The sequence below is a fragment of the Pituophis catenifer genome, unplaced genomic scaffold (assembly GCF_029215685.1).
Source record: "Pituophis catenifer annectens isolate HBS135680 unplaced genomic scaffold, rPitCat1.0.hap2 SCAF_1, whole genome shotgun sequence".
Taxonomy (NCBI): domain Eukaryota; kingdom Metazoa; phylum Chordata; class Lepidosauria; order Squamata; family Colubridae; genus Pituophis; species Pituophis catenifer.
The window spans coordinates 148,283,281-149,436,713 of NW_027256881.1; the positions used below are offsets into that span (position 1 = coordinate 148,283,281).

At 39.2% G+C, this 1,153,433-nt stretch overlaps 6 protein-coding genes and 1 long non-coding RNA gene across 8 annotated transcripts; 4 read left to right on the top strand and 3 right to left on the bottom strand.

Moving 5' to 3' along the window:
* Window positions 1–85,185: 85,185 nt before the first annotated feature.
* On the bottom strand, window positions 85,186–127,498 carry HAO1 (hydroxyacid oxidase 1). The gene is made up of 8 exons (XM_070956269.1): window positions 127,362–127,498; window positions 121,163–121,314; window positions 108,716–108,971; window positions 106,858–107,033; window positions 101,024–101,115; window positions 87,990–88,148; window positions 87,073–87,142; window positions 85,186–85,368 (listed from the first exon to the last, which is right to left on the bottom strand). The coding sequence occupies exons 1-8, from the start codon at window positions 127,496–127,498 to the stop codon at window positions 85,298–85,300; spliced, it is 1,113 nt and encodes a 370-aa protein (XP_070812370.1). The 3' UTR covers window positions 85,186–85,297.
* Window positions 127,499–129,599: 2,101 nt separating this feature from the next.
* On the bottom strand, window positions 129,600–144,766 carry TMX4 (thioredoxin related transmembrane protein 4). The gene is made up of 8 exons (XM_070956280.1): window positions 144,549–144,766; window positions 140,840–140,955; window positions 138,669–138,714; window positions 137,511–137,639; window positions 136,438–136,483; window positions 134,870–134,971; window positions 133,557–133,614; window positions 129,600–132,248 (listed from the first exon to the last, which is right to left on the bottom strand). The coding sequence occupies exons 1-8, from the start codon at window positions 144,764–144,766 to the stop codon at window positions 131,989–131,991; spliced, it is 975 nt and encodes a 324-aa protein (XP_070812381.1). The 3' UTR covers window positions 129,600–131,988.
* A 24,765-nt stretch (window positions 144,767–169,531) lies between these two features.
* On the top strand, window positions 169,532–678,511 carry PLCB1 (phospholipase C beta 1). The gene is made up of 32 exons (XM_070956289.1): window positions 169,532–169,630; window positions 206,005–206,082; window positions 321,686–321,754; window positions 467,840–467,980; window positions 493,295–493,374; window positions 498,002–498,055; window positions 502,891–502,966; window positions 512,067–512,167; window positions 518,107–518,273; window positions 532,697–532,843; window positions 550,140–550,297; window positions 564,718–564,800; window positions 566,943–567,027; window positions 569,097–569,274; window positions 573,268–573,338; window positions 575,494–575,590; window positions 580,738–580,822; window positions 582,611–582,735; window positions 584,894–585,048; window positions 586,684–586,848; window positions 593,380–593,479; window positions 594,452–594,556; window positions 595,094–595,203; window positions 601,740–601,872; window positions 605,496–605,549; window positions 607,565–607,784; window positions 610,223–610,403; window positions 615,578–615,654; window positions 615,817–615,906; window positions 616,375–616,432; window positions 618,509–618,595; window positions 677,879–678,511. Exons 1-32 carry the CDS (start codon window positions 169,532–169,534, stop codon window positions 678,101–678,103), a joined length of 3,654 nt encoding a protein of 1,217 aa, XP_070812390.1. The 3' UTR covers window positions 678,104–678,511.
* Window positions 678,512–774,320: 95,809 nt separating this feature from the next.
* PLCB4 (phospholipase C beta 4) lies at window positions 774,321–922,694 on the top strand. The gene is made up of 38 exons (XM_070956301.1): window positions 774,321–774,375; window positions 848,477–848,573; window positions 850,533–850,613; window positions 852,209–852,268; window positions 854,260–854,403; window positions 858,489–858,568; window positions 861,198–861,251; window positions 862,839–862,920; window positions 863,266–863,366; window positions 863,902–863,959; window positions 868,844–868,952; window positions 869,809–870,019; window positions 870,518–870,611; window positions 871,367–871,446; window positions 871,765–871,849; window positions 874,698–874,788; window positions 875,679–875,774; window positions 876,773–876,873; window positions 878,960–878,995; window positions 881,695–881,836; window positions 882,862–882,946; window positions 883,168–883,292; window positions 884,531–884,582; window positions 889,065–889,167; window positions 889,398–889,562; window positions 894,794–894,998; window positions 897,083–897,171; window positions 899,226–899,376; window positions 899,608–899,657; window positions 900,341–900,406; window positions 902,817–902,932; window positions 907,296–907,371; window positions 909,643–909,818; window positions 910,491–910,592; window positions 914,662–914,719; window positions 916,400–916,486; window positions 919,151–919,187; window positions 921,963–922,694. The coding sequence occupies exons 2-38, from the start codon at window positions 848,490–848,492 to the stop codon at window positions 922,049–922,051; spliced, it is 3,621 nt and encodes a 1,206-aa protein (XP_070812402.1). The 5' UTR covers window positions 774,321–774,375; window positions 848,477–848,489; the 3' UTR covers window positions 922,052–922,694.
* A 10,379-nt stretch (window positions 922,695–933,073) lies between these two features.
* LAMP5 (lysosomal associated membrane protein family member 5) lies at window positions 933,074–944,592 on the top strand. The gene is made up of 6 exons (XM_070956314.1): window positions 933,074–933,140; window positions 933,505–933,677; window positions 934,462–934,593; window positions 935,164–935,269; window positions 938,700–938,888; window positions 944,414–944,592. Exons 1-6 carry the CDS (start codon window positions 933,074–933,076, stop codon window positions 944,590–944,592), a joined length of 846 nt encoding a protein of 281 aa, XP_070812415.1.
* A 6,010-nt stretch (window positions 944,593–950,602) lies between these two features.
* Window positions 950,603–1,077,629, bottom strand: PAK5 (p21 (RAC1) activated kinase 5). 2 transcript variants are annotated; one of them, XM_070933059.1, is made up of 9 exons: window positions 1,077,564–1,077,629; window positions 1,020,918–1,021,132; window positions 982,796–983,581; window positions 967,384–967,710; window positions 963,853–963,986; window positions 961,094–961,220; window positions 958,072–958,197; window positions 954,293–954,427; window positions 950,603–953,314 (listed from the first exon to the last, which is right to left on the bottom strand). In XM_070933059.1, the coding sequence occupies exons 2-9, from the start codon at window positions 1,021,119–1,021,121 to the stop codon at window positions 953,159–953,161; spliced, it is 1,995 nt and encodes a 664-aa protein (XP_070789160.1). In that variant the 5' UTR covers window positions 1,021,122–1,021,132; window positions 1,077,564–1,077,629; the 3' UTR covers window positions 950,603–953,158. The 2 variants fall into 2 exon arrangements, with proteins under 2 accessions (XP_070789160.1, XP_070789159.1); XM_070933058.1 differs by having other exon boundaries at window positions 967,384–967,878.
* A 22,084-nt stretch (window positions 1,077,630–1,099,713) lies between these two features.
* On the top strand, window positions 1,099,714–1,110,028 carry LOC139309007 (uncharacterized). Its single transcript, XR_011599780.1, has 4 exons — window positions 1,099,714–1,099,770; window positions 1,107,544–1,107,656; window positions 1,107,940–1,108,033; window positions 1,109,890–1,110,028. It is a non-coding gene; the product is annotated as an uncharacterized lncRNA (long non-coding RNA).
* Window positions 1,110,029–1,153,433: the final 43,405 nt, after the last annotated feature.

The window sequence follows — 1,153,433 nt, forward strand, 5'->3', positions numbered from 1 at the left end:
TTCTCTCCAAAGATGTAAAAGAATGGCTGAAATGTTAGTTACCTCCATTTACGCTACAAAGCTAGGAGATAGCTTTAGAAAAACTGTTTTTTTCCCCTAAGTTTACCTTCTCAGCACTAGAAAAAAAGATTAGCATATGAGACCAAATCAACTGCCACCCAGAAGCTAAATGTTGGAAAGTGGAATCTCCAAGCCATTATCCCAAGGCAGAATGTGGGGCCAAAGTGTAAGGCTGCAGAGAAAGGAGGTGTGAGATCTCCAGCCTTCTATGCTATGCAACTACATTTAGTGTAGCTAAACTACTGTGAGTTTAGTTTTGCTTTTACTGTTTTATATACAATTTAACTGTTTTCCACCCAAATACACATCAAATGTCATTAACTGCATTACTACATTGTTATTCCTTACAGTATTCTGGAATGCAAGCACCCCTATCTTTTGTGTACCTAAAGCACCAAACAAAGTAAAACAGTATGCTCCCTCCCACATGGTGGGGTAGACCAGGTGCCTCAATAGAAAAACACTTAATCTCTCCCCTGGCTCAAGATGATGAAGGGAGGAGAACTTGTGGCTCAGAGGTTAATACAACTGCCTAACATGCAGGCAGCCCAAGTTCGAATCCAAGTAAGGGTATGGCTAGCTGATGAGAGCTAAATAGCTTGAAATAGCTCTATACTATTCTCCCTTTATTTCTACATCAGCAAAATATAAATTTGATATACATACATGTATGTATGTATATAATATTTACATTTAAATTCATCCTACTCGGCACCCAACTATTGAGAAGGGCTTCTGTTAATCAACTGCATTTTATAAACTATATAATCCTTCCAGTAAACCTAACAGTTTACAAACCGATGTGGCAGATAGGAAACAAAGCAGAGACAAACAACATCTTGTTTCTGTTTCTCTTCTCTTTATCTCCATCTTTTTTATATTGTCCACAATAAATAACCTGAATCATCAGGAGATTTTTGTGGTTATACAAACAGCTGGAGTCACCATTTAATTTCCTTCTAGGCATCTGGTAGAGGAAGCAGAATTCTGGAAAAAGACCTCAGGGTACAAGGACCACCTAAGTGTTGCAACAGAAGTTTTCCTCCAAAAGAACATAATCCACCTGCTTTTTTTTTCTTTGTTATATATATAAAAAAAGCAAATACAAGAGATTAGAAAAAAAAGAAAACAGATTGCTCAGAAAACCTACCGTGTTTCCACCAAAATAAGACCGGGTCTTATATTAATTTTTGCTCCAAAAGACGCATTATGGTTTATCTTCCGATTAGGTCTTATTTTGGGGGAAATACAGTACTAAACGCCTCGGTCTGCTGACAATTTTAACTGGGGCTTATTTTTGGGGTAGAACATCCTGAAAAATCACGCTAGGCCTTATTTTCTGGTTGGGTCTTATTTTCAGGGAAACAGGGTACATAAGGGTTGCCTATAGATTCTAGATCCAATGTAATCTCAGTTTAAACCAGTGGTGAAATGTAAAATTTGTTACTACCGGTTCTGTAGGCGTGGCTTGGTGGTGGTGGGGTATTATGACTGAGTGGGCGTGGCCAACTTTTTTTTTTTTACTTTTAAAACCATTTTTTCTACAACCTCTTCGGCTGAAGAGGTTGTAAAAAAAATGATTTTAAAGCCTCTGACGATCCCAGCTGACTTGCCTGATTGGCAGAGGCTTTTTTTCCCTTTAAAAACATTTTTTTTATAACCTCTTCGGCTGAAGAGGTTGTAGAAAAAATGCTTTTAAAAGCCTCTGATGATCCCAGCTGAGCCGCACAATCATCAGAGGCTTTTTTTTTTACTTTTAAAAGCATTTTTTCAGCCAAAGAGGTTGTAGAAAAAATGCTTTTAAAAATAAAAAAAAAGCCTTTGATAATTGCATGGCTCAGCTAGGCAATGGGGGGTGGGCAGGGATTTTTGCTACCGGTTCTCTGAACCACCCGCCTCCATCGCTATCGGATTAGGTGATCCGGTCTGAACCGGGAGCATTTCACCCCTGGTTTAAACAGAATACATAGTTTTAAGATTACCTTTGTATATATACATCATTGGTCAAAATCTACCTTTCTCTTTCTCTGTTGCTTCCCTTCCTCTCCCCCTCCCCACGCTCTTCCTCCTCCTCCTTTTTGAAAGGATAGTTACAACATTCTAATTTAAACCAAATCTCAGAGATTAAAAAAGTTTAAGAGCCGCACATGATGGATGTGGTACGTATTACTTGGAATTCCATTACACTCAAATGGCAAACTCCCAAGATAACTTCATCAATCTCTCCCTTTGCCTCCTCAATTTCCCAATACATCCCAAAGGCTGTAAATCAGGAACGTGATTGCAAAGGTTCCTTTGATTTGAGCATCAGCCTGTCAATACTGGAATCCAATGCTATCTGTCCAAAGCATTTTTCTCAAGCAATTACCCAACTGTTGCACAACAGCCCCACCCCATCCGGAGCTCCTGAGTTAAATCAGAAGCAGAAAATCAGAAGCGGAATTGCATAGGGAAGTTTGAATAGAAGTTATAAGTCTGGAGGAGCCAGCTGAGTTTTTAAAAAGAACCGCTCTTGACTGCCCCATTCTGTACTGGGTGTGGACCAGGGGTGGTTCTACTTACCTTTACTACCGGTTCGTAGCGGGGCTGCACTCTTGCGCTTGCTTCGCTCATGCGCACGCACACTTGTGCACGTGAGCGCTCTTCTGCGCAAGTGCAAAGTGTTTTGATGACATAGGGGTTGGTGGGCGGAGCCTCCCGCCAGTTTTACTATCGGTTCTATAGAACCGGTGCAAATTGGGGGCAACCCACCACTGGTGTGGACTTTGCAATTGATCAGAACAATCTTACATTAAAAAAAAACACCAATATATAGTAACTGCATCACACTCGTGTCAGAAGCCCTGAGACATTCCAGTTGAAAAGATTAGCTGATGACATCACCGTTGTCCCAATTGGGGGCTCCTTTCATGTCCCCAGCAGGAGCTGGAGCAAACAATGGAAGCTCGCCCCATCCCATGGCAGCACTTGGGTCTCAAACCCAGGCTTGCTGCTTGTCAACCCAGCGTCCTAACCAGAGGTGGTGTTCAGCAGGTTCTGACCAGTTCTGGAGAACTGGTAGCGGAAATTTTGAGTAGTTCAGAGAACCAGTAGATACCACCTCTGACTGGCCCCGCCCCCATCTATTCTCTGCCTCCCGAGTCCCAGCTGATTGGAAGGAAATGGGGATTTTGCAGTAACCTTCCCCTGGAGTGGGAAGGGAATGGAGATTTTATAGCATCCTTCCCCTACCATGCTCACCAAGCCACGCCCACCAAGCCACACCACCCCCACAGAACCAGTAGTAAAAAATTTTGAATCCCACCACTGGTCCTAACCATGTGAGCCACCATGCTCCATATATAGTAGCAAATACTACATACAGTGCCTTCACCTCCTGGTGAAAAGAGAAGACCAAATTGACTCACTCTCAACTATAGCATAAATACAAGAGGGCTATTTTTCCAACAGGTGCTATAATATGCACCAGCTTTCAATTATGTATACTCTCATAAATCCTCCATTTATGCAAGATCTGATGAAAAATTTCAACTAAGGGGAGATATTTACAAATCCCTCTAAAATATATAACTTGAATATTCATGAGCTGACAATATGCCTGTACAATATACAATATAAATTTAACAATATATAATATAAAAGAGTTTGGTCTAGGGATAAAGGCACCAGGCTAGAAACCAGGAGACTATGATTTCTAGTCCTGTCTTAGCCATGAAAGCCAGCGGTGACCTTGGGATAGTCATTCTCTCTTAGCCCAACCCAACTCCCAGAGTTGTTGTTGTGGGGAAAAATAGAAGGAGGAAAGTCTGTTGGATACATTGGGTACCAACTTGATTTATTTCTAAAAATAATAAAGGCAGGATACAACTAGATAACTTAGATGGATGGTTGGATACATCCTAAATACATGTAAGGTTTTATTTCTGAAAATTTTTAGCTAGTCGTATAAGACTTTTTAATTTAAAATACAACTATTTCATTACATCTATTTTGAGTAGATATTTCTGATCATTCTGTTTTAGGGCAGACAATGAAATGAAAAGTGATCTCCAAATGTTTCAAGAAAAGTGGACGATCTTTCTTAGGCAAACATGCAAATGTAAACTTTGCAAAACTGCTCAGTGTTCAGATATTTGTGGAACACGTACAGAACTGAAGAACTCAGAAGTCCACTTTTAAAGGACACATAACAGCAACAGTACAAAGTTTTATTTTAGCCAGATATAACAAGCACTATCTGATCAGTCAAATATGCAGTGGTGTTATCCATGTACCTAATCTGAAAAGCCTCTCTTAGAAAATCTCTTATAAATACTGAAAGATGGGGAAAGTCTGTAATGAAGCACAGCTAAAATATGGCAGAATGTACATGAAAAATTGATTAGTTCTCAGTGTAGCTGACTCAAAAAATAAAACCTTCTGTTCTCCCATTTCCTACCCTCCCTCACAGCCTTTCACTACATACAATGGGTAAGGCATGAATCCCTGCTTAAAGCCTCAACCTGTCCATACAGCATGAAAAAGATAACATGAGCAGCATTAAGCAAGACAAATACATGGGGGAAAAAACCCCTTGGTGTAATAAGCAATGATTCAGTAACTTTCATAAGCCTGCAGGTACAATCCATCAGAATTACATCAAAGTAAAACAATGGCTATCTGCTGGAGGTAGATTTTCATAACACTACATACATTTATGATTCATTAAAGGAATCTCTGTAGCCATGGTTTCATGTCAAACATGGATTGCCCGCTGTTCATACAAGGTGTTTATTTATTCCTCTTTCTTTTTGTACCTGACACATATTTGTAAATGGCTAGACAACCTACGACTCATTGGATCATCCTTTCAGATATATTTCCTATCGGATTCTTTGATGCCTTCCAATGTACTACTTTTGCTAGAAACTTTGGGATACATTCAGAGTTGTATCTCCCTTGAAAACAGTCCATGTTGAACCGTGTTTGGCTATAGTATAGTCAAACATCAGCACAGGAAATGTTTTATGAGATTTTTGTATTTATCGTAAACTGTCTTATGATAATTTTTATATCATAAAATGTTTGATAAAATTTGTCAAATTTCAATTTCACAGGAAACAGGGGTCCCAGATTTTGAACACTTTCTGTAAGTTAGCCCATTTGAGGTACCTTGGTTCAAAAAATATGTTGCCCTACGGTAGTACCTTTTTGCTCAGTCAAAGGTACTAGGGTGAACGTTTTAGTGCTATATAGATAACCACCTTAATTTATTTCTTCTGATTTGAAGAAATATCTTGTAGCAAGTCATTATATATGAACAATTGAAATGAATAGGTTATAAATATATGATGCTTCCACTCTTGCAGTTATACTGCCTGAAATATTTGAAATCATTATGAGGTGGTACAAGAAGACATGTTTCTTGAAGCAGTTAGGATCTCTGAACTCTAACTCCATTAGTTCTGTCATATTTTGCCAATTTTGTAATATCTATTCAGGTCTCAGAATCAGATGCCTATACCAGCTAACACTTAAAAGATGGAATAGATTGTCAGTTGCTGATATTGTAATGTTTTAGACAGAGTTCAACCCTAACTTCTGGACAGATTTAAAATGAAATCCTGTTTTTATTTATATTTCTTTGACATGTTTGTCTGAATGCTTAAGGCAGCAATAAAACAAAAAAATATTTATAACGAGCAAGTGTTAACATTCATTTTGTATCTCTGTATTGACTATGAACAGTTAGGATTTCCTTGAAGTTATCCGAGTTAATCACAAGTCTATACAGTCTGTATCCAATAAACAGACACAAAAGATCAATGACACGTGTGTAAGAATGCAAGAGGTACAGAAAACCTGATCAATCATCACTATCCATTCTACTAGCAAGATAAAAATTGGATACAATCCTACACACTGCTTTTGGAGAAACGCTGTCTTTAAAGTATTAACATGGTCTTTAAAGTATTAACATGTGCATGTATTCTCTTTCTATTTCAATCTCACCAAATAGTTTCCCTTATTCAAATTTGGATTTAATCATCTTTTTACACATGGTAGTAGCCTTCACGCTGCAGCTACATTAGCAGATCCGATTTAAAAACACAGAGAACAGATGATCCAATACTACTATAGCAAATATTTTAAAAGCAGTGGTATTTATACAATTCTCAAATAGACAGCTATGATGGTGCGTTGGGGGCCTTCAGAACTGTGGATCATTATTTCATTTCTTTCCATTGCCTTTCAGTTCTGCCTTTCTGGGAATGGGACTAGACCTATTGGAACAAAAGACAGTTATGGTTAATGTGATTATAATTGGCGCACCAGATATGAAATTCTTGGCGCAGTGAGATGAAGAGGAGTATGTATTTCCACTACGCCCAGCCTAAATAAACCACAATGACTCCACCTCATTTCCTCTGTAATGTATCACCCCTTCCACTGCCACCTGGAAGAAGTTAAACACTTTGACAGTTACTCTGGAGATGTCCAGGCCACAACATGCCTTATAACCTGCACACTTTGACTGCTAAATAAAACATAACCACAGAATGCACACAGGATGTTTGATATTCATTCTGCGCTAAACAGTGGTTGAAGAGTGGGTGAGCTATTGGTTGACTGACTATGGCCTTTTCAACAATATCATAAGAAATTTGGTATGTCTGGCCAACATGTCAGTGCTAACTAAAAAAGATGATAGACAACCACAACTTGATGATGATGTCTAACTATTCAGTGAGGATAATGAAAGCTTTTTTAAAACCTGTGGACAAACAGATAAATATATCACACAGATCAAAGCTTTAATCAGTTTCAAATATTATAATCCAATTTTCTGATACTCCATTATTATTTAAATAACATTTCTAACAGCATTGTGAATCTAGAAATGCTTGCCCTTTAAATTAAGAAATAATTTTTTACAAGTTTGTTGTTTCCAAACTTATGTTTGGTTTTAATGTATATTTTCTGATATGTGTTGGGGTTTTTTTCCTTTTTCATTCTTTGTTCAAAGTTTGGGTTTGGTTCCCCACCCCCACTTTTATCCAGTTGATGTTTTTCTTTTCTGTTTTTTACATTAAAAAATAAAAACCTGGGATTGTAAAAATTGCTATGATGCATATTTGAGAAACTGAAAGTGTATTGTATTTTTATTTTAAAGGCTCCATATGAACAAACATAGGCAGAAAGTTAAAAATCAACATCAGCAGAAAAGCAAACAAGAACATAAAATATCACTATTAAATATAGTAAGTTAAACGTTTGAGCAAATGAAAAGCCATTGCAATGGCTGAAACTTTCCAACTTTAGGTGCCAATTCTAATATTTCCCTTGTCGGCATCCCTACCTGGCTAATGTCTTCCAATGAACTTACAAAGATGATCCCAATGCATTAGTCAGTATTAGGCTTCAAGTCATAGGATTTTTTTAAAGGTCAGAGAAGACACAAATATATATGAAGCTGCTTTAAAATCTATTTGATATATTCCAATTGAAGAAATTTGTTCAATATTTTCTTCTTCCTGCATTTGACACCAATGGTATTTTAGAAGTAATCACCACGGGAAAGCTCTCATCACAGTGGTCTAACCTGGATGTCAGCCTAGCATAATTTAGGAAATATATCCAAGCAATTTTTCAGTAGAAAAAAGGTATAACTACCACATGTCACTAGCTACCCATCTGCCCTTCACTGAACTTGATCTTCATCAAGTGTTACAGACTTGGGGGATTTATTATTTGTCGGGGGTATTAAATTAACCAAGAATTTTCATTCAAATGATTTCTAACAGTAGAGTGAGATTAAAAGATTATTGCTAAGAATCTAATGTTTAAAGTTTTTTGAGAGTGCCAATACATTGCTTATACCTCCTGGTTGGTGGCATTCAGGAGAGAGATTTTTCCACATTCAATAAGTCTCTGGGATGTAGAGAGAGTAGACTAAAGATTCTACCGTGCACAGAACTAGCTGGACATGTTTTGAGGGAAAATGGACATTGGTTATCCTTGTGGTATATTGGCCAAAATGTGCCAAAAAAACCCTCAACCAACTGTTGTTAAGTCCTTATGGTTAAAAAGGAATGCTGTATGTGGCATGAATACAACTACGATTGGTCATCAAGTCTCCTTCTTTCTTGTCTTACAAAAAAAAAAAAAAACCACCCTTACATGACATTGGGGAAAAAAGCACAAGGGGGGCAAAGATCAACATGAATAGGATGCATTGGTGACAACCATGGTACAGCATATGCAAAATTGCAGAAGGGTAATAGGCATAATTTAAAAAAAAAACATGAATGGCATAGAAAGAAGAAACTTAGTCTATTTGTAATAAATAAAAAGGACAAGGTTATATTAAAGTAGTATAAAGTTGCTGTGATTTTTGTGCATACTGTGAATACAAGCATGCAAGTGAAGATGTAACTTTTGAATAAAAGGAATGCATGTCGGAATGTATGAAATAGTATCATCCAGATAGTCATGGATGCATATGAAAGTAAGCAGGAATTCATAGCAAACATTGTTATATGTCACAACCAGATAGATAGATGGATGGATGGATGGATGCATGGATGGATGCATGGATGGATGGGATGGGGAAAGGAAGGAAGGAAGGAAGGAAGGAAGGAAGGAAGGAAGGAAGGAAGGAAGGAAGGAAGGAAGGAAGGAAGGAAGGAAGGAAGGAAGATAAAAATAAAACAAATGCAAGAGAAAATGGTATACAGTATGTCTTCTCCAAAAAAATACCGAAGATTAACCTTCCAACAGAATGAATTGTAAGTGCATTTGACGTTGCTTGGAATAAAGTAAAAGAATTGTTATAAAATGCATAGAAATGTAGAGAATTACATCAGTAAAAAAAGAAGTTTGGTAAAATAATGAATTTTCTCTTTTGTATGGGAATCTGTACTGTATTGAACTGGTATAACTAAATCTTGGAAGACAATTCTTTATCTCAAGTATTTAAACAAGTCAACTTCAACCAATTGCTGGAAGACTAGTGGGCTTCCTTTTGCAGCTGGCTGGCCACAATGATAACAGACTGCTGAACTGGATGGGCCAGAGATTCAATCCAGCAGGGCACTGTTTATTGTTATGTTCTTGCGGTGGATCAATGCAAGTTCTTCTGAACTTGTTATAAAGCTATCTTGCCCTCAACATTCTTGCAGATACTGTACATCTGTAATATAAATAAAATAAAATAAAACCACTAATGCACAGCTACTACTCAGAGGTCCTGTTTTAATTGTGGGTCTATGGAAGACATATGTTTAAGTAAAAACTATTGAGAATCTACAGGAAATCCATCAGATGGTTATTCAGCTTTTCAGTTGCTCTTAAACAGTTCCAGATTAAAATGAAGCAAACAGCAGCCAAAGGCTACAGATCAAATGGCCTGCCTCCAGGATCATTTGCTCAACATTGTTATATCATCCAGTCTGAGTTTAAATTTGCTACAAGCCTGACCCCTGGAGTACAAAGGCCCTAAAATTAATAAACCCAATTGCTCTAGAGTAACAATTGAAATAACACAATAGAAAAATGACAGCTTCCTTCTCTGATCATAGCTCAACTGGGAATGATTTCACACTGTGATTAAATTAATAACATTTCCATCTAATGTAGACTCTTTGGGGTTAGATAATCAGCATGGCATGCCCCAAATTGTTTTCTGTTGTGTGTAAACATGTTGCTTGTTGTACAAACGGTATGAGAATTTATACTACTGTGGGATACTGTGTTGTAAAATTAACACATATTAAATAGGCTACACAAATGGATCTGGTTTATATATAAAGTTGGCCCAAGTATTGCATAGAGCTAGTTAAGGGGAGAAACCTTTGTAAAGGAAATATTGATTCTGAAACATCAAAAGAGGTAACAACGATAAAACATTTCAATAATTTAAACAAGAGTTGACACTTAGCTATAATGTTATAGGATTGATCGGTAAAGTTATTTTTAGTAGGTAGACAGAAGTAAAATATAAAATTTCAGAATTTGTTCTGGACTTCCAGGTTCCAATTTCTTGGAAGCAAAAGGTCTACAACTTGCAAGAACAGAGTGATAATTTTGATTTTACGTATATATAAAATCCAGCTATCAATATACCATTTCAGAGTTCTCTTTTCTCTATATATCCTTCTGGTGTAACTTACACCAATACCACTTCTAGGTCTGCAGTTCTTAGCACATTTACTCACTGAGATATACATCACATCTTTAAAAATGGTTTCCTAATCATTAAAAATGACTCTGGACTACAAATAGCAGAGGGTTTGAATTAGAGTAGACATATGTCTTGTGACATTTTAGTGATTCTGCAACTCCTCAAATTACAACACTCCTCTAATATGAAATATTATAGGAGAGGGAAGTGTCAAGATAGATGGGAAACATTATTTTAATGTATTTTTATTTCCATTTTGTCACTTTGATTTTTTTTTAATGTGATTCCATCAGGAATCACACTGGAATGCAGTGCTATATAAAAAGAAATATGTAAATATTGTGGCATTTTTTTCTCTTTCTACATAAGATTCAGAGTTCCACCTTCTGTTGACTTTTTTTTTTAAATCTTTTCTTTATCAGTAGGAGCACAAGCTCAGTAAAGGGAGGCAAATACCGCTTGAACTGAAATATAGACTGAATTTTTCCTGGAAGGATCAATCTAGATTGCAAATCTGTAGACTTTAGCTTGAATAAAGTCAAAAAAATAATGTAAGGGTTCCTTGGATGGTTCAGTTAGAAGGAATGGGCTTCATATTATCATGGGCCAAATCGATGTCATATATACCCAAAAAGCAATTTATGATTTGTAGCACAGTTTAGGCTAAACACCATGAAAAAAAATAACATGAAGACTACAGCCCCTCCCTTGAAATCGCTGGAAACCACACACCCACTTTTGTCCAGTTTAAACACACCTTGCAGGTTGATGCCCTGGTACATCTCAAGCTCTACCAATATTCTTCTGCTCCCTTTAACCTCCTTTCTCCTTTCCCAGATCCCTTGAGGTCCTTGCTCTAAATAAAAATAGCAATGTCTAGCCCACTGCTCCCTATTTCTACTTATTTGTTGTATGATGTTGTCAAGAATCAGGATTTCTTATATCCAACCCACATGCTGGTCAATTAAAAAAAAAAAAGAATAGAGCTTGGATTACACAATAACACTATGTTTCCATAAAATCCACACACTGATGATCCCGGCCTGAAGGATTGAGAAATATTAGTATTTATAAGAAAGAGGATTTTTTTTGCAAAACCAGGCAGATGAGGTTTCCTTACTCTCCCAAGTCCAAATGTAAGAGTCACCTCTCCTTAGGCAGATAGGAGACCTGTACAAGACTGCCCTTTAAGAAATGGGATGACTAAAAACTTGCTCTTACCTGGAAGAAAAACCTTCATACAGTGCTTACTTGCTTCTTCTGTTATGTACCTGAGGAATGGAATCATTGGAGAATAAGGTTCTCTCCTTCTGGAGAATGTGGAGGAAATGGTTGAGAAAAACTAACAAAGGATTTGTGCTTATTTTCATAAGACAGAAATGGGAAATGGAAGATAAATTATTTTCATAAGACAGAAATGGGAAATGGAAGATAAATTTTGCCTCACATACCAGGAAAAAGAAAATAGAAGTAAACTCAAATGCGTTCACTTCCTCCAAGCCCTTGGTTGACGTATGCAAACATCTCTACTACCCGTCTTACCTCTCTTGCTTTCTAGTGCGCTTTTGTACCACTACACAAGTGTCTTCATGGTTGATCCCAAAAATTTTAGCAGATGAAGGAAAAGGGGAAGGCAAAGACTATCTGACTGAACAAAAGTATAGTAGGAAAATTGACACTGAGGCCATTTCTCACTTCATTTTTATTTTTTTATTTTTTTATTTTTTGGCAGAGTGACTTCCCTGGTTTTCCAGAGAGTAAAAAGAAAGGAGGGGAGAAATACTTTTAGACTGGCAAGATTCTGTTAATCTTACAATCCCCCCCCAAAAAAAAATCAGAGTTAGAAATCTTATCTCAACTATTTTGTGCTTCTTGTCTGGACTACTTTGAAGAATTGATAAGGGGAAGGGAGAATTCTAGGACCTGGAAAGTAGATTACACCAAACTCTGGCCAATGGGAAGCTATCCTCCGGATCCGCTTCAAGGTGCTGGTACTCACCTATAAAGCCCTTCATGGCATGGGCCCTGGGTGTTTGCAGGATCACCTCCTATCGGCCTCCCACCGCCCAGTGCGCTCACATAGGGCTGCCCTCCTCCGGGTCCTCTCAACCAGACAGTGTTGGTTGGCGGTCCCCAGGATGAGGGCATTCTCTGTGGTCACACCGACCCTCTGGAATGGGTTGCCCACCGGGCTCCGGATGACCTTCTGCGCCAACCTAAAGACATGGCTCTTTCAGCAACTTCCCTGATCTGCCGTGAATTTTAATTTGGGGATTTGGGGATTTGAATTGGTTTTAATATTATTTAATTTTTATCTATTGTCGGGTTGTTTTATTGTTGTGAGCCACCCCAAGTCCTACAGGAGAAGGGCGGCATATAAATCTGACAAATAAATAAATAAATCCTTCCTAGTGAAACCTATTGCAAAACTACTTCTAGAATATTTCTTCTGGAGCAGGAGATGAGCTGAAAGTTAATTGATTCTAGAACCTTCTAGAACCTATGGTGTCATGAAGATGTGAAGATCACTCTCAGTTTCATTCCCCAATGCAAAAAGGATTCTGAACAGTAAGATAATCAGCTATATTTACACAACTTGATTATGTAGAGTTCAATTACGATTAGAAATTAATATAATAACCCTGGTTTGGGCAATACATTTAAACATTGACTCATCACATTGACTGGGCTCACAAATTAGCCAACTACATTTTACCTGAGTAAAATAAAACCCAGCTATTTCCTGCAGTACAATTTTAGAATGCTAATTCTTACACCTCAGGCATGCCTGTAATTTCAAGACCCGCGTAGTTGATTATTTTTATATTACTTAACATTCTTCATAAGGCAGAAATTAATTATTTTACTCTCTGCTTTGGAGAAGATGAGAATAGAAAATGTATTTTACCTTCTCTCTTCCTGTCCTTAGTATTAAAACTTGAGCTATAACACAAAAATCACCCACACAAACAATTACAATGCAAAGATGCAGATTCCATACACCCCAATTATGATATTTCGCCACAACCAAGTGTCACTTTGCTGAAGATATGCACTAGCACAGCATTTTACTGACAGCCTCTTGAATCAATGAAAATAAGAATACTAAAAATATTTGAAACCACAGTAATCCCAGGAATTTAAAGAAGGTAGCATTACACAGACTATTAACTTTTTGGCATCTGCAGACCTAGCTTGAGCTGTCATCTTTGCTTGACCCTGAAACAACTTTCTCCGTCCCTGTTGCCAAAATGTCAGCATTGGATATCCGTGCCTGTCTTTTCCTTCCAGGAATGAAGGGAGGATCTTTCAAAACTGACTAGTAGACATCAAGATGCAAAAGATTTGGAGAATCTGAGAAGCTATTCTTTCAGAAGAAATCACTCTCTGTGACAATTAGATGTAGATCTATGATAACTTTTCTGCTTACCTTTGTTTTCTCAAAAAATATGTGTGATTTTCTTCCAGGGGGATGTTTAAATTAACAAGCTGGATAGTCATTCATAAGGGATAGAATGCCTTACCACAGGAACATTGTTTTGACAAGTAACTCAAATAATACCTAATTTTACAAACATTCTTAGAAAAGTACCAAAGTGAAGAGCACTGTTTCTCATATTTTTCACTCATCTAGAATTTACTGTACTCCAGAGATAGATGGGTGTGGGTAGGGGGAGAACAAGTAAAAGAATCAGAGTAGGCACAATGTAATTGTTCTCAGAAAGGGCTGTTCCAGGTGTGAAATGCTCCCAGTTCGGACCGGATCGCCCGATCCGGTAGTGATGATGGCGGGTGGTTTGGAGAACCGGTAACAAAAATCCCTGCACCCCCCTCCCCATGCCCAGCTGAGCCACGTGATCATCAGAGGCTTTTTTTTTTACTTTTAAAAGCACTTTTTTCTACAACCACTTCAACCAAAGAGGTTGTAGGGAAAAAATGCCTTTAAAAGCCTCTGACGATCCCAGCTGAGTTGCCTGATCATCAGAGGCTTTTAAAAGCATTTTTTTCTACAACCACTTCAACCAAAGAGGTTGTAGGGAAAAAAATGCCTTTAAAAGCCTCTGACGATCCCAGATGAGTTGCCTGATCATCAGAGGCTTTTAAAAGCATTTTTTTTCTACAGCCTCTTCGGACTGAAGAGGTTGTAGGAAAAATGCTTTTAAAAGTTAAAAAAAAAAAAGTTGGCCACGCCCACCCAGTCACATTACCCCACCACCAAGCCACACCCTCAGAACCAGTAGTAACAAATTTTACCACTGGGCTGTTCCATTTGGGGGGGGGGGAATAGGGAAATTAAGCATAGGCTACACACTGTGGTAGTGAGCAAATGAAGCCTGTACAGTATAACAAATGTGTAGCCACAATACATTTATTATGCAATCTTCTGTTTAAACTGATAAAGGTATTTAAATACTATATATGAATTTCTTACGACCAGCTGTTGTAGTTATGACTAGCGCAGTGTCCTCATGGTCACAGGATCAAAATTCGGATGCATAATAAAACCTCACGAACCTACATCAGTTGCAGCGTAATCAGATCACGTGATCACCATTTGGGACATTCCCAGAGAGCTTTCAACAAGCAAAGTCCATGGAGAAAGCTGGATTCACCTAACAAGTTCAGTGATTTGCTGCACAACTTTCTTAACAGACACATTGCTCACAGTGATGGAAGTTCGGGTCCCATAGTGATTATAAGTTGAGGACTGCCTGTATTCCAAAACAGAGCCAATGTTTGAAAAGATATTATGTCTAATTTGGGATAGGAACGGTCAAAATTAATCAAAAGTCAGGTTGGAAACTTATTTAGTGAGCATTAAGAGTTTTTCCTTTGGCTGTGTTTGTCAAGTTGCTTTCAGAACCTATCCAGTCCATTATGTGATACTCTTCTATAAAGAGCAGTTTCTACTTGAGGGCCAGAACTAACAGGACCTACTAGAATCTTGAGAAGACTTATCAAATATTGAGAATCTTCTCGAAGAGGAGGAATACCAAAATACAGTGTGGAAAACTTCCTCTTCAAATAAATAACCAGAAAGCTTCTAAGCATATGATCAAACCAAAATGGGTACTAGGCAGTGGTGGGTTTCAAAAACTTTTACTACTGGTTCTGTGGGAGTGGCTTGGTGGGCATGGCAGGGGAAGGATACTGTAAAATCTCCATTCCCTCCCCACTCCAGGGGAAGGTTACTGCAAAATCCCCATTTCCTCCTGATCAGCTGGGACTTGGGAGGCAGAGAATAGATGGGGGCGGGCCAGTCAGAATTTTTACTACCGGTTCTCTGAACTACTCAAAATTTCCGCTACTGGTTCTCCAGAACTGGTCAGAACCTGCTGAAACCCACCTCTGGTACTAGAGCAGGGTAAGGCTGGAGCCCAAAGTTTGTATGAATTGATTGACTGCCTGATTAAAGAAGGAGAATCAGGCACCTGATTTTGTTTTTTCTTGTTGTTGCTTTTTATTATCACTGTAAACTGCCCAGAGTTGTGTTTTACAAGATGAGTCACCATAATTATGCTTTCAGGACCATCACTTATTTCACAATCATTGTATCTCAGCCCACTTCTGGTTTTCCCCAAGTTGACTTCTATTTCAGCAACCCAATTTTATTTGGAGTTGTACTCCAAGTAATGCAAGCATTACTACTCTTATTAAACATTCAGAAGTCAGACATTCTTGTCACTTCTTTCAAATTATTCAAAAGATCCAAATGTACATTTCTGTGGGTCTAGGACAACTCACCATGGCTAACACACTGTGGGACAACTAGCCACAGGAAAACCTGTTATGGGATAATTCAACGCTGCATTAATCCTTTCATTTAGTTGCTTTTATTATTGATGACTACATTTTCATTGAAATTATTGTAATTCTCGTATTTCTGGACTGACTTTGTTATTATTGTCCAGGGTTTCACTGAAATTAATTTTTTGTATTTGTTGAATTGTCCCATGGCGAGTTGGCCACGTTGAATTGACACATTTCTGCCTCTCCCTATTCTATATTTATGATTAACATAGGGGAGCAGAATTCTTTGATTTCAGTATTTCTTTTTAAACATTCACTCTGGAGCTCTGCTATCCTGATGCTCAATCTACTCTAAGGAAACATCACTGAGCTATAGCAGAGCAATTGGTGTCCATCTGTTCTGAGAAGGTTTTGCTGACTAGACTGGTCGATGGGGATGTGGTACACCAGTACAATCCATAACATTTCCCATAAATTGCTATCAACTAATTGTTATCCATGAAAATATGCAACTAATTTTTTTAAAAAAAAAAGATGAGGGGAGTTATGAAAAAAAGCCATTCAACTTAAAACACCAAATATTTTTCCTGTGTTATGTTACTGTAAAAGAAGAAATTCTTCGGTGTGGTTCATTTACTTTGTGCAACCTTGCGAACCACAAAGAATTTTCATTGTGTTTTCAGATCTGAATAACACATTTGGCTTACTCCTGGCATCCCTCAGTCAGAAGGTTTTCAAATGTTTGATGAATGTTAAGGTCTTTAGAACTACTCTGGGTATAAAATATAAGTTCTTCTTCTCCCACGCACCTCAATTTTCTCCTACAAGAAAAGCTTTGGGAAAAAAAACCTTTACAGCAGTACTCATTAGAAAGTGGTACAAACTTTCAAGCAAGCCTCGGCAGCCTTAACTCTGAGAAAAGTACCAGGCCTGGTTGGTATTTGTTAACTGTTTTGACCAAATCCTTCAAAAACCTTGTTTGTTCACATCAAATAAAATAACACATTTTAGTGGTTAGCCCTATTGCCTCATCCTCCACAGTTCTTTGAGAGGAATGTCTGATGCATAAGGACTTTAGGAATGTTACAATTGTTGAAACTGTCTGTTATAACTTTCTATAAACATTTGCTGGTCATCACAAGAATTATTGGGAATTTTCTTTTACAGCAGAGGTGTCCAACCTTGGCAACTTTAAGACTTGTGGACATCAACTCTCAGAGTCAGCTGGGAAAATTCTGGGATAAGTTCACAAGTCTTAAAGTTGCCAACATTGGACACCCCTTTTTACAGGTATTTAACAGGACATCTGAAGTACTATTTTCTAATAAGCTATAAGTACCATTCCTTTTCATTCAGTAGAGATTGCCATGATTACCTTCCATTGGCCTTGGAGAATCAACACCAGACTTGTGGATACAAAAATGTTTGATCAACACAGTCTTCTGCATGTTGATACACATCTCCTGGAGTAATGACTTGCCATGTAATTATTCTTAGGATTTCACAGATTTCTGAATTTTGTGATTGCAGCAGTTACATTAACGGTAAATGTTGAATAAGGAAATTCATTTTTGGATATTAAATTCAAGCCAACTATTGACTGTCCATATGGTTGCACAACCTAATGTGGAATTGTGAAAGCAGTAAAAGGATTGGGAAGAGAAAATACAACATTCTGCATAAATGCTATCCATGGCAGCAGACAGAAGTTATTCTGTTACATGGCATGAGTGGATAAATGGGGGGGAGGGCGGGGAGGGGATGAAAAATGGCAAAAAAAAAAAAGACACTTAGGCTATTTGGAAATCCAAGAATGAATGAAATTGGCAATTATTTTGGGATTTCAAAATTCCAGTTGCAGTGAGAAACTTACTAGTGGAGAAAATATTTTATTGTTATTATCAATTATTGCTTTTTTAGTGGAAAGAAAATTTGTCTTATGTGCAGTCTGTGAAACACTTGGACATGTTAGAAGTGGTAGCTGTTTCTATGTGTTGAACTTATGTTTAAGTACGACCAACTTGTGACAAAATACATCAGGCATATCAAAAATAAATTCAAGACTGCTATCTAAGAAAAAGAATCAGAATAAACCTATCTAACTGATCCCAAATCATATATTGAAGAAAAAGTTGAGCATCATAAAAACATACTACTGTATTTTGTCACTCTTGATTGTTTCCAGACTTATATCACAAACAACATAAAAAATATCATTCTTAGAATAGTCAGTATATAAAACAGTGAATCTGTGATTGAAAAGCATTTCGTATAATACAGGTAGTCCTCGACTTACGACCACAATTGAGCCCAAAATTTCTGTTGTTCAGTGAAATTTGTTAAGTGAGTTTTGCCCCATTTTACGACCTTTCTTGCCACAATTGTTAAGTGAATCACTACAATTGATAAGTTAGTAACCCAGTTGTTAAGTGAAATCTGGCTTCCCCCCAACTTTGCTTGTCCAAAGGTTGCAAAAACATGACCTAGGGATAAGCAACGGTATAAGTATGAACCAGTTGCCAAGCATCTGAATTTTGATCTCATGATCATGGGGATACTACAAAGGTTGTAACTGTGAAAAACTGTGAAAAAAGTCACTTTTTACAGTGTCATTGTAAGATTGAACAGACACGAAATGAACTGTTGTAAGTCAAGGACTATCTGTATATAAATGTGAAAGACTCTAGTGGAGCTGGATTGGCCGTTTCCTCTTGAAAAAATGTGAAGATCGGAATTTGTCATTAATTAACTATAACAGTCAAGAATATGACAATGATTCAGTATAAAAAGAAAGCATGCTGTTGTGCAAGAGAGACTTGTAGATATCTACTGTATATACTACTAAAACTCGCCTGTCTGTGTGTCTACGGTATTTGTAGCCTTAAGTTTGGCAAAACAATGCATCTCAGGGCAATAATTTTTGAACCAACACATCCCAAATGAGCCAACTTAAGGAATGCATTCAAAATCCAGGATCTATTCCTCTTCTGACATTGAAATATGGCAAAGTTGTGGTCACTTCAGAGCTATCACACTTCTGCAATCAGCTGCAGTCACATGATTGTCACTTCCAATGCTCCCTGCCAGCTTCCCACAAGAAAAGTCAATGGGGAAGCTGACAAAAAGTCAGAAATAGCTCCCGCTCCCACTGTGTTTTGTTTTTTTTTTTTCCCCCATCTGTGATCATTCTGTTCCTCTGTAAGGAAAATATGACCCAAATATGGATCACAGGTTGTCTAGTAAACATTAAAACTATTGACTTTGTAGTGGATATCATGGTTTTACAAAATGCAGTTAAATCTTGCAAAACAACATCAGCTTCTTTAAGGCTTTTTCACATTTGTCCTCTTTTTTTGTATTCTCAACTAAGAGATGGAAAATATTGAATTCCTTTGTGAAACACTGTGTGCAAGTGCTATTGGAAATGGAATGGAAAAGTTACAATACATTGACAGTGTAAAAGTTCCGTGTTTGGATGCATCTCAAATTTATAATACAATTAGCAAATTGCTGAATATTCTCAATCCTGACAGCGTAACTTGAACTATAAGCTCTTGGCCTTATAAGTGAGTCATGGTTTTTACATTCTTTACAATTACAGCTGTCCAGCAATTAGTTGTTGTATGAGAACTACTGACATGTACTTTAGAATACATAACTGGATGCAGAGATCAAGGTTTGTAAAAGCCACAAAACTACTGAAATCACTGCTGAGATATTTCAATATACTATTCAGGTGAAATTTTCAGAGGAATGTGCAAGAAAAAGGCACACAGTTTCTTTGGACAAGATATCAGATGATCCCATACTTGATTCAAAAGCCACATTTTGATCTGAGTTCTTAGTGGAAGATACAATAACTTCATTAAGGAAACAATTTAAACAAATGGTGCCGTTTATGCTCAACTATGAATTCATAATTCATGAAAGCACATAAAGGCGATGTAAAACTACTTTTTTCCCAATAATTTTATTAAGAGTTATATTAGCCAGTTAAAAATACAAGAACTTAATATAAAAATGCATTTTAAAAAAAGAAAAGAAAAAGATGAAAAAGTAGATGAAAAAAATCCCCCAAACACACATAGTGAGATGCTGTACACTAAAATCCAGAGTTTCAACAAAAAAATAAATAAATTACAAATGTTTGGTTTATCTTTCATTCAGAATATATAATATATCTAGACATGTTGGGCTTTGCTCACTTCATTGTACTGTGACACGTCTGGTGATAGATAGATAGATAGATAGATAGATAGATAGATAGATAGATAGATAGATAGATAGATAGATAGCAGGGATGGGTTTCTATTTACCTTTACTACCGGTTCGCAACGGGGCCGCACGCATGCACAGAAGCGTTCTGATGACATCGGGGTTGGTGGGCGGAGCCTCCCACCGGTTTTACTACCGGTTCTATAGAACCGGTGCGAACTGGGGGCAACCACCACTGATAGATAGATAAGATAGATAGATAGATAGATAGATAGATAGATAGATAGATAGATAGATAGATAGATAGAGTGGATGGATGGATGGATGGATGGATGGATGGATGGATGGATGGATGGATGGATGGATATTATTTTATTTTGACCAGCTTCTATCTTACACTTTTACCTCTAGTCTGTGTCTTAATTTTATATAAATAACATTCTGTTTGTTAGTTCTAGAGACAGGTAACACTGGTAATAATAGTCACTAATATTCTGTATCATTCCTTGAGTTTGTGTTTTATATCTGATCCTTCTCTTTTACTTTTAAACAGTTTGTTAATTATTTTGTTCTCTATTGGACTTCCATTGAAGGAAACCTTTACTTGACTATATCATTTTGGAAGCTGATAGTCTGATATAGATTTTTTTGCCATGGAGAATATGATGCAGATTATATAAAAATCTAAAAGCAAATGAGACAGCTAGAAACACACACCACACAGACACACACATATATATATTTCCTCCAATTACATTATTGTATGTGTTCCATAAAAGTCAGGGTTATTTTAATACCTATGCCCACATTTTTTTCGTTGAACATATGTGGATAGCTCATGGAAACTCATAACATTGTGAAAACAGAAATGAGTACCCAATTTAGGAAGAACACTGTTGGTTTGGAAAAGCTAAGACTATTATATTTGTTTTCCACACAGGTTTGGAAATGGAAATCTTAGCAAGTTTTGCAGAAGTAAACTTTTGTGAATTACCGCAAACCACACAATCAGAGTTCAGGGAATTGCTTGTCTTTTGAGGCTACATTGAAGAATTCAGCCAGACAATAAATCAACTGGAACAATCCCAACAAAAAGCCAGTTGCTAGTACTCTCATCTGAATCTAGTTGTGCATGTACTGTATAACATTTGGAAGTTATCAACAAAAGCTTCAAAATAGGTTCCAAACATGTATTTTCAGAAAACATTTTTTTCTAGAAACCTGCTTTCAACACTTCGGACTTTCATAACACATAAAGAATGACCACATTCAGCAAGTTAATCTGTATGGGAGCTGACCCCTGTTTAGGTTAATATTCTAAAGATTATTGTAATGTGTGCTGTGTTGGGATACATTGGGAAGTGTTTGAAATATGTCCATAAACATCAGCTACTTGAAGATGTGATGGCATTATTATTCAGATGTATTTTTGCAACTGGTGCACAATGCAAAGCTTTGCAAAAATCCTCTTAACTGTTTGAGCAAGAATTTGGGTCCAGGCAAACCTCCAGATTAAGGACCAGGTCTGTCTCGGGCTGTAGAACCCTATCCAGCATCAAAGGTAGCATAGTCCAAGAACTGGAAGATGCCAAAACCCAAAGCCTATCAGTCTTGTCAGGTTTCATCTGAAGCCTGTTGTTCCCCATTCAGATCCTCATAATCTCCAGATATCAGGATAAGACATGCTTGTTGGATATCATCAGCATAATGATACCTTACCCCAAGGCATCAGATGATCACATCCATGTAGATTTTGAAAAGGAACAGAGAGAGAACTGAATCTTATAAAAGGGGCCAGATGTGGAATCTTTCCTCCCCAGTCACCACTATCGGAACTGACCCTAAGAAAGGAGGTGGAACAAGCAAAATGTAGTACCACCTACCTCAATACTCTCAGCCAATTCAGAAGAATAGCATGGCTGATGGTATCAAAAGCTGCAGAGAGATCAAATAGGACAAGGCTGGATGCACCATCCCCTTCCCATTCTTGCCAGAAATTATCTAAAAGCCATGACCAATGCCGTTTCAATCCCATATCAAGATTTGAATCCCAACCGAAAGAGAATCAGATAATTGCCTTCATCCTATGCACCAAAGGCAAATTCCTTGTGTGTCCAATCACACTTGGCCAATAAAGAATTCTATTCTAATTCTATTCTATCTTCTGAAACTGCCATTCAATCATCTTCTTAACCATCTTCTTCAGAAAGGGGAGGTTAGATATTGGACAAAAATTGTCCAGTATAGTAGGATCTAATGATGGTTTCTTAGGGAGGGAGCAAACCAAGGCCTCTTTAAAGAAATAGCCCTCATTGAAAAAAGAGTTTACCAGCTCTAGAAGCTAATCATAAACCCCCAGCCAGGAGGAGCACGGATCTAAATTCTTTTTTAATTCACTGTTGTATACTGCTCAGTGTCATTTTTTTCATTCAAGTTTATACTTCAACCATCGGTGCAGAAGGGTTAAAATAGAATAACAGAGTTGGAAGGGACCTTGGAGATCTTCTAGTCCAACCCCCTGCCCAGGCAGGAAACTCCTCACCACTTCAGACAAATGGTTATCCAACATCTTCTTTAAAATTTCCAGTGTTGGGACATTCACAACTTCTGCAGGCAAGTTGTTCCACTTATTAATTGTTCTAACTGTCAGGAAATTTCTCCTTAGTTCTAAATTGCTTCTCTCCTTGATTAGTTTCCACCATTGCTTCTTGTTCTACCCTCAGGTGCTTTGAAGAATAGTTTGACTCCCTCTTCTTTGTGGCAACCCCTGAGATATTGGAACACTGCTATCATGTCTCCTCTAGTCCTTCTCTTCATCAAACTAGATATACCCAGTTCCTGCAACCATTCTTCATATGTTTTAGCCTCCAGTCCCCTAATCATCTTTGTTGCTCTTCTCTGCACTCTTTCTAGAGTCTCAACATCTTTTTTACATCATGGCGACCAAAACTGAATGCAGTATTCCAAGTGTGGCCTTACCAAGGCATTATAAAGTGGTATTAACACTTCACGTGATCTTGATTCTATCCCTCTGTTTATGCAGCCCAGAACTGTGTTGGCTTTTTTGGCAGCTGCTGTACACTGCTCGCTCATATCTAAATGGTTGTCCACTAGGACTCCAAGATCCCTCTCACAGTTACTACTATTGAGCAAGGTACCACATATACGGTATCTGTGCATTTTGTTTTTATTCCCTAAATGTAGAACCTTGCTTTTTTCACTGTTGAATTTCATTTTGTTAGATAGCACCCAATGTTCAAGTCTGTCAAGATCCTTCTGTATCTTGAGCCTATCTTCTGGAGTGTTGGCTATTCCTGCCAGCTTGGTGTCATCTGCAAATTTGATGAGTTCCCCATGTATCCCCTCGTCCAAGTCATTGATGAAGATGTTGAAGAGCACTGGGCCTAAAACAGAGCCCTGGGGTACTCCACTGCATACTTCTCTCCATGTAGATGCAGTTACTTCTACAGGACTACACATTGAGTGTGTTTGGTCAGCCAGTTACGAATCCAATCTGGTAGTGATGCTGTCTAACCCACATTTTTTTACTTTATCTAGTATTAGGTTATGGTCTACTTTATCAAATGCTTTACTAAAGTCCAAATAAATTATATCGACAGCATTCCTCTGGTCCACTAATTTTGTCACTTTGTCAAAGAATGCAATAAAATTAGTCTGGCATAATCTGTTTTTGACAAACCCATGTTGGCTTTTGGTTATTACTTGGTTTGCTTCTAGGTGTTTGGTGATTCGTTGTTTGATTATCTTTTCCAGAATCTTCCCTGGTATTGAGGTCAGGCTGATAGGTCTGTAGTTTCCTAGATCTATTTTTTTCCCTTTTTTGAAGATGGGAACTACATCAGCTCTTTTCCAATCCTCAGGCAGTTCCCCTGTGCTCCAGGATCTTTGAAAGATATAGTTCAGTGATTCTGAGATTTCATCTGCCAGTTGATGATTTTCTATGATCAAGTTCAACTTAAAATCTACACAACATGCAAACACAATGTCCTGCTTGGAATTGGAGACAGGAATGTCACAGTTGGAAACATGAAAGAGGAAAATATCGCTGGGTGTTATGGCTTGGGGAATTGTAATGGAGCAGGAGACCAACTTATCCATTTCCACCATTCTTATCCATTTCTTCATAGCTAACACTCTCCTCAAAGAACCAAATGATACCTCTGTACACAGACATCATCAGAGTATACAGAGTATACAGAAATCGAACTGATTATATTATTGCTAGAAAGAGATGGGGTAGCTCAATTATAGCATCGAATACATATTCGGTGGCTGACTATGGAACAGATCACAGACTGCTCATGTGCAAGATTCAAATTAATCTAAAGAAGAAAGCCAGTCAATTTTTGCAATATGACCTTGAGCATAGACCCATCATTTTCAATGAGAACATCAGTAATCATTTTGAGGTCCTAAACCTTACTAACAGAGAACCAGAGGAATGATGGAATTAACTTAAAGAAGTCCATAAAAGACTGCAAACAAATGAAGGAAAGAAGAAAGAATGTCAAGGTTGCAACCAAATTTTGCCAGCAAATCTGAAGAACAACAGGATGACCAGCCAATTGGAAGAGGTCAGTCTACATTCCAATACCAAAAACGACTTTATAGAATGGGCAAACTATCGTACAATATCCTTAATTTCACATGGTAGTAAAATAACGGTTAGGATCATTCAACACAGATTAGAGTCCTACATGGGAAAAAAAGGTGCTAGATATTCAAAACTGGCTTTTAAAAAGTGAACTGGATTCAGAAGCAAATTTAATGTTTTCCAAACTGGAGCCAGGGGAACATTCTGGTTTTCATAACTACCATTCTAGGCCAGTGGTTAATATGAAACATTAGATTTTTTTTTTTTCCTTTCAGTTTGAGAGCTCAAACTGCCCACCTATTTGCTCGGCTCCTTAAGCTGCTTAATGATGTGAAGGACAACATGAGATGATCCAGATGGTGGTTGTTTAACATGTTTATATGAACTTCATTTCAGGGAATATTTTATGTGTGTCTCTTTGTGCGTGCTGCTGCAGCTGGATCCTGGCAGCTCCACGAAGTCAGGTCAATAGAACAAGTTCTAAAGTTTTTCAGACACTTCTAACACTTGCATATAACTGCCATATGGCTATGGAATTTGCTCAAGTTGCTTTCAAAGCCATGTAGAAATACTTAGCACACAGATATTGTTTTCAAGTATTCTTGGGTATTGACATATATTAACGTTGTAATTTTTACAGCTTTTACACTCATTAGTAGGTAAATGTGGTCCAATATTACAGACAGCTGAAATTGGGGGGGGGGGGGAGTTTCCGTTATGATCCTTGTGATTTCTTTCAGGAATCAAGGTTGATTAAAGCCTTCCATCCTTCTGAGGTTGGTAAAACGAGGACCCAAACTGTTGGGGGCAATATGCAAATAATGCTGACATTGTAAACCCCCCCAGAGATTTCTATAAAGTGCTAATTGGGGCGGTAAGGTTCCCTTTGCACATATGTGCTAGTCATTCCCGACTCTAGGGGGCAGTGCTCATCTCCGTTTCAAAGCCAAAGAGCCAGCGCTGTCTGAAGATGTTTCCGTGGTCATGTGGCCGGCATGACTAAACACCAAAGGTGCACGGAATGCTGTTACCTTCCCACCAAAGGTGGTCCCTATTTTTCTACTTGCATTTTTACGTGCTTTCAAACTGCTAAGTTGGCAGAAGCTGGGACAAGTAACAGGAGCTCACCCCGTTACACGGCACTAGGGATTTGAACCGTTGAACTGCCAACCTTTCGATCGACAAGCTCAGCATCTTAGCCACCGCATCCCTTAATTGGGGCGGTATATAAGTCCAAATGCTATTTCTATTATGCTATTTCACAACAGAGATTTGCAATTGAAGTGTCCTCTTTTGCAAATCATTTTTTTTGCTATTATATATATATATATATATATATATATATTATTTTTTTTATTTTTAAACAAAACATAAAACATAAACCCATCTTCCACTACAATTTCAAACAGTGCGTTGGTCTGTTACAAATATTTTGTGCTTCATCTCCATATTTTGCTATTATATTTTAACAATCCCCTATGCAAAAAAAAAAGACAGAAAAAGTAAATATACTGTATCTCAGAATTTTAAAGAATAATCTAATGCAAAAAAGGCCGCTCAAATGGTCGAATTCCTACAGTTACAGCAAATGATAATATTATTTATTTGGTTTTGGCTTAATGAATCAACCACAGCAATTTATAAACCAAGGCTGGCTTAAACTGTTGGGTGAATCCAACCACAAGCACAGAAGAAAACAGATGTACGGATGTGGCCAAAAAACAGCACTACCTGGTAAATACCTGTGAGGTTACTAAATTCTTAACGTCCATTGTGGTAGATGTCCTTCCTAAACCAGTAGCCATGTTACCTTGAAAGTGTAGTATCTCTAATGTAAGGGTAGTTCCTGAGAAGTGGTAATCAGACACTTTGGATCAGAGGTCTTCAACCTTGGCAACTTTAAGAGTTGCTTTGCTTTGCTGGCTGAGGAATTCTGGGAGTTGAAGTCCACAACTCTTAAAGTTGCCAAGGTTGAAGACCCCTGCTTTGGATCAAAGGTGAGGAATGATAGGAGTTGAAGTCTACAAGTCATAAAGGAGGCATCATTCCCCACCCATTCCCCAAGAAGATGCCCATTCTTTCCAGCCTAGTGGGAAGACCTGGACCTGATTTTTAAGCAGCAAACTTTTGTCCAGCAAGAACCTGCATCGCTATCAGGTTGCACTTTCCACAAGTGAAAGAAGATTTAACTGGGGAAGATGTAACAGCTGCTGGTGCATAATCTTTTACTGCTGTCAAAAAAAAAAAGGGCTAATATATTATTTCACCAAAATTCTTCCATAGTATTTTGAAACTTTCCTTAATCAAGACCACCCCTATGTTTTTAAGAGTAAGAAATGTAATTTTAGCAGGAAACAAGTTTTTTTCGTTTCTTTGTAAATCTTGACCTCTTGCTTATCCCGATCCTGACATTTATTAGGTTTCTTTCAGCTGTTTCCTGGGGAAGCGCCATCGCTCTAGAAAGTTTGACTAGAAAACAGAGACTTGGAATCAGAAACTCCCTTTATCTGATTCCTTAATAAAGTTTTTATCTTTGATTTTGTTGAAACACTTGCAAGTGATATTTAATAGCAACCTCCCTACAAGCCATTCGTGACAAATCAAGCTCTTCTTTTGTCCGAAGAATCTATGTGCCTTCTCCTATGACTCGATCTGAAGGACTTCTTATCAAGTTAAAAGCTATTCTGGTTATCCAGCTTACATTTGAAGAAACCCTTTGGCTTTGGAAAGTTCCTGTTTTCTAGCATCTGGCAGAAAAACCAAGACTGGAGATTTGCCCAGCAGTGAAGTCTGAATAGGGCACCCTTTCAAACTGCCTTAACACAATAAAGTATTCCTAAGGCTGAAAATTCCTAATATGATTAGAAGATTTGTTGTATATGAGTCCTTCAATTTGTGATATTTGTACCACTTTGTGGTGACACAGAGTGTTCAAGCTTCTCAATGTTTTCAGACAAGGCTTCCCTGATCAAAACTGACTTGATTAGATCTCCTTGGGAAGAGTGAGGGAAGCTCCTTGGACAGCCAACATCTCAAGATGACTGGAGATGACTGGAGGCCTTTGAGCAAATATGGTACTCCTCGGCTTACAACTATTCGTTTAATGACTGTTTGAATTTACAAAGGCACGGAAAAAAAAGTGACTTATAATTAGTCCTCCCTTACAGTCATTGGAGCATCCACAAGGTCACATGATCAAAATCCGGGCGCTTGGCAACTGGCATTTATTTACGACAATAACATCCCAGGGTCATATTTATTTATTTATTTATTTTATTTATTATATTTCTATACCGCCTTTCTCCCGTAGGACTCAAGGCGGTGTACAGTCAAGAAAAATATAGACACACAAACATCATAAAATTGCTAATTAAAATTGTTACTTAGTTTGGTCAATTAAATAAAACCCAGAATTAGATAACATTTAAAAAATCATTTGCATGTTTGTATGTTTAGCCCTGCCTGTTGGAACATCAGGGTCTTGAGGGCACGGCGGAAAGCACGGAGATCAGGGATATTCCGTATCTCCGGGGGCAGTTCATTCCAAAGGGTTGGAGCCCCCACAGAGAAGGCCCTCCCCCTGGGAGTCGCCAGTCGACATAATTTGACTGACGGTACCCTGAGTAGTCCCTCCCTGTGAGAACGAACTGGTCGGTGGGAGGCTATTGGTGGCAAAAGACGGTCTCGTAGGTACCCAGGTCCTAAGCCATGGAGCGCTTTAAAGGTGATAACTAACAATATGACCCACCGTTGGTAACCTTCCCAGCCAGCTTCCTTCCAACCAGCAAAACCAATGGGAGTAGCTGGATTTGTTTAAGGACCACATCATTCATTGAACAACTGTAACCTTTTTGCTTAACCATGGCAAAAAAAAGGTCATAAAATTGGGCATGACTCATTGAACAACCACCTTGCTCAGTTAACAGAAACTCTGGTCTCCATAATGGTCTTAAGTCGAGGACTACCTGTAACCAGCAGGATGGGATAATGGATTAAGCTCCTTATTTCCCCATGATATAATTTCAGTTAGCTCCATCCAAGGGACTCTTTACGATTGAAAGAATTCTAAAGCAAGGGACCAAGCTCAAACACACTGAGCAAAGGGTTGGATTACATAAACCTCTGAGATCTTTCTCTACTCTTTAATTTAATAAGCCACTGTGACTGAGGATTGATAAAATTAAATCTGTGCACTGGAAGAAGGGGAACCTCGTTTTATCATTTTTGATAGTGAGGTTAACTTGTTTCCTTTGCTAAAGAAATACACAGCCCTATTATTTACTCTTTTTTTTTTTAAAAAAAAAGAAGAAGTTATTTAACAAGGACAGCTGTTCTGAGTACAATCTACTGGACTAACTAATGGAACTCCTGAAAGCCCTGCCAAAGTTCAAATCTTAATTGCTGGAACAGCTTTTCCACTCCCACCACTTCTGCACTTAAACGAACCAGTAATTAAAGCCAATGCATCTGGAACAGTGCAAGATATAGAATCCATAACTACTCACCATTAATTTACTACAGCTACAGACAGGGAATTGTTTGTACAGTTGCTAATCCTCGCTATTTTAATACTCACAGACCATTTTTAAATATTTCTTTGGGCTTTGCAGGATCGTGCTTTGAAATACGTTCCAGATGACACCCAGATTTGACATTTATTTAAAAGTATTTGTTCATTACCACCGGTTATTAAAAGATATCTCAAATCAAGGAATGATACAAAATGCAAAGGCAACCAAACTATTAAAAGAGAAACAAATTACCAGTTGTCCTCGATTTACAAGTTTGTTTAGTGACCGTTCAAAGTTCCAACAGCACTGAAAAAAGGGACTTAGACTGTTAAATCCTTTGCAGCATCCCCATGATCATGTGATCAAAATTCAGATGTTTGGAAACTGGTTCATACTTATGATGGTTTCTGTGTCCCAAGGCCATGTGATCACTTTTTGCGACCTTCTGACAAGCAGAGGAGACTAAAACATATAAAGAACAGTTGCTGGAACTGGGTATGTCTAGTTTAATGAAAAGAAGGACTAGGGGAAACATGATAGCAGTGTTCCAATATCACAGGGGTTGCCACAAAGAAGAGGGAGTCAAGCTATTCTCCAAAGCACCTGAGGGCAGGACAAGAAGCAATGCGTGGAAACTAATCAAGGAGAGAAGCAACCTAGAACTAAGGAGAAATTTCCTGATGGTTAGAACAATTAATAAGTGGAACAACTTGCCTCCAGAAGTTATGCATGCTCCAATACTGGAAGTTTTTAAGAAGAATTTGGATAACCATTTGTCTGAAACAATGTAAGGTTTCCTGCCTAAGCAGGGGGTTGGACTAAAAGACCTCCAAGGTCCCTTCCAATTCTGTTATTCTATTCTATTCTATAATTCACTGAAGAAATGACTTACTTCACTGAGCCACGGTGGTGCAGTGGTTAAAATGCAATACTGCAGGCTTCTTCTGCTGACTGCCGGCTGCCAGCAATTTGGCAGTTCAAATTTCACCAGGCTCAAGGTTGACTCAGCCTTCCATCCTTCCAAGAGGGGTAAAATGAAGATTTTTGGGGGCAATACATGACTCTGTAAACTGCTTAGAGAGGGCTGTAAAGCACTGTGAATCGGTATATAAGCCTAAGTGCTATTGCTATTGCTACTCAACAAAAGAAATTTTGGGCTCAACTGTGGTCATAAGTCAAGGAATGCCAGTCCACTGTAATCAGTGGACTGGCATTCCTTCAGAATTTGTGGGTGCTTAAAAACTGGAGGTTTTTAAGAAGAGAATGGATAGCCACTTGTCCAGAATGGTATAGGGTCTCCTGCTTGAGCAGGGGGTTGGACTAGAAGACCTCTAGGGTCCCTTCCAACTCTCTTAAGAGAAAAAGCGAGTCTAGAATTTGTCTAGACAAGTCAATGGGGAAGCCAGATTTGCTTAACCGGCTTACTAGCTTATCAACTGCAGTGATTCACTTAACATCTGTGGCAAGAAAAGTCATAAAATGGGGCAAAACTCACTTAACCAATGTCTCACTTAACAACAGAAGGTTTGGGCTTAATTGTGATCATAAGTCAAGGACTACCCGTATTGGATTGCACAAGGAAATACTGAAACTAGGACCAAGTGGTTGACAAGTTTGACCAGAGTGTTGTCTTCAAAAACAATCACTAACATGGCACAGAAAATGCTACCTATACCATTATATCCCACAACAGATACAACTTCAAGGAAAGTTGGACATATTTTAACTATCCAAGGGATAGCAGCTTGCAAATGTTCATAAATCAAATGGCTGCTCCTGAAAGTTGCTTTTAGAATCACAAAAGCCAGGGAACCATGAATCGCAAGAGCTTACATGTAAATCCTCCCCCATTAAGTTTTTACACTACCTCTTTTAATTTCTGATTTGTTGTGATGGGTAGAACAAACTAGAATGCACAAGTCATCTGTAACTAACTGGAGAAAAATATTTGTGGTAAACCAAATACAAGTCAAATAGAAAGATTCAGAATAATCTTAAATACACCTGAAATGGGATCATGCTATGGAATGGAATGGAATGGAATGGAACAGAGTAACTGATTATATCTACCTATTGGTTCATCAAGGTTATTGCTATCTAAGGCCCATGTTGGCAATCCACATCCACAGTGTTTCCTCCATGGGTCACTGAATGGCAGAAACTAAATTTCGCACTGCTTTCCTGTTACTAATTGCAATGGAGGGAAATATAATCGGAGTCACTGATTCAGCAAGGAGTGTGCATTAGAGGGAAACTTCATTTAAAAACCCTAACAGGAATTTTTGAATGTCAATCAATCATTAAGTGAAACATCACATGACCACAACACCTAACAACAGCAATCCCGTTAGTCCCAGTTACATTCATTAGGTGGGGACTGTCACTGTACCATCATTAGACAAGGACCTTATGCTTCTCCTGCCCTGAGTGATCTATCGGCTCTGTACCACTGCCTCCTCGCTGATTGAGCCCAGCAAGCTCCCTTTAGCAAATGAAGCTTTACCACTCTGCCATGCTCACCTCCACTTCAACTCTTCTTACCTGTAAACTTTGAGGACTAGACATCAGTACCATTTGTTCAGTACCATCAAACTTCAAAATAGTTGCTGAATGAATGGTCATTAAGCAAGAATTATCTGTATGCTCTGCATTTGTGTGTTTGTGTTCATGTGTGTGAGAGAGAGAGGAGGGAGAAGGAGAAGGAGAGGGAGAGGGAAAGGGAGAGGAAAAAGGAGGGAGGGAGGGAGGGAGAGAGAGAGAGAGATCATAAAGAATTGAAAATCGATCTCCACCAACCACTGTCCCCTCATCAATAACCTCTGTCAGGCTCTCCAAATAACTCCCCAAGAACTAACCTATATAGTCAATTCAGAAAAAGTTACACATCCTGGGACTATGTGTTCTAATAGACCTTCTCAGTAGTTTCATACCGGAAACTATGCTAGGGATTTTCTGGATTGAATCAAATACTTTCATATGTAGAATTGCACTGCAAAACCTTTTCTACATTGTGTTTCAATGCGATGAAATACCATTTCCTGCCCAGTGGGGTAAACCTTATCCAATGTAAACCAGAAAGCTTACCGAGTGTAAAAACCAGTCTACAAATATGTTAGGGCACAATATAGAGGAAGTGAAGTGAATTTCATTTTTATTTGTTGACACAGGCCTGGAACACACAGATATATTTTAAAAAGAAATCCATGCCTTGATATAGCGAGGCATTGATTATAAGGGACAGTAGTTGAGGGTTGAGACAAAATTAACTGAAATAAAGCTGAAATTCCTTAGCTCAAATGTCAGCATTAAATTTTTATGACCATCAGCAAAACATGAGCAAAGCTGCAGGTTATACAAATTCCAGCAATAGTTGACTTGGGAGCATCAGTATAGGAATAACTGCATTCCTTCAGGACTATGAATAAGAGAGTCTCCAACACAACAAAGACTGGTCATATAACAGGGTTCTCCTGTTCTCCTTCATTGATTTACATATTTCAGATACAACCTGGCTTTTGTTTAGAACTAGCAAAATGTCAGCAATTTCAATAATTTAGGACAAAAGTGGTGATAACAACACAAGCCTAGTTTGATTGAACACAGGAAGTTTTCCATAACAGCATAAATATGTCACCAGGTAATATGAGATATATTTGGCTTCATTTCTCAAGTAGACCTCACTAGGGTTTACTCTAAATTGTATGACCAGAATTAGTTCTGTAAGACACACACATACATACGTAAAGTCTTCTCTAAACTACATCAAAATGGCAGCTCTGAGAAAATTGGCTTCTGATTAGCCACACTCTTCTTAATCATTTTTTTAAAAAGGCCCTCTTCCACTTCAGGGTCAGATTTGAAATGCTTGGCAAAGACAACACAAAGTCAGGATGGGAAGGAAAAGGAAGCTATGGAAATGGTTTGGATTGGGGAACCAATGGCCAGTGAAGTTCAGCCAATTTTGCAAAGTTTGAAGAAGAAACATAACATTTCTTTATGTCTCCAACAGAAGCCATCCCCAGATTTGCTACTTGGATCTTTTTATTGGAGATATCAGGAAATTAATCTGGGAGTTTTCTTATAAAAAGCAATCTACTACCAAGCCACAACCTTTCTATAAAGTGAGACTAAGAGACCAAAAGATCAGAACTCCTAAGATTATCCCTGACCTATTAATTTTGCACTTTGAACTTGTTTGGAACAGAGTAAGAAAGGAGGCAATTCAAACTGGACTCTCCAATCAGACATCATAACTTTTCTTTGTACTAGTTTTCCCAATATATTAGATTGTGTATTTCAATTTTATTGTGTTTTCCCAACAACTTCCAAGCAACATCTATGGTTCTCACCCCACTTCTATTATCAAAGGATTCTGTTAGATAGATTAGACCAGGTGCCTCCATACTTGGGAACTTTAAGACTTGTGGACTACAATTCCCAGAATTCCTCAACCAGCCATGGTAGTTGGGGAATTCTGGGAGTTGAAGTCCGAGTTTTAAAGTTGCCAAGTAAGGAGTCTCCTGAGTTAGATTGAAAGATCCCAGAGATCCATGGTCAAACCTGAGTGGAAATTAGCATCTAGAATGACTATGCATGGAAGATTCGTAGACCACATTTCTGTAGGCTTCCTCACCCTGAGCAAGACACTCCAGCACCAATTCCCACAGCACATATTAGTCAGCTCCACAACTAAACAGGAATTTGAACTTGTGTTTCTTTCTACTTTAAGTACAAAGGCCTTGATACTGTGAGCACTTGGGGGGCGTTTAATTATTGAATATACTCCATATAAGATTTGATTAAATATGTAGTAGGCAAGTACATGTAGTCTGGCATATTCCACAGTGTTAGAACTACATATAGATCTAAAGGAGGTATGCTGCATTCTGGGTGAACTTGGCATATCTTAGCAATGAGACCTGTTCAAATTGAGTGGAGCTAATTATTGAGTGGAGAAATGTTCTTAAATGAAGTAGGGATGTTTTTTCACATGCAAGCTTGACAACCATCTGTTAAAGATTCTCCAGTCTGAGCTACCTTCATCAAACAGGGATTGTTCTACAATTCCTTCCATTATACTCTGGCAACTCAATAACAGAGAATAAACATAAACAAAGATTACTATCACAGGAATATTGCTTTCATTTTCCCACTTGACCTGAACCAATTATATTGTTTGTTCTGCTACTAGCAAAAAATTAAAATGATTTTTTCTGAACCTGCAGACTAAACCACAGGAGTAGCCTAATGCTTCAGGGATTCACATTCCCCACTTCCACAAAGTTTTACATTTGTGAATGTGTACACCCTCCAAAAGTTGCAGCCAAATCCTCATTTTAAATGTGAATCAACCAAAAATAACAATAGCAGTACCACTTACTTTTATACCACTTCATAGTGCTTTACAGCCCTCTCTAAGCGATTTACAGAGACAGCATATTTCCTCAAACAATTTGGGACCTCATTTTACCCACCTTGGAAGAATGGAAGGCTGAGTCAACCTTGAGCCTGGTGAGATTCGATTTGCCAAACTGCTGGCAGTCGGTGATCAGCAGAAGTAGCCTGCAATACTGCACTCTAACCATTGCGCCACCGTGGCTCTTAAGTAAAAAAATATATGTATAGAGGACAATCATAATATATCTCTATGTTTAATGTGATTTAAATCCAGCTTAGTTTCTCTCCTGAATTCACTCACTTTTTTGGAGGGCAATGCCATCCAAAGGCCAAGACAGGTCTTATGAGGGCAGGGAAATTAGGCATTCATAGGCTAAATAATTTTGCTTATCAACATAGGGTCTCCTGAAACTGACCATTTAGCAGCCTATTTTCAATACAAGTATATTAGTTTTCCAGAGAGTAAAGGAAGGGAGAAACATTTTCAGTCTTGCAAAATTCTGTTAATGTAAGTTTACAATAAAGACAGAGCTAGTACTACTGGTTGCCTTTCTTGTCTGGATTACCTGAAAGGGCTAATAAGGAATTCTATGAATGCCTTATCACAATAAAGGATAAAGATAATTAAGATAATATCTCTGATACGGCCTATTGCCAAACACTGTAGAAATCCCGTATGATCACCAGATTCCTTCTCTTGTAGAATAAAATAACAATTCCTTAGATTCCTGTCCTTTAAACTTATCAGAACATGCTCCTTCAGCATTTCATTCCGAATCCTATATTTCATAGCACATGCCACACTGTAATCCTGGAGACATAAAATAAACCTGCATTACAGCTTCCATTTAAAACAAATCTCTCACGCTGGAAATGAAATTAAGCAAATAAGCATCTAATTCTGCCAATTTTGCTACCTTCCTGTACTGATCACCTTTCTTCCTATAGTGTTTCCTAGCAAAATTCCAAGGCCCTCTGGAAACAAGAAAGCAAACAATAAGGACACTAGAATGGAATTTTGGTCAGTTCGTTTTCAAGTTGAAGTAATGCATAGTTGAATTTGTTTGCACTGTAAACATTTGACTAGTAAAAAGAGCTTTGTTTTGCATACCCATTCCCCTTCCTCAGCCAAAAATCACAGTTGGCTCGACAAAGAGAACTTTTTGAGTGGGATGTGGATTTCACAGTAGGCTTCAACTATTATGGGGCGCTGTAAATTGAACTACGAATATTAACCCCACTCTCAAACATACCTTTTTACTCTGCTGATGCACTGCATACCTCATATGCAGCTGACCAATATATACTGCCTGTCATGCGTTTAAGTCAAACGAAACTGTAGCTGTAGTAGGGTTTGTATTTCCTACCAACATTTAAAAACTGGAATAATTGATTTCTTAAGAACCCAGGAGATTGTCTTCTGTTCAGTCTACAAAACCAAATTATCTAACCCAATATTCCAACTGGCCAAGACTTTTCATCATCCATCTTAGTGCTATATCTCCATTTGCTGCTCTGATATTTCTCCTTGAATAATGCATCTTTATCTCTAGCCAAATTATGTCCAAGGCAACATTTCACATATTTTCACACAAGCTTTCATTCTCCTCTCTGACATATTGTCATGTTTCGATCACTCAGGATAGACATAGTAGGTTAAGTTTGGGCTTAACAGGTTGGGTGAACGGTAGTTACAGACTCAGTTTATAGGCTATGGCATATGGCTTAATAGGATATGTGAACTTAGTAAATTGGGGATTCAACAAACCATGATTAAGGTAAAATATAGTTTAGCACAATATGTAAAACCAATCCCAGTTTATTCTTCCTCCTTTGTCTCCTTATATTCATGTCTCCCTCTAAAATTTTACAAAAATTGTATTCTTTTTTTAAAAAAAACACTCTTTGCTCCATCTATGGAGATTCTCAATCATCCAAGTCATAGTTATTATCCCAAAGATGCTTCGTCCAAAAGGCGGCTGGATTTTCTTTTTCTTTGAAAACATTTCACCTCCCCTCCTCAAGTAGTTTCTTCAGTTCACTTGTCAGTTACTCTGACATGAATTCTTATTTCCTTTCACTGTCTTCCTGTCCATTTGTAACCCTCCACAAACTCAGAACTGTTAACTTCACTTCCCTCATTATTTTTCTATATCACTTCTTATATATTTTTATACATCACAGATATGACTTCTCTATCACTTTTGTTCACTTGGATAGACTACACTTTACCATCTAAAGAATTCCAGCGCCACTCTGAACTGATTGCCCATTTCCCCTTAGTTTTCCATTTCTTGATCTCTTTTTTTAAATGTTTCCCCTAACCTGGCACTCTATAGGTGTTAGGGAGCATTTAAATCCACTGGGAAGGCAGAGGTTTGGGGAAAACAGCTTTTAACTTCTTCCTTTAGTAAATCTTTTCATTAACTAAGCCAGTGGACTTCAAACTGAAATAGTAAAATTATGTCCATTTATCTTTTTTTAAAAAAAATTTCCTCCATTTCTCTGTGTCTGTCATGTTTTAAATTGTTAGCAAAGGGACCTACCCTTTGGTTCCTAATAAAGAACTACACAAATCGATGGAGCTTAATACATCCTGATTCCAAATAGAACAATAATATAACATACGGCTGTCAGCTGAATAATATAATGCAAGTGCAGCAGGGGTGAAATACTCCCGGTTCGGACCGCATCGCCTGATCCGGTAGCGATGGAGGCGGGTGGTTCGGAGAACCGGTAGCAAAAATCCCTGCCCCCCCCACATTGCCCGCAATTATCAGAGGCTTTTTTTAAATTATTTTTAAAAGCATTTTTTCTACAACCTCTTTGGCCGGAAAAATGCTTTTAAAAATTAAAAAAAAAAGTCTCTGATGATCGTGCGGCTCAGCTGGGATCATCAGAGGCTTTTAAAAGCATTTTTTCTACAACCTCTTCAGCTGAAGAGGTTATAGAAAAAATGTTTTTAAAAGGAAAAAAAGCCTCTGCCAATCAGGCAAGTCAGCTGGGATCGTCAGAGGCTTTAAAAGCATTTTTTTACAACCTCTTCAGCGAAGAGGTTGTAGAAAAAATGGTTTTAAAAGTTAAAAAAAAAGGCCACACCCACTCAATCATATTAACTCCCCCCACCACCAAGCCACGCCCACAGAACCGGTAGTAACAAATTTTACATTTCATCACTGAAGCACAGCAATGATTAAGCATCAGATGCAATAACATCTACTGGGAGACAGTAAGAAAATATTAAGCTGGCAGTCATGGCAGTGCAATCCAAGCCCCACCCCTTTTGCACATAAATCAACTTTGAACGCATGAGCAAAGATGTGGGCCTTGGACTTCACTGCCGTGACCACCATCTTGTGTTTGTTATCCTGTTGTGGTCAGCACTGATTGGGTACTTGAAAAAAAATCCTTGAATTTGTTTATTTAAATTACAATATCATGAATGTCTTATGTGATATAAAATGCCTCCCTTGGATTTCATCTTCAAAGGTTTTTCTTAGAGCTATAAAAATGCTGCTGCAATACAAATTTGAAGAATAAGTAATTTTCTAGCTAACCCCAACAATGTGGTATAGCCTGACAATTAAAAAAATATGTTCTACGCTCCTTCTGTGTTCAGAATATATCCAGTGAACTATCTTATATCTGAATAAAAATATTCCGATTTGCAAAAAAAAAAAAATATTCAATTTTTATTTTCAATCTATTACAGGGGTCACACAACTTGATAAGTGGTGGGCTGGTAAAACAATGCTTCCATGGTATGGGAGAAATGGTATGAATGGTTAGAGGAGAGGTATAAAGGGCAAGGAAAGATTAAATGAGGAAGATACAGGAGTTGAAATGTAGTAACGAACAAGTGGAAATGGAACTGAAACAGAATGTATGATCGAAATTTAGTACGTTGTTATTTTTATGTATATAAATCAATATATGTTATGTTTTATTTCGGCTGTGCACCACCCTGAGTCCCGCAGGAGAAGGGCGGTATAGAAATATAATAAAATAAATAAAAATAAAATAAATAAATAAATAGTAGAATCATATGTATAAATAGTAAATTGAAGTCATGGAGAAAAATGGATATATAAGAAATGATTACTGATGTGGAAATGTTATAAAGAAGAAAATTGTAAAAAAAATAGCTTTTTTGTTTAAAAAAACTGTTTAATAAAAATATTTTTTAAAAAAATAATGCTTTCATAATTGAAAAGTGTTACGTCTCTTGACAAGATGCCATCTCTGGGATGTTTTAACACATTACATTATGAAATTTAGCAATCCAGCATCATATCTATTATATAAGCTTTTATTTATAAGCAGTTTCAACAAATGCCAATGAAACTTGTTTTCCATATATTTAATTAAAACGTGGAATATTTGGCTGTTTCAGCTTTATACTGAATTGATAATAGATCAATTCATATTCCTTCATAAGTGTTTCTTTTAAAGATTCCAACAATGACCAGTCTAATTGGGCATGGTTATGAATTTTATGTTTAAGGGGGGTGGGGGGAAACAGACTAGGTCTTTTTTTTGTTTGTTTGTTTGTTTGTTTGTTTGTTTGTTTAATTACTTTTATTATTATTTTTAAAAAAGACAATTCTAATTGCATCTGATGAGTCATTTTTCCCCTGGTTGAAAAGTTGTATATCTTCAGAAATAACTAAAATAATTAAATCCCCATTACAGGAATTAAAGTAATGCTTTTCAATCAGAAGCACAGTCTGACTTTCACAGTGTGGCTATAAACCAAGCTTTTTAAAGCATTTGAAACTGTGTTGCATTGAAGTCATGAAGCAACAAAATTAACTAATTACATGGCTCATCTCCTTTGCTTTTATACTTCATAAAAGCCAGTTATCTATATATCTATATATATCTATATACATATATGTGTGTGTGTGTGTGTGTGTGTATCTCTCTCTTTCTCTCTCTGTGTGTGTGTATGTATGTATGTATGTATACATGTATGTATGTATGTATGTATGTATGTATGTATGTATGTATGTATAAAGTAAAGCCCAAAGTGGCCCCAATAGTGGCAGGAACACTTGGGACAGAAACTCCTAAGCTGGGAAAATGGCTCTAACAGATCCCAAGAACAACATCAGAAATCTCTGTCCAGAAGAGTGCAGTGCTAGGAACAGCTAAGATACTATGCTAAAATATTCCATCTTCCAGGCCTCTTGGACCCAACTTTGAAGAAGACAAGACAACCCCGAAGGGTGAGAAAGGAATTGCACTGTATAATATCATGGGGTTGTTTAATTAAATACTTTCACAGCTCTAGGCTGTTGAGATCAATGTTTAATTTTCATCCACCATCTCTTCCAAATAGGGAGAGGAGAGGAGAAGGTGCAGTCAGGAACAATTTCATTTTATCTGCATATGAGAGGCACTGAGAGCTGTCTTTCAGCTACCAGCTACCATTCTGAGTTCAATAGCAGGGAGAGGCATTGAGCATATCCAAAAGGCTTGAAAAAAGCAAGATCATGATTGACTAAATCCAAAGGGATCCTTTATTAGCTTATCTAACATCTGTCTACCACTTAACCCTGACCAATCAGCTTCTTTGACTATTTATCCAATGGAATTCTATAGATCCAATCTATCAAAAAGGACATTTATTCAATAATCCCAGACCAATGTAGCTAACAAGATTATGAACAGCATCAAAGTGGATCATTTTCTTAAGGAGTAAAGATGTTAGACAGTTCTGTTAAAAGTTTTTATTAAATAGGGCTGCTCTCTAGTTTTAGAAATCTTTTAATGCAGTATCAGATCAAAGTCAGTTAATGCCCCCATTAACACCAAGGGTTTATTGGTAAATTTTAAACATTTTTTAAGCAACATAGCATCTCATATGCTTTCACAGTCACATAAACTGTAGATGCTAAAAATAACAAAAGGGGAAGAGAGGTTCAAGTGAGCTTTCTGGCTGAACTTCAATGAGATAAGACTTCACTCTTCCATTCTTAATTGTCTTTTTATAATCAATGTTGAATCACCCTAGTGTTGTAGCATTGGTGGCAATTGATTATTTTCTATTAATCTGCAGAGGTCATTCAGCTTTGCAGATATCACTAACCTGTAGCTTACAATATGCCCATATTATAATTTCACCTATTACAAGAAATGTTTTGAAATGACACCAATTTGCAAATTGGTTCATCTTGGAGTGTCTTATGCTCAGATATATATACAGTAAGGTAAAGATAAAGGTTTCACTCGCACATATGTGCTAGTCGTTCCCGACTCTAGGAGGCGGTGCTCATCTCTGTTTCAAAGCCAAAGAACCAGCGCTGTCCGAAGACATCTCCCTGGTCATGTGGCCGGCATGACTAAACACCAAAGGTGCACGGAACGCTGTTACCTTCCCACCAAAGGTGGTCCCTATTTTTCTACTTGCATTTTTTATGTGCTTTCGAACTGCTAGGTGGGCAGAAGCTGGGACAAGTAATGGGAGCTCACCCCATTATGCGGCACTAGGAATTTGAACCGCTGAACTGCCGACCTTTCGATCGACAAGCTCAGCAGCCACCGTGTCCCTGTATATGTACAGTAGATAGCTTTTAATGAGTGCAACACTTCAATCCTCTAATGCCGGGTCATTAACTCATTGTATAGCATTCTATGCACGCTACTCTGGAAATAAATTCATAGATGAACTTTGCCCTGAAAAAATATGCAGAGGTTTACAATATAGTTAAACTTATTAACACAAGAGAACCCAGGTTGTCAGTAGATGGGATACGCAGAACAGTGTGCTACTCTATGGCCTGGAGATTCAAGGCAGCTGCTACAGACTGCAATTTCAATACTATGATCTAACAGCAAAGCCACCAAAATAATCAAACAAGATAAGATGTGGAGCACTAAGCATTTGAAAAACAGCTCTGTGTTTGAAAATAGAGTGTGAATTGCCTTATTTATTAAAAGACTTAACAGCTGAATCTGGAATCAAGAATTTATGAAATATTTTCTATAATTCTCTTATAAATCTGGTTCTCTTCTAAATGTAAAATGACCTATGTAGACAGGGTTTGCCGGCAGTCCTAGATTTCCTACAATATTTGAGCCATTTGCTTAAGCAAGCGAATGCCTACAAAGGGCTATAATTGCTAAGAGAGACTAAAAATTGCACTGGAGGCATTAGTACAATACATTTTGTATAAAATGTACAAAACATGGCTCTCCTCTCCTTCCTTCATTAATGCTCATTATTGAACATTTCTTCAGGGTAGTGATTACTGATTTTATCCTGCTCTGCCCAAGAACTACTGGAATATTGGTAATAATGCTAGTAGTCCATTATATTATAAGAGGAAAATAACATTCCTATAAGAGGAATATGCAAACCTATCCTTCACTTTTCAAAGGGAATTAAGTATTTGGTGTCTGTCAAGGGAATAGTAGAATGGATTATGTTTTCAGTTATTTCATTCCAAAAGAAAAGCTTTCAATAGTCCTCTGGAACTACTGAAATAGAGGAGTGCAGATTTCAGATTAGAAAATATTTATTTTTCCTTAATGATATCCTTCTAGTGGTGAAGCATTATGGATAGGAGTAATTTGGAACTATTGTGTTATTATTTTCTAAGCTAACTCAAAAAGCAGTTTTAAAAGCACCCAATTCATATGATTAGCCAATAAAAAAGTTAGTTAATACTACAAGTAGTTACAGCCCAATGATTTTGCTTCTATTATCTATACCTAGATAGTGATCCATTACTTCAGATGTGAAGAATACAACCTAGGCAACCATTTGGAGTTTGTGACAGGGCACAATATAAATCAGAATTCAACAATATCTGGAAGGTTACTGAGTCCCTTTGCTTTGTTTACTGTCTAAGATTCTAAGGAAACAGACTCTTGGTATCAGGACCCCAGCTACAAATATTTTAAAAGACCAGCCCTGAAATTTATCTAACTAGGTTTTACGGCTGGTATAATCATGTAATGCCTAGGTAAAAAAAACACCTTTGAAAATTCATTTTTAGATCAGTGATCTGTTATAGAGTAATAATTATGATTAGAAGAAGGGATTGGAAAACCTAAGATCCACTAGCTGTTACTGAATCACACCTCCCTATTACTGACTGAGACATTCAGGAATTGTGCGTAGCAAAGTCTGGAGGATTATGGGTTTCCCAGCCTTACTTTGAGGTGAATTATGCGTATATGCTACCAGTATAATTTCTATAGGTGAACTGTAGCAACCAACTAGCCAAAAAAGCAAACCGGATGAAAGGGAGAAGTAAAATATTCTGTTCAGACACAGGCAACTGGCTACCTGACTCAAGAGACAAACAGGATCCAGATTGTCTGGCCAAACAGTTGTTTCAACTCAGGCAAACTTTGACCTGCTTGTTGATGATCTATCCATCCCCATCTTTGCTACTGTACTTAATAGCCATGTCTTGAACAAAGGGGATTCTGTACAAAGGCCAGCTATTTAGGTAAGTCACATTTTTCTGGCAGAAAAATTACCTGAGGTCTGGAAGTATCTGTCTACTTTTTTGAAGAAGTGGAAGCTCCTCCTAAATGTTTTCTTCCTCCTCTTGTGTCACTGAGAAATATAACTGCTGCCAGAGAGGGGGAAAAATTACTTCATCCATCATTTTAAAGAATTGCTGTTGGTTCCATTCATTCTGAAGAAGAATGTTCCATTTTCTCTTAGTGAAGCCTGGAAACTAAAGGGAAGCAGGAGATACTGTAGGAAATCTCACACAGTCTCAGTATGAATAGGAGATTATTTGTTTCCCCCAAGTTTATTTTTTAAGACAAATAAGCAAGTGCATGGTATATCTAAGAACAGATCCAAACTCTAGATCCAATTATCAGAAAAGTAGATTTCTATAAGGGAAATGCTTTAAAAAATCCTCTTTAAATATCACTCAATGAAATTCAGATAAATTATACATCTGGAAAGAAAAATTTATTGGATAACCTTTAAGATAAAATCTCCTTAAAATCACTCCAGGTGTACTCATGAATACATCCATGTAGTTTTTTGTGGAAGCAATACACTGATTTCTTTTAAAATGATTTTCCAACCCCCAGGTCTAGCAGACAACCCTTATCATCATTTCTCATCCCAGTATTAACCTGTCCTGACATCTTCTGAGCTCAGGGTAGATGGGGAAAGAAGGGGAGGGGGGATGCAAGGTAGATTGCAAGCACTACCTTCTTCCAAATAAGTCAAAAGGTTTCTTTGATCTTATAAGGAAGATATATATGTAGCAATATTTCCTTATCCTATGGTCCGCCACTGAAGATGTTCTTCCTTTAAGTCTGTTTATACTTCATAGAAACAGATTTTTCTGTGTCTCATATATAGCCAACAACTATTACCACATTTTCAGGAGCTCCCCTACAACAACATATGAAGGTGGAAAGCAAATTCCAAGACTTTGAGCTTTTCTACATATGTGTATGGAGAAAAGAGCACAATTAAGGACATTAGTGAACATTTGTTCTGAAAAAATTGGTAGTTCTCATACATCAGACCATTATTTCTTTAAGATAGGCATATGGTATAAAAGCAACCTACTCACTCAAAACACTGATATTGATCACATCCTGTAATATCCCTTGAAAAGAGGTGCTTGGTAAAGCCTAATGCTTAGAAAAATCAAAAGCAATCCAAGTGAGATTGACAGAAGATGAACTAACCAAGCATATATCACTTATGACAGAGTTTTATCAACGTTCAGCAAGATACAGACCTGGTAAAATGATGTCCATGAAGTCCTGAATAGTCAGAAGAAGCAATAAAACAAAATGCTGTCACTTAAGGAATGCTTTGATTTTGTATTGAAGTTATGGTTTGGTTGGTAGCATTTCTGTGAGTGATAGCCCAGCGTTTCTGTGAGTGATAAGTATAAAGTTTTGTTCTTAAAATAAATAAACAAGTCACATCAGGGGCTTATCTGTGGTCTCTGAAAGCCCTTAGGTGTGTCCACTCAAGTGTAATATCAATTTATGATGTCACAATAGCCATTTTTTCCCTCTTCAGTTGGATAGCCTCAGCAGGAGGCCACAATGGTCAATGAAGTACAGACCAGCAATATATTGGCATATATGTTCCTCTCAATGAGGAAGAAAGTAGTAGATACCCCTGGACACTGGTTCTCATTTCTGTAAGTAGAATAAAAGGATTGTCCTAAAATCTGACCAGGAAAGAAGTCAAGGAACAATTGTTTGTAGTCTATTTCCAATCATCATAAATGATACATTTAAAAAGGAAACTGCTATTAATTATCATATTAACATAGACTAATTGAAAAATTGCTGCGTTACAAATAATAATGTGTTTAATATATGTGCTGGTTTCTTTAAAATATTGTTAGGGCTAGGATACATGTCTATATATAGAAATATTGGTTTCAGAAATTAAAACAAGAGTAGGAGATTTGCAGAATTACAATTCCCCAAATCCCTCACCAGAAGCAAGTTGAACTTTTGCAGAATTAACAAAACAAGGTTGATTTAACTCAGAAACGCTTCTTGGCAGTTTCTTCAATTTAAGCATTTACTACTCAGTTTATTTAGACCAAATGTCATTGCTACTTTAGAAATTCCACAGTGATTAGGGGTTTTGAAGGAAGTATCTGTGGCTTCTAATACTATACTTTTCTTTTTAAGAAGTTGAAGGAAAGGGATGAAATTTATAGATTTATGGTCATCTGACACTTCGGAGGAGATGATGTTCCATAAAACAGGTACCACAACAGAGAAGGCATTATCTCCAGCAAGTCTGGTGGAGGATTGCATGAAACAATGTAAAATGGAAGACCCATGATCTTAAATTGAAGCATTTTTTTTACGTGCTCATGTGTACTGGATGCCTCAGAGAATGTTCAGTAAGGGTTGGGTATAATAGGAATGTAACTTGGATGTTGAAATTAATCCAAATTGTCTTACATAGTTTCAACGTCCAATTCATATCCCCAAACTAGGATGATGATACTTAATTCTTATTGAACATTCTCTGAGACATCCAGAACATATGAGCATTTTTTGATGCCTGTATTCTAAGCAGATACCAATCGTGATTTTGATCATAATAACTTTTTTTTTGTAATGCTGTTGTATGCATTTGTATTTTTTGTGTTAATTATGTGGAATAAAACTCTGATAAACTGGCTGAGGTTGCCAGGATTTACGGTTCAGCAGGGCCACATTTCCTGCCATTGCTTGGATTAAAGACTTGTCTACCTCAGATCATTTTATAGAACATTATTATTTACCTTCTTAAGGACATTTGGAGAGGTGATAGGAAGCACTAAGTGGTCTGGTACCATTTTTATTGTTTTAATGGAGGTCAGCATAATATCTTGACATTATTGCTGTTTTAATGTAACTGATGGAAATCAATTTTGTATGTACTAGCTTTATTATCAGACGCAATTGAGGTAAAGATAATTAGCAAAGGGACTACTCTTTTATCTCTTCTTATACTCTAAAAGATTTGCATGTCTTCACATAACCTGCCTCCAATTAGTAAACCCACAGTTCTCAAATTATGTACTGAGGCACTGCAGATATTTTTAATTTGAATCTAATTATTTAATAAATAGAACTGTATTTCCTTTGGCGCAGGGGTATTACAAAAAAAATTAGTCAGATACTGAGGGCACCAAGAATGTACCAAGAAACCTCCGGGTTAGACTAATATTCTCAGGATTTTATTTGTTTGTTTTCATCCTTCCTTTTTGCTCGATTCTGATTTAACTTTGAATAATGATTATGACATTCTTTTAATAATAATTTTAAAAGATATAAATGGGATACCCCTGTTTTCTCAATGAGCAACCTCTGGTCGGTCACTGTGTAGAAATCTAATATAGTAAATCAAAAGGTCTGCCTATGAAAATGCACATCTTACCAAGCAGACCACATTATTTAATACATAAATATTAGATAACAGATGTGTATCATATAGTATGACACAAATACAAAATTGTCTTTGGAATTTTTATGAGGTGAAATACTGTAAAAGATAAGCTGGGTAAAGCTCTATTATTCAACATTTCAGTTTCAGCACTTTGGATCAATCTGTGGGAAACACACACTTTCAAAGAATTAAAGATGTCCTAAAAGGATCATATACGACAAGAGAAAAACAAATTTCAGTTTTAAAAAATGTATCTGTACTTACTCTAGCTTGTATTTGTGGACTTGTATTTTTCTTGCTATATTTGGAATGCTTAGATCTTCTGCTAAAGAAAGAGCAGCATAATTTGAACCACAGTAAGAAGATAACATTCCAAACAGACTCTGAATCCTCAAAAAGCTATTTTCAGTATGTTCAGAAAATTAGGCCCACAATATGTGTTTTCTTTCAAGACGAAGCGTTCAAGCCCTCTCATAAGCTGTCTCACTAAGTCCCCTCCACAGTCCAAAATGTGCAGTACTCTGGATCAAGTGCTGTATCTAGATCAAGGAGACCAAATCCATAACCAATTCCTTGAGTGATTTTAGGACAGCATCACTCAGAAAAATATTTTTTTATTTCCTTTCATATATATAGAAACAAAGAGGGGAAATATTAAAAAAGTAACAAGAAACAAAAAGAAATGGAAGAACAAGGACAATATATAAAGTTCTAAATTTTTATATTGTTATTTTATGACAATAAGCTACCCAGAATCTCATGGATGGATGGATGGATGGATGGATGGATGGATGGATGGATGGATGGATAGGGAGATAGGGAGAGAGAGAGGGGGGGAGGGAGGGAGGGAGGGAGGGAGGGAGGGAGGGAGGGAGAGAGATTCTAATATAGGTAGAAAACAGCCAGACTTCTTAACGTACATTAAATTTTGACCTTTTTTTTTCTTGCTTAATCGTAACATGCTATTAACAATCTGAAACTAAATATAAGGTGACACTCTCTATTTTATAAAATGACTTGGCTAGGGTTTATGTTTGTTCAATCCATTGTTCTTCATATGATTTTCAAATATATCATTGCATATATCATTCAAATATCACACGTACATTCATAGACAAATTGCTTTTCCCCAAAGCATTTTAGTAGTCTATGGTCATTAAGCCGAAATGAAAAAAAAGTAGAGTACCTTGGTAAGGTATGTATCCCCTTCTGAATGCTAATCTTTTCTAAACATTCTCTATGGTGTCCAATAAATATGAACAAACATTTTGTTCAACTGTTCTCATTTTAAGACAGGAATCATATTTAATATTAAGACCCTTCACTATTGGTTGGTTGTTTTGGGATAGTCCAATTCTTTATCCAACATTCGTGGCAATATTTAACATTCTTTTATGAAGTACTGAAGTAGATTTGGAATAATCCAAAATACATTTCAATACTAACAGTAATTCAAGATTTTTAAATGTTGTCTGTGCCAAAATCAAATAATATTTTTGTGAATAAAACACCATTTGGCAATTTTATATAAGCCATTTTTTTCTTGTAAGTATTCAGTTGACTGGAAATTAATTATTCAAAATGTTAGTATCCTTATTTCTCCATAAATTTCAAAAACCCCTATTGTTTGGGATTTTCAAACTGGAATGTCCGGTTTGTTATGTGAATAAGAGTCAAAACTATATAGCTAGCACAAGGTCTAGCAAATATGCCTTACAGCCTTTAAACAAAATTACAGTAGAACTGTGATTAACATAGACCAAAATTCCCATCATGGTATTGTGGGAATCAGATAACAACTTAATTGTGCTCATGGTGGTCTTTTTAATTTGGTTGCTGTTGCTGCAGTCAAAATATATGCCTAGTGATAAAGCTACAAATCAGGAAAATTAAATCCTCTAAAATCACATGGTAATCATAGTTTAGATTTTAAAAACCTAGCAGTTTGTCCTGCCCATATAAACCTTCTTAATAACTTATCTGTTTGAACTAACTTTAAGATAGGGGATTCCTCCGAGTATATAATCTTGAAGTGACATTAATTTTTACAGTGTTTATCTTTCCACATAAATTGTTAGGGATTTTTAACCGTCTTAATATCAATATTTATCTGAAATAAACAGTCTGAAATAAATACATTTTTCGGGATAATTATTCCAAGATAATTTAAAAATCCAAACATCAAGTGAAAGGTTTTATAGATATCCACAGATGCATTGGGGCCCATACAGTATATGAGAATTACTCCAATTAATGGAATAATTCAGTGGTTCTCTATCTATGGGTCACAACCCTCCACAACAGTTGCAAGCACAATTTGTAGGAGATCACATAGTCTCCAATCTGCCTGGACAGGACTGGACCAGGGAGAAAGGGAGAGCACTCTGGCAGAGATCTAACTGTCTATGTGAAATCCAGGCTTATACACCCAAACCTGAATCCAAGACACAACTTAGCCTGCCAGTGGAAACTATGAGATTTACTGCCCTGGCACCAGCCTCAGAAGCTCCCTGTCTACTAACTGTACTTGCTGGTACTCCCTGTCATCTAACTCAGTCTTTCTTGCTTTCCCTACATCCCACCATCTTTATACTTCATCCTATGTCTTCTGTCAGCCTGCACCAGCCAAGATGAGGAGAACAGGTGGGCATGGTGAAGGCAGCATCACTCAGAGCCTCCGTGCAATCTCCATTACCTGGGCTGTGAGAAAATAGCTATTTTAGAGAAGGCAGGCAGAAGCAAGAGTGTCTCCCAGCAAACCTAGACAAGCAGGGGACTACTTCTTAGTGCAAAGGGGAGGCACAATACTGTCTCCTTGAAGGTAACAATAGCAGTATGCAATGCACCTGAGAAGGCTTTTTCTGGCCATGCTCCCTTAGGAGAATCAAGGTTGAGGCACAGGAACTTCTCAGTTCCAGAGTTCTCCCAACATTGGCCTTTCTTCCTTGCTCTGAAGAATCTACACCCATATGGCAGTATGGATTCCTATTTGGTCTAGATAAGTCAGCTTTTAGATTGGCTTGTGCATGTAAAGCCAGACCCAAGATGGCTGATGCATGAATTAGACTGTTATTCACTTGTTTTTTGTTTATTTACTGATTGCTCTTTAATTAACAACAAAAAAGAGAAACAAAAAGAAGAAAACTGAAAGATAATGATGGGGATATATACATATATCGTCAAAGAGAACATTTAAAAAACACATAAAAATTGGCTTAACAAAGAAGTGAAAAAATACAACAAAGAGAAAATATGGTATGTTATGTTATAATAACTGTATATGGTTATATTCTATATATAATCTAGTGCTGTGATGGCTAACCTATGGCATGCATGCCACAGGTGGCACGCAGAGCCCTCTCTGTGGGCACGCCAGCCATGACTCAGCCCAGCTCCACCACACATGTGTGCGCTTCCCGGCAGCCAGCTGGTCTTTGGGTCTCTGCCACGCATGCGTGCGGGTGGGGCCTTCCCCGATCTCTGCAGGTTCCACCCTCCACAGGTACCTCTCCATGGCAGGAATGGAGGAGAAAGCCCGAGTATGCAGGGAGAAACTCTGGAGATTGGGGAAGGCAGAAATGGAGGAGAAAGCCTGGGCATGCGCTGGGGTGGGGAGAAACTGCAGAGATCGTGAGCCCCCTATTGCCCCGTTTTGGATCGGAAAAGCCTCCTGCACCAACCTGAAAGCCAAAACAGGGGCCGGGGCGCATGCACGGGGACGCACATGTGCAGGGAACATGCACACATGCGCAGGGGTGGGTCACATGCGCAGGGGGCACTCGTATTGCATTTTGGGGATTGGGGCACGCACGTGGGTGCACGCTTTGGGCACTCACTTTTGTTAACTTTGATGGTTAACAAAAAGGTTAACCATCACTTATCTAGTGCAAATATTATTCAAGTATGCATATATTTCTAACACATTTATACAACTATCATTTTAACCTCTTATATTCTGTATAAATGAAATCCCATATTTCATTATACTAGTCTATGCAAAGTCTATGTCTATATGCAATCCTCTTGTAAATGGCACCCTAACCCTAACCCTATTGCTGAGCACTTTGTAAGCCTCCCTGAGTCTTCGGAGAAGGGCGGCATATAAATCAAATTAAAAAAAAAACGTGTAATTAGGACTCCAGCCCTGACAAATCAGCCAACAATAGACACATAGAAATAAACCATATTTACACAGCATTCAAAAGAGACAATAAAAAAAGCAAAGAAAACAAAACAACCAGAAAAGATCCTCTCCAGCCAACACCCATATAAGCAGGAATTAATACCAGACAAACTATCAAGCAGAAAACAATACCCTAATCAAGGAACTACTGATGACACAAACAATCAAGCAGACAAACAGAAAATTATGCTCTAATCAAGGAACTACCAAGGAGAAAACCACATGCCCACCAACACTGGTACATCAAGCTACTGTATATAAACAAAGAGAAAATCCCATACTCAGGCTCATGTAGTCAAATAATGAAATATCTGCAAACAAACAACCAAGCTGAGAGAGCACTAAGGACTTCATATCCATTCTCGCATCCAAGCATCATCAATATATACCGATACATAGAAATGCCACAATACAGTCCTATATTTATATACTCACCTATCAGAATTCATTAATATATAGTCATCTACACATGTAGTAGAGACAATTCCTTACAATATTGATCTTGAGCTGAGCCTGATTAGTAGCCCAATTAGTGATGAGACCAACAATTAAGCATATATGCCTTAAGAAGTATTATGTGTAATAATTGATCCCATTTCTTCTTATATCTGTGAGTATGGAACAGTCACATTTCAATCCATCAACATTGCCCAATTCTTATGTCACAAAGTATGGCCCCTAAGTGGAATGTATGTTAACATACAGGTAGTTCTCAACTATTTGTTTAGTGACCGATCAAAGCAGTGGTGGGTTGGTACCGGTTCGTCCCGGATTGGGCGAACCGGTAGCAGCGGCAGCACGAGGCTCCGCCCACCTGCCCGGACATCTCTGTGTATTGGCAGAAGCATTGCGCATGAGCACGCCCACAAGCAAACTGGTAGTGAACGAAATTGAAACCCACTACTGGATCAAAGTTACAACAGCACTGAAAAAAGTGACTTATAACTATTTTTCACACTATTGCAGCATCCCCATGGTCACATGATCAAAATTCAGACAACAAAATTGGCAACAAGCTGCAGTGTCCCAGGGTCATGTGATCATTTTTAGCGACTTTCTGACAAGCAAAATCAATGGGGAAGCCAGATTCACTTAACAACCATGGTACTTACTTAATAACTGCAGGGGTACACTTAACTGTGGCAATGTCAGAATATGGGGTAAAACTCACTTAAGTGTCTTGCTTGACAATGTCAATTTTTGGCTCAATTGTGGTCGTAAGTCGATGACTACCTGTACTTTGGAATCTAAATGTAGGATGTTTCAGCATTTGCCTGCAGAGCAGCTACAGTATATACTGCTCTGGTGCTTTTCATAATGTGTATAACTTTCCATTCTTATTAAAACATGTTTGCACATTATGTAATTGCTATTGGAGCTGGAAAAAATGCAAGGTGTGTTGCAAAATTTCTGTGTTGTTATCCTTCCTTCTTCAGTTTTCTGTGTTGTATCTGATGAATCAGGTTCATTCATAGTAGACTAAGTACTTGCCTGGTCTGCTACAGATTCTTTCATTGTTTTGATAAAATGGGTTCTATGTATGGATACTTACAATAGCTGCTCCTATCCTTGACCCCAACTGCCTCAATGCACATCAATGATTACTGTTGCTACCCTTACTTGATGTAGAAGGAGTCCCCATTTACCAAAAATGTCTAGATAATTTTTGACCTTACTTGTACTTTTCTGGATTAAAATTATAGGGCACAGCATATATTTTTAAAAGATCAATGATATTTTCCTATAAAAACCATGCCTTTAGCATTGTCCGTTGTAGCTAATACCAAGAAAGTAATGTATGACCAAACTGCCTTCATTACCAGACTCTGGAGGAGGCATGTCTCTCTCGCTCTCTCTCCCTCTCCCCCTCTCTACCCCATATGTGTGTGTGTGTCAGTGGTGGATTGCCCCCTGTTCGCACCGGTTCTATAAAACCAGTAGTAAAACTGGCGGGAGGCTCTGCCCACCGACCCCAACATCATCAGAACGCTTCTGAACATGCGCAGAAAAGCATACAGGCATGCGCGCAAGCGAAGCAAGCGTGCACACGCAGCCCCGTTGCAAATCAGTAGTAAAGGTAAGTAGAACCTGGTGTGTGTGTTTGTGTTGTTGTTGTTATTGTTGTTGTTGTTAAGATTGGAAGATCAAATATTTGAATGGTTACAAAATAGAGTTGGAAGGGACCTTGGAGGTCTTCCAGTCCAGCCCCTGCTCAAGCAGGAAACCCTATACTATGGGTCCTCAAATTACAGCCCACGGAGCGCATGCGGCCCACTGAACCAATTAATCCTGCCTGCAGAGCACCACGAGGTTGCCCCGTCCACATCACCCCACCCACCCTTCAGCAGAGCGCAGGACTTTCCTTCGGGAGACCTGTGGGCTGGAACCAAAAGATAAGCTCAACAATTTTAGCCTGCAGAATACTTGTGGAGGTGGGGGGGGGGGTTTAGAAGAGGCAAAAAAATCAGGCAAAAATGCCCCGTTTTTGGCCAAAAAACGAGCCATTTCTGCCTGGTTTTAGCCTGCAGAATGCTTGTGGGGAGGGGGGTTAGAAGAGACAAAAAAACAGGCAAAAATAGCCCATTTTTGCTGTTGGATCAGGCGCAGGAACAGAAGACGTGACCAGCTCGATACATGTAACAGCTTTATTTACAATGTAACAAGTGAAAGAAGACTGCTGGCACGCTGCCGGAGCTCTCCTTATATTCGCTCCCGGCAGACGCACCGCCCCTAGACAGGGATTCAAATCTCCCGCCCGATGGCTGGCAGCCAATCAGGGCGGATGTCCTTATAAGGACATAACACTCCTCCCCCCTTAGTCTGGACTGTCAAATCTCGTCCACAAAAGTCACGTAATCACGCAGGTACGTAGGACGCCTCGGCACCCTAGCTGACCTGCGCAGTCTCACTTGTTCTCCATCTCCGGCCTGGGTGGACGGGGCTCTGTCGTCTCCCGGCTCCCTCTCCGGAACCGGGCGTGGTTCGGCTGTCGAGTGAGCGGGGTCACCCCCAGCGCCTCCGGCCGGACCGCAGACCTTGGATGGCTGGTTCTGATGGTCTTCCTCCTGGCCTGTGGATCTATCGCCTTGTCTCGGTGGCTCGGTTCCGACCCGGGAAGAGCGTCTGAGTCTCGGTAAGTCCATCGTTTGCTCCTCCCTGGTCTCCCGGGCGCTGCGGTTCGGTTTCGGTTCGGCCTGGTGTCGGGTGGGTGGTGGTTCTGTTCGGTGCCCTCTGGACCGGCCCGCCGGCTGCGGGTGGTGCTGGCTTGTGTTGCGTTGTCCGACCTCGCAGGGGTGGTGTTGGTCTGCTAGGTCGGGCTGTCGTTGGTCTACCCCGTCTGGTTGGTGGTGGTCGACCTGGCCGGGCTGTTGTTGCAGCACTACCTCTGCGGGGCGGCGGAGGTCGCCCCTGCCGGGGTGGTGCAGGTCTACCTGGCCGGGTTGTTGTCGGCTTTCCCTTCCCCCTAGTCCCTGGTCTACCATCGGGTGGTGCCTGGGGTCATCCGGGTCGGGGTGTTGTTCACTGGCTGCCTCTTGAGGTGGGTGGGGGTCCCTCTCGCCGGGGAGTCGTGTGCCACCCTTGCCCATGGGTCGGGGGGTGCCCGTCTTGGATGGGTCCCGGTCTACTCGCCTGGAACCGCGGTCTCCTTGGCTGGGCTGGCGTAGGCTGCTGTCACTGGTGGGGTGCGCCGCTCCTCCGCTGGGCAGGTACCGGTCTACTTGCGTGTTGGGTTGGTGGTCCCTGGCCCTGTTGTGCCCGGTGTCCACCTGGCTGGGTTGGTGTTGCCATCCCCCGTGCGGTTGGCCCCGGTCTACCTTGCTGGACTGCCGACGTGACAGTACCAGGTAGTGTGCTGGGCCGACCTCGTCGGGATGGCGTTGCTCTGCCTCGCAGGGGTGGGGTAGGCCTACCTCGTCGGGGTGTTGTAGGCCTACCTCGTCTGGGTGTGGTAGGTCTACCCCGCCGGGGTGTTGGAGGCCCACCTCGTCTGGGTGTGGTAGGTCTACCTCGCCGGGGTGTTGGAGGCCTACCTCGTCTGGGTGTTGTAGGCCTCCCTCGTCAGGCTGGTTTTCGTGTGCTCCCCCCCACCTTTTCCGGAGTTGGTCGATGTGACGTCTACAGACCTGTCCATCTTCCAACTCGACGGTGTAGGATTTGGGGCCGGTTGTGCTGGCAATCTTCCCCTTCAGCCACTTAGGAGAGCCGTTGAAATTCAGCGCGAAAACTGAATCTCCGTTGCTGAAGGCGCGAAGCGGGCGGCTGGCGGTTGCGGTCACTTCCGGGCTATATTGGGGGTGCAGCCGGTCCAAGGGTGACCTCAACCTTCTGCCCATCAGCATTTCGGCCGGGCTCTTGTGGGTGGTGGCATGTGGCGTGATGTGCTGGGTGAGGAGGAAGTTGTCTATGCGTCCCTGCCAGTCTCCCGGGCCCATCTTGGTGAGGGCTTCTTTGGTCAGTCTGACCATACGTTCAGCTTGTCCGTTTCCGGCTGGCCTGTAGGGGGCGGACAGGGCGTGGCGGATGCCCAGTCCTGCCAGGAAGGACTCCATGGCCAGGGATGTGAGCTGGGGGCCGTTGTCCGAGACCAGCACGTCCGGTAGCCCGTGTGTGGCGAAAAGGCGGCGCAGCGCTCGGATCGTCGCTTCTGTTGTGGTAGATGCCATGGGTACCACTTCGAGCCACTTGGAGAAGGCATCTACCACGATGAGGAGGTGTCGCCCCTGCATCGGACCCGCGAAGTCGATGTGGATCCTCGACCAGGGGTTGCTGGGGGTCTCCCACCTCGCGACTTCGGATTGCGGCGGTGCTGGGCGGACTTCTTGGCACGGGTCACATCTGGAGACCCATTGCTCAATGTCTTTGTCCATGGAGGGCCACCAGACGTAACTCCGTGCCAGGGCCTTCATGCGGACGATGCCCGGGTGCCCTTTGTGCAATGTCTCTAGAGTCCGCCGTTGCAGAGTGCTTGGGATCAGCACCCTGTCTCCCCATAGAAGACAGCCCTTTATGGTGGACAGCTCCTTCTGTTTCCTGGTGAACGGGCTGAACTTCTCTTCCGTCTTGTCCGATGGCCACCCCCTGAGGATCCAGGACTTCACTTGGCGGAGTGTGGGGTCCTTCTGGGTGTGGACGGCCACATCTGCGGATGAGACTGGGCAGCTGGCGTCGTCGTCGATGTGGAATAGGCGGAGCGTTGGGGCTGGGTCTTCGACTGGGTTCTTAGATGGGCATCTGCTGAGTGCGTCGGCGTTTCCTATGGCTGTGCCTGGCTGGTGCACGAGCCTATAGGAGTAGCCGGCCAGGAAGATGGCCCATCTCGTCATCCGCGGAGACATGAAGGTCGGGGTGGGTTGGTCGCCTGCGAGGAGTCCCAGGAGTGGCTTGTGGTCGGTGACTATTGTGAAACATCTTCCGTAGAGGTATTCATGGAAGCGTTTCACTCCAGCCACGATGGCCAGGGCTTCTTTGTCCAGCTGACTGTAGTTCCGTTCTGCGCCGGACATCGTCTTGGAGAAGTAGGCGATCGGGGCTTCCGTGCCATTGGGCAGTTTGTGGCTGAGGACTGCCCCCACTCCGTATGGCGATGCGTCACAGGTCAGCTGGATGGGGAGCGTCTCGCTGTATTGAATGAGTACGCTCTTGGACGTCAATAGTCCTTTGATGGCCCGGAATGCTGTCTCCTCTTCCTGGCCCCACCTCCAGGAAACCGACTTCCCCAGCAGGCGGTGAAGTGGCTCAGCAACTGTGGCTTTCTGTTTTAAGAAAATTGCGTAGAAGTTGAGCAACCCAAGGAAAGCCTGGAGCTCCGTTTTGTTTTTTGGGCTTGGAGCTTCATGGATTGCTTCTACTTCTGATTTGGTGGGGTGGATGCCAGTGCTATCAATGAGGTAGCCCAGGAACTCGACTTCCTGTACTCCTATGATGCACTTGTCCCGCCTGACCCTCAAGCCCTTGGCCTTGAACCGCTGCAGGACAAGCCTGAGCCGCTCAAGGAGTTGAGCTCTTGAGCCACCGGAGATGAGCACATCATCGAAGTATGGCACCACCCCTGGAACGCCTTGGAGAAGGCGTTCCATCATTGATTGGAAAATGCCGGGGGCAGCGCTGACTCCAAATTGGAGGCGGTTGCATTTGAATGCCCCCCTGTGCGTGACAATTGTTTGTGCCTCCGCCGTTTTTTCGTCCACTGGCAGTTGCTGGTAAGCCTGGGCCAGGTCCAGTTTCGCAAAAATTGAGCCAGTTCCCAGGGAATGCAGCAGATGTTGCACCACTGGGACTGGGTATGCGCTCTGTGCCAACGCTTTGTTGATGGTACAACGGTAGTCGGCGCAGATGCGCACAGATCCATCATGCTTCAGTGGGGTCACAATGGGAGTCTCCCATGAGGCATGATCGATCGGTTCCAGGACGCCCTGGGCGATCAGCTTATCCAGCTGTTCGTCTACTTTAGGCCGCAGGGCAAATGGAACTCGGCGGGGCTTGAGCCTAATTGGGGTGATTCCCTTATCCAGATTAAAAGAGATTGGCCTCCCCACAAATTTCCCCAGCTTACCATTGAAGACTTCTTTGAACTCTTCGATGATGGTGTCGAGTTCGTCCCTGTGGATTTCGTGGATGCCCTCGATGGAAAGCCCCAGCGGCTTAAACCACTCCACACCAAGCAGGTTCGGTCGGCTGTGCTCCACGATGGTGATGGGCAGCTCTCCGTTGAAGTCGTTGTACTTCACGTGGATGGTGGCTCTGCCCAGGATTCCAATGGGGTTCCCGTTGAAGTCCACAAACCTCGACTTTGGGGTTTTCAGCTGTGCCTTTTTATAGGATGGCTTCAGCTGCTGTAGGTGCTGCCAGTCCATGATTGAATAGGCGGATCCGGAGTCTACCTCCATCTTGCACGGTGACCCCTCTGCCAGCAGCGTCACGTGGAACTTAGTGGTTCCCTCGTCGCTTGTGTGAGCGATGGTGGTCTGGTGCACTGTTCTGCTTCGGGGGTATTCCTCCTCTCCGCGCCGGGACTGGTTTGAGGACCGTTTGGATGTCCTCTGGTTGTCTTTGCGATTCTCCCGGAATCGTGGTCTGGGCGGTTCCGGGGCTGGATCGGTGGCTCTGCAGGCCTCTGCGATGTGCCCCCTCTTCAGGCATCGGCGGCAGGTCGCGTCCCTCCATCTGCAGGTCGCCCTGGGGTGGTCACCTCTGCAGCTGCCGCATCGTTCTCCCCGGTCACCATGCTGTGGGTTTTCCCGCCTGGGGGGGCGGGAGACCTTGTGGACGGCCATTTCCTCATCCGACTCGGATTGAGTGGTTGCCTCGTCTGATGAGGTCAGGCCCGACTTGTGGATCTTATGGATCCCTCTTGCCTTTACCATCGCGGCGGCTGCTTGCTCAGACGTTTCAGCCGCTGTTGCTTCGTCGAGGACGTCTTTGAGCGGGATCCTCTTCCGGCTGAGGAACTTCTTCTGCAGCCCCACATCTCGCATCCCAAACACAACGCAGTCTCGGATTGCGTTATCAACGTTGTCGAACTCGCAGTTGGCAGCGATCTGGCGAAGCGCTGCCACGAATTCCTTGATGGATTCACCTTCCCGCTGATTTCTTTGCTGGAAGGTGAACCTGTTTGCGATGGGGGTGCCTGTCGGTGCATAGTGCTCCTGTAGGACTTCCTGCAGGTCGTTCCAGGACATCTCCTCAATGTCCCTGGGTGCCACGAGGTCGATCGCCATCTCTAGGACGTCCGATCCGCAATGAGCCAGGAAGAGGGCTCTTTTCCTCTCATCGTTGAGGTTCTGGTAGCCATTACCTCGCAGGAATTGCCGGAATCGGACCATGTATGACCTCCACTTCTCCCGGGATGGGTCGAATGGGTTCAGCGCGGTCATCGGGGCTTGCGGGGTAGCCATTCTGGAAGTCGCTGTGGTGTAGTGACTTCAGCTCTGTGGGCGATCGTGCCTTGAGTCTTTCTCAGGTTCTCTTCTCTAGTCCTTCGTCGCCAGTGTTGGATCAGGCGCAGGAACAGAAGACGTGACCAGCTCGATACATGTAACAGCTTTATTTACAATATAACAAGTGAAAGAAGACTGCTGGCACGCTGCCGGAGCTCTCCTTATATTCGCTCCCGGCAGACGCACCGCCCCTAGACAGGGATTCAAATCTCCCGCCCGATGGCTGGCAGCCAATCAGGGCGGATGTCCTTATAAGGACATAACATTTGCCCCAAAACAAGCCATTTTTGCCTGGTTTTAGCCTGCAGAATGCTTGTGGAGGCGGGGGGGGGTGTGAAAAGGCAAAAAAACATGCAAAACCGGCCCATTTTTCACCTTCACCGCCTCCACAAGATAGAGAGAGAGAGAGAGAGAAAGAGAGAGAGAGAGAGAGAGGGAGAGAGAGATAGAAAGAGAGAGGGAGGGGGGAGGGAGAGAAGGAAAGAGACGGAAAGAGAAAGAGAGGGAGAGAGAAAGAGAGAGAGAGAGAGAGAAAGAGAAAGAATGAAAGAGAGAAAGAGGGGGAGAGGGGGAGAGAAAGAGAAAGAGAGAGGGAAAGAGAAGGAGAGAGAGGGAGGGAGAGAGGGAGGGAGAGAGGGAGGGAGAGAGACAAAGAAAGAGAGACAGACAGAGATGGAAAGAGAGAGGGAGAGAGAGAGGGAGAGAGAAGGAGAGAGACAGAGAGAAAGAGAGAGGGAGAGAAAAGGAGAGAGAGACAAAGAGAGAAAGAGAGAGAGAGAAAGAGAGAAAGAGAATAAAAGAGAGAGAAAGAGGGGGAGAGAGAGAAAGAGAGAGGGAGAAAGACAAAGAAAGAGACAGACAGACAGAGAGACAGAAAGAGAGACAGACAGAAAGAGAGAGAGAAAGAGAGAAAGAAAGAATGAAAGAGGGGAGAGAGAGGGGGGAGAGTGAAGGAGGGAGAGAGAAAGAGAGAGAAAGAAGGAGAGACAGAGAGAGAAAGGGAAAGAGAGAGAGACAGAGAGAGAAAGGGAGAGAGAAAGGGAGAAAGGGAGAGAGACAAAGAGAGAGAGAGACAGAGAGAGAGAGAAAGAGAGAGAGAGAAGGAGAGAGAGAAAGAGAGAGAGAGAAAGAAAAAGAGAGGGAGAGAGAGAAGGAAAGAGAGAGAAAGAGAGAGAGAGAGAGAGACAGAGAGAGATTTCTCAAGCTCCTTGGGGCGGACAAGAATTGCAGCAAAACTGAGTTTTCTGAAGTGGACCACTAGACTCCTAAACGACTGAAAAAACGATCTAGTAAAAAGAAAAGGCAACCAAAAGAGCAACATGCAAACAAAAGCAAATAAAACACCCCCAGAAGCAAACAAATTAAAGTTTAATTTGTATGCATTGTTCAATGGACTGTTAAATTGGCCCTCCCAGCCACATGACCTAGCCACGCCCACCTAGTCACATGACCACCTAGCCACGCCCTCCCAGCCGATCCAGCCACCCAACAGTTTGAGGGACCGTGAATTGGCCCCCTGTTTAAAAAGTTTGAGGACGCATGTCCTATACCATTTCAGTCAAGCAACTGTCCAGTCTCTTCTTAAAAACCTCCAGTGATGAAGCACCCACAACTTCTGAAGGTAAGCTGTCCCACTGGTTAATTGTTCTCACTGTTAGGAAGTTTCTCCTTAATTCCAGGTTGCTTCCCTCCTTGATTAGTTTCCATCCATTGTTTCTTGTCTTTCCTTTTGGTGCTATGGAAAATAAGTTGACCATCTCTTCTTTGTGGCAGCCCCTCAAATACTGGAATACTGCTATCATGTCACCCCTAGTCCTTCTTTTCTCTAAACTAGCCCTATCCTATTTCAATAAAATTGTATGATTAAATATCTCCTCATTTAAATCATTTCCCCTGGTCAATGTTCAAAGTGGCCTTTTAACAATAAAGCAAGATGCAACAATTAGAAAATTGCTGCTTCAGCTGGATTGTATTTTTGTGTGCTGTGCCAGCATAGGTTACAGCTGAGTCAGACTGAGAAGCAAACAACTGATTTCCTCTGCTTTCCTAGATAATTTATAAATACTTGGAAGCTTCAACCAAGTGGGAAACACAAGTAAATAAGGATCAAGCAACCAAATTATATGTTGCACAAGATACTTCATTCTTATCTAGACTGTGGACAGAAGTTGATGTATGACAGACATCAGACCATCTTCCTTTTCCTGTTCTTTCCCTGGATCATGAATAACCACTAGAGGTTGAAGTTGAAGTACCCTGTTTCCCCCAAAATAAGACATCCCCTGATAATAAGCCCAATCAGGCTTTTGAGCACATGCCAATAAGGCCAAGCGCTTATTTCAGGGTTCAAAAAAATATAGGACAGGGTCTTATTTTCGTGGAAACACGGTATTTATAGTCTCCTCCCCAAAAAAAGATACAGTGGAACAAAATGAAACCTGTAGCTATCAGATATGGTTATCAGTATGTTAAATTTACATTAAATTATAATGTAAAAGAAAATTTCTATAAGATGATATATCGCTGGTATTTAACACCAGATAAGTTATCTTAAGATATATAAAGGTATGTCAGATGAATGTTGGAAGTGTAAAAGTAAAGAAGGGGCTTTTTATAATCTATGGTGGACATGTGATAAATAAAAAAAAATTGGAGTATGCCTCATATTTTAATACAGAAAATTTTGAAAATGAAGATAAAGATCAAACCAGAATTTTTCCTTTTGGGCCTAATGGTAAAAGACCTGGAGAAAAAAAATGGAACTTTGTTACTATTTATGTTGACAGCAGCAAGGCTATTGTATGGACAAAAATGGAAGGACACTTCGATTCCTACCATGGAGAAATGGTTGCAGAAGTTGATGGAGTTGGCTGAAATGGCATAATTGACTATTTTGATTAAAGAAAAGAATATAAGTACTTTTGTTTCCACATGGAGAACACTTCTGAATTTACATAAGATTAGGTTAACAACTCTTAATGCCTTTTTGGCAATATTATTACAGTGGGCTCTGGCACTTAGATCTTTAGAGATGAGTACTCCAAGGTCCTTGACAGAGTGAGGGTCGTTTACAAGGTCATGTCCATGTAGCTTATATTTTATGTTCTGATTTTTTTTTTGCCAATATGTAAGATAGAGCATTATTAATATGTGGTGACACACAGCTATACACCCATACTTTAACTATAACTAAAAGAGTATCAAGGCTCTATCTCAGTGTCTGATGACTGTAGAAGTCTAGATAAGTAAAAAGAAGCTTAGTCTCCATCACAGCAAAGACTGTGAGAGTAGCAGCCAATAGATTACAGTAGAATCTTTGGCCTTGTCCAAGGTTACCTTTCCTCTATGCAGAAGATGTCTGCAAATTGGGATCCTCCTGGATTCACAGCATCCACTGTAAGAGCAGGGAGACACTGTATAAGCAGCACCTTTACAGAAACCCACTCTGTTGGCAGTCACTTAAGCAATTGTCACATTGTGATTCAGCTAGAACAGCTACTACAGGGAACTAGTGCTCAGGACCATTCAGAAGCTAGAGCTGACCCAGAATATACAGGTTTGAGAAGTAAGAGACACATTGCATTTCATCCATTTTACATCTCTACTTGGACAGCTGCATTGATTGCCAATTGGCTTCTAGGTGCCATTCAAGGAAACACTTATTACCATTGAAACTGCATAGAATAGTATCTGTGAGGCTATTTACTCCAGGGAGAATCTATCCATCTGATGCAGGGGTGTCAAACTCACGGCATCACAGCAGTGTCATGTGACATATCATGACTTCCCCCCCCCCTTTGCTAAACTGGGAGTGGGCATGGCCAGCATGTGATGTATCCAGCCCTCGGGCCGTGAGTTTGACACCCCTGATGATGTATCCCAGTAGGGAAGATTTGCTACAGGTCCCAATCTCTAGGAACGTTGCTATCAGGAACCCCAAGGCTGAGCCTTTTGTAAGGCAGCCACTTTCTTTTCGAACTGAGTGCTAAACCCATCCTTGATTTTTGTAGACTGGGGAATACAACCATGGGATAAATAGTGTCCTTGTGTTATGCTGTATGGCTCTTATAATATTATATCCTGAAGACATTTTGATTTATACCATCACATATAACATTGCTGGGTTTATTTATTTTTCTTTTTGCATTCATATTTTTTTAAAAAAATCTTAGAAATTAATCGTATAGATGCCTATATACCACAAGGCACTTATGGGTGCCTCTGTGTGTGTGTGTGTCTGTGTGTGTGTCTGTGTGTGTGTTTGTGCATGTGTAGGCTGTGGAGATATTTATATACACACATATACACACTTTGAAAAGCTACTTCTGACATTCCCCCTCAGTTTTTATTTTATTGGGTTAGTTTTGCTAGAACTATTTTTAAAGCCACATTCATGTACTTCACTAAAAGTTTCTTTTTGTGGCTGATTTATGGCCTCCAGGGCTATAAGGGGAGAACTACAGTTCCAACCCTCTGTGGTTCTGCCCTAGAGAGGTGAGGGGCCTAAAAGAGGGACTGACTGAAGTAAACTGAGAAAATGAGTCAGATACTAAGAAAGGAATATGACACAGCCATCACACTGCACACACAACTTACATTTCTAGTACTCCCAGGGGTAGTAAATGAATTTTAAGTAACAGCATGATCATTATCTTCATGGTCACCATAAGCCAACAAACCACACACACACACAACCAAGGCCTTTTCATTAACTGGTTTTGTTATTCATGCTATACTATCTATTACGCTCTCCCAGTTAACCTCTAATGAGCAACTTTTGCTCAAATCATCTGAATCAGTAGGAAACTGAGTTGCAATTTCTCATCTTCAATACAGGTCAAAAACAGATATATTGCCTGAACTCACACCAAGTTAAAGGGAAAAGAAAATAAAGATATGCTCAGAGTAGAAAGCAGGGGTGAAATGCTCCCGGTTCAGACCGGCTCGGGCGAGTAGGTAGCGATGGCGGTGGGCAGTTCGGAGAACTGGTAGCAAAAATCCCTGCCCCCGCCCCCCCCCCATGTCCAGCTGAGCCGGGTGATCATCAGAGGCTTTTTTTCTTTTAAATGCCTCTGATGAGCCAAGCTCTGACGATCCAAGCTCTGACGATCCCAGCTGAGTTGCCTGATCGGCAGAGGGTTTTTTAAACCCTCTGATGATCAGGCAACTCAGCTAGGATCGTCAGAGCCTTTGGAAAGCATTTTTTTACATGGTTTTACATGTAATCTGAGCCTGAGTGGTGTAGGAGGCTAATGCACTAAGGCAGCATTTAACATCCAGCTGCCTGGTTCAATTCTCACCAGGCTCAAGGTCGACTCAGCCTTCCATCCTTTCTAAGGTGGGTAAAATGAGGACCCGGTTTGTGGGGGCAATAAGCTGACTTTGTATAAAATATACAAAAGTATGAAGACTATTGCTTAACGCATTGTAAGCCGCCCTGAGTCTCCGGAGAAGGGCGGCATATAAAAATAAATAAAAATAAAATAAAATAAATAAGTAAATAAAAAATGGTTTTAAAAGTAAAAAAAAAAATGGCCATGCCCACCCAGTCACATTACCCACACACACACACACTAAGCCACACCCACAGAATCATTAGTAACAAATTTTAGATTTCACCACTGGTAGAAAGTATCTTTTATTCCCTTATATCAGTGCTTCCCATGGCTATTTTAATAATGGACTAATTATACGTATTCTGCTAAAATGCAATACAAATTAAAGTATAACTTTGTTATATGGACTTTCAAAATCCTGTCCTTGTTAACCTCTCCAAGTAAGATGTATTTTAAAAAGAATTAGAATTCAAGCTGAATATATATGCACATGTGTTTCCCTGAAAATAAGACCGGGTCTTATATTAATTTTTGCTCCAAAAGATGCATTAGGGTTTATTTTCTGGTTAGGTCTTATTTTCGGGGAAATGTCGTACTAAATGAGTCCATCTGGTTGATGCTCTTAGCTGGGGCTAATTTTTGGGGTAGGGCTTATATTACAATCCTGAAAAATCATGCTTGGGCTTATTTTCTGGTTGAGTCTTATTTTGGGGGAAACGGATATATATTTGTGTGTGTGTCTCTGTTTCCCCGAAAAAAAGACCCCACTGGAAAATAATGCCTAGCATGATATAATCAAGCCATAGTTAATGTTATTCTGAAAGAGAAACCATAATTCAGGGCCACCGCACTCTATTCTCAACTACAGAAAAACACAGCCTGGCTAGTGATCTTAGATTTGTAAATAGTATTGTTTATAGTTCTAAAATAATTAGTACAGCTATCTAATTAAGAGATTTTTTTTTACTTTGCATTCTACATGGCCACAGACAGTCATTTCAGCTAGCTAAAGAAAGTCTGCAGGACTTCATTGATAAAAAAATAAATAAGGTATTTGAATGCTAACTCTCACTTGTGTGATATATTTCAGAGTTCAATCAGAGCTCAATTATAAGAGCCTTGGTAGTACAAGGGTTTAAGGCACCCTGTTATTAAGCTGCTTAAGACCAGCTGCCTGCAATTACTGCAGGGTTCGAATCTCGCCAAGGCTCAAGGTTGACTCAGCCTTCCATCCTTTCTAAGGTAGGTGAAATGAGGACCCAGTTTGTGGGGGCAATAAGCTGACTTTGTATAAATATACAAAAGGATGAAGGCTATTGCTGAGCACATTGTAAGCCGCCCTGAGTCTTCGGAGAAGGGCGGCATATAAATCAAATTAAAAAAAAAAATAAATCAGGAGCCTTAAGTCTATTGTACCTTGAGCTGAATTATGTTGAAGGTTACACTAAAAGACCTCCAAGGTTCCTCCCATCCATACGATTCTATGGTTCTACTCTACATACTTACGTCCATGCTTCAGCCAGAAAGATTCTGCTTGAGGTACAGAAGTTGTTGATTTGAATGTCTCCAATCAATATAACATGCAATTGACAGTCTGGAATACCATAAAGGAAAGCTGGCTTTACAACAATTAACCAGTGGAACAGCTTGCCTTTAGAAGTTGTGGGTGCTTCATCACTGGAAGTCTTTAAAAGACTGGACAGCCACTTGTCTGAAATGGTATAGGGCCGTCATGGCGAACCGATGGCACACATGCCACAGGTGGTACACGGAGCCATATCTGTGGGCACACAAGTGTTGCCCTAGCTCAGCTCCAGTGTGCATGCAAGTGCCAGCCAGCTGATTTTTGGGCCTTCCAGGAGCACTGGAAGTCGGGAAATGGGCTGTTTCCTGCCTCTGGAGGGCCTCCGAGGGGGTGGGGAAAGCCGTTTTCTGGAATCTGGGAAGAGCAAAAAACAGGCCTGCCAAAAGTCGGGAAATGGGCCGTTTCCTGCCTCTGGAGGGCCTCCAGGGGGGGTTAAGGCCGTTTTTGCCCTCCCCAGGCTCCTGGAAAGCCTCTGGAGCCTGGGGAGGGTGAAAAATGGGCCTACCAGGCCCACCATGCCATCGCATGCCAAAAGGGGGAGCGCAGGGGGTCACGCGCACATTCATGGGGGTGCGGGGTGCAGGGTGGGCATTGAATTATGGATGTGGGCACGCACGCGTGTGACCCCCCCACCCCTGCTCCCCTCACTTTTGGCACGCAATGGCAAAAAGGTTAACCATCACAGGTATAGGGTCTCCTGCTTGAGTATGGGGTTAGACTAGAAGACCTCCAAGGTCTCTTTTAGGTCTATTCTGATTGATTGATTGATTGATTGATTGATTGATTGATTGATTGATTGACTGACATATACAGAGAACACAATGCCTCACTAAATGTGAGAATGATCTTCTGATATGTTACTTCACTATACATTATCCATTTGATTGGACAGTTTTTTTCTAAAATCTTTGACTGTGAATTGAAGCTGAAGCTGCAGTCAGAAAATCTGCTACTTCTCTCCTTCTCCATTTCATCATGTTCATTGTATCTATATTGTCCTGCTGCATTTCTATTCTGTCTGTTACAGGAATCCTGCTCGACTGTCCCAATCAGCTTGGTTTTATTCAAAATTCAGTCAAATTTAATGTTCGGAAGCATGCTGGTAATAAAGAGAAAAAATATAGTTACCTGCCTTACACATAGTTTCCAGAGAGGCAGCCACATCAGTATTTGGCAGTAAGTACAAAGTATCTTCTGCAAAACTAATCAAGTCATCTTTGTGTTGCGCTTGACCAGTGGTGACTGTATGGACAGGTCCATAATGGATTTCTTGGCAACCATGTGAAAGTTCTCTTGCGCCTTTTTCCAGGATGACTTTTTGACTTCCTAGTCTAAATTACAATGCTGGACTTTCCTGACGGTCTCCCATCCAACAAATAACCAGGTCTGACTTCTTAATCATTTCAGATCACGTCTGATTTGCTCCCTTTCAAAAGACGGAGTCATTGATTGCCTCTGGAATTTCTTACTGCTCTGGAAACAAGGAATCCGTAATGCTCTTCATCTCTTCATATAACGGTGACCTCAGATACAGTTTGACTGATTAAGGAGAGAGTTTCTCTTTCGCAGTAATACAAGAGTTTGATCTATAAATGAAGACCTAGGTGTTAATTATCAGCGTTTTGAAAGGAAGGAAAGTTTGCCTTCCTACACAGGGTCTCAGCACAATGACTTCATTCAGCAACTCCCGTTCATGCATGCAAAGTTTTGGTAAAGAGGAAATCCCACAGAGTTCAAACCTCCGTGCCTAATTTACGTGGCCCTCCTCCTCCCCTTGTTTGCTTTCCAGGCCTTGGCCAGAGATAACAAAATAGTCACCAGTGAAATGTCTGGAGTAGCTGCTTAGTAATGAATGGAGGCCAACCAGACTTCCCTCATACCCCCTGGGCAATATGGGTAGATTCTCAACAGTTGAACAGCACTTTGAAGCCCACCCCCTCCCCTCTTCCCTCCCGTGCACTTTGCAAGCTTTTCAAATTCAGTCAGGTTTTTAATGGACAAAGCAGAGATGCCGTCTGCTTAAAATTTACCTGGGGATTAAAGCAAGATTTGGAGGGAGGTGGAAATAGAGATTAAACTCTGTGATGCATTGACGTAATAAGAAGAAATGTTGGCAGTTTACAATCTTCCTTTCCTTCTGCGAATATGGAAACTTCAAGGTTTCCCCCCGACTGAATCAAAATCCAGACACAACAAAGTTGAACAGGGAAGAAAAAGCATCTCTTCAAGCTGAACCACCTGGTGTTATCAGACGAAGCCATGGTGTATTGAGAAAACACATGAAATGTAATTTCTTGAAGTCTTTATAATCAAGCTGTAAACTTTGTGGAGGCCATATTTTCATCTGACATATGAATACAGTCAAAACAACATCCCTGATTGCAGCTAAGAAAACAAACCAATTATGATTTTAGGATGTTGTACAGATAGTCCTACGACCACAATTGAGCCCAAAGTTTATGCTGCTAGATCAGACATTTTTAAGTGAGTTTTGCTCCATTTGCCACAGTTGTTAAGTGAGTCACTGCAGTTGTTACGTTAGTAACACAATTGTTAAGTGGCTCCCCCATTGACTTTGCTGGTCAGAAGGTCACAAAAGGTGATCACATGACCCCAGGACACTGCAACCATCATAGATATGAGTCAGTTGCCCAAGCATCTGAATTTTAATCACCTACACCAGGGGTCAGCAACCTGCGGCTCTGGAGCCACATGTGGCTCTTTCACCCCTCTGCTGTGGCTCCCTGTAACTCAAAATATGCGTCACAACTGCCAATGTGTGACACCCACACGATTTATTGAGCTTTTCAACCCCTGGTAGGCCAACCATGGATAAATCCAAGAAAAGAAAAGTTTGAGAAGAAAGCAGAACATTTAATTCAACTACACATGCTAGTTTTGTGGCTGCTCAAGAAATAGTCAGGGACGGGAAGGGTTTTGTGGCTCCCAATGTTTTCTTTTCTGTGGGAAACGGGTCCAAATGGCTCTTTGAGTGTTTAAGGTTGCAGGCCTCTGACCTACACTATGGGGATACTACAACGGTAAGTTTTTCCATGCTGTTGTTCTTTTGAACAGTCACTAAACAAACTATTGTAAATCAAGGATTATCTATACTCTTTGCTCAAATGTTAACTGAACAGGGAAGTAGGTGCTTGTTAACTGAGTGGGTCCAACTACATATTACAAAGATCAGTACTAACAAATTTTCCCCGATCCCCCCATTTTAATTTGATAGCTTTCTGCTATAAATGGAGTTTAACACACGAAGTTAAAACAAAAATCAGTTCAGTATCAGTATCAAAATCATTGTCTGTTAAAAACAAATCCTCCCCAAATAAACTGCACTTTTCAGTGCATGATAGCAGAAAGACAAAGAAGAAGAAATTTAGCTGAGAGTTGAAGAACTTAGGAAAGACTGAAGCTTTTGATTCTTACGTTATCACACCCCAATTATCTTCTTCTTCCTTATAGCATCTTCAAGATAGAAAATAAAATATTTCCCAATCTATGACGGTCCCAGTTACAGTAGTGGTTAAATACCTCTAAGGTGACATACCTCCATTACAAAAATTCAACAGGTAGCCAAACAAATGTAATGCTTCATTGTTTTTATGACAGCCTAAGCAGACGCATTTCTGAAACATCTCACTTCCAAAACATGATGAATAATTTAAGAACTCTTCTGGCTGGTGTTTGATATCTAGTTAAGTACCATTTTTAGAGAGGACTCACAGACACCAGCATTTCAAAAATGTATAATGATTTATTTAATCCTGTTCAGGGGTGGGATTCAGCCGGTTAAAACCGGTTCAGGAGAACTGGATGTTAATTTTAATCTGGTTCACCGGACCAGTAGTTGCAAGGACTGGCTGACTCCGCCTACCCCACCCCACCCCACCCCACCCCTCCCAGGAGTCTCCACGTAGCCCATTTTGGATGCCAGGTAAGTGCAGCGCCCACACAGAGGTTCTGGGAGGATGAAAAATGGGCCTCCCAGAAGTCCAGAAACAAGCCCCTTTCCAGTCTCCGGAGGGCCTCCGGAGCCCAGGGGAAGCCGTTTTCACCCTCCTGGAGGCTCAAGAAAAGCCTCCAGATCTGGGGAGGGTGAAATCATCGCCACCCCCGCTGTGATGCAGGAGGCCGAGTAGGCCACATCCACCATGGCCATGCCCACCCAGCAACCGGGCAGAGAACCGGTTGCTAAAATTTTTGAATCCCACCCCTGATCCTGTTCACTTTTCTGGTGGATCTTTGAGCCAAGAGAGGGAGAGACTGTACTATACGTGTAAGCTGGCAATTGCCCTTTTAAAGGAACTCGGCATTTTCATATCTGTTTCCTGCACAAGCCAGAGGATTACTTAGGCAGCAAACTTACTTGGTTTTAATGTAAGTATGAATTAACAACTGGGGAAAGAAAAGGTATACATTCAGAACTGAACACAAATGAGCTGTATTTCATGTCGCCCTCCCAAAATGGAGAAATGTCTTAGAAATGAGGTTTGAACCCTACTGACATGCTACTGTAATAGCAGCCACGGCTGCTTCTGTCCAAACACTGATATTGACAAGAAAGACCATTGATTTCTATCCTTTTTTTTTTTTTAACCCGGTCTGTTTTTATACAAATATCATGGCACAGCACGCGGTGCCAACTTCCCCATGGTGCCTTCTGTTTTTCCAACCTCACCGCTGCAGCTAAATGAGGAAATTTGTGAGAACTCTTTTACCTCTCTGACTATAATCCAAGTCAGAAAAGAAAAAAGAAAACCTGCCCAACCTGGAATTCTGGGGTAACAGGTAGCCCTCGACCTATGACCACAATTGAACTCAACATTTCTGCTGCTAAGCAAAACAGCAGATTTTGCCCCATTCTACAGCCATTCTTGCCAGAGTCGTTAAGTGAATCACTGCAGTTGTTAAATTATAACACGGTTGTTAAGTGAATCTGGCCTCCCCATCGACTTTGCTTGTCGAAAGGTCACAAAAGGAGATCATGTCATGTAACACAGAGACACTGCAACCATCATAAATAGGAGTCAGTTGCCCAGCATCTGAATTTTGATCAAATGACTCTGGGGATGCTGCAGCGATATGTAAGGATGAAAAACAGTCATATGTCACTTTTTTCTGTGCCATGGTAACTTTGAACGGTCACAAAACGTTGTAAATCGAGGATTATCTTTACTTTATCAGAATACCAAATTCTGTTCATTGCTAGTCAATTTCGTCGGTTGGAAATATCAGTAGCAGGAATCCTTGTACCCATCCATGAAAATTGTTTTATCCTGTTCTGGAAGAAATAAAGGTGACTCTTTTGGAATGCTTCAACACTACAGAGTTTTTTATTTCATTTCTATTTTCCAATTCCTTACAATGCAATCTGAAACTGATCTTGGATTGCTTTCACATCTGCCAACCTTGAACACTAATAATGTGGAGGAAATACCAAGAACAGGTAGAAAGATTAAAACATCCAGGATGGTGGTTATGGCATTTTGATCTAAATACTGTTGCTTTTATCTCTCCCTTGACATTACACCCAGGCACAAAAGAGTAAAATTTCAATTATGATGCTGTTACTGCTATATTGGTTCTTGAGGTCATCCCCCTATATTCACTGCTGCCAGGTAATCCTTTCAGTTCTGTAATAGGATAACTCTCTTTCTGAGGGAGGGGAGTGATTCAAAATGTGAAAAATTAAATAAGTATTAAACAGTGACCTGCCAAGGCACCATCCATTATTCCTGTTTCAAAACCTCCATTAGCTGTGATATTAGGCAGTCGGAAAGTACTTTGTACAGTAAAGTCCTTTTTTATAATAGATCTAGTGGACAACCATTTAGATATCAGCCAGCAGTGTGCAGCAGCTGCCAAAAAAGCCAACACAGTTCTAGGCTGCATAAACAGAGGGATAGAATCAAGATCACGTGAAGTGTTAATACCACTTTATTATGCCTTGGTAAGGCCACACTTGGAATACTGCATCCAATTTTGGTCACCACAATGTAAAAAAGATGTGAGACTCTAGAACAGTGATGGCTAACCTCTTTGCCGTTGCGTGCCAAAAGCAGGGGGAGCATGGGGAGGTTGCCCACGTGTGTGCCCATAATTCAATGCACCCTGCCCCTGCGCATGTGCGCACGCCCCCCCCCCCCCACTTTTAGCACATGATGGCACGGTGGGCCTGGTAGGTCCGTTTTTCACCCTCCCCAGACTTGAGGCTTTCTAGGAGCCTGGGGAGGGTGAAAACGGCCTTCCCCATTCCCCCGGAGGCCCTCCGGAGGCCAGAAACAGTCCATTTCCCAACTTCCGGTGGGACCGAAAGGCCCAAAAATCAGCTGGCCGGTGCACACATGCATGCTGGAGCTAAGCTACGGCAACGCTCGCATGCCCACTGATATGGCTCCATGTGCCACCTGTGGCACCCGTGCCATAGGTTCACCATCATGGCTCTAGAAAAAGTGCAGAGAAGAGTAACAAAGATGATTAGGGGGCTGGAGGCTAAAACATATGAAGAACGGTTGCAGGAACTGGGTATGTCTAGTTTGATGAAGAGAAGGACTAGAGGAGACATGATAGCAGTGTTCCAATATCTCAGGGGCTGCCACAAAGAAGAGGGAGTCAAACTATTCTTCAAAGCACCTGAGGGTAGAACAAGAAGCAATGGGTGGAAACTAATCAAGGAGAGAAGCAACCTAGAACTAAGGAGAAATTTCCTGACAGTTAGAACAATTAATCAGTGGAATGACTTGCCTGCAGAAGTTGTGAATGCCCCAACACTGGAAGTTTTAAAGAAGATATTGGATAACCATTTGTCTGAAGTGGTGTAGGGTTTCCTGCCTGGGCAGGGAGTTGGACTAGAAGACCTCCAAGGTTCCTTCCAACTCTGTCATTCTATTCTATTCTATTCTATTCTATTCTATTCTATTCTATTCTATTCTATTCTATTCTATTCTAATCTTGATGCTAATCTGTTGGGTCTTTACTTGCTTTCATGGGCATCTGGGTGGGGGAAACATTAAGGGGTCCAAGAGGCTGGAAGGCAAGGTGAAGCAAGAATTCAGTGTCTCAAAGGTGCTTTTTCAGGAAGCAACTGGACTTTCTGGTTTGTTTGTTTTTTCCTTTTAAAGACATTTCGCTTCTCATCCAAGAAGCTTCTTTATCTCTGACAGGATAGTGGGGAATGGAAGGATAAATGACCTGGATGATTGAGAATCTCTACAGACATTTAGCCATACAATTTGGGATGAACACCTTTTGAATAATATGGGAATAAGAATGGATTTCCAGAAGAAAAAATTGCAGACTACAGGAACCAGGAGGACTAATCAGGTGACCTTCAGGACACAGATAAACCTCCAAGTGCTTCAACAACCCGCTAAAAGGATGCCGATTACCAGCTGTCTGCAAGGAATATAAATCCTTCCATTCCCCACTATCCTGTCAGAGCTGAAGAAGCTTTCTGGATGAGAAGCAAAACATTTTCAAAAGAAAAAAGAAGAAAGTCCAGTTGCCTCCTGAAAAAGCACCTTTGGGACAACCGACCCGTATGACTAAGAATCTCTACAGATAAGAATTCAGTGACTTCACTGTAAAGTAAAGCAAATGGAGCAATGGTGTTTGTTTTTTTTTACAAAGGTTCTGAAACCATCTAGAAACATTAAAGACTGGGTCAAAGGTACTGTAAGAGTTGCAGAGAAAATCAGGTGGGCAGCTTGCTTCTTTGAACACAGGTTGCAACATTGACGAGAAGAATTAAGATGAAGGGCACTAATAAGATGGCCTATCTTGCTTCCATGAAATATTTGCAGGGATGCTCAGCCTTGTCTTGTCTGTGCCTAAGCCAAGACACAGCCAACTAAAAACAAAACACAGTTTAGAAGTCCCAGCCTTGGGAAAAAATAAGGTCCAGCTTTGCTCCATTTTCAGAAGAAAAATAGGAATGCAGTCATTGAAAGAAGCCAGTGTCATAGAGATGACCCATCTGGAACTGGTCTAGGGGCTGTCCAAAAAGTGCACAAGGGGAGGCTTTTAGAGGGATGGAGCAGAAAAATAGGCAATAATAATAATAATACATGCCCGCTGGCCAGAGGTGCTATTCAGCAGGTTCTGACAGGTTCTAGAGAACCGATAATGGAAATTTTGAGCAGTTCAGAGAACCGGCAAATACCACCTCTGGCTGGTCCCAGAGTGTGGTGGGAATGGGGATTTTGCAGTATCCTTCCCCTGCCACACCCACCAAGCCACGCCCACCAAGCCACGCCACACCCAAAACGGTTTTTACTACCGCCAAACCAGTAGTAAAAAATTTGAATTCCACCACTGCCGCTGGCCATCATCCACAAGTGCTAATATAGTATGTAATGCAATTTGCACGTACAAATTAGGTTGAGTGCGATGGACAAACTTAATAGATATTTAGAAGAGTCTGCTTTACTTCACTTTTCATTTTGACTCCCTCTGTTATGAAGCCCTGTCATACATCACAAGGACAATCTGAAAAAAGTTAATTGGATGTCAAAAATCTCATTTTCAGTTTGTTGGATAGGAAGTTTGTTTATTAGCCACCTGCCGCTGTGGCCCTAATGACTGAATGAAAATACCAGACTGCAATTCTGCATCTTAAATAAATTACATGCTGGAAGGAAAGCAAACATCTGCAACTTGCCTCTGGCAAAAAAAAAGAGAGAGAGAGAGAGAGGATTATCAGGGCAAAAGAATTCTTTGTTTGCCAGGAAATGGGGGGAATGGGGAAGGAGAGATGACAAAGCAGTACACAAGTTTCAAACATAATTTTGATCAATTACATTTGGTCATGTCAATGTTCCTTTTTTGAAAACTTGTTTGTAGCAAGGGGGAGGAGGGAAGTTGAATTGAGAACTAAATTGGGGGCCTTTCAATATTTTTTTGCAATGTTTTTAACCAAATATATTGAGATTGCTAAGGAGCTGCTCTTAAGAAGAAGATCCAATTCTGCTAGAAAAACACACATGAGCAGAACAGAAAGTATATGATGTTGTCAAAAGAATAAACAATGATCCCTAATTGTTAAATTCACCCTCATATTATCATAACCAGGAGGGAAATAATCACTGTAACTAACAATACAGTAGTCTAGAGGTGATCCTCGACTTACAACAGTTCATTTAGTGACTGTTCAAAGTTACTACGGGATTGAAAAAAGAGATTTATGGTCGTTTTTTACACTTATGACCATTGCAACATCCCGGTGGTCATGTGATCAAAATTCAGATGACAACTGGTTCATATTTATGACGGTTGCAGTGTCCCTGGAGTTATGCGATCCCCTTCTGTGACCTTCTGACAAGCAAAGTTAAAGGGGAAAGACAGATTCACTTAACAACCGTGTTACGAACTTAACAATTTTCAATGATTCGCTTAACAACTGTGTCAAGAAAAGTCATAAAGTGAGGTAAAATTCACTTAACCAATGTTTCACAAGATCAGAAATGTTGGGCTCCATTGTGGTCGTAAATTGAGGACTACCTGTAGTGGCGGTCGAAGGATTTGTAGCTACGAATGGACGAAAGCAGGGGTGGGCTTCAAAAATTTTAGCAAGGGGTTCTTTGCCTGATTGCTGGGTGGGCGTGGCCATGGTGGGCATGGCCTAGTCGGCCTCCTGCACCACGGGTGGAGGTGTTTTTGCCCTCCCCAAGCTCCGGAGTCTTTCCTCAAGCCTCTGGGAGGGCGAAAACGGTCTCCCTAGGCTCCGGAGGCCGTCTGGAGGCCAGAAATGGGCCCATTTCCAGCTTTCCCAAACTTCCATTAGGCCAGTTTTTTGCCCTCCCCAAGCCTCCACACGCGCCCTGCACTTACCTGCATCCAAAATGGGCCATGTGGGGACTCCTGGGAGGGGTGGGGTGGGCAGGGCCAGCCAGGAGTGAGATTTGGGGGTTCTCCAAACTGCACAGAATCTCAGCTAGAGGTTCTCCCAAACCCCTGCGAACCCCCAGCAGTCTACCCCTAGACGAAAGGTTTGCCCCTTTGAAGCAACAGAAAGTCAATCTAGAAAGAGAAGCTGGACAACTCTGCATGGGACCTTCTCAGCTGACAAACAGCCTGCACAGAGCTGTAAGTGAGCTGCACAGGCAGAGGAAGTTCCCTCCGACTGCTCCAAGAGCTTTCGGAAGGCAGCTTCTAGGTGCCCTATCATAAAGAGAAAGCTGACAAATGGACTTCCATGTTGCCTGAAGCCAGGTTTTCACATGAAAAGAAGCTTTATTAAGCAGAGGGGGGGAGCCTTAGCATGAGGTTCAGAGTACAATCATGACTTCAGAAGCCAGCATTTCTCATGCTCCCTGTATTTGATTTGAGGCTGAAAGCCATTTGAGGGAGCCAAAACAAGCAGAGCCATTCCTGCCGACTTCCACAGGTTTGTTTCATGGAGTCTCTTGCATCTCCAGTCGGATTCAGAAAAACCACACTGCTTCATTTATCAAAAGGGTATGTGACTCAAGGCCCAGTTTATTAATGTTTAGAAGTCCTCTGCTCGACAGACAAGTTGCACACATAAGTGGCATTTTCCTTTTTATTTATTTATTTATGCCTTTCTGGTATTGTGGAAAAGGTAACATTAAGCAATACTTTGCAACAGCGCTTATATTTAGATTGGCTTGAGTAGACCAAAAAAAAAAAAAATGAGTTCACCGCTAAGGGGTAACATGAAGGTCAGCACAAAACAGATGAATTGTGTGTTCGTCGTATTGAAGAAGGAACACTCTTCAACTCGGGTCTTCTAATGGAGAGTGCTCTTGTCTCTTACCCAAAAACTGGCATGTAAGCCCAAGACTGAAGATATTCATGCCAAATTGTCCTTAGGATTAAAAGAACAGGGCCAAATCTTTCTCTAAGAGTTACTACCATTTCCATTTAGCACTAGTAATGTAAGGGGCATCTAGACTAGGCTTCCTGAAGTCAGAATCTTCCAAGAACATTCCATGACCAAAGATTCAGTTGTGAATTATCATTCAGCACAAATGAAGGATATCAGGTTTGGAAAGGGAGGTCTACACTCAGTAAAAAAGAGTGAACTAATACGTTCTTCATATATTCCTTGCAGTGCATAAGGGTTAGAGTGAGGAACAAGATTGAACCTACCAGAGGTGTTATTCAACAGGTTCTAACCAGTTCTGGAGAACCGGTAGCAGAAATTTTGAGTAGTTCAGAGAACCAGTAAATACCCCCTCTGACTGGCCCCGCCCCCATCTATTCTCTGCCTCCCGAGTCCCTGCTGATCGGGAGGAAATGGGGATTTTGCAGTAACCTTCTCCTGGGGTAAAGAGAGAATGGAGATTTTACAGTATCCTTCCCTGCCACGCCCACCAAGCCACGCCCACCAAGCCATGCTACGCCCACCAAGCCACAGCCACAGAACCAGTAGTAAAAACATTTCAATCCCACCACTGGAACCTACCAAAGTATATGTGTTTGCCCTTTCAAATATAGTACAATAGGAAAGGCAATACAGAACAGAAATAGGTGTCTCCTTATGGGTATCACTCTTTCATTTAACAGGGCCGAAGAAGGCATTGAAAGGGTGCTTTAGTTCACAACACTTCCAGGATGCTACTCTTTTCAATCAGATTTACAAATCCAAGTGGGAACGCATTCTGAAGCAGGAGTTTGAATCATAAGAGGTAAGTGGCAATGACCTTGGGAGACAGGAGGAAGAACCACAGACTAGGCAACAGTCAAATAAGAAGCAGATGAATCTGCAGAAGGAATGGGGGAATGGCAAACTTCTCGGAAGAGATGGTAAAGGTGGTGCAACAGAGGTACTTTCAGACCAGCAAGATTTTGTTAATGTAACCTTACAATAAAGATAGAGCTAGTACCCACTGGGCATGGTTCTTGTCTGGACTACCTTGCAAGGCTAATGCAAATTCAATGAATTTGTTGTGGCTTTGGACGCTGTTACAGATAGTATGAAATATCATTGGCCAATTAATTTAATAAAATGATAAAGTTCTCACTCTTTCAGAGTTCTTTGGCAAGGCTAACAATCCTTTGGATTTCCTTTTCTGCCTCAGCTTAAATGTGGTCAGTTGTGTACAGTGGTGGGATTCAAAAATTTTTACTACCGGTTCTGTGGGTGTGGCTTGGTGGGCTTGGCAGGGGAAGGTTACTGCAAAATCCCCATTTCCTCCCAATCAGCTGGGACTCGGGAGGCAGAGAATAGATGGGGACGGGGCCAGTCAGAGGTGGTATTTACCGGTTCTCTGAACTACTCAAATTTTCTGCTACCGGTTCTCCAGAACTGGTCAGAACCTGCTGAAACCCACCTCTGGTTGTGTAGCCTTAACTTTGCTTTCTTCTGCTAATTCAATCATATAGTTGTAATACGGTGTTCCTGTAAATACAGTTGCAAATTATCTAGCCCCATGATCTAGAGCGGTGTTTTCAAAATATATTTTTAAAAATGAAGTTCAAAGGATTATTAGCCATGCCACCACCAAAGAACTCTGAAAGATAGAGAACTTTTAGGCTGGCTGAGTATGGGAGTTAAAGTCCACACATAATATTAAAGTTGCTGAGGTTGAGAAACATTAATCTAGCATTCAATATTCAATGTGCCAAGCCCAGCTGATAGCTCCTTATCAATTTGAAAAGTTAGTCAAATTAAGCCTTTTTATATTTAGGTAGGAGACTACCCAAAATGTCTAGGACTCTTATGTGAGACTGGGAAATTGAGAAAACCAGTCCAGATTAATGAGAAATTTCAATTTTGTACCATTATCAAGAGAATTATGTGGATACAAAAAAGATTAGATTTTCAGTGTGGCAAGATCTAAAACTGATGGGACTAAGAAAACATAGACTTTTTCCTGATCAATCTGAGGAAGGAAGAAATGTTGCTAGGACTGAATGAAAAGGGGAGTCAAACATAACAGTAGTTTCCCTGACTCAAGTGTGAGAGAATTAGACAATTGCCTCAATTTATGTCACAGATTTTGCAGAGCTCAAAAAGTAATGGAGAATAAGCTATTGAGAGACAGAAAGCAAATTTCTTATAGCTCATAGATTCATAGGGTTGGAAGGGACCTTGCAGGTCATCTAGTCCATCCCCCTGCTCAAGTTGGGGACCTTATTTTAGAAGACTCAACTTATCTCAGATGGCAATGAATTTGGGAAGAAGCATTTCAAATCACTCAGACTTCACTGAGTATAAATGAGAATGGAAAGCTTCTCTTACAGTTTGCAAGATTTCTAAGGCAAGTAGTAAAGATATTTTACTGACCTCTACCCAGTTCTTCTGCTTCTGCTGTCTAGCCCATCTCTGTTGGACTTGAGAATTCATTTCTAGGAATAGATGTTGGTTTATTAACTTCATCAGAATAGGAAAAACACCAATGTGGTCTTTCAAACAGTTGCTGATGCAGTCTTAACTAGTCTGGAGACCATTGTCAATCTCCTCTTTTTATATAGGGATATTGATTTTAGCCAACATGCCTGTAATTAAACTTTCTTGCTCTTTACTGTATTTTCCTTTTTCCTCATGGAAAATTTATCTTGTTTGGTTTATAACATATGCCATTATCTGTTGTATGTTTTAACATAAATACTGAGTGTGGTTTTTGCTGGAAAAAGACATAAAAATGGCAGCCCTTCAGTATTCATAATTCCTTTTTGAAGGAATTCTGTTCCCAAGTTCAGTTTCTTAGGGCAGAAGTATAAAAATCCCTCTCTGGAGCTTTTTCCCTCCAAATTATTTTTCCAAAGTATCTCTGGGATATTCCTGACCATAAAGATAACCTCTAAGTTGTTTCAAAATTCTGTAATTTTCTATTTAAATCCTAGAGTCTTTAATGGACTGAAATAAGTAAACATATTTCATCTTCACTGACCTTTGTCTTAATATCAATCACAGAAGTCATTCTTTCTGTGGAGAGATTCAACATTGTAGTAGAAAGGCATCAGATGTGGCCTTAAAGAAATGTCCCTGCCATTAGCTCTCAAATGTTTAATTAGGCACTAATTGGACACTTCATTATTGTTCATAGGAAACCTTTCCGAAGCTGGATTTGGCTAACTGCTAAATTTCTTCGTGATTAAATCTTGGAAAAAGATCCTAAGCTTATAAACACATGACACAGCTACCCAATCTCTAAATTTATATTATCTAAAATAAACACTGTCTGATGTTTTCTGTAACTGACATGCAATGAAACCCACATTGCAACCAATATGATAAGCCTGGTAAACAACAGAAATTACACTTCATTACACACCAAGAAACATTTGCTTAACTTTCATATACACTGTTTGGTTGCTATGAACATTGCAAATCACAATAAATAAAGGGTAGAATTTTGAAAACCAGGACCAAAAAAAAAATTGTCCATCTTCAGATTACAACCTAGATCCAACTTCATTTTGTGTTTCATCACTTAGCATTAAGGGGCTTTCAAAATTGTTACCAAAAGATATTTCATTATTCCAAAAGTCCTGGTGGGAAAATACTCAACTCATGAATTCTTCTGAAAAGGAAATTTACAAAGTGAGAACTAAATGTCCAAGGATATAAGATGGTAATTAATACCATTCCTTATATGCTTGCTGAAGCATTCAAAAGTTTTGTTTGTGATACCCCGTATCTACTTTGTGCCACCACATGATTCTAAAACTTTTTCAATCATCCCTGAAAATTATTTATATTATTTTCAGGAAGAAATAGTAAGCAGAATAACTCTAACTTCCTTTGACCATGGTGTTCCATAGGAAAGAAAGGTGAGCTTTTTCACACTGAGAAATATTCTAAAATGTAAAGATTAAGCTGAATAGGCTCAACACGTATACATTATACCAATAAGTAAAGGGAGTTCTATTAGGAGCAATATGTGTTCTTAAAGCTATAACACTAATGACTTTTGTACAATAAGATATAAACTTTTATACAATACTATACAGTACAAGTAGATCTGATGAAGAAAATTGTACTTTTCAAATGTCTATGTCACAGTAAATATATTCAGCCTTTAAGGCAGGAGTGTCAAACTTAGTCAAGGTGCATAGATCTGGCCTACAGGCCACCCTGGAAACAGCGAAAGATCGGCCCTCCCTAGCTCCATTTTCACTGGCAGAGGGTTGCAGGAGGCTGTTGCAGCTGGAAACGGAGCTTGAGAGACCATTTTCGCTAACAGAATGCTCGGGCCACCACAGGCACCACCAATATGAGTGATGTCGAGCTGGCCATGCCCCTCCTGGGGCCCCCAAAGTCAAACACACCCCTGCTTTAAGGAGTCATAAGGCTAGGCTTCAGCTACAACAGAGGATCTTGGTCACTCTTTTGGAAATTATCATTTTGGCTTCTTCATATATTCCAATTTCAACTCCTCCTGAGCAACAAGAAACTCAGGGATACATTATTTATCAACTAGATTTAATTTTCTTTAGAAGGATGATGCCCAAGGCAATATTTGCATTTCTTTTTTTTTTTTACAATTTACATGATGAGCAGAGCAAATGTTCCAACCGTCAGATTAGCTCCACCCGTAAGATACACCCTCCCCAAAGCAGGAAGCAGTTCCTTCAACCCCTGTCCTGGTAACCGGCAGAGCCCTCTGAAAACATAATCCCTAACTGCTTTCCTGTTTAACTTTCTGCCGTTCAAATACCAGTTTTACATTAAGAGGGGGGATTCAAAATAAAATTCTGGTTTCTTCAAAAAAAACAAAAAAAACCACAGCCAATACACGAAGGGAAGTACAATTGCAGCCAGCATGCCCCTTATGCAGCTGGCTCTCAAGTGCCCTGCCACTGAGCAAAGAAGTTTCATTTATCTAACCGCTCATTTGATAAAGTTTACTTTCCTGTCAGATGAATTGTGTTTTAAAGCCATCTAAGCTATGCAAGCAAATTCCATATGCAATATGTGGTAGGAAAAAAATGCATTGTTTAGAAAAGTACCCTATTCCTCCAGTTCCATTTTATAAGGCTATATCAGGCTTCAACCATATGGACTCAATGCTGCGGTTACGATTGTACCCTTTCTTCATTCCAAAGCTTGGAAAAGGTATTATATTAATATTGATGGTTTAAGCGTTCACTATTTTCTCTGGGAATCTCTATAGACCCGTGATGTGGCAGGGATGCCACAGGTGGCACGTGGAGCCATATGTGTGGGCACGTGAGCGTTGCCCTAGCTCAGCTCCAGCGCGCATGCACACGCCAGCCAGCTAATTTCCAGTCCCACCAGAAGTCGGGATACAGGCCATTTCCGCCCTCCGGAGGGCCTTCGCAGGGAGAGGCCATTTTCACCCTCCCCAGGCTCTAAGAAAGCCTCTGGAGCCTGGGGAGGGCAAAAAATGGGCCTACTGTGTCCACCGTGCCATCGTGTGCCAAAAGCTGGGGGAACATCGGGGGGCGTGCGCACATGCGCGAGGGGTGAGGGGTGGGGCGCATTGAATTATAGGTGTGGGCACGCACACGTATGACCTCCCACACGCTCCACATGCTTTTGGCATGCAATGGCAAAAAGGTTAGCCATCACTGCTATAGATCTTTGTGTTAATTTTTCTGGTATATTCTCATCTCCCATCCACCCCTCACCCCAACATTTGCATACTCACATTTTCGGTTCTGGGTGAATTGGTTGTTACATTATGTGATGCCCACCTCTGGCTATAATACACCAGATTTAAGGGGAGAGAGTGTTTAGGAATCTGGCTACATATCTACGATTACGAGTATATTGCTTAAGAATTGTGATTGATGCTCTGAAACTCAGTTTGGATATACTGAAATGGCTTCAGGAATTTTAATGAATCTTAACTAATCATCTGAAATCATCTTCTGCTCTTTAAGTTATGTTATGTGATGCCCTTGCCCTAAATTTATTAATTATTTATCCTTAAGTACTTAAGCAAAATGGTTTGGTTGAGCTCTGCATATGTGGGACTGATTGGGGTAGATTGTAAGGGTGACACCGAAATATAATTTTATCATATTTTATCTATATCTTAAATTATCCCAATTTCATTTTAGACTGTATTTTATTCCAATTTCATTTTAAATCATATTTTATTCCAATTCCATTTTAAATTGCTTCTATCAAATTTTAGTAATCATTTGTTTCTGGAACTCTGCACTTTGATATGGCCCAAGGGCTAATCAATCAATCAATAAAATCTAATTATTCATCCAATAGCTTCTTGCATTTCTTTGCAACCAAGTCAGACTTCCTAACATTACATTTATATAATTGTTTTGGGAGGAGAGATGAATATGATGTACAGGTGGTTTTTTCCTCATTTTTATTTCCACCCACCATCCTGTGAGATAGGCTGGGTAGACAGACCACAACTGGCACAGAGCAGGGGTGGGTTCTACTTACCTTTACAACTGGTTCGCAGCAGGGCTGCGTGCATGCGCAAAAGCGTTTTGATGACATCAGGGTCGGTGGGGGGAGCCTCCAGCCGGCTTTACTACCAGTTCTATAGAACCGGTGCGAACTGGGGGCAACTCACCACTGGCACAGAGTTCCTGCACTCTGTGCACAGGATTGGAAAAGATCAGTGTTTTTTAAACTTGGCCCCTATGAGATGTGTAGACTTCAACTCCCAGAATTCCCCATTTTTTGACTAGATGACCTCTAGAATTACTTCCAAGCTTTACTTGCTCTAGGCTCCATTATCAAGTTGAAGTTCAGTTTTGCTACAACACTTTTCCTAATGAGTATCGTGATGAAGCATGCAGATGAACTGTTGATGGAAAGCAATTTTCTCTCAATCTACTTACTTCTGAACCGATTTAGCCTTTAGATAAGACACATTTTGAGAACTTAATTAATGCCATTTCTGAAAACCAGATCCACGATGTGTTTACAATAAGTATATTATGAATGCATCTTCAAGAAAAGGATAGTAGAAAATCATAGTGGTTACGTCCCCAAATATTTTCTTTCCTAAAACTGTATGCGCTAAAATTGATCAAGCACTGTTTTTCTCCCATCATTCCTTGCTTCATTCCCACTTCCATACAAACCAAAGAAGGTTGATCAGTCTTAGTTATTTTGCATTTAAACTTAATGTTATGCTTTGTAGGTCACACCACTATTATAATTAGTGGAATAAAATTTGAGTGTGCTTTTGCTAGTTTGATGACTCAACACACCTACTTGGAAAAAAAAACCACATTTTTTTCTTGGAGAAAAGTAAATATCCTTCAAGGAAAAATAATAAAGGTTAGCCTCAGTAACCATGTACGTGCATGTCTGACTGCTCTAAGTTAAGGATGCTGTGGGAAGCAGCATCGGTCCCAACAGGCTCTGGCTGCCATGTAAATGCCAGCAAAGGAGGTCACACTGGGTCTGTTTGTCTCACTACCTGCTCACTTTGGGTGGTTATTTGAAAACCTGGAAAGCTGAATCACTAATCTAATGTTTGCCATTGATGCTAGAGGAGATTTGAGGTGAAAGATAATTCCAATCGTCTCCCCAAACATTTCCCCTTGCAATTGTGTGTGCACATGTAAAAAGGCATTTAGTATGGCTCTCCTTCTCCATAACTTCAGCAGTCCGTGGCTAAAAAATTGCTTTGCTTTCCTGCATTGTAGTTGACAAGGGGAAAAATAATGCTAGGCAGAGGTGGTATTCAGCAGGTTCTGACCAGTTCTGGAGAACCAGTAGCAGAAATTTTGAGTAGTTCCGAGAACCTGTAAATACCACCTCTGACTGGCCCCGCCCCCCTCTATTCTCTGCCTCTTGAGTCCCAGCTAATCGGGAGGAAATGGGGATTATGCAATATCCTTCCTCTGGAGTGGGGAGGGAATGGAGATTTTACAGTATCCTTCCCAGTGGTGGGATTCAAGTAATTTAACAACAGGTTCTCTGACCTAATGATTTCTTTCAACAAACAGTTTGCCAAACTGCTCAGAAAGTTAACAACCAGTTCTCCCAAAGTGGTGCGAACTGGCTGAATCCCACCACTGATCCTTCCCCTGCCACGCCCACCAAGCCATGCCACCAAGCCATGCCACCAAGCCATGTCATGCCCACCAAGCCATGCCCACAGAACCAGTAGTAAAAGAAAATGGAATCCCACCACTGATGCTAGGGCACTAAGTTTAGCAACTACGGTTTGGGCTTGATTCAGTATTTGAATCGCTAAGAAGCATTCTGTGAATTTCAGACTATAAATATTATTTTAAAATTATGTGCTATATAAACAGCTGCTTACTGTTAATTTAGAGATCAACTGCTCCTAATCATGTGAGCCAAACCACTTCAAAGAATCATTACTAATAGTTGTAATATTTATAAGTGCAGTTTTGTCATTCTCAGTCCATCAGAAAACGTAAAACTTTCATCATTAATGAAAGTTATAACATTATATCTAAGACCACTGGAGGCTGCGCAACATTCTTCAAAAGTAATGAAATCCATTCAACACTGATTTTAAGAGGATATACTGTAGATGTCTAAAGTCATTCTTATGATACATACCAGTATAGACTATACCAGTAATTAAAAAGAGATTGACATAGTATCTGGTATATTTTCAGAAGAAACAGCTTTGGTAGTTCCAACTAAAACTTTCCTGGAAGCTTTTGTTTATTTTTAATTCCAAATTCTTGATAAGTAACAAGAAATATGCAACAAGTTGCGGTTCCAACAACAGATGCAGCTACATCTTGGAAGCTTCCCACTGTACTCTCCGGACCAATGTTCTGTCTATTGCTTCTACACTTGGACAACCTAGACAAGAAAAAGATGAATAGTTATAGTCAAAATAATTGCCTCCAACAAGTATTTCCAATAATAGTCTTGAAATTGTTTTTTGTATGTTTTTACACAAATCATTGGATCTCCTGCTCTATTTTGTAAGGATGAGTTGCTAATAACTATGCCTTTTTCTCAAATGGTATCTCTTTGGAATAATCTTCCTTAAAGAGGTCCATTTGGTATCATAATGTTTATCTTTTAGATGCCACATAAGATTAATTTCATTTCTGAGTGCTATTACTCCAAAGATGTTGGGGTGATGTGGAATTTTCCATAAAACAAATACTACACCCAAAAGAACTTTCCTTGGAAACACATTACTCTTCTCTTATCCCTGTACTTATAAGCACTGTTACCATTATCTCAGTTAATTCATGTTTAACCCTACATTAATAGTCAGGCTTAGTTTGGCCTTAAAGAATTTCATTAAAAATAGCTGTTAACTTATATTATGGATTTTTTAGAAAGGGGAAGGCTACAACTAAGTAGTAGCTTTTATAATTTATGTATAAAAGATTCAAATAAGTGCACTTAAAAAGATCAAGTAAAAGATGCTGAGAAAGCTTTCTGATACGCAAGCCACCAAACATGAGATGCCCGTGTGAGCTACAGTAGTGGCCAAAATTGTGGAAACCTTTTGGGAAAAGTGTATTTTTGAGGTTTGTGGCTAATAACATCCCCCTTTTTTTTGGAGTTTCAAGATAATCATATTCCACTGCCAGAATGGCTTGGGAATAGCCCAGACCTTAACCCAATTGAAAATCTATGGAGCCAACTAAAGAAACTTGTTAGTCAGAAGTCACCGAGCAATAAAACCCAGTTAATAGAAGCAATCGTTCAATCTTGGTTTCACATTATAACAGCTACAGAACTAAAAGATGTGGTTCACTCCATGGGAAGACATTGTAAGGCTGTAATTCATTCTAAAAGTTACCCAGCTAAGTATTAACTGATGTGATAATTTTTTTATATCTCACTTTTCACTTTTTTTCTTTATACTGTAACTGCTACTCGAATAGCAAATCCTTCATAAAACGTATTGCATTACATTATTAATTAAATTATATTCCCATTGATATATAATTTTATGGTACTACTCCAAAAAAATGGTGTTATTAGCTAGTTTTAAAAAATACACTTTTCCCAAAAGGTTTCCACAATTTTGGCCACTACTGTATGTGTAACATTCCAGTGTACAAATCCTATTTTCCTATCAAATGTAATCAACATACAAAGGGTAAATAAAATAATCCCAATATAGATGGTCCTGGATTTATGACCATAATTGGGACCAGGATTTCTGTTGCTAAACAAGGCATTAAGTGAGTCGCGCTCAATTTTACAACCTTTTTTGCCATGGTTGTTAAGTAAATCACCAAAGCTAAGTGAATTAATCTTCATTAAGCGAATCTGACTTCCCCCATTGACTTTCCTTTTGGAAGCTTGCTGGGAAGGTCACAAATGGCAGTCACATGACTCTGGGATGCTACAACCATCATAAATACACATGCCGGTTGCCAAATATCCAAAGTTTGATCACATGACCATGGAAATGCTGCGATAACTGTAAGCGTAAGGACTGATCATAAGTCACTTTTTTCAGCGCCTTTGTAACTTCAAATGGTCCCTAAACAAGTTGTTGTAAGTTGAGGACTACCTGTATGCTTTGCATCTTACCAGAGAGCGCCATTGCTAATTTGAATTCTTCTTTCAGTATCTGAAGAACTTCCTTCACACCATCTTCACCCTAATTAAATTAAAGCACATTGTATGAATATAAATGCAGTGGTCCTAGCTTTGTCCTAACTGACAAACGCCATATTTGTCCAGTAGATTAATCTTTCTTTACTCTCCACAACTCCAGTTTAGCTCACTGACAATTTCAGGTCCATTTGTTTATTGCTTTGAAAAAGAAACCGAAACCTTCCTTTGTTTCCTATTGAATCATTTAGGAAAATGGCAGAGCATACCAAGTCATTTAAATTGACCTCATGAGCTTATTTTTCTGAAGACATCAGTTAATATGCATGGTGCACTATATATAGGCTGACTTAAAAGTTATCCATAATATGGTTTGGTTGGTTTGGGCTTAGCATGTGATAAATTTTGGCACTTTGATTTGTGTACCATCATGTTCTGGCTTGGAATTTATGAGGCCAGTTGGTTGTGTCTTAAAAATCATTGTTAAACAAACAATAATGTAAGATTAAATCTGAAATACAAATTGGAAATCCATTATTTTTAGCCCATTTCTCAAATTCATTGAGTTAATTCTTAGCTATGTAGAACATTCACAAATCCAATATATCATGTTGCCGACTTCAAATTTATTTCTTCATATCTTCATTCATGCATGTCTTCTTCATGTCTTTCTTCTATTTTTCATCATGTCTTCATTCAAGTTATTAATACCAATATTGTAGTGGCCTCAGGATCCAGCTATGCAGTTTAACCAGTCAGATCCTTTGGGTTGTTCTTGTAACATTATAATTGTCACTTTGTTGTTTTTGTCCAGAAGCACTCCAATGACTGCTAAAATAGGGACGGAGATGTCTTTCTGACAAACACTGAAGAACAAGAATGATTTATATTACCTGGTAGGCAAGACCCCAGATTGCAGGCCTTCCTACAAAGACTGCTTTGGCCCCAAGAGCCAGGGCCTTGAGTACATCTGTGCCTTTTCTTATTCCACCATCTAGAAATACTTCAGTTTTCCCTTCCACCGCATCTATTATTTCAGGCAGGACCTCAATCTGTAAATGAAAATGAGAAGGGAGGAGAATTCCATATTTGACATACATGCAGAAGAATCTTTGAGGTCCAACATTTAAATATTTAGAAGCTGTAAATGCCATGGCATTTTATTATCCTGTTTGATAAATATTCCAGCTAGCCTACTTCAAATGCTAAAGTAAGAACTATATATCCAAGTGTCTATTACTGAAAACCCCAAAGCTTCTGCATATTCTCTGGGAAACCACGGCCGTGTTCTGCAACGTATAATTACTAACTGCAACCTAGACTCTCAGTGACACCTCATCATATTAAAATCCTTCATTATTATAGCCTTGCTGACTCTCATTCTCCAGAAATCAGTTGCTAGATTCTACTCAATCTGCCTTCCAGGGATTAGGGAGTGTCAACTGGTAGAAACTCTGAGATGTATAATTAATGCTTGAAAGTTTTTGTCAACTACAAACAGAATAGAGATCCTAGAACAGCCTCTTCAAATTTGTTGGACGACATTTGCATTAATCTGAGTCTTCGGAGAGGGGCGGCATATAAATTGAATTAATTAAATTAAATCATAGGAAGTTGTAATTCAGTCAGTCTGGACTGATGGAACAGATTTTTCAATATATAGGTAATCCTTGAGTTATGGACATAATTGAGCCCAGAATTATGTTGGTCATTAAGGAAATCATTACATGACAAACTCAATTTTATGACAAATTTTGTGGTGGTCATTAAGTGAATCCATTGTCTGCAATGAGCTTTTTTTTTTTTTTTTTTGCCAGGAACTGGAAGTAAATGCCAGTTTCTGGCACAAAAATGTCATAAATAAGAGCTGTGGTGGCGCAGTGATTAGAATGCAATACTGCAGGCTAACTCACTCCACGAGTTTGATTCTGAGCAGCTTAAGGTTGACTTAGCTTTCCGAGGTGGGTAAAATGAAGACTCAGATTTTTGGGGGCAATAGGTGGACTCTGTAAACAGCTTAGAGAGGGCTGTAAAGCACTGTGAAACGGTATATAAGTCTAAGTGCTATTGTTATTGTTATAAACCACAGTCACATGACCACAAGATGCTGCAAATAGCTGTAAATGTGAGCCAGTTACCAGGTACCCAAAATGTTGTGACAGTTGTCAGAATCACATATCTAAGTCATAAATACTCTTTTTTTTTTTTAGATCTCTTGGAATTTTGAATGATTGCCAGTCATAATGGAGGACTACCTGTAGTAGATGAGTATTAGGCCCTTTAAATACGGGAGCTAGATAACTGAAAATTCAGAATATTGTTTATATTGACATGGCCTGTAATTGGTTCCAGAATCCCATATGGCGTTCCAACATTTAGATTCTAAATCAGGGAGTGTCCAAGCTTCAACTCCCAAAAGTCCCCAGCCAGCATGATTGGCTGATGAATTCTAGAAGTTGAAGTCCACAAGTCTTCAAGCTGCCAAGGTTGGACACTGCTCAGGGGTGGGCTGCTGGGGGTTCGCAGGGGTTCGGGAGAACCTCTAGCTAAGATTCTGTGCAGTTCGGAGAACCCCCAAATCCCACTCCTGGCTGGCCCCGCCCACCCCACCCCTCCCAGGAGTCCTCACACGGCCCATTTTGGATGCAGGTAAGTGCAGGGTGCACACGGAGGGTCAGGAAGGGCAAAAACCGGGCCTACTGGAAGTTCTGAAAGGCTGGAAACGGGGCTGTTTTCGGCCTTCCAGAGGCTCGAGGAAAGCCCGGGAAGGGCAAAAATGCCTTTCCCCTCACTGCCGTGGTGCAGGAGGCTGACTAGGCCATGCCCATCATGGCCACACCCACCCAGAAACTGGGCAGAGAACCCCTTGCTAAAATTTTTGAAGCCCACCCCTGCTTCTGCTCTATATAGATCCTCAAGCACAACCTACAATTTTATTGTCCGTTTGTTTTTTCTACAGACCTGCTTAGACTTTTCCAGAGCTGACAAGATATTTACATTTTTGTTTTCCATTACTGTCCTTTCTTCTCTCCAGCTCTCTCTATCTATACAAAGAACCGCAGATATGTAAGTGTACATATACACAATGCTTTAGTATAACAAATGTATAGTTTTAAGATTTTTTTTTTATCCATTTCAGAACAATTCTACATATATCAAATACGTTTTACATTCTCCTGGTCCTCAAGCATTAATTTCTTGAAGCATTATTACAGATCCAAATTCTTGGTGAGGTGTGAATGTTTGAGTGTACAATATATGGTTTGCAGCACCTTAGATATAGAGGCAGTCCTTGACTTACAATCACAGTTGAACCCAACATTTCTGTTGCCAAGTGAGACATTTGTTAAGTGAATTTTGGCCAGTTTTATGAGCTTTCTTACATCCTTCATCCACCAGCCCAAAGCTAGTAAGTAACAGTAACAGAGTTGGAAGGGACCTTGGAGGTCATCTAGTCCAACCCCCTACTCATGCTGGAGACCTGTACTAGGGATTCGAACCGCTGAGCTGCCAACCTTTCTGAGCGACAAACTCAGAGTCTTAGCCTCTGAGCCACCTATTCAGGCTACTTCACTTCTTTCTATAATAACACTAGAGTATAAGTGAAATGCAAGTGAGAAAATTCATGGGCTGGCAGGCTCCAGCTAAAAAGTCTCTTGCTTCAAAGAGGATCAAGAGCTGTTCCTATTTGACTCAAGATGATTAATTAGTAATTTAATCAGCATTATCAAGTGCCTCAGTTCTTTTCCTCCCCCCCCCCTCTTTTTTTGTTTCTTTTTTTTTTTTTAGGTTAAGTAACTCTTGCCTAAGGAAAGAAAAGACATGTTTAAAGGCAGAGAAAATCCAAACCCAAGAGATTAAGATAGAGAGAACCAAAGAGATAGGAGAAGTCTGTTCCAGCTATGTTATATACAGTAGCAGCCAAAATTGTGGAAACCTTTTGGGAAAAGTGTATTTTTGAGGTTTGATGGCTAATAACACCACTTTTTTTTTTTTTTTTTTTTTTTTTTTGAGTTTCAAGATAATCATATTCCACTGCTGGAATGGCCTGGAAATAGCCCAGACCTTAACCTAATTGAAAATCTATGGAGCCGACTAAATAAACTTGTTAGTCAGAGGCAATCCAGCAATAAAACCCAGTTAATAAAAGCAATCATTCAATCTTGGTTTCACATTATAACAGCTGCAGAACTAAAAGACTTGGTTCACTCCATGGAATGGCATTGTAAGGTCATAATTCATGCTAAAGGTTACCCAGCTAAGTATTAACTGACATGGTGATATTTTTTGTATATCTCGTTTTTTCTATGGTGATAATTTTTGTACATCTCATTTTTTTTCTATGTGTTTCACTTTTCTTCTTTATACTGTAACTGCTATTCTAATAGCAAATCCTTCATAAAAGTTATTGCATTACATTCTTGATTAAATTATCCTTCCATTGATATTTAATGTTACGGTACTACTCCCCAAAAAAGTGGCATTATTAGCTAGTTTTGGAAAATATACTTTTCCCAAAAGGTTTCTACAATTTTGGTCACTACTGTAGACTAATTGGTATTTAGAAAAATGTATGTCTTTGTATAAAACTAAAATTATGAAAATAGTGATTAATGAAGAGAAGCATAAGCTGGATGGTCACATCCTTGAGAATACAGTATGCAGCAGCAGCAGCAGCATTAATGACTTTCCTGCTGACGGAGTAGAGATTGCCACGTGTTGATATTTGCCTATTTCCTTGAATCTCAAAGGGAATTCCCAGATATCTCCAATGCAAATATGCTCCTGCTAAATCTGTCATTGTTTTAACAGGAGCCACTAATCAGCAGTGCAAATGGAGAGGCACGGAGGGGTTGTTTGCACACGTTGGTATGAAGGTAGCCCGCTTGTCTAGCAGACTTGGAAAATCTATCAGCCAGCCAGATAGGCTTGCTAACCATTATTTGTTTGTGTATTTGTTGTATTTTTGCAGCCACCCATCTTATGAAACACAATTCTGGGCGGCTCCCCAATAATAAAAGGCCAAAACATCCAGAGCAACAAGTCTTCCTTCTATCAAATAATATAGTCCTTGGGCTATTCTATCCCAATGGTGGAGGTGTGGAGGAAGGGAGCCAATCTTTTACAACTTTCTGGAAGGCTCAAAAAGAGTGGATTCCTGCCAGATCTCAAGGGGAAGGTGTTGCACAAGGTAGAGGCTGCTGTAGAAAAGACACACTTCCTGGTCCAACTAAATGGAAGCTTCTAAGAGGAGGAATCAGGGGACGCAGTGGCTCAGTGGCTAAGACGCTGAGCTTGTCGATCAAAAGGTCGGCAGTTCAGCGGTTCAAATCCCTAGTGCCGCGTAACGGACTGAGCTCCTGTTACTTGTCCCAGCTTCTGGCAACCTAGCAGTTCGAAAGCACGTAAAAAATGCAAGTAGAAAAAATAGGGACCACCTTTGGTGGGAGAGTAACAGTGTTCCGTGCGCCTTTGGCATTTAGTCATGCCGGCCAAATGACCACGGAGACATCTTTGGGCAGCGCTGGCTCTTCAGCTTTGAAATGGAGATGAGCACCACCCCCTAGAGTTGGGAACAACTAGTATATATGTGTGAGGGGAATCTGTACCTTTACCTAAGAGGAGGGAGCTGAAATGTGCCACTCAACCTAATCTGGTGAGGGAAGCAGATATCTCCAGGAAGAGGCAGTTTTACAAATAACCTGACCCTTTGCCTTATAGGGCTTAAAGTTAATAACCAGCTTCTTGAACTGAACCCAGAAAGAAACAGTGAGCTACTAAAGCTCACACAATAGCAACGTGATATGAGCAGACAAAAGAGCGACTAACACTGCATGTACCACTGCATTCTGGTTCCGTTCTGATTTCTGAGTAGTATTCAAGCCCCCCCCCCCCCCCATGAATACTACGCATTGAAATAGTCCAACCAGGAAACCTCCTGGACCAAAACCTCCAAAGCACTCTATCTTGTTGGGAGTGAGCCTGAGTCAGTTCTTCCCTATCAAGGGCTTCACAGTCTCCAGATACTAAGAAAGCACCAGAATCATCTTTCCAGCCAGAATTGGAGATGTGTAACTGGGTATTACCAGAATACTGATTTAGAATTTAGAATAGAATAGAGCTGGAAGGGACCTTGAAGGTCTTCTAGTCCAGCCCCCTGCTCAAGGAGGGGAACCTATACCATCTCAGACAAGCAACTGTCCAGGCTCTTCTTAAAAACTTCCAGTGTTGGAGCACCCACAACTTCTGGAGGCAAGCCATTCCATTGGTTAATTGTCCTCACTGTTAGGAAGTTTCTTCTTACTTCCAGGTTGCTTCTTTCCTTGATTAGTTTCCATCCATTGTTTCTTGTCCTGCCCTCTGGTGCTTTGGAGAATAATTTGACCCCCTCTTCTTTGTGGCAGCCCCTCAAATACTGGAATACTGCTATCATATCATGATGATGATACCACATCCCATGCTTGAATGACCTCACCCAGCAAGTGCATGTAGATCTTAAAGAGGAATGGTGAGAGACCCAAGCACTAAGCATCACACAATGCAAGGGCCTAGGGTTAAACCATTTCCCACAACAACACACCAATAGGAACTGGCAGCTTCACAGTTAAAAGTGTTTTCCGTGCTTTTAGCTTAAGCAGAAAATGGAAATTGCACATATTTTGAACCCAATTTAGAGAGAATCAGTTAATGTAATAAGTAAAATAAGTACATGCAATGATTATTCCTACTAAGTAATAGTTGGGGAAGTTATTAAGGGGAGAGGGGATATTAATAAAAGAATTTGAGTACGACACAACTTTTCCAGTAGTTTTTTTTTTAAAAAAAAAACCTTTGCTAAGTAAACAAATTCTGGCTCCTTACACTGTGACATTTTCTGGGGAAAATCCTCCTTAACCCCACTCCAAAGGTGATGTAATTGGTTACGATGAATTCTTCAATAGTTTACTTTGACTCATATAAAAGTAGTGCGTAAAAAGCTGTGCCATTTATCAATTGTACAAGCTGAAGCATACTCTGTGCTAGACATTTCCAAATCAATGTAATCAACCAACAAAAAGGTTATTGTTGAACTGCTTCATAAGGATAAAAAATGGTTTTTCTGCACACGAAAAGCCACAATGTCTAACAATTCAGCTCCTTGCTCATAGTTATGATTGGACATGACACAAAATCATGACAGACAAGTTCCAGGTCTTAAATTGCATGTCAACAATTCCTCCCAAGTCTAATATGTTGATATGTAAGAGAGCAAAGGAATATTTGTATGTATAAACTTAATTTTTTCATATTCTGAAAACGATGCTATAAGAAACAAGCAGCGGCAAGAGTGATTTCTTTGAAGACAAAATCAGTAGCCTGAGGGGAATCAAAACTTGCAAGTTCAATTTGCTATATTCCAGTTGAGGTTTTCTAGTCATCTGGCACATAATAAAAGAGATTGTTTACCCTCTTTAGGTTTTGCTTTGGAGCCAGAAATATTTTGGTCCCACTTCCGCATATGTACACTCACTGTCATATCCAAGCATATTGCCCCAAGTGCTGTTCCTTTAGTACTATGACACAAGTCATAATTAAAGCAATCATTTCATCCATTTATAACCAGACTTAGGAAACAGCCACCACTTTGGAACAGATTTGCTCTGAAGAGTAAGCCAAACTTTATAGACAGGTTTCAAGAAACTAAAGGCAACCATCAGAATTTTAAAGTAATTATTTTATTATGAATTTGGGAATTCATTATCATTTCAGTGACATCCTTTGCATGACTCGGATCACAAAGCTGGTCCTAGCATCTACCATTTAAAGAGGTACCTCAGCAGGGCAAATCCAGCAATCCAGTAAAGTAGTAGGATAAATCCAGAGCTTTGGGGAATTGCTACTACTTAGAGTAGACCAGTGACTTTTCCTTAAAAGTAAGGTAATCGCCATTTGAGGCAGATTGGCATTTCAGGGAGTTTATCCTGGGGCAAAAATAGAAAATGTTATGGTGGTGATAATAATTTACCTACCCATCCTAAGCTTCCTTGCTGTTTTCAAGGGTGGATGGATAGCACATTCCATTGTCTATGCTACAATACGATTCAACAACCACTTAGTTGGTTAAATAGAATATGGAGAAACTATATTTACAAGCCACAATATTTTTTTTTATCCCGCTGTGAATTTTAACAATTTTACCTAGCAAAAAAGACAGGCCTTGAGAGCTCTTAAATGCTGCTTCCACAGTAGAACTGGAAACATGGGGAAACATCCAGGTGCCCATAAATATTTAGGATGCTACATGCTGAAATGGCTGCAGCTTCTGAATGGTCTTCAAAGGTAGCTCCATGCAGAGCACATTAATCCAATAACCCAGCTGGGGACTGAAACAGCAAGAGTGACTTTCAGTGTGGACATGGATGTAACTGGCATGAAACATTAAGTGCCAAAACATTCTTGGGTATGTACACTTGCTGTACAAGCAGGAGATACCCATCCAAAGGGACTTCACCATACCAGTCTAAGGAATGCAATCCTGTACAGAGCTAAAAATGGTCTTTCTCTGAAACCAGTGAGCTTCTGACTCCATAGTCAATCTGTCTTTTGGGAGTTAAGCTTAAACCTTTCCCCTTGATCTGAACCTTCACATCCAAGAGGAACCTCAATAGCATATTCTGCTCATCCAGCGTGGAAAACAATATAATTAAAACCTGGGTATCATCATCAGATTACTTGATGCATAGGATGTTGGGGAATTGCTAGAAAGGCTGGAGGGAGGGATTACACACTAGTGGTTGGTTGCTATTGGTTTGGTCCGGATCTTGCGAACTGGTAGTAACGGCAGCGGGAGGCTCCGCCTACCCGCCCGGACGGCATCCCCATTTGCGCTCCCATTGCAAACCGGTAGCAAAGATAAGTGGAACCCACCCCTGTTACACACCCAAAAACAGCATTAGCTTGAGACTTGAACCAGCCATTCAGAAATGGGGAGAAACGCTGCAACCAAACTCTGCCCCAATCCTTGCAACCAACCTAGAAGAATTCCGTCATCAGTGATATTGAAGATGGCTAAGGAATCCAGTAAATCCATGACATTTGCTTTCCCCATTCCAGTCCAATTATAGGAGTCAGATAATTTGAGTCTGATGATCCTGTCCCATCTGAAAAGGAATCAGTTCATCTACTGCATCTGCAACACTACTATTTTATCTATAATCTTCCCTATAGCCAAGCTGATCAATAGCTTTTTGAGTAGAGGCGCACACCATGTCTTTCATGATGGAATAGCTACACCATGACTTTCATGGTGGAATAGCTACACTTTTCCTACACTGTAGTTCACACTTCCCTTTGTAACATAACACTTCTGAGTTAATTCTTGATAACTTCATGAGCATCCATTCATTTTCTTCACAATAGTGTGGAAGTAGTTTTCCATTGCCTTCTTCTGGGATTTTTCTTTTTATTGCAACCATGGAATTTCGTGTAATCTCTTCCTAGCTTTTTGAAATCTATCAATGTCTGGTCATTGTTGCCAAAAAGATGTTTGGAATAATAGAATTTGCAGTGCCTGAAGAAGGACAGGAAAGCAGCAGTACTTAGACTCAGTCCACCCAATGTATGAGACACATTGGTTATCGCTAAAATATAATATGGTGAACATTGGGACAGACAGGCCTATAGACAAGAAGCAGCACAGATTGATGGAGTTATACCTTGCATCAGTGTATCATATAAAATGGAGAAGTAATTCATTCTTGTTATCATAATTACTGATAAGCCTGCTTTTTACTTGGGGAAGTCCTTCTATAGAATAAGTTATTGCTTGAGTTTATATGCACCGTAACCATTATAAATGACTAAGCTATGAGGTCAGAAGCAAGCTTTGTTTCCCTTGTATTTGTTTTGCTTTTTCACAAAATAGAAGATATTCCTTCCAGTTAATTGCTGAATAGGGCAGTGGGGCACTGAAAACCTAGATCAGGGGTGTCACTTGTGACGACACGTTGTCACCACATGACATATCACAACTTTTTTCCCCTTTACTAAAATGGGGATGGCATGGCCAGCGTGTGACGCATCCAGCCCTCGGGCCGCAAGTTTGACACCCCTGATCTAGATGACCTGGCGAATGGTGAGTGTGGGACTTGTTCTCAGTCCACCTGTATAATAATAACTTTTAATCTATTCCACCAGACCTCCCATGTGGACATTTTAGATCTTATCAAGAAAAAAAAATCTTTGGAAGTCAGAGACTTGCTGCTATGATAGAATTTTGTTAGCCGGGGGTGGAGGGATAGAGGTTTTCAAAATATTGCAGAACAAGAACAGATGGACATTTTTGTGGTCTCAAATCAGTAATTAGCATCCTCCCCATTAAATCAAGACTTGATTATAAAGAAGATCAAAGGCATTAGCCAGGCCCTGCCTTAATGTACTTGCTGATAATTGATGGCCAAAATATACATATTCAATTTACAGAGATTCTGGAACCTTGCCCCTTTTTTTTCCCACCACAATAAACCTGCCCATTCTGTATCTGTAAGAATCTTGCTTTCTTGTTGTGAGTCTTTATAAGAGGGTTTACAGCTGGACTCCAGTTGGCCCACAGTAGAATTGCCCCTCCCATCTGGCCATTGTGCTTGGCACATTCAAGTCCAGGTTTGCTGTGGCCATCAGAGGGATTGGACACCCTACTGGCATAGCCTATTCTCATTTTTTTTAAAAAAAATCAGACATGGGAATACAGGTAGTACTCAACTTACAACAGTTCATTTAGTGACTGTTCAAAGTTACAACGGCACTGAAAAAAGTGACTTATGACCATTTTTCACACTTATGACCCTTGCAGCATCCTCATGTCCATGCAATCAAAATTTGGATGCTTGACAACTGACTTACATTTATGACAGTTGCAGTGTCCTGGAGTCATGTGGTCCCCTTATTTTGAGACCTTCTGACAAGCCAAATCAATGGGGAAACCAGATTCACAACAACCGTGTTATTAATTTAAGAACTGCAGTAATTCACTTAACAAACGTGGCGAGAAAAGTCATAAAATGGGGCAAAACTCACTTAACAAATTTCTCACTTAACATAAATTTGGGGCTCCATTGTGGTCATAAGCTGAGGACTATCTGTATTAATCTTATGGAAGGAGGAGGAACATGTTCCAATGACAGCTGAATATTTATGATATTTTTAGTAATGTGGGACATTTTATTACCAACAGGATGACTCAAGTGAGAGTATAGCATTTCTGCTCATCACAACTGGTACACCTAACACAGTTCTTCTGGTACAAAGATGTAAGATTTTCCTTACACATTATTACAGTTTACTGCTTTAATGTTGCTGTAATTTGCTACCTATAAAAACTAATTGTACAATAATATTCTGCCTCCACTTAGTAACAATAGCAACTAGTCTTGATTAATGTTGAGATAAGTAGTAATAGCCTATAGCCTGGAAGTCAAATGAAGATATTTTTTCTACACTAGCCCAATTTTTTATGCTTTCCTCACATATTCCCTCATGCTGAATAACCCATAGTTTCTTTTTAAATATACAATAAGGAGTTACTAATAAGCAAGCGTCAGTATTGGACATTTACATTTGTAGCACCTTTGGAAACAGCATTCAAATTATCCTACTTTTGTTCATTCAGAGATTGTATGCCTTACTTGGCACAGTTTCACAGTGTGTTTTTAGTTTAAATAATATACCCACTTACCGTAATTCCCATTTTGAAATACATTGTATCACTTCAAAAAAAAAATGCTTAGATATTTTTTCTCTTTCCCTCTTCCAGGATGATTAATCTGTTCTGAGCCTGTTAAACTAGCATGCCAGCTGCAGTAAAGTTATTTCTTTTTTGGTATAGATGTGAAAAAAATAGTCAATTTTTCTGAAAATAAAAGCCATGAATACATGCTTATCTTAAGCACGCCAAAGATAAACTTGATTATCCCTCCCCTTCCATCAAACTGCCTTATATAATTACATGACTAGGTTCATACAACATGCTGAACCCAGATTAAATAAACATCTTCTGGGTCTCCATTATAAGCTACTTCCAAACAAACAGAATATAGTAGGGCTTTAATGTACTGTGATATGCATTACATACAAAATATCAGAAATATGCAAGTGATGATATTACCTGTGACACTCTACGGAAGCGAGAGTTGGATTGTAAAGAAGTAGTAGTGATGCTTTTGAACTTAGTGTTGGATAAGACTTCTGAGGGTACCATGGACAGCCAAACAGAACCCAAATAAATGGATCGTTGATCAACCCAGGCACAAATGATCAGGCTTAAATGACCTCAGATCATTCCGTGAAAATCTAACTGTCTGGAAAAGAGTCTAATGGTGGGAAAGGCAGAAGGAAAGAGAGGAAGAGAATCAGAGGTGGGATTCAGCCGGTTCTGTCAGGTTTGGGCGAACCGGTAGTAGAGACCACGGGAGGCTCCACCCACCCACCTGGACGTAATGTGCAGAAGGCACATGCTCACATTTGTGAACCGGTAGGGAAGGTAAGTGAATCCCACCTCTGAAGAGAATGACCAGCAACAAAGTGGGTGGACATGGTTACAGTGGTGATGAGTGTCCCATTGGGAAACCTGAAAGAACAGCTTAGGGATAGATCATCATGGAGAAAATCTTTGAGGTTGCTAGGAATCAAAAACAATTTGATGGCAGATAATCAAGCAATCATCAGACAACATGCTATGTCAATTGCTGGCTTTATGTAATTTTCTGGATCACACAACGCCAACCTTCATCCATTGACAACCAGCTTATGCCATTGACATGACAAGAATACACTTTGAGTGTTCCTCCTGAATCTGTGGAACTGAATCTGTGGAATCCTGAATCTGTGGAACTGAAAAAGATTAGAATATACTTTTCTCCATTGATTGTTGAGGGTAATAGGCTGACTCTGTAAAACACTATAAAGGGCTATAAAGCATTGTGGAGCGATATATAAGTCTAAGTGCTATTGCTATTCTAGCCTAGGAAATTGAGAATAAAGCCAAGCTTCCTTTTTTTTCGTGTCAGCTAGCAGGATTGGACAAATTACTAGGACCTTGCATATCTTATTAGCATAGAAAATTTAGATTTTTTTTCCCCCTTTAGAATCACTCTCTTGCTTTTCACGTAATTACCTTGAGTGTCTAAGATAAATCAACTGCTACATTAACTAGAGTAATTTTGTTGTTTGTTTTAATCAAGCATTTATTGGGCCTGAATTTCATTTAATACTTTAAAGTTTAAGTTTGCCATGTTAATTACCTTTATTTAAAATGTTTCTTGGGAATACTTTACAGCAAGTAATTGGTTTACAGTTTTTCTGAAATACAGCACTATAAACATTAAAGCATCAACAGGAAAGGGAGTCACAGATTATTGATAGACTGAAAAAATAACTGCTAAACACGCTAAAACCTTATTTGAAGTAGTTCTATGTTTAGCCAAGCTGAGTCAGTTCCAGCCACACAGAGACTTCCAAGCTTCTTTTATATCCTTTGATAATCACGCTATCAAGACAGGGTAGATTATTTTATGATGAAAAAATAATTAGCAGATTAATACTAGTAAAAATATGCATAGGCTTGTAACATTTTGCTTTATGATGCTCTGGCAAACAAAAATAAGGAAGCAACCCTTTCAAGCTTGGGGAAAAAAAATAAGCTTGCATTTGGCACTAAAGAACAAAGCTAATATTAGACAAGCAAATGAATTTCTATTTCATATTGTGTGCTTTTCCAAAAACCAAGCGAGTCAATAGTAGTTCACTAGTATCAAATATTAGCACTGCAGCATCTCTAAAAGGCCAAACTGTTTTCTGATTTTAGAGAAATACCAGCTGCTTGATGGCTCTCACTTTAGTCAAATGATCCCTAAGACCAAGTCTTAATATTTTTTTCTCCTTTAATACTCACAGTAGCTGGAACACCATCCAGTTGACGTGCACCATGATTTGATACCAGAATCCCATTGACACCAAGCTTTACTGCTTCTCTAGCATCGTCAGCTGGGGAAAGAAAATGCTGAATTTTTAAAAGTTGCAGCTGTCATTCTGGAAACTGCAACATCCATTAATGCCAGCTTTTCAGAAACAGAAGGCAGCCTGAAAAATGCAATGCAGCCATTTAAATGATCCCCAGAACCAATGCTGAAGCTAAAAAGTAGCCTTGTTCCTAAGTACAAGGCCCTGTTCTTTCCTTTGAAAGGACTATCAACAGCACCTCTTTTGCCAGACTGATAAGCAGGGATGTGCAAAGCCTGTTGTACACAGACCATGGGTTGATCTGTGCCTGCCTAGTTTGGGTGGTTGGATAGGACTTCTTCTTGTTTTAGTTTTAGTTATAAACTGAAACATACAAGCAATAGAAGGGGCAGTAGTGGGAAGGGAGGGAAATTAAGATGCCAGGAAAAATGTGTGGTTGGCAGTTCAGAGTGACATGCCACACTGAGACATCAACAGTGGTGGAGGAGAGGGGAGGGGAGGGGAGGGAAAGAGCTGAGTAGATGGGGTGGATTGGTGGTCCAGTATAAGGCCATTCAGAAGAAAGAGAAGAGGGACTGATGTGCACCAGTTTTGTTTTACCCACCCTGCAAAATCACTCTGCGATCCCTCCAGTTTTTGTTTCGGCTTTGTTTCTATTGAATTCAACCAATCTAAACAGTTCAGCAGAATTTCTGGAATGTTTCCACTTCAAAACAAAACTTAGCTTCCATGTTGTGCCCATTTCTTTTGATAAATACTCATTCTCCTAATCACCTCAAAACCATCCCTTTAGTTGAGAGACTTATTGCGGATCATGATTAATTATTTCAGTAATTATCTATACAAATGATTACATCAATTACTTCATGTTGCTTAAATGACTTCATTATCCCAAAGAGAACAAAGTAGACTTAATCATTCTATATATTATAAGCAAGCCAGCACAAAAGGACATGTACCTATAAAGAATTAAATATATTATTTTTATATTTATTTTATTATATCTATATAGACCAGATCCTCGAGAGTTGTAAGAAACTTATATAAGTAAAACTTGATTTTGAGAAATGTTCATATACACACATGCAGAAAATGGTAGAAAACACCATAAAACAACTCCAAACCAAGATCACAAGCAAATTTATGTTAAATACAGTTAAAAGCTATTAGAAAAGTACAAGGATACAATTTTATTATCTAATCCTACTAGCCAGTATACAAAATATAAGTTTATTTGTGGATTTGAATTGGCAAACAAAAAAAGGGGGGGGGATTGTGACATGACATATTCCTAGTAATGTGAGAAACTGCAGGAAGGCCAAGAAAAGAAAGGAAAACTTCTCCTTCTTTGTGTCTTGATGGCTGATGATAACTTTCTAATTCATTTCCTGGTCTTCCTGCAATTTCTCACAACTATCTCAAATTTAGCCCAGGTGGAAAAAAGACAGTGAAGAAACATTTCAAATCATTTAAAGAGATCATGCCTTAATTAAATCAGAGTGGGAAATTCTTACACTTTCCAAGATTCTGAATTTATTCCAAACATGTTGCTTCCTGGATCTTATCCATCTAAGCAGGCCTTAGAAAAGAGAATTTTTTCCCAAGGAGTTTATTGTACCAGAGATCAGCACACAATTACACTGATGTACAAATTGACATATAGGCATGCTCAGTATCAAAAGAGCCCTTACAGTTACATTAACTTGTTGAGACATAGCAGTCTGTGTGACTGATGGGTTTGCCTTACTGAAATCATACACGAAAACATGCTTCCTTACATAGAACCTCTAGTTTAAACAAAAGGCTAAGATTTAGAAGACATTCTATTGCTTTAAACTCCCTAGAGAGATACAAAGGCAAGATGTCTTCCATCATGGATTTTCCTAGGTGCCGTAAATAGTAAGGCCTAGCACCTTGATAGTGTGAAGGCTCTTTTATAATTAAAACTATAGCTTCTGCCAACCTAGCAGTTCGAAAGCATGTAAAAAATGCAAGTAGAAAAATAGGGACCACCTTTGATGGGAAGGTAACAGCGTTGCGTGCACCTTTGGCGTTCAGTCATGTCGTCCACATGACCACAGAGACGTCTTCGGACAGCGCTGGCTCTTTGGCTTTGAAACAGAGATGAGCACCGCCCCCTAGAGTCAGGAATGACTAGCACATATGTGCGAGGGGAACCTTTACCTTTATCTAATAAACAATCTGTAATCCTCTATCTTCTGAGGAAAAAATGATTATATCCCAATTTTTAAAAAAACTTTTCTGAAATTAATATCAGTTGAGAAACTCCCCAGTTCTACTGCAAGGAGGGTCCCTGTAGGAAAACCATACTACTGGAGTCCTGCCTTCAAACAACAACTCCAAGAAGTTTGATAGATCTATCAGTACAAAGGCAGCCAAACCCAAGGAGGTTAAATTCAGTTTTAACAAACGCCTAAAAATTATGATTCTTCAAAAGTAGAGCCTCAAGTCACAAAATGACATTGGGAATAGAGTAGTAACTTGAAAGATTGCCCTTAAAAAAATTGATTGAATTAATTCCAGAAAGTGTAAATAGGGATATGACCTAAACTGAGCTCCATTTAACATTGTGTTATAGCTTTTCTCTTCATATTCATATATTTTTACGTTTTATTTCATGTATAATCTAGCCCACCCAACCCTAAAGCAAACAAGCACCTTTTAGAAAACAAATTATAAACTATCAAATATTATTTGCTGTGTATGAAATTATAGTGCCAAAACAGTACAATTTATACCTCAGGAAAAGAGCATCAGAAAACACTTTTGCATTTTGCCTGCAAGTATATCATTATTATTATTTGAACTGGAGATACTTTTACACCCATGCTCATATCAGGGGTGAAATGTAAAATTTGTTACTACCGATTCTGTGGGCGTGGCTTGGTGGTGGTGGTGGGTAATGTGACTGGGTGGGCATGGCCAATTGTTTTTTTTAACTTTTCAAAGCATTTTTTTCTAATGCTTTGAAAAGCCTCTGCAGATCAGGCAACTCAGCTGGGATCGTCAGAGAGGCTTTTTAAAAAATGCCTCTCTGACGATCAAGCAACTCAGCTGGGATCGTCAGAGACTTTTCAAAGCATTTTTTTTTACCACCTCTTTGGCCAAGAGGTTGCAGAAAAAAATGCTTTAAAAGCCTCTGACGATCCCAGCTGAGCCACACGATCATCAGAGGCTTTTTTTTTACTTTTAAAAGCATTTTTTCGCCGGAAGAGGTTGTAGAAAAAATGCTTTAAAAGTTTTTTTTAAAAAAGTCTCTGATGATCGTGCGGCTCAACTGGGCATGAAGGGGGACGCGCAGGGATTTTTGCTACTGGTTCTCTGAACCACGCACCACCATCGCTACCGGATCAGGTGACCCAATCCGAATCAGGAGCATTTCACCCCTGGCTCATATATACCAAAAAAGAGAAATGGGACCTATTATGATTACTGAATCAGATTACCTACTGATTAAAATTAATTACCTGCAAGAGAAAGTCCATTTAAAAAACAAATAGATCCCCATTTGTATGTCCCATTCTCTCTTACAGTCAAAGGAGGAACAGAAAGAGAGAAGAGAAGGAGAGGGGGGAGGGGAGGGGGAAAGGGAAGCATTGTCCAGGTATTATAAAAGATTAATATTCAGCTGGAAACCAGGCCCTCCCAAGTTAATCTTCAAAGGATGATTTTCAACAAGGATGTCTGCACTCATGTTTGTGTAAGAAACTCATCTCCAATCCACTCTTTTTAAGATATTTACCGTATGTCAAACATTCATCTTTGTGACAATGAAATTTATTGAATATACTATGGAAGCTTTTGTTTACTTTTCTATCTTCAAACCAAGGAAGAACCTACTGTTATTTGGACCAATATTTGGTTCCCCACTCCAGCTATTATTATTATTTTTATTATTTATTAGATTTTTATACCGCCCCCTCTCCTGAAGGACTCGGGGCGGTGACCAGCCAAAATTCAAAAACATACAATATAAACATTAAAAATACGTTTAAAACAGAATTAAATCCAAAATGGCTCCCCAATTTAAAACGCCTTACCCATGCCCCTATAAATAAGACGAATTTAAAATTTAAAAATTTAAAATTTCCACATTTAAAAAGGGGAAGATTTAGGCCAGGCCAGCTTGATAAAATAGAAAAGTCTTAAGCGTGCGGCGGAAGGTGCGCAGATCCGGGATCCTACGTATCTCTGGGGGGAGCTCGTTCCAAATCGTAGGTGCCCCCACAGAGAAGGCTCTCCCCCTAGGGGCCGACAGCCGACATTGTTTGGCCGACGGCACCCGGAGGAGCCCCTCTCTATGGGAGCGTACTGGCCGGTGGGAGGCTATTGGTGGTAGCAGGCGGTCCCATAAATAACCAGGTCCTAAGCCATGGAGCGCTTTAAAGGTGATAACCAAAACCTTGAAGCACACTCGGAAGACCACCGGGAGCCAGTGCAGCTCGCGCAGGAGAGGTGTTACATGGGAACTCCATGTCGCTCCCATCACCACCTGCGCGGCCGCACTCTGCGCCAGTTGGAGCCTCTGAGTGCACCTCAAGGGGAGCCCCATGTAGAGAGCGTTGCAGTAGTCCAGATGAGAAGTAACGAGGGCATGAGTGACTGTGTGTAGGGAGTCCCGATCTAGATAGGGACGCAACTGGCGGATCAGGCGAACCTGATAAAAAATCCTCCCGGACACGGCCGTCACATGCTCTTCTAACGACAGCCGTGAATCCAGGAGGACACCCAAGTTGCGAGCCCTATCCGTGGGGACCAATGATTCGCCCCCAATAGTCAGCGATGGCACTAGCTGACTATATCGGGACGTCGGAAACCACAGCCACTCGGTCTTGGATGGGTTGAGCCTGAGCCTGTTCCTCCCCATCCAGATCCGTACGGCCTCCAGGCACTGGGACATCACTTCAAGGGCATCATTGGGGTGGTCCGGGGTGGAAATGTACAGCTGGGTGTCATCCGCGTACTGATGGTACTTCACCCCAAAACCACGGATGATCTCGCCCAGCGGCTTTACATAAATGTTGAACAAAAGGGGCGAGAGGACCGATCCCTGCGGCACCCCACATATGAGGGGCCTCGGGGTCGACCTCTGCCCCCCTGTCAACACAGACTGCGACCGGTCAGAGAGAAAGGAGGAGAACCACCTTAGTACGGTGTCTCCCACCCCCAACTCTTCCAACCGGTGCAGCATGATACCATGGTCGATGGTATCAAAAGCCGCTGAGAGATCTAACAGGACCAGGACAGAGGAGCAGCCCCTGTCCCGAGCCCTCCAGAGATCATCAACCAACGCTAGACCCTTGCACCCTTTTTTTCAACTATGCAAGCAGCTGCCCTGTATGTTTGATGGCTTTAGGGATCAGTTATTTATGAAGTAAAATGGATAGCACAAATTGCTCCTTATAAAAAAAAGATAGATTGTATTTACATATGCTGTCTGTTTCTCTGAGATGTACATTTACTGTATATATACATATACAAAGTGAAGATAAGCTTTTCAACAAAGGTTTTGTGTAGTTCATATGCCCTTCTGCTGAGATATTGGCCAACAATTCAGACAAAATGTTCATCATTGATAGTACCACATGTAAAATACCACTGGACCAATAACTAGCAGGATAAAGGCCCAGAATATGAAGTTGGAAAACTAAGCATTATCACTGCTTTTCACTAGAAGGTAGCTGATTAGGGAAGGAAGTTCTACAGCCCCACAAATATTATAGAATTTTAGACAAGCAAACCAACCTCTGAGGATTCCTTTAGCAACAATGGGCAATGAAGTCAGTCCTCTGAGCCATTTCAAATCATCCCAGTTGATTGATGGATCTATTGCCTCTGCGACATAAACAGACAGGCCACTGTTTTCACCATAACCCTTCTCAGATGAAAATGCCAATTCATTGGTTTCAAAATTTTTCATTCTGAAATTGGAAAAAGAAAGTGGGGGGAAACTAAGAAAAGTTAACTGAAAAATATCAACACTTGCCATTGCCTTAAAAGCTTGCATGTTTGTGTGTGTGTGTGTGTGTGTGTGTATAAATAATGGCTGGGGAACCTTTTGGGGTTAACATTTACTGAATGTCATTGTGTGCAACAATATACCTTATGTCACCAATGCATTTTTTTTTCTTCCAAAAAGAAAAGAAAATATTTTTTGTTTTCTTGGTATAATATACATATAGTATATTTTGTTCACATATAGAATTAGTTACTCAAGATGTCTTAACTGTGACAACTAAATAGCTTTAAAGATAATTTGAAAACTCCATGGGAGCCAATAGAACTGTTAGTAACAATTATCCATACATAGAAACAAAATAGACAAGCTTCTGTACTGAAGGGTACTGTATAACTACATACCAGACATTTGGAATGGAAAATTGATTCACACTAGAAGGGCTTATGACTCAGACCCTCCCAGTGGCTTCCTGAAACTGTTTGGTTAAACTACTCTTGACTACAAGATGCTGGACAAAATAAACTCTTAGTATGTCTGATTCATCACAGTTTGTATTATATTGTAGCTCAGGTGAAGTCTATCGCTGAGTGTGTCCTTTGAATTGTGGTGTGTATCACACATCCATTCAGCTTGTGTTAAGCAAAAATATCACCAAAAAATGTTGAGAAGAATGGCCATTGTATTGTTTTAATGTACAGCATCTGTAAGAAAGAAAGAAAAAGAGGAAACAATCCGCTTCCCATCTTCCCACAGTGTCCCAAAATCCAACAGGAAGGGAACTGAAGGAGAAGAATTAAAGCTAACATCTTGCTTGGAGCTTCAAAGCAGCTGCTGGCCATTTTAGCAACCTATTTTGAACATGTGTGTTCAGAATATTAGAACAAATATTCAAAGCAGTTTGCTAGACCCTTCAAAACACAGCTGCCTCCTAATGGTTCATAAATCTCTAGTCTAATCTTGATGGCAGGATGGGAACAGTGATCTTTTAGACAATATGGAACAACTGTGCCCAGCATCCCCAGCCAAGATGGACAATGTTGAGGAAACGTGAAGCTGCAATTCAGCTGTATCTGAAAGGACACCATTTCCTGTTTCCTCCATTAACAGCTAGAAACCGTGAGTATGAAACAACATATCAAATCAATATTCAACTTTCCCAATACCGGCAGCAGATTGAATATATAAAACTATATGAAGAGGGATAAACTCAATAATTAATTTTATTAATTTTTAATTTAAAATTAATTTAAAATTTAATTAATGTCATAATAATCCTTCAAAGTGACATTACTAAAATGCATATATCTGGAAGAACAAGACATTTTCCATTTCAACTGCAACACCAAAATTTGTTTTACAGCACATTTTTTTGTTAATTAAGGATGGCTTTTAGGGTTTCAGTAAAACACCAGTAAAACTGTTTTTATAAATGTATGGACATGGTTTGATGTAAAATTATCAACCTGCATGAAATATTTTTTCTTTTCCATATTTGGCATACTAGATATGGAAGGCATGTTTACTAGCTTATTGTTACAATAATAGCATGGAATAGGTTTGAATTATACATGAACTATACATATAGCATGTAGGGTTTGAACCTAGAGAAAAAGATGGGAAGTTGATACTTCTGTCCCTAAGTACCTGAGATGCGGAGACAGACGAAACTTATTGCGTACATCATCTAACCGCTTTCCAAGATAAGGGGTGTCCACAGTCACAAAAATGCCTTTGTAGCCAGCTTTTTCGGCCCGATGCACTAAGGACCTGGTGACCTCACGGTCCTTATAAATATAGAGCTGCAACCAGAGAATTGTCTTTGGAGCTGCCTGAGCAACTTCTTCTATGGATGTTGTGGACCAGGAACTCAGCATCATTCCTGTTCCTGCTGACCTACAGGCTGAAAAGCAAGAATATTAGTCACAGGAGGACTATAGCACAGAAATTAAAATAACTGAATTTCAAAATTTTGAAAAAAAATATGCCACATTTTAATTGCCTCATCGCTTTCATGCAAAGACAAAAATATCTGTATTGGCAGCATGGAATTCAGTTTGTTTTATGGCACGATGAATGCCAGATGATTTCACAGTTGGGTGGTTGCCTGTTTGTTATCTCTGACTTGATTACAGCATTTATCATTTCCTTGTAAATAGATCGGATTAGCTGCTACTACTAACAGACAGCTTCTATGGAGGAATAAAGGAAGCCTGTTTTTTTTTTATTGTAATAATAGACATTCTGTGGAAAAGCCTTTTTAAAAATATTTATGCTCCTTTATTTCAAACCAACTATTTTGTCCAGCATCAACTACCAAGGGACTTATAAACTTCATTCCTCACTTTCTTGATAGAATGAGTATATTGTATAACATCTAGGCCAGTTTGTCTGGATGTTAAGCTGTACTACAATTATGCTAGCCTGGCATTTCCCTGCTCTCCAAAAACTTCTGTGAGATGAATACGCACGTATAGGATCTCTTGCCTGCAGCTGAGAACATTTCTCTCCCACCAATCCTGAGCAAGGATGCTAAGAGGAAAGTGAAGCAGTTGATGTGCCTTCCTCCCTAATGATTGCTTGCAGATCATTGCTTCCCAACCCAAGCCAGCGAGTCATTTCCCACTGGTTTTCAAAGGAGCCTTGTCAGCTTCATTGTCAGTCACAATCCAGTTAATCCAAGTGACTAAGTAGCCAGTGGAAAAAGAGTACTGATTCCCAACTCTTCCTAACAGCAGAAAAGCATGTTTTTAATGGTGGGATGATTAGCCATTTAGCAAGAAAAGAGGAAGCCACAGCAATTCCAAGGGCCCTACTTTTTGTGACCATAATTTCTTCTGAATGCCCACTAATTTTAGAAATACTTCTTAAAGATTTAGTTGTCTGTTGAATATTAAAGCACATGAATCATAAACTCATGTCCTACTAACCATATAATCAAAAGATGAAAACAGAAGATTAGGGTTTGTACATTCCTAATAGCAAGTTAATGGCCAAATCTGCTTTGGGGTAGTGTGTTTGGTATATTTGAACCGTTCATGTGATTGGCACTATATTGCAAGTAATTCCAAAACAATACCGATACTTCAATATGCTTTTAAAAAGATAGAAGATAGAAGCCTCTCCATATTACATATCTACATTCAAATTCAACCTTAATGTCCACTTGGTTTCATGCATCTGCCTGTGTGTGTGTAAGCATGTGTATGTAAGCATGTGTGTGTATGAGAGAGAGAGAGAGAGAGAGAGAGAGAGAGAGAGAGAGAGAGAGAGAGAGAGAGAGAGAGAGAGAGAGAGAGGTGTATAAACAATCTATGTCAAAAAGATTTGAATTAGAAAAGGGACAATTTTAAAAAAACATTTAGTTCCAGCTTTTTTTTATCGCAAATTCAATTATCCTTCTGAAATACTCTTTTTGAATATATTACTTCCTATTAAGAGCTACATTGATTAATATTTATCAATCTATCACAAGAAATTGTCACAATATTAACAACCTTGGAGTTAAGGAGTACAGTATTTGCTATTAGAAGTATTAGTGCACCATCCAGTGGACATAGACTTAAATGTCATCAGCTGTTTTTTGGCTAACAGATTTAGATTTTTGTTTTAATCTTGTCTTTATTGTTTTTATAAATAACTCAGGACTAATACTCATTTCTCCTCCTATTTTCCCCACAACAATTGTATGAGGTGGATTGGGTTAAGAGGGAGGGACTGGCCCAAAGTCACCCAGCCAGCATTCATGTCTGAAGTGGGACTAGAACTCAGTTTCCTGGTTTCTAGCCTTCAGCCTTCATGTGTTAATATTTCCACAAGGCAGAAACTTTGTGGTGTACTCTAAAAAAGTGTGGAAGAAAAGCCTTCATGTATGTTCCTGATGCAGTGAAAGTTGTTTCTACATGCATGTTGTATGAATGTATGGGGTGTATTATTCATTACCAATCAGCATTCTTGCATTTACTATAAGAATCAAGTATTGATCTGCAGTGTTGATGGGCTCTCAGTTAGAACTATTTCTCTCCTCCTTCACCAAAGATTGAAATACAGCAATCTCTAGCTTTGTGGCCAGGGGCAGAGGGCATATTTTATTTAACATGAAATGGATGCAATCCACAAACCTCTAACCCTCTTTAATTTTCTTTAAAGCTTTGTTGCCTCTCATAATGGCACTATGGTTTTAGATGGTTTTCTATCCTCTGCTGGGACAAAGATTTACCCATATTGACTAAGGATTAAGGGGGGTTCTAGCTGAAAAAATCCAGAGGGCATCAAGTTAGAGAAAGACAATGTGGAGGAATCATAGTTTTAAAAAGGGCTGGCGGACATGGAGAGGGTAATCTATGGTAATAATCAGAAGAATGTAGTTTCCAAATCTTTTAAGTGAGCTGCTTTCTTTCTGAACAATAACTAAATATCTTGATGTGCATACTGTACTGTTTAATTATTTCTTCGATTTACATTTAATAGCCTACTATTTTTTGTAGGAGCATCTACTAACATTGACTCTAGAATTAATTATCATCCCTAAAGTAGCTACTTAGATTTCTGTAATTCCTGTTCATGAATTGTATTACTGGAAACCTAGAAACAGATACAAAGTATAGATTCTGCCTCTGATAAATAGTAGGCATGAATAAGTCAATCTTCTGTTGTCTGAAAGCTACATTATTGGATATTATAAGCTGCTAGTTTAGGAAGTGAAGTTGCTTATGAGACCATAGAGAGAAGGATGAAACCTGATTAGGACAACCTGCAACTCAGCAAGTTATAAATGATGAATATTTGGCAATATGACTTTATTTAGGGCCACTCTTCTTTTGTGTCTCAGAAGGATAACAACTGTGGTGGTTTATTAGTGGGAAACAGGTACCACGAAAGAATGTGAACAGAGACGCTACTAAGGTAGGGTTTCCCAACCTTGGCAACTTTAAGGCATGTGGACTTCAACTCCCATAATTCCTCAGCCAGTCATGCTGGCTGGAGAATTTTGGAAGTTGATATCCACATTCAGATTAACAGAGTTGGAAGGGACCTTGTAGGTCATCTAGTCCAACCCCCTGCCCAAGCAGGAGACCCTACACCATTTCTGACAGATGGCAGTCCAGTCTCTTCTTGAAGGCTTCCAGGGATGAAGTTCCCACAACTTTCGAAGACAACTTCTGTTCCATGGGTTGATTGTTCTCACTGTCAGAAAATTCCTCCTTATTTCCAGGTTGAATCTCTCCTTATTCAGTTTCCATCCATTATACATGTCTTAAAAGTTGCCAAGGTTGGGAAACCCTCCACTTAGGGATAGTACTTGTGGGGAGGAGAGGGGAGGACATGTTTCAGTATTCTCTGGGTATGCAGATGAACTGTTCTTTGTAAAGATGCATGGGAAGTTTTAATTTCACTTGTGCAAATTAGCATACTTTTTTCTAATTAAAAATCTTTACCTAAGAGTGGTTACCATCTTGCTTCGAAGTGGCCCAGTTTGCTCTTACTTGTTTGGCACCAGACAGCTCATCTAAAGTTGATTGCTCTTTTCTGAGATATCTCAGAAAAAAATGGCTGCAGAAACACGCTTGATAAGTGAACTAGAATGTACTTCAGGGTGAACAATAGACATGTAGCTTGAAGTGTGTGGAAAATAGCTTGCACCTTACTTCTGCCCCTCATTAATTCTTTTATTGTGTGAAAGAGGCTGACATCTCTATCCTTCTATTCAGAAGGGAATGTTTTCCATTCTCCAATAGCTAATCAAAATATACTAGATTACATCAAATCCCAGTACTTGTATTCTTAACTTAACATTACCACTGCCTGAATTGTTTGTGTTTACCCCTACAAATTTAAGGAGGGTTTTTTTTAAAAGAAAAAAAATCCAAATAACCTTGTAACTTGTCACAGGAGCAAAGTGTTAAATTCTGATTCTGCACCTTCAATGATTCACTAGAGGGAGCTAGTTTATTAGACATTTGACACTTTTCTCATGTTATCAGAAAGGTATAAAAGGAGGTGGAAATTTTGAGATTCTTGTGATGAATGCTGTAGAAGCAATGAACAGTGCAAATATTACAGTATTATCTGTCTGTCTATCATCCATCCATCTATCCATCCATTATCTAGATACCCTGTTTCCCCCAAAATAAGACATTGCCTGATAATAAGCCCAATCGGGCTTTTGAGCGCATGGCCAAGCGCTTATTTCAGGGTTCAAAAAATATAAGACAGGGTCTTCTTTTTGGGGAAACACGGTAGATAGATAGATAGATAGATAGATAGATAGATAGATAGATAGATAGATAGATAGATAGATATTTTATCTAAATTTATATGCTTCCCATCTCTTCAGCTTACAAAGATTAAAAAGATAAATATAAAAACAATTAAAATTTTAAAACGTTACTAAAAAAAAACTAGAAACAAAGAGAGGGATGGCAAGGGGATCAGATCTTCCTCATCCACCATCTCCAGTGGTGAACCCCCCCTACCCAGGGCCCCTTTTTTTCCTCTCCCCATTTACAAGAATCAGTCAATATTGTGTGAAGTTTTGTCAGACCCCAGAGTCTAACTGCAGTACCTAAGGCCCTTTTCTTTCTTTGCCAACTTTGTGTGTTTTTTAAAGACACACAGAGTTTTAAGACCCACACCCATTCTTCACAACTAGCCAATTTTTGTAGTTCAACCATGAAGTTCATAGGCCATTTTATGGATCAAATAAAATGTACTGTACATTGAATAGAAATAGTTTTAGCTTAAAATATTTTAATTGCTATAGTCCTTCACTGGAAAACTGAATTCAATTATTTTATTAGCCCTGTTAAAGAACTCCTTTATTCTTATTCTCTCAGGAAGAATAGACAAATCAAATAAACCTTTATTATGGCCTTTGGGCCTGAAAAGCAAGAATATGCAAAGCTAAGCTATTCAGATGGAGCATATGTGAAAAAAGTTTTATATTTTAAAATGTCATATTACATGTGATATATATATATATATATATATATATATATATATATATATATATATATATATATTTCGTAGGATTTATGTGTATTTCTCTTTAGCCAGGTTCTACCTATGTAAACCAAGATATTATGCAGCCCTAGTTCAGTGAAATCACAATTCACTAGTTTCTGGGCTTTTTTTCTTCTGGCAGCCAGCAGACCCTTTGCTGCCCATTGGGAGACTAAGATAACAGGGCTAATAAAATAATTGAATTCAGTTTTCCAGTGAAGATACCCTGTGAGTTGTTCTCATAATCTGTAAAATATCCTATCTATGTCAGACTCATTATGCAAAGACCTAGCTCTCTGGAGAAAGTTCTAATGCTGGGGAAAGTGGAAGGAAAGAGAAGAAGGGAGGGGCCAACACCAAAGGGGAAGATTCAGCTACAATGACAACGTGGTTGCCACTGGAAGAGCTGAAGGACCAATTAGGAACTGGTTATCATGGAGATAACCAGTCTCCACGTTATACGTTATATGGGATGCAGTGGCTCAGTGGCTAAGACGCTGAGCTTGTCGATCGAAAGGTCATCAATTCAGTGGTTCGAATCCCTAGTGCCGCGTAACAGGGTGAGCTCCTGTTACTTGTCCCAGCTTCTGCCAACCTAGCAGTTCAAAAACACATAAAAAATGCAAGTAGAAAAATAGGGACCACCTTTGGTGGGAAGGTAACAGTGTTCCATGAGCCTTTGGCGTTTAGTCATGCTGGCCACATGATCAATGACACAATGGCACATAATCCATTAATCAAATGCTCTAAGAATTTATACCAAGGATATGCTGGTCAGCATGAATGAATGACTCTGGGGTTTCTTCCCCGAACCCCCAAAACTTTAAACTTAGACTGTCTAATGTGAACCTCACTCCATTCCTAAGAGGTCTTTAAGGGACGTGCATAAGCACACCGGCGTGCCTACCATCCCTGTCCTAATGTTCCCTTTTATTCGTATCCATTTCATGTATTCATATTCATGTTTATACTTGTATCTGTTATCTAATAAATGCTTGACGAAAATAACTAAATAAATAAATTAAATAAAAAAATACATAAAACAGAACACTCTCGACAGACACAGAGGGACAGGGAGGGTGGAGTAGAGATAGTTGGGGTGTTGTAGCCAAAACAAAATTCTTTCTTGTGGGAGCCAAGGACATTCCTGCAGGTGCTCGGAAGAAGGAGACTGGAGTCACCTAGCAACTGGACAGTATCCTGATTGGACCATGTGACTGATTTTTTTGAGAAAGTGACAAGCTTTTACTTTTTTTTTTTTACTTTTTTTTTAAATTTGATTTATATGCCGCCCTTCTCCGGAGACTCAGGGCGGCTTACAATGCGTTAAGCAATAGCCTTCATACTTCTGTATATTTTATAAAAAGTCAGCTTATTGCCCCCACAATCTGGGTCCTCATTTTACCTACCTTAGAAAAGATGGAAGGCTGAGTCAACCTTGAGCCTGGTGAGATTTGAACTTGCAGTAATTGCAGGCAGCTGATGTTAATAACAGTGCTTTAGTCTGCTGCGCTACCAGGGCTCCTTTTAATCAGATGAAAACCATGGGAATAGGCAGAGTCGGTTTTCACCAGCCTGTGCCAATATGACATATCCAATAAACCTATTCTTTGAGGAAATTGCCTGCCTCAGAGTTTTGTTTGCTATGGGTATGTGACTTGGAACTGACAATTACTTCATTTCAAAATATGGGAAGCTAGTTCTGTTGTGTTTGCAGTCTCTCTTGCTTGAAGCCCTTAATTTGTGGGCTTGGTCATCACTGGTGAGATTCTAAGCATCAAGATTTGAATATTGTTATTTCCCCCACCGTCCATGTTTGGTCCTCATTATACTGTAGCATATACCTCTGTCTTCCTCTCATAGTCTTGACATGGATTGCCTAATTATGTCATTATTCCTTTCAGTGCAGCAAATGGGGTGTTTTCAATAGTATATACCAGTGATGGCTAACCTTTTTGCCATCACGTGCCAAAAGCAGGGGGAGTGCAAGGGGGGGTCGCACATGCGTGTGCCCACACCCATAATTCAATGCCCCCTGCACTCCGCACCCCCACGCATACGCGCACAACCCCCCCACCCCCACTTTTGGCATGTGACGGCAAAAATGTAGGCCCGTTTTTTGCCCTCCCCAGGCTCCAGAGGCTTTCTTGGAGCCTGGGGAGGGTGAAAACGGCCTCCCCCATTCCCCGGAAGCCCTCCGGAAGCTGAAAACGCCCTCCCAGAGCCTCCGCATGAGCCCTGTACTTACCTGGCATCCAAAACGGGCCGCATGGAGACTCCTGGGAGGGGAGTGGTGGCATGGCAGGGCCAGCTGAAAATCAGCTGGCGGGTGCACGCATGCGCACTGGAGATGAGCTAGGGCAACTATCGCGTGCCTACAGATATGGCTCCACATGCCACCTGTGGCACACATGCCATAGGTTCACCATCACGGGTATATACAATCAATAATTGAGCCAAAAATTTTACTTGGAAGAAACAGCCATTAACTGGAGTAATAAACAGTTACAGCCCCTTATATCAACTGTGCTCTACATATTAATATATTAAGATTTCATTTAATAGCACCGAGATGTCCTCTTTTAGAGCTTTAACATGAATTTGATCAGTTGGCTCAAATAATACCTTTTTTTTTTCAGTAAGAGAAGACTGGAATGCTTTATGAAAATGAACATCTCACAATAACATAGGTAAAATAATAATGTGACAAAACCCAACTGACAGAACAAACTCTCGTCTTTCTGAATTCCAGCAGACCAACAAATAAAGCTTTTCACAATTAAGCTTTTTAAAATTAAATCTCAGAGTAATTTTACAAACAAAGAAAAAATGTTGAATAACTCTGAAGGGCTGGAACTGGACTTATTAGCTGAATCACATAACAGCAGATATGAACTCTAATAAACAGAATAAACCAAATTATCATTGACCATTGATTTAGTTGAAAACAGTGTCACATTAATATACAGCTTTGTCAAAATGCACAAGGATATACATGACACCATTTATCTACTCCTAAATTCTAAGGAAAGGGACACTATTATGCAAGACATCTCAGAAAGTGCTTTGATTAATGTTTTCTACTGAGTTTGATTTTTAAATGGCAATCCATCAATTTAAGATCAAATTAATTGCAAATCATAGGTAACAAAACCAAAGTAACGTGCACGCTCACTTCACTTGCACGCCTTCTGCACATGCGCTTTGCCTGCACACGCAGCTTGCACACATGCACGCAGCTTAGAAAACGGCATAGCGCCCGCAGGTTGAACCAGTCCGAACTGAGTATATGCCTTGTAATACAAACAAACAAAAGAACTCATCACCTTTCTTTTTACATCTGATGGCCCAAGCAAGGGAATGCTCTGTCTAATTAATGCTAACAATTGCATAATAACCAAATTGTGCTTTTTTTTTTTTTTTTGTCTTGTGCATTTTCCATTCACACTTGCAAGCTCATTTGGAAACACATGTCCAGCTGATGCAGCAACAACAATCGGATCACTTCCAGGGATACAGGTAGTCCTTGCTCAACAATCACAATTGTGACTGGCAATTCCATCGCTAAGCAACGTAGTCATTAAGCAAGACATCACATGACTTGCAATTTTACTGCCGGCTTCTCCATTGGCTCGCTTTGTCAGAACCAGCTATGAAGTGTGCAAATGATGATCACTTGACTGTGATATAAACACCCACTAGTTGTGAAGTGTCCAAGTTTTGATGATGATGCTACAGGGACACTGCAACAATCATAAGTGCAAGGATTCCTCAGAAAGCTATTTTTTTCAGTGCCATCATAATTTAGAATGTTAAACAGATTTGTTATTTTAAAGTGAACCATTAGCTCCAACAACCTGCATGGCCAAAGTAAATTGCTTTTTAAAATATGTACACCCTTCGTGTATGCAACAGGTCAATTAATGTTTGGCAGATGAACTGAAGAAATAGTAGGGCAAAGATGTGCCCAAAACATGCAAATATGTCTGAAAACAGTGGTCGGGTTTTGTGATACATGACATCTTACAAACCACCTAGCAGGTTTTGACCTAGGAAAAATTAGTAAATGCTTCACCAGGATATAAAACTCTCACTAGGAGAACAAAGCAAATACATTGCCATGGCTTATTAAAGCAATGAAGCTTTTAGAGAGTATAAACAGGGTATTCCTGTTACAGAAATCTCAATGAAAGAGAGATTCTACCATACACAAGATTCTGCCCAGAGCTTTTTAATCTGTTGGTGGTTAGGAATCCACAAGCCATGGAGGTGCTTAGTGAAAATAATTAAAACTGCATTAGAAATTGGTGTCTCTTTCTTGCCTGAAGAATTCAGTTCAAAAGATTTTATTACATGGAGGCAGTGGGAAGATGAGGGATTCAGCCTTTAATGTCATCTCAGGAAGAATCCTGGCTATTAAATTAGGACATAACAGTAAATATTCAGAGATCAGTTGATGGCAGGATGAGTGGCGTGGTGATCTAGAGGTGGAGCTTTCACCTCACAATCAGGAGGCTGTGAGTTTGATCCTAGGTAGCAGCAGATATTTCTCTCTCTGGGTGCAAAGAAAAAATATCTGCTGTAAGCTCTGTGTAGGTGTCAGGAAAGGCATCCGGCCAGTAAACACTCAGCTCCATTCAGTCACCCCAACTCAAGGGATTACAGCAGGGGTCCTCAAACTACAGCCCACGGGCCAGATATGGCCTGCCAAAGCCATTAATCCGGCCCATGTGGGACTAAGAGGCTTCCCTGCCCACATCATCCCGCCCACCTGCCGGTGAAGAATTGCTGCAAAACTGAGTTTCCTGAAGTGGATCACTAGATTCCTAAACAACTTTAAAAATGATCTAGTAAAAAGAAAACATCAACCAAACAGTCTGAGAGACTGTGAATTGGCCCCCTATTTAAAAAGTTTGAGGACCCCTGGATTACAGGGTCATTAAAAGAAAAAAATTATGGCAGGGACAATATACACCCCCCACAAAAAACACTTTTTTTTTCAGCCCAAGTGAAAGCTGGAGCAGACCTCTCCAATGTAGCAGGTGAGGGAATGTATGTATCTGGTTTTCAGGGATGGTTGCATAGGCTTTCCTTTTATATGTCAGAAATTTTAAAGTTTCCTGCTTGAATGTGCCTTGCCTTCTCCTGCCTCCCAGCAAGAAGTCAGAACCAATCAGTACAGAGGGTGCACACCTATACGCACTATTGGGTTTCAGGAGATGTTTGCAGTGACCCATTTCCAGCCCTCTGCAACCTCTGCTTACTCATCAACCCCTTCGCGGTGTAGGGATGCAGCGATGGCTACAGACACTTGCAGGCAACTCTAAATCAGCCTTAAGGCAATCTTAATTAAATAAATTGTAGAATTTTTTTAAAAAAATCCTGAAGACAAGTAGGCACTGGCATGGTAAATTTGAGAAATCAGTTAGTTTTTGATCAACTGACTTCTCTCAGAAAATATTTCAGGATTGGCTTATTGTTTTATCCAATATAGTTTTCAAATTAGTAAATTTACATGTACTCTAATGCATTAGCAGCATAAGCTAATAATGTAATGGTCAGGCAGACAATGGTGTACATTCACAGATTCCCAAGAACAATTTAATTTTCTCAGTGAAATATAATCAGAGCCACTAAACTAGAGAAATTTGTTGTTCAGTCTGCTTTGGCACTGATCTGCACTATTTAAATATATCATGAATCTGTGACTATTCCTATAAACTTTTGATGAAAGACTTGTAGCAAATGAGATGCTAAAATAGTGTTCATGTACATAAATAGTACTATTTTTCTAGGCCTAGTAAACATTTAAAACATTTTAAAAATAGTTAAGATATCAGTATTGGCTAATTCAAACCCAGTGTCATAACATTACATTGCCAAGCCTCATTTACCAAATGAAAGTTACAAGTTACAATTCATATCTTTTTCTTCAGAATGATTACTTTGTACTGCTTTGCAATTGTGCCGAATAGTTCTTACTGCTATTTTGCAATGTAAATCTACAGTATATGTTTAATAAGATGAATACTCTGTATATAACTGAGAAAGAAATCAAAGAATAAGCTTTTCCCTTAACATGCTACTTTATCTTAAATACACATAGAAGTACTAGGAAGAATATGTGTGGTGGAAAACCATAAAATAAAGTAGCTAAATTCCCACTCTAGTGTAATGATGGTGTACATTAAATAAAATGTCCCAGGAGAATCAAATATGGAACACTTTTTATTTTCATGACACAACACATGTTTATCCCAAAGTGAATGTTATTGTGGATAACAATTTTCAGCTGGTGTTTTCAGGACCTGCTTACTCAGTCTACTTAGACTACATGTAGTGTCTTATTTCAGAAAAGTAGCCCTATTGCAGTGTGCCAACAGAGCTTTATTTTTTCCTCAGCTGTAGTTTAGCAGATTACCGTATTTTTTGAAGTATAAGAGGCAGCTTAGTTTTTGGGGAGGAAAATAGGGGGGAAAAAATCTGCCTACCAGGTATTCATCTGGCTAGTGTCCTTAGTCTGGTCAGCTTCAGGACATTAGTTTGCTGGTTTTTTAATCCCCTGCTTGGGGATAAAAAACAGCTTCAAAGGCACAGATGAGAGGAAGCAGCAATGAGAAAAGCAGGCAAAGTACGGGGAGATCGCTTCACTTGGCTAGCACCTAGTTAGGGCTGAAAAAAAGCTTTGAAAAAGCTATATTCGGAGTATAAGACACACCCAAATTTTCAGCCTCTTTTGAGAGGGGGGAAGGTGCATCTTATACACCGAAAAATAAAATAATACTAACTCTAAATTTAAAAAAGGATGCCAGTGCTAGATTGTAAAAGCATTTCCGGATTAGTCAACTCTAAATACTGCATCCCTATAACTTTACTTGCCTTGTTGCACAATATTTTGCTTGGAAGTTAAAACACACGATATAGTATTAATGTGTTGTTCCCTAAGCAAAATATGATAATTAAACAGGCAAAACAGACTGGAGACAATAAGATTTCTTTAATCTGAAAGAAGACATTTCTGCATTCTTCCCTTAACTGAACCATCTTCGCTGCTGAATTTCTTTACAAGGAATTTCCATACCCGGAACATACCTCTAGCAGTTGCAATTTCCCCATCTGCATGAGCCATGCACTGCATGGCAGTGGCTGCAATGCATATTGGCATACTGATTTTCTCTCCCAAGACACAAGTTGACAGGTCCAGGGTTGACACATTTTTCAACATCCGGGGGTAAAGTCTTAATCTGCATGGATGGAAAAGGTCTGATAGTAAATAATTCACAGCAAGGGTTTATTTAGAAATTAAGATGTGTGATGCCGACGCAATAAATTACTGCCTCCAATATTAACTGACAGCAAGTTAGGTTTTTAAAATGACTTATCAGATGCTGAAATCTGGAAATGGCCAAGACACTGACGTCAGCTTTGGTTAGTTACAAATGGCCGGGAATGGAGAGCAAGTAAATAAAAAGCAGCATGATTAGTTGCCAAATGTCAATGAGTTTGAGCTAAAATTTCAGTACCCAAGGTCTAGTGCCAAGATGAACAGCCTGTGAAATACTAGTTAGTTCCAATTGTAGTTTTCTTGACACAAGTTACATAATACATAACTGGAAAGTAATTGTACAATATTGGATTGCAATTAAATCAAGTCTAGTTTTCCTTCTTTTTGAAGCATGGTTTTCCAGGGATTTTCAGGGGAAGCATGGTGAACTGAAGAAGTCTCTGTGAAAGTGGAAACCACAACAAAAACCAAATAACTGATGATTAAACTGGTTCTTTGGAAACTCCCTGGACAAGGAGAGGAGGGGAGATTGCCCGCATGTCCTCTGAATGGCTGCTCCTTGTGAGGAGACCACAGGATAGGGGTCCTCCATGATTTGAGCACTAGGAGACTAAAGGATTAACCATCTTGCTCACAACCACAGCAGATCCCTTTAAATCAGACCATGGGATGACGAGATATCTGTTTGTAACTTTACGGGGGTGAAGAGTTACTACATTTGTTTACATTTGTTGTAATGAAGGTTGAAATAACTTTTTTACATATTTCTTTTCTTCACTATAATTGTTTGTCTCCTTTTCTTTCTTTAAGTTTAGTTTTTAAGTTTTAAGTTAAGTTTAGTTTTTTACTATTGTAACCAAAATCCTTAATACAATTTATGATATAAATGTTATAAATAATATGAAAATGACAAAGAAGAAGAAAAGGAGGAGGAGGAACCATGCCTCTCCAGGATACAGCCCATGTACCAATTACAGTCCAAATAGCTGTGTATCCCTTTTTTCATCACCATGAAAACATATGAAAATGGAATGTGACCAAGAGATGCTATCTGGACAGCCATATGAGTTCCAGGAACTGACTTAGGTTATGCAGAAAACCCTTTTCAGTTCGAAGATATCATTGGCAATTCCCAGGATAAAGACAATCTTATTGAAAAATATAAGTATTTAGTCAGCTGGTCTAATCCTGATACTACCATAGCATCTATAAAATTATTTGTGTTTCTTTTAGCTTGCTTTAAAAGCATTATATTCTGCCCCCCTAATGCTGGCTTCTCTCTGCATCCAAACCTTAAAGAGGTAGTGGTTAAGACACCAAGCTATAAACTGGAAGACCTAAGCCTGCCTTAAGCATGAAGCCTGCAGAGAGATCTTAGTAACAGTAACATAGTTGGAAGCGACCTTGGAGGTCATCTAGTCCAACCCCCTGCTTACGCAGGAGACCTGTACTATGGATTCAAACCATCAAACTCCTGACCTTTCTGATCGACAAGCTCAGTGTCTTAGCTACTGAACCAACTAGTCAGGCCAGTCTCAGTCCTAGAAGAAAGATCAGGGCAAGCCACTTCTAAAATTTGCCATGAAAACTGCAGAGATTAATTCAAGAGGTCACCCGAAGTGAACTTGAATCCACATATACAAAGAAATATTGGAACCACAATACAGTACATCAAAGCACCAGGATTTAACTAATTTATCTCTAGCACTATGAGTCATCATTAATATTTGTTTCCCAATTATTCTAATTAACAGGGGGGGAAATGTATCTTTTTAACCTAATAATTCTTTATAATATGTTTTCAGCATCCATCATCACCCTCTCCCACATTTTAATAAATCTCAGTAGCACTGAGCTCCAGGAAGCAATAACATGTTTAACATGATTAACTTTGTTAAACAAGCTGCTTTTGGGTTTCCTTTTTGTCAGCAAAGAGCATCTTATTTTCTAAAGACCTTTAGAAAGTCAAAGATACAATCTATCAGAATTCATTCTCTGCAATCTGATCATTTTCTCTGAATCCCAATTTAACATGCTGAAATAAGATATTTTAAATTGATTTCCTTGTATGTCAAAATGCCATCAGCACCATGACCTTGTTTAAAAAAAAAATCAATGTTTTAATGTGAGCTGGCTGAAAGAAACTTGGAACATATCAAAAATAGAAGATGACATCTTCTTTTAGTTCCCCCAAACTATTTTGGACTTTTAAAGATCCTGATAATCTCAAATCACTTGTTTAGAAGACTTCAAAACACTATATAATTAAGCTTTTAAAAATACTCACATTGAGCAAACTCCCATATATTTTGTTTTTGTTGTTAGAGATAATATGCAATTGTAAGAAGAGGTTTATTGCAGTTTGGCTATGACACTTGATTTTCAAAATCTACAGTACACAAGCTTTTTCCTGCATTATTAAAGGGTTCATTTATTTTATTCTAATACCTCTTCCCTCCCTATTAACACCTTTTAGAATTGTAGACATTGCTTGGTTGTAGAAAGCACAGAAATAATAATCCTTTTAATCTTTATGTCTGAACTGAAAGATAAATATAACTGTAAGTCAATTTTATCTCCGTAATATGCACCCAGCTGCAACTTCTATAATTTTTTTTTCTTGAACTTGAATGGAAAAATATAAAATATACTGTCAACAATGGAATGAGCCATCATTCCAAAATTCAAGATCATTTGGGGTTAACGTCTCCAAATCTGCCCATCACAGTAAAGTCTTGGTATATGGAAATCATTAAGAAATTTTGTGTCTCAGTGACTAAATTTAAATTGTATGATATTTGTATACTAAAGAACCTTCTTGGTTTGTACTCTTTCTCTCAACCAGGATGGAAAAGTGTTTATTATCCTTTTCTTCTTTTTGATCAGTATCTTTAAAAAAGTAAAGATGAAATCTCCCTTAAAGATCAAACTCAATTTCTGGTAACTTCCTGGAAGCAGAATTACAGAATGGAAAGTTTAAGAGGGACTTGGAGATCATTTAATCTAACTCATTGCCCAGTTCAGAAATCTAATCTCTATCAGAAGGAAATTCAGTTTCTGTTTAAATAACAGAATAAAAGAGTTGGAAGGGACCTTGGAGGTCTTCTAGTCTAAACCGCTGTTCCAGCAGGAGATCCTGTACCATTCCAGACAAATGGCTGTCCAATCTCTTCTTAAAATGGCTGTCCAATCTCTTCTTAAAATGGCTGTCCAATCTCTTCTTAAAATGGCTGTCCAATATTGTCACCAAAGTGAGACCAACACTTCCCAAGGTAATTTTGCTCCTTTGTGGAATAGCTTTTACTGTTAAGATTTTTTTCCTCGTGTCTAATTGAAATTTGCTTACTTTCTGCCTATTCTTTCTTGTCTTCTCTTGTGGAACAAATGTCCTTAGTTATTATATTCACCTTCCATTTCCTTTATATATTTATTTTAATTCTTAGTCAAAAGCTCCTGGGGTATAAAGAGTTGTTTCTTTCTCACTGGTACGGATTGTGATTGTACTTCTAAGGTCTTATTTTTCAGAAATCCCCAATCCTACTGAGCTCCCTTTGATCTGAGGATTTCTTCTGAGACCCTGCCTAACATTTCTGTAGTTCAAGTTGGCTGTTTGGAAATCTAACGTACATGTAGAACTATCCTAATTTATTTTTCAATAGAATCCTGAACTTCAAGATAATGGGGTTACTTCGTCCTAAAGTTCCCACTACTCAATGCTTTATTAGTTAGAATCCAATCTAGGAGGGTCAATCCATTGTGTATTTCACTTCTTCAGGAACAATACAAAAGTGGTTTGTCCTTGCTTTTTTCTGAGATTTGATTTGCCAGTCTAGAGTATGGTTCTTGAATTTAAAGCATGAGAGCATCTCTTCCTAAAATTTTGCATTGACTAGTATTGGTTCACTGGTCTACCTCACATTCATCAATGTTATTCCACTTTGAAAAAAATGATAAAAGTAATTCAAATGTATGCTGAACAAGAGAGGATTTTTTTATTATGCTTAGTGACATAAAAAATAAACATTAAAAATTGCAATCAAATATGTACATTAACTCAGAAAATTTTAAACATTAATATACAGCTGAAACCAGAGATGTTTCTTTTGAGATTAACAAAAAGTTGTAAAAAACTTGTGGAATTTATTGTTATATATGAAAACAGAAGCAAGACTTTTACATACACAACAGTGAAAAGATCTGACATTGTCCACAATGGAAAAGTAATGATAAAAATGATGAACTTGCTCAGATGGCTAAGTTGAAAGCCTTGATTAGATAAAATGATACTGATTAATTCTGATTGGAAACCCTTTTGGACTTTTGGCGTGAAACAGGGGGAAAAATGAAATTATGCTACATGGGTTTGATGATCCGAAAAAATAATAGATAGAAAAATAAAAGTTATGTTGCAACCATAAAGGTCATTTTAAATTTATAATTGCTGTAAAAGAAAATCAGAACTCATTTCTTTATATTTATTTCCCTTTTTTCTACACTTTTGGCTTCATTATTTTTTCTCTTTTTCTCATCTTATTGGTATCAGTTTTTATCTTTCATGCTTAAAATGCAATAAAGTTATCATAAAAAAGATTCAACTGAAAAAATTGTTGAAACAATTGTTTTTGCCTAGTAACAGACAAACTGCAAGTTTTTGTCTTTGACCTTTTTAAGACTTTTCAAGAAGCAAAACTAATGATTGATATGCACAACTTCAACACAGAATAAAGCTCTCATATTCTGTATTCAGCTTATTTCATTCAAGACAAAGTTGTTATGAAACAGTTTAATTACATACATAATCTATGCTCAGCATCATTATTTCTATTAATTAAGCATAAATATTGATCTTTATGTGTGAAAGGGATATAAAGCAACGTGCATTAATTATGCCAATAACCTATTTTATTTGTGGTAGCTCACATAATATCTCATTCATACTAGTTTATGAAACACAAGGTGGATATAGGGTAGGTGCTATTATTTTGGCCCACTTATTCCTTTTTAGAGCTTTCAATTAAATAGTCAAGAAATGCATTCTAGTGCAGCTCTGATAGATATTTTGGGCAATGTTTGAAGAGGGTATTATCAGTTAAGATCATATGAGCACTGTAACTCTCCCAGTTTCAACCTAATCACTGAAATAAGAATAAAAATAAATAATAAGCTGGAATGCTGCGTCTTTATCTAAGGATTTGCACAGAACTACTTAACTACCAGTAATTTTCTGAATATTGAACTGAATTTTCTGATGGAGCACTAACAATTGTTGACAGGAATTGTTACCATCAGTCAGAATAGACCTCTTTGGAGACCCCATTTGGATAAATTAGGCATTGCAATAAGTAAAACATTTCCCACTAACTCAGGATCATTCACATATTGCACAACTTTATTCACCTTCAAATTCTCATCCTTGTTTTACCAATAATTTCCATTACCGTCACCTATTTTATCAACAGCACAAGTCAAAAAAATATTCTATAATTTCTCAGTTCCCCCACCCATTGAAAAAAATGCCACTTTCCAATCCTCTACAAGCACAAATCTTAGATATTTTTCCTAAAATAATAATTGAACATTTGATTTAAGCATCACAAATCAGATATTTATGATTAGCTGACTTTTATATTGCCAAATGTGATATACTAGGCAAGCATGTCAACAGGCATTAAGTTATTTTGGTAGATAGAACGACAATATATTAGTCACAGGGCTGCTTTGTGAGCACAACACAATTTTTTGCTCCAAGTTCAAAGGCTCATCCAATTTCAGGGTAATGCCTTGCAAAACTATAATATTTCATATAAAAATTGAATTCTGTTTCATGGTATACCGATATCTAGAGTTGAAAGAAGCAAATGAATGCTCATTCAAATTGTACATGACCAATTTACTTTTAGTACAACCTATTCCAATCATGAATGCACTTCAGATAATGTATGGTTTTTCAATTCTACTTTAATTATATTAAAAGCTATTAAATACAATATTTGAATTGTTAATTACCTTGAAAATGCAGCTACATTTTCAGCTAATGTTTGTTGATCATCAGCCCCAGACTTATAATAATCATACACAGATTTTTGAAGAAATTTCTTAGCATATTCTTCAAAATCAGCAATGCAAATTGGTCTTTCAGACATGGTGTAGATTACTTTGTTTTGCCTTTAAATCATTTAGTCCTGGACGTTTTCAACTTGTTAATCATTAAACTAAAGCAAAGTTCAGAAAACCTTTTTTTAAGTAACCCAAATAATAAATTAACATTTCCGGACTATTCTTTTGGACTTTGACATTCACTAAATTAAGATGTCTCCACTGTGTATCAGAGAAGGAAATACAGAACAAAGTAATATATCTACAGTATATAGTGAATATTCAATAGTGGTATAGTCCACTCTCTACAATTAGAAAGATAAATTACAATAGCCTACTCCAATCTCATGCCATCTCTTTACTCATGTAATTTATCTATGATTCTATCTAGAACTTCGTTTTTAAAAAGGAAAAAAAACCAATAACAAAGGAAATTATATTCCAGATTCTGTAATATGTAAATTAATATAGACACAATGGTTCTATAGCTGAACTACCACTAAAATTTCTTCTACAGTGTAAGGTAAAGGTAAAGGTTCCCCTCGCACATATGTGCTAGTCGTTCCCAATTCTAGGGGCCGGTGCTCATCTCCATTTCAAAGCTGAAGAGCCAGCTCTGTCCAAAGATGTCTCCATGGTCATGTGGCCGGCATGACTAAACGCCAAAGGCACACGGAACGCTGTTACCTTCCCACCAAAGGTGGTCCCTATTTTTCTACTTGCATTTTTTATGTGTTTTCAAACTGTTAGGTTGGCAGAAGCTGGGACAAGTTATGGGAGCTCACCCCATTATGCAGCACTAGGGATTCGAACCGCTGAACTGACAACCTTTCAATCGACAAACTCAGCGTCTTGGCCACTGAGCCACCCTATACAGTGTACTCCAATGTAAAAACATAACACACATCATTACATAAGCTTTTACCTTTCTGAATCCATTCACTTCCCCTTACAGCTAATGTATTCAATCAGATGATCTAGAGGTGCTGCAGATTAGAGTTGGAGATACTGTCAATCAGCTGGTGGAAAGCAATGGTGGCAACCCAGAGAAGCCTGAATTCAGAGATTTGGAACTTCTGGTTGCTATGGGTGAGTACCAAGGAGCAAAACTGGTCCAGTAACAGAGCTGGATTTGGCTTTTGTCCTCTATCTGCCATACAGCCTGTCATTCTGGACAGAGGCCATTTTGTCTTTTACAAATGGCAGAGGTTGCAGATGAGAGAAATGTATCCACTTGTGCTACCTTTCAGCAATGTGTGCCCAAGGAATCTTCTGCACAGCACTGAAGGACTTGGAATGAGAAGTGAAAGGACTTTCAATCAGTATTTGGAGCCAGCTGATGCGATCACCTAGATTTCCTCTGAATGTTATGTGGGGGGAGGGGCTATAATTTTCTGGGTTGGTCCAGCCAGTGATGAGTGCCTATTTTGCCCCTCATAAACCCCCCTATGAGAGTGGGGGAGGGGATTTAGGAGTGTGGTGTGGATGTGTGATGGGAATGCAGCTGACTGGCAGATCACTGCATGCTAGATCAGAAGCAATTCACAGGAACTAGTTAACCAGAGAGGGAGAAAGATTGCTAGTTTAGGACTGGATGGAGGCCTTTATCAATGGGATGGATGGCACAAGTCAGGGAGATTTGGCCTTTTGGGAAGAGAAGGAGCAGACAACAGAATCTTGGACAGGAGATAGGGCAGGGCTGGCTGGTCCTGGAGAAGATATTTCAATGTCTCCAATTGATCCCAAGGCTATTTCCTTATGCCTGGTTGCCAGACCTTGGCTTCCAAATGCCACTATTAAATGCCACGTTGACCAATAATTAAGCCTCTCTTGTTCATGTCTTCATGTGTATAAGAGGGCTGACTTGGCATGTATAACCGAAACCAGGTTGGGTGTCCCTATTAAACCAGTCAGCCATGAGGGCTGAATGGACCCTATTTGGTTCCAAAGGAAATTTGGGGTTAATCCTGAGGTTCTGGTACATGATTAAGGTCTCAGTTCAATGCCCAGAAAGCCCCCTTGCTTTCAAAGGATTTCTGGAAACTGAAGCAACAGTTGAGACAGAGTACCAGGAGAGGAAGATGAGGAGTGAATGTGATTAAAAACTCTAAACACCTTAAATAAACAAACATTAAGTGAACACAGAGATATATAATAAAGTTTATAGTTAATAAAGAAGCAGCATTTTAATATAAATGTTTTACATAGAAATCATGTCAAACTAAACTAAAAACTGAGCAAGTGTTCATTTAAAGTAACAATTAGAAACACAAATGGTAATATTGCTTTTTAAAATTAGATGCAAAATAGCGATGTCTGGGCAAAGAAGTTTACTTGCCAAATATTAACTCTTAAGAATCTTCAAATGAATTAGTTTACTCCATTTGCTGCTTTTAAAAGCACCTATACATTCAAACTTATAAATAGAGGTCATAGTGATTGCTGTTTCAAAATAATTTCAATTTTTTTTCTGTGTTAAAAAAAACCCCCAAATTTAATAATTCCTTTGGAATGTTTTGCAGTCATCTTTATTATAAGCCAGCTTAAAGCAGTGGTTTATATATCCATGTAGACATCAAGTCATCAACTCTCTAAGCAAGAATGAACTGAACTGAAATCTTATGAACTAAGTTCTAATACTTTACCTTGTAAAAAATTGGAAGACAAATAAGGAAGACTGTGAAAAATATACCAAGTACTGTCATACTGAGCCCAGAGCATTTAACTCTGAATTCTTTGTACATAAAAGTAAACTGTGGATTTAGTTCCATGGACACGTGGACACGATACAACCATCATGGACCAGCTTCTCAAACCAATACTCAACCTGAATCTTTTACATTATCAAAAAAAACATGCTTGGTCATATTACTAAGGTTCAGAGGTTTAAGAATCTAATCAAATAAGTTATCTTTTTCGTGCTTTTAACAGCAATGAAAAAAAATGCTAGTAAATGCAGATGCTGAACTATTAGTTTCTTTAACTGTGTTATGTTAAGATTCTCAAACATGTATTTTTTTTAAAATAAGTATTGTCACAGCAGGTTAAGTGTGTACATTTAAACATTTATTTGTCATTAAATGCTTCCCTCACCCCCAGCACTTGAATCTATTTGCTCAATATTCTGTAATATTAACAAAGTGCAATGGATAGTTTTACTAAAACTTCTTTAGAAAGGTCTTTTACTAAGCAAATTGTATAGATGTTAAGACTCATTTTAGTGCAACAAAAGGTTAACAAAAATTTGAAAATAGTTCTAATCAACAGAGAATGCAACTGACAAATTTTATGACAGCATGCACATAAAACAAATATAGTGCTTTATTTTTACTACTTTAGTCTGAGCCTATCATTTCTTAGGCTTAAAAAATCTCTGAACCTGAAAGTTGAATAACATGTTTAACAATGATCCTGACATTTATTTTAATTCGCTGGATACCACTGAAAATAATTGTCTCTAAATACAAAGGGAAATAATACTGTTCTGAGTTGCTTCTTTGATAAACTTAATTCATCATAACACATTCAACACTTGCATAACCTTACAAGGGAATACTGATACTTACATGATTTCTTCATAGATCTACACTATACAGAACTTTGACAACTATGGGACAGAATAAATACTCTGATTATTGAGGACAAACTAAAAATCAATTTATGCATCCAGACATTCTGTTTGCATTAAGAAATTTGCAATGATATTTTTTCAGGCTTCTCCTGCATTGTGGGTTGAATTGGAATACATAAAAGAATCAATGTTATATCAAAGCAGTCTTGAATGAATCCAAAGGAATCTAAATATGGCCAACAAATCAGATACTGAGATATTGACTTGACAGATTATAATATTGGGACAATGGATATGAAACTGATTGTTGTAAGAAAGCCACGTCCATATTTAAAAATCTCTTCCTGGCTTTCAAGAAAGCTGAAAGTAAAGCCTTTGCAGCTTGTAAACTATATTGTAAACATAGTTCTTGTTATACTATGATCTCCCCTGAAATACACATCACAGCTCTGAAGCCTGTAGGAAGTGCCTTAGGTAACTGGAGCCAAAGACCTTGGAGAGTTATAAACAGTTATCTGTTCAAGCATATCAAACAGTAAAACCTTATTACCGTCTTAAGCTGCCTTCGGTCCTCTAGATTTTTGTCTTTAACTGTACATTTTGGAATTAACTTGTACCAGCAAGCCCCCAAAAAAACTTTTCTTGTTTTATACTTAATTCTGCAACACAGACAATTTGCAGTTGTACAGAATGACCACTTCGTACAGTTTATGGTATGGCTGATGCAATAAAACCTCTTACCTATCCCTGAACTCAATGTGGTTGCTTGATTGTCATGTCTCTGATTTCAACATTAGCCATATTTTACATTCAAAATATTAACCTTAAAAATAAAAACAGATGCTTTCTGGCAGTCAGCCTATATTTAGCTGCAACAGCTTATAAGTCAAATATTTGGCTTCAGCTGCAAAACGAAGGTCCCATTCTTCTTTGGTCCACTTAAAAGTATACGCTCAATTACTTTCACTATAGTTCAGACTCCATCTGATTTTTACGTTGTCTTAAGGAGGTCTCCTCTAACTTGTCAGATTCGAAAAGCTCTAAATCATTTTCTTCCTCACATCCTTCAACTGCTGAGTCATCTGAGGAATTGGGCTGAGACTCATCTTCTCCCTCTTCTTCGCTTTCTCCAACAGACAAACCCTTTTCTGGAATTTCGTCCCCTGCTGAAAGTTCCAAAGTTTGTTGTTCATCTTCTATCTTATTCTCATCAGGATCTATGGAATCTGAGGTAAAAGAATTGAGGAAACAAGAGCTAGTATTTTTGTACAAATGGAATATTTTGCTAAGCTACAAAGTGCCAGCTTTCAGATCTAACTCTTGTCATTCATTTCCCCAAGCTTCTTTACCTCTGTGTTGAACTACTTACAGATTGTATAGAATAGAATGGAATGGAATGGAATAGGAATAGGAATAGGAATAGAATAATTTTATTGTCACTTTAAATGTACACTAATCGGAATACATTAAAATGAAATTACATTGTTTACAGCTCTCAAAGGGTCTCCACCTCTAATATAAACATAAACATGACAAGATAAAGACATTCATTCATTCATACATACATACATACATACATACATACATACATACTTATGCATGTTCCCACATATATTATATGACATGGAGAAATAACACAGTCTAATTTGGATGCATACATGTACATGGCAAGAGAAAACAATCTTGCAAGTTTACCAGACATCTGGATATATATAATGTCTGAATATATACAAGTCAGGCCAAAACAATCTCATTATGATTCAGCATGATGTTTGAATCCAGTGATAAGGTTATTTATCAGAGTGGAAATTAAGGGAATGCTGAAAATAGATTATTATTCACAGTGGCATATTTCCATACTATTTGAAAATGTGTTCTACTTCCATGTAGAACTCATTGGACTAGTGCAAAGTGCTTTGTATAGGGCTGCCCTTGTTGGTAAACTGCAGGTGGTCCAGAACGTAGTAGCATGGGCATTAGTTGGTGCATCTTGGTATGCCCATGCAATACTACTGCTGTATGAACTGCCTTTGGCCCTCAGCTCCTAGTAGGCTTCAAGGTGCAATTCAAGGTACTGGTTGTCACCTTAAAGTCCTATGTTGCATGGAGCCAGATTAATTGTGGTACCGCCTATTCCTAATGGTTTCCACCCTCCTACTAAACTGACAAGGTGGGCATGCTCCAGGTCCTCTCAGTAGAACAGTGTTGCCTGGTGGGAACTTGGAAGCATGTCTTCTCTGTCATGGTGCCTATCCTATGGAACAGCCTCCCATTGATAAGCCTGGCCTTGCTGACTTGCAGGAAAACAGTGAAGATTTGGTTTTACCCCCAGAGCACTGTGGCCAAGGTGTTGACGAACCTGGCACTGTGTGGTCAGTAGATGCATGCAAATTTTATCAGGACCTCAGTATAGTCTATTGTTTGTTTTAAAGGGATTCTTCCAGTGTACTATATTGTTATCTGTTGAGTTCTTTCCGGGAAACTATATACAAACACTAGAAGCACTAGCATTACTCTTCATTATGTGTACATACCAAAACTTTCTTCTTTGGACTTAGCTGGACACATGCAGTCTATAAGCAAAACAAATATCTGAAAGAAAGAAAAAAGTACTATAAAACAAACCTAGGGAATTTCAAAACTGGTTAAATAGCCCAACACTATTATATCTGAGTGGTTTGTAATTATGTTGCACTTCAATGTCAAATACCCATATTTTTATGCCAATGAAAGTCATGAGCTGTGCTAAAGAAAGCCATAGATCAAAGCCCTCTCTAAATGCTTTTTTTTTACACAAATCTTCATGCAGCTATTTCTAAACCAGATAAACCAGGACTTTTCAGAATCCTTAATGAGATCCTGATCTATTACTCTAACAATATAGAAGTTCTAGACCAGTGGTTCTCAACCTGTGGGTCGGGACCCCTTTGGGGGTCGAATGACCCTTTCACAGGGGTCGCCTAAGCCCATCGGAAAACACATATTTTCAATGGTTTTAGGAATAATTTTATTGTTGGGGGTCACCACAACATGAGGAACTGTATTAAAGGGTCACAGCATTAGGAAGGTTGAGAACCACTGTTCTAGACTATAATTTCTCTAGTGATATTTCTTTGTGTGTTTTAATTGGTGGTGTATAACTACAGCAACAAAATACACCAGTGATTATATAATACAAAAGAAGCTACATATACTGTACCAATTAAAATAAAACAAAAAATAAATCTAATCCAAAAACATATTTGATATCAATATAGGTTAATCTAAGCTTCAATGTCTGCTTATACTTAAGACCACAGAAACATGCTGTGCCATCTTTTCACTTTTGGAACATAAGGACATTTCAAAAATAGATTAAATAATTTATAATAAATCTATTCCTTGATATCAGGAAGATAAAGATAAGATTATCCTTTTTGCTCTATTCCAAGTTTAATGAGCCAAAATTCATCATAAAATTAAAATTAAACATTAAACATTACATCTTTGACAGTAATGTTTCTTTTCAAAATTTATTAACATATGAAATACTAATTTCTCTTGAGTTTTATAATTCATAGACCAGGATCATTTAGTTGATAAAAAGTAAAGCTCAAGAGAAGACCAAGAGTTTGAGAGATAATTGTCTACCATTCTCTTGAGAGAATGATTACTATTTTCTCTGATAGCATAGAAAGATTTGATCTACCATTAATTTTTTCACAATTCCCCAATACAGTAGGAATACCAATGTCTTCTTGATATATAGTGAACTCTTCAGATGATACCATTTGCTGTGTTTGTTACCAATATATTATTATTCCCATTTTTATACACCTGTTTTAAGAGTATAAAACTGTTTTCTTACCAAAGCCAAGATAAGACCAATCAGAAGGGTGGCTAATATGAAGATGGCATAAGAAACCCAAATATGAATCCCAAGAGTGCCAGTAAAATAGTTGTGGATTTGCTGCAACAGAAACATAATCTGATTTGAAACTGCTGTTCCATTATCTACCAGTTATTGTTTGGAATATTTGTACAATATATCCATTCTGAAAATGTAATTACAGAAGAATACAGTTTTGTTTTGTTTTGACTTTAAGAGGTTTGAATCAATTTCACATAAATCATTTACAAAATCAAATCCTTTATAAAACTATCATTGGCTGTATCTTCTGTGGGTATTAGGTAGTGCCAGCTGCGATATGTACCTACGCTCAGCATCTGAGGTATGTTTTTTTTACTAAGATTACTATATTTTTCAATTTTTTTAACATTAATTTTCAGATGAGGTACACCTCGCAGGTTTTAAGTTACCAACAACTGTTGACAGAAGCAATTCAATTTATTGAACAATGCATTTTCATGTCTACTCTAATTTCTCACAAGACACACTCATCAATACAGAATGAGATTATCTTGATTTTAAAGCTTAAGTACCTACAGGAAAAACACAGAAGCTGTGCATAGATAAAGCCAGTGGATATTGTGAGCCTATTCAGAGAAACTGAGAGTCTTGCTGTGCTTGTTTGTTGTTCTAATTAACATTCTAACTGTTGGTTTCCCAGGCTTATAAGTAGCATTAATATTAGAACTTTTATTTCTGAATACAACTGATACCATTGTCTAAATAAGTACAGGTAAACAGCAACTGTGTATTTTCTTCTGTATGTTTTAGACCAGGGGTTCCCAATCACTAGTCTGTGGATTGGCACTGATCTGCAGCATGCCAGCAACAGAGCCATGCAAACAAGCAAAGCCCAATCCATAGGCTGCAGGCAGCATGCAAAACCATGCCCTCTCCAATTCACAGAAAAACTTTTCTCCATGGAACTGATCCCTCGTGCCCAAAAGGTTGGGGGCCACTGTTTCAGGCTCCTAATAATCCTAATAATGCTGCTAGCGTTCGCCAGTTCGATTCTCACGGGCTCAAGGTTGACTCAGCCTTCCATCCTTCCAAGGTCAGTAAAATGAGGGACCCAGATTGTTGGGGGCAATATGCTGACTCTGTAACCCTCTTAAGAGAAGCTGTAAAGCACTGTGAAGCAATACATAAGTGCTATTGTTATTTAACACCTTCTAAACAGAAATGTATGAATTATATACTTAATTTAAAACACTGTTTTGAAGAGTTTATAAATCTGTTGGAGCTTTTACCATATGGCAGAATACGGCGTTGATATGCAACCAGGTTGAAATCTTGCATCCCATCATAAAATTTCAATTATTTGTCACAATTTGAACCAAAGTTTTAGAAGTAGAAACTTTTTCCATGAATAGGTTTGATCAGCATTAATATTGATCTATATTCTTTCCATACCATATAAAGACGCACAAGCTATATGATCATTGGGGAACACGACAGATCTTTTAAAACCATAGATCAGATATAAAGGTTTTCTGCAGTATTTAAGACACATATTGCTTACTTACTCTGATCCATGCAGATAAATGGAAGAGTCCTGCCATTCCATACATCCTAATAAGAATCAATATAAACATGATCACTAAAAATAATTAAAGATTGAAAAAGTGTGTTCCCATTTGTTCTGGGACTACTATTCTATTATTTCTCATGTTACTTGATCAAGAGAGACACAATAATTTACTGTATTTTTCGGAGTATAAGACACACCTTAATTTTTGGGGAGAAAAATAAGAAAAAAGCTGACTGGCAGGTGGATTGGCCTCCCGGAATACCCTCAATCAGCTGTTCCCAGAGGTGAATTTTAGCAACAGGTTCCTTGGTTGTGAGCTCTGTGCCTTGTTTTTTTTCCTGCCTCTGAAAAAAAAGCCTCTGAAGCTCTGTTTGAAGTCTTCTTTTCTGAAGCTCTGTTTGGGGTCTTCTTTTCTGAAGCTTCTTTTCTGATGCTTTTTTCAGCCTCTGAAACCTCTGTTTGAGAAGCTGGGCGTGGCTACATTTGGAGTATAAGACGCACCCCAATTTTCACCCTCTTTTTTGGGGGAAAAAGATGTGTCTTATACTCTGAAAAATACGGTAACTATGGAAATAAAAAGAAAGTGGTGTTTCTCTAACCAACCTTTACAATACTTACAGAATGTATTAGTAAAACCAAATTATCAGATTTTATCATACTGTTTCATCTACATTTATACAGAAAATCTCTATCATAATGAATACACTTCACACAAGATATAATAGCAATCTTCACTAAGCTGTACTCTACAGGTACCCTCTAATTACATATATTCCATATGTCATCACCACAACCAATTACCACCTGTTGTGATTTTTATTCCTTAAAAACATGGACCTCCAGCTCAAAATTAAATGCAAAGTAAATACCTTTCTATAATCCTGAAAGCACTGGACAATCTCTACCAGTAGATGGTAGAGCAGAATGAAACATAGACTACCAGAATAAGTCACCCTGAAAGTTAAAAAGTGCAAACAATATTCAACTGGGAATTGCTATTTTCAGCCAAGGCTGCATTTAACCTAGGATGAAATTCCAATCTGGGACACGATATTGCATTATAATTACATTAGAGATGAGGGAGACTTCCATCCTGCCACAGGTTCTATACTTTCCCATTTCCTCTCCAGGATATAACTCTCTAGATCCTCCAATGTCTTCGAGCCACGATATCTGCGAAAAACTCCATCCTTTGCACTGAAAACAGATTAAAGTATAGTTACGCTATTGAATCTAAAACCTTATTACCCTCCAGGGTAGAAGAGCAGCAATCATGCAAATTAACAAGTTTTACAGAGAACCGGATCCTTTTTGTACTATTTTTCTCCACATCCTTAAGAGTATTATTCCACTTGGGGAATTGGAAAGCAGGGGGAAAAGGAGATGAAAATAAGACAGAGAAGAAAGGAATAAGGAGATGTATTCAGGGAAAAACGAAAAGAAGTTCCTTTTATTCTTATTACAATTCAATCACCTAATTACTTGTTTTGGGTAGCTATCATATAGCATGTTTCCTCTGGGCCAAAAATCTAGGTTGTGTTTTCCAAAGGATATTGGAGTATATAAACCCAGGAACAACCTTAATTTACTATCTTAGAATATAATAGAATTCTTTATTGGCCAACTGTGATTGGACACACAAGGAATTTGTCTTGGTGCATATGGTCTCAGTATACATAAAAGAAAAGATACATTCGTCAAGGATCATAAAGTTCATCAACACTTAATGATAGTCATAGGGTACAAATAAGCAATCAAATCATATTAGGAAACAGTCAATCGTAAGGATACAAGCAACAAGGTTACAGTCATACAGTCATAAGTGGGAGGAGATGGGCGATAGGAACGATGAGAAGATTAATAGTAGTGCAGACTTAGTAAATAGTTTGATAGTGCTGAGGGAATTATTTGTTTAGCAGAGTGATGGCATTTTTTATAATTAATCAAAGTAATCTAATTAATAAAACCCACTGGACCTGATTACAGGGAGAGATATTGTGAATTCCATTGTGGTTTGTTTATGACAAATAAAATAATGGGGCTCTCTGCAATAAGATTTTTTTAAAAAAAGTTTGCATTGCTTTCTGAAGTAATTGACATATATGGATGATTTTTCCTTAGCTTCATCACATATTTTATTCTGCTACACACACACACAAAAGGAAACATTTTCAATTAAAATTGTAAATAGCAACTATTTTCAGAGTACTTAAAATACATACTTACTGGTAAATAGTGGGAAGAGTAGTGACTAAGAAACGGCCACTTACACCTGAGGAGAATAGATATTAGTTTTAAATAGCACTTATCTTGCTTCTTACATATAATCATCATCTGACAAACACTTTACAATTAAGAGCTCATTTTTATATTCTACACATTTTGTGGGAGTTGGCAACTTACACTCCCATGGCTTCACATATATAACAAGAACCCCTTTGGTCTCCTTTGGATCCCCTTAACCACCACTGGTAAAAATGTTAATTATAATTAAAGTGGTCAGACACTGAAAGAAAACAAGGGAAAGAGAGAGGAATTCCAAGTACTAACAGAAAAGAATTTGTCTTAGCACATTTTAGAAATATTCAGGGGCAATTTTAAAATATCCATGAGAATTTTTTTGTCACGTACACAAGCTGTTAGTTTACAGACAATCCAGAAGCATCTTGGAAGAAGAATATATTTTCTGACTTAAGTCACGTCAAATAAAAAGCTTTTTTTTTAACAGCAATTCCTTCCTCTCAAAAATTGTTGTGAGACAGGTAACGTATAAATTAGCATAAACCCTACAATAGGGTTAATACCATTGTTAAAAAGGTTCCAAGGCCATAGCAAACTGAAGATGTTCCTGAAGAAACAGGACATTACAGCCGAAATCTTGGCCGGATGTGGGATCCAAGCTGGGAAAAAAATCACTCTAGAGAAAAGAGAGTTCTCGAGATAGTCCACATGGACTCTACACAATGTTCCTCTGAGTAGATGGCAGGAACCAATATTTTTGAGGTCTGCTTATGAGCTGAGTGACTAGAAGTTGACGGATTACAACTACACTCATAGTTGTAATATAGCCTTCAAAGCAGGGGTGAAATGCCTCCTGGTTCGGACCGGATCACCCAATGCGGTAGCGATGGCAGCGGGTGGTTCGGAGAACGGTAGCAAAAATCCCTGTCCCCCCATGCCCAGCTGAGCCGCGCGATCATTAGAGGCTTTTTTTTTAACCTTTAAAAGCATTTTTTCTACAACCTCTGCAGCCAAAAAATGCTTTTAAAAGTAAAAAAAAAAAAAGCCTCTGATGATCGCGCGGCTCAGCTGGGATCGTCAGAGGCTTTTAAAAGCAATTTTTCCTGCAACCTCTTAAGGTTGTAGAAAAAATGCTTTTAAAAGAAAAAAAAAAGTTGGCCATGCCCAACCAGTCACCTTACCCCCACCACCAAGCCACGCCCACAGAACCAGTAGTAACAAATTTTACATTTCAACACTGCTTCAAGTTCAAGTTAAAAATTCAACCATTCCTTGTTTCTTAATCACCTTGGAATTGATTTTTAAATTCTTTTTTTACATTACAAACTTCTGGAACAGCAGGTTTTTATGGACTTCACAAGTGAGCTTCTTCTATTTATTACAAAAGAAGTTATAAGTACATGTTGATATTTTTTAAACAATCATTAAGGCCGTTCCGATAATGGCATTTGCTTCTGAGATGGAGCCACACAGTCTAGGAATGCTGAGGGGCAGAGCAGCCTGGCCATCCCTTTCCCAACGCGAGCTCAAGCTCTGCATATTGACAAAAGGTGGGATGAGAAGCTGACCAAAGGCTACGGGAACCCAAGATTAACCCTCATTTAATGACCCAAACCTCTGCTCTCTGTTAAGGTGCCTCAGGGAGAGGAGGAGACCTTGGGATGCCTGAACCAGGAAGGCCCGGGCCTGTACTAGATCTCACTCACCTGAAGCATCCCATGCTCCATTTAATGGGAGAGGAGCGGTAAGGGTTTAAGGGTTGTTAAGTGAGGCAATGTTGTGGACGCATCACTTAATGACATCATGACTTGCAACCATAATGATTGGGTTCATTATGGTGAGTTGAGGACTATCTTACACAATAGTGCTAATTTCCAAAGCAGCTTTAGCCCACTATGTCACCATCTAGAATCACTGGACTATATGTCTACAATGCTGATTATCCCCATTGAGCATGGGTGCTGATCACACTGATCTGGGATCATATCAGACATCTTACCAGAGTTTGGGGAAAATTAATCTGAATTTGGGCTAATAACATTAAGACTTAATATCCTGTTTCCATTTTTTTAAAAAAAGCAATTAAATTACTTACGTAAAAAAGCAATTGAATTACTTACATTGATTTTTGTTCTTAATGATTATTCATTACTTACCTGGTTCTTGAGTGACATCAACCTTGCCCACACTGAGTTCGAGTTCCTTACTATTTCTTGCAAAAGCTTCCCATGCCAATTCCATTTGCTGACAGACAGGACACCAAGGAGCATAGCTAAGGAAAGTGACAGTACAATACAAGCATGAGCTTACTTCATTATCTGCTTAGGTGGTTTTCAATTTATCAAAATCTATAGGCTTTTGACAACAGTTAACAGAAAAAAGACAAGGGCAAAACATTTTGAATTCAAAATCATCCAGTATCTTGCTTTGAATTCCAAACAGGCTGTTCTGACTGTACCATAACTTTTCTACGTATTTCTAAGGAATCTGAGCACAAAACATACCCTTTATTACCTTGGAACACTTTCAAGTTCAGAGAAAATTGAAACAATAGTTTTTAATTTACAAGATATTTTCAGCTCTTAATGTTCTTCATTCCAAGAATTCTGCAATGCAACCTGGTATTTTTCTACCATAATACTGCACCAAAAAGCAGTGAGAATGCCAATGTTACACTTCCACAATCATTCTATTCTCCAAATTCACTCAATAGACATGCCAAAAATATTATTCTCAACATTCAGTCAATGTCAAAAATCCAATTGACTCAATTTCACAGATTACTGACAGAGCAGTGGCATACACTGCTATAGGCCAAATTATATACACGCAGTTCTTGTTTTACAACCACTATTGGAACCGAAACTTTCATTGCTAACCTCATCATGGCCATTAAATGAATCTGGCTTCCCCTATTGAGTTTGCTTCTTGGAACCTCTAACAAGACCAGTACTGCTGCTTTGAATTCTAAGGATGTAGCTCTACATTTTGATGTAGAGCTACATCCTGGATCGTATATTTCATTTATCCAGTATATATGAACACAGTATTCAACAGTGATTTTATATAGCCATTTGAAGGAGATACACTTTCTGCAGGAGATGTTTGCAGGCATGCTGACTGAAAAACTTAGTGTACATGATAGTCTTGAGAGCACAGCTATGCTCTGAATACTATTAAAAAAACTGAACAACTCAACAGCATCACAACGTAACATCCAAATAATTAGTATAGCAAATACTCTTAAAATTCTTATCAAAGAAATCAGTATCTAACACCAGCCAATCTGCTGCAGTCACCTTCCATAATGTAATTTTTCAGCAATAAAGACAAACTTTCTAGGCAGCAAACATTTTTAATATATTACTTCATAAAAATTTTATTCTGGCCACGAAGGGCCAAACCAAAGGGAAAAGTATGCTGCAGAAATTGCACACTTAACAGTTATTCTGCAAGAAATATATCTGAAGGAAAGAGAACCGCCTTCACAATCGATGCAGTGTTTCTTATGTAAGGATTTTATACTATTGCCTATCAAGCAAGGACATCATGCAATGTTCCAGTCCCAAAACAAGCCATTTAATGTATTCTACGTTTCACAGAACATCCTGTGACAGAACATTTTGCAAACCTCTTCTGGAGATGTTTAACTGCTAGTTTTGTGCTAAAACACGTAGGGTTTCCTAAATTATAAAGTATATAATGTAATTCTGACAGCTAGTTTTATAATATTTTAGCAGAATCTTCAAGTCCCCAACTTACTTGATTTTAGCATTCTGCAGTTACACAAAAATGTTAAGGCCAGAAGCCATCAAAAGATCACCTATTCATGATATATTGTACTAGATTCATTAGTTCTAAATTTAACTTCACAGATTTATTTCTCATCCATATGATACCCTGGACCAGATCAATGAAACCCTGAAGAAGTCTATGCATTTGTGTTAAAAGAAAAAAACCCAGACATAACCAAACTTCATTGTGTGACAATTTAGGATTTCATCCATGTCCAAAAAAGAGGGCTAAGATGAGGTGAACATACTTTCTCTTTCAATTGTATTTCTCTTTTGCTTTATATCCATGGTATTCAAATTGTGAACCAAAGCATCTCTTGGTTTCTTCATTTGTTTGGCAATGAATCACCAGTGAATTACCCTGAGCAGAATCTGATTGTTGTTTGATCAGGGTGTGTCTTTTACATTATAAATCTAAAATAAGAGCTATTATTTTATATGCACATCTGACAAAGCATATAATTTGTGTACACAAATAAAAATAGCTGTACCAAATATAAAAAAGGCTGACAATTGCTATTTAATAGTCTGTACATTTTTCAAAATGAGTGTTCAATATGAGCGAGTGGGTAGGAATCAATCTGTTTTCCAACTTGTAAAAGAAGCTATGTCTTGTCCAAGTTCATGGAACTAATATGGAAAATGCCCTTGGCTGTCATCTCATGTTCATGCATGGGCAGCCATTCTGTATTTTCCAAGGAAATAGAATGGCTGTGGATCATGTACATGCCTGTAGATAGCTACATATGCACTTGCCCTTTGAAGCAGCCTTGTAAGCCTGGAAATAATACATGTCTGCTTGAATGATTAAAAAGGAAATGCTTCATGCATACTGCCACTTTTCGAGAAACCCACAGAAAAACAGTTATAAAAAAAGCAACAAAAATACTAGAATACTATATTTTGCTGTTTCAGAATTACACCCATATCACATACGTAATCCAATTTGTGGGCTGCTACAACAGCATGTCTAACCTACTTCACGTGCAAAATTTGGTCATCCTTATCAGAAGTGACTAACAGCTATTCATGGACTGTAGAGCTAACCCCTTATCCTAAACTGCATGTTGTTGTTATTTTTCACTATGTCCTTCCTAAGCATATCTATGATAGTAGATACATTCATGCAATACACTAGACCAGGGGTGGGCAAATGTGGCCCTTTTACAACCTGTGGACTTCAACTCCCAGAATTCCTGAGACAGCTTGGCTGTCTCAGGAATTCTGGGAGTTGAAGTCCACAGGTTGTAAAAGATCCACAATTGCCCACCCCTCCACTAGACAATCACTAAACTGGTTTGTGAGTTCAGTTCGTTGTGCAAATTCAGCCATTGCCTTCAAGCATTTTGAGAACTAGGCCATTACATTATGCCATAATATTGCTTGTTTGGGCACAGCACTTTACATATATGTATCAATTCATTAGCAAAGCTTAGCATGTTGCAGCAGGTGTTGTTTAGCATCAAATACCAAACAATATCTTGCAATGTAGCCTAACTATTGCAAGGACACTCAATAAACTACAACTTTACAACCGAACAGTATGGCCCGAAGAGGGGAATTCTTTAACCTGACTTATTGAGTATATATTAATACTAATATATTGAGCAGGCACTGGTTTGGGGGAAATTGGATTTAATTAAAGCCCATCGGAAAAGACTTAAACAATAAAAGCTCTGTAAAACAAACAAAAAACCCATATCGCCTTAGTTATTTACTTGCATTAATAAAAAGCCAACTCCCCAAAATTAAACACGGACGAACTAGGTTTATAAACTGCATCTGCCTTAAGCGCAGGGAAACGCCTATCACGCTAGAAAGGATTCCCCCACGTTTGCGGACCGAAGTAAATGCCCCCCAAATAAGTGTCAAGCCAGGCTATCCGGATTTGCAGCCGGAGACCTCTACACTGCCTTGCCTTGCAACGTGTTAGGCAAACTGGCTGAGGATGATGGTGGCTGTAGTCCATCCTGCCACTGGCGCTCTAAGAGAGAGAGAGAAGGCTGGCAGGGCTCTTCTGCCTGCATTGCATTCCCTTTCCAAGTTTGCGCGCGCCCTTTGGCTTACTCACAATTCCACCATCCACTGGCCCTGCAGCAGGAGGCTCCAGTTGGACCCGCTCAGCTCCACCACGTGGCTCCCCACCGCCCCAGGCTCTGGCTCCAGGGAAGCCGCAACCGTAAGGAGGGACGCCAGGCCGGCAGCTCCCCACAGCATCACCAGAAGCGGAGTTATCCTCTCTTTTCTCCAGCGGCTGCAACAGCGCCTTGGAAAGGCGGCCGCCGCCATCTTGAGCAACTAGGAAATTAAACCGCCGCCGCCAAAATCGAGTTAAGGAACCGAGAGTGACGGGAACTGCCCGACGGGCACCTTTGCTTCCGGTTCGATGCGACGGCTTTCCACCATGTGCGGGGTAGAAGAAGCGCGGTGGGAATGAGCACAAGACGAATCCCGTCTCAGGGCAATACGCGGGTTTTGGGAGGGCGGTGTGATCGCCTTTGGTTCTGGCTGCAAATGTCAGTAGTATGCATACTTTAAAATACAAAACACCTTTCTCAGGACCAGTAATTTTAAAAAACTATTGAAATTTTGTTTGGTTGGCTATTTTCTAAAAAGTAATATAATAAATAATTAAAAAGTAATATATGGGACGCGGTGGTTCAGTGGCTAAGACGTTGAGCCTGTCAATCAAAAGGTCATCAGTTTAGCGGTTCGAATCCCTAAGGGGGTGAGCTCCCGTTACTTGTCCCAGCTTCTGCCAACCTAGCAGTTCGAAAGCACGTAAAAAATGCAAGTAGAAAAATAGGGAGCACCTTTGGTGGGAGGGTAACAGCGTTCCGTGCGCCTTTGGCATTTAGTCATACCGGCCACATGACCACAGAGATGTCTTTGGACAGCACTGGCTTTTCAGCTTTGAAACAGAGAGCAATGCCTCCTAGAGTCGGGAACGACTAGCACATATGTGCGAGGGGAATCTTTACCTAATATAAAGCAAGAAATAATTATGATTAATAACATGATGTAAACGGGAAGACCCTCAATTAAACCCTCGATTAAAATCGAATTGATTCGCTTCTGGGTCCAACGCCATGGATTAATTTATGCAACTGAATTGGTTAAGTAGTAGCTGGATGAATGTTGGGAACGAAATGGGAAAAGATGAGTGGGAAGATCAGCATGGATTCCTGGAAGTAAATCCTTCTGCAGTTTCATAGGATCCAGACTGTCAAGGGACGAAACAGGAACATAATATTTTTCCAGAGGAAAAATTGAGACTACAGGAACCAGGAGCACTACTCAGGTAACCCTGAGGATACAGATAAACCTCCAAGTGCTTCAACAACCCTCTAAAAGGATGCAAATGACCAGCTGTCTGCAAGGAATATAAATTCTTCCATTCCTCACTGTCCTGTCAGCGCTGAAGAAGCTTCTTGGATGAGAAGCAAAATGTCTTCAAAACAAGAAACTCCAGTTGCCTCCCGAAAAAGCACCCTTGGGATAGGTGCACAACCATTTTGATGAGTTATAATGAAAGACCTTGGTTGGATATCTTGCTAAATCATGGGTTGCTTAATCAAAGCTTGGCATTTGGGTTCACACTCTGAACTGAGTCATATATTAAACCACAGCAGCTGGACTCATGCACTTAGCCAGCCAAATTCAAAGAAAGTTGGGGTTTTTTTTTAGGAAACCTCCCATAATTACGGTTACTCGCATAATTACGGTTTATGGAAATGTTATGGAAACCAAACATTAGAGATGACTAATGAGAAGAAGCCAGAATGCGCTGAGAATGAAAGAAGAGCAATTGTTGTGATTATGTTATGTTGCATGACATAATATTACATGACCACCAAAAGAGTGGTGTATCCTCATTTTTGTCCTCTGTTTAGCAGGCATAATCTTAAAATCAAATATTGTCCAGCTTTTTAAATGGTTTTCTTTAAAAAAATTGGATTGTTTTCACAACAGTAGTCATTCAAACTTTCATGTACCTTGTATGTGAACCAACCTTGCAAATTGTCTGCTGCTTTCTTTTCCTTGTCTGTCGACCGACTTGACTGCCTAAATTTATATTCCAGGTAGTTCTTGCTTACAGACCATTCATTCAGTGACCATTTAAAGTTATGATGGCACTGGGAAAGGAGACTGGTGCTTGCACGTACCACCCTTGGAGTATCCCTGTGGTCACATAATCATGATGCAGATGCTTGGCAACCAGCGTGCATTTAACATGGTTGCAGTGTTCCACAGTCACATGATTGCCATTTGCAAAATTCATGCTGGCTTTCAACTAGCAAATTCAAGCACACGGCCATGTGACGTTTCACTTTACAACTTCATTGTGTAGCAACAGAGTTGCTAGTCCCAATTGCGGTCAGTCAGTGAGGATTATCTATATTTATTTCTTGATCCCAGCAATTGATCTCAATCTACTTCAAATCTATGGTTCCTGTAATCTGTAGATCAATGACTCATCATTTCTATAGTGAAATTGAGCGAGTGTGTTGTCAATTCTGTATTATTGCTAGCATATGTTCTTGAAAATAAAGATATGTTGGAAAAAATATTGTGATTAAAAATCAGTCTTTCTGATGCTGGAAAAGGTAATTTTATAATAGTACTTTTTTTTTTTTTTTGCAGCTTTTCATTGTAATTTTTGTTGTAGAAGCCAAGAAAGAGCTAGTGTCTCTTCCTGCCCCTCTGCTTTCATTTGGCCTTCTTTTCCATTTCTCCTTAGCTATCTGGTAACCCTAGCAATAATCAACATAATCGGAGCATGTCTGCTCACACATGAAGTTTACTGAGTTTGAAAAAGTTCAACCCCTACAAGTAACAGAAATCAAGATGCAGTTACGTGCTTCTTACCTGGATTTGTGCTAGTAAAGTAAAAGGTTGCTCAGTAAAACTGCAGCCTTCCCTTACTTAATGGAAATGAGCCCCACATATCTAGAGAAACTCAGAAATGCAAGGTTAATTCCAACTTTGCATTCACATAGTATGTTAACCCATGGCTTGCTCTGTCTTGGTTTGCTGAAAGAATCAATTTGCTGTGATTGCATATTCTGAATTATAAACCATAGTTTACAAGCCACAATGGCTGGAGAGGAGCGTGGTGGCTTGCGTACTTAGGACACAGGGTTGGAGGTTAAGCGAGCCCGTATTTGACATCTTGAGTGCTGCCATAAGGCGGGTGAGCTCCCGTCCCTTGCTCCGGCTTTCATGCTGGGGACATGAAAGGAGCCCCCAACTGGGCATTCCCTGGGTAACGGTGATGTCACTGGCTAATCCTTTCAACCTGGGAGCACCTCTGTGCTTCTGGCACAAGTGTGATGCAACAATGGCTGGATTTAAGCACCACATTAAACTAAAAAAAAACAACCCATGTTTCTGCATAATCCATGAATCTGTCCCAGGTTCCTTTGGTAGTGAGACTAGGTTTCAATTAGAGAATCCTCTTAGGCCCCTTACAACAGTCCATCAGATAGAAATTCAGTTGATAGGAAGCATGTTGGATTTCTGTTTGTCACATATCTTTGAAAGCACAGCCACATTTGGGGGGGGCGGTTGTGGGGGTGAGGGTGGGGTGAGAGGTTGGCCTGTATTCTTTCAACCAGATTGGCTTAAACTGAAGTCTGTGATGTTTTCATAGATACGTCCACACCTTTTCCTTGATTTTCCACCCCTTTGTTTCAAGATTTATGTTTGATTTTTCTGATCTATCAGTTTTCCTTTGGATTTGTGCATGCAAGTACTAACAAGAGCTGGTCTTTCTTAGCTTAGGTTCAACTAACCCACTCTATTTGGGTCTAGCATGTTGGGGGGGGGAATCTCCAAAGAGCAGCCAGGGTAAAAGGCCCAGGGGATTTGCAAAGCCCTTGAAAGAAAAGGGAGCCTTTGAGTACATATGCATTGAATTTTGTATTGACAATCACTGCTGGACTGGGCGTTACATCAATTGCAAATGCGTTCCAGACTTCATCTAGGGTCCTGTTGAAACTAGTAACATTAAGAAGAAAGTTAATGGGTGAACTTTTGCTGCTTTGAAGCCAGACCTAAAATATACAGTCAGAGCGTCCAAGAAGCAATTATGGAATATTTTCTAACCAAAGAAAAATGTTTTTATACCCTGCAGACATTCCCCATAGAGTCACAGTTCTGTTGAATGATTTCAGCATTTACTTAGTGTTCGGCTTGCTTGTTAGCCCAATACTACATCTGGAAAGGACAGAAAAATAAAGATTGCAACCCAGTTGGCTGCAAAGAATAGCAGTGGTGGCTAAAGTGACTCTGGAGACTAGGAAGCCATTCATAACAGTAAGATTTAAATTCAAATTTGGGTCAATACTTGAATAGGAGACCATAAGGGGGGGTGGGGAAACAGAGCTGTGGGCTAGACTAGGAATCTAGACTGTTGTTCAAGCAGTGACAAGTGTTGGATTAAGGTTGCACTGAGACTAAAAGAGGTTAATTCTCCAGCTGATCAACCCACTCCAATGGTTTGAATCCATATCTCATCCAGGAGAAGGTAGTAATGAAACACTGCTGCATTTTTGTCAAGAAAAGCATGCACAGGTAGACTCATAACTAACAGGAGTCAAGTGTATGCCTTGTGGAAGTCGAAAGTTCAGGTCAAACTTCAAATTCCTTTGGACCCTCATCACAGATTCCTTCTTCCAGAGAAAAAGATAATGTTTTAAAAAAGAACAATGGCAGACAGAGGCCAGCCATGCTTCGTTTTCTTTCAGAGGAAAAGGAAGGGCACAGTGATGTCATATCTCCCCCTTCCGGTTTGAAGAAGGTAGGGTAGGGTAGGGTAGGGTAGGGTAGAGATAGAATAGAATAGAATAGAATAGAATAGAATAGAATAGAATAGAATAGAATAGAATAGAATAGAATAGAATAGAATAGAATAGAATAGAATTTTTTATTGGCCAAGTGTAATTGGACACACAAGGAATTTGTCTTTGGTGCATATGCTGTCCGTGTACATAAAAGGACAAGATACATTCATCAAGAATCATAAGGTACAACACTTAATGAAACAATATCAATATAAATCGTAAGGATACAAGCAACAAAGTTACAGTCATGTAGTCCTAGTGGGAGGAGATGGGTGATAGGAATGGTGAGAAAACTACCGTAATAGTAATAGTAATGCAGCCTTAGTACCTTTAGGTACCTTTAGATTGGTTGGTAGGTACCCTTCACTTGGAATCAGATGATCGGCTAGCTTCTTTCAGCAGATCAGCGGAGGAGCAGGTTGGTTGAAGAGGCCCAGGGCAGGCATCCTGGAACAAGGTGCCCTATTTTCCACCAGCCAGAGAGCTGTTTTCAGTGCCTCTCCTCGAAACCAGCAAGCCTCTGCTGCCAGAGACAGATAATAGTCCCACCCTGCTTTTTAAAAGATGTTCCCTTGTATCTCTAAAAGGGTTAATCACATTGGATGGCTAAGCTGAAAAGGAATAGCTCTGTCTTTTATTTCTGTGCTGAATGAAAGAGGTAGGAGCCAGAACTGGTTGAACTGGCTGGATTCACATTTCAGTAGAATGTGTATTACTTTGGTCCCTCCATATCCTCCCATTAACTGTTGGGTGGAGTAAAAGCAAACCTTAGCACAAAAGAACCCACCCCCCATTTTTCAGCACTTTGTAAGTATTCCCACTGTAAGAGGCACTGCTGTGAACACAAAAGTCTAGAGATTTCCATTAGATAAGAAAGTACTTCCAATTCACCTGCAGATGAATGCTTCTAGGCAAGCAAGCCTCCGGGGACTAGTCGGCTAAATTCATGATTACATTCATTTCCTCTCCTCTTGTAGTTAAGCAGCAGGGGAGGAAATTGCTAGAGACCTATGCTCTTTTGAATTTCTCCAAAAGCAGCAGCTGGTTGTGGAGAAGGAAAGAAAGGAATCATAACCTCATTCCCAAGTTGTCGGACATGAACTTTTAAGAATGCAGGAAAGGACCTAACTCACCAGGAACTCTAGGTATAGTCAAACCAAATCAAATCTTTATTGTCAGTGCACAACACATGTGCAATGAGATTGGTTGAGCTCCCTCAGTGCACTCCACCCAACACAATACAACTCATAGTGAAGATAGAAAACCCCTAACCCAATAAATCATATTAACAAAACACCCAGTCCTATTTCACCAGTGTGAACATGTTACACATTGCGCCAGCCCTGCAGGCCATCATACTACATAGTTATTTCTCATTCAGGAGTCTGACAGCCCATGGATAAAAACTGTGAATAACAGACAACGGGAGATTAAGATTTGGCTTTAGAGGTAGTCCTCAGTTAGCGACCGTAATTGGGACCGGCAATTCTGTCGCTCAGTGATGCAGTCATAAAAGGTGACATCACATGACCATGCTGACTTACCATGGCCATTCCAGATGTTAAGCATGTCATCATGTGACCATGACTTGCAACTTCCAGATGGCTTCCTCTTTGACTTTGTCAGACGCAGGATGTGAAGGTTGCAAATGACAATCACATGACCGCAGTATGCTGTGATGTCCATAACTGTAAAGGCCAGTCATAAGTCTTCTTGTTCATCATCTTCGTGAACAAAGTGTCACTAAGCAAGGATTAGTGTATTTTATGCAGTATGTGCTCAAGACAAACACCTGGCTTCTTTCCAAGTTTCATTTTTCTTTGAGGTCTAATTGCCACCTTAGATGGATCTATCCATTATTTCTGTGTTCCTGATATCCATTATGGGTTTTTTTTTCCTATAGTGTTTTGTGTGTTCCAAATAAACTCTACTGTTGTAAATAGTGTCACTGCCACATTGTGTTGGGGGTGGATTTATAATCTGATCACATGCTTCAGTAGGCCTAGACATCTCCAGGCTGACCTACTGTAGTGGGCTAACACTGCTTTTGCATTTCTCAGCTAACTAAAACAGGAGAAGCTGTTGCCTTTCTTTTGCCCTTGAGCCCATAAAGGGCAGAAAAGAAGACCATAGCAGGAAATACTGGCTGAAAAAAATAACTGCTGCATCATCCTGAGCTGACCCAGTTGAATGGGGCAGGCCTGATGGTAAACACAGCCTTATCTTCACAAAAATACTGCTTTGGGGAGGTTTGCTTATTTTATTACTTAAATGCATACCGTATTTTTGTGTGACTAGTCATAAACCTTTGTTAACTTCCACAGTTCACGAGGTACCTTTGTGCCATCCCCTCTGTTTCCCATATTCTAGCATCCTAAGGTTTTGGGAGAAAAGGCGTGATGACTCAGCGGTTAAAGATCCTGAGCTTGTCAGCTGGAAAGCTGACAGCCCGTGTTTAAGACCCAAGTGGTGCGCGATGGGATGAGCTCCTGTTACTTGCTCCAGCTCCTCCCCTCCTAGCAGTTTGAAAGCATGCAAATGTGAGTAGATAAATAGGTACAACTTTGTTGGGAAGATAATATGCATCTCGACATACAGTCATGCTGATGATGACCAAAATGCCTTCGGACAACGCTGGCTCCCTCAGCTAAGAAACGGAGATGAGCACCGCCTCTAAAGTTGGACACAGCTGGACGGGAAACCTTTACCATTACTTTTAAGGTCTTGGGGGGAGAGGAAGGCAAGTGGATGTTGATTGAAGCTACCAATCTTAAAAATAAACATGATGCAAGAGGTGGGTGTTTATAATATGACAGCTTCCTAGCAATGTTCTACATTTAAATTTATTTATTTTTTAATTAAATTAAAGTTGTGCAAGAAAAGTGGTAGGCAACCATGGCACAACTTACATCCCTCCTGTATGTTCGCCAGGATTGGTCTATGAGCTACGATTTGCTTATAACTGTTTCCAAGCACTCCCCCATTTGAACAGAGACAAGTCACAATGCAGAATGACATTTTATAATGTCAGCCTAGGAGCCAGCAAGTATCTTTACTGTTTTTTAAAAAGTGGCATTTTAAATAAGATTCAAATATTTTAAATTCAAGTAATGTAAATAGATTGTATTTCAGCACTGCTTGTTTTGATCTTCTAAAGACGCTCTAAAACGAAGCAATTTGTCAAATATAATTTGGAATGATAACATTTAGCCATATACCATATTATATTTATCAAATTCTTGTTGGTTTTGGTGGGAAAGACGTTCCCAGTAAAAGGATTCCCAAGAAAAGCACTGACAACCAGCGGACTCTCTCACTCACCTCTAAATGCAAACATGCACACACCTATCACAACATGCTAAATATAAGGATGTTTTTGTTGGGCTGTTTTTACTGTTCAAAGCTCTGGCTCCCCCAGATTTCACTAAGTGGTTGTTTTTCGACTGATTTAAAACTCTCCCAGCAACAGCATCATCCAGCTCCAATCCTATTTTCACGTTGTCATTTTTTTGGCAATGTCATTAATCCTCGCCATATTATTAGAGCAAGATGCTCGGTATTTTTTATTTTATTTTTTTGCTCTTTTAAAAATAGGAGAAATAGACCCAAGTCACACACAGAATCTAAATCACCCTAATTCACCCTATTTCCTGAAAATGAGACAGCAAGCAATTTGAGCATGGTCACACAGCAGAAGCCATATCCTTGTCATCGCTCCGCAGAGATGGAATTCTACTGTAGATCTTCATATATCATGCATCAGCCCTTACAATGGCTTATGCACTAACGAGCCTCATTTAAGTTGAACTCATAAATAACTCTGGAAAGGCTATGTATATGAATCAGATTCCAGCATGTCTTTATATATGTATATGTATATGTGTATGTGTGTGCATCTATTTATCTTTATTATCTTTATTGAGTAAGCAATAATTCAAATGTGATAAATGTTCTGAATTTTTCACTCTCACTCCTATAACTATCAGCCATGCTTGCTAAGACTGGTGAGCCTAAGAGTATGAACAGCATTTGGCTCGACATAATTTGCTCGTTTGTGGTCCAAAGTTTAGCCAAAGAGTTCAATCTTTAGATTAGTGGCCTCAGATTTTTGTAGGGCTCTCAAAATTATTTCAGCTTTGAAGAACTTAAATTGCATCTATGCCGTGACCAGACTTCCTAGTATAAGTCTGAAAGTCTCTTACGTTCTACTTGTAGATGAGTTGCAATGTTCATTTTTATGCCACTGAGTTGTTTACTGGATGCGTACACTATCCTTGGCTATAATATGGCTTGTTTAACTTCAGTTTAGTGCATTGTATGAAACCAGACTTTGAGATTTATGATCACAGTTTATGGCAACGCTGAGCAAAACTAGCCAATTATCGTTTACTCAATATGCTTTCAGAAATAATGGCTGAAAGTAATGTATGAATCCATCATGTTCCTACAGTGACTCCCTCTGAAATAACTGCCTTGCTTTATTTCCTGTAATGCTATTGGTTTGATATTTTAATTCTTTTGTAAGGTAAAACCCAAAATATTTCAACAAAGTTTTTGCTGCTTGACTGCTTCAGTGAATTCAGCATCCCTCAGATACTGGAGGCTAATGCTTTCTCATATCCCAGAGTAAACCTTTGCCACACAACATCTGTAGTTAATCCTTTTCCTATGTAGCATCACTTAAAAGCTTTTAGTATGAACGGTCATAACTCATTGGCTGAACATATTTTGCTTATACAGAGTCTTCAGTTTATATTGCCAGTTATGTAAGGTAACAATTATATTTACTGTATTGGTTACTGTCACCCCTCCAAGGTAGTTCAGGCAGGAAACGGAGCCATGCGTTCTAGCACTACTTTTATTGTAAAATTTTAGTTACAGAATCTGGCAAGCCTGAAAGTACTTTTCCCCTCTTCTGGCTTTACTTCCCAGAGCACTAGGGAGGGTCCCTTCTGAGATGCTTTCTCCACCCCCATTCTTTCTTGTTTAACTATGGTCTAGGCTGTGGCTCCTCTTCTTGTCTCCCAGGGTTATTCCGACAGCCCGTTATAATTATTAGAACTGATCTTTTCATACAAAAACCTAAATACCGAATGCTAATATTACATGACCGCTTAATCCTAATGTGATGAAACATCACTCCACTAGCCAAAAGGACTAAGCTTTTCCTTCATGCCTGCCAAGATTTGGGTTGTTTTCCCACCATGAGTCAGAGTGCACGATATGTTATAAAAATTGAAATTAGTATATTATGTTTTATTCAGGAAAGTTAGTATCTATCTAAAGGGAAACATTTGCTCTTTGCTGTGTAATTGTATGGAGGATGTACGAAGTAATTTCAGCAATCATTGAAATATTGATTTCAGTGATTGCTGAATAGAATCTATTCACAGCCTTCCATACAATACATTGTCCAATTTTTTTCAACAAGGAATATACACCAGGGGTTCAATCCTAACTGGCTCAAGGTTGACTCAGTCTTCCATCCTTTTGAGGTGCGTAAAATGAGGACCCAGATTGTTTAATTTAATTTAATTTAATTTATCGCATTTCTATGCTGCCCAACTCCTGAGGGACTTTAGGCGGCTTACAGCAAAAATAATGGGAACAATGAACATAGAAAAATTATTAAAAACATTGTAAAAACATTTTAAAAACATTAAAAGCCCATGCACACCATTCATGGCCAGATCTCACAAGATTGCAACAGCGATATCAACGGCCCCAGGCCTGCCGGAAAAGCCAAGTCTTCACCGCTTTCCGGAAGACCAATAGGGGGAAATATGCTGACTCTGAAAACTGCTTAGAGAGGGCTGTGAAGCACTGTGAAGCGGTATATACGTCTAAGTGCTATTGCTATTTCCTTGAATTTACTACCATAATTGAATATATTTTGTGTCATGAGAAACCACACTATGGGGTTTATTATGCAATCAAGGCTCACTCTTGCAATAAAAGTTCCTTTTTGAGTAAGATTATAAAAAAGAAAACAGGCAAGGTTTAACAGGTTCTGGCAACTCTGGAAATACATCTTAAGCCTGCTAATTATCTGAAAACGACAAATCTCTGAATCAAAATCGTATTGCAAAGTTTTTTTCCCAACAGTAAAATAAGCCAGCCTTTAGAAGTACTTTAGAAAGCATGGGAATTTCCACTGTATAGAAAATGTGTCTTCCTTTCTCCGTCCTTCTGTCAGTTCTTTGTAATGACATTTATCACTTCTGCTAGTTTTTAATAACATTAAGCCATCTGCTGTAGTAAGACGGCTACAGAGTGAGGCCTTTCCCAGAGGCATCCAAATCCTTATTGATTTCCCCAACATCCCCGCATCTACAACATATGCAGGCTAGCTTATTATATCAGGATTTACTAAACAAAACAAGGAATCAGAGTATGGAGGCATTAATATATAATGATCAGTAGATGCTATGTCTTGCCTTCCTGCTCTGTGCCAATTCACCAGCTTATTGATTTTGTCTTCTCTGTTCTATTCAAGCTGCCAGTATTATTTTTTAAAAAGCAAAATAGATGAAATGAATTTAACAGCTACTACTTGGGAGAACCACCTTCCTTGTACACACGCAGGTGTAAAATCTCTGAGGTTTCTTCTATTTTCTTCTGATTTACTGAAAGAAGAATATTTACGAATATACTTTTATTTAATTAGTTACTAGGGTTTATGTCTGAAAAGCTACTGCTGTGTTCGTACAAGGGTAACCAGGGTTAATCCAACTAAGGTTTATGCAATTAATATCAATGTTCTGAGTTCAATAAACACATAGGATAGGTCCACACAGCACACACCAGGCTAAGACATTGTTGGTTTTGTAGTTTAGTGACAGAAGCAGTCTTCTCTGGGCAGCTCAGGGAAAGACATTTAGAACAGGGGTCTCCAACCTTGGCAACTTTAAGCCTGGAGGACTTCAACTCCCAGAATTCCCCAGCCAGGCTTAAAGTTGCCAAGGTTGGAGACCCCTGATTTAGAAAGAGACCTTCTCTTTCTGATGTGTTGTCAACATCCATTGCGGAGCAAACCTCTTCTTTCTTCTCTAGACAACAAGGAAGCACCAGATCTAGAATGTTGTCCCTTGTGAAACAGGATTAGTTTGAGAGGAAGCTGGCATTTTCTTCACAGACGTGCTGCACAACTCATAAAAGAGAAGTCTTCAAAGGTACAAAAAGTTGCCCTAAATATCTGTTGCTTTAATCAGGCCTTCCTCACTGTCCACAAACATTCCAGTTTTCGGAAAGCTTATTCTCTTTGTACAGCCGCCTGTCTTCAGTGATTTTTATTTTTAGCCTCAAGCAATCGTCTCAACTCTGTTTATGTTCATTCCTGAAGATTTTCGTTTTAATAAAAAGAAAACAATGCAATTAGAATTTAAGAATGTTTGTTTCCAATTTCAGCCCAAGTAATGTGGGTTCACCCTGGAATACATTCTGGGGTGTTCAATTTAGGTTTTTGCCAAATTACTGCCTACCACAGCCTCTCCACTAATGTAACGGCTCTCAAGAGCTCTGTATAGCCGCTTTCATTGTGCCCCACATGACTCATCCATTGTGCACTTGGCAATGTGCAATTCTAATTTTCCTAAAATATCCACAGTTTATCACCCATTCTCTATAACCTTGGTTCCTCCTCCCCCGTGCAATGAACCATCCCTATCTTTACTCTTTTAACAATTCTGTTTGCTTGTTTATTTATGGAAAGTCGTGTAGCCTTAGAAGCTCTTCCTGTTCCTGCTGAGGAGACAGTGTGCTTGCAGATAGAACTTGCTAAACTTTTCTGTTAACCAAATAACAACCAGCCAGGGAATGAATCAGAGGCAGAGTCTAGCAATGATCCAGAAGTCAGCTGAGGTAGCAAAGGAATTCCCTTCCCACACCAGAGGATTGAAGAGTATAATAAGCTCAGGGTACAAATTGGGCCATAGTCAAAGTAGACATTTCTAGAGGATAAGACAAAGATTTGGGCAGATAATCATAGGTACACAAAAAGTAAAGGTGTTGTTTCCAACACTGAGTCCTCTCCAATTTTCCAAAGCTTAATTTGGACAATAACAACTCCTGAGTAGACAGTTACTCCCAAGAAATTTTGCCCTGCATTCTCATACTTCTCATGCTTTCATCCCTTTCATTGTCAGTCTACTAGCACCCTCATAAACCTTGAGAAGCTGGGAAATCCTGATTGGAATTTTGGATTGCAGATCTGCTGGTTCTTCCTTTGTTCTTCTTCCTGGATCCTGACCCTAATAGTCAGTAATAACTCCTCATCCTCTGAAGAAAACTCTATGAAGACCATCACAAAAGCATTTTAAACTTGGCTGTGAAATTATCTTTATTGTACTCCTGCCAACCTAGAAGAAAAACAAACGTCCTCAATGTATGACCATTATTTCATGGCCAAAGTTACAAGGGCATTGAAAACAAGTGACTTATTATTGGTCCTTGGACTCATGACAGTTGCGCCATCCCTGTGATCATGTGATCCCCATTTGCAACCTTCTCGATTGGCTTCTCCCAAGCAAAGTCAATGGGGAAGCTGGCAGGAAAGATTGAAATCGTAGTCCCAGGATGTCTCATTTAACAACTGTGGTGATTCGCTTAATAACTATGGCCAAAAAGGATTGTAAAATCGGGTGCTGCCACCTAATGCCTTACTTAACAGCTATACCACTTAGCAATGAATTTTTCAATCCCAGTTGCGGTCATAAATTGAGGACACCAATTGTTATTGCACCCTGAGTAATGTTAGTTCTTGGAGTAATATAAAACATTCCAGAATGAAAGCGAAAACAATAAATTGTTAGGGACACTCTTGAGTTTTCCGTGTGCATTTTGTCCATTTGTCTGGTCAGTTTACAAAAATTCTGAGCTGGCTTTTACATAGTGAAGGCTGCAGCCATCAAGAAGACAGTTATTCAAATCTATTTCCAGCACAAGGCATAAGATAAGTATATCACGGACAGAGAAAGAAGAGGAAAAACGCTTGTGACCCTTATATAAGTGATACTTGATATTAATTTGAGATGATGGAGCCTTACATGCAATTAATTAAAGCCCAACAACATTACTCAGTCAGTTGATCTAACCAGCAGCACATGTAACTTCAACTTATGAAAAAAGAAACCATCCTCATCAGATGATCTTTTTTCCCCTCTCCACTGGGAGTATCCACTAGCTTACTTTGTAATTCTTTAGAATTATAATGCCGATATATTTAAAAGTACTGTTACTTACTGCTTAGTCTGCAGCCCCAAATGTAGTAGCATTTTGCGTCATCTACCCTAGTGTAAACTCAGGAGTTATAAACTTGGGAACATTGGTTCTACCTTTAATCTAAATTTGGTCCTTCTGAAATATTTTTTTATATTTTTAGCCTATTAAAACCAGAGATCAGAGTAAACCAATACATTTTGTACTCAAAATGGGTCAAATAGACTAGGGATGGAAAATATTGGGAGAGGGGAGATTAAACTAGTGCTTTCTAAGATATGTTCATCCATCCACAACCACTTGCTTTTTCAGAAATAAATAAATAAATAACAGGCTGCTATATACTCGGTGCAAGCAAGTCAAAACAGGCATTCATTTGTTATGGTTTAACCAGAATAGACAGGCACTACTCAGTCTCTAAATTGTTACTCTGATTTTATCTAGAATGTAAAAACCAAAAGTATTTTATGATATCAGCAATTGCTACTTCAGAAGGACAAAGTGATCTTAAGTAGGGAGGGTTGAAATGCTAAAAGCCTTGATCCATTTCTGGATGCTCAAAACAACTGATTTTTCACCAGCTGGACCTAACCTCTCTCTGAACGAATTCAGCTTATTAATATACTGATAAAAGAAGTAAACAGCTCTTGAGTGTGCATGACTCATACCAAAAAGAACACTAAAAGCACAGTTGCCTTAGTATTGCCCATTAGATTACGTTCAATGGAAGAGTAGACTGTTGTAAGGCAAAGGACTGCTATGAGATAAATTATATTTTGGGGTTTAGTCTGCTATGAGATAAATTATATTTTGGGGTTTAGTGATAGCTAGTATTTCTTTTTTGGACTTGCTGAACATTCAAGATTAAATGTCTTATGGGAATAAGATGATTGATTACCCCAAGTGTAAAACTTGCTAGGTTCAGGGACCAAAACATTTATTATCACAAAAATCAGGGGACATATCCAGAGCTTTGACCAGAAATATAACTGTATGTGACAGGGAGATAATAATGAAAGTTATAGTTAGCTTCTAAAAATATAACTTAGCTAATCTTAAATTGACACGGTAACATATTTTACCCATCAATGTTACATCATAAAAGGTCTATTGCTGACCTCTGGGATTTGTTTCTTGAACTGAGATGGATTCCTAAGCTCGCACTTTCTTTTCGTCTTATCTTTTCGCTTGTACTTTCAAGATTATGCAAACTTAATATTCACATTTTGTTTATTCCAGAACAAAGCACACTATTCTCATCATGTTTCTTTGACATCTGTGCTATTGATTTAAAGAACTGATGAAAAAGAGAGAGACATACACAGTCTGATGTCTGCTCTGTTTCTTAGTTCTGAACATGCTTTGGTTATATCTGTCAGGTGTAGTAGAGGTGGCACTGGAGTTTATAAGAAGTTTAGTGATTGATAGACTTGTGTTAGACTTCCTTCATATTAATTAGACATTGAGACTAATTTGGTGGTAACACATCTGTTACAGTGCCTAGGGTATTTTTAGTGTAGCTTACTAATTTATCAAGTGTAAAAAGCTGAAAAAATGCTTAGAACAGCCTTGATTGGATTTGTAACCTCCTGGCTCATAGAAATGGGAATTTTTTTAAAAAAATATTCTAAAATCCTGATTGAACTACAAATACTGTGTTTGTAGTTCAATGCAAAAATAAGACCTCCCTGGATAATAAGCCCAGTCGGGCTATTGAGAGCATGCACTAAAAATAAGCCCTCTCAAAAAATAAGCCCTCCCCGTAAATAAGCCCTCCCTAAAAATATTTAATCGCATGCTCAGCCAGTCCCCGCCATTTCCTCTGGTTAGGGTTAGGGAGAACTGGGAATCAGGTAAGACGGCAAGAGGAGCCCCGTCTTGCTCCACGTGCCCCAAAATAATAAGACCTCCCCGAAAATAAGGCCAAGCGCTTATTTCGGGGTTCAAAAAAAAATAAGACAGAGTCTTATTTTCGGGGAAATGCAGTATCAAACTTGAAATTCTGACAGCCTAACAGAAGAAAAGCATACCCAAGGGGCTAGAACTAACCCTTACCCGCACAGTATGAGTTTGAGACCTTACGTTTCATTTAGACTTCATAGAAAAAGTTATTAAAAGTAATTTTTTACAAGACTGTTCAGGAAGACAAGCATTTTTCTGAAAGATTGATGAGGAACCTTTTAAAAGAGGGTGTGTGCATAACTTTTCAGAGCAGAAATTCTCAATCTGCATGCAGCTGAATTGTGAATGGTGCATTGTTTCTGTATATTATCTGAATAACAATAAATGAAAAATTTGAGCATTCATTGCTGAAGAAGGAAGGTAATTTTAATGACGAGGTCCATATTCACTTGAATATATTGAAGAGGAAATCTTTTTTTGTTTTTTGGCATCTTGCTTCCTTTTAAATTACCCTTTGCTATCCCAAGAGAAAGTGGAACCTGCTGGTAATTTTACTATATAGAATGGGGCTGGAGCCAATTCTGAATTAAGAGAAATACATGGGTAATCCATAGTTGCTGAAAAATTCAATGAGGCATGCAGGAGGAATATCTCCACTACCTAAAGAAACAGCTGATCCATGCCTTGTTTTTCTAACTGTATACCTGGGTAAAGTCCCTTCATCTAATAACACATGAGTATGGAGCAATTTTTGGTGTTGAAGTCCACACATCTGGAGGTTGAACAAGGTTGGGAAACACTGCTCTAGTCTAGAGGATTACATGCCTGCCTGATGTTTCAATGCACTTTACTGATTGTTATTCATAACTCAAAATGTTTTTTTGCCTTTCCATGTATATCTTCCAGAATATGCCTTTCCATGTATATCTTCCATGTATATGCATCCAGAATAGTAGTATATTCCATTCTTGCACTATTGTAATCAAGGACTACAATCTGATAAGAATGTAATGAACTTTTTCACACCCTTTATCCCAACTGGGATCCCTAAACTTGCTCAGTCATTCCAGGAAAAAAAAAAAAACTACGTGCCCTTGTTGATATTTTTGTACACCAAATGTTCTAATAACCATGGCACACTAAATTATTCAGGAACAACATAAACTGATTCACTGCCTGAATTTTAGTTTGCAGCTTCTAATGGGTTCTAATTAAAAGCATTCAGTCGATTAAGAAAGCCAGTCTGGCTGTTTGTTATGAATGCCCACATATTGTTACAATTAAAAATGAACTAGTGTTGGCTAGATTGGTGATTATAAATGGTCAGGACTTTGACCAAGTTAAGTTTAATTATTGTAGGGTTCCTCCCTCTTTTCTCTTTGGCAAGAAACAGGTGATGAGTGGCTGGGAGCATGTGGTGGTTCCACTACTTTAAAAAACATGGTGATGGCTAAAGAAACTATTACTGAATTCTACCATAGTGGACAATTTTAATCTTCATTCTTTCCTTTTTCAGGTTGTTCTTTGAGAACAGCCCCCCAGAAATCTGTTCAGTTCCCATCTCACCTGTTTTAAAGCATTTTAAAAAACCTGTTTTTTCCCTCAGACCTTGATTTGAGATGGGGGATAGGCTCTGTGAGTTACTGGGGATATGAAGGCATAGTTTTATTTTCTTAATGGTTGCTATTTTCTGATTTTTTTAATATAGTATATTGCTGCTGTTTTTAAATACTGGGGAACTGCTCATAGTCATCTGGAGTTGGGTAGCCTAGAAATGTAATAAACAAACAATTGTAAACTGCCCTTTTTTGGTGCTGGGTTATCTGTTTATTCTAGTCTTGAATTCCCATTACCTAACCTCATAGAATGTCTCTGAACTTTATCTCAGGCTATATTTGGATTCATTTTGTTTCACTGAATTAATTGGTTTGATTTGTGGATCGGTTACATTGTTGTGAATCTATTTGCATAAAAAGCTGAGGTGAGACATTTAAGGGCCCAGCAGTTGTGCAAATTAGAATACAGTAGAACCCTCTGGTCATGACCATAATTCGTTCCATAACTTTGGTCGCAAACCGATTTGGTCATGACCCGAACCTAATTTTGGAAATTTGGCATTTACAAAAAAAAATAGCTTGGAAGGGGAAATCGGCCGTGAAAAAAAAAATGTGAATTTTTTGGTCATGGTCAGAAGCGTTCACGACCCGAGGTTCTACTGTATTACATTGAAAAACAATGTGGGCTGAATATTATAGTATTCAGGATACATTGTCCTAAAACTGAACAGATGTTAATTATCTTACCAATATCAAGACACTGAAAGTGAGTTTAGGACACTTTTACAATAATAGGCCTGCTGCAATCATTTCATCTCTTAAAAACAAAAACAAAAACTTTTCACCCCTTCTATTAAAGGGCCTAGCATGGCTAAACTGTAATCCCAGAGTCACTACTCTTGAAACAAATTTCTAAATATTCTTTCAATGTCTAAATATTCTTTCAAAAGATTATGAAACAGAAGAAAACTATCTGGAACAGAGGAAGCTAAGACACAAACTAACATCACTACCCTTGATATAAACAACAGTGTTTCATATTTCTTTATCTGTTAATAGTAATGAAAAACTAAGCCAATCATGTTCTATGAACAAATTTAGATGGGTTACACTAAACCAAGCAAATATTTCTAATTTATACAGCTACCCATCTCAAGGAAGTGATTTTGGTGGAGTACAACAATCCAGTAAAATATAAAAGTTATCTAAAACCATTATATAATTATTAATCATTAAAAAGTATGAAAGCAAAACTAAAAAGGAAATAGGCATAATATTAATAAGGGAGCCACCTTACTAGTTTACCTGTGTCTCCTTCAGGTTTTGTATTGTCTTATGGCATAATTCAAACCTTTCATTTATTCTAGCCTTTCTCTCATTCTTTTTTGGCAGCTAAATTTCAACTTTAAATTATTTAGTTCATTTCTAATAGAAATGAATTTGAAGTGCTATTTGTATTGAAGTGCATTGATACATTCATCTGAATTCATCTGTTTGAGTATTTATTTATTTGGGGTCCAGGATCAAGTCATGTTGGCTTGGCTATCTGCGTAGACATTCATAAACTGTGAAGGCTACCCAGCTGATCCTAATTTATGAATGCAAATGAAATCCCCCAAATTAATCTGTGCTCAATAATACACATCTGTGATTAGGACTGACTGATTAATGGCTCCTGTTCTTAATAGCTGAAGCAGTGGTGCTCAGAAAAGAACATTGCTTTTGGCTAAAGCATTTAAATAGTCACTAATAGAAACTGATTGGGTATCTGGATGTAAAATCAACATGTGTTACTCTATAAAACTAAAGATCAACTTTCAGATGAGGAGGAAAGTGTCATTCTAGCCTTCCTTCTTCAAATTTACTTCCCGGCTGAAGCCAGTTTTATTGTAATGAGAATATATAAATGTTGATAAGACTTTGATGTCTGCTGAATAAATATTATTTTGATTATTGGTCAGACAGATGATAGCTCTTGGTGTTTATGGTATGGGCAAATGATGACATATATGTCACAATGGAAATGACATATGACTTCGTTACAAAGTATGCCAGAAGCCAATGGTGACATCTCAACTTTAAAATGCTGCTTTTCAGCTGATCACAAATGCAGAAAAAAGAGATGCTATTATTGTAGTAGCAGATAGATTACACAAGGAGCCAGACCATTTAATTTTTTTCTATCTTGAATTCTCTGATTTTTTGTGTTTGTTTTTAGGTATGTTTCTGTTGATTTTTGGAAGTAACTTCAGATTTTGGTAAAGAACTGGGCTAACTCAAATATAAATGAATGCTTCCCAAGATGGAACTCTACAATAAAAGGTAAAGGTTCCCCTCAAACATATGTGCTACTTTAGGGGGCGGTGCTCATCTCTGTTTCAAAGCCGAAGAGCCAGCGCTGTCTGAAGACATCTTTGTGGTCATGTGGCCGGCATGACTAAATGCCAAAGGCGCACGGACACTGTTACCTTCCCACCAAAGGTGGTCCCTATTTTTCCACTTGCATTTTTTACATGCTTTCGAACTGCTAGGTTGGCAGAAGCTGGGACAAGTAATGGGAGCTCACCCCATTACACGGCACTAGGGATTCGAGCTGCTGAACTGCCAACCTTTCGATCAACAAGCTCAGCGTCTTAGCCACTGAGCCACTGCATCCCTTTTAACTCTACAATAGATATGGGAAATAAAATTACCTTAGTATGGATGTCTGAACATAACAGCCAAACCTTAAACTGAGCAATAGTTTATTCTAAGCAAAGCTTGTCCTTCAAAGTACACTTTCCTATAAATGTAGGCAGAAACTCAATCTACTTCCTCTTTGTTTCTTGGGAATGACTGATCTCACAAGTAGTACTTGAGAGCAAGAGAAACCTACTTAAAAATATGGTCTAACTCTCTCCAGTGACCCTTCAGATATCTGGTTTTATTTCCATGGCTAAACGGACTGCCTTCAAGATCACCATTTCTCAACACTGGGTTAAGAAACTGATGCAATTGTTATTTTATTCATGTTAACTCTTGAGTGGTACATGCATATTTTTTGACACAAACCTTTAATTTCTTAAACTAGAATCCTTTATTGTCTTATAAACCACCTGATTATCCTGCTACTTGGAGAGACTTATTGCACAGTATATTTTCTACCAAGAAAGCTTCCAAAATTGACACTTCCCACAAATTATTTGGAAACCAAGTTCTTCTGTACCTCTGGACCAGTTAATTCTTTCTCTTTTGCTTCTACCTCATGTCTTTAACTCTGATAGACAGTTAGGAACATCTGTTTGGGTTTGTTCTAGATCTCACATACTGAAACAATAAAAAGGACAGCCAGAAAATCTTGGGTCAAAAATCAGTACACAAACCATCAGTAACAGCATGATCAAGGTTTAGTTCAGAGTTTAGGCAAAGGTTTCCGGTGTATGTAGTAAAGTTCAGAATAGTTCTGGCATTGGTTATATTACCAAGTGGTCAATTGAAGAATTAATTGTGAAGAACAAACAGTTTAGCCAGGCTGTAGGGATGTTATTTCAGCATTTGAATGAGACCAGACAAAAGCTTTTATTCCAGACCGCCTGGTCTCCAGCCAGTCACATTTGGGCTGGATTGATTAAATTATATTTGCTGGACTACGTCTGAATAGATCAACAGTCCAAAGAACTATTCCTAGAAGTCTGGCATCTCCTTGCTCTCTGACTTGGGGAAGAAAATGGTATTATAGATTTAGTGAGTATTTGCTTTACAATCTAAATGCAGGCCTGGGAGGGGGGAAGTTTTGCTAAGACCTTAGAATTAGGCCTTAGCTTCTTAGGATTGGCATCGTCAAACTGTTTCTTCTCCAACAGCTCCTGCTACTCCTTTAAGATTAATCTGAGAGAAACATGTGAAATCTAGTGCCCATAGATTCCTATATAGAGCTATGGGTGGAATATAGCCTTAATATGGTTTCCGCTCCCCTTCAGCATTAGAGACTTTCATTTAGCAGAAAGGGTAAGGATAAACCAGTAAATGCTGTGTTAATCCTTTAAGGGAGTATTTCTCAATCTTGGCAACTTTCAGAGATGTGGACTTCAACTCCCAGAATTCCCCAGCCAGCAGCCAGCTAGCTGCTGGTTGGGGAATTCTGGGAGTCGAAGTCCACATCTCTTAAAGTTGTCAAGGTTGAGAAACACTGTGTTAAGGAGTTATGATAGCCTATCTATATTTCTACTCCAAAGATTTGTATCCTTGCTAATTAAGAACTATTTTCAGCATGTAAATCATATCTTAGTAAATATGCATCCAATTGTGGTTTCAAATTGATTCATTGTCATGAAGCAATGGCATGGTTTTTCCTTCATCATTTCATTGCATTTGTTGAGTTTTTTTTTTTTTTTAAATTTGATTTATATGCCGCCCTTCTCCGGAGACTCAGGGCGGCTTACAATGCGTTAAGCAATTTGCCATTAATTGTGCATTAACAATTGAGTCTTATACAAAAAAACGGAGTAATTAGCAATACTGATAATAGATAATAGTTTTCTCATCTTAACATATGACCACAATAAGGCTATGCCATTATTTCCAAAGGTAATAACTGCTGTTTCTAGTCCATAGTCAAATGTGTATCCAATTGTGGCCAAAAACTATTTAGCCAAAACACTGAACTGTTGCAGTTGAGCTAAAAGGCTATCCTGTTTTCCACTAGAATTATTTTGTATAATATATTGGAGGCATAATGTCCTTGAATGTAAATCACAAAGATGTACAATTACCTGTCATTCTTGCCTGTGCTTACCCTTATAATTCGATAGGGATTTTGCCAGTTACGAATAAATCAGGATGTGAATGGTGGTGCAACGGAATAAACTGGGTGGATTTCATCAGTCCATGAAGTAATATGCAAAGAAACCTATGGCTGGTAATAAAACAGTAATAGCCCTTCTGTGTTAAGTGCACTGGTGGCTCAAATCTGGTCTAGGACACATCTGTAGCTAATTTGCAAGCAAATGGAATAATTAGCCTACTGAGATGATAAAATTATATGACATATGTCTTTATCATTATTGCCCATAATCATCTTGCAGTCAATTACCTGAATGTTGTTGATACAATATTATTGCCTTCCATGTATTGGACCATAATTTCCAGATTCTATAGTGGTCATATTAGCTGGCAATTCTGAAAGGCTGTTTTGATCTTTTCTCTCCTATTGTGTTTTGTCACTGATTTCACAAACAATATAAAAGGAGGATTGCAAATTAAGTGTGTATCATTTTCCAAGAGCATCTTCAGTATAGCAAACTAAAATAATTTTAGCTTGGGGGAGGGTAGGACAATTTGAGATAAACTTGAAATGTAAAAGCATAAAAAATACTACTGCTTTGTGTTGCATTTGAAATATATATATATTTTTAAAAAATACAGTACTCCAAATCTCCAGTAATAACATTCAACCAAATGTTTATACATTTTGTTGCATTAGTATTTTTTCCCCAAGACAAGAGTTTGCAGAGCATTTGTGAGCATTAATAATATATTGCAGGTATAGTGACCATTTGAAGTTACAATGGCACTGAAAAAGTGACTTATGAAATATTATGTTTAGTTATGAATAAAAATGGTCAGAATTAATTGCCCTGATAGAGTATGAACTATTAAAATACTAGGTAGAACTATGGATGTAATGAAGGGGAGAGACTGAACACTTTGACAATGATAACTCAATGGCTGTATAAACAAATCCCTTTGAGAAATTGGCAAACCAGAAGGAAAAGGAGCCATTTGTTTTAATAAGAATATCTCACTTTCCTCAGTCAAAATTGCAGGTGAGGGGTATCGGATGTGGAAAACAGACAAGGACAAATCTGTACAGCATTTTTGTTCGAGCAATAACTATAGCATATTATTGTAGAGTAGTAATTATATTGTAGAGGAATTAAAAAATTCCTCGTGGCCTCCGTCAGATGACATAAAATAGTTGTTTGGAATGTATCACGCTGGGGCAAAATTGAATGTCACATAAGGAAAACTACCGGTACAGATGTTGTTGAAGGCATGCTGAAATAATCATTTATAAATAAATCATCATTTCATCAAAGAGGTAATTCCTCCCCTCTAAAAATGCTCTTAAGTTGTGCCTTGGTTGGTTAAGTGGTGCCTAAATTGGGTTAGATCTCTTCTCCCCCCCCCACCTTTAGATCTACGGTTTATAGTTGAATCCTGGGATGGCAGACAAGACTCATAGATACTTTGACAAGTTAGGGAAAAGGGTGTGGGTGTGAGGGGTGGTGGTTACAGGATCTATGTAGAATTGAGTTTTTCAAAGATGAGCACACCAAGGAGCGCAGCTAATGTAGCTTGTTTAGCCTCAGATCAAAATGTGGATGCAACCCAATTGACTGTGGTTGATCCCATGAACCTTGACTCAGAGCAGAAACTTTGCATGGAAAGATGGACAAGTTCCTCTGAGGTTTGTTTTTTTTAACCCCTTCCACATGGGTGGCACACTGGCTCCCACAGATAGGCGTGCCTTATTAAAAGGACTATTTATATATGCTTTATATATGCATACCCTACTGCTAGTTTCTTCAGCTATTGAGTATCTCCTGTTCCTCTTTATAGGATAGTGCAAGGAATCTGGGGAAAAAGAAAGAAACTCGTGATTTGAAATTATCACATAATGCGCCTAATTTAAAACAACAACAACAACAACAACAAATTTTTGGCATCGCGCAGCTCTTGCAAACGAGATCGGTAGGGCCAACAGGAACTCTGCGGAGAAGTCAGGACACGGTTTCCTGAACGCCTCCGTCTCGGTCAACCCGGACCGATCTCCTTGAACGAAAAGAAATCGTTCGCTGTGCGAGTTTTCGTCTAATCGGGGCTCTCTCTCCATCCTTTAAAAGCCAGGCTTTCCATAAGGCGGTGAGGTGGCCCCGCGGATCTCTAGAGCTGAGGCACCTCCAAGAGCGCACGGGGCGATCCGGCACTGCGATCTTTCTTCCTGTCAGGGAAGGCTTGTCCATTGAAGGCGGCGGGTTTCAAGGGAGGGCGCATGCTCTGCAGAGGCGGCGCCCTCGGCCAGCAGGTGGTGCTGCCCGCTCGAGTCGCTCGCCCGCGCCCTGAGCGCGGAGAAAAGTTGGGGGAGAGAGAGAGAGAGAGAGAGAACCGGGGAAGGAAGAAGAGGGCGGCAGCGCGGTTTGCATTTGCCAGAGCAGCGAGGAGCGCCTCGGCGACGCGTGTTCATGTGCATGTAGGGGGTGCATGCATGCATGGATGTATGCATGCAGGTGTGCGTTCGCCTTCTCTCTCTATAGGATGTACCGCCGAACGGTTGGCTCTTTGCTGTAGGCACGCGTCTGGCTAGCCCTGCCTTGCGAGAAGCGCTTGGCACGAGTAGCAGCTGCCGCTGCTTCTCTTCTCTTTCCCTCCGGTCGGCGTAGAAGCGATCCAGGCGGCTCCTGCGACAAGGCTCGCGTTTTTCCCGGCCGTCGCCGCTGCTACCGCCTGCCTTTTCCTTCCCTTCTCCGGTGGGAAGCCTCGATGTGCTGCCGCCAATGGCTGGGGCACAGCCAGGAGTCCACGCTCTCCAGCTCCAGCCGGTCCGGGTCTCGGCCAGCCTCAAGAAGGGCTCCACCTTCGTCAAGTGGGACGACGTAAGTTTGCGGAGCTCTGCCACCTACTTGCCCCCTTCTCTGCCTCCCTCTTTCCTCCTCCCTCCCCCCACCCCGCCAGCTTTACTTTCCCTTTCCACGGTGTAAGGGCGCGAGGGGCGCAAGACCCCCGCGATGCGACGGGCAGAGCTGATGGATGGGCTGGCACTGCACCATGTGCCGGGAGATGCGTTTCCTCAGCGCGGCGCGCGCTGCCCGGGGAAGGGGGCGAGGGCATCCGCGTGTGGGATGTGTGCTAACCATCAAAGAAGAGACGGCGTGGAGCTGGCCAAGTTTCAGCTGTTTGGGGGCAGCCAGATTGTCCACTGCCTGCAGCCCAGCCAGAGAGCATATGCTTGGCACGCGGAATATTGAACAATTCTGAGTGTGCTGGGGTTGTCCAGTTAGGAGATTTCCTGCGAGCAGGACGGACGACACCATTTAAGGTGGCTCCAGCATTATAAGGCCGCATCTTGTGTCCCCTCAATTCCAAATAGTTTAATCTGGCCATTCAGGCGGTAAGAGCCAGCCTGTGGGTCAGACTATACCCACATGTCATGTGGGTGAGAGAGCCATGTGGCTTTGAGTGACATGGATCCTTCATTCTGATAAGTGGGCAGAGAGGAGGTAAAATGGGAAGTGTAGGTGCTACCAGGTTTAAAGTTGGGAAAGGAGCAGGAAGATGGAGCTTGCCAATTTTTTTTTCCCCTGCACTGTAACATTGGAAAAGCTAGAGCATTGGTTCCTGGCAAGTTACCCATAGCAACAAGCGACTCGGTGCATTTATGTGGATTTAGACAAGCAGCTGAAGAAAAACATGCACAGTATGTGTGCTTGTGTGCATGTGTACTGGAGAGGGGGAAAAAAGCATAAAGGGATAAATGAAATTTGGAATTGGAAAATAAACAACTCCACCAAAGTGGCAGATATACCAATCGTGTTTATTCTTTGGCTTGAAATATTTTTAGTTTTCAACCATCCCTTAGATGCTGTTTCACAGACCTTTCTTCATATGTTGAATCTGCTGGATTCACATTTTTTTCCTACAGCACAATGATCAATTAATAGATATATGCTCTGCTGTTAATGCATTTGAAATATTATTTCTTTGCATAAGCAAAAAAGACTTCAGTGGTCCCAACAGACACGCTTATAGTCTGAAAAGGGCAATGGAAAAAAAAACGGATAATGGGGTAAGGAGAAGAGAGATCTCTTAGACAAAAAAGACTCAAAAATTAAATGAGATTTCCTTTTTGTCTCTTTGCCATTATCTTGTTGAGGACAATTAAAACAGATGAGAATGAAAAGTTAGTTTTCTAAGAGGAGTGCTTTTTGCATCTTACTTTCTGGTAGGTTTAAGAATAACACGGCACATTTGATTTCAGAGACCTAAAGATTTATTTAGAGAGCGAATTTCTTTCTCACCTTATATAGTACTTGTGATCCTTCTGTAACAGGTGTAGGACCTGCACTTTCATTCTCATGAAAGCTGTTAAACTCGGCTTATGTTTTATTACTTTGGTCGGAGTCCAGCTGAATGTTCCAATATACAGTAAAGTGGTATACTGTCTTACTCATAGAAAACAAGCTTGTTAAAAAGCTTAATTTGTTTGGCCCTTAAAAGTTCAGTATTAGTAGTTCTGCAAAAAGCAAACTATCAGACTTTTTTCATTGGCTAAGAATGAAATGGCAAGAAAAGATTTCCACAGACAGAAAAGCGTAGATAAATAATTTTATTGTAGAAAAATGCACAAGCCATTGCAAAAGAATCCCAGTGTTTATTAAATATGAAATGGTTTTATAGGTGAAATTAATGGTTCAATTTTTGTACTCTTTCTCCAGGCCAAGTGATGCAATTAGCCCTCTGTTATTGTCCTTCCCCAATTTCTGTCTCTTGTGTAGATCGTGTATCGGGTGTAAATCAGATCTAGTTATTGGGCTGTTTACTTAGTAAAACTGGCTTTTTCATGGACTCTGCATGTTACATTTAGTTATTATTCATTGTGTAAAGCTTTGCCACAAAGCTAGTTTTTTCTGAATACTATGTCTTCTGAATATGGATTTGTAAAATAGTGATTGCCAGGGAGAACAGATAGCAATAAATTATTAATTTCTAATTGAAATGCTTAGGCAACAGGTTTCTTTGGGGTCTTTTAGCACTGATGTGTTCTATTAAGGGTTAGGATTAGAGACTTTTTAAAACTGATATATAAGTACAGCAAATCATACTGTAAAAAGTTGCAGTTTAATAAGATTTTTTTTGCTTAAACAAAATTGTTTGAGAAGTTTATCTCATTAGAAATATCACAAGTTGTGGGTACAGAATAAAGTCAGTGGTGATCTGTAAAAGAGCATATCTCTTACTTACCATAATCAGTTTGCGGGAGAGATGTTTTCTTGAAGAAAATGTAACAAAACAATTAGCCTTTGTCATAGACAGGAAGAGATGCCTGTTAGTTTTCCTGTAGGCAGGAGATAGATTTCTGATGTTGGGTATACGTTTCTCATCTGGAGCTGATTTCATAATAACAGCGACAGCAAATCTTCCTCCCAATCCCCAAATTAGTCAGCTGAAATTAAGAGAATTTGTGGAAACTAGGATTTTTAATATTTTTTGGTAAGGAAAAAAAATTGAATAGAATTCTGCTACTAAACTGATGCAGTTCAGTTCAGAGTTTGCTCAGAGACACCCTAGAAAATTATTTTGCGCATTATTTCACATTATGATGATCTCTGGTTCTAAATAAAACATATTGTTTAAAGAAGTCCACTGCTAATTCACCAATTAACTGGAGCATATTTATTAATGTAAGAATTGGAAGGATTGGAAAGATAATGATTAAAAGTTCTCATAGATATCCAGGCTTCTTTTGAGAATTAGAGCTGTGAAATATTTTCTTGCCAAGTAAATAGAAGCCACATGCTAGATTGTTAAGGCAGGAGCCTTCTAGATTAACAGACTCTATGAAGGTATTATTTATTAAAGCAATTTGCCTTTAATTATAACAATGCATAAACTTCAGAGTATGTAGATTTGCCAAGTTATTTTATATGCATAGCATCATCTAAGCAATTAAGTTCTTTAAAGCTACAAGACTTACAGACTTAAATATATTTAGATCGAGCCTTCTATGGAAATTCCTTTCAAAAATTCTTCATACAGCTGCTTAGTCACAATTTACAACAACATGTCATAGGCTACTTGGTTCTTTGAAAACACCATGCCTAAATTACTTCACCTCATTCAATCTATTTTCTTGGCATAACATCAGGCAACACAGAAGCTATGTTGATGTTGAATTTTGGGAGTGTTGCTTGTCTTTGTATAGTTAAAGAACAAATCCTGACCTCTAAATTTAGCTTGGGTTAAAAATGACCCTGGGAACTAGAAGGTGAATGGTTGCAAGATCTCATGTAATTAGATGTAATCTAATCCTAAAGCCAAGCTAGACATGCAGATAAGATAATTTCCCAGCCTCTGTGGGTTATGTAATTGTAAGGACCAAGTGAGAACTGTAGACTTGGGTTATGCTGTTACTTTTCTGAGGCTGAGGGTCACATTTAAACTTTGAATAGTACGTCTTAGGGGGGTTAAGACAAACAAATAAGCAGGCTGAAGACAAAAGTGAAATTTAACATATTTAAAGTTAATTAAAACTAAATACAGGCAATGCACTTTTTGCTCTTTGCATGCTCTGTTCATGTTTTTCTCTTCCATCACACAAATGTTGTCAATTGATAATAGGTTTTGAAGAATCTTTAAGTACCACTTCTTTAGGGATCACAAATTGTATGCTCCTAATTTGCTTTTTTGTCTTTTTAATTTTCCACCAATTCAATTAGAAGGAGAAAAAAACAGCTAGAAATATTATACCTTTCTCTTAGTGAAGATAAATTTGTGAAAGGACTCCATGTATATGTATGTATGTGTGTGTGTGTGGTGTGTGCATGTGTATGCATGTGGGAGAAAGAGATTGAGATTCCTAGGCTGTGATTCGAATAAAATACATACATACATTGTTCATTCATTCATTGATTACAAGTAATTTTGTGCCACTTCATTTGAGTGAATCTAAAAGCTTACAGATACAATGAATCATACAGCACATAAAAGATAGTACAAATTATAAGTTATAAACATTCTAATTAATTTCATAAAATCATAAATACTAGTTCATATACTTTCTAGGTAACTAATTGTCAGACTCGCAATTTCCAAACACTTCCTTTACTAATTAGGCTTTTAATAATTTTTTATTACGAGATTTATCCTTGGTTCTGTTCAGCAGTTTAGTAGCAAGAGAAGATATACTTAAATAAAATAGAATGTATTTTTGTCATAGTTATATTGCTGAAATATTGACAAGACAAAATAGGAACTTAGAATAGCTGTCTCTTTGTTTGTCTTTCTGTAATTGCAGATTCTAATGAAGTAGAAAATAAGTAATAAAAAACAACAATCCACTTACTGCTTGGGGAAAACACGATCAGTAAATGTTAGTTGTGTTTATAAAGAAGCTTTTTGAAACTAGTATAGTCATATATAAGGGACTGTACCGAAAGGAGGCAGAAACCAGTCTCAGTTCAGATTTCACAGCTAAATTTAAATTGCTGAAATAAGAAACAAGGGATGTGTTGGATATGGTAAGAATCAGATGGGATCAGAAACTATAAACATTTAAATAGACTGAAAGTGTCAGTGGGACTAGAATCCGTTTATTACATTTTCTCCCAAGGATCTGTGTTGACATTCAATGAACACATGAACGAATATTTGAAAATAAAATAGTCCTCTGAGATTGAAGCATCTTACAAATTTTAATACATTTCTCTATATATTTTGGAATATGAGCCACTATGGGGTAATAATTATGTTGAAATAGAATGGAGGAGAGATACAGGTTCAAGTCCTCACTTGCTGGTAATTACCCCCATGGTGTTTGGGGCTAATCAAGATTACTTGGATCCAATCATCATAGGTTATGAGAAGAATAAAGTATGTTTACATTGCTAGGTAAGAGTGGAGATTAGAACCTGCACGTCTTACGCACGAGGCTTTTCCTCTAATTTCAAAGCATCTGTTCCAGAGATCAGTTCAGAAATGGGGTAAAGAGATACCTTTTTATCGCAACTGGCTGGAGTGAATGATATGAAAGGAAACGAGAGAATAGAAAAGCTGTGGCTACATCTGCTCTTTACTTCTATCCTGCATTACTTGTGACCACTAACAAATCGGGTTCTTGATGTTAAAATTGTCATCCATCATAGAGCAGAGGTCTAAAACTCGACTAATCAAGTGTGTCACATGCGAGGACAAGCTCATTAATCCAAGGGCTTCTTCAAGGTATCAAACTATTTCCCTATGAGGCAAATGATTTTTATCCCCAAAGATTATTTATTTATTTATTCCTTCACTCATTTGATTCACAGGTAGTCCTCAACGTACGACCACAATTGAGTCCAAAATTTATGTTGCTAAGTGAGAAATAACTTAACCACTACATTGACTCCCCAAAGAAAGTACAGGGAAATCAATCTGTAATTTGAAGGCGAACAATTCATTGGCATCGAAATAATCCAGTACTTAATTACATCTATAGAAAAGCAAGAATGCAGAGAAAAGCAGGATCAGCCAGCCAAGGAACCACTTTGTTCTTCGTTTTCATGAAGAAATCAATCTCTTCTCTAAGAGAAACAATATAATTTCAGGACTCAGGCATCTAACTTAAATATGATATGAAAGTTTAGGTACTTGCTAGAAAAAGTAATACACTGCCTATGATTCAGCCTTTTTACCCATAAACATTTAAATTGCCAAATAGCTATCTCCATACACCTTTCATTTGTGCTTCCTACAGTTTCTTGATGCAAAGTGCAGTTTATGTTAAGGAAATCAATTCCTAACATATTAAAAGATATAATTTTTTTTTACACCCATCCACCCTTAGTGATGTTTTCAAAACGCATTGAAGGTGCCCCATTGTACCCAAAGATACAAATTGTTGGCATGCCTTTTCAGTGCCCTTTCCCAGTTCTTGTGATTCATTATAATACCTTCCAGTGGCATTAATTCTAGTACTTCTGGCACTTTCCAATTTAGTGAACTCTGCCAATACGTGACCCAGAAAACACTGGTACTTTTGACAACCAAATTGAAAATCGCTCAAAGTCTATACTTAACTTTAATCCATTGTGGGGGGTTTTGTGGTGGTAGTTTTAAAAAGATGTGTTAATTTTAATTATTATTAATATATTCACTTCAATTAATTATTAACATTAATTCAAGTGTTTGAATTAATAGGCAAGCTTATGCCTTCCAAACTTTTGCAGGGACATAAAATCTGCTTGTTGTTTTCATGTTCTTTTACAGCTAAATCTTTTTCTAAAAGGTTTTGCTATCATTTCACTTACCATAACAGTTGCTGCTGTTGAATTTTTACTAGACTTGGAAAAAGAAAAAGATGCTTGGCAAATACGTCGATGAAGATTCTCAGTCATCTAAGTAGTTGTCTGGAAAATTGAATCATGGCAACTGGACTTATTCTCTGTTTGTTTGAGTCATTGTTGCCATGATTCAATTTTCTAGACAACTTTGCCTGAATGATTGAGAATCTTCATCGACATATTGCTATGCACTTTGGGGAAGAAACCCTGAGGTTGGTGGGGAAGTGTTAGTACATTCTAATGACTGAATCAACATGCTCAGACTGAAAAAGCTAGTTGGATGAGCAACGCAATGTCTCATACCAACAAAAAATAAGTCTAGTTACCTTGATTCAAATTTTTAGAGGCTTGGAAAATGTTGCCAAGTTGTAGAACTTTTTCCTCTCACCCCCCCTCCCCCTACCAAGGATTTCATTGTAATTTTTCAAGACCCATAAACATACTCTTGGGAACAATAATAATTTGCTAAATAAGGACTGGGTTTTTCTTTTATAAATACAGATTCTCCCATTTGTCTTGGAAAATGTTTTATTTCTTCCACAAATCATTTTTGGATCCCATTATCATTGGATAATGAAACCATTTTTTTTTTAAATTTGATTTATATGCTGCCCTTCTCCGGAGACTCAGGGTGGCTTACAATGTGTTAAGCAATAGCCTTCATTCTTTTGTATATTTTATACAAAGTCAGCTTATTGCCCCCACAAACTGGGCCCTCATTTCACCTACCTTAGAAAGGATGGAAGGCTGAGTCAACCTTGAGCCTTGGAGAGATTCGAACCAGCAGAAATTGCAGGCAGCTGTGTTAATAACGGGGTGGACTAAACCCCTGTACTATCAAGGCTCTTAAAGTTGCTAACCCTAACATGGATGTCATTAATACATAGCCAATTGTCTAAGTGATGTCCAAAGATTACTTTTGACTTGACTTCTTATGATATACATCAAAAGAACACTGCATGGGATTTGACAACCATGCACCTCTGTTTTTAATTTCTCAGTGCTGTTAATATCACTAACCCAGGGGTCAGCAACCCGCAGCTCTGGAGCCGCATGTGGCTCTTTCATCCTTCTGCTGTGGCTCCCTGTCGCCGGTCGGCTCTACAGTCGACAGGGCTTTTGGTTAAGACAGGTAGAGGAAAAAGGACGCCGTGCTAGGAGGAGACACTATGGTGGGGGAACCGAACTTCCGTTGGCGGAGGAAAAAGGATGCCACGCTAGGAGGAGACGCTATGGTGGGGGAACTGGAGTTCTGGTTGGCTCCAGAATCGAATGAGGGGTTTCCGGTTAGGACCTTTGTGGCTCTTTGAGTGTTTAAAGTTGCCGACTCCTGCACTAACCCATAGCAAATTGTGTATCAAAATGGTTTCTGCAATTTTCTGGAGAATAATGCTGTTGTCAGCTGAGGCCTGTAGAGGATGCAATGCCAACAGAATGTCTTTGTTCTCTTGGTAGACATGGTGTCCAACCAGATGGGAAGGGTGTGGTACAATGCAGTGGGGAGTAGTAATGCACACAAATGGCTGTGCAGTGCAGCGTGCATTGAGAATGTGCAGTGACCATTGGGGGTCTATGGAGATTCTCAGTCATCCAGGTCATGGTTGTGCCAAAGGTTTTTTTTTTTTTTTCCCCAAGAGGCAACTGGACTTTCTGGTTTTTCTTTGAAGACGTTTTGCTTCTCATCCAGAACTGAGGAAGCTTCTTGGATGAGAAGCGAAACATCTTCAAAGAAAAACCAGAAAGTCCAGTTGCCTCTTGGGGAAAAAAAAACACCTTTGGGACAGTGACCATTGGGGTTTCCAGTAAGCGTTAGAAGTAATCAGGTGGTATATGGAGCAATCGAGATGCCTTCTATGCCATTCCTACCAGATGTGGGTTTAGACCAATTTAGCCCAGGGCTTGTGGATTCTTCTACTGCTTCTCTTCTACTGTGTGGCCTTCCCTCCATTTGGGTTGTTTTAAGAGTATGAAGGATCAAAATAAACATAGCTAGGGGCCAGGGCTGGGGACCAGGGGTGGGGTCTACTTACCTTTACTACCGGTTCACAACGGGAGCACACGTGCTTCTGCGCATGCACAGATCGTCCATTATGACAGCCGGGTGAGTGGGCGGAGCCTCCCGCCGCTTTTACTACCGGTTCGCAAGAACCGGACAGAACCGGGAGCAACCCACCACTGCTGGGGACTGTTCCTTCTATCACCATCATTACCGCAACTTCTCCGTTTTATAGTTGTATAATGAGAAGCACAATCCATGTTTTGATAGTGAGTTGTCAGGATCCAGCACTTGGATGCAGGGTTAGCAGTGCAAGAACACCTTGACTAACCCTGTCTGGAGATACAGCTGCAGGGACTACAATTCGGCCCAAATTTTCTGTTGCTGAGTGAGACAATTGTTAAGTGAATTTTGCCCTATTTTACGACCTTTCTTGCCATCGTTGTTAAGTGAATCACTGCAGTTGTTAAGTTAACAATGCAGTTGTGAAGTGAATTTGGCTTCCCCATTGGCTTTGCCTGTCAGAAGATCATAAAATGATGATCACATGACCCCACATGTCATGAATATGAATCAATTGCCAAGCATCTGAATTTTGACCACATGACCATAGAGATGCTAAAGTAGCTGTAAGCAGGGGTGGAATTCACTTATCTTCGGTACTGGTTCACAAATGGGAGTGCGTGCAGAGTGTCAAAGGACATGATGACATGCGGGTGGGTGGGCGGAGTCTCCCACTGCTACCGATTCACCTGAACCGGATAGAACCGGCTGAATACCAGCACTGGTTGTAAGTGTGAAAATGGTCATAAGTCTCTTTTTTCAGTGCCGTTGTAACTTGAAACTGTCACTGAAAGATCTCTTGTAAATTGAGGACTACCTGTATTCTCTAAAACGGTAACAAGGAGGAGATGCAGCTGGAGGAGATGCAACCTTCTCATGGCTGGACCTGCTTGGAGCTAGGAGTTGAAGATCCCTGTCCTCCTTCCTTGTCAACTATGGAAGTACAGGCAAGTTGCTGCCCTACTTTTGACCACTGCTCTCATGCTAAGTGAATGACGTGTTGTCTGCCCTAAATGATCTGGAGGGCTGCTTACAGTCCGTGGTGCATCTTTCTCCTAGAAGAAAAGTGAGACTAAAAGGTATTAAATATATTTTAAAATATAATCATATTATACATTTGCATCTGGCAGAACTCACTGTCTAAACGTAATGTACAAATTGCATTGCTACTTATTCCTTTATGGAAACAGACAACATTCCCTAACACTTTAGTTCAAGTTGTACTTGAAATGCAATCCAAATACCTCCAAAGTCCTACATATTCAGTGGATGTAATGCCTGCATTTTGGCTGGGTTCATATATTGAGCTACATCATAAATCATGACTTACCCCAATAGCTGGGTTCACTGAATATGCTAATCCATGACAAAGCAGGCCTCAGTGAAACACCTGGTATGCAAAACCATCTCTTATGAAATATGCTAGAATCAATCTGTTTTGACATTCAGTAAGAAGGCCCTCCTATGAGGAATTCTACTCAAGGGTAGGAATGGGTGAGCTGGTGGTTTTCTCAGCAGCCTCAGCAATGTGGACGGTATAGTTCAGCAACATCTGGAGATTTGCAGCTACTCCATTTCTGCTTTAAGGCTGGTAATAGTTCGCCACTTCATGTGACAAGCAGAGTTATTTCTCCTCTGATTTCCCTTCCTGTCATAGCAGGATGTGATGAAGGACAAAATGAAGAATAGGATCAGAAAAGACAGCAGTACAGACTTCCATGCTTCTATGATTATCCCAAACTCTTTAAACATGCAGCATGGTGTTCCTTGCATCATTCATCACTTGCTCCTACTTGCTCCCCTGTGGTTGACAGTGGACACTAGAGGGATTGTTATGGCCAGAGGAAGCCAGTGGGACCATTATTGCAAGAAAATAATAGTTTAGAAATAGCCTTCCTATTCTTATGCTTTCCAGGTGAGCTTGTTGTCAGGGTTCCTACAGATGCTCTAATTAAATCATGAGCCTCGAGCCAAGCTTCAAAAGAAATCCAGTTATTTATTAGGAGCTTCATGTCGGCACGTTCCCAAGTCAAACCAGCTCTGACCTGACCCTACGTAATTTACACTCCAATTATGACCATGTTTCCCCCCTCTCCCCAGGGTGTGTCATCAGTCACATTAGCCAACGGAGCAATTTCGCAGATCGTAGAGGTCATTCCCCTCCGGCTGCTGTGAGTGACCCTGGGATACAGCCTTGAGAGAAATAAGCATGGAATGTGCATCTGTCTTTGGCTGCCGTGCTGTTTCGCCCCCCCCCCCCTCCGGCCTATGGCAACTTGAGAGCAGGCCAGGGATGCTTTGCAAGTTGACACTAGCTTTGACTACATTGAGAATTCTGGAAGTTATGTAATTATAAATTACATTATTTGTAGGGTACCAAGTTGGAAGATTTTCTTAGAAAACATAGATGGGCAAACCATCCACAATGCATGGAGGAATTGACACCAGACTTAAACAAGCAAGTTCTAAAACTTGGGTCCTTGAGAAGTAATTACTGTACATATCTGATTAGAAGCTGAGTAAACAGAAATGTCAGGGGTTTGAATAAAATCATGGAAGTATGAAAATTTAAGTAGCATTACTGAGTTCTTTATTTTCCTCTGGATTATAGTGGGCAGGGGGAGAGTTGGCATATGTCTGTAAATCCTTCTGTGTATATTGGCTAAGGTTGATACAATCACAAATAATAATAATAATTATGGGAGCACTATGATCGCACATTGGATTCATACATTTGTGTGTGAATTCCAATATTTGGCTAACTATTGAGCTGGAAGTATTTTGGAAACTTGAGGTCAGTTTGCATTTTGTTTCACTTTTGTGCCCTGTTAATTTTATCCTTAATAGCTTATACGCCAGTTGAATAAATGTAATTTAACTAACGGCTGTGCTAGAATAAACCATTGCTAATTCACTGAATATCCAATTTGGCATTGCTTCTAGTTGGCAGTTGAGTGATGAGCAGTATCTCTTTCAGTGCTTTATAGCTCTGTTCTAATGTATGTCAGGTTAACGAGATGTAGAGTCCATTGAACTAAGAGATTACTGTTAGGTAAGTATTATTGTAATTTTAATTATGATCTGGCTTCAGAAGAGGTCAAAATAGTATGGTGTGCTGCCAGATAGATTCTAAGGATTTGTCAGCTGAGATACTTGGGAATTATAAGATAATGTAAAATAAACTGAACATGGATTCCTTTCACCACATACACCCACATTTGTGCCCTTGGCTATATGTCACAGCATGATAAAAATAGAAGTTCAAAAAACTTGGAGGACACCAAATTATGAAATGTGATTGTTCAACCCTCTGCTTGGATCATTTTTAATTGACTCTGTTGGATTTGAACTTGGTGCCTTCTTTCATGCAATGAATAATGCTGTTTGACCTATATTAGTCTACCTATATTATGATACATGGCTGTATTATTGGAGAAAACTATCTACTTAGTACACTTCCAATTAGGTTTTATCAACAAAAATTCTTTCTCTTAATTTCTTACAATGGCACTTTAAAAGACAAAATTTCTACTTCACAGGGAGGATCATTTTTTAACAAGGAAAACCCTGAACTTTTTTTTAGTATTAAATCTTTCCATTTTTACATCATAGTTCAAGTATTTATTAGGGGCTCCATCCAATTATTATTTCAGAGGAAGAAACATATGGAATGTAATGATATATCTAAAGTCACCTAGAGCTTGGATTCAGAAGTCAATTACATATTCAGTCTACCAAACAAAAATTAGTTTCTCCTGGAAGAGGAACAATAAAAACTAAAATAAAATATAGCACCTAGACCCGTGATGGCAAACCTACAGCACGCGTGCCACAGCTGGCATGCAGAACCCTCTCTGCAGGCACCCGAGCCATCACCCAGCTGAATTCTACCGCACATGCGCGCACGCGCCTCCTGCCAGCCAGCTGATTTTTGGGATGTGCAGGGGGCAGGGCGCATGCGGGAGATGCACGTGCATATGCAGGAGGGTCATGCACATGTGCTGGCTGGGTGGGTCACATACGCATGCACAGGGGCAGGGTGGAGCATGGGGAATGCGGCATGCCCCCCCACAGCCCGTTTTTGGGCCCAGGAGGCTGCAGAGAGGCCTGCTAGGCCCAAAATGGGGGGCAGGGGTCACGCGCACATGCGCGGTGGGGTGTGGGGAGCGTGGGGAGGTTTGCATGTGTATGCATTGGGGGCAGGGGGAGCATGGGGGGGTCATGCACGCATGGGCGGGGGCATGCACATTGCATTATGGGTGCCAGCATGTGACGAGAAAATCACTGACCTAGACTTTTATACCGCTTCACAGTGCTTTACAGCCCTCTCTAAACAATTTACAGAGCCAGCATATTGCCCCCAACAATCTGGGTCCTCATTTTACCGACCTTGGAAGGATGTAAGGCTGAGTCAAGCTTGAGCGGGTCAGGATCGAAGTGTTGAACTGCTGGCAATCGGCACACAACAGAACTGGCCTGCAGTACTGCATTCTAATCTCTGTGCCACCACTGCTCTTATAAGTATAGAGCTGCTAGACACTTTATCTTTTATATATATATTTAAATTGATTGCAGCATTCTAAATAAGGCAAGGACAAAAGGAGATTTTTGAAACGAATAGTGGGGAATCTCCTGTATGCATTCCTTGATTTGATTGCTTCCCTATATATTACCTAGCGATTATGCTAAAACATATAAAAACTTTCCTACCTCAAATAACCTTACATTTTATATTTCGCATCTTTGGTTATGTCAATTTATGGTATTAACTGGCTTGTTTTAAGTTAGTAGAGCTGCTAAATTAGTGTACTGGTTAATTTGTGCTAAAATGATGAGCACTCGGGTAAAGAGGCTTTTAGCGCACCCCTGCAAGAAGAGGAGATGTGTATAAAGTAGGTCCTTATAGAACAGTGCTAACCGGAATAATACCGTTCATAATAATTGGATCAAGGCTCAAATTCTGAAGCTTCTTCAGAAATAGTATTCAAAGAGATTTCTTGGTATATTTATACTTATTTAGCCTCTTCTTTTGTCCTTGTTTCTCTTATTTATCTGGATAGTGTCCAGGTAGGGTTTTAGCCCTATTAAGAAAATAATAAAAAAATATGAATAATTTTTCTCCTGAGCAGACATAGAATAAGGTTGGCTGAGAAGCTACAGTAAAATTGGGGCCTGGTTAGCGCTTAAGGTAGGAGGCTTTCAAGGAATTTTAGGGGCATCGGCTAAAGTTGAAAGTTGAAAAAACAATTTGGAAGAGAAGTGACAGCTCCATGTTGCTGTTAAGAACATTTATCGAGTCATCAAACCTTGTTTGAAGTTTCTGTCTCTCTTTTGGTGAAGCCTCTTTTTTTTTCTTGGTTAAATCTAGCTTCCAGATGTGTCGATTGTGACTTTCACAAGTCCAGCCAGTATTCATGGATTACCAGAGTAGTCTCCAACGCACACCAAAAGTAAATCCATCTGATTTGTTTAAATGGGCAAAATTCCATTAGATCAATTAACGATACAAGATTTTAGTGTTCCGTCAGAAACCTTGACGTTTGACAATCTTGTGGGATTCTCACTTTTTTATATTTTATTTCAGTGCCCACACCAACATAAACTGCAATATTGTTGCTGTTTACAGGTGCTCCTAAGATCATAGGTTGGGGATTATTGATCTAAGGGGAACCAACCTGCTATAGGAATTCAACTATGTGATAGATATATATTAAACCAAAGGTAGACTTCGTCCATGTTATAAACTCGCAAAAGGTCAGAAAAGATTTATGCCAGAGTTCTGCCTGGAATCCATTTTCAATGCCAGAACTTAATGCTAGAACAAATGAACTAAGTATATTTCTAAATGCCCCATAGCTCTAGTGGAATTCATGTCATTCATCCTTGAAAACTGCAGAGCTACTGTGTTTCATCAAGGTTAAAGCAAAGTGATTCTGGGATATTGGAGTTTTCACATTTAGCTCTCCCAGCTAAGCACAATAGAAAAAGATTCCTCAACTCCTGAAGGACGTGATTTCAGTCTTGACTCTTTTCAAAATATCTATAACTTTGGCAATGTTCATATGCGAAGCCAGAATAGTGGCCTGGTCCATGTACCATTCTTAAGAAAAACAAAGTGGCTTAGTATAATATTTAACCCCTGCTGAGTACAGGTAGTCCTCAACTTACAACAGTTCATTTAGTGACCGTTGAAAGTTACAACTGCGCTGAAAAAGGTGACTTATGACCATTTTTCACACTTATGACCATTGTAGCATCCCCATGGTAATGTGATCAAAATTCAGATCGCAATAGCACTTAGACTTATATACCGCTTCACAGTGCTTTTACAGCCCTCTCTAAGCGGTTTACAGAGTCAGCCTATTGCCCCCAACAATCTGGGTCCTCAGTTTACCCACCTTGGAAGGATGGAAGGCTGAGTCAACCTTGAGCCTGGTGAGATTCAATCTACCAAATTGCAGGCAGCCGGCAGTCAGCAGAAGTCGCCTGCAGTACTGCATTCTAACCACTGCGCCACTGCAGCTTTTGACAACTGACTCATATTTATGATGGTTGCAGTGTCCTGGGATCATATGATCACATTTTGCAACCTTCTGCCAAGCAAAGTCAACGGAGAAGCCAGATTCACTTAACAATCATGTCACTAATTTAGCAATTGCAGTGATTCACTTAACAACTGTGGCAAGGAAGGTTGTAAAATGGGGAAACATTCAGTTAACAAATGTCTCCCTTAGCCACAGAAATTTTGGATCAATTGTGGTTGTACGTCGAGGACTACCTGTATCTGGTGCATTATTTTAAGTGTCTAAAATTATAATCTAAGGTACCCAATGCCAGTACAACTTTGGTTTCCAAGAGTAGATCCTTTACATAGCCAGCATATCAGGGTCTACTCTCCAGGTAAGGAGATGCCTAAAGACTTGAATTGTAAAAGTCTAAAAACAGTGATGGCTGTCCTTTTTGTTGTCGTGTGCTGAAAGCACCCATAATGCAATGCATGTGCGACCACCCCCGAGTGACCCCCCTCCTGCACATGTGTGTGCAATCCCCCCACACTCCCTCCATGCCCCATTTTGTGCCTAGTAGGCCTCCCTACAGCCTCCTGGGAGCAAAAATGGGCCTAGCCCCCCACCCCCCGCCCCCACCCCCCATTTTGGGCCTAGTAGGCCTCTGTGCACTTATAACCCATAATGTAATGTGCACAACCCCGTGCATGCAGGTGTGTCTGATTGGCTGGCTGGTGGGAGGCACACATGCTATAGGTTTGCCGTAACAGCTATAGATGGAACAAAGGAACATAAAAATAACATGCTCATTTGTTAGGCACTGCTAAGCCTATGGTTTAGTGAGGGAGAGAGAGAGATTGGAACAGAGATCCAATCTAGGAAGAAGGCTTGATTGGCTGAAGTGGCAAAAAAGATTTTATTGGGCAGTGTTTTTTTTTTTCTCTCCTGTCTTCTTATTTCTTATTCAACATATTTAGGGAGTGCATTATCTGGTTTTCAAAATATAGTGGTTGTTTTCAGAAGTTCAGCTCAACTGTAAAATATTGGTAGAAATAATGGGTCGTAAGAAATTGTTTCAATTTTTCTTTCCTTTATAAATAAAAGAGAAATACATTAGGAATAGTGGGAAAGGTCTTACTGGTACACACTAGCTGTCTTGCAAATGGATGCAGAGCTATCCAGCCATTACTGAATATATAAACCCAGTCAAAGTAGTGTGACAGATGCTTGGGACAAACAGCTCTAAATGACTATGATACCCTGTAGATATGGCAACAAAAGGCAATAAAATAAGCATAGGCCATTAGTCAGTGTTCATTGGGGGAAATATGGATATAATCATCTTGGAAAAGCTATGATTCTGCATCAGAATTTTAAAGCCTTTTAGTTGCCCAATGTTCTACTGAAATGCTCCCTATGCTCCATGATTGGAATTGGAAAAGTATAGATGAGTTAATGATTTAATCATCTCTGCTGCATTGTGCTTTGCTAATTGCATATTCTGTGATGGATAAACCAGTGTGAAAGATGAAAGCTCTACCAATGCTGTTTCAGAGAACAGAGATCAAACCTTTATTTTCCCTTCCTTGCTTCCCCTTCCCCCTCCCCTTTTTTTATTTAGAGTCCATTAGGTTTTCTCAATTAAATCGGTATATAGGATACACACTTTTAGTCATTTAAATTTTATATTTGAAATAAATGGTAAGTACAATGCAGGGAGCCAAGAAAAAGTAAAGTTAAAATGAGTAAAGTTTGCCGAACAGATATTGCTTAGAAGTAAACAAGAAGCAGATGAACTTTTTTTCTTAAGTATATGCATCAATCCATGCAGAAGCCAGCTGTCCCCCTGCTGAATCTTGTGCAAATTTAAGTTTCACTTCAAGAATTACCATTAGGCAGATGGATTCCTTATGGAAGCAGTATATTATTGCTGCAGTTGTTTTTGTTTTTTTGTTTTACTTTGTCAGGAGTCATATACCAGGGAAAATGTCCCAATAAGCATAAGAGGGAATATTTTATTAACAGACTTTATGAGAAATATCCCAATACTGCAATGATTTAATACCAGATTCTGACTTTTAATATTTATTTATTTATTTATTAAGTTTACAACAACACAACACAACATACAAAACACAAACACACAATATGTATTTCTTTTTACGTATCAGTTTTGTTCCTCTTACTTTCTACTTTCTACATTTCCCATTTTTTTCATCCTTTATTATCTTTATCTTTATCGTCCCTTTATTTCCAGTTTTATTCATTTACAGTATTTAACGCATTTGTCACATCATTTATTCACTTTTACTTTCCCTAATCTCGAGCCAATCGTACCACTTAGTCCAGACTTGATAATATTCTGTATCTTCCTTTTCTTCTTTTGTTAATTTATCCATCTCCGCACAGTCCAGGATTTTCTTAATTATTTCTTCCTCTGTTGGTACCTTTTCATTAATATTTTGTTAATATTTATTTTTGTCCTGCCTTTATTGTGTTTTTTTTATATAAATAACCCAAGCTGATGGTTGTACAGGTAGTCCTCGACTTAACGATCACAATGGAGCCCAACATTTATGCTGTTAAGTGAGAAATTTGCTAAGTGAGTTTTGCCTCATTTTCTCATCATCTTTGTTAAGTGAATCTTTGCAGTTCTTAAATTAGTAATGTGGTTGTGAAGTGAATCTGTTTCCCCATTGACTTGGCTTGTCAGAAGGTCGCAAAAGGGGATCACATGACTCTGGGACACTGCAACCGTCATAAATGTGAGTCAGCTGTCAAGCATCCCAATGTAAATCACATGACCATGGGAATGCTGCAACGGCCATAAGTGTGAAAAAATGGTCATAAGTCACTTTTTTCAGTGCCATTGTTAACTTGGAAGTGTCACTAAGTGAACTGTTGTAAATCGAGGACTACCTGTGCATAATATTGTTTCCTCCTCCCATTTTCCCTACAACAACAACCCCATTAGCTGTGTTGGGTTGAGAGAGAAAGATTGGCCCAAAGTCACCCATCTGGCTTTCATAAATAAGGCAGCACTAGAACTCACCGTCTCCTGGTTTTTAGTCTGGTGCCTTAACCACTAGATCAAACAAGTAGTCCCCAGTTTAAGAATGAGTTCTATTCTCAAGGTCTGTTCTTAAGTCGAATTTGCATGTAAGTTGGAAGAGAATTATTGTATAATTCTGTATAGATAGTATTGTGTAGTGAGGTTGAACTATTGTGTATTTTACTTGCATTGTGTTTTTAATTCAGTTTTTACTACAGTAAGCTCCATTCTTAACTGTGTCCAGGGATTTGCTGTGTATAGATATGCTTGTGTGTGTGTGTGTGTGTGTGTGTGTGTGTGTGTGTGTGTGTGTATTAACACTATAGGCCCCTACGTACTCAGTGTTGGCTGAGGGATATCCTTTCCACTGCACTAAGTATTGCAATCTCCCCTTAAAATACCTTGAGTCCAATATCTTCTTGATTTCATAGTGTTCCTTACCTTCCACTACAATGGGAGGTGGAGTCTTCTCTTCAATTTGCCCTAACTTAGAGTCTTGGAAGGGTTCCAACAAGCTACAGTGGAACACTGGGTGGACTCACCTGAGTACCTTCGGTGTAACCCTAATTCCATTGTATACACAACACACACACACACACACACACACACACACACACACACACACACACAGAGGCTCATTTCATACACAGGATAGAATATATTACACAAATGAGAATTGTTTCCTATTAATGGCCAGTTGTATGACTATTATTAGTAGGTTTGTTTTCAGCGGATGTTCTGTTAAAAATAAATTCATTGCTTCTTGGGTTTGGGTTGTTAAAGTCGAAGAGATTCTTGGTTCTCAAGTAGACAAACACCCATGAGAAGTATTACAGTATTAGTTCATGCCAATCTGAAGTCCGTAGAGCATAACTGAAAAGTCAGAGCTTTCATAGATGAGCAGATGTTTACTGCAAATATGTCAAAATCTGAAGGGCTTCTAAGAATATCTGTGCTTCAGGCTCTGGCTCTTGTTGACTCTTGGCTACTCTTCTTGAGCCGCTTATCACTGTACTTCAGGTAGATAGATTTCAAATGGCAACTTGCTCAATTTTTCCAAGGTTTGTAAACCTCAACATATTTGCAAAGCAACAAGCTTTAGTAACTTGCTAAAGTTAGAGATTAACTGCAGAATAAGATTGAACAGGGTTACACTATAGGTTTTCAGGTTCATGGCTTTAAAAGGGCGGGATAACATCAGGAATTTGAAGTATCAAAGTTGGTTTCATAACAGACTTTTATGAAACTGGTTAAATGAGAGATGAACTCAGATATTAATTTATACATAAGAGACAAAATTACGGCTTTGCTTTTTGATGTTTCTTGTGGCTGATATATGAATCTCAGTGTGAGTTTCCTGGTGTGTGTGTGTGTGTGTGTGTGTGTGTTCATAGAAAAGCTTGACTATTTTTCAGTACATGTTTGAACGAATGTATTTAATATGTAGCTTCTGCAAAATGTTCCCAAGACAGCTCACAGAATATCAGGGAGTAATCATTATTGTCCACCCATTAACACCATAAGCAAAAGTGCAAAAACAATTTATACACTGAATCTTAAAAGCACATTTTGTTGATTGGAGTGACATGATAACTTTGTTCAAAGTTGAACTTGCATTTAGCTTCAATACTCCCCCCAAGCAGAGTTGATGCATAATGTGGGGGTTCTCCTGAATTCACAGTTCCTGCTTCAAGAGCAAGTGACAGCTGTGGCCGGGAGAGCCTTTGCACAATTATGTCTTGTGCACCAGATGAGGAAACAATTATATATTGGGCACTAGACCGGGAAACATTGCTTAAAGTCACTCGTGCCTTAGCCAGCTTTCCCCTGGCTATTGCAAGATGCTTTACATGGGGCTGCCACTTGAAGAGCATTTGGAAGCTTCAACCAGTCCAGAATGCAGCTATATGGACAGTACTAGTTGCCCCATGTTATGCCTATGTAACACTGAAACTTTGTCAATTGCACTAACTCCCAATAGGCTTTTGAGTGCAATTTGTGACGGTTGTCACTTTTGAAGCTGTACAGAGCATGGGACCAGGTTCCTTCTGAGACCACAACTCCTGATAGTTTCTGACCAACAGATTGGGCGGAATGATCAAACTTCAGATTCAATTGGTGAAGCAGTCTTTTGATGAGATTTCATAGCATGCCTTCTTTGTCATGGTGCCTGTCTTACGAAACCACTTTCCGCTGAGATATGAGTCTTGACCCTGCTGGACATCCACAGTGCTGTAAAGACCAGTCTCTTCCTGCATGCACTGGGATCAGGGTATTGATGGAGTTCTGATATACTGTGTTTCACCAAAAATAAGACCGGGTTTTATATTAATTTTAGCTCCAAAAGACGCATTAGGGCTTATTTTTGGGGAAATATGGTACTAAATATGTCCATCTGGCTGATGATCTTAACTGGGGCTTACTTTTTTAGATAGGGCTTATATTACAAGCATCCTGAAAAATCATGCTAGGGCTTGTTTTCTGGTTGGGTCTTATTTTCAGGGAAACACGGTAGTGTAGGTCTCTTTCTTTAATTGTGAGGGTTTTTTTTTTAGGGTCTGCAACTGCTAATGCTATTGATTTTTATGCCTTTTTTTAATAGTTATGGATTGTGATTGTTTTTGTTTGCCACCCAGAGTGTTTTGGTAAATGGGGTGACCATGTAAATATGTGAAATCAATAAAAAAACATAAGAGATACATTAATTAAATTTATAAATGATTTGTTTTATATGCAGTGAAGCTGCTTTTGTCATAACATCTAACTGGGCAAAATGATGCATCATAAGGCAACAGTTTTTGAACCAAGGTTCAAAAGTTGAAAAGTTGTGGTTGCTTCAGTGCTACTGGCTGCCACTGCTGCTGCAGTTATGTGATATTCATTTTCAACAGTCCATGACAGTTTCCCAGACAGTCTCACAATCTCTTTACTCCCTCCTCCACCGAGCAGCAGCCACTTACCTGCATGCTGGGAAGGAAGGAAGATTTCCAAGGCTTCCTGCCAGATCCCTACAAGGAAACTCAGTGGGGAAGCTGGCAGGAAGTCAGAAGTTGTTCCTGTTCCCATTGCTTTTTTGCCTACCCTTGGTTTCTCAGTTTCTCTGTTTAGGTGAGGAAACATGGAAATGATGAACCAATGGTGCATGGGATGTCTATTGTCATAAGTAGTGAACAATAGAACTCAGAAATTCATGGGATCAATAAAACAGCCATAATTATGTTATTTTTATTGCCAAAGTACCAGCCATATGGTCTATTTCAGATTTGTATTATTCAGTCAACCTGTTCAATCTAATATCTGCATCTTACCAATTTTTAAATGCAAGAACATAAGTGTTTGTTAGCATTTATTGTCTTATAGACCATTTTTAAATGACGTTGTTTCCTCCATTAGACTATGTAGAATTGGCAGGTAGCAGCAAAATTGGGCCTGGTTAATAGTTGGATGGCATACCATCAGGGAATGCCAGGGCTGTAGGGTAGATTGATAACTTGAAAACATTCCAGAAGATGACAGTAGCAAACTTTATTTCTGTATTGCTCCCACAAGAGTTGCATGGCTGTGTCCATTTAGTTTCCAGGAGCTCAGATCAACTTGGTCTGAATCCAGAAATTAAGCTAGGAAAAAACAACCAGTGGTGGGTTGCCCCCGGTTTGGACTGGTTCGCAAGAACCGGTAGTAAAACCGGCGGGAGGCCCCGCCCATCACCCCGGATGTCATCATTGGCGATCTGCGCATGCGCAGAAGCAAGGCGCGCAAGTGAAGCGAGTGCATGTCCTCACGTTGCGAACCGGTAGTAAAGATAAGTAGAACCCACCCCTGAAAACAACCAATGGAAAACAACTGAAGTCAGATGGGCTTTGCAGAATGATTGATATATTTTTGCATTATTAATCATTTATAAAATCGGATTTGAAGTAAAGTAGATTTTTGCTAAAATTATGTTTACTTCACCCCACAACGTAAGGCAAAGTAAGTTGCTTGCAGTTTCTTGCTGTTTCAAATATATTCTGAATCACGTAAGAAATCACATAAATATAAATTATAAACAGCGTACCCTGGCAATATGAATCAAAGAAAGATAGCTCCTGGATGACCAGATGAGCAAATAAACTATCCAGCATATGACTAATAGAGGCTGATTGTAAAACAGCTGTCACTTTTGGTTAGCAGCTGTAGAAAGAGGAGAATTGATGTCCCTAATTAATGTAAAATTGGTATGTGCTTGGGTCCGGATTTGCATCTGGAGGGGTCTAGGTGACCTTAAGCTGTCTGCATATAGATTGGAGAAGTTTCCATATTGGAACATGTTCTGCTTGGAGAAATGTTAGAAGACAGGACAAGAAGAAATCAATCAAGGGGAAAACCAACCTAGAAGTAAGGAAAAATTTCCTGACAGTTAGAACAATTAATCAGTAGAACGACTTGCCTTCAGAAGTTGTGGGTGCTCCAACACTGGAAGTTTTTAAAAAGGAGATTGGACAACCATTTGTCTGAAATGGTATAGGGTGTGCTGATTGAGCAGGGGGTTGGACCAGAAGACCTCCAGGATCATTTCCAACACTTGTCATTCTGTTCCTTGGAGAAGTCAGAACTACAGAGTCAGAGGCGCTTGAAAAATGTATGGATGATGCACGCTGATCCCTATTGCTTAGCTTGTCAGGCTGTACTTGGAGTGCTTACATGAGGCAGACGATGTACAAACAGCATTTTGCAAGACCTGGCGAACCTAATTACCATCTGCCTTCCTCCCTGTGCCTTTTGCAACAGAAATAAAAATGTTCAGGCTTTAGCTTGTTTGGAAGGGGAAAAAAAATTTAAATGGTACCGGGAAACTAAATCAAACATGCCCTTGTAAACTATGATAGGTGGAAAGGCCCTTTCTTTAGTCACTGACCTTTGACATGCCATTCAGGGATTATTTTACAAGAAAACATAGCCTTGGGAAACTGCCCTCCGTCCCAAAATTTCTCACAAATAATTCAGCAATGACAGTCAGCTTTCCTGCTTTTACTCTTTCCATTGCAAAATCCCTAATATATTTCCCAACTAAAATAGAGGATTTATATTTCTCCTGTGTTCTGTTCCTTTCCTAAACATGAAGGTTTCGGAAGGAAAACTACTCTAATAATCTGGCCCTATGTTAATAGGAATTTTCCCTGTCTTTGTTCAGCCAGAAGGATGAAGCAGAGAAGCATTACCTTAAAATAGGAATTCCCTTGTGTATTTCCCACAGAGTCTATCTTTCTGATTGAAGAGGTGGGAAATAGTTCTTATAACTGTTTTGGCAGTGCTTTCCTATTAAGGGGATCAGATGCCAACTTCCCAAAACATTCTTTTTGAACAAACTCTTCTTGACTATTTTTTTTATTCTGACAACATATAATGTGTTTGTGAGGAATGGATGCTACCTATGTCTCAGAAGACTTTTGAAACCTCTGTGTTAGAAGGCCTTCAGAAAATGGAGTTCGCTACAGCAAGAGTTAGCATAGGATCCTGTCACAAATCAGACAATTCTAGAATGGGTTTTTTTTTAAATATTATTGTTAGGCATTCAAGAAATCCAGTGTCATATAGAACAGTGCTATTTGTATTATAAGGTTATGTTAACAGAATCTTGCAAGTGTGAATGTACTCCTTTCCTTTACCTTGTGAGAACTAGGGGGAATTTTTCTGAGGTGTTTACTCAGGTTACGTTCCTGTCTTGGACTCGGTTTTCTTTTATCTGACTTTATCTTGGTAGCAGGTCTTCTTCCTGTTCCCCAAGGTCACTCCTTCTGCCCTCTATGGCTATAGACTGAGACTAATCCATATTATTAGTATAGATAGATAGAATTCTTTATTGGCCAAGTGTGATTGGACACACAAGGAATTTGTCTTTGGTGCATATGCTCTCAGTGTACATAAAAAGAAACGATATATTCATTAAGAATCATAAGGTACAACATTTAATGATAGTCATAGGGTACAAATAAGCAATCAAATCATACTAGGAAACAATCAATATAAATCATAAGGATACCAGCAACAAAGTTACAGTCTTACAGTCATAAGTGGGAGGAGATGGGTAATAGGAACGATGAGAAGATTAATAGTAATAGTAGTGCAGACTTAGTGAATAGTTTGACAGTGTTGAGGGAATTATTTGTTTAGCAGAGTGATGGCATTCGGGAAAAAACTGTTTTTGTGTCTAGTTGTTCTGGTGTGTAGTGCTCTATAGCCATGATGGCGAACCTGTGGCACGTGTCCCAGAGGTGGCACACAGCACCCTCTCTGATGGCACACGAGCTGTTGCCCCAGTTCAGCTCCGCTGCACATGTGTGTGTGCCTCCCGCCGGCCAGCTGCTCTTCAGGTCTCTGCCGTGCATGTGTGAGGGGTGGGGGGCTGTGCAAGGGGGCCATGCGTGCATGGAGGAGGAGCATGCGTGGGGGCCACGCACACATTGCATTTTGGAGGTTCGGGTGCGTTTTGGGCACTCGGTCCGGAAAAGGTTAGCCATCACTGCTCTATAGCATCCTTTTGAGGTTGTAGTTGAAACAATTTATGTCCAGGATGCCAGGGGTCTATAAATATTTTCACAGCCCTCTTTTTGACTCGTGCAGTATACAGATCCTGAATGGAAGACAGGTTGGTAGCAATTGTTTTTTCTGCAGTTCTAATTATCTTCTGAAGTCTGTGTCTGTCTTGTTGGGTTGCAGAACCAAACCAGACAGTTGTAGAGGTGCAGTTGACAGACTCAATAATTCTTCTGTAGAATTGAATCAGCAGCTCCTTGGACAGTTTGAGCTTCCTGAGTTGGCACAGAAAGAACATTATTTGTTGTGCTTTTTTGATTACGTTTTTGATGTTAGGTGTCCATTTTAGGTCTTGAGATATAATAGAACCTAAAAATTTGAAGGTCTCTATTGTTGATACTGTGTTGTTTAGTATTGTAAGAGGTGGTAGTATGGAAGGGTTAGAGTTAGGGTTAGGGTTAGGGTAATCAATTACACTAACTGGCTTCTCAATGCATAGAGTTGGAAGGGACTAATTGACTCATTAAATACAAATCTTTACTCAGGGTAGGGATTCAAGTTAAAGGAAACACTATAGGTGACTGTCCGGCCTTTTTTTTAAGTCCTCTATCTTCTCAATGAACAATTTGTTCTATAGTTGACCTGTTCCTATTGTTAGGAATTTTTTTTTTTAAAGTAAAATATTACGTTAGTCGGCCCTATTTGATTATACAGGTATTCCTTGACTTACAGTAGTTCATTTAGTCACTGTTTGACTTCATTGTTTGAAGTTATAACGGCACTGAAAAAAGTGACTTAGGACCATTTTTCACACTTACGACCATTGCAGCATCCTCACAGTCACATAATCAAAATTTAGATCCTTGGCAACTGGTTCATATTTATGATGGTTGCAGTGTCCCGGGAACATATGATCCCCTTTTGCGACCTTCTGATAAGCAAAGTCAATGGGGAAGCCAGATTCACTTAACAACCTTGTTACTAACTTAACAACTGCAAAGATTCACTTAACAACTGTGGCAAGAAAGGTCATAAAATGGGACAAAACTCATTTAACAAATGTCTCATTTGAAAACAAAAATTTTGGGCTCAATTGTGGTCATAAGTCGAGGACTACCTGTAGAGGTGACACTGTCACTAATACATAGGGAGAAGATCCTCTTGTTAAAGTCGTAGTCCAATTGGGTATGAGAAGTATTTTGGAATGTTTGAGTTTTTACCTTGGAAGCGTTCCACAAGAACCGTTATGTATGTTACCCAGATTTTTTCCTTTTTGGATTCATTTTTGATAGATTTGGTAGCCTTCCAGCATTTAGCAACATGAAAGGAAATAGACACAAATACTGAATGCTGCCAGTTAACTAGTCACTCCATTTGCAGAGCTTAATTATGTTCATATAATGCCCTTATCCTATTTAAGAAATACATTGATGTGTGCAAAAAAAAATACATTCCAATGGCAAAACTCTTATCCTTGAAGATTCTTCAGAAAGGTGATAAGAATATGAATACTTTTCTGTTCAGAACTGGGATACAAATATATAATAAACGTGTCATAACTTTAGCACATGAAACTAAGATTGCGGTAGGTAAGTCACACAATTCTGGGTTTAAAACATTTCTTCCTTTGGTTCATGTAGTTGATAGAAAAGAAGGAAGGTTAGGAATCAGTGTAATCATTGCAGCCTATATATAAAATGGTGAAAAACTTAGAAGCATCATCAGAATGTAATTTAGCACCTAAAACAGCTTCAGAGAAGGCCTTTTAAAACCACCATAGAACAAATCAATATCTGGAAGATAAACCTGGATTATGCTGCAAGTCATTCAAAATGTTGGAACCTTCCTTTTTTGCAGGTTTAAAAAAAAAAAGCTTCAGAGGAAGATATATTGGTAGTCATTATCATAAGAGAATGGTATCACACATTTCATCTGGAAGTACCTTGAACATTTATGGTTGGAACATTTTTTTATATTGTATGAGAGTCATATATATCTGACAGTTCTTATAGTGAACAGAATGTATTTTTCAGATGGACAAAATGCTTTCACAAAGAGACAGCTGAGGGGGAAAATAGTTCATCATTAATGAACAATTTAGGGTTCTCCCCCTTCCCCCCCAAATAATTCAATAGTAAAACATGTTGCTAATAACTCCTGAGCAGTAGAAGTTTGATATAAGAGAAGATTGTCCTTTAAGCTCCTAGTTTCTCAGGAAGAGCTATTTGCCAAGCGGATAAATGAAGGCCAAGAACTTCCCTCAGTGTTCAGAATTACTCTTGAGAAATGTATAGCCTGTCAGGGGGAGCTACATATACCAGATGGCACTGACAATAAAAGATCTAATAGTATATGAGGTCACAGTCTGGTTCATTGGGTTTTTTTTTTTAAAAAAAAAATCAGAATAACATCCAATCAGAAACAGCAATGCATTATCCTTCCTTATGTAAAAAGTTGACATGTTTATGACCTTCCGTCTGTGACAAACTGCAAATGCACATGACTCAGTGGTGTTTGTTTTCGTAGGAGCTTGATACCTTTGGCTGTGCCTCAGCATTTGAAAATGAACTTTGACAAGCCTAGGAATTTATTTATTTATTTGAACAGTTTTGAATGGACATCCAGCTTACAAAACGCAACTCTGGGTGAGTCAAATAGGATTCAAAACCCAAGAAGTTAAACAATAAGAATGAGAACATCACAATTAAAATAGCAGAAACATGAGACCCAAAACATGACATATTCTGATCCTGTGCCAGTTCTTCAGATGGTTTCCTCCAAAATCCTAACTCAATTCTTGAGGAGGAAAAAAAAACTTGCTAAAGTTTTAGGGAAGGGCAAGGGGCTTTTTAGGGGTCACAGCAGTGGTGGGTTGCCCCCAGTTCGGACCAGTTCGCAAGAACTGGTAGTAAAACCGGCCCCACCCACCGTCCCAGATGTCATCATCAGCAATCTGCACATGATCCCGTTGCGTGCGATCCTGTTGCGAACCGGTAGTAAAGGTAAGTAGAACCCACTCCTGGTTCACAGGTAGAGTATCTGCATGAGAACAGCCCAAGTCAAGGCCGTTGTTGTCTCTCCATTCAAGCCAACGACTGAGGTCTCGGTCAAATCGTATGTCAGACCCTCAGAAACAACATCAGGTTCCCTTAGTTTGGAAGCTAGCTGGATCTATCCGGTGCCAGGGTAGATTAGATGAATGTTCTTCTCCTTCATTGTGGAAAATAGCTGCAGAGAACTCCAGAGCCAACATTGAAGGATCTGACCACCACAAGGAATTCAGTGGTTACATTCCCCATGTTATGGTCTTGCTGGTCTTGTGTTCTGATGATGATGACAAGGAGGAAAGAGAACCAGGGGCATCTAGGGATAGTGGTCCCAGAAGAGGGGATTCCAGCAATATTGAAGCCAGTGATCCTGTTCTGGCTGGGGAAGATCCAGCAAGCTTCAGGATTCCCTGCCTGTACCCACTGACAGTATCTCAGACTCTGAACTTCAGCCGTCTAGTCCTAAACAGGGGCATGCTCTAAAGATACAGCAGCAGAAGGCCGAAGTCCACAGATCAGAGGGACTTGCCAAAGAGCAAGCCAGAGGAGAGTAAACAATAAGAAATAGGCCTCAGCTGTGCATTTGGGTAAAGGCTCAGCTTGTGTTATTTAGTGGCCTCTCTCCCTGAGAGAAAACACAGAGAGCTTTTAAAAAAATCTAGCTGTGACATGTTTACAATTTATTTATTTTATTTTATTTTATTTTATTTTATTATTTTATTTTATTTTATTTTATTTTATTTTATTTTATTATTTTATTTTATTTTATTTTATTTTATTTTATTTTATTTTATTTTATTTTATTTTATTTTATTTTATTTTATTTTATTTTATTATTTTATTTTATTTTATTTTATTTGTATACCACCCTTCTCCAACAGGACTGAGGGCGGTGAACAGCCACGGTAAAACACAACATATAAAATTTAAAAGCAGTTTAAAAGACATTAAATAATTTTGGCCATCAATTTAAAACCAATTACAAATTAAAACCGCAAGGATGGGATCAAGCCAGCCTGGCTAGATGAAATAGATGTGTTTTCAGGGCCCGACGAAAAGTCCGGAGGTCTGGTATCGTGCGTATCTCTGGGGGTAGGTTGTTCCAGAGGGCAGGTGCCGCCACAGAGAAGGCTCTCCCCCTGGGGGTCACCAGCCGACATTGTCTGGCCGACAGCACGCTGAGGAGGCCCTCTCTGTGCGAGCGAACTGGCCGGTGGGAGGCTATTGATGGCAGAAGGCGGTCTCATAGATACCCCGGCCCTAACCCATGGAGCGCTTTAAAGGTGGTCACCAACACCTTGAAGCGCACCCGGAAGACCACAGGAAGCCAGTGCAGCTCGCGCAGGAGAGATGTCACATGGGAGCGCCCCGTCGCTCAAATAATCCCCCGCGCGGCCGCATTCTGGACCAACTGGAGCCTCCGGGTGCACCCCAAGGGGAGCCCCATGTAGAGAGCATCGCAGTAGTCCAGGCGGGAAGTGACGAGTGCCTGAGTGACCGTGCGTAAGGAGTCCCGATCTAGAAAGGGATGCAACTGGCGTATCAGGCGGATCTGATAAAAAGCCCTCCTGGCCACGGCCGTCATATGCTCTTCTAAAGACAGCCATGTATCCAGGAGGACGCCCAAGTTGCGAGCCCTTTCCATGGGGGCCAATGATTTGCCCCCAATAACCAGCGACGGCATCAGCTGGCTATATCGGGACTCTGGAAGCCACAGCCACTTGGTCTTGGAAGGGTTGAGTCGGAGCCTGTTTCTCCCCATCCAGGCCCGCACAACCTCCAGGCACCGGGACATCACTTCAAGGACATCATTGGGGTGGCCTGGGGTGGAGATGTACAGCTGAGTGTCATCAGTGTACTGATGGAACTCCACCCCAAAGCCACGGATGATCTCACTCAGCGGCTTTACATAAATGTTGAACAGAAGGGGCGAGAGGACCGACCCTTGCGGCACCCCACAAACAAGGCGCCTCGGGGTCGACCGCTGCCCCCCTGCCAACACAGATTGCGACTGGTCAGAGAGGTAGGAGGAGAACCACTGCAAAACAGTGCCCCCCACTCCCAACCCCTCCAACCGGTGCAACATGATACCATGGTCGATGGTATCAAAAGCCGCTGAGAGATCTAACAGGACCAGGATAGAGGAGCAACCCCTATCCCGAGCCCTCCAGAGATCATCCACCAATGTGACCAATGCCGTTTCCGTGCTGTACCCAGGCCTGAAGCCGGACTGGAGCGGATCTAGATAGACAGCTTCATCCAGGTACTGTGGAAGCTGCCGTGCCACCACACTCTCAACAACCTTCGCAATAAAACGAAGGTTGGAGACTGGACGATAGTTAGCCAAAACAGCTGGATCCAGAGAGGGCTTCTTGAGGAGGGGCCTCACCAACGCTTCTTTCAAGGCAGCCGGTAGGACACCCTCACTCAAGGAAGCATTAATAATGCTGTGCAATGCTTTGAACTCAGGATCTTACCTCACTGTGGGAAATCCTTGGTTCTCTCTCAGCTTGGTTATTTTCCTACAGACATTTCATTACCCAACCTAGGTAACTTCATCAGTACACTGATGATGTTACTTTGGGTAATGAAATGTCTACAAGAAAACAACCAAGCTCAGAGAGCACCAAGCACCTCTCATTTCAACTGAGCTACAAATACTCTCATTTATTGCTGCCTAAGTATGTCTCTTGTTTTGTCCCTTGGATTCATTGCTTGTGAAAAATGAGTTGATTTTTCACTAGTCTCCCGGGACAAGTATGGCAGACCGGGAAATTTAATAGCAGTGTTGAGCAAGACATTGCTGAACTCCCATCAAAAGGTTTCAAACAATCTATAGAGAATAAGGAAGATGATCTTGACAGAGATATGGAAGAGTTGTTTTCTAGGCAAAAAGAGCTGAAGCATTTTTTAAAGTCTGAAACAGCCAGATAACATTTGGAAGCAGGTCAGGCAGATATGTCCGTAATTCAAAGAACTATAAGAAGGAAGAGGAAGAACAGCACAGTTAGACTTACAAGATGCTGTTATAATATCCACTCAGTAGCCAATTCTAGCCTTCCTGTGGAGTTGATTTCCTTGTCTGAGCTATCTAACAAGTTCAGAAGGTCTCAGCAGGCCCTCTGAGTTTTTAACACATTGCAGTTATTAATTGATAAGATACTTGTAATCTGCCTCACATGTACATTGTAGCTATATCACAACTGTGTCTTCCCTTCCCTTTTCCCGTCTCATCCCAATTTAAATCCTACATCCGTCAATCCACTCCATGCATCTCAGGAAATGAGGTGCAACTCAAACTGTTTATGCCTTTTAAAATAATTTGTTAGCTGAAAAATTGCTATAGTTCCTTCTGACTTTCTGCCGTCAGAATTTAACACAGATCTCTTCCTACAAGCCCTTAGGTACATATGGTAGAAAAATTAATATGGTAGAATGATGTACAAAAATGGTAATACCTAGCTGATTTTGGTTAGATTCCCCCAAATGGGATAGGTTCCCCTAGGACAGTGATGGTGAACCTTTTCTGCACTGAGTGCCGAAAAGGTTGCATGGAAACGTCGTGTGCATGCATGCACTCGTCGGGGCTGTGCTCTGGAAAAGCCGAATTTCTAGGTTCTAGTATGAACGCGTGCCTGATGATCAGCTGGCTGGCGTGCATGTGCATGCCGGTTTTCAGCACTGCCGCAGGCGCAAAAGCATCGTGCTCTGGAAAAGCCGAACTTCCGGGTTCTAGCGCGCATGTGTGCCCGACAATCAGCTGGCCGGCACACATGTGCAGGCCAATTTTTGGCACTGCTGCATGCTTGAAGGGATCGCACTCTGGGAAAGCTGAACTTCCGGGTTCTAGCGCGCATGTGTGCCCGACAATCAGCTGGCCGGCACACATGCGCAGGCCAATTTTTGGCACTGCTGCATGCTTGAAGGGATCGCACTCTGGGAAAGCCAAACTTCCGGGTTCTGGTGTGCATGCGCACACAACAATCAGCTGGCCAGCGTGCATGCACACACTGTTTTTTGGCACTGATTGTCACGCGCACATGCGTGCCAGAAACCCAGAAGACAAACAGGTAAGGCTGCGCGTGCTGGGAGACATGGCTTTGTGTGGCACATCACGGCCCTAGGATCTTCCTAGGATAGCTGGACCTTTATAAACACATGGATGGAAGTCACCAAGAAATTCTAGAGGTATAAAATAGATATGTATGTAATGGCCAGAAAAGAAAGAGGAGAAAGAGCTGCTACCAAGATGACAATAATCAGATAAATGAGGTCTAGGGCCTAACTGTAACTCAAGAAAATATATCAGATCAAATCCTCCCTAATTGTCATGAAGATAAAAGGAGGTGGGGAGAAGGACATTCAGATTTGTAAGATTCTGATACCTTAATATTATAATAAATGTAGTTCAGCTAGTCCTCAACTTATGGCCACAATTGAGCCCAAAATTTCTGTTGTTAAGTGAGATAATGGTTAAGTGAGATTCACGCTGCTTTACAATCTTTCTTGCCACAGTTGTTAGTGAATCACTGTACATGTTAAGTTAGTAACACAGTTGTTAAATGAATTTGGCTTCCCCATTGACTTTGCTTGTCAGAAGGTCGCAAAAGGTGATCACATGACCAAGAGACCCTGCAACTGTCGTAAATATGAGTCAGTTGCCAAGTGCCGGAATTTTGATCACACGACCATGGGGATGCTGCAGTCATCATAAGTGTGAAAAATGATCATAAGTCACTTTTTCAGTGGTGTTCTATCTTCGGATGGTCACTAAATGAACTGTTGTAAGTCAAGGACTACTTGTATTGGCTTGCATGTTTTTGATTTCCTAACCTAGTCCACCTACATACGTTGTTAGGTTTGTAAAGAGGAAGAATCTTGAAGAATTGCTTGTAGTGCATCATTTTTATTTAGTATTTGGCTACCAAATTTTAGTTTTTCTTAACTTTCTTTTGTGTTACACAGTTGTATCAATCGTTGTAGAGAATAGGGAAGATGATCTTGACAGAGATAGGCTAGATCTGTTCCCAGAGGGATGAGAAAAACATGGTTGAAGTCCAAAAGAAGCAGAAAGCATTTGCAAGTGACTCAGAATCCTCCCTTATTCATATGGGGACAGAATAAGAAAGGAAGGAGACATAGCACAATTAGACTTGCAAGATTCTCTTTTTATAAATACTCTCAATCAAAGTTTTCTTGGTGTATCTGTGAGTTATTCTTGATCTGATCTATCTAATGAAGCTGGGAATAATAATAATAATAATAATAATAATAATAATAATAATAATAATAATAATAATATTAAAACCCAATTTAAAATCATTCAGTTAGGCAGCCCCGCCTGTCGGAACAGTAGGGTCTTGAGGGCACAGCGAAAGACCCGGAGGTCAGAGATGTTACGAATATCTGGGGGCAGTTCATTCCAAAGGGCAGGAGCTCCGGCAGAGAAGGCCCTCCTCCTGGGTATTGGCAGCTGACATAACTTGGTCGACGGTACCCTGAGGAATCCCTCTCTGTGGGAGCGGACTGGTCGGTGGGAGTCTATTGGTGGCAGAAGGCGGTCCCGTAAATATCCTGGTCCTATGTCATGTACAGAATCATGTACAGAATCATAATCGGGTGGTTATGAGAGCAACATGGTGCTCCCGTGTGACACCTCTCCTGCGCGAGCTGCACTGGCTCCCGGTGGTCTTCCGGGTGCGCTTCAAGGTTTTGGTTACCACCTTTAGAGTGCTCCATGGCTTAGGACCTGGCTACTTATGGGACCGCCTACTACCACAAACAGCCTCCCACCGGCCGGTACGCTCTCATAGAGAGGGGCTCCTCCAGGTGCTGTCAGCCAAACAATGTCGACTGGCGGCCCCTAGGGGGAGGGCCTTCTCTGTGGGGGCATCTACTATCTGGAACGAGCTCCCCCCGGAGATACGGAGGATCCCGGATCTGCGCACTTTCCGCCGTGCTTTGAAGACACTCCTATTCCAGCAGGCCGGCCTGGCTTAATTTTTTCCCCTTCTTTTAAATTTTTAAACTCAAATTTTAATTTGTTTTAAATTATTGGGAGTTTTAAATTGTCTTGGGCAAAAATTATTTAATTAGGTTTTAATCGTGTTTTAACTTTCGTATTTATGTGTTTTATTTTGTGCTTGTTCACCGCCCTGAGTCCTTTGGGAGTAGGGCGGTATACAAATTTAATAAAATGAAATGAAAAATGAATGAATGTACTGTAGCTACAATATGCTTCTGAAAAAAAAAAAAAAACAATTACTACCAAGCTGCCTTCCATTGCAGACCTCTATACTGCACGAGTCAAAAAGAGGGCTGTGAAAATATTTACAGACCCCTCACATCCTGGACATAAACTGTTTCAACTCCTACCCTCAAAACGACACTATAGAGCACTGCACACCAGAACAACTAGACACAAGGACAGTTTTTTCCCAAACGGCATCACTCTGCTAAACAAATAATTCTCTCAACACTGTCAAACTATTCACTAAGTCTGCATTACTATTACTATTAATCTTCTCATTGTTCCTATCACCCATCTCCTTCTACTTATGACTCTATGACTGTAACTTTGTTGCTGGTATCTTTAAGATTTATATTGACTGTTTCCCTATGATTATCATTAAGTGTTGTATCTTATGATTCTTGATGAATGTATCTTTTTTTTTTATGTACACCGAGAGCATATGCACCAAGACAAATTCCTTGTGTGTCCAATCACATTTGGCCAATAAAGAATTCTATTCTATTCTATTCTATTCTATTCTATTCTATTCTATTCTATTCTATTCTATTCTATTCTATTTTTTAACCATCCTATTAGACACACAGGTAGTCCTCCATTTGCAACCACAATTGAGCCCAAAATTTATGTTGCTAAGTGAGACAGTGAAGTGAACTTTACTCCATTTTACAACCTTTCTTGCTACAGTTATTAAGTGAATCACTGCAGTTGTTAAGTTAGCAACACGGTTGTTAAATGAATGAGGACTATTTGTAGTAAAATATGAAAATCTATACAACATTTTCAGATGGGGATTCTTAATTTATTTAGTCTTACCATGTTTCCCCGAAAATAAGACCCTGTCTTATATTTTTTTTAAACCTGAAATAAGCGCTTGGCCTTATTGTCATACGCTCAAAAGCCCGATTGGGCTTATTATCAGGGGATGTCTTATTTTGGGGAAAACAGGGTATTAAAAGTGAATAAATTAGTGCAGCAAAAATATGTTTTAATGGGGAAATGATAACAATAATTGTATCATGTAGAAACTGAATTTGAGGCAAAACGAATGATTTTGTATGTTCGTGTGAATTAATGTCTCTTATTTATGGGGAGATATTATGAGCTCTGTTTTATTTTTTAAAAACTTTCTACAGAAGCAAATAAAATAATCTCAAGTGACAAATGAATGGACGTAAGTGCTGGTTTAGCTCAAGTAGGTGAGGACACAGAAGAAAGCAGTTTGTGGCTTCCTGTTATAGTGTATTATCCTTTGCTTGAAATCAGCTACTAAAGGAACAGATCAACTATGGCTTCCTAGTTACTATATTTATTAGGCTTATGTCAGTTAACACATCAAGGACGAGTCCAAGGGGACCATTTAAATATACTATTTGACCCTTGCTTAAAGCAAACAAAAGCACAAGGTTACATGTGGTTTTTTTTGTGTGTATACTGAAGCTCCTTCCTATATACATTCTGTCTCTAATGAGAGGGATGGTGGTTCTGTAAAGTACTTCTCAAAAAAATATGGATGTTAAAAAGCAAGAGTTGTGAAATAGAGGAATTTATAGGCTCTACAGAGCAGGTGTCAGATAGACAGTAAGCATAATTGGATAACACATAGAAAAAAGCTGCATATCAACAAAATAAGAATCATGCTGTATACTTCAAGGGGAGATAATGTAAAAATGATGTTGAATGGAAATTGACTTGCAATGTCAACTCAATGAAATTGAAGGGGACACATTTTCAAATGCTTCCCCGTTCAAAGCAGTTCTCCAAAGAGAGAAGCCAAGTTCTTGATTGCTTAGCTATGAGATGCGATTGGCTTCCCAAATGTTGTGATACGGCAGCATTGTCAATTGGTCTCATTCAACAATTATGCAAATTGAGAAGGTTTTAAAGTACTTGATGAATATATTTGCAGTGTATATTTGTGTGGGGTTAATTAACTGTAATGCTTTCATTTTGAAATAGCGGCATTTAAAGTAGGATTTCAAATGGGTACTGACAGATTTATCTTCAAAAATGCGTTTGGGAGTATGGAGAGGGTAGATCATGGGTGTTCATACTTTAAGCTTGCCTAGGTGGCATTGAGTGAAGAGGAATTGTCTTGGGCTGCATATAAAATATATAATATAGTTAATGTATATAAATCAAATAGTGTAAACAGTTTATGACCTTGTGGGGCCACATTACTAGTTGTCCAGGGCCACATCCCTTGGACTGTGGATTGGATACACCTGAGGTAGATAGAGTTATAAAAGTATAGTAGTATAGTTAATTGGCACCCTCATATTTACCTAGTCTGTTCAAATGGTTTATGTGAACACCTATTGAGTAAAAAGGACTTGAGTACACAACAAATTACAGTAGTTTAAATTTATTTCCTTCTAGGTATTGTTCTCTATATGTATATGTTATGAGTTAGTTATATTTCTGTATGCATATGTTATGAGCTAAACATTTTCTGTTCAAGATTATGTCACATGTTAATTCTTCATCCTTTGTTTTTGTGCAGGATTCTACTAGCGTGACAACAGTTTTTCTCAGAACAGACCCACATGGATTTTTCTTATACTGGACAGATCAAAATAAGGTAAAAATATTCTGAACTGCTTGAATTAGCTTTTCATTTTTCTTTTTAACAAGATCCCTTTGTTGATATGATTGAGAGACTTGAGTAATTGTTGGTTAGTGTGAGATTCACTTGAGTGAGTTCATCATTTTCACTGTGTTGGCATATATTTTCAGAGGATCACTGAATTCTGACTGACAGTAGTTCGGATTGCAAATTCTTTTGACTGCTGATACTTAAAGCTGTGGATACTTGGCCATCCTGTTTAAATATATTGAATTGCAACTCCTTATCACTGCCAGCAAGCATTGCCATTTATTCCAACATCTCTAGAAAGGGCTGAATCAGAGAAATTTAGCCACAAGTGAAAGAAAAATCAGGCAAGGAAGGGGGGAATTTTGCAATTTATGAACTTCAGGAACAAGTTTGAAAGATAATATATGATATACTGAGGAAGGATGCACTCATTCCCTCAATATATCTTCATATATAATATTGTGCTTGCTAGGGTTTTGTGCTTTCTGTTGGCTTAGAAGAAACCAAGAATCTTGAAAGAGTGGCATAAAATTCTTGAAATGATTATTTGCGGGATCATAGATATGTAAAATGCCCTATTTTGTAAAGGTCAGATGAGCATTTTTCTCTTTAGTTAATGGATTTAGAAATATTTGCCAGGGTGTATCTTTTAAGGCTCTGTTTGGCACAACAAAAACAGATCAGCTGTTTGAAAGACTTTAGAAATTGGACACTTATTTACAGTGTTAGCAACTATTGAAAGATTAGTTAAAAAAAAGTCTTAAAGGAAGAATCTGCAGTAAATACCAGCATTTACCTTTCAGTTACTAGAAAACGATTAGAAAAAAAGGAACAGGAAATCTTATGTAAATCTTCTAGGATGATAGATTTATCTATTTATCTAAATTCTATGATTTATTCTTAGTAGCATACTAAGGGGGAATAAGCAAATTTCTGGTTAGCAAAGGGCTCTTGTTTTTGTCCTGTCAAAGAACACAAAACAAATTTATATTTTTTTTGTTTACAAAAACATTTTTCATTTTTCAAAAAGGCGTTCATTGAAATATGGACTTAAATTTTGCTAGGGCAGCTATCATTTCTGAATTTATACTTTAGATATTGAGGTGAAGTTCTACATAACCTTATGATTCTTGTGAATCCAATAGCAGCCATTTACTTTATTTGTTATACTTTTAATGGCCTTTTTGATCATTTGAAGGACTACAGCATAAACATAGCAACCTAATGTCTTACTCATGGTTCCTGTTTTATTTTAACATAAACACAGAAAAGTCCAGGGGGATGGTTTACGTTGGAGCAGTGACACTGATAAAAAGGGTTTAAAATTCATCTAAATTGTGTACCTGACTTAAATTGCTTAAGATCCTAAAAGGCACCTATTTTGTTTAGATTTAGTATGTAGAATAGAAGCATTTTCTGGAGTGACCACAATCATGGCAGCGAATAAAACTTCCACAAATGTCAGTGGTAAAATACAGATCCCTTGAAGCTATATTTAAGTAAAAATAGAACATCAGAAGATCAAATATTCATTTCACATATTGTAGTTTGGGCATAAATCCTTATACACAGAGATGCATTTTTTTTTAGACAGACTTGCACAAGGCTGGTGGTATGAAAATGATGATTAACATACTGAGAAAGGGGATTATTCTGAGTGCAGGTTTTTAAAAAAATATGTTTATTTGTATCCCACCTTTATTATTTTTACAAATAACTAAAGGTGGTGAACATAGTCAACAAGCCTTTCTCCTCCTATTTTTCCTACAACAGCAACCCTATGAGGTGAGTTGGGCTGAGAGGGAGTGACTGGCCCAAGGTTGCCAGCTGGCTTTCATGGATAAGGCAGGACTAGAATTTATAGTCTCCTGGTTTCTAGCCTGATGCTTTAACCACTAGATTAAACTGGCTCTATTTTATTACTATTCTTTTATTAGTATTGTCATAATAGCACTTTTTGGGTATTTATGATTTCTTGGCCAAACAGTGATTGAATTAACAGTTTTGCCCCAGGCTTCACATGAGTCTATATTTTTTTTGGACACATCACCATGTGTCAAGAAAAAAAAACAAGAAACTTAGGAGTCAGAGAATTCAGCTACCTTTTCTTTTTTTCATAGCTATTTGCTTATGGGTGGGCAAGACTCAGAAATGATTAAGTGACAAGATGATTTGATTAACCGTGAGTCTGTTGGGAAGTCATATTGATTGATCAATGAAAGTGCATATTAATAGAGAAAGCTCTGAGTGTTGTATTTTACTACTAGAGAAAAAAAAGTTAAAAGTGGTATTTTCTTCTAATGTCTTCCAACAGTCTACCGCCAGGTAAGCTGAAAAAAAATATACATTGAAAAATGTCTCTGTTCTACAATATGATGTTTTGTTTATGTGTAGGTGTTTGTACAGATAATCCTTGATTTACAACATTTTCTTTAGTGACCATTCAACAGCATTGAAAAAAAGTGACTGATGACAATTTCCCCTATAGTCACATGATCAAAATTGAGACACTTGGCAACTGGCTCATATTTCTGATGGTTGCATTATCCTGGGGTCATGTGGTCCCCTTTTGCAACCTCCTGACAAGCAAAGTCCATGGGGAAGCCAGATTCACTTGGCATCCGTGTAACAGCTGTGTAACAACTTAACAACTGTGGCAAGAAAAATAGGGCGAAACTCACTCGACAAATGTCTCGCTCAGCAACAAAAATGTTGGGCTCAATTGTGATCGTAAGTCGAGGACTACTTGTAGTCAGTAGACTGATTCACCTAGGGATAAAAGAAATTGCAATTCTTCTTTCAGTTGAAGAGTCTTTCCCTTGTCCCCTCACTAGAGTGTAATTTAGATATTCTCATGGTATAAGTTCTTGGGACTGTTAATTTGCTCTTTTGATGTGGCCCAAGAATATTCAAAATGACTGGAAGCAGGGTGGATTTGATTTAAATCGAGTTGATTTAAATCACGATTTAAATCATGATTTAAATCACTAGTAAAAAGGCTTGATTTAAATCAACTCGATTTAAATCATAATTTTTAAAGAGCAACTGTCATCTCTGCTACTCCTTTGACCCACTGTTGACTCACCGATAGTCCCAGTGTTGCAGAATATACAGCCTCATGCTACATAACTAAGCTCCATTTCATGCTGAATATACTAAATTATTTATGTATCTTAAATAGAAAACTATCTTACGATAGATTTTTACCCCAAAAGTTTCTTATTAAAATAAATTCAATAAAAATCAAAAAAATCCAATTTAAATAAAAAAAAATCTGATTTTTTTGATTTTTTTAAAAAAAATCATTGATTTTTATCCACCCTGACTGGAAGGGAATGCATAGTATAATACGTTGAAATGATGACATGGCAGAAGCGTTAAATAAAATGCACACAAATAAACTGCATGAGGCAAACTTCCTCATAGCATTCGTCAGCAATATCATTTTGTTTCTAAATAAATGAAGCATTTACTTTCATAATTTGGCCATTATCCATTTTTACCTTTAGTAATTGGGGCATTTGTAATTTACTAAGATCGGGTAGGGGGCACAACTAGGAATGCTGATTATTCCAGGAGGGGAAGAGAAAGTGGAATTTCCATAACGGCTGTGATGATAGTGTTCCTTAGAGCACATGCCATTCCTTAGCATCCAGAATCCTTTGGAAGAACCCTGCCTATTGTTACTTTATTACTTAAAGGGAATGTTGGACCATAAAAATATAGCTATCAGGAGAAGTGATGCTGTGATACTCCCCAGTTAATTCTGGTGGGTGATTTTTGTCATCTCTGAGAACCAAAGATTTCAAAAGTTATCTTTCAGGTCAGTTTGATTTCCCTTCTAGTAAAGAAAAATAGCATGGTTATAATGCTTTCTCTAGTTATTATTTGAATAGGAGGTCTTAGTACATGTAATCTAATTTTATCCAAAGTAAATAATTACACATTTAAAAAAAAAACATTTTAAGGTTACATTGTACTTGCTTTTTGTAAAAAACAACAACAACAAACTAACATATTTTCATTATCAACACTGTTATATGTAAGAGGAATTTGATTTTTAAGAATAGCAGTATATACAGGTGAGAAATTAAGTTGTGCATTGGGTTTGCACCTTCTGAATCTTCTGATATAGCTTTCTGGCTCAAAACAAGGAAATATTAAAATGCAACGACAAGGTTTGTTTTGACACCCGGGAACATACTGAAGTGCCAATAACTTTTTATAGGACTATATTTTATACACAGACAAGACACATTGAGTGAGTAAATATACATGAAGAAAACACAAAGAAGATTGAAGACATTTTTTAATAGTAATATTTGGAAGCAGTGGCATTATGCAGTGCTAGTGTACTTAAAAAACCGTATACCCTGTATTTCAGAGGTTGTATTCAGCAGCTTCTGGCCAGTTCTGGAGAACCGGTAGTGGAAATTTTGAGTAGTTTGGAGAACCGGCAAATACCACCTCTGACTGGCCCTGCCCCATCTATTCTCTGCCTCTCGAGTCCCAGCTGATTGGGAAGGAATGGGGATTTTGCAGTAACTTTCCCCTGGAGTGGGGAGGGAATGGAGACTTTATAGTATCTTTCCCCTGCCATGCCCACCAAGCCACGCCCACCAAGCCATGCCCACAGAATCGGTAGTAAAAAATTTTGAATCCCACCACTGCTGTATTTGTTTGATATAAAGGCCGGTAGGTCGAATGGAGCCACTTCCTATCTACTTACAGTCTCCTGTGAGACTCCCAGACATCCAGCACTTGCAGTCTTAATGAGGATATTGGAACTACTGAGACCCATCAAAACAGTGGTGGAACTAGGACAATGCCATTGTTAAGAGTGCTTTCATTTTGAAACACTTGAGTGTTCCATTCCAGATTCAAAGAACTATGGTGGAATTGGTACCACTGTTTCCATTTGGCTGAAACTCTAGGTAAATATGAAAAAAGGATGCTATAGCTATCAAATTCTGGAGGACAACCTGACCGAAGCAAAGCATGCCGCATGGCCATCATTGGAAATAAAAGGGAAAGCTTCTTGCAACAGTTCAAAGATAATGAGCAAATATGGGAATCTGCCTCAAGTAACAGCTTTCAGATACTAAAGGACAGAATGCATGAAATGCATGTGATGTTTGCTAGTGTAATGTAATGTATTTTGTAATACTAGAGTGTGGGGGTGCTACCTTCATTTAGAAACACACATATTTAAACCCTTATTTAAAATGAGTGGCAAATTCACACACATACAGCATGTATTCCATCCTTTTTGCATATCACCCAGTCCAAATGCAAAGAAAGAAAATACAGGATTATATACAATGGAAATAAGAAGAGTATCTTATCAGCAGAAATGAGTCTTGTTCCCTTCCATAGATACACATCTCCAAACTGGAGTATAGGTATTCCTTGAGCACAACTGAGCACAACATTTCTGTTGTTAATGAGAAAGTCAAGTGATTTTTGCCCCATTTTACGACCTTTCTTGCCATAGTTGTTAAGTGAATCACTGCAGTTTTAACTGAATAACATGGTTGTTAAGTGAATCTGGCTTCCCCATTGACTTTGCTTGTCAGACAGTTGCAAAAGATGACTCCAGGACACTGCAACTGTCATAAATATGACTCAGTTGCCAAGCATCTGAATTTTGATCACATGACCAAAACCTCTTAGTGGATAACAACATATTATGTAAATGTGGAGAGACACAGAGCCTCACCCATCTACTGGTATGTTGGCTATTACCAGAAACATATACCGATAATGACTTATTTTTGGCCAATGACAAAGTGAAGAAGGCGGCTTCATTTTTGCAGTTTAAAGTTTGATCTAGACACGGAAGGAGGAGGAGGAAGAAGAAAGAGAAGAAGAAGAAGAAGAAGAAGAAGAAGAAGAAGAAGAAGAAGAAGAAGAAGAAGAAGAAGAAGAAGAAGAAGAAGAAGAAGAAGAGGAAGAAGAAGAAGAAGAAGAAGAAAGAAGATGGAGGAGGAGGAGGAGGAGACATGACATAGAGATGCTGCAATGGTCATAAGTGTGAAAAATGGTCACTAAACAAAGTGTTGTAAATTGAGGACTATTGGTACAGAGGATAGGCACTTCCTCTGGATTATCAGGGTGAGAATCTACAGGCAACAGTTGGCAAAAATATCTCTGTATGAAGAGTATTTTCCTAAAATTATGTGGCATTTTAGCTCTAATATATTGTTAGAACTTTTAGATTAAAAAGATCTTATTATCATCGGTCATATGAGGATGTGTCTTAGGAGGGCAAAAAGCTGCGTGAATAATTTAAATGTCCGTAGAGCCGTAGGTAGAATTGTTTTTTTATCCACATTGCACACATTTTGTACTTTTTCTGTTTTCTCTCCTTTTTAAAAAGACGTTCCCTTCCGCAGTGTTGTTGGTTAGTTCTTAATGCTAAATGGGACAAGTATCCCCAAGGCCTCAACACTGTTTTTTAAAATGTCTCCTGACTAAAGGGGAAGAGAGGGGAGCCAGGAAAACCTTGTGTACAATGTTGAATTCTGTAGACAATCAGGCTATTCATAGAGAGAAAGGAGTTTGGGAATGCAGCAACACAAGAGGTTTTCCCAATTGGGTTAAAATAAATAATGGCCACTTTCACTCTATTTTCTTGCACAAGTATCATTCAACATTTTGTAAGTAAGTTTGGAAAAGGCAAATTAATTAGTTTAACCCTCTCCATTTAATTCATCAGTCTGCTGCTGAAATCTACCACCTGATCACAGTATTTGTACTGTTTATATCCCCAAAAATCAGTAAGCAAGTTTTTGGGGCAAGGCATTTTTCTCCCAAGGTTTTTCTGCTACAAGGTATCCCTCTTAGAAACCACTTACCGTATTTTTCGGAGTATAAGACGCACTGGACTATAAGACGCACCTACCTTTTTTGGTGAGGAGAACAAGAACAAGAAATCTGCCTCTGCTTCTGCCTCCCAGCAATTTTGCCTCGTTGCAGCAAACAGCAAACAGCCTGCTTTACTTTCATTTTTGTTTTCAGCATAGCTTGATTAGCACAAGGGGAAAAAAAAATCTGCTCCAGCAATTTACCTCCTTGCAGCAAGCAACAGAGGTCCCCGCAAAACACCTGAGAGTCGGGAGGCCGATCCAATCAACTTGTGCTAATTAGGCTGTGCTGAAGCTGAAAGGAGCTGTTTTTTCTTGCTGCTTGCTGCAAAGAGGTAACTGCTGGGAGGCAGAGGCCAACGGGTGAGGGCCTTGGGTAGGTGGGGCTACATTCGGTGTATAAGATACACCTAAATTTTCACCCCCTTTTAGGGGGGAAAAAGGTGCGTTTTATACTCCGAAAAATACGATACATCACTTTAGCAATAGCACTTAGACTTATATACCACTTCACAGCACTTTACAGCCCTCTCTAAGCAGTTTATAGAGTCAGCATATTGCCCCCAACAATCTGGGTCCTCATTTTACCGACCTCGGAAGGATGAAAAGCTGAGTCAACCTTGAGCCAGCCAAGATTGAAGGAATCGAACTCCTGGCAGTGTGAGCAGAGTTAGCCTGCAATTCTGCATTCTAACCATTGTGCCACCACGGCTCTATTTATTTGGGAGAAGGCTGTGAAGATGATCTGAAGATCTTGGTAATTTTATCAGAGAAGAGACAACGTTTTGGATTGCTTTATAGAGGTTTTGTATTGGCCTCCGAATAACATCGGAAATCCTTTCAAATCGTAAAGTATAGAATAGGATTGCATTACAGCATACTTATTTCAAAAGAACTTAATATTTGAATGCTGTGGCACGGTTCTTTTATAGATGAAATGAAACCTAGAGGCCACGGAGAAGGTGCATTTGGGCTATGAGAATATGATGTGGGTCTTTTAGTTCAGGACCACAAGTCAAGGAGCTTGACAATGCACAAATGGTTTGTCCAAGAGAAACTGCATTATCGACGGAAATCCTCATATGTATGTGAAGCCATACATTGCAATTATAATCTGCCAGAAGATAATTTTGCTTGCAGCTCTTTGCTGATGCCATGACCTAGTACTCACTACAGGAACACAGCAGTATAGATTACATTTTATTTATAACTATTCTGGTCACCCAGAAACATTTATGACTCAGTTTCTAAAAATGTATCATAATGAGGCTGTATTCACAATAAGCAGCTGCAGGCAGTAACAGTAACTTACTCACAGAAGTTTTGGTTTCCACAGTGGGCACATTACTCCTGGAAACATAGCCATTCTATTCATTTTAATAAATAAATGCAAACCATTTTTTAATAAAGGTTTGCTCAGTGATACTTGCAGATAGGCCTGGGTGTTCCTTTGATGTAGTTCACAATATAAATTAAATCTGTATTCATGTTGCAATAAAGGGTGAACAGTGCCTTTTGTTGATAAGCAAACAATGCAATTTTTCCAGTGTTAGTACCTGCAAATTGGTGTGGCTTCGTATTAGCAAAGGTATTTACAGGTAATTGCAGATTGAGATGGTAATAAATACAAGCAGTTCTTGCTTAATAACTACTTATTCAGTAACTGCTTGATTTCCAAAGTTACGGCTGCTGCAGCACACCCATGGTTACAAAATCAAAGTGTAGATGCTTGGCAGGCCACCAGCACTTATGACTGCTGGAATATTTCAGTTCCTCTTACCAGCTGTCTCCTGCCCCATCTCTGCCCTTTTGGCCACCCTCCACAGTGGGACTCCATGGTGATCCTTGCAGTGCTGGAACTGAAGTAGAGGCCTGTGATCTACAGCAGTCTCAGCTGGCCACTGCCACCCCTGTGCTACCCTACGACCAGCCAGCTCACTGCCACAGTGCAAAGCCCAAGGTGCCTCTGCCATCCTCTGGTGGCTCAGTGGCTAAGACATGAGCTTGTCGATCAGAAAGGTTGGCAGTTCAGCGGTTCGAATCCCTAGTACAGGCCTCCTGCATGAGCAGGGGGCTGGACTAGATGACCTCGAAGGTCCCTTCCAACTTTGTTACTGTTACTGCTCTGCAAGCCCTGTTGCCCCCAGCTGACCTTTGTCGTCTTCTTCATCCCACTGCTGATGAAATGTGCCCAGCAAGGTCCTATGAGAGGCAGTTGCTAGTCATGTCAAGTCTTCCTGAATCTATCCATCCATGCACTTCTTCAAATTGTCCACTGCCTTCTTGTAATGCTTTGGAAGGCTTCAGGAGAAAGCTGCCCTTGTCCCTCTTCAAATCATGCACATGCTTCTTCAAATGCATTGTAAGAGGAAACCTTTCCTTTCAACTTAATCCATTTAGGACTAAAGGTTGATAGGCAGTTAATGATCTTATTTTATATTTGTTACATATAAATGCTCTGACCTGCCTTTCAACTTTTTCTATATTTTCTACCAGATAGCCTATAGCATTAACTACTTCTGTGATGAGTAATTACTGCAATACTTACTACTAATAGTATTAATATTAAAGTAATGTTTTAGAATTATAGACCAATTGATTATGTGCCAGCAAATTGTTCGCTCTTACTGGCCACATAGATTTTTCTCCAGGAGGATCTGCTCCCAACCTGGTCCTTCAGGTCTTCCAACAGCTCATTCATCAACACTGTAATTGAGTCTATCCACCTTGCCTCTGGTTGTCATCTTTTTTTTCCTTTTTCCTTTCACCTTTCCCAGCAGTATTGACTTCTCCGGAGAGCTAACTCTTTATTTGATTTGTTTGATGATGCATTGGTTTTTTTTTTTCTTGCATATCCATGCATTCTTTTAGCATTAATAGATCTATTAATTTTGTAATAGAAGTAATCTATTAATTTTTTTAGATTAATGCAACCAATTCTATCTGGGACAAATATGACTCCAATTAATAATCCATGAACACCGGCTGGCAGTCAAACACCACAACCCCAGATCCTTAATCTCTACCTACGAACTCCTCAGAATCCAAATCAACCAACAGCCAACCAGAGACAGTACCGACCTTCAACCAACCCACACAATTCCCCCCCCCACACAGTTCACCTTCCAAGGACCCTGTCTTGAGGTAATCTCCTTATCACAAGACTCACTGATGACTCCCAGTTGACCCATCACAAGACACTCACTTGACACTCACACCTAAAGCCTTTATAAACAGAACACTGACACTCCCTAAACTCTGAAGATGTTACCTAGCCTGGTAACAAAACGTTCAGAAACCAATCCACAAGCTTGGACGAACAAACCTTTACCCTCATTAATAGAAGTGTATATAAACATTGTTTATTGTAGAAAAACTAGTAAAATGGTATACCATTTCTAGTGATACAAAATGTACAAAGAAAATTATATTTTTGATCACCGGTGCTAATGATTAAACCATAAATAAAACGGAAGAAAGAATCTGAGAAGTGAATGAGGTTTAGTAATAAGATGAAATAAAGCAAATGACATCAAATTAGAACTTGGTTACTTAGAAACTGAACTGACACTCATTGCCAAATGGGATGATTGCCATGATTTGCAGTTACTTCCAAATATGCACTACAGCAATTTGAAAATTTCGGGTAAATGGTGTATTAGCTTAAGCTTTGCACTGCATTTTCACTAGGGAAAATGGATGCTGCCTCAAGTGATTCAGGATTGGGTGCATTTCAGCAAGTTACTTTGTAGATCAATAGATAATCGCTCTTGTTAGCAAAATTAATGTGGTGAAATCATGGCAGAAAGTGGGGATGGGAACTCCCTCAACAGAATTAAGGTAGTTATAAAAGAAAAGGCCCTGAATACTTGTGATCATGCAATTGAATATTAGAGCAAAATAATAGAATACACGATTGCTTGGCTCCATGGTGTGTTAAATAAGTTGGATGACTGCAGTGGGCAAGCTTTTAGAGAAGGAAAGGAACACTTACAAGAAAATTGCACTTGGACAAGTTGTTAGGTTTTCCATTGTAGTGTTGAAGTGAAGAACAAGATTACGATAAGTGTGGAGGCTGACTCTACTTCAAGCTTTCATTTATATGAACAATGAGTTCAGTTGAAACATGAGTTGTTGAGCTATTTTTTTTGTTCAACTCAATGCATTTAAGGAACAGCTTTAATATGAAAAGCAATGAACCTTGTAATTTATTGTATCCAAAGTAAAATACAATAAATGCCCTCAATTTCCATGTGAAGAAAGGCTGAATTCTGCATAATAGAATGTGTGCCATTAGTAAGAATATAAAAGAGAAAAATTATCATAAAATGAGGCATTCAGCAGGTGGGTCTTTCTGTGTAACAAAACAAAGTACAAGGTGTAGCATTGGAAAGCAACTGAACAACTGAACAATATCTAACACTTTAAGGTAAGCATATTATTAAATAAGGTGCTTATTGGGGGAGCCCTTTGTTCCTAAAGCAATTGTAAATATCATTAGTCTCTGTGTAAACTAATAAAGTGTTCTAGCTTAAAAATTCTTGGTACTGTAATGTGGGAGCTAGTTGAAAAACAGCCGAAAGCATCACTGGATAAATAATCAACCTGTTTGCAAAAAAAGGCATTTCATTAAATGTCAAAGGAAAATTCAGGTTAATATTTTAACATTCTTTAAGGTGGACACTGCATTACCTCTGAAATCTTTAAACTTAACTTCTAACTAGTAAGTATTTTAATAGACAAAAAACAAAGGCCACTCAGTATCTTAGACTCTACTACATTGTATACATATATTTTATCTTCTTTTTTTGCAACCACCCAGCTATTGGTCTTCTTCTAAACTTGATCCAATCATTCTCCTTCTGTTTACTTCCATTTCCTATAAATATTTCCAAAAGTAACAGTGGTGGGGAACATTTTATTTCTGTTTTCTAGAATTAAACAGCTAGATCTCCAAGCTTTACAGATGTATTTACTTAATTTTAATGCAAATATGGGATTAAATGACAAAGTCCTTTTTCAGCAATATAATATCCCATACTCCTCTCTAACTACCGTGTTTCCCTGAAAATAAGACCCTGTCTTATATTTTTTTGAACCCTGAAATAAGCGCTTGGCCTTATTGCCATGCGCTCAAAAGCCCGATTGGTCTTATTATCAGGGGATGTCTTATTTTGGGGGAAACAGGGTAGTTAGTCTTTACAAAAATCTACACATACTGGGTTTAATATATAGGGATGGTGATTGTGGCGAGTGTCATGAGCCAGGACTCAAATGATGACTTTGAAGACAATACTCCAATAGAACCTGTGGAATGTCAGTTTCAGGAAACTGGTTTGAATAAAGAGAAGCTGGTTGATCGAACTTTAGATGTTCTTAAGCAGAAGTCCCAATTTGATGAAATAAAGAAATTACTGCATTTTTGAAAACCTCCAGTGATGGAGCATCCACAACTCGAGGAGGCAATATTGTTGGATTCATCCATTTATGATTGTAGCTAATATATATATATATATATATATATATATATATATATATATATATATATATATATATATATATATATATATTCTTACTTCTTCGTAGGGTTTATGTGTGTTTTTCTTCTAGCCAGGTTTTCCCTATGTAACCAAGGTTTTTTTGTACTACTGAGCTGGAGCTACAAAAAAACCTTGGTTACGTAGGGAAAACCTGGCTAGAAGATCACACCCTGTCTTTAAAAAAAATGTGTATTTCTATAAATAAATCTCAGTTTGAAAAATATGGGAAGCATGAGATTAGAATGTACAAAGGTAAAGGTAAAGATTCCCTTCGCACATATGTGCTAGTTGTTCCCGACTCTAGGGGCCGGTGCTCATCTCCGTTTCAAAGCCGAAGAGCCAGCACTGTCCAGAAGACGTCTCCGTGGTCATGAGGCCGGCATGATTAAACTCCAAAGGCGCATGAAACACTGTTACCTTCCCACCAAGGTGGTCCCTATTTTTCTACTTGCATTTTTTACATGCTTTCGAACTGCTAGGTTGGCAGAAGCTGGGACAAGTAACGGGAGTTCACTCCCTTATGCAGTGCTAGGGATTCGAACTGCCGAACTGCCGACCTTTCTGATCGACAAGCTAAGCATCTTAGCCACTGAACTACCGCATCCCCTCTTAGAATGTATATAATTGCCCAAGTCAGCACCGAACAGCAATATTGCAAGATCAGTAGTGCTTGGTGGCTACAGGTTATTTCTTTGGATTCTACATCTTTGGTTTCCAACATGAATAATTTGTATTTAGTCATGAAATGGCTCTGATATTAATGCTGTTAAGATGAAAATACTTGCCAGAGAGGATACCAGTGGTGGGATTCAAATTTTTTTTACTACCAGTTCTGTGGGCGTGGCTTGGTGGGCGTGGCATGGCTTGGTGGGCATGGCAGGGGAAGGATACTGTAAAATCTTTATTCCCTCCCCACTCCAGGGGAAGATTACTGCAAAATCCCCATTTCCTCCCGATCAGCTGGGACTCAGGAGGCAGAGAATAGATGAGGGCGGGGCCAGTCAGAGATGGTATTTGCCGGTTCTCCAAACAACTCAAAATTTCCGCTACCGGTTCTCCAGAACTGGTTGGAATCTGCTGAATACCATCTCTGGAGGATATCTACACAGCTGCAGATTTCTAATATAAAATGTAAGCGGAGCAATATAATTATAATATGCATGGCCATGGTTCAGAGCAAACACTGCTCTTTCCTGCTGTTTTTTCAGTTGCTGCTTCTGTCCTATTGAAGTTACTTCTCCAAGCCTGTCGGGTGAGATTGAGTTTAAAAGACAAGATCCCCAGGCTCCTGTTCTTAAGTAGTAATTAGCTTCCTAGGATGGGTGGCGATTCCATCTATGGATGAATTAATCGTGGGACAAAGTGGTCTGCAACAGATGTTGCTTTTGCCTTGCGATGATAGCAGTGAGTTGGCATTGTTCCATGTAAGCAGGTGTGGGCTGTGATAGTGGACGAATATGGGCCTTGCGCTGTATCATTTAATTTTATTGCTTCAATAAATCAGCCAGGCATGAGTAATCATTAGCTGTATCACCAGTGCCTCCTGCCCATCAGGCATCTACTACTTCTGGTTTCTGTAGCTGACTAGCACAGCATAATTGTAGTTATGGGTAATGCTTGACATCTACAGTGTGTACCATAAAGACTATGGCTTGTTTAAAAATTAACTTGGCCTTCCAAACGCTGATAGAGTAACTAGAAAGTAATGCCAGCACAAGAAGGAACAATTGGCACTAAATGTACATATTTAAGTAAATACAAGATTGCTAGCTGGATATGCCTATAGAATTGTTTTAGATCACTTAGTTGTATTGATTTAGAAAGCTTTACAGTTAATTTTGAAGAATAAAGAATCATGTATTTAGAGCAAAATTTATTTAGCAGCTATTTCCTTGGCAAGCATATTAAATTTTTCTATTCTACCATATATCATTAATATTTAACAAATAAAGAGAATGAAATATACTAGCTTGAAGCAATTGATTAAGCAGCCATGTTGACCCCAAACACTGGAGAAATTTATGTTGATAGACATTGACAGATCTATTTCGATTATATTACTGTGTCTTGGAACCTACAATATATACAGGTGGCAGACTGTGAATGCAATACACCATATGGTTATTTTAAAGTAGAGGGACTTCAGTTAAAAAATGTTGGACTATGTCCTTAGAAATTGTAAACTTTCATGTAAATAAATGTACATCTGGGACTAATAAATGTCAAATATGCCTGTTCAGATTATTGGCTAAAGACTGTAGCTTCACTTTGCAGCATACTTTATAAATTAAGTTCATAAGCAAACTTAATTCACCTGCTTTTGCTTTGCTAGTGTATTAGTCCAAGGGAGTGATGGATAGATGGGTGCTTTGTCTTGGGGGCTAATTTGTTCACTTTTCAGCTCTACCCTATCTCTGATCTAAGAAGAAATTTAATTAACATGAAAGCCTAATCTGATTTTTTTAACAGATGTCAGAATCTACTAGATATAGTATCTCTTAAAATACTGGTTAAATATACCACATATTATGGTGGTCTAGTACATCACACATGATAGTAAACTATGACGGATACTTTCATACATGTTAAGTGAAAAATCAAACACATTGCACTTTAGCTTGATGTGTCTATTTTCCCTGAGTGGGGAAAGGAGGTAATTATCAAGCTTGTATCAACTAACAAAGCAAAACATTACAGGAATATTTCCCAGAATAGAAGGGATCTGATAAGTAGATTTATTGTAGCAAAACAAGGAAGCTATTATGAAGGAATTCCAGCTACTGCTGTCTGTGAGATTTGAGCTCTGCTTAATCAACGCTTAATTTTTTTGTGCCTCTTTTTCTCACTAATCCTACATAAAGGGCTAGAAGCCAATCACTTTTGGGTGGGAGATATAGCTTTCATCTGGTTTAGTAACCTAATCCAATTGTTTATTTTTGATCATGTGAGACCGCACATTTTCACTAATGTGTGATCTGGATTAAAAAAAAAAATTCTAGTTATTTTATTTTTTAAATTTAGCTGTATTTTTTATAATTCTGTTTATTTTCACTTTCAGATTGATTGTTTGTTCTTTCCAATTCCAAGTAATTCATATAGTGAATCTCTGTTTTGGTTCTGACTGACCACTCATATTCTTATTTTTTTCACTGAGGATCATCTTCAAATTATGACTTCTAAATGTTTGAATTTTTAGCTAGATGTTTGTTCATAGTAACATTTACATTTTTTTCCCTGAATTCTATGTCAGATGCAGGCAGCAATCATCTATAATTTTACTTGATGTTGGAATAAAGTTGATGACTGGATGTATTAATTACCTACAGAATTTATCTTCAGTGCTGTGCATTTGGTATATGATTAACTCTGCCTTGTGTAAACTTAGCTTTAGTTTCAGTTTGGAACGTCCCGAGAATCCTGGCTGTTTTTAGGAGAAACATGTTTGCTAGCTTTGGTAGTTGAAGAGTGAATTTGCCAGCTGTGTTGCTCAAAGAGAAATTAAAAAGTGGTCTCAGAGCTTTAGGCAATCAGTGGCCATTTCAGAATAGATAGCACTGAACCTTGATACTGGTCTTGATGGTGGATGCTTATTCGCATTGTGCAGAAAATTGCTTGCTGGAAAATTGCTAAAATCTACTTGGAGATGAGTACAATGTAAAAGCAGTTGAAAGTTACCAATCCCTTGGCTTGTTACCAAATACTGTTGTCCTGCAGATTGTACCTACAGAGGATGACCTTGCCTGATAAATTGGATTTAGTCCCTTTTGCAATCAGGATTAAAGGTGGTGCTTGCCAAAACACAGATGCTTCATATAGCAAGATAAAAATTAATGGCCCCTTTGGGCAATCAAGTAAATATGACAGGATGATGAGAGTCTGCTTGTGGTCTGGCGTCAAATTTATCCTTTCAGGGATAATAGGCTGGAGAGATCTGTAAGGGAACAGAAAATGTAAGCATTAGTTGTTCATTTTTGGCCACATACAACAATGCTTGATACTTTGTGAGCTCTTTTGCGTTTTCAGAATCGCTGCATAAATATGACCCAAAATGTGATCTGGCTTCTATGTAAGTCCTAAAACTAAAGAAAACCTCACTAACAAATGAGCCAAAACATTATATGTGTTTATTTATTTATTGAGGAAAATAATCCAAAACTACATATAAGTAATACAAACATTACAGAAAAATGCTTTGTAATGGCCCCTGTCTCCATCCCCAATTTCTTTTTCCCCTGTTGCTAATTGCTATACTGAACCTATGCAATGGCTGCATATTTCTAGTTGTATCATTTTGATTATATTTTTAAGCAATTCATCTTTTTCTTTTAAAAAAAAACATATTCTAAGTGTCTTAGCTTGCCTTGCTGTGTTATGTGTTGTATCTAAGGGAACTTTACCTGCTTGAATTTGGTTAGACTGTTCGTGTGAATATATACAGTCAATTTTCCCATTGCCAAATATTCTCTCCAATTTTATTCTCCCTATTGAATGCAAGGTTTCTCTTTTCCAGCGATGTGCTGGGTTGATTCTTGCCTCTGCTAGCATATATCTTAATAAAAATGGTGATTCTTTTCATTTCATTATTCTCTGGGATCATAAGAAAATATTTGTGGCTTTAATTCAAATTTTCTGGATGTTTTGGTGTATTTCTTTCCAGTACTTTTGAGTTTTTTTCCATAACTTTGGTAAAATGTTCTTCTTTGTTGTGGCATTTCCAATGTTTATTGTTCTATGATTGTTGAAAGAGTTATAAACCATCTGCAGAGCATTTTATACTATTTTTCCCTCAAATTGTAACTTGATGAAAAAATTGTTGATTTTTTTCCATGGTTTTTCCCATTGTTTCACTGTTACTACTTGGAAATTTTGCTTCCATTTTATCATAGAATTTTTATTTTCCTCTGTGTCCATGACATATTTGAATAATTTGTAAACATGTTCTAATAAATCATCTTGATTCTGTATAAGTATTTCAAATTCTGTCATCCTTCTCAGAGACTATTCTTAAGACTCCTTTTCATTTTTCCAATTATTTGCTAATACATTAACAATGGGAAATGCCTTCTTGGATTAAGCACATTCTTGTGGTATCTTTACTCTATTTCATGAGTCCAGATGTCTCAAGTTAGCATATATGATTAGATTTTTCTGATCGGATCTTAAAAGAGCCAAAAGACACGCGAGGATCTCTATCCAAAGCTTTAGTGTGACCTGTAGGTTGTACAATAGCCACTTTTGGGAAAAGTGTATTTTTGAGGTCTGATGGCTAATAACACCACTTTTTGGGGGGAGTTTCAAGATAATCATATTCCACTGCTGGAATGGCCTGGGAATAGCCCAGACCTTAACCAATTGAAAATCTATGGAGCCGACTAAAGAAACCTGTTAGTCAGAAGCAACCCAGCAATAAAACCCAGTTAATAGAAGCAATCATTCAATCTTGGTTTCACATTATAACGGCTGCAGAACTAAAAGACTTGGCTCACTCCATGGGAAGACGTTGTAAGGCCGTAATTCATGTTAAAGGTTATCCAAGTAAGTATTAACTGACATGATAATTATTGTATATCTCGTTTTTTCTATGGTGATAATTTTTGTCTATCTTGTTTTTTCTACTTTTCTTCTTTATACTGTAAGTGCTATTCTAATAGCAAATCCTTCATAAAAGTTGTTGCATTACATTCTTGATTAAATTATCTTTCCATTGATATATAATTTTATGGTACTACTCCAAAAAAAAGTGGTGTTATTAACTAGCTTTAGAAAATACACTTTTCCCAAAAGGTTTCCACAATTTTGGCCACTACTGTGTTTACTAGGATTTTATGGTACATGCTATTTCAAGAAACAAAGTTGTTTCTTGAACAACTGAATATTTGACTGTTCAAAGGATGTCAAGAATTCTCAGCAATTTGTCCCTACAAGTAGAATACAGCTACAAATACATCAAGATAAGAAAGATAAACAAGAATTCTTAAGTAGAGCACCCTTTTAGTAAAAGGCATTCTAAGTCTAGCAGTAAATGGTAGAACAGTATTTTTGGAGGGAGCATACTTTGACTTCCAGAGACTGGCTGAACTATCTCTGCATTTTTCTTCCTTTTTAATAATTTTATTAAACTTATCAAAGTACAAAATACAAATGAAAATGAAAATAAAGGGAATATAAAGAAGGGAAAAGGGGGGGGGAGAGAAAGAAAAATATTGATGTCTGACTCTTTTTAACGCTATAGAATAATATAGTAACATTATAGCCTCAACCTTTTACTTTTATATATTTAATATCTATTAGCCATTTCTGTAACAACAAACTTATCTAATCATCAAAACACAAAGTCAAAGTTTCATTTTTTTCCCCATCCCAAGCATGAAATTCAGAAGCAGTTTCCAAGTAGAAAGAAAGTTAGATATCCCTGCAGTTTTCTAGGCAAGATTTTTGGAAGTGGTTTGCCATGAGTAGCCATTCTTTATATGAAGGTTACAAACCCTTAGACTGACAAACAAAGGGATGTGTTTTAACAAATGGGAACTGCTATGATAAAAATTAAATTTGCTTTAATTTAATTTAAATTTAGATTCAGACTATATGGTTTATTACAATAAATATGTTTATTTCCTCATCCTGAATTAATAAAAATTATTATATACAAGTAGTCCTCAATTTATGATTGTAATTGAGCCCGGAATTACCATCATAAGTCATTGTGGTCATAGGTTGAGGCACCACGTGACCAGATTCAAAGTTATGACCATTTTTATGACAGTCATTAAGCAGACAGTGTAGTTGTTAAGCAAACATGGCAGTCACTGAGCAAACACATTTTTCCCAATAGGCTTTTTTTCCTCAGAAATCAGAAGCAAATACCAGAAAACCAGCGAATATGAATCAATCTCTCTCTCTATATATAGATAGATAGATAGATAGATAGATAGATAGATAGATAGATATAGATATAGATGATATAGATATAGATATAGATACAGATATAAATATAGATATAGATATTGCAGTTACATGACTGCAGAATACTGCAGTTTTTTTTACAAAAAAACCAGTTGCCCAATTCCCAAAATGCACTATATGTGTGTGTGTGGCTGTCATAACTCCAGAAACGGGTCTTAGTAGCTCAAGGGAGGCTTGTTGTAACTTTGAATGTTTGTTAAGTGAACAGTCATAAATTGAGAACTACCCGTAATGGTTGCTTTGGCAATCCTTAGTGCCTTACCCACTGATACTTGCTGGTGAGCCGAATGATTCCTTGTCACTCATGTGTGGACCCTTTATGATGTAGTCAGTATTCTGGGATGCATAAAGAGGAGAGCAGCATTAGTCAGTAGATATTCCATTGGCTATTTCTCTTAAAAGGCATTGTACCACTAAGTTTCTTTAGTTATAACACAGGGAGATAGAGGGTGTCAGTTCTGTTTAGCACCAGGTTTTGCATAAGTTGCTGAACTATAATGTTTGAATTTTAGAATGTCGATAATTGATTTGATCAGAATTCAGTTTCCCTAGAGAATTATGTCATTGTTTTGTTTGCTCCTTTGAATTACCAGTACAGAATGAAATAATTGCTCACTTAAAGAAAAACAAAATTTTGGAAAAAGACGCCTTTGTGTGAGGTCCCTAATATTTTAAAAAAGACTCATTCACTTGTGCTCCAAAAGAGAATAAAAAGAAATACTTATGCTTAGAAGTGAATGCCCCAAACAGCCTGTTTCCACAGTAGATTTCTTTTTCATTCTGTTTGAATTATTAATGTTACTGTATATAGCCTCAGGTGTCAGAAGCTAGTTATTTCTTTTTCTTTTTCAGTCCATTCATAATTCTTTATTATGAAAGATCCAGAAGTACAATTCAGGAAACACTGTTGGTTGCGCATTTGGTGATAATATTCAGATAAGTTTGTCTTAAAATATGTGTTTAAATTCATTGGAAAGGAATTTTGTAGTGTTTCATCTCTCATAAAAGTGCCAAAGTAGGACAGTTTAGAACACGGGTGTCAAACTTGCAGCATCATGTTGCCGTCATGTGATGTATCACGACGTTTTTTCCCTTTGCGGAGCTGGGGTGAGTGTGGCCTGCGCATGACACATCTGGCCCGCCGGCCACCAGTTTGGCACCCCTGGTTTAGATGGATAGATTCTTTGTTGTATTTGGTTCTAAATCTAAAGTTTAGGTTTTGAAAGGTGAATGGTGAAGACCTTAATATCCATAAATTAATAGTGCCCTATTGAGAAATATTTTCCCTCTTAAGTTATTTGTTTGCCACAGAATAAATCATATTCTTAATATTGGTGAGGTTGACTGGTTGAAAAATAGCAGCTCAAAATAGCATTGACCATCGTTTTTTCAAACTAGTTGCAATGAAATTAACATAATAGCAAAGCCAGTAGCATTTTATGTAATAAGTGGGTTTTGTGCCAAAACATAAACCCATTACTCAATTACCTTTTGAGATTGCTTTTCTTCTTCCAAATAGCAGGGGGGAAAAAAGAATAAGTGCTTTTAGAGTTGAGAAAGTGCCAAAGATAAAAATGTCCAGCTTGCACTTTTTTGGGGGTGGGGGATGAAGCATATGCTGACTTTCAGAGTGGAGTTGATATATGATTAGGGCGCAGATGCAACTTGCTTTTCAAAATGCTTTTGTATGGAAAAAAAGGTTGAATAAACCACAGACATCATACTATAAGTTAGTAAGACAGGGAAAAGGAAACAATTTCTGGACAAAAAACAAAAGTCAGATTCAATGCTCTCAAAGGGATGTGATGGCCAGGAAAAGAAATAAATAATTAAATTAATTTGTAATTATGCAAATTACAATTATGCAAATAATTGTAATTTGTTGATTGGTTTGCATAATTTGTTAGTTTTGAAAATATTTCTGTCCATGCCTAGTTACTTGCTGGAAAGTATGACTTACAAACATAATTGACTCTGGAATTCTGGCCATAAGCCATTGTGGTTCAGTGATCGCTTCACTGAACCACAATGCCGTCTCTCCCCATTGTGGTAATTAAGAGGGGCCTCAGGGTGGGAGATGCCCTAAGACACTTGACACAGACCCGCACAGCAAGACTACCCAACTCAAACCTGGCCTTTTGTAAATCATGCTCTTCTGAGAGATTGCACAAATGGTCCCCACCTCCAGAATGGTACGAGGCAACCCCTGCGCATTTTATCAACTAGGCACTGTTTCAGAAAAGTGATTCTCTTTCCAAAAGAGAATCAATTGACATGCCACGCAACCTTCCTATACAGACACCATCTCATGACAGTCCGGAAGTGGGTGTCATTTTAGAAGTGCCTACAATTCTCAGATTGTGAGAACTTCAGCAACTTCCAAAATGGTGCACGCTTTCAGTAGGGCACAAGGCAGTTCTTGTACAGGAAGGCCATGTAAGCGCATCAGCTGATTCTTTTTTGGAAAGGTGATTTTTGGAAGAGGTAAGTGGACCAAGGCAGGACAGGGCAGGGAGGAGGCCCAAGGCCTGTAGATACTCACCTAAGCGGGAAGTAGAATCAAGGAACCTAGGGGAGCAGGATGGGAGAAAGACGGACAAGTGGAGGCACTTGAAGCATTTCTGTGGTTGGTCATAAGTGCCTAAATTGTGATCATGTAACCGCAGGGCTGCTACATTGGCCATAACTTGGATAAAGATTGCAATTCCTTTGTTCGGCACCACTGTCTTTTCAAATGGTCAAGAACAACCTGTAGGATAATTCCCCCTTTCCTTCCTGATACATTCATCTGCATTGCTTCACGTGTCTGAATATAATTGTTCTCTTCTAGCTTAAAATTATTTTTGTTTTACTTGAAGGTGAATTTAAAGCTTATGGGTTTTATATTTTCCACATTGCCCCTACTACCTGGAAGCAATCTTCTCTTAAAAGAATTTAATAGAAAAGGTGTTGATAAACTGCAGGTCGATTTTCTGAGCCTAATGCTCAGTGCTGTGCTTTATTTACGAGAAGGAAAAGCTATCATGGAGGAAGCCAAGTTTGTCTTCTGTCTTGATAGTAGTCTTGTTAGTGAAGCAGGGCCTTAATGACAAACCTCCTAACCATGAAAAAATGTTAAAGCTCTTCCTCAGTGGCGGGCTGCTTTTTAGAGTGTTCTGTAACTGAGTAAATGTCAGCAGAGAGTTAGCTTTCACAGTGACATTTATTAGTTTTGAAACAAAGGGCATTTCAGATGCCAACTTATTTATTTTTAAAAAGATAAAACTTAAGTATTTATTTTGTTAAAACAAGATGCGGAGCAAAGAGATGTATATTTGAAAATGGCACTATTTTATTTTTTAAATAAATTTTATTAAAAGTTTTAAAGAGAATATTAAAGGCTAACAATAGAAAATGGGAAGAACAAAGAAAGAAAGAAAAGAAAGAAAGAAAGAAAGAAAGAAAGAAAGAAAGAAAGAAAGAAAGAAAGACAAAATAAAACTACACTGAGAAAATAAAAAGAAATAGAAAGAAGAAGCTTCTGATTTCCTCTGCAGCAAATATAAGCATGATTGCAAAATTATACCTTATTTCATGATTACAAAAAGGGCTCACCTTTTTTATTCGTTTTTTTTTCTAATCATTAAAACCATAAGTCATAAGTACATTTTTCTCCATTTCATTCAACCAGTATATAAGGGATTTCTAGTTAACCATAAATGTAGACGTTGCCTATTCTCTGATCAAGGAAGTCATTTTTTCCATCTCTGGATAATTTCCATCATCTTCACCATTCCTCTGCTGTGGGTAATTTCAAACCCTTTTGTTTTTGAGCGTACAATAGTCTTTCTATACAATTGTCATGTATAGAAACAATGTTCTATGACTTTTTTCTAATTGCCTGTCCATTTAGTCCCAAAAGTTTCACTTGTATTTTAATCTATAAAATCTTCTGAATCTAATGTATACATTTGTATCCATTTCTTTTCCTTTTTTTGCTTTTTATGTATCCACTAAGCATGATAAAATGTTCCTCCAGCAAAGATTCAAAACATGTTTATACATGCTAGATAATTCTCTCTGGTGATAAATACCAACAATACATTTTATAAAAGTTCTCTTTAAGGCTAGAATATAGAGTAAAATTTAGTCCTTTCGACCACATTGGTCCATTTATACACTGTAACCAAAATTTTAATCCATTTAATCATATATTCTTTCACCTGTTCTTCTGTCCAATATTTCAGCAACAGTTTGTACATTTGAGCAATTACATGTTCATTATTAGTACATAATTCTATTTCAGACTCAATTTTGTTCAAAACCATAAGATCTTTCATCTTTTATCATACATTAACCCTTCTTGTTAATTGTGCATATGAAAACCATAGACAAGAACATTTATTAATTAGATTTTTATCCCAACTTTGTGTGCACTGTTCTGCATTCAGTAGCAGAGCTCTTGGCAAATTAATTATGGTAGTATAAGCAGGCATTGATGTTTCTGTAGTGTTAGAAACATTCCTCTCTCTTTTTTGCAAACATGTCTGCATGTGTTCTTGGAAACGGCATCATACTGTCTGAAGAGCTTGATGGGGTAAGAGATATTTGTTCCTCTCCTTTACTGAAAAAAAAAAAAAAAGGAGAAGGAAAAGGAGGGAGAAGAGGAGGAGGAGGAAAAAGAGGAAGGAGGTGGAGTGGAGGAGGAGGGAGAGCGGGAAGGAGAGAAGGGGAAGAGGAGGAGGAGGAAGAAGAGGAAGAAGGAGGTGAAGGGAGAGCGGGAAGGAGAGAAGGGGAAGAGGAGGAGGAAGAAGAGGAAGGAGAAGGAGAAGCCCTAAGCATGGCCTAAAGCATTCTTTCCTGCAAAGGGAGCCTGTGGTTTTCTGTGTCCTGATTCAGTTCAACTTCTGGTGAAGAAATAAAAACTCGGACTCCTAGTAAGAAAGGATCTTTCTAATCATGTGCTGGAAATCTGCTATATTAAGAAGAAAACAGAAGTGTCTCTCCTACCTTTAGTGCATCATCTCAGTTTCTTTCTATTATTTTTGAGAGGATAGATTTCCTTTTTGGGCAAAAAGCTTCCACAAAAAACATAAATTCTCAAATGTTTTTATGAATTTTTCATGAAAAGCTTAAGAAAAACCTGCATAACTCATAAAGTAAGTGAAGAAGGGTCAGCTCTTTTCCGGCCTTGTAAACTGTGACAGAGATTTATTTTCAGTCAGTTGAGGATAAACATACAGATAGTCCTTGACTTATAACCGCTCATTTAATGACTGTTCAGCGTTATGATATCCTTGAAAGGGTGCTTTACTGCCAGTAAGACACTTCTGGCTATTGTAAAATGTCACATACCCCTATGTCACATGACCACATTTTGGACACTAGGTAACCAGCTGCATTTATGACCAGTTGTAGTGTCTTGTGGCCACATCATCATGATTTGCAATGTTTTTTTTCCTGTTCGTTGCCAAAAAAAAAAAAAGTCCTTTTGGGAGAATGGATTTGCTTATCAACCACATAATTTGCTTAAGAACTGTCATAAAAATAATTCAGCAAGCACATCCAGTCATGTGGGTATTTCGACTTACAACCATAACAGCTTACAACCAAAATTTCTGTTCCAATTGTGGTCATAGGTCAAGGACTACATGCAGACATACATTCTGCACTTAAAAATGGTCTGTGAAACCTTAGATTTCATATTATTGTTGAGGAAAAGAGGAAAATCATAGTAATTATTAGGGTCAGAAGCTCCAAGAAGTTTTACATTTTCTTCTTTAAGGAAGCAGTACATAACTAACAATAGAAATCAGAAAGTCACCATATTATGGAAAGTTTACAATGATTATAGGAGATGCCAGTAGAGGATTGCAAGGACAAGGGCTCTTTCCTGTAATAATAACTGCAATCTAATAATTTTTTTAAAAGGTGGTGGAAACTCTAATTAGGTAACTGGCAGGGTCTCTATATGCGTATATGTGTCTTTGTGTGGTATATTGGTTTGACTGAAAACTTCATTGGAACTACTTGAAGAGCTTGACAGAAAGTAGAGTAATAAGAGTAGAGAAGCAAGCACCTCTGAATAAGATTCAGGATCTGGGGCAGCACACTGGAAGCTGAAAGTGAGATGAATATTGTAGGTTGCCTCATTTAGCAACTGCTCACACTTAGAACAGTGATGAAAAAGCAATTCCAAGGTGCTTTTTCCAAAGACAACTGCGCCTTTTTTTTCTTACTACATGAAGGCGTTTCGCTTCTCATCCATTCTTCAGAACTGAAAAAGCTTTCTAGATAAGAAACGAAACATCTTCAAGCAAAGACAAAGAAAGTCTAGTTGCCTTTTGAAAAAGCACATTGGGACTTCCATTACCTGGATGACTGAGAATCTCCATAGACAATTTATTTATTTATTTATTTTATTACATTTTTATACCACCCTTCTCCTACTGGACTCAGGGCGGTGAACAGCCAAGAATAAAAAACATCACATAAAAAAAAAAAAATTTTTTTTTTAAAGAATTAGACAAATTTTGGCCCAATTAAATTTAAAACACCCCAACTAAAATCATTTTACAATTAAAAATATCTAAAAATATTTAAGGGGGAGGGGGTTACGCCAGCCCAGCTTGATGAAATAAAAAAGTTTTAAGGGCACGGCGAAAAGAACGGTATCTTACATATCTCTGGGGGCAGGGCGTTCCAGAGGGCAGGTGCTGCCAAAGAGAAGGCCCTTCCCCTGGGGGTCACCAGCTGACATTGTCTGGCCAACGGCACCCTGAGGATTCCCTCTCTGTGGGAATGTACAGGCCGGTGGGAGGCTATCGGTGGCAGAAAGCGGTCCCGTAAGTACCCAGGCCCTAAGCCATGGAGCGCTTTAAAGGTGGTGACCAACACCTTGAAGTGCACCCGGAAGACCACTGGAAGTCAATACAGCTCACGCAGGAGGGATGTCACATGGGAGCGCCCCATTGCTCCCATAATCCCCCGCGCGGCCACATTCTGCACCAATTGGAGCCTCCGGGTGCTCCTCAAGGGGAGCCCCATGTAGAGAACATTACAGTAATCCAGGCGGGAGGTGATGAGTGCCTGAGTGACCATGTGTAAGGAGTCCCGATCCAGAAAGGGACGCAACTGGCAAATCAGGCGAACCTGATAAAAAGCCCCCCTGGCCACAGCCATCATATGCTCTTCTAAAGACAGCCGTGCGTCCAGGAAGATGCCCAAGTTGCGAGCCCTGTCCGTAAGGGCCAGTAACTCGCCCCCAATAGCCAGCGATGGCACCAGCTGGCTATATCGGGACGTCGGAAGCCACAGCCACTCGGTCTTGGAAGGGTTGAGTCGGAGCCTGTTTCTCCCCATCCAGACCCGCACGGCCTCTAGGCACCGGGACATCCCTTCAAGGGCATCATTGGGATGGCCTGGGGTGGAGATTTACAGCTGAGTATCATCAGCGTACTGATGAAACTCCACTCCAAAACTACGGATGATCTTGCTCAGCGGCTTCACATAAATGTTGAACAGGAGGGGTGAGAGGACTGACCCCTGCGACACCCCACAAGCAAGGCACCTCGGGGTCAACCTCTGCCCCCCTGCTGACACCGACTGCGACCGGCCAGAGAGGTAGGAGGAGAACCACCGTAAAACGGTGCCCCCCACCCCCACCCCCTCCAACCGGCGCAGCCTGATACCATGGTATCAAAATCCGCTGAGAGATCTAACAGGACTAGGATAGAGGAACAACCCCTATCCCGAGCCCTCCAGAGATCATCCACCAATGCGACCAATGCCGTGTCCATGCTGTGCCCAGGCCTGAAGCCGGACTGGAGTAGATCTAGATAGACAGCTTCATCCAGGTACTGTGGGAGCTGTCGCGCCACCACACTCTCAACAACCTTCGTCACAAAGCGAAGGTTGGAGACTGGATGGTAATTAGCCAAAACAGCCGGATCCAGAGAGGGCTTCTTGAGGAGGGGCCTCACCACCGCCTCTTTCAAGGTGGAAGGCAAGACACCCTCGCTCAAAGAAGCATTAATAATCCCCTGGAGCCAGCCTCGCTTAATCTCCCGGGAGGCCAGCACCAACCAGGAGGGACATGGGTCCAATAAACATGTGGTTGCGTTCAGCCGTCCCAGAATCCTGTCCACGTCCTCGGGAGCGACAGGGTCGAACTCCTCTCAAATGACATTCTCAAGACCTGCCCCCATCATCCCGCCTGTATCCACCCAGTCAGAGACCAAGCCTTCCCGAATCTGAGTGATTTTATCATGCAGATATTGCACAAAATCCTCAGCCCGACCCTGAAAAAAATAAGTTTTTATTTTTTAAAGTTTATTTATTAAATTTATGTGCCATCCGACTCATTAGAGATGACTCTGTTTATGACCAATCCTCACATTTATAACCTTCTCAGGTCTGTAAAGCAAAGGAAACCTGAGGTAAGATCATAAGCACAGTCATGGTTTCACTTAACAAATCTAGTTGCCGATCCCAATTGTGATCATTAAACAAGGACTGCCTATAATTTCAACGCAAAAACCAGATAGATCAGTAATTTATAGATGGTCTTTTGGAATTTTCAGGAGGCCTACTTTGAAAAAGCTGCTGTGCAGACTTCTGTTTCACAAAATGGTGGCCATAAAGGCTGTGTAGATGCCTAGAGGGTTCTGTAACTGTAGGATCTTTGCGCTGCCACAAAGCATGTTTACAATAAACAGATGCTTAGATGCACCTGTTAACAAACCAAATTCATAAAACAATCTTTTAACAAAGGTAAAATGTAAATAGAAGAGGGAGCCTTATGGGTTAAATTCAGTGGTGAAATCCAGCCGGATCTATCCAGCTCATGCGAACCGGTAGCGCTGGCGGTGGGAGGCTCCGCCTACCCACCGGGATATGATTACGTCCCATTTTTGACTCTCTGCACAAGTGCAGAAGGCTCTGCGCATGCGTAGAAGAGGTGCACACGCTCCCATTCCTGAACCAGTAGCGAAGGTAAGTGGATTTCACCGCTGGTTAAATTGATAGGAGATCAGTCTTATACGCAGCACTCATTCAGTGTTTCTCAAGCCTGGTCACTTTAAGAGATCTGGAAGTAACAAAGGGGCTTTTTATCATTTATGGTGGACATGTGATAAAGCAAAGAAATTTTGGAGTAAGATTCTTATTATAATTCAGAAAATTCTGAAAAATGAAGATGAAACCAGAAACTTTTCTTTTGGATCTAATGGAAAAAGACTTGGAGAAAAAAATTGGAACTTTGACCTAATATATGTTGACAGCAGCAAGACTATTGTATGCACAAAAATGGAAGGACATTTCAATTCCCACTATGGACGAATGGTTGCAGAAGTGATGGCAGTAAATAATAAAATAATAAAATTAAAATTAAAGAAAAATTGTTTCCACACGGAGACTGCTTCTGAACTTTGTGCTTGAAGTGGAAAAAAATGAAACTCTGATTTTGGGTTTTACCAATTAGATTGATAGATGCTTGTAGAAATGGCTAGTTTATATAATACAACCAAAAGTTGTGGTTTGATGTTGAGGCCGTATTTTACTGCAACACAGGAAGCTGGAAGTCAACACTTTTTTTTTTCTTTTTCCCAAACTTCCTCACTTCTCTACTCCCCCTCCCCCCACTGCTGTCCTGTTTACTTTTGTATTTTGTATCTTATCTTATAACCTAATAAAATGTTTAAAGTTAAAGAGGTCCGGACTTCAACTCCCAGAATTCCCTAGCCAGCAATAATCTAATGTTACTTCAGACATTCTTACTGAATTTTATATACAAGCTTGTAAACTCTCTTTTATGTGCTTGAGTTTCTAAATATCTATTAAACTAAAAAAAATGGAAAAAGGCACTGCATTAAAAAGAACCATGCTGTAATCATTTATTTCCCATACTGCTCATAACCAATCATCAGTTATATAGCTATCCAACAAACAATAGCTTCCCTATTCCCATCGAATAAGGTGGCTAAAAAAGAAGCGTTTGTAAATATGGGCTGTAAATGCTCTGATAAAATGGAAGGGTAGGGAGTAGAGAATTAACTCTGCCCTGTAAACAAGAGCATTTTTTGGAAGAAAACGACTGCCCGACAGCTGGTTCTAACAAAGTCTTGGTCTCCAGTTGTCAAGATCTGCATGAAGCTAATAGAGCTGTTGCATAAATTGTAAATAAATATTGTGTAATTAAACAATCAACAGTTCAGTAATGACTAACAATAAATCCTTAGGATTTAAACACATTAAATGTCTTCTTGGTATGTTTGTCTCTTCTTTTGTTGTCCAGTGTTGGTTTCCTAATTGACGCTGCTTCCAAATTTTAACAGCTTTGAAGTGCTTGTATTTCTAGTTTTCTATACAGGAATGGTCAGGAACTAGTCAAGGTAACTTACAATACTTGATTCATATCATAAGCAAGGAACTAAGCTAGGCTGAAAATAAGCAGTCATTTATCTCTTCTAGAAATGCGGGAACTGGAAAGCAGAGAAAGCATTTCGTTGAGAACATTTCTGTTGAAATGCATGATCCAAAATGTACAAATGCTGTGCTCATTTTCGGCTTCCATATGTTTTTGACAAAATGTTCAGTAAAAAATTGTTGAAATGCTGCATCTTATAGTCGAAGGGTACTTCTCCAACATGTTATTTTCCATCGTATTCTTGTGATGTGGTCAACGATGAAAAGAAATTCTGGTAGTACTGTAGTAAGCATGCCATGAGAGGAGGACCTCACGATAGGAAAGACTACTTTTGTGGAGTGTTTTTTTAAAGAAACCTGGACTATATTTTTGATTTAGTTAACAAAGCAGAACTGAAACTCAGTTTTTATATCATGCCACACCTAGAAATTTTCTTAAATGGAATGGAAATTATTCTGCTGGTAACTGAGCAAAAGGTTTTTCAGGAGCTTTGCAGTTGATGGAAGGTTGTTTCTCATAAAGCTTGTCAACCTGTTTGTTTTTTTTTTAAATTTAGAATATTAAATATAAAGGGAAAAAAGCCTACATTTGCAGAGTAACTATGGAATAACAAAACAATTAAGCATGAATATAAACAAAAAATGAGAAAACTTTCTAGTAACAGATTTTCCTTTTCTCTTCTGTATATTTCTTTAGCTGTTGAATGTAAGTATTTATACTTAATGTTGAATATTATTCCTGGTATCTATTTAAATTCTCACTGTATTATATTTGGTTTCATAACTTCCTTCCTAAAATTGGTCTGTGACTGTAATAAAAATTGATTGATTGATTCTTCCTAAAAATGGTATGCCAAATTGTGATGCTTTTTGTTTGCATTTTCTAGAGTTAAACTTAGTAAGAATATTTTGATTTCAGTTCAAAATTTATTTTTATGATTTTGATGTATTTCCTTCATATACTTCTGCATTTTTTACATAATCGCCACCCATAGTAAAATGTTTCTTCTTTATTTTGTCATTTCCAACATTCTTAGTAATTATTGACACAGTTATATAGCATTGATAAAACATTCCATACCAATCTTGCCTTAAACTATAACTTAGAATAAAATTCATTGATTTCTTTTTCAATAGCGCTTCCTAATGTTGTACTGTGATAAGTTCTTTGAAGTTTTGTATCCATTTTATCACACAATTTTTGAATTATTTCATTTTCCTGTGCGCTGCTCCCACTATCCATCAATGGGTTAACTTCTTCAGCCTTTGGCAATAACTGAGTGAGAGCTCAATTTCCCTTTCCTGTGGCCCTGCCACGCCCCCAATCCCATGATCCCCCAGTCTTCACTGAGTTATTGGCAAAGACTGAAGTGTCCATCAGAGCTCCAGGCTTCAAAAGCCTATTTTTCTTTCCCTTCATTAGCGTTTCCTAGGTTTTTATTTTATTTTTGACTAGTTGGTTTTTTTCTCACGGTTCCCTGCCTCAAAAGCCGAAACAGGAAGATCGGCTCAACAGCTGAGAGGCGGCGACGTTTTTCGGCCGCCCACGCATCCCGCTCGGCAGAGGCTCTCACCAGCCCCCTTTACAGCAGCAGGGGGGGGGAGAGCGAGCGGAGACATCTACCCCCACTAGCGGGGTCGGAAGCAAGCAGCCGGCGGAGCAGCGAAAGGACAGCGGAGAGCGGTAAGGCAAGCTGCCGCCCCCTCCCAGCGCCAGGAAATTCCCGGAGCTGTCCCTCCTTGAGCGCGGCAGGTGGTAGGACCCTCGGGCCGCCGCCGTGAGTCCGCCCCAGGCATAGCCCAGCGCAACGCACGTGGCTAACAGGGGAGCAGCGCGGGAGGCATCCGCCCCCCCCCCCTTCGTTGCCGGAGCCCTTGGGGCCGATTTAGGCTGAGCGCGGCAGGCGGTAGGACCTTCGGGCCGCCGCTGTGAGACCGCAGCTTCCCCAGCCTCGGAGTCCAAAGCCACGTGCTCCCGCCATCTTGGTGGACCCCCCCCCCCGGGCCGCCATCTTGGTTTCATCTCCACGAGGCTAGCCCCTCCCAGAGTGGCAGTTGGAGGCCCTCACCCATCGGCAGGGCCATCTCAAAGAGCGTTTCGCTGCAGAGGGATTGGGGACCCTCAGGCTCCATCTCCCTGGAGGCACCAGCGATTCATTTAGGGCACAGCCAAAGCAACCTCCCTGAGGGGCTAGGATGGCAACCATGGCCATGTCTGATGACCCTTTCTCATCAGACCCAGAGTTAGAGGCAAGCCCACCTCGCAAGGAGGCTAGAACCTCAAAAAAAGCATTCAAAGAAGCGATCCTCCAATCACAAGGACCGCGGGGGAAGGGAGCCCCAGTTCCAGGACAAGGACGCTGCAAGGCGCCGCAAAACCCTAGAGCGCCTCTGTGCTAAGGCACAGATGGATAGAGCGGCAACACCGGCCCAGGAGCCTGATTCTCCCAGGCCCACCCCCCAAGCACGTGCAGAGGCGAGCACCGGCATCACAAGCCTGACAGAGCTGACCCTAACACCGGCAACCCCGAGCGCAGCTGGGGTCTGCCAGGAGTTACCACGGGCCAGAGGAGTCTCTCGCTCATTGCCGGATATTCCGTTGTCAGACTCACCTCACTGGCGCCACCGTGGGGCAGAAGCTACATTCACACCAACGGCAGCTGGCCTCCGTGCCCCAGAAGGACCCCTCCCAGCCAATCAGCTAGACTTCCAGACCATGTTCTCAGCCGCAATGTCTTCCTTCCTGGCTGCAGGCTGGCAGCAGGCTGCAGGAGGCCCCCCTCGCCAACTACCAGCTCAGGGGGCGCCCCAACAGCAACAGGCCCGGCACCAACAACCGCATGCCCAGTCATCCTCGTCAGAGGATTCTGACCAGGCCGAGGATGGCCCAGAGACCCTCGAGTTTTCAGAAGACGAGGGTCTGAGGCCAGATTCTCCGGCATTCACGGGCCTGTTTCGTCCAGCCCTATTCAAGTCGCTCCTGCACAAGGCACGCCTCACAACCAATTTGGGCGTGCCTGGGGACATCTCTGCGCCTAAACCCGCGGCCGCGGGTCCCCACGATGCACTCTTCAAGTCCTCCAAACAGGAGAAGGACTGCATCCCCTGCCCCCAGCTGTTCTCGGACGTGATCCAGAACCCCTGGGGACAGCCAGCCTCACTAACTACCCCGAGCAGCCTGGAAAAGAAACTCTACTGCTCGGCCCAGGAATTGGAGGACCTTTTGGCTCTACCATCGGTGGACCAGCCAGTAGCCTCCCTGTCTTCCTCATCGATGGTGTCCACGGATGCGGTAGACGGGCTCAAAGCTGAGGACAAGAGGACGGAGTGGGCCCTCCGTAAGTCTCATCAGGCAGCGGCCTGGGCAGTCAGGACGGCAACGGCGACCTCCTTTTTCAACAGAGCCACCCTCATCTGGCTACGCCAATTACAGGAGAGACTGCCCCCGGAAGACACGAGGCTACACCAGGACTTGAATAAGATCGTAGCCGCCACCGAATATGCCGCGGATGCATCCCTGAATTCCGCCAAATTCGCCTCTAGATCGCTGGCCTCGAACATCACAGCAAGGAGGCTGTTCTGGCTTCGCCCCTGGAAGGCAGACCTTAAGGCCAAATGGAAGCTGGCCGCAGCCCCGTACAAGGCTCCAGACTTGTTTGGGGCAGCCCTGGATCCACTCTTGGTCGAAGATAAGGATAAGAGGAAGGTGCTCCCATCGGCGTACCGGCGGCAGGACCGCAGATACACACCTTACTCTTACCAGCAGCCCTTTCGGACCAGCTCTGGGCCGAGAGGACCCCCACCACAACGCTCCCAATTCCAAACTGCGAGCAGGTACCAGGACAGATCTCAGTTCCGAGACCGCGGCCGACCCCAGCAAGCTAAATGGCCCTTTCGCGGGGCGGGATTCAAAACCGCCAGAAGGGGAAAGTGACGGCCGGACCGTGGGCCCCATCGGCGGGAGACTCCAACTCTTCCACCACCAATGGGCCCAGTCAACGGAGGACTCGTGGATTCAACGCACAATCTCTTCGGGGCTCTCCATCGAATTCTCTGGTCCTATGCCCAGTCGCTTCGTACGCTGCCCGGTCCCACAGTCCAAGGACCTCAGAGTCCTTCTGGCACAGGAGATCTCACACCTGTTGGAGATAAGAGCTATAGAACCGGTGCCTCACGACCAGCAAGGCTCAGGCTTCTACTCAACCCTCTTCCTGGTGCCCAAAAGCTCGGGAGGCTGGAGAGCCATTCTGAATCTCAAACGACTAAACCGGTCGGTAAAGTATCGCAGATTCAAAATGCACTCCCTCAAGACAATCTTAGCGGGCGTAAGGAGAGGGGACCTCCTGCAATCAGTCGACCTGCGGGAGGCCTATCTCCATGTGCCAATCCATCCCAGTCACCGACGCTTCCTGAGATTCGAGTTCGCAGGCAACCACTTCCAGTACCGCGCGATGCCCTTTGGACTCTCGTCGGCACCCCGCACTTTCACCAAGCTAGTAGCGGTGGTGGCAGCCACACTCCACACCATTCCAGTGCGCCTCCTTTGTTACCTAGACGACATTCTGATCCTCTCATCGTCACACGGCCAGGCGTCCAAGGATATGGAAAGAGTCCTTCGAGCATTCCAGGACCACGGCTTTTCCATCAACTTCGAGAAAAGCCAATTACAGCCGTCGTCCCGTCTTCTGCACCTGGGGGCGGAGATCGACTCGGTCAAAGGCCAAGTGTTCCTCTCTCAGGAGAGGATCCTGAGCATTCGAGACCTAATCCAGCAGGTCTCGGAAGGGGGGAGAGTGCCCCTGGTTCAGCTAGCATCACTCCTCGGGAAGATGGTATCCTGCTTCGGTATCGTTCCGTGGGCACGCAGACACTCGCGGGCCCTCCAATGGTTCCTGCTGCCCTTCCAGAGAGCAGGCAAGACCAACCTGAAGCGCAAGGTAACCATACCACCTCAGGTCCGTCTCTGCGAATTCCTGGACCCGGACAGACTCACACTAACCACAGATGCAAGTCTGCGGGGATGGGGTGCCCACCTACACCATCTGGTAGCCCAGGGCCAGTGGTCCAGGAGCGAACGACGCAGCAGCATCAACCTCCTGGAACTCCGAGCAATCAGGCTGGCACTACGTCAATTCCAGACTGCACTCCAAGGCCAGCACGTTCTAATCCGCACGGACAACATTTCAGCAAAAGCACACGTCAACAAGGAAGGGGGCACGAGGTCCCGCGCGCTGATGTTCGAGTCCGAGGCCTTATTCGCCTGGGCAGAGTCTCACCTGCTGTCGATCAGGGCGGAGCATATCTCGGGAGCAACCAACGTCAGGGCGGACTGGCTCAGCCGCGAACTGATAGACCCAGCGGAGTGGCAACTACACCCACGCCTATTTCGGGAGCTCAGCGCCCGCTTCGGGATGCCGGAGGTGGACCTCTTTGCGACCCCGAGCAACGCCCAGCTGACCCGCTTCATATCCCGCTACCCATCAGCACAGGCGGAGGACCACGACGCCCTACGATGCAGGTGGCCCAAGGGCCTACTCTACGCCTTTCCACCGATTCCTCTCCTTCCTCGCCTCATCCGGAAGCTGCTGGCCGAGGAAGCCGACCTACTGCTAGTGGCGCCCAACTGGCCTCGACGACCATGGTATGCCGACCTCGTGGCATTGTCCGTGGGTTGACCCTGGCAGATCCCCCCCACCAGGTGGAACTATGCCAAGGAGCGGTCACTCATCCAGAGCCTCAGTGGCTACAATTGACCGTCTGGCATTTGAGAGGGTCATCCTAAAAAGAGATAAACTTTCGAATGGGGTAGTAAATACTATCCAAGCTGCCAGACGGCCCTCAACGACTCGCATTTACGAGGCTTCGTGGCGGGCGTTCTGCTGCTGGTGCTCCCAGCACCATGAGGACCCAACTTCGGCAACGGTTCAGAACATCCTCAAATTCCTGCAGTCAGGACTGGAGAAAGGACTGGCGCCTGCGACCCTAAGACGCCAGACAGCGGCTCTGTCCACGGTCATCTCATGCCCGCCCTACCAAGCGCTGTCCCATCACCCGCGCATCAGGGGGTTCCTCCACGGCGCCAAGAACTTGCGCCCCCCCACAGTGCACCGGTACCCGTCTTGGGACCTCCCACTAGTCCTCCGAGCCTTAATGGGGGCCCCGTTTGAACCCTTAGGCTCAGCTGCCCTCAAACACTTATCGTTTAAGGTGACCTTCTTGCTGGCCATCACCTCAGCCAGGAGAGTCTCGGAGTTAGCAGCACTCTCGATCAGGAAGGATCTCTGCATCTTCAGGGACTCCTCGGTGGTCCTGCGGCTGGATCCGGCCTTCATCCCAAAGGTGAACTCCTGGTTCCACCGCGCTCAGGAGCTCATCCTACCGGACTTCTGCCCCTGTCCACGCAACAGCAGGGAGAAACAATGGCATTCCCTCGATGTCCGGCGCGCCCTTCGCATCTACATTAGCAGGACGGCGGCCTTCCGTCACACGGAGGCGCTTCTAGTATCATTCAACCCGGCCTCCATGGGACTGAAGATCTCAGCTTCTACGGTGAGCAGATGGATCAAGGCATGCATCACCTTAGCGTACGAGCTGGACTCTAAACCGCTCCCGGGGCGGATCCTCCCACACTCCACCCGGAGCGCGGCCACATCGGCGGCCTGGGCAACGCAGGCGTCGGTGGCAGATATTTGCAGAGCAGCAACCTGGTCATCGGTGACGCCCTTCATCCGTCACTATAGAATAGACGCCTACAGCTCGGCGGAAGCGTCCTTCGGCCGTAGGGTGCTGCAGTCGGTGGTGACAGAGGAGGACTCTGGAGGCACTCAGCTTCCCGCCCATGGGGTTTAAACTTGGGTATATCCCATTGATGGATAGTGGGAGCAGCGCACAGGAAAATGGACGTTGTCTTACCTGAACGTCCCTTTTCTGGGCGCTGTGTACACTATCCATACCCTCCCCTCGTTATTTGGCTTCTGCCCAGTTAGTTTCATCTGTGTTGGTTTTCTTACTGTGGACTTATTAAAGTTATGTTACTTACCTGACACGGTGTGGTCTCCTATAACTTTGCTCAGACTGGGGGATCATGGGATTGGGGGCGTGGCAGGGCCACAGGAAAGGGAAATTGAGCTCTCACTCAGTTATTGCCAAAGGCTGAAGAAGTTAACCCATTGATGGATAGTGTACGCAGCGCCCAGAAAAGGGACGTTCAGGTAAGACAACGTCCATTTCTTTATCATTATATCATTCTTTCTTCTTTCTTTCCCTTTTTCTATCTTTCCCCTTTTCTTTAATTCTTTAATTCTTTAATTCTTTTGTATCTTTTTCTTTTTTCTATTTTTCTCTTTAAGTTTCTGTAGCTTTTTAATCTGGTGTAATATTTTTCTTTCAATAAAAATTTTACACACACACACACACAAAGTATATATACATACTTCTTGATTTCTATAAGTGTTTCAAATTCTGTCATCTTTCTCAAAATCCCTCTTTCTGAAATAACTTTTTATTCTTCCTGTAATTTGTAACATATGATGGCAAATTCCTAATTTCATTAAGCAGCTCTTGCTGTGTCTTCAATCTGTTTTTTGAATCAGAAACACGTAGACCTAACTTATGGTTTAATGCTTTATGGAAACATGCCCATAAGCAAGATGGTAGATGTGATAAGTGGGAGCAATATGGGATGCATCTATTCACAGTTCCAGTTGGTTTGTAGTCACTTTTAAAATACTTCATTCTTTTTGCTATTTGGCCTTCCTTCCTTCCCTCCTTCCCTCCCTCCCTCCTTCCTTCCTTCCTTCCTTCCTTCCTTCCTTCCTTCCTTCCTTCCTTCCTTCCTTCCTTCCTTCCTCCCTCCTATTTATGACAGTTGCAGTGTCCCAGGGTCATGTGATCCCCTTTTACGACCTTCTGACAAGCAAAGTCGATGGGGAAGCCAGATTCACTTAACAACCGTGTTACTAACTTAACGATTGCAATGATTTGCTTAACAACAGTGGGGAAGAAAAGTTGTAAAATGGGGCATAACTCACTTAACAAATGTTTCACTTAGCAACATAAATGTTGGGCTCAATTGTGCTCATAAATCGAGGATTACTTGTAGGTATTCATTGCAATAATCCCTGCTTTTTGGCTCGCCCTCTGTATTTTTTCTGCTTCTTTTCACATGATTTGCCTAGTAAAGCTGAGTACAATAGAAATATTAGTGGGTGGCTGAATAAGTTGTTTCTGCCTAAGACTGTTTACTGTATCCAAAAAGCAATGTGGGAGGCAATTGGCAAATATAGGTGGCTACTACCTCTTTAGTAGCAGCTGACTAGTTTATTGTAAACTACCAGTAAAACTTGCAGTAAGCAAAATTGTAAGTTAAATCTTCCAGATTTTATTTGGCCTTAGGTAATAAATAGGCCAGAAATTTGTAGTGATTTTGTTTTGTCCTTTCCTTGTCAACATTTTATTTGTTTGTTTGTTTGTTTGTTTGTTTGTTTGTTTGTTTGTTTGTCAAACATGTACAAGATAGCAGGTATGAATATGAACATGGGCATGTTATTTAGTTGTTCTTCCTTTGGGTAGTAGTTTTTAGAGGCATCTAATATCCTGAGTTTTTTAAAGTTTGATGGCTTAGAGAGCTATGATAAGAGAAGCTGCGGTTTTTGGGTTAACTACTACAAAAAGGCCAGATGCCACAGGAAGGCACTTTACTGGCTAAGTATAGCTAAGTATAGCTATAGCTAAACTAAGTATAGCCTCATCTCTTCTAGTTCAACTACAGTAATCAGAAATTCATACAAAAAGCATTTTAGCACTACTGAGGAGTGATAGTTCATACATAAATCAGCCTTGTCTATATCGGCTCATTTCCCTCACTGGCAATTTGTAATCTGGGAAAACAGAAATAGCAACTTTCCTTAAATTGCATAACCCTGCAGGCTGGATGCGATGCCCTTTTCTATCCAGATGGTCCATCTGCACATTTGTGTGGCAAGACTCCTGCCTAGACAGCATATTTCACTTTCCTCTAGAGAATGCAGATGTTAATTAGCATTACTCAGTGAGGCTGCCCTGATGTTAAAATGGAATATTAAAGTCTCTGTCCTTGATATTGGGATTTCACTATTTAATTCTACTACATTAAAAGATACATTAAAGGCGGTTAACAATAAATAGGTAGACAGTTTTTCTTGTTGTCTGCGGTTGGAATTTGCTCATACTAATAGCATATCTCTCAGCTTGTTGATGCTACAGGTCTGTGACAATTTCCTACAGATAGATTGTTCAAGTTGGAAAAAGAAATCAAAGTATTTTGTGATTGTGGGTGTCACCATTGTTTTACTGATTATGTGATGTTAGGAGGGAAAAATACTTTATTGGAATATGACTTTTTGTTTGTTTTTTTCTGTGCTGGCCCCCGCTCACACTAACATACACATATATAACTGTGGTTATTAATGCACCCCAGCAATTCCCTTCAACAAGACTCAAAACTGTCCCAAATAAGTCCAACCACAAGCAGGCCAAGTTTAGTTCACAAAGCAATGGCCCAATGGTCTACAAAGCATTTGAAAATTGCTCAGACAATAACTCCACCAAACAAACTTAAATCCGCACACAGGAGAGCTCACGAGGCAAGAAAATTTCAGAATCTACAAGGCATAATTCAATTCCAAACGTGGTGTCCATGTTTGAAGCAGGAAACACGACGACCAAAAACACACAGAAAACAAACAGGTTGTTCCCAGCAACGCCTCCCTTTGTCTGCTGTGATAAGTAGGCAGTTTTCCAGTCCCGCCCATCAAGATGGGCGGGACTTTCCCCTCTCGAGTAGTCTGGCTGATCTTTGTTGCTCCTGCCTTTTCTCTCTGCCCTATGTGTTTTCAGATCAGGTGCAGATCAGGTGCAGAAGGCAGTTCCTCCTCCTCTTCACTGGCGGTCTGCCACTGCAAGCTTTCCCCAAGTGAAGCCTCCTCCAAATCTCTTCCAGCTAGCTGTTGAGAGCCATCAATCAACTCAGTTCCTGAGTGCCAGGAGTGGGCTCATCCTCCCCTGAGCTGACATCTGAGGAATCTGGGGAGTCATCCAAGGGAGATATCACAGTTTCATGGAGCTTTTTAACTTATACTATAGATTGGCCTGAGAAAAGTAATTTTGAGTTCCATGGTGATAGAATGGAATTGTTGGTAAACAAGTACAGGTAGTTACTGACTTAAAACAGTTCATTTAGGGACCGTTCAAAGTTACAATGCCACTGATAAATTGTGACTTATCACCATTTTTCACAGTTTTGACTTTTGCAGCATCCCCATGATCATATGATCAAAATTCAGATGCTTGACAACTGGTTTGTATTTGTGATCATTGGTTTGTCCCAAAGTCATGTGATTACCTTTTGTGATCTTCTGACAAGCAAAATCAATGGGGAAGCCAGATTCACTTAACAACCAGATTACTAACATATCAAGTGCAGTGATTCACTTAACAACTGTGGCAAGAAGGATTGTAAAATGAGGCAAAACTTACTTAACCCTAACCCTAATCCTTGCATCCTGGACATAAATTGCTTTAACTCCTACCCTCAAAACGACACTATAGCACACCAGAACAATTAGACACAAGAACAGTTTTTTTCCCCGAATGCCATCACCCTGCTAAACAAATAATTCCCTCAACACTGTCAAACTAGTCACTAAGTCTGCATTACTATTAATCTTCTCATTGTTCCTGTCACCCATCTCCTCCCATTTATGACTGTATGACTAACTTTGTTGCTTGTATTCTTAAGATTTATATTGTTTCCTAGTATGATTTGATTGCTTATTTGTACCCTATGACTATCATTAAGTGTTGTACCTTATGATTCTTGATGAATGTATCTTTTCTTTTTATGTACACTGAGAGCATATGCACCAAAGACAAATTCCTTGTGTGTCCAATCACACTTGGCCAATAAAGAATTCTAATTTAACAACATAAATTTTGGGCTCAATTGTGGTCGTAAATTCAGGACTACCTGTAATAATATAGTACGTACAGTATGCTTAAATGTAATACAATATGGATTATGGGTCATATTTCTGGGCTGATTGAAGTCACCCATGAATATTAACAATATCTAGTGTGGAATTTTATCTTTTACATCATCAAGTTGCCTATGTCTTGGATGAGAACCTTTTGCTATGTGTGACTAGAGCTGGATAAGAGAACAAAGGTTAAAGAAACAGCTCATTGTTAAACCATGTTACAGCTTACTTAATAGTTACAGGAAGATGCTGCTGAAAAGTATGCCCATGGAAATTTTAATTTTGACCCAATGTCATGGCTGACTCTTTTCAAACAGTAGGATATGGGTCCAATTACATAGCTGTAAGGTGGTAGAAAATTCATTTAATGATTCAATTTTCTATACTGCAAGCAGGCTGTGTCAATGTGGTATATTTATAATTAACTTATTTCTTCAAATTGGTCTTTTCAACCTTTTAGTCAGTTGTCACTTGGCTTTATTTGGCAACTCTATCAAAAGGTGTATAGATTTACAAATAGCCTAATTTAGATCTTTATATCGTGTTTCCAAAAGTGCAAAGAACAAGCAACTAAAAACGGGGTTGGATTTTGTGATCCGAAGCTTCATACAGTTCATGTTCTATTACTGAAGTATTCAAAGCATCTGCATATTTTCCTGTGAAATTCAGTGGCAAAGTGTTCACAATTTTATTTTAAGTCACCATAATCCTTAATATACCTATAGGCATGTTGCACATCCAAAATAAATGGAGGGAGGATAAATTCAACCCCATTCCTAAGGTCTTTGTTATATCACTGTGCACAAACTTCAGAGGCTGAAAAGAGCACTGCTGGATGGGAAAAAATTGCTTCACCATATTCTAGAATTTCTGTTTTCTTCTAAAGCAGAAAAAGGTGTTGCGATAACAATTGCCTTTAATCTATTGCAGCGGAATTCAGACATCATGGGCCATTGTAAATGAATAATGATGTCTGTTTTTTAAATTATCATTACACTGGCACTGAGGCCAAGAGCCCATTTTGTTCTGTAAAAGGCAACAGAGACAGAAATTTGGGGAAAAATAGGATGAAGATGATGGCTGCAGAAAAGTCAGGATCTAAGCATTTCCTTGTTTGCTTCATTGTTTAAATTAAAGAAGGTTTCATTCATGGAACTGCGAATATAAGCAAATGCCCCATCTCTCCCCAATCATATGGTTGTAAATTGGCCTCTGGATTACTTTCTCTTCTAAACTAGATTCTATTACTTACCATAATTATGGTCCCTAAGATTTTTCATAATAATCTAGTTCTTAAAATCTCTTAGCTTTGGTTTTCCTCATAGCTGCTTTGGTCTGTGTTTTATAGATCCTATGTACTGTACAAACAAGGGATGAGAGATTTTTCTACTTGAATGAAATAAAAAAGATACTTAAAGGAAGGAAAGAAATATCAGCCCCTGAAAACTTGAACTAGGTGCCAGAATATGAGGGCATTGCTTGAATAAAATTTGTCCTCAGATACTCCTAGATACTGCTCAAAACTGGTTGGAAGAGTTACTTTGTTTAGATAATCCCAACAGCACCATAATCATAGTATGTCAGAAAAATAAGAAATAATGTATGATTGAACATCTAAGTAAATGACAATATTCAATAATGAATAAATATTGTGTAGGTTTAGAAATTATTATTTTAAAGAAGTCTCTTGTTTGCTTAACCGGGCTGGATAATCATGTCCAGTAAATGATGTAACTGGTTCATTTTCCTTAAAAATTTATAATGCACACTCTGTAATGTAAGCTAGCAACATTTAATTGTGAATAAACAAGTTCAATGAACTTTTTAAGTATAAATGGGAATTATTTCATGAGTATAAATAATGGAAACACATAAACATGCACTTGAGAATGTCAGCTATTTTTAATTCACAATGCATAACTTGCTGTTATAAAATATGTTTAATATATATAAAATGCTGGCTAACATTTTATGTATAGCACCATTTTAGCAATTATTCCATTTTTCAGTAAAAAAATTAATACTGCATATGAAAATATTGCTTCTATAAAGTACGTACATGAGTTTTTAAAAAGCCTGTAGTACAAATGTACGATTGGTGAACAATCCAATCTAAATGGATTAGTCATCTGTGCCTCCTTGATTATTCGTTTACTGAGTCTAAAACAATAATGTGTTTAATTAGCCTTAGTTATTAAAAAAAGCATGTCTTCCTGACTGCTCCCTTGTATTTTTTGCTTTCCCATCAGTTCCTCTTCAGTTCTTACTTTTGTGTGACCTAATGAAGTTGCTCTATCAAGATCCTATTTCTGAAATGCATAGAAACCATAGAGCATCTTGTACTTGGACTCACCTATCAGACAACTTAGTAGTTTTGTCAAGGCCTAACAACCATAGAGTCATTTAAGGAAGACCCAGAGACAATTGCTTTTAAACTTACTCTGAGATCAGTAAAATTTGCAGCAAGTCAGAATTGGCTGCAATTCTGCAATATCTAGAAACTTATTATTATGCCTTTTCTAGCAGTGATAAATATATTGAAATGATTGAGGTAGAATAGCATAGCATAGCATACCATAGCATAGCATAGCATAGCATAGCATAGCATAGCATAGCATAGCATAGCATAGCATAGCATAGCATAGCATAGCATAGCATAGCATAGCATAACGGAGTTGGAATCTCTCTCTGTCTCTCTCTCCCTCCCACCCCATTGGAGTAAAATCATTGTTACATACATGAACTTGGAAATAGAAGATCTTACTTTTCTTAAACATATATTGCATTCTTGGACTTAATTTTCAAAGAGTTTTCCTGAGCACCCATAATTTCAAGAAATGCAAAAAGCTGAAATTATTTATTATTACTGTGAAATTTTCTGCCACCATTTGGGTTAGTCCTAGATCAGGAGTGTCAAACTCAAGACCCGGGGGCCGGATCCGGCCCATGGGTTGTTTAGATCTGACCCACGGGGTTGCCCTGGAAATAGTGAAGGACCGGCCCACAGTGCCTCTGCCAGCAAAAACGGAGCTTGGGAGGGCTGCGTGTGGCCCATCTCAAGCTCCGTTTTTGCTGGCAGAGGGTTGCAGAAGGCCATTGCAGCCAAAAATGGAGCTCATGAGGGCTGCAGGTGGCATTCCCAAACTCCGTTTTCGCTGGCAGAAGGTTGCAGGAGGCTGTTGCAGCTGAAATAGAGCCCGTTTTCACTGCAGCTGAAATGGAGCTCAGGAGCCTGTTTTCACTGGCAGAGCACTTGGCCCAACACAGGCACTCCTGACATGAGTGATGTTGAGCTGGCCATGCCCACCCTGGCCACAACGACTCTAGCCCCCTCCAAGGTCAAACACAACCCTGATGTGGCCCTCAGTGAAATAGAGTTTGACACCCCTGTCCTAGATGCTTCCATGCTATATTTATAGGAGGGGAACACCATGTTTTTTTCGAATTTCCATATAAATTTCTAAAGGGTTTTGACCATGATAACTAAGGACTAATGTGACTTTCAAGACGTTATATAATATTCACTACTGGAATTACCTACCACCAGATATAATGGTAATTGGTTCATATAGGCTACCAATAATCATGTTGGCTCAGTTAAACTTTAGGAAATGTGAAACTGTTTTATCTTGGGGTGTGGGGGGTGTTATATGAAATTTTCTAATCCTAGCTTGGATTTTGTAGATCAGCAACTTTTGGAATTTCAAAGCAATGTTCAAAACAAGCAAAAAGCAACTTAATACTGATTACAAACATTTGCTCAGCTGCTGTTAGGTTGTGAAAACATGTTAAGAAGATGAATGTTGTGTTGTGGTGCTGGTGGTTTTCTTATTGCAATTTCTATCCAAGCACTAGAAACAACTAAGAGTTGCTCCAGATGTTAGCACTGAACGTTCTGTGTTTGAAGGGACTGGCCTGTTCTTCCATGTCATTATATAGTAAAAATGGTTAACTACATAACAGAATATATTTCAGAAGTTAGACCAATACAATAAAGTGACTGAATCAGAGTGTTTTATGGAGAATGAGCAAAAACAGGTCTCATAATAATTGGAAGCATTATATCTGGTGGGTTTAAGTTCTTAAATGCATGAAAAAAAGATTGGTTGGATGTTGTCTGACATTTGTAACCTATGTCTATATATCTAAAGTCTAAAATTGTCTATTATTTTTCAAAAGTCTGCCTTGATTTTGTAAATGCATTTAATTTATTTTGTGGATCCCTCTCTGCCACTCTATTTTAGAACTATTCAACCTGCCAATTCAATCCTGATTATATGGTGTTAGAGAAATTCCAGATATTAATGCTCAGAAGAATTTTTTTATATCTTGGCAAATAATATTAAAATGTGTCTCATAAACTTGAGGTATCAGACCTTACGTGGAACCTAAAACTAAATCTATCTTATTTCCTGAATAAAATATTAGCTTGGAATAAAAGAGTATATTTCTTTGGTTGGTGCAATGTAGAAATGACAAATTTTGGTATAGTCATCCTAAGAAAGTTTTGTCCATCAAAGACAAATTTTTGGAATTTTATAGAAATTCAGTGGGTATATTTCAGTGCTATTTTAATGTAGCAATCATTGAGCAATATGATTGCTATTGATTCTGCTTCCTGCATCCTGATAATTCATACTCAATTCTCTTTCCTGGATAAACCCGGAAGGTAGGTTTACGTATATGAATTCTGAATCTGGGATTAAAGTTTAATGCAGCCAGAAGTTGGATTACCATATGTGCATAATCTTTTCTGTCATGGTGCTTGCCTTGTGGAATTTTCTCCCTCCTGGAAGTGAGGTTATATCCATCCCTGACAACATTCTTCAGGTCCCTCAAAATCTGGCCGTGCTATCAAGCCTAGGGGTCTCAGAGGACAGGAGAGATTTTGTAATGGCACTCTTACTGCGGTTAACATTTTCCTCTCTTATATTCCTCTCTTTTAATAGTGTTTATAATGATTGTTTTATATGTATTTATTAGGTTTTTTAAAAAATTAAGTGTTGCATGCTGCCTAGAGTCACTTTCTTAGGCTTAGAATGTACACTAATCGGCATCCATTAAAATGAACTTACGTTGCATACAACTCTCAAAGGGTCTCCTCTCCACCTCTAATATAAACATAAACATGACAAGATAAATAAATACAAAATTATGCATAAGGTAAAGGTTCCCCTCGCACATATGTGCTAGTCGTTCCTGACTCTAGGGGGCGGTGCTCATCTCCATTTCAAAACCAAAGAGCCAGCGCTGTCCAAAGACGTCTCCGTGGTCATGTGGCTGGCATGACTAATCACCAAAGGCGCACAGAACGCTGTTACCTTCTCACCAAAGGTGGTCTCTATTTTTCTACTTGCATTTTTTATGTGCTTTTGAATTGCTAGGTTGGCAGAAGCTGGAACAAGTAACGGGAGCTCACCCCGTTATGCGGTACTAGGGATTCGAACCGCTCAACTGCCGACCTTTCGATCGACAAGCTCAGTGTCTTAGCACTGAGCCACCGCATCCCTCTTAAATTATGCATGTGCCCACATATATTATATGACACAGAGAAACAACGCAGTCTAGTTCGGATCTATACATGTACATGGTGAGAGAAACAAATCTTGCAAGTTTACCAGGTGGATGGCATAGGGAACAAAGCTGTTACAGAATCTGAAAGTCCTGCTAGAAATACATCAAAACCTCCTCCCCGAGGAGAGCAACAGAGACAGACCATGAAGTAGGTGTGTGGGGTCTCTAACAATGCTTTCTTGTGAGATGGGTGGCTATATAAATATGATTAATAAATAAAAATTAAAAATAGTTATTTGAAAGTGAATTACTTTTTGTGTGCAATGTCATATTTATCAATACATGGGAATTAGGGAAAACTAATCTGCCTTCTGAACTGTTTTCTCAGTGAGGCTAAGATAACCCCTTCCATTTTAATGGTAAATTCTTTGTGGGAGAAACAGTAGGTAAATACTGTAAACATAATTATAGGTTTGTATGTAACATAAATGTAGTCCTTCCATTTCATGAGATATGGCTGATACTCTACAGTGTGGGTTGGCAGGAAATTAGCCAAAGTTTCTATTGCTGGTTAGCAATTCCTCCACTATACAAACCAATGACTAAAAGAGGTGAAATTATTTTATTACATTATTACTCATAGTCCTTGGCAGGAAGTAGATTCCAACCAGACCATGGTTGATTTTGGGCAAGATTTTTTTTTAGGCTGGAGAAAGTAGAAGCAGCCAACTGAGATTGACTCCTCCAACTCAGAACAAATCTCCATTGAGAACAGTAACGCTTGCCTTCTTGGAAAAAAAACTTTAAAGGGGATGCTGTATTGATCATCTTATTTAGAGCCAAGTAATTGGCAAAAACTAAATTATGTCGCATTCTGCTGATTAGAATGGACCTCAAACTAAAAATTGCTGTAAGTTGTCTGCAAGGCAATAGTGGTCCCAGATGAGATTGTTGACAATGTAGTCCTGGTGCCTTACTTTCTGTACCAGGGGTCAGCAACCCGAGGGTCTGGAGCCGCATGTGGCTCTTTCACCCCTCGGCTGCGGCTCCCTGTCACTCAAAATATGCATCACAACCGCCAATGTGCGACACCAGCCAGCACACGATTTATTGAGCTTTTCAACCCCGGCAGGCCAACAATGGATAAATCCAAGAAAAGAAAAGTTTCGGAAGAAAACAGAACGTTTAATTCAACTACATATGCTAGTTTTGTGGCCGCCCAAGAAATAGTCAGGCACGGGAAGGGTTTTGTGGCTCCTGGTGTTTTCTTTTCTGTGGGAAACGGGTCCAAATGGCTCTTTGAGTGTTTAAGGTTGCAGACCCCTGCCCTGTACCATCAAGAGAAAAAAGTATGTCTTGATTTCTGTTCCAGTAAGGGACCATGGTTGAAAGTAGGCAGTAGCTTCAAAACTTTAGTATTATAAGATGACAGCAGAAGACAATTTCGCCTAGGCCATTTAGAGCTGATGTAGTTGACCTAGCTTCACTATCTAAGCTATAGGCTATCTTTAAAACTACCTAGAGTTACTCCTCTATCAGCTTGGCTACTTGACAGCGAGTAGCTGGTAATCATCAGGAACAGAAAACCATCTAAAGATCATTGCACTGCTGTATGAAAGGATATTTAACCATTTCTCAAAACTTACGAGTTTTGAAAGCATTCTCTCTTTGCCAATATGATCCTGGTCACTTTAAATTGATTAGAATTAAACAGAAGAAAGTGATCTGCAGTTATTTCTGGGATCACTAGTCCATTAAAACCAATTTGGGAGTGGATAACTTGTACTCCATGCTGTTTGGCTTCTGACTTGAACTTCTACTCCCTTAAATTGCATTGAAGAACATTTTGAGAAGATGCACTGTATACTGAAATGTCTGAAGGCTCAGAAAGCACATCATTAAATCGGTCCTTTATCTACTATTTGAGTAAGCTTCTTGGAAAGATAGATAGAAAAAAAATGTGGGATATAAATGTATTTATTTCATTAATTACAGCGACGTCCCTTCTAGTTTATAAGTAAGGGTAGCATTCCTAATATAGCCTTACTCAATTTACTGCCTTTCAAATGTTATAGCTTTTGAAGCATCTCTCTATATTAATGACTTTCTGTAGTTTTATCCATTACCTTAAATTTGTAGCCTATATGAAAATAGAAAAACAACTTCAGGTGCTTCCAAGATGCATATATAAAATGGTCTGCAATGTTGACAAAGCACAAATAAAGTCATTGGTACCATAAAATTTAAATTTATTGTAAGTCTTCTAAGGGCACAACAAGAAGCTTAATACTGTAGGTCACTGTGACTTCCAATATCATTCCAAAGACATTCTTAGGTAAGCTAAGCCTGCGATCTCTAAATGCTAATAAAATGAAATGCATTTTTTGTAAGATGTTTTCTGAGCTGTGTGGACATAAGTTTATGTAGCTAGTATCTTTTTGAAAGTTCATGGGTTAGGTCAAAAGGTTTGTCCATTTAGTCACTGCAAATGTCTCCACTGACTGATAGTGGTTTCAGGAATAGGACACATACCCAAGCTGAGATACTTGGTATGAAGTGATAATAGGGAGTTCTGTGAGAGATTTACGGGTTGTCAGTCAAGTCTAGGATTCCCATACATGCCAAAAACAGAACTTATTTATTAAACTATGTAAACCCTCCAATTACAGAAACTATAATGCAATACATACTAAAAAGAATTATTAAAAGCACCGCTTAAACTCAGCAGGTACAAGGTAGTCATTCAAAAATGAAAACAATACAGTATGAATTAAAGTGCAATTAAAATACAATCAAATGCCGATTAAAAAGCCAGATAAACATGGCACTGAAATGATGTCATTGGCCCCAGTCAAGTCTCTCTGGAGAGGGCATTCCATAAATTAGGTCCCATCAGAAAAAAAAAAGCTCTCTCTTTTGTAGAAAACCACCTCATCAATTTTGGTGAAGGGAACTGGAGGAGGCCCTCATTGGATGACATCAAGATCTGGTTAGATGCATAATAGAGACGGCACTTCTTCACATAGCCCAGTGTTTAGGCCTTTAAGGGTAAAAAAGGATAAAAAAATCCCGGCACTTTGAATCAGGTCCAGAAATGGAGCAGCAACAGAGGTGGGTTTCAGCAGGTTCTGACCAGTTCTGGAGAACCGGTAGCAGAAATTTTGAATAGTTCGGAGAACCAGTAGTAAAAATTCTGACTGGCCCCGCCCCCATCTATTCTCGTCCTCCCAAGTCCCAGCTGATTGGGAGGTAATGGAGATTTTGCAGAATCCTTCCCCTGCCACGCCCACCAAGCCATGCCACGCCCACCAAGCCATGCCACGCCCACCAAGCCACACCCACAGAACCGGTAGTAGAAATTTTTAAAACCCACCACTGACCAGCAACCAGTGTTGATAGCAAAGAACTGGCATTGTACATTCATATTGGTCAACCTCAATGAGTAATGTAGCTGCTCTATTCTGAAGTAAGCTGCTTTTATTCTGAAACATTTTGAAAGGCAGGCCTATGTGCAGCACATTGCAGTAATCCAACTGGAAAGTCACCAGAGCTTAACTAACTATTGAAAAGCTGCCCCTAACTGGTTAAAGTTGCAATCAATCAAAGGAAATCAATCAAAGTTTATAGAAAACACTTCTAAGGCTAGCTGGGCCTCTAGTTACAGTGATAAATCTGGGAGCATTTCCCACACTGGGCACCTGCCTTTAGGGCAAGTTCAGATCCCTTCAGGACAATCAGCTAAGCAATGCATCACTCACAAGCCATATTTCCATCTAGACTGAGGCTTTGTTTATTGGTCTTCATCCTGGTCATTATCCTGCCCAAGCACTAGTTCAGAATGCCAATTGCCTAGCCAATATTAGGTTAAAATGTAAAAGGTAGAGCTGGGTGCCATCTACCTACTGATGGATCCTTAGCTCTTGTTCCCAGATTCTTAGATTAGCTAAGCAAATAACACTCCTGTGAAACTTCAGACTCTCACACAACATAGCCAGTCCTCGGAGCAACCTCAAGATTTGAGCCAGTCTTGAAAGACTTTCGTAGCATCTTGTTAATTCAGCAACAGCTTCTCCCCCACACGGCCTGTCCTTTGATCCGTGGGCAACTGCTGCTCTTGAATTGACTTGGTCAGACATTGGTAGTGGAATCCCTAAAACCACCCCCACTTTCTCTTCTGTTCAAATAAAGTGGCAGCTGCCTATTCTTCTCAGTTAAAACCTATAATCCAGAAACCGCGGCTATGTCATTGTAATCAGTGGCAAGGTTTTGAATGGTACTGTGTTCCTCTTTTTTTTGTTAATTAACCAGGTGAACTGAACAATTTTTTTCTTCTTTTCTTTTCATGATCCTACTCCTTTAGGAGTAATTTGTTGGCAATTAAATAATATATAGGTCTGAAGGAACCAGTGCATAAGGCAAGAGCATAAAGCAGATGATGGGCGTGTCTGTTTTTCCTCCAACAGCCTTATTTCTGACAGAGCTTCCTTTCTTGCCCCTGTTCTTTTGCTGGCACCACTCTTAATTTTTCTCCTGAGCAAGTAGGGAAGAGACAGTGGTGCCATTGAGACTTTACCTGATTTTTCACATAAGGTGTTTAACCTTAGGTCACATGTGGTTTAAAATGGTGGACTGCTCATACTGAGCATGCTCACACAGCTCTGTATTTACATTCAGAATGGAACAGCTGTGCTGGACCAGGCCAAATGTTGATCAAATCCAGCATTCTTTTCCCATAGTGGCCAAGCAGATGGCCATTGGCACATGGGCACAACCGTGCGCCCTCACTGATCCTCCCTAGGTATCTGATACTGGAAATAAGCCAAATAATAACAGAGGCAAATGTTTGTTAGAAAATTTCTTTCTGAGAAAATAGAACAAATTCTTTTTGGTTTTCTTCATATTAATCTCATCTAAAATCAAAATTGTTTCATCTCAAAGACCATCGTTCATTTGGGGGTTTTTTTTAGCCTTGAAATGTAAGTACACAACTCGTGAGTTCAAGTATGCTGTGTGGGGTTCTTCTTAGGAAAGCACCAAGCAGATTCAGTTTATGTATTTGGTGAAATATACATTTCTATTTTATTTCCAGTTCTTCTCACTTTCCTTAGAGAGCCTCTCTGAACCTTACTCACTGGTTGGTTTTTGGCTCTGATTTGCAGGAAGCCTAACCCTCAATCAATCAATCAATCAATCAGAATAGAGCTGGAAGGGACCTTGGAGGTCTTCTAACCCAACCCTCTGCTCAAGCAGGAGACCCTATACAATATCCTATACCCTAGCTAAATTTTCACTGGAAACAGGACTTTATCTTAATATTAACTTTATTCTAGCTTTATCTGCTCAGTCTGTTGTTCTGTGCATGAAAACAACATATATACACACACACACACACACACACACACACACACACACACACACACACATGCCTGGCAGACTCTTCACCCACCAGTAATTTCAATATAGCTGGCATGGCTAGTGGAAAAATAAGAATAGAAAGAAATATAAACACTCTTTCCTGGCCCTAATCTCTTCTAAAAGGTCTGGTCAAAGAACTCTGACCTGAGGAGCATGTAGAAGTTCAAACCAAATGACAGTGAGGGAAACTTATGCTTCCACTACTGCCTTCTCAGTTTTTAATATTAATTAAAATTTATTATTATTAAATCAAATTATTATTAAATTAAAATTAAAGTATTAATCTTCATGAGCTACACTGAGCTGTTTAATATTTATTTATTTATTACTTTGATTTATATGCTGCCCTTCTCCGGAGACGCAGGGTGGCTTACAATGCTTTTAAGCAATAGCCTTCATACTTCTGTATATACCTGCTTAGTAGGGCTTTTGCCCCCCCCCCAAGCGGTGTTCTATTTTATACAAAGTCAGCTTATTGTCTCCATAAACTGGGTTCTCATTTTACCCACCTCGGAAGGATGGAAGGCTGAGTCAACCTTGAGCCTGGTGAGACTTGAACTCGCAGTAATTGCAGGCAGCTGGCAGCTAAATACTACTTTAACAGTAGTTTAGTCCACTGTACCACCAGGCTCTTCATTTAATATTAATATTAAATGTTAATATTAAGTAGCTCAGTATAGCTCATGAGGGTTAATATGTAATGAAAATAATGCCAGATTTTATCTGTGATATCTGTGTAGCTATTGGGTGTCTGACTCTCTTAAGATCCCATGCTTACCTGATTACTTAGAGATCCTGTGTATGCTGTGTATAAATGATTTGTCGTTAGATTCATTATTTTACTGCCAGGAGGAAGACAGATAATTGGTTAGAACACCCACCTCTTACCTGGGAGACAAGATAAATTAATGCCTGAACAAATTATTTGGTTTCCATTCATGATGGACAAAAGATCTTGTCAGTGCTTAATCTGTAGATTATGGAAAATGCATGGTTTGCACAAGAGAGATAAACGTATTTGGCCCCATTTGGTATGTGAAGGATATATAATAGCTATTAAATATCATATCCTTTGAAGGTCGTTTGTGGTTATACAAAGTCATCATACTGAATCATTGTTCCTGGAAAGATCACAGAAAAAAATCTTAACAACCATTCGTTTAGTGACTGTTCAAGTTATAGCGGTGCTGAAAAAAGTGATTTACGACTTCTCGCTTACAATAGTTGCAACGTCCCCATGATCATGTCATCAAAATTTGGGTCAAAACCTGGCAGCTGGCATGTAATTACAATGGTTAAAGTCTCCTGGGGTCAGTCGTGTGATCAGTGATCGCCATTTATGACCTTCCTAGCTCGCTTCCAACAAGCAAAGTCAGAAACAGCCGGATTCACTTAACGACTGTGTGATTCATTTAACAACTGCAGTGATTTGCTTAACAGCGCGGTAAAAAGATTGTAAAATTGGTCAAGACTCACTTAACAACCTTCTTGCTCAGCAATGGAAATTCTGGTCCCAAATGTGTTTGCAAGTTGAGGATTATTTGTACTTCTAGTACTGGTAGAATCCATAGTTGAAAAGCTAGCAATTTGAAATTATTTAAGTATGAATACCTATATTAATGCACATAATTTAAGAAATAATTTTTGTGCTTTCTTGAAAATGGATTTTCTGCCTTGATTTCTTTTCTCACAACAAAAATGGATTCTAATTTAATCAAGAAATTAGAATGATAAGAACAGGAATATAAAACACTAAGTATGCTATTGAAGCAAGTTTCAAAACCAGAGTCTTGTACACTATGTTGAATTGCTAGAGACCCTCCAGAAGTTGCTTCAAAATTATAATTATTTATGAGCAGAAGAAAATACTTGAGAAATGATCATACTGATTGTACTTCATTAATGCAATTTCATTTTGACTTCATTAAATCAATGAAGTGTTTTCCTGAAAATAAGACCCAACCGGAAAATAAGCCCTAGCATGATTTTTCAGGATGCTCGTAATATATGCCCTACCCCCAAAATAAGCCCCAGTTAAAATTGTCAGCCAGATGGACACATTTAGTACCATATTTCCCTCCAAATAAGACCTAACCAGAAAATAAGCCCTAATATATCTTTTGGAGCAGAAACTAATATAAGGCCTGGTCTTATTTTCAGGGAAATACAGGTATTTGCCCTGCTTCTTTACATTTTTGCTTTAGGGATTCTATTTTCAGCATACCATCAACAGGCCAAATAAAATCTTTAATAGTTAAGTGACCTTAGGGCTTAGGATTCCTGCCAATTTAGCATGCAAATGAAAGTAGATTAATAGGTACCGCTTCAGTGAAAAGGTAACAGTGTTCTGTGCACCTCGACGAATAGTCATGCTGGCCACAAAAGAGTCTTCGGACAATGGAGCCCGAGTGGCATAGGAGACTAATGCCTCCTAAGGCAGCATTTAACTTCCATCTGCCTGCAATTACTGCGAGTTCAATTCTCACCAGGCTCAAGGTCGACTCAGCCTTCCATCCTTTCTAAGGTGGGTAAATTGAGGACCCAGTTTGTGGGGGCAATAAGCTGACTTTGTATAAATATACAAAAGTATGAAGGCTATTGCTTAACGCCTTGTAAGCTGCCCTGAGTCTCCGGAGAAGGGCGGCATATAAATCAAATTAAAAAAAAAAATGCTGGCTCTCTCAGCTTGGAAACGGAGATGAGCACCACCCTTAGAGTCAGACACAACTGGGGAGGAGAAACCTTTACCTTTTTAGGTCAAGAAGTTTAAAAGGCCATACACAAAAATCTTGCTATATGGAGCTTGATTGCTATCGTTGGGATGAGTTGTGTGTTGACTTAATGCTTTTAGATTGATTGATTGATTGGTTCACATTTCCAATATTGGGCCTGATTCATAGACTTGGGTGTTATGGAGAAAGGTAGAATATTTAATTGATCAAAAGTCAACTGCTAGGTTCCTCTAATTAGTAGAAAACACATTGTTCTGTGTCTGCATTCTTCAGGCATCTAGTGCCCTCTTGAATCATAGAAGATGTGCTCTTTCTGCATCACTTCTGATGATTTAAACACGTAAGTGGAAGTTTTGGTTAGTAGACAGATTAATGTCTTACATGTCTTTCAGAATGAAACTATGGAGGTTTTTCCTCTAGAGAGCCATAGGTAAATGGAATTGGTAATGGTTAAAATGAAACTTAGCTTCCACAACACTAGATTGCACCTTCTGAGAAAGAATGAATTTTTATTCCTTTAGAAAAGGAATGATGGCTGGAAAGTTGTTAAAAGTCAACGACCAACAGTGTAAAATGGCTGCCCATAACAATGCCAATACACTATTTAGGAATAGGAAATAGGAAAGCTCATATTGTTATCACCCATCCCAAGACTAAGGAATTTTTTATTACACACACAGACACACGCACACCTATTGTGTGTGTGTGTGTGCATGAGTGAGTAAGTGAAGAACCCATCCTGTACTAAGATGTTTTGTTCTTTGTACCTTTGAGTTAGTATTGATTCCTAGTAACTTGCTGGACAGGTCTCTGCAGTTTTCTTGGCAACATTTTGGAAGTGGTTTGGCCCTGCCTTCTTTTTCCAAGGGCTGAGGGAGAATGACTGGCCCGAGGTCACCTAGCTGGCTTTGTGCCTCAGGGAGAACTAGAATTCAGTCTCCTGGTTTCTAGTCCCGTGCCTTAATCCCTACACCAAATTGGCTCTCTAGTTGGTTGATTATCCTTGTTAATATAAAAATGTCTTAAAGTTTTCTTTCCTGCAAAGCAACCTGATAGTTTCAATTATGATCCACATCTACCAAAAAAAATTAAAATAAAATACAAGTTATCATAAATGTGATGGCTGCAGTATCACTCCCAGGATTCATAGGATAAAATCTATAGCAACCTTCTCTATTTCCAAGAATGTCCACTCAGTATTCATAGAGTTCTGATTTATATAGAGGTTGACAACTTGGAAAAGGCTGGCCTATAAAATTGACTGCATTCAGTACTATGGTAACAAAGGAAAATGCATGTATGTATACCATTCTAAAATATCTAGTGTATCGAGTATGTTTTATTACTTAAAACTAATGTTATAGAAGATGAACTTTATTAGATATCATTAGATATCATTTAAATGACTATCAATTTGTTAAATGTTCTCAATGGAAAATAAATTATAGTTGCAAGAGTTTGTCATATTTTTATTAAATCAGTCAACATTTTCTTTTATTACTAATATAAATTCAAGATATATTCCCCCTTATGGTCTATTCACCTTGTGTGTAGACTACTGCAATGCATTCTTCATGGGGCTGTCCTTGAAGATCACTGATAAACTGCAGAAGGTCTATAATCCATGGCAGACACAGTGATGGGAATTCCACAGTATGCCAAGATAATGCTGCGGCTTTGCAAGCTGTGCTGGTTGCTAGATATAATTCAAGGTGTAATCCAAAGTAATGATTACCACTCCTATATCCTTTATGGCATAGGGTTTGATGATCTGATGAACACCTTGCCTCTGATAGTTTCTTCCCAGCCTGTACAATCCAACACAAAGAACATATTCCAGGTCATGTCAATCAAACAATGTCACCTCAAATGACCCAGGAAGCAGACCTTTGTTTGCATGCTACTTGCCGCCTGGAGTAGTATCACTCTATAGGTACATATAATCCTCATTCTGACTATGTTAAAAAGGTGCCAGGATCTGCACAACATTCAAACTTCTTTTGGTTTGAAAGAGGGGCCAAAGAGACCATCTGTGTCAAAATTGAACAGCCCTCTCTCAACAGAGGGGGAGGGATACAACATCATCTATCTCCAGTGTACAACACAGTCCTTTCAACAGTTTCAAGAAGGCTCCATACCATTTGCACCTCAGGTGACCCTGATGACACAGATAAATATCCAGGTGGCCTTACCGACTCTCTAAAAGAATGCAAATGACCAGTTGTCTGAAAGGAATATAAATCCTTCCATTTTTCCACCATCCAGTCAGAGCTGAAGAAGCTTCTTGGATGAAAAGTGAAATGTCTTTGAAGAAAAACCAGAAAGTCCAGTTGCCTCTTGAAAAAAACAAGAGTTTGGGTCTAGAAAGGAATCTTGGTCATAGTAGCTAATTTAATGAACTTGCCAACACAGTGCGTGGCTAGTTTGAAAATGGCAAATTCCATGATTGCAATCAAGTGGAAGGTAATTAAAAATAAAACAAAAATAGCAATATGCTTTTAAACATCTGTGCTGAGACTTCGGAGTATTGTGAATGGTTCTGATCAGCACACCTCCAAAAGACATTGTAAAGCTGGAAAAGATACAGAAAAACTTCAAATATATGTTGGATTACAACACCTTTCTAGTTTAAGTTAGAGGGAAAATAAGTAAGGGGAAACATATTTAAAAAGCATATATAGTTTAGTGCACTAAACATATATAGTTTAGTTAAGGCACAGGGTAGAAGAAATTAACCTAATGAATAATACCTTCTATAAAGTTCATTTTAAACTTTCAGAGTTTTTACGGTGGTCTTATTCACTAAAAAGCTGTTTCGATGAAATGAATTATTGTTAATGACTTCAATACAATTTCAGTGGCTATTTCGGAAATCAGGGTTAATAGATAGCTGAAATAATGTTACTTAGTGATTAAAATGCTAAATGATTTATTCATTGGAACCCTGTGGATACTTTTGATGAGTTAAATTTCCTATCTAGAGGGTTGAGTTAATCATGCTTTGAAAAAGAATAAGACATTTGAATAAGAGCTTCATCTTACTTCACTCTAATTATGGCAGATTTTATATTTAAAGAGTACAGCATTGAAAAGGATTGACTTTTCAGTTGTCATAACAGACCACAAATTCTTATGAGCAAGTTGCTTTGAACAAAATATCTTCAAACGTTGAACTGTACAGGGAATTGACGTGATTTATGATAATGACTTGATGCATATTGAAGGTTTAATCAATCTGCTCAGACTATGGCTGTTTGCCTAAGATGACAGGATTTGAAGTTGTAGTTTCCTCAATTGGCATTATTTGACACAAGAACTCATGTTGTTTGTACATAGCTGGCACACATGTGTTTTCCCCACAACGTGAAACAAACAAATTGGCTATTATTTCCTATTGCAAACCTTTGGTGTGACTGCCAATTCTTATAAGAAATAGTCCTCTATTTTTTGAGCTATCAAGAAGAATAGGGTGAACCAGCCAAACTGCCAGATTTGGAGAGAATGGAAGGATTGTCATCAAGATAGTTAAAATAGTCCACAGTGCTGGGTTGCCAACACAGTATGCCAAGCGGCTTATTTCCTGACTTGTATTCTGTTCTTCACGGTCCAAAAAAACTAGTTCCCTGCATCTTGGAATGATTTTAGCAGCCTGTTCTGAATGGAGTAATTCTTTCATAATGAACATAATGAGGCTATTGTCAAATTTAATTCTTAAGTACAATTTGGTGTATTCTGAGGGATGTTTACTTGGCATAAAGAATATTGGTGAGCCCATTTATATGGAGTAAAGAATATTCTTTACTGAGTAAAGAAGATTCTTGCACACAAAGTCCACAAGAAGGTATTAGGGAGAGGAGGGTACCTGACTATTTTTGTGGTCAGCCTGTTAAGATTCAAAAGGTGAATTTGTGTGTGTGTGTGTGTGTGTGTGTGTGTGTGTGTGTGTGAGAGAGAGAGAGAGAGAGAGAGAGAGAGAGAGAGAGAGAGAGAGAGAGAGAGAGAGAGAGTGTGCATGTATGTGTGTGTGTCTGTGTATTGCTACTTGGGTTATTCAGATGGACAAAAGATGGACAGTGAAAATATTTTTTTTTCTTTTTTGAAACCTGGCCAACTGATGTCCTTTGGCCAAGGAACAGCTCTTTTTCCTGACCTAGACTCTAGTTTGAAGCTTATTCATCTCAGGAACAAAGTAGCAGTTTTTCAAAGGAATGCTATATAATGTGTTTGTAAAAAGCCTATTATTAGGGAACTTATGGTGAAGTACAGAAATGTATTTAGCTGCAAAAACACAAAGAGTGTGAAATGTCTTATAAAGAATGTATTGGAATTTGATTTCCTCTGACTTACTGTAATTATGGGATACATTGAATGATGATATTAAGATATTAAGACATCTATTAACATGTGTTTCATAATGGAAGGAAGATTTCTGATACACACACACACACATATAACGCCAGAGATCCTTATTGTTCCAGCAGTGCTGCAGTTTCTATTACCAGAAAGGATTGGCAATAGGCAAAACTGTGGATCATTAAAAAGAGAAGAAAGCAAAACCACAGATTTTATTTTAATAAGGAAGTATTGGCACATAATGCAGAAATTTAGTTTTGAAATGAAACCACAACTATTCTTATTAGGTATATTGTCTCAAAAAATTATCCAGAAACATAATTTAATGAGATATACGCTTACAGCAGCAAAAATAAACTTTGCTCAACGCTGGGAGGCAAATGCAAATCCAACAATACTGTTTTAGAAAAACTTAGGGAATATGCAGCAGTGGCAAAATTGACAGTATATGATACTTACACAATACAAATTTAACTAAATTTAAACAAGCATGGTTCCCATAGATACAACACATTATACAGCATAGTAAATATAACCACGTATAGTATATTTTTAAGGGACCTTGACTGCTTACAAATATCTCAAATGTATAAAAAGGGGGAGTCAGAAATTAGTACAGTATTTTTCTTTTTTTTTTTTTGTTATTATTACTGTTCTACTTTTTAGATGTTTTAATTTTTTTAATTTTTTTATATTTACTTTATCTCTTGTTTTTATCAGTGTAAAACACACACTAAGGAGCAATACACTGGAGATCTTAATATTAAGCAATTAGTTCAAGACTGAAACTATTACTGTAACTAATACTTTTCTATTTTTTATTTTTTTTATTTTTATTAAATTTCTATACCGCCCTTCTCCCGAAGGACTCAGGGCAGTGTACAGCCAGAAATAAAACCATGACAATAGAAAAATTAAGAACAAGTTAAAACAATTAAATCAATTGGCCAAAAATTCTAATAAAACAACCCATTAAAATAGTAAAAATATTATTATTTAAATATTATGTATTATTTACATCAATTTACTTTGATGTAAATTGCAGGGGAATTCCTTTTATGCTATAGTTTAGATGAAGAATCAAACAGCCTTATGACTGTAATATTGACACTTTAAACAACAATTAAAATCTATAACATTTTTACTTTTTTCTTTTTATCCTCAACACTTCAAGCTTTCTAAATAATTAGAATGTTCACACTTTTAACCCATATTGCATAAATATTACTGCACAGAAATCTGCATTGAAATACTACAGTGTATCAAGATTTATAACACAACAGTAAAATTCCAAGTCTATATTTTTAGTTTTTCAGTTGACTTTTCCCATCTCAATTGTCCATAGGTAAGATATTTCATTGAGTATTTTGTGTGTGTATCGTATTTGCTGGTATGTATTTCTGAATGAAATAAAATTATTATTCTGTATTCAAAAATTAGTCTCTGACATGGTAGGTAAGTAGACAGGTATCTTAGATTTTTAAAGGGATATTATCGCACCTTTATTACTTTATAACTCCTTCCTTCTCCTATTATCTCCACAACAACTGCTTGAGGTGGGTTGGAATGAAAGAGTGCCTGGCCCAAAGTCACACAGCTGGCTTTTCCTGCCTACGATAGGGCTAGAACTCACCGTCTCTTGGTTTCTAGGCTAGTGCCTTATGCACAAGACCAGAGCTGTCAAACTCTCAGCCTGCGGGCCAGATGCATAACGTGCTGGCCACGCCCATGCCTGGTTTAGCAAAGGGGGAAAAAAGTCCCAATACGTCACGTGACACTGCCATGATGACATGAGTTTGACACCCCTGCACTAGATCAAACTGATTCTCCTCACTAGAAAAAAACATATAACAGGTTATTTAATAATAACCTGTAATAACCTGTAATAATAAACCAGGCTCAGGGCCAGGTTATCTTCGAGACCGCCTTCTACCACATAGCTCCCAGCGACCAGTAAGATCCCACAGAGTTGATCTCCTCCGGGTCCCATCAGCTAAACAATGCCGTCTGGCGGGCCCGCGGGGGAGGGCCTTCTCTGTGGCTGCCCCAGCTCTCTGGAACCAGTTACCTCCTAAGGTCCGGACCACCCACACCCTATTGGCCTTCCGAAAAGCGGTGAAGCCCTGGCTTTTCCGGCAGGTCTGGGGCCATTGATCTCGCTGTTGCGAACTTGTGAGATCCGGCCATGAATGGTGTGAATGGGTTTTAATGTTTTAATTTTTAAATGTTTTTATAATGGTTTTTTAAATGCATTGTAAGCCGCCCTGAGTCTCCGGAGAATGGCAGCATATAAATTGAAATAATAATAATAATAATAATAATAATAATAATAATAATAATAATAATAATAATAATAATAATAATTGGGAATAATAAATAGCTATATAATGAGCATGTTGTCTTATTGCATTCATAACATATTTCACTGAAGTTTTAAATCTATTTCTATCTTTTTTCAACTTTTCCTCATGTTAGCGAAAATAAGATTTTTTTTCTCTGATTTTTCCCCCCTGTTTTTCTCCTACAAGCCAATTGTACCATGATTTTTCCCCCATCTTTTTTTTACTTGCTTATGAAAGAGTTGTCCTGATTTTTTTATTCAAATAAGCGAGATGACAATAAAAATAAGAGGCTGTATTTTTATACATTTCTATTATACATTCTTTTTACATTATTTATAGTAAACCACTACATTATTAAAACCTCTGATAAAAGGTCAATGAAAGAGAAATGATAGCACTCATCAAATGTTGTATGAAAAGGGGGAAAAAAATTTCAATCTTGTGTGCCAGTCGTAGGATAATAACACAGATGAAGTTTCTCTTTTCCAGTTTTGCAGGCAGGAAATACTGGAGCCTGCATAAAACTGCCCAAAAAGGCACTTATGTTCCTGCCATACTTGTTTCTAATGGAAGCAGAAGTGAATCTTTTAAATTGGGCAAGTCATTAAGGGTGGTTAGACTCCAACCCCTTGGCCTCAAGTTATGTAGGACAGCTTATACATTGTGAGCACAAGAAGCATGTGATGTTTTATGAGTGCTGTTGAGTGACTTGGTACATAGAGTGCTACAGCATAGCATTTCTTCATTGCTACGACCACTGCAGTTCAGTTGACTTTGAATTGTACGTCTTTATTTAAGCATGAATCTTTCACAATTGTTACCTGTTCTCATTCACTCAAGTAATTTTGAATCTGCTTTTCTCTAGTGGGCATGATGAGCATAGGCACAGTAAAATGTTCTCCAATTCTTTCATTAATGATAGATAATTACATATCACCTTTAATTTTAATGGGACACTCAGTCTCTGCAGGGATAGCTTACCTAGGAAGGTGATTATTCAAACACAAGTAAGCCAATGGGTTAAACTTGATTGACTTCCACAAAGAAAATGAGTGATTAAGTTTTTATTGTATTAGATATGTTCGCCACCTTGAGTTATTTATAAAAATAATAAAGGCAAGATTAAAAAACATTTTTAAAGTCAATAAAGTAAAATACAGCATCTACTTAGTTTTATATGACTGAATATGTTCAGTACATTTATGCAAGCTCAGAGGGATCAAATATATAAATACATAAACATAATCAAAAGGGCATAATGAATGTTTAATGCACATTCCTAAGCTTGTGAGTGGTGCTTTGGGTAGACTGAACTGGGACAGAACAGGCTGGTGTGTGTGTGTGTGTGTGTGTGTGTGTGTGTGTGTGTGTGTGTGTGTGTTTGATGGCTTCTTTTGATGCGGTCATGATGGATAAAGCTGGTGGAGAGCTCAGTTTTGCTGGGCAGCAGAGGTGGATTTCAGCAGGTTCTGACAGTTCTGGAGAACCGGTAGCGGAAATTTGGAGTAGTTCGGAGAACCGGTAGTAAAAATTCTGACTGGCCTCGCCGCCATCTATTCTCTGCCTCCCAAGTCCCAGCTGATCAGGAGGAAATGGGGATTTTGCAATAACCTCCCCCTGGACTGGGGTGGGAATGGAGATTTTACAGTATCCTTCCCCCGGAGTGGGGTGGGAATGGAGATTTTACAGTATCCTTCCCCTGCTATGCCCACCAAGCCATGCCATGCCACGCCCACCAAGTCACACCCACAGAACCGGTAGTTAAAAAATTTGAAACCCACCACTGCTGGGCAGGTATATATATGATCCAGACAATACTCTCAACACATCAAAATAGTAATTGGCTACTCCTAATAGCAGGCTAAAATGGATGGGGTTCCACGAGCTCCAGAGAAAACAGCTATGGCTGTGAGTTTAGTACAGGGGAAATCAAGGATTTTCAGTTAAAAGTTGGCATTTATGTCAGTATAATCAGTACTAAAGCTCTAATACAGAACATTTGGCTGCTTTAGGTTTTTTAAAAAATAGAACTGAAGGAGGTGTCTTATGACTGGGAGAAATTACATAATCTACAGTAGTGGCCAAAATTGTGGAAACCTTTTGGGAAAAGTGTATTTTTGAGGTTTGATGGCTAATAACCACTTTTTTTGGGGAGGGGGAGTTTCAAGATAATTGCAATGTTATCTGGGATTAATTTTATCCTGTAGGTTCCAAAACATAAGAATGCCTTTATTTAAGGGCTGCAATCAGTAAGATTTCTATTTTTTGTTATAGTGATTATGATAACATTTGATAGTTTTAAAGATTATTTTTGAATCCTTTTTACAGGACAGTTATCTTTATTTGGGTTTACCGTATACCACAGGTCAATCTGACAGTATATGAAAATTCTAAACCAAATAAAATAAAATATTACAGCTCCTATTACTTCAAGGAGAGTTACTGAACTAATATCTCCTCCCTTCTATAATGCAGAGTCAACTCAACCTGCTGTGTTGTTTCTATCTCAATACTCTCCAACCTAATATTTAGGGTAGGAAAAGCTTCTATAGTGGCAGTCAAATATAGGGAATCAATCAGGGTGATAACTAGAAACTGGTCCATCTAATTGCCAAATTGCTACTATGCTCAATTAGAAACTAGCTATTTGGTTACTATGAGCTGCCAAACCCCAAAGTCTATTCCTTGTTATTTGAAGCCACACAAAAACCAGAGGTATCGTTCAAACTACAGTAGTGGCCAAAATTGTGGCAATCTTTTGGGAAAAGTATATTTTCTAAAACTAGCTAATAACACCACTTTTTTTTTGTTGTACCATAAAATTATATATCAATGGAAAGATAATTTAATCAAGAATGTAATGCAAACTTTTATGAAGGATTTGCTATGAGAATAGCAGTATAAAGAAGAAAAGCGAAACACGAAGAAAAAACGAGATACACAAAAATTATCACATCAGTTAATACTTAGTTGCTTAACCTTTAGCATGAATTACGGCTTTACAATATCATCCCATGGAGTGAACCAAGTCTTTTATTTTTGCAGCTGTTATAATGTGAAACCAAGATTGACTGATTGCTTCTATTAACTGGATTTTATTGCTGGGTTGCTTCTGACTAACAAGTTTCTTTAGTTGGCTCCATTGATTTTCAATTGGGTTAAGGTCTGGGCTATTCCCAGGCCATTCCAACAGTGGAATATGAATCTCTAGCTTTTATATCTCTAAATATTCTGCCCATGTGGAGTCAAGATTTGAACAAGTTTGAGTAATGTTATTGAGGAAATGTTGTTGAAGAGTAAAACAGTGGCTTGTAGGTAGATTTTGTCAGTTGTTACTACCTACTGCCATGGTATGACTATGAGCTCCTATCCAGGTTCAATCAGTTCACTTCTAGTTTTTCTCCACCAATGTCCTAAGTGTTACTTCTGGTGCCTTAGTTTGCAGACTTGCTTGGTAAATTGATCAACAGATAGTGACTATTTATTGTAGGGGAGCCATGGAGATGACCTTGGAGAAACTATTCCAGAAAACTTTTAAGACAACAATAGGTGCATAAACATGTTTTGAGCCTGGGTGAGAAAGAGATTCAGGTGGGCTCCCCACATCTCTTGATGTAAGAGAGAAGGAAGGAAGGAAGGCAAAACACAGTCGGACTTGCAAAATAAAGTTAGGATCGCCTTTCTCAATTACATATAGTTCTAGTTTGTTTATAGAATCTGTTTTCTGAACTGGATAACCTCATAAGGATGACAGTTTAGGAACAATCTCATCTAGCACTCTGGTTAGGTATGTGATTTGAGGTTACAGCAAATCTCAGGTAAATGTGTGAACAGTCTAACAATAGCAGAGGAGTGACAATCACACTCTCTTTTCAGAATTTATTCTATTCTATTCTATTCTATTCTATTCTATTCTATTCTATTCTATTCTATTCTATTCTATTCTATTCTATTCTATTCCATTCCATTCCATTCCATTCCATTCCATTCCATTCCATTCCATTCCACAAAACAAAACTTCAAGAGAGTAACATCTCTGTGTTAAATAAAAGTTTACTTGGGAGATGCTCATGGTTATTATGGAGGCCATGAGCTCTGTTTAGACTTTACTGCAGAGCACAGATATTGAAGTGCATCAGTAATATAAACTGGGAAGAATACAACGCCAACCCTGAGATGAGGTCTAGGAGCCTAATAGGGTTTCTAAAATGCTGCAAGATCATTTTAGAGCATTCCCAAATGCTCTAAACTCAGTCAAAACTCTCTTTTTTGATTGGCTGTCCTAAACTTTCTTAGCTGTAGGGGGAAAAGATCTGATGTTTTCTGCCATGTTTTGGTATAAAAATGAAATTTTAGCTTTAAGGCACAGAGCCTTATAATGTAGCTTCAGAAACTCGGTGTAAAACAAGTAAATTTATTATTCCAATTTATATTTATGTAGGCATTCTTGTTATGCACATCCCACAGCCCAATTTGCATAATAAAGGAATGTGTCAACTGTAGCATAACCTTAGAGATCCATGATGGATGAAAAGGATTCTTGCAAAATGAGGCTTATGCTCTTGAGAGTAACAAAGGATCAAAAGCTTTTGCAGTGATCTGCATGGAGTTTGGACCCAACTGTATTTGATTTGATTAAGTGTATTCAGATTGGGATTGTCTGATAAAGAATAAATCCAAACATATAGTCTGAGCTATATTGGGAATGATTGAATTGATACGTACATACATATGTATGTATGTATGAATAAAATGAGAACCAAAATATTTATTTACTTGATTTGATTAGAAAAATTAATGTTGCAATGCACTTTTAGAAAGAATTGGTTTGATTGGGAATCAGTGAAGGCCACCAAGGAGATAATACTGAATGAGGAAGTAAACAATAGATACAGAATACAGCATTGAGACATTTTGGCATTTAAATTCTGTATGCAGATACTGTAGGCTGGTTCTAGTTGTCAGAGTTGTCTGGACTGAATTTTCTGATTAATTTTATTCTCAAGTCTCCAGGGGAAGAATAAAAACGGGAGCAAAGGGCAAGGGGAGACTGGAATTAAAGCTATCACTGTGGCCAAAGGGGTGGAAATTTGGAAAGGCATTTCTGAAACAGTTTCATTTTCAGCTGGATTACCCATGTTTTACTATCATATGTCACACTGTACTAGTAGCAAATATAGAAGGAAGGAAAAAATCCATGTGTTCTAAATAAATTGTATCCTAATGTCATCTAATTTATAAAGCTATTATATAATCAAAAATAGCTCATGAAGGCAAGTAATTATAATTTAATCGTCTTCAAAGGAATGAAAGAAATTTCCAAATTAAAATAAGGTGACCTTCAGAAAATTCTCTCATCTCTCCTCGGTTGTATTCAAATACCAGTTTATTTTTACAAAGGTTTCCTGCCATTGTTGTCATTTCACACACTCAGTAAAATGCATGATGAACTCAAATTGATTAGCGTGATGAATGATTTGTGATTGTCAAATGGCACATCAATTTCACAGCAAGTCCTGGTATAAAGGCCAAATGATAGCTAGAATGTATTTAATTTAATATAGACTAAGTTATGCTTGGTTATGCCAAGTGATTGCTATTGGTGGCCTTGATTTATTCTGTATTTTAATGAAAGAATATATGAACAGTAGGCATGGACTAGATAGACCAATCATACAGTGGAATAGATAATAGAATACTCCTGAACACCAGTCTGCTTCTCATATGGAGAATGCTTAAAAAAAAGATTTCTCCTCTTTTCCCCAACACCCCACATTTTAAATTACCTTCAAGGGCCAATCCAATCCATACTGTTTGAAGCAAGAAATACCTTGTTTTTCGTTGTATAAGATGCACCGGAGTATAAGATACACCTTAGTTTTTGGGGAGGAAAATAGGGGGGAAAAAATCTGCCTACCAGGTATTCATCTGGCTAGCGTCCTTAGTCTGGTCAGCTTCAGCACATTAGTTCGTTGGTTATGAGCGCTGGTTTTTTATCCCCTGGTTGGGAATAAAAAAACAGCTTCAAGCACAGCTGATCGTTAGAGAGAGAAGCAATGAGAAAAGCAGGCAAAACGTGGAAGATCGTTTCACTTGCTAGCGTCTTGTTAGGGCTGAAAAAAAAGCTTCAAAAAAGCTACATTCGGAGTATAAGACGCACCAAATTTTCAGCCTCTTTTGGGGGGGGGAGTGCGTCTTATACTCCGAAAAATACGGTAATTCAGGAGGTTGTAATGCCAAGCTTTTTATGCTAGATTCATATTGGAAAGAATCGTGAAATTTGGCAAAACCTCTGCTTACCATTCAGATTTATTGTAGGTCAGCCAATAGAAAGTGGATGCTTGCCAGTGGTAGGATTCAACTAATTTAACAACCGGTTCTCTGCCCTAATGATTTCTTCAAAAAACCAGTTTGCCAAACTGCTCAGAAAGTTAACAACCGGTTCTCACAAAGTGGTGCGAACTGGCTGAATCCCACCACTGATGCTTGCAGTATCCTAATTGAATAGACTTTAATTTTCAGTATTGGCTTCTTAATTTGACTTGACAGTTTATTTTGGAGAAAAGATTGCAGGTAGGTAAATGTGTGTTTAAGCCTTAATATTAATAATGCTATTTTTCATATGCATATAACTTAGGACAAAACTATAGAATGCAACATTATTTGGTACATAACATTACTTTGTAATTTGAAATCGCACTGTAAAGTGTTGACCTTCAGTGATGTGAATTTAAAAGCCATTGGCATCTGTGGCTGAATGATAACAATTCTACCTGAATAATTTATATTTAACCAATTTTGCCAAGGCACTTAAAGGAGAGATGTTTTTAACATCTTTTACATGTTTAATAAACCAGATTCCATGTATAATTTTGGTGGAAGTTGATTTTGAAGGAAAAATACCCCCAATTTTGATATTAAGAATGAAGAAGCAGTCCTCAGCCCTGGGTGATGATCTATAGATCTAAGATCTATGATAGTGATCCTTTCCTTCAGGGAGCTCTTCCCTAAGTCTATTCATATGGTCATTAACCTTCAGCCAGAGGGAAACAATAAGCTAAAATTAGTTGCTTTGTGGAGAAGTGCCAGAAGGATTTTATACTTGAAGGAGTAAACAATGTTTTACAATTACGTAAGGGAGCAGCCTAATGCTGGCAGAGATGCCCCATAATAGCTGTTCAAGCGCAAAACAAGCCAGTTACCTCAGGCTTTAAGACTTTATATCACGTAGTTGCCCTTCAGCAACTTGCACCAGCTGTTCAGTGATTTCTTCCTGTGGGAGACAAATTGATTCTGGTAATGTCAACACTAGATTCCTTCTTCTGTATCAAATCCCTTAGGTCAAGTCTACCTAAGCACCTCAGAGTTCTAGTGGAATCCTTTGATGGGACAGCAATGTTTATGCCATACCTGGATATGTCTCCCAGGGATTAAAAAAGGCCCTCTCTTCTACAAATTAATTTACTACATGAAGGAAAGAAGTTGTAACCCAACTTGTTACTTGCTGTGCTAGGTCTGGCTCACTTTTTAACCCAGGGAATGTTCTTAAAAACGGATGTTTTATTGTTGCAATCTTAAAGGGTAAGGAACTTTCCTCATTCAACTCTTGTGGGGTGAGAAAACCAGTTTTATTCTTCTGTACTTTCTGATTCTAACCTTTCGTTCCCAAATGGGCCTATCTTACATTGTACCATGTTATTGTGCTGCTACATCTGTTCGCTGGATCAAATTGGAACTATTATGTATGTCAGGGGTGGGCAAATGTGGCCCTTTTACAACCTGTGGACTTCAACTCCCAGAATTCCTAAGACAGCTTGGCTGTCTCAGGAATTCTGGGAGTTGAAGTCCACAGGTTGTAAAAGGGCCACATTTGCCCACCCCTGATGTATGTTATGTTTGCACCTTAGTCTTTAATTCTATGACAGGATTCTTAGGGTCACTTTTCTGAAATGGTTTCAGAAGATTCTGTATTAGTTAAAATCCTGATATTATTGTTTTTGGGGGAATTTTTATAAACCAAGTTTTTGTCTTAAAAAAACAACAACAAATAACTCTTTTCACTTCAGGCCTTTTGTAATTAATGTATGTTATTCATTTAATGACTCCAATAAGTCATGGTAGACATTCATGCTTTAAGCTATCAGCCCACACATTTTATACTGGAGTCAGTTGTCATTTATTACTTGGAGCATTCATGGTTTAATTTCTCCCTTTTACTAAAAACATGAAATTTAATGTGTTGAAATTAATATGGATAGTTTGTTGCCGGATTTGATGTACTGTGCTTAATAGCCTATCCTGAAGTAAGATGGGTTTTAATTCAGATAATTAAGGCAGGGATCAAAGGTTAAGCTTAGATTTATGCATGTGCTTGTAATTTATGATCACACAGATAACTAATGTCTGGGATGACTCCAGAAGCATCCAAAAGATGAAGATTAACAAGGAATGCCTGTGTTATCATACATGCAACAGGTTTACAAGGGTATCTGCAATCAATGTAGGGTTAATTTTGACTTGTGTTGTACAATATCTTTGGCACTTTTACAAAATTAAAATTAAGCATATATGTCCCAAAATAATGCTTAGTTATTGATGAAGCTATTTATGCCTTTTTAAAGGTATGATATATGATCCTTACCTCCTTACATCACAGAGGGAGTATTGATTATGATTTTATTACAAAATTTGTCATGAATTTGTTTTGGGGAAGAGTTGAGATATGCTTAAAATTGGTTTCTTTTAAATGATTATCAGTCCAAAGGAAGGTCAGAGTTTAGAAGAAGTAATGTATCTCTGCTTTTCTACTAGTTAACTCACTGTCTAACACACAGGTATCAAACTCGTGGTGTCACATTGCCTTCGCATGATGTATCATGACATTTTTTCCCTTCACGGAGCTGGGGTGTGCATGGCCTGCGCATGACACATCCGGCCCACAGCCCGCCAGTTTGACACTCCTGGTCTAACACAACCTTGCCTGCTTTAAGAAGTGGCTGGGGAATTTTGGGAGTTAAAGTCCATGTGTCTTAAACTGGCCAAGGTTGCATTAGACTTTGCTGCTATTCATCAGTCATCTTGACAAAAGGGGAAATGACAAAGGGAAAAATAAACTTACATAGAAAACAGAATTTGCTCAGAGCTTTAGATCACATAGAAGCCAACATACATCCTACATACATATATGTGCACAAGTAGGCTTCTTTTGTCCATGGCCTGAAAAGCTCTTTAACATTGATAGAGAATATGGCCCCATTCATCATGTGGATAATACTGTATATCAAAATAACTTAAATGATCAAGTAAAGCAAGATTTCTTAAGCTATAATTTGGGACAGTCACTTATTTTCAGCACAATCCATGTCAAAGTGTTGATATGGAGAACAAAAACATATTTATTTTTAATAGGATGGAAGTATTAGATATTCTCACCATTTTGAGTTTTATATAAAAAGATATGATAAAATAATAATCAATCAACACCACTGGATTGTTAGAATCTGCCATCAGCAAAAAAAAAACCCTTTAAATTCTATGGTAAATCTTCTCCTGAAAATTTATAGTAATATTTAAGACATCTGCAGTGGATTTTATTATGTCTTAAAATTATAAAACAACTTTCATAGCTTCATGATGTTATCCATACAAACATCCCCCATTAGTATACAAATAATATTTTCTGACTTGAAATAATTAACTACTTTTAAAACAAATTGAGTATCTGTTGCTGCTCACAAGTATTTCTCATTTGTATTAAGAAATGCCTGATTGAATGATAGTAATTTAGTACGTTGATATTTTCATATGTATAAATAAATATTAGAATCACATGTATATATAGTAAATAGAAAAAAGGGAGAAAAATAGATAGGTAAGAAATGAAAACTGATGTGGAAATGTTGGAAAGAAGAAAATTGTAAAAAATTCATTTTTTGTTTTTTAAAAAAACTGTTCAATAAAAATTATTTTTTTAAAAAAAATAAATGCCTGCTGGGGCAACAATTTCTGCTCTGAAACATCTTCAGATGTCATGGATTAACATGGGATGATGTGTTACTCCTTACATACCATAGGCTTGCAAGGGAAGTTGCAATCAATGTAGGGTTAGTAGATCTAACAATTTAAGAAACAAAGTTCATACTGTCCATCTTTGTTTTTCCATCTATATAGGCTAAATTAGGGAGGAATGCAGAATCGTAAACTCAAAGTGAGTGAAAGTGTTTAATAATTCATTTGGAAATAACAACACAGGGAATGTAAGTACCCTTTCTCCTAAATAACTTGTTGCAGATATCTGAAGCCAGTTGAAGAGGAAGCAAGGGAGTAACTAAATAAAATTGTGTCCAGTTGATGAAACCTTATAATTAAATATAATTCTAATAAGAATCTGCTCACTCTCAGTCCCGTCAGCTAAGGAATGACAACTGGTGAGGGCAAGGAGGTGTGCCTTTTCTGCCATAGTGCTGCCTTCTGGATCACCCTCCCTGTGAGATTAGGATGGCCCTGACCCTGCTGGACTCTTGGAAAGCCTTGAAGACCTGGCCTGGGCCTGGAGTTCCAAGGATACGGAGGATCCCGTTTCTTGGTGATGCTGACACTGATGAATTATAAACCCTCATAGCTGCTATTTGTATTTAATATCTTTTTATATCATGTTTTAATTGTATTTATGATTGTTTGTTGCTCATAGTCATTGGTTAGAGATGGGTGACTATATTAATTAATTAACTAATTAATTAATCAATACCTTCTCACATGCATGGCAATATGCAGTCCTCCAAATATTGCTGAGGGTCTGAAAATTGTAAAGTAACTCCAGACACCACCGCCAATAAAGAAGGATATGGAAGACATAGGTTCAGCAATACGCAGTAGGCCATATGTTGTTTACATGTACCGTCCCGTTCCCCCCCCCCCAAAATAAGACCCTGTCTTATATTTTTTGGAACCCTGAAATAAGCGCTTGGCCTTATTTTCGAGGAGGTCTTATTATTTTGGGGCATGTGGAGCAAGACGGGGCTCCTCTTGCCATTTTACCTGATTTCCAGCTCTGTCTCCCTAACCCTAATCAGAGGAAATGGCGGGGACCGGCTGTGCATGCGTTTAAATATTTTCGGGGAGGGCTTATTTTCGGGGAGGGCTTATTTTTTTGGGGTGGGGCTTATTTTAGTGTATGCGCTCAAAAGCCCGATTGGGCTTATTATCTGGGGAGGTCTTATTTTTGGGGAAACAGGGTAGTAAATAATGCTTCAGGAATTACGAGAATTGAGGTCCAAGTTGATGAAAGCTTGTGCAGATGGAAAAGATGTAGGTGAGGCAGAGCTGTATAATAATTATATGTATTATCCCAAATTATGTTGTAGGATTTTTTTTTTTAATTTTATGCTCCTTTGTATTTTGGGCAAAGGAGAGTATGGTGTTGGTTGTTTTATTCTTTATATCATTTTTTTTAATTTCCATTTTGATGCATGATTTACTTAAAAGCAAGAAAAAATGGAAGATGAAAATACTGTGCAGATATAAATAAGCACAATTGATAAACAAAGGAAATGGACCAAAAATAAGACCGCATAGGAAAGTAATTTCCCTTCATTGGGAAACCACAGTCATCAGAAAAGTTATATAGGATACACCTGTGGATGCTTCTTCAAATTTAAACACTGCTCAGTAGAAATATGTAGCAGGTGCACAAATATTGTGTACCAGGTGACACAATAACCATTCATATATGCAATCTGTTATCAGTTGTCCTCACTGATCATTTGGCTGAATATACTTAACTCAGCAGTTGCATGTCTGTTTCCATGGTGCCGATTAGCCTCTAAGGTTGCATCTAAGACAATTTAGAAAAGCTGGAATGGTAGGAATGCTCTCAGTATGCAGACATTCAACCGAAAGCTCCAGCTCAGGACTGGATTGAGAGGCATACTTTTATATGCATGTTGGGGGCAACCCAAATGCAAAGTGTGGAAATTGAGGCTCTAAGTTACATGAGGCCGCTGTTGAAGACCACCTAAACAGGGGTGTCAAATGGCGGCCTGTGGGCTGGATGTGTCACGCAGGCCACGCCCACCTCAGCTCCGCGAAGGGAAAAATGTTGTAATACGTCTTGTGATGGCAATGTGACATGGCAAATTTGACACCCATGACCTAGCAGCTTCAAATGGTCCATGGTATAGTGGTATGAACATGCCATAGGCATGCCTAAGGAGGTCCACGGATGTGATAGAATGTGTGGATGACCTTGGGGAACAAGGGGAAGAGATGCTGCCATGAAACAATCAGACAAGAGGCAGGAGCCTCCAGTGTCTTAATGATAAGAGAAAGATCTCAGGAAGGACCCATCCTATTGGATCAGCCAGTTAAAGGTGGTGGCGGGAAGTTTGTACTTTCAAGTTTGTATTTTCAATGAAATACAATTAGTTTATCTTGTGTTTCCCATCTGTTAGGTTTAACTGGAAGGGCTTTTGTTTGGTGAGCGGCACTGCTTGCCAGTTTGCTTCCAGGTGCAATTCAAGGTGCTAATTGTTGTCTTTTGAGTCTTACATGTCATAGGGCCTAATTAATTGAGGTACTGTCTGTTCCATAGTATCTACCTGGCTGAATCAGTCTTGCAGGGGTCAAATGCTCTGGGTTTCTTCCATTATACAATGCTATCTTTCTGGATTGCAGAAGCACACCTTCTCTGTAGAAGCACCTTCCCTCTAGAATATGGTTTCCACTGAAATCCATCCTATTTGAAACGTCCAAGGACCTTGAAGACCTGGCTCATCACCAAGGCCCTTGAGAGCTGGACAGCATACAAAGTAATAAATAAAATAAATAAACGGTGTACCTGAACCTTCAGTTATTCTGCAAGTTCCTATACGGCTTGGTCCTTGCATCTTTCCATTCACTGAAGCATCTGGATGTGATTGAGCTACGGCCATCAATCACTCCACTTCTAAGGCAGTTTTCATAAATTTTGGGCTAGGGCATATTTGATTTTGCTCTTTTCAGGTTGCTATTTCTCTCTCAAAGGAATTTATAGCTATAGTAATACATTCTATCCTGTATCTGGACAGAATAAAAGTATAACATTTGGTATATATTATTTCTACCCAGCCAAGAAGATGTTGAGTAGTTATTACTCTAGAAGATGGAAGTAAATTTCAGAACTTTCCTGATTGCTTAGAGAAATGAGCTGAAACTAACAGAATAAAATGAAGGGTTCTTAATTTGGAAAACAAAAATAAAACCGGCATGGGATGGGGAAGTATCTAGCTTAATAATAGTACTTGTGAAAACGATTGGAGCGGTGGTTGCTTTCAGATTGAATGTGAGTCATTGGTATAATGTGACCACAAAGTAAAATAAATTCAGTCTTAAACTATATTAGGGAGAGTATAGTTTCTTTTCATATTTTGACTTACATCACAAGAAATGATAGTTCTATTTTATTCAGCTACATATATATATTTTAAATTTCATCTACCTCCTGATTTTTCTCTAGGAGCTCAAAGAAGCATGCATAATGTTCCCTCCTGACAAAAGGCAGAGAATGGATCATCCTCCTTAACATTTTAAGGAGGAAACTGTCTTCAGTCCTTGCATTCTTTTCAGGAAGATAGCTGAAACGGGATTCGTTCTTTTTGCGGAAACTTTGAAAGAAAAATAGTGAACGATGTTTGATGAAGATTTCTCCTTTTAACCGCATGCTGGTCTGAATGTTACATATTTAGAAGATCTGAAAGACTTGAGTTTGTGGATTCTTGGGAGGTACAGAATGCAAAAAATAGGAATACAGGCAGTCCTCGACTTATAACCACAATCAAACCCAAAATTTATGTTGTTAAGTGAGACTTTTGTGAAGTAAATTTTGCCTCATTTTACAATCTTTCTTGTGTCAGTTGTTAAGTGAATCACTGCAGTTGATAAGTTAGTAACCCGGTTGTTAAATGAATCAGGCTTCCCCATTGACGTTACTTATCAGGAGGTTGCAAAAAAGGGGATCACATGACCTGGGGACACCGCAACGGTCATAAATATGAACCAGTTTCCAAGGATCTAAATTTTGATTATGTGACTGTGAGGATGCTGCAATGTGTGAAAAATTGCCCTAGGTCACTTTTTTCAGTGCCATTATAACTTCAAACAGTCACTAAATGAACTACTGTAAGTCAAGGACTACCTATATAATCAAATAGGGCCGACTAGCATAATATTTTAATTTTTTTAAAAAATTGAATTTTGATCACGGGACCATGGGGCTGCTAGAATGGTCGCAACTATGAAACATGGTCATAAGTCATTGGTACCTTTTTCAGTACCATTTGAATGCTCACTAAATGAACTATTCTAAGCCGATGTCTACCTATACTGACACCTATGGGAAAGGTCATATTCATAGTGCAGGAATATGAATGAACAGCATAACATGTTTTTAAGCTGTAGTACATTACATTGACTTAGGGTGTGTCAAAATTCCAACTTTCAGTTTCCAAACATTAGGGGTACTCAAAAGTTGTGATACGCCTTGGGGACTGTAAAGATATTTTGGTTACTTTAATATAATTTAGATGTGCTTGGTAAGTAACTAGATGACTTTTTAACATTTTGTTTGTTCATTTACTACATTACCTTCTCTATAGGCTGTAGTATATAGTACCTTGGAGGAAATGACTAATTGCCTGAAAAAAATATTGAAATAAAAGTATTTGATGTTTGGAAAATAATATCATTACCTCTTTGTGGTGTACATGCCTTATCAGAAAGAGAAGCATTTTGGGATGCAATACCACTAACGCCAGTTAAAATTGTTACACTGTGTAACAGGAATTTATCGATTTTGATAGCTTAGCTGATTTAAGATGTTCATTTCAAATTCCATATATTTCCTCCGTTGTACATACCAATATACTGTTTCCAATTAAGCCTGTTTTTATTGCCATGTTGCCAGTAATGGGAACCATCCCATCTGACCGTCATGGTTTACATTGCCCATATCATTAAAAACAGCCATGTATATAAGTCTGACGTTGACAGCGAAGAATTTAAAAAAGGGAATTAAAGGCAAACAAAACTTTATCACTTTATTTGCTTGTTTAGCTTGCCTTTTATTATCTATCTTCTCATTTGTGGTACAGTGATGGTGGCAGAAGCTGTGAAGAAGAAAGCAATAACCAATTAAAGACAAGTATGTCAACAGGAAGTATGTCAAGTATGTCAAGAGGGATACGGTGGCTCAGTGGCTAAGATGCTAAGCTTGTTGATTGAAAGATCGGCAGTTCAGCAGTTCGAATCCCTAGTGCTGAGTAATGGGGTGAGCTCCCATTACTTGTCCCAGCTTCTGCCAACCTAGCAGTTCGAAAGCAAGTAGACAAATAGGGACCACCTTTGGTGGGAAGGTAACAGTGTTCTGTGCACCTTTGGCGTTTAGTCACGCCGGCCACATGACCAGGGAGACGTCTTCAGACAGCACAGGCTCTTTGGCTTTGAAACAGAGATGTGCACCGCCCCCTAGAGTCGGGAACGACTACCATATATGTGTGAGGGGAACCTTTACCTTTACCTTATGTCAACAGGAGAAGATGAAAGATGTACAGTTCTTTCAGGCTCTATTTTCTGCCATCAAAATGACTTGTTACTTTAGGCTATTCTGGTGAAATACATAACCAAATTCTCCCTTTTCTAGAATTTCTCAATACAAGCAATCTATTAAGGCTAAAATACAACTGAGCTGGTTTTCCCGTCAAAACCTTTGTTTAGCAACTTGTAATCCTTCCCTGTTGTCTTGGAAACAAAGGGCATATGTTTGACTTCACTGGAGGTGGACAAATGTAGGAAATAAATGGCTGAGTTAAGATTGCTGTCTGATCAGAAGCAAGGGAGGACTCATCAAACCTCATAAGGGCAGTCTATGTTGTTGGTTTTGATCATACTTTTTACACATATGCTGGAATAGAGTGGGATACTAGGAGTAGTTTTCTGCTCAAGTCATGCTTGCAAATAATCTGGAAGCCATTTCTTGAATTCCTGTGAATTTTAATAAGACAATCCTTTCTAGTGGGTTCACTATTCAGTTCGGGTCAGGATGTATTCTGAGAAAGGAATTTTTCTAACTACGTCGACTTCGGTCTGACCTAAGCGTAGTACATAAAATTATCTGCTACAATGTCCTACTTGTCAATGACTACTTCAGCTTCAACCACAGCATTACACAAGCACACAATAGATACACACTTAAGATAAACTCTAAAGTCGATTGCAGAAAATATGACTTCAGCAACAGAGTGGTCAATGCCTGGAATGCACTACCTGACTCTGTGGTTGCATCCCCAAACCCCCAGAACTTTAACCTAAGACTGTCTACTGTTGACCTCACCCCATTCCTAAAAGGTCTGTAAGGGGCGTGCATAAGCACACCAACGTGCCTACCGTCTCTGTCCCACTGTCCCCATTTATTTGTATCCATTTCATGTATTCATTATCATGTTTATACTTATATCTGTTATCTTATAAATGCTTGACAAAATAAATAAATAAAATAAATAAAAATTATGAAGTCCTATATCATTTTCTCTTAGAAGTTGTTCTTCATCTTCAAATGGTCAAGATACTGAGGCAATGACCAGCAAATGCATCAACAGTTGGTTGGTTGGTTGAGGGATGGGGAATGGTATATTTTGACAAATCTTACTTTTGGAGTGGATTTCCTTATGGCTCTGAGAAGGTAAAGATGGTGACAGGTATATTACTTTATTTTTGTTATTACAGGTTTCCTGTTTGGAATTGGTCTTTTAGCCAGTGTTGCATCTAGGACTGAAGAATGTGATTTGCATTTCATTCATGTGAACAGTTCTCAGTCAGAACAGAACAAGTTGCAAAATGTTGTCATAGAACCGTGATGGCGAACCCATGGCACGTGTGCCAGAGATGGCATGCAGCACCCTCTTTGATGACATGCAAGCCGTCGCTCCAGTTTAGTTCCGCCGTGCATGTGTGTGCACCTCCCGTCAGCCAACTGGTCGTCGGGTCTCTGCCATGCATGCCCGGGGGGGCACATGCGGGGGGGTCACACGTGCATGCATGGGGGCGGGGCATGTGCGGGGGGGTTGCATGTACAGGAGGTGGGGCGCATGCATGGGGTGGGGTGCACGTGCGGGTGTGGAGCACATGCATGGAGGCCATGCATGCATTGCATTTTGGAGGTTTGGGCACATATGCGCACATTTGTGCGTGTGCATGCGTGCTTTGGGCACTCAGTCCAGAAAAGTTTAGCCATCACTGTCATAGGATCTTCCAGATTCAGAAAATGTTTAGTATTATTTTGTGATTATTTCATTTGAGGTTAATTTAAGTATTTCTGTTGGAGCCTCTACATCTATAGCTGTAAGTGCAAAAGCTCTTTCTTTATTGAAGTCATGCAATAGTGCAGTTATGGAAAAGATAACTGTGTTCTACAAGCAGCAGCAAATGATGGGCCTTACTTGGGATAGCAGTGTGGTGTATGAACATAGTAAACAAAATATCATAGACCTTTGACTTATTAAAATGGAGCCCCATTGAGACACATTATCTAACACTTCTGTGGGCCAGCAGTAAGTGGATATGTCACAGGCAGTGGTGGGATTCAGCCAGTTCGCACCACTTCGGGAGAACTGGTTGTTAACTTTCTGAGCAGTTTGGTGAACTTGTTGTTGGAAGAAATCATTAGGGCAGAGAACCGGTTGTTAAATTATTTGAATCCGACCACTGGTCACAGGGAAGGCATATTAAATTTGAGTATTGTATCCAACTATGTTAAATATTTATTATAATAATTACATCCCTGGTTGAAAGAGAGAGTACGTACATTAAAGCATTCCTGAACAATTAACTGCTGTTTCAAATCACCTGTGGTTTACATATAAGCCAAATTCTTGATGGAAAACTGAAGTAGCAATTTTGGACATACAAAATCTGTCATCTTTCATTGAAAGCAAAACTAACAAGGAATTGGAAACAATGGATTAGGAATTGTTTCGAAGGTGATGACTCTTTCTTGATGGTTTTTGGATTCGGTGGAGATTTCTTCCACTAATGGTGCAGAGGTGGATGTAATTTTAAATATCTTTATTCTCTGTAGATCCATGTGCTTTTCAAAACTTTGCTTTGGAAGTGATATTGTGTCAATTGAGGATATATTTTTTTCTCAAAATTAAATCCCTGCTGAATTTGACTACAGTAATTTGGGAGAGACAGATTAACTGGATACAAACCAGTGTTACTATAGCAAGATTTACTAATCTGCTTCAAATGCTGGGTGAATATCTCAGGTATTATTATTATTATTATTATTATTATTATTATTATTATTATTATTATTATTATTATTTTCAGTGTAATGTCAAGGGCTGTGTTTCAGAATTTCTACTCTCGGGATCCTTTATATTTATCCATATTTACTATTTAAAAAAAATAAAATTGACACATTGGTGGAACATTTATTGAACATAAAAATAACAATATTAAACCCATTAGATATTAACATAAATAAAATATTTTATGCAAATCCCCACATTTTAAAAAACTAAGAAATAATAATGAAAACATTTACATTTTGCAATTTTCTTCAATATCTAACACATAACTTTGATTTCACAGACACCACTGAAAAAATCAAAACTCTGGTCTAGGGGATGATGGATAAAATTCTTATATATTAAACAGGAATGGGGAACCCATAACCATCCAGACACAGCAGAAGACAACAGTTGCCATGTATTGGTTGATATTAATTGATTGATTTTATGTAGGTTGACCTTTTGGAGAATAAATAAGACCTGATGAAATAATATTGTCTGATAAATTGATTCCAATAATGAAGAGTCCATATTTTAACCAGAGGTGGGTTTCAGCAGGTTCTGACCAGTTCTGGAGAACCAGTAGCGGAAATTTTGAGTAGTTCGGAGAACTAGTAGTAAAAATTCTGAGTGGCCCCACCCTCTGCCTCCCAAGTCCCAGCTGATCGGGAGGAAATGGGGATTTTGCAGTATCCTTCCCCTGCCACGCCCACCAAGCCACACCCACAGAACTAGTAGTAAAAAAATTTGAAACCCACCACTGATTTTAACCCATATTCTTGGTATATAAACCTGGTAGGTATGATTAAATATATGATGGCTGCTTAATTATTAGCCGTATATACCATGGAATTGGTATTGACTCCTGGCATTTTACAACTGAATATGTAATTAATTTTAATACATTTGTAGCAGTTTTAAATCTTTGTGATTGAAGAGGGATTAAAACACAGAATCTTATTTTAGAAGCAGATAGAAAATCCACAGTTGAAAGTGTCTTTTCACAAAATATTTTTATGTATTATTATGTAGCTCCAGATTAGTTCATTGTTTTTCTTTATTTTATTGATGTGTTCTCGATATCTCATTAATTTTAATGCAGTAGAATAAGATAGTAACATTACAACCTCAGCTTTTTATTTTTACATATTTAACATGCGCTAGCAATTTCTTGAACAACAAACTTATTTAATCAGCAAAACCCAAAGGAGCCTTGATAGTACAGTGGTCTAAAGCACCCTGTTATTAAGACCAGCTGCCTGCAATTACTACAGGTTCGAATCTCGCCAGGCTCAAGGTTGACTCTTCGTTCCATCCTTCCATCCTTTCTAAGGTAGGTAAATTGAGGACCCAGTTGTGGGGGCAATAAGCTGACTTTGTATAAATATACAAAAGGATGAAGGCTATTGCTTAGCACATTGTAAGGCGCCCTGAGTCTCCGGAGAAGGGCGGCATATAAATCAAATTTAAAAAAAAAAAGTCAAAGTTTAATTTTTTTACGTTTCAAGCACAAAATCCAGAAGCAGATTCTGGAAGTAGAACCTCCATTTTCTTTCACATCTTACACTACCTTATAATTAACTCATGGAGATGTTTTTCCCCCTGTCATACAAATTTAGATATATCATTCTGCCTTGTTTAATTGGTACATCAGTTGTCAAAACAGGGTATTATCTGAAATGAAAATAATATTCATCTTAATTACAGAAATTCTATCCAACAATGACAATTGTAATTTGTCCCATCTTCATTCCAGGTCTTAACACAATAGTTATTGTAAAATAACATACAATTCATATTTGTCATAGTTATACCCAAATATTTTACCTTCTTCTTAAGCTGAAAACCTGTTTTATTCATCAGTTTTATTTGATTTTGCAGCTTCCTGTTTTTTATCAGGTTGAGGAGAAATCTCTATGTGGCTTTGAGCCTATATAGTGAATGACATCGTATATTCTTTGCATCATGTCCTTGATATCTGGGCATATGTTGGTTGTTATTTATGTCTTCGGCCTCAGTAGTGTAGCTGCTAGCCTGAATATTAAGAAGACACCTGTTTCGTGCTTCTATTCCTGCATTACAGCAGGAAATCTTTAGGATTGTCCCCCCCCTCCCCTTATACAAAATTAAATTCTTCACTGGATTTAACTATTTAAAAACTTTTCCTTCCCACTCCACCAGTTTCCACTTAAATTTATAAATACATCGGTTGCTTTGCTCTTTCCCAGCATACACATTGGATGGATCATTACATGTTTAAAATAGAAACAGCTCTCTATACTGTTATGGGACAATTACAGGGTTGGAAGATATTTTGCAATTCACTGATGCTGGCAGGGCATCCATGCATATGTTTCCTTGATGCCCCCCTGTTTTTTGTGGCGAGGGTAATTGTTTAAAATACAGCTGGCATTTTCAAGGGGACAGATTGTGATTAATATTTAAGGGTGTTATTTAAATATTGCAAGGCGCAACTTGAAGTAGGTCAGTGCAGGGCCACTCTGCTGTGTAAAGAGTCCTTGTTACTTGCCAACTGACATAATTCGGCACGGGTTTGTGTTCTAAAATGTATTATTTCATAGAAATGGCCACCGCAAGCTCAGACAGGAGCAGAAATCCTCTGTATATCTAAAGACAACATCCCAGCTGCTTTGTAAATAATTAGTCATCAGTGCAGATGTAACAGACAGACCAATTTCTGTTAAAGTGATTTAACCCTGCTTTTCAGAACACAGCAGAGAGAAATTGTGCTGTGATGGAGTCTTGTCCTATAGGAGATGGAAGAGCAGGATTGTAGTTGTCAAAAGTAACAAACTCTGCTGACTTTATTTCTTCACTGCTGATTTAACTGTACTTGTGGTTTTTAACCCCCTCTGGGACTCTAGAGCAGGGGTGTCAAACTCCCGTCATCACGGTGGCGTCACATGACATATCGGACTTTTTCCCCTTCGTTAAACTGGGCGTGGGCATGGCCAGCACATGACACATCCGGCCCGTAGGCCGCGAGTTTGACAGCCCTCCTCTTGAGTAAATTAGGCATAAGAAAATGATACAATGATCTCAATTTCATTAATGTTTATTTTACATTGTTAGTTACTTTATATATTAATGGTGGCTGCTCTGAACACCATTTGGGTGGGTGGAGGAGCTTGGCTGGGGGTGGGAGGAGAGACTTGATGGGGATGGGGTGGGAGGGCAAAAGGATGAATTTCCAAAGAGGGAGCTTGAATAAATTCCATTTCAAATGAGTCAACAGGGGGAGAATTATTACTTCTGTTGCTAAATTAATATTGTTTGCCTGTTCGTGAGCCAGGTGTGTTTGGAAATTAAATGGTAGTGTTGTCCCATCTGAGGGGAAAAATGGGAATAAATGTCTTTTGCCTTCTATCAAAAGTAACCTCCCTATTGTTGGAAGAAATATCCATCTGGTTCAGTTCCAAGACGGGAGAAAGACACTGGAAACATGGAGACTGTTTGGAAAGATGGTTTATTGATGAAGCAGAACCACCAAGCACATGGTTCTGGTGCAGCTGACCACATGGAGTTGAGAGTGAGGGGTTTTTATGCCTTTTCTTGGGCTTTGAACTTGAGCTTCCTGTTCCTGTGCAAGAACATGTATTCTGTTGGCTGTTGTCAGATTCCCATGGGGCTATGAAGGGGTCATAGCTGGCTCTGTAGGTTGTCTGAGAAGTTTGGTTGAAGTTTCTGAAGGTGATGCAGCGTCCTAAGGAGATTGTGCAATGTAGTGAGCTCTGTGTCTTAGTGGGTTAATCCTATTATGTCCTGAAGGGTCATGTCTTAATCCCTTCACTCTGGAGCTGAAAATCTTTTGTTTTGTAGATAGGTTGGCCCAATCTTTCTCAACGAGCACAAAATATCTGCTGGGGGGAGGGTAATTGGGGCTCTGAGTTTCTGTCTCCCTTGAGATTTTTTATTTCTGTTTTAGGGAAAATATTTTATCCTGCCTTTTTAAAATATTCCTCAAAATATTTCATTATTCTAGGAGGGGGATGGATGCTCACTTTCTTTACTATCATGGGGAATTTCTACGCTTGGCATCTTGAGTGGCTGTGTACACTCAACTGTTATTTTCAAAATATTGATGAATTTTGTTTGGCTGCCTTGGACATGCTTGTTGGTTTCCTTGCTTGCTTGATTCTGCTGTTCAAGAAGGGGATTTTACAAAAGAGAGTTTGGTTTTTCTCTAGAGCAGCTAGACTCCCTTTTCAAATAATGCAGTATCCCCAAGGGTCATTTTGAAAATTTCCTATATGTTTTTACTTAAAATTTTAAATTCCTGATTTCATTCTTATCAACAGTTTTGCTTATGGCTCAATAAGCCCACCTCCTACTTTTTTTGGGGAATCACCTAGGAATTTGTTTCAAAAACCGATGTTCCACGATAGTTCTGTATAGAACTTTTATAGCAGGTTTGTCTGAATTAAAAAAAAACAAAAAAGACTTTATCATACCAAAATGCAACCCGATTTCGGCTTCTGAAAAAAAAAAATCTCTCCCTTCCAATACCTTGGCACTAATAAAGGATCAAATTACAAGTAGTCCTCAAATTAAGACAATTTGTTTCACGTCGGTTCAAAGTTGCAACCAAGCTGAAGAAAGTGATTTACAATTGTTGCATCAGTCATGTGATCAAAATTCGAGTGCTTGGAAACTGGCATGTATTTACAACAGGTCTATTTGTGACCTTTCTGGGGTGCTTCAAACAAGCAAAGTCAGTGTGGGATGCCAGATTTGCTTCACATCCATGATGGTTCCCTGAACTACTACAGCACAAAAAGATACAAAATCAGGTGCAAATAATTTAAAAACTGCATTGCTTAGCAACAAAAGTTCCAGCCCCAATTGTGATTATAAAATGTGGATTACAATTAGACTTAGAACTGGAACTCTTCCTTTTGGGGATCTTCCCCCCCCCCAAAAAAATGTGAAGGGCACAAAATATCTAGTACTACACATATTAACCGCTGCAAGGATTGCCTACGCTCAATATTGGAAACAGCCATGTACACCCGCAGAGAAACTGGTCATACAAAAGATCATGAATTGCGCAGAAATGGACAAATTAATGTTGAGTTTAAAAGATAAAGAGACATCGATATTTTACAATGTGTGGGAACAGTAGTATAACTGGACAGAACGGAGATAGATTGAAGATAGATAGTTATTAAGTACAAGTAATAGATAAAATAAGAATGTAAATATGCACAATTTAATTTTTGTAAGTAATGCATGAATTATTGTCACAAGAAAAACACCACAGTTAGCTGTTGTTGAGTGAAATAATTTTTTATGTTTTTAATGTAATAAAAGTTTAATAAAGTGTTTATTAAAAAAAATGTGGACTACCTATATAAGCTTAGTAGGAGTTTTCTTTCTGGTAGCAGGGAAACATTACAACTGTCGACTCTCAACAGTCCGTTTCATGACTGTTCAGAGTTACAGAAATAAAAGAAAGACAGAAATAAGAGAAAGGAGGAATATTACTATACACATTTTTATAAAATAAGACAAGTGTAATGATAAGAGAGAGGTTTAGAAATGGAACAGCGGTAGTATTATGTATGTTTAAACAATATGACATAATGAAAGCTTATAATTTGATATAAATGTGTATTACTATTAGAAATATATAAGATGGATGAATGTGATAACTATGATTAATAATATTATTTTATTTGTACTGAAATGTATGGCACCCAGGTGTCACATGTTCATGCATTGATATGTATATGTAATATAAAATATTATTATAAAATATGTATTGCATTAAGATATTCTTGTTTTTCTTTTTCTTTTTTCTTTTCTTTTTGCATTCATACATCATCTTGGTTTTAACCCAGAGTGCCCATCTGTTTTGGAATGAGCTGTTAGCCAAATGAAATTCTTATTCAAAGTTTGGATGGGAACTGGAAGTTATATTTTTGATTTTCTTTTTCCCCCTCGTGAGTGCATTTTGCATTAATCTTTACGGATCTTTCATTCAGACAAAGTTCATTATTAATGGAATACTGCTCACGGCAGCTCTGGATCCAACTTGACAATTCAATTAATTACATAGGCTTGGTTGTGTGAATTTTACTTGTGTGTGAATTCTGTTGTGTGAATTCTATTTAATTCGGATACCATCTTCTACTTCTCTTTTATGGCAGAAAAAAACCCTTCTCAAAGGTTAGGAGCAATGCCATCTTTCCACTGATCTTAGGGAAGCCTTGAGGCCATAAAAATGCATGTGGTTTCATTGCTAGTTTGAGAAAATTTTGTTTTTAAAAATGAACATTGTTGGCATGTCACTCAAAGGGTTTAGATCTCCTGCTGCAATACCAATTTTTCAATACACAAATGAAAAGATTTCTTCTCTTTGAAAATAGAAGAATAAACCTATATTAAAAGCCGTTTTCTTGAAACTCTCCATTTTAAAGAGGATAACTTTCCTTTCCTTGCATCACATTTCTCTATTCTCTGAAGAAATAGGAGAGCCTACATTTGTATACTAGTCTAACATGCTAGATTGCCTTCTAGACTTTCTCTTATGGCGATCATTTTAAAACATTCTAATAGTCTGTACAGTGCAATGGCCAACATAATACATTTCAGGGGTGAAATCCAGCAGGTTCTGACAGGTTCTGGAGAACTGGTAGCAGAAATTTTGAGCAGTTTGGGGAACCAGCAAATACCACCTCTGGCTGGTCCCAGAGTGGGGTGGGAATGGAGATTTTGCAATATCCTTCTGCCAGGAGTGGGGAGGGAATGGGGATTTTGCAGTATCCTTCCCCTGGAGTGGAGTGGGAATGGAGATTTTGCAGTATCCTTCCCCTGCCACGCCCACCAAGCCACGCCCACCAAGCCACGCCCACAGAACTGGTAGTAAAAAAATTTGGATTTCACCACTGATACATTTCCCTTTGTGGCCACACAAATATATTTATATGAACTCTATATAATAACATACAGTAAGTATCATTGGGTTTATTACGGCAGTTTCTTGTAGTTTTTAATGAAAAAAAATGACATGGCACATACATGGACATGTATGCGTATAAGACCCATAGACTTACAAGAAGATTAACTGCAACAATGAAAAGGAAGGTTATGTGGTGTAGGAATACCAAAAAAGTTCTTTGATCTGTCAACCAAAGCCTGGGAAATGTTGTTCGATTTACAGCAGCTTCAGTCATACGGAGCTTTAACTGCAGCCAGAAACTCATGTCATCAGGGGTGAAATTCACTTAAATTCCCTACCGGTTCGCAAATGTGTGCATGCCGCATCATCTGCGCATGCACAGAGGCTTTAAATCATCGCAAAAAAGCAACGTCATGATGTCCGCGCAAGTGGGTGGAGCCTCCCGCAGCTGCCGCTACCCTTTCTCCCGAGCCGGATAGAACCGGCTGAATTTCACCCCTGCATGTCATGGAAACTCCTTTACCTGGTCAAATACCTCTCTCCCCCGCCATATCGCCCAAAACTCAGAACGCTGAAACCAAAAGCCCCTCCATTACAGAGGTACTACTGTTGTGGTCACAGGTACCACAAAATTTGACTGGAAAATAACTAGTAAGGCGGAAGGACTTGGTACTTGGTACTTGGCAAAGTAGTTTGAAACTCTATTCCACAAATAATGGGTTTTGGCTCAGTTGCTATGTTTGTCTTCTGATAGTACCCCTGATAAGGAGATGTACCTGGGAATGGTTGACGGCGCTACAACAACTTGTAGGTAGAAGGTCAGAGAGTTGGCTATAATCCTGATGACACTGCCTCATCAATCAAGTTGTTGGCCACTACAGAATAGGTTCTTGCTATAGCCTCTCTATTGTTCGGAGCTAAGGTACCACAAATGGTACCCAGAATATACCATGAAGTAGTGCATCTTTTAAAAAAGAAATAATTTATTTGCTGGAGAACAAAAAAAAAAAATCTTTAGAAGAAGGAATAAGATCATTCCCTTTTTTCCTGCTCAGCAGCATTTGTCTGAAATACCCATTCTTGAGCATGATTGATCATTTAAGTAAACCTGACACATCAGGAAAACAATCAACCTGAATCAATATTTCTTAGTTCAGCAGAGAAAATAAATTGGCATTCACAAGCTCAATTTTGCCACATCACAATTTCACAATTAGAAGAATCCTGTTCAAAATTATGTGAATGGTCCATGCACATGATTACATATTAGTTATCTCCTGAGGTTGCAAAAATACCTACATTGTCCTTAAATGGGGTAGCTATCGCAACTCTATTTACTTGAATACTTCACTATTCCTGTTTTTCACATTGTTATACCTGGTTTACAACCCATTAAAGTATGTGGCTGTTGCACATCACCCATAATACTTTCTTAATAAATCCTCAATGTTTCTTTTTTAATTTAGAAGAGAAGAAGAGAATTGTTATTTCCAGTAGGTAGAAAGTTTTAAAAAGTCTTCTTTTAAATCAGTTTTATCTAAGTGATAACATAGGGTTGCTTTAGAGGACATAAGGAATGGCCTTGAATAACAGGAGGAAGAGCTGCTGTAAGGCAGTAGTCAAATAAGAGAAGCTTGAACTCAGGCCAAGAAAATAGCAATGCATTTAGACATAGATAGAGTGCTTTACAGCTCTCTCTAAGCGGTTTACAGAGTCAGCATACTGACCCCAAAAATTTGGATCCTCATTTTACCCACCTCGGAAAGTTGGAAGGCTGAGTCAACCTTGAGCCTGGTGAGATTTGAACTGCCAAATTGCAGTCAACTGGCAGTCAGCAGAAGTAGCCTGCAGTACTGCACCAGTGGTGGATTGCTCCTGGTTCGGTCCGGTTCTATAGAACCGGTAGTAAAACCGGTGGGAGGCTCCACCCACCTGCCATGACATTATCATGAGTGATCTGTGCATGCCCAGAAGCATGTGCACACACACTCCCGCTGCGAACCACTAGTAAGGGTAAGTAGAACCCACCCCTGTACTGCACTCTAGCCACTGCGCCACAGTGGCTCAAATAAGTTGAAAAAAGGTCTCAGATAAACCTCTTGCTAGTTCACACAAAGATAAAGGAAAGAAAGGGGAAGCACATTTAGACTTGAAAAATTCTCTTACTATAACTTGTTACCATGAAAGTAATCGTTTTAACAAAAACAATATTTTAACGAAAATTATGCACTATTAGCAGCATCAATCTACTTGGTGTTTAATGTGTCCCGTGTATATATCAGACAATGTTCTCTGAGACAAGTGCATATAGAAAGTATTGAACCAGTCTTACAGATCAATTGCCTGTCAATGTATCTGATCACCTTTGAAAACCATTTCAGTCAGCAATGTCTTATATATTTTAGAAGCAAATTCTTTAATTAAACATAATGTGACAATACTTGGTTTCACTGATCTTTAATTTATTGTTTGGGCAAATGCTCCTAAGTTGTTCTCCGTTGCACAATGCAAGGGTGGTGAATGATCTACACCATAACACTGAGCATAACTAGTTCTGTGAGATTTAGAAGGAGGTTAAACAAATGTGTACAGAAGATGAAGCTTGGACGTTAGCAAAATTTGAGTCATGGTAGTATATTTGAAATTGATAACATTTAGAAGGGTATACTCAACTGTCTTACTTCCTAAAGAAATTTTAATATAGATGTGAGTGTGCTTGATGCAGGCTGAAATGTGCCAATTTTTTTATATTTGAAAGAAAATCAATTGCAATATTTATCTCATCAGCATATCTATGGTATCCAAAAGGCAAATATCTTGTTCATAGATTTATTAGCCTAGATACTTATAATGGATTTGCTATTTCTATAGCACTTTGATTATGTAATTCACTTCTTGAAAGAAACTCTTAGTCAACCAAGTTTTGACAGTTCCTTGGCCCGTCAAGATTAGCAGTTGTAAATAGTTTGTTTTGATCTTGGTGACACAGTTCGCCGAGTAGTCTTGCATTTGAAACTTGTGTGCAATTTAATTCTAGAAAGCTTTTGTAAGTCTTCACATTGTGGCATTAATAGTTGATGTGTTGATAGTCGATAGTTGATAGTTGATGCTCATGGATTGGGCAAGCTGTTGTGGAGTCTAGAACAAAATATTTTTATAGTGTTAGCAGAGTTTGTGCACTCTTAAATGTAACACTTTCACAGAGAAAGACTTCAATATTTGTGTTAGGTAAAGAATTAAGCATTGAAATGGTTGCAGTCTAGCTTTGGAACTCAGTTAATGGAGGAAAAGTAATTGTATTTGGAGAATTACTCTGCTAGAAAAAGAAAATAGGAAAAACTCAGTGATGGATGCACAGTGGCTACCAGAATCTAATTGTTAGGAGCCAGATATGCAGATGAAGTGCTCCTGCTAGTATACAGAGATACACACTTGGCTTGTTTGATTTTTGATGCATATAATGCTAGGCAATTTACTGTGTTATACCTGAGTGCATTAAAAATAAAACAGTCTGCATTATGTAGTTATACGAAAACTGTTAAAAACTATCTTGAAAGAGATATTAAGACATTAAATGAAGGATATTGAGGCCTTATTTCTCATAAAAGCTGAGGTTAGGAACGTGCAATTTACACCTTGAAGAAGTTCTGTGCTGAAGAGACACCTTTTCTAATTTTGTCTGGATGGCTGTTGATCGGCATAGTACTTTTGCTGTTAGTGACTGCATTTTGGATGGGAATTGTTGGATAGCCAAATTGCAGTTTGTTTGGCACTTATAAGTTACATCTCGATACCCAAATAAAATTTACAGAGCAAAGGTGTTCTTCCCCATTTTTTGTACCCCGTGTTAAATCAGACAATCGTATAGTTTTGTGCATGGTCCAATCTCAACTGATTTAATCTATTTCCAGGGCTAATGTTTGCTTTTACAGAGTAGTCTATAAAATTTATTGAACTCTGTGGAGTGCTATCTGTACGTGAAATACTGAATAAGTCAATATATTGAATATATATATATATATATATATATATATATATATATATATAAGTTTTGGTGTATTGGGGTTTTTTCCCATGTAAGATTGAGAGTATCTTGACGTTTCGACGAGGTCCCACTCGTCATCTTCAGGCTGGTGCCTTTGGCTTTGTGCCTGTGCGAGCAAAAGATGTGCCTGCTCGCACAGGCACGAAGCCGAAGCCACCAGCCTGAAGATGACGAGTGGGACCTCGTCGAAACATCGCCAAGATATTCTCAATCTTACACGGGAAAAGACCTGAATACACCAAAACTTGCATACCTCTATCTGTGAAAATCTATGAAAACACACACACACACGTATGTATGTATGTATGTATGTATGTATGGTATACAAGAGGGACTACACAACTGTGCAGTCTCCTTTCATGTTGATTGAGGACCAGGAAGCATTTGAAGATTTGGTGTCACCTAGGTCATCAAATGTTGGTGCCTCCCATCTAGAATAATAGTAACAAAAATTACCCCACATCAGCATATGTAGTTCTCTTCTTTGCAATCTTGTTTCTTCCAAGAAAAAGTAGATTATATGAACAATCACTAATTAACGCTTGATGAAACTTTCTGAAAGTATTTTTCATCTTCTTATCAGTCAGCAGGGTAGAATTGCCCATCGACACTGGAATTGTGGGCTAAGATGTAGGGTGCAAAAACACAATTGAAAGAAGAAGATATTGAAAATAGCCTCTCCTTATTGATGGAACACTTGCGATTTTAGTACCGAAATTGCAGTGAGTTCCTGTACTTTGTGTTCTCTCATCAAAGTGTTGAGTTTTAACAACTCTATCTGAATAAACCCACCTATTCACTATGGAGAATTAGGTATTATACTCCAATGTAATTTGCAGCATTCTGTCTTTCAGGGCCATAACCTGGCTTTCTCAGTCTCTAGTTCTTAAATGCAAAATGCTGTCAAATGTTGACCTCAGAAATATTTGTTTGATGATTGAAAGCATACAATCCTGTGTAAAACACTTAATGCTTTTCTGTTTATCTTTTGGCTGGTATGCAAACTTTGATAGCAAAAGGAGAAAAAGGAAATTTGTTGGGTTTTGCATTTTAAGTGTTCTGGCGGAGGTAAATAATTTATGGGCAAAGTCCAAAGATGTAATATCTGAGCCACGTTAGGATAATATTTGAAACTGAGGCAGATCTTAATAGACAAATAAATCTCATTTCTCTTTGTCAGTCATATTAGCCATTTAAGAGTGAAACTATGGGTTGGGAGGCATCAATTTCCCCCCCCCTTTGCTGTGTTTTACGTTTTTGTTTTTCCTTTAAAACTAATAAGATGATATCTGATTGGAAGAAATCATGTGTTACTGACTTTTCTTTGTCTCCTCAGTTTTCCTGAACGAGGGCACCAGAATGATGTAGAGATCAATACTAAATTTTAACTGGGGAAAGCATAAACCCCAATGGACTGTTGTGAGGATCCAATCATTGGTTGGGTTTGACACTTGTAAGCAATCCTAAATTGGAAGGAAGAGTGGGAAAAAGAAGTGATTAATTAAAATGTATATATTTGTACCATACAATTATATTCTATCTTCCATTCAAGAGTTTAATATGGCTTTTATTGCATGCCCTCCCCATATCTGTCCCCACAGTAACTTTTCAGTATCCAGTGAAAGGAGTTGAGTGCAAACTGGTCTAATGCGATCCTTTGAGCAGACAGACTGGAAGTCTCATTATACATTAATATTATGTCATACTGAGAAAGTAGGAAGGTAAGGAGGAAATTAAAGAATTTAGATACTTGCAGAGGGAAAACATGGGATTCTTTATTCCCTTCCTAACCATGAGGTGGGGAAAGGAGCTGAAAAAGATGCTAAATTTTTAGACACATTTGTTTCAGTTTGTCCTATCTTGGAGCTGATGTTTTGAAATAGTTTGATAAATTTGGCCATGGGATAACATACACAGTATGCCAGAGAATATTTCTTTCAAATTTCCAGAGGTAGACACATTTATAAATAGGAGAACTTAAAGAGGCCATGTGTCAAATTCAAATGAAAGAATATGCTACTGCTTGGATATATCGTTTATTTATTTCAATTTATAAGGCTGTCCAACTCAAGTTCATTACTCTGTGTGGCTAACAATTAAAACAGCATAGTAAAAACAACAACAACAACAACACACATGTGATCTGCAATCGGGGTAAAACAAGCAGACTCAACCAGACTTTCACATCCTCTGGTCTAGTGCAGGGGTCTGCAACCTTAAGCACTCAAAGAGCCATTTGGACCCGTTTCCCACAGAAAAGAAAACACCGGGAGCCACAAAACCTGGCTGGGCGTGGCCAACTTGATGTCGCTCACTTCCACCAGTCACATGACCTCCTAGCCATGCCTACCCAGCCGGTCATTAGGGCAGAGAACCAGTTGTTAAAAAACACTGGGAACCACACAACCCTTTTGACATATCTTTCTCTCCCCTCCCTCCCTCCCTTCCCCCTTCCTCTCCCCCTCTCTCCGTATCTCTCTATGTCTCTCTCTCTCTCCCCCTCTCTCTGTATCTCCCTGTCTCTGCCCTAGCCACTTCTCCATCCCCCGCCGTCACCCTTACCTTCTCAGGTCAGACGAGGAGTGACTGGGAGGGGTAGGCGAGGGGTGGGGCTGGCCAGAGGTGGGATCACCCGACAGGGAACCACAGCAGAAGGCCCAAAGAGCTGCATGTGGCTCTGGAGCCGCAGGTTGCTGATCCCTGGTCTAGTGGCATATTTGGGATACAGGACAGCAGATTAGAATATGGGGCGGCAACAAAACACGAATTTGTGTAAAAGTAAATCAAAGCATTTTGGAACAACTCTGTTCTCAGGTATGTTTATTCCCTCTTCAACATCTCTGAAAAAGCTTTCCAGTGTTGAAGATGAAGAGAGGCTTCTTAGAATAATTAGAAGCTAACAGTACCTGATACTTCTTAACCGCTTTCACTTCGTGTTTTGCTTTACAAGAAACAAGAGAATCATTCTACTCTCCTCATCTACTTTTTGCAGTTTGAAAGAAAAAAAATAATATTTTACCACTCAAATTGTATAAAGATAAAACTGCAAGACATTGCCCAGTCTTCAATAAGCTAGTCACTTTACAGATGTGTGGATTTGAATTCCCCAGTCAGCTTATCGATTGTCAAGAATTCTCAAGGTTCTTATTCACATTTTTGGAATGGTACCCAGAAATTGAACTAACCTTCTTTTAAGTTGATGCATTATGCAAATGCAATCTTTCCCAGCAGATATGCTTTCCCTAGCTCAGAACGAACTAGTTAGCATGCTAATTAATGTGGAGGAAGTCTGTTTTTATGAATGCAGAATCTTAAAGGGGTCTTTTCAGTTACTTTCAGGAAGGAAACCCAAGAATGGACTTGCCTTTGATTTGAACTTAGTAAATCCTACTTGTAAATAATAAACGCTTGCCAGTACTTTTAACTGCTGCTATGGGAACTGCAGCCCTGGAATGGATTTCAGTGTGCTCTGTGTATGCTGAGCTTTTAACCTTGACAAGTGACAAATGGATTTCACAGCTCTTTTGAAAGTAGTTTAGTCCTGCTTGAAGGTGCCAGATAGATGGCTCTCAAGAGATGATGCCTCTGAGATACAGTTCACCAGAGAGTTAATACACAACATTTTCTCTAGGATATTTTGACCATTTCTAAAAACTGAATATTTCCCCTTTCTTCTAAAGCTGGAAGCAAGGCCTGGTATACAGCAAGCCACTGACTGATGAGGCTTCTTTTCACTAGTCTGCTTGAGGCAGTAGATATCAAGCGCCAGATAGTTGACAAACCAAAGAAACAAGAAAGCAACAGCTTTCCAGAAAGGCATTTTTTTTTGTGCTAGTTTGATGTAAAACACAGTAATTAACTTCTTCTTCTTCTTCTTGTGCCATATCTGTCATTGGATGTCGGCGATCATGTCGGCGATCATATTTTTATCAGCACCTGCACGAAAAAGTGCTGCTGAGTTTTGTCCAAACTAGTCCCTTAGATTTTGAAGCCATGATGTTCTTCTTCCTGGTTCTCATTTGCCTTCCATCTTTCCTTGGAGGATTAAGTGAAGTAGGCTGTATTTTTCCGGGTGTCGCATCACATGTCCAAAATATTCTAACTTTCGCTTTTTAATGGTTTTGATGATTTCCCTTGGCTTTCCCAGACGGCTTATCACCTCCTCATTTCTGATTTTGTCAACCGAGCTTATACATTAACAGCCGCCTGTAAATCCACATTTTAAATATTATCTAATATGTATTCGACAAAATAAATAAATAAATAAATAATGAACACTGCAAGAGTAAATTCCTAGCCAATCTTACAGTGAATTAAATAAGGCAGAATCTCTTTGAAACATTTCTTTCCCATGCCTGTCACAGCTGCATTGGGTTGCCTCTTTTCACCTAAATTGATTCCTTCTCTGATTTCTTCCCAGTGAAAGAGAGAAGTAAGACCTCTTTATTGTGTTGTGTCAAAAGGCAAGCTTTGAAGTGGGTTATGCTTTGTTTTCAATCTCTAGATCCAAGGCACTTTTCACTTTCTCTCAAGCTACTTTGCCCTACCTCTTCACCACTTTGACTTCCATGCTAAAGCAGAGAGGTGATTTAGCTTTGATTAGAGCTCAGATATCCTGGTGGGAAGGATAGAAAGAGTTGTGGATAAGAATGGGACAGTATTTAGAGTTCCCAGTTCTTCACAGTTCAAAGCCTTTATGAATTTGGATCACATATTTATGGACAATCCTTTGCTGTGTATTTTAGGAGAAGTTGGAATGCATCCATTCGTTGATTCTCAGTAGACAACATGCACTCATTCTCTGAACGATTATACTGATTAATTTTTTTTCTCTGTTAGTCCAGCAGCAGTTATGATATTAACTGAGTACCCATAACTGGTGTTAAATTTATACTAGTGGGAATTCTTGAGGTTACTGGAAATCTTGTAATGTGAACTGTCTTATAGTTTTCTGCAATGACTCATTGATATTTTAAAGCTGTTTTACACTAAAGTCAAATATGTTTAGGATAGAAGGAGCTTTCATAATCTAACAGTTTGATATTGTCAGCATTTTTTCACCATGCATTTTATTTTATAACCGATATGTAATGCTAATTATTCAAAGTATTTTGAACACTTTTCTTGTTACCACAAAGGCCATTTTATTCTCCCAAATTATAATTTTGATGAGATTTTGAATTCTATTCTTGCAAATATTTTGTTCCATTGGAAACATATTGCTGCTCTTTAAGAATATGGCTCCTGTACTTAAAATGATGGACTTTTTTTTGAAGTATCACTGGTACTGATACATATTGGTTATGCTAGAAGAAACTATCATAAAAATCCCAAACCAAAACTGATCTTTTTCATCTGATGTGCTTTCATCTGAATGTTCATGAGAGCATCCTGCCTTTTTCCTTCATTTTGCACAAAGAACCTTACATTCAAAGACATACAGTATCTCAATGAAATAGAATAAAAATTCAGTGTATACATGCCCCCACCCAACCCAGCCAAGTCATTTTAAGTGATGGGATGCTAAATCTTTTTAAGCATTATATCATAGTAAAACAAAGAAACATTCCCTTAAATTAAATAACAAGCAATTTTCTGCCATTCCACAACTTCCAAAATCTACGCATTGCCTTCCTTTACTGGTGGAACTTCAAAATGGAAAAGAATATAGCAATAGCAGTAGCACTTAAACTTATATACTGTTTCACAGTGCTTTACAGCCCTCTCTAAGCAGTTTAGAGAGTCAGCCTATTTCCTCCAACAATCTGGGTCCACATTTTACCAACCTCGGAAGGATGGAAGGCTGAGTCAACGTTGAGCCGGTGAGAATCAAATCCTGGCAATCGGCAGAATTAGCCTGCAATACTGCATGTTAACCACTGTGCCATCACGGCTCCTTGGCATGACTATCATTAAGTGTTGTACCTTATGATTCTTGATGAACGTATCTTTTCTTTTATGTACACTGAGACAAATTCCTTGTGTGTCCAATCACGCTTGGCCAATAAAAAATTCTAATTCTAATTCTAATTCTATTTATTCAGTTTTCATTACTTAAAAACAGTGGACAAATAAGACATACCTATTGCATATCTTACCTGACAATTATTAATAGCTCCAATAATCAGATTTTTCTGTTGCTAAATAATTAATTGCTTGAACAAAAGATTCTGAGTTTTGGCTTTTACCATATTACTTGATGTTATGCATTTGTTTTCAAAACTTCAGGATTGCCACTCAGAGTAAAGCCATTTGAAACTTGGCTTTTATTCAATACACAAACAACAAATAGTAACTTGTTACTTCCTGGCATTTTGAGTTTTAATTGAAACAGGATAGGGAAGCATTAAAAGGATTGCTTCTTGGATTCTTTCCAACACCTTTGACAGCATTGGCTACACTGTGTGTGTGCACATTGGGAAATTCTGGGTGGGTTGCATAAATTTTGACTGGATCACATGATCAGAAGAGAAACAGCCTTAGGATGGATCAGATGGCAATGCTTTAAGCCATTTTCCAGCTGTCTCGTAGGGATGTATTCACTATCCCAGTCCTGCCTATTTTCAAACTCTTGTCTTTCTTTTGTCAACTTCTTCCTCACACTAGATTTAGTCTAGTTTCACTCTGTTTTCTGAGAGTTCCCCATCACTACAGAAAATGTTTTTCATCATTTTGCATAATTTCTTTTCAATATTTCATTAGGTGGAAGGAATAAAAAAAAAGTAGTAGTATTCTTTATGTGTAACAGACTCCTGTCACTTTTTGTTAGAGGGGTCTCTCTTGGCCCAAGCAGTATGGTCTGTGTTTAACGGTAGCAGTGAAGCATGTTACTCAAACAGCAAATAAAAAGATAATGCAATGTTTTCATATATGCCTCTTGAGTTCTAGAAAGGAGAAGTTGGAAGGTTTAGTCAAAACAACTCCATATTCACCCTCCCATATGCCTCTTAGATTTGGGTTATTGAACTGACCTTTTCTTTTCTTTTCTTTTCTTTTCTTTTCTTTTCTTTTCTTTTCTTTTCTTTTCTTTTCTTTTCTTTTCTTTTCTTTTCTTTCTATACATTGTTTAGTTCTGGGTTATTGAACTGATTCTTTCTTTCTTTCTTTCTTTCTTTCTTTCTTTCTTTCTTTCTTTCTTTCTTTCCACCTTCATTATTTATACAATACATTATTTATACCTCCTTCTATTTAGTCTCACAACAACCACCCTGTGAGGTAGGTTGGGCTGAGAAAGAGTGACTAGCCCAAAGTCACCTAGTTGGCTTTCATGGCTAAGGGGGGACTCGAGCTGTTGGTTTCCTGTTTTCTAGCCTGGTGCCTTAAGCACTAGACCAACCTGAATCTTAATCCTTAACAAATTTTGTTGCAAGCTGTATTCTCACATAAGTAGAAAGAAGGGGGGGGGGACCAGGGTTTTTTTCCCCATGATTTTTGGCATCTTAATTATTTAATGCTCAAGAATTGTATGAGGATGTCCATATGAGATGAATGTACATTGATTGTCATTGCTATGCATATTAGATAAAAAAGAATATGAATCCTGGCTAACTTTGGCGACATTTCCTTACAGCTAACTGTATAGCTACTCAGTATTGTACTGACTGGCTAAGATAAAAAAACCACTTATGTCCTTACAGTCATATACTTGGATAGTTGTGAGAGCCTGCATGGAGATATGCTACCTAATTACGTTATGTTAGATTATGAGATATACAGGGTCCTTCAAATAACGGGAAAATAAGGTTCCTAGAAAAACTGCTTTGTGGTTTGATAAAAACCAACATTTGCCACAAATTGGGTTTATTCAGTGGTGGGATTCAAATAATTTAACAACCGGTTCTCTGCCCTAATGATTTCTTCCAAAAACCAGTTCACCAAACTGCTCAGAAAGTTAACAACTGGTTCTCCCAAAGTGGTGCGAACTGGCTGAATCCCACCACTGGGTTTATTGTACTCATAAACACTTCCCAATATGAACTAATCATCCTTTAAATTAACAGTATATTGTATTTGGAAAGTCTACTGTATAATAACATGATGGAATGCACATTTATTTTCCCTTGTATGTTTATAATAACATTTGGTAATGATTGAACTGATCTTATATGCAGTAAGTGCAAAATGTTCTGCACTGCACATATACATACATATGTGTGCCGTTGTTATGACCATAGTTTATGGCCCTGTTGAAAAATAGGCTCAGCAACAGAGGTGTATAGCAAATAACCATTCCTTGCAAATAGATGGCATATGCAGAGCATTGGCTGAGGACATCCTGCCTATTTCGTAGTGTCCAATGTAATTACACCTGGAGCCAGAGAACTGTATAGCATTTTAGGTGTTCATCCATCATCTTATTTGCATTGAGAGCGCTCTTTCTTTTCCAGGACTTTAAAAAATGGTATGGGACTGAAGCTGCTTCCAGAAGAGTGTCTGATTATTTGTTTTTGAAAATTTCCATCTCATATTTGGCTAACAACAAAGCCCTTTTATCCTCTAGCAATTACCTCCTAGAAGTAGAACTGCCAAAACAATTTCTCTTTCTTGAGATGAAGTGTCAATACATTGGGACTTGTTTTGAAAGTACTGCAGAGTCTGGCAATGATGCCATGCTTATAACAAAGCAAGGGCAGCAACAGGCCCAAAACCTGAATTAGATAAAAGCAAGGTTCAGAATTTCCTAAGAAATCTTAAACAGTACTTGGCAGAGCTATTTCCATTGTATACAGTACTTCCTGTCTAGCTACGATAAGTTCCTCAGATCTTTGAAGCAGACATTTTATGATTTTGAGAAAAACAATGAGAAGTTCTTCATTGTTAAATTGAGACAGGAAACGTTTTTCTGGACACAAATCAAATGCAGTAAAAGAGCTTTGTTCAGAAGTGTAAAAAACACCCATTGTGCATGTTATTCACGAAGTGCAAGTCCCAGCATACCGTGTTTCCCCGAAAATAAGACCCTGTCTTATATTTTTTTGAACCTCGATATAAGCACTTGGCCTTATTTTCAGGGAGGTCTTATTATTTTGGAGCGTGTGGATCAAGATGGGGCTCCTCTTGCCGTCTTACCTGGTTTCCAGCTCTGCGTTTAAATATTTTTGGGGAGGGCTTATTTTCAGGGAGAGGCTTATCATTCTGGGGTGCATGGAGCAAGATGAGGCTCCTCTTGCCGTCTTACCTGATTTCCAGCTCTGCATTTAAATATTTTTGGAGAGGCTTATTTTCAGGGAGAGGCTTATTTTAGCGCATGCGCTCAAAAGCCAGATTGGATTTATTATCAGGGGATGTCTTATTTTCAGGGAAACAGGGTACTACTTCCCAAGAAGCATATTCTAAAATCAGTGACTTAGTACCATCCTATGCATAAAAGAGTCAGGTACACTCACAATCTCTGGCATATTTATAGAATAACAAGCCTAGAAGGTGTTACTTTTAGAATGTATCAGATTGCACAATTCTGCAACATCCTAATGAGGTTAAATAGTAACGTAGCAATTATCATCGAACACTCCTTGCTTGTTATGTACATTAGAAATATAAAGATCTAAAAAAGCTGCATGACATATTCTAGCCTTAGATGGCATCATAATTAGGGACCAATGGCATCTTGTGGTCCTCTGATTTAAGATTATGATATACAAATAACTCTAAATCAGAGTTTCAATGATGCAGTCATATAATCAAGGGTGGTCTTAAGTCAAACAAGATGCCATTATCAGTATGAAGGAATAATAATGAAAGAGGTTGAACATAGGGAAAGATGCTGATACTGAACAAATAGCATTAGTCACCTTGCCCTGTCTTATTATTAAAGACAGTAAACATTTAGGGCAACTTTTATAACTATTGACATAAGCTCATTGATTTTTTTTATAAAATTTAACCTTGATCCAAATGTCAGTGGAATGTAATCTAAATGTAAGCTTTGATCCAGGAGTGCTTACTGGATTGGTCAGATAAGACTTGAATTAAACTTCTGGTTGTGTTAGTAGAACGAGCACAGAATTATATTGTTCTATTAGCCCAAGAGAATAAAGTTAAGGTTTATGGCTAAGCAAATTAAAACATTTTCAGAGCTGGGAAAGTGAATGAAGTCAAAAGCCTTTGGCTTGCCACTCCTAAAAAGCTTTGTTAGACAAAAAAATTAATGCGATAGTGTTTTTCATTGGCCATCTACTTATATCAAAGGGCCATCAACTTCTCCTACATGGAGATAAACTCATAATTATCCCAGAAACATCACCAAAGTCATCAAGTCTGTAAAGTGCTATGATTTGGTGCTTTGTGGATCTACTTGGTTGGGATAACTTGATTCACATTTTGTCAAATTGAAGGAACCATTTGATATCTCAATCAAACCTATTTTCTATCACTATTATGTGATTGAGAATGCCCTAAGATTAGGAAGTTTTGGTGGAAGATAAAAAAAATGGCTGGAAGAGATAACTGGGCAGAAGTTAGAAAGAAAACCGGAACTATTCCTCCTGGGTATTTTGGAAGGGAAAATGGAAAAAAAATTACAATATATCATATTACATATACTAACTGCGAGTAGAATTGTCATAGCACAAAATTGGAAACAACCGGATATCCCTCCAGACCAAATTATAATTAAAAAATTATACGAATGGGCAGAAATGGACAGATTATCTATGGAAATTAAGGAAAGGGAAGATACCAAGTATTATTTAATTTGGAATAGATGGCATTCCTGACTTGAGAGTAAATCTAAAATGTAAGCGATATTTTGTCATGAAGTCGAATTGTGAATAAAAGTTATTACAACTTAGATAAGGATGTAAGTTAAGATAGTGATAGATAGAAGTAGAATTTGTGTATGGAAATTAATTAGGATAGAGATACTGATGTAGAAAAGCTGTTACTAGTGTTTAAGTTTTGATATGTTTGTTTTTGTTGTGTGTTATGGTTTTCTATTTTTTGCTCTTTTCTATTTTTTGTACTATGTATTTTAATGTTTAAAAATCCAATAAATATTATTTTTTTAAAAAAAGAGAGAATGCAGTGCTTGAACAGACAAACCGGGGCTGGCAGGCACCGACGATAAGCAAACAGGTGCAGAGATTCCTAGGGTTTGCCAATTTTTACCGGCAGTTTATCCTCTTGTTTGCTACGGTTGCCCTGCCATTAACGGACCTTTTGAAGACAAAGCACACAGAGACAAAGCCCCGACTGGGTCAACCACTCCACTGGACGGCGGACTGCCAGCAGGCATTCGAAGCTCTCAAAGCCATATTTGCCAAGGAGCTGGTGCTGAAACATCTGGACTTCGAACAGGCCTTTGTGGTTCGGTCTTCTCTCTCGGAGACTGCATAGTTATTTCTAGCATCCTTGTGCCTAAACCTTATTAATATTACATGTTTTACTTTCTTGCAGCATATTCTATTAATTTCCCTAAGTAATAAGGTAGGCCTAGAAAATTATTCTGAGTGGAAAGCAGTTAGGAAAAAAATGCATTCATTCAAATTCTTTAACATGTTAGAACAGTTAATGTTCTTTAGTTAGAACAAAAATTTTTTGGAGCGTGTTACATTTATGTTAGCTTGCCCAGGAACCTGGTCTTGACTGTACAGCTTGCTTACCACACAGTCATGTAGGAAATCAATTATGTTTATTAACAGAGGAGGTATAATTCCTTATAATAAAGAATGTATGGTAGGGGATTTTGAAGCAATTCCACTTTCTTAATACTACGACAGGATGATCATCTTCATCTCCAAATGCCATTTTCTCAAGTGACATGACACAATTTCCCTGAGTGCCTGGGGAGCTCAAGAAAGGGAAACTCAAAAAACACAAGCTTGTAAAGAATGAGAAATTACCTTTCACTATGAAGAGGTTGAGCAAATAATTTTAAAAACTTGGCTTATGATTTATAAGCATGCATTATTATGCTCTGGATTAAAGTTCCTTTGAATGGCATCTTATATACTTTTGGAATGGAATTTTAACTTTTACAGTATAATTCTCTATAAACAGCCAACTTGCAGCATTGTGCTACACGCGTGGGAGGGAGTGCTAAATAGGCATAGAATGAAAAATAGGAATTAAAAAATGTCTGTAGGCTGAAGATTGGAAAGCTGCAGCAAAAGCTGAGATCTGAAATATGACATTTATTAAATGAATGCCGTTAATAGCGGTCACCACCTTGTGTTTAATGATTTATTATTTTAAAAATCTGAATTGCTTTTTTATTCTTTGCTGTGTACCTGTCCACCTTTCTTATTTGACATAATGTGGGAAGACAAGGTACTTAAGTCTCCAAGTATTTAGGATTGTTCAGGTAGGTGTATAAAATACATTTATCGCAATAGATTTAATTGTTTCATGGCCAATGCCAGTCCAGAAAATAAGCTCTAAAACACTGGCAAATCAAAGGAGCTTCAGTTCTACAATTGTAGAAGAACAAGATTGCATTTGATGTTTTATACTGACGTACTTCTAAAAGAGGGAACTCACTACAAATGTGCCAGTGCTTCAGAATACACAAGAGTACAAATGTAACATTGGTCTACAACACCTAAAAGGAAGCACATCTTTTCCCAGGATTGTGTGGCACTGAAAAAGAAAGTACTTACACAATCCAAAGCGCAGCACAGCCCTAGAAACCATATTTTCCTGCAGTGGAAACATCTAAACCAGTGGTGAAATCCAAATTATTTTACTACCGGTTCTGTGGGCGTGGCTTGGTGGGCGTGGTGTGGCTTGGTGGGCATGGCAGGGGAAGGATACTGCAAAATCTCCATTCCCACCCCACTCCAGGGGAAGGATACTGCAAAATCCCCATTCCCTTCTCACTCCTGGGGGAAGGATATTGCAAAATCTCATTCTCACCCCACTCTGGGGCTAACCAGAGGTGGTATTTGCAGGTTCTCCGAACTGCTCAAAAATTCTGCTACTGGTTCTCCAGAACCTGTCAGAACCTGCTGGATTTCACCCCTGATCTAAACTATACTGAGGCCATATAGATCCTTGGACTTCCTTCAAGGTTCTTCATTTTTAAAACTGAAATTGACAGGATCCAGTACAATCACCTTAACTAAATGTGATTCAAATTATGTTAACCGAGTTGTAGTAGGTTAAAAAAAAAGAATAGTTATAAGCAAGTAATATACGGTAACTGCTCAATTATACCCCACTTTTATTTGGGCATTCTGAGGAAGCAACCTCTTTATTCCCATGATGTGGTACTTAAAGTTCTCACAAAAAAACCCCAGGCTCCATACATGGGAATCCCATCACTTTTCACTTAACTTCACTTCTGCATGTCTTGGGGTTACAAAAGCAACCAGATCTGCCCGGATTGCTGTCTCTAAGCAATGTGATCATATGGCACGTCACTTTATTACCACACTGCTTAGCAATGGCAATTCTGACTCCAATTGCCATCATAATGACAACGGCCTATATTTACTTAGAAATCTGTTACTTTTGCTTAGATGGTGAAGCATATGCCTGCTTTTTAAAACACAACTGCTTCTTGATTTCTCAGGTGCTATTTTGACTATGCATCAGAGTGAACAGTATTATAACTTCTGCAGAAACACAACATTTATTTTATAAACAGTATCCACATATATGCAGAATCAGTGGTCAAATAAATCTTCATTTCTGAGGCACATGTCCCTCATTTGGATTTCCTTCAATAATTCCTATCATCTGTTACTGAAAGATTCCTGAAAATAGTCGTTCGATTAAAAATGTTTGTGTACAGGAATCTACACAACCTTTCTGGCAGAGCAGTACATATTCCATGAACTTTAGGATCCATCCTCCACCCCCCTCAGATCTGCTTTGCCAGAAACAATGAGAGGAAGTGAGAGAATTCCTGATCCACATTCAAGTCACATTCCCCCCAATTGGGATGTTTTCCCCCCCCATTGCCTAATCATATGAGTTGTGGTTTGAGCTTCCTGGGCATTATGATTGAGTTGAGATTTTCTCCTTCAAAGAGTAGCTCCTGTTTTGATTACTCCACAGGAAGGAAAAAGCACTCCGTATAAGCCTTCAGCTAAAGCGCTGTTTCTGAAATGACAATGGTTAAGATTTACTTACTGCCAAGGACCAAAATAGTAGAGTCCAAAATAGGTAAAAGAGCCTTGTTGGCGCAGCAGATTAAAGTGCTGTTAAATAGCACCGACTGCCTGCAATTACTACAAGTTCAAATCTCACCAGGCTCAAGGTTGACTCAGCCTTCCATCCTTTTGAGGTAGGTAAAATGAGGACCCGGATTGTGGGGGCAATAAGCTGACTTTGTATAAAAAAAGAACACCGCTTGGGGGGGGGGGGCAAAGCCCTAATAAGCAGGTATATACAAAAGTATGAAGGCAATTGCTTAACGCATTGTAAGCCACCCTGAGTCTCCGGAGAAGGGCGGCATATAAATCGAACCAATAAATAAATAATAAATAAATAAATAAATAAATAAATAAATAAATAAATAAATAAATAAATAAATAAATAAATAAATAAATAAATAACCAACCAACCAACCAACCAACCAACCAACCAACCAACCAACCAACCAAGAGGAAGTACTGGAAATTGAAAGAAATTGGAGTTAAAAAGATCTTTAATTGAATTTACTGAGTTAATTTTTTGAATTTAGTCAAACCCAAGAATGGAAGTAATATCAATGAATCATTCTTTGCAGATGATCAGGCATTGATTAGCAAGCGCAGCTAAGAAACTACAACAATATCTTATAACCGTGAACCAAGAATGCAAGACAAATAATATGAGAATCATCAAAGAGAAAAAAGAAGTTATTGCAAAAGCATACCTTAAACATAGCAACAGAGGGAACAAGCATAAAACAAGTATCAAACTTCAAATATTGAGGAACAACATTCATTGAAGATGGTAAAATGGACAGAGATTAATATACTGTATAATGCAGTAAAGTGAACCAAGTATTAGTGCCACTCCTACAAGATAAGGCAGTACCAATCAGCACAAAGAAGGATCTCATTCATCCCCCCCACCCTATGTTACCAGTGCCAAACATGAACACTTATAGTAAAACATAAATGAAAGTTAATCCCCACAGAAATGAGATGTTTGAGAAAAGCTACTGGAGTGACCAGAAGAAATAAAATCAGAAATGAGACCATTAGAGAAAGAATTGGCATAGAACCAATCCCAAACGGCATACAAAAACAGCAAATGAAGTAGTTTGCTCATCTGGAGAGGATGTCTTGGGTACAAGGCATATTCAAATACAGTACAAGGCATATTCAAAAAGAGGAGAAGGTCAAATAACATGAGGTAGATCCAGAAGAAGATGGAGAGACAACATCAAAGACACACTACTACAACATCAATTAACAATGGTTAAAGCTGCCAAAAGAGCAACAGCCAGAACTTTGTATCTCCCTCAACACCTGAACCGGTAAAAGTGGAGTAGGGGAAGGGGCAGGGGGAGAAAGAGGAGGAAGAGGAGAAGGAGGGGGAGGAGGAGAAGAAGAAGAATAGAACAGAACAGAACAGAACAGAATAGAATTCTTTATTGGCCAAGTGCGATTGAACACACAAGGAATTTGTCTTGGTGTATACACTCTTGGTGTACATAAAAGAAAAGATACATTCATCAAGAATCATAAGGTACAACACTTAATGATAGTCATAGGGAAACAGTCAATATAAATCTTAAGGATACCAGCAACAAGGTTACGGTCATACAGAAGTAGAAGTAGAAGTAGAAGTAGAAGTAGAAGTAGAAGTAGAAGTAGAAGTAGAAGTAGTAGTAGAAGAAAAAAGAGAAGGAGAAGGAGAAGAAGAAGATCACCTAAGTATGCAAAATGAAATAAAGATACCATGTATATTAAAACAATCAGAAGAAAAAGAAAAATATGAATTGTTCTAAAAAAATTTATACAGAATATACTCCTTATTCTTATGATCTATGAAAAGAAAGGAGAGTGTTTAGGACAAAAGTTGGAAATAATGGTTTCTGCCAAAAGAAATGTTTGCGGAGGAGAAAGACAGGGAAAACGTAAATAAAAATAGAGGTAATATATTTATGTTAGCATATTAATGTAAGACTCAGCCTACCTATGTAAGAGCAATTTTAAGATTCCTGTAGTTCTTTTATTTTGGAAGCTGTTCTCTTTCTTCCTAAAAATTGTAGGAATAGTAAGCTCTGTGTTTGGCATTAAGTGTGAAGAGATCTAAGGATGATGTTGTTGACATGAAACATACCATTGCTTCCTTTAAGGCAGAGGGCATCTCACCAGTGGTGGGATTCAGCCAGTTCGCACCTATTCGGGAGAACCAGTTGTTAACTTTCTAAGCGGTTCAGAGAACCGGTTGTTGGAAGAAATCTTATTTTGTTTTTTTCCCCCCACTTTACAGGGCTAATCCTGTAAGGAAGGTAGGAAGGAAACATTCTGGTGTTGTTTCTAGTCTAATCTTTATTGCCCTGCTTACAGAAACTGCCTCTCTGGTTAATCCTTATTACATTGTAACAGTTAAGGCGAAGCACCCATCGACGTGAATGAGGTTGAGTTGGCCACGGCCACACAGTCACATGACCACTGAGCCACGCCTACCCAACTGGTCGTTAGGGCAGAGAACCGGTTGTTAAATTATTTGAATCCCACCACTGCATCTCACCCACCTGAAGGAACTATTAATAATCAGACAAAATAGCTCTCTCCACAAGTTCATCTTAGTTGGGATACTTTTTGCTCTGAAGAAGTGCTGTTTGATTCTACATTGCCTCTGAATGATCAGATTGATGTGGTGGTTTTGAGTCCTTTCTATCACCTGTGAATAATCTATGAACCACATCCTTTTTTAAAGATAGATCTGATGGGTATCATTATCCATAGATTGATCATTTCCCCTTAGACTTCTGTCTAAAACCCCACTCTTAATTAATCCCTCCCCCTCCAAAACCCACCATGAGGGAGCTACATCTAAAAACAGCGAGGCCCTTTTTCTTTTTGATATGTCTGAGCTAACTTGCATGGAGGGAAAACCATTCCATTTGATATCAGTAGCCTCTGGCTTCTGCCAAGAACAGAATGAATGGAGGATGACAGCAACACAACACAATTGTAAGAGTTTTGAGACTAGGAGCTGAGATCACACGCCAGTTGCACGGCAAGTTTGTTTTTAGAAAAAGTTCATTACGTCCTCCAGGCTCTGTATCTCCTTGAAGTTTTACAAACCTCCAGTGGCTTAACCATTTCCTAAAAATAATTATACTAACAGAGATTTATGCTACCCAGAGTAATTTCTTGTAAAATGGGTGGGCCATATAAAGAAAATAAAAAGGAAGGGAAGGAAAAGGAAAAGGAAGGGAAGGAAAAGGAAAAGGAAAGAGAAAAATGTAATGGCAGAAAATTCATCAAAGCACACTGCCATATCCTCAAGGCCTTCATGAGAACCACTTTGGTCTAGTGCAGTGATGGCGAACCTTTTCGACACGTGCCCAAGCCGGACCGCATGTACACGTGCATGCGCAAGCAGTGTGCATGCTGGAATGCCGGAAACATAAAGACCAGTTGGCTGGTGCACTGGCATACGCATGCGCACTGGCCAGCTGGTGTTCGCGCATGCTAGAAACCCGAAAACCAGCTAGCTGGTGCATGCATACCTGTTTTTTGGGTGTTTTGGGGGGTGTTTTCAAGCCATTTTTGGGGCCGTTTTCTGGGCCATTTTCTGGGTGGTTTTTGGCTGTTTTTGGGCCGTTTTCAGGCTGTTTTCTGGCACGCCAGATCCTGCGAAGACCAGCTGGCCGGTGTGCATGTGCGCACTGGGAACCAGAACAGCAGCTGGCGATGGCATGTGTGCCCACAGAGAGGGCTCTACATGCCACCTCTGGCACCCGTGCCATAGGTTCCCCATCACTGGTCTAGTGGTTAAGGCACTAGTCTAGAAACCAGGAGACCAGGGGTCAGGGCCGGATTTAGATGAAAAGAGGCCCTAGGCTATTCCACTTATGAGGCCCTTTCACCTATAGTGAAAGTGTAATTTTAATTTTGTTAACAATTTGAATGTAGGCCCCTCTTGATCTTGAGGCCCCTCTTGATCTTGAGGCCCTAGGCTGAAGCCTAGTTAGCCTATAGGAAAATCCGGCCCTGCCAGGGGTGTAATGCTCCCAGTTCGGACCGGATCGCCCGATCCAGTAGCGATGGTGGTGGGTGGCTTGGAGAACCGGTAGCAAAAATCCCTGCCCCCCCCCATGCCCAGCTGAGCCGCGCAATCATCAGAGGCTTTTTTTTTTAACTTTTAAAAGCATTTTTTTCTACAACCTCTTTGGCCGAAAAAATGCATTTAAAATTAAAAAGAAAAGCCTCTGATGATCGCGTGGCTCAGCTGGGAACGTCAGAGGCTTTTAAAAGCCACGCCCACAGAACCGGTAGTAACAAATTTTACATTTCACCACTGCAAGAAACTATCAATTCTACTCCAGTCTTAGGCATGGAAGCCAGCTGGGTGACTTAGGGTTTAGGACTTAGTTAGTCACCTTCAGCCCAACCCACTTCGCAGGGTTGTTGTGGAGAAAATAGGAGGAAGGAATATTAAGCATGTTCGCCACCTTGAGTTACTTACAAAGCAATAAAAACAGGATAAAAATCTAATAAATTAATAGCGTGTGTAGAGAAGATTTTGTAAACGTTACTGTCCCTCAGAATTTGGTTTATCATCCAAGAGTCATTCAAAATGCACTTTGACTTTTTCATCTTTTTTTAAAAAAAGATTTTTGCTCCCCACCCCGCCCCAAAAGCAGACCCATTGAGGAGCATGTTGAATTAAACGGCACTAGGCTTTAAAAGCTTCTGCTGATTTTTAGAATGTAGCAGCATATGCTGTATCAATAGCTTTGTTGTTTTAAAACCAAAACAATCTGCCAAACAGGAAGTAAAGGGAGAAACGCAGGTCGTGAGTGCTGCTTTTTTTATGTTCAAGAAAGACAGATGCTGTTTGTCAGAAATTGACCTTTTTTACCTGTTCCAAGATAATGGCAGCAAGAAACCAAATTAGTGAAGAATTTTGGCTTATCCAAGAAAGAGCAGCGGGGCAGATACATGCTGCTGAATTCTGTCTGTTTGACTCCTGCTGCCAGCAAGAGCGATAGAAGAACCCCAGGGAGATTTGTATAATATGATTTATGTGATACATCAACTAGCAACTCTCACTTGCAACTCTCACTTGCTCTGCCTGGAAGATGCGCGTCGGAATCCAAGAAGTCATGGCATCTGAGAAGAACAATGACAGGAAAATGAAAACACCGAAAGATGATTCACCACCACCATCAAAAGATACATAATTCAACCAAGTCTAGATGTATGAAGTTTTGGTTTCAATTCCACGTGATGATTGCCAGAATATTTTGTCCAACTTCACATGAATACTCTTAAAATAAAGGTAAAGGTAAAGATTCCCCTCGTACATATGTGCTAGTTGTTCCTGACTCTAGGGGGCGGTGCTTTTCTCTGTTTCAAAGCCGAAGAGCCAGCACTATCTGAAGATGTCTCCATGGTCATGTGGCTGGCATTACTAAACATCAAAGGCGCATGGAGCGCTGTTACCTTCCCACCAAAAGTGGTCCCTATTTTTCTACTTGCATTTTTTATGTACTTTCAAAGTACTGAGTTGGCAGAAGCTGGAACAAGTAACGGGAGCTCACCCTGTTACGCGGTACTAGGGATTTGAACTGCTGAACTGCCGACCTTTCGATTGACTAGCTCAGCGTCTTAGCCACTGAGCTACCGTGTCCTTCTTAAAATATATACTCTTAAATAAGTACTCTGATAGTAATTCTCCAATTATTCATTTTCACCTCTGTTTCATTAGACTTAAGTCACTTAAGACCCTTACATAGCAGACATTTCATTATTCAGCCAGGTAGTGAATGTGAGTTTTATTCAACCCTGAGCTACATAAATTCTCTTCTTTTGGAAGTCCCAGAGGTCCTTTTTCAAAAGGCAATTGGACAATCACTTCTCATCCAAGAAGCTTCTTCAGTTCTGACTGAGTGGTGGAGGGTGGAAGGATTTATATTCCTTGCAGTCATCTGATCATTACCATTTTTTCTGAGAGTCATTGAGGCCTTACAACACAGTTCTTTCAGCAGTTCCAAGAAGGTTCCACAGCCATTTGCACTATTTAGGTGATTCTGAGGTCACAGTCAAACCTTCAGGTGGTCTCAATAACTGTTTCTGAGTTCTAACAACCAGAGGACTGCAGGAAATATAATCCTTCTATCATCCACCATTCAGTCAGAACTGAAGAAGCTTCTTGGATGGGAAATAAATCGTCTTCAAGGTAAAACAAAGTCCATCTTTGGGGCAACTGTGACCTAGATAACTAAGAATCTCCATGGACATTCTTCTTTTGGAACTACATATGAATGTCAGATGCTTGAGAAAGCATGCAAATGGGAGAAATGTGCATGTAGGCAAATCTCCACCAAGGAACAATGATTGTTTCTGCATGAATGCCTATAATAAACAGGGAGCAAACCCCACATTCACTAGCACTAATGATGTTACCTAATTGGATAATGAAATGTCTGCAAGCAAACAACCAAAATCAAAGACTCCACAAAATGAAACAAGAACAAAGCAAACAAAACACTCTACCTTTTCAACTGGCCAATACAAAAAAAAAATGATTCTTCCACTGCAGCAATAGTTACAAGAAAGACTGTGCTTTTTAAGAGGGTTAGGAAGTCAGAAGCAGAACATATTAGAACAGTAAATAAGTAATATGCTAAAATACCAGAAACAGTGTAGATCAGAGGTGTCAAACTGGCCAGATGTGTCACACAGAGGCCACGCCCATCCCAGCTTCTTGAAAGGGGGAAAATATCGCAAAACGTCACGTGATGGCAACGTGCTGCAGAAAATTTGACACCTGTGGTATAGATAGTCCTCACTGAGTGATTGTCTTGTTTAACAACCATTCACTGTTATAATCGTGGTAGAGAAGTAAGTTTATGATCAATCCTGAGATTTATGACCTTCACAGGTTTGGAAAGCAAAAGAAAGTTGAAGTAAGATAAGCACTGTTACAATTTCACTTAGCAACCACTTTGCTTGACAACTGAGTTGCTGATCCAATTATGGTCACTAAACAAGGACTTCTGTAATTGTTTTGGGAAAGGCATTTGTTTCCATAATCTAATCTTTCCTCAATCAGTCCCTGCCCCCAGATGAATTGGATTACTCTTCCCATCATCTCCATTGACTGAGTGATGGGAATGGTACGTGCCTTGACATAAAAGGAGCTTTGCAATAGTGGCGAATATCTGTAGCTCGGGTGTAAGATGGGGGTGAAGTTTCCTTCTCTGAGTTTGTGGGTTGGTTTCCAAACATTACAGTCTACGAATCCCTCAGAATCCAAATCAACCGCACAGCCAACCAGAGACAGCACTGACCCTCAACCAACCCATGCAACCCCTCCACCACCATCAGCAGTTCACCTCCTAATGACCCTTGACCTGATGTAACCTCCTTATCAAAAAACCCATCACAAGACTCACTGAGGACTCACAGCTGACCCTCCCTTGACACACCCACATCTGAAGCCTTTATAAACAGAAGAACACTGACACTGACATTCCCTTAAACTCCGCTGAAGATGTTACCTAGCTTGATAACGAAATGTTTGGAAACGAACCCACAAACTTAGAGAACGAACCTTTCACCATCACAAACAGAGCTGTTGGCTGGAGAAGGTTGATACTGACTATGGAACTGTACAAATTGGACACTATCAGATATATATTGATGGTCGTGCTCATTTGGTTCTATGAGGAAGTTATTTGGTCAATACAGCTTCAGGTTCAAAAGGTTGTTTTTATTATTTACAAATATATACATGCATACGATAATGAACAGGGTGTCCTGTTACATTTTTTACCCTAACTGTATGACTCAGATGTTGAGAGGAGAGAGAAGTTCATGTGTTGTCTCGCTGAGAGATAGATGAGAGAGAGAGAAAAGAAGGGGAAGATATCCAAGTGGTTTCTAGGTAAGAGTCCAATAAGAGAGTTCATAGGCTGATATAGTCACATGTGATGTCTGTAAAGACTTAACCCCTTCTAGTCTCTGGTGCATCATATGCAGGCAATATCTGACAGACTCAACTCACTTAACAACTACCTTGCTTAGCAATGGATGTACAGGTCAGTTCTCCCTGATTGTTAACCCAGAGGAGAACAAAGAATTGAAAAAGAAAGCAATTAGTCTAAACAGAAAAAAAATGCTGAAGATGGTAAAGGGGATTTTCTCTTGAAGGGCAGCAGAATTTCATTTTCGACATGTTTGCTATTCATCGGCTGATGTTTCATTTTTGTTTTGCTATGGATTAAATATTTATATTGTGTGAATTCAGTATGGATGTAACTTACAGGATGGTACATGGAAATTACAGATGACTGAATTGATTTTTAAATTTTAGATCTTAGATCATCATCAGCTTTTGCAGATGTCTTGAGGGCAAACTAGAAACTAAGACATTTTTCAGATCCATGTGAGTTAAAAATGATCTTTTTATGGCTTACTCGGGGTAAAGGTTAGCCTAGTGTTGACATGCTAGTTTTTAGTGTGCAGCACTCTTATTGTTGAAGATCGTACCATGTCGAAGGAAATGGCACCTTTGGGAAGCCTTTTTAGAGAGGCCTGGAGCGATTTTTGACCACAGTTTGCCTGCATGTTGTGGATTACTTCATCCACTAACAGAACTCAGCAATGCACACATGCTATCTGAAGACAGAAGCTGTTCATTCATTCCAGTTGACTAAGAAGGAATTGGCTTGCAGCTTTTCATGCATTGGTTTTATGTAGCACGTGTAGGGTCTTGTTGTAGAGTATTAAATTGTTAGAATTTCACTCCTATCTGATGCATGAAAATGGGCTCATGCTGTCCAGTTATTAAGAAGATCCCTTGGTTGTCAACTCCCAAAGGTGGCTGTTCAAATGACAACTGGGCTTTCTTGTTTTTTCCCCCTTGAAAACATTTTCGTTTCTCATCCAAGAAGCTTCTTCAATTCTGAAGAACCGAAGAAGCTTCTTGGATGAGAAGCGAAACATTTTCAAGGAAAAAAAAAACAGTTGCCTTCTGAACAGTACCTTTGGGGCAACCATGGCCTGGATAACTGAGTCTCTCCATAATCATTTGGTCATAATCAACTGTTTTCCAGTCTTAAATTCAAAGCATTTATCTTTAAATCTGTTAAATACTGTAGTTTAGGCCAGTTATCTAATAAGGCATCTGTTTCATTACAAATATGCATGAGTAAAGATCTATAGTCAAAGCCCTTTTGAATGTATCCTTGATTCACAGAAAGTCTGTTAAGTGGACAATTTTTTTTTTAAAAAAAACTCACTTTGTAAGCAGTTCTAAACTTAAGCCTGCTTTGAACAATGCTTGATATAGTTATAATACAATATTGATAATTGAACATACTTTTACTATCCAGATTAAATAAATAAATAAATAAATAAATAATTGTTGGGTTGAGTCTGCCTGACTTTGGTTGTATTGACTGGATGATAACCTATTAAATGAATATGTCAATAGTATAAATAAATATACGGTATGTACTAATCTGTAGAATGCTTCATGAGAAGCAAAAACAAGAAGTTGGATGGGATTTGCCACCAACTAGTTTATTTCTCCCAGATATCTGCTTTGGATATAGAGCAAATAAGTCTTACTAAGAACTTATTATTAGCATTAAAAAGATCCTCAGGGTGATTGGCATTGCCAATATTCAATAGTTGAAGAATACTAGAACTCATTAAACTTCTCTGATCTTTGGCGAGTTTCTGAGCTAATAAGAAATCCAGGCGGCTGCATAAGAGATACCCAGCTAGTTTACTCTGCCACAGTAGACTAGTGTTGCATTTCTAAATCAAATTAGAATGCCATGTTTGAAAGCCCTTTTTAAATTAATTTGTTATCCAGGCAATTGATATTTTCAGTAGGACTTCAGCATCTTTTGGAGAACATGGCCCTAGAGAACAGCACTTCTGTAAGGAGGAGGGCTTGATAGGGAAGAAAAACAAAATGCACAGGTACCTTATACATGGTACCTTGCTCAATAATAGTAACTGTGAGAGGGACCTTGGAATCCTAGTGGACAACCATTTAGATATGAGCCAGCAGTGTGCAGCAGCTGCCAAAAAAGCCAACTGGGCTGCATAAACAGAGGGATAGAATCAAGATCACGTGAAGTGTTAATACCACTTTATAATACCTTGGTAAGGCCACACTTGAAATATTGCATTCAGTTTTGGTCGCCACGATGTAAAAAAGATGTGGAGACTCTAGAAAGAGTGCAGAGAAGAACAACAAAGAGGATTAGGGGACTGGAGGCTAAAGCATATGAAGAACAGTTGCAGGAACTGGGTATGTCTAGTTTAATGAAAAGAAGGACTAGGGGAGATAGCAGTGATAGCAGTGATAGCAGTGTTCCAATATCTCAGGGGTTGCCACAAAGAAGAGGGAGTCAAATTATTTTTCAAAGCACCTGAGGGTAGGACAAGAAGCAATGGGTGGAAACTAATCAAGGAGAGAAGCAATTTAGAACTAAGGAGAAATTTCCTGACAGTTAGAACAATTAATCAGTGGAACAACTTGCCTGCAGAAGTTGTGGATGCCCCAACACTGGAAATTTTTAAGAAGGTATTGGATAACCATTTGTCTGAAGAGGTGTAGGGTTTCCTGCCTGGGCAGGGGGTTGGACTAGCGGACCTCCAAGGTTCCTTCTAACTCTGTTATTCTATTCTATTCTATTCTATTCTATTCTATTCTATTCTATTCTATTCTATTCTATTCTATTCTATTCTATTCTATTCTATTCTATTCTATTCTATTCTATCCTATCCTATCCTATCCTAAGGGTCTTTTAGAGCAGCCTTTCCTCCACTTTGTGACTTCCACATGAACCGGATTACAGACTCTCTCATCTCTGATGGATAGTCATAATTATTTGTAATTACAGGTAGGTTTGCTTTGAGCTTAGACATTACTTTAGGCATATTAAGAACCTGAATGCAAGCGGACTTTCGGTCATTTAATATAAAGAAATGCAGTGGAATTGATGTAATTGTATCATTTGTATAGCCCAGTATAAATCATGAGGCTTTTTCCTCCCTTTTTTCTATCAGGTGCAGGAATTCGAACTGTTAGATGTCAGCCTTGTGAAAGATGCTCGATGTGGGAAACCTGCCAGAGCCCCTAAGGTAAGAAACATTTCTTTGTGCCATACAAATGTTGCAGTGATCATTTAGCGTACGACATGAAGGGCGTACTAAAAGAAAAGACGCCTTACGTATGCCAAGGCTTCTTGTCTTTCCATTAAAGAACATGTGCCATGACATGCTTTATAGTAGAAAAATTGTACGTGTTTTGCACAATTGATGAAGAATGCCTTTCAGGAAAACTGTTATTAGGGTAGCTATGTGATAAGCCTGACTCGGTAACTGCAGATATTCTTGATTTAATTAGTCCAGATATTTTACAAGTTAAAAATGACATTTGTGTTAATCTGAAAGTGTTAATCTGATGAATGGGTGACTACTTCTCCACATAAACGGTCCCCCTGGAAGATATTAGTTAGCTCTCTCCTTGTGAATAAATTACTCAAAAATCCCTCTCATGTAGGATACCTTACACTGCTAGGTAAAGGTTGCCCTCGCACCTATGTGTTAGTCATTCCCGACTCTAGGGGGCAATGCTATCTGTTTCAAAGCCGAAGAGCCAGCGCTGTCCGAAGACGTCTCTGTGGTCATGTGGTCGGCATGACTAAACGCCAAAAGTGCGTGGAACGCTGTTACCTTCCCACCAAAAGTGGTCCCTATTTTTGTACTTGCATTTTTTTACATGCTTTCAAACTGCTAGGTTGGCAGAAGTTGGGGCAAGTAACAGGAGCTCATCCCGTTACGCGGCACTAGGGATTCGAACCGCTGAACTGCTGACCTTTCGATCGACAAGCTCAGCGTCTTAGCCACTGAGCCACCACATCCCACGTGATTTACACTGCTAGTCCTGTGTAAATTTTCCTTGTCTGGAGGATTTTTTTTTTTTTAACGAAAGAGAAATCCATAATCTAATTTGCCCAATAGTAGTCTACTGCTTCCAGATGCAGCGTGCCTGGCGGGCGATACGTAGACTTACTCTTGATTACATGATTTCTTCAGTTTCTTTTTGCTTTCGTGAATATTGCTGTGAAAGGCACATAAGTCAGTTTAAAAAAATTAAACACATTGATTAATCAAATCTTGGAGACTTCAGTTGAATATATCTTAATGGAAGTATTCCTTGGGTTTCCCTTGTTTTCGTTCGCAGGAACATAGAGCATATTATTGCTAGCCCTGCATGTGACCATACAAGACCTCAGCATACGTTTTCACTACTACTTAGAATAAGGTTAACTGTGAGGTTTTTAATGCATTAATGAGACCTCTTGCTCTTTATTGGAAAGCATATTATGTCAAATGATTTGAAAATCTTGGTGGAAGTGACTATAATGTGATCCAGTTAAATCGAGCCAAATTAGTTTGAATAACTGCATTCACGAGAAGTATGGAAGTATGCTATTGTCCTTTTTCAAGGGGATTACTATAGATAACATCAATCGGTGATCAATTTTAGGTACACTCACCAAACTGATTTTTAATAGCGTCAAGATGCATTGAGCACAGTCCCTCACTTAGAATACTGTAAGGGCTATCCTTGAAGACATGAACAAGCATGCTTGCATTATTTATTGATGAATAAACTTATGATTATGATGAAGAGCTATGTCGGATATCAGCATGTTTCTGAGTACAAGCCAAGGGGTTGGTCACTACCTTTAATGGCTTGAGATCTGGCCGTGTTTTCATAAATCAAACCTGCCCATTTGATCCAGACCCTTAGGGAGCTTTTTCTTAGAGTACCCACCTGCCATGAGATGCAGGAGGAGGAGGACTCCCATCTGATCCCCGATGTGATGGAAGGCTTGGTCCCCAGCAGCTTATTATATGAGGCAAGAATGGCCCCGACTCTTAAGTCTTCCAGAAAGATGTAAAATGTTGGATCTTCAAGGGTTTTTTTGAGAATGAGTCTCAAGTCATCAGTGTATGTTTTTATTTCTATTATACTATTTTGCTATTATTGACTACTGTATTTTCTTATTGGTACTGCATACTGCTATAGTCCGGCAAAATTGATCTGGTATAACATTTCATTTAAAGCAGTGGTGGAATTAATTTTTTTTTACTACTGGGTCTGTGGGCGTGGCTTGGTGGGCATGATGTGACTTGGTGGGTGTGGCTTGGTAGGCGTGGCAAGGGAAGGATACTGCAAAATCTCCATGCTCACTCCACTCCAGGGGAAGGTTACTGCAAAATCCCCATTCTCTCCCCATTCCTGGGGGAAAGGTATTGCAAAAATCTCCATTCCCACCTCACTCTGGGGCCAGCCAGAAGTGGTATTTGCCAGTTCTCCGAACTACTCAAAATTTCTGCTACCGGTTCTCCGGAACCTGTCAGAACCTGCTGAATTTCACCCCTGATTTAAAGTCAAACAGTATTGCATTTACTGCATATTAAATTGAGTATCTTGGTGAGAGCCGTGTGGTATTTTACCTGGTTATTAACATCTGCAAGTCTTCTTCCCAAACAAAAGATCCCCTTAATAGCATTTGTGGAAAACCCAGCTCTCAAATATATAAACAGGCAGCATCCTTGGCCTTTTCTTAATTAAAAAAGACAATTTTGTGTGAAGCTGGTCATGCACCTGAATATATTTGGTTAACAGCTATTTCCGTGATATTTTGCTCTTCTTCCGAGGACCCACTTCAGTGGCAAAAAGCTTTTTAAAAGGCTAGAAGTATAATTGAAAATTCACAGTGGCTGTTTATGGTGCTTGCACGTAAATATCAAAGTACTTCTCCCTGTTATTGATTTTAAGATGAATAGCACGAGAAGATTTATAGTATCTAAAAGTGAAAAGTAAAAGGTGTTTTTTTACCATATCATTATTTTTAAAATAGTGAAGGGTATATACAGTATTTTTGCATCCCGAATATATAACTTTGCATCCTAAATACAGGTAGCCCTTGACTTATGACCATTTAGTCAGCCACCATTCCAAGTGCTGAATGAATGGTAGCTACAACTGGTCTTCAGAATTCCAGGCATCCCAGCACCCAAGTAGTCATATGATCGTGACCAGGGTCCTTGGCAACCCATTTGCATTCAGGACTGGTTGTCAAATTTCCTGCAATCATAGGATTGCCATTTGCAATCTTCCCTGCCAGCTTCCTCAGAAAGTTAATAGGATGAGTCTTCCCTACCAGCACACCTTCCTCCAACCCAGGGGTGAAATGCTCCCGATTCGGACCGGATCACCCGATCCGGTAGCGATGGAGGCGGGTGGTTCGGAGAACCGGTAGCAAAAATCCCTTCCTCCCCCACACTGCCCAGTTGAGCTGTGCAATCATCAGAGGCTTTTTTTTTTTTATTTTTAAAAGCATTTTTTCTACAACCTCTTTGGCCGAAAAAATGCTTTTAAAAGTAAAAAAAAAGCCTCTGATGATCGCGCGGCTTAGCTGGGATCATTAGAGACTTAAAAAAAAAAAAGCTTCTGCCAATCAGGCAAGTCAGCTGGGATCGTCAGAGGCTTTAAAAGCATTTTTTTTACAACCTCTTCAGCCAAAGAAGAGGTTTTACTTTTAAAAGTAAAAAAAAAATGTTGGCCATGCCCACTCAGTCATATTACCCCCACACACACCAAGCCACGCCCATAGAACCGGTAGTAACAAATTTTACATTTCACCACTGCTCCAACCCCTTTGCACTTACACCATACCAGCCATTCGTGCACCTCTGAGCACTGGACCTGCTCCACATCTCACACATCTTTCTCAAAAAGTCTGGTACTTCTTGCACAGTCCTGTGCACCCTGACCTGTGCAGCACCTCTTGCACGCTCTTCTTGACTTGTGAGAAAACCCTCTGGATCGTCTGCAATATTCTCCCCAATCCTTGTGGCATTTCTTGCATACCCCAAGTTGCACCCCTTCTCAACCAATGTGGTGCCTCTTGTGCATCTTTTGGGTACCTTGCGCACTTTCCCTGACCAACGTAGTGTCTCTCAGAGACACTCCCTATCCTGCATGATGCCTCTTGCACATCCCCTCTTAACCCTTGTGCACCTTTTCTGACCCTCCTCAAGATGTATAGCTCCTGTCAGCCCTTCCAGGTAAACCAAACACGAAACGTGAGCTAATTCTGCTTTATTGTTAGGCTACATTAACAAAATTTTGCAAGTCTGAAAGTACAAATCTCCCACCTTCTCTTTTTACAGCCTGGTCAATCAGGATAGGTCCTTCTTAAATGTCTTTTACTGACAGTTAAATTAGTGAAGTTCCTCCTCCTCTTGTCTGATCATTCCTTAGGGAGCATCTCTTCCACTCGTCCCTCAAGATCATTCCCACATAGCATTACAGAACTTCTTGCAAACCCTGATGCACTGTCCTGACCCTCCTCTACAGCCTTCCGCTCCAACCCCCCCATGCTCCACCCAGCAGCAGCCATTTGCTTGCCTGCAGGCATAGGATGTGCAACTTCCTGTGGGAAATTGCCTCACCTAACAACCATTGGATTCCGTTATCAACCACAATGGGGATTGCAGGGATTGCTGGTGCTAAATAATGTGCTTGTACTTTATGACCACATCACTTAGCAATATTTCTGTCATAAATTGAGGGCTTATGAGGAAATACAGCTGTTTGTACTAAGCTCCATAAACATATTCAAGTTGTTTTCTGCCATTCAGTGGCAAAAAAGTGAGCCTTGGTAGTACAGCAGACTAAAGCATTGTTAAGTAGCACTAGCTGCCTGCAATTACTGCAAGTTCAAATCTCACCAGGCTCAAGGTTGACTCAGCCTTCCATCCTTTCGAGGTAGGTAAAATGAGGACCCGGATTGTGGGGGCAATAAGCTGACTTTGTATAAAAAAGAACGCCGCTGGGGGGGGGCGAAAGCTCTACTAAGCAGGTATATACAAAAGTATGAAGGCTATTGCTTAACGCATTGTAAGCCACCCTGAGTCTCCGGAAAAGGGCGGCATATAAATCGAACCAATAAATAAATAAACAGTTTTAACTACAATGTGTTGCTTGAAGAACAGCTTTTATATGTGAGATGAGATAGAGCTTCACCTGTATTATATTAGACGATTGTTGATAGCCAGTAGTTTTGCAGAGAAATCAAAGCAGATACTTTAACAGCAAGGTATCTGCTTTCTTACACAAGTGTAGCTGTTCTTACTTGCTTACTTGCTTACTTGTGCCTGAAATTGTCTCTGTGAGTATCTCCATTATTATTTTCTTCTTCTTGCTTGCAATTCCAACATATGAGTCTTCAGTCCCTGATACAATTTAGACAAGTAATGTCTTCCTGAAGATAAGCAATGAAATACCGTGAGAATTAATGTGTCCTGTAAAATTTGTTAGGCTCATTCCATCTCTCTCTCTCTCTCTCTCATTCCCTCTCTCTCACACACACATGCACACACACACCTTTTGATTAACAACAACAAGAACAACAACAAAAACAAAAGGCAAAGTTGAGAAGCTGGCATGCTGTGAAGGAAAACAACAGTTGTCAAGATTTATATATATATAAGAATTTATCTGGGCTTCTCACATATTGAAGAGATATTCTTAGATTTTTTTAAAAAAAGTAGTTGCTTTTATTTAATTTTGTTCTTCTGGGGAAGGGAAGGATAGGAGAGTTGGGATGAAAGGAATCTGAAAGGGGGATGGAGAACAACCTTAAATACTCTCCATGGGGCTCCAACATCACTATTTCAGGAGCTGAACTGGTGGCAAGTAGACTTTTGGGTTCTGTTCAAGGTCTTCATTTAGTACCTTTATAGCTTTGCATGATTCAAAAGATGGATATCTACAGGACTCCATTCTTCCTATAACAACTGCCTGTGCACAATAAGGCCTAGTAGTGTAGGTTATCTTTGTATCCTTTTCACTCAGAGATTGATATCTGTCAGATGTAAATGCCTTATTCTCTAATGTGTAAATAATGTATATATGGAACATCAGGGGTTAACTTATTCTTTGGACTTTAATGTATTCATAATTTACCACTCCCATTCCTGGCTCCACCCCTTGTATATATAAGGAGCCATCCTCCCCATTTTCCTTGCTTCTATCTTGAATATTCAGCGAATATAGAATGCCTATTATGATTAAAGAGAAATATATTTAAATCTCTAACTTCTATTATCTTTATTGAGTCTGATCCTGAAAATATTGCAACAAGCTGGTAGCAGAGGATGGTTAATTGACTCAATAAGTAATTAAAAATGTCCAAGAAAGATAGGCCCAACACCAGGGCCTACAGCAAAGAAATAGAAACTGATCAAGAGATGATCAACGAATCCACTAATGCGATTTCGAGAGAATCCGAAGAATACACCACTGAAGAAGAAGAACTGATGAGTGAAAATAACGACCAGGAAGAAATTGAGATAGAAAATAACGAACTCAGGTCAGAGATATTAAAGATACTAAAAAGTCAAAAGAATAATGAAAGCCTCATCGCGGACCTCCAGGAGATGCTGAGGAACAGCGGAGCAGCGAGAGAGAAAAACGTCATTAAAGAAAAACCCAAAGATCAAAAAACTGTGAGTGAAATGACTACTGAGAAAATAGTTGTAAAAAAGAAAAGATGTGACCTCGCGCGAAATTTTGAATGGCAGCCATCTTGGTTTCAACGAACTTCAAAAGAGAGTGAAGCAGAGCCAATCAAAACGCTCAGTTCAAAATTTCTGGCGCGAAAAACGCTATCAGACGAAGAAAGTGAAAAAGAAGTCTCAAACTCTTCAGATGAACCAAAATCAGAAAGTGAAGACGATTTAACAAAGTCTCAAGTAAAGTCAGCAATGAAAACGCTTTTTGCTGCTTTTGGGCCAAGATTGAAAATTTCCAAGACATCAACGAAGAAGCAAGAAATCAAACCGACAACTCAAGACCTGCACGCTCCCATCCTGACTTCGAAAACGACGACACCCGAGCCCAGAGAGCCATGCCGATTCCGTCCTACACCGCAGACAGAATCGAGTGCCAGCGCACACAAGAGAAAGAGAAGAACCGTCGCCATCACCAAAGCCCCAAAAACCGAGCCAGAGACCGACTCATCTGAAGAGGAGCGGATCGAGAGAGCTGAAATGGAGAGAACCTTCCACAACGGCGCCAAAGAAGAAATGAGCAACGCGCATGTGCAAAACTACGTAGACGGCCCCGAAAGACTTGAACTGGCCAGAGAACCGCGCAGACTCGTTACAAGCATCCCAATGCCGTTCTGTAATTTCCTGCACTTGAGAGACCACGGACTGCCTCAGGTTGTAAGTAATGGACAAAATAATGTGGGGAACTTACCCAGTGACTTCCCAAAACTTAGGGTTGATGGCATTAATTTACAAGAGTGGTACCAACAGCTTCAGGTTATTTTCATGAAAGAAAATTTACTATTCTTTATAACTAGTCCTCCAAGAAGACCTTGGACTTTAAAAATAGATTGTTTACATCATAGAGCATTTTTCATAATAATTTCTAGCGTGTCTCCTGCAATGTATCATAGCATCAAACCAAACCTAACTGTATCAGAAATAATTCAATGCATGTTTAATCTATTTCACAGCGATAGCGTAGCCACAACCACAAGAATGTCTAAGGATTTCTTTTCTTCTAGAGTGAAACCAGGGGTTTCTATAAGTGAGCATTTGATAAATCTAAACAAAATAAGAGCTGAGCTGCAATTGAGGGGGGAAGTGATTTCAGATCAAACAATGAAAAGTGTTATTATCAATTCACTTGATCCATCATGGGATAGCTTTATGTCACACTTAGATACCATTAATTTGGGATATTTATCAATAGAAAGTCTATCTAACAAATTGATAGCAGAAGACAATTCAAGAAAAAATCGTTCCAGTAACCAAACAGAACACAAATCTTTTAGGAAAGTAGTCTTTCAAGATAAATATAATGAGGCCTTTAGATGCCACAATTGTGGATCCAGGGAACACAGTAGAAGAGACTGTCCCAAAGTCCCAAGGGAGAGACATAGGCCAGAATATAGGAGCAAATACAATTACAGACAATCTTCCACAGATAGACACAAATATAGAAGTCCACCAAATTACAGAGAAAGTAGAGGGGGTAGAGAAAATTCAAAAGAGAGAAAATCTGGGTCACTAAATGGGCTAAATAAACAAGACAGCACCAGAACACAACAAGATGAGAACAATAATTGGCTTATTGATTCTGGTGCAACAAATCACACCACTAACAACAAAAGTATATTATCTTCATTTACAGAAGATAAGTTTGTGATAAAGGTAGCAAATCAAGAAAAGGTTCAAGTATTAGGCAGAGGAAATGTGACCTTGCCTGGTTTAGGGAAAATAGAGGGGGTATTATTAATCCCAGAAATACCTCACAACATACTGAGTGCTATAAAACTAAGCAGAGAATCTGACATCAATATAGTTTTCTCAAAGGGGAAAGCAACTATAGAAAAGAACAAAACAAATGTAGGTACTGTGATGATAAAAGGGGGTCTACCCTATCTGATAACCAAAGAAAGATGGTTACATAACATTGATTCAAATATGGAAGATTGTATTGAAGCAGATGATGAAAATGTCAGTAACAGTGACAATGATGAATGTAAAATAACTCATGATAACAAAAATACACACAATGAGAAGAAACCAAAAATAGGTAAACCAATTCATGATGAGTGTGCTCACATCTTACATAGGAAGTTAGGACATGCAAGCTTTCCCGTAGTACAAAAAATGACTGAACACGCAGAAGGTGTCAAAATAAAAAATTGTGAAAATTATTTGGAATGCTCAGTATGTAAATCCACCAAACTAAAAACCAGTCCCAGACCAAAAAAATCTAACAGATCAACTAACAATATTTTTGATTTGGTACATATGGACTTAGTTGGTCCATTAACTCCATCAATTACCTATAGAAAACGTTACTTCCTAACAATAGTGGATGATTACAGTCGCTATGGTTTTGTTTACACATTAAAGCACAAGGATGAAACCTTTCAGAAATTTAAGGAATTCTACAAACGCATAGAAACACAGCATAATATCAGAATAAAACAAATTATGACAGATAGGGGATGTGAATTCATGTCTAAAGAATTCTCCCAATGGTTAAAGGATAGAGGGATGCTACATTTCACGTCCAATCCATTTTCTGCATTTCAAAATGGGATTGCAGAGAGAAAGAATTCCACACTACAAACCATGATTAGATGCACATTAGAGGATGCTGGTTTAGGCAAACAATTTTGGTCAGAAGCCTTACATTATTCAAATTACACTCAAAATAGAACATGGTCCAGTATTGTGAATAAGACACCATATGAGGTGATGTACAATAGAAAACCCAAATTAGCACACATGCACATATTTGGAGTTACTGCAGACGTACACATACCTAAACAATTGAGGAGAAAGGGAGAAAACGTATCCAGGAGATTAAGATTCATGGGATACGAAACTGGAACCAAAGGGTACAGATTCATTGATAATAATAACAAATTTATAGTATCCAGAACAGCTGTGTTCCATGAGCAGGCCAATTGGTCTAAATTGCACCTTAATGAAATATTTCCTAATAAAAGCAAAGATAATATATCTTGCGAGGAAGGAACAACAGAAAATCAAAATATTAACAAAAGTAAGAACAAATCCAAAACTTGGACAAATAGTCAACATAAAATAAAGACAGACACATTAACAAAAAAGGAAGCCAGATATTTGCATGACAACCATAGCAAACCTGAAAGAAATATTAGAAACAATAGAAACCAAATACCAAATAAATACAAAGATTACATAATGCATATGGATGGAGAACAAATAACACCTAATACATATGAGGAAGTATTGAAACTTCCCCGTGAAGAAAGAGAAAAATGGGAACTAGCTATGGAAAAAGAGATGGAAAGTTTACAAGGATTAAATGTATTCACACCTGCGATCGCACCTAAGGATAAAACAATTATAGGTACCAGGTGGATTTATAAAATTAAGAATTTGGAAGGAGGTAATACCTTATACAAGGCCAGACTAGTTGCACAAGGTTATGCACAAAAATATCCAGAAGACTATACTGACACTTATTCACCAACAGTGAGAACAGAGAGTGTCAAAACAGCTCTTGTAGTAGCATCTGCACTCAATCTGGACGTGTTTCAATATGACATACAGACTGCATACTTACACGCAAAATTAGATAAGGAAATATATGTAAGAGCACCACACAGTCAATACACTAATAAGAACGAAATTTGGTTATTAAATAAGAGTCTGTACGGATTGAAGCAATCTGGCAAAAGATGGTACGATTGTTTGGTAAAAGTACTTAAGACCATGGATTTCAACGCCACCACTGCTGATAACTGTTTCTTTGTAAAAAAGAGTAATGATCATATTGAATTTGTATTAATTTATGTGGATGATATTTTATATATTGGAAAGCATAAAGAGAGCAGGGAAATCTTTGTAAATAAGTTAAACGAACATTTCTCATTGAAATCATTAGGTAGAGTGAATAAATACCTTGGTGTACAAATTAACAAAACTAAAAGGGGATTCAAACTTACTCAGAAAGATAAAATCATTGAACTCCTAAACAAATGTAACTTAAATAATGCCAAAACATGTGACACACCTATGCAAACTGATTTTCTTAGAAACACTGATGAATCTTCCCCTGAGTTTAAAGACAACACATTTTACAGATCAGTTATAGGTTCACTCCTTTATATATCTAATTGGACTAGGCCAGATATTGCATTACCTCTCAATTTATTGTCAAGATATGTTAGCAAACCAACCTTGTATCATTGGGAAGCTGTCAAAAGAATTTTAAGATATCTGAAAAGTACATTAGATTTTTGTTTAATATTGGAACCCAATAATGACAAAGAACCAAAAATTACTTGTTATGCTGATGCAGATTGGGCTGGTGATACATCATGCAGAAAGAGTACCTCTGGTTATGTTTTTCTATTGAACGATTGTCCAGTTTACTGGTATACTGGTAAACAAGAACTAGTAGCCACTTCTACCACAGAAGCGGAATATGTTTGCTTGTCTAAAGCTGCAAATAACCTTGTATGGTTCAATGATTTGATCACAGATGTTTGGAAGAAACCTACTTTACCATTTATTATGCATGAAGACAATAAAGCGGCCATTGAAATATCTAGATCCGATGCAATTGGACAAAGGTCCAGGCATATTGATATAAAATTTAAGCACGTGAGACAACTATCTCAAGACGGATTCATCAAAGCAATACATTGTGATACTTCTGAACAATTAGCTGATATATTAACAAAACCCTTACCTTCTAAACAACACAAATATTTAACTTCTAAATTATATGTATTATATTGTCCTGAATCTGAATGTAACTGGTGTTGTATAACGAACCGGCATTTAGAGGGGGATTTGTCAGATGTAAATGCCTTATTCTCTAATGTGTAAATAATGTATATATGGAACATCAGGGGTTAACTTATTCTTTGGACTTTAATGTATTCATAATTTACCACTCCCATTCCTGGCTCCACCCCTTGTATATATAAGGAGCCATCCTCCCCATTTTCCTTGCTTCTATCTTGAATATTCAGCGAATATAGAATGCCTATTATGATTAAAGAGAAATATATTTAAATCTCTAACTTCTATTATCTTTATTGAGTCTGATCCTGAAAATATTGCAACAATATCTTTAGGGACTTCAGAGTTGAGCCTCCTCAATTACTGTTTCTCATCCATGGAACAGGATTCTCCTAAACACCCAAAAGGCCCCCTCTCTCTTGGTTTTTAGGAAATTATTAAAACATGGTTATTTTTTATCAGGGAACTAGAACAGCATGATATATTCCATATATAGATATTGGTTTTAGTGACTGTGAAATGGATTAGATCTCTCATACTCTATATTGCTAGTTTTATTGTTTAAGATTGCTATGTTATTGTGATGTTATGTTTTAGGAAGACTGGGATATAGATGGATGGATGGATGGATGGATGGATGGATGGATGGATGGATGGGTAGGTTGGTAGGTAGGTAGGTAGGTAGGTAGGTAGGTAGGTAGGTAGGTAGAAAGAATATAAAATCTAATACAAACTAATAGAAAGAATAGAAAAAAGAGTTAAAGATGTAAAGGAGAAGAAAACAAAATATAGAAAATAGGAACAAAAAAGGAAGTGAGTTAAGTGAGTTTTGCCCCATTTTATGATTTTTCTTGTACCAGTTGTTAAGTGAATCACTTCACTTGATAAATTAGTAACCTGGTTGTTAAATGAATCTGGCTTCCCCATTGACTTTGCTTATCAGAAGGTTGCAAAAGGACACTGCAACCATCATAAATATGAACCAGAATTTTGATCACATGATCATGGGGATGATGCAAAGGTCATAACTGTGAAAAATGGCCATAAATCACTTTTTTTCAGTGCCGTTGTAACTTTGCATGGTCACTAAACTGCTGTAAATCGAGGACTACCTGTATTCCAGCAACTAGGATGTGTAGTACCAGGGATGCAGTCGTTATTCCACTTCTTTATCCTGTTTTCCTCTCTGCCCTCTTCCTGTAACCCCTGCTGTATCAGACTTCTATTTTTAAGCTTTAAAGCAGCATGCGCATCTCAACACACAAGTATATCTTTACATTTTAGGCACTGGATCCTTCCAGCTATGTACTTTTCATGCAAGAATATTCTAAAAGGAATACTTTTATAATTCAAAGGCAGTACGATTTACTACTATTCCATTGTACCTTATTATTCATTATTTTGGTTAATAAAACACATGTAAGGTGGGATGCTGTTGAAAGGTCAATTGGAAAACAGCTTGATTGATCCATAAAATATATATATATACCGGTATTTAATTTGTTGCACAACAGGCATAATAACCTATTGATTTTGCTTCTCTTCCAAACACCAAATCTTTCAATAGAGAAAACGAGATTTGGTTTTGTATTATTGAGCATAGTTAGTTTTATGAATCTGCATGCATGTATAAAAAAAAGACAGAAAGATCATATTATGGACATCTGTTGTTCACCCTCTTAACCCTTTCATTAAAATGTTCATGGGTGCAGTTACAAATTAATTTCAAGTAGTCCTGTAAGAGTATTTGTTAGCCAAGTGTCAGATTACTGTAAATATCACAACATTTCCTCCTCTAAAAGATTTCAGCTCATGCCTTTATGGGACGACAAGTGGAAATCTCAGTTTCTTTCGAAATAGAATCAGATTCCTGCCTCTCGTGTTGCTAGAGGAAAGCGGAGAAGGATGAGGCATAAATTAAATCTAGAAAATAATAGCTTGTGATGTTATTTTAAACGCTCATTGCTCTGGTTCAGGGTTGACTGCAAAAATAATAATAATAATAATAATAATAACCAATGCAAAACTTGGTCTAATGTGATCAGCTGTATTTATGATAAGCCATCTTGCAAGTTTTGTAAGTTTTTAATCTCTAGAAGCATCACTGTGAGACAGTACCTTGCAGCTATGATCACCTTTGGGACATCTCTTGGTTACACATTCTTTTTTTTAAAAAGCAGAATAATTTTTTTTAAAAAAGTGATGCATATTGCAGGGCTGTTAATACTATTATACAGGAGTTCTGTCATTAGGCTCTTCTATTCTCTACATATAGCAACCCGACCATTGCAGGGCTGTTGTAAATCTCATGATTTTAATTCTCAGCCTGTGAAATACCCTGACACCTACATTTGTCGGAGGATTAGCCAGATCATGACTATTAGTGGTGCGGGATGGGGAGGGAGGCTGGGAAGTACAGGCATATTGATGCAGTGAAAAGCTGTAGATCATAATCAGTTTTTTTTATATTGCTAAATTAGAAACGATACTTTAAATGTGATAGGAAAATGAAAAATACAGATTAACATATATGCTTAACATCCTGAAATTCACCCAACAGTTTCTATGGAAACTAGAATCTTTATATAGTTCTGAGGTTTTACTAACAAGCTGAAATAGTGTCAACTGTGGTGAACATTCATTTTTAAATGTGTGGTACATTTTTATTATTTCTGCTCAGGGGTCATACATTTTTCAACAGAATGGGCTAATAACGTCACTAGTCATGGATTTCTGAAGCATATTCAAAAAGCAGCTTTTGCTATTAAAAAAAACCACACTTATTTTTAATAAATGTTTTGAAAAAGGCAAAGTAACAAAAAAAGTGGGGGAGGAGTATGGGGTAGATTCAGAATTTAGTTTGGGGAGCCAGGTGCCAGATCCATCAATCCAAAGGACATCAAAGAGAAGTCAATTGACAACTTCATATCTGCATACATGGACCAAGTGATTGCTCAGTTTAAAAAGAACCCCCAAATATTCATTTAAAAATTATTCAAGAGCTTGTATTTATTTTTTTAAAAAAGGCTTGCGCAACACTCCTCCTTCCTTGATGTGTCTTACATAAACAGAGATAGCAAAAAATAGGCACAGAATAACAAAATAAATTTAAGTAGTTTAAAAGCAACAATAAAACCTCATAATTAACAGTAGTTGTGTTAATGGTTTTGCTTAATCAGTGAGACATCCCTTATTTCAGGTGTATTATCCAAACTAGGTAACTGGTATCCCTTCAGATATGTACTAAATCTCCCAGCAGTATAGTGACTAGCGGTGAAGGTATTAAAAGTTGTAATTCATCAATATCTCTCTTAAACTGCCTATTCCTAAGGTGACCCAACGTTTTTACAATGAGAAGGAGGACACAAATAAATTGAAGGAAAAAAATATTCTAAATAAAAACTTGTAAATAAAATTATACATATTTGGAAATTATTAAATAAATAATGAATTAATAAAACGTGAATTATTGTGCTCACCTGTGTATGATTGAATATTCACTGAGAAAGAAGTGAGTCTAATGCGTGCGTGTGTGCCATATCGTGTTTCGGTAAGAAGTAAACAAAACCACTTGTGCGTGGCGCACTCTTGAGAATGGCACACTCTCTCAAAACAATTCTCCTGTGCGGAGCGCATGTGTCTCATAATCGCGTCTCGCCACAGTGTACCGAGCCTTGACGAATCGTCATGTCAAATACAAATATGTCACATCACATGCAACGGATCAGATCGGCATCAATCGAATACGGAGATTTACAGATTAGTCTTCAAATATCGAAAAGGAGGACATGTAGGAGGACACTTTTCGAGAGAGGACAGAACTTACAAAAGGACTGTCCTCCCTAAAGGAGGACGATTGGTCACCTTACTATTCCAGATCTGGGTCAATCCCTCTCATATTGTTTTTCATATTCCATGCCCCCCAACAAATAGTTCCTTTTCATTCCACAGTCACTAATCTTACCCAATTTTTAATGGAAAGTAATTAAGAAGGAGACTTTGAAGGCCTGAATAGGGGAGATCAAGTTATAACTCAACCCTAGTAAGATTGGCCTGTGCCTCACTCCTGGATCTAGCGATTCTTCATTTTTCAGGTCCTCAGACAGAGTTGGTGGACAATCTTGCAAGAGCAGGTGATGACACCTGTGGCTGGGTGTCCTTAGCTCATTGTGATGGAATGTGTGATGGAGGAGCAGTGGGGGAGACTTGGTAACACATACTTTTCCCAGAGAGAAGCCCAGATTAAGAGATGGCAAAATCCTGAGCTGGATGTGGGGTGGTGGTGGAAGAGATTCAGGGCAACCACACTCTAGAAGAGGGGTGTCAAACTGGATTTCTTCAAGGACCGGATCAGCATTGTAGTTGCCCTCCGTGGGCCGGCTGGTGGGAGGAGACAGGACAGATGGCAGATGGGACGGATGCGTCCTGCAGCACTCTGCTGGCCAAAATGGGGCACAGAGGAGGGGTGCAGCCCGTTTTCACTGGCAGAGTGCTGCAGGAGGCCATCCAGGCCAAAAATTGGGTGCTGGGGGGGCGCATGCAGGCCTCCACACCCCGTTTTGGCCAGCACAGGCATCGTGGGTCAGTCCTTTGCTATTTCCAGGCTGGCCCTGTGGGCCAGATCTAAGAACCCCGTGGCCAGATCTGGCTCGCGGGCCTTGAATTTGATACCCGTGCTCTAGAATCTCTCAGGTAATAGCTAATAGCTTAGAAAGTTATAGCTTTAGTTTCAAGATTCTGTCCATTAGGTATAAACAAGTAAAGGAGTCAACTTGATGGGATCTCGCTATCTCAACTTTGTGCTTGGGACTGTTTTAGATAAATGCGACCAGTAAGTTTTTCTTAAGGTTTTCCAGCTTAGGTATTCTATTTTCTTGTTCATTTCTGGGAAGGAAACCAAAGGTACTGATAAGGTAAGCTTCATCTATATCTGACACATCTTTATTTAGTGAGCGTGACTGATTCCCACTACCTTGCTTTTCTAAGGCTGGATGTGGGGGGAGAGGAAGACTTGCTGACATCTGATAAAAATTTTAGAATAACTACAGAGTCTAAGTAAGACAGAGATGAATTAGCTTTTACTTCGCAAAAGACTTTGAAGCAATGCTAAGTATGGTCCCATCTTCAATAGCATCACAGAGATACTAGCCTGATTAAAAGACAATAAATCCATTTTTGGTTTGGAGCACTTTGAAACTATTCAACAGCATATAAATCTCTGTCTGTATTGACAGTGAAGAAGTTCTAGGGAGATTACAATTACTCTCCTAAAATCTCAATATTGAGACTGTTCAGGAGCTACAGAGAGCAATCTGTTGTTTGTTTTAAGTGAATGGTGGTTTGGCTAGAACTGAAGACCACATGGAAAAATGGGGGTTTCTCCCAGAAGACAACAATGTTTATTGAGAATGTGGCACTATTTAAACTATCCATCTTTTACAGTGTCCCCTGAGCGGACATGCACACAAAATGACTTGAAGGTTGGAAATATCCCTGCCATCAACGTGGTCTAGGATTGGGCTAGCTAGAACTACATACATTTTATTAATAAATAAATATTTAATTTATATTTAATAAATTTATTAAAGTTTTTAAACTTTTCAAATTTAAATTAATAATTTCCCCCCTTTCTGGTTCTTGCGTTTGTGACACGAGATGAGACTTGCAGATAATGTCCTCTTTTGTATCCAAACCAGAGTCCTTCGTGCACTTTGAACTTGGTTGTTTGTCTGCAGACATTTTGTTACCTGACTAGGTAATTGTTATATACCATATAAGGCAATAAGGAAGTGAGCTGCAGGCTTCACTCAGGTCCTCCAAATAGGTGGGAAAATACTTGAATCTCATTGGCTAAGCCGTCTGGCAGCCCTCTATAAAAGAGGACGCTGCCAGACTAGCAGGTTGTTGGGTTGTACTGGTCTACTATTAAAGAGCTGTGGTTACTGAAGAATTGTGTCCGTCTCTTCTATCACTGAATCAAACAGTAACATCTTCAGTGCTATAAGGGAACAGAGTTGGCTGTCTGTCTGGATGTTACCTAGTTGGGTAATGAAACATCTGCAAGCAGACAACCAAATTCAGAGACCATCAATAACTCCGCAGTTCAACCCTGAGCAAGACAGATTCTCTTCTATTAGGCTTTAGTGTGTATGAAGCCACCACTATTTGCCTTGTCACAATGTAAGGATTTATTAATATAACGATTGGATTGTTGCACAGTTTTGTCAGTTTGTTTTACTTTAATCACTTGTCCTTTATCAGAGCTCATATCTGGAATGTGTGGCTTAGCTGGAGCTTCTGCATAAGCCTTAATGGATTAGCGGATCTGGTTTCGTATTTTTGAACAAAAGCCTCAAAATCTTTTTTTTTTTTTTCAGTGGTTCCAAGATCGCTGCTCAAATAATGAGATAACAGTTTCGTCTCACTGGAAAAAGTTACGATTACATTTCAAAAGAGTCTAATAAGTCTAGTAAAAAAAAATCTAATAAATCTACCAAAGCCTGGTCTATTTATTTTAACTGAAAAATAATTAAAGGGAAAGAAACGCATGTTAAAATGTACTATTTTAAAATAGGGTAAAATTGAAAGGGCAGGAAAAACATGTGCTGATGCCTGGGCTCTGTATTTGCTCTGTATATGGGAAGCGCAGTTGCTGTTTGAATTAGGAAGATAACTCTTGCTGTGCTTCTTTTTCTTTGTAAACTACTGTCATTAAAAACACCTAAATGCAGATATGAGCGATGAAGCAGCTCTGCTGCATCTGTTCAGTCCCGGCTTCATTTATTTTTGTCTTCTATTTAGAAGCAAGGTTCAAATATAGATAGATGGATTGATATAATTTCATTCAGCTAGCTGAAGTAAGCGTTAGCTTTGTCTGCAGTCCAGGAAAGCAAATCAAAGCAGAGCTACAGAAGAGGAAGAGACGGCATCTTCTCCATTTAGCGTCAAGTCCTTCCCAAATACCAATGGTGAGTTGGCCTTTTTGTAGTCAGGAACCAATTAGACGGTACAATTTTCTATTAACACACACACACACACACACACACACACACACTGTGCAGCTTTGCCTATTGATGGCTAAACTCCTAAAATGTTCGTTTATTTATTTTTATTCATTATACGGGAACAGAAATTTAGCAGTGAGGATATTAGCTTTTTTCATGACTTAGTTTCGTAGAATTTCGAATATGCATAATGCAACGTTTTAAGCTTAGAATGGAGATGTTCACCTGCCATCATTATCTATTGAAAACATCAGCATTAAAAAAAAAAAAAAACCATCCTTGCTGCACGTTCCTAAAGAATATCCAGCTCTGCCTTAGATCGAAAGTTAGCTTTAGCTACTTCCATTTGTCATCATTTCTATTTTTACCTTTTGATAAATTCAAGGTACTTTTTAATTCACTCCCCCCCCCTTTTTTTTTTTTTTTTTTTGGCTACCCTCACAGAACTGGAAGCAATGAAATCAATTATATTAAAGCGACTTTCTGCAGCCAGGAATAAGTGTTGAACACTGGCAAAAAAATAGTCAATTTCCCCAACCTGATCTGAATTTCTGCTTGAATAATTACATCTTGTCAAATAAAGTATTCTGTTGAGCATATCGTACTAATAAAACAGTGAGCACAAAGTATAAAATGTATAGAAATATTACTTATTGGCCAACATATACTGTTCACCTATACAGAGCATAAGAAAAAAGTTCATTACAGCTAGTCTTCAATTTACGATCATAATTGAGCGCAAAATTTCTGTTGCTGGATGGGACATTTGTTAAGTGAGCTTTGTCCCATTTTATAACCTTTCTTGCCTCAGTTGTCAAGTGAATCACTGCAGTTGATTAGTTAGTAACACGGATGTTAAGTGAATCTGGCTTCCCTGTTGACTTTGCTTGTCAGGATCACATGACCCTGGAAATATAGCAATCGTCATAAAGATGAGTCAGTTGCCAAGTATCTGAATTTTGATCACATGACCCTGGGGATGCTGCAGTGGTCATTAGTGTGAAAAATAGCCTTGTCACTTTTTTCAGTGCTGTTGTAACTTCGAACGGTTGCTAAATGAACTGTTTTAAGTCGAAGACTACCTGAATTTTTCTGCTTTTCATGGATATCTCATAGGCTAAATGTTTCTTGCATGAGTTTGAAAAAAGTGTGGTCTTGGCTACTTTACCAGAAGTAAAGAAGCTAGTTTATTTGTTAGCTGGCTATACTAACGGACTATTTTGAAGGACTGGTTCATCTAAAAATCTACCTGTATAATGGGAGTTTTACCTTTTGTCCTCTGCATTCCCAAATCTGTTGTGGTCCTTGTTTATGTTTGAGGGCATATAGGACTGGGGAAGGGTAGTACGAAGATATCAATTCTCTCAGCCAATTCTATTAGTGTTAAAAACACCCTTGGATCTACTCAAGATATTTAACTGCACACACCCACAAAGGCTGAGTTCAGCCATCATGCTAAGCCACCCATCATGCTAAGAACAACATTAGGTTTGCAGTCCTCCAGCAACTGTTTATGGCCTATTGAGAGGGCAGGACAAACATTTTCAGCATTTCTCCCCACAATTTTTAGAGTGTTGGGAGAAGGTAAGAGCCAAAATGGACCCTACATGTTGCATGAATGAAACATCCATTTCACTCCTAAATAGCACTGAGCCCTGACTATACAGATTTTGGGAGCGCCATAAAGTGTGGCTCTTGAGCTAATGGAAGTATCATGTTTATAGTAGCCCAGAATATGTTTTCTTGGGTTATGGCTTGGCGTGTGGGATGAACACAGTTGTTGTTCATAAATACTTTATCAATGGCTTAGTGTTTCATATAAATAAAAGGAATTCTTTGTTCAACACATTCTGATTAAATAAACTAATAGTATAATGCAGTGATGGCAAACATTTTGGAAATGTTGTGCATGCACACGCTGGTCTGTGCCGAAGTCTGGAAAAGCTGAACTTCCGGGTTCTAGCATGCATGCGCGCCCAACAATCAGCAGGCTGGCGTGCATGTGCAGGCCGGTTTTTGGAACTGCCGCACATATGAAGGGATCGCACTCTGGAAAAGCCAAACTTCCAGGTTCTGGTGCACATGGGCACCTGACAATCAGCTAGCCAGCACACATGAGCACACCGGTTTTCGGCACTGCCTCATGCGCGAAGGACAGGTGATCGTCATGCACACATGTGCGCCAGAAACCCAGAAGACAAACAGTCAAGGGGGCGCGTGCCTGGCAATATGGCTTCGTGTGCCACTATGGGCATGTGTGCCATAGGTTCGCCATCATGGGTATAATGTATGTGAGCCAATTAAAGATTAAAGGTTATTGCAGAAGAAAATGGCTTAATTTCATGCGTTACGAGTTTGGTATAGTGCTTAAGGCACCAGGCTAGAAACCAGGAGCTTAGAAGTTCTAATCCTACCTTATGCAAAGCCAACTGAGAGACCTTGGGTGACCCTCTCTCAGCCCTAGGAAGGAGGCAAGGGCAAATTACTTGTGAAATCTTGCCAAGAAAACTGCAAAGACTTGTCTAGGCATTGCCAGAACTCAACAGTGATTGAAAAGCACACCATCAACTACATGAGGCATTATTTTAGTTTTTCAGTTCATTTGCTTCAGTGAAATGCCTTTTAATGTAAAGACATCTTTTGTAACAATATTGAATGCTAAAACAACAGGGAAATATTTAGGAAAACACAAACAGACGATGCATCCTTTAATAAATGCTCAATCTGTTCCGAACTTCATTTATTCATGCCCAGAAAAGTAAATGAAAGACTTCTTAAATGTATTTTAGAGGCTGGCATTGGTCTTGATGAATGGGATCTCTGTGAATATATGCATTTTAATATTGGCTATACTCCAGCTCAGAGAATGTCTATCTTGGGAAAAATAGGTTTCTAATTACTTTCTGGTGAACGATGAATTAAATATACTGCAGCACTAGATAACTGATTAGGTGTTAACTAAATAATTTAATATAATTAAACCCATAATTTGCTAGAAAGCCAAAAGCCCAATTATAGAATATATAAGATAGTGTCAAAAATACAGCTGCATGTATATTTACAAATTAAACCAGAGATTTTCCTTCTTGCATGAATGGACAAAGGACTTGGGGGGAAAAAATTGGAACTTGAACTTGTTACATATGCTATACATGTTGACAGCAGAAAAAATAATTTATGAGTAAAAATGGGAAAATATATTAATTCCCACAATGGAAGAATGGTTGGAGAAACGGATGGAACTAGCAAATTAAGTGCTTTAATGACAGAAAAGAATACATCTAGTTTTGTTTCTCTCTGGAAACTGTTTCTGGAGTTTGTGCTTGAGACAAAAAAACCTGCAACTTTGATTTTGATATTTGATGTCATGGTTCCAAGTAACACCCCCAACCAAGTAAGACTCTGAGGCAGGCATTTCCTCAAAGTTCCATTTTATTAGAGATGTCATATTGGCACATCTGGGAAAACCCGAATCTGAAGTCTCCCGAGTTTTCCCCACCTAAAGGAAAGTCAAAGTCCCTTCCCTTGCACCCACATGTCCATCACATGGTCCAATCAGGTCACCATCCTAACTGGAGTTGTTTACCAGTCATGCCTCCCCAGGTGTGCAGGCTGAATGTCCTTGACTCCCGGTGAAAGACTGTTGTTGTTGTTATGGCTATAGATCTCACCCCGCTACCATCCAGCCCCTGTCCTAGTTCCCACAGCATGCCCATCCACCAAGTGTGGCAGCCCTGAAGATCCAAAGAAAAGATGGCCTCCAGGGCTGACAATTTACTGATTAGACAAGGTTTTTGTTATAGACATGACTAGTATATATTGAGTGGGTAAAATAAAAAGTTGAGGCTGTAACTATATTCAGTCTACTGCACTGAAAAGAATCAGAAGTTAATGCTTTTTTTTTTCCTCTTTATCCTACAATTCTTTCTTTCCCCCTTTTTCCCTTTTCCCACCATTTTCAATTTCATTGGTGTTTTATACCCTAATATCAATAAAATTATATTATTAAAAGTATAGCTGCAGAAAAGCTGGTTAAACGAGAAATGACAGCAGTACAGCTATATTGAAAGTTATAAGCACTTATGACTAGGATATTAAGGGAATGTATCTTTGTATTACACCTGGTTAGTTGTCTACCCTCCTACTCCATACCATCAGCCCATCTTAAAAGCTCTTGGGGCCTCCATAAAGCACTTTAAACGTTGAAAGGCCATTGCTATTTTACCAGTATTTTATCACTCAACTGACATGCACTTTTTGAAGGGAGGATGGGCAATATTCCATGACTATGGCATTAATTAATGAAATTCTGATGGACAGATAGCTCAAATCATATTGAATCACACTGTTGCCTAGCTTGCTTGTTTAAAAAATATATCCGCTCTTGAATTTAAAAGATGGATATCTATTAAGGGAAGCATAGCAATTGCTGTCACAGCTGGGTTGCCTTATAGCCACCAACTTTCAATGTGAATTTTCATTCAATATATCACAGCAAATACATATGATGTCCTTAAAAACTGAATGACTGCTAGGGAAGAGGTAACAAAAAGTTTTTGGGAGCAAAAGAAGATGTAATTTCTTTACATCTGTAATTTGTCGGCCAAACAGTGTCGACTGGTGGCCCCTGGGGGAGAGCCTTCTCTGTGGGGGCACCTACGATCTGGAACGAGCTTCCCCCGGAGATACAGAGGATCCCGGATCTGCGCACCTTCCGTCGCGCGCTTAAGACTTTTTTATTTCATCAAGCTGGCCTGGCCTAAATCTTCTCCCCTTTTTAAATGTAAATTTTAATTTGTTTTTAAATTATGGGGTATTTTAAATTTGTTCAGCCAAATTATTTAATTCGTTTTTATTCTATTTTAAATTTTTGTATTTATGTGTTTTATTCTGTGGCTGTTCACCGCCCTGAGTCCTTCGGGAGTAGGGCGGTATAGAAATTTAATAAAATAAATAAATAAAATAAAATAAATAATTCATTTTGCAGTCTTGTTAGAATATGTTAATCATGTATAGCCACATGAATGAATGAACCTATGTATTGAAATATAGTGCCAGTTTGTTGTCTCTAACATACAGTATAATGCCGATCCTTTTACAATGGTTGTATGTAGTTTTATGACAAGTATTGTATAGATGGATGTGTATGAAAAATAGAGTCTGGAATACACACTCAAAGTAGACCCAAATATGGAAAGGTTTGCTCAGATAAATTGCTATTTATGTAGAAGGTGACCTCAAAGAACACATGACATGATAATTGGGATTTTGGTCACACAACAAAAGATGAGTCAAAAAACAACAGATTTTCCACAGAAACTGAATGAGACAATGGCTCTCTGATGAAAAAATATCAAGTCACTTGAGAGAAATGTCAAAAGACCAATTGAAATTTGATGGAACTGTCAAGTCTTCTTTAGAAATTTTTTAGCCATTGAGTGTCTCTTTTGATTATGGCAGGAATCAAATTATTAAGTAAATGACCACGTATGGGAATTATAGTTCTTTGAACCCATCAAACACAGTAAAGCCCATGTGCGATGGGCAGTTTTCCTGGGTTTTTCTGGAACTGAAACTTAAGACTGACCATTTAGATTCTGAGTTGGGTCAGCGCATGTGTGAACTGGTGGTGATTTTTAAGTTTAGAAGTAAATAATATAAGTTGCAAATTTGCATTTCTGCATTTGAATGCAGGTTTTTTTTTTTTTAAAAAAAAATACAAACAAATGAGCATTGGATATGGTTCTGGCATTCTGGGTCCAAATTTTCTAATGGAATAAGAACTCTGATTGGTGTTCCTTGGAAGGACACTTGTTTTAACTAATGTCTATCCCAAAAGAAAAATGATCATTAGCTAATAAAGAAAAAGGATTAGGTAATAATGATGATTAGCTGTTTTAATATTAAGAATAATGCTGTTTATCTCAATTGAATGCTTTTATCATACTGTGTTTCCCTGAAAATAAGCCCTAGCATGATTTTTCAGGATGCTTGTAATATAAACCCTGCCCCAAAAATAAGCCCCAGTTAAGATTGTCAGCCAGATTGGATGCATTTAGTACCATATTTCCCAAAAAATAAGACCTAACCAGAAAATAAGCCCTAAAGGGTCTCTTGGAGCAAAAATTAATATAAGACCCTATCTTATTTTTGGGGAAATGTGGTAGTATAAAAATTGAAAAAGTACAAATTAAATCACTTCTTCCTATTCTCCATTGAGAGTGGAGACAGCAGCCAGTGTGGGTAATGCTCGCCCAATCAGCTTGAAGGACTCTGATTTCTCTGATATGAGGAGAGGAGAGGAGAGGAGAGGAGAGGAGAGTTAATAGAACAGAACAGAATTTTATTGTCACTTTCTTAGCTTTACAAGTTAAGGAATCTCATGTTCATCAGGAGCCCTTGTTTTTACTGTATTGATTTGGGAATTTCAGCTGTAAGGACAACAGAGACTTTTGAGGTTTATACAATGCTATGATACTTTTTTGGGGTCTGCTGTTATATCAATATAATTTTGTACAGTGCTGCTTCTCCTTCCATTGTTGTTATTTCATTAGCCTACCTTACAGGATAAATGTTTTGCAGACCACAGTGGCTGGGTTTACATGGCATGCAAAGTCAAAATCAAATCAGCCATACAATTTTTTTTAAAAGCATAAATTTCGACTAAAGCAATACATTTAATGATTACCACCACCAATGTACAGTGTACACTCAGCATAGAAGAATAGAGGATCAGTAGTCCTCTAACTCAGTGGTTCTCAACTTGTGGTCCTCCAACCGCTGGGGGCCACGATGTCATCACAGATAGTCCACGGCTTGAAGAAATGTTATAATTTAAATCTTGAGTTAAGTCTTGGTGGTCCGTGGCCCTGTTCTGTGGCCACCAAAGTTATTTAAAGGGGATCCATGGTGAAGGAAAGGTTCCGTACCATGTTCTAGATGGTTTGGACTATTATATTATTTAACTATATTTGATAAGGCTGAGAGTTGAGATTTAAAAGTTCCAAAACAAGGAGAAAGCTGCAAAGGATTCTGACTTCTACAGTACTACACGGAAACATTTGGAACATATTTCTATATCATTGTTGGCTCCAATAGAAGAGAATCTATGTAGCTCAAAGTTGAACTATGAAGCTCTTGGCACTCTCTGGGCTTGGTTGTTTGCTTGCAGACATTTCATTATTCAACTAGGAAACATCATCATTGACTTGCACTGATGATGTTACCTAGTTTGGTAATGAAATGTGTTCAAGCAAATACCAAATAACCAAGCTCAGAGAGCACCAAGGACTCTGCCGTGATGACTGCTAAGTCCTTCGTAAAGTGATTTTCAGACAAGATAACTAAGCAATTTATCTTGCACGTTTTAAGCAGCAATGCATTCTGTAAAATCAGAGACCATCCACCGTACAACTGCAGGAGAGTTTAAAGCTAAAAATGAACCATCAGGTGCAAACTACTACCACTACCACTACTACTACTACTACTACTACTACTACGACTACTACTACTACTTCTTCTTCTTCTTCTTCTTCTTCTTCTTCTTCTTCTTCTTCTTCTTCTTCTTCTTCTTCTTCTTCTTCTTCTTCTTCTTCTTCTTCTTCTTCTATAGTTCTAGGAGCTATTGAACAAACAAGAAACATGTTTTCACTCAGAATCATTAAATCTTGAATACCTAGTTAGAAATCAACAAGGAGAGCTTTGAGTCAACTTTGGGTTGGGTGGACATGAAAGCATTCAAATAAGCAAGTAAGCAAGCAATATGTTACAAGTAATTCTAACTGTGATGCCAATATTTTATTATCAAATTTCTTCCATTCCAACTAGTTCTGAGCAATGTATAACATGCACAAAGATTAAAATCAGCATTTTAAAAGTTTTTACACACAATCTTGTATTGTTTAACCAATCCTTTAACAACAAGGATGCATCTAAAGTTGTTGTCATGTTGTTTAATGTGATAAAAGGCAACAATAATAAATATTGTGGGGTGGGGATGGATGTGGCATAATTATTTTAATTTGTTTATTCACATCAATTTTATTACAGCCTTTAGCCACCAACATTGATTAATTCAATTTGTTTTAAAATTTTGTTTTTCGGTCTGTCTCAGCTATTGACTAGTTGTGATTTTAATCTTCTATTCATTTTCTTGTAGGTAGAAGCCTACGTTTTGTCCAATAATTGGGGCTTTCTGCTGATTTTGAAAAGCTTTAGTGGAGTTAAATGGGCATCCACTGATACATTGTATTTTAGCACAGCGTACTTAGGAATTTGCCTACTGTTTGGTCTCAAGCTTTTCTTTACATTCAAGCCATTAGTGAACAAAAAGTGAAAAAAGAAAATTCTCAGGAGCAGGTTTTCTTACAGAAATTGAAAAGTGGCAAGGGTTTTCTTTTTTCCCTGACAAGAAAAAGGGAATGCTGACAAGAGAGCAATAGCAGTGGTTGATATAATAGAAAACGTAGGTGGTGTTTGGGATGATGATGATGGTTTCCATTTTAAGACCTTCCTCATAAGGCATTGAAGGCCTATCTTCCCTGTTACGTTATGTTTCCAGACATATTCTTAATATCCACAGAGGATAGCTTTTTTCTAGCCGCTCCCTTGCTCCTCCCACAATATTGGCTGTACTGATAGATTAGAAGAGAAGAGTGGGAGGACGGGAGTCAGAAATCCTAATTTCCACAAGTGAGACAGTGTCTCTTCCTGAAGGTTAATAAAGAAGGATTTCTTGTCTATCTGAGATGGTGGTAAACGATACTTTTATAGAAATTTTTTTTTTATTGAATCCAATATCTATTAAAGTCAGATGTGTATGAAGTGTGAGCTAAATATCAATGCATAAGACTAAGACAATGCTCTTGACTTAAAGATGACGACGAAAATGATTAAATAATAATACAGTTGCTTAAATGTATTTTTCTTTTTAGAATTTTGTCTCAGATCATCTGATAAATAACAAAGGATGTGTTGGGCTTTTTTTCCTCCCTGTGAGTGCTGTGGGATATTAATATTGTATACCAGGTGCAGGATGTGAGAATCTGCATATTCTAAACATCTGCCTGTTTTGGTTTCCAGAAGCATCCCTATCCTGGAAGCAATACAGAAACTCAATTTCGTACGGTAACTGTTTGGTTCTAGGAAATTACTTTTCAAATATCTGCTTACAAAACTAGAAGCTTGGAAAACCTTAAGGTGTTCCGTTGACTTTGCTGTGCTGTGGAGAGAGGCATGAGGTGTTTCTTCCCCCCCCCACCACAGAGGTAATAGCTTTGGGATGTGAGACCGCTAGATTCAAGAATCCTTCTATGATATTTGATGTTCAGGAACCCAAAAATATTACTTGTGTTATCGGAACTGTCTCTTCTGTATGCATTTCAGCATGTGAAGCCTTTATTATTTTAAAGATAGTTTTGAATTTCAGGGAGAAAATTCACAGTGTACACCATAAGCCTCAGTGCTGAAAGGCCATAAAAATCGCTCCTGGAGCTACTTACAACTATTTTTGACCAAGTCTAAAATCTGGTCTGCTTCAGTCATCATAGTGGCCTTCCTACACTATTATCTTTGGGCTATTAGCTTTACAGTGAAGCTGCATTCATGCTGAGTGTCACTGGGGGAGGGGTGTGTGTGTCTGGTGAAGATTGTGAATAGCCTTTGAAAACTAAGAAAACCTTAGATGTAGTAAACTGTAAAACGGGAACATTGAAGTCCTGTGGGTTTTGAGCTGCTTTTCTTTCTCAGTGGGAGAAATCCAGGTGGGATTTTTTTTTTAAAAAAAAATCAAAATGATGTAATGAACAAAGGAAATACTTCAAATAAATCTGTAGAGATTTCCTACCAGTCTCCATGGACAATATCTTCCAAGGCAGATAATATTGCTATACTGTAAGTAAGGGACTATGGCTGAGCAATAGAGCTTTACATACAGAGTACACACAAAATTAAGTCTTGGCATTTCCCAATAGCTGCCTAAAATCCCGGAGATCTACTGCTAGTTAATGTTGATAATAGTAGATTAAATAGACTAACACTTACTGGCTGGAGTCATATGATACAGTAAACCTTATGTCTGGCTTGAAATAAACCTTTGTGTTCATATATTATACCATGTTCAAATAAATAAACTATTGTGATGTTTGTGATGATCTCATTCCCCAAACCTGCTAAGACAACACTTGGGTTCTCAAGCATGGCCAACCTCAAATTACCTCACTCAATTCAGCTCTTCATTATGGCTGCTGGCCAGAATTTAACAAATTAACAGTACATAAAACAGGATAATTTAAGCTAGATCACCAATACAATAAATGTATGTCTGGTTTTACAAAAAAATAGCAAAATTTGGCATGTTTATAGAAAATGAATCATGGACAACAGTTGCATATAGAATAATCTAGAATGGCCTGGGCATTTTATAAAATAAGAAATTATAAAGCAGATCGTTATAGGCTTTTAAAAGTTCAGTAGAACAGTCTTTGAATTGACTATACTTTCTTCATAAAGATACAATCATAGCTCATAAAAGATTACTTTGTAAATCCCCTCAAGAAACACCATATGGAGCACATTAAAGGGTACTAAGCTTAGTTTTCTCCAAAGTTTAGAGAGAGTTGTGTAGTGTTAATATCTCACTGGCTTCTCAGGGAAAAAAAAAAAACATTAGGGAGGGCAGATTGCATCTAGTTGGGTTTCCTGATCTCAGGAACATTCCTTAAGAGAAATGAATGGTCAGTCATAATCCTTCATTAAAAAAGCTATTAGAAAAATCATTGTATTAGCTATTGTCCTATTTTATATTGATTCATAATTGTCAGCAATGAGAAAGCACAAATTCGCTGGAAATCTTATATTTTCTTATTTGTATTTCTCTTTACAAGTAATGCATTCTATGAAATTTCATACTGAATTCAAGATTTATTTTTCCTATTAATTATTTTTTGGGAAGCAATGTACATATCCTGAACTTTTTTCTTCCATGGTAATAATGGTGGATCATCAACTTATGGTCTGTTGAGAGCATTGCATGTGCTTTTTCCACCTCGCTGCTCAGACACTCCTCAGTATGGGATCTGCTCACTCCTATTTGCGAGGCTGAGTGTCAATCTTATCCCTCTGGAGCTGGATCCGCCCTCCTTCTTGCTCCTTCGTCAGTCTTTCCACTCAGCCATTTGCGGTTAGTCTCATCTACTATTTTCTCTGTGTATTGTTTCTCATTAAAAAGTCCAAAAGGGGTTTCCAATCAGCATTAAACTTAATTAAATCAGCGTTATTTGCTGATTTCTTTCAAATAAACAAGAATCCAGTTTGTTCTTTAGCCTCTTAAGACTGCAATGGTTTTATGTTTAATAGAAAATAATATGCAAATTTTCCTATAAAACTATGTAGCATCTGTTTTAGGGTGCTTAAAATAACTCTTCACCATTCATTTCCTTCCTTTATATTGAACAATGGACTTCTGTATTACTGACTGTGAGTTAATTAAAAAAGCAAAAGAAGTCAGTGATTTTGGCAAGTAATGCCATATTAAAAAGCGCTACTGTCAGAGCTGAGGGCAATATCATGGTGGTAGTGTAGGAGAAGCTGTCTGTTTTCATCTGCTAAATGCTTCAGTGAAGTTTAACATTGACTATACATCTGAACCGAAAACCCTGTCTGGAAGGAGTTTCTCATTGTACTAGCATAAACAGTACTCTCTTATTTGTTTGATCTGACAGCCCATCAATATTGAAAAATGACCTTTTGAATCAAAACACTTTCAACTTTTGGGATTTTTAAAATTGAATTAGCATAGTTTGTAATAATGGGGTGGGGGGGATGGCGCTGAAGTGTCTGCCTTGAATATAATACCCAAGCCATGTGGTAATTTTAAGCCTATAGCAGGAGTAATTTTCTGAAATGATGAAATCATATCTGTAAGCAATAACTTGTGATAAAGACTATAAAGAAGGGTTTCACACCAAGTCCTACGTGAGAAGGATTTAGTTGAAAAAGCTTTAATAATTTTTTAAACTGAGCTCTTTTTCTCTGACACAATTGAGAAGTCAGGCGGGCAAATTCTAAGGAGAGAAATATAGGGATTCTTCCTTTAAGTGAACACAACTGGGACCAGCAACTCAGTTACTAAGCAAAATGGTCATTATAATGAAACTGTGTGTACACTTAATGAACGTATGTCAGCTTTCCTTTGCTTTACTGACCTGCAGAAGTTGTAAATGCAAAGATTGGGTGTAAAGTTACTTTTCCATCAACATCGTAATTGTGAACAGTTGCTAAAGGATGCCTCTTCTAAGATGATACATTCCTATTACAGCTTTCATAAGTACATGGAATAGAAATATTTTCTAAACACCTTTAAAACAACTTGTAATAAATAGGTTTATTTCAATAATTGATATATCTGTCATTAATGAACTGGACAAGCAGCCAATTGAGTTGTTCTTGGCTTTAATTCTTGCCTTATACACGAGCATTGTTATATCATTGGTGGATGTTCTTGCAACAATGTGTATCTCCAACTTATTTAATATTTTGAAAGTTTGCTTAGAAACAAGAGAATGCTTAATAGAATTATTTCTTCGTGGCTCTCAGCCCAATGAACCATTACAGCTGTACTTTCAGGAAAAGAAAAAGACTATTTCCTGTGTATATTGGACTTGATTCCATTATAATTATCACATGAATATTTTCTGTGAAAACTTAGGAAGACCAGCATCCAATTTGCACTGTGAAATAATACAGGGAAGAACATAGAAGTAAATATTTGTGAGTGGTACGGAAGCTAGTTTTGCAGATAAATTTTGAAGATCAGCATTTTAGCTGACCTGATATTCAGCCACCTTAACGCTTTATATATGTTAAGCCAGATTTTGGCTTTATAAAGAACATTGGAGCAAATGCTTTTCTATGATATATTTAAGTAAACTTTTGGTTAAATCAGAGATTTAAAGGCTTTGGCAGCTGTTGAAGGAAGTTCTGACAGACTTCTCAATCAAGTTTGTTGAAAGCTACTATTCCGTAATAATACACAAGTACGGTAAACGCTGGATACATACACAGTTCTAAACAATTGTCTATTGTGGCCAGATTTCCTGTCTATGGTGAGAATCAAGGAGGCTGGCAAATGACTTCATTTTCCTAAGTACTCCAAAGCGCAGCAGTGACGCTTGTTGTGAGGTGGTCATTTCAAGGTCAGGGGTCATAGTTCAGGAACTAGGAAACCTCCTTTTGAAACCCTTTTTAGAAAAAGAAAAGCTGAAACTGGAGTTGCATGCCAGGGACCAAACAAGATCATTTTCAGGAGAAGTGGGAACATTCTTAGTTGATAGATCATACCTGAAGTCAATGACTTCTTCAGCTTCAACCTCAATAATACACGGGCAAACAATCGGTACAAATTCAAGGTAAACCACTCCAAACTCGATTGCAGAAACTACAACTTCAGCAACAGAATGGTCAACGCCTGGAATGCTCTACCTGACTCTGTTGTTACATCCTCAAACCCTCACAGCTTCAACCTTAAACTGTCTACCGTGGATCTCACCCCATTCTTAAGAGGTCCGTAAAGGGGATGTGCATAAGCGCACCAGCGTGCCTACAGTCCCTGTCCTACTGTCCACATTTGTATTAATTTCTTTCGTTCATATCCATGTTTATATTTATACCTGCTATCTTGTACATGTTTGACAAACTAATAAATGCAAATAAATACAAATACAAATACAGATAGTGCCTGAGCTGGAGAAATGCACGGCTGCAGTTAGTTGTTAACCTGTAGCAAAGATTAATCTAGAATTCTTTGTTGCTTGATTTGTGCACACACAAATCCCCACATCTATTACAACAATTGACAGAATGAATTAATAATTAAATTATGCCAACATGAATGAGCTTTGGCTTCGTCTGTACCTTCCCAGTTGAATGATGGAGTTTTGTTACAGAAAGAACCCTTAAACTTATGCCTGTTAAAGTAACACTGCTCTTTGGTACAGCTGCTTAGAAAGGAGAGCGTAACTGATTGAAAGGTAAGCACTTCTGTGCATTTTCTGACCAAAGATCAAAACAGGTTGCAACTGTGCGACCCTGCACTCTGATTTCTTGTCATTCCTGCCCTGCTATCCCAGCTGCCCATTTCTTGAGGCATTGAAGCAGAGTTCTCTGTAGGGAGATACATAATCCAGCCAGCCTTGGCAGAAAGGAGGCAGTCTCTCTTCTTGTGTTTTGGCTACTCACAAAGTCCCTTAGGGGGAAAAAAAAAGTCAAGGAAGCAACAGGGTCACATTCTCTTAGAGCAGAGGTCTTCAAACTTGGCAGCTTTAAGACTTGTGGATTTCAACTCCCAGAATTCTCCAGCCAGCTATCAATTCTGGGAGTTGAAGTACACAAGTCTTAAAGCTGCCAAGTTTGGGGACCCCTGTTTTAGAGCATCTGCTCATTGTGCCTTCATCCTTCTGGTATGTTTGCATCAACTGTGAAAGTAGACTAGATCATAGAATCCTGGGGCCTTAAAGACCCCCAGGTGCAATCCGTGCCTAATACAGGAAAGCATTCTTGACAGATGGCTTTCAAGCCTGCATTGAAATGCAATCTTAAATTTGAAAAAATTAAGACCTTCCTGTGCTCTGACCTTAGGATCTTTGAAATCCCATGATCCTACCATATTCTTTAAGCTTCTTGATATTGTCTTTCCTGAAGTCAAATGAAGTCAATTTATACCTTTGCCCACTTCTCTTTCTATAATATCTTGAAAGTCAAAATGGTATGGTAACTTCTTTCCATGTTTCCCACTGCTTTTATCTCTTCAATCAAATTTTCCCTGTTAGTTAGGAGACTGATTTTCTTGAATCTATCTCAGACTTCTGGAAACTAAAGAGCCAACAAGACCTCTGAGAAATTCAAGGAACTATTGGTTTCCAAAATTATTTGGGCAGTTGTAATCCCCTATTGTTAGTCTTCGCATTCCACTTGTGGGCTTCATCACACTGGATTTCAGTACTGCTTATAAATTGTATCTACTTTTATTAAAATTTCTGTTCTTCCAATTTGTCCCCTCCATTCTGTGAATGCGAATAGAGGCACAGGAAATCTTGGATCATGTAACTACTCCATCATTTACTTGCTTATTATTGGATAGCTTTATGTATGTGTATTACTCCCTTTACCACACCCATAACATTATTTTCTGAGTTTTCTTCTTCTTTCCTTGCAAGATTTAACTTAAAACTCTTTATATCACTTTCCAAACACATTTTTCCCAGTATTCATGAGATATAGCCCATCATTTAATAAGAATCCCTCACTATTGAAATTCCTCCTATTTAGAATCCAAAGTGACCCCATTGGCACCATCTGCATATAACTAATTGTTTATTTCCAGAATTTTCCTTCTCTTCCTGGGCCATGGAATTTGGGAGGAGGAAGAAAATAATGTAGGGTCTTGGCTATCTCTGGTTATGTCATTTGTTGTCATGTGGATCAGTAGTACATCATAATTGTCAGTGAGTTTAAAGAGTTTTGAAGCCTTTCTATCCTGTCCCACATGTTAGCCCTGGGAAGGGAATACTGTTACTCCAAGAGACTATCAAAACAAGAGACTGCTGCTACTGTTCCTTTTAGCACCAAGTTTTAACCATCACTAACCATTGGTTTCTCCTCTTCAGGACAAAGGCAGAAATCCTTTCCTTGGCAAATAAGGTAGCCAGAGACAGCTGAGATCCTGAAACAGATTAGGTGCTGGGCAGGAAAGAGAAGAAGCTGTAGACATTGATTTTCTGTAGAAGCTATTCTTCATGCAGAGTTTCAGAATCATAATCACCGGGGAGACTCTGTAATGTATTCTGAAATAAAAGAACAACAAAATCTCTTCTTGGCAGGCTCCGTCCTTTGTGTTATATTCTCTCACCTATCTCCTCCACCTGGCTACATTCTGTCCCCTGGTAGGGTTCTTGGTAGTACTATTAAGTGCTTTCTATGCTGATCCAGGAGATGCTCACCTGTTTTGATAAACTAGAGGATAGACAGGGCTGCTTCTGGTCCCTTCACTTTCTCTTCCCAAAGGGCAAGACACTCTCTTTACTTATAACATATGTTGCTCTTGTCATCCTCTTGCAGGAAAACAAACGTGTCATAACCCCCGTGGGTATGTCTATGAGAGAGTCCCTCCATCCCCATCTTCCTCAAATGGAAGAAGAAAACAAAGATTCACAAACCAATAGTTGAGGAAGATGTGTGTTAATGATTTCCTCATTTGTGAAGTGAAAGACTGACTTTGCAAGGGTTAATCTGTTGCTTCCTTCTCTCCCCTGAAGCTGCTTCTGCCGGGTAATTATTCACCTTTTAAAATGGAACTTGTTAAAATGCCTCCTAAATATGGCAGTACAATGGTGACAGTGACTCTACTCTCTGGGGAGAGGAAGAAGCACAGTTGTGTGGCTGAATCAGCATAATTTCAATTATATTTAAAATATTTGGTGTCACTGTCTAAAAAATTATGGATAGATGACACATGAGGGATAGCAAGGCAGATAATTATTCAACATTGTAAGAAAGTTATTTCGGATCTGGATTATGGATATGTGCTCACTTTCTATTTATGAACTGACTTTCTGTTGAAGCAATGAATATATATGCATATATTATATAAATGATGGTGAATATTATTTCATCTGGTTGTTCCATAGTATGATTTTGTTTTATTATATTACGTTCTTTTTCGTTCTTTGTAAAAAAGAAAAAAGAGACTTGTAAGCAATGTAATATAAATATATTTTAGTGATTCTTTTGTAATAAAATATTTCAAGTAAATTAAAAGGGAATTAACACGTCTCATTAAGATAGTAGACATGCATTGATTATAATCTTGCCAGGCTCAAGGTTGACTCAGCCTTCCATCCTTTCTAAGGTAGGTAAATTGAGGACCCAGTTTGTGGGGGCAATAAGCTGACTTTGTATAAAATATACAAAAGTATGAAGGCTATTGCTTAACGCACTGTAAGCCGCCCTGAGTCTCCGGAGAAGGGCGGCATGTAAATCAAATTATTTATACATACATACATACATACATACATACATACATACATACGTACGTACGTATGTACATACATATATTCTCTTTTCCATCTTTCTCAAAGAGAATCTTACTGTAAAGAAAGTTAGAGGGTTGGCCTATAAAAACAGTGTAAATGTGTTCATTCCATTCTTTTTTGTGCCTCCAGTTACAGGTAGTCCTCGGCTTATTTATTTTATTTATTTTTATTTATTTTATTAAATTTGTATACCGCCCTTCTCCTGCTGGACTCAGGGCAGTGCACAGCCAAAATAAAAAACATCCTAATACAAAATTTAAAATTTGTTAAAAGAATTACACACTTTGGCCCAAAATTTAAAACATCCCAACTAAAACCCATAGACAATTAAAATCTAACATCTCAAAAAGGGGGCGGGGGGTTTACGCCAGCCCTGCTTGGTGGAAAAGAAAAGTTTTTAGGGCACAGCGAAAAGCCCGGAGATCTGGTATCATGCGTATCTCCGGGGGCAAGTCGTTCCAGAGGGCAGGTGCTGCCACAGAGAAGGCCCTCCCCCTGGGGGTCGCCAGCCGACACTGCCTGGCTACGGCACCCTGAGGAGTCCCTCTCTGTGGGAGTGTACTGGCCGGTGGGAGGCTATCGGCAGCAGAAGGCAGTCCCACAAATACCCAGGCCCTATGCCATGGAGCGCTTTAAAGGTGGTAACCAACACCTTGAAACGCACCCGGAAGACCACCGGAAGCCAATGCAGCTCACGCAGGAGAGGCGTCACATGGGAGCGCCCCTTGCTCCCATAATCCCCCGCACGGCCGCATTCTGCACCAGTTGGAGCCTCCGGGTGCTCCTCAAGGGGAGCCCCATGTAGACAGCATTGCAGTAATCCAGGCGGGAAGTGATGAGTGCCTGAGTGACTGCGTAAGGAGTCCCGATCCAGAAAGGGACTCCTTATAACTGTTCATTTAATGTAAGTTACAACGGCACTGAAAAAAGAGTCTTATGACCGTTTTTCACAGTTACAACCTTTGCGGCATCCCCGTGACAATGTGATCAAAATTCAGATGCTTAACGACAAGTTCGTATTTATGACTATTGCTGTGTCTCAAGGTCACGTAATCCCCTTTTGCAGCCTTCTGATCAGCAAGTCAGTGGGGAAGCCAGATTCACTTAACAACCAGGTTACTAATTTATCAACTGCAGTGATTCACTTGACAACTGTGGCAAGAAATATGGTAAATTGGGGGGGAAACTCACTTACCAAATGCCTCACTTAACAACAGAAATTTTGGGCTCAAATTGTGGTCGTAAATCAAGGACTACCTGTAGTTGTTATTGCAGTATAATCTGGAATCCCCACTTCACCGGAGGATGGCTCCAATGAATTTAAAGTAAGCAATCTACTTTGGTAAGCTATCTGTGTGTCATTAGTGAAGGGTTAGTCATTTTCCCCCCTCACCCTCTTCCATATAATAGACAATTTAAGTAGTAGGGGGAGAAACAAATGAGGCAGTATAATCTTTGATAAAATAAACATGATATACACATGCTGCATATATACATCCAGATGTTGCTCGCTGTTAACTGCTGTTTGCATTTACTAAGTTTCCAAATGCACACACCTGGAAGATCTAAATGCTCTCATAAGTAGGATGAAAGTCATTTCTCTAATTTAGCAGAATAAACTTGAACCAAAACAACCAGTGGCCATTAAATATTATTAAGAGCAGATTATCACAGCTGCAGAAAAACATGTTCTTCCTAAAAGAGCTACCTGTAAATAAGCCAAAATTAGCACTGCTGATTTGCCTGCAGAGATGCATGTGCCTTTGTCATAAGTGACAAACAGAAACTTGGGGGGGAGGGGGGAAGGAGCAAAAGATTAACACCTGTGGAATAACTAAGTTGCTTTCACCAAATGTATATGTAGAGAATGACAATATTTTCAGATCATCTTGATTTTCAACCAAGTCCCTAAAAACAGCATCACATATTTTTCAAGAAAACTATTTAATAAAGATTTCTCTGCAATAAATGCATGTTTAAAAATTAAGTTACCCAGCCCATATGGCCCACATTGTCTCAATATACTAAAACATAACATAAAGAGGAAAGAAGTCAGATTTAAGGATTGATGTGCCTATTGTTAGAAGCACCGTTCTGCACAAGTGTCCTCAAAAATATATTCCACTATATAGACTCAGAAACGGAATTGGTTAAGGACTGTATGATAAAATGGGCACAAAACTTTCAGGAACCAGTGATGATGGAAACGTGGGAAAAGATTTGGGTCAGAAATGTTAAATTTACGCAAGCACAAAATTTGAGAGAGAATTTTTATAAAATGTTTTACAGATGGCACTTAAATCCTAAAAAACTATCATGTATGTACTCGAATTTGCAAGCTAAATGTTGGAGATGTAAATGTAATGATGCAACTTATTATCATATATGGTGGACCTGTAAGAAGATCAAGGCATTTTGGATAAAAATTTGGTGGGTGATGCAGAACATTTTGAAAAGAAGGTTGAAATTTACTCCTCAATTGTTTCTATTGGGTATAACTATGGACTGTACAGTTTCAGAGACTAAATTGATTTTGAACTTAATATCAGCAGCTAGGCTGCTGGTAGGTCAATATTGGAAGAAGGACTCTTTGCCTACTATTGAAGAGTGGATATTGAAAGTAACAAACCTAGCAGAAATGGCGAAAATCTCAGCGTACTTGAAGGACCACACACAAGAAAGATACGTATCGGAATGGAGAAGATGGATTGATTATATTCAAAATAAGTATCAGACAAGAAAATATCAAATAGCTTATGAATGAATGAATGTTAGTATTAGAAGTATTAGGTTATCTATAGTGAAGTTAAGGTTTCAGGGGGGGAGTTAGTACTTTAAGGATAAGTAGATTAATCTAGTTTATGATTGATTAAATGAAATACCTTGTATTTTGCTCTGGGAAGTCTGGGGGGAGGGTGGGATGATGGGAGGGAAAGGGTGGGAGGAACATGGGGGGGGGATTTTTGTATTTCTTCTTTGTAAAACTTTTCAATAAAACAAAAAAACAAAAACAAATAATAAAAAATATATTCCACTAGACTCAGTGGTAAACATGATAGAATTGCAGCTAATTATTCAAATATTTTTTTTTATCTTCCCTAACATCAGACTGGTAGCCCTATTAATCAGGAAGGCAGAGATAATGCAATTATGATAGGTTGAATTGTGTGCAATATATTTGCAGTACAGGTGATAACTTCTGCTATTAGCAGAAGAGAAATCCCATAGAGCTCTGTAATTAACAGATGATTCAAGATGCCATCCTTTTTAAAGTCCCTTCTTAAAAAGTTGCTATACTATGGCTGCATCTGAGTTGTAGTTAAAGAGCCTCCATGTTAATTGTATTTGTTGCATGTTATATCTAACCCATTGCATTTTATAAGGTGCAGTCTTTTGTTTTTTGGTATAAACAGTGAACTGTGGAATCTGACCTCAACCAAGGACATCTATATTGGCTTACTTCTCCTAAATAGCACATTGCTTTACTACATTTGAAACTGGTTCTGTCTTTGCAAGCTTATAGAAATCCATGGCTTTCTGATGTGATTTCTGCATGCGTGAAAGACATTTTATCACTGACATGACAAATATCATGCTGTGGTCTGTAGCAAAATATCGACACAATCAGTACAATATTCTTGCTTTAACCATAGAACCCACATTGTTCCTGGGTTTTAATAAGGACTTTAGACACCGTAAAATTTGGCCTGATATCTTCAAGTGTGAGTAATGGAAGCAATGCAAATCTCTTGTACTGATGGGAATTAATTTCTAAGAGAATATTTGGAAAGTATATTAGAATCTGAATATCTACTTTAAAAAAAAAACATTCCACTTTCAGTCTTGATTTAAAAATGTGACTATGCCCCAAGTTTGCATTCACACTTCAATTTTAATCATGAAAATAATGTGGCTCTGATTTATTTTTCAGATTCTGTATTGATAATACTGTGCTATGTGAACAATTACTGCTATTGCGAACAAAGGGGCAGAAATCAAGACAGCTGGTTAATCTTGCTTGAACTGAAACATTTTCACATTTAAAGAACTCTTCAAAAATGAAATAGCTTGCCCCCATCTTTCCATATCCTCAAGCTGTTATTCTGAACAAGCAGGTGCCATCCTCTGCTCTCATCGCAAAACTCTGAATAGGCTTCTTATCATGATTTGTTAACCACTTACGTGTTTAATTTCTTGATTTTGCCTTGTATCTCTAAGGGAAAAGATTGATGATTTAACTGACCTATAAAACTAATGAATCAAAATGGTTGCATCTAGAATTAGTTATTTAATACAATAAACATGAACCGGAACCCAACTTACTACAAATATATACATTGCCTAAACAGATTTAGGATTACAGCTCTCCCTTTTCTATATGGAAGAGTTTCCTTGAATTCATGTGAGTTTGTATCTTTCTATCACCACTGCATTTGGAGAATTTCACCACACACTTAGAATTGTGTGGTTCTAGTGTAGGATTTGCTGAGTTTCTCAATTCTTCTTTGTCTAATATACAAACTGAAGCAAAAAAAAAAGCACCCAACTAAACATATTACCGGTAACTATATATTGAGTTATTTTATTAATGTTGTACATCACCTAGAGTTCAAGTTAATTGAGGCAGTGATTCTTCATTCTTGAAACGGAAAGCTGCTTTTTAGGCTGAAAATTTACTACATAAGAGAGGGTTAGGATTATAGTGGGATAATAACGATTGGTGTTATGACCAAGGTGGTGAAGGCAAGGCAGGCCTCTAGAGAGTTCTTTATTTCTCTTAACAAATGTTCCAGCCAACGGTCCTCCAACAACTGGTAAGGCTCCACCCCCACCCTACCCTGAAGGCAACCACCCTCAGTCTCCCAAGCACAGCCCACAGTCCAGAGGAAGACCACAGAGTAGGAGCATGCACACAGGGCAAGGTCCCAAGTCCCACCCACAAGGCAGACACTAGGCACAAGACAAGGGCAGTCCTCAGGACAAGAAACAGGTCGTGGACAAGAAGCAGTTCCAAAGGTACAGTGAAGCAGAGGCCAAATGCACACCACAAGAGAAGGGCTAGTCCAAAACAAAATGTGAAGAGCAATCTTCCAAGTGAGGCAAGGCAAACAGCAGCAGGCACGAGTCAAAAGCCAGGACAGTGTAAACCAAAGCAAACAATTGTTTCTGGCAAAGACTAATTTATCACGGCTTCTCCTTTACGTTTCTTCCCTCCAGGTGTTCCTTGTGAGGAGGGGTGATTATTTCAATGGGTCAAACTGGAAGCTATGAGTTCTTACTTTTAAATAGCAGAGCTTTTATTCAATTCTGTCCAGAAGGCAAGGGAATTTCTAGAAAAGTTCAAAGAAAAATTGGAGGCGATTTAAATGGAGGTATCAGAGGAAACTACATAAAAACTCCAAGAGGTGTAACAGGAAACTTAAAGGGGTGAACTTACAGTGGAACCCCCCAGTGATGGGTTTCAAAAATTTTTACCACTGGTTCTGTGGATGTGGCATGGTGGGCGTGGCATAGCTTGGTGGGTGTGGCATGGTGGGCATGGCAGGGGAAGGATACTATAAAATCTCCATTCCCTCCTTACTCCAGGGGAAGATTACTGCAAAATCCACATTTCCTCTTGATCAGCTGGGACTCGAGAGGCAGAGAATAGATGGGGGCGGGGCCAGTCAGAGGTGGTATTTACCGGTTCTCCAAACTACTCAAAATTCCAGCTACCGGTTCTCCAGAACTGGTCAGAACCTGCTGAAACCCACCCCTGGAACCATCCACCGAAAGGGTGTTTTTCTAGGGGGAGTTAAAGAGACATTCCAGGTTAGTGTGTATTTAGAGGAGGAAACATCTGAGTCTAATCCGCCATTTTGCAAGAGAAGACTGTCTAGCAAGATTACTGTAATATAAGGGATCAGCAATAAAATAGTCTATTTTATTGAGTCTATCCACAACTCTTCCTGGTTGCTTGGGCTGATAGATATTGAACTATGTGCTACAGGAATAATGTTTTCCCCTAATTTTTTGTTACCTTTTGGATTACAAAAGCTTGATATGGAATATAAATGTAACACGCTCTTCTAAAGAAAGAACATATTTTTCATTATTTAAAAAAAATCAAAACAAGATAAAAAATTTTTCACAATAAATACATATTGGAAAAATGACATAAAGTATTTGACATAAAAATTTGGTTGAAGAATTTATTTCAGCAGGAGCAAGAAAAAAAAAGAAAAAAAGGTGTTGTTTTGTAGTTAAATCTGCAACTAAAAGAGAAAAATATTAAAATTATTCAAGGCAAATTACCCAAAGTTTTCTTTCATTTGATGGACGATTTAAGACTGGCTGATATATAGAGACAGAAAAATGGTAATTCTGGAGAGTATACCTAGTTTTCTAAAAGACAGATTCTTGAAGATGTTAACATGATCTGAATTTCAAAGAATTTTGGCTACTAAGGTTTCTAAAGCAGAGATATTATACAAGACTTTTTGAATCATAATATTGTGAATTTGTTTTATAAAAGAAAATCTAAGTCTTTTAGTTAGATATTGAATGAAAGGTTGCTATAGAAAGAAGCAAAAGTGGAGAATTGTAGAAATAGGGATCTTTTTTTAGGTAAAATGTAGATTTAAAAATGGTTTGGGGTTCAAGTAAAGGTTTTATTGGAGGTTATTTTATACAAAATAATTGTGAATTTGAAACAATGAGTTAAGAGAAAACACAAGCTGTTTTGGATGAAGTAAAGAGAAAAGGAGAATTAAAGAAATATCCAGAGAAAATAAGTATTACTTAACAAATTAAGCAATTAAGTTATTGGTAAGAGAAATTGAAATAAAAGTGAATTCTTAAAGAAAACAGTGCTGTGGAGTCGGAGTCGGAGTCGGAGTCGAGGAGTCGGAGTCGGAGGAAATTTTGGGTACCTGGAGTCGGAGTCGGAGTCGGCAAACAATGCACCGACTCCGACTCCGACTCCGGAGGCATCCTAAACAATGGCAAAAAGACTGCTAACATAAAGTTATGAAAGGACGTTTTGTCTTCCTTAAAATGGATGCATGCACACGTCACAGAGTCAATTATTTTGCTATTAATGTTAGATTTGTGGATGAAAATAACAAAACAATAACACGGACCCTCGGAGTAAAGGACACTCAGGCACATCACACCAGTGATTACCTTCAGAAGTTAGTGGAGGGTGTTCTAGAAGATTTTGAAATTAAAAAGGAACAGATTTTATGTGTTGTGACAGATAACGCTTCTAACATGTTGAGCACAATTGAGAAGATGAAGGCAGATGAAGAAGGTATCAAACAGATATTAGACTTAGAGGAAGACAGCTCTGCAAGTATTAGAGAAAGTTTAGAAACTGAAGAGAATGCTGACATTTTTTTAGACAACTTTGTTGAAGAAGCATTGAAGCTTGCTACTATTCATCATATGCGATGTGCTGTTCATACACTGCAACTTGCCATAAGAGATGGATTAAAAGATCGCCATGCAGCTACATTAATTGGCAAATTACGGCAAGTAACTGTTGCAGCCAGGGCCCCAAAAACAGATGCAATTTTGAAAAGACGTGCAGGAAAAGGAGCCATTTTGGATCAAACAACTCGCTGGGGAAGCACTTATTTAATGGTGAAGCGTTTGCTTGAACTTAAAGACTTCATAGAAGAAATGGACAATGAAAATCTTGCATTAACTGCAAGCCAGTGGACACAAACAAAAGAGCTGGAGAACCTTCTTTCTCACCCCTTCACTGTCACCAAGAGGTTGCAATGTGATGATCTAACCCCGGGTAAATTCCTCTTGGAATGGAAGAGCCTGTTATATCGCCTGAACAAAAATGGAGGGTTAATAGCTGAGGGCATTGCATCTTCAATGATGAAAAGAGAGAGTCTTTTGCTGGAAAATGAAATCTTGTTAGCGGCTATTTATGTCGACCCAATGAGCCGACTTTTATTGAACAGTAAACAGATTGCTACTGGGAAAAAGGCCCTCTATGATGTAGCAGTTCGCATGAAGGGATTACGACCTGAAATACCTCCACAGGAGGATGGAGTTCTTTTAAGCAATAGTGGTAACTCAGAATCATCTTCTTCAAACGAAGAATTAGACTTTGATTCCTTCTTAGACAAAATGGAAGTTGCTAAAGGAAAGCGACGTCGCATAAGCGTTACAGAACCAGTAAATGTCCAAATAAAAAAATTCCAACAGGAGTTTTATAAAGCACTAAAAGAAGTTGAAAAGTATGATCGCTCATCAAAACTTACTGTTGAAGAAGCCATCCTTGTTTATCCAGAGATCGTTAGTGATGTGGCCAGAATAGTTACTGCAATGCCACCCACCCAAGTCAGTGTCGAAAGATTATTTTCAGCCCTAAAAATAATAAAGTCTGATTTAAGAGCCTCTATGAAAGAGGATCTGGCAGAGGCAATTCTCTTCCTTAGAACTCTACATTGAATTGATTTGCATTTGCTAAGCCTATAACTACATTTCAAGATTAATATAAACCATTTCTAGGTTTTACAGATTTTGTTTTTGGTTCATATAGATAAGCTTTGTTTTTGTTCTAAAACAACCAAATAATGTGGTTTGTATTTTTGAACTGGTAAAGTTCCTGTTCCTGATGTTTATGCCTGCTGCTACTATCCAGCAACTTGATTAATTAAATTAATAAAAAAAATTAATAAAACTTTGTTGTTTTCATTGTGTTTGTCTTTTGCTTAAACTGTTCAATACAGTAGACTGTTGGCTTCCCAGCCAGTAGTCCTGTGGTAATGACGTGTATGTTGCCTTTCTTTCCTTCAAGGAATGTATAAAATACATTCGCATATTAATACAGAGGAGTCGGAGTCGGGGAGTCGGAGTCGGAGTCGGAGTCGGAAGTACAAAAAACTGAGGAGTCGGAGTCGGAGTCGGAGTCGGAACATTTATCTCCCGACTCCACAGCTCTGAAAGAAAATAAGGAGTTTGCAAATAAACCAGGATAGTGTCTACCATATATAATGAAAAGAAAATGATATTGAAGTTCTACAGGGGGATATTGTATTATGGACAATGTGGCCTTACAAAAACCATTCCATCAATATTATTCCAATTTCTATAAGGAAGTGAGATCTCAGTAGAGAAAATAGGTGAATATCTAAATAAACCTTTACCAGGAACTACAGAGCAACAGAGGCAGATTATGAATGGACCCAATAAGGGAAAATTTTGAAGTTATGAAAAAGATTAAGTACCTGGACCAGATGGCTTATCAAGCTCATATTATAAATGTTTAGAGGATGAACTTTTACAACCTTTACAAAACACAATGAATTCTAACCTACAGGGATGAAAGATGCCAGAGAGCTGGGAAGATTCCAATATAGCACTAATGTCTAAAGAGGCCAATATCATAGCTGAATAATGACTCCAAGTTCTTCAAAACCATTTTAGCTGCCAGACTTAAAATAATTTTTCAGGAATTTATGGGAATCAATATGGGTTTTTATCTAAAAGACAGTGTAAAGGGTGATGTTAAAAGTGTGTTGGAGATTTTGGAATATTTGAAGCAACATAATTAAAAAAAAAGCAGCATTGATTTTCCTAGAGAAGGTCTTTGGCAATTTAAATTGGGCTATGTTGTTCAAGGTTTTGGAAGATACAAACTTCAGAGAGAACTTTATAAAATGAATAAGATTGTGCTTGCATATATATATATATATATATATATATATATATATATATATATATATATATATATACACATATACATACATCATACATACATACATACATACATACATACATACATACATACATATATATATATATATATATATATATATATATATATATATGTTTTCTCAGGTTTTCGCGGGTGTTTGTATGTAGGTCTTTGGTTATTCGGGTCTTCTCCCACGTAAAATTGGAAGTGTCTTGGCGACGTTTCGACGAAGTCTCATTCGTCATCTGCCGAGAACACCAGCCTGAAGATGACGAATGAGACTTCGTCGAAACGTCGCCAAGACACTTCCAATTTTACGTGGGAGAAGACCCGAATAACCAAAGACCTACACACACACATATATATACATACATATACACACACACACGCACACACACACACACACACACATATATGTTGCAAATCTTGATTTTATACCAAATTGCATAAAATGTGTTCCTCACAATACTGTAATGGATGAACCTACATCATTGCCCCAGAACCTAGCAAGTACTTATAGTAGGCTAGGAACTTTAACATGACTTCTAAGAAAGAAGTTGTCAAGTAAGCAGCTTGAAGGTGTGTCTAGTGGCTCCATCTTTTCTTGTACAAATTAGAGAACAGTAAAAGCATTGAAATCAAGTTTTGTCCTTTGGAACAAAACACGATGAAAGAAAATGTGCAGCCAGGCTCATGTGTCACATTCTGATTGTGTCTTTGTTCTGTATTCTCTGGTGGTATTCAGGGATTCAAGGGCTGATGAAGAGGAATAAGGAAGTATCTCAAAGGATAAATATTGAGCCCCTGGATTAAGAGTGGGGGGGAGGGTCAAGAATGTACCCTTTATTTTAAATGTATAGCTTTTTCCAACCTAAGATGTTGCTATAGAGATTGGACTGCTGGTGGCTTTCTTCTTGCAAAATGATCCCATCCTACTTAGTCTGGGGTAAAAATTCCAGCAGAAGAATTTTTAATATTTTAGTAAGTCAGGGCCTGCACTATATATAATGGACTGAATAACTTAACCTTGCAGTTGAATAGAGTAAACTAGGAACAAAAAAACCCAAAAACATATACCATATAATGCTATGGTAATCTCTCTGTCCCTCTTTAATTTTTAATAAAATGCTGCTATGATTTCTTCCAGAATACATATAGGTCAGAGGTCTTAAAAGCAGCTGATTTTTAATATTAGAATATTCCCCTTTCTTACTTTTCCAATCTGCAGGGATGAAATTTGTTTCTGAATTTTATCTATTCTGCGGACGATCAGCTGGCAGGAATGAACACACACGGTATAGAAAAGCTGCTCTCCTTTTCTCTACCATCAATCCTCCACTTAACCTGTAGCCATTTTGGGATGAATAAAAGCTGGCATGCGCACGTATCTGAGCAATATGTCTCCCAGAGCTCCATGATTATTTTTAATGGTCCTCCATCCTTTCTAAAGCATTTATGGTTTCTGACAGGAAAAAAAAATGAAAATGTAATGATGGGAGAAAGAGTTGAGAAGTTAAATAAAAAAAATGATTTTTTTTAGTTTCATACTGCTACAAAATAGATTATTTGTTACCTAGTGGTTGGCTGCCTGTTTTCATATCCAGGAGAAGAAACGTTTTAGGTTTGAAAAAACTCTTGCGTGTTTACCCAGTATAGAAGGCCTTGTTAAAAAAATAAAAGCCAGAGACACATCCACGATGAAAGCAAATGCGGCCTATCTTTAGATAGATTTGCAAGGAAACCCATGGTGCTAAAAACTTGCCTTGTGGCAGAATAATAGCTGATGAGATGGAAAGAATGGTTGCAAGCAAAGGAATGCTGCTTGAATCATCACAAAAGAGATCTTCATGGTGTCTTAATGATATCCAAGTGATGATATCTCCACTATACCTAGATGGTTCTGGTCACTGGAAAGGTATGATCTTTTTCTTCCATGCTGGCATGCTATGTTCTCTTTTCCTATATTCTTCTCTGGGGTGACTGAAGAGGAAAATAAAATAATGGTTTAGGTTTCCTTTTTATTTGTAAAGAGGATTACCAGCATAGTATTCATTGCAATATAATGGCATACTGTTTGGGAAAGATTAAATCATTGTTCAGAGGAAGAAAGCAAAGTTATAACAAATAGACTCATAGAAAAGCATGATTCCCCCCCCCCTTGACTAGAGGAAAGAACTAGAATTAGAAATGTTTTACCAACTTGTGCTTTGCTCTAAATCTCCTTCCCTCCCTCCCTCCCTCCCTCTCCCTCCATTTCTTTACTGATATCAGACACTTTTACCAAGGGTAAAAAGTTATCCCCCTCCATAAAAGACTGGAGGGGAAGACTTGATGAGTCTTAAACCTTTTTCCTCCCTAATGGCTGATAATTACACATTTCAAACAATTCACCTTCTTTCCCTTTAGGGAAAGGGGGGGGGACCTTATTGTGCAGCTAAGTGGCTGATATACTTGGGAATAATTCATTTAATGGTTTTGTTTGGAAAATTGGGGGGGAAATGAAAGGTGACAGGTTAATTGCTATATTAGGCAATTGAGCTCCTGGAAGTAAGACAGATGCTTTTTCAAGTAACTCTGAATTTTTTTGAGGCGTGTTGACCAGAAATGATGGAGAATTTAAATTGTTTGGCAAGAAGAGGAAAATCAGTTTGATTTTGAGAATTTTGAACAGAACCTTCAAAATGTTTTCTACTTTTAATTATTTAAAACACACATATACATATAAGTATTCTGCAAGGATAGAAAGAGATATTTTTGGCTCCATTTGGAAATTTGTCTAGCTATAGTAGATGAAAAATAATAGTAATTGATACTTTATTAACAGAATACATGCTTTGAAGCTTTAAGTTAAGTGCTGTATGGTAATAAAAGTTCTTTTCCCCCCATGAAAAATAAATCAACATCTAAGCAGATCATTAATATAGAAAGACGGTCAGATGCTCTGTGATGATGTGTCCAAAGTTGTCACACTTTGTTTGGCACTTAGTCTCTAAACTGATCACATTATCAGTATAGGCCCCGTGGCATCCATAGCTTCTTTGTTTCAGTCATTCAGTTGAAGAACTACATCTGGTTTTCAACATAATCATTATAAGCAATAGCATGTTGCTAACCAGATCAACATGATGTTGTTATCCAAGGATTAGGTTTGAGTCAGGAAATGAGCAACTCAAAGACTAAAGAACGTGGTGCCAAATTTGAGAAATGAGCACTTCAGAGATTTTCAGGGCTGCCAGAAGGTTGCTTTAAAAATGTCCCTCATGACTTTTATTGTTTTTCTCATATCTTTGGTCAGCTAGCAGCTCTTTGGTACAAACTCGGCCCTTCTCACCAATATTTTATACTTTCTGTTAAGCATGTTTCCATATAATCAAGAATCTGATCTCATAATGCATGTTGTTCTGGTTAGAGAAGAGCTGAGGAGAGATTGGTCTAAATAACCATTCAGCCATGATACAGGTTGGGTGATCTATTATGGCTGCTCAAACTAACCAGAGTATCTGAGAGGAAAAAATAGCTTTGTCATCAGATGTTGGCATTCTGTCCTAAGAAAAAGGCAATCTTTTAACATAATATAGGACTGACCATAAATGAATGATGGCTACTGGGACTGCAGGGAGCGCCATTGTTAAGTGATGTAATTGTGCATCGCTTAAAGACAGAGGTTTCAGTCCAGTTGCTGTTGTAAGTTGAAGACTATCTGATAGCAGTTTGTATGGAGAGTGTCAACATTATGAATCTATTGCTTCAAAGCTATCTGTATTGGAATACTGATGCACTATTTGTTTTGCAAGTCAGTGGTGGGTTACTACAATTTGTCCCGGTTTGGGTGAACCGGTAATGGTGGTGGAAGGCTTCGCCCACCCTCCTGGACGTCATCACAGATGGTCTGCGCATGCTTAGAAGCGATGTGCGCACACGATGTGCGTGCACGTTCATGAGAGCAAACCGGTAGCGAAGGTAAGTGGAACCCATCCCTGCTGCAAGTGATTAGTTCAATGTCTGCTAAGGTTCGTGATACCACTAGGTTGTCTATTTATAAATATAACATGTTTAACCACACAGTACCCAGTGTATGTGTGTTTAGGACATAAAATGAACATGCCCATGGTAAACAACAGCTGAGTTTCCATGGAATTGGACTTTACTAAAGCCAATTTCTGCAAATGTGTGAAATATCAAGCAGCCTATAAACAGAAAAAAAATCGTGGTGTTCCTTGAATCAAAAATGGAGTATCTGTAGTCAGGATTTGCTACAATGGAAAATCATTGATAATGAAACCGTGAGTTCTTCAAATATCATTTTTTAATAATGATACAGGAAAATACAAATAATCTAGCTCTGCAGGTCCAGAAAAGAAATAAAAAAAAGGAAACAGAGAAATAGAAAAGAAAGGAAAGGAAAGAATATAGTAAAAAGAAAAAAGATATATAAAGAAGTCAGTTCCCACCCTCTTCAGAACACCTGTATATAATTTTAGTAACTTATCACTTCCTCATAAAACAGAAAAAATGATATTTTCTTTTCATTTCCCATCAGTTATATATAACCAAATTCATAAATCATTGACGTTTCTGTCCTGGTATCAACAAAAGTCCATTAAGGGTTGCCAGAAATAACAGCAAATCTATTTTAACCTTGATCAAATAAATCAACTTTGTATACCTTCGTAATACTTCTAACAATCTTAATCATTCATCCATTCAAATAAAGTCATAGAACCTGTTTTCATTTTCTCTTTGTCCCTTTTCAAGAGATTCTTCAAGACTTTAATCATCCTCTTCTGTAAATCATATGTAGGAAAATTATTCAGGTTACTCTCTTGGTTTATTGATTGTATATTCCCCCTTTAATTAAGACATCAACTGGGTTCTTTTTAATATCCAGTGTGACATCTTCTTCCATGATATTCTTGTAGTCAGTCATTTGTAAATCCACTTTCAAATCACTCTTGATCTTGTCAGATAGAACTTGTTCTTGTTCCGCAACATCTTTTAGACATAGTCTTTCCATAGTGGCAGATGTCTCTGTTGACACACTTAAAATTAACTTCTTAGCCCACTGTTCAAAAAATATCCTTCAATTTGTTCACTGTTAAAATATTTTGTTTCTGTAATTGTAAATTAAGTCCTGTAATTCCGTAGTTCAAGGTTGAGTGTATATGTTCTCCTTTAATTGCAATCTTTTTATTAACTTTTTTATTCCTTTTAATATTCTTAGAAAGAGGGGAAAAAACAAAACATAAAGAAAATTACAATGCAAATTCATATATTTTCAAAGGAACAAAACATAAAAAAATGTTTTTAAATGTTTTAATTTGCTGTTTATTCCATTTTTTAAAGTACTTAAGAAATTCACTTGGTGCTGTCAAACTTGTTGATCCAAACCAGGGATGGGCAATTAATTTTTCCAAGGGGGTCACTTGAGAAACTGGGACTGTTGTGGAAGGCCGCCCTTCATTACTGCCCTACTTCCTGCCTATGCTGGCATTCACCACACTGCCCCTCCACTGCCAACCTTCCTGTTGCTGATACCCCACCCTCCGCTGCTGACACCCAACCATTGCAAACATCTTGGGCCAGATAGGGACAGCCAAAGGTTCTGATTTAAACATTCTTTACATCTGAAAAACAAGTTAGCAAGCATTTTCCAAAGTAGCTGAAAAGGAAATATGCAGATTTAGTGTCCTTTCAAAGGTGCCAACTGCAGTTTGAGCAAGATGGCCATTCCAGGGGTGAGTTCTACTTACCTTTATTACCGGTTCGCATTGTGCCCACTCGCGTGCACGCTCTTCTGTGCATGTGCAGAAGCTTCTGCACATGCACGGATCACTTCTGATGACGTCCGGGTCAGTGGACGGAGCCTCCCGCTGGTTCTACTACTGGTTCTATAGAACCGGTCCGAACCAGGGGCAACCCACCATTGGGCCATTCCCTCATGTCCCAAGCACTAAACCCTTGGGAGACAACTGTCTTGTGATCAACTCACAGGGAACAGCTATCTGGAGTACTTGGGGCAATCTCAGATCATCTCCTTTGGTGAATTACCAAAGAACCAGTCTACTCTCCAGCTCTTCATTCTGTCACAGTCACCAGTTCTGCATTTCAGAAATTCCTTCTAATAGCTCTTTCATGGAAAAGAAAGTCCACAAATCCATTGGGCACTCTACCATGATAGGAGTTGAATCTTCATGTTCTTATCTTTTCCCTAGACAAGATTTTCTCCAGAATAGTAAACATCATACATATATTGTGTGAGAGACGTACAGGTTCCATAGACTTTACTGATTTTTTGGTAGGTTGGGTTGGGTTGGGGTTGATGTAAAAATCAAACTAAAATGCTCTCAAAATATAATGTTAAGAGAACAGTTCTGTGCATGTTAATTTATGATTAGGCTGCATTTTTTACTCTCAAAATCCAGATGGGTCGCTTCCCTGAAAGAGTGTTTTATCCCTGCAATTTATGTTGCACTACTCTGCATTTTTGTGTATACAAAACCACACTAAGACTCCAATTAGACATTTTTATGAAAGACAAAATTGAAGATATATAATTCCTGGGAACCTTCAACCATCTGGTATCCAGAAACTTCCTAAAATATCAGTGTGTTCTTTTTTCCCTACTGATTTTTCTTCTTTAGTCGGAAGTAATTACATCCAGTGGTTTCAAAACAGAACAGTTCCTGGGATAAAAATGAATGGTAGTAGGAATGATAGTGCCCTCCCTGTAGGTTCTTCCTGAATTCAGATTCATTTGAGCAACTTCTGATTTTCACTCTTCAATGTGTTATTTATTTTATTAATTAGATGTATGTCCTTCTTTTCCTTTAAGAACTCAATGCAGCATTTGTAGACCTTCTCAGACATAGAAAAAAAAAGTTTGTCAGTTACATCTTGCACCATTTGTTATGTGTTAAAGGCCTTTTAAAAATGCAGAATATTTTTTGACATCTGCTCTGTGAAGATTTTTCCGGATTTTTGTTTTGTTTTGTTTTGTTTTGTAAAAGCTGTTGAAAATCTGAGACACTGCACTGGGGTAATAATCCAATCTGAAATATAATAATTTTTCTTGGTCATATTTTTATATTTTATGTTAAATGATGTTTATTTTGTCTATTTTTAGGCCAGAATTTAATGTTATAAATTATTCACTACATGTGATAGAAGATGTTTTACAGCTTCCTTCCATTATCTTCCTTTCTGATTTGCCTCCCATTCTTGGATATCAAAAGCCTCTGAATTCATTATTTCAGCTTCTTTTTTTTCTCACTCTCTCTTTAGCTCAAAATGTCATGTTCCTCCTGATAGGGTGAAATACTGCAGCTGCAGACTAATCAACCATTCAATATTACATTGATTATTCTTATTCTGCATTTTGATAGGAACCCATGGATTAGATATTCAAGATTTGCCTCAAAGGAAAAGTATCCAATAGCTCCAAATCATATAAATGTAAATGATTCATAATTTATGAAATAAAGATATAACATGTATCCATTTGATTTAGCTTCCCTGAAACTACTCAGAAAAGAAATAATTCTCCACTGATAACATTTTAGTGATGCATTTTAAATCTCATTTTCAGTCTCACATACTCAGCACATACATTTCCTATTAAATGATTTCACTATGGTGAACTGTTCAGGCTAGTTCCATATACTGACTTCTCAAACCTTAACATATTGCTGCAATTTACACATGTAACACTTTCTCATTAAATCTAAAGTAGTAGCTGTATCTTACAATCTAGCTAGCCTTTTTCCCCCCTGCCTCCTGTCCACAAACACACTAAACTGCAGGTAGGTATGGAACAGCCTGAATGGGGTCCAAGGAGTTGCTTGGGATGTGCAGCTTTGTTAAAATAAAAAAAAAAATAGAATTTAGTGCATTCTAACCACTGTGCCACCATGGCTCATGGTAAATTGTTGTGATCTGCACTGTAAATTGAGTTGCGATTTGCACTGATCCAGAGAAGTGTGGAAATTGAAGGAGAATTGTGTTCCAGGCTTGACACAACCATCCCTGCTGCTGGCAGGGCCGGATTTTCCTATAGGCTAACTAGGCTTCAGCCTAGGGCCTCAAGATCAAGAGGGTCCTATATTCAAATTGTTAGCAAAATTAAAATTACACTTTCACTATAGGTGAAAGGGCCTCATAAGTGGAATAGCCTAGGGCCTCTTTTCATCTAAATCTGGCCCTGGCTGCTGGGCATTCTGAATCAGCTAGACTGGCAAAACATCTGACTAATTTACTACAGTGGTGATCAGCCTGGCAGAAGGAACCATTAGAAGGGAATACATGTTGTTCAGAGTTAAGTGGTGGAGTCCTTGGTGCTTTTTGAGGGTAGCTATTTGCTTGAAAACATTTCATTATTTGATTAGGTAAGACCATCGGTGCTAATGAGTGTGGGGTTTGTTCCCTGTTTATATAATGCCCTGCCAATGTTGGTGGGCAGGAGGTAGTTTTCTTCTTGGTAGTTCCTTGATTAGGTGAAAATATCTTCTCTCTGCCAACTGAATCAGAAACAGCCACCAAAGTACAGAGTCCTGAAAACAGCATTCCTGCAGGAGGTTGGTTGAAGCCATGCATGTCTGCTTTCTGAAGACAATTCCTCCAGGTGACATAGAGGAATTTATTTATTTATTTATTTATTTATTTATTTATTTATTTATTTATTTATTTTTAAAATTTATATACCGCCCTTCTCCCAAAGGTCTCAGGGCGGTCTACAGCCAAAAATAAAAACATAAAAATATAAAATTTAAAACAATTTAAAAGTATATTAAACAAATTTGGCCCATATTAATTAAAAACCCCTTTTTAAAAAAACAAATTAAAAACAATTAAAAGAGTTAAAACAATTAAAATTATATAAACCTCTTATGTAAACTACTACTTTACATAAGAGGTTTTCTTCCATTTTCTAGTGAAGATCATCTCTTTCCTGCTGGATCATCTTCATTCATCTTAAATCTGCCTCAGCAGTGGTCTGGCACCAAGTAACAGCCTCCTCACAACCATTAAATCTTAGATCTATTGGTGAAAGAGCTCATTGGCTGAATTCCGGCATTATGCTTCACATGGATAAATCATTCTCGCTATCGTGATTGATAAACCATGACTTACATTTAATATGAATGATATACCAATCCGCCGACCTATTGAACATGCCATAATTAAAAGAAGACATAACTTAGCACAGTGTATAAAATGAGGTATCTTTCCAGAACTTGTGGAACAGATTTTTTTTCAATGGTTATAAAGGGTACAAGATTTGCTAAAGCATTCTGCTACTCTTAAACAATAGCTATACGGCCTGGAGTTACTTAGGACAGCAGACTTGCATTATTGCAAATATCTGGATAATGTAGGGGCTGGGGAATTAAGGGGATTTATAATTTAGAAAGAAAGCAAAGATAAATGTATTAGAAAATAGTGAGGAGATGATTCAGTAGAAAAAAATTATACTGAACAAATTGCTCATTAGCAGATTAAATTAGAAGGAAAAAAGGAAAATAATGTTTTCAACTGATCATCTATCCATGCAATTCATTACAGGAGTGGGGAGAATTGTACTAAACCTTTTGAACTCAAAATATTTCAAGCTTGAAATGCCTGCTTTGAATATTCTAGCCTTGCAATAAAACTTGTGTATTCCAAGAATTGGTTTTGAGCTCAATTTTTTTTTAAAAAAAACCTTTTGTTCAATCTCAAGGGAAAAAATGGTTGGTTATTATGAGTGGCAGCATTTTCAATGTTCTGGTCATAGAAAAGAACATAAAAATGAGCTATTCAGTCTCAGAATGGGGTGTTTCATGTGTTCCAAATTTAGAACAAATTACATATGTTCTGGGACTGTTGCTTTGAAGTCAGAACAAACTCTTGAGATGCTTTGAGTTTGTTCTGAGAGAATACAGCCAACTTGTCACCCACTTCAAGTGAGGATATTTTGTTCTTAATATGAAACAAGATTCTTATTTCAAGCACATTTCTACTTAACAAGTGATTTTAAAGTAATACCGGGATAATACCTGGATAGCAAGTGATTTTTAAAGCAAGTATCCAGAGGCTTCAGCTGGTGCAGAATATAGCCACACAGGCAATCTTGAGTGCCTAAAGAACACATGTAATACCTTTGCTGCGTGAACTGCATTGGGTGCCAGTTTGTTTCCAGGTCCAATTCAAGGTGTTGGTTACGACTTTAAAACTAGCCCTCCATGACATTGGGCTAGGTTATTTACGGAACTGTCTCCATCCCATTATATCAGCCCATCCCACCCAGTGAGGCAAGGAAAGTATGCTGCGGAACCTATACCCCACAGGTGAGACAGGCTCCACTCTCTCAGAAGGTCACAAAAGGGGATCACATGACTCTGAGACTCTGCAACGATCATAAATGTGAAAAACCATGTGACCATGGGGATGCTGCAATGGTCATAAGTGTGAAAAATGGTCATAAGTCGCTTTTTTTTCAGTGCCATTGTAACTTCGAACAGTCACTAAGTGACTTGTTGTAAGTGGAGGACTACCTGTATCACCTTAAAGACATCCTCAAAATCCTCTAAAGAGGGTTGAAAAATTTAAACTCACCTACCACAGCATTCTCAGGACATCACTGCCTATGTCCCAAAAGAATGAAAAAGCAGCCTACCATAATTCCCAAAAGATCACTTCCCTCCTATGTACTGCTTACCATTACGTGGTGCAAGACACTCTGGCTTATTTATCATACCACAGGGAAAATAAACTTGCCAGCAAAGTTTGAACCATACAATGATGACCTTGAAAAAACGGAGAAAAATAACTGTGTTCTTTTCGCTCCCATTCTTCTTTTGAATTGGAAAAAAGAAAGGTCTGGCCCAGTTCAGTGTTTTTAGAGAATCCCAGCTTTGCATTATATTTGAACTTGGACTCCTGCTTTAAAATAAATTCCACTAGCTTTCCGCTAAATAGGTCAACTTCCAAGTATGGGTTTTGAAAAGTGGCCTATTGTAAAGAAATGTGGAGTTGACGTTGGGGAAAAGGGAAGGGGTGAGTAAGTGGTTAAGGGGGGTGGATGGTGGACTTGCAGAAAAGATTATACAGTCCTGAGGAAGAAGGAAGTGTGTGACAGAAACGGCAAACAACCCCATCCTGATTTGTTTCAGTATAATACGGGGCAGAGAAAAACTTCCACAATAGGCTCTGAGGATTTTATTTTAGCTACTTTGCTTCAGTTAAGAGTATTCTTGAAATCGCTGCCATGCCTAGTTTCTTGACCTAACCTATCTCAAAGAGCTGACGCTTGTTGAACTAACAGTGTAATTTAGTATTAACCAAGAATCAGCAATATACTTGAACTATGCCACCTTCAGTTGCAAATGGAAATTTATGTAACTAAGTACTCGTCATTTTAAACAAACCCACACTGGCTGTACTGATGTTTTATTCAGGATTTTCTTGAAATAAAAAATAATAATTAAATTAATAAAGGCACAATCATTCATGGGGGGGGAGTTGTTTTTAAGGGGACCAATTCTTGGCTTTATTGACAATTATTATGATAATAATTTGCCTGTTGTATGTGTTTGTTTTGTACTGTTTTTATTTGTTTTAGAATGGTTCGTTGCCCAGAGTCTCTTGGTTGAAATGGTGATTATAGAAATTAGGTAAATAAATAAGTGTGTAATATCAACTGGCCAAACACATTAGGTTCATTGTGAGTTATTTCTTTGTGATTTCTTTGTGTTTGGTATGAACCAAACAATGGTTTGGTGGTTCATACATCATGTTAAGCCAAATGTAAACAAATCACATTATAATTTAGTGCAATGTGTGAACTATGGTTGCTCATCTTTCCGATGAGTTTTGTGAGGTTTATCTCATTTGGGTAATCCACATGAAATGCACAAGCACACAAAAATGTAACAAGACTCCTGTCTTCCCTGCCAACCCCAGGTGATACTATCACTTATTTTTTCTGTGAGGATGAAGGAATGAGGGAAAGAATATGGTTGCTATTGCTTAGCTGTGCAAATTCCCTATGGACTCCAGGATCGCTATTCCTCTTCCTTTTAGGTGATATCAATGCAATTTACAGACACTTTATGTGCACACAGTTGTCTCCTGGAAAAGGCAGATTTGTACCTCACAAGAAGATAGAATATTTAGTGAGGCAGATTGTGCGTAACACATTTAAAAAAGTATTATGTGAAGAGTGCTATTCTTTTTCAATTCCCAAAGAAAAGCTTCAAATTATCCTTTTTCTCTTCATTGTAGGAAGATAGACATATCAGCCCATCTGATAGAGTGGGCTGTAGGAAACGTTATACCTTTTAATAAAATATATTAGTCTGAAAAGATTCTCCCCTTCACATTTTATTTGTTCCAGTGAACTCTATAGTTTGCTTGACAATTATAAGGTGAGCAGGAAAAATGCTTAAGAATGTTACTTTGACTTGTTGTCAACTCTGAAGTGAACCTGGCTGAAGCCATCTTTTGCTGCCTCATAGTTGCCATGCACCCTGAGAAGGGGAAGTAGATAGACCTGCTAGCAGTCAAAACAAAACGTTTTCTTGTGGGAACCAAGATCATCTCAACAAGTAGCAGTTGAAGGAGGAGACGAGTGACCAAGCAGCCTGCCAGCTACTTTCATTGGACAATATGACTGGTGACATCTGGGGAGGGAAACATTTGCTCTTTTAATTAGGCTAAAACCCACAGGAACCTTTAGAATAGAATAGAATAGAATAGAATAGAATAGAATAGAATAGAATAGAATAGAATAGAATAGAATAGAATAGAATAGAATAGAATAGAATAGAATAGAACAGAACAGAACAGAACAGAACAGAACAGAACAGAACAGAATTCTTTATTGGCCAAGTGCAGGAGTGAAATCCAGCAGGTCCTGACAGGTTCTGGAGAACTGGTAGCAGAAATTTTGAGTAGTTTGGAGAACTGGCAAAACCACCTCTGGCTGGCCCCAGAGTGGGGTGGAAATGGAGATTTTGCAGTATCCTTCCCCTGCCACACCCACCAAGCCATGCCCACAGAACCGGTAGTAAAATAATTTGGATTTCACCATTGGCCAAGTGTGATTGGACACACAAGGAATTTGTCTATGGTGCATATGCTCTCAGTGTACATAAAAGGATAAGATACATTCGTCAAGAATCATAAGATACAACATGTAATGATAGTCATAGGGTACAAATAAGCAATCAGGAAACAATATCCATATAAATCATAAGGATACAAGCAACAAAGTTACAGTCATGCAGTCATAGTGGGAGGAGATGGGTGATAGGAACGGTGAGAAGACTAATGGTAATAGTAGTGCAGCCTTAGTGAATAGTTTGACAGTGTTGAGGGAATTATTTGTTTAGCAGAGTGATGGCGTTTGGGAAAAAAATGTTCTCGTGTCTAGTTGTCTTGGTGTGCAGTGCTTTTAGAGTTAGTTTTCACCAGCTTTGCCAATATGATGTATCCAATAAACATGTTCTTTGAGGAATCTACCTGCCTCGGAGTTCTGCTTTTGGCCGATGCGTTACTCAGAACGTTGACATTTGTTTGCCCTTCTCTCTCCACCCAGTATAATACACTGAATTAGAAGAGGAATTTACATCACAAGGTGACATCAGTTCTTGTAGATGGAATCAAAAAAGAAAATACTGATTTCATCTTCGGTAATCATTTGAGGCAACACTTAGCATTTCAATATGCAAATTGTGGTTGTTGTTTTTAATGGGAAATTAACTGGGTTGCTTCTGAAGTAGATCAGAATCTAAAGCAGCTGCACTTGTTTCAAAATAATGAATGCCAATATGTGCAATAATTGTGCATGATTAGTGAATTGATCAATTGGAAATTTCTGGCTAATTACAATACAATGGTATTTAAAGTGCAAGTGGATTGGGCAGCTGATTTGTTAAATTACATTGCATTCATTTCCTCACAGAAAACCTACTTATGTAATAACTCCATTGGTTATAAATGACTTGCGATCCAGATTTTTTTTTTTTTTAAAGAAAAATACCCTAGTTGCAGAAAGGGTAAATTATAGTGCAGTTATGCAGGACTGAAGTTGTCTGGATTTGTAGAGCTCATGCCTGGGCTGGTATTAGAATTGCCTAGCCTTTGAGTGCTGGATGACTTAAATCTCCATGCTTCAGAGTTTATGGCTTCCATGGTGACCATGGCCTTGTCCAAGCTCATCTCTGGCCTGATATACATGAGAAGTCACATCTAGATGTAATACATAATCTCACAGTTGTGGAACTGTGATCTCAAGTTAGTAGACATTAGTGCTTTGCTATGGTGCACACATATTTTTGTGGCCTTGTTTGATGTTTTTAGGAATAGTGGGCCAATTAACATCCTATCCAAGTGCCTAATGGATCTGGACAAATTTCTAAGACCAGTGGTGGTCTTCCTAATTATCAGATAGTTACATAGCACATCTAGGTCTCTGAAATTCTGCAGAGATCTCTAGATGAGATTGTCCCCAAGTAACTTCTCCTGGATTTCAGATCCTGGAGGATTGAAGCTGCTCATGAAACATCTAAGAACAGTGATAGTGAAAAATAGTGAATGATTGGAAGTAAATATGGTAGCATACTCATGTTCAGGAGTATCCTGTGAGTAAAAGAATGGCAAAGCATTTATATTTCTTTTATTGAAGATATTTCTATTATCTGCAGATGAGTATCAAGTGATTTTAGCTAGGATTATCCTAGCTTTTGGGTGTACAGATGAAAGAATTTCCTCTTGGACAATTTTATGAAATTGTTTAAAGATAAAATTACCAACACTACCATTGAATAAGATACGTCTTAGCCAGAGTTTTACAGTATAATTCAGGCAACATCTTGCAAGATCAGTTGAAATTGAGTAGAAAGTTATAATGTAGCTTTAATTTAAGAGTGGGTAGGCTGCACTGTGACATGAGCACTTCCTTGTAGGTTGCATCTCTGTCCCATCTCTTTGAGTAGCTGAAGGAGGTTAGATTTGGAGGTTGATCATTTTTTCCTCAACAGAGAGGGAGGGATCTTCTATTTTAAAGGAGGTCATAGTCCATCTTCTTCTGAAAGGACATCTGCTCAATCCAACGAAATTAGACAACTTTTCCTCTACCTACCGAGTAGAAATTTATCAGTTGATGTGCATGGGAAAAAACAGTCCAGCTCTTAAATCCTCCAGTATGGCATGCCATAGATGAGGGGTGAAATCCAGCAGGTTTTAACAGGTTCTGGAGAACCGGTAGCGGAAATTTTGAGTAGTTCAGAGAACCAGCAAATACCACCTCTGGCTGGTCCCAGAGTGGGGTGGGAATGGAGATTTTGCAATATCCTTCCCCAGGAGGGGAGGGAATGGAGATTTTGCAGTATCCTTCCCCTAGAGTGGAGTGGGAATGGAAATTTTGCAGTATCCTTCCCCTGTCACGCCCACCAAGCCACGGCCACAGAACAGGTAGGGAAAAAAATTGGATTTCACCCCTGCCATAGATCCTGGCTCTTTTTCCCAGTGCTTTTAATAGGTTCATGAAACTATTTGAAGAGATCGTCCACCGGTTTAGGATAAGGTATCACCAGATGCTAATCAATCATACGTTGCAATTTCTTGCACAGATGTTGTGGAAATCCTAACCCAGTGTCTAAAGATTGGAATGAGCTCAAAATGGCCTCAGATTAAATCCCTGAAAGATGGACTTTTTGTTTGTGAATGACAGGTGTCGCTCAATCCTGATCCCTAAATTGGGTCTTGGTGAGGTAGTATCCTCACAAAAAAAGAACAGATCTTTAACTTGGGAATCCTCTGTGACTTGCAGATATGCTTGATTCTTTTGTCAGGCTTCAGCTGGTATTCCAATTCAGACTTTTTGGAACCAGAGTGCTGGTTATAATGATCTATGCTATAATGATCCGTGTCCTGAACACGTCACAGTTAAACTACTGCAACATTCTTTATTTAGGGCTACCAAACCATTGAAAAATACTTGGAGCTCTAGTTGGTACAAAGTACTGTATAGCAGCCTGAGCACTGACAGGAGAAAGTGAGTTCAGCAGTTTTACAATTAAGTTGGCATTGCTAGATAGATTATCAGTAACTTTCTGGGCACAACTCAAGCTGCTGATTTTAAACTTGAAAGGCTTGGGACTTTTCTGCTGGTAGGATTGCCTCTTCTGACCAGAACCATGTGCGGAAGGACTGTTCTAGATTCCCATTGATCTGAGTTTAAGGGAGTGAAAGGCCAGCAATATCTTTTTAGAGGCAGCCTCAACCTTACAGAACTCTCCCTTCTTGCTTGCATTTTACAAATAATTCAAAATCACCCTGTTCTGAGGGGTTTTTGATAAGAACAGTGGACCTAAACTGCATTTATATTTTTATTACTTATAAAGTTTTATTTTTCTATCATATAAATTAACTTGTATTATGAAAAGTTGGGTAATAGAAAAATGTTTTATAGTTATTATAGAAAATGAATAAAAATGAATTTCCCAAAGGGTTTTTATAAGAGTTAAAAGTGCATCACGAAGTGTGAATAACAAGAAATATGACCCTGAAAGCAATTCATGTAATAGATTAAGCAATTACTAATTTGAAGAAAGGCCAACAAGCTTATTCAGAGTAACTGTTCATCTGATTCAGCAATCTCCTTTCCACAGAGACAAGCTACTTGCTTTTATGATATCTTTATTCTGGGATCTAAGGCAAAAAAATCTCTCTTTTGTTCTTATCCAATAATCAATATCCACAACATCTCATCTCCAAACATATTGAAGCTCTGTATAACTCTAGGCCTAAATTATTGTTATATTTATTATCTATAAAATCCTTTGTAGATGAATTCCAGAAATTAGGTATGCATTCACAGTGAGGAGATACTTTACTTCATTTTCTTAAAAATCCATTAGGGGAGAGAGAGGGAGGGAGGGAGGGAGAGAGAGAGAGATGACCAAATGTCCTACCCAGAGCCAGGCTGCATGGGCCAAATAGGCCAGCTTTATGATGTCACAGTTAATGTAAGCAGGATCACTAGCAGTCTCATCACCCTCACCAGCCAGCATTCAGTTTTGGTGTCCTTAAGCCCTCTCAATTGCAGTTGATGTTGTTGACAACCTCCAGAGGCTGGTTCAGCTGCATTCATCCCCAAAGATCCCAGCCGGAAGGATTTAGATTCAATTGCTAGCCCTACTCTTCAGTTCTTCAGTTCTCATAGCTTTCCCAGTGTTGCAGGTCTCCTGTTCTCTCCACTGTCATTGGCCCAGTTCACGTCTTCAAGCCAGCCTCTCTCTGCAGTGTCTTTTTATATCACCTCCTGGCATCTGTGCTTGGTGTCTGAGGCTGTGAGACTCCGCTGGGACCAGTAAGTACTATACCTTCAGCCTCCTGCATACCATATGATGATTTCAAATGGCTCCAACCACTCCATTCACCCCATTTTTTTTTTTAAAAAAAAAGGTCTAATAAGCCCTTCAGATTCCAGTATATATTATGGCCACCATGGATGAGTTTATATCATTTTTCCAGGATACCTTTACAAAATATTTACAAATGCACATCTGATAGTGTATGTAAAAAGAGCCAGGTTTTCTATAAGTAGTTGTCATTTCTGGCCATATGGCTTGTAGAAATATCCTTCAGCTATCTTTACTGTACCATGCACTAACTTTGACTTAGCTAAATGACACACACACACACCCAATTTTGTTAGATCCTTTTATTTATTTTTGACTTTTATTTCTAGCTCAGAAGCTATCATTAAATGAAGTGACATGAAAATAGCATTATTTGATCCTACTAACGCCTCTGTGTACTAATGAAATATTTGGAAAGGTTGAAAGAGGCTGTTGGAAATAAAGAGCTTAGAAGTATTTCAGGGGTGGGCAACTTTTTCGTACCTAAGGCCTGCACTTATTGTTTTGAGGAATCAAGACATGTAGAAGTCACTTCACATTAAGTGGAAAGATTTGGTTTTGTTTGTTGTATTTGTAATTGTGCTGTGTCTGTTTTAGAATTTATAGCATATAGAATTTATGGTCTTTTTGCCATTACAGAATGGTGGAAAACTCTGTCTTCAGGTTTCAGGATCATATTTAAAGTTAGAGTAGGGTCATAGTAAGAACTTAAGACATGCCGTAGGCAGTCTTACATCTCAGTGCTCCATGCTGTCTGGGAGAGGCAGCGATAGGGTACCTTAAGTTATCACAGATGAGATTCTTCATAGTGAAGCACTATATTTTAAATTTGAACTAGATTGGGGTAAATTTTGTGCTGTTTTAAGTGCTTATGTTTTATTATTTTCTCATTACTGCCAAGTGCCCCAAGAGCAGAAAAGTGGGATATAAACCGTAAAACAAAAGGAATAAAACTACTCTAATTAAAACGAAAAAAAGCAGTTTGCAAAAAAAGGATTTGAGCAATGCACTAGAACAGTGGAAGCATAATCACTTTACTATTTGTGGACGTTATTTTACCATCAGATAAATATGAATGTTTTAATTATCAGACCCTTATTTGTGGACGTTATTTTACCATCAGATAAATATGAATGTTTTAATTATCAGACCCTAGGCAGATGATCCAAAAGGAAACGAAACTGGTTTTTACTATGATATTATCTGCTGGTTAAGTAAACTTCTTTAAAAGCTGATTTCTCTTTTAATTCATCATTACAGTTCTGCAGTGTAAGGTCTATTGCCCTTTGCTGTTATTTCAGATAAGTAGAAGTCTCATTGTGCATCCTTGAATAGCTATGGCAGTTAATTACTGGGCTAAAATTGATTCTCTGCTCCATTTTAGTCTCCATTTATTTGGTACTGCCATCCAAGTGCAAGCATTGCAAATTCATCCAGACTAAAACTCCTCTTCCTTGCTTTGGAATATTGAATAAAACAGGAAAGAACAGTAGTTCAGGATGGTCCCCACTGAGCATTTTTAATCTGTTTTGAAGTGCAGGAGTATAAAGGGGTTGCAATATTAATTCTATCTCTTGTTTAATTACTTGTTGCACTGACTCCTTAATGTCCATTTAAAATTCAATATTGTAACAGGATTCAATCCTTATTACTGAGTCATGATTATATATATCAAAAATAGGAATAGTGTAAATCACTAAGACAGACTTTTGAGTTATTTTTCAGTAGTGGATACAGGAAAAAAGAAGATAAGGCCTCAGACTACAGTTTCTTCCTCCCTTCACCTTGAGATCTACATTGTTTGTTTCTTTGTTTTTATCCTTTATTATTTTTTATAAACAATCCTTGGCGGCAACACACCTAATACTCATTCCTCCTCTTTGTTTTACCCACCACAACAATCCTGGGGGTTGGGCTGAGAAAGAGAGAGAGTGACTGGTTTCTCTTCCACCCAACATTTATGTCTGAGGACTAGAAGTCACAGTCTCTTAAGGCACCAGACTGTAGCCTGGTGCCTTAACCACCAGACCAAACTGGTTTTCACCTTCTTCTTAGAATGCTAGTTCCTCTTGGACACAATTAGAATAAGAGATCTGTGCAAGACATCCCTGTAAGTCTCAGATCAGTTCCTTTCTCCTGGTCCCCCAAAACAAAGATATGGCACATACTTCATTAGGGAAGCTACTCATTCTATTGAGAAAGACAGTAGAAAATTAAATGAAAAAGCTTATGTGCATGACCAGAACTGAGACTGGTATGGCTGAGATATTTGTAGTTTTAACTTCCTCTGTTTCCCTTAGAATGTTTAATTGTGGTCGGAATCATCAGTTTTCCCAAAGGAATGTGGCTGTTTTAAAGTTTAACAGTCATTTTTCAGACAAACACGGCCTACATTCCCAGTGTCAGCACCATTATTTGTTTTCAACATTGATTGAGTTGGACACCTTTTAGACTGGACTATGGAAGCTGATTTAGTGGAACTGATCATAAAATATCGAGGGGACAGTAAGTAAAGGATCAGGTCAGATGTTTTAGGCAGGCCGATAGAGATTATGAAGGCAATCTCTATCGGCCTTCACCGTTAGAGATTTTAGAAGGCAAAATAAAAAAGAACCCTGAAAGAAACTCACTTTTCATAAGTGACAGGAATGATGTTTTTAGTTGTGAAAAGGAATATTGTAACAGCATAAGCTGTTACATAGTAAGAGCACAGTGACTTAGACAGGGCACGTGTCTGTGAACATGAGAAGAAACGAATGAAATCTTTAAAAGGTGCTGAGGTAATGTTTTAATTTTAGTCTATAGTCCACTGAGATATGGGCATAAATCGCCAGGGAACGGGAGCAAACTAATTCAACTTCAGTGAATTGGCAATACAAATTTTTACATTTCATCAGCACTCAATAATCACATCAAAATAGGGTTAAAGTGCTTGGTTTAAAAATGGATTACAGAGAAGAGACATGCAGAATTTAGAGTGAAGTTTCTACGTGAAGGGAAAATCTATGAGCAGAAAGAGAATTGATAATTGAGAAGAGGGGATTGGAAATATACTTCTTAAGCTATGTAAGAATGTAATGATATAAGGCTCAGCAGGATTTTTCACCACACAGTCCAGGCATGATCCTTAAAAGCAGAGTCTGTTTTTAAGGGCTAGATAGAAACGAAACATCAACATAGAATAAGATATTCCTGGGCAATGGATTTTATTAATCTTGTATCAGAACCAGCTCACCCCACTCCAGACCCTTTAAGCCAGGGATCTCCAAACTTGGCAACTTTAAGACTTGTGGACTTCAACTCCCAGAATTCCCCAGCCACAAGTTTTAAAGTTGCCAAGTTTGGAGACCCCTGCTTTAGGCCCATTTGAGATTTTCTTATTTATATGCTTGGAATTTTCTTTTACTGGAACATTTACTAAAGATCCTTTTATACCATATGGCTCACATTTCCATTCACTCAATAAACAGAAAGAGGGAGCATAATGTATGCCATCCTGAGCTGCATATTATAAAGCTGGAATATAAATGTAATAAAGAAATAAATAACCAAGCTCTAGTAAGGTAGAAGCCCCATGTGTCTTGCTATAGCCAGAAGTTAGGTTCTTTTATAATAGATGCTAACATTCTCCTTGGTGGAACCCACCACCACCACTACACACATAGAGAGACAGAGAGAGACAGAGAGAGACAGACAGAGACAGAGACATAGAGAGAGAAAGACAGAGAGAGACAGAAGGAAAGAAAGGGAGGAAGGAAAGGAAAGGAAAGGAAAGGAAAGGAAAGGAAAGGAAAGGAAAGGAAAGGAAAGGAAAGGAAGGAGGGAATGAAAAGAAAAAAGGAAAAGAAAGAAAGAATGCAACAAATCTGCAAAATTAAACATTCTCTCATGAAATGCTAATGTTTTCTTCCTAAATTTTCAACAGCTTTGGGGCATTTTTCATTTGTGTAAATTTAAATGTTAGTTCTTCAATATTTGGTGTTCTGGGCACCCCAACATTTAAAAGGCATGCAGGCTGGACAACCTGGAACAAACTTTTCACATAAAATTCCCAGCAGCTCCTGTCACTGAATCTCATGGATGAGGATGAGGTGCGGGCGGAGGGGAGCAGGGGGGGATTTGTAACTGAGGAAGGGCCACGGTTTGTCATCAATCTTTTAATAATTCTAGCGGTTATCATTCTGCAGTCAGGATGTGAAAAACAAGAATTCTGAATAAAACAATCTTTTTGCCCAAACCTTTCCTAATAACTACTGTTGCTAATTGCTCAGTTTACATGTGTTTACGTGTTCTGTGATGATGCTGATTTAGATTTGCATATAATTATGAAATTCAGGAAATTAATTATATACTTCTGGCTTGCTCTGTTGTGCTAGCAAGTAAGTTGTATGGTACTAATTTCTGGGCATAGATAGCATAGGTTAATAAATGCAGGTGTCTCCTTATTGCCTGTAACCATCACAGTACATTAATTGTAATTAGAATTGCAACAATCCCATCTATTATAACCTCGTAAATGTGAACATTAGCATCTTTAATTCTTTTGGTATTCTGTGATGGTTATTTTGAGATAACAGTAATGTTCCATTACCATGGTATATTGGGAAAGCTTCTCAGGCTTTGTTAGTCATCTTTCAGATGTCTGGATAAGTGCAGTCTTTCCTAATTCATTTACTGTAGGCTTCACGAGTAATAAATGGCTGTTAATGCAGCTTCTCCATTTATTTCAATACAATTACTTCTGGTGCAATTTTAAATAACCTTATCTAAAAATTGCAAGCATATCAAACCTCCTGGCTCGAATATGACTAACCTCTGCAGAATAAGGATAAAGTTGTTTCAAGTTGAGATTTGGGTAACAAGTTTCTGCCAATAGATCTAATACTTTGGGAATGGAATCTTCCAAGAGTCATTTAATCCATTTGGGTGCACTAAAAGAGGATTGCCCACAGCCCACAAATTAATACTGTCCCCTATATTTTATTGCAATGTAGGAGCCCTAGCTTCTGGTGTTTGTGCATTGTGCAATGAACCATTAATCCACTTAAATGCTTTCCTGCTTACATGGTTGATTACTTCTACTTGGAGACCCTCTTATATATTCAGACTCATTATGAATTTTCCTTCAATCAAAATGAAAACTGTTGATGTGCAGCATATTTTCCTCCTAATATTCTGTTTGCTATTTGTGTGATTTTACCCTTGTCCATACTTGGGAGAAACAAGAGTTTAACACACATACCAGATTGTCTCCCTGCCATGCCCTCCCCCTCTCCCAATTCTCCCCATTGAACATGACTTGCTGTTTTATGCAGTTAAAGTGAAACCTGGGTAATGAGAGGCCCTATACAACCTTAAAGGCTCAGAGACCAAACTCTGAATTAAGAAGTCTTTGAGTTGAATCTTGTTTCTGTAATGAGCTCAGTAGCTGGTTTGAGGCAAGCCAATTCCATAGCCTCTGCCCTAATCTATAAAATGGAAGATATTAACCCTGACTTATATGAAGCCACTACAGTTGAATAGTGCTTTGAAAATGTGAAAACGTTAGATAGTTGTGAAAGAATTTTTTTTTCAATGAAAGCCAACCAGATTGGTCCTTCACAATTCATTTATATGCCTCTTCCTAGTTCACCCCAGTGTGGTCTCTTTTAATGATAATTGTCACAGAGGCAGAAAAATGTATTGGCTGTCCATGCCAACTGACCCAACATTTTTCAGATGATTGTCATTTATAAAAATGCAATTGGATATAAGGGTACTGCAAAATTAAGGGTCAGCCTGCAGCATTCCTTTTTTTCCAAGCATATCACCAGTTTTTCAGATATATTCTCAATTAATTGTGATTGGTTACCCTGGTTGGCCCAGTGAAAGCAGATGCTGATGTAGTCTATGTGTGGATGGTGACTGTTGGCCTACATTTAGGATACTGAATGAGAAGTAGAAGCATCTTTAATGCCTGAACCATCAGCTAATGGGAGTGTTTGATGGAGCCCTTTGAAATGGGAGAAGGACGGCAGGGGTTAGGGAGAGAATATACACCAGGATTTTAAGGGTAGACAATATTATTTCTGATGGTGGTGGTGGTGGGCAGGGGGAGCTAAGCTGGCAGCTTGTGCTCTTCAAGGGAGCTACTTCACAGATGTGAGACCTTGTTTATAAAATTGGGCTCTAGGGATTGATGCTGCTGTACCAGCCTCCTGTTGTGACCCAGGCCCAAGTAGGTATTATCAGATGCAATGAGTTCTAAACAAACAGACTTTATTAAAACAGCTGAGAATTAACTCATTCTCAGCATAGTCCAAACTAATTCAAAACAAATTCTTCATAACACAATTCTTCAGCCTTATCACCAACCTTGTTCTAATCAGGGATCCTGCCAAAGGCTTTTCTTGGCAAAAGTTCAGAAGCAGAAGACACCAACAAGAAATAAATGCAGCAAGACAAGAAACAAATCTATCAACGTTGTTTTCCGACAAAGAGCCCAAGAGTTGTTGCTGGTCTTTTAAGCCTTATGGGAGAGGCCAATCATCTCTTGGCCTTACTCCCAAGTCGTCCTTTTTGCTTTAGCTGCTCTTGCCTTCTGGCAGCTCTTCTCATGCGTGCACTAAGAACAGACTCCTCCTGTTCCTCTGCCTCTCTGCTGATAGCTTCTGGAGGCTCCGGAGTCCACACATCACTCCCAGATGGCACTGGCCCCATCTCTGCCTCTGACGCAGAGCCCTCATCCAGGCCTTCCCCAGCCTCCAGGACTGGCACATGTTCTTCCTCAGCCTCCTCACTGTCCGACTCTGCTGCCAGCTCTGCAGGCTGCTGGCGAACCACAACACCTCCATGCTATGAAGTGCCTCCCTGTTTGAGCTCCTAGATACCATGACCAGTATAACTAAGGAATTCCCTAAGCTTATGGTCTTGAGAGACTTCAACCTGTCCTCCATGGAGTTGAAAGCATTTCCTGAATTGGTTTGGAAGCTTATCATGGTCAATGGTACCAGTGTACCATTGAGATAACCAGTTCTAAAGTTGTCCCAAAGGTGCTTTTTCAGGAGGCAACTGGACTTGTTTTGTCTTTGAAGATGTTTCGCTTCTCATCCAAGGAGCATCTTCAGCACTGACAGGATAGTGGGGAATGGAAGGATTTATATTCCTTGCCGACAGCTGGTCATTTGCACCCTTTTAGAGGGTCGTTGAAGCACTTGCAATGACCCTCTGAAAGGATGCAAATGACCCTCTGAAAGGATGCAAATGACCTTCTAAAAGGATGCAAATGGCCTTCTAAAAGGATGCAAATGACCAGCTGTCTACAAGGAATATAAATGCTTCCATTCCTCACTGTCCTGTCAGAGCTGAAGATGCTTCTTGGATGAGAAGCGAAACATCTTCAAAAAAAAAAAAAAAAAAAAAAACAAAGTCCAGTTGCCTCCTGAAAAAGCACCTTGAGGACAACCATGACCTGGATGACTGAGAATCTCTACAGACATTCAGTTTTAAAGTTCTACATGGGGTTGCCTTGGAAAACCATCCATATCTGCAACTGGTCAAGAATGCAGCAGCATGGGTCATAATAGACAACACCCTTCATAGCATACAGCTGTCATTTCCTGGATATATCTGCTTATTCTACTAGATTGCAATGTACAGAATGGGCATACTCCAGGTCCCCTCTTTGAAGCAGGGTTATCTAATGGCACCCAGGAAATGTGTCTTCTCTGTTGTTGCTTCTGCCCTTTGAAATGTGCTGCTCCCTGAGGTTCAAGTGGTCCTAACCTTATTAGCCTTTTCTAGAACTGTGAAAAAACACTTTTTCCCTCATTTATTGACCCAGATGACAATGAACCCTATCCTACTGGGAAAGCCAGTGGTTGTTTTTCCTCTGGATTGTCCATCTGTATCTGCATGTATCATTGTGGTTTAGTAACTGGAATTTTTTTTTATTTTAAAAAATGGTTTTTTTAAAAAAAATAATTGATGTATGTCTCTCGGAGTCATAAATGATGAGTTGGGCAACATTATAAATTGCATCAATCAATCTTTGTAAAATGGCTTTGCTTGGAAATGTGGCTGCTTGCCTAAAAGCCAAGAAAGATACTTTAGGATGGCAGAGAATCGAATGTTTTATATCGGTCTGTAGCAGGCATAGTATCCATTTTGTGAGAGCATTAATTACATACAACATTCACGTTTTCTTGGCCTGTAAGGTTGCTTAGCTCTGCTGTATCCAATTCAGTTCTTTCCTTTGCTCTGTGGCATCTAAAGGGACTCATTTTTCTACTAGGGCTGAAAAGAAGACCACGGTTAGAAGAACAAACTCATTACTTTCATCTCCACAACCAGCCCTTGCCTCCACAGACTATCATTATATAGTGGGCAGTGCTTAAGAAGAAATTGAATTAGATTTTTTCAGAATATAATGATAGTCTGTGGAGGCAAGGATTGGTTGTGGAGGTGGAAATAATAATTACTAGAAATGGAGGAGGATGGCATACATGGGTTTCCAAAAGGCATCTAACTGATAGGTCCACAGAGTGTGGATTCACAAGCATGAAAACCTGAAGAAACGAAGATAAGAAGAAAACTTCTTACTATTTTGAGGTATGGAATTTCAGCCAATTACCATACTAGGAGGAAAGGTGGCAAATTAAGAGAATGATGTCAGATTAAGGGAGCATTTCTGAAATGACAGAAAGGGAACAAAGGCTAGACATTGACTCTGTCGTCTGCACCCCTATAACTGTCTGGTTTGGTTCTGCAACCCAACAAGACAGACACAGACTTCAGAGGATAATTAGAACTGCAGAAAAAACAATTACTACCAACCTGCCTTCCATTGCAGACTGTCTATACTGCACGAGTCAAAAAGGGCTGTGAAAATATTTACAGACCCCTCACATCCTGGACATAAATTGTTTCAACTCCTACTCTCAGAACAATGCTATAGAGCACTGCACACCAGAAAAATTAGACATAAGAACGGTATTTTTCCCAAACACCATCACTCTGCTAAAGAAATAATTCCCTCAACACTGTCAAACTATTCACTAAGGCTGCATTACTATTACTATTAGTCTTCTCATCGTTCCTATCACCCATCTCCTCCCACTTATGACTGCATGACTGTAACTTTGTTGCTTGTATCCTTATGATTTATATTGATTGTTTCCTAGTATGATTTAATTGCTTATTTGTACCCTATGACTATCATTAAGTGTTGTACCTTATGATTCTTGACGAATGTATCTTGTCTTTTTAATGTACACTGAGAACATATGTACCAAAGACAAATTCCTTGTGTCCAATCACACTTGGCCAATAAAGAATTCTATTCTATTCTACATAAAACTAATTGCTGCTTGTCCTTTCACCCAGTAAACATAGGCAGAGTCAAGAATAACTTTCAATGGAAATGACCTTGAGTCAGAAACATGGAAGTAAATTTCATGATAACACTATTAATAATGCAGTAAATTTTTCAGATAACATAAACAATGTTAAATGTATAATATTTCTGATTTCTGAGCGTTGGAAGTAGCAATATAAGGTTTCTTTTTTCAATTTTTCAGTATTTCAGGTCTTTGGTTCATAGAGACTCTAGATGGAGAATTGTTTTGTTCCAGCAACATGCTGTTTCCAATGTTTTCAGAGGAAGATTGATATAAAAATAGATTTCTATATTAATAGAGTCTGGAGTGAAATAAATCTCATTACCTGAGATAAGAAATGAATACCAGAAAGTTACCAGGTCAAATGATTGTTTGGCTGGCTGGCTGGCTTTCTCAGCAACCACATTATTTAGGCAGTTGTGGAATTTCATCATTCATCTGAGCTGTGATACAGAAATGAAGACACGCATGACCTGTTCTGTTAGGTACCTGCATTGTTTCACACAGAAGTGTCTTAACTGCTTTTTGGTGCTCAGTAGTATAGCATCTGCTTGTAAGATGCTAAGGGCAGGGCAATGGGGTTCCCCCCACCCTCTGTACTGTATTCTATGCATTTTATAACTAGTAGAAATGCAAAAGATTAAGATTATTTTCAAATATCTTTGAAGGTTGAGGAGATGTGAAAACGAAATTTTGTAGAAATGAATTGGGGAAGCCCATACAAAGAAAAAAAAATAGGTGTTCTGCTTTTAGATGGATAACAGGATGATGTTGGGGAAAAACAATCCACAGTTGCACCACTTGGTACTTCATAGCTTTGAGTGTGGAGTGAAAAATGTAGGTGAAGAATGAAGCATCTGGGAAGGCAAACATGAAAAATATAATATTGTAGCAGTGGCTCACTGGATACGATTATTGAAAGTGTTTCATGGGGTTTCATCTTCTTCCCTGTGTTACCCAACTGCAAGAAGAGATCATCTGGAAATTTGGAATGGGGTGTTGTCATTAGACTGTTGATATCTGTTGTGGAGGTTAATAAAATCAATGAACCGTGAACCTTTGTCTCTATGAATTTCTACTTTAACAAATGAGCCTTTAAATCATTTAACAGTAAATGTTTTTATTTACATAATAAAAACATAACATCTATACAATTAATAAATCCCTTAGTTACTATGATTAATTATCCTGTCAGCTATATATCTATATTTATATCTATTCTCTCTAAGCTATGTTATCTATGACTATTCTTCCTCAGAAGAAATATTATTATAAACCACCAGAACTGCTCTTCTAACAGACTTCCAAACTGCTCACAGTTGTTTAACGGAAGATCATAGAAGAGTTAAGACCTAAGACCTAAGACCAAATAGCTAAGACGAGTGAAGATCGAAGAGCAAAGAGTTTCTGACAAGAATCTCCTTTTATATTGCTAACTATGACAGTTAGGATAGGACCCTGGAGATTCAAACATATTAGCTGCCCTCTGATTGGCTTGTGTATCTGTCCATTCCAAAAGCCATTAATAGGCACAGCTATAGAGAAATAAATTTTCTCTAACAATATCCAGCTGCGTTTCTTTTTTATCGTTCAATTCCAAAAAGCCATTTTTCAGCACTGCTGAAGCGGTAGGGCTGAATCCTCTGGCTCTGTATACCTAGCCCACCTTTCTTCTTTGATGCAGCTTCTTGCTGGTACCTATCACCCAGGAGGTCTTTGCATCTTCCTCTAGCCCAGGTGTGAGAAAGGGATAGATCTTCTACAGCCTGTGCTCCTTACTGGGAAAATTAAAGAGTATCTCTTGCTGAGCTACCCTGTCTTATATTTTTTTGAACCCTGAAATAAGCACTTGGCCTTATTGCCATGCGCTCAAAAGCCCGATTGGGCTTATTATCAGGGGATGTCTTATTTTGGGGAAAACAAGGTAGTTAGATTCTGCTATCATTACCCATGCCTTGGTTACATTTTGACTACTGCAGCAGATTCTACTTGGGGCTACCCTTGAAAATTGTTTAGAAGTTGCAGTTGGGGCAAAATGCAGCAGCCAGCTGCCAAGGGTACAGAGTATGTGGATCATACATCGCATACCAGAATCAGGGCTCTTAGTATTGACTATTAAAAGCTTGAGCATCTTAGCCACACTGCCTCTTCTGTTACAAAGCCATAAGGCTATGAAGATCAGCAGAATCTTTCTGAAGGTATCTCAGCCCATTTTGTGGGAATGGGTTTTTCTTCATGTTCAAACATGGGAACGTGTCCTCTCTCAAGACTGATGTTTGGACCTGTTTTAAATTATTACAGAGTTAAGGGCCAAATAAATTGTATTTATTTTAATGTGGTTTTCTTTGTTTGCTATTTTAAGTTGTCTTCAGGTATAGTGAATAAAAAGTGTAAATGTAAAACAACAATGGATCGTTCATATTCATGTCATTCTTTTTCATAAATGCTAGTTATGTTTTCTTAGAATTTATCCGTAAGTGTTCTTATCTATTGTTATTTCAAGGGAGGAATTATTTCAGGTGCTCAATTTAAGAAGCTCTTTTGAGATATTTTTACAGTAGGGCTGCAAGATGTTGCCTCCTTTCTTCTCTTTTACATTACATTACATTACAAGGCCACAGACATTGATTTATGGATAGACCAAGCTAGTAAATTAAATCCTAAATGTATTGTACATTTATGTCTTTAAATTTCTTGTATTGAAATGTTTCATCTGTGGTTCAAATATAATTCTTAATTCCTCACAAATAAAAAAAAACAGATTTTAGTGTTTATCCATCACCTTAAAATGAGATTTTTAGTATAAACATTATTTTGGGAAAACTACAGTTCCCACCTGCACGTGCCAAAAATTAAACAATAAAAATATGTATGGCTGAAAAAAAGATGAATAGATTGAAAGGGGAGAAGACGATGAGTCACACTAAAAAGGCAAAATATAAGTTCATATTTAATAAATTAATTGAATGAATAAGTAGAATACATTTCTGTTTTTGACTACCACTAGCCTACCATTGGGTTTGAAAGACCCAATGAATAAAATCACAATAAAATTGAAAATACTCTATAGCACACGCATTATTCCCATACAGCACATTTGATAAAGTAAGGCATACAATAAAAAAGATGAATGAATTATTTCTGAATGATCACACACACACACACACACACACACACACACACACTTTAAAATACATTTTCTTTTAACAGTTCTTACCAAATAAAGCAGAGGTCTCATTTAGGCAGCTTGGCCATTTTTGCTCTATAAACTGTCACATTTTCCTTTTCGTGCCAATGACTATTGGTCATGCTCTGTATAAGACTGAGTGCAACTGAGTTAAGCAGATAAGAAAGCCAAGGGTTTATCAGTTAACACCCGTCCTCTGCTTTCATTAAATTCATAAGCATCTTTCAGCATTTTGAAGTTTTTCTTTTATTAAAGTTCAGATGTGTTTTCCATCTTACTTGTTTTTGGTACAAATACAAAGCAGGCAAAGGCTGTTAGGCATACAGAATACATTTGAGTGATCTTTCTGCTTGAGCTAGTCATTCCCGACTCTAGGGGGTGGTGCTCATCTCTGTTTCAAAGCTGAAGAGCCAGCGCTATACGAAAACATCTCCATGATCATGGGGCCAGCGCACGGAAGGCTGTTACCTTCCTACCAAAGGTGCTCCCTATTTTTCTACTTGCATTTTTTACATGCTTTCAAACTGCTAGGTTGGCAGAAGCTGGGACAAGTAACAGGAGCTCACTCCATTACGCAGCACTAGGGATTCGAACCGCTAAACTGCCAACCTTTCAATCGACAAGCTCAGCGTCTTAGCCACTGAGACACTGTGTCCCCTGGTATAACAGTATCATGCCTAATGAGCATTGTGATTGAAACTATTAGCCTTATTTTTATTGTTCAAGGACAATAGAGTCTAGTTAGAGTTTTAGAGCCTAAAGCCTGATCTGTGACTGCACTTATAAAGAAGCAGTCCAAGTTACTCGGGCATTGTAATATTTACTAGGGGCAATATCTTGGTTGCATCTATTCAGAGAAGAGAAAGGTATCACTGTCTAAAATATATCTGTATTTCTGAGAGAGCAGCTGAAATTTAAACGGGAGAGAATGGAACCATTAATTCAATCATTTTTATGATAATCTCAACAAAGACAGATTTTGTGTGTATGTGTGTTCCTGGCGACTGCCCAGACAAGTCACTGTAGTTTTCTTGGCAAGAGTTCAGAAGTGGTTTGCCATTGCTTTCTACCTAGAGCTCAGTGAAAGGGACTGGCTCAGGGTGACATAGCTGACCATGCCTAAAGCAGGACTAGAATTCATTGTCTCCTAGTTTCTAGCCTGTTGCTTTAACCAGTACACCAAATTGACTCTACAAATTAATATTATTTAACATAAATATTATACTAAAATAATATGCAATAAAAATGAGCTCCTTAAAGTTTACATCAGATGTAATGATATTGTCAATTAAGATAATAGTGTATAACCTTCTGATACTATTATTTTGAATAATTAATGCAAATACAGTCAGCCTAACACTATATTAGCCACCACCCAGAATAAAATTGCTGCTGGCATACACATTTTCAATGCCCTTTGTGCCAAGAACTAGATCCCAAAACATAACAAAAGCTAGCTAAAATATTTAGTTATTCAAATCCAGCTAAACAATCATTAGAGGATAATTTATTGAAATTAGTCTAAGGTTGTGCTGCTTCTCTAACTATTACATTGATTGGTTACATTAGCTGATTGCTAAAGTGGGAAAGAAAGAAAGCAAATGAGGTTTTTATGACATCTGTTTGTCCCTGTGTTATCTTCCCATACTTAGGAATTCATAACTTACATTTCTCAAACAAAAGAAAGGAAAGGCATTTGCATCTCCCAACATATGCAATGCCCTATGGCCGTGATGGCGAACTTATGGCACGGTGCCACAGGTGGCACGTGGAGCCATATCAGTGGGCATGCAACCTCAGCTCTGTCGTGCATGTGTGCACCGGCCAGCTGATTTTTGGGCCTTCTGGGCCCACTGGAAGTAGGGAAACAGGCTGTTTCTGGCCTCCGGAGGGCCTGGGGGGGTGAGGAAGGCCTGTTTTTTGTTCTTCCCAGGCTCCAGAGCCTTTCTAGGAGCCTGAGGAGGGTGAAAATGGCCTTTCCCCCCCCCAGAGGCCCTCCAGAGGCCCGGAACAGCCTGTTTGCCAACTTTCGGTGGAACCGGAAGTTGGCAAATGGGCCATTTCCGGCCTCCTGAGGGCCCCTTGGATGGGGGGAGACCATTTTTCCCTCCCCAGGATCCTAGAAAGCCTCTGGAGCCTGGGGCAGGTGAAAAACGACCTACCGGGCCCATTGTGCCATTGCATGCCAAAAGCGGGGGGAGTGCAGGTGGGTTGTGCACGCATGTGCGGGGGGTGGTGCATAGAATTATGGGTGTGGGCATGCACGCACACATCCCCCCCCATGCTCCCCCCACTTTTGGCATGCAATGGCAAAAAGGTTAGCCATCACTGCCCTATGGTATTAGGCATCTTTCTAGAAACAATGCTGCACAGGAAGAATTATCGTCAGATATTTTTGTTAAACATCCCAATAATGTAATAAACACAAGTATATGGGGCATTTCAAATGTATTAATCAGAATACATGTTAGAATGTGTAGTATTCAGAATGTGTTGTAGATCGGTAAACGTTTAGGTAGTATAGAAATATCAACTGAAATGCTGTCCCAAAGATGCTTTTCTAAAGGCAACTGGATTTTGAAAGTCCAGTTGTCTTTTGAAAAGCACCATTGGGACAACCATGACGTGGATGATTGAGAATCTCCATAGACCTTCAACCGAAATGTTATTTTGCTGTGATATCAGACAGCTAAAATTGGGCCAGTTAGCTAAAGTGAAGCATTTGATGTAAACATAAGTGCATTGATTATGTCAGCCATCATAGAGATGACAAATGATGACAATAAAAAAATTGTATGATAACGCTTTTCCAATATATGCAAAGCAACCAAGAAGCCTCTGTTAATAAGACTGACTGAATAGTTACGATATCATTTAGACTCTTTATCATAGATAGGGATTTTAGAATCATTGGGCAGAAGACAAATCTGAACTTTGTTTATTATTGCATGTGAGGGAATGTGCATCTGCAGGAGCTGGGGGGGGGGGGTTGGCAACACAGAGTTTGCCCCAAGAAAAGAATTAAGGGACCGTGCAGTCCTTGAGCCACACCGTAGAATCTCTCAGGATATGACTTGTAAGTTAGAAAGTTATAGCTTTAGTTTGGCAAGATTCTGTCCATCATCTCTGGGCTTGGGCATGACATCAATCTTGCCAAACTAAAGCTATAACTTATATAAAGCCATAAATCTATAACTCATAGTTTTTTTTTTTTAACCATAGAGAGGGAGAGGTTATATAGACCACAGATTCGTGATAAAACAATCCATCGTAACTCTGGAAAAGAGAGTTTTGAAAAGAGAAATATTTATTAACGCTGTGGCTTATAGTAGGAGGGTAAATTATTAATAATACTTGGTGAAATATTATGTAGAAAAGTGTGTTACATCCACTGCCTTTACAAGCACAGCATCATTTAAGGCAAAGGGTGTTACAATTTTAATCTACTCTTGTAAATGGGCAAATAGTATTGATCATTTGCACTTTATTTCCTATACCAGCTTTGAAACCTCTTTCTGCTGTTGTTTTTGCCTGCAGTTGACACTGCTAATTAGTTTGTGACAGACTTTGGTAATTTCCGTTTTTGTTCATCTGAGCTGTTAAAAATCGAGTTAGGGGAGTGGTGGGTATTCGCCTTCAGGAGGTATTAGGATAAATTTTGCCTTCAGGCATTGTTCAGAATCAGTGGTGGCCTTTAATACATCCTGCACAACTTCTGAGGCTTTATATTGAAGGCAGCCTTTTAGCCACGTATTGGGACTTAACGTGATGCCTCCTGGGCTACAAAAGACTCTACAGTAGTGATACCATCGTGTGCCAAAAGTGGGGGGAGTGCGGGAGGGGGTTGCGCGCATATGTTCCCACACCCATAATTCAATGCCCCCCCATGTCCCGCCACCCCATGCATGTGCGTGTGCCCCACAAACACTCCCCCTGCTTTTGGCACGTGATGGCAAAAAGGTTACTGGTGGGCCTGGTAGGCCCGTTTTTCACTCTCCCCAGGCTCCAGAGGCTTTCTAGGAGCCTGGGGAGAGTGGAACCCCCCCTCCAGGTCCTCCGGAGGCTGGAAATGGTCCATTTCCCAACTTCCAGAGGGCCTGGAAGGCTTGAAAATCAGCTGTCTGGTGCATGCATGTGCTCTGGAGCTGAGCCAGGGCAATGCTCGCATGCCCATAGATATGGCTCCGCCTGCCACCTGTGGCACGCGTGCCATAGGTTCGCCATCATGGCTCTAGAGAGTTAGAGAACCATAGAGGGACTGCTTTGCATGGTTATCAGACTGTTGGGCATGGCAGATTATATATTTTATAGGGCCATTATAGATAATGAAAAGTGGTTAAACATACTTCAGTTGGTGTCTATGGCGATTCTCAGTCGTCTAGGACATGGTTGTCCCAAAGGTGCTTTTTCAAAAGACAACTGGACTTTGTTTTTCCAGTTGAAAAACAAAGTCCAGTTGCCTTTTGAAAAAGCACCTTTGGACATACAGATACAGATTAACAGAGTTGGAAGGGACCTTGTAGGTCATCCAGTCCAACCCCCAGCCCAAGCAGGAGACCCTACACCATTTCTGATAAATGGCAGTCCAATCTCTTCTTGAAAGTCTCCAGTGATGAAGCTCCCACAACTTCTGAAGGCAAGCTGTTCCATTGGTTGATTGTTCTCACTGTCAGAAAATTTATCCTTATTTCTAGTTTAAATCTCTCCTTGATCAGTTTCCATCCATTATTTCTTGTCTGGCCTTCAGGTGCCTTGGAAAATAGCTTGACACCCTCCTCTCTGTGGAAGCCCCTCAAATATTGGAACACTGCTATTATGTTTCCCCTGGTTCTTCTCTTCACTAGACTAGTCACGCCCAGTTCCTGTAACCTCTCTTCATATGTTTTAGTCTCCAATTTCCTAATCATCCTGGTTGCTCTTCTCTGCACTTTTCCTAAAGTCTCAACATCTTTTTTTATAGTGTGGTGACCAAAACTGGATGCAGTATTCTAGGTGTGGCTAAGACTTTATAGAGTGGTATTAGACATATTTCACTTGGGAATGAAAAGGAGAACGTAGAGAAATGAACAAATACTTGGAATGCTTAGATCAGAATATATTATGGGACAAGCAGCTAGACCATCTCTGAATCTGTTTTAAAGTTTTTCCTCATTATATTGTCACTTTAGGGATATAAATTGGTTTTAAAATAACTGTTATGATAAGCTAAATTGGGAAAGGAAGTTCTGTACTGCAGGCCCTTGTTTAGTTTGGCGAATGCTTCGTAGGCTGTATCTAGATTTAGCTGTTTAAAAGGCATGCTTTTTTCAGAACAGGCCACCATCTGTTTTCTTTCCAATAATCTTAGACACACTTTGTGTTGGTGCACAAGAGACCTATGTTGGAAGTGATGTGTGTGAGTCCTGTTTTGCTTCATTGCTATCTGAGTGCAATATTCAAAAATATTATATAACACATCCACCCACCCACCAAACACTTTTCCCAAACCAATGCCCTACAAATGTTTTGGGTTACAATTCCTATCCTCTTGAGCTACCGTAAATATTTCCTGTTCTGTTTCGGTGATGATTAAAATTATGATTAAACACATCTGGTGGATATCAACTTGGGGAAAGCTGCAGTAAGAAATTACTGTAACATAGGTGAAGGACTGCATTAATCACTCGTTTTCTCTTTATTTAATACCTGATGGTAAATACTGCTGTTTTTCCCCCCTATCACAGCATTCAAAATCAATAAATAAACTAAGAACCATAGAGCCTTTATATTTCAATGTCTGTGCTTTAATCTGTGTGCACAACCTTTGAAATGTGAAGGCTTTACAGATCTGGGTTTACCTACTAATTTTGAATGCTGCATGGGGGGGTGGGGGGTGGGACCTAGTATTTTTCATTTGATGTCAGGTTGGGATGCTAAAGGTTGGTTCCCACATGTGAGTTCTGGAGCAAGCCAGATCATCCTATTTATCAGTCCTGGTTCCAACTCTTTCAAACAGCCTTTCACCAGAAGCCCAGATGGCTTCATTGATCTTTAGAAAACCTGAACTGCTCAGACCATTTAATCTAAATAAACAAGCCTATAACCCTTATCATTTTTAATTCCAGTAATTTAGGGTGGGGAGGAAGAGAGAATTTGAAGGATTTCTGGGTTTCTTTGTATTTTATATTATTATGTATATTATTAATTATCTACATTATTACTGTTTTATTTTTACTTATTTTATTTTACTTATTATTTTGGTTTTTATTACACACAGTCATGAGTCCATATAGAATGTGGCAGACTACATAGATCAATAAGTAAATACGAGTTAGCCTTTTTGTTGCTCAGTTTTTGTGATTCACATTTGCTCAGGTATGCAAACATGTTTTGTTAGTCTCAGCTAAAGTTAGAAAGGAACTGGGAAAGTTAGATGATCTTTCTGGTGCATTTGGTTTCCTTCCTTCCTTCCTTCCTTCCTTCCTTCCTTCCTTCCTTCCTTCCTTCCTTCCTTCCTTCCTTCCTTCCTTCCTTCCTTCCTTCTTCCCTCCCTCTTTCTTTCTATCTATCTATCTATCTATCTATCTATCTATCTATCTATCTATCTATCTATCTATCGGTATTGAGGGAGATACAAAGTTCTGATTCTTGGTCTTCTGGTGGCTTCAACCATTGTTAATTGATGTAGTGGGTCTTTGACGTTGTCTCTCCATCTTCTTCTGGGTCTGCCTTGTGTTCTTTGACTGTCAGCTCTTTTTATATATGCCTTGTACAGTGTGGAATCCCACAACATTTTCTCCAAGTGAGCAAACCACTTATATTTGGCATTTTGGTATGTAGTTTAAGATTGGTTCTATGACAATTCTTTCTTTTATGGTCTCCCTTCTGATTTTATCTCTTCTGGTTACTCCAGCAGCTTTCCTCAGATATCTTACTAACTTTCATGTATGTTTTATTGTAAGTGTTCATGTTTGGCACTGGTAGCATAGGGTGGGGATGAATATACTTTGTATGAGATGCTTTTTTGTGCTGATCGGTACTGTCATGTTGTATTCTGATATATATAGCATGAATTAATGAAACTTCCTTTTCTTATTATGACAAAGGTGTATTATGTTGCAAACTAAATCCATGGCCTTCATTACAGTTTAGCTTGCATTGTGCAATGGCTATGCTAAGAATCAATTTATGTATCTCACAAGTCCTGTTTTAGGTGTCTTGAGTTATTACTTTTAATTATTAGGTTACATGAATCTCTTCTTCTGAATCCACTGAAAGACAAAGTGCAATAATTCTTGGTCCAAGTAAAGAAATGTATTCTGATTTAATTCTATGGGCTAGAAATGTACAGAAGGAACAGATAACAGAGAAGTCTCAAAAAGGATAAGACATTGAAAATTGCAATTTGCTGAAAAATTCATTTTATGGTAAAGTTCCAGTCTATAAACTGATCCAGACTCAAAGCAGATATACATTATTTTTAGTGTTTGTATTCTAAGACTTCTACCGTAAGATTCCCTGGAGAAGTTAGTGAAGAAATTTGAGGGGAAAAAGATTTTGTGCACATTAGATACAGATTTTCAACAGATCTTGAATATAATCTAAGTTTTCAAATCAGTAAATAAACGAATACCCAGGGAGAGCAAATCAGCAATTTAGAGGAAGGTAAAAAACAATTTCCACCCCCAAGCATTTCTTGCATTTTTCTTCTGATTATTCCTCTTGCTATCATTTCCCCTCTACTGAAGGAAAAAATTACTTATACCATATGATGTTCTGCAGAAAGCATTGTGTTATTTCAGTGCTGAAGTTTCAGTAGCCTGACCAATCAGTTCCTATACCCTAGTTAAATCTCCCCAGTTCTTTCATATACCAATTAGACCTGCTGTGATGGTGTGGCCAAATTGGAAAGTAAAAGATATGATGAAGAAGAAGTAAAAAAACAGCAATCTGATGTTCAAACCTCTAATTAAAATGGCTTATTTCTCAAACTTTTCCCATAAAACCACTGCCTTATTATAGTAACTATAGCTGTAACTAAAATAGGAATAAAATATTTCACTGTTTTGATATAACGTGAAGAAAATTAAAATTATGGCATAAATCAGTTGTTATTTATATTGTCATTTATATTGAGTAAAATGTTCAGTTTTAGATATTGTTTATATATTGCAACTAATTCATATATTGCAAGAAAACAAGGTTGCTTCATCGTGATGAATCGCATTCATTGCAATTACTTGGGTTCACACAATAGAGTTATATATGACCCATGGCTTACAAGGCTCCAAAGCTGATTCACTCAACATGCTATATTATAGCTTTGTGTGATGCATAAATACAATATATAAATTGCCATTAGCTGCTCACACAGAGACAACAAATAGAATTACTAGTGCAAATACTGAGCTACATTGAGTGTTCATTAGTACTTATGTCAGACAATTCAAAAAATCAATGTCACAGGAAGCAACAGAGAGATATGTTGTGAGGTCGATGTTAAGAGAATATTTGACATATATTCTCCACTTGAACAAAACCTTTCACTTGAACCCAATCCTCCTCCTTTTTCCAGTTACTTGACTCTATGTCTGCACACATTTATATTGACAGTCACCTATTGCATCAAACAAAATCATAAAAGGAAAGGAAGAGGTTTCCAAAGTACTTATCAAACACAATGTTGAACAATATTTATATTGCAAATTCATGGTTAACAGATTATGAGTGTTATGATTTTGAGGAAATCCTAAATTGAACAGGAAATAATAGCTTGAGTAGCTTTCTTTTTTGCTATTTATTTACAATATTCTGTTTAGCACGAACTGGAAATTTTAACTACAATTGTTAGAAAGCTTGACTGAAAGATATTTGAAAAATCAATGCACAGGAAATCTGAACTGATTCTTGTAGTTTCAGAAGCATAAGAACAGAATTTTTCTTAAAATCCAGGTTGAGGTTTCATAAAAAGATAGATTGCAGTGTGCAGTGTGAAGCTAACAGTTTTTGGAAATAATATGTGCAGATGAACCATAGTAAAGCTGCAAAAATTGACATTTGCTTCATTTTTTCTAACACTTGTAAGAAAAATTTACTAACAATTGTCATTTAGGTATTGACCAGGCACTGCTTCTGTAGAAGAAAGAGCAAGCTATAAAACAATAAATTCCCCAACGTTTCTTGAAAGACTTAAGGATAAGTTGCATCAGTCCAAGAAGAGGATTCGGTTTTCAACTTGCACACACGTATTTTTATTTTTAAAAAAACCTCGCTAGATTATGAAAAAGTAGACTATAGGACATACTTCTATCTCCCCTCCCCCCTGCAAAAGTGGATAAATGATATTTGTAGACATGATGTAGACATGATGTATTCACATATACATTAATTTGTTGTTTTCAGAATTCCCAATGCCACCACATTCTGAATGTAGATGTTTTGTCTCTGTGGTTGATTAATTTTATCTCTGCTGCTCTGTACATTATATACTATTCTTACTTTTAGATGATTTCACTTCTCACATCATTCAGTATATTTAAAATCTGTTACTGGTTTTATGGGTAGCTGTTTTGAGCATTTTTTAAAATAAATAATGCAAAGTAATACAAAGCTTTTAAACATGATTTCAAAACACAGAAGAAACAATAATTAGATGTTTAATGAACATGACAACTCCTATCAGAAAGAAGTGACAGTGCCACTCAATTTGTTACTTTGGCTTAATCTTCCTGTACAAAAGGGTATGTATTCTATCAGGAAATTAAGAACAACTGTATGAAGGGACAGGATTACTGATTGAGATAAACATAATCTGGGAATATCCATTTATTGTAAATGAGTTAAAAGCTCCATAATCAATTCAATTCCAATCAATTGATGTTGGTATCCTAAATATGAGGACATGAATGATGATCCTGTGATTTTGGGATGCTGTGATGTCATAAATGTGAGGATTAGTTGCATGTTATTTATTTATTTATTTATTTTATTTATTCAGTTTATATACCGCCCTACTCCTAGTGGACTCAGGGCGGTGCACAGCCAAAACTAAAATACATAACAATACAAAATTTAAAATTAATTAAAAGAATTATATACTTTGGCCCGAATTAAAACAGTGCGAATTAAAACCCATTAACAAATTAAAACTAAACAATTAATAACCATTTAAAAACTAAAAAAGGGGGGCGGGGTTCACGCCAGCCCTGCTTGCTGGAAAAAAAGAGTTTTCAGGGCACGGCGAAAGACCCGGAGATCTGATATCCTTCTTATCTCCGGGGGCAAATCGTTCCAGAGGGCGGGGGCTGCCACAGAGAAGGCCCTCCCCCTGGGGATCGCCAGCCGACATTGCCTGGCCGACGGCACCCTGAGGAGTCCCTCTCTATGGGAGCGTACTGGTCGGTGGGAGGCTATCGGCGGCAGAAGGCGGTCCCGCAAATACCCAGGTCCTATGCCATGGAGCGCTTTAAAGGTGGTAACCAACACCTTGAAGCGCACCCGGAAGACCACTGGAAGCCAATGCAGCTCACGCAGGAGAGGTGTCACATGGGAGCGACTCCTCGCTCCCATAATCCCCCGCGCGGGCCGCATTCTGCACCAGTTGGAGCCTCCGGGTACTCCTCAAGGGGAGCCCCATGTAGAGAGCATTGCATAGTCCAGGCGGGAAGTGATGAGTGCCTGAGTGACTGTGCGTAAGGAATCCCGATCCAGAAAGGGACGCAACTGGCGTTATCAGGCGGACCTGATAAAAAGCCCCCCTGGCCACGGCCGTCATATGCTCTTCTAAAGACAGCCATGCATCCAGGAGGACGCCCAAGTTGCGAGCCCTATCCGTGGGGGCCAATAACTCGCCCCCAATAGCCAGCGATGGCACCAGCTGGCTATATCGGGACGCCGGAAGCCACAGCCACTTGGTCTTGGAAGGGTTGAGTCGGAGCCTGTTACTCCCCATCCAGATCCGCACGGCCTCCAGGCACTGGGACATCACTTCAAGGGCATCGTTGGGATGGCCTGGGGTGGAGATGTACAGCTGCGTATCATCAGCGTACTGATGGAACTCCACCCCAAAGCCACGGATGATCTCACCCAGCGGCTTCACATAAATGTTGAACAGAAGGGGCGAGAGGACCGACCCCTGAGGCACCCCACAAAAAAGGTGCCTCGGGGTTGACCTCTGCCCCCCTGCCAACACCGACTGCGACCGGTCAGAGAGATAGGAGGAGAACCACCGCAAAACAGTGCCCCCCACTCCCAACCCCTCCAACCGGCGCAGCAGGATACCATGGTTGATGGTATCAAAAGCCGCTGAGAGATCTAACAGGACCAGGACAGAGGAACAACCCCTATCCCGAGCCCTCCAGAGATCATCCACCAACGTGACCAATGCCGTTTCCGTGCTGTGCCCAGGCCTGAAGCCGGACTGGAGCGGATCCAGATAGACAGCTTCATCGAGGTACCCAGGAAGCTGTTGCGCCACCACACTCTCAACAACCTTCGCCAAAAAGGGAAGGTTGGAGACCGGACGATAGTTAGCCAAAACAGCCGGATCCAGAGCAGGCTTCTTGAGGAGGGGGCCTCACCACTGCCTCTTTCAAGGCGGATGGCAAGACACCCTCGCTCAAAGAAGCATTGATAATACCCTGGAGCCAGCCTTGCGTAACCTCCCGGGAGGCCAGCACCAACCAGGAGGGACACGGGTCCAATAAACATGTGGTCACATTCAGCCGCCCCAGTATCCTGTCCATGTCCTCGGGAGCAACAGGGTCGAACTCCTCCCAAATGGCAGTCTCAAGACCGACACCCATCATCCCGTCTGTACCTACCCAGTCAGAGACCAGGCCTTCCCAAATCTGAGTGATTTTATCGTGCAGATACTGGACAAAATCCTCAGCACGGCCCTGCAAGGGATCCTCCCACGCTCCCAGATGAAGGAGGGAATGGGTCACCCTAAACAGGGCGGCCGGGCGATTATCTGCCGATGCGATAAGAGCGGAAAAATAGTTACATTTTGCCGCTTTTATCACCACTAGGTAAGTCTTAATATGAGATCTTACCAGTGTTCGGTCGGATTCGGAGTGACTAGATCTCCAACTGCTCTCTAGGCGTCTTTTCTGGCGCTTCATCCCCCTCAGCTCCTCGGAGAACCAAGGAGCCAGGTAGACTCGGCGACAGGTCAGAGGCTGCACAGGCACGACTCGGTCCAAAGCATCAGTGGCCGCCCTATCCCAGGCGGCCACCAGATCCTCAGCCAAGCCATGAGTCAGAGTCTCAGGAAATGGCCCAAGCTCTGTCTGGAACCTATCAGGATCCATCAGGCGCCTGGGGCGGAACCATCTACTCTGTTCCGCCTCCCTGCGGCGGGGTGTGGCGGTTAGAAAGTCAAGCCTAAGAAGGGAATGATCCGACCATGACAAGGGCTTAATCACTATCTCCCCTATCTCGAGATCATTCTTCCACTGCCCAGAGACAAAAATCAGATCCAGAGTGTGTCCTCCTGTGTGTGTGGGTCCACAAATTAATTGGGTCAGGTCCATGGCCGTCATGGAAGCCATGAACTCCCGAGCCGCCTCAGCCGCTTCGCTGACAGACGGCAGATTAAAGTCCCCCATGACCATAAGCCTGGGGGTCTCCACTGCCACCTCGGCAATCACGTTGAGGAGCTCGGGCAGGGCCGCCGACACGTGGCAGGGAGCCAGGTACGTAATCAGCAAGCCCATCTGCCTCCCTTGTCCCCACTTCACAAGGAGGGACTCACATCCGGCTATCTGAGGTACAGTGGCCTCCCTTGGGGTGAGACCTTCCTTTACTAGAACCGCCACCCCCCCACCCCTCCCCTGGGACCTCGGCTGATGGAATGCATAGAAACCTGGAGGGCACATCTCAACGATATTGTTTTAGCACTGCCACAATTTTGAATGGTTGCCTCACAAGGCAGTTGGTATGCATGGACTACATGTACTTAGTTTAATAATAGTATTTCTGATAAAGACATTGAATTGGTGATCACAAACCAATTACATGAAAAGCCATGTGATGTGGCTGAAAATGCAATTGTATGCTACATCAACAGATGGTATAATTAATATCTCTGCTTTATTCAAACTTGGATACTGTAACCAGTTCTAAAAACCAGTCTTTTAAAAGAATTTCAGACAAATTCTGGGGAAAAAAAAAACCCAGAAAAGAGCAACAATGTAATCAGAATTCTAGAAACATAAATCCTGTGAAAAAAGATTGAAGGTGTTGGCAACAGTCAGTCTTAAGAAGAGACTGAGAAGAGATAACATAGTACTCTTTGAATATTGAACATTGTCTCAAGGGAAAAGATGCTTTATTATTCCGAAGTGAAGGATGCAAAATAACAGATTCAAAGCTCCAACTAAGTGTTAAGAAAAAAACAAACATTCCTATCAGTACAAGCAGTTCACCAGTTCACCAACTATCTTTCTCTAGTTCTTTTTATGAGGTGGCTGGACAGCCATCTATTAGGGTTGTTTTAATCTGGACTTCTACACAGAGCTGGGAATTAAACCCAAGAGTATAAATGGATTCTTCCAAGATTTTTAATTCTACAACCTGATCCATTTCTTGCTGGCTTCCCTATTAATTCAAAGGACTTCCATTGAAGCTTGAGTTGAAATCCGAATATCAGAAATAATTATTCAGATTGTGATGCTTCTGATGCGAATAAACAAATTATTCAGATGTCAGATGGATGTAGATACTCCACAGAGTTTGAAAACAGATGCTTCAGAATATGATCAGAGGTGGCAAACACTGTTTCAGTAGCCTTCAAAAATTTCTTATAAAATGGGCTGCTGTATAAGACAACCTTTTTAGACATTATCTCTTGAATGTTTCTTATATTTTTAACTACCTCTGAAAGCAGTATAATAAAATACCCTACCATACTAATTGTGTTTGCGGTGTGCCTACATTGCTAGTTACTTTGGACAATGCTGTTTTGTAAGCACACATTTGTACAAACTAAACCTTACATTGTTTGCATAGATGACTTTGCATCTGAAATATTTCATTATTTCTTACTAGAATGCATCCAAATTTAATGAGAATTTGAGTTTTGAACTAGATTTTTATTGTAACATATTTTGTGAGCTAAATATAGAGAATCTGCATCAGGCAGAATTTTGGAGCTGAAATAGCATCTGACACATTGCATAGCAACCATTCTTCAGCTGTGGGTAGAAGTGGAATCAAAAAATAGCCTGAACATAGACAAAATATTTTAGGATGTGTGATGTCATGTATCCTAATATAATCTTAGTATTCATATAATGCTTTCTAATGTTTAAAATGCTTCACACATGTTCATTGTAACAGTCCTTACATCAGTCCTATAATTTAAGCAAGTGTGTGAATGTGTGTGTATTAATTAACTCCAATTGGAAAATTACATTGAAGTGGATGGAGAATTTAATTGCCTACAGCTACCTACTCAAGTCATGGTAGAGCTGACATTTGAAACAGGACCTTTTGTTTCATAATTCAGTCATTCAGAGTGTAGTACTGGCCAAAAAGAACATTTTGATTGGCTAGGAGAAGGGTGCAGTTCTGTCAGGCTTTCTGGAGGGGAGAAAGAAATTTTGCTGAAAAGGACCATGCAAAATCCAGGTTCAGCAAGAACTCAGATAGGGAGAAGCAGGTTTTTCAGGACCTTGGATAGAGACAATGGAGCAAATCAGTCTTTCTGCTTTTTGAAGTTACACCCTGCTTGCTAAAAAAACACATTGTATTTTATCATCTTAATATTTGGAATTTTTATTTGGTATGCACTTGTATCTAAGTGCAATGCAACACCCTATCTCTCACCATGGTTGACCCCTTTGGTTAACTAGTTTGCTTAATTTAAAGCTATTTTGTACCTTTATCCCCTTCAGCGAATCATCTTGTTAGAATTCAAACAAACAAGCACCTGCCACATAACACCCCAGGCTTAATCATTGTGGACAAGAAAGCCCCCCCAAAAAAAAGAAAGAAAAAAAAAGAAAGAAAGAAAGAAAGAAAGAAAGAAAGAAAGAAAGAAAGAAAGAAAGAAAGAAAGAAAGAAAGAAAGAAAAAGAGACAGAAAGAAAGAAGGAAGGAAGGCTAGTTAGTAGATGTTGCAAAATCTGGGTATAGCAGGGTAAAAGAGAAAGAACTGGGGGGAAAAACATTGCATATAAAAGCCTGAAAATAGAAATAGAATGACTTATGGCAAAAGAAAACAAATATAGTACCAATAGTAATAGGTGCCTTGGGTCAGTGGTGAAATCCAAATTTTTTTTGCTACTGGTTCTGTGGGCGTGGCTTGGTGGGCATGGTGTGGCTTGGTGAGTGTAGCAGGGGAAGGATACTGCAAAATCTCCATTCCCACCCCACTCTTGGGCCAGCCAGAGGTGGTATTTGCCGGTTCTCCAAACAGCTCAAAATTTCTGCTTCCAGTTCTCCAGAACCTGTCAGAACCTACTGGATTTCACCCCTGCCTTGGATGCAGTCCCAAAGCAACTGGAGCACCAATTGAACACCATTAGCATTGACAAATTTGTCAGTTGTTTTAACTCCAACGTGAAGCTTTAAAACATGGCTCTGTAGCCTCGAGGGGAAAGCGAGCACAAAGCCATTTTGGCTTTGACTGTTTAGCACCCTGAGAGCCTTTCCTTTGCCTTTTTAAATGTTTAATCATCCTTGCTTCCTTCTAAATTCCATATTTTCTAAATTTTTAATTTTTATATGTTATTTGTACACTTCAACATTTTGTCATATATTGCCCAGAATCCTACTCTGAGGGATATAGGTAGTTCAAAAACAAAGAAACAAACAAATTTGGAACAGCTTAAATCTTGTGATGTCATGGTTAATACCACCAAACAACAACATCTGCCTATCCCTATACCCTTGGGAAGGACTTGACAGGTAGATAAAAATGCTATATTCAGTCTAACTGAGTTGGCTGGCTGTGTAACCAACCATAATAACACATAATGGCATTGTTAGGGATAAAAGGAATACATCTTTTTAACACATCTATGTTCTGGCATGTTTTATGTAAAAATACTTTTCAGTTCTTCAGGTTCCCCAGTAAATTTTCTGGATAATAGAAAATAGTTTCTCAATACATTTTGATAGAAAGGTTGTCAATTTTTGCTTTTGTTTGACTTAGGGCTTTTCAATGTGTGATAATGCTAATTAAGCAATGGAACTGTGGGGGAACGAGTGGCAGAACCTAGGGGTGGAGCGAAAAGGGGGATCAGCCTAGAATCCCTATGTAGCTACAAATGAGTTAAGTCCAAGCCTCCCTTGAATTCTTTTGACTTTATCTAATTCCTGGTAGGTAATAACCATTACTTGAGAAAATTCCTGTGCCTGGCTATGAATACCAATAAATCAGTTTAATTTTATCTTCGCCTGATGGTTTGTGCTTGACAGGAACTTCTTTAAAAAATGGAACCTGGAATCTTGAAGAGGCATTTTATTTGTGCAAATCTCAACAAATTTGTTCATTTGTTGAGATTAAGTATATATTTTGGCAATGATCAAAAATTTGCTTATCTTTTATTTCTGTCTATAGAGTATGTAAACCATATGCTGGAAGAATGAAGAACTTACATAATTTCTTTGTTTATTTAATGTTACTTTGTTAACCAAAGGAGGGGTAAAAAAATCCTAGTAATCACAGCCATACTGTGCTGTCTTTTATAGTGCCTTCTAGCAAAATGCATTGCTACTTCTCTAATTCAAAGGTTGGAAGGAAACTGCATCTTAAGAAGCAGTTTGGTGAAGTATTAATATTAACACGCTTGTTTGCATTGTTCTTTTGCAGCTCTAAACTTAAATTAAGCAGCTCGGAACACTTTGGAAATGAGTGAACACTCTATACAGGGAACTAATGGCATATACATTCTTTAGACTTTATGGCATTTGCATTCTGTTAGTCTACATAATCAGATTTTATGGGGAAATCACTAGTCCACAATATAGTGCAATTTAGACTGAAGTGGCTTTCAGTCAAATTATTTATCTATCCAGCTCTTCATATGTGTGCTCAGAATTTAAAAAGGTTTTAGTTTAGTGATTACACACTGTGGAGGAGCTTTTTTTTTTTTTTTTTTTTTTTTTTAACCAAAGTTCCTAAATGATACATTCTGTAGGACTTGGTAATCTTTTCTGGATTTCAGGTTTCTGATACTCCACTATCTCTTATTCCCAATTGCTTGGGTTCAGTATTTTCTCATAGGGGAAGTCAACGAATAAAGAAAAATATTTCTCAGAATTCTCTGCAATGCTCAGTGGCTGCTCTTGGAATGCTGCTCTTTCAGATAACCTCCAGACATTTCAGAAAATCGCTTTAACTTCTCAACTGGCCGATCAACTTTTGGCATTCATGTACGTGACTTAATCCTCCCTTGTGGGAAAAACATCTAAGATAGTATAGAAAAATATGTGCAAAATAGCAACCTTATGTCTTCACCAGAGAAGAATCCAAAATAGTGCTCAGAGCGCTCCATATAATCTTACATATGGTTCATTAACTCTTGAAGTCTGCAATAGTAGAAAAACAAAAAATAATAATTCTAGGAAGTTTAATTCAGGCCATTAGGCTTAAACATGAACCTCAGACAAGGCCATCCCACCCCAACTTTCAAGTTTAGAAATTGGCTTTAGTGAATATGTAAGATGAGAACATCAAATGTACTTTGATTGCTTCAGCTGCCAGGGTTCCAGTCCTGAATTTGTGTATTTAATGGCAAGCTAATATTCCTGGAATTCTCTCACAAAGCTAACTGCCTCTGCGTAATATGCATTATTTTGCTTCATCACTTCATCAAGTGATGCTCTCTTTAATCGCTGAATGCATATAAAGCCACACTCAAGTCTCCCTAGAAGCGATTGTTCTCTTTTAATTTGAGTAAACTCAGTTGTACACAAACAGAAATAGTATTAATTCTCCCAAGAGTGATAAAGTGTGGCAGCCAGATTATGAACTTTTCCTTGATAATAGTGCTCTCAGAATGGTAGTTTTGCTTATTCCTTCCTTCAAAAGTATAAGACAAAAGACAAGATTTTGGAAAGAGAAAAATATTGGAATTTTAAATGATAATACACCTTAGAATTGTGGTGCTCAGAAATGGTTGTGTCATTAGATTCATTAATTAAGAAATGAATGTTATGTGTATTTGAATCTGATAGCAGTATAGAGTATTCAGAGAATAAATGATAGAAATTAATAGTTTTCCATCAAAAATATGTGTGTTTACTTCATATATGTATCCCTTAATATGCATATCCTTAGAAAAGCTGATACTTATTTTGCAGAACTGATCTATTTAGAAGATTGGAGACAGTTTTGAAAGAAAATTCAGTAAGGGACTATCAAAAACAGTCTGTAAAACATCAGTTTTAATTGAGATAACAGGAAACAAAAGCTCACAAACATCCATTACCGTTCCATTGGTGCTTTTTTTCTTCTCCCGTAAGTGAAGTGATTAATTCATTTATATTTTACCAATTTTGCAAGCTCCTTTATTCATTTGTTCAATGGACTGCGTCCCTGGCATCCCAGCGGAGAAGCTTTAATGATGTGCCTATATGACAATACCTCAAATAGCAAAAAAACATTTTGACAACTTTTAATGATAGTAATGGTACTCATACATAGGGACATGGTGGCTCAGTGGCTAAGACACTGAGCTTGTCAATCGAACGGTCGGCAGTTCAGTGGTTCGAATCCCTAGTGCCGCGTAACGGGGTGAGCTTCAGTTACTTGTCACAGCTTCTGCCACCCTAGCACTTCGAAAGCACATAAAAAATGCAAGTAGAAAAATATAGACCACCTTTGGTGGGAAGGTAACAGCATTCCGTGAGCCTTTGGCGTTTAGTCATGCCGGCCACATGACCACGGAGACGTCTTCGGACAGTGCTGGCTCTTCCGCTTTGAAACGGAGATGAGCACTCCCCCCTAGAGTAGGGAACAACTAGCACATATGTGCGAAGGGAACCTTTACCTTTACCTTTAATGGTACTTGTTGTAATATGTTTCCTAGTTGCCTAGAAACCTGTCCCTTCCTAGTTCTTTACATTGTTTTTTGATTGAGTTTGTCATCAGGTAAAATGATACAACACCTTGAGCAGGGGTGCTATTCAGCAGGTTCTGGAGAACTGTAGTGGAAATTTTGAGTAGTTCAGAGAACCGGCAAATACCATCTCTGGCTGGCCCCAGAGTGGGTTGGGAATGGAGATTTTGCAGTATCCTTCCCCTGGAGTGGGGTGGGAATGGAGATTTTGCAGTATCCTTCCCTTGCACACCCACCAAGCTACACCATGCCTACGAAGCCACGCCCACAGAACCGGTAGTAAAAAAATTTGAATTCCACCACTGACCTTGAGTAATCTTTTATGTGTATAAATATTAACTTGGGGTGATAAAAGAGTGCTGTGACTAGGTCCTCTTAAACATTGAGGGTTTGTGTTTTTTTGCCTTCTGTAATGTGTCAATTGTGGGGTTGTCTTAAAAAGAACCTGGAGGCTTCAGGAGATGAGTAAAATAAAGCATCTATTATTGCTATCAAATGCATGTATTTGTCATGTAGTTTAGAAGGTAATCTTTCACATAGGAGCATATTATGATAGGCCAGTTAAGGTGTCTTATATCTCTCTCATCTTAATAACCCTCTAATGCACCAATTCTGAAGGAGTTGAAAAGGGAGTCAAAAGATCACCTTAAGCCAGTGTTTCCCAAACTTGACCCTTTGAAGATGTATGGACTTCAACTCCCAGAATTCCTCAACCAGGCATACTATTCCTCAACCAGGCATACTGCACTGGCTCCCGGTGGTCTTCCGGGTGCGCTTCAAGGTGTTGGTTATCACCTTTAAAGCACTCCATGGCATAGGGCCTAGCTATCTTCGAGACCGCCTGCTGCCACTGATGACCTCCCATCGACCCGTGCGCTTCCACAGAGAGGGCCTCCTCGGGGTGCCATCAGCCAAACAATGCAGGCTGGTGACCCCCCAGGGGGAGGGCCTTCTCTGTGGGGGCACCTACCCTCTGGAATCAGTTGCCCCCAGAGATAAGGAGAATCCATGACCTCCGTGCCTTCCGCCATGCCCTTAAAACCTTCTTTTTCCAGCAAGCCGGGCTGGCCTAATTTTTAAGTGTTTTTAATTGTTTTGTTTATCGTTTTTAATTAATGGGGCCAAATTTATATATATATATATTTAACTGTATTTTAATGTTTGTATTTGATGTTTTTACTTGGCTGTTCACCGCCCTGAGTCCTCAGGGAGAAGGGCGGTATACAAATTCAAAATAAAATAAAAAATAAATAAAATAAAATCTTAAAACAGTCAAGTTTGGGAAACACTGCCTTAAGCTGTTTGCATTGCCACTTGAAGTCCCAGTAGCTTGGGATGTAAATAGAGTACCTCTCCCTACTTCAGCCTCCTTGTATCTTAATAAGCCTTCCTCTTAGTGGAGGCTATTCTCTAACTATTTTTAAAGGTTTATGTAGCAACAAGCAAGATAGCAAAAAGCAATAGTGATAGTACTAGCACTTAGGCTTGTATACCACCCTGTAGAACTTTACAGTGCTCTCTGGGCAGTTTACCGAGTCAGCATATTGCCCCCAACAATCTGGGTCGTATAGAAACACTATGTGAGAGAAAAGTTATTTCTCAATTGCTGTGCCTATTAATGGCTTTGGAATGGACAAGTGGGTGAGCCAATCAGAAAGCAGCTAATGGGTTTGAATCTCCAGGACTTTTATGTTCCCTCCCCTAACTGTCACAGTTGACAGTATAAAAGGAGATTCTTGACGAAAACCATTGGCAGTCCAAATGGCAGTTCAGAAGGCAGTTGGCATTTAGGAGTGTTTGGTTCAGTTCTTCTGTTAGAAAACTGTGGGCAGTGCTGATGCAGTTCTGATGCAGTTCTGATGGTTTACAAGAATCTTTCTTCTGAGGAAGAATAGCCAGAACTAACATCGCTCAGACGATTGCATATATATATGTAATGTAAAACTTACATAAACATATATATATATACGATACCTGAGAAGAGGGTGTGGCTCACTGACGAAGCCTTATAAGGCAGAAATAGCTATCTGAGTCTCCCAAAGGGCAGCACAGTCTGCTGTCTGTCAGCAAGAAACAAAAAGCCCAGAAACTTGTGAATGAGATTTCACAGAACCAGAGCTTTATAACATCTTAGCTTACGTAGGTAAAACCTGGCTAGAAAGAATATGCACACACACACACACACACACACATATATATGTATGTATGTATGTATGTAAGTTTTCACGGGTATATGTGTGTACAGTTAATATCTCGGGTTTCTTATATTAACTGCGCATGCACACACACACACACACACACACACACACACACGTGTATGTGTATGTGTATATGTATATGTATATGTATATGTATATGTATATGTATATGTATATGTATATGTATATGTATATATATATATCTGACAGGATATTTAAGCAAAGTAATGAAATACTATTTAATATTTGAATAGATATCATTTTTATTGTTATGTAAATAAAAACATTTATTGTTAACTGCTTCAGAGACTCATTTGTTAAAGTAGATCTTAATAGAGATAAAGGTTTTACGGTACATTGATTTATTTACACCTCAACAGACTAGAACTCAGAAAAAGGTGAGGCTTGGAAGAAATAGCCCAAACAACAAGCTTTTTGTGATAGGAAACAATGGGTAATGAGATTTTATTTTATTTTATTTTATTTTATTAAATTTCTATACCGCCCTTCTCCCGAAGGACTCAGGGCGGTGAACAGCCAAAAGATAAAACACAGAAATACAAAATTTAAAATAGATTAAAACAGATTAAACAATTTGGCTAAATTTTAAAAATATCCCATAATTAAACAAATTAAAATTAGTGTTTAAAATTTAAATTTAAAAATTTTAAAAAGGAGAAGATTTAGGCCAGGCCAGCTTGATGAAAGATCCTACATGTACTTGGAGAACAGCACTGACTGAAGGGTAACAGGCTTTATCCTGGGTGCTGTCTGTGCTATTTTACCTGTTTACTAAAATCTTGGCTGAAAGTATTAAAAGGATGATTATCAGATACGTAGATGGCAACAAAAGTAAGAAGAGTGAGTAAAACTTCAGGAGATAAAATAAATTCAGCAAGATACAGATACTTCAATAGTGGACCACAACAAGCAACATGAAATTTAACAGAGTCGCTTTGAAATGAGAGACGGACAGCCAATAAATTTCATAATAATAACAACAGAGATATGAAATCTTGCATCTGGTGAGGGAGGGGGGATGAATTGCTCAAGTATAAGAGAAAGTAGATCTGGGTTTATAAAAGGAAACTGGGTGTTCTAATACATCAGTTGTTAACAATATTTTGGCACATATTAACAGGAGCCACATAATCCAGATCATGGGAAGTAATGCTAGAAATATAATGGCCGCCCCTAATGTTAATCAGTGGCAGTTTGGGTTTAAGATATTGTTTTGTGTTTTTGGAGTCCTAATAATCTGATGTACCACTTGGTTAGCCTGCGTCTGAGTTTGAGAATGAATTAAAAGCCTTACAGATGGGAGCATCTTTATTTTTGAAAGCCATACAATGAATTAGGGAGATTGTGAAGTGTGTGAACAAGATGCTTGTTTCTCAAACTTCAGAATGCATCTGATTGCACAGATAATCTTGTAGCTGTTTGATATGAAATGATTATCATGTAGTAACTGAAAACCTGAACGTTTAAGAGAACAGGCAAACTATATTTTTTTTTAAAAAAAACAGGATGTTCAAGAGAACATGAGAAAATGTTCTATTCTTCTATGACCAATCTCTTAGTATTGACGGAGAAGGGCTAAAAGGCCTTTAATTGTGTTTGTCTAAATGAGATCACTATCCTTTGTGAAGTCAGAATCCTGATGGCACACAGTTCCAGCCCTCTAAACACTCAGCTCCACGTGCTGCGTCTAAATGTAACTGTTGTTGAGTATCTGAGTTCCATGGAGGGGGTTGAAAATGTGGGTGCATGTTGAGTAAATTTTCAGTAGATTCAGTTTTCAAGGATACAGAATGTGTGGCTTTTCCTTGCATGGAACAAAAAGTAGCTGTTTTTCTTAAGTGCTTCCATAAGTCTTGATGTATAAATGAATGGATCTTTAAGGTTTAGAACCTTTATGGTTCTAAAAGTTCCCCTCGCACATATGTGCTAGTCGTTCCCAACTCTAGGGGGTGTTGCTCATTTCCGTTTCAAAGCTGAAGAGCCAGGGCTGTCCAAAAACATCTCAGTGATTATGTGGCCAGCATGACTAAACGCCAAAGGCGCACGGAACGTTGTTACCTTCCCACCAAAGGTGGTCCCTATTTTTCTACTTGCATTTTTTACGTGCTTTCGAACTGCTAGGTTGGCAGAAGCTGGGACAAGTAATGGGAGCTCACCCTGTTACGTGGCACTAGGGATTCAAACCACTGAATTGCCAACCTTTTGATTGACAAGCTCAGCGTCTTAGTCACTGAGCCATCACGTTCCTTTTGAATGGATCTTTACTAAAGCACAAAATTGTTGACAGAAAATAATTTATAAGCATTGTGATTTGGGTGCAAGAGAATCTTGTACATGGCTTTTCTATGTTGCATTCTTGAGTTTTGATTGATTTAAGATTGAAGGTTAACTCAAAGTATCCTTTAGTTGTTTCAAATGCAAATGTAATACTATTTAGTTCAGAAATGCCATCTTTCTTTCCTTTGATACCAGTTGTGCTTCTTAGGTTTCTCAACTGTCAACTTTCTCCTAATAATAGCTGGCAAGTAGAGTCCCCAGGTTTTTGAAGGAACAAGTTTAAATATTATCTGGGGGAAAAGTTAGATGTATGATTGTCAGTGATGCCAGATACTGTTCAGCATCTTCCCTTGGTTTTGGAAACATTAATGTTATGTTGGAATGGATTAACTTAGTCCTAAGCATTACAGATTTACCATTTTGAAATGTTCCATTTTTATAATGAAATCATACCAAATGTGAAGCTTTAATTGTTCAAAAAGAATATATTTTGTTAGACATGTAATAATTATCAGGATCATATACTGTTAATACTATATCTGTTGTGACTCCGACCACTGAGCCCGTCTTATCGGAGGGAGAAGACTCCGAAAGTGAAGGAGAGGAGTTGGCAAGGCCTCCCTTTCCAGGACCCTCCTCTCTGGCAATGCCTCAGGTGTCTCCCGAAGGAGAAGAGATAGGCCAGGAGCCAGGCATCTCCGAGCAGCCGCAGTTAGACAGCGACGGAGATAAGTCTTGGCTGGATCCCCGCCAGCGTTGGGAAGACAAGCGTACGCAGCAGAGAAGGAGGCGTGCCAGAGATTAAGCTGAGCCACTGGACCACACCCCACAGGGGATAAAAGGGGATGTGGTGGCCATTCAGACTTTGTGATAGACAAAACTGAACAGCTAGCAAGCCATACTGTGTCTCTGGAACTTCGTTATCTGCCTTCCTTGGATTTATTATGGACTGGACTTGAGAATTCTTTGGCTTTGTGAATTTATTTTGGTTTATCTGACGGAGGAGGAACACCTCCCTCTGTGAGTAAAGTTTTTGGCAAGCAGCTACTGGGTTGCTGCCAATTCTGTTATCGAAGGAAATTATTGTCTGCAAGTTTATTTTAACTCCTGGCTGACTGTTTGTGTGCGTGTGTGAGACGGGGACAGAACAATATCTTACAGAGTTGACTCATTTAGTAAAACTGATTGTATTATTATCTACATCGGCAGTGGTGCTTTCTTCAGATTATTGTTAATGTCATGTTATATCTGTGTGTGTGCATGTGTATATTCACATGTGTAAGAGATACAAATATAATGTGAATGATGTAGGAATAGTACAGGGTCAGCTATATGAACACTGAAGGACCCTCTTTATTCACATTATTATAAGAAAGAAATGTGCTTGTTTAGAGATTACACTAAATCAGCTAAATTCCATTCTTGGTAATATATATCTTCTGAGGGGCCTAGCTGTCAAGGATGCAAAGACATGCAAAGACATCCATCTGAAACAAAAAGTTACTTATTATCCAAAAGCAGTCATTAATCTATGCATCAGCAGTCACAGAATTGAGGAAGGTTGTTTAGCTAAGATAACATTATGAACTAGAAAACAATGAAGGAATTTAGTAATTAGTAAGTGTCAATTATCATGTAACAAATGTATGTTAACCATATATGGAAAACTGCTGTGCTTGCAAAATCCTTTGTCTTGGAGATGTATAAAAGCAATTGTATCAGAGCTCTTCTTGGTTCAGAATTGCAGATACAAATCTGGTTCTGAAACTGCGCAATAAAACTGTCTCTGGCTGATCCAGGAATGTTGTTTGGTCCCATCATTCCATAACAAATAAGCCAGTAGGATGCTAGAAGTGGAAGGTCCAATTTGTAATCCTCTCTTTAGCATGGAAACTGAGCTTTGAGAAGTTACTCTGTTTTAGTCCTTAACTGGGAAGTTATAAAGTATTTACCTAACAACCCTTACTGGAACCAGTATGGCAGATTATAGTCCATAACCTACAATGAAGAGATCTTCAGTCTGTGTATGGGTAGTACCAAAACTCAGACCCCACTAGGCTAATCACAATATGTTTTATTAATTTAAATTAATATTTAAAGAGAAAATGGAAATATTCAAAGGTCAGGCATCAAAAAGTAAGAAAGTGTTTAAAAGAAAACAACCAATTTGAACATTGAATATAATTTATACAATAAGTTACCTATGGGGTCTGGCTTTTGATACATTATGTATATGTATGGTAGTAGCATAGGTACAGAAACAAAATAGTTATGAACCAATATGTTTAGGAAAAATATGTTCTTATTCCATGGTATTAGGTTTTAAAGTGTCACGACAAATGGTAATACTGAAGGACATTAGTTAGCCTCTTAATTTTATTGAAATTAATAAAAGATTTACACTGGGATAATATGAACAATGGATTATGATTAGTATGGTGGGGCTTTTCTGAATACACATTCAGAAAAGGAATATAACCTTGATTATTTTCTGGTTTTCTGGGATGCTTTTTCTATGTTTGATTATTCATCTCATTTCAAGTGAATGGTGGTGCCATAGGTTTTTGCTAATGACTTACAGAAGGTTGTTGGTTCCATTTTGTCTACATGATATTTATCATCTACATTAAACTGTTATATGAGCCGTAGAAATATTCCGCATTATAGATGAACAGTATGGTACCTGACAAATGACAAAAAATACTGGGACACCTACAGTACTTTGGGAATTGCAGTTCTGTTTCATAATTTGCTATGTTGTGCTTCTGTGGAACCAGTGTGTTAGAAATACATAAAAGTTCTTAATTGGTTGCCTCCCTTCCCTTCCTCTCCTCCTGTTTGAATCAAAGGAAAATATTGATTGGTTTGAGAATTTTTTTCCCATTGAAGTATATCCATGTTTGATTATGTTAATAATAATTGACCAGATACTAGTAAGAGATAGTAATCTATCTCTAATTAATGAGAGTTACTCAGCACTCTACCTGTTCTTTTATTATTGCTTCTTATGTTGGCTTGCTCAAGATCCCTACGCATTTCTCAATTCTTTTCTTAGTTCTCTCTTCAATTCAAAGCTATAATGATAATTTCATTCTTTGCATAGGGCCGTGATGGCAAACCTATGGCACGTGTGCCAGAGGTGGCACGCAACGCCCTCTCTGATGGCACGCAAGCCGTCGCCTCAGTTCAGTTCTGCTGCGCATGCGTGTGCACCTCCTGCTGGCCAGATGGTCTTTGGGTCACTGCCTCACAAGTGCGGGCGGCATGTGGGGGGCCATGCATGCATGCGCGGGGTGGGGCGCATGCACGGGGGCTGCATGCACATTGCATTTTGGGGATTCAAGAATGTGCACTTTGGGCACTGGAAAAGGTTAGCCATCACTGGCATAGGGTTTGCACAAGCAGTTAAGATAAAATGCTGTTTACATGTTTGTGTTTTCTGAAGCCAACCAATTACTCTAAACTGAATTTGCCCTGATGCAGTTGTAGTGTGGTGCACAGCTTTGATAGCTTTGCTCTACAGAAAGGTAGAATATTCATAAGCACTGTCTTTTTGCAGGTCAGAAGCTTTACTGCCATAAATATAATACAATATTTTTTAAATGTAGTGCTAAATGTGCAGCATTTTGCAGCCATGTGCAACGTAGCAGTGGAAGAAGTAGCCATTTTACACACCCTCTTCTCATCTCTCACTCTATAGTTTTTAAAGAGAAAAAGCTGCTTAATATTTCAACTATTCCCAAATTCCTCCCCTTGCAGCCTGTTCCTATTCCTGTTCCTTTTTATTTAGAAGAAATTCAGATTCATAATTTAAATGAAAATCCAGATTTATTCCTTTCTGGTTATAAGAGGAAGGATCAAGTACCCCCAGTACTTCGTAGGTATATATTGTCCCTTTGCTTTGCTGAAGGGATAAATTGGTTGTCAGGGTTACTTTACATGTAGCTGAAATCTGAAATAATTGAAATGGGCTTCACTGAACAGTTCAGTAAATGAGAAAATGTAGCAAAATATATTGAAGCTGGAACCAAGGGATTGACCCATATTAATTAATTAATTTATATTCTGCCCATCTCACTGTCTAAGTGACTCTGTATCTAGATTAGATTCTGCAGGGCAGAGACAGAGCATCTCATAGGAAAACTAGTCTGGTTTATGAGTAATTTTATCACTTCCCATGTAGCTGTTTCTCCCCAAACATTACATCTTCTGCATTTGATAGTAATAATTTAGTCAGTAATAACCAATTATATGTCAGATAAACTAATAGGTTTCAATTGCTTTTCTCTTGAACTAAGAAAAGATGCCTTGTATCTGATGAATTGTGCTGTCACATACTTGGTCTCTTGTTACTCTTTGGATGATTAGTAATTATGTCAATCTGTAATTTAACTTTAGTATAAATGTCACATTAAATTGTAAGAAAAGAACTCAGAATTTAGGGAGAGCTTAAAATATGCACCACAGTTGATGTGAGTTTACAGATTTATTTGTTGTGGCATTAATACAAAGATTAAAAAGAAATCCAGGACACTGAATATGTATCTCATGCTAATTAAAAGAGATAACACAAAAGGATCACTCTTTGTAGCCTAATCTGGCAAAGAATGTTGCCAAACAGGAATGTCATTTCACGGCTGGATGTTAAGCTTGTATAGGATGATACTGATTTGCTTTTGTTTCTGTATTATTTTATCATGAGAATTGTCAAATATTGCTAGGGGACCTGTTGATTATTTATTTATTTATTTATTTATTTATTTATTTATTTATTATTCATATTTCTATGCTGCCCACTCTCCGAGGACTCTGGGCGGCTTACATCAAAGACAGTATACTAAATAGCATATTGCCCCCAACAATCTGGGTCCTCATTTTACCCACCTCGGAAGGATGGAAGGCTGAGTCAACCTTGAGCCGGTGAGATTGATCCGCTGATCTGCTGAACTAGCAGTCAGCTGAAGTAGCTGCAGTACTGCACCCTAACCACTGCGCCACCTCGGCTCCAGGACTTGTCAACCCTGAAGCTGGCCTGGCTGAAGCCATTTTGGAGCTTCAGTGCTGCCACACTGGAGCTGAGGGATAGGGAGGGGGGAATTAAAGATAGTTGGGGTTTTGTAGTCAAAATGAAATACATTCGCTTGGGAACCAAGGACGTTCTCACACCTGGTCGGATGAAGGAAGAGCGATGTCACCAGACTACTAGACAGCACCTAGATTGAACCATGTGACTGATCATTTTGGGTTGAGAGGAAAACTTTTACTTTTAATTAGGTGAAAAACCGTGGGTCCTTTCAGAATCGGTTTTCACCAGATAAATATTTGATATGGATCTACTACTTGAAACCCTGACAGGACTGTGATGGCCACAAAGGTGAGCACCAGGGGTGGGCTTCTACCAGTTCGCACCAGTTTGGGCAAACTGGTAGCTCTGACGATCAGCTGGGAGCGAACTGGTTTGCCCCAACAATTAGATGGACCACACGCCCGTCTGAGCTATTTTCTTACATTTATCTTCTCAGCTGATTCGCACGGTAGAGTGGATTGCTGCGCGAATCAGCTGTGTTACTCCTCCGAAGAAACCAGGAAGTGAAGATTTCTTCAAACTGCACGCATGCAAGTCACACGATCATCGAACCGGTTGTTTAACCGGGAGGATCCCACCGCTGGTGAGCACCCTTAAATGGGAATAAATGGGTATATGGGCCTATTAAATTAAATTAAAGGCTGTTCAAAGCAACTTTGGGTGGCATTCTTTGTTAGAAACAGAAAAAAAATCCCACAATTATCAAAAGGTAAAATGCCATAAAAAGATTGAGCATAACCCCCACCTCATTACAAATATATTGTTGAGGTTAGAATAGGTTAGTGCCAAGCCTGGGAGAGAAAGCTCTTTGCCATTTCTTCAGATCTATGCAATTGTTTATTTATCAAGGGGTAGTTATTGGATGGGGGTGCAATGGCTCAGCGGTTAAAGATGCTGAGCTTGTCAGCTGCAGAGGTGACAGCCCAGGTTGGAGACTCAAGGTCGGGCACAACAAGATGAGCTCCTGTTATTTCCCCCAACTCCTGCCCACCTAGCAGTTTGAAAGCATGCAAATGCAGGTAGATTAATAGGTGCCACTTCGGTGGGAAGCTAACAGCATTCCATGCACCTTTGGCGTATAGCCATGCTGGCCACATGACCATGGGAATTGTCTTTGGACAATGCTGGCTGTTGCGACCCAGGCCGATGTAGTTAATATTAAATGCAAAACAGTTCCAAAAACAAACAGATTTTATTAAAACAGCTGAGAATTAACTCATTCTCAGCTTATTCCAAATTAAATGAAAGCAAAGTTCTCAGAACACCTTCAGTTTATCTCTGACCTTGGGATAATTAGGCAAACTGCCAATGGCTTTTCTTGGCAACAGTTCAGGAACAGAAGACACTGACAAGAAAGAAATACATCCAAACACAAAGCAAATCTCTTGTTGTTTTCCGGCAAAGAGGCCAAGAGCCGTTGCTGGTCTTTTAAGCCTTATGGGAGGGGCCAATCATCTCTTGGCCCTACTCCCGAGTCATCTTCTCTACTTTAGCTGCTCCTGCCTTCTGGCAGCTCTTCTCATACGTGCACTAGGAACAGGCTCCTCCTGTTTCTCTGCCTCTCTACTGTCAGCCTCTGGAGGCTCCGAAGTCCACACATCACTCCCCGATGGCCCTGGCCCCATCTCTGCCTCCGATGCAGAGCCCTCATCTGGGCCTTCCCCAGCCTCCAGGACTGGCCCATGTTCTTCCTCAGCCTCATCGCTGTCCGACTCTGCTGCCAGCTCCGCAGGCTGCTGGCGGACCACAACCCTGGCACCCTAAATCAAGAAACTGAGATGAGCATCGTGCCCTAGAGTGGGACCTTTTACTTAGTTGTTGGATATGATAATTCAGTGGCATTAATTCTTCAGTTTCTGACCTATCCTATCAACCAATGGGTGGGTAATGGGCTGAAAAGAGAAAAGGGTCCTTCTTTGTTTAAGCAACTGGTAATCCAAGATCACACCCTTAGGGCTTACTTCTCAGAGGTACGTGCACAGAGCACATATTCTCTCTGACTCTTCCCCTTGCAGACTGCAGTTAACTAGGTGTGAGGTTTATGCCTATTCCTCTAATGTAGCTGCTTAAATAAATCTCCTTTCTGCTATCATTCTGAGGCCTGCAGGCTAGGCTCCTGCTCGCAAGAATGCTCAATCCCAGAGAGACAGAATGCTTTCACCTTCTACAATAGTGGTTTTAAGTATTCCATTCTATATAATTGCTCAGTCTTATTAATCTTTAGATTCTATGCTGGAGATAGAACAAGAAGGAGAACTTCCTCACCCAAATTAACTGTCTCTCTATAGAAGTTGCCTGCTGGCAAGAGGCATAAGTGCCTGCTCTGTATTGAACAGATACAGCCAACGTCAGGCTTCTCCTTGTTGTGCTGTTGCAACTCCTCCAACCGACTACAGAGTACAAGATTGTGTTAGAAGTCTTCATTTGCAAATTAAAGGTTTTTTTTGTGTGTAATCACACCAAACACATTTGAACATAGTTAACATTTTAAAATGAAGGAAAAGTTAAGCCAGAATTACATTTATCTATTCAAAGGCACAAGCATGTATGAATAAAGCCAGAATTTGAAGGCATCCATCTTCATTCTTTGCTATAAAAGCTTTTGAAGATTCTGGTACGCAGTCATCTGGAGTCTGCTAGCAGGGATGCCAATTGTACCAGTTAGGCTCCCAGTTTGAGCCACTTTGGCACTGTTTATGTGCTTTAGGGATTATTTTCCTTCTCTAAGTACTGTTCTCAAAAAGGTCAGTGATCACCCTTTTGACATAAAATTGGAGAGAAGCCTTTCATCCAACCCAAAAAAGGAATGGGGGAGGGGGAATGGCAGGCTATTGGCAGAAGAACAAGCCAGACAAAACCCCAGTCAAGAGCCTACAGATGTGCTATTATGTGGTTCTGTGAAGTTAAGCAAAAGTTGTGTTCAGAGACATGAAAGCTTCCTTCCTTCACAGGACAGATTTATTTTGGGGTAGGAAAAACGCATGGACATATTTTTATTGTTCCAAGATGTTGAGGACATGAGTTAGTACTTCGTAGTGATTAAGAAGTAGCTGATGAGAACACTGAATCTCAGGAATATAAGCCATTGTACCTTGGTTGAACCTCTTCTAGATAGAAGCGAAGATTGTAGCTGTTATTCAGATCATTTCTTTTTCATGGCAACTACATGCAGTTCTTTTCCTTAGGGTGACACTTGTAAAGATAGAAAGATGATGCAATTTTAAGTAAGCTGAAAGAAAAAACATTCAGTCAGATATATAGGAGGGATTTTGCTTAAAAGAAAACCATAGAACCATGGAAAACCATGTTCCGTAGCACTGTCCATAATAGAAATGAGCCAATGTTAACATTTTTATACAGAAGAAAATAATGGGCAAATCCCAACCCAGTGACCATATTTTAAATTTGTAGGGAACTATGTATTCTTGTCCTAATTGACAGGAAGATATATGTTTTCAATGTTTGTGCAGTTTGCTAAAGTGTCTTCTATGGTTTCTATCTTTTTGCTTTGATGATGCCTATTAATGTGGATTTTTATATGATATATACATACATACATAAATACACATATATATGCATATACATATATATACATATACAAACACACACACACACACACACACACACACACACACATATTGGGGAATTCAGTGGCTAAGACGCTGAGCTTGTCAATCGAAAGGTTAGCAATTCAGCGGTTCGAATCCCTAGCGCCGCATAATGGGTTATCTCCCATTACTTGTACCAGCTTTTGCCAACCTAGCAGCTCGAAAGCACGTAAAAAATGGAAATGAAAATGAAAAATAGGGACCACCTTCGGTGGGAAGGTAACAGTGTTCCGTGCATCTTTGATGTGCATCTCCGTGCAGATGACCACGGAGATGTTTTCGGACAGCGCTGGTTCTTCGGCTTTGAAATGGAGATGAGCACCACCCCTAGAGTCGGGAACGACTAGTACATATGTGCGACGGGAACCTTTACATACACATATATATGTATGGTGTGTGTTTGTGTGTGTGTGTATAAAACATACACACATACATATATATATACATACACAAGCATATACATGTACATATACACACAGAGAGAGTATACACACATACAAATGCATGTACACATATGCATATACTTATCAGCCCAAAGTCACATATATTTGATTAATAAATATAAAAAATACAATATTTCCCTTAGTGAGCATGCAGATTTGAACCCAAAAATCCAAATTCATGGAAAATTAGATTCAGTTATTTGCATGTTTTGGAGTAAGTGCCTGCTTGAATGAAGGTAAATATAGCTAAATGCACTGTAGGAAATATAGAAGTTAGGAGTGGAGGGCTTAAAAACTTTTTTTTAAGGATATCATGAAGTGAGTTAAATGCTAGAAATTAGCCACTTTCTATTCTGTTGCTCTTTCTGGAGCTATATGTGGCAAACATTTGATGCAGAGTTTTTGTCTAGGCTATTTTGAAATGTAGGACCAGTAATAAGAACATAATTTTGGGAGGCTGATGAATATTTTTGAAAATTTGAAGGCATGACATGAGAATCTTACCACATGACCATCATGCTGAGTCATGCTTCACAAAACAGTTGTTATATGCCAAATAGGAGAGATTGCTCCTTGCCTATCCCCTCTTAGGGATGTCCTTTGTCCTTTTGTCACTTACTCCCCCCACCCCCAAGAGAAAATGCTTATTTTCTAAGAGTACACAAGGAGTGGGACTAGGAACATTCTTGTAAATAATGATAATGCCATAAACTGGCCCCTTGTTTTGCAGTATGGCAGCTTCCACTCTTAATGGTGCTTTATTAAAATAGGTGGGGCTAGATCCTAGGGTCAGGGAAGGTGACATCCCTGGGCACCTAGTAACTAGTTCTGTTTTCCATTCCAGATTGGCCTTGGCATCTGGAATTGTTGCTAAATACATGCTGTCCATGTTGGGAAAAGCTGTTTTACTGGAACAGCATGGGAGAATGGACTAAAACTTCAATGAGGGATTGATATTTACTCATGACTTTGATTAATTATTTGAAAGCTTACATATTCCAGTCACTGAAACTGGGAAAGTATTGTCATGCTGACCATAAGTCTGCCTTTAATTTATTCCTGATACCTCTTCCAAAGTGCTTTGGGTGAGAAATTATATCTGGAATGCTTCTCAGAAAAATTACACATTTATTCCCTCAGTGCTTGAGGGGGTATATGATTGTCTGCTCCACTCTATTGAACAGATGAAATTGCACAGAATAGAAGAAATTAATTCTGAAATAGGACCACAGAGTCAATGGAAAACTATAGCTCTAATTCTGGGCACTCTTATTGTGGAGTACACAATAATCCAGGGCCTTGAAAAGAATGTTAGAAATAATGTGGCATAGGAATCTGTTTATTTGTAGAAGTTTATATGAATATATATCCAAATTTTTCAGAGAGAACAGCATGGAAAAAAATTAATACGAACTTAATGTTTCTTTTCAACTTTAACTTTGTATTTTTTCTACAGTGTTCTCCACGAAAAATCTGGATATATTTTCATATGTATTCCTATAAGAGAGAAAGTAGACAAAACTGAAACAAGATTTATTTTAATCATTTTTTATTTAAAAATGAGCCCAGTGGTCTCAGCGCTCAGACTCACCTGCATAGCCCCAGACTGCACCGGTCAAGGGGCCAGCAGGCTGTGGCTACTGCTGGACATTGTTGGCCACCGCATGCTCACCACCTCCTGTGCTGGCCACATCCACCCCAGGGTTGATTATCTTAGCTGGGGCTTATTTTGGGGGTCATGCTAAAAATCATGCTAGGGCTTTTTTTCTTGTTGGGTCTTATTTTCGGGAAAACATGTTACTTTGATAAAAAAACGTAATATTGGCATAAAAGAAAAATGTACTGTATTTTGCCCTGCAACAAACTAAATTCTTTTGGCGAATAGGACTGACACACAAAACAATATAATATGAGAATATGAGAATTCAGGAGATTTACAGACATTAAATGGCATCTAAAAGACTAATTTTAGTTAGTTTTCCATGCAAGGATGGCCTTTTGTTAATTTTCTTTAATGACAAGTTTGGAAATTGTCTGCTGTACAAGTAATTTTCGACTTACGACCACAACTGAGCCCAAAATTTCTGTTGCTAAGCAAGACATTTGTACGTTTTGTCCCATTTTATGACCTTTCGTGCCATAGTTGTTAAGAGAATCATTGCAGTTAAGTTAGTAACACAGTTCTTAAGTGAATCTGGCTTTCCCATTGACTTTGCTTGTCAGAAGATCACCAAAGAGGGGAGGGTGTCACACAATCCTGGGACACCACAGCCATTATTAATATGAGTCAGCTGCCAAATGTCTGAATTTTGATCACATGACCACCATAAGTGTGAAAAAGTCATAAGTTACTTTTTTTAGTGCCGTTGTAACTTCGCGCGATCACTAAATGAACTGTTGTGAGTTGAGGACTATCTCTCTCTCTCTATTTCTTTGATTCCCTAGTAACTGACAGAATGATATGAGTGATATGATAGAGACTGCTGAGGGAATGACACTAATCTATATACAACTAAAATTCTCATATGCCCAAAATCCAGGACCTCGACTCCTATAGGGTTCAAATTTGGCAGATTTGTTGCTGTTTCAATGCTGCTTTCCTACTACACTGTCCCCCTGCTGCTCAGAGCTTCAATAGACTGGTCCTGTTTTAGTCCTCCAGAGGCCCGGAGACTTGTCTGCAGTGGTGGGATCCTTCCGGTTCAACAACCGGTTCGGTGATCGCGCGCTTCGCGATCCCACCCCTGCCTGTCTGCCATTAACTGCCAGAGGGCAGTCAGCCATGTTTTAGCTGGCCTAAAGTTGGAAATCACTCCTGCTCCCACTGTTTTTTCCCCCCTTGCCTGTCATCATTCTCTTTCTCTGCTTTGGTAAGGAAATATATCTAAAGCAATGACTCAGTGGGTCACAGGTTTCTAGTGATAAACTAATCTTGACTTAACGGAAGTGGAAGGCAGGTGTCCATATTGCAACAGATTGAGAATAGTATATTCCAACTGGGTGAAATATTCTCCCAGGCATTACACGATAGAAGGATCTGTTGATCAACAGTGTCATTTGGAGCAAAAAAAAAAAAAAAGAATAATATTACTACAAATGACAATATTTTCCTATTTGTGAGTTCAACTTAAAGGACAGTGATACTATTTTAAGTAGCAAGCATAAATTATGGGACCTTGTTTATTTTTAAGAAGAGATTGGACAGCTGTTCATCTGGAATGGTACAAAGTCATCTGCTGGAGCAGGGAGTTGGACTAGAAGACCTCTAAGGTCCCTTTCAACTCTGTTATTCTGTTCTTTCTTTCTTTATTAAATTTCCATTCTGCCCTTCTCATTAATACAATGACTCTGGGCAGCTGTTACAGCTCTAAAACATAATGTTGCAGACTTCATTTCTTGCAGATCATGGGGAACTCAGCTCCAAGTACCATGAAGAGAGTTTTTCAACTTCTGTTCTTAAATCGGTTAGGCTTTTATTTAAAATTTAAATATCACCTTAACTCCGATGACTGCATGAAACTATGCTATGTATGCCATAAATTCATTTTGTCTACCAGATTACTCAAATCACCTCAGCATCATATCATAGTGTATAACTCAAGGAACAGTGATAGGTGTACTTAGGGGAGATTAGCTTAATATACATATGTGTATTAATAGAATTATACTCTATATTATAGAATTATGTAATGATTGTGATTGGTACTATATTGAGGCAATGAATAATGAAAGATTGAGATGAATTTTTGATATAAATTGATGTGAAGAGTTAACTAAGGGAAGTTAAAAAAACATGTCTTTGAATATTATAATGATATTGGAAAGGAAAAAAAAACAAAAAACATAATAGAGATAGAGATAGAAACAAGAGAGGAAATACATACATACATACATACATACATACATACATGCATAAATACATACATACAGTACATACATACCAGTGGTGGGTTGCTCCCGGTTCGCAGTGGTTCGCAAGAACCGGTAGTAAAAATTTGTAGTCGTTCGGAGAATCAGTAATAACATTGGCTGGCCACGCCCCCGAACCAGTCTCCAGCCCGCTTACCCCGCCCACCTCATCAGAGGCTTTTTTTAAAAAAAACTTTTAAAAGCATTTTTTCTCTTCAGCTGAAGAGGTTGTAGGGAAAAAAAATGCCTTTAAAAGCCTTTGGCGATCCCAGCTGAGTTGCCTGATCGTCAGAGGTGCCTAAAAGCATTTTTTTTTTCTGCAACCTCTTAAGGTTGTAGAAAAAATGCTTTTAAAAGTAAAAAAAAAAAAGTTGGCCACGCCCACCCAGTCACATTACCCCCCCACCAAGAACCCACCCCTCATACATACATACATACATACATACATACATACATACATACATATATTACAAACTATTATACACACACACACATTCACATGTGAAGGCATATGAAAGAACAAAAAGGTTTAGAACTGAAGGGTGATAGCAAAAGATATGTGTATATGAAACAATGTAAATGAAATGTAATAACTAGGAGTAATAATATTTTGTTTATTGTACTGAAATGTATGATACCCAGATATCACACTATTCATGCATTGAGATGTATAAACAATATAAAATAAAAAACTTGATTAAAAAAAAGAAAAAGAAAAATATATTTTTTTTTTTTTATTTATTTTTTTTTATTTATTAAATTTTTATACCGCCCCCTCTCCCGAAGGACTCGGGGCGGTGAACAGCCAAAATTAAAAACACACAATACAAATATTAAAATGCATTAAAACAGAATTAAATTATCTTAGGCTTCACCAATTTAAAACCCCGTTACCCATAAAATTCACCAATTAAAAATTTTTAACCCAGCCCGGCTTGCTGAAATAAAAACGTCTTCAGGGCCCGGCGGAAGGTCCGGAGATCCGGGATTAGTCGTATCCCTGGGGGCAGCTCATTCCAGAGGGCGGGTGCCCCCACAGAGAAGGCTCTTCCCCGGGGGGTCGCCAGCCGACATTGCCTGACAGACGGCACCCTGAGGAGACCCTCTCTGTGGGAGCGTGTTGGCCGGTGGGAGGTTATCGGAGGCAGAAGGTGGTCTCGTAAATAACTGGGTCCTAAGCCATGGAGCGCTTTGAAGATGAGAACCAACACCTTGAAGCGCACTCGGAAGACCACTGGAAGCCAATGCAGCTCGCGCAGGAGAGGTGTCACGTGGGAGCGCCACGCCGCCCCCATAAGTACCCGCGCGGCCGCATTCTGCACCAGTTGGAGCCTCCGAGTGCTCCTCAAGGGGAGCCCCATGTAGAGAGCATTACAGTAGTCGAGGCGGGAAGTAACGAGGGCATGAGTGACCGTGCATAGGGAGTCCCGATCCAGAAAGGGGCGCAACTGGCGTATCAGGCGGACCTGATAGAAAGCCCCCCTGGCCACGGCCGTCAAATGCTCTTCTAAGGACAGCCGTGCGTCCAGGAGGACACCCAAGTTACGCACCCTCTCCGTGGGGGCCAATGTCTCGCCCCCAATAGTCAGCGATGGCACCAGCTGACTATATCGGGACGCCGGCAGCCACAGCCACTCAGTCTTGGAGGGATTGAGTCGGAGCCTGTTCCGCCCCATCCAGACCCGCACCGCCTCCAGGCACCGGGACATCACTTCAAGGGCATCGTTGGGGTGGTCTGGGGTGGAGATGTACAGCTGGGTGTCATCAGCGTACAGATGGCACTGCACCCCAAAACCACGGATGATCTCGCCCAGCGGCTTCACATAAATGTTGAACAGGAGAGGCGAGAGGACCGACCCTTGTGGCACCCCACAAACCAGGTGCCTTGAGGTCGACCTCTGCCCTCCAGCCAACACAGACTGCGACCTGTCGGAGAGATAGGAGGAGAACCACCGTAAAACAGTGCCTCCCACTCCCAACCCCTCCAACCGGCGCAGCATGATACCATGGTCGATGGTATCAAAAGCCGCTGAGAGGTCTAATAGGACCAGAACAGAGGAACAACCTCTGTCCCGAGCCCTCCAGAGATCATCAACCAACGCGACCAATGCCGTTTCCGTGCTGTACCCGGGCCTGAAGCCGGACTGGAACGGATCTAGATAGACGGTTTCCTCCAGGTACTGGGGGAGCTGTCGCGCAACCACACTCTCAACAACCTTCGCCAGAAAGCGAAGGTTGGAAACTGGACGATAGTTTGCTAAAACAGCTGGGTCCAGAGAGGGCTTCTTGAGGAGGGGCCTCACCACCGCCTCTTTCAAGGCGGGAGGCAAGAACCCCTCACTCAAGGAAGCGTTTATAATCCTCTGGAGCCAGCCTCGTGTAACCTCCCGGGTAGCCAGCACCAACCAGGAGGGACACGGGTCCAATAAACATGTGGTTGCGTTCAACCTCCCCAGCATCCTGTCCACGTCCTCGGGAGTCACAGGGTCAAACTCATCCCAGATAACCGTCTCAAGACAGACCTCGGACAACCCGCCTGTACCTACCCAGTCGGAGTCCAAGCCTTCCCGAATCTGAGCGACTTTATCGTGCAGATAATGCGCAAAATCCTCAGCACGACCTTGCAAGGGGTCTTCCCGCGCTCCCAGATGGAGAAGGGAGCGAGTCACCCTAAACAAGGCAGCTGGGCGATTTTCTGCCGACGCGATAAGAGCGGAAAAGTAATTACACTTCGCCGCCTTTATCGCCACTAAGTAGGTCTTGATATAAGACCTCACTAGTGTACGGTCAGATTCGGAGCGACTGGCCCTCCAACTACTCTCTAGGCGTCTTTTCCGGCGTTTCATCCCCCTCAGCTCCTCGGAAAACCAAGGAGCTGGGCAGATTCGGCGCCGGGTCAGAGGCCGCAAAGGCACGACCCGATCTAAAGCACCAGCGGCCGCCCTATCCCAGGCGGCCACCAGGTCCTCAGTCGAGTCGCGTGCCAGAGTCTCAGGAAATGGCCCAAGCTCCATTCGGAACCTATCAGGATCCATCAGGCGCCTGGGGCGGAACCACCTAATTTTAAAGGAACCACATTTTTTTTTAAAAGGACATTTTTTGAGGGATTCAACTGATGTCATGGCTCGCCATTGCCCAGCAATAGGTGGCAAACCTCCAGGTTTTATCTTAGTTATTATTTAATAATAAATAGTTTAGCTGTTTTACCTAGAAATTGCTGAAGGCTTCATGTTATATAATATTTTTACAAATCTCTAAAGTAAAGGAAGACATGTCCAATTGTTTGTTTCTCCAAAATTGCATGAACATCATCTTTCATATTTAGTTGTTGTATTTTATCTGCCACAGAGAAGAGCATATAATGCCTTGGTAAGGCCACACTTTGAATACTTCATTCAGTTTTGGTCGCCACAATGTAAAAAAGATGTTGAGACTCTAGAAAGAGTGCAGAGAAGAGCAACAAAGATGATTAGGGGACTGGAGGCTAAAACGTATAAAGACAGTTGCTGGAACTGGGTATGTCTAGTTTGATGAAAAGAAGGACTAGGGGTGACATGATAGCAGTGTTCCAATGTCTCAGGGGCTCCCACAAAGAAGAGGGAGTCAAGCTATTCTCCAAAGCACCTGACGGCAGGACAAGAAGCAATGGGTGGAAACTAACCAAGGAGAGAAGCAACCTAGAACTAAGGAGAAATTTCCTGACAGTTAGAACAATTAATCAGTGGAACAACTTGCCTCCAGAAGTTGTAAATGCTCCAACACTGGAAGTTTTTAAGAAGAGATTGGATAACATATGTCGGAAGCGGTGTAGGGTTTCCTGTCTAAGCAGGGAGTTGGACTAGAAGACCTCCAAGGTCCCTTCCAACTCTGTCATTCTATTCTATTCTATTCTATTCTATTCTATTCTATTCTATTCTATTCTATTCTATTCTATTCTATTCTATTCTATTCTATTCCATTCAGTTGTGATAAGCCTTAGGTATTGGTTATTTTAAAGACTTTTCTATTGGCTAATGGCTTTTTCCTATACTATAAACATAGAGCATGGATTTTCAAAACAGTATTTATATTTAATATCATTTCTTTAGAGGAAGGATATATGTAGGCAAATCATGAAGATATTCCAAATAAGGTCTTCATCCATATTTTTTTCTCCATGCCTTTTCTGTAACAGTCCTCAAAATAAATCAATTGTGTAACATAGCATTTGGCCTAATCTCAACCCTACAAGTGGCAGCCAAGGAATTCAAACAGGGATAGATAAACAGCAAAATTAATTTGAAGATAGTATCAGTTTATAGAGAGAAAGCCATTTTTTTTGCTTCCAAACCAATAAATGAATTTATTATGTCATAAACTTAATAAAGCTGACTTTCAAGCCATCAAAAGCTGCAAATAAAATTCTTGCTATTAAGAAGGTAATAGGTAAGAGAAGCTTCTATCCTTCATGAGTACAAGGAAATGGATTTAACCCCCATCTTAGGCATCATGTGTAGCAAAATTTGGATAGGCAAAATGAGTTGTGTTTGTGTGCGTGCATGTGCATGTGCAAAAATAAATTTGGATATATATATCCAAATATATATATAATTTTTATATACAGTGTATGTGTGTGTGTGTGTGTGTGTGTGTGTGTGTGTTTACTCCCTTAGTGAGTAAAATCTCTTGGCAGGCAGTTCATGACAGAACATTTATATATATGTATATATATATATATATATATATATATATATATATATATATATATATATATATATATATATATATATATATATATATATATATATATATATATATATGTTTTTCTTCTAGCCAGGTTTTCCCTACGTAGCCAAGGTTTTTTTGTAGCTCCAGCTCAGTAGAATCTCATCTACTCAGTTCTGGGCTTTTTTCTTTTCTAACACCTAGCAAGCTCTCACTGCTAGGTGGGAGACCTAAATAGATCCATTTCTAGCTCGTTAGCTTTCATCAGTAGGCCACACCCATCTCCTCCCTGTAAAGGCATAGTATCAATTTTCTTACTTCTTCTTGTAGCTTCTGGAGCTACAAAAAAACCTTGGCTACATAGGGAAAACCTGGCTAGAAGAAAAACACACATAGACCCTACGAAGAAGTAAGAAAATTGATACTTTACAGGGAGGAGATGGGTGTGGCCTACTGATGAAAGCTAACGAGCTAGAAATGGATCTATTTAGGTCTCCCACCTAGCAGTGAGAGCTTGCTAGGTGTTAGAAAAGAAAAAAGCCCAGAACTGAGTAGATGAGATTCTACTGAGCTGGAGCTACAAAAAAACCTTGGCTACGTAGGGAAAACCTGGCTAGAAGAAAAACACACATAGACCCTATGAAGAAGTAAGAAAATTGATATAAAAAAAAAAACCACACACATATATATATATATATACACATAGACCCTACGAAGAAGTAAGAAAATTGATACTATGCCTTTACAGGGAGGAGATGGGTGTGGCCTACTGATGAAAGCTAACGAGCTAGAAATGGATCTATTTAGGTCTCCCACCTAGCAGTGAGAGCTTGCTAGGTGTTAGAAAAGAAAAAAGCCCAGAACTGAGTAGATGAGATTCTACTGAGCTGGAGCTACAAAAAAACCTTGGCTACGTAGGGAAAACCTGGCTAGAAGAAAAACACACATAGACCCTACGAAGAAGTAAGAAAATTGATATAAAAAAAAAACCACACACACATATATATATATATGCAAAAAATTAAAATCTTGGGTGTTTTAAACTTAAGAAGACATATATATACACACACGCACACACACACGCACACAAGCAGTATTAAGAGGCTATTCAGACAAAGTCAACCATGCCTCCATTCATATACAGTATAGAGTATATTTCCAAAACTGGGGATTTTTCAGACTGAAGTGTCAGTCACCCAGAAAATAAATTGACCATGAATAACTTTCAGATCAGCTGCCAGATATTTTGACCTTAAAAATGAAGAAAACAAACCTTGAAAGAGATATGTGAAGAAATTCACTGCAAGTGTCTTTCAAGAAGAAAAAGAAGAAGGATGTATTTGTTTGGGATAATTTATAGCAGGCATTTATTTTGTGCATAAAAACTCTTTAACAATTGGATGCAAAATGAATGAAATTTTCCAAAATAAAGCCAAAGTGAAAGGAAAGGCACCAACAGTTCCTCCCACAGATTTATGCAGGCCCATATATGTAAAACATTCTACTTAATCTTAATTATAGCACATTATGGCTCAGATAAGTTATGGTTATGCTTTGCCTTTAGAGACAATGCAATGTTGCGAAACTGCAAAGGTTCTATTCTGTGTTTTACTGTTAGTCCTTGTATTTATGTATTTACTTGTAAGTCCTGTTGAATGGAAAGAGGCGTCCTTCTGATTTAGGCTGCCAACCTTGAACCGCAATGCGACTTGGCTTGAAAGGAAGGTGGGCAAAATGTCATGCACACCCTTGCCAAGTGTGATGCTGCAGCCCTGATCTTATTACCTGAAACAATATGTCTATTAAATATTTTTTTAAAAAGAATAACAACAATACAGATTTTGAAAGAGAAAAGTCAGGAAAGCAAAGTAATAAGTAAATAAAAAGTACAAGGGAAGGAAGGAAGAAAGGAAAGAAAGAGAGAGAGGGAGAGAGAGAGAGAGAGAGAAAAGAAAGAAAGAAAGAAAGAAAGAAAGAAAGAAAGAAAGAAAGAAGAGGAGAGAGGGAGGGAAGGAGGAGGGAGGAAGGAAGGAAGGAAGGAAGGAAGGAAGGAAGGAAATTATGTCTAAATAGGCAAGGGAAGCCATGGTTGTTAAGATTATTTACCAAATGTGGACATACAAGGCATTTTATACAGATAGTCCTTGATTTACAACCCTTGATTTAGTGACCATTTGAAGTTACACCAGCACTGGAAAAGTGACTTTTGACCGTTTTTCACACTTATGACTGTTGCAGCATCAGCTCATGGTCATGTGATACAAATTGGGACACTTGCCAACTGGCATGTATTTATGACAATTGCAGTGTCCCCAGGTCATGTGATCTCCTTGTGTGACCTTCTGACAAAGTCAGTGGGGGAGCTAGATTCACTTAACAACCGTGTTACTAACTTAACAACTGCTTGATTCACTTAATAACTGTGGCAAGAAAGGTCATAAAAAAGGGGCAAAACTCACAACCATTGTCTTGCTTAGCAATGGAAATTTTGGACTCAGTTGTGGTCGTAAGTCAAGGACTATCAGTCCCAAAGGTGCTTTTTTCAGGAGGCAACTGGACTTCCTTGTTTTTTCTTTAGAAGATGTTTCGCTTCTCATCCAAGAAGCTTCTTCAGCTCTGACAGGAAAATGGGGAATTGAAGTGGGGGTGCTAGGTCCTGTCACAGCTGAAGAAGCTTCTAGGATGAGAAGCGAAACGTCTCCAAAACAAAAAACAAGAAAGTCCACTTGCCTCCTGAAAAAAAGCACCTTTGGGACAACCATGACTTGGATGATTGAGAATCTCTACGGACTTTAAGGTCTATCTGTATTTTCTTCTCTATAACAAAGTAATATGTTGGATGCTTATGTATTTAGATGGGCTTGCATTTTCTTCCCGGAATCTAATCGGTATGTGTGCAAGGGAATTTTATTTGGGTAGGTACTTAGCAGAGGTGGGTTTCAGCAGGTTCTGACCAGTTCTGGAGAACTGGTAGCGGAAATTTTGAGTAGTTCGGAGAACCGGTAGTAAAAATTCTGACTGGCCCCGCCCCCATCTATTCTCTGCCTCCCAAGTCCCAGTTGATCGGGAGGAAATGGGGATTTTGCAGTAACCTTCCCCTGGAGTGGGGAGGGAATGGAGATTTTACAGTATCCTTCCCCTGCCACGCCCACCAAGCCATGCCCACCAAGCCACACCCACAGAACTGGTAGTAAAAAAAATTGAAACCCACCACTGGTACTTAGTGTACCCTCTGCATATTTATGCTTCCACATTCCTCTTGTATTGCACACTTAAAAGTATATATAAACATGCATTAGGAAACACAAGGCAGGCTACATATATCTTTCCTGTAGGGGTACATTAGGGGATATTTTTTTTTCTCTCCCCAGGCCTTAAGTGGCTCTGGCTCCATTTGTTAAACCTCCTCCCCCACCCCTTTACCTGTGTGTGTGTGTGTGTGATTTCTCCCCCTCACACGAATCCTGTTCTGATTTGTTTTTGGAGAGTTTTCTTGCTGATGGACAGATTGTGACTAGACAGGCAGCATGCTTCATTGCAATATTTGGGGCAGGAAACAATGGCCAGCATTTATCTGCTATGTATTTTCTTTTAAAGAAATAAATCCTGTACAAATCATATTTAAATCTTCTTAGTCTGATTCAGCACACCTTAATAACTGTGGTTTGAAAGCTTTCTCCTCTTTTATGTAGTAGGAAATGTTAAACATTTGCATTATACATCTTCCGGATTGTTTTAGTTTGTGATTGCTCAACCTACCTAATCTTTCTCTAACATGGTTTCCTTCCTTTAAGCATTTGGCCTACAATTTATTTTATTTTATTTTACTTTATCCATGCCAGCTGGGACTCATAAGAAACATGGTCAAAATAATCAGCAAGGGACATCTGAAGGAAGACTGATCAAATAAGTTCAATTCTCTCCCGAAGTAGAGTTTTCTTGCAAATATCTATCTTTGATGTCATCTCTGGAGATTGATGACTAAAACAGCAGAGTGGGTTTTTGTTTTTTTTTACATCTCATGGGATTCCAGATGTCCCCGGATGCTTTTCTTTTAGAACTCAAAGAAATAAAATTGCCCATAACTTTTCAAGCATTGTTTGCTACCAATCAAAGCTTTTTTTCCTGTGAAGTGGAACAGATGACAGATCTGCCTTTGTTCGTTTGAAGAGAGTATTAAATGCTTATGTCTTGCATTAGCGATTTCCTTTACATTGTCATCAACAATACCTGTCCTGTTATCTAAGTAAGCAGGCTTTTTAATTATTGTCTCATTTTTCCCAATTGAATGCAGAAACGGGGACAGTGCATTAGTTCAGTGTCAGTTGCTTTAAAACCAGCATTTTGATGAAACGGAGAATTCATTCTGTAACGTTCATTGAAATGAGAAGTGTGGACTTTCAACACCATAATCAAACTCCTTGTTTCCTGGTGTGGCCTTTCTGCTCTGTTTGAACTGAGCCGCGAGTTTGCCAGTTGCAGAAGAACAAGATTCAATTACATCCTTCTTGAGGAATTGGTGTGGTGGGATTGGGGTAGGCAACATGGAGCCCTCCAAATGATTAGCATAACTGTTACCATAACCCTTGTCTTGGGTTAATGGCTGGAGCTGATTGAGATTTATTAAATATATGAATTGTCTCCAGGGAAGCTGGTTGAAAAAAAAAAATTATAGATATTCTCTAAATTGTTATGATTTATTATAGGTTTTTCTCTTTTGCTTGTCTTTCAATAACTTTAAAATTATTCAACAATGCTTCAGTATGGCAATCATATCCCACTAATTAATGATTCTTTGTAATTCAACGATTGGCTAACCTTTCCTTCCTATACCTCCCAAACTCAATATGTAAAATTAATAGCTCTCTTCAAATGCAAATGCTTTACCAGATAGATGCAGTTATCTTTCTTGCTCCTAAATGTAACAAACTATTGAGCTCTACGTTCTTCCTCTGCGAATACATGACGCTCTTATGCCATTTAGATTTGTCTACCATGTTCATACCAGTAATGTATTATTATATATTAAAGAGCAACTTTGCAAAGGAAGGGTCCTTTGTGCTTTTTGAAGGTATCTATTGTAGGAATATCATTTATAAGTCATATTATTTTATTTTATTTTATTTTATTTTATTTTATTTTATTTTATTTTATTTTATTTTATTTTATATCAAATTTATATACCGCCCTTCTCTCTGAGGACTCAGGGCAGTGTACAGCCAAATAAAAACATAGACTACAAACATTAAAATACTATTAAAAAGATATATATATATAAATTTAGCCCCGTAATTAAAAAACAATGACAAACCAATTAAAAACATTTAAAAGTGTTAAGCCAGCCCGGCTTGCTGAAAAAAGAAAGTTTTAAGGGCACGGCGGAAGGCACCGAGGTCTTGGATTCTCCTTATCTCTGGGGGCAGTTGGTTCCAGAGGGTAGGTGCCCCCACAGAGAAGGCCCTCCCCCTGGGGGTCACCAGCCTACATTGTTTGGCTGATGGCACCCCGAGGAGGCCCTCTCTGTGGGAGCGCACAGGTTGATGGGAGGCCGTCGGTAGCAGCAGGTGGTCTCAAAGATATCTAGGTCCTATGCCATGGAGCGCTTTAAAGGTGATAACCAACACGTTGAAGCGCACCCGGAAGACCACTGGGAGCCAGTGCAGCTCACGCAGGAGAGGTGTTGTATGGGAGCTCCATGCAGCTCCCGTAACTACCCGCCCAGCCGCATTCTGGACCAGTTGGAGCCTCCAGGTGCCCCTCAAGGGGAGTCCCATGTAGAGAGCATTGCAGTAGTCCAGGCAAGAGGTGACGAGGACATGAGTGACTGTGCACAGGGAATCCCGATCAAGAAAGGGCCGCAACTGGCGTTATCAGGCAAACCTGACGAAAAGTCCTCCTGGCCACAGCAGTCAGATGTTCCTCCAAGGACAGCTGCATATCCAGAAGGACTCCCAGATTGCGAGCCCTCTCCAAGGGGGCCAAAGACTTGCCCCCAATAGTCAGAGATGGAGTTATTTGACTGTATCGAGATGCCGGGAATCACAGCCACTCAGTCTTGGAAGGGTTGAGTTTGAGCCAGTTTCTCCCCATCCAGATCCGCACAGCCTCCAGGCACCGGGACAAATAAAGACATTAAACACAAATAAGATGTATTGATTTTGTTACAGTAAAAGGTCGTCTCTATAAATTACAGCAAGTAGAAGCCTGCCAAATTATCCATTATTACTAATGACACCCAACTCTACCCAAAGATTATAACTGATGAGAATGATGATATTAGCTCTTTTGCTTTCCCTCATATTCTTGTTTTCCATACTCTAGTTTTGCTTCAGCTTATTCCCACGTCAGCATTGGCGCTAAAAAAAATATCATTGCTTTTTTGCATTTTTTGTCTAAGGCATACATTTTTGACGTGCATTTTTAGAAACACTTTTTGCTCTTGTAATGTGATTATATGCAGTTTTTCCTCAACAAATGCCAACAGCATCATAAAATTCTTGGTAACAGAACATGCCCGTTCCGTAGTATTCTTCGTTAATTGGGGTTTAATATGTGATTCTTTATTACCTAGTTACTCCAGTATATTTTGATTTGGTTTTAATATAGCCATGCCATAAAAGCAGGGAAACTGCAGGTTTGTTTGTCTGACAGCCAACTTTCAATTTATACCCCAGTTTCTTACCACTTTCAACCATAGAAAGATGCCCAGAAGGAGAGAGAGATTTTAGCTGATTTTCATGGTTATGAATTTTTTTTAAATTTGATTTATATGCCACCCTTCTCCGGAGACTCAGGGCGGCTTACAATGCGTTAAGCAATAGCCTTCATACTTTTGTATATTTATACAAAGTCAGCTTATTGCCCCCACAAACTGGGTCCTCAATTTACCCACCTTAGAAAGGATGGAAAGCTGAATCGACCTTGAGCCTGGTGAGAATTGAACTCGCAGTAATTGCAGGCAGCTGGATGTTAAATGCTGCCTTAGGAGGCATTAGCCTCCTACGCCACTCAGGCTCCGAGTGGGACTCATTAGCTTGAATTAGCAAGTACTAAACCACAACCAATACATAACCAAGACAGCACTCTCCCCTTGGAGAGGGATTAAGGTAAACTTAATTCAAAACAAGGTTTTGATTTCTACTTTGTAGAGCTTTTCTGGGCTTGGATGATCAACTTTAAGTCTTCAGCTCTGAGTAAAAAACCAAATGGGATACATGGGAAGGTAGTGGAAACCCTAGTTGGCCGGCCAGTTGCTGGGATAATTTCAGATCTCAAAAGGTTTTCTGTTGTGTGGCTACAGAGACTGAGAGTTGCATTTTTCTATGAAGATGTGTTTGCCAACTATTTCAGTCAAGGATGTTTGTGGTTGTAGACCTTTCCAAAGGGCAATTCAGATATATGTATATCTGGAAAAGCTTCATTTTATCCTATTCCTAGGATTAAATGGTCCTTCTCAGTTCTAAGATTCTCAGATTCAAATCAATTGCAATTTCAGCATCAGCCATATTATTCCATAAACAATGTCATTCATAACCCTTTACTGATATTATTATTAAAAAGAATGTGTTGACTTTGATGTTTTGATATTCATAGGTATGAACATACAGTATGTATTAGATGAATAATATTTTTAATATGTTTTTCAATACTGGAATGGGGAACATGAAGATTCTGGGCACTCCTCACAAAAGAAAACAAATATTTGCAAATGTAATATGTCAGAAATAAATCCATTAAATGAGTATAAAGATAAATTGCAGAAGAATCAGATGAAAGCTGTTCACATTCATGATTTGATAGGGGGAAAAAAGGGAGGCGGGGCGGAGCAGCCATATAAATACACAAAGGTGCTTTGCTTTCTATTTTGGATTGACAACAGATGTAAACAGCTGTTAACTTTTTTGAGGGAAAAAAAGCTACTGTTTGGTTAATATTCATGATTCTAATTTGGGTACCCTTGGTGTATTTCATAATTGCCTAAGATATCTTGTCCTCATTATTGTTTTGATAATTAGGGAATTTCAATAAAATTCTTGATCCAAATTTAGATAGAGATTTGTCACCTAGGAAGCTATAATCTTCATGATGGTTAGCCCTGAACAGTTATATGTTTAGTTTATTGGTTTAACCGACATGTTGTGTTTTCTACATTAACCTGAAAAAAAGTTATATTTCTATATTAAACTAGTTTGGATCATTTTCCTTTCCAGACTGGGTTGTTGTTGTTTGCCTCAGAATAAATATAACACTGTCATATAATTTCAGTTGCAGTACTCGTGATTTCTTTGACATTTAAGAAATCCTCTGAGATTATGTGTTAAGTGTATCTGTAGGCTGCCATAATCAGAGTTGACTCCTGAAATGGACAACAGACAAATAGTTCAAAACAGGCAAACAACAACAATCTAAAAATAAGTCAGCAATCAGTTAAACAATCTAACAATAAATAGTCAACAATAGTGACACTGGGGTGCTTCCTATCACTTTTTTTTAAAAAAAGAAATGCCTTCAAAAATCATTTGATGTGGATGAAAGTTCGTTATTCTCTTAGATTATTGAATGAGAAGGACACAAATCATTTATGACAGGAACAAATTAGAAAAAAGACAGGAAGGCTAAAGTTTCAATGTCTCCTTTTGCTATTCGTTCTTCTCTCTATCTTTACAAGAAAATACTAAGTGAAACATGATTGAATAATTTGCTTTTTGCTAAAGCAGACTTTGCTTTAATACGGTTATGGCAGAGGTTTCAGGAGCCTGGAGAACAACCGAGGAAAATCTTGACATATTAAATAAAAGAGTAGCAAGCTTGGAGTTTTCTTTCAGGGATTTGGATGAACGCAGTATATAAGATAATGCCTGAAGAAATACTTAAAAAAAAAAAAGATTTCAAGAATTATTCATAGTGGTATAAAAAACACAAGATTTTATGAAGAAAAGAATGCATATTCTTTTTCTCAGCTCAGTCTTCTGAATTTGGAGAGTCATATGATTCCAGAAGCTTAGTTTAGTATTTGGAGAAAGTCACATCCATTAAACAGCTTCTCACTGCATTGCTGAATAGTGGTAATGGCAGAACAAAACACGTTCTGTTCCCAAATCTGTAAGAAAGAAAACAAATGATCACATAATAAAATGGTTCCTTGAAGCTTTTCACTGAACAAAAGCTTTAAATGAGAAAGTTACATTAATATATTTTGTGCAGATGATAAACTTTACTGGGCAAGCTCATCTTGAGCTTTCTGAGCGAAAGAAATTACTTTGGGTCTTTGCCAAAATCTTACGGGCTTGAAGCTTTTGCATGAAATGCCCTCTCATGACACAGATTAGTTCAGTGTACAATGTAACTGAATGGAGTAAGGCAGTTTGTCTAACCTGGAAGTGCCACTGTAAATAATTTTCTTCTTGTCCCAGTGAATCAGACCTCTTCCTCAGCCTTCATTCCCCACCAAGCAAGTTTTGCTGTAACAGATAAAATAGCCATAATTAAAATGGCCTGTGAACTACTGGACATGGTTGCTTCCCAGAGCATTGTGGGAAAAAACCAATCACACAGGGAAATTGATCGACACAACTATATTCCTCCACTCATTATGCAACTGCTTGCATTGGATATGCTAACATAGGAAAAAGTAGTTTTGTTAAAATTTCAGGGTTTTTAAAATATTATTAATATTATTCGCTCAACTATTTACTACTGATGTAGTAGTAAATTTCCAACATCAGGCTAAGTCAGCTTGGCTGTCTCAGGAATTCTGGGAGTTGAAGTCCACAGGTTGTAAAAGGGCCACAGTTGCCCACCCCTGGGCTAAGTGCTTAATCAGGATTTATGGAATAATTCATAAAACACAGGGCTCACACATCACACAAAGCTAAATTCAAATAAATACTTCATGGCTCAACATGATGAATGTATCTGACTTCAGAGTTCATTAGAATAGTTTCCTTGGTGCAAAAGAGTAAGTGCACAGGAATAGAAAAGCACATATCGAATCATTTGGTCGGCTGCAGCTAGATCTCTCGTACCAATATATTTTCATTTTTAGCTTATTCTTTCCATTTAGGTTGACAGTATAATCTTCAATGATTTTCAGAAATGTAATCAGCATCTAGTTCAGGAAAACCACTGAAGAAATTCATGGCATCCTGAAGATTTTTTTTTTTTTTAAATGCAGAAATTAATAACTACAGAAATAATAATAAAACTGAACTGAATTTACACAGGTCAGAAATGCAGAATGCCCCATCATTGGGCACAATAGGGTTTACACAGAAGATCCTAATGAAGATTTGATTTGATATCTCACAAATGTGACTCTGGATAGCGTACCATAAAACAAAATAATTAAAGCAAGCCTTAAATAACCATTATTATTCATTGCATTTCTTCATTGAAATCTATCTACTTTCCAAGTGGTATTTGTTTAATGATGGCAAAATTGGGAATTTCCATCACCAAGTGGCGCAGTCACTTAATTTACTTGCCTCCAGATAACTGAATTTTGATAATGGGGCGTACATACAATTTTAGTGTTTTAGTTTTAGTTTCTATGCTAGCTTGACAAAAAGTGTAAATTTAGAAATCAGGTATACCATTCTGCAAATACTTATAAACGAAATTGATCTGAAAAAAATCCAAGTAACATTAATAAGTAGTTATGTTTGGTAAGTAAAGAAATAATAACAAAAGAGAATGTATGTAAAATGACTATTTACTTATATTGAATTGTGCCTAGGCAAATTTCATTTCTCAGCCACATAGTTTCTAATCATTTTCATTTTCCTAGTTTTTGGCATCCTATTTCTGTTACTCTTGTATAGCACTAATAGCACAATCTGTTTCCAATGAAAGGATTCCCGTCATTGCCTTCACTTACAGATTTACTATCACCTTCTCCAGATTTCTGCTTGGCTGCCTGTAGGCTTTTATTCTTTATGGTGTAACTCTCTCTTTTCTCTCTCTCTCTCTTTTTCTCTATTTTGGGATTAATATCTTGTGATCTGCTCACTTATATCATAGGCCCATTCAGAAATGTCAGACTTCCCTTGATTCTCTTCTAGACCGCCACACTTGACATAATGGCATTTAAAATGTTGCTTCTCCCCTGTCTCCAACATTTTGCACACTTGAAGTATATACATTCTCATCTAACTTAAAAGAACCTTTATATGCCAGGTACCACCAGATTCATTAAGATGGAAAGTCCCCTGTTCTTCAGACAGGCTATACATGGGTTGACTTCAAGACAGTAGGAACTAAATGGAGGGAAGGCTGCACCAGAATATTTTTAAAAGCATGATGATTAAGACATGCTCATAATTTCTGCCTTCAAATCTGTAAAGCCCTCTGTGGCTTTGCTTCCGTTCTCCTTCGGGACTGTTACTCCAGTCAGAATCTGCTTATCTCTTACAATGTATTTGGAACAGAATACTTCAAGACCCAACTCCATGAAAGCTAAAGATGGGTGATCCAATGGCATTCCTTGTGTATCTAATCACACTTGGCCAATAAAGAATTCTAATGCTAATTCTAATTCTTATGGAATCAATTACCCCTGAGGTATGATTGCCTTCCACCCTGTTAGCGTGTGGGACAGGGATGGGTTCTACTTACTTTTACTACTGGTTTACAATGGGGCCGTGCGCATGCGCACTTCACTTGCACACATGTGCTCTTCTGTGCATGCGCAGAAGCTTCCTGATGATATCCAGGTCGGGGGGCGGAGCCTCCCACCGGTTTTACTACCAGTTCTTGCAAACCAGTCCGAACCGGGGGCAACCCACCGCTGGTGTGGGAGATCCGTATTTAAGTGCTTATAATGTATCCAATGTTTATAATGGATAAATATTGATACATTTTTATCTTGAATGGCATTTCCTTTTTCCATATTTATATGAACATATTTCAAGTTCTGATTGTTCTGTTAAAACATCATCTTTCCAAAGCAGCAATAGGGTGATTGTACAAGCCTCCTGTTTAACTCTCTGCTGATAAATATGTCTTAACGACAAGCATCAAAATAGCATGGATTACTGTGCCACTCGCTTTAAGTGACACATAACAATTTGAATGACACTGACGGAGAATGGATTAACAGCGTTAGAGAAACACCGCCACTGAACTCATCATCTGCATCAGCTATTCTAGATAAGCCTGTGTATCAACGCAATGTTCCTCATCAGATTGCAAATACTGGGAATTGTGGGCATGTTCCAAAATAAAAATTCTTTGATAGCAAACTCCTGAAAAATAATTAAAATGTGTGTGTAGCACTGAGTTCACTGACAGTTAAATTTCTTGCAATGCTATATTTCCGCATTGAGATATTAATATCTGAGATATTAGTTGCCATCAGTGCAGATTGGTTTGTCATGCTTCACAAGAACCAGCATTTCCTTCCCTCTACCCCCCGCACCCCCCCCCCCCGCACCCCGAGCAAGCCAGAAATAAATGATACGTGATTTACCATCAGCAAAATACAGATTCCGGGAAGACATTTGAATTAGAGACAGATTCTATAGCCTCTTCAAGTCAAGGAGAAGCTGAGGTTGACAGTATTGTGAATGAGGATTGCAAGTAAAGTCACTTTCTGGTAAGATGGTTTTATAAAGAGCTAACATAATTAGGACAGCCCTAAATTTGAGTATACTATGCTCCTTACTTCTACCCACCAGCCTGCCAGTTTTCCACCATAAACTTTAAAAAAAAAAAATCAAGAAGGTCCTATCTCACATTTTTCTTCTTCTGTCTGCACTATAATACAGAGAGTAAGGGAACATGAGGGTTAGGTGGGTGAAGAGCACTAGAGTGAAAGTCAAGGTACAATGCCCAGGAATATAGTTGGGACAGAATGGAGACTTTGTCCAAGATCCCCTCAATCTTACCTGTGCTATTATCTGTGGGAAGTCAAATAATAGTTACATAATTGTTCTTAATATGAAAAATAAGATTTGTCTCTCAGCTAAGTTTTTACACATGCCTGCAGCCATGGGCTGAATTAATTTAGCAAATGTTGAGTCAACTCCCAGTGGGCCTTGCAATGTTGCTACAAGAGTAATTCTGAGTGGTATATTGAGTTGCAGGTGTATTGTCTCAACTGTTGCAAGAAATAAAGCACTTACAAAGTTCATGACTCTTTCCATTGTGTCGCATATACGTTGGCAGTCCTCAAGAAACATTGGCGGTCAAAAGCCCAGTGGATTACTGCCATGAGCTGTAGATGCAGCTGCCCTTGAAGAACATCTAGAACAGTGGTTCTCAACCTTCCTAATACCATGACCCTTTAATACAGTTCCTCATGTTGTGGTGACCCCCAACCATAAAATTATTCCTAAAACCATTGAAAATATGTGTTTTCCGATGGTCTTAGGCGACCCCTGTGAAAGGGTCGTTCGACCCCCAAAGGGGTCCCGACCCACAGGTTGAGAACCACTGATCTAGAAGCTGCAATTAGTTCAAAATGCAATGACACAAACAGTTGTGAGTGCCTCCTAGTATGCAGACTGTATATACATGCTCCATTCACTGTTTTGGTTACCAGTGTGCTTCCAGGCCCAATTCAATGTTATAGTGTGATCGCTTACAAAGCCCTTCTTGGATGGGGCTGGGTTATGTGTGGGGCCACCTATCTCCAATAGTTCCTACGTGTCTCATCAGAATCAAGAAGAGTGGCATGTTATAGTCATCAGCTGCCAGTCATTTGGTGGGACTGAGGAAGCAATCCTTTTCGTTGTTGTTGTTGTTGTGACACCTGTCTTTTGGAACATCCTTACCTTGGGGAATAAATTGGCCTTCACTCTGCCAAACTTTTACAAAGCCCTGAAGAACTCATAGTGTTGCTGGGCATTGGGTTCGAATTATCATTTAGAACCTGTGAGATAGTTGTATTAATGGCTGTTTAAGTAGTATTTACCTTGGCTGCTGGTTATGCATTTTAGTTTGCTGCTGTTTTTGTTTTTAACTGCTATTAGCCACCCCAAATCACCATAGTGAAATGGGTTGCCCTATCAATCTAACTAGGTAAATATTCTCATGTTATGATAGAGTGAATCCCATAATTTTAAGTTTTGGCATGCTGCTTCTTATGCTTGTTTGCAGTTTAATATCAGTTAATTTAGCTAATTAAATGCTTTTGATTACTTCTTTCAGTATAGCAAGAATTTTGTCCTCTCAATATTCACTGAGATCACAAGAAAGACTACTCTTAATTAAGCATCTAGAATACTGCATAAAAACACTCAGCTGTAGCTTAAATCAAGGAGGTACGGTGAGGTCTGCAATTCCCTTAAAATTCGTGGGTGAAATCTGAAAGCTGTTGTTGATGTTGAAAGCTGAACTTCAACAATTGGATTTTTAATAAGATATTCCAAAAATGCAGTATTTACTCTAAATATAATCGTAAAATGTACAGTATATATTTCATTTTGGGTTTTTTTAATTGGAATGTATTTGTCACATGCACATACTTAATATGGTAGCATATTTTAAGAGAAATCAACAATCCACTGTTCACTAACAGATTTCTGCAAGAATTCTCCTCCAATCCACATATGCAAGTTACTTTGTATTCATTTGCTGTGTGCAACAATAAATTACATCTCAGATTAAGAATGAATCCCAGCAATTGTTTAAATGCTGATAAAAGAATCTCTACTGGATTCACAGAGAAAATTGTAGTAATAACAATAATGACTCTTACCAATATTGAATAACATTTTCAAGTAATTTCTTTTTTATTTCACCAAATTAATATTATTTATTTTCCTTGTTTTGTTTTTAACGGGGTAACTAATGGGAGTTTTGAGTGCAACAAGTTTTGAGTGTAGCAGTTTGAAATACAATAAACAAATAGTCCTGTTAATATAATTTTCTTACAAATTAGTGAAGATTTTATGCTGCAGTTTCTCATAATTATTCTTTCCTGCAGAATAATTGAATAAGCATAATACAATATGTCTAAAGCCTTCCTGGCACAAATTAATGTGCACCATAAAATTCAAATGTATAGACTAGCCAGCATGATTTCAGATTTGCTCATCTAATTATTATAGACCCATGATGGTGGACCTATGGCAAGCATGCCAGAGGTGGCACGCAATGCCCTCTCTGTGGGCACGTGAGCCGTCGCCCCAGTTCAGCTCCGCCGTGCATACATGCATGCCTCCTGCCAGTCAGTTGGTCTTCATGTCTCTACCGTGCATGCGGGGTGCAAGTGAGGGGCACATACATGGGGGTGGGGCACATGCCCGGGCAGGGCGCATGCAGGGGGGCGTGCACGGATTGTATTTGGGGGGTTCGCGTGCGCGTTTTGGGCACTCTGTACAAAAAAGGTTAGCCATCATTATTATAGGCTGTGTAAATCTGGCAAATAGTATTTATTAGATAGCCTTTGGGGTCATTGTTTCAGAGAATTTTCCTTACCAGATTCCTCAGTACCTCCAACAGTGACAGAACTTCTAATGTACTGCCTTAACTGGAAAAGTAGGGATACATTCAGAGATGCATCTGCCTTGAAAATAGCCCATGTTGAATTGTACATCTCAATGAAACATCAGCACCGGAAATATTTTGTGACATTTTGTATAATATCATAAGCTGCTTTATGAATGTTTATGACATAAAACGTTTTACAAAGTTTGCCAAATTTAAATTCCACGATAATAATAGCTCCTGTATTTTATTTATTTATTTATTTATTTATTTATTTATTTATTTATTTATTTTATTAAATTTATATACCGCCCTACTCCCGAAGGACTCAGGGCGGTGAACAGTCAAAAAATAAAAACACATGGATTACAAAATTTAAAAGACAGTATAAAACCACATTAGATAGTTTGGCCCGGGACAAATTAAAACACCCCCAATACTTAAGACAAATTTAAAATTTACAATTTAAAAAGTTAAAAGGGAGAAAGTTAGGCCAGGCCGGCCTGTTGAAATAAAAAAGTCTTGAGGGTGCGGCGGAAGCTGTGCGGATCTGGGATCCTCTGTATCTCCGGGGGGAGCTTATTCCAAATAGCAGGTGCCCCCACAGAGAAGGCTCTCCCCCTTGGGGCCGCCAGTCGACACTGTTTGGTCGACGGCGCCCGGAGGAGCCCCTCTCTATGAGAGTGTACTGGCTGGTGAGAGGCTACTGGTGGCAGCAGGCGGTCCCGTAAATATCCAGGTTCTAAGCCATGAAGTGCTCTAAAGGTGGTAACCAAAACCTTGAAGCGCACCCGGAAGACCACTGGGAGCCAGTGCAGCTCACGCAGGAGAGGTGTTACATGGGAATGCCACGTCGCTCCCATAACCACCCACGCGGCCGCACTCTGCACCAGTTGGAGCCTCCGGGTGCTCCTCAAGGGGAGTTCCATGTAGAGAGCATTGCAGTAGTCCAGGCGGGAAGTGACAAGGGCATGAGTGAGGAGTCCCGATCTAGAAAGGGATGCAACTGGCAGATCAGGAGAACCGGTCACAGCCGTCAAGTGCTCTTCTAAAGACAGCCGTGAATCCAGGAGGACACCCAAGTTGCGAGCCCTCTCCATGGGGGTAATTACTTGCCCCCAATAGTCAGTGATGGCACCAACTGACTATATCGGGACGCCGGAAACCACAGCCACTCGATCTTGGATGGGTTGAGCTTGAGTTTGTTTCTCCCCATCCAGATCCACACGACCTCCAGGCACTGGGACATCACTTCAAGGGCATCATTGGGGTGGTCCGGAGTGGAGATGTACAGCTGAGTGTCATCAGCGTACTGATGGTACTTCATCCCAAAACCACAGATGATCTCACCCGGTGGCTTCACATAAATGTTGAACAGAAGGGGCGAGAGGACCGACCCCTGTGGCACCCCACATGTAAGGCGCCTCGGGGTCGACCTCTGCCCCCCTGCCAACACAGACTGCGACCGGTCGGAGAGAAAGGAGGAGAACCACCGCAACACAGTGCCCCCCACCCCCAACTCTTCCAACCGGTGCAGCATGATACCATGGTCAATGGTATCAAAAGCCGCTGAGAGATCTAACAGGACCAGGACAGAGGAGCAACCCCTGTCCTGAGCCCTCCAGAGATCATCAACCAATGCGACCAATGCCGTTTCCGTGCTGTACCCAGGCCTGAAGCCCGACTGGAACAGATCCAGATAAATCATTTCATCCAGGTGCTGAGGAAGCTGTCACACAACCACACTCTCAACAACCTTCACCACAAAGCGAAGGTTGGAGACCGAACCATAATTTGCTAACATTGCCAGGTCCAGGGAAGGCTTCTTGAGGAGAGGCCTCACCACCGCCTCTTTCAAGGCGGCGGGAAAGTCACCCTCACCCAATGAAGCATTTATAATCCCCTGGAGCCAGCCTTGTGTCACCTCCCGAGAAGCCAGCACCAACCAGGAGGGACACAGGTCCAACAAACATGTGGTCGCATTCCATCTACCCAGAATCCGGTCCACGTCGTTGGGAGTCATAGGGTCAAACTCTTCCCAGATAACATTCTCAAGACCTGCCTCCACTATCCCCCCTGAATCTACCCAGTCGGAGTCCAGGTCTTCCCGAATCGGAGTGATTTTGTCATGCAGATACTGTACAAAATCCTCGGCTCTACCCTCCAAAGGGTCCTCCCGCTCTACCTGGTGAAGCAAGGAGCGGGTTATCCTAAACAGGGCGGCCGGGCGATTATCTGATGATGCAATAAGAGCGGCAAAATAATTACATTTTGCCGCTTTTTTCGCCACTAGGTAAGTCTTAATATGAGATCTTACCAGTGTTCGGTCGGATTCAGAAAGGCTGGCCCTCCAACTGCTCTCCAGGCATCTTTTCCGGCGCTTCATCTCCCTCAGCTCCTCGGAGAACCAGGGAGCTACATGGGATCGACACCGAGTCAGAGGCCGCAAAGGCACGACCCGATCCAAGGCTCCAGCGGCTGCCCTATCCCAGGCGGCCACTAGGTCTCCAGTCGAGACGTGAGCCAGAGCCTCAGGGAATGGCCCAAGCTCCGTCTGGAACCTATCAGGCTCCATCAGGCACCTGGGTCAGAACCATCTCATCGGTTCCGCCTCCCTGCGGTGGGGTGTGGCGGTTCGAAGGTCAAGGCAAAGGAGGGAGTGATCCGACCATGACAAGGGCTCAATCGCTATGTCCCCTATCTCGAGATCACTCAACCACTGTCCAGAGACAAAAACCAGGTCCAGCGTGTTTCCCCCCATGTGAGTAGGGCCATGAATTAGCTGGGTCAGGTCCATAGCTGTCATGGAAGCCATGAACTCCCAAGCCACCTCAGATGTCTCACCTACGGATGGCACACTCTGTAAGTTTTGGGGTTCTTTGGTTCAAAAAAATTTACCCTATGGTGCATCATTTTTACCTGGGGTGAAATCTAAAATTTTTCCCTACTGGTTCTGTGGGCGTGGCTTGGTGGTAGTGGGTGTCCTGTGACTGAATGGGCATGGCCAACTCAATGACACTCACAGCCATGCCCACTCAGTCACAAGACACCCCTCCCACCAAGCCACGCCCACAGAACCCGGTAGGAAAACTTTTTAAATTTCTATTCTGCCACCCACTCACCACCTGCTCTCTCTTCACTTTGGGTCGGGGCCCAGGGATGCGCCATTCCCTGGGGCCCTGGAGTTGCTGCCTGCTCACCGCCTGCCTCAACCAGGTCGGGGAATGCACCATTCCCCGATACCAGCCTTGCCCCGGAGTCGCTGCCCGCTCTCTCATCACCAAGCGGCGTGTCCTTACCTTTCTCCCGTGGCTGGCTTTCAGGGAAGGCAAGCGCCCAAAAGTTACCGGAGTCGCTCACTCTTCTTCTTGAATGTGCCGCCACCATCACCGCCCTGGTCCATGCGCCGGCTGCACAAGCGCACAGCCAACCTGCTGCTGATGAGTGAATTAAATAAACGGTGTGCGCTTGCACAGCTGGCGCATGGACCAGAGCGGCGATGGTGGTGGCACATTCAAGAAGGAGAGTGAGCGACTCCGGTGACTTTCGGGCGCTTGCCTTCCCTGACAGCCAGCCACGGGAGAAAGGTGAGCAGTAGGATACACCGTGTGGCAAAGGGCGAGCAGGCAGCAGCTCCGTGGGAAGGCCTGAGTCGAGGAATGGTGCATTCCCTGACCTGAGCAGGCGGCAACCAGGTGGCGGCTCCAGGGCTTCGGTGAATGGCGCATCCCTGGGCCCTGGCCTCTGACCCAAGGTGAAGGGCAAGCGGGGTGGCGAGTGGGCGGCGGCTCCGGGGCATGTCACTTCTGCCTGTTGGGCCACTTCCAGGAAGTAATGACTTCTGGGTGGGTGGGCGGAGCCTCCAGCTGCCATTGCTACTGGTTCTCCGAACTACCAACCATCATTGCTACCAGATCGGCTTATCCGGTCTGATCCGGTAGCATTTCACCCCTGATTTTTACCCAGTTAAAGATAATGGAAGTCAGAGTTTTGGGAGTGCGTAGATTTACAAGGGTTTTTTTTAATGATCTGCTACACGTTTAAACTTTTGGAAAGGTTGAATTCTGGGTTATTGTTTTAGAATTTGGGTAAAATAAACATAACTTAATATACTATAAATCTATTTGAATTAGTGTGAAGAAATAAAATTATGAAAAGAAATTATTGAACAAATCAACTCTGAAGTTAAATCTCTTATTACATGAGCCCATTAAAATTCTGATGAGCAGTTTCAATATCTGCACAGTGCCACAAGAGATATATAGTATATATTATTTATCGCACAATCTGAAACAATTAATTTCAATGCTGTTTTGTAAACCTGTAATGGATGACTTAAAAAATATGAAAGCAATTTCTTTTGCCCTTAATATGAGATTAAAAAGAAATCTACAGAGTTGTTAGAATTTCTGTTGAAGCATCTCTTTTTTCTGCTTGGATGTATCCTCAGCATTTGGAGATTGTCAAGATTTAGGAACAATGGATCTTTTTGTGCTCAGTGGGTGGCCAAAAGCATTATTTGGTACAATCTGGTCAGTTTTTTTAATTTCTTTAAGGGTTTTTTAAATGAGAAATTTCCAAGACTTTGTATGTTTGTAAGTTTCAATGTTAACATTATTTTGTAACTAATTGTTCTCTGTTGTTTTGTAATTTTAAATAACCAAAATCTTTAAAAAATTAACACATTTCAGTAAAAATAACAAAGCTTTGTCACTGCATCCAGGAGGTATTGACTGGGTAATATTTATGCTGCTGAGATTTAAATATTGTATATACGTGTGTGTGTGTGTCCATGTGTCCATCTATACTGTGAAACCAGTGAAGTAAATATATCTGCCTATATTTAGATATATTACATTCTCCATAATATATAGCTAACGAATGCATATACTCTTTACAGCTCTATTTCTTGAATAACCAATTCATTTAAACTTTAAAAACACAATTAAACATTGTTGAATTTAAAAATATACTGTATTTTCGGCTCCATAAGAAACACTCCCCCCCCCCAAAAGAAAGGTGGACGGTGCAGGTCTTTTGGTGAATAGCAGTCGGGCCGTGACGGCGGGGTCCTTTTACAGTGCTGAATCCCGCCTCTTCTGTCTTTGTCATTGCCTGCCTCTTCTGTCTCTTTTCCTCAGTGCAGGAGTCAATAGGCAGAGCTGGCACATGAGAGGACACCTATCTGTGGTCCTCTCAGGTGCTGCCTGATTTTTTTTTTCTTGTTTTCCTCCTCTAAACCTAGATGCATCGTATGGTCAGGTGCATCTTATGGAGTGAAAAATACAATAATTAAATTTTAGTCAAAGCAAAGTTCTTATTCAACTCCTATCTTAGTAACTACAGGTAGTCCTCGACTTACAACCGCAATAGAGCCCAAAATTTTGTTGTTAAGCGAGATTTTTGTTAAGTGAATTTTATGCCAATTTACAACCTTCCTTGCCTCAGTGAGTCACTACAGTGACCTGATTGTTAAGTGAATCTAACTTTCCCGTTGAATTTGCTTGTCAGAAAATGGGATCACATGATCTTAGGACACAGCAACTATTCTAAATATGAACCAGTTGCCAAACACCTGAATTTTGATCACATGTTCATGGGGATGCTGGAAAGGTTGTAAGTGTGAAAAACGGTCATAAATCACTTTTTTTAGTGCCATTGTAACTTTAAACGGTCATTAAATGAACTGTCGTAAGTCAAGGACTACCTGTACTCACTATTATCCTAAATCAGACATCAAGGATTTTTATCTTGCCTTGGTATACAAAGACATCTGAATGAATGAGACGAGATATGGCAGAAAGGTCAAGTAGAATTAAACTTATTAAACACACACACCAGTTGTGTTTTAACATTCAACCTTTGATGCAGGCAATCATCTGAAGTCTATGAGGACTAATGCTGAGCAGATTTTTGGCTGTGGAAAGGATGTCCTTGCTACATGGTCCACATTAGAAGTCAGCAACAGAAAAGCAGTGGGAGGGTAGTTTGAACTGGGTGCAGTTTCCAATCTTCTGTTATACAGATCTGATTGCCTGGGAGTGGAAGGTTTGGCTAGAGGGATCGTAGTTATTTTTGTAGATGATGAGAATATTGATGTTAAAATAAAAGTAGCTACACATTCTAAATGTGGAAGAATGGTGGTTTGTCTGTGCTTTGGATTCACTCTTTGCCAATGGAAGAACAAATGCATACCCAATTTTCCAGCGGTGAAATGCTACCGGTTCACACCAGTTCGTGCGAACTGGTAGGAATAAAAACTACCAGTTCGGGTGAATCGGTAGTAAAAAAAAGCTACCATTTTGTCCGAACCAATATTTCCGATGATCAGTTGTGCTGAACCAGTATTTACGATGTTCAGCTGTGCCGCGTGATTTAAAATCGCTAGAATGCAGGAAATCCTGCTTTCTAGTGAATCTAAACCGCGCGGCACAGCTGTTTCCCCCCCTCGCTGTTTTACTTACCTTCCCAAGCCTCTTTTTCCATGCAAAGTGCACGTTTGGCACGTACCGTGCATGCGCGCACAGCATGCATTCGGCGCACGCTGCGCATTTGCACGCAGCATGCATTTGGCAGCGAATCGGTGGCAAACCGGGGAGGATTTCATCACTGCAATTTTCTAGTTTGTATTGTTAATTGGTACACATTGGATGAAGTGACCAATGCAAAGAATATTTTAATAAGTACTAAGGTACACCTTCCAAGGGTTTTCAAATCATTTTGATTCACCCTGAAAAACTTTTCAATTATATTTTACCAAATCTGCTTTTGATTATAGCGATTAGTGGAGCTGAGAAGTTAATTTATAGAAGACAAGTGTGTCTACTCTCTACGGTTTCTCTGTTTCTGAGCCATGGTCCAAATTGGGTTATTAGCATCTGTGTCATACAGAAAAAAATCATATTACAGGTAATTTCCACACTGGCACATTGAACTGAGCAGCACAGAACTGAAAAAGAAATGTCACGTTTGTACAAGATTGTAACTCTTGGTAATGCGGCATATTTCCTCCGATTTCATTTACGTGACAAGCATTTTTAACATTCATCTTTATTATAGCGTGTATATTGGATGCTTGCTTAATTGTTTGACCTTGCTTAATTATTTGTCCCGTTATTTCATAATCTAGCATTAAATTTGCTTTTGCTCTGAGTGACTTGAAATCTCTCCCTTTATAATGTCTGTTCAAAACATAGCCGCAATCCCATGCTTTGAATCTCTCACCCTGAGAAATGCTGTAACCTTACTGAATTTCTCTTGATTTATCTGAAAGACATGAGTCAGTGCATTGCACTGGTTGGCACAAATTTAGGAGCTATAGCGAAGAGGATTGGTTTTCCCACTTGCCAATTAAGTCTGTTTTGCAGTTGGATGCTACTGAATTTTCTTCCACATACCTTTTTTTTCTACTGATGTTTTACCGGCCTCCTTTTTTTATGCCATTTAAAACAAGTTAATATTGTTGCTTTTGAACTGATTGGTTGATACATTGTTGGTTTTGATTACTGTGTCTTGGCCATTATTCACTGAATTATTTTAACGGTATTTTATTGTGGCTGTACTCTTTTATATTAAAGGGTGAGTGGAATACATATCTTAAGCCAGCAAATGAATATTGATTCTGTAATTGTAAATAAAGAAATAAAGCCCAAGAAATCCATCCTGGCTGTGGATGCCAGCTTTGAATAAGCACAGTGCGGTACTTTCATATTCCTAGAGTATGTTATGCTATCACTGATCTTATTTCAAAAGATTGGTGGGTGACAGGGATTATTTTGTACAAAAATGCCTGCAGCTTCTGTCATAGTTGGTATCTGCAAATACATCTTTTTGTGCACTAGAGAAGCACTAGCTATGGACTTTTGTCAGCTGGAATGATAATGAAATAAATGAGCCAGTCACCCACTTAAAATAAAGCAGATGCACACTACATAAAAAATAAGATTGTTCAAGTAATAGACTTTCAACACCGCTTGGTACCAGCACAATGTGGCCTTTGTGACAATGTTGAGGAGATGGTTGAGCAAAATGGTTAGAATAGTCAAGAGGGACATATCTCAGTAGGATGCCTTAGACAAGCAAATGATTCTGGAAATTAAGGGCATATCAGCAGATTTGTGTTTATTGTCTTTTTCTCTCTCTGAGGTTTGTTCTGCCAAGCAACTGCTTTTATGCAGGCTGCATTTTCTGGTTTTTGTAGAAAACCAGAAAATGCACCTACTTTTGCACAGATCCAAAATGTTCTTGTTATGGATACATATATATATATGTGTATATATATATAGAGGGTGCCTGTTGTAGAGGGTCTGTGGTATGATATATAGATAGCTAATTGTGTAACCGGAGAAAAGATAGTGATTGTTCTGTATTGAATTAAGTACTGTTTTTAATCTTCAAATTATTTTCCTTTCTCAAAAACAAAATCTTTTCCTCAATAATCTAGTAAGATTGGAATTGCCTTATAATGGTATAACCCAGGTGGGTTTCAAATTTTTTTACTACCGGTTCTGTGGGCGTGGCTTGGTGGGCGTGGCATGGCTTGGTGGGAGTGGCTTGGTAGGCATGGCAGGAGAAGGATACTGTAAAATCTCCATTCCCTCCCCACTCCAGGGGAAAGTTACTTCAAAATCCCCATTTCCTCCCAATCAGTTGGGACCTGGGAGGCAGAGAATAGTTGGGGGCGGGACCAGTCAGAATTTTTACTACCGGTTCTCCAAACTATTCAAAATTTCCGCTACTGGTTCTCCAGAACTGGTCAGAACCTGGTGAAACCCACCTCTGCTTTAAGCATTTTCTATGATGGGGCAAGATCTTAAAAAAAAAAAAAAAGCTGTGTCAGTCAGGGGTGAAATGCTACCGGTTCGCACCGGTTCAGGTGAACCAGTAGTGGCAGCAGTGCATGGTTTGGTGAAGTGGTAGCGGCAGCAGCGCGAAGCTCCGTCCACCCGCCCAGACATTGTTACTTCCTGGTTTTAACCGGGAAGTAACCTGTTTTTGACTTCTGCACATGCGTAGAAGGCTTTGTGCATGCGCAGAAGGTCCAAAATCGCACGTGACATGTGCGCAGAGTGCATACTTCCGAACCAGTACGGAAGGTAAGTAGATTTCATCCCTGGTGTCAGTAGCTATGCATAATATATATCCATCAACTATAGCTGGAATATACTCTCAAATGATTGAAAACTCATATTTCTCAGGAGTTTTACAGTGATTTTTTTCATAATGGAAATAATGCAAATTTATTGAAATCAGTCTCTTTTCCAGACTTACATTACTGAAGGGAAGAAAGATTAAACTTTTCAGCCTAATTTAAACATGAATTTAAAAAGTCCAAATGTGCTGTAATTGTCCCAAAAGGATGGCCGATGTGATTTGGAGACCACCCTAAATCCTATGATCTGATCCTACTGCTCAGGGTGGAATATTCTCATTTTATAGTTTAGTTCCTGACCAAGACAACACAGTAGTTTTTCCCTTATCCAGACTAAAAAAAAATGCTTTTTGGTTAAGACAGGAATATTCTTGTATGTTTCCAGCTCATTTATGAAGCTATAATTTCTATGGTCTCTGGATACTGCATGCACAGTAGATATAATGCACAATTGTGTATCTGATTTTCCTGTAGCTTGAAGAACTTTCATCCTTCTCCAAATGTATGAATCTCAGAAGCCCTTAAATAGCATCTTGTTAAAATAAAAATCTATCTTTATTTTATGTTCTTAGAATCCATCGTAAAAAGATAAATTATGAACATTCCTAGAGTGAATGGTCACCAAAAATTTATTTATTTATTTTTATTTTTATTTGATTTATATGCTGCCCTTCTCCGGAGACTCAGGGCGGCTTACAATATGCTAAGCAATAGCCTTCATACTTTTATATATTTATACAAAGTCAGTTTATTGCCCCCACAATCTGGGTCCTCATTTTACCTACCTTAGAAAGGATGGAAGGCTGAATCAACCTTGAGCCTGGTGGGATTCGAACCTGCAGAAATTGCAGGCAGCTGTGTTAATTACAGGGTGCAAAAATAGGTAGTAAGTAGTGGAAGAGAAACTCAGGAGGCAAAGCATAAAATGATACCCTCTTCTATTTTGGGCACAAAATCAGTGGTGGGTTGCCCCCGATTCGCACCAGTTCTATAGAACCAGTAGTAAAACTGGTGAGAGGCTCTGCCCACTGACCCTGATGTCATGAAAATGCTTCTGCGCATGCGCAAAAGCTTCTGCGCTTACGCAGAAGAGCATGCGCGCGTATGGCCCCATTGCGAACCAGTAGTAAAGGTAAGTAGAACCCACCCCTGCACAAAATGATAATCTTGTTAAAATAAAAATGTGTCTGTGTTTTATGTTCTTGTAAAAAGATAAGTTACGAAGCAAACCTGAATGGTCACCAAGAATAAGTAGTAGGTAGTGGCAGAGAAGCTCAGGAGGAAAAGCATAAAATGATATCCTCTTCTATTATGGGCACAAAATAGGCCAGCTAGATTGGCAATTGAATTTTAATTGATCAAAAGCAATAAAACAATGTTTTGCTTCATATTGTCAAGTCAGAATAATTCAAAGTTTTAAGCCAATCATATGACATACACATTCCTCTCCTCTAAGAATAGTGAACGGTCAAATCATTCTTCCTGGCTTGATAAAATGTGTTTAACTTGTTCATTGTGTTGTGCTGCCCAAAATGGAGCTTTAGTTGTGACAGTGTCATTGAGTCAGATGCATTCTCCTCCCATCCCTTCTCTGTCATGTATTAGATCTTTTGTGCAGATTTCAACATAATTACGTTCATTGAATCGAATGTTTGCATTCACGTGTTGCTTCTACCCAATCCCATGGGTAACAACTGCACGTAGAAAAGTGATAATTTTGTTGTGCATATTTTTCAGTGTGGGTTAATGATACGGTCGGTATATGTAGGATCATCTTCAAGAGTGGTTTTGCCCCTTTTTGACACTTTGCAATTTCTGATCGGAAAATGCTAAAGCACTAGAGTAGGAGTCAAGTGAAATAAGCATCATAAGAATCATAAACTTAATGACTTCTAAATAATTGAGAAGAAACGTTGGGTAGAAGTCTGCTGTTATTTGCTCTCTTTGTCCCTTTAAAAAACAAAACAAAACCCTAGTACTGACATTTTGTCAAGGTTAATAGGAAAGGGTATTTCATTGCATTTGAAAGAAATCTTTGCCTGGCTTAGTGACAACAAATGTATGTAAAAATAAATCAGTGCTTGAGCTTTTAATAAACTGGCCCTTTGCTTTGCTTCTTATCTTGTCAGATCAAGGCAATTGGTTTATTAATCATCACGGCTGACATCGAATAAGGCTGACTTCGGCCAACGGTCAGGGTATTTCATAACTTCAGAAGATTATAAGGGACAAGTTGAGGGCAACTCAGTGTTAAAAAAAAAATAGTTTTGCAAATCACAAGAGTTATGATTTCTCCTCAAATTGTGGCTCATACAGTTGATGGAGACGATATGTATTCCTTTTACTGTTGAAAGAGTGGCTATTTCAGATGAAGTTTTAGGGGGATCAAACTCTTGGTTGCCAGGAAGAGAGGTAGCTGGTTAGTTTGCTTACAAACTTGTGTGCAGCCCTGCCAAACTGATTTATACGCTAAAAACAATGAAGCTGCAAATTAAATACAAAATGGATCTCAATCTATCTCTTAAGCCAACCGTCAAAATAATGGCAATACAAATGACTGAGGAAAAGGGTAATTTAAAGGGGCGACTCAAATTAATCAGATGAAAGCAAATACAGGCAACCAGTTTTAAAACTGTACATTGGGGATACTAAATAAACTTCCCATGAAAGGGAGCTCCATAATGATGATGAGCCTACCGCTAAGGCTATATGGTTTCCACCATACAACCATACAACCTCCAAGGCAAGATTAATTTGAAGCAATTCAGTTATAGGCTAGATGAACTTTATAAATTAAAATTGGAGAAATGTTTGAGAAGTATACTTTATCATTCCACTTTATTATCTGCTAATCAGAGCTCATTATGATCTCTCAGGAAAGTCTGGGTGATGCTTGAAGATGCTGTAAATTACCTAAGGGGAAATACAGAAAAGATCGAATGCTAGATGACAATGTAGGAGATGACCATGCTGAGCCTGAGGGAGGAGTCAAACACGTCATAAGTCACAAGTCCCTGCACACCCAAAAGAGATCTAAGATCAGCCCACTTTGAATGTCTTCTTATTCCTGCTCATTTCCCTTGACCATTAGTAGTTCAGATTTTTGTAGAGAGCTTAAGCTTGCAATAAATCTTTATATTCATTTGAACTGCCTGAATCTCCTGGTTTCCCCAGCCTTATGTTTCCCCATCTTTAAAAAGAGGAGCAAATACCATGTGATTTTTCTGATTTGGAAGCTTCTAAAATATAGGTTGTGGTACATAAAAAGGTAGAAGACACCCAGCTAGCTCAAATCACATTCAAAAGAGAATTCTTCAACAATTCCTCATCAAACTGGAGAGGGGACATAGAAACGTCAAACCTAACTCTGATAATTCAGATTTGCAAATGACACAAAATTGGATGTGGTAATCAAATATTGTTTATGTCTCTAATATTCATTACCATAGTAGATTAGAGGCATGGATTGAAAATAATTGATTGAAAATTAACATAAAATAACTGCATTTGGAAAACAGAAGTCAAATGTGCTGGTATAATATGGGTGGGTGGGTAATTAGCTTGATAATAGCAGTGTGAAAGATATTGGAAAGGTGATTGCTTACAACAATTACCCAACAATGTAATAAGGCTGCAGAAGGTATAAATCCAATTTTAATTTGCATCAATAGAAGTATACTTTATAATTCCACTTTATTATCCGATAATCAGAGCCCATTATAAATATTAATACATTTTTTTTTCAGTGATGTTTGGGTGCTTCTAGAAGATGCTATACATTTCTAATGGGGAAATAAACTGTAGGAGGATTAGGATGGGCCCCTTCCTCCACTTCAAATGAAGTTACACAAAAGAAAGCTAAGACCTGTTCTCTGTCATTTGAGATACAACAATAAATTCCCAGAGTGATAAATATTCAGAAAATGGTTTTATAAATAACCACCAGGAGCTTCTTTGTTGTCAGTGAAGAGACTGCTGGTTCACAAAAAGGCAGTAAAAACAAATATAAGGGCAGTAGTTTTGGGGTTTTATGGAATGTGCATAAGAACTAATTCAATTGCTGGAAGTCTTGTAATCTCTTCCCTTTTTTCTTAAAAAAATATCTTGCTTCATAGATTCTCAGGAAATTGTGCTTGGAAAAGGAATAACTTTTGGTATTACAGTAGGTAAAGACTTAATACTAAATTATAGGACAGGGAATAATGGATTTAAATTGCAAGAAAGCATTTTAAGAAAATCTTTCATTAGTGAAAGCAGTTTAATAATGGGACCATTTTCTAAATGGTCCAGGTTTTGGTTTTTGTTGTTTATTCACTTCTCTCATTCCCACCGTGCATTCATCCAGGTCTATTAACAGAATAACAGAATAAATTTTTCTCCTAAATCATGTGCAGCCAGAATACTGCACAATTTTCTGCAGCAAATCTCACTGCAAATTCTTCATACTTAACATTCACTGGAGTGTAACATGCAGCCATCACCAACAATAAACTATTTCCAAACGTATCTTCTACAACAATCTAGATACCATTAGTACAAACTTTCTGACATGAGACCCTTTTCATCCATAATTAAATCTAAACTTTCACCACTACACGTGTTCTCGTGAAGAAGTGCGTTTTACCAGATCAGGCCACCTTTATTCAAAGTTCTTACAACCCTTCTTCTCTGTCTTGGTTTCACAAATATGCAGTATTCTTTTCTTCATTTCAGTTCATTTTATTTCTTCTCTTAACATTCCAAGATACCATATGTCATGTTGTAATCATGAATAATGGACTCATCGTGGCTTTTGGTAACTGAGGTTTTCATATGATGAAAACAGAGAAAACCACTGAACCAAAATGAAGACCATTTCTTGTTAGTGGTGAGGGTCAGTCAGGATCAGTTTTGGCACCACAAGTGCAACAGAGCCCAATTTTACCACAAGCATGTTCACACTGTTCTATATAACCTAGAATCTCTAACCTAAAGACCCTTTGCAAGCTATACTGCTTACTGAATCCCACAATTAGGAAATATATGTGCTCAGCTTGAAATACAGGTATTCTGACTATATAGAAAAAGAATGAAAGCATCCCATACGGAATGGGAAATCTTGAAATGTACCTGCTTAAAACCCTTAGCTTTATTTTGAAATTGAATTTCAGAAAGTAAATTTAATATTTTTCTGTCTTTTTACTTCCAGGATCCAAAACTACGTGAACACCTGGATGTAGGAAATGCAGGAGGACGACTGGAAAATCGAATGCTTACAATTGTTCATGGCCCTGACCTAGTCAATATATCTTACTTGAATTTAGTAGCCGCTCAGGAAGAAATAGCAAAGGTATGGCAGTTCAGATTTTTTCCCTTAAAACTGAAAAGATTTATTAATGTTTGTTTTTAAATTGAACGTGACTGCAGCTAGAAATTATATGGATACAGTTTGGGGTCTGTTGGTATTATCTAGTGATATTTTTTTTAAAAAAAATGTGTCAAGAACTACATAATATGGGTCTTAGCAGTTTTCTTTCTAAATATGTGTTGTATAAACTTTTGTGTTCCCAAGCCTGTTCTCAGCAGTTTTATTTAGTTAAAAAAAACAATTTATTTGTTCATAGACATCTTTTGTACCAGTATGAAGCTATATTTTTAAGGAACTGACCAGTTCCTTAAAACATATGATTTTTTGCTTTGAAAATTGGAAAGCAAATTTTAAGTTTTCTTAATATGTATGTGATATAGGCATGTCCTCAACTTATGACTGGTCCATTAATGACCATTCAAAACTACGACCTATCTGGAAAAAAGGAGGTATCGAAGTTCTGATAGTCTCTCCCCATCTCACCCACAGTCACATGATTGCGCTTCAGGCAACATAGTAAACAGAATTCAAGAGGGATTGGATTTAGACTGTTTGTGGGAACATAACAATTCTAAGCTGACAACTCATTTAACTCTGTCTCCCAACTCTGCCTGCTCTTCTCTTACATTTTGCCACCTTTAATACTGTAATTTTTTTTTGTGGTGGCCTGGAACAAGATATAACATAGACATTAGAGCATACTAGCCAGTGGTGAAATCTGAACCAGTTTGCCACCAGTTCGCTGGCCGCGCATACCCAGTGCGTGCCAAATGCATGGTGCATGCATGTGCATAGGCAGTGCATGCCAAACATGCGCTGCATGTGCAGTGCGCACCAAACACATGCTGTGTGCACGCACAGGCACAATACGTGCCAAACATGCGCTTTGCACAGAAAAAGGAGGCTTGGGAAGGTAAGTAGAACAGTGGGGGGGGAGGACAGCTGTGCTGCATGATTTAGATTCACTAGAAAGCAGGATTTCCTGCTTTCTAGCAATTTTAAATCACATGGCACAGCTGATCGTTGGAAATACCGGTTCTGAGGAACCGGTAGCTTTTTTTTAAGCTACCGCTAGCTTTTTTTAAAGCTACTGGTTCACCCGAACCAGTGCGAACTGGTAGCATTTCACCACTGATGCTAGCTTTTCATTAGCTACACCCCACCCCATTTGAGGGAGGGCTGTTCAATTTTTACATAGATGGCTCCTCTTTCAAACCAGCAGCCCTCTCTGTCCAAGCTGTGGACTTTGTTGTCTTCAAAAGAGTGACCTTTGTCTTTTAAATGCAGATGGACTACTGAATCTTGTCCTGATGGGTTTATTCTCCTATGCTGCACCATGCGTTTATGGAGTGGTAGTTTTGTTTCACCAATGTACAGATCTGCACATGTCTCACTACATTGTACTGCATATACCCCATTGCTCAGTTTGTGTCTGTGTGTTTTATCCTTGGGGTGGACAAGTTTCTGCCTTAGTGACTGAAGATTCCATACATTGCAGGAATATCTGAAAGAGATCAGGGGGATCAGTGGGGGTCTCATGGAAAAGAAAGACTTCCTTTGCCTCCCTTTTTTACAAAGTCATTTCTCCCTCACTTTTCCTTGGAAATGTTATACAAGTGTGAGGCCTGATAAATGATATTTGGTTCTTAGGGCACCACAGCTGATAGATAGATGTCCTTCATTTGGCCTTGTTGTCTCATTCAATAGGCTTTTTAAAAAACTTATTGTTCTTGTTGGCAGGTTTTTTTTATCATTATTATTATAATACTCTGTTGTAAATAATGAGGTTTGGATAAGCAGAAGAGTTTGGAAATCACTTTGAGGAAATGATTAAAGACATTCTCATATTTAGCTTCTGGAAGTTTGTCTCTCGATAATTGACTATGGAGAATAATTAGTTCCTGAGATTTCCACTTGCTGTTTGGTTGAGAGTTCTGTTCTTTTTCTAAGGCTGAAGTAAAATTAATGGAAACTTTAACAATGAATGGCACCAAACAATATTTTTTTAGAACCAAGTTTAATGTACTTTTCTGCTTTAAAAAAAAAAACGAACTGAATGTTACAGTTAAATCAGTTTGAAGATTCCACTTTTGCTATTTCTGAGAATGTGTGACTTGATTTGCTTTTAGTTCAGCTTAGCTTTATTTACTGCTTTAGATCAGCTGTTGACAGGCTATGCAATTCAAAAGAAGAGAATGAATGGAGAATAAAAGACAGCAAGTTAAATAGTTAAAAGGATTTTAGAGTTCATGAGGACAAAACTTGGCTACCTTTCTATATATTTCTGTAACATCAGCCAAACCTGGGTGATTTCCCCACCCCCACCCCACACACACACACTGGATTAGCTGGCATAGATGGTTTATTGCTGAGGAAGCACTCACCCTGAGTGCTGTAATAATAAGACCCACAGACTTAAGAGAGGCATTCTTTCTCTTGGGCTGGAAGGTTATTCTGTCTTCTACTAATATGGATACTAAAGTATTCAACATTTCCAGGAGGAAAATTTTTCAGTGCAGACTTCATGGGATGTTGATTAAATAAATATACAGCTGGAATGAATTGTCTTCTACCCAGACCATCCCTACATTTTTTTATTTAGTAATTAAAGAACACCAGTCAATAACTTCTTCCAATTTTGAAGAAAGAATGGATCAGGTCACTGTTGTTGCAATGTGCCAATTTCCTTTGATATTACAGGAGAACATGAAGCATGGATATAGGATTGCATGAATTATGATAAACCTCGTAGAAGAATGATGGAATTAACAACTTAAATGGAAATTCAGAACTGGAATAAACTCTATAATTGTTTCTAGTTTGGCATTTTCCTCAGTAATCTATTTAATTTTTCCCTTGGGTCAAAAAATCATTTATTCGGAAAAAACTCTTTCAAAATACTGTAATGAGTATTCTTTGATCTTAGAGGAGTAATATATTGATGTTAATTTCAGCATACATACATTTGTATATTTTATACAAATATTTCATACACACACTTCATGAGGTAAAGGAACAAAAATTTGGGGGCTACTCTTCCAGAAGGTTATATGATCAGCCCAGGAGAAGTATGGCAGGATAGCTCCAATTGTAGTCCAGATATTAGGATTTGGAAGAGGTCAAGGGTTCTGTGATTGTTTGTTTGTTTGTTTGTTTGTTTGTTTGTTTGTTTGTTTGTTTGTTTGTATCCTGCCTTTATTATTTTCACAAATAATCAAGGTGGGGAGCAGTCTGACATATCTTCTTCCACATGACAGCAATCCTGTGAGGTGGGTTGGGCTAAAAGAGTGACTAGCCCAAGGTCACCCAGCTGGCTAGACTTCAACTCACGGTCTCCTGCTTTCCAGCCTGGTGCCTTAACCACTAGAGTCAATATGCCATGCTATAGATTGCTTTCGTAGCTTGGTATATATGAAGAATAGCAGGTTTCTGTACCAAATCTGAGAATATGTGCCCCACTATATATTCTGCAGAATATTGAGCATTATATTAATATTAGTTAGTACTTTAAATTCCAGTTTGGATTTTTAAAGGGTAGCCTTGATTTGAAACTACTGATACATATTTGTTATGTAAATTCAGCGAAATATTTTACAAAGTTTCCCATAAGATTCTAATATAAATAATGCTTGTTTAACTAGCATTGTATCCACCTAATAGAAGCAAAAAATCAGCCCACATTTAACTGTTTTTTTAATATTAGAATCTTATGGGAAACTTTGTAAAATGTTTTGCTGAATTTAAGGAACACTGTGTTCACCATATTTTTTTAGTCAATTGAACTGATCACTGTCAGATTATTATATTTGTGTAACAGCATAGCCAACAACCTCATTATGGAATTCCATCTGAAAGGAAACTTAATTTTGTTTGTTACATGTTATCCTTCAGATATATGGTGAAAAAGTTTTTGGTACTCTTGAGTTCATAAAGTCTTGAAATCCCTCATTGATTTAACAGGTGATTAATTGTTGCAAAGATTATTTCTTGCTTCATATTTGGATTGCTCTTTGTTTTTCTTTTTCTTTTATGGTTTACACTGTTAATTGACTAGTGGACTGTTCCACACACCATGCATAGAGATATTGTGGGCTGTCACAAAATTGGGTGTCACTGTTGTGTTCCTAATGCTGGTTAGGAATCCAGCTTCTAACTTTCTCATGACTTTTCAAGATTTATCAAACAAAATACAGCATACAAGCTCTTTCTTGCATTTTTTTTCCTTTATATTTAACATGGCTAGAATACTACTAGTTTCTCTCAACGGTTGATTTATAAAGTGTGATAATTAAGCAAGTGTAAGTCAATTAAGTTATATAAATTGAGCTACAGTTCTCTCTCCCTCCTCTATCTGCTATGACGGGAGGTGGATTTTGCAGTAAATTACTTTATGATTGTTCTATGATTATTCACTTTATAATGTACTATATTGTTCAGAGATTAACTATCTCTCTACTGGCAATAATACAATTTGTGCCAAAATGACAGTGTGGCTTATCTAAATGTGAAGTTGTTATTAAATTCCCCAAAGAGCTAATCATGACTTTCAGTTAAATTTAGCCGACAGCCTCATATGGCTAGCAACATTTGGGCCTCTGTTCTGGTGCCTTCAGTTCCTCAGTAATCCCTGTGCTTATTTCTTTTTTGTGTGTGTACTATTTTTGAACACCCCTGGAATTTACATACCTGAAGCACTCCAAGATTACTTAATTCCTTATTTGCTTGCTAGCCATATATTTTAATTTTTCCCTTTCCCTTACTCCAACTTTACCTTATATCATTGCCAGCTTCTATGTCTATTTCCATTTTCCCATTCCATGAGTGAAACCTCTTATGTGTTATTTTCCACAGCCAGGGTTATCAGCCACAAGTACAGTTTATATTCCTTTGAGACAGGATGGCAGATGAGGTTTACCTTCTCCAGTCCATCACAAAGCTCTTCAGGAGATTCCTCAAGCTCCTATCACTATCGAGATCCCTCACCTTTCTCAATAACATTTAATGGCATTTCTGGTTGTATTTAAAAGACTGAAAAGCAGGTTTCAACTCGGACTCCTCCCATGACTCCAGTGCATCCGAATTACATCTTTGCTTCTGTCTAAAAATGATTTTTTTTTTCCCAAAACAATTTAAGGGTCTATTCGCAAAATGGCTGCCTGCTTCTGATTTGTAAGAGGCCTTTGGGAGTAGGATACACGGTAGTTTTTAGGTATTGTGTCAATTGTACACTGATAAATCCAAGTCTACTTCACTTCTACATCTGAACCAGGAAAGGCCATGCCTGTTTTTGTCTAATGCTTGAATATATTGGATCAATAGACTGAAACTGAAGCTTGAAAAGATAGATTTATTAATGAACTAGCCTAAAGTCTGGTAATTGAGAATATAATTGTTGCATAATTATATCTCCCTGAATGTCCTTAAAAAATATATATAATTATATCACAGCCATTGTGATATCTATGATTAGATTTCTATAATGCTGTAATATATTATTCTATGTTACGAAGATTTCAGCTGTAAAAACTATAATGGTGGATTATACGCTTACATGCATATACATATACTTCTGATTGTAGTATTGGATTGGCTGTCAGTTAACAATTCAGGATTTAGTGGATAACATATAAATCCCTAAACAACTCAAAGCAAGGTTTCTCTTTCATTCTGGCAATTGCTACAATAACAAAAATAGCGCTATAATTGCTTAAGCTTGGGTTAGACTTATGCGTCATGGCACATCAGGGAATGTATGCATCTGTTGTTCAAAGAGAGTTGCATAGCTGTTGCCTTTATACTTCTGCTAATGTTAAAATGTGCTTTACCTTCCACCCTCCTCCCAACAAAAAATCAGATCCACCAATCAGCTTGCAGGATGCGCATCTCCACACAATGCATAATTGAGATTTGGGAGGTATCTGTATTGGCCCATCTGCCGCCATCTGCAACTTATGCTTACCCATCAACTTATTCACAACATAGGTATGCATTGATGCCTAGGCATAGTTGCAGGCAAGTCTAAATCAAGTTTTACCAAGAGGGTTATCTATTATTTATTTATTTATTTATTTATTTATTTATTTATTTATTTATTTATTTATTTATTTATTTTATCATATTTGTATACCGCCCTACTCCCGGAGGACTCAGAGCAGTGAACAGCCAAGAAAAAAATACAAAGAACATACAAAAGTTAAAAACTATTAAAAATAGATTAAATAATTTGGGCTCAAAAAACAAACTTAAGACATCCAATTTATCTAAAAACATTTACAACCCAATTTAAAAGGGAGAGTTAGGCCAGACCAGCCTGTTGAAATAAAAACGTTTTTAGGGCACGGCAGAAGATGCGTAAGTCTTGGATCCTCCGTATCTCCGGGGGGAGCTCGTTCCAGATGGCAGGTGCCCCCACAGAGAAGGCTCTCCCCCTGGGGGCCTCCAGTCAACATTGTTTGGCCGACAGCACCCTGAGGAGCCCCTCTCTATGGGAGCGAACTGGTCGGTGCGAGGCTACTGGTGGCAGAAGGCGGTCTCGTAAATACCCTGGTCCTGAGCCATGGAGCGCTCTAAAAGTGGTAACCAAAACCTTGAAGCGCACCCGGAAGACCACTGGGAGCCAGTGCAGCTCGCGCAGGAGGGGGGTCACATGGGAGCGCCACGTCGCTCCTGTCACCACCCGCACGGCCACATTCTGGACTAGTTGGAGCCTCCGGGTGCTCCTCAAGGGGAGCCCCATGTAGAGAGCATTGCAATAGTCCAGGCGTGAGGTGACAAGGGCGTGAGTGACGGTGCGTGACGAGTCCCGATCCAGAAAGGGACGCAACTGGCGAAGGGGACTATCTACTCTGCCTGACAAGAGTTACTCCAAGTGGTAGGGAACTTGTGGTCCTCCAGATGTTGCTGAACTAAAATTCCTAGTCCCCTCAAACATCTTGGGGGTTCATGTCGAGCTTTTGCCTAAAATTCTTTTCCATGGAAATGTCTTGTGTGTGTTGCTTTTCTGCAATGCATTTTTCCATCCCTAAGCTACAGGTCCTTCCTCCCCTCTCGTCCCCTCTGGCAGAACCAAATAAGTGAGAAAAAATAACTTTCACCAATCGGTTCCAATTTGGGTGAAGTGCCTCAGAGAACATGGATCTTTTAGGGGCTGTCTTTTTCTATGAAAAAATATTTTTATCTATATTGAGGCAGGTGAGAGAAATGTATTCATGAAGTAGCAAACCTTGAAATCCATTGGTTCAGAGGGGCATTAAACTACATAATTTGTTGCTAGAGTTAATAGGAACAGCATAATCTGAATTATAGCATGCAAACAGCACAAGGAGGGAAGAAAAATGACTGAGTATGTAGCTTTATTATGTTTGAAATGTATTGTTTGGAAATCAAATTGGTTTATTCTGAGGCCAAATGGTTTATTTTCTTTCTATAAATAAATCGGATGGAATTAAAGAAATAAATTAAAAGGATTTGTTTTACATCTTCAGTTCCCAAATGTTCTGATATTTTTCTTGATTCAAATCTCTTTTCTCTCATTTTTTCCCGAGTTCAAAAATTGTTTGTATGTATATACATATATATTGTGTGCGCGCGCATGTGCATTTTTGTGTACTGTGTATCTTGAGAAAAATATATCTTTAGCAAAATGTGCTTGGGAGAAAATGCATAGTAAACTGTAAGCATTTAATTAGTACATACTGTAGATAATAAAAAAGTGGATAATAAAAATGCAAATTAACTTGGAAATATGACAGAATATACTTATGAGTAGAAATGTGTTGGAGTTATAGGAACAGGAAATAGGATGATTCGCCAACCTTTTGGGTTGGTGGATATATTTTGAGAACAGGCTGTAGGCATTCTTAGAGAATGGCTGTCCTAAGACCAGTTCGCCAAACATATTGGTTGTAGTTTCCTAAGATCCCTCAGTTTTGTTTTGTTATTTTGGGGGCAGATTGGCACATTTCCCAAGAAAGTGCTAAGCTGCAGCAGCATACTATCAATTTTTATTTTCTTAGGGTCCCTTTATATGCTTAGATTGTTTTCAGATGATATATGTGTAAGTGGAGCGTCCTTCGCTTTCCATTCCCACTTTTTCGGCATGTGATGATATTGGAAGCGCCTGATAGCAATTTCAGTAAATTACTATTTATATAGCACTGTTTGCTATTCTTCCACTAAACTAAAACCTCCTGGTTTGGCTTTCAAACTTTGTTCAGCAAACTTTCCTGATAGCAATAGCAATAGCACTTAGACTTATATACCGCTTTACAGTGCTTTACGGCCCTCTCTAAGCAGTTTGTAAAGAGTCAGCATATTGCCCCCAATAATTTGGGTCCTCATTTTACCCACCTCGGAAGGATGGAAGGTTGAGTCAACCTTGAGCCTCGTGAGATTTGAATTGCCAAATTGCAGGCAGCCGGCAGGCAGCAGAAATAGATTGCAGTACTGCATTCTAACCACTGCGCCACCATGGCTCATCCTTCCTCCATTATCTCTATCCTTTTGGCTATAAGGAGAAACCTAGGAATAGCCAGGTGCCTATCTGACTGCTCTTAACTTGCTAATTCTTTGCCATGATATTGAAACTGGCCTCCAGTATGCCATACTGTATCTACTGCACAGCTGAATTAGAAAGTAAAAAAAAAGGTTAAGAAAATGGAATGGAATGTTAGCCTGAATGCTACTTAAAGGCAAAGATAGGAAAGTGGTAAACAGATTTTTTCCCCTTGGGCTTAATAATAGAGGCTCTGACCAGTATAATAGAGAAGAAAAGAGGTTATTAATTCTAGGAATGAAGGCAATGGCAGCTTAAACAAGAACAAGGGAGGAGAGAGAATAAAGAAGACAATAGTTAATTTGATGGCCTCTCCATTGAAAAAGTAAGGAAATAAAACTTGGAGAGAAAGAAGGCACTTTCAAATTATATATGATATAAAGATATTTATTAAGAATATTGTGAACTGAGAGAACAGGAACTCACTGAATTGTAGTATTATAACCTGGCAAGACGACTTCTGATTGGCCCATAGTACAAGAGTTCAAGAAAGCTGATTCCTGATTGGTTCTTCATTTGAGTAGATTTCAAATTAGTCTATTCTGAAGAAATTGAAATTCTGTCTTTGAAGATGCCAGCATAGCTGCTGGCAAAATGAGTTGAAACATAATGCTAATGTGTACTTTGCTGGTGAAATCAGGTGGGCAGTGCAGTCCATCAACCATAAATATATTGTGGAGTCCTTGGTGCTCTGAGTTTATTTGCTTACAGACTTTTCATTATCCAATTAGGTAACATCTTCAGTGCTAGTGAGTGTGAAATTTGTTCCCTGTTTGTACACAATAGCTTGCCCTGTCAGTTTTGGTGAGGATGTGTGTTTTCCTGGGTAGTCCCTTGATTGGAGTATTGTTTTCTGTTTGATTGTTTGTCTGGTGTTAATCCTCACTTATCTGGGTGTTGGCTGCTGAAGAGAATGTCTTCTGGTTTTTCTGCATCTGTAGCTTTTTTTGTCTGTTTTGAATGGTGTGAAAATATGGTTTATCTCCACGTGTCTGTTGATCTGTCTATTAATCTATAATTGGCTTCTCTGAATATTTTGCCAACAACTATTGAGGTATACTTTTTTATGATATGGGATGAAGACTGATCACTCCTGGCTTCTTTCCAACCAAATTTGGTACTATATTTGTCTATTCTCTGTTAGGTGCTTTTATAGTAAATCAAAGTCATTTCACAGTTGGAAGCTACTATTTGGGGATAAGAAAACAAAGAATCCTCTGAACTAACTGAAAAAATTGTGAGTTATAGGTAATAGATAAGCAAAAGAAAAACTGTATAGATAAGCAATAGAGAGCAAAAGGAAAACTGTATAGTGTAAAATAACCCAAAGCTTAACTAAATCTAAAGAGTTATATTCACATCCCTGATTTACAAGGAAGGACAGTCTTCCAATCAGAATTCTAGACACAGAAAGGTGCTAAAGGCAATAGCTTTATGTTAAACATCTAGCAGTTATTTTCAGCACTTAACCCTGATTAATGGATATTTGGCTCTCTTTTCTCCTCATCAACTTGCAGAAACCTGAACAATCCAATCCACTGCTGTACTCAATGCATTAAAAGTATAGGTCTTTTTTAAAAATAAGTATATCTGGTTTGTTGTGCATGAACACACTTCACCTTGTAATAAATGCATACCAAAAATTGTTTCCCTCAGGAGAAATGCTGTGTGAGAACCATGCCATAGGTATGTGTCACCTTCCAATATTCATTCAACTATATTTATTTTGACTGGACTTAATGGTGGCATATCTCTCGGACTATTTTCTAGTGGCTTGACATTTTGCCCTGTTTGCAATTAACTGTCATTAGGCAGTTTTTCAGGCACATTGTTTGGCTTGCTTTTATGGTAGCCTGAGGCTAACAATCTTAGGAAAACTTTGAAAATAAGGAGAAAATGCAGAACAGCATTTGCAGAGCACATAGGACATGAATAAACCCATGGGACAGTTAAGAAAGTCACTGCTTTCTGAAGTCTTTTACAAAATATCCTGATCAACATTTCTCAGGGGCATGTCAGACTTTAACCAGCCATCAGATTTTGCAATCTTTTAAAAGATGGCTCTGTAGTTCTAGACATTTTACATTCATGAAACTATGGATTTAGATAATCCTGGGGTGGGGGGGGTGTTGTTGTATTTCACCGACCTAGGGCAAGCTGCTTAAACAGAAGCTTCCAAATAATTATCAGTTGTTAATTGTTTCCAGCTCTTTTCTTTACTTTTTCAGTCTTATAATTTCTTCTGTTCTGGAGTTTCAGTCTCCTATAAAGTTTTGGCCATCTGAACTGACGTATTCATATAAGGTCACAAGAATCCGGATATTGGGGTAGCTAAATGTCCACCCAGGGTTTAAAATGAACAAAGGGTCAAAGTTAACAAATAACTTTGACCATAACCATAACAAGGGCAAATTTGCAAGTTAATGATAGGTCCTTCGCCCAGGATGGCAGACTGAGCACATAAATAATGCTGTCTATTCAATTTTATCTATGCTGAATTGTATTTCTAGGCAGTTACAGTCATTCTGTTTCTAAATGTGTCAGCACATTCAAAGTCTGCGCAATTGTATGGAATGTCTTTAAGGATAAGTGCAACAAACTGCTTTTCATGAGATGTTCTTCTTTTTCCCATGGACATCTTTACCAACCTTATTCAAAGGAAGATGAGCCTGAATTTTACACAAAGGAGTATGGCAAATTTAAGACAATCCTTTCTCTGCATATCCATACAGAGAAAAATTCTGTGCAATCCAGCTTTACCACCTTGATAGTGTAACATTTCCAATTCACGCTGAAATCACTTGTGGCAATTCCCCTCTTCCCCCTGGGTTTTGCATCTGTGTATCTGTGTTTCTCTGTGTGTATAAATTATCCCATTTATAAAATTAAGTGATTCCTTGATCAGCATATAACAATGATTATATCTCCCAGATGCAATGTTTGAACACATTCGTGCACTCCAGCAAATACAGGAAAAAAGGAAGGAGGAAGGAGTAGTTGCATTGGGAAGGGAAATAAAAACAACAGGGGGGCTATAAAACTGGATGGCGAACAGACAAGTGAAATAGCTACCGCATCAATTGATCAGGGAAATAAATGAAGGAGAAGAAGACCTTGCTTAGGCATTGCAAAAATACTAACATTCTTTAGGCAAGTAATCTTTTTCAAAGTCACAGGTAATCTGCAAAAGCATCCATATTTTTCAACAGATGTCTCAAGTGCTCTATCAGGTAAATATTTTGTATCTTTAAGGAAACTTCTATTTAGAATGAGATGCCTCATATTGCCTGCAACATTGAAATGCTTAAAAAGAAGGTTGTGCTTCAGAAGCATCTTAACTTGCTTCTGCCCCTGTTCCCACGCAGTGACAATTAACATTGAGGTCAACTGCCGAATCACCAAGGCAAGCACTGCATTTGGCAGACTACTGACCAATGTGTGGGGCCGCCATAGAATAAGCCTTGCTATAAAGCTCAAAGTCTACCAAGCAGTAGTGCTAACTACCCTGATGTATGCCAGTGAGACTTGGACTGTATACAGGAGTCGCGCTAGGCAATTGAACCACTTCCACACGACCCGCCTCCATAGAATTCTGAGCATCCAGTAGCAGGACAAGGTGCCAGACACAGAAGTCCTCTCCAGAGCAAGCCTGCCATCAGTTCACACCCTGCTGATGAAAGCCCAGACACGCTGGGCAGGCCATGTTGCAAGGATGCCAGACCATCGCATCCCTAAACAGCTCCTCTATGGTGAGCTGTCTCAAGGAAAGCAGTCGCACAGGGGACAAAGGAAGCGATATAAAGACATGTTTATATCCATGTCTCTGGATATTGACACCATCTCCTGGGAAACCCTGGCACAAGATCGATCGACATGGCACATGCTGATCCGCCAAGGCTGCTAAACATCTGCGGACAGAAGAACAACCATAGCACAAGAGAAGCGAGCACTCCACAAAGCCAGAGTTGCAAATGCTGCAACAATGGTGCCCATGCATGCCTGCCCAACATGTGGCAGAACATGTTGTGACCCAGGCCCAAGTAGGTAGTAATCGATGCAAACAGTTCCAAAACAAACAGACTTTATTAGAACAGCTGAGAATCAACTCATTCTCAGCATAGTCCAAACTAAATTAAAACAAACTCTTCATAACACAAATTCTTCAGTCTAATCACCAACCTTGGTATAATTAGGCAAACTGCCAAAGGCTTCTCTTGGCAAAAGTTCAGAAGCAGAAAACCCCGACAAGAGATAAGTGCAGCAAGACTATCAACGTTGTTTTCCGACAGAGCCCAAGAGCTGTTGCTGGTCTTTTAAGCCTTATGGGAGGGGCCAATCATCTCTTGGCCCTACTCCCAAATTGTCCTCTTTGCTTTAGCTGCTCTTCCCTTCTGGCAGCTCTTCTCACACATGCACTAGGGACAGGCTCCTTCTGTTCCTCTGCCTCTCTACCGTCAGCCTCTGGAGCCTCCGAAGTCCGCACATCACTCCCCGATGGCCCTGGCCCCATCTCTGCCTCTGATGCAGAGCACTCATCCGGGCCTTCCCCAGCCTCCAGGATTGGCCCATGTTCTTCCTCAGCCTCATCACTGTCTGGTTCCGCTGCCAGCTCCGCAGGCTGCTGGCAAACCACAACAGAATATTTTGTGCCCGTATAGGCCTTACCAACCCCTGCGGACACATCTCGGATAGCCCACAACCTGTTAAATGTCATGGTCCTCTTCGAACACAATGGATGAACATCACATCTTGCTTCTGCCACATCAAGCATACAATTTTGGTGAACGGGGACCAAGCATGAAAGAAGGGGGGAAATAGATCTACTGTATTTTACTGGAATTCCTGAAGCCCCAGATTCTGATAGTATGGTGCACTGTTTTTGTCAGATGTAAATGCCTTATTCTCTAATGTGTAAATAATGTATATATGGAACATCAGGGGTTAACTTATTACTTGAGCTTTAATGTATTCATAATTTACCACTCTCATTCCTGGCTCCGCCCCTTGTATATAAAAGGAGCCATCCTCCCCATTTTCCTTGCTTCTATCTTGAATATTCAGCGAATATAGAATGCCTATTATGATTAAAGAGAATTATATTTAAACCTATAACTTCTATTATCTTTATTGAGTCTGATCCTGAAAATATTGCAACAAGCTGGTAGCAGAGGATGGTTAATTGACTCAATAAGTAATTAAAAATGTCCAAGAAAGATAGGCCCAACACCAGGGCCTACAGCAAAGAAATAGAAACTGATCAAGAGATGATCAACGAATCCACTAATGCGATTTCGAGAGAATCCGAAGAATACACCACTGAAGAAGAAGAACTGATGAGTGAAAATAACGACCAGGAAGAAATCGAGATAGAAAATAACGAACTCAGGTCAGAAATATTAAAAATACTAAAAAGCCAAAAGAATGATGAAAGCCTCATCGCGGACCTCCAGGAGATGCTGAGGAACAGCGGAGCAGCGAGAGAGAAAAACATCATTAAAGAAAAACCCAAAGATCAAAAAACTGTGAGTGAAATGACTACTGAGAAAATAGTTGTAAAAAAGAAAAGATGTGACCCCGCGCGAAATTTTGAACGGCAGCCATCTTGGTTTCAACGAACTTCAAAAGAGAGTGAAGCAGAGCCAATCAAAACGCCCAGTTCAAAATTTCTGGCGCGAAAAACGCTATCAGACGAAGAAAGTGAAAAAGAAGTCTCAAACTCTTCAGATGAACCAAAATCAGAAAGTGAAGACGATTTAACAAAGTCTCAAGTAGAGTCAGCAATGAAAACACTTTTTGCTGCTTTTGGGCCAAGATTGAAAATTTCTAAGACATCAACGAAGAAGCAAGCAATCAAACCGACAACTCAAGACCTGCACGCTCCCATCCTGACTTCGAAAACGACGACACCCGAGCCCAGAGAGCCATGCCGATTCCGTCCTACACCGCAGACAGAATCGAGTGCCAGCACACACAAGAGAAAGAGAAGAACCGCCGCCATCACCAAAGCCCCAAAAACCGAGCCAGAGACCGACTCATCTGAAGAGGAGCGGATCGAGAGAGCTGAAATGGAGAGAACCTTCCACAACGGCGCCAAAGAAGAAATGAGCAACGCGCATGTGCAAAACTACGTAGACGGCCCCGAAAGACTTGAACTGGTCAGAGAACCGCGCAGACTCGTTACAAGCATCCCAATGCCGTTCTGTAATTTCCTGCACTTGAGAGACCACGGACTGCCTCAGGTTGTAAGTAATGGACAAAATAATGTGGGGAACTTACCCAGTGACTTCCCAAAACTTAGAGTTGATGGCATTAATTTACAAGAGTGGTACCAACAGCTTCAGGTTATTTTTATGAAAGAAAATTTACTATTCTTTATAACTAGTCCTCCAAGAAGACCTTGGACTTTAAAAATAGACTGTTTACATCATAGAGCATTTTTCATAATAATTTCTAGCGTGTCTCCTGCAATGTATCATAGCATCAAACCAAACCTAACTGTATCAGAAATAATTCAATGCATGTTTAATCTATTTCACAGCGATAGCGTAGCCACAACCACAAGAATGTCTAAGGATTTCTTTTCTTCTAGAGTGAAACCAGGGGTTTCTATAAGTGAACATTTGATAAATCTAAACAAAATAAGAGCTGAGCTGCAATTGAGGGGGGAAGTGATTTCAGATCAAACTATGAAAAGTGTTATTATCAATTCACTTGATCCATCATGGGATAGCTTTATGTCACACTTAGATACCATTAATTTGGGATATTTATCAATAGAAAGTCTATCTAACAAATTGATAGCAGAAGACAATTCAAGAAAAAATCGTTCCAGTAACCAAACAGAACACAAATCTTTTAGGAAAGTAGTCTTTCAAGATAAATATAATGAGGCCTTTAGATGCCACAATTGTGGATCCAGGGAACACAGTAGAAGAGACTGTCCCAAAGTCCCAAGGGAGAGACATAGGCCAGAATATAGGAACAAATACAATTACAGACAATCTTCCACAGATAGACACAAATATAGAAGTCCACCAAACTACAGAGAAAGTAGAGGGGGTAGAGAAAATTCAAAAGAGAGAAAATCTGGGTCACTAAATGGGCTAAATAAACAAGACAGCACCAAAACACAACAAGATGAGAACAATAATTGGCTTATTGATTCTGGTGCTACAAATCACACCACTAATAACAAAAGTATATTATCTTCATTTACAGAAGATAAGTTTGTGATAAAGGTAGCTAATCAAGAAAAGGTTCAAGTATTAGGCAGAGGAAATATGACCTTGCCTGGTTTAGGGAAAATAGAGGGGGTATTATTAATCCCAGAAATACCTCACAACATACTAAGTGCTATAAAACTAAGCAGAGAATCTGACATCAATATAGTTTTCTCAAAGGGGAAAGCAACTATAGAAAAGAACAAAACAAATGTAGGCACTGTGATGATAAAAGGGGGTCTACCCTATCTGATAACCAAAGAAAGATGGTTACATAACATTGATTCAAATATGGAAGATTGTATTGAAGCAGATGATGAAAATGTCAGTAACAGTGACAATGATGAATGTAAAATAACTCATGATAACAAAAATACACACAATGAGAAGAAACCAAAAATAGGTAAACCAATTCATGATGAGTGTGCTCATATCTTACATAGGAAGTTAGGACATGCAAGCTTTCCTGTAGTACAAAAAATGACTGAACACGCAGAAGGTGTAAAAATAAAAAATTGTGAAAATTATTTAGAATGCTCAGTATGTAAATCCACCAAACTAAAAACCAGTCCTAGACCAAAAAAATCTAACAGATCAACTAACAATATTTTTGATTTGGTACATATGGACTTAGTTGGTCCATTAACTCCATCAATTACCTATAGAAAACGTTACTTCCTAACAATAGTGGATGATTACAGTCGCTATGGTTTTGTTTACACATTAAAGCACAAGGATGAAACCTTTCAGAAATTTAAGGAATTCTACAAACGCATAGAAACACAACATAATATCAGAATAAAACAAATTATGACAGATAGGGGATGTGAATTCATGTCTAAAGAATTCTCCCAATGGTTAAAGGATAGAGGGATGCTACATTTCACGTCCAATCCATTTTCTGCCTTTCAAAATGGGATTGCAGAGAGAAAGAACTCCACACTACAAACCATGATTAGATGCACATTAGAGGATGCTGGTTTAGGCAAACAATTTTGGTCAGAAGCCTTACATTATTCAAATTACACTCAAAATAGAACATGGTCCAGTATTGTGAATAAGACACCATATGAGGTGATGTACAATAGAAAACCTAAATTAGCACACATGCACATATTTGGAGTTACTGCAGACGTGCACATACCTAAACAATTGAGGAGAAAGGGAGAAAACGTATCCAGGAGATTAAGATTCATGGGATACGAAACTGGAACCAAAGGGTACAGATTCATCGATAATAATAACAAATTTATAGTATCCAGAACAGCTGTGTTTCATGAGCAGGCCAATTGGTCTAAGTTGCACCTTAATGAAATTTTTCCTAATAAAAGCAAAGATAATATATCTTGCGAGGAAGGAACAACAGAAAATCAAAATATTAACAAAAGTAAGAACAAAACCAAAACTTGGACAAATAGTCAGCATAAAATAAAGACAGACACATTAACAAAAAAGGAAGCCAGATATTTGCATGACAACCATAGCAAACCTGAAAGAAATATTAGAAATAATAGAAACCAAATACCAAATAAATACAAAGATTATATTATGCATATGGATGGAGAACAAATAACACCTAATACATATGAGGAAGTATTGAAACTTCCCCGTGAAGAAAGAGAAAAATGGGAACTAGCTATGGAAAAAGAAATGAAAAGTTTACAAGGATTAAATGTATTCACACCTGCGATCGCACCTAAGGATAAAACAATTATAGGTACCAGGTGGATTTATAAAATTAAGAATTTAGAAGGAGGTAATACCTTATACAAGGCCAGACTAGTTGCACAAGGTTATGCACAAAAATATCCAGAAGACTATACTGACACATATTCACCCACAGTGAGAACAGAGAGTGTCAAAACAGCTCTTGTAGTAGCATCTGCACTCAATCTAGACGTGTTTCAATATGACATACAGACTGCATACTTACATGCAAAATTAGATAAGGAAATATATGTAAGAGCACCACACAGTCAATACACTAATAAGAACGAAATTTGGTTACTAAATAAGAGTCTGTACGGATTGAAGCAATCTGGCAAAAGATGGTACGATTGTTTGGTAAAAGTACTAAAGACCATGGATTTCAACGCCACCACTGCTGATAACTGTTTCTTTGTAAAAAAGAGTAATGATCATATTGAATTTGTATTAATTTATGTGGATGATATTTTATATATTGGAAAGCATAAAGAGAGCAGGGAAATCTTTGTAAATAAGTTAAACGAACACTTCTCATTGAAATCACTAGGTAGAGTGAATAAATACCTTGGTGTACAAATTAACAAAACAAAAAGGGGATTCAAACTTACTCAGAAAGATAAAATCATTGAACTCCTAAACAAATGTAACTTAAATAATGCCAAAACATGTGACACACCTATGCAAACTGATTTTCTTAGAAACAATGATGAATCTTCCCCTGAGTTTAAAGACAACACATTTTACAGATCAGTTATAGGTTCACTCCTTTATATATCTAATTGGACTAGGCCAGATATTGCATTACCTCTCAATTTATTGTCAAGATATGTTAGCAAACCAACCTTGTATCATTGGGAAGCTGTCAAAAGAATTTTAAGATATCTGAAAAGTACATTAGATTTTTGTTTAATATTGGAACCCAATAATGACAAAGAACCAAAAATTACTTGTTATGCTGATGCAGATTGGGCTGGTGATACATCATGCAGAAAGAGTACCTCTGGTTATGTTTTTCTATTGAACGATTGTCCAGTTTACTGGTATACTGGTAAACAAGAACTGGTAGCCACCTCTACCACAGAAGCAGAATATGTTTGCTTGTCTAAAGCTGCAAATAACCTTGTATGGTTCAATGATTTGATCACAGATGTTTGGAAGAAACCTACTTTACCATTTATTATGCATGAAGACAATAAAGCGGCCATTGAAATTTCTAGATCCGATGCAATTGGACAAAGGTCCAGGCATATTGATATAAAATTTAAGCACGTGAGACAACTATCTCAAGACGGATTCATCAAAGCAATACATTGTGATACTTCTGAACAATTAGCTGACATATTAACAAAACCCTTACCTTCTAAACAACACAAATATTTAACTTCTAAATTATATGTATTATATTGTCCTGAATCTGAATGTAACTGGTGTTGTATAACGAACCGGCATTTAGAGGGGGATTTGTCAGATGTAAATGCCTTATTCTCTAATGTGTAAATAATGTATATATGGAACATCAGGGGTTAACTTATTACTTGAGCTTTAATGTATTCATAATTTACCACTCTCATTCCTGGCTCCGCCCCTTGTATATAAAAGGAGCCATCCTCCCCATTTTCCTTGCTTCTATCTTGAATATTCAGCGAATATAGAATGCCTATTATGATTAAAGAGAATTATATTTAAACCTATAACTTCTATTATCTTTATTGAGTCTGATCCTGAAAATATTGCAACAGTTTTTATAAAACAAAAACAAAAAAAATTGTGAGTGAAACCTAAATGAAGATACAATATAAGAAAGTATTTCCCAAACATTGTTTGGGATATTAGATATCCACATCCTGGGAAACTTGCTGGAGCCAATAAAAAATAAGATTACAACTGAATAGGCATGTTTTAAAAAGAAAATTTAAAAATGGAAGTAAAATGGGAGTTTATACTACTTGTACAAGGAAAGATACTAGGAACTCTGGAGAATATGTTTACATACAGGATTCCACCTCTAGTTTCCTGTATTGAGTTTCTCTTGAAGGGAATCCAGAATTTTGTACTTTGAAAGAAAGCTAGAGATATATGAAAATGTCACTTCTAGAATTTCTTCATTTGTCCAGCATTTCTGATGGAGAAAAGGAATTGCTATTGGACACAAAAATATGAAGAGCTAACTCTCACTAAGAGAAACTGTCACTAAGAAAGGAACCAGACCTTCAAGAATCAGGGCTATCGGGGTAGCCAAACATGGTTTAAGGTGAAAAACTGTAAGAAAGGCACATTTCCAAGTTAACTTTGTCCAGGATGGACATACTAGAAGCTGCCCAGACAATCTTTCCCATACCGTATTGTATGTCATGTCAAGTCACTGTCACTGTTCTAAATGTATGTCAAGTCACTGTCACTGTTCTAAATGTGTGTCTGCATGTTCAGAATATATGCAATTCTTGGCATGTCTTTAAGGGTGCTGAGTCCTGCCTTTGAATGATGTATTTCGTCTATCTTGGCAGTGAATAAATGGCCACCCCGGGATAATAGTGGGAATTGTGTACTTGAGATATTTACAAGCTATCAAATCTATATAATCAAATGTTGAAGCCTCTGTTCTCCATTTTGGTTAGATGAAGTGTATTAACAGGAGTTTTCTTAGTTCTAATTAATATATATCAATGCAGGACTGTAATGTTTGACAGTAAAAAATAAATCAAGAAACAAATGAGGGTATGAGGATGGAAGGAAGCAAAAAAAACCCAGTCCTCCAGTTTTTAAAAACAGACAGAATTACAGAGCAGAGAGGGAGGCTGCATTTCAAATGAAGTGATGTTCGTGCTTTGTCTAAAAACAAATCCAATTATTATCATTAGAATGTGAATTCTAAATGTGTGAGGAATGTTCTGTTTTTACACCAAAAGTATTTTGAGGTGTAACCTTTTTTATGTTCAATCTTTGTAGCATTTAGTGTCACAAGGAGAATTAAAACATATTATTAATTCTTCCAGCATTGCAATGTGAAAGAAGCAGTTGGTTATTTTGGAAAGTGAAAAAGCAAGACAAGACAGGATAAAATGTTGGATGAGCCGTAGCTTTGATAAGAACCTAACAATAAAAGGATTACCTTGTTTCTTTTGCTTTTGAAATCATAGACATCCAAAATAATAGACCACCTATGTCTTGTAACAAGAAGAAACAAGGAGCTTTGCTTTATTTGTTTGTTTGTTTGACTGAATCCTAAATGGCTCTGAGAAACTTGCAACTAAAACTTCCTTTCTTTCACTGTAAACCCCTCGTCTTTGGAATTTCCTCCCTCTTCATTTTTTTCCAACCTGGTACTCTTTATTTATTTATTATTTATTTATTTATTTCATCAAGCATGTATTAGAGAACAGATATAAGAATAGACATAATTATGAATACATGAGATGGATACAAATAAAAGGGAACATTAGGACAGGGACGGTAGGCACGCTGGTGTGCTTATGCACGCCCCTTACAGACCTCTTAGGAATGGGGTCGAAAGTAGACAGTCTAAGGTTAAAGTTTTGGGGCTTTGGGGGAGAAACCAGAGAGTCAGGTAGTGCATTCCAGGCATTGACCACTCTGTTGCTGAAGTCATATTTTCTGCATATTGAGCCACCCAAATTTCCATGGTCACACTGATGGACCTTGTGAGAGTTTTAGTCTTAACATATCAAGGGAGGAAGGTTTAGTAGTTCCATAATTCTATCGTTCTGACAAATAATAATCGTTTTCATCTATTGGTCTTCCTGTATTGATTATTTCTTTCTTTGATTTTGTATGTGTCTATCTGATACTTAACTCACTATTTTTTTCATTCTTCCTTAAAAATGTGAATTTTAATGCCTGAATTTAGACTTTCTATTTAAAAGTATTCATTCTAGGTTCAAAATCACTCTCTTTCAACCTTAGGAAGGAGGCAAAGGCAAACCACTTCCAATGTATCTTACCAAGAACTTAATGTCACATAATTAGTCAAATATTATAGATATATAGTTTTTCATATTTTTGCTAAACATTTACTCCCTGGTAATGTAGAAAAAGATGGGGTCTGTTTCATCCCCTTATACCATTGATAAGGTTATACTGAGTGTGGCCAGCAATAAAGTGCAGAAATATATCTGTGCTACCCAGTGGTGGATTTCAAAATTTTTTACTACCGGTTCTGTGGGCGTTTCTTGTTGGGAAAGGATACTGCAAAATCCCCGTTTCCTCCCAATCAGCTGGGACTCGGGAAGCAGAGAATAGATGGGGGTAGGGCCGGTCAGAGGTGGTATTTACCGGTTCTCCAAACTACTCAAAATTTCCGCTACTGGTTCTCCAGAACTGGTCAGAACCTGCTGAAACCCACCCTCTGGTACTACCCCTAAGAAAGATTCTGAATTGCTAACTTGCTTTCCTACAGAATATGGAGGATCTACATGCTTCAATGCTTCTTGTGTTTGTTAATTACCTCCCTTTTTAATCTCTTTTAGCACTTGTAAGATAAGTTTGATATTAGAAGTAGTACCCTGAATTTTCAGTGGGAGTGAGGAGAGTTGGTTGAAGAGATTAAATGCAGCGTAGAAGGACTGAATGTTAGGCAGAATAGAAAGTGTGAACTTAAGTTCTCAATAAGAAAATCCCTCCTGGTTTAACTTCTTTGAATTAAAGGAAGCATATTTAATCTGCAGAATAATTATGTTTGCTTTGATTTTTATTTATTACAAGGAGTATGCTTTTGTCCAGATAAAATTCCTTTTTTGTTTCGGGAGAAAAATGCAAAATTGCTCCAGCATTTAGACATAATACTTATACAATTGAAATAGATCTTTGCTTGCTTCACATGCCATTAAAATCTCATGGTAAGATCGGATCACCTAAAATGCTTTAAGTTAGAACTAGAAGGAAAATTGCATTTTATGGTTTCTTTGTCTTCATTGAAGGCTTTCAAACAGAAGCTGCATAGCCATCTATCAGGGATGGTGAAGTTAATCCTACAGTGTGTAGGGGGTTGAGGACCTCTTAGCTCTCTTCCAACCCTATGATGATCTGATGGAAAAGAAGTGCTTAATGGTTAGCTAAGGAGTATTTGCCCTGAAAGATCAAAACAGTCTATGGAGATTCTCAATCATCCAAGTCATGGTTGTCTTGAAGTGCTTTTCAAAAGACAACTGGACTTTCTGTGTTTTTTTCTTGAAAATGTTTCGTTTCTCAATAAAACATTTTCAAGAAAATGTTTCAGAAGCTTCTTGGATGAGAAGTGAAAAGTTTTCAGGAAAAATACGAAGTCCAGTTGCCTTTTGAAAAGCACCTTTGGGACAAACATCTGTTTTCAAGTCTCTCAAGTGTTATGTAGTATTGTACCAGGGTTCAGTCTTAAGTAGTTCTAATAATATTGTGGTTGCCAACTATACAGTGAACTAAGAAGGGAAGGTTTTTATGACAAGGAGATTGAAGACAAGTGTACTTGCATTGTTTCTAGAGAAATGTTGTAAATAGGAATTTATTATGAATTTCAGGGAAGGGAAGGGAGTTATTTGGCAAGAAGATAATTTGAAAGACCAAATATTGAAGGAGAACAGCAGGAAAGCTTACATATAATAAGCCTCAGACTTTAAGATTGGATTACAAGGAGATTTTCCAAGCTATCAGCATAGATGTGGGAATAAGGGTAAGAAATGAAAGAAGAATATGCTGTATGCAGGAGGGAGAGAGGCTCTGGGCATCTGTGTTTTTCAGAGCGTGGGAACCTTTAATTAAAACATGTGATTGCTGCTACTTCAGTGAGACTTGACATGTGACCAACAGTTCATAGCGTCCAAATTCATCTTCACAGTTCTCGGTTATCCATAGCAGAATCCCGTTCCCTAAATTGGCCAATTGCAGTTTTGTAAAATATCCTGGCTGGGAGTTGTTTTTCTCATATAGCATTTAATTCACCATTTACTGCTGTGCATACTTTTGCTTTCTCACGAATGTTGCTCTCACTGTAATATGAGAGTAAAAATTAGATCAGATTCCATCAAGAAAAAAGAATAGCAGCTGGCATGGGGAATTCTGTGACCTCCACAATCATTTTAGCACATGTATATTCTCCCTTAAAGCATGTGTAAAGTCTACATTAAAATATGTCAGCTTCCTGCTACATAATATGGCTCAAATGGAAATGAGGTTGTTATATTATCATCAAGAGGTTTATTCATTAACCTTCCAAAAGAAGGTCTGAGCTCCATGGTTCTTTTTTTGCATATTAATAAAAGACAGCTAATGTAAAAGCCAGTTTGGTGTGGTGCTTAAAGCAACAGGCTAGAAACTGGGGGCCTATGAGTTCTAACCCTGACTTAGGTACAAAGCCAGCTGGGTGATCTTGGGCTACAGGTAGTCCTCAATTTACGTCTATTTATTTAATGACAATTTCAGGTTATGAGGGCCTTACCATCCTCATCAAAGTTACAACCATCATATCACCCCAGCAGTCCATGTGATTGCAATTTGGATGCTTGTTAATCAGCTCACATTTATGATGGATACAGTGTCCTGCAATCACATGATTGCAATTTGCGAACTTCCCAGTAGGCTTCCAACAAGCAAAGTTAATTGGGGAGAGTGGATTTGCTTAACAACTGCGTCATTAATGCCCTCTGTAAAAATAGTCATGAAATCAGATCTGGTCACATGAAGATTCCTTTAATGACCACATTGATTAGTGAAGTGAAAATCCAGTCCCAGTTGTGGCTATATGTTGAACAATACCTGCAGTCAGTTTCTCGCAACCCTAGGAAGGAGACAGTGGCAAATCACTTCTGAAAATTCTTGCCAAGAAAACTGCAGGGCCTTGTCCAGACACTTTCTGAGAATTGGACATGACGGAATGGTAGAAGAAAAAATATAGAGAGTCAAAAACTGAGCCTCAAAGTCTCAAATTTAAGTATTACCTCTGCCATAAACTTACACAGTTGAGACAATAATACAAATCTTCCTTATGGTTTTGTTGTAAGTGTGTAAAATAGTATTTGAAACAAGTATTCCTCAACTTCCAGAGGGGGAGGGGAAAATGCTAGCAAATGCCACTGTTCTGAAAGGCTCAGGACACTGATGGGTAAGGGGAAAATTCTGACATTTGCTAACGTTTTGAGCCTTCCAGAACAATAGCGTTCACCAGTGTTTTGCCAGATTTGTGGTCTGCCCCTCAGTACCCTGGAGAAATGAACCTCAAATGTTTGAAAATGCTAGCAAATACTAGGTTATTGTGATTTCTCTCTCCGGTCAGGCAGGGAGAGGACCTGAGCGGTTGTGTTGGGAGGCCTGAGCCTTCTCTCTGCCAACCAGATTATGGAGGCCTGGGCCCTCTTCCTGACATTCTGATGAATGATGCACACGGTTGCTTAATAACTGCAACTGGGAGAGCCAAGATTGTGGCTTTTGAGCAAAGTGGTCAGGTGGCATCTCACTTAATGACCATTTCATCAGTGACTGAGATTCTGGGCCCAATTGTGGTTATAGGTGGAGGATTATCTGTATGTCCAAAACTGTATGATGATATTGTTAGTAATGGGATTGTCCTTCTTCTTATTCATTCTTGTTTGATTCTCTCCGTTAACACAACAATCCCAGTCGCCATGCTTTCTACCCCATTCTGTTTCATACCTGTCCATAAACCTGTCCATTTCTGCTTGTTTGTTACACCTTTCTACCAACCTTGATTGTTTTCTTAAGGGAAGGTTTAACCCTGGTGTCACTATTCAAAGAGAACCTTGAAGAAAAGTTCCTCTGGATGAATCTAAACAGAATTTCTTTTTTCTTCTATTTTTCTTTTCTGTTTAGGAATGGTCAGAAGAAATCTTCAGTCTGGCAACAAACCTGTTGGCACAGAACATGTCCAGGGATGCTTTTCTGGAAAAAGCGTAAGTACCAAAATCCTTATTGTGCGGGAAGTTGCTTCAGTTTCTTATGTGTCAGCTTCCCTTTTTTTTTTTTTTTGAAAGAATTATTGCTACCAATTGTTTTCATGATGATGGATTACTGCCTCTCTAAACATGCTTTTTCCTCCTTTCTCACTGAGATAGCAAACTGAACGTCTTTTTAGAAAGAGAACTAAGAACCTCAGCCATGATGACTCAAATAGGTGTAGTCTGAGCCTTTGTTAGCACCATCTTAATACTTTATGTAATACACTTCCTATTCTAGTAATGAATATACAAGAGGAATCACAGCAGCAGATAGTGTGCTAAGCAACTCTCTAATTCATGTTTGTGGCCCAAAAATATAGTTCATAATCAAGATATGTATTCCTGATTGTGAAGTATTTGGATGCAGAAGCCCACAATTTTGTCATTTAGCTTATGCATGGGGAGGAGAATCTTTTCATCCTTATTTATGGTTACGTGGCAGAAAGCTCTATTATTCAGGAAGGATCTCTGTGGATACATTTGGCACTTCACGAGTAAAGAAGGAAATCGGCAACATCCTGAGAAATCGCCTGAGAACCTTGAGAGATGTTCTACTAAAAGTTAGAGTAGGAACATGAACTAAGTTCTTTAAACAATCGGCTTGAATCCTTCAGCAGTAGGGATTCGTAAGACACCGAGTCTGTTCTATTTTTTAGCAGTAGATTCGTGATCAGACAACTTCTCCAGATTTGACTGGGAGCAGATGGATATGGCACTTACTTTATAATTTTTATAAGACAGCAGGGGGATCTAGTCTTTTTTATAAAAAATGAAAATCTTATCCACTTAAAGTTATACACCGCTCTGTTAGAATGTTGGGGCTCCTTTTTCAGTATGTCCTGGAATGAACATGTGACTACCACTAGCTTATATATCTTTCTTATATCTAAGAAAGATATAAAAGACTTTTCAGCATGGAACTACAGGAGCAATCTCCATCCTCCACTACCACCACCCAACTTTTTCCTCCGGAGATTGATTCTGGCAGTTCCCTGGATAGATCCAGATTTGAATCCCAGTAGAATTCTGGAAAAAAATCATTTGAATCTTCCCTTCAATGGATCTGGAGCGGTAACAATATTTAGTATGCATTACCTTAAACCTGCTGGTCAACATAGCATAAATAATAGTGGCCAGTTCTAAAACTATATTTATTTTCTTATCGATTGGCTAGTTGAAAATTGACAGATCTGGATTCCTGATACTGCTGCTTAAGGTTATAAACAACAAATGACAGGCTTATCTCCTTATGATGTGCTATCTATTACCATGTTTCCCTGAAAATAAGACCCTGTCTTATATTTTTTTGAGCCCTGAAATAAGTGCTTGGCCTTATTGCCATGCGCTCAAAAGCCCGATTGGGCTTATTATCAGGGGATGTCTTATTTTTGGGGAAACAGGGTATTAGCTGAACAATAAAAGGCTACAAATTTCCCCCTCCCTTTCTTAATTGCCTGTTCCTTTGCCCTCAGAAGCAAATAACTGTAAATCTGTTCCTGTGAAGTCTGTAGGCACGATGTGTTGATCCAGAAGGCTTTGAAACAAAAGCACAAAGGGTGGTGTTGATGACAACATCCTGGGGCAAAAATAGTTGGCATTTTTTTTCAGCTTAAAGAGGAAACGCCTAAATATACCCAAGTTTATCTACAGTCATGCAGATGACTGAGCAAGAATAAACGGAGATATATTTAAACTACATGTTACACACAAGCATATGTAATGAAATCCTGGTGACATTTTTAAAAAAATGCTGTTTTTCGGTAGAAAATGTAATGCACAGAAAGGTGTGTTCTCTTTCACAATGCTTTCAGAGCCAAATGAATAAAAGAGTTCCCCAAGAATTAACAGCTCTTCACACACCACATGTTCCATATGGATATTTCCTGCACTGTAGATGAGAAGTCCTCAACTCCCGGGCTGCAGCCCACTACTGGGCTGTGGCCAATTTTTAACTGGGTCCCATGAGCAGCATGCTGGCGTGCATGCATGTGTGCACAATTTGATTTGTGTGAGCGGCAGGCTAGCACCCGTCCACGTCAGAGGTGGGTTTCAGCAGGTTCTGACCAGTTCCTGAGAACCTGTAGTGGAAATTTTGAGTAATTCAGAGAACTGGCAAATACCACCACTGGTTTGCCCCAGAGTGGGGTGGGAATGGAGATTTTGCAATATCCTTCCCCCAGGAGTGGGGAAGGAATGGGGATTTTGCAGTATCCTTCCTTTGCCATGCCCACCAAGCCATACCACGCCCACCAAGCCACATCCACAGAACCAGTAGTAAAAAATTTTGAAACCCACCACTGGTCCACATCTGCACGTGGTTGTACAAGTTGAGTTGCGTGTGCTTGTGCGCTGGCCCGTTGCTCCTGCAACCCGGTTCCCCCCACCCAACAAAAGTTGGGGACTGCTGCTGTAGATGAATCCTTTTTGAAAAATCTACTGGATTAGAGTAATGCAAAGAATGAAATCGTTGATATTCAGATTTAGGTTCCACTAAAGAAGTACAGATGAACTGCATTGCCAAGATTTCTCAAACTGTCTGATGAATTAACTGGAATAATAATAATGTTTTCTTTAAACCAAAATTATAAATATTATATTTATAATTTAATAAGTCGTAATGTCTAACCTGTTTATATCACAGGAGAATAGACAAGGGATAGGATTTTCCAATAAGAAAAGGATTTGCTTGAAGATTAAGTGAATGTGGAGAAAAGGGCGGTTGAAATTTTTCAGCAGAAGGGTTTAATCCTGCCTACAGCTATTTTCATTTTCCCTTTTTTTTTCTCACTCCCAAGCCAGCTTCTTAACTTCAGAGGGTAAAACTAGTGAAAAACATTGGAAGCATAGTATCACCTTTCTCTTCCCATCATTTCTGCAACTCCTGATAGCTTGATTCATTATGTATAAGGTAGCTGTTGTATATCATATACTCACAGATAAGCCAAGAATTTTAGATCCTCAAATACATCCCCAAAACTGGGTTCAGTTTATCCATGGATAGGCTTATCCACGAGTGTATACAGTAATAAGCTTTTGTGAAACAATGTAGATTCATTTCAAGGGAGTATTTTGGGGCAGTGGAGATGGCGTCATTGGATCTGGGAAAGCAAAGAGGCCATTTGATTTAATTGAAGCAATCTGCAGGGCCTCAACCACTTCAGATCAGTGCTTCGAGAAAAGGCTCTTATCAATCCCCTCTTTCATTACTGGCTAAAGTGCTTTCAAACTGGGTGGCTTTGGGATTGTCTACAAAATGAAGTAGAGTTAGCCTGCCTACAACAACTTTGGTCAGTGCAGAGGGAGCTTTAGGCAAGGCAGCTCTATCGTGCAGTGTGGTACCCAGCCAAGTGGTTATTGTGGTAAGCACTGCAGACATACTTGTCTCCTACCGATTATTCACCAATACTTACTAGGCAGTTTACCTTCTGGATGCACTACACACAGATTCAGCAGAATGGGCAGATCCCATCAGCCATAGAGTGTCGGCTGTGACTAGAACACAGATTTAGTCCACAGTGGTCCCTGCTCTTCAGAGATCAGAATGGCCCCAACCCTGTTAGCCTTTCATAAGACCTTAAAACTCTGGCTGTGTTCCCGTGCCTGGGGTGCTGAATGTGTTAAGGGCTCCGTTTCCTAGCTATATTGCTAACTGGCCAAGTATCTCAACTGCTATGTATATTTATTTTGGCCATTTCTATTGTTTCTACTATTTCAAAATGTTTTAGTATTTTGATAGTAATATGTTTTTTTTTTTTTAATTGTAAGCCCAGTCATTGACTGAGATGCATGGCTATAAAAATTGAATACTTGCATGCATACATACATGAATACATATAGAAGGCATCTGGTGAACATTAATAGGCCTGTTCTGTTTAAGTAAAGTATCCCTTCAAAAACTTCACGGTGCCATATGTTATTTACATTTATTTCCAATTAAGCAGTTGAACCTGTCCCTCTGTTTTTACCCTACATTCCTACTTCTGAAAGAGAAATGACTTTTTTACATGGCTATAGCAGGTCCAAAAGCCACCCTGATAAGAGTGAACTGTTTGAATAGAAATGTGCCATAAGCAGCTTGAATGCAAGAGCTTGGAACTCACCTAAAAGATCATCAAGTCCATCTGTCCACTGAAGGATTCTGTCAGCACTTCAACCTGCATTTACTCTAGTGCACAATCTCTGCTTAGTGAAGTTTTCCAGTTTCCCATATCCATGACCTGTCTTTTTAATGAACAGAGTACAGATTTGTATTCTGTACAATACAGAATTCATATATGTATAATAGAAACATGTAAAAATAGTGTAAAACAAACCAATTTGAACAAAATTCTGTTTTTGTTTTAAACACTGGGGGGACTCGATTATTCCCTGAGAAGGTGCACTTAGAAATGTCATTACAGGTAAAGATCATTTTCTTGATGTTTAGATGCATTAAGCTTTTCTTGGAAACAGTTTGGGTGAGATTACAATTTTCTTCAATAGAACAAAGTGCAAGTTTTTTTTATGGTAAACAATAGATAAAGCAAGTTCTAATATTGTGATTGTAAATAATTTCTCACCAGCACATTATTTTGTTCCTTAGGTACACAAAACTTAAATTGCAAGTCACTACAGATGGGCGTATCCCTTTGAAGAAGTAAGTTGGGTTCCATTGTGTCATTGCATGTTCTACAGTATTATGAAACTCACTTTCTAGGCACCATTTAAAAATAGAAGCATGCCATGAAATTTCATTATTGTGCAGTGCTTTTCACTTTATGATGGTCTAGCTGTGTCTGGATTATACCATTTCAGATTGTAAATGAGGGAAGGGGGTGTCTTTGGTTGTTTTACCATATACAAAATAATTCACTCTCCTCTTCTGCAAACCACACACAGACATGCCAACATAGTTAGCATGTGACAAAAAAGGCATTACTGAAAACTTTTGTTGTGTAAAAGAAATATAAGTACACAAGGGCATTCAGTTGTATGAAGCTTCCCAAGGGATAAACATACATTGAACCAGAATAATTGCTGTGAGAGATCAAAATACATGGCAAGATGTCAGACTGAAGAGCCATGTTTCTCATATAGCTAGTCTGAAATGCAATATTAATTAGCCCATTACCCATAAGTGCAACTAAATACATTATGACATAACCAATGTAGACGTATGGTCAACTATTTGTTGATTGATGTTCCCTATGTGGAATAGAAGGAATGGGGAGCATTTAATCCTTTACTTTAGGCAACATAATGCCTCTGGCAAGTCATATAGGTTATCCAATTGTAGTGTAGGAGGGTACAGCTCAGAATTAAATTAATCACCACAGTGGGAGCAAAATCTTTGTTTCAGAAATGAAGAATTGGAAAAAACCTTGCCAGAAATGCATAAAAATAAAGTTGAAGAGTGAATCAGATTTATTTTGAACAGATCAAATGTGCAAGGCCTTTCAGTTTATTTGCTAATGACAGCCCAGTAGTTTCCTAGATTAGTATTTCGGTGGCAGATATGAATGTGAAAGCACTGTGTAGACCATAGATCGATATCAGCCATTTTGGCCTTTAGGATAGGGATGGAAATTAGGTATTGCTGAACCCCAGGTTCCATCAACATGGTTCAAAAGCAAGTGATGGAAGGAGCTGTGCTTCACAAATATCAGCTGGGTCTCCAACCCAGTTCTAGAATATTATTTGAGCTTGTTTGGGAAGGGAATGTGCACAGTGATATATGCAGAACTGAAAGGGCAATAATTATCTCTTAGCAAGTTCATTCTAACAGGATCATCCACCCATCTACCTACATCCAAAATGTATCTTACTAATATATAAAACTCGGTTTGAAAAATTGTGCATCGTAAGCATCAGAGACTTAACATTGCTTGTGTCACCTGGTCCAAAATAATGCAGGGTATCTGATTTTTTTCTGTAATGTCTGAATTGGTTCTAAAGTTAGATGGAGAGAAATGATATTCTCTGATAAATTTAGATGCCACTGAGTACCGTATTTTCCGGCGTATAAGACGACTTTTTAACACAGGAAAATCATCTCAAAAGTCAGGGGTCGTCTTATACGCCGGGTACCCAAATCTGAGTTGCTGGTGCTGACCGATGACGCTACGGGAGCGCCGACAACATTGAGGGGAAGCTATGCCGATCTCAAGGCTGCATGCTGCTGAATGCTGGAACCAGCTGGTTGCTGCGCGGAGCTTCCCCCAGGCATCCAGGGGGATATTACCGACGCTCCGGCTTCCCCAGACCGGTGGGGCTCGCCATCAGTGGGGGTCAGCTGGGGAAGTCGGAGCATCAGTAATATCCCCCTGGATGCCTGGGGGAAGCTCCGCTCAGCAACCAGCTGGTTCCAGCATTCAGCAGCATGCAGCCTTGACTAGATCGGCACAGCTTCCCCTCAATGTTGTCGGCGCTCCCGTCGCGTCATCAGTCAGCATCAGCAACTCAGATTCGGGAAGCTGTGGCAATCTAGGCAAGGCTGCATGCTGCTGAACGCTGGAACCAGCTGGTTGCTGAGCGGAGCTTCCCCCAGGCATCCAGGGGGATATTACCGACGCTCCGACTTCCCCAGACCGGTGGGGCTCGCCATCAGTGGGGGTCAGCTGGGGAAGTCGGAGCATCGGTAATATCCCCCTGGATGCCTGGGAGAAGCTCTGCTCAGCAACCAGCTGGTTCCAGCATTCAGCAGCATGCAGCCTTGACTAGATTGGCACAGCTTCCTCTCAATGTTGTCGGCGCTCCCGTAGAATCATCAGTCAGCGCCAGCAACTCAGATTCAGGAAGCTGTGCCGATCTCGTCAAGGCTGCATGCCGCTCAATGCTGGACTCAGCTGGTTGCTGCGCGGAGTTTCACTTTTTCCAGTGAAAAAGCTGGATTTTGCTTTCCATTGCAGACACCAGATCGGCCCCCTGCAAGCTCTCGTCTCTGGAGGAGCCCGACCAACGTTTCCAGTGCCACTTCAGGGAGCGCTCCTCGAAAGATGAGATCTTGCAGGGGGCTGATCTGGCGTCCGCAATGGAGAGCAAAATCCAGCTGCTCCCCGGACCAGTCACCATTTACCACTCTGAGTCCCAAGCATCAGGAAACGAAGGCTGCCTTGCGCCGCAAATATACCAAGGCAGAATCCTGATGCTGCACTTTCAGCAGAGAGATGAGGGCTGCCTTGGCCATCGGCTGGCGCAAATATACCAAGGCGAATGCTCATGCTGCACAAGTTCAAGTAGTGCTTCGCTCCCATACTTCTTCCGGCCCTCAGTCTCTCAGGGAGATGCTTGACTTCCTCTCACCCCCAAGACACTGGCTGGCCATTGAGATGAGAGAGAGAATGAGAGAGAGAGAGAATCAGAATGAGACAGAGAGAGAAAGAGACAAAGAATGAAAGAGAGAATGAGAGAGAGAGAATCAGAATGAGACAGAGAGAGAAATAGACAAATAATGAAACAGAGAGAGAAAGACAGAATGAAAGAGAATGAGAGAAAGAGACAGAGAGAATCAGAGAGAGTGAGAGAGAGAATGAGAGACAGAAAGAGACAGAGAATGAAAGAGAGAGAATAAAAGAATCAGAGAATGAGAGAGAGAGAGACAAAATGAAAGAGAATCAGAATGAGAGAGAGAGAGTGGGGAGAGAGAGAGAAAGAGAGTGGGAGAAAGAGAGAGAAAGGGTGGAGAAAGAATGAGAGAAAGTGGGAGAGAGAGAGAAAGAGAGAATGAGAGAGGCGGAGAGAGAAAGAGAATGAGAAAGAGAATGAGAAAAAGTGGGAGAGAAAGAAAGAGAGGGAGAGAGAGAAAGCGAAAATGAGAGAGAGAGAAAGAGAGAATGAGAGAGAAAGAGTGGGAGACAGAGAGAGAGAGACAGAGAGGAGGGAGAGTGCCTGAAGGACCCCATCCCGTACTGGGAGTCCAGATGATTACATTAACAGTAACAATATTTAATCTTCCTGTATTTTTAAAGCTTTTATATGTTTCCGTCCCCTATTGCAGTGCAGGCTCCAACATGTTGTACTTACTATAGCCTTCAGCACCCATACAAAAAAAGTTCATATCCCTGGTTTATGGTTAAGATGCCCAATTTATGGTATTTCAGCCAGAATTAATCTGCATTATACCGGATAATGCACTTAAGTTCAATTTAAACCTTAAGCAGAATGGCTTGCCTCAAGTCTTTATGACTAAGCATGTTTGCTTTAACCAGGCTTTATGCCAATACTATGTAATTGGAAACTGTTTTTAGTAAAACCTTAAAAGTGTTTTTCCCCCTCTTTTTTAAGAATGGATGAGGAAGGATATAAGTACAGTGTGCTTTGTTGGCTGGGTAAAATCATTATTGTCTGAACCGCGAAATTTAAAATTATGAAGTTGGTGGTCCCTGAGGTCCAAAAGGTTGGGGACCTCTGGCCTAAGACCATCGGAAAACACATATTTTTGATGGTTTTAGGAATAACTTTATCGTTGGGGGTCACCACAACATGAGGAACTGTATTAAAGGGTCGCAGCATTAGGAAGGTTGAGAACCACTGCCTTAGCTGCTTGCCTTGCTTCGCTTGCCTGAATCCATTCCATCAGCAAGCAACTCCCTGCCTGCAATCAAGCAGGCAGGGAGTTGTGGACTTCAACTCCCAGAATTCCTCAGCCAGCAAAGCAAAGCTGGCTGAGGAATTCTGGGAGTTGAAGTCTACAAGTCTTAAAGTTGCCAAGGTTGGAGACCCCTGTTCTATTGGGTAAGTTTTTTTCCCCTTTGGGATCTTTAAAAAAAATAATTAATTGGGGTTTTTTTTAGTTGTTCTTTTTTTAGACCTAGCCATTTAAAGTTTAGGAAGTTTTAAATTTAGCTTTCATATAAAAATAAAAATAAAATAATATTTGTGCAGCTTTCTGAGATTTAGTGTGTTTTTGTAGTGTTTCACTCTAACTACACAAACACACAAAATCTCACAAAGCTGTATGTGGAATTTTGTGTGTGTGAAGTGTGAAAGTTGGGTTTTGGGGCTTTTTGTGACTGTGTGAGGTTCATGCTTGTTTCAGGGGCCATTTTGGGTCTAGCACAGCTGCTTTTACATTGTGGGTGAGCCAGTTGATGGTTTTTTTAATTTTTATTTGGTGTGCGTTGGAAGAGGGGTAGTCTTATATGGTGAGTATAGCCCAAACCCTATATTTTAACAGGAAAATTCGGGGGTTGTTTTATACGCCCAGTCGTCTTATACACCGGAAAATACGGTATATGAATATAGAGGCAGCCAAGTACAGAAATTCAAAAGAAAAGGAAGGAAGGAAGGAAGGAAGGAAGGAAGGAAGGAAGGAAGGAAGGAAGGAAGGAAGGAAGGAAAGAAAGAAAGAAAGAAAGAAAGAAAGAAAGAAAGAAAGAAAGAAAGAAAGAAAGAAAGAAAGAAAGAAGCAATCTTTTAGACAGTGTGATACTAGCAAACCAAGAATGTATGAGGGATTATTGAAGAGTATTTCTCTTTTTTTCTATTTTGCAGTATTTATCGCTTATTCTCCTCTGACAGAAAGCGTGTTGAGACTGCATTGGAAGCTTGTAATCTTCCATCTGCTAGAGTAAGTATTGAAACTTTTTTTGCCTGATTTTAATAAGAAACGTTGGCCTCTGCTTCCATTCCAGCCATACAATCCAGGTACTCTGATGTTAGTTCTAGTGTGTGTCAGTTCTAGAATTTTTCATGCACCGAGTTTGTATGCTTGTCTCTGGGTACATCCTATTGTTCAGCATTCTAATAGGATTCCAACTTGGCAAATTTGCTGTATCTACCCTTAGCTGGCTTATTTACTGAAAGATATTTGCTGCTGTTTTAGCGAGCAGCACTGGGGTAGGAAAAAGAAAAATATGTCAGAGCCTCAATAGGGATTTAGATGTTTTGGAGAAATATATTCAGCATTTTGTCAAATTCCAACAGGGCAAGAGAATGTCATGTCATACGTTTCCTCCAAACAACCTAAAGTTTTTGATTTGAATCTTAAGGAAGAAATGCTCTAAGAATGGTTCTCAGTGGCACTTCCTCTCCTACACATTTTGAAGAGTGAAATCTTGAATTTGAAATTATGTATCCACTATCTTTCCAATTAGGTTGGTTGACAAAACTTTTTAAGGACTACATTATAAAATACCAATTAAGTAAAAATGCAATGTGAATCTTTAGACGTTAAAGTTAAACAGTAGAAACCAAAAAAAAAAAAAATGATAAAAAATTTATCTTTGCCAGAGAAAACCTGTACAGAAACAGAATTTGTAATAAGTGCTTAGGAAAATAAACCCTGATTACTGATAGCCAAACAAGAGTTGAAGAAACTCCTGGGTGGGTGGAATTGAAAGAGCCTGGGGAGCAGAAGTGTGAGGATAAAGGATACGTTGCCAACTTTTGGTTTAATTAATGTGGAATTTATCTTTGTGGAAGGAGAAAAATATAAAGTTATTTAATTAATACCTTCAAGTACATCCTGATCTGTGCTGACAGTAGACAAAAGCATTCAATATGGAAAAATGTCTCATCAGTCTCTTCCTGCAGGCAACATTGATTCCTTTTGATGGGGAGAGACACTGAGGATTATCTGATTAGTAAGCTTTCCTCCTACATGCCACAAAAATGCATATGGGATGTTAAGAATTCTACCAAAAAAAATAAAAAAAAAGGCACCAGCAAGAAAAATATTATGCAGCTTTAACAGTATAAAGAGGAAGGGAAATTACCATGACAGAAATATGCAAGAACTGTTACATAAGCAAAGAGGGCTGAAGATTATGTCCTGGGAAATAAGATAATATTCAGAAGCAATTCAGGCAGGCTCCCTCTGATTCATTGGGATAAATTTGGGGAGGAGTTACAGCACAATCAGGCTGGCAAGCTTCTGTTATTATAGCCTATCTCAATAAGATATAGCTTTAGTCTTCCAGTAGAGTTGATTTTCTATTCTGGTCTACCTAGTAGGTTGACTGTTGGCACCCACAAGCTACAAAGCTGAAGTTGGGCACATTTAATATCAAACCAGCAATGTTGAGAGAGGAAGTGGTATTCCAGATACTCTAGTTCAAGACGGCCTCTAGCTTGTTCATTCAAAATCAACATTCTGCCCATTTTGGATGGCCAATGAAGTTATTTATCAAGTGATGGAATGTGTATTTTTCTCCCTCTTCCTATTGAAAGCTTCACAGCTGAAGTTTTTGGGTTATTCTTGAAAGTCAGCCCAATATGAAATGCAGATATCTTAAGAGGGGAAGCAAATGTGAAACATCACTTGATCTTTCTACTGGCTCCTGGGAATTTTTCCAGTCACTAGGATGTTGTGGGGGAAAAGGCCCTATCTTTAAAAAACAAAAACCCAGAAGAAAGTTGACAACAGTATCTTTTATCTAGCCAGCTCTTATTACCTTGGTAGGTTGTACAAAGCAAAGAAATAAATGGCTCTAGCTTTTCTATCTTAGTATTTCTCTCAACACAGCAGTATTCAAGCAAACCAGACCTATGTTTGCTACATTTTTGTATATTTCAAAAAAACCTTTTGTGTTTACTTTGACATTTCAGGTGTAGCTTCCTATGAGCAAAGATTGTTTACCCATCCACTCTATAATTTTGCATCAGTTTAATTACTTTTGTTATCTTTCATGATACTTTTTACATTTCTGATAATGTAGTGTATTACATAGTGTATTACAGCAAAGATTTGTCAGTGACTCTCCCGAAGAATGAACTGTTGAATGTCCTAGAGAAATAGAGTAAAAATTGTGAATCAGAAACCCATTAAAATATATTACTTAGTGCAAAAAGCTAAATATTATATGGTTCACATCCTTCATTCACAATGGACTGTAATCATTGCTAACATTCAGACCTTAGAAGCAGAATGTGTATTTTTAATTTGGAGTGTGTACCATGTCATCCTCATTTTACTGACCATTCATTCAGCAACCATTTGAAATTACAGTGGTGCTGAAAAAAACTTTACAGCTCATTTACTGCCTCCACAGCATACCTCAATCACGTGATTGCCATTATAGGCAGTACAACTTTTATGCCTGACCTGTAGTTTCTTCTCCCCCGTCCCCTGCAGAGCAGAGATACTGGAGAGGAAGGGATTTCACTACAGTAAGAGAGCAGCAAAATTGAAGAGAGAGAGGGATTTCAAGAGAGTAATCTATTAGCTTTTCTATACATCAAAAGCAATGTCAAACTGGCAGTCTGAGGCTGGGATCCATTGGCATGCTACACAAACAGTTTACAGTGCTCTCTTGAAATCTTTTTCTCTCTCTTTCTTCTCTGTGAAACGGGTGGGGGAAGAGAAAAAGCAAGCAATTTCTGTAGGCAATCTCATCTTTGCCTGACCTTTTCCTGCTGCCACTGTGGTTGCATTATTCTCAGTGTGTGGAAGAGCAATCAGCTACTCTCATGAAATCTCTTTTGGTCCAGTTCTCTGTTCTATCACTGGTTATCATCTAGTTAAGAAAATAGATTAGGTTTGGGAGACCCAGTTCAATTGTTCCCTCCCATACAAACCTATAGGACAAATAAATAAGTACAATGATTTATTTCATCATTGATCAGAACAAAAGAGTTGAACAACAAATTGCACAACAATAATGTAACATAATTAGCTAAATTGGAAACATGTTTGGTGTAATGGTTAAGTTGTCCTAGAAACCAAGAGACTGCGAGTTCTAGTCCCATCTTAGGCAAGAAAACCAGTTAGGCCAGTCACTCTCAACAAACTTCACATGTTTGTTGTTATGGGGAAAATAGGAGTGGGAAGAAATATTGGTATATATAACTCATGGTAACAACCATGAGTTATATATGAAAGAAAGGTAGAATTTTAAAAAAATCCATTAAAGTTCATTCTAAAAGCTTAATTTTTTTAAAAACTATATATATAAGATTCTAATGACAACGCATACCAATGAAATGAGTGGTCTGTTTCTGACCAGTCTTCTACACAAGGCATTTATATAGCTAAAATGAAAGAATACCTGTGCATAAACCACTTACACTCTTGGAGATTAGTTGGTATATAAATCCAAACATTCCCATCAAAAGTAATGATGATGGCATGACATCTTAATTTTGCAATCAGATGTCTATAGATTGAAGTATCCAGCTTTTGTATTGGTATAGCAGGGGGAAAAAATAAAGATTTGTCTGAACCCAGAAAGAGGCACAGGTTTGGTGCATGTTGCTTATTTCAGCAGAGAAATTTAAGGTGAGAAGGGTTTTTTTTGTTTTGTTTTTGTTTTTTTTAGAGTTTTTTAGGTAAATGCTCAGTTTTATTTTTCACAGCCAGGTACTGCAGTTAAGTTCTTCAAAATGAAATGAAATAAATCATTTTGGCCACGCCAAGTTTAAACACAATTCGGTGACAAGAAGTTACAGAGCTTGAGAATAAGGTTAAAAGTTTTGAATGAGTAAATAATACAAGGGTGTACACACTAACTTACAGAAGAAGACCTAATATACTTAAAAGAGCTAAAATTACAACATTTTTTTGTAATTTTACAAAAAAGAAAAAAGAAAATAACTTACTCAAGCACGATCCCAATTACTAAATGCTAAATGGTTGTGATAGTGAACGACTAATTTAATAGCTGCTAAGTAAGGCATAAAAATAGTTGAAAAGAGCCTAGGTAAATAAGGGACAATGTGTAAAAGCGATTAGGTTGCTATTGGAGATATGAGAAGTTGTATAATGCAGTGCTTATACATTCTTTGAACAATATTTTTTTTTTCAAAATGCATGTACAGTACTTTTATCCTGCAGAACTCTGTCATCAAATACCATTTCTGTTCAGTCCCTTTCCCTTTGTGATCTCATGGCAGTGGTTGACTGGTTATGCTTTTGCTAGTGGCCACAATATATGTGCCATTCACCGTGCTTTACATCAGAATGAGGCATGCATTTTAGAGCCCTTACCTTAGAGCCCTGCCCCTTAGAAAACAAGTAGGGTTGACTTCCGCAAGACTAGTTGTACTAGTTTCAGAGCAGTGGTGGGTTGCCCCCAGTTCACAAGAACAAGGAGTAAAACTGATGGGCGCCTCCGCCCACCAACCCCAACGTCATCAGGAAGCTTCTGCGCATGCACAGAAGTGTGCGCACATGTGTGGCCCCGTTGCAAACCGGTAGTAAAGGTAAGTAGAACCCACCCCTGTTGCAGAGTTAGGATTGGGCTAGGAGATTTTGTGAATAGCATAACTTTAATTTTCAGCAAAATGTAATGAAAGAAATCCAGTGCATGTTATAAATACTGTTGGAAAGTAGTTGAAAATTAGAATTTATTTTAAGAAGAGAATAACATGAAAATATTTTAAAAATCCACAACTGGTTAATATCTTTACCAAATAAAAGTGAAACAAAAAGATGCATAGTTTTGTTCTGACCCAGCTTTCGCAAGTAATGGTGAGGCTCTTACTCATGAGTAAAACAAACCTCTTTTCAAAGCAGGGCAGGAACAGTCTTTTATTCACATGAATTAACAAAAACCAAATGTAATTATCCCAACAAACCTGGTTCTGGCCAAGGAATCTGGGTTGCTTGCTGTATATTAGAAAATGAATGGTTGTCTGTGACAACCAGCCACTCCCAAACCCCTACTATTTATTTCCCAGCTAGTGAGGGACTGGCTAGCATCTACATCTGCTTTTCCCTGAGAGCCATCTTATTGCTTTCCTTTGCTCTCCTCTCCTTTCTTCTCTACGCATAAGCGCATCTGGGATGGGCCCCATCTGTTCCTCCCCCTCACTCAGCTCAGGCCCCGAAGATAGCTGCCTCTCCATCTGGGGGAGGACAGAAGGCCCCGGCTCTGCCTGTTTGATGCAGTTTCCTTATCAGAGCCTTCCAAAGGGTTTGAAGCTGGCCCAGGCTCTCCCTCAACCTTCTCCTTTTCTGATTCTGCAGCTAGCTCTGCTGGCAGCTGACGGGCCACAACAAGTATGAAGGGTTTTTTTGTTAGACTTTTGAAAGGATTTTATTGGTTTTGGGGACATCTGTAGCCTCCAATTAACTAAATGCAATCTGGTTCACTATTATAGAAAATAATTTTAACACAAATATTTAAATGAAATTATTTTTTTCAGTTATTATGGGAAATAACAGAAATAAGATAACAGAAATTTAATGTAGTGTTTCTCCAAAAGGAGACATGCCAAAATTCCTTTTTAAAATGCTAAATATTAAAAACTATAGTTATTAGCCATCAAAAATGAAAGTTATAGATGGAAAATACTGCATTTCTATTAAAAAGTAAACAGATTCATTTCAAATTGCCTAGATTTATATGGAAAAGATTTGTGATTGACCAATAATGGCTAAAGATTTATAGTTGTCAGAAAATATCTCTTGATTGGCACTGGAATGTTTAGTGTAATTGGTTTTCAATTTCAGTTCACTTTCATTCAGATTGATGATCTTTTCAAACTACTTTGATAGTTGAGAAAATTTCTTTAGAGCAATATTTGGAAATAAAAACAGTACAACAACAGTTAATTGGCAGGAAGTATATGGTAAAAATAAGAAGGGAGTTCACTATCTGGTGGCAGATAAAAACCCAGAGAGGAAATAAAACATCCATTAATAATTAATATATTTCTGGTCTAAGCAGATCAGAATAGCATTTGGACCGTAGAGATATGGAAGCTGCTCGGTCTTTTTAAAAATAACTTTATTAAGATTTTTATATAAAAAACAATAACTGATGAAAGAAAAAAGAAAAAGAATGCCAAAAAAAAAAATCGCCTTTTAAGAAAGCAACTTCCCACCCTCATCACAAGTATAAACGATTTCCTAATCTTTTCACCATTTTAATTTACAAATATAGAACTCTTAATTCCGTAACCCATCTTTTAGTAATAAACAAAACAAATAATTACCCTGTTTCCCCTAAAATAAGACATCACCTGATAATAAGCCCAATCAGGCTTTTGAATGCATGCGCTAAAATAAGCCCCCCTTGAAAATAAGCCCTCCCTGAAAATAAGCCTCCCCAAAAAATATTTAAACGCATGTGCAGCCGGTCCCTGCCATTTCCTCTGGTTAGGGTTAGGGAGACAGAGCTGGAAATCAGGTAAGATGGCAAGAGGAGCCCCATCTTGCTCCACACACCCCAAACTAATAAGAGATCCCAGAAAATAAGGCCAAGCACTTATTTCGAGGTTCAAAAAAATATAAGACAAGGTCTTATTTTGGGGGAAACATGGTACATCTTCTTATCCAATTTAAAATATTAAAATTAACAAATATAAAACTCAGTTTCTCAACTATAGGTGTTATCCATTTAAAAGGCATAAAAAGGTCCCAGTATCCTCATTTAAATAAACCATATCTAAAGTTTAGCATCATAACCAAAGACATTTCTCCTTTAAGAAAAAAACAAACTCCAATACACAACACATTAAGATGAGAGATGTCAAAAGGACATCTCCCTTCTTAACTATGGTCAAATAAGTCAATTTTTCTTTCTTTTTTTTAGCATAAGACAGTCTTTCTCTGTGGTCCATTCCAGCAGTTGTTGATCTTTGTTACAAATTTATTTCGTATTTTAAGTAGTCTCTTTTTGTAAATCTAGCAAAAGAGAGTTAGGAAGCTGTTCAGTCTTGAGCAATCAAGATGACATACAGTGCTCCAATTTGTGAAAGTTGTTCAATAATGGAAACTTGTAAATTTTTGGTCTTAACAGCATAGCTGAAAGAGTGTTATATATGATTCTATTAGATGGGTAGAAATATTTTTACATACTAATTGTGAAATGCTGATTTTTGACTTTGCAGTTATTCTGGAGATATATAAGTTATTTTAATGTCATATTATTTCAACTTTTACAGAAAATAAATAGTGCAGTACAAGCAATTCATTCTGCAGTCCTTACTGATTGTAGGAAAATAAATTTTGAAGTGGGGAAATTGAATAATTCCACCACATATAATTTATATTCCACTTCCATCTGCTTGCTTTACATTGTTATATGACAACAAATTGGATTGAGGGTTGACATTTATGAAATTTTGATTTAAAGGTTTCCCATCTCACATTCTTTAAGACTGAAAGATAACCCCTTCTCAAATGGACCCATTAAATCAAATTTTCATTGTATTTTATGGTTTTTTTTTTTCTGATAAGGCTATAGTCTCAAGGTATTCAAGTGTAGTTTGAGATATCTCTGAACCATTTAAAAAGGAAAAATAGGATGCTGACTTTGTTTGCTGGAAGAATTTCAAAAAGTCATATTGGAATCACAATAAGATACTGGAAAAAAATGGGTGTAAGAAGATAGGGTGCAGGTCTGAACTCCCCTTATGGAAGATAATTGTAAATCAACATGGGTTTAAAAATACTTCAACATCTTGGAGGAGTTCCTACTGACGGGCTATGAGCATGCATTTGGTACAGGGGTGAAATCCATCAGGTTCTGACAGGTTCTGGAGAGCCAGTAGCAGAAATTTTGACCAGTTCGGAGAACCAGTAGTGGAAATTTTGAGTAGTTCAGAGAGCCGGCAAATACCACCTCTGGCTGTCTCCAGAGTGGTCTGCGAATAGAGATTTTGCAATATTCTTCACCCAGGAGTGGGGAAGGAATGGAGATTTTGCAATATTCTTTCCCCAGGAGTGGGGAAGGAATGGAGATTTTGCAGTATCCTTCCCCTGGAGTGGGGTGGGAATGGAGATTTTGCAGTATCCTTCCCCTGCCACACCCACCAAGCCATGCCCAGCAAGCCACACCACGCTCACCAAGCCCCAGCCACAGAACCGGTAGTAAAAAAATTTGGATTTCACCACTGATTTGGTACATTTAAACGGCATATTAAAAACTGGGAGATTCAACAGGATTTGGCTATTCTATCCAAGACTGTTTTATTGAGCAGGCAGGCCTTGCTTCACAAGCCAGTGAGACATTTACAGTATATTAACTGTTTCTAAATATCAGAGGGTGCTAATCCTAGCATGTTGTAATGCTGTCCCGACAGCAGTTATGGACTCATTTTATAACTCTTTATCTAACAAAAGATCTGGGAAATTCTGATACCTTATAAGTACAGCGGTTACTTTTGGGTCATTATAATATGGTTTCTTTGAACATAGCTAAATTCTGCTACATTGTCTGTAAAATTACCCTGTTTCCCCCAAAATAAGACATCCCCTGATAATAAGCCCAATCGGGCTTTTGAGCGCATGGCAATAAGGCCAAGCGCTTGTTTCAAGGTTCAAAAAAATATAAGACAGGGTCTTATTTTCAGGGAAACACGGTAGGCAGATTTTGGCTGCTTATTGGTGACCTCATCACTAACTCTAATATACTGTTATATCTTCTGTTTTGTTTTGTTTTGTTTTGTTTTGTTTTGTTTTGTTTTGTTTTGTTTTGTTTTGTTTTGTTTTGTTTTGTTTTGTTTTGTTTTGTTTTGTTTTGTTTTGTTTTGTTTTAACATTTTAATTTTTAATTCTGGTCCGTAACCATTATTAAAGATTAATTCAATGTATAGCCTTTGGCTTTGCTTTTCAATCTGTAACAAATATTCAGCAAAACTCCAAGGAGATACAGGAGCCAAGTAAATTAGAAGAAATGTAGTAGAACTGTTAGCAGATTGAAAGTTTTGAGAAAGACTGAACAACTGAAAAAGAACAACAACTTTGAGAAATCATTACATGCTGTATTTTAATTCCTCTCCAGAATGATTCAATTCCCCAAGAGGACTTCACTCCAGAAATATACAGGGAGTTTTTGAGCAACTTCTGTCCTCGGCCTGAAATTGATCACATCTTCCTAGAACTGTAAGGAATTTTTATTTATTTACTTATTTATTATTTATTTATTTATTTGTCAAGCATATATAAGGTAACAGATAAAAGTATAAACATAGTTTGAATACATGAAAACAGTAAGAGTAAAAAGGAATATTAGGACAGGGATGGTAGGCACGCTGGTGCTCTTATGCATGCCCCTTACAGACCTCTTAGGAATGGGGTGAGGTCAACAGTAGACAGTTTAAGGTTAAAGTTTTGGGGGTATTGAGATGAGACCACAGAGGCAGGTAATGCATTCCAGGCATTGACCACCCTGATTGCAGTCCTATTTTCTGCAATCGAGTTTGGAGTTTTTGATTTTGCAATTGAGTTATAGAAACCTACATTTTTCTTCACTTCTGTATTTGTTATAATATTTTTTACCAATGGCAAATTGCTTTATTCTAGTTCTAGCATCATCTTTTGATCAACCAAAGTTTGGGATATTTTGGCTATTATTTTAATGTATCAGCTGTTCTGATACATTAATGTTTCAGAATGTTTCTCTGTAAGGCTCTTTTGTTGATCTCTTGAACATTAATAATACAATATTCCTAATGGAATGTAACTGTCAGATGATGTTTATCTTCCGGCATATACTAGTTTGAACTCCAGTTAAACTAAACAGTCAGGAAGTACCCAGTGCGTACCATGGTGATCTTTTCAACATAGCAAAAAGATAAGTCACAAGACTGTGTAATACAGTGCCTATTGTCAGTGCTTGCATTCAATATAAAATTCAATTGACAGCTGAGCTGCTGTTATTTCATACTCTAATATTATGGAAAACCCAAAACAGTTTAAGAGTGAACATCAAATGTATTCCTTTTCTTATGATTTTAATATTCATGCCTTTGGTATGGAACTCCTTGGAATTTAGAGGGACTTTAACTGTAGATGCATGAAAGAGAATACTGACAGCAATGTGGATATATTTGGAATTATCTGGAGAGAGGGAAAGAAAATCGGAGGAGGACATAATTGAAATGGAGCAACTCTGGTTGCACAAAGAATTAAATTCTTGTCTCTGCTACCACACTCTCTTCAAGTTCTGTATTTTGTATCTTCCCTCTCAAAAGTCCTCCAATTTTTAAAAATTGGTGCCAGCACTTTTTTTTACACATGTATTTACTTATTTATTTGATTTGATTTTTATACCGCCCTTCTCCAGCTGGACTCAGGGCGGTGAACAGCCAAGGTAAAAACATAGCATACAAAATTTAAAACAATTTAAAAAGATATTAAATAGTTTCGGCCCACAATTTAAAAAAACCCCAATAAAATCAATTACGAATTAAAACCGAAAGATGGGATCAAGCCAGCCTGGCTAGATGAAATAAGTGAGTTTTAAGGGCCCGACAAAAAGTCCGGAGATCCGGGATCATACATATCTCTGGGGGTAGGTCGTTCCACAGGACGGGTGCCGCCACAGAAAAGGCTTTCCCCCTGGGGGTCGCCAGCCGACATTGTCTGGCCGACAGCACCCTGAGGAGGCCCTCTCTGTGCGAGCGTACTGGCCCATGGGAGGCTATTGGCAGCAGAAGGCGGTCTTGTAGATACTCAGGCCCTAAGCCATGGAGCACTTTAAAGGTAGTCACCAACACCTTGAAGCGCACCCGGAAGACCACAGGAAGCCAGTGCAGCTCGCGCAGGAGGGGTGTCACATGGGAGCATCCCATCGCTCCCATAATCCCCCGCGCAGTTGCATTCTGGACCAGTTGGAGCCTCCGGGTGCACCCCAAGGGGAGCACCATGTAGAGCATTGCAGTAGTCCAGGCGGGAAGTGACGAGTGCTTGAGTGACCGTGCGTAAGGAGTCCCAATCCAGAAAGGGACGCAACTGGCGTATCAGGCGAACCTGGTAAAAAACCGTCCTGGCCACGGCCGTCATATGCTCTTCGAAAGACAGCCGTGCATCCAGGAGGACACCCAAGTTGCAAGCCCTCTCTGTGGGGGCCAATGACTCACCCCCAATAACCAGCGATGGCACCAGCTGGCTATTTCGGGACGCCAGAAGCCACAGCCACTCGGTCTTGGAAGGGTTGAGTCATAGCCTGTTTCTCCCCATCCAGGCCCACACGGCCTCCAGGCACCGGGACATCACTTCAAGGGCATCATTAGGGTGGAGATGTACAGCTGAGTGTCATCAGCGTACTGATGGAACTCCACCCCAAAGCCACGGATGATCTCACCCAGCGACTTCACATAAATGTTGAACAGGAGAGGCGAGAGGACTGACCCCTGCAGCACCCCACAAACAAGGCACCTCGGGGTCGACCACTGCCCCCCTGCCAACACAGATTGTGACCGGTCAGAGAGATAGGAGGAGAACCACTGCAAAATGGTGCCCCCCACCCCCAACCCCTCCCACCGGCGCAACATGATACCATGGTTGATGGTATCAAAATCCACTGAGAGATCTAACAGGACCAGGATAGAGGAGCAACCCCTACCCCGAGCCCTCCAGAGATCATCCATCAACGTGACCAATCCTGTTTCCATGCTGTGCCCAGGCCTGAAGCCAGACTGGAGTGGATCTAGATAGATAGCTTCATCCAGGTACTGCGGAAGCTGCGGCGCCACCACACTCTCAACAACATTTGCGACAAAACGAAGGTTGGAGACTGGACGATAGTTAACCAAAACAGCCGGATCCAGAGAGGGCTTCTTGAGGAGGGGCCTCACCACCACTTCTTTCAAGGCAGCCGGCAAGACACCCTCACTCAAGCGTTAATAATTCTCTGGAGCCAGCCTCGTGTAACCTCCCGGGAAGCCAGCACCAACCAGGAGGGACACGGGTCCAATAAACATGTCACGTTCAGCCGTCCCAGAATCCTGTCCATGTCCTCGGGAGCCACAGGATCAAACTCCTCCCAGATAACACTCTCAAGACCTGCCTCAATCATCCCATCTGAACTTACCCAGTCAGAGGCCAAGCCTTCCCGAATCTGAGCGATTTTATCATGCAGATACTGCACAAAATCCTCAGCTTGACCATGCAAGGGATCATCCCGCGCTCCCAGATGGAGGAGGGAGCGGGTCACCCTAAACAGGGCGGCTGGGCGGTTATCTGCTGAGGTGATAAGAGCGGAAAAATAGCTAGATTTTGCCGCTTTTATCGCCACTAGGTAGGTCTTAATATGAGACCTCACCAGTGTTCGGTCAGATTCGGAACGGCTGGTCCTCCAACCGCTCTCCAGGCATCTTTTCCGGCGCTTCATCTCCCTTAGCTCCTCGGAGAACCAAGGAGCTAGGTGAGTTCGGTGCCGGGTCAGAGGCCGCAAAGGCACGATGCGGTCCAAAGCCCCAGCGGCCGCACTATCCCAGGCGGCCACCAAGTCTTCAGCCGAGTCATGAGCCAGAGTCTCAGGAAATGGCCCAAGCTCCATCTGGAGCCTATCAGGATCCATCAGGCGCCTGGGACGGAACCACCTAATCGGTTCCGCCTCCTGTGGCACGGTGTAGTGGTTAGAAAGTAAAATCGAAGGAGCGAGTGGTCAGACCATGACAAGGGTTCAATGACTATATCCCCTGTATCAAGGCCACTCGACCACTGACCAGAGACAAAAACTAAGTCCAGAGTGTGCCCACCCATGTGAGTAGGGTCATGAATTAACTGAGTCAGGTCCATGGCCGTCATGGAAGCCATGAACTCCCGAGCCGCCCCAGACGTTTCACTGATAGATGGCAGGTTTTTTTATTTTTTTATTTTTATTTTAATTTGATTTATATGCCGCCCTTCTCCGGAGACTCAGGGCGGCTTACAATGCGTTAAGCAATAGCCTTCATACTTTTGTATATTTATACAAAGTCAGCTTATTGCCCCCACAAACTGGGTCCTCATTTAACCTACCTTAGAAAGGATGGAAGGCTGAGTCAACCTTGAGCCTGGTAAGATTCAAACCTGCAGAAATTGCAGGCAGCTGTGTTAATTACAGGGTGCATTAAACCACTGTACTACCAAGGTTAAAATCCCCCATGACCAAAAGCCTGGGGGTATCAACCGCCACCCCGGCTATGACGTTGAGCAGCTCGGGCAGGGCCGTTGCCACGTGGCAGGGAGCCAGGTACGTGATCAACAGGCCCATCTGCACCCCATGACCCCACTTCACAAAAAGGGACTCACATCTGGCTATCTGCGGTATAGTGGTCTCCCTTGGATCAAGACCTTCCTTTATAATAACTGCCACCACCCACCCCCGCCCCTACCTGAGCTCTTGGCTGATGGAATGCGCGGAAGCCTGGTGGGCACATATCCACGAGGGGAACCCCTCCCTCCTGGCCCAACCAGGTCTCCTAATACCTGCCAGGTCCGCTCCCCCCTCCTGAATAAGATCGCAAATGAGGGGGGCTTTATTTACCATGGACCTGGCATTGCACAACAACAGCCAAAGGCTCAGGCCCTGAGAGTCTGTGCAACCTGGGGAATGAGAAGAGCTTTGGGGACCGGGGCGTGCCACCGCTCGAAGATAGCGAGTGCACGCCCCCACCACGTGATATGACCCCCTGCTCCCACCATATCTGCCCCTCCCAAGAATACACATATTCTTTTCTCATGCGTTGTGAGTTACATAGAATTTTCCAGTCTGGTTTTCTGATGTTTTAGCAATAGCTCTACACTCTTATTTTCTTCTTAAAGGATGTTGCTAGATGCTGCTTCTGTGCCACTATGTCCTGATGCTATTTGATGATGATATGAGGAAAAGTGGCAGGCCTATTTGCAAATATGAACTTGTGACAGTGGCTGCTCTAAGCAAACCAATGAGGGTCTGATGAGTTTGATCTGATGAGATTCTTACAAAAGAATCACATCTTACAAATCAGGTTTGGGAAACGTGTGGTCGGAGGAACCAGTATTCAATTTCACATATTCCGTATGTAAACAAAAAACAGTGAAAATCCGAAAAGTGGCTAATTAGCTTGAAAAACAGCAGAGAACTTCCTTTCTATAAGAATGGGAGAATATATAACTCTGGTACTATTTGTTTCATATGATCACTGTTCCTCTTGTGACACTTGTTGCCCTAGAAAATGTTTTGAAGAAATTTGACCACCAAAAGGTGTCAGAAGCTTGTGCTAGGGGATCAAAATCCATGTTAATTTGCATCCATTGCAGATCTTTATTATTAAATTCCTCTGTTATTATCTAATCTAATTTAGCAAACTTAAAAATTGGTTCAGTAGTAAACTGGCTAAAAAAAAAGTTCAAAAGCTACTATTGATAATCAACTGCCTAACTAACAGTTTTCTGTTTTGTTGGTTTGAGATTTCCTGTTCCTTTTTAAGATTAAAATTTAGGAAGATTCATATGTGCCCAATTAATATGTGCTTTGTCCAATGCCTTTCACTTAGATCCATGAGCCCCAGAGAAGCAAAAAAATCATAACATGTAATTTATCTCTGGTGGGGTTTTTTTGGTTCCTTTTACATTCTGATTCGATTGTAAAGGGACAAAGAGGGTGATTTTTGTGATTCTATTTTATGTTTTCTATAAGCAAGACAGTGAAGGCAGATTGTCAGGGTTCCGACCAATGCCCACTCCAGAGGTGCCACAGATGTTCAGGAACAACACTTACTTTAGATCCAATAAAATTGAGAGTAACTGTTCAGCGTATCAACCTTCTCTGCATTGTAGCTTCAGGCTTAGAGATAATCCTCAAGTTATAGATTTATCATCCTTACCAGTGTACTCCATCCCTTCCAGTCTTAATAAAATGTGGGAGAGAGGAGGAAGTTACATAAAGCTCAATAAAATGGAATATAATCAAACATCTAGTCCATTATCGGTATGAGCCTACACATTCAAGAGCTTGTTCTCGTGTGTATTAGCTCATCCAGGAAACATAACAGAAGGAGATATATAGGATGCTTGCTCACATTCCTTTTCTTTCTTTTTTTTAATGTTTTGATGGTTTTTCTTTTTATCAGAGGGGCAAAGAGCAGACCGTATCTAACTGTTGACCAGATGATGGAATTTATAAACTTCAAGCAACGAGACCCACGGTTAAATGAAATTCTCTATCCGCCCTTGAAGCAGGAACAGGTTCAACAACTGATTGAAAAATATGAACCCAATAATAGTTTGGCAAAGAAAGGTCAGTATTTGTCATTTTCTTCTATATTACAGTTCGGGCTCCAAGCAATTACAGTGGACATATATGCCTTGTGGCACATACCAGTTCATATTCAATGACATTATTAGCATGCCTGTTTAAGATTTTTCAGTGGTTACAGATTAAATACGTTTGTTGAGCGAACAAAGCAAGTTAAGCTTCCCTGTTGCTTTTCACTTCACAGGATAGATTATTCAGGGCAATGTAAATGTAATCACCAGGACAATAATTAATTTACTAGAGTTTGAAAACTGCAGGGGGGAGCATACTCTATGTGGGAGGGGGGCGGGTTAATATAGAAAACCATCCTTATATCATTGAGTTGCAGCAAAAGATTTCTGTTGCTTGATAATCCCGGTGGTGGTTTTAGTATAGTTTCCTCTGTACTGGGAAGATGTTACAGGTAGTTCTCGACTTACAACCATTCATTTAGTGACCATTCAAAGTTACAACTGCACTGAAAAAAAAGTGACCTAATAACCATTTTACATACAACTGTTGCAGTGTCCCCAGCATCACATGATCAAAATTCAGGCACTTGGCAACCGACATGTATTTATAACAATTGTACTGTCTCCAGGTCACTGTTTGTAACCTTCCCAGCTGCTTCCAACAAGCAAAGTCAATGGGGGAAGCCAGATTTGCCTAACAACAACCTAATTCTCTTTACAACTGGCGTGCTTAACAACTGTGGCAAAGAAGAGTTATAAAACTGGGCAACACTCACTTCATAACTCCTTGGTTAGCAATGGCAATTTTAGGTTCAACTGTGGTCATAAGTCAAGGACTACCTGTAGTTATGCTAAGTGGGCTTCTGAACAGATAGAAGTGCATTCCATCATCTCCTGGGAAAAGGTATTCTTTTAGGGAAATCAGTAATCATTTTATTGGCCAAAGCTGGGCTTTCTGCCAGATTCTATGCTTATATTCAGCTAAGCATATGCATTGCAAGAGCCTGGCGTTTTAACATAATGTTGTATTTATGATTTTCATTAAGGGTATTTTGCAGGCTTCCTTGCTTTTGAAACGATTCCATAACAATAGTATAGAGTCACAGGCTGATTAGGTATGGGAGAGGAAGCGTCATTGAAAGGGAGCCAATTAACAAAAGGCTAATTCAACTTTAGTTTTTGAGACCTACTGAGCCAAAATGTCTTAATTTTAAAAGTGGGATTTTACATGTGTTTTTGTTTCTCTCTTAGTACTTTAACTTCCCAACAAATGGTTGAATTTTTTTTTCAACCATTTAAAGTCCTGAAAAGGACTTTATTAAATTCGGAATGTTCTTAGATATTCCCTTTCCCTCCCTCCCTCCCTTCCTTCCTTCCTTCCTTCCTTCCTTCCTTCCTTCCTTCCTTCCTTCCTTCCTTCCTTCCTGTCTGTACTGGTGACTGCCTTACTAGTCCCTGCAGTTTCTTTTTTATTATTATTAAAAAAATTTTTAAAATTTTACAAATATTTTCCCATCTCACCTCCCCCCTCCCTCCCCAGCCCTCCCCCGCCCAACTTCCCAGAGCAAAATACAGGGTATAGCATTTAACAATCATATACTAACATATGCTAACTATCTATAGGCTCCTATCTCCCTCTTGTACTTTTAACTCCCCTTTTACATGACTAGATTTAAATACTTTCTAAAATCTCTTTATTCATTCATAAACTATTTGAAACTTTTTAATCCGATATTTGTTTTGAATATAGTCAATCCATCTTCTCCATTCCAAAATATATTTTTCATTTGAATGGTCCTTTAAATATGCTGAAATTTTGGCCATCTCTGCTAAATTCACTACTTTTAGTGTCCATTCTTCAATAGTAGGCAAGTCTTCCTTCTTCCAATAATGCGCCACCAAAAGTCTTGCTGCGGTTATTAAATTTAAAATCAAATTAGTCTCTATAACCGTACAATCTGTAATTATACCCAGCAAAAACAGCTGTGGAGTAAACTTTATCTTCTTTTTAAGAATATTTTGCATAATCCACAATACTTTTATCCAAAATGCTTTGATTTTTTTGCATGTCCACCATATATGATAATACGTGGTATCATCACACTCACATCTCCAACACTTGGATTGCAAATTTGGATACATACAAGCTAACTTTTTAGGGTCTAGATGCCATCTATAAAAAATAGTCCCTGCAGTTTCATAGGCACGTTTTTATAAAAAAAAAGTGGTTTGTTATTGACTCCTTCCTTGAGGGAGTAACTGGGAGTAACTCACCAATTCCAGGTTTATAGTGTGATGCCTTAATCACCCCACCAAACTGGCTCTCTGATCTCTTTCACTAGCAGTAAAGTGCCTCTCTGCCACCCCCTTAGATAAACCAACTTTAAAAGTAAAATCTTCCTTTTTTTTTCTCCCTCCTAGCCCACTCTCCAAGACTGAGCTGCTTTCCTACTATAAACTCTTCTTCTTACCAGAACAACATGACTGGAAATTGTGGGAATTTAAGTCTCATATACCTGAAGGGCACTTGGTTAGAAAACCCTGAACTATTATGATTAAACAGGAAGAACAATCTTTGTCATTGTTGGCTATCCTTGATAATAGCAGTTGGTTTACTCGACACATTCAAAATTTAAATGGTTTAAGCTGTACAAGACTATCTGTCTCATTGTCAGACTGTCTACTTCTTAATATCAGCAAATTAGATTATGTTCTGCTATCAGACTCAGGTTTTCTGTCATCTCCAAGAAGACCTTTTCTTATCTGCCGCTCAAGAACTGTGGAGTATCTTCCATGGGGAGTGGCGTTTGACCCCCTCTTCTCTCAATGTTTAAGAAATTGATCAACATCCAGGCTCTCAAGTTTTAGATGGTTTTAGTATTTATTTTGTTGTTATTTTTCAACCTGGATTTCAACTTTTTCTATTTTGTTTTTGTTTTGAAATTTTGTAAGCTGCTTTCAATTCCCACCAGAGTTGAAGGGGTGTGTATGTGGAGTGAAATTATAAATCAATAAAGAAATGCATACACATTTTTTTTTAAAAAAATTATTAAGTAACGCAACTCAGGTGTTACAAAGTCCCTGGAATATCAATAAACAAAAGCTTCAATTTTTAAAAAGCTTTCTGCATAAGCTCCCTCTGAGCAAGACCAAGGTGAGGTAGAATGATTTACTGTAGCTTTAACATAGCTATCTTAGCTAACTATTGTCAAGGCTTTATTTTATCCCACATACATGCACAATGGGGCATACTCTGATGAAAGTATTGTACATATAATTTCTGGTATTGGCAAAATCCGATGAAAAGGCCTGTGTATGCTAATAAAAAAAAAAACAGGTCATTATACAAATTTCTCTAGGAATTTTTGTATGGCAATGGAGCAAGTACAAGAGCAGTATGTATGCTGGAATTGTTATAAGTGATGATAATCTATTTACGTTTCGGGAACAATTTTTGAATATGAACTATAATGAGCTATAACTTCCAATCCTTCTTATACAAATAAATATTGTTCACAAACCTGCTATAGCCATGTCATAAGGCATTGAACCTCAGTTAATTCATATTACAGTCCAGGACTGAGAACCAGGTGCTAGCTAGGATTGCTGGAAGTTGTATTTCAACCACACATCAGGTGAAAAATGGTACAGACCTAATTACATGGAGCTATCTTTTCGTACCTTGCAGTACAATGGTACAACTTTCAACTTTCAGTCTTCTCTATTTAATATATTATTTTAGCTTATATTTGATGATTTCTTTATTTCTTTATTATTTATTTCTTTATTATTATTTATTTATTCTTTATTTCTTTACCAATTTTTTTTAGTGTTCTGGGTAGTTATTTTTAAAAGCACAGATGAAAATGAATGCAAACTTTCAGTGATGCATCTAATAAGAAAAAGCAGTTATGATTCTGCCTCTTCTCAGTTGGAAGGAAAGGTGTGTCTCTTTTCTTGACAGTAGGCCACACTACCAGAAGTACAAAGCATGGGAGGCCCGGTTTTTCCACTTGGAATATACTTTAATAATGCAACACGATTTTCAATACAGTGTTTGATGTAAATCTCATCCCAAGTAAGTCATACTTCATAGTAACTGAGGGCCCCATGAAAGTACAACTTGCAGGGCTAAGCTTTGATGACTTTTTGGAGGAGTCTGCACCACCAAGGCTCCTTTTACTAATTGATTCATCAAGCAATTAGAAAATATTGCTGTGCTTTAGAGCTTACTGCATGAGAGAGGAATTTCTATTCACATGGATCTTATATATTGGGGGGTGGGGGTGGGTGGGAATGGCACGAAATAAGGGCTTACATTCCTGCATTCTCTCTTCTTTTTTCAAGTAGATTGCTGCTAAGCTGATCCATTTTTCTTATATATTTTTTCTTAAATTCATTTTTATAAAGATCGTATCAGCTCTAATAACCCTAACTTGAGAAGTCATAAGTTTTCTACAGCCTGTTGAAAGCCTAGAATTAATGCTTGACATGAATGCTCTCTAAGTATTCAGTTTATTATGAAGAAAGAAATGGGAATCTATTCTCGGTCCATTGCAAAGCTCAGAGTTATTTGTTATCACTAGATTTAATCTTTGAATACTTTCTGTATCAATAGATAATAAATTGCCTTCCATTTCTTTACACCAAGTGTCCCTGTTAATGAGGTTAACTTATGAGTTTAATAAAAGCTTTTATTGTAATGTGAAATCCTCATGACTGTTTATGTAGCAGTTCTCAAATAGCTAGAAGCTAAAGCACTTCACATTAGTTAATTAAAAAGATCAAGAAGATAAGTTTGAAATGTAAAATGAAACATCTGTGCTATGAGTTAACAAATAGCAAGAGATTTGTAGTTCATGCTACAGGTTTCTTTAGTATTTTTGATGGTGAGATTTGTTCCTTTTTACTGCTAGCTGTATTTTGAAAGGGTAGAGATTAAGGCTGGATTTTCCAACTGAAATGATAAGAGATTTTACTATTTCCTCATTGAAGTATGCTTTCTTCTGTTCAGACAGGAGATTACTGCCTTGCCTGCAATTGTGTAGAAATCTTGATTCTCACTTTGGCTTCTTACAGCTGTTTTCATAACGTTTCTGAATTAAGAACGTTATCTCTTTCCTTTCCTTTGATTCCTATGGAAGAAACATTTCCTAACTTGGCACATTCTAAATGAGATGCTAACATATCTGGAAGGCATCTTGGAGAAGACTGCCATTTTTGTTTTTATTTATTATTTAAATTTATATAGCTACCCATTCAACACATGACTTTAAATAATAATAAAGAAAAATCAACATAAAAATAAATTCAAAGCAACAGAAAACTCTTAGGTGCAATGAAGTAACATAATAAAGAACTCCAAGGTGGGCTCATCCAACATCATGGCCCAATGCCTTATTTTCTAGCAAGAGGAAAATAAATATGGCTAGAAATGGAATATTTTCTTTAATTTTCATTGTTATTTGAACCAAATATCTTTCTGGAAAGATATGAAATAAAAATCAGTTTTTCTCTTTACTTTTGATGGTGTAAGACCCCCTCTGTTTCTCATCAAGTCATTTTAGTACATTTTATAAGCATACACTTCAGTACATTTTATAAGCATACACCTATAACAACAGCTAACAAGAGAAACTAATACCCTGTTTCCCCCAAAATAAGACATCCCCTGATAATAAGCCCAATCGGGCTTTTGAGTGCATGGCAATAAGGCCAAGCGCTTATTTCAGGGTTCCAAAAAATATAAGACAGGGTCTTATTTTGGGGGAAACAACGGTAAGAGAAATGATAAAAAGAGAATAAGAGTAAAAGTGTGAAAAGATCTAAAGAAAAAGAAAGGAAAACACAAATGTATACAAAGAATGACTTTTCAATGCTTCTTCCCAGGATATAAAGAATACTTACATTTGACTCCTAGTTTAAGGCTATAATAAAATGTCCATTTTCCCCCAAAAAGAAAGACCTTTCTGTTTCTGATAGTGTAAGTCAGACTTTTTCTAGCAAGTAGCATCAATGTGGTGTTAATAGCCAATGTCCTTCCTTCAGGCAGATAACATCAGTGTGAGGTCACAATGGCTGGTCCCTTTCCCTCAGGTATGTAATGTCTGCACTAGATCATCAAGGTCATTGGCCTAGCTTTTTTGGTTCAGGTAGACAAAATCCACTGATATTCCTATCTTTTTCAGGTAGGGGACTACAGATAATATTTCTCTCTCTCCCCCCCCCTCTTCTCTCTCTCTCTCTCTCTCTCTCTCTCTCTCTCTCTCTCTCTCTCTCTGTGTGTGTGTGTGTGTGTGTGTGTGTGTGTGTGTAATGTATACTTCTATATCTCTCATACTATATAAGAGAAGGAACCAGTGGACCCAGTATCTCTTAATAAGAGGGGCAACACAGGTACTGTATGTGGCTCAAAGATGACTTATCTCTGTCATTTAGTCAGCTTCAGAAATCTAGAAGGGAAAAAGAAGGCAAGAATTATCATACAGATCCTCTTTTAATGGGCCAGATACCAGTGCCAATCACCACAGAGTTTAACTTGGAGATTTTGTTTAAGGAAGGACCACATCAGCACTAATAGATAAAGTGTTTTCTCAAGATGACATTTTTATGCTTATTCAACAGCATCTCTAGAAGGAAAGGCATTTCTGTAAACAATTTTTTTAATTTGCTTTTTTTTAATAATTTTAAAACAGCCAGTAACCTATGTCAGTAACAACTGTTGATAAAAAGGGGACATTAAAGTTTGAAGCACCATTTTAAGAAGGCAAGATGGAGTGATGGCTCTAGGATTACTCACATTGTGATATACCACTCAGCTCAAGAGTCCTGCTCTTGAAACCTATTTATTTATTTATTAAAGTTTTTTTTAATCCCACCTTTATTATTTTTATAAATAACTCAAGGCAGCGAACATACCCCCTTTCTCCTCCTATTTTCCTCACGACAACAATCCTGTGAGGTGGGTTGGGCTGAGGGAGAGCGACTAGCCCAAAGTCATTCCTAAAGTGGGACTAGAACGCATAATTTCCTAGTTTCTAGCCTGTTGCCATGACCACTAGACCAAACCGGCTAATTTATTATTTAGTTTATTCTTATTTTAGCTGCTGTTGTCCCACCTCAGAAAATGGCAGATTGTGAAGGATTTTCTAAATTACTGACCCACAAGCATTTCATTAGACCAACAATAGTTTACAAAACAATTCTCTGTGGACCTGGGAAGAAGGAGCACAGCCTTGGATTCACTACCATTTTGGAACTTTGCTGATTTCATTGATTGGGACAAAAAAGTGGGTATTACTAGTGGGGATGTTGTGCTGGGCATTCAACCTAGCAGATTATTTTATTTTCAGTCGGTGTTTAAATACTGGCTCTCCTCTGTCCCAACAGTCCCCTAGGAAATGTTCTTGGCAGGGCCTTTCACCATGAAATACCTAGCAGATATAGCAGTAAGTATCACAGCTGCAGAAGTGTGTGGTCACTTCCTGGTAGTGGAAATTTTGAGTAGTTCGGAGAACCGGTAGTAAAAATTCTGACTGGCCCCGCCCCCATCTATTCTCTGCCTCCCAAGTCCCAGCTGATTGGGAGGAAATGGGGATTTTGCAGTATCCTTCCCCTGGAGTGGGGAGGGAATGGAGATTTTATAGTATCCTTGCCCTGGAGTGGGGTGGGAATGGAGATTTTACAGTATCCTTCCCCTGTCACACACACCAAGCCATGCTCACCAAGCCATGCCACACCCACCAAGCCACACCCAGAACTGGTAGTAAAAAATTTTGAAACCCACCACTGGTTCGAAGTTACAACAGCACTGTAAAAAGCGACTTAGGACTGTTTTTCACACTTAGACCATTGCAGCTTCCCCATGGTCACCTGTCTAAAATTCAGATGCTTGGCCATTGACTCATACTTATGATGGTTGCAGTATCCCAAGGTCATGCGACCTTCTGGCAAGCAAAGTCAATGGGGAAGTCAGGTTCACATAACAATCTTGTTACTAACTTAACAACTGCAGTGATTCCCTTAACACCTGTGGCAAGAAAGGTCATAAAATGTGGTAATGCTCACTTGACAACTGTCTCACTTAGCAACAGAACTTTGGGGCTCACTTATGTGGTCATAAGTGAAGGACCTTATTTACCTTTTTATGGTTGGATAGGGCAAGTTGTAATAATCTTAATGCTAAAACAATGTATAGAAGTGAGTATGCAGATCATGAAGGATTTTATTCCGCAATAAAAATGTGGATGTTGTTTGTTCCTTCTGGAATGGTCTCCCAGGAGACATTAATAATCTCATCATCTCATTATTTATTGCCAAAACGTACTAAAAAGAAGGTAACTTCTGCAATCAGCTGAATTGCATTTGCAATTGGAAAATATGTAAACATTTTCTTTAATTTGGTTGAAGTTAGTGCTAATTGAAGCATCAAAAGGTGCTTCAGCTGAGTTCAGATAAGATATTAAGTCAGGTTTTGTAGCAGAAAATGAGCATTACCCTTGTCGTCAAATCCCAGATCTCTTCATCTCCTGTTCATTTACTGTCTCATCTGAACCATTGGCTTTGATGCATCCCACTTAAAACAATCCAGGGTCAGAAACCAAAAGCTTCACTTTGGTTTCAGAAACCCAAAGTTCAGGCTTTTGGGACGTGAACAAGCCAAGGTGCCTGGTTTGGTCAACAGTAAACATATCACAGATTCAGCCATCTATATATTGAAACATGGATGAGGCAATTAGAAAGATATTTGCATTAATTATTACACTGCCTGTTCACAAATAAGCCAGAATTCTAACTAATTTTAATTGGCCTGTGATTTAAACACATCCATAGTCTTTTGATGCACCCATCTGTCAGAAAAATAATATATTTTTCTGATGTTAAATATGAAAGCTTTTGAAAAAACGTTATACATGAAAAAGAAGATATTCTTTTTTGAAAAGACAGGGTACGTTCATAGGAATAGTCTGCCTGGATATCTGTCAAAGTCTCAACTTGAATAGTTCAATTCCGATTGGTATCAAAAAATAAAATGATACTGAGAATTTTGTTGGCATTCCAGAGAACAATAGGGTGAAACCTTTCAGGTTTTGCTTGAGCTGCCCTTACATAACATGAGAGTCGCTCTGATCATCTGAAGATAGGCAAATAATAAAGGAAAAGGCTGACAGAAAAGAGAATCTTTTATGTTGAAAAATCCTAGTGATTGGCGTTAGTCCTTAGAAACATCATCCCATAGTGAGGGGAAAAAAATTAACACAAAAATAATAGACAGAGATAGAGCAAACACTTTATAGAAAGAGCTTCCTATTTCCCCTCAGTGCCATAGCCTCTGTATTGCCAGTCTTCTTTGCATATGTCACAGTGCTATATTTTAGATATATATTTTTTAGCTTTTTATTTTATTATTATTTATTATTTATTAGATTTTTATACCGCCCCCTCTCCCGAAGGACTCGGGGCGGTGCACAGCCAAAGTTAAAAAACATACAATATAAACAATTAAAATACGTTTAAAACAGAATTAAATCTAAAATGGCTCCCCAATTTAAAATGCCTTACCCATACCCCTATAAAAAGACGAATTTAAAATTTAAAAATTTAAAATTTCCACATTTAAAAAGGGGGGAGATTTAGGCCAGGCCAGCTTGATAAAATAGAAAAGTCTTAAGCGCGCGGCGGAAGGTGCGCAGATCCGGGATCCTACGTATCTCCGGGGGGAGCTCGTTCCAAATCGTAGGTGCCCCCACAGAGAAGGCTCTCCCCCTAGGGGCCGACAGCCGACATTGTTTGGCCGACGGCACCCGGAGGAGCCCCTCTCTATGGGAGCGTACTGGCCGGTGGGAGGCTATTGGTGGTAGCAGGCGGTCCCGTAAATAACCAGGTCCTAAGCCATGGAGCGCTTTAAAGGTGATAACCAGAACCTTGAAGCGCACTCGGAAGACCACCGGGAGCCAGTGCAGCTCGCGCAGGAGAGGTGTCACATGGGAACTCCAAGTCGCTCCCATCACCACCCGCGCGGCCGCACTCTGCGCCAGTTGGAGCCTCCGAGTGCACCTCAAGGGGAGCCCCATGTAGAGAGCGTTGCAGTAATCCAGACGAGAAGTAACGAGGGCATGAGTGACTGTGTGTAGGGAGTCCCGATCTAGATAGGGACGCAACTGGCGGATCAGGCGAACCTGATGAAAAATCCTCCCGGACACGGCCGTCACATGCTCTTCTAACGACAGCCGTGAATCCAGGAGGACACCCAAGTTGCGAGCCCTATCCGTGGGGGCCAATGATTCGCCCCCAATAGTCAGCGATGGCATTAGCTGACTATATCGGGACGTCGGAAACCACAGCCACTCGGTCTTGGATGGGTTGAGCCTGAGCCTGCTCCTCCCCATCCAGCTTTTGTTCAGCAAGCTTTGCCTTCTCCTCCGGTTTAAATTGCCCCAAGTTCTGCATTCTAGGCTGGTGACAGGCAGCATCAGCACAGTGCTAAAACTACATTTTCTCTGTGGTTTCATTTGTTTTTGATAATGTGTTTATGTTAGAGCTGTGAAGAGATCCAGACTTCAAAAATAAAATGTGGTTAAGAATCTGCATAGCCTACTTAAACTGCCTGGGCTCATTACCATCCAGGACAAGATATACAGCATCTTTAAGAAGTTCCTGATAGATGCAGGTGTGTGGCAGTAGACACTCCACATCAATCTGGCCCTTGATATCTGGATCTCTGCACAGACCTGCAGAGATCAATTTAATGTTTGTTATTGCTAAGGAGACAGAGACAAAATGGCTTTTCATTGGTAGCTCTTTGCTCTAAAAGCATTGGATTCCTTTTAGTGGACAAAAAAAAAAATGTCAAATATAATTCTCTCACCCAGAAAACATAAGCAGTATTTCAGCCTCATACTGAAGAATGCAGAGAAAATCTAGAAGATGTCGATGTGATTTTCAGAATGCTCGGTAGAGAAAATAATGTAACAAAGGGACATCAAATATACAATTATTACTGATATATGCTTTTTAGAGTGTGGAGTTTTTTAATTGCATTTTTATATTTCATAAATAGATTCAGTTTATTTTTATATTGGAAACAGTACTTTAACAGTATGCATTTAATAATTATAATTTTGCCAAGTTAATTTGTATATTCAATAATAAGAGTATCATATTAATGGATGTTTCTATTGTACATCTTCAATATTTGTTCCCTATACCTAAGAGGACATCTTAATTTTAGGAAGTCCAACGAGATTTGACCAGCAAAGACAGTTATCCCTGAGCAAAGAGGAAAAAAATAAATCCTTGATTCGCTTTTGCTATGAACTGAAGCTTGAATGGGGGAAAAATAGTTTTTTAAGTTTCTTGTGATAAGGAATTAAGAACTGAGAGAACCCCAGATAAAAAAAAAATAAGTAGCTTCCAGAACATCCTATCTGTTAAATAAGACAATGAGGGTGTTCTGATTTTTTAAAATTATCTTTTTATTTTTAGCTGTATCTGAAATCCTCAGAATCTAGCAAAGCATACATACTGGCTTAGAAATATGTTTTTTTTAAGAATAAGCAGTCTAAATATCATGGATATTGTAATGGGGCATTTTAAACCTCTTTCTTGAAAATAAAAAGAAAGAAGAAGAGGATTTTTTTCCAGTTTAACAGAAAGAAGCTATTCTTTAATAGATAATTAAGAATATGCACATTACTCTTGAATAATTCATGTGCAGATACATGTATAAATAGATTGCAGGAATGTACTTAAAATAAGCTCATCTGCTAACCTATATTTTTGATAATTACAGAAATATGTATCAGTTGAACAGGTCAGAGTATTCACTCCCCAGCTATATTGCACAAAAAAAACATGCTATTCATTCTTTTATGTTTATAGAAAAAAGCTTAAAATGAGACTTGGGTGAAGAATAAAAATAGCATATGTTTTTAAGTAAAAATGCCATCTTTTTATAGCATCTATACATATTTCAGACTCTCTTTTAGTATAATGTATATTAAATTCACATATGTTTATATTTTCGATACTACAATAGGAATTAGCACCTTATTTTCATTGAGGTGCTTTGCTTGTAGTTCTATGTACAGTATTGATTTGAAGGTTATGGATTGTTCTGAGATCAAGTAAGACTTTGTTAAGAATGCTGCTTATTGGTTTATTTTGACCTCACAATGCCAATGAATGCACCAGGTATTTGAATTTTGAGGCATTTTGCAGGTTCTTTTCTTTTAAGTTTCTATATGTTGTTATCAAATTTTGATAGTGTGATTTTTATGGGCTTGATGACTTTTGCTCATTCTAAGTTGTGTTTGAAAAGTATGGTCATTTTAGAAAAGGATTCATTTTCTGCTAGATTTGATATTTCTGAATTTTGAAAGGTAGTTTTTCTTGTCCTTTTTCCAAGACAGTATCAGGGGTGAAATCCAGCAGGTTCTGTCAGATTCTGGAGAACCAGTAGCGGAAATTTTGAGCAGTTCGGAGAATCAGCAAATACCACCTCTGGCTGGCCCCAGAACGGTTTGGAAATGGAGATTTTGCAATATCCTCCCCCCTAGGAGTGGGGAGGGAATGGGGATTTTGCAGTATCCTTCCCCTGGAGTGGGGTGGGAATGGAGATTTTGCAGTATCCTTCCCCTGCCACCCCCACCAAGCCACACCACGCCCACCAAGCTACGCCCACAGAACCGGTAGTAAAAAAAATTGGATTTCACCACTGGAAAGTATGTCTAATGAGCTTCCAGGTCATGGTTGTCCCAAAGGTGCTTTTTCAAGAGGCAATTGGACTTTCTTTGGGTTGTTTGTTTGCTTTTTTGAAGACATTTCACTTCTCATCCAAGAAGCTTCTTCAGAGCTGAAGAAGCTTCTTGGATGAGAAGTGAAACAACTTGGCACAAAGTCTTTGGGCTGAATGCAGATTTCTTCAGGGGTTCACACCGTGATCAATAATGGAGTAGGAATCCTATTTATTCTGCCTTTTTGTTGTCTTATGGTGACCCCTGCTGTTCTCCATTTCTTGGGAGTGCAGGCTGATGGCATGGCTGTTTCTGCACTGAGCTACTGATGGATTAAAAATGTCATTCTTCCAAGGTTCAAAATATCACGGGAAACTTCTTTGAGGAGCTGCCAGTTATAGACATTTGCTTTCCCAGTACAATGACCCTGGTGAAGATATAACAAAAGTGCTGGATCAATTGGCTTTACCCACTCATTCTCTCATGCAGTGATAATCCACGTATACAATGAAAATAACTTGATGAGAATATAGAAAAAACCATAATAAGAGACATTAAACAGCTTCTGGCTGGCAAAGTCGTTGTCCTGCTGTTTGCAAGCAGTGCAGTCTTTCTAATTCAGATATGTATATCCTTATGAAGAATGCAGGATATTAGCAAGAACATCAGTAAGCTGCATGAAGCTGCAGCTGAGAACAACACATCTTCTAATTATATTTCTTCATATGTAAACCTCCTCTGTTAAATATCCAGAGCAATTGTGGAATTTGCCAGCCATCCTTGAGTTGGATGGGATGTTCACCAGCCTGTTATGCCATATTTTATGGAGGTTTTTGAATGTGTAATTTCTGAACTCTTAAATTCGAAACAGACAAGCTTAAAACAGTCAAGCTGGAGAGCAATTTTCAAACTTCTTTCTGCAATGTAAAGTATGTTTGTTTCCTCTGTTGAGCGATCGCCTGAGCAGAAGCCAAACTAAAGTTGGCAGAAGTCATGCTTTTAATTACATGAGTACTTGGGGCATTACGGTTACAATATTGTGAGAACACCATCATTGCAACTGTCACTAGAATCAAGATAGGGCGGTCAATTTGCAATATAATCAATAGGACACAGATTCATAGATTTCTAAGGACATTTATTCTGAAACTCCCTTCATTAAACTTTTTCCTTTTTTTCGACAACTAAAATATAAAGCTAAAAGGAGAAATGTTGAAGTAATGTTGTATGTATAGATTGGCTATTTCTTTCTCTTTCTCATTTTGACCTTCCAAGGCAATAGTTATTAAAGAAATCTGATGCAAGTAGTAGCAGGTGTTCTTCCCTTGCAATCAGATCCTTATCTTTTATGACATTTGGGGCACTGAGAAATTGGCTGTTTAATACAGACTGAGGAATACATAATAGAGCTAATATGGTTGACTTAGATAAAACTTATTCTTATTTCTCTACATCCTACCCTTAGAAAAAAAAGAACTTGACCATATTTGCTGGGATTTCTTGGAATTTTAGCGCCAACACAACTGGATAATATCTGGTTGAACAAGTCGTTAATAGATCAATAGCAATAAAGGGGGAAGGAACCTACAGTATATTGCTGCTGATACAAGAAATAATGTGTTGTTTTGCTTTGTAAAATTATTAATCCAAATGAGCCTGTGAGCTGCAAGTGGAGCATATGGAGCTAAAGAATATGACTTTTGAATTTCTTTTCTCCCAGGACAGATATCAGTGGATGGATTTATGAGATACTTAAGTGGAGAAGAAAATGGAGTTGTTCCACCTGAAAAACTGGATTTGAATGAAGATATGAGTCAGCCTCTGTCTCACTATTTTATCAATTCCTCACATAATACCTACCTCACAGGTACAGTATAAAAACAAGTTCTTTAGATTTTTTTTATAACATTGATGTTCTGTACATTCTATATACAAATCTGCATATTTCAAGTTTGAAGGATACCTGCTAAGAGGACTGGATACTGTCCAGCATTATCCATATGGGTAGCCAAATTAGGCAAAATGGTGGACATGGCATGGTGATATAAGCCCTACTCTCTTTGTTTACATTCAACAATGCATATATGAAGTGCGTGAAGCTTGTCTCTCTGAGCCAAGATTGTCACTTTATCCATTTTTATATATGTTGTGGCCTCTCACAAATTCTTGGGCCATTTTCACTGCCAGTTCTACCTGCCCACATTGCTTTTTTTCCTCAGCTCTTGCCCTTGTTTTAAGAACTTCTAAGCCATAAAATGAATGATCTACTGTCAACAAATAGATCAAGTCAAGCCATGTTGACTTTAACTTTCAGTACTTTGGTTTTTGTTGAGCTTCTTTTAAATTAAGCCTGCACTTCAGAAGAATGCCTTCTTAGATTTAGCAAAAACTCTGAGATGGCCATCACAAATCCCAGAAATCATTTTTTAAAGAATGTCAGCTTTCTCACGAGGTACACATATGGCAAGAGCCATTTTCCATTAACCAGGATAACTGAGATGTTGATGACAATGAGTGAACAACAAGTAGGTCAGCTAAGGACAGAATGTAGATGGAGGCTGTTCATTCTTCACTCAAGGCAAGCTTGCCAAAAGGGGGAAGAACAGCAACTGTCTTGCATTTCTGTTTATTTTGTTTGCATACTGTGGTTGTGTCTTTAGTTTGTCTGGAGTAAATTAAAGAGATTTAGACCATGTACATAATGCCTTGTAATATTCTGGTTCAAATAGTATTTTTATTTAATAGAATAACTGAGTTGAAAGGGGCCTTGGAGGTCTTTTAGTCCAATCCCCTGCTCAAGCAGGAGACCCTATACCATTCCAGACAAATGGCTATCCAACTTCTTCTTAAAAACCTCCAGTGATGGAGCACCCACATTTCTGGAGGCAAGAATGGTTAATCATTCTCACTGTCAGGAAATTTCTCCTTAGTTCTTGGTTGGATCTGTCTTTGATAATTTGCTTTTTGTCTTGCCCTCAGATGCTTTGGAGAATATATTGTCTTCCTCTCCTTTGTGACAACCACTGAAACATTGGAAGACTACTATCATGTCATCCCTACTCCTTTTCTTCATTAGAGTAGACATACACATTTCCTGCAATTGTTCATCATATGTTTTAACCTCCAGGTCCCTACTCACCTTTGTTTGCACTCTGTGTAGAGTTCCAGCATCTTTTTTGTATTGTGGTGAACAGACCAGAATGCAGTATTCCAAATATGGTCTTACCAAGGCAGTATATAGTGCTACTCATATGATCTAATACTTCATTATTTCTCTACTGATGCAGTTTAGGACTGCATTGACTCTCTTGGCAGATGCAGTACACTGCTGGCTCATATTTAAATGGCTGTCCACTAGGATTCTTAGTGGCCCTCTCTTTTTATTGCTGTTGAGCTAGGTATCATCTATTCTATACCTGTGCATTTGATTTTCCTTGCCTAAGTATAAGATCTTCATTTTGTTGTGTAGGGCCCAGTGTTCATCAAAAATTTTGGGACATGCTGATACCTAGACATATTTTTCAGCACTGCCACATCCCTGTGAAGTGGTTGGGCTAAGAGAATGAAGGACTCAAAGTCACCTAGTGAACTTTCTTCACTATTGGTGGACAAGAATCTGGGTTTCCTTTACCATACGAGCTCACAAGAAATAGATGAATTATAACAAATAAAAGCTGGAATTCCTAGCCTTACCATAGATTTAACAAAGTAATGTCTGAAAAAAAGTAATCTTCTTTTATTTACTGATCATTGGGTGCATCTTAACAAATCAATACTCAAATGCAGAAGCTTTTCCTTGATATATTTTTTGAGACTGTATTCAAGGAAGTTTTACATTTTACTGCTCCCACATAAAACTAAATTTTACTGCTCCCACATAAAACTAAATCCCTCCCTATTGAAAGGAAACAGCATGTCTGGAGATCCATATTTTCTCTACATTATTTCTATTACTGACAGAGGACTCCTAACTCTGCAAGGGGGAAAGTGCGTGCCAGTTATTTTTACATTCTTTATTTCTTCTGTGAAATGCATAAGCCACACTGGATTCAAGGAAGCAATATGAGAATATAATTAACATACTCAAGTATTACCTTTTAAACATAGTTTTTCATCAGGAGCAACATGGTTGTTAATTATTATGAATAAGGTTGTTTTTCCTCTATACATGCATACTTTATAGAAATACATTTTTGAGTGGGCATTTTGATCACTCAAATCATTCAATCACAAAAAGCACTGGTATTAATGCAAAGCCTAAATTTGGTTTAATTTTATTTATATTAAAGATTAATAGAAATTAAATGTAGGTAATATAATTATCCTAAATACCAGTCTGGTATTTAATAATTTCACTCATCTGTTGTGTTGAAATGATGGTTTGGAATCAAGATTTGGAGGTCTTATGAATGTGTGTCCAAGATTTTAGGGAAGCCTGTGCACCTATGCCTTATTTTCAGAACTGGTGAAGTTTTAAAGTTCAAGCAATGAATGACAACTGTTTGGTTTTTAGTTTTGGCTTTCAAAGTTGAAAACTCTGCCTGTTCAAGCAAGTGCTTAGGAATACAAGACATCATACAGTTAGATAACCACAGCTATCTTGAATGCTAAGTGGAGTTTCTTTGCCAAGCTAGTGGACTTAAAATGAGTAGGATTCAAAGTTATAAATCAAATTCAAATTTATATATATTGAACTTCCTGAACCATAGATACACGTTCCATCTTGTCTGACAAGACTGACTAGAAACACAGGCTAAGCCAAGACACGTAGGATCACTTGTAGATGGACAGCAATATTAATCTTCATCAAGGATTATTTAATGAAATGCAGCCTTTTCTTTTGCTTCCCTCAGTTGTTTTTAATAGACTTTTTCATTTTTATGAGTGCAAAACGTATGTTTTTTTAAAATGTCTGTGTGTTGCACTGATTTTTATGTGGAGATGAGTTTATTGGAACTTGCTTCACTTACATATGTGAGACAATTTGTACCTCTGTAATTAGAAGGCAGTTCTTATTATTCAAAACATGATCATATTTAAAACCAAAGTTCATAAGTTAAATGAAGAGTTGACTTTCGACAGAGTGAAAATGTTTTGAAATAAGCACACAACAGTAATCAAGTATTTCTTGACAAGTCTTATTTTCTTATACATAGAACACTTTTTTGTGAAAACAAAAACCATTCCTCAACATTTGCTGAACAATCTGGGCCTATTAAGTTTTAATACTTCTTTGTGTAAAAATGCTCAAAGCATTGTTAGAGACCCCACACACCCACTTCATGGTCTGTTTCTGTTGCTTCCCTCTGGATAAGAGTGGTAACAACAGCTGAGAAGATTATAGGAAGCTTGCTTCCCATCATTCAGGATACCATTTATAAGCATTATGTGCTTAGAGCTCGAAGTATTGTTAGAGACCCCACACACCTACTTCATGGCCTGTTTCCGTTGCTCCCCTCTGGGAGGAGGTTTTGAAGTATCTATAGCAGGACTACTAGTTTCTATAACAGCTTTGTTCCTTTGCCATCTGTCTTGCAAAGTCGCAGGATTCTCTTTTTTTTGATATACACACACAGACACACACACACACACAATCAAAGTAGACTGTGATGTTTCTCTGTGTCATATATGTGTGTGCGGGGCTGTAAATATGCATAATCAGTGGTGGGTTCCTCCCGGTTCGGTCCGGTTCGGCCAAGCCGGTAGCGGTGACGATATAACGTCACCGAACCGGTTCTCCCCCCCCCCGCCCCCCCACCCACCCACGTTATTCTTACCTTTTATTTGGTCCCACCCCCAATCTATTGCTGCCTCCTGAGTCCCAGCTGATGACTAGAGGGGAAAAAACTGTTTAAACTCTTGCTGCAGGGCTTCAAAGGGCCGTCCTACAGCTGATCAGTGTTAAAAGCAAACAAATGAGTCGGGTCGTAAGTGCGAGGACTGGTCGTAAGTGCGAGGACCTTCCAGAAATGACTCTGACCAGCTAGCCACACCCACCTAGTCACATGACCTCCAAGCCACACCCACAAAATAAGCCACACCCACAGAACCAGTAGTAAAAAAATTTAGAACCCACCCCTGTGCATAATGGCTATTTTTTGAGAGCTAAATGCAATGAAATTTCATTTTATCATGTGCTGATTAGTGTACTTTTAAAATGGCAGTAACAATTTTATTCTATTCTATTTGAGATCAGCAGTGATACAGATTTAGCTTGATGTTGTCCTACATATTTTTTTGGCTTGGTGATGTGAGCTGAAGATACTGTAGCTTTGATTGGCTTAAGCAAAGATTGAAAGAACTCCACCCAGACCCATGACTGCCAGTTTCTTGTCATGCTATGGCTAAATGTGTAATTTTAGAAATTGGCCTTGGAACAGATAGTCCTAAATATTGTTTAGTATACATTTTTTGGCTAGGTCAAATTATAGTGTTTACTGTGAAGATGAATAACCAGAAGAACATCATTGTGCAAAAACACCCCAAGTCCCCGCTTTTTGATGTTTAGTTTCACACACCAATTAAAAAAAAAAAAAGCAGTGGCTTGAAATGGAATTTAATCATTGCATTTTTATAGATCATTACTACCACTGGCGATATTTTATTTTCAAGTTGCAGCAGCCACAGTGGCATTGCTGAATTCATTGGATAAGAGCAGATAGTCTTCAGCTTAACAACAACAATTGGGGCCAGAATATTTATTGCTCATCCAGGCAGTCAAGGGACTCACTTAAGCCGAAGAGTATCTGCTCTTATCAAATGAATTTTACGCTCTTGTTTGCTACAGTTGCTAAGCGAATCACAGCAGTTAAGTGAACCATGTGGTCATTAAGCAATCCAGAGTGACTTCGCTGTAGGGAGCCAAATGGGAAGGTCACAAATGGTCATCACATGACCCTAGGACATTGCAACCATTCTAAATACCTCCACTTGCCAAGCGCCTAAGTTTTGATCATGTGACTATGGGGATGCTGCAGTGGTTGTAAGTGTGAGGACAAGTTGTAAGTCACTTTTTAAGGGCTGCTGTAATGGTCACTAAACAAATAGTTTTAAGTCGGGGACTATCTGTAGCATTCAGTTTTGTTAAATGAATAAAATATTTGCAAAAATGTCAATTGTAAACAGCAGAATTAATATAAAATGGAAATAGATTGTGTCTGGTAGTGGAAGTTTCAGGAACATTTGCATGTTCGATAGTAGCTTAAATACCTTAATGAAAGGGTAGCCATTCTAAAAAGAGACCAACCATGATTTCTAGATGATACATACAATATGGCTTTGCAGAAATACAAAGAGTGGGGCAGAGGTGGGTTTCAGCAGGTTCTGACCAGTTTTGGAGAACCAATAGCGGAAATTTTGAGTAGTTCAGAGAACGGGTAAATACCACCTCTGACTGGCCCCTCCCCCATCTATTCTCGCCTCCCAAGTCCCAGCTGATTGGGAGGAAATGGGTATTTTGCAGTAACCTTCCCCTGGAGTGGGGTGGGAATGGAGATTTTACCGTATCCTTCCCCTGCCACGCCCACCAAGCCATGCCATGCCACGCCCACCAAGCCACGCCCACAGAACCGGTAGTAAAAAAAATTGAAACCCACCACTGGAGTGGAGGATCAGTAACCCTCTAGATGTTAGACTAATTCCCATCACCCCCAACAAATCTGAGTGTGATTGTTTCTTCAATGAAAAAGATTTATAAATTGTATGTATGTATGTATGTTTATATGTATGCATGTATACATGTATGTAACATTATTATCTGCAATAATGGTGAGCATTATAATACCAATGGAAAGCCCATCCGTTCCCTGCTTGAGTTATAAAATAAGCAGCCTTGTATTTCAGATGTATACTGTGATTCAGTGTTGTTACTCTTACATCAATGAACATACACCACCAAAAATTTCAAAGAGATAAAAGTCATTGATTCTTCTTGATACTTTATACTTTACAGTATAAAGCTTATATTGTATACAGGATGTTCCTTTTGCTACTATGATTCCTTATTATCAATAACTGCAAAAAAAAAAAAAGGCATGCATGCAAAAAAATGAAATGAAGAGAATTTTAGGAAGAAGTCTGCTAAATCTGAAGTGGAAATAAATCAACATTAGATACAGGGAAATTTATTTACCCTCAGTTTACTGACAGGGTTCACCTGTTGTTCCAATTCAACAGGACTCTAAGTGGCTTTTATTTCTATCTTACAGGAAAAAGGCTAAAATACAATACCAGTGTTGTAAAATACTAGAACTACAATAAGAAACAATAGCGAAGAATACTAAGAAAGAAACTAAGGCCACTGGGAAAGATAACCTTCCAAACATCACCCAGGATTGGGGTTCTAAACTAACTTATGAAAGAATATGCATTTTGATTCCACAGTATTTATACACAGTTTATCAACATTTCTAAATTTACTGGATGACCAATTATGCATATGAGCAAATATGAGAGTTCTTAGCACTGGTAGAAGGACTAGCAGTTTTGCTTTCTTCACAAAAGAAGGCTGTATAGAGAAGAGACAAGAGTTTTGCCATCCTAAATGGCGTATATATATAAGAATCTGGTTAAAATGTGCTTGTTTGGAAATTCTTGTATAATAATAAGGGGTGTCTCCAGTGGTGGAATTTAAATTTCTTTACTACCGGTTCCGTGGCCATGGCTTGGTGAGCATGGTGTGGCTTGGTGGGCGTGGCTCGATGGGCGTGGCAGGGGAAGGATACTGCAAAATCTCCATTCCCACCCCACTCCAGGGGAAGGATACTGCAAAATCCCCATTCCCTCTCCCTTCCTGGAGGGAGGATATTGCAAAATATCCATTCCCACCCCACTCTGGGGCCAGCCAGAGGTGGTATTGGCCAGTTCTCTGAACTACTCAAAATTCCCGCTACCAGTTCTCCAGATCCTGCTGAATAGCACCCCTGGGTATCTCCTATTGGAGATGTAGTGTTTAATTTTGTATAGAGATTTTTTATATCCAAGCACTCAAGTACCAGTACACAAATATTCTTAGTGAACCATCTTTCAGTCCAGCTGTTCTGTACTACACAGAGTAGAGCGATCCCAGCTGTCTAAATATTTATGCCCTCCCATTCTCTGACCCAGCCTAATGCCATATGCCTTCTGGTAGAGGAAGCCACCTTTTTTCTGCCATTTAAAAGTGTGCATGGCCCAGAGTGCTGGGATCAATAGAAAGAAATGTCTATAAATCCCACTAAAGCTCCTTGTGTATAAATCAAGCACAAGATTCCCAACAGAGCTTATGGGCTTGTTGGGAAAGAGCTGGGAAAATATTTGTGGTTTTTGTTTGTCCAATGCCCATACCATCTTTCTTTTTTTAAAAAAAAAATATTTTTATTACAAGATTTTACAAAATCTTTAAAACCTTCAGAAACATAAAAGGAGAAGTAGGCAAAGAAAGAAATTGTAAAATGTTAGAAGGGTAGGGCAAGGAAAAGGAAAGAAAAAGAATCAATGAAGCATATTCTGAACTTCTTTGCAGCAGTTACAAACATAGCAATTATTATTTCCACTCTCCTGAATTGCATATTGTGGTTCTCTTCCCATAAACAAACCTTTTTAATCAATAAATCCCCATATCATCAATTCACTTTTATCCATTTTCAGTAAAAAAAAAATCCATAGAAATAGCACTTAGACTTACCGTATTTTCCGGCGTATAAGACGACTTTTTAACACATGAAAATCTTCTCAAAAGTCGGGGGTCGTCTTATACGCCAGGTGTCGTTCTCCTATAACCAGGCAGACCAGCCCGAAAGGCTCTAATGAGCCTTAAATGGCTCTGGCGATCCAAGCTCTGACGATCTGCTAATCAGGCAACTCAGCTGGGATCGCCAGAGCCATGGAGAAGGAAAAAAGTTTTCCCCCTCCAGCTTGCTTACCTTAGCTGCTAGTCACAACACTTGCCTTGCTTCACTTGCCTGAATCCATTCCATCAGCAAGCAACTCCCTGCCTGCAAAACAAAGCTGGCTGAGGAATTCTGGGAGTTGAAGTCTACAAGTCTTAAAGTTGCCAAGGTTGGAGACCCCTGTTCTATTGGGTAAGTTTTTTTCCCCTTTGGGAGCTTTAAAAAAAATAGTTAATTGGGGGATTTTTTAGTTGTTCTTTTTTAGACCTAGCCATTTAAAGTTTAGGAAGTTTTAAATTTAGCTTTCATATAAAAATTAAAATAAAATAATATTTGTGCAGCTTTCTGAGATTTAGTGTGTTTTTGTAGTGTTTCACTCTAACTACACAAACACACAAAATCTCACAAAGCTGTATGTGGAATTTTGTGTGTGTAAAGTGTGAAAGTTGGGTTTTTGGGCTTTTTGTGGCTGTGTGAGGTTCCTGCTTGTTGCAGGGGCTATTTTGGGTCTAGCACAGCTGCTTTTACATTGTGGGTGAGCCAGTTGTGTTGTGTTGTGTGTGTGTAAAGTGTGAAAGTTGTTTTTTTGGGCTTTTTGTGACTGTGTGAGGTTCCTGTTTGTTTCAGGGGCCATTTTAGGTCTAGCACAGCTGCTTTTACATTGTGGGTGAGCCAGTTGATGTTTTTAATTTTTATTTGGTGTGCGTTGGAAGAGGGGTAATCTTATACGGCGAGTATAGCCCAAACCCTATATTTTAACAGGAAAATTCGGGGGTCGTCTTATACGCCGGAAAATACGGTATATACTGCTTCACAGTGCTTTACAGCCCTCTCTAAACAGTTTACAGAGTCAGCCTATTGCTCCCAACAATCTGGGTCCTCATTTTACCCATCTCGGAAGGATGGAAGGTTGAGTCAACCTTGAGCCTGGTAGGATTCGGTATGCCAAATTGCAGGCAACTGGCAGGCATCAGAAGTAGCCTGCAGTACTGCATTCTAATCACAGCTCCACCGCACCATAAAGGGTTTCCAGTCTTTTATAAAAGTAGTTGCAGTTCCCTCCTTGATCAAAAAAATCAATTTAGCAATTTCTGCAAACTCGGCAACCTTCTCAATCCATTTCTCCATTATGGTGTTTCTGTAGTCTTCCGTCTTTGTGCTTAGAATAGCCTTCTGTAATTATCATATATAAAACCAATTGTCCTTGAGCCTTTTCTATAGTGGTGTTTTGCTCTCTAAGTAAATTTTCACCTATGGACTTGGAAATATGGACACATTAGATTATTATGTAGAAGAGTAGCTGTTTTCTAACTTTACCTATTGGGTCACATCTGCATCAATAATGATGTTTTTTTCAGACTTGCACCGTATTTCCTGAATGTGATTTTTTCCCCTCTTTCTATTGCTACTAAATATTTTAGTCTTTTTCTTTTTATAGCATCCCTCCCAAGTGCTTACTGTTATGAAGTTACGCCAATAGGGATTACAGAAATATTCAAGCTGTTGTATAACTTTTAAAAGCAGTTTCCAAAGTACCAACATGAAAGAGATGGAGGAAGATGGATTTAACTTTAAATGGGGTTTTAACAGAAGTAGAGTCAATTTAACCATCTATGATATTCCATTTGTTTTCTTAAGTTTCAACCTTCTTTTCTTTGTACAATTTTGTTTTGTAATAGTTCCCTGACCAATCATCTTAATATGTACAGTTTACTAAATGTATGATATTTTGAGTCCAGAGGTGGGTTTCAGCAGGTTCTGACCAGTTCTGGGGAACCGGTAGCGGAAATTTTGAGTAGTTCGAAGAACCGGTAGTAAAAATTCTGAATGGAGATTTTACAGTATCCTTCCCCTGCCACGCTCACCAAGCCACACCCACCAAGCCACACCCACAGAACCAGTAGTAAAAAAAATTGAAACTCACCACTGTTTGAGTCGGTATCTTACGCTGATCCTTATGTTTGATACTAGTCTTATGAAAACATGCTTGACAGTACAAGCACTGATTATTCGTTTAAGTATTACAATGGTTACTTTCATTTAAGAAAATAATGCTCTTTATAATCCAAAGCTACCATCTTATCAGGAGAAAAAAAAAGGAAAACAATTCCAAGAGATTCCAAGCTATATTTGATCTGTCATCCAGATGGCAAAAACAGGGAAGTAGTTTTTCAATCCCTACCTCCCTCATATAGCCTCCAGCCTTTAATTTGGAACTCAGTTTTGCTATAGATTTCTCCTAGCTATCAGTTTAGTTTATTACTGTTGTCACAATGAAGGACTGACTGTATAGCACCTCGTATTGCAGTGCCAAAAGCTCAAGAACAATTATCATTTATCTGTGTGATTAAGAAGGCACACTCTTCTAAGCTTTTTACAGTTCAATGTACACACATCCTTTTTAAAAGCCAAACACGGCTATTGCATTCTACGGCTTCTGTAGCTGATAAACCTCTTTCATATTTTTCCCCGCAGTTGCTTCAGGATTGCCGTAGTAAGGCTCGCTAGGAAAGCATGCGTTGCTGAATGTCAGCATATAACATGGGATAACAATAAGATGATCTTTTCTGGATATCACATCCAGTTATTTTACTTTCATGCACGTATCTTAAAATTGACCATGTCCATATGTTGAAATTGACTGTAGCATTGTGTCACCCCATTATTAATGGCATGGGATATTTAATCACAAAAACTGATACGCAGCATCGTTTCTTTGATGGCTATGGGTACAACACAATATGAGATGCAACATTATGCAAGCAAATGTTCACTAGCGCTAGAGAGAAAGTCATTGTGACCGCCTGACTTCTCAAGTGTTGGGGAAAACCGCTTTCAGTCATGAAAATATGCAATGCACTGACCCACTGGAATGCAGTCATTTGCTCTAGATAAAAGCTAAAACAAGGGCAGCAAAATATCAAATACCTGGAGCAATAAAATTATTTATTAAAAATTATAGTTAAAAGTCAGTGTTTTGACTGCTGCAAAACGTAGTGTAAGATCCCAGTAACCATTCCAAAGGAGACAACCCAGGCCCTGTTGGATCATTGTTTCAAAGATATTTACTTAGCTAAAGGGAGAAACAGAATGACCAAGGCAAAAAAAGCAGTGGGAGCAAGAACAGCTTCCAACTTCTTGTTGGATTTCCCCAATCAGTTTCCTTGTGGGAATCATTGGAAATCTCCCTCTCGCCTCCACTTTCCTTCCCTTTCCTTCCTTTTGTTGTTGTTGTTAGTTGCGAAGTCGTGTCCAACCCATCGCAACCCCATGGACAACGTTCCTCCAGGCTTTTCTATCCTCTACCATCCTCTGGAGTCCATTTAAGCTCACACCTACTGTTTCAGTGACTCCATCCAGCCATCTCATTCTCGGTCGTCCCATTCTTCTTTTGTCCTCAATCTTTCCCAGCATTAGGCACTTCTCCAGTGAGTCCTTCCTTCTCATTAGGTGACCAAAGTATTTGAGTTTCATTTTCAGGATCTGGCCTTCCTAGCAAGCTGGTAAGTAGCTGCTGCTGGGTGAGGAAAGGGAGTGAGGGATTGTGAGACTAGGTAGGGAACTATCACAGAACATTAAAAATGAAAACCAGGTGACTCCAGCAGTAGCCTAGTAGTGGAGCAGCAGCTAGTTGTACTGAAGCAGTCACAACTTTCCCAAATTTCATTCCCTCAGGAGCCATGGGTCCCAGATTTTGGGTGCATTTTGTAAGTTAGTCCATGTGAGGTACATAGGTTCAAAAATAGTTGCCCTACATTGTACCGTTTCACTCAGTTAAAGGCCAGGATAAGAGTTTTAGTGGTATTTAGATACTTTGCTAGAGATCCAGGATTGGCCAAGTCAGGACAGAACTGCTGAAAGCCTTAAGTTGTAAAAGCTATAAAAGAGCCACCCTTCTTTTTGTTTATTTACTGATTTCTCCAAGATAGTTGGAGTTTTAATTGATAGGTTGGAGAATGTGCTATAGGATCTCTTTCTTTATAGAAGAGTCTGAAATTTACTTAATAGGTTCAGTAGGTTCCTTCATTTACATGATAGGTACGAGACAGAATCCAGTCCAGAAAGCCTGAAGATTCTGATGCCTTTGTAGTGTTACAGTTTAGGGGACATTGTGTTCTTGAAAAATGAGTATAACTATAACAATCATTAGATGACATTACAAAAACTATTGTAACTTTTGTTCATGGTACTTGTCATTTGTTCATTTAATTACAAGTTTATCCACCTGTTTCTGAAAAGTGATAGAAGATACCATGTAGAAGGGCAGGACAAGAAATAATGGATGGAAACTAATCAGGGAGAGAAGTAAACTGGAATTAAGGAGAAACTTCCTAACAGTGAGGACAATTAACTAGGCTTGCCTTCAGAAATTGTGGCTGCTTCATCACTGGAAGCTTTTAAGAAGATATTGGACAGCCATTTGTCTGAAATGGTATAGGGCAGTGATGGCAAACCTTTTAGAGACTGAGTGGCCAAACTGCAACCCAAAACCCACTTATTTATCGCAAAGTGCCAACATGGCAGTTTAACCTGAATAATGAGGTTTTATTACTTAAAATAATGATAAATAAGCTAGAGTTTAGCTAATTGTTCTAAGAGTGATAAATCCTTCCCTCTCTTTCTCTCCTTCCCTTTCTTTTTCTCTCTCTCTCTTTCCCCCTCTCTGTCTTTCTCTTTCTCCTTTTCCTTCCTCTCTCTCTTTCCCTCCCTCCCTCTTTCTTTCTCTCTCTCTCTGCCTGTTTCTCTCTCTTTCCCTCCCTCCCTCTCTCTCTTTCTCCCTCTCTCTCTGCCTCATCTATCTATCTATCTATCTATCTATCTATCTATCTATCTATCTATCTATCTATCTATCTATCTCTGCTCTCCTGCCCAGTTTCACATGTCGTGTGAATCCAACCACTTGGGCTCTGGAGGGGGAGTGGAGGCTGGCAGGCAAAGCCAAGCATTAGAGATCCACGCAAAATAAGGCAACTCCAACCTGGATCCTGTCAAGGAGACACCCCCCCTCCCTCTACTTCTTTCCCCCCATGGCAGGGGCCCAGGCAGCCTGAGCGCAGCACCCTCCTCCGATGCAATCAGCAAGCAAACAAATGTGGCTCTCTGGCTGGGAGGCAGCAGCGTGGAGCCCCACCTCTGGCCAGCGAGAGCAGAGCAGGCAGTTTTCAAGTGGGCTCACGGGGCCACTTAGCAAGGAGGGAGACCCTGGCCTGTTTGGTTCACTTCAGTGCGCGGTGGGAACGCAGAAGGCAGAGGACATCCATGCCTCTCGGTGTTCAATCCTCAAAGACTCCTTTGGGGTGACTGGAAGAGGAGGGTGAGGGGTGAGGGATGGGGGGTGGGGCCAGCCAATGGTGGGATCACCTGACAGGGAGCCGCAGTGAAGGACGAAAGAATCTGCGACTTGCCAATACCTGCCCTAGGGCTGGGGCGACGGTGCGTGTGTCCACAGAGAGGGCTCTGCATGCCACCTCTGGCACACATGCCATAGGTTCGCCACCAGGTGTATAGGATCTCCTGCTTGAACAGGGGGTCGGATTAGAATTCCTCCAAGTTCTCTTCCAGCTCTATTCTGATCAACTGTATGTAAGCCACTAAATATTGTCCACATGAACTCCTTGCTGAATTATCTTTAGATCAAAATTTTGACTTAGCTGTTTGATTCCATTATTTTTTTATTTTGACATTTTCAAGTTTTCATACGTGAAAAAGGTCAATATTAAGGCGGTGGCTTTCTCTCTCTCTCTCTCTCTCTCTCTCTCTCTCTCTCTCTCTCTCTCTCTCTCTCTCTCTCTTTTAAAGTTTTATACTACTTCAGTAGCAAATTATTGTGGGACTTGACTACAGACATTCATACATTCTGAGGAAACGGATACCTTTTTCAGTTTTATTCATTGTTAAAGATTTCCCCAAATATGGAGTGGGTTATTCAGTACATGTCTTAGCAAATAGTAGACAGCAATTTATTTTTAGGCCTGGATTGCTTTGAAATCAGTATGTGCTTTGGCAATGTGAATGAGGATTATCAAAAGCAATATAGTTTATTGCCATCACGTTTCATGGACAGTGGCTGTGAGCGTCCATGAATGGGAGCTGCAAAATTTGCATTTCTAATAATTGCTTGAAGAGCATAAAACTGAGTCCATTCTTGCACGCCGTTCAGCCAAGAGGCTTGTTCATGATTGATTTTTTTCCCTCCACAATAGTAGTCATTTTTAAAACGGCGGCACCTTTAACAAGATCATTTAAACGTCTAAACAATAAAGATAAAAAAAGAGTTTTTGGTCGATTTTTTTTAAGCAAGATTAAAAATCTATGCTCCCTCACCCCACAAAATTGTTGCCATGAGACAAGCAGTGCAGCCTTGGAAAGCTTTTTTTCTTTTTTTCTTTTTTTTACTATTTCGGACAGCCTGCAAATCGAAGGAAATGCTTGTGAAACCTGAATAATTTCTGAGCTGAATGCAAAGGTGCACGCAAGTTGCTACTTCGGAGGAAGCTCAGGTGATTAAATGCTTCACAAGAGAAATAACGGTGGTGATGGTGGCAATAGTCTTACCCAAGTCTTCTTGAGACCTTCAGTGTTTTGTTTTTTTTCTGCATGAGAAATGTTTTATAAGGCATATTTATTCTGTCGTTGCACTCCTGTCCCCATTGTGTAAAGTGATGCAGAGCTCATCCTGCAGAAGTAATTCTCTGTGTCTGGGTGGCAGGTCTTTAGACTGCAGACTAGATGGTGACACTACATCCAATCTTTTGAGTCTCCTATTCTACCCTAAAGGCACGGTATATAGGAGATGATTGAAAGAGTGTCTTATCTCCAAGTAGAAGGAGGTATTCATGTAGAGTAAGGGGAGGGGTAGCTTTCTTCACAAAGGTTCTTTCTCTCTGAAAGCACACAAAGCAGTTACAGCGGAAAACGCAGAAGATGGATGGTAATAATTCCTGCAGGCTTCCTGCACAGAACTGCATCTTCCATGCAGATGAGGACTGCAAGAAAGTTGTACTTCCTGCACCCTGAAGTCATGGTGTCTGATATTACCTACAGCATCCTCTCTGCGTGCTTTTTGCAATGCTGGATTTCCCAGCCACCCTCCCCATTGCAAAAAACCCACATTGCTAATATCATAGCATTTTGGAAAGTGGAGAAGTATCGCTAATCTCTGTCTCTTTTTTGTTTTATCTTCTGCTACCTAAAGGTTTCATTTTGGTTTTCCCTCTTCCTCTCAACAACACTGGAGTAAAAGCATTTTGTATATATGTTTCCAAATTTCATTAGCATAGACACGATGTTTTAAAGTGTGGAAAGTTAAGCTATGTAATGAAATGGTTCAGTGTATCAATATGGGTGAATATCACAAATTCTCCAGTTTTGTATTGGTTGGGAGATCCCTTTGGGTTTGTTCTCTGGTGCCTCCTAATAGCTCTCAACTGATGGCAACAATGAAGTTGGGCTTCAAAGCTAAGCAAGCACTAGAGGCACACAACTATTCCCATAAGTGCTTTTCAGTTTCCATATTGTACTACCGTTTCTAATAATTAAAAATAATTTCCTTGGATTTCAGCTCCCAGCTAGCAGGCATCCTCTTGTGTCTAACCAATTCAGCTTCAGATTCTGCCTGTTCTTGGCTGAAAAGAATATACATAATCTCTTCCCCTTACATGATCCTGGATACTGTAATAAAGCTGCTATCCTATGAAAAGGCTTTAGTCTCCTATTAACCAAATATCTTTCTGTCTGTTTGGATGACCAAAGGAACACATTAAGGAACAAATGCCAGACAGTCTGATATTGAATCTGAAGTGATTCAATGTTGAGATTTTGATGCTCGTCTGCCTTTTTTTCCCTGCCATTTATTGCCTATTGATAGAAAATATTTTGCACCTATAGTTGTCAGTGAAGTAGAGCTTCAGCCCTTCCATCCAGCATTATCAATGATGATAGATTGGATACGTTAATTTTTTTTCTTTTTACGACCCTGTAATCCCTTGATTCGGGATGGAGTCAGGGCGACTGAATGGAGCTGAGCATTTACTGGCCAGATGCCCTTCCTGACGCCTACGTGGAGTTTGCAACTGATATTTTCTCTTTGCACCCTGATCTGTCACTGCCTCTCAACCTTCCAAGTGGGAGGCGAGCTTCTTCACTTCTAGGCCACCACACTGCTTGATGATGGATATGGTTATAATTTAGCAAAATCCTGAAGACCCTTTTGTTCTATAAAAAAAAAAAAAAACTGGTTATAGTCTCATAGCGTCAGGCTTGGTACCTGAACAGTATTCAGGAAAAGAAAAGACAGCAACATTACTTTGATTCTTCGCTATTCAAAGGTGGCTTTCAAGAATGTAACAACTCAACCTAATTTTTTCTTTGACAGTATTTTTAGAAATAAAGCTAGTAGCATTCACTACAATTCTAGAAGTTTAGCTCTTTTTGCAGGTATTTTTGTTGTCTTACTAAAATTTGCAGTTTAAGCTAAGACACGAGGTAAATATGTATCAATTATTATTTACTATATAGAAATAAGATGCTTATTTCCTTAAATGTATCATTGTGGATTTATGGATGACCTAAACTTCATTTAATTAGTTGTTTATTGGTTGGACACATATTATCCTTAAACAAGGATTGGTTCAATAAGAAAGCCACAAAACCTGTCTCACTAATTTCTGAAGAAGTTTCCCATTGGGTAAGTAAAGCCCATTTAGGTGTGCAATTGGCTATTGTAAAATAACTTAAATAGTTGCATATAAAATTCCAGAGGATGAGGAAAGATTTGAAGGCCTGATTAATTTCTCTGAGGAGTTACAAGGGATTGCAGCGTTTTTCAAACTATGTAGACTTGATAACGATTTTTTAAAAAAAAGAGATTATTCTATTCAGTCATCTTGCCTGATCTTTAAATGACATGACCACGTTTTTTCAGAAATTAGATTTGCCTGCCATTAAATAACACAAAGAGGCTTTCATAATTCTTTGTTTACTGTGTATAGTTCTGTAGTGTTTCTTACTAGGCCACCAAAATGTGTAGTCCAATGTGTTCTTAAGCATTTTAAAAAATAGGAACATTCAAAACAGTTAGAATATTAATTATCTTTTAATTTCATTTTGCCCCTTATGTCATTTTCTATTTCTGTTCCCTGTAAGAGTGCATTTAATTTTATCTATTTATCACTTTGTCTTTTGCCACTGGGAAAAATAGGTGGCACAGACTTTTATATTTTTAAGACAATATGCTTTAGGTCCATTAGTCCAGAATGGATTGCCTTGATTCAGTTTCTTCTTCTCTGTTTGCAGCTGGACAGCTAGCCGGCAACTCTTCTGTAGAGATGTATCGTCAAGTGCTGTTGTCTGGCTGCCGCTGTGTTGAGCTGGACTGCTGGAAAGGCCGAACTGCTGAAGAGGAGCCGGTCATTACCCATGGATTCACCATGACAACAGAAATATCCTTTAAGGTACATTTGAGAACATCCCTGTAAAAATATAATTGCAAAATAGAATATTTATGCACGTGTGTATATGCGGACATAAGATGCATACAGGTGAATATAGAATGTCTCCAGAAAAACAAATGATGCCTGTTTTAGAAATTCAATTCAATAGAGAAAGGTTAAAAAAACAACAACAGGAATTTAAATTATCAGGCCATTTCTTAAGCAGCTGTGTGACCCCAAGACAAATGGACTGCTTTCAAAATGTAGATAGCTGCTGTATTCACACTCCTATGCACTCCAAAGCAGTTTTTTCCAAATTATTTCTGAAGTGTTGCCCGGCCAATGTGCATGATTTAATTTTTATAACAATGAGGTTGTATATAAAGTTGCAGAAAATGACAGGAAGACAAAGGAATGATTATCTTAATTGTATTCTATATTCTTAATATTTTGCTCCATTATACTTAACATTAAGGGATGATTATCTGTATAAGATGCTAGCTAACTCACTGGTTTCTGACTAAAAACCAGTTAATCTCAGTCTTGTACTCATTTGGATAAATAAATGAATAAATAAATAAAATAATCACTTTTCAAGTAGTGAAAGGAACTTTTGCAGATCATCTGGCAGTACTGTAATCAGGGGTGGGTTCTACTTACCTTTACTACCGGTTCGCAACGGAACCGCACGTACGTGCTTGCTTCATTCGTGCGTGCGCTCTTCTGCACATGCACAGAAGCATTCTGATGACATTGGGGTCAGTGGGCGGAGCCTCCCACCGGTTTTAATACCGGTTCTATAGAACCGGTGCGAACCGGGGGCAACCCACCAATGACTGTAATGGTAAATTTTGAAATCTTCAGGGGCTATAGACTAGAATAAGAAGCGAAGCAATCCCTGAAAGCAGCAATTGAAAACTCCTTCTGTGTTTCTGTTGAGAAAATTGCATGGATGCATCCATGAAATCACCAGGCATCTAACTCAACTCCCTGGATTTTAAGGATTTTTTTAAACAAAGCATTTTTATATCATACTAAATTTTCTACATACATGTAGAATAGCTTATGTCTCCATACTTGCAAATAACTATAAATTAATCCACATGTTGATTGTGTTAACTTTTTTACAATTAAATGTATGATTCATACAATGCAATAAAAGTTTCCTTTTCACACACTTCCAGTTGACATAAAATGCATGTAGACAGAACATTACAGCATAAAGTATTGCTAGGCATGAATCTCATGAATTCTGTTTTATTGCATAGGATCCTCCAGATCTTCTTGGAGAGGGATAGAGCCCAAAGTGAAAAAAAGGAAATCACTGCCCAATATTGGATAGAGTCAGTAGTGAAATCCAAATTTTTTTAATACCGGTTCTTGGGCGTGGCTTAGTGGGTGTGATGTGGCTTGGTGGGCGTACCAGGGGAAGTATACTGCAAAATCTCCATTCCCTCCCCACTCCTGGGGGAAGGATATTGCAAAATCTCCATTCCTACTCTACTCTGGGGCCAGCCAGTGGTATTTGCCGGTTCTCCGAACTGCTCAAAATTTCCGCTACCGGTTCTCCAGATCCTGTCAGAACCTGCTGAATTTCATCCCTGGATAGAATGATAAATAGGAGCTTGAGCCTACTGTAGAGTGCCAATTAAGTAACTAGTAGTGGTACAAACAGAAATAGCTATTTCAGCTGAAATATTTCATTAATAAACTGTTTACAAAGCTTGTTTGGCATCAGCATTTTTAAGGAGACAAAAAAACAATATTTTCAATCCAGAGAAAGCATGGTTCAGTTCAATAACAGGTATACAATTCTCACAAAACTGATAATACGTGAATATATAAGCAAATGTGGACTATTTGAGCTACTTTTGAAACAGATCCTGATCTATCTGGGCCTTTTAAAGATTTTATACAGTCTGGCACTTTTCCCCAGACTGAGGTAGCAGAATAGTTATTTAAAAGTTATTTAACTAACAGAGATACAATGAGCATCACAGTTGTCTATATCTGCAGATGTGTTATTGAGGTAATTCACCTGCATGCCATCTTTTTTGTGTATGTTAAAAAGCACATTTATTTAGGGGTATGAGAAAACTAAAACATGTATTATGGTATTGGGGATACACTAAAATAAGTTTGATTTCACATCAGTAACAAAATAGCTGAATTAATAATTTAATGGGCAGATTTCAGGTATTCTGGGTAAGATACAACTTTTCTTTCCCTATGTCAGTCTTTGCCGAAAGTATCCTGGGATCATGATTCACTCAAGTTAACTGAAGCTAGATATTATTAAAAAGCAAAGAACAATGAGATAGAGGCAATTACAGGAAAACATATGGCTAATTATCCCATAATGTATATTATCGCTGCTTGTCAGGCTTCCTGTGTTGTAATTTCAGTTGTGTAATTTCAGTTTATCTTCTTTCCTTCAGTTGACCTTTTACACACACACACACACACACACACACACACACACACACGCGTGTGTGTGTGTGTGTGTGTGTGTGGTATCATTAATATTGAATCTATCCAAAAACCAAAATTGTTTTTTCAGGCATAATCTCTCTCCCCCTCCCTCTCCCATTCTCCTTCCCTCCATGTCTCTCTCTCTCTCTCTCTCTCTCACACACACACACACACACATGTCTATGTATGTAATTCATGAGATGATTTAACTTGCAGATTTTACATAGTAATGGTTTGTGGAATTTTGATTGATAACAGAAAATATATTTTGAATGTACATTCTCTTCAGACAATGCCTCAGAATTCAGGACCTTATGTTTCGAAACCCCCTTTACTAATGGCTATCTGTAATTCTTCATGCTTTTTTCTTCAGCACAATTTGTAACTGTCTATAAAAATGTGCCCTTTTCTCCATTCTTTCCTGCTCTCTACCAATAACTAATGATTACATGTCATCATCGTCCATTCCTATATACTTGGGATAATAATGATGTATCTTGTAGATGTTATTTGTTATTATTCCTGATGAATACAACTAGGAGCCTTCTATCTTATGTAATAGGTCATACATTGTAATTTCTTTTTCAAGTTTTTCATTTTATTTTGCAAAATATCCATATCAATGCGTGAACAGTGTGGTATCTGGGTATCATACATTTTAGTACAAATAAAAATAGTGCTATTAATCCTATTTGTTACATTCCTCAGGCTTATGTAGTTCTAGTGTTAATACACATATTTGTATTAATAATGTATAGACTTTCATTATTTAATTATTCAATGTTTCAATACGTTATTCCAATGCCAATCACAACATTGTTTAAACATACATAATAATACTATCATTCAATTTCTAATCTTCCTTTTTATTATTACTTTTGTCTTATTGTACAAAAATGTGTATACTAATATTCCCTCTCTCTCTTATTTCTATCCCTATTCTAACTTTTAATCATGCCACCTTTATATTTAAAAACAAATCCTTTCTATACGTCATCTCTTGCCTACTTTAAAGTTTTAATTGTTCGTTTTTTAATGCCTCCCATATTCCTCTCTTGAATCTTTATCCCTATCTACATATATATTTAAGTACAAATAAAAATAGTGATATTAATCATTTCTTACATTCCTCAGGTTTATGTAGTTCTAGTGTTAATACACATATTTATATTAGATTATAAACTTTCATTATTTAATTGTTCAATGTTTCAATATGTTATTTAAATGCCAATCACAATATTGTTTAAACATACATAATTAATAATACCATCATTCAATTTCTAATCTTCCCTCTTATTATTACTTTTATCATATTGTATAAAAATGTGTATACATGTGTATACATGTGTATACTAATATTTCCCCTCTCTCTTATTTCTATCGCTATTCTAACTTTTAATCATGTCACCATTATATTTAAGAACAAATCCTTTCTATCTGTCAACACTTGCCATTTTGAAAGCTTTAATTGTTTGTTTTTTAACTTGCATCCCATATTCCTCTCTTGGATCTTTATCCCTATATGCATCTATGTCCTGACTATTCATTTTAAACATTTCTCCCATCTCTGCCCTTTTCCATTGTTTAGCTTCCAAAATATCTACCCCTGCCCCTATCTCCCTTTCAAAAATTGTTGTTTTTGTTATTGTCTCCTTTTTGTCGTCTTGTTTTGTTTGCTGATTAATCTGTTCTGCTTTTTCATCTGCTCTTTCAATTGGCTCCTTTTTTTCCTGGGCGTCTTGATCATTCATTGTCCTTTGTATAATATTTCCCAGTTTTTCATTCATGCCATGTATTAAGTTCTTAATCTCCTTGTGGATGTCCTTGATGTTTTGAAACATTAACACCATTTCTTCCCAAATTCCACTCATTTTCCCCTGATTTTTAAAATTTTAAATATCTTTTAGTATTTTATATATTCAATTTTAAATTGGTTTTAAAAGTTTGGGGTTTTAAATTTGTTGGGGCCAAAATTATTTAATTTGATTTGATTCTATTTTTAAATTTTGTATTGTATGTGTTTTTATTGTTTGGCTGTGCACCGCCCTGAGTCCTTCGGGAGTAGGGCGGTATAGAAATCTAATAAAAGATAAAGAAAGATAAAGATGTAGCATCTCATCTTGTTTTAATAAGTCCTGCTCTTGTCCAGTAATCCAAAAACCATATATTCAAGCCTAAAGTCACTCCCCAAAGAGAATTCAATGTTCCTAATTTTTGTATTCCATAGTTAATCAATCTGTTCCTTTAGTTAATCCCAAAGGCTTTCCAGAACCTCCTTAAATCCCCTTTATGCGTTCAATCTTGTATCATAGCATTCAGGGGTCTCTTTAATGAAAAAATCTTCCTTATTATCATTTTTAAATCTCTGGTAGTCATGACGTAAGTGCATAAAACATACCCTTGTCAGAATTTTCCAGAATTTAAGAATATGTTATACTTTCCTTTCGTCAACAGATGGCACTCTCGGTTTAGATTTCAATGTTAACCAGTTTAATAAGTCAAAATATAGAAACAAAGTTAGTTTTTTAGGTAAATAGTTTCAGTATTTTTTAAATGTATTTCCAGAACAATGCATGCTCAGTTTAAAAGTCCAATTTTCTGTATTTTTAACAGGTTTTTTTGCTTTTCTTCCCTTAATTATTTTCTTTCAATTCTGAAGTTTTTCTCAAAGTGTTTAGTTGCTGCTTTAGCAAATAGTTGTGAGTGTCTCTTTTTCTGGATTATTTCCTTTTGGGGTTGGGTTTTAAATAAGAAAGAATCCTCTCACCTTGTTCCAGGCACTATTCACTAACTCCACTCCAGCATCACTCTTAGGTGTTCCTTGGCTGCCCCAGCTTCATGGCAGTCATCTTTAGACTGTCTTTTCTCCTCGTCATGGCTGAGAGGGGAAAAAAGCCCAGGGTCCGGGAGGAGAGTTGTGACTCCCCGCGGTTTCACAGAGCGCCCCTCTTTGCTTTGCCGCACCTACAGGGCAGCTTTGGCTCCTTTTGTAGCCCACCAATGGTGAGAACTTGGCATGGGAGCACAGAGATCCGCTCCTCGTGTTCAATCTCACTGCAGCATCAATCAGAAGACCTGGTCGTACACTGTAATTTGATCAAATAATATATATTTTACTTTGAGTGATGGATTTACTTTTGAAAAATATATAGACAAACTTTTTGATCCTGAATATAGATATATTATATATAGATAAATATATATAATAATATATATATATAAATATAAAACTGTAGCCTGTCACTATTTAATAAACAAGTGCCAGGATTTCACCATCTAATATGCTTCTTTGTTATAGATAATATTTCCCTGCTTACAAGTACTTATTGTGTACCGCTTGTCTTCCCTTTCAAAGTTTTATTATTTATTTCTAATATCTCTGGATTCTTAATTATTTTCAGTGCTCCTTCAATTATTTTTTCATAAGATCATAATGTTTCTCTTTAGGGAAACTACATGAGTACCCCTGAGTAATTCTAATAAAGATAAATTTGCTAGCCTTTTAAAAACCTTGACAAAATTAAATATGCCCAATACATTTTGATATTACTCCCCTCAGGGACAGTGAAGTACAGTATTGTGCAAAAGTGTTAAGCAGTTGTGCAAAACTGCTGTAAATTAAGAATCCTTTTAGAAATAGAAGTGTTGATAGTTTATTTTTATCAATTAACCTAAGGGAACGTTAATGAACAGAAGAGAAATCCAAATCAAATTAATATTTTGTGTGACCACCCCTTGCCTTCAAAACAGTATCAATTCTTACACTTGCACAAAGTTAGGGGTTTTGTAGGATTAGATTCAGGTATGTGATTAACCAATTATGCCAAGCAGGTGCTAATGATCATCAATTTCATCTGAAATTTGAAAAATAGTCATTAACCAAAACAGAAACATCTCTGTAGGAGTCCTAAAACAAGGTGAGGAACAGCCAAACTCTGCTACTAAAGTGAGGTTATAGAAGATAGTTTCAAGTCACATGCCATGCACCATGGCAAAACTAAACACAGGAACTAGACAAAAGGTAGGTATACTGCATCAGCAAGGTCTCTCCCAAGCAAAGATCTCAAAGCAGACTGGGATTTCAAGATGTGCCATTCAAGCTCTTTTGAAGAAGCACAAAGAAATGGGCAACATTGAAGACCATAGATGCAATGGTCAACCAAGGGAAATTTAATGCAGCAGATGAAACACGTATGGCTTACTTCCCTTTGACTTCAGAAGATGTCCAGTGCCATTAGTACAGAACTGACAGAAACCAGTGGGACCCAGATACACCCATCTGTTGTCCAGAGAAGTGTGGCCAGAAGCAGTCTTCATGGAAGAATTGTGGCCAAAAAGTCATATCTCCGACGTGGAAACAAGGCTAAGAGACTCAACTATGCATAAAAATATAGGAACTGGGGTGCAGAAAAATAGCAGCAGGTGCTCTGGACTGATGAGTCAAAATTTGAAACATTTGGCTGTAGCAGGAGGCAGTTTGTTTGGCAAAGGGCTGGAGAGCAGTACAATAATCATGAGTATTAAGTGAATCACTGCAGCTGATAAGTTAGTAAACCCGTTGCTAAGTGAATCTGGCTTCCCCATTGACTTTGCTTGTCAGAGGGTCACAGAAGGAGATCACATGACCGTGGGACACAGCAATGGTCATAAGAATGAACCAATTGTGTCAAGCATCTGAATTTTGATCACATGATCATGGGGATGCTGCAAAGGTTGCAATTGTGAAAGATGGTCATAAGTCACTATTTTCAGTGCCATTGTAACTTTGAACAGTCACTAAATGATCTGTTGTGAATAGAGGACTACCGTTGCACCCCCTCCTCAGCTCTCATGCACTCACACAGTGTCACAGAAACCTTTCCCTGCCAACACACACTCATTGCAACACACACACACACACACACACACACACACACACACACCCCGTACATACCCACCATCCATCCTGCTTGTGAGCTGCCCGGGACTTGCAAATTCTAGGCAATTTTCTCATTGACTTTGCTTGTGGGAAGCCAGAGGGAAGTCACAAGTCGTAGCCATATGAAGTTATTCCTTAACTACCTGGAAATTTCACTTAGCAACTGTAGTGTGAATTGCAGGGATTGCTGTCACTAAATTCAGTTCCACAACAACATGCTTTACTTAACTTTACATTTTCACTTAGCAATGGAAATGCCAGTCTCAATTATCTTTGTTAAGCAAGAAATCACGATAGAGTTATGAGGTATGACACTGGATAAACATGATTTACACCAGATATTATTGGTAAGGCTGAGGTTATGTAGCAGCCTATATACCTAAATTATGCAGATGACTCATATAAACTATACTGAAGTTTCCTATTATAGACCTGGATCACATGAAGCATATCAATTTTTCTCAGGGAGAAAATTACCTTTAAGAGCAGCAGGAAGGACAATCTTTATTACATAAAAGAATAGTGTTTGCAAGCCCTCTGGTGTATTATTGGATATGAATCCTGTGAGAGTGGTAGGCTTTAAAGATTCACTTGTGCACACATTTTTGGAACAATTAATCAGCATTCTTGACAGAAAATTAGAACAGCATTGCTAGTGATCGGAAGAAAGTGATTTGTCCATCATTATAATAGATGTATCATCTGAGCCAGTCATCAACTTACACACATAAGAGAAAACCTCAATGCACAGACTAGACACACTTTTAAATATGAGGCAGCCTCAATCAGGAAACCATAATTGACATTACCTGTTTAAATAATTCAGTGCTAAATCATAAGTCCCACATTGATTACCGTAACCAATTTCAACATCTGAAGAAGCAATGTTTTGCTCCTAACTTTTATATTACTGTCTCATTAATTGCATATATTGTTTGTGATGATTATCTGCTATTAATGGATTTGCATTTCTGACTGCCAAAACAGACTGTGTACAACTAAACTACAGATAGCAACAGAAGCCTGCACTTCATTTTTCTAAGATCAAGTGAGTGGTGAATAGAAGGAGACCACAATTATAGCATGCCCAGATTCAGAACACTCTTTCATGAAGTTATCATCTTTTTTTAAATTTTCTACTGAAACGGCTGTAGCTTCTTATTTGTTCCCCATTATTGCTAGATTCATTCGTGAATTGGCTGATGGTCATTGTGTTGCTTGGATTATTGTTAAATCAATTATGGTTGGTTTTGTTTGTTATTCCTTGCTTATCTTGCCAAAGGTTTGTGGAATATACAGGTAATAAAAAAAAAGTAAAATTTTGATGGGAAGGATATTTTCTGCCATGTATGTTACACTGCATTGCACTGCTGCTCCAGTTTGTGGAGCCACCTCATCTTTGAGCAGACAGTAAAACAGACAAAAAAGTGACGCCCAGCAGAGCAATGTTCCCTGTTGAAGTTTGGATGGATTCCTTGTTTTACCCAGCAGTTTTCTTTCAAAAGAAATCTCTCTTTGGCTTGCCATGCATGCACAGAAATGAAACAAAAGTCAGAAAAGTGGCATCTAGAAACCAAGCATTCCTTGGATATGATTCTTATATAGGCTTCTTTGTTGGCAGCATTGTATAATCAAGAACGAGAAAGAGAGAGGGTGTTTTAATTTAGTAACTGACAATTTTTAAACATTTATTTTAATCTCAGAATGCTTCTGAAAATGCTAGCGTTAGAGAGTCGTGCACATCCCACACATGAATTGGGAGATTTTGTTCCTCTCTAATTTTTTTCTTTTTTTATGTTACTTCTTTCACTAGAAATGATGACAAATGTCAGGATATTTTGACTTACACTTATTGTACCTTTAATACCGCATGCCTGAATGTCTCTTTCAAAATAATGCTGCTACTTTGCTATTTAACTTGACATTTCCTGATTTAGTAAGGAGTAAAGTAAAAGAGAAGTAATCTGTTAGTAGGCAGGGGAAACAATTTTGAGATAACCGTGTCTGAGGTCAAAGCCATTAATCAGCACACTTCTTGGTGGCCCATGTAATAGCTTGCTTTGACTGTCATTTTTCTGACAAGTAGTTTTGACATGTGCAGAGGCACAAACCTAGTGCAAAGCTTATGTAATTTGATTTTTAAAAAATTCTTTCTTGATTTCATCACTGTAGAACTTGATAATAAACATGTTGCCCTCTGAACATTTCTTTGTAAAACAGACTTGTGTTTTATCTAGATTAGCTTGTTTAATATTGTCAAATTCATTTTTTCAGTAAAAAGGTGAATATTGTGTAAATTTAGCTTTTCCAGGAAAATTCATGTGAGGAAGCCTCACAATTATTAGAAGACTTTTAGATACCATTTACCCTTCCTTATCTGATGGTTAGTTATGTTAAAAGAATCCCCTGCAAAATTCAAATACTATTGATTTTCTTTATTATATTCATACACTGTCTTTACATTGCACTACAAAATTATAATGAAAGCATTTTAGTTTAAACTTTAGTGCATTTGTTAAAATTACTGAATTGGTACCAATTAAAAGTTCTTCAGACAGAGAATACTAGATGAGAAGTGAAAGCCAGAATTTCTGTTTTAGTGTTGCCTTGTGTTGTTTCAGGGTCTGTGATCTGGAGGAACAGAATTTCCACTTATAGAATGTATATATATACGTGCATACACCCATTTTTGTCATAAAAATTTCTCTAGGGTAAATTTAAAACTTTCTCTGTTCTCTCCTCTTAGGCAATTAGTGGATAAGTAATTATCTGAATACATTTGATAAAGCAAGCTTCTGGAAGTAAATTTTTGTGCAAAAATAGCATCATGATTGTTTTAATTTTGTTTATATAGCCTGTGTAATTATGTTGAATTATATGACATATTTTTATTACTAAATGTTTAGATTTCTATATGCTGCCTTTTAGCCAAGGTAATTAATTTTAAAAGCATGGTAAGGTAAACATGGCGAATGTGTAAATCTTCATGTCTTTGCTGAGCTATATAATTTTTCATTAGAATTATCACTATATAAGAAAATATGTACTTCAGTGCTTCTTTTTTTATTTATTTATTTATTTAAAACAATACATCAAAAAAAAAGAAATAGTCAAACAAATGATCGCAACAGGAACTTTACATGATATTTACACTTTCTATGGTATGTAGGCTTCAGTCAGATTTAACATATATTAAACATAATCCTGGTTATACTTGACTTTTTGGGCGTCTGTTGTTCAACCAAACGTACCATTTGTCCCAACATTGGAAATATACTGAGTCCTTTTGATCTCTCAATGCTTTAGTCAGTCTGTCGGCTTCCGCATAATCCAAAATTTTCTCCAAAATCAAATCTTCAGCCGGCAGGTCTTTCCCCTTCCAATGTTGGGCGAAACATATTCTTGCTGACGTGGTGATAAATACACACAGACACCATATATTTGTGCTATGTTGTCTGGCCTGATATTCAGTAGATCGTACTCTGGTTTCAGAATTAGGTTATAACCTGTGATTTCCATGATCCATGCCTGTATAACTTTCCAGAATTCAGTCGTCCTGGAGCAGGTCCACCACATGTGGAAATAGGTGCCAATCTCCCCAAACTTCCAACAGATTGGTGAGAGATTTGAATACATTTTAGAAAGACGAGCAGGTGGAAGGTGCCATCTATACAGCATCTTGTACACATTTTCTTTGTATGATGTTGCCCACAGGAATTTCATATGTTTAAGCCAGATTTCTTCCCATTTTGTCATATCAATTGGATAGCCAATATTTCTCCCCCAGGCAATCATAGAGTCTTTAACTATTTCATCCCCTATCCAATAGTCTATTAAAAGTTTATATATCCTTGATAACATTTTGTCCTCTTTTCCTAGAATGATATTGTCCAGATCATGCTGATTCAAATTAATATCATCTTGTTCCCTATCTTTTTTAAATTTCGAGCAAATTTGGGCATAAGCCCACCAATCCAGTTGTCTTCCTTGCAACTCCAACTCATTTCTTGATTTCAGACTACCATGGGGGTCCAAAAGTTCCCGGTAAGAGAGGTGATTTTCTTTGTTATATAGAGGCCTATACGTTATAGCTTCGAGTGGGACCAGCCAAGAGGGGATTGAAGAGTAAAATTTACCCTTAATTTTCCTCCAGGACTCAGTTAGAATATTCCTCACATAATGTCCTGCAAGGCACCTGTGCTTTGGGATTTTGTTTTGCCAAAGAAAATAATGCCAACCTTGATGTAGCCCCTCCCCTTCCAAGATCAACAACCTCCTTCTTCTCAACAATATCCAATCCCTGATCCAGACTAAATTTGCGGCCTGATAGTAGTATTCCCATTTTGGAACACCAAATCCTCCTCTTTCGTTAAGCTCTTGAAACATTTTAAGTTTGATTCTGGGTTTTTTATTTTGCCAAATGAATTTAAGGACATAGTAATTTAGTTTTTTTAAAAAATTATTATCCAATCTAGCTGGTGCTGTATAGAATAGGTATATCCATTTCGGGAGTATGTAAGTTTTTATAATTGCTATTCTACCTAGTAGGGATATCTGCATGTTCTTCCACTTCTCTAGATCCTGACCTGTTCTCTTGAGAAGGTTCAGATAGTTGTCTTCTTTGATCGTGGAGCATTTGGCTGATATAATAATACCTAGATATTTTAGTTTATTTACAATTTGGAACCCCAAATTCGCTTCTAATTCTTTCCCTTGCTTTACTGTCAGATTTTTGGCAATAATTTTAGTTTTTTCCCTATTGACTTTTAATCCTGCCACCTTACCATATTTTTTTATTTCCTGGGTTAGACACGGTCCTGATATCAACGGATCTTCTAATATAAATACTAAATCATCAGCGTAAGCCTGCACCTTATATTGTTGATTTTGGATATAAAGACCTTTTATCCCTGTATTACGTCTAATTTCCCTCAGTAAGGGTTCTAATGACAGAATAAATAACAACGGGGAAAGCGGACACCCTTGTCTAGTTCCTTTCTCAATATCAATTTGACCGGATACATCACCATTAATTTAAATTTTAGCAGTCTGCTTCGAGTAAATTGCATGGATTGCCCAAATAAATCTTTCTCCAAATTGCATATGTTTCAGTAAACCTATTAAAAAGCTCCAGTTCACACAATCAAAGGCCTTATGTGCATCCATGAATACCAGGGCCAGTTGTTTATCAATATGGGTTTCATAGTATTCCAAAACATTCATAACTATTCTTACGTTGTCTCTAATCTGTCTGCCTGGTAAGAAGCCATTTTGGTCTTCATGTATAAATTGGTTAAGAAACCCTTTGAGTCTCTCTGCTAAAACTGCTGCAAATAATTTATAATCTGCGTTAAGGAGCGAGATGGGCCTATAGTTCTGAATCTGAGATAGGTCACTATCGTCCTTTGGCAAAAGAGTTATTAGTGCTTCTGTCCATGATTTTGGGGTCTGTCCCTCCCGAATCACCCCATTAAATAACTCAGTCATATGCGTACCTAGTATTTCCCAAAGTGCTTTGTAATATTCAATCGGTAGGCCATCTGTACCGGGAGTTTTCCCTGTCTTTTGTTTTCCCATGACCCTTTCGATTTCCCCCCCCCGTAATTTCTTCATCCAATACTTCCCTAGATAAACCTGGTATTTGGGGTATGTCTGATTCCTCTAAGTATTTCTTTATTTCCTGCTCAGACTTATCTTCCTTACAATATAGGTTAGTATAAAATTCCTGCGCAATTATTTTCTTCCCTTCTTCCCCTGTAATCCAATTGCCTTTCCCATCTCTCAAGTTATGGATTCTATTCTTTTCCTTTTCATTGTTTCGACTGTAAGTGAGCCACCTCCCTTGTTTGTTTGCCCTTTCGAAGTATCTTTGCTTCATCCACCTTCAATGAATATATCAATAATCCAATTATATCAAGCTGCACAGTCTGTCCCCACAGTCTTACATCAAAGTTTAAGACACTCTTTGGGAAGCAGTTTTTTATATGAATAGTTTTAAGCACTTTCCACTTAGATGAAGTATTAAAAAATAAAAACCCACAGGCAAGTAAATTTGTAAGGAGACAAGGCAACTCTTAACTTAAATCAGCTTGTAGAGAAGCAGACTCCATTTCAGCTAAATCCTACTGGTTTTTCACACATTCTATTTGTTTCCTCAGGAAGTAAATCCATGGGGAGTGGGGGCAGGACAGGGAGGCTTCTTGGAAATTGAAAAGCCTTCCCATACATTCCCCCCCCCCCCAAGTCTTTAAGCATCAGACAACAGGTTAAGTAAAATCACTGTGTGAGGTTAAATCAGATTAACCTGACCCATTCCAACCTATAAATTTTTCAAGCATGTTTATGGCTGCAGTGAGTGATAAGAATGGCTTCAGGTTGGAATAAACATATACTAATCAGGGGTAGAAGTATCCTAAAAAGCATCTTGACTTTCTTTTGGATCAGCAGCTGGGGGTTTCCTTCTTGTGCTACACCACATTTGTTGTTGTCCTGGCACATTGAGTACACTACTAAGTAGATTCATACATATTCTACCAACTATAGTGTCTGGGTTTATACAGCATGCTAAGCCAAAATGAAACAAATTGCAGTTTAAAACACATTACTTTTCTTTTCTTTTGTTCTGTCAGATACTCAAGGATTTATTAAACTCAGACATCAGTCTAAAGAGTGGCAATTTAATGGTACCTAAAAGAAATCTTCCTTTCAAATACAATAAATGTTACCTGGCAATACAAAACTATGTTTTATGCAAAAATCTCTTAAAAGTGAAGCTTTAGGAATACTGTTGTAAGCCCTGTGAACACACAATTCTAAATACAAACTACTGTTTATTCTCCCACATGCCAGCAGCATTTTACTTGGTTTACAAGATTAGAAGGCCAGTCACAACGGAGACAAACTTAATGGTGCTGGAACTGCCTTGTTCTTTTAAGAATTATAAAATCCTGAGCGTGGGTCAGTGGAATTGTCAAAACCACTTTATGTTTGCGTGTTAAATCATTTCTTTTCTTAAGGGAAAATGTGTTCTTTGTTTTTTCTTTCTTTCTAGGAAGTTATAGAAGCTATTGCTGAATGTGCATTTAAGACATCTCCTTTCCCTATACTCCTCTCTTTTGAGAATCATGTGGATTCGTAAGTAATTTAAGATTTTTGTATAAATAATGTCCAATTTCCTATATGGATGCTTTCTACTTATGAAGCAGAAGTTTCTTTTACTTTCTCCCCTGGTCTAAAAACGACTTTAGGAGTCCCTCCCTACAGTAGGTTGCTGCTAACACAATTTCCCTGCATTTCCCCCATTTAATTCTCTCTACCTTGCACTATTTGTAAGATACTTAGAATCATTTTGGAACTGAGTGGCATATAAAGTGCACTATTAAATGACTTAATATATTGGTAATGGGGCAGTGGTGAAATCCAATTTTTTTTTACTACCAGTTCTGTGGGCGTGGTTTGGTGGGCATGGCTTGGTGGGCGTGGCAGGGGAAGGATACTGCAAAATCTCCATTCCCACCCCACTCCAGGGGAAGAATATTGCAAAATCCCCATTCCCACCCCACTCTGGGGCCAGCCAGAGGTGGTATTTGCCAGTTTTCCGAACTACTCAAAATTTCCGTTACCGGTTCTCCGAACTGCTCAAAATTTCCGCTACAAGTTCTCCAGAACCTGTCAGAACCTGCTGGATTTCACCCCTGAGATGGGGGGATCCATTATGCCAAAGGGGAAAGGAAAATCTGGTTTTCCAGTGCTGGCAATTGAATACAATGCCATCTTCCAGCAGGTTGCAATAGATAAGATGCATCAATAATATTTTATTGTTGTAGATTTTTGCTACCGGTAAAAAAAAAAAATGTGTTAAATTGTAATGTAGCTCTTTTGCATGAACATTTCTTGTCCTCCCAGGCATTTACTTGCGAAGGGAGCACTTGCAGCATACTCCAGTCAAACTAAGTTATTATTTTTTTCAGAGCTTTTGGGGTATCTATGATCTATATATTATTAAAACTATGACCCTTAACTGAGTAAAATGATGCATGATCGGGCAGCAAGTTTCGAACCACAGTGCCTCATATGAACTAACTTACAGAATATGCCCAAAATCCAGAACCTATGATTTCTGAGGGAATGAATTTTAAGAGAAATGTGCTTGTTTTAGTGCTGCTGGTTATTGCTGTGCAGTCACTGCACAGCAACATCAAGTCACTGCAGACTGCACAGCCACTGCAGCCACATGATCTTCATTTCTAAAGCTCTGTGACAATTTCCCAGACACTTTCACAATCCCTCTCTTCCTTCCCAGTACAGCAGCAGCCATTTTCCTGCCTGTTGAGAAAGGAAGAGAAAGGAAAGTAAAGGAAGGGAAAAGGAAGCCTTCTCAATCTATACCACCCACCTTTGTGCTCTCTCTGCTCACATGGTATCTTTGGTGCACAACCTTCCCAACCCATGCAATACCTCTCACTCATTTACTATCCCTGACCCCCCCCCCCCCACACACACACTTGTTCTCCCCCACATCTGGCAGCAGCTACTTAACTTCCTGCTGACTTTCTCCCTGCAAGCTTCCTACAGGGAAAATAAATGGGGAAACTGACAGGAATTTAAGGGAGGGGGGAGGGGGAAAGGAAAGGAAAGGAAAGGAAAGGAAAGGAAAGGAAAGGAAAGGAAAGGAAAGGAAAGGAAAGGAAAGGAAAGGAAAGGAAAGGAAGGACATGGCTCACATCTACAGCAAAAGGAAATGGCTCTTAATGTGTGAATGAGTTTGGCGTTAAAGGAGAAAGCATAGAACAAACTGCATACTCACTTGCACTGACAATGTTACTTAGCTGGGTAATGAAATGTCTACAAGCAAACAACCAAGCTTAGAGAGCTCAAAGGACTCAGCAGTTCAAACCCAAGTTACAGATATTCTCTTCTATTGTAGAACAATATAAATATTTTTACGAGTACCTAGATGTGAAAATAATTTTCTGTAATCTCTTAAACACGTCGTTTCTTGTATGTATATGAGGAAAGTTCATTTTTTTCCTTTTATCACTATTAATGACAAACTATAAATGAGTACCTTTATTGTGCTGATTAATGTAAAAATGTGGCAAGAAAGCTGTTATTGAAGTCAAATTAATAGTGTAATGACTTTAGATCACCGAGTACAATTTAAGATGATAGGATCGGAAAATTACACCTCTTCATCTAGTTAGAGGGTATTATATCCTCCATTTCTAGCATTATAAAAAAAGCCTTATTTAATTTCACAATTTCTTCCACTTTTAGCCCTAAACAGCAGGCAAAAATGGCAGAATATTGCAGGTTAATATTTGGAGATGGTTTGCTGATGGAACCACTAGAAAAATACCCAGTAAGTACCTTTTTATTTATTTAGCTTTGTTGACTCTTTGACTACATCAAGTAATATTTGATGTAGAAGTTTAAGTTTCTGTGGTTCCTTCCTATCTTCTAACTTAATGAATTTCTTTATTTATGGGGAATGTCTGGTTTGTTTTATTTATTTATTTTTGGGTAATTGCTGGTCGATGACCGTAATAAAGTTATATACTGTTCTGTTCTGTTCTGTTCTGTTCTGTTCTGTTCTGTTCTATTCTATTCTATTCTATTCTATTCTATTCTATTCTATTCTATTCTATTCTATTCTATTCTATTCTATTCTTGGGTAATTGAGAGTTGAAGGGCATATATCTTCGAAATATATTTGAAGCACATATCCCTCTTGTATAATGTATGCTTTCACAAGAAAAAAAGTGTAACAGGGACTTATAAATGGAATCTTTTTTAATTGTTTTACTTTGCTGTAAAGTAGAGTTCATTTCCCAAAATATTATTTATTTGGGTTGAGCAGCACAAGAATTGTATCAAACCTATAAGGAGGATTTTTTTTTTGAGGATTTGAATTTATTCCTAAGCAGTCTCTTAACCTTATCCTATCCATACCAAGTCTATATGTGAAAGCCTAAAAAGACTATAATCTCCTTTGTAAACTGGTCCAGCAAAAATGCTTCAATGTAATTTAAATTGTTTTTCAGTGGTTGAATAGTTTTGTGTCCCAGGTGGAATCAAACACATAAAGCGAGAGAGGTATAACAACAGCAAGTGGTATTTAGTAGGATACTAATAGTTTTAAAAAAATATACATACCTAGTACGTCCTGGTGATGTGGGTTCCTCCAGATCTCCCTTTGCTAAACAATCATTTTGTCCCATTGACAAGTGAATTGTTAGCGATATCTCACGCATACAAGGGATCTTGTGCTGTGTAGTCATTTAAGATTTATGGAATCCAGTCTTATTCTTGCTGCTCAAATATTCATAGTATAGTAATGATGAGATAGCTGATAATATTAAGAATGACCCTGCTAGATCAGGCTAACAGTCATCCAACCTTGCATTCTGTTTACACAAAGTGATCAACCATTTCCCTTCACAGAGATAACATTTATTGATAGAGAGGGAATAGACTTCCTCCCCGCTTATTCCATAGCTGATATCCGTGGTATGTTGCCTGTGATATGAAACTAACAAACAGCCAACAGGACTAGTAAGCTCTAGGTAGCCCTATCTTCTATGCACCTGTTTACTCCATCTTTAAAATTATCTGATATCAGGAAATTCTACTATGTAATTCAAAAATCCTATTTTGTACTAATGTACGTGCATTATCCTACATTAGCAAGATACATTAGCAGGGATTTTCTTTTGCTTATGATACAGAACACAACCTGAAGACATGAAAAAAAAATTCATTAGAAACATAAAGTGACCACAGACAGGAAAAACAGGTTAAATTGTTTTTTGTCCCAGGAGATAAATAGCATAGAGGTGGGTAAAAGCAGTACCACATGCTTATAAGATGTCTTTTACAGACACCAAGAAAAGGAAATTAAAAAGCTAAAGCTTTTTCTTTGGAATCATCATGACTATGCGACTCATATTTTATAGAGGAATCCATATAGCACAGCACACATTTTGTATGTTGATATTACATTTTTAAGGTTAAGGTCGTTTGTTGAACTAGAGTGATAATAATGGCATCCTATACAAAGATTCCGTGAATATCTGCCGCCATTAAGAGGTTCAAATACAGTACTTTCTAACAGAATTAAAGATGGAAAAGTATCACTGCTAATGGTGTGGAAGGCCTACAGTATTATTGTATGTGTGTAGAACAAATGTATAGTATGGTTGCAGTAGAATAAAAATGTAGCAGGCAGCAAACTATTATTGAGATTAGGACCTGTCTATGGGAGCATACTAAGGCAGCCATTAACAGAGGGAAATAATCTTAAATAGTTTTAATAGAAGTATATGAGGATAGGCTATGTTTAAATATTTTTTTTCTGTTAAAAGACAGGGAAATTAAAAGTAAATACTGCTCAAAGAGGTTTCTTCGCTACCCTTATCTCTTTCCGATCAGCTCGAACGTGGAATCCCACTTCCTAGCCCAGCAGACCTGATGTACAAAATCCTGGTAAAGAACAAAAAGAAGTCCCATAAGTCTGCGGATGGGAGCGCAAAGAAGAAGCTTTCAGAACAAGTTTCAAATGCGTGCAGTGATGCATCGAGTAGCTTTGAACCTTCTTCCCCCGGAGCAGGTAAAAATAATGGGTTGCTTCTTGTTCTAAAACCCAGCCATCGATCATCTGCTTAATATCGTAAATACCGACAAGCAGCCTCGTAGAGATTCCCAGGATTGAATTAAGGACTTTCTGTAGGCAAAGCAAGTGCCCTGCTACTTAATCTAAAATCCTCTTAGGGAAGTGCTCATCCCAATGCAGAGAGGGCGGGAAGCTCCTAGGCCCCCGCTTTGCTGTCATTGCGTTTAAAAACTTGAAAGAGATATCGTGAACCTACTTTGTGTTTTAATATTATATCTAGAAAACAATTCTGTTTACAAACTAGACATAGTTTGAATAGTCTTAATGTTTGAGTGGTCTAGCAAATTTGCTTTTCAGGAGGAAGTAGAAGTCAGAGCCCTAGATACCAGGTGGAACATTGGCAGTGCCAACTGTAGCTATTGCCCACAGTTTAGGCTGAGCGTAGTCCAGGGAAGGTACAATACAAGTTTCAGGATTCCTGCCAGCCTTACGCTGATGTGTCTGACTCCCTGCAGTCTGTTTCCATGACAGCAGCATCCTTCTTTTTATGCCATACATATCAGTATTGCTCTCAAGTTCTCAATTGTTAGCATCCATTCAGAAGCTTGTTTTTTAAAAAAATACCAGTTTTTAATATCAACTCTAGGAGCTGCCCGCTTATAGTAGAACAACAGTGCCTGTTTCGGTTTATGAAGTCTTCTATGCCAAGAGACATGTCACCTCAGTTGCTCAGAAAAATAAATACCATTTATTTCCTTTTGCTTCACTATCAAATTATTTTGGAACATTTTAGACCATTAATTTGGTTTCTTTCTTGCTTCACGGCATTCTCATTTCATCAGACAAAGAAATATGTTCATTTTGGTTTTTATTTTACTCCCTCCCCATTGAACAGAACTACTATACTTAGAATGTAAGATGTGTGAATTTTAAAAATAAACGAAAGATGTGATCACAGATATTTGATGTCATCTCTTTATCCTGGTCACCACTTTATCTCTGCTGAGAAACAGATTCTTTGGAAGGTGTATAGTTGCAGATGTCATAGCACCCATTCAGCAGCATTATATCAATAATCAGTTTAGGAATGCAGTTGTCCTTTTGTTATAAGGAACTTAAGCTAAGCTTTTCCTTCTATCCCTTTATCATTTCACCTGATTTGAAATGAAGTGTTTCTGTAGGAATGCACAGTTGCAAAGTCAGAAATGATTTTATCCCAGCTGCTTGGGGAAAGGTATTAAGCATAAGACTAAAAAAAATGCTTTGAATGTCAAATGTGGGTTCACCACAATAATAGACTGAGGAGACCAAACCTGTTTCAAAGTAAAAGCACTTTGCATATTCCTATTCAATTATTGTACTAATTGAATAGATAAAGTGGTGATCAGGATAAAGGGATGACATCTGGACATAGCCTTAATCTCCAAGTCCAGATGATAGTTTGTGAAGATACTCTTAAATTAACAGCCCTGTCCACCAGAGGTGGTATTCAACAGGTTCTGACCAGTTCTGGAGAACTGGTAGCGGAAATTTTGAGTAGTTCAGAGAACCGGTAAATACCACCTCTGACTGGCTCAGCCTCCATCTATTCTCTGCCTCCCCAGTCCCAACTGATCGGAGTGAATGGGGATTTTGCAGTAACCTTCCCCTGCCACGCCCACCAAGCCATGCCATGCCCACCAAACCACCCCCACAGAACCGGTAGTAAAAAAATTTGAATCCCACCACTGCTGTCCACCCCTACTCCTACTCCCACTCCACCCTATCTTTCAAATAAAAGAGGAAGTAAAGTGTAGTAACAACCAGGCTGTTTAATAGTAAGCCTACTACTATTCAAGCACTCGCACATAATTAAGACCTGTTCATCAGTCATGTACCTCAAGGAATTTGCTAAATAAAACAAGAGCTTTTCATAACATTGATCGGGGAAGCAAGTTTATGTTGGGTGGTATTTATTATTTCTTCTGAAATTTAGGCACTGTTTGATATAAATCTGTTGTGTCTATCTGAAGGAGAATTGGGAAGAACTATACAGTTTTAGTTCAGAAAGTTTTGGCCTTGAACTGCACAAATTCTTTCCACTCCCTCCCAGACTTTGAAGTCAATTATAGAATTTTTATGGCTTTCATAATTGATTCCACACCAACATGTTTCCATGACTCTCAATTTGTAAAGGGAGAGAGGGACAGAGAAAGGAATATCAGTGATGGGCAGACCTTGGATCTACCAGCTAGAGCAGGGGTGCCAAACTCAAGGCCTGGGGGCAGATCCAGCCCACAGGGTGCTTAGATCTGACCCATGGGGCCACCCTGAAAACAGTGAAGGACTGGCCCACAGTGCCTCTGTCAGTGAAAATGGAGCTTGAGAGGTCCGTGGGCAGCCCTCTCGAGCTCCGTTTTTGCCGGCAGAGGGTTGCAGGAGGCCGTCGCAGCCGAAAACGGAGCTCGGGAGCCCGTGTTCGCTGGCAGAGTGCTTGGACCACCACAGGCACCCCCCGACATGAGTGACGTCAAGCTGGCCATGCCCCCCCTGGCCCCTTGAGGTCAAACACATCCTTGATGTGGCCCTCAATGAAATCGAGTTTGACACCCCTGAGCTAGAGCATGCACCCCCACTCCATAATGTCTGAATTCCAAAAATGAATGAGCACAGTATTTTCACTTCCATATCACTCTTGACTTTTCCTCTTTCTGCATTTTAGTGGGTATGTGGGTGTGGGTGTATTGTTGTTTTATCATTACTAATTGTTGACTATTTTGAAAATATTGTTTGTGTATATGCCATATTTGTTAGCTGCCCTAATATTACGATTCTGAATACTGTTCCACAAAATGAAACAGTCAAGAAATAATACAAAAGTAAAATAAACAGCCAGTTAAAAAATATAGGCGAAATGTACACGAGCCAGTCAGCTAGAGCTGAAAGCTTGTTGAAGAAGAAATATTTCCATTAACTTTTTATGATTATCCATTTCCATTGTAAGTTTTTATGGTTTTAATTATTGTGATGTTCTTTGCCAACCACAGTCAATAGGATTGAGGTTGGATAGCTATTGAAATTGAATGAACGGCTGAACAGCCAAATGAGTGAATGAATAAGTAAATACAGTAAATAAAATATTTCTGAATACAAATGGGGAGGATGCCATTTGACTTTTATATTTTGAAAATATAGAAACTGCCACCAAGAGTTCAATCAATCTATTTTTATTATAGTCACAGACCAGCATTAAAAATAAAAGCATTGAAGAGGTCATATCATAAACCCAAGGCCCAGAAACCTCAAACAGAAAAAGGGACCCTTAGCAGGCCTTCCTGAGACATTAACTGTGGCAAGGTGTAGCTGTTATAGCCTGGTCTTGTGCCATATTATAAGGGCCCTGACTAGCACCTTAAAAAAAGGCTAATAGTGTCGCTAAGAGATTTACTATTAGACCAACTTCCACTATATGTCATGGCTGATTGAAGACATCTCTGTGAACAAGCAGAGGCTGAAGTCAATTTTAGGGTGTGTTGGATAATACTGTGTCTGTATATATTGTATATATGTGTATGTGTTTGTGCATGAATCTGGTAAAGCTATGAATAATGGAAACAGTCTTTGCATTTACATCTCAGACAGAAATGAAGAAGCATTTCAATCATCAATGGAAAATAAAACCTTAGCTAATGATCTCCATAATATTAAAAAACAAAAATGTGCAAGTAGGGGCATGAAGCTGGGATTGTTGTTGTTTTTTGTTTGTTTGTTTGTTTGTTTGCTTGCTTGCTTGCTTGCTTGCTTGCTTGCTTGCTTGCTTGCTTGCTTGCTTTAGTCATAGAAGGCACTGTTTTGGTTGTTTGCCTCTTAAATAATTTGGGAGGAAAACATCTGTGCAGTAGGTCTTGTTATAATGCATTTGCTTTGAAGCAAAGGTGTGTTTATAAAATATGTGTGAATATTGGTTGATGTTCCCATTAAGATTTTTCCTTGCCAATTAAAATATTGCAGGTGAAGCAGAGATAGAGAGTGACGATGATGATGACTATGATGATGACTGCAAAAAATCATCAATGGATGAAGTAAGGAATGAATAATTTTGAAGTATAAATTGTCCTGGTATGACTTGGAAATATGTCTACATAATTATCCGCATGAGTCAGTATTCTACTGCCATCTTGTGGATACTAAGAACCAAAACCCAGCCGTAAAACATATGGCATATTTTTTTACTACTGGTCCAAAACGTATGGAAGAGATTTCCAGTTTTAGGTGAAATTATTTGAGGCATATTTAGCCCTCTGCTTTCTGGCATCTCCACACCTCATTCTCTTGTGCCTTATTCATATGTAGAAAAAGTCTGACTCCAATAAAATACCCATTAATTTACTCTTTGTCTTGATCGCTGTCTTTTGAGAGAAACAAAAATAGAGGGAGAGAAAGAGAGAGAAATTACCCTGATATATGCACAACCCTAATGTTATAGAATTACAATATTTATATGTGGTAGTTCACTTATTAATAAACAAGAAAGGTAAAATTGTAACTGAAATGTTGTTGGACACATGCTTGTTCAAAAGTACAAAGCGAGATGAGGTCCTTCAGACCATTTTATAGCTGTTGGTAAATGAATCTCCTTCTGGCCTTACAGTAATTTATTAGTGACCATAATAAAGAAATTACTATAATGGATGGTGCGGTGGCTCAGCGTTAAGGTTAAGGTGCTGGGCTCGTGAGCTGGAAAGCCAGCAGCCCAGGTTCGAGGCCTGAGCACCACATGATGGGGTGAGCTCCCATCCTCACCCAAGCTTCTGCCAACCAAGCAATTTGAAAGCATGAAAATGCAAGTAGATAGTTACCACTACAGTGGAAAGGTAACATTGCTCTGTGATGTAATGCTGGCCATATGACCATGGAAATGTCTTTGGTCAGAGCTTGCTTAATATCCTTGAAACAGAAATGAGTACTATGCCCTATAGCTGACAACTAGTGAGGTAAAATCTTCAGGAACTCCTTTACCTTTAACATAACAATATGCAGGATCCATTGCTATCGTCCATCCATTAATTTCCAAACTCCGAACATATGTCTTTAAGAAATAGAAAATTTAGTCTTCCAAGACTCAAATATGAAATAATTTCTGTCTATAACAATCAGATCATATGGACCACTTTCTCAATAGTCAGTTAAAGCTGTTCATTTCCTCTTTAAAATAGGCATACTGTATAAGTCCAATATACACATACTTTTATGAATACTTGTTTAAATCTAGAGTAATGGAAAAGATGGGTGCCAAAAAGGCTTCCTGTTGATATTCATGAATCAGACATCCCAATTCTTTATTCCATGTCTCCCTGTCTAATTTAGTATGATCAGCAACCATTTGTAAATAACTTCTATAGGCTTTTTATTTTTCACATAGCACACTCAGTCCTTAGTGAGAGCAGATGTTGACATATGTAGGGATGGTCCTCCATATATGCTCTGTTATATTGCTTAGGGCAGAGTTCTCCATCCTTTCTGGGTTAGTGGCCCACAGCGGGGTGTGGGGATGGGGAAAGAGGGGATTGTTTTGTGGGAGATGCGTGCGCACCTGTGAACACCCGTTGCTCGTGCGAGTGGGGTTGCGAGCTCTCATGACACTCATGCGAGTGGGGCCGCAAGCCCCCACTATACTCACATGAGTGGGGCTGTGTGTGTGCACATGTGTGCACCCAAGCCGGCCATTTACACGGCCCGGTTATGAAAAGACTGTGGCCCACAGGCTGAGGATCCCTGGCTTAGGGAACTGAATTAACTCCACAAAGCTGAATAAGTAAAATAGCAATAGCACTTAGATTTATATACCGCTTCACAGTGCTTTACAGCCTCTCTAAGTAGTTTACAGAGTCAGCATATTGTCCTGCAACATCTGGGTCCTCATTTTACCGACCTCCGGAAGGATGGAAGGATGAGTCTGGTGAGATTTAAACTGCCAAACTGTGGCAGCTGGTAGCCTGCAGTACTGCATTCTAACCACTGCGCCACCATGAGCCAATGGTTGGCTTATGTGTACTTCTACATCATATTTTAGATGATGTATTTATTTCAAGTTTTAGGATTTAAATGTGTTTCTCTGCCTTTGAGGTATGAAAGCATTTAAAAAAGATGAGCAGAACTGTTCATTCCTCTAGAAGCTCATTCAACCTTCTCATTGAAAAGCATTCTGGTATTAATTTTAGTTTAACTCTGCTCTAGGGAACAGCTGGAAGTGAGGCCATGGCTACCGAAGAAATGTCAAACTTAGTCAATTATATACAGCCTGTAAAGTTTGAGTCATTTGAGACATCTAACAGTAAGTATTGGGATTATTCATTTCTTACCATTTAGTGTTGGTTGGGTGTAGCTTGTATCATTAATCTTTTTTCCCATTTCCAGACACAGTAGTAAACTGATTAAGTTATATAGTGCCAACTATTGGTTAATAGCAGCTTAGTTTTCAAGTTACATGGAGATGTTTTGGCAGTTCCTCTGTGAAGAGTGAAGGTTTCAGTTTTTTTTACAAGACAGCTATGAAATCTTCTGGTAACTTCTTAAGGAATGCTTTCACTTACAAACAAACAAGCTGAACAGTGCAGAGGTGGGTTCTACTTACCTTTACTATCAGTTCACAACCGGTTCACTCGCACGCGCTCGCTTCTGCACATGCCCAGATTGTCAATTATAATGTCCGGGTGAGTGGGCGGAGCCTCCCACCACTTTTACTACCGGTTCTAAAGAACCGGACAGAACCGGGAGCAACCCACCACTGGAACATTGTAAATAGGAGATGAAACCCTCTTCCTCTCAGTTTAAAGAGTCATAAGACATGCAAGTTGGGTTTATGTTCCATGTATTTTTAAAAAGTAGTACTGTGGTAGTGTCGTGTTATGCCACAATGCCAGGAAGGAAGTATTAAATGTTTTAGTTTTGGTTTGATTTAGGGTGCTTTTATTTTCTGCAAAATGTTTTTGATTATAGGCACAACACAGGACAAGAATGCACACATTAAATTGTTTTTCTTATTTTTAAATCACTCACTAGAAATTAATGGTCCATACTTAAGATTTCCAGCTGGTTCTTGCTAAAACCATCTTGCTGGGAACACACATTATTACATTTTCTTACTTGGAGCAGAACACCATTTGAGACCATGTCCTGTTTCACTTCATTTGATAAAGCAGAGAATTGTGTCTTCTGCTGTTACTTTTTCAGGAAGTCTGCATCCACTGAATTGCAGTGCGCACTGCTGATAGGAATTATGGCTTCCAGTACTCTTTCTGTTAGGCAGCCTGTGATATTTGCACTATGTTCTATTTGCTTTCTCAAAATATGTTTACACTTGACTGAATTTATTATTGGTGATGGATGGGAATAATGAATCACACTATTAAGACTCTGGACACATGTTATTATTTGCTTTGGAAGATCATTGAATAAACGCATGTATGTAAAAGTTTCATGTGGGTATGTCATACTGGATGGGAATTTGGGGAATTATGACACATTTATATATGAAAACCAGAAAATTGAAGAAGGCTGGTATAAGTGCTTATGCCAATTCTTTATCTCTATCATCTATAATTTTTTACTAGCAAATTTACTTCTTTTTAAATTCTTTTTCTTTTAAAAAGAAAGATAAAAATGAATAAAAGTAACACTGGTTTTTTACTGGGGTTTTATCCTTATAAGTTGCCTGGAGTCACTGAGAGTGAGTTGGGTGGCCATATACATTTTCTTAATAAATAAATATAACATAAGTAGAAGAAAAGAAAAATAAAGAAATCAGAAAAAGCTAAAAGGGCAAGAAATGGAAAAAAGGAAAAGAAAAAAGGAAAAGAAATACCCCAAAAAATACAAAGTGGCTTCCAATCTTCTTTACAGCAGTTATAAGTACGATTATAAATTGATTCTAAGGTTACAACACGATTCTCTTCTTTCTATAATCTGTCCTGTCTAATCATCAAAATCATAAATTCATTTTGTTCTATTTTACATAAAAAGTTCATAAGGGGGCTTCCCTAAAGCTGTAATTACCTTTTCTCTAATATCTTCATCAGAATCCCCTGGGATTGCTCTAAATCTCAAAGAAAATTCCTTCTCTCTTAATTCTATTAAAGCCAAATTATCTAGTTCTCTTGGAAAGAGATTATTGTTTACAACTTCTTATTCTCTAGAATTTCCACTTTATCATTAGTTTGTTTTACATCTCCTGACACTTTGTTTTACATAGCTTTCCACCTTTTTAACTTCTACCTTTCTCTCCTCTTTCATCTTTACATTCTTTGACCCATTCTTTTTTCAAAAGCCATCAATTTAATATCAAGTGAGTTAGCTAACTTATTGCTGAATTCTTTGAACATTTTTAGAAGTAAATCTGGTGTAATTCCTCTCTCTGCAGGTTGTTCTAGTGACCCTTTCCTCCCCTCTACTTTTTTTTTTTTTTTTACTATTTTCCTAGTGGTTGCTATTAGAATATTGTAATCCCAAAATGAAAGTGTGTCAATTGCAAAGAAAAGAGTAAAGGCAAGCTTCTCCCCCACCCCCAATTTTTTTCCATTACTGTGCCCTTAACACTTTTGTCTCAAATGGCACTCTGTAGTTTTAATCAGTATGACAGTCTGCCTCATATTACCTTTATCTTTTGTTTTATTTATTTATTTATTGGCCGTCTACTCACTCTCAGTGACTCTGGGCGACTTACAAAAAATCAAAATCTGAAAAACAGTAAAAACAATAACACCCCCCCCCATGACAACAAACAAACAAACCATTTGATGGGCTTCAACCCACTTTGGGTTCTCCATCTCCATTGGCAAAACTTGGTCTTCAGGCCTTGCAAGAGAATATCAGAATGGGAGCTAGTCTAATCCTTGTGGGGATGATGTTTCAAAGGGTTGGAGCCACCATGGAGAAGGCCCATCTTCTGGGTCCCGCCAGATATACCTCCTTAGGAGAATGGACTGGCAACATTCCCTGCCTCCTTACTCCAGTGGATCAGGTGGATGTGACCAGGAAGAGATCATCCTTTAGGCAACTTGGTCCTGAGTCATGTAGGCTTTAAAGGTAACAACCAGTACCTGAAATTGTACCCAGAAGGAAATTGGCAGCCAATGCAGTTCCTGCAGGAGAGATGACACATGCACATCTGGTTCTGTACAACACCAAGTGGGCTACTGCATTTTTATCTAATTGGCACTTCCGGATACTTTTCAAAGGCAGCCCTATGTACAGTATGCTGCAGTAGTCAAGATAAGAAGTGACTAGGGTGTACGTGAATCTGAGATTTGTAAAATTCACCAGGTCTGCGCTCTTTAATGATAAAACAAATATATATTCCCACAAAATATACATCTGTCAATTCTCATACATGAAATTATTCCAAATATTATTCAATTCTGGATTAGAAACGGGTGAAATGCTCCAGGTTCGGACCAGATCGCCTGATCCGGTAGCGATGGCGGCGGGTGGTTCGGAGAACCGGTAGCAAAAATCCCTGCGTCTCCCCCCCCCCAAAGCCCAGCTGAGCCGCACAATCATCAGAGGCTTTTTTTTTTACTTTTAAAAGCATTTTTTCTACAACCTCTTCTGACGAAAAAATGCTTTTAAAAGTAAAAAAAAAAAGCCTCTGATGATCGCGCGGCTCAGCTGGGATCATCAGAGGCTTTTCAAAGCATTTTTTTCTGCAACCTCTTGGCCGAAGAGGTGGTAAAAAAATGCTTTGAAAAGTCTCTGACGATCCCAGCTGAGTTGCCTGATCAGCAGAGGCTTTTCAAAGCATTAGAAAAAATGCTTTGAAAAGTTTTTTTTTTTAAAGTTGGTCACGTCCACCCAGTCACATTACCCACCCCCCACCGAGCCACGCCCACAGAACCGGTAGTAACAAATTTTACATTTCACCCCGATTACAAAGTTTTGATATTCTCTATTATTTGACATAAATGCCATTGTTCACTATTTTTAGTATTCATTAGCACTTTTGGGGAGGAGGGGGCTGTAATAAGTATAAATCTGTTCTAGTCCTTTGATCATTACTGTGTTTTTTGTACCATTTCTTACAAAGTAAAATGTGTCAAATGGATCATTTTATTAGTTTTTAATCAGTACTACTAGGTTTTGTTTTATCAACTCTTGCAGTTCAGTTGATAGCAATATTTTCTACAGCCTATTTTACTTTCCAAATGTCCAGTGATTAAACTTTCATAGGCATCATTTGCAGCATGGTGTAACTAGTATGACATCAATTTTCCTGTTATGTAAACAGTATACAGATGGTTTGAAAATAAGCAAACCATTGGTCTAGTCCAGGGGTCCTCAAACTACAGCCCACAGACCACTTACAGCCTACCAAAGCCATTATCCAGCCCATGAGGGACCATGAGGTTACCCTGCCACATCACCCCACCTACCCACCAGCCCCCACCCACCTTCTGGAGGCCAAGGAGGCCAAAAATGGAATGTGCAGAGGCCTCGGGAGGCCAAAAATGGGCCCATTTTTGGGTGGCAGAGTGGTACTGAGGTCAAGGAGGCCAAAAATGGGATGCGCGGAGCCCTCGAGTGGCCAAAAATGGGCCTGTTTTGGAGCAGCAGAGTAGTACTGGAGGCTGAGAGAGAGAGAGGGGAGTCTCTGTGGCCGAGAGAAAGGGAGAGGGAGACACACATACACACACAAGGCAGCCACATCCCTTCACTAACCTGTTTTCCAATCCCAGGAGCATAACCAAGTTTAATTTGTGTGCATTGTTTAATGGACTGCTAAATTGGCCACACCCACCCAGTCACATGATCACCTAGCCACACCCACCTAGCTGGTCCATCCCTCCCAACAGACTGAGGGACCGTGAAATGGCCCCCTGTTTAAAATGTTTGAGGACCCCTGGTCTAGTCAGTGGTCTTCAGACTTGAGATACCTGAGGGACCATTCTCAATGTGAAAAAATCAGTGCAGTGCAGTAGCAAATAATATTTATGTAATACCTTATCACAGACAATTCTTTTTTGAAATAAAACAAAGGAATAAAGACCGCTGTAGCTCTTAGATAGTCATGTTGAACCGCTGGATGAGTCTGTGAAAGCCTGGACCTCCAGGGAACATGGTTCGAGTACTGCAGATCTAGATGATAGCTGCCTGCAAGTTTTGCCTCAGTCATATTATTAAAAACCAGACATATCCAATGTAAAAGGATGGGAAGATAAATAAAAACGTGTACTGAAAACTACAAACAGATTTGTCTATTGTCTTCACTATCTGAAGTGTATGGACCCCTGCTGCCAAAATATAAACTATTACATGTTTTTCCCCCAATTACAGGAATTCCTGGGTTTTTAGTTCACCTCTTTGGGAACTGAATCATGAGCAAGATAAAGCTTTGATGCGATGCTGGATGGATGGATTTATGTTGAGCAACATAAAGCATAATCTTAATTTTAAAAACTGTGATATTTTTTTCTTTTTAAATTACAGAACGGAACAAGAGTTTTGAAATGTCTTCCTTTGTGGAAACCAAAGCACTTGAACAGCTCACAAAATCTCCTGTCGAGTTTGTGGAGTATCTTTGAAATTGAGAAAAATATCTTAGAAAACCTTCAATCTGAGGAATAGAGGCTGCTGAGAACCATTACTGAAAATTAATTTAGGTTGAAGAAACATGCACCCAACACCACTATATATAAGTATTAGGATAGCAAAGTGATGTTGATAGATACATCAGAGGTTTTTTCCCCTACAAAAGTATTCATCCTTTTTAATTAAAACTTAGAAATGAAGGGGGTTTACATTCCTAGTTAAGTACTTATCAATTATATCTGGATAAATCTATAGTTGCTCAGAGTGGATTCTACGTGGACAAATTTTAGCATAGAACAGATGACATATTGCTGCTCTATGACATTTTCAATTAAAATCAAGACAACTACAGTAACTGGTGATAAGAAACATAATTACTACTGAAGAGTGGCTGCCAATCAAACTTGACATTTTCAGATTTAAGACTCCATTAATATGAGGAAGCTTTTCATGTTTCCAATAGTGACATTATAGTCTTCCTCTTGCCCCCATTTATCATATTTTGTGTCAAGTGAGCAATAATTCTGTTCTAAAATATATAAGGGTTTTTTGGAATGTTTTAATCTATTTATTAATCTTGAGTTTTGTAGATTTATTTTCAGGATCTGTCCAAAAAATAAGATCAGTCCTTGGATTCTACCACTCTTTTTCTCTCTTGCTGTTATATTTTATATAAAAAAGAATCAAAATTTCTCATTTGCACCAAAACATTAAATGCTTGACACAAATACTTGTCATAGATACAAAGCAAAATGCATAGAGGCTCTTTTGATTCTATAAATCAGTACTTTGTGGGACTGTGAAGCCAATATTATTACATGATGATGGCAGCCATTTTTAAGTCTCTTCTACTGCCATGTATGATGGCACCTCTTTATAGAAGTGTCCGTTAATCTACTTGCTTCAGAGTGACAAGGCTCACTATGTCATGATGGCGTGGATGAGTACACTGTGAGTGCTGCTTATCTCAGCTATCCATAGACTGGCCTTGGACAACAAAGAAGTTTGAATTTTATTATTATTATTATTATTAATTTAATTTGTATACCGCCCTTCTCCCAGAAGGGACTCAGGGCGGTGAACAGCCAAAATTAAAAAACATACAAATGCAAAAGTTAAGATAATTAAAAGAATTAAATCATTGGCTACCCAAATTTAAAACCCCAAATCCATAAAATTTAAAATCCCAATTAAAAAAAACCATTTAGGCTAGGCCGGCTTGATGAAATAAAAACATCTTCAGGGCTTTACGGAAGGTCCGGAGGTCCGGGATCAATCGTATTCCAGGAGGCAGCTCATTCCACAGGGTGGGTGCCCCCACAGAGAAGGCTCGCCCCCTGGGGGCCGCCAGCCGACATTGCCTGACCGACGGCACCCCGAGGAGGCCCTCTCTGTGAGAGCGTATTGGCCGGTGGGAGGTTATCGGTAGCAGCAGGCGGTCTCGCAAATACCCTGGCCCTAAGCCATGAATTTGTTTGTTTTTACTCTTTTCCACAATAATTCCTAGCAAACATACTCATTTTGTAAATCAACCTGTTTTATTAAGGTTCTCAGAATCAGTTCCATCCCTACTATCAGATCAAATTTATTATTGTTTTAAGGCCAGATACAACTACTTACCTATCAAGTTGATAATAGCAATAGATAAGAAAAAGCCAGAGCTGAATCTGGCGTCACCATTTCTTTCCAAAATTAACAAGTAATTTGTTGTGCAAACTTTTAATCTAGTAGTTTCTCCGGTTGTATTTTATCTTAACCACTCACAATTTAGGTATAATAAAATGCAGCTGAGCCGAATTTACCCCAAAGGGACACGTGTTGATTCCTCAAATTACATGCCTCAGCTGTTCTGGAATGCAGGCTGTCAAATGGTTGCTCTTAACTTCCAAACTGTAGGTAAGATCTATGTTACTGTATGTTTTCTGATAAGGAAGAGTAGCAGATAATGAAGCACCAAGTTTGTGAAAAATTAAAGGTACTAAGAGTGGCATGCCTACTTCTGAAACCAATTGCTTCTTTAAAACTTTGGCATGAATAAGTAATCTTTTTTATTTATTTATTTATTTTATTTTGTCGAGTACATATTAGATAATGTATATAAGTATAAGCATGAATTGAATACATAAAATGAATACAATTAAAGGGAACATTAGGACAGGGACGGTAGGCACGCTGGTCCTCTTATGCACGCCCCTTACAGACCTCTTAGGAATGGGGTGAGGTCAACAGTAGACAGTTTTAGGTTAAAGTTTAGGGGGTTTTGGGATGAGACCACAGAGTCTGGTAGTGCATTCCAGGCATTAACAACTCTGTTACTGAAGTCATATTTTCTACAATCGAGTTTAAAGCGGTTCACTTTAAGTTTGTATATATTGTGTGCTCGTGTAATGCTGTGGTTGAAGCTGAAGTACAGGTAAGACATTGACAGGTAGGACATTGTAGCAGATGATTTTATGAGCTATGCTTAGGTTATACCGAAGGCGGCATAGTTCTAAATTTTCTAAACCCAGAATTTCAAGTCTGGTGGCAGAGGGTATTTTGTTACGAGCAGAGGAGTGGAGGACTCTTCTTGCATTAATTAATCTGCATTAATAGAAGCTTTTTAAGCAAATCATGATTACCATTTATTTCGTTACATGGGTTGGTTTTCTCCATGTCTCTTTGATGGATTTTTTGATCCTAGCTCTATTGTGATATTAAAACGAGGGACATATTTTAATACCAGCAATATATTGAGAAAACATAATAAGCTTATGAATATGAGCAGTGAAAAACATGTGATTATAGGCAGTAGGAAATTAATATTAGCAACTGATTGTTCATTTGTTTCTGTTCCCTTCTGAATCTCAGACATGATAATGTGGAAAGCCTTTCATTTACCCAGTTCAGAACTGCATTACCCATTCAGTGCTGAGAATCCGTATTTTCAAAGAAGATCAGTTGGTGTGAAATCAAAATGAAAGCACTAGCTGCTTTATTAAAAAGGGGCACATGGTTTTAATGAGTTTGGCAGCACAGCCGGCAGTTATTAATTATCAGAGATATTTGTTTCTAACACCTGACTACCTCACTTCTGCTTTGTTACAACTTGCCAAACATGTAGTGAGGCAAGTTACATTGTCTCTCCTTCCTTTTCATCTAAATAAAAATTAGACCAGAACTTAAATAGAATCCTTTTCAGCTCTGTGGAGGGGCTAATGGTGGTTTTTTTTTTTTTTTTTAAATTCAATATATAATGTAACCAGACCATGGATAAAGACTAAGAGGTCTCTTCATCCAGCTGGTTTTAGTCCATGCTGTTTTGCCCAGATTCAGTGGGCAGCATAAATAGGTTTATGATTATTCAGAGCACTTTAGGCAAACGTCACAGCACTTTACATGCTGTTATTGTTGAGCATATTCAGAAATATCCAATCTATATATACATAAAAATCTATTATCTATCATTGTCTTGGATATAGTTTTTTTTACAAAAACCTTGTGAATAGTCCTGAAAGTAAGCTCAAAATATTGTATGTTGAATGGAAAATTAGCTTCTTATTTTTACAGACAGACTTCAGTATACAGGTACTCCTCGACTTACAACAGTAACATTTAGTGACCATTTAAGTTACAACGGCATTGGGAAAAAAAGTGACTTATGACCATTTTTCACACTTATAACCTTTGTAGCATTCTCATGATCATATGATCAAAATTCAAATGCTTGGCACCTGACTCATACTTACATCCGTTGCTGTGTCCCAAGGTCACATGATCCCCTTTTGCAATCTTTTGACAAGCAAAAACAATGGGGAAGCCAGATTCACTTAACAATCATGTTACTAACTTGTCAACTGCAGTGATTCACTTTAACAACTGTGGCAAGAAAGGTTGTAAAATGGGGCAAAACTAACTTAACAAAAGTCTCACTTAACAACAGAAATGTTGGGGTCAATTGTGATAGTAAGTCAAGGACTACCTGTTTTAACTTCGAATTTGTTAGGCTTTCTCTATTGTCCCATTAATATATATTTGTGTAGTATCCCATAACACAATTATTTTTTTCATATAGATTTGTCTATGCAAATAAATATGGGGATGTATGAGTATAATGGCAAAAGTGGATACAGACTAAAACCAGAGTTCATGAGAAGACCAGACAAACATTTTGATCCATTTACGGAAAGTATTGTAGATGGAATAGTTGCAAACACTTTGTCTGTAAAGGTAGGTATCCAGTTGCTCATTTGCTAAATTCTATAAGCATAATGAACCTGAAAGACCAAAATAAGTTCTCATGTACTCATTCCCAATATTTTTAAAAAGTGTGAATCTCATATATGCAAGGTACTTGTTATCAGCATATGTTATAAGCATATTGAACAAGTCACATTCAGATATTTATAACCAGGAAAATAGAAATTATGCCCAAAATTGAAGAAAGGGAGATGATACACATGTTTGGACAAGAAAACAAGCTTAATTAATTATATAAAGAAGATCAAACTGATGGCAAAGGTAAAATAACTATCCTTAGAATCGATAATGAACATATCAAAATGGTGAATAGCTTCTGCCTTTTAGAATCAACCATCAGCAGTAAAGGAACCAGTAGTCAAGAAATACAGAAGGGTAGGGAGACATTATTATCTGAGGGGAGACCACAAAAAAAAGGGATCAGTTATCTCCTCTCCTATGAATATTCACTGGAACCAATTCTGGAAGAAGAAGAAAATTCATTGCAACACTAAACTGCCATCTTCTAACCCCTTTCAACTGGTCTAGAAGGATATCACAATTGATGGTGTTGAAAACCACCGAAAGATCAAGGAGAGAAAAGATGGGTGCATTATCCCCACTATAGGTCATTTGCATGTCTATGTCATTTTGTTCCCATATCCAGATCTGAAGCCTGACTGAAAGACATCCATCCATATAATCCACTTCCTCCAGGGTCTTCTAAAACTGCAATATAAGCACCTTCTCAACAACTTTTCCTAAAAATGGAAGGTTGGAGGCCCGATGAAAATTGAACTACGGCTATTTGAAGAGATGTAGGATCACCTCTTTCTTAAACATCAGCAGGATCATTCCCACTCTCCGGGATGAATTTACCATCAATCACATGTCATCTCCCAGGAGGCCTCCAACCAGAATGGACGGGGATCTAATATATAGCTGGTCAAACTCACAGCCTTGAGTGTGTCTGCTTCCTTGGGACTAGCAGGTTCAAACTCATCCCCGCTAACAAAACCAGACCTATACAAGCCAATCTGAGCAATTTTATCTTAACAAATGCTTAGAATATTCCTCACAATGGCCCTGTAGTAATGACAGACTGTGTCCTACCAAATTGGGATACAATCTTCCACAACTCAGTAGGGTTGCCAACTGACTATCTTTGGACTTGATAAAGGAAGAAAAATATGCACTTTCTGCTAGTTTTATCACCACAAACCAGCCTTGAATAAAGGTTCTAAGATGTGTGGTTATTCTTTGTTGTCCTCCAGTGGTACTCTTTATGCTTCTTTTGTCATTTTGTCACTCTACATTTTTGTAAACTGAGGAGAGCCACATAGGCCCAATCTAATTCAAGGTCCCAGTTGAACTGTGCAACAGACCTTCAAGAATGAGCCCAAGCTCCTTCTGAAACAAAGCTGGGTCCAACAGGTGCCTGGGATAGGTACTCCTTCCAAGACAATTACAGAGCGATCAGTCTGTGGTGAAGGACTTATGGTAGACTCTCCCAACCATTTTCTCTTGTTATAAGCTTTACATATTAAGAAAACAAGCCCTTTAGCCAATGTGAAATGAATTGAAGCAAAGGTGTGTTAATAGAATGTCTCAAACTTTCCTTTTTAGGTCATTTCTGGGCAATTACTTTCTGACAAAAAAGTTGGAACTTATGTCGAAGTAGATATGTTTGGTCTGCCTGTGGATACGAGAAGAAAAGCTCTCAAGACAAAGACATCTCAAGGCAATGCTGTGAATCCTGTATGGGAAGAAGAAGCCATAGTGTTTAAGAAGGTTGGTATTTGCATTTGATCCCTCTGGCTATTATATTCTGATTTTGCCAACTTGAATCACTTAAAAATTCTGTCTGCTCTAATTCTGTTCCACCTGAGTTGTAAAGAAAGCTTTCTTCCTTTAATTTTAGATGCTACTAAGTGCTTGCTGATAAAATGTGATTTATTTTACGGTAGTTGAATTTATTGATAGATTTGTTTATAAGACTTGTATGGCTGCCCATAGGTGCATTTTATTTGGATCCTTCTTTTCCAGTCTTGTTCTTGTATTATTAGTATTTTATTATTTTAGTATTAAGGTTGGCACTTGTTTGCCTAATGAAACTACAGAAGGGAAGAGTGGGGTCAGGTAGTGAATGTGATAGAAATAGAAACTGAGGAGCTATGGAGCCTTGGGACATCTTAGGAGAATGACTGAGGCATCAGGTCTTCATTTTGTTTTTTATTTATTTATATTTATTTATTTACATCCTGTCTTTATTATTTTGTCAAATAATTCAAGGCGGCAAACATTTCCAACACACCTTCCTCCTCCTATTCTCCCCATAACAACCACCCTGTGAGGTGGGTTGGGCTGAACAAGAGTGACTGCCCCAAAGTCACCTGCAGTTGGCTTTTTTTTTTTTTTTTGCAATTATTATGGTTTTTATTGTGTTTGTGGTTTTATTGTTGCTGTGAGCTGCCCAGAGTTGTGCTTTAGGATAGGCAGCCATACAGGTCTTTTAAACAAATCAACAAATAGAGTCTCCTAGGAAGTCATTTATTTTATTCTTGTTTTATGTTTTTTGTTTATACTCATTTTCCTTTTAATTTACCTCAGTATAACAGTATACTAGTTATTATTATTAGATAGCTCATAATTTTTACATCTATGATCATTTCATATTTTGCTATCAAAAAGGGCTTGCCCTTTTTTATTTATTTTATTACATTTCAATGTTTAGATCAGTGATGGCGAACCTTTCCGGCACGCGCATGTGCACCAGCCAACTGGTCTTCTGGTTTCCGAGGCTCTGGCATGTGTGAAGATCACCTGGCCAGAGTGCATACGTGCACTGGAAATCAGAAGAGCAGCTGCCGACAGCGTGCATGCCCAAAGAGAGGGCTCTACGTGCCACCTCTGGCATGCGTGCCCTAGGTTCGTCATCATGGGTTTAGGTTATTAAGCCAGAATATTAAAGAACGTGTAATGTTACTAACCTTAAACACTGTTTTAAAAAGCTATACAATGAAGAGGTGTAGAGGAACAAAAAAGAAATAGCCTTGTAGAAGGTGTGTGGTGATCATTAGCAAAAATATTGAGCTCAGCCTAGAAAACAAAAAAATGGGAGAAAGAAAATTACAGTTGCTCTGTCTTCACTGTCTTTGGTATAAGAGGAGGAAAAACACTGTCACATTGTCAAGATTCTGCTATTGTATCAATACATAGTCAAGTTTTAGTATTTCCTGTGATGTCAGTCTTGTGACATGGCATAATTTGAAGGGCTGACACGAAGTTATCCTTTTACAGGAGATATTTTATGATGAAAAATCTTTTGTGTATATTGGTTTGCTATTGATATGAGTGGCGTGGTAGCCTAGAGGTGGTGCTGTTGCCTCACAATTAGGAAGCTGTGAGTTAGATCCCAGGTAGCAGTAGATATTTTTCTCTCTGGGTGCTTAGTGAAAATATATGCTGCATACTCCATGTAGGCATCAGGAAGGGCATCCAGCCAGAAAATGCTCAGCTCCATTCAGTCACCCTGATTCCATTCCGGTACAGGGAATTACAAGGTCATTATAAGAAAAAAAAAATGGTTTGGTGGGTTTATTATATATTGGTAGTAATAATACTAAGGTTGCTGGAGTCATGGTTTTATTTAAAAATCTATAAATATTTATAGGGTTTAAGAATATATAGATAATGTATATCCTATTCTTTGAAGAGATTTGATTGACACATTGCTCTGATAAATTTTAGCAGTTTTACAAAACAAATTGCTATGTCTTTCGATAACTTATTAGTGATCCAGTTAAGGATTTTCAATGAGATATATAGACACACAGACACACACACACACACACTATATATATATATATTTATTTTGGGTTTTTTTTGTTGTTGTTTTTTTCGTAGGTCTATATATGCATTACTGTTCTAGCCAGGGTTTTTCCTACGTAAATCAAGATGTTTGTATAGCCATAGTTAAGTGACATCCCAAATCACTATTTTCTAGGCTTTATCAGACATTTAAGCAGCATTATGCTGTCAGCTGCAAGACTTAAGGGAGACTAAAATAGATCTATTTCTGCCTTATTTGGCTTCATTTTTTACGAAAAAAAAAGAACAAAATAAATATTTGACCGTTACAGGGAGGAGTCATAAAATGAGGGTGTGGCTAACTGATGAAGCCAAATAGTCATAAAATGAGGGTGTGGCTAACTGATGAAGCCAAATAAGGCAGAAATAGATCTATTTTAGTCTCCCTTAAGTCTTGCAGCTGACAGCATAATGCTGCTTAAATGTCTGATAAAGCCTAGAAAATAGTGATTTGGGATGTCACTTAACTATGGCTATACAAACATCTTGATTTACGTAGGAAAAACCCTGGCTAGAACAGTAATGCATATATATATATATATGTCTTTGGTTATTCGGGTTTTCTCCCGCGTAGAATTGGAAGTGTCTTGGCGACGTTGAGACTTCGTCGAAACATCGCCAAGACACTTCCAATTCTACGCGGGAGAAAACCCGAATAACCAAAGACCTACATACAAACACCCGCGAAAACCTCAGAAAACAAATATATATATCTTTTTCGTAGGTTTTATGTGTATTTCTCTTTAGCCAGGTTCTACCTACGTAAACCAAGATATTATGCAGCCCTAGTTCAGTTTCTGGACTTTTTTTCTTCTGGCAGCCAGCCAGAAGAAAAAATTCTCTTCTGGCTAAAATCGTAGATTTTCACGGGTACAGGTATGCAAGTCTTGGTGTATTCGGGTCTTCTCCCATGTAAGATTGAGAGCACTTTGGCAACGTTTCGACAGAATCTCATCTGCCATCATCAGGCTTATGCAAGGGGTCTTCTGCAGCAACTGCCGTTACTATTTCAAATCTGGTGCTGGTAGTCTGCTTTGCTGGGATGGCCCCACCTCTTCGTTCTGATTGGTTGGGAGTCCCAGTCTGTGTCTATTGGCTTGGTTTCGGGTGTATGGTCGGTTTTTCTCCACCAGGTGGCAGGGCTTCATCTTTGTGGCTGGCTGGAATGTGATTTGGTTGGAGGTCTCGGGGTGTGTGTGTCTGGCTTCTGGGGTGTAGATTTTTCTGTCTGTGGGTGCTGGAAATCGTTTGTTGACAAGGGCTAGTTTCCAGATGTCTGGTAGGCGGGAGGTATTGTCACGTTTATTCATGTTATGGGGGTGTTTTTCTATTTGAGTTATGGGAGCCATTGAAATCTAAAATCTGTTATTACCAGTTCTGTGGGCGTGGCTTGGTGGTGGTGGGATAATGTGACTGGGTGGGCATGGCCAATTTTTTTTTTTTTTTTACTTTTAAAAGCATTTTTTCTACAACCTCTTCAGCAAAGAGGTTGTAAAAAAATGCTTTTAAAAGTAAAAAAAAAGCCTCTGATGATTGTGCGGCTCAGCTGGGCATGGGGGGGCCAGGGATTTTTGCTACCGGTTCTCCGAACCACCCGCCTCCATCGCTACCAGATCAGGTGATCCGGTCCGAACCGGGAGCATTTCACCCCTGATATATGTATATATATAGATATATCATACTACATTTAGTGTATACTTTTATTTCATATGCTATTTGTGTTAAACTAATGTGGCAGGTTCACAAAGATTTTTTTAGGCTAAGCTGAGACTCTTTTTTGAAAGAGGCTTTCATTTATCAGACTATCAAAAATATGATTGGATTTATATTTAACTAGAATGAGAATTCTAAGTGTATATGGGCTTAATTGAGAGTTATTATCGTTAGACTCCTAATAATTTCTTGGGTCAACATGCAGCAAAAAAAGTCTTTAATTTCCTGGCTTAAATGCACTTAAGACATATTTGGGCTTTATTGGCATGTAGATTGAATTTTGATACTGAGTCAAATGAATGTTTATCTTTGTGGAAAAAGTAAAAATAGGTGGAAAGACATTCTATTGTTATATCAGGCATGAGAAATAGACAACAGGATTATATTGAGAGAGTGGGAGATACCAATCTTGAAATGTGTAATTTACCCATATTTGATAAGACAGTTTTCCCCTGAAATAGGTTTCCTTTTGATACAGATTTCATAATATTTTACAAGCAAATTCTATGCACAATTCAATATAGTATTTTTACATGATTAAAGGCATATGTTTCATTTTAGGCGATTTGTTTTAAATTAGTATATTAATTTCTGGAAGAGAGTTCTATTTATTGTTTTTTTTTATTTTTGTTATAGTATTACAATTTTATAATTGATTAAGTTGTTGGATATTACTGTTTTTCTTTTCATTTATTTTGCATATTACTTTTTCCTCTACTTTTATAAATTGCAATTTTTAAAAAAAAAAATTCAATAAATAGCCATTATCCCACCTAAAATGACACAGTACACAAATAATTAAAAGAAAACCCAATTATTGAATAGCTTATTCCCAAATGAAAATCATAAATCTAATCATAGTAATATAAAGCATTATATTTCTAGGATATTGTGAAATATTTGATAGGGTTTTTAGGAAGAAGGAGGAATTAATATTAAGAAGTGTCTAAAGAAAAATGTAATACTTTTTTGTAAGCCCTAATGTAGTCTGTAAGACATTTGAATATATCCATGATACAGAAAGAAGAGAGGGATTAATGTTGAGAGAATAATATGCCCAAGATCATTCAGACACTGAGATAAGCAGAACCATATAGAAGAAGTTAGTTGAAAGCTTGTTCTTTTAAGCTCAGTTCTGCACCAACAACTGATTGGCACATGAAAAGTGCATTCTGAAAACCAGATGTGAGTCTCCACTCTACATTAAAGCTAATGATGGGAAAATTATCGACTATTTTAGGTGCCAAATACCTGTGTTTTCCCGAAAATAAGACCCTGTCTTATATTTTTTTGAACCCTGAAATAAGCACTTGGCCTTATTTTCAGGGAGGTCTTATTATTTTGAGGTGTGTGGAGCAAGATGAGGCTCCTCTTGCCATCTTACCTGATTTCCAGCTCTGCGTTTAAATATTTTTGGGGAGGGTTTATTTTCGGGGGAGGCTTATTTTAACACATGCGCTCAAAAGCCTGATTGGCCTTATTATCAGGGGGATGTCTTATTTTCAAGGAAACAAGGTATTGAAAACATTTAATATTTAATGATACACACGTTTGAGCTAATAGAGTTACAGAAGAAGAATGAAACTAACAAACATGATACATCAAATGGTTTATATACTTACATTTTTTTTACTCAGAGCAATTGAGTACTGAATTTTAGTAGTATGAGAACTCTTACTGCCCATGAGATGAGCTGATTATTGCTCATCCAAATCCTCCTGCTTTTGACATGAACTCTTTGACATGATTTGAGCCATTTTGGCGTCCACAAGTTTTCATGTAAAATCCTGTGGCCGTTTTCTGTGGGTTGTGGGCTGCTCCTAGATATCAGAAGATTCCACATAACCCCTTCTCAGTCTTCCATTGCCTTCACGCTGTCAGTTATAAGTCTTAGGAATTAAAAGGATTCTATTGACATCAGCTGTTGCTGAGACTCTATGAGGATTCTATGTGACATCAGACCAATTGTGATATCAGATCAGAACCATCTTGAAGAGACAATGCAGGTTGTCTTCACTTAACAATTGCCTCATTCTGTGACTATTCACAGTTATGACAATGATAAAAAACTAACTTTATGACCAATGCTCAAGTTTATGATGTTTGCATGTCTATAAAGCAAAGCAGAGGTGAAAACCAGAAACACAATCACAGTTTCACTTAGCAACCACTTTGTTTAGTGATTGAATTGCTGATTTCAATTGTTGAAATGAGACTACCTGTCATCATAAAGAACATGCAAGAGAAAAAAAGATGCTTTTCTTATTAATTAAAATGTTTTTAAACTCTTTTACTACAGTTCATTCCAGTATTTAGAAAAAGAGAATTGATTACCTTTTTTGTTTTCTTTCTTGTGGCTGACCTTAGCTGATCTCAGTTAGTTATGCAGGGTGAAATCTGAAATCTGATTAGTATTAGGATGGGAGACCACCAAGAAATCTCAGAAGTATAGACTAGATTGAAAAGTAGAAAAAATCCTAGAAAAAAACAAACGGCTTCTGTATGGTTGCCAAGAAAACATGGACATGCTTATATAGTTGCCAAGAATGATGTTCCCAAGGGTACTTTTTCTCTGTATGTGAATGAGTGAGAGAAAATTTAGCCAAAGACTCAGACTGTATTATCCAAGTATTATTCAAATCCTGTTAACAGTTTTCAGAAATATCTCTGTGAAAATGCTTCTTATTCCAACTCTGTGAATGTAGTGCACCATAAAACAGTAAAAAAATCTCTCTTCAGGTGGTCCTGCCTTCTCTAGCATGTTTGAGGATAGCTGCTTATGAAGAAGGAGGAAAGTTTATTGGGCATCGGATATTACCAGTATCAGCAATTCGACCAGGTAGAGATTTGGATTATTGTTGTTGTTTTTGTCATTGCATTAATCTTGAAAGAAGGAAAGAAGACAAACAGAACTCAGGTAACATGTTTCCTGCATATGTAAGTATACAACTATGACAGGACTTACTAGGGGATGGCATCTTGAGACCCAAGTCAGCTGAATCAGCCTCCTTCCCCTTGACTCTCCAGCCAAGGCTGCTGCTGCTCCCTCCTGCAGAGATTGTTTGCAGGAGAAATGGCACTAAACCTGATCCCAAAACTGGCCTTGACCATTTAGGAAATGACATATGGGAAAGGAAGCTTTCACAAGTCCTCAAACTCTATTTCAAGTTGGCTTATCTCTGAGATGAGTTCCTGCTTTGGTCCACAATGTTATCGGACCTTTAATTTCATGACTTCTCCCTTCTCTGAGAGGGCTTCTAGGCAGTTGCAAGCCTGAAACACCAAACATTATCTTCCATTTATAATCCTCCAGTAGCAAATTTTAAGACTTATTCTTTGAGCTTACCTTTGAGCTTCCTAACAAACCTGGACTTTCCCAAAGTTACATATTGCCGCTCAAGCACCTAAGAAAGTCTTACCACTCTCTTTGGACTCAGGGGGCACAATTGCATTGTGAGAACACATTAATAGGTGGTGACACAAAATGGCTGCCAGATAGTTTTCCAGTTCCAGTTTTTCAGATTTTTAATCAAAAGGTGATTTTTAAAATATAAACATTCAAATGAAAGAAAGCCACAAGGAGTCAGTTGAGTCATTGGGCATTTCAGGCACACAAAAATATTGTAATGGATGGGCCTTTGTTCTTTACATCTTACTTTCATGAATTTGAACGTTAACTGTCTTACTCAAGTTTACATTTATCAGTTTTTTTGTGATGTGTGCTTTTATTGCCTGCAGCGCTGCATTCGTTAACTTGTAAGAGAAATGGAAGCCCAGAGAGAGTAGCTGTCCCACTGTTTTTCTCCCCCAGGTTATCATTATATTTGCCTAAGGAATGAAAGGAATCAGCCCTTGATGTTGCCAGCCATATTTGTATACATTGAGGTGAAAGATTACGTACCTGATACCTATGCAGGTAACTATCAAATTTATAAAGATAAAATAGAAATGTAACTTACAATTATTTTATTTACATAGTGTCATATATTGTCAGCATCTAAAATAACTACTTTAATTGAACCTTTGCATTAAGAATTTGAAACAGTGAGAAATAGCAATAGCACTTAGACTTATATACCACTTCACAGTGCTCTCTAAGCGGTTTACAGAGTCAACATATTGCCCCCAACAATCTGTGTCCTAGAAGAAGGTGCTCAGTTCTTGAGGACTTTGAACTGTGTTCCTTGATTTCATTTTGCTGTGCTTTCCTTGTAAACTATTGATGTTGCTCCTTCCTGCACTCGTCCCTGCTTTTTATGTCAAACTTGGAATTTAATTCCTCTTCCTCTTCCTCCAGTTGCATTAGACCCCTATTTTTTTAAAACTGGCTTTGAAGATTAATAAATATAAAAAATCAGCCTAAATTTAAGATGATAGATGTTTTTATAAAAAAAAAATCAGTGCTATTCAATAGAAAGCAGCATTGGGTTCTAAATCTCTCCCTCATTTGCAGATGTTATTGAGGCATTATCCAATCCAATCAGATACGTAAACCTGATGGAGCAGAGAGCAAAACAACTGGCAGCACTGACTCTAGAAGACGAGGAAGAAATAAAGAAGGAGGTAAGAATTGGGATTTGATGAAATAACAGAGGGGTCAGTTGAGCATACTGCTTGATGCTGTAAGACTGTAGAAAAAAAATTTACATTGTAAAGGGTATCCCACACATGTCAACATAGGGGGACACACTCTGGACTTGATTTTTATCTCTGGTCAGTGGTTGAATGATCTTGGTAGAGGGGACCTAGATATTAAACCCTTGTCATGGACAGATCATTCACTCCTTCAACTAGACTTTCCTACCGCCTGCCCCCGCCGCAGGGAGACGGAACCGACCAGATGGTTCCGTCCCAGGCGCCTGATGGATCCCGAAAGGTTCCTGACGGAGCTTGGGCCGTTTCCTGAGACTCTAACACACAACTCGACTGAAGAGCTGGTGGCCGCCTGGGAGAGGGCGGCCGCTGGAGCTTTGGATCGCGTCGTGCCTTTGCGGCCTCTGACCCGATGCCGATCTCAATTAGCTCCTTGGTTCTCTGAGGAGCTGAGAGAGATGAAGCGTCGGAAAAGACGCCTAGAGAGCATTTGGAGGACTAGTCAATCCGATTCCGACCGGACACAGGTGAGGTCTTATATCAAGACCTACCTAGTGGCGATAAAAGCAGCAAAATCTAACCATTTTTCCACTCTTATCGCATCTGCAGAGAACTGCCCAGCCGCCCTGTTTAGGGTGACCCACTCCCTTCTTCGGGAGGGAGTGCGGGAAGATCCCTTGCAGGGTCGTGCTGAGGATTTTGTGCAATTCCTGCACGATAAAGTCGCTCGGATTCGGGATGGCTTGGACTCCGATTGGATGAGTCCACGGGAGGAGACCGGGGCAGGTCTTGAGAATGTTATCTGGGAGGAGTTTGATCCTGTGACTCCCGAGGATGTGGACAGGGTTCTGGGTAAGATTAGTGCCACCACGTGTTTATTGGACCCGTGTCCCTCCTGGTTGGTACTGGCCTCCCGGGAGGTTACACGAGGCTGGCTCCAGGGGATTATAGGTGCTTCTCTGAGTGAGGGTGCCTTTCCTGCCGCCTTGAAAGAGGCGGTAGTGAGGCCCCTCCTCAAGAAGCCTTCCCTGGACCCGGCTGAATTAGCCAACTATCGTCCAGTCTCCAACCTTCGTTTTGTGGCGAAGATTGTTGAGAGCGTGGTGGCACGACAACTTCCCCGGCACCTGGATGAAGCTATCTATCTAAACCCGTACCAGTCGGGCTTCAGGCAGGGGTACAGCACAGAAACGGCATTGGTCGCGTTGGTGGATGATCTCTGGAGGGCTCGGGACAGGGGTTGCTCCTCTGTCCTAGTCCTATTAGATCTCTCAGCGGCTTTTGATACCATCGACCATGGTATCATGCTGCAGCGGTTGAGGGGGTTAGGAATAGGGGGCACCGTTTTGCGGTGGTTCTCCTCCTTCCTCTCCGACCGCTCGCAGTTCGTGTTGGCAGGGGGACAGAGGTCGACCTCGAGGCGTCTCGCATGGGGAGTGCCGCAAGGGTCGGTCCTCTCACCCCTCCTGTTCAACATTTATATGAAGCCGCTGGGTGAGATCATCCGTGGTTTTGGGGTGAAGTGCCATCTGTATGCTGATGATACTCAGCTGTACATCTCCACCCCAGACCACCCCAACGATGCCCTTGATGTGATGTCTCGCTGCCTGGAGGCCATGCGGGTCTGGATGGGGAGGAACAGGCTCAGACTCAACCCTTCCAAGACCGAGTGGCTGTGGCTTCCGGCGCCCCGATATAGTCAGCAGGTGCCATCGCTGACTATTGGGGGTGAATCTTTGCCCCCCACGGAGAGGGCTCGCAATCTGGGTGTCCTCCTGGACGCGCGGCTGTCTTTAGAAGAGCATATGACGGCTGTGGCCAGGGGGGCCTTTTATCAGGTTTGCCTGATTCACCAGTTGCAGCCCTTTCTGGATCGGGACGCCCTGCGCACGGTCACTCATGCCCTTGTTACTTCCTGGTTGGACTATTGTAATGCTCTCTACATGAGGCTCCAACTTGTCCAGAATGCGGCTGCGCGGGTGGTTATGGGCGCAACCCGTTGTGCCCATGTGACACCCCTCCTGCGCGAGCTGCACTGGCTCCCAGTGGTCTTCCGAGTGCGATTCAAGGTGTTGGTTACCACCTTTAAAGCGCTCCATGGCATAGGACCCGGGTACCTCCGAGACCATCTTCTGCCACTAATAGCCTCCCACCGACCAGTCCGTTCCCACAGAGAGGGTCTCCTCAGGGTGCCATCAGCCAAGTTATGTCGCCTGGCGACACCCAGGGAGAGGGCCTTCTCTGTGGCAGCCCCAGCCCTGTGGAACGAACTGCCCCCGGAAATTCGTAAGATCTCCAACCTCCGGGTGTTTCGCTGCGCATTGAAGACCCTGTTGTTCCGCCAGGCCGGACTATCAACACAATAGTTTTAAATTGGGGTATTTAAATTTTTTGGGGTTTTAAATCTGAGCCAATTTATTTAATTATTTTAAATTTTATATTGTTGTTTTGTCTGTGTTTTTAAATAGGCTGTATACCGCCCTGAGTCCTTCGGGAGAAGGGTGGTATAGAAATAAAATTATTATTATTATTATTATTATTATTATTATTATTATTATTATTATTATTATTATTATTATTATTATTATTATTATTATTATTTAATATTTTCTTAAGTTGTATGCCCTACATTGAAATTTGCTCCTTTATAGAAAGATTGGGATAATCAAAAGACATGCAGGAAATTGTGGAGTCACTCATGTGGCTGGTCTTGTTCTACAGTGAACAGATTCCATTATTCAAAGTGATGACATTTCAATTTACACACACTGCTCGGTAATATTGTTGAATAAACTGGTATTTGAAACATTTATTTATTTGCTTGCTTATTTGCTTCCAGAGGGACAGGGAGTGTATTACTGAGAAGTCTGGAATCTTGGGTCAAAGTTTATTTATTTAAATAATTTATAGGGACACCCATATAATAAAAGTTTATTTCCCTCAGAGGTCAGACTGTCTGGGGGCTTTCTAAATAGTAGATTCACTTTGGAAGAGGCAAGCATAGTATACCCAGACTTTAATTAATGTAAGTCTTTAAAGGAGACATGCTTGCACCCAAAACCTAACTGGCAGCCATTGCAATTTCAGTAGTCATGCTCTTACATGGGTGAACCTCGATGTTCCTGTAACTATGGTAGGTTAGTGCAAGTTACATCACCTGAAACTTCAGGATATATCTACAAGACCAACCCAATATATAGCATATCACAATATTCTATCCATGTAGTGAAAAGGACACAAGGGACTGCAATGAAAGCTGCCTCATAAAAATAAAAAAGGCACAAAAAGGCCCAAGAGCTGTCCTGGGAATGGTCTCTCCACCTATTGTTCAGTCAGAAGCTATGACTCCAAGAAACTCACACAGTATGGGGTCAATTGGTAAAGGAGAATATTACCCTATCCAGAGACACACATCAACTATCTCTAGTCTTGGTTGGTTTCCAGATCCACAGTCCCTTGAGATGAGTCTAAGCCTATTTCTCCCCATCCAGTTCCGTGTTCCAATAATGTCAATAACAGTAACAGAAACTTTAAAAAGTTTTAGCCATTGCATTCTGCATTGCAGGTAAAATCTAATTCCATCATGACTTGTAACGTGGATTTATTCAATGTAATTGGCTACTATAAGAAACAGAATGGATTTCTTTTTCTTTTTTGAATCAGTTTCCTAAAATGTAGCATAAGAGAAGTGATCCTCACAAGTTAATGCCTCCCTTCAGAAGGTTGCATTCCCAACATAAAATGTATATTTCTGCATGTTTCTGTCAACAACATGTATTTTGATTTACATATATGAGCCAGCTTTTACTATATACTGTATTTCTGTAAATTTGAAAAAGCTTAGACATGGAACAGCACATTTCATTTAATTTTCATGACTGGAAAGAACTACTTTTCTTAATAATTATCAACTGTTAAAACTACAAATATTGTTAATAATATTAAGTGGAGTGGTTTTCTACGAAAATGTTATTTTCTTCTTGAGTCCCATAAATTAGAGACAGTTAAACAAACTGTCTCTAACAGAGACATTCCCTCAGGGGGGCTGGGTGAGAGGGCAAGGGGGCAACCAATAAAGGCAGTGTCATACCATTGTGCCACAAAGTCCATCTCTTTTGCACATGTGTCCTAACATCATACACACATACTAAAAAAGTGTACATCATGTCCCTACTTTTATCATTTTATTAAAAATATTATATCCTGCAGCTAGTTGCTTAACTAGCATTTAGTCAAAGCTTCCATGGTTTGGACAACTGAGTCATGGTTAGAGATCAGTCAAACAGAATCCGCATATCTGGAAAAGGGACATAAATCCCGATATGTATTGTGTAAACCTTTCAAATAACTCAAACAATCAGCCTTTCCCCCAAATCTCCTAGCTATAATATCTGAACACCTACTTATATTTTTCAGCCCTGTTCATTGTAATTGAACATTTGTTTTCTAGATGCAACAGCTTCCAAAAATAAAAATGCAAACCACAACAAATTCCAAATTAGGAAAAAAAAGATAAAGCACTACTAAATTGTTTTATTCATCTTTGTCAACCATGCTTGAGTTAGCATGGCATAGTCATAATTCTACAAGTCTGAACACTTGTGTGTTAAAATTCCCCATCCCCAAGGAAATCATCTCCCTCTTTCTCACTTTGTTTTATGTGCACTAGACTGTGTGATAAATCTGCTGCATTGCTCCAGATGCAGTTATCTTTCAGCACCAGGTGAGGGATCCCTCCACAAACAATTGCTCTGGCTGTAATTCAGCATTACATCAATGTTTCTGTAAGCAGCTTCTCTCCAGCTCTTTAAGACGTTGCATTTTTGTTCCAGCAAAATAAATATCTTTGTAATGAGGAGCCAAATAAATGCCTGTATCTCTCTATGAGCTAGCTGGTTTAATCTGCAAAGATGCCAATCTTTTATTTATTATACTGTACTTTCCCTTTTTTTCCCCTTGTTCTTCCTTTTATTCAGTAGGTGCCAACAAACAAAATTCAATATAGAGTTGTTTATTAGCTACCTTGCCTCAATTTTTTAGGGAGGAAACGTAAACAGATAATTCCTACATTTGAAAGACTGGATATATTGTAAGGTATAGACTTATACCTTATAGAGCTAATTTACACCTGCTATCCTCTGAAGTACTAAATTGGAGCAGGAAGGAAAACCTTATCGGTAGTGTGTCGTGCAAAAACAGAGTTTTTAGTTTCATTTATCCCACTCTGTTGTTCAACCTATACCTTCTTACTAAAAAGGTGAAGGGTTTTGAGAAAAGAACTGTCTCTTTCCCCCCTCTCATCAGTTTATTACCAGTGAAGAATGCTAATGAAAACCTCCCGAGAAGCTAATCCAGCAAGGTACCATGGCAACAGGTCCTCCTTATATAAATTTTCGTACCTCAAGGAGGCAAACTGCTTAGCAGTGCTCTGTAACTATGGATCTTCTTCCCCCCTTCCAGTTGTCTAGCAGGAGTCTTCAGTCTCCTCCGATAAATAGGACCTTAAGCAAGGGGGAGAGGATTAGTGCCTAGTAAAAAGGAATGAGGCTCTAAACATGGGCATTGAGAGCTGGTAAAGGAAGTACAGGTTGTTGGGAATGTTTAAACAGGTTGAACGGTACAGGCATAGTCATCCAAGCATGCGGCAAGGATGGAGGTACTGTTTACGTAAGCTTATCTGTTGAATATAATTATGGGCGAGCTGTCCTGGGAACTATTGCTGTGCCTCAGTGGTGAATTGATAATCAGACTTTTGGGACACAAACCCTGAAAGGAAAGCGAAAGAAATCATTCTCTGTCATATGGTGTTAAGTGGTAACTGGTGCATTCTGCTGATGTCCTTGCATAGTTATTACCTTAAAACATAGTAGCTTACAGAGCTCTGTAGGCAGAAATGGGACGATTGTGACTTACTGGCGTGCCTAAGCCTAGGTTTTCTTTTTAATTTCAGGGAGAATAAATTTGGATGAAAAGCAATGAAAGAAACTGACGTTAAAAATGTGTGTTACTGTCATTTTCCATTGCCAGGGTTAATTGACATGGTGATTCTTTAGAGCTAAAATTAGGGGTGTATTTTACCAACACGATCTATATAATAGGTTCTGCAGCTTTCCAAGTGGGGTCTCTGTATATTTAATTATATATTAATTTTGAAATTGGATTGTTCCTATTTATTTGTTAAAATGATAGGGTTTTTTTATTTCAAGTGTTGTTGTTTTTTTAAAAAAAAAAAAAAAAAACCTCCCCCATTTACCTGTAAGTAATCAGAAGAGTTGAACAGTAATAATGGCAGCTAGATTTATTTTATTATGCAAGCCTTTTTTGATGGTGAAATGAGAAGAAGTACAATTTTTCTTAACAAAGAACAATTTGAATAAATCTTAGTACAGGAATACCAGCGTTTGTTATGGGTGGAATCTGTACATGTTAAAAGTAAAAACCTCATGCAAGTTCTCTAATCGCAAATCCTTTTTTCATATTTTATGGGGAATGTTTTGAATTGTTAGGCAGAACAAGGAGATGCGCCTTCAGAAGCTCACAATGAACCAAAACCTACACCAGCAGAAAATGGAGTAAATTGCACTACATCTCTCAGCCCTAAACCTTCTACTCAGGTTGTTCCAAGCCAACCAACACTGGGTAAGAACTATACTATAGTGCATGATTTTGGGGCTATTCTTCTATTTAAAAAAAAAAGAGCTAAATTTCTCCTGGCCAGGAAAAAAAATTACATCACTTTTGATGGTTACATCTATATCTGTGACTGCTTGAAAAGCAATGCTTGCAACAAAATCTCTATTCATATCTTCCAATGTGGAAAAAAAGAGGAAGGAAGGAAGGAAGGAAGGAAGGAAGGAAGGAAGGAAGGAAGGAAGGAAGGAAGGAAGGAAAAAGAGAGAGAGAGAGAAAGAAAGAAAGAAAGAAAGAAAGAAAGAAAGAAAGAAAGAAAGAAAGAAAGAAAGAAAGACTCAGTGGTCTGTGGTCTGTAGCAGGCATCCACAGGAGGAAGATTGACAGAGAAATAAAATTATAAAAGAATATATTCGCTAGATATATTGGTTCTGAACAATGGCCTATCATTGCTCAGCTAGGAAGCTCATGACTATGGGCAAGATCATGGGCAAGTGGCAATTTCTAAGTCTCAATGGGGTGTTGTGTAGATAAAGTCTGTCTTGTATGTACACATCTTGAAGAAGTTTAGGATATAGATGAAAGATCAGATGAACTGGTGGGCTTTGAGACCAGATAGAGAATGCTAAATACATTCCATAGCAGAATTTGGCTGTGTCCTGTTTAGACCAGCTTTAATGCTTTATCAAGAATATGATCAGAGTTTATAGACTCTAGGAAACCATTTGCTAGAGAGATTTTGGTTGTGTTGCTGTTGCTGTTGCTATAGTTGAAGCTATGTGGTAAAAGTTTGGTTCTAGGATAGTTGAAGCCAGTGTGACTCAAGAAGAACAAAACAGGTCACTGATATTATGACCCTGCTAAAGAACTAAGTTCCAGCATGTGACCTTTTAGACTTTCAGTTTTCAAGGAAGAATAGTTAGGACTAAGCAAGGATAGAACAGTCAAGTTTCATTCTTTAGAGGCTGCATATTTAGCATATTACAGAAGAAATAATGAACATATCCAATGCAGGATTAAGACATTTTAATCCCCAGAATAATGTTTTAATGCTCAAAAATCTCTAAATGTGTGAACTTATTTTAAAAAATCAGTTTTCTCCCATTATATCTATGCTTCCATTATGTACTGTAAAAACGAATTCGGTACAAGTCTTTATGCACCAGCTATTATTTATTTATACAAATGCTTGCATGCAATCCTACTGTAGAGATTGTGTCAATCTTATCAATATTAATTGCCAGACCCACTGTATTTTAAAGCAATTGCATTTTTAGTCAACTTCAAAGGCAGCCCCATATCAAGAATGTTGCAGTAGTCAAACCAGGTGGGGTTGAAGGCATGGATGCCCAAGGTCATAGATCTGTTGCCTATACAGAGCTAACATTGACACCAAAATTGAGCCAAATTGTTTAATTATGAAGAGCAACTCCATCTTGCTAGAATTCATTTTGAGTTTCTTTCATCTCCTCCAGCTCTTCACAGCCTCCAGTCACTAAGTAAGAACCATAGTATCTCCACCTTGGCCTTGGTGGCAGAGTGTAACTGAGTATCACAACGTATTGAAGGTTCTGTCTCAAATGGATGGATGACTTTTCCTAGCAGTTTTATGTAGATATTAATAACATGGAAGAGAGAGAGAGAACTGCTGCAGCAACCCATATTAGAGCAACCATGGGCTAGTGTGTTCCTCCGTCATGGTCACAATCGGAACCATCCACTCAGGAAATGGAATCACTGTAACTCATTGCCTTCAACCCTCAATCCTTGCAGGCAATTCAGAAGGATACCATGATCAATGGTAGTGAATGCTACCAAGATATCTAGGGGGACACACTAGGTAGGCCATCCACCAAAGCAATTAATGCTGTCTCAGTCCCATGCCCTGGTCTGAATTGCAACTGAAGAAATCCAGATAATTCATTACCTCTAGAACTTTTGTAGCTGAAACTCTGTCACTTTCTGCAAAATCTATCAGAAAATTAAGATTGTAGAATGAATAGAAGTTGTCCAGGCTTCTGGATTAAGAGATGACCTCTTCATAAGGAAATTATCATTGCCTCCATCAAATTTAAAGGGACCATTCCTACCTTCAAAAAATGTATAGTAAAAAGTTTCTTAATCATTTCCTTGGATCCCACAAAATAATCCCAGATAATTTTACAATGGGATTATCTTTCTACTAAACTAAGCAAGCAGCAGACATTTGAGAGTGAATGTCAGCAATTTTGTTTGCAAAGATTTCAAGAAGTATTTATTGCCTGCAGAAGCATCTTCTCCCCTGCTTTTATTTCAAAAGGATATGGGAAACTTTGAAGAACAATGCCTAAGAGAGAGCAAGGGAAACAAAAATACCTCTTGCTGTCCTTCTCTCTTCTGAAAATTGAAGTCCATTAATCTGCAGGGCACCTGAGCAGGTGAAGTCTGCCATAACCCAATCTTAGGAACAGGATTAAAAGGATGGGGCACCCATCCAGTTTATCTTCTTGAGAGTACAAGTTAACCATGAGCAGATCCTTTCTCTCAGCCAAATGTCATCTGCATTAGGTCCCAATGGACAGACTGTCTCCTTTAAACAGAAAGCATCATCTTGAGGTCACAAAGGCCATGTCTCGTGACATGGGCAACATTAGTGTGAAATCACAATGGCTAGCTTCACCTTCTAGCAATCATTGAAACAAACAGCAGTGATAGTGTGGGGCAACAAGCCTTTTCCTGTTTACATTCATGGGGCAGATTAACCAGGAGGATTGATGCATAATTCATTTATTATTGAGATAAATAGCAGCAATGTTTGGCCACAGCACTCGCCTGTAAGTATATATCTCCCTGAACACCCAACCTCAACTTCAGTAAGTGACTGTAAGTGGCTTGGACCACTTAGGGTAATGGAGGTATGCAGGTAAATGCTCTTACTATCCCAGAGATAACAGGGACAAAAGTTTCTTCTTGCATGGGGTAGGTGCAGAGAGAGAGATAATGTGACTTGTATGCTGGGACAGAAATACAGCCCCAATTTAACATTAAATATATACTCACACATTAAGAAAAGGAACTAATACCATCAAATAATGAAGAGGCAATTTTCTATCATCTGCTCCAGGGATGTATTTAAAATATGTTCAACCTACTTTTCTCTTATGAAGCTTTCAAAGCAGCTAATACAAATGAAAAACAAGAGATTGTATTTAAAGTCATAAAAAACACAGTGTGTACATCAAAGCCTCAGCCAGTCAACAGGTTTTAGGAGCTAAAAAGTAGATCAACGAAATAAAACCAGGTTTTCATCTTATGCCTGAAGATTCAGAGTTAGGACTAGACAAGCTTCAGCCAATGAGCAACTCTTAATTTGGAGCAGCCGCTGACAAAACTGCTTCCATGTAGATGCTAACTTTGTTTCAAAGGGGCAGAACCTAGAAAGCTGTTCTATTATTAGAGGCTGGGTGGATTGATTTGAGGGCAGGTAGTGGATTGGGGTAGCCTGATCTACAGCTAAAAACATGTTATTTGTCAATACAGCATGAACAAGGATGGCATTATATCCTCTGGTTCTTTCAGAGCCAATGAGAAGAATGACGGTTTTGTATTCATCATTTCAGACCAGTTGAAATATTGATGTTATTTATACCTAGGTTCTGTGAAAGTTCCAGCCAAAACAGAAGATCTGATTCAGAGTGTCCTGACAGGTAAGAAACATGATGGTGCTGTACAACAGTATCTCTTAAACAAATTAATGGGAATGTTGCAAGAAAAAACATACCACATACAAATAGCTATTTTAATCTGTTTATTGTTCAGAATGACTCTGAACAATAGTTAAACTCTGCAATAGTTAAGACTCTGGTGGTCTTTAACTATCATGAATGAAATAGCCTTATTAAATACTTTGTTCTTTATATACAGTAGTTTATACACTGCTCAAACACCTAAAGGGACCACAAAACCACTGTATGTAACGAACAAAGTATTTAATAAGGCTATTTCATTCATTCAGATCTCGGATTTCTTCTGCTTGTGTTCCCTTTATTTTTTTGAGCAGTGTAGATGTACTTACATAGAATATATCTTGCTTTTGTAAAAAAAAAAAAAAAGACTGAACTGGATCATTTTTATATTGTGGAATGTATTAATAAATGTGGGGTCTATTTAGTAGTATGCCTATCTCCAGGTGAGGTGATTCAGTAGTATAAATAACAATGGCTGATGAAGCAAAATAAATCGAATTGAAATACCTTTATCTTTCAAATATTCTGAATTACATAATTCATACAAGTTGAGACTTTTGAATTATATAATTCTGATAAGATAGCAATAGCACTTAGACTTATATACCGCTTTACAGTGCTTTACAGCCCTCTCTAAGCGGTTTACAGAGTCAGCATATTGCCCCCAACAATTTGGGTCCTCATTTTACCCACTTCGGAAGGAGAGAAGGCTGAGTCAATCTTGAGCCTAGTGAGATTTGAACTGCCAAATTGCAGGCAGCCAGCAGTCAGCAGAAGTAGCCTGCAGTACTGCATTCTAACCACTTCAACACCGCGACTCATAAGATCACATAAAGACAGAAAGAGGTTGCTGCAGTGGATACAGTATGTACTTGTGCAATTCAGAGGAGCACACATTCAGTGCAGTGTACAAATGTAGTGCAGAGTGTACAGTGTACACTGCAATGTACAAATGCAATACAATACAAGTGCAATGCAGTAATCAATTCAGCCAAGTACAAACACAGTGTATTTATACTCATGAATTCAGATGATTCCAACATACTACAGTAACCCATAACATCAAAAAAGAAGGAAACAAACTGCCTAAACAATATCTTCCAACAAAATGGATACCCATATAACTTTATCAAAAAGTATCTGACTACTCAACCCAACAAACACAAGTTCTGAAAAGAATTATACTACTATACATCAAAAACATATAAAAAACAACCAACAACCTACTACAACCTTATAGCATCACCATGGCACACAAACCAACTAAAACCCTCCAAAACATAAGTAAACCAAAAAACCCAGCAGCCCAAGGGTGGGTGGTGGGGAAAGGAATCATGTAAAAACTGTTAACAACCACTATGTAGGATAGACAATTAGAAGACAAAGCACATCCAAGAACATCAACTAGCAATCAGAAGACACAATGAAAACTCCTTAATTTTACAACTCATGAACAGACTTAATTTCAATTTCAAATCAGCTGTCAATGCACATATATAGAAATAAATCATAATTATACACCACTCAAAAGAGACAATAAAAAACTAAGAGGTACAAAAATATACCAAAAGATATCCTCTCTAGCAGCCAGCAGCCAGCAGCCAGATAAGCAGGGATTAACACCAGGCAAACAATCAAGCAGAAAAAACAATTGAGAATCTACCAAGGAGAAAACCACACTGTCAACAAAACTGGCAGGACAAGCTACTGTATATAAACAGGGAGCAAATCCCACACCTAAACTGTTGATGTTAACCTAATTGGGACAGTGTTTACAAGCAAACAACCAAGCTCAGAGAGCACCAAGACCCCACAGTTCAATTCTAAGCTATGTACATTCTCTTCTATTGGAACAGGATAATTGCTTTTAAATGCAGCTTCGTGCAGTAGCAGCAAAATCCTGTTAATAAAACAATGCATATCCTCTGCATGTCTAGTGTTGTGCGGCAATCACATAATTCCCCTTATTCTTGCAGAAGTTGAAGCACAAACCATTGAGGAATTAAAGCAGCAGAAGGCATTTGTGAAACTTCAGAAGAAGCACTACAAAGAAATGAAGGATCTTGTGAAGAAACATCACAAAAAAACCACAGATCTTATAAAAGAGCATACCACAAAATATAACGAAATTCAAAACGATTATCTGCGACGGAGGGCGGTGTTGGAGAAAACAGCTAAGAGAGACAGTAAGAAAAAGTATGTCTATCTTCTTACAAAGGTTCCTTTGGCCTTTCATGAAAGTAGTATACTCCCTGATTGGGCCTCATGTCTCCTCCCAGACAAGACTGGAGCTTCCTTTATGCTAAGTGAAGCAACCTCTGTTGCACTGCTTTATATATAACGTTACTGTGATGTGGAAGCTTCTGCAATTCATGCCAGTGACAAATTGATCCAGGGGCTGGTAGGGCATGTAGTCATGAAAAATTGACTAAAAACAGATCTCTGTCATACAGCTCTCTGGACAGGCCTATATTAATAGAATAACAGAGCTGGAAGAGACCTTGGAGATCTTCTAGTTCAACCTTTTGTTCAGGCATTTCAAACAAATAGTTGTCCAATCCCTGTTTAAAAACCTCCAGTGCTAGAGCAGCCACAACGTCTGGAGGCAAGTCATTAAGTAGGTGTTCTGCCCCAGCTACGGACCCCAAAGAACACAGCACACACAAAGTCTGTACAAACCTTAGTTTACTAAAATAAAATCAGTTTTTTCTTCAAACAAAGACTGTTAATTAACTTTCTTAACAGCCTGCAAGAATCCAAAGAATAAATGATCTTAATCTTACTGTGGTTGGCAGAAAGCCCAGAAGCAATTTGCAAAGAACTAAGATCAAGGCGCGAAGGTATGTGAACCAAGTTGTTCCCTGCAAATTGCTTCAGTTGGCGTTCCTCCTTAAATAGGCTAAGGGAGTGGCCAATTAGCCCCAAGCCTTACTCTCGAGGAGACCTCTTCCTGAGAAGCCACTCCTGCCTTTTGGCAGCTCTGCGCGCCCGTGCATTGAGAAGAGGCTTCTCCTCTTCATCCTCTTCACTTAAGGGAGCTTCTGGAGGATCTGAAGGCCCTGGCTGAATCCCTGCCTCTGGCACCACATCTTCTCCGGCCTTCTCATTGTCCGACTCAAGTGCCAGCTGCACAGGCTGCTGGCGCAGCACCACACCAGCCTCCTCGCTGTCTGAATCAGCTACTAGCTGCACAGGCCGCGTATGGGCCACAACAGTAGGTAGGTAATTTTTAAAAAGTGCCTAGTGTCCCTTGACTGGTGTCAATAGATTTTTTAACACAAATATATATGTGAGGGAGAGAAATGAGCAGAGGTTTTCAGCATTAAAGTCTTACAAGATGTTGCAGGTGGTGGTGCTAGGGGAGAAGAGCTACATGCAGCGTGCATACCTCTGAATGTCAATCAGAGAGAGGAAGGCCCTCATCCATATCCCATCAGTTTACAGAAAGTTTTAGATGTCAGACCCAGTAACTAGGTCAAAATTCAATACCAATGAAGTTAAGCCATTTTCTATTTGCGTAGGTGTTCCCAGCCTCAAAACATTACAGCATTGTCAGAGTTGGTTTCTAGATTTGAGTTGCTACCCTTCTTCCTTATATTTACACAAATCTGTGTTCAGGGTTTGATTATTATCTTTCTCCACCTGGAACCTGATCCTTTAGCCACCTCTCCTTTTAAGCTTGTGGTTTCCTAGGCAACTGGCTTAATACCTGGGTAGAACTATAAGCATCTCTGATATAACTGTCAGGGCTCAGGAAGATGTATTTCATGTATATTGGCCTGGCTTTTAATTTTCGGGATGGGGGGGTGGTTGGAATGTACTACTGTTACTATTTAGTTTGCAGTTGCTCTGTTTGGTTCACATGCTCCATTCATTGCTCTTCCTTCTCACCTCACTTTTATAATAGCAGTTCTTTCCCAAGACCAAAAATAAAACTCCCTGTTCCTTAGGGAGTTTTGTTCAGTTTCCATTTTGCACAGATTATTTTTCTCATTTGGGTTTTGTATGTTGTTTCAAGCTTGCTTTCCTTTGACAAATCCTTGGTCTTTATGAACTTTGCTCTTTGGAGTTCATTAAATAGTTTCACATTAGGATGCTATGCAGTTTGGGGATGCTCAGACTTTTTTTTTAAAAAAAAAATTGAACCGGTAAATTGATTTGGTAAGCTTTATGAATTATGAAATAATGCTAACCTCAATGACATTCATAATGTCATTAGATGAAACTAATGAAACCCAAAGCGTCAATATTTTGTCTTATTTCTCCAATATTCATTGAAAAGTCATCAGTTTAGTTACTTGACAATAATAATCTACACCAACCTTCATCCCTTTTTGTTATACTACTGCTGTTCCTAACAGCTTTCTTTTAGGGGTATTATAGAAATCGAATTAAATTCATAATCGCTGTCTGAATGCTCTGTCCGTCCATATTTCAAGAAATGAAGAGTTCTGTATACATATATGTGAACACCAGATGCATATTTACACATTTGCACAAGACAAGGAAAAAAAAAGAATCTTTGCTAGGTCAATGTTCTATTGGCTAATGGAATAATGGGAGTCACCTGAGGGACAGGGCCTCTGTATTTGTATTGCTGCAGTTCATATTTATTGTTCTGTGTTGTGCTATAGAAGTGAAACCAGCAGCCCAGATCATAGCCCTTCAACTATTGAACAAGAGTTGGCTGCCCTTGATTCAGAAATGACACAGAGGTTAATAGAGCTCAAAGAAAAACAGCAGCAGCAACTGCTGAACCTTCGACAAGAACAGTACTACAGTGAAAAGTACCAGAAACAAGCACATATTAAATTGGTATGTACTAATTGCTTCCCTGCTTTGTATGATGAATACTACTGCAAACACTGTATACAAACCTAGATTTGGCCTCTTCAGAACCTACCTATAGAGGTTTCTTTGTAACCCATCTCATGGCTCTGCTCCTTGGCATTATGCATGGATCTGTTTACTGACATATCTCCATCTGTCTTGGCATGGGACAAACATTTGTGTGCACAGCAGGTATTTAAGATAGAGCAACCAGAAATATACATCACACTCTCTTTAGACTTGTTGGTTCAGTGTAATAGATGTACAAATCATCTATTTGAACGGGTTGCTACCAGTTCTCCCCGGTTCTTGCGAACCGGTAGTGGAAATTTTGAGTAGTTCGGAGAACCGGTAAATACCACCTCTGCCTGGCCCCGCCCCCAATCTATTCGCTGCCTCCCAAGTCCCAGCTGATCGGCTAGAAGGAAAAAAAACTGTTTAAACTCTTGCCGCGGCGCTTCAAAGGGCCGCCCTACAGCTGACCAGCGGTAAAAGGCAGTGTGGTGGTAGACCAGTGCGCTCAAAAAACAAATGGGTAGACAAGTGCGCTCCAAAAACAAATAGGTAGACCGGAACGCTCCAAAAACAAATGAGTAGACAAGTGCGCTCCAAAAACAAATAAGTAGACCAGTGCGCTCCAAAAACAAATGGGTAGACAAGTGTGCTCCAAAAACAAATAAGTAGACCGGAATGCTCCAAAAACAAATGGGTAGACAAGTGCGCTCCAAAAACAGATAGGTAGATCGGAACGCTCCCAAAACAAATGGGTAGACCGGTACGGCTCTGCAAGCAGTTAAAAGCCTGATAGACCAGTACTTCTGCTAAATCCTAAAGAATTGTCACATGACCATCAAACCATGCCCACAAAATAAGCCACACCCACAGAACCGGTAGTAAAAAAATGTAAAACCCACCCCTGGTACAAATGTAATTTGTATTAAATGTACACATGTGCAAATTTGTATTATTTAATTAATCTTTTTAGTGTCAGTGCCTTTCCTACTTTCTGTATCTGTGATTATTGAGAGCAGATGCAATCCTTTCAGTTTTGCTCACCACAAGTAACAAAGAGTGAGGTCTAATATATTGTTATGGTGGTAATACTATTGCTTGGGGGTCTTTTCCTCGTCTTGGCTTTGATACTTAGACTGTCATGCTACTCCTAATGCAGTGCTGTCTCTCAAAAGTTTCGAAAGCATTTCAAAATGAGCAGTTAAATTAGTGTAGCCTATAAAATTGGAAACAAGAGCTTTAATACTACTAAGTTGTCTTCTAACTACTTGTTTGTGCCAGAAAACCTCCTGTAAATTTATGTGTTCTAAATAGAAGCTAGAATACAAGCTAGAAAGAACAAAACAATATTGTGTATTTATTGTCCCCAGAGCAGCTGTTATTTTTACAGCTGTGATCCAGGCACCCTGCATGGAGCAGCTAAATGAAGAGTCCGATCAGATAATAATAGATGCTTTGGAATGTCAAGAAAAAAGAGGAGGAGGCAATGGAATGTTACTATTATTTCAATCTGCCCCAGAATGTGGATTTGTCCAAATTTATGATACTCTAACAAGCCTGGCTACTTCATTCCATCTGTATAATATGGTAAAACAGATTAGACTTGTGTTTGCTAATTTAGTAAGCCTTATGAACCAGAACAGGGAACTGGCATCACAGTTCACAAGTATGAGTGTAAACATAGCTTCCTGCCTAAAAGGCATGAAATTCCAGTCATACCACTGGTAAGTTAATTTAAATACTTATCCATCCTCCCCAAACATATGCTACTATATACAGGAAACTTATCTGATGCTGAATCATAGGATCATAGGGTTGAAAGGGACTTTACACCATTCTGGACAAATTGTTGTCCAGTCTCTTATTGAAAAACTATTGAAAAGTATTTCTCAATTTCACATGAATGTTCCCAGGAAAGACATTAGGGCCAGCTTGGGATCAGTGGAAAAGTTTCAGTGATTCAGGCATCTGTTCAGTAACAGGAAAAGTGATGGGGGAAACATGCTCTTTGAGGCTTTCGTTCCTGATTGAGGGATCAAAGGGAGTTGATCATCACAGAACAGTGCTTTGCATGATGCCTAACTTTGGTCAATCCTCATGATTGGTTAACATGCTGTAATTGCTGAAAGTTCCCATTTACTTTCCACAATGTGTAATATTTCAAATCAGTATTTCTCTATTTCACACGAATACATAACTGTGGGAAAATGTATGCAATAGCCACAGTGTCCTGTGTCAAATCTCCAAAATCCTTTCAGGTCGGATGTTCTTAGGTTTCAAAGCATCACAATGTTCATGTTTTTTCATGAAAACAAGTCATTTATTTAATATATTGAAACTCATTCCTGTGCCATCACAGTTCAAGACTTAGTTTGGTAAGATTAGGCAAAATATTTTTAATTGATGCGCTGGGATAAAATAGTCCCGCAGTAGTATAGTAGTACTACTACTAGTAGTATAGTAGTGTCTTTGCTCCAATTGAAGACAATGTTCTTATGACCCCTAACTTAGCATAGCAATTTATATCTCTATTTTTATTCAACTTCTATGGATTGAAGAACTGCCAGATGGAAGAAGACAGTGGCAAACAACTTTTGAAAGTTTTGCAAAGCAAACCTACAGAGGATCTTCAATCCATAGAAGTTGAATAAAAATAGAGATATAAATCTCTTGTCTATCATCAGGAGTCATGGCGGCCTCGAAGGCACAGAATTATTAATTAGAACTTATTGCTGATTAATTTGTATATATTTACTTTTAATTTCATATATTTGGTCCAGTGGTATGTTTTCAAATCAAGTTTTCAGAACTTGCATTTTTAAATACTGTAACAAGTTGCTTGATTGTGCTTTCTGATGAGCAGATGGCTTCTTATATGAAACATAATGGAGTTTGTTCCTCATTTGCTATTCTGTCATACTAAAGTTATTTTAGCATGATCACAATTAAAAATAACATGATATTCGTAATGCATTGGAAATTAGTAGACAGAAATGGATGATCACAAGGTATCTATCTGCAGAAAGCCTTAAAATAACGAGAAACAGAGGTTCATAAATACAGTCCACGTAGGCCTGGTTACCCCTCTCTTTTGGATGAGATTGGAAAGTAACAGGGAGCAAAAATTTATCTGTCCTTGCATTAAGCATTATCAGTTCTTGACAGCAGTGTCCCAGATGTCAACCATACAAGTCTGTATAGATCCACAGTCCTGTTCTGGTTAAAGGCAGATTTTAGATTCAAATGAAATCTCTTCATGTTTGGGGCAAATTATTTCCATTTATTATATATGTAGAAGTGTCCTTACCATTGGACAGAGTAAAATGTGTTGATCCAGATAATGGATGTAGCAATATCCAAGCCTAATTCTGGCTATTTTGTTTTCTGGTTCTTTCTATAATCCTGAGGTAAGTGGTAGTACTGCTTATTTTTTGCTGGCCTTGTCTGATTGGGTTGATTATTTTGTCTAATTATCCTCTCCAGTTTGGCACAGGTGGGAAATATCCCCTGACTGTGCTAATAGGAAGAAGGATGATTATTCAAGGAGTTATTATGCATGCATGCATGTACATATGTATGTTACTTCACTGGTATGATATAGGCTACTGGCCTATTTAAGTCAATATTATCCATGCCAACTAGTGGTAGCTTTCTAGTACTCAAGATGGGAGTCTATCCTAGTCCTTCAGGAAATTTTTGCCTACCAGTTGCTGTCTGACTAAGCATCCATTCCGAGGGTGAGCAGATAGAATCCTAAAGTCTCACTGTGCAGGTAGTTCTCCAGAAATGACAGGCCATTTAACAACCCTTCCAAACAACCAACACCCCAAAACAACAAATAACCTATTTCAAAGTTATGACAGATGCAGCATTCCCATGGTCATTCATACTTACAACAGACCAGAGGGATGCTGCAGTGACCTCCCTTGCCTGTCTTACCTACTACGCTCTGCAGCACTTAGGGCTGCTCCCCATGACTTCTGGAAGCAGCCGCCATTTTCAATACCCCGACAATTCCTTGCTAAAATGGCGGCTGCTTACAGAGCTTTCTCTGCTAATTAGCTGTCTGCCCATCAGCTGTCCATAGGGATGCTGCAAACCTCTCCTGGCTCTCTAGGCTTTGGGCTTATTCCAGGCTAAAGAGTAGGGGAACCAAATGAGCAAGGAGACAAAATGAAGTTTAAAAAAAAAAGGTTATCTCTAAAAGTTGTGCCAAAAAAATGGAGGACGCTTGGTCTTTGCAAGCTTTAGCTCTCCTGCTGGCTACTTATACTGTCCAGCTAGGACTTAAAGGCTAGACTATAGACTGCCCTCTACAGTAAAAAGCTTCAGAAAAATTTTTTCTCCTTGCTCGCTTGGTTCCTCTTCTCTTCAGCTTGGAGTCAAGTTATGGTTTCCAAAGAGATATTGTTTGGAAAGCAGAGGGACAGTTTAGTTTTAGCACCTAACTCGAGTGGGAGGAGGCAGGAAGAAAGATCAATGAGTCCATCCCTACCAGCTTCTTTTTTTTTTTGTTATTGAAGAAATGTGGCTTTTGGAGGGAAGGGAGGGGGGCATTAAGGTATGGAAAGGGTTTTGGGAAGCTCCTCCTGAAGTTACCTTTTGTGCAAAGGCCCTCTTCTCAAAGCCTAGAGAGGCAGGAGAGCTTTGCAGCCTCCCTATGGACAGCTGATGGGCAAATACCTGATTAGTGGAGAACACTCCAAAAGGCTAGCAAACTAGTTCTTGTTTTGCCCCAGAAAGGCAGAACACCTTGGCAGGAGAAAGAGCAAAGGCAGAATTAGGAAAGAGAGGTGATCCCAGGGTGTTCCTTCCCTATTGTTTCTGGTTGGTAAAACAGTCAGCTGTGCTGTGGCCCAGTATCTGAGGGTAGGGGAGGCCTGAGGCAGATGGGCTGGTGTTTGCATTAGGCCTCACAGGATCTCCCCCACTTCCACTTAAAGACCCATGCACTCATTTAATAAATGTATTGGGGAGAACAAGGATGGCTGGTCATTACTTGAGGCAGTTCATTTAACATTATTTTGATCTTCTACCCTAATGGGCAGACTCCATTAGAATCAAAACCTGAAGACTACCTGTTCAATACTTACCAACTGAATGTGGCTGGTACAATTTATGACATATCTGTTTTTCCCCCTCCTAAGCTTATACAAAAGCTGACAGATGTAGCAGAAGAATGCCAAAGCAACCAACTGAAGAAGTTGAAAGAGATTTCTGAAAGGTAAAGACTACCTACCAATTCTTTTGACTACCATTCTAGATGTACTTACAGTAGAGTAACTCCCCAGTCAAGACAAAGGGAATCACTTCTGGGTGAATATGCATAGCGTAACGTTTGTTCTGTTTTCTTCTTTCATTAAAAACAAATCTGGATTTGTTAAAGAGAAAAGAAAGAGCTGAAGAAAAAGATGGACAAAAAAAGGCAAGAGAAGGTCACCGAAACAAAGTCCAAGGACAGAAATCAAATGGATGAGTAAGTGCAGTCTTCAATTCTCAGCTTAATTTGTATCCAGAAGACCTGAAACACCAATAGAAGAAAATCCTAATATTTTTTTTTATGTATGTTTGACTATGGCTTCCCGCATATTATATTAAAAAGCAGGCAGAATAGTAGCATAGATTCCCACAGTGCATTATTTTTCCTTTATTTAGAAGAGCTTATCTTATATTTTGTTTGATTCATCCTCCAAGCAGTTTAAAATCAATCATAATGGCACTCATAATAGTACATGACAAAAAGCACACAATCCCTTTGAAATAAAGAATTAAACCATTTTGAAATCTGATGAAGAATACACTGGGCAATATATGTAAATTTTGGCTCTGAATTTCTCTTAGTGAAGTTTGCCAGTTATTTGTAAACAAATTATTTGTAGCAGAAAACCAGTAATAACTGATTTTAAAAATAAATGGGATTAATCATTTTTAATTTTCCTCTCAGGGAGAAGACAGAAATGATTCGTTCATATATTCAAGAGGTGGTACATTCCATTAAAAGAGTAAGTCTACTGCCTAAAACATGTATTCACCTTGGCATAAAGACTATATCATCCATTTCAATATTTAGGCTGATTTGCACATTGTAATTATCTTGAAATAGCAAAACCCCAACATAATAGTAGTGCTTATTTTTTGTGCAGAGACAATTTCTAGTCCCAATATCCAGATAGTGCTAAAATTTTATAAATTTAATTTACCATTTTTCCTTGATTCTCCGGAGGCAGATCAAATCTTACCTGGCTGCAAATGTAACAGCACCACAACTGAAATAAGGAATATAGAGAAGTTGAACAATTGTGTTTCAGATTTGGAACTTCAGTTGCTACTTGTTTTGCTATGGAATGTAATTTTGGTTTTGGGTTTCTGTCTGATACCTTGAGTACTTTTGGTAGATGAGTGGCCATATATATTTGTTCAATGCATACATACATGCATGAGGGGTCCCTGGTGCTCTCTGAGTTTGCTTGTTTTCTTACCGATGCTTCACACTGCACTGATGATGTTAACCTAGTTAGGGTAATGAAACGTCACCAAGAAAACAAGCAAACTCAGAGAGCACCAAGGACTCCTCATTTCAACCTTGAGCTACAAATATTCTCCTTTATGCATGCATACTTCAGATGAACACCAAATAATATCTTTGTAATCCAGGTTCTGTTCTTGTATGACAAAGTTATGACCCCAAAGTGCTGTTCAGAAATAGGTTAAAAAAATCACTTAGTTACAGTAAGATTTCATGACAAATCAAATAGACCATCTATAAAAGTAAATGCTTCCCAGTAACATGCATGAATAAAGAGTTCTTTATGAACAAGCTTTATTTTGGTGTAGTGGTTAAGCATTATCAGGCTGGAAACTTGGAGATTTGTGAGTTATTATTATTATTATTATTATTATTATTATTATTATTATTAATTCAATTTGTATGCCGCCCCTCTCCGAAGACTCAGGGCGGTTCACAATGCATTTAAAATCATTATAAAAAACATTTAAGAATTAAAAACATTAAAACTCATTCACACCATTCATGGCCGGATCTCGCCGGATCGCAAGAGCGAGATCAATGGCCCCAAGCCTGCCGGAAAAGCCAGTTCTAGTTCTGCCTGAAACACAGAGCCAGTTGAGTGACTTTGAGCCAATCACTTTCTCTCAGCCCTAGGATGGAGGCAATGGCAAATCATTTCAGTAAAACCTTTCCAAGAAAACTGTAGGGACTTGTCAAGGCAGTCTCTGAGAATCAGACATGATTGAATAGAATTAAAAATAAAATCAGCATGCTCATCAGTATCTAGTATCTGTCTCCTTCCTTCCTTCCTTCGTTTCCTCAAAGCTCTGTGATTTGCATGTTGTCTATAGAAAAAAATGCTGTTTTTCTAAAACAAGTTACCAGTGAGACCAATTAAGCCATTCACTCTCTTCAGAGCATATGGCACTTCACCTAATGACACAGAAGTTGGTATTAAAAATTATCAACATAGTCCAAGAGATTTGCAGGAACATAAATATGTTTAGATTTTAAAAAGGACAGTGTGCCCTGTAGTTAATGCTGGCTACTTGGCCTAATTAAATGCTGCAGTTAATCACCATATATTAAGAATGTATCTCCCATTTTCCGCTGCAGATTTCCAGCTAATATAACTTTAAATTTGAAACAAATCTACTGACATTCCTTGAAGTCTTACATGAAAGAAGTTGACTATTTTAATAATAATGATATTATTTTATGTCACAATGCTCTCTAAAACTTTGTTACCCAAGATAATTATGATATTGAAGGGCCGCGGTGGTGCAGTGGTTAGAATGCAGTATTGCAGGCTACTTCTGCTGACTGCCGGCTGCCGGCAGTTTCACCGGCTCAAGGTTGACTCAGCCTTCCATCCTTCCGAGGTTGGTAAAATGAGGATCCAGATTGTTGGGGGCGATATGCTGACCCTGTAAACTGCTTAGAGAGGGCTGTAAAGCACTATGAAGCGGTATATAAATCTTATGTGCTATTGCTATTGCGTTCTTGAGTGTGAAACTGAGGAATTCAGATAGGCATGTGAATTATAGTGGACTTTATTTTTCAATTACAGCTAGAAGATGCCCAGACCAAAAGGCAGGAAAAACTCGTGGAGAAACACAAAGAGATTCGTCAGCAAATACTGGATGAAAAGCCCAAGGTAAGAGAACTTGAGCACAAATATGTTCATAATTAATAATTATGAGATTGATATCAGATAGATGTACAAATATTTCATGGTATGGAAAAGCACACACACACACATATATATACATTTGAAATACCTTCCATCAAGGACATTGTTAATCTGTGGATTGATAAATAGCTATCATTTTGTTTGGGAATATCTTTGACCAGCAGAGGGTGCAATACATTGATAGATGTGTAAAAAAAAAAATAGCACATTTAAGGTTCTCTTGTTGTAACATGCAAGAAAGTTTAGTGATTTTTGGTCTCAGCAAATTAGCAAAATGCAAAGAATATAGTATGCTATAAGATACTCTTACAAGATGCAGATATTATGAGGCATGTTTTGAATTCTTATCTATTCTCAGCAGAGCAGATGGCGTATGCATGCACTTTGAACATAATATCATATTTGTTTTGTTGGTTTTCCCAGTCTCTTGTCAGGAGGTCTGCAATTAGTTTCCAATGGTCGTATTGCTTATTCTGGCAGCTGATACCATCCTAGAAATTAATTCATTGAGTTTTTGGTTGTGCTTTTTGCCAGTTAACAAATAAAGGCAATCATATAAATGTTTTAGACTGTTTTCTTGCTAAGTTCACTACAGCAGTGATGGGTTCCGCCTGGTTCGGTCCGGTTCGGCCGAGCCGGTAGCTATGACGATATGACGTCACCGAACCGGTTCTCCCCCCCGCCCTCCCACTCCCCCACCCCCCCACGTTATTCTTACCTTTTATTTGGTCCCACCCCCAATCTATTGCTGCCTCCTGAGTCCCAGCTGATGACTAGAGGGAAAAAAACTGTTTAAACTCTTGCCGGGGGGCTTCATAGGGCCGTCCTACAGCTGATCAGTTTTAAAAGCAAACAAATGAGTCAGGTCGTAAGTGTGAGGACTGGTCGTAAGTGCGAGGACCAGCTAGCCACGCCCACCTAGTCACATGACCCCCTGCACTACAGTTACTCTAACTGACTATGCTTGTCATCGCATTGGAAAATAGGTGACATTTTATCTTAGACTTTTTCTAAGTGCATGGAAATTATAAAACGATTGGCTATATTTTATAGTCCTTGAAGGCAGAAAATTAGAGTTAGTATAATATTCAAGTCAGAGCATTTTTTCCCCTTCTGTTTTCTTATGGCTAAGAAAGTTTTCTTCTACAAGCCAATGATTTGAAAAGGGATCTGGAATATACTCGTTGTTTTAAATGTAGAGAAGAGATATGCCTCTTGTTGAAAACAAGAACTATTCTTTGAGTTTGGGTGCCAGCCAAAATGGATCACTTCTGAAAAATTAATGGAGAACAGTCTACAATTAATGAAGTGGAAAACCCTTGTGATATACCGTAGTTGAAGAATCACCCTTCTCCCAAGTAGCCCAACAAGCATTGGAGGTATTCAGAGTTCAGGAGGTATATTGTTTAAGTATTTGTGGATACAGGCAGAAGGGGATAAGGAATGGAATATCCTGAATAGGAGCATTGAATACTGCAATATTCAATATTGCTTAGACAATGAATGCATCTTTTCTTGATTATATAACCAACCATTCTCTGTCGCCTTGAAACTCAAAGGGCAGATTTCTCACTTTCCTAAACTGGAAATAATGCCTGATTATGTCTCTCAAGCTCACTTATCTGGAAATATGCTTGCTTAAGGTATTTTGTGATTAGATATAAACAGGGGTGATACAGGTATTTAATCAGCTTTAGACAAGCTCTTTATCACTTGTCTAAATCCCATATTATGAACCTGTTTCAGCTTCACTGAATTCCTGCAGTTTGGTATCATGGCAATAAATAAAATAAAATAAAATAAATGGCATCATACAACAAAATTCAAATTAGAGGCACCAATAATTTAAAAATCGTCTTTCTGTCATATGTTTAAGTTTTTTTTCTGGGTACTGTCACTAAGCTCCAGGTGCGTGCAAAAATAAAATCAAGAAATCAAACACAAATGGCATACTTTTTTTTTTCTTACAACAGTGGCAGCAAATTAATTCAGTTGTAGACTGAGAAATGTTGCTGCCCAACTACAAATTACCTACAAGATTTATCTGATGTAATATACTGCCAAACCATCTGTGCAGTATTTGCACACTCTGCTTAAGCCATTAAAATCATCTCATTTTGGAATTCATATCCAGATAATCTGGGTTGGCTAAATCTAACTCTGACTTTTTAGAATTGAAAGACAGTGAGTGCTATCATAAATGGGGAAAACTCTGCCTTTGCCTCCCCTCCCCACCCCCACCTCCCAAACCGCTTGCTCCAAATACTACTTGGCTGTGGAAAATTAGGAAGTTAAAAATGCACTTATTAAGAAAAGTTGGGAAATTAGCTTTTTTTTTTCCTGTCACTGTGCCTCAATCTCAGGAAGAAACCTCTTGCCAGTGACCCTGCATCTCATCTGCAAGGGCTTTGCTTTGAAATTCAACAGATTAACAGAGTTGGAAGGGACCTTGTAGGTCATCCACTCCAACCCCCCCCCCAAGCTGGAGACCCTACAACACCTCTGACAGATGGAAGTCCAATCTCTTCTTGAAAACTTCCAGTGATGAAGCTCCCACAACTTCTGAAGGCAACTTCTGTTCCATTGGTTGATTGTTTTCACTGTCAGAAAATTTCTTCTTATTTCTAGGTTAAATCTCTCCTTGTTCAGTTTCCATCCATTATTCCTTGCTTGGCCTACAGGTGCTTTGGAAAATAGCTTGACCCCATCCTCTCTGTGGCAGCCCCTCAAATATTGGAACACCTCTGTCATGTCTCCCTTGGTCCTTCTCTTCACTAGACTAGCCATGCCCAGTTCCTGCAACCGTTCATCATATGTTTTAGCCTCCAGTCCCCTAATCATCTTGGTTGCTCTTCTCTGCACTCTTTCTAGAGTCTCAAAATTGAAAAAGCTGTCTCTCTACTACTCGCCACCAATCTCTCAGGAAGAGAAAACTTGGAGTAGCATTGTTAAATATTGGCAAGGAAAGTTTGTTTTCCACTGATTAACAACTTTAGCAACCAGTGGGTTGTAGTGCAGTAAAACTCAGATTAACAGTAGTCCTCAATTTGCAACCATTCTTTTAGTGATCATTCAAAGTTAAAATGGCACTGAAAAAGGTTGCTTACAACAGGTTCTCACACTTACAACTGACACAGTATCTCCATGGTCATGTGATCAGAATTCAGGTGCTTGACAACTGGCATGTATTTACAACAGTTGCAATATCCCAGGATCACAGAATTCCCATTTGTAACCTTCCCACCTGGCTTTTGGCAAGCAAAGTCAACGGGCAAAGCTGGAATTCACTTAAGGACTACATGATTTACTTAACAATTCAGTGATACAATTACCACTGGCAAAAAAAAGGTTGCAAAATTGGGCTTGACTCACTTAACAACTACCTTGCTTAACAATAGAAATTCTGGTCTCAATTGTGGCCCTACCTGTACCAGGGACCCAGTTTTCTTATCGCTATCTGTGTATTAACACATTTGTCAATGCAAGAATGCCTGTGACAAACTTAAATTCTCTTAATGGGCACCACCAATAGGTGAGATTTCACTGTATCTCACTTCTTTGATATTTCTTATCTGATGAATCAGAGTGAGATTTACAAAAGCTTACGAGATGACAAATTTGTTTATTGCAAGTAATTTTTAGCTTTTTGGATATTGAATAAGGTGAAAGAGGAATATATTACACCGCTGTTTCATCCTATCTCACTATGTCATAAAATTACAGAAAGAGGATACAAATATAAACATTGTGCAAACATTCAGCATACATTAAAAAAAGTGGGTATATAACTCATTCTGTTGGGCAGATAGGCAGAGCCCCATACACACTCATACACACACATGCGCACGCACAGTCTGCCAGCCAGCCAGCCAGCCAGCCAGCCAACCATCCAACCAACTACCCAACAGTGTAAATGTTTTTCAAGAATACTGATTAGACTTCGGCAATTGTACAAGACAACTAAGCTGGAAGGACATTTATAGGTACTCTGAAATCTTGAGTCCTTAATTTAGCAGTATAATATGTCAGTAGCTAAAAATTCTATGAAATTTGTATTCCAAGTTCAATTGCTTGTAATTTTTAAAATTGCAATCTCATCTGGAAATATTGAGTGAAGAAACTTAAGTCTGGAAAAAATGAGTAAGTGGATGAAATCGGATTGAGATTATTGTACCTCTTTTTTCTGTTTGCAGGGTTTTTTTTAATATGTGAACCAGGACAGCCACCATTTAGGATTGTTAAGACTAGGAAAGAGGAATTAACAAATAGACAATTACTTAATAAGAGTAAAGGAATGGCATTTACCCAGAGTTCTTTTGACCCTCCTGAAACTACCCTCTCCATGGTGTCCAATAAATGTTTCCGAATTAGCTTGATGCTTTTCTTATGAATATGGATCCAGTGTTGCAGCTACCACTTAGCTACATTAATTTAAAGATTCTTCTGGCTTCCCTTGTGTGACTGCATATTCAAGTAATCCTCAATTTATGATGGTAACTCAGCCTGGAATTAATTAATTAATTGACTTTATTGTCTATTTTGTGGCAGTCATTAAGTGAATGTCACAATTGTTAAGCAAACACCCTGGTCATTAAGCAAACCGATTGTACCCAGTGGGCATTTTTTTGTTGGAAACCAGAAGTAAACACTGATTTCTGGTTTAAAAAAAAACCATTGAAAATTGCAGTCTCAGGACCATGGGGCTCTGCGAATGGCCGAAAATGCAGGCCAGTTGCCAAGCTCCCACAATGCAATCAGATGACAGCAGAAGGGGCCACTTAAATTGGGGTTTTTATAGTGTTTGAGGGGTTCCTTTGAAACTGGGTCTTTTATAGCTTTTTTGGAGGGGAGGTCCTTTGTAATTTCAAATGGTTGCTAAGCAACTAGTTCTAAGTAAAGGAGGACCTGTACACCTGTGGTACACACAGTGAAAGAAGATACTACAGAGCAGGCAGTAGGTAAACCACTGATCTAGACCACTTCAGTGGTGAAATCTAAATTTTTTTACTACCGGTTCTGTGGGCGTGGTGTGGCTTGGTGGGCGTGGCTTGGTGGGCATGGCAGGGGAAGGATACTGCAAAATCCCCATTCCCACCCCACTCCAGGGGGAAGGATATTACAAAATCCCCATTCCCACCCCACTCTGGGGCCAGTCAGAGGTGGCATTTGCCGGTTCTCCGAACTACTCAAAATTTCCGCTACCATTTCTCCAAACTGCTCAAAATTTACACTACCGGTTCTCCAGAACCTGTCAGAAACTGCTGGATTTCACCCCTGCATCACTTCCTCTCACTTCTGAATATATATTTACATCAGCCATGTGGGGCAAATCAGGAAAGCAGGATCTTTATGAATAGACACCAATGAATAGACTTGGGCACCTGCGTAGACTGCCATAGACCCTAGTTACTCCTATTACTCAAATATGTGAAATGGAGAGTAGATATGCTTTCTTTCTGATGGCAATCTCCTGTGTCTGTTTTTCTTGCACTGGAAGGAGTGGAGGGGGGAATACGTGTGAGCACATTGTGAAACCTTTGTCCCAGCTAAAACTACTTCCCAAATATACTTACTCCAAATATCTTTTCTTATACTTTAAAAACCTATTAGGCAAACTCATTTTAGGCATACCTTAGCCTAGATAGAGTTTTATCCTTCATATTAATGGGAGAACAGCTGTTGTCAATGTGGAGCATATTTGGCTGACCTATTTTTACCCTACCTGTCCAGCAGTCTAGAGGTGTCCTCTAATTGTAATTGCTTCCTTGCTTGTGCAGATATTAGAAATTCAATAATGCAGAAGGCAGTTTCCAATTATAGATGCCTGAAGGAGTTTGAGGACATGTTCTTCATCCCTGTGACAAAGTGAATGCATTTGAAAACATAACCGTTTTCTTAGTGTTGTTTAATACATTCATTAATGATTTGAGGAAAGTAGTTAAATTAGTACACAATTCTTATGCATAATACTTCCAGATTGGAAATGATTGCAGATATTAGACAATCCAAGATCTTGAATTTATATTTTCTCAGCAGATTCTTTGATAAAACTAAATCAGATTTGAGGAATTGAGTTCAGTCCAGAATTAGTATATTTAGAGCAGGCCCACTGAAATAAATTGAGCTTCAATTAGCTAGAGCAAATGTTTATGTCTCATTGATTTCAGTTGGTGGACTCTAATGGTTACTATATTCAAATGTAGTCTGCTCGACATAAATGTGAATTTTTGCATCTAGTTAGAACAAATCCTGATATGTAAGAAATATTTTCTACACTTTTATTAGGTAGGAGGTCAACCTCTAAATCCTAGTTAATCAGATAATTTTTGATCAGCTGTATAATGTTTTACAAATGCAGGGGTGTCAAGCTGGCGGCTCACGGGCTGGATGCGTCATACACAGGCCATGCCCACCCCAACTCTGTGAAGGGAAAAATTGTCACAAAATGTCAAGTGACAGCAACGTGACACCGCACGTTTCACACCCGTGTGCTACAGTATTTTATATGCAGTCATACAAAAAGGTCCACTGTAAGACAAAGAATAGATTTTCCTCTTTTGCACAGCACTGGTGAGTTGTGTTCTTTGCTAGAATGCTACATTATGTTGCCCTATTTCATAAAAGACCTATTTCAAAAGGAAATTGAAAATCATTCAGATGACAGCAACAAAATTGTTCAGAGGTCTGGAGAATTTCACATGTAACAAGTCTAAAGGAGCTGGGCTGCTTTAATTTAAGAGAGAGAAGGATGAGAAACTTAACTTAGACAATGAAGTCTGCCCAAAGACACATTTGTGGTCTTATCTTCTGTTTGTGAAAGCAAGATCTGAATTTCTTTCTCTACATGGATTCACCTTGAACTTTCTTCTCTTAGCCTTTTTATTTATAATCCTGATAGAATGTGCTATAAACTCAGATATCTTATTATTAATTTAGTTGTTATGTTCTGCTTCAGCAACAGAACTATTCAGATGTGTTATGTCACTAGCATGACTCTGTATATCCACAGTTACATAAGCTAATACACACAAATATATGCATTCTTTTTCTCACTCTGACTTTCACAAACACACACATCCAAGAAAACATACAGTGCTTTTTGCTATTGACTAGAAGATCTAAGCTATAGGTGCTAAAAACACGTCTGTCTTGTAAAAATGAGGCTTCCTTAAAGATATAGTAGATCTTCATCATAGAGAAGAATTGAAATAATAATAATAATGCAGGCTGGCTGTGAAAGAAGTTTGGAGTCATAGATTTTGACCGGTAGGTCTTTTCTTCACAGGGCTTCTAGCCATTCTAAGGCATCTTCAGCTAAACCAAAGAAATTGGGCATACATGTGGAAATATCTTGCAGGACTTGTGAAGTCAACCCAGTTCTCTTGTGCCCTTTCAGCTCATATGTACTCACATCAATGCTTTAACAGGCTCAGGTTCTATATTCATTTTTAGCAGAAGTATGCAGCTTTTCCATAGAAGACAATTAGACCAGCCCAAGGGCCAAAGCAGAGAGTTTTAGATACCTGGATCAGATGGCTTGAATGCCTCATGCTTACCCCATATGTTGATTGCTTGGTAAGCCACTAAGATCCTCACCAGAGAAGACATTGCCTTCATGATTCTTTTCCTCTAATAGGAAAAATATTGTCTGCAGTATACTCTGGACAATAAAAAGCATGTAACAATTTGGATTGACATCAGGAAGAGGTTGGCATCAATCTGTGGAAACCCTTTCAAAATGCTGCCAGCTATTCTGAAGTATCTTTCTTGTGACCATGACTCCTATTCCTATTCTATTTTGGGGGAAGAATCAAAGATAACAGCCCCAAAGAGGAATCTTTGGAAATTATACTGCCAAAGATTAAAATGCCATTCTTTTTCTAAAAACCCAGGTTGGGAAACCCAATGCAAAATAGTGTAGTAGCAGACAAAGCCAAAATGAAATTGGTGTATTGATTGGCTGCATTGCTATAAAGCAGGGGTCTCCAACCTTGTCAACTTTAAGACTTGTGGACTTCAAATCCCAGAAAGCTGGCTGAGGAATTCTGGGAGTTGAAGTCCACAAGTCTTAAAGTTGTCGAAGTTGGAGACCCCTGCTATAAAGTACTGTAAAAAAACTGCAAATGCTAATATGTAAATGAATGGAAAAACATGAATTGTAAAGAACACTCTGTAATGTATATATCCACAATATAAACACACCACCCCAAAACCGTAACAGGCACATCTTTTTCAGAATTGCTTTATTTAGTTAGTGCTAAGTACAAGCAACTGAATGGAAAGATGAAGGGCTTGTTGATTTATGCCTTCAGATTCACAGGCATGAGAATCAGAGGTCATCTGAGGTAGAAGGTTTCACCCAACAGTTGAACGCTGCAGAACAATATGCTTATAATATTTACCACTGGGTGGTATTTCTCAAGAAGTCGTGGGAGGCATGGAACTAGTGGTAAAGGATTTTCCGGTGCGATGAAGCTAAAGAAATAAGGATTTATTATAAGTTACATAATAATACAAAGTACCCAGTGCAAACTCTGTATAAAACAAAAGAGAATTTTTAAAAAATGTCCACAGCATAAGAAGAGCAGCAGCTTTGCACTGAAATGCAATTAGCAATAGACTAGTAGCAAAGCAAGCAATAATACAGAGGGGGAAAAAATCAGAACAAAACAAAAAATAATTATGCAAAAATGACCGTGTTAATTGCATTGCAAAAGGCAAAGCATACCCAGGGAGAAAGAGAGAAACTTGTTGTTCTTACTTGTTCATATTTATAACAAAAAATGCAGTAACTGTTAATAAATTATGCTAATTTTGTGTTGGAAAGCAGGGTCATGGGAATTTCAGAATGCTGTTTAAACAACATTCACAGCAAAGCAGTGAACCTGAAACGGTTCTCGCTTGCCCCAAAACCTGTGCTACCTTTGAGCTTTGGGAGTAGCCGTGATTTGAGCATTTATAAAATTTTAAGATCAGCAGGTATAATAAAATTATAGTGAAATATCAACAATATATTTGATTTCTTTGTAAGGCTTGGGTTGATGATGTAATTCTTCACAATGCCAAGCCAGATAGCCTTCATTCTATTCATTTGCATAAGCTTATTCTTTTGAAGTGAAATGGTTGTAAATTAGCTAAAGGATTATGAGCCAAACCCCCATAAAGAATCTGCTTGTTCTCTGAGTACCTTTTTCAAAGCAGCTGAAGCACTGATGCATGTGATGGGCAATCAGTGAAACTTACTAGGCAGTGTTGGATTTTAGATTTGGGAGAGCTGCACTTTTGATACTCAGACCAGGATTCAAACTTCTACATCTATACACATGATTGTGTTTTAGACCTGAATTTACGGAGGAACTATGACTAACCTGAGTCCTTCAGGAGAAGGGCGGTATAGAAATTCAATAAATAAATAAATAATCTACATGGCAATTTTCTGCAAAGTTCCAAGAATTGCTTGTAATCCAACATGAAGATTCAACTACATCCTGCCCTCTCCCCCCACCCTTTTTATTTATTTATTTATTTTATCAAATTTATATGCCGCCCTTCTCCCGTAGGACTCAGGGCAGCTCACAGAATAAAAACAACATAACAATAAAATAGTGCTAAAACAAGCCAATTTAAAATCCCCAGTCAATTAAAACCTCGCGGCAGATCAGGGAATTTGCTGAAAAAGCCATGTCTTCAGGTCGGCGCGGAAAGTGCGGAGGTCGGGGGCTGTCCGGAGCCCGGTGGGTAACTCATTCCAGAGGGTCGGTGCGACCACAGAGAACGCCCTCATCCTGAGGGCCACCAGCCGACATTGTCTGGCCGACGGCACCTGGCCGGAGGGCAGTCCTATGTGAGAGCACTGGGCGGAGGGAGGCTGGTCGGAGGTGGTCTTGCAAGTATCTTGGGTCCATGCCATGAAGGGCTTTATAGATAAGTACCAGCACCTTGAAGTGGATCCGAAGGGCCACCGTCAGCCAGTGCAGCTCGCGCAGGAGAGGTGTTACACCGAAGTAACGGGAAGCTCCTGTAACAACCCACACGGCCGCATTCTGGACCAGCTGGAGCCTCTGGGTGCACACCAAGAGCAGCCCCATGTAGAGGGCATTGCAGTAATCCAACCGAGAAATAATGAGAGCATGAGTGATTGTACGGAGGGTATCCCTGTCTAGGAAAGGGCGCAACTGGCGCACCAGGCAAACCTGTGCAAAAGCCCCCCTTGTCACGGCCATCAGATGATCCACCAAGGACAGCCATGAATCAAGGAGGACACCAAGATTACGAACCCTTTCACAGGGAGTAAGCTACTCCTCCCCCCCCCACCATCCGAAGTGATGAGGATACTAGATCATGAGATGCCGGCATCCACAGCCACTCAGTCTTGGAGGGGTTGAGTCTGAGCCTGTTCCTGCCCATCCAGAACCGTACCACCTCCAGGCACTTAGACATCATGGAAAGGGCATCCCTGGGTTGATCCGGGGTGGAGATGTACAGTTGGGTATCATCAGCATACTGATGATACCTCACCCCGAATCCTATAGGCATATGGATCCTGGGATCCATTATGGCACATTTAAAAGGCCAAACATTTTAAAGATGGCACTGGATAAGGGCTTTTTATGCAGTCACTGACTGGATCAATTTGTAGGGCCCCAATGTTTGCTTTTGTGTGTGTTCCTTGAACAAGAAATGAGTGACGGGAGTTTATGGTGGGGTTATGGAGTTTAACATCATTTATGTTGCTGCTTCTGTTAAAACTGGGTGATTGTTGGAGGTAAATTGTGATCTGGGATATTATAGAATGGGAGGGATTCCAGGGGTGCGGGAGACTTCTGGATGCATGAACTGGGCTGGTAAATAAATTGTTACGTAATGTGCACATTTCCTTGAGTTCTGGGCAAGTGTAATAATGTTTCTGGACTCATAGAAATGAAAAAACATCTTAAAATTGAGTATGTTTCAGTACTGAGAAAAATTAAAAAATGGGTGAATATATGCATGTGAGGGGGGTTGTGTGTGTTTATAATAATAAAAGAACTATTTTCATTTGAATGAACCAAACTGCCATGAACAGAAGCCTGCAATTGAAAATTTCCCATTCAAAAAAAAAAAATTGTCACAAATTAGAAGTTGTGAAACAGTGTGACTGTTCCTTGGTTTTATATTTGTCCTGCTGCATTATTTCAGGTTTATTCTTGCTCCAACATTGCATATATTTTTATCCCAACTATGAGTGGGTCACAAAAACGCATATTACAATCTGAAGTGATACTCAGCATGATAATTAGATTTCTTTTTTTTGGCTAATACTTCTGCATACATGAGTACCAAAGGGATTTCTGTTGAATTTTTTTTAAACTAAAGATTATAACTGCAATATTAAAAATGCTTCCAGTGAGGCAAGATAAACTAATATCCACATTTTTTGCATTATTTATTTATTAAATTAAATCTCCCATCTCACTATAATGCAATCCTAGGCAGTTTACAATCCAATAAACGAAATTATAAAACAGTAAGAGAATAATAAATACATAAAAGTTAACAAAGAAGTAGCTAAATTAACAGGGGTTATACAATCAAATGGAAGTAGGAGCTTCTATTTAATCTGGTAACCACCTCCAGAATGGCAAACCCCTATCTGGGACCCAGGCCAATCTGCAGATCCAGTTTATAAGGAAGATTCTTTATGGAATGCCAAGAGGGTGGGGTAGACCTGATCTTCATATGATGTTCCCATGGGCAGGTGCTTCTTCAGAGAAGACTCTTCTTCTGGACCCTACCAGTCAAAATTCCTTGGCTGACAGGGTTCACAGCCAGCCTCTTCTCCTAGTGTGGGTCAATTTCATTGGGATGAGAGAGTTTTTCAGATAATCTGGATCCATGCCATAAAGGAATTTAAAGATCATAAGTAACATCTTGAATTGGACCCAGAAGTAAACTGGCAGCCAGTGCAGCTCACATAATCAAGGTGGTATAAGGGCCATCCTGGGGGCCCCCAGAATTGTGCAGCTGCATTCTGAGCCAGCAGTTGTTTCCAAATACTTTTCAAGAGTAATCCCGTTTAGAGCACATTGCACTAATCCAAATGTGAGATGGCCAGGACCTGAATACAAGGTTTCCTGATCCAGGAAAGTATTCAATGGTCCTCCTAACAATGGCTGCCACCTGCTCTTCAGGCAGGAGTCGAGAATCCAGGAGAATCCCCAAGTTGTGCACTAAGTGTCTTGAAGCAGTGCTACCCTGTCCAGAGCTAAAGATTTAAATGGCTGGTTCCCGAAGCCCACTTGCCCATAGTCACTTGGTCTTAGTTGATCTTATTATTCAGCCAAGGCCTATTGTCCCCTTTCCAGATCCCCAGAGCCTCCACATACCGCAAGACAGCAGTGACAACAGCATTTCAGTCACCCGCGATGGAGATATAAAATTGAGCATCGTCAGCCTACTGATGATACCTCATCCCCTTATAGTGAATGATTTTACCCAATGGCTTCATGTAGTTGATAAAAAGGAGTGGAGAAAGTACCAAATTCTGTGGCATACTACAAAGGAGCAGCCATGGGCTGGATGAACTGAACACGAATTGGGACTGGCCTTGAGGGGTAAAGGAGAGCAAGGAAAGATAATCTACTGCCACCTCACTCTCACCAGAGATCATCGGTAAGTGGGACCAATTCTGTTTCTGTCCCCTAACCGAGCTTGAAACCCAACTGGAAAGGGTCCAGTCCTCAGTCCACTTTGCTCAGATTGTGGGAGCATTATAAGGGCAGCTAGATGTGAAAGCCAAACTGCCAAAATTCTCTCTGGAACAAAGATCTGGAGATTGCCCATAAATACTCCATAACAGTAGAGTAGTTTTTTGTGAAAAGAAGGCAGAAATTGATGATTTTGCAGCCACTTACAATCAGTTGGGTGTTGAGGTTTCATTGTTCTTTGAGCCATAAATGCAACCTTTCATGGACTCAAGGTTTGACCAAACCTCATTGTTTTAATCATTTTGGAGTGATTTTATTGCCTCTTTAAGATTGGAAAACTTTGGAACAACAAGCCTACGCATAGCTGGGTGAGTTTCCCTTCGATCTGTTTAAAAAGAAAGGAAATTACATTTTTTCAACTTTGGAAAGGACTTTTTTTGTAACTTTTTGCAACATACAGCAGGGATTTTAAAGTTGTTTTTTAAGAGTTTAAACGCTATGGTTTGTGAAACTGATTTAAAGAAAGACTGAAATTAATTAGAAAGGGAAAAGTGAATCTTGTTTACATTTCAATGCAAAACAACACTTTGAAGTTCAAATACTAAAGCACTTGTTGACTACTTTAAAGGAAATATTTGATTTGTGGGCTTGTGAAGTTCTTGAGCTTTATAACTCTTTATTGGAACTAGAAATTGCTACCGAAGATAAATAATCTCCCTTGAAAACAATCAAAATGGATTTTAAGATGGACTTAAACATTATAATTTACAATAAAGAGATGAAAATACTAGATGTATAAGTGGAATTGGATGATCATTTAAAAATCAGAAAGAACATACAAACAATGCATCCTAATAGTGAGATGGACTATTTTTTAAAATTGAAATACAAGATATTTACTGAAGTTATTTCATGGAAATTACAAATGGACTTGGATAAAGGTGACGAAAACTTCAAGAGAAGAGGCAAAGAGACAGGAAGAAAACAAGAATTAGACTTTTACCTATCTAAGGATGGCTGCAATAATAAAAATTTTGTTGTTGTTGTTAGTTGCGAAGTCGTGTCCGACCCATCGTGACCCTATGGACAACGTTCCTCCAAGCCTTCCTGTCCTCTACCATCCTCTGGAGTCCATTTAAGCTCACGCCTACTGCTTCAGTGACTCCATCCAGCCATCTCATTCTCTGTCGTCCCGTTCTTCTTTTGCCCTCAATCTTTCCCAGCATTAGGCTCTTCTCCAGTGAGTCCTTCCTTCTCATTAGGGGGCCAAAGTATTTGAGTTTCATCTTCAGGATCTGGCCTTCTAAAGAGCAGTCAGGGTTGATCTCCTCTAGGACTGACCGGTTTGATCACCTTGCAGCCCAAGGGACTTGCAGGAATCTTCTCCAGCATCATAATTCAAAGGCCTCAATTCTTTGGCGCTCAGCCTTTCTTATATTAAATTATTAAATTATATTAAATAAAAATTAATACGGACTAAAAAAAAAGATAATAAGTGCTAAGTAAAAGAAAAAAGTGGAGCTAGTAAGAAAAAGGAAAAAAGAATGTAGTAAAGAAAAAGAAATTAAATAAAGAAGAATGCAAACAGTATTCTTTTAAAGGCCCTGACTGTGGTTTGAGCAAGAATATTATTCCCTTGTCTCTCACTACTTAAACCTGCCAGAGATCATTCCAGACAGCAACTTGTGGGCAATCAATCTCTCTGTTTATACAAAGAGATTTGAAGAGTGGGTCTACCCACCAGCTCTTCATTCTTCAATGTGGTTATCAGATCTGCTTTTCACAAAAAGATTTTCAGTCTGCCATTTTCTTTTCCTTCAGAAGCCACACAGAGTTGATAGTATGTTTAAAAAATTATGAATGGTTGAACTTTCAGTAATTCTACATAAATATGATCTAAATCTTGATCTCCACACATCCTAAAAGCAGGTAAAAGCACCCAATTAAGCCAGCGTGTACTTACAAACTACTGATTTTGTCAGTTACTTAAAGATTTTAGAGAGTCTTGATTATAAAGAAAAATGCCTTAAAGAGTAGCTGTGGTTATAATCAAGAACTTGATTGCAACTGCAGGAAAACTGCAACATCTAAGTACTAATCATAATAATCAAGCCACAGTTGATAAAAGGTATAATTACAGGAATTCTAGCATTATTGCATAGACGGGGTCTCCGAGCTCATTCAGTTTATTACTGTATGTAATGATGCAGATGCAGAAAACTGTTATTGTTTCTCTGGCCATCTGTCTCAAAGCATTCAGGATCTACAGGTAGTCCTCAACTTATTGCCACAATTGGGACCAAAATGGCTATTGCTAAGCAAGGCAGTCATTAAGTGAGCTGCACCCAGTTTTATGAAATTCCCCATAGTCGTTAAGTGAATGACATGGTTGTTAAGCAAATCTGGCTTCCTCCATTGGCTTTGCTTGTTGTAATAAGTGCTTTGGGAAGGTCACAAACGGTGATAATTGCAGCATTCCTAATTAAATGCTGGATGCCAAGCACCTAAATTTTGATCACGTGACTGGGGATGCTGTAGTGGATATAAGTACAAGAATTGGCCGTTAGTCACTTTTTTCAGCCCAATCACAGTTCTGCTTGAAGGTATAGGTTCAGATCCTTCTTTCTGGGAACTTTTGGGTTTATTCTGCAAATGCTGTACAATTTATGTAATAACTATGTATTGATTCACTTTACACTGATCCATTTAACTTTGTTTAAAGAAAATAATTGGGGAATTAATCTTGCTGTTGATTTTGCTATGGGGTGGTATTGCTACTTAAACTGACATTGCCCTATAAAGGAAGAGGTGGGGTAAACTGATGTTATATATTATTGCTTGTTGACTTGCTGAAGCTTGCATCACAGAGGAACTCACCATGGGCTGTGTAACATAATAAAAGAAAAATACAGTGGGGCTATTATGAAAAAGTGCCCATTGAAGTTTAGCAACTAGAAGCCACAGTAGCCCCAAATTTGGAAACTTTCTGCACAGCAGACAACAGTTCTCTTAGCTGCTACGGGAGATTGCTTATTATAGTTTAAATAATTCTTTACTGTTTATTATGATGATTTGCCTAATCCTTTGAATTCTGACGAACCCTAATTCTTTTAGTATATTGGCTTCGGATGGGATTGAAAGTACTTATAAAAGAGAGTTTGTCTTCTGATAGGAGTGGCCTTTTTTTTAATATGTATTTGTTATATTATTAATCTCAATTTGCAAAGACCACAGAACTGCTAAACAATGTAAAAAGTTTTTCAATATTTAAAAACTATACAAATCTTGAAAAATACCCGGGAGAAAAAGAATATATTTTGCTGGCATTAAAAAAGCACTCATACGAGTTCCAAGGATACCTCTGAAGATAACTGGGACAGGGGTGAAATCCAGCAGATTCTGACAGGTTCTGGAGAACCGGTAGCAGAAATTCTGAGTAGTTCAGAGAACCGGAAAATACCACCTCTGGCTGGCCCCAGAGTGGGGTGGGAATGGAGATTTTGCAATATTCTTCCCCCAGGAGTGGGGAGGGAATGGGGATTTTGCAGTATCCTTCCCCTGGAGTGGCGTGGGAATGGAGATTTTGCAATATCCTTCCCCTGCCATGCCCATCAAGCCACGCCCATCAAGCCACACCACACCCACCATGCCATGCCCACAGAACCGGTAGTAAAATTTGAATTCCACCACTGAACTGGGACCACACAACAGAGAAGGTCCACTGTCTTGTACCTGTTCTGAAGATTCACATCTTATTCCAGGGTTATTTGACCCAGTAAATTTAATAATTGCAGGATGAGGGTGTGGGATGAGCTGGATATTCTCATGTGATAACTTTGCTGTTGTTCAATCACTAAGTCATGTCTAATTCTTTGTGACCTCATGGACCATAGCACACCAGCCCCCCCCCCCCATCTTCCATTGTGTCCCAGAGTTTGCCCAAATTCATGTTCATTGTGTCAGTGACACTAACCATCTCACCCTCTGCTGTTCCCTTCCCCTTTTGCCTACAAACTTTCCCAATATCAGGATCTTTTCCAACAAGTCCTCTCTTCTCATTAGGTGGCCCAAGTATTTGAGTTTCAGTTTCCTTTTGGTCCAACTCTCACAGCCATACATTATTATTGGGAAAACCATAGCTTTGACTATCCGCATGTGATAACTACCCTGGAACAAACCTTTAATTCTCTTTCCTTTTTGGAAATAGCTCATCAGATAGCAGTGAAACCAGGTTAAAACAACTGTTTTAGAAGAATATCAAAAACCAATGAGAAGCATAAGAGAAATTTAAAAGCATGGCAAAAGATGAAGAGAATTAACAGAATAAAGGTTGTGTCACTGCAGACCAAGATTATTTCTGTCTCCCAGTTCTAAACTGAAATAAATTTTAAAAGTCAGAAAGCAATGGAAACCCAATGGAAATCCATTGAAGATAGAAAGTAAATCTATCTGGCTTGTCAATCCCAGATAATAGAGGGAAACAGCAAAAGTCTAGGAAAATAAAGATTGAGGAGCCAGCCAAGACGATGGGTTTTCCTTCTCAGAGGATTTTACAAAAAAAGTGCAGTTTCCATTTGGCTTTTTGATATCCATTTCCCCCCTCCACCCCTCGGTCCCTCCAATGTTGGATGAAAGTAAGCAATGGGAAAAACCTGAGGGCAGCAAGGCTAAAATCTAGTGAAGTTGGACAGCAACCAAAAGCAAATTGTTTAAAGATTCTATTTCATTTTATGGATTGGAAGCTGGGCTCTGTGACTATCTTTTAGTTTATGTATATGTTTATGAGAGATCCAGGAACTGAGAGAACATCTACTGTACTCTCTGAACTAATGCAAGTGAGATTAATATCTTTAATAATCATCTGTTCATTCCTTCTCCTTTTTTCAGTGCAACTTCCTTCTTTATTTTTAATATAAAAATTTAGAATTCTTAATAAACCAGTGATGTTCATTTTGGGAAAGGGATCCAGCTTTAATACACAACTCTCTGCCAGATCAGGTTATTGGAGGAAGAGCATTGCCACTCCCCTCTTTCTTGTAAATCGGAGGTGGGAAGAATTCCTCTGGCAGTGTTCTTTAGTGATTCTTCCTAGTGCAGCAGATGTATGAGAGGAGGATTTAGAATTTGTTCATTGCAATGAGCAAGGACATGCATTCAATTTTGCAGCTACTAAGATTGGTGGCTGAGCAGGAACAAAAATAGCCAGAGAAATGCTTGATGCCTGGGAAACCAGCCTCTTGTCAGTCAACAGGAGTGCTGATTTACCACCAGGTACCTAGGAACTAAAGGCACGGCTGCACAGGGAAAGAACACTCAATGACTTAATAGCCAGCCATCAACACCCCTATTAACAACTAAAAGCCACAAACAACCAGGCACCTTATAAATACTACACACAGAACAGTCCAGTGCACACATTCTTGAGAGAGAGAGAGAGAGAACCCCTGAGGACCGGCTTCAGCACAAGTCCTAAAGCTAGGAAGAATAAACCTCTGGTCCTGGTGATTGACTTCAGATTGGATCCTGCAACATTATTTTGGAACATGTATAATTGCCTCAATTGCAGAGAATTTAGAAATCCAGATGCCTCATAGGAAGCAGGAGGTGCTCAAGCCACACACGCCTTACAGCAGTATATATTTTTATGACTGTTTGCCATCCAGAATCACTTGAGATGAAAGCCATAGAAATTGGATGGATGAATATAAATAAACCCACAGATAATACTCTCTGGTAAAATCTCTTGGCTTAATTCCATAGTGGGTTTTGGGGGGGGGAGTAATTGTGAGGTACACTAAGTTTAGAGTAGAAATGGAGAATTGGAAAAATCAGAAAGAAAGTTCAAAATAATTGATAAATACAGTTCCAAATTCCTTCACCATATTAAAAGCATAGGAGTGCATAAAGTTTGATGGGAAGAAGGACGTGTGCTAAATTGAACTGCATTTTGAGTGTTTCTGCTTCATTACGTGTAAATTATCTTTGAATAATCCAAAGACTGTTAAATTATTTTCATGGGATGTGTAACCATATGATAAAATAGAATTAAAATCCTGGAAAAGATAACAATAAATGCAGGGGGGCCAAACACACTCACCACATTTTGTGTGATATGAATGTTATAGAGTGTGTGTGCATATATATTTTCATAATGGGAGGTGCTATGTGAATTAATAATAGAGCATCTTGTTTTATTACGGAATTTTCTAATTCATGGGTGACTTGCCAAGAAAGTAAATTGAAATAATTACTAACTCCTTATTAATCGATAATTTACCTTGGCTGTAGTAGGGTTTGTCCTTAAGCCAATGAGTGGAGAAATTTTAGCTCTTCAAAGGAAGAAGAATTCCTAGCATCTCTTAATTAGCCTGGTTCCTATCTCAATTGTAATCCTTTGGAATGTGGTGGATCTCTTGATTTCTTGCTACATATGTCATATGGGTTTCAATGAATGGCGTGATGTGTAGCCTGAGTAACCCTCTTTTCTATTTCATTGCTTTTGTTTGCTGTGGTTGAAGCATTGCAGTGAATGACGTTATATGTAGCCTGGGTAACTCCTTTTCTGTTTACCTAGTATAAGCCTTCGCTGAAAGAAGGTTATGAAATAAAATACATTTATGTAGGCTTTCTGCAAGACTGAAGGTGATCTCTTGACCTTATATTTAAAAAGGGAGAATTGCTCGCCAATGTAAACTCAATCATGTAATGTAATCTTAGGAAGAATTAGAACACTTGGAATTAATTCTGCGTCATGAGAAATTTCATTTCTCATTTATATTTGGTACACATGGTTTTGCTACTATTTCCAGGATCTAGATTTTTGCAAAAAATCAATTGGGCTAGTTGAAACCCACTATTCACTATAATTTTATTTTTTCACTGTTATCCATATCTTAAATTGTACTTCAAAGATCTACCTTGGTCCTATTTTGGACGAACGACAATTTCCAGGCCCTTTATTTTTGGAGGTAGACCAGTACATATATTTTATTTCAGTATCCTGCCAGAACATTTATAAAGTTATTTCTAAACAAATACATATTGACCATTTCTTTTGCATGAATAGTTGGACGTACAGTAGCTGCATGTTAATCTATTAGTTTTTGAAAGCAAAAATGTTTGTGTGTGTTTTATTGGTATTGGGAAAGGAAAAAATGTACATTCTTAACATCATGATTTCCATTTTTTAAGTTATTCACAATTCTAAATCTTCTAACATTGAATGCTGGTGAAATTGCATTTGTATGAATGAGGAGCAATGGGAATAATCCTTTATTATTTTATTATTTATAGTTATTTCTTGCAAAAGCCATCTAAAATCTCTACTAGCTGTGTTAAACCTGACCCTTGTAAAAAAATGATTTCAGTCAACAATTGTGTCCCTAAATAGAAATATAGACACAAGCAAAAATAAATCTGGGAGCTCAAATTTCTGATGGAAAGAGAAAATGATTATCCAGAATTGCCACAGGTGTGAGAAATTAATAACATCATAGACCAGTAATATCCAGTTTGAACCAGAACAAACTATGAAATATTCATAGTAAATAGAACTGATCTCTTTAAAAAAATGTCTTGTTCAAGTTTCTTTCCTTCCTTTACACACATTGTAGCTAAAATGGCATGAATTTTTAAATAAAATTATGTATTTGCTATTTATATATACAGTAGGTAGACCTCAACTTACAATAGTTCATTTAGTGACTGTTTGAAGTTAACAATGGCACTGAAAAAAATGACTTACGAACGTTTTTCACTTATGACCATTGCAGCATCTCTATAGTCATGTGATCAAAATTCAGATGGTTTGACTTTTATTTATAATGGTTGCAGTATCCCAGGTCATGTGATTACCTTTTATGACCTTCTGACAAGCAAAGTCAATGGGGAAGCCAGATTCACTTAACAACCGTGTTACTAACTTAACTGCAGTGATCCACTTAACAGCTGTAGCAAGAAAGGCTGTAAAATGGGGCAAAATTCACTTAGCAAATGTCTCGCTTAGCAGCAAAAATTTTAGGCTCAATTGTGGTTGTAGGTTGAGGACTACCAGTACACATATTACAGGGGCCTGGTGGCTCAGCAGACTAATAGCATTGTGATTAACACCAGCTGTCTGCAATTACTGTAAGTTCGAATCTCACCAGGCTCAAGGTTGACTCAGCCTTCCATCCTTTCTAAGGTAGGTAAATTGAGGACCCAGTTTGTGGGGGCAATAAGCTGACTTTGTATAAATATACGAAAGTATGAAGGCTATTGCTTAACGCATTGTAAGCTGCCCTGAGTCTTCGGAGAAGGGCGGCATATAAATCAATTTTTTTAAAAAAAAATGTTTTTAATTTATTTGTTTTATTACATTTATATGGTCCCCAACTTCCAATGACTCTGGGTAGTTACAGATAAAAAAATTTTTTTAAAGCCAAGACAAAAACAATAGACAAAAGCAAAGAGAGGAAGACTAGCAAAAATGGATATAGCAAAAACAAAGAGATAAAACTGCATAATTCAAAGAGGACAGGACTTCACTCTCCCTCCCTAAAGGCCTGGATGAAGAGTCAGGTCTTCACAGGTCCTCTAAATAGCAGCAGAATGAGGGCCATTCATATCTCAGCAGGGGAAGCTTTATTCCAGAGGACTGGCATGTCTACAGTGAAGGTGCACTTTTGAGGTCCAGATAGATGGCATCATTTAATTGAAAGAACCTGGATCATGCCAAGTCTGCCAGATCAGATCGGCTGGGCACATATTATGGGAGACAAGCAATCCCTCAAATAAAACCTTAAAAGCATTCATCAAAATAAGATAAACTTGGGGGGGGGGAGCATCCCATACCTGAATGGGATGAAACTTGCTATAAAAGTTACCTTTACTAGGTTTGGTAATATGTTATAATCTAAAAGACACACTGCTCCTCCTTGTTTACTATATTAACCCTGATGTCCTCTCTTCTGTAATATACCTCTTGGGACAATCTCAAATGGTTTCCTTACTCCAGAGATTTGCTGATTGCTCTCTTGAGAATGGAAGGCTTTATGTAGTTTTCACAAAAGAAGAGAAAACAATTTTCCCTGTTAATAAGGTTTCAGGAAAGAGTCATTGAGACTCCCCTACAGAGATACTATGCAAATTGACTCTGTCTTGGTATACATTTGCTTAGGGGAGGAGTATGTGGATGTTTGAGAAGGTTTAAAATGTCATACTAAATGAGCACCAGGAACCCCTTTGGGTTTAAAGCGAATTATCATATCCAAATAAACCACTTTTTCATTTCTAGAATAAGACTGACATTATTTTTAAAGGGAAGGTTATGCACTTTGGTTTCTAATAGGCCTGGGCATAGGTTAATTTTGGGGCCACATCTGTCAGAATGACTGCTCAAAATTTCATATGAGTGATGCAAGTGAATTTGTCATCGTACCTAGAAATCCCAGTCTCCTGGAGTGCTCAACAATACTAGTCTCATTCCCCAGTTTGTTACCTGGACACCTTCTGTTACTCCCTGATCTTGTGTTTAGTCTGATCTGTGGGGCACTTTTTGAAAGATGAATGCCCACTCTTATAGAGGTTGGCATGCCAGAGCCAGCGGTGCTTCCACTTGTTGACTGACTAGAAATTCATTTCTCACACTGCCTGAATCTGAACGGATAGTGCGTGGTGTATTAAAGTGTCTTCCAAACCTTCATTATTTCTGCCTCTTCTGGTGCCAGTCTTCCTAAATCAAAGTTTCTTGTATATGATGCCCCTGCTTTCCACCTCTTCTTTAGTTGTTGCTTCTGTGCCAGGGGTGGGCTGCTGGGGGTTTGCAGGGGTTCGGGAGAACCTCTAGCTAAGATTCTGTGCAGTTTAGAGAACCCCCAAATCCCAATCCTGGCTGGCCCCGCCCCGCTTACCCTGCCCCTCTCCTCTCAGGAGTCCCCACGTGGCCTGTTTTGGATGTAATAAGTGCAGGGTGTGCACGGAGGCTTGGGGAGGGCAAAAAACGGGCCTACTGGAAGTTCGGGAAGGCCAGAAACAGGCCCGTTTCCGGCCTCCAGAGGGCTTCTGGAGCCTGGGGAGGCCGTTTTCACCCTCCAGGAGGCTCGAGAAAAGCCTTCAGAGCCCAGGTAGGGCAAAAACACCCCCCCCCCGCCGTAATGCAGACCTCGCCCACCATGGCCATGCCCTCCATGGCCACACCCACCCAGCAACCAGGCAGAGAACCCCTTGCTAAAATTTTTGAAGCCCACCCTTGTTCCCTGATCATATGCTGTTGCCCAATTCAGTGGGAGACGTATTGGTAGTCACTACGGCTTGGAAGCTAATACTCCTCTTTATGTTACATGTATCCCATTGGGGAGGAAATTGGCTTCTATACTGCCTCAGCAAGAGAGGAAGAGACATTATGCCCTTAGGGTGTCTCTTTCTCTATTGATAGAGAGGTCTGCCCAGCCTGGAATGGAGGAAGGGCCATTGTGATCTCATACTGAGGCTACCCAGCTGAAGAAACACAATTGACCATTGTGACCTCATGCAGGTCTACTTTTCTGAAAGAGAAGGAATAGATTTTTGATGGCATGATCATCTTACTTCTCTATCACCAGTAACCAAAAGGTTTTGCAACATTTTCTCTGGAGAAGAGAGCACACTGTTGAAGCAATAAAGCTTGCTGTTGTGGGTAACAAGGGTAAAATTGATGGCAGTGTCAAAGGTCCCATAGAATCAGGTGATTGTTAACACTATAATGATGTCAATGGTCCAAAGGAGGGAATTATGAGACTTTTTTCCAGGAATGATTCGTTACTACTGAGGCTGCCTCCCCAAGGGCGAGAAACTGAATTTAGCCACTATCTGTAAATGAAACATTTTTCCAAGAACTAGCTTGAGAAGGTTTATAGCTATATTCTTGTGCAGAAAAGGGAAAGTTAAACTAAAACTTAAAATGCCGCTTTCCATAGTACCATAGTCTGCATTTCTGTAATTGTTAATGTTATATCATTTATTGACCTTTATCTCTCCTCTTGTGGACAAAACAAATACGGCTGTAGAATTATGGGGCCCATAACTTTCTCACTATTGCTTTGATTACTTTCAAGATAAATAAACACAGCGGCATAGGGTACTTCATAAAGAACATTTGAAGATGGACACAAGGTATTTATTCATTGAAAATAGAACTAATATCAAAGCTTTGTCTGGTTTAGGAAGTTGGACTTTATCAGCTCCCTGTTTAATTCCTGGTCTAATTTAAAGTGCTGGTGATGATTTTTAAGGATGCTAATACTCAGATTATTTTAACAATGGCCTTCGTTGATAAACAGCTAAACAGGCTCAGCACCACTTCTAAATACTACCAGTAGCAAGACATTTCTGGTGTGATACTCAGATTTTGATCCAGATGCAAATCACAGTTCATAAACTAAGGATACCGTTCAGTGGGGTTTAATGTGTAATTTGAGGTGATTTTTACTTTGTTAATATATGATCTGTTTTATATTATTGCTTGTTTGTATTACATTTTAAAATCTACTTTAAAATAATAGATGGTAGTGGCCACTCTGAACATATTAATAGCAGTAGGATATTAATAACCACGTATTGTCATATTAACGACTATGAAGAAAAACAGACAGACCTAATTGCCAAAAGGCTGCATCGTAAATTCATTTGCTGAATAGTAAGTCCCTTTGATCAAGTTCCATCAAGACATTTGTTCTAGCTCTGTTTCATATGTGACAAGCTAATGATTCCATCTCTAGGTAATTATGAAGAAATAAAACAAAACCAGCCTAAATGAAAAATATGTTCAGTAAATAGTCTGTGTTTCATCCTCTTAGGATAACATGCAAAACTGCAGCATATACCAAATGTACATGAAACATTGACTTAACAACAATAGCCTTTGAAAAGAGAGATTGTATGTACGAAAGTACTTTTATTTTTATTTATTTATTTTTCAAGTATGCATTAGATAATATATATAAGTATAAGCATGAATTGAATACATAAAATGGATACAGATAAAGGGAACATTAGGACAGGGATGATAGGCCCACTGGTGCTCTTATGCACACCCCTTACAGACCTCTTAGGAATGGGGTGAGGTCAACAGTAGACAGTCTAAGGTTAAAATTTTGGGGGTTTTGGGATGAAACCACAGAGTCAGGTAGTACATTCCAGGCATTGACCACTCTGTTGCTGAAGTCATATTTTCTGCAATCGAGTTTGCAGCGGTTCACTTTAAGCTTGTATCTTTTGTGTGCTTGTGTATTGTTGTGATTGAAGCTGAAGTAGTCATTGACAGGTAGGACATTGTAGCAGATAATTTTATGAGCTACGCTTAGGTTATACCAAAGGCGGCGTAGTTCTAAGTTTTCTAAACCCAGAATTTCAAGTCTGGTGGCATAAGGTATTTTGTTGTGAGCAGAGGAGTGGAGGACTCTTCTTGTGAAATATTTCTGGACACGCTCAATTGTATTAATGTCCAATATGCAGTGCAGGTTCCAGACAGATGAGGTGTATTCGAGTATTGGTCTAGCAAATGTTTTGTATACTCTGGTTAGTAGTGTAATATTACCAGAGAAGAAACTACGCAAGATTAGGTTTACAACTTTTAATGCGCCCGGAAGTTACACAACTGGGCTATTAAGGGTAATGCTGTTAAGCAGGTTTCCCATTTTAAGTATTTAGGTATACATTTTCAGAACACTGGTGCTTGGACTAGACACCGAACCCAGGTGCTGAATTCAGCTTTTTGTAGCCATCAGCAGATTTTAAGATTTTTCTATACCCAAGGTGGCCAATTTATTCCTTCTGCTCTGCGTATTTACAAAGCCAAAACCTTGGCCCAAACTCTTTATGGAATTCCGATATGGATACAGGGCTTCAAGGAGTGTATTGAAAGAACCCAGGCTGCTTTTTTAAGGAAACTTTTGGGTCTCCCTCCCTGTGTTGGCTTTGCTCCGATGTATCTGGAACTGGGCATTCGATCAGTCGAATGCATGGCGTGGATCAACACCTTTAAATGGTGGTTTCGGGCACTCTTTTTGGCAGCCCCTGGCAGCTACCTCTCCCTGGTGTTAGCTGACCCCTATACGTCTCGATGGGAGAGGGATCTGACGAAGAAACTCCACCTGTTAGGTTTTTCGGGGGATGCCATGGGAGACTATGGCCTTAAAGACGCCCAATGTAGGGTAGTCCAACGGCTTGTGGACATAGACTTACAATATCTGAGAGCTAGAGCCAATAAAACCTGCTCCCCTCTGGTCTTCAGCCAACTTAATAATTTTGGACTGAGGATGGCCTCATATTTCTATACTCTAACCATCCCTAAGTATAGAAGAGTCTTCTCCCTTGCTCGTTTTAACGTCTTGCCTTCAGCATTGCTGGACGGTCGATTCAAGAGGCTTCCAAGGGGCGAGCGGCTATGTCCCTGTGGTAGAGCGGAGGTTGAGACTGTGGAGCATGTCCTTTTACACTGCCCCATGTACAACGTAGCCAGGACTAATTTGATGTCTCTCTTAGAGACAGATTTCTGTGGGCCCAATGATAGTGATTTGGCCTTGTATTGTTTAGGGGATGGCTCCTCATACACTACCTCTCAGGTCTCAAAATTTTTTCTAAGAGCCGTAACCATTAGAGGAGAGCGCTGTGGTCCCTCTCAGCCGGGGCTTCCGGTGGCCGGCTGTTCGTGATGTTCTTTTTCCTATGTTTTTCTGTAGCTATGCTTGCATTTTGGTCTGTGACCGTAAATAAATTTATTATTATTATTATTAACTTTTAATGCCTTTTTGGTGATTTTGTTACAGTGGGCTTTGGCACTTAGATCGTTAGATATGAGTACGCCAAGATCCTTGACAGAGTGAGGGTCATCTACAAGGTCGTGTCCACTCAGCTTGTATTTTGTGTATATTTTGTATTATACTTATATTATATGTGTATTTTATATTATATGTGTATTTTGTATTATACTTATAACACTTGTTTTTGGCAGAAACAAAATATAGTAGAAAGGGAAAGAAAACTACATTCCAAGAATTTGGAAGGGCAAGCTCATAAAGATGCCAAAATCAAAATCATTATTGAATATAAGGCTGTATGAAAACCATGTAGCATCTTCCTATTTCTTGGTGTGTTCATATTGAAGATAGCCTTAGTTTATTTTCATATATGTATGTACGTTTGTATGTAGTAGCAGACATATATAAAAAGTGATATATAAAATCTGTAATTCATCTACACCTCTTCCAATCAAGAGATCTAGAGATCTGGTGGAGAATATTAATTTCTTTGCTCTCTTGCTGACATTATGTCTTGACATTACAATAACCTAAGCCTTGGTTTGAACATTTTTCTCTATCATTTTTAAATTTGAAAGGGAGCAAGTTCTACAGTTGGGGTTCATATAAAATTTAACCTAGATTTTAAGCTTTTTTTGTCTATTCTAATCTTCTGTCCTGTATCCACACCTAGTATTAGATTTCCCATTACAATTAACAAGACCAAAAGCTTATATATAGATTTCAAGATTTCAAGTTAAGCACTTTCCTGATTTGTAGCATCTTAGGTGAAAAAAAAATAGGGAATACTGTAATTTCTGTTATCTATATTTTATATTTCTGTGTAGAAATACTGATAACTTTCAGGGAGTCTTTAAACTATATTTGCTGCAAGATCTCCTGATCTTTTTATTGTTTTTTAGTGGAGACCTAGAGGGCTTCATAGAGGATAGAAAATCTTTATTCTTTCCCCATCCACTGTTCTGTCAGTTGTGGTTTCTTCCTTTTAAGTAATTAAATGAAGGAATCAGCGGGACAAGATATTTATATTTTTACACCTGTATTTCCTCATACTTCCTCTCAAAATGCACATTCCTAAATGTCCAGAAGGCTAGTTTTGCTATAGAATCACAAGGTTCAGTGCCATTCTACAGTAATCTATTCTTTTCTTATACTGCAGATTGATAAAGAAATTTCAATATATTTTGAGGTAGCTGAACAATTAGAAAATGTAAAAAATGATGGATATCATAATGTGTACCCTTATGCAGGTGTATTTATATCTGAATCCCCTGAATTAAATTGCATTTATTTCCAGGTAAGCAGATAGTTTAGCCTTCTTAACTGGGGAAGACTGAGGAGAGGATTATAGCCTTAGTTCTGATTTGTACATTAGTTCTGGCAGGTATAGATCAAATTTAGTTTATATCAGAATTCACAATCATTTAATTACTCAAAATCGCTCATTGAATTCAATATTTTAAAGGAAGCAGTCCATAAGGATTTGTCTTTCTTCCTTGGCAACCCTTTGCTTAGAACAAATTGGGAGTTTTTAAAGACTACTGTTCTTTCATGGTAAATTGCACGTTAATTTAAAAGTCACATCTCTGTTGCTGAAACAAATCGCATTCCAAAAAAACATCAACAGCGTTTTCTTTTCCTCCCACCCCCATTTTCATGGTGCTAACTTGCTTCATATTTACTGAGACTGGCATGATATTTTTACAATTTATTTTTGACAATGGCAATTAGCAGCTAAGTTCAATGGAGAAGAAAATTAGTAGCTTTGGCATGCACATAAAAAATATTTTGAATTGTCATTCTCTTACTTGAAAGTTGGCATCAATCATGTTTTCCTTTTCTCCAGTGACATTTTATCTGAAGCTGTACTTAGAATAACATTCCTTTCTCCACAGTCTCCTATTCAACAAAATAAACATTATTTTGTCTCCGTTTGAGAGCACTGAAAATATTAAAAACAAGAATCAATCAAAAGAAGAGCAATCTGTGAGGCAAGGAGATGGATGTTTTCACAAGTTCCATAACTGCAGCTTCTATGGGGAAATGGTTTTGCTCTTGTCTGTGTAGAGCTCTTATCATGGCGGACAAAATTCCAGACCTATTTTGGCCAATATAAAAAACTTGCTGCCTTCAAGTCAGAAAAATAAGCACAGCGTCTAATTCAGGGTTGGGGAAATGTTACATATATAACTGTATTTTAACAACAGCTGCAGATTGCAAATTTCCCACCTGTGATCTAGCTGAACACAGGCCATGCATTTGTAGATTTATGATGCAAACCCCTCTCATCAATTTTTATAACCCAGTAAAGTAAAATTCAGTATACTTATCAAGACCTTTTGACCGCTGCATATGGATGATATCTGATTTGGTAAATTATAAATAATATGCTATACAACTGCCTCATATCACATCAAAATACCAGTTTTGACTGATGACACTGAGCAATTTTGAGTGTCTAGGCAGTCGTCTGCAAGTTGATTGCAGCGAATGTAATAAAACATTCTGTGACAAGATGAATAAAAAATCATGATTGCATAACTTTTCAAAGAGTAGACAATATTAGATACATGGGGCCATATCCCAGTTACAGTATATTTATCACATATTCTCCTTCTCATGAATAGGTGGGAATGGGTGAGGACATTAAATAATGAGTTCACAGAAGGAAGTGAAAAATATAATAATTTTAATAATAATGATAATTAATGATAGTTTCCTACTCAACATATCATAAATATATGTCACACTTTATTGCACTGAAGAATCAATTCTGTTTTACATTATATGTAGGTGTCAAGTGTTCTGGCCTGAACTTTTAATGATGTTTCTTCTTAAGCTACCACTGGACCATCTGTGGTTCATTTTAATTTCTCAGGCAAAATAAAATTTCAAGCTTCATTCCTGAAAACCGACAACTTTATCTGTAGGAGTGAGCCTACAAAGTATATATTGTACCAGGGACCGTATCACGCTATGATCTTTCCCTGGCCATTTGCAGGACTGCCTTTCTATAACCATAATGGTTTTTACAGTGATTTGATAACATATAGGAATTCTTGAGGCCATGATTTCACTTTTTTTTTTCAAACTGCATTGTTATCAGGAATAGTACATTGGCTACTTTTGGAATTCAGAGCATGAACTGAATTTGGTCCCTATGCTACCCTTAAAAATAGTCTTGACCTCATTGAAACACTAGTTCTGTAGATGGATAATGAATCTTAGAAAAGCCAAAGTATACTTTTTGTTCATCTTTTTTTTCTCTCTTATCCTTCTTGTTAGGAAGACAAAAGGCTAACAAGTGTATCTAAGAATTCTATCTATACACAGCAGACTTACAATTCACCTCAAGGGCACCTTCCTCAGGATAATGAGGGAGAACGTTAGGCATTCTTGGGTCCTTAAGTTACTGTAATAAAAAAAAGTTTTCATTGAATTTTCATGTTTGCACAGGAGTCCATCGTTCAGTGTGAAAGTACGTTAGGGTAGGTAAGAAAAGTTATTTGTTTCAATTATGCTCTCACCAAGTATTAAGCAATAGATTATTGGGCTGAGTAAATAGGTCAACCATTGTGTTGAGCTCTTGTGTTTCATCTTGTACCATCTGGCAAAATGAATCAAAGCTAAATTCAAATCGAAGTCTGTAAAGATGACTCCGATGATAGCATTAGGCCATGGAAAGCTGTCTGTAAGTGATGTACTGCATTTCCAAAGAAATATTAAGAACAAGATGAGGAAAAATATCGCTGTCTTGATTGCCATAAATATTGTAGGCAAATAAATATATAATACCCAATAGTAAGAATATGATTATAATGAAACAATATTAAATATATGTAACTAACTGGAATATATATTGTCGGTAACTTTTCTTGTCAGTTTTAAAAGTTCTGACAAGTTCTTCCCATGGTCAAGTAGGATGCTATAAACAAAGACAATTTCATGGATTGTAACTGCTTGTTTTATTTTTTAAAAAGATCACATTTATCTTCTTCAGACTTTAAAGTAGCTTACTACACTATAGTAATTCTGGGATTAATTGTCTATTAAAACAGAATTGTAGCTTTTGTAAAATAATGTCTATAAATAACTTTACAAATAACTTTCACATATTCTGCATGTGGAAAACAGTATAAAGAGATGTGACATCTTAAAAAAGAGCGATAAACACATGAAAAGTAATATTCCAGTTTATGTGGCCACTTATTTCAAATTCATAACTCAGAGCAGCTAACAACACTTAAACAACAAGATAAAACGAATAACAATAAAAAATAAATCAAATATGATGGTATCTTTATAGTTGTCTTCTTAACAACTAAGTTCCTTAAAGTTACAGTCACATTGAATGGTTTGGAAAAATTCTTATGATTTTTATCATATTTTCATTAATTGCTTTCTCAACAGAAGAATATGATTATTAGAGAAACCCCTCTAATAATCAGATTCTTCTGTTAAGAAAGCTATTAATATATTTTGGAAGCATGAGCAGATTTCTCCGATTTCATGGGCTAAATTTATCCTACTTTTCATTGTGCCTTATTACTGCCTGAAATTTTCAGTTGAAATGTTACAATATAATTTACCAAAATCCGTGGAAATACAAAACAAAAATGCACAATATTTAGGAAAACCATTTGCAATAACCATGTAAATACATTGCAAACAAAATGTGTATTATTAGAAAAATGAGCACTTTAATATACACTCATTTTCATACAAATGTTGAAATAAGTACAATAAACCAGACTTGACCTATTTTACAAAAATAAGAAACAGTAATTGACAGATTCATCCATCCTTTATAACAAACATTGTGCACGTAAATACATATGTATAGAATAATTCAAGCAATTGTATCAGTCTCCCATTTAAGATGTGATTGAATCAGTTCACTTATGCTTTTGAACTTAATATATATTGTGGGGGGGGGAGTTGAAAATTGCAGCAAATGAATATGTACAACCATTTGCTCAAAGTCCACGAATTAAACAGGATGAAAAGAAAATAATAACAAACTCCAAGCATTGCAATGCTACTCTGTAATTAGGAATTCCAACTTTCTTCTTAGCACTCATAGGAGAATTTATTTTCCAGGTTTCCTATTTTTGCTCTAATTGCTGATCCCCCCCCACCCCAATGATTATTTCCCTAAGTTTTGTCATTCATTATGGCTTGGGAGAGTATTATATAGAACTTTTTATTCTGATTTTCTGCACATATGTTATGAAGAAGCACTTTGAATCCTTTTCAAACAGCAGGAGTAAATTATAAAGTCTATGTCAGTTTTTTTTTATTTCAATTATTTTGTAAAATAATTTGAATATACACTCACACAAAATCGTACTATGTTTTTTTTTTTAATTTACCAAATTGTATTTTAAATGTTAGGGTAGATATTATAAGCCCAAGAACTAAAGATAAATATCCAAGATGATCTGTGTTTCTACATTAATAAATGTCCGAGTAGGTGGCACTAATGGCTGGTCTTGTCTGGGCTCTGAAATGAAGCAGATTAGTTAGATGGAAGGGTTCCAGAGAATTCTGAAGATATAAACCAGGTTGGGAAGCCAAAACATTCTTAAAGTCAGGAAACCATTTTCTTTTGCCTGCCAAGAAAACAACATGGGCACAAATCAAGCTAAAGTTGAAAAAGATTTTACCACCTATAAATTAACCATTTTTTTTTTTTGATGCTTTAACTGACCTACTTCCAGTTTCAGGAAGGAGGCATTTCAGATTGGTAGAGAGCCCAAAGAAATAGCCCTTATTTGTTTTTTTATTTTAAGACATTGATGGGTTATATGATATGTCAGGGGAATATCATATGTCATGCATCTGGACTTTCCTTTTCTCTCCTTCTGCTGCACTGCATTAATCCAATCTGTTCCAGAGGATCTTCCAAAGATGACAAGATTTGGGAGGCAGAAAGGGAGCTGGTCCCATGATGAGTGGGACGAATAGATGCCTGTGAATGCTTAATTTCATGGATCCAAGTCAAGTAAACTGCCAGTTTCTAGTTGAAAAAGATTAGGCAGAACAGTATAATCTTACTCTTTTGTAATTATGCACTTATTATATAACTGTAATACACACATGTTACATGAGGTGATTATGAATAAAACATAGGTGCCTGACTGCATTGAATTGGGCCCTTTGCAGCATGTCTATTCCCCCATTTGTATTCCCTGCAATAGTGAAAAAAATATTAAGAAATTCGTGACTAATTGTTCATCCTCGCCCTGAGAGTGGGTGCAAAGTAGAGTCCAGCAGGAGTGTTTTTTTTAATCAGTCTTTCCAAAGAATTACTACATGACTTCTTTTTTTTTCAACTCCAGGCATTTTAGTTTATATATTCATAAACTTTCTATCACATTTCTGTATTGATAAGGTTCAATAAGAAGAAGCTACTTCAGTGAAGGTTTGGACTATCTCACAGCACAATACATTTATCTATGAATCTAAAAACTAAAAATGTTCAATATCATTCCCACTGGAACATTGTCTAAAATAGCCTCTACTATAGCAATTGAACAACAACTGAGATGAACTCTGATAGACTCAATTATTGACACAATTTCACTGTTATGGGCTATTATCCCAAAATTGTTTTCTCTCCATCTCTGACCTACCCAAGTTGAGCTGAACATGTACTTTTTGAAAAAAGGTAGCTGCATATTTTTAAATGGAGATATTAGAATCAACAACCTGCTCTCAGCAGAGACATCCTCTCGATTTTATTTTATTTTTTTATTGCAAAAGTTTTACAATTACATTTTCACCCCTTTCCCCCCCCTCAACCCACCCCAACCTCCCTAACCCTCCCTAACCCTCCCCTCCCCCCGGACTTCCATACAGTATACTCATATCAAATAACCCCCCCTTTATATAAAACTTATATAAAACTTGAACCCCTCCCTCCCCCTTAATTTTCTTTTTTATCTTCATTACATTAACATATTTCTATCTTAATATATCATTTTCAAATAAAAGCTATTTGATACTTCCTAGTTTGGTATTTGTTCTGAACATAATCTATCCACTTTCTCCATTCCCATTCATAAGTCTCTTGTGAACAGTCTTTTAGATATGCTGAAATCTTCGCCATCTCTGCAAAACTGGCCATCTTCATAGTCCATTCCTCGATAGTGGGCAAAACTTCATTTTTCCAGTATTTACCTATCAATAATCTTGCTGCTGTTATCATATACAATATCAACTTTGTTTCACCCAATGTAAAACCCTTAACTATACCCAGTAAAAACAGTTGTGGAGAAAAATGAATTTTTTTCTTAAACACATTCTGCATAACCCACCAAATTTTTATCCAGAAAGCCTTAACTTTCCTACAAGTCCACCAAACATGATAATATGGAGCATCTAAACAGTCACATCTCCAACATTTTGGCTGAACATTAGGGTACATACACGACAATTTTTTGGGGTCTAAATGCCATCTATAAAACATTTTATAAAAATTTTCCCTCAAATTTTGCGACTGTGTAAATTTTACATTCTGAACCCAAATTTTTTCCCATGTTTCCAACATCACTGGTTCTTCAAAATTTTGTGCCCACTTAATCATACAATCTTTGACTAATTCAGTTTCTGAATCCCTTTCTAGCAAAACATTATAAAGCCTTTTAATATGCATTGGACCTTTCTCTTTTATATGTCTAACCAATTCTTCCTCATGCAACATAATACCAGTTTTTTGATCCTCTTTCCATCTCAATTGCAATTGATTATATTGTAACCAAGTTAAATTAATCCCTTCGTCCAACAGTGTCTGTAATGTTTTCAGCTGCCATCTGCCTGCATCTGTAAAAAGAACTTCTTTGTATAAAAACCCCCCGAGTGACATTATATTTGTATTCCACAAAGTATGACCAAGATCCAGCCATAGCGGTAATTTATAATCCCATTTGAGTCGGTGCTTCTTCCAAACTCTCATCAAAGAATCTCTTAGTATATGGCTTTTAAATACTTTATCCACTTTGTTATCATAAAATAAGTAAGCATGCCATCCAAATTCCAAATCAAAACTTTCTATGTTCAATATTCCAGTCTTTTTCCTTCCAAACCAATCACTTGTTTCTCTCGATCCTCTCGATTTTATTGTATGTTAGGAAAGCACCTCGCAGAAAACAATGGGCAATGCCACCTTTTGATTACATACAGATATATAACCTTTATTGTCATTTTCTACTGTGGGCACACTGGCACACATTAAAAATGAAATTCTGTTGCCTGCTCTCAAAAGTGTACACATACATAAGACACATGTACACGTGTTATATACATAGATATGTACATATATACACACACACAGTGGTGGGCGCCTGCTGGTTTGCACCGGTTCTCCCAAACCGTATGTTAATTTTCTGAGCAGTTCGGAGAACCAGTTGTTGGAAGAAATATTTTCCCACTTTACAGGGCTAATCCTGCAAGGAACACAGGAAGGAAAGATTCTAGTATGCCTGTATTTCTAGCCTAATCCTTATCTTAATTGCCGCCCCTGCTGCTTTAAGTGTTTTCAGAAACTGCCTCTGGGTTAAGCTTTGTTACATTGTAACAGCCTTAATGGTTCTTGTGATTGATAAGCAAGGAACATCTGTATAATAGTTGTTTCTTTAATTCAAATAAGTTAAATTTATGTCTTGCTTTTCCCTCTGAGAAGAAAATAATATTTGAGAGAACCGTTTATTTCTACTCAGAAATAATCCCCACTGAATTGAATGGAGCTTATTTTTAGGCAAGTACTTACTTTCAAGTCATTTCCCCCTTAAACAGTAACAATGGTAAGTTAGCGAAGTAGAAGAATTCCTTCCAGTTGGAAGAAAATATTTTGTGTGCATTATAGCAGAAATGTCTTAAATCCTGATATATTACAATCTGTTTCTCTTTACCTCAACTCTAGCCATACAAAATTCAAAGCAAGGAAATGTTAAGCAATATGCTTTATGCTCATAGGGACCGCAAAATTACTTACACCCTGTTAATTTTTTTTAACCACTGTGAGATACATTCCTTAAAAGCAAAAATAGAATGGTTTTCTCTATACAGAATTTTCATTAATTTAGTATGTCAGTATGACGTGAGGGGTGGGTTGGGAGTGGGATGCCAGTTTAGCTTCTCTAGGTTTGAAGCTGTTTGATTTTTTAGCAGATCTTCTATCAAAGAATTGCCTTATTTGAATTGTGGCTGACTTTAGCTATACTAGAAGAAAATCCCAAATGATGGATGGATCTGTTCTCTGTTGTGAAGGATGCCATTATCCTTGCAGGGATATCTTCCTTCCTCTTAAACTTTGTTTTCTGCTTGTCATACAGATTTGTGACTTGGAGAAAATATTGTCTTTAAACTAATTAGAATGGACAGAGTGGATTCACTGCCTGGTATGTCTGTCTGTGTGTGTGGGGGGGTGTATGCATGTGTGTGCCTATTGGAGAGGGCACCAATCAGAGAAATGATTAAAATTAAACTAAATTGCATTCATGAACTTTTTTCTTATTTGTTAAGTTTTTAAAATATACTGATTGCTACATGTAAAAATGTCATGTGCTAGTTTAGTCATTGCTATTCATCTAAAATTGAAACGATCCTTGGATTTGTTTTAAAGAGCATAGAAGAACCAGAAGGAGAGGAGGAAAAACAGAAGTAGAAATGGAGTATGAGACTAGTGAAAGTGAGTGAAACATTTGCCTTTCTTCTCTAGTAAAACTAACCACTATATATTTATTTATCTATATATACATATATATCCTAACATAAAAGCCATTGATTCATCCCCATACCTTTGCATGTTTTGAATTTCTGGTGTTACCCATTGATTATTTAACCAATATGATCCCATTTAAAAAAAAATTAATAAACTGTTGATCTTAACTTCCTCTTCCTACTATTTCAATCCTTCCAATAAATTTGCTTTGAAACTATGAGCAATAGAAATTAATGAATACAATAATAAAACATATAGCACAGAGTTCAGAAATGCTATTCAGTTTTATATTACATCTTGAGAAGTCAACATTTTATTTGGCAAAAGCTAAATTCCTTCAAAGAGAATCTGTTGGGGAGGGCACGCTGGTGGGGAGGGCAGGCTGAAGCAGACAGTGGAGAGGTATATACAAATATGGGTTGTCTCACCCCTTTTTTCTGTTCCTGATGACAAAACATTTCTTTTAAAGGCCTTAGATTTAACACCTGCAAATACTGTATATATAAGCAAGGGCCTCATTAAAGCAAAACCAGGCCATATGAAACCAAGAGTTACAGTATGCAATTTCCTATGTTGTGTCAGTAGCTACTAAGATAAATGGTATACAGTACTGCATTTATAATAAAATAACTGCATTCTGTTGTACCAGGAGTAATTCTTTGAAATGGCAATTAAGACTCCACTATGAGCAATTGCCCGAAATGCTAACAAGCAAATCCAGAGCTTTTAAGTTAGCATTTTCAAAGTGATTGTACGAAGACATTATTTTGAATCCTTGCTGATATACTGTATTTGTCAAGCAGTCCAACAAAGAACCTCTCAGGATTTACAATGCAGGCCTCCTGAGACGTAATTTTCATTAGATTCATGAGCTTACTCTTCAGTAATGAAGCATACACTGTAATTTCAATTTCCAACAACTTCTTTAGGATGAAAGAAAAGTTGGAAGAAAATCATAAGGCTAGAACTTCATAATCAGTTTAAGCATATTTGGTCATTATGGGATGGATCTCTTTTAATAAGGAAAATCAACAGCCACCCTGGAATACATCACAGCATGTGTTTATTAAATTATTTTATCCCTAAAATGAATTCCAAGAAATATCATAAACAGAATTAATTCAATTGGAGTAATCAGCAATTCATTTTTGGTGCACTCCTGTGCATACTTAACTGAGAATAAAGTTCATTATCCAATGTGGCTTTATCTGAATGAATCTATTTTGGATTGTGACCTTGAGAAACATTTGGATTGTGGCCTTAAGAAGCATTTGCACTCACCCAAACACTGAATACAGTGAAGGCATTCAGTTGATGAAGGCTGAGTTGCTGAACCAGCCTTCTCTCCTATCTGTTTCCCCCAACATTCATTTTAGATCATTGGAAGAACTTTTGTAGTAGTATTTAAGCCTGCAGAGGGAGTTAGGCTAGAAAGCTAAGAAGTAAGCTTTTCAACTGTTTCTCATTACATATTAAACCAATGTATCTGGCATTCTATATCCTCATCCTGCATGGCTTCTTAGCCAATGTTGGCAGCTTCTCAGGAGTTAAGCATTCTATGTCAAGGTGATGTGGAATTTCAATTCCCACTAGCTCAAATGAGCCATCACTCTACATTCAGAAAGCTTAATCTTAGGGGTGTTCAGAATGTTAAAAAGATGCGTAGAATGGGATAACAAGATAGTGCACATATTTAATGTCCAGAGTACTTTATATGTGCTTCATACACATGTCCACAAACTAATCCCCTATTGATGTTTCTCCTATTATAATTGCTTTTTTTTTTAGCAATGAAGACATGGGTGGAAGCTGTATGCTTGACCTCACCCAAGGTCACTTACATATGACTAAACAGGGACCCCTCTCTTGATTAAAGAAAGACAAGTTTCAGTAAAGGAGAGTATGTGTAGCTCAGGATTGAAATGAAACATTTCTTAATTTCTATCCTTGGTGTTCCCTCTTCTCAAAAGACAATACATCTTGCAACCCTCCCTAACATTGCAGTGATACCAAAACTCATAATTCTCTGGCATGATATTCAGATTTATCTAATTGCCAGTGAGGTTTTATTGGTTTTATTATGAATCAAACACCAGACTTTCCTCACATAGAAAGGCGTTTATATGAGCTGCTACACTTGAATGACAGCTCAATAGATCAAGGAGTCAAAGACATCTCTTTTATAGGGACAAATTCAAAAAATCATGAATGTGAACCCTTGACTCATAAGTGAAACTCTCTGAAGAAACAGAGAAATGGCACACCATTTTTAAGGATCATCTAATTTGCAAAATAGTAATACGCTACAGAAATAAGAGAACTGGAGTCATATCTGAGCTGTATGCGCATGGAATCAAATTTCTGGGGAGGGTTGTGCAGTAATAGGCTTGTGCATGATAACCATTACCATGTTTGCACTAATACTACCACCTTGGAGGAAACTCTCAGAAAATCAGATAATTCTTTTATTTCCAAAAAACCCCCCATAAATGTAATAAGAATGCTCACATAGATAAAGTTACTGTTGAATTTGACATCATCCACCATGGTATCTGATTGGACCATCCACGGGGGGGCGGGGGGTGAGAATAGAGATTTTATTTTGTAGTGGTTCCATTCCTTCCTCAGTGAGCAGTTGTGATAATGGGGGAGGAGAGATTGGCTCAATGGTGGGGTCAGTGGTGGGATTCAACCGGTGTAACAACCAGTTCGCTGAGCGCACGCACACCAAACACGTGCTCCGTGTGTGCGCAGTTCGTTTGAAAACATCTCTAAAACTTATCTTCTACTGCAGCCTCAGTGAGTAAAACAGCTGAGGTGAGGCAATCCGCTCTGCCGTGCCTATCAGCTGGGCTTCAAACAAAGGAAATATAGGTCGGTATTGTGCAGGGGCAGGTGGGTGGGCCCAGCTGATCGTCGGAGGGAACCCGTTCACTCTCAGCTGATCTTCGGAGCTAACAGTTCGCCCGAACCTGTCTGAACCGGCTGAATCCCACCCCTGGGTAGGGTGAAGCTGGCATCATTTCTGTTCTCTCTGCTTTTTAAATCTAATTGAAAACACTACCTTGTGCTGTAAGAGAGATGCTTCTGGTATCCCTTCCCAATGCATGAGGCTATCAGATATCAGATGAGAAAGGACAGGCTGAAGTTGAGCCCTAGGTGGGTGAAGGTGCTGTTTGTGGGGAGTTTCCATTGCCATCAGGGTTGTTCCTTGATGAGCAGGCGGTACCCATGAAAGTGCAGTTTTGTGATGGGGAGGGAGGATATCCTTCTGAACTCAAGGCTACTGCTCAGTCTGTGACCAATTACAATTGGTTTGCCAATTGTGGTGATCTCTGGAGCTATAGCAATTAATCATTCAACTTGAATATCACATTGTGCTTTAAATGGAATTACCCTTATAGGCTACTCAGAAAGTGCAGCTATTCCAAAATGCAACAGCTCAGGTGCTTATTGGTGTTCACTGAGAGCATATTAACACCAATTTATTGGGCCTGCAAAGCTATAGGTAATGAATGTTATGATTGGTTTTAAGTTTTGTGCGTATGGCCTATAAGGCACTAAGAGTGTTTTGGTTGTGGCAGGAAAAGAAGGGAAGGGAAGGGGAGGGGAGGGGAGGGGAGGGAGGGAAGGAAGGAAGGAAGGAAGGAAGGAAGGAAGGAAGGAAGGAAGGAAGGAAGGAAGGAAGGAAGGAAGGAAGGAAGGAAGGAAGGGACATAGCTCATAGCTAAAGCCCAGGGAAATTGAACTAAATGTAATTGTGCTGAGTTGGAATAAAGTTATCTGTTTCTTTATATGACTTGGGGAGAAGGATGAATATGACCATACATGGACTTTGAATAAAGTCGCTGTATTGGGGTTGCAAAAATCCTTGCAACCAGCAGAAGGCAGCTAAGGGATATAGAAAAAGTATTATTTTGCAGCCCAGACCTGGCAACCCTGCCTCAGTGTAGCATGTCAGAGATCAACCTCCAAAACATAATGGAAGAGGTTAGGGCAAAAATTAAACAGGATCTGGTTCTATTTACAGATTTATTAAATAACAAAGTAAGATAGCTCTTATGTTCTAGCTACTTACTTAGGTATTTCCCCTTGTGTCACAATAAATTTGATAAGTTTTGGAAAAATACAGTGGATCTCAGGAAAAAAAAATTGGGAGCTGCATTAACTCCCCGCACTTCATCTCATCAATTCTGCGGTTTAAAAAAAGGTTCTTCATTTTCTAATTGATGTATATGGATGTCTCCTGACAAACCAGGACCTCCCAGGCTGGTTTGTGATACAGGAGTCCTACAAACACCATATATATTTGACAACTGTGCCACATAAGTATATAAAAGACATTTTTGGATAAGAAGCTCTTAAATATTTTACAATCCTTCTTTCCTGATTTAATTATGTTTATTGATTGACTTGGAGACACATCCAATGACATTCATCAAATGACAAAATGTTATCCAGAATGGAACAGATTCCTTCTCCCTGCTCAAGTGTCTCATGTATTTTTGAACTGTGGATGACATGTGATGGATGCTGGAGGGGGGGCAAGACAGGGAGACCTATCTAGTCATGTCATATTAGTTGTAGGACATAAGCCTTAAAGCAAATCTTAGCTGTCAAATTGAGCCCAAATGAATACAATGTATTAAATTAAAACTTTTGCATTTAGGAAGAAATGGTAATGAAAATGTGTCTCTGTGTGTGTTTGTATAAAATAGACTCAAAGAAAACAGGTTGTTTGTGAAACAGCTTTTTCCTCGATTGTTTCACTGATTCTTCAAAGTAATGGCCTGAGTTTCAGTGATTTCTTATGATCTGACATACAGTAGATAGGAAGGCACTCTGTGTCTTCTCAACTCTGAACATAGGATATTCTTAAAACCATGAGGACACATTTCAAATTTAGGTTCAAAATATTATTATTAAAAAGAAATGAGTAACCTCCAAACATTACAGAATTTTTTTCTAGTAATTCAAGATAAAAATAGGACAGTAACAAGCCAAATGCAATCTCCTTCAAATACAGCATTCTACTGCAGGGGTGTCAAACTCAAGGCCCATGGGCCGGATCTGGCCCATGGGGTGCTTAGATCTGGCCCGCGGGGCCACCCTGGAAATAACGATGGACCGGTTCAGTGCCTCTGCAAGTGAAAACAGAGCCTGGGAGGGCCACACATGGCCCTCCCAAGCTCTGTTTTCACTGGCAGAGGGCTGCAGGAGGATCCCCCCCCAGCCCAGTCTGAGCTACCACAGGTTCCCCCGACACGAGTGATATCAAGCTGACCACACCCACCCCGGTCATGCCCACCTGCCCCCACAAGGTCAAACAATCCTGATATGGCCCTCAATGAAATCGAGTTTGACATCCCTGTTCTACTGCATATCTAAGAAAATAAGAAAATGCTGCAATCCATAAGCACCAGCACCCCTCTCTGTAAAAGTGATATTCTTTATACATTAAATTGTGGTACTTTGCATTCCTTATGACAGTGGGCAGCAATCATTTTGTTTCACACTGTTAATTATTTAACTTTTCTCAATTGTTTAACAACAGTTAAATGGAATGCTAACAACGTACATATAGGACCCAGCTGGAGTTGGCAACAGACTACATATTTAAAGATAAAGAATGTATGGGAAAGGATAAATGTACTGTTATAATAATGTTGCTTTGGAAAGAATTCTTTGGAGAATATTTTTAGTGACCGTTAGATTTTATATATCCTTAGATTTGACAGGGAGAGAAAGCCACTCATACTAGAAACTCCCAATTATAATAATCCAATTATGATATTATTATCCCCAAGTTCTTGCTGGGTACTTTAACCTACTGTTTCAAAATACAGTATTTCTTGGATCCCTCCTGAATGCCTCAAAAGAAAACTGAGCTGTTTGATGGAAATAGTTTCCCACAAACTGGGAAAAGGAACTGTAATATTGGTCTGTGGATCTGCTGCTTCTCCCACTATTTTAATTGTAGCCAGGAGAAATGTAGTGTCAGCCTCCCCAGGTAGGCCAAACAAGAAACATAAACAGATAAACTAATTCAGCTTTATTGTCAGACTATATTAACAGAATCATGCAAGTCTGAAAGTACTGTTTTTATAGCCTAAGTTATGGAGATCCTTTCTGAGTTTCTTTCTCTGCTATTATGCAGCTGCAGGCTCCCTCTCTACCTTCCATCTGATTGTTCCTTAGGCAGCATCGTTCCCACAAACCATGACATGTAGCTACATCTCCCTTGTGTGTCTTTTGCTTTAAGTAAATCAGGAATCAGGAGGAATATAAAGCAAAAACGATTAGGCTAAAGCACAGTTTTTTCCCCACTGTTGTTCCATGGAGCTCTAAAGTTCTATAAGAATTTGATGGGGTTCCATGAGAAACAAATGATAAAACTTGTGTCCATGGGAACTTTTGAAAGGTACAGCTAGAAAGGTGAACATGATGACCATAATCTTGACTTAGGAAAATGCCTTGGCCACATAGTATTCTCCGGGGGAAGGGAGGGGGGAGCCACAGCTGCCACGTTTTGCATCCTGCCTCAACGCTGCCTCTCTCCCCTTCTCCCAAAGAAGGCCAGATGAAAAGCTTTGAGTGGGCAGAGCAAGGATTTCCATCTGCCAGAGCAAGAGTGTCAAACTCAAATTTCATTGAGGGCCTCATCAGGGTTGTGTTTAACCGGGGGGGGGAGTGGGTGTGGCCAAGGTGGGCATCGCCAGCTCGATGTCCTGCAGCCCCACCGACCTCCATTTTCGCTGACAGAGGCACTGCGGGCTGGTCCTTTGCAGTTTCCAGGGTGGCTCCATGGGCCAGATCTAAGCACCCCGCAGGCTGGATCCGGCCCGTGGGCCTTGAGTTTGACACCCCTGTGCCAGAGGTTCATAATTGGTCTTTTCATTACGGATAGGCAGAAATTAACATTTTAGCATATGTTTTATTGTCAACTTTCTATCACTACAACTTTCCTTTTTCATCAGGAATTTCAATAAGTTTTATACTAAGAGTTTTATGGCCTGAAAAGGTTTGAAATTGCAGGTTAGAAGAATGAAGCAAGTTCAGGTTTTCAAACTAACAAAGAGATGCTTATGTTAAGAAAAAATCATCCCAACAAGTTTTACATTGATTACAATGCTTTGAAAGGTCTATATTTTTGAAAAAGATTTTTGATCATCTTTAGATTTAAGGGTCCCTCTGATCCAGGATCTGTTGGCAACATGCTCACACATATTTCAGGGGAAGGACATGAAGGGAGAGCAGCCTTCAACAGCCCATATTCAGAATTACACTGAACATGGAATCTTCATTTGAGTATGAGCTTAAATCAGCCTTTAGTGAACTGACTCAGATATACCCACTATGGGTCACAGAAATCAGTATTATTAACGAAAAACACCAGTCTTATTAATTACAGTGGTTCCAGCTCTGCAGCCATTCGTTAAGTCTGAATCAATTTCAGGAATTCCTCTAACCCTGTTTGTAAGAACATTTAGGATAATTTATAAGCAACTTATTTGGAAGAATTTTCAAATGCAAAGCAAAATGCCATCTACATATGTCACTGCAAGCTAATCAGCATCTTCCCACATAAGTTCTTGGAGGAGGAAATATGAATTACAGCATGTCTGGTTAATCATCATTCACTCAATGTGGGACTGCACATAATTTGACACATCCAAAATAGATGAATATCCCTTCCAAAAGTCCAATTTTAAGGACATCAAAGATGAAGTTGTAATTAGAGAGCCTTGTTATTTTGATATCTTTGCTTTTGTCTTGTTTCATGAACAAGAATTTTGAAATTCTAATAGTTGAATACAGAAAATTAGTATTCTATAAATGTTTACAGCTATGCAAATTGCACCCACAGTAATCAGAAGGGTTTTCTACATGTTGCTTGAGGAGCAAATGAGGAAACTAATTTGATTTGCTGACTTCTTACATACCCTTTATATAATTCCCAAGAGAAAAAAGTGCATATATATATACAGTTGTGCTCATAAGTTTACATACCCTGGCAGAATTTATGATTTCTTGGCCATTTTTCAGAGAATATGGATGATAACATGAAAATCTTTCACTCATGGTTAGTGTTTGGCTGAAGCCATTTATTATCAATCAACTGTATTTACTCTTTTTCAATCATAATGACAACAGAAGCTACCCAAATGACCCTGATCACAAGTTTACATACCCCAGTTCTTAATACAGTGTATTGCCCCCTTTAACATCAATGACAGCTTGAAATCTTTTGTGGTATGTGTGGATGAGGCACTTTATCTTCTCAGATGGTAAAGCTGTCCATTCTTCCTGGCAAAAAGCCTCCAGGTCCTGTAAATTCTTGGTCTGTCTTGCATGAACTGCACATTTGAGAGTGGCTCAATGATATTGAGGTCAGGAGACTTGAGATGGCCACTCCAGAACCTTCACTTTATTCTGCTGTAGCCAATGACAGGTTGACTTGGCCTGGTGTTTAGGATCATTGTCATGTTGGAATGTCCAAGTACGTCCCATATGCAGCTTCCGGGCTGATGAATGCAAATTGTCCTTCAGTATCTTTTGATAACATACTGCATTCATTATGCCATCAATTCTGACCAAATTTCCTGTGCCTTTGTAGCTCACACATCCCCAAAACATCAGCGATGCATCTCCATGTTTCACAGTAGGAATCATAGGCCTTGTTGACTGCTCTCCAAATGTAGCGTTTATGGTTGTGGCCAAAAAGCTCAATTTTGGTCTCTTCACTCCAAATAACTTTGTGCCAGAAGGTTTGAGGCTTGTCTTTGTGCTGGATACCTGTGCTCTGCTACAAAACTATGTGATTGGGCTTGATAAATCGACACTTACAGCTTGAAAATTAATGAGTAGTTACAATTGGCCTCTCTTCTCTCCTCTCCCTCAGGGTTGCCCCACAGAAGCCTCTCCTATCCCCCTTCTCTCCCTCAGGCTGGGCCCATTGACCCTTTCTTATCCCCTTCTCTCCCTCAGGCTTGCCCACAGGCTGGATGAGTCACCATGCCCAAGTGGCAGTTGGAACAGAGTTCTTTTCAGGTGGTGAGGGGGAGTAGAACGTCTAACTCCTTAGCATCAGAGCATGTTAATAATAATATAAGAAATACTAATGATCTGATGGTCATTTTGAAAAGTCCTTTCTTAGTGAGCACCTAGAAGCCAAGAGGAACATACATGCCAAATTTCAAGTTTGTAGGCTTTATGGTTCTGGAGATTTCGTGATGATGAGTGAGTGGTATTTAGCTTTTATATATATATATATATAGATGAAGTATGGGACTGTACTTAATCAAAGGAATGAACCAAATATTAACCAATCATATAAAGGAAAACAAACATTATCAATAAATTATAGACAGACTTGTTTCAATTTGGGTAGCCTTTAGGAAGGATAATTTGTGATTTTTTAAACTAAACTTTTTTGGCAATTTCAGCTATTTCAGCCATTTTATTACTGCTTTTTTAAAAACAGTAATCTGTAATCTATTATTTCTAGTCATCAGGGCCTATGCAATAAAATTAATTTGACTGCAATAATGTAATTTAAAAAAAGACTAATTGAATCACTTGAACCATAAAATGCATTATAATATTAATATTTGGGGAGATGATTTGCGCCTGAGATTTCAGGAATGACTAAATAACTTGAGCATTTAATTGCAAACCGTATGGAGTTAAAACTCTGTTGTTTGTTGGCAAAATTGTGTATAATGGACACCTTAATAGAGTTATTCTTTATAGTGTATAATTGCATCCAGGGAAGATTATTAATTAAACTCAAAGAATGACACATAGATGAGCGAAAGGAGGGTAAAAGCAAGAGCCAGGTGTAGTGGCAGTGTGTAGTTTCCTGTTGTTGGGCCATTACATTCTTCAGAGTGTTGCCAAAGACATCTAAACAGCACCCATAGTAAATTCAATACTGGGAGTTGTGACATAATTTATTGCAAGCACATGTTGTCATGTTTGACAGAATAAGCTCTGGAGAGCTGGAATTCTGTCTTGCATGTAGTCATCTTTTGGATCCAATTGTAAGATATAGTTTATGAGACATAAGTGTTTTTGCTTGGCAGATTGTATTTTAACATGCTTATATGAGAACTGTAAAAATTCAAGATGGAAAGCATATGGTGTGGAATATGGAAGATTAGCTAACTTTGCCAACAGGCGCCTTCTGTATATGTGTTTTACTTTAAAAAAACATGCATGAAAGATAAAATAAATTATTTTGATCCATCAGTATTGTGCTTCCTTCCCTTCACAAAGGCAACACCATCCAGTGTATGTATTAGTTTTACAGTGTTGGTTTTGACCTGCTAATACATTTGATGCCATAATATGTTCTATTTATTTTTATTTATTTATTTTATTTGTCAAGCATATATAAGATAACAGATAAAAGTATAAAAATAATTTGAATACATGAAAAGGATACAAGTAAAAAAAAACATTAGGACAGGGCCGGTAGGCACGCTGGTGCGCTTATGCATGCCCCTTACAGACCTCTTAGGAATGGGGTAAACAGTCTAAGGTTAAAGTTTTGGGGGTTTAGGGAAGAAATCACAGAGTCAGGTAATGCATTCCAGGCATTGACCACTCTGTTACTGAAGTCATATTTTCTGCAATCGAGTTTGGAGCGGTTTACCTTGAGTTTGTATCTATTGTTTGCTCATATATTGTTGTGGTTGAAGCTGAAGTAGTCATTGACAGGTAGGACATTGTGGCAAATAATTTTATGTACTACGCTTATGTCAGACCAAAGTCGGCGTAGTTCTAAGTTGTCTAAGACCAAAATTTCAAGTGTGGTGCATAAGGTATTTTATTGCGGGTAGAGGAACGGAGGACTCTTCTCATGAAATATCTCTGGACTCTCTCAATTGTATTAATGTCCGATATACAGTGTAGGTTCCAGACAGATGAGCTGTATTCGAGAATTGGACTAGCAAATGTTTTGTATGCTCTAGTTAGTAGTACAATATTACCAGAGAAGAAGTTATGCAAGATTAGGTTAGCAACTCTTAATGCCTTTTTGGCAATGTTGTTACAGTAGACTCTGGCACTTAGATCTTTAGATATGAGTACTCCAAGGTCCTTGACAGAGTGAGGGTCATCTACAAGGTCATGTCCATCTAATTTGTATTTTATGTTCTGATTTTTTTTTTTTTTTGCCAATCTGCAAGACTGAGTATTTGTTGGTTGAGATTTGAAGTTGCCACTTGTTAGACCAATCTGACATGTAGTCAAGGTCTTTTTGAAGGGTAGTTGCATTGTCAGTGGTGTTGAATAGTTTTACATCATCAGCGAAGAGAACACAGTTGCTTTTAATATGATCGCAAAGGTCATTTATATAAAATATGAAGAGTGTTGGACCTAAAACGCTGTCTTGGGGAACACCACTGTTAACAGGTACAGGATTTGATAGAGCACTTCCTATTTTCACCATTTGTTGTCTGTTTGACAGGAAGGCAGCTATCCATTTATGTAGGAGTCCAGAAATGCCATAGGACTTTAGTTTTAGAAGTAGTTTGTCGTGTATCACTGAATCAAAGGCTTTACAGAAGTCTACATTGCGTCTATTGCTTTGCTCTGATCGAGATGTGTAGTCCATATGTTTTTGCAGTGTAGTAGTTGTAGATTACAGGATAATTTTTTTCTGAAACCAAATTATTTGTTGGAGAGTAGGTTGTTTGTCTCTAGGTGGAGGGTTATAGATTGGTTAATGATTGATTCCATGACTTTGCAGGTGATGCAACATAAAGAGATTGGTCTGTAATTTTCAACTTGGTGGGGTCTCCCTTTTTGAAGATAGGGATGACCGTGGCTTGTGACCATTGGTTGGGCAGGGAGCTGGTACTGAAAGATTTTTCAAAAATTATCCTTAGAGATTCTGCAATTGCAGTGGAAAGCTTTTTTAAGAAGTAGGCACATAGTCCATCAGGTCCAATAGATAGAGATGGTTTTAGACTGCATAGTGTCTTTTCAACGTTGTCTTCTGTAAAATCGATATGTATTAGATCATCGTAATCATTGTAATTATTTGTAGTACGACTGGGAAATATTGGCTATGTGTTGTTGCTGTTTACAAAGACTGAGCCGAAGAACGTGTTAAAGAGGTTGGCTTTAATGGTTTCATCATTACAGTCTTTATTGTTAGGTCCTTTTAGGGGTGGGATAGATCTCGAGTCTTTAAGTTTGTTGTTTACAAAATTAGAGAAGGCACGGGTGGATTTTGTGTGCAGAATGTTTTCCTCTTGCTTGATGTGATAATTGGTGCATTCAGTCTTTATTTGTTGGCAGAAGTTTTTGTAGCGGCTTTTAAAGTTAGCTACATAGTTAGTTTTGTTTTTTCGCCAAAGAGATTTTTTTTCTGGATTGTAGCTTCCTTATTGTTATTGGTAATTTGTTTTTTCTGGTTTTGGGGCTTATTAGTTGTATGTATTGTAAAGTTTAATGATTCTTTTGACTTCGCGCAAGAAAATGTTGTAATGGTCATCAGCAGTATTACAGCCAGTGAATAGAATTTGCCAATCAAGAGATGAGAGTTCATTGTCTATGAGATCATAGTTGGCTTTTTTAAAGTTATAACTGGGAATCCCATCATTATAATGATTTTTGTGGAGACGTATGTTGAGACAAAAGTCAATCATGCTGTGGTTGTTGTTGGAAAAGGGTTCTTTTATTTGTAGTCCATAAATTGAGTTTAAACTGTTGCAGAAGATGAGATCAAGGCAGTTGTTGAGTCTAGTGTTGTTAGTTACTAGTTGATCAAGTCCCAGATTAGTTGCAGCATTGTACTGGGTTGCATGTATGGGTTCAGTTGTACATTCGTTTAGGGTCCAATTAATAACTGGTAGATTGAGGTCACCAAGAAAGATTGTGTGGGCAGGAGGCTGCTCATGTTAGCAGTGAAGTTAACTTGTTCGCATGTTCGATGTCGTAATCTGGGGCTCTGTAACATAGTAAGAGTCAAAATGTGGTATTTAAGGACAGTTTGCAGACAATGGTCTCAGGAAGAGCAAGCTGCTGTGTAACTTGAATATTTTTTAGATGTAGGGACTTTTTGCAGAAGATAGCAACGCCACCTCCTCTACGGATTTCACGATTGGACTGGTAAACATGATAGTCTCTTACTGTGGTAATGGAGACAGGGAGGGATGTATTCAGCCACGTTTCATAGACAAATATAATGTCGAGTATAGCCGTATTTAGTAAGAGGAGGAATTCAGGTATTTTATTTACAAGGCTTCTTGCGTTAAGTAGCTTGCATTTAAGGTCAGTAGCAATTGTTATAGAGGTAGTTAGGGGCATGTGTGCCTAGTTTTGGATGTTGGGGGGTTGGATGGTGGAGGATTGGGTGTTAGGATGTGGGTTGCAGGACTTACTTTTGATACAGTCGGCACGGTAGTCGATGTATAAGTCACTATCTCCTTGGTCTTGACGTCTTTTAAGTTCTGATCATAGTTCACGGGAGCTCCGGGATTCTTTGCAGTATGGATAAGTCAGGACACGAGTACAAGTTTGTTATGATTGATGTTGGGTTTAGCTATGGAGTTTATGTTCTGCATATTATGTCTGCATATTAACAGCCTCCATTCTTGAACATCTTTTGGGATTACTGTTTTCATTTTTTTCCTCCATTGCTGGAGTAAGGGCAGCTAGAATTAAACTACTATGATGCATTTTAGCATTAACTGTAGAAATGGGCTTAGGGTCTTTCAGGATATGGCTGTGGATGTGTAATTGGATGCAGCCAATTAAAAACCAAAAGGATAGATGGATGCTAAGGAAGATCCCTGTAGCATATTGATGCTATAGCAAAATGCTCATGGCTCAAAATAGGGGGCTATGAAGGATATAAAAACAATCCAGTTTTCCTTAGTTTAATCTTAATTGGCAAACTTGGCTCACATTTATTTATTTATTTCTCAAATTTAGATATTAAAACCACAGTACATTCCAAATCAGTAAAATGGGAGTCAAGTAAAAACATGGATAAAATAAGTTAAAATGAAAAGGCAACGGGAACACCTTCATAGCACTAACCATCCCAGGGTTGCCTGAGCCCCACACAAATTGCCAGAGCCAGGTCTTTACTCTCTTCTGAAAGACCAGGAGAATGGGGCCCACCACACCTCTAGGGGAAGAGGTGGAGCAGGGGCAATGACAGAGAATTCTTCAACCGACGGGTCCATAACTTACCTTTTCTGCCTGATTGGGTGAGATGGTTGATAGCATAGGAACAAGACAAATCCCTCAAGTAACCTCAGATTCCTCGGGTATATATAGTAAAGGTAAAGGTTCCCCTTGCACTTATGTGCTAGTCGTTCCCGACTCTAGGGGCGGTGCTCATCTCCGTTTCAAAGCTGAAAAGCCAGCGCTGTCTGAAGAAATGTCCATGGTCATGTGGCCGGTATGACTAAATGCCAAAGGCGCATGGACCACTGTTACCTTCCCACCAAAGGTGGTCCCTATATTACTACTTGCATTTTTTACGTGCTTTTGAACTGCTAGGTTGGCAAAAGCTGGGACAAGAAACAGGAGCTCACCCTGTTACGCGGCACTAGGGATTCAAACTGCTGAACTGCCAACCTTTCAATCAACAAGCTCAGCATCTTAGCCACTGAGCCACCACATCCCTTCCTGGTATATATACATATCATTATATCAATCTGTACATCTCTTTTAAAGTTTTTGCATAAGCCTGCTCAGGTGTTCTGTACAAGGTTTGCCTATGAAAGAGGAAGAGCTGGGAAGAGCTCCCTAAAGGCTTTCCTTGCCCTATTTTACTACAATGCAGGAATGTTTTCATCTAATTAGTGAAGTTGTATTGAGAGGGTGGAGCTAGTCTATTCATTCTTACATGTTCCTCCACATTCATCTGGGAAAAAAATTATGCTCAAAGACAGTTATGTTGCATGCCATCTAGAACAGAATTACATTCCATTGTTTATTATATTTTTATAACATAAATACTTTTTAACATATATTAAAACACACCCAGCTGCCAATATATTGCAGTTACACACACACACAAAAAGAAAAATTGCGAATAATGATTACCAAAAAAGCTTGGCTTTCCCTCACATGGCTTTAAGCATTAAAATCACTTTTGCAATTTTGCCCAGGTTGCTTAACTTTTAAGATGGCATCATATCTTACTTACTTACTTACTTACTTACTTACTTACTTACTTACTTACTTAGGCCACTATTTTGTACTTCGATTTACAGTATTGTTTTAATTGCTTTAGAAAATATAAAATGTTGCTGTAGTTTACTGTGATTGGATCTCTTGCTATATTAAGGCATGTTCTTTAATTTCTTGGATAGTCTTAATTTATTAATTTATCAGTAGTTAAGGAACTCTAGAGGCAAAGTTTAAATCTTGTTTATTTGATATAGTTAGAAAATTCAAAAGGCAAGCTTATAGCTCCTAAATTATACACAGATGTCAATGATAAATAATGACTTTTTGCCAGAGATAGCTGACAAAAAGCTGACACTGTAAGATCATCATTCTTTAGGTTGCAAATCATTAAATTCTAGTTCTTTACTCCAGCCTTCCTATCTTGGCACCCTCTAGAAATACTAGACTACAGTTCCCAAAATTTTCCATCCATCTTGAAAATTGATTGCATATTTGTTTCGGAATAAGTCTCATTGAAGATTATAAGACTGATACTAATTCAAACACAGTGTTTATCCAGTTTGGTGTAATTAAAATATTTTTTGTCAATTATATTGAAGTAATGTGTGAATTTTAATGTTTCTTAGGACCCTAAAATATTATTTATGACTTTATGATTTAACTGAATGAAATCTGTTGGATAAATATTCATTTTCAATAGATTAAAATTACCAACAAGAACTGTGCAACTATAAAATTCTTCATATACTATCCCCAGTTCTACCTGCCCAAAAATAATTAAAAGAGACCTATGATTAAGTGAACATTAGTCTTCAGTGTTTTCAATCACTGTTATTTAAAATTTTCTTGATAGTGTCTACTTTGAAATAATCCTCTTTAAGCTCTCTAATAATTGCCATACTGTAGAAGTAATATGTATTTAAATTTGCATGAAATGAAAATTAAATTTAAATGGGGGGGTATTTAACACCTTGGAAAAGAAACAGAGGATAATTAATTGGCAATGTGTAAATCAAGGCAGACAGACACAGGACTGCTGCAGGGGTGGGTTCTTGGGTTCTACTTACCTTTACTACCTGTTCACATCGCACCTACGCGCTCTTCTGCGCATGCACAGATCACCTAAGATGATGTCCGGGTCAGTGGGCAGAGCCTCCCACCAGTTTTACTACCAGTTCTTGCGAACCAGTCCGAACCGGGGGCAACCCACCACTGGACTGTAAAGCAGTTTCCTAAGCAAAGGAGTTTATGTATGAGTAATGATAACAAACAATTGTATCATTTATTTTTACTTTATTACAATTCCACTGAATGTAATAATTGTGGAAGTTCTTGTGTAGGTGTTGAGTCTTCCAGACTTCAGGATAGGATGGAAATGGTTATGTTGGATACATCAAAGAAGGATGGTGGAGGTGCCTGATTGATTGGTTGGTTGGTTGGTTGGTTGGTTGGTTGGTTGGTTGGTTGGTTGGTTGGTTGAATGATGGAATGAATGAATAAATGAATAAATAAATGAAACAAACAAACATCTCTGGAAAAGTGGCAAATGGTGAAAATCTATAAAGATCACTTCAGGAACAATAATGGGAATTGAAGCTCAAATTGCTTAATCTTACTTTGTAGTTTTATCTGGGGTGGGGTGGGGTGGGGGTGTTATTACATATTTTTAAAATTAACATTTTTGCTTCAGTAGGGAATAGCTGTGAAGACAGTTCGCCCTCATTTACTTTGCCCTGTATCAGTGGTTCTCTTTTTCTTGAGGGATAGTCCAAGGACGAAGCAAAGAATTCCAGAGCCTTGCAGTGTTCTTCAGTGTTGATGGAGCATATTTTAAATATCTCATTTTTTCTGTTTAACAGTAACCAGTTGTTCGCTAGTTAAGCTTAATGTCATTAATAGGATCACACAAAATTTGCCAATCTCCACCATCTTTCCTTGTCAATCCTTCTGGGCCCACCGAGTAATTCAACAAAACACTTAAGAAACAAAAGTGTAACATTCAAGCATCAAGACACAACCCTCAGTTCCTCCCATACTTGTTAATGAGAAACAATCTACATGTCAACCCTGAAGCTGATCTGGCCAAGGCCATTTTGAAGCTTCGGTGTTGCCACACTGGAGCTGAGGGGTTGGGAGGGGGGAATAGAGATAGCTGGGGTTTTGTAGCCACAACAGAATACTTTCTCCTGAGAACCAAGAACATTCCCACAAGTGTCGGGAAAGAGGAGGAATGAAGTTACCAGGCAACCGAACAGCACCTTGATTGGACCATGTGACTGACTCAAGAAGGGGAAAAACTTTTACTTTAATTAGGTGAAAACGGCGGGAACATTAAGAGTCGGTTTTCACCAGCCTGTGCCAATATGAGATATCCAATAAAACTATTCTTTGAGGAATCTACCTGCCTTGGAATTCTCATTGCAATGGGTGTATTACTTGGAACCCTGACATTACACTTGTGCCTAGTCAGCATGGACTCCTTTAAATAGATTTGCACAGTGGGTTTTGTTTTTTTTTTTTATGCAAAATAACTTGCATGGTACTTACAACAAAGGCTACCTTTTTTTACTGCTGTAATTCAATAGCCTGCAGTTACTTCCTGAGATTTTCACCTGTTGTTTACTGCATAAGATCTGTTTGAAATTTATTTCACAGGTTGACTTTACAGCTATTTAAATAACTGACAGTTCTTGTTCCTAATCTAACAGTTAAATAGGATAAACACACAAACCTTAGTAGATTATGAGTTACGGGTTGAGAGTGGAGGTTAGCTCGTATGATACATTGTGAACATGTATTCTGTGTTTTAATATCAAATAACCCAAAAGCTTTCCTTATTCATATTTGCACTGTCTTAGCTGCTCTTCATGATATTTAACCGTAGTTTTGTTCTCACAACTAGTGCGGTTATGAAATGCCTCACACAGGTCATGATAATTGCATACTGTGTTTCTGGTTTACCTGTTAAATTGGCTATCACTATGAAAACTTTGTCAGCGTTCAAATTATTATCTTATGTCACAATAAGACAATAGAATCATGAGTCCTCTTTTTAAATATCAAAGTTAAGATCTACAGTGAAAAGGGCTGTGTATGATTTCGATACTTAAGTGAGTGCTTTGTAAATAATCATTCCATCTTTATAATACTAGGAAAAAACCAAAATCACCTCTAACAAATTAGTGCCCATATACTGCAACTTTGTGTTTTTATTGAGAAATACTGTTGAGTCAGGGGGACTCTGGTATTGAGTTGAAGCCCTATGCTATTTTCTTAGAAAACCTCTCTCTCTCTCTCTCTCTCTCTCTCTCTCTCTCTCTCTCTCTCTCTCCCTCCCTCCCTCCCTCCCCCCCCCCTCTCTCTCTTTTTGCTTTAATTTATATGCCGCCCTTCTCCGGAGACTCAGGGCAGTTTACAATGCGTTAAGCAATAGCCTTCTTACTTTTGTATATTTATACAAAGTCATCTTATTGCCCCCACAAACTGGGTCCTCATTTTACCTACCTTTGAAAGGATGGAAGGCTGAGTCAACTGTGAGCCTGGTGAGATTTGAACTTGCAGTAATTGCAAGCAGCAGATGTTAATAACAATGCTTTAGTCCACTGTACTACAGGCTCTTGTACATATGCATTGCTGCTTCCCTTACTCATGTCTCGGTCAATGATGCATCAGTTGTTTTTTTGTTTAAAATAAAAATTCATGGCAGCCCTGATACTACTTCATTATTATGATGGGATCGCCCAATAAAGTAAATGTTGTAAACCATTGTGGGTGAGTATACTTCCTCCAGCTGCTTTCAACTTTGTTTCCTTATTCATGTTTTATGTAGTACTGCAAACCATTTTAATTGCTGCTTGTGCAAATATTGAACAATTGAGAAAATATTACAGTATCTTAAACTGTACTGCTTACATCATTTATTTATTTATTTAGTTATTGGAATTTTATGCCACCCATTTCCCTTATAAGATGACTCTGGTGAATATCAGTATTTACAAAATGACCACCTCACTGTTTGGCTTGAAATGGGAACGGCCTTTTTATTTTAAATATACAGTATAGTTCTTTCAAATATTTGATCAGAGGTTTTACAATTATGAAGACTGGAGTCCTCAACAAAGAAAAAAAAATCAAAATTTTCCACCTGGTATTTCTACATCAATCGGCAGAATCATACTGGAAGTTCTTTACTATTTACCATTGAAATTTGTATCTGAATATATCTAAATATTTACAGTACATTTAAAAAAAATTTCATTGCCATCCAAATGTTGCAAGAGTCTTTGAATGACCTGTATTCAAAAAGATTACCGGGAGTTCTCGACTTACAATAATAATTGTTCAAAGTTACAATGAAGTTACTACTGAGAAAAATTACTTACAATCATTTTTCATGCTTACAATCATTGTAGCATCTTCGTGATCACATGATCATAATTCAGATGCTTGACAATTGATTCGTATTTATGACAGTTGCAATGTCCCGGGGTCATGTGATGACCTTTTGTGACCTTCTGACAAATAATGGGGAAGTCAAATTACTTAATAACTGTGGCAAGAAAGATTGTAAAATGGAGCAAAACTCATTTAACAACTGTCTTGCTTAGCAAGTTTTGGATTCAATTGTGGGCAAAGTCGTGGACTATCTGTAATTAATCTTTGAAGGAGGAAAATTACCTTTTGAGCTATTTTCTGTAGTACTGACATCTTTCATTGTTGGAAGATGTAATCCTGCCTTGTTGTACTTTCCTGTCATTGGGCACAAGAAGCAATGATGTAGCCTGGGTTAGTATAAAGATGCTCCTCTTTCAGCTATTTTACTGTTCCCGTTTGCCATCCTCTATCTAGCAAGGCTAATATACTTCCAGATTTATTTCACTGGAAGGTAAACAGTTTTGTCCTCCAAGGTACCTGAAACCTGTGAGTAGTATTTATAAGAGCAGTGAGCTGTGATAATGGACCCTACCAGCCACCCTATATTTAGGGAACACATTTGAATAGGAAACTATGTGCTTGGCTCCTCAAGAATACCACTATATTGGATAAAAGCCTGGAGACTGATATATATTCCTCGAATAGCTGCATTAAATGACTTTCACTGATATCTTCCTCAATTAGTACTAATGAAAATGAGGTAGCTTTCTGCATGGCTCACAGCTCTTGGGATCCAACACTACGTATCTAAAGAAAAAAGAAAAAGCTGGACCCAGCCTAGTAGCAGATTCATTGAACTGCTTTCAGTTTCTCAGTGCAATAATTGGAGGTCATGGTTAGAACTGAGCGATGGGATTAGACATTCTGTTTTTCATAGTAACTTTTCAATAACCTCATGGGCCGCTAGACTATCTCCTTGGAGTACAATATCCATATGACATCAGTGGAACACTTTAATCTGCCTGTTGTTTCCCAAACTACCTCTAAAGCAGTGGTGAAATCCAAATTTTTTTACTACTGGTTTTATGGGCGTGGCTTGGTGGGCGTGGTGTGGCTTGGTGGGCATGGCAGGGGAAGGATACTGCAAAATCTCCATTCCCTCCCCATTACTGGGGGAAGGATATTGCAAAATCTCCATTCCCATCCCACTCTGGGGCCAGCCAAAGGTGGTATTTGCCGGTTCTCCTAACTACTCAAAATTTTCTCTACCGGTTCTCCAGAACCTGTCAGAACCTGCTGGATTTCACCCCTGCTCTAAAGTCTTCCTCTCTTCCCCATTTTTTCTTCATTTCTAACTGTATTTCTGTACTAATGTTAAATTACTTAAAATATTTCAAGGAAACGCACATGACTCAGTGCAAAGGGTAGTATGACCACCTTCATTCCCTGGTTATTCCAGGAGAGGGAGAAAATTGCTTGAGAGATTTTATTCAGCTCCTCCTAACATACAGTTATTAATACATACTATGACTCTATTACAGTCAAAGATGCCATTGTTATTTTATATATTTTAATTCATGCTTTGTAAAAGGCTTGGAATCTTGGATATGATTTAGATCAGTGTTTCTCAACCTTGGCAACTTTAAGATGTATGGACTTCAACCCCAGACAGCATCTTTAAAATATTTAAGCTATTTAGTTCTGATATTATTATAAAAATAATATTGTCTTCTTTTAATGATTAATAACTTTCCATATTTACAGTCTTGGGTTCCTCTGTGTAAATATATTCTAAAGCAGGGGTGTCAAACTCACGGCCCACGGGCCAGATGCATCACGCACTGGCCATGCCCACCTCCAATTTAGCGAAGGAGAAAAAAGTTGTGATACGTCACATGACGATGTGTTGTCGCGAGTTTGACACCCCTGTTCTAAAGTAACAGATCATTGAATATTAGAAATGCAAATATTCATTACAAGTATTTTTACACCTTGATAATATATGCATTTTTACTGGGGAGTCCTGTTTAGTTTTGTGGGACTTATTCCAGGTAAATGATATGAACTTGCAATCTTACGATCACGCATTGTCCTCTCCCCCTATTGCCCCTCCAAGCACCTCAGAATTTACTCTTTATTTGGAGGGTGTCTCAGTTTTTATAAAGTAGGGGGTTCATGTTGGATGGAGGAGAATCTTATCTGTAATGGGTCTATTTTTATTGGTGGAAGGACCAGAGGTCAATCTTTAGCAGAGAATTGTTATTCCTAAATTGAAAAGAATAAACATTTATCTTTGCCTTTTTAAAATACATATTTCTGTTCTTGTGGGGAGAATTCAGAAAATACCATTGTAATTGAATCTGCTGCAATTGAATATTAGGCCCAGCTAATAGCTTCAAGAGTGAATGCCAACAGAATTACAATTCTGTCTTCATAATAACTGGTGTTTCTCCGGTGAGGTATCACCAAATTAAAGTAATCATTCATTTCCAAATATGGTGCAGCAGTTTGCCCATTTCTGAACATCATGGCTTAGCCTTATCATTTGAATTCCTATGGAGATTTTTTACTCGTAATTCAACATTTAGAAATATTGTTTCGGACTCTAGATTCGTTATGTTTCAGCACTCTTTCATAAGCAGTTAAGTGTCTAATAGTAACTACTATTGGATTAATTCATGCTCAGTACTAATTACTATTGCATAAGAATGTAGTTGTCAAATAAATAAATAAATAAATAAATAAATAAATAAATAAATATTTATCAACTGGTGTCAGATTACTCATAGATTTACAGTGCTCTTTCAAGCACTGTAATGCATTTAGTATATTTGTAAATCAGCAAATGCAGTTCTGTCGGCTGTATCAGTGGAGCTTTTCACATTTTGTATAAAAGTTGACTTTACTTTTGATTTAGCATATATTCCTCAGTATCAAATTCCAAAACAAGACTAAATAGCAATAGTAATTAACACAAAGATGTTACAGTGTGTGTTACTCCCATCAAGTTTCATAATGATGGCAGAGACAGCAAAATTTCTGCTGGTCATGTGACATATCATATTGAGTCTCGAAATTAAGTCCATCTACACATAGGATATCCTACACATATCTGATACCCTCAAGATGGACTTCAGCTCCCAGAATCTCCCTGGCAACATGGTATTTTGTAGGAATAGGTCTAACATACTTGGAAAGCATTGGATGCAGATGTTTGATACCAAGGCATCCAGAATGATGGAGTTTTTGGAAAGCAGGCTGTAATAGTCAACATTGTGGCTTTATGACTTATTGGTACATGAACAATCTTCCTGCATGCTCTAAAGAAATGGAAGTCAGCCAATGGTAGATTTTCCTCCCCATCCTCATGCCAAATTCACATCTGGAAAAATAACCAAAATGCAGCCCCCTCCCCTTTCACCATTTGGAAATGTCATTCAAGGGTGTGGTTTTTTTTCCTATTGTTTAAAAAAAAGCAGGGGGTAAATCATTGCTATTTTATTTATGACAATATTGATGTCATTTCCAGTTACAGGCTGAACTTGATCAAGAATATCAAGACAAATTCAAAAGACTGCCACTGGAAATCTTGGAATTTGTTCAGGAAGCGATGAAAGGCAAAATCAGTGAGGATGGAGATCACAGCTCTACAACTTCTTCCCTGGCATCCGATGGTGGGAAATTGAACCACAAAGCACTGCAAAATGAAGAGCTAGAAGAGAATCCAGGAAAAGTGTTTGATACACCTCTCTAACAGCTCCCACAAAGACCCCAATCTTAAATTTCTCTGACAGAGCAAGTTACCATGTTGTTCCCCAGGAATGTTCCTCTTTTTGAATGACCATTGGGCAGCTTCAGATGGGGAAGACCTCTATTGGTATATTGTACTAATCCCTAAAACAAATGGGGTGGGTGTGGAAATTAAATCCTATTTGTAGGCCTTGTTTTTCTTTTTAGTTTAATGGCATAAACCAAGAGGTCGGTGTTGTTCTGGCCATATTTACACCAGTCATTTTTAAACCACGAGCAGGCTGGAGCATTCTTTGGGGACCAGTATGTTTTGTGCAGGTAAATGTGTTCACACCTCTTTATGAAACAAGAGTGGCACAATATTCCACCCACGGTTATCACAGTATCCGTACTTGTTTGTTTCTTCCTTGGCAACTACACCTTGAAAGCTTTCGTCATCTTAACAATGACACTTTGAGAAAAGAAACTTTTTTTTTTCTTTAGCTTTCTATGGCTGTGCTGGTTGTGTCTCAACAGAGAATTATCAGTGTTAGTTCTCTGTAACTGTGGTAACTACTACTGTAGAATATATTCCCAAGCCAAAATCTCTTCAAGACATAGTAATGTGATTATACATGCTTCAGATGTGATATGAATTCACATATGTATATGCGCATTCTGTCTCTGTAAATCAAATGTGCAGGCAAGTTCTTGCTGAACTTTCCCTTGAGGTGAAATTAAAAGCTTTAGGAAAGAGACTCGTACAGTCATCAGAGATAACTGATACTGTTATGAAATAATCATTGCACAATCAGAATCTTTCATTCAGACTTCTGTACTACTTTCAAATGTAGAATTCTTTCAATTATTTTTGGGTTGCATCATTGACCTAATTATTAAAATGGTTTGTGCTATTATATCTTTCTTCTTTTCTTAATCTATGGAACGCACATGGAAATGCCATTTCCCAAGTGTATAGAAATATAGACGTTTCAAATCTAAAATATTTGTTAAAAAGAAAAGTATCAGAGAGATCTGATTAATTCTACCCTTTTATATAGTTAACCTTACAAAAGTTACAGTTCCACCCCCAGCATTCCTTACTGCTCTACCATGTGGATATTACCGAAACACTATATTTTGTTCTGATATTGGTAAGGAGTTGGAATACATAACAGCGTATATGTAGTTCGTTTTCCCTCAGGAGCTCAGTAAAAATAACTTATTTTATTTAAATGCAAGCAATAAATAGAGATCAAACAAAATAGAAATTGAATTAAATGCTAAGTGTACATAGGGAAACTAAAATTTTGGCTAAACAGTATTTTTTTTTTCATTATTTACATCATGCATGAAGAAATGTTGCACATTGTTAAGAGTATATAAAAGATAAACTGCTTACATTTTATGGAGTAATTTAGAGGATATAATGGAAATGAAAAGTTTCATTTTGATTTTAAGAAAATGACTCCTATCATTTATTCTACTTTTGCACTTTGAATATCAATATTATTAATCATTAAATATAAAAACCTGGAAGGGTCAAAGTTTAATGCTGCATTTTCTAAGATAAAAGTTAAATAAATTTGTTTCGAGTTAGACAGGCTACAATAATCCAGTATTGATAACAGTTCTATAGGTATTTCTTTGCCATGCTTGTATACTGCAGTTTCAGACAAGTAGGAGAAACTCTGATAAGCTTTTTAATTTATGATGTAGAGTTACCAAGTTAATGGTTGACAGAGTAGTTGGTTTTCAGTACATTTGTAACTGATCATTGACTGTACTTACTTTTTTAATATCTGTACAGTGCCCCTTTTTGCAGTTGTAGTTTTAGTGTGTAATATTGTATATCTTGGCATTGTTAAAACTTGCAGTAATACATCATTTATCATGAATATTACTTGAAATAAAGTAAGGTAATGAAAAAGGAGTCTATGATGTGAGAGTCTTGTGCCTTCTATGTATTTGCCTTGTTATGTGTTGAACATGTCAAAATAATCTACTGTGGACATTTTGCTATAGAGAATAGAGCTGCATTGAATTACATTGGGCTCCACTGTATACTTCAGATACACTACTGAGAATTGTTTTAGCAGCTTAGGACACCTTCACACAGAGAATTTGGACATTTTAACTGTCAACATGGTTGTAAGAGATTTCTTTTAGATAGGGCTTGCTTTCATTTGAAACTAATGTTATTGAACATTGGTATAAATAATGTATGTGATTGGCTGATTGGAAATAGTGGTTTTGCTTTCACTTAGGAAAAAAAATCATTTAACATGTATATAATTTAATTTTACAGCCTTTAGATGCATAATTCACATTTTTGTAAGAACCCTATGCAATTTTGTGGCATGATGTTTCTTCCACTTGTAATTTATGTGCTTTCATCACAGAGCCAAATAAAATTTCTTAACATTATCGGTACTTATTGTCATAATTATCCAGATCCTAAACATCTTGGTGTTAGAAAATGTTTCCTTTTCCTGCACAGCTAGAGGACAGTTTTGTGTTTATTTCAGGTTAGGAGCTATGTTGAAGTTGCCAACAAACCTAGCCATTGTTCCTCATGAATGTAGAGGAAACTTCGCCAATAAACATAGTTTATGTAGCCAAGAACCTTAGTTTATTGTTTGAGGCTTTCCAGGGGCTGTGGGATATTTGGCGAGCTATGGTTATTTTGCTCTTTAAATTTTTTCCCCCAGATTTAGCATCACTCATGTGTGGGGAGTGTCTCTATGAGGCACAAAAAGACACTAGAGAAGTGCTTGTAACCCATATGCTACAGGTTGCCTACCCTTAATTTTTAATAAGTGAGATGGTATGGTTGCCTCCTGAAATTATGGATTCTTTATTATCAGTCATGGTAACAGTTCTAATAGAAGTCCAAGTCCAAGATAAACTAAGGCTCTAACATCTTCTACAATCAAATCCTGTGACAATTAACTGTTGTTTGATAGTGAGATGGTCACCTTATAAATTTAATAAATAAATCAGATTCTTCAAGATATTCTGAGCAGAAGTTGTATGCAGTAAACAGAACAATCAATGAGGTTGTCTAGGAATAAGCTTAAAATCCAACAAGATATAAAGTAGGCAATCAGAAGCTCACTTCTGGATTCACTTTTACTCCAAGCACTAACTGTATCCTGAGAAACAAGTTGAAATTTTACTGTATAATGTCATATTTAGATTCCTTAAGCATTGGCTTCCATTTGAAGTTAAGCACATAAAACAAGGGACATTTCAACTCTTCACACTATAATTTAGCTCTAAGTATACAACAACATTAAAGATTGATTTCAGAGATGTCTATATCTAATTGCCACAGCTGGAGTAATAGTTCAAAGAATATGCTTTGTTGAATTAGGCGCAAAGTTTGATCTGGTTTGACCTTTTCTTTCTTACAGTGGGTTATCGGAAAATTATATAAAGCCACAAGCAGAGTTTAAAAACCGTAGGCTTGACACACTATTTTCTAGCAAGAAACCTGCATTGTGTGCAGTGGTGGGTTCCTCCCGGTTCGGTCCGGTTCGGCCGAGCCAGTAGCGGTGACGATATGATGTCACCGAACCGGTTCTCCCCCCTGCCCTCCCACCCCACCCACCCACCCACGTTATTCTTACCTTTTATTTGGTCCCACCCCCAATCTATTGCTGCCTCCTGAGTCCTAGCTGATGACTAGAGGGAAAAAAACTGTTTAAACTCTTGCCCTGGGGCTTCAAAGGGCCGCCCTACAGCTGATCAGTGTTGAAAGCAAACAAATGAGTTGGGTCGTAAGTGCGAGGACTGGTCGTAAGTACGAGGACCTTCCAGAAATGACTCTGACCAGCTAGCCATGCCCACCTAGTCACATGACCTCCAAGCCACACCCACAAAATAAGCCATGCCCACAGAACCGGTAGTAAAAAAATTTAGAACCCACCCCTGATTGTGTGCCTGAAAAATATTTTTGAATTTATGCCTGGCCTATTTAGCCATCATAATTGTTGATTAGACTTATGCTGTATCAAATATGTCTTAAATCTATTTTTTATGCGTCACTCTTCAGTATTTATCACTGTAACTTACGCAAAAGTATTCCATTAAGTTAGCTATATTTTAGGAAGCATTTCCTTCAGTACTTGAAACTACTGTTTAATAAAATGGAAACCCTATTCAACAATCTTGCATATATTCAAGAACGAAGAACAAGAAGTAGTAAAAAGGGCTAGATTATTGTTTAAGTATATAAATATTCTCCTTTGCCCATCATGATTCAATCACCTACAATGGCAGTAATGGAAAAAGCTTTTTCATTCATGACTTTTGTTTCATTCATGCTTCATTATTTCATATGACATATTGTCTGTACACAAGAGACAAAGATCTCAGTATTTTTGATATAATTGAATTAGCTCTGGAGAAAACAAAAGCAATCTTAGAACCTACTTCAGGGTACGTGATAAATTCTCTTTCAAACAGTACTTCCATAGTTCCAACAGAAGCATTAGAGATTTTAATGCATCATACAAGAATTAGAGTGCTTCTTAGTGCCATGGTAATTGATAACATGATTGCTATCTTACTGTGTAGTACTGGAGCAACCAAGTACTAGCAACCATTGTACAATAGCAAGAAACAAAAGAAGAAAATTATTTAGCTATACCTAAATTTTATAACTAAGTCCACAACATGGAGCTTCCCAGGGCCTTTGACATGAAAAGCATCCCACATTCTTTCTGCCTCTTTGTACATACAATATTGCCTCTGTTCCCACTGCAAATGTTTTTAAAGGCTCTGGTCACTGAGCCTTTTAAAGAGTGGCTGTTTTCCCAAAAAAGTGGGCTCAATATCCACAGGATGCACTTAGTATAAAAAGCATGCTGTCAGTTGTTCTGGAATCATCAGTAGGAGGACTCTATAATTCCCAGGGTTCACAAGATTAGAGCTTCCAAGAGATCAATAGCAACTACAAGATCAATAAATCAGGAAGGGCTGATAGAACAAGAGTAGGATACTGATGGGCACCTAATAGGGTTGTATGTAGGCGCTCCAGTTCTTATATAATTGGAATTTCCCCCCTTTTTGTCTTTAGGCCAAGAAATTTATGTTTTCTACTTCTAAAATCATTGAGTGAAATATTGTTTTTGTACCTTGTTTGCTATATATTATATAGGGATATAATATAATATATTATACATAATATATATTATATTAGGGATGCAGTGGCTCAGTGGCTAAGATGCTGAGTTTGTCGATCAAAAGTTCAGTGTTTGAATCCCTAGTGCCGCGTAACGGGGTGACGTGAGCTCCCGTTATTTGTCCCAGCTTCTGCCAACCTAGCAGTTTGAAAGCACGTAAAAAATGCAAGTAGAAAAATAGGGGCTTCCGGTGGCTCCGCGTTCCCCAAATGGACGCTCCTTTAGGAGCTCCAGCCCCGTGATTCCATTTGCCGCTAGAACAGCGAAAATCAGCTGTTCTAGCGGCTCGAAACTCTCCCCCAGGGAAAAAGGGGGGGAGAAGAGCAGAAGGGTCAGGGTAGAGCTCCCCTAGACCCCCAGGCTTTTTTCTTTTTAAGCCTGGGGTTTGCAGGGTGAGAGCTCCCTGAAAGCCTTTCAATGCTCCGGATCCGGGACAATTCTGCTTTAAGCAGAACAAGGGGTCGCGACCACACCAGCAGCACAATTTTAAGGATTATGAGAAAATTCGAATCTGGATGCTGGCAGAGCAAATCAGGAGAACAGGAAATGCAAGTATTAAACTTTAACTCCGTTTAAAAGAAAAAGGAAAAAAGATGGCGCTTAAGGGCGTTTAAAACGAAAGTTACAAGTGAAAGTGATAGTTAAAGCTGCAACATTGTAAACATGGCAAGAAAAAGATTTAAAGTGCTAGTGAAATGAAAAAGACTATGGTATTGATCTTAACTATTCTATACGTCTAAATTGTGTGGAAAATTATTGGATTTATTGACCTGATAGCTGAACAAATTTAAAAATAATTGGACTTTGAAAAAAAAAAAGAAAATGGCTGGCATCTTTGAAAGTGCTGAAGGACTATTACACACACCAGCAAATACACAAATAAGAGCTATAATACATGAAATTTTTGAGTTACAAACCACTGCTTTACTGGAAAGTCTTAAAGGTTTTTTTGATGTCTCTTTTAAAGAGACATCAACCTCAGATCCAAATTTTAAAATTCTCGAAAATAAAAGCAGGAGGAGGAGCAATGCTGAAGAAGAAAGAATTATCGAAGAAAAAGGACTGGAAAAAATACAGAAAGAAGGGAAGAACCGAAGATTAATCTTTTTTGGGGAGGATTTTGGCAATAGGTTGAGAAGCTTAATTAAATTTGTATTTTTAAAGTTTATTCTAAGATAATAATATAAAGGAAGTGTGTTATTACAATTGGTTCCAATTGTAATAACTCTTAACTCTTAGCTTCTTAAGAGTTATCGAGGTAAAAATGATAGCTTTTTAAGAGTTATTGAGGTATTTAAATGGATAAATGGATAATTAAAAATTTGAGGGACACCTTTTTGAAGGGTTTGAAATTTATATTTTGAGAAATGACTTAATGTCCTATTGATGTATTAAGAGATTTCTAAAATGTTTAACATAAGATTATAGTATTTTAAGAAGATATATGAGATAAAATGTTTAAAGTTTTAAAATGTTTAATTTTATGAAGGATTAAAGAGGATAAATGTCTAATTTAGAACTTTATTAGGGAGCAATGTTGAAAAAGAAAGGTGTTTGAGGGATGAAAATGAAATTTATCAATGTTTGTTAATGCTTGTAATATTGTTAAAGTTATTGGATAACATACCAAGAAAAAGGCTCTTATATTCAGGAAGGAAGAATTTAATCTAACTGACTTTGAGAATTTACAAAAGGGAGGTTGATGAATTTGCAAAAGAGGAGTTAAAGAGTGTGAGGGTGTTTTAAATTTTGTAGTAGGTTAGTATATTTTAGCTTTTGCTTGTTAAATGTTATACCCTGTTTTTGCTCTGGGAAGTCGGCGGGGTGGGGAGGGGGGGAGGGTTGGGTTGGGATAAAATTGTTGATAAATGTGGGGAAAATGTTACAACAAATGAAATGATAATATCAGGAAAAAAGTTGTATTCAGATGATACACTGATTGATTGATTATATATTGTATGTATGCGTGTTTATAACATAAAAACTTTTTAATAAAAAAAAAGAAAAGAAAAATAGGGACCACCTTTGGTGGGAGGGCAACAGCGTTCCGTGCACCTTTGGCGTTTAGTCATGCCGGCCACATGACCACGGAGACGTCTTTGGACACCGCTGGCTCTTCAGCTTTGAAACGGAGATGAGCACCGCCCCCTAGAGTCAGGAACGACTAGCACATATGTGCAAGGGGAACCTTTATCTTTTATCTTTTACCTTGCTATATATTTTGCTTTTAGTGTAATGGAGACAAGTGTTTAATCCCTGGGTTTGGAATGGGTGTTTCATTCTGATATTTATAAATGCTTTAAAGATCATTTTGATCAGGAATCATATGGAGAAATTAAGTACCAATAAATAAAAGGTAATGTAGAATTAAATAAAAGAAATATCATTGCAAGCTATCTCAGTTCTTGCTTGACTGGAGATCGATCTCTCTCTCTCTCCCTCCCCCTCCCTCCTTCCCTCCCTCTCCTTCCCTCCCTCTCTCTTTCTATCTGAATGAATGACTATGTTGGGGTGTGTACAATTTGCTGTTACTAACAATCAGTAGTTTACAAAACAGAGCAAAACCATTGTTATGATTGTAACAATGTGGTCAAGTGCCTTCCACAGGCTTCTGGTTTTGTGTTTATTGTAACCCCTTGTTAATACGGGGATGTTTAGTGTTGGTGAGTCATAACTGTTATGTTTTAAAATGTATAAACCAGGGGTGAAATGTAAAATTTGTTACTACCGGTTCTGTGGGCGTGGCTTGGTGGGGGGGTGTAATGTGACTGGGTGGGCATGGCCAACTTTTTTTTTTTTTAACTTTTCAAAATTAAAGCTTTTTAAAAAATACCTTTCTGCCGATCAGGCAACTCAGCTGGGATCGTCAGAGACTTTTCAAAACATTTTTTTTACCACCTCTTCGGCCAAGAGCTTGCAGAAAAAAATGCTTTGAAAAGCCTCTGATGATCCCAGCTGAGCCGCATGATCATCAGAGGGTTTTTTTTTTTTTTTACTTTTAAAAGCATTTTTTTGTCGGAAGAGGTTGTAGAAAAAATGCTTTTAAAAGTAAAAAAAAAAGTCTCTGATGATCGTGTGGTTCAGCTGGGCATAGGGGGGGTGCGCAGGGATTTTTGCTACCGGTTCTCCGAACCACCCACCGCCATCGCTACCAGATCGAGCGATCCGGTCCGAACTGGGAGCATTTCACCCCTGGTATAAACCAGGGTAACAGCAATTTCTTGAGAGAGAATTTCTATTGAGTACACTGCCTAGATGTTTACACTGCACTTTTCTTCCAGCTATGGGGGGGGGGGGTTTCTTAAATTTATATGTAAAATAGGAAGAAAATGCCAGCATTTCTTTGTTTTAAAAGAAACATTTTTACAACTCACTTACTTCTGGAGGCAGTTGAGGGCACCATATGGCTTTCTCGCCAAGTTTTTATTACATTCACACAGTAAGAGCACACCTATGAGGCAATGTGTAAATTATGGATTACAGAACAGGCAAGATTATAAGAACCTCAAATGTTAAAGTCAAAACATCTTGCTTTTTGGAATGAGCAAGAGAAACCAAGAGGGAACGATGCCTTTCAAGGCTACATCCTGGCTAAGGTGAACATCTGCTCCTGCTTTTCAGTCTCTGCGAAGTATTTCAAAGCTTGAATATTGAACCACATAAGATGTTTTTCTTACTCTTGGCTTTGAACCTGTAGAACAGTCACACATTTGGGGTAAGGATATTTATTACCCAACATTTCTAATCCTATGTTTGATTTTTGTATTAAAAGTAATGTATGTTTAGAATGTAATTTTGAGGGTTTTTTGTTGTTGTTGCCTTAGGAATAAATAGAACTTAAGCTGGCTTCTTGAATATTTCTTTTTCCTAAATGGCAGAACTATTAACCTTTTACTGCATTCCATTCATTAGAGAAGCCATTGACTGAAAAAGTCCACGAAAAAGTCCACGCTAAGAGTTAAGATACAGTACTAGCTAGAAGACAAGCTTTGGCCTCTATACCTAGTTCTCCCCATGCTCCACAAAATGTGGTTAGAAAAAAATATTAAACTCCTGAGCTGTTAATATCAGGTTTTGGGGTTTAAATTCTTCCTTTCTGGAGCCTGTTCAAGTATCAAGATGGCTGAATGTTTAAGAACATTGGGACTGTAGGTCCATGATGTACCTACTATGATGTATAGTGAGGAGCTTCCCTCAGCAAGATGGTGAAGATTAAAATTAGCCACCATGCTAAGTATACCTAAAGGTAAAGGTTCCCCTCACATATATGTGGCTAGTTGTTCCTGACTCTAGGGGGTGGTGCTCATCTCCGTTTCAAAGCCGAAGAGCCAGCGCTGTCTGAAGACGTCTCTGTGGTTATGTGGCCGGCATGACTAAATGCCAAAGGCACACAGAATGCTGTTACCTTCCCACCAAAGGTGGTCCCTATTTGTCTACTTGCATTATTTACGTGCTTTCAAACTGCTAGGTTGGCAGAAGCTGGGATAAGTAACGGGAGCTCACCCCGTTACGCGGCACTAGGGATTCAAACTACTAAACTTTCGATCGACAAGCTCAGCATCTTAGCCACTGAGCCACTGCCTGTGGAAATACCAAAAAGAAAAGTCACCGGTGTTTGGCATTCTGGCTCATTGATGAAACCATTGGATGGTGATGCCTAGGCAGACTGACAATGAAATCTGCCATTAGAACACAGAAAGCCTATGGAAATATATGTTTGAATGTTGTCCACTGTCTAGCCTATATATTGAAATGGGCAACTTTCTGGCAGAGAGCTGCATTACAGATGTTTTGAGAGAAGACCCCACTCAGTGGAATTATGTTGATGCATAAATAATACATAAAAATAGCCAGATTGGTTTAATGGTTAAGACACTGGGCTGAACCCAAGAGACTCTGAGTTCTAGTCCTGCCTTAAGACACCAAAGTAGCTGGGAGATCTTGGGCCAGTCACTCTCTTTCAGCCCCAGGAAGGAGACAATGTCAAACCACTTCTGAAACAATACAACAGGAATTTGTCCAGGCAATCACTAGGAGTCAAGACTGACTTAAAGACAGAGTAAAAAAACTCCACAAATGAGCAGATGAAGGGATTTTTCCTTTGATTTTTAAAATTAAAAATTGTGCCAAGCTTCTCTTAGGTTATATGTTGTAATTTTCATGTGCTTTACATTTCATCAGTTAGCAGAGATTCAGAAGACCATAGGCTGCCCACTTCTGTTATGAAGAAACTATATGTTCAACTGTGATAGGATGACAAATGTATTAATAATAATCAGGTGCAAGCCTACCTTTATTGGATTCATTATAAGATTGATAAATACTCTTGTGACTAACATTAAGAAATACAAACTATTCACTGAATTCCAAGTGCTATCATGAGCCACTTATATCTGATAGTTACAAAGTTCTTTAGAATGCTTAAAACTTCTAGTTTAAAACTTCTGAGTCCTTCGGGAGTAGGGCGGTATAGAAATTTGATTAAATAAAAATAAAAATAAATAAATAAAAATAGATGGAGTGCATTAAAACAGCTGGATTTGAATAAATTGCACAGGATTACCAAATCTCTCTTAACAGTTCAATTAGCAATGCCAAAATTGAGATGAAAGATTAAGTTGTTTAAATGGGTTTACCTGTGTTTCAGCATTAGGCTTCCTACTTGAATTGTTTTTCTCCCTTTTCTTCAATGCAGTTATTATGTTTAGGTTGTCACATAAATGGGGAGTTTGGGTCAAGCCAATTTTTAAAAAGCTAAAACTGCTTACAATTGGTGTGCCGGCATTTATTCCTTCCACTTTTATTTTATTCTTTCTCAAAATGAATAGTCTCGATTAAGGAACCATTTCAGTTTATCACTAGGAAATAATTTGCAAGCTGATTGTGCTTGCAGTTACTTGCCACATTGATAGTACTCCATTCAGATTATTCTGCAGCATTAGCTACTAAATACTATAGAAACAGGAATTCACTTTGACTGTAAAGCCAGTTTTGAAAAACAGTCAAAAAGTTGGACCGGAACAGCTTGTTTAGCCATTCATTCTGCTAATGCAGGATGAAGTCATACATTGGATTCTTATTTTGGTATGACCCAGAGAATGTTTAGAACGTGATAAGGCAGGCTTTCCAATTGGAAGGTAGCAAAAGTGGGACAGGATCCAAAAACCACTGGAGAACATCAGAGCCTGTTCAAGGTGGACAAATTACATTTTAAGGGGAAGAAAGTTAAAAGCCTTGTTACTGGTTTAGGATGTAGGGATTCCTTTCTCATTAAGCAGGTTAGCAACCTTAGCGCAAAGGCCAATCTTTCTTCTCTACTCTCCATCCCTTTTCAGGTAGATAGTTGTGGCAAGGCAGATTGGTTTCTTCCAGTACTATAAAGACACAATTCCTAGAGAGAGAGAGTGACTTCTTCAGATCTTGCCCACTATGAAAGAAGGGGTGGAAGAGCACATGGCTCATCTTTCTGTCCTTCAATGGGCAGGATCAGTAGAAAGACCAATGGGTCTGTACTGTCTTTCAGTCAGGCAGCATGTCCAAATGGTCAAAATGGCCAGTCTCTTCTGATAGGTAACTGGAGGTGAGGTCACAATGATCCCTCCTCAAACATGCAACATCAGCATGACAGCAAATTGGTCAATCTTACTTTCACTGAAGGAGGCAACAACAGTTGACCAGCAAATACAATATCTGTCTTTCTCTGAGTGGACAGAATCAAGAATCTGCTGGTGACAGTGTTTTCCCTGAGTTAAAGATGGACAAGAACACATGGGCAAAGCCATTCCTTCCCTTCAAATATGGTCAAGATGTAAAGTGAGTCACCAGGAAATGTTTTATTGCTATAGGTAAACCAACAAACTTGATATGCCAATGATATGATGCAGAAAACTGATAACAGAAGTGGGCTATGGGAATACCTCAAGTGTAAGAATTTGGCGGCTTGCACAGTTGTGTTTCTTTAACACAACTGATGAGACAGAATGGTGGGAGGAGCAAAAAAAATGTAGAGCTGATCAAGGCAGGAGTTTCTTTTCATTTTATAATTGTATGGGCAAAAAAAAAAGGGCTGGAATAAATGCATGGAAAATTGATGTGACAAATGGTACATCAAGTCATTTGATCTATAAAGCTTCCACTTGAAATATGTGAAGCTCAGGAGAAAAGGAGGGACCAGATGGCATTTCCTGAGCTCAGGTGCAGTAGAGAGAAAGTAGAAAAAAAGAGCCAAGACAGGCATAAGTGGCATTTGGAAGGAAGGGAGCAGAGAGAAGCAGGAAAGAACATAACGTGACTCACATCATCCCAAGTAGCCTAGAGCAGTTCCAAGAATTTAAGAGCAGTTCCTGCTCCAAGCAACAGCAGCTAATCAAGAAAGGATTCAAGAGGTCAAAACAAGGTAATGCGTCAAGCAAACAGCTGAGATTAAAATGAAAAGAAAGCAGTGCAGTTAAAACTCCAACCATGCTCCAAATAAAAGTAAAAATGAACAGAATACAAAGACAAAAATGTTCAATGTATAGGAAGGGGGATTTGATATGGCTAGGGAAAAACCAGAAGGAAAGATCAGGTGATGATCCCCTGTAGTTAGAATTTTCACTGTATTCTCCCTCAGGTGCTCCTAACTGGAACTCACCCTATGGTATAATTAAACAAATACTAATTTGTTTTAGAATTTGGGATTTCTCTGGGGCTGGCTGGTAATGTTAATCAGCCGGTGTGGATGCCAAGTTGCCAAGATTCTTATCTTCTCCTCCCATCTGCCATCCTCAATTTGGGGGTTGGACAGGATCTTAAGCTTCAATAAAACCTTTATTTTCTCCACTCCTTCGGTTTTAGTCCATGAAAGAGTTTACACATTAGCTCATATTTTATTATTATTATTGTTTTATAAATGAAAACAAAATGCCCATCTTGTTTGAGAATTTGAATAGCTCATGGAATTCAGTTTACAAGAAGGGATATGAGTGAGTACTTCACCCCTTATATCACCACCCTTCTTCCCATTTCTTGCAAATAACAGCTTGACTACTTGCAAGGGAGCCTGGCGTACTCATTGGAATGTACCATCCAACTTAGAACCTTGGAAGATCTAGGCTCCAATCATAAGACTGGCCCAAGACGTCTGCTGCAGATAGTTACCCTTCAAACTTGTGAAGGATGACAGTCCTGGAGGCACCAGGAATCAAGCTAGAACTGTCACCTCCAGTTGCCTGCACTTGTTTCTAATTATATGATATGCCTGAGAAGGATTATGATTTACCCACAAGTTCCCTAATCATAATTGGATCCCTATTTTTGCATGTTATTTGCTTCATATTGGGACTAAATGAACCTTTCTGGATCTCTCCTCCAGAAGAGAGGATTTGATCCTGTGATTGCCGAGGGACATTGCAAGCATTCGGAACCAGTTGAGCAAGTGTACCTTGGCAACTTCTAATATTAGATAACTTGTCAGGCTGCCATAAGAAACAATGGTTGGCTTCCACTTCAGATGAAAAGGAAATAACCAGAGTTTGTCCTCAGTTTATCCCGAGTCCAGAGTAAGGCAGCCTTCCCCACTTCCTTCAATTTAGATGTGGTAATGAAGTCCCCATTTGTGTGTACAAGTGTGTGTACTTTAAAGCTTAGCCTGTCAGTTCTTTAAAAAATGGCAACTGGAGTGAGAGAACTGAATTGGCCAAAGGATATTTTGGGTGCTGTTGGGTCCTTTACAAACATAATGAACTGGTGCTGAGATGTGCTTTAATATATTAAACATTGGTCCATCATCTCTGTCCAATCCCATTCACTTACTCTTTCTGCATTTCTCTTGCCCATTTACTTTATGTCAAGTGTCAAACTGGCAGCCAGTGGGGTGGATGCACCACACACAGGCCACGCCCACCCAACTCCGTGAATGGGGAAAATGTTGTGAAAGTCATGTGGCAGCAACATGATGCAGCGAGTTTGACACCTATACTCTATGTATTTGTGTCTGTCTCTGTGTGTGCACATCTGCTATCCTTTGAATATTAGATTCCTGATGGTAATTGCCCTGCTTTACTAATTAACTATTTGTCATCTGTTATTTTTATTGATGATAGTAATGGTAAACCACCTCAAATCTTTATGACGGGGACAGTATCAATACACATATATTTGTGTTTACATGGGCGTAATAGGGATACGGAAAATATTCACAGTTAAAAACTGTACCCTTAAAACAATTGTTTTGAATGCTTCAAATTGGGAATAAGTATGATGTGCCAAGAAGATTTTTCCTCCAAAGAAGGACATTGTATTTTAGCAATAGTAGTAGCAATAGCAATAGCACTTAGGCATATATACCGCTTCACAGTGCTTTACAGCCCTCTCTAAGCGGTTTACAGAGTCAACATATTGCCCCCAACAATCTGAGTCCTCATTTTACCCACCTCGGAAGGATGAAAGGCTGAGTCAATCTTGAGTCCCATCAGGATCGAACTCCTGGCAATGGGCAGAGTTTGCCTGCAATACTGCATTCTAACCACTGCACCGTCGGGGCTCCTTTTCATATTGTTTTGATTAATTGAAGGTCCTGCAACTGGACAATTAAAAAAATGCCATGGAGACCCAGGGAATACCTTAGGCAATAATGCAGGAGACATCACATCCATCCTTGCTGCCATTGGTTGAACCTAACCTTCAACCGGAATCAATCTTTTTATACATTACATTTATTATTTTGTATCTTGCATTGTTGTATGAACAAGGATAGCTTTTGGCCTTTTGTGTGACACATTTTCTGGAACTGAAAAATGTTATTCTATTATTCCCCAGTGCTCTGTGGTCAAGGCTAAGCATTTCTAATTCCTTTAACCTTCAGTCCCAGTCTAATATATCGTCCCTAATCATTCTTATTGCTCTTCTTTGATCATCTCCCACTTCAATCCTTCTTAAAGTTTGGTATCTATAACTAAGGATAATATTCAAGGTGAGGGCTTCAGAATCTGGAACAGAGTAGAATAGTTACTTTCTTTGATTTAGAAATGTTTCTCTTGATGCAACTTAAAATTGCACTTGCTTTTTCGCCCTTTTGGTCATCATCATGCTACTGACTGATATTTATTTTGTAATCAATTATTATTCCACGTTAGTATTGCCAAGCCTTCTGTTCTGTGTAATTGATTTTTGTTTTCTTAAGGAAAAACTTTGCATTTGCCTCATTTTACCTATTTCTCAATTTCTTTTTTATAGGGTATTAGCAATGCTGCATTGCATCTCATTTACAAAGTTGATTTCTTCATCCCATCCATTAACAAAAAAATCTTTGTCAGTTGGAAATCTCAGATTGAATCTCAGAATGAATCTGGTAACGTTCTGGTTTCAACAAAGGAACATTGATGAGCACCAGTTTTCCTTCTGAACCATCCATTCCGTACTTATGCCCCTTTCCAGACAAGCTTATTAATCAAAATGATATGCAACACAGCTCTCCATATTTCTCTAAAATAAAGATATAGAGTAACTATACCAGGGGTGAAATTCAGCAGGTTCTGACAGGTTCTGGATAACCGGTAGCAGAAATTTTGAATAGTTCGGAGAACCGACAAATACTACCTCTGGCTGGCCCCAGAATGGGGTGGGAATGGAGATTTTGCAATATCCTTCCCTCAGGAGTGGGGAGGGAATGGGGATTTTGCAGTATCCTTCCCCTGCCACGCCCACCAAGCCACGCCACGCCCACCAAGCCACGCCCACAGAACTGGTAGTAAAAAAAATTGAATTCCACCACTGAACTATACCATTTCCACAACCTACGTACTACGATATCTCATCAAAACTGAGATAAGATTAGGCTGGCATCTAAGATAAGGTTCTTGGCAAATTGAGGGTGTCTTTTCAAGAGGTTTATAGATTAATCACTGTTATCTGATGGCAGATATCTCCTTAAAACAGAAGAGTAAGCCAAATCAAGTGTCTTGAACTTTGCTGTCAGAGCACCAAATGCAAAAGTCTGGAGTGTCCCTGTGCATCAGGAAAAGACACGCTGTTTATGTAATGTTTTCAAGTCTTGAAATTGCAAAAAAAAAGTGTCCTTTGCTTCTTGAAATTTGTCTGCAGCCTGCCAAATACGAAAACATGTAATTTAGGTGTGTACTGGAAGAAGCCACAAGCCAGTAGCCAGGCAAGTGTGATTGTCATTGTTACATTGTTTATGGGCTATGCTGAAGTTAGTCCATTGTTGCTGCTTGCATGTGTCAAAGCTCTGTTTTTTGTCTGTGGAGGCAATAATATTTTAGAAAGGGTGCTGAAATATTGTATCACTGTTTGTCATGTGAACAGTTTCTGCATTCTCTTGAGACACCAAAAGTCTACCTCAAATACAGCCTGAAGATTTTATCCCAGGTTAGATCCCAGATTTTAGATTATTTCAGTTTAAAGGAGAGGATACCGAGCCAACATATAACATTTTACCTTTTGCAAAATAAAATATTGGGATCTACCAAACTTAACTTTATGATGGCGTCAAAGTTGCCAATGAAGAGAAGGTATCACTGACCATTGCTGTTTCAGCTACCAAAATTTTATAAAGAGCACAATGTTAGGTAGATAATTTTTTTTAAAAAACATCTATTAGGATTCTTAGTTCTGTCAGATAAAATATATATAAGGAAGTTGCATTTAATTCATTTATGAGGGAAGTTGTGCAGAGAGCTATATATAAAGGCTCAGATGTAAGGACATTGCGCAGAAAAATATGAAATGGTGGTAAAAGATTAATATTGTTACGTATTTCCTCTTATTTTTAATGATTTGTAAAACTGAATAATATAGAGAGAGAGGCCACATGAAAACAGGGAAGATTTCCACCCATCTTCCCCAGCCAGCAGAGATCATGTTCAAGGGAATTGGTTTAAAGTAGTCATCAAAGAGCAGTAATAAGTAGCTTAATGAAAAAAATAAATGACAAAATAAACTGCGCAAGTCAGGAACACTGACTGAACGTAGCCTATGCTTATGTGAGCTGTTACGATGTAAGATAATGAATTTCATGGCTCTACATTTCACTTTTTTCTTCGCCTACCAAGGAAATCAAAGTGAATCCACCACATAATCTGGAGGGGGGGGAAATCAGGCATTTTCAGTAACCAGGGTAACAAATTCCTCAGCCCTCCACTTTTCCAGCCATGAAAAATGGCAATTCCCTTCAAGAGGTTAATGGCAATGATCTGCTTTTCTGCTTTCTGAAGGCGATGACAGATTTCACGAGTCTTCTGGACAACTTCAAATGTTTCTCTACCCTGACAGGGTGACAAACTAGTTCTCCTGGGAAAGAATAAAGAAGCGCTATTGTGTCCACTAATGAAGTTTACGGCTCTTCCTCAGGAGAACTTTGACAAAAGATCCTTGAATTGTTTACAATCATTATGACAGGTTGTTAATTGATCTTGTATTTATTTAAAAGGGCCCGATGTTGGGAGAGCATTTAAACGTTGCTCCGTAGGCAAAGGATCTTTCGGTGCAGACACATTTAGTACAGCTCACGGTTTCCCATTAATAATTCACCTTCAATCATGGACTAACACAGGATTGTCATTTGTGGAGATGTAGCCAGGTGGCCTTCTGCACGGTTGCACAGACATAGCAACTGAAATGTTTCTGACTGCAACCAGTATTTGAAAATTATCACTATGTAGTCCTCCACAAATTGTGTGCATTCAGCTGAAACAGGAGAAAGGGGCTGTTTTTTCCATAGGACTCATTCTAGTTTCAAATATTTCAGATGGTTCCCTGAAATTTAAGTATGTCTTTTTTCTGTCAGCATGCAGCCTAAAATTCCTAGGGTGTTAGTTTGTTGAAATCCTTTCCCCAGAAATTCCAGTTATAGGCTCGATCATATTTACCTTTTCTTTTTGTAGGATTATGAGACCTCCAACATTGTGTGATTCCTTCTACTTTAATCTCATTGACCTATTTTACTGGATCAGTCAGAGAAGAGATAGCCAGATCCCATCCTTCCATCCTCTCTCTTCTGAAACAGGACATGGTTAACAAGCAATTTGGGAATATAAAGGAGATGCCATTTTTCTTTTACTATTCATTCTTGTTTCTGAAATTTGTTTCATGACGGCATCATTCACATTCTTTCTTCTTTTGGCAGTGCAGTTTTTCTCTCCAATTATTTTTACCCAGATGCTCTCCACTGGCTTTCTCAGATGCATGGTACATTGAATTGCTCCTTCAGTTGCATTTATATACTTGAATTATTCAGTTTTTGCATTTCAATAATGCTAATTATCCCACCAAAGCTCAATTATGTCTATCAATCTACAATTGTTTCTATACTTAGATATGAAGCTCCCTTACTGACATTTGCATAGTCACTCTGGGATTTGTTTTTGGGGAGGAGGGGGGATATTGTGTTCCATAGTCAACTTCCATACAAAAGGCACAGTGGCGGAAGTATGCATGGATATGAAGATGGATGGATGGATAGATGGACATATGGACGGATGGATGGACAGACACATGGAGGGATGGGTGATGATAACTAGCTTACCATTGCACTCAATGTTGCTAATATATTTGCCCCAAGCAGGTCATTAATCCCAAATTAAGAAAAACAGTGAACAAAGAGACCAAGTTGAAAAAGCCATGGCACAAGAACAAAATGGAGGTTGTGTGAATATATTTTGATTGTGAAGTGCTCTTGTTGGTCTCATTGTTTTCCTCATCCACACGCCTGATACTTATGTATCTGTAAATCACTAGCATGTTGCATGTTAAGTCCATTGCTACTGAGTCTGTATTTTATTGAGATATGTTTATAGTTTCCTGTTCTGCTTTTGTATTGAATCCTATTCCCAGTTTGTGCTGCCCATTTATTCATTTATCCCTTCTTGCTGCGTTTAGTCAGTTGTGTGACACACACAGAGCCAGCTGCAAGCAACTACACTAACAGATGTAACTGTTCCCCAAAATGTTCATAATGTGCTGCACATAAAAAGCAAGGAAATCTGAGATCAAGGAGCTTGATATTTAAAGAAAAAAAAATAGTTGGCAAGCTCTGTCATATGCTGTCCTTTGACTTTTCATTCACCTTACTATTTTGTTCCTCAAGTCTTTGATCTGTCTCCATCAACCCCAATTCTCTCCCTCAATCTTCTCTCCCTTGGATCCAGGGAGAAATAATAACAGAATAATCATATCGAGGCAGCATTACTTTTAAAAACAGTAGCACTTGTCCCTGAGGAATTAATAAAGAAATGATTGAACGGATCAACCTCTCTTTTCAAGATCACTTGATTACATCTCCAGATAGTTGATAGTCTATGGCATAGGTGTCAAACTTGCACTGTCACATTGCCATCACATGATGTATCGTGACATTTTTTTCCCCCTTCGCAGAGCTGGGGTGGGCATGGCCTACATGTGACGCATCTGCAGGGCAGGCCATCAGTTTGACACCCCTGATCTATGGGAACCAGGACAAGAATTCTTCAATGTGAAACAAGTTACCTGATAGAAAACTCCATCGGGCTCAGACTGGCCCGAAGTCAGTATAAAAGGCCATTGCATTAGAAAATTGATTTCAACTATCAAGTATTTCCAAGAAAGTAACACATTGCTTTCTAGGTCTTTCACTTAGGCCCCTTTAAAAATGGGAATTTTTGTATCTGTTTTATTACTTATCCCTGGTGACTGAGATTATTTTAGTCCATTTTCTGTTCTGAAGAAGCAAAAGTCTTACTTACCTGCTTTAAAGGACAATGACTTATGTTGAGTATGTAAAGGACAATGACTTATGTTGAGTATGTAACACATCCACTTTTCTTCTCTTGTTGCTCCTTGGCTGTATTAATTTACTTTTTAAAAGCGTAACAGAACAACAATCAATATATGTGAAGTGCAAAGGCAAACTTGCTGATGCGGCCACCTCATAATTCTCACATTGGGTGATGCTCCATTTCCCACTGACCTTTGAGATAACAATTCCTATTGGCTAGAGTTAGATGGAAGGTTCTCTGGGGTTTCCCAGCCATGAATAATATATAGCATTTTCTAAGTGAGCATAGCAGCATTAATTACGACAATCAATGGCAACATTCATAAACCATGAACCTATGATCTTCCTAATGTATAGCAGTGCTCCTCTTTTCAGCATTTACTGACATTTCTAAACGGATTTATTCTGAGGACATTAGCACATGCTTACTATGGCTTTCTAAAAGCACTCCCTTTTCTTTGTGATTTATATCCCAGCCAGTGCATAATTCCTGACTCGTTTGCACTCAGCTTGGAAAAATGTGGGCTACAACCCAATGAATTGCAGTTAACAGGTGACACATGAGCTGGTGCTAATCAGTATTAGAGCTGCTGACCTGGTCCATAAATACACATTTGTTGATTGTTCATGCAGTCCAAGAAAAACATGTAGTTGTAGATGTCTATGGAGATTCTCAGTCATCCAAGTCATGGTTGCCCCAAAGGTGCTTTTTCAAAAGCTAACTGGACTTTGTTTTTCCTTGAAAACATTTTGCTTCTCATCCAAGAAGCTTCTTCAGTTCTCCATCATTCAGTCAGAATGGAGATAGATGAGAAATGAAACATCTTCAAGGAAAAACATTGCTGCATTTCTGTATTTGTACTTTCTGTATATTTAAGCAAAAGGAAGATAGAAATTTTTGATGATCATAGTTACTGAAGAGGAAGATAGAAATTCTTGATGATCATAGTTACTGAATTCAAGCAGGTATCACAGGGGAAGAACTAATATTTACTTATCAATAAAGATGGTTAGGATGTTGGATGATATTGTGACAAGAAGTGATCCATTTGTGTTCTATGATGTTTTCATACAGGTCATGAATAATGTAAACTAAAAAAAAATGTATGTTTTCTTAATATATATGTGAATTAATTGTCACCACTTCAAGCAGAATTCCAGCCATCTACACTCAACAATAGACAGTTCTGCTTTTTGATGAACTGTTTTCTCTTTAACTCATGTTGGCTGTAGAAGAAGTCTTTGAGCCCTATTTAACTCTACAGAGGAGAAACTTCTAGTAAATTACTCTGAAACCAAACTCATGTCTTTTTCTAAGGATCTTGTACACTGTAAGGTTTGATGGCAGATAAACAATAACACAAAATTGTTAAGGCCATACTAGATTTCTTCCATAAGCAGAGAAGTACATAACTGTTGGATACAACTCTTTAAAGCCGATTCATCTCCCAGATGTTAAATGGCTCTCAGATATGTACACTTAATAACTTAAGCACCATCTAGTCCAGATTCCTAATGGCATTCTTTCATGTACATAACTGCATTCCAAATGTAGGAATCTAGGATGATGATCCCATTGGACTCAAGTGTCTATGGAGTTATCCAGGTCATGGCTGTCCCAAAGGTGCTTTTCCAAAAAGCAATTGGACTTTGTTGGTTTTTCCGTGAAGATTGAGGGAGCTTTTTGGATGAGAAGTGAAGTGTCTTCAAGAAAAAACAAAGAAAGTCCAGTTAATTTTTAGAAAAGTACCTTTAGGACATTGGACTCAAGGTTCTCCATAATGCTGGCTCTACTTTTCAGCTTAAGTTATACCTTTTAGAATTCTCTAGCCATGAGGTTTCTGACCATTTTTCTTCTTCCTGAAAACCAGAATCCAGTCTGATCATACTGGGGTAACTTGTTGTCTCAAGCTCTGGTGGCCATAATGTACAGTAAGTCAGTAAGAACTAAAGACACAATTTGTCAGTAGGTCTTTAGTATAGCTATCCAAGAAGATCAGGGTTATCTTTAGTTTATTTTCCGTTTAACCAAAGATCCAGCTGCAGTGTATTGTTTACATATGTTTCATTGTTTGGGTGGGGGGTGGGGGTGTTACTTGCTAAAAGATATTTAGATTTTTATTCTTATATTGTGCTTTGTTTGTTTTTAAGTATTGAGAACCATTGTGAGATGGGTGGCCATCCAAATCAGTGAAACAAATTAAATATGTACATCTACTAGCAGGATATAAATTGGAAACACTTCACAATAGTAAATTATTTATTCAGTATTATTATCTGTCCAACATATGGTAGATCTCTCTCTTTAGCCCTCTTTAATCTTATCCGCCATGGTATTGGAAGGAAGGTATGTATCACAATGCCACATCCACAGAATGAATTTGTTCTTGCCCATGTGTTTTCTATAGCAATTTGCTTCTTACTCTCATAATTCTGCTTGCAGTCAGAAATTCTACCTATTCCAAGGATGACTTTGTTTGCTTATCAGGCAAGAAAGTTAACATCTCCAAAACACTTGCAAAATTACTTACAGCTGCTTTATACCGAGATCTATTATCTTCATTTTAGAATTTATGATCAAGTAAAAAATTACGCTCAGTGTCTTGTTTATATGCTTTTTATTGCATGTGACTAGTCACTGATTGCAATAAAGTTATGCACACAATTAAACATTAAATGCTTTTGGATGTAAGAAGTCAAGCAAGGAAACTTACTGAAAAAAGACCTTATAGTACAATTAAGTTCACAATCTCCTAGCTGCATAAATAGGAATAGCACAATTTAATTTTATTTGTGTGTTCATTCATTTATAAATTGTTATGTCACACATCTATGGTAAGGCTAAAGAATATCTGGAAAGATATAGGAGTTGTGTTATGTTGTTGTTATAGTTGTTTTATAAAAAGAATAAATGGAGATGAGCACCGCCCCCTAGAGTCAGGAATGACTAGCACATATGTGCGAGGGGAACCTTTACCTTTTATAAAAAGATATAGGAATTGTGTGTGCATAATAAAGTTATGCACACATTTAAGCATTAAATGCTTTTGCATGTAAGAAGTCAAGCAAGGAAATTGATTGGAAAAAAAACTTCATAGTATAATAAAGTTCATAATCTCATAGCTGCATAAATAAGAGATAGCACAATTTAATTTAATTTTTCTGTCCATTCGTTTATTAATTGTTATGACTCACGTCTATGAAACAAAATGTTAAAAAGTGATATTTATGTAGTTACTACCAAGCATATCTAAATTATATTAAAGTAACCAAAATACTGTATATTTACAATCCCACAGGCATGTCACAACTTTTCAGCACACCTAATATTTGGAAGCTGAAGGTTGAAAAATTTGACATGTTCTAAAATAAAGAGTTATCTGAAAAGATATATGAGTGAAAAAAAAATAAAATAAAATGCAGCCTGGTCTAGGGAAGAATGACCAAAGAGGAGGAGGATGGTATATATGTTTATCACCTTGAGTTATTATTTGTCTGGGCCAAAAAGTTTAATTTGATTTTATCGGGTTTTTAAATTTTGTGTATTTATGTATTTTATAGTTGGCTGTTCACCGCCCTGAGTCCTTCGGGAGTAGGGCGGTATACAAATCAAATAAATAATAATAATAATAATAATAATAATAATAATAATAATAATAATAATAATAATAATAATAATAATATAAAAATAATAAAGGCAGGATATGAATGAATGAATGATCATAACACTATGACATAGAGTTGGTTGTCATCTCTCCTGCAAATAAGCATCAGCATGAGGTAACAATGGCTGTTATCTGCCCTGGACAGCTCCCCTTGGCTAGCCTATCTCATTCAGGCAAGTAGGATCATGATAGCCCCAGCCATGGACTCCTTCTTCAGGTAAGCAGCAGTAGCATAGCACACCACCATACTTGTTTCTTACTTTCAGACTAAATGTATCAGTAGGCACATTTGAAGTCAATCTCTCTTGTTCACATCTCATAGAGGAAAATATTTGTAGGTCAGGGTTGAAATGAGAGGTCTTAGGTGCTCTCTGAGCTTGGTTGTTTTCTTGCAGACATTCCATTACCCAAACTAGGTAACATCATCAATCCTGGTAGGGAGTATGGTTTGCTCTCAGTTTATATTCTAGTGGCTTGGTCTGTCATTGTTAGTGGGGGTGGTCTTAGAGGTTCTTTGATTGAGCTGTTTACTACTACTTTGTTTGGCAGGTACCTTGATTGAGGTACTGTTTAGCTACGTTACCTAGTTTGGGTAATGAAATGTCAGCAAGAAAGCTGCCATGAGCAAGTGCTGCAAATATGCCTTGTGATCACTGTAGGCCACATCACCATTCCCCAATGTGATGCCCTTCAAATCTATTTGGACAACAGTTTCTAAAATTCCCATTCTGGCTGAGGAAGCGTTGCAGCCTTGGTCTTTATGCAGTGTTGGCGAACCTTTTCGCCACCAAGTGCTGAAATGGGAGTACGTGCACGCACAGGAACACCAGAAACCAGTAGAGGAGCTCCTTGGCACACATACACAGGAGTGCAGGAAACTGGAAGCAGTTCCCCAGCATGCAGGAGCGCGCCGAGAACCTGAGCTTCTAGTTTCTAGCATGTGCATATGCGCCGGTCACCTGGTCTTCTGGTTTTTGGCATGCATGAACCCGGAAGAGCAACAGGTGATGGCTGGCGTGCCCGGAGAGATGGCTCTGCATGCTACTTCCAGCATACGTGCCATAGGTTCGCCATCACGGTCTTAATGCATCTAGGGTGCCCAGTTGGGTTAAGCTTTGCTCCACTAAAGAATGCAGTCTATAATAGTCTGATTCTTCTTTTTCTTGTAATTCTTTGGTTAACCTATCCATTTCAGCGCATTCTAAAATTTTCCCTATTACATATTATAAAATATGGAATAATTGGTATAATTGGTTAAAAATTAGAAATATACAAAAAATATAGGGGATATATTACCGATTGATACATATATATCTAATAAAAAATATTATTAGATTAAAGAAAGGTGAAGGAATATATTATAAGTAGAATTGTAGAACGTCACTCTGAAAAAATGCTTAAGAAGAAATTATATTCTTTTTGTGTATATGTTGTATAAATGTTTGTTGTGTATATGTTACGTATGTCTTTTTTAATATTTATATTCAATAAAAACTATTTAAAAAAAAAAAAAATAAAGAATGCAGTCTAAGCACTAAGATCTGTTGTCTAAAAAATGTCTGCCATTCAGTTCAAAACCATGCAACTGGGATTATTTCTGCAATTGTCCAAATTAGTGCATAAATCAATGATGGTTTGAAGCCTACCATACTTTGTCTAGTTGTGTTCAACAAGAGATTCTTCACATGTTCCAAATACATATTTGGGAAAAAGGGCAGGGTTATGTGTACTTGTCCCATAGACACACCCTGTCCCTACTTTGGTGTGGGAGAAGAAACCTGAACATGAGTCTTAATATGAGTCCATAATCATACAAAAGAACTTTTCAAATATTACATTAATGTACAATTGTGGAATGGCACCTAGGACAAGGGTTTTAGAGTCCAGGATGGTGTATGTGATCCACTGTCCTTCCTATGTATTTTCAAAAATATTTTTCAAATATGTTTTTTCTTTTTTGTATTCTAAAATCATGGTTGTTGCTTATTCACACCAAGGGCTCCAGGCAGTTTATAAATACTCATTTGCAATAGCAATTATTAGAACTTGGCTAAAACTTAAGAGTTTTAAATTCCTGGGTAAAGAGAGTAATACCTGAATGGAATTCGTACAATACCTTCATTATTAGATGTCAAATATATACAGGTCACTTCATTTTATATTTGCATATAAAATATACATAGCTGTATTCTTTCATTTGTATTATTACCAATTACATTCAGTGGCATTATATGAGAAAGTTCCCTGCTGATTGATGGGAGTTTATACTGCATTCTTTATGAGTATTTTTTAACAGGACCTGTGTGAAATGTCTCGAAGAAACATTTCGTCTTCTGGAGTGGAGTGGGAAATACATTCTGCCATTCTGATCAATACATTTGCTGCTGGAAAAGTACCGTGTTTTCCCAAAAATAAGACCCTGTCTTATATTTTTTTGAACCCTGAAATAAGTGCTTGGCCTTTTTGCCATGAGCTCAAAAGCCCAATTGGGCTTATTATCAGGGGATGTCTTATTTTGGGGAAAACAGGGCAGCTATTAGAATATATGGTTACTGAGTTTAGGAAAGGCTTGAATCAATATCCTGTATTATCAGGATATCAGCCAATTATATTGGCTGTTCTCTACAATTCAAGGCAGACATAATGATAATGATCATAACCCTGGTTCAATACAAAACTAGCTAAAATATATTCATTGCAGCACCCAGCCATCAGTATTAAAAAAGTGGAAAATCTGCTGGAAGCAAACAAAATATATTTATCTTAATTTCCTGTCATTTTAATATTTCAGCAACATATATTTTGTTGAAGAAGATGGAGAATCAATTTGCTGAGTAATGGTCCATTACCTGCTAGTTTAGATAGATTAAAAAAAAAGAATTTAACCAAATTAGCAAAGAAAAATTTAATAGCTTGAGAGAAAATATTAAACTGTCAAGATAAAAAGTAGATGTCTCAATTTTTAGGAGAGTGCTATCAATTTGCATCATGTGATAAGTTTTTTAAAAAAATCTGTATTAAGTGATGAAACCCATGAAACAATTGTTGTTGTTGTTGTAGTTGTTGATAATGAATCAGTAGCCTGTCAGATTCTTTTAGAAAGATGGTATGGTAACTCAAGCCAGTCATTATATGAATACCGTGCCCCATACTAATTCTATCCACTCGGCCCAGTGTTATTTCACATTTAATCAGAAAGAAATATTTCTTCATTTAATTATTCTACTTGATTCTAAATGAGATGCATAGGGCTAATGCTTGCCTACTGAGTTAAGTCAGACTTTGATATCTGGCCTGCAAAAGTCTAGGTGGAATCAAAGATAGTTGTTTGTCTTTGCTGCCATTCAGGAGTTGTCTAGATTTTTGCAACCCAGATTGTGTAACTCTATTCATTGACCTTCATGACTAAGTAGGAAATCTAATCTTTGCAGCCCAGATGTGGTAGCCAAAACTTTAAGCTTTCCATGGAATCCACCAGTACTGGATTACAGTTGGTTCTGATTCATAGAGATTAAGGATGTGGTCACTCTCCTGCATGCTTTAAATTTAAATTAATTTAAATATATATTAAGTTATCTAAATTAATAATTTTATTAACCTAAATTAATACATTTACTTATTAACCTGTTATAAGTAAATGTAAGAAATAACGAATGGAAATTTATCAAAGAGAGATCCAATCTAGAACTGAGGAGAAATTTCCTGACAATGAGAACAATTAACTAGTGGAATAGCTTGCCTTCAGAGGTCATGGGACCTCCACCACTGGAGGCTTTTTATTTTATTTATTTTATTTATTTTATTTCCAATTTATATACCGCCCTTCTCCCTGAGGACTCAGGGCGGTGTACAGCCAGAATTAAGAACATGAAATACAAATATTAAAAAACAATTAAAATATATATAAATTTGGCCCAAAAATTAAAAATCACAAACCAATTAAAACATTTAAAAATTTATTCTTAAGCCAGCCCGGCTTGCTGGAAAAAATGGGTTTTAAGGGCACGGTGGAAGGCACTCCTTATCTCTGGGGGCAACTGATTCCAGAGGGTAGGTGCCCCCACGGAGAAGGCCCTCCCCCTGGGGGGTCACCAGCCTACATTGTTTGGCTGATGGCACCCTGAGGAGGCCCTCTCTGTGGGAGCGTACGGGTCGATGGGAGGTCGTCGGTAGCAGCAGAAGGTCTCGAAGATAGCTAGGCCCTATGCCATGATGTACAGCTGGGTGTCATCAGCTTTAAAGGTGATAACCAATACCTTGAAGCGCACCTGGAAGACCACCGGGAGCCAGTGCAGCTCACTCAGGAGTGGTGTTACATGGGAGCGCCATGCTGTTCCCGTCACTACCCGCGCTGCTGCATTCTGGACCAGTTGGAGCCTCCAGGTGCTCTTCAAGAAGAGCCCCATGTAGAGAGTGTTGCAGTAGTCAAGGCGAGAGGTGACGAGGGCGTGAGTGACTGTGCACAGGGAATCCCGATCAAGAAAAAGCCGCAACTGGCGAATCAGGCGAACTTGACAAAAGGTCCCCCTGGTTACAGCCATCAGATGTTCCTCCAAGGACAGCTGCATATCCAGGAGGACTCCCAGATTGCAAGCCCTTTCTGTGGGGGCCAAAGACTCACCCCCAATAGTCAGTGATGGAGTCAACTGACTATATCGGGATGCCGGGAGCCACAGCCACTCAGTCTTGGAAGGGTTGAGCTTGAGCCTGTTCCTCCCCATCCAGATCCGCACAGCCTCCAGGCACTGGGACATCACTTCAAGGGCATCGTTGGGGTGGCCTGGGGTGGAGATGTACAGCTGGGTGTCATCAGCGTACTGGTGGTATCTCACCCCGAAGCCACGGATGATCTCGCCCAGTGGCTTCACATAAATGTTGAACAGAAGGGGCAAGAGGACTGATCCCTGCGGCACTCCACAGATGAGAGGCCTCGAGGTCGACCTCTGCCCCCCTGCCAACACAAACTGCGACTGGTCGGAGAGAAAGGAGGAGAACCACCGCAACACGGTGCCTCCCACCCCCAACTCTTCCAGCCAGTGCAGCATGATACCATGGTCGATGGTAACAAAAGCTGCTGAGAGATCTAACAGGAGCAGAACAGAGGAGCAACCCCTGTCCCGAGCCCTCCAGAGATCATCAACCAACGTGACCAATGTCCTTTCCGTGCTGTGCCCAGACCTGAAACCCGACTGGAACAGATCTAGATAAGATGTTTCCTCCATGAATTGTGGGAACTGTCACACGACCACACTCTCAACAACCTTCGCCATGAAGCGAAGGTTGGAGACAGGACGGTAGTTGGCCAATATTGCCGGATCCAGGGACGGCTTCTTGAGGAGAGGCCTCATCACCGCTTCTTTCAAGGCAGTGGGGAAGTGGCCCTCACTCAACGAAGCGTTGATAACACCCTGGAGCCAGCCTCGTGTAACCTCCCGGGAAGCCAGAACCAACCAAGAGGGACACGGGTCCAGTAAACATGTGGCCGCACTAAGTCTCCCCAAAATCCTGTCCACATCATCAAACTCCTCCCAGGTAACATTCTCCAGACTATTCCTCGTCACCCTGCCCTGATCTACCCAGTCAGAGTCCAAACCCCCCCAGATCTGAGCAATTTTGTCATACAGGTATTGTCCAAAATCCTCTGCCCTGCCTTCCAAGGGATCCTCCCGCACTCCCGGATGGAGCAGGGAGCGGGTCACCCTAAACAAGGTGGCCGGACGATTCCCTGATGACGCAATAGAGGCGGAAAAGTAATTAAACTTTGCCGTCTTTATTGCCACTAGATAGGCCTTAATATGCCACCTTACCTGTGTTCGATCAGATTCAGCGAGACTGGCCCTCCAACCGCTCTCCAGGCATCTTTTCTGGCGCTTCATTTCCCTCAGCTCCTCAGTAAACCAAGGAGCCGCTCAGGATCGGCACCGGGTCAGAGGCCGTAAAGGCACGACTCGGTCCAAGGCCCCACCAGCCGCCCGATCCCAGGCGGCTACCAGGTCCTCGGCCGAGTCATGTGCTAGATCCTCAGGAAATGGCCCAAGCTCCATCTGGAACCTATCAGGATCCATCAGGCGCCTGGGGCGGATCCATCTAATTGGGTCCGCCTCCCTGTGGCGGGAGGCAGCGATTCGAAGATCCAGGCGAAGGAGTGAGTGGTCAGTCCATGACAAGGGTTCCATGTCTATATCCCCAATAACAAGACCACTCAACCACTGGCCAGAGACAAAAATCAGGTCCAGAGTCTGACCTCCCCTGTGAGTAGGGCCATAAACTAACTGGGTCAGGTCCATGGCCCTCATGGAAGCCATGAACTCCCGAGCCACCTGAGACGTTTCACCAACAGATGGCAAGTTGAAATTACCCATGACTAAAAGCCTGGGTGTATCTACTGCCACCGTGGCTATCACGTCGAGTAGCTCAGGTAGGGCTGTTGCCACGCGGCAGGGAGCAAGAAGAGACAGCAATTTTTCCAGAATGGTATAGGGTCTTCTGCTTGGGTAGGAAATTGGACTCGAAGACCACCATAGGTCCCTTCCAATTCTGTTATTCTGTTATTCTGTTATTCCATTATTCCTTCCTTCATGTCTTCACACAACAATAAAAACTAACTCAAGAAGGCTTCAGGTTTGTGCAGGTGTGGGGACAATAGCATGGACAAAAATGATAATGCCAGAGTCAGTTGCCTTCATTGAAATAAGGATTATTACCTGGGCTGCCAGAAGCTCTCATTTGCTAAAATTCAAAAACACACCAGGATCTTCCATAGCTTTGATGCCACTATACCTTCGGTGCTTGGAGCCTTGGAATTAGAATGGGGGAGAGAGCAAAAGCTCATGCATGCATTTCATGATAAATTAACATTTTACAGTAACAAAAAGTTTTTATAGGGGTTTTATGCTCATCTGAGGGGTTTGGTTCTTTTGATAAGCAACATGGTTCTTAAATGTTTTATTATGCGCTGCCAGTCTCGTTAGCTTCATTTTGGCTTTGCTTCGTTGCTTAGCATCTTCTCTGTAAGTCTGGCTCAGAGTTGATGGATATGCGTATAAAGGCAGGCTCTGCCTCATTTAATTGCTTCCTGCCTGTCATTTTTGCCCTCTGTGTTGGTGGCTTGTTCCCAGGTCCTATCATGCCTTTATCCTATCATGCATTTCCCTCTAGCTGGTTGGCATAATTAGAAAGAGACCTGCTCCCTTGCCTAGCTGATGTGGATTTGCTCATAAATAAGTCAAGCAACGTCTTTCAAAGCTGGGAATAAGCTCAGCATGTTTCTGACTCAATCCATGTAAACTCCAGCCTGAGCTTAACCTACCCCATTTTCTTCTCCTTTCATTCCCACTTCTCTGGCTGCTGTGGCTGACTGGTAAGGCTGCAGGAAGAAAGATTAATGGGCACTCTTATCTTCAGAGTTTCCTACTTTCTGTATACTTCCTGTGATTGGGCGTATTAAGTTTTCTTTTTCTCCCTGGATTCTCATCAGCTTTGTGTCTTTTGTTGTTTTCACTCTGTCTTGGCTTGGCTACTCTTTTTTCATCCACAAGCATGACCTCCTGGTTCACTCTTTCTGTCTCCAGAGTGACCAAATATTGTGCCCCTGCCTCTCACCTAACTCCATTGCATCCTCCATTCCTCAACCCATCTTCTTCCTTTTGCTTCTCAGAGATCTTTCAACTGAGACATTGCAAGTTGCAAGGAGGAGGGTTCAAACAAGAACTGTACTTATCTTCATTGCATTTGTTCTAGATTATCTGCTTCTTTCTATTCTTCCTTCCTTCCTTTATAAACCAGCTCCTTTAGTTCTCCTATTCCTGACTGCTCTGATCTAGATCCTCAATTTTTATTTATACCCTGTTTCCCCCAAAATAAGACATCCCATGATAATAAGCCTATACGGGCTTTTAAGCGCATGGCAATAAGGCCAAGGGCTTATTTCAGGGTTCAAAAAACTATAAGACAGGGTTTTATTTTCGGGGAAACACTGTAGCAATCACTGTAGCTGCTTTTTTGGTAATTCACAGAGCTCCCATTAGCTTCACCCCTTGTCACGAATGAAGCCAAATATGCATGTCCCAGGATAATGTTGCAGGACCTAATCTGGGTCGGTCACTAGACCAGACATTTTGTCTTCTGAGCTTTTGGACTCATGCTGGAGCCCATTTTTAAGGAACTTCTCTTTAGCCTAGAGAGCTAGAGGGAAGGGGCTAGAGAGAAGTTCCCTGAAGATGGGCTCCAGCATGAGTCCGAAAGCCTCTGCTCCAATGGTGCAATCCAAATTTTTTTACTACCGGTTCTACCGGTGGGCGTTGCTTGGTGGGTGTGATGTGTGATGTGGCTTGATGGGCGTGGCTTGGTGGGCGTGGCAAGGGAAGGATACTGCAAAATCCCCATTCCCACTCTACTCTCGGGCCAGCCAGAGGTGGTATTTGCCAGTTCTCCGAACTACTCAAAATTTCCGCTACCGGTTCTCCAAACTGCTCAAATTTTCCACTACCAGTTCTCCAGATCCTGTCAGAACCTGCTGGATTTCACCCCTGCTCTGGTCCCTGTGACCTACCCAGATTGGATCCTTCACCCCTTGTGCTCACCAACCAGCCAACTATATTTCCTTGTTACCAATAGCAGCTGGGAAACAGCAAAGATCACGTAGAAAGGGTTAATGCAAATCTCCTTATGCTCCAGATGGCTCTTTCTCTTCTGTTCATAGAGAAACAGTTCATAGGAGATTGCTGGGGAAAGATAAATGATGCTTCTTCCCTCCCTAGAATTTTTGAAGAAGCATGAACATGCATTTGGCATGGCCATGCCCACCAGTGTCTCCATCTGGGAATCCTCATAAGCCAGTATACAGTAGATCCTCAGTTGTTAAAATGTTGGCCATATCTATTCTATATCCTACTTCCAAATAAAACAACTCAGCCTTTGCTTGTCTTTAAGCACAGACTGCATGTTTTCACATTCAATTAGAGGCTTACATTCAGTTATAGATTCTAAGCTGCTAGACAAATTATAAATTATTCTTTCTCAGTAGCCATTTAAAATTTTGTGAATATTTGATGGAATCATAGATGATTAATAGCTAGTGTTTGCTGATGACTAGTTACCAGTTTTGTTTTGGTTTTTTTTTTGTTTATTACATATAATATATTCTCATACAATATTTATTATTCAAACAATATCTCAATTTTCCCAACATTAATATAATTACCAACTGGGTGTCATGAGAATGCTCTATGTTTAAACTACAACTTTTATTGCACAGCTATAATTCGTCCGTGCGTGTTTCTGATATGTATATTAAAACTACATGCCATGTATACTAAGTGCATAATTTGAAACCACCTATAGAAATTCACATTTAGCAGAGTCCAGGAAATTTCCTCCGTGATGTCACCTTCCTTGCTTATGTACCAAAGTCCTAATAATAATCAGGATTCTCCCAATAGAGCAATAAAAAAAAAAGATATTGTTGCACAGTGTACATTTAATGCAGCATTGTACATTTAATGTTTACATTAGTGTACATTTAATGCTTGTGCAGTTAAGTGAAGGTGTAATGTCATTTAAAACTCATATAGAAATTAACTATAAATGGAAACAAAGGTTTTAGGATACCCAGGGAGGAATTCTGGATACAGAGCATTGTTAAAAACATGTATGTATTCTAAAGAACAGCCAGAGTGCTATCACAGCACAAAGGTTCCTTATTAAAAATAAAGGTGCGAGAAACCGCAGCTGTATTTTTAGAAGGCATAAAAGTGCTAATGATATGACATCTGGGGGAAAAAGTTTAAAAGCTTGCTACAGCAAATTATGCTGCAGCATTATATCAGGAAGTGGGAAATGGACATTTTGAGCTGAGGGTGTGTTAGTCACCAAAAAAGGTAGCTGAGATGTCTTTGATTGAAGATGAGACAATGCAGAATCCCATTATCTAGCAAAGATAGTATAAATTTATTCCAAAGGGAAGCAGGTTGATTTTAGCCCTGTGATTCCTGCAGGGATTTATAACCAGAATTTATGTCATTTGTCTGCTTCTGATTATCTTTATGAAGAAATATCCCGTAGCCAATATGAAGGTCATTTTTACATTGTGCTTTATGGATACTGATTTTTCAAGCTGTGTTATAAAATGATGAAAAATGCATTTGGCATGTTCAATTCATTTAAAAGACACGCATTCCTGAGTTTAAGAAATGCAGAACTATTCCTTTTCCAAATAATTTTTATTAGTTTAAAATTAGAAAGACAAAAACTAATACAAACTAAGGAAAATATACAAAGAAAAAAAAACACTAACATTTCTAATATTTTAACCAAAGATCTCTTTGTTCTGTATTTCATATTTTGTCTATTAGCGAATCAGGAAAACTCCATTAAGAATTATCAAAAATAATTATATTTTAAAACTTTTTTAAAAATCAATTTCAAATTCCTTTGGTTTATATAATAATATCATTTTCTCTAAATATACAAAAAAAATTGTCTCTAAATATCTTAATTATAAAAATTTTTTATTCAAACTTAATCAAGAAAAAATCCATTAAGAGCTACCAAAAACAACACTGAAAATATTGATATTTAATCTCTTCAAACAATGTTCCACAAATCAATTTTTCATTTTCTCTTTCAGAAACTTGTAAATTTAACACTTTCTATCAATTTTAACATTATAGCTTATCACTTTCTCAAAAAAAAATACAAAATATGCCTTATCTATAAGCAAATCCCATTTAAACCTAGTTTAAAAACACCATATACAGTATATTTTAACCTTGATCAAATAAACCAACTCTCTCTCTCATCATCTATCATCTATCATCTATCTATCTATCTATCTATCATCTATCATCCATCTATCTATCTATCTATCCATCACATATACAAGTCTTAATGTCTATTCAAGTAATGTCCCAAAAACTATATTTTTTTAAATCTTTCTTAATCTTTTCTCAAGAACTCCTTCATAACTATAACCCATCTCTTTTGTAGGTCCAAGATAACACAATTACCAAATTACTCTTCTGAATGGCATTCTGCACATCCTAGACTTTTCTGGTTTATTATTTGTGTGTGCTTTTTAGCTAATAAAACATCACCAGATTTCATTTGTAGATCCTGTATAACAACTCATTCCATAACATTTTTGTAGCTAGTCATTTTAAAACCCATATTCAAAACAGCTTGATCCTCAGTTGTATCCTACCTACCACATTTTTCGTAATATTGTGTGTACATTAATGAATCACTGGTTCAGGAAAAGTATTAGTACCGGCCGATGTACAGAACTTAAACAATCAGCATATGCAAAACTGTCCAAATACATAAGAAAGAATTCTGGAGACAAAGAAAAGGAAAACTAAGCCAAACTAAGTGAAAGACAAAGTGAACATAAACAGAGGGTATTGCTAAGAGAGATTTGGAAAATTTCAGACAACCAGTGGAGAGCATCTGGGTAAAAATAATTGGAGGGAAAAACTGCACTACCAAGGAAAGAAAAATGGCATCTCCTTTATAATCCCAAATTGCTTGTTAACCATGTCCTGTTTCAGAAGAGAGAGGATGGAAGGACGGGACCTGGCTATCTCTTCTCTGACTGATCCAGTAAAATAGGTCAATGAGATTAAAGTAGAAAGAATCACACAATGTTGGAGGTCTCATAATCCTACAAAAAGAAAGGGTAAATATGATTGAGCCTATAACTGGAATTTCTGGGGAAAGGATTTCAACAAACTAACACCAAGGAAATTTTAGGCTGCATGCTGACAGAAAAAAGACATACTTAAATTTCAGGAAACTGTCTGAAATATTTGAAACTAGAATGAGTCCTATGGAAAAAACAGCCCCTTTCTCCTGTTTCAGCTGAATACACACAATTTGTAGAGGACTATATACCTGTAGTGATAATTTTCAAATACTGGTTGCAGTCAGAAACATTTCAGTTGCTATGTCTGTGCAACCGTGCAGAAGGCCACCTGGCTACATCTCCTCAAATGACAATCCTGTGTTAGTCCATGATTGAAGGTGAATTATTAATGGGAAAACGTGAGCTGTACTAAATGTGTCTGCACTGAAAGATCCTTTGCCTACAGAGCAACGTTTAAATGCTCTCCCAACATCGGGCCCTTTTAAATAAATACAAAATCAATTAACAACCTGTCATAATGATTGTAAACAATTCAAGGAACTTTTGTGAAAGTTCTCCTGAGGAAGAGCTGTAAACTTCATTAGTGGACACAATAGCGCTTCTTTATTCTTTCCCAGGAGAACTAGTTTGTCACCATGTCAGGATGGAGAAACATTTGAAGTTGTCCAGAAGACTCATGAAATCTGTCATCGCCTTTACAAAGCAGAGAAACAGATCATTGCCATTAACCTCTTGGAGAAAATTGCCATTTTTCATGGCTGGAAAAGTGGAGGGCTGAGGAATTTGTTACTGAAAATGCCTGATTTCCCCCCCCCTCCAGATTATGTGGTGGATACACTTTGATTTCCTTGGTAGGCAAAAAAAAAAGTGAAATGTGGAGGCACTAGCTTACATCGTAACAGCTCACATAAGCATAGGCTACATTCAGTCAGTGTTCCTGACTTGTGTAGTTCATTTCGTCATTTATTTTTTTGCATTAAGCTACTTATTGACTGCTCTTTGATGACTACTTTAAACCAATTCCCTTGAATATGATCTCTGCTGGCTGGGGAAGATGGGTGGAAATCTTCCCTGTTTTCATGTAGCCTCTCTCCCTATATTAATCAGTTTTACAAATCATTAAAAATAAGAGGAAATATGTAACAATATTAATCTTTTACCACCATTTCATATTTTTCTGTGCAATGTCCTTACGTCTCAACTGCAATCTTTTATATATAGCTTTCTGCACAAATTCCCTTATAGATGAAATAAGTGCAACTTCTGTATATATATTTTATCTAATCAAACTGAGTCTTAATAGATTTTTTAAAAAATAATCTTCCTAATGGTGTGCTGTGAGACAGCAATAGTCAGTAATATCTTCCCTTCATTGGCTGCTTTGGTGCCATCGTAGAGTTCAGTTTAATAGATTCCAACATTTCATATTGCAATTGTACATTGGTTCAGTATCCTCTTTAAACTGAAATAATCTAAAATCTACAAGTCTAACCTAGGATAAAATCCCCAGGCTGTATTTGAGGTAGACTTTTTGGTGTCTCAGGAGAATGCAGGAACTGTTCCCATAACAAACAGTGATACAATATTTCAGCACCCTTTCTAAAATATTATTGCCTCCACAAACAAAAAACAGAGCTTTGACACATGCAAGCAGCAGAATTGATTAACTTCAGTCTAGTCCATAAACAACATAATAATGACAAACATATTCTTCTTTGGCTTTTTATGGTTTATGGCTTTTTCCAGTGCACACATAAATTATATGTTTTGGCATTTGGTAGGCTACCTACAAATCTCAAGAAACAAAGGAAAACTATTTTTGCAATTTCATAACCTGAAAACTCAATATTAATAGCTGGGAAACTTTCCAGTTGAGTCAACAACTCCAGGTATAATGTGGAAACCAGCAAGATCATTCCTGATAATAGTATTATGACTTGATTCTAAAATTACCTAACTACTACAGTTTCTGCACAGACCCTGGAGCTGTGTCCCTTTGGGCTATCAGAAGGCAGAACCTGTTCCTTTCATTTTTGAGAAGTAAAAGCTTTCCTTGGCTAAGAAATGAACTCTGGCTAGCTTTTACGTTTTAATGACTTCATAATTCTTTCTCAACATTTAACCTGCTTGTCTTTTCAAGCATGTGCAAAACTATTGAAATAATTTATTTTTTAATTATACTGGGTTCACGGCACATAATGAACTAGATTCCTTAACCAGAGTTGAAGAGTTGACAAGCAACACATCCACACAGCGGGTTTTAATGTGTTGTCCCCCAGGTCATAAAATGTCACAAAAATTTGCTGGCATAATTTGATCTGACCGCATAGCTTCTCTCTACTCTGCTTTAGAAATAAGACCAGTGGCAAAGTAGTCTTAACAGGATACCGTAGAATAGATTAAGGTGCAGCAATTGGTGTAATTTTAAAATCTAGTCTTCATTTATGCTAAAATGCTTATTAAAATAAGAGATGCTCATACGATAGACTGACTGAAGCAGAATTCAAATCAAATTTATCTTCTAAATGCTGTTTTTCTCATTGGCAACATGCCCATTTTATAAGTGTGTCTGATTGGTTTTGACTGGTACTAGAATGATGTTTAGTCTGCCTTCTTTAAAAAAAGAAATTATTGAAGTCATCACCCAGTATCATACAATAATGTGGATCCAAAATGATATGAAAAATTTACCTCCAGGGTAAATTATGGCTAGAGTACAGACTCTAAAAGTGTCATATTCCATTCCCCAATGTATTGCAGTCAGTTCAAATGCAATCAGCAATTGCAGTTAGCCAACCAATTGCAGTCAGCACATGTTTTACTGTATATTGGTTAGCTACTGTAAACTGCTGGTTTGGGCCTCCTTAGACAATATTAAATAGATCAACTAATGTCTGTCTGCAGCACAGTTGTTGGCTGAAGCACAGCTCAAAGGCAATCCTTTCCAGAAATGTTCTTATGAGATGAAATGCAATAACTGTTAATAAGTACAGCCGGCTAACACTTTTGTGGAAAATAGTAGCTTCTCCTGAAGAGGTTTTTTTGTTTTTAAATGGGTTCAGTGGAGTCCCAAGGTTTTTGCAAGTGCAGCCTCAATGTTTTAAAAAGAAAATCTTTCAACGAAGAAGAAGGGGTTAAAGGGAAAAGCCAGTAAAAACTAAATATAAGGCTGTATAAGGATATCTAACTTTCTCTTAACTTCCTCTTCCTCCAAGCATTGGGTTAGGATGGGAGTTGAGCTGTAAGGATGATTGGTCTGGCATCTGGTGCAAAGAGCACTTCTGTTTTAAACTATATTTTTTATGAATCACGATGGGCCATATAGAGTCAATATATGGGTGGCCAAATGAGTCCTGCAAATAAGTCAATAAATGATTGATTGAATTTCTTGGAAGAAGCACCACCGGTTGATTATAAACCTACATAAAGCCAATTCATTGTTCTTCATGTCCAATTTATTTAAGTATATTACAGCTATAAAACATCCTGGGTCTTTGTTATGTTGGATGCATTGTGATATTCTTTTAGAGTATAATTGGAAAAAGAGCGGCTAGAATGTAAACATAATTACCTGACAGTTTGCCTATCACCCTGGCTGAAAGACTTCACTCATTAATTTAAAAGTAGATGATTACACCATCTAGAAAAGCCTTCGGCTTTTTGTCTCTATTGATCAGCATTAGTACTTAGGAGTTTGAGGCAAGATGTTTCCCCCACAAGAATTAGCTGGAGAGGTTGAGAAATGAATCTGGCATCTTCTTGTCTCCTTTGTATACAAAGATTCAAAATGTCTTGTCCCATGAGAAAATCTAAACTTTAATTTCTCGTTTAATGAAATTAATTTTCATTATTTTTTTAATGAAAGGGTGGTGCAGTGGCTCTGAGGTTAAGACTCTGGGCTTGTCAGCTGGAAAGCCGGCAGCCCAGGTTCAAGACCCGAGTGCCACATGATAAGGTGAGTTCCCATCCTTGCCCCAGCTCCTGCCCACCTAGCAGTTCGAAAGCATGCAAATGCGGGTATATAAATAGGTACCACTTTGGTGGGAAGGTAACAGAAGGTTATCTTCCCATCAAAGTGGCACCTATTTAACATCATGCTGGCATTACAGCATCATGTGATATCATACTGGCCACATCACTGAGGAAATGTCTTAAGACTTAGGACAACACTGGCTCAATGGCCTTGAAACAAAGATAAGCACCCCCTCCCCCAATAGTCCCGAATGACTGGTGGAGTAAAATATTTATTTTATTTAGTTATTTATTTATATTTAAATTTATATACCGCCCTTCTCCCGAAGGACTCAGGGCGGTGAACAGCCAAAGGTAAAAACACAAAATACAAAATTTAAAAACAATTTAAAATAAATTAAATAATTTGGCCCAACAGTTTAAATACCCCATTAAAATTCAGATTAAAATTAAACAATTTAAAAATTTAAAAATTAGGCCAGCCTGGCTTGGTGAAAAAAAAAAGTCTTTAGGGCCCGGTGGAAAGTTCGTAAGTCTGGGACTGTCCATATCTCCGGGGGGAGCTCGTTCCAGAGGGCAGGTGCTCCCACAGAGAAAGCTCTCCCCCTGGGGGCTGCCGGTTGACATTGTTTGACCGACGGCACCCTGAGGAGCCCCTCTCTGTGGGAGCGTACTGGCTGGTGGGAGGCTCTCGGTGGCAGAAGGCAGTCTCGTAGATATCCAGGTCCTAAACCATGGAGTGCTGTGAAGGTGGTAACCAACACCTTGAATCGCACCCGAAAGACCACCGGAAGCCAGTGCAGCTCATGCAGGAGAGGTGTTACATGGGAGTGCCATCACGCTCCCATAATCACCCGCGCGGCTGCATTCTGGACCAGTTGGAGCCTCTGGGTGCTCTTCAAGGGGAGCCCCATATAGAGAACATTACAGTAGTCCAGGCAGGAAGTGACGAGGGCATGAGTGACCGTGCGCAAGGAGTCCCGATCCAGAAAGGGACGCAACTGGCGAATCAGGCGAACCCTGATAGAAAGCCCTCCTGGCCACGGCCGTCACATGTTCTTCTAAGGACAGCCGTGCATCCAGGAGGACACCCAAGTTGCGAGCCCTCTCTGCGGGGGCCAACAACTCGCCCCCAAAAGTCAGAGATGGCACCAATTGACTATATCGGGACACCGGAAACCACAGCCACTCGGTCTTGGATGGGTTGAGCTTGAGCCTGTTTCTCCCCATCCAGATCCACACGGCCTCCAGGCACCGGGACATCACGTCAAGGGCATCAAATATGCAGAGACCCTCCCTTTCTAATGAATAATTTTTCAACAGTTTTAGATGGTTTATTCATGCTTTCCTAAAGTAAGAGAGAGAAAAACATATACACAGAGAGACAACCTTATACACATCTGATAATTTGTTGTAATGCAGCATATAACGAAATAGTTTTGTTTTTGTTTTTTAAAAAGAGGAAAATTCTTTTGCTTTCGATATGCTTTTCATAATTTGATGTTTTTTTCATAATTTTCAAGACATTTTACCTCTGCTTTGACATCTACCAATGATTGATCTTGGGAAGTTGGATTTTTCTAATATTTCACACCTGAGATGTAGTTGTAGTTTCAGACAGCATTGTTCTAAATCCTACAATATTTCTGCGCCAATGTCTGAAGTGGTGCTTATATTTGACACACATAATCACTCCTTTGGCACTGCTTTTCAACATGGCACATCTCCCTCTCTAGACTTCTAAAAGTAACATGGCCATGTTCCTTACTTTACTATTTTGTTTGGCAATTTCAATGTGAAAACATAACTCCTCCAGCTCTTTCAGTCACTCACAGGAAACACCAGAGGCTTTGGCTTGTGCATGATACATGAGCAGAAGCAGTGGTGAAATCTAAAATTTGTTACTACCCGTTCTGTGGGCGTGGCTTGGTGGTGGTGGGGTAATGTGACTGGGTGGGCATGGCCAATTTTTTTTTTTTTACTTTTAAAACCATTTTTTCTACAACCTCTTCGGCGAAGAGGTTGTAAAAAAATGCTTTCAAAAGGCTCTGACGATCCCAGCTGAGTTGCCTGATCGGCAGAGACTTTTTTTCTTTTAAATGCCTCTGACGATCAGGCAACTCAGCTTGGATCGTCAGAGGCATTTAAAAGAAAAAAAGTCTCTGCCGATCAGGCAACTCAGTTTGGATCGTCAGAGGCATTTAAAAGAAAAAAAGGGTGGTTTTTTTCTTTTAAAAGCCTTTGATGATCCCAGCTGAGCCGCGCAAGGCTTTTTTTTTTTTTTACTTTTAAAAGCATTTTTTCGGCCAAAGAAGTTGTAGAAAAAATGCTTTTAAAAGTAAAAGAAAAAAAAGCCTCTGATGATTGTGCAGCTCAGCTGGGCATGGGGGGGGCAGGGATTTTTGCTACCAGTTCTCCGAACCACCCACCTCCATCGCTATCGGATCGGGTGATCCGGTCCGAACCGGGAGCATTTCACCCCTGAGCAGAAGCCACTGCTACTCTTAGAACTGCTGGATGATGCTTCCAAGTACAGGCAGTCCTTGTTTGCTGACCACAACTATAACCAACAACTCTGTCATTAAGTGAAGCGATCACTAAGTAAAACTGCAACTGTGCTTATGATCTTCCTTCAGCTTTCCTTTGGTTTACAGATTTGCCAAGGTCATAAACGCAAGGACTCAAAGTTATCTTTTCATCATTGTCATAACCTGCGAGCGGTCACTGTATGAGGCAGTTGCTAAACAAGGACTATGTGTAAAGTGAAGGATCACATTACCAAATCACGTTGCTTAAGTATTTCAACAAAGCAAATTATGTCATCTCCCTGGTGCTCTGCTCCTCATTGAAGTGAAGCATGGATGTCTCACATACTCCTAATGTAATATTTGCTTTGAAGTATTCAGTCCTTTTGCATTTTCTCATTTGCCATAAAGCAAATGTTCAGGGAGCAGGGGTCACCCTGGGTCAATGGGGCCAGATGGGAATAGAAAATGTGCTCAATAAAAGCCAGCTGCCAGCCTCTTTAGCAACTACTTTCAACCGAAAATCATTCTTTTCCAAGATTTCCATAGAGTTCTCTTTAGCAAGATTTATTGAGGCAAGGAGATGGGATTGCAGCAGAACTATATTCAATTTATAATCAATTTATTCATGGGAACATAAGAAAGGGAAGAGCTGAAAAGACTTACCCTCTTTCCCCAAATACTTGCCCCTGGAGTTTAGGAACAAGAACAGGAATCAGAGGCCTCTGGGAAGCAAAGTTCTCCCCTCTATAGTCTTAGGACCAGTGGTGGGTTGCCCCCGGTTCAGACCGGTTCTATAGAACTGGTAGTAAAACCAGCGGGAGGCTCCGCCCACTGACCCAGACGTCATCAAAAGCGATCTGCACATGATGCGAACCAGTAGTAAAGGTAAGTAGAACCCACCCCTGCTTAGGACCCATATTTCAAGCTGTTGGAATAGCAATATGAAAACTCAGATTTAAGCCTAACCTCAGGCACCGAGTGCCTGAGGTTAGGTGAATGGGTGACTTTGGGCCTGACGCTCTCTCTGAGCCCAATACACTCCATTGGGCTACTGTTGGGAAAAAATCCATATTGCATATGTTGCCTTGAGTTCCTGGAGGAAAGGTGGGATTGGAATTCTAACAGTGTATGCACATATACAAATATTAAGAGCTGAAAGGGTTTCTGAGATACATCTCTATACAGTTTTCATATGCACATACATTTATACATATATAGAGCACTAAGCTAGGCATACACAAACCACAGTACAACTTTCTTTTTCTCTTAACTTCTAGGTAGGGTTGCTTCCTTTCTATCCTACTAGACTTTGAGGCAATCTGACATGCAGCTTCTCAGAAGTCAGTGTAGGTTATATATTATTAACAACTCTATTCAGCAGCCACCATCTCTTGTGTGTCACCTAAAGCAGTGGTCCCAACCTTTTGGGTGTTCCAGGGAAAGGTTTTTTTCACTGATCAGAGGGAGCATGATTTCATGTGCTGCCTATCTCCTGCGTATACACAGATGGGGTTCTACTCATTTGTGTGGCCCGATTTCTGGCATGGCACTGACTGCTGCTGGTCTGTGGCCTGTGGCCCCTGACCTAAAGAGTAAAATCTAGGGATCGATTGCAAGCTGAATCCTACTGTTAACATATTTATGCAAGATTGGGAAATGCTTATGTATTAGATTTGTATTGTGTCTTTTTCTCACTGAAGGCAGTTAGATTTTTGACTGAATAAGAACACTTCTGTCTCATCCCTGGTAAGCATCCATTTTGTTAAGGTTTACATGAGGTTAGACTGTACATCTTGGTTCTCAAGACTCCAAGCACCTCATTAAAAAATTGACTTACTTAACTCTGATACATTATTCAGCTCGATTAGACAAGAATGAAGTCATATGCACAGACGTGATTTGCCACTGCTATAGGTAGAGGTCAACACATTACGTATACAGATCTGTGCTTCAAGTTTTAAATCCTAGGCATTTTCTTCCTGCCTTTCCAAGTCAATGAAACTTTGGGCCTAATCTGTGTTGACATAATTCTTTTCTCTACTGACCTTATCAGGTTTATTCTTTAAAATCAGTGTATATATTCTGCACTGATTTATGCATAAGCAATATCAAACAAAGATTTAAATAGCTTTCTCGGACTTTAACCCTTGTTGTTAGCCATGAGTTGAAGCTATTGTATGAACTCAGCTTCACACACACACAAACAAAAACTCATTTTTATTGAGAAACAAGAATTAGATGTTTCAAATACTAAAAGGAAAATGGCTTCATAAACATGCTAGTCATCAACAGAATTAATGGATCTGTTATCGGATGCTGTTGAGGTGTACTGTTTATAGCAAATTATTATTCTACTCCATGGAAACACTTCTGCATTTTTGCTGAGAAAAGAGAAGCTGTAAAAACACAAGCAATGCAAGGCTTAGGGCATTAAGAAGATTGCACATTGGCTTGGTATTCTACTATAGGAAAACGGTACAGTCCTTCATTTCTCAATGCAGTGTGAAATAGTATCTAGTTACTTAAATTGGTTTAGATGACTATCGAGATTGCTATTTTTACGCACTTCTTTCAGTGGAAATCATATTCACTTGCAAAGTGATTACATCAGCAAAGCTCTGTGGATACCAAGGTCAAGCTGGATCGCTTGTGAATAAAGCAATTTAGAGAAATAGAGGACTGACATGGAAGAAAAAATACAAAGGATACAGCACTGTATCATTAAGCTACATCACAGCTAATTTATTTCATAAAAGCTTGGTTTTCCCATCAGGAATCATGCCAGGTTCATTTTCCATTGCCATCTACATCCCATGATAAATGAACAATTGGGATATAGTTTTTGGAATTCTTCATTTGAGCTTGTTATAGTTATTCTGCTTTTCAAGATCACAATCCTATAAAGTGTAGCATAATGGTTACCTGAGTGCTTCCAGTAAAAACTCATTTTTAAAAAGAATAAAGTAGACAAATCCATTTTAGAAAGTTGAAACAGAGCATGAAGGTTATCTAGTGCAACCTTATGTTCAGGCAGCAGACTCTACCATTCTGGAGAAGTGGCTTTCCCTTTTTAAAAACCTCCGGTGATGATGCACCCACAACTTCTGGAAGCAAGCTGTGTCACTGATTGTTTTCACTGTCAGGAAGTGTCTCCTTAGTTCTAAATTGGATTTCTCCTTCATAAGCTTCCATCCGTTATTTCTTGTCCTGCCTTTAAGATGCTTTGGAAAATTGATTGACAGTATTCCAAATGGGGTCTTACCAAAGCAGTATAAAGTGGTACTAAAATTTCTTGTGTCCTTGATACTATCCCTCTGTTCATGCAGCCTAGGATTGCATTAGCTTTTTTGGCAGCTACAGTACACTGCTAGCTCATATTTAAGTGGTTGTTCACTAGAACTCCAAGATTCCTCTACTGTTACTGCTGCTGAACCATGTCCTACCAATTCTATACATGTACATTTGATTTTTCTTGTCTGAGTGTAAAATCTTACTTTTCTCACCACTGAATTGCATTTTGTTGGACAGGGCCCAGTGTTAAAGTCTTTCAAGATCCAGAAGGATTTTGAGCCTATTTTCTAAAGTATTGGCTATTCCCTCTAGCTTGGTGTTGTCTGCAAATTTGATGAATTCCTTCTATCCCCTCATCAAAATCATTTATGAAGCTGACTTCCGGTTTCCTCGTCTTCGGCGGCGGCGGTGCCTTTTGAAGCTCCGCCAGCCCCGCTGCTTGTAGAGCCGCTTCGTGACTAAGAAGCGGCTCGAAAACTTCAAAAATCTTTAGGATTTTTGAAGAGAGATCGCAGGGTACAGGTTGAGCCCCTGCAACCCCCCCAGGGAACAGTTTCTGGGGAGGGAACAGGAGCGGCTCCCATTCGACCTGCTGGAACTCCGGGCGGCGTGGGACAAGTCTGCTTTCGCAGAACAAGCCGGCTACAGGAAACTTTAAATTGAAAGAAAAGAAACCAGCCTGAATAAGCAGCATATTGTTACTTGAACCCTGAAACTCGGAATCGCAAGTATTAGAGTTTTCTTGGCTTTCTAACTTGATTGAGAAATGCGGATGAGTGAAAGTGAACTGTAAAAATATGGCGCTTAGCCTCAAAGTTAACGAGCGGGCGAGTGTGGATTGCTGAACTCATCTTGCTTTGTTACAAAGTTTCTAAACTGCCACGAAGCTGCTTCGCTTGTATTTTTTTTTTTTTACAAGAGAAATAAGAGAGGAACTTTTCAATATTGGACTTTGCTTTATTTTGGTTCTTATTTGATTAAATCTGGGGGACTTTTTTAAAAGTCTTTGTGGAGGTGGGAGAGGAAGAAGAACTTCCCTTTTTAGTAAAACTAGCCTACGTGGCAGGATGGCCTCAAAGAAGCAGGAAGTGAAGGCAACAGGAGGTGGATCTCCCACACATAAAGCACAGCCTCCCCCAGCACAACAGATACAGACTCAGAAAAAAGATTTTGATGTGGGAGATTTAAAAGAATTTATTTCTAAAACTTTGGATGACAAATTTCAAGAATCTCAACAGGAAATAGATTATAAACTTCAAAAATCACATGAGGAATTTTTGCAGGAAATTAATGAAGTTAAAGACATGGTGAAACAGAATCAAAATATGGTGACCAAAAAAATATCAGAAGTGGCGTCTGGCCTGGCAAATTTTATTGGGAAAGTTGATTTTAAAGTTGAAGAACTCAAATCAGAAGTTAATGTTAGGATGAAAGATAATGATTATAAAATTGATGAAGTAGACAATAAAATGCAGAGAATTGAAGATGAGATTGTCATGATACAATTCCGGGCGATGGAATTTGCCATACGGCTTCGGGGAATTCGAGAGGAGGAGAGACAGGACTTGAGACAAGTTTGCTCTGAAGCCCTGGCTAAGATTTTACAAGTTAATCCTGATTTGGTATTTCATAAAATAGATAAAATCTACAGAGTGAACTCTTGGGTGGCCAGACAAAGACAACTGCCTAGAGATGTGGTCATATACTTTACTGAGAGAGAAATTAGAAATGAAATCCTCCAAAAATCTTTTCACACCTCTGTACAAGTGGGGGGCTCACGACTTGTAATTTTTAAAGAATTACCTCCTAAAATGCTGAAAGCTAGAAAAGAATTTGGTTTTCTTGTTAAGGAATTGAAAGACTTACAGATACCCTTCCGGTGGGATGCACCAGCTGGGATAATTTTTAGATATAAGGGAGAAGGATATCGGTTGAACACCGTGGAGAAGGCACAACATTTTTATAGTACTATTCTTAAGGAAAGAACACCATCTCCACGTACATCTACAGTTTTGGAGATTAAGGAGAGTGAAGAGAGGCAATTGGAAGAACAGTCTAAGCAGGAATTAGAAGTGCAAGGTGCAGAAGGAGGTTTTCTGAGTGAGCCCTTGTTGGATTCTTCTCCAATTTTGGATTTGATTCAGTTGACTGAAGTTAAAGATCAACGTATAACTAGAGCTCAATCCAAGTTACTTAAACAAAAGCAACAACAACAACAGGAAAGACAAGACAAGAAGGCAGCTAAGAGTACCCCACAAGAGAGTGGAGCTATGGGAGGAGCAAGATCGAAGCTTTTGGATGAACTTCAAATATTTTGCTCTGCGCTCCAGAAACAGGCTGATGACCCTTAAGTGTCTATCTTGGAATGTTAATGGGTTGAATTCAGCACAGAAACGGAAGAAATTATTTACATATTTGAAACAATTTAATAATGATATAATATGTTTACAAGAAACGCATATTACAACTCAAGATCAAAAATATTTGATAAACTCAAAATTAGGAGTACATTATATATCTTCAACTTCGCAGAAAAAGAATGGTGTGGTTATTTATGTAAATAAAAAATTAACAGCAAAAGTTATAGAAGTAGATCAAGATGGTAGGTTTGTAGCAATTGAATTGCTCACAGCAAATGGTCAAATTCTTCTGATTGGAATTTATGCTCCCAACCAACAACAGGATTATTTTTACAAGATGTTACATACTAAAATATTGCAATGGGACTATAGATCTATTTTACTTATGGGAGATTGGAATGGAGTAATTGATTCTAAATTAGACAAAAAGAGCTTGGCAAAGTCTAGAATTAGACTACCGCAGACCTTTTTTGATATGAAAGAAGATATGGAACTAAAAGATGTTTGGAGAATACATAATCCAAATGAATTGGATTACACTTTCTTTTCCGATAGACATAGATCCTTTTCTAGGATTGATTTTATTTTGTTGTCAAATGATCTATTTGTTAAGACAAAAAGAACAAAGATTTTTCCAAGAACTTTGACTGACCATAGCCCTGTATGGATAGAAATCGAGATGGATAAGGTTGAGAGACGTTCTTGGAGATTAAATGAGAACTTGTTTAGATATGAAAAAAATATAATAGAACTTAAAAAGCATTTGAAAGAATTTTTTGAAATAAATTTGAATAAAGGTACTCCAATTGAAATTGTTTGGGACGCAAGTAAAGCTTATATGAGAGGGGTACTTATCTACATGAATTCTAAACATAGATTGTTCCGACAAAAGAAAAGATCTGAGTTGGAAATGGAAATAAAGAATAAAGAACAGTTACTTATTAAAAACCCAACAGATGAAAGAATACGAAGCGCTATAAAACTTTTGAAAGACCAATTTCAAATGCTTATGGCGGAACAAGTTGCAACAAGTTTACAATACGCGAAGCATAATACATTTTGCAACGCTAACAAACCGGGCAGATGGTTGGCTTACACACTGAGGAAAAAACAAAGTATACGGACTATTGATAGTATTGACATTGGAGGGAAAGAAATTTTTCAACAAAAATTAATTAAAGAAGCTTTTGTGGATTATTATACTAAATTATATGCCAAAGAAGAGGTGCAGAATGGACTTATAGAAAAATATTTAAAGGATAAGAGAGTTACAAAAATTACTGATCAACAAAAGGAAAGAATGAATTATCCTATAACAGAGGAGGAGATAATAGCGGCAATTAAGCAGCTAAAAACAGCCAAAGCTCCTGGCACGGATGGTTTGACTGCAGTGTATTATAAAACTTTACAAGCTGAAATGGTGGGACAACTTAGAGATTTATTTTGCAATATTCAACAAGGGGGTAGAATACCCCCATCTTGGACAACTGCTTATATATCTTTGATACCAAAGGAACAAGTTGGTCCTAAAAAACCAGAGAACTACAGACCAATATCTCTTTTGAACACAGACTATAAAATTTATGCGAAGGTATTAGCCAACAGGTTGATGCCAGTAATCCAAAAAGTGATTCATGAGGACCAAGCGGGATTTATTGAGGGCAGATACATGAAGGACAATGTAAGGCAAGTAATAGACTTATTGGAATATCTTGATAAGAATAAACAGATTTCTGCAGTGCTGGTTTTTTTGGATGCGGAGAAGGCCTTTGATAGAGTGGATTGGAATTTTCTACTAAAGACTTTAAAAAAGATGGGCTTTGGGGACCAATTTATACAGGCGATTTCAGCAATTTATCAAGAGCAAAAAGCACAGATTATTATTAATGGAAGTTTGACGACAGAGTTTAAAATTGAAAAAGGAACAAGACAGGGATGTCCGTTGTCCCCACTTTTATTTATTTTAACATTGGAAGTCTTGCTAAATACAATACGGGACTCAAAAATTCTGAAAGGCATAGTGATAAGGCAAGAGGATTATAGAATAAAGGCATTTGCAGATGATCTGGTTGTTACCCTATCACAACCAATGGAATCAACAATCCTGATGAACGACATTATACAAGACTATGGTAGAGTTTCAGGTTTTAGACTGAATTCAAAAAAGACTAAAATGATAGTTAAGAATATGACACAAGATCGTAAACATGAGCTTGAAAGGAGGGCAGGTTTTGAAATTGTACCTAAGGTAAAATATCTTGGAGTTCAGGTTGCAGAATCAAATATGAAATTGTTTCAAAATAATTACGAGGTGTTGTGGCGAGAGGTTCAGAAAGACATGGAGACTTGGAAAAAGCTGCAACTGTCTTTACTTGGAAGAATAGCAGCAGTTAAGATGAATATTTTGCCAAGATTTCTGTTTTTGTTTCAAATGATTCCGGTGCTTAAAAGTGATAAACAACTGAAAGTCTGGCAGTCTGGCGTGAATAAGTTTGTCTGGAACGAGAAAAAGCCGAGAGTGAAATTGAAAATTATGCAAGATGTTCCAGAAAGAGGAGGTCTTAAACTCCCAAACCTACAGTTATATTATGATGCAGCAGCTTTAACTTTAACAAGCGATTGGTTTGGAAATAAGAAGGCTGGAATATTGAATGCAGAAAGTTTTGATCTTGAATTTGGATGGCATGCTTATTTATTTTACGACGACAAAATAGATAAAGTATTTAAAAGTCATATACTTAGAGAATCTTTGATGAGAGTTTGGAAGAAGCACCGACTCAAATGGGATTATAAAATACCGTTATGGCTGGATCTTGGTCATACTTTGTGGAATACAAATATAATGTCACTCGGGGGGTTTTTATACAAAGAGGTTCTTTTTACAGATGCGGGCAGATGGCAGCTGAAGACATTACAGACACTGTTGGACGAAGGAATTAATTTAAATTGGTTACAATATAATCAATTACAATTGAGATGGAAAGAGGACCAAAAAACTGGTATTATGTTGCATGAGGAAGAATTGGTTAGACATATAAGAGAGAAAGGTCCAATGCATATTAAAAGGCTTTATAATGTTTTGCTAGAAAGGGATTCAGAAACTGAATTAGTTAAAGATTGTATGATTAAGTGGGCACAAAATTTTGAAGAACCAGTGATGTTGGAAACATGGGAAAATATTTGGGTTCAGAATGTTAAATTTACACAGTCCCAGAACCTGAGGGAAAATTTCTACAAAATGTTTTACAGATGGCATTTAGATCCCAAAAAGTTGTCATGTATGTACCCTAATGTTCAGCCAAAATGTTGGAGATGCGAATGTTTGGATGCTACGTATTATCATGTTTGGTGGACCTGTAGGAAAGTTAAGGCTTTTTGGATAAAAATTTGGTGGGTCATGCAGAATGTTTTGAAGAAAAAAATTCAATTTTCTCCACAATTGTTTTTATTGGGTATAGTTAAGGGTTTTACACGGGGTGAAATAAAATTAATATTGTATATGATAACTGCAGCAAGATTGTTGATAGGTAAATATTGGAAGAATGAAGCTTTGCCTACTATCGAGGAATGGACTTTGAAGATGGCTAGTTTTGCAGAGATGGCGAAGATTTCAGCGTATTTAAAGGATTGTTCACAAGAGACTTATGAATGGGAATGGAAAAGGTGGATAGAATATGTTCAGAACAAATACCAAACTAGAAAGTATCAAATAGCTTTTATTTGAAAATAATGTATTAGAAATATTAAAGAGGAAAAATTATATAGGGGGAGGGATGGGTTCAGGCTTATATATTAGTGTTATTAGTTATGAGTATGTAATAGGGAAGTCCGGGGGGGGGGCGGGTCAGGGAGGGTTAGGGAGGATGGGAAGTTTGGGGAGGGAGGTGGGGGGGTGAAAAAAGGGGTGAAAATGTAATTGTAAAACTTTTGCAATAAAAAAAAAAATCATTTATGAAGCTGTTAAAGAGCACTGAACCTTGGGTCACCCCACTGTATGCTTCCCTCTATGTAAATATAGTTCCACTGAGGACTACACAGAGTGTGGTTGGTCAGCTATTTATGAATCCATATGGTGGTAATGCTGTCTAGCCCACATTTTTCTACTATATCTTACCAAGAAATACATAATGGTCTACTTTGTCTATTGCCTTATTGAAGTCCAGGTATACTATGTCCACAGCATTTCATTGGACCAATTTAGTCTCCTTGTCAAATAATGCAATATGGTTTGTCTGACATGATTTGTTCTTGACAAGCCCATGTTGGTTTTCAATAATAGCCTTGCTTGTTTCTAAGTGTTTGAAGAGTTGTTTTATCTTTTTTCAAGTTCTTCCCAGGTATTGATGTCAGGATGATTCATCTGTAGTTTCCTGGTTATATTTTTAAAATTTAATTTTATTAATCTTTGAGCCTAAATTACTTAATCTGTTTCTTAATAGTTTTTAACTTCTATATGTATTTGTATTTATTATGGCTGTTCACCGCCCTGAGTCCTTCGGGAGTAGGGCAGTATACAAATATGAAAAATAAATAAATAAATAAATAAATAAATTTTATTTTATTTTATTTGTTTTATTATTTCATTTTATATTTAATTTATTATTTAATCTTTTTCTTTCTTTTCTTTTTGAAGATGGGAACAACATCAGTTATTTTCCAGTCCTCTGGTAATTTTCCCATGCTCCAGGATCTTTGAAAGATATGGGTCAATGGTTCTGAGATCATATCTACCAGCTCCTTCAGAATTCTGGGATATACACCATCTGGTTGGTTGGTTGGTTGTCGGTGTACTCCTCATAGTAGCAATATGATTCTATGGAATTATAAAGATGATGTATTTACTGTTCTGTTTAAATCTGAGTTATGGAGGTAAAAATTATAAGCTGCTGAATCTGATCACATTGGAACAGACTATAAGCTATGCAAAATAATGTAAATAATATACCTGGAATGAAAAAGTAGATTAGAAGTATAAATACATGCAATCTCTAAACTATCAGGCCCAGGGTATTTCCACTGACACAAGACTACTTTGAAACCAGTGATGGACAGCAATTTAAAGGATTTGTTCCAGCTTCCCAATTAAGTGGCAGATTTTAGGATATGTTGTCATAGCACTTACTTAGGAACTGGCATGTTTCTTCAACACATCTGGTATCCCAGTATACATTGCAGCCTTCAGCCTATGCTAGGAGCATATATGTTCAGTGGAAGACCATTCATTTGGCGTAGCTTTGGTTACTCTGACAAGGAAACAGGCATGTGCCCTACATCCTTTGATCTGCATTCCAACAAATTTATCTAATTACATCTCAAGTACGTCAGACATTTCAATAGTTACTTCCTATTCACGCTTACTTCCATATAAACATGGAATCAGATGATAAATAACAAAACTAGTAAGTGATGATCGTAACTACTCAGTTAATGCGAGGAATGTGTAACTATCAAAATGGTATATAGGAAGAATTTTGATAAAGTTGGGCCAAGATATTTGGATAGGAAACCAGTTTACTTTATTTTGGGCTACCTTGAATCTAAGTGACCTTGGTGATTCCGCAATAGGGCAAGCATCTCCAATGTTGAGATACTACCTCAGTGTTTGTATCTAATGAATAATGCCAGGAATGGCATTTTGGGCAACAAATCCCCAAGATGTTAGGCTAAGTTTCCAAAATTCTATTGATGTAGCTTTACAATAAATTAGAATTAGCTCATCTGATTCTGATTCCTATCTGGTTTACCTGGCTAGGCTGATATCAAGAGCTGTGGTGGTGCAGTGGTTAGAATGCAGTATTGCAGGCTAATTTTGCCAAATGCCAGCAGTTCGATCCTGATGGGTTCAAGGTTGACTCAGCCTTCCATTCTTCTGAGGTCGGTAAAAGGAGGATCCAGATTGTTGGGGGCGATATGCTAACTGTAAATCGCTTAGAGAGGGCTGTAAAGCACTGTGAAGCGGTATATAAATCTATAGCTATCGATGTTGCAGGTCTGAAAGTATAATTCCCCCCTCAATTTTCTCTTTACATCATGAGAACCTAGGGAGGGTCTCTTCAGAGCCTCTTGCCCCATCCACTATCCAGTTGAGGGCTATTCTGTCTTTATCTGACCATTCCCTTGGCAGTGTTTCTTGACACAATCTGCCAAGATCTTTTCCACCTTGTGCTCATCTGAGGTCGTCCATCTTCAGATGTCATAAACTCCTCAGTAAACTAAAATATTTAACAGAGGTTTTCTCCTGATTAGTTTGGATACACATGGGAAAGACGTGGTGCTGAGGAAAAGCATACATCCCAATAGTAAATTATTTCTTTTGATATCACGTGGAGAGAATGACATTTATTCAGCTGTTACTTCCTTTAACTCAATTATTTGAACTGACCTTTAAAAATGTTACAATTAAAATTTCTTTTTGGCATTATATTTTAAGAGACTTTATATATAGATATCTAAAATTAGAGGAAACTGTGTAACAATAAAAGATTACGGTTGAGTAAAAGCCAATATATATTAAAAGAATACATATTAATTTGTTATATCCATATAAGTAGATCGATATACTTACAAGGTAAATTAAAAGGAAAAAAAGAGGGAAAAGGAAAAAAGAATATTGAAAGAAGAGAAATGCAAACAGAAAAGATTGAAAAAATAATAGGTGTAAAAATAGGTGTTTATTACTAAAAATGTCAGAATATTCATATTGAAATTGTGTTACATTTTTCTACTTCATTAGTATGATTCATCTCAGTCAGGCAGTTTAGGCTGGATTTAACACTTTTATCTACCTATTGAGGTTTTTTTCAAAGTATCTGGGATAGACATGTTATTTGATGTGTTAAAGGTATCCTCACAGGATGTAAGCTGTTTGAAGTAAAGCTGTCTTTTGCAGTTGATGGACAGCAATGCGTTCAACTGGTACTCCAGTTGTTTTGGACTCAAAGTGCCTATTACCATTGGTACTAATCTTATGAGTCATTGTAATTATATTTATTCAATTTTTAATTAATGAATTCAAACTAGACCATATGGAATAATATTGTCCAGTCCTGCCTCACCTTTGATTTATAGCTTACTCAAAGGCTAGTACATTTTTCATTTTAATTTGACCGTTTTGAGCTGCTTTTATAAATTTAGGGTAGTATAATTGATTTCACATTATGTTTGGAAACCACGCAAGCTGTTATGAGAGCATGATTAGAAAAGGCAATCAATCTCCATAATAAGCAGGCAACCCTCTTTGATATCCTTTTGCTTTTGGGCAAATGTTTTCTTTTTTGGTCAATGTTTGTCCTCCCGTTTTCAAGTTCATTTGCATACTAATTCTTAAAAGCCCATGTAATTGAAGCTTTGCTCTAGTTCTCTCTGAGCGCTTCAGCTCACGCCGGGGTTTCAAGTTCTGAGACAAAATAGAGAAACAGCAGGCGATCCAGGAAATAAGCTGCAGAGTTCATTGTTTCCTCTCCATGTTTCATAGGGGCGAAGAGCTTAATATAGACGTTTGGCTGCCTTTTAATTCTTCTTGGGTGTTTCTGTAATTTGCACCGGATAAGAATTTGGCCTACTCTTGCTTTGTTGTCAAGTGTGTCCTGATCTACACTTTCATTGGGGCAATTCCCATGAGGCTCAGCTCAGATCCACCTTTTTAAGCAGATCTGCCTGCTTCCATCTCGTGATGGCTCTGATTTCGGAGTCTGCCTGGCTTTTCTGCCGTCCTGCACCTGCTCCGGCACCATTTGTGAGCCCTCAAGAACGAGGCACCTGCTGGCCAGCTTCAATCACAGCCTCGGCATCGAAGACAATACCTCCATGAAGCCGCCCCTCTCCTCCCCCCCCCACTCCCTCCCGCCGCCATCCTCTCGATGTATTGTTCTGAGGGCACCGATACGGCAACCTCGCCCCCATCGCCAGTCGCTTGACCCCCGCCGCCGTCTTTGAGGTGGCCATGAGGAAAGGCCACCTCTGCCGCCCGAGCAAGTGCAGCAAAGGCGACGGCGCGGCGGTTGGCTAAGACGAGCCCGTTCCCTTTTGCCCTGGCTGCAGCAGCAGCCGCCGCCGCCGCCTTCCCGGATCTCGCGTGCGCGCGCGCAACCAACGGACATCTCCGGCGGGCCTGGCGGGCGGCGGCGCGCTCGCCCGCGCGCTCCACGACGCACGGGTCGGGCGCGCTCGCCCGCGCGCTCCGGCTTAGAAACGCGCCGCCTTTCGGAGCTGCCTTAAACCCCGCGAACCAGGAGTAGCGACTCACGCGGCGGCTGCCAATAGAAAAGCCGCTCGCCGCGGTCTGGAACTGGGCGAGAGGGAGGTTGGGGGTGGTGGTGGAAAGGAGAGGAGGCGCCCTCCCCAAAGCATCTGTGCCAATGAGCGCTTAAACGGCAACGGCGAACGGGGCTTTTCTCCTCATTCTCTTCTCCTTCCCGGCACCGTCCGGCGACAGCTGATGTAAGACCCTGGCGGGAGCGCTGACAAAAAGGAGGCGGGGAAGAGGTGGAAGGAAGGCGGGTGGTGTGGTGTTGGTGGGGGTGGAATGCGGTGCTGCGAGCCCAGGGAATTGCCTTTCCCCGAGCACCACCGGGCGGGCAGGTAGGAAGAAAGGGCGAACCGAGTATTCCTCGGCTCCCGGCGGGGCGACGCTGGACAAGGGGCGGTGATCTCCGGCCGCGGAGGACTCCGCAGGGCCTCGGCTGCGTCTCCCTGTCCTCCGTGCAGCCTTTCCCTTCTTCTCCGCGCTCCTTTCCTAAGAGGGAGATCCTCGCGGGGACCGCAGCACTTTGCTTTGCTGGTAAGTCCCGCCGGAGCGCCGGTTTGGAAGAAGCCAAAGGAGCGAAAGAGTTGATTTATTCCTGGCGGCCCTCCGGAAAAGGCTCTGCTGCTGCTGCTGCTGTTGCCCGCTGTTGCCCGAGACCTTGTTAGCGAAAGCCCTTTGGGTGGCCTGGCTTCTTCTGTGACCGTTTCTCCCCTGCACCCTCCCTGCATACACACACACACACACATACACATACACACACACCGGGTTGGTGCACTTTTTGATTTGTTTGGTCCTGCTTTATAAAGTGGCGTCGTGGCAGGTCACTCCAGAAGCTAAGCGCCAAGCCTTTTCTCCTCCTTTCTCCTTTTGAGTTGTTGATGCCCAGCAAGTCATCTACCTTTCTTTTCTTTCTTTCTTTCTTTTTTTGCATGTGCATCCGGGGATGAAATGTCAGCGCGGGGTGCTGAGCTAAGAAGCGGCTCGGTGGCTCAAGGCATTTTTTTTTTTTTAAACTTCAGTTTTAGAAGCTTCAGGCGGGAGGTAAAGAAAAAAAAAAGAGGTGCTTGCTATTTAGTGACATTTTCCCCCTTTCCACAGCCTCCCTTCCTCCTTTCCCCCGCAGGGATTCGGGACATCTTCCGTGAATTTCCCTTTAAACTTTCCCGGTGAAGGTTTTTCAGAGTTGGCATCGAGCGTGGGATGGTGGTGCGTTTGGTTAAACGAAACGATTCGTGAAGTTTATACAGGCAGAAAGATCCCGGATTCTTAATCCGGATTGGCATTTGATGACTCTTACCAGGTGTTCTTCAACGGGCTGTTGATTTTCTTTTAAAAAAACAAAAACAAAACCCTAAATGCTTGGCACTGTCTCCTTTGCGCTATTGCTTATCTTCTTGGTCCCTTTCCTGCGTTATTATTGTTCTTCATGGATGAAGTAATACTTTTGGCCAAGATAACAATCTTTGGGAGCTACTAAGAAAATTGTGTATGCAGATGTATTGGGGCTACAGTTCCAAGCATTTTTAATAAATTGGTAATATTAATTCCTGCATGAGGATAGAGCACATGGCAGAAAATATGGCACTATATATAATTTATAATATTTATATCCTGCTTTTTTCCCTGGGTGTTTAAGGTGATGTACTTATTTGGTTCCCACAACAATCTTGTGAGATAGGCAGGCCCTGTGACAGAGAGTCATCAAAGAGGTGGCTGGTCCAGACATAAGGTATGGACACTGTTCTCAACTAATTCTGAAAAAGTGTGTCCATATATTTAAATGCAAACATGCATTTAATCACCATAGCAGTAGGACACGTGTCGAAGATTATACAAATCTGATTTGTGCTGGTGTGTGTATATGCATGCGTTTGTCATACTATCACAATGCCATTTTGTCTCTTGCATTCCTTAGTATTATAATACTTATAAAAATGGTGAGTTTGTGACTGAGTTAAATTGTATAGGAATAAAAGAGTGAGTCCTTATAGGAGAAACATGTCACAAGTGGGGTGTGCCACAAAGGCTCAGATTTGTCACTTATGAATTATGAATTGGATGCATGAATGATGATACTTGAAGAGAGTATCTGTGTAGGTAAAACAATGGTTCAACTTTGGAAACTAGTACTATGTTCCCAATAAAGTATATGAGATTCTGTGATTGGATGCTTGGGTTTAAACTGTCAGGAGTCTGGTAGCAGCTTTTCTGACTAAGAAATGTTATTAAAAGGCATACACTTTGGTGAGCTGCAGCACACTTAATTCAATGCAAAGAATACTTTACTAAAGCGTATGCCTTTTAATCAAATTAGTTTTATTTTGGAATCCTGATTTTTTTGTCACCATGGATCACCATGACTATCTTCCTATAATTAGTATAAACGTATGGTCCATTTCCAAAGATTTCTAATTGAACAACAAACTATTGCACTTTTTGCATTGCTGCCAAATAAGCTATATGGACGAGTCCCTGAGGGCATCAGAAATCTAGCATGAATTTTAAAAGACCTTACTTTTTAACAGTACAGTTTTGTAGCTTTGCCAATTGTTGATGTATGCCAAGGAAATGAAGGTCTGTAAAGAGCAAAACGTAGCCTTGTCATAAATGTTACATAAGTGAAGATTGAATAGGAGTTATTATGTGGCATCACTTTTCAATAGACCACTTCGAAATACCTTGCACAATTGTCTGTTTCCTTGGAACCAGATATAGTCTGATTACATAACTGCCTTTCTTTTGTTTGCATCTTGGCAAATGTTGGAGAGGTTGGCATATGATCCAAAACAGATATCTTGCAAATAAGATTTAGTCCGCATATAAATGAATAGTTTTGAGGTAAATTGAAGGAAGTAATATAATAAATGATGGTATTTGCATTGTTTCTAACTGAACTTTATTTCTGAATAATATAATGGGAAGTACAGTTTAGGTTACATATGCTAAAACAGTGGTAAAATGCACTTCAGCCTGTGGGTTTGGCTTGGCTTGTGGCCCTTGTCTTTGCCTATAAATCAGACCTGTGCTGTAAAATAGATCTGTGCTAGTGGCTGTCAAAACAATTTTCAAACCTGACTTGATATTAGGTATGGTTTCATATCTGCTTGGGTAACAATGTGCTTTGCTTTACAGCTGCACTCCCACGCACAGAAGCTTTGTTTTAAAACACAATTTCTTTCCTCCCTTTTTTTTTTCAGGTTAAGAACCCCTAATTTTTAAACGTTTTAGCCATGGCATGAGAATATGACGCTAAGCAATAGCCGATATGTCTTTAAATGTAGATCCTTCTCTCACATTTACTACCCCAAATATAGAGTAATAGTATGTTTTTTATTCAAGTAAACCTATAGTTCTCTAGTCTTGTTGTAAGATTAGCAATATAGTTATACTTCACAGTAAGAACATAAAAACTCCAAACAGAAATACAGCCAGCATGAGTTGGTGATTGAAAAGGAAATCACAGTGGGTCCATTCCTTTTTTTCTACGAATGACCCTGATAATGTATAGTTGTATTATGGAAAAAGAAAAGAAGATAGGGGTCACCTGTGCTTCCTTTCCCAGTTTGTATAGTCACCACCCAAGACTAAAACATTCTCTCTCTCTCTTTGAAATGAAGACCAAGAGGGAGAAGAGTCTTTTTTGAGGCATGACAAAACTGTTTCTGGCATATGGACATTGGATCCCAGAACTACACTAGCTTTAACTTCCTTAATTTCCCCATTTTGAGTTAACCTCCTACCTAATGACATGCTTTGAAAAATCTGAAACCTTGTTGTTTGTTTGGAAATACTTTGGTTGATGTAACCGAATAGATCTCAGGTTATAAATTTAAATAACAAATGCAGCTACCCGTCAGGAGATATAAACAACTACATTCACTGGATTTTTAAAAAAATTATCATTATGGGTGAACACAGCAATGAATTTCATGTTTCCGGTATTCCATGTTCGGAGGAGATAGCTATCTTGATGCTAAAGAACATGTACTTTAATGTTTAAGACAAACTGCAGTAGCCAAAGTAGCTGGAAGGGATGGGAATTGTACATTACATCGGGAGATTGGGAAAGCTGCAACTTTATAAAAAAGGTAAAATCACCTGTGAATTAAGCTCCTTCTGGTGACTTCATGGTAATTGCTATTTTATTTATTAATTAAATTTTTATGCCATCCAACTCCTCTACAAGATGGGTTGCCATTATTTTCTCTCATTGTCCTTTTTGAGATCTCATGAGTCCAAAAACTCGAAAGACTAAACCTCTGGTCCCAGTGACGGACCCAGATTGGATTACAACATTATCCTGGGACAAATACATTCAGCTTCATTCATAATTACTTCAGTCCCTACCTATTGGACATAAGAAGAGATTTAGACTATTCTTGGTGCAGGTTTTTTTTTTCTTGGCATCAGCTTGAAAGAGTGATGGTTTGGAATGAGATTTGGAATGCTTGTCTCTTTGAATCAGGGTTTACAGTTCCCTGAGTTTCCTTTTCACAAGGGATGCAAAATATGTTTCACTTAGCTGATTTAAAACATTCTTTCTTGCTCTTAGGTATTCTAGCTATTGTTCTGGTGGTTTTTCTTAATATATTTTGGTTTGTTTTGAGTTATGCCTTTTCACGTATAACCAATAACATTCATTTGTAAAACACCTATGAATATTAAACAAGGGGTAACTTCAAATCTTGCACTGTTTTCCCCGTATTTGATCTGCTCTATTCGCTTAGGATTGGGCTTCTTCCTCCCTCCTTAGTCTGCTTAGGTTTTATTTTTTCCAAAGAGTTTATGCACTTTTCACACTTTTACAGTGTTCAGCATTCTTCCAAGCCTCTTGAGTATAAATTGTACTGGTTTAGGTAGAGAGATTGGGGGTCTGAAGAACTGAGCTTTCAGTATATATAAAGGTAACTTCTGTTAAGAAGTTCTCTTCCATTCTGGCTCTAATTTCTTTCTCTAGTTGTTAGCCAATATTCCAGATGTGGTGAAATTGTTCAGATTTTTATTAAGCTTCTCTTCAGGCCAGTCCTGTAGTCCACAGAACCCTATTTTCCCTATTGATAATGGTACTTAGGCTATCTGCGAAATTGTAATTGTGAGCTGTCTCACCCCACTCGCTCCAGCAGAAGAATTTTGCCTGACGGAATCCAAGAGAAGAGTCTTCTGGAAAAGCCTGAAAACTTGGCTCTGCCAGCTGTCATGGACTCCTGGTAAGAGAGTGCTGGTTGAGGGGTTGGTTGACGAGAGAGAGGGAGAGAAGATCATCCATCTTCTTGGTTTTTAGCTTTCTATTATAATTGCTTTTTATGATCTTTTTTACACTTTTTATTGTATGGTAAGCTGCATCATTGAGATGAGCAGCAAAACAAACAAACAAACAGTAAATAAATAACATGACTATTGTGATCAATTAATGCAGGTGAGACTTTCTTACCAATCTCTCTCCCCACGCCACCCCACATACACAAGCCAAAAATATGAAAATATTTCTGAAGACCTTTTTTTTTCCTTAATTCCAAAAGAAGTTTTGTAAGCTTAGTCAGGATAGATGCTTGCTTCTGCATGCATGTTGCCTCTGCTGTTTCTTGATAAGTGTTTGTGGGATCTATGGCTACAGTTGTGGTTAGGAATTGCTGTGATAAAGAGAAAAGGGGCTGCTGACAGACGAATTTCTGTTGGTTACATTGATAATAATTTCATCAATCTTCTGCATGTAGTCATGTTGGAAGAATAGATGGACTAACATCTAGTGTTAAAAAATGTGTTGAGTGGATTTTTTCTCTCTCTGATTATTATTGATACTAACAATAAACAGCAGGAAAAAAAGCTTTGGAAAATAATTTAATACAAAGTATTCGTTAAATTGTTATTCTTTGTAATAAAATGGCTTTCCTTAAATTGACCTCCTTTTTTTTTAATTGGACTACAACTTCTTGAATTCTCCTGATAATGTACATGCATAGATAAGTAACACTAGATTGGGGAAGGTCTCAGCAAATTAATAATTTTAATTATTAAGGAGCCTTGGTGGTGCAGTGGACTAAAGTGCTGTTAAGTAGCACTTAGCTGCCAGCTGCCTGCAATTACTGCAAGTTCAAATCTCACCAGGCTCAAGGTTGACTCAGCCTTCCATCCTTCTGAGGTAGGTAAAATGAGGACCCGGATTGTGGGGGCAATAAGCTGACTTTGTATAAAAAGAACACTGCTTAGGGGGGGCCGAAAGCCCTACCTGCTTAGTAGGGCTAAGTATGAAGGCTATTGCTTAACACATTGTAAGCCGCCCTGAGTCTCTGGAGAAGGGCGGCATATAAATTGAACCAATAAATAAATAAATAAATAAAATAAATTTTAGTAGGAAAGAGAAATAAAGGGAGAAAATTAATAATCAACCACCATTAACTCTTGGGGTAATTTTATGACACCTGGTTCATAAGTCATTTTTTAAAAAACCTAACAAATAATTGAGATATTATTAGCTAAATAAAAGTAACAGTTATGACAACACTATTAGCACCCAGATCAAATAATATTAATAGATAGTTTAGGAACATACTTTGGCCAAACTCTGCCATATCCCTATTATGGCATATAAATAACTGGGTATCAATCTTACTTTTGACACTTCTGATTTAATCTTAAGAATCTAAGTTGGTTGCTGTAAAAATGAATAGAAAGCCAATGGAGTCTCTTCTTGGGTGATATGGGGATAGGGGAGTTTTGTTTAATTCAAAGAATGAAACTGTAAATGTTGATTTCTAGACTTGATGTTACGCTTTAATTGAAGATATTGGGAGAACACAGGCTTAATAAATACTGTATTGTTTTTCTTCAGAAACTTACAAGTATTTACATTGGGTGAGGGTGTCTTCCCCGGCGCCTTGAAGGAGGCAGTGGTCAGGCCTCTCCTCAAGAAGCCTTCCCTGGACCTGGAAGTATTGGCTAATTATCATCCAGTCTCCAACCTTTGCTTAGTGGCGAAGGTTGTTGAGAGTGTGGTTGCGTGACAGCTTCCCCAGTACCTGGAGGAAACGTATCTGGATCCATTCCAGTTCGGGTTTCAGGCCTGGGTACAGCACGGAAACGGCATTGGTCGTGTTGGTTGATGATCTCTGGAGGGCTCGGGACAGGGGTTGCTCCTCTGTCCTGGTCCTGTTAGATCTCTCAGCGGCTTTTGATTCCATCGACCATGGTATCATGCTGCACCGGTTGCAAGAGTTGGGGGTGGGAGGCACCGTACTATGGTGGTTCTCCTCCTTTCTCTCCAACCAGTCGCAGTCTGTGTTGACGGGGGGGCAGAGATCGACCCCGAGGCCCCTCATATGTGGGGTGCCACAGGGATCGGTCCTCTTGCCCCTTTTATTCAACATTTATGTAAAGCCACTGGGCGAGATCATCCGTGGTTTCGGGGTACCATCAGCATGCGGGTGACACCCAGCTGTACATCTCCACCCCGGACCACCCCAACGATGCCCTTGAAGTGATGTCCCAGTGCCTGGAGGCTGTACGGATCTGGATGGGGAGAAACAGGCTCAGACTCAACCCATCCAAGACCGAGTGGTTGTGGTTTCTGACGTTCCGATATAGTCAGCTGGTGCCATCGCTGACTATTGGGGGTGAATCATTGGCCCCCACGGAAAGGGCTTGCAACTTGGGTGTCCTCCTGGATTCACGGCTGTCTTTAGAAGAACACTTGATGGCCGTGACCAGGAGGATTTTTCATCAGGTTCACCTGATCTGCCAGTTGCGTCCCTTTCTAGATCGGGACTCCCTACGCACAGTCACTCATGCCCTCATCACCTCTCGTCTGGACTATTGTAACGCTCTCTACATGGGTTCCCCTTGAGGTGCACTCGGAGGCTCCAACTGGCGCAGAGTGCGGCCGCGCGGGTGGTTATGGGAGCGACGTGGAGTTCCCATGTAACACCTCTCCTGCGTGAGCTGCACTGGCTCCCGGTGGTCTTCCGAGTGTGCTTCAAGGTTTTGCTTATCACCTTTAAAGCGCTCCATGGCTTAGGACCTGGTTATCTACGGGACCGCCTGCTACCACCAATAGCCTTCCACCGGCCAGTACGTTCCCATAGAGAGGGGCTCCTCTGGGTGCCGTCGGCCAAACAATGTTGACTGTGGCCCCCAGGGGGAGAGCCTTCTCTGTGGGGGCACCTATGATCTGGAACGAGCTCCCCCGGAGATACGGAGGATCCTGGATCTGCGCACCTTCCGTTGCGCGCTTAAGACTTTTTTATTTCATCAAGCTGGCCTGACCTAAATCTTCTCCCCTTTTTAAATGTAAATTTTAATTTGTTTTTAAATGATGGGGTATTTTAAATTTGTCTCAGCCAAATTATTTAATTCGTTTTTATTCTATTTTAAACTTTTGTATTTATGTGTTTTATATTGTGGCTGTTCACCGCCCTGAGTCCTTCGGGAGTAGGGCGGTATAGAAATTTAATAAAATAAATAAATAAATAAATAAATAAATTTAGGGAGTGGATCAGGCTTTTCCTGTTGCAATTTTTTTCCCCCAATTTTCTTGAAGCATTTAGAGACCACTATTCAGTATAGGAACTGTGGCCTGATCAGAATGGGTATTACAGTATGTGTGACAATTGCCTCTCACACAGAATACAGGATTCATGGTATTTCTTTCCTCCTCATGCTGCTTTCTATTCATTTTTGGAAAATGACATTTGTGCACTACCAATATGCTTCAGACATGTGGAACATGATTTTATTTCTAGGATGTTGCTAGAGGAAGGTGCATTGCCACTTATATAAGCAAAGAAATCAAGTCATGATTGTTTTCTGTCAAGAAAGTTAAACTGATATGGAGATTATAAAACTGACTTGATTGTCTTTTCTGGTAAAATGGATTTTGAAATGCACTAGAGATCCACCAAACAATTATGAGAGAGAGAAATTAATTCATTTCCCTCAGTGGTTTGGTGGACAGAAAGGAATTTAGTTGTTTGTTTATTAAATCTGGATAAGGTGCATGGGAATGAAAAGACTATTCAAACTTGCACAGGTTTGCAAATCAGCAGACGAATGGATTAAATAAGCAGTTTGTGGGAATTGTTGCTACCTCCTCCATGGCTTTTCTTGCAGGTACCAGTTTGGTGCTGCAAAATATTTCGGTCTACATTCTGTCTGGAATTGGCTATCTGTGCCCTCTCCTCCCAAAAATATGGATGTCACTGTGTACAGTTATGTACATTAAATTAATACTGGTTATGAATGTTGAGAATGTTTCTGCAAAATTTACTGAAATAAAGAGAAAGTGTGAGTTGTTTTACATAAATCTGAGAAACAGGATAGATGGTTTCAAAGTTAAGTGAGTTTTTAGATAACAGAGGAAAAATGATTCAAGGCAAATCCTAAGGGCTCATATCTTAGAAATAAACTCTAGAATAGCTGACTTTAAGTCATATTAGATTTCAAATTAGTTATTTTTAGTCATACTGTAATAGGTTATGCATCACTCTGGTCTCCTGGGTTAAAAAATAGCCAGGATATATTTTGCAAGCAAACTATTTGCGATGTCCTTTGTGATATAAAGTGTATGATTTGGTACACCTCATGAAAGAAGTAACTTTGAAGCTCAAGTTGAATACTGAAAAGGCATTGTATATTGAAAAAAGTATGATGTGATTAATTTGTGCTGACAAGCACAAGGGCCTGTGCTGCGGGGAAGTAATTGGCTGGCTTGAAACTTAACAATACAGTGTAAGGCTTGTTCAAGGTTTATTTTCATGTACTTGGGTTGCAGTCCTAATGTTGTTGAATCCTTTGGATAGTTCCTATGACCAGCTATTCTCGTGCCCCTGTCTGATCTTGACTGCAGCTTTCCCATCATCAGCTAACAGCTGTGATTCTGCTGGAAAGATTAATTGCATGACTGCTAAGTAATTAAAAGTCTGTAAACACCGAACAAGGCAAAAACCTGTCATTACTTTGGTAGATTTTTCAAGGATGTATGTATTTCTAAGGACAGTAACATCACTGTTTCAAACGTTCAGTTGTTACCTGTGCAAAGTGTACAAATGATTTTCCCCTTGTTCAGAAGTTAGACTGAGTGCTAGTTCCAGGAACAGGGGCACAATGTTTGCACTGCAGAATTCCACTTCTTTAGATTCATTTTGATTTTTATAGACAGAAGGATAAGGAAGGTGTTATGAAACCTCTTTGGTTCAATAACTGTAAATACTCCTCATTCCCATGTTTTTCCAGCCCTTGTGATTTCTGTAAGAAGATATACATAATGGATTATAATTGAATTAGATTAAAACATTTATATAGGGATCTGCAGCATTGCAGAGATGAATGTCAAAGAGTAAATGCTACAGCTACCAAAATGTCTCAGAACCATAATGTTTTCAATTAAATTTGCTCTTTTTTCTGCATGCCCATGCTCAAGATAGCTATCAATAAAAAGAACAAAATACAAAACAGATTAATTTAAATGACAGTAAAATACGATGTAAAAACATCCGCAAAACAGATGGTAACCAATCTGCCAATGTTGTGCCTGAATGGAGATACATTTGCCAAACAACCTTTTTTTTCATTTCTATAACACAATTTTGTTCTCACTTATTTGGAAGTAATGCAGGTGGCAGTTCTGATCTCAGAAAGGCTAAGGGTGGGATTGAGCTGAGATACTTTGAGGATAGGGCTGGAGGAAGCAGAAAAATATTTCAGAACAAGACTGGCAAACTACTTTCATGCTGTTGAGGTTGACCTGGGGGAGATTTTATTTTTACCTTATGTGGAAGCAATATCCAGGACATTCAGAAGAGCTTACTTCCAAGTCAATCTGAATAGGATTGCAGTCTGGGATGAATTTTCCAAGATCAAAATCAGACTGATTTCTGCATGTTTATGGTGAGGAAAAATGATGTATTTTTTCTTCCCATCAGATGGGCCATTGGCGTGTCTGCTTTTTTTCCCAGTACTTCATGATTATATTTTTGGTACTGAAGTTGTTAGGTTTTTATGGATGTTTTTGCTCTGGTTGGTTTAAGCACATACATTTAGGGTTCTGTGGACTATCTGTGAAAAGGTAATGGAAGAGTTATGAGCAGTTTCTCTTCATTGTGGTGTAGTCCTGGCATATGATGTTCCAATCCATATTTAGTGCTGCCTTCCAAATCCAAAGTTGGAGATCCACTTTACTTTGATTTCCAACTTTGGTTTGAAGGTTAAATGCTATTCATAATTAATGATGACATAACACGTGATGAAATGTTGTTAAAGAATTTATATACAAGAGGAAAGAGCAAGGTGAGCTGACTCAGATACGGTGAAAAATCATGATGTCAACCAACTTGTATGAATCTCAAGCTTAATGTAGACTCATCCTTTGCTGCACCAGTGAGGTTACAGAAGAATATATAGACCCACAAGCTTTACAAAGTTTTGTTTTTGTAATGTGACCTTCTGTGAATTATCTATAATAAGCTTTTAACTTGGAATGTAGTGGCCTGGAGTAGTGTTTAAAAGAAGGAAATGTTTTTAACTGAGAAGGGAAGAGGTTATATTTTTTTAAGATTTCTAAATGACCTGTGGAATTTAATTCTTAACTTTTATTATTATTATGCTTATTTGGCAACAGACTGTCTACAAGTTGCATAAATGTATCATTGCAGCAGCTTGCCATTCCATCTGCTGACATATCTATCTACCCATAATTATGCTTTTGAGTTACAAAGAGAAAGAGAGAGAGAAAGATATTTATACAGTATGCTCTTAGTTCTATATAATATTAGTATGAAAAATAAGATTTTTGGATTTAAGAAGTTCATATTATTAGGTTCCTATCTCTCCAGTAGTCATGAGAACACACTTTAAAATCCTTGGAAATAAGCCATTTATGTTTTCTTGTTTAAAACATTTATACAGCCACTTAACATATCAAATTCTGGGTGGCTCACAATCAACAATTAAAACATCAGTAATAAGGCAAAGTAACACATATGTTTACTAAAACATGAAATTAAAATCTGGCACCAAAGTTAGGTTTCTACATTCCATCCCTCGTTAAATTGCTTATCTACCTTACCGTATCCCAGTCCTTGGGGGGGAAAAGCCAAGCCTTGTGTTTTTTGGAAGGCTGGGCAAGTAAGGTCCTGTCGAACTTCATGGGGAAAAATATACACTAGTATAGGGCAGGAGCTGTCACAGAAAAGGCACACTTCCTAGTTCTAGGGAAGCGATTGTGACAGCGGTCAGGAGAGGGTTAACTACCCTGATCTGGCAGAGATCGAGTCAGGAAGTTAAGCTCCTCCTCCTGCTGCTCCCTCCAGCTTTCTGACTCGATCTGTGCGGATCGGACGCACTTAGCCAATTCTCCTGATCGAGTGTCTTTATTACTTGAGGAATAATTATTTGAGGTGCAGTCAGCAGGAGAGGCTTCTTGTCTCTTCCTGCTGGGGCCGCTTGCGGTCCTCTGGGATTGAGGCTGTTATCGCGCCTCTCCCTTTACCGGCGCGTACGGCTCACGCCCAAACCCGCCGAGGGGAACTCCTTCTAGAGTTGCAGTTCCCTGGCTGCTCGGCGGCTGAAAAACCTATCGGCGGTTTGAATTCCGGCGAGCGGGGCTTTCTCCGCTTCCGAAGGCACCTCGCGGCTGAGTAATCCCTCTGCCGCTGTTTCAGCCGCCTCTTCAGTTGCAGCCTCACTCCCACGTTCAAACTTAAAGCCGCCTGGGAGACCCGTCTGCGCTCGGCGCGAGGGTGATTGACAGCTCCTGATCGGACTGTTTCCTGGAGTGAAGAAGGCGGTATAGTACCTGGCTCACACTGGATTGGGGCTTAACGGGAGGTTTTTTCCCCTTCTATTAACTGGGACAGTAGTTGGCGAGGCTTGTATTAGCCGCCCTTAAAGCGCCCCTCCTGCCGCCATTTTTGCTGCTGCCTCGTGGCCAATTGAGGCCTTCCCTTCCAAAATGGCGTCTCGTACTTCCAAATCATCCAAACGCCAGGCCTCTGAGGACCCTGAAGCCGGGCCTTCTTCGGCCGCACCTTCCAAGAGGGCAAAAAAGACTCATTCCTCCAAGGAGGATAAAAAGGCAGCTGACAAGGCCAAAGAGGAACTACGCCTTCATCAGGCAATTGAGCGGTCTATCCAGAAGGCCATGAGGGAGGCCTCAATTAGAGACGCTCCGGCTCTCCCTGGGTCTGCCCCCCCTCAACCTCCTCTGGCTTCCCATCTTTCCTCTGCTCTTCCACCCGAGACATCTGGGGAGCAACCTCAGGCCTTGCAGCCCCTATCTCCTGATGGGGACCTCTCTCCCCCTCCTCTTCAAGAGGACGTTTGTGAGGCCCTTTTTGGACCCCAGTCGGAATCGCCTCCAACCCAGGGACAGGCAGCGGCCTCTTCCACCCCCAGGGCTGCTCCTAATCCCGTGGAAAGTTTTTTTCCTGCTGGCTTAAATTTAACTCCAGAATTCCTTAATTTCTTTCAAGCTGCCATTCAAAAAGGGGTACAGGCCGAACTTCAGCGCAGAACCTCCTCCTGGGTGGGGGGTTCTGACTGCTCTCGGGCTGACTTAGAGGGTTCCCTCTTAGAGGAGGCCCATCCTTCAGCGGGTGCCTATACCCAGTCTGGGGCTCCTTCGGTGCACCCATCCGTTACTGCGGATGATGGTAGGGACAGGGATCTGTCCGAGGATGAGGACTTAGCACCTGATCAGCCGTCCTTCATTGGACTGTTTAAGCCACAGCTTTTCAGGTCATTATTGCACAAAGCCAAACTGATCACCCGCCTGGGGAATCCTCCTGCCCCTTCCCCTTCAGGGGGCGACTCAGGGACTCCTTTGCCCCTCTTTGAGGTTCCAGAAATCGAGACTGAAGAGATACCAGGGCCCAGACTATTTAAAGATGTATTAAAGAAGCAATGGTCGGCTCCTTCATCGGGGCCTAATCCCAATCAGCTTGACCGGCGCTTCTATAATCTGGCCCCGGAATTGTCATCACTTCTGCAAATTCCCACAGTTGATCCTCCAGTAGCGGCCCTTACGGCCCAGGCTAATGTTACGGGTCCCCCTGAGGACAACCTCCGTCCGGAGGATAAACGGCTTGAGCAGTCTCTGGTGAAATCCCATCTGGCCTCGGCCTGGGCAGCTAAATCTGCCATGGCTTCATCCTTCTTTAGTAGGGCATCTATTCTATGGATCCGACAACTGCAGGATAGGCTCCCAGTGTCGGATACCAGGACCCATCAAGATCTCAACAAGATCTTGGCCGCTTTGGAGTTCTCTGCGGACGCGACGCTCAATGCGTCTCGCTTTACGGCGAAAGCAATTGGTGCCTCTGTTACTGCCCGGCGCCTTCTCTGGCTCTGCAATTGGCAAGCAGATGCCAGATCAAAATGGCGCCTTGCCTCGTCCCCTTTTGAGGGCCCCTCCCTCTTCGGGGCCCCGTTGGAACCTCTCTTGATAGAAACAAGGGACAAGAAACGTATCCTTCCCAGTGTCTCTAGAAGATCCGAGTACCGGCGTTCCTTTCGCCCCTTTGACAGTCCCTTCCCGGGGGGGCGGTCCCCCAGGGCATTCCCTCCACAATCTCGGCCCCCTGACCGTCAGGGATTCCAATCTCAGAGGGGATTCTCCAGACGCCAGCCCCGCGGGGGCCGCGGGCGGCCCTTCCGCAGGTCCCGTTAACTGCACGTCCAACCCTCCCATTGGGGGCCGCCTGGCTCTCTTTGCCAGCCAATGGGAGGTTTCATCTTCGGACGCTTGGGTCCGGGAGACGGTTAGGTGGGGCCTCTCCCTAGAATTTCTCTCCACTCCCCCCGACAGGTTTCTCCGATGCCCCCTTTCCCGGGATCGGCGGAAACGGCTCCTTCTGGCCTCGGCCGTCAAACACCTCCTTGATATCCGGGCCATCGAGCTGGTGCCACAGGAGCAGCACGGACAGGGTTTTTACTCCCGCCTGTTCGTCGTTCAGAAATCCTCGGGGGGCTGGAGAGCCATTCTGGACCTCAAGTCCTTGAACCGCTGGGTCCCCTACCGGCGGTTCAAGATGCAGTCCCTCTCTTCCATCCTGGAAGGCATTAGGGTTAGGGACTTCCTCACGTCAGTTGACCTGACGGAGGCCTACCTACATGTTCCCATTCATCCGGCGTATGTCAAATTTCTCCGGTTTTGTCATGCGGGCCGTCATTACCAGTACCGTGCCCTCCCATTCGGCCTCTCATCGGCCCCCCGGGTCTTTACCAAATTAATGGCCGCACTTGCGGCGCACCTTCGAACTCGACCAATTCGGATCCAATGTTACCTAGACGACCTTCTCATACTTTCGAGTTCGGAGGCGCGGGCACGTCAGGATCTGGACACCACCCTCCAGGTCCTGGAGGCTCACGGTTTCTCCATCAATCGGACCAAGAGCCACTTGGTACCTACGACGCGCATCCAACACCTCGGGGCTATCATTGATACGGTCGAGGGTAGGGTCTACCTTTCCGAGGAGCGGCTGTCCAGCCTGCGGTCTCTGGTCAGCTCCGTTGCTCAGGGAACCCCGGTTTCCCTGGCAATCCTCTCCAAACTCCTGGGAAAGATGGTTTCATGCATTGGCATCGTGCCGTGGGCCCGTCTCCACTGCAGGGCCCTGCAGTGGTTTCTTCTCCCGTATCAGAAGTCCCGGAATTCGGCCTCCAACATGATTGTTCACCTTAACTCTTCTGTCATTCAGTCCCTCCACTGGTGGTCTTCCGGGGCCCTATACAAGGGGAGGGAATTCAGGGAGCCCGACCCAGTCATTCTAACTACAGATGCCAGCCTCTCTGGCTGGGGGGCCCACATCCAGTCCCGCCTAGCCCAAGGGCTTTGGTCTCCAGAGGACAAAGGCCACAACATAAACTGGCTAGAGCTCCGAGCCATCCACCTGGCCCTCCGGGTGTTCAGGGAGGTGGTAAGGGACAAGCATGTCATTGTCCGGACGGACAACGTGGCCGCCAAGGCCCATGTCAACCGCCTGGGGGGAACACGGTCTTGCCCCCTGATGGAGGAGGCGGAACGACTGGGAGCCTGGGCGGAGGCCAACCTGAGGTCCCTCCGGGCCTCCCACATTTCAGGCCTGAGCAACACCCAGGCAGATTGGCTGAGCCGGTCGATGGTGGACCACGGCGAATGGCAGCTCGACCCGGCCCTGTTCCGGAGGATCACGCAACGGTTCGGGGTTCCCGTTGTAGACTTGTTTGCGACGAAGGACAACCGGCAGACGGATCGCTTCTTCTCCAGGTTTCCGGACCCGATGGCGGAATCCACGGACGCTCTCCTGAGCAGGTGGCCCAAGGGCCTCCTCTATGCCTTTCCCCCCCTTCCTCTCCTGTCCAGGGTCGTCCGGAAACTCCTGGAGGAGCATGCGGACCTGATCCTCGTCGCTCCCTATTGGCCACGTCGGCCGTGGTTTGCCGACCTCCAGGCTCTGTCGGTCTATCCTCCCTGGCGTCTACCTCTCGCCGACGTCATCCTCCGGCAGGGCGCACTCCTCCACCCGGACGCGGCCTGGCTCCAGCTAACCGCCTGGCGGTTGAGCGCCAGCTCCTGACGGAATTTCATCTTCCCACCGACGTGGTCGACACCATCCTGGGGGCTCGACGCCCGGCCACAATACGCATCTACGGCGCTACATGGCGATCCTTCGCGGGGTGGTGTGACTCAAAAGGGCTGGATCCGAAACTGGCTTCCACGGAACAGGTACTCGTTTTTCTTCAACGAGGGTTGGACGCGGGGCTCTCCCCCAACACCTTACGCAGGCAAGTAGCCGCTTTATCCTCTATTCTCTGTTTGGGTTCCCGTCACTCCCTGGCCCATCGCCCTCTAATAAAGCTGTTCCTTAGAGGTGCTTCCAACTCCCGTCCTCCGCCCGTACGTCGTTACCCCACCTGGGATCTCCCAAAGGTGCTAGATGCCCTCACACGGCCACCCTTTGAACCTCTTCGTACCGTAGGTCTGCGGTTCCTATCCTATAAGGTGTCCTTCTTGGTTGCCATTACTTCCGCTAGGCGGATTTCGGAACTAGCAGCCCTCTCCACGAGAGCTGACCTTTGCACCTTTCACTCCGACAGGGTGGTCCTTCGTTTAGACCCCACGTTTCTCCCTAAGGTTAATTCCCTGTTCCATCGATCCCAGGAACTCGTTCTCCCGGATTTTTGCCCGCGCCCGTCCCACCCACGGGAACGGGTTTGGCATTCTCTGGACGTTCGACGGGCCCTACGCATTTATATTCACCGAACGTCCTCTTTCCGTAGGTCGGAGGCCCTTTTTGTCTCCTTTCAGCCTTCCACCTTGGGTCTAAAGGTTTCCTCTCACACAGTGGGTCGTTGGCTTCGCGCCACTATTGCCTCTTCCTATGAGGCACTGTCTCTTCCTACTCCTCGCCGCATCACTGCTCATTCCACACGCAGTGCGGCTACCTCGGCAGCGTGGGCCACCCAGGCCCCTCTCCTTGAGATATGCCGGGCCGCAACGTGGGCGTCCCCCACGCCCTTTATCCGCCATTACCGAATAGATAGTTTTGCATCGGCGGAGGCGGCTTTTGGTCGCCGGGTTCTTCAACAGGTCTGCGCGGACCAGGCCTCCACGTCCCGGGCGGGTCCCTCCCATTAGGTCACGGGCTTTGGCACGTCCCTCTCCTGACCGCTGTCACAATCGCTTCCCTAGAAAGGGCGTTGTCTTACCTGAACGCCCGTTCTGGGGACCGATGTGACAGCGGTCAGCCCCGCCCCCTTTTTCTTTCTTCCGCCGGTCCGTCTCGGCTAGGAGCACTCCTGTTGTTTGTTTGTTTGTCTTTCAGATGGCTAGTGCGTCGTCAGGACATCACTTCACATTCCTCGTCCGAAAGCTGGAGGGAGCAGCAGGAGGAGGAGCTTAACTTCCTGACTCGATCTCTGCCAGATCAGGGTAGTTAACCCTCTCCTGACCGCTGTCACATCGGTCCCCAGAACGGGCGTTCAGGTAAGACAACGCCCTTTCCCATAAGCTGGTAATGTTTAAGGGAAGCGACTAGCAATGTGCCCACTCTATCTGCTAAATCAGGTAGCTGTCCCTAGGGACAGGTTATCTCGCAGATAACCTGGCCTTTTGTCTGGCTCCTTCCTTCCCCTTTGCCCATCAACTGCAGATTGGTAGAACTGAGATCTGACAAGCAACCCAGTATAGGTAACATTACCTTTTTAGCACTCTCTCCACTAAATTGTGGAATTTTTCAAAGCTATTACTAATATGTTTTACGAAAGATAAACATTAATGGTAGAAGCAAATACGCCCATGATGGGAACACATCTTAAAAAGGCATTATTGATGAAACAGAACCTCTTACCTTTGTTCACACATACTAAAATAGTCCTAAAAGATGCGGATACCTATCAACACAGGAGTTCACAGTTTTTATTTATTTAGCATATGCTAAATACATGGATTTATAATAGTTCAAATGTTAATGTCCAGTCCACCCAGCCATTCAAGGACAGGGTGCTCTATGTCAAAAAAATTAAACATTGGGCTTTCACAATAACTATTTCAGTCCATTGGTGATTTGTGCTGCTTTATTTTCTTCCTCCCCCATCCACAATGTTTTGTTACTACTAATTAGGAACATTGATTAAATTTCCAGTTCCGAATATAACCTTTTTTTTAATTTGTCATCTGTAGATAATAAGTACAAATAACATATGCTTATCAAACAATGTCTTACTTTAAAGTAATTCAAAAGCATTCCATTTTTTTTCGTTTGTCTTTTCTAAGACAATTTTGTAGGGTGTTTTTGGGGTCTGCCAGGCAGATTAATTTAAATAAATGAATGTGAACAAAAGAACTTGTTTCCCAGAGGAACAAAGCATTAGTTTGCTTCTCTAGGCACATTTTGCCTTCTCCTGAGAATCCAATACCCTGAAGAATTAACTGTTGTAGCCTTCTGTCTCTGAGGAGCAGCGTATTTTACTGAAGGCTGAAAGTTACATAAAACACATGGCTACAATTAGTAAGGATGTTTTTATTCAGTTTATCAGTAGTTATAAAGATGAAGTATTTAAAGGTCTTTAGCATATTGGTCCTAGGTATAAATATACACTGAATGGGATTGCAAAGCCTGGAAATGGTAAGAACATTCCAGAAAGATCCCTCGTAACTGTTTGTGACTGTTGTAAGATCCTAGAAACTCTATTTTTAGATGACAGTCAACTCCAGCTGCCACATCAGTCCATGGTTTGAAGTGTCCATAGAACAAATATAAAATAAAATAATTATAGTTAAAACTTGTAGGTAGCTAGTGATTACTCACTCACCTAACTCGTTTGTTGGTTTTCATTTCTCAGCTGATCAACACCATCAGTTTTAGCTGTGTTCCAGGGCAAACCAATGAAGTATTTTGTAGATCATAATTTAATATAGTTTGTCCGAATCCACAAGCATATACTTCTTCAAAAATTCTGATTTCATGTGAATGATTAAGCTTTTTGGGGCTTGGTGTGACATTTCAACTGAATTAAAAAGTACATGGAGAAGAATAGTGTATTGCTTCTGTATCTGATTGTGGCTAAATCAAGTGTAACTTTGTATATCATTTAGAATCTCCTTCTATTCCGTTGACTTGCAAATTAAGTACGGATCCTAAAACAAGGCAATCTGTTTGTTTGCTGGACAAATAGGCGGCCTACTTTATGACTATTTTTTTCATTTCATTGCAGAATCAGAAACAACATGAAAATCCAGCTTTTCCTCTTTGCTTTTATAATGGATGTGTGTTTGCAGGTGTACACATATGCACATATACGCAGTGCTGTACAGAAGTGTCATTTATTCTTGATACGGTTTTATAAGTGTACTATTGTTCTTGGTGTTTGCACAAAGTTTTAATTTTAACCCACTTCCTGCAATTTTTTAAAAATATATATATATAAAGGACAAAACAACGGTGTTTTGATTCTTTTTATTCCCTTTCATTTTTTAAAATCAATCTATCTTTGTTTCCAGGGAGGCAAATAAAAATGAGACTTTAAACTCTCACTAACAGAAAACAACGAAGAGTTTTCTGGAACCTTACAGCCAATTATTATTGCATAAGTTTTTGTGGATCACAGTCTGCATTATCAAATTCATGAAATATTACAGAAGTATTCAAAATTGTCCTGTTGATGATGGTCATTAATAAAAGAGTAGCTAGCCATAACAGAGGCCTTCTTTTCTTGAGGTACTGTTAACACATGTAAGGTGGTTAAAATGTTGGTCTGTCATACTTTTCACTCTTTCTCACCTCTTCTTTTATTTTCCCCTCCTGCCATTCTTCTCCACATTTCTCAAATCTGCACTGATAAAGTGGCATAGTCTCCACAAAGATCTACCAACTGAGACAATCACTAAGTCTCTGAGGTGTCACAAGACTTGGTTGTTTTATTTAAATAGTTATGGAGCTTAGCTATTATGGATGGATTATTATTGTTTTTTGCAATGTTTATGTTACATTTCAATTAGCAGATACTCTTTTCTTTCAGCTCAGACTCCTCTGTCTTTCAAGACAAGGGTTGAATCTTTCTTTTGCTGCAATTGAGAACCTAAAGAAAATAGCGGTATGAGATGAATCAGAGCCAAGCAAAAAGGAATGTGTGGGGAAATTGATTTTATTAAACAGAAAAACAAAAGTTCTAAGAAGTTGTCACAATTTGTGATGATTCTTCATCAAAGAAATACCTTAGAAACTATTTTCTCTTGCTCAAAAATAAATTGTTGGTTCCCTAGCTGCCATAAAATATAAAGAACAATAAGCAAAAGGATTAAGAAGCTGGAGTAACTTCACAGTGAGCAAAAGATATGCAGTAATGTAAAAGAAAGGTACGTGGTGGCTCAGTGGCTAAGATGCTGAGCTTGTTGATCGAAAGGTCGGCAGTTCAGTGGTTCGAATCCCTAGTGCCGTGTAACGGGGTGAGCTCCCATTACTTGTCCCAGCGTCTGCCAACCTCGCAGTTCGAAAGCACATAAAAAAGTGCAAGTAGAAAAATAGGGGCCACCTTTGGTGGGAAGGTAACAGCATTCTGTGCGCCTTTGGTGTTTAGTCATGCTGGCCACATGACCACGGGGACATCTTTGGACAGCACTGGCTCTTCAGCTTTGAAACGGAGACGAGCACCGCCTCTTAGAGTCGGGAATGATTAGCACATACAGTATATGCGAGGGGAACCTTTACCTTTACCTTTAATGTAAAAGAAGTTCAATCTGTGAAATTAAAATATGGGAAGATCAGGACTAGCAAATTAATTTATTTATAGAGTGCATAGCTGTAAAGGGAGGAATTGACTGCTTTGTAGAAAATGTCACAAGACAATGAAGCATGAGGATGTAAGTGATGTTCTGCTTGTGGGAATGTAGCTGAATTTTGTGGCAACAAAAGGCAGGATTAAGCAGGCATTTGGTATGAGCAGTAAAACAGCTTATTGAGTTGAGCCAGAGTCATGGATCACCCAGAACCCAAGTTGTATCTGAATGTTGCAATAACCACAGTTACCTGATGTCTCACTGAGCTTAATGGGTTTACATCTGAATCAATGTTTTTATGATTGTTTCATTAGTGAAAAAATATTGGTGCATTGGTATGTCTAAGCTGCCAAAACTTTAATTCCAGGTTCTGTTTATGGAATTAAAGGAAAACAAGGTTGCTGCATGAACATTGTAGGTATTTTATGCTGTTTATTTTCCATCCTTTTCCATGAGGCTCTCACAGATTGTTTCAGGATATGTTGCTTAGCAATTCCAATCCGTTGGAACCTTCTGGGGTTTGAACTTTGAAACAAGCTGTTAATGTTACCTAAATACAAAATTGGATTTTAAGATGGTGGCTTTATTTATTTATTTATTTATTTATTTATTTATTTATTTAATTAATTAATTAATTAATTAATTAATTGATTGATTGATTGATTGATTGATTAATTTTTATACGACCCTTCTCCCGAAGGACTCAGGGCGGTGAACAGTTAAAATAACATACATAATAAAATGTGAATATAAGATGATTAAGCCAATTTGGTTCATCGGTTAAGAATCTTCAGCATAAAGATTTAGAACAATTAGAAGAGATTTATGCCAGCCCGGTTTGGTGAAATAGAAAGGTCTTTATCATTCAATTTTAAATTATATAAAATACTATAAAAATGTGAGGGGTGTGCATGTCAGAATTTTAGTATAACGTCCAGCATACTAAATAATATCCAGAATTATATTGTTGGAGTGGATGGGAAACTGCTTTAAAATAAGATTATGATGTTCTTATGTCCCATTTAATAAGAGCTGGTAGTTTCTTACTACAATATTCCCTTGGGTTGGCTGACCAGGATTCAATAATTCAAAAGTTACTTAGTGCAAGTAGTTTTGAAAACCTGTTTTTAAAATTTCTTGTTAAATAAAAATGTGGTGTTTTTTTTTTTTTAAATCTTAATTGTTGAGCTGCAGGGTTAGTGTTGTGCTGGTCTCTCTTTAGCACAAAGCTGCTGGCTATAATGTTGGAACATGTTTGTAAGGAACACACATTAACTCTAAGAAAAATCCCTAGATTGTACCAAGAGAAATCCTGTACACATAAGCACACAGGTATCTCCACTGCTAGTGCTATTAATTAAGAACTCTAAAGGTATGGAGTACAAAATGTATTCAAGGCAAATATTTTATTGCATGGTGCCCACCAAGTCTTAAGCAAGTAATTAAGAATTGCTTAGAATGCAAAAAGAGATGAAAATTGTTTTTCCTTTTATCTCCAAAGTCAAGCAAGTTTTAATTATTTTTATCTTTATTTACATTACTGTAATTGTCTGGAGAGATTTATTTTAAAGATTTCCATGTTGATTATTTTAGAAGCAACCTCATTTGTTGAAGGATAGGCAAAGCTTTCTTCCCTCATAGTTCATCTGCTACCTTGTATGACACAACCTGATGCTCCTGAATGTTTTGCTGGAAGTTGCTTGCTTTTCTGTGTGAATAAAAAATATGAAACCATAGTGTTGAATGAGGATACAAGTAAAAGAAGCTTTTTCATTAGTATAAGCTGCAGAAAGTAAGCAACTGGCAAACCAAGAGATAGGCATACCTTGGCTGAGCTTTTCCACTTTTATGAAAATGCAAATGCATGGTTATATATCCAGCAATTATTGCCAGATATTAGGCAAATGAGTATCAAAACAGTTGTAAATATTTGATAAGTACTTCTGTAATATGGGAAATATGAAGATGTTCTTTTTAGAAAAATATTTCTATTGGAAATATTTCATGGAACAACCACGACACATATATTCTTAAGAACTTTTGGTGGGAAATATTTTGTCTTGACAAAGAACTAAAGATAGCTCTTGCTTTGCGAAGAGGCCACAGCAATTCGTTTACTTGCTGTTTAAACCCATACTGTATCACCTACTATCCCATTTTAGAAATCCTTGTCAAATGTTACACTAAGCCTATTTGTACCATGAAGGCTAGAGTCATTTCCGGATAAAAGCATGAATTTTCTTTGTATTTATACAGTTGACTAGCTGTGACCATTGGAAGATATTTGAGGAATTACAGTAATGGGATTTTATTCTGAAAAATAAATGATGCAGGAATTGAATCCCAATTTAGAAATATCTTGTGGAATGTCATTTGGTATATGAAGTGTTACAGTTAGGATAAATGGATACCAGAGCATTTCTGATTTATCTACTTTCTGGTCCACTTATCTGTCCTGTGGTAGTGAAATTTTGTGACCTTTTTTTTTTGCATACATCTAACTGGAAGCTGGAATTTTTTTTTTTTTTAGGTAACATATGCGTTTGCATTCATTGCTTAATCCTTCTTATGCATTAAACATCTGAGTTTGATTATTGATCAGAAGAATATGGTTAATTACTTTCAGAAAAATAAATGGTGACTTGGGAAAAATATAGAATGAATAATTTCTCCCTACTTCCTTACTGCATATTTTTTCAATATGTTGGTGGAATTTACAAAGTAGAAGCCGAAGTAATATTGATAGCATATGATTTTTGGATTATATGCAAGTGTTACATATTCTTGCCTAGAAAGAGTCCACACTTTTAATACAAAAACATGATACAGTTTAATCTTTATTTATGAAAGTGCAATAGCTGGACATGAATAAATGCATTTTAACTCAGATGGATGATGTGACAGAATAGTTCCACCTCTTTGTGTTGAGTGTGGCTTACATTTTAGAGATACGGTATTTAAAGATTGGAGTCATTTTTCCCCCTTCTCCAGCATGTTCATGCTTGATTTGCTTCTTGTAGCATGTTACAGAAATTGCATCTGCTCCCAAAGAGGTACAGAATTGAACAGGAAATGAAATGCTTCTGATGCTTAGATGTGCAAAATAGAGTTCATGGGGCTACCCATAAAAATATTCTCCGGGTGACTTGAGCTAGGTTCTTCAAAACTGGCTGATATAATTCAACTCATTTACTCCATAGATCCCAGTCTATCTGCTGCTTACCCATATGTCCAGATCCAATATACTCCTGCCAGATTCATTTGGGATCAGATGCTCTGTGCCTTTCCCTGCATAAGTAATGAAGCTGGAGGCTTTTTTTTAGCCCAAGATACAGATTTGATTATGTTTCCTGGCTGAATTTCCAAAGTGCGGGTTAGTCGCTGATTTCATTAACCAAATGAATAGAAGTCTTTCCATTGTCGCTCACCTCCCCTTCCATTCTTGCCATCTCTGACTGTATTTCTCGTTATTACTTGCTTCCAGTGCCCTGGATTGTTGACAGTTGATCTACATGCTTTGTCAATGAACTTGACAGAGGGGGAGATCATGATGTCAATAGGTGATTGCAGGTTCTTAACTGAATGGCTTTGCTTGGGTCTGCTTATTTTCACAGAAATTATGAAGCACAGATATGATAACATTTCTTTTCTCTGTCTTCCATTCCACACGTCACATCTGCTTCTATAGTATTCGACAGGAAAAGTGGGAAAGGAAGATCCTGAGCATATGCAATATTCAGTTTGGTCTAGTGCAGCGGTTCTCAACCTGGGGGTCGCGACCCCTTTGGGGGTCGAACGGCCATTTCCCAGGGGTCGCCAAAGCCCTCTCTCCCCCCCCCGCCTTCACTCACCCTCTGCCTCTGCTGGATCGCCCGGTCGCCGTTCGTTTACCCCGCCCACTCCCAATCTATTGCTGCTCCGGAGTCCCAGCTGATGGCTAGAGGGAAAAAAACTTTAAATTCTTGCCGCGGGGCTTCAAAGAGCTAGCTGCAAAGAGGTAAATTCCTGGAGCAAGTTTTTTTCCCCCTAGCTATACTGAAAAGAGAAAGCGAAAGCAGGGTCTTAGCTGCAACGTGACAAAATGAGGCAGAGAGGTTTCTTTTTCTTTTTCCTCACCAAAAAAGGTAGGTACAAAACTGCAAACAATGGGGAATTTAGGGCAAGAGGAGGATCAAGATTTTAAAACACAAAAGAAAAAAAGCTCTATTTAACTAGGGAATTGTAATAATTGAGATACTATTAATTGTATATTGTGTTGAAAGCAGAAATGGTTAAGTTGTGGTTTGGAGGAATATATGGGGGAAATTATTTGGTTTATTATTATTGGTAAATATAATTAATTGATTTGTAAGAAATTGGATTGCATGGAAATAATTGGAATATTCATGTTCATATTGATAAATATACAAAAATATAGTTATATAACTAATTGATTTATATTAAAATGTTGAATTTGCATTAAACAACTGTATTACATAATTAACCAATGTGAGGATGGATATAAAAATAGATGACAATGCAAAGAGGTATAATATAGAATAGAAGGGAAAAATTGAATTTGATTAAGATTAGAGATGAGGATGAAGGGTAATATTGTTTTTTTTAAAAAATAGTTGAGAAATAAATATGGTAAAAAGGAAATATAGAAATTGTAAATTTAATTGAAATGACTAAATACTGTGTTGGAAGAAATATCCTTCTGGGTTCTGCTCCAAGTGGGGAAAAAGACACTGGAAACATGGAGACTGTTTGGAAAGATGTTTTAATAGTGGACAGGATCACATGGCTTGATGGGGCCCATTGTGTTAGTTTCTGTTGCTATTGTGTTGCAAATGTCCTTTGACAAAGGATTGACTTTCTGCCTCTGGCCCATTAACAAAGGGTGGGGGGCAGGAAGGTGGGAGCTGCTTTGTCTGTAAAATATGCTTCTCCATTTCTCATCCAGGGAAATATAATATTCTGCCTTTTTAATATTTCCCAAAATATTTCATTCTTCTAGGAAAGGGGTGGCTGCTAACCTCCTACAACTGTTTAAATTTGTGGACCGGCCAAATACTCTGTTCAAAGAAAATATGTTGTATGTTTGTATGTGTGTTTCTAATTATTGCTATTTATTCCTATTTGTTCTCTTTTATTCTTTAAAGTTTAACAATTCATTCTTTATCTTAATATCTTTATATTTGTTTGGGGTTGGCTTTCTTCCCTTTCATCTTTTTTATTGTACAGCAATCTTTCTCCTCAAACCTACCACCTTTGTCTTTTCTTTCTTACTTACTTTCTCTTTCCCCCCTCTTCTTCTTCTCCCTACTTCCTCTTTCTCCTTCTCCTCCTCTCTTCCTCCCTCTCTTACCTTCACTCCTATTCTAATTTCCCTTCCCTTCCTTCATCCCTCTCTATTGCTGTATCCTTTTATGCATATGGACTACTCAGAGGGCTGAAAAAGTTATTTTTGACTGGTCCTCGCACTTTTGACCAGTCCTCGAACTTACGACTGTCCTCACATTTTACGTTTTTGCCCTATCTTGTCACCATGGTGAAGAGAAGCAGTTGTGAAATGAGTGACATGGTTGTTAAGAATGCTACAATGGGCATAAATGATGACCAGTCATAAGTGCGAAGACCGGTCAAAAGTGCGAGGACCTGTCAGAAATCACATTTTTCAGCCCTCTGGGTAGTCCTTTTGTGCATATGGACTACTCAGAGGGCTGAAAAAGTTATTTTTGACTGGTCCTCGCACTTTTGACCAGTCCTCAAACTTACGACTGTCCTCATATTTTACGTTTTTGCCCTATCTTGTCACCATGGTGAAGAGAAGCAGTTGTGAAATGAGTGACATGGTTGTTAAGAATGCTACAATGGGCATAAATGATGACCAGTCATAACTGCGAAGACCGGTCAAAAGTGCGAGGACCTGTCAGAAATCACATTTTTCAGCCCTCTGGGTAGTCCTTTTGTGCACAGGGACTACTCAGAGGGCTGAAAAAGTTATTTTTGACTGGTCCTCGCACTTTTGACCAGTCCTCGAATTTACGACTGTCCTCACATTTTACGTTTTTTGCCCTATCTTATACCATGTTGAAGAGAAGCAGTTGTGAAATGAGTGACATGGTTGTTAAGAATGCTGCACAGGCATAAATGTGAGGATGGTCATAAGTGTGAGGACCAGTCAAAAGTGCGAGGACCTGTCAGAAATGACTTTTTTTCAGCCCTCTGAGTAGTCCCTATACACATAGCCATGGCCACCCGGTCACATGACCAGCTAGCCACGCCCACTCAGTCACATGATCTCCAAGCCACGCCCATAAAATAAGCCACGCCCACAGAACCGGTAGTAAAAGAAATTTAGAACCCACCCCTGGTTGGGGGTCACCACAACATGAGGAACTGTATTAAAGGGTCGCGGCATTAGGAAGGTTGAGAACCACTGGTCTAGTGGTTAAGGCACCAGGCTAGAAACAGGCAAAAATCTGTTTTGGGCCAGACATTCTCAGCCCAACCCACCTCACAGGGTTGTTGTTGGGGGAAAATAGAAGAAGTATTAGATATGATGACAGTCTTAAGTTATTTATAAAAAATTAATAAAGGCAGGATAACAATTCTAAAAAAAAATCTAAAAATTTAGCATTTTAAAATACTTAAATTACAACATTGGAGGAATGTATTTTGCTTCTGGTGACTGAAATTTATCCTCAATCGCAGATAAGGGTCCATATTTTTCTTCAAATTAACGGTATGTTTTGAAATACAAGTGATTTAAACTAGTATCAATATTTATGTGTATGTGTAATCGGTTACTTTCAGCATTATTATGGTTGGTCACACAATCAGCCAGATTTCAGATTGCATTTGGCATTTTTAATCCACTCATCAAGTCCTTCCCAAAGGACCAGGGATAAGAAAATGTTGTCTAGGATAGTGTTTAAAGGTATTGTCGCAGGATGTAAGCTGTTCCAAGGAAAGCTCCCTTTTGAAATTGACTGAGAATCATTTTGTCAATGCTGCTGGCATTCAAATGGTGTTCCAAATGTTTTGGAATTGCACCCAAGGCACCTATTGCTATTGTTCCTATCTTGACTTACTTTAGCCATAGCTGTTCTACTTCTATTTGCAGGTCTTTGCATTTTGTGATTTTCTCCAGTTCTTTTTCTTTTGTTCTAACATCTCCGAGTACTGCAATGGCCACTATCCAGACTTTTTTCTTCTTCTTATCAACAACAGTTATGTCTGGGGTGTTATGTGGCATGTGCTTGTCTGTTTCAACTCAAGTCCCAGAGCACCACAAACAACAGCAGGACAAAGTAGCAATAATGGTATATTGGATTATCTGCAAGAAATACTATTTGCCTGCAAACAAGAACTGCTGGGATCACAAAATAGACAAAGTAATAGAAAACAAAGAAACTAAAGTGCTCTGGGATTTCACCATTATTATTATTTTCTTCTGAAGAATATTCAGCAAATGGTGGTAATGTAGCATTAATTCAAGCTTTATCCAAAGCCTAAGTAGCCCAGGTACCATTCTAATATTTATGTAGTTCTGAGCAAAGGTATAATGTCTAATTGTGAAGTGAAATAATTCTAATTTTTAAAGAACCTTTTAAAGTAGTATTCTCTTAGTGAAGTTTCTAATACTCCAGTAATTATGGGGAAATTTTTGCTGACTCACTTTATAATCTCTGTTGTTAATTCTCAATATTTTAGAAACTTTTCCAATTCCTTTTAAACTACTTTTCTGTCATGTGATAGTGACACATATATTATGATGCTTGGGTGCGTTGTGTTCTAGATGTTGCTAGTATTTTTTTCTTGTGCTGACATACGGCAGCTATTCTGGAACATTTTTTCAACATTATGATTCTATGAATAGTCTGGGGCATCAATTCCATCTTTTTTCATAAATTCCAATGCATCATTTTTGCCACACAACTATATCTTTCTATAATTTATCTGGGTAATGGTGTCATAGCTGTTTATTAGTGGTCAACAATCTAATGTTTCCCTTTGCATAATTTACATTTGCTAGTGTTTCTAGTTCCTTTATATTTCATTTTTATGGCATTTGTCAGTAGTGCCAGTTCTTGTGATGTAAATATTAATTCTTCCATTTCCTTCTTGAGGGATCCAATCTGAAGCCATTGCCAAGTTTTGTTATGATTTCCTTTAAAGCACTGGCCATGAAGAGGTTTGCTATTATATTTTTACTCTGCCTTTTATATATTTTGTTCAATTTAAGGTGTCAAACATGGCTAATATTCCTGCCCCATATTTTCCTCACAACTGTTTAGTTCTGTATTCCACTGTTGATTCTGTCACATTCAAATAATTTTCCTTGCAGATATTTATTAATAACACCTCTTTTATATATTCATTTAGACATACAATTTCATTCTCCACTGTTCATTCCGCACTTCACTTGTAACAAACCATGACCAACCAATTTTCCTTGTTAAATACAAATGATCTTATTGGGTGTAATGCATGATGTAGTGTCATAAATTTTCAGATCTTTCTAACTAAAGCAATTAGTTCAGCTTGTGTCCAACCAACAATATCTGTTGTATAGTATGTTATTATAGGGGGATTCCAGGTATTAATGGCTTTGACTGTGTTATCTTTACTCAATTTGATTTTAGAATCTTTCTAACTCATTTGTCATATTGCCTTCTTCATTTGAGTGTGCAAAATATGGTTTGTTTCTAAAATAGCCGAATTATATCTTTCCTTCGTTACCAATGCTTTGATTTGCAGGCGAATCAGTATGTACGTTCCATCTGAGTACTCAATTTCCCCCTTTTAATGCCAGCATAGCAATTTATCGATTCCAAATTTCATCTTAATGTCAACACTAAAGATCCCAATTGTTTTTAAAAGTGTATTTCTATAGATTATTTTGCATCTAGTTTCTAATCATCCATGTGGAACAAATATGAAACTTTTGTCCTTGTTTATTTCATTGCCCAATGGCATTTTATTCAAAATTATCAGCAGTGGAATAAGAGCTGTATTAAAAAGGAATGAAGAGCAAAAAGTCGTCTTGTAAATTCCTTTTCTAATTTTGATTTCTCCAAGTTTTTCTGGCATCTATGCTATTTTCCAGTTTTCGACTGTGTTATTTTAAAATGTTATATTTTAAAATTAATTCCAAAAATGCTCAAGCATGTCTTAATTCATCTATGGAATAGTGAATTAAATCTTTTTTTTTTTTTTTTGTAATCAGGTCAAGCTAAATAAAGATTCGTTTTACTGGGTTTTTTTTGCATTTTTAAGCATTGTCTTATCAATCAACAATTGTTTGGATTTTTGAAATTTCCTTTTTGCTTTTTGTGTATGTTTAATTGTTCAATTGTTTGTAGATGTTACTGGCAATTTACTTTTGTTAACTTACATGTTGTAGGATTGGATGAAAAATATTGGTTGTTGTTTCTTTGGTTTTGTCTTTCAGGATTGGAAATGTTCAGTTTATGGTTCTTTATGGATCCTTGCTGTAATATTTGAAATGATTCATAAATCAAAAATGTAAAATGGACAAATGTTTTAGCCAAAATTCCCCCCCGCCTCCCAAAAAAAATCTTGGTGTATTTCCCTCCAGTGATTGTATTGCTTTTTCAAACTCATTTTTATTTTCCCATTTTTCAGTTTTTTTAAAAAATATTGCAGACTAGAAATATGTTTGAACTTTATTTTCCAGTTTAATTTTCCACTTTAACACCAGATCTTCGCTTTGGTGGCTTGCTTTTAATCTATAATGCATTTCTATTGTTATTGCATTTATGAGGCTTATTTGAGATGATTAGTCTCTTTGATTATTTTCATCACAATTGAGCAGCCCTATTTGCATCATGCAAAATTTTGTTTAAATTTTTTTTAGTAGATTTTAAAGGAGATCATCTCAAATTATTGTTGATAGTCAAATAAAAATAATTAGTTCATTATTTTGAATAGAGTTCATTATTTTAATTGGCTTCATCCAAATAGGTGTTTATGTTTATTTGTTCTTTTGTAGCTTTTGCAGCCCATTTTTCTTTTTCAGTTTCAAATCTTTTGTTTGCATGTTTTTAAAATGGTTGTTCCAACCCATTAAGGCAAGTATTTGGAAATGGCTTCTGTGTATGAAACAACTCTGATACATGAGTCGTTATTAGTGCTGTTTGATTCCAGAAATTTTATTTCTCAAATTTCATACCTTAGAAAGCATAGTTCAGTGGATTTGATTCCCAATAGATTTCACAATTTCTTCATTTTTCAATGATTTCTTTCCAGGACTTTTGTGTTTTCTTGTCATGGTTGCTTATAGAGGCAATAAGCCCTGTATTTGACTTCTCACTCAATACCTGGAAACTAGAGCACTGGTTTTCCAGGTTTCACTATTCAGAATTATAACGATAATTGTACAGATTAAATACAGGTAATTCTCGATTTACAACAGTTTGTTTAGTGACTGTTCAAACTTACAATGACACTGAGGGACCTCCGGTGGCACCGCAGGTGACAAAGATGCTCCTTTGTGAGCGCCAGCCCCGCGATCGTGTAAAGCCGCTAGAACAGCTCAAATCAGCTGTCTAGCAGCTTGGAAACTTTCTCCCCGGGAAAAGGGGAGGAAGAGAGCAGACGGGTGCAGGTAGAGCTCCTCAAGTGCCCCAGGAACAATTCTGGGGCTCGAAGGGTGAGAGCTCCCTGGAAGCCCGACAGAACCCCGGATCCGGAACGTTTCTGCTTTAAGCAGAAGAAGACGCCGCGACCACCCCTGCAAACAACGCTTTGAATTAAACATTGGATTTGGAAGCAGGCTGAGCAAACTCAGGAGAGATCAGATTTGCAAGTACTAAACTTTAACTCCAAATGTGTATTACTTCCTTCTGAGTTACTAAGGGGAGAAAGTGAAACCAAGATGGCGATTGAGCTTTAATGGGGCGTGAAAGTGAAATTTAAAAAGGAAAGTTTCGTTTAGCGCTGGCAGCCCCTGTCTAAAATTAGAGATCCTTGCTTTGAAAAGAAGATTAAAGGCTAAAAAGACTATAGCAGTGTTTTTTTAAAAAAAGGATTGATATTATTTAAAGACTGGAAATTTTTGGATCTGGTGGATTTGTTGTTCTGGTTGCTAAATAAATTCAAATTGGAAACTAAAAATGGCTTCAAAACAAATAAAGACTATTGTCCCTAAAAGTGCTGGATGCTCGCCAGCTCAAACGTCCAAATTGCAATCTCTCTCTGTTCCAACGGAACCACCAATATTAACACTTGAAATGTTGCAGGAAGCCCTTAAAACACAAGTCTCTGTTACAGAAAAAAAAAAAATTACTTCGGTGTTTGAGGATAAAATCCGAGATGTAGCTGAGGAGATGGCTCAAATTAAAGAGTTCATTCAAAATTGAAACCAGGAAATTAGAGAAGATATTGTCATGGCAGTCCAAGGTCTCGCAGGCCATATTGAAGCAATAGATGAAAAAGTGGAAGAAATTAAGCAGTCTAATGAGAATTTGGAAAATAAAATGGGAGAGGTTCAGAATAAGATGGAAAGAGCAGAGGCCGATGTAATAATGATACAATATAGAGATATGGAATTTGCTTTGAGAATAAGAGGCCTCAAGGAAAATAAGCAAGAGAATTTGAGAGAGATTTTTTCAGAAGCATTTGCACAGATAATGGGAGATCAAAAACCAAATCTTGAATGGCAAATTGACAAAATCTACCGTGTCAATTCATGGGTTGCCAGACAGAAACATCTACCAAGAGACATTGTCGCCTATTTTACAACAAGGAGAATACGCAACGAAATCCTACAAGTCACTTTTAAAAATAAACTTCAAATGCAGGTGCAGGTGCAGGAGGTTTTAATACTGAAAGAAATCCCCCCCAAAATGTTGAGAGCCAGAAGGGATTATGGCTTTCTGGTGGAAGAACTGAGAAACCGTCAGATACAGTACAGATGGGAGGTCCCAGCTGGACTAGTGGTGAACTATTCAGGAGAAAGATATCGTCTTAACTCAGTGTGGAAGGCAAGAGATTTCTACACCAATGTACTAAAGGCTGGATGCCCACAGTCCCCAGAAGCTAGAAGGAAGACAGAAGCAGAGGGGGCAAGAAAGGGGGAGAAGGAAGAATCGTTGGCACAGGCCCAAAGGGGAGTTTTGATTACTCAAGAAGATTTAATACAACTTTCGACTACTGCTCAAACTTTGGAGGTATTCGAAAAAATAGAAGAACCTAAGGATCAAAGACAGACCCGAGTGGCAGCCAAGCATCAAGAAGAATTAAGAGTGCAGCAACTCCAAATGATTCAAGAAACTACAAAAACAGAAGCAGTGGGAGGAGCAAGGCCAAAAATCAAAATGCATGGAGATTTCCAGCAGATGCTCCAAAAGCTTCAGGGTGCCAAGAATGGCAACTAGATTTCTGACTTGGAATGTTAATGGCCTAAATTCACTACAAAAGAGGAGAAAAATATTTCATTATTTGAAACAGTTTAAAAATGATGTAATCTGTCTACAAGAGATTCACATTAGAAGGAAAGATCAAAAATATTTAATAAATGCAAGGTTAGGCATACATTTTGTTGCATCTGCTCCTGAGAAGAAGAATGGTATAGTTATATACCTAAAAAAAGACTTAATTGCTAAATTAATTGAAGCAGATGATCAAGGAAGATTCATAGCAATTGAACTTTTAATTAAAGGAGAAAAAATACTTTTAATTGGAGTATATGCACCGAACCAACAACAGGAAAAATTTTACAAGCTTTTACATTCCAAGTTATTACAATGGGATTATAAATCATGCATCTTATTGGGCGATTGGAATGGAGTTTTGGACACTAAAAAAGATAAGATGGGGCTCTTGCAAAATATCTCAACGCGTGCCAGATTGCCAAAATCGTTTTTTGAAATGATGGATGATATGGAGTTGAGAGATATCTGGTGAGAGAAGAACTCTGAAGAAAAAGATTTTACCTTTTTTTCTGATAGACATCAATCTTTCTCTAGGATTGATTTCATATTAATTACTAATGATCTCTTTTCTAGGGTGAAGAAGATGAAGATCTGCCCAAGAGTTTTAACGGATCATAGTCCAGTTTGGATGGAATTAGAGTATGGAATGGGATTTAAGAGGTCTTAGAGGTTAAATGAAAATCTGTTTAGATATGAGGAAAATGTAAAAAAATATAAAAAATTTATGAAAGAATTTTTCATTATAAATATGCATAAGGATATATCTATGGAAATGGTTTGGGATGCAAGTAAAGCATATATGAGAGGTATCTTGATATATTTGAATAATAAACATAGACGTAAACAGGAAAAAAAAAGGAAGGACTTAGAAGAGGAAATTAAAAAAAAAAGAACAAGCTTTGATATTGAATCCAGCAGACAAGAAAATAAAAGAGGCAATTAATTTACTGCGAGGGCAATTTAATATGCCAATGGCAGATCAGGTTGCAACTAATTTGCAATATGCTAAACATAATATTTTTTGCAATGCTAATAAACCAGGGAGATGGTTAGCATAACTGTTAAGGAAAAAACAAAAGTCACGGACCATAGAGAAAATAGAATATAAAGGTAAAGAGGTTTATCAGCAAAATATGATTAAAAAAGCATTTTTAGAATTTTATACGAGGTTGTATGCTAGTGACAAAATTCAAACTATAGATATAGATAGATACTTACAGAAAGAGAATATTCCTATAATTACAAAAGAGCAAAGGGAGGGTTTAAATCAACCAATAACTTCCAAGGAGATTATGTTTGCAATTAAGCAGTTGAAAGTGGGTAAAGCCCCTGGGACAGATGGTTTGACAGCTGCTTATTATAAACACTTGCAGTTAGAAATTGTGGGACCACTCAAAGAATTATTTACTAACATATAATCTGGAGGAGATGTACCCCCATCCTGGAGGACAGCTTTTATTTCTCTGATTCCAAAGGAGGATCAAGACCACACCCAGCCAAAAAATTATAGGCCTATATCACTCTTAAATACAGATTATAAGATTTTTGCTAAAATACTAGCAAATAGGTTAATGACAGTCATGCAACAAATGATTCATAATGATCAAACTGGTTTTATAAATGGTAGACAAATGAAGAGTAATGTAAGACAAGTTGTTAACCTATTAGAGTATTTGGTGAAGAACAAACAAATCCCTGCGGTGCTAATATTTCTTGATGCGGAGAAAGCATTTGATCGATTGAATTGGCATTTCTTATTGAAAATAATAGAAAAGATGCAACTTGGAGAATATTTCACACAATCTATTAAGGCAATATATCAGAAACAAACAGCGCAAATAATAATTAATGGTAGTTTAACAGATACCTTTAATATAGAAAAAGGAACAAGACAAGGATGTCCCTTGTCTCCATTATTGTTTATTTTGACTTTGGAATTTTTGTTGAGTAAAATACGAGGGTCGGATAAAATAAATGGAATTAAAATTAGGCAGTATGACTACAGGCTACGAGCATTTGCAGACGATTTGGTTGTTACTTTAACCCAACCATTACAGTCGGTTGTAGGTTTAATGGATATAATTAATCAATATGGACAAGTATCTCGATTTAAAATAAATGCAGGGAAAACGAAGATAATAACTAAAAACATGACTACAAATTAAAAAGAAGAATTAGAAAGAATAACAGGGTTTGAAATAGTTAAAAAACTTAAGTATTTAGGGTTTACATTACAACATCAAATGCGAAATTATTTAAGCATAATTATGATCCATTGTGGCAAAAAATACAGAGAGAGATGGAAAATTGGAAAAAATTACAATTATCTTTGTTGGGAAGAATAGCTGCAGTAAAAATGTATGCTTTGCCTAAGTTTTTATTTCTTTTTCAAATGATACCAATACTTAAAAAAGATGAAAATTTGAAGATATGGCAGAAGGGTATTAATAATTTTGTCTGGGCAGGGAAGAGACCGAGAATAAAGCAAAAAATAATGCAGGATATACATGAAAGAGGAGGTCTCAAAATGCCCAATTTAAGACTATATTATGAGGCAGCTGCCCTATCAGCAATGAGTGACTGGTTTACGGTTGGCATGCTTATTTATTATATGATAAGAACGTGGATCAGACTTTTAAAAGTCACATATTAAGGAATGCTTTATTGCGTGTCTGGAAAAAGTATCAGTACAAATTAAACGAGAAGTTACCAATGTGGGCAATATCCAGACACACGATAAAGAATATAAGTGTAGAGCAAAAACAAGATGTGACTACATATAAAGAGCTTCTTAACAAGGAAAGAGGTATACTACAACTAAAATCCTTGAATCAATTAAGAGAAGAAAGGATAATTCAAACATGGTTTCAGTATGGACAGCTGCAAGCTAGATGGAGAGAAGATCAGAAAATTGGTATCTCGCAAAATGAGGAGAACTTGGTAAAACAAATTAGAGATCAAAGTCAAATGCATATAAAAAGGTTGTATAATGCATTGGTAGAAATAGATTCAGAAACGGAGTTAGTTAAGGACTGTATGATAAAATGGGCACAAAATATTGAAGAACCAATAATGATGGAAACGTGGGAAAAATATGGGTTAAAAATGTGAAGTTTACGCAAGCCCAAAATTTAAGAGAGAATTTTTATAAAATGTTTTATAGATGGCATCTAGATCCTAAAAAGCTAGCCTGTATGTATCCAAGTATGCAACCTAAGTGTTGGAGATGTGAATGTGATGATGCCACGTATTATCATATATGGTGGACATGTAAAAAAATTAAGGCATTTTGGATAAAAAATATGGTGGATTATCCAAAACATTCTCAAAAAGAAGATAAAATTTACTCCACAGTTCTTTTTGTTGGGTATAATTACAGATTGTACGGTCATAGAGACTAAATTGATTTTAAATTTAATAACAGCAGCCAGACTTTTGGTGGCACAGTATTGGAAGAAGGAAGACTTACCAACTATTGAAGAATGGACATTAAAAGTAGTGAACTTAGCAGAGATGGCAAAAATTTCGGCATACTTGAAGGACTATTCAAATGAAAGATATATATCGGAATGGAGAAGATGGATTAACTATATTCAAAACAAATATCGGACTAAAAAGTTTCAAATAGCCTATGAATGAAACCAAAATTTTCTTTTTGAATTATGTTTTGTTAGTTGAAAGGGGAGTTAAAAGAGCAAGAGGGAATTTGGAGCCTACAGAAAGTTAGCATATTTTAGTTTATGTTTGTTAAATGTTATACCCTGTATTTGCAGGGTTGGAGGGAGAGTGGGGATGAGGAATAGGGGGTGGGTGGAGGAGGGAAGGGGTGGAGGAGGGATGAGAAAAAATTGTTGTAATACTTGATAAAACTTTTTAATAAAAACAAAATTTACAATGACACTGAAAAAAGTAACCTTTGACTGGTTTTCACACTTATGACTTTTGCAGCATCCCCATGGTCATGTGATCAAAATTCAGACACTTGGCAATTGACTCATATTTATGACGGTTGCAGTATCCCAGGGTCATGTGGTCACCTTTTATGACTTTCTGACAAGCAAACTCAATGGAGAAGCCAGATTCACTTAACAACCATGTCACTAACTTAACAACCGCAGTGGTTCACTTAACAATTGTGACAAGAAAGGTCACAAAATGGGGCAGAGTTCACTTAGCAAATCTCTTGCTTAGCAACAGAAATAAATATTGTTATTATTTTTATTTTAAAAAGAGCTGTCATGAGCAACCCTAATCCATTTTAGTTGAATCCCGTTATGTTCTAGACCTATTTAGTCATGTTGTTGCTACTCTTTTTTGTTCTGTATATCTGTTTCTGTTCTGTATATCTGTTATGATGTGCAATTGTATAATGACACTGGCTTTTGACTTCCAGACCTAACCATAACCGAGGCTGATAAACTATATGATTGGTGCGCTGACATACACTGATGATACATTTTGGTGATTGTGTTTAACTCTTTCTTTCCAAAATAAGTGCATTGAGATAATGAGCTTCATGGAAGTTTGCATTGGATCGTGTTCATATTGTGCAGTATAAATGTGCCTACATTAGAACATTGGCAGAAAACTGGTGACCACATTCCAAGCTATTGTATTTAGTATAATTATGTAAACAAGAACAGGTAGATCTTGGACACATTTAATCAGAAGCATGATCAGTGAAACTAATCCTGCATGAGTGTGGGACTGAAGTGTTAGCTTCTGGAAATTTGAAATGCCACTCTCTCTGGCCCTCTGGTTGGTACGCAATGCAGCATTTCTCACAATTGATGGAGCTGGACTTGAGTTGGTGCAAGTTATAATCAACATGGTGGGGAGAGGGGCATAGAATTTCCATTCTTGTTCACTGGAAAAACTATATCGATGGAGAAAGCTGCTTCCGAGCCTGTCTTTAGAATTTTGTGCAATTATTATTTTTAGCTCATGGTATTATTCTATCTTTCTAATATTGCTAGCTAACTAATTACTCTTTTTTTAACGGAGGGAGGCATAAGAGGTGTCCACAGCTAAAAGTGGAGCACACAAGGGAATTGAGTCCAAAATGAAACCCACTCCCATTTTAAGTTTCCAGCATATGTAACTATTCACAAGTGTGGGGAGGTGCCACTCTACTTCTCAGTAATGTTTTAGCTTGGCATGGGGAGTTTTTGGCCCTGTGCTGCAAAAGTTGTTGGCCCTACACTATTACCTGATGTGTGGCAAGAGTGTATTCTAGTCCTCCTATTTATTAACTTACATGTCAACTCAATTAATCCAAGCCTTCTTTCTTTCTGTTCACAAGAGAAACTGCTATTATCAGAAAAATATTTGTACAACATTATCATAAAATATATTGTTGGCAAATGGGAATAATATTGAGTCGGTACACATTTACAAATATCTTGGAGTGGTATTTTAGGCTCCACTATCATGGAGAGAACATTTTTATATCCAGCAAATATTGCTGAGTGTAGTTCCTCAGTCTTCTGTTCAAAAGACTCCTACTTTGTCTCTGCAGCTTGTAAAGTGTTTGTAGCCAAGATCTTCTCTCAGCGTCTCTGTACTGTAGTACCTAAGTCTGTACTTTTAGAAACCTTGCCATCCTTGAACCCATTCGCTCTAAATAGAGCTATTTTTGCAGCCCCAGAGTATATGAAGTCCCCATGGAGCTTGGTATTATCATTTTACTGTATAGTTAGAATTAACATTTTTTCCCCAGTGAATCTGGCTCCACTGGTCCTCACATCAACTCAATCTGATTAAAAAAAGGTTATTGGCAAGTTTCCATCTCTAGGACTTTCAATGAAGACCCTTTCTCCACGTGCTTTTAAAATGCCCAAAGTATCCTTAAGGTTTCTGTTTGGGATGGTTGATGCTCAAATTGATCTTCAAAGCAAGATCAATTGAACATCAATTGATGTTCAAATCAATCAACCTCTCTTTCTCAGCCTTACTGCACATGGAGTCTTTCCAAGTGGGTATATACCAGCATATTTTTTCTCACCTGCTGCAGTTCTGGAATTTTGCCAGACTTTCATTTTGGCAGGCTGGATGCATTGTCTTCTGCCATCTACAAAAATATTCCGCATCTCTCTAGATATCATTGTGTGGATGGCTGAGTTGAATCCCCGAGGCACTTACTCTTTTGCTGCTCTCTCCATAAGGATCAATACTATTGTGAAGAAATTCCCAGACAAAGAACATGCCTTCTATTGATTGCTTCTCGTACCTGACCATTGTTTGCATACGTCTTGGTTGTCTAATTCTAGACCTTTATTTGCACAATCCACCTCATTTTGGATTCAAAAGCTTGTAAAAATTGCTTTAATTTTAGCCTTCTAGTTTTTCATTTTTACTTCTTGTATCTTTGATCTGACTGTTGGACTTCTGGCCTCAATAAAGGTTTGCTATGCTTTCATTTGCTTCTGCCATTAGCTCTTTTTTTTTTTTTTTTGAAACTATTTAAACCTTATTTCTTGATTCTCAGATCTACAGGGAATGATGCAAATTGTTGGTGCTTTATGCCAAATCCAAAATTTGGATTTTAGTTCTAAAATGTACTAAAAACTTGATAATCTCTAATTCTTTTGAACAGAAAGATTATTTTTCCTCTTTATTATGTTGTGGTAAATTTTAATGCACTATATCATTTCTATGTAATAATATTTGTATAGTATTAATTAAAATCATTGACATATTGTTTAAATAACTTAAGAGTATTAATTAGAAAGACTGTGAATATGTGCTTAATTATTATAGCGATTAAAATTGGGATTATGCTTTTGGCTATTACTTGGTATCATTAACTGTGATGTGCCATTAGCATTATTTGAAATATCTATTATTGGACATTAATTTATTTTGAAATGCTGCCAATTTCAATAATTTGTTTTGTTTTGTTTTGTTTTGTAGAGAGGAACGGTTCTTTATATGCAACTGTTTTGAAGATGTGGCCTTGATAATAAAGGTAGATATCTATACTTTACTCTTTATGTCAACATGGTCATTTAATCCCAAAAGAAATGTGGAACTTTTAAGGTCTCCTTGTCCTTTTGCTGCAAAAGTAATGGATTAAGTCAATAATGAATTAAATTCTGGAAGATTTGTATAGTGCTACAGTAATCATTCATTTATATGGATTTAGTGTGATTAGCATGAGCTTTATTTTGATTGTAGCCTATCAGAGTATAGTAGTGTAATACAACCTTTTTGATTTTGCTGTTTTTCTAATGCTAAAATGTTCGTCATGAAACAATATAAAGTGGTGGATCAAGGTGGATAAAAATTGATGCTTTTTTAAAAAAAATTAAAAAATCAGATTTTTAAATTTTAAATTGGATTTTTTTAATTTAAATCGGATTTTTTTTTATTTTTATCAAATTTATTTTAATAAAATGCGTTTGGAGTAAAAATATATCTAAAGATAATTTTATATTTAAGATATATTAATAATTTAGTTTATTCAGCATGAAATGGAGCTTAGTTATGTAGCATGAGGCTGTATATTCTGCAATATTGGGACTGTCGGTGAGTCAACAGCAGGTCAGAGGAGGAGCTGCTGCGGGACAGAGATGACAATTGCTCCTTAAAAATTATGATTTAAATTGAGTTGATTTAAATCAAGCCTTTTTACTAGTGATTTAAATCATAATTTAAATCGACGTGATTTAAATCAAATCCACCCTGTGGTGGATTGTGTTATTTACAGCAACCTTTTGAGCACTAGGGACCAGTTCCATGGAGAAAGGTTTTTCTGTGGACCAGAGGGGGTGTGGTTTCGTGTGCTGCCTGCATCCCACAGATGGGGCTTCACTTGTTTGCATGGCCCGGTTGCTGGCATGTCACGGACTGCTGTCGGTCTACAGACTGGGGGTTGGGAAACCCCTGATTTACAGGCATATGTAGTGGTCAAGTGAGGGTGGGGAAATGATGACAAATGCATATTGATGTCACAGTGTAATTAATACAACTTACTTAGACATTACGATGCAAATACAAATACACAATGATGTATAAATATCTCTTCAGTTTTATTTTAGTTCGTTGTTTTCAAAGCTGTTTCTTCCTATAAGAATCAATACAGCCTTCCTTGAGTTAGTTCGTTATGCTTCTGCCTTTGGAATAGTACATGAAGTCTACCATCTTCACATTCTTAGAGCAGAAAGATATAACTGTTACATTATGTCATGTCCTCATGTATGAGGTTTAACATGATTTCCACCCCACTCCTGTGGGAGAGAGAGTTTATCTCTGTTTACATAGTATATATCCTGAATTGTTTTATTGTGGTATTGGTACTATTAGAAGACAGTAAAATCATCTCTAAATAGTAGTAAATATAACTCCTGCTAGCTCTTCAGCTGTTGCCCCTATTTACAGAAATGAATTGCAAGCCGAAATAGTTCTAAAATGCAGCTAGTCCCAGTAGGAGCCAATAAAATACGAATAATTCTGTCAAGTTCTTTTCATACATACACCCATAAATATATTTTAAATTTGGGAAACGGTTCAGTATAAAGGAATAGAAAATCTCTCAATAAATATATGGTTTAAAATTAGGTGTGTTGGAGGAAGCACTGAGGGTGCTCATGGGCCTCTGCTTACATTTTTGGGTCCTCTCCGAGCCCCTTGATAAAAACACATATGGTGTGATAAAACTTAACAGGTTGTTTTGACAAGTGAAAAATGACATTTAATGGAAATTCTTCTCAAAACTTACCATATTTCTCTTTCTTCTGCACTCATGCCTTCTTCCAAGATAGAACTGTACCTCTTTGTCTCTGCCTGGCACTTGGAAGTTCTCATGGACATTCCATGAGTTAGTTTTTAAGTTTTAATTAGGTAGACCATCTTGGTGGGTTTGGCTCTTTCATTTTGCCATACAACTCACTTCTACTCTATAACTATGATCAGAAGCTTCCTATGAAGGCCACACTTTCCTAAATTTTACATTTGTCTTTCCTTTAAAATCTTCCTTTCGCTATGTGTTTTACCTCTCTTTGTATTTTTATATGAACTATTTCTCCCTGAACAGATCCTCATCACAACATAATTGCTATTTGTTAATTTTTCATGTTTCTAATTGGTGAGATTGTTTTTGGAATAAATGTTTATTGTATCACTTTTAAAAGTATTTTTATATTTTATGGAAACATTTGGTCTTAATTTATGCATGGTCTACATCATTTTCCAGCTTCGCTGCTCCGACAATCCACATGGGTATTCACTTGTTCTTATCTTGATAGACTGGGTGTTCAAATTTATTTCCATTGGTCTGGCCACGCCCCCTGCTTCAGTCTTTTCACTCAGTCTTACTGAACAGACTGGTGTGAGATTTCTCTGATTTAATCAGAGATTTTATTGTAGTATTTCTGTTGGTCTGTACTTTTTCTTAACTGTCAAAGTGCTTTATGGACTAAATTTAAGGTTCCGGTAGGGCTGCGCAACATTTGTTGCTGAGCACATTGTAAGCCGCCCTGAGTCTCCGGAGAAGGGCGGCATATAAATCAAATTAAAAAAAAAAAATAAAAAAAAAAATTTGTGGATTGGGGATTAATAAGAAGCTTTCCCTCAGCTGCTGGCAGTGTTCTTAGCGTGTCTGGGGCTCCAGACCGCTTCCACCGCCGTAAAATTAAAATCGCAGCTTGCTGGAGGTTGCTTCCTGAGGCACCTCCATGTGTTTGTTTGCCACTGGTGTGAGGCTGGTTACCAGCTTGCCGGATCAATCAGCTCCGCCCTGCAGCCCTATTGTTGTGAGCGGCTTTGGAGTCACTGCCTGAATAATCAGGTCACACTCCTCTTCAGGAACCGGCTTCGCGGCGCTGAGAGGGCAATTGAAGCCTTCGCGCCAAATTTCTTGCCTCCTTGTTGAGCTGCGGTGGCGCTGAGGAGCGGTTTCAGCTCGCGCCCACCATTTTTGAATCTGACAGCTCAACTGTCAGTCGCGGCGGCTGCATTGTAAAAATCTAATTTACAAGCCTTACTTGCTGGCTACAGGCTCAGGGACTTGAACTAATGCCGAGCCTGGCGAAGTGGAGTGCTTTGAGGGCTCTGTCCCCACTGCGCTGGGTTCCTGTGCCTTTAATTCCTCCTGCTGACAAGTCTAGCTGGTCTCTCCTTCGTGTCATCTGAGGACCAGAAATTTCACACAGACGCCAATTTGCAAGACTCCAGGAGCACAGGTTTGATTTATGAATGATACTATTTTGTAAAGTTTGACTTTATTCAGCTATTTTTTTTTAAAAAAAAAAAAACCTTGATCAGGACTAGCAACTTGAATCTTAACAATTTTTTTAAAAAATTGTTCAATTTCAACTGCGATTTACAGCCCATAATTATGGCAGATTCTGCTTTATCATCTGATATTGAGGGTGAGCCTGCACCTCCCATAGTGCACAAAACGAAGCATTCAACTGCTCAAAGTGCTAAAACAGCTTCTAAAAGTAAAGTAGCTAAGGATAAGGCTAAGCCTTCTAGTAAAACCAAAGGTGGTGATAAAGATGCAGAAAGGCGCCACAGGGCATTGGAGCGCCAATTTGATAAAGTAAGGAGGCAAACTGATAATTTTCCAGCACATTCTGAAGTGGCCGCTTTGACTCCTGCAGAAGGAGTCACAGGTCAGCAACTGTTTGGAGGCTCAACCTTTGATGTTCCCTCCACATCTTCCTTGCCACAGGGTATGGGTGCTCCCAGTTCTTCTGGGGTAGTTCGCCAGTTACCAGAAGCTACTTTCACACCTACCTCTGCAGGCCTTCGGGCAGGTGAAGGTCAGCAGCATTACCAAAATCTGGATGTTCAATCCGTAATTTCAGAAGCCATCTCAAAAATTTTGGTCATTACTGTTCAGCAGGGCACTAAGTTGCAGTCTATTGAGCCTCCTTCTACATATCAAAGGCCAATACAAGATTATACTGATACTGCATATCCTTTTGAACATGATCTTACTGGCGTAGAGGGTTCTACCCTAGATGAGGAGGTTTATGACCATTTGCAGTTATCTGATGATGAAGGGATGGAGAATGATGTACCAGCCTTTGTCGGCTTATTTCGCCCTTCAATATTCAAATTGCTACTGCACAAAGCTAAGTTAGCTACTAATATGGGTTTGGAGGAATCTTCCTCTTCCCACGATTCTGACCCTTCTAATATTCATGGGCAACTATTTAGATTACCCAAGGCTGAACAAGAAAGTATACCTTGTCCACCTTTGTTTTCTGATGTAATTCAAAAACAGTGGACCCAACCTGGATCCCTTGCTGGTCCTAACACACATGATAAAAGGATGTATTGTGCTGCCCTACTCTGGACAATCTACTACAATTACCGGCAGTAGATGCTCCGGTTGCCAGTCTTACATCTTTGGCTATTTTGTCTAACGACATCATGGAGGGCCTTAGGATGGAGGATCGGAAGTCAGAGTTATCTCTCAGAAAAGCTCACCAAGCGGCCTCTTGGGCCATTAGGGCAGCCTCTTCTGCCTCGTTTTTTAATAGAGCATCACTTATTTGGCTCAGACAACTGCAGAGCCGCATACTGTCTGAGGCAGCACATTTACATCAAGATATTAATAAGGTGGTGGCCGCCAATGAATACTTGGCGGACGCATCTTTGGATGCGATGAAGTTTGCTTCCAGGGCTTTAGCTTCTGCTCTAACCATGCACAGACTTTTGTGGCTTCGTCACTGGAAAGCTGATAACAAGTCCAAATGGAAATTTGCGTCTGCTCCGTATAAAGGGTCACACCTTTTCGGAGAAGCTATAGATCCAGCGTTAGTGGAGGGACGTGATAAAACAAAAAGTCCTTTCTTCCTCCCAACGAAGACCAGACCGCAGGTCAGCACCCTACTCATACCGTCAGCCCTTTCGTTATGACTCTGGACCCGGTGGGTCCTATTACCAAAGATCTTATCCCCAGGGATTTTACCAGCAATCTGACCGTGCAACATTCAGGGACCGTGGCAGATGCCAGGCCCAGTCCAAGAAATTCTTTCGGGGTACCGGACAATGGTCATTCCTCCGTGGAAAATGACTCCCAGCCACAATCCCCAATTGGCGGCCGTCTACAACATTTCTACCACCAACAGGACTCCGAATCAGCGAATGCTTGGATTCGACAAACAGTACAGTTCGGACTAACTCTGGAACTCATCTCCAAACCCCCAAACAGGTATATTCAATGCCCGGTTCCTTGTCTCCAGCTAAAGAAACAACTTATGGAGGACGAAATTTGGCATCTTTTACACATCAAAGTGATCTAGCCGGTACCACGGAGCGAGGAGGGAATGGGGTTTTACTCCATCCTCTTCCTAGTTCCGAAAAGCTCGGGGGATTGGAGAGGAATATTAAATCTCAAACCATTAAATCAATTTATATTGTACAGGCGATTCAGGATGCAATCGCTCAAATCAATTCTGGCATCAGTTCGACAGGGTGACCTGCTATAGTCGGTGGACTTAAAGGAGGCGTATTTACATGTCCCAGTTCACCCAGGATATCGGAAATTTCTGCGCTTTGCGTATGCAAATCACCACTATCAATACTGGGCCATGCCGTTCGGTCTATTGTCGGCACCACGGACGTTCACGAAATTGATTGCAGCAGTAGCAGCATCTGTCCACCTTGTTCCAATTCGAATTCTTTGCTATCTGAATGACATTTTGATTCTGTCATCCAATCAATCGCAGGCAGTGAAGGATGCTGACATGGTGATTCGTACCTTTCAACATCATGGGTTCACAATCAATCTAAAGAAGAGCCACCTGCATCCAACCACTCGAATAGTACATCTTGGAGCCGTGATAGATTCAGTGAAGGGCCAAGTGTTTCTTTCCCCAGAGCGACAACAGAGTATAAAGGAGATGGTGTTATCGATCTTATCACAAAGATCAGTCCCGCTGTTGCTCCTTTCCCAGTTGTTGGGGAAGATGATCTCTGCTATATCTATTTAATGATTTTAATTAATTTTAACTATGATATTGTATATTTGTATTTTAATTCTGGCTGTACACCTCCCTGAATCCTTCGGGAGAATGGGCGGTATATAAATAAAATAAAAATTATTAAAAAATAAATAAATTATATATCGATTGTGCCACGGGCTCGTCACCATTCTCGCCCATTACAATGGTTCCTGTTACCATTCCAGAGAAGGGGAACCAGCAATTCTCTATCCAAGGTGCAGATACCATCTCAAGTCCGTTGGTCTCTCCGATGGTGGACGTCATCAGCCTTACTAAAGCGGTGTTTCTTTCAGAAACCTGACCACATCACGCTAAGGACCGATGCGAGTCTTTATGGATGGGGCGCACATCTCCTATCGCAGGTGGCACAAGGTCAGTGGTCTTCGGCGGAAAGTCGCAAAAGCATCAATTGGTGGAACTACGGGCAGTGAGACTCGCACTTCGTCACTTCCAAGCCTAGGTATCTGGTCATCATTTCTTGATTCTAACAGACAACATGGCTACGAAGGCCCATATAAACCATCAGGGGGGCACCCTGTCCAAACAACTTATGCAGGAAGCAGAATGCTTAATGAACTGGGCAGAGCGACACACTCTTTCTGTGACAGCACAACACATTTCGGGGGCATCGAATCGTCAAGCGGATTGGTTGAGCAGGAGCCATCTCAACCCATCCGAGTGGAGACTCCATCCTCAGCTGTTTCTAGAAATGTCTCAGATATTTGGAAAACCAATGATCGACCTGTTCGCTTGCCCAGAAAATGCACAACTACCAAGATTCCTGTCAAGATTTCCATCTCCAGGAGCGGAAGAATGCGACGCCCTTCGTTGCACTTGGCCGCGAGGCCTTCTGTATGCATATCCGCCAATTCCTCTCATACCACAGGTTCTTCGAAAACTGTGCTCCGAGAATGCAGACCTTCTTCTAGTAGCACCTTACTGGCCGAGGCAGCCATGGTTCACAGATCTAATCAATCTATCAGTCTCACATCCTTGGAAGATCCCTCCGGAGAAGGTCTCTCTCAGCCAAGGGGTCATATGTCATCCAGACCCCGAATGGTTCAGGTTGACCGTGTGGCATTTGAGAGGGTCCTTCTAAGGAGGGATAATGTTTCAGGGAAAGTTATTGATACCATGCAGGCCTCCAGAAGACCTTCTACAACCCGAATTTACAACGCTTCGTGGTGTAAATTTTGCCAATGATGCTCCAGTTCTCATATTGATCCAACATCAGCATTCATCTTAGATGTGCTCAACTTCCTACAAGCTGGACTAGACAAAGGTTTAGCGCCCTCCACACTCCGTCACCAGGTGGCAGCATTATCTACTGTAATTGCCTGTGAGACCTATGGATTATTGTCACATCATCCACGGATTCGGTCCTTTCTCCGAGGTGCTACTAATATTAGGCCACCCATTGTACATCATTATCCAACATGGGATCTTACGTTGGTGCTCCAGACGTTAACTACAACTCCATTTGAACCTATCGGATCCATCAGTCTTAAATACTTATCATTAAACTTGTGTTTCTACTGGCAGTGACATCTGTGCGCCGAGTGTCTGAGCTTTCAGCTCTCTCCATTTGAAGTGACCTTTGCATTTTTCATAATACTCATGTAGTTCTACATTTGGATCCGGCATTTATGCCTAAAATCAACTCGTACTTTCACCGTGCTCAAGAGCTCATCTTGCCGGACTATTGCCCGGATCCTCGCAATCCAGTCGAAGCGAGGTGGCATATGTTGGATGTACGTAGAGCACTCGGACGCTACATCACAAGAACGGCAGCCTTCCGACGAACAGAGGCGTTATTAGTATCATTTCACCCATCATCTATGGGACAAAAGATATCTTCAACTACAGTGGGCAGGTGGCTCAGAGCGTGTATTTCTAAAGCATATGAACTGGCAGCCAAACCCTTGCCAGGAAAGATTTTGCCGCATTCTACTCGAAGTGCAGCTACATCGGCAGCTTGGGCTACACAAGCATCAGTAGAGAATATATGCAGGGCAGCTTCTTGGTCATCTTTAACTTCCTTTGTAAGGCACTACAAATTAGATATTTACGCCTCGGTTGAGGCTTCATTTGGGAGACATGTTTTACAACATGTAATTTCTGCCCAGGCCTTGGGAAGCAGTCCAGCCCCCGCCCAGGGTCTATAAGCTTGGGTATATCCCATGTGGCTTGTCGGAACAGCAAAGCTGGAAAATGAACTTTGACTCACCTGAACGTCCCTTTTCAGCTCACTGCGACGACAATCCAACCCTCTCTATGGCCTGTCTGCTCCGGGGCCGGGGTGATTGTTTGTGTTCTTTTTTTCTACAGAGTTCAGGAGGTGTAAACGTCATGGGCTATCCAGGGCGAGGTTCATTATTCCAGATGTCTGTTAGGTGAGCTTTGACTTCGTGAAAAGACTGAAGCAAGGGGCATGGCCAGACCAACAGAAATAAATTTGAACACCCAGTCTATCAAGATAAGAACAAGTGAATACCCATGTGGATTGTCATCGCAGCGAGCTGAAAAGGGACGTTCAGGTGAGTCAACGTCCATTTTGTAAACAATCTTCTTATTAACAAATCAATAAACTTAACTCCTGTTTAAATTTTAAATAGTTAATTAACCATTCCTATTATTATTTTTAATTAATTTAATTTCATTCAATTTTCATTCTTGCCAAATTATATTTTTTTAATGAGGTCCTATCAGTTTTGGCAATATGGTCCTAGAAAAGCCATTAAAAGGTAGTTGTGGCCCTCAATTCAATAAAAGTTTCATATATTTGAGTTAAATTGTCTTTTATTTTAAAAAGGATTAGTGAACACTGCTTCACTAATTATATTGAAAGAATGGGAAAGTTGTTAAGAAAGTGTTAGGGAGATTCTCAATCATGACACTCAGCTGTACATCTCCACCCCAGACCACCCCAATGATGCCCTTGACATGATGTCCCAGTGTCTGGAGGCTGTACGGATCTGGATGGGGAGAAACAGGCTCAAGCTCAACTCATCCAAGACCGAGTGGCTTTGGCTTCCGGCGTCCCGATATAGTCAGTTGGTGCCATCTCTGACTATTGGGGGCGAGTCGTTGGCCCCCACAGAGAGGGCTCGCAACTTGGGTGTTCTCCTGGATGCACGGCTGTCTTTAGAAGAACATGTGACGGCCGTGGCCAGGGGGGCTTTTTATCAGGTTCACCTGATTCGCCAGTTGCGTCCCTTTCTGGATCGGAACTCCTTATGCATGGTCACTCATGCCCTCGTCACTTCCCGCCTGGACTACTGCAATGCTCTCTACATGGGGCTCCCCTTGAAGAGCACTTGGAGGCTCCAATTGGTCCAGAATGCAGCCGCGCGGGTGATTATGGGAGCGTCATGGCGCTCCCATGTAACACCTCTCCTGCATGAGCTGCACTGGCTCCCGGTGGTCCTCCGGGTGCGATTCAAGGTGTTGGTGACCACCTTTCGAGCGCTCCATGGCTTAGGGCCTGGATATTTACGGGACCGCCTTCTGCCACCGAGAGCCTCCCACCGGCCAGTACGCTCCCACAGAGAGGGGCTCCTCCGGGTGCCGTCAGCCAAACAATGCCGACTGGTGGCCCCCAGGGGGAGAGCTTTCTCTGTGGGAGCACCTGCCTTCTGGAACGAGCTCCCCTGGAGATATGGACGATTTCGGACTTACGTACTTTCCGTCGGGCCCTCAAAACCTTTTTATTTCATCAAGTCGGGCTGGCCTAATCTCTCCAATTGTGTATTTTAATTTGGATTTTTAATGGGGGATTTTAACTGTTGGGCCAAAATGTTTAATTTATTTTTAAATTGTTTTTAAATTTTGTATTTGATGTTTTTTACTTCTGACTGTTCACCGCCCTGAGTCCTTCGGGAGAAGGGCGGTATATAAATTTAAATATTAAATTAAATTAAATTAAATCCAGGTCATAGTTGTCCTAAAAGTCCTTTTTCCAAAAGACAACTGGACTTTCTTGCTTTTTTCCTTTGAAAACATTTCTGAAGTTAACTGAAGAAGTTTCTTGCATGAGAAGCAAAATATTTTCAAAGGAAAAAAACCAAGAAAGTCCAGTTTCTCTTGGAAAAAAGAAACTTTTTTTGGAAAACATTTGGGACATTTTAATAGCGTGAATTCTTACTCCTCCAAGGTTGCAAAGACCAACTTCCTCATTAAAAAAAGCATGTAGAAATGGAGTCGGATAGGTACCATCAACATGAGAACCCCCTGCCCAGTCTTCTCTTTTAGACAATTTCAGTGTGAGATTACAGATGACAACAGATGTTCAGCATCTGTGTCAGAATCTCAAGGGCCAGTCTTTCTCTTCCAAACAGGCAGCATCAGCATGAGGTCATAAAGACTGGATTTTTTGTTCTGTTCCAAATAGGCAGCATTACCTTAGATGGCATTATTCCATGCAAGGCACAATAATAAATGGTTAAGTATGTTTCTGTGTCTCACCATGATAAATAGAAGGTATTCAATGGGTGCAGTGTCTTTTATATAAATTGATCAGTCAGTGGTAGAATATGAGCATAGTCTTTGACTGAAATGAACAGTAACATGAATTCAGAGAAGTGGTGGATGACAGAAAGGCAGAGAGGTTAGCTTTTATGGGGATCATACAGTATCACAAGATGGGCAATCACTGAAAGAAAGAGTCACTATACAGATGGATTAATGCTTGAATTTGAGAGGAAAAGATAAAGGGAGCTATAAACAAATCTGCAAAGTCCTTCTTTCCCCCTAATCCCTATAAATTTTACTTCCTCCCCTCAGCCTTATAAACCTCAGTGCTCTGCAGTTACAGCCCTCCTGGTTGACTGCATTGAAATAGGAGAATTAAACCAATATCCTTTTGTGTGTTGCTGCTTTTTGGGTACAAAACTGATCAAATGAGTACTTTGCTTTCTTTTCCCTTTATTCCTAACCTTTAGGTCAGATGAGCCTGGCTGGCAATTTTTACTTAATTTACTTTGATTTAAGTTTGAATTATAATGAAATCAAATCTGAGTTTCTTTCCCTAGCTTTTCCAACCTCTTTGTCTCAGTTTCACCATTATTTAGAACACAAGCATAGTGTTTCAAATGCAGACTTTGTTCATCCATCTGCCGCCAGTTTTTGTGCCACGGACTAAGGTCATGGAGTACAGGGCTAAAGATGATTATTTATTTGACCAGGGAAATCTCTGCACCGCAGGCACTTTTCTCTGCAGCGCTGTTTATTTCTTTTTATTTAGCTAAGGAATTTTGATTCGTGTAAGTAAAAAGACCACAAATTATCACATAAGGGTGGTTGAATATATTTCATTGCAGAGATAAAACAAATACTTGTGAAGAATTAAATTGAATCGGTACAGTAAAAATATAGAAGATGCCGATATAATCAAGAAGCAGATATAACAGGAATCAAATTGTGGTTGGAAGAAAAGGGAATAAAACATGCATCACTCTTATACAGTGGTTTGAAAAGCAGGAGATCAAATGAACCTAGAAAGTAAAATAAAGCTTGTCTTTATTTTTTAATTTCAAAGCAGTAATCATAAAGAACTTTTTTCAATGGGATTGTTATAAAATGGTATATTGTCCTTCCCAAAATTGTTCTATTTCTTAACAGTCAGTTCCAATTTTTGGAAAACCTTTGTTTTCCATAAATGTACAAAGCAATAGTAGTAAACACAGTAAACACTGTTAAAACTTGAATTCTACTGGAATCCTATTTGGGATATCACACACACACGCGCGCACACACACACACTTTGTCCTGAACCTTCCATAAAAGAGAGGAAAAAGGAATGCAAGTGGGTTGATCAGAAGAAATAAAAAATTCAAAAGCCCAAAGCAAAAAAAGAAAGCATTACCTTATTTGGTCTAGAGTGCTTCCCAGCAATCAAGGGAGGTAGGTACCTTACTTAAAATTAAGACAGGAAGATGGGGCATCTTGCAAATGTGTTTTGAGGTATAAAAACGGTGCATGGATTCTACTCTTACTTTGCATTTCTCAGTTATTTCCTATCTGATGACTTTTAGATTTTAAGAGCTTGCAGAGTCCAGCTGGACCAAGAAATTTTAATTCACTTGAACTAATATAGATACCCGCTGAAATGTCATGTCACATCATGTCTCAAGATGGCAATCCTCTTTCTGTGTTTATTAAGAGAAGAGAGCTTGTGTAAACTTAGATCACCTCACCATCTGACACAAAATACAGACTGCCTTCTAAGCCACATCTTTGTCTGGACTGGATTCAGGTATTTTTGTCTGTAGTAAACTCTGGCTCTGGCTGTGCAATTTGGACTTCAGAGCTGAGCATGATAGCTTCACTCTTTCACAGTTCAATGGTAGTTTTGAGAACTTTAGAAATTGGTCCTATTTTTTTCTTCATTCCTACATAATCAGAGAAAGAGAAATATAAAAGCCATTTCATGACTTTCATTTAGACAGTCCTTTCTGGAACGTCCAACATAATTTGTAGGAAGGAAACTTGAGTCACATACATAAAGATCAGTGCCATTTGTTTTAACTTAGCTTAGTATGGTATATGATAATGAGTCAAGTCTGGATTATTCAGTATGATGTATAAATGAGCGATGGGTCAATATATGAACCCAATCACAGTCTCTACACAAATTCACTTCCACTATTCTCAGATCTTTCTAGGAAAATAGAAATACATTCCGATAAGATACATTCCATCTTTTCACTGATAGTGCTTAAGCATCATATGCTTGAGCACTGTTTACCATACTGTGCAATATTTTGCTCTTCCCAAGATTGCAAAGCTACCTATCTGGGAACATTTCTGGCCAAGTGTCTATCAATAATTGACATCTGTTTTTCAGGAAAAGTTTATTACAGATTTTAAAATTACTCAAATGCTCATTCGGTTGCACAAACACGTCTTCTTATGAAATGTTGGACAGATGTCTGTTCATTATTAGAAATAATACACTGTTCTTTATATTTAAATTCAAGGATGAATGGTCATAAATGTGCTCCGTATCTGATTACGTATCAGATCCAAGTCTTTTCTTCCAACATAATTGGCACCATCCCATAGGAAATGATAGTTAGTAGTACAGAAAAAGCAATTCGATACCCATCACATTTGGGAAATAAGAGCTTTTGAAAAGGTCAGAATAAAATATGCTCTCAATTATGCAAATGACACTTGCCACAATGATCAGCAAGCAAAAAAAAAAAAAAAATCAGAATTCATCTATCTCTCTCATATGTTCATGAGTTATGAACTGGATGCTTTGTTACCAACTTGTGAACATGAGGATCCTGTTAATTCAAGTCACAGTTTATTTTAAGATAAAATAAAATCTGTTGCCAAAATGTAGCAATCTGTGGTACAGGTTGATATATTTTTTATTGACAGACATTAGATAGATAAATCTTAATTTTGAGTATATATTCATGAAATCATTTAGTATGTGATGCAGTACAAGATCTCCTGACTCTGAAGGACTAAGGTCAGATTGTGATTTTGTTCTGAGGGTCTGAATCTTTGACTGTAAAAAATAGTTTCACACACAGCAACTTGGGCATTCTTGGATGTGGAGAGGCCAAAGGCTGTGTGTAGTTTCTGCTCTGTCTGTATGGGTTAGCTTGGTTGTACGTCTATACATTATGTTCAACATCCACAATAATTTCCCCATTTTTTTATTATACCAGGCAGACAATTTATGCAGCATGCAATCACAGTGCTCATTATATATTAATATGAGTCCTTGATTTGGTGAGTAGAATGACTAGGTCCACAGGCAATGATTTATTTGGGTACTTAATGAAATATTTGTTTGGTTCAGCTCATCTAGCAACATCTATGCACATTTACTGAAGTCAAGTCCTGAAGATTTAGACTCCTGTTTTTTGGAGGCTGCATAAAACACAGCAGCTGTGCATAGAGTTGCCACATTGTGAGTCAGCAAATTCTGACTGAACTTGGTCCAACCAGCCACGCTGTCTTAAGTTACTTATGAAGTAATAAAATATGGGATAATAAAGAAAGCAACCAACCAACCATCTGAACCAGGGGTGAAATACTCCCGGTTCAAACCAGATCGCCCGATCCAGTAATGGTGGTTCGGAGAACCGGTAGCAAAAATCCCTGCCCCCCTCCCCCCCCGATGCCCAGCTGAGCCGCGCGATCATCAGAGGCTGTTTTTTTTACTTTTAAAAGCATTTTTCCTACAACCTCTTCGACTGAAAGAATGCTTTTAAAAGTAAAAAAAAAAAAAGTTGGCCACGCCGATCCAGTCACATTACCCCACCCCCCACCAAGCCACACCCACAGAACTGGTAGTAACAAATTTTAGATTTCACCCCTGATCTGAACTCCTGTAGAGCAGTTAGTTAAGAGTTAGTTCCCTCAAGGTTAGCCATCATAGCTTTGCTACTTGAGGTTGAATACAGAATGCTTTTCCAAAGAAATTTATGCAAATAGATAGTTATCATGTTTCAGATTAGATTTCTCACCTGCTCTACAGGGGTTTTTTTTTGTGAATGAAGATTTTCATTACATTTAGAGCAGTACAAGAAAAAAAAAGAATACCCTCTGTTTCCCTCTACTTCAACTGACCTGCATATTTCTGTTTTAATGGACTTATGTTTATACAAGCATTTTAACTTTTACTGCAGGTTTATAATTTGCTGCTTGCTGATGTGACAAGTAGCTACTCAGGCCATTGCACACAGAACTCACCAATGTCAGAACCTGTTAGCCCTGTGAGATAGTCCAGAGAAGAAGCACAACCATGAGTAGCTGTATTTTTATTGTAAAGTTAGATTTGAAAAAATTGTGCAAGATTGAAACTCTTTCTCCCCTCTTTTTCTTTTACTCTCTGTAAAACTAGGGAAAGTCCCTTCTGAAACTTTTCCCATACTCCCCCCCCTTTCTGTGTAATGGCAGTCCTGTCTGCGGCTCTCCCTCCTGTCTCCCAAGGCCATTCCTAAATACTAGGGCGGGAGAGAAGGAATGGTTCCGCGAGAATGGTGGACACCCACACCCACCACTTGCACAATGGGCAGCACATGCTTGCCCATTGCTTGCAGAAGAGGGGATGCGCATGCAAACTCATTCACCCGCCACTTCTGTGGCCCACACAAGCTCAAGGACCAGTAGTGGACCAAGGCACAGGAATTGGGGACCCCTACACTACAGAACCCCCCTGAGAATCCCTCAGCAATAATTCCTTTTCATGGCCAGAATCCCAAGGGAGATGTTGAAGCAATTTCAGACTTTCATGTCCAATTCTCATTGGATGCCCTAGCTCCTAGTTACCCCTTTAGCTAGTCTTGCTAAGCCGGGTGGACAGGAATGCAGGGCCTGCTAATTATGGATGAGGTTACTCTAAGCAACTGTCCAGTCATGGCTTCACCAAACTCCAAAAGGGAATGTAGCATCAGCTCCTATGGAAGTTCTTTGTCTCAAATAAATGACTGCGGGAACCAGAGCACTCCTAGAATACGAGAATTCATTATTTCTGCCATCAGTTTTTGACTCCAGTGAGTGTATGATTAGTATGTGTACTGTATGATTGTGTTCGTTAAATTGCAGGGATTAAAATCTTCCTTTAGGCATTGATTTGTAAGTGTGATAAGTATTGCTGCCACTGCATCAAATACAACTTAATGAATTCAAAAGCTTTATCCATTGAGATACTTGATACATTGGCTGGCTTTACAAATTGCTTGATAGTAGTTAGTTTGCTGATGCAATGTCTACTTTACAAACCTACATATTGATTAGACACTCGTAGGTGGCTTTTGTATGGTATTTAATCAATTAGTGGAACGTTGGTTCGGTTGTCAGAAAGATCTACCAGCTTTAACTATAACTTATCATGTCAAAGTGAACAGTGTGGTTCCTTCGACATCTGCAGCCCTTGATGTGAAATGTCTGAAGATACCAAAACAAACTACTCAGCATTTTAGAATGAAGTCAGCCTTTTAGTATTTGTTTTGGGGATCCTGGGTAAATTAAATTAAAGCCCCAGTAAATACTAAAGTAAATTTTATATTTCTTTTTTCTCTTATTACTGCATATTTCATAACTGCAATCTAGCTGGCATGACATGATAATTATGATGCATTAGACTTTTTTCAGGATTTGGTTTATTTTGGGGGGTGTTCTTTTTCTCCCTCTATGTGTATGTCTTCAATAATGGGACCTGAGCCTTTTAAAACTTTATATAACCTATGAATGTTTTAAAATAATTCTGTTTATAGAAAAAGTTGTGCTAAAAACACAGAGTAGAGCTTGAGACACACGCACATTTTTAATTCTGAGTACCCATCCATTACAGAAGTCTTAACATATGAGAACAACAATTTCAGTGGCAAACGTTGGGGTTGGGGTTGGATAGGAAAAGATGACATTCCTTGTGGCAGAGCATATAGCTTTAATTTACTTCCTAGGGTTTATACATAGATATTTCTCAACTGTGTGGCATAAATGATTTCAACAGACACTTACCTCTTTCAAGTCACAGAATATGTATTTAAGCTGTCACTACTACACTGAATTTAACTTAGCTATGATTTCAAGTTGGTTTGTTTCAAAACTGCCCTTTAGCCCCTTGGGTTTGCAAGCCAAATTTAGCCTGAAAGCAATTCCATAGCACCACCTGTATACTCACCTTCAATCTCTCACATTATGGTTAAGTGTCTTGCAGCTACTTTTACTTCTACTACCTCTGAATCCTAGAAAATACCACCAATAGGAAATTGGACTGCTCATAAAATCTGGAGCACTGCAGCAATTTGAGGGGGAAAAACAGATTGTACTGTCCTGCTAATTGGGTGGACTGGGCTTCTGAAAATAGATGATGTCATGAGATCAAACGGGTTCAGAGCTGATTCCCAAACGGTGCAAGCCTTTATTGTGGAAATGGTCTAAAAATAAACTCATATATTCCTATGATTGGGCAGGGAGGAGGGAGACTGCATTTATACCTGTGAAGACAGTCTCTGCCTTTGGCTTGCCTTTGACTCCTCTTATGTGTTGACGCATATAACTTGCTTACTTATTCAGTTAAAACCTTTTTTTGGGGGGAGGCTAGTAATTTGTGAACAGTGTGCTAAATATGATCCAGGTTATTACAGATGGTTGGGTTTACCATACCGTGATTGAACAAACTGGGATAATGAGTTCTCCAAAATAAGCAGGTTTTGGAACAGGAAACAGGGTTTTGTTAGATTTGGGTCAGGATTTCTCCGGAGCCAGTGAGGAGGGGGAACAGGATTCTTAACTACGTAGACAAAATTCTTCCCAATTACACAAAGCAATATGCAGTAAGTCGGCTATCTGTATTACGCATAGATAAATTAAGTAAAATACATATTTTTTTCTCAGTAGTACGATGCAAGAAAGCAAATCTACCCTTGTGTTGGGATCAGTCCATAGCTTAGATGAAATTTGAGCAAGTTGTGAGCTTAGACCATATTTTTATTTAGGTCCATACAAATACTCAGTGCTTTGCATAGTGTTGGTTCTTTTTGAATCAGAAAAGATGCTGCTTTTTCTGCGTGACTGCTTCATCAGCTGTCCCTGGCTCTATATGTGTGTTTGTACAGTCGCATTTTTAGCTGTTTCACAGCCCTAGTAGAAACATATCAAAATTAGAAATCTATATTTTAAGAAGTCAACTTTTCCTCAGTGTCTTTTTATTGGGCCCCATTTAATGTCCATATTGGTATTTAAGAGGCCCAGATCCATGTTGATCTGGATGGCAAAAAATAAAATATTGCTATGAGCAGATTGATTTCAGCAGGCAAGTCGGTTTTGCTTCTTTATTCTCATCTTTAAATTCATTAGATGCATACAGTAGTAAGGCATATTACTTTTACATTTAAGATGCATGGCAGATAACATGGTCTAATGTTCTCATTTAGCAGCTCCAGAATTTACATAGTAAGCAGGAAAGAGCAAGTGGGTGGAACTTTTGCTGTGGTGTTCAAAAGCATGCAACAGTGATTTTAACAGTATTGATTTTATATTTCTCCTGACTTGTTTTTCAATAAATATATTTTTTTTTATTCGGATATTTTTTAACCAAACTCTCTACAACTTACAGCAAGCAAGGCTCTGTTGCTGAGGGATACTGAGTTCTGGATCTCTACAAAATTTAGGAAGTTCATAAATTTCCTGCTCTTTCTTTAGTTTGTAGATTTCCAGGGCAAGAAAGTCTTTTTGTTGTAATAATAATAAGTAATGCATTAGGTCTCCAGTTGTAGAACAAGCTCTTTGGTAGGCAGATGTTTTCAATTGTTAATGTTTCTTTTTTGGAGCATACACTCCTACTCTCTTTAAATGAAGAACTTAATTTTCCTTAATAAGTCATAGTTCAGGTATCTGCTTTTAGTAGATGAGAGACTTAAGTCAACTGGGAACAATGTGGTCCTTTCTGGATCAATTATGGCTTACATACACAAAGTACAGACTATTCAGAGATGTTTTTGTGCTAATTTTGTGGGCATAATTGGTATTCTTAGAATATATTTCAAGAACTCATTATCCCAGATCATACTGTCTTAAATGGTACAGCTTTTATCCAGGGATATCATTTCTATTAACTTGATTCCAGATTAAATTTAGGTCTGAAGGTTTGAGTTGCATCTTGGTGCGGCCAGTTGCACATAGTATACCAACACCATTTGTAAATGGAGATGCAGAATATACACCCTTAAATGTTATGGGGGACTCAAAATATATAAGAAAACAAAAGGAGCATTTCCCCCCATACTTTGAGTTAATCTTGTTTTGTAGAGCCATATTTTTTGTTGTCAGGGTGGAAGTTCAGAATCAAATATTAAGATGGATTTCCTTCTTACGAGAAACCCAAGTAGCTTCTTTGTCATTGATATTTAGTTTTATTTATTTATTTATCATATTTGTATACCGCCCTACTCCTGGAGGACTCAAGGCGGTGAACAGCCAAGATAAAAATAACATACAAAAGTTAAAAACTATTAAAAATAGATTAAATAATTTGGGCTCAAAAAACAAATTTATGTAAAAACATTTAAAACCCAATTTAAATTTAAAATTTAAATTTAGTTGCATACATATTATACATTTACACATGTTATCATGTAATTATGGCTGCTTCCTGAAGAGGAAATATAGAAATATTGTGTCTGTAATGGAACCCCTCTTTCCCCCACCATTTTATTTTCTGCTTTAAAAAAAAAAAAAAATCTTGTCTTGTTTTCAGTTTATTTTTACTATTATTACTGAATGACTTTGTAGTTCCTTTTGTAATTTATATTGTGAGCTGCCTTTGTATCAAAAAAGAAAAAAATATTTAATATGACTATAATTCCCTTTGAAAATAAAAATCTCTTTGGGTGCAAGAGTGCAGTGCATGGAGTACAATTACATGCATTTAATTGCATATTCTTTCAAATGAAGTCAACACTAATCAGTACATCAAGAATTTGTCTTCTGTTCTGCACGCAGGGAAGGAGAGCTGTTATGTTCCACCTAATGTCAATTTTGCCATGTAAAAAAACACTCCATAAGTTACATTCAGGATAATGCTATTTGTCCTGTACTGGTTCTGATGAGGAACAAACGAGCAAAAGGGCAAGTTGCTGTTCTCAGCTTCACTTGGATGTGTTTTGGATTCATTGTATTTCCCAGTAGCTTGAAAAGATGTTGACAGGTAGACATGGTGTTAAACTTTCTAATTTCTAATTTCTAATATTTTATGTGGCATCAGTACAATACTCTGAAGAAACAGTGTGACTGTCTTTTCAAGTCCCTGCCATGTCTTGCAGTATCTTGACAGTTGCGCAAAGCTGCAATGCTATGCATACTTATGTTGGAATATTCACTCAGTGGAATAGGTATGCATATGCAAGATTTCATAGCGAAATCCAATAATTTTTTAAGCTGCAATCCTCTTCTTATGAACAAAGGTCATTGTAGAAATAAAAAGGTGCAAAATTCTTATCACAAAACCAACAGGTTACAGAATTTTGTTAAAAGATGTATGCAGGTATAGAAACCACTCCTTTAAATGTATGTTTCAGAGAAAGTAAACCAATTAAATTTCCTTCCATGGATGAAGTGTGTTCTTTAGTGACATTTAAGTTCACCCATATCAGTTTCTCAATTAATATATTTCTTACCCCTAATTAATTTCTAAGGCAGTTGATCCAAATATTTCCTCTAAAACAGTTCCCCTAATCACCCTTGACTCATTAATCATCACACCATCCAATAAAATTAAACATACATTCAATCTTGAATAGGACATGGGTGGCAATTTCCTTTGGGTGGTGGGGGAATGACGATGGAAATTATTAAGAGTGCAGAGAGATTGATAGGTCATCAATTATCTGTCTTGCCTTCTATTCCTTGAGGGGAAAAAACCCAAAAGAAAACTTTTTAAACCAAAATGCTAGTGGACCAGAATATATCAGATAATCTTTGCTTGTCAATCCAAGACCCCTTCAAGAGATAAGGAAATGGCTGCCCCCATTTCAGCTAATATAGATTGTCCAGCCAAGATTCTTTTTCTGTACAAGAAGGAAAATGAAAATGATCCACTTCAAGATCATTGGAGCTTTCAGTTGGCAGTGTGCCAACTCTGCTGAAGTTCCTTTATTTAAGTTAAAAGAAAAAGAAGTCTCAACTCTCTCAAGCTGCTTCATAGTAAATTAGTGGTGCCTTCAGTGGAATCCCCACAAAATTGTTTTATTGTTATGAGTGCCCAAAGGATTCTAGGGCTAGTAGTTAATTCCCCTTTATCTCCCTGCAGTTTCCTAGAAAGGGGTAAATGGATTTTACATTAAGTAGATTCAGAATTATGCCAGATTAAGTAACAATTTCTGTCAGCCTTATCAGGTAGACCAAATAGGAAACATGACCAGATAAACTAATTTACTTTACAGTATTGTAAAGTTACTAGTGCAATTTCTGAGATGATGGTCAGACAGAAAGTTCTAGTTTCTTTAATTCCCATTTCACTCAATTACAATTTGTCCTGTTATACATACTATAAAAGGTAAAGGTTTCCTTGCACATACATGCTAGTCGTTTCTGCTCTAGGGGCTGTGCTCATCTTCGTTTCTAAGTCGAAGAGCCAGTGCTCTCCGAAGACATCTCCATGGTCTTGTGGCTGGCATGGCTCAATGCCAAAGATGCACGGAGCAGTATTACCTTCCCAGCAAGTTGGTCCCTATTTTACTACTTGCATTTTTTACGTGCTTTCGAACTGCTAGGTTGCCAGAAGCTGGGACAAATAACGGGAGCTCACTCTGTTACGCGGCACTAAGGATTCAAACCGCTGAACTGCCAACCTTCTGATCGACAAGCTCAGCATCTTAGCCACTGGACAAACTAATATCTGTGGATTAAGGGTAGGTCTGTATGTCACTAAATCAAAAGCTTATTTATTTGTGGCCATTGGAATAATTGGGGCTTAGGACTATTGGGTAATGGTTTTTTTCTGCATTTTGGGTAGTTTGGAAAAGTAGGGGAGAGAGCAAAGAATGGAAATATTTAGTTTGACTGACCTGCAAATCTGAATGTACTTTAAACCGGGTCACGTTTACATATGATGTAAGAAATATACTTGTTGGGATCATGTAATGTCTTTCTGGCAATAAATTGCCGAATAGGCCGTAGGAAGGGAAGTTCACCTTTACAAATATGGGATATAGCTCCCCTCTGTCTTCTTCCGCCAACTTCAGTTACTAGGCAAGCATGTAATTATTTGACACTCTCTTGAATGACTTGACAGATGTAGACCAGCAGTTTTGAAGATTAATGCGACTCACACAATTCTAGGACGCTTATGTATTGTACCTTGAAGGTCACCTTTTGTGTCAACAATCTCTAGGAAAATTCCAGCTTTTAATTTCACTTGGCAATCTAACATGCAAAACGTGGTAAGATATTGTGTATAAAAATTGATACTTTTATGTTTTAATCAGCTTCATATGTACGTGCATAATGCAGTTTGTTTATCAACGTACTTTTGTTACCTGTTGTGATTACACAAACATTTTTATACAGGTAGTCTTTGGCTTATGATCATTCGTTCAGTTCTGTTTAAAGTTAGAATGGCACTGAACAAATGATACTTACAAACATTGCTTCAATTCCAGCCATGGCAGCATCCTGCATTATCAAGTTTTCTGACCTTCCCTGGTCAATTTCCATTAGTCAGTGAAGAAGTCAACGGGAAGTTGGAAGTTGTGGTCTTATGAGGTCCTAATTGCTGTTGTAAACAATTTACTACCAGTAAAATGGCATTTTATTATTATAAATTGAGGTTTAAATTTACTCTTATTGAAATGTATACCATTTCCATAAGTTTCTAATTAAAAAGATCTCTGCGTTTTTGTTTCTTGTTCTTGCGTACCTCAAAGGGTTACAAACTATGGATTAATGTGTTGTACTATAATTTATTATGTAATCCCAATCAATTGGTATGGTGAGCCTTGGGTTTGTACATTCTTCACTCAGACAGAATAACAGCATAACAGAGTTGGAAGGGACCTTGGAGGTCATCTGGTCCAACCCCCTCCAGCTCAAGTTTATGCCATTTTAGACAAATTGTTGTCCAGTCCCTACTGCCGGAACTGGGTATGTCTAGTTTGATGAAAAGAAGGACATGGGGTGACATGATAGCAGTACTCCAATATCTCAGGGGCTGCCACAAAGAAGTGGGAGCCAAGCTATTCTCCAAAGCACCTGAGGGCAGGACAAGAAGCAATGAGTGGAAACTAATCAAGGAGAGAAGCAACCTTGAACTAAGGAGAAGTTTCCTGACAGTTAGAACAATTGATCAGTGGAACAACTGGCCTCCAGAAGTTGTAAATGCTCCAGCACTGGATGCTTTTAAGAAGAGATTGGATAACCAATCTCTGAAATGGTTTTCGTCTGAAATGTTACAGAGTTTCCTGACTGAGCAAGGGGTTGGACTAGAAGACCTCCAAGGCAGGGGTGAAATCCAGCAGGTTCTGACAGGTTCTGGAGAACTGGTAGCGGAAATTTTGAGCAGTTTGGAGAACTGGAAAATACCACCTCTGGCTGGCCACAGAGTGGGGTGAGATTTTGCAATATCCTTCCCCCAGGAGTGGGGAGGGAATAGGAATTTTGCAGTATCCTTCCCCTAGAGTGGGGCAGGAATAGAGATTTTGCAGTATCCTTCCCCTGCCACGCCCACCAAGCCACACCACGTCCACCAAGCCACGCCCACAGAACTGGTAGTAAAAAAATGTGGATTTCACAACTGTTCCAAGGTCCCTTCCAATTGTTATTCTATTCTATTCTACTTAAAAGCCTCCAGTGTTGGAGCACCCACAACTTCATTCTTTTCTGTCTTATTTATATATTTGTTATAGCCACTCATCTCAAGTACTAACTCTAGAGGCGAACAATCACAAAACAGTGATTAAAACACAATATAAAAATAAATGAAATACAGAAGCAGCCAAGAGATACTAAAATTCGATCAGCACTTGTCCTCTATTTCCTGTAATGTCTGAACATGGAAGAAGAAGATAGGATTTCTCTCACATCATGGTTTTATCTTAATCTTCATAGCATAAGATCTTTATAGCATAAGAGCTGTGGTGGCACAGTGGTTAGAATGCAGTACTGCAGGCTACTTCTGCTGACTGCCAATCACCAGCAGTTTGGCAGTTCAAATATCACCAGGCACAAGATTGACTCAGCCTTCCATCCTTTCGAGGTGGGTAAAACGAGGACCCAGATTGTCGGGGGCAATAGGCTGACACTGTAAACCGCTTAGAGAGAGCTGTAAAAGACTATGAAGCAGTACATAAGTCTAAGTGCTATTACTATTACTGTGAGATACACCTAGATGTGAATGAACACTTCTATCATTTCAGGACTTCTTATAGCTAGTGACACTAGAATATTTTCCAAACTAAAGGTTGCAGGATCTTGAACAACCTTCTCAATTCCTTGGGTTGATCATCATAACAAACAACAAAGTTTTTGTTTTGTAAGCTAAGAAGCCAGGATTTCTTCTGCTTACTAAAGGAGACGGCAGATCATGCAGGCTCTATAGGTGAATCTGATTCACTGCAGGACAGTAATACTTGCTGTGAGATGTGACTTTTCTTGGTAAGTAGCAATTATTATTCTACGGCATGTCAGTCTTCTGGTAGGATTAGTTTATGATGTTGAATGATGCTAAATCAAAGAAAAGATACATAGCAGCATCCCCATTTTTCAGGTCAGACTTTGTTTACTCCCTTGAATGAGAGCTCTTAATGCAAAAGTGCATGCAATAAGGACCTCTTACTTCATTTTCAACCATGCCACCAGGTAGAGGGATCATTAAATGCTTCATAATTAGATACATTTGTCAAAGCAGTGCTTTAAGAAGCTTAATTTATTACATAGTCATGCCTTTTAAAAAACAAATAAGGATATCTTATTTTACTTTTTTTAAAAATTCATGCATGTAAGCTCAAGTAAAACTGAGGGGGAGCAGAGCAATAATAAAAAAAAGATCTTTGAAATGGAATAACATGAGGAGCTATATGATGGATGTCCAGGGGAATACATGGATCTTTCCATTAAAGTCAGAGAAGCAGGGGAGAGACGGCAGCGGCAGAAAAGGAAATTCTTGGAGAACAACACAGATCACAAAACGGGAGGCAGCAGCCTCAGCCATGTGATGCACCCAGAGGCAAATTTCCAACTCGGTCAACTCAAAAGGCCTTTTAGCTGGGTGACACTGAAAGATTTTCCATAGCTGTGGCTGCCTGCTGCCGGACTGGGCCTACTTACCTGTGTACTGTGAAAAAGGCGATCCAGCCATAAAGGAAAAAGGAATCTGAGAAAAGGTAAAATACAACATTGCTTGGAAGAAGAAAAAGCCCCCTCACCTCCCAGGATTTGTCACAGAGAGGCTATTCATGTGCTAGTGTGTTAGAGGTAGAGATGCGATATTAGAGTTGTAAATACAATGAGAGTATGCAGCAGCCTCACACAATCCAGAATTGTTAATGCATAATGTCAAGAAAATTAGGTAAAGATAGAAGGAAGGATGAAGAGGCAATTTAATATACAAACCTAGCATGCTGATTCCTTTGCTTCAGCCTGGGGAACCTTGTCTCCATCCTGGGTGATAGTTCAAATTGGTGGGGATGTCAGCATGTCAAGGATGAAAATGTGTGCTTGTTTAACTATTATACACCTAGGCTTGTTTCTTGAGCTATTTCATGCTGCAACATATTGCCTGCTGTATATATTATTTTTCCGTTCAGCTGTCTTGCAGCCCTGCCTTCTGAGCCAAGAAAAGCAAGCAACAATAAGCACATGATTTCATAGAACAATTAATCTTGCAATTAGCTCTATGTGATTAGATTGTTTTATTATTATATTTTTTATTAAAGCTTTTTCTTAGGAAAGGAAAAATAAGACATACAAGGAGAAAGAACAAAGAAGCCCCAAAACAGGATATATAAAGCAAAGGGAATTTACAAGTATCATAGAATTAGGTTAACATTTTGAATACTTGTAATATTTGCAGTAGCTAAATATATAGTTTTAAAAACAACAGATCATTCTAAAATCCTAAATAATATATGAATATCAACAGCAATAATCAGTATGGTGTAAGATAAAATAAGATTAACAGTTGTAATAATTTCTGTCTGAGGAACTGAATACATTAAGAGAAAGGCAAATTTGTATGTAGAATTATATTTCAAAAGCAGTTGCGTTAAATTCTATGTCAGATTTGCTTTTGAAATGTGAAATCTTGAAGTGTATTCCCCCAGTTTAATTAGCCATTCTTCTGCAGAAGAAACTATGCATTCTTTTTAATAGTTTGAGCATTGTATCCTTGCAACAACTATCATGTACAAAGCTTGTTCAATATATTTCTTGGAATGCAGGGTGGGAAAATTCAATATGCTATTTTGTTGAGTAACAATTATTCCTTGGGATCATACAACATTCTGCACTATAATCAATAAATCATATTAGCATAATGTGAATATTATGTTTTTCTAGTTAGTTTAGATGAAACTTTAACATTTAATTCTGAAATTGCATTCTGGTGCCCTTTTTCACATTTTTTTTTTTTTTACTTCAAATCTCATAATCTCCCAACCAGCATGCAGGAATCAGCATGACAATGACCAAGGGCCATGGGTAACTGAATAATGGCATGTATAATACTTGCTTTTTTACATTGGTTAACAGTTGATTTATTATACAGTTGATTCATATATAGCTGTCTAAATCCTATTTAAAGATAACAGATGAGATAGTCGCAGGAAGGTTTTTGATTAATTAAGAGTGAAGTAATTCTAAATTGAAATCTTGTTAGAATTCTAATAGAATTCAAGAGTAGCATGAGTTAGGATCTTTTTTCATTTTGACAAAAAGATCCCTGTCTTCTCTTTTAATATCCATAACAGGAGGAAGCTGGCCAGGGTTTGTATAGAAAGGCACAACATATTTTTATTACTATTTATGTATTTTGATGGAATCCTAGAGCTTGAAAAGGCCAGCCAGAAACAGGGTTCTGCAGGGTTTTTATAGAAAGGCACAACATATTTTTATTACTATTTATGTATTTTGATGGAATCCTAGATCTTGAAAAGGCCAGCCAGAAACAAGAAAAAAGGTAGCTGAGTTTAATGGGGAAAATGTACCTAGCAGAAATAGTTTATAAAAGATGCATAAAAATACAGAGATTCTTTCTGATAATATGAACAATTTGAGTTAACTGTTATAGTTGATCAGATTTAAGCCAGGATAGGTATAAGAACCCAGATCATATCTCATTATTTGTGATACATTATTTGCTGGTGATATCTTTGTGGCTATTGTTAAAGAAGGCTAGAATAGATCGTCCCCAGTTCAATTAAACTCTCTTAAAAGCATTTAACGAATGTGATTCTTTTAGACTCGGTTGTGAAATTCTTTTGATAAATCCTGATCTTTGTGCACATAGAAATTGTTGATTCTCTGTATGGATTTTCTAAATATGGTAAGAAAGGGGAATTTTTGTATCTAGACAGATTATTTAGTAATCTGATTTGGGATGTCTTTGCAAACAATGAATATAAAATGTACTCTTTTTTGTGAACCTCAATGAATCTAAGATATATTCTCCCATTTACATATAATTTGTTGAGAAAATCTAACGTTCCTTTTTGGTAAAAATGTGAAGCGTGGTCGTTGTTCATACATATATACAGTTAGTCCTTGATTTACAACAGTTCACTTAGTGACTGTTTGAAGTTACAATGGCACTGAAAAAAGTGATTTTTTCCACACTTATGACCATTGCAGCATCCCTATGGTCACATGATTGATATTTGGATACTTGGCAACTGACTCACATTTATGGCGGTTGCAGTGTCCTGGTGTCATGTGATCAGCTTTTGCAACCTTCTGTCAAGCAAAGTCATTGGGGAAATCAGATTCACTTAACAATCATGTTACTAATTTAACAACTGCAGTGATTTAGTTAACAAATGTGAAAAGAAAAGTTGTAAAGTGTGGCAAAGTTCACTTAACAAATTTTTCACTTAGCAACATAAATTTTGGGCTCAATTGTAATAAGTCAAGGACTACCTGTATATAGAGATACCCCCATCCCAAGAGCAGATTCAAAAACTGTTGTGCCTGGAAGAAGACATGATGGCTGCATTAACAATACAAAAGGGAGGGCGTTACAGTATATGCACTGCTCCATTTTTGGAAGCCCCCTTTCAAAGGCCTTACACTTCCCTAGTGTCTCCTAATTGTGGCTGGCATGATCAGAAGGCAGATGTGATAATAATGGAACTCTGATGTCACACAGATACATTAGGAACATATAGAATGCAGATAGACTGGCATAGACCTGTAAGTGAGATCTCCACGGTTACTGCCTCAACACTATGAAAGCTTGTTTGAAGGATGTTATAAAATACATGAATATATTTACTTTACCATGGATCCTATGACAGACTTGCATGGTGACCTTGCTCAGCCATAGCGTTAATTTTTATGAGATTTCTGTGATTTTTGCCTTCTATGCTATATGAATCCAGCATTATGGTTTGCTTAATAAACTATTCTCAAACAATGGCGTCTATGTGATTTATGCAGTAGCTTTTATATTTGGACATAGGTAACCTCCTTGAACAATTCAGCTTTATTCATTTTAATATTGTAGGAAAAGTGAATGCCAATTCTTTATGAATTTCTTGACCACTGGTACTGGTTTCAGAGGAATATAGTATTGAATTAATCAAAAGTGATTAAGTAATCCTTAGGAAATCTTTCTCTTTGTCTTATATATATGTCTTATGTATAGGTATAGGTATATGTATATGTATAGGTATAGGTATATGTATATGTGAAAGCTAGTTTGGTGTAGTGCTTAAAATATCAGATTAAAAATAAGGAAATCTTGAGTTCTAGTCCTGCCTTAGGCACAAAGCTAGCTGGGTGACCTTGGGCCAGTCACTTTGTCTTAGCCCTAGGAAGAAGGCAATGCAATCCACTTCTGAAAAACCTGGCCAAGTTGCAGGTATTTGTTCAGACATTCTCCAAGAATTGGATATGATTGAACAGAAGAAAAAAAAATTATAATAATATATATACACACATACACACATATGACTTTTCTCTGAAAATACTGTACATTATCGAACAACTGCCTAATTGTTAGCTTTTGAAAGAAACCTTTTTCTAGGGGAGTGGAAGAATACAAAAATGGTTGGAGCCATATCAGCAGTAGATTTCACGCTAGAACAAAGTAACCCTTTGTTACATTTTACGTTGTTGACATGTTAATGTGGATTCAATCTCTGATTAGTGGTTTGGAAGTGAAAATAATGGGTAGTCCGTATTTACCCAACACAGTTATGACATTTGTGTAAATGCTTTTTGAGGTCACTGTGTTTACTTTAAGCACCAGTTCCTTGTACTAAAGTTTTTAGTCATGCCTTCAATTTTAGCTAGAGCCCGTGACCATTAGGGAAAAATTAATATGCTGCAATGGAGCATATTTCTTACATAAACGTTATGGAGTAATTATTTTTCCAAATTATTTCTAATGTTAGGTATTTCCAGTGAGCATGAAAGCTAAATGCACCATAGTAGCTGTCTTTGTGACTGAACTATGACTTAATTAGTTAGACAAGTTGTTTATAGGCTCATTTGAAGTTATGTTAAAGTAAAATCTTTGAAGTTCATCAAAATGATGATAAAGGGCGAAAGAAGAGGTACCTGTCACACAGACCAATTCCTCTGTGAGCTTCTGAATCTTCCCACCACTTGACTGTAGCAGTTAGAATGAAAAATCCTTTCAGCTACTGGCATGTTTTTAGGTTGTAGGAAGTTAGCACCCACCCCTTTCCTGGAAGAATGAAATATTTTAGGAAATATTAAAAAAGGCAGAATATTATGTTTCCCTGGTTGAGAAATGGAGAAACATGTTTTAAAGACAAAACAACTCCCACCTTCCTGCCTCCCCCCACCCCTTTGTTAATGGGCCAGAGGCAGAAACTCAATCTTTGACAATAGGACCCATCTGCAACACAATAGCAACAGAAACTCACCACATGGCACTTGGGAAGATTACATCAGCCAGCAAGGCTAGCTAAACCCCCCACCCCCTGGGAGTCTGACAACCAATGAGGATACTCTTTCGGGGCCCCTGGAAGTTCAAAGCCAGAGAAAGCATAAAACCTGGGGACTCGCTGTATCTCGCCCCTTTTTCTGTTCAGGAACTCAAACCATGTGATCCTGTCCACCATTAAACCATCTTTCCAAGCAGTCTCCATGTTTCCAGTGTCTTTTTCCCCACTTGAGGCTGAACCCAGAAGGATATTTCTTCCAACAAGGTCAAGCTGAATTTTCTTCGCAGTTCCTTTCTAACTGTCCAGTTCTATGTGGTATATTCTGAAGTACACTGGTGCTTTCATCATGTCAAAATGTATTTACTCAAGTAGTGCTGCAGCAAGACAAAAAGCTCTTGTCATGAGGATAATAAAAACAGATGAAAGCTTTTGAAGTTGGCTGGTTGTACAGGTAAACCTCTACTAGCTGTAATATTATCTCCGTGCTTCAAAATAATGCACATAATCTAAAAGCCCTCCACTGTCAGAAGAATCATGAAAGTCCCCAGCCTCTAAAAGTACTTAACATTAGCATATTTGAATGTAGATTTAATTGAGTTCAGTGTAGCTTATTCCCAGTTGTGTGGGTTTCCTCTTTCTCTTAACACTTTACCTCTAGGAAAAGAGTCCCTGAGCAGGTCTCGTTTTGGTTAGGGTTAGGGGAGAAGAGGGGCACAAAAATGGGGGGGGGGGGAGGAAACCTGGTGCCTTCTTTAGGTAGCTTCCACTTGTGATGGAGACCAACTGGAGGGAGAGTTTCCTTTGCAATTGACAAGTCCTCCCCCCCCCCAATAGCAGAAGCTATTTAAAATAAAAGAGACTGTTCTTTTCTTAGCCTCTTCTTTGCAAAGAATGGATTAGGCTTGCATATTCAAAACCTAGCGCTGTACTTTGGGGGGGGGGGAATGCATTTTCAATTTTTTTAAAAAAGGCTTGTCCAACTCTATTAAAGAGGGAAAAAGCCTTCCCTTCTTAAATTCTCTTCTCTTGAGAAATAATTTTAATATTGCTGTGTTATGGTTGCTAACTATTTCCTTTTTTGTTTAATTTCTCCTCACCTGTTCCCTTGTGTTTGCCTGTTGCATTCCCAGGCTTTTTTTTTTTTTTTTGCACCTTTGAAAAGACACTCCTGGCACCTATTAAGAAAATAAAGAAAAAAAAAGAAAATTTTGCCTAGAGCAAATAGATTTCATTTGTATTATTGTTTCCTTTCTCCTTGCCCTATATATGATGACACCGGGGTTTGATGATGCAAATGTTTTTTCAAACACGAAAATATGAGACATATTAAATTCTAACTGATTACATTTGGTTCTTTTGAAATTGAGAGCACTTCTCTCCATCTCAGCTACAGCCAATATTTTAGCCATAGTGTGATAACTAAAAACAAAACAAAACAAAACAAAAATTAAAGTGGTGTTGGAAGAAACATCCTTCTAGGTTCTGCTCCAAGTGGGGAAACAGACACTGGAAACATGGAGACTGCTTGGAAAGATGGTTTAATGGTGGACAGGATCACATGGCTTGAGTTCCTGAACAGAAAAGGGCAGATACAGTAAATCCTCGGGTTTTTATGTTCTCTCTGGCTCTGCATTTCTTGGGGCCCCAAAAGAGTATCCTGATTGGTTGTCAGACTCCCAGGGGGTGGGGGCCTTGCTGGCTGATGGTCACATGTGCTTCCCAGGTCACATGTGGTGAGTTTCTGCTGCTATTGTGTAGAGGGCTAATCCTATCTTTGGCAATTCCTACTATGGCTCTGCCTGAAGGAGACAGATCTTTGTTATGTAGAATAGACTGGCCCAGGCCTTAATGGCCCATTGACAAAGGGTGGGGGGCAGGAAGGTGGGAGCTGCTTTGTCTGTAAAATATGCTTCTCATATTTCTCATCCAGGGAAATATAATATTCTGCCTTTTTCATATTTCCTAAAATATTTCACTCTTCCAGGAGAGGGGTGGGTGCTAACTTCCTACAGTGGCTAAAGAAAAAAACACATTCCTTGTGCTCCTCTTGTGTTACAATTTGGATTCATTTCCTGAAAATTAAGAGCAAATCATTAAAAACATCTAAATTGGCTGTTAAACTGAAACTTGCAAGAACCACAGAAGATAGAGCTGTCTCTTGGAAAGCCTTTGCCTTGCCAGCACCCCTCTCTGTTTTTCTTATGAAATGTTTGTTTTTATAATGAGCAGGAAAAAAAAGTGGCTATATTTTTTTTTTCATTTCCTTGACCCAGAATTAACCGTGAATTACCTGGCAAAGGTTTACAAAGGTTTACTGTATAGTAGCTACAGTGCTAAATTCAGTTATGATGGTGCTTGCTTTTTTCCAGTATGTAATGCAGGCATTCAGTGCATTGTGTACTTTCATATCTTCTTGTTAAAATTATTGCTGAAGAACTACTGCTTCTGCTGCATGTTTATTCACTGAAATCATATCAAGAACTTTACTTCAGTATCTTTTGGTGATGCTCATTACTTCATGAATATGGAAATTATAGGTTTGGGCTGCAATCCTAGACCATTTTTCTGGGAATAAGCCTCCCTGAACCTTGTGCAATTCATTTTTGAGTTATCATGTATGGATTCTAAATTTTTAGAGATTAATATTTTCAGTCACATCTGTTGAGGATACTCTTGGGTACATTTGCTTTATTTGTGCCAATATTAAGTGGTTCATTTGCTCGTAAGTGATTTTCCAGGGATTCCTTGGGAAAAATATAAGGTATGTTACAAGGTAAGTATTTATTAGAAAATATGCATATCAGTGATATGCACAGAATCTTAAATTGCTGGTTAAAGAATTAGGTAAAAAATCTGTGATAGTCTTTTAAACAGCAAGGGAGCAGAGAATTGTAGTTCAGCAATATCTCTGCTGCTAAAGCCCATCTTTGACAACCAAGTTCCCTCCAGATGTGTTGGACTTCATTTCCATAATTTCAAAGGTCATCTTTTAAATTGTTGTAAGTTGTTGTAAGGTAAATGCTGGATAATATAAAAGAGTATTTTGAATTTTGATTGGCCTTTGAAAGTGTGTGAGAAATAGTTTTTATGGGGACTTTTGTAAGGAAAGATGACTTCCTTTATTATATGATGGAAACATTACCTGATTGCAAATCCAGTTCATAGGAAGAAGATGTCAACTTTGCTATCCTATAGGATATAACATAGGAAGCCCAAGAGAACTAAATGAGGAATATAGAGAAAAATACCAGTTGCTTCTCCTCATTTTGTTATCTGCTGTTACTTTAGATTTTTGGGCTACTTTAAATTCATCAGGACTTTACAGTACAGTACAATACAATACAATAAACAAGGAGGGAGGGAGGGAGGGAGAAAGGAAGGAAGAAAGAGAGAGAGAGAGAGAGAGAGAGAGAGAGAGAGAGAGAGAGAAAGAAAGAAAGAAAGAAAGAAAGAAAGAAAGAAAGAAAGAAAGAAAGAAAGAAGAAAGAAATTTTATTATATGCCCAGAAAGTCATTCATTTCCTTATTCAATATTGGGTAGGGATTTTTGTTTATCATTTTCCTTCCTGGCAGTGTAATATACTGTGATGTAGTTATAAAGATGCTGGACTAGGGACAGGGGAACAAGGGACACTCTCAGCCACAGAACCTCACAGGGTGATTTTGAGTCAGTGACTCTCTCTTGGCCCAACATTCCTTACTGGGTGGTTGCTGTAGGGAAAAATAAGAGGAGGCAGCATTCTGTATATTGCTTTGAACTCTTCTGCAAAAGGTGAGATTTGAGCCAAATTAATACACAAGGCAGATCAGTTCCTATGGTCTTACCTACTATAAAAGTCTGAAATATAAGGTTTTATTTCAAGCCTAGTTTCCAGATTGCACAGTTTGGTATTTTTTTTTTCATTTATGTTCTTTGAAGTTATTGCAATGTATTATGGCTCTTTTCCAGGCAATTGAGTTTCCTTGAAAATGTAAAACATAGCTTTTCAGGAGACATGACGTAACTGTATTTTTGGCAAACATTTCTGAATAGCAGCTCCCATGCAATTTATTCTAAAGCCAAAGGTGGCAATGACCACCCATTCTGGCATGAATCAAAAGCTTCCCCCATGATCACTTGAGTTTTCTTTTCTGTCGTTTTTCAGAACTAGCAAATTCTTTTTGAGGTTTTAATATGGCTGTATTTTGGATTTTATTGGATTGAGTGCTTTATTTTCTGTGCCCGGTTTATGACCATAATAAAGATTGATTTGATCACATTACATACAAACAGCACGTTGCAGAATATAAGCATACAGAATGCATGCTTGTTGTTTTCTTTTCTCAGAATGAGAGTATGAGACTCCATTAAGAGAGACATGAAATATTCTCTACAACTAGCATTGCTTTTCCTTTAAAGGAGAAAATTGCATCTCTAAGAAACATCCATTCAAAGTGGAATCTGAATTATCAAATCTTTCAACCACCCAATATTTGTAAAGGATGAATGTGGTGTGGGAGATTAAAATATCAGAGCAGCTATACTTGAGTCACCTCTTTCATTGTCAGTTATGAATGTGGATTATTGGGCCAGGAATATTTGCTAATTATATATGGGTTTTCTCTTTAAAATTCTGGATTAATAACAGTCTTTTTCCCCTAGAGGTATTTTAAGGTCAAACTTCGGACTGGACATCAAGGCTGGGTCAGTTGGTTCTTTCCGTTATGATATTTATGGGACTTTGGGACGTGAATTGCCCTTGCCATGACATTAAATAGGATCTTTCTCTGCCACAATGGTTTACTTTTCTAGAAATTAACTAGAATGAGGTGGGCTGATTGGGGAAGCTGATATGATGCAGAAGATTATGTTGAGGATGGATAACTTTAAGTTCAACAGTGGTTTAATGGTTGCTACGGTGCTTGTTTGGCATGGTGAAGTGAAATATAGAAGTATGTTCCAGATCCAATTATCCCTGGAAGCTGTAATAAAGCAAGAACAACTTCTCTACTGTCCTCAGAGGTATATCTGTGTTTCCCTCACAGATGGGGTGAATGTGATGATGGCTGTTGAGTTAAGATCTGCCAAGGTTCTTCTGGCCTGATGCAGGAGACATTAATCCTTCTGATCTAGAATTTGGGAGTTCTTGCTGTTTTATTCCGAATATGAAGTTCAAATTAATTTCTTTCCATAAAATTTTATTAAGTTTCAACAAAAGATAAAATATGAGGAAACAGAAAGAAAATAGTTAGAAAAAGAAAAGATTGTAAGAAGAGGAAAATTAGTGCAGAAAAAAAAAGAGAGGAAGAAATAGAAAAAGAGTAACTTCCAATTTTCTTTAGTGCAGCTACAAATATAAAATACACTAACATCTTATTCTGTGTTTAACAGTTGTACATAAATTTCTATAATCATAAACAGTTCTACTTGTCAAATCCCAACATTAAAATTTCATTTCTCTCACTTTCACGCAAAAAGTCCAAAAATAGTTTCCAAGTAGAAACAAAGCTAGGCAGTCTTTTCTGTAATCAAAGTAGTCAATTTGGCCATCTCAGCCAATCCATTAAGTTGACCATCCATTTTTCCATTGTAGGAATTTTTAAGTTCTTCCATGCCTGGGCATAGAGAAGTCATGCTGCTGTTCTCACATATAGAAACAAAATCCCATGTTAGATAGAAACAAAGTCCCATGTTCAGGTCAGATTAATTTTTAGATGTTGAAGAGGTATTTGATAATTTATTTTTTTACTGTACCTTGTTTTCTATGTAATTTATCTGTTTAATGTGGCTTTTGTAGGCATCATGATAAATATTAACAGAGTTGTCTTTAAAGTTGGTTTTTATCAGTGAGGCAGGGACATTTCAAAGTTTTCAAACATTTCATGATTTCCTTGTAATTGCAGATGAATGAAACCGCCCAGTATAAATGGTTTGCAGAATGATATAATGGCTCTTTGTCAAAAATCTGGAGTGGCTAATTGTAGTAAGAAAAAGTGAGCCCTGGGATTTAGGATGTCTTATCTCTGACTCAGGAAATGTTTTGTGCATCCAGTTGCTACCCTCTTAGGTGGAGCAAAATTTCCTTGGGCTGAAAGACCTATTGTGTTGATCTATTTCAGATGATCTAAAAGCATTGGGTTTTGGGGGGTTTTTTGCCACCTCTAAGCACCCTCTAGTTTATTATTGATATAGCATGAAAATGGTTTCCAGAAATATCCCATCTCAAAGTACACACATTTTAGCTCCTGGCACTCAGATAACATCTCTGTAATAGTCAGAGTAAATGTACTGTTACTGCACACAGTAACAAAATATTAGCACTGCTGCCCATTATGCAGAATGGCATTCAGAGGCTGATAATTAAGAAACATTTGGTTGCTATGGTCTTTGAAAGTTTGGAGGGAACAAGTAAGAGGAAATATAAGCCCTACTTAACATTTCTTAAAGAAATGTTGAGGACTAACCTGTGGGTTATTTGCTCCATCTAATAGGAACCACATTCAGCACGCTCTTTATCTCCCATTTTAATTTCAGAGGGGTGAATTGCATTTGTTGATAAGTTATATAACATCGGAAGGTGGACCAGAAGAGCAATAAATCCAGTATTGATTTTTTTTTTAAAAAAAAGTGGTGCTAAGGAATAGAATTGATGAGTCACTTTGATGAGATTACTTCTGTGCATATTAACTAAGGCTTCCTTCAGTCCCTGAGGGAACCCTCTTTTAGTAAATTGCTGTCTGGAATTTGAAGAAGAACAGATATCCTTAAATCATGGGTGTGACCTTTGGTATAAATAAAACCTTTGAGTTTGTGTTGAACTACTAATCAGATACAGATTCTGTGCATGATCCCTCAGAAATTAATTCCTAGCATAGGGCTTTCAAAGTATGATACATCTTGAGATGTACAACTCAACATCCAGGAGCCCTCCTGAAGGGAATGAGAGACATTTTCTGAGCACTTGAAACAAAATTTAGCTTTACATCATGTAGAAAGAAAGCCTTGCAGTGGCCAACATGAGCTCTTCCTTCCCTTAGTTTTTTTTTTCTTTCCCCTGGGACTTTTAGGCACCTTGAAGAGTACTACTGAACCATATCTAGTCTCCAATAATAACACATCTGAATGTGGACATGGAGGAAAAAACTTTGTGTCATGGGATATAGCAGAGAAGAAGATTTTGCAGCTGGTGGAGTTGCACAGTTAGTAAGTGACAAAAACAAACAGGAGTAAACTATACTTTCTTAATATAGGAGTAGACTATACTTTCTTAATACTTTACTGATTTTAAGGCAGCAACATTGAGTATCTAGAACTCAGGAGAAATTTCCTGACAGGGAGAACAATTAATCAGTGGAACGACATTGTGGATGCTCCCACGTTGGTGGTTTTTAAGAAGAGATTGGACAACTGTTTGGGATGGTATAAGGACTCCTGCCTTGAGCAGGGGAGTGGACTGGAAGACCCCTGAGATCCCTTCCAGCCCTATGATTCTATTTATAACTAAAAGGGGAAGCAGAAGCCAGCACTTCACCACTTAAGTGAGAGCTTACAGCTAGCCAGCAGCTAGTAAAGCACCTTTTCCACCCCTTCAAAAAAAAATAGCAAAGCCAGCACTTCAGAGCAGTAGCTGAAAGTAACTGAAGGCAACTAACTTTCCTTTCCTTCCCAAATCTTGATTTTATTTGGTTTGCCTGTTTTTTTTAAATAAATATTTATGTAACCCAATTGTATAATCAGAAACTTCTCTTCAGTGTAATACAGTGGTGGAGGACACAATTATATCAACATGACTTACTTTAATTAATGGAAAAATTCTGTTATTTTGATGGGAACCTAGGATACAGTTTTCTTTTCATTTAATTCTTAATTTGTGTCTCCCAGCTAGTAATAGTATATTCATATTTTTTCCTATTGGGAGTGAAAGAAGGGGGTTTATTATTTGAAGTGCCTTACTCAGAGTCATTCCTATAGTAATGTTTGTCATATCAGGAGACCAGTACAAAGGGATGCTTTTTACTACATTTTACAACAGTTCTAATCCCATTGTATAACTTTCCTTTTTATTCATGAACCCTTTCAAGGTTCATAATATTTGTAATCATAATTAGACATTTAATCCTTTTTACATGAGTTCTCTAGGATCTAAACTTGCACCTTTAAAAATTAGATTTTTCTTTTTGTCCACATATTTCTGTTGATGGATAAACACTGGCAGATTTTAGGAAGGCAATTTCTGTAACATTTAGCCTTGAGACTTTTGAGAATAATGGAAGAGAAGTGTAGGGAGTGAACAAGACATAATTCCTAATAGGAAGCAAAATATTGTATTTACTCAGAGTTTGGGTAACTAAATCATTATAATCCTGAAAGAATCTTGTAGCACCTTTTCTGACTAACACATTTTATTAAAAGGTTATGCCTTTTAATAGCACTTGTTAGTTGGCAGAGGACTTTTAGAGTCCTCCTGGGTTTGTTTGTTTGTTTGTTTGTTTGTTTGTTTTTTGCTACAATAGACAAACAGTACAGCTCTCCTCCTACACTAATTAGGAAGAGAAAGCTTGTAGCTTTCAGAAGGTTGCTAAATCATGAGTCACAGCATCTTTTTCCATGGGCCATCCAGCTGAAGCTTCTGGGAATTGTAATGCAGCAGCAGCATCTGGATGGAGGTCCACAGACCCAGACAGTTGCCATAGTTTCTTGAGTTGTGCTGATAGCTTTGTAATTGGAGCAATATCTTGATGTTGTCACACATTTTCTTATAGACCTCAGGTAATACACAGCAAATATCATACTGAAGGATGTGAAATTACAACAAATTAAGATCATTTTTGGATGCACCAATAAGCAGGACTAAGTCAGGCCTAATTACGTATGGAAGAGCCCAAGAGACATATTCTAGAATAAAATAGAATAGAATAAGAATTAGAAATAGTAGAAATAGAAATAGAATACTTGAAAGGGACTTTCAGTGTTGGAGCATTCACAGCTTCTGGAGGCAAGTTGTTCCACTGATTAATTGTTCTAACTGTCAGGAAATTTCTCCTTAGTTCTAGGTTGCTTCTCTTCTTGATTAGCTTCCACCCATTGCTTCTTTGTGGCAGCCCCTGAGATATTAATATTCATGTTAAGTAGGATTTGAAAGTAGATCCAGTGACCAGCTTAGGCAGGGAAGATTTTCTTGTTCTCCCCTCCGCCCTTACCCTGCGAACCTGTGGTTTATATTTAAAGGGGGGATGCATTTGGCTACACATGATTATGTGGGCCTTTTTTTTTTTTTTGGTCAAGGCTAACTTTTATGATTTTAAGATGACCAGAATTCTGCTGCCCTACTGTATGCAGCTCAAAAAATAGTATAATCTGCTCTTGCTTGGAGTTCTTCCATGCTTTAATCTAGTAAAAGCTTGTTCCTTTTGGCTAAATCAGCAGATCACCAAATTAAGTTTATTTTGTTGTGGTTACTATTATAAATTAAAGGACATAAAATGACCATTCTGCAACTTTGAAAATTGTTCTGTATTTATGCTTTTTTTTAAAAGATCACCAACTGCATCCTTTCTACTGCTAATAGTTACAAAAATCACTCATACAAATTCATTACCATTAATCTTTATATACCACTCTATTATTAAAACAGTAGCTAAAGTGAGATTCTAGCTTTCCAGAATCATTTATTGAATAGCCTATTAATTTCCAAGGGAGTGAACCCAGGGCAAGAATACAATGTTGCAGGGGGGGGAGGGGGGGGGACACCCAAACTAATATTGAATAACTTCATAAAATGAACCATACATTTTATGAAACCCAATTTAATGCTGCAGTGGAAAAAAACAACTCACATCGATTCTAATCCTCAGAAACTCCCTGTGTCTTGTTTTGTCCAAATTAGGATGTTAGGTTGTTCTGTATCCATGAGAATAGAATCCTCAGTGGTCTATTGTGACTTCAGAGAGATCAGAATGACTTTTTTGCTGGATCCACATCAAGATGAATTGATTGAATTGGTACATTAGATGAACTGTCCAGATGACTCTATCCTCGTCCTTCTCGGACAATGACAGGGAAGCTTCCTTCAATTTTACACAACAGGAATGATTGATGGAGTTTCAAATTGCCTGTCAGACATAACATCAGGTAAAGAGGTAGTCATGAAAGTTTAGAAAACATAAACCTGCCTGACCATTTGGTGCAGTGTATTCGTAGGCAAAAATACTTAGTGTCCCTAAACCCTTGGGTAATAACAGGGAAAACAGTAGAAGAAATAGATACAATCTTAATTAATATAAAATGTGAAGGTGGATCAGTCAGGTTGATTGTTAATAACAAATGTGTGTTGAAAGAGGGAAAATGGATCACTGTGATCATGATTGTTCCTTTTTAGAATGGAAAAGGAGTCATAAAATATAATTACAGTAGTGGTGTATCTTGTTTCAGTTTCTCTCTGTCTGTCTCTCTGTCTGTCTGTCTGTCTGTCTCTCTCTCTCTCTCTCTCTCTCTCTCTCACACACACACACACACACACACACACAGAGAGAGAGAGAGAGAGAGAGAGAGAGAGAGAGAGAGAGAGAGAGTGTTGTTAGGTGAAAATAGCAGTTTACTCAAGGCTGGATTGATAAAGGCAGATAAGGAAAGGAATGTAAACCAAAATAGAGTCTCTGGACAAGAAAGCTTGCCCAAGTGGGTTTTGCTTTCAAGAAATACATTCAGAAGAGCAGTCAAAATCCAATCCAAAGTTCAGAAAATCAAGTCAGAGTTGTCAGCCAAGATCAGAGTTTTACAAACAAGATTGACAAGAATGACAAGCCAAAGGAGGAAATCACATGGTTGCTTCCAACAAAGTAACATGGGTCAGGGTTGCCTCTTAAATCAGGTTGCAGCTAGCTATCTTTAATCAAATTACTGTCTTCCTTGGCAAGGAGATTGTGCATCTTTGTTCTGCTCTTCACTCTGCTTTCCAATGATGTATTATTTCTAAAGCACTTGAGAACTGTTTGTTGGCTGAAACCAGATTCTGTTAGAACTACATGGGGTTGTTAAATGCTTTTTTGGCTGCTTGATATTCCATCCCACTATTTCCTTTCCTGAGCAGCATGGCTTTACCCCTTTGCCCATTGGGTGGAGCTGTAAAATCTGAGTTTCAGGAGGTCTGGCAAGTTTAGTTATTTGTTTAGTGATTTTAATTGACATTTAGCATAATTAGGCATATAACATTATAGCATTCTTTTGAGGTATTGATTAATTTGGAACAGATTGTTGTGAAGAATCTGACACTAATGGCATTAATTCTAAAAAAGGTACTGGTGATACTTGGTCTTATTAAGTTTTATATAATACTTGAGGCATTTTTAATAAAACAGTTCAGCATACTTGTAGATAATATGAATGTAGCAATTAGTACTGTTGCTTAATGGATTATAAACTTGTTCTTTAGTCTTCAGAGATTCTGTTGATCACTTGATCTTGAAGACTCAATAGCAGTAGGCTTTTGCTATAATGAGCAGCGTTACAGAAATTGTGGATTAGTCAGTATGCTTATTATAAAGCAAATAACAGTATGAACTTAATTGGCTAAATCTAAGCAGTGAAAAGATTGCTTACTAGATATACCAAGTCATTGTTGTATTTTTGTTTCACCAATACAGTTTTCTCAGATATAAGGTATCTGTGGGAGAGGAAGACAAAAATTTTAAAATATATAGAAAGAAATTACTTCCTTTCATTAAAAAGAGTGGGTTATGTCCTTAATTCAGGTGCCATATATGAACCCATTGTATTTTGAAAACAGACTATATATAATAAGTTAGATGAATGGAAGATCAGAAGAAAAAGTTATCATGGAGGGGTTCTTAATAGAATGCCTGGGTGTCCACAGTTCCACTAGATGGTGCCCTTTGACTTACAAAATAACTTTTCTAAAAATTTAAAATGAGTCAAATTTCCAGTTCTTACAAGTTTTATTTGTTCTCACATAAGATTTGGTTAGATTTTGCCATTGTAGTTCAATACTTTTCATTAAAAAACAAAAACAAATTATTACTGCCATTTCTTGTGCTGTGAGAAATTGCAAAAGGGTGTCTGCCATTTTAAAAGTTTACTGATCCCAACCTAAAGGAAAGAGCTACACCTACTTAGGCCTTGCAGCATTTGTACATCTCATTACTGGGCAGTAGAAAAGAATGGAGTAGATTGGAGATGTAGCTTTGTTCAAAAGTGATCTCCCTAAACAAATTTAATCTATTTCCTATTCCATTGCTGCCTGTAGCCATACCATATCTTGCACTGATTATGTGGAAAACAATCCAAGTCTGCCTTCCCAGAAATATTAAGGAATTCCAAGCAATATCAGGCGGTATGGAAAGAGGACTTGGCAGAGTTGGAAGGAGCTTTTTGTGTCACCAAGTTCAAACCTCTGTTTCAAGTAGGAATCCAGATTATCTAGGAGAGGAAAATGTCCATCTTCTGCATCAGTGCAGAAAATAGAAAAGAGCCTTGCAACTCTGTGACTAATTGGTTCAGGCAATTTCCTTTGGGCTCAGAGATGGGAAAGAAATCAGGTAAATGTTTCTTGGCTATTTATGAGAGAAAAACAGTTCTTACCAGTTAGCCTCTTTTCTTTTGTTATTTGTTAAAAAATATTTTGTTATTTTTTCTATTGATTGGAAGATGGGAAAAGAACAAAGCATTTGATACTAATTGAATATTAGATTGATTTCATAATGTGCACATTTACATGCATTTGCTTATAGTTTGTGGCATTTGAAAGGGGGGGGAAAGGACCTATTACTATTTCCAAGTTGTACAAATAATTGTGATAATTCCAACATGTTAAAATATGCTGTTTTCAAACTGATTTATTTCAGTAGCTATGAATATGTTCCTTCTCAGCTTGCAAGTCTACGACCCTATAGCTAGCTATAGATTTGTCAGGAGTATGAAAATTCTCAATTATTAGTGATTTTGCTATTCCATCCACATTTTCATCATCTTGGTGCCTTCCTAAAATGTGTTAGATTAACTCTTAGAATTCCTAGTCCCAGTGACTGTTCATGGGAAGATATAGTTGAAAGTACATAGAAATATTAGGTTTTGGAAGGGCAAGTACTTCTTTCAACCATCATTATCATTAATAGCATTAATTCAGTTTGGCCAATATATTGAAAAAATCTGCACTGTAGAAAAAATCTACAGTGGACCAACTATAGCTGCCATTGCTATCACAAAACCACCTCATCTCAGAGATGCAAATACTTATCCCTATCTACATTTTGCAAAAAAATAAATAAATGTTTTTCTCCCATCAGGAGAGAATAAGACTATGTTAAAAAACACTGGTGGAGGAAGCACATAGGAAATAAAGAATGCATAGCTGTTGCCATTATCCCAATACAAAACTGAAGTATGATCTTTTACAAGGAGAGATCATTAGTTGGCTACAAACTAAGCATGGTAGAAAATATTTCTTTAGGTAGGTATGTTTCTAAATTGCTTGTACTTAGAAATTGTGTATATTTTTATTTATAAAGATCAGTGCCTCAATAAAGAACATTTAAAAGTAAAATCAAATACTTCTAGAACAGACTGTTTAGCCATATATATATTAAAATTTATATGGCTGCCCAACACACTTATGGTGACTCACAGAAGAAAAACTCAAAATTCAAACCCAATATTACCCTGACAGATTTCTAGCCTCTGATAGGAGTTTCCATAATTCTTCAGACAGAAGCACCCTAGATTTTTTAGTCATCACAGAAAAAAATTGATTCTTTTGCCATTTAGTTGCCAATATCCAGAAATGCTTTAGATTGTAAGTACAATTTATGACTACAATTGAGCCCAAAATTTCTGTTGTTAAGTGAGAGATTTGTTAAATTAATCTGACCCCATTTTATGACTTTTCTTGCCACCGTTAAGTAAATCACTGCAGTTGATAAGTTAGTAACTTGATTATTAAGTGAATCTGGCTTCCTCATTGACTTTGCTTGTCAGAAGGTCGCAAAAGGTGATCACATGACCTTGGGACATAGCAACGGTCATAAATATGAATCCAGTTGCCGAGCATCTGAATTTTGATCACGTGGTCCTGGGGATGCTGCAAAAGTTGTAACTGTGAAAAAGGATCATTAAGTCACATTTTTCAGTGCTGTTGTAACTTTGAACGGTCAGTAAACAGACTGTTGTAAGTTGAGAACTACCTGTATCCTCCTGGAATGAATATCAGGCTGGATAGGACTTCTGGGCACTAGAAGAAAGAATATGGAAGCAGATGGGCCAATTGCTGGCATATAGGTGTGGACTTCCAACTATGTCCTTGCCTCTGGGTAGTCCACATTTCCTTAAAGAAAGAAGTTCTAAGGTTGCCTGGATGTAGAAGTTACATAAGTTCTCCTGTGCCTTATTTATGTCTTGAATTTCTTGTGTTATTATAAGGCACAGAAAGAACATGAAAAGAACATGGGAAATCAATGATTTGATAATGACATAAAAGAAAGAACAAAGAGTGATGAATCCACAGGGAAAATCTTATAAACAAATTGTTGCATAATGTTCTTTTCCAATTTGTATGTCTCAGTTGTTTTCTCAGTAACTGTACCTTATGCTATTCAATATAATTGTAGAATTTAAGGTTATAAAATGGGGGACTGCATAGATTGTCATGTTGATATTGGCAGTGAGAAAATCTAATTATCTTTCCAGTCATTTTTCAATTTGGTTTGTTTTTTCTTACAATAATTTAATAAGCCGACCTTCAGAGCTGTGCCACAAATACAGATAATGCTTTGTTTTTGCCTTTTTTGGTTATTATTCTTAGTCATTTAATATGTTTAATACTCCAGATAATAAACCCATAAGTGAAACTACAGCTTCAGTTTAGCAATGGGACAGGGTAACATTTGCTATTTATAAGATCTTCCTGAGTTCAAGCACAATTTGAGGTTCTTGCTTGCTTAGAAATCAGTTCAGATTAACCTCTTCTAAAAAAAATTGGAACTAAACTAAGGGAAATGGCAGGAAAAAATGAGAACCCGGGAACATGTAAGGTAAGCCATGAGCAATATGCTCTAGCCATCATGTGTTGGATGGATTTGGGCTACAATTTTGAGAATTTGGTATATTGTAGTACCAGCCCACATAGGAGAGAAAAAGCTGACTGAGCAAATATATAATCTATTTATTTATTATTTGGATTTACATGCCGCCCTATCTCCGAAAGGACTCAGGGCGGCTCACAACAATAAAACACACAAAGTTCAATTTTTTAAAAAAAAAAATACCCAATAAAACTATAAAAACCATTAAAATCCGCTCTAAAACCCCTTCAGTCCAAGCCGGCCAGGCGAAATAGCCATGTTTCAAGGCCATGGCGGAAAGAGTGAAGGTCAGGGGCCACCCGGAGCCCCAGGGGGAGGTGATTCCACAAGGTAGGTGTGCCCACAGAGAAGGCCCGCTCCCTAGGGGTCGCCAGCCGACATTGTCTGGCCGACGGCACCCCAAGGAGGCCCTCCCTGTGGGAACACACCGGGCAATGGGTAGCTGTCACTGGCCACAGATGGTCCGCCAAACACCCCGGGCCTAAGCCATGTAGGGCTTTATAGGTGATTACTGGCACCTTGAATCTCACCCGGAGGGCAATTGGTAGCCAATGCAGGTCCCGCAGGAGGGGTGTAACATGAGAGTGTCGGGACACTACCATCACTACCCGCGCGGCTGCATTCTGCACCAGCTGAAGCCTCCGAGTGGTCTTCAGGGGCAGCCCCATGTAGAGAGCATTGCAGTAGTCGATCCAGGAGGTGACGAGTGCATGAGTGACTGCGTAGGGCATCACGGTCCAGGTAGGGGCGTGGCGCACCAGACGAATCTGGGCAAATGCCCCCCGGTCACGGTTGTAACATGAAACAACATTATGTAGAATAAAATAGCTAAATTTTCTTCACTCTCTCAAAAGATCTCTCTCTTGAACCTTCTTACTCATTCCCTAAGCTTGTCTGTACTTAAAACTTCCAGAAAGAAAAAATTAAATCCTGAAGGACAGTAAAAATAATGGCTGCTCTCTGGTGGTTGTTGGGATTTTTCCATTACAGACAGAGTAATTTTGATATATTCCATAAACTTGGAAAAGACAGAATTCAAGTCCTCTTCTCCCCCACACATAGTGGCCAGTAAACAAAGATATGTTTTAGGATAGGGGTATTCAATCTTGGGAACTTTAAGGCTTGTGGACTTCAATTCCCATGCTGGCTGGGGAATTCTGGAAGTTGGAAGTCCACAGGTCTTAAAGTTGCCACGGTTGGACACTACTATTTTAGGGCTTAATTTGTACCACATCACATATTATTTTTCTACCTTTTTAAAAAGATTGGAATTGGTTTCTATGGTTATTTGGATAAGGTTGTCATCATAGAATCCAGGATTGCCAGTGAACACCAAGACTTGGGCATCTGATGGACTCTCTACCCATCTGAGATTTTATCTTTATAAATTAACTAGCTGGACACCCATGCTTCGCTACGAAACTGTGTGATAGGGCATGATAAATGTACACTTAAAGCTTGAAACTTAATGTAGAATGTGTAACTCCCTAGCATCAGAGTGTGTTAATAGAAAGGCAACTGGCAGTTGGAAAACCAGGGGAAGGAGAGTAGAATGTCCCAGCCCGCAGGCCGGATGAGTCACGCACTGGTCACACCCACACCCGGTTTAGCGAAGGGGTAGCATCAGAGCGTGTTAATATAAGGCAACTGGCAGTTGGAACAGAGTTCTTTCAGGTGGGGAGGGGGAGTACAGTGTCTAGCTCCTTAGCATCAAAGCATATTAATATAATACTATATATGAAATACTAATGAACTGATGGTAATTTCAAAAAATATGTGCCAAATTTCAAGTTTGTAGGCTTTACCGTTCTGGAGATTTCGTGATGAGTGAGTGGTATTTGGCTTTTATATATATAGATAAAACAATCAGAAGTTGCTATAGTACTAAAGTAAACAGCCGGTTTCATTTTCATTTCCAAGAATATTTCTGGCTTACGTAAACTGAAAAATAAAAGTTATGGGCAATTGCAGCTCAGCATTGTGTTTGAAATTGTGCCCATTTATCTGGAAACAAGGTAAAGCAAACAGAGATAATATGGAGTGTCTTATGGGTTCGTATGTTAAAAGAGGCCTCAAGTACATTTTGGTAACCAGTGGTTTATATTTATTATGTTCTATACCAGCTCTATTCCAAATCAACAGCCATTGCACAATAGCTTCCATCAGTAAAGCTAAAAAAGAAAGAAAGAAAGAAAGAAAGAAAGAAAAAAGAAAAAAGAGAGAGAGAAATAAATCAAAGGAAAAGAAAAAGAAAAATGGAAATACTTACCACTTTCTCTAAACTTGGATCATGACTGATTTCTATAATCTATGCTATCTTAATCTTCGAAACCATAAATCGTTTTTTCCCCTGTTTCACATAAAAAGTTCTAACATCTTCACCAACCATTTCTTCATTTTAGGTATTGCCAAATCTTTCCATCTTTGTGCATGCAATAATCTTGTGTACATTCTCATACATAAAAACAAAATTTCGTGACTTTTAGCATAATAAAATGACCTTTCTTGTTTCAAGCATAAATTCAAAGTGCCTTTATACATTCTAGACCAATTCTCTGGTGTCATATGCTAATAGTACATAATTTTCTAAAAGTTCTCTTTAAGACTGTAACATAATATAAATTTCAGGTCTTTCAGACCTTTATTTTCCCATTGTTCCATCTGTACATTATAACCAACATTTTTAGCCCACCGAATCATACATTCTTTCAATTGTTGTTCTTCTGTTTCAAAATTCAATAAAAGTGTATACATTTTTGCACTTACCTGTTCATAATTTGTTCGCAATTTTATCATCGCATTGTCAATCTTAACAATGTTCAATACCATAAACTCTTTTGCCTACCATGAAGCTTTCAAATAACTATAAATAAGAAACATATAATTCATATTTGTCATGGTAAACACCCAAAATATTTAACATTCTTCTCAATCCAAAAACCAATTTTATTCATCATTTCTATTTGATTCTCTATTTTCATATTTGTTATCATTTTCATGTTCTGTTTGTAAGTCTTAAAACTTACTAATATACCAAAGTCTTTTAGTTTTCTATTAGTGTTTCAATTTCCTTTTAAAGATCTTCCAAAACAAACACTCAGTCATCTGCAAAAGCCCTTAATTTATATGTTCTTTTTTAATCTTTACTCCCACAATCTTCTCATTTTCTGCTGCATCTTTATTCAACATTTCAAGGACAAAAATAAACAAAAGAGGAGATAGTGGGCATCCCTGTCTTGTTCTCTTCTGTATCTCACAAAGCTTTGTTAGATTTTCATTAACAACTGTTTGGGCTTTCTGTGAAGTATCTTTTATAAAGTTCTCTCTCCAAATTCATATCTTCCAAAACCTGGAGCAAAAAGACCTGTTCAAATTCTCAAAAGCCTTCTCTGTGTCTAAGAAAATCAATGTGACTTGTTTTTCATTATGTTCCTCCAGGTATTCCAAAATGTCCAACACATTTCTAACATTGTCCTTTAAATGCCTTTTAGATAAAAAACCATATTGATCCTCACGAATAAATTCTTGCAAAATTATTTTCAGTCTAGAATCATTGTAGTCATTACAGACTGTAATTCATAAAATACATGCTTGAAAGAATGAATGAATGAATGAATGAATGAATGAATGAATGAATGAATAAAATAAATTACAATACAGTCATTACAATACTGTAATTTACAGTATCAGCCTACAGTTTCTTGTTAAAGTCTGATCTCATCCCTTTTTAGATACTAATGCTACATTGGCCTCTTTCCAGCTTTGTGGCATCTTTCCTCATTGTAAAATAGAATTAATCACATTTTTTAAGGTTATAAAAGTTCATCCTCAAAACATTTATAATAAGAACCTGGGAACCCAGTTGCTCCAGGCATAGCTCTTGTTGTAATCTTTTTAATAGCTTCACAAATTACACATTGTTACAGGTCCATTCATAATCTTTTTCTGTTCCTCTGCAATCTTTGGTAAATTTTGTTTCTTTAGATACACATCTATTTTCTCCAGAGAAATGTTTTGTCTTTCATAAAAATTGGAATGACTTTGATTGAAATGCTTTTTTAATAGCCACATTATCCATTACTGCAATATTTCCCTCTCGTAGTTTCAATATACATTTCTTTCTCAGTTTATGTGCCAATCATTTCTTTGGTTGCTTTGCAAACTCAAAAGTTTTTTAGTTTTGTTTCACATTGATTGATTGATTGATTGATTGATTGATTGATTGATTGATTCAATGCCGCCCTTTTCCGGAGACTCAGGGCGGCTTACAATGCGTTAAGCAATAGCCTTCATACTTTTGTATATACTTGCGTAGTAGGGCTTTTTTTTTTGCCCCCCCCCAAGCGGTGTTCTATTTTATACAAAGTCTGCTTATTGCCCCCACAATCCGGGTCCTCATTTTACCTACCTCGAAAGAATGGAAGGCTGAGTCAACCTTGAGCCTGGTGAGATTTGAATTTGCAGTGATTGCAGGAAGCTGGTGCTACTTAATAGCACTTTAGTCTGCTGCGCCACCAAGGCACATATTTGATTATCACATAGCGATAAAGAAACATTTAAAATACAAAGAGTATAAAAATGTGTAAAGAGGTGTTACATGGGCTTTAAGGGAGAATCTCCCTGTGTCTTTTCTCTGAACAGAATAAAGCTATTCATGCAAACTTGCACCTTAGTGTGTTAATTTTGGGCTTAAACAGTGCTAGGTACAGACCCAGTCTTGGACTGGGACACTAGTAGCTCATTTTTATTTCTGTTTCTCTTACTGTTAACATAGATGTCTATCATTATAAAATCTTAATTTGTTGGGAAATACTCCAAACCATTTTATGGTGGATGTAATCTGGATTCCCAAGAGGAAGGATCTGCATTCCAGAAAACAAAGAGACAGCAATGCTTAGATAGTTCAGTCAGGAGAAAAAGACTTAAGAAGGATCCTCCCTAGCAATTCTCAGATTTTAACTGTAGGTATGCAAATAGTTGCTTTAGTTTGGTGAGATTTATCTCAGACTCCAAGAACCAAGACAGACACATGGAGTTACTTCTGAGTAGTTTCCTTCACTGTTCCTCACCAATGGACAGAAATCAAGGAACTAGCAAAGAGAAAACCACACCCCTACCAACAATAGCAAGGCAAGCTAATAAGCTAATATATAAACAGGGAGTAAATTTCATATTCACTAGCAATTATAACTAAGCAAACAACCAAACTCAGCAACAAGGATTTCACAATTCAATTGTAAATGTCAGAATTGGTCATAAAGTTACTTTTTCATAATTTCATAAAAAATCGCTAAATGAGGACTACTTGCACATTTATCTTAGACTTTCCTGTTCCCTAGAGTGAGAAAGAAACATTTAATTAACCCTTGTCTGAGTTAGTCATATTTCACTCAAATCTGTGAAGTTTGCCTAAATGACACTGTAATAATCTTTTCCAGAAAGAAGCTTCCCAGTTCACCAAAAGAACAATTTTTATCTACTCAGATAATTGCTATTTGGTAAATTTCCTGTTTTTTGCAATAGGACAGTTTCCTCTTTCATCAAAGTTTATTTACTGTCCAAAACCAAATACAAGAAAGTAACCAGCAGTTGATTGATTGATTGACTGACTGACTGATTGATTGATTGGTTATGTGCCATAATAGATAGCTTTCTGTATAAAAACCAACAACACAATAAATATAATAAAGCATGGTTTTTTAATTGCAAGTGTCAGGTCTGAAAGCAAGAACAGTCTGAAATAATTAACAGGTAATGATTAGTAGCATGAGAGAGGAATCAGATGCTATTAACAGCTATAGCTATTGATAGAAATTTTGCGACCTTCTTTTAAAGGCTTCTGAAGAATGGTCATCTAAAAGAAGGATAAAAAGGTAAAGGTTCCCCTCCCACATATGTGCTAGTCGTTCCCGACTCTAGGGGGTGGTGCTCATCTCCGTTTCAAAGCCGAAGAGCCAGAGTTGTCTGATGATGTTTCCATGGTCATGTGGCCAGCATGACTAAATGCCAAAGGCGCACTGAACGCTGTTACCTTCCCACCAAAGGCGGTCCCTATTTTTCTTCGTGCTTTCGAAGTGCTAGGTTGGCAGAAACTGGGACAAATAACGGGAGCTCACCCTGTTATCCGGCACTAGGGATTTGAACCACTGAACTGCCAGCCTTTCGATCGACAAGCACAGCATCTTAGCCACTGAGCCACCGCTTCCCTTAAAAGAAGGATAATGACCTAATCTAACAATTATAAATATTGTTTCATCACTTTTGGTACAATGTTCATTATATTAGCAAATGTGAAATAGATTCTACCTCCATGTCTAAACAAAAACATAAACATTTAATTAATTAATAAAAACAAATACAACATTCATATGAAAGAGTTATACATCCACCAGTTCTTGTCCTAATAGGTAAGACCCCAGTTTGGGGCAAAGTAAACTGTCTCTTATGAAGGGCATACAGAACATTAATTTCATATGTAGGAGTGGACTAAGAAAGGGAACTATAAAAAGTGTAGGAAACATTGGTTCTATTCTTTGGGATATCTAAATCCAAAATCATCAGATTTTATTTATTTATTATTCGGGCTCTCAATTCTGCCTATTAACAATTTTTCAGTTGATCACCAAGGCTGATAGATCATTAGTAAACCATCTATATCTTCCTTCCCCTTCCCCTCCCTCCCTTCCTCCCTTTTTAACTTGAGAACTTCAAGGTAACCTAAGGATGGTTTCTCAGGTTGTTAATTTTACCATTAATTAATGCAAATAAAATACTTGGGGATCTGCCTTTGGTAAACTAATATTAGTATCTCAGCAACAGCATTTGATTCTGGCTTTGTTAAACTGTGTTTTATTTTATAGGCTGTTTGGAATGTAAACATTTAAACATTTCTGATGGATGTATAACTACTCTACGGTGATTGCTTTCTATAGTGAAATAGGACTTGCCTCTATTACTAAAGAAAAATAAATTTACTTTTCCTTTACATAGTTTAAACATATCTGTAGCATTACAGTTCATTGTAACTTAAAGACAAAAATAACTGAGAAGAAGCATACTTTATGCATTTTTCTTTTCTGAGAACAAACTCTTTCTTAAAGGAGGAATTATTTTGATTTGGTTCCAAGATTACACCCAAGCCATATTGTATGTTGTGTGAAATGAGGCATGGGGCTTTATACACAGTGCGTTATGACTTAGTGTTTTACATCCCAGCCACTTTTGCTTATTTGACAAACTGTAACTAAAGCAAAATGCGCCATAGCACCATATATGAGCATAATCGGGGCATAAAACAATATATGGGAATTTTTGCTAATCATTATCACCCATGTCTGGTCTCAAAATCTAGTTATTCCTTACCAGTGAATACTGGACTACTTTTCTAGGCAAATACCATGTGGGAATTTTTCTCAACCTGAGATCACCCAGAGATGTTAAGGGTACAATTGAGAATGGTAAAATTTTATCGTAGGGGAACTAGCTGCAGGAAGGTTGCCATAAAAGCCAAAGTTAGGAGTGTAAAAAGGACATTATTTCACCTTCATATAAATTGGGGGAGCGGGTTAGAATTGCTTAAGTCCCAGCTTTCTACCCTGTGCCCCAAACTATGAAGTCACCCTGGATATGTTAGAAGTAATGCATTGTAGTGTCAGTTATCCCCATCAGGACGAGTAATAATAATCAACAGTTCCAAGCAGTACTAGTAGGATAAAATCACAGATTAAAAGCACCTGTATTCTAATTAAGCTTACATGAATCTAACTTTCAGAATATTTAAACAAGTTTCTTACTTACTCTAAATTGGTTAAAAAGACTTTATTGTCTTTCTATACAGGTAGTCCTCAACTTAGTGACTGTTCGAAGTTGCAACAGCATTGAAAAAAAGTGACTTACGACTATTTTTCACACTTAGGACCATTGCAGCATCCCCATGGTCATGTTATTTATATTTGGATGCTTGACAGCTGCAACCATCATATTTATGATAGTTGCAATGTCTCAGGGTCATATGATCCTCTTTTGTGACCTACTTACAAGCAAGGTCAATGGGGCAACCAGAGTCACTTAACAACGATGTTCCTAAGTTAACAACTGCAGTGATTCACTTAACAAATGTGGCAAGAAAAGTCACAAAAATGGGGCAAACTCACTTAACAAATTGCCCATGTAGCAACAGAAATTTTGGGTTCAACTGTGATTATAAATCAAGGACTACCTGTATTTAATGTTTGTTTACAGTTTTGTAGAAACTCTCTTCCTGATCTTTTAGGAAATAAGTGTGAACTTTAAATTTGAGAGGTATTCTATATTCCATTAACTTTTTCAAACTAAGCATTCTAATTATATTTCCCTCAATTTATTTCTTCCTGATGGCTATTGCACAAGTTAGTTTTAGTATCTCCCTAAAACCATTACTGTTGGATGATAGAATGAATCATTAAATTGTGCAATGTACATTTTCTGAAAGACCAGGAGATAAAACCAGTAATGAGGAAACTTAGTTTTAGATAACAGCTCTCCTTCCTCTGGACACCCATATAAGTGGAAAAGGAAATGCAGATCTATTTAATTAGCAAACTCATTGGGTCTGAGAAAAATGCCTCAAATGCCTATTATATATCAAGAAACGGAAGAATTGCATTTATCTCCAGAAAAGACTTCACATTTTTGTCTATTTGCTGTAAACTAGGCCAGGAGAGGTATGACCTTGCATAAAATACTGGCTTTTTAAACCAACAGCTAAGCTGAGTGATCTGTATCTTTCTTAAAAGTGATGCCAGCAAGCTGCAAAGCCAACACCAACCTTCAATATCACGTTTATTTATAATAATGTCTCCTCTCCTATGCAGAGGCGTTCTTGCAAAATAAATGAGAAACTGAAATTAAGTGCTTTTTTGGAACTGTGTCCAGATGCCAAGAAAAGAGCTAAAAGTAGGTTGAGGTGGTAGACAACGTTCTGGAAGACTAGAAGTAATGATGAGGGATATCTTTAGAATAGAGTAGAGTAGAGTAGAGTAGAGTAGAGTAGAGTAGAGTAGAGTAGAGTAGAGTAGAGTAGAGTAGAGTAGAGTAGAATAGAATAGAATAGAATAGAATAGAATAGAATAGAAGAATAGAATAGAATTTTTTATTGGCCAAGTGTGATTGGACACACAAGGAATTTGTCTTGGTGCATATGCCATTGCTAAATGGGTGTTTGAGATCAGTCATGCCTAACATGCCAGCCATTTTGTACAAATACCCTTAACAAGTTCTCAAAAATTCAAATGAGCTTGTTGGCCAAAACATTTGGAGACCTTGGATTAAGCTGTGGTATATTTTTTGGATGGGTTTGCACCTCAAGTTGAGTAACAAAAAAACCCAGCCAGTTAAGGTGTGACCTCAGATTATGCAACCCAATAAAATGGAAAGTGGTCCTTTTATTCTTTTTTTTTTCACTCTTTCCAACTGGGGTAGCAGGTTGAGAAAGCCATGATTACAGGAATATAATATAGTGAATGTGATCCTATCACTCTCCGATGTGCAGCCCTCGGGCTTTGCTACTCTGCAGCGGAATACTGTGCACCTGTATGGATAAACAGCTCACATACAGGACTTATTGATGTTCAACTTAACCATACGATGAGGCTAATTACTGGGTGCATAAAATCTACACCTAGTTACTGGTTACCAGTTCTTAGTCACATACTCCCCCCACACTTACGACGACAAGAAGTTCTCATTCGGGAGTATAGTAAGATCCTGTTAAATTCCTCTCTACCCATACATGGATACATTCCTGATCTCTTAAGATACCGATTAAAGTCAAGAAATCCACCAATCTTGACAGCGCGTAAATTGATGGCCGATCATCAGAACACCATACAAAAGTGGATGGAGGCGTGGAATAGCTGTTCCCCCCAAGATGTCTCCGAGCATATCAGTCCTAGTAGTATACCTCCAGGATTTAGCCTACCCCGACACATATGGGTGACATATAATAGAATTAGAACAACTCATGGGGTGTGTGCTGACTCCCTGTATAAATGGGGAAAGACACCTTCAGCACAATGTGGTTGCGGGGGCCCTCGACAGACTATCCAGCACATAGTGAGGGAATGCCCTAACAGAAGGTATCCAGGAGATTCTAGGGACTTCCTCTGCATAACAACGGCAGCTACTGACTGGATCTCCAAACTCGACATTAAACTTTGAAATGTTATTTCTGTTTTCCTTTTAGGTTTTCTTACTGCTTTTTTATTGTTTTAATTGTTTTTAACCTGTAAAAATGAAGTGTTTTAATACTGTGTGTGACCAGCCATACGCTAAATAAATAAAACAGATTTATATAACAACATCACACTTTTTTATCCCTTTCCTGTTGACCTATAGTGTGGATATCACCTTTTATTTTGCTACTTGAAACTCACTTTATTACCTGACTATATTCAAATATTTTACTGTCAAGTATAAATGTATATGCATAAATTCAGTCTTTCTGATTTCAGTGCATCTAATACAGAAAGATTCAGGTGACTATGTTATTTATCCTTATAGCAGACAGTTTTCTCTTTCAGTTCATTTAGGAGCAGCATCCTGTGTCTTGTTTCAGAAACCTGCATCTTTTTCAGATCCTTTTTGACTCAATTTCTCCTTGCCCCAAAAAACCCATGAAGCAATCATATAGTTCTTGCTGTAAAATATTCCACCCCCAGGAAGGGTCATCTCTGCGTTGCCTTTATAGACCTAAAGGCTGCCTTCGACAGCATCCCTAGAGCTAAGCTGTGGGCCAAACTTTCCGCCTGGGGTATTGACAAAAGATTACTTTGGCTTATCTTCCAACTGCACGACGGAACAGAAGCAAAAGTGCGCTTTACCCCACAGGGGGATCTCTCTAACGCTATCCTCGTCAACAAGGGGTTAGGCAGGGATGTATTCTGGCACCCTTTCTCTTCAACTTATATATCAGTGACTGGAGAAAGGCATTTTCAGATCACATAGTCTACATCCATGCCCCTAGATTAGCTGATTATAGATGTCCGCTCCTGCTTTACGCTGGCGATGCCGCAATACTTTCATTTTCCTGGGTGGGCCTACTTAGAGCCTTAAAAATCCTTTCTGCCTATTGCTCTGCTAACCAACTGCATATAAACCACTCTAAGTCTAAAATCATGATTTTTGCAAGAAGCAGGAAAATCTATCAATGGAACCTTGATGGCATCCCAGTGGAACAGGTCCACAGATTCCAATATCTAGGTATCCTCTTTCAATCCAATACCAAGTGGCCTGCGCAGGTTAAGTCCCTCTGTAATAAGGCTAAGATCTCCACCCATGCCCTCCTGCACTTTTTTCATACTGAGGGAGCTCATCACATCCCCTCAGCATTAAAAGTCTACAGGGCAAAGGTGATAGTTGCTATCACCTATGGCGCCTCCCTCTGGGTCCAATCCAACATTTCCTCTCTTGAGTCTGTTCACAGCCAGTTCCTACGCCGTCTGATGGGAGTCCCCCCCTGCGTAAGTAACACCGCAATTCGTTTGGAACTGGGCATATCCTCACTTGCAACAATCTTGTGGAAACATGCAATTGGCTATTGGTTGTCCCTGTGGACCAGACTCCCAGGCTATTACCTAGGCCAATGCCTATGGCGGGACCCTTTTCATAGCCCCTGGGCCCGTAATATCCATACAAAACTTTTGAAGATCGGAATTTCCCCCATTGAAGCTTTTATTCTAGGCCCTGATGCTGCCAAATCGTTGATCTTTCAACGGCTGGACGACATTGATAGACAACTAAATCTGGCACACGGATCGGGAACATGCTCACCGTTTTCCCTTGGTATTGTTCCCTCGTCTCACCCTCTGCCTTACCTCTCCGCGTTACACTCTATCAAACACAGGCTCGCATTTATGAAGGCACGATTTAATGTGATCCCCTCGAATGTCCTCAACAGTAGGCTTTCGGGGGGGGGGTAAAATCCATCCATTGTACATGTGACGGCCGATCCCCGGAATCCCTGTTCCATATTACATTCGTATGTCCCCACTACCGGGATATAAGATCAAGACTCATTTCTCCTATTTCCCAGAGATTCCCTGGTTCACCTGATCTGTTCAGCCTTTATTTCCTACTCCAGGACACAGACCCCAATATAACTCTAAAGGTGGCAAAAAATTTTGCTGCAGTTGTGGCTAGAAAAAAACGGGAAAAGAGACGGGTAAGCCCGATGGCAGAGGATCACTAGTATTGACAGTACAGATTGTATTTGAGGCAGTAGATGTTGTACTGTCCCATGATATATCCATATTTGTAAAATATGCTCCCTTTCTTTGTCTATTTTAATTTGGTCTCTGACCGCAGTAAAAACTTACTTACTTACTTACTTACTTACTTACTTACTTCTTGAGAAAAATCAGACTTAGAATTGTCAGCTGCTATTAGATAGCAATAGTATAAGCTTAAACTATAAAATTCAGACATCATGATAAATAATCTAAAGCTTATTCTCTTAGTTTCTTATTCTCTTAAATTGAAAACACGGTTTGCTATCATTACTAAATGTTGCCATTATAACTGAATTCCTAAACCGCATACTAAAGGGATGACTACAGAATAGATATAAAAACACAGTATCCTTGGTCAGCAAATCGGTGATATCAGGACATAAAGGAGAATTTAGCTATTTTGACCTTTAAAACTATAGTCAAATTTTTTAACAGCTTGTTCCATAAAAGAAGAAAAGGGTATTTATATGATAACATTGAGGCTTCAGTTCTGTTCATGTTTATCTTGGAGGAAATCCCACAGTACTCACTGGAATTTATGTGTAAAATATTGCATTAAAATGTAAGATGCCATTTCAGGAGAAATATTTTACTCTGAAGTATTTTGAGAGCTTCGTTGCGGTGACTGGTCATACTTCTATTGAAATGGCACCTCTACAAATTTGACTTATGGACAGCTCTATGTATTTATGACTGAATGTTATAGGGCAGTAGTCCATTTAGGATGGTTGCTTTTTGAGAGCAAAGATTCATGAACCTCTTGTTTTTCCAAGATAACTTTTATGTAATCTGACACAACCACAGATAATGTAGTAAGGCCAGACCTAAGAAAACCTTACATTGCTATCCATTTCTGTGGCACTAACATATCAGTAAAAGCAGTGCTTTGATTTTGAGCCTACCCTAACTCAAATGTTTCTCTGTAATTTTAGATTTAGAGAGGAACACTAGTATAGTAGATTATATATTGTTAACTACTTATGTACAATATATTTATCTTTCATGTTTGGTAGTTCTTTGCTTCTCTTAGCAATTTTACATTACAAGATACCCTGTATTTTCCAGTATTATTCTGAAAAATGTTTTGATTGACATTTATTTCCTGTGTTTTTATCACATGCTCAGTTACAGTGTCATTAAAATCAGGAGAACTGGATGCTTATTATTTTTGAGGCACTATCACTCTTTTTTTTCCAATTGGAGAGGGAATTCATCCATCTCCTCCAGCTCCTGCTCTGGTTCTGTCAGGAAAATTATAGGTTAATGGTCCTGCAGCTCCCTGTTAACACAAGCAAAAGGAACAATGTTGGCGGGGGCGGGGGGGGGGAGAGTAGCAAGAAGATATTTTAGGAATGGATGGAATTATTATTTTTTTCATTTCAGGTTAATCACTGATCATTGAATGTCACTTGGCAAATCTCAAACAAAATTTGCACTCAACTTCAAAACTATTGTTTTCTAATGAATTGCTCGAAGATTTGTTACATCTCTTTTTCTGACTGCAGCAGAGAATGGATGAGGATTACGGGAGTAGGAGAGGCAATTTAAGCCATCACATAGAAACATGGGAATGTTAATTAAACCTTTTCCTTGGTCTGATCCATCCAGAGAAAGAAACATTTGTCTGTGCTATTGGTTCTGCTGTTAGATGATATTATTAGGTATAATATCCTAATAATATAAAAATCCTAATAATATCCTGTAATTTGAAGCCATTATTTCATGGTACTCTGAGACAAAATGTCTCGCTTTTCTGTGTGACATCCTTACAAGTATTTGAAGAGTACTCCCTCATTCTTCTCTTCTCAAGGCTAAATATGATTATTCCTTACATTTTTCTTGGTAGAACCTAGCATCAATTCCACTGATCATCCCCACTGTACTTTTCTGAACTTGCTCCATTTTCTCTGAACCCTTCTTAAACTATGGTGCTCAGCATTAGATATGGTACTGAAATGTGGCTGGACAAGTGTATAATCTTATTTCATGTTTCACTATGACAAAAGGTACAAATTGTATCTGGATGTCTTACAGTAGTAACACTGGATACACAACTAAGAAATTCAGTGGAAGCAAAAAATATTTTATATAATTAATCACGTTAAAAGTGTGATTGAGAGCAATATAATCTATGATTCAAAATGAAAAAAAGGCTTCATATCTGAAAACAGATATGCAACAGAGTGGAAAAAGATAAGAGGGTGGCTAATAAACATGGTTTTGTTTATTCTGGCTCTCAGAATAAATCGTACAAAGTTGCCACTAATATTTCTCAGGATGAATGCAATGGTCATGTCAAAACTCTGAATACTTTTTTTGTCTGTCTAAGCTATGGTAGTTGTGTTTAGATTCTCAGCTGACATGACTATTGCAGTCATCCTGAGAAATATTAGTGGCAAATTTGTAACATTGATTCTGAGAGCCATGCTGATGGGATTTGAACAAGGACCATATTCCTAATTACAGTGTTGTGCTCTCCCATTTTTCCCCCAGCCTACCCACATCCATGTTCTTGACCAGGTATTATGTACTGCAATGATCATTAAATTGATCCCATAACTTAATTTTCATTTATTGTCATCCTATTATTGCCACATCTAGGCATTATTGAGGAGTGCAGAATTTCTTGCCCAGAAATACCTAATATCCTTCCTTCTTTGGTATCTATGTGTCACACCTGTGACTTGGTAATGGAATAGTCAGTATATAGTATAATATTTGAATAACACTGAAGGCTCTTGGTTCAGTGAATAGGACATATGCTACACTCAGCACTTAAATCTTGTAGTATAATTTTTGAGCATCCTTCCTATAAACAAAAAGACAGATTTTCTTTCCTGCAACAATACTCCTCCAAATTGCTATTAGTGTATGTAATAGACGGGTGCCTGGTTTATTAATACCCTCTGGTTTGGGTAGCTATAATAAATTTAAAAAAATAAATGAATTGATTTTAATTTTTTATTACTATTCATTTTACGTACATACTACTATCTTAAAAAACCCCAAATGAGTAACACAAAGAAGCTTAAAAACAGCATTGCAGTACAACAGTTAAAACCCAGTACCAAATACCATCAAAAAGTACTTATCAATCAACAATAGGCATCAACTAAAGGAGTATTATGGTCCTAAGGAATTCCATGATTGGAAGACTTTTTGCTGCATGACCTTATTCTAAGTCAGCACGGTATGAGTTACTCCAACAGAAAGGAACTGCAGCAGGTCTTCTCCTGCATCATAGCTTGATGCTAAGACAGATGTTTTTCCTCATCCTTGGATTCTATATCATATTTTACTTTCTACAGTAGTAGCAGCATCTTGATTTAAGCCCAGGAGTCAGTAGGCAGACTAGTAGTTTCAGGATCAGTGTCTCTTGATTCCATCATCCTGACTTGATAATCCATCAGCTGCTGTTTCTGGTTATCTTCAGGCTACCTTACATAGAGCACTGCAGTCAACCAGTTGTGATACATGGTTATTTAAATAAATTTATCCCTGTTTAGGAAAGGCAACAGCTAGTCAGGTAGCTGAAACTGGATTTAGTCGCTCTATACTACTCAAGCCTATTAAGATATTATTAATGTCAATTAGTTTTAGTATATCAAGGGAGACTGCCTAAACCTGGGACCATAACCTTATCCAGAACAAGCTGATGATTCATTAATTTGAATCTATTTAATGATTCAGATTATTGGCCCTCATCCAGCACAGTTTTGTGATTGGCTCTCCAATTGTAGACATTACTTTTGAATTTGTTTTTATATCATGCATCATATTTATCCACATTTTATAAACCGAGCATTCTTATGTAATTGCATGACAAAATGGAAAGGGAATTCAGCTGATAGAGAGCAGCAATAACTCTAATTTGGGTGATAGGATGCATGTTAATTAGACTTACTGTCTGCCAATAAATATTGTCTGCAGTGATATTTTAAAACATTATCAGTCTACTTCAGACTGATGCAATATATTTAGATATCCCTTTGGGTAATTCTGTATTAAATAATTATCTCCAAATGTTGGCATTAATAGTTGCATAATTAGATTACTTTGGCTAAGTATAATGTTTTTCTTTTAAATGGGAAATATCTAAAAATAAAAATGTAGAAATCTAAATACTGTACAGAAGCAAAATAAGTGAGTTTATTTGTAGCATTTATCCAATTGTGATGCATTCAGTAAAATATGGTTAAATAATCTATGAATTAACAGAATATGTAAATTCGTTGTGCTGGGTATATGTGTTTTTAAAAGCCTTTTACTTTTATAAGTTACTATGACAATAGGTATTTAAAAACACTATACACAAACATCTTCACAGAGATTAGCAATAACCAGACCTCATCCCAGGATGAGACAGAGCTATAGTTACCTACTATCTTATCTAGTAGTATTTCAGCGCTTCCTTTGCTTTTGATATTTTCAAATTTGTTCTTCCAACAAGGTCCCATTCAGATTTTTCCCAGGGACAATTTCTGCATGCCCATTTTCACTTCACTAGCATCTATAGTCCTCTAGTGTGCCTTCATCTTGAACCCATTTGATGGTGAGGTCTGAAGACATACTAAAAGCAGTATTTGGCTGATTTGATGTGCTTTGTATAATCACAAATCCTGATTGCACAGGATTTATAGAATGATAAAATTACCAAACAGTTGGTCATGGCTACTGCCTATCTACACAACATCATTGGAAAGAAATGGTTTGGTATTTGGGATTAGTCTCTGAAGGACATTTCTACCATTTTATAACTCTTTGCTACAGGCTAAGTCATCTTGGAGAACTTGTGAAGTGATCCTGAACTCCTCCAAACGTCTGTGGCAAACTCCCTTGAGAGTGAACAAATACTGCTTTGACTTCAGGTAGTCTCTGATTAGAAAATTGTGATGCCTTCAAGATTGATGTGTGCTCTTTGAGGTAGACAAGGCCAGGAATGAGACTGCCACAAGGACCACTGGAACTCCACTTTATTTTGTAGACTATACTAACAGAATCTTGAAAGCCTGCCAGTCTTTTCTTCAGAATCAAGGCAGGGCAATTTTCAATCTCTTCCTCATACTGACTTCTTTCCCAGGGCTAAAATATTATTTACTGTTTGTTTTATCTGTAAAATGGCTTTTAACATTCCTTCACTATCTCTGCCCCTCTCTACACCCTCTGTCCTTTCTACGCCCATATTCCTTTCTATTTTCAGCTGCAAGACCTGAGGGAGAAGTCTGTAAAGATTCCCCCCTCTTTTTTGTGAGGGCTATCATTTATCTGTAGCTTTTATTACCAGAGATTCCCTCTTAGTACTTAGTACCACATGAAGATAGAATAGCATAGCCATGAGCCTTGTCAAGACATTTATGGATTTTGTATTTGGTGTTTATAAGGGGGCAATGAGAACTGTGGTTGGTCAACTGATGGTGTCTTGGAGATAGATAGATAGATAGATAGATAGATAGATAGATAGATAGATAGATAGATAGATAGATAGAGTGAGAGAGTGAGTTCAAGAATAGGACATTTATTACTGCCAGTTTCATTGTTGGAATAAAATCCTGTTGCCATAGAGGATAGCTTCTGAAGGTTTATATGTTTTTTCATAAGTAGTGTCCATAGTTTGAGCATGTCTTTGCACTCTTGACTTTATCTGCCAATAAAATTGCACCAACAGAATAAGCACCCCAGCATAATGCTTTATCATAGTTATTGAGCAAATATTCCTATAGATCTGATCCTGGTTCCTTCTCATGCATGCTCTTCCATGCCAGACATTGTGTATTGTATATTTGCCTGTTTCTTTGTTTCTCTAAAAGTAGACTTTGTGTTTATTTTAAAATCCAAGTCAAGGAATCCGATGTTTCCTTGACAAGGGATTCAGTGTGTACTCTCCAATTACATTCCAGTCTTTTTGGCCTTGCTAATCCTAAACAGAATCTTTTTGTAGAGAAACTACTCTGCTGTTACATTCAGTCACATTAGGTCATGGTGTGCTTTATTTGGATTTTCTCCAACACAGTTAATATTTATGGATAGAGGAACAGGGTGCAGCAAACTATAACAAAAATTCTGCTAGGGTTCTTATAATTGTAATAATGATGATGATGATGATGATGATGTTATGGACAGTGATCATGAAAGGGAATAAAGATTTTGATACTTACAAAGAGAAAAGTAGTTAACTCTAATAACATTAACTTTAACTATATTTTATATCAACAAAGGAATATATGGTAACAATAGAATTCAATTTACTATATTCCTTCTCTATCTTTGGCAATGGCTTTTTAAAGGAATTTAAAGTGCATTATTAAAGAATAAAATTAAAAGAATTTAATTTTGAATGCATTATTCTGATATGCATATAATGAATTCCACATATATTATAATTCTACTTATAACTGTCACGAGGAAGCCTAGAAGTCTATTTTTTTCCTTTCTATTTTTCTTTTTGTTTGCACTTTTACTTTCTTGTTCTTTTTTACCACCTTTATATTAATTTGTATCATTTTACCTTTGTTTTAAAACATTTTATTAAAATATATACAAAGAAGAATAAGTATTTGATGATGCATCAGACTAAGTTTAAGTGATATAATTTAGTGGTATAATGCAATTTAATTTACAGTCATTTCCCCCCATTAAAGTTGTGGGAAATTACATTTGAGTTTGTTCTTTAGTATAATTAGGAACTATTTGGAAAAAGAAACTTCTTATCGTAGCTAAAAATTACAGCATATAAGAAGTAACATCCTCATATTTATTTACATTTAAGATTTCATTTCCTGATTCCTATGTGCATGTCCAATTTCTCTGTACTTTACATGATTGTATTTATTATTTCAATTTATATAGCTTCTCATCTCAAACACATGTCAGAGTGCCTCACAAACAATTAACATTGTGTATCCTTTGTTATCCTTTTTGCAGATACAGCCTAACTCTCCCACAGCTTCCCCCTCCCCCCTTGTATGGTTAGATATGGTTGCACAGCAACCAAAGATGCTGCTGCATACAATTCATATTCTTCACACGTACCCCAGGGCACTATGTGATCTCAGCACATTAATAAAGATGTCAGAAGTATGTTTTGATATTGGGTAAATGCAATACCAAATTGTTCAGTTGCTTCCCTCCAAAAGAAAGAAAGGGAAATTGGAATTTAATTGCTTTGGGAAAAAAGATTTTTTTTCCTCAACTCCACCCAAAGTATACTTACTAGGTTATTTGAAATATTATGTGTTTATTTATTTTCTATGCCAGACTTCCTTGCAAGGTGTACAATACAAATACCAGCCTTTATATCCTCACAACATGCATTTTAAGCCGCCCTGAGTCTCCGGAGAAGGGCGGCATATAAATCAAATTAAAAAAAAACAAGAAAACACAACAATCCCATTAAAATGCCTCTAATAGATGCCTTCTCTGACCCATTATATTTCTTGACTGAGAACATTCTTCATACCACATCTCACACATTGATCCTCTAGTCCAGAACAACACATATATTCCTATATTTCATAGCTAAAATCATATGAAATAGATTTTACACCTAAAATCAGCTGCAACACAAATAGAAACTGTTGCAAATCTTTTCTTTTGTTTACTTAAATGTGGGTGTCATTGCTGTAGAAACTGCCCACATATCTATAAACAGACTAGAGCTTATCAACTTCCAGAGCAGGAGTAGACAACCTACAACAGATAATGTGAAACTACAGGATTCAGTACCTCTCAACATTAGCCAAGCTAGCTTGAACCACCTGGCATGTTATTTTACTATATTATATTATTAATTGATTATATGATTATTCTCTTTTATTAGTTGCATTGTGGCTGAATAAATAGAAACATACTTTTCAAATAGACAGCTATTTGAAGTTACAACGGCCAAAACACCTTAGGGAGATATTTACCCAAGCGAGATTCGAACAGCTTGACACAATGGTCATTTATGGGAGATTCCATTCTATACCCTACATTTGCGGAGTGGCAGAGGTTGAAGACCTGGCTCACATCCTATTTGATTGTTGCCTGTATAAGAGAGTGAGAGAGAGGTACCTTGGTTTATATACCAAACAAATGACCATTGGGATCCCCATATTAAAACAACTTACCTTATGTGCGGCCAGAATCTGAAAATAACATTTAACACAACACAGTACTTAAGCAAAATGGTTCGGTTGAGATCGGCAAATGTGGGACTGATTGGGGTAGATTGTAGGGGTGATAACAAAATATAATTTTATCATATTTTATTTATCTATGTATTAAATCATTGTATTTTATTCCAATTTTATTTTAAACTGTATTTTATTCCAATTCCATTTTAAATTGTTTTTATCAGATTTTAGTAATAATTTGTGTCTGGAACTCTGCAGTTTGATATGGCCCAAGGGCTAATCAATAAAGTAAAGTGTGTAGTTTTATTGTTTTTCCTCCTCTGGAGCAGGAAGCAAATAATGTTGTTGGCATTTTATATTTCAGGAAACTAGTTTCCTTTCAGTAACTGGATTCCTTTCATCCTTAATCATGGTTATGTTATTGTCTAGTAGCTCTTCACCCTTCACGTTTTTAATATAATGCATAATCAGTGAATGGTTTGTTCCACCCTTCCAATTTGACATTCCGTCAGTGGGTTCAACTATTTATTGACTGGGGAATCTAAGGAGTTGCATCTCCTGATGTATCTGGGAGGCCTTGAAAACTGTTCTGGTTGAAAGTTTATATGGCTATCTTGCTTGTTAGATGTAGGCCAAAGAAGCATTAACCAAAGTCATACCCTCTTCCTAAAATATGTATCAAGCACATGTGAACTTTCTTTTAATGATTTATGTATTTTGATTGATCTTTTTAAAAAGTATTGAAGTTTTAAACTAGATTATCTGCAAAAGACTTTCATTTCCTCCCTCTGCTTTTTTGTTATAGCTAATTTTTATAGTTATAGCTAATTGTTATAGTTAATTTTTATTTATGTCAAATTAAGATCTCAAGGGTTTTTCCCCCCCGCTAAATTTCTGGAAATTAGAGAAATCCTTGTTGGCAGTACACTTAGCATTTCTTTTCTTAGTACTTAAAGGTAATTGAATTTTCATTTGTTCAGAATTCTATTACTGACTCTTAATCAGCCCTTCACAATTTATTTTTGTCCTTGATTTGGCCAAAGTTCCTCTTAAATTAAGTGTAAGTTAAAGTGTTTCTGATAAATTCAACCTGACGTACAAATAAATGCTTTATCTACAGTATAATACTTACAAAACATAGAACCAAAAGTTCTTATGATTATTTCATACTCCAGACTTAAAGGAATATTGGTCAAAAGTTTTCTCAGTAGCCTTTGATGTTGTTGTGTCATTTGGTGAAACTTTTATTCTCAGTTGTTGAGAAAATTAATAATGATTTGCCTCACAAAGTTTCTGTCTCTGTGGATAATAATGAAGTGGAAATAATACTTAATGAGACCTACCTCTGAGCAATGGGTCAGAAGATAGGACAAGTTTTTGTCAATTAGTACCATGTTTCCCCCCAAATAAGACCGGGTCTTATATTAATTTTTGCTCCAAAAGACGCCTTATGGCTTATTTTCCAGTTAGATCTTATTTTTGGGGGGAAATACAGTACTAAAAGCCTTCATCTGCTGACGATCTCAACTGGGGCTTATTTTTGGTGTAGGGCTTATATTACAAGCATCCTGAAAAATCATGCTAGGGCTTATTTTCCGGTTGGGTCTTATTGTCAGGGAAACAGGGTATTAGAAAAGTAAATAAGTTAAAAGACACCAAAAAGAGCCTATTTTGAATGGAGCTCAACGTGTCAATGTAGTTTCCTTGGCAATAACACAAAAGTGGTCCCCCATCGTCTTCTTATCCACAGTATTTTTTGACTTCCCTATCTAACCTGCAGCTCAGGTATATCTGATGTTTTTTGTCCAAAGGCTAATTAGGTCCATCCTCACTTAACTTTTTGAAATCAACCAAGGTACACTGACCCTTGTAGGCATTGCTTTTTTACACAGTCATCTTCTTCACCATTGCAACCTGTGGAATCACAGATATATGCTGGAACAGTGAATTCTGAAAAAGAGCTTTGCTATACAGGTAGTCCTTGACAGTTACAATAGTTCGTTTAGTGACTGTTTGAAGTTACAACAGCACTGAAAAAGGTGATTTATGACCATTTTTCACACTTACGACCGTTGCAGCATCCCCATGGTCACCTGATTTACATTTGGATGCTTGACAACTGACTCACATTTATGACGGTTGCAGTGTCCCGGAGTCACGTGATCCCCAAAGTTAATGGGGAAACCAGATTCACTTAACAACTGTGCTACTAGTTTAAGAACTGCAGTGATTCACTTAACAAATGTGGTGAGAAAAGTCGTAAAATGGGGCAAACCTCACTTAACAACATAAATTTTGGGCTCAATTGTGATAGTAATTCACAATTGAATTACTATCAATTGTATATTCAGTTGAGAAGATAGGATGCTGAATTGCAGAAATTGATTTCCGATTTTCTTCACCAATTTGTAGTATATGTAATCCCTATGCATTTTTCTTACAGAACAGTCAATTATTAAGATAAAATATAATTATAATATTTTCTTTTTGAATGACTTTAGGATTGTAACTAAGTTCAATATAAGATATAATAGGTACATGGGAGGATTAAATATACAGAATATTCAGGTATTCTTCCTCAAATCACTTTTTGGCATCTTTACTGAAGTATTTCATTTGGATTGATTTCAATTTTCTTTGTCACAGATGACCATTCTTCCTTGCCTTTTGGATCAGAGAGTTTAGGGCAGTTGCTTTATGATCTCGTTAGCTGTTGTAGAAATTGTCACATGAAGGTTATCAGTTGAATTGTTAAATTCAAACAATTGGACATTGTTCATCTGGGTTTGCTAAGATTATATGATTTTGACCACCAAAATTCATTATTGTTGGCATCCAAACTAACAATAAGTACTTCAGTTTTTGATTGCTAACAAGAAGAGGCTTCAAACTCCTGATATTATTTTACAAATTCCCATAAAGTTTCATCATCTTGATTCCATAGAGAAGAGATTTTGCAAGCATTTCATATCAGTATTTATTGTAATTTTCCCATAATATTAAGAGAAAATGATGTCTACTTTTTAAAGTTACATTTAAAACTTTGGTCAAGATGACATGCTTTGTGTATTGTAAAGTCAGACCAATGTACGTTTTATTATTGAAAATGTGATAGCTGTTCATGTTGCAGTGAAGCTGTCAACACAATTAATATGTTTCTGATGTCTTTTGTAGTCTTGATAGTTGAAGTTACTTAATTATGAACCATTAGTTTCTATTTTGCATGTATGCTTTTCATTTTTGTTTAAAATGGTGAAGAATTGCAGTAAAAAAAACTGATTGGAAGTTTTATTAGGATGTTGATTTGATTTTCATCATTTCATCATTTCATCATGTGCCAGCAATAAATGCTATTCTCCCATGAGTGTCTTTACTCCACAGATGTAACACATAAATTTCCTTTGTGCTGTTAACTGTTGGGGGAGCAGGGGGAAAAATCACTCTTGAGTACATACTATATTGTAGGGCAGGAATATAAAATCTTTGCACTCAGGTGGCACTTCCTGGAGGTCTTCTTTTAAAATGATGCACAGTATTTCAATTTATTTTATATTAAATCCTCTAAGATTTTGCTTAGTCTTGATGTTACAAGAATATATAATAAGAGAAAAATAAGCCATGTACCCGTATTTTTTGGTTTATAAAACACACTTCCCCCTCCCCCGAAAAAAGTGGGTGGAAACGTCTGTGCGTTTTATACAGCAAATGTTGTCGAAGCACCACCCACCCTCCAGCCCCACCCGCCAGCCTCTGCCTCTCACTATTTACCTCCTTGCAGCAAACAGCCTGGTCAGCTTCAGCACAGCCTGATTTAACACAGGCAGCTGATTGGCGGTTGGATCGGCCTCCTGGAATACTGCCTATCAGCTTGCAGGGATTGCAACCGCCTGTTGCTTCCCATCACTGCTGCTGCCTATCGCCACCTCTGCACGCCCCATTTTCGGCCTCTGCACATCCTGTTTTTGGCCTGTTCCAGGCGTTGGGGTTAGGCGCCGGCAGCAGCGATCCCTGCCACCTGGAAGGAGTCAAAAACAGGATGTGTAGAGGCCAAAAACGGTATGCGCAGAGGCTGAAAGTGCGGCGCACGGAGGCGGCGATAGGCAGCAGCAGTGATGGCAGCGACGGACAGTGGCGATCCCTGCAGCCTGGAACAGCTGATAGGCGGGAGGCTGATCCAACCGCCAATCAGCTGCTTGTGCTAAATCAGACTGTGCTGAAGCTGACCAGGCTGCGTGCTGTTTGCTGCAAGAAGGTAAATTGCTGGGAGGCAGAGGCAGATTTCCCCCCCTTGTTTTCCTCCCCAAAAGCTAGGTGCGTCTTATACTTCGGAGCGTCTTATAGTCCGCAAAATACAGTATGTGTCTTATTCTTTTTAGAGAAAGAAGGCAAATAATCCCTGTCTTTTTAACTGAAGCAAGTGAATGGCAAAGCATAGGTTTCATTATTAAATTTTGGTTTCATTTATTACTTATGGGTTTTTACAATGCATATTTAAAGGATATTGTAGCAAATGATTTTGGGTGCTTAAAATAAAATAATGGACGATCTGAGTTTAGAAAGTATCTAAAGTATAAGTAAAATTATCCTCAAGAATTTTGAGGAGTTGGTGGTTGCAGGAAGAGATAGCAAGTTTTCAAAAGAGTATTTTGCTTCTCTCATAATTGCTGCATCTTTGTTCCTGTATCTTGCTTTCAAAAGCAATTTGACATTAAAATGTAAAAAGAGAGAACAGTGCGCTGAGATAACATTAATTTCCTTTCCCTACCTTTACAAGTCTGAAATAGTGTTCATTATTTGGCAAAGTTCTGTTTGTATATTAGTGCTTCATCTCCAAGGAGTTCAGAACTTCTTTGCTTTTGCTTTTAATCTAAAACATAATTTTCTGAAGGTCATGAGTGTTATTTTAAGGTAATGTGTTAGGTCTATATTAATTTTCAGCAGGCGAAAACAAAGAAGTATTGAAAGAAGTCCTTTTGATATTTTTAATTTAATGTTCCCAATCACAGTTCACTTTCACCCTCGCAACCAAATAAGTAAAAGAAAGGATGCAGAGCAGAGTTTTTGGAATGTTTTCCAACTCCTTAAAATAGCCTTGGGTCAAATGACTAGGAAGGAAGTGGGAGGGGTTTGCTGCCCTATTCCTTCTCATAGGAATGCATTGGAGAATTTTTTTGGAAGGTTTTTCTCTTCTATCCTTTACCTGATACAGCTAATTTTCAAACTCAATCTTTCTCTTGTTGGCTTTGACTAACATACCAAATTTGATCCCATTCTCTTTGTTTTTTTAGCAAGGGGGGGAGTTATCCTGCTAATGGACAGACAGATGGACCGCAAGAGCCTTGAATGCTTTTGCATAATATGTTTCCAACATTCCATTGAGTTGGATAGCATATCAAGATAAGGACAGAATGCTGAACATGGTTTCAAAATGTTCCCCCCCCCCAGTCTTTTAATAATAGCACCACTCTGAGTCCCATTCCACTGTGCTTTTGAAGGTTATCCTGTGAGTGGATAAAAGGCCAGAGGCCTGAAATCCTTTGCAAAATTTGTTTTTCAACCGTTAAATTGAAAATATTAAAAAGGGTACATCTAAATTCTGCAGGGAAAGTGTAGCCTTTTAGAACTTGAAATAAAGGCTGCTTTGTTTATTCAAATGAAAATTATGTTGTCTAGCAATACTTTTCAGCAATTTGCCAAGGCTAAACTGTTTTGTCTTTCTTTTTGTTGGTGTTTTTTCCCCCTCTCTCCACATTGCAGCTTTTAATGAGATCACCATTTCATATATTTTTCTTTAGCTGCCTCTGGCTTTTGACGCTGTTCATATTTTCTGACTTGTAGCCCTAGGGTTTACTTAAAAATCTCTCTGATTAATAGTATTAAATAGCATTTTGAATGTTTTCATTTTTGTTCCTGAATGTTTGTCATTTTCAGCTAGAGATCTTAATGAATGTCATGATGGTTTAATTCTAAATTCCATCACTTAAACTCAAACAGTTGATTAAAATGAGGACTTATAAATATTTCTGAATAAATATTTACTAAAATCAATGTGATGAATATTTTCTTTGCTACCTGCCAGGCTTCTACCACCAGTATGGTTTTTTTTTTTAAAAAATGTTATTTTATTCCTATAACAAAACCACATAGATGGTTATCATGTGCAAAGCACATCTTTCATTTTAAGAAGGAGGACATGGGCACTTTAACAAAATTAAAAGGATTGGTAGATGGTTGGTACTGATTTAGAAATATGCCCATTGATTTGGAAATCAGATAAAGTAAATAAGGGTATGCCTGGATGCCAGAAATTATAGGCATCTTCAGTAGTTAGATTTCCAATAAATGAATGCTTTGTTCTTATCGCACTCTCCATAGAGCCTTTTGTGAGTATACCTACTGTGTTTCCCCAAAAATAAGACCTTGTCTTATATTTTTTTGAAGCCCAATATAAGGGCTTGGCCTTATTTTTTTTGGGGGGGTGTCTTATTATTTTGGGGAACAATTTGGGGGTGGCAGGTGGGGAGGGGTGGGGAGGGGGAGAAGCGAGGGGCAGGAAGCCCTGCCATGCCCGGCAAGAGAAGAGACAGCAAGAATCATGGCTGCTTTTGCAGCCGATTGAGGCTGCAAAAGCAGCTGGAGGCCTCACGCATCTTGCACTGCCTTCAAGAACAGTCTTACCTCAATCGGTTGCCAAGAGCTTGGCCCTAATTGAGACTCCCTGGGATGGAGCCCGTAGCCCGGCGCTTGAGAGGGTCTTGGGAAAAGCCCCTTTATGCAACCCAGCCTCTCTTTCAGGTGGGCAGGAAGCCCCCTCCTACCATGCAGCTGGCTGGTTGAGAATCGGGCAGTCCTGGGAACCACTCCCCAGCTGGACACGGAACTCCAGCAGGAAGGCGTCTCCTTTGGGCTACTGAGCACCAGCCTGCATGCTTACTTGGTGCTTCAGGTGCCAGGCTACAATCCTGGGTCTGGTGGGTGCTGCAGCTCTCAGGCCAGCTGTGCGCAGAGCTGGCATGAGAGTTGCAGCGGCCACCAGGACCAGGGCCCAAAAAGCGCCTAGTTCAGCGTAGCTGTAGCCCCGCCCCTACAGCACTGAATAGGCGTACAGGCTGGCACTGTACAATGCTATTGTGACCTAGGCTCACTTAGTCATTACAAGACACAATTAGTCCCAAACAAAACTATTTTATTATAACAGCTGAGAATTACTTCATTCCCAGCTTAGTCCAAATTAATTCCAAAACAAGTCCTTCAGAAATAGTCCTTTGGGCTTATCACAAACTTTTATCTTCTTTGACACCCTGCCAAAGGCCTTTCTTGACAAAGCCTCATGAAGTTCAGAAACAAGAATCGCCGACTGGAAACAGATTTAGCAATGTTGCTTTCCTACAAAGAACCCAAGAGCCTTTGCTACTCTTTTAAGCCTCATTGGAGGGGCCAATCATCTCCTGGCCTTACTCCCGAGTCATCGCTTTTGCTTGAGCTGTGCTTGCCTTCTGGCAGCTCTGTGCATGCGTGCACTAGGAACAGGCTCCTCCTGTTCCTCTACCTCTCTGCTGTCCAACTCTGGAGGCTCCAGAGTCCGCGCATCATTCCCAGATGGCCCTGGCCCCATCTCTGCCTCCGACGCAGAGCCCTCGTCTGGGCCTTCCCCAGACTCCAGGTCTGGCCCATGGTCCTCCCCAGTCTTCTCACTGTCCGACTCTGCTGCCAGCTCCACAGGCTGCTGGTGGATCACCACAAATGCAGGCCGATGCCTATCGGGCGCCCAAACACTTTTCACCTGCTTCATCTCCCTCTCTCCGTCTGTGTGTGAGAGTGACAGAGAGAAAGAAAAAGAGAAACAGTGGAGGGGAACCAGGAAGATAGGGTAGACGAAATGCTGGGTGGTGAGGGTGACGGCTGTCATCTGCCATGAGTGAAGCACCAGGTGGAAGTACCCGCTGTGCAGGGGTGGCTGAGCCTGCATCGCCTGGCTGGCCAGGGTGGGCACAGCTTCCAGAGTCTGAGCCTTTCCCGGTTGCTGGGCACTGGGCCCACCCTGCCCTCCGCTTCTGAGCAGGGAGGCTGTCCTTGGTGGGTGGAGCAGCGGCTTCCTCCTCCTCTTCCCCAAAGGCCTGCCCCGCTTAAAGGCCCAGCATGGCGCTTCCCCTAGCCCGCCCGCCTGCACTCCCCTCGGCTGCCCCTCTCCAAGCGTTCTGATTGCGCAGCCTCCCTGCCCCTTGAGCTAAACTGGCCAAGAGGCATGCACAAATCCACTCACAGAAGTGAGCCAAACCCATCCAGAACCTCACCACTTTCAGTTGCTGACTCCCTGGCCCAAGGCTCCCACAGCGCACCCATTCGCTTAGGGAGGACGTGCCCTTTTCCGGCTGTTTGCTGCTTTGGAGAAATGTCACAGCAGTTTCTCTCTCTCTCTCTCACACACACACACACATACACCGTTCTTTCTTTGGGATGGCAACACAGACACCCCTTCCAGAATTGCAAGGCTGAAGGTTTAGGATGGAGCTCTTTGTGGATGTGGGTCTGTGCTGCGATCCCAAGTAAAGAAAGATCAGCAGGAAAAGGGGGAGGAGGACAGCAGCTGGGGAGGTGCTCTAGAGATCTGGGCTGAGTTACACAGCCCTCACTGGCTCAGCTGATCAGCGGGCAGCAATTAAGGAGCTGAACCTCCAGGAGGTGACCGGGGAAGGGAAGGGCTGCCTCCTGTGCTGGCCATGCCCACCCCTTTACTAGGGCTTATTTTCGGGGGAGGGCCTATATTTATGCCCACCCCAAAAATCAGGCTTGGCCTTATTTTCGGGAGATGTCCTATTTTCGGGGAAACAAGGTATCTCAAAATTTCAAATGGTAGTTACTGTTAGGTAAGATACCCTATAGGCAAAATTCGGATTCTTGGCAAGCTTTGTCTGGATTTTCATTTAAATGGAGGGTTTTCTCTAGGATTTACTATAAAGAACAAGTGGCAGTACTGTATGAATAATCCTAATTAATCATTTGTGGTTCCTTATGAGAGTTAAACATGGCAACAATTTATTTCATTTGCTTTTTTTAATTATTCAGGGTGGGACACAGAATGGCAAAACCATATGAATTTAACTGGCAGAAGCCAGTGCCTTCCTTTCTACAGGATGGAGCTATTTTTGACAGATACGAAGAGGTAAGGAACTTATACAGTATCTGGAAATACGACTGGAAACTGCATTCTGAGGGCAAATAATAGAAATCTGTTTCTGGTCATTATTGCTTCAGAGAGGAATATCAAACACCATCTTTTTGTAAAAGTAGACGCTGTGCAAGATAGGGACAAAAAAAGAGAACTCATTTTGAGCTAAGCCTAACTTAAGTATCCTGGTGACCATGATAGAAGAAAAAAACCCAAATTAGAGCTGTTCCAGAGTCCTACTCGGTAGGAAGAATTATGACTAATACTAATCCGTATTATATCTCTCTATATAAAGATTTTGAATGATAGTTTCCCTTCAGCAAGCAGTTTTGGTAATGATAATAAACACTCCCATTCAACTTGGTGTACATGTATTTAAAAATATTGTTTTCTGAATGCACAGCAATTGAATTCCTACTTTTTTGCCATCCTTTTAAAATTCCTCATTGAAAAATGCATAGAAAGAAAAGAATGTCGATAGACCAAAGTCTAATAAAGATCAGAAAGCCATAGAATCCAGAACAAAAATATATATAATATGTAGGCAAGGCAGATAATTCAGTGATTTGCGTAAATATAAAAGGATAAAAAAAGGTCATCCCAAGGAATGCGAGAGGGAACATATTGCACTTCAAAAGATTAAAATGCAGAATGTTTTATTTAACCATGGGATCAGCATTCCTTTTAATAGTAGATAGTTTGTTTAACTGAATGTAACTGTCTGGCATTGTTTGATACTTTAACATGCATAAACGGAATCTCAAGCATTTGATAGATTAGCTGAATATTCTCTTTAACATGACAAGCAAGTAAAAGGCTGAAATCCCAATAACCCTCTTTGGCGATACTTTTACTCCATTTTCTTAGCTCTTGAAATAAAAAAAAAGTACTTTTAAAGATTTAAGATCTGCTAAGATTGTTGCAAATCTCATTTCCAATAATTGTAGCATACAGTAAGAAAACATAAGCATTTGCTGAATGATTTTTGCTTAGAAAAATATGTTTCAGTATTTACTTCCCCATCCCAAATATAAAAAAAAATATCTATTAGAAATAGGCAGATATTTTTTTCCAACAGGATGCAGTGCTTTAATAAATGTGGAGGGAGATAATTTGCATAGCACAAACCAACCTTCATATGTAGTTCCTATGCAGGAATCAAGCAGACTGTTGCACTGAATGGTAGACCTGGGTACACTTCCAACAGTTGCATCCAAATGTTACCTTTTCGATACAGTTTGTAAAATGAGTGGTTTCTTCATATCTCAATCAGAGAAATTTTCCAGTAATTGTTTTAAACTAAAAAATGGAATGAAATGTAAGATTTAGAAATCTGTCTCCAAAAAAATTGTTGGTGGAAATCCATCCCTGCATTTCCGGTGTGGAATACCCAAGTTCATGAGAAAAGGTGGTGGTGGTGGTGGTGGTGGTGGTGGTGGTGATGATGATGATGATGATAATTATGTACCATCAAGTTGTTGTCAACTCTTAGCAACTGCATAGACTTTCTTCATGATGAGCTGTCCCTTAGTCCTTCAGCTTTTTTAACAATGCATCCATCACCTTTGTAACTGAGTCCATCCATCTTGCTGCTGGTTGCCTCTTCTTCTCTTTCCTTCTACCTTTCCCAGCATTACAGTTTTCTAGATTTTGGATTCTTGCATAATGTATCTAAAGTAGGATAATTTGAGCCTGGGGAAAAGGTGAGGTATATCCTTAAGTCAGTATAGAAATCTACTAGGACCTAAGAATATTCCTTCATAGGTAAAAGCTGTAAACTTCAAGATCATACTGTTTAACTCCATTGAGTAACATTTCTACAAAGATCACATTGCTGCTTTGGTTATTCATTCATTTAACATATTTTGTCTCTGAATTTTTTAAAAAGGTGGGTAATTTGGATTCTAATTTCTTTCTTGCAGACCTGAGTATTTTGGATTTCTCTTTCAACAGGAATCTTCTGTTTTTGAGCCAGGCTGCCTCTTTAAAGTTGATGAATTTGGCTTTTTTCTATCATGGAAAAGTGAAGGAAAGGTAAAATTTACAATGATCTCATGATTTTTTTATTTTTTATTTTTGCTTCCTCTAACAAACATAAGGTACAATTCTAGCTGTCCTAGTGAGAGGCACTGTTTCCAAATATTAGGGCCTTAGATTACAATGCTCCTGTCCAGTGATGGCTAACCTTTTCTGCACCGAGTGCCCAAAGCGTGCCTGAACCCCCAAAATGCAATGCATGTGTGCCTCCTGTGCATGCGCCCCACGCATGCGCGTCCCGCATGCACCCACCGTGCATGGGTGCGCGGGCCCCACACATGCCCCCCTTCCCTCACATGTGTGTGTGGGGGCCCCGCACACACCCCACTCCCTGTGCATGCATGGCAGAGCTGAATTGGGGCGACAGCTTGCGTGCCCACAGAGAGGACGCTGCATGCCACCTGTGGCACACATGCCAGAGGTTCGCCATCACGGCTCTAGCCTGTAATTTGTTGAGACGGCTCCCGTAATATCCTGCTACTACTATTGCATTGCTGTAGCGGGATTATAAGAATTGAAACTGAACAACTAGAGGACACCAGACTAGATAAAGTGCCTAAGCCCCTAAGGACACTTATTAAAGGTATAATGATGAAGAAATATTCCAAAGATTGTAATATTGGTTTGAAGGGAAGAAAATAATTTTCAACCAATAATTTAGTTCCATCCATTAATAGTGAAAAGAAAAAAAAAAGTGCTTATGGATAGAAGATGTGTGTTGTGTGTGTGGACTTGCAATCCTTGTTCTATATCTTCTAACCATTCTCTACTTGCCTCAGTTTTGTACCTGTATAGCAACAACTCATTTTTGTTCCTTTTCATGTAATGATTCAGTATTGATCTTGCCACATTTTATATAATTGGATGCAGGAAATTATGAGAGGGATGAGTGTGAATGAAGTTGCTGAATTTATTTTCTCTGGGGTTAATGGTGTAACACTTTGAAACTTTGGCCATGTGTTACTGAACTCCACTACCTAGCATCTCTCACCATTAGCTCTGTGGAGTTCCTGGAAGAACCTCTGAAGAGCAGAAAATTCCCTACCTTTCCATAGATGTCAGCCTTACCAGATAGACCAGACAGGAAACACGGCCAAATAAATAAATTCTGCTTTGTTGAAAACAGAATTAACAGGACCTTATAAGACTGAAAGTACAATTCTTGCACCATCACCTGTATAGCCCGATAACTTTGGGAGGGTCCCTTCTGGGCCTCTTGCTTTGCCCATTATGCAGCTGTGGGCTATGCTCCCTCTTATCTAACTGTTCCTTAGGCAACATCCCTTCACCAGGTCTCCCAAAATAATTCCCACATATAATTACATCAGGAGTGATCACTGTGTTGTGATCACTCCCTCCTCATCAGACCTCATCCACCATGGCCAATTGTTAGATATGATGGCACTTAGACGCTGACAAATTCTAGAGAGCACAGGTTTTCCATGTTTGTTTTTTCTGACATTAATATAATATATACTGCCTGGTATTAATTAAGATTGTGTATTTTTGAATGCTTAGCTGTTGGTGTATTTTCTATTTCAAGATACATCACATTGGCTGCTTGGCATTTATGATGTTCCTTTCTTTTCCAGGAAGGCCAAGTTTTAGAATGTTCCCTGATCAACAGTATTCGCTTTGGAGCAGTACCAAAGGTATTTCTGTAGTTTTGTTTTAAAGTATTGTTTTAAACAATTGGTATTGGCTTGAGGCCCAGGAATGGAAACTTTCTTCTGTTTCAAGAACTTCTGAAGTCTTTGCACCCTTAAGGAGGGACAATGAATTTTTAATTTTGAAAAACTGGGCTGTAGAAACTAACTTTTGGTGAAGATCAGATAATTTAGAAGTGTTTACATACAAAAAATATATTACACCCATAGATCTGAGTTTCTTCAGTGGCAAATATTGAAACATGTGCTGAAATTTTCCCATGTAAATCTGTGGCACTAAGAAGCCTATCCTGATGCTTGCATTGTATCACAAACATTTAAAATAAAATCTAGACTTTAGATCAAGGCTTCTTGTTTCAGAATGCCTTCAGACATTGAAGGCTATGATAAGTATAATAATATTTTAATATACATTTGTTCTTTGGGATTCTGATTCTGATTAAGATGGTACCTTCCAAATGGGTTTTCTTGAATGGGATCAATAAACTGGAAGCTTCTACATCAAAATGACATGATTGTGTTTATCTCTTTCCCTTAGCCCTGGCTTTTGTCTAGTCTGTTGGGCCCATAGGGTAGTGATACATTTCACAGACTAATACTTTTCCATTCATGCTTCTAACATAATTTCCCCTTTTCCAGTGGGAGTATTGGTTAGTTTGGCTGGTGGTAAAAAGGCATCGCCTTCTGTGAATCTAAATTGTATTCATACATTTATCAAAAGGCAGACAGATACAATATAGTCCAATTTTTATAGTTTTTTATTGTGCCTTTATTATTTTTAAATAACTCAAGGCAGTGAACCTAATATTCTTTCCTCCTCCTGTTTTCCCTCAATCACAACTTCATGAAATGGTTGGGCTGAGAGTGAGTGACTGGATCAAAGTCACCCAGCCAACTTTCATGCCTAAAGTGGGACTAGAACTCTCAGTCTCCTGGTTTCTAGGCCAGCATCTTCACCACTACACCAAACTAAAGAACATTTAACCTAAATCCTGTAATGATTAGTTGACCGTAGGTGATGAAATTTTCCTGTAAATGCAAAACAGTTTGTGAAAGCTAAATTTAATGTTATTTGAAAATCAACAATGCTCCCAGACAAATTACTCTCTGAAGCAATGGGAATAAATTCCTTCCAATCCTCAATTTCATTTGGTCAAGCAAACTAGAGTGAAAGTAAAATTTCACTTGAATGCTAAATATGAAACAAGTGGCTCCAGCAAAAATATGCTTTGTAAGGCAGTCTTTTGTAAATCTTTTATATGGACTTGTTTTAAAAAGATCCCATGATCTCAAAGGGACATTTGAAGAAGGAGTAGAAGCCACTGATTTATTCCTAAGGTATTTTCTCCAACTTGATGTCTCCCAGATGTTTTGGTACTATATGCTGTCTGTGACAATGGAGAATCTCAGTCATCCAGGTCATGGTTGTCCCAAAGGGGCTTTTTCAAGAGGCAACTGGACTTTCTAGTTTTTGTTTGAAGACAGAACTGAAGAAGCTTCTTGGATGAGAAGAGAAACGTCTTCAAAGAAAAGCCGGAAAGCCCAGTTGCCTCTTGAAAAAGCACCTTTGGGACATGCTGTCTGGGGAAATTTTGAAAGTAGCAGCATATCTGGAAGGTATCAGTTGGGGAAGTGTATCTTAAAGTACATTTTTTCTCTCTCTCCAATAACTATGATCAGAGTATTTCACTTGGGTAAGGTCACTGCACCCAGAACCCAAGAATTATTGTTATTACTTCACAGGCAGAATGTAAATAAACCATTATCAGTTACCTAACACGAATATGATCTGTGTATACTATTATCACCTGCCTAAGTAGAAAATGAAATACTTCTAAACATGTGCTTGGAATAACGGCAAAAATATAAAGAAGGTAAATAGAAATAAGAAATGCTTATGGGTGAAAATGACCAATACATTTCTTTTTTTTAATCCATGAGGGGTTTTTTTTCAAGCAATTAATTTTGTCCAACAGGATCCAAAAATATTAGCTGCTCTTGAAGCTGTCAGTAAAGCAGAAAATGAACTTGAAGGACGGATAGTTTGTGTCTGTAGTGGCACTGATCTGGTGAACATCAACTTTACATACATGGTAGCAGAAAGCACTGAAGACGCTAAGGTACTGCAGCTAAACACAGCTTTGGTGTTATGTGGCATTATTGTTCCATGTAAATCCTTAGTATTCTTTAAGAGGTTGGCAAATATTAATCTAAACACAGATCTTTTGACATCAATGGCAAAAATGAGCTAATCCCTCAGCTGAATTGGTGTGCTGCTTTTCAAATTATCTGGGTGTTTCTTCTGTATGGGAAAAATGTGTGACAATTAGGAAGTGTGTAGATGTGTGATAAGCAATTACACTGCAGTGAGAGATGTAATCTGTAACCCTTTGAACTAGAAGTCATAAGGACTGACTTCAAATTTATACCCAAGATCATAACCTGCACTTTCTTTAAAAAATATTGTGTTTAATGGTAGGAAGGGCTGTACAGTAAGGAAGGATAAACTGTCTGATATTTGATATTTGATTAATGGAAGTAACAGAACAAAATTCAGCCACTAAATTGCAAGTTTAGGGTCCTTGAAAATGTCTGTTTGTGTCTATGTCTGTGTGTATTCCGTGCAAACTGCTTATCCATGTTACAGAGGTATTGCTCTGAGTGGCAGAGCAATTTTTACAGCGGCTGTTTTCCTTCTTCACTTATGAAAAAGTGGAAATGAGACAGTTCAGAAACATGTCCAGGGTGGATCAGGTGATGTTCTGAATTCATTAGATCCCAAAGCACTTTTCCCAAAACTGTTCTAGTATTAGAAAGAAACACTATGGCTGCTCTGCATGAAGTAGAAAGATTATATTCTCAAAAAGATGCTACTTCTGGGACCATTGAGTAAGTGCAGATAATCTGCCAGAAGAAAGAGAAGCTTAATTTAATGTCCATGATAATTTAATAGCATCTTAAACCAAAGAAGGTTTTACAAAACAACGATTAACCTTTAATACACAGTATTACATTTTCATGTTTAATTCAAATAAGAAGATAAGAATATATTGTTATCAAGAATTTATTTATAGGCTTTAAGATATAGCAAGTGTTGTTTATTGTAAATTGCTCCAGTTTTTGTTCTTTTAAAGGACATCTGAATAGCAGTGTTGTTTTCCAGTATTCCAGTATTTGAGGGGTTGTCACAAAGAAAAGAGGGGCAATCTATTTTCCAAGCCACCAGAAGGCAAGGCAAGAAACAATGGATGGCAACTAGTCAAGGAGAGAACCAACATAGAACTAAGGAAAAACTTCCTAACAGTGAGAACAATTGACCAGTGGAACGGCTTGCCTTTGGAAATTGTGGGTACTCCATCACTTGGTGCTTTTAAGAAAAGAGTGAACAGCCACCTGTCTGAAATGGTATAGGATTACCTGCTTGAGCAGGGGATTGGGCTAGAAGACCAGATCCCTTCCAGCTCTATTTTGATTGATCGTTATATGTAAAAATAATATTTTATAACAGATTAAGTGAGAAGCATGAGGTCCTTCAGGTGTTGTTGGATTACAAATTATCCAGGATCAATTTCCCAATAATAAAACAAGTCAGAAACGATATTTCAAGGACTTTAGACAGTAGTATTTATGCAGAAATCTAAGAGTTGCATAATTCAAGGATTAGCACTGAATATTAAACTCGGTTTGAAAAACCTGGCAGTTCCTAAATTCTGCCTGAAGGGTATATTTTCCCAGAGAACAGAGAAAAAGGCAAATGCAGATATAGAGGCTGTCCTAACAGAAGTTCTTCCAGTAAAGAAAAACCTTGTGTAACAATGATTTGAAATAGGGTTTTAGGATAGTGAGCTAATGAATTTTGAAGAGTCAGGTACTCCTACATCTTTTGAAACAAAGTCTTGAACTAAACTCTGTGTGGGACAAACGGTAGCCAAGCTGAGAATGTGAGTAAAATAACATTTCACTGCTGTTTCTCTACCTGGTACACAGAGTTTCTGTTTCTGATAGGCTCTTCTTATATATTTTTAGCTACATCTGTCCCAGAATATTAGGTTGTGCTTTGTAATATCTACAGTGTTTCCTTGCTTTATGTCTCTCATTCTGCTGTCCCAGACTTTTCAGAAATCATATTAATTTGAAATTGCATTTTCACATTCATGTATTTTTTTCCAAATGTGTGATACCACCTTTAACATATTCATCACGTTAGATCGAGAAGGCTTTGGATAATCATTCTGCAATGGTGTGAATTATTTGTCAGAATATATTTCTGTACAGAAAGTGCATCCAAAATACTGATGCACACCTATGATGCAGGAAATCCTGCTCTCTAGTGAATCTAAATTGCGCGGCACAGCTGTTCCCCCCCTCGCTGTTCTACTTACGTGTTTGATGTGTACTGTGCATGCATGCATGTGCAGGATGTATTTGGTGCGCCCTGTGCATGCGTGCACAGCACATATTTGGTGCGCACTGCACATGTGCATGCACACAGCGCACATTTGGCACGCACCGTGCATACGCAAGGATGCAGTGCACATTTAGCAACGCACTGAGCATGCACGGCCAGCAAACCGGTTCAGCTTTCACTACTGGTCTCCTGTTTGAGCAGAGGTTGGACTAGATGACCCCCAAGGTCCTTTCCTAATTCTATTAGTTGAGTAATGAAGTTGTAATGTAATGTTTCATCCCAATTGTATCTTCCCATCCCAGCCTGGTTAATCAGGGATAGTATGTTGTGGATCTTGTGGGTTTGCCATTACCTCTGCTTTCTGGAACACTTTTGACACCAGAGGTAAGGCAGCCCACCCACCCCTCTTCCGGGTTCAGAAAGAATTGATCCTACTATTTGGCTTGGAGGTCAAAGAGTGATATGTGATCCTTGGGAGGGTTGGTTTTGTGGGGGTGTTCTCCCCACCGTGTTAACTTTATAACTATTATAGCCCTACCTTTAAAATTTTGTTTTTATCTTTATTCTTATTTATGCTTTTATACTATGTATTATTATTATTTTTTTGTAAACTGTCTGCAGTCACTTAGTTAGATAAGAGGTATAGAAATGTGATAAATAAATATCTGTAAGCTGCTGTTCCTATTTGTGATGCACTTCTTCTCATACTTTTCTGAAGCAAAGAAGGTATTTATTTTTAAAACTGATGTATATTTTTTGAGCTGTGTAAAATTTCTGCAGCACATATAGAAAGTAACCAACTGGAAGGAAACTGTTTTGTTACAGTCTGAGATGAGGTAGGATGGATTCAAATTCTGCTTGATATCGCCAGATAATGGCATTAATTGTGCCATAAATGAATAAAGTTATTGAATAACGTATGTATGTAAGATTGGATAGATCTTATTTTGGATTATTAGATAGCCAAAGATGGTATTTATAGGTTATGGCATGAAATGTGTATGGATGGAGAAGTCCAAGCAGAAAGGGTAGATTGTATAAAAATGAGATTATAATTAGTACTCTCCTTGCTTACCTTTTTAGCTATTCTATGCATTCAGAGCTTGTTCATGGGGGACATCAGTTTTTACATAATTATTAATTTTGGAAAGAGGTAATAGAGTATTTATAAGATAGCTACAATATTGGTAGATATTAAATCAGTAGATATTAAATTGTGGATTCAGAATTCCCTACTTCTTCATGTACCACTTCTGTAAGGTCCAGGTTTCCATAATTTCTGTTCTTAAAATCAAGAAAGTTGCAATATTATCTTAGAGAAATATCAACATACCGGTATTTTTCTTCCCCAATTTCTGGATAATTCTGCAACTGTATTATATTCCAAACCTCTGCTGACACCTGGTGGTGCAACTTTGGAAGAAGTGTTAAAGCTTGCATTTTTAAAACACGAGAGGCTCCTTTTTAAAAAAAAACAAAAAAAAACCTTTATTTTAGTCTTTCATATGCTGCAAAAAACCTTAGCTTTTCGTAATGGGAGATTATTTTGACAATTTTGTGTTTGTACTTCAAATATATGAATTCAGTATCATTATTTAAAGAAGAGAAGTTATCTGTATAAAACAAGCTTTTTTCGATAGAAGGTCAGAGAGAGATAAGCACTACTAATTATTCTGACTTGTGTTACTCTAAGATGTTTCTGTAGTTATATTGCTTTTAAATTGATTGATTGGGTGGTCACTATGCACACTTGTGGGCACACACTAGACGTATTTGTTTTATCTTTTTGTCTTTCAGCAATGGATTGATGGACTCAGATCAATTATAGGTAACTTCAGAGCCAACAATGTCTGTCCCATGACATGCCTCAAGAAACAGTAAGCTTTTTTCCCCTCACCTCATCGATTACGATTTTGTTCCTTCTACATGTTTCTTGATGAGCATTTAAAAAAAGTTCCTTTCCTTATCTGGCACAACAAGAAATAAATACAGTATCTGGATAAGCTGCAGAAGGCATTCCCCAACATTACAAACATCCATGAGAAATGTGGTATTAATCTATTCCTCACATTTTTTTTCCACAAATAAAATACGTTCCGAAAGTCAAACACACATTCAGGAGTTAAGGGAGTTTACTGCTGGATTTTATGATCTGTTGAGAGAGGCAGTTTTAATTATTAGCTTTGCCTGAACTTTTCTTGGTTCAGGAGGAAGAACGGCTGCCCACTTACTGTACATACAAATGTTCTTATTTCATATGGATCCAGAACTGAATTATTCTTTTCTTTATGATATTTCTCAGAGAATATTACAATATATTAAGAAAATGCAGCTGAGACCAAATACTTAAATGTAATCTTCCTACCCTGTTCAGATTACCCTGAAGTATATTTGTACACTCCCCACTTTGTAAGCTCTCTTTTCCATTTCTTCAAAAAGAAACCTAAAAGATTTAGCAGCAACAAGTTTGAAAAGATTCTTATAGTCCTTCCCAGTTTCCTTAAATGCTATTTCCCCTCAGAAACTGTTGTTACTCTCCAAATAGTAGAAGGTCCAATTCCTTAATATCTATGGAGATTCTCAGTCATCTGGATCATGGTTGTCCCAAAGGTGTTTTTTTCAAAAGGCAATTGGACTTTTCTTTGTTTTTTTCCTTGAAGATGTTTCACTTCTCATCCAGAACTGAAGAAGCTTCTTGGATTAGAAGTGAAATGTCTTCAAGGACAAAACAATCGCCTTTTGAAAAAACACCTTTGGGAGTACAAGTCCTCAGGATACATAGTAATGTTAAAGAGAGATTTAAAGCAGAAGCATCTGAGAAGAAGGTTCTGGAACCTCTTTACTCACTCTTTCAGCCCTCCATTTGTTCTGAAACTACTTGGAATATCTTTGGCTGATGTAGGAAGAACCCCTGGGGTAATTAGCTGAGCTGCATGTTCCAAAATCATCATCATTTCTATATTCCAAAATGTTAGGCTGAATGACTTGCCACAGAGCATCTCTGCTGTGGATGACAGAGGTTATTGTAGAATATATCTGAAAAACAAGTTGTAGAAGTAAGTTGAAGTAAGTGTTGGATACACAGACATACTAACAGCCCCCCTTACATCACCCTTTAACTTCCTGTAGCTTTTAGCACCCTTTCAGTAAAGCTCTCCAGAGTGCAGAAATTCCTGCTTTTCTTCATTCAAGGGACTTCAAGTGTACCTCATGCCACCTTTCCATTATTCACATTGCTCATAGAACATGGAAAAGCCAACATATTTGCTCTCTGGAGAGCAAGAATATGTGTAGAGTAACCAGCATTGCCTCTTCTCACTCATAATATGTAATACAAATGCTATTCAAACAAATGTTATCAAAAGTGCTTCAGTAGTTGCTTTATTTCTTGGATGCGAAAAAACATTTCAACTGAAGCTTTCCATCCATTACAGCTGAATTAAATATTTCATGTGTATTAAATTGTGTTCATTCTAGCATGACTGTAAAGGAAGGTGTTAAAGAAGGCGTGATAACAGAATGATAGTAGTCAGAGGAAATCGTTTCCCTCTTTTTCCTAACTTGTGTGTTTATTTATGCTGTTAAGATTTTATCTGTATCCAAAAATTTGGAGCATTTTCATTCAATTAGAACTTTTAGAACAGTGTCAAGGATTATGTAGCATGCATGTGACTCTCCACTTTCAATTATTCCTTCAATAGCCCAAGGATATGTTACATGAAGTTTCTCCACCCACCCCCCACCCCCTCCCGCAAAAAAAAGGGGGTAGAAACAAGAATGAGAGGCCTATGTGAAGCAAACAATTTCCATTCTCTTTTTTTTTAGCTGCCCATCCAACCCTGGAAAAATGACCTGAAATGGCAATAACATTTAGCAGTGAATTTTCAGGCTGGGGGGGAGGGGTTTGAAGAGCAGGATTAGAGGTCAAAGTGGAAGCAGTTTGTATTTTAAAATTAGGTGAAAAATGTCAACCATGTTACTTTCATTCGCCTCATGATATCACTGCATGGCCTCCTGTCCCCTCCAGAAGGCTAAGAGACAGGGTGAGCTGTGGCCCATTACTCAACTCTGTTTTAGAAGCCCAGGGTTCATTGTAAAATAGAGTCACAGCTCAGCTGCAACTGACTTACATTAGTCTGACTTTTTCTGCCCAAGTTTGAGAAAGCTGCATCTCATCTTCTCTGATCAAACTGAGTTTACGTCAAGCCCCCTTTAAGGCTTCTTTACACTGATAGTAGGAAAGAATTGTAGTTAGTCTTATGAGTGAGAAGTAGCAAGTAGTCGTTTATAAAATACAAGAATGCACGAAGGTGAACATTTGACTCAGTTCTTACATAACTCCATGTGTAAACTGTGTGAACTTTTAAAGCCCTACTTTTATACTTCGTAATAAAAAAAATCCCAGAGATAGCCTTTGGTTTATTCTCCTCCTACAGTTCATTTTATAAACTGAGCTTTTATTGAATTATTTGGAGAGGAAAGTCTAATTGTTTTTTCCCCTTCTAGCTGGATGAAATTGGCATTTCTGACTAACACTAATGGCAAAATTCCAGTTAGAAGGTAAGTGTATTGTGAGCTTCAACTGTGGGGTTATGGAGAAATTGTATGGTTGTGAAATTAAAATGAATAACAGTCACAAGTCAGAAAGCCCATTAGAAGCAATATATTTTAGTAGTCTGTTGATCAAGGTAAAGGGATCTTGTAATCTGTGCCTAGGATCTATGATTCAACAATATTTTCTATCCTGATCAGATGTTGTTCTCAAGTGAATAGCGAAATAAACAATCAGATACTGTATAGCCCTGCTAGAGAAACCTCCTTTATTTTGGGCATAGAATTGAAATTTAATGGAAATAGCATATCCATTTAGCCCTCTAAAACAGTTTTCTAGAATTGGGAAATTATTAATCCTGTATGTTCAGAAGGATAGGCAACATGCTTATTCCAAATGTTTAAAGTAATTACAAGTCTCACATCCTTTTTATTTCCATGCTGGCTTAGATATTGTATAGCATCCAAATAGCATCCAGGTGCTTAGCCCTGTTGTAGAGTTAAGCACTGCAAATTTTTAAAGTTATGGCTCAAAGGAATTATCACTGCTGGTTGATCTAAGTGCAAAAGTATAGGAGGAATAACAGAAATAAGTTGACCACGGGGCTTAAGCAGCAACCAGGCTCTGGCCCATGAATGTAATAAGGCTAAAGCAAACAACTACCATTGTTATCATTAGACCACATATTCAGCATCAGTGGACTAGATTATCTGCTTATTCTAGTGTACATAGAGAATAGGCATCACTGTAAAAATCTCTTTAGAGTCAAAAGTTGACTCTTCAAAAAAAATTTGAGAAAGCATTCATTCACAGTGAAAGAAATTTGAAGTGAGATTGGCCAAGGATTAAGTTTAGAACACGATATGAGAAAGTTTCTTAGATCACACCATATTTGCAATGGTTGACTAAAAATTCTACATACAACACTCCTGTGTTCATGATATAATTCTTGATCAGCGGGGATTTCTCTAGAGAAGTAAAGACTGTATGAAAATCCAAAAACAGAGAGAAAGAACATGCTGTAACAGCAGTTGTCAAAGTTTGAGAAAACAACAACAAAAGGAAATATTTAATTTACACAAAAACCAAAATGTGGGAATAATTAACCAAAGAATCATAAAGGATGCTTGAAAGCTTTGTTTTTCAGAAGGGTAAGTGGCAACAGTCTCCCAGCCTTCATCTACTAAAACAGAAATTCCACTACAAACCTCTGTGTGAGGACACAAGATTCAAATTATAGTTTTTCCTCAAACTTCAACTTTCTCATAATATCTTTGGATTTAATCCCCTATTGTATCTAACCTATGTAGGTATAGCTTTCTATATTAATATCTTCTATTGTTAATCCTGATTTATGAATGTTCACACTCACTCAAAACTACACATTAGATATATGGTAATGGATGTGAAAATTAGGTGATGGAATTATTTATTTATCCATATAAAAGTGTACTGTTCTTGAAGAGATACCTTACACTATCAATACAGAAAATCATTAATGAACTATTGTCATCTCAGTAGAGGACATGTGATGCAGCTCTGTTTATGAGATTGCCAAAGCTTTGGAATAATTTAATTCTCCTTTTTTTTCCTAGCATTACCAGAACGTTTGCGTCAGGTAAAACTGAAAAAGTGATATTTCAGGCACTTAAAGAATTGGGTCTTCCCAGTGGAAAGGTATTTAAATTTCAAGAATAAAGGGTTTCAAGATGGGTGTTATAAGCCTAAAACAGTTAATGGTTGCAGTTGATTATTCAGTATTACTTCAAAAATTATTCATTAGCAGTTTGTCCATTGTTAACGTCTATGCTAATTATAATTAGAATATTTTAATGCAGTAGCTATATACTACACACATAATGTACATTATTGTTGCGATTATAGAGAACTATTTCCAGATTATTTTTTTTAGTCAAATAACATTAAATTATTTGCTTCCATCCATAATGAATATATTATAAATTCTTCCATTGCTAAGTCAGTGCTTATCCAACCCGGTATTAAGTTTTATTTTACTTTCAGAATGATGAAATAGAGCCTTCAGCTTTTACTTTTGAGAAGTTTTATGAACTAACCCAGAAGATATGTCCTCGTACTGATATAGAGGAGCTTTTTAGAAAAATGTAAGTTACTCTACATAATAAACTTAATTTTAATATTATTTAATCTGAAGATAATGCTGTTGTGTAGTGTTCCTATCAGAAGTCAATTTTTTTCTCCAAAGGTTTACCTCAATGTTCCGATACAGGTTTTCAGGATCTTCTGATTTAAAGAAACACTTTTGTTTTTAAATTGGCTTTACTAACCTATAATATTAACTTGCTATTATAAGGTTATTAACACAATATATGAACTAATTAGGTTAAGAAAGTCTTAACATCTGAGGTTTCATGCACTAAGTTATTAATGTGGAAGACTTACATGTTGAATTGCTTCTTTCTTTAATCTGTTAAATTGGGGGCATAGAGAGAAGGAGCTGTTTTGTAGCAAGCATAGTCAGTATCACTTATTAGTGCTGATTTTGAAAATGCAGTTTAGGTCTGTTAAAGAATATTAGATCAATGCTGGGAATATAAAAAAAATGTCAACATGTAAATCATACCTGCTGTAGGATCTTACATGAAAACTTACATTTTTTTCTAATAAATTTCTTTTCAGCAATGGAGACAAAACAGATTATTTAACGGTAGACCAATTAGTGAGCTTTCTAAATGAAGTAAGCTTTTTCATACATTAACTGCCTTACAAGTCTGTCTGCAGTGCTTGCTTCTCCCAGTTGTATCATTGCATGATCCATGCTATCATTCGCTGTGCTTCTGATCTGTTGGTCTTTCCGTTTCGGCAAGACTGAAGGTGCAAAAATCAACTCCAACTTGATGCATTCTCCTGTTCTCTTTTTGTTGGCTTTGCAACTTGCTTGCATTGATTATTTGCTGTATTGTGTAGATGCTCTGTGTGTGGTTGTTTTGTTTCTATTTCATATGTTGTCTTAACCAAATGATTTAAAATCTTTTTTATTTTTAGGAATTTAGTCCTTCTAAATATTGAGGAGGTGGTGGCAGGGAAATTGGGCTTCTCTCTGTAGTATCTAAAATGTTTCATTTTTACTGATGTTTTTGTAAGGTTTACATGTGACATAGCTGTCTTCAGAATGCTTGCATTTCTATTGTAGGTAATATGTCAGTGGTATGAAGTTCCTTAGATGTTAGATATGCTTTCTGTGCATTACCAAAATACACAGTATTTTAAAATTAGTCACTCAATGGAGAATTCTTTGTGGTAAGATTTTAAAATTCTTTTTATTAAACGGTTGACATTCAGTATTTCATTATTTAGTCCCGTAGATTGTACAAACAACATTGTTCGTATTTTGAATAATGTGTGTGAACCAGTTGTTTCAATTGGCTTGATTAGACATTTCTTCAATGTTCCTTGACAGTGCAAAGTAGGTCAATAAACCTCCTTAAGGTTTCTTTCCTGGGGATGAAGTTTAAGAAATCAGCATTGGTGAGGATTCATGCCATATCAACAAATGCTTTCTGGCTTTTTTCCTTTCCAAGTTCCTCTCATTTGGTGAGAGAAAAGAATTATTTCACAATAGCCAGTTTATAATGCAATTCTGATGTAGTTGATCGTATTTTTGTCTGTCATGGGGTTACTCTGAGGAGACCATCCACTCTTGCTTAGAAGTCTCTCCCACACTAAAATAGGAAAATCTTCAGCAGCGAATTTATTTTAATTTTTTCAAAATATTAGTTTTGAGGTTTGTATTTTTGTAAAATGCTTACCTTAAGAAAGGGAAAGAGAAACCTCCAGAAGACAAAGAAGCATGATAGCAATAAAGCAAAAAATGATATTTTGCTCTTGGTAGTATTGGTTAAATTTTCTTGTTATATTGCCTCATACAGCAACTGTTCAAATTGTGATGAAATTTTTCACAGTGATGAAAAAGTAGCTTTGCAACCAATTCTTGCATGTACATCCTTTGCAAGTCTATTAAGCAAAGGAAAGCTGAAGTAAGATCATAAGTTACTGTTTCACTTAGCAACTGCTTCACATACCTGCTTCACTTAACAACTAAGTTGCCGGTCCCAGTTGTGGTTGCTAAACAAGAATTACCTGTACAAATATGTCAGCAAAATTGGTTGTTTTCATTAAAGGTGAATTGAGAAATTTCTTTGCTATCCTATTACCAGTTTTTGCCTTCTGATAGGAAAATGAAGACAAAACTTCTGTGTCTCTCATTTTCTCTGCAATTTTTTTGGCCCAGTTGCATAATTTTTATTAGGAAATGATCTAATGTTTATTTGTCTTTGTACTAGTGCCTTACTAGCAATTTTAAGAATGGATCACCAAGAAATGAGATTCATAAATTCATATCTCTAACAAGACTGGTCATTAGCAATGACAAAAGAAAACAACATATAGCAACTTATGGAATTCATTACCATAAATGTAGAGATGGTCACTATCTTTCAGAGTGAATTATTGAAGTGCATGAAGAAGGATTTGCATTTATGAGATATGACTACAGTTCTTAGTTCACATATTATATTAGACATGATTTCTGATTATGGTTTTTTGAACAACTCATAGTGAATTTTTTATTTAATTGCAAATATGTAAGGGCACACACAATTACTAAATGAAGTAAATTTCGTATATCATGCTATGCCAGGAATAAACTAAGTACTTTATTCCTTAGCATGATGACTAAAAGTCAGCCTCTGATATCTCAGTTGCTGATCCTAAGAATCCTGCAGAACTCAAAAATACTTTTTTGACCATAACTGGGAAAACACGCTAATTATTACACAGATTTTTCATTTGATCCATCAGAACTGATGCAATTTAAATTTGAGGAGTAGAAAGATTGTTCAAATATGACACTATAAGAATCCAAGAGAAAGAGAAATTTGGGGGAATTGTTTCCATGTATTTAGATTCTACCTTTCTTCTCTCTAGAATTCCACATTGGTAATTTGAAATACTTTATTAAGACTTCATATATAATGTAAAGAGCAGGTAGATTGTTAATATGTACTGAAACCACCTTCTTTGTTTTGCCACTGATTTTGGATATTGTACTGAAACACACGTTGCAAAGCTATTCACTGTACATGTTGGAGAATATGGTTTTGTGGTTGGGTTGTGAAGTTGCATCCTTTTTCAATAATGCATTAAATAATGCTTGCATCTAACAGCTTTTATATTTCATAAGTTTTAGGTTGCCTATTAAACAGCTGACTAGTTTTAGTATAATTATCCAGTACAGTGAATTAAATTAAAACAGTTCATCTGGTATACATTTACGGTATTTAGAGCATCGATTAAGGGAATATGATTTGCAATATGTGATTGCATTTTTAATAGTAGGGGAGCAGAAAAGAATGTTTTCAGTAGAAAGAAAAGTCATTTATTTGCTTTACATTGGCTATTGCTAGATGTTACAGAGAATGCCCAGAATATTTTAGAAATTTAGAAGTTCCATGTAGCATATTGGCAAGGAAAAAAGTGTTGTCTGACAACATAGGAGGCTCTATATTCCATCTTTAAATCTCTTTATTTTTAAATCCCCAATGAAAGGCTTATCTACACAGAAGGATTTATTTTGCTTGCATTTGCATGTATGTTATTTATAAAAGCAGATCAAGCAGAAACTCTACTACATAACGTTTCTGCTGTGCAACTTCTTGTTAGCATTTAATCTGAAGCTTGGCTAGTATTTTAGGAAAGGACTGAATCGGACTTGTTTATGAGTATGTTTGATTAGGATTGGGCTGAGCGAAAGGTAACAGAATGTAGTTTCTGTTAACCTTGTGAGGTAGTGTAGACCAGAAACACAACTAAGAAGTACTGGTTTTATCTTTTTTATAAGGTTATAGAACAGATTTGCAAGTTTAACAGAATCTTACATGTCTGAAAATACTCTTCCCTTCTTTCACTTTTACTCTCCCAGAAACCAGGGAGGGTAATTTCTGTAACACTTTTGCCACCCTTCCTCTTTTGGATTCAAAAGTTATAGTTGCTCAAGAAAGCATTTATAGAAAGGTGTAAAAAGCTACAGTTCCCATAAACTCAACTCCCATAAACTAAATGATGAACTGATCTAGAATTTAGTAAAATGGAAACAATAAAATAATTAATGAATGGAAGGCATTCATTACTATGATTAATGTGGCAGCTCCATATTTTACTCTTATTTAAATATGCTACATATAGCAAAGACTTATTAAATTGTTTTAATTACTAAAACCAAAAAAGAATAAAGGCGGTGACAATCTATATAGTACTAACAAATGTTGTTTCCATAACCTTTAACTGGACAAAATGATGCATCACAGAGCAGCAATTTTTGAACCAAGGTATCTCAAATCAGCTAACTTACAGAATATGTCCAGATTTGAGACCCATGAGTGCCATGGAATTGAACTTTGGCAAATTTTATAAAACAGTTCTATGACATAATACAAAATGTCATAGAACATAGATCATTCAACATGGGCTATTTTAAAGATGCCTGTCTGAATGTATCTCAAATTTTCCAATGAAGGCAGTACATTAGATGTTTTGTCATTGTTGAAGGCATTGAGGAAATCTGGTAAGGAAATATCTCTGAAAGGATGACCCAGCAGGTCACCAGTTGTTTAGAGTATTGCATTAATTCCAAAAAGTGATTGATCAACTAACAACAGATTCTATCTTCCTCCCCATCTGCCCCCTCCCTATTTTTAATTGGATGATAATGTTTGGTTTGTTTTAATTTATTTATGTTTTGTGTGTCTCTCTGTGTGTGTATATAGATGAGATAGAGATATCATTTATGATTGTAAGCTGCCCAGAGTTCTCCTGTGGTAAGATGGGCAGCCAATTAATTTTATAAATAAATAAATAGAACCATTATCTATCAATTACTAAGTAATATAGAAATCAATTTTGAGTCAGGTATTTCAAACAATAAAGGGTATAATCTTTAACAGAAGAATTCATTTATTGTTATATACTTACCATTTTTTATTCAGACAGGAGTAATAAATATTGGTGATATACCCGTAGTTCCAAGTTTCTGCACTCTTATTAGTTTAGAAGTAAATTAACTGAAGCTATTTATTGAATGCCAAGAATTCTTTAAATATTCATTGCTACCTGTCTTGTACAATTTCACTTTCCTTTCTTTACACATTTCTTCTTCATATATGAATAGTCATATTTTAATCCATAATTACCAAAATGTGGGAATTTCAAAAGCATTTTAGTTCAAGGCTGGGATAGGGAATATTTTATTAATGAATTATAATGTGGGCAGTAATGTAGATAAATGATTCTTATTGCATGAATTTGTTTCTTTGTGAACATTTGTAGTCATTGTAGTCATTTGTACTAACATACCATTAGAGCACAGAATTATTCTGAACATGAAATAAAATTAATCTACTTGTAAAAATGTAGATCTTAAAAAAAAAAAAATCAAGAAAAAAAATAGAAGTCTAATTGACTTTAAAAGCAAGCCCCTCCTGAATATTACTTGCATTGATGAAAGATTTGTAGAAGCAAGGCAGCATGTAGTAATTTTCATCAGTCTTGTTTTTTCTTGCCTTAGCATCAACGAGATCCTCGGCTGAATGAAATTTTATTTCCATTCTTTGATCCTAAAAGAGCGATGCAGATAATTGAAATATATGAACCAGATGAAGATTTGAAAAAGAAAGGTAAAAAGAAGAGGTGGATGTCAATCATTTCTGCTAAAAAGTTCAGTTGCTTTTTGTCAGCTACTCTGTACATAGGCCATCTTAACTTTTGTTTCATTGTAGATTACATTGTAAAATGAGGGCCCAGATTGTTGGGGCAATATGCGATATACTGCTCAGAGAGTGCTGTAAAGCACTGTAGAATGATGTATGAGTCTAAGAGCTATACTTCAGGGTTTTTCAGTGTTGGCAACTTTAAGATGTGTGGACTTCAATTCCCCAACTAGCCACATGTCTTAAAGTTGCCAAGGTTGAGAAACACCAATATACTTTGTCCATCTTTTAAAAGAGTCTGTGAGGCATCCAGTTAGGCTATTGTTTTGCTGCCTGCACTGACTGTCAGTATACTGTATTTCCAATCTCCATTTAAAGTGCTGGTCTGGCTGTAATCTTTAAAGTCCTAAATGGCTTGTGACCCTAACCAATAGTTTTGTCTTGTATTGCAGATAACACTAAGCAGAGGGATAGATTGATTTGATTTCCAAACTGTCTTTTATTTCTATAACTGATCAAACATTTCTTGGCTAGGGGGCTTTTCCTTAAAAATAGAGGCAAATGGAGATGGATTGGTTTGTCCCATAATCCTGGGACATCTTGTATGTATCCTGCCCCTTTAAATGGGAAAATTGTCTTTGAGTAACTCTGGTTCTATTTCTAGGAAAGGCTGGATACCCTTCATAACATAATCAGGAATCAAGAAACCCCCCACTTGTCTTCTTCATCAAATTGCCATCTCAGATTAACGGAATGAACTAGGAGCCCAATTTTTGAATAATGATAAAGCCTGCATTCTAACATTGTGTATTGTTCATTTCAGGTGTCATGTCAAGTGATGGGTTTTGCCGGTACTTAATGTCTGATGAGAATGCTCCTGTCTTCCTTGACCGTTTAGAGCTCTATCAAGAGATGGAACAACCTCTGGCTCACTATTTTATTAGCTCTTCCCACAACACATATCTCACAGGAAGGCAGTTTGGTGGAAAATCATCAGTGGAGATGTACAGACAAGTCCTCTTGGCTGGATGCAGGTGAGATGTACTTAAGGGAGGCTAAAACTCTAATTCAGTGAATTTAATTTGCCATCAGATTTGATGATTGAGGGAATATGCATGCATATATATATGTTAAAAACCTATTAATAGGATTTCTAGAAATATATTTCAATATCTTGAAAGAAATTATGGGACAAATAGCACAATAAGGATTATGTTTTTTAAACAACAATCTGAATGCTGATTCCTTTGATTATAGGTTATCAGCAAATAATAAATTATACTGAAGTCAGATGTATTTCATTTTTGTACATATAAACTATTTTAATTACCAGCAAATTAAATCTGATGAAACTGCAAGTTTAACTATGAAAATAGATTTGCATTTCTTAATTCCTTTCTTTCAGATGATGTGCAAAACAATAGCATATTTAAAATGAGTACTTACCAATAATTTGAGTAGAGCTATATTCTTCTTTATAACTTGACTGTTGTGACTACTGTATTCCATCTTTCTCTCGCTTTGACTTCTAGGTGTATCGAACTTGACTGCTGGGATGGAAAAGGGGAAGATCAAGAACCAATAATAACACATGGAAAGGCCATGTGTACAGATATTCTGTTCAAAGTAACCAGTTCCTATGTGATTTTTATTTTCTTGTAAATTTGCCACAGATTCAGCTGCAAACATCCTCATCATTATTTTTTTTAAACCTTAGCTAAATCTTCTCTCACTCCCCCATGATCACATTGCTCATGTTTGAAATGTTATTTGTTCTACAGTATAAAATTCATTATGATTCTGTTAGGTTTGATATTATTCTTGCTTGTCAATGAAAAAGGAAGATAAAAAACATCTTCTACAAATAAGGAATATTTGGTCTAGATAGTGACATTAGTGACATGCCATTATCAGCCCTCTCCATATTTCATATTGAATATTCAGATGTCTTGCCTTTTGACACTTATTTCAACATTGGTGATAGGATACTTCCCTCCTGTATTTGAGAGCAACATTTGCTTATGTAGCAGAAGGTTGGTGTTGGTGTGCAAGTTCAGTAAAGCTCTGGGAGATCCACCATTGTCTTCTGGCATCTTTTATCTGCGATGGCTGCTTTACCTGGCCTAATGACAGGAGTGGCCTGAACACCATACCTTAACCAAGTTCAGAAGTATGGAGAATTTTGTGAAACATGACATCCAGATTTTATGATGCAGAGCCCCAGAGAAAAGATTAAGCTCTTACTTTCTCTGTGAACATGTGTACTATATATGCACCTCCACGTTGAATGAGGCATTTCTCCTGGTTTTTTTGGTATGCTCAAGAATGCAGTTGAATTTATTTTGTAATGTACACAAGACTACTTTGTTGTATTTTTAAAGGATGTGATTCAAGCCATTAAGGAAACAGCCTTTGTAACATCTGAGTATCCTGTCATCTTGTCCTTTGAAAATCACTGCAGGTATGTTATGGAGTGGTAAAGAATCTTTCATACTGTATTTAATTGGCATAGTAAAAGGGAATTTATGTTAAAAGTCAAAGTAGGAACACAATTACTAATGAAGTAATTCTAGTCACTGATAAATTTGAACTCACTCTTAAAATTTTTCTGCCATTACAAAGGTTATGTGTAACTTGTTTTACCATATAGCTGTAAACTGTATAAAACATATAACTGTTTTAAACCGTAATGTAATAACAATCTAATGCAGTTGAAAGACATTACATATTTCAGTTTTCTGTTCAGTTTGACTGATTAACAATAATATTTCTTTTCCAGCAAATATCAACAATACAAAATGTCAAAATACTGTGAAGATATTTTTGGAGATCTTCTCTTAAAGCAGCCACTAGAAACACATCCAGTAAGAGTCCCCAACTGTTATGTTTAAGTATTCTTGTGGAAATGTTTGGAAATTAGATGGTAAGAGTGATGCACTCACAGTGACTGGGTAACATACCATTTGGCGTGAGAGAGACTTTGAGTTCTGTTGCTGGTGGGGTTTTGTTTTTTTTTTTGTTTGTTTTTTTGCCACTTCAGTGTCCTCACATATTTTTCTAGAGCTCAGAGTTTCTTAATCAGATTTCAGGTAACACCTACTGTTTCATAACCCAAACTCCTTTGCTTTGTCAGCATTTTATATTTGAAACTCCTAATTCCTAGATATTTATAGAAGCCCTCGCCTTCCTGCCTTAGAAAGTAGTGCTTCAGGGAATACCTATTTTTACATGTGTTTTCCAATTATCAGTGGTATTTTTTTTTCCAGAATTTTTTTTATTTTTTTTTAACATATTTTTTTTTTTAAACATAAAACATAAAATACATCTTTTTAGAGCAAGGGTTTGGTCCGGCATAAAATGAGTCCAATTATCAGTGGTATTTTAAAGCAGACTATCTCTTTCTGTGTAATGTTCAAAACACAGTTTGATGGTTTTGATGTGGGGGGAGGGCAAACATATCCTCTGTATGTATGATTTCACTGTTGTTATTGTAAGTTATCCTTTCTCATAGGCCTCAGTAAATCTTTGTAGTTTGATTTTTCTAAGTTTCTCACTTTTTCCATCTTAAAAATGTTCTGTTCAGTTTTTGCAATGCTGTGAATTTTTTAGAAAAAAGTTCATGCAAAAGGGCAAATTTCATTTAAAATGCGCTGTATTTTTTGGACTATAAAACACACTTCCCCCCTCCCCCAAAATGGGTGGAAATGTTTGTGCACCTTATAGACCAAATACGGGCCTGTTTTTGGTCTATTGAGCCTTCCGCACCTCCCTTTTTTGCCCTCCCCGGCCCCCAGAAGCATTCTGCAGGCCAAAAACAGGCCTCTGCAAAGTGCTTCTGGGGGCTGGGGAGGGCGAAAACAGGAGGCACGGAGGGTTCAGGAAGCCAAAAACAGGCCTGTGTCTGGCCTGCAAAGTGCTTCTGGGGGGCGGGGAGGGCATAAACGGGACACACAGAGGCCAAAAACTATTTTTTTTTTCTTGTTTTCCTCTTCTAAATTTTGGTGCGTCTTATAGTCCGAAGTGTCTGATAGTCTGAAAAATACAGTATATTTCTGCAGATTTTGCCTCATATATATTCATCCAGATTTTGCCTCATATATCTTCATGCTTAATATGTTTACACATATTCACACACATTTTTCTAAGTTATAGCATCAATTAAAATAAACAGCAAAAAATGCAATATCTTCATCTCTTTAAGTGTTCCTTTATGGTGATACCTGTGATTGATCCACATGACACTTAAATGCTAAAATCTCTGGCACTTATCCAAGACTGGATGCAACCTAATCAAAAAAATTCTCAGTATTCTGGGTAAACTAGATGTCCTGGGATAGTCCTCCTTTATTGAGATGCAGTATGAGTAAGGTATACAGGTAGTCCTCGACTTAAAACCACAACTGAGCCCAAAATTTATGTTGTTAAGTGAGACATTTGTTACGTGAGTTTTGCCCATTTTACGACCTTTCTAGCCACAGTTGTTAAGTGAATCATTGCAGTTGTTAAATTAGTAACACGGTTAAGTGAATCTGGCTTCCCCATTGACTTTGCTTGTCAGGGGGGTCACAAAAACTGTTCATACGCAACTGTCATAAATGTGAGTCAGTTGTCAAGCATCCAAATTTTGATCACATGATCGCGGGGATGCTGCAACGGTCGCAAGTGTGAAAAGTGGTCATAAGTCATTTTTTTCAGTGCCGTTGTAAAATTTCAACGGTCACTAAACAAACTGTTGTAAGTCGAGGACCACCTGTAGTATTCTATATTTAACCTGTCCATGTTTGCCATCGATATATAAGCTAGAATGAGGAAAAAGCTATCACCTGATTGGAAGAATCCCAAAAATTTGCAAAAGTGCAACTTTTGCAAACTTGCTATAAAAAATTCAGGAGGGGGAAGAAGTGTTGAAGAAGGCCAGGGAAACGGGAAGGAAAGGAAATGGGATACAGAGGGAATGATGACTTAATCTTGAACCATACAGAACTCTATATTGCAATACATTGTTGTAGGATCTGTAGAGTGGATCAGTCCAAGCATATTAAAGGCTAGCAAAATCTGCTTATGAGTACTGCTTCCTAGAGGCATTTTTAATTCAAAGCAGTTTTATTTTAGTTTGTCATTTGGAAAACTACTAGGGCAGTGATGGCTAACCTTTTCTGGACTGAGTGCCCAAAGCGTGCATGCACACACACGAATGTGCGTGCACCTGAACCCCCCAAATGCACTGTGCATGCTCCCCACACATGTTCCCTGCCCCCTGTGCATTTGCATGTGGTGTCCCCGCACATGCCCACCCCTGTGCATGCGTGGCAGAGACCCGAAGACCAGTTTGCCGGTGGGAGGCACACACGTATGTGCAGCAGAGCTGAACTGGGGCGACAGCTTGCATGCCTTCAGAGAAGGCGCTGCGTGCCACCTCTGGCACCCGTGCCATAGTTTCGCCATCATGGTACTAGGATGTATATGAGACCTGAAGCATAATAACCTAAGTTGTCAAATGCAAGAAGATAATATCCTAGTTGTCTTACAATACCCAGTTTTAAAGGGAGGAATGTATTTCTAACAGGCGTTCTGCAAGTCGCAAATGACTGTTCTTCCTTTAGGTGTCTGCATGTGTGCATAATTACCACCACCATAATAATTGTGAGGAAAGCAGGAACAAAAGGCAGCAGGGAGTGTATTTCCTAATTATGCCTTTTTTTTGCCTTTCAGCTTGAACCAGGAAGGTCCTTGCCCGCCCCAAATGATCTGAGAAAAAAGATTCTTATTAAAAACAAAAGGTTGAAACCAGAAGTGGAAAAAAGTAAGTAAAGTGCATTTAAAACACCTAGTGTCTAAATGAAAAAGCACCTATTGCTTAAATTGTGTGCTGGTAACCTCCATTGTTTCCTAATAATAGCACTTACTGTATGCTGCACTGCAAACTATTTGTGAAGTCTTGAAAGGACATCTTCTAGAAAATCCTACATTTTAGATTCAAAGTTTTTGCTTTTACCTTACTATCACTAAATGTATTGAATTTTTTTTTGCTTTCAGTAAATATGGCAAGGTTGCCATATTTACTGAATATGGTTGAAAGTTAAAATCCCAGTTCCGCTGGAGGAAAGTTGCTATAGCCTATTTGTATGTATATATTTATAAAATGTATATGCCTGTCCATCTTACATATATAACTCTCGTTAGCTAAAATCCAGTTTACTATAGAGCACTAAATTAAGACTTCCATAAACAAAACAACAAACAAACCACATACTGTAATAATAATACAGTAACTGAAATAACAAACTCAAGCCACAAACCATACTTATCCTGAACTCATCTAGCATCCTGGCCTGACATCTGGGGAAAAGCCAGGTCTTCATTGGAGGACAAAAGAGCTTCCAGTTCTTAGGGGAAGGCTGCTCCATAGGGCAGGTGCCATCACAGAGAAAGCGTATCTCTAGGCCTGTAAGAAAACACTGACCTTCTAATACTGTTAAAGGATTGGATTAGAGAATATTATTCCAATACCAGTAATGAGAAATTTACTCAGAAATAACAGGGTATACCAATACCCTGTTAAGAAATACATTGGAATTCACCTCGTATGCAATCCTTCCAAACCAAGTTTTACCTGAATTATTTTCCATAATTGGATTATAAAATTTTGTGGGAGGTTTTGTATGGATATATACACATGTTTCTTTTAAATAGAACAGCTTGAAACTTTGAAAAGTATGATGGAAGCTGGTGAAACGGCTGCTCCTGTCAGCATCTTGGAAGATGATAATGAAGAGGAGATAGAAAGCGGTAAAGTGATTTTTTTTTTACTTGTCATATTTTTAAGTTCCTCTTGCTGATGTTTGCAGTGTATCAGGTGATAGAATGTTGGATTTGTTGCCTTAGAACGGATGGGGAACGATAGCCCCATTATGACTTGTAGATTTCAATTCCCAGAATTCCTGAGGCAGCATAGGATAGCTGGCTCAGGAATTTTGGGAGTTAAGGTCCACAAGTCATAAAAAAGTCATTATTCCCCACTTCTGCCTTAGAATTAGCCCTTTGACTTGACAGCTTATATTTATTGTTTTCTTATAGCAGTCGCTTGTACATTTATCTTTGGGTTCTGAATTTAAGATTATGTGCATGAAGTACAGGCTATAATAAGTGGCAACATCTGTAGCACAGACATCATATCCTAATGCCTCCCAAAGCTTTTTCTGTAGCCCTTGATGCCCTTCTCAGCTTCAGGTTTGATAAATTACAACTGAACATAGTGGTTTTCAAACTAGATAGGTTGAGAGCGGATAGATTGAAGGGTGAGAAACTGTTTATGAAACGTAGTGAATTGGCTTTAAAGTAAGTTATGAATGGGGACAACTTAAATTTAACATTTAACATTAAATTTAAACTGGGATTCATCCAGTTGCCAAGACTTAGTGAACAGCATACCATCTGTCCTTCTGTGTGTTATTCTCTGCATCTTTGTCTCTATCAGTCTCTATCAGTTAGCAAACTAATTATGGGTGGTTAATTTATGCAGAGCTATAGAAGAAAATAGAGGATGAACCTTTAATACAGAAGGTTAAATCATGTTTTAACTGTCATTGGATTTGCATGAAGTGCAGCATGATCTCCCTTAATGAATGAAGGCATTATGAATTAATTAATTCATTAATTAATGAATGAATTAAGGAACCTTTCTGTTGCCTTTGGTTTGATATCTTTGATTTACTACTTGGTTTGGTTTGGTTTTTTGGTAGTTTTTTTTATCATTTTATTCCCTTTTGTACTGTATTGCTACATAGGGGAGCAAGAAGAGGAAGCACATCCAGAGTATAAATTTGGAAGTGAGCTTTCTGCAGATGACCTGAGCCAAAAAGAATCTGTAGCTAATCACATTAAAAAGGTAAGACAGCTTTTTTCACATATATTTAATTAAAAGGTTTAGAGACAGCCAAGAGAACATGTTGTAGGTTAAAAAAATGTGTATGACATTTTAGAACTTAATTTTAAATAACAAGCAGTATCAATTTATCCAGGCCATATTGTATTCCGATATATTAGGAGTTGGTCCTCAGAAAATACCATGCAGAGCATCCCAAATATTATTGTTTTTTCAATAAAAGGCTGCATGCCAGTCTTAGAAGATATTGTACAGCCTTCATACATATAATTTGAATTAAAGTTATAAAGGCAAGACCTGACTTTCTTCTTTGATAGCTACTGCTGAAGGACTAAAGTGCTAGAAGTTTATTGTCTCTTGAGTAATTGGTGCCTGTACTGAATAATTTCTCACTGATACTGGGAGTAGTAAAAAGCATGAAATGGAACCACTCATCTTTGTCCCGTGGCGAGTTGGTGGTGACGAGTTGGTGAGTTGACCATGGCAAGTTGGCTGTGGCAAGTTATCCTAGACCAGTGATGACTAACCTTTTTGCCATCGCGTGTTAGAAGAGGGGCACGCTCTAGAGGCTCTGGAGGCTGGAGACAGCAAAAAAACGTCATTTCCTGTCCCACCGGGAGTTGGGAAATGGGCCCTTTCAGGCTTCCGGAGGGCCTCTGAGGGAGTGGGAAAGGCTGTTTTCGCCCTTCCCAGATGCACAGAAAGGATCTGGAGCCAGGTAAGAAAGAAAAACGGGCCTTCCCCACCCACCCCCAGGCCCTCCGGAAGCAGGAAACAGCCTGTTTCCCTACTTCTGGTGGGCCCAGAAGGCCTGAAAACCAGCTGGCTGATGCGCAGATGCATGCCAGAGCTGAGCTGGCATGCCCACTGATATGGCTATGCGTGCCACGTGTGGCACACGTACCACAGGTTCACCATCATGGTCCTAGACCGTAAAAAGCAAGTGTCTGAAAAATAGCAAAAAAATCTAAAGGGCCAAATTTGAGATAATAGTAGGAGACTGTATAGAAGTCTGGAAGAAAGAAGTAATAATTCTGTCTGAGACTGGGACAGCTTCCTCTTCCATCTAAGGACCAGAGATTCTATGTTAACAGAACATTCCATGGGATAGCTAATATATTTTTTTTGGTAGAATGCTCTTTGTTAACAGTATTCCAACATCAAATTCTGCTCGCCCAGGGAAACATTTTTAATTCTGAACTACTTTATAACTTTGCTCCTGCTGGAATTCTGGCGTCTTTCTTCTTATATAGATGTTTTCTAGATTTTATCTGGGGAGCTGTCCAAGCAGAATATTTGCTTGTTGCCAGCTGGCTTTTGTCCAACTTTAAAAAAAAGCAAAACCTCTTGGATTGCTGGTTCAAAAGTTCTAATACCTCAGTTGCTTTTTCTTTGTTTCCTTTGGAATTTCAACTTTGATATAATTAAGACCACCACCACCACCCTTTATGTCATATTATGTTTCGAGTTACTTAATGAGCTACTTCCCTCCATTTAGTCACTATGTGCTTCATTGTAATCTGGGCTGAATGGTTTGCTTTCAGGATCCAATTATGTGATATATAAGCAAAAACGCATCTTTCAGTGTTACCTCAGGTTTTTCATCGTTAATATCAAAGATAGAATTGTATGTATTTTCAGTACCCATTTACCCAACATGCAGAACTCAATATTGAACAATTTTAGTATCATGAAAATTGATTGCAGTGGGATATAAATTCAGCAAATCAATTCCCTGAGCAAACAAGATTTTTTTTCCCCACCAGTAACAGGTCTTTTAAAAATAAGCACTGAGCAACTTCAGTTCACTTGTTTTAAATCTAGAAGAATCCATTATCTAGACTGGACTCCCAACCATATCATAATTCCTGATCAAGGACTTCCCTTTTTTCTCCTCCTTTCTGATCAGAAGGTCTTCGCTTTGGCATCTTATCATTGTTGTTTTTGAATAGAAACGGCAACTGCATACAAATAGTGGAAAGGATATATTTAACAGACCTGCTCAAAGTATTCCCTCTCTCCGCATTTGAGTTTTGAGTGTGTGATTTTGGAACAGCTTTGGATAATATCTATATTTTTCCCCATATAGGCTGTGGACGATTCTGAACAAGAAAACAATAAAAAGGTGACCCATGAGATATTTTTCATAGCTTCTACATTTTTAGTTTTCTGTTTTTAATAAAACTGCTTTGTAAACTGTATTTTTAATGTGCTGCATCATTACCTCTTTATTTGGCTAATATTAAGGATTCAGTACCTGTATTGCAGTATCTTTTTCTTTAGAGAGTAGAGGAAGTGTAACACCTGCCCTTACCTGCACTCCAACATAAAAGGTTCCTGGATGATGGAAGGCCTGCATGAGTTTGGTCTCTCGGCTATATAGGTGTCTACATAGACATACAATAATCAATCTGTCTGGCTCCCCTTTCATTTATCCATGTTCCCTTTTACTTTCGCATTGTTTTTCTTTTCCTTTTCTTTGGCTGGGATTGCATGTGAAATGTTCTTCTGAAAATGCTTCACTTGGATCTCTTTTTTCCCCCCATTCCTCTTCTCCATATTTGTCTTCTCATCCAATATTTTGACTTCTGGGCCTACAGAGTATTTCTTCCCCTCTTTTATGGAGTGGTGCCTGTTTTACAGAGGCAGTTGAGTTTACAACTCTGGCATCCTTTAATTGGCCTAGCAATAGGCAAGCATTATTGTCCTTGTTTTGTACGAAAAAACTGACCTTCCATGGCCTGGATTTGTATCACTTCAAGGGGCATAAAGACATGCAGATACCAGAAGAAATATCTGGAAAAAATGTGATATAAAAATGTGAAAGTTTTTTTTTTTCTTCATTGTATATTTCCCCTATCTAGAAGATTATGGGCTGATGAACAGATTTCAGCTTGCTTTATGAGCTTTGATCACTATCTTTTCCCTTGCAATAAAAATATCACATATATGTAATTATTCTTCTGAAAGAGGATAGAGTTCTCATTTGTTACTCATTTATTATCTCTGGGCAACTATAAAAATATTCAATAGCAATTTTATGATATTTTTTTGAAAAGATATTTTATTAGGGAAAGGAAGGCAAAATTTTGGACTATTAAAATTGTAATTGGGGGAGGGAGAGTAAATTGGAGACAAAATTGTTGCTGCTTAAAACTATCTTTATCTGAAGTACTTAAGAGGTAGAATTCATCATAGAATATGTCTCTAACATTTATTGTGAAAAAGCTTCCAGATTGTTTCCATCGTTGAATTATGAAATGGGCAAGTTAACAGTTTTTATTGATGATTAAATTTATATAGTTGCCCATCTATATATGCCATGGTTCTGGGCATCTTACAAAATTAAAAGTTGTCTATGGAGATTGCCATGTATGTATGTATGTGTATATGTATTGTTGGCTATTAACATTGAGGGATCAGTCAATTGGTTTCAGACATACTGATTCATATGAGGAAATCAACGCCCATCATCTGAGTTTCTCTCATTCCTTGCATGGTTAAAAAAAAAAATCATGAAAAGTTACATCACCTCTTGCATATGCAAGAGTATTAACCCTTCCTGGATTATTTCATAACCTGAACATTTCTGCAAATATTTATGCAAACCCCTGTAAGGTTACATTTGCGAGTTGCTAAAATTCTGTGAATCCAACCCTTGTAAACCGAGATATGAAGGTTGTATATTATATTGTAATATATCTGTAATATAAGCAAGACATTAACACAGCTTCTGTTCTTGCAGTGTCAATATCTTGCTTATACCCATTCTACCCATTGTTCGGAGTTCTGCTATGTAAATCCAGCTATACTTTCATGAATGGAGAAAATGTCCTCTTTCATTATCATAGGAAGCAACAGCAATTGTTCTTCAGAATATAGAGTAATATCTCGGGACAGTGAAAGCAGAATCTCCTCTACTATTTTGGTGGTAAAAAGTCTATTACATAGACTTCTTCGGATGCATGCAGGATCTCCGAAATATCTGGAGAATTCTGAGAGCTGAAGTCTCTCAGAAGGAGACTTGAAGAAGCTTGTTGAAGAAGGCTGTCTTAGAAGAGCATAGTGCATGTGCCCTTCTATTTCTTTTTGTTCAAGCTGGTGGAAAGTGGAAAGTGGTAGTAAATCATGGTTTCTGCATTTTTCTATATTCTTCTCCTAATCTGAGGAGGAGGAGGAGGAGGAGAAGAGGATGTGGCCACCATTAGATGCCAGGGGTCTTAAAGAATGGGCCAGAAAAGAATGGCCAGCATTCCATATTCTTGGCTGGAAGAAAGCTCTGTCTTATGGGAAAGCATGTGCTTCCCTGGAATATGTGCCCAAGTAGCAATGTCCTGCTGCATAAATACAGGCAAAATTGCAGAGGACATTTCGGTTTAAGTCTGTTTCGATATCTCTGGGGTTTCTTCAATTTTTTTTTCTTCCTGATTAAAATTAAAAGTAGGCTTTGAATCAAATGCTGATCTGCATTTTAAAAATGCATCATTAGTTAACATTGTCCCTTTCTTCTTCTGAGAGTTATACTCCATCTTTTCCTCCTTTTTGCTTTATTTACCCAATCAAGCATGTCAAGGATGCATAATAATAAATGTTGCCGATAATAAATAAAAAAAATATGTTGCCCTGCATAACAGTATATTTATTTGAACACCCAACCCATATCTTTCTTCATTACAGGTAAACATGTGCATGCACTGACAAAAAAAAATAAAGTAGGGTTCTTCTATGCCATTCTCATTCTGAGTGCCTCTTCTTTCCAATCATTCCCACTTGAACCAAGAGATGCTACCACCAATGGATGTGTTTGTTTCAATATACTTTCAGGGCGTGATAACTGCAGACGATGAACAAGCATGGATGGCTTCTTATAAATATGTAGGTGCCACAACTAATATACACCCGTATTTATCAACATTGATCAACTACGCTCAGCCTGTTAAATTTCAAGGTTTCAGTGTAGCAGAAGGTAACTTTAAAAGATTTTTTTAAAAAATAGGGGTTATTTTTTTCTTTATTGCCGTACCAGTAGTTATTTTTACAGGTAATCCTCAACGTACGACCCCAATTGAGCCCAAAATTTCTGCTGCTCAAGTGAAACATTTGTTAAGTGAGTTTTGCCCCATTTTACAACCTTTCTTGCCACCGTTGTTAAGTGAATCACTGCAGTTGTGTTAGTAACATGGCTGTTAAGCAAATCTGGCTTACCCACTGACTTTGCTTGTCAGGAGGTCGCGAAAGGTGACCACATGACCCTGGGACACCACAACCGTCATAAATATGAGTCAGTTGCCAAGCGTCTGAATTTTGATCACGTGACCATGAGGATGCTGCAACGGTCGTGTGGAAAAAGTCATGTCACTTTTTCCCATGCTGTTGTAACTTCAAACAGTCACTGAATGAACTATTGTAAGTCGAGGGCTACCTGTGTTCTTCCTCATTACTGTATATTATGTCATGCATGGCTTAAGGTAACGTTTCCTAATGTTTAGTGTTATCCTTTCTCCACTTGGGGGCAGCAGATTACAAAGAGAAAATTAATCAGCATTGGTGCCCAACTAAAAGAGTTTCCTTTATTCCTTTATACAGATTACTTTATTCTTTTGGCTTGACTTTGGTTTTCTGTTTTTCTCTCTTCCATTAAATGTGGCTATCTGACATTTATTTGCAATGTTTATTCTTTTTTTGACTTAAAAACATTTTTTTAAAAAAAAAAATCATGCTATTCTACTTCTTGAGCTTAATTCATCATTTCTACCTCATTTCTCGTCCCAATTAATCTGGCTGTCAGTTCTAGGAGATAAATATTGTTATTCCACATGTATACTTTATGTGGATTTCTGTAATTTCTTTGTTGGGCATATCTTTATCCTGAAGTTCAATTTCATTTTTGTATTAAATATATATTTATAAAAATGTAATATTTTAATACTCCCCTAACCAATTTTTCATTCTGAAAATTTTACAAAACAGATTTTATGGTTTTCTTTCTAGAACGCAACATTCACTACAACATGTCTTCTTTTAATGAGTCTGTCGGGTTGGGTTATTTGAAGACCCACGCAATTGAATTTGTGAAGTATCCTTTCACTGAGGCAGCTATAACAAGGCTCTTTAGTCTTACGAAACAAGGAGGTAACTGCAACTAACAACACACGTTATTTTAATAAAACACAGTATAGTATGTACTTTGTGAAAAATGCCTCATGAATTAAAACATTTAAAAATTAAGATGTGAAGATGGGATCATTCTACCTCTTGGTTGCTTGGTTATTCCAATTTTCTTAACTAATAATACAGCTACAATAAACGGCAAATGAGTCGGATATACCCAAAGGGAGGCAGAGTGGATTCCAGCAATTACATGCCTCAAATTTTCTGGAACGCTGGATGCCAGATGGTCTCCCTTAACTATCAGACCCCAGGTAAGCAGACCTACCCACCGACTCTCAATCTCAGAGAATGGCAGCTTGAGTAGGAGCTTTCTGCCAGATGCTGTGATTTTTGCTCCTGGCATTGCTGGAGGATTCATTCACATGGTTAAATATAACAGTATAAATCCAGCTAGGCAGACAATTAGATTGAAAACATTAAAACATATATGCACTATTTTTTGCATGTCTTCATACATCAACATAAAACTACAACAGATGATAGATATAGATAGATAGATAGATAGATAGATAGATAGATAGATAGATAGATAGATAGATACAGTGGATGGATGGATGGCTGGATGATGATGATGGATAGATGACATTTCTAGGAATAATTTCTGAGTAAAAATATAAGGGACAATACCAGGAACTACAATTAAAAGGTTGTGTTATGTTGAGCCAGAAAACTTGTTTCTTTTCTTTCTATTGAGTGAAATAGAAAGTAGGGAAGCCAGTTGCTTCTCCACAAAGCAGAAATTATCACATTAATAGGTGTCACTTTTTTTGAGTTAAAGGTGTGCTGTTTCTTGTTGTTTGTCATGAAAGGGAATAGAAAATACATCCTCGTGACTTGGTTCCACCAAAACATCAATAGGTTGATATTTAGAATCCACTGAAGAATCAGCAAAGTAACCATGTTAACTATTACCATATGGAAGATGGTTTGAGGTCTATCAGGTTCTATCACTGAACAATATAGCTCCTTATTCTTATTGGAAACGTGTAGGGATTGCAAACCCAATATTGTAGTCCATTTTGACCAACCATGTCCACTATTGACCATTGTCCTAGTCCAGGGGTGGGCAATTGTGGCTCTTTTACAACCTGTGGACTTCAACTCCCAGAATTCCTGAGACAGCTTGTAACAGGTTGTAAAAGAGCCACAATTGCCCACCCCTGGACTAGTCTATAAGACATTACTGTTCTCTTAACAAACCCGTATCTTCAGAATGGAGAGATAGAGATGATAGAAAAGGGGATGCAGTCTTTTAATTACACCCTTTTAGAATTTTATATTTCACAAACAACTGAAAGAACAGGAACTTATGATGAATATATTTTTCTACTGAAGTAGAAAACATATTCTTTATTTTCAAGGAATGCGTGGGATTAGCATTTTAACTAAACTGTCTATCCAGGATAAATTGTATTTTTTAGTTTAAAAAGACTATCCAGATAGGTATTGCTCAGTAATAAGATTTAAACTATTTTTTACCTCTTCACAGATCTAGCAATGCAGTTGAATCAGGGGAAATTTGAGTATAACGGTTCTTGTGGGTAAGTAACAATATTTAACAGCTGCCATTATATAAAACAATGTCACTTTTAATTATGTGCTGTAAATGAAAAACAGGCCGTAGAAATTCAGCCTGATGTTATATTTTATGAAAGAATCTGGGAGATCTGTCTCTTAAGTGGAGGAGTGGGGGAGGAGCAAGAGAGGAACCACAATTTGGAAACAAAGGGGTAAGGAACAAGTTAGTAGAGTTTTATATCCACATTCCAAAAAGCCCAAATTTAAATTTCTAAATCTAAATTTGCTAGGTAGCTTTTAGATTTTTATTTTTTTTTTTACTGATGAATGATGTTCATTCATTTTTTTTTTACTGATGTTGTTATCAGAGAACATTTGTAGAAAATCAGAGCAAATTTAGATTTACAAATCTAAATTCAGGCAGTTTGGAATGTGGAGGCTTTTCCTATTACTAATAATTTAATTTATCGTCTGCTTAAGCAGGCAACCTCTCCCCCTTATTTGGCTAAGAGTTCCCATTGTTCCCAGCTGAGGATAATCACCTAAAATGCAAAAGTTTGGAATTTGGAGTACAGATCAGTTTTCCTTAAGATTTTTTTTTAAGCAGCTTTTGTCTGCAAAATTTATCTGCTATCAATTGCTATACAAAAATTGAACTAGTTTTGAATTGCAACAACTCCCACCTAAGTGCTGGCAGAATAACTTGTATAATGCTAGATAGGTGCCATTTGGACACAAAGTTATTCAATTCACCCCAAAGACATGCAACTTCTCTTGAAGATCAAGTGTCTTTAGCATATGACCGTGTTGGCAAACCTATGGCATGCGTGCCGGAAGTGGCACGCAGAGCCATGTCGCCCGGCACGCATGGCATCGCCCATTCTTCTTCCGGGTTTCCAGGGCACGCATCCGCACCAGCCAGCTAGTCTGCTGGTTACTGGTGCGCATGCGTGTGCAATGATCAGCTGGCCTTAATGTCTTAGTGCGCGTGCGCACCAGCCATGCTGTCATTGCCTGCATGCAGCCCCGGGACTCCGCCCTTTGCCAGCCAGGAGCACTGCCGCCAGTCGCTCCCGTGCACCCGGCTGCCTGCCTGCCTCGTCACCGCCACCATGAGGAAAGGCCCCGAAGTTGCGCTGCCTGGAATCTACGTGGTCTGCCGCAGGGGGAGGCCAGCAGGTATGGCTGGCTGGACGCTGCCTGGAGCTGAGCTCGAGGCTGGCAGGAGGAAGAACGTTGCCTCTTAGCCAGCTCGAACTGTCTGCTGCCGCAGCCTGCCACCATCCCCTCTCCCCTGCCAGCTGCTCCTGCCACTGCCAGGAAAGTGGCTGTGCGAGAACTGCTGCCGCCAAGGGGAGGGGGCGGTGGTGGCAAGGATGGGCGGTCCGGGTCTTCCCTGTCTCCCTGCCCGAGCAGACTTCTAGCATAGCCCCAGGCCTCCAGAGGGAGGGAGGGAGAGAGGGAAGCCCCCGCCTGCTGCTCCTGCCACTGCCATCCCCTTGCCCCCAGCAAGAGCGGTTGTCGTGCTACTGCTTCTCCGGCAGCACCAGGAGCAACTGCCAGGGCAGAGAGGGCGGGGCAGGCTGTGGTGGCAGGCCGGTCTCACTGGGTAACAGACAGGCTGCTCCTGGAGCAGGCAGGAGATGGAGAAGCCACCAGCGGTGAGGCGATGCCAGATCTTGCCTCCTGCCAGAACAAGCGACTCTGCTTTCCTTGGCAAAGTGCTTCATTATTGTAGGGCAGGGGACACGGGCAGCACCAGGGGATCCGTGCAGCTACTATCCCACCCCTCCTCAGCCTCGGTCATGCCGCAAGGCTCCAACTCGAGAAGACGGAGGAAGAGGGGGGCGGGGGAAGTCTAAACGGCGGCCACCTCAAGCAAGCTGCAGCGCTATTACGCAGGGCTCCGAGTGGTTGGAGAAGAGGCAGAAATAGCAGCCAGGGCTGTGCTTTCAGCGGGTAAGCAACGCTGCCTCTGCCATGAGGAACTTTGGAGAGAGAGGCCAGGGGCAGGCTGTAGCTGTTCTCGCCAGCTAAGAGACAAGCTGCTCACACAGCCTGCCCCCGCCCTCTCCAAAGTTCCCCACGACAGAGGCAGCGTTGCTTAGCCGCTGAAAGCCCAGCCCTGGCTGCTATTTCTGCCACTTCTCCAACCGCCCTGCATAATCCTGGCAGGAGAGGGTTGCACGTTCACTTCAGTAAAGGTTTGTGCAACCCTCTCTGGCCAGAGAGCATGACCGCTTCCTGGTCAGCGCACCTCTTACCGCGCCCACTTCCCAACCGGTAGATCTCCATGAGTGAGAAGCTGCGCTCTCCTCCGGTCCTCCTGGGACAGCTCCCCTCCCCGCTGGCAGCTTCTCCTTCTCCTTGCTGCTCCAGGAGAAGCCTGAGACTCAGCTTTCCTTGGCAAAGCGCTTCATCATTGCAGCGCAGGGAACACGCGCGGCGCCGGGGGATCCGTGCAGCTACTATCCCACCCCTCCTCAGCCTCGGCCACGCCGCGAGGCTCCAACTCAAGGAGGAGAAGACGGAGGAAGGGTGTGTGTGCCCAAATGGCAGCTACCTGAAGCAAGATGCAGCGCGATTATGCAGGGCGGTTGGAGAAACGGCAGAAATAGCAGCCAGGGCTGGGCTTTCAGCGGCTAAGCAACGCTGCCTCTGCCGTGGGGAACTTTTGAGAGAGAGGCCAGGGGCAGGCTGTAGCTGTTCTCGCCAGCTAAGAGACAGGCTGCTCACACAGCCTGCCCCCGCCCTCTCCAAAGTTCCCCACGGCAGAGGCAGCGTTAGCGGAGGGGTGCCCGAAGTGCATGTGCAGGGCGTGCATGCGGAATGTGGGGCGCATGCGCGAGGAGGGTCATGTGCGCATGTGCATGTGGGAGGGTTTGCATTGCATTATGGGTGCTGGCACGCATAGGAGCTTTTGCGCATACACATACACACTTCCGGCACGCCACGAGAAAAAGGTTCGCCATCACTGTCATATGACAATATTTTCTGCTGCAGCATGCCCAGGGATGTACATTTAAAAACCCTAGATATTTTCTTACAAGCAGGGCATTTCAGATTTCCTCTTGTATCTTCTATGCCAGTTTATTTATTTAATTGAAATTTGTTGAAAATGTGACTTAAGAGATTTGTGATATATATAGAATATTAAAACCTTTCAAAAGAAATACAAGATGTAATATAACTTTGCCCTTTGTATCTTTTGGAAAGGGATCCCAAGCCTGAAATATAACTAAGTGGGAAGGACAGAAGAGTTCATGCCAATAATTCTGAGTTTATAATGTAACATTCTTGAAATATATAACTTAGTTCCCAAAGTCTGTGCTAATTTCTTCACTGATTAATTAAAAAAATGCCCCACCTGTAAATTAACGAAGGCAACATAGAACCTTCCAGATTACTTGGAAGTTTATCAGAACTTCTCCGAGAGTGATACGGCTGCTCTCTAAGTTTGATAAATAATTATGAATAATTAAATAGGTTTCTTCATTGCCTCATTGCAAATTCTGTGTATATCACTTCGTGGGTGTACATTCCATTTTCCAAAGGGAGAGATTGTGCATCATGGAGGAATTGGAAAAAACTGTGAATTTGTAAATGTCGCCCGGCATGCGCAGCCTTGCCTGTTTGTCTTCTGGGTTTCTGGTGCGCATGTGTGCATGACAATCAGCTGTCCGTGCACGCAGCAGTGTTGAAAACCGGTGTGTGCATGCGCGCCGGCCAGCTGATCATTGGGCACGCATGAGCACTAGAACCTGGAAGTTTGCCTTTTTTGGAGTGCAGTGCCGACAAGGGCATGCGCGATGTTTCCACGAGACCTTTTCGGCACTCGGTGCCAAAAAGGTTCACCATCACTGTCATAGTGAATAGAATTTTCACTGAGTTAGAGTTCTCATCATCACAAAAGACACATTTGGCAGTTCCAGTGGCTGGAAAAAGTTTTACTGCATGCTTCTTTTCATGTCAAAAAAGGGAGGAAAATAGATTCTAGTTTTAAAATTCTCTAGCCTGGGAAATAGTCACAGATGACTTATATTGACATGTGGATGTACTGTGAAAGACCCAATCCAACCAAATGATATGCAGCAGGAAAAATAGATACCATATTGAAGTGGTTAAATTATTCAGCCAAACGTTGAGTAGAAAATCTTGTCATATGCTTATTTAGTTACCTATATTAATGTAAGTTTCCATGTGTAAGTTGATTTAAAAATTTCTTAAAGGAAATGTTTCAGATGGGTTGAATTCATGTGATGTATTATCTCATTCTGATTACTGTAGGTTTTTTTTTCACCGTTCAGTGAGTAAAATCTAGATTTTTCTATCTTGAATATACATTCCAAAAACAATACTTTTCCATGCTTATTTATTTTCAGCTGATTATATGCTTTCTACGCATAACTTGTAAAGTAACTAATAACAATAATCGCATTTAATTTAAAAGAGATTAAAAGGAAAGTTTTATCTAAATGTGTGTTTTGATTTTTTTTTTTTTAAAGTTATCTTCTTAAACCAGATTTCATGCGGCGGCCTGATCGGACATTTGACCCTTTTTCTGAGACTCCTGTGGATGGTGTTATTGCAGCCACTTGTTCCGTGCAGGTAGGAAGCATCTAGAGCTATGCAGCCTAGAAAAGGGAATGTTTGAAATATGCTACTTCAGATACCTGAAGCTGTTTTAACATATAAAGTAAGGGCTACAGGTCATAAATGATTGAAATAAGTATGAGGTGTTTTATTTATATATGTAAGAATAACACCAAACATTGATTATACACTTGAATGTATTAAATTTCTCATTGGACTGAACATTTTTATGCTTCCATTTCAAGGTCATATCTGGTCAGTTTTTGTCAGACAAAAAAATTGGCACTTACGTAGAGGTGGATATGTATGGCCTTCCCACTGACACGATACGTAAGGAATTCCGAACACGGATGGTGATGAACAATGGCTTAAATCCTGTTTACAACGAAGAATGCTTTGTGTTCCGAAAGGTATGTATTTCAGATGCCTGAGAATGCCTTTGAGTTTTTATGAATAACACTTTGCCTCAACACTTTTCCTGAACAAGAAACCTTTAGGAAAAGATCCACCAATCTGATGTCCCCTCAACAGCGTTGAGTAGAACACTCCCCAAATGCTCAGCTAAAATCTCAATTCTAGGCATTGCAGGCACATCACTTCAGTGAAACAATGATTTGGGAAAGGCTGATTTAGGAGACCAGGTCTTGCTAGCGCTTTCCCTTCATCCACCATGATACACTTTTTGTCATGGGATAGAGTTAACTAAATCTGGATTTTTTTTTAAAGGGAAACACTTATAGCTATCACATGATTTTTATTTTTCTGTTTGGCTTTTCCCTCTTCTTGCTTCCTCCTCCTCCTCTTCTTCCTCCCTCTTGGAGGAACAGCCTCGTTCGTGGCTATGGCTATGCCTGTGTTCCAGGTATGCAGTCTGCTCAGAATGAGCTCCGGCTGGGGAACCTCTGCCTTCCTTGGAGATTACAACTTCTTCCCTGCCCTGGCAGTGGCTGCTATCTTGCACTGTTCCTTCAGCCAAGAGGGCAGGTGAGACCCTGCATCCAAAGCTAAGGTCAATGTCATTACATGGATTCAGTCAGGGGGTGCTGCCTCCGTGTCTGAGGCTGGCTCCCTCGTCCTGTCTACGTCGTGTATATTTCTTCTCTTTTCCACCACAAGCTTTCTAGACACCATTTGGAGAAAAGTAGTCTTTTTTTAAAAAAAAAATGCTTCTGGGGGTGAGTTTACTTGTGCCATTTTACAAAACAGTCCCATCACCACAGTTGCAAGGGGCAGTGTTTTCTTGCATATTCTTAGTCTGGCTTTAAGTCTGCACCAGAACAAAGTGGTACAGTGAACATTTTGGCTTATGTGAAAATGACAAAATCCTGTGTTTGGAATCATGAATACGGGACTTGAAAATATTATTAGCCATGTACTGATCTGTGGTGCAGCCAAATTTGGAAGTCATGCACCAGTCTGAATATTAGAGATCCAAAAGGGCTACCCAAATGACAATGGAGACTCTTTCCCTCTGAAGACAGCTTTGGGGAGGTTTTAAAGGTTAGAAACAAGGCAAGTCAGAGGTGACAGATTTGCAGAATTATGCCTGGTGCAGAGAAAATGGTCAGAGATGTTTTTCTCTTTACTCAGTATTAACCACTAGGGTCATCTAATGATAACACATGATAGGAGATTCATAAGAAATACGGGACTTTTCTACGCAATGCTTAATTAAACTCTAACCTGTTATCATAAGATGTCGTAAATGCCAATAAATTGAACAGCTTTAAAAGGAAATTAAGCAAAATTCATGGAGGACAAAGCTACTGACAGCTAGCAACCATGAGGCCTGTATATTATTGATAGCGATGCAGGCAGTAAGCCTCTCAATATCATTTGCAGTCTTCTGGTTTCCCCATAGATTTTAACAGTTCAACAATATTGAACTAGAGAGAATTTGGGGCTTCTCTTAATTTTCTTTCCTATAAGGCATGTATACACTTTCTGTACCACTTTGTGATAAAATTGGATATTACTTTTGTAGAAAAGCTTTTTGCAAATGAAAATAACTTATCTAATCTTGTTATTAACCCAGCAAGGGATTTTTTCTTTAATAAGGGGACTTTTCAAATGTGTATCTTCTATGCAAGCATGCAAATCTCATTTCATTCTGAAGAAATGCCAGGTTCAGTAAAACACGGTTAAGCTGCACTATGGTTAAACTGTACCATGTTGCTTGCACGTACATAATCATTAGCCCCTGAAATTACGTATAAAGATTTGTCAAAATGCACATGCAGATTCACTCTTAAGGGCAATCTCTGGTGTCTGTATTTTTTTCTATACCATTCTACTTTAATTTTTTTTTTTTGTCAACTAAAGTTTATCCAGAAGTGTGTTCGTTAATGGTGCCGTCATGACAGTGTCTTCTATCCTTTTACCTGTTCTGTTGTCTAGAATGCAGAACAATTGCCTGCTTTTTTTTCTTTGTGATGTACATTTCTGGCTAGTATCATGCCTATTTTAGTTATGATTGGGGGACAAATATAAAGCATCATAGTAGCATGACCCAAGTTTTATGCAACCGATACATAACCTAATAACATTTGAAATATATCAGAAAAATTGCACAGCCCAAAGCCTTCATATTAGGAGAATTGTGTAATACGGTCAAGTTAGGATTGATTGATTGTTTGTTAATTACTTAGCATGAATCTCATGCAAAAACTTAGCAGGTGCAGGTAGTCCTGGATTTACAACAATTCATTTAGTGACTGTTCAAAGTTACCACATCACTGAAAAAGGTGACTTACAACCATTTTTCACAGTTACAACTGTTGCAGCATCCCCGTGATCACATGATCAAAATGCCACCGCTTGGCTACTGGTTCATATTTATGACCATTGCAGAGTCCTGGGGTCATGTGATCCACCACATGTGACCTTCTGACAAGCAAAGTCAATGGGGAAATCAGACTCACTTATCAGCTGCAGTGATTCACTTAACAACTGTGGCAAAAAAGGTCATAAAATGAGACAAAATTCACTTAACAACTGTCTCACTTAGCAACATAGATTTTGGGCTCAATTGTGATCATAAGTCCAGGACCACCTATAATGTGTAAATTGTGTTTTATTGTCCACCTATTTTTTTTTTACAAAAAATAAAACTACTGCTGTCGTAATACATATTCTGTGTCGTTATTCTTCTGTGAGCTATTACTCAGTTGTGATATGATATTTTAGTATTTATGTTGGGTCAGTCTTGAGCTATACTTAACTATGCATGCTAGTTGGTATATTTCCTATTAATTGCCAAATAATAGCCTAGTCCTCTGAGGCTTTTTGTAATTGCAGAATTCAAAAATTAGACAAGGCTACCTAAATACTATTGAATCTTTCCTTTAACAGGCAGCCAAGAGAAGGGATTGCTTATATTTTGGAAATGTATATATCAAAAAAATAAAAGGTTAATAACTTAAAGTATAGAAAATAGCAGCTTCTAAGGAAAAATGCTTTAAAGAGCCTTATGATACAGAATATTTTAATATAGCATTTAATATACATATACTTAGAAATCTTTTTAATCCTTTTAAGGTATTTTACTTGCAATTTGAGATTATTATCACATACAGTCTTGGCAGAAGCTACTGCCAATTTTTCCTCATTCAGATAATTTTGCATTTGCTCTAACTAAACTAACAAAGTATTTTGAGATGTCTCATTCTTGCTATGGAATGATGCCTGAAGGGACCAAGCTATGATACAATGCCAGCACTAATTATTTGCATTAGCTAGGGGAAAAAATGATTTTCTTGTGTTCCATCGATGGAATCCTGGTGTTACAATGCATTAAGCAATGGTCTTTTTTTATTTCTCATAATTTGTTCGGCAAGAAAGCAATGATTCTGTTAGTAGAATCTATGGGACAAAAGAAGATTAACTTGTTTGCATTGTCCCCTGCAATTTGAGAAGTAGAAAAGACCTATATCCACTTACAATCAGCATTGGTGCAACTTGGATAAATGCTGTGAAACTCCATGCTACCTTTTATAAAATCACATACAGATGAGCACTTTTTGCTGTTAGTTTCGGTGAAGTCACACAATGTGGTGGTAGAGAGCTATTTAAAAAGAAATTCCTCCTAAAGTTTCCTCCTTATTTGGAAACAAAAGTTGGGGATCACTTTTCTTTATAACCTTGTTTATCTTAATCTTTTTTGGGGGGGGATTAGAGAGTTTAGAACGTTGGGTGTAAACATTTGGGGAGGAAAGTAGGATTGTAATTCTATTATGATTAAAAAATGCTAGCCTTTAGTATAGTACTATGAGGAGCTTTAAACATTGTTTTTCCACTAATAGCATGGTAAGCCTGAGTCTCCCTGAGAGTAGGTAGCGAAATTTGATAAATAAGTAAATTCCAATTCTTCATGTGGGCAATATTTGATTGCCCAATGTTAGAAACATTGTCCCTCATGGTAACTTTGGAGCTCCCTGAGCTTGAGTGTTGGCTTGCAGACTTTTTATTACCCGACTAGGTAACTTCAGCAGTGCTAGTGAGTGTGTAATTTGCTCCCTATGCACGTGCAGTAGCTTGCCCTGCCATTGTTAGTGGAGGTGTGGTTTTCTGCTTGGCAGTTACTTGATTAGGGTATTTCTGTTTGATCATTTAGCAATAGCAATAGCAATAGCACTTAGACTTACTGTATATGCCGCTTCACAGTGCTTTACAGCCTTCTCTAAGTGATTTTACAGAGTCAGCATATTGCCCTCAATAATCTGTATTCTCATTTTACCAACCTCGGAAGGATGGAAGGCTGAGACAAACTTGAGCCTGGTGAAATTCGAACTGCTAAACTGCAGGCAAACAGTAGTCAGAGAAGTAACCTGCAGTACTGTATTCTGCGCCACCGCAGCCCCCTACCTGGTATTATTCCCTGCTTATCTGCATATTGGCTGCTAGAGAATATATTCTGGTCTTTGTGTTTCCCCCTGCTACTATATAAATAAGGAGCAAACCCGAGACCCTTCGTGCTGTTATATTACTTAGTTGGGTATAAAATGTCTGCAAGCTAACAACCAAGTTCAGAGAGCACCAAGGACTCCATAGTTCAACCTTGAATTATACATATTCTCTTCTATTGGAACATTATCTCTTTCCTGCATGAGAATCCTTCAGACTTTGTTTGCCTGCTAAGGCGATATAAGAAAAAAAAAATGTTTTTGGCCATCGAAGATTGTATTTCTGTGCATGACACAGATGAATTGCATAGCTAGTAAAAATGTAGATATTTTGGAATGGGAACCTCTTTGGAGAAAGCAACTCTGTGCTACTAAAATAGTACTGAATAACCTCCATCCTTTGAAGATTCATTTATTCTAATCACTTGCTATTAATTTTTATTCTTCTAAATTTCTGGAGTTTTCATTTTTAGAAAGAAAAATAAACTAACAGAATTAAATAACGTTGATTGGCTATTTTTAGAGGCAGAAATCAATATCCACTACTAATACATTCTGTGTAACAACACATAGTGCCACCTAAGACATCGTTCAAGAAAGCCTAATAATATTGTAAATATGTAATCAAACATCCCTTTGAGGCAACCTGGTTCCAGATGGGGATTTCTTCCAACGATTACAAGGCAGGAATGTGCTGTCTGATGAGCCTGAATAACCACCTTTATTCTGGGGTTTCTTAGGTGATTCTACCAGATCTTGCAGTCTTGAGGATAGCAGTTTATGACGACAACAATAAATTGATTGGTCAAAGGATATTGCCGCTGGATGGGCTTCAGGCAGGCTATCGACACATTTCCCTTCGAAATGAAGGCAACAAGCCATTGTCTCTGCCAACGGTTTTCTGCAACATTGTACTTAAAACTTATGTGCCTGATGGTTTTGGAGGTAAATGCTTAAATCATATATTTTATTTGGAGAGAATTAATCGGGAAGGATTATGGACATTTTACAGCACAATTCATAAATCATAATAATAAATAAATCATAATGGTGCATAAAACCACCAGCGTGCCTACCGTCCCTGTTTTAATGTTTCCTCTACTTGTATTTATTTTATGTATTCAATTCATGCTTATACTTATATGTATTACCTAATAAGTTCTTGACAAATAAATAAAATAAACTAGGCCCTATCAATCTTCAGCCCACTTTTTATGCCTTTCAGCCAGGCTGACAAAAATGGATAATGCATTCCCACCTATTGAAGTGGGAAGCTTACAGAAACTTTATGCAAGTATTAAAATAAGCTTAACATGTTTTAAAAATTCATACTCATGCACACCCTCTGTCATCCTCCCCAACTTTCCAGCAGAGTATCTTAGCTCAGCCTAAAATACGATGTAGTTCCATCTGCTTTATATTTTTCCTGCAGTTACTGTAGCTCTTGCCCCCACAAATATAATTACCTAACCATCCAAGAATCTTGAATATTTCTTAGGCATGTGCTGAAAATAATGGGAAAAGTTTGCAATGAATCTGGGAACTTATCACATTTTTTTCCCCAGTTCCATTGAAATGAGTGCAGGTTAAGCCTTTTTAGTAGATTAAAGTTGGAAATGAAAGATAGGTCTCTGAAAGTGCCCTTTCTAAGAGGCATGCTTCCCATTAGTTTTTTGGCATGTGGGAAACAGAATTTGCCTATATTGCTATTTTGCTATTTGTTTGAGATGGGTGGCCATACAAATTGATTGATTGAATGAATGATGCTTCTAAGCTAAGGAATGCATTCCTTTGAAAGTTACAATTGGTCCCAATTTGATATGCAATTGGAAAGATTATCATTATCAGATGGCATTAAGACAACTGATAAAATCCTGTTTGGTGATCTTCAGGGCTTCCCATATTTCATTAAACCAAGGAAAGACATATCCTGGCTTTTTTTTTAAGTAACGATATGAATGTCACCAATATAGGGAACTCTTGTCCTTGAAAAATTGTTGGGGAATTTTTCATCCCTCTGGAAAAATGAAAATGAATGGTCTATCCATTTCTCTGACCCTCAAACATTTTTTAAAATCTCATTCTTTCTCCAAGTCCAAAGATCCAGAATAGGTTAGTATAATAGCCATCAAGGCTAAGTTTGAAAACACTCATTTGACCTTGTCTCTTACTAACGGTGAACTTAATGAGGAAAAACAAATCTCTACCCCATCTCCCCTATGCCTAATTCTTCAAGGTAGCTATTTTAGCAAGCAAAGTGCAAAGGGGGAGGGGTTTCCAGATGTTTTGGTTGGACAACAACACAATGGGATGATATTAAACAGAATGGAGCCTCTTCTGCCCCCAAAAAAATCCAAATAGTTTTGTTTTACTTCTATCTATAATGTTGTGATTGTATGTATTGAAGTAAGATTTGAATAGTCTGTAAAATATTGAGTATATTTCTGGAATTATTGCAAAATGGTACACGCATTTGTAGTAAGAGGTTTTGTGTGAAGTTTTTGGGAAACGAGAATATTTTACAAAGCCACTAGAGATGAAACATCAGAGGGAGGTCCAGTAAAGTACATAATTCCCTGATATATATGGCGATGTAGGGAAAAGCATTGCTTTATCATGCAAAGGCAATGTTTTGTCTTTCCACATATGAAAAAAGCACGGTTTGGGGGAGGTGTACATGTATGCTCTCACACATACATTCACATGCACACACATAAACATGTATATATAGTAGTGCTCGGAACAAAATCTTGCCTCTCTAGCATAAAAAAAGAGCTATGTGTGTGCATGCATGTACAATCACATTACTTTTTTCATACTTTTTCTCTTAAGCTGATGGAACCTGTTACAGGCCTTATGCTTCTGCATCTCTTAAATTTATAAGACTTCCCATTTTATCACTTCTCACGATTAGGGAGACAATAATGCATGATAAAATTAAGCAGAGCCGTTGGTAGGAATTATGTGACGGGCTTTAAAGGGATCTGAAGTTGAAAATATCTTGACTACTTATTTAAATTCCTTTTTAGATATTGTGGATGCCTTGTCAGATCCAAAGAAATTTTTATCTGTCATGGAGAAAAGAGCAGACCAGATGAGAGCTATGGGAATTGAAACGGTAAGGAGTAATTAACCTTGGATATGGAATTGATTTGCATTTTTTTTTTCCAGGAGCCTCTTTTAGCAGAATATTTAAAAGATTAGAATGATAGACAACGTTGGTTGACTTTTTTGTGCCTTCGCCATGGCTAAAATTAAACATTATTTATATTATCAGGAGTGTAGAAGGTAAGTTTCAAAGAAGATGGCTGGAGGCAAAATTCTGATTCTCTTCCTCTAATCTAGTTTATGCCATTGTGTCCCAGCAGTACCACTTTGGATTCTACATAGACAGGAGAGACTTTGTATAAGAGATGCAAATTTAAATCAGGACTCAGAACAAGTTAAGGGTTATAGCAGAGTTTTTTAGCTTTCCAGGACACATCTCAATGTAGCAATTTGGGAACTACCACCACTACCACCAAACCCCTCAATCAGATGTGAGACAGTTCACCTTCATAGAATTCATGCTTTCAGATGTTCAGAACAAACACAGTTTGCTCTTACACGTTACAAGCATGAACTGATAAGGCGCTTATAATCTGTCCTCCATAGAACCTTCATCTGCATTATTACCATGTCTTCCCTCTCACTACTCCTCTGCATCCCTATGTAATTTAATCCTATTTCAGTCACGCCACTCTGATGAAGGGAGCTGCTGTGCACAAAAGCTTGTGCCTTAAAATAAAAATAGTTTTCAAAAATGCTATCAAATAATTTCCAATCTCTTCGTCTGCAGTCATTTAGGATGTTGGAGCCCTTTGTTGGGTACCTGATGCTTTATTGATGATCAGATATGTCATTACTGTTTTACGCTTTTTGTTTTACATATGTATTTATTGTTTTGCTTTTGTACTGTCACTCAGCAGTACAAACCACCCAAGTCAGTTGGAATTGGGACACATCTAGGTCTAAATAAATAAATAAATAAATAAATAAATAAATAAATAAATAAATAAATAAATAAATAAATAAATAAATAAATAAATAAATAAATAAATAAATAAATAAATAAATAATAAATAAATAAATAAATAAATAATAAATAAATAAATAAATAAATAAATAAATAAATAAATAAATAAATAAATAAATAAATAAATAATAGGTTTTGCCTCTTAAGATGAAATGGTAAGTTTGTGATTCAGGGTTTAGACTAAAAAACATCTGCTTGTAAACAGTCTAGAAAACCCATTATGACCCCAAAGTCTCTCACAAAACTGTACCACCAAAATTGGCAGCAAATTTCAATATGCTTTTCCAAGAAGAAATTAAGCACAGCAAACATATTAAGTCACTAAGAGGCTTAACATGCTAATAGCAATATATTCAACCCTTCACCGAAACTGAGTTCATTGCATTGCTACCATGACCATGGCTGCCAAAATGTTAACTTAGAAGTAGTTAAGCCACTAAGTATAAAAAGTTGCCTATCTCTGTGCTTAGCAATATGAGTCATTTCAGACTCTTTGAATATTAAGTCCATAAGCTTTTGAATTAAAATGGAAAGCATGCTAATAATAAATGTGAACAAGGAAAATGGTCACTTTTTTTTTTTTAGTATCCAATGGTCCTGTTATTGCTGGCTGGCCTTTTTCAGATTTCCATTCCCTCTACACAGAGAGAGGGGGGGGGGGAGAGACACACAGACACAGGCACACACTCTAATCATATTTAATTAGTAGTTATGCACAATCTTGGTTTTTCAGCATTCCTTTAAAACAGATTGGGAGGGGGTGTTTCTACATAGGCAATACTAATTTTAAGTTCATGAGGACCCCATTCAAGCTCCTGAGAATTCTATTAATTTATATAATATTACACCACGAACTTTAGGAACAGACATACATACGCTACCACATAATAAGAGATTTTGCCCGGCTGTTCCTCTGATTAGTCTCCTTTGATTCTAATTGCTGTTTTACCTTTCCCAGTTGTACTTTTGGGACTTCTTGCATCCTGCCCTTCGGCACTTGATTTAGACCTCAGTTTCTTTGACTGCTTGCAATTTTTCATACTGGCCCTTCCAGATTTGCCCATGGTATCCTTTTTAAAAGGCCTTATTTTTTACAGAGTGACATAGCTGATGTTCCAAATGACACATCAAAGAACGATAAGAAGGGGAAAATTAATAATGCTAAAGCAAATGTTACTCCTCAAACTAGCTCTGAAGTCAGATCAAATCCCATTTCCAGTACAGGACCTGGTACCGAAATTAAGAAAGGTAAGCAAACATCTAGAAGACTACTACTGCATTCGGATTACTCGCTATATCATATTTCTCCTGATTGGTAGTCAGAGTATCTATGAAGCGTTAAGGGAAAATATTTATCCTCTTTTGTAATAATCTGGATATCTTTTCAGCAAGTGTATATAATTCAATAAAGTGACATTGAAGTAAGTAACAATCCTGAAAATATGCTCATTCTCTTGTTTTTCCTCTCTATTTTTTAAGGTATAGATCTTATTCCTCAAATCAAGATAGAAGATTTAAAACAGATGAAGGTAAATCTATGCTTCAGTTTAGCTGTCTCTTGTTTGAGAATGATTTGTTTTTTGATGTTTTCCTTTGCGGTTGAAAATCCAAATGTCCTTATTAAATAATTAATTAAGAATAAGATTTCATTTTTCTTGGCCTTCAATCCATTAAGGTTTTCATTTTACTCTAGGGAAGCCTTTTAAACTGTATGGAAGTAGTGGTTAAGAGCTGTTAGGATCTGGTGCCTGACACTTTGCTTTTCTCCCACATTATGGAGCGTATTCTAAAATGACTGTAAAATAGCAAGGGAGAAAAGAACAGTTTCCATTATCATTAAGTCGGAGCGCACAGGAATTTATATGAAATCTCTGCACATTACTCAAAGATGGCAACCTGATTTTTAAACCTCTTAAAAGTCGTATTGAGTTTTGATTTGATTTCCACATCATTCAAAGCTATAATGTGATTTCTTGGTTTTGGTTTCTTTCTTTGTTCATTTATTTATTTAATTTATATGCTGCCCATCTTACTGTCCCGAGTGTGTGATTGAACACTTTCTGAAAATCTAGCCATTGTGGCTTAACTAAATCATGTTTTCAAAAATTTTGGCTTTACACATTGTGCAGAGTCAATTTTGAAATCAAGACAGCTGTTTTCAAGCCTTTCTGATTTAGCTGTTTTTAAAACAATTTTTTTTTATGGGGAACAGGCATATATAAAACATTTGAAAAAACAGCAGAAAGAGCTGACTGCTTTGAAGAAGAGGCATGCCAAGGTAGGGTATCTTTTGCTTTCTCTCTTCAGAGCTGGGGTACTTAAAATTTAAAATGGAGTATGAGTCTTTGCAAAAGCATATATTAAAATAATGTATGCCATTGGTTCTTAAATATGTTTCTGTTTTCATAGATAGCATCACTCTATGGAACATTACTCTGTTCTCCAGAAAAAAATTAAGAAGCAGTACATGACTTCTATTTCTCTGGCCCTTAGGCTAAGCTAGTGATGATTAGATATTTAACCAAAAATATTTGATTTGTAATTACATAACTTGAGAGCGACCAACAGTAGCCTAGTGCAAAAGGCATGCATAACATTTCAAAAGTTCTGAATCAGGAATTCATTTCGAATACAAGCACTGACAGTATATGTGTGTAACTCTTCAGCATCCATTAGCCCAGAGTAAAAAATATTTTGTTCTTCCTTTTTCAAAAAGAATTAGAAATTTTAAAATTTGCCTAGGAATATCAGGATGCTTTCTAGAGACATGAAATGAGGGGGAGGGACCATTTTGCTCCAAACTCAGCATTAAAAAGTCCTATTGTGAACATTCTTATAGCACCCCATATTCCAATTCAATAATCAATCTGTTTTAAGGTTTTTGCAGTTGGGAATTTGAGACCTATCCTGCCTTCCCTTATTTTTCATCTTAGAAACACAGAAGTAGCTGGATTAACAGTCCACTCTGGGAGCTGTCTATCATTTATTTGGGTGAAGATATCTATTTTTTTAAAAAAATTAAAAACATTTTAAAATCCCTAGGGTGGGCAATGAAAGCATCCTTTAACTAACGTTCAGCAGCCTAGTTTGCTGCCACTGCTACCTAGAGCACTGAACTCCACAAATAAACAGGAGCAGTGGATTAATTCTTTGCACTGCTCATGGCCAATATAAATATACTTCTCTGCCTACAAAATTCCCCAGGCTATTGCATTTGCATCTTGAAAGCCCAACCCCATAGCAGCACAGGTACTCTTTGCTTAACAGCCATAAGTGCTACTAGAATTTTCATTGCTAAATGAAGCAGTCATTAGGTGAAACATTACGTGTCCACACCATGTACCAACAGCACTTTTGGTAGTCCTGGTGTGCAGTTGTTAGGCCAGGCCAGGACTGCACTGTTGTTAGGTGAGGACCTCACATTTCTCCTACCCTGCTCTGCTCACCTCCATTTCAGCTCCTCCACATTTTAGCCTTTTCGACCATACTGCACTATGTTGTCCCTGCTGCCCAGGGAACACTAAAAGCTATATTGAAAGCAAAATGTAATAAATAAATAATATATATATATATATATATTGTCCTTGGGCTACATGTATATTATCCTGTTTGAAACTTACATACAGCATTTTGTTTCAATCTAGAAGAAGTAAAAATGGGCATTCCAACCTTTGAATATTTCGTACATTGTTGGTGCTTCAAATCAGAATGCAACATACATATACATATACATGCATACATATATATATATATGGAGAGAGAGAGGGAGGGAGGGAGGGAGAAAGAGAGAGAATTCATTCCCTTCTAGCTGGGTTCTTTTCAGTATCCCTTTTCAGTGCCATCCTATGTGTGTTTATTCAAGATTATGGGACAAATAGTTGGACAGGGTCTATGACAATTTGCTACGGCTAACTCATCATGGCCAACTTACCATGGCCAACTCTCTGTGGGACAACTTGCCACGGCCACCTAGCTACAGGACAACTCACTGCGGGACAAGAGTTACACTAATATCAAAGAAATGGTGGAATAGAATCATTAAAGAAAGGATGCAAAAGGAGGGACAGAATGACATGTGAACGGCAAAAATAAAAATATTTTTTTATTTATCTTAAATAATTAAATAGAATTGCTAAATTGTCCCGCAGCGAGTTGTCCCATGGTGAGTTGGGCTGTGGCAAGTTGGCCCATTCCTAGTTTGACATATTGATACCATTGTCCAGCAATGTTTAAATTTCTGAAATGTCAAAGGAAGGTATAAAGAGGTTTTATTGGAACGATGTTTCATTTCCCAGGCAATAAAAACAACTTAGGAGTTGAAAAAAGAAAAACACTTGTTTTGCATTTACTATTTACACAATAGCCTTGGTTGCTTAGCAACTGTTGTGAATTCTGAAAGGTGCAACTACCTGGACAGAGGAAGAGAAAGAAGGGAAGGTATGCCAAGGCAATTAGGGAAAGGAGTTGCTTCGGATAACAGTCCAATTCAGGAGACTTTGCTGATTTAGGAGCATGATAGAATAAAAAGATGCTTGTGCCATTTTGAAATCTTTTAAAAGATGCTATAGTGAGGGTTTGGGGGATTTTGTTTTTCTTTCTCTGTCCTCTTCTGCTAAAACACAAAAATCTAAATTCTTTGATATGCAGACTGTAGCTTAATATGCCTTTTTTCCCCCCCTCCACTGCAGGAGCACAGTGTCATGCAGAAATTACACTGCACACAAGTTGACAAAATGGTAGCCCAGTATGACAAAGAGAAGCTATCTTATGAGAAACTCCTTGAGAAGGCGATCAAGAAAAAAGGGTATGGCCTTGTTTAAAAAGCAACATTTTTTGACAGCAGGAAAGAAAAATTTAGTTCCATTCTTAATACCCCAAGAGACAGATCAAAGTACCCTTGCACTTTAGACATGTCATTCTAAGTGCGAGAATCCCCAAGGAAGGCTTGTGTATTCGGTTCAGATTAAGAGATTTAAAAATGACACATTCTTTTAAGGGGAAAAGTGGGGGGGGGGGGAATTAATAATTAATAGTAATCTACAAAATCATTACACTGACCTCAATGGAATATTTAGATCCTTATCACATGAAAGCTAACAAAAGACCCAAGTTAGTCATAATAAAAGCTGGTACATATTTGCTCATATGTCTGTTTTCCTCATATCTCATCAGGTGTATTTTGGTTCTGAATATATATATCAGTGATGGCGAACCTTTTTGGCATTGCGTGCCAAAAGTCTGAGCGAGCGAGCGCTGTTGCGCTCCCACTTGCCGGAACCCATAATGCAATGCACGCTCCCATTTACGCATGCGTGCACGACACCCCCCACGCTCCCTCTACACATGCGCCCACACTGAGCATGCGTGCCTCCCCAATGCACCCCACCACTTTTTCCAAGTGGGCCGGCATACCTCTTACCAGAGGACAACTAGGTACCGGCCCGTTCCCTGGTGAGACAGCTGTTCCCCACCTGGCGCATGGCGCTGCCAAGATGGCAGGGCCGAGACTGCCCCCGAGGAAGCTCTGAACACGAGGCTTGCCTGGGCTCCTTCCCACTGGGAGCTGCAGGTCAAGCAGGTGGTGGACAGGGACAGGTTGCACCTATCACCACCTAAGTGGAAAGCCCAAAGATGCATATGCTGCATATGCTGATATGCTGCACCTATCGCCACCTAAGTGGAAAGCCCAAAGATGCATATGCTGCATATGCTGATATGCTGCACCTATCGCCACCTAAGTGGAAAGCCCAGAGATGCATATGCTGCATATGCTGATATGCTGCACCTATCGCCACCTAAGTGGAAAGCCCAAAAATGCATATGCTGCCCTCAGCGCTTCCCCGACACCTGCCTGCCGCCGCCACCATGCCTTGCCTGTTTCCCCAGCTCCTCTTCTCTAAATGAGCACTCGGCAGCTGGGAAAAATAGGAGCCGCCACATTCGCTCTGCCCCACAATTCTGCTCAGCTCAAGTTCATGGAAATCATGTGGTGGCCCTTGAAACTTTAGGAGGGAACTGGCTCCGAGATTGGGAGGCAGCCTTTGGCGGAGCCAGCCCGATGGGAAACTGAAAAGAGAGAGGCTTTTCCCTTCTTCTGCCTCGCTAGTGGGCTGTGGGGTTTGGGATGGCTCTAATTCTGATGAGCTTGGCTGATGATCGGGCAACTCCAGAGCTTCCTGCTACACGTGTTCATTCTCTTGCCTGTCTTCTTTCCCTGTTTAAAAGAGCCGCACATGTAGGGGGGAGAGATCTGACTGAAGAGCTGTGCTTTAGCTGTGCTAAAGAGCTGCCTCCTGCCTTCCATGATCTCCAAAGTTCCTCCCCCATCGAATCCTAGCTTTCTTCTGCCTTCCACGATCTCCAAAGTTCCTCCCCCATAGAATCATAGCTTTCTTCTGCCTTCCATGATCTCCAAAGTTCCTCCCCCATCGAATCATAGCTTTCTTCTGCCTTCCACGATCTCCAAAGTTCCTCCCCCATCGAGTGCCTCCTGCCTTCCAGTACTCCTCAGATCTTTGCAGTTTCTCCCCGCATTGCGTGTTAGTTTTCTCCTGCTTTCCTGCCCCCGAGAGGCATCTGCAGAGGGTAGAATCTGCAGAGATTGGGGAACGCTCTGCTTCCGTGCATGCGCAGCAGAGACCGGAAGACCAGCTGGCTGATGGGAGGTGCGCGCATGTGCGGTGGACCTGGGCTGGGGCTACGGCTGGCGTGCCGGCAGAAAGGGCTCTGCGTGCCACCTGTGGCACGCGTGCCATAGGTTCGCCATCACGGATATATATGTTGACTCTGCAAATAGTTCTGAGGATGTATTTAAAACCTATGGAATACAGTATGAAGTGCGGTTGTCAATGGATAGTGTGTTTTTCATGTCAGCTTCATTGGTCTAACCAGGTTAACTGATCAGGTCAACATCTGAATGTTAATTGAAAAACAAAAATCTGCTATTACAATCAACACTTTTATGTGTGTACACTATAAACTGAATGCTTCTCATCAAAATTAGCATGATTTGCCTGGATTCTTTCTGGTAGATGAAACACTAGACTAATAAAATGAGTAAAGCTGTGGTGGGCAGTCAGCAGCTTTAAAATTAAATTGCTGAAATACAATAAGATCAAGGCGTGATTTTAATATTGCTCCTTGGGATTTTGTAAGATACAAGGTGAGGATCTTGCGATAGTCAACATCTCAACATCCTCTCAAGATTTGGATCATACATCACCATCATTATCATCATCACTGCTGCCACAATACATCTACGCCATATCTCACCATACAGAATATCTCACAATAAATCTAAAATAGCTGCTTCTCCCAGAACTACACATTATGGGGTGAAAGCTGTTAAATTAAATATGGATGCTTATTAATACATGTACAGATAGCCTCAACTTACTCCCACAATTGGGACCAGTATTTCTGTTGCTAAGCGAGGCTGTTTCTACATGAATCTCACCTTATTTTATGAGCTTTTTTGCTACATTGTTAAGCAAATCACTGCATCGTGATTTTTTAAATGAATTGTGTAGTTGTTAAGCAAATCTGGTTTCCCCCACTGATTTTGTTTGCCAGATGCCAGGTGGGAAGGTTGCAAATGATGATCACATGGCCACGGGATGCTAAAGCCATCCCAAATACACCAGTTGCCAAGTGCTTCAATGTTGATCATATGACTGTGGGGATGCCATGACAGTTTAAAGTGTGAGGAACTGTTGCAAATTACGTTTTTTTCAGTGCCTTGTAACTTCAAATAGTTGCTAAATGAATGGTTGTAAATCAAGGACTACTTAAAAATGCGGTGCTAGGCACATTCTAGGATTGTTATGATAAATCCTATTTAAATATAGGATGGTTTCCCTCCAGATATTCTTCTTAGTTTCAGCCCTCTCACTCCCCCATGGCCACAGGAGAGGGACAAAAACAGTTCTGGCCTAGCAGTATCTACATTATGCCCATTTTGATCTAAACCATAGTTAATTCCCAAATGGTACTTGTATCAATATATTGGAATGGAAAGGTGGACATACCAGTGATGAAATTCATTTTTTTTTTACTACCGGTTCTGTGGGCGTGGCTTGGTGGGCATGGCAGGGGAAGGATACTGCAAAATCTCCATTTCCACCCCACTCCAGGGGAAGGATACTGCAAAATCCCCATTCCCTCCCCACTCCTGGGGGAAGGATATTGCAAAATCTCCATTCCCACCCCACTCTGGGGCCAGCCAGAGGTGGTATTTGCCGGTTCTCCGAACTACTCAAAATTTCCACTACCGGTTCTCCAGAACCTGTCATTGGAAATGGCTGGATTTCAATCAGGGGCGGGGTTTCAAAACCCGTTGCTACCGGTTCGCTTGTGGGTAGATGCACGCTTGTGTGCTCACACGACACTTCTGCACATGCGCAGAAGCCTCCAGGAGCATGGGTGGAGCCTCCTGCCGCCGCTATCAGTTCGCCCAATCTGGGCAAACCGATAGCAATCCACCACTGATTTCAAACCTGGGACATACGTTTATTAACATTTCTGAAATTCCCTGCTGAGTATCTATGGAGATTCTCAAACATCCAAGTTATGGTTGTCCCAAAGATGCTTTTTCCAAAAAGCAATAGTCTTTCTTGGATTTTTTTTTTCTTGAAAACCTTTTGATTCTCATCCAGGAAGCTTCTTTAGTTCTGAAAGTCCAGTTGCCTTTTGGAAAAAGCAACTTTGGGATTCCCTGCTGAGTAACCTATCTCTTCAAAATTCATTGAGAAACACAGTTCTACAATCTGGTCTAACGGGAAAAAGTGAGAAAGACCTAAATAGCCATTTGTCCTGGGCAGATTGTCATTTTTCTTTCTTTTTTCATCAAGATTAACTAAATGCAGAATGGTTTCACATTTCAGATGGAGGGATGACACTGGGGAATAAATAGATGATGAGAAAAGAATCATATAGCCGGAAGGGACCTTGGAGATATTCTAGTCCAACCCCCAACAAAGGCAGGGTCCTTATCCTACCACAGACAAATGATTGTCCAGTCTTTTCTTGAAAACCTCCAGCAATGGCGACAGACCCAAGTTGCATTTCTAAACATTTTTTTTTCAAGTTTTGGTTCATCTTTTGAGGTTTATTTGAACAATTTAATTTGAAATGCTTACTTGAAATACTTCTGTTTTGTTTGTGTTTAGAGGAAATAATTGTCTTGAGATGAAAAAAGAAACAGAAAGTAAAGTTCAAATGTTAACATCTGATCATAAATCAAAGGTAAGAGCAGAAGAAGCCCATTTAACAACGCATTTCAGTACGTGACTGTCATATAGTGAGAGTCATTTCTAGAAGTCAGAAATATGTTTTGTTCTCCAGAAAATAAGAAAAAAAAAGACTGCAGGTTCTTTGGACTACTTTGAAAAACAAAGGGAGAGGGCAAGACAACAAGTAAAAATATGATTTTTTTCCTTACTGAAGATTAGACTGGTGGTAAAATTATTTAGTCCACACAGCTGAAATTCCCTATTGTTAGATCTGACAGCACAGATTCATGCTATGCTGGTCAAGGACCACCATTTATAAACAAATATTTTCTTTATGCTCATAGATCTGTTTACTTAAACTTGGAGTTCAATATAGCACAATCTAAAACAGTGTCTTTCAAACTTGATGGCTGGGGAATTCCGGGAGTTGAAGTCCACATTTCTTAAAGTTACCAAGTTTGAAAAAATACTGGTCTAAAATATTCCATGTTCCATTAAAAGGGCCAGAATGGCATGCTCTATTTTAACGTTTTCCCTAATTTTTCCAGATGCATACTTTTGTATATCTAATATACTTTTGATTTGGGGGAGGGGAAGAAGGCACACAAAAAAAGGATTAAGATTAAGAACAGAAACAAGATTAGGTGGAAATGCCCTGAGGAACTGCTTAGAAAAGATCTGGGTGAACTCAGTGGTGGTTGAAATTGAGAAAAGATAAATCAATAGAAAGAACTCTGCACAACAACAGAAGTATCAAAAAAAGTTATTGCTGGAAGAAAAAAATAAAATAAATATAAAAGCAAGGGGAAGAGGAAAAAACTCTTGGGGTGGTACATTGCAGAGCAAACTGGTTAAGGATCCACGTTTAAAAACAAGTAAAAAGCAGAGTAGGGAAAGGCAATTGAGGCAGAAGGCTATTCCAAGTTTGTAAGCAGAAAGGGGCCAGCAACATCATTGGAGGGCTCCGGTTAGGGTTCCCATGTGATGTGAAGACTGAAACACAAACTGGAAGGCAGGAGATATGACCCCAGTGGATGATTGTTTGTTCTTGTCATTAGAACTGTGACTGTTGCCTTTGCTACAGCCACAACCATTGCCATTAGAGGGAAATGGTTTGTTGACATGCTGGGAGAAGAATTGATGGGAGTATAATAGACAAGCCAGTCAGTAATGGCTTTGGAACATATTGCCTAGGGCTGAGTTCGGTTCACCTGTTTTCAGTGCTGCTATTGCTGTGAGTTTGGGTGGTTTATGAGATGGATTATAGAAACAGTTGAAATGATTCCTAAGTTTCTGATAATGGTAGAGCCATATTGGATGGAATAATTTTTAATGTCAGCCCCAAAACCAAGAATGACACATCATGATTCTTCTAAGCTGAAGAATTTATTGTTTCACACCTATGGACAAAATCTTGGCACTCTGAGCACTCAAGTATCTCCATCTACAATACACTCTGTGACCTAGGGGCTGTCTTCATCCCCTTTCTCTCATACATAATATATGTACTGAGTTGCCTCTTCTCTGGAATATGTCTCCTCCCTCTGGGAATTCACCTCCATACTATATTCCATCACATTGAACTGGATAATGAACTGCAGTTGCTCTTCTTCTAACTTTCAGTGGAGGGTGAGGCTGAAGGCTGTTGGTACCCAATTTATCTAACCAAAAGGTAGTGGTTGTGTACCACTTTATCTGCCTGGTGGTTATAAGGCAGAACTGCCCATCTATAATTTGACAAAACCTTCCTCAGGTAGCACATGAGACACAGGAATGTAGGCCTCCACCTTGTAATGGGGGGACAGTAGAGGACAAGATCTCAACTTCAAAGTACTAGTGTGGGGGGAGAGGGAATCTGGGGGAAGAGTTTGTAGTATCCTTTGAGCCCCTCTACTAGGAGCTGACTTCCTTATATCAGTACTCCTTCCACATTGGCTGGATGTGGGTTAATGCTACAGCCAATCAGTGTTTGGGGAGATATTTTCTATGGTTCAAGCATTGTTAATAGCTTTGTAACATAATGTTTTACTTTTCAGCCACTTATGTTGCAGCCACTTATTTTTTCCAAGGATTGACTGGGCATTGGCGGTCTATTAGCCAGGGTTGACTAGAGTTTCTGAATTTCTACCACATGGGCAAAGAGGGAAAAGTGCAGGGAACACAGAGCTTAGTATAATCCCAAAATTCTGGGTCAACAGAAAACATGGATCTAGAAGTGCCTCCTGCATTATCCACTTTAAAGATCATGAGTAGAAAAGACTGATCCAACTTTTCTCCCACAAAGGTGAAGGAAATTGTGGCACAGCACACCAAAGAATGGTCTGAGATGATCAACACCCACAGTGCAGAAGAGCAAGAAATGCGTGATCTGCACCTCAGCCAGCAGTGTGAACTACTGAAAAAGCTGTTAATTAATGTGCATGAACAACAGACACAACAACTGAAGCTTTCCCATGACAGGTCAGTATAACAGTATACTCTTATTCTATTATTTGTTCACTTGGAAATGGTTGAATTTAGCCTAATGTCGGAGTGTAGGAGATGAAAGTATTTCCCATCACCATCCAGGCTCACCTAATTAAAAAAAAAAAAAGTCAGCTGGCCATTGTTTTAAAAAGTGCAGCCATTTCTCTGATAGTCCTGAGAATAATCTAATGTTGGTTGTATAATCTTGATGACTGGCAGATCAAAGCAAAGAGAATATACTCAGTGGTGGGATTCAGCCGGTTCGGGCTGGTTCGGGTGAACTGGTAGTTAAATTGCTGGCTGGCCCTGCCCCTTCCAGGAGTCCCCATGTGCCCCATTTTTGCTCCCAGGAGGCTTCAGAGAGGCCTACTAGGCTTAAAACGGGGCACAGGGAGGTGCGGCGCCCCCCCCCCCCACAGACCGCTTTCACTCCCAGGAGACTGCAGGGAGGCCTACTAAGCCCAAAACGGGGAGCGGGGGGACGAGTCACACCTCCTGTCACACCTCCTGGCCATGCCCACCATGGCCAGGCCCACCCAGCCAGTTATTAGGACAGAGAACCGGTTGTTAAATTATATGAATCCCACCACTGAATATACTCCTCAGTCTAGAACATTTAAAATTGAAATTTAAATGCCATAATTTTTCTTTTTTCCTTTTTTTTAGAGAAAGTAAAGAAATGCGTGCCAACCAAGCAAAAATTTCAATGGAAAACAGTAAAGCCATAAGCCAAGATAAATCTATCAAAAACAAAGCTGAAAGAGAAAGGTACATATTACATTGTTGATTATAGAATAAGTTTTCTTCAGGAAGATTCATGGGCTACTGTGTTTAATGTGAGTGGAATAACTTGCCTTCCCAGCAAATCATTATTACTTAATACAGTTGGAACCAGGGGTGAAATCTAAATTTTTTTGCTACCGGTTCTGTGGGCGTGGCTTAATTAGTGGGCGGGGCTTGGTGGTAAGGTGACTGGGAGGGCGTGGCTTGTTGGTCAGGTGGGCGTGGCCAAGTCAATGTCACTTCTTTGCTCCTTTTTAACCTACAAAACACAACACAACACAACTGGCTCATCCACAGTATAAAAGCAGCTGTGCTAGACCCAAAATGGCCCCTGCAACAAGCAGGAACCTCACACAGCCACAAAAAGCCCAAAAAACCAACTTTCACATTTTACACACACACAACACAACACAACACAACTGGCTCACCCACAATGTAAAAGCAGCTGTGCTAGACCCAAAATGGCCCCTGCAACAAGCAGGAACCTCACACAGCCACAAAAAGCCCAAAAAACCAACTTTCATACTTTACACACACAAAATTCCACATAGAGCTTTGTGAGATTTTGTGTGTTTGTGTAGTTAGAGTGAAACACTACAGAAACACACTAAATCTCAGAAAGCTGCACAAATATTATTTTATTTTTATTTATTTTTATTTTTATATAAAAGCAGCTAAATTTAAAACTTCCTAAACTTTAAATGTCTAGGTCTAAAAAAAGAACAACTAAAAAAAACCCCAATTAACTATTTTTTTAAAGCTCCCAAAGGGGAAAAAAAACTTACCCAATAGAACAGGGATCTCCAACCTTGGCAACTTTAAGACTTATAGACTTCAATTCCCAGAATTCCTCAGCCAGCTTTGCTTTGCTGGCTGAGGAATTCTGGGAGTTGAAGTCCACAACTCCCTGCCTGCTTGATTGCAGGCAGGGAGATTCAGTTGCTTGCTAATGCAATGGATTGCAGGTATTACAGCAAGGCGTTGCGACCAGCAGCTAAGGTAAGCAAGGTGAGGGGAGGAGGGGGAGGGATTTTTGCTACCGATTAGCAGGCAACTCAGTTGAGATTGTCAGAACTTGGCTCGTCAGAGCCATTTAAAAGAAAAAAAGGCTCTAGTGATCGCGTGGCTCAGCTGGGCATGGGGGGCGGGTGCAGGGATTTTTGCTACCGGTTCTCCGAATTGCCCGCTGCCATCACTACCTACTCACCCGAGCCGGTCCGAACCGGGAGCATTTCACCCCTGGTTGGAACCCACCTCAAAAATGTAATGTGACATTCCAATAAATATTTGGCTGAAGGAATTAGGGGCTATTTTGTCCTGGAGAGAGAGGAGCCTTCCTGTATTTCTAAAGTTTATGTACTTTTGCAAATACTGGAATTCTTCCAAATGTTGTATTCACTTCCTCTTGGGTGGGATTGATGATATTTTGACTATAAAAGGGCTAGAACTGAGAAAAACAAGATCTCAGTTAATATGTATGGTGGCTGATTGTCAAGCCAGATATATGATAAGAATCTTAGGCAATGAAATTAGCATTTCCTTGCTTCCCTCAAGTTTCTTTTTCCAGACCTTGTAATTGACCACTTTTCAAGATTCAACTACATGCATTCAGAAATATGTTACGAAGAGTTTAAAGTCCGTGCACCATTGTCCGACTCATTTCATTGCATGGTATGATTTGGACCATATTCTGTTCTAACCAAGGCTTCCTTGGTAATTCAATTCAAGTCCTTCATGGCACAAAACTTCCACTTCTATCCCCTGATCTATTATTTCAGAAAAGTTTATTATAATGGACAAGTTCATACAAAGCTCTTGCTAAATGCTAATAATAAAGAGTTATGGGCTAACCTTAGGCAGGCCATTGTTACAAGAGACTTGGATTTTTATTTGCTCCATTTACATACAGATACATTGACCTGTGCGGAAATGAGTGTCCTGGTCTCTCCCTTTTATCTTCCACTTTTAAGGGTCACTGGATTTCTCATTGCCCTTGATATAGTGCAGCTGGAAAAGGAAGAACAGTCATACAGTCGATTCCTAGAACTATATAAGGCAGAAAGAACAGGAGGAGGCATGCATTCACCCTATGAACAGATACATGGGTTCTTAAAGATAGGTTTTTAAATAAAGATACGGTACCAGAGTGAAATCAGAGGCCCAAGAGAGATTTACTGATTTCCTTAAGCATAACTAGCTCCATTTCCCCATTTCCACATGCACTTTCTCACTTGAACCCTCTCAACTAGATCTACCTAAAGCCCTAGCTAAGGCATTGAGAGAAATGGGATCCAGAAACAGAAGCAACTCCTTTCTTTGCCTCACTCAATTTTATACAATGACTTGTTGCTAGGCAGATTCACAGATAGGTATTTTGTGCTCTGAGTTTAGGTACTGGAGAAATGAGCCATTTCTACGATTATCAGAATCTTTCAGCATAACCTGCTGATTCCCTCCCCCCTTTCTTTAGAAACTCGGATTTTGCAAAGCATGCCTGTGTAATGAAGGTTTAGCCTCCTAAATTTTGCATAAGCACTATTACTCTAACACTTCACTGGAATACAAATCGTGATCTTTCTACATTTCATACTGCATTCCTTGGAGATGCAAAAGCCAAAGATCCATTAAAATTAAGGTTATCTGAGGGACCGTCTCTTGCTGGTCACATCTACCCAACCCATCAGAGTGGGGAGGTAGGGAATGCTGAACACCTGGTTCTGCCAGTGGGTCTGGGGAACCTAGAGTGGGATGGAGCCCATTAAATGGCTTGTGTGATCTGCTGTCACCGGGGCGGGGGTGGGAGGTGGGGTGATTTTTTTACATTGTAATGTATTAAGTTATTTGATTCTTTTTGTTAGTTATAATTGTTTTAAATGTGGTTTTATATTCTGTAAGCCGCCTTGAGTCGCCATGGGCGAATAAATGGCAATATAAATTCAATCAATCAATCAATCAATCAATCAAATATTGTGAGATATTAATGAACAAAAAGGCTTTAACAGAATCAAATCAACCAATCAATCTTTATTTCGGTCACAGACCAGCAAATAGAAGTATTAAAACAACAATAATAATAGTAAAAAAATAAAAATAAAAGACAGATTTAATAATATATTGCGATTGGTGGTGGATTAACCGTGGGCAATTAAAGTTAGCCTAATTTTACATACCGCATAGCAGAGTAGCAGAATCACCATTATTGTGCACTTAGAAATCCAACTTTAAAAAAAATTAATAACCAGTGTCCCTTCTTTTGGTCCATTTAAATGGCATTAAATAATATAGGGTAAATTCAGTGGTGCTCTAAATATCTATATCGATATTTTTCTAGATTTTTTGAGCTATTGGCACATATTCTTTATTCATAACATTTTTCCATATCTTTCATGTCAATTTCCTTTTATCAGCTTTAAACCCAGATTAGACATATAAAGTGACAACATTTGTCTGTGACACCTGGGGCTATCAGGAATAAAGGTTGACTTCTATGCTTAGATTTAATTTGCCAGCACTGTCTGTATTTCAGCCTTGGATTCTACTTCATTTCATTGCTTGCTATTTATGTCTGTTGGGTGTTTTTTCCTCTCTTCTAACATGATTAATTTCAGATTTAACTAAAGAAACCAAATCTACAGTTTAATATTAATGATATAAATTATTGGTTTATTCCCTTTTGTAGCCTATATAGTTTGGTCTGTTATTTTTAGTCTTATTTGTTTCATTTCACTTATTTTATAGTTGTTCTATTTTCTGTACTATATTGCAATATCTGTTATTTATAGTTGTAATACCAATAAATATATAATTCTTATTATTAGATCTTACAGTTAGAAAGCGTATTAGTTATCTATTAATAGTACCTATATTTTTGTTAACAGTCACTTATTCTAAACCTTAACTTTTTATTTCTGGAATAAGTGTAATTTGATATATTTTATACTGGTCTGTGACTGAAGTCCAGGAGGAGGAGGAGGAGGGCTCTTAGCATTTTTCTCAGTGACATTTTGATGTGTAATACAACTAGACACTACAGTAGTAAATATATCATTCATAGGCGTGTGAGGGAGCTGAATAGCAGTAACACAAAGAAGTTTCTGGAAGAAAGAAAACGGGTGAGTAGTTAATCATCTGAAATACTATTTAATTGGTGAACTGTTTTCCAAAACCTGATGAAACTGAGTAGATTGAAAGACAGAAGGCATAGTGGAAATAGGAACTGCTCATGAAATAAAAACCATAAAGCATTTTTAGAAATCGTGACTTGGAAAAAGGAATATTTGAGGGCTTTGGTCCACACTAGGACAGAAAAGGTTATCTGTGACTATCTGAAGTCTGAAGGCAGATAATCTGTCCATCTTTTCTGCCCTGGTTCTGCTGGATATTCATTTGCATTTTATCAGTATCTGCCTTTCTCTAAGTTCTTTCCTAATTTACAAAATCCTTCCCTAAATATAATATATATATGTGTTCTATATTTTATACTCTTCATTAGGTAATTGTGAAGATATTTCACATTGTGAAATTCAGAAATATACAGGTATCAACTTGAATTTTGATTTATGGATATGTTCAGAAAAAGCACATTGGTTAAATTTGTATCAAGGGATGAACAGAACAGACTTCTTTGTTGCTGTTGATTTCCCTGAGAACACTGTAATTGAAAGTATCTGAATAGGAATGTCTCAGAAGGATGGCTGAAACAAATGATCTCTGTTGTAGATAATTGCATGTGGAATAGCAGAATTGGTTTGAATCCAGTCCCAGTAATCTCATCTATATGCATCCTGTTTTGGGGCATATTTTAAACATTTTCCTAATGAAACTCGAACTTCTTACAGATTAAAAGCTGAAGACACCAAATTCAGTACAAGAATTTCTTTGTTGCTCTTTTTCGTGTCACAAATATTTTAGAAGGTGGAAGAGGATAGTTTATATAGATAACACCCCTCCTTATCCAATAAGTAAATGATGAATCTAGTTACACTGTTTGTATTTGTCAATCAAGTGGTTGGTTTATTATACTTAATTTTTACCCAAAAATTTATTGGTACGAAAAGAAAACTATGGAAACTCAAAATTCTTCTCCCCATCAACCCAATGTTCAGACATCATTTTCTTATTATTCTTCCAGTTTAGCTTTTGGAATGTTAATTATACTGAAAAATAACCTAGCGGACTGCATGAACGCAACCTGTATGCTTGGTTTATGATTTAGGGTATTATGAGGACACAAATAAATGGGTTGATCAAATAATCATGTTCTATTCGCTATGTTTTCCATGGGACTGTGTTTTGTATGTTTGATGATGTGGGACATTTGTAGCTTATGCAGTGACATGACTGAGTCCTTTATTGCCCTTGTCAGAAAGCAACATAAGCCCAGTGGGGTAGGCAGTTCAGGTACATTGCACCCTGCCCTGATGTCACAGTCCTGGAGGAACATTGAAGTCTTTATAAGAATCGGATTTTTCCTTTGGGTCATTCTATCAGTACAAAGAATTAAGATGGTCTGTGGAATTGAATGGATGCTAATCAGTGGTGGGTTTCTACCAGTTCGCTCCAGTTTGGGTGAACTGGTAGCGGCAGTGACGGGAGGCTCTGCCCACCCACCCAGAGGTCATCATGGATGCTCTGCACATGTGCAGAAGCACCACACGCGAGTGAAGCAAACTCTTGCCACACGGCAAGAGTTCTTTCGGAAAGCAATATTTTGGGGAGAACTATTTGAAAAACCCATGTAACCCAAAAGAATGTGGTTATTTCATTTTCCCCCTTTCTGGTTTGGCTTACAGTTGGCAATGAAGCAATCAAAGGAAATGGATCAGTTGAAGAAAGTCCAACTTGAGCATCTAGAAATTTTGGAGAAACAAAATGAGCAGGTAACCAACACCTGACTGTAAAAGGAAAGGGAATCTGGGAGATGTGGCTTGTTATCTGGTTATTGATTTATTTGAGGCAAGGAACTTATGACTTATTTGGTTCAAATGAGTATCAGACCAAGACTGACAAGTGCCCTGTGCATCATTTATAATCTATAGACCAGGGGTGTCAAACTCAGGTTGTCACGGCAGCGTCACTTGATGTATCTTTTTTCTCCTTCGCTAAACCGGGTGTGGACCTGGCCAGTGCGTGACACATCCGGCCCATGGGTCAAGAGTTTGCCAGCCCTGCTATAGACCATGCCAATATATGAACCAGCACTAAGAATAAAGATAAAGGTAAAGGTTCCCCCGTACCTGCGTGCTAGTCGTTTCTGGCTCTAGGGGCGGTGCTCATCTCAGTTTCTAAGCCAAAGAGCCAGCACTGTCTGAAGATGTCTCTGTGGTCATGTGGCTGGCATGACTAAATGCTGAAGGTGCATGGAGTGCTGTTACCTTCCCACCAAAATGGTCCCTATTTTTCTACTTGCATTTTATATGTGCTTTCGAACTGCTAGGTGGGCAGAAGTTGGGACAAGTAATGGGAGCTCACTCCGTTACTCGGTGCTAGGCATTTGAACCCCTGAACTGCCGACCTTCTGATCGACAAGCTCAGCATCTTAGCCGCTGAGCCACCACATCCCTTTTCCCACCCCCGCTCCAAATTCCAAGCAGGCATGTTTAAGTTTCGCTCCAAAACATTATGTTAGCTGTAGCCTAAAAGAGCAGTTTTGAGCTGTGCTTATTAGGATGTCATTTTGTGTCCCAATGGCATTTTGAGAGGTAATGAAAGGACCCCAGTAGCTGCTTACTGAAATGGGGAAACTAAAAGAGACGTGCTGTATTACTGGAAGCTCATCTTATGCAAAGCAGACATTTAGACAGAACTGAAGTCGTTTCACCACAATCTCTTTCAATATCCACTCTGACATATGCGATACTCCCTTAGTGGAAGCAAAGCCAATGTATAAGCATCTTCACTGCTGCTTCTACTATTGCTACTATGACAGACAAAGGAGAAGCAGCCTGCTGCTCTTCAGGTGTTTATGGATTTCAGAGTCCCAGTTAATATGGATAATGGCAAGGGATGACCAGAATTTTAGGCTAGAACATCTGGGACATACAGATTGCCTACTTTTTTTAAAAAAAAACAATTGTAAAAAAATTAAATGTAAGTTTTGTTATAGAAAAAATGGTGTTTTTAAGTTCAGTTATTGTGAAAACCATACTAAGTGAACAAGGACAGATAAAGATCAGTTTTATCCTCTTGTTGAATTCAATATGGTGTGAATAAACCATTCTTTCTTAAGTTAGGACATAAAAACATTGTAGGTTTGTCTAAAATCAGAATTTTTAGAAATTACTCTAGGTTCTATGTAAGTTATTTATTGAGCAATAATTGTATCTTCTGTCATATTCTATTACATGTAGAGAGGGCAGAGTGAATGAGCATGTGCTCATTTGGTATAATGTTATGGGGCTGGACTAGCAGCAGGGAAACCTGAATTTTAGTCTTAGTTAAGGCACAAAAACATCTGTGTGACCTTAGGCCAGCAGTCTCCGACCTGTGGGCCACAGCCCACTACTGAGCCATGGCCTATTTGCAACCTGGCTGCATGAACAGCGGGCCACTGCGCATGCACGCGCAGCTCAACTCAACTCACACAACCGGCAGGCCAGTGTACTTGCATGACACATGCAACTCAACTGGCACGAGTCAAGCTGCACACACGTGTGTGCATGCTGATCCACCGCTCACGAGGCCCAGTTCCCATCTCTCCACCTCGCCAGCCAGGCCGCCAAACCACAAAGGATAGGGACTGCTGCCTTAGGCCAATCACTCTCTTTCAGTTTTGGGAAGAAGGAAATGAAAAATCATTTCCAAAAATGTTATCTAGAAAACTTCATAACTGCGTAGATGTGTCCAGGTAGCTGTTAGAAATTAACTGTGACTCAAAGATGATACAGTGGTACCTTGGTATTCAACTACTTTGAAACTCATTGAATTTGATACTCAATGCATTTTGATATAAAAACTTTGTCCTGGTACTCGTCGTTTGTTTGGTACTCAATGCACAAGCTAGAACTCAGTGTCGGCTGCCTTGCGACTCACTACATTATTCCTTATGGGAAAAATTTGTTTGGTACTCGTCGCTTTTGGTATTCATCGCTCCTCCTGGAACCAATTAATATTGAGTACTGAGGTACCACTGTATAGCTATGTAGATGGGTATGATGCATTAACTGCTTTTCATAACTTTATCATTTCTGCTATAATTCTGAAAATTATTTCCACATCATTTCCTTCATTACTGACATACTCAAAAACTATTTACTGGTTTGGTTAATTTTTTCTCCTCTCATTTAACTCAACTTTATCAAGCTCAAACAAAAATTAGCGAATTGCACTAGAAATCTGTACCTTGAATATAGGTATAGATTTGATGCATTTCTCTTTCTTTCATTTTGAAAATAAGGTGAAAGTAGAGAAAGCCAGCAACAGACTAGACTAGAACATAATAACCTTTTTCTTGCATTTATATGTTGTTGTCATTTCACTTTTCATTCATTTTATTTGCTTCATTGTGTTGCTCAACTTTGATGTTATTATTTTTGTACAAACAGCTTTTGAAATCCTGCCATGCTGTCTCTCAAATTCAAGGTAGGATTTATGTACCCTGAGCAAGCTACTACTACTTTATAGATATCATTTGATGACTGATCCATATTGGCTTGATTTAGAATCAGTTTGGTACTTGAGAAGGTCCCAAGAATTCTGTTGGTGTGCATCATATTGCCCCTTGTATACACTACTAGAGACCCCCAAAAGCTGGAATTATATTTGTAGGCTTTAAATTTGACAGATGGCTAGTTTCTTATAAAATACATCTCTTAGTTTTGCATGTGTAGAGTCTTATTCATGTCTAGGGTTCATACAAAACAATTTGCCCACAATTATGAATCATGTAAACATAGGCATCATACATGAGTGACAGTTTCTTATACTGAATAACTAAGTGTGTGCATTGTAATTGGTCAAATTCTGCATGAAATTGGACTATATCAGTTCATTCAAAGAAGGCAATTCTCACTTTTTGTTGAAAATCAAATCAAATGTATTGCCGGGAGGGGGGGGGGGAGACCGCCTAAGTGCAGGAACAAGTTTTTCAGGGACTCTTCAGTCATCACATTTTGGGAAAAATGCATCAACGTTTTTGCTTGCAAATGTCACCCAGTTTCATCAACAATTTCAGTTTTCCATATTTCTCATCTGACATGAATCCAGGCCAAAATGGGCAACTTCTGATTTAGACTGATTTAGATATTTTTTATTGTATCTGAAGCAATTGTCCCCTGTTTAAAACACTGTGCAACCTGTCTTACAATAGGGCATCAAGAAGTACAGGAGGAGCTCCTGTTTTTCAAATCAGATCAGTCTGGTTTAGACAGTAGGGATGAACAGATAAACCAAACAAAGTGAAAATCATTGTAATATAGAAACTTAATTCTCAGGCGCTGTCAATTGTTCATGAAAAAAATGCTACCAGATACATCATGTGACTGAAATAGTTTCGAAGCAGGCAGGTAACATCACCATTATTAATTTTATTAATGTTATTATTAACATTATTAATACAATAAACAGGAAAACTTGTGAAAATAAGACAAAATAACCTAGCACTGTCTGGTTCATGCTTTTCCAGAAATCAAGTTAGCGGACTAAACTGTTAACAAATTCTTTCCAACTAAAAAATAGCTCTTTGGGATACTTGAAAAAATAGATTGTACCATAGTCAATTCCAAAGTGTGTTGGTAGGTATAAGAATCCCACATTTGTTCTCAAAAATAATATTCCTGATGGAGAAGAGTTACCAGGAGCCTGGCTCATTTGGAGCCATACCAAGCATATTTTGTATCTACTAATTATTTTCTGAAAGGAGATCAAAACTGTGTGGTATTCTGGCAAAAGGGAAAAGGATATGGGAAAAATAGTGAAGTAACATTCCTGAACACAAAAAAAAGGAACATAAAACTTGCTATTGGACTTGGACGTAGACAGAGAGGTTCAAAATAAATGCAGGTAGTCTTCGAGTTATGACCACATTTGAGCCCGAAATTTCAGTTGTAAAATGGGGCAAAACTCATTTATCAAATGTTTCACTTAAATGAGTTTTGCCCCATTTTACAACTTTTCTTGCCACAGTTGTTAAGTGAATCACTGCAGTTAATAAGTTAGTAGCCTGGTTATTAAGTGAATCTGGTTTCCCCATTGACTTTGCTTGTCAGAAAGTTCCAAAAGGTGATCACATGATCCTGGAACACAGCAAAGATCATGACTATGAACCAGTTGCCCAACATCTGAATTTTGATCACATGGCTGCAAAGATCATAACAATGAAAAATGGTCATAAATCACATTTTTTTCAGTGCCATTCTAACTTTGAATGGTCACTAATTGAACTGTTGTAAGTCGAGGACTACCTGTATTCAGATAGGCAAACTAGGAGAAATGCATGGCTTATTCTGCCAAGGGTGGGACACTTTCACTGCTTGCTTACCTGTGCCACTTTGACAAAGGCAGTGGGTATGTGACCAGTTGGGTTCACAAGTTAATGTGACTTCTCATGATGATGTCATGAAACTGTGGACCATCAGAGCCTGTAAAGTGTACCTGGCAATGTCATAGCATAATTGGGCTGCCCACTATAAAGAAATAATCCAATCAATCATCCAATGATTGGATCCTGCCTAATGTGTTAGTTTTAATTTGGACCGCAATTAAATAATACTTTTGGATGCTAAACTATTGAGTGCCCTTTATTCTATATAATATGGTGGAAATCATGCCCACATGTAACTCCATCTTCAAGCAGTTCCTGAAGGCCTGATTTACTTGGTTATTGAATAGCTTTTAGCTGTAGGATCCCTGAATTCATTTGGAAAAATTCAGTTGTTGAATTATACCATATTGGTCAGGATTTCAAAGGAGGCTGTACTTTTTTGTCAGTACATTATGTTCCAGTTTTGGGCTTTTTCAATTGTATTTTGACTTGAAATGAGATTCATTTGCCATAAAAATATAAGGGGATATTTTCCAAAAAGAATCATATTAATAGCATCTGCCCTAAATACTTAGGTTTGTATTTGATCAGGGAAGAATTATATTTGCCTAGTATAAATAAATACTTTAGACTTGATTTATTCAATATCTCTTTGCCTATTCTGAAGCTGCAGGAAGCACCACAGAATATTGTATGTCTCCCTTATGTTTCTCCTTTGATTTGTGGGATGATTCTGAACGTTAGTCCTTTTTGTCACAACCCTCCCTCCGTAACACAGAATTACAGCTCCAAAGAATCTACAGTAGACTCAGATGTATTGTCTCATTCCTCTCCACATTCAATCATGCTAACAGCCTAATTCTCCTGCTTTGCAGGCCAAGGAGATGCAGCAGATGGTGAAGCTAGAGGCAGAGATGGACCGCAGGCCTGCAACAGTGGTATAAAGCTCCAGTGCACAAACTGAAATCTGAGGCCATCTGATTTTTTTTCTTTGGGGTCTTTGCAATGATAATTCACTGAAGATTGGAAGATGGGATCTCTTCTGCTTAGTGTCAGGTAGCAAATCTTGGCTGAAGAGCTTGGATTTTGGGGGCGGGGGGGGAGGATACTGTATTTTATTTTTCCAAATGACACTCTCCTTCTCAGAAGAAAGCAAGTGATTTTAAAATCCAAGAGCACTGCCCTTAACACGATGGTTGTCTTTATCTGAATTATAAACACACCACTTGTTTCTGTTCTTGAAATGTTTAGTCTTGTTTGACTTGCCTTCGTATTTTATATTACTTTTTGCCTGGGCTTCCTTGACTTTGGAAAGACCAACAACTCTACTGTAATTTCCCAGAATTAATCTGCCTCCCGAAACAAGAACCTCTGAAGAATATTTCATAAGAGTTCTCCTTCCCTCCAAAAGAACCTTACCTTGTAATACATTTGATAGCGTCAGTGGCTATCTTTCTATGAAATTTTGATTTTGCCATGAGGACTGCTTGGACTAAAGTGTTACCAAATGAAGTGTTGCCATGGAGAGTCCACCTTTTCCAGATGTTTGTTTCCCATTCTGTTTCTCCTCTGTCCTCTAGTTCTTCATGTTTTCCTTCCAATGATGAGTCAGCATTCTATGGACATTTGTTATGCCCAGTCCTAATAGGGCTGTTTTAGAGGATATCCTATCCCTTTGTCTGTATCTGTGGGTTTTTTCCCTCCAAAAATATTTTATACTCTATAAACCTTGACAATGTATAATGCCATTTTGGCTGCATAGAAACAGGCTCCGTAGAGGTATAACTTATATCAGCATATGATATTGGGAAAGTCCCGTCTATAAACTTTGTAGAATAGATAAACATTCATTATTAAAGCTGTGCGGGTTATTTCTGTGTTCAGAATTTCATCATCAGCAAGTGCCATGCTGGGCTGGATACGTCTGAATTAGAAGTGGTATTTTTTGTAAAATCCTGTTGAAAGGATTGCAAGGTAGCAAAAGACTGTTCCTGTGCCATATTGATCTATGATGCTGTAGTTAAAAAAAAAAAAATGAAGGAATTGTATTTAAGGCACTCTAACCAGAGTTTACAGACTACCTAAAGGTTGCATTTCAATTAACTTGTCACCAGTCCCAAATACTACTGTTTTTGTGTTCTAAGATTTAAATAGATTTTGGGAGGAGGGTGTTCTAACTGTGATAATGTAAAGTATTTATACCGATTCAGTCACAATCTTGTGGAAAATTCACATTCCTGTAGCAACATTGACAGTAGTAAACAAAACCTGCATGTGGTAACAAACACCAGTTCTGACCAATGAATATTGTATGGCCACACAGTCATTCTCTTACTGGTAAATAAATACAGAATCAATGTACAAAACAGAATATTTCACTCACAAAATATCAGTATAAATAATATATATATTTGTGTATATGAATTATGTGGGCATTCTTACAAGTCGAGTTGAAAAAAATGGTGTTAATTTAATTTTACACACTATATTTATGCAGATTTTCAGACTTTCATATGAGGAAATGATCCTTTTTATGTCTGTTAGATATCCAAATAATTTGCTACAGTATTAATGTGCACGTTCTCAAAGCCCACTGTAGTTACAATGCAGAACAGTGCACGTCAATCTTCTGCTTGGAAGTCTCCATGTTACCAACATAAGCAAGACTACGGGAAACGGGTAGTTTAGAACAAAATCAGATAACTGATTTCAGTAATACTCAGTACTGATCATGTTGTTGTATATGCGTGTACAAACTGATTCAAAATATTCCTAAAAATGGCATATGGAGATAATGATGTAATTGTTCTGAGATACAACTTTCAGATTCTCTAATAAAAACCCCTGAAACAAAGTTAGTATCTATTCTTGTGGATCAAATTATCATGGGGTGGGTGGGTGTGTATGTGTGAAAACATCTTCTTCACACAAATTTTTAAGTTTTTCAGTCTAACCTGCTTTGATATCCTTATGACTTTAAACTATAAACTATATTCTTTATCACATTGCAGATGTCTCACTTAAAAAAACAACTAGCTGGTTTTATCTAATTGTACTTTTTATGGAAAACCTCTTAATCCTGCTGAATCCTATTTGAAAAATACAATAAAAAACAAATTTTATATTCAATTACACTAGAAACATTCTTTTCTTGATGCTAACTATGTCAACAAGTACTTACTATATGGCACATATATGGATCGTTTTCCCTCCTTAATTCCTTCTGCCTTTTCCCAAACTTCATTTCTGTGGTGTTACACAGCAGCTGTCCTTGTGACAATTAACTCTGCCCTGGTCAAGCTTTAATAATTCTGAAACAAGTGACACTCTCTGACTCCCATTGTGAGGTCACTATCAACCTGTTTTATATTGTATTTTTTTATGTGAGTCACTGAAAGTCATTTTTTATTGTGGCAGCATAAAAATATGCTTAATAAATATTCCCTCTGTATGATTGCCACATTACATTAAGGGATTGAAGATCTCACATTCTATAATAATGGTGTAATTATTAGATTTTTTCTCGACCAGACTCAGTTCCTGTTTTTAATAGGCTATATTTTCTTATGCCAAGGATTAAATCAAACAGTTGAGCATTCCTCAATTACCTCTTGTAGAAATAAAACTCAATACATTATGGTTTCATAGTGTTCATATGTAAGTATTCATTTTACAATGCAGGAATTTTCTGTTTAAATCAGTGGTCCCCAACCTTTGTGGCTTGGGGGCCTGGCGGGGGGGGGGAAGAGGAACAGGCCGCGTATGCACACACAGCATGACTGAGTTGAGCTTCGCACGCATTCACATGCATGCCAGTCTGCCACTTATGCAAGTCCAGCTATGCATGCATGTGTGCGCCTGTCCACCGCTTCTGCGAGTTGAGCTGTGTGTGTGCATGCCAACCCATGGCCTGGTTGCTATTTGGCCAAGGCCCGATAGTGGGCTGTGGCCCAGGGTTGGGGACCCCTGGTTTTGATGAAACCCAGTTAAGACTGTTGTCATAGTGCACAGCTCTTCCACTGAGAATTTCTTAAGAATTGGATCTGTGAGGCTATTCTTTTTTCTGTCTTCCAAAGTTCCTGGGGAGCTGGGAGGGTCTGCCAAGAATAAGCTGTGGCATTAACTGCTGAGGGACTGAGGAATATTAGACAGTCACACCATCTGCAATCTTCTTCTTGTTCTCTGATTCCCAAGATCTCAGCTCATCTCAGCCAGCAACATTTCTACTCCTTAAATTCATTAGGGTGGGGTCATTTTGTGCAGAATTCAAAAGGAAATGAAATGTTTGAAAAATTAGCTTCTGCCTTCCCTATAAGTTAGCTATTTGTATTTGCCTATTACTATTAAACTATAAAATGATTCTTGTGCTAAACTCCACAAAGGTGTTTTTTGACACAACCTGGGTTTATATCTATTCCATATTCTCAATATGGCATGTCTAACATACAGAGATTTTTAAAATCCTCATTAACCTTGACTTTATTATATCACAAATATTCATGACACCCAAATTTCAGGTCGTGTCCTGAGTCAAAAGCCAAATGCTGGACAATTTAAAGGCTGGTTGAGATATGGAGATAGAAAAAAATGGCAATTCTAGAGAATACACCAATTTTTCCGAAAGGCATAATCTTTATTAAGAATATGCATGATTTGGACTTCAAAATAATTTAGCTGCTACAGTTTCTAAAGTGGCAATATTACCAAAGACAAGTTCATAATCCTGTAAGTTTGCTTTATAAATGCAAACCTCTCAGATGGAGATAATAGCAGTCCTTCTGTGAGTATACAAACCAGGTACTTAATATTTTAAATGTATCACCATTTCCCAAAGTTGCCAGTTTCTGATCTAATATGATACAAGCACATTACTCTTTCATCACTCATTATAGAGACATTGTCCACAAAACATCCTGCGCTAACAGGGAATGCCACATTTTAGACTTGCCTTTTCACTCCTGTATTGATTATTGCATATTCAGTTTGTCACTCCTTCCCAAACTAGCTTGATTATATTGTTCCTTTGTTTGCTAGAGAGACCCAGTTTGATCTGGTGACTAAAGCACCAAGCTAGAAACCAGGAGACTATGAGTTCTAGTCCTGCCTTGGCATGAAAGCTAACTGGGTGACTTTGGGCCAGTCATTCTCTTTCAGCCCAATCCAATTCAAAGGGAGGTTGTGGGGAAAATAGGAGGAGGAAGGAGCATCAGATATGTTCACCACCTTGAGTTTTTTTTTATAAAAACAATAAAGGTGAGATATAAATAAAATAAAAAACAAATAGGCATGTTATAGTAAAGATGCATGGTTCTTACTATTACCACCATAATCAAATACAGTGATAGTTTTATCTGGAAAAATCATTTTATTTCCATTGCTTCCAAAGAAACTTAAAATCTACTTGCATTAAACTGCAATTTTGCTTGCTATAATGGTAAAAATCCATTCTTTCTGCCACTTTCTGTGTGGAGAAGACATGGAGACTTCTGTTCCACCCTATCAGTCTTGGAAATTACATTGTAAATCACTGCTACCTTTCAGTCAATAGAAGCCAATAACCCCACTTACAAGGGCTGCATTCAGGAGCTCTGCATTGAGAGAAGAAATTAGAGCAGCTGCTCTTTTCTTTCATGAGCCCAAACCTTATCCTGGAACCAACTGCCTCATTTAAAAGTTACCCACTGTAAACAGCGTAGTGTCTCTCCCTAGTATGTCAGATGTCTGGATGCAGTATCCTACCAAGGACAGTTGAAGTGGATGTTTTGAAAAATGCAGTATTGTCCAGAGAAATCACACAAGAAATTGGAACAATGATTCTATGATGGCTTAAGCTTTGGAGATGATAGGCTTCATTCTACAAATGTAGGATGCTAAGGAATGAACAAAGGAATTTGCTTCTTCTGATAGCATCTTGGGGAAAGGAAATCTGGCTGTCATTTGAATTCATTAGAGGCAGAAAATACATTTGATCTAGTCTACGGTAGTTTGACAGTTGCGTGAATTCCTGATTATTTGTCATCTGCTATTGCTTAGAAAACATGTTAACAACAATGAACCTTCAACCTTTGGCAGATCTCTTAAAGTCATCCATGCCTCATTTTTTCCCCCCAACCCACTGGGGGGAATGACTGTTTTCCACAACTCAGGAAAAATAGTCATTGGAAATGTCAGGTGTATACATTTTTTTTGTAATCTCCTATTGCCCCATTTAATCTTGCTATTGATTTACGGATGCAGCCCACCCCTCAACCTTGGGGTGTTTTTTTCCCCCCAGAACTCTGAATCCATTTAACTTACACTTCTTTGGTTCTAAAGGGAAGTGTTTAAAAAGAAGGAGGAGGAGGGAAAAGAAGACATGCTTTGTCATTCCTACCATAATCCAAGTGGCAGGAATTTGGAAGTGATGGAATGTCTGCTAATTAGAATTGTTCTGTTAATCAAGATTGAGGGAAATGGGCAGTCTAGGAGCACAATAAATAAATAATAAATAAATAATAAGATCTTTATATGTGGTACAAATAAATCTCTCATTTGTAAAAATCAATCAATGGTGCCAAGTCAATTGACCGTTAGTCAAAAGGCTGTGGGTAGATGAAATTGAGACACTACTTGAGACAAGTAGGGGGAGAAACACAAAAGAGAATGGAAGAATAATCAAGAATAAACAACATTTGCCACTTTTATTAGAGAAAAATTCTTCTAAGCTGTCTACTGAAAGAGCAGAGCTGAGATAGAATGTTCCCCAGTGCAGAGGTACGTAGTTGACAATGAGCAATGAAAAGTTGATGAGGAATCTAGGCGTGAATTTGATTAGCAGTTTGAAATAAAGTTGGTCTTGCCTTTTGCAGATGATAAAAATAATTATCCAAGGCTAATCTGTAATCGTTTAGCCAGAATCCTTTTCCCATTTGGAGCTGCAGACACTGGTTGAGAAAGCCTGGCTCACAAATATATGTTCACAAATAGCATATTGCATAATAAATGACTTTGAATGGTGGGACTTAGCAAACAGATCAGCTAAAATAATAGACAATATGGAAAAGGAACTATATATACATTGCTCCACTCTACACTTCCCCATAGCACACACACACTTACAGAGAGAGGGAGAGAGAGAGAGAGAGAGAGAGAGAAAGAGAGTTGGTGAATTTATAATAGCTCTTATGTGTAAAGGATGCCATTTTAGTAAACTACAGTATAAAGAAAATACAGGAAGTTTATTAAAGCGGCAGCTTCTTCTTCCTCTTCCTCCATTTCTTCTTTTCATCTGAGTAAAAACAAAGAATTCTTTACATACATTAACCAACACATTAAGCAATTGCATTGCTTAAAATGTGTGCTGATCTGTAAATGTTTGACATTTATAGCTACATTTGGTTTCCTGCACCAAAGGTAGCTATAAAAATGCTTTATTTTAATGGCCTGTATTTTTCCTCCGATGACATTACATTTTATACAGGGTGTGAGAACATTTATATTCAGAATCTGCTTGCAAATGACACAGGATGCTAAAGGAAGATTTCTTTATGTTTTCTGCAAATATGAATTGCAATATCTTAAATTTAGTTTGGTTTTGGTTAAAAGTATAGATTTTTGTGAATAGATCCAGATTTTAGTTACTTTACTTTCTTAACTAATCCACCATTAATATTAAAAAAATTCCTTCCCTTGAAAACAAACTAGAAGTGCACTAAAGAAAATGAAAATGGGAAGAAATTAACCTGTTCTTATCACAAGTGTTATGATGCAAATATCAACTCCATATCATATCATATGAAAATTGTTCATATCAAAATGAGGAATTCTAAGGGGTTTAGAACAGTAGTATCAATCCAGAGGTATTTTAAACTGTTGGTTTTTCAATCATAATATGTTTTGATATGAGAAAAGCAGGAAGCCTTCTGTCATTCTTCTTTAACTTATTACTTTCCATGTAGATTTGCTCCACAGAGAGATTTGAGATAGGTGTATTATTGTGGTTGAGGTTGGACTATGGCACCCATTGCACCATCTGAAATAATATTCTTTTGATCAAATCCTCTTTACATTAGAGGAGAGAAGCAGGTATCTCGTGAAGACTCAATCACTGGGTTTAAAAGAAACATGGCAATATTTCTTGGGTGTCCAAAGCAATCTGAATACTCATTAGTGAACAGAATTTTAAATTTTAATTTTTTGAAGAAAATACGGCTGCTTTGCTTGTTCTATTCCCTCTGTCATTCCTTTTTTCCCTTCAAAGAAAGGAATTGGCAGAGTCACCAAATTCCAACAAGGGACTGAAATCACTAAAGGGTTATGATATAATAATGGTTGTCATTCACAACAATTGGGTATGAAAGTACTGGTGCTCAGATGTGCTTCTTCATGGTTAATTTCCTTCTGTCCCATTTGCAGTACAAATTGGCACAGCTTGGAACATCTCTGTCCAGTTCTCTTTTTCAAAGCATCCTGACTTTAATAATGAAGAGGCCTTGATTTGGCCACCACAGTTTCCCAATAGGAACAATGGTAGCATTTGTTTACAGCCATTGACCAGTCAGCAGTAATATATACAAATGCAACAAAAAGTGACAATAGTCTTAAGAAAATTTCTGGTTGCTTAATAAGTTTTCCTTTGTATTTTTTTTCCTTTAAATTGTTAAAGCTATTTATTTCTAGAGAACTTACCAAAAAAGTTGGAAATCACATTTTAAGCAAAATCCAACCCTAGATTTAGTTCCATGTCTTTTACAGAACTGTGCAATCCAGATGTTTAAGCAGTCTCCCAAATGGAATTCACGGAGTCAGAATGCTCATTCAAAAAAAGAAAGAGTAGCAAAGCCTTTGGACATTAACATATCAATCTCTTTGCAGTCATGAAAACATTCCTATGTTACCTGCCTTGTTGATTTTAATCATAGATGGATTTAAGAAATATCTACAGGATCAATAAAAGTTCCAAAACAAAATTACTATGTGACATAATTTTTTAAAAACAGTCTACTGCAGTATTTCACCATATAGTATGGATTAATGTGGCCTTTCAAATACTATACTACTAACAATAACCTGCCAACGTCTTTCAGAAAAGATGCATAGGCATGCAATATGCACAAAATGATAATTGCTAACTGTAATTTGATCTTATAAAAATATGAAATATAGATGGTCAAATAACTCTTAAAATTAGGATATTGGACACTTCAGTCTTTGCTCTTGAAAATTGAACTTGCTATAGTTCAACCATGTGTCAATGTTTTTATAAGACTTTTTAAAGAGCATATTAAATATGCTAGTATATATCTTTGCAAACATTTTTGATGCATTTCTGTTAAATTATTCATTTTAAATTCTGGGAAATCTTTCAAATATAACTATTAGGGGGAAGAATGTCTGTTCCAAGATTTAAGGCATGGAAAAATGGAAATAAAGAAAAAGCATCTGTCCTAGACATGTGTACCATATCAGATAACTCCTTTTAAAAAAAATCATTTAGAATACCTGCATTCAGGACAGGGGGATTATGTTCTTGGATACAAAGTATCATAAGGTGATGATTATATCCCCAGGATAATTAACTGATTATTAGTCTTTCTCATTTATTGTGACACTAACTAATTCTAACCCATTATATATTTAGGATCAATGAACTTCAAAATTAATTGAACTGGATTGTTTTCCTGCATCTCTGGCTGCAGCAGATTTTAGCTTCCTAATGTCTGCCGCAAAAACACTCAGTGGTGAAACATGGGGGTGGGTAGAGGGAAATCTGGGTTTGGTTTCTTTTCTTTTTTCTTTTTTTTTTTTTTTTTACAAAATATAATCTTATTTTTAAAAGACTTTAATCTTACTTTGGATTTTCACTCCATGCTAAATGTGATATTTATGAAGTGCTTGATTTGATGCCCTGATATAATTTTAGGCCTTACAGCAATGGCTTTCTACCAGTGGTGAATGCACAAACAAAGAACAATTTATTACACTCCAAAATTAAATATAACATTTTGTATTTCCCAGCGCAATCCTATCCATAAAAATGAATTCCACTGAGTTCAATGGCATTTCCTTCCAGGTGGAAATACAGCATTACTACTTACCTATGTACTGTGTATTTGGTTAATTGGGATGCTCCCTAGGCAGATACGCATAGAAGTGCAGCTTTAGAGAACTACTTTTCAAATGCTATGTGCCTTTTTAAAATTCAAGGAAGTGCTCTACTTGGAGTGGAAAAAATTATTTGGAGATCAAATTATATACCTCTAATATATATGCTTTTGGCGAGTGGATATATTGCAAGTTTAAGAGAATTGAAAAATATTAACAGTTAAATTCGATACTGAGTTTGCCAAAATATTTATTAGTAGTAATCACTAGAATAATGCTTTGATTCTGTGGGCATGAATACCTAGGTTTATATCCACAGGAGGCTAGGATATGAGTTGATTTAGGGAGTGGTCATTATGGGAAGGAGGAGCCACACTACTGAGCAAAGCTATCTATCATGGCTTACTCTGCTTCCCTGTGTGCTGGTTTGCTTCCACAATCACATTAGCTTCCATCAGAAAAATCAATGGAGGCAATTCTCAAAAGCAGTGATCATACTAGTGCAGCAACTCCTATAAATGCAAAGGCTGGCCTGGTGATGATTTTATTGTGTTAATCATATTTATAATTGTCTTTCTGCTAAGGTGATTTGCATTACATCATCCTTCACAGTACTCTGCAACAATACTGTAAGAAAGATTGTGAGACTGTAACTGGTTCAAAGACCCAGTGAGCTGCATAGTCAATTGGAAAGTTGGATCTGGGTTTGCTGGGTTCTAGTTTAAACCCCAGTCATGAGGTAGCTATGTTCATGTGTGTTCTTTTTATAATAGATCAGAAATGCATCATCGCTGCAAGCGTATATGCAGTCTTCTGGCAATAAGCCTTATTGAGCTCATACTCATAATACTGCGGGTAAATTCCAATCTGAGCCAATCTGACACTTTAAGAGAATGAATGAATAGATCCCAAAACATTATGTTGTATCTTTGGAGCAATGTTTAAAGACTAGAGTCTCCATTTAAATCGATCACTTGCACTGTCTTCTGAGTTTACCTCCTTTATTTCTCTCTAAGCTAAGTATATCTATCTGGCTAAGTAGTGTGTATAAGAAAGAGAGAGAGATTTGGAAGGACACCATATCCCATTTGGTTTCAGATCAGTGAGTATCTTTTCCCCCTCTACACATTATTTCCCTTTGTGTGCATCTTTGCTGATCTTTCAGTTTTTTCCTGTCTCACTAGTATAAATTTTCTGCATTACTGGAGAATTTCATAAGCACGTTATAAGGTTATGTTTAAGGTGCACAGCCTCAAAATCTGGCTAAAGAACTACTGCAAGCAGCATTTTAACAGGCTTTGTGTATGTGAATGTGTGTGTGTGTGTATGTGTAGGAAGAGAGCCACTATCTTAAACAGGATCAGGAAAGAGTATTTTGAACTTTGCAATCTTGTGAAGTTAATAAAAGAGGCGTCCTCTGGAAGAAGAATGGAGGGAGAAGGAATGGGTAGTTGGATTTCTTCAAGACAATTGGAGCTGCCTGGCGAAGACAATGATCTGGGGGAGTGGATGGGCAAGGAAAGCAAAGACAACGCTGGCAGAGGTTTTAATCCGAAGCAGGTGCTTTACCAGCCATCTCTGGCATTGGACTTTTGAAGTTCCACTTTCTGTTGAGCGAAGTTGCGGCAACTCACGAGCTGTGGGACGGTAGGCTGGACAGCTCTCTCCCCGGAACCAGCTGGGGAACGTTTGAAGACCACGGTGGAGTTCAGTACCTCGGACAGCTCCCGCCGGCCTGCCACGTACACCCCGCCTCCCCACCACTCACTCGGAGCTCGGAAAAGTAACCGAGGCGCATTCGTCTCCGCGCAGCGACGCTGCAGCAGCGGGAGCGGGCGAGGGGAGCCCATCCACGCGGCTTCCCGTCTCTTGCCTTCTTCCTTGCGGGCTCGGCTTGGGGAGCATGGAGCGGAGAAGGTGTGAAACCTCGGGAACCATCCCGCCACTGCAGGGACTGCTTTTGCTTTTCCGTGAGTACATGCTTTCCCGCCTTTAGCAGGAACTCGCCTCACATCCCGCCGATCTCGAAAATGTTCCGCCTATTCGCCTTTTTTCCCCCAGCTCGATGTGGGGAAAGGGGGGAGGAAAATAGCCAGAAAAAGATCGCTTGTGTGTCCTGTGTGTAAGAAAAATAGATGCGACTAAATAGCTTCCCTCCTCCAGTCCCCACCGCCCCGGGGAAGGTAGATCGCTGGAGTTCTCTGGAGAAATTCTAACTGATTTAACTTCGTGCCCAGAGCAGGCAGAAACTGCCGGTAGAGAGAAACCCCCCCTTTTCAGCAACGTAAATCTGAATCCTCTTGCTTCACTTTCCTTATTTTTTTCTCCCAACAGATGCACTAGCTGGTGGGCTGGCAGAACAAGAAGTGGAAAATCTTTCGGGCTTATCTCCAAATCCCGAAAAGGCTATTTTTGTAGTTCGGGAAAACGGAACAACCTGCCTCATGGCGGAATTCGCTGCGAAATTAGTCGTCCCCTACGAGATCTGGGCCAGCAATTTTGTTGATGTGAGATTCTTCTTTTAATTTGAATATCATCTATCTAAAGCGCGAGAAGGATGGATTTCAATATTTGGGGGTTAGCTGTGGCTTAGGCTTGATTGTGTGTGTGTGTGTGTGTGTGTGTGTGTGTGTGTGTGTGTTGTGTGTGTGTGCGTGCGCGCGCAGGGGGAGAGACAGAGAAGAGGGGAAGATTCGAATTATTCTTAAATATAATCGCAGCCTTTTTAAAAGCGGCATGTTGCTAAGGCAATGCAACTTCGCTTTCTCCCCCTCCCTGTCACTCACACGGGGGAACTGCAGCTAAAGCATCGCCACCCCCCGTGTACATATAGTTTGCAAAGAGTTGTCTGTCCTGCCCCCGCTCCTGTTCTCCTTTCGCTGCAGAAAAGACTTTTTTTTTGAATCGTGGAAAGTGCACAAAGTTTACTTCAATCTTTTTTTCTTTTTCATATCGGAGGGGGGATGGGAAAGGGAATGACAATATATAATTACTCATCTCGAGTCCCTGGGGCGCGGAGGTGCGGGGAGGATGGGTTTATTATGGGTAATTATTATTACATCTCGGGCGGTACAGTAAATAAGGTTACGTTTCCGTCAAACCCATTGTGGGGAGCTGAAGCTAGCCATATTTATATTCTTATTATCTATTATATTGGGCAGCGGGAGATGGAGGGGGGAGAAGAAATCTCACTTCTTTTTCCCGATGCTGTTTGTGGAAGTGTGTGTGTGTGTGGGGGGGGGGGGGTCGAGACCTAATGCACCCGTGTCTTGTGTTGTGTTGTGCCTTCAGACGATCACCGAGCAAGCCTACATCTCGCTTTCCCGCGGAGCCGAGGAGCGAGGCAAATGCAGCAGCAACGAATCCGAGCTCCACATTTCGTGGCTCAACAGAGCTTACACCCTCAGCCTTTATTTTGTCAAGGTATCGGTGGGGAGACCGCCAAAGGTCCGCCTCGAAGCAGAGCCTCGGCTGGGAGTGGGGTGGAGTGGAGGGTGGGAAATCCCGGGGAAGTGGATGGGGGCGCGGGGTGGGGGAGGCAGAATCACCTGCAGGACCCGAGAAAAACCAAAAGTGAAGGAATCAACCCGGGGGGGGGTGGGGGGAGGAAAAAAAATCGGCAGTGGGAGAGAGAGAAATAAAATAAAGAGACGCCCCAACCCTAGCTTGATATTATTATTATTATTATTATTATTATTATTATTATTATTATTATTATTATTATTATTATTATTATTATTATTATTATTATTATTATTATTATTTCGACCGTACGCCGTCGCTAAAGGCGCCGAAGAAGGCAGCCGACGGATCAAGTCAACCTCCTCCTTCCTTCTGCCCCGAGGAATCTCCCGGGAGGGCGGCCGAGCCACACAGAAAGCTGCGAGCGCGGGAAAATAAATGTTCGCTTGGCCAGGCCGGGCGGACGGGCGGGCGGCGAGGCTCCCTTTGCCCTGCCTCGACTTTGGGTCTTTTCTTAACCTTTCTCGACAGGAGACGCGTAACAAAAGTTCTGACCCCGAGGCCTGGTGGAAAATGAGCAAAGTCCAGTTCGTTTACGACAGCAGCGAGAGCACCTACTTCAAAGGCGCCGTGAACCGTAAGTGCGGCGCGGCCGAAGCCAGGCCTGAGGGCGGAGGGAGGTGAGGTGGGGAGAGAAGGATAAAACGAGGTAGTTGCTGGCAAGGGGTGGCCGGTTAGAAAAGCCTGGGACTGCCTCTCGTTCCGACCCGAGGGCCGTGGGAATGGCGAGGCAGAGGTAGGCAAAGGATAAGAGAGAACGGGAGAGCCGCCCAGGTTCACGAGCGACTTTGGCCTCCTTGCTTGCAAACCACGAAGTCTCTGCAAAGCGCTGCTGCGGCGGGAGGGAGCCTGAATCATTTCCAGCTGGTTCATACCCACCCCTGTTTTTTTTTTTTCGCCCACGTCTCCCTCCAAACGCGTCTGGCTCAGGCCTGAGGCCGGTGCCGCCTCCTCTCCCCGGCCCGCAGTGCGGATAAAGCGGGCGGCCGCGTTTCCCCGACGGCTCCTCCTCCTCCTCCTCCTTCACCCCAGATCTCTTTTCTCGATCAGATCAGCCGACTCGGGCCTGGATTCTCTTCTTGGCCGAGCTGTGGGTGGACAATGATCCCGCTTGAAGCGGGGCCCGGCTTGGCCTTTGGCCTTTTCCGAAGCTGGTTTTAAGAATCTGCGGATGGCCTTGAGCTTTTCCAAGAAGGGCATCCTTGCTGTCAACCAGCCAACCATACTATACGCCCCCCAGGCCAGGCGCAGATTTGTGTGTCTTTGGAACAAACTGATGCCTGGCCCGACGATCAGCCTGGATCCTGAGAAAAAAAAAAAAAAAGCTCCCATACTATCAGTAGTAAGTCGTGCTTAGGTTAAAATGAAGCTGATGGGAGTTATAGTTCATATAAAAACAGTGTTACGTTAGGCTTCGATGCCCTGGCATTACCCTTTTGACATATTAAGATGGAACCAAATAATTAAATCGATATAAAATATTAGAAAGCCCCTTTTCTATTGAAGAAAAACTTCCAGAATTTGTAAAAGAATAAAATCAGTCCACTCTTAAGGGACTATACCTTTTTCATTTCTAAGCATTATGAAGCAAATAAATCAGGATTAAAACAAAACCTTTAAAAATAATAATCCCTGAGCAAGGATTACTTAGCTAAAGTTTAAAAAAAAAAAAAAACTATTCGCCCAAATGATGTAACAGTTATACTGCTTGTTAGGGGATGGCATCTGTAAATCATTTCTGATTACTGTAAACCCATTTGTAATGATGGAAGCATTCTGTACTCTAATCTTGGGCCCAGCACTTTTTAGTGCAGTGTTGGGTTTGGAGTGGACAGTTATAGAAGGGAGTTTCATGTAATCCCTGAAGGGCAATTAGAATAATTTTGATTTTATTTTATGATTGCCTTTACTTGGATTTTGGAGTTGGTAATTCTTTTTTTTGGGAGGGGGGGTGTTGAACATTTAAGCAATCTAATATAGATAACGGTTAGTAGACGCTGCACATCTCAAATGTAATTACTATGCTCTAAAATATGACCACTTTCTACCTATTTGGGTGGCTTCTATTAATGGTCGGTGTTACCATTGCATTTCTTTGTGTTTCTTTCTTATGGGCTTCCTCTTGGTGCCTCTGTTTGTCACTGGGCACCTCTGCAGTGCAGAATATTCTAGGGTATGTTCTCTCCCCCGCCCCCGTTGCTGCATTGAAGCATGCCCAAGGCGTACCCATCTGTATTTTATCTGTTCCTGAGTAATTTGGATCATTAAATCTTTGTCTATTTCTAAGTATTAATTAGGAAGAAAAGTCTATTTTACATTAAAATAATGTATAGAGAAAGCTATGGTATCTTTTCTGAGTGACTTGAAATGCACCTTCTCTTTCACATATAACACAGTAGTTAGTATTGGCCATTATATGTGAATGTATAGTTTGGTCAGACTGGATATGCAACAAAAATCAGGATTTTTTTAAAGCCGTTCAGTGTAATTCTTTACATTTGTATTCCAAAATAAATCCTGTTGAATGAATTGTGTTTACTCTTAGATGAGTAGTTGTTCAGGTGCAGTCGATTTTAACAAAAACAGGATATTTTGTTTTACTCTTTCTGATTCCAATTTTATTTATTAAGATTTTCACATTTCTTTTCATCATACGGGTTGTTTATATTTTGAAAATTCGCCCCCCATTTTCAGTTTTAAATGTTTGCATTATGCTTATTTATCTACTCGGTCCATTTTTCCTATACTTTGGAAAATTGATATTTTTTGTGAGAGGGTATTGGATAATACAGACCTTCTGTTTCCCCTTCTGATGAATCATTCTACAGTTCCATTCATTCCTACAAGCATATATGTATGACGAGAGTTGTGAGTTGTGAGTTGTGATCTGCAATGTCCAGAGGTCATTCCAATAGGACTTGCCATCTGGGTTTTTTAGGTCCAATTCTGCCCCATCAGCAGTACTTTGAGTCATCCAGCCACTCAGGACCCATTTGTGATGCTGCTCTGAAGGAGTTACATGTGACTACATGAATGGTGGAGCGTGATTCCCTGGGAATGTTATCTGCAAAAGGGTGGTGTGGTTTTTTTTTTTTTCAAGCTGGATCTAGTCATAGAAAGCTAATAATAGCACTGCTGGTAATGCTGAATTTCTAGTTAGGACTTGCTATTCCTTGTGGGATCATCATAGCTGCTGTCATCAGCATAAGCCATTAGGTGTTTGGACTGTGAGCATCATTTTAGGATCCTAATGGGAAATAAAGCATTTTTTGCTTATGCATTTAACAATTTTCATCACATTGTGCTATGTAGTTCTGAATACAAGGACTGGAGGAATGTCATGAAAACGGAAATTAAGGTTTTATGCTTCTAATCATGTACAACAGCGTGAATGTTTCCTGACATGTATGAGAGAACATGTCTGTTCATCTGAATATTGTTCAGCTCTCTCTTGCTATCTAGTTCCTTCCAATATCTGTCTATTAGAATTACAGCCTAATTTGTAAGAGCACATATTAAAATCTCTAAATATAATAGAAAAACTATTTTTCTTTCCTGCAAACACAGAAGACTGGGCAAATTCTTAATGCCAATCTTTATCTGATTTGTAAAAATAGACTTTTCATATTTATATTAACTAAATATATATATATATTAAAAAGAATACACAAAAGGAAAAGAAAAAAGTGAAAAAAGACGAAGTGAAAAAAGACTAAAAACATACAAACATACAAAATGCATATTTACAGACAGTGTTGATATTCATTGTCCACGTTTTTGTCTCTAACAAAGGAAAAGATTTTTTGAACAATTTGATCAAATTTCTTGTTCTTTAGACATTTTCTGAAGTCTTTAATGTTGATGTTATTAAAACCTTGCAGATGTGGAGAAGGTATTTATAAAATATATTAAATGCAGTTGGTCATGGAATGCTGAATTAAATAATCATTTGATCTAGAAAAAAAAAGTATGATAGTCATCCAATAATAATATTTTCCTCTTGACAGCGGGGAAACACACGGTCACAACACGTCACCTCTCTGTTTTAGTCACCCCAGCTGGGAAGTCTTATGAATGTCAAGCTCAGCAGACAATCACCTTAAGCTCCGGTGACCACCAAAAATCAGTTGTTCTCTTGCTGTCAGAGGTCCGCCTCCAGCCCTTTGACATCAGCTCTGATTTTGTTTTCAGTGAAGGTAAGGGACCTTTGGATGCTGATCAATTTATAGATGCAATTTGGAAAGTCAATGGAGACTCTCTTGACTGAGGAAGCAAGCAGTTTTTGTGAAAGTTTGGGGTGGATAAAGACCAGGATTTCGTATCGTAGATGAAGACTTTCTTCAATGGGGGAAGGCTCCTTCTTTTAGTTTAAAAAATAAATGGTGTGTCTAGCGCACTCACTGAAAAATTTGATGTTAGATTAGTGATATCAGCAAGGCGTTGCCTTGAAAGAAAGCATAGGGCAGAGTGACCCAAGGAAACATGGCACCTAATGAAGAGCAAACTATCTCCAATGGCATTCCACAATGCCTTCTTTCAAGGTTTGTGTTTTTGGGGGCGTTTTGCTTACTGGTAGTTAGAGATTTTATTTCTCAGTAGGTATAGATTCATCACTATTCTGGCAAAATGTTTACGATCCTAAAGTGAAAATTTCCACTGTCTTTATTTTATATAATGCATACTTTATATATTCCTCTGGCTCAAGGATGTTTTGGCAAACCATAGAGGATTTATTAAATGTTTGTCGTGTGCGGGTGTAACAGTGCATGGATGTTATAATCCAGTGTGCATAAATAAGGATCAAGAATCTGAAGTTGTAAGAAAATCCCTGATAGATTAGGCTAAGTATCCAAATAGTCAAGCAAACTTCTTGCTATTCTAAATCCAGTGCTAACAATCCTGCCAGTTTTGTTTTTATTAACTTCCCATGATAGCTGTCCAGAGATACTTTCCTTCTGAATAGGAAGAGCCTGACCCTCTATAAAATAGATGTTTTAAGAATGAAGCAGATACTCTCTGTATTTCTAAAGGGCCGGGTAGAATCAATGGGGGAGAAATGATAGGAATGCAGATTTCAGTGAAACCTTAGAATCTCTTCAACAGTGGAATGCTGAAGGAGATGGGGATTTCTCTTGACAATTGAAAATGATAGGTTTCTTCAGAACTATGTTTCTACCATGATTAATAATAATTAGCCTATCTAATCTTCTGACAAGGGATCCATAAATTCCTAAATAATGTATTGTATATAAAATCATACAGTTTGTATATTGTGAGTCTATTTTGTATGCTTTTTAATAGATAAGCAGAAGCACTGAGTAGGGATTTGTTATACTATCCTGGGTTTATGAGTATTAGTAAAGTATTAGTAAAGTCTAATCAACTTGCTTGGTCTTTCCTCCCTTTTTTCTGATGTTAAAATCATTCATTGGTGAGGTTTATGAAATTCCACATGTATAGTAGCTGTCCTGCTGGTTTAATGTTTGTAATATTCTCTAGTATGGATTTTGCATTTTTTATTACTAGAGTGCTAAATGCTACATTGTTGATGGCCCTGAAATTCCCATCATAACCCCTTGATTATTTTCATGATTATTCAGAAGGCAAAGTTGAGATTTAAGGAAGGTAAGCAGGGACATAGCAGTGGGAACACGGAAGGAATGGGAAAGGAATAGATCATGTCATTAAAAGGGAAGGAAGTGATCATAAAAGAAGTAGAAAATCTGGAGCTGGAAAATGCAGATGACTAGCAACAGGAGGGCAAGTTAAAGTCATTGAGCTAGTTATCATCATGGTAAGGCGGCTAGTAACCATTTTGTAAATAATCTCAGGTTCAGACTGGCAGAAAGAAAGAAAAAGAAGGAAGGAAGGAAGGAAGGAAGGAAGGAAAGGAAGGAAGGAAGGAAGGAAAAAGAAAGAAAAAGGAAGGAAGGAAAGAAGGAAGGAAGGAAAGCCTCCTCTTTCTTGCATCAAGAGTGTGTGAAGGAATTAAAAATCTGTTTTGATTTTCCTATATGAAAGCAAAGTGCACTTGCTGTAATTTTTGTTGTTATTATAGCAATTTTTCCAAACTAATCTTGCTAATCTGAGTTTGAAGAAGTTAGTTCTTTGGATTAATTGTCTTCAGTATTCATTGTTGCTAGAGAAATCAGAAATTTGGCATCATAATCAACTGTTTGATCCAAGGTCTCAGGTTGGTTATGCTATAATTGTTTTCCCTGATTAATAATTAAAATCCATGTTCATCCCCACCTTAGTTCCAATATGTACCCATTTTATATGACGGTTTGATGCTACTTCAAAGTGTGGTGGTGGACTGCACTACAGTTGCATCAATTTATGATAAAGGTTTTTAACAGGAAAAAATGTGATTTTTTTGGTGGCTTTTTCTCTTCCTCCTTTTTTCCCTTCCCTTCCTTTTCCTTTCCTTCAACAGTGGGAATTGCTGTCCACCTTCTGCTCAGTTGTTGTTCTTTTTGAATTCTTGACATTAGTTCAATTCAATTGTGATTTTATATAATGAACTTTATGTAGTTCTCAGTCTGTAAAATAGACATATGTGCAACTTTGGCTTGTATAGTGGACTGACTCCTAATTGAAATTTCCACATATGCTTTCATGTCCCCTGGGCAAATTCTCTATTGCTTATTGATCCAACTCAAAAGCATTATCATTATAGTTTTTACTGCAATACAAGAATAGCACCTCAGGATATATAGCCTGGCTATTTTAGCTGACATGTTAAATTATTCAGAAAGTGTGTCCTTTTTTTCCATTTTGTAATCCCAGAAATTCAAGAGCGGTGTAGCATGTCTTCCTACATTAAAAAAAAATAGTCTGAAAAAAAGAGTGAATTTTAGAAAGTTTTGAGGGATGTTTAGTGTGTTGGTATTCTAATTTGAGTAAAGTATGCATTTTAAGCAGGTAGCTTTCGCAGGCATGTTGCAAGATAGTTTTATAGCAGAGGTAAAGGACAATATGTTATTTTTCTCTCTTTTTCTGAATTTTCCATCAAGACTGCAAAGGACTATAGTGGTACTTGAAAACAGCTCTTGTCTTCTTTACCAGCAGTTTTTAGCATCTGTCCTGCAGCAACTGCCTTACACTGCCTAGTGGTAGGACTGACCCTGAGCTTTGGGCAAAAATGCCTACTACTTCTAAAGTTTCTTGATTGGTGGGCCACAACTGTCCATAAAAAAAAAAACCTTTGAGAAAAAATGCGTGATTCTCTTCTATTTAGCAATATAATCAGTGGTGAGTTTGACTGAGTTCCAGGGCTGGATTTGTCTGTGTGTCTTCATTTTATTTCTCAAAGGCAAACATTTTAAATGACCCTAGCCATTTACAGTTGTCCTGCTGGTCTTTCCCCCTTTCTGGCTATTTGAGAATTGTAAGCTGAATCAAAGCAGACAATAGGGGGAAAAAAGAGGATTGCACCAGATCAGGTAATAACTTTTTACCACAACAAAGTCAAAGATGAGCATATAGGATCCAGCAGATTAAAAGACAACAGGAGAGACTAGATATTGTCTGCAAGCTAGTGAACTCATACTGTTCTTCCAAATGGCTTCCCGACCTGAAGGTTTTTAAATCTGTTTTCTTTCCCAAGTGATCACCTCATGATGAGGGTTTTCCTCCAGTTTGTTTTCTTATTCTCAAGTACAGCCATTATTTCTTCCGTAAACATGTTTGATCAACAAATAGGCCTATTTCCTCTGTTCCCTGCAATCCCTCACACTGAATAGTTGAATTGCATTTACTTACTTACTTACCTACCTACCTACTTACTTACTTACTTATCATATTTACGTGTATAGCTGCCCATCTCGCAAAATGTCATTTTGGGCTGTGTACAGCAAAACAGTCAAAAACTCCATAACTATCTAAAAACATCAAAATTAAATAAAATAAAACAGTTAAAATCCAAGACTGTGGGCGAACTAACATGAGTTAATCTCACACAACTACCTTGTAGACTCCCCCTGGGATCTCCCAGGCTGGTGAAAAAAAAACATGTTTTAAATGCCTGCCAGATTAACAGAGATGAGGTTAACCTCATTTTGGGGTGAATGATGTTCCAGAGGGCTGGGGCCACAGCACAAAAGGCATGTCGCTGGATCTTATGAGATGCATCTCCTTGGAGACGGGAACCTTAGCCTACCCCTCCTGCCTGACGTGGTGGGATGGATAAATTAGTTGGGAAGAGTTGTTTCCCTCAAATAACCTATCACCATGCCATATAAGTCAAAGGTCAAAACTAGAACCTTGAATTGCACCTGGAAGCAAAAAGGCAACCAATGCAGCTTGCAGAACAAAAGACTAAAAAAGCATCAAGCTGTCATATAAAATCTGCACCCTCGTAGGTGCATGTATAACTGTCCATACAGCCGCATTCTGCATCAGCTGATGCTTCCTTGAATGCTCTTCAAGGGCAGCCCCATGCATGTTTCAGTAATTTTGGGAATGAGATGTAGACTTTTAAGCAATTCAAGGGAATGGATTCAAGGCACATTCTGATACTTTAAAGTTCAAGAATCCAGTGTGGAGAAAGGGGATAATAATAAGATGGGCTGAATCCTATCAAAGGCAGCAGCTATGCACTTGGCTGAATTTAGGCATTTTCACACAATTGGCAGGTTACGTGATAGGAGAGTTCTGTCAAAGAGACTCTGTCCCTTTTATTCTCATAGGGACTTATTTATTTCTACATTATATTTATTTATAAGTCACATTTGTATACCTGCCATCCCAGATTTGTGACTCTAGGTGGCATATGATTAAAAAGGACAAAAATAAAAACAAAAAGAATCAATCAAGCACGAAGTTACTAACCACAAAATTGCAGAGAGAGTTATTGTTATGGACATTAAGATTCTTCCATCTCCATTGGAACGGCTTTATTGCTAGGGTTGTGCAAACAGCACTAGTAGCAGCTATCATTGGCACATGTGGTAATAAGCAATGACCCATCAGCTTGAGCAGTAGGAAAGGATACAAGTACAGCAAGACCTAATGATTGAAGAATAGTGATTTGGGTTGCTTGCTTTGGATTCCTAATTGTTAGGCCTAAGATGACATAGTGAGATCCAATCAAATGCAGTTCTATATTTGCTTACATCTGATAGGCAGAATCTTGTCAGACCAAAGCTACAACTTTCTAACCTAATAGATACGCCCTGGGAGATTCTAAAGTGTGGCCAGTCTAAATGTTTTTTCCCTTCCCCCTCCAGTTCAGGACTGTGCAGGCTGTTGTCTTGAATCCTACTCTAGGATGTGCTGCTTCTTCCCTGGGAAGCTGTGGGTGCGGTTACCAACATTTTCCTCTCACTTCTTCACCTGCACATTTTATCACACCCAAGCAGTATGCATCTCAGGCTTTCAAGGGCATAGGAGGCTTGTGATCCATTAAAATTGTCCTACTCCTTGGTTTCATACAGCACAACTTTAACACAATGGGCTAAATTTCACCTTAGGGCTGAGGAGATCTAGATCAAAATTCTACATCCTGGGGGACCTGAAGCCAGTCCATTTTCTTCTATTCAGCTTAATCTCACTCTCAGAATAGTTGAGAAGGTATGTGTATGTTGGTGAGGAATCTGTATATTGTCATGAAGTCTTCCGAGGAAAATGAAAGTAATCCTTTATTTTGCAGGAGAAATACCTATATGCAAAATAACACTTCTCTCCCTTTCCTCATTCTTCTCTTTTCTCTGTGCTGCAGAACATAAATGTCCAGTGGATCAAAGAGAACAATTAGAAGAAACCCTTCCTCTCATATTGGGCTTGATCTTGGGCTTGGTGATTGTGGTAACCCTCGGTGTTTATCACATCCATCTCAAAATGACAGCCAACCAAGTCCAAATTCCACGGGACAGATCGGAGTATAAACATATGGGATAGCTGGCAAAGGAAAGAGATCAGCTCAAGCAAAAGCACTTTTTTTCCTATAGGTCAGGGCCTCTTATACACAGTGAAATATACTGTATACTGACAGATGGAGGGGTGGGGGATGGGAGGAGGGATTCAAGGGGTGGGAGGGGTGGGAAGGGAGGGGATGGAAGAACAGCCATTTCTCAATGCTTAAAACAGGGAAATAACTTCATCTTCTCTGGAGAACTGACCCAACAGGCAATGTTCCCTACATTGGCCAAGCATCGTTTCCATTCATGTGGTGGTGGTGGAGACGAGAATGGAAATGTATGTTTTGCTCTGAAAATGTGTTTACCTCAATGGTGGTGAGGGGAATGAGGACAGTGACAAATGAACATGTGGAACCTTCCCTTTCCACGTTTGCTGGACTACAGTTCTCACCATTTCTATTTTTGCCTTGCTAGCTGTGGCTGATGAAACCGGCGCACCATGACACACGCGCTAATTAGTTCTCCATTCACAATGTAAGCCCATGGCTTGGATCAAGGGGTCCAGGAACAGAGTTCCTGTTGTGGGGTCTTCACGGCTCACGGCAAAGTTTTGATTTCTTTTTCCTTCTGCTACATTTAACATCCTTTGAAAAATCTGCATGGAATATTATGTGGACTTTGCACAATAGGATGAGAGCAGAAGTTCAAGGGAAAAGGGGAACTGACAAAAAATCCACCTTCCTTCTCCATACTTGGGGTTTCCATCAGATTTAATCAGTTCCTCCGCTAGCGCTCCTTCAGTTTATGAAGTTGCCGTTATCAGTCCTGTTTTTCCAAAGCTCTAGGAACGGTAGGATTCTCTACTCAACTTTCACATATTCTCAAAGGAATAATGCCATTTGGGTAAATTAAAACAACACCCTCAGGACTTGCTCATACGATCCCATCATCTCATTTCCAGTTCAGCCCATCTCAGTTTGAAATATATTTCAAACAGAGACAAGATTAAGATTCTATGGTTTTAAAGCTTGGAGAATTTTATTTTATATTTTTATTGCTTATTGAAATGCTTTGGCACCCAAACAGTTTTATGAACATTGCTGCTCAAATCACAAGAGTGCTAAGCTCTGGTGTGAGAAATGCTTATGGGCTGTACACTTTGCATGTACTGTGACTGAAAAAAATGCCTACTGCAATGTAATGATTATACAAGATTATCACCAAGAAATGTTCATCGTACTATGCAGAAACCTTCAGGTGTTATAAATAACTGATGTGTAAATATAGATATGGAAGTAAACAGCAAAAACCAATAAATCCTAAACTATGTTGCTTAATGTGGAGTATTTTTAATATGGAGCATTTAGACTAAATATTTTATTGATATTAAAATATCTTAGGCAAAGAAGAATGCAATAAAATGCTAGAGGATTAAGGAAAAAGGACTCTGCATGAGAGATGCCTCCAGCTAAGTAAAGGATAAGAGTTTCGGAAGGTCACAACCCTGATCACAGTCACTGTTTTGTGGGATGGTTCTTTAGAGAAAGAGGTTCGGATTTATCCATGGCTTTCCATCCATCCAGTGAATTCAGTATCCCCAGACTAACATGTGCAGATGTTTATTGGTGGCTCAAGGTGGTTTAACTTTGGGCCAGGGTGCTGATTTATATACTGCACTAAGCCATAAATTGATTTGTTTGGCTTGGATTTAACAATATATGAGGAATTAGTCAATTTTACTTTATTCCACAGACCGCAATTAAAACAAATCTGACTTAGTTCAATGCAAGCATCCAGAAGAATGTTTATGGTGCATAAATACAGGAGTCCAGTAGAGTGCTTAAAGCTGGCTGCATCTATTCCTTATTGCAGGGGTGTCAAATTCGTGGCCCTGCATCACGTGCTGGCCCCGCCCTTGCCCGGCTTAGCAAAGGTGAAAAAAGTCTCGATACGTCACGTGATGATGCCATGACGATGCGAGTTTGATACCCCTGCCTTATTGGAAAGCAAATTGCTTCAACTTCTGAAGTTCTGGTTACATTGTTCCTAGGATTGGTCAGACTTTAGGAAAGGGGGTGCTCCCTCTTTTCACTGCTTCCTCCCTCCCTCCCCCGGAGCTCGAGAATGATCAGTTTGCTAGAAAACGGTGGAATCGTAGCATGCTGAACGTAGGAACTGGTTAGATAAACAAAGCTCATAGTTCTTATCATAGTATTCATTTCAGCATTATAATTTAGGGAAGGTAAGAGTACAGTTTGTTGGACTGAATTGAATAAGGGGAATCAGAATAATTAGAAATCCAGATCTGATGGCTGCCTTATCTGCTGAGGGGTCGGATATAATGGTACACTCTCCAGAACTGCTCCTGGTTTCATATAAATTGGAAAATGAGTAAATAAATAAATGTCAGATTATTGCAGCAGTATACAGATCAGTCAAATGCTTACACTGATTTTTCTCTTCAAAGACCAAGGACAAAATACAGAAATGATTTAAAACAGGGTTTCATGGAAACAATTTTTTATAAAACAATACAACAGTGTCATCATCATCATTAGACACACTCACACACAGAAAGAGTCTACCCTGGATGGGGCACTGCTTCATGAAACAGTTTAGAAGGAGTTCTTTCCATGGACTTTTATTCAAGCTTTGCAGAAGTCAGAGAGTCTTCCCTATAGACTTTCACTCTTAAATTCCGGTATTACATAGATTTAATAGCAACCATGTCAACTACAGCGACAACTACGACGACTAAAACAGGGAAAAAGGTTGTTATGCTTCCAGTTGTGTCATCTCCGATTTCATCAACCTTGGCGATGGTGAAAAATAGATGATCAGACCTTTGCGGGAAAGGCTCCCACCTTGCAAAGTCTTCAGGGGATGCTCCAAGCTATGCAGAAGGTTATGATAAAGAACCAGGAGTCTATCTCCAAAAAACTTGAAAAGCTTGAGGATCTTACTTCAGATATGAAAGATGAAATGGGAGCGGTAAGGGGGGATATTAAGGAGTTTAATGAGAAGTTAGAAGAAATACGAGGTGACATGGTGAAGCAGGAGGGAAGACTACAGGAGGTGGAAACCAGGTTAGGTAGATGTGAAGGCCAACTGGATGACTGAACGTGAACAGATTTCAGTAAATAGAGCTGTAGAAGAGATAATTTTTTTGGAACTTGAAAAATCTTCCTTTATTTTAAGATTGCAAGATGTAATAGAGGAAAAAGGAGAAGATTTAAAAGGGATTATAGGGGACATTATCTCTGAAATACTGGAAAAAGATAAAATAGCGGTCCTTAGTGATATTGATGAGGTATTTCGGGTTTTTACTAATTATGCAAAGAGATATAACCACCCACGAGAAGTACATATTAGGTTTAACAAGAAGTCAGTGCGGGAGGAGATCTACAAGAAATCTCGGAACCGAGCTGCAGTATTTAGGAGAAAACAGATTTCAGTGCTGAGGCAAGTTCCAAGACAGGTTAGGGAAATCAGGAGGAATTACCAGCCTTTAACGCTACAGCTGAGGAAGAATGGGATTATGTATAGGTGGTTATTGCCGGAAGGTCTCATGTTTACGTGGAACGATAGGAAAGTGAAAATAGAAAACTGCTGGGATGCTCAGGATTTTTATGAACACAATTTTAAATCTACACAATTAGAGCTGGAACTAGAAAGGGAGGAGGAGAGTAGAAGTTCAGAGGAATTGCAGGAAGAAAATAGTATGGGAAACCAAGAAGAAAGGAAGGAGGAAGAGAAATTAGAGGAAAAAGGAGGAGGAGGCAGAGAGATGGAGGAACCTGGCAAGCCAAGAAAAAAGTATTAGGAAAACAAGTATGGATTTCTATACGTGGATTATCTTGGTAGGATTTATAGTTGTAATTGTCAAAGCTCTTTCATACATTTTTCTCCTGCCATGATAAAGTTTATTTTTTCTTTCTGGTGTCAGGTATCTGGAGTATATTTTCTTCCTCTAAATAGTTCAGAGCAGCATTAAAAGGTCCAACATCAGCTGCCCTAGGAAAAATAACTCTATTTGAAATCTTGGAATGCAGTTACCACACAGTAGTATGGCTGACCTTGATCCCCCTTGATTTAAGGCATAAAACTTTTAATGCTGGGTTGGTTTAGTATTATGAGTGAATCTGCCACTGTAGTTCGTCCATCACCATATCTGGCCTGTAAAGCTTTAAATGACCACTAGATATCAGCCAAGTCTTTTGTTTTCGTTAGGCCTTTGCTGCCATCTTGTGGTCATTATAACATTTGCATCCCAGTTATGGTATCTATAAATTTAGCATGTGGATGCATAATCCATAGTTCAAATACCATATGCCCTTCTCAACTTGGGCAACAGAAGTCCATAGCCCTTCTAGATTTCCAGCAAATACATGAAAAGAAAATTATACCAAATAATTGAGAAACAATTAACTGTATCTAACATTACAGTAAATCACTTAGCATCTGACTTAAGCGCATGTTGATTTTGGGGTGTGCCATCCCTAGTGAACCATTCAGAGTAAATGTGGTCCACAGTCTGAAAAAGGTGGTGTCCTAACACTAGATGTGAAAATGAGTATAGCTTGTTCAGCAAATCATGGTCAGAAATCTTGTCACAGTGTGCAAGCTTTCTATATAAACAATCTGAATAATTAGTAAGATGCAATTTATTATGAATTTACAGCAAAGCAATATACTCAAATATTATTTCAATACTGCAATGAGTCATCATCATCTGCCATATTTGGGACATTAATCTCTCTGAGGAAGGTTGAACAGTAGGTGGAGTGATGCATATAACTGTAACCACCACCCCTTCACTATTCTAGCCAACCCCAGCATCATCCATATGGGGTTATCAATCCTGAATATAAATTATATTCACCAGAATAGAGTTTTGAGAATTACCTAAAATAAAGATGGACAACACAGAATTGCAGGACCTTATGTAGCGCCAATTGTTTACGAAATCCTAGTATAACAACCAAAATTGGTTGGAAGTTGGATAACTTACATTGTAAAGGTTCCCCTCGCACATATGTGCTAGTCATTCCCGACTCTAGGGGCGGTGCTCATCTCCGTTTCAAAACCAAAGAGCCAGCACTGACCGAAGACGTCTCTGTAGTCATGTGGCCAGCATGATTAAATGCCAAAGGTGCACAGAACGCTGTTACCTTCCCACCAAAGGTGGTTCCTATTTTTCTACTTGCATTTTTTATGTGCTTTCGAACTGCTAGGTTGGGAGAAGCTGGGACAAGTAACGGGACCTCACCCCATTATGCGGCGCTAGGGATTTGAACTGCTGACCTTTCGATCAACAAGCTCAGTGCCTTAGCCACTGAGCCACCGCATCCCTCCTTTACATTGTATACAGGTATAAATAAATATAATTAGCAATAGCACTTAGACTATATACCACCTCATATTGCTTTACAGTTCTCACTAAGTGGTTTACAGACTCAACCTATTGCCCCCAACAATCTGGGTCCTCGTTATACCCACCTTGGAAGGATGAAAGGCTGAGTCAATCTTGAGCCTGGTGAGAATCAAACTGCTGGCAGTCGGCAGAATTGGCCTGCATCCTAATCACTGCGCCACCATATATTCACACCATTTTTAATGGGAAAGAAATGATAACTTGTGTAAACCTTAAAATGGATTCCCTCTTAAAATAGACTCCACTCCATCCACAGAAGGAAACCCCAATCCTGTCTACTGTACCATGTAATACTATTCATTTTTGCATTATGACAACCTCCTTTCTTTGCCTCCTCCCATCAAAAGATTACTGGGAAGCAAAATGTTGTTTCCCCTGTCTCTCCCCCCCCCCAATCCAAGATGTACTAAGGATAGTGCCTTAATTCTATGCACCTCTTAACGAAAGAGCTTGGGACTGAATGTACATTCAAAGAAAAGTAGTGCATCAATGTATACGATGTAATGTGGGGTTCCAACTTGAATTTTTAAAAAAACGATATACAGAATGGAAAAAAAGATATATATCTTCATTAACCACTCACTCACAAATCAGCAACTTTCTAACTTTTGGGTTGGCTTCTCTTTTATTACAATAGGTATCAACCAACTTACTGATAAAATGAAAGCCCACCACAATGCAAAATGCTCTATCCAGAGACATCAGTTTTAGGATCAGACAGTTTTCTTCAAGTGAAATCAGGTGAAAATAACCCAAAACGAAAAGCAAAATCCAAGTTAGAAAAGACATGGCTTTCAAGTTATACATAATGAATAAATAAATAACTCCTTCCCACTGACTGAAATAATTATGGTGCACTTAATAAAGGCAAATCTCTCCAGGTCTATGGTAAACATGCAAACCTACCAAACAAGCAACATAAGATTAATTGTAGTTGCCATTGCTGAATTAACATTTCAAAGGGATTTAGACAGCTTTTTCTCCTGTATGGCAAAACACATTAACCAAATTTTACAACACTTTGATTTAAACTCAGAAAACGCCCACTTAGTGGTTGACTTCTAAAGCCTGAATAAAAATAATGAAGATAAACGGGAGGCATTGGACTTGGCACGGAGTCAAATGAAGCAATATCCATGTTGCTAAGACTAAGCAGAGATTCTCTTGCCCGCAGGTGCCTTGAGTGGGGTGTCTGTCACACGTGAAGCTACAAAAGGAGACTCAAAACTGGCATTACTGTGTGTGCAAGCCCAAGTGTCTGCTGAACTATTGTCGCTGCTAAACTCCAGTTTATGCACTTACAACTTGTGAGCAGTTCAGAGTGTTGGGCAGTGCGGGCGATGCAATGCAACGATGAAAGTCTGCTCTGTGCTATACAGCTTTCTTCATTCAGTAGCCTAAACTAGGAAGTGTGCGAAGCCTCCGAGGGTATGTGAATGTAGGTCAGGCCCTTGGTCTGCCTAGCTTAAAGACTAGCTACAAGGACAGGCATCAGCTCCTTGGAATGTCCCACTTTAAGAGATTCCAGAGATGGATGAAGATACTGGCTTTTCAGTACAGTATGCAATGGCAGCTGCATTTGCTTGGATGACCTCAAGTCACAGGACATGATGTTAGTCCACAAGGACAAGGGACAGAAGAGAATTTAGGGAGAGAAAGACCAGTAGTTCCAGGCACTCCCACTTGGGTGGTGTGATGGCACAAGGAAGTACTGGTAATGAAGCCACTGTTTGCAGACAGCAAGGATGATGCTCTTAAGTGCTCTGCCCCAGCTCCGGGACGGGCACTCAGATACATGGTGAATCATGGTGGAAACTTATAAACACAGGACAAGGAAGGGCTTCTGGAATTCAGATGGAAGCATAACCACTCAGCTGAAGTCATATGGAGTAAGCAACCCCATCTAGCACCATACAGACACTGGTCTGCTTTGCAAACTGGTCTCATTTTCAATCTGGCACCATCCAATGTTAGCTCTGGCTGAATCCATTGCTGGAATACAAGTCCGTAAGTTTTGATCCAGAGCAGTTAGGTCTCTATGGGACAAGTCACTCAGTATAGGCTGCACTAACCTGACGCACGTAACCTGGTTCATTAACTAACTCCCATTCACAAAGAAACTAACAAAGGTTAATGCCTGCAAGCTTAACAAGTGTAAATGTGACTGTTAGATCTTTCACTGACTTGTTTAAGTGTGTTGTAATTTCAAGCTCAATGTACATAGCCAGAAATGTCATAGTTATTGGTGGCCAACCAAACTTCTTCTTGATCAGCCGATTTCTCCTCTGTTGTTCTTAACTGATCATATGCTTACCACCATAAAAGACGTGATACTTTCATCCAATGAATACAGAATTGTGACACAACCTTTTCCATAAGCATGAATAGATTTTTCCAGGTGCTTATCGCTTCAAAACAACACTGAAATCTTGAAATTTTTGTGGAGGAATGGAGGAATGAATACAGCATTGGCCAGCAATTTGAACATTTGCAAAATGAAGCCATGTTTGCCTGGCACAGATAAGCAAATCTAATCAACATTCCGAGCTGCACTTGTGTGCATGTGCATGTAAGTTTGTTTCTCTTCAAAAGAGATAAAAAAGTAGGAAAGCTCTCGCTCTAATACTTGCTAAGTAATACCGATCACTTCCACTAGCAACTATGACACCAAAGTACATAAATTATCAAAAGCAATGTACAGAAAATTACAAATTCATTTCAAAATACATCACACTGCTCTAACCGAGATAAAAAGTGCTTCTTGGGTTGTTTTTCTTTTCTTTTTTTTTAGATTCAGGAAAAAAAGTGTCTCTTTTGAAGCAGAAGTGTTGTTCTCCTTTGATCTGCAATAAAAGTTTGGCCTTCCATTGGGGTAATGCTGGAAGTTCCTCCTGCCTCACCCCAAACAGGATGGTTTAAAATCAAATCCTCTTGCTCTGACTCAGGCCAAAAAAAAAATCCAACTGTGGTGCATTTCACCCAGGAGCACTAACTGTTGACATTGTCAGGAATTAGCCAAGCTACATCTTCACTGTGACTCCTTCACGGTGTGGAGCCATGTCAACAGTGGCATATTTCTCACTGGATCACTACTGCTTGCTGCTGATTTGGCAGCACCCAACCTCATTGCTTCCTGGAAAACAAATAAACGAATGAACAAAAGCAGCCAAATTTAGTGGTGCCGATATTGCCTCATTAGAGGCACTATGCAAGATGGAGGCCCAGCCAGTTTCAGAAATGGGTGCCTCAGGAGTTCTTGTGCTGATCCTCTCTGTGAAGGTTCCCTCACCAGCATCAAGTCTAAAAATCCACGGAGAACTGATGAAACCTAGGAAAAGACCAAATGACACTGTGAGGACACTAACATCTAAATCACACCTCAGAAGATTGAGGCTTGCAGGCCAAAAGCAGCTTTCAAAGGTCTTTCATTTAACCCAAAATTCACTTGCTCTCAATCATACCATGACAATGATTTACATGGGGAGAAATTTAGCTGGCCCCAGCAGGAGACCTGTTTCCCCAAGCTTTGAGTTGAACCTATGCTGCATTGTCCATATGTGTGTTTTTCAACAGTAGTTGTTGCTGTTGTTGCCATTTTATGTAATGCATGTGATTGATATTTCTGAAACTCTTCACTTTCACTCTGAATTTTTGTATGGTTTTATTATTTAATTGTACCCTCTTGGGGAACTGCTATTAATTCAAAGCATGCTATTGGGGTAGGGGGAGTATTCATGCACACATTCTTATCAGGGATAATGCAGTTCTATGTATAAAAATTGTTTGTTTTCTTTATCAATAAGCAATAGGACAACTGGGAATATAAAGTATAATTACAGTATATCAATGCAAAACCCTAAACCTTAAACCCTAATCTTCTGTTTTGCATGGCTAACAGAATTGAATGCTACATATAGTTCACCTTTTTTAGAACATAGAGGAAAAAGAGTGATGGCTAAATGGAAGGAGAAATGCAGGTATATCAAATGTTTCTGCTCAGAACATTCTATATAAATATCCTACTGAAATATAAATTAATGCAGAGATTAAAATGAGTTTAAGCCTACACTTAGACAGCTAAATGGGCTCAACATAATCTTGTGCCTGGGGAGAAAGGAAACTTGCACCATCTCATCCTGTTTGCGTGAAACAGTGTTCTTGGTTGTCTACGTTCTTCTGGGAATATAAACAGTGAGTTTGGGGTTAGGTGTTGTTCTGGGGCCTCAGGTTATCCCCACCTATTTCAGCTAAGATGCTGGAGACGAACGATAAGCACAAGATTCAAAGAAAAGGTGAGCATTCCCACCTTGTGTAGGTCCTTCACTCTTGGTGGTACATTGTCTCGGATTCTACGCATGGCCTGGAGAGGTGGCTCATTGAAATAAGGCGGTTCCCCATCTATCATTTCTATCACCATGATGCCAAGAGACCAGATGTCCACCTGCAACATAGAACCAATTACAGTGCAAATAAGATGCATTAAACATACTCTTATACTGATGTTTAATTCTCCTTGTTATTTTATCTTTAAAAAAAAGAGAGAGGTAATTTGTGGTTGGCATTGCAGGGCTCTGTCTTAAGATGCTGGCGACACATATCTGATTTCAAATTGGCCATACGTTTAACTTCAGTAGCTAACATTGCCTTATTTTTCTCACCTGAAAGCATTTTCTACCAAAATGTTACCTTAAAAATCCTGTTTGCGTAGGTTTAACTATGGAAATAAAATTTATCTATTACTAATTGTCCTCATATCTCAAAAGTCCACATGATTGGTGTTGGAAAGTCTTTCTATGGTAACAAAAACCAACACCAATCTAGATGGAGCATAAAAGCTGTGGTGGCATAGTGGTTAAAATGCAATATTGCAGGCTAAATTCTGCTGACTGCTGACTGTCAGTCTTTCGGCAGTTCGAATCTCACTGGCTCAAGGTTGACTCAGCCTTCCATCCTTCTGAGGTCAGTAAAATGAGGACCCAAGATTGTTGGGGGCAATATGCTGACTCTATATACCCTTAGAGAGGGCTGCAAAGCACTGTGAAGCGGTATATAAGTATAAATGTTATTGCTATTATCATAATTTGCAGGACCCTCAGATTTCAGCTGCAAAGATCCTGGCAACCACTAGCTACAGAAAATACTAACTCCTTGCTGCTGTCTGGAAATTAGGTGAGTTTGCAGTCCAAATTGGAGAGTTCTACTAATATTTCATAGATTGCCCATCTTAAGATAGGCTGGCTGTTCTAAAGAATAAATGACTCACCAAAATGGATTTAGAAGATTTTCCGATTATGTTCTGCCTAATAATATTTACTGGGATCATCATAAGATAAGCACATCAACAAAGGAATTCAGGAACTTAGCCCTCCCCAGCAAATCAAACTACTATTGCAAATTATTTAATGAGAACAGCCATGATCGACAACTCTCAATGAATCACGGAGAGTATGATAATTGCTTTCTGTATGCTGCTCTTACTGACAGTGGGTCAGATCTAAAAGTTAGTTGTAAAATACCACCCTGAAAGTAGTAAAGCTGAAGTTAAATCACAGGCACTTGCAATTTCTATTTTTTTTTTCATGCAGGCTCTATTTCCAGGAAAGATGGAGTAAAATACAAAGCAAAACAGTAGTCTTATGAGTCTTTTTTGCAATGATTGTCATACAACAGTGATAGCAGTTGTGGGACATTGCAGTGATAGCACAGATCATGAGTTCACACAATCCTCTCTTTGTGGAAAGATTGAAATGTCTGCTGTTATGCTCAATATGTCTAATTACATCAGTTGTTTTGAAAACTCAGAATGGGCCCAAAAATGCAGCACAGAAAGAGATGGAAAAGGGCTCACTACAACTCTTCTTATAAATAATGTTCTGTACCAGATCCTGCACTTCTTCAACAATCACCTGAAAACAACCATTGCAACAGACAGGCACGTCCTATTTTAGCAAACCAGGATATTCAACTTTTTCTTTCTCAAGAGTTACCATTTTAGCCGTTTGTTTTAAGAATTATTATGCAATTTTGAGGGCTATTTGCTTGATTCACTGCTTCTCTCAAGCTGCTCTTTTTTTCTTTTGTGTGATGTTGTTCAGACAGTGGCTGTGTTCACGCAACATGCAGATTCTGGTCACATAAAGACCTAGAAGATGCATTCATATATCATGCTAAGTAAACCTGGTAAGCCTTACCCTTGTTCAGGAGTTGTGTGCATGAATGTGTGTCTGCAATTCAAGCCCACTTGTTTCTTTATGGATTAATGTATTGTATGAAGCCAGAAAATGAATAATTCAGTAACCAAGTTAAACATATCATGTGAACAGAAGGACAGTATTATTTTTATCAATGTTATGGGAACTGCTCAAAGAGACTATTTCTTATTTATTTTTTATTTATATATAGCATTTATATGGCTATTTGGTTCAAAGAATGCGGCTCTGGATGATGTACAATAAACCAAAACACAACATGCCCTTGAAGTGATGTCCCAGTGCCTGGAGGCCGTGCGGGCCTGGATGGGGAGAAACAGGCTCCGACTCAACCCTTCCAAGACCGAGTGGCTGTGGCTTCCGGCATCCTGATATAGCCAGCTGGTGCCATCGCTGGTTATTGGGGGTGAATCATTGGCTCTCACGGAAAGGGTTCGCAACTTGGGCGTCCTCTTGGATACATGGCTGTCTTTAGAAGAGCATATGACGGCCGTGGCCAGGGGGGCTTTTTATCAGGTTTGCCTGATATGCCAGTTGCGTCCCTTTCTAGATCGGGACTCCCTACGCACAGTCACTCAAGCACTCGTCACTTCCCGTCTGGACTACTGCAATGCTCTCTACATGGGGCTCCCCTTGGAGTGCACCCGGAGGCTCCAGTTGGTCCAGAATGCGGCCGCGCGGGGGATTATGGGAGCGACGGGGCGCTCCCATGTGACACCTCTCCTGCGCGAGCTGCACTGGCTTCCTGTGGTCTTCAGGGTGTGCTTCAAGGTGTTGGTGACCACCTTTAAAGCGCTCCATGGCTTAGGGCCGGGCTATTTACAAGACTTTCTCCTTTCTGCTGCCAATAGCCTCCCACCGGCCAGTACGCTCCCACAGAGAGGGACTCCTCAGGGTGCCGTCGGCCAGACAATGTTGGCTGGCGACCCCCAGGGGGAGAGCCTTCTCTGTGGCAACACCTGCCCTCTGGAATGACCTACCCCCAGAGATACGCACGATACCAGACCTCCAGACTTTTCGTCGGGCCCTGAAAACACATCTTTTTCACCTAGCCGGGCTGGCTTGATCCCATCCCTTCGATTTTAATTTGAAATTGGTTTTAACCTGGGTTGTTTTAAATGGATAGCCAAAATTATTTAATGTTTTTTAAATTGCTTTTAAATTTTATACGTTATGTTTTACCATGGCTGTTTACCGCCCTGAGTCCTGTTGGAGAAGGGCGGTATACAAATAAAATAAAATAAATAAATAAAAATAAAATAAAATAAAATAGCAATTACTAGCAAAAAAACAAGAACCTATCATTAATTGATAATCAGAGAGCACAAATTTGTTATGCTTCTCTGGACAGGAACTCCAATCATCCTGACTCAAGTCCCCAAGGAAAGAATCAGGTTTTCATTGTCTTCCTTGTGGAATAATAAGAGTAATGGTGTTATGTATGAAATAATCGTCCCTGTCACTACATTCTGGATTAAGTCCAGATGGTCCAATTCTAGTTCTAGACCAATTCCATCCAACCAACACTATCCGGACCTAAGTCTGGAAGGAGGAAGGGAAGTTCTTTAACATCATGCCTCCTACTCATAACTCCCTGAGTCCATCCAGAAAGATACCCTTATTGATGATATTGTAAGTCACCAACAGCTCAAAGAGGAGCCAGGATGGATGCATTACCTCCATCCTGAGCCCACCAAAGATCATTGTGTAATCAAATGCATCTCATTAATATATTCCAGGCTGAATCCAGACTGGAAGAAATAGGTTCAAACTGAATTTAAACTTTAAATAAATGCAGTAAATATTTTAAAGAAGATTATTGTTTTCCAAAGATAATTTATGTTGCTGAATGGAGTAAAATCATTGTTTTGCTTACCTCGGTTCCATAAGGCAATCTTGAAATCACTTCAGGGGCCATCCAGTATGGAGTTCCAACAAGTGATTTTCTTTTTGGAACATCTTTTGAAACTTGGGCACAGAATCCGAAGTCTGACAGCTTTATCTGAACAATAAATAATACATCATGCGGTGCAAAATTAAACAAGTGGACAGTGAATAGTATTCCCATTTGTTGAGCAGACCCATAATTTGGATTGTTTAACACATTTAGATGGGGAACCTTTTTCCCAGTGTAGGACAGAAACTTTGTTATCAACTGGAATCGTTGACCATGGTTAGATGCATCGGCCACCAGCAATTAATGGAACAAAAGTATCACCTGGATAAATTTTCAGTGCTGAAAATGGTATTTTTTCTTCCCCTCTCTGTGTTACCTCTACCAAGCAGAATAGGAAGCACTTGTCAGAAGACTATTTCAGGAACCAATAGCAGTGAGGTATTCAGAGAACAGTTTAGGTAAAGGTAAAGGTAAAGGTTCCCCTCACACATATGTGCTAGTCGTTCCTGACTCTAGGGGGCGGTGCTCATCTCCGTTTCAAAGCCGAAGAGCCAGCGCTGTCTGAAGACATCTCCGTGGTCATGTGGCCGGCATGACTAAACACCAAAGGCGCACGGAACGCTGTTACCTTCCCACCAAAGGTGGTCCCTATTTTTCTACTTGCATTGTTTACAGGCTTTTGAACTGCTAGGTTGGCAGAAGCTGAGACAAGTAATGGGAGCTCACCCAGTTACGCGGCACTAGAGATTCGAACCGCCGAATTGCCGACCTTTCGATCGACAAGCTCAGTGTTTTAGCCACTGAGCCACCGCATCTCTACATGGAGCAGTTTACTAAGAGCCAAATGGAATTAGGTGACGATGATAAAAGTTATTAGGCTATAGGCTTCCCTTCCAATTAAATTATATCAACAGTTCATTTTCTACAATTTCAATACTTTCTGCCCGATTATAAACTTAATTGCATTGTCTTGCATACCTCTCATTTACTATTATTAAGGGAACTTTTCCTCTAGTTTGTGGAAAGAATTATTTTGACAGGATGTTTCCTGCCACTCCTCTCCATGCGCAATTTAGGTTTCAAATTGCATGCTCCTATAATTAGTAGTTCTAGCAGCAGAAAATGTGTCATAAAATTCAGGAAAATACAAATTTCACTTTAAAACTGCCTTTTGGTTTGCAAATTGATTCGCGAAACATAAACTGAGAAATGCAAACATAAATTAGAATGCAAACTGAATAAATATGTTCTTGTTTATTACTATGAACTGCTACTAGCTTCAACCAACTTTCAACATTTTCTTGTAATAAAATCAAGAGGATAAAAACTGTATCTAAATAGCAGTATGAAAAGTGTGAGATTTCCTCAATTTCCTATATTCTTTGTTTGAGGGCTGGGGGAGATGATGGCTTTAAATGCCATCAATTAATGTTATACATATATAAAAGTTTGCTTGGTTCATACCTGACACAAATGAAAAGGTTCCCTTTATCAATTCATGGCAAAAACAATCAAGATCCCCCCACCCCTTCCTGTGCCTGAAGCAGAATAATGATTGAGCCTTGAGTCATGGGACTAAAGTGGATTAGATCAGATTAGCAGCTCATTTGTCATGTCAGGATGCAGTCTGAGATCAGAACAGGGAGCTATCAAAATAATTAATAAGGAAGCTTTCTAAATGTTTGTACGAATGGTGCCTCACATTTTATTTGTGGCACTATTTATCTTATTTTGGCATTTCTTTTCATGCCTTTTTTCCTGCTTCTTAATTCAACATTGATCAAATAAAAATTAGAAATGATTGTTACTATTTATAAAACCACAGCCTAGCTATCCATGGCATAAACAAAGGTTCTTTTTATACCATAAAAGGGAAACAAAACAATGGGTATTTTTGAATGCCAGATCAATTTTCCTTTATGGAGGAGTGGAGGAAACTTTTGCCCATCTTTTGCATGTTGAAATATAGAAAAGATGGTTTTAAAGTGGAAGGGGGCGGTAGAATCAGATGGTTATATAACCGTTCATGACAAAAATGTGCGCCGCAGACAATGAACATAATGAGGCATTGTGTGCATCTTATTAAGCAAAAATCAGGGGAAACCAGCCAAAAAGCATTCAAAATGGTATTCTCTTCTTTTTGATGTAAGTTTAATATCCTCCCTGAATATATGCAATTTGCAAATCAGGATAGATGAATCTGTCCGTTTTGATTTTACTCAATTTTTATTATATTTTATTTATTTTATTTGGTGGGGCATTTGTTTCAGTGCATTACGACAACATTTGGCAAATGTTGCAAAAAAAAGAAATTGTTATAAAAATCTGCATGCATGTGTGTCAGCAAATCTCGCCACCACACAAAATAACAACAACAACAACAACAACAACAACAACAACAACAACAACATGAGGACCAACATGAGGACCCGGTTTGTGGGGGCAATAAGCTGACTTTGTATAAAATAGAACACCGCTTTGGGGGGGGGGCAAAAAACCCTACTAAGCAGGTATATACAAAAGTATGAAGGCAATTGCTTAACGCATTGTAAGCCGTCCTGAGTCTCTAGAGAAGGGCGGCATATAAATCGAACTAATAAAATAAAATAATAAAACAACAACAACAACAACAACAACTCTTAATTTGTGTATCTTTGTCTTGATTTTTCTTGGTTTTATATGCTAGATGTTTCTAACATATTTCTCTGTGATAAGAACATTTGTTTGTTTCTTTTAATTGAAGTCCTAGTGCAACATTCTGAATTGTCAAGATTTTGATGCACAGTCTGATTTGGCTGGAGGTATGAACCGGGGCAGTTCATGTATAAATTCAGGCTGAACAAGTTTTCCCATGTCTCTTGGTAAATAATGGAAGCTGCAGGCAAGCAGTGTACATTTCATGGACAGGTTGTTAACATGTTACCGAAGTCATCTGAACTTTACAGTGGTTCCAATTAAAAAGAAAAAAAAATCAACGCCAGAAAAAATGACAAATACTTACTCGCCCATCACTAGTGAGAAGTATAGAGTCACTCTTTATATCCCTGTGAATAACTCCTTGATTGTGAAGGTAGGACAATGCTCTTAGGACAGACAGACAAACAGTAGCAATCTGTTCTTCATTCATTCTGGAATTCGGCAGGTGATATAGGAAAAGAAATGTCATCATACGTTTATTGCTGGGATACGTTTTTCAAAAAAAACCCCACCATCACTACAACCAACACTATAAAATATTTCCAATGTCTCAAAATAAACAATGAAAAACACTCAGCCTTTTTTTTTCCTGAGGGATTCCTTACAAATTAGAAAGTATGTTATTGCTGATTTCAAAAAGCCGATTTGTCTAGTGGAGCAGTATTAGCTTTGGTTGACAGAAATTTTCCCAATGTTGGGAAAGGTTTTGTCCATTACCATGCTATGTATCATAAAAGAGACTGAACTTGGTGCCTTCTAAATCCACTCTATCTCTTCTGTAACAAATTCTCTAGATGGGCTCCTGAGAACATGTGTATTTTTCCTTCTCCCATCTGCACATGCAAAGTTTTTGAGATGAGTGGCTGAAGGTCACCTTTGGAGACAAAGCTGGTCTGACAGATGCAGCAACGATAGCTTGAGGCCGCAAGGTCATTGCACCCCTAAAAATGGAATGGGGAGTAGACCATGTCCAGTTGGAGCATAAGCAGGTAGAAATGCCCAATGGCACTCAGGTGGAAATGGCTAATTATCAGGTCATAAATAGCTCACCCAATAGGATTAACATTTCACCCCATAGCAACATGATGCTTATGTAAAAGTTGCAGATACTTTGATCAGATCTTCTAGGAAGGTCCTATAATGTTCAAACAGCAATCAAGGAGTGCATCTAATGAATCGAATCCTAATGACAGCATTTAAGGAAGACTTTTCTGCAAACATCTGTTTGCAATTATACGCCTGCCAAAATATTGGCCTGGTGACTAATATTTCAGAAAATAGCCCTTAGCGAAAGTAAGGGGAATTTTTAATATGTGGGCTGAAACCAATCTTAAAAATAACCCTTGTTTCACAAATAAAAGTCATACAGCAAATGAGAGAAGGCCCCATTTTTAGAAGAAAGCAATTTGCTATTCAAAACTCAATATGAAAACTTCTGAATACACAGATATATATCTGCACAGTCCTGATTTCTATCTGGCCTTAAACTTTCTTAGCCTGCTGAGACTTTTAGGATGATTTTAGAATACGATTGATTTCAAAGTGGAAAATATAAAACAGGTGTCAAGCTCAACTACAGTGGCCATATGTAAAGGGCTGTCTTTTATTTAAGACAGCTGCCCTTTACATTTATTTATTTATTTGTTTGTTCATTTGTTTTCCTGGTTTAGCTCTTGAGTTTTTCTTTGTAGAGCAAAGTTGTAAACATAAACTATGTTTTAATTCTTACGATGCTCTTTTAGATTGGCTGTTCTTTCAGATTTGTCCTCTGCTTTTAAAGAATATAAAGTCATTGGAAGCTAAATAGCATTTTGTTAGGTAACGAAAGACCAATTTAACTACTAGAAACTGTTTTAACTGATTTACTGGGATATAGGTACATTATGAAACATACAGGAAGTATTTAACTACTAAATTATGCCTTCATCCTTTAAAGCAGTGTTTCCCAAAGCTCTTCCTTCATTATTCAAAATCACTTAGCAGAAAATCTAAGTGACGTTCCAGGACCAGCTATAAGTTTCTTCTTTCAGCACTATTGTCACGTTGAACCGTCACTGAACGAATGTTCGTGACTCAAGGACTATCTGCATTATGTTGAATTTTAACCATCCTTGCCTGTGTTTTAAACTTCTATAATCAAGTTTTTATGTTTTTAACATTTTATTAATGTGCCGCACAGATTTCCTCTTTGAGGGAGATGAGCTGTTTCTAAATTTGATAACTAAATAAAATAAAAACAATATAATGGAAAGATCCTTATGTCATTTCAACGAATCACCATTGGTAATTTTAACAATTTTTGTTTTAATAGGAAAACTCTGAGAGATTTTCAAATATATTTTAGTACATGTGGCCATCTGTAAGTCAATTTAAATATCCTTAGTGTGATGGGTAATGAGTTCATGGATCGTCGAAAGAAAAGAAAAAACATGTTAACCCAATTGTTGGTAATTTACCCAAATTTGGGAAGAACTGCTCTAAAGCATGTCAAAAGAACTTCATTCATGCATTTAACAGCATATTATTATCATTCAACAGAGGAAAGGTCGGACTTGAGAAAGATTTGGGATAGAATGCATCCATTTTGGAAATTAAACCTGTCAAATCAGCATGCATCTCTCCTTCATTATGTTACAGTTTTATCTGTCGATACTGGCACAAAATATGTTTAGTAACTTCCAAGGTTGCTATAGAAACAGTTGAGGAAATCAGTGTTAAGAACCAAAATGGGAGATGCCCAAGTCTGCCCTTCTCCCTCTTCCTCCTCCTTTGTTCCTGGCATTGCAAAGGACGAAAGAATGAATGAAAGGGGCGCTTTCTGACCTGCCTTCGGAGAATCCCTTTGCACGAGAGGTCAGTGGGGATTCAGAGGCTGATGCAAGGCTCTGCCTGGGGGAAGTTTCATTTTTGCAGCACAGAGAGAGAGACAGAGAGAGACCGAGACCTCATCTGCTTCAGCTCCCTCATCTTACAGACAGTGCACTGGCAATGCTCCCTTGGTGGTGTTTTTCTGCAAAAGATCAAATGGCCAGAAGGCAGGACTTGGCCACAGAACAAGCTTACCGTGTGTGAGTCACTATATCTGTCAAAGCACCGCCTTCCAGAAACTCCATCACCACCCAGAGCTCGTCTCCCACCAGGTAACTGTTGTACATGTCGACCACGTTTTCATGGTGATAGTCTCTCATGATGACAACCTGGAAGAAGAGCAGAGGCTGACAGGGCAACACAGTCCAGGGGCTTCCCTGCTAATATACGCCAAAGGAGAGAGAATGTTCAATCCTGTCATTCATATTTGGATACTAATTCTCAGTAGAATGTTGAGTTCAGACTGGCTAGAAATGAAATTCTGGGGTTGGAAATGAGCCTAGGTAGAAGAATTATTCCTTCATATATAGAAATGAAGATCAATCTGGTAAAAAAAGAAAATGATGCGGGGCGGGGGGGATTGTTTCTCCTACATGTACTGGGTGTGTAAAACTGTAATTTAGGACAGGCACGATCACTCATGCAGGAAAAAGGAAAACAGCCTTGTCAACAGCTATGGATGATAATAGGATCTTGACATCTGTTGACCAAATGATCAGCAAAAGCTTGCTGCACCTGAGCCTTCCTGCATTTGAACAAGCAGGGTTTGGGGGACATACATTGGTCTTTGGAAGTGCACAGCACTGTTTTCTGCTGAATAAGATGATCTTATCTGAGCAACACGCTACAAGCATGACAATCTGATGCCATCAACGGTCTTCTCTTAGTTCTGCAGACAAGGTATGCTTTGGAAGAGAAGTTCAGAGGAAGGATGCTGCTCTGGGCAGCAAGGATGCTGCTCTGGGCCTAGCAAACTATTCCACCTGCAAAGGGTCCCACTGAGGCCCAGTTGTCTTAGGCATCTTTCAGGTAGGTTGGAAACCCTGGAGAGCTCAGTACAGCAGTTCATTAGTGATAAATATAATCCCCCCACTCCAAGAGAAAGGGCTGAAGGTTTCCAAGGGGGAAAATGGCACAAGTTTACAGATTTGAAAATGGCAGCTACAATCCACGACAGATCTACATCTTAGAAGCATCAAGGCTGGGCTGATCTTTTTTTTTTTTTGGGGGGGGGGGGGGGTTCATTACTTTTATCCCAGAGCTATAATTGCACTCAACAATGAACTAAAGGGCCACCATCAGTGAGCTGTTGGACAGCATTACTTGGTCTGTGGTGGTGTGGATGTTTGGGTGGTTTAGGGGTGGGGAATTTGTGGTGGGTGTGTGTGTGTTTGGGGATTGTTATGTGTGTTGGACCTGGTCTTTGGGTGTTAAGTGCGTTTTGTTGTATGGGTATACTGTGTATACACGTACAATGACAATAAAAATAATAATAATAATAATAATTATTATTATTATTATTATTATTCAGCTGATGCCAACTAAAATGTGTATCCCAAATTTGATTCTATTTTTTAAAAAATTAATGTAAATTACGGTTGGTTGTAATTTACATTTGTCCAGTTTGAACATCATGTAAAATGTTATTACTTTCAGCCAGAAATGAGTAGAGAATGTGGCTACACTTCAAGAAGGAGGATATATTTCATAGTTAGAACTAGCAAAACCCTGTTCATTGGTACATTGCAAGCTCCAAAAAGCAGAGTAATTACTGTTCTAAAATTTCTAAACATCCAGATGCCTGCTAAAACTATGGTGAGAAATTAAATGCTATCCATATCTGAGCTGAAACTGATACTTCAACTTATTTGACTTATTTCACTCATTTAAATCAATGTCATAAATCTGATTAATCCTTCTCTATTAATTAAGATTCCATTCTGCCACACAGAAACTTTCCCTTTGACGGCAAGTGTGTGGCTTTTCACTTTAAACTACCAGTATGTTTATTAAGGTTACAATTTGCTCTAGATATTAGAACAAATGGATAGTGTCTGCTCTGAATGTAGGGGTCAATTCAAAGCAAGATAAATATATAACTTTATTTATGCTTTTAATATTTAATATTTTTATGGTGGGTTTTTAAAATTTGAAATTGGTTTTGAATTGAAATGTTTTAAATTATGGGCCAAACTGTATTTAATTATTTTAAACCTATTTTAACTTTTGTGTACAAATGTTTTACTTTGGCTGTTCACCGCCCTGAGTCCGAAAGGAGAAGGGCGGTATAGAAATCTGAAAAATAAATAAATAAATAAATAAATATAAAATGAGAATATGTCCATCTTCTGGGATATTTTAACATCTCGATTTTTATTCTACTACTTGCTTTTAGAAGCAATTAACATGATTCTTCCCATTCCCATTTTATTCTCACTGTCAGGGTTTACCCAAACCATAAACACTTTGTCACCAGAATCAAAGGCAAGCTGCTTACCCCATTCTTCATCATGTAGGAATCTGACTGGATTGTCTGCTGAATTTTTGTTTAATACTATTGTGGGACAATATTGTGAATTGAACCTGAAAGCGATTGACTGGTTTAAGGATGCTGGTTTTAAAAAGGTTTTTTCCCCAGCTTCCCCCACCTGCCACCAACAGTTCATTCCTCCAGCAGCAACTTATAACATCTTCTTGAGTCATAGAGTCATTGTGCTAACAATAAGGAGGACAGCTTTTATATGCCATCAGTGATGGTAGGGTGATCTACAAGATGTTACAAGATGCTGTATTGTCATTGGTGGGGTACAGGCACAGAGGTCTGCCTCACTCTGACTATATAAGAGCTGGTCTGTTCCCTAAAACTTTGCAAGGAAAGTGAGGTTGAGAGATAATGATTGACTAGGGAATTCTGAAGTCGAGTGAAAATCAGGTTTTCCTGGTTTATAGTTAACAGTCTAATCCATGGGTCAGCAACCCGTGGCTCTGGAGCCGCATGTGGCTCTTTCATCCCTCTGCTGCGGCTTCCTGTTGCTGGTCGGCTCCACAATTGATAGGGCTTTCGGTTAAGACAGGTAGAGGAAAAAGGATGCCGTGCTAGGAGGAGACTCTATGGTGGGGGACCGGATTTCTGGTCGGCTCCAGAATTGAATGGGGGCTTCTGGTTAGGACCTTTGTGGCTCTTTGAGTGTTTAAGGTTGCCGACCCCTAGTCTAACCAGTATATACCATTAACATCTCTGCTCTGAGGGCCTTCAGATTAAGATATAACACTAGTCCTCGACGTATTACCACAATTGAGCCCAATATTTATGTTGTTAAGTAAGACATTTGTTAAGTGAGTTTTATCTCATTTTATGACCTTTCTTGCCACAGTGGTTAAGTGAATCACTGCACTTCATAAGTTAGTAACCCGGTTGCTAAGTGAATCTGGCTTCCCTACTGGCTTTGCTTGTCCAAAGGTTGCAAAAGGTGATCAAATGACCTTGGGACAGAGCAACGGTCATAAATATGAACCAGTTGCCCAGCATCTAAATTTTGATCAGGTGATCATGGGGATGCTGCAAAGGTCATAACTGTGAAAAATAGTCGTAAGTCACACTTTTCAGCACCGTTGCACCTTTGAATGGTCACTAAATGAACTGTTGTTAAGTCGAGAACTACCTGTACCGTATGGAAAGAAATTAAGGGCGCAAAAGAACCTTCTTATGGTTCCAAAAGGACTTACCTCATTGAAGAGCAGTTCCCTTCTTTGCTGTTTCCTGAGATCCATCTTTTTCACAGCCACTTGCCTTCCCGTGTGCTTCTCTGTGGCGATGCAAACAATACCGGTGGAGCCTTCCCCGATCTTGATAAAGTTGTCCAAGTATTCTCGAGGATCCCCCGGGCTCACCACCAGTTGCAAAGCTGCTCGGAACTGCTCGTGCGATACCCTTGAGGGTTGTTGATCTGAGGAGGAACCCCAGCTCGGCGGAGGATAAGAACTTGAAGTGATGCTGGGGGAGCTTGGGTAAGAAGCTGTGGAAGTATAATGTGAGCTCGGCTGCAGAGAAGGCTGGTGGTTAAAGTGAGAGAATTTGTGATAGATAGCGGAGTACTGATAGCCACTACCTGAATAGGTGGCTTTGCACTGACTCTGAGGTAGCTTTGTTGGGCCTCGTGGATATGTGTCTGATCCAGAAAGGGGTGGACTTACTACTATCTGTGCTCGATCATAATCCAGCTGTGGAAAAAGGCACATCAAAAAGTTAATTTCGTTTTTGGTACAACCGTGTGTTCCTGAACTAATGAGGGATGCAAACATTTACTTAAAAAAAAAAATCTTCTTCAAGTATGTCACCCTCAGACTGTCTACTAGTTGCTTGGATGCCTCTAGAAACACATGTTCTAAAGGTATCTTGTTCAATTAGTACAATGTTGCCCCTTTATAAAAGGCTTACTTGTTGTCTTCTCAAGCAGGGCAGAAGACATTGTTCAAGGGTAGGAGAAAAACAACTGACCTCCAGAGAACTGGCTTTCAAAGCATGAATCTAAATCTTTTGATTGCCAAAACTAGGCAGACTTTCAAGCAACCGTCTTTTAGGAACAGGGTATCATGGCTCACCAATCCGTTGAACAAATGGTTTGCTTGAAAAAAGATTCCAGGTCTTTAAACCCAGTCTTTCTAAATCAATGGGATATTGTTTAATAGGAGAATCCTTGGCCTCAAGCTTTGGAGAGCTGTTGATGGAACAGACACTTTTGATCTGATTTTCAACAGAACTGATTCATGTGGAAATCCTTGGCTGGTTCCTTTTCAAGATTTGTATAACCTCAGACTCCAGTCAAGTCAAAGAGACTTTCTAACCAGAGCAGAAGATATTGTTGTGGTCCACCAGCAGCCTGCGGAGCTGGCAGCGGAGTCGGACAGTGAGGAGGCTGGGGAGGAACATGGGCTGACAACAGATATCTACTCCTGAGCTAAAGAGGTAGGAGGTGTTTGAGGGCAGACTCAAAGAAGGGAGCAAGAAGCAAGATTAAATATCTATGGAGTCAGTATCAAAAGTTGACAAAGTCCAGGCAAAAACTTTTTTTTTTGAGTTTGAATGTAATGACACTGTCATGAAATGCGTCTATTTCATTGTATGAAATACATTCATCATCATCTTCATTTAATGACCCCATAATCCCTTGCGGGGTGGAAATTATCCTGCAGAGGATAATTAGAACTGCAGAAAAAAACATGGCTACCAACCTGCCTTCCATTGAGGACCTGTATACTGCATGAGTCAAAAAGAGGGCTGTGAAAATATTTAGAGACCCCTTGCATCCTGGACATAAACTGTTTCAACTCCTACTTCAAAACGACGCTATAGAGCACTGCACACCAGAACAACTAGACACAAGAACAGTTTTTCCCCGAACTCCATCACTGTGCTAAACAAATAATTCCCTCAACACTATCAAACTATTTACTAAGTCTGCACTACTATTAATCTTCTCATCATTCCCACTACCCATCTCCTTCCACTTATGACTGTATGACTGTAACTTTGTTGCTTGTATCCTTACGATTTATATTGATATTGTTTCCCGATTGCTTATTTGTACCCTATGATATCATTAAGTGTTGTACCTTATGATTCTTGAAGAACGTATCTTTTCTTTTATGTACAATGAGAGCATATGCACCAAGACAAATTCCTTGCGTGTCTAATCACACTTGGCCAATAAAGAATTCTATTCTATTCTATTCTATTCTATTCTATTCTATTCTATTCTATTCTATTCTATTCTATTCTATTCTATTCTATTCTATTCTATTCTTAGCTTTAAAACAGTCTGTGATTCCCCTTGTCTCCAGTTTTGCTTGCTGACGAAGCCCTTTAAATTCATGTTTCCAAAGTCTAGCAGGAAAATTCAGATTTGGGGTAGCCTTGTATTTCTTTTTTAATTCCCCCTTCCTGAAGGTGCTACTAACAATAAGTGTCCTTAGCCCCTTTATGTTCTACTATACTATGACACCCGTCCCCAGGCATGATAAGTACCAATACAGATAGATAGACAGACAGACAGACAGACACACACACATACACAGCATCATTACTTCTTCAAATTGTGAAATTGGGTGGGAATTCTCAGCATCCCCTTGTTGAAGAGATGGAAAAATGTGGACCGGGAGAAATGATCCTACAAATATCTGGAAACCAAGCCCAAATCGAGGGCTTTACAGATGATAAGCAGCACTTTGAATTGAATCCGGAAGCACAGTGGTTAGAGTGCAGTACTACAGGCAACTTCTGCTGCCTGCCGGCTGCCTGCAATTTGGCAGTTTGAATCTCACCAGGCTCAAGGTTGACTCACCTTCCATCCTTCCGAGGTGGGTAAAATGAGGACCCAGATTGTTGGGGGCAATAGGCTGACTCTGTAAATCGCTTAGAGCACTGTGAAGTTACATATAAGTCTAAGTGCTGTTGCTATTGCTAGGCTAGTGTTCACTACTTGGGGTAACACTTCCAAATCTTTTACCGCTGGTTAGCAAGTAGACCCCCACATTTTGGAACACTTTTAACTTCAAAGCCAACCTTATATAGAATGTTGGTCTTTCTGTAAAGTGATGAAGACATGGATTAGGATCTACAGGGCCTCCTAGTCCAAAAAGTTTCACAACTGGTATACAAAGCTAGGCAAAGGTCTTGGGGCTGTGGCCAATATCTTCTACTAGAAAAAATGTCACAAGTCCAGTACTGTTCCATGGATAAGTGGTCATGTTGCTATAAATCAGGTATCATTTTTTCTCCACTGTTAAAGGGTGATTTTGTGCCAATGACTTTCAGCCCAACTCACCTCACAAAATTGCTTGGAGAAAAGAGGAAGAGGATAGCTTTGCTGTAAGACCTAGGTACCCACAGTGCAAAAGCATGTGCAAAAATAAGGACAGGCACATCCTGCGATGATACCTTAACAGCATGAAACATCAACATTTGCCTATCGTAGGTCCTTGGGAAGGACTCAATAAGTTGAAAAAAATTCCAAATCCAGTTTCAATATCTGGCTGACTGTCTGACCAACCATAATAATACAGGTAGTACTCAGGTTACAACAGTTTGTTCAGTGACTGTTCAAAGTTACAACTGTGCTGAACAAGTGGTACTTATGACTGATTCTCTGAGTTTTGGTGGTTGCAGCATCCCTACCAGAGGTGGGTTTCAGCAGGTTCTGACCAGTTCTGGAGAACCAGCCGTGGAAATTTTGAGTAGTTCGGAGAACCGGTAGTAAAAATTCTGACTCGCCCCGCCCCCATCTATTCTCTGCCTCCCAAGTCCCAGCTGATTGGGAGGAAATGTGGATTTTGCAGTAACCTTCCCCTGGAGTGGGGTGGGAATGGAGATTTTACAGTATCCTTCCCCTGCCACACCCACCAAGCCATGCCCACCAAGCCACGCCCACCAAGCCATGCCACGCCCACCAAGCCACACCCACAGAACCAGTCGTAAACATTTTTGAAACCCACCACTGATCCCTACAGTCATAGAACTGCAATCTGGGTGCTCAGTGCCTGGCTTGCAATAAATTGCAGTGAGCTGCAGTCACGTGATCACAATTTCCAATGTTCCCTGCTGATTTCACACTACCAAAGTCAATGGGGAAGCCAGCAGGAAGTCGGAAGTTGCAATCACATAGGTTTCTTAACAATGGCAACCGGGATTGCCAGAATTGCCATTCTACATGACATGGTCACATGATGTAATGCTTTATGACCGTATTACTTAGTGATGGAAATTCTGGTCCCAATTACTGTCAAGAAAGAACCACCTATAATAATAATAATAGATCTTGGGGGAAGGACTTTTATAGGTGGATAAAACTGCCAAGTCTGGTCTAAACATCTGGCTGACTGTGTGATGAACCATAATAATACTACAATAAGCAGAAACTTTCAAACATACAAGTATCCTCAATTTACAACCACAATTGAGCCCAACATTTCTGTTGCTAAGTGAAACATTTGTTAAGTGAGTTTGCCCCATTTTACAACCTTTCTTGACACTGTTGTTAAGTGAATCACTGCAGTTGTTATTAACAGCAAAGTGAATCTGACTTCCCCATTGACTTTGCCTGTCAGAAGGCCGCAAAAGGGGATCACATGACACACACACACCCCCAGGACCTTGCAACCATCATAAATATGAGCCAATTGCCCAGTGTCTGAATTTTGATCATGTAGATGCTACAACGGTCGTAAGTACAAAAACTGATGGCGAGTCACTTTTTTTCAGTGCCGTTGTAACTTCGGTCCCTAAATGAACTGTTGTAAGTCAAGGACTACTTGTTTTTTTGTATGCTTTAAAAGACTGAGAGATAACTGGCTGGTCACGTTTAGCAAGTGAATGCTAGATTAGAAGAGAATTGTGTGATCCAGCTGGGCTGCTCTTACAGCTGTTACCGTCAAAGCAGAACAGCAATTGCCATTCCTGAGGCAGCCTGAGGACATATTAAGACAAGGCTCTGTGCAATGTATACCTCTAACATATACCCTGTTTTCTTCCATGTCAGGTCACATGGATGTCAGTTTCTTTGCTAAGAGGACAGGAGAGAGGATTTTGTGTTACTTCACTCAATAGGCTGCGATCTGAGGTAACCAAAAAATTCAGTAGTGGTGGCTGTTGTTCTCCCAACTGTTTGTCCACTTGCTTTTGCACTGTGGGTACCTAGGCCTTACAGCAAAGCTATCCATACACAATGCCACAAAGGGTTTTGTTGATCAGCTGGCTTGATGCTGATCAGGGCTGAGAGGGAGTGATTTCCCCGAAGGTCACCCAGATGGCTTCTTTGTGTGAGAAGACTGGGAACTTCTCTTTCCCTGCTTCCAGTCCAGGACCTTAGCCACTGCATCATAACCGGCTTTCTTAGCCAAGTAGTTCAAACAAAAATCCACCCTTGTCAGGAATAATTACCCGTAGCCAAAGGATAATTGACTTCTAGGCCTTGAGTTCTCTAGAACTTCCATCATCCTTGGTTTAATTTTGGAAGTGGGGATGAGACTAAGAAAAATTATGAAAAAAAGTAATAGGATCATATAGAATGCCCATAGCAATAGCAATAGCAATAGCAATAGCACTTAGACTTATATACCGCTTCACAGCATGGTTTGTCGTGAATGCGACTGCTTGAGGGCTCCTGGATTGGAGCTGAAAGGCGAAAGGGAAGCAGTATGCGCCCTCCCATATTGGGGTAGACCAGGTGCTTCGATAGAAAACACACACACACACACACACACACAAAGTTTATTGTCACTGTTTACAGAGTCAGCAACAATTTGGGTCCTCATAAAATGAGGTAAAACCCACCTCGGAAGGAGGGAAGGCTAAGTCAACCTTGAGCCTGGTGAGACTCGATCTGCCAAACTGCTGGCAGCCGGCGATCAGCAGAAGTAGCCTGCAGTACTGCACTCTAACCACTGCGCCACCGCGGCTCTTAGAGCATAAAACAGAACAAGTTATCTTTTTTTAAAAAAAACCTGCTTTGCCAGATACTAGTATATTAGTGCACAGGAACGTGAACCTGCGTTTTCATGTCAATATTGATTCCTGGCGATTGCCTGCGTTAGCCCTTGCAGTTTTTTCCCCTATAATATACTAATATTTATAACCAATAAAGGAGAATATTTGTAGTTCAGGGTTGAAATGAGGGGTTCCTTGGTGATCTCTGAGCTTCTTTTCTTGCAGATGTTTCATTACCCTAACTAGGTAACATCGTATCACTTAACTAGCACTGATGTTGTTACCTAGTTAGGGTAATGAAACATCTACAAGAAAAGAAGCAAGCGCAGAGAGCACTAAGGACCCTCTAATATTTATAACATTATTTAATTAACCATGGATGATAAAACCAAAACCACGGTGCATTGGGATCTGGCTTCAGTAGCATTGAGAGAATTGAACCAATACATGAAAGAGAGCTCTGCTAACGGATGATACTCCTAATGGTGGTAGAAAAACTCAGATTCAGTGCTAGTGTGTCACTTAATGCTAGTTGTTTGCAGACAAAAGCTAGAGTGTAGTATCAGCGACTATGGAAGGAGGATTGTGAACCACATGGCTCTTTGATGTAATGCAGCAAGGCTGTGCAAAGGAATCAGGAGAATGAGTTGCATTTTTTTTTCCTTCCTAGCTTTTTTTCTCTCAAGTGGACAATTCACATTTTTGGATCATCTGAAGGTTGATCCATTGGTTGCGATGGGAATTAACTGACCACCTTGTCATCTGAACCTGATGTCTTGGGCTAAAAGAGAGTGACTGTCCCAAAGTCACTTAGCTGATGGGGGTAGAACTCACAGTCTCCTAATTTCTAGCCTGGAGACTTAATCAGGATCACCTCCCACTGGCCTCCCACCGCCCAATGCGCTCACATAGGGCTGCCCTCCTCTGGGTCCCCTCGGCCAGACAGTGTCGGCTGGCAGTCCCCAGGATGAGGGCGTTCTCTGTGGTCGCACCGATCCTCTGGAATGGGTTGCCCACCAGGCTCCGGATGGCCCCCGACCTACGCACCGATCTAAAGACATGGCTCTTTCAGCAACTTCCCTGATCTGCCGTGGATTTTAACTTGGGGATTTGGGGTTTTTAATTGGCTTTTAATATTATTTAATTTTTATCTATTGTTGGGTTGTTTTATTGTTGTCAGCCGCCCCGAGTCCTACAGGAGAAGGGCGGCATATAAATCTGACAAATAAATAAATAAATAAATAAAATCACTGGACTGGCTCTCAAAACTGAATCTGTAGTACTTCACTAAAATCTGCGCGCCATACAATATGTCCTTTCAATTGGAATATTAATAAATTATACTAAATAATTTCTTTACTCTAGGAAAGCATGGATTATATTTTTTAACAATTTACAGCTTGATAAATACTATTTGGTGTCATAAATACACTTTCTCATGGACCTACGCATTTGCCTTTACAGGCAGTCCTTGACTTACAACTACAACTGAGCCCAAATTTCTGTTGCTGAGACATTTGTTAACTGAGTTTTCCCCCATGTTACGTTGTTAAGTGAGTAACTGCAGCTCTTAAGTTAGTAACATGGTTGTTAAGTGAATCTGGATTTCCCCATTGACTTTGCTTGTCAGAAGGTCGCAAAAGGGGATCACATGACGTCCAGGACCCTACAAAGGTCATAAATGTGAGTCAATTGCCAAGCATCTGAATTTTCATCACATGACTGTGGGGAATGCTACAACGGTCGTTAAGTGTGGAAACTGGTCGTAAGTTACTTTTCAGTGCCACTGTAACTTTGAATGGTCACTAAATGAACTGTTGTAAATCGAGGACTACTTGTATTGAGTTTGACTACTGATCCATTTAGTTCCATTTGTCCAGTTTGATTATAACTGATTTTTTAATGTCTAAGCCAGCTCTTTTATCGAAGAGTACCAAAAAGTGGCTTTGACATGGATCTAGGATTCTGCAAAACCCACTTTTCCTGGAGTTTCACAATATTAAATTTAGGCATCTAAACTGATTGCACTAGCATTAAGAAATAAGTAAATGGCTTAAAATATGGGGCCAAATTGCAAGAGATCACATCAAGTAAAGAGGGTAGAAACTGGAGCTATATATAACTGGAAGAAGTCAAAATCAAATTAAATCAGATCTCAGAGATGTTAATGTGGAGATAGTTGTTCCTGGTAGACAGCTTGGAATCAGCAAAGGATATTAGAATTGGGGATCTCCAGCAAGACAGAGGATCTCTCTCAGGGGTGTCAAACTTGGTCATCATGGCGGCATCACGTGACGTATCACGACTTTTTTCCCCCCTTCGCTAAACCAGGTGTGGGCGTAGCCAGCGCGTGATGCATCTGGCCCGCAGGCCACAAGTTTGACAGCCCTGATCTATCTGAAAGAATAAAAGGGAAGAAATGGAAATAATATCTGAATAGTATTAGGAAACATGTGGCAAAACTGAGAACTTTACCCTGGAGGGCAGGGGGTGGGGTTTGGGGTGTTGGGGATTTGCAGGGGTTTGGGAGAACCTCTAGCTAAGATTCTGTGCAGTTTGGAGAACCCTAAATCGGAGCCTGGGGAGGCCGTTTTCACCCTCCCCCCGTGGTGCACGAGGCTGACTAGGTCACGTCCACCCAGCGACTGGGCAGAGAACCTCTTGCTAAAATTTTTGAAGCCCACCCCTGCTGGAAGGCTATGGCAAAAAAAAAAAAAAAGGAAAAGTTTACTCTTGAATTGGGCAGTATACAGAGAGAGAGAGAGAGAGAGAGAGAGAGAGAGAGAGAGAGAGAGAGAGAGAGAGAGAGAGAGAGAGAGCGCAAATAAGAGACTGAGCTTCAAGTGAGACAGAAAGACTACTTACGAGTAGAATGAAAAATAAAAATATAAGGCTTTCCACCCTGCAGCTAGCAGAGTTAGGGTTAGCTTTGAGAGCAGGAAGGATTCAGGAATATCGTTTGGCCACTTGGCCAACCGTGAAGTAAGGGAGAGCATCAGCAATGAGGGAAATTGCACCATAGATCTGACTGGAGAAGATCCTTTGAAGAGTTCAGAAAGCAGACTGTATCTAGCTAAGATGGGCAGCAGAAGATCCAACCAGAAAGGATTAAGCATCCAGGAAAAGAATGAAACTGCTGCATGAGACTTTTGCAGAGACTGCTGTGGACATTTTTTTTTTTTGCAAGGAAGGGGAGGAGAGCTGGACTGTTTACATATGTCCTGTTCTTTTGAAATGTTCTGTACAGTACTTTTAAGGGGATTGTTGTGGGTAAATTGCTATCTGGGCAGGTCTGTCTGGGGAGCATTAGGGAGATTATCTCATGGCGTTCAACAGTTTGCCTATTTCTTCCACCTGCATGTTACTGTCTATATATTTGGGTTTGTGTTGTTTTCCTAAGGCAAGTGGTAAAGTTGCTTTTGGCTTAAATATTTTTTCTTAGGGGATGACCAGGAGGGAGTCATATGCTGTTTATATCAGACCCTACCTTGACCCCAGAGATCTGGGTAAGGTAAAGGTTCCCCTTGCACATATGTGCTAGTCGTTCCCGACTCTAGGGAGCAGTGCTCATCTCCGTTTCAAAGCTGAAGAGCCAGTGCTGTCCGAAGACGTCTCCGTGGTCATGTGGCCGGCATGACTAAACGCCAAAGGCACACGGAACACTGTTATCTTCCCATCAAAAGGTGGTCCCTATTTTTCTACTTGCATTTTTTATGTGCTTTTGAACTGCTAGGTTGGCAGAAGCTGGGACAAGTAACGGAAGCTCACCCCGTTACGCGGCATTAGGGATTCGAACCGCTGAACTGCCGTCCTATTAATTGACAAGCTCAGCATCTTAGCCACTGAGCCACAGGCCCCCGAGAGATCTGATAATACGTTTTATTTAAAGTGAAAGTGAAAGTCATTGAAATTAAAGGATTCTGGTTGGAAGACCTCTAAAATAGCCATTTCCTCAAAATTTTGCAGTTGCTGGGTTAAATAGGAGCTATATTTATTTACAGAGAGTTTTTTTAAAAAAAATCTTTAATTGGTCAATACTATTACTAGTCTTAATGTTAGCCTAGTAATACCTTAATATAACTTGATAAGCATACAGTAGATCGCCATAAAAATCAGTGAAGGTAATCACAACTGACAATTTTTACTGATCACTAACTCTGAAACTAATTTATGTATCCCCCAATGTTAGTAAGATTGGATATCTGCGGAAAATTTACAATATGGGAATAAAAAAGAAGCAGCTCACCGTCTCCAGTTCTTACACAGCAGCATTATTTTAGAAAGATATAAAATAAGATGCTGCCATTTCCTAAATGATCTTCTAAAAACGATTATTCAGAGTCCCCAAATTGATTCTTTCTAATCTACATGAGAATCAGTTTTGGGAGAAAAAAAATATATGAGTCATACTCTTCACAGCAATATTTACATAGTTTTTAATCCAATTTGCTTCTGAACTTCCGGAATTCAGTAAACAGCAGTCTTTATGTCTCTTGGGGGCGGGGGGGGGACTCTTTTTTTTACAAGCCTTGTCTCAGTTTTTTAATCTGCTAATACTTGACATTCTCAAATATGTACCTATGTAGATGAACAATTCAAAAAAAAAAAAGAAAAGAAAGAAAGCAGGGAAAAAAAGAATAATAAGCCTTTTGTGAAAAGAGTAATTTTCAGCACTGTGCAAAGCAAGCGAGCTTGTAACATCTCCACAGTAGGTGGGGGGGGGGGGTTTAGAAACAGACTCATGATGTAGCACAATTACAAATAATTATAGCAGTGAATTTATTTAATCAATCAATTTCAGTGGTAAAGCGCAGGGCAGGGGTGGACAAAGCAGGAGCTCCATTCAGCGTTTAGTTACTAGTTTCACTGCTGGCTGCCAGCCAGAAGTCCTCTGATCCATGTTAGTTAAATGCACATTAATCTGAATTTGGCAGTGTAATCAAGGACCCAACTGAACTGTGAAATTGAATTCTGCAGTGGAACTTCGTTTGACCATTTTATGCTAAGGCTGTAGGGAGGAGCGATGGGGGAAGCCTGCTGCAGCATCAATTTATCTCGGTAGGTTGCTGCACAGCGAGGGAACAACTGAGTTCTACCCAGCGCAGGAAACGAGATGCACAGCAAGAATCAGCTCTGTTTAACCACCTCTGGAGATTCCTTCACTGGCTCTTCTTCTTCTTTTTTTTAATCTCTTGGGAAGTTTTGACGAGAAAAGGATTTCCCTGATTCTTGGAAGCTGTTGTGAAGGCTAAAACCAATAGGTGTGTTTGCCAGTTTATTTTAAAGACTGCTCAGTCATTAGTTCCAAAACAAATATGCCTATTATCTTCTAACTATATCTTGGAGCAGCAAATTTCTGGGGCATAAATAAACTGGGAATGAAAAACAGATGCATATGATAATTGTACGTCAGTTCAACCTTTTAGGAAGAGCTCAGAAAAGGGTAACAATAGAGTGAGTCTAAGACAGGCCAAGAATTTTATCTGGGCTAGAAGAAATGAAGCTGACTGCCAGTGGCAGTAAAGTCTTGATGGCTGGTCTGCTGACAGCCCTTTAAGAACAATATTCTAACTATATATTTCCAAACAGCAGAATGTCTTGGTTCCATAAACAAAAATATTTATTTACAATACTTTTTTGATCTCATATTTTGTCACCATGAATGAAAAACACTACATTGAAAACTAAACAATGTCAGTTTGCTTGCATTATAACTGCTGTGGGTTGGAGGGAAATACTACAATTAGGTATTTTTAACAAAGCTCCCAGATTACCTAGGCATTAGTTTCCAAACTACTCTCTGTGGCCATAAGTCTGGAAGCTAAGGTCCTGAACCTGCATTGCATAGTCCTTACCAAATATGATGGAATCTATACTTAAATATATCACACAGCAAAACACTACCACTTTTTGTTGCTTCAATAACAAAGACTGTGGGAAAGGACAGTTTATCAAAATGAAGTTGTATATTTATTTATGCTTTTGGCTTCTGCGGGATTGCTGTATCATATGATTTTGAACTAGACTTTCAAATACTATTACAGTATTTTTGTTTTGCAGTGATATATATATATATATATGGAAGAGATAAAGCAGTTGTCTGATTTTTTCCAACCTTGCTCATTGCATTACATGCAGTTCTGTATCTTAAAAATCAATGGTTGTGCAGCTTAAGAAAACTATAATATAGGGAACAGACTGGATTGTGTTCCTTCTGCCTCCTCTGTAAAAGTCTTAACCCTTGGATCTCATGAGATAGACTGATCAAGTCAATCCCTCCGCCCATTAGTAACCCGACATGTAGTTTAATAAATATCAGAATTATTCTGCATCAAAGTCTTCAGGAGAAAATAAAAAGCTCCTGTTAAAATACTCTCATTCATATATTTTACACATACGTTATTTTCTGTAATGTATGCATTTAAAAAAAACCCTGTAAACAACCTAACAAGGTCCAGGCACAGATATCTGTAACACTGGAAAGTGTTAAATATAACATGCACTATATTTATTGAATTTATATCCCACTGAGAGTGATGAGATCATGGCGAGATAAAAATCAGACAAACACATAAAATCATATCCTTTCTAAGTATAAAATAGAAACAGAAATTAATGAAACCACCCTAAGGAAAAGATAAGAAAAAGTGAAAAAGAATCACTTCCTCAAATCCAGGTCAATGAAGCAGATTAAATTCTGACAAGACATCCATCAAAGTCACAGCAGTGAGACGGAACATGCTGCTGCAGAAACGACTGAAAGGTTTAGTGTTATAGGAGTTCAAATGCATCTGATGTTCTCCTTGGCACAAAGACTTTCTCAGCTGCAATTCTACATGAGCTGGCCTCAAAGTAAGTCTCATAGAATTCAGTAGCACGTCCTTGTGAGTAGAGGTGCACAGATTGGCCCTGTTTAGTTGCTAAGCGGTAGCTAGGTCCCTGGTGCTTGAATAATTCTGGGTTTTTTGGGGGGCTAGGTAGGGAAAAACATGGATAGGAAAGCAGAAAGAAAAGCAACACATTAAGAGACCTCAAAGGAATAAGGTGTGGGAGATGCCCGCAAAGGAACATGAGCCATGGCAGATCCTAACACAAATGAAGCACTCATCCACAAATTTTAGCCAATATAAATTACATTTCCTCACCCTGGACTGAAAAATGGACAATGGATGTCAACTCCACTCAGAGCTGACTTGTTCAATTAGACAAAATTAACTACTGCTTTTTTTCCCTCCGTAATGGGTTCACACAACTTCCTCTGGGGCTTGACAGAAAAGAAGGAGCACGTTCTTTTTGACTTGCTGTTCTGCCTATGATAAAACATGGCTAGCTTCTCTATACTTCATTGCAGGCTCAGCTGAAAAATGAACCCGACATAAAACAGCTCAAAAAAACTAATACTCTGTACAAGTCGTGACAAAGATCTGGGATTTGCTGTCTGATGATGTGGGACTTGCTGTGGGCTTAGAGAGTTTTAAAAAGGAATTAGTCAAATACCTCAAGGGTGAATGTGTCTGGTGCTATCAAGAGTTATTAGCCATGGCAGCCAGATACATGGGTTGAGTTTTGACAAGAAAGTACTTCTTCAAATTCCAATCAGAAAAGTAAATCTGCCAGCTTTCGGCTTTGATCATGCATTTTCTGAAGGTATCAGAGCAGCCCTGTTGGAAACAGGTTGGCAACTGTATCATAGCTGTGCCAGGTAAGACTGCAGGTCATAGATAGTGATTGATCAAATACTTCAGGCGCAGTTCCACAGAGCCCTCCAAGATGCTTCCACCAAACACATCTTCTGTGAGATGGAAGGGGCAATTATTAGACATATAGGAGTGGGGGTTAAATAACTTAACTGTATTTAATTTTGGAGTGTAGGTCTTGGCACACCACAGTAAAGCCACCACCCGAACTTCCAGTTTCCAACACGGACGTGCACCAGCTGGCCATCACGCATGCGCGTGACATAAACCCGGAAGTTCGGGTGCCAGCCTGCGCATGCGCGACAGAACTCTTCCGGGTTTTGCTGCTCCTGCGCGTGTGATGGCCAGCTGACCAGTGCGCGTGTGCGCACAGGAATGTGGAAGAGGAGCCAGCGAAGCCGCACATTCCTCGTGGGATGGTTTCGCGTGCCGCTTCCGGCACACATTCCATAGGTTCGCCAACAGTGCCCTAGACTGAATCAGATAAATCAGCTCTTGCTCTGGAAAGATTCCATTGAGTTCAATAGTATTAACTCGAATGACATGAGTTAACAACATGAAAAGCTTCTTCCATAGTCTTATCTATCTGGCTTACAGGGATCCATTGATAATTATATCATCAGGTATAGCAATCACCAGCAAGCATATGCTTCTGCTAGCAAGTAATTCATTGTGCATGGTTTAACATTTATTCTGTGACATTGTCTGTGCCCTTTCTGATATTTTGTGGAGAAAAATTAGTTTCAAAATAGAAAATTGTCAGTATGATGGTGATGATGATGTTCTATTAGAAAATGTAGGGGTAGATTTATTGATGAGGGTATAGAATTGTTGAATCTTTTTAGGAAGGTGAAATCCAAAATGAGGAGGACAAGTAAATCTTAACTAATGAGTTGAAGAAGTACAGGACTGGTCTGCTGTTTAATAGCACACAAAATATCATCACTAGCTCAATTTCATTTCAATATTCATTCATGTTCATGGGTCCGAGCAGAAGCCTAGTCAAAGACTGGTTGCAACTGTCAGACAAGACTGAATCAGTAGTAGGTACTTTATAAAATGATATCCCAATGTGAGATTTATTTGGGAAAAAGATTGTGTCCTGAAGCCTTCTACTTGTTCTTTGTTGAACAATGCCTCACAAAAAGCAGGATGTTTGCCATAGGTAGCATCTACACGCTAAACTAAACAATTCAGCCAATTTTGCTATGGCGGTTGGGTGCTTACTATAACAAGGGATGTTATGGAAATCAGGTAGTTTCACATTTACAATTCCCCTAAGTTACCCACCTTCTTTCTGATTTTATCCAGACTATTTTCTCCTAAGAAAATGATTTTATATATGATTGTTTGTGGAAATGCTTCCAAGAATTAAGTATGAGGGAAAACAAGAGAAATAGTCATTTTGATTCACCAGTTGAACATTTCAACTCTTTATGAAACATGGATATATATCTCCATGGTCATGTGGCCGGCATGACTAAACGCCAAAGGCGCACAGAACGCTGTTACCTTCCCACCAAAGGTGGTCCCTATTTTTCTACTTGCATTTTTTTACGTGCTTTCGAACTGCTAGGTTGGCAGAAGCTGGGACAAGTAACGGGAGCTCACCCCGTTACGCGGCACTAGGGATTCGAACCGCTGAACTGCCGATCTTTTGTTCGACAAGCTCAGCATCTTAGCCACTGAGCCACTGCATTCCTTATTTCTACTTAGTACCTGTATTAATCTGATTTGACTTCTGTCCCATATTTAGAAGAAGCAGGAATACTGCATCCTGTTCATTATATCACAATGACAAGGGTTTAAAATGAGAAAACTTCCATGCTAACTCATGTCAATTTTCTGGGACACAAACCCTCTTTAGAACTGAGGCACTGAGGTGGTTACCAAAGAGAAACACAGTGTTTAAATACTGAAATTATAGTAAGGTTGAAAATGTGGACCTATACAAATTTACCTTTGGAACACCTGCTGCTGTTTCCGACAATCGCGGGTAGGTGTAGGAACTATAGGAATACCCTTGCTGATTGGACTTAAAAGCACTTGCTCCATAGGGCATGATTGGCTCTTGAAGGCCAGACCCTGATCTTGACCTTTGCCTCATGGCTGGTTGAGGACTTGCCTGGTTCACATAGGATGATTTTGGTCTTTTGTCGTAATCATCCTTGGACCACTCACTGTCACTGTATTCTAGTCCTTCTCTGGAGTATTGACTGTGAAGAGAAGTTCTAGAGAGAGCATAATGAAAAGGCTCTTTATAATCCAGAGAAGAGTGGCTAGGTGCTCTCTGATATTCCAGCTTCAGGCCACCATACTCATTCAGTTTACTTTTTGTTTCCAAGGAAGTGCGATAATCTGGTAAGAATCTAGAGATGTCAGACTTCAAAGGCTTGGCTTCAGAAAAATACATCTCACTGGGTTTCAGCTTGGCCAGGTGTCCATTTTGCTTTGCAGCACAGCTCCCTTGGGAGTATCTGTCTGCTTCCTCCCCACGAAGGCATCGGTCTCTGTACCTTTCAACAAAGAAATCAGTCCCTGTTTCCGATTCGCTGGAATACTGGGAATAGGTGACAAATCCATTTTCTTGCTGGTGGATTTCTATGTGGTTGGAGGATCTCAGGTGAGGCGTGGGAGGACTCTCCTTCCGAAGTGAGTTGGAACGGGTCACGGAGATATTGTCAAATTCTTCTAGCAAGCCATTGATTGAAGCATCCTTGCAAGGTTTATTTCCTCTAACGATGGTCTGGGAACAGAAGATAGCTTTTGATTAAAGGCTGCCTTTGATTTAATGCCATAGTGATAAAACCATTCAGCAGAGTCATTTCAGCAACATTGCAAAAAATACAGGGACAGTCCGCTATATCCTTTTATCAAGTGGAAAAATTTGGGGACAAAATGTCATTTCCCCCCAAGGTGCATCATTGCATACTCTCGCTAACTCTGTCCTCAACAATACTCTTATAAGAAATTACCATTTGATGTTAACCTGGGAATTTAACATTATTTCCTAGGATACTGAGAGAACAGGTTGTGATTCACTTCTGTAGGTCGTTCTATGGAAAGGAATAACTAAACAAATGGTGCATTACTGGTATTTCATTCTTCCATTAAAAAGGTCATGGAAGGTACCACTATCACAGGTGTGTTAGAGAGAGAGAGAGAGACAGAGAGAGAGACAGAGAGGGAGGGAGACAGAGAGGGAGGGAGGAAGAGGGAGAGGGGGAGAGAGAGAGAGAGAGAGAGAGAGAGAGAGAGAGAGAGAGAGAGAGGGAAAGAAAGAAGAGAGATTTCTCTGTTCTGCACTGCCATCATAGTATCCCAAACTAGATTAAAATCTTCTTTTGACTTTGATCAAAATTTTCTTTTGACTTCATGGAGAAGAATTTTAATTTCTTAAAGATCAGAGTATAAATAACATGCAGCTATAGGAAATTATCTTGGATTAAACATGTAGTATATCCAATTAAGGCAGGCATCAGAAATCCACAATTTTCTAGATATTCTTGGATTTCAACAGCTTTCTGCCCATCCTGCATACAGAAAGATCAGGAATGATGGGACCAGGGGTATCTGCAGAGAAGGCCAACAATATCAAAATTGCAGGTGTGACCAGACACTGAAAGCCCCATCCCTTTTTATGTGATGCATGAGATCCACATTTCAAAGGATAAGGCTTTGACTACTAGTCACGTCTATCGTTTTGATGTTCTTGACCTTCCCTGTGGACACTTCTGGATGGTAGTTACCCATTAATAATAATTAGAGTTCCATAGGTACTGCACATCTGACCCACAACACTGATAACAAGTTTTTTATCCAAGACTTCAGGTAATTGGCTAATTAGAGCTGTGATTGGATTCAGTATATTTATTTTATTTATTTATTTGTAAAATTTATTGGGTCCCCTTGTTGCCATATGGTAACTCTGGGTGGCTTTACAATATTAAAAGATAAAATTGCATATTTTATTGGTAATATAAAACATAATACTATAAAATCGACCTAGCTAAAAAGATAGGGGGCGGGAATATGATGTGAGGAGAAGAAGGTGGGATCTCTTGTTAATCAATCCATGACCCATATTAAGTCGTTCGTGTGGAAATGTAACTCTCTTTGGATAAAGTCTATACAGTTTATAGTTAAATAGGATTCCAGCCAACCATTCTTGGAGCAAGCAAACTCAAATGTACTTCATGGCTACCTGTGACTTTCAGTAAGAATTGAGGGGGGTGGGGAATGTGTCTAGTATTTCCACCCTTCTAAGGTTTTTTTCCTTGGCAGTATATAATTTTTAAATTTTTATCCATATGGTTAACCTATCAACCAGTAAGTGGCACTTGGGAAAGTAGTCTCAAGATCTTGACAGAGCCACCAAAATATTTAACTGTATTTATAGTTTGAATAGTGTCCTTAACATCAATATCTTTCCCAGGAAGAATCTGCCTATCTAACCTAGATGGGCAGGAACCATCTACACATGGGGCTCACCTTGGAGGAGCTGTTCCTATAACACAGCTCCTCTCTTATGGAACAGCCTGCTTCCCTAAGCAAGAATACATTCCCATGGTCCTCAGAAGATGGTAAAAAGCTTGTTCTTCTAGTAGGTCATGTATACAGTATATCAGAGAAGTGAGTACACCCCCTCACATTTTGTAAGTATATCTTTTCATGTGACAACACTGAAGAAATGACATTTGGCTACAATGTAAAGTAGTAAGTATACAGCTTCTATGACAGTGTAAATGTGCTGTCCCCTCAAAATAACGAAACACACAGCCATTAATGTCTAAACTGGTGGCAACAAAAGTGAGTACACCCCTAAGTGATAATGTCCAAATGGGGCCCAAGTAGCCGTTTTCCCTCCTTGCTGTCATGTGACTTGTTCATGGTACAAGGTCTCAGGTGTAAAGGGGGAGCAGGTGTGTTAAAATTTGGTGTTATCGCTCTCACTCTCTCATACTGGTCACTGGAGTTTAACATGGCACCTCATGGCAATGAACTCTGCAGACCAATTTGATGCAGCATTTCAAATTGCAGTATTTAAGTATATACTTAAATATTTACAAAATGTGATGAGGTGTACTCACTTCTGTGATATACTGTACCTCAGGGGATGCCTTTGAATCAGTCTTGACTCCTGGAAAGTACCTGGACAACTCCCTACCTTTTCTGGGCAACGTTTTTCCAGAAATGATTTGCCACTGCCTTCTTCCTAGGGCTGAGAGAAAATGATGGACCTGAAACCAGCCACCTTAGGCAGGACTAAAATTCACAATTGCCCAGTTTCTAGTCTGGTGCCTGAACCACTACATCAAATTGTCAAATTGTCTCTCCATGTACACATATTCCCATTAGTATCTGTACTTGGCTTTGGGTTCTAGTGGGCTGCAGTAATAGATGAATCACACAGATACACACATAAACAAACAAATAAATTCAAATAAAATTATCAACTTTCCGCTTCCTTCACTTAGGCTATTTGTTTAGTTAAAAAGTTTCTCTCTTGTGCCCTTGACTATTAATAATGATGCTAGTGATGGCTGTTGAATAATACTGACAAAAATGAGTTATGCTGTGTTTCAATACTAAATATGAACTTAATATGCAGCTTTGGAGTAGATAACAATGGAACAAGGATATAGAGATAATTTAGTGGATATGATCATCGTGTAATAATAATAGAAACTCTGAAGTCTTAAATGTTTTGGGGAAGGAGACTTTTATGAAAATTGTCCTTGTACAAATACAATGCAATGACTAGCATGCATCTCAAATAAAAGAGCAGTGTGAGCCTCAATAAGATCTGATATCTGTTCTCGTCTCATACAGCCTATTAGAAGTTGGTTCAGGCAGACCCTTCAGAAGAGTAGTAATAAACAAAACAGAACCCGTGTATGGTTTACATAACAAGTTTTGATTTGCAACCCATCTTCATAACGTTTGAGCACGCCTGCTCAAAAAAGGAGCTCTTTGTGGTTAATGGGGCTTGCAACCAGTTGCAAATATGCAAAGTCTCATTCAATCACTGGGGCTCAAGCTTCACACTTGTATAGGAGTAAGGCAATGCTGAACTGTGTAATTTAGTTCTCAGTAAGTGAGTACAGAACGACATTATTAAGGACTTACAATATTCCAGATTTAATCATATTCTGATTCGCTTGGAATTAATTTGGTCATGGCAAAATGAAATTGGTGATTTGACATTGTATGCTCAGCAGGGCATCCTCTGCTTTTGTTCTGTCCCCCTTCCTCACACAGGCAAACGTAATACCAAGCACGCCTGCCAATATTTTATTAGGTAAACAGATTAGAATTCTTGGCAGACCAAGGTTTTGGCAGCAAACTGCTGAATGCCTGCCAAGACCATTTTCACTCCAGTCTTCAGTCCGTTCCAGGAGCAAAATATTATCCATGAGACAAGAGTTTAGTCAATGTTCAGTCCAAAATATATCCAAGCCAAATTTCAGAGATCACAATGTGACTTTCAGGGTTTAACTTTGTCCGTCACAAAGCCTGAAGAGCAATCCCATCCACTTTTATTCCTGGTGGGGCGTGGCTCCATGACTCAGCTCAATCTCTGGCCCTCCCACGCCTCTTCCATTGCTGCGCACGCTTCTCCCTCTGACGCTGCCTGGGATCAAGCCAGGATTCATCATCCTCGCTCCCTATCAATTGGTGCTCCGATATACCTTCCTCCTGGCACATCCCAGGCTGTTCCTCCTGGCCTTCGGATGGAACCTGAGGCATTGCCAGAAAGGAGGGTCCTGGAGAGGGAGGCCTTGTCAGTTCCTCCCCATCACCTTCTGAGTCCTCTTCCTCTGTTAGGACAGGTTCGGGAGTCGGGGTCACAACAGCTTTGGCTGTGGCTGTATAGTAGCTTGCCATCAGAGAAAAATCTCATTTTACAGAATGCAAACTACATAGTGTATTTTTTAGAACAATCCTTTATTTTATTTTTCATACCTATGATTAAGGGAATTCATACTTTTTTAAATTTACTGTTAACGTACTTGGGTATAGGATAAGTTTCTCAATTCATTCGGTGTGTATGTGTGTCCTTCCTATACAGCATATGGTATAGCACAGCAATATAATGTAATGTAATATAATCAGTGGGTTGGACTAAAAGATCTCCAAGGCCCCTTCCAACTCTTTTATTCTGTATTCTAGATAATATAATGTAGCATAGCGTAGCACAGCACAGCACAGCATAATATAATAACATAGCAATTGTATCACAGCAGTTTTTTAAGATGCATTTCATGCCCACCTCCTATGTGAGGTCATATAGTTTCAGTAAGTTGGAGAACCGAAACGTAACATTTTTTTGGGGGAAAAAAGACTATTCAAGCATAAATATGCTGATTCAAAGAAATAAGAATTTGCTACATTGCATACAACGCAGTCTGAATGGCTTTCCTCTCCCGTCCCTGGCATTCAAAAGATGGAATCTGTGACAAACCACCAGGGCATACTTAAAGCGATGAAGGGGAAGCCCATTCCTAACAGAATGGATGCGCTTCTGAATAAACAAAGCAATGGATGAAAATGGCACGGAAAATATCTACATCATGTATAGTGAAGAGTAAAGGTGACCCTGATGGAGATGTGCAGAAACCATTACCTAAGCAAAAGGGGATGAAACATTTTTTAAGTTCAGAATAACAAAATTATATATGGACGATATTCAGGCAGACACCTTCCTAATTCACTTACCTATAAGAAGAGGAAGAAGGTACAGTACAATCAGACTGGCACAATTGGGTTGAAGTAACAGTAATCGAGTTGGAAGGGACCTTGGATGTCATCTAGTCCAACCCCCTACTTACACAAGAGATGTGTACTAGGGATTCGAACCACTGAACTGCGGAACCTTTCTGATCGACAAGCTCAGCGTCTTAGCCTCTGAGCCACCTAGTCAGGGTTAATAACATCTCAATCAAAATAGTTTTAACCTTCCTCTGGAATTGATTTTGTAGTCTGGTTTACCTAGGAATGGGGAGGCTGACATGATTACGGTATATAGCATATAGTTATTAAGCCTGAGGTATTTGCATCCCCAGTGAGCCATTACTTATTGGTGTTGTCAAAGAATATAATATAACTAAAAAACTAAAATAGTTTGGGTGGCTATTTATGCAATAGTAGGAAAAGCATTCCACAATTCTGATTACTTGAACACTTGCATATGTTCACTGATATAGGTGCATATTTATAACTACTCTAGATCATCGCAATACGGTCCATCTGTTTGTAATTAAACTAACTGCAAATGGATGATCTTCTAAGGCAGGGGTGTCAAACTGGTGGCCCACGGGCCGGATTCGGCATGCACAGGCCACACCCACCCAGCTCCGCGAAGGGAAAAACATTGCAAAACATCACGTGACGGCAACATGACGCTGTGAGTTTGACACCCATGTTCTAAGGCTACACAGTTTGTTCTCCAGAACTTTAGGCCCTGCAGGCCTTCCACTTGGCCTCTGACCTCTGGCTAAATTTGGGTTAAGCAAACCACAGTAAAGAGGATTCTAATGAGGAAAACCTGGTCTTAGCTTGTGGTCTTCCAATGTTTGGCTCAAACTATGAAAACAGTCAGCACAACCAAAGCCAAAACTCTTTGACCTCTCCACCTTTTGCACCAATTACTATCTGCCATTCGGAATCCATGTCATTAATTTTGTGTCAGTAAACTCTAAAACAGTAGAGAAAGTTATAAGCATGCTTCCATTTGTCTTGAAATCAGACATCCAGTGATACAAATATGTTTCGTTCTGTACTTGTCTCTCCTTAACGGGTCGGTTCTGGGTCACTCATATTTACCACAGCATGGAACAGCATGATTGACAATAAGTGCTTCATAATTTAATGAGCCCCTGAAGCACCCAGGAGGCATCTGCCTTCCAAGTGCAAATGTGTGGCTCAAATCCAAATGCAGCTTTAATATTCTCTTTGTCTCCTCTGCGGCAGAACCTCACTTTTTTTTTTTTAAGCTAGGAGATCCCCTCTGGTTGTTTGAGCAAAGATCATCCTTTGGTGACATGAAGTGGCTCTGCATATAAAACCATAGTTTTTCTCTGAGGCACGGCTGTTCTCCATGTGTTACAAAACCAGGATCTTAACCTCCACATATTCCTAATGCTCCAGGCTTTTTCCTTCCCTCCTGAGCCAAAATAAATATGTAAAAGCCTTCTGGTAGATGAAGTAGACTTTTGTTGATACTCATTCAGGCCAGCTGTTAGAGACCTTCTATGTAAGGGCAGAGTAAATCTTGTCTTCCACTTTTCAATTATTTGGCAGGTAATTGGCAATTTCCAAAAATACTTAAGTCACATTCAGCTTATTATTCATAGAGAAAAATGGAGATAATATGGGGCCCAGATATGAAAATTACAAGAGATTTCTCCTCCAAGAAGAAACCAAGCCCAAGTACTACTTTCCCTGCAACATCAAAAAGTAGTCAATGTGTAATTAGAAACTGAAAGTACTGGCAATTATCACACCATACTCTAAGGATTAAATGGTTCTCATTCTAGATAGAAACAAGAAGTATTGGAGTATTTGAGGTATTTAAAAGTGTATTATTAAAGCACAGGTAGAGATAGAAGGTACAGAGTTAGAGACTTCCGTGTACTAACAGGCAATTAATTTGTTATCTATTATGGAAGGATACTGTACCACAAGCTACATTTTCTTCTGTTCTTACAACAAAGGCCCGTCAGAGTTTGTTGCAGAAATCAAATCCAGAAAGCACACACAGGTAACTGATTCAGCAGGATTCATTAACTTCTCTTTATACATAATATAACACATGAAATAAATATACCTGTGATGGCGAACCTATGGCACGCATGCCACAGGTGGCATGCATAGCCATATCAGTGGGCACGCGAGCTCAGCTCCGGCGTGCATGCATGCGCCGGCCAGCTGATTTTCGGGCCTTCTGGGCCCACCAGAAGTAGGGAAACAGGCTGTTTCCTGCCTCTGGAGGGCCTCGGGAGGTGGTGGAGAAGGCCCGTTTTTCTCTCTCACCTGGCTCCAGAGCCTCTCTAGGAGTCTGGGGAGGATGAAAATGGCCTTCCCCACCTCCCTGGAGGCCAAAAACGGCCTGTTCGCCAACTTCCAGACCCACCCTCTGGAGCCGGACCCACCCTCTGGAGCCAGGTAAGACAGAAAATGGGCCTACCAGGCCATCATGTACCAGGAGCGGGAGGAGCAGGGGGGGTCGCACATGCATGCGTGGGGACGGGGCGCATAGAATTATGAATGTGGCATGCGCACGCACGACCCCCCCACCCCCTCTCCTGGCACGCAATGGTATTGTATATTTCAGTGATGGCCATCACTGAAATATACAATACCAAAAGCAGAGGAGAGAACAGTTTTCAGTTTCAGTTCAGCAGAGCAGACTAGTTTACAGCTTCAGAGCACAGATCCAAGCCCACACTCCTTCCAGTTTCAGTTTTCAAATAGTCCTCATTGGCTGATTTAGTTGCTATGCCTATTCATTGGCTGACCTTGTTACCATACCCTATTCCAGTTCATGAATATTCTGACAAGGCCTAATAAATTCATCCTTACTAGGAAAATGCTTAATCATTGTTTTAAGGCTATAAGACTCTTTTTTTTAAAAAAAAAAAAAATAATATTCACAAGAGACTTTTATAGAATCTCTAATTTCTATTAATGGATATTGAATTGGTTGGATACTGGCATGTCCGGCCAGCCCTTGTAAGAATAATATGAAGGGCTTCCTCAATAATCCAATCAATCAGAATAGAGTTGGAAGGGATCTTTGAGGTCTTCTTTTTTTTTTTTTTTTTTTTTAATTTGATTTATATGCCGCCCTTCTCCGGAGACTCAGGGCGGCTTACAATGCGTTAAGCAATAGCCTTCATTCTTTTGTATATTTTATACAAAGTCAGCTTATTGCCCCCACAAACTGGGTCCGCATTTCACCTACCTTAGAAAGGATGGAAGGCTGAGTCAACCTTGAGCCTTGGAGAGATTCGAACCAGCAGAAATTGCAGGCAGCTGTGTTAATAACAGGGTGCACTAAACCCCTGTACTATCAAGGCTCTAACCCCCTGCTCAAACCTGTACCTTTTCAGACAAGTGACTGTCCAGTCTCTTCTTAAAAACCTCCAGTAATGAAGCACACCCACAACTTCTGACAGCAAGCTGTTCCACTGGTCAATTGTCCTCACTGTTAGGAAGTTTCTCCTTACAAGCAAGTTTCTCCTTACAAGATCGTGAGCTGCACAATCTTTACTTTGGCCTCATAGGCAAGAATGTCACTATGTTTGGTAGCAGATGGCTCATCATAGCCACTTTATTGATCTGGGACTGCAAATAAATAATAATCGTATCCATATCCCCTGACAACATCAGCATTATTTCCCAATGAAGGCTCATTGGGAATACTGATTCTAAAAAATACCATTGTATTTCCTAAAGTAGTGACTTTGGAAAGTAGCCTGTTCATTGTGCAAAGGAAAACCAGAAATGACATTTATCATTCAAATCCTCCCTTCCTTGATGCTAACTGCATACATTAACGCCAAAGAAGGGGCTCCTGGGAGAAATCCATATCACTGCTGGGAGTTATGGCTTGCCTTTGTGTCATAGCAATTCCTCGTACATTAAAATCAATGAAGCCAATCTATTTGAGTTAATGTCCACTTCTCTCCAAAAGCAGATCTTTTCCTTTCTGAGGAGTTCCAGCATTTGTTCTGGCTGGTGGTGACAAGAGGCATATTTCATGGTGTGATGTTCCTGGTCTGTCCTCTGGTGATAAGCTATAATGGATCTGTCGTAAGAACAGCTGTCTCACCATGTAACAAAGAGGAGATGAAAAACAGCTTCTCCTCTAAAACCACTGTATTTCCATAGACTGTAATGAAGTAGGTAATTAACTGCTTTGCCCCAGGAAGACCCGGCGTTAAACAAATAATTCTGTATTTTATGCCTTTCTTGAGAATGCCCCTTTGCCCCCCCCCCTTAAAACAGGAGTCTATTTCCAAATGTTTATTTAAATACTATGTAGTAATAGCTGAGAAATACATTTTAACAGTCTGGCTAAGATTAAACCATACATCAAAGTAATGTATTTCTCATTTTAATGAAAAAGATTTTAGAGGAAAAAAATTAATGAGAGGAAAGAATTCTTTAAAAAATTAAGTATATGCAAGTATTTCATCATTCATCCTCATATATAATTTTTTTTAAAAAAATCCATTGTCCATTAATATAGAAAGTGTACTAACAAGGTGTTCTATGATAATAAAAAAAACATATTGAAGACATAGTCATTATTATTCTGCAGATGAAAATCATTGTACTTAATCCATCCTTTTGTTTGATTTTATTCAATGTCCATGTTATTAATGGGCACAAATTACAACTGAGTGTCCCAAATGATTGAGAATCTCCACAGACTTACAGCTGGGCGCACAAATTAATTGCAAGCAAGAAAGAATAAGCAGGAATTTTAAATCTATACAGCCTACTGAAAGCAATGGACAGCTTCAACCTTAGGCCGGAAGGATATAGTCATGGCTTCAAAATGAAAGACGACAGACAGACAGACAGACAGACAGACAGACAGACAGACAGACAGACAGACAGACAGACAGACAATTGGTTTCTATGGCACAGACTTTTGGAAACACCAGTAAAAAAAGTAATCATTAAAAAAGTGTCGAAAGATGAAATATTGTATTTTCAAAAGTGCTCCGTGAATATGTCCCCTCCCCCAGTGGTATTGGAGTGTGTGTGTGTGTGTGTGTGTGTGTGTGTGTGTGTGTGTTAAATATCTTGCCATGAGCTCTGCCAGATTTTGCTCTAAGCTCTGTCTTTTTTGTATATGTTGTGTTGTCATATGCACATACCGTACAAAAGAGCTTGCCTTACAATGGCCTAACGCTGCTGTTATCATTTCCATGAAAGCAGTGGATCCTGCAATGCCTTCGTTCCATTTGCTTTGAATGTGATCCCTTGAGATTTTTGACCTTTTTAGGATTTGTGAGGTTATTTTGAGAAGTAAAAAAATTGCTTCTCAGAAGCTGTAGGGTGACAGGTAGGCCAAGAAAAGAGGGGAAAATAGACCCTTTTCCGTTTGTTGCACTTGCCTTCCAGCTTTGAATAGGCCTGTTTGACCAAAACAATCTTTTTATACTGAAAGTATAAAAGTTTTACTGCAGACAGTGGAGGAGGTGCAATGAACACCGTGATGAAGTTATATAATCCTAGACTGAGTCAGCGGTGAGCTCTTCCTAAGACAATTTTGTAATTCAGTAGATTTTGGAAATCTTGTAGTTTTGTTGCTCTGGAGCCCTCCTTCAAATACTAAGTAAATCCCCAAATGTCAGTTCCAGAGGCTTATGCTGACAGCAATCCTCAGTGTATTAAAACATATAGATGAGATTACCCTATATAATATATGCCTTTTAAAAAATTCTGTTTCTGACTGGTCCTTGTTTCTCTTCTTAAGCTAAACCTGTGTTTCCACCCAAAGGAGAGTCAAATAAACAGTCAGAAAATTCAAATCAAAGTTAAGAGCATCCTTAAAACTTACTCATTAAATCAGCAGCCCTCCCCAACTATGCAGCCCAACTGGATGTCTGATAAAACTGGTTTTGCCCAGGAGTGAAAGGATAAACTGGGAAGAAGCCAATTAGCTGAACTGTAATCTATTATTTTCTCTATAGCTTCAATCTGCGTACCTTTTCTTTAGGTTGCACTCAGAGGTTTTATTCTGTAAAAAAGAATAAACTTTTCATATCCATAAAAGTTAGACTTAGCTAACAGAAGGGGAACAATTTTTACTGGCTCCTACAACTTCTGAAAATATGTCCCCAAAGGATTGATGACCTTCTAGGACACAGGTGTCAAATTTGCAGCATCATGTTGCTGTCACATGACATATCATGATGTTTTTTCTCTTTGTGGAGCTGGGCGTGGCCTGTGTGTGATGCATCTGGCTCGCGGGCCGCCAGTTTGACACCCGTGTTCTAGAAGAACATGGAAGGGTCAGTAAAAAATCCATAAAGTATTGAGTCTTCTCATCTAGATTGAGAAGAGGAGCAAACGGTGCTTTTCTTCAGTCCTCCCAGGGTGACTTCTTTTGCTATGGCAATTAGAAATTTTTGGGCTTACATGTTAAGGGCCATAGAAATTGTTCACAGAGGCAATTACACTATTTCACACTGTGAACGCTCTGTGCAGTGTAACATATTCTTTTTTGCAACTTGTTCTATGTGATTTATGAGGTTTTTGTCTATGGTAAAAAAGTGATTTGGTACAGTACAAAAGGTAGCACAAGGGAAATTAGCCAAGAAGAAGCCTTGATGCAAGTTAAAACTTAGAACTTACTAAATATACAGGAAACAAAAAGAAGATATTGAAATCATGTAATAAAAACACAAACAGAATGCTGGCAAGGAAGAACATTACATGGTCAATTTTTACAAAAGATGGCGGGGAAAATGGATAAAGCTAAAACCTGGAAGTGGGTTATAACTGGAACATTGAAAAAGAAACTGAAAGTTTGATTTTGGCTGAGGAAAAGCAAACTATTCAAATTAATGCAACCAAGACCAGAATTTAAAAATCATCAAATGATTCAAAGTGTGGTTTGTGCAAAAAAAGCAGAAGAAACAGTAGACCATAAACTCAGCTCGTGCAAAAAAGATCACACAAATTAATTATAAATGATGTAACACAATCACCAAAATGATTCACTGGAACATCCATAAAAAATATCATATTCCAATAATGAAAAATTGGTAGGAACATATAGTTTAAAAAATAGTTGAAAATGAGCAGGTTAAAATGTTGTAGGATTTCCAAATATAGACTGATAAAGTCTTGGCTTATAACAAACCAGATATAATTGTGGTTGAAAAGAAAGTGTGGATAATTCTTGTGGCAATACCAAGGAATAGTAGAATAGAAGATAAAGAATTAGAGAAGATCACAGAGTATCAAGATCTGAAAATCAAAATTGAAAATTATGACATAAATCAGTTGTGATGGTTCCAGTGGTTTTTAACAAACTGGGTGCCATACCAAAAAAATTACTGGATGGCACTAAAAAATCTGTGCATTGATAAAATTTCCATCTGTCAATTGCAAAAGGCTTAGATCCACACATATATCACAGTTCTACCTCGATATTTGTCCTTAACTGGTTCCAGAAAGTGTGACAAGTACTAAAAAGGATGAGTACCATATAAACCATGTGACTTACCACCTGCCCCTTTGTTTTGACTTCCTATCTGTCTCTTTTCCTGTTAGTGACCTTCCCAGCATGGCTGACTTCCTGTCTGCCCTCTGTGATTGTCCCCCACTTCCTTTTGCAGTGTGTCGAATTGATGAGTACCAGGACATTTTCGTGTCAAAATGTATCTAATACCAAATTCAACAAGTTACTATTGTATGCCAATATATTAAAACATTCTAGGTTTTTGGAACGTGATGCGTATGAAGGCCAACACTAACTAAACAACTGACAACTGTAATTTCACATTGTTGTTAGCAGATAATAATACATATTGACCTACATGCAACTGAATGTTGGCAACAACATAGAATATTCCAGCCGCTTGAAAAGACTAATGTTGAGGTTGCTATACATGCTTCTTTAACTGTAATAATTTATTTTAAATGCAATGGAATTTGCTTCTAGGTAGGGAAATATTTTCAGAAAGCCAAAGATAGGACTTTGTAGGATGATAACACAGCTTTATTATTTGTCAAAGTTCACTGAAATTTCTGTAGTCAGTTGTCATAACAACAGGAACAACAACTTATTATAATCATTTTTGTTCTCGTCCTTTTGACTTCCTTAAATATAGTAAACAATAAACAAAATATCAGCTTTGAAAGTTGAAGTCAGGCACTTCAACCTAATTGAATGCATATGCCTTAAAACCAGTAGTTTTCCAATGCTTAGAATTTACTCATCTATTTAGTTTTATTTAGTTCCATCAACAAGTGATGATATTTCATTTTAAACAAACATTTGGAGGGTGTATTTTTTATACTACTTTTAAAAAGGTTTTACCATTCTTTTTCCAACTTCTCTTTTAGCGGGGGGGGGCTGCTGGGGGTTCGCAAGGGTTTGGGAGAACCTCTAGCTAAGATTCTGTCCAGTTTGGAAAACCCTCAAATCCCACTCCTGGCTGGCCCCACCCACCCCACTCCTCCCAGGAGTTCCCACGTGGTCCATTTTGGATGCAGGTAAATGCAGGGTGCGCGCAGAGACTCAGGGAGGGTGAAAAATGGGCCTACCAGATGTTTGGGAACGCCGGAAACGGGAAGGAAGGAAGGAAGGTAGAATGGTTTGGAGGAACTATTGTTGAGTGAACAGTTAAGTGTAGTTGTTTAATTAGTCAAACTGTTGTTAATCGAATCTGGATTTCCCCATTGATTTTGCTTGTCAGAAGGTCGCAAAAGGGGATCACATGACCCCTGGGATACTGCAGCCGTCATAAATATGAATCAGTTGTCAAGCATCCAAATGTAAATCACATAACGATGAGGATGCTACAAACATCATGAGTGTGAAAAATGGTCATTAAGTCACTTTTTTCAATGCCATTGTAACTTCAAACAGTCACTAAATGAACTGTTGTAAGTCGAGGACTACCTGTATATTAAATATTGTTGTGAGAGCAACAGCCTGGAGGCTGTTTCTCACAAAAATGTTTTTTCTTCAAGTTTTCAATAGGTTATGATATTCCACAACAGGATTAACAGGAAGAAGGAAGTTTGACCGCAAATAAATTCAAAACTCTTTTGGTGTTACAACTGGAGCATAAACCAGGTGCCACAATAGAGGATAGTAATCAATGAAAATCCAAAAGGCACAAACAACCCAAGGAGCATATTCTAAAAAACCATAACAACAACAAACTGTGGCCAAATATAGGAGTAGAGTGTAAAAAATATATAAATCCAAACGGTTTAAAATTTATAAACACACCACCCCACAATATTAAAATCTCTCTCAGAACAATGATGGATTCTTTTTGGCTAGGAAAAACAGAACAGAGTTTTTATCACCCCCCCACCCCCAGTGACAGCGACAGCAGATCACATGAGCCATTTAATGGGCTCCATCCCGCTCTGGGTTCCCAAGGCCCACCGGCAGAACCAGGTCTTCAGCGCCTTCCAAAAGAGTATTAAAGTGGGGGCCATTCTAATCTCTGGGGGAATGATGTTCCAGAGAGCCACCACAGAGAAGGCCCTTCTTATGGGTTCCACCCGGTGTCCCACATCAGGTAGATGTGACCGGCAAGAGACGGTCCCTCAGATAACCTTGTGAACAAAATGTATCTCGCTTCAAACACATTCTGAAGTAGGCATATCTAGAAAAACTCAATAAACCCAGTAAGTCTTGTTTTAGAACCGTAAGTATCCTCAGCTTATGCCATTGGTGAAGGGAGCCATAGTCCCTCTCAGTAAATTTCCCAGATTCTAACAAAACTTCCTTAGGAGGCCCTTTAAGGACAATCTACAAATAAATCATAAAGTCAGCAGCTTTATATGGATGCTTAAATTTAGAGGGAACAAATGTTGTGAAGTGAGCTGTAAATTTCTTGATTTATGTCTGGTGTGAAATATGTGTATTAATTGAAAATAATCTCTTTTTTTTTTCTGGAGGAAAGAAAACAAGCATCTTTTTTGAGCTATTGACAAAGGCAGAAAATAAGTTTCTTTTCTATTTTTGAAGAAAATCCCTGTTATAATAAACATCTGGGACTGCTTTAATGAAATTACTGGGGGGGGAGTTCCCCTCTTCAGGGTCTTTGTTTTACTGAATGTGATTTTGTTGTAAGTGGAAGTCTCAGTGATTTTACAGCAGACAAATATAATTGACAACTATAACAATCTAAATCAGCACTTGTTGTATTGGGGGAACTACATACTGTATTGTGTTGCTATTCTGAAGTAAGAAAGTAACTCCTTATACCTTATATGGGAATCGTGAAAATATTAACATGATGACCTTTTTTCAAAGACTGTTGTGCAGATTAACTAGAGAGATAAAGCTTTATCATCTAAATCAGGCTTTTTCAAACTTGACAATATTAAGAAGTGTGGTCTTCAACCCTCAGGTTAAGGAGCTGAAATTCATACATCTTAAATTTGCCAAGTTTAAGAAGCACTGATCTAAATGCTGAAATATTCTTTACTGCCACCTTGTGTTGGGTCCCTCCATTCTACTTTCTGATAAAAAATGAAGCTAACACAGGATATTATTCTCTCTCTAAGCTGTTCTCTGGAAAATGAAGACTTATTGACTGCAGTCCCTGAAAATTACAGGCACAGCTCCCAGAGCATCATTTAAAGTTGCCAGCAAACTTCATTTTTAATGGAATGGCAAGAGAAAATTGCTAAAAATATGCTTTGTCCTTTGTCCTGGAGTTTCCTTTTTTGGGGATGAGCAGCCTCTGTATGCCACAAGATCAACTGCAGCTGTGAGGCAAAAAATAAATTGTATACATCTGACTTGTAGTATTAGACCAATTTATAGCAGAGCAAATCACTGTTAATCATCATTAACAAAAATGGAACAGTGAAGAGTTTAAAAGCACAGTAAAAACAACAACAAAATGCTACCTAGGAGCTTTGTTTGGACATGTATCATAGCTCCATTATGGACAGATTTTTAAAATATATCAAGACAGCAAAGCAACAAACCAAAACCCAGAATTTTAGAAAGTCACTTTAAACACTGGATTTAAAACACACTGGAGTCAGTTTTTGAACACTTTACCTCCTGATTTTATGAACATTTATTTGGAGCAAGCAAACCCCCATTTGCTGTATTTAATATAGATTAATTTTTAAGTACAGGTAGTCCTCGATTTACGATCACAATTGAGCTCAAAATTTCTGTTACTAAGTGAGACATTTGTTGAGTGAATTTTGCCCCCTTTTATGACCTTTCTTCCCACAGGTGTTAAGTGAATCACTACAGCTGTTAAATTAGTAAAACGGTTATGTAATCTGGTTTCCCTATTGATTTTGCTTGTCATAAGGTTACAAAAGGTGATCACATGACCCTGGGACATTTCAACTGTCATAAATATGAGTCAATTGCCAAGTGGCTGAATTTTGATCACATGACCACGGGGATGCTGCAATGGTTGTAAATGTGAATTTATTTAGTGTATGGCGTACAGCGTTGGGGAATTCTATACCTGCTAGACACAATGCAGTCCTGACAAGCCTAGATTACGAATTCATTCTGTTTGGCACTTCCTTGATTCACCTTGGGAGATGAACTAGCTTTATACCAATTAGCTATCGGCGCTTGGGTTGTTGACTCTTCTGCCAATGTCGCCTTGCCTTGTGTCACGACGCCTGTGTCCGGCTAAGTCCAGCACCAGCTTCCGCTCTCCATATACACGAACGTGGCTAGGTTTTTTTCCCACCAAAGTGATATTCATTTATCTAATCAAATACTGCATACATTCGAACTGCTGAGTGGACAGGAGCTAGGGATCGAGTGACAGGAGCTCACTCCATCTCACAGAACTGGGCTTGAACTGCTGGAGTACAGACCATTTCTGGCCGACATTTCCAGCGTTATTAAGCCACTGTGTCAGCGCATCCTCTGTAAGTGTGAAAAATGGTCATAAGTCCATTTTCCAGTGCCATTGTAACTTTGAACTGTTACTAAATGAACTACTGTAAGTTGAAGACTACCTGTATCTGGAGTCCTGAAACCCAAGCCTGCCATACATTATAGAATAACAGAATAACAGAGTTGGAAGGGATCTTTGAGGTCTTCTAGTCCAACCCCCGGCTTGAGCATTAGACCGTATACCATTCCAGACAAGTGGTTAATTGTTTTCACTGTTAGGAAATTTCTCTTTGTTCTAAGTGTTCTCTTCTTGATTAGTTTCCCTTGTTTCCTGTCTTGCCTTCTGGTGCTTTGGAAAATAGGTTGACCCCTATTCCTTGTGGCAGCCCCTCAAATATTGGAACACTGCTATCATGTCTCCCCTAATCCTTTTCACTAAACTAGACAAACTCAATTCCTGAAATCTTTCTTCATATTGACCATTAGAATAATTAATCAGTGGAACAACTTGCCTCCAGAATTTGTGAATGCTCCAACACTGGAAGTTTTTAAGAAGATGTTAGATAATCCTTTGTCTGAAGTGGTATACGGTTTCCTGCCTGGGGTTGGACTAGAAGACCTCCAAGATCCCTTCCAACTCTGTTATTCTGTATGTTTTAGCTCCAGCCCACTAATCATCTTTGTTGTTATTTTCTGCATTCTTTCCAGAGTCTCGACATCATTTTTACATTGTGGTGACCAAAACTGGATGCAGTATTCTAGGTGTGGTCTTACTAAGGCTTTATAAAGCAGCATTAATACTTCACGTGATCTTGATTCTATCCCTCTTATAATGCAACCTAGAATTGCAACTGTTTTTTTTTTCCCCGTTGGATGGGAAGTGAAAGAAATCCATGGAATCTATTAAAACTTCTCTCACATTGCCAACATAAGTATAGTACAGCCAGGATCCAATGGAGGAGAGAGCAGTACAAATTATTTCAGCCTACTTTTTAAGCATGGAGGGAGGAGGAATGCTTTGACTCACTTTAATTTTCTGTTAGCCTTACCTTTGGTCACTAGATGGAGCACAAAGTCTATTGCTACGTAACCTAGAAGAACCAAGATTTCTATGAAGAACATCTGATGCATGCAGGAGAGGTGGATGTTTCTCTTAGACTTCTTAACACTCTGCATAGTTCACAGTATGTGGTTAATCAGAATATATTTTTATTCAATTTATTATCCTCTCTGAGACAAAGTTACTTTTGTTTTCAATGCTAAAACATGATCATCATTCTATTTTAAAATTTTAGGACAGAGATGGACAATATTTCTCTATTGTGTTTGGTTTTTTCCACCCCTTGCTATGACCTTACTGTGAGTGGGCTTGATACATACTGAATGGGGGCCTTAATGCACAAATAGAGACAGGATAAAAGTTACTACATATTCCTTGCCTGAAGTCCAGTACTGAACACAACGGTGATTAGGGAAGAGCAAAAATAATGCTGCAGATCTGGTGATTCTTTGTGGCCTTGGGTTTAAAGTATTACTAAAATTTGCTTTTTCTAAAGTGGATGCTGATCTAATGGTTACAGAAAGTATGTCAAATTATTTTTAAGCATGTCTTTCTTTTTCTCTCCCTTGTGTTTTCATCTCTTTTTTTCCCTTTTTCGTTTAGGAAAATTACATCTGCAAGTTAATGAACTGCAAGTGCTTGAGGTGGGGAAAAAAAGGAAACTTTGATTTTGGGTTTTACTGATTAGATTCAGGGGTGGGCTGCTGGGGATTCGCAGGAGTTCGGGAGAACCTCTAGCTAAGATTCTGTGCAGTTCGGAGAACCCCCAAATCCCACTCTTGGCTAGTCCCACCCACCCCGCCCCGCCCCTCCCAGGAGTCCCCACGCGGCCCATTTTGGATGCAGGTAAGTACACTGTCATAAGAGATCCTTTTCAAAGACAATAATACCGCTGAAACTTTAAAAAAATATCTAAAACTTGCTAAGGAAAAACAATTATTGTTTCAAAATGACAGAATTTTTTAGTCAGGGGACAATCACTGAAAAATATCTCAAGTCCCTGCTTTATCTACTGTCCCACTAAAAGGGACCAGAAGCAGAGCTTCCCCAGTTGGTATCAATGAATCAGTTGATGGAAGTCATGCACCCGAAGTCCTTTGGGGCTTTGTATTTTCCACTTTTGTATTTTTATCCTATTTAAACTGGATTCAACAGCTCACAGACAACCAGTGTGGCATTGTTAGCATTAGCATCATATGATGCTCCTTACTGGGCCCAATTTAAGTGATTAGATGGGTGTATTCTGTAGACTATGGTAAAAGAAAGTCCAAACAGAACTCATTTCAGGAAAATAATCAAGTGTGGCTGCTTTGACCCAGACAGGGCTCTCAGGTAAAATCCAGGAGTAGGCTCACTTTGTCACTGAAGCTATCTATGATTCCAGAAACAGTTTTAAGTCAAGCAGGAGCCCTAAACTTTACCCTTATTGCTTTGAAGGGATGGCTTGCTTTGGAGGAAATGATGGGTTAGGTTATAGTGTTATGATGGGCTGTTAAGGTGGGTCCCCCCCCCTTGCAGGAGATGCTCACTATTGTAATACTATTACATTATCTCAGTGTAATGATAAATAGCTGTCATCATCGTGGTTAGAACGATGATGATGATGATGCTTTTATTGTACAGTGGTACCTCGGTACTCATCGTTAATTGGTTCCAGGAGGCGCGATGAGTACTAAAAACTACAAGTACTGAACAGATTTTTCCCATAAGGAATAATGTAGCGCGTCACAAAGCAGCCAACATCGACAAGTAGCTTATGCGTTAAGTACCAAACAAACGATGAGTACCGGGATAAAATGTTCGTGTCAAAATGTGTTGAGTACCAATTTGATGAATTTCAAAGCAGCTGAGTATCAAGATACCATTGTATTTCATTTTGTATTACTGGTAAAATAGCAGAGACTGGGGATTAGGTTTGGGGTACTGGTGAAAGTGCTGGTCTAGAAACCAGGAGATGGTGAGTTCTAGTCTCATTTTAGGCATGAAAGCTGACTGGATGACTTTGGGCCAGTCATTCTCTCTCAACCCCACTCACCTCACAGGGTTTTTGTGGAATATTAGGAGACGGAAGCATTGGGTATATTTGCCACCTTGAGTTCTATATAAAAAAGGCAAGATAAACATCTAAAAAAAGTATTATATAAATTGAAATAAATAAAATACATACAATGAAACCTATCCATAGCTCTTCCAATTGCTTGACCTTCACCTAACTACCATTGCTTCCCAGAAACTGTCAAGAACCTTCCCAATCTCTCCCCATTTAGATGGAATAGAGATATGGAATTGTGTGACTTCGTGTCACAAATTCACAAAAGACAGCAACTTCATAAAGGGGAATTTCCATTCATGTAACGTATCCCTTGATTGGATGCTGGAGTTTGAGGCAGCTTAGTTCCCTAGGGAACTAAGTTTTTGCTCTTAAGATGAGACAATCAATGTGACAATGATCTTCATATTGGTTTATAAGTGGTACATTTATTTTAATACTGTTTGTCTGTGCTGTATTTTAAGTCTGTGAATACTTGGGAGAGATTGCCAATGTCTGTCGAATTGTACAATGGATTGAATTGGTTTTCCCAGCATCATCTGGCAGTCTGCATTATAGTTCATTGTCAAAATTCAGCCATATGAAATTTAGTATAATTCATGTGGGTTTTAGCGCATCTTCCCCATCCAAAGATATCATGAGGAAATGCTGTACAAATTTAAATTAGCTAAAATCTGCCATTTCTACTATTTTTCACCTGACCAAACGTTATTCATGGATGAGCACACAAAGTATCTGAACATCAAAAGCATACATTCTGTCTCCCTGCCTCAACCATACACACTGAACTACCCGGATATATATAAAACTCAACAAAAGTCCACATATACTGTATTTGAGCAATAAAAGCCACTAGATGGCAGCAAATGCTAAGACACAAAGAAACTGCTATCTTTGGTATTAAGTCATTTTATTAGCTTTAATATTTTAATATTTCTGAAATTAGTGTAACAGTACATTCCTTCCCCCTTTTAATTGTACAGGATGAAGACCTATGGTACCTATGACTGAATTTTAGATAATTTGAAAAGCTACCAACGGCAACAAAGATGATTAAGAGACTGGAGGCTCAAACATACTAAGAACAGCTGCAGGAACTGGTTATGCCACTAGGCGCTGCCACAAAGAAGAGAGGGGGGGGGGGTCAACCTATCCTCCAAAGCACCTGAAGGTAGGACAAGAAGCAATGGATGGAAACTAATCAAGGAGAGATTCAACCTAGAACTAAAGAGAAATTTCCTGACACTTAGAACAATTAATCAGTGGAACAACTTGCCTTCAGAAGTTGTGGGTTTCCAACAGAGGAGGTTTTAAAGAAGAGATTGGACAACAATTTGACTGCAATGGTACAGGGTTTCCTGCTTGAGCAGGGAGTTGGACTAGAAGACCTCCAAGGTCCCTTTTAATCCTGTTATTCTATTATTCTGTAATTGTGGTTCTTGAAAATGTATGGGTTCTCTAATCCCATAATAGAGATGCTACAGCAGATACCCCAAATGCCTGTTTGAAGCAGGGTGGATAAAAATGAATGATTTTTTTAAAAAAATCAAAAAAATCAGATTTTTTTTTTATTGAAAAAGTTTTCAAATACAAATTTTTCCCCCTTTTTTCTCCCCCCCTCCTCCCTAACCCCCCCTCACCACCCATCCCCCCTGTGACTTCTTCAAAATAAAAACCTAATACATAACAGATTATATAATATTTTACCATCCCCTTACTCCCTCCTCCAAATACTGACCCTTACTTGCTAATGATATTATTAATATTATTACTTCCCCCTTTTACCATACACTTCAAGATAACATTCTACTATAACATTGTATAATAACTTCTGATTTAGCACAATATTATTACGACTCCCAATTTAGCAATAATCTGCCCTTTTTTCTCCTCCCCCATACTTATGTCTGTATATTAATATAACATTTCAGAACAATCTTAATAAATCCTACTTTAACATTTAATTTTTTGTATATATTAATATAACATTTCAAAGCAGCTTTCACTCTAAATTCTAATTTTACATTTATTCAACTCTATCCATTTCCTCCACTCCCATAAATATATCTCTTAAGCATCCCTTTTCTTAACCTATACAGTCAATAAACTAGTCTGTCTCCACCCACTGTCCTACCAAATTACCATACACAACAATTCTTAATATCTTTGTTCTTCTGCCCACCCTACTAAAAAGATATTCCCTTATATAAATAACATCAATGACTTTAAATTTATAATCCATATAATGTCTTCTTTGATGTCTTTCCACTGGATTGCTGACTCCATCACCCATATTAGGGTAACATAACATCCCGGTTGCAACAGAATGTTCAAAATCCTCAGTTATGGTATAGGGTTTCCTGCTTGAGCAGGGAATTGGACTAGAAGACCTCCAAGGTCCCTTTTAATCCTGTTATTCTATTATTCTGTAATTGTGGTTCTTGAAAATGTATGGGTTCTCTAATCCCATAATAGAGATGCTACAGCAGATACCCCAAATGCCTGTTTGAAGCAGGGTGGATAAAAATCAATGATTTTTTTTAAAAAATCAAAAAAATCAGATTTTTTTTATTTAAATCAGATTTTTTTGATTTTTATCGAATTTATTTTAATAAAAAACTTTTGGGGTAAAAATCTATCGTAAGATAGTTTTCTATTTAAGATACATAAATAATTTAGTTTATTCAGCATGAAATGGAGCTTAGTTATGTAGCATGAGGCTGTATATTCTGCAACACTGGGACTATCGGTGAGTCAACAGTGGGTCAAAGGAGTAGCAGAGATGACAGTTGCTCTTTAAAAATTATGATTTAAATCGAGTTGATTTAAATCAAGCCTTTTTACTAGTGATTTAAATCATGATTTAAATTGTGATTTAAATCAACTCTTCTCAAATCAAATCCACCCTGGTTTGAAGTAACAGTGGTGACTTCCTGTGGTTGCACTTTTAATATGATCTTTTGATTTGTAATCTAATATTTTAAATGCTTTCCAGAGTTTTGCACTTTGCAAACTGCTGACTACAAATTTGGGCCACCCAATTAATGGTGTAGGATGACTACTGCAGGATTAGGGTAGTTGTGCCCCATTAGGCCATCCTATAGGCTTTGGATTCTCTTTGTGAGGCCCAGCCCTACAGAGATCTGAAGAACCACAAAAAGATTCCCTTTTACCATTTTCTCACCCCAAAGGAGATGATGATGATAGTGGTGGAAGCGACCTGTTTTCCCACCTTGGGCGCTGCTCTCTGAGAAAAATAATCTTATGCGGTCATCAGGAACCACCCCAGAAGTCAATGTAGCTCTCTGCCCATGATTCTTTCTTATATCGGTCAATTGTCTCTTCCAAGCTTTTCAAGAGAAGTCATGGGATCTACCAACAGGCACTGGTCCTATTCATTCATTGTCCACCTGTGCATTGGTTCCAATAACACAATACATTTTAGTGTGTTACTGCTCCTTTGCACATCAAGCAGGAGATGATGAGGCCATCACCAAGATGCCCTATGAGAACGATCAGTATTCTCCATCCTAAGTATTAAGCTGTCAGTGTAGATGCTATGATGAGGTACAAGGTGAATAGCAATTCCTATTTTGCAAATGAAGTACACTTGGCTGACCTTTGGAAGTTAGTTTGGGCTACAAACCAACCAACCACATGGATGGAAACAGAACTGACTCTCAACTCCAGGATGACAGTTGTTCACTTAAACCTCGCTGCCTTTAAACCAGTGGTTCTCAACCTTCCTAATGCCGCAACCCTTTAATACAGTTCCTCATGTTGTGGTGACCCCCAACCAAGGGTGGGTTCTAAATTTTTTTTACTACCGGTTCTGTGGGCGTGGCTTATTTTGTGGGCGTGGCTTGGAGGTCATGTGACTGGGTGGGTGTGGCTAGCTGGTCATGTGACCGGGTGGCCATGGCTATATGTATAGGGACTACTCAGAGGGCTGAAAAAAGTCATTTCTGACAGGTCCTCGCACTTTTGACTGGTCCTCACACTTATGACCATCCTCACATTTATGCCTGTGCAGCATTCTTAACAACCATGTCACTCATTTCACAACTGCTTCTCTTCAACATGGTATAAGATAGGGCAAAAAACGTAAAATGTGAGGACAGTCGTAAATTCGAGGACTGGTCAAAAGTGCGAGGACCAGTCAAAAATAACTTTTTCAGCCTTCTGAATAGTCCCTGTGCACAAAAGGACTACCCAGAGGGCTGAAAAATGTGATTTCTGACAGGTCCTCGCACTTTTGACCGGTCTTCGCAGTTATGACTGGTCATCATTTATGCCCATTGTACCATTCTTAACAACCATGTCACTCATTTCACAACTGCTTCTCTTCACCATGGTGACAAGATAGCGCAAAAACGTAAATTGTGAGGACAGTCGTAAGTTCGAGGACTGGTCAAAAGTGCGAGGACCAGTCAAAAATAACTTTTTCAGCCCTCTGAGTAGTCCATATGCATAAAAGGATACAGCAATAGAGAGGGATGAAGGAAGGGAAGGGAATTTAGAGTAGGAGTGAAGGTAAGAGAGGGAGGAAGAGAGGAGGAGAAAGAGAAAGAAAGAGGAAGTAGGGAGAAGAAGAAGAAGGGGGGGGAAAGAGAAAATAAGAAAGAAAGAAAAGACAGAGGTGGTAGGTTTGAGGAGAAAGATTGCTGTACAATAAAAAAGATGAAAGGGAAGAAAGCCAACCCCAAACAAATATTAAGATATTAAGATAAAGAATGAATTGTTAAACTTTAAAGAATAAAAGAGAACAAATAGCAATAAATAGCAATAATTAGAAACCACATACAAACATACAACATATTTTCTTTGAGCAGAGTATTTGGCCAGTTCACAAATTTAAACAGTTGTAGGAGGTTAGCACCCACCCCTTTCCTAGAAGAATGAAATATTTTGGGAAATATTAAAAAGGCAGAATATTATATTTCCCTACCTGGATGAGAAATGGAGAAGCATATTTTACAGACAAAGCAGCTCCCACCTTCCTGCCCCCCACTCTTTGTTAATAGGCCAGAGGCAGAAAGTCAATCCTTTGTCAAAGGACATTTGCAACACAATAGCAACAGAAACTAACACAGTGGGCCCCATCAAGCCATGTGATCCTGTCCACCATTAAACCATCTTTCCAAGCAGTCTCCATGTTTCCAGTGTCTTTTTCCCCACTTGGAGCAGAACCCAGAAGGATATTTCTTCCAACACAGTATTTAGTCATTTCAATTAAATTTACAATTTCTATATTTCCTTTTTGCCATATTTATTCCTCATCTATTTTTTTTAAAAAACAATATTACCCTTCATCCTCATCTCTAATCTTAATCAAATTCAATTTTTCCCTTCTATTCTATATTATACCCCTTTGCATTGTCATCTATTTTTATATCCATCCTCACATTGGTTAATTATGTAATACAGTTGTTTAATACAAATTCAACATTTTAATATAAATCAATTAGTTATATAACTATCTTTTTTGTATATTAATCAATATGAACATGAATATTCCAATTATTTCCATGCAATCCAATTTCTTACAAATCAATTAATTATATTTACCAATAATAATAAACCAAATAATTTCCCCCATATATTCCTCCAAACCACAACTTAACCAATTAATACTATCGCAATTATTACAATTCCCTAGTTAAATAGAGCTTTTTTTCTTTTGTGTTTTAAAATCTTGAACTCTCCTCTTTTGCCCTAAATTTCCCATTGTTTGCAGTTTTTCACCTACCTTTTTTGGTGAGGAAAAAGAAAAAGAAATCTCTCTGCCTCATTTTGTCACGTTGCAGCCTGCTTACTTTCAATTTCGCTTTTTCAGCATAGCTAGGGGGAAAAAAATCTGCTCCAGGAATTTACCTCTTTGCAGCTAGCTCTTTGAAGCCACGCGGCAAGAATTTAAAGTTTTTTTTCCCTCTAGCCATCAGCTGGGACTCCGGAGGCAGCAATAGATTGGGAGTGGGCGGAGTAAGCGAACGGCGACCGGGCGATCCAACAGAGGCAGAGGGTGAGGGTGAGTGAAGGCGTGGGGGGGGGAGAGGGCTTTGGTGACCCCTGTGAAATGGCCGTTCGACCCCCAAAGGGGTCGCGACCGCCAGGTTGAGAACCGCTGCTTTAAACCCTCAAACTTATTAGGAGGGCTGGATGAGAATGGAAAATTGTATACACTGATTTCCACACTTGTCTAAGAAATAATTTTTATATTAGTGATGACTTGTGAAAAGTAACAGCTACTAATTTTGAGCTGAAAGGATGAAGTACTACATAGCAATAGCACTTAGACTTATATATCGCTTCACAGTGCTTTACAGTCCTCTCTGTGTGGTTTACAGAGTCAGCATATTGCCCCCAACAATCTTGAGTCCACATTTTACCGACCTTGGAAGGATGGAAGACTGAGTCAATCTTGAGCTGGTGAGAATCGAACTGCTGGCAGTCAGCAGAATTAGCCTGCAATACTGCATTCTAACCACTGCACCAATCACATAGCATGTATGAGAGCATGCAGAAGTTTTGTTGCTGCTGCTGCTGGAGACAGTGGTGCACAAATGAACCCAGGTATCTTGTTTACACATCACATGAGTTCAGGTTCAGGGGCAACTGCTCTTGATGTAGCATGGATTGGCCCGGGATCCTTGAAACTGACCCTGCTCAGATTAGGGCTACCATTAATCTCTAGGAGATAGGAAAAGGTTGTCTCTTTGCTACTAACTGGCAGTCATCCAAACATTTGCAGTCCAAATGTGGTAGCCAAAGCCTTTCTTATTAAGGTTGGAAATCACTTTGCTGTTGCTGCTTAACTGAATTTTCCACATATACATTATAAGAATGTTTCTAATTTAGTGACCAGCTTGCACTCAAGACCATATGATTTTCTCCCTAGACCATAATTCTCTCTTCTTTTTTTTTCAAATAATTTTATCAAGTTTCACAAGAATAATAAAATATAAAATAACACAAAGCGGGAAAACTTGGGGAGGATGAAAAGGTGGGAAATTTAAAAGGTGACAGAAGAAAATATAAATATACTTATAAAAACAATAACTTCTGACTTTTTCTAAAACAGACACAAATATACAATATAGCAACCTCTTACTCTAAATTTAAATAACCATAACTTTCTCTTCTGAAATAGGACGGTTGTTTTGATATTACACTGCTTCCTTTAGTGACTTGTTTATTTATTTTTAAAGCTTTCACAGCTTTCCTGTTTCCCAGATAATGCTTTTCAGAGAGTGATAAAAACAACCAACCAGCCATATTCTAAAAAAAAACCCAGCAACTTTGGCTCCTGGCTATTCATATAGCAAACTGAATTCTCACAATAAATAAATCACAAGAGCAAGAATAGATTCGAAAATAAAGTAAACCTTCATTACACCATGAAGTATATTTTAAAAGTAAAGACCTCATTAGTTATTAAAAATAATTTCATTAACAAATTCCTAAAAACAGAAAAATGTAGGCATCCAATGAATCTCTACAATAAGGTGTTTTGTTGGCCAAGATAAGAGCACCAAAATGTCTATTGCCTGAAAGGAGTTCATATCCAAAGGAACCCTAATGTTATTCACTCAAATAATAAGAGTCAACAGAAAGAATAATCTCAAGTGCCTCCTGTATCTGGTAGGGAAAACAAATACTGATAATACATGGACAATTTCCAACTTTTCATGACTACAGCAGCAGAATTTGTTCTACAGAGTGGAAGGACAGAGCTCTCAAAGTTACTTTTCACCTTGAGTCTTCACACCTTGGCCCTACCTCTTGGAATGGTGGAATGATAGTTCTCACCACCACTTCCCTCCTCCAGAGAATGTCCTCCTGTGTTAGCTTAATAATTACTAGAATAATTACTAGAATGAGAGCCGAGGTGGTGCAGTGGTTAGAATACAGTACTGCAGGCTACTTCAGCTGACTGCTAGCTGCAGTTTGGCAGTTCAAATCTCACCAGGCTCAAGGTTGACTCAGTCTTCCATCCTTCCAAGGTCGGTAAAATGAGGACCCAGATTGTTGGGGCAATATGCTGACTCTGTAACCCGCTTAGAGAGGGCTGCAAAAGCACTATGAAGCGGTATATAAGTCTAAGTGCTATTGCTAAGTGCTAAGTGCTAGAAAAGGATGAAAAACGAGAAAGAAAAAATAGATGGCAACAAACACTACAGGACCATCTCCTTGTACATAGCACTGAGATGTGTGATTAGAGGGATCGGTCCTTCCTCCCTAAGTGGTAAACCAATCTCTCAGGTCATGGGTAAAAGTAAACTTTATGAGAAAAATATATCTAAAAAATTGTATTAAAATCTTTTAGCTTTGAATATTAAAATGCAGATAATCTGTGTTGAAAAGGATAAACTAGAGTAGTTCCAGAATGAGGATATAGCAGTTGTAACTGAATATATAAAATATATTTCAGCAGGCAGGCTTTTACTGGCTCTGTAAAATGATGATGCCCCAATTATTAATATAGGTTACCAAAGGGCTGGGGGGAAACATTAAAGACAAATGATTGTAGTCTAGATGAAAGGAGCTGACATTAAACACCCTTTTCCAACTTATGCCAGAGACTAACAGAGCTACTTCTCAGCACACAAACAAAGCAAATCAAACGACGGTAACGTAGTTATAAGTTAAAAGTGTTCCCCATCCCTATAGAAAATAACAACTCTGAAAACAGATGCCACCTATGTTGGAAGGGTCAGCTGGAAATTCCTTCTTCTTATAAACCCCACTCTAAGGGGCTGGAAGAGAATAAGTTCACCCCTTCCCCAGCACTCCGTTGTTTCTCTCCATCCCTCCCTCCTCAAAGATCTCCCCGAAGTCTCCCAAAATAATAAAACATCCAAGGGAGGGAAGGATTGGTGGATATGAGCCTGTATGTGAAAAAAGCCATGTCATCTCTATATCAATGGCTGGAATACAGACACTGTCATTTACAGTGCTTGGCTGTGAAGTCAGACTTGAAGAATGCCTTTTACAACAAAGAAACTCAAAATTAGAAGTGGCTACCTTTTTGGGGGGGCGGGGTGAAAACCAGCAGGTTCTGACAGGTTCTGAAGAACCGGTAGCGGAAATTTTGAGTAGTTTGGAGAACCAGCAAATACCACCTCTGGCTGGCCCCAGAGTGGGATGGGAATGAAGATTTTTCAGTATCCTTCCCCTGGAATGAGGTGGGAATGGAGATTTTGCAGTATCCTTCCCCTGCCACGCCCACGAAGCTACACCATGCCCATCAAGCCACGCCCAGAGAACAGGTAGTAAAAAAAAATTGGATTTCACCACTGGGGGTGGGGTGGGGGCTAATGATAAGGCTAACCCTGGGAAAAAAGGCTTTGTCACTATGGGAGAAAAAGCCATCCTTCAATTAGTCAACTCTACATTCCTTTTCAAGTGCAACTCTGTGGTAGTCCAGTTTTATCATGAGCACACACTCATAGCTGGTGAACCAACAAAAGCTGTAAAAAAATATTCCTCACAACCAATACCTCTTGCATCTCTAACAAAGTTCTTGGGCCAAGAAGCCTCCCAAATAGTGAAGCTGATATTTCAGAAGGTGTGCAATCCCACCCAAGGTGCATTGTACATTTCATCTTTCATCTGGCATTTTGGCACTCAAAGAAGTTCAGTACTTGTACTGTCTCCTTAGAACAGAGGTAAGGAACAATGGCCCTTTTATAAATTGTGGACTTCAACGCCCAGAATTCCTGAACTAGCAGGAACATGACTGGCTTAGGAATTCTGGGAATCGAAGTCCACAAGTCATAAAGGGGCCATCATTCCTCACCCCTGCCCTAGGCTAGAAGCAAAAGAAAGAATATTACTGATATACTAAGGACACCACCCCAAATCCCTGGGTGATCTCCTAACAATACAAAGGAAGGGAAACATCCCATTCCTAAGAGGTCTGTGTGCCTTCCGTCCCTGTTCTACGGTCCCCATTTATTCGTACCCATTTTCTGTATTAATATCCATGTTTATCCTTATTCCTGTTATCTTGTACATGTTTGACAAACTAAGTAAATAAATAAATAAATAAATAAATAAATAAATAAATAAACAACTAACTGAAACATGGCAATCTAAGAAACCGGGATGACATTTGGAAAATTACTGTGGTTAATTTCCAGTTTATGTTGTACCCACTATAGTCAATCCCCATATCCAGACCAGAGCAAGTACAGGCATCATTCAGTACAACTGGCAAAAACTATAGCTCTGTGTTCATTTATTAACTGTCAGCAGACATTAAAAACAGCTGACCAGCAAAACAGGACAAAGGCAGGCAAAACAGGGAGAGAGAAAACATGAGCAACAGGCAAGAGATAAAAGGACAGAGGAGTTAATATCAACAATCCAGATTATCGATGTATCTCTCACAGAACTTTCCAGAACGGCTGGAAACAATACAGAGCAATCAGCATGGGGAGTCCCAAAGCGAGGGGCCTTTGCTTATTCTAGATTTAACCCTTTTATGTACATAACAGCAACATAATGGAGATGGAAAGTATCAGGTCTGGCCTCTATTCTTCAATGTGAAAGAAACATTTGGTAGTCAGGTATAATGAATCCCACAGTTGGTTGGAAAAGAAGACAAAGATCTCTAGTCCTAAATCCTCCCACACACCCACTCAGTCTCTGGCCAATTAGTCTACTGCTTGGAGCTCTGACCTATCTTAATTGATGTCTCTGAATTGTGGTGCTGGTGTAAATGGTTGTGTATATCATGGACAACCAAAACAATCAACAGAGAGATGCTGAATTGTGTAAAACCAGAAACATCACTAGAAGCCAAAATCACAAGACTACGTCTGATTTACTTCGGCCATGTCATGTGAGCAAATTCATTGGAGAAGGCAATGATGCTAGGAATGGTTGGTTAGTGGATCAAAAGGAAGGGGTAAGCAAAGAACTCACTGGCTTGTTACCATTAAAGATGATACAAAGATGAACATCTAACAAATGAAAGAAGCTGTGCTTGGCAGGGTAGCATGGAGAGCACTTATCTATAAAGTTGCCAAGAGTCAGATACGACTGAATGGTTAATCAAATTAACTCTGATCTATGAACCTTGGATGTTTAGGTACCCATTGATCCTTGGTCTTCAACCACCTGTTTGCCCCACCAATTTCTTTTGAGTTTCCTCTCATTACAAAATAAATACTGAAGGGGAATTAGGATGTGGCAAAGAAAAAAGCCAATCTCAAACATAAATTGTGTTCCCAGTAGTTCTTTGGGGTCCCACAAAAAACTACAAGTACAACATTGCCGGGGGGGGGGACCCCAACCTTCTAGCATTATAAATACAAACGTAATTTTGAGAGCATATTATTGGCATTCTAATAAATTGACTGTTGAAGTATGTGGTACCTCACTCAATAGTAGTAACTGTGAGAGGGATCTTGGAATCCTAGTGGACAACCATTTAAATATGAGCCAGCACTGTGCAGCAGCTGTCAAAAAAGCCAACACAGTTCTAGGCTGCATAAACAGAGGGATAGAATCAAGATCACATGAAGTGTTAATACCACTTTATAATGCCTTGGTAAGGCCACACTTGGAATACTGCATCCAGTTTTGGTCGCCATAATGTAAAAAAGATGTGGAGACTCTAGAAAGAGTGCAGAGAAGGGCAACAAAGATAATTAGGGGACTGGAGGCTAAAACATGAAGAACGGTTGCAGGAACTGGGTATGTCTAATGAAAAGAAAGACTAGGGGGTGACATGATAGCAGTGTTCCAATATCTCAGGGGCTGCCACAAAGAAGAGGGAGTCAAGCTATTCTGCAAAGCACCTGAGGGCAGGACAAGAAGTAATGGGTGGAAACTAAACAATGAGAGACACAACCTAGAACTAAGGAGAAATTTCCTGACAGTTAGAACAATTAATCAGTAGAACAACTTGCCTCCAGAAATTGTAAATGCTCCAACACTGGAAGTTTTTAAGAAGATATTGCATAACCATTTGTCTGAAGTGGTGTAGGGTTTCCTGTCTAGGCAGGGGGCTGGACTAGAAGACCTCCAAGGTCCCTTCCAACTCTGTTCTTCTGTTAAATTCTGTCAGTAGATAGAGAGATAGAGTAACAAATAGAGATTTCCCAGAAGGCAGGATGGTGAGCTTTCTCCCACCACTTCTTTTATTATTCCAGGATGCTGTTTATCACATTGTCCTTATGATAGATTACATCCTGGAATAATAGAAGTGGTGGGAGAATTCTCACCAGTCTGCCTTTTTGGGAAATCTGTATTTGTTACTGGCCACACCTACTTCAACAGTCAATTTATTAGCGTGCCAATAACACACTTTCAAAATTGCATTTGTGGTTATCATGCCAGAAGGTTGGGGATATACTAATAAAAAGTTCTACTCTAGGCCCTATTCTCTGAAATATAAAGCAGATTTAACCATTTAATTTTAAGGATTAAAGCAGACTAACTAAAGTTTAGATCTATCAGAATGTAGTCTAAGGGGGAGAAAAGAATCTAGTCATTTATTGTATTATGAAAAGGTAAGGGTTCCTAAAGATCATCCTAGAATAATATTGAGACCAAATGAGACTTCTTTTCTCCTACAGCAAGATCTTGAGAAACCTGGAAACTACAAAAACTTAATCCCAGTTAACATATACTAGCTACAAACAGCAGAATGCATTCTTTGCCAGAGTCTTTAGTATTCTTCAGCCAGACTTCCATATGTGATATACTATCTATTTTTCATTTACTATCGCAATGAAGCCCAAATGATAAACATTCATAATGGTTTTTGGGGGGTTTTGATGGGGGGGGGGATGGGAAAATCAATATTACCAATTAATCTGGATTGCTTGGAAGTGAGGTTTGGAAGAAGTTAGGACATATGGCCATTTTTTAAAGGTTCAGCAGATGCTAATGTAATACTAATCAGACTCAGCTTTTTGTGACTTAATTATTCAAAGTAATATGTTGCCAGTGTCTACACTCAAGAGGGGAATAGATTAATCCCAAATATTTGCTGCCAAGTTTGCATCTCTCATGTGTAGTGGTCTGTGTCAGGACACAGAATACATACATCATTTATTTTTGCAAAAATGTGTATTCTAATTTGGGGTAGATCCAAAAGATAAATGGCTCAGCACTGGAGTTTGTAATTCAATTTTTTTTCTTAGGAAGTAGCTGTAGAGATACAGATGCTTAAAATAACACTCTGTGTGTGTGTGTGCGTGTGTGTGTGCACGTGCGCGTCTGTGTGCCTTATGTTTAATAATCCAAATTTACAAAGACAATTTTACCTAATATTTGGGACAACCAATTCTTTCCTGCTTAACAGTTATTATTTTTAATTTCTTAATATCTTTATTTTTTGTACTATTATATGGAGTTGCTCCTAAAGAAGGCCTCAGAATCGGTATTGTGGTGGTGGTGATAGGAGAGAAGTGCAGAAACCAAGGTAGACAAAAACAAACAAACCAGCAAGCAAGCAAGCTAGATACTGCCAAAAGTACAGGTAGTCTTTGACCTATGACCCTAAATGACCCTGGAATTACGGTTGTAAATTGTGTCAATTGTTAAAGTGGTTGTCATGAGGCTGACCCAATTTTACCCATTTTTTGTGGCAGTTGTTAAGCTAATGCTGTAGTTGTTAAGCAAACTTTATTGTCCACAATGGACCTTTTTTTCCCCAGTTGTGAGTCGAGGACTAGCTGTTAACAAGAAATAATTACTTTATGTTCAAAGAACAAAATTAAAATTGCATGTGCTGCGTTTGTGACATATGCAAAACCTACCCTGTTTTTATTTTCTAAGAATATCAATGAATCTGTGCAGAGTTCTCATGCATGATTTCAGAAAATCCTAAAATACCTACAATAGACGAATGGTTAATAAAGATGACAGAACTGGCAACGATGGCTAAGTTGTGAGGGAAAAATCACTGAAGGAATTCATCTACTCAACTTCATTGGAAGCTCTTTTTAGACATTTTGCAGGAGATGGAGAAAACTCAGATTTTGACATATGGATTTGATGTTTGTTAAAATTTTAAAAGGTAAATGGACATTATAGTACAGTCTTAAACTAAGAGTTCAATGTAAGTGTTCCCTATATCCTTGGAAGAAATCATTCTTTGTGTTTTTTTTTTTCCTTTCTTTTTCTTCATACGTTTTTGCACTTCTATCTCTATTCTCTCTTTACTCTGTATCTTATTTTTTCATTATTAGTTCACATTTATCTGTAAAATTAATCAAATTATTAGATGGCAAAAAAGAGAAAAGCAATGAAGATAATTCCATTCCTACTCAGCTTTGTGGCAATCCAGCATTTTTTTAAAACTATAAAATAAAAATGCCTTTAACCAATAAATAAAGACAAAGTGCCCTGGAAGCCAAGCAAAGCAACTGATAGCATCTTGTGTTATCGGTCCCAAGACAGTATCAAATATGGACATTGTCCCTTATTTTCCTTCAGTGGGATCCATGAACAACATTAATGTATAGATGTCTGTTCAGAGGTAAGACCCACTGGCCTCAATAAGATTTCTAACCAGATGACCAAACACAGGCTTATAATATTTTATCTATTTTCTGCTGCTTGTCCCTACATTTCAATCTAGTCTGCCTAAGGATTTATGTGATCCAGGGCAAGTAATATTAATAGCTGGAATCCTGAGAAGATAGTCATCTGCGATTTGTGACAGAATAACAGGGGGAGAGGTCAAGGGTTTGCATAAAAGCTCGTATCTCTAATGTATTACAGTTTTTTGTATTTAACAGAGGTGCACCTTTTGGAATATTACTTTACACTTCACTCACAGAAGAGGAAAGAGAGATGACCTGTGTAATCAATCAAATTTTTGGCATCAAAGAAAATGAAGAAAAGTATATGAGCTGACTTTTAAGATTAATAAACAGAAGACCTAACTTCTGTTTATTAAAAGCTAATAAAAATATGAAGGTACTAGATCAAACAATAGAGACGAACAGAATGGGTTTCAAGATTGAGAGAAGGGTAAGATAACTGGGTGTTAATTTGACAAATATGAATTATATGTTTGTTTCAAAAGAAGTATGTTAAGATATGGAATGAAGTTAAAAAAGACTGAATTTGAAACAGAATTATGTACAAATGATGAACATACTGCTAAAACGTATAAAATGTTTATTAAAATTTGACGCAGAAGAAGAAGTGAAAGAATATTTGATAAAATGAGCTAAAATTTTGGTTATAATATACAAAGGAAACAATGGGAGAATATGTGGCTGAAAGAATTGAAATTCACATTATGTTTACAATCTTAAAGAGAACTTTTATAAAATGATGTCTCATTGGTGTATTTGTCACTGGAAAAATTGTCTAAAATATATAAAGGCACTTGACATGTAAGTTGAAAATATGAATGGGGGGACTTTTTAATCATGCTTGGTGGACGTGAAAAAATGGATTCAAATACACATTAATTCAGATTTTAAAGATTAATATATAACTGAACCCAGAGATGTTTCTTTGGGGACTGATTGACAAAAGTTGGGAAACAACCATGGAACTTTGTTTTTAAATGCAATTAACAGTAGTGAGACTTTTATATACACAATGGTGAAAGAGTTGACACGCCCCACAATGGAAGAAGGGATGGTAAAGACAATGAAATTTGCTGAGATGGCAACATTGACAGTGAAAAGATAGAATTATTTGTAATGCTGACAGGAAATCCCTTTTTTGCATGAAACAGAAACACATGACATACCTTGTTTCCCCCAAAATAAGACATCCCCTGATAATAAGCCCAATCGGGCTTTTGAGCGTATGGCAATAAGGCCAAGCCCTATTTCAGGGTTCAAAAAAATATAAGACAGGGTCTTATTTTCAGGGAAACACAGTATGTTTGATGACATATGAGTTTGATGATTAAAAAAATAGTAGATAATAGAGAAAATGAATATTATTTTCTAACCTTAGAGTAAAAGATCAATTTAAATTTATACCTATACATTTATACCTATACCTACCTGTAAAAGAAAATCAGAAGTCATTTCTTTATATTTCCTTTTCCTTTCTTTTCTTTCTGAACTATTTGCTTTCTCTTTCTTTCTTTTTTTTCCTTTTCAACCTTAATTATTTTATTTATTTATTTATTAGATTTTTATACCGCCCCCTCTCCCGAAGGACTTGGGGCGGTGAACAGCCAAAATTAAAAAACATACAATATAAACATTAAAATACGTTTAAACCAGAATTAAATCCAAAATGGCTCCCCAATTTAAAACGCCTTACCCATGACCCTATAAATAAGACGAATTTAAAATTTAAAATTTCCACATTTAAAAAGGGGGACGATTTAGGCCAGGCCAGTTTGATAAAATAGAAAAGTCTTAAGCGCGCGGCGGAAGGTGCGCAGATCCGGGATCCTACGTATCTCCGGGGGGAGCTCGTTCCAAATCGTAGGTGCCCCCACAGAGAAGGCTCTCCCCCTAGGGGCCGACAGCCGACATTGTTTGGCCGACGGCACCCGGAGGAGCCCCTCTCTATGGGAGCGTACTGGCCGGTGGGAGGCTATTGGTGGTAGCAGGCGGTCCCGTAAATAACCAGGTCCTAAGCCATGGAGCGCTTTAAAGGTGATAACCAGAACCTTGAAGCGCACTCGGAAGACCACCGGGAGCCAGTGCAGCTCGCGCAGGAGAGGTGTTACACGGGAACTCCATGTCGTTCCCATCACCACCCGCGCGGCCGCACTCTGCGCCAGTTGGAGCCTCCGAGTGCACCTCAAGGGGAGCCCCATGTAGAGAGTGTTGCAGTAGTCCAGACGAGAGGTAACGAGGGCATGAGTGACTGTGTGTAGGGAGTCCCGATCTAGATAGGGACGCAACTGGTGGATCAGGCGAACCTGATGAAAAATCCTCCCGGTCACGGCCGTCACATGCTCTTCTAAAGACAGCCGTGAATCCAGGAGGACACCCAAGTTGCGAGCCCTATCCGTGGGGGCCAATGATTCGCCCCCAATAATCAGCGATGGCACTAGTTGACTATATCGGGACGTCGGAAACCACAGCCACTCGGTCTTGGATGGGTTGAGCCTGAGCCTGTTCCTCCCCATCCAGATCTGTACGGCCTCCAGGCACTGGGACATCACTTCAAGGGCATCGTTGGGGTGGTCCGGGGTGGAGATGTACAGCTGGGTGTCATCCGTGTACTGATGGTACTTCACCCCCAAACCACGGATGATCTTGCTCAGCGGCTTTAAATAAATGTTGAACAAAAGGGGCGAGAGGAAATCAATCAATTATTGATTTCTGTTAGTTTTAAAATCTTTCTAGTTTTAAAAAAAAATCTAATAAAGTTATCACAAAGAAAAGAAAATGAAGGGGGAAGGGAAAAAGCTGGTACGGTACCTTCATAGGCGCAAGCTGGATGGGTGTGATGCATGAAGGATCCACCATAGGCTTTGGCCTATTTGCTGTATCTGCCAGCAAACTATGCCATTGTTGAGGTAGTCCGGTGAATTTTTGTTCTCTGTGATCAAATCCAGTGTGTACCCTGTGTTCAAAATTGGAAGGGCCAGAAATTTCAATCTTTTTCTTTTTCTTTCCAAACATGATGGAAAAACCTGAAAAAGAAGATAAAATGTGTTAAGATACACATTACTAAAAACACATGGTGTATATGTTGATGACTGGATAGCAAAGATGAAAAGGAATGGGCACAGAGCTGGCGATATATAAACAATACAAATTCATATTTACTTGAATATGTCTCTCTCTCCTTGCTTTTGCCTATTTTTTCCCCTCTTTTTTTGCCAATTTACATATTTTTCCCCGAGCTGAAATAAGTGATATGTACACTTGCTGTAATCTAGAATTGGCTGGAAGTATACTGGGTGCAAATTAAACTGGAAATTGTCCACAGTAATTTTTCCAACAGACAGGCTATAGGCCCAGGAAAGCTTACTCTGAGCAGCCCAAAGCAACTCAATCACTCAACATTCCAATTTATTTTCAGGCACTAGATGAAAGCATTCAGCTGAACCAGCACTCAGAGCCCAACTTCACAGATACTCATTAGGACCTAAAATATCCTATTCAAGGAGCAATTTTTCATGCTTTCAAACTTAGCAAATAGCAATGAAACTGGGACTGGAAAATCTCATACTTGAAGAAGGGTGACTACAGCCCCCGGAAATGAAAATGGAGGCACCGTTGAGCTCTCTGAGATCTTTGAGGTAACATATCCAGGACAAACCCAAACCACTAAAACTGAAAAAGGATAGATTATTTATGTCTGAAATCATTCTAAGAGCGAACACAACCAACTGAAAACTGATTCAAAACAGTGTTTAGCTAAGCTAAGGCTGACATTCCAGAAAAACTCAGGAATCAGCAATAATACTTTAATATTCAGGAAAAAATGGTAAGCTCAAAATTATTAGGGAACAAAAATGCTATGGAATAGGTACAGAGTATCTCTCTATTCAGAAGACACTAAAACAAAGTAGTGTAAAACTTTCTCATGATTTCATCAAGAAACTGTTATTAACTATTAATACTAGTATAAATTATAATTATATTTTTCTCATTCTATTCAAAGTTCATGATGAATTTTCCCTTGAGAATATAATTGCTAGACTGGAGGTATATCAATATGACTGAGCCATGCAACCGAAGGGAATTCTCTAAACCAGGGATCCCCAACCATGGCTTGGTTCACAACCGGGCTGTGGGCCAGCACACTCGACTTGTGCGAGCGACAGGCCAGCGTGCATGCACATGCGCACAACTTGCAGTCCGGTTCCCCTCTTCCTCCCCCCCCCAGCTGGGCCGCTAAGCCACAAAAATTGGAGACCACTGCCCTAAACCAATGAAGGAAAGAAGAAAATAACTGATCAATTAAAGGGTGGGCGGTTCATTACATCTGTGTATCACATAGGGCAGGGGTGTCAAACTCACAGCATCACGGCGCCATCATGTGACATATCACGATTTTTTTCCCCTTCTCTAAACCAAGCGTGGCTAGCATGTGACGCATCCGGCCCGCGGGCTGGGAGTTTGACAGCCCTGACATAGGGCAATAAAAGAAATATTTTTTTATTCTGGTGGCAAAGTTGCATGGCTTTCACACACATGAGTTTTCAGGATGCTCTTTGCTTCTGGAAAAAAAAAAGAGGTGCATAAACAATAGAACAGCACTAATGCTATCTTCACAGCATCTTTTGAAAGAATGGAAACTCATGCACTCCAGATGATATGGGCCCCAATTTATGCTATGAAGCCTTTTTATGCAGATTTCTATTATTTGCTTGAATTACTTTTAGTATATAGATGGAACTGTTACTTTTTGTTTGTTGTCATACTGGTGATGATGATGATGTAGCCATCATTTACCTTTTTTTTTTTTTTTTTAATTTGATTTATATGCCGCCCTTCTCCGGAGACTCAGGGCGGCTTACAATGCGTTAAGCAATAGCCTTCATTCTTTTGTATATTTTATACAAAGTCAGCTTATTGCCCCCACAAACTGGGTCCTCAATTTACCTACCTTAGAAAGGATGGAAGGCTGAGTCAACCTTGAGCCTGGGGAGATTCGAACTTGCAGTAATTGCAGGCAGCTGAATGTTAATAACAGGCTATTAGTCTGCTGCGCCACCAGGCTCTTGGTGGCTACCTTGTCCTTTGCACATTGTAAATATTTTTGCTTCTGTTAGAATTACATATATAATTCTTTATGCTTAAATTTAGGGGCAGGAAACTTGTGATTTCCAAATGTTGCTGAAAACAAGGACAATAATAATTTCTTAAACATAATTCCCAGATTCCATCATCAATGCCCATTTTAGAAGGAGTTGCCAGAAATTATACTCAGAGAGCTACACGTTCCTTGCTTGTTGCTCAAAACAGAACCTACACTTTTGATGTAGATGGAGTTGCCCACTTTAGGAGAACATTGCCAGTCTTTCAGACATCCACCCTGCCCTTATTTTCCACAGATCTGTTAAATTAATATTTTCAATCATTTGGTGGGGCATGCAGATGATTTCCTAAAAAACAAATTGTACGTTAAAAGTTCAACTGTGGATATACAAAAATCATTGCAACAAATCAAATCAAAGGGACACTCCAAGTGAAGTCCACAGCACAAGAAAGGGGTTCATTTTTTTTTTTCCTAATCAACTTTATCAGATCATGAAAACTGTCATTTTCTGGAAAACACCTACTCTGACATGTAGTGGGTCTTCCAAGATTAAAGGAATTGGGTTTTCCACCCTTCTCTATCAAGAGACACCAATCTGAGCAGCAACTAAAATTGGTTCCATTCAGTCATTCTGGTCCAAAGTAATACAGAAAAATCTTTTCACAAAACCATTCATCTAGATTTTGAGAGAAAAGGCTAAGGGGAGGGGTGAACAAGATATTGGTCTCCTTTAGTTCAAAGTTACAGAATAGCAACTAATTGAAAAGCTGCTTCCAGACTGACTTGTGGGACAATCCATCATGGCTCTTATTTTCTTGGTGAGGGAAAAAAAAATCTCTTGAGAGGCCACTTACTATATTTCTTGCTTGGGCGGTGGGCAATTGCTCCTCACTAAAATATCAATTTTGCTTCTGAAAATCAAGCATTATTAAAAAAATAAAAATAAAATCCAGCACTGCATCAGTCTGTAATCACAGAACTGTATGCTCTGAGGCTTAACAGCTTGATTGCAATCCTCAAGGAAGATGTGTATTGCTAAAATCTTTAGCTTAAAATTGTGTTTATTTTGGCCTTCTGAAGCTTTTGCCCTTTTGTTCTTTTAAAAGGGATTCACTAGCAATAAGCGGACCTTCTCAGAGACACCGAGGCCAATTTCTGTGTTTTTGAGGCCCTGAGCAACAGGAAGAAGAATCCTTAATATAACAAAATGAAGTTCACGCTCACAAACACACACAAAACAGGACGGAGGGGGGGAGGGAGTTTCATATCTTTTATGATTGAGTATGATATAAACATAATGCATATTTCATGAACTTTATCTACAGGAGAAAAAAATCAATAAAATTGGCCAACTGGAAATATTCATAGAATTATTTATTTAACATGTTCTATGTATTCTTTTCATAATCATGAGCCCTTGCTGAACAAGACCAAGGGTTTATTTGATCTAACAATATTATTTCTAACAGACCAAACATTTCTGTAAAAATGTCAGATGGGATTTATTGTATTTTCAATGGACTGTACAGGCTTGACTCTTAGGCAAGGATTATGGAAAAAGAAACACTACACACCTGGGTGGGACTAATGATACTCCAGAAGAGATGGGCTGTATTTTCAGATCTTTTTAACACTTAAGTCAAATTCAAAACATTAAAACCAATTCTGATTCCAGATAGAAACTCAAGGGAGACGTGCACTGCCCTACATATTCCAAATATTGGTGGTTTCAATTGAAGCTTCTTACATAAGTTCCTGACTTATTAACTTAAAAAAAGGGACTCTTTTTGATTAAAGACTTCTTTGTAGATTAAGGACTTAATGGGTCCTGCCTATCAGTTAGCTGATCTTGAGCAAAACAAGTCTCTTTATTCCACAAAGAACGTTCATTCCTGATAACATTCTAAAAAGCAACAAAATGTGAAAAATATCTGAATCATATTGTCAAAAATTTAGCAGAATCGGGGAAAAAGGTACACCGTATCAATATTTCTTGATGAGTCAAATATCCTGTTTCCCCTAAAATAAGACATCCCCTGATAATAAGCCCAATAGGGCTTTTGAGCGCATGCATTAAAATAAGCCCCCCCCCCCAAATATTTAAATACATGTGCAGCCGCTCTCTGCCATTTCCCCTGGTTTCCTCCACGCACCCCAAAATAATAAGACTTCCCCGAAAATAAGGCCAAGCGCTTATTTCGGGGTTCAAAAAAATATGAGACAGGGTCTTATTTTCAGGGAAACACGGTATGACCAATTGTATATTTTAATAGCATTTTAGAAAGCAAATGATGTAATCCTTGGATGGTGTCAGCAACAATGATATTTGGGGGCTGAACTGTTGTTATTTTTTTCATAATTTCCCAATCCATTTCCATGACAGTGGTGACTTCTTTATACCATTCCTATTTTTTTTGGGGGGGGGAGGGGTAGTCTGTTGGTCCAGAACCAAGCACTAAACCAAAAAAAAATTTCTGCTAAAAGACAGTGGAACTGATGGAAATAGTGAGCAGTTCCCATCAATAAGATGGTATAGTTACACCAGCAGTTTTAGACAAATAAAGCAAGACTGGGTCTATCTAAACCAGGGGTGTCAAACTCGATTTCATTGAGGACCATATCAGGGTTGTGTTTGACCTCAGGAAGCCGGGGTGGGTAGTGGCCAGGGTGGGCATGGCCAGCTCGACGTCACTTGTGTTGGGGGCACCTGTAGTGGCCCAAGCGTTCTGTCAGCGGAAACAGGCTCCTGAGCTCCGTTTTTAGCTGCGACAGCCTCTTGCAACCCTCTGCCAGCAAAAACGAAGTTGGGGAGGGCCGTCCAAGTTCCATTTTTGCTAGCAGTGGCACTGTGGGCCAGTCCTGTTTCCAGGGAAGCCACACGAGCCAGATATAAACACCCCATGGGCCAGATCTGGCCCTCAAGCCTTGAGTTTGACACCCCTGATCTAAACTATGATATACCGAGAAGTCATGGCAAGAGGTAGATTCTGGAGGACAGCAGTAGGGTACTGGCGAAGAAGCACATTACCTGCTCCGGATACTTGAAGTTAGCCTACCACTTGAAATGCAATGGGAAAAGGGGGCCCATGGACCCAATTGATGGGAAAGGCCACCATCATTCCAGATGGTTTTGCTTCTGGAAAAGGAACACTCATTCACATATTTTTCATTCACATACACATATTCACATATAGTGAATTTTTTGAATTCACATTCACAAAACACAAAATGTTTTGCTGTCTATTCACATAGACAGCAAAACATTTTGCAAAAAATAAGTAATTTAGAAATGAGTCTAATTCCAAGGAGAGAATTTGAAGAAGAAAAAAAAAGGGGGGGAATGTTTAGTCCAAATTTAAACCAAACTCTTCTCAGTAAGAAGGACAAGAAGAGAGTGGCAATTGGGAAATCCTTAGAGCACAGCTCTATAACAACCAAAGTTTGAGGCGGTTTTCGTGGGAAAATCCTTCCTGCTAGATAGATAGCTGGAAGTGCTAGATTGCTAGCTTGGATTTCTCCTGGCAGAAAACTAGGTACCTCACCATAGTTTGAGGTTTGGATACCAGCAACAATTCTTTTGCTCTTTCCCTCATTCTACCTTAATCACTGGTTTTATTGGTTTGTTGGCATTTTTGGCGGACTCTTTCTGAACTACATGGGCCTGCACCTTGCTAGTTTGTACAGTGTCTTCATGTGATTTAGATAGGAGATGCCTTTCTACACTTGTGGCTCTTATTGGTCAAATGTCTTCAGAGTTGGCAAACACACTCTTATTATAGAAAAAAATTATTAAAAATTACAGAAAAACAATTATAAAAAAAAAGAAAAGAAAAGAAAAAAAATTATGTGGGGGTGGGGTGTTGATTGTCCAGACTTTTTGCTCCTGAAGCTTTCCAATGATGGCTTCAAGACTTTCCCCCCTCTTCTGGTATTAAAATCGATGCATTAATTTTCCATTACAACTTGAGCACAGATAGTTCTTCTGCTCTGTTTGTCGTACAAGACTTCTGCCGCCGTAAGCTTTCCAGAAATGTTGCATTGAGGGACCTGATAGACGGGAAACATGTTACTGTAGCCTTGTTTAATAAACAAAGTGTGTGCGAGAAATGGGCTGGGAGGAGAAAGTACAGGAGGCAGAATGTCCCTGGATGATGAAACCATAGGAAGGCTGTCTCAAAGGCACGCACAAAGGGCTAGAGAGATTCTGTTTACTAATATTCTAATTTGCATCCTGCACTGTAGGTTCTGCCTCAACAAATGACAATACCTTGTTCCCTGCGTCTTCTTGTGGAATGTGAGCAACGTTGGACCTAGTGAGCATATGGATGGAAAACCTCAATAAAATCCTAAACATGGAAGTAAGACGGGGGGGGGGGAGGGAAGCCTCAAACTAAAAAAGCATTAGCCATACCACAGATGCCAAAGAAACAACCACAGGAATATCTATGAGGTCAATAGGAATCAAGCTCAATTCAAGGGAGATTTTTTTGCCATACCTTTGTAGATCTTGAGGGCACTGGGTGAGTTTGAAGCTCCTTTCCAAACCTTATCTTTTTATGACTCTCAATTCATAAGTCTACATACAGAATATTTATCCCTCTCCTGAAAAGAGAAGGGTGTGAATCATGTTTGTGTCCAGTTATGCAAGCATAAGCCGTCTCATGCATGTTCAAATACACCAACATTTGGTATGATCCCACACAATCATTTCTAACACTTTATTTATTTATTTATTTATTTATTTATTTATTTATTTATTTATTTATTTATTTATTTATTTTGTATACCGCCCTTCTCCAACAGGACTCAGGGCGGTGAACAGCCACAGTAAAACACAACATATAAAATTTAAAAGCAGTTTAAAAGACATTAAATAATTTTGACCATCAATTTAAAACAACCCAGTTAAAACCAAATTCAAATTAAAACCGCAAGGATGGGATCAAGCCAGTCTGACTAGATGAAATAGATGTGTTTTCAGGGCCTGACAAAAAGTCCGGAGGTCTGGTATCGTGGTCTTCTTGCACAGGGTTACAGCAGATCTTGTGCTGCCTTGCTAATCTCCTGGCATGTTCGAAGCCTAAAAATCGGTTGTCTCCCCCACCACCTGCTCCCCAGTGCTACTGTCCCAAAATGGCCAAAAGCAAAAACACTGAAACAATGCCAAGCCCAGAATTTTCTCATTGTCAGGATTTCTGCTGAAACACACAATACCTTGTTTATTGTTGAAAATGCCTTCACTGGTTACACCACAGCACAGCAGGATGACCCAGATGGCTTTCCCATGAGAAACATCTAATAGAGACTCACAACGAAATAAATCCAACTTTAAAAAAAAAAAAAAAGCAAAGACAATGTGGGTTTGTATAGCGAGGCAAAACGTTGGCAGGGAATTAGCGAAGAAAACACTATTGTCCTTCAGAGAACATCATTTGCTTTGTACATTCTATTTCAGCTTTTCTTAACTTGGACCACTCCATATGTCTTGGAGTTCAGTTCCCGTTATCCCCTGCCAACTTCAGACTTGACATAAATAAGAAGATTCTCCAGATGATCTCTTCCTGAAGAGGAGGACGGATGTACCCTGTTTTCCCCAAAATAAGACATCTCCTGATAATAAGCCCAATCAGGCTTTTGAATGCATGGCAATAAGGCCAAGCACTTATTTCAAGGTTCAAAAAAAATATAAGACAGGGTCTTATTTTTGGGGAAACACGGTACTAGCTTTCCAACTTCGTGAGAACTTGAACATGATAGCCATGCTTTAAAGGATTCTCACATGTTATGTGGGCTCCGTCCTTGACACTCTTCTTACCCTCCTGATGGCTTTGTTTTCAAAGTTAAAGCAGTAACATTTACGCAGGTTACTAAACGAAGAGAGGAACACACTGATGCTGTCTAACAACTTAAGTAACTATGTTGCCATAGTAAATATATAGCTCCTACTCCTGATTTAAAGAGCATAGCATTGCAAACTTAGATCAGGAGAATTGGCGAAGTCTCATGCTTGCATGTCAAATCATGTTATGCCATTTGAAATAGCTCCACCTTGGCTCTTCCAGTCATTGTATCTTCATACCACCTAGCTAACCTTGACCAATCCTGAAAGTTAAGCAGGATTGTACCCAGTTGTATTTGGAAGGGAGATCATGAAGAAATTCCAGGTCTGTGGGCTAGAATGAGAAGCTGAAAAAATGCTTGAAGAAGGCAATGCAGACTATTTCCATATTGCTGTCAAGAAAACTACACAGATGTACCCTGTTTCCCCGAAAATAAGACCTGACCAGAAAATAAGCCCTAGCATGATTTTTCAGGATGCTTGTAATATAAGCCCTATCCCCAAAATAAGCCCAGTTAAGATTGTCAGCCAGATGGATGCATTTAGTACCGTATTTCCCCCAAAATAAGACCCAACCAGAAAATAAGCCCTAATGTGACTTTTGGAGCAAAAATTAATATAAGACGTGGTCTTATTTTCAGGGAAACACGATATTTTTGCCCAGGAGCAGAACTCAGCTCAAACAAATCTACAGTTTACTTCAGAGTGCATGCTGACTTTCACTGAATACTTTTCCCAATACACATATAGTATTTCCAAAGCACACCAATACAAACTAGATCAGACTAGCAAATAATGCCTCTGTGAGCAAAACTAGCATGTCCAAGAGAAGGTCTTGAACAGGTGGTTGGATAAATCTGTAGGGACAAAGGTATAAATGGCTAAGAGGTATAAAGGAGAGATTTCACACAAACACACACTCTTCACACTAAAAGTCAAAGGGGCACTTGAGAGGGATGAGTACATGGAGAACTACCTATATAGAGTTCCTACAGCCTCTACTTCCAAGAAGGAAGACTGGAGAGGCACATGACCTAATCCAGCACAGTCATTCTTCTTTAAAATTTAATTTAAAAAAAAAAATCTTGATATCTAGTTTTTCTTAAGCATGGCAGATTTTGGACGGTATGAGAACACACCCAGCCTCATTAATAGGACCTACCTATGGTAACCAAGCTCCCAATTTACCATTGGAGTGAGTATTTATTTGTACAGCAGGTTCCATATTCGAGGAAAATCCGTAAGGCCATACAGCATTACAGGCATTTGCAGCATATTAAACAATGCTTTAAGAATTCTGTAACAAGCAAAATTCTTCAGTAGCTTTATAACCATGTCTGTAGTGGGTTAGGGATACCCAGATTAAATTGTACGATATGAAAACAGAGACATTTCATAGACTTTGCAAACTTATTTAATGGAAGGTATTTTAAAGCTTTAATATTATGTGGGCAACAATGGGGGGAAGGGGAGGGAGATACATCAGAGCATTGGATATATGTTTAGCTCACCACACCAGCAATGAGCCACTACAGTAGGTGCCACTGTAAAGGCATTCTTTGGGTTACATAGAAAATGTCCTACCTGAACGTCCCTTTTATGCTTGCTGCGACGACAATCCTACTAATGGGTTCCTTCAGTTCTGATTGGTTGTACTGAGTGTTCATAATGTTTTCCTTTGCAGTCCTGGTCCCGCCCACCCTGCCTTGGCTAGTCAGTCTTTTTCACGAATTATCTCCACAATTGAAGCAGAAAGGTAGCGGAAACAACTTCTCCAACACACCGACACACTGCAGAGGAAGAAAAAAAGGAAAACCCCACCCATGGCAGGGGATGGCTGGCCGACGGGCGGGCCGAATTGTCGTCGCAGCGAGCATAAAAGGGATGTTCAAGTAGGACAACGTCCATTTTCCTGACTCGCTGCTCCGACAATCCTACTAATGGGACATGCCCAAGATCACGAATTCTGAGAGGGAACCGGAGCCATCCCCTGAACATGGGGGGAAATTATAGATTGTAAGACACATCTGCTGAAAGAAGCGTCGGCAGAAGCAAACATATCCAAACGATAATGACGAACAAATGAAGAAAGGGAAGACCAGGTGGCCACCCGGCAAATTTCGTCTATAGAGGCCTGTGTAGCCCAGGCCGCAGAAGTGGCCGCGCTCCTTGTGGAATGTGGTAAGATGCCACCTGGAATAGAACTCCCTTGTAACTCATAGGCTTTAGAGATACAGGCTTTAAGCCAGCACCCCACAGTAGCAGAAGAGACCTTCTGTCCTATGGACAACGGCAAAAAAGACACCAGCAAGGCCTCCGTCTTCCGAAAGGAGGCGGTACGTCGTATATAACGCCTGAGAGCTCGACGGACGTCTAGGGTATGCCATTTCTTTTCTAGCGGATGATGAGGGTCTGGGCAAAAATTTGGGAGTACAGTTTCTTGAGCCCAGTGAAATCTTGAATTAATTTTAGGCACAAATGCCGGATCAAGCCGAAGAACCACACGATCGGGGAAGAAAATACAAAGGTCCTGTTGAATAGAGAGCGCTGCAATCTCGGAAACTCTGCGAGCTGATGTCACCGCTAACAGAAAGGCCATCTTTAATGACAAGTAACGCAAGGAAGCCGAACCCAGTGGTTCAAAAGGAGCATATGTGAGGGCTTGCAACACGATAAGGTCCCATGTAGGATAGCGGTGTATCATGGGTGGGCGTAAATTTGCGGCCCCGTGTAAAAAGGACTGAATCCTCTGATCATGAGAAAGAGACTGTTGACCCTCTCCAGTCAAAACAGTAGCTAAAGCCGCTACTTGGCGCCAAAGAGTTGACGGGGACAAACCCTTGTCGAAACCCGTCTGCAGAAATTGAAAGACATCGGAGACAGAAGCCGAGGTAGGATCGACATGGTTAGAAATGCACCACTGTGCGAAAATTCTCCAGGACGCATTGTAAATGCATACGGTCAAGGACCGCCTGGCCGCTTGAATGGTAGAGATGACGTCAGATGGAAAGTTGTCCTTCCTTAAGATGATCCTTTCAAGCGCCAGACGGTCAACTGGAGCCAGTCTGGATCCGGGTGGAGAACGACGCCTTGGCTTAGGGACATTCGGTCGCGAGGAATGCACCATGGGGCCTTGACAGACAGGTCCATCAGATCGGCGAACTACGCTCTCCGTGGCCAATGAGATGCCACCAGGAGAAGGTCTGCCTGTTCCAGAAGCACCTTCTGGATCAATCTCGGAATGACCGGAATCGGGGAAAATACATAGAGGAGACCTTTGGGCCACGGGGAGGAGAGAGCGTCGTGGCCTTCTGTGCCTGACAAAGAAAAGCAGGTGAAATACCATGGAAGCTGTGCGTTTTGAGACGTCGCAAACAGATCAACGATTGGGGTCCTGAATCTGGCTGAAATTTCGTGAAACAGTAGGGGGCTCAAGCGCCACTCCGATGGATCCAAGCAACCCCTGCTGAGGTAGTCCGCTTGGAGACTGGACTTGCCCGATTTGTGCTCCGCCTTTAGTGAGAGGATATGCTGTTCTGCCCAAGACATTAACCTCTCTGTCTCCGCCATCATCTCCTTGGACTGTGTGCCGCCTTACCGATTGAGATGGGCCTTCGTGGCCATATTGTCTATTAGAATGAGAACATGTTTGTTGCGTACCTGAGAAAGAAACTGAGTCAAAACCAACCGCACTGCACGGAGTTCCAACCAGGTGATACTGTGTTGTCTTTCCAGAGGGGACCAAGTTCTTTGCGCAAGAAGCGACTCCAGATGGGCGCCCCAGCCATATAGGCTGCCATCCGTGGTAATTGTGACCCGCTGAGGCTCGAGAAAGAGGGTCCCGGATTGAAGGGCTGGAGAGACCCACCAGCGAAGAGACTGCCGCACACGACGAGGAACCACTACTTTAGTAATTGCCTCTGCACGCCCTGTCCGTTGAAAAGTGAGCAAGAACCACTGCAGTTGACGGGAGTGGCGGCGTGCCCATGGCACGATCTGAATGCAAGATATGAACTTCCCCAATAGTTGGGACAACAAGAGAACCGGAACAGAGTTCTTTGATAACACTTGGTGCACAAGGTCCCTGATACTGGATTGGCAATCCGGAGATAGAAAAACACGGCCATGTAATGAATTTATTATCGCCCCCAGGTGAAGAATGTTCGTCGTTGGAGAAAGGTGGCTCTTGTCCAGATTGAGAACGAAACCGTGACTCTTCAAGACGTGAAGTACCGTCCGTCTGTCCCGCTGTGCCTGGTCCGGGGAGGCCGATAGAAGCAAAATATCATCCAGATAACAAACTATGTGGACGGAGCGCTCCTGCAACGAAGCCGCCAAGGCCGCCAGAACCTTTGTGAACATCCAAGGCGCCGATAGTCCAAACGGCATGGCCTTGTATTGAAAATGGCACTCGTTGTAAGTAAACCGGAGGAAGCGTCTGTGAAGCGAGCGGATTGGCACATGGAGATAGGCTTCCTTGATGTCGATTGACTGCATAAGATCCCCACGCCGGCTGCAGCCGAGAATGGAACGGAGCGAATGCATTTTGAAACGCCAATACAACACATGGAGGTTGAGTTGTTTGAGGTTCAGAATTCCCCCCCCAACCCCCCAAACCCTTGGGAACAAGAAACAATATTGAATAAAATTCGGTCCGTACCTGATTTTCCAGAACCGACTCGATGGCCTCTATGTCCAACAGGTGTTGGATCTCTAGATCCATGAGATGTCTCTTCTGAGGAGAACCCGACAAGGGGCACTGAATGAATCGGTTCGGAGGGGTGGAGGTGAATTCCAGAGAAGGCCGCTGGTGATAGTGCGAAGAAGCCAGGTGTCCATTGAAGAATTGTCCCACTGGTAAAAGGACTGGAGCCTTCCGCCTATAGAAAGGGGAGATGGCGAGTCACTTGCCATGACGGAATGAGTGAAAACCAGAGCCCCGGAAAGGTCTCTTAAGGCCGGGTCGGCGTCTGCCCCGGTCTCGGAAGGAGGAGCGATCAGATGACGAGTACTGTCCCTGGGCGGAAGATCGTTGAAAATAGGACCCGCTGGCTTCTGGGTCAACACGAAAGGGCGGCCGGGTATAAGGGGTGTATCTGCGATCCGGTCATCTATATGATGTAGAAAGTACCTTTCTTTTATCACAACCTTCCACCAAAACTGGACCCAAAGCCGGTCCAAAAAGAGCGGATCCTTTATAGGGAGCCACGGAAAGCCGCCATTTAGACTTCAAGTCGGCCCTCCAATGACGAAGCCATAGGAGGCGACGAGAAACCACTGTGGAGGCAAGGGCTCTGGATGCAAACTTAGCAGCGTCCAACGAGGCATTGGCAGAGTATTCAGCTGCTGCTATTAGCTTAGTCACATCCTGATGAATATGGGCCTCTTCTGGAGGCAATCTGTCTTGAAGCTGGTGAAGCCAGATAAGCGACGCCCTATTAAAAAACAAGGCAGAAGTCGCCGTGCAGATGACCCAGGCAGCCGCCTGATGCGTTTTTCTAAAGGACATCTTTGCTCGTTTATCCTCCATCTTAAGACCGTCTCCAACATCCCCGGCAAGAACCGAAGAAGAAATGAGGCCTGAAACAGGCTCATCCACCGAAGGTAACTGCAATAAAGTGTCTAGTTCTGGGGCAGCGCAATACATCCTTTTGTCATGTCCAGTAGGTCCAGAAAGAGACCTAGCCGTTGTATCACCTGCAAAAATAAATCCGGACATGGTACAAAGTCAATCTCAGGCTGAGGCAACTTGAATAAGGACTCATTACGGTTGGACTGATCCTGTGACAATGAATCTAGGTCAAGTACTTTGCCCATGTTGGTAGCCACCTTCGCCTTATGCAAGAGCGATTTAAAGAGGGCAGGCCTGAAAAGCCCTGGAAAGGCCGGTTTGTCTGGCATATTCTCCTCATCGTTAGAAAGTTCAAAGTCCTCAAGATAACCCCATCTTGAACAGAACCCTCATTCAAATCTCTGAATGAGATTTCACAGAACCTAGGTCTGTAGAACAACTAAGTTTACATAGATAAAACCTGGCTAGAAAGAATATGCACATAAAAGCCTACGAAAAAGAAAAAAGATACATTGTACCTTTACAGGAAGGATATTTGAGAAGTGGGTGTGGCTCACTGACAACGCCTTAAAAGGCAGAAATAGCTATCTGAGTCTCCCAGAGAGCAACACAGAGTTGCAGTTTGTCAGCAGAAAAAAGGCCCAGAAACTTGTGAATGAGATTTCACAGAACCTAGGTGTGTAGAACAACTAAGTTTACGTAGGTAAAGCCTGGCTAGAAAAAATATGCATATATATAATATATATATATATAAGGCAAACAGTCAGGAAGGCAGCAGAGAAATAGGAAAAATTGCAAATAAACTCCCCTTTAGTTCAGCAGACGTCCAGGCAATAGAAGTCAGGGAGACAGATGGATGTAGGAACTCCATCCGCAATGCCACGCTTCGCTGCCCGCTCGGGTAAGGATCAAGCCGAGCTGTCAAGTCAAAACTCCTTTTCAAAATGGCAATCAGAAGAAATTGGCGCCAGAAAATGGCGGGCGCAACGACAACTGCTTCAGTGGAGTCGCAAGCGCCGCTTAAAAGCCAGTAAAGCCAAACAGGAAATCAATCGGCAAGCCAAAAGAGAGCAAATGAGTTGATAAACTGCTCACCCCCAGCCAGTAACCAGGCTGTCAAATTCGAATTGGCGGGAACCCTCACCTGCCGCAAAGCTGTCTCCCAACGTCAGGGTATGCCTCTGATGGGCAGGAACCCTGGAGCCGCAAATTGCAAGGAGAAGCTACGTGGGTGAGGGCGGTTATACCGGCAAGCCGGGAAACCAGTTCCTCCACCCGCGGCACAACAAAAGGCAATAAAATGAAACGCGCCTCTCACCTGGGCGAAAATGTCAATTGCGCCTCTCAGCTGGCTTTCGGAGATAAAATGGCGGATCGGCGGCTCAGGGCCGCAGCCCGAATCCGCAGCTCGCTGAGCATAAGAACTCCCCCGGTGCGCAGCTCTCTGATAATAATTTTAACACAAATAACGAATTAACAAGACAGCAGTAAAATTTAACAGAGAAATCCAGCGAAAGCCTAATAATAGGTTAGTCAAAAAGCACTCAGATCTGATCCAATCCACTGAGTGAAAAAGACTGACTAGCTGAGGCAGAGTGGGCGGGACCAGGACTGCAGAGGAAAACATTATGAGCACTCAGTACAACCAATCAGAACTGAAGGAATCCATTAGTAGGCTTGTCGGAGCAGCGAGTCAGGAAAATAGAATAACAGAATTGGAAGGGACCTTGGAGGTCTTCTAGTCCAACCCTCTGCCTAGGCAGGAAACCCTACACCACTTCAGACAAATGGTTATCCAACATCTTCTTAAAAACTTTCAGTGTTGGAGCATTTGCAACTTCTGGAGGCAAATTGTTCCACTGATTAATTGTTCTAACTGTCAGGAAATTTCTTCTTAGTTCTAAGTTGCTTCTCTCCTTGATTAGTTTCCACCCATTGCTTCTTCTCCTACCCTCAGGTGCTTTGGAGAATAGTTTGACTCTCTCTTCTTTGTGCCAGCCCCTGAGATATTGGAACACTGCTATCATGTCTCCCCAGTCCTTCTTTTCATTAAACTAGACATACCCAGTTCCTGCAGTCGTTCTTCATATCTTTTAGCCTCCAGTCCCCTAATCATCTTTGTTGTTCTTCTCTGCACTTTTTCTAGAGTCTCCACATCTTTTTTACATTGTGGCGACCAAAACTGAATGCAGTACTCCAAGTACTGCATCCTTGGCCTTACCAAGACACTATAAAGTAAAATACCCACAACCACTACTTATGTGCCCACTTCCATGCTTGTCCAGAGTCCATTAAGCCATCAAATTGCTTTTAATGTCCCATAGAGACTTATGCAGAAGAAAGGACCTACATCCAGGGAATCATGCTATTCACAAAACAATAACATATTGTTTTATTTAATGCTGCATCTAGAATTAATGAAATTGATTTCCAAACAGGATAGAACAGTTTCCAAAACCTGAAAACCATGGTGGCTCATCCCTTCCCCCCATTTGCCTAAAGATATAGAAGGGATTGTTAATAGTCAGGGGAGAGAGAGGTATGTTTCAGAGAGTGGATGGATGAGAACATGAATATATGTTTGCACTAGCCAAAAGGAACAAAATTAAACAGAAGTCTCAAATTTATTTCTGCATTAATAAAATGTATTACTATTAACTGAACCTTTCCATAATTGAAAAAGATAATAATAGCATTTACTCAAAATGGTAAAATCCATTTATATTGCATATCAGCTCTAAAAGTCTTGAAAATTCACTCTGACTATGTATTAAAGAGGAGCAGCCAAGAAACTTCACATTGTTCCACTAAAATCACTGGTCCGTAAAAGGTCCCTGGTGTACGCTTTCCCGTTACTTTGCAAAAATACAGCTGTCCATCTTTCACGGAACTAGAGATATCACATCAGGTTGGTCTTCTCAATTGTGTTTTATCAGAGCAAGCTGTTCCACTCACCCATTTATTTTGTTCAGCGCACTGAACAAAACTGGAAAAAATCTCTACAGGTAATTCTTGATTTACAACCAGTCACTTAGCAACCATTTGAAGTTACGACGGATCTCCCTGGGGGTACCTATGACTCAGTTCAGGGTGGGCTTCAAAATTTTTTAGCAAAAGGTTCTCTGCCCAGTTGTTGGGTGGGCGTGGCCTAGTCAGCCTCCTGCACCACGGGAGGGGGGGGCATTTTTACCCTACCTGGGATCTGGAAGCTTTCCTCAAGCCCCTGGGAGGGTAAAAATGGCCTCCCCAAACTCCGGAGGCCCTCTGGCCTTCCCGAACTTCCAGTAGGCCCATTTTTTGTCCTTCCCGAGCCTTTGTACACGCCCTACACTTACTTGCATCCAAAACGGGCTGCGTGGGGACTCCTGGGAGGGGCGGGGTAGGCGGATCAGCCAGGAGTAGGATTTGGGGGTTCTCCGAATTGCACAGAATCTTAGCTAGAGGTTCTCCCAAAACCCTGCGAACCCCAAGCAACCCACTCCTGACTCAGTTACAAACTTCCAAGCATTTACTATCCTTTTTCAGCAAAACTGGACCATAACAAATCATGGGTTTGCTTCATGACTGCGGCATTTGATTAACAAGTGTGGTGGTCAATTTATGACCATGGAGGTCACTTAACTACTGTTTCAAAGGAGGTTATATAATCAGGTGGGTCACACGGGTGACCCAATTTACAACATCACAACTTACAACTGTGATCGGCAGACTCCATTATGGTCGTAAATCGAGGATTACCTGGAATGATTCTGATGCCCAAAGAATCTATGAAGCTAGGGCCACAATGCAAACAACTCTCCCACTTGCCCATGTGCAGAGTGCATTATACTATAGCAGCCTTTCCCTATTTGATGCTCATTTAAAAGATTGGGATTAAAGTTTCAAAAATTTTAAACCAAACTGATGTGAAACTTTGGGAAGTCTAGTTCTAACAAACTTGAATGTCTGATCAATATAACATTTACTCTACCAAACCAGAAGTAAACTGCATTGCTGAAAAACTCAAGACTCACAAGTAAATGAGAAAAAGGTCATTTTTTCCCTAGCAACATGATAAGAAAAAAAATTCATTTCACTGGATTTTCAGAAAACCTTTTATAATAAAACAATGTAATTTTGTAATAAACTGTGGTTTATTGAACAAGCCACAATGACTTGCCTTGCACACACAGCCAAAGTCATAAACTGCAGTTTACAGTCCTTCATTTGAAGCCAAAATACCACGGTGACTTTGCATGACATGTAAATCCAGCTACAATGGCTAGAGATGCTCTCAGGTTTCAACAGGTCTTTCAAAAAAAAAAATGCAATGAAAAGTTTGGACTGAATTTGTAAGCTTAGTTTGGGAATGGACAAGTTAGTAAAACAGAAGCCAGTTATCGTTTGGTGAAAAGGGTTAGGTGGTTTTTTTTTCATCCTGCCTTTATTATTTTTATAAATAAATTGGCTCAAGACGGCAAGCATACCTAATAAAGATAGTCCTCAACTTACAACAGTTCATTTAATGACCACTCAAAGTTATAATGACCCTGAAAAAGTGACATGACTGTTTTTCACACGACCACTGCAGCATCCCCATGGTCACCTGATCAAAATTCAGAGGCTTGGCAATTGACTCATATTTATGACGGTTGCCGTGTTCCAGAATCATGGGATCCACTTTTGTGACCTTCTGACAAGTGAAGTCGATGGGAAGCCAGATTCACTTTACAACCGCATAACTAACTGCAGTGATTCACTTAACAACTGTGGCAAGAAAGGTCATAAAAAGGGGCAAAATTCATTTAAACAACTGTCTCGCTTAGCAACAGAAATTTTGGGCTCAACTGTGATCGTAAAGTGAGGACTACCTGTATTCCCGCTTCCTCCTATATTCCCCACAACAAGAATCCTGTGAGATGGTTTAGGTCTGTGATGGCAAACATATGGCACATGTGCCACAGGTGACACGCTGAGCCATATCGGTGGGCATGCGAGCTCAGCTCCGCCGTGCATGCGCGTGTCGGCCAGCTGAATTTCGGGCCTTTTAGGCCCACCGGAAGTCAGGAAAAAGGCTGTTCCCAGCCTCCGGAGGGCCTCCGGGGGAGTGGGGAAGGCCATTTTTGCCCTCCCCAGCCTCCTAGAAAGGCTCTGGAGCCCAGGGAGAGCAAAAAATGGGCCTACCTTGCCATCACATACCAAAAGTGGGGGGAGCGCGGAGGGGTCGCACACGCATGGCGCATAGAATTATGGGTGTGGGCACGCGCGCGAGCGACACTACCACCCCCACACTTTTGGCACGCGATGGCAAAAAGGTTAGCCATCACCGGTTTAGGTTGAGAGTGTGTGACTGGCCCAAAGTCACTCAGCCAGTTTTCATACCTACAAAGGGACTAGAACTCACAATCCCCTGGTTTCTAACCTAGTGCTATAACCACTAGACCAAACTGGCTAAACGAGTTTTAGCTTGAATATCCCTGAGGTTGCATGCTATACCATAGGTCCTGTTTCAGCAAATGGAAGCATCTGAATCCCTTGTCTGGGGTTGTGAAAACATGGTTGGGATTGGTTGATACTCTGATGGAGATCACCTAGAAACTCCAGGAGTGTAGGCTTCACTGAGAAATTGAATAATTCCCAAAGAAAGCAATGACAAACTACTTCTACTGTATGTTGGTATTAAAAAAAAAAACCTCTCTGTGAAGTCACCAGGAATAAATCTCGTCTTGAAGGAGACTTGACTTATTACTATTCAGAGATGGCTGCTTCCCGTTTAATGGGGAACCCCCATATTCGGCATCTGATATAGGATAAGTATCTATCTTGGGTTCTTAGCAGACTGGATCAGCTGTTGTGCTAAAACAAATTTTGGCCTGGGTCCAGCATAAATGAGTACACTTAGTCATACTGAAATGAATAGGCCTTAAATTGGTTGTAGACTACTTTTCTCTGATTTCAATGGCTCTTAAACTTACTATGAATCTGCCTCTTAAATTCACTGAACACTGAGCATGGCAACTGGATTTGTAACATGGATCGATTTATCTACATACCAAAACTCCTTCATAATAGTAGCAAAAAGTAAGATTTTTATTCTGCTCACATTTGTTTCCAATTCTGTTCTCTTCTTAGAGAATATATCTCTCAGAATACCTGGCTGAGGCCATCTTTGAGGCTTCAGGGTTGCCAACTGTCCTTTATATTGTAACTTTTCTCTGAATTTTGCAATGAAAACCCTGCCTTAAAATTCCATAAAAATAAAATATAAACAAGGAAAAGATGCAGATAAGAATCTAATCATTATAAACAGGTACGTACAAAAAAGGTGTATACAAAAAAAAAAGGTTTATTTTCATAATACCAAACCAAACCTTGCAAGCTAATGCAGAAATCAGATAGGACAGACTTACAACTGAATAAAGGCAAAACAACTATGACTGGAGAAAACATGGTACATTTATATTTGCCAAACACACATATATGCAGCAATAAAATAGAATAAAATGCTATATCAGCTTCTCTACAAGTAAGTATTTTGCAAAGCTAAACTGTGCCTCCACTTTCTAGTACTGCTGTCTCTTGCTTTAAAAAAAATAATTTAAACTTAAATCTAAATTAAAAAATTAAAATTGCCTGGATTTTACATACTGCATTTGTGTGAACAAAATGATCACATTAAGCAAACTAATAATATTAACCTTAATGATATCATAACAATATTTAATTAATAGCTATTTCTGGAAAGTGCTGGGGTATCATTAGGCCTCTACCAATTAGCTTAAGCCTTACACTATAAATATTTTAAAAATAGGCAAAGAAACTGGGGGAAAATCTTCACGTCTGTGAAGATATCAGTATCAAGATACCGTTCAATATTAGGAAAGCCTTCAATAAAAGGAAAAGGAAACAACAATCTTCAACAAAAACACAGAAATGGGCAGATCTGCGATAAGAATAAGGCCAGCTACATCTGAGTGGCAAGTAAGATGTTTGTTCACTTACCTCCTGAGGAGCAACAGGTTCTAAACCCAGAACATGATGGATGGCAGTTGTTTCTGAACATCTAGAATTAGATAGCCAGGAGGTAGATCAAGCTCTATTGGTAAATTTCTAAGCAATTTGCAGCTGATCACCAAAGATTTCTGACTCCTGTTAGATTAGAAATCGAATGTGGTTTGTTTGTTTTTTTAAAGGACTCTGTCACAGATGACCACGTGCTGCTCATCACGTCAATTCACTGCCGCGGTATTCAACCATTTTAGCATTTGGTGTCAGAAACTGGGATATGTAGAACATCTGTAGTCTTGAATGCAGAAGCTGATGGAAGTTGTGTGTAGGATGTGATTGTCTCCATTCCCAAGTCACACTTTTATACTTGTCTCTGGTTGATGGATTTCTATTAAAACAACAACAACAACAACAACAAAGGTTCCCAGAAGCCTGAGACAACTCAGCCCAATACAGAAGCACATCTGGTCCTGATTTACAGTTTTCTTTTCCCCTCTAGCTTTTAAGGAGTGAGAGACCTCATCTTGGCACCAGTTACATTCACAATGAACAATACATACTTTCTTTCCCTCATTTCGTTACTGGCTCAAGATGAGATAAGCACGGAACAATGATACACATTTGCTCAGCTGCTACTGAAAAATGTGTCCTTCGAGGAAGCTGAGCTGTGATGCTCAGTGCATTGTTTTTATACCACTGCTATAAATCTATAGACATTTCATCTGAGAAACAGATTTATTTTTAAGCCAACATCTAAAGGCTTACTCTATACATGCTCAGTGTTAGTGAATCTAACTCAGTTATTTTTACTACATTTAGAATTCATTTTACTCAAAGGAAAAAAACCTGATCAGTCAACAAGAACAAGGATGCATAATTTCTGAGATAGTCCTCGACTTATAACCACAACTGAGGCCAACATTCCCATTGCTAAGCAAGACAGTTGTTAAGTGAGTTTTGCCCCATTTTGCGACCTTTCTTGCCACTGTTACGTGAGTAACACAGTTGTTAAGTGAATCTGGCTTCCTCATTGGTTTTGCTTGTCAGAAGGTCGCAAAAGGGGATTATGTGACCCCCACCCCAGGACACTGCAACGAGCCATTGTGAATGAGCCAGTTACCAAGCCTTTGAATTTTGATCATGTGACTGCAAGGGTCGTTAAGTGTGAAAAGCAGTCATAAGTCACTTTTTTCCAATGCTGCTGTAACTTTGAACGATCACAAAATGAATGGTTGCAAGTTGAGGACACATTTTAACTTTTCCGTATTTGGCTTTACAGTGCAAGTAGGAAATGTAATATAAAGGCAAACGAGCATGCTGGGTCGACCGATTCAAATGAAGATTGTGGTACAATCGTCTAATAAATTAGGAAGCATTTGCCCAAATACATCCAACATGCACATGCTGAAAATTGCACAGGTTGCTAGTATATGCTGGGTGTGCCTACAAGCACCGAGAGGGCACCGAGTGAGCGGGCCCTGTTCCATCCCACACTGAACACAGCTGAAGCTTGTTTTTCAGTGCAGAAAAGCTGCTTTGGCTCCTGGATGCCTCCCTACCCAGATGGGAGCCACCTGCTGCTCCTTCTGTAGGGCGGATCTGCCAGCCAAAGGTAGCAAACTTTGCTTCAATCTCAAATGATACAGAGTTGGTCAGAAATAGGTCATTTCTGGGACTGGAAAAAAAAAAAAAAGCAAGGCTGGCCAGAGAAAAGTGTACCTTCCCAAATACCTGTGAGAATGCAGGTGGTCCTTGATTTAAGATTATAACTGAATCCAAAATTTCCATTGCTAAGCGAGACAGTGGCTAAATGAGTTTTGCCCTGTTTTATGACCCTTTTTTCACCGTTGAGCAAATCATTGCAATCATGGGGTTGTTAAGCGAATCTGACTTTCCCCCTTCGCTTTGCTTATTGGAAGTCTGCTGGGAAGTTTACAAATGGGGATCATGTGACCCCAGGATAGTGCAACTGTCATAAATACATGCCAGTTGCCAAACAGCAAAATTTTGATCAAGCGCCTGTAGGGATGCTGCAATGGTCATAAAAGTAAAAACCGATCATAAGTCTTTTTTTCCCCCAGCACCGTTGTAACTTCGAGCAGACACTAAATGAACGGTTATAAGTGGAGGACTAGCTATAAATATCCCACCTCTCACATAGGGTGCTGCTGATCCCTATTCTAACTAAAAGTTCTTCCTTCTTGACAGTATTTCCCACCCCTGAGAAGAGGCTTTTATGACTAAGGACCAAACAAGGTAAGGTAAAGGTAACGGTTCTCACACTTATGTGCTAGTTGTTCCTGACTCTAGGGGACGGTGCTCATCTCCGTTTCAAAGCCGAAGAGCCAGCGCTGTCCGAAGACGTCTCCGTGGTCATGTGGCCGGCATGACTACACAGCAAAGGCACACGGAAAGCTATTACCTTCCCATCAAAGGTGGTCCCTATTTTTCTACTTGCATTTTTTATGTGCTTTCGAACTGCTAGGTTGGCAGAAGCTGGGACAAGTAATGGGAGCTCAACCTGTTATGTGACACTAGGAATTCGAACTGCCGAACTGCCGATCTTTCGATCGACAAGCTCAGCATCTTAGCCACTGAGCCACTGCATCCCTATAAGGATCAAGTCCCTAAGGACAAGGACCAAACAAACGGGACTTCAAATAAATAAGTCATTCTTTCTGTAATTCCCAACCTTCTCTTTATACACAATGCAAGACAAGGACTGTGTTGCTTTCTAGCATACATAAAAATTGACAGTCGACGAGCTATCCTCCACCCCAAGCTCACATTGAAAGTCATGTGTTTGTCTACCAGCTCCAGGAAACCCCATCACGATACTAATTGCCCAAAGAAAAGAACCACTGCAAAGAAACTGCTATTTTCCTGCCAATCCTGGTAAATTAGATACCATGTCTCTGAAAAGCAGCCACTGATCAACTTTTTAATCACATCCCTACAAAGGAAAGCAAATAATCTGTTTCCCGTCCATATTAGGCTTTGCATGTGATCTTTCTAGGTCCTGGCTCTGCACTTTTTAAAAACAATCTGTATAAAACTCGACACATATACTGAAATGCACAATATTAGAACATGTTTTTTTTTTCTTCTTCACAGAATACACCAGTCTAGGTTTATTTATTAAAATGCACTTATTTACTTTAAAATGTAATTCATGGTAAATTATGGCTGCCAAATGCATGCTGCTCTGCTTTTTGATTTGCAGAACTCCGAAAAATGATATTTTAATCTGTACATAAATCAAAAGACTTGCAAAGCAGATAGTTTGCATTGCAATTCATAAAGATCATAAAGCATTGCTGTATATCAGCTTGCCACAAACGTAAGCGTGGTGAATCTGGATACCAATGACAGGTTTATGAACTCCCAACACATCTGGAGGGCATTTGGTTGGAAAAGCAACTAATATACACTTGTATTTTTGACTCCAAGTTATCAATGTATGAATGTGGTACCAAAAGTGATAAGGGACAGCTTGTAGAAAGTATGACTAAAAATAGCAAGAGTTAGAACTGTGCTAAATTTGTAGGTCCTTTTGAATAAGCAATTGAAAGCAAGAGTAGCATGAAAAGCAAATATATTCCGGGAGTTGTTTTTGAAAATTATGAATGGATTTGTCTATTTTTAATTGGTTTCATTTACCCCTACTGTCAAATCTATTGAACTGCAAAGAAGAGTGATCTCATCCTGTTTCCTACACGAAGTCATTTGAGATATTCTATAATCTATATCATGATTAAATGGAAAGGCACAATAATGAAAATGGGTGAACGTTGCCAATTCCACAACAAAGGCTGAAAGCTGGAGAGGAAGGCAAAGTAAACATAGCCTCACTCATTTAAATAGAGGTGGTTTCCAATAAACTACTGTATGTTCAGTAGCACAATTAATATAGTGGTTAAAGTGTTGGACTAGGACTGGGGAGACCCACGTTTGGGGGGGGAACATTTAAAACAGGGATGTCAAACTCATGACCCACAGGCCAGATGTGTCATGCGCTGGCTACCCCCACTCCTGGATTAGCGAAGGAGGAAAAAGTTGTAATACGTTACATGACAACGTGTCGTCACGAATTTGACACCCCTGATCTAAAGCAACATCAAAGTGGCATGACCAGGTACCTGAAGCCCTGTCCCTTTTTACATCCATGTAACATGGATGTTAAAAAGAGGCGTTCACTATTATTATGCTGTTGATGGCTCCTGCAGATGCCCTGACCAAGTTCCACTTCATACTCAGGCACACAACTCAATGGGTGACTTTGAGTCAGTCAGTCCTGCACTGTTGTATGACAATAGGATCAATCCTAGAGCAGTGGAGCATAGATAAGTCTGCAATGCTTAGGACACCTAGTTAGAATCAACTCTAGCTGAACAAAACACGCTTCTGAATTTGCTCTGGATTGCAATACACACCTGTCTTCCTCTGGATGCAAAATTGAGCAGATTAGTCTGTCTTCAAATTGTATAACCAATACCCTTTGCTTGGAAAAATCACTGTGATAGAAAAAAGCTGAAGTCTGATTACGATTTGGAAGAGCAGAAATGACTAAACTCTCGCTGCAGTCATGGGTCGTCCTTTTCTCGCTAATTATGTTGCTGTTTATATTATGCTTACATACAAATGTGCACTTTATCACTTCCCGAGTGGCAGCCGGCACATTTCGCTTTTTGCTCTCCTTTCATATGGAAAATGTCATGAAATATTTATTCTCACTTGCCCCTTCTTTTGAGAACATGCACTTTGCTTTTTAATGCGGTTATTCTGCTAGGACCGATAGAAGACAAAAGAGAACCAAATTTCAACCGTTCAGTGCAATGTTGCAGAGCTGAACAAGCGTTTCCTCAATATCCTTCTCAGATCTTCTCCAAACCCAACCAAGCATTCAGTTGCAAAAGTCAAAGTGGGCTCAAACATGTTTAAAACATATACTAACCAGAGCATTTTGCACATGTCATAAAGACCTAAATGAGAATAGGAATTCCTGTCTCCTTATGCTCACTTTGGGGTTTTCCTTCCCCACAACAACTAATTTTGCTGCGGTGCTCTCTGAGCTTGTTTGTTTTCTTGCAGACATTTCATTACCCTAATCAGGCAAAATCATCAACACTGACTAGCACTGATGATGTTACCTAGTTAGGGTAATGAAACGGCTGCAAGAAAACAAGCAAGCTCAGAGAGCACCAAGGATCCCTCATTTCAAACCTGAGCTACAAATATTCTCCTTCATTGGAACTAATTTTGCTGCCTGTTCTGGATAGCTATGCAAAATGTGATGTGGTCCCTTCCAGCAAGGAGAAGCCCCAATCACACAAGTGCTTGATTTGCCCCAAAGGCGCTTTTTCCAAAATGCAACTGAACGTTCCTTGAGGGGTTTTTTGGTTTTTTTAAAAAAATGTTTCACTTCTCATCCAAGAACTGAAGAAGTTTCTTGGATTGAGAAGCAAAATATTTTCAAAGGAAAAAAACCCCAAGGAAGTCCAGTTGCCTTTTGGAAAAAGCGCCTTTGGGACAACCATGACCTGGATGATTGACAATCTCCATAGACAAGTGCTTGAATTCTGCAGCCAAAATAGCAACAACCATATCCAAGGAAGGGAAAAATTTTTGGTTATGGATTTGGAGAAATGGTAAAAATTGTGGTCACATAACTATAAAATGACAATGTCTATAGCATATAAGGAGAATTTGTATAAGATGTTTTACAGGTGACACCTACCCCCGACGAGGATAGCCAGAATGTTCAAGAATAAATCGGAGAAGTGTTGGAAGTGTCATCAGACCCCAGGATCTTATTACCATATGTGGTGGATGTGCACAGAAGCAAGGAGATTTTGGATTAAGATACACACGTGGTTGGAAAAAGTGACAAAGAGACATATTGACTTAAAACCAAAGATATTTTTATTAGGGATCTTATCAGAGACATTTAATAAAGAACTGCAATATTTAATTGTGAATATTTTAACAGCGACTAGAATTGTATTTGCAAAAAATTGGAAAGGAGAGAAGAAAATTGCTGATGAAGAAATTATTAAAAAAATATTGGACTGTGCTGAAATGAGTAGATTGACATTTGAAATAAGAGAACAGGAAAATAAACAATATTATTTGATATGGGAGCTATTTTACCAATGGGTAGATAATAAAGAATGATGAAATATTACATGTGAAATGAAATTTGGATAAAATGTGTAAACATTTGTTTTTAGTTAGATGAAAGAATACTTGTCACAATTGAAATTTTGAAAATGTTGAGAGCACAAAATGATTTTAACCTATCAAATCACTGTCTGTAAGTATATGGAAAGATGATATTTTTTATGTTGTTTTTGTTTAAAAATAAAAAACTTTATTAAAAAAAAAACATACCCAAGGAGGAGGTAACAGGAGGAAAAGGAGGGGGGGACATTAGGAGGGGAGGGACCCTAAACAAAAAGGAGCCCAATGAAATCAAGTATTATCTGAGTAATAGATGAAAGAAAATAATAACAACATTCTCAGAAAGCTGTGTAGAAGAAGAAATAGAACAAGAGTAAGTGGGATTCCCCCTTTTCCTCATAGGCTGCATTCATTGCATTCTATTAAAAATATGAAATAGTGTTGGCTCACATGTATGATTTTTTACTACTAAGTATCAACACAATGGTTTCATGGGGAAAAAAAAACCCACATTTCATCTGTACACTGCATAAAATTCTTTCCCCATGAGACTAGGGCTGGTCATCTAAACATAAAACTATAAAATGGTAGCTATACAAAAAGATGTGAAAAGCCAACATTATGAAGAAGCCACTCACTCCTTTACACACAAAGAATCTACTATAAGATCTAAACGCTTCAGTTTCCATGTTAAATATTGCCTGTTTTTTTAGGCATATGGACAAAAATATAGCAAGTTAAGTGTCAGCTACTTTATGATGAATATCTTGCTCGCTTGGAATAATATGCTTCATCTTCAGATCTCAGCAATATATCAGAGAGATCTATTACATAAGTTTAGGCCCTCAAACACTGAAATTATTGCCCATTAAAATTCTGTATAATTAGCTCTGACCCCATTGCCAAAAAAAGAGGAAAAAAATGTATCACTCCAAAGACTGGATTTAAAGTAGTATATAAATTGTATATTGTATGCTAATGTATACGTATATAGATACCTATTTTAAAATCTAACTTAAACAGAGGCACTATACATTCACTATTGTGGGGAATGCTGTGACAGATGCGTGCTCACCTTGCTGTTAGATATGTCCAGGACAGATGGCTTCAGCTTGTACATCCTTATGATGTACAGAAAGAGGAAACCATCAAATGAAGAACTGCTCATTGTAAAGTAGAATACTTGGCTACTCTAAATTCATTTCCCTGTTGCAAACGCTCTATGTCCTTGGGTAAATACTGTTGTGGTTCGCCGGCGGCCTGCGGAACTGGCAACATAGTCTGACAGTGAGGAGGCTGGGGAGGAACATGGGCCAATCCTGGAGTCTGGGGAAGGCTCAGATAAGGGCTCTGCATCAGAGGCAGAGATGGGGCCAGGGTCGTCTGGGAGTTATATGCTGCCTCTGGAGCCTCCAGAGGCGGACATCAGTGAGGCAGAGGAACAGGGGGACCCTGTTCCCAGTGCGCGCATGCGCAGAGCTGCCAGAAGACAAGAACAGTTAAAACAAAAGGGTCGACTCGGGAGTAGGGCTTGGAGATGATTGGCCCCTCCCATAAGACATAAAGGAGGAGCAAAGGCACGTAGGCCTTTGCAGGAAGCAGCCGCTGTTTGTGCTGGCCGGTTTCAATACTGCAGCTCCATTTTGACTCTGTGTTCCGTGTGGCCTTGCAAAGTTAATTGCCAGTTAGGTCTTGGCAGTGTGTCAAGGGAGATAAAGGTGGGTGTTTATCAGCCTTATCCTGAAGAACTGTGGCAGACTTCTGTCTGACTTTTTACAACTATTTGGGAATCATCTGTGAATGAACAGATTGAGAATGAACAGGCTCTGAATAAGCAGAATTCACAGCCGTTTAAATAAAAAGAGGGTTTTTGGGACTCATTGTGTGCTTTTACTGTATCAGGAAGCCTAGGTCAGAACAAGTACTGATCCCATGGAGACATGGACCATCTCATCCAGGTTTTTCATCCTTAATTATCCCCAAGATAGGATGGCAATACTATATCTCTGTGATGAAAACTCATCATATCAGCTACATCTGATTTTTGTATTGATGGCTGAAAGCTCAGAAGATGAGAATGAAGAAGCTGGAACCATCTGCGTTTCCCCCCTTTTTAAAATAAGGTATGGTAGGAAGAGGGAAGATTGAACAACAATTGAGAACAAAGCAGGAATTAGTTCTTGTTTAGGACTCATGTTCAAGAACATAAGTGGACGGCCTTGTTCAATTCCTATGACATCCAGAACACCCAGCAGTGGAAAGAGGGGAAAAAGGAGACCGTTGTTTAACCCTTTCTCAGAGAGGGTTAGCTATGAATGGTCTACTACAAAATTCATAATCTTCAAGTATGTGAACAAATCACGAATTGTCAGGAGAAAGCCATCCCATCACTTCTTGGATGGAATTAATAGTAGCATATAGATTCTTTCTTTTCTGGATCAATTTATACAACTGATATGTCCAATGCCAGGGAAATCAGAATATCCAGGCAGTTCAAATGGGTACAAAGAAATATTGCAAGCTTAAGAATCTGAACTACTAATGGTCACAACAATTTGGCGGTAGATAAGAGTTCAATGGAATTCAAGATGGGCTGGACTCAGACCTCTGTGAGTGCGAAGGGACTCATGACTGATGACATATTTGACCCCTCTCTCAGGCTCAGCCTGGTCATCTCCTACAAATGAATCTAAAGAAACAGTATCCAATGGTTAAATCTTCCCCATCCTGGTTCTTTCCAAAGATATCAGATTGTAACATTCATAGTCCTCAGCCTGTCTAAAGGTAATGGGAATTACAGTCCAGCAAATGTAGAAGGAGAACATACGGGCTGAGGAAAGTTAAATTGTAAGAAGCCATGTGAATGTTTTTGTGTGGTTTGCTTTTGAAATATTCAAAAGGTTTTTAGGAGTCAGAATTCATTACCAGCAGTTGATAATTCGATTTTCCATTTCAGCTTATTAAAAAGTTTCAAACAAAGCGCCTGCCAACCCAGTAAAAAAATAAGTCTTCTGCTGTTAAACCCAGCATCTCACACTTTATGGCAATTTTCTAATAGGCAACTGACAAATTATTAGCCACAGATATTTTAAAGAATCTGTACATGGCAAATTATAATGCAATATGTCTTTGCTGAAACTGTTTGGGTTATTAATGTTTGTGGTATTTTTGACTCTAAATATTTTCCTTACCAATGTAACAATGAATAGTATCAATAGAGAAATACTGTGCTGTGCCACTTAACAAATACTTTGTAAAATGCTGTGCCACTTAACAAATACTTACTAAGCAACTTAAAATATGACTCCAAGAAAGTCATAAAGCTTTTTTGCCACTGGACAGGTATTTATTATTCAGATATTAATTTGTTCAATTTGTATGGCCGCCCATTTCAAACAAGTAACTCTAGCTAACAATTCACAAAAGCAATTTAAAACAATTACAATCACAATGCAAATAGAAAAATTAAATACATATAGCAGACAAATTATTATAATCCATAGATCCTGGAACAATATTCTAGTTTTCAGAGTGCTAATGCCACTTCTTTATATGTACCAGATTTTCCCTATTGAAGGGATTAAGGTTTCTAATAAAAATCCTAGGATATGGGGGCATTCCATCACCAAGAGCAAAGGCAAGTGATAGCTGTTAACCAGATCTCTTAATAGAAAAGCAAATATTGAATATTGGCTTCAGCAAATTGCACTGAAAGCGAGAAAGAGGTCTATCAGTCCACGTGAAATTGAATTAGTGGCTCATGTGTTATTGCACTGCTTATATTTTAGAGTTCTATGATTAGCAGGTATTAGCTAAGACTCAAGAGGACGGAAAAACACTGTATACATTTCTTATTAAGAAACAAGTGTCTAGAAACAGTGGAGAAAATGGGGAAATTCTGCATCAAAGCATGTGTGATCTATAAAGCAACCGCATATACATATTGTCCTGACTTAGGACCAGAATTGAGCCCCAAATTTCTGTTCTATGTGAGACACTTGGTGAGTGAATGTTGTCCCACTATACAACCATTCTTCCCACCGTTGTTAAGTGAATCACTGCAGTTGTTAAGTTAGTAACACGGTTGCTAAGTGAATCTGGCTTCCCCATTGATTTTGCTTGTCAAAAGGTCACAAAAGGGGATCACATGATCCCGGGACACTGCAACCGTTATAAATATGAAATAGTTGCCAAGTGTCCAAATTTTGATCATGTGATGCTGCAACGGTCATAACTGTGAAATCCGGTCATGTCACTTTTTTCAGTGCTGTTTTAACTTCAAACGGGTCACTAAATGAACTATTGTAAGTCGAGGACGACCTGTGCATATACTGTATGCTGCATATGTACAGTATATGCTGGATATACATATGCTCAAATCTTTTCTCATTTGGACTTTTTTTGCAGATTGACATGTAATCTTCAGGAGCCTAGCACCAGTTGCTTAACTGAACACATCTGCAAAGTTTCCGGCAGCAATCTATAAGTGTTTTGCCATTCTTCCAGGGTATATTTTTGACTCCCTAGTCTAGTTTAGAGGCATGGAATTTCTTAGGGGTCTCCCAGCCAACTGCTGAGCAGGCCGTGCTTAGTTTCCAAACAAGGGGTCATATGCTGCCCCTCCTGCCAATACTATACTGATCAATATATCTGAAGCTGAATTGACAATTCTGGAGTGATTTAGAATTTCCTATGAAACATACTGAAGATGAGTTTATACTAAAGCTTTGGGATAAAAATGCCATGGCTGGATGATCTTGGGCCTGTTACACTCTCTCAGCCCAACCCAGGGATGGGCTGCTGGGGGTTTGCAGGGGTTCAGGAGAACCTCTAGCTAAGATTCTTGTGCAGTTTGGAGAACCCCCAAATCCCACTCCTGGCTGGCCCTGCCCACCCCACCCCGCCCTTCCCAGGAGTCCCCACGTGGCCTGTTTTGGATGCAGGTAAGTGCAGGGTACTCGCGGAGGCTCAGGGAGGGTGAAAAACGAGCCTACCGGAAGTTTCTGGCCTCCAGAGGGCCTCCGAAGCCTGGGGAGACCATTTTCACCCTCCCGGATGCTCAAGGGAAGCCTCCAGAGCCCAGGTTAGGCAAAAACATCATCCCCCGCCATGGGGCCGGAGGCTGACTAGACCACGCCCACCATGGCCACTGCCACCATGGCCATGCCCTCCCAGCAACCAGGCAGAAAACCCCTTGCTAAAATTTTTGAAGCCCACCCCTGGCCCAACCCACTTTAGAGGGCTGTTGTGAGGAAAATAGGAGAAAGAAGGAGTATTAGTTATGTTCACCACCTTGAGTTACTTATAAAAAATAATAATAAAGGCAGGATAAAAAGAAATCTAAACAAACAAATGCTGATGATTCAAACTGATTATACTAGATAGATTACCTCCTAATGTTATTGCTGGGGAACAGGAATAGAAAAGTATTATTGCTCGTGTCCTGTTCAAAGATTTCCTTTTGCACATCAATGTGGCCCAAGGACGCTGGTTTTGGTCTTTGTGCACACAGCATTCTTTAAGTTCTTTTGACATAACTTAGAGTAAATGAAATCTATCAGGGAAGGCAGAGCAGTAGAGAAAAGGCAATGTGAACTAACAGTGACACATTGTCATAAGCAGTGTCCAAAACCATTAAAACAAGACTGAAATTGCTTCTCAAAAGAGTTTTGGTGCAGTAACAGTTTATACCAACTATTTTTGAAATATTGAGTACAGTGAGTTCATCCATCACGTACTGTGAGGGGGGGGGAACCCTACAGTGTAATCTCTATGCTAAAAATAATCAACATGAGGTGACTTCCAGATATTTCGGGACAGCAACAATCCTCACTGTTGCTTATATCAGCTGGGGCTGGTGGCAGCTGAAGTCTAAAGACAGCATGAAGTTGCCTATGCCATTCAGTGCTTTCTCTTTCAACCGTAAGCTACCAAGATCTCGTAATGCCATTTTTCTCAGTAATTATTGCAACTTTCTTATTCTTGGTAATCATCGATATTTAAAGCCAATATAGATTTTTCATAAATATAATGAACTGACATATTAGGGTGGCCCACATGCCACATGAAAAAATGTCTTTCAAGTCAAGCTTGACCACTGGTAATTTATATGGACAATTTAGTTTTCTTGGCAAGATTTTCGGAAGTGGTTTGTCCTTGCTTTCTTCCTAGGGCTATGAGATAATAAATCTCCCAAACTTTTCCAGCTGGTTTTGTGTCTAAAATGGGACTAGAACTCATAGTTCCTTGATTTTTAATTTGGTACCTTGATCAAACTGCTCTCCATCTCTCTCACAGAAATGTATAAAATTGCAAACCTGTGGCAAACTATAGTTACAAGTGAAGGAGGGAAATGTAAGCTTATGATTACAGAGATAAACTGTCCCATTTTCATTTCCAGTTGGCTTAGATAAAATCTATTCCCCTAGCAGAAAAGCATAGGATGTCTTTGAATCATATTTGTATATTTGATAATCTCAATCAGAAAAGCCTTAATCCAGCACTCCAACTGAACCTCAGCCTGCCGTTCTCCAGATAGCCAATGCATTTGGAGGAACAATTATGAAATGCAGCTGCTCATACTGAGCTGTTTGTGCTATGGAACACAAGTTTAATTTCCTGAAAAGCCACATAGTGGGGCTTCTGACAGAGAGAGAGAGAGAGAGAGAGAGAGATCTTTGATGCTTTGTATATAAAAACAGAGAGCCTAAAATGGGATTAAAGCAAAACAGGAGAAAGCTTATTTCAGAAAGAGAGACAATGTGATTTTCTAGGTACTTATGGTCACTTAAGTAAGCTGGAAAAAATATTCTTTCTATCAAAGCCCGTGGCTGATTCTTCCATTTTAAATTATTTAGAAAAAAAATATTTTTTTAGCAAAATACAATAGTTAACAGTAGACAAAGCCAACGTGCTTTCTGTCTGTGCTTTCTCTGGTTGATTCAGATGGTGTATTCTGAACATTTTGTTATTTGGTTTATCTCTGACTCAGAAAAGCCATTTGTACCCCTTTGGATGCAGTATCATATCTCAATTATTCAGCAGCCCCCCAGTCATTAATTATGGGAAAGAAAGGAGAATTATCCTTGAAAAGCTAATATAATCAACAGAAACAAGAGTGTTGTGGTCCGCCAGCAGCCTGCGGAGCTGGCAGCGGAACTGGACAGCGATGAGGCTGAGGAAGAACATGGGCCAGTCCTGGAGGCTGGGGAAGGCCCGTATGAGGGCTCTGCATTGGAGGCACAGATGGGGCCAGGGCCATCGGGGAGTGATGTGTGGACTTCGGAGCCTCCAGAGGTTGACAGTAGAGAGGCAGAGGAACAGGAGGAGCCTGTTCCTAGCGCACGTATGAGAAAAGCTGTCAGAAGGCAGGAGCAGATAAAGCAGAGAGGATGACTCGGGAGTAGGGCCAAGAGATGATTGGCCCCTCCCATAAGGCTTAAAAGACCAGCAACAGCTCTTGCCCTCTTTGCCGGAAAACAACGTTGAGAGAATTGGCTCTTGTTTCACTGTATTCATTTCTTGTCGGAATCTTCTGCTTCTGAACTTTTGCCAAGAAAAGCCTTTTGCAGTTTGCCTAATTCTCCCAAGGTCATGTGATAAACTGTGCAATGGTGTTTTGAAGAATTTGCTTTAATTTAGTTTGGACTAAACTGAGAATGAGTTAATTCTCAGCTGTTCTAATAAAGTCTGTTTGTTTTCGAACTGTTTGTATTTAATACTAACTACTTGGGCCTGGGTCACAACAAAGAATTTATTGCAGGAGTGAACAACATGTGGGCCATCACTTATTCCTTAACTACAACAACATCCAGCATCCTTTGCAATTGATTGGCTGAAGCAACTGGGAATGGCAAGTTCAACAACATTGGTGGTTAGAAGTTGCTCACCATTGCTCTACAATTTCCATTAATTTGTGGACTTGTTGTGTTACTAACAAAATAGCAGTAATAGTAACGGAATTGGAAGGTACCTTGGAGGTCATCTAGTCCAATTCTTGCAAGAGACCTATACTATTTCTCATAAATGATAGTCCAGTCTCTTCTTAAAAGCCTCCAGTGATGGGGCAACCACAAATTCCCAAGGCAATTTGTTCCACTGGTAGGAATGTTCTCCTTAGTTCTAGGTTGCTTCTGTCCTTGGTTAGTTTCCATCCATTGTTTCTTGTCCTTCCTACTGGTGCTTTGGTAAATAAGTTGGCCGCCTCTTCCTTGTGGCAGCTCTTCAAGTATTGGAAGACTGCTATCATGTCACCCCTGGTCTTTCTTTTCACTAACTAGGTATACCCAGTTCCCGCAATCATTCTTTGTATATTTTCACTTCCAGGCCAGTGGTGGGTTGCCCCCAGTTCACACCGATTCTATAGAACCGGTAGTAAAACCGGTGGGAGGCTCCGCCCACCGACCCCGACATCATCAAAACGTTTCTGCGCATGCGCAGAAGAGCATGCGCGCAGCCCCACTGCAAACCGGTAGTAAAGATAAGTAGAAACCACCCCGTTCCAGGCCCCTAATAATTTTTCTTGCTCTTCTCTGAGCTCTATTATAGCAGAATCTCAATTCTATTCATTTTAATACAGTTCCTGGAAGAAAAAAAACTGGGAAAAAGAGGGGACTGGTTTAACTATAAATAAATATTGCAGAAAATATTGCAGAAAGAAAAAAGTTTACACTAGGATCAGAGTCAGACCCAATGTTCTAATTTAATTTAATTTAATTTAATTTCCAATTTATAATTAAAAACCTTTTAAAGTTTATTTTATGCTTTTATTTATTTTCAGTCTCATATCCTCTCCATATCTGTTACATAACATCGCCAATTTCAATTCTGCCTCCTAGTCTGATTTCACTCATCTCTGGAATTGTTGGCACTGTTAATTCATGCCATTTTGGAAGTCTACACATCCTACTTTTGCGAAAACAATTTACACAAAATGAAAATAAGAAACAGTCATATTCTGTGTGAAGACTTAGTTTATTAAGGGGATAGGGGCATTCTGTGGTTGTGGTTGCATCTCATCAATTTTTAAAAGACCTGTTAATCTTTGTGTATGTCTGAATGATATAGATGACATAACGTGTATTGTGTGATTGGAATTGTAAAGTCAGAAATGCATGCAGGTCATTGCTTGATTGTCATGCAAGGAACTGACAAGGGTGGGCTAACTTTTACATATATTTGAGACAAATGTCTATATTGTTTGCTGTTACTAATTTTGGTCTGTGATAAATGCTTGAAGAATAGGCAAGTGATGGCCCTTCCGGGCTCATGATTCCATTTGTTACATTTTAGGCTGACTTCTCTTGTCATATATTTAAGATATATTTAATCATGACAGTATATATTATATTCATGTATGATTTTATTAGGACAGAAAGTCTTACAGGAGTTCTGCCATAATAGCTACATTTGCAAAACTTGCTTAAATACATTAAAGACCTATAAAAAGACCTGGATTTGCACAAGCGAAGTTAGTTTTATCCTTGGTTAGTTCTTGATGTTTAGAATGTTGTACAAATCCATTCCAACTTATTTGGAGGCTGACCTTTTAAAGGATACTAAACTTGCAAGACCCATTTTCTAATCACTTTTGGAAACTGCCTCTTAACTATGTTAAAGCTATTAGAGACAAATTTGAAAAGTCACTGAGTTTATCTTCAACTCTGAACAAAAGAAAACTTTTATTATAAATTATAAACTTAAAAACTTAATTTGAAATAAACAGCGAAAAGAAAATAAGATTTTTATCTAGCTTGGCTACTGTTTACTTAGTTTGGATGTTTTTATTGTTTTAAGTGTTTTTGTTGCTTTAATAGTTTTTATGATTTTGAAACTGTAAGTCACCCAGAATCATTGTCTGAGATGGATGGCTATAGAAATTAAATAAACATGGAATTGTAAAGTTTATTGTTGTAACAATATATTATACTCCTGTTTTTTCAGTTATTATTAAGCACTTGTTATGTATTTTTTTTCAAAATGTATCTTTGTGTGTTGTCTCTTCTGTTTTAATTTTTTCTGTTATTTTAAAATAATAAAAAAAAATTAAAAAAATGATAGAAGTAAAAGGAAAGAATATAAAGTTGGTTTATTTGATCGAAGTTAAAATACTTCTTTTTGTAAAGTTCTGGTAACCCTTTATGGACTTTTTTTGCTGATACCAGGATTGAAAAGTTGATGATTTATGGATTTGCTTATAGATAAAGACTCCAAATATGATGAAGAGATATCTATTTGTGTAATGGAATGAGTAAATGACCTTGGGGAACAAGGGGAAGAGATGCTGCCTAGGAAACAATCAGACAAGAGAGGCAGGAGCCTCCCATGGTCAGAGAAAGAAACTTAGGAGTGATCCATCCCAATGGATCAAGCAGTTAATAGTAGTGGAAAGAAGTTTGTACTTTCAGATTTGCAAGATTAATGTAGCCTTACAATAAACCTCATCTAACCACGCTTCCTGTCTAATTTACCTGGGAGGGCAGGGCTCCTGAAACTTTTCCAGAAAATGAAGTATTTCTCACAGAAAAGTATTGCAGTAACACATGTTTTGCTATACACATGTTTATTCCCTTTGTGTGTATTGGAACAAAACCAAAAAAGGGAGGAAAAAAAGCAAATTGGACATAATGTCACACAAAACTCCAAAAATGTGCTGGACAAAATCATAGGCACCCTTTACTTAATATTTGGTTGCACACCCTTTGGAATAAATAACTGAAATCAGTCGCTTCCGATAACCATCAATAGGCTTCTTAGACCTCTCACCTGGAATTTTGGACCACTCTTCCTTTGCAAACTGCTCCAGGTCTCTCTTATTGGAAGGTCACCTCTTCCCAACAGCAATTTTAAGATCTCTCCACAGGTGTTCAATGGGATTGAGATCTGGACTCATTGCTGGCCACTTCAGAACTCTCCAGCGCTTTGTTGCCATCCATTTCTGGGTGCTCTTTGACGTATGTTTGGGGTCATTGTCCTGCTGGAAGACCCAAGATCTCCGACGCAAACCCAGCTTTCTGACACTGGGCTCTACAGTGCGACCCAAAATCCGTTGGTAATCCTCAGATTTCATGATGCCTTGCACACATTCAAGGCACCCAGTGCCAGAGGCAGCAAAACAACCCCAAAACATCAGTGAACCTCCACCATATTTCACTGTAGGTACTGTGTTCTTTTCTTTGTAGGCCTCATTCCGTTTGCGGTAAACAGTAGAATGATGTGCTTTACCAAAAAGCTCTATCTTGGTCTCATCTGTCCACAAGACGTTTGCCCAGAAAGATTTTGGCTTACTCAAGTACATGTCGGCAAACTGTAGTCTTGCTTTTTTATGTCTCTGTGTGTCAGCAGTGGGGTCCTCCTGGGTCTCCTGCCATAGCGTTTCATTTCATTTAAATGTCGACGGATAGTTCGCGCTGACACTGATGTTCCCTGAGCCTGCAGGACAGCTTGAATTGCTTTGGAACTTGTTTGGGGCTGCTTATCCACTATCCGGATTATCCTGCATTGACACCTTTCATCAATTTTTCTCTTCCGTCCATGCCCAGGGAGATTAGCTACAGTGCCATGGGTTGCCAACTTCTTGATAATGTTGCGCACTGTGGACAAAGGCAAATCTAGATCTCTGGAGATGGACTTCTAACCTTGAGATTGGTGATATTTTTCCACAATTTTGATTCTCACGTCCTCAGACAGTTCTCTTCTCCTCTTTCTGTTGTCCATGCTTAGTGTGGCACACACAGACACACAATGCAAAGACTTTTTATCTGCTTTCAGGTGTGAGTTTTATATTGCCCACACTTGTTACTTGCCCCAGGTGAGTTTAAAGGAGCATCACATGCTTGAAACAATCTTATTTATCCACAATTTTGAAAGGGTGCCAATGATTTTGTCCAGCCCATTTTTGGAGTTTTGTGTGACATTATGTCCAATTTGCTTTTTTTCCTCCCTTTTTTGGTTTTGTTCCAATACACACAAAGGGAATAAACATGTGTATAGCAAAACATGTGTTACTGCAATACTTTTCTGTGAGAAATACTTCATTTTCTGGAAAAATTTAAGGGGTGCCAACATTTATGGCCATGACTGTGTGTGTATGTGTGTGTGTGTGTGTGTGTGTGTGTGTGTGTGTGTATTTCTCTTTAGCCAGGTTCTTCCTACGTAAACCAAGATTTTTATGCAGCCCTAGTTCAGTGAAATCACAATCCACTAGTTTCTAGGCTTTTTTCAGGCAGCCAACAAGCACCCTGCTGCCCATTGGGAGACTAAGGAGACTAAGATAGATCTATTTCGGACTTATTAGTCAAAATCAGTTAAAATTGAGATACTAATAAAAGTACGAAGTCACAAAAAAAAAACTAGGTTAAGTTGTTCAAGAATGTAAATAAAGTCTGAACACTCAATGCTGCCCGTTTTTTAGCTAATCCTGCAGCACCTCTATATCTCCTCAGCAACAGAAGGACTAGAGGCAGCTCCTAGAGAAAGTAATCAAGGATTTCCTTCCCCCTCTGCTTTTTGATCAGGGTAATTAAGGCACATCCCAGAGTACTCTTTCTTTCGACAGTGATTGACAGAGGCACAGTAGGAAACAGGCAGGCGGAATATATTGTTTCTTTCATCTGGTCTCTCAGAAAAAGGAGGAAAAAAGAGGCATGGTGGCAGTACAGTAACACTACAGCTGGATTTCATGATTTAATCCAAAACAGATTATAGCTCACGCTCAAAGAGAACAAAGAGAAAAGAAAACGACATTAAGCAACTAACTGAGATTTTTCTGTAAAGTTGATATAAGATCAGACAACCAAGAATTTCTGCAGGTGAAATAAAAAAATAAGGACAAACTGGTGACCACAACTATATGATCAATGTATTACGTGCAATACATGTAAAAAAAAGGGGGGGGGGGCTTTGATCACATGTTGTCACTGACTTCTTGACTTTGACACACACACAGACACACACACCTCTAGTTTCCTCACATATTTGGATACCAGCACTTTTAAACATCTTAGGCCGACTGGGCTCATTCATATCCTGTATTAAAACCATATTTGCTTTTCGGTTGTTTGTTGAATAAACTAAAAAGTAATGTTCGCCCAACACACTAAGCTATAAATCACAGCGTATAAGTCCACAAAGGATTTAATTCATAAACCGCCCTAAAGCACAAACGAAACCACATTTTGACATGTTTTACTATGTGAACTGAATGGTTCAAAACTCCCCCCGCCCCATTTCTTAGAATATATATGCATAAGTGTGCATATGTGTCCTTGAACACATATCTTAGATCTGCTTCCATATATCTGGCAGGCCCAACTTTGCTTAAATTGCCCAAATCTTGTCAGCTGTCTCCACTGCCAGCCATCTTTGTTAAAGGCTCGGGTTGTGCAGTTCTTCTGATTCCATAAAGCACACGGGAATGCCAATATAACACTCCCCCTACAACTCTTTGCAGGAGCCATATCACTGGAGTCAGCACTGAAGTGCTATACAGCCATATTAAAGATAATTGCCACCTTCCCTGTTGGGTTAATTCCATCCCTTCCCTCCAATTGCTGGCAGAGATCACCAGCTGATTTTCTCCCTTTAAGCAGATGAGAAGGTGAGGGTCAGGAGTGGTGAAACGAATGGTCTATAACAGGGGTGTCAAACTTGCAGTCTGCAGGCCGGATGCGTCACACACTGGCCACGCCCATCTCCGGTTTAGCGAAGGGGGAAAAAGTTGTGATATATCACGTGACGACAACATGATGTCACGAGTTTGACACCCATAATCTATGCAGAAGTCAAGAACATTTTAACAAACACCAATAAATAAATCATTAGCATATTCTTGTGCGAATTGTAAGAAATGATATTTTTAAATAAAACGATCCCCAAATATGTTGAAATAGTCACATGTGTGCTTTAAATTGAAAAAATTATGGAACTCACCCATGCTACAGTAGCTTTTGGAATAACAGAAGGAAAAGATCTTGGGATGGATCTTTAAGTTCATATCTAATCTTGTTCCTGACTTCTCATATTTTCTTTCATTTCATATAATTGAAACAAATCCTGCTTGAGTGGGGGGTTGGACTAGATGACCTACATGGTCCCTTCAAACTCTGTTATTCTGCTATCACTATTTTAAATTTAAAGTCAGGTTAAGAGTAACATTATAAAAATCCTGGTGTGTGTGTGTGTGTGTGTGTGTGTGTGTGTGTGTGTGTGTGTGTGTTGATAGTTGAAAGGCTGCTTGGTACACTTTTCTGTCCATAACTCTTAGAAAGGCCTTCCATTACAGGTAGGGGTGGGCTTCAAAAATTTTAGCAAGGGGTTCTGTGCCCGGTTGCTGGGTGGGTGTGCTCATGCTGGGCATGGCCTAGTCAGCCTCCTGTACCACGGTGGGGTGTGTGTGGCGTTTTTGCCCTCCCTGGGCTCCAGAGGCTTTTCTTGAGCCTCCAGGAGGGTGAAAATGCCCAAAAACTTCCTGAACCTCCGGTAGGCCTGTTTTTTTCCCTCCCTGAGCCTCCACGCATACCCTGCACTTATCTGCATCCAAAACGGGCTGTGTGGGGACTTCTGAGAGGGACGGGGTGGGCAGGGCCAGCCAGGAGTATGATTTGGGGGTTCTCCAAACTGCACGGAATCTTAGCTAGAGGTTCTCCGAACCCCTGCAAACCACCCCTGATTACAGATAGTCTTCGATTTACAATCACAATTGTAACCAGAATTTCAGTTGCCAAGCAAGGCAGCTGTTAAGTTGCGCCAAATTTATGATCTTTCTTTTTGCTACAGTTCAATGAACCACTGAAGTTGTTTTTTTTTTTTTTGCTTTAATTTATATGCCGCCCTTCTCCGGAGACTCAGGGCGGCTTACCATGCGTTAAGCAATAGCCTTCATACTTTTGTATATTTATACAAAGTCAGCTTATTGCCCCCACAATCTGGGTCCTCATTTCACCTACCTTTGAAAGGATGGAAGGCTGAGTCAACCTTGAGCCTGGTAAGATTTGAACTTGCAGTAATTGCAGGCAGATGTTAATAACAGTGTGCTTTAGTCCACTGTACTACAGGCTCTGTAGTAGTTGTTAAGTGAATCACTCCGTTGTTAAGCAAATCTGGCTTCCCCCATTTACTTTGTTTGTCAGAAATCAACTGGGAAAGTTGCAAATGATCATCACACAATCCAAGGACCCTGCAACTGCCGTATATACCTGCAGGTTGCCAACCACCCAAATTTTCGACCGTGGGGATGCCGTGAACATTGTAAGTGTGAGGTCTAGTTGTAAGTCACTTTTTTCAGTGCTGTTGTAATTTTGGTCGCTAAACGAATGGCTGTAGGTCAAGGATTACCTCTACTGTGCTCACAATCAAAAAGAAGCAGAAATAAGGTAGCCAAGTTTGTGAACTATAGTGTGCTTTGCAATCTCACGATTGTCTAGTTTAGTCTGTTTTCATCTTTTTCTACAATAAAATGCTTATAAGGATAAAATCTCCTAGCACCATGACCACAGTGATGCTTTCCAGTTTCCATGAAAGTAAATATTTATTATATTTTTGAACTTGGGCACCAATAACCTGCCAGCGGTAAGCCTATTTCTGCAGCCTCCCAATGCCATCTCAATCTGCATTTGGTTGAAATTCCGTGACACCCTTTCCTATAATTTGGAGATGGGAATCCCATCAGTGGTGGGATTAATTTTTTTTTACTACCGGTTCTGTGGGCGTGGCTTGGTGGGCATGGCAGGGAAGAATACTGTAAAATCTCCATTCCCTCCTCACTCCAGGGGAAGGTTACTGCAAAATCCCCATTTCCTCCCAATCAGCTGGGACTAGGGAGGCAGAGAATAGATGGGTGTGGGGACAGTCAGAGGCGGTATTTAGCGGTTCTCCGAACTACTCAAAATTTCCACTACCGGTTCTCCAGAACTGCTCAGAACCTGCTGAATACCACCTCTGAATCCCATGAAAGTAAACCATGGAATAGACTTGCAAGAAGGTTAAAAAAAAGGGAGCTGGGATTCCTTCTCCAAATTCTGGTCTTGCCTTCATTATTATTCATCTGCTTTAACCATCAACCCTGCTCTCCTATTAAATTGCGTTGAGAAAAATCACACCCTTACTTCACTTGGAAAACTTCCTTATTTCAACAAGACAGAGAAAGAAAACAGAAACTGAAAACAAAGCAAAGTTCAAAGAATAGTACCAAACTATTGTTAATAATATGTTATTCTAATTCAGGGGTGCTTAGATGTGGCCTGCAGGGCCACCCTGGAAATGGCAAAGGATCAATCGGCAGTGCCTCTGCCAACAAAAATGAAGCCTGGGAGGGCCACTTGTGGCCCTCCCGGGCTCCGTTTTCGGCCACAATGGCCTCCTTCAGCCCTTTGCCAGCGAAAATGGAGTTCGGGGAGGCTGCGGTGGCTGCAACAGCCTCCTGGAGCGCTCTGCCAGCGAAAATAGGCCCCGTTTTTGCTGGCAGAGGGCTGCAGGAGGCTGTCGCAGCTGAAAACAGGGCACGGGGGGGGCACACTCTGTTTTTGCTGGCAGAGGGCTAGCAAAACAAATTAAAAACAAAACAAAAGGAGAAATATTTCCCCTTTTGTATTTGAGCATGCAAGAATGGATTGGAAATGAGAAAGGGAAAGAGGAAAGAAAAAGAAGGGAAGATGGGAAGAGAGCAAGAAAGAAAAAATAAGGAAAGAGGAGAAGAAGGAAGGAAGGAAGGAAGGAAGGAAGGAAGGAAGGAAGGAAGGAAGGAAGGAAGGAAGGAAAGAAGATTATAATGAGAGTGAGGGAGGGTCTGAGGGAAGTCCTGCCTTAGCACTTGTCCACCCCAGGTGCCCCCCTGACACAAGTGACATTGAGCTGGCCACTCCCACCCTGGCCCCCCCCGAAGTCAAACTCAACCCTGATGTAGCCCTCAATGAAATCAAGCTTGACGCCCGTTTTCATTTTGGAGAAAATAAAAGTTCAGGTGACACTTACAAAATTACAATTACAAAATATGTACCAAGTTAGTGAATATCACAACATGTGAGGTTAAAATATGACTCATTAGTTCATGGTTCGCTGCATGATGCAATGCTAGGTAAGTGATTCAGTTCAATAAATCAAATCCAACTAATCGCCTGTTGTAAGAAAACTGCCATGTCCACTTTTTAGTCTTTCTTATTGACAATTGTTACGTCTGGGATGTTATGTGGCAGCTGCCTGTCAATTTGAATTCTAAAATCCCAGAGGGCTTTAGGTTCTTCATTTTCCATTACTTTGTCTATTTTATGGTCCCACCTTACAGATTAGTGGTATTTCTTGCAGATCTTCCGGTGCACTATTGTTGCTACTTTCTCATGCTGTTGTTTGTAATAGTCTGTGTGATCTTCTTATAGCAGCTATAACTAGGTGGTCTACTGTTTTTTTCAGCTTCTTTGCAGAAGTGACACTGCTTTCTTTTGCTCCTCAATTCTGGCTTGTATGCATTTGTTCTTAAAACTTGGGTCTTGTGCAGCCAGAATTAGCCCCTCTGTCTATTTCTTCAATTTTCCTGCTCTTACCCATAGCCAGATCTTATTATTATCTGCTTTGCCTATTCTTTTTTAATTTATTTATTTATTTATTTGTTTAAATTTCTATACCGCCCTTCTCCAAATAGGACTCAGGGCGGTGCACAGCCTAAGTAAAAACAAAGCATACCAAATTTAAAAAAAATTACATACTGGGCATGTAATACTTTGTTTTTCCAGGTCTCTTTTCTGTTCTTCATTTGGTCTTTCTTGTAGACTAGTTTGGTGTCTCCATACTCAGTAAGTCATCCAGTATACTAGCTTCAATGCAGCGTCTTCACTGTCTGTGAAATATTCTTCCAATGCCTTTTTTTCTTCAACCATCTGACGTACTTGCAATAGTCCACACCTGCCTATTTTCCTTGGTAACTAGAGTCTGTCAACATTGCTCCATGGATGAAGGGCATGATTCATACCGTGTTTCCCTGAAAATAAGACCCTATTTTATATATTTTTGAACCCTGAAATAAGCACTTATTTTTGCGGAGGTCTTATTATTTTGGGGCACATGGAGCAAGACAGGGATCCTCTTGCCATCTTACCTGATTTCCAGCTCTGTCTCCCTAACCCTAACCAGAGGAAATGGCAGGGACCGGCTGCACATGTGTTTAAATATTTTTGGGGAGGGCTTATTTTCAGGGAAACACGGTATTTTTCTGGCCTTCCTATCCATTGTTTTTAGTTCTGTTTGAGTCCAGTCTACTATTCCAGCTGTATATCTGGAACTGCCCCAGGTATTAATTGCCTTGATGGTATTTCCTCCACTGAATTTACCCTTTAAGATCTTCTTCACTTTCTTGATTTTATTCATTCTAAATCTTTTCCATACGATTCGTCTTTGTTGTAATTTAAAACAGTTTTTTCTTTTCCTTCAAACACTTAGTCTAGGTTTCTTTATTTGTGTTGTTGTATGATATTGTATATAAAGGAGAAATTCCTGCTTACATCTAATTAGACTTTTATGTATGTTAGAATTAGAAACCAAAATGACATTATTTACATTTTGATATTTACAACAATTTTAATCTGCATGATACATTTCTGTTACATTATCAGCATACTGAAAAATATAGCACGGGAGTTTTGTTTTCTTTAAAAAATTGTACAAAGGCATCCTGCTTGTGATGATTTCAAAACACTCACAAAATGTTTTACTGATCCTTCATGACAGACAGCTTTTGGATGGCAAACAAACTGCCTGTAGGCAGGTCCTTCTGTCTGCCTTTTAAAACACAACTTTAAAAAATGCTCTCCTGAAAACAATAGAACTCAAACCAACACAGTGCACTTTTCGGTGATGACAAACCCAATTCTCCAGCTGGCTTATTAGTTGCTGAAGGCCTACTAGTTTTTCTGAAATGTCACTTAGTTTTTGTATGATTTTGATGGATGTTGAAAATTAGCCAGCTCTTGGTAAAGATTTATTTCGAAAACCTCCTGGGAAATTAAAGGCGTTGACAGCATAATCCTACACATCTCATATCAGACCCGTCTGCAGATGCGTAGCTCTGCAGACGCCTTGATCAATGTTCTCATTGGAGGTCTAAGTGGTCCTTCAGCCAGTTTCAGATGGTTGTCATGGCCTCAGAGGATCAGAAAGGCTAGGGGGTTCCTAGCATATTTCTGGAGAATCAGGCAGTAGCATCACTCATGGAAGAATGAAGTCTCTCAGCTCCAGATGCTATGCCCATAGACTGTGACCATGGACACCAGGCATGGAAACTCAAATGCATAGTTCTCAAGACTACAAAAACTATAGGTGTGGTATCAAAAAAAAAAAAAAAAGGCATAGTAGCAGGTTGGAAGAAGAGTTAATTCAGAAATATCCCAAGTAGAGGAATTTTTGGAACACTTTTATGACGGATAACTCAACCCTGAGCCTTATTTGATTATCAGGAAACTTTCATTTCCACCTAGATCTGACAATATTCAACCCTCCTACAGAATTTTGTATGGCTTGAAATCCTGGGCTGGATTGTGGGTACAGTTTTAATCATTATTCTAGTAAAACCTGAGCTTATTCAATTTACCAATATAGAAGAAAATTATTTGACGTTCAGGGTTAAATTATGAGGTCCTTGGTGCTCTCTGAGCTTGGTGGTATACTTGCAAACGTTTCATTACCCAAATAGGTAACCTTAGTGCTAGAACAGAGTGGGATTTGGTCTCTGTTTATATATTAATGGCTTGCCCTATCAGTGTTGGTGGGAGTGTTCTTGGCGGTTCCTTGATTAGGCTGTTGTTCCTGTTACTTTGTTTGTCTGAGTTGGTATGTCTCAAAGGTGCTTTTTCAAAAGGCAACTGGGTTATGTTTTTTCCTTGAGGAAGAAGACATTTTGCTTCTCATCCAAGAAGTTTCATCAATTCTCACTGGATGGTGGAGGGGATGGAAGGATCATATTTGTTTGCAGTCAACTGGTCATTAACACTCTCTCAAAGAGCCGGTGAGGCCACTTGGGGGTTTATCTATGTCCTCGGGATCACCTGAATCAGAGTGTAAATGGAAGTGGAATCTTCTTGAAACTGCTGAAAGGATTGTGTTGTAGGCAGGAGATACCGTATTTTTCAGAGTAACGACACACCTTTCCCCCAAATTTGGGTGTGTCTTATACACCGAATGTAAACCTGCCCGCCCACTGGCCCCCACCCTTTGGCCTCTGCCTCCCAGCAATTTACCTCCTTGAAGCAAGCAGCAAGAAGAAACAGCCCATTTCAGCTTCAGCACAGCCTAATTAGCATAAATTGATTGTCCCTTGGATTGGCCTCCCGATTCTCAGCTGTTTCAGGCTGCAGATATTGCCATTGCCTATGGCTGCGCGGGCCTCTGCCACTTGCTGCAAGGAGGTAAATTGCTGGGAGCATATATTTTTTTTCTTGTGTTAATCAAGCTATGCTGAAAACAAAAATGAGAGTAAAGCAGGCTATTTGCCGTTTGCTGCAAGGAGGCAAAATTGCTGGGAGGCGGAGGCAGAGGCAGATTCTTTTTCTTGTTTTCCTCACCAAAAAAGGTAGGTGTGTCTTATAGTCTGGAGCGTCTTATACTCCGAAAAATACAGTAGGTAGTCTTGCATTACTCTCCCTATGTTGAGGGAGGTTTGTTCTGTTCTAACATAGATGGCCTCTTCTCCCCCTCTTTGAAATCAACGGCCCTCTCTATCCACAATGTGGGTTTAGCTGTTTTCAAAAGAGTGACCTTTGTCTTTCAAATGCTGATGGACCTCTGGATCTTGTCCTGGGTAGTCCCCTGCCTCAACAGAGGGAGAGGAATACGACAGCATAGCCAAGTTTTTAAGGCCTTAGGAAAGGCTAGCAGGGTTGGGGGCCATTCTGATCTCCGAAAGGAGGATGTTCCACAGAGCAGGGACCACTGCGGAAAAAGCTCGTATTTTGGTCCCTGCCAGACAGCATTCTTTGGCTGACGGAATCTGCAGCATGCCCATTCTTCTTGATCTGGTTGGACGGATAGAGTATTGTGACGTGTATTGATGTTTTATTTATTTATTTTATTAAATGGGCTGCTTAAAATATAATTTTTAGCATTCATTGTCCCATAAATGGCCTAATTAAGATCACGTATAAGTGCAGAGAAGCAAAACACTACCTGGGGGTGTTCTTGCAAAATAAGAAATACTGCCCCAATACACAAACCTCCCACTGAAAGCTCTCTGATTTGTTGTGGGGCACCACACGCAGAACTAAAGGATGCCCCCTTTACATTGCAGAAAAACTATGGGAAGCCCAGAATTTTTTTCTCCCGCTGGAAGAAATTAGGCTGAAGTCTAATTTTGATCAAGAAAACAACTCTCAAGGGAAGGTAAGCTCATTTCCTTCCCCACCAATCATTGCATCCAAGTAGAAGCAACTTTTACAAGAGGCAAGCCATAATCTGTTAAAGTCTGGTTTGTTTAATAGGACACAATTGGCTGGTTTTGTTCATTATGCTAAGCTATGGTTCGCTAACACAAGGGCTGGATTTGCATAACATACCAAACCAAACAAGCCAGATGACTGCTCAGTAGGATAAGTGGGGTAATTCTTGTGTCTTGTCTTTTCCTTTGTTTGATGCCAAATGATCAATCCTTTAGAATTTGGATTATTGCTTCTGATGTTAAAAACTAAATTGGGAGCTGCTTTACCTTAAACAAAACCATTTATCTACCTGACCCCATAGGTGGGTTTTCTTTCCAGGTGACTTTTCAGCTATTGCTCAGCTGTGACCAGTAGTAACCATTTCTTCTTTGTTAAGGTTGGGACGAAGCATCTCAAAATATTCTGCCAGTATATTACAACCTAAAATTCTCAACCACATTAGTTGCACCTGTGTAATGTGCACAATATGTTTATGCCCTTATGACAAACTTTTTTATTTGCATGGTGGTTATCTATTTTCAAAGGAGTCCATGGCTACAACACAAACCATGGGATGGGATGGGATGGGATGGGATGGGATGGGATGGGATAGGATAGGATAGGATAGGATAGGATAGGATAGGATAGGATAGGATAGGATAGGATAGAATAGAATAGAATAGAACAGAACAGAACAGAACAGAATAGAATAGAATAGAATAGAATAGAATAGAATAGAATAGAATAGAATAGAATAGAATAGAATGAGTTGGAAGGGACCTTGGAGGTCTTCTAGTCCAACCCCCTACTTAGGCAGGAAACCCTACACCACTTCAGACAAATGGTTATCCAATGTCTTCTTAAAAACTTCCAGTGCTGGAATATTCACAACTTCTGGAGGCAAGTTGTTCCACTGATTAATTGTTCTAACTGTCAGGAAATTTCTCCTCAATTCTAAGTTGCTTCTCTCCTTGATTAGTTTCCACCCATTGCTTCTTGTCCTGCCCTAAGGTGCTTTGGAGAATAGCTTGACTCCCTCTTCTTTGTGGCAACCCCTGAGATATTGGAACACTGCTATCATGTCTCCCCTAGTCCTTCTTTTCATTAAACTAGACATACCCAGTTCCTGCAGTCGTTCTTCATATGTTTTAGCCTCCAGTCCCCTAATCATCTTTGTGAATATTAATGAATATTAACTTCCCCAATTCAAATATATATTGCGAATAAAGGTAAATGTATGTGTCCCAGGATAATTTTGTAGGCTCCAATGTGAGTCTGTCACCGAGACCAAAGGTTTATTCTTCCAGGTTTTAAAGCTCGTGCTGGAGCCCATCCTCAGGGAGGGGGAGGGGGAGAGAGAATATCCCTGAGGATGGGCTCCAGCATGAGTTTGAAAACCTGGAAGAATAAATCTTTGGTTCTGGTGACAGACTCAGATTGGATCCTGCAAAATTATATTTTTAAAGTAGCATGTTTATCTACCAAACAGGTGGGCAAATGTGAGGTATCTTTAGCAGTGCTTATGCTTGGTCCCTCATCAGGAGTTTGCCTCTGAAGATAAGATGTGGCATTTTTTGTTTGATCCATACTGGACTGCCTGGGACCTAGCACCAGAAACATCTCCCTCCGAGCATAAGCTTAAAAAAAACCTGCTGTTTTCCTGCTCTCTTTTTAGCCTTCCCCAATACCTCATCCAACTTCAGCCAACAATAGTCGAAAAAGGATTCATTCCTTTCTGCAATAAAGGTAGCCCTGGAGTTATACTCATTCATTTAATGACCATTCAAAATTACAGCAGCACTGAAAAAAGTGATTTATGACCAGTTTTCACACTTACAACCATTGCGGCATCCCCATGATTAGTCACATGATCAAAATTCGACCACTTGGCAATTGGCATGTATTTATGATCACTCTCCCGGGGTTGTGTGATTGCCATTTTTGACCTTCCCAGCCATCTTCAGACAAACAAAGTCAATGGGGGAAGCCAGATTCAATTAGCGACCACATGATTCACTTAGCGACCGTAGAGAATCGCTTAACAACTGTGGCAAAAAAGGCCATAAAACGAAGCAAGACACACTTAGCAACCACAAGTGAGCCATGAAGCCTTTGGCTCACTTGTGATTGTTAAGTCGAGGACTACCTGAAGCTACGCTGAAGACTACGCAAAGCTAGAAACATTGAAGAACAAAACAAAACAACACCCAATCATGATTTTTAAAAATGGCAGAGCCCTTGCAATAGCCTGAACACTCAAAACACCATTATTTGTTTTATTCTGAGGCCAGGACAAAATCATCTTTCTTTTGAATTCGGAGGAAAAAAAAATGGAACAAGTGGGGTTTTCTCTTGAACTTGAAACACCTGAGGTAACTGTTTTGCACATTCTTTTATATTACTTATAAGTTTACAAACCATGACAGGATATGAGGAAGAAACAATAGCACTGAAAGTTCATTGAAAACTACAGCGAATCAATTGCATAGCTTTAGATTCCAAAGCATTGTTATCCTTTCAGAAGTATTTCCTGGAGAAGGTGGAATGGGATAAAGAGTGAAAGCAATTTCTACAGGAAGCAGTCATAATTCTAAACTGCTGCACCGAAGACCCTAGTACTAATCTTTCATGACTGCGCTCTTGCTGACTGGGATATTAAAAAGACAGAAAATAAAAGATATTTTCATTGAACAATGGCATTATGTGGTGCAAAGTGCAGGTTTGTGCTTCTATATTGTCCTTATTTAAACAGTTATTTAAGGGGGGGGGACACACACACCTACAAACAGAGTCCTGTAACCTGCCTGTAATCTTTGTCCTTTGATCTAACTGGATGGCTGGTCTATATGAAATTCTGGTTAGCTAGAAAACTGATACTTCGGGGCTGGTTTAATGATTATGAATCCCTGCCCAAGCAATTATGGATCTTACAGCTTATTCTCCCTAAATTCAATCTGAGGGTGTACCTTGCCTTGCATAATAGCCACATTTTATGAGTTGAAATTGTTCAGTGACTGTTCGATGCCGAAGGTAGCTTGGATATTATACTGTAGCATCTGAGAATTAAAAAGAAAATCACTACAGTTCATTTTTTTTATTGTCATTGGCCTTTCCCCAATGAAACCACACACGGTCTCTAAATGTCATTTGATGTTTGAAAAGTAAAGGGAGTTAAGTTAACAAATGACTCAATTTATTTCCCTTGTAGGAAGGTTAGGAAATGGCTTAATGAAACATAAGCAGGCCTGTCATATCAGAAAAACGTGCCGAGTCTTTAAAGGAGTGCTGAAGTCAAACCATCAGCTCAATCTACCTCATAGAAATGTTGTTAGGAAGCTAGAATTACTAGAGACTCTTAGGTACACTACCTTGAACCGCCAGAGAAAAGGTAGACTGGTAGCATAATCAAAAATAATACGAAACCTTTTGTATTTTAACTAACACTGTCTCAATAAGCTAAGTTAGATTGTTTCTATCCTGCCTTTAATTTCTTTTATTTACTCGCTTTCTCCACCGCATAGGAATGCTTCCACCCCTACAGCAGGGGTGTCAAACTCGATTACATTGAGGCAGTGGTGGGATTCAAGTAATTTAACAACCGGTTCTCTTCCCTAATGATTTCTTCCAACAACCAGTTTGCCAAATTGCTCAGAAAGTTAACAACTGGTTCTCCCAAAGTGGTGCGAACTGGCTGAATCCCACCACTGCATTGAGGGCCGCATCAGGGTTGTGTTTGACCTCGGAGGGCTGGGGTGGGCGTGGCCAGGGTGGGTGTGGCCAGCTTGATGTCACTCATGTCAGGGGCGCCTGTGGGAGCTCGAGCACTCTGCCAGCGAAAATTGGCTCCCGAGCTCCGTTTTCAGCTGCAATGGCCTCCTGCAACCTTCTACCAGCTAAAACGGAGCTCACAAGGGCTGCATGCGGCCCTCCCGAACCCCGTTTTCACTTGCAGAGGCCCCGAGGTCCGGTCCTTTGCAATTTTCAGGGTGGCCCCATGGGTCAGATCTAAGTAGCCTGAGGGCCGAATCCGGCCCCCGGGCTTTGAGTTTGACACCCTTGGACTACAGTGATGTGCATGCATTTATGGGTTTTGTAACATCTCCCTTATCCTGTACGCTGAACTGCATAATCCAGGCGATATAATTTGAAGTTGGTAAATGTGAAGTGTAAACCTTGCATCACTTAAGCCAGTATACCTGGCTTTAAATTAGGCTTTCCTGGCTAGCGTTCCATCTTATTCATCAAGCTGCAGAAGACAGGAGGAGAAGCAGAGAAATTCTAGCAGAGCAATTCTAATATCACTGCTGGATGTGGAATGTTTCCATGATTCTCACCTTGCCATTCTATCATGCTATTTTATATTCGTAATAGCTTGTACTGTGTGTTCAGATTGTAAATGTGATGACAAAGAATTATAGATATTCACTAACTGCTTCAGGATCCTTTGGGGCTGATTTTGCTAGAAACCAAGTCCATAAACTAATTAATTATTTAGCATATGATGAGAATATGGCAGAAGAGAAGTAAACCTATACACACAATCCATAAACTAATTCTGAGATACAGACTTGTTGAAATTTGCTGGTTAAATGTATTCTTAAGTTTTAAATGGTTTAGGTAGCAGGTGATCATGTGCGTTTGATTTCACAAATCCTTCTATGTGATTAAAACAATGACTTGTTGAACATTTCCTCAAATACCAAGTGTGATTGTGTGTCTAAATCACTAACCAATTACATAATGGCTTAGTCCAAAAGATAAATGACTTTCTCTAAGCATGACAAAGTTGAAATCCAAGCCCGTGACACTGGTTTGTATATCTCATTCCATTATCTACTTAAAACAAGAAATACAAGGGACATTGATTTTGTGGCTGTAGTGATTGGCTGGTGGAGTGGTTCATTAAATAAGCAAGGGTATTATTTTTTTCTGAATTAAAAAAAAAGAATGGACTCTTATGACAATTTAAAAGTTTATTTATTCTGGTAGATATACTTAAGTAATGTTCTCCTTCAAGTGTTTGCTTATCTTAGCCATGACTGTAGCTATTTGTTATAGTTGCAAACATTATATATTTGATGTATGTGTATATGTGTGTGTGTGTGTGTGTGTGTGTGTGTGTGTACACACATACAGACACACACACACACACACACACACATATACATACACATATATATACATCCTCACCTGAACATTCAACCCAGGTGTAACCCCAATGTCAAGGGAAAGCTGAAGGAAGTAGTATTGTGAAAATGGTCCTAACAAGAATGAGACAATTTTGTGAGACTACATCACACTCTCAATCCCACATGAAACACACAGAAAGTTGTGCTGGGGGGAGGAGAATTAGATTTATTTATTTATTTTTATTTGATTTGATTTTTATACCGCCCTTCTCCAAAAGGGCGGTGAACAGCCGAGATAAAACATAGCATATAAAATCTCCTATACATCAGATAGTATAAGATCTCCTATACATCAGATAGGAACCATTTACACTGGGAGTTCAGGAGACATGCAAATACACTTAACTGGATAAAGGGCTAAGGAGATAGAAAAATATAAAAAGAGGATGTCTATGCTAGTACATAAGTAAACTGCACAGCACATTTGATCTCTCTTCTAAAATTTCATGCTGAATAAGCATCATGGACAGAAAACGGAAAAATAAAGAATCCATGTGTGCTTTTATTATAGTGCCACAGCAAATACCACAGTTTTCTTCTATACTTCCATACTTTATATCACTTATTTAAAAATCAGGTGTAATTGATTGTCTATTGGTGTCTGGGTTTAGCTTTTGTCCACCCTTCATTCTACCATCTCCCTTCAATTAAAAAAAGGGAGAGAACAGTTAAGCATTTTTGGATGGCTACTAGGAAAGCAGTGTGTAAAAACATAATACCATTTTCCTAGGAAAAAGGGGAAAACGAATGCTGCCCTGAAGCATTTACACTCATGAGAATATTTAAAAACCATTGGATGTGTTTTTGCCGTTTTGCTCCAATGGGGGGAGGGAATGTTTGGACTGTTTCGAATGGGGGGGGGTGTTGTCATTTTTTTGGCTAACAAAGCTTCGATGGTGTGTTGGATGTGAATGAATTCATATGGATTTACATCAAGGGGAATGCAGCAAATATTTAGACTGCAGTCCGATGTGATGGTTTTCTGTTATCTGGGCACTTGTATAAATGATTATGATGATTAGTTGGTTGAGTCAGACAGAAGCAGGAGAAAGGCAGAAAATAAACAACAGAGCATAAAATATTCGTCCTCTCCTTCAAAACTGAATTGTTAGATGGCACCCAGTAGCCAACCAATCTCTGCAAAATACTTTCATCATATGATTCCCCTGCTGGCTCCACCATTTCAATATTACAGCTGCCTTCTCCCCCACCCTTTATTGTTTAGCCTTGAAAAGAGACAATTTAAAGGTGAAAGGAAACAGGATGGCAACTTTCCAATTTAATGAGCAGATCTGTTTTTTCTTGTTCCAAAAGGCAGGGCTCAAACCAAGGGGTTCAATTTCCTGGGGGGAAAAAGGGGGTGGGTGGGTTTAATGAAAGATTAGTCAGCATTTCCTGCAGCTCTTTCCATTTGATCCCGGAAAGCAGGAAAAGGTGAGTTAGACTTTTGGTCCAATTGGTCCACCCATTGATTGGAATTGATTTTCCAAGATTCTAGGAGAAAGTTTTCCGAGTCATTCTTGAGGGTGGAGCATACAATCCATCTCCACACAAACTATGGCGCAGAGCCGAGGTGGCGCAGTAGTTAGAGTGCAGTACTGCAGGCTACTTCAACTGACTGCTAGCTACAGTTCAGCAGATCGAATCTCACCGGCTCAAGATTGACTCAGCCTTCCATCCTTCCGAGGTGGGTAAAATGAGGACCCAGATTGTTGGGGGCAATATGCTAACTCTGTAAACTGCTTAGAGAGGGCTTTGAAGCACTATGAAGCGGTATATAAGTCTAAGTGCTATTGCTATTGCTATGGATTTAGTGACTCAGCTATGGATTTAACATGCTAAATCTGGTATTAAGCAGAGGTTGGACAGCTACCGTATTTTTCAGAGTAAAAGACGCATCTTTTTCCCCCCTAAAAGGGAGTGAAAATTTAGGTGCGTCTTATACACCGAATGCAGCCCCGCCCACCCACTGGCCCCCACCCTTTGGCCTCTGCCTCGCAGCAGTTACCTCCTTGCAAGCAAACAGCAAGAAAAAACAGCTCCTTTCAGCTTCAGCAGAGCCTAATTAGCACAAGTTGATTGGATCGGCCTCCCGACTCTCAGCTGATTTGCTCTCAGCTGTTTTGTGCAGGGCTCTTCTGCTGCTTGCTGCAAAGAAGTAAATTGCTGGAGCAGATTTTTTTTTCCTTGTGCTAATCAAGCTATGCTAAAAACGAAAATGAAAGTAAAGCAAGCTGTTTGCTGTTTGCTGCATGGCAGAGGCAGATTTCTTTTTCTTCTTTTCCTCACCAAAAAAGATAGATGCGTCTTATACTCCGAAAAATACAGTATGTATCAATCCTGGGTAAAAAAAGTAATAGCAATAGCAATAGCACTTAAACTTATATACTGCTTCACGGTGCTTTACAGCCTCTCTAAGCGGTTTACAGAGTCAGCCTATTGCCCCCAACAATCTGCGTCCTCATTTTACCGACCTAGGAAGGAGTTAAGGCTGAGTCAACCTTGAGCCGCTCAGAATCGAACTGCTGGCCGTCGGCAGAATTAGCCTGCAATACTGCATTCTAATCACCTCGCCACCACAGCTCTTATAATGAAGATGTTTTATAATGATGTTTTATAATAAGTATTATTATAATAAGGATATTTTATATCAACAAGAGATTGAATTAGATTCCCTGAAATCTATGACTGTAGATGTACAACTTCTATGATTTCTCCTATAACTGGATAGGTTTAAGTATGAGGTACTTCAATCAGCTTTTAGTTATATAGTTAAAGCAAATGCAAGTAGAATGTGTGCTAAACAGCATCAGAACAATCAAAGAACTAAAGGAAAATATTAGCTTCAGCAAATATATTCTTGTTAGTACTTGTTATTATGACCAGCTACTAAATATTAGCTATCCTGCCTCAAATCTCCAGGGTATTTCACAATATGATAAAAATGGGAGACTGGCAAGGGATTCCACCTCTTCCATAAAGCAAGGCAGGGGAGATAAAATTGTTTAGCCATACTGGAAGGGAATAAGAGAAGCTCTAAGATACATAAATACCTTTGAATGGTCAGTTCCCCAAATGTAATGAACATGTGATGCCAATCAGAAAATGAGCAAATGCTGTTCTTCTTTGAAATTGATTCATGCTGCGATTAACACGTTTTAAAGAGATTCTAAGAAACAGTAAAAGAAACTTACCATGTATGAAGCAAATTAAGAATTTAAAGAACCCTGCTCCTTAGCTCCTGCATCCATAGTTCAGAAGTCCTTCTGCAGCGGTTGAATCTGAAAGCAGCATAGATGTATAGGATAAATAGCAGTGGTGAAATCCAATTTTTTTTACAGTGGGCGTGGCTTGGTGGGCGTAGTGTGGTACGGTGGGCATGGCAGGGGAAGGATACTGCAAAATCTCCATTCCCACCCCACTCCAGGGGAAGGATATTGCAAAATCTCCATTCCCACCCCACTCTGGGGCCAGCCAGAGGTGGTATTTGCCGGTTCTCTGAACTACTCAAAATTTCTGCTACTGGTTCTCCAGAACCTGCTGGATTTCACCCCTGATAAATAGGGAGAAAGAGTTAAAGGAGATACCAGGAAATTCCCATGTCCTACAAGGAAGGACCTTAATGTAGGTTTCAATTATTTCTTAGGGCTGGGGAGAGGGTCATTCTGAAGTTTATGATGGTAAGGACAGCCAATCTTTAGGGCTAATTGAAGGAAAATCCGAAGATATTTCAGCAGAATGCATTAGTTTTAATGTGGTTTCTTGTGGTGGTTTCTTTTTGTACACTATGCCTTTTAAATGATTTTTTAAAGGCTTGAGAATGCACAAAAATAGGCAGGGAAGCAAAATCCTCTCCTGCATTAACAGATGTAACTAATCAAAGCTCATTTAGCACTGGAACATCTGGAAGACAGAGAAGTAATTCTGGATGCTGTAAGAATATGTTGGTTCTGCATCCTTAGGGTGATATTTTAAAATGGGGATATCAAACTGGATTTCTTTGTATCATCATTGTATTTCTCCCCTGCAGGCCGGCAGGAGGAGGGAGCGAGGGGGGGGAGATGGGACGGACACCTCCTTCAGCACTTTACCGGCCAAAATGGGGCACAAGGGGCCGCACGTGAGCCCCCTGAGCCTCGTTTTTTGCCTTCCTGGCCTCCAGCAGTACTGAAGGTGCTCCTGAGGCCTCTGTGCGGCCTGTTTTTGGCCGGTAGAGTGCTGATGGAGGCCGGGAAGGCCAAAATCAGGCTGCGGGGGGGGGGATGCAGCCCATTTTGCCTGGCAGAGGCACCACAGGCCGGTCCTTTGATATTTCCAGGCCGGCCCCGTGGACCAGATTTAAGCACCCCATGGGCCGGATCCAGCCTGTAGGCCTTGAGTTTGACACCCTGGTTTTAAAAGGAGGAAACTTTGAAAAAAAAAAACCCGGCCCAGGAGCACAAGGAAGTGTGAATGCCACCCCTTTGATGGGCAAACTTGTAAAGATTTATATGAACTTTTCAATCATTAAAATGTCTGCACCCATGTGTGCAGGTGGTAAATAGCACAGTGAAGGGACAAGTAGCCCATTTTGGCTCAGCAGCAATAGAAATAGAACGTATTAGCAAATACATAACACCGTCTGTCATTTAACTTGCAACAGACTGGCGTTTGCTTTCCTGCAACTGCATTTGGCCTCCCTCTTTCCTTGTTTGTACTACATGTGCTTCCAAAGCTAACTCCAGTTGGCACAAAGTTTACATGAACCAGCTTTTTGATGGTGTACAAACTGTACTTGAGAGCAAAGCCAACATAACAGAGCAGAAATCTGCTCTACTCTCAATTTCTTCACTGTTTATGTATTTCCTGGGTGGTACATTTCTTTTTTTTTTTTAATGTGAGTTGGTTTTATTAGGCAGAAGTACCTAAGTTTTTACAAGTCACCACTTTCAGTAGAGAGTACCTTTTCACCCTGTTTTTCCTATACTAAAAATAAATATTAAAAAAAAAAATTATTTGTCCAGTGAGACAAAATATCCAGAGATTACTGATCAGTTTTATGCAATCCTTCTCAATCAGATACCCTTCAAATGTACCATAAAAGCAAAATTCAGAGTTCCCAGCAAGCTTACCATCATCCAACTTTCCTTTTTAAGATTAACAGTAAGACTCGTAAGATTTATATTTATGGCAATGCTCTACTGCAGATAACCTTATTTCATGAGATCTTCAATATCACAGTTTTATTCAGTTGTCTAAAAGTGGAATAAGGTTTTCCCTCTGCAACTCTGTTTAACATGTGATAGAGTACGGACTGAGAAGAGAGGCGCAAGCATTTTGAATGTTAACTGTTTTGAATTTGAAAGATCCCATATCAAGCTCAAAACACATTTTGAACACAAAATAATTCCCAAATAGTTGAAATGGCCCATTTCATGCTTGAAATAGCTGTTTCATGCTCAAGAAGGATATTTCCATCTTGAAATGGAGTGTTCAGCATTCCAAGTGATTTGAATTGAATTTTATCACTTTTATGACTTGGCTGTACAAGAAATCCAAAACAGGTGGCATCAAAGGAGAAAGGTATTTTCTTGAGGTAGAGCAGCTTCCCCTAGGCCTAGAGTAATGTGTCCAGAAGGGCAGAAAGAAAGGTCACAATTTGCAAAAAGCAAACTCCCAATATTCTTAGCCACTAGAATTGTGGATATTAAAACACCCAACATTTCTGGAGGCACCAAATGACTATTTTTTAAAAAAGGAAATAGTTCACCCCCTCCTTTTCTCCATCAATTACTCAGTCTGATCTTCAAAATTTCTATTTCATGTGTTTCAAATCAACACCAAAGATAGACGCTTTTTGCAACAGTTCTTATTTGAACTTGTGAAAGAGGATTTGTTCAGAAATTCCTTCAAATTCTTATCCTCAACTAATTCTAAGTTTCCAACTGATGTGTGTTTTTGTGTGAATTGTACAATCTCTCCAATAGTCAGTAGCCTTCCTGTTTTCTTAGACCTTAATTAAATTGCAAGGAGGAATCATCAGGGAATTTCCCCATAGGTTTCTTTTTAAAAAAAAAAAATGGTGCTACTATCTCAACCTCAACCTCAACATCATTGGGACTCCTCTAAGTGAGAAACACAAGTTGTAAAGGCATTATTTGTAATGATCAGCACCTTGAATTGCACTTAGAAACAAACTTATAACTAATGCAGTTCCAGTAGCAGCAGTATGGCATTATAGTAATGGGTCAGCCCACAAGTTATTCAGCAGCTATATTTTGCAACAGCTGGTGTTTCTGGGTGATGTTCAAGGGCACTCCCATCCAGGGCAGATTACAATAATCCAAGTGAAGACAACAGCATGAATGACTGCCTTTATTCCATTCTAAGGATGGCCACAACTGGCAACCCAGTTGAAGATGGGAAAAAGCCTTCTTGGCCAAGGCTTCCATCTGCTCTTCCAGTAGGAGACACAAGTCCAGGTGGATTCCCAGTTGATGGCTCTTTGAGAGGTAGCACAACTCCAAAGTTGGTGTAATTAAAGGCTCAAGAGGTTTCTGAATTACCATCTTTCCATCTTGTCTGGGTTGTTTCTGAGCCTGTTTCTCCCCATCCAGACCCTGATAGCTTCCAGACACTAGGTCAGAACATCTCCTGCATTTTCTATTTGGCTCAGATTGGAGACATTCAATTTATATACCACCAGTATAGGGTTACTATGTCACCTCAAACTGACAAATTAACTCATCTAGTGACTCCACATTGATATTAAACAACATCAAGTTGAAGGCTAAGCCCTACAGCAACCCACACTGCAATCTCAGAGGGTCTGACCTCTGTGCCTCCATAGCCACTGACAGGCTCACTCGCTTAGGAAAGAGTGCAGCCACCAGAAATATGGTCTCCACCAGTCCTAACCCATGTGGACAACGCAAAAGGAGACTATGGTTGACAATATCAAATGCTGTGAGAGATCTGGTAACACAAGAAAGATTCACACTCTTCTCATCCAACTTCCTGTAAAGCTTGTCCAGGAGAGCGACCAAAGTAGTTTCCGTCCAATGGCCAGAGTTAAGGTTAGGACAGGTGATTCAGTCAGGAGATTTACAGAGAAGAGGAAACAAATTTATTCTCTATTGCTCCACAGGTCAGAGCCAGAATCAATGGCTTAAAACTGCAGGGAAGGGGGTTCTGGAGAGACACCAGGAGGAACTTCCAGACTGACCTTTTAGCCAGCAGAATAGTCTGCCACATGAAATGGCAAGTTCTCCTTCACTATATATGTTCAAAGATGCTTGAGGGCGATTACTGGACCCTGAAATGAGCAATTATTTGGACTAAATTATCTCAAAAGTCCTTTCCAGTGCATATGTTTATACTATCTCATTCTAAAGAGGCTAAAATGGGAAATTATTATCAGAACCAGTTATTGCCTTATTTAGGAAAGACTTCTGTCCTTATTCACCTTGTAGGCAAGGGGAGGAATACTATATCAGATACATATTCCGGACTCTGACTGGCTTGTGCATTTGATTTATTAGAGAAGCTTCCTGAACAATGAATGCTCCTGGAAGGCAATAGATGATGTGTAATTACTTCCTCTACTTCATGATTTCCATTTGCAATGCCCTTACAAACCCAAGCCATCTGTCCGGTTGCCCAATAAAACTTCTGCAGCCTCCAGTGATTCTGACAAGAGGCAGGGAGAACTTGATAGAGGAGGGAAGACCAAAAGATCAAATTCCCCTATTTATCTGTTAGCGCCTTGGATTGAAAGACACCGCACCACACAAAAGAGAGTTCTGAAACTGCAGGCATCTTGCTAGAAGATTGAAGAGGGACGAGAAAATGTCAACCATTCCTGTGGTTCTAACCATGAAGAAAGAGAAGATAATTGTTACAGAGATGGAGGAAGGGAGGAAGTGACACCAAGTCAGAAGAGATAGGTCCTATTCCTTCCAGATGAAGAGAGAGAAATGGAGAGGAGGGTAGTATGAGAACTCGATTGAGAACTAGAGAGTCGGAGCTTCTCAGAAAAGAGTTGTGAAAACAACCAAGAGTCAACCTGCTCCCAGATTGAAAAGTGTAAGGTCAAATATCTGTTAAACCATAGCAAAGGCAAGAAAAGAAATGCCACAATTAACTGTCATGGATATAAGAAAACTCCCAAGTTCATGTTGATAAAAGGGCAATCAATTGCTGAAGAAAACAGCTTCATCCTCACAGGCAAACTTCTTCTCTAACTATGACATGACAAGTATCTGGGAGGCTTCTCCCAAGTATGAAACTGATGGGCTGACGATTTCTGATAGCAGTACCAAGCATAAATTACTATGGGGCAGATGTGAACATGCTATTATCCATTCTCAAGTCACCCTAATCAAGAAGCTTGATGGATCTTCCCACGGAAGGTCTCAGAATTCTGGCTGTGGAATTATGCCGCTCTCTTATTCTAGTTTTCATGGAATCGATGTATGAGTGAGATGACAAAATTGAGCTGGAAAATAACTGTTTAGTGGAACATCTTATGCAACTGAACAAGTGGGGAGGGTGACAGTGGAGGGAGACAAACTGGTGACATTTGCCAATCTGTCATGTTATCACTCAGAACAAAAATAGTCGATGGGCTATGCCAGAAATATTTTTGTTACTCAAGGAGAAAGATGTTTATTTTGAGAAGCAGTTCACTCGGACTTGTGAGCCTTTTAGCAGTTTTTATTGCTACAGATCCTTTTAATTAGAGCAGTAATAGACCCCAAAGCATTGTCCAAACTAATTTGTTACTGATGTGGTTGGTGCTACATGCCCTATTTTGCAAAAGTCAGAGTTCCCCTTGCAAGACAGCCCAACCTCAAGTCTAGTTTAATAAAACTAGGGTTGTCAGTGTTTAGCCCATGATAGGAACACAGAAGGTTGACAATCTTCCTAAAGCGTAGTTGTATTTAATAAATTACTTTCAAACCCACCTATTTATATTCTATATTCATATAAAGCATATATGCAATTTTAATGCAAACACTTTCTTTTTTAATAATGCCTCTCCTAATTTTGGGTGATGACTAAGTCTTCTCCTTTGGCTAAATCTGTGTCTTTTGTCTAGAATACATCATTGTCAGCTTCCATTTCCTACAAATCAAAATATCTATGTTTAATATGGAATACACAACTCTCATTCCATCTCAGTTACATGAGCTCCACCCAGAGAATATTTGGGCAATGATAGATCCTGTGGCACTGAAAAGAATACCAGCATTTTTTTTTTTAATGGAAAAACCAAACCCTGATTTTAGAAATGGCAGTTCCACCCCACTTGCCTGTCATGCACTTGCTCTGTTTATGAGGAGCCTGGGCTACTCCAAAAAGAAAGGAAATAAATGAATAAAAAAAGCCACAATCATATATGCTGCTGAAACGTTTCCCTCTCCTGATGGCAATAGAACTCTTTTATTTACATGCAGCAAATGAGGCATTAAAAAGGGTATGTAAAATAGCAAGTGAAGAGATGCTTTTCATGTGAATGGTAAATGCAAAATTAATGTCTAATTGTGGGAGCAAACTATCTTCTCCAAACATTTTGCAAATCTAATTGAGATGCATACCCAGGCATGCAAAATCCTTATTACATGTGGCACTGAATACTTAAATAGAAGCAAATTGCACTTTTCCATAAACTTGTAGTTAAGGCTTTGTCTTGCCAATTCTAACTGGTTAAGACCAACCAGAACAAGAGGCTGATGATCCTAAAATTGAAGTGTATAATGCATTTTGTTTTTCTAGATGTAGAAATTTCAGAATTTAACAAGGATCAAGATATAGATTGGATTCAAGGAAATGAGCCATTAGGATTGTTTCACAAATTCAGTTTTTAATTTGAATTAACTGTAGAATATAAACTGACAAAATAAAATAATCAAACACAGAAGCATTTGTGCTGTGGCGCGATATGTACATTTCCCAGTCAGAAAATTCTAGTCTACTCTTGCCTTTCTTTGAACAAGGGATTACACAAAATTATAATCTTACTTTTTTGGGCACAACTAAGGTGGGATAAGAAATTGTTATTCAATGAAGGAACCAACCCCAAGAATTTGAATTTCTTGAAATTTTAAGTTTTCAGCAATCACAAAATATTAATACCTTTGATAATTTAAATTCAAGTCTCAAAAATCTTGGGCTCAGATGGAGAATATTTTTCCTCAATGCAATTCACTGTTTTCATGCTTCAAATTTGACTAAGAAATTCAGAATGTAGCATTCATGTAACATAGAGAATGACCTGGGGGCAGTGTATACGTATGAAAAACAATTGATCGATTGAAGTGTTTCGTATATGACTAGCACACCAAGAGGAGAAAAATAACAGGTGGGTCAGTAAGAGACTGACAAGTTATGAGGTATGGCTGTGATGCAGATATCCAACTAGTTCAAGTTGTCATGTTCCATCTTCTCCCACAACATATATGTAGCTACAGTATTACCATAACTAAATGAACAGTTAGTTATACAAACAATGGCAGTTTCATAATATATGAAAATCAGTTCAGAGCCAGTAGAATATACATTCATATAATTAAGTTGTATTTCCCTAGATAAAGTCAGATAATCCCACCCTCCAATTTGCACTGACTTTTACAGTTGCCATGGTAGAAGAATAAATTAAAATTGGGGCAGAAGCAGACATTCTTCAGTGTCTAACAATTTCAGGTGATTTGAAGAGTTCACGAGTAAACTACCTGCATATCAAAGAGTATTTTTTTTTGGCATCCACCTTTTCAATATTTTATTTCTTTTATTTCTTCACTGAGCATGGAGATATAAATTTAATAATCAATGTGTGCATTGTGGAACAAGCTAAGATTTTTTTGTTGTAATCTCAAATATGCCCATAGAGCAGAAATCTCTAATGTGTTCAATTGAGTTTGTTTCCAAGTCATTGTAACATTCCACCCTAAGGCCTAGAACAAATGATATCGCAGTGAATTTCTTTCATTTTTTAAGGTCTGGGTCCTAGTTAACAATTCCAGATTAATTCTAATTTTTCCTGGATCCATGCAAGAAACTGAAGTTAGATCAGTGTTTGTGATGGAAGATAGTCAAGGATTCCCAGGAAGGAGGGGGTACATTCCAGAAGAGCAAAAGACAGTGAAGTTTAGGCAGTTTGTATGGGAGAAAGAGTTAAGACAGCTCCTCCCCAGAACTTCTCAGAGTATATGTTTAATGGTGCAAGTAGTCTGCTTTAGTTTGGCAAGATTTCTTTTCTATTCATGAGGAACAATAAAGGCAATGTCTTAGAAGAACCTCAATGTGTCTTCCTTGATTTCTGGAGCCTGACAGTTCTTCAAACTTGGCAACTTAAGATGTGTGGGCTTCAACTTTCAGAAGTCCATATATTAAAATTGCCAAGTTTGAAGATGTAACAGTATATGGCAGAGGTCTCTAAACTTGGCAACTTTAAGACTTGCGGACTTCATAGCTGGTTGGGGAATTCTGGGAGTTGAAGTCCGCAAGTCTTAAAGTTGCCAAGTTTGGAGCCTCTAGTATATGAGAATGAACTGGGGGGTGGGTGGGAATGTGGCATAGGGAAAGATAAGAGAAGATTAGCCCACAGATGCATAATGGGCAGAAAAACTCAGAAAGGAACCTCCTTATCTTACGAGGCAGTAAAAGAGACAGTGGAAGGTTGGTATGATTATACCGTACTTTTAAGATGTTATTAATGTAGACTTATGATAAAGCTCATCTCTTTGTGTTTCCATTCTGATCTTCCTCAGAAGGCTGACAGAAAAAATACTGAATTAGATTATCAACTAATGTATACATACATATTTCTGCTTTTATAAATATTTGAGGTGCTAAAACTATTTCCCACCCTGAAAAATGAAGACTCATCTTCTGTATACCACAGTTTAAATTACTACGTATTATTATCATTTCTGTATTGGGTAGATTTATTGTCAGAAAGTCAAAAGTATGGTAGTTTAAGGTGGTAATCTAGAATAGAGCGAACTGATTCAAGCTCCCCTTTTGATCATGGAAAACACTGAATGACTAATTATTAACCCAGCCTACTTCACGTGGGTTGTAGGTTCTTAGAAGGATAAAATAAAGGGAACTTTCTATATGCCCTACTTTGGATTCTTACAGATAATATTTTTAATTATGAAAAAATAATTAAAATAATTTTGTAATAAAAATAATTTTTCATTTTTTTTCTACCAATATACGAATTGAGCCTTGGCCACCTGTGGAAATGTGTTGTCTTCTGAACTTTATAATGCTGCTAAAGATTTGGGGAAATGTCTATAAAAACAAAAAATAATAAACAAGATTGTTGTTAGATGGGGTAGTTTGCAAAATGGGATATTTATGAGTTAGATTTCAACACAAAAAAATGTGTATATTTGGGGAACTATAGGTCAAAAATGGAAATGTTCACAAAACAAGAGAACCTGAGAAAAGCAGAAGTTAATAGATTGGTAGAAACTATAAACTGAGAAAAAGCAAAATCAATAGATTCTCCTATCATTAGTAGGAAGTGATAAAAATCAGCACCACCACCTTTCTTGTGAAAATGGATACAGGATATCGGACATGCTCTGATGGGACGTCTTTGAATATCTTGATGCCGGGAATGCATAGCTCATAGGAATCTTATATCGATACAGGTAGTCCTCAACTTACTATCACAATTGCACCCAGAATTTATGTTGCTAAGTGAGAAATTTGTTAAGTGAATTGTATCCCATTTTATGACTTTTCTTGTCACATTTGTTAAGTGAACCTCTGCAGTTGTTAAATTAGTAACACGGTTGTTAAGTGAATCTGGCTTCCACATTGACTTTACTTGTCAGAAGGTCACAAAAGATGGTCACGTGACCCTGGGACACTGCAACCATCATAAATATGAACTAGTCATCAAATATCTGAATGTAAATCATATGACCGTAGGGATACTGCAATGGCCATAAGTATGAAAAATGGTTGTAAATCACTTCTGTCAGTGTTACTTTGAACAGTCACTAAACAAACTGTTGTATACATGCAGATCTTTCCCTTCTGCATACTGGTGATGGGATTTCCCCTGTATATGCAAATAATCTGAAAGAGATTCACACAGGTACACAAACAATGGCATTTGCAGTCCTAAGGATAGACAGGTAAACTATTGTGGCCCATCAGTGGCCTGTGCGGATTGTAGCTGACTCTGACAGTGAGGAGGCTGGTGTGGTATTGCGCCAGCAGCCTGTGCAGCTGGCACTCGCGTCGGACAATGAGGAGGCTGGAGAAGATGTGGTGCCAGAGGCAGGGATTCAGCCAGGGCCTTCAGAACCTCCAGAAGCTCCTTTAAGTGAAGAGGATGAAGAGGAGGAGCCTCTTCTCGATACACGGATGTGCAGAGTGGCCAAAAGGCAGGAGTGGCTCCTCAGGAGGAGGTCTCCTTGAGAGTAAGGCTTGGGGTGAATTGGCCACTCCCTTAGCCTATTTAAGGAGGAATGCTGACTGAAGCAATTTGTAGAGAACAACTTTAGTTCACTCTACTTCGCATCTGGATTCTCTGCAAATTGCTTCTGGGCTTTCTGCCAACCTTAGTAAGATTGTGATTACTTTATCTTTGGTTTCTTGTAGGCTGTTAAGAAAGTTTATTAACAGCCTTTGTTTTGAAAAAGACTGAGTTATTTTAGTAAATTAAGTTCTGTACAAACTTTGTGTGTGCTGTATTCTTTGGGGACCGTAGCTGGGGCAGAACATAACCCTATGATCACAACAAGACAGGAATTTCCATCACTAAGTGATGCAGTCATTAAGTGAGTTTATTACATGATTGTGGCTGATTTTACAACTTATTTTGTCCGAGTTATTTAAGTGAATCAAAAGATCATTAAGCAAATCCCACAGCTGTTAAGTGAATCGTGTGATTGTTAAGGGAACCCAGCTTTCCCCCATTGATTTTGCTTGTTGGAAGTCAGATGCAAAGGCCCAAATGGTGACCACGTGGCCCCAAGGACACTACAACGGTCATAAATACCTGATCGCAATACAGTGTCTGTATAGCCATCGTGTAACCGCGGGGACCCTGTGGCATTCATTAAGTGCCAGGACGAGTTGCAAGTAACTTTTTTCAGTGTTGTCATAACTTCATAGAGTCCCTAACAAATAGTCGTAAATAGAGAAATACCTGTGATAGTTTTTACTTAGCAGTTGTGAGTTTCAATGTGGGGTCAATTCAGTGGTGGGATTCAGCCAGTTCACACCACTTCGGGAGAACCGGTTGTTAACTTTCTGAGCAGTTTGGTGAACTGGTTGTTGGAAGAAATCATTAAGTCACAGAACCTGTTGTTAAATTATTTGAATCCCACCATTGGGTCAATTGCTTTCTTTGGTCATTTATTTATTTATTAAATTTACTTGCGGCCCCTCTCATAGCTGTCTTGAGTCTGCTCTGAGTGAGAAAAAAAAAACCCAAGACATGAGTATATAAATAAAATGAAGATGTTTTTACGAAGGCTATGTAATACTTCTCAATAGGAGCTATCAAGGAAGAACAGAGGGAAATGATTTTTGGCCTAGTGGCCTGACATATTTGGGTGTCTGGTGGTCATTGTGGCTCAAATGTTTCCCCAAAGCAAAAAAACCCTTTCTCCTCTACAGGAAACAGTCACAGGATTTAGTTCCACAGATGGAATCTCCTTTCTCCTTCTGTCAATCATGGACACAACTTCTACTGGTTAAGCAAGAGACAGACAATTCCCCTGTCTCTACAGTCCTCATTCTCCTATATTTAATTCTGTTCTGAAAGATTCCATAAACCTCCGGACAAATTTTAGAAGATGCACAGTAGAGCTGCAGATGAAAGGTACCCATTTCAATTCATGGGCAGATTAAAAAGATGTTAACAATACTTTAACCTGCCATGTCCAAAAACAAGAAGAAGGTTCTTGAGAATTAGTACTGGTTGCAAATAAAGGTTCTTTGTTTTTGTTTTATTAAAAAATGTCCCTCAAGCTAATCTCTGGTCCAGTCTGATATTTTCTGGGTGATGCTGCATCTGTTTCATTTAAAATTCCTCCAGGAGCATCATTCAGAGTAAAAAGTGCCATTGATTGAATATAGACCTAAATCAGGAGGAAGGAAGTCCAATAACAGGGTTGCGTATCCCACTATTACAGGCCAGAAGTCACATCAACATGAAAGGAAAAATGTTCCTTTGCTCCGGAGAGGAACCATATGATTACTTACATTATACTGTGGAATCAGACTGCAATCTGCAGTCAGCACAATGCCACTACTATTGAATCTGCGTGCAATAAAGAGTAAATGTATTTGTGAGGGGAAGAGACACCTGAGCGATCTTCTAAAGCATATGGGAAATAAGACTGGCTGAAAGATTTAACACAAGAACAGAGAATCCTGTAGATCTTTTAATTAAGGATTGTTTTACTCATCTCTGGTTTTTCTTTTTTTTAGTTATCTTAACTAAGTAGTTCCTCATGGATTATATCACTCTGTCGAAACACCTTTTCTCACAGAAATATAGAATGCGGATGTTTCAAACGTCACCTTTCTTCTTCAGATTATATTGAATTTTTGTTAGGGTTAGGGTTGTTCAGCTCCATCTCAAGGAAGTATTTGGCTCCACAAAGATGAAGATTAACAGAGTTGGAAGGGACCTTGCAGGTCATCTAGTCCAACCCCCCCCCCCCCAAGCATTTTGTTCTGCTGAGATACTTTGTTGAGCAAGAGCAGGCCTGAACTGTGCAGTAGCTGCAGCTGTGAGGGAAGATACACTGCTGCTCCAGGAAATAGGAAGGTATATTTTATAGGGGCATCCTGAAGGGATCCTTCATTTAAGCTCTGGATGAAGCCTCCTGGGAAGATCTGTTCAGTCTGTATTGGTATATTAGATAGCATATTACCAAGCTTTTTGGTTTTTGTATTTGCTCCTGTTTGGTTTTGATGCTCTTGCTTTTTTCTTTTGAACATATATATCAATATACATCAGTTATCAGTTAACTATTTTAAGCATTTAGAGAAAATAATAGAAGCCACAACAGTTTTCAAAAGAAAAGCTAGGAAAAAAGGAAACCACTTGGCACAGAGAAAAAATCAGTCCACATTTGTACGCCACACTAAACTAACTTTAACCACCAGGCACAGATGGTTGCCTGCCAGGTGCCTGAACACCTCGCTGTTTTTAGCAGCTTTGTATAGTCAACAAACTTTTTCTCCTGGGATGCGGTGGCTCAGTGGCTAAGACGCTGAGCTTGTCGATTGAAAGGTTGGCAGTTCAGTGGTTCGAATCCCTAGTACCGCGTAATGGGGTGAGCTCCCGTTACTTGTCCCAGCTTCTGCCAACCTAGCAGTTCGAAAGCATGTATAAAAATGCAAGTAGAAAAATAGGGACCACCTTTGGTGGGAAGGTAACAGCGTTCTGTGCGCCTTTGGCGTTTAGTCATGCTGGCCACATGACCACGGAGACGTCTTCGGACAGTGCTGCCTCTTTGGCTTTGAAACAGAGATGAGCACCACCCCCTAGAGTCGGGAACGACTAGCACATATGTGCGAGGGGAACCTTTACCTTTACCTTATAGTCAACAAAAAACTGGCTTATGAAGATCCTGGTGGAGCACCATGCATGGTTTGTTGGCCATGATCAGCTTAACAACACATTATTGCACCATCCTGCTTTAAACCGCATGCCGATTTTCATCTGACTCAGTCATTGGCCCCTGATGTTTAAGCTTAAGCTTCCATCTAATAACACTTTTCAAAGAAAAGTACTCATTACAACAGAGAAGAGCCATGACCAGCAAGTATATCTGTGGGAGAGAGAAATGGGAGAGCCGAAAGCAAGTGGCAACACTAAGAAGAGGAAGAGACGGTGACCTCATGCCACTGAATTGGAAAACAAGACAAGGCAGAAGTTGAGCATGAATTTCAACGACTCTGGGGGACAGGTGTAAAATTTCTGAAACACTTTGTGCTGAGCAACACACCCTCCAACATCTGACACAACTAAAATAGGAACAAGTCATGAGTAGGCAAGTCACAAGGGACATCAGAAGATCCCCTGTTGTACATTTCTCTCACTCCCTAATAAGCATTCCTCAGATTAATCAACATAGTGCTGAAATATTCCTACACTAAAAAAAGTCATTTGAAGCATTTCAAAAGGATATTGTGCCAACTCAAAATATACAGCTACCATAGAAATTCCAAGATTAGGTTTAATCTCAATACAGGGAGTCCTTGGTTTATGACCACAACTGAGCCCAAAACTTCTGTTGCTAAGCGAGACATTTGTTAAGTGAATTTTGCCCCATTTTATAACCTTCTTTGCCACAGTTATTAAATGAATCACTATAGTTGTTAAGCTAGTAACATGGTTGTTAAGTGAATCTGGCTTTCTCATTGCTTGTCAGGAGGTTACAAAAGGTGATCAGTAACAGAGTTGGAAGGGACTTTGAAGGTCATCTAGTCCAACCCCCTGCTCACGCAGGAGACCTGTACTAAAGATTCGAACTGCCTACCTTTCTGATCGACAAGCTCAATGCCCACTGAGCCACACATGACCCTTGGACACTGCAATTGTCATAAATATGAACCAGTTGCCAAGCATCAAGGTCCTTTGCTTTTTTTAATTTTGATCACATGACCATGGTGATGTTGCAACACATAAGTGTGAAAAATGGTCATAAGTAACTTTTTTAGTGCTGTTGTAACTTTGTATGATCACTAAATGAACTGTTGTAAGTTGCGGACTACCTATACATTATTAGGACATCCGTTTCTTAAAGCCAAAACAGAAATGGAGCATATGCAGGTTGTTCACCCAAGAACTTGAAACAAAGAATGGGGTGTTAATATATCTGTAAAGTTACACAGTTGTAGTTCAGGGCTTAAATCAGTGAGGTAAGTCTAACGGTCAAGGGACCTCCACTAACATCCTAAAAATAAAATAACAGAAATACTGTGAATTCAGTTGTTCTCAAGAGCTTTCAGCGATCTTGGACAAGGATTTAAAGAATCTGTTCTGCATTATTTCAAAGATATTTCAGATAGTTTGTGACATCTTAGAATCATAGATGGTACCCCCCCAGTCAAGAAAATGTGTTGAATTATAATGTAAATTGTAATAAGTTCTGGAGGAATATAGAACACAGTATCTCCATTTAGGGATAGAATGAAATTGCAAGTAAAGCACGCATGGAATCTGAATATACCTAGCTGAAGCCAAGCACCACAATTCCATTGTAAAGAAAAGTCAAAGAAAATTGACTGGCTTTGACTCAGTGCCTATAACAAAGAGGAAAGATGTCAGAGGAAGTACATAATCAGGTTCAATCCCAGAATAGTAAGAGAAACTATATTATACAGGATAAAGGTTCAATTGACAAAAAATGTAATTTGGGCTGTTTAGGAACAAGAGAAAGCTTGAAGAACATGTGTCATTCCATTCCATTAACTAGGACATATATCAACCAAGATTGATGTCTGAAATTTTAGGGTCAGTTCTGAAGAAAAGCAGCCAAGAGGCTTTACATTTGGTATTAAGATTTACCAATATTCGTTGCAGCATTGGATCTCTTAAGTTCCAAGTTGCCCCAAATTCAGAAGAGAAATACGAACATCAAAGTTGTTCTTTGTTCTTAAAAGGCTTTTAAGAAGAGACCTGTCTGAAATGGTATAGGGCAGTGATGGCAAACCTTTTAGACACCGAGTGCCCAAAATGCAACCCAAAACCCACTTATTTATTGCAAAGTGCCAATACGGCAATTTTACCTGAATAATGAGATTTAACTACCTAAAATAATGATTAAACAAGGCAGAGTTCAGCTAATTGTTTTAAGAAAAATGTGATAAATGCACTTTTATGCCCCTTCATTTTTTTTCTGCTTTTGAAATATTACGTTTAGCAACAATAAAAAAGAAAAACTTTTGTAATATCATTTCTCTTTCCCTCCCTCCCTCTCTCTCTCTCCTATTTTCCTCTTTCCCTCCCTCTTTCCCTCTCCCTCTCTTTCCCTCCCTCCCTCCCTCTCTCTTTCTCTCTGTCTCTTTCTCTGTGTCTCATCTATCTATCCATCCCTCCATCATCTATCTATCTATCTATCTATCTATCTATCTATCTATCTATCTATCTATCCATCTGTGCTCTCCTGCCCAGCTTCACATGTCATAGGAATCCAACCACTTGGGTTGTGGAGGAGGAGTGGAGGCTGCCAGGCAAAGCCAAACATTGGAGATCCACGCAAAATAAGGCAACTCCAACCTGGATCCTGTCGGGAAGACACCCCCCTCCCTCTCCCTCTCTCCCCCCATGGCAGTGGCTTGGGCAGCCTGAGCGCACCTCCCTCCTCGGAGGTGACCAGCAAGCAAACAATGTGGCGCTTCGGCTGGGAGGCGAAGGCGCAGAGCGCTACCTCTGACCGGCGACAGCTGAGCAGGCAGGGCGTCAAACATCTGGAGCTGCGCTCAGCGGAGTTCGCAAGTGGGCGTTGTGGGGCTGCTTAGCGGGGAGACCCCGACCTGTTTGGTTCACTTCAGCAGGGGTGGGAATGCAGAAGGCAGAGGAAATCTGTGCCTTTCGGCATTCCTCAAAGACTCCTTTGGGGTGGCTGGGAGAGGAGGGCGAGGAGTGGGGCCAGCCAGTGGTGGGATCACCCAACAGGGAGCCGCAGCAGAGGGACGAAAGAGCCCGCGACTTGCTGTCACCCATCCTAGGGCTGGGGCGACAGCGCACATGCTCACAGAGAGGGCTCTACATGCCACCTCTGGCATACATGCCATAGGTTCGCCACCTGGGGTATAGGGTATCCTGCTTAAGCAGACTTAGAAGACCTCCAAGTCCCTTCCAACTCTGATATTCTTATTCTGTTCTGTTCTATTCTATTCTAAATTCTACACTCTACTCTACTCTATTCTATTCTACTCTACTCTCCATCCACTGAGTTTGCCATAAAACCTCTGAATGATACTAGGAGAGAGGCATTATGGGAAATTAAAAAAGGATCTCAATCTAGCTGCCAGAAGAAGCCAAAGGCATGAATCTTCGGACATAAGGATGCCTAGAGTTGATGTCAGCCCAATGTGTAATTCTCCTTTTCTCAGTTTGCATGTTCTGGAAATCACTGTATCATTCCTTTGAGCATCATGGCTTTCTTATCCTTAGTTTAGTTACAGTAGGAGAAAGCTGAAGTCTATCACTTCTGGAAGATATGAGTGTGGGGGAACCTGATCTGACATCTTACACACTTTCTGTGTATTATGCAAAGTTGCTGTGGCTGTTCCTATACCATGCCAGAAATAAATTATATGGAAATAATATAGGCATTATAGAACTACTGTTATAAATCCCACAACATCACACCCAGTGAAATGAATGTAATATATAAAAAGTACAAAGGAATTAGCAAATTCCTAAAATAACTTTAACATACATATAGCAAAAATAGGCAGCATCTTAAGTTTCATGTTTTAAACTCAGTACTGTATAATTAAAAGAGATTTGGTGGTATATTCTGCTGATTTCAAAAGTCGGCTTTAAGATTTCCTGCCCACTCCCTTCATTTTTTTTCCAGCATGGCAGTCTAATTCTTATAATGAGTTTGCATACCATCTTTGATTTCTAATGAAAAGTTAATTATTTAGCTATAAAGATAACCTATCTGGAGGGTTTAATTAATCCTTCACTTTCTATTATTTAAAAATGTTTAAGGGTGAAGGGATCTACATAGACAATTTGTTGAAAAAATAACCTTAGATTAAGATTGCAACCACCCCATATGATCACTTTTAAATTAAGTGTTACTTAGGGTTGACTTCTGCCCAACTTTTAAAATAACGTGCTCTAAAGGCGTATTTGCAAAGTTTTAGCTGGATATTATCTGCCGTCTCCTTTAAATTCCTAGAAATACACACCACAGAATATTTACAACATTTATGGTAGGCTTCAAGAGATTGGCAAAAGACCCCATGTACATATTTTAGGTCCACTTGATTTTATACATAGGGGGCATGTCTCGTCCGTGGAACCGTTAAACAAACCAAAAGTGTGAAATCTAATCCGAGCAAGTAGCTTGCAAATCAAAAGTCCCTCCCTATATTTAACAAAAAAAAAAAAAAAAGCCGGTATTGTTTAATTAGAGTCGGGGCTCTTTCCCTTCTCCCCCTTTGCTACCTCCGCGACATCTAAAATGGCAAGGTCACAGAGTTTGCTGGCGCCCGTTTTAAGATTTCCCTTTTTTTTCCTTTTTTTTTTTTTTTTTGCATCCTTTCTTTAAAATCCTGAGCGCGCAGAATCACGGAGCTCCCCCATTCGCTTCGGATCACCGCTCCGCTTCCTTTAAAAAACCCTTTCGCCACACATATCGTCTCCCCGATATGAGGTGCGTCCGCGTACCCACGTCCACCCGTGTGCATCCCCCACCCACCCCCGTCCCCGGGGTATGCCTATAAGCTGCCGGCCACGTTATTAGGAGCGACCCTTACCCGAATGGGTTTTGCCAAGTGAGGCTTCCCCGGCCACCCAGCCGCAGGCTTATTTCCAAGCGGCGCGACGCCCGATGCCGACTTCGATTAAGGTTTCGCGCACACCCAAAGAGCCGCGCGGACCCGCCCTCCTCAGGAGCAGGAGTTGGGGCCGGGGGTGGGCGCCTGGATAGCGGTGCGCGATTCTGGCGACCCGGCCCTGCTAAAGCCGGGGGAAGGTTGGACACCATCCCCAAATGCCGCCCGGGATCCTCCTCGCCTTCCCGGTCGCCCCCTCGGCAGCTCCGGCGATGGCACACGCCGCTCCACACCCACCCAGCCAGCCAGCCAGCCAGCCACCCACCGGCTCCCTCTGGTTTCTGCGCGGCGGAGTTGCCGGCCTCGCCAGCCACAAATCAGCGCTACCCTCCGGAGACGGGGGGAAAGCCGACAAAGGCGCTGACAAGCAAGGAGGTGGTGTTGGGGGGCTTCTCCCTCTTTCCCTCCCTCCCTCCGCCCTCTCCTTCCCTGCTGCCCGTCCGCCCTCTCCTTCCTTTCCCCATTTCTAGGATGCGGCTCCAAAGTCCCGAGCCGCGCCATTCATTCCCCAGCCCTGCCCGCACCTACCGATGGTTGGCTAGCCGGCCGGCAGGCTGCGTGTCAGGCGAACGCCCGCGGCATCTCCGGCTCCTTTCCCCCGTCACATCGCTCTGAGCGCCATGTTCCTGCTCTCCGTGGTGCCACACTTGGCGAGGGAGGCCAGTAGGCACCGCTCGGCGGCTCGGGCTGGCTGCTGCGCCGCTACATCCGGGCTGCCGATGGCCAGAGCTCGACATCGCCTCGCAGCGGCCGTGAGCCGAGTTGCTCCCCGTAAAGAAACCGCTTTCCTTGGAGGAGGAGGAGGAGGAGAGAAGGAGGAGGAAGGGGGTTTACCAAGCTGGAAGGTTCTCCTAAATCTCCCTTCACTTTTTTGCAGTGCGCCTTCCCAGCCTCCTACCCCCTCCCCTTCTAATAACAGCTCCCCTCCCTCTCTCACGAGATTTAAAGAGCAAAAAAAAAAAATTTAAAAGGGGTGTGTGTGTCGTTTTCCACATCAAAATGCCTCCTTCTCCCACTACCCTTTTCATTGCTTGGTTATGGTTAAAGGTAACCGGGAGAAGAAACTACTGATTCAAACCGCATAGCAGCGCAAGCAATTCCAGTCTTTTTTTTAAAAAAAATGGCCTTTTGCTATCAGCGCTCACTGTGGGTTCTAACTTCACAAGCTTGATCCAGGAATATTAATTATTATTACTATTTTTTATTATTTTTAGAAGGAAAGCTGGGTTTGGATATTGGTGGCTATATGTGTAAATGAGTAATTTTTTTAATGGATAATTTAGGAATGGTTTGCCTTGCCTTGCCTTGGGATATTTCTCTCAGCTTCCCAGTCTAGCCTACAGTCTAGAGATTTCCTTGTGGTCCCCTGTTCAAGTATTAACCAAGGGCAACATTGCTGAGCCAAAATTAACTGAGTATCATCACTTGTTCTGTTCTTTTCAAGAAAAGCAAACAGTTTTTGTGGTATAAGATCACCCTGTTCCTACTTTATGTTCCTCTTTGGACAGTCCTGCAAAGATCACTTAGGTTGAAAGCCAATAAATTAATATCTGGGCTAAGCAATTGTTTGGAAATTACACCGATGTAAATGAAGGTTAAATGTAATTGTGTTAATGTAGCTCTTGATTCTTAAAAGCTTCTGTTGTATAACCTATCCATGCATATGAGGGATAGGTTTACAGGTTAAGCCAATCCCATTTACTTTTCAAACAGATCACCAGTGTTACACCTTGGAAAAATGTTTAGTGGCTAGCTTCCAACAATTATTAGGAAAACCTTTAAACCCAAGTACAGATAGTCCTCAATTTATGAGCACAATTGAGCCCAGAATTTATGTTTGTTAAGTGAATCACTGCAGTTGTTAAATTAGTAACACGGTTGTTAAGTGAATCTGGCTTCCCCATTGAGTTTGCTTGTCAGAAGGTTGCAAAAGCTGATTGCATGACCCCAGGACTTTGCAACCATCATAAATATGAACCAGTCGTTGAGTATCCAAATGTAAATCATATGTGACCATTGGGGTGCTGCAATGTCATAAATATGAAAAATGGTCATGTCATTTTTTTCAGTGCCGTTGTAACTTTGAACCGTCACTAAATGGACTGTTGTAAGTTGAGGGCTACCTGTAGTGTCAAATTAGAAACTCTGCATCAAGATTTCGATGGGATATATTTCAATCAAAGCCACATTTTATACCCGTACACCCATAGAGCTTCAAATAATGAACACTTGCATTAAACAAGCTTAGTTACATCCTGATTGCTATTATGACCATCTCAAAGTGTGATCTGATGGGATGAAGAAGAGCAAGTTTCCATTGCCCCAAATTTCAACCTATGGATGACTGTTTGCTCAGGGCTATCGTGTAGCTCTCTGAAAAATTTTGTCCATGTTTTGGCCACATGTCTGCAAAATTTTAAATGAATTTTTAAAATAGGTCTCTTGAGAAGTTCAAAAGAAGGGCTCAGGCTCATTTCTACTTGATGCATGTGTGTGTGTTTGTAGCTTAATATTAACATATTCCATTTTAATTTTTTTAATCAGGTATTGTATTATATGCATACTACATTTCATCTTTATGGTGAACATGGAAGTAATTTAACTATTAGCAATTAAACTCTCTCCCCATTGCAGATTAGATCTTCAGCTTTTCCTCTTTTAGACTCGTTGCAAGTAGTGGCAGTAGGGCAGTTAGGCACAATGTGCTTATTACTTCCAGTTGATTTAGACTTTTTTTTTCCTTAAATCCACCTTTTCACTTATTTTTATGATACTGGTGAAAGCACCGATCTTATAAAAACATACGAGTCGTCCTCAAATTACAACAGTAATTGGGAGCAGAATGTCCATTGCTAAGTGATGTGATATGATTGTAAAGCAATGATGGCAATCCCAGCCCATACCATTGCTGTCGTTAACTGAATTCCAGCAGTCATTGAATGGGTACCCACCCCAATCCAAGCCATTCCAGACTTGGTCTTTCCCAGCCCTGAACTTCGATAAGGTAAGGAACTTCCTCCTCTTCAACTCCCCCACTCCTCTGCCCTCTCCAGTCTCTGCCCTTTTGACTGCCATACTCCCTGCCTTACAGGGTAATAAGCAGTCCCAAAACTGTGGGCTGTGTGGATTCTTGCCACCCTGCAGCTGAGGTGCTTCTTGGTACAGAGAGGCTCTGGCGCTGCAAGAAGCCTCTGAACTGCACTGCAAAGCTGCAGCTATCCCTGGAAGCTTCAGCCCAGGGGAGAAATCTATTTACCTTCCCTACCGGTTCGGAAGTGCGCACGCAGACCCTCTGCGCACAAACCCTTCTGCACATGCAGAGAGGGTAAAAAACAGGTTACTTCCTGGTTTTAATGACAACTGGGTGGGTGGGCGGAGCCTCGCGCCGCCATCGCTACCTGTTCGACCGAGCCGGTCCAAACTGGTAGCATTTCACCCCTGCTTCAGCCCCACCCCACCCCCCCACCCCAGTAGTCTGCTGTGGTGTGAAGCCCCAGAAACCCCAGAAGCGTGGCACAAAACTGCAGCTATACCAGAACACCTCAGCTAGCCCCAGGCCAGTTCTATCTGCAGTCACCTTCATCAACCTGCACTCTGAGGCCTCTGCCTTTCTGAAATTGGTGAAATTTGAATGATTGTGCTAAAACTGTATAACTGCCAAGAGGGATATCGCAGCAATCCATTCTTTATATATATTCATTTGTTTCATGCTTTTCTCTTTTTGTTTTCTTCTCCCCCCCCCCACTAGCACTGATGATGTTACCTAGTTAGGGTAATGAAACACTGCAAGAAAGCTCAGAGAGCACCGAGGATCCCTTCGTTTCAGCCATGAACTACAAATATTCTTCTTTATTGGTATGTGCTTTTCTCTCTGCTTTTTTCTTTTTTCTCATCCAGAGTCAAAGATGACAGTTCAACAGACCAGGTGTGTGTGTATGTGTGTGTGTGCGCACATGCACACACGCGTGTCAAAAACAAAAGCCACTCCTTCTTATCAGAGTCGCGTCAAAATTGATTTCTCTCCATTCAGAGCCACAGGGCCTCCAGACTCTCCACCCACCCATAACTGTATCTCCTGCCTAGTTAGGGGTGGAGATGTATAAATGGATATCAACAGCATGTTGGTGATATGACCTCATATCAGATGACCTCACACAGCAATTTCATGTAAATGTCACAAGGGGAAAGAACCTGAGCCCTGAGGCCACACACACACACACACACACACACACACACACACACACACACACCACTGCAGGGTCCTAGGGCTCAACCTCTCCTGCCTCCCAACCTCAACTGAACTAGCCATGGAGAAGGAAGCAGAATCATTACAAAGTGCCTCCCGTTCCCAGCTCCCAAAGCCAATCCAGAAGGATACCATATTTGATGGTATTGGAGCCCACTGAGAAATTCAGGAGAAAGCCATGATAGTTGTACCACCCTCATCCCAAGCCCTCCAAAGGTCATCAGCAAGGGCCATCTCCATACTGTATCCTGGCCTGAATTCAAACTGAAAAGAGACCAGATAATCTGCTTTATACCTTTCACACTTTATCCTGTGAAGGTGAACGCCAATCACTTTCTCAACAACCTTCTACTCTTATCACCACAAGGTAAATCCTAATATAGGTTCTTACCTGTGCTTGATTGACGTCACTCTTGGTTTTTTTCCAGAAGCACTGTAGTTGTCTCTTGTGCTGCTTCATCTCTTGAAGCTGCTCAGATGGGCACAATTCGGTTCAGTGCCTCATTCCAAACAGTAATAAGGGCATTGGTTGAAAAAGCCAAAGCTTCCTCTGAAATTTCAGAGTCTATATCATGTCAGGGGTAGATTTATCTAATAGACCTGGGGTGTCAAACCCGATTTCATTGAGGGCCACATCAGGGTTGTGTTTGACCTTGGAGGGCCAGGATGGGTGTGGTCAGGGTGGATGTGGTCATTATGGGCGTGGTCGGGGTGGATGTAGCCATGGTGGGCATTTGACACAGGCTCAAGATGCATTTTTCCCCCTTTGCATTCAAAACATCTATTCCAGACAAAGGGAGATTTACTTTCTGGCACAGATAGTCTCAATTCCATAATGTAGAAATTAAAGACACGTAGAGTCCCCAGCTGCTATGGGGCTTGACTTTTGTATAGGAGCAGATCTGAACATGTGTATAATATTGTCGGAACAGAGATGTTCAAAAGCCTAATGTGAGTTAAAACAACCTAAACAACATCCAGGGTATTATAGTTATACTTACTAGGTTAAATGATAAATTAACATTTAGAACCTTAAAATACTTTTAAACAAAACAATTCATTTCTCTTTAATTCATCCATATCTCCTTTTTTGTCTTCTTCATGTATTAATCTGTCTGCCTTATTTATGGCATTTCTCCATCACCAAATAACAAAATTGTACACTCTTTGTTATTGCTTGGGCAATATCAACTCAGGTTTCCCTTTTCCCTGTTGAATCTGTCCTTTGAAATATTAACTAACTCGATGTAGAATACTTTAGCTGACCCTCCCATTTTTCATTTTTAATAGAGTTCTTTGAAAATATTAAAATTTTATTCCAGATATCCATTGTAAAGAGGAACACTGTACAACACAACAAAATCATCATAATATATTGCTAAATATCTAGAAAGATGCATGCTGTGTGGAAACATTTCCAGGTCCATTTGGACTACAACTAGATACCCAATTAAATCTCACTGATTTCACTGAGTTGTATGCATATCTGACAAAAGCTGCCTTCTATCTGCCAGTCATCATAATATGAATTGATTTTGACTCTGTGTGTTCTGTAAATTCAGCCATTTGTGCTTTACACAATAAATCACAATTTAGAAATAACCACTGGACGTTTTCACATGACATACTGTTCTGACCCAGCCTTAGCAGAAACAAGAAACAGGCTCCTTGTCACGAAAAACTCTCTTTATTTTCCTCTTGTGAATTAATTACATTCACCCACCGAAAAGTCCAGGCATTAGTCCTTCAAGGAGTTAACTGCAGTAACAGACCTTATCAGTTCCTTCCGATAAGCTCCCAGACCAGTGGTGGGTTGCTTCTGGTTTGCACCGGTTCGCAAGAACCGGTAGTAAAAAATTGTAGTAGTTCGGAGAACTGGTAATAACATTGGCTGGCCACCCCACTGAACCGGTCCCCGGCCCGGTCGCCGCTCACTTATCCCACCCACCTCATCAGAGGCTTTTTTCTACTTTTACTTTTAAAAGCATTTTTTCTACAACCTCGTTGGCTGAAAAAATGCTTTTAAAAGTTAAAAAAAAAAGCCTCTGATGATCGTGCGGCTCAGCTGGGATCTCAGAAGCTTCTAAAAGAATTTTTTTCTGCAACCTCTTCAGCCGAAGAAGTTTTAGAGAAAAAAATGCCTTTAAAAGCCTCTGGCGATCCCAGCTGACTTGCCTCATTGTCAGAAGCTTCTAAAAGCATTTTTTCTGCAACCTCTTCAGCTGAAGAGGTTGTAGGGGAAAAAAATGCCTTTAAAAGCCTTTGGCTATCCCAGCTGACTTGCCTGATCGTCAGAGGCTTCTAAAAGCATTTTTTTCTGCAACCAAAAATGCTTTTAAAAGTAAAAAAAAAAAAAGTTGGCCATGCCCACCCAGTCACATCACCCCCACAAGCCATGCCCACAAAATAAGCCACTCCCACAGAACCGGTAGTAAAAAATTTTAGAACCCACCTCTGTAGGCTGCAAATTAAGTTCTGGCAAGCAGTCTTTGTGGCACTACACGCAATGAGTCAAAATCTTCAGAATTACGAACTGTTGTCTCCTATGACAACCACTCCCCTTTCCTTCTATTTATTCCCCCACCAGGGAGGGGCCATTCAGAGTCCATGTGTGGTTTGTTTCCTGTGTTGACTCCTTGTCCTCTGTTGTTCTCCTGTCCTAACTGCTCTGTGCATACGTGCATCTGGAACAGGCCCCAGCTGTTCTTCCTCCGCACTTATCTCAGCTTCCAAAGGCAGCTGCCTATCCGGTGGCTGGAAAATGTTGGACGGCCCTGGCTCTATCTCTGCATGCAACGCAGAGCATCCATCAGAGCCTTCCCTAAACTCCAGAACTGGCTCAAGTTCCTTACGAACCTCCTCATCATCCGATTATGCCACCAGTCCATTGGCAGCTGGCGGGCCACAACACACACTGCATTAAAAAAAATATTATAGCTTGTGCATACTACCATATCCTACATCCAATTAGGTACTATATTTTAAGTTTTTAAGCTCACTATATTGTTTATAAACCATTATGGAGGAGATAACACAATCCAGTTGTAAGTCAAAACCAAACAAATTACATTACAGCCACAGATAAGTGAGCAAACTCTTTGGATTAGACCTGTTCCATATTTTTAAACTGAATGAAACCAGGAATCATGTGTAAAGCAACCAACCAGAAGGGAGATAGAGTGCATGGGGCTGAGAAAGAAACATATAAAATGCCCCCCTCCCCCACGGCCTGTTTTCGACCACCAGACTGCTGTAGGAGGCCGGGGGGTGGGGGGCATGGCCTGTTTTGGCCAGCAGAGACACTGTGGGCCGGTCCTTTTTTATTTCCAGGCCAGCCCCATGAGCCAGATTTAAGCATCCCGTGGGCCAGATCCAACCTGAGGGCCTTGAGTTTGACACCCCTGTAATAGACCTTTCCTCCCTGCAGAGAGAGGCAGCTGCAGACAGGGCCGGATTTTCCTATAGGCTAACTAGGCTTCAGCCTAGGGCCTCAAGATCAAGAGGGGCCTACACAGTGGTGGGATTCTAGGGGGTTCGGCCGAACCCTTTGTTAAATTGCTGGCTTGCCCGCCCCTCGCCTCCCACCCATGCGGCGCCAGCCTACCGTAGCCAGGGGTGGGCAATTGTGGCTCTTTTACAACCTGTGGACTTCAACTCCCAGAATTCCTGAGACAGCCAAGGCCACAGGTTGTAAAAGAGCCACAATTGGCCACCCCTTCCCTAGCCTGAGTTCCGCTGCCTGGGATCCACGTGGGCTGCCACGTGGTTCCCCACCGGCTCCGGATGCAAGAGAGCAGGATGGAGAAAGCAGCTTCCACGCCTTCACTCACCCTTACTCTCTGCTCTGTTGGATCGCCGACCGTTCGCTTACCCCGCCCACTCCCCATCTATTGCTGCCTCCGATGGCTAGAGGAAAAAAAAACTTCAAATTCTTGCCGCGGGGCTTCAAAGGGCCGCCCTAGAGCCAGTGCTGCAGCTGAACCCTTTGTTAAATTGCTGGCTTGCCCCGCCCCTCCGCACCACTATTTATTGCCAATAAATAGTGGTGGGCGAGGGGCGGGGGAGCCAGCAATTTAACAAAGGGTTCGGTGTTTTTTTGTAATTTTATTGGCCCCCGGAGCTTCAGCATAGGCTAATTAGCCCTTGCTTTGATCGGCTCCTGACCCCCAGCTGATTTGCTCTCAGCTGTTTTGCTCAGGGCTCTTTTGCTTGCTTGGAAAGAGTGCAGTTTTTTTTTCCCCTAGCTATATTGAAAAACGAAAGAGAAAGTAAAGCAGGCTGTTGGCTTTGCACGTTGGAAAATTAGGCAGGCAGATTTCTTTTCTTTTTCCTCACCAAAAAAGGTAGGTGCAAACAACTAGAAATTTAGGGAAAAAGAGGAGATTTTAAAACACAAAAGAAAAAAAGCTCTATTTAACTAGGGAATTGTAATAATTGAGATACTATTAATTGTATATTTCTGAAAGCAGAAATGGTTAAGTTGTGGTTTGGAGGAATATATGGGGGAAATTATTTGGTTTATTATTATTGGTAAATATAATTAATGGATTTGTAAGAAATTGGATTGCATGGAAATAATTGGAATATTCATGTTCATATTGATTAATATACAAAAAAGGTAGTTATATAACTAATTGATTTATATTAAAATGTTGAATTTATATTAAACAACTAATATTACATAATTAACCAATGTGAGGATGGATATAAAAATAGATGACAATGGGAAGGGGTATAATATAGAATAGAAGGGAAAAATTGAATTTGATTAAAATTAGAGATGAGGATGAGGGTAATATTGGTTTTTTACAAAAATAGATGAGGAATAAATATGGCAAAAAGGAAATATAGAAATTGTAAATTTAATTGAAATGACTAAACACTGTTTAAATTTGTGAACCGGCCAAATACTCTGTTCAAAGAAAATACATTGTATGTTTGTATGTGTGTTTCTAATTATTGTTATTTATTCATATTTGTTCTCTTTTATTTTTTAAAGTTTAACAATTCATTCTTTATCTTAATATCTTTATATTTGTTTGGGGTTGGCTTTCTTCCCTTTCATCTTTTTTATTGTACAGCAATCTTTCTCCTCAAACCTACCACCTCTCTTTTCTCTTCCTCCCCCTCTTCTTCTCCTCCCTACTTCCTCTTCCTTTCTCCTTCTCTCTTCCTCCCTCTCTCTCTTACTCTAATTTCCCTTCCCTTCCTTCATCCCTCTCTATTGCTGTATCCTTTTATGCATATGGACTACTCAGAGGGCTGAAAAAGTTATTTCTGACTGATCCTTGCACTTTTGACCAGTCCTCGAACTTACGACTGTCCTCACATTTTACATTTTTGCCCTATCTTGTCACCATGGTGAAGAGAAGCAGTTGTGAAATGAGTGACATGGTTGTTAAGAAAGCTGCACGGGCATAAATGTGAGGATGGTCATAAGTGTGAGGACCGGTCAAAAGTGTGAGGCCCAGTCAGAAATGACTTTTTTCAGCCCTCTGAAAAAAGTCTATGCACATAGCCATGCCCACCCCGGTCACATGACGAGCTACCCACGCCTACACAGTCATGTGACCAGCTAGCCATGCCCACCCAGTCACATGATTGCCAAGCCACACCCCAACTAAGCCACGCCCACAGAACCTGTTGTTAAAAAATTGAATCCCACCACTGGTGAAAGGGCCTCATAAGTGGAATAGCCTAGGGCCTCTTTCAATCTAAATCCGGCCCTGGCTGCAGAGAACTCTAGCCCAACATGGAGTGATCTGCCCATGGCTGGGTACTGATGTTAACATTCCCCAAATCCAGATTATAATGGCATCACCCCAAGAGGTAAACCTGATAGGTTAGACTCCTGTATTATTTCAGATCCTAGGTCAGAGATGGCAGGTTGCAATCCCCCAGAGTCATATGTCAGCCCTGGTGTGCCTGGTGGCCCGGGGATGCCATTCCAATGGGGAATGGAGAAGCCGGGACTGCCTTTCCAATGGGGACCCGAGAAAGACACGCCCACTGCACAATACATCCAGCGAACCATGTAAACCCATCGAAAAGCCGGACCATGCCAAATTGACAGTGGGATGAGCAAGAACAAGAAAAACCCAGAAGAACTGTTGCTGCTAATGACATAGTCGCCAAACAGCTGTGAGGCAGCTACACAGCTGAGTAGTGGCCACACAGCTGAGAAGCAGACAAACGCCTGCACGCACGCGCACTGGGTGTGAATGACATTTAGACTCTGCTGGCTTCCCAGCTTGCTGTTAAATGAACCGGCTGGTGGAAGAGAGAGGGGCAGATAACGTGCATGGGTGGCTGGGTGGGGCTAAGGACAATTTAAACAGTGGGGAGGGAACTAGGCAGTTAGTCCTGACTATGTACTTCATGTTAATGAACGTCAGTTAGTGCCGGGAGTATTGTGAGGGAGATAAAGACATTTTACAAACCAGAACTGTGTTCTTTTGTAATTTCCTCATGGGTGTACCAGAACCTGACATCATAAGCTTGATAAACTCCATTTCTGCCCAAATATAGAGACCATGAACAGAAGTAGGTATGCTGCTTGTCAGTGTTGTGGCCCACCAACTGCCAGCAGAGCTGGCGGCAGACTCGGATGATGAGGAAGTTGGGGAAGAATTTGGGCCAGTTCTGGAGCCTGGGGATGGCTCTGATAGATGCTTAGCATCAGACACAGAGATAAAGCCAGGGCTGTCCTGCATTTCCCAGCCAGAGTGGCAGCTGCCTTTGGAGTCAGAGGAGTGAGGAGGAGGAACACCTAGGACCTATTCAGATGCACATATCCGCAGAGCAGATAGGAGAGGTGAACAACAGAGGACAATGAGCAGGCTCAGGAAGCAAAACAAATGTGGACACTGACTGGCCCCTCCCTGGCTGGAGAATAAATAGGAGGAAAGGGGAGTGGTTTTGTTGTTGCAGACAACCGTTTGCATTTCTGGAAAGTTTGCTCCTTGTGTGTTTTGTGCGACAAAGACTGCCTTGCCAGAAGTGAGGTATATCAATTTTTCTGTTTGAACTAACTTAATTTGCAGCCTCCCAGTTGGGAGCTCACAGCCTTGCATTTATTGTAATGAACTGATAAGGACTATTGTTTCAGTTAACTTCTTCCAGGATTCTTACCTGGACTTTCTGTTGGTGAATGCAGTTTTTCTTTGTACGGAGTCTGTTTCTTGCTTCTGTAAAGGCTGGGTCAGAACAGTCAGGCCCTGTCCAAGAATGACATAGAACAATCCAGCCAAAATTCAGTTCTTTATTTGCTCATACCATAGAGACAGAATCTTGCCAAACTAAACCTATCTTACTCTAATGAATACACACTGGGAGATTCTAGGAGTGTCTATCCTAAATATATCTCTTTGTCTCTGATCCAGTTCTAGGTTGTATTGTCTTTCGTCTCACCCCCCTCTACTTGGAATGGGCTTCTTCCTTCCCGGGGAACTGCTATTTCACTAATCTGTCACACCACCATACTACAGGGAAGAAGGTAAGTGAGCACAATCCCCACTTATCCCTTGATCCAGCCTCACAAAGAGCGTTTCACATCTGGTAATAACTGGGCAGGACCCCTGGGGACCACCAGAGATTCATGAATAACAACAGCCATATCCCCATCCCTACACTAGAGTTGTGGCTCATGCCACACCCAAAACCCAGGTGGGTGCATTTCATAGAGTAGGACCCTCCCTCCAATGCCCAACCAGATCTCAGTGATGCAAGCTAGGTCAGTCCTCTCATTTTGATTGTGGATAAAGTGAGGTTTGTTGCAGGTTGACCTAGCATGATAAAAGCAGCAGTTGGAATCCAGAGCCAACAAAGCTCTGAAAACTAGATCCTGGGACTAAACACAGGAGCTGGAATGAGGTACTTGTATTAAAACACTGGAACCACCCTTCTATGAAAGTGGTTTGCCCCCATCTCCTGCCAGACCTCCCCATGCCAATTACCGTACTACCATGTTATCCTCCTCTACCATCTCCCCCCCCATCTAAATTCCCTCTGCCCAGCCTCCAATCCCCAAAGCACTACAAAGCACCTAATTCCACACATCAGTCTAAACCATAGGTGCACCCTTGCTCTAAACCAATCTAGAAAGACAGGTTCTGATCAGTTTCTGACACATCTGCTGCAGTGGTGGGTTTCAAAATTTTTTACTACTGGTTCTGTGGGTGTGGCTTGGTGGGTGTGATGTGGTTTGGTGGGCGTGGCTTGGTGGACGTGGCAGGGGAAGGATACTATAAAATGTCTATTCCCACCCCAATCCAGGAGAAGGTTATTGCAAAATCCCCATTTCCTCCCGATCAACTGGGACTTGGGAGGCAGAGAATAGATGGGGGCGGGGCCAGTCAGAATTTTTACTACCGGTTCTCTGAACTACTCAAAATGTCCGCTACCAGTTCTCCAGAACTGGTCAGAACCTGCTGAAACCCACCTCTGATCTGCTGTACACTCTGTGCCTCCACCTGAGCATGCCCTCTGTCCCAACAACTCACCTAAGTCTTCCTCCACACAACTTTCCAATACCTACAACCAAAACTGGTATGGAAGCCACATACCAGCATGTTATTAGGAATCTTCATTATTTTATTTATTTATTTATTTATTTATTTATTTATTTATTTATTTATTTATTTATTTATTTATTTTGTCAAACATATATAAGATTACAGATATAAGTATAAACATGATTATGAATACATGAAATGGATACGAATAAAACGGGACCTTAGGACAGGGACGGTAGGCACGTTGGTGCGCTTATGCACGTCCCTTACAGACCTTTTAGGAATGGGGTGAGGTCAACAATAGACAGTCTAAGGTTAAAGTTTTGGGGGTTTGTGGAAGAAACCACAGAGTTAGGTAGTGCATTCCAGGCATTGAACCACTTTGTTGCTGAAGACGTATTTTCTGCAATTGAGTTTGGAGCGGTTTACCTTACGTTTGTATCTATTGTGTGCTTATTTATTTATTTATTTATTTATTTATTTATTTATTATTTATTTATTTATTTATTTATTTATTTATTGGTTCGATTTATATGCCGCCCTTTCTCCGGAGACTCAGTGTGGCTTACAATGCGTTAAGCAATAGCCTTCATACTTTTGTATATACTTGCTTAGTAGGGTTTTCGGGGGCCCCTAAAGCGGTGTTCTTTTTTATACAAAGTCAGCTTATTGCCCCCACAATCCAGGTCCTCATTTTACCTACCTTGAAAGGATGGAAGGCTGAGTCAACCTTGAGCCTGGTGAGATTTGAACTTGTAGTAATTGTAGGCAGCTGGTGCTACTTAACAGCACTTTAGTCTGCTGCGCCACCAAGGCTCTTGTATTGTTGTGGTTGAAACATTATCTTGACAACCAAGATGGATGTCAGTTGAAAAGTTTATCAGGAAAGAGAAAGCACATAGAAATCCAAAGGTGGAAGTGTCTCAACCTAGTTTAGCAAATTATGGAACAAATGTGAAGTATTTTTGACTATATAGTCAATATTCTCCAGATATGGCAGGCTCCCTATCCTCTCCTGCCTCATTGCATTGTTTGCAGGCCATGTTCTGCTGCAAAGTGGGCAGTAGAATGGGTAAGAAAGCTCCTGTCAGCTTTGGAAGCCATATTAGGCCGGAAGCTTCCATGCTGCCACCTTCTCATGTGTGGGAAAGTAGGAGGGGGGATTTAGTAGAGGGGTTGTCTTTAGACATAATAGCGTTCTTCCTGTTGGTCAAGGTCAGGCCGATCCAGCATCTGGAGAAGGAGTGGTCGGAGTGATGTCTCGAGATGGGACGGATGGTGATTGGAGCATGTGATCGACTGAGGAGTGAGGGGATGGTTTGGAGGGTTTTGATTTCCTGAGGGAAAACCTGGACCTCTCAGATTCGGGTTTTCCCAGATGTGCCAGTTTACCTATCCTAGTAAATAGAACTTTGAAAAATGCTTGCTTCAGAGTTTTTACTTGAAGTTGGGGGGGTTTTCTGGAATGCTGACAGCTCCTTCTGCTTGTTTTAGACTACAGTGCAAATGTTCATCTAATGTAATTTCTCTTGCTGGAGAAAGCAAACGAGAGTTAAAATCCAAAAGGCCCAAACGAAGGAAGACCTTTATATATAATACAGATTTTATTAGACAGAGACTGGCAAAGGGTGGGTGGGGAGGTTAGAAGACCACAGAAACATTCAGAGGCTCATGGACAAATTGTGTGTGGCTGTAACAATGATATAAAATGGAGAAGGCATATTATACATGGACAGGGCTGGGATTTGTCACCAAAAGTTTTTTTTTTCTTTTGCATTCACCTCCCCCCCACTTTTCTCTTTTTTTAAAGTGTTATCTGTATCTAGCCTTCCTGAAATAGCCCATAGTCCATGTTCCTACCTGAAAATGTCAAGAAAGTACAATTTGACATTTATTTGGAAGGCTACAAAACTGCATGTTAGCTGGGCTTCCAGGTTGTTGACCTCAATATATGAGGTCATTTGCAAATGAAAAAAGGTATTCCACTTCTCTGATTTAGCAACTGTTTCCAGCTGTTCCAGAGCTTGACAAATACCCAAAGGGGAATCCTTCCCGATGCCAGATAAGGTGAAGCTAAATTGCCGAAAGGGATTGGAGTGGATTTCACTATGAGCAATCCTGATTCCAAAAAGCTGCCTTGGGAAATATCCTTATACTGGTGGAATTACACAATATTACCTATCAGGACTTCCAGCGAAGACATGGAGAACTGAAGATGGCTCTGCAGCAGAATGAAGAGCCAATGAGTAGACTGTCTCTTTGTAATTCCTTTCTGGACAAGGAAAAGTCCTGAGATCACCCACAAGTGCTCCCTGCAGATTACTTATAAGGAGACTGAAGGACATCTGTCTCTAATGGGCTTACAGCTCTGGGAGATGAGGAAAAGCCATCTTCACTCCACCCTTAGTGGGCACTTTTCAAAGTACAAGGAGTTTACATACTTTCTTTTCTAAACACTCTTGGAAATTTCTTGTTAAATGCTTTTCACCTATTAGAAATCTTTGGATTGGTAAATTTCACAGTTACTAAGTGACTTTCCTTCAATTTTTAATTAAAACCGTTTAAATACTGGTTTAAGGATTTAAAAATATATTTTGGAATAAACAGCAAAAAGGTGATTAGAATTTTGATTTTGGAAAGTACAAACAGACTAAGGGTCCAGAAAGGAGGACGCCCAGTGTGTGTGTGTGTATGTGTTTGTGTATGAGGCAATACAGCCAAGGATGGATCACAGAAAAGGGAAGATATTTTGGACAACTAGAATTTTGCAGGGCATATCCATTAGGGTAGTGTAGGTTTAGTCTGGCAAGATTCTGTCTATATGCTGTGAGCAAATAAAGTACTTAACTTTGGCTGGATTGATCTCCATTCTCAGGCTGGGCTTGACATGATGTGTTAATAATTAAAAGGGATATACAAATAACAAACCAAAATAATGACATGGATAACTTTCTTATATTGGATTTACAAAAGAGACTTCTTAAAGTTTTGAAAAATTTTATGAGAAGGGATAAAGAAAACATTAAAAGAAATCAAGTTCTGAGACATCATTGGAAGGAATTCAAGATCAAGATTGTTAAATGTAAAAAGAAGGAATATAAAGTTGATTTGTTTGAACCAGGTTAAAATAGATATGTTATCGTCTCTGTTAAGCCTTTATGAACTTTTGCTGATCAAGACTGAACAACGAGGCTTCAAGGATCTGTTAATAGATAAGAGATGAGATATAGGAAGAAGTAATCATCTCTTGTATTTTAAGAGGCAATAAATTACTAAAATTGTCATACTTGTGATGAAGGGGGAAGTCAATTCCTTATATGTTTATTTTCTTTATTATATTCTTATTTCTTTTTTCTTTTTATGCCTTTATTTTTTAGTTTGTATTTTTTATCATTTCACTTGTCATTTTAATATTAAAAAAAATAATTCTACACAAAACAATATCAGAGGTGGACAACTGGCATAGTCTTCATGCGCCACACTTCACACATTCTGTGGCTCGGTTTTGCTTGCTGCTGCTTCTGATAATGCAGATGCCTTGCCCGTTTATTTTTGCTCAGTGATGCCAAATATGTGGTGGAAGAACTGCCAAGAAGATAAATAATGCACAGCATTGGATTCATCGAAAGCAGGTTTCATCTTACACTGGAATGACGGTTGGATCATGCAATCCAGAGGAAGTTTATTGCGAGGCTTGCATTCTGTCTCTAGCCTGATCCCTAATCCTCTGAATCCTGCTGATGCAGCAGAAAGCACAATTGGATGTTGTGGCTGTATTTTGTCGAAATCTGCAGCTTCAGGGTGCAACAATACTTGATCTGCCACATGTGCCCCCCTGGATGTAGGCTAGCAATGTTTAACAGCCTTCTCCTATTTAGCAGTAGTCTAGTGGGTTGAATTTAAATCCCATCAATGGTTGAATTATGCCTGCTGCCATAAGCATAACAGAATTCAAAAATGTCTGCAAGCTTCAGGTTCAAGATTGTTCATTTTAAGAGGTGTTCAGTCACCATATATCTGTTGTGATAGTCCAGAATCATGGTTCTTTCACTTTCAGAGCCATGGTTGTAAAGTGGTTAGAATGCACTGTTGCAGGCTAACTCTGCCCACAGATAGATCATGATGGCGGCTCAAAATTGACTCAGCCTTCCATCCTTCTGATTGAAGGAGGAGCCAGATTGTTGGGGGCAATATGCTGACTCTCTAAACCATTTAGAGAGGGCAGTAAAAGCACTGTGGGGTGGTAGATAAGTCTAAGTGCTATAGTGCTAAGTGCTATTCCTAGCAAGAGAACATGTTGCCCAATTCTGCAGAGCCATCACTCACTTCTAACTTGAATGAGTGAAGGTAGAGTAAATGAAACCAGTTTGACTTAGAACGTATCTAATAGTATGTTTAAAGTTTAGAGATACGAATTGAACCAAAATATTTTTAAGAAAAAAGATGTGAGTACAGATTAAGACGGCTTAATTATAGCCAGTGGTAGGGAGAAATGAATGCTGCCATGAAATGGGCAAGCAACGTTTTTCTGGCTGGGGACTATAATTTGTAAAATTATTGTTCCTGTAGAGCATTTTAGGGCAAGGACTGGGATAGTATAGGGAAAGTTGTATGGGTGTGTTTTCTGCTGGGGCAGATTGCCCCCACTCCTGTGGTGGGTTCCTTCCGGTTTGGCTCAGTTCTGCTGAGCTGGTAGCAGTGACGATATGATGTCACCGAACCAGTTCTCTTTGTTCGGGAGCTGGGCCCTCCCACCCACCCCCCTGCGTTATTCTTACCTTTTATTTGGCCCTGCCCCCAATCTATTCGCTACCTCCCAAGACCCAGCTGATTGGCTAGAAGGAAAAAATCTGTTTAAACTCTTGCCACAGGACATCAAAGGACCACCCTACAGCTGATCAGTGTTAAAAGGCAGTGTGGTGGTAGACCAGTGCACTTGAAAAACATGAGTAGACCGGTGCCTCCAAAAACAAATGGGTAGACCGGTGCCTCCAAAAACAAATAGGTAGACTGGAACGCTCCAAGAACAAATGGGTAGACCGGTACAGCTCTGCAAGCAGTTAAAAGCCTGGTAGACCAGTACCTCTGCTAAATCCTAAAGAATTGTCACATGACCATCAAACCATGCCCACAAAATAAGCCACGCCCACATAACTGATAATAAAAAAATTTAGAACCCACCCCTGCCCCCCTCCTACATTTTAGAAAAAAATTCAATCTATTGAATACATACAGTAATACCCTTTATTTCTTCTTCGAAGAAGCCCCCTTCCCAAAACTGAGTCATGGATTGTAGGCAGATTGCAGCTCAGGGAATAAAAGATGACAGCCACAGGTGACAGTGGCTTCTAGGTGTGGCATTCATCTCATCTCTTGGGTAATTCCTGAACTAATGCTAATCCCTTCTTTGTGTCAGACAGTATTTTTTCCCCCTCTAGGAATTGGAATTCTGGAAGAAGACCAACATTTAAGTTAAGTTTGCTACAGTGACATCTTGTTTTCTTGTAGTTTTGTTCTACTGTGTTAATAAATTGCAGTGTATTACCGTAATTTTCTGTCACTTCTCATAGATCAGTGATTGTGGTTCTCATCCTTCAGTGCAGATGCTATATTTATTATTTCATTCACATGTTCAGGCAGAAGGCAATCTCTTTCAGACTATACAATTTTGTTCACAGATGAGAGCGAACAGAGAACTGTAGTAGTTCTGTTTAGTGAACGGCATACTAATATGAAAGGCCTGAGATCTTATAAGCCCTCAACTATTTTGAGGCAATGGAATTATTTGGAATTATGAGAACACATCCTGTTGATGCTGTATCAAAATGGCTGCCACACCAAACAGCAAGTCACAGGTGATAATTCTTCCCGCTATCCCATTTAACTCACCCAATTATGCTGTAACACCCAACCATGCCTGTCTCCAATATGTCAATTTCCTGAGTGGTTGGGGCAGACTGCCAGCTAATAATGGGTGCCCCAAACAAAATTCATAGACCAAATGAAACACAAAGCAATAGCAATGAAATTGCAATACTTTTTAGGGTTGTATGTGGAATCGGGATATAGCATCCTGAGGAAAACCTTGGATATCTGAGCCACACAGAAAGCACTTAGTCACACTGGGTATTTGGTAACATCAGCTGTCTTAGCCTAGCCCCACAGTTTACTCCTCTGCCTTTTTTTTTTTTTTTTTGGCCCATAGTGCTGAGCTCCATCGACTCATAATTTCTATCTTCTAAAATTGCCCATGAGGCACTAGAGACATTTTTGTCAATAAATATATTGGAAGTGAAAATTTCCTTTTACATGCTAGTTTCCTGCAAGGAAGTGTGTAGATTTGGTGCCATGTTGGTGACCAAGACCATAAACTATCAGCTGCTAAATGTTAATTGCTACCATTGTGTGTTATTAATTAAACAGAGCCAGGTAATATCTCACCTTATCAATCACATTATGATACAAAATTATCTTTCTGTTACAAACACTGGATGTTAAATAATCCAACATACAAATGATAACTATCAAACCAGTGGTGCAATTTAAAAAATTCCCCTACCGGTTCTGTGGGCGTGGCTTGTAGGGGGGAGGTCATGTGACTGGGTGGGCATGGCCAACTCAACATCACTCACATCGAGGGGCTCCTCACCAGCCCCTCCACTCCCAGCCACTCCTTGTCACGAATGGCAGGAAAATGGGGAGGGGAATATTCTTGCCTCCATCCTTCCCTCAATCTGTGCTGAGATTGAGGAATGGATGACAGGCAGGAAAATCCCCTTCCCCATTTTCTTGCCTTTCATGAAAATGGCTCCATTCCAGCTGCTCCCCCCCTGTCCCCCTCCCTCCTGGGGACTACCTTAAAGAGACAGGCTGCAGCAGCTCCGTTGTGAATGGAGGGAGAAAAGTTAGCATTCTCTCTGCTGCATTTCACATTGAATTCTGTGGAATATCGAGTGGCCGGAAGAGATGAGCGGCAACCAGTCGGGTTTGGGTGGGGCCAAGGAGGGGTAATTACTACCAGTTTGGCGAACTGATGCCCATAATCCCTAGCGGTTCGCCCAAACCGGTCCGAACCGGTAGGATTTCACCCCTGTATCAAATGCAATTGAAAGCTTCATCTAAGAAATAGAGGTGTTTTTTAAAAAAATCTGCCATTGATTTCTGCAGCAGCCAAAGGAGAAGATCTACCTAAATAAGGTGTACTAGAGAATGGGCTCTGTTATTAAAAAAAAAAAAAAAGAACAATACATTTACAACCTCCCAGCCCCCATGCTAGACATTCAGAGACTACAAACTGCAAAGCTCAGTCAATTAACATGAACTCTGACTGAGGGATGGTTTTGGGTTACGTACAAAGTGGATATTCTAGCTTCCTTCTTCTTTGCTGAATGTAGGAGATTTGTAGGAGGTTTGAGTCCTTTGGAGGTTAAAGCATAATGAAAGGGATCTTATGGAGAAGTTGCTGAACTGAGATGGAGATGAGTGGGATTCAACAGCTTCCCATAGACTCCAGGAAAAAGGAAAATCCAGGTAAAGTAGAGGGAATAAAACATAGAAAATATAGTTTATTTCCATAGAAAGTGCTAAAAGTTTGACCCAGAAATCTGCATTAAATTTTTGTTTTCATTTGATATTGATTTGTTGGTTTGATTTCTATGTGCTTAAGTCTATATTGGTAATTTTATCTCATCATGCAAACTCTAGTAATTCTATCTCAGCTTTGTGCATTTGAATACTGCTTTTCAAACCTCTTGCAATGTAATAACTTCAGTCTGGATGTTGTTGTTTTTTAGGAAAAAAAAGGGGGTTCGCTGGTGATAAAATGGTCCTATTGAAAAGAGAAGTAGTGCAGTTTTTAAATGCTTTCTTCCCAATATTTCTTCCCAATATTGAAACATCATTCTCTTACAAAAGAGCTTACAGTATATACCACATTCTTCTTTTTTAAAAAGTGAAGTTTAATTTTGTTTATCTCTTGTGAGATTGGTACATTTCTTAAGGAGGAGTTAAAATGTTGCCCTATAGAACTTTTAATTTTTCTTTCATTTTTGTACTCTTTTATCTCTTTTGTCTGTCAGAAGGGCAATGCAGTTTGTAGGAGTCCTCTCACACACAGACCAAGTTTAGAGGATGGACACTAAATGAGGAAAAAGAGAGGTGATAGCAGAAGTTATTAGTGAGCTACTAACCTAATGTGAAACCTAGAGATTTTCTGGGAGAGGAACTTGAAACATTTCATCCTTTCATCCTATGGACTCAATCCTGCTATTAGAGTAGGGTGGCTGTTAATGAGTTTTTTGTATACTGTATGTAGTATACTGTATAGCACAGAAAATTGCAGGTATAATTCTGTATAAAGAAAATCTCCAAATATAACAGATGCACATTTTCCAAACTTTTGAAAAAGAATAATATCTGAAAAAAGAAATTGGAACATTAACAAAAGTCAGATTTAGACTTATTTTAATATACCTCCTAGGATATTGGTAATCGTCAGAATTTTTTCTGAGGAATTGGTGAAAAGCAAGTTGCCCACCATAGGCAGTCCCATAGTAATGTGAGCTCTGTTGTGGATACCCAATACTTCTTTCTGGAGCCAGTGCATGCATACATGATATATGAAAGTTGAAGTCACTTTCTGGAAAAAAAATTACCTTAAGGTGTACTTTCAATTTCAGGTTTGCAATTTCTCAGATTTTGAATGACGACACTGGTAACTTTGGCTGCTTTGAAAGATATGTGAATAATTAATTTTACAATAACCCCGCGACCCTTCTATGTGTGCGCTAGATGCTAAGATGAGGAAGCAACTCCATATAGGAATGGTGGTTTTTTTTTATAATTTTGCTATTAAACTCTGAATAGGTTGCCTTCAGTTCCATATGAGTAGGAACAACAATGTGGGAAAACACAAAATCACTTTAGCTTTAGATTAGTGCACTTTAATTAATTAGCACTTTTAATTAGTGCACTAATTAAAGAAATGACTGCCTTGAGTTGATTTGACTCCTGTTGACTCTGGACATGTTCATGTCATTTGAGCATAAACTTGTAAGAGATTGTGATCATCTTCCAGGATATTCTATTTTTGGACTTCCCAAGATAGCTTATAGTTCGGAGGGGTGGGGGTTGTGGTCTTCCATTCAAGTCCTGGTGATATACAACCCTGTGTAGCTTTCAAGATCAACTAGGGTCAGATGATAACTGCTGCTATTGTGCAGGCAAAGTTACTATCATTTAAGTAGAAATGCAAAATTTTTATTTAATATAATACAATACAAAAAACAATCTGATAAATAGTGGGCCTGCTCTTCTGTTCAGGAAGGTGCTCAGCGTTGCTGGACAGCTTCCTGGCCATCTCGGTTCTTAAAAATTGTTTTAAACATGATTGTGGGAATAGTTGTATAGAAATATACTTGCATATTAGAATTACCCGTGGACCTTGCCACAGCGCGTACAGGGAAATAGGATGTCGAAATACATTACGTCATCTGGAAAGTCCCAACGGCTCAGGCCAAGAAATACCTACATGATTATTCTCATACCAGCCTGGGAAGGGTCGTACCAGCCAGGGAAGGGTCTACGTAACTACTATAATATGAGTGTATGCAACCCGATCATGTAACCACCCCCAATCCCACCTTGCTATGATGCTGTATAATGAACTTGATGAATTTTTAATAAAAGAGGGTCACAGAGTCAGCTCTGGGCTCTCATCCCGAGATACCTGCTTGTGTGTCTCATTTCTCTCATGGGAGACCACCACATCTGGTGACCCGATGTGATCTCGTGAAACGGATACGTCTCGATGTGATTCCGCAAGGGAATACATCCCTGCCGACCCTCTACTTATCGCCTGGAATAGGCACGGTGCACCTGACGACATCGCTGGCGACTGACTCTTCTTTTTCGTAAGTATGGGGGGTGGAATGTCTGCAGCTCAGAAAGCTCATATAGAAGAGTTGAGACAATTGGGCGGGAAAAAATACCTCTCTCCTCAAGAACAAAATTTTACCAAATCTCTTTCTAAAAGTGAGGCTGTTAAATTACTTGCTTATGTGTGGGCTCAATGTCCATCCTATCCTGAGGGTGGATCTCTAAAAACGGAGACGTGGAAGAAGATTGGCGCCGTCTTCCACCAACCTCCTCGGGCGCCGCCCAACATTCTGTGCCTTTGGAAAAAAGCCTATACCTTGATTAAAAACCACACTGATTCGCCTCACCAGCCTTTATTAGATCCGCCGCCATACCGGACTCCGGTCATGGTGACTACCCCGCTGCCCTCGGTTGTGAGCCCCCTTTCACCCACGGCCCCTGAAGCCCTGGTTCCCCTTGCCGCTGCCCCCACTCCTGTTTCTCAACCTGGTCTTATTCGCGGGGCATACCAAAAAGCCTTAAAATCCGGCACTTTAGATGCTGCCGATCTAGCCGACACCGAGTTGTTCCCGGTCATTTTTCAACAAGCACCCATCGGCGGCATTCTCGTTGACTGGGAACCCTTGCCTCTGCAGATGATTAAAGAACTAAAAAAGGCAACTACGGATTATGGCATAGCCAGCCCCTATACCAGGGGTTTGTTGAATGCCATTGCTGGTAACTATCAAATGTTGCCTCAAGACTGGAAGGACTTGCTTAGAATGCTATTGACTGGCACACAATATGTTGTTTTTGAATCAGAATTCAAAAGGGAAATCCAAACCAGAGTCCTCCGCTCAGGTATTCAATGGACTGTTGATCAACTCTTTGGGGAAGGTGCTTTTGCTACAATTAACGCCCAGGCTCACAATCTAAACCTCCCCCCCCGCATTTCCTTTCATTAGCTCTGCTGTTCTTTCTGCCTTAACTCGTGTCGATGATCAAGGCACCCCAAACCAATCCTTCTCTGCTATTCGCCAGGGGGCGACAGAGTCATACGCCGACTTCGTTAACCGCTTACAACTCGCGTTAACCCGCCAAATTTCCAACCAAGAAGTGGCAAAAGAAATTTTGATGAAACTTGCTTTTGAACATGCGAATGCGGATTGTCAATCTGTTCTCAAGCCATTAGTCTCTAACCCGGCCTCCACTCTGGCGGATTTTCTTAAAGCTTGCCGCGTTATCGGCACCCAAACCTACCAGATGGATGCATTGGCCGCAGCCATACAAAAGGGGAACCAACCTCAAGGCACTTGTTTCAATTGTGGAAAACCTGGCCATTTCAAAAAACAGTGCCGATCCCTGGGTGGTGGTGCTGCCCGCCCCCTACCTAACTCCAGTGCCAAACCGAAGACGATATGCCCTAATGTAAAAAGGGCTACCATTGGGCCAATCAATGTCGAGCTTTCCCTCAGAATCAGGGAAACTAATATCGGGGCTTGCAGCTAGCCCCCCTCCAAAGGCTGCACCTTCTCTTTCCTGTGGCGACATTTCCTTCTCTCCTGTCGCTTCCTCTCCGCTTTCCGCTCCGCCCTGCTGCCAAGGCACGGATCTGAAACTTCTTGCTGACACTTCTGTTGACTTTCCTAATCTCCTTGTTGTCGCAGATGCCCAGTTACCCGGCCCGCTCCCACCAGATGTTACTGCAACCGTTCTCCCGGTGGTGGTGGCCCATCAACGAGGCATCTTTGTCCTTCCTTCCGTGATTGATCCTCCACCCCAAAATTGTGTTCAGATTCAATTCTATACCAATGTCCCCATATTGGCGAAAAAAGGGGATACTGTTGCTCGGTTGGTACTGTTACCTAAGGATGTGTCAGCTTCCTCTGTGGAACCCCCGCCCACTGAGCTCTTAGCTCTTACAAAGCCAATCACTCCCCAGAAACCGATTATGCCGTTTTTAATTAACGGCATTCTCTTTTCTGGCCTTCTAGACTCTGGCGCTGATGTTTCAGTCATAAGAACAGCAGAATGGCCCTCTCAATGGCCCCTTGAACCATCTCCAGCAGTACGGGGAGTGGGCGGCAGACAACAGGCAAGTTCCAGTAAAAATTGGCTCACAGTACAACGTCTTACAAAAGGAATTACGGCACAAATCAAGCCAGTTGTCCTGCCCCTTCACATTAATTTATGGGGCGGAGATCTTATTTCACAATTTGATGCAAAACTTATTTTAGAGGACTAGCAATGTCTCCAACTCCCCTGAAACTTACTCTGCTCTACCCTACACCTGTCTGGATAGATCAATGGCCACTTACCAGTGATGATTTAGTGGTCATTGATCTCAAGGACGCCTTTTTTTACTATCCCGTTGCACAATAATGATAAGGAACTTTTTGCTTTTTCGATCCCTCAAACTAGTATGTCTCGCCCTACCCTGCGCTATCAATGGACTGTCTTGCCTCAAGGCATGCTCAACAGTCCCACAATGTGTCAATTTTATGACGATGCAGTTCTTTTGCCTTTTCGTACTTCTCACCCTCATTTGCTGCTTTATCACTACATGGATGATATCCTTATGGCCGCCCCGGGTCCTCCCGGCACGGTCTGACCTTTTCTCCCTGAACTGATTCAGCACCTGTCCTCTCATGGGTTTCAGGTGGCTCCAGAAAAAATTCAGACCCACCCACCTTTTTCATATCTGGGTCATAAAGTCTTAACCTCCTCCTCTTCACCCACCCTGCCTCATATTGTTCTTCCGAATCCACTTACTCTTGTGGCCCTCCAGCAGATATTGGGCGCGATAAATTTTGTCCGCCCATTTCTTGCACTCACCATGGCCCAACTCTCCCCCCTTTTCCTGGCCCTCAAAGGCCCTTCATCTCCCTCATCAGTCGTTGTTTTGACTGATCCTCAAAAACATGTGCTAACTCTCATCGACTCCGCGATGGCCACTCGGGTGGATCGAGCCATCCCTAATGAACCTGTGTCCCTTGTACTTTTTAACACCCCCTCCATCCCAACCGCTGCCCTGATTCAATATAAAAAGGGCACTGTTGCCGTCCTGGAATGGATTCATCTTCCTAATACTCCGCGGAAATCTATTAACCCCTTGCATTATATGTTCACCTTGCTCATCACCAAAGACCGGTTTCGAGCAAAGTGTCTCATTGGCTTTGATGTTATTTCCTTGTTTGTCCCTATGTCCCTCACCACTTGGGAACCCCTGTATGCTACCTTTGATCCCCTGCAACTTTCTTTGGCAGAATGGGCGGGCAGTGTCTCCTGTCATGTCCTGTCTGACCCTTGCTTTCAACTCCTCCACAACGTTCCGATGTTTTTCCATTCCACTCTTTCTTCATCCCCAATCTCTAACGCTGTCACTGTGTATGTAGACAGTAGCAAATCTTATGGAGCGTGTGTGTGGAAAGAGGGGGTCCAGTGGCAGACCAAAATTACCCCTCCTCAAACTTCTGCTCAGCGGGCCGAATTAGCCGCTACCATCTTGGCTTTTCAAACTTTCCCCACCTCTCCCTTCAATCTTATCCTTGACAGCCTCTATGTTTACAAGGTTCTCACATTCCTTGTCGGACTCCTATATCTCCCCATCTCTTGATGATAATCTTTTAAGTTTATTTATAACCCTACAATCCCTTCTTCATGCTAGGACTGAACCTTTTTTTCCAGCCCATATCAGAAGTCACCAACCATTTCCTGGTATTATACAAGAGGCGAACTCTCGGGCTGATGCTGCAGCAGCCGCTGCCCTTACTGCCCCTCCTGATCTCTCTATTCTCTCCTTGTCCCCTATCACCCCGTGAGCTAGCCACTCTTACTTTCACCAAAATCGTAAGGCCTTAATGAAACAATTCTCTCTATCTACAACGGAGGCCTCTGCTATTATTCAGCAATGCCCCACTTGCAGCTTACAAGCGCACTCTGTCCCCCTGGGGGTCAACCCCCGGGGCACGGAGAGTTGTCAATTATGGCAAATGGATGTCACGATGTATCCATCATTTGCCCCCTGGAAGTATGTTCATGTTTCTATTGATACATACTCAGGGTTTATTATGGCCTCTGTGCAGAGGGGTGAAGCCACCAAAAATGTTATTAATCATTGTATTCAGACTTTTAGTATTCTGGGCAACCCCAAACAGATATAAAACAGAAAGGGGAAAATACCCCCGGCTTGCCTGGAATACAAAATACCTTGAAACTTGTCTTGTTTACCCTCAACTTCCTCAATGTTTCCGGCACCCCCGAGTCAACCGCCGCAAGTCGGCATTTTACTGCTTCTCCTATAGACTCTCCACGACCACAAGTTTATTACTGCCGTCTTCCAGATCCTACGTGGAAAGGCCCGGCCTCTCTTGTCACCTGGGGTCGGGGCTACGCTGCAGTCGACGACAATGGCGAAATTATATGGACTCCTGCTCGCTGTGTTCGTCCATATATGGTCACTTAACCATGTCATTGTGACCAGTGATCCAGAGACACGGGCCAGCAATGCATTTGTGAGAGATTTGAATAAAGTTGCTTTACTTCTCAATAAAACTAACTGTTGGATTTGCATGCACATCCCCTCTGATGGGAAAACAGGCTTGGCGCTTCATAGTGTGCTTTTCAATGAGACCGGATGGACGTTCCTGTGGCCCCACACAACAGCCCTGCTTAAGCACACGTATGCTGTCCCTACCCAGATTTTAGAGCCACCCCGTTTTTGCTTCAGCAGCGCCGGCCTGTCCACTAATGCCACGTACATGGGGACTTATACCAATTGTTATCGGACCATTACATGGAACTCGGCGGTCACTAAAAACTCAGATATCCAGAGGCATCTTGCCCAATCTCGGGGTGGCAATGAACTATCGGGATCTTCATTTACTAAATAACTGGACAGTACATATGTTCAACGAGACTACCAAGGTGCTGAAGCTGATGAACAAAGAACTGGTTGAAATTAGGAAGGTAGTCTTACAAAACCGATATGCCTTAGATATTATGTTAGCAGCTAAAGGAGGCGTTTGTGCCCTCATACACTCACATTGTTGTGCCTATGTATCTGATTATCAGTATAACATCACTCACACCATAGAACATATGGAAAACATGATCAAAAACAATCCCTTATTATCCGATGGACCTGGCGCTATTGACATCTGGGCTGCCCTATGATCATGGCTCCCGGATGGTTCTTGGTTAAAATCAATTATGCCAACTATTGTATCTATAATCGTATTGCTTGTTTTGCTTTGTTGTTGTGTCCAATGTCTCCCCTCCCTTCTGCAAGTGCGCAAAGGTTTTATTCCCTCCAATAGGAAGGACATCCTGATAAGTGAAACCAAAACCCTTCTGGAACTGGAGGAAGCCAATCTCAAAAAAACAGAAAAGGAGGAGATGTGGGAATAGTTGTATAGAAATATACTTGCATATCAGAATTACCCATGGACCTTGCCACAGCGCGTACAGGGAAATAGGATGTCGAAATACATTACGTCATCTGGAAAGTCCCAACGGCTCAGGCCAAGAAATACCTACATGATTATTCTCGTACCAGCCTGGGAAGGGTCGTACCAGCCAGGGAAGGGTCTACGTAACTACTATAATATGAGTGTATGCAACCTGATCATGTAACCACCCCCAATCCCACTTTGCTATGATGCTGTATAATGAACTTGATGAATTTTTATTAAAAGAGGGTCACGGAGTCAGCTCTGGGCTCTCATCCCGAGATACCTGCTTGTGTGTCTCATTTCTCTCATGGGAGACCACCACACATGATTTGGTTTGGGCAGCTTCAAATACAGGATTGTCCTCTGGCAGTCCTTCAAAAGATGATGAACTTCACTAAAACAGGACACCTGGGCCTAGGCCCATGATGGCGATCCTATGGCACGCAGCACCCTCTCTGTGGGCACATGAACTGTCGCCCCAGTTCAGCTCCATCACGCATGAGTGTGTGCCTCCCGTTGGCCAGCTGGTCTTCGGGTCTTCGCCCTGCATGCGCTGGGTGTGGGGTGCATGTGGGAAACAGGGCGTATGCGGGGCTGTGTGCACATGCACGAGTGTGGAGTGCATGCGCGAGGGCCACACACGCATTGCATTTTGTGGGTCCAGCCACACGCTTTGGGCATTTGGTCCAGAAAAGGTTAGCCATCACTGGCCTAGGCTATATGCATTTCTGGCCACGTTTAATCCAATGAGATAGCATCACACAGAACTTCTGCATTTAGTTGCTCATGCCAGAAAATTTGCCAGTTAGCTGTTAGGCATCAAATCAGGTTCCAACTTATACATGACAGCCTTTAATTGCTGGTTAAATATTGAGAAGATTAATATAGCCAAGTATCCATCCATCATATCCCAGAGGATAGATATCTGAGGAGTTGTCAAAATCCAATAAATATTCATATTTGACTGGCAGACAAGAGAAGATATTATAGATGGATTGTACTCTCCTTTTCCCTCGCTCTTCTTGTTTGTCCCAAATGCATGTACAAAACTCTTTGTTCTTTGTTCTTTTCTGTTCTATTAGCTTTCCAGTTTTGACCTCAGCTTTATATTATAGCCCTGTGTAATTTAACACTCATTACTTTACAACATACAGAATTAATTTTGCGTTATTGTCTTTCTGCCAACCTGACTGCATCTTGACTGACAAATTTCACTGGGGTTATACTGAATTTCCAATTTGTTAAACCAGTCTTTCTCTCCCTCTCTCCCCCTCCCCCTCTTGCTCTCTTCTTCTGAAATGTTGTTTTGCCTTTTTTGATTGTAGTCTAACCTACAGTCTTGGTATTTTGATGAGGTCTCTTATTCAAATAATAACCATGCTTCCATGTGGGAGCTGAGTCTGCTCAGCTTCCACATCTAGACAGGGCCAGCCATTTACTGAAATACATAATGGGTACATAAAAGCTAACAGCAACTTTATGAGAAAAGTGTCTCCTTTTATGATGTGTATCTTTCACCTTAAACCAATGCAACAGTATTAAAAAGAAAGGAAAAAAGGTGAAGATAAAAATCCAGGAGCTGCTTCCAGTGTAACAAAACAGCTTTGACAATGGAAACTACTACACTACCATTCATGGCTGTAGTGAAGGCAGAAGGGGATGCTTATTTCAAATTAATAGCAAGTAATTTTAATTAGGGTCTCTGCAGGATTGCAAGGCAGTAGAGTTCTAACTAAAAAATAATAATAAAGCAAGCAAATAAAGAGGGATCTGATCAAATCCTCCAAGAAAGTTCTGCTCTCTCTATATAGAAAGAAAAAGTAGGGGTGAAATCCAGCAGGTTCTGACAGGTTCTGGAGAACCAATAGCGGAAATTTTGAGCAGTTCGGAGAACTGGTAGTGGAAATTTTGAGTAGTTCGGAGAACCGGCAAATACCACCTCTGGCTGGCCCCAGAGTGGGGTGGGAATGGAGATTTTGCAATATCCTTTCCCCAGGAGTGGGGAGGGAATGGGGATTTTGCAGTATCCTTCCCCTGCCACACCTACCAAGCCATGCCCACCAAGCTACACCACACCCACCAAGCCATGCCCACAGAACCGATAGTAAAAAAAAAATTGGATTTCATCACTGGAACAAAGCCCAATAAAATTATCAGAAAGCAGCTACAGGTACTGGTAAACTGGAAGACGACTTTTGAAGTTGTGAATCTTTGGGGCAAAAAATTAGAAAAAAGAATAAGGAACCTGCAGGAAGTCCATTTTTAGTTGCCTCTTAGGACAAAATTGTATTGCACCCTTAAAATGTCTCTGTCCTGTGCTTATGTTGGTTTGACTCTAAAATGGCTTAAGAAAATCTGGACTCAACTTTGGAACGGCTTGGAGGGTCCACTGCCTGTCATTACAGTAGATAATTCCCTTCCTCTTGGGCCTTCCTACACAATTAACAATTGCTTTCCATCTTGACTGTGTTTTGTTTTTATGTGTTTACATACACACTTAAACAGGATACACATGCATACACACACACTTATTTCTCTCTCTCTCTCTCTCTCTCTCTCTCTCTCTCTCTCTCTCTCTCTCTCTCTCTCTCTCTCCCTCCCTCCCTCCCTCTCTCTCTCTCTCTCTTTCCCTCTCCCTCTCTCCCTCCTTCCTGCAACCTGGAGATTGTTGGGGCTAACATAGTTTATAAAAAAATATCCATGGTATAAAATCCATAAAAACAGTAAAACACTACCTATACATGTATATGTATGTACTGTAGGTATCTGCATGCACACACACAAAGTTAATCTGAACATATATTTTCAAAGTTAAAGCATGAAATATGTCTATGTCGGGAAGATTTTTAAACAGCCTTAAAAATCTTTCTCCTCCCCCAGTTTCAAATCAGCAACCTTCTACTTACATGACCAGTGCTATAGCCATTGTGCCAATTCCTGGTAGAAATAGTTTAGGCATTACAGACTATAGGAACAATTCTCTCAGTTTTGAGGATGTATTTGCCTCTGATCAATGCATTGCAATGAAACAGAGTTTGCCAGCCAAAGTGGATGGGGATGGTCAACATGACTTAAGGGGAGAGAATGATACTTTAAATCCACTATAGAAAAATGTGACAAGGAATCATATTTGCAATAGGTGGAGAGTGTATAAAGAGAGACATCATCTTTTCATATCCTCCAAAAATGGCTGGCTTGTTCTGATATTTTACATCTCAGCAGTATAGAGAAGCCCTAAGATAGTCTTTTAAAAAGCTTCTATCAATTTATTTGTGACCAGAAGTCCCCAAAATAAAAAGCTTTTATTATGCTTATGAAGTCGGAACTGTGGTGATATTAAGAATCCAAAGTTCCTGATTCAAGTAACCATGATAAAGACAGCAAGAAAAAAAAATGACACAAGACAAATCTTATTATGAGGATATGACACTGTGAAGTCATTAGATTGATGAAGTCATCGCCAAGCCTTTTTCCCCCTAGTTCCTGGAAATTTCTCTGACCAGAATTCCTGAAAACTGGTGACAAAACCTCTGTTCTGAGGTGGTCATCCATCAAAAGGGATTATAATGTATATCTTTACATAGTCTGATTGTAACAAAACAAAGAAAAGCTCATTTACCCACCAATTCCCTCAGCTTTCTTAAATAGCCAGCTATTTTGCTTAACAGTTTTCCTCAGTGTAGCTTCTCAGCCACTCAAACCCAGTTTCCTCTTGGTTGCCAGAATTTGCCTTACCCTGATGGTAGTATTTCTCCACCTAGGGGAATTCTGGCTGCGGAATTTTGGGAGTAGAAGTCCATTATCTTCCAGTTGCCATGATTGAGACATGCTGTCCTGCAGTATAACATAATGCACCTTTGGAGGTTGAAGACAGAGTATTGCACAACCTCATTAAGTCATCTGTATATCAACGTGTAACAGAATAACAGTGTAGGAAGGGACCTTGGAAGGGACCTTGGAGGTCATCTAATCCAATCCCCTGATCAGGCAGGAAAGCCTTCATTATTTCAGGCAAATTGTTGTCCAATCTCTTCTTAAAGACCTCCAGTATCGGAGCACCCACAACTGGAGGCAAGTCGTTCTACTGATTAATGCCTTCGCCTTAATTTCATGCAGAGTTAGCCTGATTTCACATCTCTGGCAAGGATGATGTTTGAACTCTCTAACGAAGGGATGGAGGCAGGGAGGGAGGGACAAAGATAACGAGGAGATATTAGAAGGAGGGGGAAGGAGTGGTTCTATCCATTGTTTAGGCTGTACTCACCAGCTGGCATGCATCCCCCCCCCAATAGATTACCCTTGATGAAATGTGATTCAGATCAGAAAAAAAAAAGTTGTACACTGCATAATGTATATATAGTGCAGAACAGCTGATTGCTCTGGTGCCGATAAGAGGAATACAAGTTAGTAATAACCTTGTATTATAACAAATACAAGAGAGTAATAATCTGACTGTATCTAATTTCATTTTTATCTATATGGAATCAAATCAGATTTAATGTTTTGTCCTGATCTGGCCTACTCTAGGGTACTTTCCATAGGATGCTATTTAGGTCAATTGAAGTCTTCCCTCGTATGCCAACTATCTACCGTGCTATAATCCAATCTTTTTCATCAGGAAGGAAAAGTTCTGAGAATTTGAAGATGCGTGAGTAGAAGCCAACATCCCTGTGTAATAGCAAATTAAATGAGCTGTATCAAATGACCCATTGCTGATGTGAATGTAGAATGATAATGCTACACCTTGTATGCCGCTTTTTCAGAAAGATGCTCAGGGCAGAACAGATGGGGGTGATACTATCTTATTCTGAAAGCCACAAGAGTGGATAAGGAACTGAACATTTCTGCCCATTCACTCCTTCAGAAACTGCACCCAGAAGGTCGATTCTCATGTTGAACTAATGACTTATTTAATCTTGATGTTCAATTCTCAGTTCAGTGTCTAGTCTAGTAGATCAGAAGAAGCCTTCCTGCAGGCATGCCATGAGGCATAGACTAAAGCAGAATGCTTCCACAAAAAGAATGAAAGAATTAGGAAAACTATGACTCAGATGCTTTGTGCAGCTCTCAAGGGTAATGCAGTTCATTAAACACAGTAGATAAAGAGGAGCAAGGAAAGGAGGTAAAAGAGAGTGCAGAAGAGTGTGCATCCAAGATTACATTTGTGTGCGGGGGCTGGAGGATGAGAAAACTCATACATAAAGGCATTCACCATTGTGAAAGAATCCGACACAGTCCTTCAAAAAGATCTCAAGTCCACTGACTCAAAAAGAACTCCCATCCAGCTCAATCAAGCTCATATTCTCATAGAGCAACCTCAGTATTATAGCCTTAGAAAACAAAGTCAGCTAGAACCTGCCTAAGGCTGGCTATTTTACTCAGCAGTGTAGCTCTTAGCCACTCAAACCCTAGGTTCCTCCTGGTTGCCAGAATTTGCCTTACCTGATAGCAGCGTTTCTCAACCGTAGCAATCTGAAGACAGTATTATGGCCTTAGGTTTCATTTTCATATACAGCACACAGGTTTGCATGTATGTGTTTCACTCACTTGAGCATCTGTGATGAGACAGCCAAGGCATAGTTGGTTTGCCTATAGAATAGAATGAGCCTGCTGGATTTGACATGGAATGTAAACTAAGGCAGAAACTTTGTACTATGTAATGTCCTTATCTTTTTGCCATAGAATAGAATTTGAACATTCTTTGATCATGTTTTGACTTCTTTGGCCAAGAAAATGAATCTGGACCATCAGCATCCAGGATGGGGTAGTCAGTACTAGAGCCCATGGGTGGCAAGGAAGATACACATGTGGATAGAAGAATAAATGAATTGACATACATACATACATACATACATACATACATACATACATGACCATACACTGAAAGGCCTCAAATCCAAATGGAAGAGATGCAGGCTAGCCAATATCTCAGGGCTCCATTGCAGCATAGTGATGTTACATTTGGATTCAAGATACAGTATTTCAAGGTAAGAAGTTCCCACAGTTCTCACAGCTTTTGCTGAATATTAGACTCTTAAAAGGAAAATAAAATGTGGTGCCTTTTCAGAGCGTAAGTTGGTCCCATCATTTATGGTTTGGAAGCCCAAAGCCTCTTTCTGGTCTTTGCCTGCTTGCTGATCAGCTTGCTGATTCAGGGGACACCGGAAGGGCAGTGGGAAGACCCCAATCCAGGAATGTGCTGTGCTTGTCACTGAGGATTTGTAATATCATTTGAAATAACCTTGTGCTGTTGAAATTGTTTTACATATATTGCTGCAATAATCTTTACATTAATCATGCAGAGTGTGGCTCTGCAGTTCTGTTATTACAGTCACTCTATTTTTTTTTGAGTCTTTTAACTTCACAGTTTGTTCAGTTGTTACAGAAGCACATTAAACAAGCAGTACCACTCTGGAAGCCGGGATCAAACTTGCATAGAATGCAAATCAGTGAAGGAGCTCCTGTGATACACATGGAGACAAGTGTTCTCTATGAGTGATACAAAAACAGCAAACGACCCCTTGCAATCAGGGAAAATAGGACCAGCATACTAATTGTGCCCCCTGGTGCCATTTCATGTTAGAGGGCATCCACCTGTAGTGGAGGGTCTGTCTTCTCCATGAGGCTCTCCATATCATTCAGGACCTAGAAAGTTAAGTAAACAAAAAAGTAAACAAGCAGATGAAGGCAAAAGCATGTGAAACTCTGATCCCTCAAGCTTTCTCTACATAAATGCATGTTCTGAGGCAGATCAACACTTGTCTAGTCTAGCATAGAGTTGCCAAAATCTGGAATGTCCGAGAAATGGCAGCATAGAGCAGTGGCCCCCAACCTTTTGGGCACCAAGAACTGGTTATGTGTAGAAAGGTTTTTCCGGGGATCGGAGGTAGCAAGGTTTTGTGTGCTACCTGCATCATATGATGGGGCTTCTCTTGTTTGCTGGCATGCACAGTCCAGTGCGGACCGGGGGTTGGGGACTCCCTGGCTATGGGTTATCTGAATTTTTACAGCTCCAATCTGGTAGTTCTAGTCCAGCATCCTATCTCAAATGATATATTTTGAAAGCTAATATGCAATGAATGCAGTCAACAAGTGACCCCAAGCTCCTGGTATTCAGAATTATATACTAAGGATAGTTAAGTGTCCAGAGTTGTTAAAAACTGGGAGACACATACATTTAGAATAACGATAATGACATCTTTTGTTACAGTGACTAATTTTCTGACTTCCCTGAATTTGCTTTTCTTGTTCATCGAAGCTATCTAACCCTTTAAGATCCCCAATGAATCTATACCAGGGGTCTCCAAACTTGGTCACTTTGTGGACTTCAACTCCCAGAGTTCCTCAGCCAGCTAGCTGAGGAATTCTGGGAGTTGAAGTCAACAAGTCTTAAAATGGCCAAGTTTGGAGACCCCTGATCTATACTACTTGGGGTGAGAAGTTATCAGGAAAAGGCCATCTCACTTTGTAAGACTTTCCTCAAGAGCAGAGGTGGGTAATTTATTTTGCCAAGGGGCCTCAGCCGAATCAAGAGGCTGAACTTAATTCTGCTCAATATTAATTTTATTGCTTTATACAAAGCAGTAAATTAACATGGTTTTGATTAGCTGCATGTAAGAATACATTTATTTATTTATTTATTTATTTATTTATTCAAATTTCTATACCGCCCTTCTCCTTTCGGACTCAGGGCGGTGAACAGCCAGATAAAAAACATCTATACAAACATCACAGTTAAAATAAAGTTAAAATAATTTATAAATTTGGCCCATAATTTAAAACTTGTCAATTAAAATAAATATTAAAATTTTTAAAACTAACCCTAAAATCAGGACAGACCGGCTAGCTGAAAAAAATAAGTTTTTAGGGCCCGACGAAAAATCCGGAGGTCGGAGATCACTCGTATCTCTGGGGGTAGATTGTTCCATAGGGTAGGTGCCACCACAGAGAAGGCTCTCCTCCTGGGGGTCGTCAGCCGGCATTGTCTGGCCGACGGCACCCTGAGGAGGCCCTCTCTGTGGGAGCGAACTGGCCGGTGGGAGGCTATTGGTGGCAGAAGGCGATCCCGTAAGTACCCTGGCCCTAAGCCATGGAGCGCTTTAAAGGTGATCACCAACACCTTGAAGCGCACCCGGAAGTCCACCGGAAGCCAATGCAGCTCGCGCAGGAGAGGAGTCACATGGGAGCGCCCCGTCGCTCCCATAATCCCCCGCGCAGCCGCATTCTGCACCAGTTGGAGCCTCCGGGTGCACCCCAAGGGGAGCCCCATGTAGAGAGCGTTACAATAGTCCAGACGAGAAGTGACGAGTGCTTGAGTGACCGTGCGTAGGGAGTCCCGGTCCAGAAAGGGGCGCAACTGGCGTATCAGGCGAACCTGACAAAAAGCCCCCCTGGCCACGGCTGTCATATGCCCTTCTAAAGACAGCCGCGCATCCAGGAGGACACCCAAGTTGCGGGCCCTCTCCGTGGGGGCTAATGATTCGCCCCCAATAACCAGCGATGGCGTCAGCTGGCTATACCGGGACGCCGGCAGCCACAGCCACTCGGTCTTGGAAGGGTTGAGTCGAAGCCTGTTTCTCCCCATCCAGACCCGCACGGCCTCCAGGCATTGGGACATCACTTCCAAGGCATCATTGGGATGGTCTGGGGTGGAGATGTACAGCTGAGTATCATCAGCGTACTGATGGAACTCCACCCCAAAACCACGGATGATCTCACCCAGCGGCTTCACATAAATGTTGAACAGGAGGGGCGAGAGGACCGACCCTTGCGGCACCCCACAAACAAGGCGCCTTGGGGTCGACCGCTGCCCCCCTGTCAACACAGATTGCGACCGGTCGGAGAGATAGGAGGAGAACCACCGCAGAACGGTGCCCCCCACTCCCAGTCCCTCCAGCCGGCGCAACATGATACCATGGTCGATGGTATCAAAAGCCGCTGAGAGGTCTAATAGGACCAGGATAGAGGAATAACCCCTATCCCGGGCCCTCCAGAGATCATCCACCAACGCGACCAATGCCGTTTCCGTGCTGTACCCAGGTCTGAAACCGGACTGGAGCGGATCCAGATAGACAGCTTCATCCAGGTACTGGGGAAGCTGTCGCGCCACCACACTCTCAACAACCTTCGCAATAAAGCGAAGGTTGGAGACTGGACGATAGTTAGCCAAAATAGCTGGATCCAGGGATGGCTTCTTGAGCAGAGGCCTCACCACCGCCTCTTTCAAGGCGGCCGGCAGAACACCCTCGCTCAAAGAAGCGTTAATAATCCCCTGGAGACAGCCTCATGTAACCTCCCGGGAAGCCAGCACCAACCAGGAGGGACACGGGTCCAATAAACATGTGGTTGCGTTCAGCTGTCCCAAGATCCTGTCCACGTCCTCGGGAGCCACAGGATCGAACTCCTCCCAGATAACACTCTCAAGGCCTGCCTCAGTCATCTCGTCTGAACTAACCCAGTCGGCGGCCAAGTCTTCCCGAATCTGAGTTATTTTATCATCCAGATACTGTACAAAATCCTCAGCTCGGCCCTGCAAGGGGTCCTCCCGCGCTCCCAGATGGAGGAGGGAGCGGGTCACCCTAAACAGGGCGGCTGGGCGGTTATCTGATGACACGATAAGAGCGGCAAAATAGCTAGATTTCGCCGCTTTTATCGCCACTAGGTAGGTCTTAATGTGAGACCTTACCAGTGTCAAGTCAGACTCGGAACGACTGGCCCTCCAACCGCTCTCTAGGCGTCTTTTCCAGCGCTTCATCTCCCTCAGCTCCTCGGAAAACCAGGGAGCTAAGTGAGTTCGGCGCCGGGTCAGAGGCCACAAAGGCACGACCCGGTCCAAAGCCCCGGCAGCCGCCCTATCCCAGGCGGCCACCAGGTCATCAGCCGAGTCATGAGCTAGAGTCTCAGGAAATGGCCCAAGCTCCATCTGGAACCTATCAGGGTCCATCAGGCGCCTGGGGCGGAACCACCTGGTCGGTTCCACCTCCCTGCGACGGGGTACGGCGGTCAGAAAGTCAAGTCGAAGGAGCGAGTGGTCAGACCATGACAAGGGTTCAATATCTACATCCCCTATATCAAGACCACTCAACCACTGACCAGAGATAAAAACTAAGTCCAGAGTGTGTCCCCCCATATGAGTAGGGCCGTGAATTACTTGGGTCAGGTCCATGGCCGTCATGGAAGCCATGAACTCCCGAGCTACCTCAGATGTTTCACCGATGGATGGCAAGTTGAAATCCCCCATGACCACAAGTCTGGGGGTATCAGCCGCCACCTCGGCTATAACATTGAGGAGCTTGGGCAGGGTCGTTGCCACGCGGCAGGGAGCCAGGTACGTGATCAACAGACCCATCTGCGCCCCACGACCCCACTTCACAAAAAGGGACTCACATCCGGCTATCTGAGGTACAGTGGTCTCCCTCGGATCGAGACCTTCTTTTAAAATGACCGCCACCCCCCCGCCCCTGCCCTGAGCTCTCGGCTGATGAAATGCATGGAAGCCTGATGGGCACATCTCCACGAGGGGAACTCCCCCCTCATGGCCCAACCAGGTCTCCGTGATACCTGCCAGGTCCGCTCCCCCCTCCTGAATAAGATCACAAATGAGGGGGGCTTTATTTACCACATGTTATGATACAGCTTTGAAAATGTGTAGGTCAAATATATCAGTAAAAAAATAGTAAGAACACCAATCATATCTCTATTTCATGTTCTTTTTAACATAACACATTTTTAACTTTCACAAAAAATACTGAAAAATTTGTATGTTCAGTATGTTAAAAGCGAGCTTTTACAACCCTTTCCCTTTCCCTCTCCCTCCCTCTCTTCCTCCCTCCCTCCGCCCCCCTTCTCCTAAATTGTAGTGTGGAGGAAGAGCTATAGAGAGCTCTGTGTCTTAATTACTTGATGCATGAACCTGAAATATTTTCTTTTATCTAGTGTGGTAACTCTACTGCTTTTCTCTGAAACTTGTGATATAATAGCTGGCAATGGAAACTGTTAAGAAGTTGGTACCCAATCTGACTGTGGGCTTGGTAGACTGTAGGTTATCTCTATGGCACTGTGGGAAATAAACAGGAATCTGAAGGAAGCAGATGGTAGTATGTTTCCCAAGCTGGGACAAAAATAAATAAATAGATGAAACATAAATATTGAAAAACATTGAAAATGTCTAGAAAAAAAAATCATGGAAACAACAGCTACAAAATCTTTCCAATTCAAAAAAGTAAGGGGAGGAGGGAGACAACAAGATGGAAAGGATGTCCTACTCACAAGAGATACATAACTTGTTTTAAATGGAATCTTCATTCCTCATCTTTCTAGTGCTCAGGTTGAAAAAAATTAAGAGACATTCCTGGGGACGTTGATCTTGTATATTGAATTTCATCTGCTAACCATCTAGGTACTTCTTGAGCTGACTATAACAGTCCTCCTGTACAAATAGTCCTCATTTAGTGACCATAATTAGGAATGGCAAGTTGTTATTAGCAAAGCAGTTGCTAACTGAAACTGCATCTGTGCTTACAATCTTACTTACCTTGCTTATAGACCTGTTGAGGTTATAAATGTGAATATTAGTAGTAAAGTTACATTTTCAACGAGTCGTGGTGGCGCAGTGGTTAGAAGGCAGTATTGCAGGCTAATTCAGCTCACTGCCAACAGTTCAATCTTGACTGGCTCAAGGTTGACTTGAGCCTTCCATCCTTCTGAGGTCTGTATAATGAAGACCCAGGTTGTTGGGGGCAATAGGCTGACTCTATAAACCACTCAGAGAGGGCTATAAAGCACTGTGAAGTGGTATATAAGTCTAAGTGCTATTGCTATCTTAGTCATCACTGTGAACAGTCACTAAATGGGGCAGGTGCTAAATGAGGACTATCTGTATTAAAATTTAACTATAGGATTTCTTTTCTGTTCTTTCTTCCTGTATTGTAGGTGAGAAGACGTTATATCCATAACATCCTCACAGAATTATAATCACTGTGCCTCTTGAAGGAAAGCCAGCCTCCAATTTAAGCCTACAGTATAGAGAAAGTTAAGCTGAGAGTATCTTCAAAGGATTTCATGGTTGAGTGCGTTGAGCTCGCACATTATCAATATAGAGTACAAAATATGGGTACTTTCTCTCTCGTTTTTCAGTTTTAAGCAAAAGAACTGAGGAAACAAGCAAGGTTACATTAAGGAAATTTAATTATGCGAGCTTTAGCCAAATAGCTGATTTGTATATAGATAAAAATTAGAATTCTGAACTACCTTCTTCATTTTAATCATATTCTTAGTGTAGCAACTGCAACTTCTTGAAAGACCCTGGTGGAAGAGGATAAAAGTGCCCTCTTCAAGAGCTTCTTCTTTTCTTGAATTCAAATGAACGCTACTTTTAAATTAGTGTGTGTTTTTAATTCCCAGGTGATGGATTCCTTCACCATTTTTAATATGACTAAACTTAAATCTAGATTACGAAGTAAGCATGACCACCGCAGTTTCTATTTAGATGATCTCTTTTATAACAGATTCAGAAAATTTTTAACACTGTTGTGAAAATGTTAATTAAAAATAAAATTACATTCATTTATATGGCTGCTGATCTCACAAAGGTATCTTTGGGCACCTGAAGAATGTTTGAGACATAAAGGAAACAAACAAATAAGTACAGTTGGATTGCACTCTAGAGCCCCGAATCCTGCTTTCCTACTTCTGCTCTTCAAATTCAGCATCATTACTGGATCAGAATTCCTTTTAGCAGATTTCCCCATCATTGGATCCGATTCCCCTTTGGTCTCTCAATATTTTGTCCTTGCCTTGCAGGGTGCAGGCAAAGCAGCTGCTCCAATATTTCCTAACAAAATTGCCATCCCATCCCATCAGTTTTTTTTTTTAGCCAAAACCAGGGATCTATATTTCCATTATGGAAGAGTTGATATACCCCACCCCCTCCTGCCATTTGCTAAAGCTCCCTGCTGATATTTTGCTATTCTCAGCATGATCTTCCTTGTTATTCTACTTTAGAGAGAAGAAAAGAAAGAAAGAAAGAAAGAAAGAAAGAAAGAAAGAAAGAAAGAAAGAGAAAGAAAGAACAAATGACACACAAATACAAAATGGAAAACAATTGCATGTAATACATCTGCATTTCAAAAAATAGAAATATTGTTGTTGTTTTTTTTTTGTTCTATAAATTCTAAGCCCACTCTTTATTATTAATATGGGCTGGGCTGTCTCCAGTAACTTCAAAGTTAAGATACATTTTGTAGTGACTGTATTACATTGGTTCCAATAATGGTTATTTTGACTTAGACCTTCTAGTGTGCAGTGCATTTAATAGGTAGACAATAGTTCTAACAACTCTTTAAGGTAGGTCTGCATTATATTTGTAATGCTAATACACATACTGCAGTGGTGGGTTGCTCCCGGTTCGCACCGGTTCTTGAGATATGACGATATGACGTCACCGAACCGGTTCTCTGTCTTCGGGAGCTGGGCCCTGCCGCCCGCCCCGGCGTTACGCTGACCTTATATTTCTTCTTTTTTCGCCCAGCTGAGAGGTGCGGCAGAGCGGATTGCCGCACCTCAGCTGGGCAGATTCGCAACGCGCTTGCGCAAAGCGCAAGTTTGGCACGCAGGCGAGCAAAGTGAGCATGCGCACGGCGATCATGTGCGCATGCTCACGTGACCGAAGAGGTAATCGTGCGCAAAGCGCGCGCACAAAGAGAACCGGTAGTAAAGCCAGTTAGAACCCACCCCGACATACTGTATGTGCATAATGTTAATACAGTCAAGAGACTGGATCCAGAGTCATCTTTTACCATCACTCTTTTATTCATTGCTATATTATTTCTGTGACTTACTTATTCTTAAGGACATCAAAATCTGTCAATTTTGCATTCTTCCAGCTCTCTCTCTCCCTCCCTCCCTCGCTCTCTCCCTCTCTCTCTCTCCCTCTCCCAAATAAATTTCTTTATTGTTTCTGAAGTACCTTGCATATTTTTCTTACCAGAAACAACTCAAATGAAACTGTCACCCATATGCATCATCCAAATCTAAAAGGTTTTGCTCTTATGTAATCAGAAGATCAGGATAGAGAGTCTGACTGCTATGATCATAAAATTCAGGATATAGAAAAAACAAAATTTAAGAGCTCTTTCTTTCTATAGATGAATCTGTCAAGATAAGTTTTTATTTTAAAACAAAACAGAAAATAAAAACTTCACCCAAACTGAAATTTTCACCTATTGTTAGTCAAGGCTGAATTTTCACATTAATTTATAAGAAATAGAAGTGTAAACTGGATCCAACCCACATAATATTTATCAATTCCATATGTGATGGATTACATTCTATATTCCATATTTTAAAATAATAAGAATATCCATAAATGGATTTGAAAACACCAGTCAGTACAAATAGACCTTGACAACATCAATACGTTTAGTGACTGTTTGAAGTTACAATGGTGTTGAAAAAAGTGACATATGACAATTTTTCACTTACGACTGTTGCAGCAACCCATGGACACGTGATCAAAATTCAGATGCTTGGCAACTGGTTCATATTTATGATGACTGCAGTGTCCCTTGGGTCATGTGATCCTCCTTTATGACCTTCTGACAAGCAAAGCCAATGGGGAAGCCAGATTCACTTAATAACCGTTTTACCAACTTAACTATAGTGATTCGCTTAACAACTATAGCAAGAAAGGTTATAAAATAGGGCGAAACTCACTTAATAATTGTCTTTGCTTAGCAATGGAAATTTCAATTGTCATAAATCAAGGACTATCTGTATGCTCTGACCATGCATGATGGTTATTTAATAAATTATTCCAATCTAAACACCGAAAATATTCCTGAACTGAGTAGTTGTGTTTCCAAATCAGAAGAAAGGATATAACAGTAGGACAAATCTATAACATTTGTCTTCAGGTCCAGCCTTTTACCTTCTATTTCATTTTCTGCTCAGTACCTGTCCATTTAGCCTCCTCTATAAGTTTACATTAATAATTATCTTAGGATTTAGTGGAACTGTGGGGGCACCAGCCCTTTGGAATGAGCTCCCCTAGAGCTTCATCTTAGCCCCAACCTGCGTACTTTTCGCTGTGCTCTAAAGACCTTCCTGTTTCAGCAAGCCGGACTGGCCTAATATGAATTTTAAATGGGTGTATGTGTGTTTTAATTGAGGGCCAAATTGTATATATTTGTTTTAATTGGTTTTAAATTTCATAAATTCATGTGTTTTAATGTGGCTGTACACCGCCCTGAGTCCCCCAGGAGAAGGGCGGTATAGAAATCCAATAAACTCCAAACTCTAAACTCTAAACAGGCTCAGAGTCCATTTAAAAAAACCCCAAGTTTCACAGATTTTATTCTTTGTCCATTTCTAAAATACAAATGTACAAATCACAAGTGATTTATTGTCCACATTAGTACACCAGCATAGGCTGGTTGTTTCTGAAATTGTTTCTACATTTTAAAAATTAATAGCACAATCTGTAACCCTTTAAGTTCACAAAATCTTGCAACATATGTCTTGGCTTTCCAGACAATTAGGTCACCATTTGCATAATTGCTTAAGAATCTTTTTTAATGCAAATCATTCTTTTATTTATTTATTTTTACATTAACCTTCCCTGATGCAAGGTTTTAAAATTCAAACTCCCCAATGTACTGATTTGAACAACATGACTATTGTTTACACACAATCACCCCCCCCACACACACACACATTCATTTTGTGAGGATTTGGGGAAAGACAAAATTAGCAGTCTGGTTTCGTGCTTCCTTATGTACCAGTGCAAACACTGGTGGGAAGCTCAGTCACCTCTTGTAAAATTTGAAATGGAATGTTGCAAAAGTTGAGGCGTGAATAAGAGGGCTTGTCCTGTCTCCTATGAACCATCTCTTCCCCACCACTAATACTTTGCATTCAGGTGTTTGTCCCCTGCACACCTTCTGCTCGATACGGGAAATTCCCAGGGAGATTGGGAACTTCCTTTCATCAGTGGGCTAAAGAATCATCAAGGACAGTCAGTTTGTTGAAGGCACAGAATAATTCAGAATCCATGATGAATGAGCAAAAGGACAGGAAAGCCCAAGAAAGCAACACAAAGTCAATGTTTCCAGATCAAAGACACAAAAAGGGCTGCCACGTATGTTGTTTCCCCGCAACCTGACTTGCCTGCTGAGTGAAGGCTTATGCTCCTAGCAGCTGAGCCTTTCTCAGACTCATCTGCTGCTTGTTAGCACTTCCCCCTGGGGCAACTCTTAAGGAAGGTGTTACTCCCAAGGAGTCTAGCCTCATCATCTAGCACCCCTGGCACTATGCAGCTGGTTTCTTCTCCAGGTGACAATTCAGAGACAGAGTTGTTAATATGACACTGCAAAGGGGAGAAACTCTGTAGGACTGGACAGAAGCGGGATACAGTTGAGATCTTTGTTTCTTTGGTAAGAGCTGCTCTCAGCATATGTTTTTTTCCCCCTTCTCAGAGTTTAAGATAATTGCAGTATCTGTTTAGACATTGTGGCTGAGTATACTTTAGCATAGCAGAAAATCAGAAACCACCGTGAGAATTTGGAAAGAGCAGACTTAATTTTAATGGAGAATAGATGGATCTCGAGATTGGGATCTTGAGATTTGCTGAACTGGGTTAGCAAACACTGTCAGTGTGCAGATAAAAAGGAGTGGGGTTTGGTAATCAATCAGAATAGAGCTGGAAAGGACTTTAGAGGTCTTATTTATTATTTATTTATTTATTAATTCAATTTGTATGCCGCCCCTCTCCGAAGACTCAGGGCGGCTTTTAGGCTAAGTCCCTGGTCAAGAAGGAAATCCTATACAATTTGAGATAAGTGGCTGTCCAGTCTCTTCTTAGATCAGGGTTATTGTAACTTCAAGAAAAGTAGAACAAGCTGCCATACATAAAACACAACAACAACAACAATCCCGAATCCTTTAATAGGTTCAAGTTCAATAACATCATGATTCCACCAGTCTTAATTCTGCCCATGATTTAGACCTGAGGACAGATATGTGGGTGAATTAACAAACAGCATCACAAACAAAGGAAGAATTCCCCTGAGGGTCATTGACCTTTATATCAAATTGGCTTTCCATATTACTTGATTTTACAGGTATGGAGAATGCAAAGTTGCTGGGTAAGTTTCTTGGCTAGAAATGTTGGCAGCTTCTCTGCTTAGAAATTAGTTTGCCTAGCAACAACTAGTAAATAAGTATGAGACCCAAAAGGGCACCAATGTGATTCTGTGTCTAGGATCACCAAGGCAGAATATCAATTTAACTCAGCTCCTGTTTTACTGAGTACTCCGTTCTTTCACAGAATAATAGACAGCTAGAACACAAGCATAATAACCAGATTCTAGCAAGGTAGCTAATCTGTTGCTACAAAACCAATGCTTTGCTCCCTTTAAGGCTGATAAATGGATTATGACACAGGTATTCCTAGATGTGAAACCACTTCTCCAGAATCCATCAGCTTTTAATCATCAAGCAGCTGATGATTCCATTTGTTTTATCTGAAGCTATCCACAATAACAAATTCTAGAAGTCATTCTCAGGTAGACAACAGTGTCATTCGGGTTTGGGACAGTTGTTTAGGTCCAGGATTAAAAGGAGGGTCAACATGCAACAGAATAGATTTAGGATTTTTTTAAAAAAATAAGTAATATAAAATTCTGGGAACAATTTTTATGCTACCAGGCACTTATACCAGATTCTAAGATATAATGGTTAGCTGCACTATAAACTTGTGAGATAAACTGATGTGGACAGTAGCAATACTACTGAGAATTAGTAATGTTATAGATGTGACACAAGCGCTACAGGTATCCAAGGAAAATGTTTTGACCTGGCATCAAGGATATCCCAGACTGAGAACAGTTGCTCTACTAGTGGTCCAGAACAGTTGTAGAGGAACAGCTGTAGTAGCATGGACACTGGTGGGAATGAATTATATCTTTATGGCTACATAACATATTATGGAAAGCAGTGAGAAATTATTGAAATAATCAACTAATTAAATTACTATAAGTTTCCCTGAAAATAAGACCAATCGGAAAATAAGTCCTAGCATGATTTTTCAGGAGGCTTGTAATATAAGCCCTACCCCCCAAAATAAGCTCCAATTAAGATTGTCAGCCAGATGGATGCATTTAGTACTGTATTTCCCCCAAAATAAGACCTAACCAGAAAATAAGCCCTAATGCATCTTTTGGAGCAAAAATTAATATAAGACTTGGTCTTATTTTCAAGGAAACACGGTAGAAAGTTGGCATCCTGTAAAGACCCCCATCCCCCAAATCAGCTTTATTTCCAAGAATACTATTTTCTCATTTCTCAGAAAATAAAAGCTATCAATGGCTGTTGTTGGGGTTTTGTTTAGAAATGTCCCTATCCACACACACACACACAAAGGCTAGGGTAAGTAGAGTCAGCTGGCAGCATCCTTTGCTCCTAGAATGACAGGTGCAAGCTACTTTGTTCCCAACATTTATCCTTCAAATAGATAAGTCCTTTGGGACTCTGATGGAACGTCCAACAGAACATAGAGGAGGGAGCTTAAACAGAGAAGATTTCTTAGTCAAGGGAGAGGGAACCTATGAGAAAGAGATTCAGAGTAACTCTGCCTTAATTATTAGATCTAAGGTGATCTGGAGACTTGCTTTGACAGGTTTTCAAGATTCTGTTGCATTAACATAGTGGCAGTAAAAAATATTTCCAGAAATCCAAATGGCTCCTCATTCTTGATTTTGACAGTATTGCAAGATCTCACATTAATCTCTTTGCAATAGTGGCGAATATCTTGGGTGTAGGATGAGAGTGAAAGTTAGTTCTCCGAGCTTGTGGGTTGGTTTCTGAATATTTCATTACCAGGTTAGGTAACATCTTCAGCAGAGTTTAGGGGATGTTAGAATCAATCATGGATCAGATGTGAGTCATCAGTGGGAGTCTTGTGATGGGGCTTGTGTGAAGAAGTTATCTCAGGTGAGGGTCATTGGGAGGTGCTGGTTGACCCTCACCTGAGATAACTTCCACATCACAAGACCCATCACAAGACTCTCACTGATGACTCACACCTGACCCATCACAAGTCCCATTAGAAAGACCCTCACTTGACACACCCACACCTGACTCATCTCAAGACCTACTGACCACACGAAGCCCTTATAAACAGAAGAACACTGACATCCCTTAAAGTTGGGTTCCAAATTAAACATTTGGAAACCAATCCACAAGTTTAGAGAATGAACCCTTACCCTCATTAATCTCTTTCTCAGGCTCTTCCCCCCCCATGGGCCACAGAATTTTATCTATAATGGTTCACCTCTCTCCTGTAATGATGTTACTGATGCCTTCATGTTTCCTGGGTCTGTTAGACATTTCATCACAGGGACTGACCACACCTCTAAGACATCTATTTTATGAGAGTAGCCATCACATGCTGTCAATTTAGCCTTTTAATCCAAAAGCTTTTCTGCTTTGGCCTAGAGTAATCTTGGAGAGAAATTATACTGTCCAAAGGTTGAGACTGTTTTTGTTTGCAAAGCACAGGCTAATTTACAGAGATATTTGTACAATACCAGTAAGAAAAATATTAGGGGAAAAGGACTTTGCAGTGAATTGGATATGTTTAAATTGTGTTTTCTTAAAAAACTTTTCTTCACTGAACAGGAACACATCCAGTGTATCTAGCATTTGACTTACATATTTTGATACTAATCCTATTCAATATCTCTAATCAATTATTTTTAAAAATCTGCCTTTGATGCCATATTTTATATCATTCTTTCTATTGGATATAACTGATAATATTTTCTTGCTACTGTGGTTTTGCAATATGCAGTTAAGCACATTATAACCATATATTATGAACAAAGTAATTTAACTGCTTAACTATTTTAGAATCCTGGACTTTAATTTGATAAAAACACCCACCTTTAATTGGCTAATTTAATTGTCATATTGGCAACATAATGTGACTTGGCTCAAATAAAAATGCCACAACTGTTTCACATCTCAGTGACTTCTTTCCAATTAGTTTATTATCCTACAACATAGGAAATATTGGCTGTATTTCTATGGTAAAAATAATGTTTTGGAAGGATTGCAAACACTGATGACCATGTTGTTGTTGTTTTTTTAAAAATCTCTCTCTTTACAAACAAATACATCACAAAATAAAAGCACCAGATCATAAAATTCTCACCTCCAAACACTTCTTCTCTCATATTGGTTGTTCATCATGGTAAGGAGAAGACTTAGCAAAGCGTAAAGCTCAATGGAGATATTGAATTTATACATCCCCAACCAGAAATAACCTCTAGAGGCTTCTCAAGTATTCTGTATGAATTGAAGTAGTAAATGCTTATCTACCAGCAATGGGCTAGGACTATAATACTAATTTCAAGTAATATTTTTCCTCAATATAATGTTCCCCAATGAATTAGGAGTTTAATGGACAGGGCTTGATAACTAACTGAAAAACTTTTAGGCTTCTAATATGTGTAAAAAATCACGACTTTATCAAATACTTCATTGTCAATAAAATCTGAAAAAAGAACAGTCCTGGTTTAGGGCAAAATTAGTGCAAAGGAATTCTCTGCAAATATTAAATTTGCAGATTCAAAAGGCTTCTGCACTTGCCCTGAAGCCTAAGAATCCTATTATGGTACATTGCTGCTAGAAGATTTATTACAGTTTGCTGACAAAGATTAAGAATAAATGAACATTGGCTTAATCCAGCAAACCATTCTTAAAACAACAATGGCCTATGAGTCTTTATCTAAAACCAGGATCCATTTTGATGGTTAATCACTGAAATAATATGCTAGACTGGGTTTTCCATTGCTACAAATCTCAGAGCAAATATAATTTCATAGCCCTGTCAGCACTTTTCTTCCAATGTCTGCTGTGTTTAATCAATAAATGTCTTCCCTTCTCGTGACTTTTCTTCAGTAGTTGCTCAGTTGATTGCTGGGAAACAGCTAAGTAGGAAAAAATAGCTGTAGCATCCAAGACTTAACTAAATAATGAACTTCCACCCAGCCCAGCTTTTCCGACACATCAATTGTTTTCCAGCAATTATTGTGGGAATAAATACTGGAAAAGGTGAAGACTCACTCATTTGGGGCTATAATTATAGCTAGCATCATAATGTTCAAAATTAATATGGGTTTAATGGGGGTGGGGATTAAGTGTGACTTTTAAAAAAAAACACATTGGATGCTTGTGTAGAGAGTCAAAATCGACTTCCAAGACTGGTCTCCATTGTTGACTTTACAATGGGCCCCAAAATTTGGGTGACCTTCAGTAGGATCTGTGGAAGTTTGGGTACCTGTGACTGTACAGTCAAAGCCTTAGCTCTCCCTTCCCTTTGTACAGGTGTATGATAGCATGTACTGGTATATATGAAGTGACAAGACTTTACATGTCACAATTGCCATCTGGATGGGTTTCTTATACCGGCCCTGTAGAGACATCAACAGACTCGGTTGAAATAGAGAACACTTCTTGTTAAAACAATACATAAGTACTTTTCTAAAAAGAAAAGTATAGGCATAGATATAAACTATAATTGAAACTGAAAGGATGAGAGGTTGAAGAAAGATTGTGGAATGTTGTTGTCATGTACAGTAGGTGCCTGTGAAATCGCCAGAAGTCAAGTTCAACTTTATCTTATACTCAATTTGGGATGAAAAATTAATGTTATGTTTGTAACTCTGGCAAATAGCAAATAATACTGATAACATTTGTACTTTTTTAATTTTCAATATTTTAAAACAATAGAAAATCATTTTAATTATATAAACCATTACTCTATTGAAATGTGTATTGAAATAATACACTATCATGTGTTACAACATTGCAATAAAAAAAAATCAACTTTAATTTGAATCATTTTTTACCCTCAGGCTTTCCTTTGAAGTCAATATCCCTGTGTTTTGCAAGCTAAGTTAATATAACACCAAGTGTAACATTTGTCAGCTTTAGTGCGAGTCAAATTCCATATATTACTTTTAATTTATAACATCTGATGAAATTAGTACATGGCATAATGAAAATTAGAATCTAAAGTTAAGTCTTAATCTCCATTTTCACCAAAGGGAGTCAAATGTACCTGAATTCTCAACCTTTTTTCTTCCTTGCATTGATCACTTGGAAGGAGTTCATAGACCTTCAATAGTTCACAGACAAAATTTGAGAACATGTACTGGTACTTTAAAGTTTAAAATTGCAGCATAGTTCTGATCATGTACATATTATGGATTGAAAAGCCCACAAACTGCAACCTAAGGAACTAGCACACATGCTGGTCACTAGTGGGATTCAAATCCCGGCACTACCAGTTCGCTATTGGTAGCACGTGGGTGCACTTGCTTGCTTTGTGAGTGCATGGTGCTTCTGTGCATGCGCAGAGCATTTTTGATGACATCTGGGCAGGTGGGCGGAGCCTCCCGCCTCCGCCATTACCGGTTTGCTTGAACCAGGGCGAACCAGGAGCAACCCACCACTGATGCTGGTTAAAAAGTGTATGATAGCTACCTACTTTCTTGGCTAGTTTAAACAAATTCCTAACAGAAAGAATTTGTCTGAATCTCTCAAGTTTAGGCAAAGTTTTCCATTGCTCTTAAGCTTCAAAATGTACAGCATGTAAAAGCTAGTGATTGGACCTAGATGGATTTTCAGTGAACACCCCTAAATAGCAAAATGTCTATTTTGATTCCCTAATTAAAAAGATAATGTGATTTTGGAGCAAAACCCTTTCCTTGGAAAGAATATCCATGTCTAATCCAGATAAAAAGAGCATGAAAGTTTTTACAATAGGCTTAAGTTACTGACTAGATTTAAAAGACATTCTCATGAAGAGTTGTCATTGTCCACCATTCATCAGCCACTCTATGGATCCGCACTCTCCATGCTCCTCTGTCCTGCAGCCCCTCCTTCAGCTCCACCAGTGTCATCCCAGTGTCATTCTTTTTAGTGTCCATCCAGTGGGTACTAGGGCGGCTCCTTCTCCTTTTTCCACTGATCACTCAAAGCATGCTTGACTTTTTGAGTGAGTCCACTCGCATTACATGGCCAAAGTATGATAGTCTTTCTTATAAATGCAACCTGAGTATATCAAGAATGCTAATCTCATATAGTTTGAGTAATCTCAGTTTTATTTACTTAAACTGCTATTGACAGGAGAACATCTTAAACTAGGAACTTTTTTGTGACGGTTCATTTTTAAAATGATTTTTTTAGGGCAAGGCTATGGTGAGTGTCATGAGTGAGCTGAGCTTCTCCATTGGCTTTTTAAAGTTAGTAATTTTAAAATTAAAAAGTATTGCTGGGGAATATTTAAAAAAAAATCAAACAAGTCATTCCTTTTGTTTCTTGTACTTCCAAAATCTACCCTGTTTTCCCCAAAATAAGACATCCCCTGATAATTAGCCCAATCGGGCTTTTGAGCGCGAAGCAATATGGCCAAGTGATTATTTCAGGTTCAAAAAAATATTAGACAGGGTCTTATTTTTGGGGAAACACAGTAATGGCCTGACACTGAATTATTTTGGCAGCTGGATCTGTTGAGGTTTCATAACATCGCTCTTCCCAGAGGCTAGAATCCTTCAGGTTATAAATTTGATTTAGTTACATAATCTTTAGTAAGCTCTTTGATTTAAATGCAAAGATGTACACTCCCATTTAAAAAAAAACCTCAATTTTTTTCTTCTCAGGCTGGTGTGGTGATTCAGTATGGCTCATTAAAAATGGATTTAAAGGATGGACTTTAAAATTGTTCTTGATAAATTGTTCTTGATGAATGTTTCACTACTGCCAGCATGCCTGTAATCAATATATTCTGATTCTAGCCAATCGATTTATGAGTTGCCTGTTGTTAAATGAATTGTGTATAGTAAGTATTTCAATAAAATATACAATAAAACATACAAATGTGCAGTTTTCTCAAATTTGTAGTTATTTTCTCTCTTCTTCTTATGTCCTTCCTTTAAAAAGTAGTTTAACAGAGATTTTTTTAAAAAAATGAAAGAATAGCTTCTACACCATTGCAAACACTAAGAAAAATTACTGAAAGAAGAAAGAAATATACTAAAATGTCAGCTTAGGGAGTAACTCATATTTTAATATTCTGGGATCTAATCAAGTCTCCTAACAACCATTGCCTGAAATACTCTGATATGGGTCACAAGTAAGAAATGATGGGAAAATTCTGTGGCCTGGAAAAGCAAAACAAAAAGAGTAGAGGGTGCTATCATGCCCCCGTTGGAGCCTGAATCTGTGGAGGAACATGAGCCAAGCTGGAGCCGACGGAGATCGAGGGGGCTTTGGGAGGAATGTGGGGAGGAGCAGGCTGAGTCAGCCCAGGGCCTTTCAGGATTGGGATGTCTTGTAGGCAGGGAGGAATGGGGGCAGGATGACCAAGAGAGGGTAAGCAGTGAGCATGAGGAGCGACAGAGTTCTGGCAATGAGCAAGGACCACTCCCTCCTGATCTCCAAGCATGGAGAGTGGAGAGAAGGCAGGAACAGTGCAGGCTGATTCGACAACTCGGGAGGAGAGCATTCCACTCCTCTTCACAAGGCACACGTGGGGACTGAGCTTTAAGGAGACGCTGTGGGGAGGGGCATTTGTCGGGAACAAATGCTGATTTCATGGAGTGTTGTGTGCCATTGCTGACATTTGGAGTTTCCTGGACTTCTTGCTTTATTTCTTGCTTTCTGGATTAATTGCCTTGTTCCTTTGCTTCCTGAAACCATTGCCATGTTCTTTTGCTTCCTGGATTCATTGACTTACTCTCTTGCCCCGCTGGATTTCTTGCTATGCAGCCGTTGTGTTCACAGCATTGTCCTGGACTACTTGCATCCAGAGGCTGCTGGAAATGTGTGTGTTATGTATATAGGTTTTGGTGAGAAGTTTGAATTAACTAGCCATCAGCTGATTGGCTGACCACCACAGCTGCAAGGTATATAAGGGGAGCTGTTTCCCCAGGTCAGTAGCTGGGTTCTCACCCTACATTAAAGAGCTGTTGTCACTCACTGCCTGGCTTGCTGTGTTCTCATTCACCCAACTTAACATTGGCAACGAAGGTGGGATTTTGAGGCCAGAAGCCACGGAAAGAGCTGAAGCCACGAGCCGACAAGAGAGCTGCAAACCCAAATCCAGCCAGGTGAACGAGCGGAGTAATTGGAGAATCTACTGACGATGTCTGCCTACATACCACCAGTACCTTTCAACCCAATGGAAGAGAAGTGGAGATCCTACATGTCCCGCTTCGAATGCTTCCTGGTGGCCAGCGATCTACAAGGGCTGCCCGACGTGTGGAAGAAAGCCCTGTTCCTGAGCCATTGTGGACCCAAGGTGTTCGATATGGCCAAGGCCCTGTCGGAACCGAACTCGGTCCACACCATCTCATGGCAAACACTTCAGACGCTGCTGAAGGACCACTATGCCCCAACACCATCGAAGTACATCCAGCGGTACGAGTTCTGGCAACGGCTGCAGCATGAGGAAGAATCGATCAGCGAGTACGTCACTGCCCTGCACAAGGCTGCAAACCAGTGTGAGTACCGAGATCTCGATGAGATGCTGCTAGAGCAACTAATCTGCGGAGTGAGAGATATTAGTTTGCAGAGAAGGTTGCTCGCAAAGACGAATCTAACATTGCACATCACACTTGATGAGGCGAGGGCTCAAGAATCCTCCTCCAAGGCAGCCAAGAGACTACAGGGGACGACACAGGGCAGAACGGCACAGAAGTCAGCCCCGGTTCATTAGGAAACCATAGGCACTGAGAGTGAGGAAGAGTCGGATGAGGAGGTCTGCCAAACCGAGCAGTACCGGCGAGGTCACCGAGACGCCTGTGTGAGCTGTGGGGGACCCCATCCATGCCAGACCTGCAAGTTCCGAGACGCCATTTGCCGGCAATGCGAGCGGAAGGGGTACATCACTAGAGTCTGCAGATCCAAGCAGAATCCCCATTATAAGCCACGGAGCAACCCTAGCCAATCAGAGATGATGCAGCAGATGAAAACCAATCCGAAGGGTGGCTTCAGGAAGGGCGCGAAATCCGAGGACCTCGAAGCCTGCACCATTTGAGTTGGCTGGACCTGCACATCCCCCAGAGAGAAGACCTACACGACGGTCGAAATCGAGGGGCATGAGTGCGTAATGGAGATCGACACCGGATCCCCAATAACCATCATGTCCTGGGACAAGCTAAAGAAAGCCGTCCCCAGCATCCAGAAATGGCACCTACAGCACCAGCGGCTCGGACTGCGCGATTACCAGAGGAACCGCATCCCCTTGGAAGGAATCGGCGAGTTCCAGGTGGAGTACGGGGAGTTCCGGGAAAAGCTCCCCCTCACCGTGGTCAGCGGAAAGCTCCCAAGCCTCCTGGGCATGGACTGGTTCAGAGCCCTGGGCATGGGATTCACCGGAGTCCGCAACGTGCGAAGCACCCTGAAAGACGACCTGATGCAGGAATTCCAGGATGTGTTCGATGAGCAGCTTGGCAAGTATGTGGGGACCCCTATTTCATTCAACCTTGTCCCCAATATTGCCCCCATCCGGTTGAAGCCCAGGAGGATACCATTCGCCCTAAAGCCAAAAATCGATGTTGAACTGGACAAATTGATTAAGCAAGGGGTGCTAGTGCCAGTCGATCATGCCCAGTGGGAGACCTCAATAGTGACCCCCGTCAAGCCGGACGGGTCTGTGCACATCTGTGCGGATTATAAATGTACGATCAATAAGGCTCTCCAACAAAGCGCTTACCCGGTTCCGATCGTACACCATCTGCTGCACTCCCTAGGGCCCGGCAAAACTTCTTCTTCTTCTTCGCAAAACTCGATCTTGTGCAGGCGTATCAGCAGTTGCCGGTAGATGGCACTACTGCAGAGGCACAGACTATAGTGACGCATAGAGGTGCCTTCAAGTGTACCAGACTCCAATTCGGAGTCAGCATAGCTCCCGAACTGTTCCAGAGCACCATGAAGCGACTGCTACAGGGGATCCCCGGGGTGGTCCCGTATTTTGATGATGTGCTCGTCACCGCAGAGGACGAACAACAGCTAGGGGGGAGACTTAGACAAGTTCTAGAGAAGTTCAGAAGTGCAGGACTCAGGGTCAAATGCAATAAATGCAGGATTGCATTCCTTCCTTGGAATTCTTGGGGTATTGGGTAGACGGAACTGGCATACACCCCACCGAGAGCAAGATTGGGACGATCCAAGAGGCCCCCACCCCCAAAGACAAGGAGGGACTACAAGCATTCCTGGGACTGTTGAATTTCTACACGATTTTCCTAAGGGACAAGGCAACAGTAGCGGAGCCCCTGCACAGACTGTTGGCCAAGTCCATATGGGTATGGGGGAAGGCTGAGGCTATCGCGTTTGTGGCCGTGAAGAAACTCCTGTCGGCTGAGAGTTTTCTAATCCAGTACAACTCTACGCTTCCCCTAGTTCTAATCTGTGACGCATCCCCATTCGGCATGGGGGCCGTCCTGAGCCATAGACTACCGAACGGTCTAGAGGCACCCATCGCCTACTACTCCTGAACTCTTTCAAGCGCCGAGCAGAACTACAGTCAACTTGACAAGGAGGCCCTGGCAGCCATCTCAAGAGTCAAGAAGTTCCACGAATACTTGTTTGGCAGAGACTTTGACCTCATCACAGACCATCATCCCCTTCTGGGTCTCATAGCAGGGGACTGACCCACCCCGGCAGCCCTGTCTCCCAGGATGACATGCCAGGCCATCTTCCTGGCAGCATACTCCTATCACCTGGTACATCGACCAGGGGTGAGCATGGGCAATGCCGACGCCCTCAGCCATTGCCCATTACCGGACAGGATAGAAGACCCCACACCCAGAGTCCCCATCCTGCTGATTGATGTCTTGGATTTGGGGCCCGTCACTTCAGCAGAGTTGGTGAGGGCTTCAAGCAAAGACCATGTGATTAGGAAAGCCACGAGTTGGGTCACGAGGGGGTGGCTGGAAAAGATTGAGGGCGGGGAATTCAAACACTTCGCTAACAAAAGAGGCAAGCTGACAATGCAAGGGGGTTGTCTATTGTGGGGCGATCGGGTCATTGTTCCCTTGTGCCTAAGGGAGAAAGTTTTGAATCTGTTGCATGAGGGGCACCCCGGGATCATGAGGATGAAGGGGTTAGCTAGGAGCTACATTTGGTGGCCCCAAATGGATAAGGACATCACTGAGTGGGTGGGGAAGTGCCAGCCCTGCCAGGAGTCTAGACCAGACCCCCCTACAGCACCGGTAAGGGAATGGGAGCGGCCTCAGGGTCCCTGGTCCAGGATCCATATAGATTTCGCTGGCCCATTCCATGGGCAGGTATTTATGATAGTCATGGACGCTTCCTCCAAGTGGCTGGAGATTAGATTTATGAAAGCCACTACCACCGATGCAGTCATCAGGGAGGTAAGGCAGTTGTTCAACACCCATGGCCTACCGGACACCTTAGTTTCAGACAACGGGCCCCAGTTCATGGCCACGCAGTTTGAGGGGTACTTGGCGGAGTTGGGGATCAGGCACGTACTCTCTGCCCCGTTTCATCCGGCTAGCAATGGATTGGCAGAGAGATTTGTGAGAACAGCTAAGGAAGCCATCTCACGCCTAGGCCCTGGGGACTGGCAGGAAAGAATAGACAGATTCTTAATGGCCCAACACCGCCACACCATGTACTGCCACCGGCCGAAGCCCGGTAGAACTTTTAATGGGGAGAAAGCTCTGAGGAGTCCTGAACAGGCTACACCCCAGCTATTCCCCTGACAACTTCAGAGGGACAGACAGGAAGCTTAGAGAGTTCACAATAGGGACTCCGGTATACGCTAGAAATTATGGGAATGGGCCCCTCTGGGAAACCGGGACAATTACAGAGGTCACCGGGCCCAAGTCTTATAGGGTAGACATGGGAGATGGGAGGATTTGGCGCCGGCCCATCGATCAGTTACGGAAGCGTTTAGCCACCGAAACAGAAGACATCTTTGACGAACCGCTACCTAACTACCAACAGAACTCCAGAGCTAACTCAAGCCCGAGTCAAGTGGAGTTAGCTATCAGCCCCGAGATCCAGCGCCGCCCCATCACGGAAGATCGACCAGCTGAGGAAGTTGCTGCCCACAACGAATTCTCGGACGTTCCATTGGCGGAGCAGGGAGAAACAGGGAGTTCCTCCAACCCGCTCGACGCCACACCTCCGACTGAACTGCGCAGGTCAACTAGGGTGCGGACACGCCCTGGTCACCTGCGGGACTACGTATGCTAATGTCCACCCCAAGTGACTTCTGGGAGGGGAGGAGTGTTATGTATATAGGTTTTGATGGGAAGTTTGAATTAACTAGCCATCAGCTGATTGGCTGACCACCACAGCTGCAAGGTATATAAGGGGAGCTGTTTCCCCAGGTCAGTTGCTGGGTTCTCACTCTACATT

Excerpts from the sequence above, each read along its gene's own strand:
- HAO1 (XM_070956269.1), bottom strand. The coding sequence starts at position 127,498 with ATGTCTGAAAGACCAATTTGCATTGCTGATTTTGAAGAATATGCTAAG. Across the intron at positions 101,116-106,857 it reads TGCTAAAGGAATCCTCAGAG|CTGACGATGCTAGAGAAGCA; the intron begins GTTGGTTTGCTT and ends TTCTTTCCCCAG. Across the intron at positions 87,143-87,989 it reads TCTGGGGTCTTGCCTACCAG|GGTGAAGATGGTGTGAAGGA; the intron begins GTAATATAAATC and ends TAATTTAATTAG.
- TMX4 (XM_070956280.1), bottom strand. The coding sequence starts at position 144,766 with ATGGCGGCGGCCGCCTTTCCAAGGCGCTGTTGCAGCCGCTGGAGAAAA. Across the intron at positions 140,956-144,548 it reads GGCCAGTGGATGGTGGAATT|CTATGCTCCTTGGTGTCCTG; the intron begins GTGAGTAAGCCA and ends CACTTTCCTTAG. Across the intron at positions 137,640-138,668 it reads ACTCTTCCCACTATTTACCA|TGCAAAGGATGGAGTTTTTC; the intron begins GTAAGTATGTAT and ends ATCTGTTTTCAG.
- PLCB1 (XM_070956289.1), top strand. The coding sequence starts at position 169,532 with ATGGCTGGGGCACAGCCAGGAGTCCACGCTCTCCAGCTCCAGCCGGTC. Across the intron at positions 169,631-206,004 it reads CCTTCGTCAAGTGGGACGAC|GATTCTACTAGCGTGACAAC; the intron begins GTAAGTTTGCGG and ends GTTTTTGTGCAG. Across the intron at positions 601,873-605,495 it reads TCCAAGCCAACCAACACTGG|GTTCTGTGAAAGTTCCAGCC; the intron begins GTAAGAACTATA and ends ATTTATACCTAG.
- PLCB4 (XM_070956301.1), top strand. The coding sequence starts at position 848,490 with ATGGCAAAACCATATGAATTTAACTGGCAGAAGCCAGTGCCTTCCTTT. Across the intron at positions 870,020-870,517 it reads GTCCTCTTGGCTGGATGCAG|GTGTATCGAACTTGACTGCT; the intron begins GTGAGATGTACT and ends TTTGACTTCTAG. Across the intron at positions 882,947-883,167 it reads CACGCAATTGAATTTGTGAA|CTACAATAAACGGCAAATGA; the intron begins GTATCCTTTCAC and ends CTAATAATACAG.
- LAMP5 (XM_070956314.1), top strand. The coding sequence starts at position 933,074 with ATGGAGCGGAGAAGGTGTGAAACCTCGGGAACCATCCCGCCACTGCAG. Across the intron at positions 934,594-935,163 it reads TCAGCCTTTATTTTGTCAAG|GAGACGCGTAACAAAAGTTC; the intron begins GTATCGGTGGGG and ends CTTTCTCGACAG. Across the intron at positions 938,889-944,413 it reads TGATTTTGTTTTCAGTGAAG|AACATAAATGTCCAGTGGAT; the intron begins GTAAGGGACCTT and ends TCTGTGCTGCAG.
- PAK5 (XM_070933058.1), bottom strand. The coding sequence starts at position 1,021,121 with ATGTTTGGAAAGAAAAAGAAAAAGATTGAAATTTCTGGCCCTTCCAAT. Across the intron at positions 963,987-967,383 it reads GGGAACTGCTCTTCAATGAG|GTTGTCATCATGAGAGACTA; the intron begins GTAAGTCCTTTT and ends CTCTTCTTCCAG. Across the intron at positions 954,428-958,071 it reads GATTGCCTTATGGAACCGAG|GTGGACATCTGGTCTCTTGG; the intron begins GTAAGCAAAACA and ends TCTATGTTGCAG.